The sequence below is a fragment of the Notamacropus eugenii genome, chromosome 4, assembly GCF_028372415.1.
Source record: "Notamacropus eugenii isolate mMacEug1 chromosome 4, mMacEug1.pri_v2, whole genome shotgun sequence".
Classification (NCBI taxonomy): Eukaryota; Metazoa; Chordata; class Mammalia; order Diprotodontia; family Macropodidae; genus Notamacropus; species Notamacropus eugenii.
Window position 1 is genome coordinate 188,411,388 of NC_092875.1, and position 1,153,433 is coordinate 189,564,820.

General features: G+C 38.3%; 3 protein-coding genes, 1 non-coding gene and 3 pseudogenes across 19 annotated transcripts; 4 read left to right on the forward strand and 3 right to left on the reverse strand.

Moving 5' to 3' along the window:
- The first annotated feature begins 89,883 nt into the window (after window positions 1-89,883).
- MYLIP (myosin regulatory light chain interacting protein) lies at window positions 89,884-115,795 on the forward strand. The gene is made up of 7 exons (XM_072603900.1): window positions 89,884-90,188; window positions 91,364-91,554; window positions 109,480-109,665; window positions 110,831-111,028; window positions 111,525-111,689; window positions 112,572-112,992; window positions 114,234-115,795. The coding sequence occupies exons 1-7, from the start codon at window positions 90,102-90,104 to the stop codon at window positions 114,321-114,323; spliced, it is 1,338 nt and encodes a 445-aa protein (XP_072460001.1). The 5' UTR covers window positions 89,884-90,101; the 3' UTR covers window positions 114,324-115,795.
- A 133,454-nt stretch (window positions 115,796-249,249) lies between these two features.
- Window positions 249,250-341,456, forward strand: GMPR (guanosine monophosphate reductase). 4 transcript variants are annotated; one of them, XM_072603915.1, is made up of 9 exons: window positions 249,251-249,615; window positions 257,517-257,636; window positions 261,069-261,152; window positions 268,531-268,704; window positions 300,271-300,352; window positions 306,482-306,588; window positions 324,942-324,984; window positions 328,598-328,757; window positions 336,820-341,456. In XM_072603915.1, exons 1-9 carry the CDS (start codon window positions 249,529-249,531, stop codon window positions 336,998-337,000), a joined length of 1,038 nt encoding a protein of 345 aa, XP_072460016.1. In that variant the 5' UTR covers window positions 249,251-249,528; the 3' UTR covers window positions 337,001-341,456. The 4 variants fall into 4 exon arrangements, with proteins under 4 accessions (XP_072460020.1, XP_072460016.1, XP_072460019.1 ...); XM_072603918.1 differs by lacking the exon at window positions 249,251-249,615 and adding an exon at window positions 250,104-250,189; XM_072603916.1 differs by lacking the exon at window positions 249,251-249,615 and adding an exon at window positions 251,573-251,892.
- Window positions 341,457-341,701: 245 nt separating this feature from the next.
- Window positions 341,702-858,620, reverse strand: ATXN1 (ataxin 1). 13 transcript variants are annotated; one of them, XM_072603904.1, is made up of 11 exons: window positions 858,375-858,620; window positions 849,557-849,671; window positions 804,815-804,879; window positions 735,177-735,302; window positions 675,452-675,595; window positions 597,137-597,197; window positions 539,129-539,250; window positions 475,572-475,657; window positions 389,190-389,262; window positions 365,519-367,568; window positions 341,702-349,923 (listed from the first exon to the last, which is right to left on the reverse strand). In XM_072603904.1, the coding sequence occupies exons 10-11, from the start codon at window positions 367,406-367,408 to the stop codon at window positions 349,393-349,395; spliced, it is 2,421 nt and encodes an 806-aa protein (XP_072460005.1). In that variant the 5' UTR covers window positions 367,409-367,568; window positions 389,190-389,262; window positions 475,572-475,657; window positions 539,129-539,250; window positions 597,137-597,197; window positions 675,452-675,595; window positions 735,177-735,302; window positions 804,815-804,879; window positions 849,557-849,671; window positions 858,375-858,620; the 3' UTR covers window positions 341,702-349,392. The 13 variants fall into 13 exon arrangements, with proteins under 13 accessions (XP_072460005.1, XP_072460006.1, XP_072460007.1 ...); XM_072603905.1 differs by lacking the exon at window positions 389,190-389,262 and adding an exon at window positions 505,368-505,423; XM_072603906.1 differs by lacking the exon at window positions 475,572-475,657.
- LOC140500874 (heterogeneous nuclear ribonucleoprotein C-like) lies at window positions 700,253-701,227 on the reverse strand (annotated as a pseudogene).
- Window positions 858,621-998,777: 140,157 nt separating the features above from the next.
- LOC140502961 (U6 spliceosomal RNA) lies at window positions 998,778-998,881 on the forward strand. The gene has a single exon (XR_011966678.1). It is a non-coding gene; the product is annotated as a U6 spliceosomal RNA (small nuclear RNA).
- A 59,871-nt stretch (window positions 998,882-1,058,752) lies between these two features.
- On the forward strand, window positions 1,058,753-1,058,835 carry LOC140502890 (U6 spliceosomal RNA; annotated as a pseudogene).
- Window positions 1,058,836-1,092,624: 33,789 nt separating this feature from the next.
- On the reverse strand, window positions 1,092,625-1,093,031 carry LOC140502387 (ATP synthase F(0) complex subunit C2, mitochondrial pseudogene; annotated as a pseudogene).
- Window positions 1,093,032-1,153,433: the final 60,402 nt, after the last annotated feature.

Consider the following 1,153,433-nt stretch of genomic DNA (forward strand, 5'->3'; position numbering starts at 1 on the left):
GGAAGTCAAGGTTTGTAGCCAGTTTTGTCTGGCATAGAGTTTAACAGACCTGAAGCAGTAGTAATGACTGAAGAACAGACCTAGATCAGAACGAGAAGCGTGATCAAATCCAGGGGGTTCTAGTGAGAAGTCAAATCTGAATCTTAGAAGCCAAAGGGATTTAGTACTGAGTGAACAAGTATGTGTAGAAAATCCTAATTAGCTGTACTCAGCATTCTCCTGGCACATGATTTTTTTAAGGGATCCATTCCCACATCACTGTGTGGTGGCCAGGCCTTTACCTATAGCTTCTCCTGAAATCCCCTCAGCAGGACACCTCTCACAGATGCCATTCCTGAGGTACCTTCCTGAGGTACCTTGGACTCTCTGGAGGTAGTGTTCAGGTCTGAAAGGAATTACAGGGAGTCATGAAAGAGAAAAGTTGATCAGCAAACTGAACAATAAACAAGTGGGATACCTAGGTAGTGTAGTGGATAGTGCTGGAGTCAGGATCCACCTAAATTCAAACACAGTCCTTAAATATTTATTAACTAAGTGACCCTCTGGGCAGCCACTTAACCTCTGTTTGCCTCTTTTTTCTCAGTTGCAAAATGGGGATGAAAATAGTGCCTACCTCCTAGAGTTGTTATAAGGCTCAAAAGAGATAATAATTGCAAAAGATGATAAAAGCTCTTAGTATAGTACCTGACACAGTAAACACTATATACATGTTAGCTATTATTATTATCATCATCATTATGATGATAGTGACAAGATAGTCCAAATCAGGCATTCCCAACCTGGGGTACACTTACCCTATAACCTGTGCACTTGAAGGGGCACAAGAAGCTTCTCAAGGGGAGATGGGGAGTATTTGGCAAAAAAACTACATTATTCTATTGAAATATTCCAAAAATAGTATTGAAAAGGTTTGTGGATTGGGGAGAAAACAATGAGGAGGATGGGTGGGAAGTAGAGAACATGAAAAATTGCACATCTAAAAATTTTGAAAGAAAGTTGAAGATATAAGACCTACTGATCAAAATCGAATGAATGAGCCCTGGATAGTAATATTGAGCTGGAAAAAAATATGAGCTAATTGATTCCACAATACCTAGAAACTCTAAAGAGATTATTGATCGATAAGGTTATCAAACAGTCAAGTACTTATTAAGAACTTACTGTATAACAGGTACTATACTAGGGGCAGGAGATGTGAATCCATTGACTGGAGAAATTCAGTGCATTCTTACTAAATATACTCATCAGTTTTTAATTCCACTTAAAACAATTTATCTCTGTGGATCAGAATTTTTTATCCTGTTCTGAAATCCAAAGCAAGGAACAAATGGAAAGTTAAACATGTTATGTGGTTATCTATTTCAAAAACTATACTGTGAATAAAACTGTTGGTGAACAAACAATAGAATCAAGAGCCTGTGTGTTCTGATAAACACTTAACGACTATAAGATATTTTAAAAGTGTCGTTATATTCTAAATAAAGTTTTTCTTCTGAAAAATTAATTTTATTTCTTCTGTGGATGGTAAACTAGAATTTATTTCTTTTGATACTAAATAGGAGGTATAAGAAATCTTGGCAGGGGTATTCATACCAAAAAACATTGGAATCTTCTGGTCTAAAATCTAAATGTCAATTCTCTACTGTCTGTTATGCATTATCCACTTGGATTTTTTAATTCCAGGACAATTGTGTGCTCCATTTCCTCCCTGCCTAGCAAGTTACTTTTGATATTTAATTCATTTCACTTATCAAGTGCCCACTATGTGTCAGACATCATGCTAGGCACTGAGGATAGGGGATAAAAATTAAATAGTGCCTGTCCCTCAAGAAGTTTACAATCTAGCAGTAATCCTAAGCAAAGCATAGTCAGAAAGGTAAACACAGTATCCTAAGTCTCATAGTTATTTGTATAATATGTCTGCTGGCGTAGTTAAAACTATAACATTGACAGTATGGCAGACCTTGGGAAGTGCCTAGCTATGACTTGACTCCTATCACATCTGCTCCTAGACCCCATGCTCAGTTTTGGAGGTTCAGGAACTTCTTTCTCTCAGACATTAAGTTGGAGATGATCGAGTCTGAATAAAATGATTCACACTATTAAGGATTAAGGAGAGGCAGCTGGGCAGCTAGGTGGCACAGTGGACAGGTTTGGAGCCAGAAAGACTCATTTTCCTGAATTCAAATCTGGCCTCAGACACTTACTAGCTGTGTGGTCCTGGGCAAGTCACTTAACCCTGTTTGCCTTAGTTTCCTCATCTATAAAATGTCCTGGAAAAGGGAATGTCAAACCACTCAAGTATTTTTGCCAAGTAAACCCCAAATGGGGTCACAAAGAGCTGAACATGACTAGAAATTACTAACCAGAAACAAAGTTTGATGTAATGGATACAGCATCAGCCTTGAAGTCAAGAAAACCTGGATTTAATTCCCATCTTTCATATATAATAGCTACATGGCCCTGGATTTAGCCTTTCAGTGTCTGAAGCAGAGAGACATGAAATCACAAAGAAGGAAAACAGAAAGACAAAGACAGACCAAACCTTACATTAAGGTGACATATATATCTAAATACTAGTAAGTTGTATTCATTATAGTAGAGAAAATGTGATAATCAAGCTCTAACATGATAACTATGAATGGATGGTGTAGTGTTGGCTAGCGGAGAACCTCTATTTTCTTGGTGTTGATTATCAGGTCAAAATTAGCAAAAGCAGCAAAGAATTTGATCCATACTGTGTTTCATCTCAGCCTCAGAGAAAGCATTAAGTGCATAGACATCTGCAAACGAAAAGTTGCACATCAACTCTCCCTACACTCATGGTAAACTACTTAATTTGCTGAACAGACATGAAACTATGTCATATGATAATCAGTTAGAGGAAGTGAGAATGATTAGCCTGAAGAAAAGAAGACTGAGAGAGAGGGAGAAGAAACTTTTAAACATTTGAACAGTTGCATGGGGAAGAGAGGTGGAGTATGTTCTGCTTGGTACAACTAGGAGTAATATATATTAACAGAGAGGTGAATTTCAACTCAATATGAAAAATAGGATTGTCCAAAACTAGAATGGGGCACTTCAGGTCGTGTAGTTCTGCATCACTGAAATGTATCACATGAAAGTTTGAGGTTGTTGTTTGCTGGAGATGTTTTCTGTTAGTATCCCTGTTTGGATGAGTCTAGATGCTCTCTGAGGTCTCCTCCACCCCACCCATCTCCAGTATTTTGTAACAAACTTTTTTTTCTAGGAGAAAGAAATCAGCGTTTTGGAAAGTTCATCAACAAGCTTTTCTCCTGGGCTGAAATCTTAATTTCCAAGTTTCACCTAGAAACATTTTTTCTGAAATCAGTCTCTTGATGAATATTAAAATATCATATTGATATGTTTACCAAAAGAGTCTGTGTGGTTTCAAGATACAAAGAAGTCAGGACAGTGTTGATCCTTCCAGGGCTCTTGACAATATATCAAGGAAGAAAGAAAAATAATGGCAGCTAGTCCTACCAGAATGGCAATAGTTTTCTACTATTTGTTTTAGTTGACTTATTTGCATTGATTTCTTTTATGTATGTCACATACCCCTCCCCACCACATACACCTCTTCATCTCCTGTGTGTATATATGTATATGTGCATATGTATATATACACATACATACATATATGCATATACATACATACATACATACATTCATATATATTATATATAATTTTTAAGGGTACTGGTTGTTAAGCATTTATCAGCACGTCAATGCCTATAGCCCAAGGTACCGAATGGAACAAAACAAACAAAAAAAATTGTGGTTGTGATTGCTGAACAAATGTCAGTAGCTTTTGAGAGACTAGAAATAACAGGAGACGTAACATTGGACTGGAGACGAGCAAAATCTCAGTCTTTGAAAAGAGTTAAGAAAGAAAATACTTAAGATACTATAGGCTCATGAGACTGACATCAGTGCTGGATAAAATCTAGAACAGATTCTTAAAGAAACAGTATTGGACAGAATGTCACACGGTAGATGTATTTTTTGTATTTTTTACATTTACATATGTATTTTGCATTTCTATATTTGTGTATACGTATTTTCTATTTTTGCGTTTGTGTATATGTGTTTTGTATTTTTTGTTAGGGCACTAGATCAAGGGAATGTCACATGGCATACTGTTGTTATGTTTCTCCTTTGTTTTCGAAGAAGACCATGCCATCAGAAAAATGATGACATGACTTCACTTGACTTTGATTTGAGTGAGAGAGTGCTATGCAAAGTCACCAGCCTCACTTTGTCCTCCAGAGCCATCTGAATCCAGTGACCGGATATTCATCAGGATGACTGGAGATGACCCAGGATGCAAAGGAAGACCTTGGCCTTTTGGGCCTTATAAGGCCTTTTCAGGTATTCACTTAAACTGGGGTAATGTCCATTCAGTGAATAGACCTCTTTAAAAAGTAGTCAGGGGAATGGCCCCTTTAATAGAAAAGAGAAAAAAAAATAGATAAATCAGAGTGGGAAGGGCAGGAGCCTCGGGTTGTTGTTTTGTTACTGCTGTTACTGCTCTCATTTGTTCTAAACCAGGAGGATCCAAAAACAGCCATTGAGAGGAGGTTGGGCAGGGACCCATTATTGTTCAATCCATGGGCTTGAGAGTGCACTGGGTGTAAGGTTTTAGGGGACACAAGAAAGAAAGAGAGAAAGAAATGATAGACAAGAAACATAGATTAAAAAAAAGAAAAGTATGATAGATAAGATTGATAAGGAAGATATATGGCATATATGTATTTTGTCAAAGGACTTGACAAAGTCCTTTTGAGGACAAGATGGAGAGATGTGTACTGAAGAGTAGTGCAGATGGGTGGCTTTGAAACTAATTGTGCAAGAACCAAAAAGTACAGATTAATGTATTCATATCAACTTGTAAGGTGGTCTCTAAAAGAGAGCTACAGAAATCTGTCCATGCTCCTATTCTATTTAACATTTTTATCAATGACTTTAATGATATTTTATCAAGTTTGATAATAACATGAACATGAGAGGGAAAGCTAATAACCTTGAATGACACAATCAGAGTCTAAAAAGATCTTGGCAGGCTGGACAGGCGGGAGGATGCTAATAAGATAAAACCTAATAGTACTAAATGTAAAGTTCTGCACTTGGGTTTAGAAAACAAACTGCATAAACTGGGACATAAGAGATATAGCTAGAAAACAGCTTTTCTGGGAAAATCCTAGGCTGTTTATACTTATCCTTGTTATATTCAATCCTACAGAATTGTAGTGGACTGCAAACTGAAGACGCTTTAGTTCAAGAAGCAATATAGCAGTCAAAAATGTGAATATAGTCATGCTTTGAATCAGTAGAAGAGTCTTGTTATATTCTGCAGTCAGAACTCCTCCCTGGGAATGTGGCATTCTATTCTAGGCTTCCTATTTAGGGAAGGACTTTGATAAGCTGGAGCTTTTCTAAAGAAAGTCAACCAGAATGATAAGAAGACTAAAAAGTATCACAGGAGGATCCGTTAAAGGAACTAAAGACAGCTAGCTTGAAGAAGAGCAAACTAAGTGGGGAAATGATTGCAGTCTTCAAATATCTGAAAGGTTAAAATATGGAATTGGGATTAGACTTTTTTCTCCTTAATTTGTTTTGCTGTTGTTAAGTCATTTGAGTCATGTCTGACTCCTCATGACATTATCTGGTGTTTTCCTGGCAAAGATTCTGGAGTGATTTGCCATTTCCTTCTCCAGCTCACTTTATAGATGAAGAAACTGAGGCAAACAGGGTTAAGTGACTTGCCTAGGGTCATACAGCTAGAGTCTGAGGCCAGATTAGAACTCAGGTCTTCTTGACTCCAGGCCCAACCCTCTCTCCACTACACCACACAGCCACCTGCTTACCTCTACAGGACAGAATTAGGAACAATAGGGTGTTCTTGTTGTTCTTTGTCCTTGGTTCTCAGAGTCCCATGACATCAAGGAAGGTGATGTCATAACTTGAAAGTGAATTGGATATAAGTGAGGGAGGGCTGGGCAAAGTCACCAGCCTCACTTTCTCCTCCAGAGAAATCTGGGCCCAGTAGCAAGATATAGATCAGGATGACTGGAGATGGCCCAGAATGCAGTAGGAGACATTGGCTTTTTAAGCTAAGATCTTTCCCAGGTCTCAGTTTGTCTGAGGCATTGTCCATTTGGTGATTAAGGGTAGGTAAGAAATAAGGCCTAAAAATAAGGTCTAAAAAACAAAAACAAAACACAATTTAGGAAGAGAAGACTCTCAGGGTTTCTGGCCACAACTGAAACAATTGCTATTTATACTCACTCTGAGCCACCAGAGCCCAAACAATGAACAAATGAAGCTTGGGCAGGAGCCTATTGTTGACCAACCAATGAGAGCCAGAGTGATTTGGGTTTAAGGAAAAAAAGAAATCTAGTCTATATATCCCAAGATATCTTGCAAGGTTTCAGCAATCAAAATTTATATTCCTATGGGCAGAGCACCAGCAGGTAATGGTATGTTTCTCTAGTTGGACAGAGAAAGAGAAGGGAGGGAGAGATGGAAGGAAAGAAGGAAGGAAGGAAGGAAGGAAGGAAGGAAGGAAGGAAGGAAGGAAGGAAGGAAGGAAGGAAGGAAGGAAGGAAGGAAGGAAGGAAGGGAGGAAGGAAGGAAGGAAGGAAGGAAGGAAAGGAGCTGCGTTGCCCAACTGGAGCTGAGCAGTGGGCAGTTACTATGACTCAGAATGTTGAATGCTGTTTGCCCTTCATTCTCAGAGAAGATCATGACACCAGGAAGGTGAGGTCAAGACTCACAAGTGGATTAGATTTAACTGAAGCAGGGCTGTGCACAGTCACCAGCCTCACTCTCCTCCATAGCCATCTGGCAGAACAATAGGTACAAAGTGTAAAGAAGTAGGTTATATCCTGAGTGCATTATGGCTCAGTGTGAGAGAAAACTTCCTAGTCATTTGAATTGACTGTCCCCAAAGAAGTGGAAAGAAATTTCTTCAGAGCTGAAGTCCCTTTCACTAGAGGTCTTCAAGTGAAAACTAGATGGCCACTATGTCAGAGACATTGTACACAGGATTCATGACTTGCATAGCATTTGGACTTGATAGTGTCTTACGTTCTTTCTAACTTTTAATCTCATAAATGTTTCACACAACGAGTTTGCATGATGGACCTTGTTCAGTCCGGAATAGTTTTCATAGTTGGAAACAGCAACCCTGAAACAACTTTGAGAATATGATATAGAGTTCAACAAATTTTTTTAATCCTCTTGTGAACCTTCAAACTGGTACCAAACTGCACCATTAGTTAGCACTTGGAAACTACCTTCAGATTTGTTGTTTTGATTCTTGTAAATCAGATCATTGGCCGAAGTTCATTCCATCACAATTGATTTTCACTGTAGAAACAAAATGAAGCACAAGCTTCTAATTTGGTTTTTCCTGCCTCAAGCTTCTCCAGAATGTGAAATCAGATGTGATCTAAATTTAATTCTTGCTAGGGGTCCTTGGTTTTGTGTGAACAGACAAAAGGTCTTGTGCTATAATCTGATAGCTGTCATAATCTATCTCTAGTTGATGTTGGAAATGTTGAACCACAGTCTCCTAAAGATAGGCTGACATCTTAAATTAAAGCACTAGGAGAGAAGCTCTCTCCTCATTCTTGATTTGGTTTGAACAACAGTCAAAGCCATGTTCAATGTGTCCTCCCTATATCCTTGTGGGATCATTATCATGTAGAAGAAGGGCAACAGATTTCAGGATAGTGATAATTGGCCCCTTATTGATAACATAAAACAAGAAGGTCCCTGTAACGTGCTTGGTTAGAAGAATGGTGAGGTTTTCAGATCTAACATAATTCCAAAGAACAGGTGTCCCTAACCTTTTTGTAAATAAGAATTGTTTTATTGTCCTGAAAACTTGAAATCACCAATGGGGATGGAAAATTTTTGGAGACAGATAAGTTGTAGATATGATAATGGGTTGAAGCAGCTCCCTTGGAGATAAGTAAGCTTTTCAATACTCCTCGGAGATCCCAGAATCTCCTACCGGGGATTTCAGTAGTCATTCAATTCAATCTATATTTCGTTAACAACCTACCCTACAACACACTCAACAAGGAGCCACCAGTCTTTGCATGAAGACCTCCATTGTCCTGGAGACTACTGCCTTCTGAGGCCCCCAACTGCCCTTTGGGCAGCTAGGTGACACAGCTGATGGAGTACCGGGACCTGGAGTACCAGGACCTGGAGTCCGAAAGACCTGAGTTCACATCTGGCCTCAGACACTTACTTACTAGCTGTGTGACCTTGGGCAAGTCGCCTAACCCTGTTTGCCTCACTTTCCTCATCTATAAAATGAGCTGGAGAAGAAAATAGTAAACCACTCCAGTATCTTTGCCAAGAAAACCCCAAATGAAGAGGCAGACATGACTGAACAACAACAGACTGCCCTTTGTGAATGGCTCTAATTGTTAAATACTGCTATGTTTTAGCCTAAAAAAAATGTTGCCACCTTGCCACTTCTGTGTTGTCCTTTTCTGGCCTCTTAATATCCTGCTGATAGTACAGGGTTCTAGTCAAGGGGAGTAGCTTTGTTTTGCTGATACTTAATGGATAGACAGATGAGATCCTCCAAAGAAATGTATGAAAGCCTCTTAATGATAGTATGCAGTATTGATCAAAAGTTGGATTGCAAACAGAGTAGATACCCTGCAGCTCACCCGATGGAAGACAGACAGTTCCTCAAATGTGAACACAAGAAATTATTTGAACAAAGAGGGGGAAAGGGAAGGAAGAGTAGTACTTCTCTCTGTGTGTCCTCATTGAAAATGGAAAGAAATATTCTATAGACCATTAGACAAATACATGAACGATCCATAAACTAAAACCAGTTTGAACTCATTGTATACTGCCAAAAAATAATGGGGGCAGAAGGGGAATAGGTTGTCTTGGAAATATTACAATAGGAAGACTACTACATTTTGGATCAGAAGTCTTGAGTTCAAAATCTGCACTGTGACATTAGCTGTGAGACTTTGGAAACGTCATAACCTTCCTTGGTCTCAGTATCCTCATCTCTAAAATGAAAGACTGAAGGGAAGTGGGAGTCTTGAGACTATAGAAGTTGAGGATTCAGATGCCCCCATCCCTTGGCCATTTTCCCTATGTCTGGAATGGAAATAGAAGCAGCAGAAACAGTCAGGTTGGTAGTAAAGAAATAGATGAACTGAAATCCCTGACTGTATAATTTTTTCCTGATTATAAAATGCCCCAGCTTCTCCTATTATAAATCGTGTCTCCCACATCAGGTGGTACTTTTCACTCTATTCACCAAACACAAGTGAGAAAATGGGGCTCAGTATAATCTAGGTATTGTAATAGCAGAACTGTTTTGGAAGTGTGAAATTGATAATACTACAGGCAAGTAATCTGGAATGCCGATGTCACAGTTGAGTGGCTCGGGTATTCAGGTCTCAACTGCGTTTCTCTTGAACCTCTTACCTTAGAAAAGCAAACATAACTATATATCTTACCCAAGGACTCTCTGTTATTTAACAACCAAGCCTTGCTGCTGCATCATTTTTTGTGTGTGTGCCAAATACCTATTCCCCCATCAGTTAAAGGCTGGAATGAATAGTTATTATTTATGAATGCCATTAAATCTGTTGTCTCTTGTTATTATGTACACTCAAGCATAACTACTGCAAGTAATAACTCCATGTCTAAAAATAGAAATAACACAGTTGAGAAGAAGGGGTGTTCAATTTAGCTCCAGGAAGTATAGATTTGAATCCTACTAGCTGTGTGACCTTTAGTAAATCATATTACCTTTCTGAACCTCAGTTTCTTTATAAAAAAAAAATGGGGATACTCAAAATCCCACCTCACTGGATTAAGTTGTTTATTAATCTGAGTTGTTACAAACATATATATATATATATATATAAAATCATAAATATTTGCCCTTGTGTTTACTAATTAGCAAACCAATTTCCTTTATGTTGGAAATGATTATATTTTCTTTTTTAATACTGAAGCTGTTTTTAAAAATTTCTATACTTGAATGTTCTTTCACAGTATCTCTGATCTTCAGCTTTTATGAAAGACTTCAGAAATCACCTGATCCTACTTATATATGCGCAGGAATTTCCTTTACAGTATACCTGAAAAGCCATTTGCCACCTTCCATATCAAGACTTTCATTGATGAATGACTCATTACCTCCCAAGTCAGTCCATTCCATTTTGGACAGTTCTAATTGTTAGGAAGTCTTTCCCTATAAATTTTCTTTAAAATAAGTTTTTATTGATACTTTCGGTTTTATATCACTATAATTTCCCCAGCATCCCTCTCTTCCACCCCCAGACGTTTCATATAACAAAAGAAGGGGTAAGAGTATATTCTCATATCTTCCTTAGAGACATGCTTGTTCTTAATAATTTCACAACGTTCACTTACTGTACCACAAATAATGTTAGAAAAGTAGTTGATAGCTTTTGGTTACTAAATTACAAACTGCATTATGGGCTAAATCGCCTAAATCAACTCCAACATAATGTTCTCAATGACCTGAAGACTGAATGCTTATTCTGATTCTGTATTCACATGTATGATGATACTAGAACTTCTGCATCTCTTAGACCAGCAAATTGGTTCACATGGCATATACTATATTCTTAGGGGGCAACATAATGTTCTTAGCGGGGAGTGGAGGGAACATTCTTAGTAGAGAAAAACAAACAAAAACCCCAGTCATCTCTTGAAAGGATAGACAATTACTTCCTGGTGACCCCGCAAGTTTAGAATCATAAATAACAGCCAAAAAAGGTCCTGTAGTTTTGAAATACCCATAAAGGGGAATAGCGAAGATATACGTAGAAGATTAAAGCTAAACGTGGAAAGGGGCCTATTGAATTTGGGGGAACATTGGAAGATAAAAATGCTAAGTATCTTCCATTACTCAACTATCCCTCAGGTCTTCCATCTGTAAAATGGCTCCGGGGATGTGATTGTCCTTGCCTTGCCCATGTGACCATGGATGCTAGGAGGAAAAACAAGGTTTGAAAAAAAAAGCAAAAATAGTCTATGCTATCTGAGTGAAATATGATCTGTAGATCAAAATATTATTACTATGTTTTTTAGTGTCCAACTCTATTTCTGTCCCGAAAGCAGTCACTCCCCTGATGACTTCATATTTCTATCACTGATATTTGCCAAATAATCTTATTTCTTAAAACCAATTATTAGATTTTTTTAAAAGACATTCCAAAATTCCTAGCATTCTGCTTTAACATTCAACAACTAAATATCTGTTTACTTGGTCTCATAAAATCTATTATTCACTATGGATAGAACATTTTTTAAAATAATAATTGCTAGTATTTACAGAATATTTTAAGGTTTGCAAAGTGCTATTCATATATCTCATTTGATCCTTACAACAACTCTGACAGATAGGCACTATTATTACCTCCATTTTACAGAAGGGGAAATTGAGGCAGACAGAGGTTTGTTTTTTTTCTTTTTTTAAGTGACTTGCCCAGGGTCACATATATAATAAGGTTTTCAGGATGGATCCAAACTCAGGGTTGCCCCTTTCTACTTTTCCACCTAGCTGTAAACAATGAAACTGTTAGTAATTTAAAGGAGGCCAACCCTTGGTTTCTAAGTTCCAGCAACTAAGAACACCATACAAGTTAAATGCTCATAGAATCATTCTATAGACATTCTATGCTCTATGGTCAGTCTAGGGTCTTGGTATGGTCATTCTATGGTCATAGTATACAAATGGGGTTCTCACAAAGGTCAGTAAAAATCAGATTTGTTGGTGCAGGAAATGAAAGGACACTTCAACTGTTCAAAAATGCAATTACAACTTCTTAAACTTGGAAGAGGGCAGCTAGGTGGCACTGGGCCTGGAGTTAGGAAGATTCCTCTTCCTGAGTTTAAATCCAGCCTCAGATACTTATCAACTTTATGACTCTGGGCAAGTCACGTAACCCTGTTTGCCTCAGTTTCCTTGTCTGTAAAGTGAGCCTATTTTGAAACACCAAATGGGGTAACAGAGTTGGACACAACTGAAAAAACAACTGAACACCAACAAAGTTGAAAGAACCTTAAAGGTTCGCTAGTCCAAACTCTCACACATTATGGTTAGCCCTTCTTCTATTGAACCATCCATCAGCTATCATCTATACTGTGCTTGATCACTTATAGTAATAGGTAGCCTGCTACCCAGTAAGGCAGCCCATTGCATTGTGGGGTGACCCCAATTGTTGGAAAATTATTTCTACACTGAACCCAAATATGCCTCCATGTTATTCTATCTTCTTGTCTTCGTACATGTCCCATCCTTTGTTACTACACAGACTATCTGTTCCTTCTTCTATGTAACAGTCTTTCCTTCCTGTTTCTCTGATAGCATTGGTATCCCCAAGCCTAAGTCAACTACATCTTCAAGTCCCTCTGAATGTTCTTCAGAATAACCATTTCTGATGAAAAATGCTATCTATCCCCAGAAAAAGAACTGATGGTGTCCAAAAACAGATCAAAACTTAGATTTCAAACTTTCTTACGTTTTCTTGGGTTTTTTTTTTTTTTGGTCTATGTTTTCTTTTACAACATGACCATAGGGTAATGTTTTGCATCACTACACATGTATGATCTATATCACATTGCTTGCCTTCTCAGTGTAGGGAGGAATGGGAGGGAGAGAGAGAATTTGGAACTCAAGATTTTAAAGACAAATGTTCAAAATTGTTTTTACATGTAATTGGGTAAAAATAAAATACTAAATAAACAGCTTTTAAAAATAAAGCAGAATAACCATTTCCCTAGCTCTATGACCTTGGGCAAGACTTACCTGTCTAGAGCCTCAGTGTCCATAATCAATGGGTCAGTGAAACTTTTCCTACATGTGCAGGCACTTGTGCTAATCACCAAGGATTCAAATATAAGCAAAAAGAAAGGCAGTCCCCATCCTTAAAGAGTTTACATGCTAATAAGGAAAGACAACACATAAAAGGGAGTTCAAAAATGGAGGGAGAGGAGCATGGTTGTAAAGTCTGGAAATTCAAAGTCAGAGTTGGGAGAGGAATGAAAAATAGCTAGCCTGGGCCCCCTCCTCCAAACGGATGTTCTGGAAGGAATTCACTAATGGGAAAAGGGGTAGAGAGATGTGTCAGGGTGAGAAGGCAGCTGAGGCAGCGTAGAACCCAGGGACTTATCTGTAAAAATGAGGGAGCAGATGGATCAAGATATAAGACCTCTTTCAATTTTAAATCTTATAACATGATGCTATTAGAAAATAATCCTTCAGGAAGTCAGTTTGAATAATGGGATAATTCACTGTTCTGAATGGTCAGTCAGTCAGTTTAGCAGAGAGAGATGGGAAAAACTTTATAATCTACTCAGGGATGTAAGGGAGGAGCGAAGGGAGTTACCGCTACCAAAACCAGAAACAAAACCCAACTACATTGAGACCTATAGGAATTTGAAGGACTTTTTCAAGGGTAGAGTTTCACTGCAATATTAAACACCAATTATTTTTCTTCCATGGAAGATTTACTTCAAGGTTTCATGCTGTCAACTGTGGTTCTTGCCAGCTTTTATTTGGATAGGGTAATGTGGGGCCACCCCAGGACTTGAGAGCTACCCTCTACTTTTCTAAGAACTGTTACCATTCCATTTCAGCTTCCTCAGGGCCCTTCAGGGCTGTAATTAGAAAGCTGCTTGATGGATTTTAGTTCTTGGAGGACAATGGGGTCCCCTCTGAGATGATTAACAGCACAAAGAATGAGCCCAGCAATGCCTAATATGGCTTCTGGAATTATCTCCACTTCATTGGGAGAGGAATTTTCCTCTAAAGCAGTAAGTTAAAAGTGGAAGAACTAAGATTAGACAGAATCTATCTTTGCTAACTTTGGTACACACTACCTTACACCAAAGACTAGGGCCAAAGCCATGCTGGTAAATGTTTAACAACTGGCTCCCTGAAAAAAAAATTACATACAATGTGTGTGTGTGTGTGTGTGTGTGTGTGTGTGTGTGTGTATACATGACAAACTACTAAGTTTATCTTCATTATTAATATTTCACTGTCACTTTCTGAAATCTAAACAATCACCAAAACATCAAGCCCTGATTTGCAGTAATCTCTAAAATATGAATGCTCACACTGAAAATTTACCAAACAGCTCTAGCACACGCCTAACCTTCTGAGCTCAGATCAAACAATTCATAGTCTCAAAGAAAATGAGAATTAAAAAGGAACATAGTGATGATCCAGTACAGGGATTCTTAATCTTTTTTATGTCACAGACCCCTTTGTCAATGTGGTAAAGCCCTTGGACCTCTTCTGGAGGGAGGAAAGTATTTGGGTTTTTGTTTTTTTGTTTTTTTGACACATGCCACCTATAAGATTACAAAAGATATCAATTATGTAGAATTACTAAAATACATTTTTTTAAAAGTTCACAGACCCTAGGCTAAAAAGTCTCTTTCTAGCACAATCCCCTTATTTTACAATTGAGCAAACTAAGGTCTAGAGTGAGGGATTTTTTTTTCTTTTACTAGTTTCAACTGAAAACAAAAGAGAAGAAATAAGGGCTGGTGAGGAGAACAATGCCCTTGTAATCATGGCACACATATATGCCAGTAAAATGAACATGTGATAAGATTCAGTGGTACAAGGGAGAGAAAGGAGTAGGAAAAAGAAAGGGATGTTTAGTTCCCACCAGGGAACGGGTTATTGGGGAAAGTAAGAAAATGAGTTGGACATTAGGGGGAAAAAGGCAAGCTCTAATCTAAAAACAGATACAGTATTTATAAATATATTGTGCTGAATTTGTGATCTCATCAAGGTAAGTATTCCTTCTATCAGCACAGATCACAATTCCCTCCTTTCCTTCCCACCTTGTGCAATTCTCATTCATTAATTTTCATGAGTCCTCCATAGAGGATGCACCATATGTGCCGGAGAAATTCCTTTCATTCTTTCTGGGAGAAATGATCATTAATAACCAATGATTTGGGGGGATCCAATGTTTCTTCTTTTTTTAAAGTCTGTATTTCAAAAACTCAGTTTCTGAAGGTTTAACTAACTTTCTCCTCTATCGGACCCCACCCAACCTTGCAAGGAATCTAAGGTGAATGCCACTTAGTCAGTATTCTGTGGTAGAACATTGCAAGCTCATGTTGGTCTGATCAGCCACAATGAAACTTGACTCTAGAACAGTAATGTCACTTGGGTCCTCTTTCAGAATGAAGGACAACAATCAACTAACCAACCATTCTAAGGTGAATTCATCTTAAGCATGGGTAGAAGTAGATCTTTTGTCTAGATTGTCCAAGGCTGAAGGTATAGGGATAGTCTCTCTGTCCAAAGGTGACATGATGGCACTCTCAGTCCCTCATTGTAGTATCCATTCTCTCATTAACTGGTAACCAATCAGAGCCGACTATCACCCTCAGGAACACCCCCTCTTCCAAGAGTGTATAAGCCATGAGCCTCCTGCCATGTTTGTCTTTGATATTCAAAAGTGCCACTGACCTCTTTTTATTAACATGCTGGCATTATTAATAAAATAACTAATTACCTAGAAATTATGTCTCTTGAACTTTCTAAATGTCACATTTTAATGAAGGCACTAATATGTACTTCTGCTTTTCCATCTCCTGTCTCTCATTCTTGCTACATGATTGGCCTACTGGTGGGAATTGAATGAACCACATTGACTCTGTCTTGTGACTCAATTCTGAATCTATTTCAGTTCCTTTTCTATTCAATTATGGTTCTAGTCCAATTTCAATTATGGCAATTATGAGAAAACTTTGTTGCACAAGTCATGTGTAGCTAGGAAGTTGGAGCACCTCTACCTGTTGCTTAGAGACCTTTAATTAAGGACAAAGGTTTACTGACTAGAAACCCAGGCAGATGCAAAGACTGATGTGAGGAGTTTTCTCGCAATTATATATCTCAAGCAACCCATATGTCTTATCCGAAAACTAGCCATGTACTGGAGATGGTAGAGTGCAAATGAAACTGTATTCTCTGATTTACAACCATATAAAATCACAGAAAGAGTATCAGTATTAAAAGAAATGAGCTTTTTGGCATCAGGCATCTGGGTGTCCTTGAAAGCATTGAATGGTTTCAAAGATGTGATCTATGGCCCCCTCCCAGGAGGTAGCTAGATGGTACAGTGGTTAGAATATCAGACTTAGTGTGAGGAAAAACCGAATTCAAATCCTGCCTAGTTGTGTGATCCTAGGCAAGTTACTCTCAGCTTCAGCTTCTTTATCTGTAAAATGGAAATAATAATAGCACCCACCGCACAGGGTGTTGGGAAGACCAACAAACAGATAATATATGTAAAGTGCTTGTGTGAACCTTCAAGCCTTATACATGTGTGTATATACAAACATACATGTGTGCATGTACATCTCTACATATATATGTTAGGGTATATATGTGCATATATACACACACATCATTATGGGTATTTGGTTGGCACAGTGAAGGCTCATCTTGAATTCAAATATGGCCTCAGATACTTACTAGTTATGTGACCCTGGACAAATCCCTTAACCCTATTTGCCTCGGTTTCCTCATCTGTTAAATGAGCTAGAGAAGGAGATGACAAACAGCTGCCTTATCTTTGCCAAGAAAACCCTAAATGGAGTCACAGAGAGTCAAACACAAGTTAAAAATAGCTCAACAACAAGAGTTAAGGTTTGAACCCAACTCATTGTCCATCTTTGGCACCTATCAAAACTCTATTCTTCTATCTAAAGACTAACTCCATGAGCTGCTTGAGCAGCTCCATGTAAAAATCGAAATAAAATATGTTGTGTATTTACTTTATGCTTGTTTCCTTCTCCATTGTGAGAGGTTGACTTTTTTCTAATAATAATGCATTTTCCTGAGGATGCCTTGTAGTCTTATTGGGCTTTCATACAATTCATACATAAATGATCACTAACTTTCTTTTGTCCTCATAGTTTTCTGAGAGGTTTGGGCAGGCACATCTTCCTGTATTCCTCAAAAGAAGAGATGGGAGGATTTTGGAAGCAGTTGATGGTATAACTGGCATGACCAGGGAAAGCCTTTTTTTTCCTATTGCTTCAACCATAATTGCATAACCATAGCCATTTATCTTTAATATTCATCACATAACATGTTAATATTATGCATGAATATAATAGAATATTATGTAGTTTTTAACATATGATTTAATAATATAATGTATTATGTTATATTTCTATATTAATAGTCTGTTATATTATTCTTTAATATTGCTATGTTTCATTTGCTTAAAGATACAATAGCAAAAAAAATAATAAGTTGTAGCTGGAGTATAATCAATACTACACTTTCATTCTACATGTCATATCTAAGGTATTATTCAACTCAAATGGACAGGAAAAAGAAAATGACAAACACAGAATAGTCTTGCCAATTTGTTTCTTAAAAATCTGGACTTTGAGAAGGTATAAGTAGGAGAAACTTCCATGATAGATAACCCAGAAAGAAAAAGAGCAGTAAGCATCTCACATATCATGTGATGTACGCATTCCTAAAAACAAGTGCTCAAGGGAATCTGGTAAATTGGTTATTTAAAGCCCTATTTAAAAGTCCTATGATATGACTGCAAAGTTTTTCTAAGTTTAGTAAATATAGACGTTCATGCATCAGATTGGCTTGAATTGGGAGACGTTTAGACTTCCCATTTACCAAAGGAGGAGGTCATTTTGTACTGAAAAGACACTTGATTCTTTCTTTCTCTCCCTTGCCATCTTCCCATGAATCATGCAGACATGAGAACACACTTATTTTATCACACAGCAGAAAGTACCTTTTAGACAGTTTAGACTTAGGACAAATAGGTGGTAAAGTGGATGGTGCTCCAGGCCTAGATTCAGGAAGACCTGAGTTCAAATTCAACCTTATTTACTAGCTGTGTAACCCTAGGCAAGTCACTTAAACCTATTTGTCTCAGTTTCCTCATCTGAAAATGAGCTGGAGCAGAAACTGGCAAACCACTCCAGTTCTTTGCCAAGAAAACCCCCAAATAGAGTCATGAAGAGTTGGACATAACTGAAACAAGTGAACAACAATAATAATTGTTGTATCCTATAACAACAATTAACTGTGCTCTCAAAATGCAAAATTAAAAATAAAATAGAGCTTCTAATGCTCATGCACCAACAACAGGCATCCGGTGGTATGGAACAAGAGCATCTTGCATCCAACCTCTCCATTGTCAGGCTATCATGAACCATTTTGCCATCTTGGCCTTCACTATCCTGTGACTGAACATAACTTCCATTCTACTCTTCCTAATTGTTATATGTAAGAGCATCCATAGGCCCTAAGCATGCAATGCTCACACTGAAACTAGAATCCCTTCCACTCTTCTAATTTGGAAAGACCCTCCTGCCCCAGTGGAGGATATGCAAGAAGGCAGAGAAAGCTGTTCCTAAGAAAGAACAAAGTTCTCACTCCAGGGGGAGCATTTCATGTTGGATTCCTTTGGTTGTAACTAAGTACAAACTAAAAAAAAAAGAGTGGGGGACCTGATGTTTTCAGAAGTCCAGAAGTACTATCCAAAAATTCCATGAGCTTTTCATAGCTTTGCTTGTTAATTTGTCCTAGCTTCCTGGGCAAAGATCAGTGATAGAATCTTTGTGTTTCAGCTGGAAAGAAGACAGGCAAAGTATAGGGCCAATGGAAATTTCTATGACACCACTATTATTATTGCAGTTCAGGGGTGGTGGGAACCCTGAAATTCAAGGGCAAAAGATACAGGTTCTGTCTTGAAAGAATTCTACTCAATCCTTCTTTCAGTCAGAGACAAGGTTTATTAAAACATAGGTTGGGGTGGGTGAGATTCCTAGTAAGTCTGTGCTATTGGCCAGATTTTTAGAATCTGAGCATTTGTGATACTTGTATTGACAAGCAGGACAGATTCTTAAGGAATCTGCACAATTTAATGGAGGCAAGATGGATCTTTTATACAGAAACACTGTATCTGGATGTGATCTGGGAGTGACCAAGTAGTCTGGGGTGACCGGGAGGTAACAGAGAAGGAGTTTAGATAGAATTAAGAAGTGTTGAAATAGTCTGGGGTAGGGCCAGGTGCAGACAATGAGGACCCCAATGAAAGGGTAATTCAAAGTTATACTGTGAAGGGCCAAGTGTCTCAGACAATGCCAGAGACCTGGTTCAAAGGTTTGGAGCCCTTCTGAGTGTCCAGCACAAATCCCCTCTCCATCATTATCACTTAAGGCTAATCTCTAAATCTTGAATCTTTTTTCAATCTTTGATTGATCTTTCAACAGATCTGTGATGTCATCAATATGAGCTCTCCCTCCAGTGGTGCTGATTGAAGGCAATTTACAATTCCTCACATTCCAATGGAGGAGACAAGAAAGAGAAATGGCTCTCTTTCTTGTCTCCTCCATTGGAATGTGAGGTGGCTGAGGGGAAGAATTGTTTCTTCCTTTCTTTCCATCCCCAGAGCCTAGCTTGTGCCTCACACATTATAGGTACTTAATAAATGCTTGTTGACTTGTTAACCTTCTCAGGATTCAGCAAACTCAGCAAAAGTCAGGTGAAAGAGACTGTGGTCCTTAATCAGTCTGTTTGGTCTTGTTTTAGACGTCCGGTATAGTATTTGTTGGAGTCAAGAACACTATACTTTACGTTTGTCACCATGACTCAGTTTCCTTCTCATCCTATAATTTCCCTCAGGCTTGAGGTCTTCTCAACCTGGAACAGCCTTCTGCCTCTCCGTCCCCTTCTATTGGTGAGTTCCTTCCAGGGGCCTCCATTTTGGACACTGGTCCAGGGTGTCTGTGCCTCATCCCCCTTTGAACTGTGCTTCTGACTCTCAGGACTTCTCAAGACCCCATCACCACCACCTTCTTCCCCACCCCTCTTTGGCTCCCTTTTATGTATTATCTTCTCCCATTAGAATGTAATCTCCTTGAGGGCAGGGACTGTCACTTTATACTTATATTTATATCCTTAGTCCTTAGCACAATGCCTGGCACGCAACAAGAACTTAATAAATGTGTGTTACCTTCCTACCTTCCTTGTTGACATCCGCTGTTAACACTTGGGATGATTTCATTTTCATATTGCTGAGACATCTTAATCACTCTGTAAATGACTAAATAAATAGTAATAGAACAGAGAAAGAGGACTTGATTCACCTTGTAAACATAAACCAGATGTGCTTATTTTCTTTTAAGTGACAAAACCATGACTTGTTTTTGTAAATCATCAAAATTAATCTAGCAAATGACTGAAGACAACAAGGCTGAAGGCCTGGTGACTAGACCAACAAGGAATAGAATGGGTAAGGAAAATACAAAGGCATTATAAATGCTTTATTAAAGTGGTTTACTGAGAAAATTTAAAAGGGATGTGGAAGTTACATAAACTTACAGGCTTTTTATTATCAAATTCTCCCAGGTACTATCCCCTTAATATTTAACAAGAAAACACTAAAAATCTATCATCGTTCTAGTACATTTTCAGGAGCCCTGAATTATTACAATACCAGAGAAGAAACTGACAGATTGTGCATCTGTAAGGACTGTATTTGGATAAGAAACAGTTATTTTCTTATTCCATAGGTAAGTCACATTCTCTCCCTGGGCTTAAATTTTCTCATTGTAAATTTAGGGGATTGAATTAAAAGACTAAAAATGTTCCCTTCAGCTTTAAAATATTATAACTTTATGAACCTTAGAAAAAAAAGTCAGTTGATCTAGCTATACAGACTATTCCAATGAATATTACATGTACCCTAGGGCCCCATTCATGTTGCTAGGAAAACACGCATCTAAGTGGTTAGGTAGCTTGGGTTGAGTCAAAAAAAAAAAAAAAGAGCTTTGTTGTCACAACTAATTCCTAACTAGTTTTTGCTAGGTCAGAACAGTTGGGGTCTTTTTGAAGATTTCTGAAAAAGTGTGGTCAGGTAAAAGTAAAGAAAATGGAGAAGGTTGGGAGAAGTTATCACCCCTCTGAGAAACCAGACTTGGCTATATTTACAAACGAAAAATAAACTTGAAAAATGCCAGGGAAGGTGGGAGGAAAAAGGAATCTTTGTATTGTGTGAGACTTTGGGGTTTTTTTTTTCATTTTTTATTTAGTAATTTCTTTGCTACCCTCTTCACTTGCTATTTGAAGAGATATTACTCTTAAGATGATTTATATCCATATTTCAAGCAAGGCTTATCAATTTGTAGTTTCTTGGTGTTTCTCAGATATGATACACTCTCTCTAATCCACATCTCCATCACATAACACGTGAACCATTATGGTAGTCCAATTGGTCTGTCTGCCTATAATCTAGTCCATTAGTATATACTGTCAATGAAAGCTGTATTTGCCCCTCCAAAATGGTTCCATCATTTCCCTCTCCTGCTCAAAAATTGAACAGCTCAGTTCTGATAACTGAATTCAACTCCAAAATTTCTGCATGGCAACCAAAGTGTTCTGACACCAAGCCCCATCTAAAGAGTCCAACTTCATTTCTGAGCACTCACCAATAAGGGTTCTCTTTTGTAGTCGAGTTAGTCTCTTCATTCCCCTCCATGCTAACCGCTAAGCCTTTGCTCTCATAACTCCACTATCCCAAAACTCATTCTCTTTCCCCTCAGGTCACCTAATAAGTATTCGTTGAAATTAATTGAGTAAACTCTTGGTTTAGCTCTCCAAAGCAGTGACAATAAAATTTTGGTTCTTCAAATAGATAAACTTAAAAAAAATTAATTAATCCCGGCATTTGATCAGTTCTGAAAACAACATACAAGTCTAAGGCAGGAACTCAGCTATGGTTTGGAGTTTTCTTTGGCAGGGTAGTGGTGGTGGTGGTTGAGTTATTTATTTATTTTGCATTCTTTATCAGCAGTTAGCATCTTGGCTTGGCTTTGTACTTTTTAATATAACTGAAAAGAAGGCATTTCGCTGTATCAGTAAATAATACTGCTTCATATACATATATGTGTGTATATATGTGTTCTTTTTAATAATCAAAGTGATTAAACAGTCTTGGATCCTCAAGTTCTTAGGCCAGTCCAAACAGATCAGAGACAATTAGATTAGATTTGTCATTTTCATTTTGTTTTGTTCCTTTGCAGAATTTGGGATGAATTGACTTGCTGGACAATAAATTCCCATATAATGTGTCTTCTGATGCTGGGCAGAATCTCAAAGTCTCCCCCTTTTTCAGTTTCTGTACAAAGAAGGAGTTGAGAGATACTTGGGACCAGCAGAGACAATGCTCAGCAGACTCCCATGAGCTATAGTCAAGTCTGCAAAATTAGACCTTGGTTTGCACATGTTTTTTGGCTTTCTGGTTTTTGTTTGGTGTTTGGGGGTTTGGGATTTTGGGCTTATTTTAGTTTACTCTAGAATTCTTGCTCTGCTCTAAAAATTTCTTGATTAGAATTCAGGCATTATGAGGATAATCACAGTGTCCCTTTCCTTACCGTAGGGTATGCTAGCAGCTTTCAGAGCAACAAAACACAGGCTTATTGTGTAATTACAGTTCTGGTATCTTCAAGCAGGGAAGGGATTTCACCAAAGAAGCAAAAATGCAGTCATTTTTATTTAATGAGCCTTTGATGTCTTGCTGGCAACTTGTTTCATTGCACTAATCATTGGAATAGTCTCTGCTGTAACAATTAACTCTTTTCATCTATCATGAACATGAATAAAATACACAGAATTGGCTAAATGAGAGTATTTCAAGTGGGATGTGAGTGTGTAGATTAGAGTTCCAGATACTACAGTAGTATATATTCCCTGGTATAGCATGGTGGATTATAGGGAAGCCATGTTATTTCTGCAATGGAATAAAAATTTCTTGATTTCATTTCTTCCTAGCATTTAAACTTTTTATGGGAGAGTCAGAGTGGTAGAGTGAACTGAGGCATGGTATTAGAGTTATAGTTAGGCAAAGGGTGATAGGAGGAGCCCTGGATTAGACTGATAAATTTTCTCAATCAGTTTGCTGTCCTGTTTACTCCATATACATACATATAATATATATATATATATATATACACATATATATATAATACATACACACATATTTGTGTATCTATAGATATACATACACACATACATATATATATCAGGAAGAAATAAGTTCAAGACCTGCCTAAGTCACATACTAGCTGTTTGCTCCTGGGCAAGTCTCTTGTCTGCTCAGGGCTCCAAGGACAAAGACTATAAATTATAAACAGTTGGCTAATTTGTCTTTGTGGAGGAAGCTTTCATTCTGGGAATTGTTTACACCAATGAAAATCACAAGTGCTACCCCCTTTTCCTCCCTTTCTATCCCCCCCAAAATATAGCACTAAGAAAAACTCCTCCTTCAAGAATTCTTCACTATTCATCTTAAATATTTCCAGTTCATATCAAGACTCCTTTCATTTATTTTATTTTTTAGAATTTAGCTTTAGATTGAAATCACTCTTAAGTAGCCACTATTTAAATAAATTCAGGGCAGGGTTGGATTTTCATTTTCATTTTGTTTTGGTAACTGTGAAGCCTTGACTGGAAATAGGATCAGTAGTCTGGTAGATGCTACCACTCCCAGGGCTCTTTTATCTATCTGCCTGTAGGTGGTAGTTGGTCTGAAGTTATTTCTAATGGTAATGAGTAAGGTGGACCCAATGATTTCTCCTCCTTAATGATAGCTTTGAGGACTGGTCTGGAAACAGGTCTAATAGTTTGAAGGACATCAGTATTCCAAAGGGTCTTGGATTCAGGGTCCTGGACATTGATATTCCCAAGGCTCTTAGGTTCAGGGTGCACTGTCCCATCCAAATTCAAGGGGAGATGGCGATCAAGATGGTAGCAGTGATAGTGATTTGACTTGCTTGGAACATGTTTCCACCTCAGGGTGTCCTAATGATTTATCTAGGCTGGCATGATGAAAAAACTGAAGTCCAGGGAGATTGAGAGACCTATCCAAAGTAAAAGCAGAACCCAGGTGATTTGTCTTCAAAGTCACTACCTATCACTCTCCACCATATTGTCTCCCCCAAGAAGAGCATAAGCTTTCATAGCTGCAGTCCCTTGTAGAATGCCTAACACATGGTATGTGCTTAATAAATGCTTGTTGGACTGAATTGGGTTGAGTTGCACTCCAAAGTCAAAAGACTGTTTCCCTCAAACCAAGTCAACGCCACAGAAAACCATGAAGACCATCTACTAAGCATGGAGAGGCCATGACCAGCAGGTATAGAAGTACTCACAAATTGCAATTGTTGAACTTTTATTTTATTTTATTTTGTTCAGTATTGAAGTATAGATTGAGGCATCATAACAGGAAGATGAGTTGGACCAGACTCTGAACTCCAAGAAAGCCCTCCCTGTCCTAACAGCACAATCCTTACCTCTGTTTTTGCTGCCCATGTCATTCCTGTAATGGAGAATTTCTGAATGTCAGTCTGTGAGTGTTTGTGTGCATCTGTCTCTCATAATCTGCGATGCTATTAAATTGGATGGTATTGCATATATCAATATGCAAATTTATTCAGCAGCTAATGTATAACTTCACATTTTACTTTGGAGCCAAGAGACTAAACAGTACAGCTCACAATGATTTTTTTTACCCCAGTAAATTATGGCTGTGCCCAGAACATCTAAATTCCCTCTGTGAATTTAAAGCATCTCTGCTTTATCTGTTTTCCACGTTGCTGTTTTAGCGTTCAGGAGAGGGAAATCTCAAAATAAATTCTACCAAGAGCACCAAACATCATGGCTACATCGGGATATAAACAAAACAAAAATGAGGGATCCTTTAACTGTTGCTATGTGGATACAAAGGAGAAAAGCTTTAAACTAAAGATACCAAACATCATTCTCTATTTTAAATCACACTGATATAGATCATAGAGCTAAAGGGGACTTTAACACTCATTTTGTCCAAGCTCTTCATTTTACAGTTGAGAATACTGAGTCCCAGAAAAGGTTAAATGATTTACTCAAGATTTCAAGAGTCATAAACGTCAGAGGCAAGATTTGAACATAGGTTCTCGGTCCTAGAACCAGCGATATTTCCACTGAAATATCCTAAATGCACAGAGAAGTATTTTGCTAACCAATCTTTAGAGAGCCAAGTTTTATACACAACAAAGATGGAATCAATACCCTAAATGGTCTAAAAATAACATCATATGTTTGATAACACTCCAGAGAATGAAAGACAAAACTGCAAGCGACAGCTTTGTAGTTTAAGTGCTTATAGGCTGAATATTTCACAAAAGAAATAAGTCCTGCTGTTGGTAATTTATTCCTTCACAAAAGAAATCCATAGGTATAAAATGGACATGAGTAGGAATATTTATGACTTTACTTATAACAATCAAAGGTATCATTTCCCCATTCTTTTTCAAAGGACTGCCCAAGACAGCTTTCGCTAATAGATTTCCCCATGGGATGTATAGATATCTTAGACACAGATACTTGTCATGTGATTTTAAAACTCAAAAACTTTAAAGTATTTCTGAAGGAAACTATAGGCCTGGTCAAACACAGGGATACAGACACGTCACGGAAGTAAAAGATAGGGAGGTTCAATTAGACTAGAAATGCTCAGATGAGAACAGATCATAATAGGAACTTTAAACTACTGTTTAGAGCTCTCTCACTCTCATTGATTCTGTTATATCCAGTATCTCTTAGTTATGTCTCTCTTTTTATTTTTTTAACTCCTTGAAGTTTGTTTTGTTTAAGATTTCCCATCAATATTTTTTGTGACTTCCACATTGTCGATTTGACTACTAAGTATTTATGAAAGACTTATTATGAGCATTTCACTGTGACATGCAAAGTAGTGTGTATAAAGTGCTTTGGGAAAAACCAAGTAGAAGGATTTTCCCCTGTCCTCAAGGATAGTCTAGTTGGGGGAAATAGACATGCCTATAAAAGAACAACTAACAGAAGGGCCAAATGAGTAGTAATAATAGTATCTACATAGCACTTCAAGGTTTGCAAAGAAATTTACGAATATTATTTCGTCTTATCCTCACAGGGAGATAGATGCTCTTATTAATCCCTTATCACAGATAAGGAAACTGAGGCAGACAGAAAGTAAGGGACTTTTCTAGAGTCACAGAGCTAGGGAATATCTGAGACCAGATTTGAGCCTAGGTCTAATTTCAAGTCCAGCACTTTAGCCAACATATCCCAAAAGAACTTATCTTTCCCCCAAAACCCATTTCTTTACTAACCTTCCCTCTTATTGATGAGAGCACCACCATCCTTTCACTTACCCAGATTTATTAACTTGCAGTTATTCTCCACTTCTCATACTTCATATATCCAAAGTAATTCCCAAATCTTGTCTTTCTAGATTCACAACATGTCTTGTACACATCCTTTTCTCTAAATTCACAAACATGACTAGTTCCAGCCCCCATCACTTCTCATTTGGACTTTTACAATGGCCTCTCATTTAGTATCCTGGCCTTATGTTTATCACAACTCAAATCCATCCTCCACACACTAAGTGATTTTCCTAATATGTACATCTGGTCACTGGATTCATATGGCTCTGGAGGAGAAGTGTGGCTGGTGACCTGCACAGCCCTCCCCCACTCAAAGTCAAGTGCAAGTCATGTCATCATTTCTCTGATGGCGTGGTCTTCTTTGGCAACGAAGGATGAACACACACACACACACACACACACACACACACACACACACACACACACACACATTATCTGACTATGTCATACCCACAAACTTCAGTGGTCCCTTATTAGTCACTTTTAAAAGTTCCTCACATGACCCCTTCCCTACCTTTCTAGTGTTTTTTTTTTAAAATAAATTGTATCAGTAGTTTGTTTCTACATCACTTGCATTTCCCAATCTCTCTCTTCCTTCTCCCCCCTGAGAGGTTATCACTTATTACAAAGAATAAAAATAGGGAAAAAATAGTCTAGCAAAAAACTAACCAACACCTTGAAAACGTCTGGCTCCTGTAGTTTTCCATGACCGTAGCCCAGTCTCTGAAAATAAAGGAAGAGGTTGCCCTCCCATATTACAACCCCTTTTTGTCCCTTGGCCCCTTCTTTGGTGCCAACTTGGCTCGCAATAGACTCACTGCATTCAGTTTCAATTGTTTCGTTGTTAGTGTTTTATTTACATTGTTGCAATCCTTGTATTCATTGTTTTCCTGGTTTTGCTTACTTCTCTCTGCATCAGTTCATATGTCTTCCTAAGCTTTATTGCATTCATCGTATTCCCAATATCTTACAGTTCAATAACATTCAATTACATGCATGTTCTACAACTTGAGTAGGCAACTCCAGATAAGAATCTACTTTGTGTCTAGTCTTTTCTTACTATAAAAAGTGCTACAAAAAATGTTTTGGTATGTATGGAATCTTTCTTTTTATCACTGACCTCTTTGAAGTATATACCCAAAACCTCTGAGTCAAAGGGAATGACATTTTAGTCTGTCTTACATAACCAGAATGGTTAGATCAATGAGTTACTCCACCAATATTATATCAATTTACCTGTCTTTCTACCATTCCTCCAATATTGACTATTAACTTCTGCTTTTAATCTTCAATTTTCTAGCTAAAAAAATGAAATCTCAAAGTTGTTAATGGTTTGCATTTCTCTTATTAGCAATTTGGAACATTCTTTCATATAGTTAATTGTTTGCAATTCTTTTCAGAATTATTCATATCCTTTGACTAAACTATCCATTAGGGAATCATGGGCTAGATTTCTTACACATTGCTGTCCTCTATATAATCTTTAGTTCAGTCAATCTGTTCCCCACACACAACACTCCATCTCTCATCTCTGTTTCACACCCACACCCACACACACACCCACACACACACACACACACACACACACACACACGCACACACACACACCTCTCAAACACTTCTTTCTCACCTCACCTTCTCAGTATATCTGATTTCCTTGAAGACCCAGCTCAAACTCCACCCACTACATTGATTCCCCACCACCACCAAGATGCTACCTGCACCAAAGCTACCCTGTATTTATTTGAGTGCAGTTTACTTATAATTGCATGTGTACATCTATAAGTGTATATGTACATGCGCATATGTACATGTGTATATACATACATATTGTATTGTACATATTTTACATATCCCACTAGAATATAAGCTCCTTGAGGACAGGGGCTATTTCATCTTTGTCTTTGTATCTCCAGCACTTAGCATGATGTGCCTGTCACTCAGGAAGTACTTGTTGACTGATTAAGTTCTTTGGAATTTGGAGACTTTGCCATGGGGGGGGGGGATGGGGCTTGGACTGTTCAGAGAAGGAGACAAAAGGGTGGCAGGGCTTTGTTCCAGGGCACCAAATTTTAAAGGGAGCTGACAGCATTTAAAATTCAATTCCACAAGCACTTACTCTATGCCATGTACCAAGCTATGGGCTGAGGGTATAAGGGCAAAAGCAAAAAGCATCCTTGCCCTCAGGGAGCTTAAATTTTAATAGTGTAAACTAATATGCACTCAAAGAAATAGGATGTATTCAATTTGTTGTTTAGTCACTTTTCAGTCTTATCCAACTGTTCATGACCCCATTCAGAGTATTCTTGGCGAAGATATTGAAATGGTTTGCCATTTCCTTCTCCAGATCATTTTACAGATGAGGAAACTGAGGCAAACAGGGATAAGTGACTTGCCCAGGGTCCCACAGCTGGTCAGTGTCTAACGCCTGATTTGAACTCAGGAAGAGAAGTCTTCCTGACTCTAGGTCCTATACTCTATCCATTGTGCCACCCACCTGCCCAAATATATTCAATAAATACCAAATAATTGTCCAAACACTAACACATATGGAAATCAAGAAAGGCTTCTGGCAAGAAGGCATGCTTGAACTGAACCTTGAAGATTTATTTTAAAATAACTTAGAGTTCTGCATCACAGAAACACCCCAACTTAGCACTAAGTTAGAAATAATAATTAGTTAAAATATGGAGATATTAGATGGAATGTTTTCACAGTTTCTGGCACATAGAGGGCACTTAATAAATGTGTATTGACTGACAAACTGACTCTAATGAACTGTCCCAGGAACTAAAAGTGATTGCAAAGTCTTTGGGATTTGAGTTCCAGTAAGGACAAGGATTATAGAGGACATCCCAGGTGGAAGGATTGGTGCATGCTCCCATATTGTAAATTGCTTACCTTCAGTTACCTCTCTGCCACAAGCAGAGGGGTTACCCGTGGAAGATGCCTATGACTATGTCATGACACTGCCCTTTCCATCCCCAACACGATATTGAACCATTATACTTCGGAAAGAATTCTGAATTTGGTTCCCACACATATGACTTTTGTGACTGTCTGCTGGCCATATGTGATCCCTGTTGTCCTCTTCTGTAGGATGAAGCAGTTGGACTACAAATGTCTAAGGTCCTATGCAGTCTTAGATCCATGATCCTACAAACTTCCATTGGATATATTGATTCTTTAAATCAGGTGTGGCAAAATCTTCATTAAAGGAAGAAAGAGTCTGATGGGAAAGCAATTAAGGTATTTGAAATATAGCCTCAAAATGGAAAAAGATATAGATTTTAAATACGACATGAAGCAAGTATAATGTAAAAGATGATAGAGATTTTATTTGTCTAAAAAATGTTTCCTTGTAACTTTCCCTTAATAAACCATAAGCAGTATTCATATCCTAGTCCATATTCACTAAAGGCCTGAGCCTGTATGGTCCCTGGAATATAGTATCCACTCAATTAATGACATATTTGTATGTAGGTCATACTTTTGTCCCACATCTGGCTTGAACAATATGTGAATGAGACCTATAATTGTGTTCCAAGTGGTTTTTGTACTCCTTATCTCTAGCCTCCCTTGGTAGAAAGCAGAAGGCCACATATAAAATATGTACAATGCAATATGTATGTATGTATATATACATGTGCATGTACATGTGCAGTGAATCCTCACAGACATTGCCTCCAGCTCTATACTTCCCCTCCACCATCCTACTAGCCCCATTGAATTCTGATCTATGAATCTAGTAATAGTCCTGAGGTACTGCAATCACTGTGGCCACTGTAAATCCTTGCCCTTTAGCCTTTGGCCTTGGCTGGGGTGGCTCCTCATGTCGAACTTTCTCCATCCAAGTAATCTCAGTACAAGAGATTATCAGATAATAGAGTTGGAGTTAAAAGGAACAGATAATCTAGTCCTACCTCCACAACCACTCTCCAATTTACAGATAAGACAACTGAGACCTTCCAAGGTTAAATGACTTAGCCAAGGATATATGAGCAGTAGGTAGGAAAGCTAGGATGGGAATCTAGGTATTTCTGACCACATAAAATACTCTATCTCAGAAGCCTCTAATTTTGAATAACTCTTTTCAGTGTATATCTATATGTACACTTGTTTTCACCCTTACTTAGATTAAAACTACATTTCTTTTTAAAGTATTTTAATTCCTCAAAAGATCCATGCATCCCTGGTGTGGGCATTCCCTCCATGGATGCAGATTGCAATTCTGCCACATTACACTAATCAGTCTTCATGAATAGTGTGCCCTCCCTCCCAAAATAATTATCACCTGGTGGTGAGCTCTTTCTGAATTAAGCTAGAATGGTTCTTGGACAAGAATCCAAGGTCCATTTCCAGACCTGCATTTGAATAATGAAAATATTCCAGCTTAGTGAGACCTGCTAGCATTTGGACTGCACTGGCAGAGTCTTCGAGAAGCTTAACATCACCTCCAAACAATAATAAAACATTGGAGTAGTTATGTGAGTAGAGATTTGAAATGTTAGATTATATAATCGAGGCCTGTCCTCATGGCCATTTATTTTGAGTTTGTGAGCTTCTGAATGTTTCATGCAGCTTTTAGTCCAGGATGATGCTTTTTCTTATGACTGAATAATTTTGGTAAGAGCAAACAGGTTACAATGGATCCAGGGCACAATTCCTTAGCCCGAATCACCCACCCTGGGAAAGATGCCTCGGCTCCCTTACACTTCTTTGAAAATTGATCATCAAAAGCTGACATGTGGCATCTGACAGCCTGTTTGAATTCCTGCTCCCTGGACATTTGAAGCTGCTTTGAACCAGGTTTGCAGTTTTTCACTAGTAAATTACTCCTGCAGCCCTGCTGCTCTGCTGTAACTCATCAGTTTTACCGAGCAGGGCCCGAATGAAGGCATTTGTTCTTGTCATAAATCTGCCTGAGCAGCTTGGCCTCTCTCTGTGGGATACTGTCTCAGAAGTATCAAGGTTTCTTTTGTGTGCAGGGAGACTCAAAAGCACCTTGCTTGATATTTCAGGATCTATTTAAAGAGATCTGAAGGGTTAATCAGCTATTGGCACTTTTAAATTATATTTTCTCACCTGCTCAGCCCTTCCCAGAATTCTTTCTTTTACTCTGGCTGGCTTACTAGTGGTTAGCGGGTAGGTGGCTGACCCTGGGGGCCATGCTGAAAGGGAGAGAATAAAAAGAGATGCGCACAAGAAATAGTGGGAGAGGACTAGGCCTTGCTGAAATGAAGTAGGAACACATTCTGCTTAATGAAAACCTGACGCATTGCTTTGGAAAAAGCTGATTTTCTCTCTCAGGCATACACCTTGCTTATAAACATAAAAAAGCCTGAAATTGAAAAGATAGAATTCTCTTCTCTCCAATTTGAGAATGTGCTATCCTAGATGAGGAGGAAATAAATTGAGAAATTATTGTTCTTTCTCCTCTATTTTTAAATTATTTTTTCAGTTTTCTCTCTTTCTTTCATTTATTTTCTCTCCCTTCCTCCCTACAAATTCCCATGTTGGCCATGTCCAAAAATATGCGTCTCTTTCAGTGTTTTGAGCCATAATTTTTCAGTCAGAGGGTGGGGCCACGCAGCGTGATTGGTCCCCTGGAAATACTGAATTGATGTCAGAGTTTGGCTTTCAAAGTCTATCCTAAAAATTCAGAAGTAGTGCATTTCCTCGTGTCTGGTGAAAACAGGTGAGGACGATTGACTAAATAAGACTGATCAGATAAGAAATTTATCAAATAAAAGCACTCGTTCCATTTTTTCCAAATCAAAAAATTAAGAACTGTAACAATAGCTAATATTTAAATAGTGCTTATAGTAAGCACTGTGCTAATTTAAAAAACCATCTCCTATTACAGAAATAATAAATAGGTTCACAGTGTGTTAGAGCTGGGAAGGACCTTAAAGATCATTAATATTTTGAGGAGGAAAAAAATAAGACAGAGTAGGAATTCTTTCCAAAAAATCTTATCCAGGAAAATCTTTTAGCTACATTTATTGAATGCATTGAGCCTCAGAATATAATAAGATCTTCTTGCTGAGATTCATGACTATTCAAATAAATATTTATATAATGCCTACTGTGCGCCAAGCACTAAGCTAAGTACTTTCATTTGGTCTTCAACCCTGTAAGATTGGTTCTAGTATTACCCCTGTTTTACAGATGAAGAAACTGAAACAAATGGAGGTTAAGTGACTTGCCCAAGTTCACATGGCTAGGAATTGTCTGAAGCTGGATCTGAGCTCAGGTCTAGCTGACTCTAGGCTCAGCATTCTCTCCATTGTATATCGTCAGCTGCCATTAGGAGAGATCAACCTAACCGTTCACGCTAGACATTAACAAGACATGTAAATGGATGAAAAAGTGCTATAGACAACACTTGAAAGTATAGTCCTTCAATTTAGCATATAAGTATACACATTTAAGACAAACACTGAAGATGAACAATGGACTTGGCCCAAAATTGAAAAGGAGAAGAATAGGATGGATTATATGTTGGAAATTGTGCTGGGCTTTTGATTAAGTTAAGCAAAGCGAAAAAAAAAAAACTCTGATCAAAACAAACCAAAAATAATCCTTAAAAAAAAACAAATGTTTTTGGTGATACTCTTTGATTTCAAATCTTACAGCACCACAATCTCAGAAAAATCAGGGTCACAGGTGATCCAAAGGACATTGGGAAGGTAATGATGGATGCTGATGCCCAAAGAATGTTTGGGAAGTGTGTTATCAATGCCAAAAAACTGTAGCCTATTTTCCATAATGACCTGTATGCAAGGTATGGCAGTAAGAATATCATAGATAAAATCTACAATCATGAAACACAATGGGGTTGCCAAAGAGCATGAATGATGGTGCACATGAGCGCTGCACTGATAGATGCAAAATGTACAAAGACCTAGAGGAGGATCTCCTTTACCATGGACAGATCCTCTGTAGAGGATCTCTGAAGGATCTGGAAAGAATGGCATAGGATGAAAGGGAGATGGGCTGCCATCTGCCATTAATAGTAGAATTCCCATGAATGAGATCACAAATGCACTAAAGCACTGAAGCATAGTCAAAAAAAAAAAAAAAAAAGTTTTCAAATATATTTGGTAAATTTCCTTTCATGTAGACAGCTGTGAGAGGCAGCTCACAGCTGCCTGGAATCAGGAAGACCTGAGTTCAAATCTAGTCTCACACACTTACTAGCTGTATCACCCTGGGTAAGTCACTTAACCCTATGTGCCTCACTTTCCTTATCTGTCAAGTGAGCTGGAGAAGAAAATAGCAGACCATTCCAGTATCTTTGTCAAGAAAACTCCAAATGGGGGTCAGGAAAAGTGGATTGAACTAAAAAAAAAAAAAAAAAACAAACTAAACAACATACAGCTGTGACTTAACATGACTGGAACATCTGGATTTTCTTCTATCTGTATCAAAATGAATAGCTAAGAGGTAATATGCTATAGTCAATTGAGCTCTGGACTAGGAGTTAGGAAGAGCAGGGTTTGAATCTTGCTTCAGATACTAGCTAGGTGACCCTGGCTAATTCCCTCAACCTTTCTGGGTCTCAGTTTCCTTATCTATAAAATAAGGAGTAGGGGGATGGACTTACTGACCTTCAAATTCTCTCTTTTCTAAATCTGATCCTATGAATTACACAAGTGTGCTTCACTTTGTTTGAAATCCGAGCATAGTTCACAAGCAATATTAGGATATAGAATGTAGATTCTTCCAGGGCTACAAACGAACAGGTTCCTCTCTGGTCCTCTAGCTGCCAATTTATGTAAACTGAAATTGAAAACCCTCAACAGAGTCTAACAAGCTGAGGGAATTCAACCAAGAATTTTCACATGACATCAGCTTATAAGCTAGTTCTTATCAGAATACTTCTTCTTGCCAGGCAATCTCGCCTTGCTAGATTCAATAATCTTTAAAGTTCCCACTAAAAGCCTCAGCAACATTAAACCATTTTTTTGTCTCCGAGTTGCCCAGCAAATTCACACTGAGCTTTCTGTCAGCATCAGCAACAAGGTAGTATTCTTATTTGGCCCTCTGGCCAAAAGATTTTGCTCTTTTTTTGGTAGGAATTTAAATGACCAAACAGTTTTTTAAAAAATGACTTTAATCTACATTTCACATATCTGCCTCTTCTATTTTTTATTTTATAATTTTGCTAGTGCCAATGATAATTTCTTTTCCTTTGGTTATATCTGACTCTTCATGGCACTGTCAAGGGTTTTCTTGGCAGAGATACAGTTTCTGGCACAGCTCACTTGAGAAATGAGGAAACTGAGGCAAACAAGGTTTAAGTGACTTACCCCAGTTCACACAGTTAGTAAGTGTCTAACATCAGATTTGAACTAAGGATAATGGGTCTTCTTGACTTCAGGCCCAGCATTTTATCCACTGTGCCACCTGGTCAGAGTCCAAATACAAGAGAAGGTCAAGCAGAAATTTACAAAATTAACACTAAGTTAGAACCAAATGGACATAATGATTTACAAATCAGGTATGTGTGGCACAGTGAGTTGGATTTGGGGCATAGTATATATACCATGCTGGACTTGGTGTGAGAAAGACTTGAGTTAGAATCCTGCCTCAGATTCTTACTACCTGTATGAACCTGGAGGTTGAGCTGGGTGACCTCTAAGGGCCCTTTCAGCCATCAGCTATGAGCCTGACATTTTGAGGCTGCGTACCAGGAACTATGAGAGAGAAGACAGAGGGGGTTTCCATGTAAGAGGAACAGAAAAAGAAAACATATCACTGAACCTCTCTGTGCCTCAGTTTCTTTATATGGTAAAAGCTTCCAGGGGTTCCAGGGTTGTTGTGAAGATCAAACGCAATAATATAAGTGTTTAGCAAGCCTCAAATTGCTACATAAATGTAGCTATTGTTATTATTAGTTTGAATCCAGGTTACCCATAGGCATGTCACATTGGTCCTCTAGGTCTCAATGTCCTTGTCTGTAAAATGAGGGGATTGGTCTAGTTGATTTCTGTAGTTGAGAAGATTTCTCATTTAGTTCTAAATCTATGAAGCTAAGGTAGTGAGCAGATCGTCCTTTTTCATGAATAGATTTAGTATTATTTGGACCTTGCTAATCATGCAGCTAAAATTAGTCAGGTAATCTGGAATTTTGCTTGATTGAGAGTTTCAGTCATAAAACATATATGTACAGTATAGTCACTGTCAACCACTGTTCACATATAACTGTTTCCCACTTAGGAAATTCAAGCAATGGCCAGGATTTGTCTTTTCAACTAAGTTCTTTTGGAGGAAGAAAGAAGGCAAGGTTATGTTGAGAAGACTGAACTTAGTCACAGATGCATTCACCTAATCAAAAGTGACAGATTGTGCATGACTTTGCTCAAACTCAGATCTTGACAATCAGTTTCTTTTACCTAAAACCAGACCTTAAACTATATTTTCCCACTTCTCCTGGTTTTCATTGTTGCCTTATTGTTGACCTGTCAACATGGAGAATCCTCAAGTTCATCTCTTGCCTCCGGATCCTAATTGTTTTTATAATTCATGGTCTCTACACTGATAATTAACCAACATTAGAAGTCATGCTACCTGCCTCTTGTTTCTGGGTCCTTACAGAACCAAGTCTTTACTCTATGATCCTTTCTGCCCCCGTCTTGAAGATGCTGAGGCATGGCTTCAGTTAAAGCTCTTCAGCACAGCCCTTGGCTAGATCTGTCCCTCCACTCATATCTATAGGACTGCACAGTCATCAGAATTGCAATGCACTGGTCCCAATGTCACCACCATCCTTTTGCTTATTTTTGCCTCCCTTGACACGAATTCCACCTCAGACCTCTTTTCTAATCAGGAAGGAAGGGATGCTTCAGAAGCACACGGACACCTGGGAGGGAATAGTGAGTATGAGGTACCAGAAAAGAACATAAGCACTTAGGGATCACAAGTGGGGCAGGTTATTTATTCATCACAGACATGCAAAAATGTGGTTCCCTAGCCTCTCAGGCTTGTTACTGCTTGGCAAGCAGTAACTATAACACTGGTTACCTCAGTCAAGAGCCCAGAATTCAGGGTCTCTTTACTTATATCTGATTGTAATTATTGGGCAGATTTGTAGGGGCCAAGTGGGAGGGGGAACTTAGGGACAGTTAGTCATCAAGTCCCCTAATCTCAATTCCCTGTTGTGGACTCACATACCATAGCTTTGTACATCTGGCCTAGAAAAAAGTTTGCTAGGCAAATTTGAGAAAATCCTGGAAAGACTTCTATGAACTGACGCTGAGTGAAGTAAACAGAACCAGGAGAACATTGTACACAGGAGAACCAGCAACATTGCTTGATGACTAACTTTGATAAGCTTAGCCCTTCTCTGCATTTCAGTGATCTAAGACAACTCCAAAAGACGCGTGAGAAAAAATGCTTTCCACATCCAGAGAAAGAACAGCAGAGTCTGAATGCAGATTGAAGCATACTATTTTCTGTCTCTCTCTTTTATTTCTTTCTCGTGGTTTTTCCCTTTTATTCTGATTCTTCTTTCACAAGACTAATGTGGAAATATGTTTAATATGGTTGTACAAGTATAGCCTGTATCAGATTGTGTGCCATCTTGGGGAGACAGGAGGGGAGGGAAGGGGGAAAATGTGGAACTCAAAATCTTATCAAAGTGAATGTTGAAAACTAAAAATAAGTAATTCAAAAAAAAAAAAAGAATAGCTCTAATTTAAAAAGTCTGCTAAACTTCTTATTGAGTACAAAGGAACTTCCCTGTACACAGGCAGGTCAATCAGTGGCCAGATACGGAGTCACTTCTGTCTACTAGGGCCTTAGCAATAGCCCAGTCCTCACAATGCCACTCTGCCCGGTAAAGACTAGGAGGGCATTGTTCCCAGGGCTATTTGCTCTGCTGCTCTAGAGTCCTCAGGAACTAGGAGATGTGAAAAGGCCATGTATTTTAAACACAATGGGCTCTGTTCTCCATTCAGCATCTGAAAAGGCACTAATAATACTTATTATAATCGTTTACATTTGCAGACTGATCCACTGGACTGGGTAATTTCCCATAGATCTGCAAATGAGCTCTCTGGGTCCTCGACTAACTAACTTCAGGTGGTCTGACCTCTGGAATGAAAGAACACCCTTCCTTAACATGTTACATTTATATAACTGTAAGGGGAGGAGGATTTCTCTTTCTTCCCCTACATCTCCAACAAACCTGAGGCAGCTGGGTAGTGCAGTGGATAGAGGGCTGGGGATGGACTCGGGAAGACCTGAGTCCAAATCCAGCCTCAGACACTTACTAGCTGTGTGATCGTGGGCAAGTCATTTAACCTCTGTTTGTCTCAGTTTCCTCTGTGGTAAAATGGAGAAAATAACAGCACCTGGTTATGGAGATCAAATGATAATATTTGCAAAGTGCTTAGAACAGTACGTAACAGTAGAAGCTATATAATGGATTATTCCCTTCTATTCCCCTCTTCCCTATTAGTCATGGCATCTAGCAAAGCACTGTTTAAACAGGCTGTTGTCTACTCAAGAGAAGTGTTTCAAAAGCATTTTGTATTGTAAATCCTCATATTTTTATTATTTTATTTTTCATGTCTTATAGCATCATCTGGCTAAAAACAAATTGGAAATGCTTCAGACAAGATAACAGCATCTCAGGGAGGTTCTTCTAGGGCAGGAACCTGTGGCATTGAGGTCAGATGTGCCCCTCTAGGTCCTCAAGTGCGACCCTTTGACTGAATCCAAACTTCACAGAGCAAATCCTCTTAATAAAAGGATTTCTTCTGTAAAACTAGGACTCAGTCAAAAGGCTGCACCCAAGGACCTAGAATGCCACATGTGACCTCAGTGCCACAGGTTCCCCACCCTGCACTAGAGCACAAGAAATGGGAAGCCTCCAGGGGCAAACATAAGAGAGCTGTTCTTGGAGCAGGTGCTGATGGGTATGAATGATGGAGAGGGGGGACATCTATAAAGAAGACCACCTCAAACAGCATTTTGCCTCTATTTCCTAGAAACTTCAAGTTGCTTGTATGAATAAGACATTTTCTACGGGTAAATTACTCTTGACACATTGTTCTTTTGTAGGGAACATATGGCCATGGGGTCATATTTTTGCTCAGTTCCACTCTGATCTTCTGTTTGGGGCAGTGGTATAGAGGACATTACTATAATCAGAAATGAAAAGCTATTTTTTTGTAAATTGCAGTTTGACCTCTGAGCAACAGCTGAGCAGATTTTTCATAGTTTCTCTTTTTTCCTCCACTATGAAAATTATATCTGTGACAGAAGTGATTCCTTACACTTAACTACTAACAAAAAAGACTCAATTTCATCATCCGACAGAACAAGTTAAATATCTGAATATGCGCCATTTTCTAATCAAGATCTGTCTGGTAGAGAAAAAAAATCAAATCTCATCCCAAGAAAGCATACCTAACAAAGAGAGAACGCTAACCAGGGAAATAAAATACTTTAAGAAAACCAGCTACTATTAGTTATTCTGTAAGGTCCTCTTCATGAGGAAAGGGTCACGAACTCGTATAGATTATAGAATAAATGGAACACAAAAACTAAATAGGCAAGTCATTTCTGCTGAGTTCCCTTTTGTGAGTTCACATGTGGAAACTGTGTTCCATTTTCATGCCCCACAAAAACTCTGTAGTAAAGCTAGATTTTATTTGGGGGAAAAGAAAGCCTTACACACAAACACAATTGTCTACTTTCCCTGTATCCAGTCTCATTTCAGTTTTTATAATAGCCCCTTAGCCTTCTGTGCTTTGTCCTAATTCTTGCAAACCCAAGATTTGGCTCTTTTGCAATTCATAACATGTGATGCTTGAGGCTCTTTTATTTTCTTTAGAAAAATGAAGTGATTATACAGTTCAGTTCTATTACATGGAGCAAAACGTCTTTTTTTTTTTCCAGTGAAAACAGAGACTGAAAGTCACACTGCTCAGTCAATACCAATATATGCTGATTGTTGATCAATCATTTTTTAGTTGTGTCTGACTCTTGGTGATCTAATTCGGGATTTTCTTGGCAAAGATCGTGGAATGGTTTGCCATTTCCTTCTCCAGCTCACTTTACAGATGAGGAACCTGAGGCAAACAGGGTTAAGTGACTTGCTAGTAAGTGTCTGAGACCATATTTGAATTCAGGAAGAGGAGTCTTCCTGACTCCAAGCCTGGAACACTATTCACTGTGCCACTTAGCTGCCCTCTATATGCTGATAGTTCAGAATAAAGTCCTACTAATAAGTTGTCTCATTAATTTGGGCTAATTGGGAGAAAATCAATCTGAATTAATAAAACAAATTTTTTTAAAAATACAATACTTTCACTTATTGATTATAACACATTATGGTGTATTCTTGCATCATAGAATTCCTAATAGAAAAAAATATAACATGAAATTAGCACAGTACAGTCTTAGGCTAGTTATAGCCACTGCTATTATTAACGTATTGTTTATATGAAAATGGATACTTCTGAGGTCTTTGAGAAATTAGTTCTCTGGTATTTATAAAAAGATTTCCTTGAAAAAAAATTTCTACAAGATTAATTCTTAATTATAAAAAAGCAAGATTTGGTAAATAAAAGAAGACTTTAATCTGACTCCTGGACAAATGGTCAAAATTCTGACTTAATGAAGCCCAGATTAATGAGGTTTCATAAAGTACCCAGAAGAGCCTATAAATGCTTGAGCCATATTCTCCTCAGTTTATGGTTTTCCTCACGGGCCAGTAAGACTATCTGTAAAGCAGATTCTTTTTTTTCTAGTTTTTTGAATGCTGTAATATACATCAAATGGTACCCATGTTACCTTGAAAAAAACAAATACTACCTATCCAGCAAGGACCAGCTAAAGTCCTGAGACACATTCTCTGACCATTCAAGCCCATAATGATTTCTCCTTTTCCAGAACTCCTGCCTCATTTGGTCATGTACTATTTTGTGACCTCTTATCTCTATAGGGCAGCTAAGCAATACAATCGATAGAATGCCTGGCCTGCAATCAGGAACACTCATCTTTCTAAGTTCAAATCTGACCTCAGACACTTAACAGCTGTGCGACCCTGGGCAAGTCACTTGACACTGTTTGCCTCAGTTTCCCCATATGTAAAATGAGCTGGAGAAGGAAATGGCACACTACTCTCATATCTCTGGCAAGAAAACCCAAATGGGGTCACAAAGCATAGGAGTGAAAAACTGACTGAACAACTGACCTCTTGTAAAATGTTTTACAATATTATTTAACTCTTCATTTGGATATGTCTTTTCTCCTCAATTAAATCACATGCTCTTGCATCTAGAGAAAGAACTGATAAATAGAAGTATGTATACAATAATTTTATACACACACATACATATTATACATATATATGTATGTATAACATATGCATATATACATATATATATATATATATACATATATATCCACTTGTGTCTAATGGTACCCATCTCTAGGGTGGAGGGGGATAGGGAAGAAAAAAAGAAATTTATATGATAATTTTGTTGTATATTTGAAAGAAACAATAAATTGTGCATAGTAGATTTGCATTTTCATTGCAATCATTTTTTATTATACTATGCTATAGAAATATGTTTTATTCCATAAAATAAAAATAAAATAAATTTTAAAAATTAAATCAATTGCAAGTTCCATGACAGCATAAACCCAGAACCCTCATCCATATGTTTTCTTCAGTTCTTTAATAATCTATTTCATTGGTGTGCATCCTCCAATATAGGTTTCAACATTTCTATGGCTCAATAGAAATCTTGGAGACCATTTGGGCCAAAAAAGCTATCTCTGGCCAAACTGGTGATGAACATCTGCAAACCAAACTAAAATCTTCGTTAAAGATTCTATTCCTAGGCTTATACTAAAAGACTTTCTAGTTTGGAAAATCCACTGGAGCCAATTTTATTCTGTCATAAATTTAAGAAATAGGATCACCTCTGTGCCACAATAAGGTAGCAGAATGGTACTTTAGTGAAGGAACCTATGTGTTCTTCAAGAAGCCATGCTGCTTCTTGTGATAACTGATTCCTTTTCTAAATGTTCACCAACCATCTCTTAGGTAACAAGTTCTAGAATTTTGTCAGGAATCAGTCAAGCTCACTGGCTTATAATTTACAGATGTCATTTTCACCCCATTTTTTTTTTTTAACATTAGGACAGTATTTGTCCTTCTCCAACCCTTCAGTGCTTCTCCAAGTCTCTGATTTTTCAAAGGTCCTCCACAATGACTCAGTGATGGAATTCAATTCAACAGTTGTGTTTTAAGCACCTACTAGGTACAAGGCATATCAGCCAGTTCTTTTGGTATCCTAGAACACAGTTTGTCTGGTTGTGATTACTTTAAAGGACAAGTAAGTGTTTTCTTACTATCACCACACCTGTCATTTTTGTTCTGTCCTTTCCAATGCAAAATTCATTCTGTTCGGTAGAATAAAAAAAAGCAAGCCAGAAGATTGATTAGAGTTAAGTAGCTCTATTTTCAGTTACTATCACCTAGATCAGTGGTCCAGTCCCTTCTTTAATTGTCTCTTTAGGATGAAAAAATAAAAAAGTCTGCTTTATGTTACCCTTTGCTTTCCTTGCCAACTTTTGCTCATCCTGAACTCTAGGACTACTGACACTATTCTTACAAGGTAATGTCACATTTGGGTGTTCATTCTCCATGACCTGTCTTTCCTTCTATCTTCTGTACATCTTTATAAATCTGTATTGGTTGGGGGAGTTCCCTGTTCACAAAAGTCTCTTTAGACTCTTTGCTCATTACATGAATTGACCCTTATAAATTTCATTATTTAGAGCTTCCTCTCCCTCCTTGGTGGACTTGCATATGATCCTACTTATCCTTTCTTTTAATCCTTTGGAACATGCTTTCCCAAAATCTAGAACGCAAATCAGACTATTCTGGACTTTCTTTTCCTTCTTTAGTAGAAATTCTAAGATGGAGTAGTCCATTCCCTGAAAGGTTTCAATCATTCTCACCCCTGCAGCCAGTCACTGGTGAGAATCAGATCCCAAATAGATTTTCAGTAAGACAATTCAAGAAATTATTAGTTATTCTGCTTATGGCAGGGAGAGAGAGAGAGAGAGAGAGAGAGAGAGAGAGAGAGAGAGAGAGAGAGAGAGAGAGAGAGAGAGAGAGAGAGAGAGAGAGAGAACAGATTCCAGACAATTGAAGTCATCCATAACCATTGCCATGCCTCTGTACCAGGCACAAGATATTTTCTGAACTCATTAATTTCCCCTTTTTGTCCAAATGTTCTATAATATATTCCAGTGACAATATCACTCCTGCTTCATTGATCTTTATAAAAAAAACTGGCTCTCCTGCTTCTCACCTGTAATTCCTAGTTTTTCTCAAGTGAGTATATGCCAAAGTACAGTGCTACTTCTACATTTCCAGAGCCATATTCTGGTCATGGGTCTCATCCAGCCAGATTTTAGTGATACCTAGGAGATCAAATTTTCATCCTTGTGTTAGGATATCTAGATCATTTTGTTTGTTACCCATACTGTCTGCATTTCTACATAGGCATTTGTGGCCATGGTTTTCCTAATTGGCATGTTTTTTGGATTTTGTGTCCTATGAAATTCTAAGTATACGTACTGCTAATCTTCCTCTTGTATTTCTCTTTACAGTGTCTAGCTTGGTGGATATAAGCAGGCCATTTTCTCTTTTTCCCTTTCTTTTCAGTTTAAAGCTCTTTTGATTAGATTTGCAAGACTCTGGGAAACTACATTCTACCCTCGTTAAGGATAATCCATTCATGGCCAGGAGCCTGTCATTTCTAAATCAGAGAATCGGAGAATCAAAGAATATCAGTTAAAAGGAACCTAGGCAGCAAAAAGGAATTCCAGCACAACACACCTCACAAGTAGTCATCATGCCTCTCCTTGAAGACCTCCAGGGGGTAGGGGAGTGGCGGGGGTGGAGAGGGACCCACCCCCTCCCAAGGCTGGCCCATTCCACTATTATGCAGCTCTATCTATTATAGGATGTTTACTTTACATGAAAAATTTAAAGTTATCTCTTTGCAGTTTCTACCAATTGCTTCTGGTTCTAACCTCTAGGGACAAACAGAACAAATCTAATGTCTCCCCTTCAAATACTTGAATATGGCTATCATGGTCTGAGTCTTCTTGTGGCCAAATAGTCTCAGTTCTTTCAACTGATCCTCACATAATACCACTCACCATCCAAATAACCCCCTTCCTACATACGGAATATGATACTCTGGATGTGGTGTAACCAAGGCAAAGTAAAGAAGAACTATGACCTCCTTGCTTCAAAAAGCTACTCCTGTCTTAATGGAGCTTAATATTGCAAGAGTTCTCTGGCTCCCATATCACACTCAACAGGAGTCATCACTCTGAACTTTCAGGCTGCTAAAAACAACAGATTTCTTTTAGACTATCTGCCTCCTAGCTGCACTCATGATCCTACATTTGTGAAGTTTATTTCTGAACCCCCCAAATACTTTTCCCTATTGAATTTTATTTTATTGGTGTAACTAGGGACTCAAACCTATTTGCATAAGACTCTTCTCACTGGAGGATGATGCCATGCCTGTATGAGCTTGAAAAGAATGAAGATCTTGTCTTGCGGCTTCCAGTTTCAAGAAAAGAGATATGTGGTTCCAGGTCCCCTTCAGGGGAGAGGTTCCCTGGAGAGAGAGGAAAGCCGGGAAGAAGTAAATATATAGATGAGTCAGAATATGGATCATGTGCTTATCTTGAGCTTACCACTCTAGCAACTCTGGGGAATTTCCACTTGGGTAAGATCTGAGACACATTCCCTCTATATCTTGTCTAAGCTGAGATGTCTCGCCCCACACCACTGATCTCCTTCTGATCTCCCAAATTGTTTTGGGCTGGAATAATGTCTTACTCTGATATTTTGTTGGTTCTGCCACTCCAGAAATCTATGTTATTTTAAAGTTGTTTGGAGGAGAATGTTGGGAGAGCTGAACGGAGTGCTTTCTCTATTCTACCATATTGGCTCTATCCTACCCCCAACCCCCAGAAGTCTCTTTCCTGTAAAGGATAGTGACTGGGAATGCAGCTTGAACCTAAAAGTTATTCCTACTAGATTAACAATATTTGGCAGGAGAGAAGGGGGGAAAACAGATATAATTCTTTCCCAGTACCCCATCCCTCTACAAAGAGTAAGGTGGCCAACCCATGCTTCCAATCTCCTGCCTCCCCTACTGGCAGAAATCTAAATCTCTCTTAGAGAGGGGTAGCTGAAAGAGGTTCTCAAGATTCCTGCCTCCCTGAAAGCCAAATAGGCAGACCCACCTGGACATATATAAGCTAGAGTCAACAAAAACCTTTAAACCTATGTAAGATTCAGCCCAATGCTTTAACCTTTCAAGACCTTTTTGCATCCTCACTATGTTAACTACTATGTTAACTATTCCTTCCAATTTTGTGTCATCTGCAAATTTGATAAGGATGCTATCTATGACTTTACCCAAACCATTGACAAAATGCTGAGCATCACAAGACAAAGCACAAATCTCTGGAGTACTCTACTGGAAGTCTATTTACTTCAAATTGATGTTGAAACATTAATGACTATAGTTAAGTGTCAGCTATAGTCAAGGCATCTTCCTAGACTCAAAGAAGGAGAATAAAGTCCTCTTCATCCTATGCTTTAAAGGTTAAATGAAAAATAATTCTAAATCTGTCAGAATAAAGTGATTCCTCTCAATTAAGTCAAAACAGAAGCTTATGTGCCAGGCTGAGGGTAACTAATGGACCACAAACTCTTCAGTGAATTAGGGGGGTGTCTACTCCAAGCATGTGAAGACTTCCCCAGGTGGAATAGACAGATGAGGACAATTTGTTCCAACAACCATGAAGGTGGCTGAAACAAGCAAAGTGAAGAATCCAAGGTCATCCACTGCATCTCAGGCCATCACCAGTTATCCTGACTTTTGTCCTGCCACTGGACATGACTCCAAAAGAGTGAGACTGACGATTGTGTGCCACTCTGCCTCACTTATACCCAATTTACCCATGAATCAAGACATCACCCTGTGATGTCATTGGTCCTCTTCAAAAAGAAAGGACAAGCAACAATGACCAGTTCCAAATCCATATAGTTACATTAATCTACCCTCATATTTCTTCACAATTAATGTGATATTTTATGAAATACTTAACTAAAATCTAGACAAATTATTTCAAAAATATTCCTTTCATCTATGAGTTTACAAACCACATCGTAAAGGGAAATAAAATTAGATAGATATGAACTGTTCTTGACAGAGTCATGTTCTGGGGCTTTGTGACCTTGGTAACCTCCTTTACTACATGTTTACTATATCTTTGATGATCCATTCTATGATTTTCCAAGGTCAGTTAAGGGTTGATCACTGGCTTATAGTTTGAGGACTTTATTCACTTCCATTTTTTGAAAATAAGGACATTGGTCCTTCAAGATTTTTTTATCATTAGCCAATCTTTCTAGGTTTCTTCTGGTACTGTCATTTGTACCCATACAAATCACCAGAAGCTGGAAGTAGTCCGTTTTGACAAGTCTTAAGAACTTCTCTGTCACACACTGGGTGCATTTCTTAGGAAGGCAGCAGATTTCTCTATTGCTGTTATCTGGTTGACAAAAAGTTTCCTAACTATATCCCTTAGCAAAGAGTCATCAACCAGTTATCTTTTCTTTCTTTCACCTTTACTTGACAATTCCTGGGCATCAATATTTCTTAAAGGGCAAGTAGCTGGTCCCCGTCCAGAGCATCCAACCTTATCCTCTTTGGAAAGAGCTTCATAGCCATTTCTTAGTTTGAAGTGTTTGTTAAAATGGTCCCTTTTTCCTCTGAGAGACGTGATTTTTCTTTCACTCTCTAACCTTATGACAGGGCAGGATTATTTTTTGTCTCTTCAGAGCCTTTTTCTTTGTTTTCACGTCAAACCTCTTCTGTTTTTATTTTGTTTTTCTTGTCAATTTAAGGAGCACTTTATTCTCCTTGAAAATCTTGAAAGTGGAGAAACATTGAAATTGATCTAACATGAGTATAATGGGAAACCTAAAGGAAAAATAGGGAAGTATCACACAAAAAAAGCAACCTACTGTCTAAAGGATATGTGTATGGAAGTAGGGAGAAGAATGGGGGTGCTAGCCAGGTAACAGCCCTACCATTCCCCTTCTCCTTTGTCATTTCTTTTTCTGCCCGTGTGGGTGGCCCCATTTCTTTTCCCCACACCATTGTCTCTTACCAGATCCAGTTGCTTCACCACTATAGTAGCAAAGGAATGCCCTAAAGTGAAGAGCTCAGGGCACACTCCTAGATTGGTTATATACTATAGATAAATGCCTTAATTATAATCAAGGCATCTTTGACTCAAAGAAGGAGAATCTAGCCCATTTCATCCTATGCCTTAAAAAGGTAAATCAAAGACAATTCTTAATCTATCAAAGTGACTCCTCTCAACCAAGTCAAAACAGAAAGCTTATTGCCTTCTACCATTCCCCACATATCCCCACTTTACTCCAAATATACAGTACTCTTGGAATTCCCCATGGATTTAAAGTTGACAGAAGCATGGGAACCTTAGGCAGAAATGTTCAATTTCCATAAACTTTCTCAGTCTCTGAGAGTTGTAATCTGTATAGTTTTACTTCACCGTTGTCATTTGCGATGAGCTCCCGTTTTTCCTTTGCATCTCAAAATCCCTTATCATCATCCACCATTCTCTCCTCCTTTACTCCAATCAATGATGAAAAAAGTGGCCCTTCACTCTGTCAAATCCAGCCCTCCATTTGTGTCCTTCACCCCATCCCTTCCAATCTACTTCAGCAGAAAATTCCCTCACAAATCATCCTCTATAATATTCTCTATCTACTGGCTCTCGCTGTCTATAAACATGTCAAAGGTTATCTTTTTTAAAGGTTATTCAAAGAAAGGGAAGGAAGGAAGGAAGGAAAGAAAGAGGCCTTTCCTTGTCTTCACCATTCTCTCAAGTTATTCTTTATCTCTCCTCCTTTTTGCAGTTAAATTTATAGAAAAAAATTGTCCATATTTGTCTTTCACTTCTCTTATAGCTCAACTCTCTGCAATTTGGCCTCTCTACTCATCACTGAAATGAAACTGCCCTCTCCAAAGTTACTGGTGATCTCCCACTTGCTAAATATAATGGACTTTTCTCAGTGACCATTCTTCTTGACCTTTCTGAGGTATCCAATACTGTTGACTACCCTCTTTTCCTTGATACTGCTCAGACAATGCCACCACTCTAGTTCAGACCCTTGTCACTTTGTGCCTGGATTATGGCAATAGCCTACTGGTCACTCTGCCTGCCTCAAGTCTCTTCCTATCCCATTCCAGTTTCCATTCAACCACAAAAATTATTTTCCTAAAGTTCAGGTCTGATCATGTCACTCCACTCCTGCCCCCCACTCAGTAAACTCCATTGACCCCCTTTTGCCTCCAGGAGCAAATGCTAAATGCTTTGTTTGACATTAACAGTCTGTCATAACCTAACCTTCTCTTACCTTTTCAGTCTTCTTATATCTTACTCCCCACCATGAACAGCCAGACAAGTTAAACTAGTGATGAAAATTGGACAATTACCTAAGAGAGAATATACTGTGGTAATTGTATCTGTTCCTGAATACATCACTGGAATAGATATATTGAGAGGTATGACTTTAAATTTACCTGAGGGGAGATATCAATTTGCAGTAAGAAAGACAGGAATTAATGCATTTCTAATGGGTTCATGGACTCCAGAAGCACAGCTGATGCTATATTTAACCTGCTTCTGATTATTGTCTCCTTATTCTTCTTGGCCTTTGTTTGCTTGTTTAACTTATTTGCTAGATTTGTCTCCTGCAGGCTCAGTGCCTTCTACTTATAGATGACTGACTGCTTAAGCTGGATGTCACCTTCTTTCCATTACTCTTGGACCTGGCATCAGCTGAGCTCCAGATACTGACTAAAGAACTGACCCCTCAAATGGGACTTCTCGAAACAGGGACAGCTCTATGTCTAGCCTCAGCAAGAAGTAGTTATAAAAGAGGAGACATTTGCCCCTTACCCCAAGAGATAATGGGTCCCATTTGATTGAGGGGCGAATGATGGAATGCTTGTGCTCAAGCCCCCACCCTAAGATATTGTTTTATGTGTTTATTTTGTGTCATGTCTGTTATATTGTTATGAAGTCATGTTGATACCAGTTACCCCTAAATTCACATTGACTTATATAATGGACACAAAAGAGCTTGTGGCCGAATGTAATGTTAATGGAATGGGAAGAGCTTTCCTGTCCATTAATAGGCCTATGTGATCTGCTTTGAGATTGGGCCCAACTGACTGCTGTGATAGAGCCTGAGTCACACAGAGTTTAAGTCGCATGGAGGTGGGAGGAGCTTGCCAAATGGGTGAAGAAGGAAGGATGGAACAGGAAGTGAGAATGAGGCAGAGCAAGGCAGAGCTGAAGCAGAGCAGCTAGTGTGAGTGAGAGAGGGAGGAATTTTGCCTAGGGGAGTTTGTTTGTGGGGAGGCCTAATGGAGGGAAGGCTTGGGGATGTAGGTGCTCCCTGGATTGGTGATGTGTATGAACTTCTTTGTTACCATGGTGGATTTGGCTTTCTGGTAACTGAATGAATATCTTGGTTCCATCTTTGAGGAAGAGAGTTATTTATTTACCCTGGAAATGCACATGCATATTCATAGAGGCTGTTATGGGTATCGCATTGGTGTTACTAAGGGCATGGTGGCAGATGTGCATGGATAGAATAAAGAAATAGATCAATATTGATCCAGTGTAGATGAGGACATGGTAGCTAGAGAACCGAATATTTTGAATAAAATCATTGGAGAAGGTACGTACAGGTCAATAAATCTTTAACATGAATGGAAAGTGGATGCAAAGATTGACACATCTTTAATGTGTTTGGAACTGGCTTATTCTTGTAAAAGAAAACTTTCCAGCACTTACATTTCTAAGAAAGAAAATATTCAACCTGGATTTCCAGTGTCTGAGGATCACTTAAAACTTTTATTATAGGAAGTAAAGCAAAAGGAGATTTTAAGTGAAAACCAATGCTCATTTAGAGATCTCAAAATCCTCATTCTCAGAAGCTATAACCATCAATTCCTTCCAGCTCTTTAGTGATCAGATAAGAAAGCATGGGTGTCTGAAGCTTTTTTTAAAATCTAGTTTTCAAGTTATTTATAGGGGCAGCTAGGTGGCACAGTGGATAGAGTGCAGGGCCTGGCGTCAAGAATACTCATGTTCCTGAATTCAAATCTGGCCTTAGTTATTTACTAGCTGTGTGATCCTGGGCAAGTCACTTAACCAATTTGCCTCATCTGTAAACCCAGTTTCCTCATCTGTAAAATGGTTTGGAGAAGGAAATGACAAATTACTCCAGGATATTTGCCAAATGGCTCCACAAAGAATCAAACAAGACTGCATAATAACAACTTTTGACTAATTTTAGCCCAAATGTTGAAAAATATTGCAAGGAAAACAATATCATGTTTAAAATATTATTGATTTTAGGCAATGTCCCAGGTTATCCAATTACATTTGATTCATTGTATGAGAATGTGAGCTTGCAGATTCTCCAAAATATGTATAAAGCTCTCTGAATTTATCAACATATGTATAGTTTAAAGAAAGGGAAGAAATTTCAGTCTACACTGATAAAATATTTTGGACTATAATAACAACATTTTTCATCATGTAGTCATTATAGGCTTATCCTTCAGGTACAATATACAGTAATTTTTAAAAATATACTTTCTATAGCTAAACAAATCAGAAATGCAATTTTCTTATCCTTTGCTGTTATATTAATAAACAGATTAAAAACAAATTTAAACATTTTCATTGCTTATTTCTATTAGCCTATAATCAATTACCATATTTTACGTAAAAATGTATCTTCAAAAAGTAAAAATTAAATAATGTAACCACTCCATGGAATCCATTATTCACACTAATCAATTCCTAGCCTTATTCATTTTGCATAGTGCTTTCTTGGTTCTGTTTTCATGAAAGTCTTCATATTTCTTTGAGAATTTCTCAGATATTGTCTTAACTTTTCAAATAGCAAACTGAAAATAATGATTATATTTGCTTCCTTCTTAACTTACTAAGAAATTCTGAAGCATAAACATCTAATTGCACTCCTTTCTTCTAAAAACATAACTAGTGCCTGATAACCAAGAAGCTTAGAAGACATATGGCCACTGAGTTTAATAAGTAAAGTGGTACGGTAGAAATTTCAAATCTTTTGTTCAATAATAACAATGTGTATTATCTAGCTATTAAATATTTAATAAGAATAATTGGTATTTAACATTCTGCATCTAATTTCTCATGTGATCTTCAAAACTACCCAGTAAGGCAGGTACTGGTGGTTTTATTATACCCATTTTACAAATATGGAAACAAAAGCTCATGGATGTTACTTAACTTTCCAAGAGGCATGTAGCTAGCATCAGAGGAAGGATTTGAACCCAGATTTTTCCTGATCCAAGTCCAACACACTTTTACCACACTCTTGCTTTTTTTACCTACCTTTTTCTATGACCACCTACCCTTTAGCTTTAGTGTTCCAGGACATTACCTTTGGGCTACTTCAGGTAACAAGTATACAGACATTTACTAGCTGTGTGACCCTGAGCAAGTCACTTAACCCTATTTGATACAGTTTCCTCATCGGTAAAATGAACCAGAGAAGGAATGGCAAACCTTTCTAGCAGTTTTGCTAAGAAAATCTCAAATGAAACCCCAAATGAAAATCCCAAAGAATTGGACACAACTGAAAACAACTGAACAACAACAAAAGCTGTGTGAACCTGGGCAAGTCATTTAATCTGTTTGTCTCAATTTCCTTATCTATAAAATGGGGATAGTAGTAGCACCTACCCAAAGTTGTTGGAGGATCAAATGAGATAAGAATTGTAAAACCCTTAGCACAGTGCCTCCCACATAGCAAGTGCTATATAAATGTTAGCAATTTGGTTGCCATAACCCCACTTCCAAATCCCTCCTTAAAGTTGACTCTGTCCAGATTATGTTCCAGTTGCTGCCACCCTTAGGATCCAAGATAGGGAGAGTTCCTCCATATAAATTAGTTGACTTGAATTCTTTGCCAAAATGGTGACTAGATAACACAAGTGGAGAGAACGTTGGGTCTGGGGTCCTGAAGATCAAGTGCAAATTCTACAATATACAGTAATTTTTTAAAATGTGCTTTCTATAGCTAAACAAATCAGAAATGCAATTTTCTTATCCTTTGCTTATTTGTAACATTCTCATTGCATATTTCTGTTAGTCTGTAATCAATTACCATATTTTACATAAAAATATATCTTCAAAAAGTAAAAATTAAAATACTTCAACCACTCCATGGAATTCATTATTCACACTAGTCAGTTTCTAGCCTTACTTATTTTGCATATTGCCTTCTCAGACTCTGTGACCTTGAGTTACTCACTTAACCTGCCTAGCTTAGTTTCCTCATCCGTAAAACTGGAATACTAACAGAACCTACCTCACAGAGTAGTTATAAATGCTTGTTGCCTTCCCCTTCCCCAAAATGAAGAGATGTGGCCAATTAATCAATTAATTCAATCAGTATAAACAGCAGCCTTGAATAACTCAAGTCCTGGAAAAAGTCTCCAGAGCCAAATTCTAGTATGATTCTCAACATCCATCAAACCAAACAAATTTCCACCTTAATTTGTGTTATAAAGAAATTGCCTCAAAGTGCACAGAAATGAAATCCCCCTTCTCCATCGCCTCCACTGAAATCCTTTTAGCTCAGTACAATTGTGCCAACATCACCATTTGACAACTAACATGTAATCATACCTATTTTTTTATTTGCTTAAAAGAACTCCTTATTTCAATAAATATTAGAACATAGAATATTCAAAATTCTCTTTATTATGTGTGCTAAAGTCAAAAAGCAAATTAATAGAATTGTTAATTTTCTAGTGGAAGGAGAATGACATTTCACCATTCTGGCCTTGAGAGTGCATGTGACCCAGAAAATTAGAATCCTCTTCTTCTATTGTAATGACAGACTGTCTTTTTGGCAGGTAAAACTGCCAAGTAATTCCCTGATTTCCTTTTTTCCAATTAAAAAATATGATAGGGTATTAAATCAAGTATAATGTAAAGGGAAAAAAAGCACCAGTATTACATTGGTGTACAGCTCAAAGAGTAGCTTTCTGCATGAATATCTACAAAGCTACACAGATTTATTTATGTTAGGTGCCTACAAGGGGCAAAGTTCGGCTCAAATTCTATTTCTACACCAAGCCTTTATTCATCCCCCCAGTAATTAGTGCCTGCCACATCCAAATTTCTTTTGTATATACTTGGTATTTGCTTATCTATCTCCCTCCTCCTCCTCACCCCCAAAAAAACCAGAATGTAAATTCCTTTAGGATAGGGAGTGGTTTTGTTTTTATCTCTTCATGTCTACTTTCCACATAAGCCCAGGAACAAAGTGGGCTAATAAATACTAGTAAGTTCTTAATAAGTGGTTAAAGAATCCAGTGATAATAACATTGCATATAAATGTTAGGAGACAGCTAGATGGCTCAGTGGAGAGAGCACTAGGTCTAGAGTCAAGAGTTCAAATGTGACCTTAGCCACTTACTTGCTGTGTGACCCTGTGCAAGTCATTCAACCCTGTTTACCTCAATTTCCTCATCTATAAAATGAGCTAGAGAAGGAAATGGCAAACCACTCCAGTATCTTTCCCAAGAAAGCCCCATGGACAGTATGATTCACAGGGTTCTGAAGAGTCAGATATGACCAAACAACAAATCAATTCTTACTATTATTATTACTATTCCCATAATGCTTAAAAGGATTTCCTCAGAACAACTTTGTCACCTGTCTACTATTTTTACCATTTTATAGACATGGAAACTAAAAGATAAAACACAGTTAATAAAAACAAAGCCTGCAACTAGGCTTGAAACGAGGCTTCTTGATTCCAAGACCCATGTTCTCTATACCACACTATATCTACCTATCTTTCAGGTTTCTTTGCTATCTGCCCATTGTAGCACTTGCTACAAATACAAAATAAATCATAAGTAATTTTCAAGGTAATTCAAGTGAAAATGGCATCATGATTTTGTCATATCTGAATGTTTTAAGTAATGCTATATATCTGGAAAAATAAGAAATGCATGCCAAATTTACAATTTCTTCTCAAATTTCCATGAAAATTGGATTCAGCTTACTTCAGTGGGGCAAATACAGGTTAGGCTATGTCCAATTATTGGCTTGATCTGTTCATGTTAATGATTACCAACTAAGCGAAGGTTCGAGGAGAACTCTTGGGCACCAGACCAGAATAGGAAGGTCTAGTTCAAAAGGGAACCAATCAGTTAGTCAACAAGCATTTATTAAGTATGTGCCTAGCACTGTGTTGAGCCTTTTGGATGCCAAAAAAAAGCCAAAAAACAAACAAAACACACAATCTTTTCCCTCAAAGGGTTTATATTTTAATTTGAGAGACAATATCTCTCTCTCATAGTATAAAAAAAAAAACTAGGCTGATACAAGGTATATATGAAGTAGAAAGGAGGCAGTTTGAGACTGGAAAGCATGAACAATCCTTCGTACATGTTCAGTACTTACTAAATTTTGCCCCTGGACTAACTGGTTGAGAAGATGTTGTTGTTTGTCCCTTGTTCAGGAAGAGGACTACGACATCAGGAAGGTGATGTCTTGATTTGCAAGTGAACTGGATTTAAGTGAGGCAGGGCTGTGCAAAGTCACCAGCCTCACTCTCTTCTCCAGAGTCATCTGGATCCAATGACACCACATAGATCAGGACAACTGGAGAAGGCAGTGGGATGCAGTGGGAGACCTGGCCTTTTTAAGTTAAGGTCTTTCCCTGATCTCAGGTTTTCTGAGGCAATGCCCATTTGATAATTAAGACTAGGTAAGAAATGAGGCAAAGAATAGCCTCTTTTACCTAGTCCAAAAAAAAAAAAACAATCTGGAAGGGGATGACAGTCAGGGTTTCTAGCCAAAACAGAAACAATTGCTATTTACACTCACTGTGAGCCATCAAAACCCAAACAAATGAGTCTTAGGCTAGAATCTATTGTTGGCCAATCAGTGGGAGCCAGAGTGATTTGGGTTTAAGACATGGTTTTAAAAAAAAATGATAGAATAAATAAATAGGGAAGAGAAAAAAAACAATCTAGCCTGTAAATCCCAAGGTAACTTGCAAGATTTCAGCAATCAAAATTTGCGTTCCTTTAGACAGAGCACACATAGGTAAGGCTATGATTCCCTATGTGGACTGAGGAAGGAAGGAAGGAAGGAAGGAAGGAAGGAAGGAAGGAAGGAAGGAAGGAAGGAAGGAAGGAAGGAAGGAAGGAAGGAAAGAAGGATGGGGGGAGAGGGAGGGAGGGAGGGAGAGAGGAGGAGAGGAGAAGGACAGGAGAGGACAGGAGAGGACAGGAGAGGACAGGAGAGGAGAGTAAGTTATCCTACCTATCCTAAGTTGATCCAATAATTCTCTTTTGGAGATTACACCCTGAAAATGTTAACCAACACTCCTCTGCCTCAAAGAACTACCAGTTCATAAATTTTCATATTATTCTGTATGGTTCAGTGGATAGATGCTAGGCCTGGAGTTGGGGAGACCTGAGCTCAAATCCAGTCTCAGACACTTACTAGCTATGTGACTTTGTGCAAGACACTTAAACTCAAAGTCACAAAGCCCTTCCTTCCTCAACTGTAAAATATCGATAATAATAGCAAACTACTTTGCAGGGTTATCATGAGGATCAAATGGATAACTGTAAAACAATTGGCACAGTGCCTGGGACATAATAGCACTTAATAAATGCTTATTCCCTCCCCATATGCTGGGAGGTGGAGCAGTTGATAGAGCGTTGGTCTTGGGCTCAGGAGGAGCTGAATTCATATGACCTGTGTGATCCCAGACAAGTGGACTAACATTTTGTGTTTCCTCATTTGTAACATGAGAGGTTTGGACTTGACCTCTAAGATCCTTCCCAGCTCTAAATCTATGATCCCAGAAATGAAGAAAAAATGGAAACAATCCAACCACAGGGAGAAAGATTAAATAAATTGTTGAACATAAACATAATGGAATAATGTAATGCAATCAAGATGGACAAAGATGAGGAACACAAAGAAATCTAGAAGGAATTTTTTAATGGAAAGTGAAAACAGAAGAATGAAACACTCAGTAAGTACAATCATATAGAAAGAAAAGTGAACAAGCATAAATGGAGAAACAAAAGACTGAAGAGTGGCTTATGTGGAAGGAATGAGAAGTGGTTATGATGCTTTAAGCCCTGAAGATCATTCATTTAAATGAAAATACTAAGCAACTTTAAATGTCTGTATTTATGTTCAATATTAATTTTTCAATAAGACATTTAATATAAATAAATAATTTCTCTGGCTCTTTGCATATAGGCATAAATCTGTCACCTGTGCACACAAATAACATAAGCTTTTTATCTACCCAGGCCTTTTGGGCTTTGAGTGTCATTTGGAATCCTTCAGAATCAATAGATGAGAAAGAGTTCTCTTCAAACATTGTTTGGGAAACTTGACTCTGGGCAGCAATTTAGGCTGTGTCTGATTCACTGGCCCAGAAGTTTGGTGGGAGGAACAAGACCAGAGGACAAGGTAATGAGAGAACAGAGAATATTTAATATGCTTTGGGCCTTTGGACACATTGCAGCTTGAGCCAATTTGTTCATTTCAAGTGTAGCAGTTAAATCATTCATATTTCATCATTTAACAAGCAGAATCTAAAATGTCACTGAATATGAAAGGTAAAGCTATTGTTGGTGCCTGCCTCCTCCTCTTTATTCCTTTTCTCACCTTTTCCCGATCATTTGCTGTGATTAAAGTAGGGATGAATATTATAAAGCAGGGTACAACTCATTTTGGAGTCTCTCTTTAATTAGGGTAGTACCATCTCTTCCCCTCTCAATTAAGCTGAAGCATTTTACATATTATTTGTTCAAAATCTGCTGTGCAATTTAATTCCAGGTAATTGAGCTTTCTAGATAAGGACATGGACAAGGACTGGATTTATGATTTCAGCAATTCCCAAAGGAGGAAATTTCTTCTACCAATTCAGATCAGCACCTACTCTGCAACGTAATGTCTTAAAGTGTTGTCTAGAGCAATGAAGTATCCGGTGACTTGCCTAAGGTCACAAAGTCAGTTTTATATATGTCAGACTTGAATCTGATCTTCCTGAAGTTAGGTCACTAATCCCAATGTGAGGCTGCTTCTGTTTTAGGTTACACCATCACCTAATCTAACATAGCTACTGCTCTCTCAATGACTTTTTGGTTAAACTAGCGGTTTAATTAGGGGTTTTTTTTTATTGGGGAGGGAGATTTTTTTAATAGTTATTTGTTCCTAAGTGTGTTGCTAAAATAACCATAAAACCACTTGGAAAGGAAATCTGTGGATTTGAAATATTATAATGATTTTGCCACTAAAGAGGAATAATTATCATTTCTGAGTCATTACAATATGCATTGTTCATACAGTAGGGGCCTGGGACTGAAGGTCAGAGCCCTAAAGCAATATTTTGCTAAATTCAATCAGTAAAAGCTGTCAGTGTCATATTGAGGAAGTTTCCTTATAGAAAATGATCCATTCTTAGATGTAAGAAAATAAGGGTTAGAGGCTGACCAAATTAATTGGGGAAACTATCCCATTTAGCATGGCTTTTGTATCAGAGAAACCCAGTGCAGAATATAAGCCTAAAACTACCTGAGTTCTGCTGGCCTAAGACTATGTCTACAGAAGGATTTATTTTTACATCTCAACTGTAAAGTGAGAATAAAAGATATGCAGAATAAGCGTCTTTAGAATGCAATTCAATATAATTTTAATTTAATGGATTTAATTTAATAATATCAATATCATGTTTCCTTAAGCATTTAGTCCACTAATTATTTTAAACATTCAAAAATTCCAAGTTTCATACAAAATCAATTTTATAGCAAAACATTCAATGGCTATTTTGACCAAATTAAAGAATAAATAATTCTGTCCTGACCTCAGTTCCTAAAAACATGGGCTGAGCACTTTTTAAAAAACGTATTTTCACATTAGTCATGTTGGGAAGAAGAATCAGAACAAAAACCATGAGAGAGAAAAGAAAGTGAAAATAGTAAGCCTTGATCTGCTTTCAGACTCCATAACTGTTTCTCAGGATGTGAATAGCATTTTCCATCATGAATCTTTTGGAATTGTTTTGGATCATTGCATAGTGGAGAAGAGCCAAGTCTATCAAAGTTGATCATCTCACAATGTAGCTGTTACTGTGTATAATGTTCTCCTGGTTCTGCTCACTTCATTCAGCGTCAGTTCATATAAGCCTTTCCAGGTCTTTCTGAAATCCACCTTGAGCAGTTGTTTTTCATGTAATGAGGCCAGACTGTAGAACTTCCCTAGAAATGGTTGGATGTATTCAACAGCTTGTGCAGCTGCAGCTGACTTTCATGCCAAATATTAACATGAAACAATGTGTAAAGATAGGTAGTAAAGGTGGCCCACACTAATCAAGGACATTTTGACTGCCATTGAATAAGAAGAATGTATAACAAATTGTAACTTTCCTTGGCCCTTTAAATTCATTGTCCTTATACAACAAAGGAAAGATCAAATCTCTGGAGAAATATGGCTGAATTAGTTATATGGGACTCCACACTTCTTTTGGGTGTCTGAGTAAAGCAGATTTGCTTCTTCCTTTATTCTAAGATTATGTTGGGGAGTATGGAAGAAGGTGGCATCAGAATTCAAGGCTTCATTTGACAGTTGAATTTGAATGAAGTTTAATACATAGAGAAATGCAGGTGTTCTATAGAGATTAAAAAGCGTAGGCTTCCAATGAATAGTTAAAACGGATATTGGTTGCAGGCAGATACCTAGTGGTAGCTAATGTGGAGATATTATACCAAGGTGTGTTTGGGGACAATTTAAATCACTATTTGGGATTCAAAAAGGGAACACTTCCATTTGACCTTCTTTAGGATACGCCAATCCTATCCATCTCCATTTTTCTACCTTATTGTTGCTGTTCAATCATTTTCAATCATGTCTGAATCTTCATGGCACCATTTGGGGTTTTCTTGGCAAAGATATTGGTATGGTTTACTATTTTTTTCTCCAGTGTATATTTTACAGATGAGGAACTGAGGCAAATAGGGTTATAAATGACTACAAGTAAGTGTCTGAGTCCAGATTTGAACTCATGAAATTGAATCTTCCTGATTCTAGGCCTGGCACTCTATCTACTGTACCACTTCACTGCCCATCTTGGAACATAAGCCCAACTTTTTTTCCTTTAAAAATTTCATTGATTTATCTATATAATTACTACCCAGTGGAATACTACTATGTTGTAAGAAATAATGAACTGGTTGATTTTAGAAAAACATGGGAAAACTTGCATGTGAAATAATGAAAAGTGAAATGAGCAGAACACAGTAACATCAGTATGTTACAACTTTGAATACAAGAACAACTTTGAATGACTAAGTCATTTTGGTTACTATAAATACTCAAATCAGCTACAAAGGACCTGTGAAGGAAGATGGCATCCACTTCCAAAGGACTGATAAATAAAAGCATGTATAGCATAATTTTACATATATATACATATTTGTATCTAATGGTAGCTTTCCCGAGGGTGGGGTGGAAAGGAAAGGAGAAAAAAATAAAAAGTGCACAGGAGAGAACAAAAGAAAACTTAGAAGGAAGCACAGAGAAGCAGGGAAGCTTTGAAAATGATGTGTAGTATTTTTACATATTTTTTCAAACAAAAGTAAATAATATGAAATAGAAATTCATAGTTTTATATTGAATCCTCTTTTATGTCATGCTGGGTACATGGAAATGTTCTTTTTTGTTGTCTTTTTGTATTTAAGTTCAAAATAAATAAAAATGAAAAGAAAAATATTAAATTAACATTTTTTTTAAAAAAATCAAACACAAACACTACCCAAAACCACTTTGCTCACCCTATGTACCTTCTCTAGCCAAAAAGAAAATGTTAAACAGAACCACGAGGTACTATGTCTGCCATTGCAGAAAAGAGCCCAGGCCTGGAGTTAGAAGACCTGAGGTCAAATTCAGTCTCAGACACTTACTAGCTGTGTGAACTTGTACAAGTCACTGAACCCTATTTGTGTCAGTTTCCTCATCTGTAAAATGCGATGAAGAAAGAAATGGTAAACCACTCCAGTATCTTTGCCAAGAAAACCCTAAATGGGGTCAGAGAGTTGGACACAAGTGAAGAATGATTGTACAACAATAAACCAAGGCTGCCCCTGTCAGAGTGCACAATGATCTGCAACAATGATGTGCCTGGAGGCAGCAAGAATGAGCATCCTGTTCGTTGCATTTGATCTGAATTCTGCTGTCTCTTAGCATTCACTTCATCTGTAGCGGACGGCCCGCGTCCCTACACAGCTCAGTGATGTGGTGAAGAAAAGGGACACGAGAGGCAGGAAAAGATAGACCAATTCCATTTATTGATCCGAGGGTTAGGATATATATAGACAGAAACTGCAAGTCTACGTGACGTTCTGCTCGTCTCTGGTCCCGGTGATTTGGCCAGTGTTGTTGTCTTTAAAGACTATTAGCCTAGAGGGCATCTAATTTACACATCCCTTGTTTTCTGTATTTCTCTTGTTTGTCTCACGGAGACAGCAACCTCTGGGGGCGTGGAGAGCCATTCTGGATGATAATGAACACGGTCTCAAAGAACTGTTTCTCCAAAGGTCTATCCTGATCATGTCAACCACACTCCACCCTGACCTCAACATTCATCGATGTTATTGTTGCTACCTGTTCTCTAGATTCTACTTTCTTTGCTCTGAGTAAATTAGCATAAACCTTCCAATGTTCTTTTAAATGTATCCTCTTAAAAATTCCTAAGGGAGGGCCAGCTTTTCAACAATAGTGTTGTTTCAGTGATGGTGTGTGGCTACTAGTAACAGTGCAAATCACCCAAAGGGCAATGACAAGACATGATGGAGACAAAGAACTACCCTGGAGAAGGGGGGTAGAGGATAGAAACCAGTGGTGATATTAATAGGTGAAAAACCAACATGTATATTTCTATAAGAAATAACATCCAAAAGATGCGTAACCCCAAAAGGGGGTAGACCAATCATGGAGTGAGAGTAAGAGGTCACAATTAGTCACACACTATCAATCAACTGAGCTCTAGATACTTTGATGGGTCAGGGAGGCCTTTGGTAGTCTAGGGAAGACTATGAACATCTTCTCAGAATCATATTTTAAGTGCATAAAATAAAATGCACAAAAAATCTATGCATAAAATGCTTAAAAATATCACAAAGGAAATTAATTATATTGAGATATAGCTATCAAAATATTTTTTAAAACAAATTCAGTTTAAGAAACAAGATTAAGAAGTCCTGTTTTAAAGGAAAACCCAAGTATACTCATGAAGATATGGACACAGATTACATAGAATAAGAAGGCACAAAGAGGCACAGATGAATTGTGATATGTACCAAAATATCCAAGTTGAAAAATAATTTCTTCAGTTTTTATATTTTGAGAAAAATGACAAAATTTTAAAACTTTTTTTAAAATTGTCCTTTCCATAGGTACTGTAGCCAAGGCAAAAACACTACCAGATGCCCTTAAAAGGACTGGTGAGCCACCTGTTACTCAGGGTATGGAAGCTTTCAAACTCTTCTATATCTTCTTTGTTTAGATCCCCTGGGTTTGGGGGGTGTAATACAAAAGGATATGATCTCATTGTGATTGTTTCAACCAGTAGAAATGATGAGTACTCTCTAATAAATTCTATATTTTTTATTTTTAAATAATAAAAATTTAAAAATTATTTATAAAAATCCTATAAATAATGATTTCTATAAATTCAGAAAACAAATGGTGTATCTCAGTGTTCTGTCAGATTTTGTTTCTAGAAAACTGAAAGAGTAGTTAATATTGTAATGGTTGACAGGAATCTTTTTATTCCTGTCACTGGTTATTCTAGCTTCCACAAATGTTAATTTCTTTAAGTAAATTAGGAGTACTTGATAGAAGGAGACAAAAGCAAGGGTGGTGTTCTTGTGTTCTGGGACTATACAGGAAATCAGGCATGTAAAATTATTCTGTCATTAATCACTGAATGGTTGAGTAGGCAACATTTTACACAGCTATTCAAGGGAAGAAAAAAACAATTCCTTGAGGAAATTTTCCTCATCTAGTTCCTTCCCTTTTTAGGTTTAATTCCATAGCACATAGCTACCTTTGAGTGAAAGAATGCCAGTCAGTTTTGGAGGAAAGTAAAGTTTTGCAGTCAGGTCAAATTAGTAAGCATTTATTAAATGCCCACAGTGTTCTAGGTACAGAGACAACTGGTAACGCAGTAGACAAAGTACACAAACAAAACCAAAGCACTTAAAATTAGATGGGAAACAGTTAACTGGGAAAAATCTTTGCAGCGAGTTTCTCTGATAAAGATCTCATTTTCAAGATATAAAAGGAACTAGTTCAAATGTATAAGGACAAGAGCCATTTCCCAATAGATAAATCGTCAAAGGATATAGATAGGCAATTTCAAAGTGAGAAATCCAAACTAGCATCAACCATAGGAGAAGATGTTCCAAATCACTAATAAGAGAGAAATGCAAACTAAAACAATTCAGAGGTTTCATCTCACACCAATCAGATTGGCAAAAATAACAAAAAAGGCAAATGTCAATTGTTACAAGGGCTTCCGGAAAACAGGTACACAAATATGCTAATGGTAAAGCTGTGCATTGGTACAGACATTCTGGAAAGCAATTTGAACAAAGCTCAAAAAGTCACACAATTGTACATACCCTTTTACCCAAAAATAAATACCATTACTAGACCTATAATTCCCAAAGAAATCAAAGGAAGAGGAAAAGAACAGCAGGGCAGATAAGGATAAGAACATGTGCACAAGAGTATTTATAGCAGTTCTCTTTATTATAGCACAGAATTGGGGCCTTAAAAAAGTTATCAGTTGGGGAATGGTTGACAGAATTTTTCTGTATGAATGTAATGCAACATTAATGTGCAATAAGAAATGACAATAAGAATTGTGTCAGAAAAACCTAGGAAAACTTATAGGAACTGATACATAGTTAACTGAACAGAACCAAGACTGCAATTTATATAATGAAAACAACATTGCAAAGGATATTTTAAAGGTCACTCTGATCAATGTAATGAGTATCCATAATTCTAGAATACTAATTATAAAGTATGCTACACATCTCCTGACAGAGAAGAAATGGACTCTACATGTATAATGAGACATACATTTTTGGACATGATAAATATGAGAATTTGTTTTGTTTGATTATGCATATTTGTTAGAAGAATATTCCTTTTTTATATAATTGATGGCTATAAGGCAGGGAAAGAGAAGAGCATTAAGGATAAAGTTACCCTCCAAATGGGAGAACAGATAGAAGGTCATAAGGAATCAGTCAGGATAGGCTTGGCAGTTACATGTCAAATGTAACTTGAAAAGCAAAGCTGTACATGACGGAGATTCATATTTTCATAGTGGTATCACTAGGTCAGAGGGTATGCACAGTTTAGCAACTTTTTGGATAGGTCCACATAGCTTTATTTTTAAAGAAAACATTTAATTTTTAAAATTCTAAATTCAACAATTACTAAATAAAATGAGCATTTTCATGTATTCAGCTGGACAAATTTTGGTTTGTGAATATAATGGAATATGGTTGTGCTAAAAAAAAATGCCCCTGTTCCTCCCCCCACCAAATACTTTCAGAGAAATTTTGAAAATTTGTAAGAACCGATGCAAGTACAATAAGTAGAACCAGGAAAACAACTTATACGATAATAATCACATTGTAAAGATAAGTATCATTGAAAGCCTTAAGAGCACTGATCAATGCAATGACCAGCCAAGTCTCCAGAGGACCCATAACGAAACTTGTTACTAACCTGCTGGCAGAGAGATAATGGACTCAAACTGCAGGAAAAAAAACCATTTTCAGACACATTTTCAGAACTTGTTTGGTTTGACTATGCATAGTTGTTACAAAGGTTTTTTTGTTGTTATTTTTCATCTTTTTTACTTGGAGTGATAGGAGGAAAAGGACAGTTTTGGACAGGGTTGCCAAAAAAGAAAGGAAGAGGAAGAAAAAGAAAGAAAGAGAGACGGGGGGGGGGGGGGGGGGGGGGAGGGAGGGCGGGAGGAAGGAAGGAAGAAAGGAAGGAAGGAAGGAAGGAAAAGAATTGAAAGATGCTTTTGAAAATGTACAGAAGGAAAGCCAGAAGTAATCACAGACAAGAAGAACAAGTTTGAAGGTAAAATTTATTTTATACTCTAAATAAATAAACAAAATAAACAGCACATATCAATTATTCACCCACATATCTAAATGAGCTACAAGAAAAACCAAAAAATATATTGACCTATTTTGACAAAGAGATATACACATCTTCAATGCACAACCACAAATTGCACAAATCAGTTGATCATGATTTCAGCATCTGTTGAGAGCTGCATTAGTTATTAAAATGGCCTATATCCCATTGTCTCCCCAACACAATGTTCCTTTTTTTTAAACAATTTGTATTATTTGCATATTGCAATAAATCATCCATCCCAATGGTGTACTCTCTCCATCTGGACTGAGTGTGCTCATTAAAAATCACTTCAAGAACTGAGGCTAAGGTAAACCATTCTAAATAATAAACGATTCTAATTGTAGAATTCTGGACATTATTTCTTTCTATGTTACATTGCTCTGGCTTTAAAAATAAAATCTGTGTTTCTGTGTGTCTCCCAATTTTTGTAATTTATTTTATATATAGTTTCCCCCTTTTCCTTATAATATTCCTTTGTACCTCACTTTCCAACCTTGTTATACATCATTCCCCTCTCTACTTACTCAGTGACTCCCTACAAAATCACCTTCTTGCTGTTCTTCATGCATGACATTCTATGTCCTATCTCCATACCTTTGCACTGGCTGCACCCCATACCTGGTATGCCCTTCCTCCTTATCTCCACCTCTCAGAATCCCTTGTTTCCTTCAAAGAACAGCTAAAGCACCAACCTTTTACAGGAAGCCTTTCCTAATCCACATTCCCAGTCCTAGTGCCATCCCTCTCAAAATTACCTTCCATTTATTTTGTTTGTATTTTGAATTTAATATTCAAATACCTACCTGAGTTGGGGTTTTTTATATTTTTTGTTGTTGCTATTCAGTCGTGTCCAATTCTTCATGATCCCATTTGGGATTTTCTTGCAAAGATACTGAAATGATTTGCCATTCCCTTCTCCTGTTCATTTTACAGATGAGGAACTGAGGCAAACAGAGTTAAGTGACTTGCCCAGGGCCACACAGCTAGTAAGTGTCTGAGGCCAAATTTGAACTCAGGTCTTCCTGACTCCAGATCCAGCTCTCTATCTACTGAGCCACTACTTTTGGCATAAACAATATGTCAAAGAGAAAAATCTATTTTCAAGTAGACAATCTTATTGTTAAATTGTATCCTTTAAAAAGGCACTTGTTGTCTTCCCCAATAAAACACATGATCCTTGAGGACAAGGGCTATTTCATTGTTTACCTTTATATCCCCAGGACCTAGCATGGGACCTGGCTCACAGCAGTCACTCATTAAATGCTTGATGATTGATTGATTGTCCTATGATCCACTTTTACTTTTAGTAATAGTATGGTACTAACTGAGAGGCACTTAGAAACATAGTGTAAGCTCTTATGTTAAACAGAGGCAATTTAAGTTTTACACTAAAAGTAGATAAAGTAATTTAAAAATATCTTGCATGCATATTTGAATATTAAGGTCTCCAGAAATTTTCCTGTGATTATAATAGTGAAAATGATCACTAAAATGAATCATCTGACAAAACCATGAACAAAACATTTTTAAAGAGATGAATTACCCAAGATGCAAGTGTATATATAATTACGTTATTGATTTTTGCTATTCATATGCAGTGTGGCTTAGTGAATAGAGAGCCAGCCTTGGAATCTTAAAGATCTAGTTTCAAATTCTGACCCTCACTCATACTGGTTCTGTGACCCTGGGTAAGTCACTTAACTTGACAATCTCCTTAGCAAGTCTCTAATTGTTGCCCAGAAGATCATGATTTTCATTGGCAGAAGGAGTTTTCTATGTCAATGAGACCTAAGGTCCAGCACAAAAAAGAAACATTCACGTGAAGCTATTTACCAGTATCTGGTTAACACCACAGTAGCCTAAGAAAGTGGAATTTCTTCCTTAAGAAGTTTCAATTAGGAAAAGCAGTATCCAAGTCAGGAATTGTTTGTTTTCTTATCTTTCTTATGTTTAATAAATAGGCAAAGGGATGGAAGGGGCAGAAAATATATGTGTATATTTTAAAGCCTAGGAATATAACCTAAGGTAGATTTTTCCAAATGGAAAGTGGGGATTTGGAATCAGAGGACATGGGTTCAGATCCTAGGACTACTATTTACTATCCATGTGACCTTGGGCAAAATCACAACTTCTATGCCCCTCAGTTTCCTAATTTGTAAAATAAATGAAACAGATGGTCTCTCAAGTCCCTTCCAGCTCTAAATATATGATTCTATGATCCTAAGTTAAATATCTACTTTGTTCTCCACAAAATTAAAGGTATTAGATAAAATATAATTATATTTAAGATACAGCATTTTAGAATTTTGAGGGTCTTATATGAGACCTTATAATGATAACTGAGCTAGATAGAATGCGATGACTCAGATATCAAAAGCTAGACCTTTTGGCTTCCTTGGCTAAAATAAATATACTATTTCAAATTTTACATACTACACTATTTTTTTTTTACCAGCATAATGTCAAAAGTGTTTATTTCATGTCTTTTGATAAGAGAGGTTGAGGCTGTATTTGCAGTTCATTGTAAATTCAGGTGGGGAGAAATGTATGGTATTATGATGAAAAGGAGACTGAATCTCTTGAGATTTTAAGAATTACAGAAACTATTTGATTACACTGCCAGATTTCTCTGTGCCTTTAATCTTGAACTACTTGTTCAAGAGTATAAGTAAACGTTTTTTAATTTTTTTTGGTGCAGACCTAGGATTCTACCAGTGGTGGGGGTGAGTGGGTGGGTGGTAACTGCCAGTGTGGAAGCAGATTGGCAACTTATCCTAAACTTGTCCTTCATTTTCAAAGAGGTCACAAGTCATGTCTTGACTCCTGTGTGAATTGGATTTTAGTAAAGCAGAGTTACACAAAGTTGTCAGCCTCATTCTCCCTTCTAGAGTCTTCGAGGTCAAGTCGCAGAACAAAAGTGAAAATGATAGGTAAAATAGCATGGGATGCAGTGGATGACCTCGGCATCTTCTATGTCTAACCAAGCTCTAAGTTCTCCATGGTACCTGCTTCAGCCACCTTCACGGCTGTTGGAACAAATTGTTCTCATCTGCCTATGAGGAAATCTTCACATACTTAGGGTAGACATCCCCCTAACATACCAACAGGTTTGAGGCCTATCAGTAACCCTCAATTTGCCTGAATGCCTAGATGGCATTACCTGGGTGTGGTCTCTGATCATGCTACAGCTTCTTAGAGCCACAGGTGAGAATTGGTTGACAGATGGACACCAAAGGTGAATAAGCAACCCTGAAAAGGGCTAGGCAAGCCCTCACACCAGAAGTGATAGTCCTCTCTGAATACTCCATATGCTCCACCTGTAACTTACAGTTAGTTAAGAGGTTGTCTTAGTCACTGAGAGACTGATGGCTACATAATTATGAATTAAATGTATACGGAAAGCAGAGTCACACTTAGGTCTTTGTGGTTCTACAGAGGGCATTCTAAATTTAATTCAACAAACGTTTATTAGGGTATCTGCCATGAGCAAAGACATTGTACCATGGTCTGGAAATACAAGGACAAAAATGAGACAATCTTGCCTTCAAGGGATTTACATCCAATAGGAATGGGAGGTGAAGGTGGTGAAATACAAGACGTACACAAGTAAATGGCAAAGGTACCCCCACATAACTGTGTGTGGGGGGGTGTATGCTAATAACTACAGGCATTAAGGGAAGCCTCTTGTCTGGGAGGCACCTGAGCTATTCTTTAAAGACAGGTAAAGAGTCAATGGGCAGGAGGTAAGAAAGAAGTACATTTGAGTCATGGAGAACTAAAACATATAAAATACTCATGGAGATACTCATAAAGATAAACTGAGTTTATCAAGAGACCTTGAATTGGAAATGAAGACTTATCTTTTAAAATTAATTTGTTGTTGTTTAGTTGTTGCAGTCATGTCCAACTCTTTGTGACCCCATTTGGGATTTTCTTGGTAAGTATAATAATGTGGCTTGCCATTTCCTTCTCCAGCTCTGTTACAGATAAGAAAACTAAGGCAAACAAAGTTAAGTGACTTCCCTAAGGTCACACAACTAGATTTGAACTCATGAAGATAAGTCTTTTAGGTCTGGGGCTATATCCACTGTGCCACCTAGCTGCCCCTTAAAACTAATGGCTAATCCCAACAAATTGAACTGAGGAAAGATTACCAAATTTAGTGATTTGGGAAGTTGTTTTATATTGTACCTAATTTTTACCTATATAGGAGCAAGGGTCTGACCACAACAATTCCGTAAAGGAGAATACCCTACCTCATTTCCAGATACTTTGTGTATGTCTGGTTGGAATGATACATTGTGCATTGGAGCTGATGTCCTTTACAGCTAGGCATGTTTTAAGAGAGCCTTTTCAGTTACTGTTACCTGGGCACTGGGGCTGCCAGGACTGGAAGAATATCCAAATGCATATACTTTTAGATCTGTTCCTATCTTAGACAAATTCCCACTGCTATGGGTAACTATGCTTGTGAAAAACGATGAGAGACCTAACTTAGCTTCCTGCCTTTCTTCCTTAACTACCTTGCATTTAACTGCTTTGTGTGTATGTTAGTATAGTATCTATGCTGTATCTATTTATTCTGTGCATATATTATGTCTCCTCCAATACAACGCTTGCTCCTTGTGAGAAAAGAATGCTTTATATTTTTCTTTGTATTCCCATTGTCTGGTACACAGTGGGAGCTAAATAAATGTCTATTAGTTGATTGATTGAGATATTTGCCCCACTAGGTAAATATAATGAATTTTTATAAATTTACATGAATCCACACCATCTCACAAAAGTAAAAAATTATATTTACACAAATATGTACCATTTATAAAACAAAAGTCTGAGCAATTTAAATGTAATTATTTTACTTATTTGATTTTGAAAATGTTTCCTGCAGTATTATTATAGCATAGAAGGCATCTTAACCAAGAAAGTATATTGAAATATCCTTCTGGGTACAAAGTAGCTGCTAACAGCTTGCAAGCTGCCTAAAGTCTCTGCACAAAATGTTTAGGGCAGGAAGTATATGTTGTAATTAGTAAAAAGATGAAGAAAAATGTGGATAGGAGAAATATACTGTAATTGCTAAATAGAAGCTTAATCTAAAGGTGGGGACCAACGATACCCTACTTGTGAAAGATTAAATTGATGCTAATCATCTATAACTTTGGGGTTTTTAGGTTTGGGGTTTGGGGACAGCATCCAGATTACTGATAAGATTACTAAAATATTTAACTTCCTTTGAAATTTGACCATAGCATGCAAGATAAATTTGACTCACTGAGCAAAGAATGAGACTTGATAAAAACTCCTAGGATTTTAAGAGAAAAGGGTAGATATCATCTGGCCTTTCAATATTAAAGGATAGAAATTTTTAAAGTTTTGCTCTGAAATGAAAGCAACCAGATTAGGAGACTGCAGATATAAAATTAGCAATCTGTGATGCTTTTATTCTGACTGAACATACTGAATATAAAATGTTAATTGAATTGATGACCTGGAAAATAACCTCCCATGAGGAAAAATGTCATGCTACTAGGTATTTATTTTTTCCCCCCAACACCTAAAAAGGAAACACTTTGAAATGTCTCTGAACTATCTGCTGGTGGATTCTATGGTATACCCTGTAGGGAACCTGTGTAGTGTGTAATTCAAGTTGCAGTCGGAGAGGTGGAGACTAAAGGCCCTGAAGGACTGTCATCTACTGCACTGAAAATATTCATCCAAATAAAAATAGAAGGATTCCCTCTGTGCCTCCTCCCCACCCCAAACACCACAGTGATATAACTTTTGAAATGCGGGGTATAATTTAAAATACTGAATTCATTCTTAAGATTAGTTTTGACAGTTTAAGATCCTTTTCTCAAAGACCTATTTTACTTTTATGCCAGAAGATTTAAATATTTTTTCAAAGCCACATTCTGTCTACTTTTATCTATGCCAAACAGTAATGAAATTGGCAACATCTCATAGATTAGGGAATTTTTGTTATTGTTAGTAGTCACATATGCCTGAAAGAAAAGAACCTAAAGATAGCCCCTGATTTAAAACTCTAGTCAGGTCTTGAATATCTGCCACTATCTTAACAGTAGATTATTAGAGCATGCTCTAGGAATGTGGTTCCCTGATAACCAGCTGCCACATTATCTTAGATTGTGGAAATAGTTTGATGCAGTGAATGAATAATAGCACCCATATCAGAAAATCTTGATAGGACACAACATCCATGAGACAAAGGTTACAGAGATGAGCCATGGTTGAGGACAACAGTGAATATTAGACAGTACTTACTACTCAAAAGTCAAGACAAGTTAACTAACATTTATTAAGCACCTAAGTGCTGAGTGTACAAAGAAAGACAAAACATAGTCTCTTTTCTCAAAGAGCTAGCAGCCTCATTGGGAATATGACATGTAGACAGCTGTGTACAAATGAGATATATACAGGATGAGTTGAGATTAGTCTAAGGCAAGGCACTAAGATAAAGAAGGATTAAGAAAGGCTTCTTGCAAACCGTGGGACTTTTGCTGAGATCTGAAGGAATCCAGGGAAGCTGGGAGTCAGAGATGAAGAAGGAGAACATTCAAGACATAGGGGATAGTCAGTGAAAATTCATGGAGTTGTGACATGGAATGTCATGTTTGAGGAACAGCAACTCTCCATGGAGGAGAGTGAATTGTAAGAAGTCTAGAAAGGTAAGAAGGCACCAGGTTATAAAGGGCTTCAAAAGTCAGATAGAGGATATTGTAGTTGATCCTGGAGGCAACAAAGAAAAATTGAGCGATATACTTCTATTTTTTGTTTTGTTTTTGTTTTTGCTAGGCAATCAGAGTTAAGTGAATTGCCCAGGGTCATACAGTTAGCAAATGTCAAGTGCCTGATGGTAGATTTGAATAGAAGTCCTCTTGATTTCAAGGTCCATAAGTTTTTATCTGTAATATATCCAAGAGAATATGAGGAAAAAATGTTAAAATTCATTAGTGGCGTTTTGATAATAGATTTTTAGAACATACCATATCAATTAACCAAATGTTAAGTTTCCATCATTTCCCAAGAAATTACCACTACATCACAAATATACTGGAAAAAATGTTTCTCCTAGGGTGCTATCCTATGATAGAAAGGACTTTAGAGATCAAGCTCGTTCAACCTTCTCATTTCACAGATGTGGGAGCTGAGATGCAGGGAGTTAAATGATTACCCAGGATTAAATGGTTATATAGGACTAGAATCCAGATTTCTTGACCATTTCTTGTATACATTGTTGCTGCATGTCTTTTCTTTCAAATCACAAATAATCCTAATTTACATCTACCCTCACTCAGTTCCAGTTTATTTTATATCTGATGGTCTCTCTCATCCACTAGAATTCAAATATAACTTGTTACATCACTATATTAAATTGCACTGATTTTGTACACCAGGAAAAAATAACCAGTTTTCTGCATGACTTTGAATCTAAAACAATGAAAAACTAGATTCTTTTAATTCTATCAAATATACAACTCCACAATTTCTTAAGATACAAAAATTCACTGGTTTTTATTTAGCATTTGTATCTTGCCCACTATTTGCCCCACCACCACCAAAAAAAAGATTTCAAGTAGCTATCTTGTTAATTATATGTTACAGGATTTTTAATTCTTATTAGCTTTGAACTAAACGGATTTGAATTATCAAATACCTTATTTTATATATGTAGGGCCATAAAGCACTTTCCAAACTTTTGTCAGTCTTACTTGTTTGTGGCAGAAGTTAGAAAATGAAGTGGATAGAGTTCTAGGTCTGAAATCAGGAAGTTGGTTTTTTTTGTTTTTCAGTCATTTCAGTTGTGTCTGACTCTTTGTGACCCCATTTGGTGTACTTGGGAAAAATAATGAAGTAGTTTGCCATTTTCTTCTCCAGCTCATTTTATAGATAAAGAAACTGAGGCAAACAAGGTTAAATGACTTGCTCAGCTAGTAAGTCTCTGAGGCCAGATTTGAACTCAGGAAGATAAGAGTTCCTGATTCCAGGCCCAGAACTCTATCCACTATGTCACCTATGTGCCCTGAAGTGAGAAAGATCTGAGTTCAGCTGTGTGACTTAGGGCAAGTCATTTAACCTCCATTTGCCTTGGTTTCCTCATCTGTAAAATGGGCTGGAAAAAAATGGCAAACCACTCCGATATCTTTGCCAGGAAAACCCTAAATGGGGTTAGAAAGAGTTGGACTAGACAGAAAAGAATGAACAACCAACAATTTTTCTGCCAGTGGGGAAAAGGAAGTGATAAGATGGGAGAGATTTATTTACAATCTTATCTATCCTACTGATAAGTAATCTGAGTTATTTAGCAATAGTTGATTGACTTCAGAGTAAATACATTCCTTTGAGTTTCTGATTGAGAGAGTTGATTCTTTGAAACCAATCTTTTTTCAAGAATAGGTACACCTAGGATCATCCATCGTCATTTTAAACACCTCTAAGAATGAGAAGAAACAACCTTCCAAAATAAGTTCATTCATTTCACTTTTATATAAGGTTCTAATTGTAAATTTTTGCTTATCTCAAGCCTAAGTCTGGCTCTCTTCAAATTCTACCCAGCGCTCCTTGTTCTTCACAGTGAGGTCAAGTGGAACAAGTCTAATCCTTTTCTTACATGAGAGCCTTTTGCATATTTGAAGACAACTATCCATAGTTCCTCTTAGTCTTCTCTGCTTCAGACTAGGCAGCACTAACTTCTCCGACTAATTCTTATATGGCATGATCTTGGGGCCCTTCACCATACTGATTACCCTCCTCTAAATGTTAGCCAGCTTGTGTCTTTCCCAAAACTTAGCACCCCAGACTGAACATGGTCGAAGCAGAGGAAGGTATAATGGAAATATCACCCACCTCACCCTCAGCCCCCAAAGTCCATGCCTCTTTTAATGCAACCTAGGATTATGTAAACTAACTCACTCTCCCTCCCTTCCTCTTTCCCTCCCTCCCTCCCTCCTTCCCTCTCTCTCTCTGTCTCTCTGTCTCTGTCTCTCTCTGTCTCTCTGTCTCTGTCTCTCTGTCTCTGTCTCTGTCTCTCTCTCTCTCGGTCTCTCTCTCTCTCTCTCTCTCCCTCCTCTCTGTGTGTATGTGTGTTTACTTGTGTAGGAAAAACCCTATAGGCCTGACATGTCTTTATTCTAAACTTCAGTTTAGTTTTTCTCTTACATCATTCCACATACAAAACTGAGTGTAATGCCCTAGGAAGAAAAAAAAATCAGGTAAATGGTTTAGCTTTAACATCTGTTCCTAGGACAGTGTGATATTACTACTATTATAGTTACTACTACTATATACTACTACTACTACTACTACTACAGATACTACTACTATTATAGTTAGCTAAATTCAAAACATCTTCAGATAACAAAAATGTGTTTTTCTTTTTTTAATAAGCATTAAGGTCTGGAAGATTATAAAAAACAACCAGAATTCTCTGTAATTTTTACTTAAATCTGATAAATATTATTTTGAAAATCAGTCTGGATTGTTCCTTGATACCAGGTAGATAGAATAATTATATTTATTTTTTACTATAGTGCCTAATTTCTTCTTTGTGTGTTTTTCAGTCTATTAATTCTGGAGATCTATAGCAATTCTTTGCTTCTTTCCTTTGAAATGCCTTTTTTCAAACTATAAGTCATTCTAAGAAAGTTCTGATTTCTTCAAATTCATTCAGCAGCTCAAGATAATTTTACATATTAAATCAAGACAACATCTCTAAAGTAATCCTTGCCTTTATGGTGCCTTGACCAAGTCCTGGACTCAACTGTGTGTCTCTCAAAGACCTCTTTCTGAGATGATCTCTATGTTCAGTACCTATAGGCTCAGAGCACCCAGCCGCAGCATAAAATAGGGCAGATTACAAACCATCTCTGTTCTAACAGGAGTCTAACCCATCTTGTTAGTTAATTCATCGATTTCCCATACTCTGGACCCCACTTGTTTCTTCTGATGACTGACCAACCTCCCTGGACCTAGCATCTTCTCCTGTTCTTCCCTTTTTGGTTCTCTTTCTTGCAAGCTCTATCTCGCTATTGTTCTTATCAGAAATAACATGCCGTTATCTCTGAAAAAGTCTGCAAGTTTCTAGGTCTCTGGCCATTTAGCTCTATGGATAGTTACAAAATGACCTTAATGAAGACAATTAGGCAAGATGTATTGCGGATTTTAGATAAAAGTATCCTCTCGTTCCTCTTTCAAAACACTCAGCATCAAGACCACAATGACATGTATAAGTAACAATGAATCTAGCGTGAAAGTCTGCATTGACATAGTTTGCCTCTGGTTTTTGGCACAATGCATTCCAGGAAGCTGTGTGGTGGGTATTTTTTAAAGAAGTCATAATGAAATTAGAGGCTGTAATTGGGAGAAGTTGGATGATGCAGTAGTTAAAGTACTAGGCCTAGAGTCAGGAATACTTATCTGAGTTTAAATCTGCTCTCAGACACTTACTAGCCATATGACCCATGGCAAGTCATTTAACCTTATTTGCCTCAACTTCCTCATCTGTAAAATGAGCTGGAGAAATAAATGGCAAGCCCCTCCAATATCTTTGCCAAGAAAACTCCAAATGGACTCATGAACAATTGGACATGACTGAATAACAACCAAAAACAATAACAAACCAGCAGTTAACTTATATCCTTCCCCTAAATTTCTTCATTTTTACCTGATACCCTTCTACTGAATTTCTTCCTTCTCACAAGAATGGGGAACAGAGGAGATGTGGTTAAAAGGGTAGAGAGGGGACCAACAAATGTATGATCGGCATAGACAAACCACCAGCCACCATATATGAATAAAAGTGGCATTCAGTCCTTTGCTTAGAACTGTTCTAAGTGCAGTGCTGCTTTATAAGATGGCATGAGAGAGTAAAAAGAGTAGCAGAAGAGATTACAAAGTCCCTGCCAGCTCTAAATCCTATGAACTGGGACAAGACAACAGTTCAAGTCACTATAGCCAAGTGACCTGACCATAAAGTCAGCAGTAGGACACCAGTACTGTCAGTTTGCTAAGATTATCTTAAAGAATTGTTCTGCTTTGAGGAAGAGTACATACTTAAAGGTCTTGGTCTTCAAAAGACTTAATCAGATGGTCAATAAATTTCCTTCCAAAGCAAAAATCCATGATCTCATGGCCTCCTCCCTGTCTCTAACTCATCCCCAGCAGTATTGTGTGGCCCACATCTTCCCAGCCCCATGTATCAATATGGTGAAGGATAAGTGTATTTTCTTCTGTGTGTTCTAGAGAGTGGAGTCCTCTTAAGGGTCCCCTTGTGGACTGAGTATGTTTTTCAAGGTTAGCAGAACCTCTGAATTGATGCCACATCGATCGGTAAGGTTATCAGTGGGTTTGCAAAAGCATACAACTATTTTTGGCTTATGGACATTTGCCTGAAATACACTGGGCTTAACATTTGTTAAGCATCTACTGTGTGTCAGGTACTTTGCTAGGCCCTGGTCACATAAAAAGGGGTAAAATATAGCCCCTGCCCTTCCCATCTAATGTGAAGGACAACATTCAGACAGATACATACAAGCAAGCTATGTAGAGGATAAAAACGAAATAACAGAAAGAAACGACTGGATTTCAAAGGGATTGGGGGAAGCTTCCTGTAGAAGGTGAGATTTTAGTTGGGACTAAAGGAAACCAGGAAGGTCAATAGCAGGAGGGAAGGAGGAAAAGCATTCCAGGCCTGGCACACAATCAGAGAAAATGCCCAGGACAGATTGTCTTATTCATGGAGCAGCCAGAATTGAAGAGTATGTATTAGGGAATAAGGTATAAGAAGACTAGAAAGGCAGGAGAGAGCCAGGTTATGAAAGACTTTGAATATCAAAAGCCTATTGGAAGTTATAGAATGATAGTGAGATGAGGGGCCTGGGTGTGTCAAAGCAGAGAAAGCTGCTTGAAGAATCCAGTCTTCAAGAGTCTTCAATCCAAACTGTTTTAGTTACTGGCAGCTAGGTGGTACAGTGGATAGAGCATGAGTCAGGAGGACCTGAGTTCAAATCTCACCTCAGACACATGACACTCACTAGCTGTGTGACCTTGGGCAAGTCACTTAACCCCAACTGCCTCATCCTGGGTCATCTCCAGTGATACTGATGAATATGTGGTCACTGGATTCAGATGGCTCTGGAGAAGAAGTGAGGCTGGTGACTTTGCATAGTCCTCCCTCACTCAAAACAAAGTCAAGTGCAAGTCATGTCATTATTTCTCTAATGGTATGGTCTTCTTCAGCAACAAAGGACAAACACACGCAAACTGTTTTAGCTGGTGTAGGGGGTCTGCAACCAGTACACTCAGACAGCTTCTGACTGCAAGGTAGCAATTTCTAAGGAAGCGGCCCTAAATATTAGGACTTCTGTTTCAATCATATTGGATAGCAATGAGAATCTAACTATGGAAGAATTTAATAAATTCCAAGGCTCTATATCAGGGATGGGGAACCTTTGGCCTCAAGGCCACATGTAGCCCTCTAGATTTTTAAGTGCAGTCTTTTACTGAATCCAAAGTTCTGTGAAGTTTGGATTCAGTCAAAGGGCCACACACTCCCCACCTCTGAAGTTCATGGCAGTATCTGCTATTCTGGGAAAGAGCAAACGAGTACCAGAAACCAAAGATAAAGAAATGAGTCCAGGTAAGTAAGTAAGTCCAAGGTTCAGGAAGCCTGCTAAGGTATTGGAAAGAAGATAGGTAGTCATTCCAAAGTCTACAGAGAATAAGAGTCAAGACAGTGCAAGAGATCAACATTATGCCCCCTGATCTCAGGGCAGAGGCCTTGTAGGTGCTGGGGCTGGAAGATCCCTGGGAGACAACCCTATTTCAACCCTTTCATTGTACAGATCAGGTATTTATTAAGCACCTACTGTGTGCCAGGCACTGAGGCAGCTGAGAGGAGAAATGAAATGATCTAATCAGAGTTGCACAGGTAGTAAACTACAGGACACCTTTGTTTTCTGCCTTGCTATATGTAAGCAGGCAAGGACATACAGATGTGTGCATGGGAAGAGTGTAACCCCAAAACACTGTAGATTAGAGTAGGACAGAGTTTCTGTTCAACCTAAATTCTTTCACTTAGCATTGCTGACCCTGTAATATAACTAAAGGAGTTTCCTTACAGTTCCTCAAACATGTATAATGCCATACTAGGTACATACCAGGTACCTAGTTTATTGGGAAATGATATCCCTGACTTTATTTATTTCACTCTACCAATCCAAACCCTATATTTCCATTTAAACCCATTTCAAGACTCAGAAACCTCGTGAAACAGTTCTTGACTCTCTTTACCGGATATCTTACTTTGAATTCCTTCAGTGTGCATGTATACATATTTATATACATATACAGAGAAAGAGATGGATATTTATATTTACACATACATATTCATGCATATGTATACATATGTACTAAGGAGCTAGGTAGCACAGTGAATAGAATGCCAGGTCTGAAGTCTGGACATGACTGAATAACAACAAGTATTCCTAAGAGAGCAGTTAAGGTGACACAGCACTGGGGTTGGAATCAGGAAGACTCATCTTCATGAGTTCAAATCTGGTCTCAGACACTTACTAACTGTGTGACCCTGGGCAAGTCATTTAACCCTTTTGGTCTTAGTTTCTTCATCTGTAAAATGAGCTGGAGAAGGAAATGGCAAACCACTTCAGTATCTTTACTAAAAAAAAATAAAAATAAAAAAAATAAAATCCCAAATGGGCACATAAAGAGTTGAACACAACTGAAAATACTGGACAACAACATGCAAGCACAATGAGATTGTGCTATACTATTCTATGCTATACTATCCTATCCTATACTATATTATACTATGCTACATTATACTATATACTATACTATACTATTCTATACTATATGCTATACTATACTATGCTATATACCATACTAATACTTGCTTATGTATCACACTGGAATTCTTGTTTCATAAATACATTTCATTACCCAACTAAGCTGTAAATTTCTCTAAATCAGGGACTGTACTATCTAGGACAATTATTTTGAAGCATATGTTTTAAGTCAGATAAATTAATTACTAGTCTCATTGCAGGTTCATTTGATGATAAAAAGTGCTTTGAAATTGCTTACTCTCAGGACCTTAGTTGTTAAAGAGAGGCAAGGATAAAGTAGAAATAACATTAGAGTCATAAGACGTGGATTTGAAATCTGACTACAATTTATTAGTCTTAGGACCTTGAGCAAGTCACTTAATCACAAAGGAACCTCAGTTTCTTCACAAGTAAAGTGAGAGTTATATCTGATGACTTCTAAGAGTCATTTTGGGTCATAATCCTATAATCCTAAATGAAAGTATACAAGCAAATGTATTCATATGAAACTAAGCAATGGTATTAGCTAATTACGGTCTTATTGTTAGAGATGACCAAAGGTTGTTAAAAGAAACAGGTCATGGGAATTGAATTAATCATAATAGGTGTAGGAGGAGAGGAAAAAAATGTGACTCAGTTTTTACATGTACTTTTTCATCAGTGTCTAATGATGAAATGTCTAATAAAGCACAGGTCGACTTAATCCATTTTAAAAACATCCAAAAGTTAGATTTTCTTCTGTCAAAGATCTTTACTTTAAGAAGCACCTCATGTGCACCAAAAAGATGCTAAATCTGATCATTTGTGTACAATCTGACAAACACCACCTACAAAGGAGAAGGCTTTTTTGGTTTTTATTAACCTCTTGATATTTTTTCTATGATGTATTATTTTATTTTAAAGTACTTGTCTTCACAATGTGTTTAAAATATGGCATTTTTTAAAATGTAGATAAATGTATACATAAGATATCTATAAATGATAGGTAACTTTTTGACCAGTATCGTGACATTGTCTAAAAAATTTAAAGGCAAAACCAAACTGCATACATAATAAGGAAATCATTCAATCAGTCATTGACCTGGTATCACTAAAAACAAGTTCTGTCAGTTGCTAGCAACAATTGTCTCAGTGTTAACCAGACAAAAGAGGACTTTAAATTGAAAAGGTAACTTGGCAGAGATAAAATAACACACTGTCCTACCTTATAACTTTCACAGAAAATTCATATCCACTGTTTTGTTTGATACTTTTGATTCAGGAGCGCCTTAGAACCATAGTTTAAGTAAACAATTCTTACAATTGTATATACAGTTTTAAAAATGTTATTAAAAAAACAAAACCTAGTCAAAGGAGGGTTTCTTGCTAATACAACTAAGGGTGAAGAAGCGAAAGGGAGAAAGGTCTGGTTACCTTCAAAGCACTTACCAAAAGTGTTATCCATTCTCAATCTGTTGCTGTACTATAATCTAATGATTTCACAGGAATCATTTATAGGCTAGACCAGTGGTACTCTAATCTTTTGGTCTCAGGGTCTCTTTATACTTTTAAAAATTATGGAGCTTCTTCCCCTTAATTCCCTCCACCCCCTCCTACCAAGAGCTTTTGTTTATGTGGGTAATATCCATTGATATTGGGGGCAGAACCAAGATGGCAGTGTAGAAAGATGGACCTGTAGAAGCTCCCCCACATGGCCACAAAATACTTGTAAAAAATTACTCTAAACAAATTCTAGAGCAGCAGAAGCCACCAAAATGACAGAATGGAAGAGATTTCTAGCCCAAGATAGCCTGAAAGGCTGACAGGAAAGGTCTATCGCACCAGGCGTGGTGTGGCAGGGACAGTAACTGGAAGAGGCTTCAGGGAGCCACCAGCAGCAGTAGTTCCCACATTGCTTAACCCACAAACACCAAAGACAGTTTCAAAGGTCAGTGAGAGAGTCTTTTCATCTGGATGAGAAGGGAACACGATCTGGCCCTACCAACAGCAGCCACTGCAGCAGCAGCATCCATTTTTGGAACCCTCCACCTAAAGCCTCTGGAGGAACTGAGTGACTGATTGGAATCTCAGCCCTGAGTACAGCCCTGGGGTGAAGAGGAGGGTGGAGTTGGAGACAGTTGTGGAGAGGGAATTCTACTCGCAGATTCTGGGCAGAAAAGTTTTTGATTGCTCCCAGATGAGTATGCAGGCCAGTAGAGGAGTAAATTCCTGAACTGAGAACTTACAGGTCCCTAGAGTATATCCTCCTCTTGACAAAGGCCACAAAAGTCAAGTCAATGACTGGGAAAATGCCCAAGAAAGGGAAAAAAATAAGACTATGGAAGGTTACTTTCTTGGTGAATGGGTATTTTCTTCCATCCTTTTGGATGAGGAAGAACAAAGCATAACATCAGAGGAAGTCAAGGCTTCTGCATCCAAAACCTCCAAAATAAATATCGAGTAGTCTCAGGGCATGAAAGTGCTCAAAAAGGATTTTGAAAATCAAGTAAGAGAAGTAGAGGAAAAATTGGGAAGAGAAATGAGAGCAATGCAAGAAAATCACAAAAAGTGAGCCAACAGCTTCCTAAGGAGACCCAAAAGAATGCTGAAGAAAATAACACCTTTAAAAATAAGCTAACTCAATTGGCAGAAGAGGTACAAAAAGCCAATGAGGAGAAGAATGCTTAAAAAGCAGAATTAGCCAAATGGAAAATGAGGTTCAAAAGCTCAATGAAGAAAATAGTTCTTTAAAAATTAGAATGGGACAGATGGAAGCTAATGACTTTATGAGAAACCAAGAAATTACAAAACCAAACCAAAAGAATGAAAAAAATAGAAGATAATGTGAAATATCTCACTGGAAAAACAACTGACCTGAAAAATAGATCCAGGAGAGACAATTTAAAAATGATGGGACTACCTGAAAGCCATGATCAAATAAAGAGCCTAGACATCATCTTTCATGAAATTATCAAGGAAACTGCCCTGATATTCTAGAACCAGAGGGCAAAATAAATATTGAAAGAATCCACAGATCACCTCCTGAAAGAGATTTGAAAAGAGAAACTCCTAGGAATATTATAGCCAAATTCCAGAATTCCCAGGTCAAAGAGAAAATATTGCAAGCAGCTAGAAAGAAACAATTTGAGTATTGTGGAAATACAATCAGGACAACATAAAATCTGGCAGCTTCTACATTAAGGGATCAAAGAGCTTGGAATAGGATATTCCAGAAGTCAAAGGAACTAGGGCTAAAACCAAGAATCACCTACCCAGCAAAACTGAGTATAATACTTCAGGGGGAAAAATAGTCTTTCAATGAAATAGAGGACTTTCAAGCATTCTTGATGAAAAGACCAAAACTGAATAGAAAATTTGACTTTCAACACAAGAATCAAGAGAAGCATGAAGAGGTAAACAGGAAAGAGAAATCATAAGGGACTTTCTAAAGTTGAACTGTTTACATTCCTACATGGAAAGGTAATATTTGTAATTCTTGAAACTTTTCTTAGTACTTGGGTAGTTGGAAGGATTATACACACAAACACACAAACACACACATAAATATATACATAGACAGAGAGCACAGGGTGAGTTGAATAAGAATGCATGATATCTAAAAAAATAAAATTAAGGGCTGAGAGAGGAATATAATGGGAGGATAAAGGGAGAAATGGAATGGGGCAAATTATCTCTCATCAAAGAAGCAAGAAAAAGCTTTTTCAGTGGAGTAGAAAAGGGAGGAGGTGAGAGGGGAAAAGTGAAGCTTACTCTCCCACATTTGGCTTACGGAGGGAATAACATGCTCACTCAATTTGATATGAAAATCTATTTTACACTACAGGAAAGTAGGGGAGAACGGGACAAGTGGGATGGGGGGGATGACAGAAGGGAGGGCAAATGGGAAGAGGGGGTAATTAGAAGTAAACACTTATGGGGAGGCACAAGGTCAAAAGATAATAGAAAAATGGGGGGCAGGATAGAATGGAGGGAAATATAGTTAGTCTTACACAACATGATTATTATGGAAATCTTTTGCAAAACTACACACACACACACACACACACACACACACACACACACACACACAGCCTATATTGAATTGCTTGCCTTCTCAGTGGGGATCAGTGAGGAGGGAAGAAGGGAGAGAAGTTGGAACTCAAAGTTTTAGGAATGAATGTTGAGAATTGTTTTTGCATGTAACTGGGAAATAAGAAACACAGGTAATGGGGTATAGAAATCTATCTTGCCCTAGAAGAAAAGAGAGAAGATGGGGATAAGGGAAGTCAGGGGTGTGATAGAAGGGAGGGCATATTGAGGGAAGGGGTAATCAGAATGCAAGGCATTATGGGTTGGGGGGAGCAGAGAGATCAGGAGAAAATTTGGAACTCAAAATCTTGTGGAATGAATGTTGGAAACTAAAAATAAATAAACATTTAAAAAATATATCCATTTATATTTGCCCTATTATAAATGAAAACATCTTAGTATTATTATAAAAATAGTTTTGACCTTGATGAGTCCCTGAAATTGTCTTGGGGATTCCTAGTAGACTTAAACTTTGAGAACCACTGAAATAGATTACTTTCTTTAAACAAAGTACAGGATGATTGGCATTGGTTTAATAGGAATCTTATTCCCATGAGTAGAAGTATATTGTCCATGTAATATAGAATGAAGCTGATTGGACCTTGCAATACTAATAACTCACATTTATGAAGATCTTCAAGATTTGCAAAGTACTTTCTTCATAATAATCCTATAAGATAAGAAGTGCAAGCATTATTATTCCCATTTTATAAGCAACAAAGGTTATTTGACTGACCCATGATCAAACATCTAGTGTCTGAGATAGGATTACAACCTTAACTCCAGACTCAAAGTAAATAGTACTCTATCCATTATGCCACACTGTCTCTCCTGGTCTCTACCCTTCCAAATTATATACAAAGATAAAATATTTTATATTAATCTCAGTCATCTTCTGTAGTTGATCACCCAACTCTGAAAGTGAAGAGTAAAAATTGGATGATATGATAAGAAAGTAGAAAAAGATTTTTAAAGATGAGATCTAATTTCCATTATTCTAAAGGAAATGTAAATTTCCATATGGAGAAGTTGGAGGGGAAAGCTACCAAGTAAGAATACTGCCAACATTTCCCCTTTGCAATTATTCCATGGTGCTTAAAATCACAATATTGGGGAATAGAACCAAATATCTTACTTTCAAAGACTTTAATGGCATGTCTCATATGTAAGCCGACATCATACCTGCAGCAATTGATTATTTTATTGTCAAAGCTAATCATTGATTTTAAGTTTAAATTATTTCTTTAATTAAACTATTACTGTCCGTAAGTTTTTTTTAAAGTGAATTGTATACTCATATCTAATAGCTTACATTTTTCTAATCTGTAATTACTACCTGTGTGACCTTGGGCAAGTCATCCAACCTACCTGGGTCTCAGTGTTCTGACATATAAACTGAAAGATTTGGATTGGATGCTCTCTGAGGTTCCCTCCAACTCTCAGTCTACGATCCTCTGCTCCAAAAGAAGCATTTATGAACTAGTTCCTCTTCTTCTTTTTCATCTTTCTTATCTCCTTCGTCTTCTTCTTCTTAGTGGGTGTTTTGGACTCAGTTGATAACTTCTTATATTAACAATTATTAACTAATGGTCATAATTTTACTTACATTAAATTATTAAGTTGAATGAAGAAATATTTTTTGTTATAACTTAGTCGTTTTTCATGTTATGTCCAACTCATCATGACCCCATTTGGGATCTTCTTGGCAAAGACATTGAAATGGTTTGCTGTTTCTTTCTCCAGCTCATTCTACACATGAAGAACTAAGGCAAACAGAGTTAAGTGGTTTGCCTAGGGTCAGACAGATTATTGTTCATCTTTTGTTCTTGAAGAGGGCAAATGACATCAGCCTCACCCTCTCCTGTAGTGTCAAAGAGTCCAGTGGCAAGATAAAAGTCAAGATAACTGGTGATGGCCTAGGTTGCAATGGGTGACCTTAGCTTTTCTGAATTCAGGTCTTTCCCATGTCTCAGTTTGTCTGAAGCAATACCCATTCAATGACTGAGAGCTAAGTGACAAAAGATGGCCCAGTTTATGATCACAAAAGTATCAGTCTGGGAGAGAAAGAGCCTCAGTTTCTGGTCAGAACAGAAAACAATTGCTATTTACACTCACCCTATTCCATCAAAACCCAAACTATGAGCAAGAAAGGCTTGGGCTGGAGCCTATTATTGGCCATTGAACGAAAGCCAAAGTGATTTGGGTTTAATGGCATAGTCAAGTAGAGCCACTTGAATCACAATAGTTTGTTTTATAACCTGTTTTCTCAGAGCTATATTTCAAGAAATCATAAATGGAAACTGCACAGGACAGAATAAATCATCCCAGTTTTTAAAAAGATAATAATAATAAACAGATTTTTAAAAAATTTAGTCCCCAAACCTCACAATACCTTACAAAATATAAGTGATCAAAAATTATATTCCTTTGGACAGACCATCCACATGTAAATGTATGACACAACAAGTGGAGAGAGGGACCATATGTGGCAAGGGAAGAAAAAGGAGGAGGAGGAGGAGGAGGAGAAATAGTAGAATTCATCAACCTCATTCTCTCCTCCAGTCACCAGAGTATCAGAGTCCAGGGGATCACATAGCTAGTAAGTGTCTGAGGTCAGAGTCCAGGCTTGGTGCTCTATCTACTGTGTAAATTCTCCACTTGTAAAGAAGTATAAAAAATATAACTTTTTAAAAAGTATAAAAACATCCATTTGTTTTCTAATCATCACCTACATTATTGTATGCTATTCAAAAGAATGCATGGTAGCTAGTTCATAGCAATACTGACTTTCATTTGAATAGTGTTTTAAATTTTCCAAGCATTTAATGACAAGTTCATCGTTTTGATGTCTTCTATTCCATGACCAAAAATTTCCTTCTCAAAACTACTGAGCCTCCCACGATGTATGATAATGGCTAACAGGAAGTGTCATCACAAATCAATCACTACTACCAAAAACCAAAAACCAAAAACCAGGCCCAGGACATACTTTTGATATCAGTGAGCCCCTCCACATGTTGGGCTAAAACAGGGTAGAGAATTATTGTGCATGCTCTGTATAATCATCAGGAAGGGCCAATATAAGCCTGCTTTAAAGACTGGGCTGTCATTGACCAGTCCCCACAATACGTTGTTTAGTTGTTGTTCATGCCCATTTTAGTCATGCCCAACTCTTTGCAACCCCAATTGGAGTTGTCTTGGCAAAAATATTGGAATGCTTTGCCATTTTCTTCTCCAGCTTCTTTCACATGTGAGGAAACTGAAGCAAACAGGATTAAGTGACTTGCCCAGGGTCACACAGATACTACGTGTCTGAGGCCAGATTTGAATCATGAAGAGAAGTTCAAGCTCAGAAACCCTTTCCCACTGTGCCACCTGGCTGTCCCTCACAATACATTATTTTCATATAAAAAAGCACAACACATAGAATTACTATTATTATACAACACATGCCAAACTGGTAATGCTTGTCCAGATTATCTCTGCCCTGAGAATCTCAGAACCAAGTGACAAATAAGGTGGTATTTTGTAAATGGAAAATGTCACAAAAAAGATAGCTTGAAGGAGTTATTGAAAAAGGATGCAGGTAAGGAAAGAGAAAGAAGGAAAGCAAACCTAAAGAAAGGTATTTCTGAAGGAAGTAGAGGTGAAGAGACACAAATACAGTTATCCCTTTCACTTTGTGATTTTCCCCATTGCAGTTTCGATGTATTTCAGGTTGGCGTAAGAAATCAAATGGGAATTTGGGGAGTTTTGTGGAAGTCATAGATGACACGTGAAGGTCAGCAGGTGACACAGAAAAAGTTTAGAAACTCAGAAATGCATAAAATATATGTATAGTATTGTATAATAACATATTTTACCTTTTCATATCATAATACTTCAGACTTCTTTGATACAAAAGAAGGGCCGAAAAAATTTACTTGGAATTTTCAGATCGCTGAGGAGTGGGGGAGGGGATGTGCTCTGCTCCTAACTCCTGAAATGTGGATAAGGGATAACTGTAAGAACAAAAGTGAGACAACAGCAATAGCCTCAAAAGTGATTTTTTTAAAATATAATTTTATTGATTGGCCTTTTGTGAAAACATTTAGATGAGTTACCAACAGTCTCTTGCAACCTCAAAAATGCTGCCAGAAAATTAATATACAGTATTTAATTACCAACAAATTATTGAGACTCCAGCAGATGTAAACAGAAACTTCAAAGGGCTAAGAGAAAGATTAAATCAAAATGAACAATCTTAGCTCTGAGGTTGTTTACTGTCTAGGAGCAACAGACTTAGGCTAATTCATGAATTTTCCTTATTCCTTATCTTTACCCTTTAAACAACCTACTTGTTTTTGAGGCCAACAGGTTCTGACTTGATTACAGGCTATGAGAAAATGAAATTATTTGCCTTTCCCAAGTGTGTTTGGATTTCACAATAGTCAGTTCAAACCAAGACTCTAAAGTCAGTCAGCACTTTCAATGACATTTGTGATCAATACATATTCTATTATTTAAGCAATTGACTTTGGGGATTTGAGATATAAACAGAAAGACAGTTAATAAAGTTGCTAATTGTTATTCCCCCTTCATAACTTAGTATTAACATCACAATATGTTTTAGAAAGGAAGAGGTTTTGTGGGGAGAGGAAAAAGCATACTGTGTGGTATGTCTCCTTCAGAAAAAACTCAAAGCAGCTTCCCATTTTACTTACCTTACATTTTTGTGAGGTTAAAAAGGGCATCGAGAAGTTAAGTGAATAGTGGAATCAAGCCTCTACTCTAACCTCTAAATAAGGTACCAGTAATATGATAGTAGGCTTGCCAGTTGCGTTACCAGAAGAGAAAAGGAGTGTAGAGCTACTGTTCATCAGGAATGGGCTTTATTTGTAGTCTTAACAGATGACTGCTGCAACGGTGGGTGACTACACGATAATTTTTATATCATACTTTTAATTCTACAAATGCTTTCATCACAAGAGCTTTGTGAGATAGGCAGTACAAAAATTCATTTTACAGAAGAAGAGACAAAGACCCAAAGAAATTAAACTCGTACACGATGGAGCTGGGATTCAAACCTAAGTGTCCTACTACCATCACATCACAAGACCTCTTGCCATGACTTTATATGTTTAAGTTCGCGTAGCCATCACTTAAGAGGCTTTGTTTTTTTCCTAAGTACTTTGCAATAATTATTATACTTTACCATTTTATGGAGAGTAGGGCTTTGGTATAACTACATGGTCTTCAATAATTAGATACAGCAGAGATGAGATTAGTCTATCTTGCTTTTCTATAAAACAGTAATTCTGAAAAGGGCTAAGGTTAAACATTAAAAATAGCCTTTAATAATACTGGTTAAAGATGATATGGTGGAAAATTCAGACCAAGATTTAATCTAGGTCTTCTAGGTGTTCCTCAATTCTTAACTAACATTAGTGACTGCTTAATCTAAATTCAACCTCCTGTCTGCAGAAGACCTAACTCACCCAGGATCTGATAACTTGGAGCTAGCAATCAGAGATTTTAAGAAATGCTACAGCTTCAGCTTCCAACTTCACCTCTGTACTATTTCTTCTAAAATACTGATTTTTACCTTTCCTAAGTATAGGAACACCAAGTGCTTTGTTGTTTACCTAGGCACTGAATGGCAGCACTCTCACTGCCTAAAACTCTCTCCCTTTGTCTTTCTTAAGGAGAAAATAGCCTGTCTCAACTACGGAAACCAGAATAGAGAAGCTTAATAAATGCTTATTCTATTCCTTCCTTCCCAGTGTAAAACTAGTGATTCTTTTCTCTAACAACAATAACATAAAGCGTTTATTTATTTATCTGTTATTTTTCTTTTTGGGGAAGAAAAGAGGAGCATTTGTTAAGCACATACTATGTTCTAGGCACTTAGAGCTTCAGAACAACCCTAGTAGACACTATTATTATGCCCATTTCACAGTTGAGGAAACTGAGGCAGACAGAGGTTAAGCGACTTGCCCAGGGTCCACAACTACTGTGTCTGAGGCTGGATTTGAACTGAGGTTTTCCTGAGGTCCAATGCTCTAATTCCTATACCACCTGGCTGCCTTTAGGTGATTTCTAGCTCAGTTCTATCTCATCTGATATTGGCCTTGCATCTACACACAAATGCATGGAAATAGCCTGTCCTAGATATGCACTCAAAAATAGTTTGGAGTTGCAAAATCCTAACCTATAACATTATATAGTTTGTTTTTAAAGTGGTTTTCCCAACACCAACATAAAGACAAAAAAACTTTGAAAGACTAAAGATCTTGACCATTGTAAAAACTATCCATGATCCCATTATACAGATGATGAACCACCCTAACCAGCCTCCTTACAGAGGTGATGAACTCAAAATACAGAATGAGATACACAGTTTTAGGGTATAACCAACGTGGAAATTTGTTTTGCCTGACTGTAAATTTGTTACAAAGATTTTTATTTCCTTCTTTTCAATTGATGTTTCAGAGTGAGAAGGAGAAAGGGGATAAAGATGGGGTTCCAAAATAAAAATGTGGAGAGAACAGACAGAAGCCAGTAGGAATCACTGACAAGAGGGACAGCTCTGAAAGTTACATACCAAGTTTATATACTTAAAGGAAAAGCAAGCTCTACATTATAGAGATTCATACGCAATCAAATGCAATCCCTCGTTTTCTACAATGCACATGTATATGAAAATGCTCATTTACCTGATGTTTGTTTAGTTGTTTTTTTAAAGTGTCTTCCTTTAGTAATTTAAAAGATATATCACCCCTGCCACTACCATCCTCTCCCTCCAAATACTAAATTGGCCTCCCAGGGTAGTAGGTAAATAAGAAAGTTGGGAGTTTTACCATTTTAAGACCTCCACTAAAATGCATAAATTACCTGGGCCTGAAGGAAAAACTATAGAGCTATTACCTGTCCATTAAGATTTGTCCTCCCACCATCATACATTAAGCTATCTCTTGGGAGGGAACATTGTCTTAGTATATGTCCAGGAATCAGAAAGACCTCAGTTTAAATCCTACCTTCTGACCCATTCTGGCCATGTGCACCAGCCTTTAACCTCTGGGTGCTTTAGGCAACTAACTCTCTAAAATTACACAATGTAGAGGAGGTACCAACCTGCACTGGTAGATGGAGTTTTCTCTCTAGGTACTTCATAAGTTCAGTGTCTATCCTAACTCTTGCCTAGTTGTGTTTATATGAAATTGCAGAAGGACCCAGAGGTATTGACTCTGGACTAATAAATTTTGATGGACTGTATAGTAGACAGAGATTCAATAGGGCAGAAACACTTTAGTGGATAGGATCACCATACTGAATAGACAATCAGAAATAAAACGGGGTGGAGAGCAGATCAAGAAGCCAAGGTAAGTAGTGATGGCTGGCAACTTATCAGGCCTGGATGACATAAAATGATGCTCTCCTGGCCTTAGTACTGAACAATAGGATGACAACTGGGAAGTTCATATGAGAAATAGGAGTTACATATCTTTATCAACAAATACTCCTTGGAGTGTTTACAACTGGAGCATCTCTAAATCCCGGAAAAAGTGGTGTAAAAGGAAGACAGAAAGAATGCCTGCTTGAGGAAATAAAAGGTCAGTTATATCGGGGAGACTCATAGCCTTAAAGTACAGTGCGTGGGACCGTGGGGTGGGAGACAAAAATGCCTTCTTCATATTTTAGGAGTAGCGATGACCAGGGCACTGAAGTTTGGATGATTCATTTCTCAACGTGAAAAACTTTTCAAAACGCCGAGGACCAAAGATCACCTTTGGCTAAGTCAAGAGATGGGCAAACGCATTGCAATTTCTTCCAGTGCTTGGCTCTACCCTTTCCCCTTCTTGGAAAAGGCTTTGTAGAGTGGCCTGATAGAAACTCTGGGTTAGGCTCCGTGCAAACCCGGCGTGTTATTTTATTGGTCTTAGCAGAAAGGGCTCCGCCTCCGAGCCAGTGGTTACTGTATCAAGCCCAAGACTTGCACTCCCTGAATCCCCGTAGCCCACCATGAGGCGCCCGGGAGCAGCCAGCCCTAGATCAGGCGCCCCGGCTCCTTCAGGCTCCGGCCTGGAGACGGAGCCGGCCTTCGCTATTGGTCGGTCGGGGCAGAGGATGAAGGGAACGGAGGCCCGTGATTGGTCAGAACCCCATCCCGAGGAGGCGGGGCCGCTATATCAGAGGGAGTCACTGACTGGGGGCAGGCAGTTAAGCTGCTGGAGTGCGGCGGAGCCGGGCCCGGAGAGATATCCAGAGAGGGAGGGCTGGCGGGCGGGCGGGGAGGGGGTTCTGCTGGAGTTCTTGCCTCTCGCTTCTGCAGCTGCAGCCCAGCCCGGGGACGGGATCCGAGCCTCTGTGTGGGAGGCGGCGGCTGCACCACACACCCCAAGGAGGAGGTCGCGGTGGCCCCCCAACATGCTGTGCTATGTGACGAGGCCGGACGCCGTGCTGATGGAGGTGGAGGTGGAGGCGAAAGCCAACGGCGAAGACTGCCTCAACCAGGTGAGAGCGGAGCGGGACGGGAGAGGGGCGGCTCGGCGTCCGGCGGCCCTCCTCGGCGAGCCCGCCGGCGGGCCTCGCGGCGGCCACTGCGGCCCGGGGGAGGAGGGCGGCGAAGCGGCGCGGGCGCCGGAGCCTCCTGCTGGCGTGAAGCGCGTGGAGGCGCCGCCGCCCCCTCCTCCTTCTGCCGCTGGGGGGTGGGGGGAGCGTGGGGGCGAGCGTGGGGGCTGCGTGCCGGCTGCGTGCCTGTGTCTGTCTGTCTGCGGGTGAACGCCCGGGGCGTCTGCACCGAGGCGGGGGGGGGGGGGGGGGCCTCCTCTAAGGAGGCCGCGCACCTGCGGCAGGTATCCGCTGGATGGTGCCCCCCTCACCCCCACCCCCACCGCTGCAGGACCCAGCCAGCCCGTTTGAGGCCAGTTGTCCCGTAGTCCCCTCGTCCTTGAGATGCCAAGGAGGATCCTTTGTTGAACGTGTCCTGCTTCCCAAGCGTCTGCCATGGGCTTTAGGTTTGCAGAACTGTCAGTGGTTTGGGTAACCTCCTGCCCTCGCCACAACCCCACGGTCTCCCAGCCCCGCCTGCTGCATTTTTTTTGGCACCTCTGCCTTTGGAAGTTTTAAAAAGAAAAGCGGGGGGAGAAAAGAATGGGATACAGTTTATCCCACACAGTATAAGTTTGGCTGCTTTGGAAGCTGACAACTACATCCAGCTCCCAAGACCTGAGAGGTCTGAGAAACCTCTTGGAGAGCTTAGCTGACACTTGTGGAGTGTTTGTTTCCCCGGCTTGTTTTTTTTTAAGTGTCCATATGGCAAAAATCACCCAGATACTGAGCTGAAAATTCCTCTGTACAGATTGTGCTGGTGCAGAGAGTTCCAGTGATTGGAGTCAAATGGAAAATAGCCAGTGGTTTGCTTCAGTGACTTTTCATCTGCTTTTGAGGGTTATTGGCAAGCTTGCTAAGGTATTAGCACAGAAGTTCGAGTACCATACCTGAAATCTCGTGAGTCTTTGAGCTTTGTTTCCTGGGTTAGCACTAGGAAATCTGCCCTGCTGCAAAACATGCCAGGATGGGTACAGATTCTGGATTTGTTTTTACGTGTAATCTATACACTTAATGGTACTGATCTAGCAGGGCTACACATCCTCCAGCTCAAGTTATGTGCTCACCTTTTGTTTTAGGTTTGCAGAAGATTGGGAATCATAGAAGTTGATTATTTTGGACTGCAATTTACGGGTAGCAAAGGCGAGAGTTTATGGTTGAATCTGAGAAACCGAATCTCCCAGCAGATGGATGGGCTGGCCCCTTACAGACTTAAACTAAGAGTCAAGTTCTTCGTGGAGCCACATCTCATCTTACAGGAGCAGACTAGGTAAAATGAAGCCAAAATAAACTAATGTAAATTGTGACTGTGATGCTATTTATTGTACTAAAACTATCCTGCTTTACCTAGAGAAGATATGTTATATCTTATATACTTCTGGACAGGATTTAGCCAGTAAAAAATAAGTTTTTAAAAATTAGCTGGAAATTCACAGTTGTGCAACTTTTTGTTGAAGTTAGGAAGGAACTGTTGAGTATATTTAATTGTCCCATTTTAGACAACCTGAAAGGGCAGCTTATTTGAAACCTTATTGAAGAGCAGGATTGAATTCTTATGAAATACTAGTGTTTAGTGCTATAAAGAGTTCTGGGTGGGTAGGACCTTTTCCTCCTAAACGGATGAATGTCCGATAGTAACCTCTGGCTCAGCAGTGTTACTCTAGGTCATTGTAAGCTGTGCTAACTGAAAAGCTGGAAACAGTTCCTCCTAGCTTACTTAAACTTGGTCGACTTCTTCAGTCTAGTGTCAAGTTACAGCATCTATGAGCTCTGGCTGAAAAAAAAAATCAACAAACTTCTAACAATTCTGTCTGAAGTCTGGGGAGCTTTGTAAGAATTCTGTGAATTTTATCTGGTTCTAAACATTTTCCTTAGACTTGATTTTTACATTTAGGGGTCTGTAATGTGCATGAATGCTTTATGTTCACGTAGTGTACCAACAGAAAGTGTCATTCTGGACTGGTTGTAATGTTTTCTTCCGCAGTGGCCCAAACTAGAGGCTACTGCTTTTAAACATTTTTTGATTGAAATTCAAGGGTTTTTTTAGTATGTGTAACTCAAATCCAAACCCTGATAATTGGCTTAAAAATAGTACATTGAAAAAAATGATTATTTTCAAACATAGTAAACCTTGGATAAAAATTATTAATATTTTTCCTGTTACTTACATTTCAGCTTAAACTGCTGCCTTGTATATGAAGGAGGAATAATTGACTCATGTTAGACTTTAGAAGATTGTGTAGTAAAATCCCATTCCCTCAGTTTTTGATGATGGCACTTTTCTTTGGTAATATTGTCAGTTCACAGAAAATTATAAAAATTATCAAATGTTTAATTTTTCTTTTTTTATAAAGTAAGATTGCTTTGGGATATAGTCGAAAGAGCAGTTGACCTGAAGTTAGTGGGGCCTCTATTTTGTTATTGTTTACTACCTTTGACCTGGAGCAAGTCTGTTAGTCTTTCTGTACTTATTATTTTCTTTTCTTACTCAACAAAAATCTACCTAAAGGAGTTGAATTAAGGGGCTTCTTAGATCCTATCAATTCCAGAGCCCAACCAACCAGGATTTTACATATATACATGTATATGTATATATGTGAATATATTTATAAGAATAGTCCTATAAAACGTCCAAATGGCTTCATGTCTTTCAGTCCTATTTCAGTCCCATTAATTTAAATACTGTTTACTTGATTTTAACTTTAAGCTGCTTTGTGAAATCTTCACTTAGCAATTATGACCTCCTGGAGGTCAGTAAAAAATCAACACTTAAGAATTTTGATTGCATAGTGTTGTTATTATTTTTTAATATTCCTCCAGACCTTTGTGGGATTCTGGATGGAAAAATAAATTCCTGCAAAATCAAATGTACTTTCGAATCTGCATAAATGTGGACAATACTTCATTTAAATAATGGTGCAATAATAGTAGTATCTTTGTTTCACTTCATATTCACAGAATTCTAGCTTAAATTATTTATTAGCTGGTGTTTACCATTATTTTTGTAATAAGAATTGTCATTTAAAAAAATTAAATTCATTTTACACATGCAAAAATGTGGAAACTTTTTGCCAAATAATTCAACTTTAGAATTAGAACTATATTAGAATTCTATGTAGCCATTTCACAATGTGCTAATGACAGTGTTAACACTCAACTGAGAATTTACCTAGAGAAGCTAGTTAACTTTGACTGGGCATCTTTTTAGAAGCTCTTTTGAAATGGATAAACACCAATTACTTCACTTTATACTGGAATTTATTTCATTTATAATGCAATGACCTTTTATCAATCCTCATCCCTCTGGACCTCTTTGAAGCCTTTGATGCTGTCAGTTACCCTCTTGCTTTGATACTCTCTCCTCACCTGGTTCTCCTCCTACCTATTTGACCTCTAATACTCTTCATTCAAGATCATGTCTTTCAAATGTGAGTGTCCCACAGGGCTCTGATGTAGACCATTTTCTCCCTCTATGCTACTTGACTTGATGATCTTGTCCCTTGGATTCAGTTATCATCTCTATGCTAAGGATTCTCAAATCTACCTATCCTGTCCTAACCTCTCTAGTCTTCTGTCACCAACCACCCATTAAACATTTTGAATTGGATGTCCAGGAGTCATCTTACCTCAGCATGCCCACAAACGAACTCATTGTCTTTCCGGAAGACCTTCTCTCCCTTCCAAACTTCTCTACTATAATTAAGGGCAACATTATCCTCCCAGTTTCTTGGGTTCTCGATTTAGGTATCATCCTCAACTCTTACTCTCTTTCATACTTCCATATCCAGTCTGTGGACAAGCCCTATCAGTTTTTCCTCGATACTCTCAGATACATCCACCTTTTCTCAGATACTGCCAGCACCTTGGTGCAAGCCCTCATTTCTTCACTCCTGGAGTATTGCAGTCACTTCCTGGTTGGTTGGCTAGCCAGCCATATGTATCTTCCCTCCGGTTCATCCTCCGCTCAGCCACTAAAGTAATTTTCCTAAAGTGCAGGTCCAGTTGTGTCTCCCTTCACTCAGTAAACTCCAGTGGTTTCCTGTCACTTGCAGGATCAGATAAGAAAGCCTGTGTTTTCAAACCCTTCCTACCTACCTCGTTCCCCACTCCTACCCCAGTTTTCCAGTCTTTTTGCACTCTACTTTTTACTCTTCACAGACTCTTGAATCCAGTGACTCTGGCAGTCTTGCAGTTCCTCAGCTCTATCCAGCTCATCTCCATCTCTCAGCTCCAGGCATTTTCTCTGACAGACCCTCATATCTGGAACTCTCTCCCTCCTCATTCCTGCCTACTGGCTTCCTTTAAGTCCCAGCTAAACTCTCACTTTTTATAGGAACCCTTTCCCAATCCCCTTTAATTCTAGGGCCTTCCCTCTGTTGATTATTTCTTTAGGTAGCTTGTTTGTGCGTAGCTGTTTTCGTGTTGTCTTTCTCTTTCCCCCTCCCCCCTTAGATTGTGAGCTCCTGAGGGTGGGGAAGTGAGACTGTTTTTTGTCTTTCTTTGTGTCCTCAGTTCATCACAGACTTGGCACGCAGTAGGTGCTTAATAAATGTTTATTGACTGACATAGTTAATGTTTTACCCCTAGTCCTTTTTCCTCACCTTCCTCCTCACCACTCCTTAAAGATATTTTAGAAATCCATTTTGATGTACTTGAAAGTGTGATGATAAATCTATATCTGTATTTTTGGTGGCAGAAGAAATTTTGATCGAATGCTTCTTTATTTTGTATTCCTAATCAGCACATTTTGAAATAGTCTTCTTGGCAAGTCTTGTGTCTTCTAATGCAAATGATTCAAGAAAGTATTTGTGGGAAATGTGGAATATTTTTTAGAATGGCTATTCCAAAGACAGACTCTTACCACACCTTAGAATTCTGCCTATTAAGTTGTTGCTACTATTTTGCATTCAGCAGCATTTTAGAGAAACAGTGTGATAATAACGCAAAAGTGTATTGTTTGAAAGGGGGCTCTGCCACATCATAGGCAGGCCAGATAGCTGAGCTTTTGTTCATTTGTAAAATGGAAATACTTGCACTACTGACCTTGCAAAGTTGTGAGACTCCAGTGAGATACTTGGGAAAGCATGTCTTAAAGCGTTAGAGAAATGTAAGTTATTTTTAAAAATCTTTGTAGCTTGGTGCTTTACTAGTTTTTCTGGATGCCTTTTGCCTTTATATTACCTTCATTCTTGAATGGATTCCTTCCTGCACAGCTCTTGCCTCAGCCCCCCGCATATTTGCTCTACTGACTTGAAATTTGGCATTCTAGAGACTTTATAATAGCTTTGTTAATGGCTTCTCTTAAAACATAATTTTGATGCTAGAAACTGATCATATTCTTTTACACTAAAACCTCATTTAAATCACATCCCTTTCATTGGGGATTCTTAATCATTTGAACAGGGTTGAACTAACTTTACTTATAACCTGTTGGGGGTAGGGTGGGGGAAGAATGGCTTGCCAAGCAAATGAATTGTGGGAAAAAAGATACAAAGGGTCTGGATATGTGTGCTCATGAAAATAAAGTGTTTTTAAGGACTTGAAGTATCCATTTACACGTAAGTATATAATTACAGTGTCAAAAACCAGAACTGCTTTGTTTTATCAATTACAAGTTACAAATGATAATTACAAATTTATCTAGTCAGTAAAACAAGACTATATTCTTGAAAATAAAACTGTTTTTCTCATTTAAAAAAACAACTGCTTTAGATTTCATTATTTCATCTTATTCTGAGTTAGCCTGTGTTATTGAAACATTAGTATTCATTGCATTCATTTTGGAAGGGGTTTGGCTGTAAACACCTCTATATTATAAAGTTTAGGAATATGTAGATTCTTTGGGGAATCTCAAAGTTTAATGTTTTTGGGCTTCTTTAATGTTTGATTCTAGTCTTGTTGCTGATTTCTAAATAATGTACTAAATGTTTTTGACTGTTAGAATCTAAGTGGCTGAAATCTTACATTTTATTTTGCTGTAATCTATTTACATTTTATATGTAAAATACTGTGACAATTATAATAACCATTCTGATTGTGTGAGAGGTCACCTTTGACTTACAATAACCACTTAGAATAAGCAAGCACTTATTTGCTCTTTTAGAATAACAAAGAAATATTAAGATAGTTTGCTACAAAGTACTTAAAAGCTCATACCTTTAGAACTGGAAGGGAGTTGAAAAGATGATCATATCTAAGCAACTTATTTTGCAGATTAAGAGGATTCTAGTTGTTAACTTTTTCCAGTTACATCAGCAGTATTCAAACCCCAGTTTGTCAGTGTTGTTCTGTCCCTATTTAAAGTAGGGCTGTTCCAACAGTAATAATGAGCAGCTCAGTGGCTCATTGAATAGAGTGCTGGGACTTCGAGTCACAAAGACTCACCTTCCTGAGTTCAAACCTGGCCTAAGATACTTCCTCGCTGTGACCCTGGAGAAGTTACTTAACCCTGTTTGCCTCAGTTTCCTCATCTGCCAAATGAACTAGAGAAGGAAATGGCAAACCATTCCAGTATCTTTGCCACGAAAACCTCCAGAGTGTATAGCACAACAATAACAAATAATAATAATAAATTGTCGGTTTAAGTTACTTAAACCCCTCCCCTGAATTTCATCATTTTTACCTGACATTCCTCTATTGAATTTCTTCATGTTCACAAGTCTTTTAAAGATGAAATGATGTGATAGGAAGAATTCCTAATGAGATTTGGAGAACTTGTGTCTTCCGCCAAGTACTTACAGGACTTTGGTCACGTCACTTCAGCTTTCTGTAAAATGAAAGGGTTGAGCCAGATAATCTGCAGAGCCCCTCTCAGCTCCAAAATTCTATTGTAAATTCTCCTATATCACCATTACTTTCTGTGGGTGTTAACATAGAATAGGATTTAACTACCTTAAATACTTTTCCCTGAAGCAAAGGAAATGTTCTTAATGAAGATTACAGATGTAGTTCATGCTTGGATTGGGGGTAGGGTAATGGTAAAAGTAAGATGTTCTTCGTAATTTAGCTCAGTTTAAAAAAATTATTAAGACTCACATGCAGAATTCAAAAATACTAAATATCTCTCCTCATCAAAAAATTTGCAATCTGCTGTGGAGTATTAGAATAGGTGTACAGGTAAATGTCTTCATGAAATAGAATGAGTCTGTAAGAGCTTCATTAGGAATCAAGGGGAAGAATAGGAAAGGAAAAAAGGGATAGCGCTGGAACTGGGTCTTAAAGAAATTAAATTTCATTAAGAGCAGATGGGATGGAGAAGTCATTCAGTGCCACAGAATGTACAAAAGAATGGAAGTGGTCAAATATAGAACGTGTTGGAGGAGCAGTGAAACCCACTTTGAAACACAGTATGGTGAGAAAAGGCTAGAAAACTGCTATCTTAAATCTGGAAGAGGGGCAGCTAGGTAGTACAGTAGTTAGAGCACTGGCCCTGGAATCGGGAGAACCTGTATTCAAAACCAGCATCAGACATTTAACTAGCTGTGCGACCCTGGGCAAGTTACTTAACCCCAATTGCCTCCTAACCTCAGTAAATAAATAAATCTGTAAGAGACCTTAGTAGGAACTATCTGGTCCTTTAACTTTAATTTAACAAATAAATGTTCTTCCACCCTTTGCGTTACAGAATTTCTTCTTGAAGCATTATGCTTTGGGGTAGATCTGTTAAGATACATTTTCTTATATCCTCTTGTTTGTCCTAGTACTGTCCTCTAGAACAGAGCAGAGCCAGGCTAGTCCTTCTTCTATATAACAGCCTTTCATGTACTTAGATTGAAGTTAAAATGTGGAGTTTCCAATGCCAGACTTAAGATGTTAGTTTGATAGTTGGTGGGGAGCTATATGAAAGGTTTTGGAGGTCTAGAGTGTCATGTTTGGAGCTGTACCATTAGGATGATTGTTCTGATAAGTAAAGCAAATAGAAATAATTGTAGCTTAGATTTCTTTGGTACTTTATGCGAAGCATCATAACAGCTTTGTGAAACAGTTCAGGGAAGGTGGTATTATCTCTACTTTATCAATAAGGAAGCAGTCTTAAGAGATTTCAGCTTGCTCATGATCACAATGTGTCAGAATTAGAACTTGACCCCACATTTTGTTAGCCCTGTGCCCTCCCACCACTGCACTGTGGACAGACTGTTGCAGCAGTGAAAAGTAGTTGACATTTATATAGTGACTATTAGGTGTCAAACGTTACCTCGTTACGTCCTGAAAACCACCCTACAAGGCAGGTCCTGTTACTGTCCCCACTTTACATTTATTAAGTATGTGCTATATGCCAGGCACTGTGCTAAGTGCTAGGGATAGAAATACAGCAAAAGACAGTCCCTGTCCTCCAGGCAAACGTGGTTAAGTGACTTGCCCAGGGTCCCACAGTTAGTAAGTGTCTGAGTCTGGATTTGAATTCAGGTTTTCCTAACTCCAGGCCTCCAACTTTATCCACATAGACACCTCGCTGTACTGATGAGTAATGAGGTCTGCCCTAGGGTGGTTGACTTTGATAAAGAATGAGACTTAAGTTCAACTCCTGATCTTAGGATGTTTTCATAAGAATCACTGCTGTTGTTTGAAATTCAAACTTGAAAGTAAAGCTAGAATTAATATAGAGATATGTATTTTAAATAATGAAGATCATAATTGTTGTTTTGGGACTCTGAGGGTTTCTAGTGTGAAAACAATTCATCAGATTTAATTGTTAATCTTTAAAAAAATACATATCAGATTAGTAAATTTCATCTACTACATCTTAATTATGCCAGAGCCTAATTTATTTTTTTTCCACTGCTTTACGCTTAAAGATGTGTTTATTTCTAATCAAATTGACCCAACACTCCTAGCTAAACCTCTAAAATGTAATCCTCAGTTTTAGATGCTTCAGTTTTGTCATGAATTCCAAAATTCCAAAAGACTCAAAGAAAAAACTCCCAAAATGGTGCAAGGAGCCTAAATATTATATTTCCTTGTTGGTGTAGTGATGGATTATCATGAATGCATAGTTAGGAGTAATTAAAATGTTTCATGAATCATATTTCTATTAGTTGGTGAGGGCCTGTACCTAAGTGGTGGAAGTATCTGATATACCTAGTAATATACTTAGCTCTTCTATGAGTGTTTTCACAGATTAGTGATAATAAACAAACCAGAAAAGTATGTGTTGTATGATTCACGTTGACTGCAATGTGGTACTTAGCTTTGTTTCTTTCCTTGGAAAAAATAAAAGTAATCAGTAAGAATTTATTTAAATTACCTACATTTCCCACTGTATCCTACCCTCTCCCCATGACAGCTATGCCTTATAGCAGGAGTATTTTTATTGGGGTTTATTGTCCTTGGTTAGACACCAGGGAGTCCCTGAACTTGGATAGGAAAAAAAATTGCATCTTTTGTTCATTTAATAGCTAACTGAAATCTAATATTTTGTTCAGTTATGAATATAGGCAACAAATATTATTTTGGAAAGGGATCTATAGGCTTCATCAGTCTGCCAAGGAGATAGGAGTGGGGAGTTTCTTACATAACAAAAGTTAAGAACCTCACCTTGCCTTATAAAAATGAATTTTAAAAGGGGAAAATCACAGTTTACCAAAACTAAACCAGTGTATTGAAAGAGTCTGGTATTCAGGATACCACACTCATAGTGTCTCTCACCTCATCTCTGCAAAGAAGTGGGGTGCCTGCCTTTTCGTATCTCTTCTTGTCAGCTAAACTTGGTCATTATTATTTCATTCTATGCATTTGCATGGTTTTTATTATTGTGTGTTGTTTTCCTGGTTGCATATCGGTTCATATAATTCTCCTTAAACTTCTCTGTATTCATCATTTTCATAGTTTCTTATAGCACCGTACTATTTCATTATTCACCTGCCCCTTGTTTATTAGCCAGTTCCCCAATTGATGTGAACCTACTTAGTTTTCAGGTCTTTTCTTTTACAAAAGGGGCTGCTATAAATACTTTGGTATACATAGTAACTCTCCCTCTCTTTAACTGCCTTTTGGTATATGTCTGAAATTGGCATTTGTGGGTCAAAAGGGACTGAATATTTTATTCACTGTGCTTAATTCCAAATCACTTTTTAGAATAGCTGAACGACTCCACAATTCCTCCAGCACCAGGCAAGGTAGGATACCTGTCTTTCCACAACCTCTGTAATGTTGACATTTCCATCTTTTGCTGGTTTTGTCATTGTGCTGGGTGTGAAGTGAAACCTGAGTAATTTTTGCTTACATTTATCTTATGACTGATGTGTGACATTGTTTCATATTGTTGAGAGTTTGCAGTTCTTTTGAGAACTGGTTGTTCATTGCCCTGTGCACTTAGTGTGTTGGAGAACGGCTTTTTTAGTCCTATGCATTTGCTGTTTACATATTTTAGATATCAACCCTTATAAGAAATATTTGATACAAAGTTTTTTTTCTTTCCTCTCATCCTAGATGAATAAGTTTTTTTCATTCAAAAGCTTTTTAGTTTCATGTAATCAAAATTATTTGTCTCATCTTTTGTAATCACCTCTACCCCTTGTTTGGTTCAGAATTCATCCCCTAGCCCTGAAAGGTACCTGGTAAGATTTTCTTTCAATTTTTTTTAATGGTTATGTATCCATTTTAAGCTTATTGTGCATATATGGTCTATAAACCTAATATCTGCTAGGCTACTTCCTAGTTTTGCCAGCAGTTCTTGCAGAATAGGGATTTCCTTCCCACCTTAGGTCATGTCCGGTTAGTTCTGGTTCTTCTTCGTCTAGTCTATTTCATCGATCTCTATAAACGTTGCCAAAAACTTTTGATAATAATTGTTTTTTAATACAGTTTGAGGTCTGGAATTACTATTCATCCTTCATTCCTACCTTCTTTCTCATTATTTCCCTTAGTATTCAAGTACATGTGCACAGCCACATCATGTTTTTTTGTTTGTTTGTTTTTAACCGAACTAGAACTTTGGAGACATATTCTTTTCTCCAATTAACCATCCACACAGTTGTCAGTGGCTTTCCTAAAGCACAATTCAGATGTGTCACTTCATTACTCAGTGACTGCCTATTACCTCCAGGATCAGATGTAAACTCCTCCATCTGGCTCCAGAATTTTGTACATTACTTCCCTTCACAATCTCTACAGTCTAGCCAAATTATCCTTCTTACTACCTAGGCATCATACCTGTTCCTCCATCTAGAGTTTCCATACCTTTGTACAAACTAACCCTCATCCCTAGAATGCACCCTGTTGTCTCCACTTCATCTCTGAGAAGTACCTTAAAATACATTCAAAGCTTAGCTCAACACCTTTTCTGATTCAAGCTTAGCTCTCATAAATTGTATTTATTATGTATTTATGTATACCTATTCTGTTCCATTATAGATTGTAAACACTTGGAGATCACCTTCCCTCCCTGCAGTGATGCAGATTGCTACTCATGTCATCTTACCTATATCCTCTCAGAAGTCATCTCAAAAGTGGTCCATCCTGCTAGTAGTCCTTTTTAACATTGCATTAGCCTGCTGTACACCTATCTCTTATCCCTTCCCTTGCTCCATTACTGGAACATTTTCTTCTCTTGTCATATAGATCTGATAACTTTTTACAGCACTCCTAATCAATGCTATCAATTTACTGTTTCTCATCCTTGCCCTTTAGGCAACTCACAGTTTAAATTTTTGGAGATTGCATTATTCTGTGATTCACAGAAATGTAGGAACACCAAAGGATATTGATTTGAAAGGGTGGGTTTTTGTGTTGGGGAGAAGCTTGAAGTACTTAAAAGTAATGAGCAGTTTTCCAAATGTAGTTGTTCCCCTACCTCTCATCTTCCTGTTGAGCTGTTGTCCATTTCCATCTTAAGTCCACAATAGGTGTAAAGACACAAGATAGCTTTGGGGTTTACACATCTAACCATGTATATCATGACCTGGGTAATAGACATTTTTCATCCACCAGCATCATTCCTGCAAATACTCGAATGGTTCTTGACCTCAGTGGGCAGATTTGGTAGCATTCCAGGCCTTATTGCAAATGTCCTGATGTTGGAATGTAGAGGATCTTAACTTAAATGCTCCAGTTGGACTCATCATTCAGAATCTCCTATGTGGCAGTAGCAAAAATCTTTGGAAAACGTACATCTTAATTTTTTTCCTCCCTTGTTAAATAACATTGAAACAAAATTCTTGGTTGTCTTATCAGGGTTACCTTGTGTGATCTTAACACTACAACATGGTATGATGTACAATATCTCTGATAAAAGCCTACCTATTTCCTTTATCAAGAATGGCCCTGATAATATGTGAAGATTATTTTCATAAAGGTGAAAAATTAAGCACATGGGCCATGTTTACTTACGCTTGTTTGAGCTCTTTTTTTTCTGGATTTTTAAATTAATGTCCCAACCACCTTAAAATTAAATTGTCACTAGGTCTGGTACAGATATTCTTCCCTATTTTGTTTTCTTGAGAGGAATTTCTGCTTCTTTATGTTCATATCACATTCTATCAGAACTGCATCTCAGGGTGACCTCCCAGTCATTGTAAAGAAAATATTTTGGAAAATCTCTACCAACATTTTTATAACGTTTTTTTTGTTTGTATTGTCATACTCCCAATTTCATCTTAAGTGTTTTTGAGATGATCTAGCATAATTGGGTCTCAGGTTAAGCCTTCAACAACACTTTTGTTTTCCCTCTTTTACCTCTTGCTGTATTGAGGCAGTATTGTTCATAATCTTCTATGTCATCCTCTGCAAACTAGTTTTTGTTGTGATTAGGCAGCTAGATGGGTTCAGTTAAGAGAATTGAGTTCAGTGAATTTCTTTAGTGAATACCTGAGTTCAAAATCAGCCTCAGACACTAGCTGTGTGAACCTGGCTAAGTCACTTAACCTGTTTGCCTCATTTTCCTCAACTGTAAATTGAGGATAGTAGCAGCACCTATGAGGATCAATGTGATACTGTTTCTAAATGCTTAGAACATTGCCTGGCTGATAGTAGACTCTATTTAAATGCTTATTCCCTTCTTTCTAATCTAAACTGATGTTGCCTTTGGCAGCTTCACCAGGAGATTGCTAGTGGCAATATGATGGCCTAGCCTTTTTTGACCCCTTTAGTCAATTTTTTTTAGAAAATAGTGATAACCTTTGATAGTATCCATTTTTTCTTTTTGGTTTTGATAACTCATTTTTAAGTGTATGTCAGGTTGGAGCTGTTTTAATTGCATACCATAATCATTCTGATTTTTCTAATTTAGTGTTAATTTTGTCGTTATGTTATTTGACTCTTGCTGTGTTTAGGATCTCCCAACTCTCTTAAAGAACATATGCATGAAGCCCAGGTGTTCTGAATCAAAGATGATTGACTACTGAGTCTCCTGAGGGATGGAATCTGGCAACATCCAAGGGAGAGAAAACACTAAAAGAACCTTAGAGAGAAGGTCCCCCAGAAGAGTAGAGCCATTTCTCTTTGACCTTTTATGAACTAGTTGTGAAAGTTTCCTCCACAAGAGTCCACTTATCTTTGACACAACTGCCCGATCATGGGGCCCAGTCAGGCATAGACCATCTTAATCTGGGCAAAGCATTAGTGAACATGAATCGCAGTTATCTTCATTGTGGTCTTTTCAGAACCTTTAAGAGCATTGCTTTGGAAGGGGGGCGACCATCAACACCCCATGAAATGAAACCTTTCTAAGGTATGTCCTGCAAAAGCTTGCCTGCTGCTGACATTGTCTTTGAAGAGCCCTGAGTTGTATCCAGGTCATGTCGATGAAACATCAGAAGAGGTCTTTTGTGGACGTTTACATTATTAACATGTCTTAGAAAAGATGGCTGCAAAGGCTAAATATGTGTTTCTAATTTTTCTAGCTATACAATGAAAATGGATTTCCTTTGTCTAGTATCATCTTAATAGATTTTGATCTTTGTGAGAGCTAAATAATTTATTAATTTCAATCTCTATCATGGGCAGGTTTTATCAAGTTCATTGGAAAATTACACAAGCCTGGAATCATGACTTGATAATATAAAAACACTTGCATTAACATCAATAGTGATACATTGCATCAATCAATATTGATGCTAAAAAGTATCATGGAATGTTGTCCTAATCTTCTTTATTTGATTAAACAACTGGGATTAGAGGGTGGTAGTTATTTGTGTGCCAAGCAAAAGTCAGCACTAGGAAAGAATGGAAAAAGTCATGACTAGTTTCAAGTTTTCATGGATTAGTGGATGTAGTATTGTGTTGCAGATGATTTTTAAAATGTATTCATTTGATTATGACCTTACTGAGGGCAGGAACAACGTTTTACACTCTTTTGGTCTCCCCATTGCTTGGCATAGTACAGGTATTTAATAAATGTTTATTGACTGACTGGTTTATCTTGATTCATCAACAAGTGCTGGCAGATTTATGTCCTGGTTGGCTTTGTATTCTTGGCATCCTGTACCAGTAATCTGCCTGTTGCCCTTAGACATCATCTCACAAGCACATATATTGTGGCACTAGGCTAAAAACTAAAGAAAGGCCTACGAAAGAGGATGAAGGGACATCAATGCAGTATGCATTAAAGAGATGAGTCATTCAGTAATGCAAAAGCAGCTCCAACTAAGCGAAGCATAATTAGGTTTAAAAAAATCTACAGTTAGATAGGCTTAAAATAATTAGAGATAGGTTTTTGAATAAGGAATAGTTGATGAAAAAGTTTTATTCATGTATTCTTAGAAGCCTATATACTTTCTTGTTGTTAAAGCTTGTTCCATACTTCCTGACCCACCATGTGGGGTTTTTTGGCAAAGATATTGGAGTGATTTGCCATTTCCTTTTCCAACTCATTTTCTAGGTGAGGAAACTAAGGCAAACAGGATTAAGTGATTTGTCCAGGGTCACATAGCCAACAAATGTCTGAGGTTGGATTTGAATTCCAGAAGATAAGTCTTCTGACTTCAGGCCTGGCACTTTATCTGCAGAAGAGTTTTTATGTCAGTCTAGAGGCAATAGGAAGCCTCTGGAAATGTTTGAGTTGGTGGGGATATGTATTTAAAGAAAATCAGTGGCAGCAGTGTTGTGGATGGACTAAAGGAGAGAGGGACTTGGTTCCCCAGTAATTTGGTGAGAGGTGATGAGAGCCTGAACTAAGATGATGTGTGAGGTGAAAGGGACAGATAAGTGAAAAGTGGAGGTAGAAATAGTAAGATTTAGCAAGTAAACTGCTGTGTGGGCTGAGGGAGAGAAGTTGATGCTTATGCAAGGTTATGAATCTAGGAGACTTGAAGAATGATGGTGCCTTCAACAGAAACAAGTTTTGGAAGAGGGATAGTTTGGTAGGAAAGATCAGTATTGCATGCGTATTGTGAGGATAATAAATTGGTTTTTTTGGTATTTCTTTTTTAAGTGATTTGATCTTATCTGGGATATAGGAAGAATGGTCCTTTTATGTTTTTAAAATGTTCCTGGATCAGTGTACAATCACCCTGAAATGATAAAAAGAGATCCAAATTCTTGTAAATTGGCTCTTTGGTAGTATGGGGGGGTGCAGCTAGGTGGCACAGTGAATAGTCAGGAGCACCTGAGTTCAAATCCAACCTTAGATACTTGACACTTACTAGCTGTGTGACCTTGAGCAAGTCACTTAACCCCAATTGCTTCGCCTCCCCCCTCCAAAATAAAAATAATTTAAAAATAAAAACATGACTTCCGTTTTGGACATGTTAAGTTTGTGATGTCTCTAGGATATTGGCTTTCATACGTTTTGAGGTTGCAGAGCAGAGTCTGTGTAGTCAATAATGTGGCATATCGTGCCAAAAACTCACTCAAATATATTTGATTTCTCATCAGTGGATCAGTTTGGAGAACCTGTAGAGAACTGCACGTCCGAATCATCTAAACTTCAATCCTAGGGAAGTTTTGCTAAGAGTATAAAACATAAAACTGAAAAGTAGCCCTGTTGGTCCAACACACTTACTTTGTATTTAGCTGGAATTAGTAAAACATGTCTTAGGAGGGATTTCTTTGCTCGATACATTGAACAGTGTAGCTAAGATCATTCTAACCATGTTAACACTTCAGGTGCCTTTGGTCTTGCCAACTCCAGAATGTTGGGTCACAAGGAGGCTGGATAGAGCACAAATGTGACACAAGTGGCTCCTGGGAAGCCACTGTTCTATCATGTGACCTACTTATAGTTGTTTAGTGGCTTCATGAATGGAAAGTATCATGCATACCTTTGTACTTAAAGGTTAATTACTGTATCAAGGACGAAGTTCAGCTTAGAGTTAGGGTGAAATCGAAATTTATTTTCATAGTTAGTCATTACAGAAACAGTTTAACATTTGGTTTTAAGTGAATCTTGGTATGACTGTGGATGATGTAAGACTCCTTAGTAAGTGGGAAGTGCAACTTTAGGTCAATGACTGAGAGTTAGCCTCTTAATAACAACAGCTGGGCATTTGGTAAATTAGCAACTATTATTCTGAAATATTTCTAGATATCGAAAGAACTCTAACCCCTAATTGGTCTGTAAGTCTTGTCTTTAAGCAGAAGGGAACTTTATAGTAAAAATTGATTTTTGAAACAAAGCAACAGAATTTAGAGATGTTTTAAAGTTCAGAACAGTCATATTTGTGCCAATCTATACGAAGGGGTGCCATGGAAATGTAAAATGGAACACTTCTCAGTGTCTTAACATTTTCAGTTTTGTTCTTCAAGAAAATGTATGCTCATTTTACAGTTAAATTTTTTGTCATTTAAAAAACTACCTTTAGAATACCCTTTAACAGCTTTGTTGAAAATTGATTGTCCTTTTGTTTTATTATATCTTTGTTATAATAATTTCTTTATTATAATTTTGTTATAATCTTTGTAGTTCAACCATGAATTGATCAGTACCACAAATCAAGTCATTTAATGAACTCAAACTTAATAGCATTGACCAGAAAATAAGAGTTCTGAGTTTTCTAATATCACTTTAGAGAAACATTTTTAAACTTAAGAGAATTTCGTATTTTAAGGTTTAGCTTGCATGATGTTCAGGGAAGCATTTCCCAAATTGTTTTCTAACAAATCCTGATGGTGTGATTAGGGCAGTGGGAGGAATGTCTACACTGGTAGTATATTTTCTTTCTAAAATATTGAATACTTAATTTTGCATTGGAGATAGGATTAATTTTTCTTTCTCACTTAATCATTAAAATTTTCTCAATTCTTTTTCCAAGTTAGTTTGGGAAAATACTGGTTTAGGGATTACAATTTTTGAAGTTTCATCTGTTAAGTTATAGGATAATCTTTTTTGGGCGTTTATTTAAGAATGAACAACTTGAAAATGCTCTCTAGTTTTCACTTTGTGGTCCCAGGGTTGTAGCTAGGACCAAAGTAGATTGTCTGCTTATCTTCTGTGAAAAGAAATGGACCCAGTGCATGCATGAAACAGTTGTTTGAATACAGCTGCTTGTTTTGATAATGTTCAGTGAATAGCCTTGGGTAACCTTTCGCCTGCTTTACCCAGACAAAAAAAAAATACCAGTTACATTCCAGGTGGTCCGAAGGAAACATAGTTGGGGAAAACACTATGCTCCAACTAAACCTTTTCTACTACATTGAGAGATCACTGAATTATCTTATTGGAAAACATTATTTTTAGATTTTTTTTTAAAAACAGCCTATTAATCCTGCAGTCACATGCTTTTTCTCTAAGTAAGGGAATGTTATACCTAAAGAGAGGACTAATGTTAGAACCACCACTAAGTTTTGTTACCAGAATTTCTTTATGCTGAGTGATACTTTCTCCCTTCTCCCTTCCCCCGTCTAAGAACTTGAACCCTTTCCCCTAATAACCCGAATGGTGCTGTGATTTCAACAGGATGATCTATTCGCTTCCTAAAAAGGAAGAACTTGTGTCCTTGGTATGGATGCATGGGAAAATACCCAGTACCTTTTTGGAAAGTTTAAACACAAAGATGTTTTTTCTTGTTTACTTTCAGGAGAAATAACCAAGAGCTGTTTCAGATCCAGTGTATAATATGGAGCATATAGAGTGGTTAATCCACAGATAGGTTTTATTGGCTCCCATGCATGCCAGAGGGTCAGCATTACTATTGGCCACCTGTTGGGCCTGACAGCTGCCTGTCTAGACATATGCATAGATTATCTGTGAGAAGCTGAGGATATTGTTTGAAGGGCCTTGCTGCCTGGTGACCAGGATCTGATTACCAATTTAAACTTGAAAAGTCAGTTCTGAAAGGTTTTAGGTTGGATCAATAAAACATTTAACCACTTATTCCCTCTTAGGGCTTTCAGCAAAAGTTCTCTCCTTCAAAGCTATTTTAAAATATTAACTACCTAATACTATTTTCTCTGTGAGGGTTGGGACAGAGAAGCAAACAAGCAGGGTGGAACTTCCCTGACCCTTCTCTAAGGCTGTGTCAAAATGTGATTTTTATGGCACTGCTGCTAGAGCAGGGCTGTACAGTCACTATTCAAAAACTAGTTTTTATGGATTCTTTTTTCAGATTTAGCATCACTCCCAAAAAGCACTAAAGACTAGCAGATGCCTGAGTTAATAGAAACCATATTTACCTTCTTTGACTATATTTTTACTTAAGTTTTTACTGTGGCTTATTTACAGGAGCTTATGAGTGTAAGAGGAACTTTGTCATTCTAACTTTGAGACAGTTTCCTTTGGCTGTAATGTTTTCTCATCATAGAAGTCACAAAATGTTGGATTAAGTAATGAGAAAATTGAATCTCACAATAGTCACTTATTAATAGAACTGGGATACAAACCCAGGACTTGGAACTCCAAATCCATTGTCCTTTTCACTTCAACCCATTGAGTCTCCATTTATCCAAAAACACTGCTGTTACTTTGAGTAAACATGACTTTACCTTACAAGGCTTATCAAATACTAGTAAATCTTTTGTCCTAGCTGTTTGAGAAACAACTCCCATGTATGTTTTAAATATCATTGCATGTTAAGTTCAGTTACTAAGAATAATTGATCTGAAATATCACCAGGGATATTTAAATTGTATCAGAAAGAAGCATTCTTTTGTTTAACTGTGATTTAACCTAGTTAAAACAGGCCGTGTCTCAGCTTCAGTATTAAGAGCTTTCAGTTATTTTTATTTCTCAAAATTTTGCTAATATAAGTTTTTGTGTTGTTAAATTGACTACAGATTTTTTAAATTAGTCCAAACTTTTAAAAGTAAATTCATTCTTTTGTAGGCATATCTTTTTCTTGCATATAAAAGAGGATCTTTTGGCTGGCAATCTTCAGTGTTCCTCAGAGCATGCTGTTGAACTCAGTGCGTTATTGGCACAGACAAAATTTGGTGACTATAATCAAAACACTGCCAAGTATAACTATGAGGAACTGTGTTCGAAAGAGCTCTCTGCTACTGCCTTAAACAGGTAACTATGGGCTTCTGCTTTCACAGACCACTGACTTAAGTAAGGTAGCACTGGGCTCTTGGTGCCACCCCACATGCTTTTTTAAATAACACTATACTTGAATAGGCTTAGTGTGGGAAGAGAATTATGACCACAGTTACATATGAACAAATCTTCCATCACTTAATGCTTTGATATGGAATATCATATTATAGCGATATATACTAGTGAAATATCTCTTTTTCCCCCTCCTTTTTATACTACCTTACCACTACCATTCCACCACTGTTTTTGAACTTTAAATTCTCACAAGTTTGCCTTATACTAGATTGATGACTTTCATTCCCTCAATAACTCAAGTAAAGAGATTGCCAGTACTTCGGCAGATTCTTAATTCCACTTATATTAAATGTTCCTTCTACCTGTGGTGGTCACAGCTCCCCAACATCTCCTCCTATCTATGTCTCAACATCTGTTCATGACTTTCTGTAAATCCTTCATGATAAATACTCCCCAGTATGCTGTTTTCTGGATGCCAGTACATCACTAGGTAGGAATCTCCATATATTATCCATCACTCTTGCTATGTCATTGTTCTGCCTTTTCTAATCATGCATGTATGTGGCATCTTTTATTAAAACATTTGCATTTTTTGCAAAATTTATTATTCATAATGTGTTGTATGAGCTATTCGAGTTGCCTACTATTTTGAATCTTTTGAAAATGGTGACCCAAAGTTTAATTATATATATTTTTACTGTGGTTTTTAGGTTTTTCTTTTATTTACATCTGGAAACTGATTCTAATGTTTATTTTTAAAGTATTGGGAATTTATGCATAGTAGAATTCTTATGAAATTCCAATACATTAGATTCTCTCCATATTTTTACATTTCACAAAGTTCTGTAATTCTGGGGTTTTTTTTTAAGTTATTGGTCTATCAAGAACTCTAAGTATTTTATTGTAGTTTTTAAAACAACTGGAAATTCAGCTTTAAATCAGAAATAATTTAAATATGTCACTATTTTCTATGTTAGTGATGGCATCAATATAGTTTATCAGTAATCCATTCGTATAATATGCCTACAACTAAATATCTTCATCTTTAGAGCTTCGTAAAATAGTGTCTCTGGCTAACTGTCTGCTGATAGAGCTTCCTTTTTTTTTTATTATTATTTTTCTACAGTATTACCATGAAGCACAAGGAATTGGAAGGGATGAGTCAGGCTTCAGCTGAATACCAAGTCTTGCAAATTGTATCAGCAATGGAGAACTATGGTGTGGAATGGCATTCTGTTAGGGACAGTGAAGGGCAAAAGTTGCTCATTGGCGTAGGACCTGAAGGAATCTCAATTTGTAAAGATGATCTTAGCCCAATTAACAGGTAAACCAAGTCTCTAAAGCTCTGGGTTATATTTGTATGGCCTTGTTTATAAAAATAGAAAAACAGAGCTAGGGGATTGAAAAGTTAATCACCCCTTGAATAAAATGCATTCTTTTTCATGTACATTAACATTTTTAGGCTTCCGTTACAGCTTAATAATCAAATGGAAATTTACTGGCCTGAAGGCATTAGGAAAGTAAGTGGTTCATTGCCAGGAACACCTACCTTATTGCCCATAAATAGAATTAGACTGTTTTTTGGTCTATTTTGGGTACATGCATGATACCTATATCTATATGTTTATGAACATTTTTCTTAGTTGATTTAACATATTAGTGAGTGAAGAGGTTGTTTAACATTGACATACTATTTTTTTACTCTTGCCTAAGGTGTTTTGCAAAAATTTAAGAAAATACTTAATGATTCTAAAAGAAAAATAAACCATGAGCTTCATACATTCTTCATCTTGATCAAAATTATTTTCTCCTGCTTTCAGGATTGCATATCCTGTTGTTCAGATGGCAACTCAGTCTGGAAAAAATGTGTACCTGACCGTCACCAAGGAATCTGGTAATAGCATTGTGCTGCTCTTTAAAATGATCAGCACTAGAGCCGCAAGTGGACTTTACCGAGCAATTACTGAAACGCATGCTTTTTACAGGTACACGTGGCTACGTATATGAATGACCCTTTGTAACTTGTCAGTGGGGCAGCCACGCTGCTCAGGGATTAGAATGCAGGTCTGGAATTGGATAGACTCGAGTTCAAATGCAGCCTCAGACACTCATTGTGTTACCCTGGTCAAGTCACTTAACCTAACCCTGTTTGCCTCAGTTTCCTCACCTGTAAAATGAACTGGAGAAACCACTCCAGTATCCTTGCCAGGAATACTGCTAATGGGGTCACTGAGAGTCAGATGTGACTGAACAACAGCAAATTGTCAGTAGCAGTAAACTAAAAATGAAAATTGTACAGGATTTTAAGTTGATCACATTTTCATATAGTGCTCTGCCTGTTTTTCTCCTGCAAAATTTGAGAAAAGTTTGCTGTATGGGAATGTTTTTACCTCTATAGCAGCAGAACTATATGAAGCCAACATAGTCATTGATTGGATTCTGTTTTTTTCCATAAGAAATACATTTGTATGAATTGTACAAGCATGTTTCTTCTCTCTCTTTCTTTTTTTTTTTATTTTATCTTCTTGGGCTATCACTTCCCCTTCTAATGAACTAGATCGTTGTGCCTTTGTAACTTTTAAAAATTTAATTACTGTTTCATCAGCATGTAATGGTGTTCTCTCTAAAAATTCAGAAAATTTAAATCTTTTCAGTTTGGTAGGACTACTTTTATTTCAAAATCTTTAGAAGTAGAACAGTCAGAATCATTTTCAAACCCATATAAAACAGAAAAATTCCCTTCCTAAAAGTAAAAACCCAAAGCTTTAAATTTCTGACTTGCAGCATTTAGTTGTGTGAACTATAGAAATGCATACATTCAGTGTCTTAAGTATCAGAGTAGATTTTTATTTGATCTCTTGTTGCAGGTGTGACACAGTTACCAGTGCTGTCATGATGCAATATAGTCGAGACTTAAAAGGTCACCTAGCATCTCTTTTTTTAAATGAAAATATTAACCTTGGCAAAAAGTATGTCTTTGACATCAAACGAACATCCAAGGAGGTATATGACCATGCGAGGAGGGCTCTTTATAATGCTGGGGTTCTGGACCTTGTTTCAAGAAGTGACCAGAGCCCACCCAGTTCTCCCCTGAAGTCTTCAGAGAGTAGCATGAACTGTGGGAGCTGTGAAGGGCTCAGCTGCCAGCAAAGCAAAGCACTCCAGGAAAAGCTACGGAAGCTGAAGGAAGCCATGCTGTGCATGGTGTGCTGTGAAGAAGAAATAAACTCAACTTTCTGCCCTTGTGGTCATACTGTGTGCTGTGAAGGTTGTGCTGCCCAATTGCAGGTATGTGCAGTGTCAAGTAGCCTATGACGGTGATGACATTATTTATGCTTTTTCACAAATTAAATATGACCTTCTCCAGCTACAGAGATATGTCCAACATATGTCTTTTACGTTATTGTTTGTCATTTCCTGTATTGGTACAATATTTGAATTGCATATTGATGTACTTTAGGCAATAATGAAAATAAGGGAAAGGATCTTTATCCCTTACTTGTGAGAATTGAAATTAGGCAGGGTTTTTAATCTTTGTTAATTTATGTAACAGTTTTTCATTCAACTAGCATCTTCCTACTCCTCAGTATGCTTAAGGATCACCTCTGTGTGCTCAGAGAATTTAAATTAATTTTAATACCTAATCAAATACCCACCTTCAAAAATTCTTAGAAGTAATTTCTTTTATGGCATTTTTATGCCTTTTCTTGCTACTTTCTGACATTGAGTATAAACTGTTGAAAATTGTACTCACTTTTCTGTGGCAGATCATCAATTTTATGTGAAACTAGCCTTGAAGAGCAAATAATATTCCCTTACAGACTGCTTACTGGTAGTAGGACCATAACTCTGTGATGGAAATATAATCAACAGAGTTGTCATCTGATGTGTGAAGATGCCATTGCCCTGTTATTGAGGGACATGCTTGATTTGTTTTCCGATATGGGGATGTGTTTGTGCCGATTCAGTCCACTTGTTTCCTCTTGTAACCAAAAGCACAGATTTGCCAAGAGTTTTCTTTTGGCCAGGTCTAGAAGTATGTACAGCCCAATCATTGACCAAACAAAACTGAGCCAACTGACCCATCTAAACCATCACTTTGACCTCATTAGCATTTTCTATTTAACCTCCTGGATTACTTGCCTTAGCAAACATTAGAGAATGGGCCTGCAATATTTCTGTATTTCCCTACAAGTCTCCATTGCATAGGAGGAGAAAGGTTTGTAATGGTCACTCACTGCTTATAGCATATCTTATCATTGAAGTTTGGTAGAAATCCTGGTTTATTTCCTTCCATATATGAACATCTTCTGTTCATAAAATTTCTATCCAGGTCCCAGTAAAGCATAAAACTCCACTACACTTGAGTCAAATATTTTTAGATTATTTATTCAGGAATCACCATGGATAACTGAATTCATTATAATTTTCTGAAAAAAAAAAATGTGGGTACAGATGTCTACTCTAAAGAAAATGCCAGAATATAATACCAAAGGTATTCTAACAGATATTATCTTTGTCTTTTTCAGTCATGTCCAGTGTGCAGATCCCGAATAGAACATGTTCAGCATGTGTACCTTCCCACCCATACAAGCCTCCTCAATCTTACAGTCATCTAATATAGTGTACTGATATTTACTTTATAAGCCACATTTCTACAAACTGCACTATTCTGAACAAGAAAAAAAACTGGGAAAAATGGTTACTCCAACACCTTCCTGCAATGAAGAATGTTCCCCTGAAGGAAGCATTTCTGAAAACACAACCATGGTTTAAACCAACTCCATTTGTGGTACCCAAGGAAAAAAGAAAAGCTATGAAAGTCTCATAGAACTTGACTATCATCTTATGAGCAAACATATAAGAAAAAGCAAATTTTCCTCTTCAGTGACAGATAAAGTGACACCAATGCCAAAAATTGGGTACTTGTTGGGGATTGACTATATTTACAAGTGTGTTTACTATATGTGAAGAAAATTTCCTACCCAGAGAGCAAATTGTTTAAGAATTGGTTTAAGATTTATTTTGCTTTCCTTTTATGTGGTCATTCCAGACATTTATAATAGGAATTTTTTTCTAAGCATACATTGTTTTAATGTCAGTTTTTGCTTTTATAATTTGTTTTAAGTATAAGGATTGGAGGGTTAATTAATAGATTCTAAAATCTATTTTGTGACTTTTAAAAAAAGTAATTGCTGGTTAAGTGTCAGGTTCTAATCTGCCTGTTAGACAACAGATGATTCCATGCAGTGTGAGGTAGTTATTTCTTTTCCTAACAATGCTCCCCTTCCCCCTTCTGTGTTTCACAAAGGTAGCTTTTCTGAAAGGTAAAATCCTTAGTTAAGTAGTTTTCTGCTCATTGTTAACCACTCCTTTGGGCCCTTGGTTTGGTGGAAAGTCATTTCTGCTGATTAAAGGGAGAATATTTTGCCTAGAAAGACTAAATTACACAGCTCTAGAGATATTTCATGGTGGTATAAACTGTGATAGTCATTATAGTTCTTTCTAGCTATTTACTCTTGCCTCACTAAGGTGGTGGTTATTTTTGCTTGAACTGTCAAGCCTTACTTGCAGTCTTATCCTAAGTATCATAAGCATTGTATAAGCTTTTTTTTTTAATGCTTGAGTATTAACTTTTTGTTGTCCCCTTTTTATATTGGGGGCGCAGGGGCTGTGTTTTTGTCTTTTGTCTTCTTAAGCCTACCTTCCACTTCCCATCTGGGCATTTTGGACTCTGATCAACTAGTGGGTTTTTCTAGGACATAGGGAAACCTAGATTACCTTCTTGGGTGCAATACTAGCGAAATTCAAGCTAGAAACCACACTGTCACTTTACTGAGGTTTTCTGAGTATACTTTCCATGTGGCCTTAATGTAGCAGTGATGTGTTCATGCATTTGTTTCTTTGCACAGACATTTTGTCAAAATATTAAAATTCTACTTTTTTATGGCACATTAGCATATAAACCTTTATTGCAAGAGGTATTTATTTTTTCACTTGTAAAAAAATTGTTTCCACATAAAGAACTCTGTTATATCTTAGATTACATTTCTGTCTTTTATATTCAGGTTAATAAAGACTTTAAAACAAATCACTTGGTTTCTTTTCTATCTTTGTGCTTCTTAGATTAGACTTTATAAGAGTTATAATATCACAAGTAATACAACATCATTTTTTTACTCATAAGACTTTCAAGTGTATCTTGTTCTAAAAGGCAAAATTTTTAAAGTATTCATACAATGATTGTTTATTTGCCTATCCAAATGGTCCAGCTTTGCTTTGTATGTGAAAATGAGAATGCAGGTTTGAAAAAGGAGTGGGATTTTTTTCCACTTAATTTTCACGTTTTGAAAAAGTTTTATATGATGGAAAAGGAATAGAAGGAATCTAGCAGATGGAGGTTCTGGACGGAGAGGACTTGCCCCCAAACTAGGATTTATATCAGAAGGAACTTTGAGAATATGTCACATCCCTTCATATTCTCAATGAGAGACGAAACAGAGAGACCCACAAAGGGAGCACTTGTCTTGCCCAAGGTCATGCACTTAGTAAATAGCAAAACCAGGTCCAGTACTCTTATACTGGATCTATCTAATGTTTCTTCCTGTTGTACCTGAGTCATTTAATTAGGAGGTGTATGGTCTGTAAGCCACTGTCTATGAATGAGAGTTAAGTACCTTTCTTATTCACAGAATTACTGAGTTTTTGAACTGGCACAGACCTTTAGAGGTCATCCAACTAGCTGGCACAGTGTATATTTAGAGCATTAGACTATTATTAGACATCAGGAAGACAAGTTCAAATCCTGACTCAGATGCTTAGTAGCTTGGGCAAGTCACTGGACCTATTTTTGCCTCAGTTTACTATTCTATAAAATGAGGATAATAAGTCCCTCCTTAAGGTTGTGAGAGTGAAATGAAAATATCTGTAAAAGTACTTTGTAAACTTTGAAGCACTATATAAATGCTAATTGCTCTTTATAATCCAGTCCCCTTATGCAAGAAAACTGAGGCTGTGACTTAGCCATAGTTCAATCAATAGAACTTGCCTCTAGCTGCCAATTTAAAGTTACAAAAGTTAATCACCAAACTATGGGTTGTTCTTTCTGAATCCAACATGGTGTCTGATGGGATTGATTACAGGTTCAATAATTATATCTCATAATTTGATAATGCCCTACCCCAAAACAATCATTAGCATCTAATTGATTTTGAAGCTTAATGCTAACAAGTATGCCAATTGAAAGCAAGTCAGCTGTGTACCAAAAGAGAACAACTGGAAAGCATGAACTCTTCCCAGAAATGAAACTTGAGAGAATCTTTCCCTGGACAGAGGCTTGGGCAAAAAAGTTCAAACGTAAAAAGTTAATATGTGTAGAAAGTTGAAACTAGCAAGGGGGAAAGAGGGAGATCTATTTTACTTCAACCTACTTGTGATAGAAAAACTAAGGAAATAAAATAGGGGTTTGTTTAGCCATCCTGGTTCGTGTAAAATGCTCCAAGGTTTCTAATAAATATTTACAGTAGTAATAAAGCTTGTGCAGATACAAGACTACTTAGTCATAAGTACTGTAGCATTTGGTGTTCATATTATGTCTCAGAGGCAGTAATGTCTCATCAAGGTTACCAAACCCCGCAAATTCCTTTAATTCATCTTGGTGGTGCCTTGGTTAAAATGAAGAAGTCTGTTCAGAAGGAATACTTAACTGTGGTCAGACAGTTTCTGTAATGTTCTCAAATTTTGAGTTCCACGTTTTAGAACTGTTCACAAGAACACATCTGGAAGAGGGTGAATAGCATAAGAAAGGACTAAAAACTATGTCAACCATACTGTGTTTCAAAATCTTCAAATTTAAAGAAGGTATTAAAAATATAAATTGGAAACAATACCCTCTTTAAATTTGAAGATTTTCAAATAAATAATAAAATAACTAGCCATAGGCAACAAATATCCTCACTTGACAAACATGAGTTATGACGTTGAGTTACAATGATAGCCCTACTGCAGCTTCCAGGTTTTTTCTCATCTGTGGATTTTTTCCCATCTTTTAAAGGATCTGGCAAGCATTTGTTTGAGATCTTAGTGATCTAGGACTTCATGGATGTGAGTATTCTTTTCAGTGATTCAGGTAGCAGCCTATCCATATCTATCCATCTTATGAGATGCCTATTGTTCCTTGAGCTTTGACTGTAGTTCAACATGTCAGGGACCAACAGTTTATTTATCCTGAATTTTCAAAGAGGACCAATGACATCACAGTGTGATGAGTGATGATTTGCAAGTAAATTGGATTTAAGTGAGGCACTTACACAAGGTCATCAGCCTCACTCTCTCTTCCATAGTCATCAAAGTCCAGTGGTAAGACAAATATCAAGATGACTGGTGATAGCCCTGGATGTAGTGGATGAAGGGGCCAACATCCAACATGCCAAGGGCCTTCTTTGATTTTTACACTGCAAAGATAACAGGTGATACAGCAATGGTTATCTCCCAAGGTTGCCACATGCCTGGTCCAGATTTTTGGTTCATATAGTTCTTTGATATGCATTTTCATAATTCCTTGAATATAATGTGTTGCAGCCTGCTCAAGTCAACCCTGTACCTCTGCATTGTCTTTTGAGTGATCATCAACTTCAATACTTCATTGTAATGTTGCAGGACTGAAGAGTAGAAAAAAGATGAAAAGATGGGCCATTATTTCAGAGAAAAGTTTGAGGTCATTAAAAGAACTTTGTAGTTTGCCAAAAGCAATACAGTGTGCTCTTTCTTCCCTCTGTACGTTTTTGGGTCCAAGTCCCTGACCATTTGGAGGATCTGTAGTACAGTACATATATGACAAGATCTCTAGATTACTCAACCAATTGCAGGGAGTGTTCATTTTTTTCTCTTGTGTGTCCATTAGGTTAAACTCTTCTGAATGATTTTAGATTTCATTCAAGAGATTCTGCAATGTTTCATGACTTGATAAAAATCATCACAATGCCGTCTGCAAACAGGAGCATCTGGAAAACCTCATAATCTACCCAGAATCTCTCTGATTTGGATTTTATGTTGGATATTCTCCTTGATGAGGAAGCATCTTGAGTACAAATGTCTGTATTATGCCTGTTTTATGATGTTAACCTCATTTGACCCTCTGTTATCTCTGTTGTCAAATATTTTAAGGGATCTCATGTAACTTGGACACTTACCAGAAACACCTTGTTGGAAAAGAGTCTTTGAGGCAATTCTTTGTTCTCCCAATCAAATCTCTTTCGTCAGAGGCAGTAGGATCTTGTATTTATATCTTTTAGAAAATTATCTGATGGTACTGATGTTACGTACTGTAGAATATTCTTGCAAAAGTCCTCTTGTATTTTTCAAATTCCTCCATTAAGGATGCCTAGGTAGATTATGCTCACAAAAATGTTACATAGGGGGGCGGAGCCAAGATGGCGGAGTAGAAAGACATGCATATGCTAGCTCCGAACCCACAGCCCATAAAATATCTGTAAAGAAGAACTCCTCACAAATACTGGAGCAGCAGAAGCCACAGAACAACCGAGCAGAGGAGAGTTCTGTTCCAGAGAGCCGTGAAAACCTCTCGCAAAAGGTCTGTCGTGCCCTGGACCCGGAGCTGTGCCCAGCCCTGCCTTGGCCACGCGGCACCAAGAGGAGCAGATCCTAGCTGGCTTCATGGACAGAATCTCCAGCAGCCATGCAGGTCCCTCCACCTACGGGCCCCAAAGGTTGGTGAGAGGGTCTTCGCGGCTTGCCAAGGGGGGAGTGGGGTCCCCCCATAACTCAGGCCCCCTCGGGAGGCAGCAGTGGAGGCGGCAGCAGACCAGGGCTCCCCAAGCAGGCAGGAGCTCAGATCCATTGTTGAAGGTATCCGCATAAACCCCCTGAGGGAACTGAGCCCGTGAGGCGGCCCTGCCCCCACCTGAGCACCTGAACTTAATCTCACACTGAATAGCAGCCCTGCCCCCGCCAAAAGCCTTGAGGCTGGGAAGCAGCATTTGAATCTCAGACCCCAAGCACTGGCTGGGCGGATCTGGAGGCAAAGTGGGTGTGAAGAGAATACTCAGAAGTCAAATCACTGGCTGGGGAAATGCCCAGAAAAGGGAAAAAAAATAAGACTATAGAAGGTTACTTTCTTGGTGAACAGGTATTTCCTCCCTTCCTTTCTGATGAGGAAGAGCAATGCTTACCATCAGGGAAAGACACAGCAGTCAAGGCTTCTGTATCCCAGCCCACCCAATGGGCGTAGGCCATGGAAGAGCTCAAAAAGGATTTTGAAAATCAAGTTAGAGAGGTGGAGGAAAAACTGGGGAGAGAAATGAGAGAGATGAAAGAAAAACATGAAAAGCAGGTCAACACCCTGCTAAAGGAGACCCAAAAAAATGCTGAAGAAAATAACACCTTGAAAAATAGGCTAACTCAACTGGCAAAAGAGGTTCAAAAAGCCAATGAGGAGAAGAATGCTTTCAAAAGCAGAATTAGCCAAATGGAAAAGGAGGTTCGAAAGCTCACTGAAGAAAATAGTTCTTTCAAAATTAGAATGGGACAGATGAGGCTAATGACTTTATGAGAAACCAAGAAATCACAAAACAAAACCAAAAGAATGAAAAAATGGAAGATAATGTGAAATATCTCATTGGAAAAACAACTGACCTGGAAAATAGATCCAGGAGAGACAATTTAAAAATTATGGGACTACCTGAAAGCCATGATCAAAAAAAGAGCCTAGACATCATCTTTCATGAAATTATCAAGGAAAACTGCCCTGATATTCTAGAACCAGAGGGCAAAATAAGTATTCAAGGAATCCACAGATCACCTCCTGAAAGAGATCCAAAAAGAGAAACTCCTAGGAACATGGTGGCCAAATTCTAAAGTTCCCTGGTCAAGGAGAAAATATTGCAAGCAGCTAGAAAGAAACAATTCAAGTATTGTGGAAATACAATCAGGATAATACAAGATCAAGCAGCTTCTACATTAAGGGATCAAAGGGTGTGGAATAGGATATTCCAGAAGTCAAAGGAACTAGGACTAAAACCAAGAATCACCTACCCAGCAAAACTGAGTATAATACTTCAGGGGAAAAATTGGTCTTTAAATGAAATAGAGGACTTTCAAGCATTCTTGATGAAAAGACCAGAGCTGAAAAGAAAATTTGACTTTCAAACACAAGAATGAAGAGAAGCATGAAAAGGTAAACAGCAAAGAGAAGTCATAAGGGACTTACTAAAGTTGAACTGTTTACATTCCTACATGGAAAGACAATATTTGTAACTCTTGAAACTTTTCAGTATCTGGGTACTGGGTGGGATTACACAAACACATACACGCACACACAGAGAGAAACAGAGAGCACAGAGTGAATTGAATAGGATGGGATCATATCTTTAAAAAAATGAAATTAAGTAGTGAGAGAGAAATATATTGGGAGGAGAAAGAGAGAAATGGAATGGGGCAAATTATCTCTCATAAAAGAGGCAAGCAAAAGACTTTTTAGTGGAGGGAAAAAGAAGGGAGGTGAGAGAAAAACATGAAGTTTACTCTCATCACATTCCACTAAAGGAAGGAATAAAATGCACACTCATTTAGTTATGAAAACCTATCTTACAATACAGGAAAGTGGGGGATAAGGGGATAAGCAAGGTTGGGGGGGGAGATGGAAGGGAGGGCATGGGGAAGAGGGAGCAATTTGAGGTCAACACTCATGGGGAGGGACAGGATCAAAAGAGAGAATAGAAGTAATGGGGGACAGGATAGGATGGAAGGAAATATAGTTAGTCTTACACAACATGACTATTATGGAAGTCATTTGCAAAACTACACAGATATGGCCTATATTGAATTGCTTGTCTTCCAAAGGGAAGGGGTGGGGAAGGAGGGAGGAAGGGAAGTTGGAACTCAAAGTTTTAGGAACTGTCGAGTACTGTTCTTGCTACTAGGAAACAAGAAATACAGGTAAAGGGGTATAGGAAGTTATTATAGGACAAAAGAGAAGATGGAGACAAGGGCAGAGAGGGATGATAGAAGAGAGGGTAGATTGGTGATAGGGACAATTAGAATGCCCAGTGTTTGGGGGTGGGGGGAGGGGACAAAAGGGAAGGAAATTTGGAACCCAAAATTTTGTGAAAATGAATGTTAAAAGTTAAATAAAAAATAAATAAATAAATAAATATTTTAAAAAATGTTATATAGATGAGAAAGGGGACATAGAGGCTTATAGTTATTAATATTTTGTTGCCTTTGGGGATGGGATGGGAGTGGGGATATGTGTAATAAATCCAAGACTTTCTCCATATCGAATGTCTTTCCCTTTTTTAGATACCTCAGCAATCACAGTACCTTCCATTTTGTTGTGTTTAGCACAGACATCTCTATAAATCTAGTTCAGCTGCTTTTCTCATTGTAGTTTATTTCAGTGGCATTTCCTTTTTCTCAAAAACCATATTCGCGATTGTAATCTGAGGTTCTAAATGTGACAACTCCCTTGTTCTTAATGATATATATAGAATTTTATAATTTTTATAGTTCCTTTGCATTTTTATTCATTTTCATTCATTAAAAAGTACTTAGTAAGTGCCTACTATGTATTAGCCATTATACTAAGAGCTTTGAATACAAAGAGAAATTACATCAAAGAGTTTACATTCTATCTAGGGAAATAATATATGTATGTATAAATATATATATATATAAATTAAATACATAAATGTAAGATAATTCAGAGGGGGAGGTACTAAAATCTAGGTGGATCACAAAAAGCTCCAGTTGGGAGATGATGGTTAAATGGAGCTTTAAAAAAAACTACAGGAGGAGCCAACATGGTGGATTAGAGGCAACAATTCAGTTGAACTCTCAACATTTTCCTCTGAACAACTTTAAAATAATGCTTCATAACAAATTTTGGGATAGCAGGACCAACAAAAGGTGAGGGTGACACATTTTGTCCAGCCTAAGAAAACTTAGGTCTGCACCAGGGTGGAAACCTGTTCAGGTCTTGCACACAAAATGGCAGCCAGCAGCCACAGCAGCAGAAGCTTCAGAAACTAGCACAGAAATGGGAAAGAGGTCAGGCAACTAATCAGAAAGAGATTACAGGGGACCTGTTGCTGGCACTGGGTACAGCTGGCACCGATTGGTGACCTCATTGCCCATATGCAATTCTAGGTCACAGTTCCAGGGTGGAGAGGACCATGAGTGTTGCATATGAATCACATGATTGACTGCAGAGCAAGGGACTGGGTCACTGTTCCAGAGCCAAGGGAGACATTAGTGTGTGCTGCTGCAGTTTTACAGTCCCTTTGGGCATAGCTCCAAACTGCTCTCCAGAATGGTTGGATTAGCTCACAACTCCACCAACAATGCATTAGTGTCCCAGCTTTCCCACATCCCCTCCAACATCCAATATTTTCCTTTTTTTTTCATATTAGTCACTCTGATGGGTATGAGGTGGTACCTCAGAGTTGTTTTAATTCACACTTCTCTAATCAATAGTGATTTAGCATATTCTTTTATACGACTATAGACAGCTTTGATTACTTTGTCTGAAAACTCTTTTGTTTATCAATTGGGGAATGACTTGTATTTTTATAAATTTCACTCAGTTGTCTATATATTTGAGAAATAAGGCTTTTAATTCCCCCAGTTTTCTGCTTTCCTTCTAATTTTGCTTACATTGATTTTGTCTGTGAAAAACCTTTTTAATTTTATATAATCAAAATTGTCTATTTTACATTTTGTAATGTTCTCTATATCGTTTGCTCCTTAATTCCTCCTTTATCCTTAAGTCTGACAGGTAACTACCTATTCCATGCTCTTCTAATTTGTTCATGTTATCACCCTTAATATCTAAATCACATGCCCATCATTATCTTGTCTTGATAGATGATGAGATGTTGGTATATACCTAGTTTCTGTCATACTGTTTTCCAATTTTCCCAACAGTTTTTATCAGATAATGAAAGGATCTCTGGGTTTATCATATACTAGATTTTACCATAGTCATTTGCTAAAGTCATGTGTTGGGTACTTAATCTTTCCCATTGATCCACCAGTCTATCTCTTAGTCAGTACCAGATAATTTTGATAATTACCACCTTCTAATATAGCTTGAGATCTGATATTGCTAGGTTACTTTCACTTTTTTTCATTGATTCCCTTGATATTCTTGACTTTTTAATCTTCCAGAAGAATTCGTTACTTTTTTCTAGCTCTATAAATTTTTTTTTGGAAGTTTGATGTGGCACTAAATAAATAGATGTAGACAGAACTGTCATTTTATCATATTGGCTCTGCCTACCCATGAGCAATTAATATTTTTCCAATTGTTTTTGATCTGACTTTATTTGTGTGAATAGTATTTTGTAAATGTATTCATATAGTTCCTGGGTTTGTCTTGGCAGGTAGACTCCTAAGTATTTTATATTGTCTACAGTTATTTTAAATAGAATTTCCCTTTCTATCTCTTGCTGCTGAACTTTGCTGGTAATATATAGAAATGCTAATGACTTATGTGAGTTTATTTTGCGTTCTACACTTTTACTAAAGTTGTTAATTATTTCAACTAGTTTTTTGGTTGATTCTCCAGGATTCTCCAAATATACCGTCATATTATTCTATGCTAATTCCTAGAATGCCTATTCTAATTCCTTCAATTTCTTTTTCTTCATTTATTGCTATAACTGGCATTTCTAGTGCAATATTGAATAATAGTGGTGATAAAGGACAATTTGCTTCACTTCTGATCTTATTGGGAAAATTTCTGGTTCATCTCCATTACAGATAATAGTTGCTGATGGTTTTAGATAAACATTATTCATCATTTGAATGTGTTCCATTTATTCCTATGCTCTTTAGTGTTATATTAAGTGTTATATTTTGTCTCCTGCATCTATTGAGATAATCATATGATTTCCATTCATTTTGTTATTGACGTGGTCAATTATGCTGATAGTTTTCTTAATATTGAACCAGCCCTGCATTCCTGGTATAAATCCCACCTGGTCATAGTGTATGATCCTTGTAATATATTACTATAATCTCATTGCTGGTATTTTATTTAAGATTTTTGCTTTAATATTCATTAGGGGAATTGGTCTATAATTTTCTTTCCCGGTTTTTGGCTTTTCCTGGGTATCAGCACCATATTTGTGTCATAAAAGGAATTTGGTAGGATTCCTTCTTTGCCTTTTTTCCCAAATAGTTTATTGAGATTAATTATTCTTTAAGTGTTTGGGAGAATTCATTTGTGAATCCATCTGACCCTGTTTTTTCCCCTTAGAAAGTTCATTGATGACTTGTTCAATTTCTTTTTCTAATATGGGGTTATTTAAGTATTTTATTTCTTCTGTTAATCTGGTCAATTTATATTTTTGTAAGTATTCATCCTTTTTATTTAGATTGTCAAAACTACTGGCAAATAATTGAACAAAAAAGCTCCCAATAATTGTATTGATTTCCTCTTCTCTGGTGGTGAATTCACATCTTTCAGTTTTTATACTGGTAACTTGGTTTTCTTCTTTAATCATATTAACCAAATTTCAATCAAACTATCTTAAAAAGAAGAACTGTCCAAATGGAAAAGGAGATACAAAGATCTACCAGAATTGGCTCAAAGAGGGAATAACATATACACCCAACTAAGTATAGAAATCTATCTTACCCTACAGGAAAGTGAGAGGGGAAGGATATAAGAGAAGGGAAGGGCAGGTTGGGGGTGGGGTCATCAAAAGCAAAACACTTTTGAGAAAGGACAAAGTGAAAGAAGAGAGAGAATAGAATAATGGGAGGAGGGGGGTGAAAGGATGGAAGGAAATACAGTTAGCTAAGTGTAATGTTAATGGATTGCCAAGATCTTTCCCTCCCATTAATAGGCCTATGTGACCTGCCTTGAGCTGGGCCCAGCTGTTGTTGTGTTCATCCTTCATTTTCAAAGAGGACTTTGACGTCAGAGAAATGATGACATGACTTGCACCTGACTTTGTTTTGAGTGAGGGAGGGCTGTGCAAGATCTGCTGTGATGGAGCCTGAGTCACATGGAGCTTGAGTCAGATGGAGCCCATGATGGGAGGAGCTTGCCAAATAGGTGGAGCAAGAAATGTGGAACAAGAAGTGAGAGTGAGGCAGAGCTGAGGCAGAGCAGGTAATATGAGTGAGAGAAGGAGAAATTTTGCCTAGGGGAGCTTGTTTGTGAAGAGACCTAACAGAAGGAAGACTTGGGGATGTCGGTGCTCCCTGGATTGTGATGTGTATAAACCTCTTTGTTACCATGGTGGAACTGACTTTCTGGTATCTAAATAAATAGCTTGGTTTCATCTATGAGGAAGAGAGTTTGTTATATTTTGTGATTCATCCCTGGAAATATATCTGTATATTCATACCAGGTGCTGTAGGTATCGCATTTGTGATACACAAAGTAACTTCGAAAAAAACTTTGAAGCAAGTGTCTCTGATAAAGGCCTTATTTCTCAAACATATAGAGAACTGAACCAAATTTATAAAAATTAGAGCCATCCCCCAACTGATAAGTAATCAAAGATAACACCAGTTTTCAGGTGATATATCTATAGCCATATGAAAAAATACTCTAACTCATTATTGATTAGAGAAATGCAAATGGAAACAATTCTGTTTTAAACAGAATTAAAATAATACCTCATGCCTATTGGATTGACTAGTAGGACAGAAAAGGCAAATGACAAATGTTAAAGGGGATTTGGGAAAAATGATACATTAATGCATTGTTGATGGAGTTGTGAACTGATTCATCCATTTTGTAGAGCAGTTTGGAACTATGTCCAATAGATTACAAAATCACACACACCCTTTGACTTAGCAATCCTCCTACTAGGTCTGTATCCCAAAAAAAGATTTTTTAAAAAGGAAAAGGACCTATAGGTATGAAAATATTTATTGCAACTCTTTTCTGGGGGCAAAGAATTAGAAATTGAGAGGGTGCCCATCATTTGGGAAATGGCTGAACAAGTTGTGGTATGTGATTATGATGGAATATTATTGTACTATAAGAAATGATGAGCAAACTCAGAAAAATCTGGAAAGATTTGCATGCAAAGTGAAATATGCTGTGTACAAAATAACAGTAATATTGTAAGATGATCAGCCCTGAATGATTTAGCTATTCTCAGCAATACAATGATCCAAGAAAACTCTGAAGGACTCATGATGAAAAATGCTATCCATTCCCAGAGAAAGAACTGATGGTGTCTGAATACGGATTGAAACAGACTTTTTTTTTTTTGCTTTCTTTGTTTTTCTTGAGGTTTTTTTGTCTGTTTTCTTTCACAGCATGGCTATTATGGATGTTTTTGCATGTATGACCTATATCTTTACATGTATACCCTATATTGAACTGCTTGCCTTGTCATTGGGGAGGGGAGCAAGGGAGAGAATTTGGAACTCAAAATTTTATAAACAAATGTTTAAGATTGTTTTTACATGTAACTGGGGAACAATTAATTAATTTGAAAAGTCTACTGAAAAAAACAGCTCTTTAAAAGTTAGAATTGGACAAGTGGGAGCTGATTACTCTATGAGAATCAATCAAACAAATTCAAAAGAATGAAAAAAATAAATGAAAATATAAGATACAACATGGGAAAAATAACTGACCTGGAAAATAGATCCAGGAGAGACAATGTCAGAATCATTGAACTATCTGAAAGCCATAATCAAAAAGAAGACCTAGACAGCATCTCTTAAAAATATTATTAAGGAAGATTGGCCAGATATCCTGGAACCAGAGGATAAAATAGACATTAACAGAATCCACTGATCACCTCAGGAAAGAGATCCCAAAATAAAAACTCCAAGGAACATTATAGTCAAATTTCTGAACTACCAAGTCAAGAAAAAAAAATACTGTAAGTAGCCAGAAAGAAATATCAGAGAGCCACAATCAGGTTTACCCAGGAGTTGGAAGCTGCAACATTAAGGGATTGGAGGTCATGGAACATGATATTCTGGAAGGCAAAAGAGCTAAGACTACCACCAAGAATCACCTACTCAGTAAAAATAAGCATAATACTTCAAGGGCACTTACGGTCATTCAGTGAAATAAAAGGATTTCAATTTTTCATAAGGAGAAGACCAGAATTAAACAAAAAAAAAAATTTCATCTCCAATATCAAGACTCAAGATAAGCATAAACATACAAGAGGAAAAGAAAACATAAAAATGACGTAAGGGATTCAATAGAGTTAAATCGTTTTTATCCCTACTCTTCTTCCTGAATTCAAACCTGACCTCACATACTTGCTAGCCATATCACTCTGGGCAAATCACTTAACCCTGTTTGCCTTAGTTTCTTAATCTGTCAAATGAACTAGTGAAGGAAATGGCAAACCACCCAGTATCTTTGCCAGAAACACAAACCAGAAAAACACAAATAAAAACAAACACCAAATGCAGTCATGAAGAGTCAGACATCACTGAAAAACAATTGAACAACAACTTACACTTCAGATGATTATTTCAATGTTCCACCAGAGCCGAGGTTCTTGACTCGGATCCAAAGAGAGACCTTTGGGGGAGGGTCTGTGAATTTGGATAGGAAAAAGAAATACATTTTCCCCAATATAATTAATTTCATTTGTAATCCTACATATTTTATTTTGTACATTTACAAACAAAAGGATTGATAGACTTCACCAGACTGCCAAAAAGATCCATGCCCCATAAAAGATTAAGAACTGCTGTCAGAGGAAGAAATGGAAAGAATTTAGCTGAGGCATGAATATAGTGTCACATATTAGTAGGATCTTGCCCATTTTTCCTAAATGGTTAGAACATGCCCTATTCCCCTGTACTTTATATCACTGTTCCTTTTATTAAAGCTGTCTATTTTTCTGTTCTAAATCCTATGAGGGTTTTTTTCCCCATGAATTTAACATGACTGAGAAAATTTGCTCTAGGGCAAAACTTTGCATAAATTGTCTGAATAAAAAGTCTGAATAGACTGTTTAATAAAGAGACCAATGTGAATCATGTCCTTTTCTTGCTTTGAAATTTATAGATACCCAGCTCCATCCTTTTTCCCATCATTATTCAAATTATTCATAATGGACATAATGAACCTTTCTCCAAAGTGATCCTCTGTGGACTCCCAGTACTGATGCCATCCATACATTTGTGACTGTGCAAACAGACTGTCACAACCTCTGAGGCCATTTTTGTCCCTTCTTCACTCTAATTTTAGTTTACCTGGCTGCGAACTATTCTTTCTCTTCCTATTAAAATCCCTAGCTTCCTTCAAAGCTCAGTTCAAGTGCTACCTTCCCCATAAGGCCTTTTCCAGTCCCTCTAGATGACACTCTCTTTACCCCTCAATATTATTTCGCATATCTATCTATTATCTATTTATTGTCTATTTTATATGTGTACATATTTCTTCCCAGGAGAATGCCTTGAGGACAGAGATTGTGGTCCTGTTTTGGTTTTGGCATTCCCAGAATCCCTGCCTTGCTCCTGACACAATAAATGCTCATTGAATGAGTGAGCGAACATTTAAATGAATGAATAATTGAACAAAATGGTGATAGTCTGCCATGTCCACATGATTAAGTATCTGAGTATCACATCTTGGCTTTCTGATCAGATTTTCAGCTTTCTCACCATAAATTTTCTAGTAATTTATTTTTTAAAAATGTCTCTTTTTAAGCAACTAAATTTAAGTGATTATTAACCAAAATATTTAAAGATATTGTGTAAGAAACTAAGCAAAAAACAAACTTCTGTTACAACTTCACCTTCTCTGTTATTTAGCTGTTATAATGTGTAATCCTCATCCTCATTTATTCTCACGTTCAGGTTAAGAAAGAGAATAAGTTTATTACTTCATCTTCTATCAAAGACCTTTGTAATGCCTTTCAGGATTTTGATCTATCTTAATTGCAAAGCCCCTATAGATTTTCCTTCTCAGGTATCTGCAAGGTATGGTATAACAAAGAGAACAGTATACTAGGAGGCAAGGTACTCAGGTTGATCTGTATAAGGCTTGGCCTCCTGCAGCCGAAGTTTCTGGTCAAACAATTGCTTTTCTGCTCTCTTGTTCATCTCCCCTCTTCCCCCAACCTGCCCATGAAGCGTGGTTAGCTGCTTAGTTATGCCTAGCTTTGTCAAAGTCCTCATGACTCCAAAAAATCTGGTACAAATCTCCCTACCATTTGTGACTCCCAGTGCCCTAAAATAAAGGTTCAGCAGCCTCTTCTGCTTGCCCTTGTGATACTAGATGTGGGTCCAGTGGTAAAGCAAAGCAATAGCTTAAAAGGGGCAGGGGATGCTTACTAAATGAAAAGGTCAGAACAAATATGCCTTGGTGAAAGTTACATTCAACTCCAGGGATGGAGGAGAGACCATGTACTCCTATGGAAAGAGGGCTAGAGTTGGAGTCATAAAATCTAGGTTGGAGCCCTAGTTGTGCTGCTTACTACCTGTGTGACTTTGGACAAGGTCACTTAACCTCTTCAGGTTTCTGTTTCTTCATCTCTAAATGAAGAGGGTTCCGTTAGATGACCTCTCAGATCTCTTCCAACTCTGAATCAGAGGCTAGAGCATCAGGTCTGGAGTTAGGGAGATGCATGTTCCTGAGTTCAAATCTGTCCTCAGATACTTACTAGCTATGTGACTCTGGGGAAGACACTTAACCCTGTTTGCCTCAGTTTCCTTTTCTGTAAAATGAGCTGAACAAGGAAATGGCAAACCACTGCCGTATCTTTGCCAAGAAAACCCCAAATGGGGTCACAAAGAAAAGTCAGACATGATTGAAACAACTGAATAACAACAATTAAAGGTACACAGAGATATCAATAGAGGGCAATTTGAGGAAAGAAAGAAGACTCACAACCAGGGGAACTAGGGAAGGGAGAGGTAACTCCTGAGTGAAGCACCTAAAAAAGATATGCTTTACTCCAACCCTAAAGAGGCTACTTTCAATTATTATAATCAAGGACTTTCAAGAAGCAAAGTTAACTAGGAATCATCGCAGATGAAAAGAACACAATGATTGCTCAAACAGTGTCCCAAAAGTCTGAGGGCACTATTGAATTTTAATAGCTTAAAACTATTAGGTTCACAAAATACTTTAGGAACATGCTCCCACTTGATCCTTACAACAGCTTTGAGAGGTAAATGTGCTGGATGCTATCCTCCTTTCACCTCTGAAGCTCAGGGATATCGAGTGACTTCTCACTGTCACTTACCTAGTATCAGAGGCAGCAGTTGAACTCAGGTATCACCTGACACCAAGTCCAACATTCTTCACACTACGTACTACTTCCACTGTCAGCAAGGAGAGGAAGTAGATACAACTACAGACAGAAGGAAGGAAAGAAAGAAGAAAGGAAGGGAGGGAGAAAAGAAAGGATGGAGGAAGGGAGGGTAGGAGGGAAGAAGGAAGGGGATGGTGTAGTATTTATTTTCAGTTTTCAAGATTCACTTCCATAAGTTTTACATTTTCTCCTCCTCTTTCCCCACGATGGCATGCAATCCAATATTGGCTCTTCACATAAAATCCTATTAAACACATTTTCACGTTAGTTGTGTTGTATAGAAGAAATAAGATGATTGGGAGAAACCATGAGAAAGAAAACAAAACGAAAGAGAAAAGTCTGCTTCACTCTGCAGTCCAGCCCCATAGTTCTTTCTCTGAATGTGGATGGCATTTTCCATCATGAATCCTTTAGAAAAGTTTTAGATCCTTCCATTGCTGAGAAGGGCTAAGTCTTTCAAAATCCGACCTCACACACTGTGGCTGTTACAGTGTACAATGTTCTTCTGGTTCTGCTCCTTTCATTCAGCGTTAGTTCATATAAGTCTTTCCAATTTTCCCAAAGTCCACCTGCTCATCATTTCTTATAGCACAACACTATTCCATTACATTCATATACCACAACTTGTTCAGCCATTCCCCAATTAGTGGGCATCTCCTTGATTTCCAGTTCTTGGCCACCACAAAAAGAGCTGCTATAAATATTTTTGTACGTGTGGGTGCTTTCCCCATTTTTATGATCTCTTTGGGATACAGCCCTCGAAGCAGTATTGCTGGGTCAAAGGGAGTGCACATTTTTGTAGCCCTTTGGGCATAGTTCCAAATTGCTCTCCAGAAAGTTTGGATCAGTTCACAGTTCCACCAACAATGAATTATTGTTCCAACTTTCCCACATCTTCTGCAACATTTATCATTTTCCTGTTTTGTCATGTTAGCCACTCTGATAAGTGTGATGTGGTACCTCAAAATTGTTTTGATTTGCATTTCTCTAATCAATAGTGATTCAGAGCATTTGTTCATATGCCTATAGGTAGCTTTAATTTCTTCCTTTGAAAACTGTCTGTTCATTTGACCATTTAGCAATTGGGAAATGACTTGTACTTTTGTAAATTTGACTCAGTTCTCTATATATTTTAGAAATTCAGCTTTTATCAGAGACACTAGTTGTAAAAAAAAAAACATTCTAGTTTTCTGCTTCCCTCCTAATCTTGGTTGCATTAGCTTTGTTTCTGCAAAAACTTTTCAATTTAATGTAATCAAAATTATCCATTTTACATTTCATAATGTTCTCTATCTCTTGTTTGAGCATAAATTCCTTGATTCTCAATAGATCTGGCAGATAAACTATTCCTTGCTCCCCTAATTTGTTCATTGTATTAGCCTTTATACCTAGATCATGTACCCATTTGGACTGTATTCTGGTATACAGTGTCAAATGTTGGTCTATGCCCACACTATTTTTCAGTTTTTCAGCAGTGTTTGTCAAACTATGAGTTCTTATCCAGGAGCTGGGGTCTTAGAGTTTATCAAACAGTAGATTGCTATAATAATTGACTACTATATCTTGTGTACCTAAGTTATTCCACTGATCTACCCCTCCATTTCTTAGCTGGTACCAAGTAGTTTTGATGATAGCTGCTTTATAATACAATTTAAGATCTCATATGCCTAGGCCACCTTCCCTAGCATTTCAGGAATGCCCTTAATATTCTGGACTTTTTGTTCTTCCAGATGAATTTTGATATTATTTTTTTAGCTCTATAAAGTAATTTTTTGGTAGTTTAATTGGTATGGCACTGAATAAGTAAATTAATTTAGGTAGAATTGTCATTTTTATTATATTAGCTCAGCCTACCCACAAGCAACTGATGTTTTTCTAATTACTTAGATCTGAATTTATTTATGTGAAAAGTATTTTGTAATTGTGTTCATATAGTCCCTGGGTCTGTTTGGCAGGTGGACTCCAAAATATTTTATAATGTCCACAGTAACTTTAAATGGAACTTCTCTTTCTATCTCTTGCTTTTGGATTTTATTAGTAAGACATAGAAATCCAGATGATTTATGTGGGTTTACTTTATATCCTGCAACTTTGCTAAAGTCATTGATTATTTCAAGTAGTTTTTTGCTTAATTCTCTAGGATTTCCTAAGTATATCATCATATCATCTGCAAAGAATGACAACTTAGATTCTTCTTTGCCTATTCTAATTCCTTCAATTTCTTTTTCTTCTCTTATCACTAGAACTAACATTTCTAATACCATATTAAATAACAGTGGTGATAATGGACATCCTTGTTTCACTCCTGATCTTACTGGAAATGTATCTAGCTTGTTACATTACATATTACATATATTACATATAATTATTTTAATTATTATATTACATATAATGCTTCCTGATGATTTTAGGTAGATGCTACTTATCATTTTAAAGAAGGCTCCATTTATTCCTATGCTTTCCAGTGTTTTCAATAGGAATGGGAGTTGTATTTTGTCAAAAGCTTTTTCTGCATCTGTTGAGAGAATCATATGGCTTCTGTTAGTTTTTTTGTTGATATGATCAATTATGCTGATAGTTTTCCTAATATTGAACCAGCCCTGCCTTCCTGGTATAAATCCTACCTGATCAAAGTGTATTATTCTCATGACAAATTGCTGTAATCTTTATGCCAATTTCTTATTAAAATTTTTTGCATCTATATTCTCTTGGGAAATTGGTCTATAATTTTCTTTCTCTGTTTTGCCTCTTTCTGATTTAGGTATCAGTACCATATTTATATCATAAAAAAGAATTTGGTAGGACTTCTTCTTTGCCAATTTTCCCAAAGAATCTATATAGTATTGGAATTTTTCTTTAAATATTTGATAGAATTCACTTGTAAATCCATCTGGCCCTGGAGATTTTTTCCTAGGGAGTTCATTGATGGTTTGTTCAATTTCTTTTTCTGAGATGGGGTTATTTAACTATTTTACTTTCTCTTCTGTTAATTTGGGCAATTCATATTTTTATAAACATTCATTCATGTCACTAAGATGATCAAATTTATGGGTATACAATTAGGCAAAATAATTCCTAATTAGTGTTTTAATTTCCTCTTCATTGGAGGTGAATTCACCATTTTCATTTTGATACTGGTGATTTGGTTTTCTTCTTTTTGAAAAATCAAATCAATCAAAGATTTATTAATTTTATTGGTTTTTCATAAAACTAGCTCTTACTTTTATTTATTAGTTCAATAGTTTTCTTAATTTCAATTTTATTAATCTCTCCTTTGGTTTTCAGTATTTCTAATTTGGTATTTAATTGGGGGTTTTCAGTTTGTTTTTTTTCTATCTTTTTCAATTGCATGCCCAATTTGGTCATTGATTTCCTCTTTCTCTATTTTATTCATGTAAACATGCAGAAATATAAAATTTCCCCCAAGAACCAGTTTTGCTACATCCCACAAGTTTTGGTATGTTGTCTCATTATTATCATTCTCTTGAACGAAGTCATCGATTGTTTCTATGATTTGTTGTTTATCCCACTCATTCTTTAGGATTAAATTATTTAGTTTTCAATTAATTTTTGTCTGTCTTCCCACAGTTCTTTATTACATATAATTTTTGTTGCATCATGATATGAAAAGGATGCATTTGATGTTTCTGCCTTTCTGCACTGGATTGTGAAGGTTTTATGCCCTAGTACATGGTCAGTTTTTGTGTGTGTGCCAGGTACAGTTAAGAAAAAGGTATATTCCTTTTTATTCCCATTCAATTTTCTCCAGAAGTCTATCATATCCACCCTTTGTAAAATTCTATTCATCTCCTTAACTTCTTTCTTGTTTATTTTAAGGTTAGATTTATCAAACTCAGAGAGGGGGAGATTGAGGTCCCCCACTAGTATAGTTTTACTGTCTATTTCTTCCTGTAACTCTCTTAAGTTCTCCTCTAAGAATTTGGATGCTATACTACTTGGTAGATATATGTTTAGTAATGATATTGCTTCATTGTATATGGTGCCTTTTAGCAGGATGTGGTTTCCTCCCTTATCTCTTTTGATTAGGTCTATTTTTGCTTTTGCTTTGTTTGAGATTAGGATCGCTACTCCTGCCTTTTTTACTTCAGCTGAAACGTAATATATTGTACTCCTTTTTTACCTTTACCCTGGGTGTATCACCTGTTTCAGATGTGTTTCTTGTAAACAACATATTGTAGGATTATGGTTTTTAATCCATTCTGCTACCCTCTTTCATTATATGGGAGACTTCCCATATCATTCCATTCACATTCACAGTTATGGTTACTCTCTGTGTCTTTCCCCCCCATTTATGCTTTTATTTCTCCCTTTTCCCTTCTCTTCCTCAAAAGAGTTTTGCTTTGACCATCGCCTCCCTCAATTTTCCCTCCCTTTTTACAGCCCCTCTCCCTTTTCTTTCTCTTTTCCCTTACCTCCATTTTCTTTTCCCTTTCCCCTCCAATTGCTTGTAGGGCAAGGTATTTTTCTATACTTAACAGAGTATTTTATTCCTTCCTTGAACCAAATCTGATGAGAATAAAGCTCAAACAATACTCATCTCCCTCCCTTCTTTCCTTCTACTATAATACATTTTTGTTCCCCTTTATGTGATGTAATTTACCCTTTCCTGGATCCTCCTTTCCCCTTCTCCTATTACAATCTCTTTGCACCTCTTAATTAGGTTTTTTATCATCATATCAGTTAATTTATACCTATACCATCTGTCTATGTATATCCCTTTTAAATGTCATAAAAATATATACCATTCTCAAGATTTACAAGTATCACTCTCCCATATAGGGATATAAAAAGTTTTTCCTTATTGAAAAACAAAGGTTTTTTTTCTTTCTTTCTTCCTGTTTACTTTTTTATGTCTCTCTTGAGTTTTATATTTGAAGATCAAATTTTTCATTGAACTCTGGCCTTATCATCAGGTGGATCTGAAAGTCTTTTGTTTCATGGAATGCCCATCTCCTTGCCTGAAAGATAATGCTCAGTTTTGCTGGGTAGTTGATCCTTGGTTGTAGTATAAACTCCTTTACTTTACAGAATATCATATTCCAATCTCTCCAGTCTTTTAATATAGAAGCTGCAAGGTCCAAAGTGATCCTGTCTGTAGTATCGTGAATTTGAATTGCTTCTTTCTGCCTACTTGCCGTATTTTCTCCTTGACTTGATAATTCTCAAATTTGGTGATAATATTCCTTGGAGCTTTCAGTTTGGGACCTCATTCAGGAGGTGACTAGTGGATTCTTTCAATGATTATTTTACCCTCCGGTTCTCAGACCTCGAGGCAATTTTCCTTAATGACTTCTTGGAAGATACTGTCCAGGCTCTTTTTTTCACCATGGCTTTCTGGTAGACCAATAATTCTTAGATTATCTCTCCTGGATCTATTTTCTAGATCAGTTGCTTTTCCAATAAGATATTTCACATTTTCTTCTATTTTTTCATTCTTTAGATTTTGTTTGACTGATTCTTGATGCCTCATAAAATCATTAGCTTCTACTTACCTAATTCTAATTTTTGATGAATTGTTTTCTTCAGTTAGGTTTTGTACCTCCTTTTCCATTTGATCAATTTTACTTTTTAAAGTTTTGTTCTCTTCAGTGATTTGTTCTTCCATTTTGTCCATTGTATTTTTTAAAAGAATTGGTCAATTTTTCTTCTAATTCTCTAATTTGACTTTTAAAATTTGCCTCAAGCTCTTCCAAGAATGTTTTTTGGCTTGAGACTAGTTCATATTCCCTTTTGAGGTTTCGGATGTGAATATAGTGCCATGCTATCCTCATCTGAATTCATGTTTTGATCTCCCCTGTCCCTATGGTAAGATTCCATGCTCTTTGCTTTTCTAGTTTGCCTGATGGAGAGCTGTGAGCTGTGGAATTCACTCCTTCTAAAGACTCATTGGAAATTCTGAAGTTTTTTCCAGGAAGAGGTGCAACCCCTATCCTTTTTTGAAAGCCTTCCTGCAACTTTGTTCCATAAATCATTTTGAAAGATGGAGTCCTCCCAGCCATTCTCTTCCCTCTATGCTTAGATGTTCAACTATAGCTGTACTGGTGTGCATCTTTGGTCTACAGATGTAAGCTGACTGTGGTGCAGACCTTGGTTGTGCCCTGAGCCCCAAAAATCTGGGGAGCTTAGTGCTACAGAAAAAGTAGCAAGAAATCAGGAAAAACAGATGTAGCTTGTTACCTGGAGAGTCTAAATGTTCAAGACAACACCACTGATGTGTTAAAGCAGCCTAGCCACTACTCCTGTCTGCGTATCAGCTTTGACCAGTTCTAATTTAGTTTTGATAACTGCATGAGAGAGACAGAGAGATAGAGACTCAGGTAGATAGACAGACAGAAACAGAAATAGACAGACAGAGACAGAAACAGAGGGACACAGATACAGAGACAAAGAGAGACAGAGAGACAGAAACACAGAAGCAGAGGCAGAAAGAGAGAGGCAGACACAAAGTTAGAGGGAGACAAAGACACAGATAGAGAGGTAAAGTTAGAGATGGACAGACAGACAGTGACACACAGATAGAAACAGAGAGACAGAAAGACACAGAGACCAAGGTAGATAGATAGAGAGCCAACCAGTGCCTTTGCAGTAGGCACCTGTGTTTTAGCTCTACCCATCCCCTCTGCTTTGAATAGATGCAATTCTCACTGTTAATTACGCAGCTGTAAGGCACCAAACCATGTGGACATGTTTGTGGATGAGAACCTTAAAGGAAAAATCTAGGTTCATAGCTATCTTAATTGCTAAATCTAATTAGAAAGAGTAAATCAGTTAAATTAAGGGTTCTTCATGTAAGAGGACCAAACAGGAAGCTGTTAGGCAAAGTTTTTCACTACTCATTTGCTTCAATCAGCTTTCTCAGTAGGAAACACTGGCTCTCAAAGATGCTATATTGTGTGGTTTATTTTTGTGAAAGCTTTTATTTCCAAGCTGGAGACCTCGTCAGATGGTTTCCAGTAGAATGCTAATTCTGCTTTGGAATAAGAGTAAACCAGACCCCTTCCTGATGCACCTGAGAGAGGGAGTAAGCTTATTCTGATCAACCCATTATTAAAACCCTGACATGCATACATTAATATGGGAACCTAGATTTAGAGCTAAAACGGAATCTAGAGGTCATGGTATCATAGATATAAAGCAGAAGTTACCTTAGAAGATGATTAACCCCCTCATTTTACAGAGAGGGAAACTGAGACCCAGAGAGTGGCTTAAGTGATTTAAATGACCTTCAATATCATCTAGATAGTGAGGAACAGAGTTGGGGATTGGACCAGTATTTATCACAGTACCTGGCACATAGTAAGTACTTAATATGCTCGATGAACCCAAATCTTCAGATTTCTAACTCCAGCACCACATGCTGCCTCAATGAATGAACTTTCTTGGAAATTCTGGGAATTTTCCTATAACTCTTCTGTTTTTCACAATATACTTCTTCATCTCCTGCCTGATTTGAAATGTCACTGATGTCATGTTGCAGAGAGCTGTATTTAGCTGAAAAGTATTGCCCAACTGTCCCTGGAAATGCCATTTATATATGGGGAAATAGGCTATTAATACTAACTTTAGTAACTTGCAATGATAATTCCATAAATGTACAATGAGAAACAACATGGAATGATTGATACCAAAACATTGGTGTTGAGATATTTTATTATTATTGATAATAACACAATAAACATCAAGATTTTTTTTATCTGAAGGTATACTAGAGAGTATGAAAGGTACCCCTTTCTATGCAAATAGCTTAATTCCAAAGAGGGTAGAGCTTTGAGCCTGAAGCTAGAAAGACATCGTTTTCCTGAGTTCAAATCCAGCCTCAGACACTTACTAGCTGTATGACCCCAGCCAAGTCCCTTAACCCTGTTTGCCTCCGTTTCCTTATCTCTAAAGTGAGCTGAAGAAGAAGATGCAAACCACTCTAGTATCTTTGCCAAGAAAACCTGAAATGGGGTCACAAAGAGTCAGACAGGACTGAAAAAGAACTCAGCAACAACGAAAAAGGTGATAGAGGAGAACACTTGCTGTACTTGTTTTGTGGTTGGTTTAGATACAACCTTATTTTATCTACAGAGTTTTAAACATGACTGATGAATTGAATGCATCAGTCTAATCAAGATACAGGATGGCTGAGTTTTTGAACTGGCAAGGGCGTTAGAGTCCCTTGAGTCTAATGCCCTCCTTTGATTGGCAAGAAAAATGAAGTCTATTGAGGTGAAGGCTCACCCAAGCCAGCCAGCTGGGTAGTACAGTCGATAGAGCTCTGGAGTCAGGAAGACCTGAGTTCAAATCCAGCCTCAGACACTTACTAGCTGTGTAATTCTGAGCAAGTCACTTAACTCTGCCTCAGTTTCTTCATCTATAAAGTGAGCTGGAGCAGTTACATGACAAACTGCTCCAGTATCTTTGCCAAGAAAACCCCAAATGGGTTGTAGAAGAGTCAGATATGACTGAATGACAGCGTTATCTATGTGTTCAACTGAATGTGTAATCCATGAAGGATCCTGTGTCTTAATTATGTTTGTTTCTCCCCCAAAGCATGGCATAGTGCTTTTTACACAGTCCGTGCTTTAAAAAAAAAAGATTGTTGAATGAACAAATGAATACAAAGTCACCAGAATTGCCATACTAAAGGATAGCCAACCTATTAGCTTTGCAGCTGTGGATGCTGTGTGCCAGCTCTGACCAGTTGGGTCATAATGGTATCATGGATAATAATAGGATGCCTAAAGCATTGATGTGGGAATCCTGGTTGATAAGGAAGAGTAGAAGAATGCTTTAAGATTTCACACAAGGAGGGCACCTGTGCTTGCATATACATTCATGAAAATATACACATCCCTTATAGCAATATATCTTGCTGGTGTCTTGGCACAGTTGAATAGACTGCTCATTTAGGAGTCCAGAAGTCCTGAATTTCAATTTCACCTTTGCCACTTAATAGTCAATCAGTCACACAACTTTCATTACTTCTTTATATTACTTATTTTATCCTATTACTTATGTTAACTATTATTATTTATAATAACAACACACATGTATCACCCCATAGTAGGTGCTTAATAAATGTATTTTGATTTTTCATTTTCCTTTAGTGATGTCTTTCTGCATTAGAATGTAAACTCCCTGAGAACAGGGTCTACTTTTCCTCTTGCTCATATTTGTACTCTCAGCACTTAGAACAGTGTCTGGCACATAGGAGGTCCTAAATAACTGTTTGTTGACTTGTGTTTGACCTAGAAAGGCCTTGCCACAGTCAAATCATTCAATATAAAAAACTGATATAATTTTATCAATGGAATGATATTAAAGAAAAAGCCTTATCTGTTTTGTCAATGCACCCTAAGGACCAGGTTGTTCATTCATTCAGTTGTGTTTGACTCCTCATGACCCAACGGACCATAACACACCTAGCCCTTCTCCCAAAATCTGTCCAAGTTCATGTTCATTGTTTCCATGACATGATTTATCATCCCATCCTTTGCTATCCCTTTCTCCCTTGGCCTTCAATCTTTCCCAGTATCAGGGTCTTTTCCAATGAGTTCTGTCCTCTCATTATGCAATCAAAGTATTTAAGCTTCAGTATTTGTTCTTCTAATGAGTAGCTTGAATTAATTTCTTTAAGTACTGATTGTTTTGATCTTCTTTCCATCCAAGGGATTCTCAAAAGTCTTCTCCAGTGCCAGACCTTTCTTTTTGACTTGCAGCTGAAACCTTCTATATGCGTGGTCTCCTCATTTGAATGTGAGCTCCTTAGCACTGTCTAGCTTTTCTATTTATATCCCCGGGGTTTAGTCCAGTGCTTTACACATAGTATGAACCTAATAACTGTTTCATTCATTTAATTTGAATCCCCAATACAGTATATACTGGGAGTTTAAGAAATATTTGGTAATTGATAAATACATTGAATTTAAAATTTTTATGTCAGAGAAGGCAAATAATGGGCTAAAACAAAACAAAGCAATGATGATCCAAAAATTCTGTCAATGATTTCAAATTCATTTTTTGCAATTTTTGAACATAAGATGATACACAGAATGGCTTCTTTTTGTTCCCCACCTCTGAATGTTTATTTTTAATTTGATTGTATATAATTAGAATGTTTTTAATTGTTTTTACTTTTACAAAATTCTGCTATTGCTTTTCATCCGAGAAAGATCATTATATTAGAAATCCTGGTTGAGTGACTTTGATTCTTGCCCCAGTTCTAACACTAAGTAGCTATGTGACCTTGAACAAGTCACCTAATCTTCCTTTGCTTCTGATTCCTCATATACAAAGTGAGGATTTTAGAGTGGAATGTTCTTTAAGGTTACTCCCAGTTCCATGATTTGAAGATTCTACTGAACACAGGTCAGAAATCACCCTAAATCTCTAGAATGGTGTGTGACATTGGACAAAATTTGAGTCTTTCCATTTAAGTTCTTTTTTTTAAAGGAAGTCATCTCCTTTAAGAATCCATTTCTTTTCTCTATAGAACATAATGCCAGCAATCATTTTGTCTTAGAAGTCTCTTGAGAGAGACTGAAAAATCCTGATATTAAAAAAAAAAAAATTGTTCCAGAGCTATGCTTCTGGATATCAGACACACTTGATAACCTAGCTGACAGATAGTACCACATCGTGACACAGTGTAAGTGTGTTGTTATAATTTAATCCAGAAAGGAAACTTGTAGGATCTCAGATCTGGGACCTTTACATGATTAGTGAGCATAGACACTCAGGCTAATGAAAGGGGGCAGACAGATTCTTTAAAAATAGGTGGAGGACAATTCATCTGAATGTGGTCCAAACCTTCAAAACATAACCACTGAAGGCTTGTCTTAGAACTCTCCTGCGTTCCATGTCAAAACACAAAGGAGAAGAAGAAAGCATTCTTGGTATTTCTAGGACTTTGGAGCTTATGTGAACTCAAAGTACTCTATGAACAGTATTATATAAGTCATGGTGGCATTTTGGGCATATCTGCATAAGGGCTCTTCTTATCTTCCCCCAGCTGACAATGTGGATCAAGACTGACTGTCACATATAATCCTATTTTTTAGGTTTGGATGAAAAGGAAATGTTATTTATATAAACATAAAATTCAAAAATGGAGATGGAAAAATCATTTCCTGAAAGTATGAGGATGTTTGCTGCTACGTTAGACTATCTCTGTGAAAAAGGCTCTCAAGGGGGAAGCATCTTTTTTAGCGTTAAATGACTACTCTGTGAAAAAAAAAAGACGAAGAACCTTCTACCCAATATGCTTTAATATCGTTGTCACTTCTCAGCTCAGTTTCATAGGTAATAATTTCTTTGGGGTAACCATTCATGTTGCTACAGTCCCACCTCCGGCTTCAAAGGAACCCTGACTATTATTTGGCCTTTGGGGAAAAAAAAGGTCTTGGCTAATGAGTCTGGCTAGAATTATACCAATATTTTTAATTTAAAGGAAAACAACATTTAACTCATCTGTATCTTACATCTAGTAGATCCAGCTGCCCTTGATATGGGCGTGAATAGTGCGTGGGTTGAAGTTCACCTGCTTCTTACCCATCTCTGATGTATATATGTGTGTGTGTGTGGCTGAAGGCGCAGGTATGTGTGCGTGTGCGTGTGCGCATGTTTGTGTGTGAATGTATGTGGGCACATCCATGTGTATGTGTGTGTTTGAGTCATTTTCTAGCACTGGACTCCCTGAAGAAAAAATTGATTTTTTTTTACAAGGACCATAACTTTCCCTTGTTTTTTTATTGTTGTTTATGTTTGCAAGACAATCAGGGTTAAGCGATTTGCCCCGGGTCACACAGCTAGTAAGTGTCAAGTATCTGAGGTGAGATTTGAACTCAGGTCCACCACTCTATCTAGCCACTGTACCTCGTACTTGCCCCTTTTTCCTTTGTTTTTCAATCCAACTTCCCAACCTTCTTTTTCCAAATGAAACAATATCTGTATTTTTAAAAAGTGGTTGGAAGAAGGCCTGGTGGAATGAAGGTTATCTCTCACATTTCTAAGCTGGTTTGATTTTGGAGCAAGGCTGATATGTCTATGATACCACTTACTTCAAGTTCACAAAGTTCTTGGCAGGCGTGGCCTCATTTGATCCTCACAAAAGCTCTGTGAAGTAGGTATTATTACTGTCCCTATTTTACAGAAGAGAAAACTGAGGCTGTGAGAGTTTTAAGTGACTTGCTCAGGATTACACAATTGGTAAGAGTCTGAGGCAGAAATCTTTCCTGTGTCTTCCTGATGCCAGGTCTACAGCTCTTTCTATTGCCCTATTATTTCTATTCTGTCCCATTCCATAATGCACTCCACCCTTTTTCCCTGATGCCCTTCTGTCTCTCTGAACCCTTATCTCTGACTTTATTACAATCCACACCCACCTCCCTTGTTACCAGGACACTGAAACAAACACAGAAGTACCTCCTCTAAATTTTCCCCAGGAATATTCTCTTGCTCTGTTACCTAGATCTTGCTTAGAGATAACCTCCAGAGTTAACTAAACAAACAGGGAGAATTCAAGCAAAATATACAAAAGTCCAGGCAGGGGAGCACCTTTACAAACAAGCCTCCCTAGGCCTGATTCCCTTTGGTGTCAGCTGGGAGGGACAAGTTAGAAGGCCAGGGTGTTTGCGCATGGAGTGGCGCAGCAGGGCTTTAGATATCCACAGAGTAGGAATACTGGACCAGGGAGGACTCCTGAGAAATCAGGCACCAACAGTCTCTTTCCCATGTTTATTTATTTAATAAAAACCTGGAGGGATTAGTAGGTGTTGCAGTTTTCTCAGGGAGGGAATGTGACCTGACTGACAGCAAAAAGGAGCATGGGAAAATGTTCTGGCCACACGATCCCTTCACAAGCGGTCTGGACGCAGACAGCAGCATTCCCCATCCTGCCAGGCCCTGGTTAATCACTATGCACAAGGCTCTGAGGGCCACCATAAATCTCCTGTGTAAGGGTCAGCTCACCCTAGGAAAGGCAATGAGTGGCATTTTCCTGACCTTTTTGACCCACAGGCCCTTCAGAAACTGTGCTCTGCTAGAGGAATGGGGTCATATTTAAAATAAAGCTCAAAGAAGCTGCTACTAGAGATTAAAATTTAAAAGGGTACACAGTTTGGGATTATTTTTCCTGAAAAAGTAGCATTGAGCCATCAAGATTCATTTTTTGACGGGAAAGCAAGTTTGTGAATCTACCCCACTCAAACCCAAATTAGTATCTTAGTTATAGGTTTCTTCTTCTTTTTTTAATTTTCCCGTCTCAATGACTGGCTATATGATATCGAGGAAGTTGCCATGGGGATCATTTTTCTCATTGATGAAATAAGGGTGATGGGCTATCTGACCTTTAAAGTCCTTTCTGGAGTAGAAACTAACATAATTGTAGAACGATAATTAGAATTAAATGTTTGTTAGGTATACTTACGTAACATAGGGTAGAGATTTTATTCCCTTTTATCTCCTTAAGACTCTCATACCTTTCGAGATTCTGTAGGTGTGTATTATAGCGGTCTCTTGAATAGTTGTTTAGCAAAAAAGTTTGTTCACGTGTGCCATCTGGCTAGGCATAGCTAGTCAGGAAGCGCTGGCCAACTGCTGCTAAGGTCAGACAAATTCTGGCGATGTCTTGAGCGCTGTAGGTACGCAGCCTCCCTTGGGATCAGAATGGGCCTGTGATCCAGCTTTGGGACGTGCCACAGAGATTGGTGATGGTCGTCCAGCAGGCTGGGATTCACATGAAAGAAGGAATCAGTGAAAAGCATTAATTATGCATTTACTTCATGTACAGCACTGTGCTAAATGCTGGGGTCGTGTAAATAGAAAAGCAAAACGATCAGTCGTGGCCCTTGTGGAACTTACATTGTAAATGGGGGAGACAACAGGAGAACCCAGCTCCGGGGTGTTTCTAAGGCTGCTGTCATAGGACAATGACAAAGCCCAGGGCCCCTTAAGGTACAGTGACAAGGAAGATAGCCATGCATCTTCTTAGATCATTTCTACCGCTAAAAACTAAACCCGTTTTTGAGGCTAAACTATTTGACTTTGGTGACTTTGATGCGGAGAACATTCTTTTCTGTGTCTTCAAGAGCTGTGGTTGCTAAAGAAGCAGGTGCTGGAGGACAATAGAGACAGCTGCCAGGTCTTTATGGGGGTTGCTCCCCTGGACAATAACTATATTGGTGGCCTAGGGGTGTGGGAGGGGTGGTACTGCTGTTCCTACAGCTCTTAGGCATGGGATCCTGAGCTGCCTTGGCTGGGATCTGAGGAGTGTTAATCAGGGTGGTAGCAGTGGTGTGAGCCCCCCAGAACAACATGGTGCCTTCTCTCTCTCTCTCTCTCTCTCTCTCTCTCTCTCTCTCTCTCTCTCTCTCTCTCTCTCTCTCTCTCTCTCTCTCTCTCTCCCTCTCTCTCGCTAGACAACATCCCTGATTGGATACAAACAAAGTAGAAAGCCTGGACTTTTGCTATTAAAAATATTCCTGCCTGCCCCAGCTTTACATGAGATATTTTTTTATTGTAGCCAACTATACGTGAATCATTAGCCTTCCATCCATGTTCGTTCTGAGTGATGCCCTTTTCTGTAGGCACTGGAATTTTCCAGAACTTCATTGAGATTCTTTGGGATCGGATCCCAGAAGTGGCTGGTGGGATAATAATAATATGTTTCCTGAACATAGGATCAATGGAGGATGAATTTGTAAAAATATTTGAGTAAGCTCTAGATAATATGTAAGTATCTGAAAGAGAAAAAGAAGATAAAAATCTCCAATGTCCAATGGAAACCTTGTTAGGAATCTGTCCCTATGCCACTGATATCCATCTCACCCAAGATAAGGTATACGAGGCAATATGGTGAAAAGAGTTAAAACATTCGGAATTAATAAAGACCTAGTTGGAAGCTTCCTTCTTCCTACTTATATGACCAAAGAAAAATCACTTAATATCCTTGAGCCTCAGTTTCCTTATCTGTAAAAATGAAAATAATATTTGTAGTTTTGACCTGAGAACCAAATGGGATATGTGTGTGTATAAAATTGATCTATCATAGGCAAAACTCAGCTCCCCCTTCATGCTAGTGCCTTCCCTCTGCTGATTATGTCCAACTTATCCAGTTTATGTCGTGTTTGTCTATAGGCATTTACATGTTGTCTTCTCATTAAATTGAGCTCCTTGAGAGCAGGGACATTTTTTTCTTCTTTTCTTTGTACCCTTTACACTTAGCACTTAGGATAGTGTCTGGCACATAGTAGGTAGTTAATAAATGCTTGTTTACTGACTGACAATGGGGAAATCATAAAATATACACATTTTCCAAGCTTACAGGAAATTCATATAAATATATATACATATTGTTGTATTATATTTATTATGTATTTATATGTAAAAAGAAACATATAAAAACTGATCACATGGTCACATCATAAAACAATAGACACAAATGTAGGAAAGTAGCTATTGCAGTAATCTACACTTATGGGTCATAATAGAATAAAGCTAATGATAAATAATAGTACAATGAATAAAAAGTATAAACCTACTCTAGACATACATAAGTCGATAATCTTTGGGTAAAAGAGGAACTCGCTAATTTCATCAAAGCTATTGCTATGAAAATCTATAGAACACAGCAAAGCACTAAGCAAAAGTAAATCTGTGACCCAGAATATCTATGTCTAAAAGAGAAAGAAAAAGTTAATGAGTTGAATCTGCTCTTTAAATGCTTTTTAAAAAAAGAGCAAGACAACACAACAAAAGAAAACAGAAGAGAACCCAAGATAATAGAGGTAGGGCTGGGGACTGGACTTGCAATGATTTCATTGGTATAGAGAAATCCAGAGGAGGAAACTCCATTCACTATTGCCAAATAACTTCTTTTCTGCAATTTACAGTCCTAGAGAGGTCCTATCAAGAACTATGATAATAACTGAGATGGATTGAATTTCTTTTAAAAAATCAAAATAATAAACAAATCCAAGTTAGTACATTAATAAGTAAAAGAGGAGAAAGCCCAAATTACATAAATCAGAAATGAGAGAGATCATGAGGGCAAAAGAAATCAGGAACATCTTCAGAGATTACTACATACATCTATATGTCAGTTAATTTGAGAATACAAAAGAAATGAATGTCTATTTTCAAAAAGTACCAACATAAGGAATAGGTCATGTGAGTAGATCAAGCTCCAAAGAAGAAATCAGAAAAGCCTTTGTAGATCTGCTGCACAGAAACACCCTGCATTGCTGGACCTGATGGTCCATGCCTGTAATCCTTGCTACCAGGGAGGCTGAAACTGGTAAATCTCTTAAGCTTGAGAGTTTTGAGTTGTCATGTACTAAGCTGGTAGGATATCAGCATTAAGTCCTGCATCAATATAAGGAGCTCCTAGGTGTTCATGTGTAGTTGGGGGAAGGCTCCCAGGCTACCTATTGAGGGTCAAAGCTATCTAGGTCTGAAACAGAGCAACCCTGCATGTATCTCAGTAGAATGATTGGACCCCATGAATACCCACTGCACTTCCAATCGGGGAAAAATAAGAGAGACTTGGGTAACACAAGCAAACAAAGAAACAAATACCAGGTTCCCACAGATTCACAAGCAAATCCTCCCAAATGTTTAAGAACAAGCCACTCCTGTGTTGCAGACTGTTTCTAAACAGAATAGAATGATGATGCACAAATTAATAAGGAAGTCCTTGAGGTTATTTCAGGAGTAAAAAAGTTTTGCATCTGTGGTACATCATGCCATAAATCTCTTGTAGAATCTTTTTTCGTTTTTTAAGACAGTTTTTAACTTTCATTTGTTAAAAATTTGAGGTCCAAATCAGGATTATTTTTCTAAAGCTAAATTACACCTTTAATTGTGCCATCACATGTGCTGGTTTCTTCTCTGTAATTATGATAGTATTGTTATTGTTAAGTAGTGGTTACCATTTCTTTCTCCAGCTCATTTTACAGAGGAGGAAACTGAGGCACACAGGGTTAAGTGATTTGCCCAGTGTCACATACCTAGTGTCTGAGACCAGATTTGAACTCAGAGATTCTCAACTTCAGGCCTTGCACTCTGTCCCTTGCACTACCTAACTGTCCGTGATGATATCCTTGTCTGTAATTGTAATGTTCATACCCTTTATCATTAGTTTTAATATTATTCAGTGCCATCTTCACTGGAAATTTTAATTTTAGAAGACTTCTGTGATCTACCTATCTTCAAGTATTTGAAAGGTTATTGTGTGGAAAAAAGGATTAGATATGCTCTGCTTGGTCCTAGAAGACAGAGCTAGAAGCAGTAGGAAATGTCACAAGGAGGCAAATATAATCTTGATGCAAGCAATAGCATCCTTACCTTTGGAGATACGTCAAAGTGTGATGGGTTGCCTTGGGGAGTAGTGATGCTCCTTCACCAAAAGTCTTCAAGCAAAGGCTGGTTGACTCTTTGTTGGCATTTATGGCAGGGATTCCCGGTGAGGCCCAGGGTAGAATGAATGACCTCCAAGGTCTCTATAATTCACTCACACAGCCATATCCATGAGATTTTCAGAAACTGGAGATTTTGGGGAAGGGCATAGGGAGAGTTTGGTGCCCACTAGAGATTTGTGAAGAAATATACCACATCTTCAGGCTAATTAAATGGTATGCATAACACTATAGAAATGAAAAGTAGTTTGTGGATTTGAACAGATTGTGGGTAGAGAGGTAATGGAGAAGCTACCTGAAGAATCTAAGCCATTCACAAGCTATCAACATGAATTATTAGACCACAAGGGATGTCTTTCATGAGATTACTTTGTAATTCCAGAAGACAGTTGTCATTTTTATTGGTCATACTATATATCACTGAATTACTCACATAAAAGTAAATGGCTAAACTCTATGGCCTAGAAATAATTCAGAATATAAACATATAATAAGGCAGTACAAAGAGCAAATAATACAGTAGAGAGTGGGCCAGTCTCGAGGTCTGAAATGTGAAGACGTGGGTCCCAGTCTTTCCTTGACATAAACTGGATTGTGACGAGACAAATTCATTTAACCTCTCAGAGCCCCCAGACAACTCTCTTAGACTCTAGTTTTATCATCAGGAGTTTTCCACAACAAAAGCTTAATTTTGAACAAAAAATAAACAAATGTGTGCTGTGGTTGTTCTTCATCCTTCATTCTACCAATGACATCAAGAAAGCGATGTCTTGACTTTCAAATGAATTGGTTTTAAGTGAGGCAGGGCTGTGTAAAGTCACTGGCTTCACTGTCTCCTCCAGAGTCATCGGACTCCAGTGGCAAGATATAAGTCAGGACTGTGGTATGTTAGGAAGCATAGGAACACAGCACATCTTAGAACACAATGCATAACCTGGCAAAGGTACTTAATTTTCTTCGTGAAGTAATCAAGAAGCCATGATCAGGAACCCATTTTAATTTTTCAAGATAATTCCAAAGGAAGATTTTTGTCATTATAGGTTGAAACTTCTCAAAAATGGGTTGAAGTCCTCTCAGTTTAGGGGTTCTTAGCCTTTTTGAGTCATGAGTCCCTCCAGCAGTTTGGTGAAACTTATAGACAACTTCTCAGAATAATGTTGGGTTTTTTAAAAAATATTTTATTTTTTCCCAATTACATGTAAAAACAATTTTTAACCTTCACTTTTTTTTAAAATTTTGAGTTCCAAATCTTCTTCCTCCTTCTCTCACTTCTCCCTTCCCTGAAATGGTAAGCAATTTGATATAAATTGTACATGTGTAATCATGCAAAACAAATATTTACATTCGTCTTGTTGTAAAAGAAAACACAGACCCAAAGGGGAAAAAAATGAAGAAAGTGAACAATAATATGTTTTAATCTGCATTCAGACTCCAACTGTTTTTTCTCTGGAGGTAGATAGCATTTTTCATCATGAGCCCTTTGGAATTGTCTTGGACCATTGTATTGCTGAGAATAGCTAAGTCATTCACAGGTAATCGTCATACAGTATTGCTGTTACTGTGTAAAATGTTCTCCTGGTCCTGCTCACTTCACTTTGCATCAGTCTGTGTAAGTCTTTCTAGGTTTCAGAATAATATTTGTAAATGCACAAGATAAAATACTTAGGATTACAAAGACAATCAATTATATTGAAATACAGTTATAAAAATGTTCATTGTAATCTAGACTCAAGCATATTTAGATAAGACTCTTCTTGGAAAATGTTTACTTGCTTTTCCATGCCTGCATGAAGGGCTGAGATGGTGAGAGCTTGAGCAACAGGATATTCTACCTTTTTTGGCTCCAAGCTTCAAAAGAGGATTCCTATGGTTCTAGGCTCTCTTCTGGGAGGGATCCCTGAAGAGGGAAAAAGCATCCAGGAAGAGGCAAAATGTAAAGGAACTGTGCCCATCCATAGTATAAACAAGTTCCTGGATCTCAAGTTAAGAATCTACCCCTTTGTTCCATCTCAAATATTTCTGCAGCAATCATGGTTCACTTTCAAGTTTTAGTAGTATATGAATTTAAATTAAATTAAATTCTGTCATTCCTGACAGAAGGCTCCTTTTACCTGAGATGAGTTTAAGAAATTTATGGACAGGGATCTTAGTCAAGCTATCACTATGGTTCCTTATCACCTTCTATCATGTAATCTCACTGAAAAGCCAACTCAGAATAATAAAGATGCCCTGAAGCAAACTACTGGAGAAGATTAGCCAAGAAAAACTTCTCAGGTTTCTTACTATTAAATGTTTTTATTCCATGTTTAACAACAGAAGTCAGTTCAACTAATTTAGTTAATTAGGAAGTAACTTAACCATCTCCACCCAGATTTAAACTTACAATGTAAGTAAGGATGATTTTGTGTGTGTGTATGCTCCTCGCTCATTTTTACAAAAGAAAAACTGGACCATAGTGGTGGGACTGCCTCTCCAGCGCCCTTCTCTCATTGCTGAGTTCAGTCCAGGGGCTCTGTTTTGGGTTCAAGCCCAGGCCAGACATTCTTCTTTCCCCTCCTGATTCTGCTTCTGCCTCTAAGGGCTTTGCCACTGCACCCCATCAAGGATATTCACTCTCCCTCTGTAGCCCTCCCAACAAAGTTTTCTGCTCCCTTCTGCATACTGCTTTCCCTCTTTAGAATATAAGGCAGGGAAAAGGCAGGGTGGGTCTCTTTTTTTACTCAGCACAGCACTTAATAAAGTGTATTGCTTTGCCTTGCCTTTCTTTATATCTACAGTTCAGACGGCAGAATATGTATCATAAAAAAATCAGTTGCAGATGACGGTGACTTCATAATCAATTGCAAAACAATAGTTCTCTTCGCCAAACTGATAACAGCAGAAGTTTTAGAAACATCTCTAGAGATATTCAGTGTGGATCCTTCCATCTGAGTTGAGTTTAAGAGATTTGTAGTCCAAATGAGGCCGCATTAAGGTCACAAAATAAAGGAAGCAAAATTCTTCAACAGTTACGATGCCAGCAGTAGAACTCCACCCACTAACATCACATAAAGACAGCCTTGCAAAAATGTCACCCACCTGTTACTTAAAAAATCATAGATTATATGAGGCAGAGTGTGGGATCGTTATGAATGAACGCCTGGCTGTTACGTTTTATTGCTTTTGAATAACTTTGTATGTGTTTTTTTTTGCCTGAAACATACAGTATAGTTGTATGTTGTATTAATTTTGAGAGTAGTTTTGTCACCACAAAAGTCGGCTATGTTCAAAATCCAATGGAAAAGACGTGTTGGCTTTGGAGACAGAGGACCTGAGTCTGAATCTCGTCTCTGACGCTTACTACCTGTTAGACCTTGGCCAACTCATTTAGCTTTCTTGGGTAGGCCCCGTTTTCCTTATCAATAAAATGAGGGGGCTAGACTAGATTGTCTCTGAGGTTTTTTCCTGCTCTAGATACCATGATCCATCATCGTATGATTACTAATAGCCCATAATTTTACACACCCTTTTCCTGTCCCAGCTAGAAGAGAACAATGCCTAAATCTAGAAACGCTGCTCCTTGTTAGTGGGCCAGTGAACTGTACTCCTACATGGGGTAATCGTAATAATAAGTCATAATAAGTAATCATAATAATACTCCTAAGTGGAATAATCATAATAGGAACTTACATTTTAAACTGGAACTTACATTCACATAGCACTTTATCTTTCTCATGTGATCCTCATTAGAAGTCTTTCTTAGGTAGAACAAGTTTCACTATCCCTATTCTATGAAGAAAAAAGGAGAAACTGAGGGTTAGAGATGCTGAGTGACTTACCCCGGGGTCTCATTTCATCCAGAATGAGAGCCACGGTAACCTGATAGCAGTCTTCTACTATAGCTCAAAGGTACTCCACACGATAGACAGCTTCTATGATGACAGATATGGTAAGGTTGAAAGGAATGTTGGACATAGGGGTCATTAGGACTTGATCTTCAGAGCTTTCAAAAAAAGAATTTCTTAAGTTAAAAATGTATCAAATTGTCATTCAGTTGTGTTCAAGTCTTTGTGGTCACATCTGGGATTTCTTTGGTAAAGATACTAGAGTTTGCCATGTCCTTCTCCAGCCCATCTTACAGATGAGGAAAGTGAGCCAAATGGGGTGAAGTGACTTGACCAGGGTCACACAGCTAATAAGTGTCTGGGGTGAGATTTGAACTCAAGAAGATGAGTCTTTCTGATTTCAGGTCTGGCACTAGGTCCACTGTGCCACCTAGCCACCCCTAGGACATTATTTTATTCATCAAAATAAAGAAACTAAACTCAATTTTTAATTGATTTAAACTTTCCTCAAAAATAGAAATTTTAAAAATAAGACATAAGCCCCCTGCCAAGACAGAGACGTTAAGGTACATCAGGACACGCTTGACACTCCCAGAATTCACGCTTACAGTACTGAATTTGGAGTCAGAGGGCCTTAGTTTAAATCAACTTAGGTCTGCTACCTGAGTCATCTTAAGCAAGTTACTTAACCTTTGAGGGTCCCACTCAATCAGTAAGTATTTATTAAAGCACTCACTATACATGGGACACTCTGCTAAGGGCTGGGACAAAACCAAAAGCAAAATAATGCCTATCTTCAAAGAGCTTACCTTCTAATGGGAGAGAGACAGCACACACATACATGGATACAATATGTTTTCAGATAATTGCCCTCTTGTATATAATACCTGGAGTTCCATAGGCTATGTGGTACACTGCCCCCATCTTCTGTTACCTGACACATTTTCCTGTTAATTCTTACCTTGAGACCTCTTCCTCTCTGAACTGTCCCCACAATGCACCTTGCCCTCCAGAGTCCACCAGGATCTTCCTTTGCCAATAATGTGCTTCAAAGATAGTTGGGTCTTGCCATTCTCCCTGCAGTTAAATTCTCTTGCTATAGGTCTGCTGCCCCTCCCAATTAGAACCTGTATCCCCAGTGCTTGGTTCAGTAATTGGCACAAGGTAATAGCTTCACAAATAATTTTCTATTCCATTCCAGGAGGAAAACTAGGGCTGGATATGTATACCCAGGGAATCATCTGCATAGAAGTGATAAATAAATCCAGTTCCTCCTCAATAAACTGTAGGGTGTTGTCTTGGTCAAGGAAAATGGCAGATAGATGGAAAGAGGAGAAAGAAAGGCAATGGTTTGTGGGTGTGAAAGAAAGCCAATGCACAGACTCAGTTATCCCAGGAGGAAGACACAGACTGCCTGCATAATTTATTCTAAATTATGCCTTTGGGGAGGTTTTTGAAAGAAAGGCAATAAAACCTTTTAGGAAGCATTTCACATACTATTTCTGGATCAAGCAATCTTCCACAAGCAGTCCAGGCTCTGATCACTCAGTAACAAGTGGGGTTAGGTCTGTGGATATGTTCTGTGCTCCATGGGTCTCATTAGCCTGTTTTCAGCAGCCTGTCCTCAAAACCTGAACCTGCCCATTCTTTCCTTACAGGTCAATTAAGCAATTACCAGCCCCCACTCCCCTCCATGAATCAGCTGAGACTGTTCTGCCTTTATTGGTCTATTATCCTGCCATCGTTACAGAGTGGTAAAATTATTTTCCTTTCTTTTTCTTTCTTTTTTTATCCACCAGCAGCAAAAGCCAAGCTCTGAAAAGATGTGCCCTGAATCTTCTTTAAATTGTCATCACCTGAAATTGAGACTAGGCAGACCCAATTGTCTACGTACATCCACCAAAGTTCAGGTTTTACTCAATTAAACAATATATGTGCTGGGAAGTTGATATGTCAGTACTGACCACAGACAAGGGGAGCCCTGAAAAGCTGTTCTAGGTCTGGATAGGGATCAGAAAAAGAGATGGGAGAGGAGGGAAAACAGAACTATAATTGAAAAACTTTATTATAATTTTTATGGGAAATTCTGGTGCTGAGCAAGGTTTGAGGGACATTCTCCCAAATAATACAAAGCCCTTCCTGTTTGCCCTAGTTTTTTTGTATAGCTGTTCAGTTGTTTGAGTCTTTGTAATCCCATTTGGAGTTTCCTTGGCAAAGATACTGAGGTGGTTTTCCATATCCTTCTCCAGCTCCTTTTACGAATGAGGAAACTGAAGCAAATGGGCTCACACTGCTAGTAAGAGTCTGAGGCCAGATTTGAACTCAGAAAGTCTTCCTAAATCCAGACTCAGCACTGTATCATAAGTACTATCATCTAATAGAAAATCACTGGAGCACTAGAGTGAGTTAACTTACCAGGCCTGCTAGGTAAGAGTCAGGAATGGGAATTCTCAACTCTAACTATTACACTATACCACACCTCCCTCCTCTCTTGGTTAAAAGTTTGTATACTTTACTTTGTCAAGGGTCAAGGGCTAAATAAAGTGGTTGGGCAGGATTTAGAAGTAAAGAAGTAAACTAATCTTTTCCATTTATTTCTAGAAAGGTCACTTTTTTCTGGAATATGGAGGTGGTTTACTGTTCTCCATAAATACTGGCAGTCTTGCAAAAGAGCGTCTAGTTTGTTGAAGAGTTTGAAAGGAAAGGAGTAATCACCAGAGCACAGACACTAAGGCCAACTCATTCCTCACGCTGTCCAATACCAACAGTCAAATTTTGAGCCAAAATTAACAGCCAAGTTTTACATCATTTTTTATTTTTCTGCCTCCAGTCACAAATGACTTTTAGCTTATAAATGTCAACAAATTCAATTCAACAGCCATTTAAGTTTCTGTTATGTGCAGAGCACTGTACCTAGTTGTGAGAGGACATACAAAATTTATATACACCAGCTCCTACCTTCATGGGGTTTGCCAACCAGTACTTTGTTCCATTTCACAACTGTGTGACCTGCTGACAGATGGGGTGGCTGCCTATGAGGTATGATTTGAGGGAATTCCTTCCCAAAATATGTTTGCCCCCAATCTGGCCCAGTGTCTGCTGTGCTGGAATTAAAAAATAATAATAATCACTGAACAATGAAAACACAAAGTCACAGAATGCCAGAGTTGGAAAGAATCCCAATCCTCCTCATTTTACTAAGGCCCAGAGAAAGCACCTAGATGACCTTGGGCAAGTCACTTAACTCTGCCTCAGTTTCCTCATCTGTAAACTGAGCTGTAGAAGGAAGTCACAAATCACTCCAGTATCTTTGCCAAGAAAACCCAAATGGGATCATGAAGAGTTAGACATGATTGAACAACTGAACAACAACGAGAAAGGAGGCATGGGACTTATCCAAGATGACATGAAGCTCATGGAAGACCCAAGACTGGCACCCAGATCTTATATTTCTGGGTCACTTTGCCTCTTCATAGAAGGGATATGTCCCCTCATTCAAGGAAAAATATGGAGAGTTAGTCCACTAAATCTAATGTTATTCATTAAGTGAATTAGTTTATTAGTTCATTTCCCATAGGAGAAAAGATGAAAACATCAGTAAATTTTAATAGAGAGGAGGCTGACAGTCCAGGCTGATAAAGGGCAGATACATATGGATGGAGTGTCAGTCAGGGCTTTGGCCAGCTAAGGGTTGGTACCCAGGAGACTGGACCCTGAGCAAGGGCAGGGTCACCAGGGTTCAGAGAAGGCCTTGAAAAGAGATGTGGAAGAACTTTATTTACTTCACAACTGTTTCCTCAGAATGACCTTGATGTCAACATCTGCCTGGTATTCAATGTTATAACTAACTTCAGCTTACTACAATATGAGCAAGAGAGGAAAAAAAGAACTGCAGCCTATGCATTTTCCTAGTATTAATGTGTAGGAAGTTTAGAGCTTTTAAAAATAAATTTATTGGTGTATGTTGTCTGTGTCCTGCCCAGGTTTCCTTCTGTAGAGTCTCCTGCCTCTTTCCAGAGAATACTCCAGAATAACAAAGATTTTTTTATTTTTTTATTTTTTTTCAAAGATTTTTTTAAAAAAGATAATTAGTAAGAGGAAAAAAAAATCAACATTATTGATCAATATATCAAAAAGATCCAACATTATTATTCAGTGTTCCACATCCGTGAACCACGTCCCTTGTGGCATTTCAAAAATTTTGAGAGGCATAATTCCTAGGTAATTTAATCATTTCATTAATAATGCCAGAATTTTAATAAAAGGATGGTATTTTAGTCATCTGTCTCTTAGATCAAAGAGTATCATAGTACTTAACAGTTTATATGCCCTTTGGAAGAGGGATTCTTCCCAGTGGCAATCATCTGGTTGGTTAACTATTAATGAGAAAATTAATATTACAATGAGGGGCTGGACCTATTCAAATAAGCTTTGATTATGTCATTTATTTCTAAGTTACCAGACTTGGGCATTCTATTCAAAGAATATATCTCCTCCCAAACCATAGTGCTCACAATGGCAGCCCTACCTGGTGGCATCTGGATAGGAGAAAGTTAGCTCAGCCTTTAGAGACTGAGGTCTTGAGATGAGGATACAAGCAAAAGGGGGAAATCTGAATCTCCCCAAGTCATTGATTATTAATTTTCCTTTCTCTCATCCTCTACCTTGGCAAAAGTGGTAAGAAGTAAAACCTGGGTTTTAAAAGCTTCCAGGAAGTTTCCTATAGGGGTTAAAAACCTCGTTCCAATGGTCACATCAAAGTCCTATGAGTTGCAGTTGCTATGCCTACTGCAAAATAGCATTTCTTCTGGGAAAACCAGAGTCACTTTGCCATTTCAAAAGGCCCAGCTAACACCTGACAGGAGGCATTGTCTTGCAGCTAGCTAGCATACACACCACTGGCACAAAGCTCCAATCTCAGGACACAGGCTTGACAGGCACAAAACATCCAGACATTCAGAGCCCATGCTGATCTTGGCATGCCTACCAGAGATGAGCTATGAATCACTTTTCTACTGAAATGCTTTGAAAATCCAGCTTGTTGTGTAGCTGGTAAATTCCTTCTTGAGCTTGGGAATTAGTAAAAACAAATAAAAAACCTTTAATCCTTAAGCTTGACTTTTTCTTATCAATACCTTTCATAAGATTAAACAAATTCACTTCTGGCCTCCACATGCTCTCTTGACCATAATTGTACTCTAGGTAAGAAGAACATTTAATTAAAAGAAAAACCAAAGCTAGGTGTTTTGAGAAGGTCCTCCAGCATTTGAAAGAGGAAAACAAACGAACAGCAGGTCTCTAAGTAAACAGTATGGCAAGAAAGCTAATTGCATCTAAGAGGCCCATAGAGTCAGTGACATAATTGTGAGGGAGAGAGAAGGATTATAGAGTTAAACAAAGAATAGAAAGTACTTGTGGTTGGAGAGCTGGCTGGGGGAGGCAGGGATGAATGGGGAAGAAGAGGGGTAAAACAGTCCTACACAACCTGGGGCTGTCTGCTTACAGCACCTCAAGAAGCTTGGCCCATGCCAAAGGATTTCCAGTGGCCCTGAAAAATGGAGAGGAAAGCATTCTTTACATGTAGAAGGAATCCTTGGCCATGCTGCAGGCACAAGCGGCCTTGGGGCCAGCAGATTGGGCAGTCCTGATTTAAAAACAGTGACTGTGCAGCTTGGTGACCTAGTGGATAGAGTATAGGACCTGAAGTCAGAAAGACTCATGCTCCTAAGTTCAAATCTAGCCTCTACCACTTATTAGCCATGTGACCCTTTTGCAAGGCACATCACCATTTGCCTCAGTTTCCTCATCTCTAAAATGAGCTGGAGAAAGAAATAGCAAACCACTCTAGTATTTTTGCCAAGGAAACCCCAAATGGGGTCATGAAGAGTCAGACTTGACTGAACAACTACACCAGTAGTTTCCAGATTTTTTTGTTGTATATCCCTCTTAGGAAAAACAAATTGAACATGCATGGGTAACGTATGCATATTTACTTAATTCTAAATTTTATATATGTTATAATTACTATACGTACTATAATATTAATAATTAAATATGCTATAAAACAGACATTTTGTAGACATCGACATAATTACATACACTATAGAATAGACTTTTTCGAAGGATAAATAAAGAAAAATAATATTTGACCTTAGAAATAATAGAGAACAACTGGGTCTTTTTTTTAAGCAGGGAAGTGATAAGACCGTCCCTGTGCCTTAGGAAGGTCACTTAGTCCTCTGCGTAGCTGACAGACTGGAAAGGGGAGAGGCTCTAGAAGCAGAGACCAACCAGAAGGCAGTTATAATAGTCCCCATGAAAAGTGATGTGGGCCTGAACTAGGGTGCTGCCCGAGTGAGTAGAGAAGACAGCACGTATAAGAGATGGGATAGAGGCAGAAACGATAAGATCTGGCACCTGATTATGTAAATCTGGGGAGAGAGAGAGGGGTGGAGGATAACACTGAGACTGTGCACCTGAGTGACTTAGCAGGAGAACAGGGCATTAGATAGGAATAGGGAAGCTTCCAAGGGAGGGGAGTTGGGAGAAAAAGATAAAGTAAGGAGATCTTTGAGGCAAATTGCAGAACAAAAGAGAATGGGGCTCTTTATCCCAGTACCTGCTGAGGTGAACGGGGAGCAGGATGTGGAGATGCAGGATGTTGAGGGCAGGAAATCTGACCAAACCCCTGCTGCTGCAGGTGCCTGGGTCACAGTTATGGTAAGACCATCCTGAGGAGCTTGTGTCTGATTCAGGACTACAGTGGGAGGGAGTGGAGGGGGAAGAGTGTTGAGCCATGAATAATAAAGTGGATGGTGTCGTTGCATTGGAGACAGGCTAATGAATGGCTCTTGTGGGAAGGGTGGGATATGATCCAACTTGCAAACCTCTTATTGGTTGATTACAGACCCCTTGGAGTTATTCTATGCTATACTAGGCCCTCACTTAGGGGAATACTGCTCTATTCATGAATAAAGATGACAACATGGCTATATGGTTTGCACATGGGAGGCACTCAATAAATGTTATTGGGTGAATGAATACCCTGATCTATTTATTTACCCTAATGTTTATTCATTCCAACAATTAATACAGATCACCCTTCACACGGTTCATTTGGCTGCAGCAATTGTGTTTCATTGTGAAGACACAGAATGTCATGGTGCAAAACAATAGAAATCTAAAGACCTGAGTTTCCTGGGTCCAGTACCTATGTGATCTTTAATACCTTCCCATCTCTGGCCCTCATTTTCCTCATCTGCAAAATGAAAGGGCTGAACTAAATAATCATGGTTCCTTCTAACATTCCAAATCTATGATCACATGAAATGAACACTGGCTGCATTTTGGTTTGACTCACTGACCACAAAAAGGCATGGGGAAATGATCAAATAACTATGATAGTTTTCCAGGAATTTGGCAAGAAGCACCTTATATCTTAGATAGAGTAAGGGGACTGGGAAATCTAAGGGACTCTATCCTCTTTCCCCTAGACTTGTCCCTAACCTTTGGGCAGCTAGGTGGTGCAGTAGATAGAGCACCAGTGTAGGAGTCAGGAGGACCTGAGTTCGAATCTCACCTCAGACACTTGACACTCACTAGCTATGTGACCTTGGGCAAGTCACTTAACCCCAATTTCCTCATCCTGGGTCATCTCCAGTCATCCTGATGAATATCTGGTCACTGGATTCAGATGGCTCTGGGGGAGAAGTGAGGCTGGTGACCTGCACAGCCCTCCCTCATTCAAAAAAAAGTCAAGTGCAAGTCATGTCATTATTTCTCTGATGGCATGGTCTTCTTTGGCAATGAAGGACAAACACATACCCTAACCTATAATAATCATGGCTTTCTGTCTTGATTCTGAGTTTAAGGGAAAGATACAGTTTTATTCTCCTTTGTCTTATCTGTCTGCTATTGGTCCAGCCCATTCCTCTACAACTACTTGGCTGGTCAGAAATATTATTTTTAAAAATATAAAGGAGTCTGGGCTGAAAGTTTCTAGGTCTTCTCATGTGTGTCAGTGTACTCAAGCATAAAAATTGTTTCTTCTTCTTTTCTCCCAAAGAATGAAAGTATTCATCATGTGACTGCTTATAGAGTAGGCCATAGATTCTTAATCTGGGGTCTTTGAATAGATTTCAAGATGTCCTTGAATTTGATTGGGGGGAAATTACATTTTTATTTCAACATTTTTTCATTGTAATCCTTTGTATTTTGCTTTATGCATTTAAAAACATTATTCTGGGAAGGCATCTATGGGCTTCAAGAGATTGCCCAAGAGGTCCAGGGCACAAAAAAAGTTAAGGATCTCTATTGTGGCATATGATTGTGATAGGATACTACTGTGCTATAACAAATGATGAGCTCGATAATCTTACAAAAACATGGATAGACTTGCCTGAAATAACAAAGAGTGAAATGATCAGAATCAAGAACACTGTATAAAGTAACAGTAATATTGTTTTAAGAACAACTTTGAGTGCATAAGTCATTTTGATAATTATAAATACCAAATTAGCTACACAGGACACATGAAGGAATACCCTATTTGCATCTAGAGAAAGAACTGATAAATAGAAGCATATATAGAATGATTTTACATATATACATATATATGTATATTTATCTATAAAGAGAGAGAGAGTGTGTGTGTATGTGTGTGTACACACACACACATATTTAGGGTGAGGGAGGAGAGGGAAAAATTTTTTTAAAAGAAATTTACATGAAAACTTTATTATATATTTAAAAGGGATAGCAAGTTATACATAATGGATTTGCAGTTTCATGTGCAATCATCTCTTTTTTTTTTTTGGTTGTACTATGTTATGGAAATGCTTTTTTTATTGCATAAACTGAAAGTAAAATAAATCTAAAAAAGAACCTCTAGCCTTGGGAGATTTGAATAATCTTACTTAATTGCCCCAGTGAGTCTTTGGAACTTAAAAGAACTAATTAGGGAGAAGGTATGGTTCTCTGTCAACTCATGAACAAGTAGAGAAGTTTCACTCAAGTGAGGAAACATCATTTTCAGATTGCCAAGCAGTGTACAGGTAAATGTTTAACAACCCTGTTATGGTTGTTATAGGGAAGAGGGAAGGGTGTACCAGACACACTTTTAAATTTAATCTGCATTATTAACATTTATTCTTAAGACTAGTCAATCAGCAAAATCATAAATCAAGCCCTGATTTGTAGCATTCATTGATTTCTGAGGTATAAATGCTCACAATGAAAATTTAACCACCCCCTCTCAGCCTGCTCCTGCTGGCCCCAGCACACCCTTGGAAGTTCCTGAAGGGGGAAAAGGACATTAGGATTTGTACTTATTTTCTCTGAATCTGGTGTGGGTGACTGTGATACTCTGAGCTTGAGAATGGCAACATCCCCACTCCCAGACATAGTTTTGTAAGACTGGGCTTCAGCAGGTACAGTTAAAAAAGAGAAGATATTTGAAGTTCCCTACATCAAACATTGCTACACCAAACTTGTTATGCAAGGAGAACCACTTTTCCTGCCCAATGGGGAACACCCTGGGGAACTTCCCCTCTACTTATGCCCCTATAAGACAGATAAACACAGCGCACTTGAGGGATGCTAGCACAGGCTCACTCTTGATCAGACAGGAAAGACATTGAAAAGGGATTAGTAATCTTACTTTATGCTAGTCTAGTTTTCTCAGAAGAGGATTGCTGATAATGAGAGAGAGCACCACTCCTACAGCATACCCCTAAATCTCCTCAAGCTTCAATGGGAGCCAGTTGAGGCAAACACAGATTCTCCCCTAGCCATGATGGGGGCCAGTCAAGGCATGCATAGCATTTGTGCATTCAACCCTAAAGTTTCCCCATTCACTGTCTAGTGACCGCCTCTTTTGTAGGCCAACAGACAAAGAAGGCATGTTGCCAGCAATGGCCTCCCAAGTTTACATCACCTCATCCCTGTATCTCATTGGGCAGCCACGGTGGATGTTCATATTGTTTATCATTATATAATCCTGTGCAAGTATGATGGAGGTGTTTCGAACCATAACTGTGAGAACTCATATCTAATACCTGGGAACAAGAGATTGTTATGGCTATGGATCCTGGGAAACTGAACTCTAAGAAATAATAACAAAAATCGACTTCACACACACTTAAATCCACCTTACCTACACTAAAATTCACCTTACATACAGTCCCAAAACATAAGGTTACTGCAGAGGAATGTTGGCTGTAGAGCTTGGCAATCTCACTGGTGCCCCTTTGATGGAGAGCAATTTCAGAATGGATCCCCGGGGCCTAGAAGAACTACACAAAATATTTTGTCTTCTAGATCACCTGGACCTACAGGACGATCCTTGAGCTTTCTGCTAGATGTGACGCAAAACTCCAGAAGTAGAAGTGGTGGGGAGGAAAATCTGACTTGCTCCTGGAGCCAATAAGACAATGCAAGAGGGTGATGGTGATTGCTGTTATTCAGTTTGGGGGTTTTCTTGGCAAAAACACAAATGGTTTGCTGTTTCTTGCTCTAGCTCCTTTTACAGGTGAGGAAACTGAGACAAACAGGGTTAAGTGACTTACCCAGAGTCACACAGCTAGTAAGTGTCTGAGGCCAAATTTGAACTCAAGAAAACAAGATTTCTTGCTTCCAAGACCAGTACTCTATCCACTGCACTGCATATTACAGGGGGAGACACCTGTTAATAACCTAGCTGAGTCCAGACTGCAAATTATTCAGTTCTATCCACAAAATCATTGTGAGATTTTTGTCCCATGAAGGATATCTTTCTTTATTTAGAATTCATTCAAAGACATATGTTATTTTCTTCCTATTAATAAAATGTTAATGGGGGGTTATGGTTATTCAACATTCCATCTGTGGAAGAAGTGAGGGGGAAAAGCACTCATATATTGTGGGTTTGGGAAAATATCTTGTCTCTAGAAAGAGTAACCTTAGAGGCCAGTGGAAGAGAGCTACAGGGTTGGGTAAAGAGAGACCCTCAGTCTAGTAAGGATAGGATGAGCCTGAACTGATACTCTCTTAAGAGGAAAGCTTTACCAGCTTAGAGATTTATTGCCTGAACAAGACACTCTAATATGACTAGTTGGAGAGAAAAACGACAAAAAAAACCAAAACCCCTTTTTTCTCACTAAAACAGACCTAATCTTAGGCAACTCCTAAGACTTCAAGGTTAACACTTTCTCCCCCCAAACTGCCTAATATTTTGTCCCTATTCCTCAATCTCTCAAATAAGGAAAGTGGTCAAGTAGCCTCAACTATCTTTCCTCTTCACCAGCAGTGTGTTCCAAAGACTGGGTAAAAAAACCCTTTGTGTACACATCTCCCTTTCATTCAGGCCTTGGCTATCCAGCTGACAACTGTCCATCAACTGGTGCTAATTAAACTTTTTCTCTTCTACTTTTGTCTCCTAATTTACTGATCTCCAGTCAGACACGCCGAGGAAGGAGGAATTACTCTTCCAGAAGGTCTTAGGGACATCTACGTTAAGAAATTTCCTAACATATATAACATCAGACTTTTTTGTTTTATTGGTTAGTTTTTGCTGAACTTTCTCTCTCCCCACCATTAGAAACAAATAAATTCTTTGTTGTAAGTAATGGCTTTTTGGATGGGAAAGCGAGAGGAATTTATTAGGAAATGCAGACGATGGTGATGTAGAAACAAAAGATGGGAATAAAAATTTTAATAAAAATTTGTATTCTGCAATGTTGCAAATTACTTGATATAAAATGGGCATCTGGTCTCAGGACATTGAGGAGATGCCACCATGCACACCTTATCCCAGGTTTCCTGATTGGACAATAACCATCAGACAAGTAAGACTTTTCCAAAGGCTACCTGGGTCATGAGAATCTCTGACATAGCAATTCAAAGGAAATTCTTTTGCAGACTTGACTTTAATTCCATTTCCTTTCTAAATCCAAGTTAGATCAGAAATTGCTTCATGTGATTGTAAACTCCTTTTCCACAGGTTAGGGATTGACTGGGTCCAGTTTTCCTCTGAAATGAAAAGGAAACAACACCCTCATGCCTTTCTGAAAGAAATTTAATCCAAGTGTTTACTTCTTTTCCCTATCAAAATGCTACTTCCTGGCTGGTTTTTAATGTGTACATACCTTTCCATTGTAAACAAGTTAAAATTGCAAGAGCTTTGAATTTAGCTACAATTTAGCTCCATGCTAAAGGCTCAAGTAAAGTCTAAACTCAAATCAGCATTCTCCAAACCCTGCCTTCAATCCTATGCTCGAGCTGTTGTTGGCTCTGAAAGACCTCCCAGTTACTGAGAGCCAAGGGAAAAAATGTAGACATTTTGCCCCAAGTGATACTGAAACCACAAGGAAATGAGTCAGCTTCTTGTGAGTCCTTGTAACTGTCTGAGACCCTGCTGTTTACCCTCTTTGTGGGCAGACTTGCTTTTATAATGCTGGCACAAAAGCTGATTTAAACTTATACTGCCACTAAAAAGGCTCGGCACAAAACTGCAGAGAGGATGAAATGGTTTAGGAATGGTCATTTACTGTCAGAGATGAACTTTCATCCTTACCAAAGAGCCTTCTACCCCTCCCCTCTCCACGCCCTCAATACAGAGTAAGGCAGAGGACCAGGGAAATTTCCTAAAGAAGGTTGGAAGAGGGAGCGGTGGGTCATCTAGGAAGAAAGGTAAACTACAAGACCAGCACCTTCTCCAGCTTTAGAAACAACAAAGTGGAGGTTACACTCCTGAGTCAGCCAGTGACACCAGCTCCCTAGAGGGGGCTATGTTACTACTCACTTCTTGCTCTTGGGGAGAATTGATGAGGAGATTGAATAAAAGGAAGTCCAGAAGTATATGTGGAGGAGGGGGTAGCTGGTGGCCAGGCACTCAAAAGGTTAAAGGACTGTTTTATATGGTAATTTAAAAAAAAAAAATCAGTATAGGAAGCTCCTGGTGAAGTATTTTCTCTACAAAGCAAAGGCAACTGATTTTCCTACAGTGCTAAGTTAAGTGACTTGCCCAGGGTCACACAGCCAGTATGTGTCAGAGTTGAATTGGACTTTTTTGACTCCATGGCTAGCTTTCTATCCACTATATTGAACTACCTCTTTTATGTTGTTTTAGTTATTATTATACGTGAAATTCATCAGAGCTGAAAGTAGGCATTCTGGAACCTGGAGCCAGGGAGTATGACCCTCAGGAGAGATTAAGAGGTCTGCCGTGGGTGGGGAGCAGGATGGACAGGCCAGGGAGGAGCTCATTGTAGAATGAAGGTTGGAGTCCCATGGGATCCCACCTCTGAGGCCTGTCAGACCTAACTAACCACTTGTTGATAGTTTGTTGGTTGCTGTTTGGGGGGGGGATTTCCCAGGGTGTGTGACCTGCTCTACAATGACCCTCAAGGACTTTCAATCTTCTTTCTCCCTAAGTGGAGAGTATTGAAGGAGCAAAGAAAGGGAAAACCGGGATAACATCTCCCTTGGCTCATGGATACACCAAGGACCTGTAGCAGACAGGCTGGTTGGCAGACTCCTTGACCTCAAAAGAGAAGCATGACCCTGAGGAGGGGAGTGAGGGTCATTATCCTGGATGCCTGACTGGTGAGGCAGGGGGAGGTAAGGGCTGGGGCAGTTAGGAGATTGAGGCCTGAGCTTCTACACTAAGACTTTAGAACCCTCACCTTCTCCCTCCCTCCTTCCCCACACCGCGTGCTCCAAACTCCATTGACCTGCATCCAGGTTCCTATGGTAACCACCCTCTTGCTGAGGTATCTTGAGCAGATTAAAACTGAAGCTTTCTGAAAAGGTCTGGAGATCTACTTTTTGGAAAGGAATTTTTTTTTTCTTAATAGAAGCATCTGCGACTTGATTAGGGTTTATTAGGAGCTATGGCCAAAGTCTTATTCATCACAATTATTTTTATATTTCAGAAGTTCTCTCCCAAGGCCCAGGTGATATGGTGAATGTGGTTGTAATTTTGCACCACAACCTTTACAAGGTGATTGCAGTGTAGATGTCAATTACATGCTGAAACTTTGCTTACAAAAAGCCTTCTTGGCACATTTTAGAATAAATGGATCTTTGTTGAGGTTGACATATAAGATTAGAATAGATTAGTGGATAACAAAATTTCAAGAGTATTGAAAGCAGAAAAAGTTATCACCAAATATGAGGAAACATCAAACTCTTTAGGCTAGTGGTTTAGGGAACAGAAAGGTGTTTTTATTAGTCTGACCCCTTTAACATCTATTGTCAGTAACTAAGTAGGCTATGACCTCCACCCAGCTAGGGGAGGGGAGGAAGAAAAGTGGTATACCTCGAAATTTTGGTGCCCATGACAACCCTAAGGCAACTAGGTGGTACAGTGGGTAGAGTACCTGACCTAGAACCAGGAAGACTCATCTTAACTACTTCCTATCTAGTTTTTGACACTTACTAGCTGTGTGACCCTAGTCAAGTCACTTTATCCTGCTTGCCTTAGTTTCCTCATCTGTAAAATGAGCTGGAGAAGGAAATGACAAATCATTCCAATATCCATAAAAACTCCATTTTAATTTCTTATGCCAACCCATGCTATATCAAGACAGTGATGGAGGAAGTTGAGATGTGGGACAACTGTAGTTTCTTTATTACTAACCTGAGTAGTCGCTTAAAAATAGCAAATACTGACTAGGGAAGAAAAAGCTTGTGACCTATTATGCTGGAAACTAATAGGTCTCATTTTTTTTTCTGAGAATGGAGGGGAATTCTTTTGCATTGTTTTTCATTCCTATATCCCAAACTCCTGCTTTATTGTTGGACTGGGGCTTTTGGTCATGGAGTGGCCGCAACATTTCTACCTGTGGTCACATCTCCACTTTCCCTCCCCCAAGAACCTCTGGAGATGTCTCAGAGAACTCTAGGGTTCTTCTGTGAAAAATAGAGTATAAGATCTACAGTATTAAAAGTTTTACATGATTGCATATGTATAACCTCAATCTGATTGCTTGTCTCAGGGAAGGGGTGAAGGAAAAGAGGGAGGGAGAGGTAGAATTTGAAACTCAAAACCTAAAAAAAAGTTTAAAAAAATTTAACATGTAATTGAGGAAAAAATAAAATATATTAAATTGAAAATCTCCAGTATTTCTAGGTGTGAAGCATGTGTGTGTATGTGTGTGTGTGTGTGTGTAACTATTAAAATGTATCTGTTCTGTATGCTAATTGGGTGATATTGCTCACACATCAAAGTAAAAAAAAAATCAATGTTTTCTCAACCATGAGCGTCAATTATGACTGATGACTGAAGTGACTATAGAGAATTTAAAGCTGTCTCAGACCTACTCTAAATTTGGCTTGGCTTCCATTCTAAGGAATTCCAGGATGGGGGTGGATTATATTGTTTCAGGACCCCTCCTGCAGAAGCCTCAGGGGCTCCAGATTGAGAACTTTCCCATAGATGCTAGAAATTGCTAGGATAATTCTAAAATTCACCTTCCTTTTCTAGAGTTCAGGAGATCTGTGAACTTGCAACTTTGAATATTTTGATGAATATATTTCAATATAATAGTTTCCTTTGTAATCCTGTGCATTTTATTTTATGCATTTGAAAACATTATTCTGAGAGGGGGTACATAGGCTTTATCAGGTTACCAAGGAGATCCATGACACTAAAAAAATGTTAAGAACCCCCTATTATACTTTGGAATCTTACCTATTGCTGCTCAGATCTCATTGGTCCATCAACCTGAACATTCACTGCCCCCTACAGGGTACTAAGACTATGACACTGTGATCTGTCTGCCTCCAGCTGGTACCACACATAGCAGCCTAGTCTGATAAGAGCCCAGCTTCTCAATAACTCTTGTGTGGGTTTGTGTATGTGCATGTATGCCCATGGAATATATAAAGAGTAAATACGAGTGGACCTCCAGCCTCCCTGCTTGTTTCTGGGTGGTATAATGAGCCAGCTACTCTGGATCCAATGTAATTTGAGGTTTAGAGAGAGAAATTAACTAAACTTCAAGAACCCCTTTCTTTCTTCCAAATGGAAAATTTCTAAATGAATCCCTTGCAGATGGTTTTCATTCACATTTAACTGGAAAATGGATGTTTTTTTGCAGAGGTTGCCCGTTTTGATTCAGAGACTGGGTACAGTACTGAATAGTCATCTGTGCAGTAGAAACACACTCATTTATAATGGTGCCAGAGGCAGAGTTGGCTTGAGAGATTTAAGAACGTTTTTTTCTTTCAGTTAAAGTAAAACTTCATTAGCCCCATGTTCTGCTTTGAAATATAAAGACTAGAAAGTTTCCCAAGATATTGTGCTAGCAATTAACTTCCTTTAGGCCAAGAGTACGCAGATTTGTCCTTTTATTTCCAGGAAAACTATTCAGACTTCCTCAGAAGCCAGCAACTGAAGCTATCCCTGAGAAAGATTGGTGCCCTTTGGTACTAGGAACAGAGAGTACTGGATGAAAATGCATAAAGGGGTCATTTTCTATTGATAAGGTCAACATAAGGAGCTTTGAATGTGTTACACGTGAAGGAAATCCTACCTTGACGAATCTTGGCATATCAGGGGAAAAAAGTGAATTAGTCTTCGGGTTTCATTTAATACTAAGTGCATTGACTTAGTTTAGGACCCCACTCGTGGAATCACATTTTGTATTTTCAAGTTCCAACCTAGTATTATAGTATATAGTACAGTAAGCTGTTTGACTTCTAAAGAAGCAGCTCTTAGTAGCTAGGTGATAGACTAGGTGATAGGAGGTACAGGAATTCCAATATGGGGCAGGGGTGGAGCTTGGTAGGAGTGGGCAGGAGGAAGAGCCAGTAGATAGTGATGACTGGGCAAACATAGAAGGGTGACGGCTGAATCAAAACAGGGCAGAGGCAGGAGGCAAGCCACCATGAGTAGAAGGCTAGACTAGGAAGGGACTCACCTCTGCAGGTCAGTTACCTCCAGCTTCTTGTGCCATCCAGAACACTTTTTTGGTTCAAGATAAATGCCTTTTTGTTCTTCCCATGGTGTTACTTCTATTACTATCTTCCTTGCAGGATCTAGCTTTACACATCTCTAGGGTCCTTGATGAAAGTGTGCCAGGTGACCACTTGTCTGAGAGATTGTCAAGAGGATTCAACTAGAGAATGTCAGATGTCTCTTCCAATTCTATTAAGACACTGAGTCTATAAACTGAAAAAGGTCAAATACATTGGCAAAGCAGCCAAAACCAGGGACTGAAGCGGGGCTGTGCTATATGGAAACTGAGATAAACTGTAAACGTCATGTTTTTCCTATCCCTAGAGACTGAGGTGATGTAAAGGGAAGGATTGTGTCCCCTAGGTATTGAAAAAAATGTTTGTATGTTCATTCTTGTTATACTTTTAAATAAATATTCCTTTGAAAAAGCTAATCTATTAAGAAGTTAAATAGAACTGGAATACTGGCTCCCCCTCCTAAAATTGGGTGAACACAATCAACGGGAGCTTAAGCCAATTGCAAAGGCTAGGCACTTCCAACAGGGCGGCTAGGTGGCACAGTAGCTAGAGCATTAGCCTAGAGCAACCAAGAAGACTTGTCTTTGTGAGCTCAAATCTAACTTCAGACACTCATTAGTTATCTGATCCCAGGCAAGTCACTTAATCCTGTTTGCCTCAGTTTCCTCATTTATAAAATGAGGTAGAGAAGGAAATGGCAAACCACTCCAGGGTTTCTGCCAAGAAAACCTTAAATGGGGTCACAAAGAGTCAGATATGACTGAACAACAACTACAAGACGCTTCCAAACCCCCTAAGGATATGGAAGAATCCTGGGGAAGAGGTGATTTGTAACACACTTAGGTTTCAGACAGTAGGGGCTAGAGATTCATTTTTACATGTGGGCCAGGAGTGCTCCTAGAATCACTTGTTTTACCTTTGTGGATCAATTGCCAAGTGTGACTTTTTAATTAGATGATTTAGGCTTTAGTTGGTAAGCCCCATCCTTGGAGCAGTTTCTTTAATAACCCTAAACTTCTCTTGGAAACAATTTTCTATTGTGTTGTTTTACAACTGCAAGCTTGGAAACACAAGCAGTCTCCAAAGAATCAAAATGATCATCACACAAAGGACGGAGGAGAGGTACATGGTGAGTATGAGCAGGCTACCACATAGAATGTTCCAATGAGGAATTTTGAAGAAAAATGGGAGTGAGAGGTGCCATCAAGTGTATGATAGGAATAGAAGACGGGCTAGACATGTGGCAAGGATAAGAGGGACACAGGTAGAAAGTCAGAGTGCCCCACTGGTATCCCCCAGGTGTCATGAAAAAGCCAAGAAGTCCTCCAGCACATCAGGAAGATGCCAAGTGCTGAACTTATGGGAGACCATAGACAAGAGTCATACAAGATGGGTGAGTATGGATGGGTGGCCATCTGCATCATCTAAAGGCACTTCAAAAGGTGTCTCAGTGAATACAGTGCTGGGTCTGGAATCAGAAGGACCTGAGTTCAAGTGTGATGTCAAACACTTTTCAACTTTGTGACCCTTGGCAAATTACTTAACTTCTCAGTTTCCTCAATCTGTAAGATAGTAGTACCTATTGCATAGGATTGTTTTAAGGATCAAATGAGAGAGTATTAGCAAAGTGCAGGGTGAAGAGTAGGTACTTCATAAATGCTTTTTTCCTTTCTTCCAAATTGATAAGATTATCAAGAATTATTACACTTGAATGCTTACCTAAAAGTGTAAAGTGTGAGTTTACTGTGATTAATATTCTTATAGGATCATAGGATTCTGGACCCTAACCTTAGAGAAAGATTAGACTGTACGGAGGATTTCTCAAGCTTTAAAAAAGAAAGGGACCTTAGAAGTCATCAAGTTCAATTCTCTTATTTTGTAGAGGAGAAAAGTGAAACCCACAGAGGTTAAGTGAATTGCCCAAGGGTACAGAGGGAAGAAAGAGCAGAGCCAGGACTTGAATTCAGAATCTCTGACTTCAGTTTAGTGTTCTTTCCATTTTCAGTCAGTTAATTAGCATTTATTAAACACAGACTATGTGTCAGGCATTGTGCTAAGCACTGGGAATCTGTGTTCATCCTTCATTTTTGAAAAAGACCATGACACCAGAGAAATGATGACGTGACTTGCACTTGACTTTGTTTTGAGTGAGGGAGGGCTGTGCGAGGTCATCAGCCTCACTTCCCCTCCTGGGCCATCTGGATCCAGTGACCTATCAGGATGACTGGATCAGGCCTAGGATGCACTGAGAGATCTTGGCCTATTCAGGTACTTATTTAGAGTGAGGTAATACCCATTTGGTGAATAGGCCTCTTTAAGAAGTAAACAGGGAATGTGTCCTTTAATAAGGAAAAGAAAGAAAAAAATAAGTAAATGGAGCTGGGAGGGAAAGAGCAACAGTTACTATTGATAATCATTTTGAAGCCAGGACTGTCCCTAAAAGAGCCCTCAAGTGGAGTTTGAGCAGGGACCTATTGTTGTGCAATGTATGGGCTTCAGAGTGCACTGGGTCTAAGATTTTGGCAAAGACCCTCCTCTCCAGGCAGGATCTCATGGTCTAATCCCAGAAGCTGATAGTTGGAGGCAACATGAAAGCAACTCTCTCCAAACAGGTTAAATTGGAATGATCAACAGAGGGCAGCCACCAGCAGTAAGAGGGATCAGGAAAGACTTCCTGTGCTGAGGTTACTTGGTCTTTTTTCAGTCACATCTGACCCTTCATAACCCCATTTAGGATTTTCTTGGCAGATTCTGGAGTGGTTTGCCACTTCCTTCTCCATCTCATTTGACAGATAGGGAAACTGAGGCAAACAGGGTTAAATGACTTGTCCAAGATCACACAGCTAATAAGTATCTGAGGCCAGATTTGGATTCAGGAAGAGGAGTCTTCCTGACTCCAGTCCTGGTGCTTTATCCATTGCAACACCTCGCTGCCCTAAAAAGAAAGAAGGCTTTACAAAGAAGGGGGGATTTTAGGTGGGACTTGAAAGAAGTGAAGAAAGCCAGGAGATGGGAGGCAGAGTATTCCAGGCATGGGGGACAAGTCACTCAAAATGTTCAGAGTTTGGAGATGACATGCCTTGTGCAAGGAACAGAGATGAGCCTAACGTCATTGGAACACAGAGTATGAAGAAAGGAGTAATGTACGAGAAGCCTGGAAAAGTAAGAGAAGACTGGATTGCGAAGGGTTTTGAATGCCATACAGAGGGTTTTCTAGGTGCTCCTGGAGGTGATGGGAGTCCCTGGAGTTTATTAAATAAAGGAGATGGCATGATTAGATCTGTGTTTTAGGAAGATTAATTTGAGAGCTGAACAGAAGACTGACTGGGAGCCACTTGAGGCAGACAATCTGCCAGGCTATTGTCATAGTCTAGGCATCAGGTGATGACGGTCTGCACCAGAGTAGTGGTAGTGCCAGGGGACAGAAGGAGCCATATGCTAGAAATATTATAAAGGTCAGATTGTCCGGACATGGCAACAGATTGTGTAGCACCATTCTGACTCCTCTAAAGTTCATGTGGTTGTTTGATGTCTATATTTATATTATCCTCTTATTCAGTCCTCTCCCAAGGTCCACAACATTGTAAGCATTTTTAGTAGAAAAAATGTAAGTCCATTTAAACTGAATTGTGAAAATGATTTTTCTGGATTATTTTCTTAAAGATCTTTATGCTTACCCCTTAGTGGAGCACATAATGGAAGATTCTAGAAATGCAATTTCTTGTGAGCTTGATAAACCCTATGGGATTTGGTGAAGAGAATATTAATCCCTGTCTGTCTCTGATGATAGAATGTCTCATGGACTTCATTATACACAGACCCACTTCTTTTCTAGAGTTCCAGATAGACTTTTTGGCCTTCTGTGACAGCAGTGATTGATGGTAGCTATTATTACAAATTGATTATAAACATTCATTGGAAGCTTATAATGTTGAAGGCCATGATATAAAGCATCAGGCCCATGGGAGACACCATTTATCATTTCTATGGAATACTTGAAAGGGGTTTTATTTCCCCTAAAGATCTCATAGTGTTTTACAGTGTAGTTTACAGGCATATGGCACCAACAGTTTACAAAGCACATTATCTCACTTGATCTTGACAATAAATAATTCTGTGAGGGAGATAGAACAAGTATTTTTAGCTTCGTTTTACAGATAATAGTAGTTAGCATTAATATGGTGCTTAAGGTTTGCAAAATGCTTTACAGTATTATCTCATTTTAACCTCAGAGGTGGGTTACAGTTAATAAGTGGTAGAGACAAACCTCAAATTCAGGTATTTGACCCCAAGTCTTATGCATCCTAAGAATGCTTGAGACTTCCCATTTGACTCACTATAGAAACTGCCTATATATCTCTCCTATTAGAATATCAGCTTGTTGAGGGCAGGAACTATCTTGCTTTTCTATTTGCATCCCTAGCACTTGGCACCATGCTTTGCATGTAGTAAACTCTTTAATAAATGCTTTTTTCATAAATGTATTTGCATTTGACCATGTGGTCCTTAGTAGGTAAGTGGCATTACTTTTACACAAGCCAGGATTGTTATTTTATTGGTGTATGAAATTTCAAGTGAAGGATCTCTCTCTATCAATATTAATCAGCCTCTTCTCTTAACTGGTGGTCTTAGTTGCTAATAAGGCATCAAGGTGGGTAAAAGCACCAAGAAGAGAAGTAACTTCCATGGGGTCACACAGCTAGTAGGTGTTAGAAACTGGACTCAAGCACAGTTATTCCTGGCTTCAAAGTCACTTTTCTGTTCATTCTTCCAGTGATGCCTAATTAGAAGTTTGTAGATTTCCTTGGGGGGTGGTTACAATTTGCAACTATTACAGATATATTATTTTCTCTTTGACAAAAAAAAGCATGTGCCTTTGTAGATTAGTTTCTCTAGTAATTTGAAACCATCCTGATCATACGCACAACAATTTTAGTGTTCATGCAGTGATTATATCAAACCCTGAGCACTTCTGATTAAGCACAGTGTTACTGAACTTTCTTAAGCTGTCATCAAATTGTTTCCAAACTACCACAATAGTTGAATATCTGACTGCAAATCAATTCTCAATGTATGGTTAGATGTATGTACATGCCCTCCTTTACGTTAGGTACAACACGCAAGGGTAGTTTCTTGTTTTCTTCTGTTATCCTTTCATCTTATCTCATTAGTGATGTTATCACATGATCAAGATGTTACCACATGATCAAGATGTTACAAATCTAACATTTCCCACTAGCTTCACTCCTTGGACTAGACTCCACCATCATCATAGTCTCAAGAAATCTTTTCACAGGAAATTAATGATACTGAAAGATTGCATGGTTTTGGTACTCAGACTTCTTCAGTATCTTTAAAACCCCTTACCCCTCTGATTTGAGGGCTAGAGAGCAGAGCAAAGAACTCCTCCCACAGCTTCCATTGAAAGAGGGCTCATAGATCAGTCAACTCTTCATTTCCTATATGCTGTATTCAGTGGAATGGATTCCACTATGCCACTATGCCAGGTAACTTCTCCTGCCAACCTTCCCCACCAACATTTTTCAGCTTTCTTTTGTATGTCTTCCTCCATTAGATTGTAAGTTCCTTGAGGGCAGGAACTATCCTTTTGTTTTTGCTTATTTATTTATTTTTAGTTTTCAACATTCATTTACACAAGATTTTGAGTTCCAAATTTTCTCCTCATCTTTCCCCTCCCCTGCACCCTGAAATGGCATGAATTCTGATGACCCCCTTCCCCCAATTTGCCCTTTCTTTTATCAACCCCTGCTCTTATCCTCTTCTCCTTTACTTTCTTGAAGGACAAAATACATTTCTATATCCCATTGCCTTTATACCTTATTTTGTAGTTGCATGTAAAAACAATTTTTTAGCATTTGTTTTTGAAACTTTGAGTTCCAAATTCTCTCTCCTCTTCCCTCCTCACCCACCTTCACTGAGAAGGCAAGCAATTCAATGTAGGTTATACATGTATAGTTATGCAAAACACCTCCATAATAGTCATGTTGTGAAAGACTGCATTTCCTTCCATCTTATCCTGCCCTCCAATTATTCTAGTTTCTCCTTTGACCCTGTATCTTTTCTAAAGTGTTTCCTTTTGACTACCCCGTCTCCAATCTGCCCTCCCTTCTATCAACCCCCACTTCTTATCCCTTTCCCCACTACTTTCCGGAAGAGTAAGATACCCAATTGAGTGTGTGTATTATTCCCTCCATAAGCCAAATCCGATGAGAGTAAGGTTCACTCATTCCTTCTCACCTCCCTCCTCTTTCCCTCCATTGTGAAACTTTTTCCTTGCCTCTTTTATGTGAGATAATATACCCCATTCTCTCTCTCCCTTTCTCCTTCTCCCAACATATTCCTCTCTCACCCCTTAATTTTATTTTTTAGATATCATGCCTTCATATTCAACTCATCCTGTGCCGTCTGTCTATCTATCTATCTATCTATCTATCTATCTATCTATCTATCTATCTATCTGTCTGTCTGTCTGTCTGTCTGTCTGTCTGTCTGTCTGTCTGTCTGTCTGTCTGTCTGTCTGTCTTTCTGTCTGTCTATCTATCTATCTATCTATCTATCTATCTATCTATCTATCTATCTATCTATCTATCTCCTCCAACTGCCCTAGTACTGACAAAGGTCTCATGACTTACAAATATCATCTTTCCATGTAGGAATGTAAACAGTTCAACTTTAGTAAGTCTCTTGTGATCTCTCTTTCCTGTTTACCTTTTCATGCTTCTCTTGATTCTTGTATTTGAAAGTCAAATTTTCTATTCAGCTCTGGTCTTTTCATCAAGAATGCTTGAAAGTCCTCTTTTTCATTGAATGTTCATTTTTTCTTCTGAAGGACTATACCTAGTTTTGCTGAGGAGGTGATTCTTGATTTTAATCCTGCCTCCTCTGACCTCTGGAATATCATTTTCCAAGCCCTTCTATCCTTTAATGTAGAAGTTACTAGATCTTGTGTTATCCTGATTATATTTCCATAATACTCGAAACTTTTTTTCTGGCTGCTTGCAATATTTTCTCCTTGATGTGGGAACTTTGGAATTTGACTACAATATTCCTAGGAGTTTTCCTTTTAGGATCTCTTTCCAGAGGCAAATGGTAGATTCTTTCAATTTCTATTTTACCCTCTAGTTCTAGAATATCAGGGCAGTTTTCCTTGACAATTTCTTGAAAGATGATATCTAGGCTCTTTTTTTGATCATGGCCTTCAGATAGATAGTCCAGTAATTTTTAAATTCTCTCTCCTGGATCTATTTTCCAGGTCAGTGGTTTTTTCAGAGATATTTCTTCAATTTTTTTTCATTTTTTTTGGTTCTGTTCTATAATTTCTTGATTTCTCAGAATGTCATTAGCTTCCATTTGTTCCATTCTAATTTTGAAGGAATTATTTTCTTCAGTGAGTTTTTGGACCTCCTTTTCCATTTGGCCAATTCTTCTTTTGAAGGTATTCTTCTCCTCATTGGCTTTTTGGACTACTTTTGCCATTCAGGTTAGTCTTTTTTTTTAAGGTGTTATTTTCTTCAGTATTTTGGGAGGTCTCCTTTAGCAATCTGTTGACTCAATTTTCATGATTTTCTTGCATCACTCTCCTTTCTCTTCCCAATTTTTCCTCTTCTTCTTTTATTTGATTTTCAAAATCCTTTTTGAACTCTTCCATGGCTTGCTACTAATTCATATTTTCCTTGGAGGCTTTTGATGTAGGAATTTTACTTTGTTGTCTTCTTCTGGTTATATGTTTTGATCTTCTTTGTCATCAAAATAAATTTCTATAGTCTGAGTTCTTTCACAATGTTTATTCATCTTCCCAGCCAAATACTTGACTTTCTAACTCTTTGTCAAGATAGGACTCTGTTTCTAGTGGGGGTGGGGTGGAGGAGGTGTACAGAGTTTTCCCACTGAACTTTTTGGCATTTGTAGGTAGAGAAGTCTGGAAACTGCCACAGCTGCCAGTGATTCAGTTCTCTGAGATCTGCTTCAGCCCATCTGTGCCTGTGTGGCCAACACTGCACTGTGCTCCATTCCCTGCCCAGTGCAATAGACCCTTCCTGTTGACTTTTTAGGCTGTCTTGGGCTGGAGATTTGTTTCACTCTGTCATTTTGTGAGCTCTGTAGCTCTAGAATTTGTTTAGAGTCATTTTTACAGGTTTTTGAAGGGCTTTAGGGGAGAGCTCAGGGAAGTCCCTGCTTTTACTCTGCCATCTTGGCTCTTTTCCCCCCACCTTTTTTTAAAAAATTATATCCCTACCACTCAACACTGTACCTGGCATATAGTAGGTGCTTAACTAACATTTATTAATTAACATTTATTGATTGACTGATAAATGTTTGAGTTCTTGCAGCACAAATGTCAGCTGATTCAAAACCATTATCTCTGTGAATGTGCATTACTAGTCATCTTGAAACCATCATAGACTATATAACAAATGCTTTGCAGAAATAAACTTTATATCGTTTACTATTGCGAGACTAAGACTATTTTCCCATTTAAACTTATCTTTTACTTACGTTGCTATTCTTGTATCTGGCAGATTTTCAAGTAACAGTGTAGCTAGAGTGCCAGTGGTAGAAGAGAAGATACGTCTGAAGGAATTCTTTCATTACAAAGGAGAGTTTGTATAGAAATGTCACTAAAAGTAAAGCTATGCAATGGAACTTTAAGTACTTATCATTTAACGTAATTCTTGTCATTAACCATTAGAAATGTAAATATTTTACATCATAGCATGATATTCATTTTCACTGATTGGTTTGGTGGCTAAAAATTAATTCCTATTTCTCAGCAAGTGGGCTTATAAAACTTCTACGATTTTCTACCTTTCATTTGTGTGAATGAGCATTTTCATTTTATTCTTGTTTTAAATCATAGTACAGAAATGAATGTGGTACAGAACCAGATTTAAGACTGAATTTAATGGTGAGCCAAATATTGCAAACCTTTGTTCAAATAAAAAAGTCCAACATGAAAATCGTTTCTATATTATTATTAAATTATGTTTAAGCATCTTCCAGGTTGTACATATTTCATTAAAATACCATTTTTATTCAACAAAATTTGTAAAATGAAGCAATTAAATATGAAATTTTATAGATAATAGCAGGCGTATGAAATCTTTCTGGATTTTTTTCTTTTAATTCTTATAGACTATCTCACATAAAATATTTGTAACCATTAGAGTATCATCAATTTTTATTTAGTTTTCATGATCTATATTTTATAATAATTATTACATGATATAAATTTTAATTTGGAACTTTTGGGGGCAAAAGTTGTTACTGTAGGTTACTGTAAGTACTTACTGAATAAATCTAAAAGAATATTGTGAGTAGTATATTAAATTACTTGGGAATTCACAACACATCTTTTTTTGGTCAAAAGTGGCTCATAGAATAGGAAAAAAAAGTGGTATCTACTGCGTTATGTCATCTGGAAGCACTATTATTTACACTGGATGACCATGGGCAGAAGGCAGAGATGGGAAGAAATGGCAGGCGAAGGTCATGGTGGTTTCATGAGAAAGGGCACCTCACAATACAGGGCCTGAAGAAGGGCATGAGATATTGGAACTTGGGTGGGAAAGAAGTGTACCTACCCCATGTTGGTGCATGAGACAAAGCCCTGATCACTCTGCCTTAGTTACTGTATTGTGAATTAGCTGATGAGAGCTAGTGCTCGGCTCTACGTTTATAAATTCCTGAACTTTTGAAATGACTAAACGTAATGCAGGAATTTAGTCTTTTCAAAAGGTAAGCATTCAATTTGGTCCCAAAAGACTTAAATTTTGAGTCCTATTTCCCAACTATAGGACCCTGGGCAAGTCATTTAACCTCCTCACATCTATTAAAAGGATGTAATAATATTTGCATGTCCTTCTTTATAAGATCATGAGGAAAGTGATACTGTAAACCTTAAAACACTGTTAATGAATTCTTAGTAATTATTATATTCTCAGCCTTTCATTCTAAATACTCAAGTCTTAACATAGCTATTATAAACTGTTAAAAAAAATTCCAATTAAAAAATTAATAGCTGAGAACAAGTCTTAAAATGTGCTCCCAGTATCAAACTAAGCCAGCCCATTCCTTTTTCTGCTCCTACCAATGAATCTTAGATTTAGCACTGAAGAGACCTAAGATGTCAACTAGTCAATTCCCTCATCTTAAAAGGAGGAACTAGAAATTCAGAAAATTAAGTGATTTGTCCATGGTCACAAAGTTGGTACTTAGTTTCTGGGAATGGATCTCTTGTCATATCCTTAGTAAGGCCTTACCTAACCTGCCTTGGTTGGTTGATATCAGAATAGATAGAATGATTTGTAATGTTTTCCCACCATAACTGGTCTTTAGTTTGAACTACCATGGATGATTAATGTAGCAAAATTTTCTAGTCTAGAAGCTGTGTGGATGAGGTATAAATAAAGCTATTCTGTAAATATGACAGGAGTCACATGGGCTACTAAAGACTGCAGAGGGAATCACATCAGGTTTGGACAAAAGGCACATTTGAAATTTAGTGAATTGCCTTTTTCTTGGGTGGGGGGGCATTATTTATATTTTAACAGAAGATTTCAGAAGAGGGACTCAGAAAAGAAATGGTTCAACTAATGGACTTTTAGAAAGCCAGTGCATGAACTAGAGAGCAGCCTGCTCATTTTTGGTTCCTGGCAAAATCATCTTGAGGAATACAAACCATCTGAGTTCACAAAACAAAAGCTTGAGTTCCAACATTAGGGACTTTGAGCAGATTTCACTGCTTTCTTTGAACAGAAATTTGAATGCAAACAAACACAGTTTTAGACACAACTGAAGACCCATCATGCCTGAGGCTCACAGAGCCTCCAGTTGGGAAGTCTGAAATGTCAGCAGTAAGACGAGGGACACGTTCCTCGGCCTCTTCCCCCATTAGGCAGTGGAATGTCATGCTTAATTTTCAGAGGATTTACTAAGCCCTGGCAGACTCTAAAAGTCCAAAGGAACAACTGTGCTTTAGATGGCAGCGAAAAATAAACAAATAAATAAGTAAACGAATAAATGAATGAATGAATAAAGGACCTGCTTTGATGTTATGTTTTCCTTGTTCTAACTGGTAGGAGGGAATGAATCTGTAGCTGAACCAAAATCATTTCACATAGAAGCCTTCTGTTTGTAGTGGTTACTGGTCTAATAACCAACAGAGTATATATTAATAGCCCTATGAACCAAGCTTACTCTGAAACACAAAATTTTAAGAATCATGAACATTTATTTAGCTGTCTTTTCTTCTTCAGTTTCACTAACAAAGTTTCATTGCACTTCCCTGACATCCATTTCTTTCCAGGGTCCCACAGGTATACCTGAGCAGTTGTCACTCCCATCTTTCCCCAATAGGTGCCAGAGAAGCTGGGGAATGGAGAGTAGGAGTCAGAGGACTTCAGAGTTATTGAATTATTGTCTTTGTGGCACGACCTGCAAACTCGAACTGCCAAAACTCATTCTATGATGTCTGGTTTCTAAATACTTTTGTCATGATCTCCCATAATGTATTGGAAGTGTTTTGTCTTCTAACCCAACCTTTCATTTCACTAGTTTAATGAGTTTTCATTCTGAAACTTCTACCAATGCAGATCAGCATTTTTTCTCTGCACTTCCTGGGCCTGGAGAATTGCCTGGGGGACTCTGAGGTCAAGTGACCAGTCTAGGGTGAATCTGTGAATTTATGGCAGAGGAGAAAGACATGAACATCATGCCCTCCTGTCTCATAGGCCAACTCTCTATCCACTCTGCTAGGATGCAGTCATGTTTTCCATTTAAGACACATGCAACTTCGAGTTCATCCTTTTTTTGTGAATGTAAACAAATGGACATTTTCTTATAAGGAATTGTACTCATTAATATTGGCTTAGGAGAAGAGTAGAGAAAATCTGTCTCCCTCTCTTCTTTGCAGAAATGGGAGAGTCTAGGTGTGGAATATTGCCTACACAGCCAGATGAGGCTGATGTTTTCCTGAACTGCCCTTCTTTTCTCTTTTTAAAAAAATAGTTGTTAGAAGGTGAGGGAGAAGCCAAAATAGCAGGAGTGAAAGAGATATAAAAAGCAAGTGACATCAAGAAAACTAGGATTAAATTTTCAGGACAAGAAAGGTACAGATACAATTACAAATGAGCACTTACCTGCTGGTAAGATTCCTCAGCATAGGAAATAATGAACAAAAATTACTGAGTGAATGTTAGGGTATAGCTAATATTATAGTTTCAGTTTATTGAGCCTATGGCATATTTTAGAGTCTACAGGGTAGTTTGGGATAGGTGAGTTAAATCAGAAATTCAAGCCATAGAATAAAACTTACTGGTATCTTCATTCTTTATTATACCATGAAGCCTCTTATGTGCTCATGGTCACCTGTAAGAAAGAATGAACCCCTGGGAGCTGGGCATATGTATGCAGAGAGTACGTGTCAGGTATACCTGTGTGTGTTGTCATACCCATGCCATTGTATATGTATACTTATGGATTTGGGGAAACTTACAGATAATTGGTTTTTAGAATCCATCCAAGGCCATGAAAAAGACTCCTATATTCATCGGAACAGGCCTCCCCAACTTTACAGTTAGAGAGTAAATCAAACTATCTCTTCTTCCTCTTTTTCTTTGTACTCTTTACCAATTAAATACCTAAAAGATGGATTCTGAGAGAGGAACCATGTTAATACCTTTTCTTGTCAATCAATCAATGCTCTAGAACCACATTTGATTGGCTGGAGCACTAGAATGGAAGTTTTATGTTAACAATCACAGCATGAGAGTTTTAAAGCATGTGCTCCAATCACGTGGACCTACTTGCCATTCCCTGAACACACCTTGGCTGCTTCCCATCATTGCTTGACCTGGGATACCTTCCCCTTGCCTTCCTGACTTTTCCCTATTGAAATCCTTCCTATCTGTCATAAGCAAAATCATAAATCACCTTCTGCATGAAGCTTTCTCTGATGATCCCAGATGCAAATGAAATTCACTATCCTCTGAACTCATAGGATGTTTGAGTACTTCTCAGATAGCACTTATCATCTATGTACAGTTATTTGTATATAGGTTTTAACTGCCTTATTAGATCATAAGCTCCTTGAAGCACAGTAGGCTTTTTGCACAGAAGAAGAGCTTAATAAATGTTTTATTTTTCATTCATTTATTGAAGGGAGGGACTGTATGTTGTACACACACACACACACACACACACACACACACACACACACACACACGTTTTCCACACCAATATCTAATTTGATTTTTATTCAATATGTGCCCACTATTGTTCAATGAATTTAGTAGTTCCACTTACCACAGTGAACATAAATGAAACCCAAGAGACCTGAGAAAGGAAGTGCTGAATCAACTTTCTTCCAAATATTTAATTAGAGGTAAGTAACCAATCAATTCAGTGTGCTTATTATCTGCCATTTGGAAAAATCTGCAATATCCCACTGTCTAAAAGGCCTTTTCTTCAAACTTTCAGAATCACTGGATCTTGACCTGATCAGAACTTTCCTTCTTGTTTTTTTAGTGCTAATTCTCTGGGCTTCCAATCCTTAGCACCAAGTTCCATTTTCTCAAGAACTACCCATCTAGATTATCTTAGAGGTTGATCTTTGCTTTGCCCAAGAATCTCTTCAATTAACTCAAAGCTAGGTATGTAGGCTTCTGGACTGCTGCCCCTCCAGGACCTGAGTTCTAATTCTACTCCACTTAGTTTTCTGTGAAACCTTGGTCAGGCCCTGTTGGTTCAGTTTCCGTGTCTAAAAGAGGTCCTTTAACCATTCAGATAAGATCTGTGATTTGCTGAATATAAGAATACAAGATTTGCTGGGAGAATGGGTGGCCATGGGAGGGTGGGGCAGAGGTGGGGGCTGTTAATATAGATGGTTTCTCCAGAACAGGGACACTTTCTAGGCATGGTCTCAGGGACCAGCTATCTCAGAGTGTTATTTGTGCGCTAATCTACAGTCTTGATCCATTCTCATCCATCCAGCTCTATGCTTAGCTTTTTGCTTTCACTCTGGTCACTTACCAAGTCTTCTCTGAAGATTCAGAGGTAGATGATGATGACACAGTGGATAGAGTGCTGGGCCTGGAATCAGGAATACCTTCTTTCAAGTTGGGATTCAGACAGTAGCTCTCTGATCTTGAGCAAGTCATTCAACTGTAGTTTCCTCAACTGTAAAATGGGGATAATAATATCATAATAAATGTTAGTTACTCTTATTAACCTACACCTCAAAGGCTTGTTGTAAGAATCAAATGAGATGATATTTGATTTTTTAACATTTTTTTAAATTTATAGAATAAAATAAGCATTTCTATAATGGTACAATAAAAAGAAGATTGTACATAAAACTGCAAATCTACTATGTACAACATGCTCTTGCTTTCAAATATACAACAAAATTACATGTAAATTTCTTTTTTTCCCTTTACTTTCTTCCCTCTCTCCTACTCTAAGAAAAAAAAAACCACTGATCACCACCTGAAAGAGATCCCAGGAGGAAAACTTATAGGAATATCATAGCAAAGTTGCAAAGCTCCCAGGTTAAGGAGAAAATAATGTGTTTGTATATATGTGTGTGTGTGTGTGTGTGTGTGTGTGTGTGTGTGTGTGTAAAATTATTGTGTACATCCTTCTGTGATCAATTCTTTCTCTGGATGCAGAGAGTGTCTTTCTTCTTCTGTACTTCATAGTTAATTTAGGTATTTATAATAGACAATATAAGTTGTTCACTTAAAGTCATACTTAAAATGGTATTTGCTAAAAAGTACAAGCTTATTCCCTCCCCTCTCTCTGCTTATGACCTCTTCAATCATCTCTATTTATTCTCCTTGCTTTGCCACATTGCCCCTTATCCTTCACCATCATATACATCCATGCTGCTAGAACTAACCAGGTACATTTTGGAATGGGATTGGTTTACAGGGAAAATAATAGATTCGGAAGTAGTACAAAGGAATTTCCATCCATCTAACTATCTAACTATCCAGCTATCTAGCCAGTCAGATACGGGGAAGCTTAGTGAGTGTAATCAAACTCTAAGCAAAATAATTTCCCCAATTGTTATGGGGAGTGTTTTAATTGTGGCTTCACCAATCAATTAATCAATGAAAAAGGACTTATTAAGTGCCTACTATCTGCCAGGCATTGTGCATTTTCCAGGGATACAAAAATGAAAGCATTCCTGCTCTCAAGGAGCTTACATTCACAGGGAGAGATAGCATGTATATACCCAAATATACACCAAATATATACAACGTAATTTTTAAGGTGAGACACCAGCAGCTTGAGGTCATTAGGAAAACTTCAGGTAGAAGGTGGTACCTGTATTGAGCTTTGAAAAAGCAACAACACAACAACCTAGGAATTCTGGGAGGTAGAGGTGAGGGGGGAGTTCACTGGTTACTTGCCATGTTCTAATTAGGATCCCTAAATTCTGGCCACAAACTCTTTTTCTTCTCCATTCCCCATGTGGAAGCAACAACAAAAGACATGAATTTTACAGCTTTCCAGGGTCTTGGTTACAGCTTCGCATTTTATCCTCTGTTAACCAAGCAAGATTTTTGTCTCATCCAGATTCTTTTGCCAACTTGCAAGCTCTTTTCATATCGCTAGGACCCAATCTTGCCAGACAGGCTGATGGAAAGGCAATATGTCATGGGGTGTCACTAGTTCTTTATTCTTTTGATGTGGAAAAGGGCAACACACTATAAGCCTTTTCCAACCTTTTTTGCAATTGATAAAGCTAAATAGCTAAAGAAATCAAAGTCAGGCAATGCTTAAGCATTTCTCTGAGATCATGTCTGTTGACAGGGCAGAATTCACTTGAGTTCCCCCATACTGCTTCACTCATTCAGTTGTTTTCTTTTGGAAGCAGTGGGTTTCTTGTCTTCTTCAATTCAGACTTTGTAGATTTCTGAATCTCAGTCATTTCTGGCTCACCAGACATCTTTTCAGGATGAGCAGGGGAGAGAGTTGGATTAGGAGTCCCTGGGGTTCTGCCCTGGACAGTGGGTTCCTGATTCAACACCAAGACACAAGGGAACAAAAAATTGAAACCAGAAATAGTTGTGCCAGAAATAAGAGTAGTTTCTTCATTGCTTTTGGGAAGTGGGACACAGGGTGCACTGAAAATAGCCTTTCTTCTTTCCCTTTTAGATTTTCTTGCTAAATCCAAATGTTTTTCTTCTTTGAATATGCATGATCTTTCTTCAGTGTCTTTGAAGGATATTGATTATTTAAATGTATTAATGACCATTTAAAACAGAAATAATATGTAAATTTCTGTGACATTTAGGGAAGGATCCAAACATTTTGAAATACATTTTTTTAAAGCAATGCAACACTACAGTATCAAGAACATACTTTCAGATTAGACTCACATGATAAAATATAGCTAGAAATTCTGCAAAGGGATAGATAGATATGTATACATACATGTATATAGTCATCTTATCCTCACAACAACCCTATGAGACATATGTTATTACTAAAACCATTTTACAAACGAGGAGATTGAGGCAGTGAGAAGTTAAGTGACTTGCTCAGGGTCACATGGGTGGTAAGTGTCTGAGGCAGGATTATGAAGATAGGTCGTCGGAATTCAAGTCCAGCTTTCTATCCATTATGCCATCTAGCTGCCAAGATCAATAAGAAAGAGAAAATCTGAATTAAAGCATGAGGATATTGCTGTCCTTTCTCTGTCTGTGTCTATATATATAGAGAGAGAGAGACACACACATATATGTACGTACGTATATTTATGTCATATCATGTCTTACATTGTTACACACCAAGTACTGTGGAAAGTGCTTTACAAATAATATCTCACTTGATCCTCACAACAATCCTGGGAGATAGATGTGATTATCATCTCCATTTTACAATTGGGGAAAATGAATCTGATCAAAGTTAAGTGACTAGTCCAGGGTCACACAATAAGTGTCTGAGGATGGAATTTAATAACATTATCTAGCAAAATCTAGTTCTGACTGTACTACTAATTTCCTAAGTGATCTTGGGCAAATCTTTCATGAGTAAAATATTGGGAAAGTGACTAGACAGCAGTTCATCTGAAAAAAAATAAGAGTTTTGGTAAACAGGAAGTTTCATATAAATCAATGGGAAGCTAAAAATAAATTATAAGTGGAAGAACTTTAAAAATAGAAGAAGAAAGATTCAGGAAAAATGAGAAAAAAATAAGAACCTCCAAGAAAATTATGAAAAAATAAAGTCAGACAACTGGAAATAGAGAATCAAAAACTTAATATAGAAAATAATTCCTTGAAAGTTAAAATTGGGCAAAGAGAAGTTAATGACATTCTAAGACACCAAGAAATCATAAAAAAAAAATCAAAAGAGTTGAAAAAATAGAAAAGAAGTTGAAACATCTCATCAGAAAAACAACCAATATGGAGAACAGATCAAGGAGAAATAATATAAGAATAGTTGAGACTACCTGAAAATTATGACTAATAAATAGAATCTTGACACAATATTACAAGAAATTATCAAGGAAAATTGCCTTGAAGTTCTAGAACAAGGAGGCAAAGTAGAAATAGAAAATCCACTAATTACTACCTGAAAGAGATCTCAGGAGGAAAACTTACAGGAATATTGTTGTCAAGTTTCAAAGCTCCCAGGTAAAGGAGAAAATATTGGGAGCAACAAGAAAAAAAACAATTTAAATATCGTGGAGCTACAATAAAGATTACACAAAACCTAGTAACTACTACACTGGAGAACCATAAGTCCTGGAATACTATATTCCATAGAGCAAAAGAGCTGGGGTTACAAACAAGGGTTAACTTACCCAGCAACATTAAGAATAATCCTGAATTTTTTTTTAAAAAGGGCATCTAACAAATTCAAAGACTGTCAAGGTCTTGTGACAAAATCCCAGAACTTAAGCGAAAATTTAACATATAACATCCATGAGAAATATAAGGTAAACATTAAAGACCACTTCTAAGGGATTCAATAAGGTCAAAGTGTTTACTTCATATATATGAAAATATTAGCAGTATTCTAATTGTCACCATTATTTGGGTAGTTTGAAAGAAAGGTGTGGACTGAACTGAGTATGATGGGGGTAATTCTAAAAAAAATTGTAGGGAGAGATAAAAAGGAATAATCTCACACAAATGAAGCAAAAAATGAAAAACATACAGAAGAAGCTAGTAGGGGGGAGGGCGGGTAGTGCTATAGTCCTACTCTCACTGGAAATGCGTTAAAGAGAGAAAAACATATATGTGGGTATATGTCTAAATTAAGAAAGAAGTAACAGGGCAAAGCGATAGGATCAGGGGAGAAGATAAGGGAGGGACTCTCAGTGGGTTGGGTAGGTTAAGGCAAAGGAAGGCAAGGTAACACATAGAGATAAAGCAGAAGAGTAAGGAGGGATAGGATAAATAGGGTAAGAAGGATATAGAGGAAAAATAAGAAGGAGGAATATATACAACAAGTAATTGTAGCTTAGAATGTGAATGGAATGAATTTACCCACAAAACAGAAATGTATAGCAGATTAAAAATTTGAGTTCAACAATATGTTGTTTCAGAAAACATTATAAAAATGAGAAATACACACAAAGATAAAACAAAGGTGGTAGAATTTAATACGTAAAAAACAGGGCTAGTAATCATGATCTCAGACAAAGTTAAAGTTAAAATGGATTTAATCAAAAGTGAAAAGTAGCAAAACTACACTGCATCAGAAATATTACTCAATATTGTTTTAGATCATTTAAAATACCTAGACAGTATAAAGGACCCGAGTATATACATAAAGTATATACATATATACAAAGAGACACAAGAACTGTATGAACATAAACATAAAATATTTTTATACAAATAAACTCAGATCTAAATAATTGAAGTAATATTAATTGTTCAAGGGTAGGTAAAGCCAATATAATTTTTTAAATGACAATTTTACCTAAAAAATGTATGTATTCAATGTCATTCCAATTAAATTACTAAAAAATATTTTACTAAGTTAGAAAAAAATAACAAAGTTCATTTGGAACAAAAGCTCAGGAATTTGAAAGAAACCAAGGGAAAAGAATGGAAAGGAAGTTGATTTATCAGTCTCAGACTTTAAATTATATTATGAGGTAAGAGTATAGTTGAAGTGTAAAAAGAATAATTTTGATTATTTTAAATAAAAAATTTTCTTGTATAAACAAAACCTATGTAGTCAACAACAGAAGGAATGTAGAAAATTGGGGGGGAGGAAACTTTCATAGTCTCTCAGTTAGAATGTGGTTGGGTTCGAGTATTGCGGAGGAGTAGGAAATGAGGAGCTGATTGATTTAGAAAAACACAGAAAGAGTTGGACTCATGAAAGAAGATGCTAGCTACCTTTAGAAAAACTAGGAGGAAAGAAGCATAATACAGTCTTAAATATATATGTGTAGGAGTCTATATGTGTATATATATGTTTATAGGTCTCTAGGTATATGTATATATATGGACATGTATATGTACACATACATGTACATACATCTACACACATATACATACACACTCACACACACACCTCTCTCTCTCTCTCTATATATATATATATATGTGTGTGTGTGTGTGTGTGTGTGTGTGTGTGTATACACACACACACACACACACACACATATGTAGCCTTCTTTAGCCGGGAGAGGGAGGGGAAAAATAAAGTAAAAAGTGCACAGCAGAGAACAAAAGAAAACCAGCAAGGAAGCAAAGAGAAGCTGAACTACTTTGAAAACAATATGTGGTATTTATTACATAGGTTTTCTTGAAATAGAAATGTATTGTTTTATATTGAATCCTCTGTTGTAGTCTGCTGTGCATATCATGATGTTTTGTTTTGTTTCTTTTCTCAAAAAAAAATTATAAAAAAAGAATGAATGACAATGCATTTATTAAGCATTGTCATTCATTCTTTTTTTTATAGTTATTCTATTTAACCCTAGATGATAGAACTAATAGAAATGGGTAGAAGTTGTTCATCCTTCCTTCTGGAAGTGGACCAATGACATCACCAGGGTGATGTCTTGGTTTGTGTGTCAATTGGATTTAAGTGAGACAGGGCTGTGCAAAGTCATCAACCTCGCTCTCTCCTCCAAAGAGTGATGGTCCACACAGAACTTATACAAAGGAAAATTTAGACTTTATGAAAGGAAAGACAAAAATGAAAGGGTTGCTCTTATGGAAAGTGGGTCCTCAAGCAAAGGCTAGTTAAGCACTTATCAGGCATATTATAGTGGAGATATGCACAAGTAAAATTCAGACTCTTTCTCTTGGCATTCAAAGTTCTCCACAAATTTACCCTTTGCCTGCATTTCTAGCCCAAACTCACAGCATTCCTTTTGCTTTAATCATGCTGAGTACCTCATTGTGAGAATGTCTACATCACCCTTGAAACAGAAATATTAATCTTTTCTTTATTGCCGATAACTTCACATTTTTCTTGTTCTTCCAAAGAATTTCAATAATTCTTGGGATATTGAATAACCTTTCCTTTTCCTCCTCTCTCCATTTCCCCCAATCATGATAAAGTAAATGTACAGACTGGTTTGCCCATTTGCTAATGGCCCAGTTTCTGGTATGTGTTATTGTTGAGACAATTTCTTCCACCTTCTCCTACTTCTTCAAATAAATCAATATGACCCAAAATAATGACTTGGGTTGGTGACTGTAAAGGAAAAATACCCATATTCTCTCACTGCTGGCCTCCATCTCTATCTGCAACATCAAAAAAGCAAAGGAAAATATTTGGAAACGCTATGATTTCACTTGTGCCAAGAACACGCAAAGCTTAGGAAAACAAACTTGTTCCCTAGCATTTCTCTCAGAACCCTGGCATGTGGACCCTTGTTATTTTCTCAATTAATTGTAGCACTTTGCTTATGGAGTAGGCATACTATAACCTGCATTGACCATTTGGAATTTAAAATTAGCACAGTAATTATATTTGCTAGGCCACTGATTGAATGGAAATTGCATTCTGCTGGTGAATTTGCATATTGTGAAATAGGTCATGGCAGCAGATGGCCTTCCAAGAAGCAAAAAATAACTTTGGGGTTGGCTGATCTTTTCTTTGGCTTGCTTCATTAAGTTCCAAATGACAGTGTGAGTGCTGAAATCAGGTTTAGGTGATCTGGGGAGGCAGGGAGGCAGGAGATAATCAGGGGAACTTGGGAATTTTCAAGGGACATAATTTTGCTTCTCAGAATAAATTCTCATCAAATAAAAGCAGAATTCTTGGTGTCTTACCAAGCTTTTCATCTAAATTGAGCTTTCTCCCCCTTATAGCTTTTATCTTTCTTGGCTGGTAAGGGCGGATAGCATGATAGGGCCAACAGAACACATAAATAGCATTGTAAATACGTACTTGTAGTAAGAGGCCTGAAGCCACTCAACAAATCCCAGAAAAGGTTTATTTATTATTCCTGATGCCACAGTTAGGACTCTTGAATCATAGATATTAAAGAAACAAGACTCCCTTTCAAAGTCTAGCTCTGCTATTTACTATCTTTTTGACATTAGGCAGTTCACTACCCCTTCTAAGCTTCACCTTCCTTATCTGTAAAATGAGGATGTCCTATAAAGTCATTTTGATGTCCCTTATAAATCTAAATAATTTGATTCTTTGATAAGGATGGGTTTGACCACTGAGGATCTGAAAATGTACAAGAGTTGGATTAAATTTATAATTTAATATTGTTATCTTCATCTTCTCATATTTTGTGCCTCATCAAAGTGTCTTTTGGATCCCTAAATGCATGGAAGTAGAGAGAATCTCAAAAAGCATCTACCCAATTCATTCAAGAGCAGACATTTCTTCTGACAAGTAGTTACCAAACCTCCATTTGAATATCTACTATGACAGGGAACTCACCACTTCTTGAGGAAACTCATTCTATGACATTTCTAATTTTCCAAAGCTCTTTCTTATTATGAAACCCAAAACTTCCTCCATGTAATATCTACCAACTGAAACTAATTTTGCCTTATTCTCTTGATATTTGGGATTACAATATCTCTGTGAGTTGTTTCTAGGCCTGAAAATTTGCCATAAGAAAAATAGGAAGACAACCTTGGAGTAGTGCAATATGTGGTTTCTCATATCAAAGCCCTGTTTGGTGAGGAAGAAAGTCAAGGGTGAATGTTTCTTCTTAGCCCTCAAGGCTGTGCAGGTTTCCTGGTCCCAAGTTTCAGGGGTTTTATGCAGCTATTTTCAGAGAGATCTCTTGGGACCTGTAAGTTCTCAGTTCCTTCAAAATGGTATGATCAAAGGAGAGGTGACTACTCTTCTCCTGGTCTGCTCTCTAGTCTGTGAGCAACCCACAAACACTCTTTTCTGCCCTGGAACTGTGAGTAGGATTCCCTCTCAACAGTTGCCATCACCTCAGCCACTTGCTCCTTGACCCAGAATTGCCACTCAGGACTGCAACCCAGATCAGTTGCTCGATACCTCCACTGTCTATAGGCCAAGAGCTCCAGAAGCAGCCACAGCTGCATTAGTGACTGCCACTGCCATAGGGCTGGGGTAGACCACATTCCTCTCTCATCCAGGTAAGAGAGCTTTCCCACTGACTTTGGAAGCTGTCTTTGGTGTTTGTGGATTGAGAAGTCTGGGAACCACTACAGCTGCCAGTGATTCAGCACCCTGAGGCCTACTCTAGTTCAGTCTGTACCAGGTATGGCCCACGCTAGGTTGTGCTCTGCTCCTAGCCTGGTGCAATAGTCCCTTCCTATTCATCTTCCAGATTGTCTTGGGCTGGAAATCTGTTTTACTCTGTCATTTTGTGACTTCTGCTGCTCTAGAATTTGTTTAGAGTCATTTTTACAGGTATTTTGAGGGGTTTGGAGGGAGAATTCAGGCAGGTATCTGCTTCTACTCCACCATCTTGGCTCTACCCCTTTAAAATGTTTTTAAATATCAGAATCATGTCTTTAAGTACATAAAAGAAAAAAATACACATAGGATTACAAAGGAAACCAAGTATATCGAAATATAATTACCAAAATATTTATTAAAATTTTATGGACCTCAGGTTAAGAACTCCCATTTTAGACTATTATAAGCTACTGGACTAATTTGGACAGTTTATTAGGCAGCATCAGGTAACAGGGTGGCCACAATGAGGGGTGGAGAGAAGAAGATAATCCTGTTGGTATCTAAGCAGGCAAGAGACATCTTTCTTATATCCCTCACAGCAACAGTATGGGCAAAGAGGGGTAAGGTGATGAGGTGTGAGGAAGGAGCAAAGAAGCAACTCTATCATGACATGTTAAAGGGCAACAAGGTACATTAGAAAAATTAAATGGTTCTAAAATCAAAAGGTCTGGGTTCAAATCCTACCTTTGTTGCTTATCATATGAGTGACCTTGGACAAGTGAGTGACAACCTCTTTGGATCTCAGTTTCTTCTCTTATAAACTGAGGAGATTGGAAGATTGGACTTGAGAGCCTCAGAGGTCCTTACTAGCTCCAAAATTAAAATTTTATGTGTAATCCTAGTTATATTTTGGCTTTTTTTTGTAACTTCTGATGTCAACATGGGAAATATGGAGAAGACTCATAAACCAATGCTGGATATAAATTGTTGAGGGGCTGATTAGGAATAGAGGAGCTTCTGTATACTGTAGGTTAAAGGGGGCATGAAACTGCTAGCTATTTCTTATTCATTTTTCATCCAACTCTACACCTTTGGACTTCTTCTGCCCCTGAACTGACCATCTTCCCTTCTTCCCCTCCCGCTTTTCAGCTTCCTTTTATGTATTGTATTCTCCCACTTGATTGTAAGCTCCTTGAGGGCAGGGATCCATCTTTCTTTTTTGTATTTGTATCTACAGAGCTTAATACAGTGTCTGGCACATAGTAGGTGTTTAATAAATGATTATTGACTGACTGACAGACTCTTTAAGGGCATGATGAAGTAATCTTCAACCATTACATGTTTCTGAAATCCTCTTAGAAAAAAACAACACAAAACTTAATATGCTGTAAGGTTTTTCAAGGGGAAGGAAGCAGAGGAGGGAGGAGAAATAAGTAAGTTTCTTGTCAAAACACTCCTTGAAGAAGAATTGAGATTCTAGGGTCTTTTACCTTTATTATCCCACATCCATTCTGTCATGGTTTAATTCTGAGCTTTACATTTTAATGGTGCCATGATTCAGCTTTCTCTGTTGCTATGGCAGCCAGCTCCACTTAGGGCAGGCCTGGCCATTCTAGGTCTTTATTTATTAGCTGCTACTTCAGCATGCATAAAGTATCAAATGCAGCAACATAAATCTGATCAACTTGACTTGGAAAACCACTTAGCCAAAAGCCCATTTTACCAGGCTTATTTAATACACTGGCTAGTTCATGGGGATACAAACAGTCTCATTTCATATTTAATTAATTTACATTCAAAAACCAGTCAGGATTTAGGTTTTCTACTGTTATCTTAGAGGTATATATGAGAGGTCAGGTTGTCTATTATTATCTTACTAGGCATATAAGAAAGCCCTGACTCATACCATCCATTCAAAAGAGCTTCTCACTACTGCTTTGAACATATGCTTCCTCCTCCACTGGCAGCCTATGCCATCCCTAGGGCATACTCATGTGTCCTCAGAAATTTGTGTCTGGAGATGAGAGCAGCACCAAATGACTTCTCCTTGTCATGCCTGATTCTGTCACTGTTCCTTTCCTTATGTGGCCTTCAGTGACTGTGTGGATTCATTATCCAGGACTTGAGGGATATTTTTGCCCTCCTTAAACTGGTTTTGCAATGTTGACAGTATCACTGTTCTAAAAGAAATTTTACCAAAAAAAAAAAAAAAGGAGTTAGATACCTCCCTTACAGATCTTCCATTTCCTGGAGACATATAAAACTAAACTGGGGATTACTAACTTTCATTTTCCCCAATCTGTCATTAAAGAATAACCCCCATATTTTTTCTCAAGGCATTTTCACTTCTTTTCCACTCATCCGCACTGATGGTTCCCAATTGTTTTTCTCTCTCATTTTCACACTCTCCTCTTCCAGTCTTTTCTGAAAGACTTCCCTTCTTTTCTTAAATCATTCATGTCATCTCCCCCTTTAGATTTTAAGCTCCTTGAAGATAGGCACTGTCTTTTGCCTTTCTTTGGCAGAGCTTTAGCTCAGTGCTCAGTAAGTATATAATAAATGTTTATTGATTAATTGATTGATTATGGAAAGGACACTCCAAGCTTCATTCTTGAGTTAAGTTCTTAAGAAGGATGAGACCTGAAGAGCATGATTTTATGTCCAAGCTGGCTTTTCTTTGCAGTACCTCCAGGGCAAAAGGAGTTGCTAGTGACAGTTAACCTAACTTGGAACTAACCCTCCACTCCAGGGGCTATTTGGCTAGTTCAGTAAAATGTTAGAATGGCAATGAAAGTCAATGGGAAGGGTTAGGGCTGGAGTTGGTCTATTAAGCCCCAAAGTCAGTTATACCTCACCAATTCTGTGTAGTGGAGAAGTGAATGGGAAAAGAAAGGGGAATAGGATGGGGAAGAGCTACAGGTCGAAAAATTAGTCATTTATTTCAACGTCAATTATAAATGATCTTTAAAAAGACAATAAATGTAACAAGATGTTTAAATGTCATTGACCCTCTGATGATGACGGTTCTATGTCTGGAATTGGCCCTGCCCATAAAACTGAAAAGCTAGGAGAACCAAAGGGACAGAGGTAATGGGATAAATCCTTTGGCTTCTGACAACTGGGACTGGAGGTCTCAGTATCAGAAACACAGTAGGGACCAGGGAGGTGAGATGGTGAATGAAGCAGAGAAAGATTCTTTCCCTGTTTGTCCTGCTATTGCTCACACTTCTCCCTGATTTGATCCTCAAATGATGAGTTAGCCAAGATGAGAATCAGTCAAAGGATTTCAGTTCCTCCAAGAGTCCTATTTCACGCTGGTCCTCAGTCACCAGGATGGGAGAGGTGCCAAGTCCAGAGTACCTTAGAACATTTGAGTCTTCATCTGATGACCAACCCTTTTGGAGGCATGAGTTGTACATCAGTTTCAAACCAGTTAGATTAGCTAAAATTTCTTGCTGACTCAAAGAAGGAACACCCATGGGAACTAAGCAAGTTGACTTTGTATTTCCTGAGACCACTGTATTCAGAGTAACTTGTGTGTCTGGGAACTACTAGCATCTGGAAGAGGCTATCAGTCAAGGTTTTTTTATACATTGTTTTAATATTATATAATTGTTTATTTGCTTTTATTGATTCTGTTCCAAGAGTAAAATATCGTGTGCAGTTAACCATATTTTGTCTGTTCATGTTGGGGAGTCAACTCCATCATTCCACGTTCATGAGACTAGGTCTCTGTGAAATATTACAAGGACAGAGAAGAGTTGAGGTTTGCCAGAGGCAAGGGCTCAAGGTGATGTAGATTGGATATTAAATCCATTAGAGATATCCCCTAGATAGCGAATCAAATCCGATCTCCAAAGAGAAGTAGAGATAGAGGATAGAGGATTGTCCACTCTCTCAGAATCATAGAAAGAAATATTGGCACTTCTACTAGTGGAGATAGACCCGTGTAATTACCAGGATGAGCATACAATATCAGCTCAGCTCCTAATCCTTCCGTGGAAATAGAACCAGACAGTGACTGTGCCATCTGGGAGTTGAATGACATATAATTATAAAATGTTTAAATGAATGGAGTTTGTTACTATCAGCTATAATACTCACCACAAAAAACATACATAGTAACTCATAAATATCATACAAAGTTTTATTAATAGTAACTCATGAGTATTGTACAAGGTAGAGAATGAGCCTTGAAGTCAGGAAGTAATCTTAGTCCATGTTCTTCCCTCTAATAGTAATTGTGTAAATACAGGCAAATCCTCAGTACCACAAGTATCTAATAAAGGAAACAAGCATTAAATGACAAAGTATTTTACAAAATATCATCTCATTTGGTCCTCACAACAACCTTGCAAGGTATTATTATTATTACCATCCTTATTTTGCAATTGAGGAAACTGAAGAAGACAGAAGTTAAATGACTTACTCAGGGTCATACAGCTAGTAAACACCTGAGGTAGAATTTGAACTCTTCTTCCTGACTCCAGGTCCAGTGCTCTATCCAGCACACCCCCTAGTCGCCCTTATATAGTCTCCGTGACTATAAAGTACAATGGAAAAGGTTTCCTGTGGAAGGAGAGATTTAAGCTGAATCTCAAAGGAAGTCAGGAAAACTGAGACTAAGGTGAGGGGCAGAGCATTCCAGGCATGAGCCGTAGCCAGGGGAAAGAAAATGGAGAGTCTTATGTGAAGAGGAACAAGTAAAAAGAGCCCAGGGTCCTGGTTTCTAGTTTTAGTACATGACATCTCTTTGCACTGTTATATAGAGTGTGGGGAGATCTGAGTTAACACTTTCACAACTGACACTATTAACCATGAAAGATGCTGAATTAGTCTTAGATAGGTCCAGGTTCTCAAAGTATGTATTATGGTTCGGGGTATCCCTGAGGAGGTCCTTTGATGGGGTCCAAGAAGTCAAAACTATTTTTATAATAATTGGAAAATGTTTTCATTTCAAATATGATAGATATGGATAGGTATAACCCATATTAATAAAAGTTCTTTGTTATTTAATAATTTTTAATTTTTAAAAGTGTTGAGGGGGTCCTGAGACCAAAGAGTTTGAGAATTATTGCTCTAGGAAAACCCAAGTGTCAGGTTTGATTTTACTATTAATTAGCAGTGTGATCTTGGGCAAATTACTTAAACTCTATGTGTCTCAGTTTCCTCATCTGTGAAATAAGTGGGTTGGACAAGTTGGAATCTAAGGTCCTTTCCAGCTCTACGATTCTGTATTCTAAATGATAATAGGAAGGAAAGGTTATGATGTATAGGATAAAAGTTTTTACTATGCTATATCTAGCATATTTCACCTTTGTTCTCCTTTCATTCTCATGCTCTAACATAAGGTATAACCTACAACAAATGTCTTCATCCCTCTGAGCACGCTTCCTCTGTCTCTAAGTTAAAGTTTGCCACCAATCCAGGTCCTGAGTGAGGCTACCAGAAGTCACACATTCATTACCAGGAAAGTACTTTGAGGCCCTGAGGTTAAGGCACCTAGCTATGGGAGAAATCTTAATTACTGGAACAGCCTGATGAAGAGTCCTCCATGCTGAATGATTCCAGATCGCTTTTAGTGTTCTTCCAGGTCCCGTCCATTTTTCCAGAGGTCTCTGTAGGTGCTTGCTTTTCTCCATATTCAGAATTATTGATGGTATGCCAAGATCTCCTTTTTCTAAGCAATACTTTATATGAGTCTTGCACACTCCGACTTCCACCTATCTTTCCTGACATGTCATATTGCTCTTTGTGCAGTCTCCATTCCATCCAAACTAGACTACCGACTAGAACTCAACATAACCACCTCCCATCTCAGTGCCTTTGTATAGATTGTACCCCACGCCTGGAATGTCTTCCCTTCTCACCTCTACTTCTTGGAATTCTTAGCTTCCTCCAAGGCTTAGCTCAGGGGCCATCTCCCACTATCAAGAAGTATTTCCCAATTCCCCTGTAGTATTTTCACCCTTCTCAACTTACTTCTATTTATTTGTCCGTATACATCATATCTCAGAATGGTGGTTCCCATTTAGTGGACTTCACCATGATGACGTACTAAATAATTGTTTATAAATATTATAAGTAGTATCTTAGTTACCCTACTGGTTCACAACATATTTGTTTTTGTCATTATTGTTGAAAGGAACTTGAAGAACAAAAAAGAAAGAAAAGTTGTGAACCTTTATCTTGGAATGGAAGAACCTTGAGGACAGATTTCCATTGTTTATCCTTGTATCCCCGAAGCGTAGAATAGTGCCCGGTTAATAGCAGGAATCTAATAAATCCTTGTTGTTGAGACCTAATTAGAATCCCCACATTCTGCAACTGTGCAACTTAATCATGAAGGCCAAAGGAGTTCAGCTGTTCCTCCAGTAAATAACAGAGGTGAGACTCCAACAGGGGGCATCTCTCCTCCTAGACCGGACCTGCTACCAGGGTACAAAACATGTGGATTTGAATTTCTTTTCAGATTCTTTTCCTTCTCTTCACTAGACAGCTAAACAGTGAATGGGTCAAAGGACAGGAAAGGGAGGAGAAATCAAAAGCCAGTTAATCCAACTACTGCAACAACAACCCAGCCCACTGACTAACCCATACTTCACTGTATAATAAACCCCCTCTACCTCCAGAGAGCCTCTATGAGATCCTGACCAAACAGCTTCAAGATCTCAGCTAAGATTTCCCTGGGCCCCTAAGACTCCCCTCCATATTCAGGCCTCTCAACAATCCTCTTTCAGCTCAGAAGTGTCTTTTCTCACAAGGAACTGAATGAGAAGTTGACAAGAGCCCCCTCCCAGGCTTGGGTGTTTACTTCAATGAAAACAAGTTTCCCCATTGGCTGGCAGTGAGCTAAGCCCCAGAATTTAAAGCTGGGGGTTGTTGAAATCACATTTTTTGGCTCATTAAAGCCATTCTGTCAGTGTTGTTCCCCGTGTCAACTACTCACTTTTCCAGGCATTTTGTGAATGGTGCACTTCAGGGAGTTTGGGAATGGATGTTTGCTAAGGACTGGGTCCCCTCCACCAGCCTCTCCAGGGCCAGCTCATTTTGACTGCTGGCAGACTCTGAATGGCCCTCTCACCTCTTTTAGACTGGAACACAAAAAACCCCCTTTGCTCAGTCTGTCTGTGCCCTGGGATGCTTATTTATGTGATTTCTGAAGTTGTTGGTACCACTTGATGTTGTTCCCAGGTACAGAATCATGGCGGCTTCTGTCTCACAATGGAAGGTTGGGACAAGTGTGTCCAAACTTCAAGGCAGGTCTCTTTCCTTGGAAGGTCAGAGAGGAAGTTGTAGAGGCCAAGACCCAAAATGATTTTAAGGAGCCTCAAAGATACCGAACTTGGAGCTTTCTTCCTGAGAAGATGAGGGCCCAAACCACCCAAGCTAATCTTTGAGAAACATACGAGAAAATGTTTTATAAACTCTAGGGTGCAGCTGGTTCTGGGTGGTCTGGCAAAAGCCATGCATCTTATTCAACCTACAGTGGAAAGTGTTGGTAAACAAAACTTCCAATAATAGCTGACATTTAAATAGTGTTATATAATCTTTGCAAAGAACTTTCCCTCATCTTTGAGGTAGATACTGGAAATCTCATTATCCCCACTTAATGGATGAGGAAACTGAGGTTCAGAGCAATTAAGTGAATGACCCAAGGTCACACAGCTTCCAAAACTAGTCTTTGAACTCCAGGCTTGGTATAGTGGAAAAACACTGGCTCTGGAGTCAGACAAGCTAGCTTCAAATCCTGTTTCTGTCTCTGACTTCCTATGTTCTTTGGACCACTGAATTAATTTCTTGCCTTCATTTTCCTTACCTGTACAATGACAAGTGGGACTAGATGGCCTGTGAGGTCCAACTCTAGATCTCAGATCCTTTCTACAATTTTCACTCTCTTTGTAGGGAACTTGACCTATTTATTTAGGGAAAATAGTGGTGCTGTCACCATGGATGACTGATCCTGATCTCATTTTCTTTGAGTGCCTCTACCTCTCACTCCAAACATGATTTTGTGAAGGAACTGGGTCAGGTCAGAAGGAGTTGACACTTAGAATACATCTAGAACATTGGGCCTCAAACTTTTTAATCTCAAGACCCCTCTACACTCTTAAAAGCTATTGAAGACCTCCTCTCTCATGAAGAGTTTTTGCTTACATGAATTATATTTATCATATTAGAAATTTTATTATTACAAAAATAGTTTTGACTTTGAGGACTCCCAGAAAAGGTTTGGGGGACCACAGGGGACTCCAGACCACATCTGAAAATAGCTATGCCACAGCATAGGTGTCAAATACGTAGCACACAAACACAACCTCATTTCTCTAGCATTTAAAATGTGATGAACCTTTCTGACCCACCTCACTCTTTGCGTTGTCCAAATGTAATTGGGAAATACCTAACCAAATAAAAATATAATAGGACATAGATTAAGGTTAATATGCGGTTTTCTGTGTCAGTTTGTGGCCCAGTAGGTATCCTTATGTACAATTACTTGAGACTTATATTACAGTTTTTTCATATATTCCATAGAGATAAAAATGTATTTCCTCCTCCTCTCTTACTTGATTTTCAATATCCTTTTTGAGCTCTTCCATGATCTGAGACCATTGCATATTTTTTTGCAGGTTTTGGATGCAAAAGCCTTGATTTTGATGTCTTCATCTGATGGTATACCTTGTTCTTCCTCAGTCAAAAGGATGGAAGAAAATACTTTTTCACCAAGAAAGTAACCTTCTATAGTGCTATTTTTTTCTCCTTTTTGGGCATTTTCCCAGCCAGTTACTTGACTTTTCAGTCCTTTGTCAAGTGGAGGGTATACTCTATGAACCTGTAAGTTCTCAGTTCCTCCACGGTGGCACAATCAAGGGAGAGGAGTTTACCCCTCTCTTGGCCTGCACTCTTGTCTGTGAGCAACCACAAGCATTCTGTTCTGCCCAGGATCTGTGAGTAGGGCTCCCTCTACACCATCACCACTAGCTTCACCATGCTTGTGTTCCTCCTCACCCTAGTACCACCACCAAGGGTTGAGATCCAGATCAGCTATCTGATTCCCCCAGGGTCTTAAGGCAGAGGGCTCCAAAAGGGGATGCTGCTGCAGTGACCTATGCAGCCCTTGGACCAGACCCATGACCCCTCTCACCTAGGTGAAAGAGCTTTCTTACTGACCTTTGGAGCTGTCTTTGGCATTTGTGGGTTGAGAAATCTGGAAACCACAGCTGATACATGTGACTCTGCACCCTGAAGCCTGCTCCAGTCCTGTTGGAGCCTGGTCAAGCTGCCAGCACTGGACTGTGCTCCACTATGAGCCTAGTGTGATAGACCTTTCCTGTCTGCCTTCCAGGCTGTCTTGGGTGAGATATCTCTTTCACTGTCATTTTGTGGTTCCTGCTGCTCTAGAATTTGTTTAGAGTCATTTTTTACAGCTATTTTATGGGCTATGGGGGTAGAGCTACAGCAGGTCCATCCTTCTCCTCCACCATCTTGGCTCCACCCCCAATAAAAATGTTTTTGCCAATTGCTGAGCACAGTGGAAATGGAAAAATACTGTTGTGGTGAGACTCAATATTGAAGGATTTTAAGATGATAATTTTTTTTTTATTTTAAGGTGAGAAATCTGCCCTCTGTTTATCTATTAATTTATTATTGGCTTTTGTTGTGTTTTGTTTTCCTCAGTCACCCAGTACAAGTTATTTTTCTGCCCTGGATTGGAGGGGGCTTACCCCCTTGTGGAAGCCACAGTAAGTCCCAGAATTGGGCCTGAGAAGGAAGGAAGGACATGGAAAGAGAAAAGGTAGAACATCTGGAGACACTGAACCCTTCCCCTTAGAGAAATAATTCTTTTACAAACTCCTTATCTTATACTCATAATCATAGGTTACATTGATTTGTACACTTTAGGCACACAATCTCATTTGATTTTCAAAACAACCCCAGAAAGTAGCTAGGAATAATATTAGTAGCTATATCTTACAGATGAGGTAATTGAGATTCAGAGAATTTGACTGTAACTCCAATTTCTTGGCTCTAATATCTCTAATATCTAACATTTTTGAGTTGATATTTTTAAAATGCATTGATTTTAGGAGAATTGTGGGGAGGAGAGAGAGTGGGTCTTATTGATAAATATTAAAAAAACAATAATTGTACTATGTTACAGAAATGATTGTCTTATGCCATAAATTAAAAATAAAAATATTAACATAAATATGTTGTTTTAAAAAATTACAACAACAAAACATTGACAAGAAATAGGAGTAGAAGGTCATTCAAAAAACAAACAGGGCATACTTAAAAAAACCCAAGCTGTATACACACACACACACACACACACACACACACACACACACACACACACACACCCTTAGGCATAGATATACATATATATACATACATACACATATATGATGTACATATATATGGACACATGCATGTATATATACACACATACATAATTATCTGTACATGTGTATAGGTGTGTATATATGCATGCATGTATGTACATACACGCATGTACATGTGTGTATACACACATATATATGGTTTCCTGTGCAATCTTTTTCTGTTTTTCTTTGTATCTGAAAATGTTAGTGTTTGTTAATATTTGATTTTTTTAAAACAGAAAAAAAAGTGCATTGAACCTCTGTTGTGCCTTAGTTGTCTTCTGTCTCCTCCCACTGATGAGTTACTCCCAGGATTTCCATTTGGAGAAAGGGCCCAGACCAGCTGTCCTTCGTTCTCCTGACTTGGGCCACCATACTTCTCCCCTTTTCAGATTCCCTCATTTGAATATAAACTCCTTGAGGGAATATCCTTTTTGGCTTGTATTTGTACCCTTAATGATTGGCAAGTAGTAAGGTCTTAATAAATGCTTTTGACTGGGAGACTAGGATATGGAACATTTCATATGTTCTCAGATTTAGATGATATCTTGGTTAGTTTTGTTGAAATGCTTTTCTTTCTCTCTTTTTAAATCCTTTGTTTTAAAGGAGAACAGGAAGAAAAGACATACTTGCAAGTGAATATGATGTAAAAATAAGATATCAATAAAATATTAAGAAAAAAATGTTATGGAAGTCTGGATGGGAAAGTGGTTATGCTCATGACTCATCTTTCTGGCTAGATTGTAAGTCTTTTGAGGGTAGGGATTGGGTTTAATTCCTTTATATTCCCAGATTCTAGCACTAGTTTTAGAAGTTAGTCCTCAGTAACCATGATACTTATCCAATATATCTATACAACATCTTTCACTCTAACCACAGCTAAGTAGCACATAAACAAACCCCCACTTCTCTAGCATTTAGAACATCATGAGCCTTTCTGTCCCATCTCATTGTCTGAGCTGTCCAATATTACTAAGAACTCTTACTCAGTTATAATACCTGCTGACATTACCCAATAACCTCAAGAGCATCAGAGAAGCTGGAGGGTCACCACGTCTAACCCTGAAATTTTACAGATGAGTAAACTGAGGACCAGAAAGGGCAAAGAGATTTGCTTGAGGTCACTCAGGGATCAAGGGGGCACAGCTGGGCCTGTACCCAACTCTCCAAGCCCCAGGCCAGCATTCTCTCCACTGCTGCTTTGTGTAAGCATTGTATTTGGGCCAGTAGCAGCTACGTCTCTTTGTTTATCTGTGTTTGTAGTTTCTTTTTTAGAAAACTGCCTGGGGTTGAGGAGAAGGCAGACACTCATTGGTAGCTTGCAAAGGCACTAGTAAACAACATTTTTATTAAGCTCCTTCTTACCTTGACGTAGAGACAACTAATACTTTCTGAAGTCTACTTCCTGTATGGATCCCCAGCTCCCTAGAGAATCAAATCTCAAATAAATGTTTCTGTTAGAAGGCTGCATTCCCAGCTGTGCAAATTGGTCACAGATGTAATTGCATTTGCCCTATGCCCCAGAGAAAACTATGCCTGTGGTTGGAGGTTTAGGCTTTTCTCCACCAATGAAAGGCCTGGCTTCTGACTGTGTGTAATATCCGTGAAGTCTAAAATAAGCTAACACAGAAGAGCACAGTGTTACCAGATGTACTGTATGTACCGTTGCTAGCCAGAACCAGGGCCTGGACAACCAGCTCTGGAACTGAGGCCATTCATTGGCCCCGTTGGCTCAGTCAAAAACCCACAAGCTTTGTCATTGGCTCCTGACATTTCTGAAACCCATCTCCACCCTCTCCCCACCCCCACATTCCCTCATCCCTACCCTCATGGCCCCAGGACTATAGTGAACTCTGCCAATTCAGAGTATGTTGAGCAGTCCCTGCATAACATATAAAAAGTCAGCCAAGCTATAACTGGCAGGAGATTATAAAAGAAAACATAAGAAAGAACTAACAGACCCCACCCAGTACTTTAGAAGCCTGGACAAGTTCTCTTTTTCTTCTCCCCCAAACAACATTTCAGTAGGAAGTAGTGATGAAAGGAAAGATGATATGGTGGAAAATATACTGTATCTGGAGGCAAATCCTGGCTCTTCTACCAAGATAACCTTGGGCAAATTATTTAACCTCCATGAGCTTTAGTGTCTTTATTTATGAGAAGAAGAGATCAGGATAGAGCAAGACTTCTTAAGTCAAGTCAACAAGCATTTACGAAGTATTTGTTATTTGCTAGACATTGTGCTAAGTGCTGAGGATATAAAGAAAGGCTGAAACAAACAAAAAAAAAAGTCTTAACCTGGGGTGTTATATTTTTTGAAGGTTGTGAGCAGTTTGTTATGATGGACAACTGACCTAGACTAGTCTTTTAAATCAAGATCTATTGGTCGATTGTGATTGACCTGTTGGAAAACCATTGAGTAACCCTTCCCTGACTCAAGCCTTCACCTTATGACAAAATGCTATAATTACGAGCACCAAATTTCGTAACTCAGATGATAATGTCAATTCACTTCAACAAATAATTTTAAGTGCCTACTGTGTGCAAGGTACTGTATTAGATGATGGGTATATGGAGGTGAAAAACCTTGGATACTCCTCTCTACTCCAAAGTCATGGCCAGGGCTCCCAGCCATGCTGTCCATCAAATACTCTTGCTCCCTGTGGGCCTTCTGATGGGTGCAAACTTTAACTGTCCTTGCTGCCCTAGAACTGAAACCAGACTCTACTCTTTTACAAGTGCCCATAGCCAGCAGCATCGCTACACCTCTGCTACCACGCTCACCAGACATCTGTTAGCTTCTTCTCCTTTGCAGCCCTAGCCCCAGACCATGTCTGATCAGCACAGCTATGTTTAGCATCCCTCAGGAGTGGAATGTGCTTCAGTTTTCTCCTACTCAACCATCCTACTCCCACACTGTCCATGAGGTGAAAATTCCTGAGGCTGAGACTGCCTCCCAACCCAGCTGTCCCCAGGGTTGATTCCATAGAGTAGGCTGGAGGTGTTTCTTCTTCATTCCACCCAAACCTCCACCCCAAGGTCAAGTCTTTTCTGAGGTCTTCTCAAGCTGTCTTAGGAAGACAACTGCTTTACCTCAACTTTTGTTTATTTCTGCTGCTCTAAGTTCACTTTTTTTTTGTGGAGAAAATTTGGAGAGCCTGAAGTTTTCTGACTTAGAGCAGAGAGGCTGCAGAAGTTCATTCAAATCCTAAATATGGCCACTTCCTTTTATTCTTACCAGGAACTTGACTGTATTTTGCATGCAATTACCAGACTGGAACCAAAAGAGAACTGAAAATTCCCTCCCTTCTCCTGCTCATCTATTTGGATCTGACTTGTCTAGTAGAGGGAAGTATTGGCTTGGGTTTAGTACCTTCAGCATTGACACCTTGGTTGTAATAAGTGAGATTCCCAGCATTCAATCTAATAGTAAATTAAGAGCTGGTACTGACCTAAGCAGTCTTTAAGCAACATTTAGCCATTGTTGGAAGCTGAATTTAAATCTTACTAAAAATTCCCTTTTGAAGCTATGAGACAACTATGTTTTTCAGTGCTCCACAACAGAAACTTGGCACTCCAGCCAGATCAGTCTATTCAGTGTCCTCTAACCACATCACCATACATTTCTGCCTTTGCCCATTGACTTCCTACTACTTGAAATGACTTTCCTCCTCCTTCCCAGAAACCCATATCCTATCAATTCTTTAATGTCTAGCTCAGATCCCCCATCCCCCATGATGCATTCTCTGATCTTTCTCTGAACTGACAGTGATTTACTCCTGTGAACATATAGCACCTAATATGACTACCATGCCATCATGTTAGTGAAAAATAACGAGACCAGAAGTTTTATTTGGGTTGTATTTGGAAGGGCATGTAAACAAGGGAAGCTCTAAAGAACAGTATGCAAATACTCTTTAAACATGACCATGATCATACCTTGCAAAGAGAGCTATATGGGGAGAGGGCAGGGGTGGTGACACTTGTTAAAGGTCTGATGATGTGATCAGTGTAGTCTGGAGCTCCTGCATATAATTGTCCCTTTGTTTCTGTGCTATGCATGTAACTTGACCATAACTCCTTGGAAGAATTAGTTAAAAGAACACATGGTTAGTGTTTATTTTCCTTACATGTCTAAGTGACCAATGATGGTGTGATTATGCTCTTCCAGAAAACAGACACATCCTCCTCAAAGAGGGAATGCGGAGAGAACAAATTATCTCTCAGGTTCATCTTAAGAGCTGCATGTCTGAATATATTGACAGTTCCCTGCACTGCCCTGGAAGAATGAATGCTCTGCTATGGGACCTGTGTTAGAATAGTTTTGCGCTGAAAGATAAATTGCCCTGTGACATCTCTTGTCAGTCAAGCAATAAGTATTTATCAAATGCCCATATGTGTCAGGTACTATGTAAAATTCTGGGAATACAAAGAGAAGTAAAAGGCAGTCCCTGCTTACAAGGAACTCACATTCTGATGAAGGGAAACAGTATGTAAGCCACTGTGTACAAGCAAGACATATATAAGAATAGACAGAGAGAAAGCCCCAGCATGAAGGGGAACAAGAAAAGGCTTTTTGCAGAAGGTAGGATATTTGCTGAGACTTGTATTATCCTTGTGTGTATTGTGATTTAACTTATAACATCCTCTGCACACTCCTGTGCATTTTTTCATTGGTAATATGTTGCAGACTGCTCATGATTACCTGGTACCTCTCCTTTGCCCTTTGGGTGGTCTGCAATTTTGATTCTTTGGACCAAAAAATTGTGGCTTTCCATTGCTTGCACTCATATGGCGCCACTGGAATTTTTTTTTTTTTTGGTGGGGAGAACTAGATACTTGATTTATCTATGTTGGAAATGCCCATCAATCATTAAACAAGCATTTAAGTCCCTGCTATGTGCTAGGCACATAGAACTAAATGCTATGATTACAAAGACAAAAATGGGGGAGAGAACATATATTATTATATGTAGAGTGTATATAAATAAATACAAAATAGCTGGTCGGGGAGGACACTAGTAGATGCAATAATCAGGAGAGGCCATGGTAGAGATGATAGTATTTGAGTTTTCAAGGAAATCACAGATTCCAAGGGGCAGAGGTAAGGAGGGAGAGCATTCCAGGCAAAGGAGATATTCAGTACAAAGGCATTAAGTAAGGAAATGGAGTATCGTGTGAGGAACAACAAGTAGCATCTTAGCCAGATCTTAGAGTGTGTGGAGAGGAGTAATGTCTAGATAATCTGGAAAGGTAAAAAAGAGATCCAGCTGTGAGGAGGTTTGAGGAAAATCCCTCTAACTGATGTACACCGGTCTTGAGAAAAGTAAGAAAGTGAGTTGTCCAGGTTGCATAGCCCCCATGGAAATGAACCTGGGTCTTCCTGACTCTGCGGAAAATTCTCTACTCTCTATACCATGGTTCTATGTTCTCCTAGAGTCACACACCACGTCTTGAACAAAGGTCTGCTCTGACTTCAAGGCTAGTTCTTTACCCTACTGTACCATACTACCTTTCTTTCAGAGAGAAGTTTGGATATTATTAAATAAACAAGACAATTTCCCTAACACAATCCAGCTAGATCTCCTTGTCCTATTGAATTCTGGGCTAAGCTCATTGTTAATGCCCTTGGAACAAACTCTACACCAATGGGCTACCCACCCAACTACATATCATACTCTGAACAACATAGAGTCTGTATATGCTTATTTTTTATGGAGTATATTGTTAGGCTTATCACTTTTGAGTGATTGTCTTGACACAGTGGATAAACATTGAACCTACGCTGAAAAAGACTGGAGTTCAAATCCAGCCTTAGCTTCCTCATCTGTAAAACAGGCATGATTATAAATATCATCTAACTCAAAGGGTAATTCTGAGGATAAAATAAGATAATATTTGTAAATCATTTCAAAAACTTTCCTTTAATAGAAGGCAGAAACTGGACCCTCAGCTCACTCCTTGTCAGAATTCTGCTGCTCTAACAGGTTTCAGCTCTATAAAATAAAATGCCCCTTCCAGGATAATCTCATCATCTCTAAACTCCTCACTATGCTTCTAACTCTATGCTTAACTGACCTCTTTCCTCTCAACCACCTCTCTCCTCTGAATGGAGGGCTAGAGTAACAGAGTACCAAATTCCTCCCAATGCCTTCCTCCACAGAGGGCAGAAACTGAACTCAAGTTCATTTGGCAATTGTTTTTCTCCCTGGTTTCAATTCCATTGACTAAGATGCTCCCCCTCTCCTTTCCAGCTTCTTTTTCTGGGTTATCTCCTCTCCTTTGAGATTATAAGCTCCTTGAGGGCAGAGACTGTCTCTCTTTTTATTAATTGTACTCCCAGTACCTGGCACATAGTAGGCACTTAATAAATATTGATTGGATTGGAATGGATTAGTAGGTGAGGTGATTTCTAGACTGTTTATTTTTTTTTTCATTTTCTCATTATAGTAATTGATTTACATTGGTTGAACTTCCTTAGGGAATAGTGAAAGTCTATGTTGATGTTTGTTCTTTTATCCATTTCCTATTTTTTAACTTCAATAATTGTATCCAAATAGTCAAACTTGAATTGTTTTATTTGCATATCATAACTTCTCACTCTTATTCTTTATTCAAATTAGATATTTATTTTGATCTTTGTTCTAATGAGACAATAGACTGACTACATAGACACCTAATTTGGAAAGGATTCCCAGGCTGGATTAAACTGAATTCCTATGTGGTAGGAAATAGTCAATTTCATTTCTGTGATTTTATTCGAGGCTCACCATGTCTAGCTTCATCCAATCAGCTTCTTGGCTCTTGACTCTAAATCTTGAGATATATTTTCCAATATCCTCCCCTACATTTGAATCAAAGTAACTGATTATTAAAATATATTTTATTTAATTTGGAGGGTGTAATCAAGTTTTTCTTGAAATTTCCTTAATTTTCTCATCTTCTGCAATAGATGTTGATTATGTGAGCTGTGATTATAATTATGCTGGTCTTTCTGCAAATGCTCATTATGCATACTGCAAGGTGAGATATTTTCCATGTAATCATGATTCTTATTTCCTTTTGACACATGAAACTCTTCCACCTCCTTTATTTGCTCCTCCATGATGAATCTGTGAGCCATCTTTCAATTTCACTGTAACTTCTTTTTGTCTTCTATTCTATTTGCAAAAAAAAAAAACTTTCAACCCTTCAACAAAAATTTGGAGGAATATATTGCTATGAATATAGTAACTTCATTTATTCAGAGATCCATGATCTTTTCAGTATGGATACTTCCCTAACGGTTTCACTCCTTTAGACTTCATAACCATGCCCCAGAAAACTGAAAATCCTATAAAATTAATTCACCCCTGGAACTCATACCTCATCAGTTCTCCCGGCCCCTGGGCCTCCCATCTAAATGGAGAGGGCAGAGATGGAGAGTTCTTCCCAGTACCTCATTTTAAGGAGGGTACTGACTCTAGCCATCTCTCTTCATTTCCCTCCTCAGGAGTTTATCATCATGCCCCTGTCCCATTTCTCCTTCTCCCTTTTCAGCTTCTTTTTGAGTGTTGCTTTCCTAAACTCCTGAAGACAGGCATTGTCTTTCTTATTCATCTCTTTTTTTTATTCCCATTGCTTAAACCAGTGCCTACACTTAACAAATGTTTTTTGGTTGACTGATTTAGATCATAGCCTCTTAGCTTACAGTATTCGTGAGTTGTTATGACCAAAAAAAAAAATCACCTTAAAGCCAATCTTCTGGCTTCTCTGAATTTAACTAGGTTGGTCCTTAGATGCCAAATACATATCTCATTACCAAATGCTACCTTGAAGCATTTCTTGTTCAGTAGGACCTACCAAAATTTGTGCTCTGTTCCAAACCCTTGCAAGTACTCAGAATTCTTTCAATGCACAATGAGGTATCTGTAGCATATGACTCAGGATAAAGAAAGACAACCCAACTTGAACATCATACACAAATTAATCATTTAGGGAAAGGGGGAGGGGAGTACAGGAGTAAATTTGACCTTTTACTTCTCTTAATCATTGGGATGAATAATAAACAATCTAAGTGGATAAAGATCTATCTTAGAAGGTTGTTTTTCATGCTCAGTGCCTCATTTTATTTTCAGTCGGCAATAATCAACCTTCATTTTTTTATCTTTCTATTCTACCTTTCTTTTCTATCTCCCCATAATGATCACAAAACACCATTGTTGGAGAGCATTGTAATACTCTCATCAATCTTTGTGTTCATGTTTTGTTTATACTGTCTAGATCATTCAAATCAACTTTATTCTGCAACCATCTATTAAGTCTAATGAGACAGAGATTTTTTTTAAAAGATAGTTGCTGACTCAGGGACAAAGGGTGGGAGGTATGACATGCATACAGATAAAGAGTGCTAGAGTTGGAGTCAAAGCACCAAGGTTTGAATTTTGTCTCTGATTCTTACAACTTGAACGTTGCTGGGACTCAGTTCCTTCAGCTATAAAATGGGAAGATTAAACTAGGTGACCTCTAAGGTCCATTGTAACTCTAAGTCTATGATCCTTTGAAATACACTGAGAATTAGGGGGTGATGGAGAACAAAATGAGATCCAGAAAAGGTACACCAGGAAAATTCAAAGAGGGGCAAACATGAAGGGGGATTGTTTGGTGACAACATCACAAGGAGGTGACTCTAGCTAAAACTTACAGGAAGGTTTATAAACTGCTGGGGGCAGAGTCTATTCTCTTTAGAGGTGTTTATGTTAAGTAATAAGAGTATTTTAGCATTTGAAAATGATAATGTTATTTCCCATTAATTCCTTTTGTAGACCTATGTGGCACTTGTGGTAGATAATTAGATTTACAGTTAGAATTCTTACTCTTTGCTGTTTCACATGTTAAATACTTCTGCCTGAAGACATAATGCACATTTTGATGCTTCCTTAGATTCAGCTTTGTTTTCAGTATACTAAGCTCTTGATTATTTGGTGGGGCTCACTGCCATTCATGCTGTGTTGCCAAGGTCAATGAGGGTAAAACATTGAGCTAAAAGGGCAGGACAACAGCAGCTGCCACCAGTATCTTCAAGGAGGCCATGAGCCTCTCTCACACTCTGATGCTTCTTATAGCTAGCATATGAAAGCAGTCCCCATGACTAGATGACTCTATGAAGGTGGACTGGAAGTAAAAATCTGAAAATCAAAATGAAAAAGACAAAATTCAGAGTACAGAGTCAAATTTCAGGAGTCTCAGTTCAAGACCAGGAGTCAAAATCAAAGAATTAGTAATCACGACAGGGTTGAAAACTCAAAAAATCAATGTTCACATCCAAGTGTCTAAAGTAGAGTCAAAATTAAGCACCAAAAGTCAAAAGTGTCTATATTCAAAACCAAAGTTAAAAACTTAAAGTTTCTCTTTAAATTCAACAGGTAAATTAAGAATGGCAAGTGAAAAATTCAGGACTCAAAGTCAAAATCTGAGATACAAAATCTGATAGTCAAATTTCAGGGTTAAGAGTTGAAGTTTAGGAGTCAAAGTTCAGGACAGGGAGTCTAAATCAGAGAGTCAACATTCTTGACAGGGTGTCATTATCAAAAAGTCAAAGTCGACCTATAGATCCAAAAGTCAAAATTGGAGAGTCAAAACTAAGGACAGAAAGTCAAGGGTAGGAGTCAATATTCAAAGTCAAACACCAAAGAGTCTTAATGGCTTTTCATCTAAATTTGAAAGTCAGATTTAAAATGATGGATCAACATTCAGGAGTTAAATTTCAGGATTGTAATTCAAAATCTGAGAATCAAAATTAAGTAGTCAAAATTCAAAGCTGAGATTCAAAATATAGGAGTGAGTGTTACAGACCAAGAGTCTGAAGCAGAGCATCAACATTAATGAGAGAGAGTCAAAATTCAAGAGTCAGATTCAAGTTCAAAACTCAATATTAAAAAATCCAGATTCAGGACTGAGAGTCAAAACTGAGAGTCAATATTCAGGATGCAAACACTGAAGAATCAGAATGTTTCTGTCTAAATTCGACCGGCAAATGTAGAATGATAAGTCAAAATTCAAGATTGAGAGTTAAAGTCTTAAAGTCAAAGTTCAGAACTGAAAATCTAAATCAGAGAGTCAATATTCATGACAGGGTGTCCAAATCAGAAAGTCAACATTCCAGTTCAAAAGTCAAAATCAAAAAGTCACAATTTAGGACTGAGAGTCAAAAGTAGAAGTCAATATTCAAACCTGAGAATCAAATATTGAAGAGTAAAAGTGATTTGTATGAATTTGGCAGTCAGATTTAGAATGGCAAGTCCAAATTCAAAAGTTAAAATTCAGGACCAAAGGTCAAAAAGAATCAGAATCAAGGAGTCAAAATTCAGAATCAAGAGCTAAAGTTCAAAAGTCAAGGTTCCAGACCTGGAATCTAAATCAGAGAGTCAACATTCAGGTCTAAGAATCAAAATTAGAAAGTCAAAATTCAGGTCAAGAGTCAAACATTGAAGAAACAAAACATTTTTGTCTAAATTTGGCAGACCAATTCAGAATGATGTGTAAAAACTCTGAAGTCTAAATTATCAAGTACAAATTTAGGTGTCCAAATTGGGTACAAAGAATCCAATTCTAAAATAACAATCCATTGTTAAAATTATGGTCAGGAGAGGAAATCGCTGAAGCCACTATGCTTAGAGTTCACATTCAGGTTTGGCAGAGAGTATGAGAGAGAGACAAACAGTCATATAGAAATTTTCACCAAAACATGGTAACAGTGACAAAGGGACACAGTGATGACACTGTGACAATGACGTGGTGTCAATGACCATGGTGAAAATGGCATAGCTACAAGGGAACATGGGGATAATGTCACCAAAACGTGGTGAAAGTCTAAAGGTGACAATGACCATGGTGACAGTGACAAGGTGACACTATCAAAAATTGACAGGGGGACATAGTGGCAATGACAAACTGACACAGAGACAAGATGGCATGACAACAGTGACAGGGAGACAGGGATTATGGTGACAATGATAAAGTGACAAAGTAGCTTGGCAGTGGTGTCACTAGGACATAATAGAGACAAGGTGACTCAGGGTTGAGAGTCAAAGTTCCACACCCGGAGTTCAACTCAAAGAGTCAGCCTTCATGACAAGAAGTCAAAATCCAAGAGTCAACAGTGAGGTACAAGAGTCAAAATTAGAGAGTCAAAATTCAGGACCAGGAGTCAAAAGTTGGAGTCTATATTCAACATTGAAAATGAAACATTTTAGAAAAAATTGCGTCTGTCTAAATTCAACAGAGAAATTGAAAAAGGTGAATCAAAATTTAGGAATCAAACTTCCTGGGTTCACAGTCAATATCTGAAAATCAAAACAAGGGAGAAAATTCAGGGTGGAGAGTCAAATGTCAGGAGTCATAATTCAGGACCGTCAGAGAGTCAATATTCACAACAAGGTTTCAAAATCAGAAAGTCGGGCCCAAGGGTTAATATTAGAGACTCAAAAATATAGGACTGAGAGTCAAAAAGTCAATGTTCAGCTCTAAGGGAAAAATTTTTAAGAGTCAAAATATTTTTTTATCTTAATTTGTCCCTCAAATTTTAAATGGAGAGTCAAAATTCAGAACTAGAAATCAAAATGTGAGAATAAATTAGGGATGGGAAGTCCAATTTAAAAGTGACAATCAAAGAGTCGAAAGATGCTATGGTGATATTTTATTTTTGTTCTTGCTTGTGCCAATTCTTTGTGACTGTATCCCATTTTATAGATGAGGAAACTGAGGCAAACAGAGCTAAGTGACTTCCCCAGGGTTCTACAGCTGGTGTCTGAGGCCAGATTTGAATTCAGGAAGATGAATCTTCCTGACTTCAGGCCCAACACTCTATTCACTGCACCACCCAGCTGCCACTAGGCTGTGTGGGGAAGAGGAAGAACAACTGGGCAGAGCAGTATAGCTCAGGGAAGTCTTATTACCTTGGTGTGATTGCTCTTGTCATTGTGATTGCCCTTGCCATTTTGTGTCCTAGACGAAGATATTGTGTCTAGGACGTCCTGAGGTTTGAGGCATTTAAAAGAGGCTAAGCAGTGATGACTTCCATAGAAGGAGTCACAGTTGTATCTTGGACAACGCCTTTGGAACCCTTTTGTATTCTCTTGGTTGAACTTGAGTCAGTGATCTTGGGGCTCAAGCAGTTGGTGGTTATGAATACCCTAAACTGTTCAAAATATATTGTCTCCCCCAAGTCCGTTTCTCCCAACCTCTCCCAATCATTTAATCCTGGATAATTTATCATTCCTGTTATACTTTTATGTGATTTGCCCATTTTCCCTTTAGCCTTTCTATTCTAAGGTGCTCAAGTTTGCCAGTTAAATGAAGATTCCTGCACTTGCCTTTCTAGGGTTTTATTTTATTCCTTTAGCAATCTATATTCTAATTGTACTTGTTTTTCTCACTAATGCAGAAAGCTTCTGAGCACCACTGATTGCAAGTATTATTGTAATTACCATTTTGTGACTTGTCATCAACAATAATTTTATGTTTTTGTCTGTATCATAGGTTGCACTGTTAGTGAAAATGCATCACCTACCTACTCACATTTTTGTGTCCATAGGCCTTTCTAAGCTTAGCTAGGCTGGCTTTATGATAATGGACATGCAGTCTCTTGTCATTCTGGAGGTTTTGGAAGGTTTCCCACCTAGGTAGATTCCTGGTGTATTAGTATTGGAAGGGACCTGAGAGATGATTTATTCCCTCATTTTACAAAAAGAACCTCAAACCCAGAGAAGTTTGGTGACTCACTCAACTTTGTGCATGTAGCAAATGGACTTGAACCTAGGCTCCCTTAACTCTAAGGTCAACACCTTGACCATCCCTGGCATAGCCTGTGAGAACCAAGAATTACCATCATAAGGGCATCAGAAGAGGATTTTCATAGAATCTCATCTCTCTGAAGGTAAACCAAGGTCATTTTTCCAAGTTAATTCCCATTTGGATTCTCTTCTTGCAGAGAACTGTCTTGTGGTGCTGCTGGGCAAAATTTGTGGCTACCATCACTCCTTACCTTTTTTGATGACATGGATGGGTAAGGGAAGGGAATAAGTATTTATGCAGCCAGGCACTGTGCTAAGGGTTTGGTTTTTTTAATTACTTCCTATGATCTTCATAATAATTCTGTGAGGTAGGTACTGTTATTATTCCACTTTACAGCTGAGGAAATGGAGGCAAATAGAAATTAAATGACTTACCCAGGGCCACACAGCTAGTGTCTGAGACTGAATTTGAACTCAGGTCTTCCTGTCTCCAGGGCCAACACTGACTCTCTGTCTAGCTACCCTCGTGGCTTCAAAGAATCTAGGCTTACCAGATTTCTCAGGTTTCACTGACAATGAAGGATTTCCATTCTGCCTGCTTGATGTATATTAATGCTCAATTAATTATTAAGTGCACATCTTTTCTGGGTATTTCACCAGAAGGACCACCAGTCTAGTAATTCATGAATGACTTTCTCTGTATAGGCTACTATGGTAGGAACACATACCAGAGGGTTGGAAGTAAATACTAATATTGACCTCTCCAACTTACCAGTGCCCTTCCTAATATGTGGACTGCACAGTAATTCCAGATGCCATCTTCTCCTATATTCACTAGTAACCTCATTTTCTTGGGGATGGCTAATAACTATGTAGGAAGGCACTAAGGCATCTTCCATCAACATCATAAATCAATATTTATGCTTTATGGTGGGGGATCAAAGAGTGCCAATCTTCTTCAAATTAATGCATTTCATCAGAACCAGAAGAAATTTGTGTTGGCTCATGGGCTCTTTGTAATAGATAAAGTACTCATTCATAATAGTGACCTTAAAGTCCAGTTTAAGAGTTGAAGACTAGAGCTCTCTTTCAATATCAGGTATCAACGTGCCCCCTAGTGGTACAGCAGGACAATGCAATGAACAATGTACCTTTGCAAAGGGTATTCAGGAGAAATGATTTGGGTAGCACTGATGATGCTCCTTGAATCCTGCCAGTGCTTGTTGGACCGCCTCAGACTTGCTGCAACCTTGCTTCCCTGTGTGTGTGCGTGTGCATGTGTGTGCATGTGTGTGTGTGCATGTGTGTGTGTGTATGTGTGTGTGTAAAAGTTTGTTTTTTTTAAAAATCTGCCTGGATACTAAAAAGGAGAGATTAAAATATTTGAGCCTTGTTCAGTAAAGTGAAATAGGCTGCCTCTGTTATGTGGTAAGTCTGGCTGTCCATTTCTTTTCTGCCTACTCAATATAAATCATACTTTTGGATCTGTAGCTCAGCTAGGAAAAATCCACACTATTGGAATGGCTGAAGGACTATTTAAGACAGGTAAGCGGCACAGTGGATAGAGTAGCAGACCTGGAGTGAAAGACTCCTCTTCCCGAGTTAAAATTCAGCCTTAGACAGTTACCAGTCATGGGACCCTGGGCTAGTCACTTAACCTTGTTTGTTTCAGTTTCTTCATATGTAGAATAAGCTAGAGAAAGAAATGGCAAACTACTCCATTGTCTTTTCCAAGAAAACCCCAAAAGGGTCATGAAAAGTTGGACACAACTGAGAAAAGAATCGATGCCACAAAAATGGCACGTTTTGTTTTATAATGATGTTTTATAATAATGTTTTATAATTTAGTGAGGACAGAACCTTTGTTCTCCACAAATTTATTTTTTCCTTTGGTGACCAGCAGCCAACTGTCCTCAATGACCAAGTAATGCTTTGCAAAAAATCCTTTGAGAAAAAGGGCAGTTCATTTTTCAGAATTGGAAGTTTTCTGTTCAAAGTACCCAGATGGTATCAGTTGCAGCCAGAATCAGGAAGTCACTACACAAGTATTCAGGTCACTCCAAGTATTCAGGCACTTGCTCTTTAAGAATACAGCCCTCCCACATTGAACCAATGTCACTCAGGGTCAGTGTGGGGCAGTAGAGAGAGCATCACCTGGGAGTCAGAAGGCCTGGGTTCTAGCTAACTAGCTCTGGGAGCTTAAGTATGTCTCAGGCCTCAGTTTCTTCACTTGTAAAATGAAAGGAGTGGACTAGAAGGTACCTTTCAGCTCTAACATTTTATGCAGAGTACAGAGGAAAGAGCATTAGTTTGGGCTGTAGTTCAAATTTGACCTGAGTTCAAATCCAGATTCTGCCACTTATCCCCTATATCACTTTGGGCAAATAAAAAACTGGGATTCTCTGGCCCTCAGTTTCTTCATCTGGAAAAAAGAGAGGTTAGATAGGCTAATTGACTTCTAGAGTTCCTTCCAACCTGACATCTTTGATTCTATAAATTCTATCAAAGAAGGCCAGAAGTATTGGTTGTACAGATGTCCTTTATTTTGGTTCATGAAAGATCATGTCTGCTCTCTATCAAGTTTTTGTAAAATTAAATCATATACTTTTTTTTCTGCCATCTTTTTGGCTGCACTCTTCCACAGCTCCCAGGGAGGATGTTGTGGAATCAATGGGTAAGAGGGAAGGAACATGCCTTCCTCTGCTTTTCTGTCTTTCTTTGCCTTTGAGAAATGAACCAGGGAGTGTCTGTTTCTATACTGTGTCCTTAGTTCCAGGTGCCAGAGGTTATCTTTACGGGACCTAGAGGTTGAGCCGTGGTAGTCTTGGGGCTAAAATTGCAGATGGAGTGGTGCAAATCTCACCTTTAAGGAATTTTTATTTAGAGAAATTATGCAGTGAAGGGTAGCAAAGAGTAAGAGAAAGAAAGAGCACTGGACTTGGCAAGAGAAGATTTTGGTTCAAATCAATGTTCTAATATTTATTAACTATATAACCTTAGATAAATTGTTGAGCTTCTCTGTCTCATTTTCCTCTTCTCTAAAACAGAGATAATAATACTTGCACTGCCTATCTTAGGGAGTTGTTGTTGAAGACTCTTCTAGGGTTGCTGCAGCAGATAGGGCACTTTCCTTAGATTCAGGAAGACCTTAGTTCAAATATGGCTTCAGACATATAGTAGCCCAAGTGACTTAACTTCTGTCTGCCTCAATTTCCTCTTCTGTAAAATGAATACAGCACCTCCCAGGATTGTTATGAGGACCAAATGTGATAATATTTATAAAACACTTTGCAAATCATAAAGCCCCACATACTTTCAATTAGTATTATTACTAAATCATTGGGAAATCACCTTGTAAACCTTAAAGCACTAGAAAAATCCAAGGTATTATTACTAGACCTCTGAGTTGGAAGGTGCCTTGAAAGTTATCCATTATAATCTGTTCTGGAAGCATGAACTGTCTCGAGAACATTCCTGATAAATTACCATCCAGCTTCTGCTTGAATACTTCCTATGATGGGCAACTCACTAATGAGATGTTTCATTCTACTTATGGACAACTTTAACTGTTAGGAAATCCTTCCATGAATGTAGCTAGAATTTGGTTTCCCGTAATATTTCACTCACTGTTAATAGTTTTGTCATCTCAAACCACACAGAATGACAATTTTCCTCTTCGATATAACTGCCCTTCAGATGTTTAAAGGCATCTACCTTTTCCCCCTCTACATTTTCTCTTCTTCATGATAAACATGTCCAATCAGTACATGGTTCACTAAATGAATTCCTTTTTAAAGGGAAGAACCTTGAGGTAATGAAAATAAGTAGTCACATGGACAAAAGAAAATATCCATATCTAAAATTCGATGATTCTGATTCTAATTGTTTTCTCAGTTTCTATGTATTGGACTTTCTTACAGTTAAGGTACTTCTGCCAAATTCCAGGGTTTCAGGTATTATTTGGGGTCCTAGATCTTTACTTGTAGTTGGTCTATTATCTACTTTTCAAGTTCGAGACAGTTTCTACATCACAGTAATAGAATTTCAGCATGAATGTGACAAACATTAAAAGAAAATTCTGAATCAAATTATTAACATCTTAAAAAATAAAAACCTTAAAATCTTTTTGAATTCTTGCAATATGAAATACTTACTGAAATACTTCCAGAATCTGTCATTTCATAGAAGTGAATACTCAGATCACAACCTCTCCACTCCTTAGTATAGTAAGCCATCGTTACTGCAGCTTAAAAAAATCATCAGCTGGTGGCCAGCCTTTGATGGATAAGCCTATTTTAATTTAACCAGACTAATCCTTGAATGCAAGCATCCACAATTCATTGCTGACAATCTTCCACTGAATTATATTTTTCAGTATCTTTTGTACCGTCTTCCTCTACTCTCACCCTTTGCATTGAAATCACTAAGTATTAATAGATATATAAATTCAGGTCTTTGGTCAAGACTTGTGGTTTGGTATAGACATGACTCTCTCTACCAGAGCAGACAAGTAACTTCTCTCCCAATGAAGTCTTAGAGTTGTGTGAGGCTCTGAGTGATTTAGAGTCTTACAGCCATTATGTGGTAGAAGCAGGAGCTCAACCCAGGTCTACTTGATTCTGGGACTGACCCTGCACCCTCTCTGCCACACTACCTATCATCATTTTGACTTGAACAATCTTCATGAGTTCAGCTGTGAATTTCTTTACCTCTTCACCCTTGAAAATAGAGATTAGGACATAAAGTGCAGTAGTCTTTTTGCAAATATTTGTGGAGCAGAAGGCAGCAGAAGATAGTAAAGAGCTGACCTTTGTGTAGGGAAGACTGATTAGATAACCATGTGCAATTCCCCAGGGCAACTTTATAGTTCATAAATTGCTGAGCAGCCATTGATCTAAATTGGTAGAGGAATTCTCTCAAAAGGAGTTCTCTAAAGTAACAAAACACAATGCTAGACCAAAAAAATCAACAAAAAAAAAATTCAGTCCTGTAATAAATAACCAAATATCCCATGAAATGGCATTTCTTGATTACCTTTCTTTTTAGTGAGAAGGTCAAGATTCAGATAATTTGGGCCTCCCATAATATGCCCATTGGTTTGGTGTTCTCTGCACAAGGATCTTAAGTTTAAAGTAATGTTTAAATGTAAAAGTTTAAATGTTTGTTGACAGTTTAAAAACAGTGTAGTTGTGAGAACTCTCTGCCTCCTTTCCACCTAGAGCCAGTCAAGGCAGAAACAGAATGGCCTTTACCAAGCACTAAGGTCTAGTCTGTAACTGGTTTCATAAGGACAAATAATTTGCCTCCAAGTGGCCATCTTACTGGTGAGGGACCTCCATCCAGGGCTCAGAAAGGGAAGATAATCTGCTCCTGAAATCATGCGCAAAGCCTTCCTCACATGACTGTCTTCTAGAGCTTATGCTTCACTGGCATAACCTTTTATAACCCAGAATGGCCTCCATGTCACAATCAAGACTTTAGTGGAGGAATGCATTAGCTGAAAGAAAGAAGATTAGTGTGGATTTGAGTTTGAATTAGAAATAAAAGGTACAAGTGAGATAAAGGAGAGATGAACGGCAACAGGGGAAGTGAGTAAACATTCATTATTGCAATATTCTAGTAGTTAAGCAAATTATTTATGGGAGTAATCAATATTTAAAGAGAAACCTTAATGATACCTAGGATGTAGGTTAAAACTTCTTGGATGAAGTTCCATTAGATAATTGGATAATGTTCCAATAGATAAATAATAATTCCATTTTTTATACAGTACAGTATGGAAGGGGGAAATATTTTCCTCTTTTCAAGCTTTCAAGGTATGCCCAATCCCCAGCTTTATAGCACATGATTTAGCCTTTTAAGTCATGAGAAGTTTGAGACTATTAGAATCATGTGGTGGCTCCCTCAACTTGCACCCCTGAAAACTTCCTGGCATCTTCCCCCATCTTTCCTCCTTTGCTCAGGTCATAAAGTAAGACCCTACTTACTGCTTAGGCTAATCCTCTTTATCTGCACGCTTGGTATTTTCATTTTCTGTCTCTTCTATACATAACTACAGTAACCATTCTTCTCTCTCTCATGCATCTCTCCCTACTGGTTTCCCAACTGTCTACAATCATCTTCTGTCTCCCATTCTAAAAAACAGCCTTCGTTTTCTCTAACAATCGCACTAATCCTGTTTCAGATTATATAACTCCCTGCTTACTTAGCTCTGAACTTTATTGATACTCTGAAAAATAAAAACAAATATGAAAAAATTTATACTCTGGGGAAAAAAAAACAAAACTCTGAGCTAACTTCAAAGCCAGGAAGATCTGAGTGCAAATTCTGTTTCTGATACACATAGGCTGTGACCCTGAGCATCATTCAACTTCTCAGTGCTCTAGGCAATTCTTTTTCCTTTTTAGAGGTAAGCATTATAATGATTTCATTAAATTATTTCAGCATCACGGATTTTCAGTCTAGTCAAAGCCATAGTCCTCTCTGTATGGGGCTTACCTTAATATGGAAGAAAGCCTTCCACAAATAAGTTTATGGAAGTTTCTTCTAGGTCAGATAGCATGATGAGAGTGAGGGGAAGGGGCAGCCTTGCTATAATCTGCCCTGGGGAAGGTTGTCAGGAGTGGGAGGGCTGATGGGGATGTCTGTTATAATGTAGGTTCCAGTACAGAGCAACAGGGAGACTTGACCACAAATTGATCTAGCTTCTTCCAACTCTAGTAGTACCATCAAGGGCCATTATTGTTACACAGTCTGCACCTGGGGTAGCTTTCTCCTCAGGAGGCGAATTGAGGTGAGCCAGGCTCCAGCCAGGGAAGTCTCAAGGGTGTGTTCACCTCCTGTGGTGGCTCAAAAACTTCTCCTTAAAGACTACAAATTACAGAGCAGATGCAAATCTACATTAGGAGAGGGAATCCTAACATAATCATATCAGATCTAAACAAATTCTTTTTTAAAAAATTCAGAAGCTACATCAACAGAGGCATTGGCCATTCTAGCTTTTCCTATGTATATATCCCCCTCTCCTTCCTCCATGAGAAATGCACCAGATCTTACTAACTTAACTTCACTCATTTTAAAATGAGATTTACAATAATATTAGTCCTATTTTACAGATGAGAAGTTTAGAAAGACTATATTATTTCAGATCCCATAGTTGACAAATGGTAGCATCTGAACTCAAATCTGGGCCTCTTAACCAGCTGCTTGCTACTGATCTCCAAAACCAGACTGCACAATTCAAGAAAAACCATTCCCATTTATCTAGTGACCATTTATAAAATACCTACTGTTGTTGTTAAGTCTTGTGAGTCATATACAACTCTACATGATCCCATTTGGGGTTTTCTTGGCAAATATACTGGAGTGGTTTCCTTTTCCAGCTCAAATTAGGAACTGAGTCAAACAGGGTTAAGTGACTTGTCCAGGCTCACACAGCCAGTAAGAACCTGAAGCTGAACTTAAACTCAGGTCTGCCCTAAATGCCTACTATGTGCTAGGTAACACAAAGCAAACTTGGTCCCTGCCCTTATGGACTTTAGAGTCTAAGCAAGGAATAAAACACATACTCTGTTCTCCTATATATACATGTTATGATTTCTGCTTTCTTACAATTAGAATAAATGGGCTTCTTTGTTATTTTCTATGTGTGTCCCGCTTCTCCTCCTGGCAGGAATGAAAGTGTCTCTTGGAAAAGGGCCGGGGGAGAACGTGTTGGAGATGTCAATTCTGCCTCCCTTTGAGCCACACAAGGACAGCCAACCCTTCATCGCCACTAGCAGATCTCCAACACCTGAAGTCTCAGCTATACACATGGGGCTTACTTTTATCTGGCTCTGGTTACATGAACAATCTATTCAAGAGTCACATCTAAAAGTGCCATGGAAGGTTAGATCTGTTATTATAAATCAGGAAAAGTAGGAAGAGCCAATCTAGAAAACTGAGGTAAGAAAAGTGACTTTTTCATTTGAATTATGTTTTCTAACTGCCTGCCCTCTCCAGGTTCAGCCCTCTAGTTCATTTTATGTGGACTTTTTGATGGGTATTTTTGTTGTTGTTCAGTCATTTCAAACTCTCTGTGACTGCCTGTGGAGTTTTCTTGGCAATGATACCGGAGTGGTTTGCCATTTCCTTCTCCATCTCGTTTTACAGATGAGAAAACTTGAGGCAAACAGGGTTAAGTGACTTGCCCAGGGTCACACAGCTAGTAAGTGTCTGAGGCTTGATTTGAACTCAGGTCTTCCTGACTCCAGGCCAGGTGCTCTATCTGCTGCACTGCCTAGTTTTCCTTTAAACAGGTATTATACCCTGGATGTTAATTATTATGCATGTTTGAATATTAAACTCCAAGAACAGACCTTAAAGAACAGATATCTGTTTGTGAAAACTGAAACATCTGTTCAGCTGCCATAGTTGGGATTTCAGGTATAAAAGAGTATCAGGTCTTTCTCCTTATTCTGGTAATTCATGGAATAGGTGATATGCTAGCTGGTCCCTCGTTATTTGTTACAGAGCTTTTTATAAGCAGAGTTTGAGGATGCGAAAGCAGAGAAAATATTTAGGGAGTTAATCCATGTGGGTACATGGGAGAGAAGTCAAGTCACTACACCATCAATAGGGTGTAAGCAGACCCAATTTCAGGACCCCAGGATAAACTTTGCTTGGAGTAAGTAGCACCAACTAGGGCATATAGCAAGAAATACACCTTCAAGTTAGCTTTGCAATTCATGATGTGAAAATAATCCAGGGGCTGTGATAAATTCAGTTGAGTAGGAGGGAACATTCATTACTAAATTCAAATCCCAGAGTTGGAAGGGACTATAGCAGTCATCCAGTCCAACACATAGGATTTGGGATTCCTTTTTTACTTCACAGGAGAGTAGCAGGCTTCCTACAACATGGAATGAAAGAAGGAAGATAGCATTGGGTCTGCAACTCAACCTTACTGAGAGCAAATGTCACTGCTTCCTTCTAGAAAGAGGGTGGGAAAGAGACCAGACCACCTGAAAAGAAAGGAAGGAAGGAAGGGGAAGTCTATCAGAAGGTATAGAGTAGGATGAGTTAAGGATTTTTTATGGGACTGGGGAAGAAGGAAAGGTATAATCTGTGATGGCAAGAGCCTGAACCTCTTCTTTGATAACCCAAGACCAGCTTCTGACCTTCCATTCCCCTCATGTATTTCTACTTTGTTGAAGGAGTATATGTGTTAAATCTTTGCCTCTTAAAATTTTCAGGGATTTTATATTCCCTCACCTGAGGCAAAGCCCAGGTAGTCTCAGGTTAGTTACTGCTATAGGTGAGAAGGCTGGAGTTATTTTTCAGGTGCAGATAATGGGATATTTAAGGGGGCATTATAGGCATTTGGAATTAATCCCAGGAGGGCTTGGAACCATAGATAGAGATAGTCCTGGGTCTATGTGGAGGCTGGTCTGGATCTACTGGTGTTTTGAGTCCTGAGATAAAATCTACAATGGGACCCAGTGCCAAAAACCATAGGCCAATGTTATTACTTGGGGGCCTGTGACGATCAAGCCTAGATAAATGTAGATATACGACTTAGTTCTGAGATCCCAGTGGTTCTTGTAAGGGAAAAGAGAATGCCCAGGATGAAGTTAGAGGGATCCAGAGCTTAGGGAGGGATGATATTTGAGAACATAGCTGAATGGGTCCCTGTCATTTAACATGATTCAAATACTGCTCTTCCAGAATAAGGTTCATCAAATCTAGCCCGTTTTTTACTGCCCACAAGCTAAGATTGGGTTTTACACTTTTAAATACAATGAAACTTTATTTTTTTTTTAAAAAAATTCTTAGCTTCTGGGCTCTATGAAAACAGGTGGTAGATTAGATCTGGCCATGGGCTGTAGTTTGCTGACCCATATTCTAGAATTGAGTGATGTAAAAGAAATTGCATATTGACTTAGGAAAACCACAAATTAACATTATCTATGTTAATATGCATTTGTTTGACACCTCTGTCTAGATGATCTGTGGGTCCATAATCTCGTATTTTTGGATAATGTTTGGAATTTCAGAGGAGGTGGTAACTTAGAAAGACCTGACCCACCTGATGTCAGTCCAAAATTCACTAGGAAAAAAAGAAAATTTCAATGCAAAGAAACCCCATAGCTCGCTATAAGAAAGACTTCTTTACGTTCTAACTTTGTGGACTTGGTTCATATGTATTTAATGACAAATTCAATTTTGGAAAGTTCTAGGTTGATTCTCTTTCCACTTCATAGATTATGCAGACCCTCCTGCTTTTTCTTTCTGGTTGCCTTTGAGTCAATGTATCCTAGGTTTGCAGTGGGTAAAGGTCTTCTAAGACATATGAATTTTGATTATGGGTGACCTCTTACTATGAATGACCAAGGATCATCTGTATTTTCAAGATCTCAAAAAGAAAGTTTCCTCCTGTCTGCCTTAATACATGGTGCCCTTATTCAGTCAGCTTGTCCAGTTCTAGGAACAGGAAAGGTTTCATTCTTTGGGTCAAGACTGAATACTGTTGAGAAACATCTGTTTTCTGAATGTTTGCCCTCAAAGACAACTGCTTACTTAGTTCTTTCTCTATGAAGGTCCTGGATTCAGCTCCAAGAGATTTTCCATCCAAATATCTACCAAACTACTTAACTCCCTGGGACCAAGGGATCCACTGCAGCTGTAGTTCCCAATGACCCCATCATAACACTCTCTCTGCTCTACTTAGGTCCATAAAACTATAGGAATATGTGTTTATAATTTAATATTTTATTTTTCTTCAATTACATATAAAAACAATTTTAACCTTCATTTAAAAGTTTTTTTGAGTTCCAAATTCTCTCTCTTCCTCCCTCCCTCCCTCATTGAGAAGGCAAGCAATTTAATATAAGTTATACGTGTGCATTCATGTGTGCAAAACATAGCTTCATGTTAGTTATGTTATAAAAGAAAATACAGACCAAAAAAAAGAAAAACAAAGAAACTAAAGGAAAAGTATGCTTTGATCTGCATTCTAATTCTGTCAGTTCTTTCTCTGGAGATGGATAGCATTTTTCATTGTAAGTCCCTCAGAATTGTCTTGGACCATTGTATTGCTGAGAAGAGCTGTCATTCACAGCTGATCATCATACAGCTGTTACTGTATACAGTATTATCCTGGTTCTGTTCATTTCATTTTGCATTACAGTTCATGTAAGTCTTTCCAGATCTTTCTGAAAGCATCTAGCTATCATTTTTATAACACAATAGTATTCCATCACAATCATATACCACAAGTTGTTCAGCCATTACCCAACTGATGGACATCCCCTCAATTTCCAATTCTTTGCTACCACAAAAAGACCCACTACAAGTATTTTGTACATATAAGTCCTTTTCCTTTTGGTTTTTTAACTTTCCAGACACAGACCTAGTAGTGGCATTGCTTGGTCAAAGGATATGTGTGGGTTTATAACCCTTTGGGCACAGTTCCTAACTGCTCTACAGAATGGCTGAATCAGTATACCATTTCATCAATACTTCATCATAGTCTCAATTTTCCCACACCTCTGCCACTATTTGTCATTTTCCTTTTCTGTCATATTAGCCAGTCAGATAGATATGAATTAGTAGCTCAGAGTTGTTTTTTAACATTTCTCTAATCAATAGTGATTTAGAGCATTTTTTACCAGACTATATATAGTTTTGATTATTTTATGAGAAAACTGCTGACCATTTGTCAATTGAGGAATGGCTTTTATTTCTATACATTTTGACTCAGTTATCTATAAATTTGAGAAACGAGGTCTTTATCAGAAAAACTTACTGTAAATTTTTTTCAGTTATGATTATTATGTATTTCTTTCCATCCTATTTTACCCTGGTCTATCCTACTTTCTTTCTCCTTTTACCCTGTCCATTTTCTTTCTTTCTTCCTTTCTTTTCCTTCCTTCCTTCATTTCTTCCTTCCTTTTTTTGAAAATAGCATTTTTTCCAATTACATGTAAAGATAGTTTTAAACATTCATTTTTATAAGATTTTAAGTTCCAAATTTTTCTCCTTCCTTCCCTCCCATCTCTTCTCCCCAAGAGAGCAGGCAATCTGATACAGGTTATACATATGCAATCATGTTAAAAATATTTTCACATTAGTCATGTTGTGAAAGAAGAAATAGAACGAAAAGGAAAAAAACACAAAAAAAGTGAAAATAGTATGTATGCTTCAATCTGCATTCAGACTCCACGGTTCTTTCTCTGAATGTGGATAGAATTTTCTATCATGAACCTTTTGGAATTATGTTGGATCATTGTAATGCTGAGAAGACCTAAGTCATTCATAGTTGGTCTTCACACAGTGTTCCTATTACTGTGTACCATGTTCTCCTGGTTCTGCTCATTTCACTTTGCATCAGTTCATACAAGTCTTTCCAGATTTTTCTGAAATATGCCTGTTGATCATTTCTTATAGGATAATAGCAGTCCATTATATTCATATACCACAACTTGTTCAGCCATTCCCCAATAGATGGGCATTCTCTCAATTTTCAATTCTTTGCCACCACAAAAAGAGCGGTTGAAATGTTTTTGTACATGTAGGTCCTTTTCCTTTTTTATGGTCTCTTTGGAATACAGACCTAGAAGTGATATTGCTAGATCAAAACGTATGCAGTTTGATTGCCCTTCGGGAATAGTTTTAAGTTGCTCTCCAGAATGGTTAGATTAGTTCACAAGTCTACCAATAATGCATTTGTGTCCCAAGTTTCCCACATCCCCTCCAACATTTATCATTTTCCTTTTCTATCATATTAGCCAATTTGATAGGTGTGAGGTGATACCTCAGAGTTTAATTTTCATTTCTCTAATCAATAGTGATTAATCAATAGTGATTTAGAACATTTTTTCATATGACTATAGATAGCTTTAATTTCTTCATCTGAAAACTGCCTATTCATATTCTTTGACCATTTATCAGTTGGGAAATGACTTGTATTCTTCAAAGTACTTATTTATTTAAAGGTTTTTTTGGAGGGGTTTTGGGGAGAGCTCAGGCAAATTTCTGCCATCTCGGCTCTGCCCACCTTCATGTCTATTTAACTCACTCATGATACCCTTGTGATCTTTTGGTAAAAGATCATGCTTCTTCTTTTATCAACCAAACCAGATGAATGAATGAATTCATGAATTAAAAACAAAGATATTCAATTAGAACAGAATAACAAGGAATTGTATCAGGTATTAAATAAACTGGCACCCATTCAAAATGATCACCATTCCTACATATTTCTTTTGGGAAGCTCTAGTCTTATCTCCCAGTTAAGCATTGTTTCCTGATACCACCTAACCCCAATTCTTACCCCTTTTTTGTGGTCTGCTGACCTGGAGGGGACAGACAAGGGAGGGGGGTGGAATCCATCAATCACTGTCAGAAAGTTTTTGGAGAAATTTGATGTAGCTCTAAGATACACTGTGGTTCAGGGGATATAGTACTAGGCTTCTCAGTATAAGAAAAATGTGCTTTCTAAAACCCCATACTTAACTCTCCCTTTTCATCAAAGACTAGAAAGGATGTCAGAGCATAGGACACATTCTGTTATCTTCCTCTCTTTCCCTTATTTATCTCCTCTAACTCCATACCTCATCCTTCACAAGACTTCTTCCAGAGCTTTTTAAAGCAATCTCTGAAAACTTATGATCTTCATGATGTAATCTTATACAACCTTCTAGTGGGTAGAGTTCTAAAGAGAATATAGAGTATATTAAAAACATATTACACAATACTGGGAAAACTCAAAAAAGAAACATTGAAGCAAGGCAAGGAAATAAATTAAATCCTAATGGACATATTCATTTATACTAATAAAAATGACCTATGACTATAAGTTTCAAATCTCAAACCACAACTAAATTCAGTTTTCACAAAACTGGTCTTCTTTTAATGTCCATATTCAGTCGATTGTAATTCAGTCATTTTTTGACTCTTCATGACCCTATTTGGGGCTTTCTTGGCAAAGAAACTAGAGTGGTTTGCCATTTCCTTCTCTAGCTCATCTTACAGATGAGGAAACTGAGGGTAACAGGGTTAAATGACTTTCTCAGGGTCATACAGCTAAGAAGTGTCTGAGGCTAGATTTGAATTTGGAAAGATGAGTCTTCCTGATTCCACACATGGCACTTTTTTCACTACTCCACCTAGGTGCCCTGAAAGGTCCAGAAATCACTCCTAAATGTGGCTGCTGCAATATTCTTTGTAATGCATTCTTTAAATCATAAAATCACATTATCTCAGCGGGTTTGTGAGAAGGCCTCCAGTTCAAGCTATACCTAAGCAAACATCTAAACAGTGGTCCCAATAAAGGGTTATCCCGTCTCCATTATACACAGAACCTTCAGTTACTTGTGTAAAAGAAGTGTGAAGAAGTGTTTACTTGACTTTTCTCTTTTAGGAGGAGTGAAAGACAACCTGATGAAATTATAAGGCATTCTCCTTTTTAAAATTTACACTCCAGCTCAATTATATTACATAAGGACATTAGTAGACTTTGGATCCTTTTGCATATGAATGGATCAGAAAATGGGGCTAAGCTTGGTAGCAACAATCAATGGACTTGCTCCAGGGTGAAGATTACCTCTCTCAGTCCACTCAGTTAAGAGATTTTAAGATTTTAAAAGCCAGGGATGAACCCTGCTTAAAAAAGAAAGACTTTAGCCCCATGGGTTCAATACCTTGCTGCTGGAGAAGCAAGGACTGAAGTTCAAGAAAGCACCTGGACCAGGGATTCAAATGAAACAATTCCAGAGAGAAACCAAGAATCTGATGTCTTGAACTAAGATCCTATTCAGGAGATGTCAAGACTGCTATGATTCTAGGAGGAGAACTTTGGTCCTTTCCAAAACTATAAACAGAGCTCTAGTCAGGTGTCAGCTGAGCCTAAAGCTGAAAATAGTAACAGAAAAACAGCAAAAACCAGAGCTCTTTAAGAACTAGAACTTCTCTTCCAGTCTTGGGGTAGACCCCAGGAGCTCCACAGACCTAGTCTTTGCTCAGCAGAAATTCTGTTTCCTATGACTTTGGCCACTCTATAAAACAACTTCAGAAGAAGATGTGGGGGGAGGGGGTTGCTGTAGCACTAGGCATTGCTTGGCTGCACGTTCCCCACTCTGTATCTATGTACTTTCAAGAGTGTACATCCCAGGCACTGTTCTGTTGTTGCTGTCCTTACTCTACTATTTCAGTATGTGCCTTTGTTAAGGGGTACTTGTGCCTTCTGGCTGACTACTGAAAGGAGCCATACTGGTGGGGACACCTGAGCTATAATTTTAGGATTGCAGACTCACAAATAACCTTGGAATGGTGAGTAGACAGTGGAAGGAAAAGTAAAACCATAAGTGTAAAAGAAGGCAGCATGGTAGAGGAAAAAGAATACAACATCTGGAATCTGAGGATCTCAGTTTAACTTTGAACTCTGTCTTTTACTACCTGTGTGAATTTGAATTTAGGGTTGTTGTCCCTTTCAGAAACCCTTCCTATGAGTGTGAGTTGGGAAGAGTAGGGACATTTACTTGGAGAACTCCCAGCATTCTGAGGTAGGCAGTCCACTGCACTACTTGATAAGGTTTTTGCTATGAATTTTTCCCTTATATCTACCTTAAGTCTGTCTCTTTTCATCTTCCATCCATTATTTCTAGTATTGTCCCAAATGGACAAATAGAGCAAGTCTATTTCCTCCACCACATGGCAGCCATCCAAATGCAGAAAGAAAGCTACCATTGTTCCCATGAAACCTTCTCTTTTCCAAGGTAAACACACTATAGTGTGTTCAGCTGGTCCTTGTATGGCATAGTCTCTAGCCATGCCACAGTCATCACTGCCCTCTTCTGAATCTGCTGGAGTTTATCAATTCATTCCTCTGCTCAAAAACTTTCAAACTTCAGGCTTTTCCCCACTTCCCAATGAATAAATTCAACCTCCTTAGTTTGACATTCGAGGTCCTTCAGAATCTGGCTCCAAATGATTTTGCTAGCTTTACTACTCCCTTTAATGTATTATCTATTCCATTCAGGTTGGACTACATAGCACTTTCCATCCTTTCCTGGCACCCCACATTTGCTCAGGACATTTCCCTTACTTAGAATGCACTCCCAACTTCTACCCCCAATCTCTACTTGCTGACATTTTTTTCTCCCCCAAGGTCCAGCTCAGATTCTATATCCTTCAGGAACTCCTTCCATATATCTCCAGTCAAAAGTGAACTCTCTCTCCTCAATTATCTTTTTTTGATTGCACTTGTCACTTTCTACTTATTGTAGCATGATAATTATTTGTATACATATCTTATCTCCCTTACTAGATTAGAAGTTCTCAGAGGGGAAATGACATGTGTTTTTTTTTTCTAATTTGTCTCCCCCTGGTGCCTACTACAGTTCCTTGCAACAATAGGTGCTCAATACATTAAATTTGTATTTTATTGAATTATTATTTAATTTCCACCTGGGATTTGATCTGGCATAAAGACCACTTGCTCACTATTCTTTCCCCAAATGTATTAATTGTGTAGTTCCCAAATTAGATAACAGTTTCATTTCAACAAAGAAATGGATCCAATTACCAAAGTGCCTCCTCATTTATTTGATCCTGGTGTAACATAGTTGTTCTGACCCTACTGTCTCAGGGCCTGTCACACCTTCCCCTCAAGGTTCTCAGGTACACTAGGAGGGAGAGTGGAAGTGTCTCTTTTCTCTACTGCCTTTGGCTCTTGACCCTCCTGGCAGTGTTCCCTCTCTTTTTAGGGTATTACAATGAGCACTTTCATTCAATTTAACCACTCAAAACTGAGTAGCTTTACAAAGGGATATTTACTTCACAAATATAGCAAGAAAAAATGCCCAAACATTTTCCTCAATCCATTGGAGGCATAATCTCTAATCATCTCAGTCTCTGATGGTGGAGGATGGGGTGATTAGGTTCACAATTTAGCTCAGTTCCTACTTAGTAGCGGTTACACCTAGTTCATGTCCAAAGGTGGCATCACCGCCAGGTCTTACTGTTATTTATATGGAATGTTCAAGTCCAGGGAGGAGCTGGGCCACCTTTCTATTTATTCCATGTATTTTTTTTCTTTTGGTCAGTTTCCACTCAGGTTAGTATTAAAATCAAGATTACCTAGGTCCTATGAGTCTATAGAGTTCAAAATAAGAGAAAAATGTTTGACTCTTGTTATTATACTAGTTTGGAATGGGGTGGGGAGACATGGAAAATTATGGATAGTACTCTAAGTGCAGAGATGTATCCTGAAGCTTTGGTCAGGGGTCAAGGTAACATTGAGTTCTTTTTTGCTCAGTAGGCTGGTAATGGATGACTCTAATTGCCATTTCCTTCTTCCTGGGATCTGTTCATCTTGGTTGGTAGTCTGATTTTAAAGGGTTTTAATGAAGGCTTATGCTTCAATTCTGTGTTCCAAACCTCTGAATACCCTGCCTGTAGAAGAAAAGACAATGTCAGCTCTTTTCTATCTCAGACCTCAAAATGATATTGTTAAACCCTTTCTCTCAGGTGGCTCTAGAACAGGGCTGTGGTAGAATCACAGGAAGGGTCTGGAGTTCACATATCTAGACCATATCCAAAGGAAGTGGATTGTGCAGATCTATCAAGATAGGAGTTATGGTATTTCTACGATTGAGTCATTTCTTTAGAGACCCTAAACCAAAAACCAAAAGGTAGAGAAATGAGGTTTCTGGCTGATTCCTACCAGACTCCCAAAGCAATTTCTTTTCTATCTTGACCTCAATATCCCTCATAATGGTAAATAATCAGATGATCAAGATACAAATACATACGTATCTTCATTAACCTTTCTTTTGTAATTCTTTGTATTTTATTTTATGCATTTAAAAGCATTCTGTTCTGAGAAGGACTCATAGGGATCCATTCAAAACCTATGAAGCCCCCATATGTCCTCAAGCCCCACCAACAAGCCATAAGATAGTGGGGGCAGCTAGGTGGCACAGGTGGATAGGGTGCTGGGCCTGGAATCAAGAGGACCTGCATTCAAATCCAGCCTCAGACACCTACTATTTGTGTGAACCTGAGCAAGTCATTAAACCCTCAGTTTAGTGACCTCAGTTTCTCATCTATGAGATCCTTCTCATCTAGAAAAGGAAATGGCAAACCATTCGAGCATCTCTACCAAGAAAACCCCAAATTGGGTCACAGAGAGTCAGACGTGACTGAAATGACTCAACATAAACAATAAAAGACCACTTGAGAAACATCTGGGGTAAGTTCAACTTCTCCAGAAAAGAAAAGCCTTCTTTCTGGTACTGATCCAGTTCCATAGAATGATGCATAATTAGTTGATTGAAAAAATGGACGGAAAGTTTGGGAATGAGAATAGACAAAGATTAACATGACAAATAAAAAGACTGGACCAAGGATGAGCAAGCCAAATAGAAAGAATTGTTGGGGTAAATGCTTTATTATGCCTGCTTTGCTTCTTATACCTGGGTGATCTTGGATGTCACTCATTTCCTTCACCTATAAAATCAGAGAATTGCCCTACATGATAGAAACGTCCTTAATTTTTTTCTTTCTTTCTTTTTCTTCCTTCCTTCCTTCTTTTCTTCCTTCCCTTTCTTTTCTGAAAGAAACCCACTTTCCCAAGTCAATAGCAATCAGAGAAAGTATACATAGGAGAATGTATACCAGACGATACAGAATAATGAAACTTTCCAACTGGGGGTAAGTTTAGTATCCTTTCTAGCTCTAAAGCAACTTGTCATGGACCCCTTAGACAGTTGGGTAAAGCCTATGGATCTATTCTCAGAATAATGTTTTTAAATGCTTAAAATAAAATACATAGAATTACAAAAGAAATCAAAAGTTAGGGAAAATAGAGATGATTTTTCTCCAGCTAAGTTTATGGGTCTCCTGAAATCTATCCACAGAGTCCCATTTGTGGACCTCAGGCTAAGAACTCCTGTATGAAATTCTATAATCCTACGCACAGCAGGAGGTCCCCAGCTAAAATCTTGAAATTCTTTCCCAACTTTCTGCTCCTATTTGCCCCCTTGTGGTTCATTCTTGAGAAAATTGAATGTATTGCTTTTTCATCTCTCCTGGGAAAACCTGCTCTTCAGAAAGGATTTTACATCAGTCATTTACAGTTTAGTGTGAATTTGGGTTAGATGTCACCTCTCGATTGTTGTTTGCATTTTAAGTTTTATATTTAACTGAAAAATTAAAGACCTGATCCTCCTCTAAAGGAATTTCAGAGTGTATTCAGAAGACAGAAAGATCTATCTGAAATCACAATTTGTAGGTTGCCATCTATATGATCTATGAGTAGGGCTGACCCTCAAGCTGTAAACAAAGTATGTAGGGAGAAAAGAAAGAAAAACTGCAGCCTTTCCACAGGCCCATCTGTGCTAGTAACTATTGTCCTGAGCCTTATCTCAGATTTACTCTAAGGTTAATCCAGTGAGGATGAGCTATTCAAATTCTGTCATGATAAGATATCAGAAACTTGAGCTTGCTGTACTAGCCATCTTGCAGGAAAACTGGAAAGGGGAGGGGAGGGTAACAAACAAACATGTACCTCACCTGAAACTGACAGGCCAAGACAATACAAAGATAAGACCTGAAGGAAAGAGTCTACACTGATGATCCCCTCAACTCCATCAGCCATCCAGGAGCCAAGAACACACATGGGTAATTTCATTTATAAGGGGAAAGCTTTCTCTCAGGTACATATCCAGTTCCCCTGAATAGTGCTTAAAAGGTGGATTTTTTTTTTAAGGAAAGCAACAGTTGTTACACAGGAGACAGATAGTTTGGGAATGAGTCCAAATGAAGATAAAAATGACAGATGAAAAGATTGGGTCAGGGCTGAGGGAGTCCAATGGAAAGAACAGGTGAGGCAGATGCCTTATGACTTCTATCCTATTTGAAATCTCTGATTAAGCTGACATACGCTGAGCTTGTTTCAAGGCAGCAATGGCTAGGCACCACAATGGGTACGTAGAGTATCTCAAGGCCTGGGCTATTGTTCAGCTAAGATACTTTTGGGATTTGATAAGTATTCTCTCTTCTCCCCATCTCCCTAACTATTCCCATTATGTTTAGCAACTTCAGCAATTACAATGAGCCAGGGTCAAGGGAGGAATGGAAGGAAGAAAAAAAAAGGACTGCCGATTTGGGGTGCTTAACGAAGCTAATTATCCAGGTTCCCACAGGCTGAAGCAGAAGGACCTGGAGATCAGAGTGTACCAGAAGAGAAAGAGCTGCTACATGGGAGACTGGTGGTGTAGATTGTTTGGTTTCCCACAGTTTGCTGCTTTCAGAGAAAGTGCCATCCCTATTCTAACACAGGATGGGAAGTAGCAGTGAGATTCAGAGAACCTTTTCTCTTCTCTCTTCCTTTCCCCTGCCTCCACCTTCTTGTAGTTTCCATAACCCCAAAGGATAAAAAAGTAACTTGGTTCTGAACTTTACAATGTCCATGAGAAAAGCTCGAAGTTGCACTAATGGAAAGAATTTGAAAACCATCCTTGATTTCAGGTGTCAGAAGTTTGAGTGTTTATTATTCAAAAGACATGCAAATATACCAGGAGCACTGGGAAATAGTTGTGGAAGTGAACGGGGAGCAATGAGTAAAGACTGAAGTTGTAGCAGTGACTCTTAGGATTTACTTTTTTTTTTTTTAATGGCTGAGCTAATAGAATGATGAGAGTCCCAGGAGCTCCAGTTACCATGACCATCATGGGACTTAGACTTGGTAATGTTCATCTTGTGGGGAAGGTTTGCAGATGTTACAAAAGTTGCTTTCCTTGTTGTCTAGAACTTTGATTTCATGAGTGTCAGGAACTCTTTACTTTTGAAACCCCCTCCACAGATGCAAATGATCAGCTCTCTGACAATTGTATTATTAAGTTGTCTAGCATCACTGAGAGGTTAAGTTTCTTGCCTTATTTACAGTCAATAGGAACCCAGAACCTAGGATTTAAACCCAGACCTTCCTAATTTAAATGTTGAATTTATGTCTACTACACCTCTTTGTAAAATTATATGACAATTAATAAGTCAACAACTACTTATTAAGCACCTACTTTGGGGAGAGGAAACAAAGAATAAAACAATCTCTTCTCTCAATCTAGTGGGGAAAAATAAAGAAGGGGAAGGTAGGAAGTAGCATTTATATGACACCTACTATGTGCCAGGAATTATGCTAAGTACTTTACAAATACAATCGCGTTTTTTTCTTGCAACAACCCTGGGAGGTAAGTACTATAATTTTCCCTATTTTATATCAGTATTACTTACCTCTCCAAATGAGGAAACTGAGGCAGAAAAGTTAAGTGATTTGCCCAGGCTCACACATCTATTAAGTGTCTAAGGCTGGATTTGAACTCAGGTCTTCCTGACCCTGAACCCAGTGCTCTATTCACTGAGCTGCCCAGTTACCAACTGTCCCAACTGACAAGAATGTATGTAAATATAGCATAAATACAAAGTGAATAAATATATTTACATTAAACTAATTAATTCTATTAATTACAAAGTATTTAAATACAAGGTAATTTACAAGGGAAGGTAATAACAACTGGGTATCTGGAAAGGCTCCATGAAGAAGATGGTGCTGGAGCTGTATGTAATATTAAAGAATTTTACAGACTTGATTCAAATTGCACAGTGTTGCCCACACATTATCCTTCTCATTAAGGAAATGTTTGCTTCCTTTTCCAGGTCACATTTCTGTTTAAATAGCTAAGTGATTATCAAAATAATTGTTCATTGTTTAAAGTATGTTTGAGCTTTTCAGAGAAAGGTGCTCTATGAATCAATAAATTATGAATAAATGAGATTGTCGTCAATATAAATGAATCCTTAACGGGACCACAAGGAAAAAGACAATGGGAAACCTCGAGTTGTGCTCTTATTCTGTTGTTAAGATTCATCAGAACTTGAGAAAATGAAAACATTTCTCATGCAAAGAGGGATTCTAGAGCCCTTGTTTCACCTGTGACTCCAAGAAGCTGTGACATGCCCAGTGGACACACCCTGATAAAACGGCAGGTGAAAGGTAACCCACAGGCTTCAAATTCATAGTGAGTTAGGGGGATTTCTACCCTAAGCATGTGAAGACTTCCCTCCTTGAAATGGGTGGATAAGAACAATTTGTTGTTGGTCAGACATCAAAGATACCAAGGTCATCCACTGCATCGCAAGACATCAACAGTTGTCTTGATTTTTGTCTTGTCACTGGACTTCAATGACTCTGGAGGAGACAGTGAGGGTGATGACATTGTACAACTCTACCTCCCTTAAATCCAATTCACACACAAGTCAAGACCACCTGTGTTATCACTGATCCTGTTTGAAAATGAAGGAAGTGTGTTGTAGCAGCTTTCACACACTTAATGAGATTTTCCCATGGTAAATGGGCAAAACCAAGGTTATGTCTTTAGTATATTGAACCCTGAGGCATTATTCTTATATAGTAAAAGAACAGTTCGCCAAAATTGTTTAGGAGAAAACAGGTCACTCACTGAGGGGATGTATGTGTAACATATCAACTCTTTCCTCAACACTGGAGGTCTCTATGAACCTCCCATCTTGGAGCTGATCCTTGAACCAAATCTTTGAGGCCAGTTTGACCAACAATTCAATTTTTGGTATGTATTAGTGAGTTTTGATTTTCCATCATTTGTGAGATTCATTTTTTAAATTGACTTCTAATTTCTATTTATCCTTTGATTTTTAAGGAAAGGAAATACCCTTACATCAATCTGTAAACAAGAACCATAGATTCAGAGCTGGTGACCTCTTAGAAGCCATCTAGATCAATCTTTTCATTTTCATAGATGGGGAAATTGAGACTCAGTGAAGTTAAATACCTTGCTCAGGGTCATAGAGATAAGTGGCAGAGTCAATATTCAAACCCAGGATCTCTGACCTGACTCCAAATCTGAATTATTCTGCCTACAATCCATGAATCTTGTTGTTCATTTCAGATCCCATCAATTAATACCACCCTCCCACCATTGTGCATTCTGTCATTCACTGTCTTGCCCAGTTTTTCTTGCTGTCCACACCATTGTCTGAGCCTTTTGTCTGGAGAAGAATTTGATTCCAGAATCCCTTGAAATCTGTGTCACAGATTGAAAAGCATGTCTTATTCTGAAGCCTTTTCTTTTGCTAAAGTTCTTATGGTCATTAGGCTTTCAAAAAAGATGCCTCCTGAAGTCTAGGAGAATCAACCTTATCTTGTAACTGACAAACAGGTATCTTTCCTCATTTTCATCTTAACTCAGGGTAATTTGGCATAATTTGATGCCCTCTATGATTTAACTAGATGGTTCAGAGGATAGAGCGCTGACTTGGAGTCAGGAAAACCTGAGTTCAAATATGGCCTTAAGACACTCACAAGCTGTATGACCCTGGGCAAGTCACTTAACCTCTGCTTGCCTTAATCCACTGGAGAAGGAAAAGACAAAGATCTGTCTTTTTCCAAGAAAACACCATTTGGAGTTGCAAAAAGTTGGACACAACTGGACAACTGAACAGCAAATGCTTCAGCACTTTAGTGGTATTCCTCCTTTCTACATCCAGTACCTCCCACCGGACTAGAGATTTAGAAAAGCACACCAATCACTCTCCAATTGCCACTCTCCCCGGGGCATCCAGGTCATATTCTGCCAATTACTCAAAGCCACTAAAATATCTAGGAGAGCCAGAAATTGCCATAGGGGAGAGAAATATTTCTTATTCTGCTTACAGTTAAAAATTCTTTTTCTTATGTAGTACATGATAAACAAAGCTTGTCTCTGAATGTACTTTTTTTGGGTCTCTAAATAAAGGTGATTCAAATATATCACACTTAGGATTAAGATTAAGGATCTCTGATTCATTCAGATTGGGTCCATCCTGGGAAGCAATTAGGCCTCTATTCAAGGTTTTATCAGGTAACTTATATAATTTATAAATTGGAGGCAGTTTTAGATTGAGGAGGCTAGACATTCTGTTCAGTGGCCCAGCCTTAGAGGGTTTGCCTCACCTGACTTGTGAACCCAGGAATTATGTGCTATGAGAACTGAAATGGATTTCAGAGATCCATTATTTCAATAAAATCATTTTGTATGGAGAAACTGAGCAAATGGGAATTTACATAAATTTGCTCCCAAGTTATACAGATTGTTGTGATGGCAAGCAAAGTAGAATCTTTTGCTGTTTTTGTTTTAGTATAATCAAGTGCCTCTGATTGAATCTTGCCTTTATCAACCAAGAGTCTTTACTAGGAGTAAAGGACAGAAACAAGAGTTTCTTTAACTCATATACTCATAAGAGTATGTGTATTACTAATTATTTTAATAGGATTAAAGATCTTCTCCACCCATTAATGGTTCTTCTGCCCATTAAGGGGAGTTGGATTAGGGAAGATTTGTGGGAAGACCCAAGGCTTTTGTTAATGAGTCACTGGTTCTCACGGGTTGTGATACTCTCTGGCTCTAAAAAAAGGTATAAATACTCTGAGTTGGGGTTTTACTTTGGGGTTAATTTTTGTAAGAAGACTCTGGAGAAGAGTAAAGTAAGAAAAATAAAAGTAATAAAAAGTAAAAAGTAAAGTAAAAAAAAAAAGGACTTTGTGCACTTGAATCCAATTTACAAGCAAGTCAAGACACTGCCCTCTTGATGTTGTCAGTCCCCTTCAGAAACAAAGGATGAGCTACAGCAACAAACCTTCCAATATTGGCAAGCCAGAAAGAAGCTTCTCTGTGAAGGAAGAGCCTTCAGTCTGATCTTGTAAATAGTCTCTTATTTTTGTAAATGTGAAGTGGGAAATATGAGAAAAGGGAGTCTGTTGTAGAGTGGAAAGGGGTGACTATCCACATCTCCTAACAAAAGAAATAATTGAAGATATGGCATGAATTGAAATGGTAATAATATGCTACTCAATATATGTCCATTTATTACCTTATTTTACTTATAGGCACTTTTCCAAATAAGTTTATTGCTCATATTCCCTTATATAGGGTTTGGGGATATGTATGTCTACATTTCCCTGATACTCCTCCATTGCTAATTCAGGCCTTTTCCCAATAAAACAATGTGGTCAACAGTGAGTAGCCACTCCCTCTACCCCCACATACTGTCATGCTCCCAGAGCTGACTTAGCCCTTCCTTTCCCCTTATTTGAGAGAAATTCATCCTGGAAAAAAGTATATAATTCATTGTTTTCTACTAAGAAAAGACAGGGTTCATTCATAATCCCAGGATTATTAATCCAGATTAATTCAGAGTATGCCTTCACATTTTTTTTTAGTCAAAAAGGACCTTTTTTTCAAATTGTAGGCCACTGCCCATTCATTCATTCATTCATTCAGCACTTAGCTCAGTGCCTGGATATAGTAGGTGCTTAATAAATGCTTCTTGACTTGATTTGAAATTCAGTGCTAGTCCATAAACTTCAACGTTATTGACTTGGTTGGTCCTTTTCCTCTCACTCTAATCTGAACAACTCTGGGCTTCCATGTAGCCTCTCCCAGTAATACTGGTGTATTTTGTCCAACAATGAATATTTATCTGAGGGCAAATTTTTCCTGGCAGTTATTTCTGCAGGGGACAAAATTCAATTTATAATTGGAATACAGGGAAAAACTGAGGGAGAGTTGACTATTCTCTTTATTTTCAATAAGTAATTTTTGTGGACCTATTAAGGACAAGGTAATATGGTGTATGCAAAGATGACTGTGTGACAACATCACAGAACCCAGAGCTGGAAGAGTCACAATGGTCATTTAGTCCATCTCATACCTGAACCAACTACTCCTACATGAAGCGTGGAAGGAAAATTGACTTTGAGTCACAGGAGATCTAAGTGCAAATCCTAGCTTATCTGTGAGCAAATCACTAAAACTCTCTGAGGCTTGGTTTTGTCATGTTGTCTCCCAAACATGCCTTTGTTCACATTCTTCCAGGTGGCGTGACTGTCTTTTCTTCTTCTCCAGTAATGAATTCTTAAGCATTCTTAAAAGGGAATAACTATCTAGGAAACTCCCTTGTGAAGAAACTCCATCTACTAATTCAGGTTGGTCGTTTCTCTGTATCTCAGTCTTAGAATGTTTCCTAGAGTTACCAAAAGGTTAAATGATTCACCTAGCCAGTTGATGTCAGAGGCAGGACTGAAACCTAAATTTATCTGATTTTAAGTCCTCCTCTCAATCTATGCCATGCTGATCAACTCAAATGTTACTTCTGCCAGAAAATCTTCCTTGATCTCCCTGTTGGTCTTAATTTTCTCCCTCTAAGTGCACATAGGATTTTGTTGTGGATTCATAATATGTTATCATCTATTCTAGTTATTTGTGCATGTGAGCCCATGAGGGCCCAGGCTACAGTACTGCATCTCCCTTCCCACCGGTGCTTCATAGAGTACACGGTCTGTCTTTAATGAAACTTGGGTAGTTGAGTTAAATTGAACCTAATAAAGCCATGACCCACCCACTCTCTTCAATTTATCCTTCAGTCAGAATGACAACTGTATAGTTGAAAGACAAGACTTCACAGATAAAATGCTATTCTGTGCTACCACTTAACTCACCAGCAGAGGTGGACTGAGCATTATAGCGGCCTGTAAATAGCATCAGGAAAGAATGTCTTTGTCATCATCCACAGACAAGAAAATCAAGAGAGGGAAGACAGGCTGAAACATGATGCTAAAAGACTGGAAGTACTGGCACAAAAGTAGCTATTTGCTAACAGCTTAAACACATCACCTTGACAGCTTATCTGCCCACAAGGGATCTGAGATAGACCCAAACTGCAGCTTGACTTGTCTGTTCCAAAAAAACTAGCTTGTACAGTTAACTCCCCATCCTTGAAGGGCTTTATTGACAATAATTTCATTTTAAAAATGAGTTTGTGTCCATGTAGTCCTATAAGAATACGAAACAGGCCAAATCTAACTGAGGCAGTGAGCGAATCCCTAACCAGGAAGATCATCTCGTGAGAGGCCCCAGATACACTGCTTCCCTTCACTCCTAGCTTTATCCAGACTAATTCATCTCCTTCTCAGGAGTGGGCACCCTCCTGGGGTTCCAGCTCACCATTATGTTTTGTCTCCTTTTATTTTTTGTTTTCTTATATTTGTGTCCTCAGCACCTAGCACTGTGACTGAAACATAATAAGCACTTATCTGTATGTCTATCTATCTATCTATCTATCTATCTATCTATCTGTCTGTCTGTCTGTCTGTCTGTCTGTCTGTCTATCTATCTATCTATCTATCTATCTATCTATCTATCTAGTGAACTATATATCTACCTATAGATCGATTTATCTATCCATTGATCTTTCTATGTAGTAATCTATACATCTATCTACCTATAGGTCTATAAATATATATCTACTGGTCTGCCTATTTATCAATTGATTGGTCTTTTTTTCTATCTATCTATCTGTCTCTCTGTCTGTCTGTCTATCTACCTACCTACCTACCTATCTTTGTATCCATCTATCTAGTGATCTGTACATCTACCTATCGATTTATCTATCTATAGACCTATATCTACCAGTTTGCCTATTGATCACTTGATTGGTCTGTCTGTCTGTCTGTCTATCTATCTATCTATCTATCTATCTATCTATCTATCTATCTATCTATCTATCTATCTGTCTGTCTGTCTTTCTATCTATTTTTACATTGATCTGTCTATTCAGTGATCTATACATCTATCTATAGATCTATATTTGTCAGCCTGCCTATTTATCTATTAGTCTATCATCTATCTATCTATCTTTCTATCAATCATCTACTGTCCCCAAATGAAGATAATATTGTTTACTCTTCCTATCTTTTTTAACTTTTCTATTTAAAAATAATAACAGCTAGCATTTATACACCACTTTAAAGTCTGCAAAGCACTTTACAAATACGATCTAATTTTTATCCTAACAAAAACTTTGGAAAGTAGTGCTATTATTCCCACTTTACAGATGAGGAAACCAAGGCAACCACAGGCCAAGTGATTTGTCGAGGGTCACACAGTTGATAAGTTTCTGAGGTAGGATTTGAACTCATGTCTTCTTGACTCCAGGTTCAGCACTAGCCACTGTACCACCTAGCTGCCTTTACTTTTTTCTCCTGGGGGTCAGCACTTGAAGGGGAGTTGTGGATGTATTTCTTGGTAAATAAAGACAATTAAAATGAGCAAAATGGAGGACAGTAAAAGGAGATGTAGGTGGTGTCGGAAGGAGGGAAGGAAGAGGAGGGAAGAAGAGGAAATAGCTAATTATGAACATGCTGCTAGAAAATTAACAGACTAAATGGGATGATTTTTACCCCATTGATTTTTTTAAAGTAGTGATGATAGATGCCATTTAGTGCAAAGCAAGTTGCCAAATTTTTTCTGTATTAATTGGTTTTATCTGATTTTTTCCTCTTCTGCTTTTTTTTTTCTTTACTTGAAAAAAATACTTTGTTATGAAATAGATCTCTTGAAGACAAAGGGGGAGATATTCAGGGAGAAGCTTAGGCAGTGGAAAACCAAAAGATATCAATAAAATTTATTTTAAGAAGAAAGTTTGCAAAGTTTTGATTTTCTCTTTATAATAATCCTGTGAAGAAATACGTCATAGTTATTGCCAGTTTTATAGATAAGGAAACTGAGGCACAAAGAGGTTAATGACTTGTCTCACTAAGGCTTTCCTGATCCCATGTCAAGTCCTTTTCTTATTACACCATGCTGCCATAGGTTTACAAGGATGCTTGAATAAATTTCCCTCAAAATAATGACTCTGAGATGAGAGAAAATCAAGGCACAGAAAAGCTAGAGAAAGTTGTTTAAGTCATTCAGTATTATGGTAAACAATTAAAGTGGAGTGTTTATCCACGTAAATGTGCAAAAAAATGTTTCTAATGAAATTACTGAACAAAAACCGATCAAATCAAAAGTCACAGAAAGGAAATTTCCCATCTGGGGCCTCCCTTTGGAAGATTATCCTTTGTCCTTTGCATATTTTGTCCATCTTTCCACAGCTGCATTATCAGAGGTCAGAATCAGTGTGGAGAACAGTGTAATAATAGTATAATAAATAAAAAAAAAAAAACCCAGGTTTTAATACTCAATTTGTTCCAAACTGGATAGTTTCCTGGAGCCCAAGCTTTAAGCAGCTCTTAAAAATAGCCAAATTTGAAAATGAATGCTCCAAAGATAAATGGGGTACTATTGGGAAAGTCTTGTAAATAAGTACAATTTTTTTACCAACTGATCTGCCCCATGAAGATACAGGGAGTAAATTTCAGGGAATTCACAGCTGTATTTGCTACCCTGGCATAGTTTTCAACTTGTAAATTGACAGGTTGTTTTTCAGACTACATTGGGCCAATGCTTCATTGTTTTTGTATGTGGAGATCAAAATGACCAGACATAATATTTCTGCTGTTATAATTCTGTGTCTCAGAAACAATTCCTACATTTTTGTGTGTATTGGAGGAGAAGGGGTGTTAGCCAAATGTCATTGGTTCAAATATTTCCTTGGATTTCTTTCATTTAAATGTACCTTGTGTTAACTTTTGCATGGTCTTGAATCTAAGATTCATTGATATTTTGGTAACATAAAATCCTCCTCTGGGTCAGATTACTCCAAAGAATCATACTACTTCAACTCTTTATACAAATGGCATGGTGGCCCCATTAACTTATGATGCAAGATAGATTGGGAAACTGTAGCAGTTAGCAGATGTGTAGTAAGGTAAGATGGCCAGGATTTTGTCCCAGGGTGCCAAATGGGAGAAGAATTGTTCCTTCATACATCAATCTTCTGAACATTATTCCATATCCTTGAGGACTATGCTATTCCCTCACTTGCTCTAGTCTGGAACTCCCAGGAAACTATGAACGTGATATCCCTCTCCTAAGACATGTTTCCCAGTATTCCTCCTGTCTGTTGTGTGCTGCCTCTTTCGAAGGTTTGGAGCATTGGTTGTATTTCTTTGGGGGTTTAGAGGTCTGGAGATCACTCATTGTCCTTCAGGGTTGCAGTTTGGATTCTCTAGGATATGGTTTACTCCCTATCTTGGAGCAACTGTACCTGGAGTGGTCTACCATCTTTGCCCTGCTAACATCTCATCCACATTCCCTTCCTACCCTCAACTGAATTTGCCTTAGCACAAGGACTCCAAGTTGGGGCTCTGGCAGCTAACACATCCTGTATCATTAATCCAGCTCCTTAGTGGCATCCCATTATGTGATTTCGATCCCTGAAGTTCTCCATAAAAGTCCTGCTCCTCTCACGTTCTGTCCTCTGAATATTCTATTCTGTCTAGTGACATCAATGGGGGAATTTGCCCAGCTTTCTGAGGGAAGTTATCACAACCCTATTTACCTTGGCAGCAGAGATGTACACAGTGATGATGAGGTTGAGTACACATTATCAGAGCTAGCTCAGCATTTGGGAGGGTCCTAAGGAAAGTGTGGGAGAGAAGAGGTATTAGGCTGCCTACCAAACTGAAGGTCTATGGAGCTATTACGCTGACTTCATTGTTCTATGCCTCTAAACCTGGAGAGTCTACCAGCATTGTGCAAGGAAATGGAATCGATTCCATTTGAATTGTCTTAGGAAGATTCTAAAGATCACCTGGCAGGATAAGGTACCTCAGACACTGAGGTGCTTTCTTGAGCTAAACTGTCAAGCATTCAAACTCTACTGCAGAGATTACAGCTCTGAAGGGCTAACCACATTGTTCAAATGCCAAACTTACGTATGTTTGCCTAAAAGACTGTTTTTACAGAGAACTCTGATGGGTGGACACATTGTTCAAATGCCAAACATGTTTACCTAAAAGACTATTTCAGAGAACTCACATAAGGCAAGTGCTCACAGTGGGGTCAGAAGAAGTGATACAAGGATATTCTCCACAGTCTCCCTAAAGAATTATGGTATTGATTGTGAGAAATAGGAGACTGTCTTTGAACCGCCTAGTGTGGTGTGCACACATCAAAGAAGGTTCTATGCTCTTTGAGTAAAGTGGAATTGCAGTAGCTCAAAAGAAACAAGAGATGCACAAATTGAGACACATTTCTACTCCCAATGTTCATATGGACTATTTGTGCCAAACTTGTGGTAGAGCTTTCTGAGTTTGTTTTGGTCTGATCAGCCACAGTCAGACCCACTATACCTTGACCCTAACATAATGATGTCATTTTGTTCCTATTCAAGCATGAAGGACAACAACCAACCAGGTACTTAAAAAAATGTCCATTCCCTTTCTTTCTCATCTATTCTGGCCCTCACTCCACTTGCAGTGGCTAAAAATTTTCTTTTAATGTGGCCAACCATCTGATGATGGATTTCTCCAAATTCAGCCAGGTTGGTCCTCATACAAAAGACACCTAGTCCTTCTCCAAGCCTGATACTAAACCTTTTTCCCATTTAGTAGAACCTGCTACTATGTGTATTCTGCTGATACAGCTGCTGAGTACCCATAGTCACTGCCAAGCCACAATGAGACTTCAGTAGTGGAAGGAGGTGGAGGAAGAGAATGAGTGGATGTGACTAAGACGAGAAATATGATATGGGGGGGAAAGGACAAGAGGGAACTAAGAAATCTTAGTGAGGTTTCATTGGCAGAGTATCAAATACTTATCTTAGCATATAAGGGCTACATTAGCATAGAGGAATCCCAGGGTCCATTTGCTGTATTTTGGAGGGCTATGTTGATTTAATATTCATACAAGGCTGTAGTTACATTATGCCTTTCTTACTAGAGCAAAATATCATAAAGAAGATTATTATTGGGTTCTTTAAAAATTGAAAAAAAAACCACCTCGAAGTAGCATGGTACAAAGGTCAGAGTACTTATTAGCTTTGGAGTTAGAGTTTCCATATTCCTATTTACAAGTTGTGTAAACATGGGAAAATCATTGAATGAGTGTATTTCCCCATCTGTAAAATACTGGGGTTTGAATAGGTAACATTTAAGATCCCTTCCAGTTCATAGTTTTATAAAGTTAAAAGGTTTGTTTTATCTTAAAGTCAACACTGATAGATGTTGGGCAGTTAATTTGAAAACATGCTTAAATATTCAGGAAACTGGAAAGAATTATGTTGTCCTTTGCTTCCCTTGGCTGAAGAGGAAGAGAAAAAGAACAGAAAAGAAGATAAGGAACTCAAGTGGGTTATGTTAGCTCCATAATATTATTGATTGGCATTTACACTAACAGTTATACGATTTACTACTGTGTGTCTTTATTATAGGATCATCAATCTAGGGCTAGAAGGAACCTCAGTGGAATTTTAGCCAAATCACCTTATTTAATACATGAGAACTGGTAGTATTTTATTCAGTCAGGAAGACTTTATTGAATCTATTTCTGGTTACTAATGGGATCACAAAGCTGTGGGACCCTGGGTAAGTCACTTAACCCTGTTTGCCTCAGTTTTCTCATCTGTAAAATGAACTAGAGCAGGAAATAGAAACCACTGCAGTATCTTTGCCAAGAAGATCTCAAAAAGGGGTCACAGAGTCCCACATGACTGAAAAACAACAAAACCCCTACGTTCTTGGAAAATTCCAAACTTGGATTATCGAAAGCCCTCACATGCAGAATCTATACTCACCACTTTCCTGAATTCTTCTGTTTATATCTTTTGACAGAACCATTAATCATTAACAAAATGGAATTTTAAAAATTCCCTTAATAATTTGCTTAGAGGAGTGAGAATTCCTCAACCCCCTCCCACTTCCTTCCAGACTCCTTACAGAGATGATTCTTAATCTTGTTTGTATCATGGACTCCTTCTGTGAATGTTTTAAAATGCATGAAACAAAATACAAAGAAAACCAATTATAATGAAATAAAAATATATTTTTCCCTTCCAATTTCACCCCCCCTCAATCTATCCACAGCTATGGACCCTAAGTTAAGAACCCCTGTGTTAGGACTTGATTTTCTCACATGTGAGAGGCCCTGCTCAGTCACTAGCAGAGAAATTGAGCTCAATGTAAATCTCTGGAGGATAGGCATGAATGGTGGAAGGCTTCTTTACCTTTACATCCAACGCCAGAGTGAAATTATGTATGTCCAAGTGTTCAACAAGAGTCTCATGCTGGTCAACTGAAACAGGAAGCAAAATGAGAAAGATAAGGAAGGGTTTACCCTTTCAAGAGTGTATCCATGTGTGTGTATGTGCAGATAATTATGTATTTGTAAATCCATAACTGTTACTATATATGTCACATATACATATATACATGGGGAGAGACACAGAGAAGGGAAGAGAGAGAAAGAAAGAGGAGAGAGACAGAGATTTTTTGCAGTAATAGGAGTTTTGTACATCTTCTTTTAGCCTAAATAGGAAAAATATATAACAGCATATAAAGTGCAACAGTTTGTGCCTATATACAGATGCAATTTATAACTATGTGTTATATATGTGCATATATACATATATGTGCATCTCTCAGAGAGATAGAAAGACAGAAAGGGAGGAAGGCAGAGACAGCAAGGGGGGACAGAGAAGGAAGTGAGAAAGAGACAGACAGACAGAGAGACATGCAAAGTTGGCCAGAGACAGAAAGGGGAAGAAATAGAGATGGGGGAGGGGAGGAGGCGGAGAGGGAAGTGAGGCTGAGACAGAGAAAGAGAAATAGCCCAAGACAGAAAGACCGGGCCGGGGGGAGGGGACGCAGAGAGGAGGGGTGCTGTCGGCCGGGCCGGGGGGCAGAGAGGAGGGGTGCTGTCGGCCGGACCGGAGGGACGGGACACAGAGAGGAGGGTGCTGTCGGCCGGGCCGGGGGGACGGGACACAGAGAGGAGGGGTGCTGTCGGCCGGGCCGGGGGGACGGGACACAGAGAGGAGGGGTGCTGTCGGCCGGGCCGGGGGGACGGGACGCAGAGAGGAGGGGTGCTGTCGGCCGGGCCGGGGGGCAGAGAGGAGGGGTGCTGTCGGCCGGACCGGAGGGACAGGACACAGAGAGGAGGGGTGCTGTCGGCCGGGGCGGGGGGGGGGGGCAGAGAGAAGGGGTGCTGTCGGCCGGGCCGGGGGGGCAGAGAGGAGGGGTGCTGTCGGCCGGGCCGGGCCGGGCCGGGGGCGGGGGCAGCCAGAGCGGTCTTCACGCCTTTGCCTTTGGCCACAGCTCGTCCTGGAGCCTCCCGCAGGACTAGCATCCCGGCCCAGCCCTGTTCTCCAGACGCGCTCTGGGCTGTCGCTCACGGTGCTGCAGTGCCCTGGCTCACACCCCGCTCCGTTTGGAGGGAACCGGGACCCGAGCGGGGCGGGGGAGGGGAGGGAGGGACGGAGGGACGGGCGGAGGAGGGAGGGAGGAAGAGTGAGGCAGCAGCTGAGAGCAGGAAACCGGAGCCCGCGAACGGCCGGGCGTGCGCTCTGCAGGAGCCGCTTCTAAAAACAGCCCTGTCCTAATAAAGCCTCCCGGGAACCCCCGCGGACCGCGGACCGCAGCCCAGGCGGGCCGCCCCGACCGCTCGGCCGCCCCTGCCCCGGAGGGCAGCCCCCGGAGCCGCCGCTGCCCCGCAGCCCCCAGGGCCGCCGAGGGACAGGTTGGCAGAGACAGGGAGAGAGACCCTTCCCGCGGACCCCGCACGATGCCCCGGGTAGACGCAGGCCTCAAGCTGGACTTTAAGGATGTCCTGCTCAGACCCAAGCGGAGCAGCCTCAAGAGCCGAGCCGAGGTGGGGGCCGAGCCCGGAGCCGCGCGCCGCTCGGGGGTTCGCGTCCTCTCTTTCCCTTTCCTTGAGACCTCGCGTCCGAGTTCTGTAGCGTGGCTCTCCTCTCGGGGACTCCCGAGCTTCCCGCTGCGCCCCTGCCCTGGGCACGGGCGGCCAAGGTCGGCTGTGCCCGCGGCAGGGCAGGAGAATGCGGCCGGGGCAGAGGGAGATGAAGGGAGAGGGTGGGGTGGGGGGAAGCTGGGAGGCAGCGCCCGGCCACGGGCGATCAGAGGAAGAGCTGTTTGTCAAGGTGCCCCGGGCCGGACCGTATGGAGTGTGTGTTTGTGTTTGTGTGTGTGTGTGTGTGTCTGTGTGTCTGTGTGTCTGTGTGTCTGTGTGTCTGTGTGTTTTAGGGGTGGGAGGGGGTGGGGGGCACAAGGGATGCCAAACCACCTTTGAGCTTTGCTTCTGTTCTCAGTATTGAAAGCTGCTTTTGCCTTTTCACACTTTGGGAATCCCTGGAGTCTTCTGACTTTGGGAATGTCTTTGAGAAGGAGCTCCAGATATATTCCGATTGCCTGTGGAGCTGGTGGCCCTGGTAGGGGGCTCTTTTTCCTTCTGGGGGGTGGGGGGCGGGGAGGTGTATTTTCATTCTAAATATAACACCCAGGAATTGGGCAAGCCTGCTGCTGTTCCAGCCCGAGTTAAAAGTGGGAGGAAAATGTTGGGGGCAGGGGAAGATCCCAGCAGGTGGTTGTACTTTTTGACCTTTCTTCTTGGGATGGAATGAAGGCTTTCTGAGCAGTTGGCACCCTGCATCGTAAATGGCCTACAGGGGAAAGAAGTTGAAGAGGGTGGATGGTTGGTATGGTAGCCTGCTGGGGGGAGGGGAGAGGTCAAGGAATAGACAGGTTAACTTATTCTTTGTGTATAATGGTGGTGGCCCAGCCTTGTCCAAGCGACAATAGTAGCTTAGGAAATTGGACACCATCACTGAGGCTAGAGGTATAGGAGTAAACTGAACAAGCCAGAGCCAAGTCACTGCTGCATCACAGTTGCAAATACAGAAACCTGAAGCTCTGAGGCAAGGACACATACCTGCCTAGTCTGTTGTCTACGGCCTAGCATGACTTGATGGTACCTGGTACTGCCATCCAGGGAGTCTGATCCTAACTGAACTGGGGCAGCTTTGTGCTTTTGCCCATGAATGAACAGTAAAGTCACCTTTGTGGAATAGCAGGGCTAGCTGGTTGGCTGGGGTGCGGTGCAGTGTGGTACAGGAAGAGGCTGGTCTAGAATTAACTCTCACTGCTCTAGCTAGCAGAAGCTTAGTCCTTCCTTTCCTTCCTGGTTCTTTCCATAGAGCCAGGAATGGAAAAGACTTTGGTGAGATAAGCAGGGCTAGCAGTGGCTTGCATGATAAGATTTCAGGGGTTCAGGGAAATTTCTGTACTCCCCCCAGGCTCTTCAGAAGCCTCATCCATCTCCCGGCTGAGGCCTGACATTCCTTTAAAGGACAAAATATTTTTGCATTTCACAATTCAGATCAGGTTCAAAATGAATGAACATGGGGATAGGAGATGTAACATCATACCTCTGGAAGGTCATTCATCACTTATTTAGGAGCCTGTTACATGTAAATATTGGGGTGAAAATAACCAAAATTAGATATTTTACTGGATAGTAGAGAAAAGGAGAGAGTGTTGGGGCACTGAAGGTGGCCCTGAGGGATATTAATGGAAAACTAAAGAAAAACAGTTTATTACACAATAAACTTGCTGGGAGCTAGCCCTGATGATGGGGCAGGAGGCATTGTTACAGAGGACAAGGCAGAGGGAACACAAAATCATCTGATTTGGTCAGGCACTCTCAGGCTTCTGGCTGGCTCAGGCCCCTGGGGATATAGTTTGTAACAAATTCCAAGCGTGATTGCTAGGATATAACAGGTGTTGCCTGTTCGCAAAACCCCAAACGTTGCAAATGACTGGACCACTTAGTGCCTAGACAAGCCTGTTGGTGATTTCCTTTCCTGCCCTTGCCTTGTCCTTGGCCTCCCAATAAAAATATTACTGTGGTATCAATACAGCTGAATCAAGAAATTCAGAACTGGGAAGGGTCAAAAGTCTCTTAGCTGAAACATCTCTCATACGGTGTAATCTAGGCTTCTTTGCAAGGCCTCTAATAAGGATCACAGGATGATGGAAAGGTCCTTAGAGAACATTTAACCCAACCATCTCATATTACTGATGAGAAAACTGAGGCCCACAGAGGTTAGGTGACTTATTCAAGGTCACACAGATGGTAAGTAGCAGAGCAAAAATTTGAATCCATTCCTTCTGGGTCCAAATCCCATCCTTCTCAGCCCCCTTTCCACCAGGTAGAAATGGCTACTTCCTAAGGCAGCCTATTCCACTTTTGTATGGTACTAATGGGAAGGAAAAGTTTTCCTTCTGTTAAGCCTAAATTTTCCTCTGTGCATCAAAAAAATTAGATTGATAAAGCATTTTTTAAGTGCTTACTGAGTGCCAGCCGTTTTGTTCATTGTTGGGAATACAAAAATCCAATAAAATCCCAAACCCTAAGATGGTTCTAACTCTCGTGGAGCTTATGTTCTAATAGGGGAAGACAAAAATATAAGGGGGAGCTGGATAAGGAGGAGGAGAAACCTTTTGGAGGATGAGCTGCAGGGTGAAAGAGTGAAAAGAGCTGTGTGGCTAAGCCCACCTCAGGACAAGGTGATCCCAGGCTGGAACTCCTTAGTCTGGAGGACAGGCCTTGGCTAGGAGCCAGAAGGTCCAAGCCCTTCATTTTACAGGTGAGGAAATAAGAAAGTTGAGTGACTCTTACAAGGTCATAAGGCTAGTAAGTGCCACTCATAGTTCTGTCTTCTGGGATGAGACGAGAAACCTTTCCTTTTCTACATGTATCCAGATGCTGCTATTTTATTTGAGCAAACTCTTCAGTACCTCAGAGTGAGGGTGTATCCATTTCATTCATGCCCAGCCTTCTCTTGAAATTTTAAAACCTATCCTGCATTTCTGAGTGCAATCCTTCTTGCTTTCCATCTTTGGAGTAGCAAAGTGATACTTGCTAATATATCATTCCTTGTGTGATTTAGGAAATCTGGATTCCATGAGGTGTTGTAACAAACTGACCAGTTCTCTTGTATCAGAGTAGCTTGGGAGTAAGAGTGCTCTCTTCTAATGGATAGCAGACCTGAGTGTCTTATCCTAATTATCCCTGGTCTGGAGGCCTCAGGGAGACCAGATCACAGTCCTTTGGAGGATTAATTTTCACCCCAGCATTGGTCTAGGGTTGTTTAACTAGTGCAAATCACTTAAATTTTCCACGTGGGGGGTTTGACTAGATGGCATGTAAGGTCCCTTCTTAATCTATGCTGGGACAGATATCAGCAAGGTAGAGTGCTCTGATGACCACAACAATAGCTAATATTTATATGATGCTTACTGTGTACCAAGTACTGGGCAAATGTACAATTATTATTTCATTTTATCCTCCTAACAACCCTGTGAGATAAGTGCTGTTAATATTTATGTTTTACCGGTGAAAAAACTGAGTCAAACAGAAGTTAGGTGACTTGCCTAGTGTCACGCAGCTAGTAGTATCTGAGGTTGGGTTTTGAACTCAAGACTTCCTAACTCCAGGCCCAGTGCTGTATCTGCTACACTACCACTATCAGGCAGGCATGTGCTAGATTATTAAATTTAGTTATTAAGTTTTTGGTGGGAACACACAAAAGTGTTAATAATACAGATTAAAGTAAAAAGTGTGTCTTGCCTAAATTTGTTTTCATCAAGAGGATTGTTGAATATTTACTAGCACCCTACTAGATTACTTAGGTCAAGTCATTTTGTGTCTGAGGTCCTCAGTGTCCTAATCTGTGTAATGAGAGTTGGACCATAAAGCTGTTTGCATCTCTAAGATCCTATGATTTTTTTTAAACTTCTAGTTGGGCCTCACAACTGCCAGAGATTCCTTCTCAATCTTGGGACCTAAGGGGGATAACTTCCTGGGGGAGGGGGGCTCTCTAAACTGATAATGTCACTTAATCCTCCACTATCCCAGACCAGAATCTCATTCAAATACCTGGGTTAGATGGGATCTCAGCAGGCTTTTCCTGCTGAGGAACTGGGCACAGAGCTATTTGAGTGAACATTTTTCTCCACAATGATCTTAAGGCAGTGAGTTGATTATGTTCTTGCTTAAGGGGCGTAAATCAGGCTTAATAGCTAGAATGTGGAGCATGGGTGTATATGCCTTGTGGGCCTGCTCCAACCAGAGGCTGACCACTTCATATTACATGTCAGCATAGTTTCTTAAATGCCACTGATGCTTTGGAAGTACGTTCTTTCATTGTTCATCTCTGTGTAGCAAACTAATAATAATAGTTAGCATGTATATACTGCTATGAGGCTGGCAAAGTACTTCACAAATGTGATTTCGTTTTATCTTCAAAACAGCCCTGGGTGATGGGTGCTCTTGTTATCCCCATTTGACAGTTGAGGAAACTGAGACGCAGAGAGGATAAATGACAGGCTCAGAGTCACACAGTAAGTGCTAAGGCCGCATTTGAACTCAGATCTTTCTGCTTCCAAATCCAGTACTCTGTCCACATTTATAAGTGGCTTGAACATTGCAAGACACTATTAATGCATTATCTCATTTGATCCTTACAGTTAACAACCTAATAAGACATGCCCTACAGATATTATTATCCCAATATTATGAAAGAAAAAACTGAGGCTGAGAAAGATGAAGTGTCCTACCCAGGGTTATACAGCTACTGTGTAAGTGCCCAAGGCCAGATTTGGGGTAGTTAGGTGGCAGAGTGGGTAGAGTGCGTGGCCTGGAGTCAGGAATACTCATCTTCCTAAGTTCAAATCTAGCCTCAGACACTTACTAGCTATGTGACGTTGGGCAAGTCACTTAACCTTGTTTGCCTCAGTTTCCTCATCTGTAAAATGAGCTGGAGAAGTCAATGGCAAACCACTCCAATATCTCTGCCAAGAAAACCCCAAATGGGTCATGAAAAGTCAGGCACCTACTGAAAAACAACTGAACCACCACAAATAAGGAGCACCTAAGGCCAGACTTGAACTCTGGTCATCCTAATTCTGAGTCCGGTAACCTAGCCATTACACTACTTTGGAATGGAGGTTGATCACACAGATTCAGATTCTTGGTAAACACGTAATAGAATGATTCTCCAAGAAGCAAAGAATTCATTTTATATAAAGGTCTGGGAATTATCAGGGCTTGTATTTTCCATGGCTAATTCTAGCTTTTATATGTTGCTAATAGCTGTTGGATTGCCAGAGCAAAACTTCCTATGATCTCACTAGAGTACACAGCATGAGTCGAACTACATGCATCCTGAAAGTCTAATTGTAAATTTAGTTTTTGAAATACTGGTTATTTAGGCCAGGACAACCAAATGGCAGACCCATTCTTGGTGCGGGTTATAGCTAACCTGCTTCTTAGCTGTATCTCAAAAATTATCTCATGGAAGTAGAACCAAGACTGAAGAGGGAGGAGATGAGCTGTCAAATGCTTATGGAACTATGGGGTCTTATTCCTTTTCATTGATTGTTGCTGTTTTTGACCTATTGGTATGTGTTAAATATCGCATTATTCATTCTGAAAAGGAATGAGTTTGATGTGAAGAAACCAGGCAGGCGGTTAGAATGGACACTGTCTAAAAATCTTTTCATTCTAATAAGAAGGGACCAATAATTTATGTGGTTAGACTGGCCACCTCCATAGTAAGACACTCTCTCATCTAAGTGTATCTCTCTTTTCATTGAACAGATTTTGGTTACAGAAATAGGTATGCCATTACTGCTCTCAACATTCATTAAGAGATTATTGGTCTGAGATCAGATGGCTCTGGAGAAGTGAGGCTGGTGACCTGCACAGCCCTCCCTCATTCAAAGTCAAGTGCAAGTCATGTCATTATTTGTTGGATAGCATGGTCTTCTTCGGCAACAAAGGACAAACACACATTGGTCTGAGATAGTCCACAACTTTTTCTGTTGATCTTGAAACATGAAATTACCTTCAAATGAAAGGGAGAGGTCAGTGGAAAGGACAAAAAGCCTCAAAGTGTGCATTGCTAAAAAATGAATACTCTTACTAATCAACTGAGGTATGGGGAACTAAACAAGTTGTGGTATATGAATGTGATAGAATACTATTGTGCTATAAGAAATGATGAAGGATATATCTTCAGAAAAGCCTAGGAGGACTTACATGAATTGAAGCAAAGTGAAATGAGCGGAAACCAGGAGAACAATTTACACGTTAACAGCAATACTGTAAACACAATTCCAGAGGACTCATGATGAAAAATGCTATTTACCTCCAGATAGAGAATTTCTGGACTTAGATCATAGATTGAATCATAATTCTTCTATTTTTTTCTTTATCATTTTTTTCTGGAACATGGCTAATGCAGAAATGTCTTACATGACTTTGTGTGATAGGTATTGTATTTCTTTTCAGTGGATATGGGATGGTATGAAGGGAAGGGATTAATTAGGAATTGAAAATAAAAATAAATTGAGTTAAAAAGAAAATTAAAAATAAAAGAAAATGGATGCTCTTGATTTAATTAAGAACTACAGGATTATTATAGACTTACTTCCAAGGCTCTGTGAAAGCAGTAGAACTACCCTTGAATTTGTTCCAGCATTTCAAACTTGGTATCTTCAGCATGGCGTCTAGGTGCTATTTGAAAAGAGCTGCAGATGTTTAGTTTTTAATCAGGAATCGTGGGTTGACCAATTGTTTGTGAGTGTTTGGCTGAGTTGGGTGCTGGTAAATATTTAACAAGTGGCTTTCCAAAAAACCCCCAAAACCAAACCAAAGCAAAAAGCCTACGCTTTGCTGAAACCCCAACATTTAATCTATATTATTAATATTGTCTCCATTTCTTAAGTCTATATATAATCAATAAAACAATCAAGCCCTAATTGGTAGCTTTTTCCTTCCAAGGTTTAAATGCTCACACTGAAAATTTAATAGTTTGCCCTAATGAGCAAGTCTGAGATGGCTCCAGTGTACCCTTGGTTTGATCACAATTCACTACTCTGTCAGTCATACTGGAGGTTCTTGATCTCAGAGTTAGACAGTGGCTCCCTATCATGTGACCTCAAAATTCCATAGAAGTAATATCCCTCCTCTTTAGCATCGTGAAATCCAAAGGGGTGACAATAAATATAAGCATTCAGATCTTTGACTTACTTATGGGACCAACCATAGCTGTGTAGAGATGGACTCATAAGAGTGAAGCAGAAGAGGAGCTAGAAAAGATAAAAGATAGATTACGTGGAGATGATGAAAAAGAGTGATTTAAAGGTCTGGTTCTGGATAAGGCTAGCTATGAAGGAAGTGATTTTGAAATTGAACCAGTTGCAAAAGAGGTTTGGTAAAGAAGTTGGTGAGGAAAATTTTAGTGCAGAATGATTTCGGCAATGTAGAGAGTGGGGAAGGGCAACAGATGAGCTTTCAGAGCTGAAATGAAGAACATGAACCACTAAGTAAGGCTAGATTTGGGAAGTTAGGGGGAAAAGTACCTAATAGTAAAAGGCCTTAATACCTGTAATTAGGAACTTTGGTGACAGAACTTCATTTTTGTTCCTTGAGTCTTGCAAAGAAATAATTGTAGCAGACTCACCCAACAGATTTCCGCATTTAACTTGCATATCACCTGTTGCCTTTTGTCCTTGGTGATATACAAAGAACATGCTTTATTACTCTGTGGAAAACCAGTCTCCTAACACCAGAATGGATTCACTGAGCCATGTTCTTCATCTCCACTAAATCCTTCATGCCCTGAACCAGCCACATGGGAAGCCCAAAGAGGACATGGAGAACTCACTTACCTTTCCATTTTTTTTCAATAGGTAGATCTTAAATGCAGCTACACATTTCGCAACTCCAAGCAGACCTATTCGGGAATCCCTGTCATTGTGTCCAATATGGATACAGTTGGTACATTCGAGATGGCAGTGGTGATGACTCAGGTAATTTGTTGGGGGAGGAAGGATCTTTCTCTTTCTTCTCTTCCAGTAGTTGTGAACTGGAAAGTTGCCCTCTGGGTGTTTGCAGGTTGAGATGAGATCCTATGAGTGCTTGATCAGGTGGCTGTGGATGCAGCAATGATGGGAGGAGAAAAAAAAGATTTACCTTCTTTCTTTTGGGGAAATAGAGCAGTACCATACCATTAGCCATGATGGTTCTTATGCTTAAGTCCTCCTCAGGAACTTTAGTGAGATCAACTCTTTACTCAATACAATCAAATAAAAATAAAGATGATATATTCAGTGGGGAACCATACATCAGCATCCTTTCTTTCCCAACCCATGTTTCATAAAAGCTAGTTTGAGGAGCTTGAAGTATTAAGAAGCTAAATTGCCTGGTTGGTGCTAAAGAGAAGAGTTATGATGTCAAGATTTAAAGCCTGGGCTTTTTAGTTGCACTCAAAATAAATCTGTCTTTTAAAAAACATTTTGATAATGGTATAAAATTATTTCTTCTGGTCTTGTAATTTTTCACCCCTTTTTATCTTGAACTTGAAATATCAAATTAGGATGAAGGACAGACTTGCCACCCCACTCCACTCCACCCTACCCGTTTCCAGGAAATGCCTCTCCTATTCAACTTATTTACCATCATCTTGAATTAGAACAATTATGCATCCCTTGAAAAACTTGTCTTTTGTTTCTTTGGTTTCCTACTACACAACATAGTGCTTTGCACATAGTAGGCCTTGAGAGTTACAGGTAATGGTTGTGAATCTATTTTGATGAAAAGGGGGAAAAGAAAAACATTTAGCTTAAAAGAAGGGTGTTTCTCATGAAGGCAGTTAGTCTAGTCCCAGGAGTTACTGAGACTTGTAATTATGATGAAAATATTTTGAACAATGTCCATATTTAGCAAATGGAGTAGGAATCATATCATAAAAATCACACAAGTGACCTTAGATGTTATTGAACATAACCTTCTATCCAATGTCCTGTATAGGTAATCATCCCACATAAATTAATATCTCGAGATCAGTAATAGGGTATTCTCATTGTCTCATAAAGTCAAGTCAACAAGCATTTAATAAGCACCTACTATGTGCCAGACATGTTGCTAAGCTCTGGAGATAGAAAGAAAGGCAAAAAATAATCCCTGTTCTCTAAGAGCTTCTTGAAATCCTTTAATGCTTCAAGTTTTTCACTACAAACAAGTGAAGTAAATAAGCCAAGCATCACCATCATCATCATTATTGTGAATAGCTAACATTTATATAGCATTTATTATGTGCCAAACACTGCTGACACTTTACAATTATTGTCTCCTTTGGTCCTCAAAACAACCCTGAAGGTGAGTGCTATTATATGTAATCCACATTTTTCATTTGAGGAAGCTAGGCAGACAGAATCTGACTGACTTGCCCAGGGACACACAACTAGTAATTATCTGAAACTGGATTTGAACGCAGGTCCTCTTGACTGTGCCTGGTGCACTGTTCACTTCTCCACCTAGGTCATCCTTCCAATTTTACAGATAAGGAAGTGACTCTTTGAATTTCTACTCAATGAAAACCTGTGTCTTTCTCTCATTATACTCTCTAGTCCATATCATATGCTTGTGCAGTGGATTTTGGAATCTGAATGTAGAATTGTATAGTCTAATACTCCAACAGATATATAACCTAATAATAATGTTCCTTAAGCTCAAATTTCACTCAGCTCCAGTGGTTTCCTGTTTCCTTTAGGATAAAATACAAACTCTCTTTAGTTCTTAAAGCCTTGTACAACTTGGCCCCAATCTATTTTCCAGCTTCATTGGATGTTATTTCCCCTCTCACACTCTGTGGTCTAGCCAAACTGGCCTTCTATCTCTTCCTCACACATGACAATCCATCTCCCATCTCTATATCTCTGTACTTGACATCCCTACTGCCTGGAATATACTTCCTCCTTACCTTTGCCTCATAGAGTCCCTCTCTTTCTTTAAGATGTAGCAAGTTTCCCCATTTAAACAAACTTTTATTTAACTACTTTGAATGTATTTTTATTTATTCACTTTATATTTGTGATGTTCATGTTTACATATGTAGTTTCTACAAGCTCCTTACAAGTAAGGAGTTTCATTCTTTCCTGGTGCCTAGCAGAGTGCCTACATAGGTACCTAGTAAATATTTGATTGTTATTCATCTCATCCATGTACCTGGGCCCTCCAGCAATGCAAATTATAACCCCTCCACACCTACCCATGGAATGAGTCCTCCAGTTAATTCATCACTGGGGTTCCACCTGTTGTTCTGGGGGACTTTCTTGCATTCTCTTGACATTGTGTGGCTACCAATGGAGCAAGTAGACTCTCTCTTGGTTATCCCTCATTCTTAAGATGTGAACAGGCTATATCTTTTTTTTGGGCAGGGCAGGGGTCATACATTTCTTCTAATTATATCCTTTATTCCATTTTAGCCAGTGTCATCCTTTTTTTTTTGGTAATTTGTTGCAGCCTGCTCACACCAACCTTGTGGGCCTCCATTACCCTTTTGACCTTCAGTTTCAGTTCTCAAAGAGTATTCTCTGTCTTGGTCAATTCAATTAACATTTATTAAGTAGCTACTGTGTGCCAGTAACTGTGCTAAGGGCTAAGGATATAAAAAGAGGCAAAAGACAATCCCTGAAGAGCTTACACTCCAATCTTATATCCATGCAAAACCACTGGAAAAATACCAATATTAAAAAGATGGTCCTTTATTCTTGAGATGCCGTTGGAGTTCTCCACTCTTTTATATACCTCCATGCCCTCAAAATTGTCCCCCCTGGGATAGACCTCTTTTTTGTGTCCAATCATTCTTTCCCACCTTGGTTTTCTTCAGTGCCTTTTCCACTTCCTAAGGCCTCCTGGCCTCTACAGAGCTCTTACTATCCCACCATACTGCCTCAGTACTCAACTATCTCAGGTTAGATTAAGTTTGAGAACCAGCATTGGAATCGGCTACCAGGGAAAAAAAAAACAGTTAATGCTTTGTCTTGGTGCAGCCCTGCCTGAACCATGAGCATGATTTAGGAACACAATTCAAAGTTCCCTTGACAGGGATGATTCTGGTAGCCATTCACAGTGGTGACATGGAGTTCTGAGCAGGGTACGTAACATATCTGAGGACTCTCTCACCCCACTCATGGCAAGGCCTTACTGGCCCAGTTACAGATGCTAATGTCATTGCAGGTGCTTTCCAATCTGGACAAAATTGTAAGCATGATTTTGTGAGTGTCATTACTTATCTGAACACCTTAGCCATTACCTGCTGGGAGCATATTCAAAGCAAGGTACATGTAAGTGTCAGGAAAACGGATACTTTGAGGTTGTAAGATAATAACTGCCATATGGATGGGAGGAAAATGGGCTGACTTGGCTTCTAACCCTAATGATGTTGTTTTCATTCCCAGCATGCCATGTTCACAGCAATTCATAAGCATTACACCCTGGAGGACTGGAAGCTGTTTGCCACAAATCACCCAGAATGCCTGGAGGTATGATCACATCATGATTATTGATCATTTGACTCATGCCAAGGAGTATATATGTTATATTGTGAAGAAAAAACCTCCTGGATTTTCAAGGGTATTTAGATTAGAAAGAGAGAAGCATTGTATTATAGATGTAGTATGTGATATTTTTATACCGAAAGCTGACTCAGGTGGAGTGTCATGTAATTCTAAGGACTTGGGGTAGATGACTTCTGGGATTGTGGGACTCAGTGATATGATAATGATCCTATCTCTAAGAGGTCCTTCAATGCTCAATTAAGCAGCTGGACAATGCTGCTTCCTGGGAGAGTGAAGACCTAAAAATAGAAGAAACCAGATTGACTTTTTAAAAAGGGATGGGGGAATGCAAAGGGAGATATTGTCTCAAGATCCAAACTAAGGAAAATCTGGTAGGGGTCACTATGTTCTATTACTAAGATGGGGATGTCAAGGAATTAAGAGAGAATTAAAAAGAGAGGAACAAAAACCTACCAGAAGGAAGCAGTGAAGCATAGTTTGAAGAAATCAGAGCATCTGAGTTCAAATCCTGCTTTTGACACTTATCTACCTGTGTGAGCATGAATGAGTCACTTTGCTTCCTTGGACCTCAGTTTAATCAACTGTACGATGAGGGGATTGGATTAGATTGTCTCTAAGGTCCTTTTCAGTTCTAGATCTATGTTTCTATGATTGAGCTTATGATTATTTACTGTTCTAAGGATTGGAATCCAAAGGTAGACTGTCATTCAAAGAGGAAACTACTTTCAGGTGTCTTCTGATCCCATATGATAGAGAAAACTCTTTACCTTTTATTTTCCCTCAGTAATTCTATTTTGAGAGCTAGCATGTTGTAGCAGAAAGATCACTGGACTTTGGTGGTATAGTAGATACAGTGCTGGGCTTGGATTCAGGAAGACTCAGCTTCAAATCTGGTTTCAGATACTTAGCTGCGTGACCCTGAGAAAGTCATTTAGTGACCCTGTTTGCTTCAGTTTCCTCCGCTATAAAAATGAACTGGAGAAGGCAATGGCAAACCACTGCAGTATCTCTGCCAAGAACATCCCGAATGGGGTTATGAAGAGTTGAATATGACTGAACAGCAACACAGTTTGTAATAATACCTGTAATACCTACCTCCCAAGGTAGTTGTGGATAATATATGTAAAGTGATTTGTAAATACTAAGTTACTGTAGAGATTTGCAAAGGAAAAATGATTTGAATAGACTAAGAGAAACTGGCAGGGATCAGTTTGAGAAGAGGAATTAATATGTGACAGTATTAGAACAGAGACAATGGGGATAAAAGTCAGAGTCATGTTAAGGAATCCAGTCATGTACAATAGGACCTGATTGAGTTTCTTACAGAAAATATTTTTGCTTTCCCTTGGGCCATTAACAGTTTTGAATGGGGTGGGTGGAATATGACCTCTGGTTCTATCCTGAAACTCCAAGGTGAATCCAATCTTAATATAACTTCTGAATATAAAAGCAGCAACTAGTCATACCTTTCAACAAAGAAAGAACAAGCACATTGGAAAAGAAAGTCAGCCAGGGCCAGCTCTGCTTCTGCCTTCTTCATTCCTAAAGACTTTTTGCAGTGGTTTCCGAGGCCATGCTAACAGAAAATGTATCCCAGGCCACATTAGAGATGTTCTCCATAAGACTGAAAGAGGTCACTCTGTGACTGCCAAGTTCTATCACCTCAGTCTGATTGCTGCTGATGTGGCCACATGTAGTTCTTTGTTACCTGAGCCGGTACACTAACTGTGTCTGGGTTCCGATTAATGAGAAGATGGTTCTCTAAGATAAAAGATTTCTGTGACTAGCTCGGTGACTGAGCAGCTGATATTTTATTTTCATTTTACAGCTTACAAGTGAATGATGTCTGTTTTCCCTTTCTTCTCCTTTGTCTTACAAGAACCTTTTGAGAAAATTGTTGATGAAAAATCAATGGTTTTTTCCAAACCTCCATTTTTGTAAATGTAGTTTTCGATAACACTTCATTAATCCAAACCTCAACCTTGATTATGAACTCTGAAAATCTGATTTATTTTCCCTGCCCAGAGCCTAATTAGAAAGTGAAAATTGAAAAGCTCATCAGTCCTGAGAAAAAACAGTAACCCAAACTCATGGAATCTCAGAGTGGCAAAAGACCTATCTAGACCAACCTGGATCTTTCCAAGAATCTCTTGGATGATATATTCAGTAAGTGGTTATCCAGCCTTTGCTTGAATTGAAGACCTCTCCTGAAGGAGTACTTAATATCTTCCTGACAGCCCAGTCCATTGGGGAACACCAGTTGTTACTGAGTCTTTCTTTTTGCTGTTCAGTCATTTTCAATCATGTCCAACTCTTCATGACTCCATTTGGTGTTTTCTTGGCAGATACTTCAGTGGTTTGCCATTTCCTTCTCCAGCTCATTTTATAGATGAGAAAACTGAGGCCAACAGGATTAAGTGACTTATGCAAGGTCACACAGCTAGGAAGTGTCTGAGGCCAGATTTGAACTCGAGTCTCCCTGACTACAGGCTGAGTACTGTATCTACTGTATAACTTAGCTGTCCTAATCTGTCCTCACATTGTGTTGTAATCTTTCTTTCACTTCCATCAGTTGTTCTAGGTTTTCTCCTTTGGGGCCAACAGGAAAAGTCTAAACTCATTTCCACATGGATAGAGATTGGAACTGGACCTGTGATTTAATTGGTACAGGGAACTCACAAATGAAGAAACTCCTTTCCCCTTACCAGTGAGGATTTGCCTGCAGCAGTGGTGTCAAACTCAAATAGACACAGAGGCCATTAAATCTTACATAACAGTCCCTGTGGATGCATATTGACTTAGAAAACCACATATTTACATTATCTATGTTCCACTGTATTTTTATTTGTTTTGTTAAGTATTTCTCAATTATATATTAATCTAGTACAACAGCACTCTGAGGAATGTTTGGTATCTCTGGTCTAGAGCACAGAGATGAAAGTGACTTAGTCAGGATCACACAGCCATTATTCATCTGAAGCAGGACTTGAACCTAGACCTTCCTGTTTTCAAGACCAGATCTCTATGAACCAGGGATGGGGCCATATGGCCCTCTAGGTCCTTGGGTATGACCTTTTGACTGAGTCCATGTTTTATGGAACAAATCCTTTTATTAAGGGGATTTGCTCTATGAAGTTTGGAGTCAGTCAAAGGGCTGCGGTTGAGGACCTAGAAGGCCACCTATGGCCTTGAGGCCACAGGTTCCCTACCCTCACTGGACTGTGTCATGCTGCCTCAACATGACATTTCTTCAAATACTTAAAGGTGATTATCAGGCCTTCTCTAATTCTCTACTCTGGACTAAACATCCTCAGTTACTACAACAATTACAATTTGATTTCCAGGCCTTTGACCATTCTGGTCACCCTTTCCTAAATGTTCTTCAGTTTATTAGTGTTATTTGTAAAATGTACCTCCCAGAACAGAGCAAAACCCACTCCAGATAACCTGACCAAGAGAGCATACAGAGGGTGCATGTGTCCAAGTGGTCAGCACCACCCTTTGATGCCAGTAGAGTTCTGCTTCTGCCTCCATCAGTGGTCCCCCAGTGGTTTCTGCTATGCCTTTTCCTCCTCTGATTCCTGGAGGTCCCCCTTGAGTTTGTTCAGGCAGTTCCCAGGGCTATTCTGTACCTCCTCACCTCTCCTTCAATCTCGTCCTCCAACCCTGTTATGTTTTAACTCTTCTGTTTCATTTGAATAAGGTACAACACCTTATTCCAGTAGTGTATCCCATCCCATCAAATCTCCGTGAAACAGGAGATCAAATTTGCCTCCTTTAAAATTTAGGGGCAGCTAGATAGTGAAGTGGACAGAGCCCTAGACCTGGAGTCAGAACTGAGTTCAAATCTGGCCTTAGGTAATTACTAGTTGTGTGACCCTGGGCACATCCGTTAGCCAGTATCTGCCTCAGTTTCCTCAACTGTAAAATAGGGATAATTATAACACCTACTTCCCAGGGTTGTTGTGATGATTAAATGAAATAATAGCTGTAAAGTGCTTAGCACAGTGTGCGGCATGTGGTACGCACAATAGAAATGCTAGATGTTATTGCTATTCTGATTAGCATTATTATCTCCTGTGCACCTTGATTGTCACCCATACTTTGAATGTTTGAGACCGTGGGCCTAACTGCCAGAATTTTTCTTGGATGTTTTTCTCCTGGGAATTTGCAGTTTTTCTTCTTGCTACCTTCTTTGATTAATGATTAGGTGGATGTATATAGATAATTCTCCCTCCCTTCATCTCCCTTCCTTTTCACTTTTAAAACTTCGTTGATTAGATTTGCAAGATACCAGACACACATATTTGATTCAGTTTGGAAGTCTATCATAAATTTCCACCGGACAGGCAAATGAATGGGTGGCTGAATTTTAAGTGGGAGGCAGCTAGATGTAGGCTGAAGACTTGAGTCCTGGCTCCTGCCAGACTAATTCTTTGTGGGTAGTTTATTTAATCTCTATGATCCTCATTTTCTTTATCTATAAAATGGGATAAATTATATTGTGTCACCTATATCAGAAGATTGTGGTGAGGCTCAGTTAAGATAAGGTATATTAAAAGTTTTTTTTTTTAACCTTTTTAAAATTTATCTTTAATTCATGGAATAAAACAAGCATTTTCTAACTGTACAATAAAAAAGAAGCAGCTACATGCACATGAAACTGCAAATCTGCTACACACAATTTGCTTTTCCTTTCAAATATGCAACAAAATTATCATGTAAATTTCTTCCCTCAACCCTAGAGATATCAATGAAACAGTAAAATGCTACATGAATAATGAATTATGATTATGACTATTATTCTAAGAAAGAAGGAATATAGATTGGGTTGAAATGGAAATTTCACACCAGATTCACACCAGAACTCAGATAACAAGGCTAGACTGGGAGGAATGTGATTTCAGTGGGATAAAAGGCCTTTCCCCTACACAGAAATGTTTTTAAAGGAGATAAAATTTAAAATGCAGTTGCTCTTAAGACTACGTTAAGGTGTAAATGAGTAGAATCTTTCTTGAGGAGGGGAGGAGAGAGGGATAGAAAGAGATGGCCAAAGTCACTAAGAGTTCTGGACTAGTCACTGTGCCAAACCCTGGCCACACAAAGCTAGGAAGAAACATTGTTTAACTCAAAGATTATCTTCAGGGAAGATACAAACATATAAACAACTACGTAAATGCAAGAAAAATATAGTATAAATGGAAAGTAATCTCAAAAGGTAGAGACTGACTATAGGAAGGACAGGGAAAAGACCTCATGTGGAAAGTAAGATCTAAAGAAAGGTGAGGAAGGAGAGTATGCCAGCCAGGGAAGAGATATAATTAAGAAGGTGGAGTATTTTGTGTGTGGAACACCATTATCAGTATCCCTAGATATGGATCTTAGAACTCAGTGAAGGAGAGCAAAGTATAAGATAACTGGAAAGGTAGGAAAGGTCCAGGTTGTAAAGCCCTTTAAAAGCCAAACAGGGTTTTATGTGTAATTGATCCTAGAGGTAACTGGACCCCACTGAATATGAAGGTGACATAGTCAGACTTGTATTTAGGAAGATTATTTTTGATAGCGGAGTGGAGGATGAATGGGAGTGGGAATGAGATTTGAGGAAGGGAGGCCAATAAGAAGGCTGCTGTCATAGTCCAGGTGCGAAATGATGAGGGCTTGTAGCAGGCAGTCCACGTGTCAAAAAGGGAAGTGTAGAGATAGAAATAAACCTTCTCAAGCAGATTGTAAGCTCTTTAAGGGCAGGGCCTGGTGTGTGTGTGTGTGTGTGTGTGTGTGTGTGTGTGTCTGTGTCTGTGTCTGTGTGTGTGTGTCTGTGTCTGTGTCTGTGTGTCTGTGTCTGTGTGTCTGTATGTCTGTGTCTGTAAGTGTAGAGATAGAAATAAACCTCAAGTAGATTGTAAACTCTTTAAGGGCAGGGCCTGGGTGTCTGTGTGTGTCCTCAGCATCTAATGTGGTGCCTGGGATGAAATAAAATGCTGCAAAGAATAAAATGAATAAATTCTAACTGAATTGAATTGAAGAAAAAAAATTAGATTTAGATCTAGAAGCTTACATTGGAAGAAAGTCAAGCACATAAAAACAGAATTTGAATTTGGGTCTTTATGACTCAGCTGGGTACTCTACCGTATTATCTAGCTTCCTCCATAGAGTACAGATGAGCAGAGAGACTTTAAAGTAGACAACTATCCTTTGGAGATCCATGCAGCTTTACTGTTGCTGCCTTTATCAACTCATATTTCCATAGTACTTCTGACAGCTCGTCATCTTCACAGTTAGCTCAGGAGATGGGTAATGCAAATATGATTGTCCTCACTTTAGAGATGAAGAATCTGAAACTCAAAGATGATAAATGACTTGACTCAGAGTTGGGATTTCAACCCAGGCCTTCTGACTTCAGGACCTAAGCACGGGGCACAGTGGGCACACAACTGCCTCCATTTATTGAGGTGACACATTCTAATGGTACATTAGAAAGTACGACAGCTCTAGATCCAGAGAACATGGAGTCAAGTTTCACTTCTGGTACTCTGTTAGACAAGTCACCTCAGCTCTCCAGGCCTCAGTTTCCTTATCCGTAAAACAAGGAATTGGACTAGATATCCTCTGAGATCTTTTTGTACTTTATATCCATGATCTCTGTTAACATTTCTTGAACTACATTTCCCCCATTAAAAGGTAAGCCACATGGGGACAAGAATTGATTTGTTTTTGTCTTTATATCTCCAGCATTTAGCATATTTGTTGTTGTGTAGTTGTTTCAGTCATGTCTGACTTTTCGTGGCCCCATTTGGACTTTTCTTGACAAAGATAAATAGGATAAATGACTTGTCCAAAATCACACATCTACTAAGTGTCTGAAGCTGGATTTGAACTCAGGTCTTTTTGACTCTAGACCCAGAACTCTCTCCACTGTGCCACGCAGATGCCCCTTTAGCATATTTACTATGTGTCATTCACCTGGTGTGTAGTAAGTGCTTATTAGTTGTTTGATTGATCCTTACCAGTGTATGGACTGATGAAGGTAATGTGGGAAGAGGAGAAGAAAGAGAGGCTTCCAAAATAACCAAGAGCGTGTTGATTTCTGGAAAGGTTTTATAATCAAAATCCTGGTCTAAGTGTCTCATATGGCAAGTGAATGGTGGAGATGGGAAGTCAACTCGGGCTTCCTGATTTTGAGGTCAGTTTAATGATCTGGTCAGCTTCATTTACACTGAAGTCTGTTATCTCAGAACTGATCGCTCATGATTATTGAGGAATGTGCTTCTGTACATTGTTGGTGAGTTTGCAGTTGAAACTGTGTTTTGTGCACTGCCATTCATGTGTTTTTTCGTTTGCCCAGCATGTAGCTGTGAGCTCTGGCAGTGGGCAGAGTGACCTGGATAGGATGAGCAGTATCCTGGAGGCTGTTCCACAGATTAAGTATATTTGTCTGGATGTGGCCAATGGATATTCCGAGCACTTTGTGGAATTTGTGAAGCTTGTCCGAGCCAAATTCCCAGAACACACCATTATGGTAGGTATGGCAGAACACATTTATTGGCAGAAGAAAAGGAGAGAAGGAAGCTGGGAAGGGAGCAGGGGAAAGACTAAGCTAGATGTGGGCTCTTGGGTGTATCAGTACCTTTTGTAAAAAGAGAATTATTAGAAAAAACACAAATTGCTGCCCTGGAGAATCCCATGATTTTTACCAAAATGAAGTCTATTCAAATAGTTCATTAGCTCTTAAAAGCAGCATTGCCTCTACTCTTTGTTAAATATTGTCAGATATTTAGATCGTTATATCATCTCCCAACATCTGTCATTTTGTCTCCAAAGGTATTTAATACATTTTGTTAATATAACCCTTCAAAAGATCTGCAATTTCGTCAGGGTGAGTTCTCCTTTGTTGATACAAATTTCAAACTTCTTACACCTTAGTACACAAGTTATAATTTTGATAATATTTATCCTTTATTGGCTAATCCTCTGGAGAGGAATCTCAGTGAGCTTAGCTGGGCTAGACCTAGGGGCTAAACATCCCCGTGGTCAATGTTCTCATCATATTTGAACCCTTTCCAGGTCATAGGCTCATAGGCTCACAGATTTAGAACTAGTCAGAGACCTTAGAGGCCACTGAGTCCAAACCCATCATTTTATGGATGAGAATGAGGAAAAGAAAGGTGAAGTGATTTCATCAGGTTCACACAACAAGTAAATGTCTAGGGTGAGACTGAACCCAAGTCCTCTTGACTCCAACTCCAGTGCTCAGTCTGCTTCCTAACACTCTCTCTCAGATGGGAGGATCTGTCAGATCACATGCTCAGATTATGATAGCTAACATTTACCTAGAGTCTGAAGGTTTGCAAAATAATTTACAAATATTATCTCATTTAATCTTCACAATAACCTTGTAATGTGGGTGCTGTTATCATTCCCATTTTACAGGTGAGGACACCGAGACTGAGAGGTTAAATGACTTATTCCACCTTTATGATCAGGCCTTTGAGAACCTTAGGTTGCCTCTCTACTAAAAATGATAGTTGATTTTTGGCCTTGACCCATGGTTTCACCAGCAAAGGACAATGCCAACACCTGCGTTGACTTCGATAAGCAGTTGTCCCTAGAAAACAGTTGTTTTTAGAAAGGTGCATGGGGCACTGTGGAACAGGTGACTTGCCCAGGGTCACACGGCCAATATGTATCAAGAGTCAGGACTTGAATCCAGGTCTTCTTGACTCAATGGCTATTTCTCTCCACTATAATATACTACCTGCCTTATCCTATTCTAAAGTAATATAACAAAAGTAACTTTTTAAAATAATTTAAAAAATCATTGACAAGATTCACAGTGTTCCAGTTTTGACCTATCTGTCCTGGAGGTCTTCATACTTTTTTATTGCTCATAGAACAGCATTCCTTGTTGTGAAGAGTTTTGGCACAAGAGGAGAGACTCAGAGATGTAGGTTTTATATAATTGGGAAAGACTGGATCATGCACAGAGAAGTTCCATATGATTCCTGGGACATTCGGTGAAAACCTGAAAGAGTAGGGGGTGGATGAAATACCCTTTGAGAGCCACCGTTCTGTCCCAACAAGTACAAGTAGCAATGGTGATGATGATGATGATAGCAGTTGTAATAACCAGCCTTGTAGAGCACCTACTATATGCTGGATACTGTTCTAAGCATGCCAGAAATATCTCATATTATCCTCACAACAATCCTATTGTAATTATTATTATTATATTGTGATAATCCTATTATTATTCCCATCTAATAAATGAGAAAACTGAGAGAAGTTAAATCACTTTCCCAGCCAGCATGAAGTGGGATTTGAACTTAAGTCTTCCTGACCCCAGGACCAGCCCTTCATCCACACTGCACCAGATAGACCTCTCTGAACACATTTCTCCTCATTTTGTTCAGTTATATTTTGTTTTTGTTGTTTAGTTCAAACCTATAGGACAACTGCATAGCTGGAGCCAGTAATTGATTGCTTAACCCAATTTAAAGACTATCAGGTGACTTTGTCCCCACATTCTGGGGAAGAGTAGGTAGTTCGAGGTGTCAGCCAGAAAGAGAAGGTAAACTTGCAGTCCATTTTCCATGCTTTTCTGGGGGAGAGAAATTAGGAAGATATTAAGGATTTAGTTAGAAGTAACTATTGTCCAGCAGCAGGCTTTTGGGTCATATATGTCTTCCCTTCCCCCCTTTCATTTTTAAAAACTAATTTGATTGATGCTTTGTGTGACTGTGGTCATTTCCCCTTAGGCAGTATTCCGCCTCTCCCCCCGTGCCCCTCCTCCTTTTTAACTAAGGATAACATTTAAACAAAAACAAGGGCATAGCAACCAGACCTGGTCTGACCAGTGTATGCCGCATTCTACGTTTTTGGCTTAGCTTTAGACTTATTCATATTTCTTCCTTCTCAGTTAATACAGCCACTAATGGTGTAACTTCAGCAAAATGTTTTTATTGAACTTCATAAAACCTCAGTTTCTGCCTACACCAACCGTGTGAGGTAGTCTATCAGAATAAGGGATTCCTAACCATTTTTTGTGTCCTGGACCCCTTTGGTGGTGTGCAGAAATCTATGGGTCCCTTCTCAGAATGTTTGTTGCCTACATTCATAATTGAAGAAAATACAAAGCTTCTCTTGGAGGTTAGTGAAAATAAAGATGTTTATTTTCCCCATCCAAGTTCACAGACCCTCTAAAATTTGTCCATGGAACCCTATAGATGCACAGACCTCTGGTTAGAAAGCCCTTGCCTAGATAATATATAATAAACAGGGCTTTGTTTTATTCTTTATATCAAATTGCATATAATAGGCATTTAATAAATGTTTGTTGAATACATGATTAGAGTAATTAATCCTTTTATTTTCTAGATAGGAGGCACTTACATAGCTCCTAACGTCTGAGATGTTCTAAGCTATTTTTTGGGACATAGATCTGAAATTTTATTTCACACATTTTAGATAAGCATGTCCTCTAATATTACTGAATACCCATGTTTGTATTTTCCTAATTTATGTGATTATATTTTGAAGTTAGATATTTGGAGAATTATTAAACTTAGGTTATTTCAGGATTAAATTCTCATTTGGACACCAGCATCACTTTCCATACATTTTCCAGTTAATTTCTTTATATATGTTGCCTCAGTGCCAAAGCCCATTGGTATGGATTCCTCATTGGTGGAGATCAATACCCCATGCATGCTTGAGGGGTAGGAGTGGAGGTGGAATTGGCAAGAGTGGTAGAGAGTCCGATGCCATTAATGCACTTTGTGTTATACAAACACACAAATACAGATACTATACACACACATATACATAACATATATGCCTATACACCATATATGTGTATATGTATGGATGTATATACACCATTTTGTTCCAGCAGTATCCCATCTTTCTCCAAAAAAGAGGAAGTATTTTTATTATCTTTTTTCTAGGAACATTATTTTTAGTTGCCTTTAGTTGAGCTTCCTTAAAGTGATTTTTCATTTATATAGTTGTAGTCAGATATATTATTCTTTAGGTTCGACTTCTTTCACTTTGTATTGGTTCATTCAGATCTTCACAACTTTCTCTGAATTCCTTATATTAGCATTTCTTACTGCATGACAGTATTCCATTGCACTTCTATGCCAAATTTTATTCAGCAAGTCCTCAATTAACAGCCTTCTGCTTTGTTTCCAGTGCTTTAATATTTACAAATATGCTGTGATTTAGTTTCTATCTTTGACTTCCACAGGGTACAAATACACAGTAGTGAGATGCTTGGGTAAAGGAGCGTAAGAAATTTAGCCAATTTTCTTGCATAATGTCAAATTGATATCCCAAATATTTGGACCAGTTCACAGCCCCATCTAAAGAGCATTGTTGTTAGTCTCTTCACAGCCCATCGAACTTTCACTGCGCCTGACTTTGTCGTCTTTGCCAGTTTTCAGCATATATAATGAAAGCACAGAATTGTTTTGATTCACATTCCTTGTATGATCAGTGTTTTGGAACATGTTTTCATGTGGCTATTTTTAGTTTGCAGTTCTTTTGAAAACTTTTTGTCATTTCCTTTGACTTCTACCTATGGGAAATGACTCGTGTGCGTGTTTGTGTCTGTGTGAGTGTGTGATTTCTCTCTAAATATTGAATATCAGACTTTTACCAGTAATAGGATGAGGATAGAAATTGGATCTGTGATTTCACTGATATAGGAAGCTCTTGGAGAGGAATTTCTCCTGTCACTGCAGGGGAAGACCTTCTCTGCAGCTTAAATTTGCCTAGAACTTTGAGAGGTTCAGTGACTTTTCTGGTCACATAGTAAGAATGTAATAGAAGTGGGACTCAAACCTAGGTCCTTTTGAGCTTTCGAGGTCAGCCTTGTATCTGTTATGACATAGTGTCTTATCAGTGATATTAGAGGAAAATATTTTTCCCACCCAACAGGTTCTCTTATAATTCTATCTTTATTTTGTTGATGCAAAAGCTCTTTTATGTAATTAAATTGAAATTTTTTGTCTTTTATCATCACATCTACCTTCTATATGATTAAGAAATCTTCCCTAACTAGTGTTCTAAAAACATGAAAAAAACCCAAATTATTTGGTGAAGAACTCCCTATTTGACAAAAACTGCAGGAAAAACTAGAAATTTGTCCCCCAGAAATTGTTTCAACCAATATCTTATATCATATGCCACAATAAATTCAAAATATTCACATGACTTGAATATTAATGGTCACACCATGAAAAAATTAGAAGAAAACCAAATCAGGTAACTTTTTTAAGCAATTAATCAGTCAACAAATATGGTTAGTATAAGCACTGAGGATAAAAATATAAAAATAGTCTGCTATCATACCCAGAAAATTGGCATAGGTAAGAAAAGATGGAAATAATAAATTTTGGAAGGTTTGTGAAATGAGATATACCAAAGCACTGTTGGTGGAACTATGAAATAGTCCAATCATTTTAGAAAACAATTTGGAATTATGCTAAAAATATGTTTTAATTTTAATTTTCAGTTCCAAATCCAAATTCTTGCCTCTCTTTTCCCTCACCCTCCCCCCCCATTGAGAAAGCAAGGAATATATTACACATTATACATATGACATCATGCAAAACATTTCCATATTAGCTTTTTTGAGGAGGGGGAAGCAAGAAAAAAAAGTGAAAAAACATGCTTCAGTCTGCATTCAGAATTCATCCATTTTCTCTCTGGAGGTAGATAGCATTTTTCATCATTAGTCCTTTGAAATTGGGTGGCTAAGTCTTTCATAGTTGATTATCATTATAATATTGCTACTACTACTACCACTACTAGACCTACTAGTGGTATTGCTGGGTCAAAAGGTATACACAGTTTTATAACCACTTTGGGAATAGTCCCAAATGGGAATAGTCTCCAGAATGGTTGCGCCAGGTCATATTTCCAACAGTGTATAAGTATGACTATTTTTCCATATCCCCTCAAGCATTTTAATTTTCCTTTTCTAGCATGTTAGCCAATCTGATGGATGTGAGCTGGTTCTACATTTCATATGTGTGTGTGTGTGTGTGTGTGTGTGTGTATGTGTGTATGTAGGTATGTAAAATCATAATATACATCTGTTTATCAATTCTTTCTCTGAATGTGGCTAGCATCTTCCTTCACAGCTCCTTTGTAGTTTGAATGTATATAATACTCAAAATGACTTAGTCATTCCAAGTTGTTCTTAAAACAATATTGATGTTACTGTGTATAATGTTCTCTTGGTTTTGCCCATTTCACTCTTCATTATTTCATGCTAGCCCTTCCATGTTTTTCCAATGTCAACCAGTTCATCATTTCTTTTAGCACAGTAGTGTTCTATCCCCATCATATACCACAACTGGTTTAGCCATTCCCCAATTGATGGCATCCCTGCAATTTCCAGTGCTTCCACACCACAAAGAGAGCTGCCATAAATATTTTAGGACGTATAAATTCTTTTTCCCTAATTCTCTTGGGAGACAGACTTAATAGTGGTATTGCTGAGTCAAAGGGTATAGGCAGTTTAATAACTTTTTGGACATAATTCCAGATTGTTCTCCAAAATAGTTGGATCATTCCACAGTTCTACCAACAGTGAATTAATGTCCCTATTTTTCCACCTCCCCTCCAACATTTGTCATTTTCCTCTTCTGTCATTTTAACCAATCTGATAGGTATAAGATGATATCTTAAAATTGTTTTAATTTTCATTTCTCTAATGAATAATGATTTTGAGCATTTTAAGTAACTATATAGTTTTGATTTCTTTTTCTGAAAACTGCCTGTTCATATCTTTGACCATTTATCCATTGGAGAATGGCTCATATTCTTATAAATTTGACAAAATTCTTTACATATTTTAGATATGAGACCTTTATGTGAGAAATTGTCTATAAATTTTTTCTCCCAGTTTTCTGTTTTGCTTCTAATCTTGGCTACATTGTTTTAATTTGTACAAAACCATTTTTTAATTTAATGCAATCAAAATTATCCATTTTCCACAATGCTATCTCTTTATTCATAAATTGTTCTCCTATCCATAAGTCTGATAGGTAATATGTTCCATGTTCTTCCAATTTTTTTATATCTCCCTTTATATCTAGGTCATGTATTCATTTTAACTTACACTAGTAAATGATATAAGATATTGATCTTTGCTCAGTTTCTGTCAGACTGTTTTCTAGCTTTCCCAACAATTTTATCAAATAATGAATTCTTTTCTCAAAAGCTTGAATCCTTACATTTGTCAAACAAAAGGCTAATACAATCATTTGTATATTATGTGTCTACTTTGTTCCACTGATCTACCTTTCTGTTTCTTAGCCAGTACCAGATAGTTTCAATAATTACTGCTTTATAAAATAGTTTAAGATATGGTACTGGTAAACTTCCTTCCTTTACATTTTTTCCTTAATTCCTTTGATATTTTTGAACTTTTATTCTTCTAAATGAATTTTGTTATTGTTTTTTCTAGTTCAGTAAAATTATTTATTTTTGGTAATTTAATTTGGATGACATTGCTAAATAGATTAGGTAAATTGTCATTTTTATTATATTGGCTCCGTCTACTCATGAACAATTAATATTTCTCCAGTAATTTAAATTTGACTTTATTTGTATGCAAAGTGTTTTATAATTTTGTTCACATAGTTCCTGGGTTTGTTTTAGTAGGTATACTCCCAGATATTTTATACTATCTACAGTTATTTTAAAAGGAGTACCTCTTACAACCTCTTGTTGATGGACTTTGTTGGTGATATATAGAACTGCTGATGACTTATATGGGTTTATTTTATATCCTGCTACTTTGCTAAAATTATTAATTGTTTCTATTAACTTTAGTTGAATTTTTAGGATTTTTCAAGTATGTCATTATATATCATCTGCAAAAAGAGATACTTTTACCTTATTGCCCATTCTGGTTTCTTTAATTTCTTTTTCTCTTCTTATTGCTATTGCTAGCATCTTTAACACAATATTGAATAATATGGGTGACCATGGGCATCTTTGTTTCACTCCTGATCTTACTGGGAAGGCTTCTAGCTTATTACTATTATAAGTAATGCTTGATGGTGACTTTAGGCAGATATTTCTTGTTATTTTAAGGAAAAATCTCTTCATATCTATGCTTTCCAGTGTTTTTCATAGGAATGAGTATTTTATCGGAAGCTTTTGATGCATCCATTGATATAGTCATATGATTTTTATTACTTTTGTTATTGATATAATCAGTTATGTTAATAGTTTTCCTTATGGTAAACCATCCTTGCATTCCTGGTATAAATCCCACTTGGGCACAATGTATAGTCTTTGTAATATGTTGTTGTAGTCTCCTAGCTAATATTTTATTTAGGATTTTTGCATCCATATTCATTCCCATCAGTTTTTGTTGTATAGTGAATTCTTGTCCCAATGCTTTGGATCTTTGAGTATGATAAAAATGGACTAAAATGTTCATACCCTTTAACCCAAAGATCCCACTGCTAGACATATTCCCCAAAAGAATTCAAAGACTGCATAAAAGGTCCTGTATACACCAAAATATTTGTAGTAGCACTTTTTATGGTAGGAAAGAACTGAAAAGAAAAGTACATGGCTATTAAGTGGGGTATGGTTAAACAAACTGAGGTACATAAACATGATTGAGTATGTTAGCAGGATTTTACTGAGTCAGTCTCTAGCCTGGGAATACATGGAACTGCACAAAGCAGCCTAGAGATTGGAGTGCCAGTCATCAGTTAATTAATCAATTTCAGAGTGAGGAATGCTCTCCAAGCTGGAGTCAAAAATAGCTTATACACTTTACTCACAGGTGGGGAAGGAGGGGAAAGAAGGTAGATTACAAACAATCATTTTCACAGCCCAAGTGACAGGCCCACAAGTCCACAATACTGTTCTGGAACAGTCTTGTTCAAGTCTCTCGTTAAGGGGTGGAAACAGATTCTACAATCTTTGATTCATTTCACTTAAGGTACGCAGATACAAGAATGTAGTGATTGTGAGAGCATTGTCATTTCACTTAAGGTACGCAGATACAAGAATGTAGTGATTGTGAAAGCATTGTCAAGGGTTTGTTGATCATTTCAAGTAAGTCTCTGACTCCCAAGCATAGTCTCCTGAGAAATGTAAATTATTAGCATATTCATTACATATATATCAGTTATTACAAAAAAAAATGATCAATATGGTGAATTCAGGGAAAAATGGAGAGAATTACATGAATTGATACTGACGAGGTTTAGGGGTGCTTGGGGACCCCAAAATACCAACAGTCCGGGTCACGCTCAAATGAATTCGACTCAAGGCTGCTTAAAGCCAACGAAAACGAAGTTTATTAAAGATTCGCCAAATTGGGTTGGCTCTTAAGAATCCTAAACATTTGTAACGCTTGTATTCACAAGTGGGCCAGATAGAATCTCAACTAGACAGAGTCCAAGCTGGATTGCATCTGAGCGCCTTCATGGAGGCGAGATGGAACTAAATACAGAAAAGACTGTAGGAGGAATCTGGGGGTAGTCTGGTAGTCTGGGGTGATGGGAGGAAGGGTTTAGGGAGAGTCTTGAGAAGTCCCAGGAAGGAATCCAAGGAAGGTCCAAGGCTGGAAAGAGCTGGAGGCTATCAGGAGATATCAGGCCCTGGAGGGTTTGGGTGGGAAGCAGGTGGGGCAATCAAGTGGTAACAGATAATGGCCACAGATTTGAGTATGAAAGGCCAGGTTAAATGGGGAGATTCCAGGAGAATTCAGTTTGAGTATGAAAAGCCTGGTTAAGTGGGGAGATTCCAGGAGAATTCAATTTGAGTATGAAAAGCCTGGTTAAGTGGGGAGATTCCAGGAGAATTCAATTTGAGTATGAAAGCCAGGTTAAGTGGGGGAGATTCAAGGGGAGATTCAAGGAGAGCTCCAGGAGGCTCTTAGAGTCTGAACCCCATCAATACAAGTAAAGTTAGCAAAACTAGGAAAACAATATACATAAGTCTTATAGCAGTGTCAATTAAAACAAAATAAAAGTAAATGCTGTTTAATTTTAATAACCAAGTTTGGCCTGAAAAAAGATAAGACAATACCTCCTCTTCTTTGCAAAGATGAAGGATCACAGATATGGAGTATTGCATATACTATCAAATTCTGTTATTTTGCTTTTGCTGAACTTTTTGCCTCTTTTTTGTTCTTTGCTATGGTATGCTACTACCTAACACATATTAATCACATGATAAATACATTTTGTCTTGGGTAGTGGAGGAGAAGGAATATATTTTGAAATAAAGATGAGTAGAGACAAAAGATATCCATGATAATAAATCCATAATAATATTCTCTAACCATCCCCTAATTTTTGAAATGACCTTTTGATTTGAGGTCCTCTATCCATTTGCAGTGTTAACGAGGTTGAGGGGTGATGGGGGACCCCAAAATACCAACAGTCCGGGTCGTGCTCGAATGAATTCGACTCAAGCCTTCTTAAAGCCAAAGAAAACAAAGTTTACTAAAGATTCACCAAATTGGGTTGCCTCTTAAGGAGCCTAAGCATTTGTGACCCTTGTATGCACAAGGGGGCCAGATAGAATCCCAGCTAGACAGAATCTGAGCTGGATTGAATCTGAGCGCCTTCATGGAGGCAAGATGGAACTTAAATACAGAAAACAGTAGTCCAGGGTGATGGGAGGAGGGGTTTAGGAAAGGTCTTGAGGAGAATCAACAAACATCAGACTATGGGGTGCCTAGGTGGGAAGCAGGTAGGGCAATCAAGAGATAACAGACAATGGCCACAGATTTGAGTATGAAAGGCCAGATTCTGTGTGGAGATACAAGGAGAGCTCAATTTGAGTATGAAAAGCCAGGTTAAGTGAGGAGATTCCAGGGGAGCTCAAGGAAGTTCCCAGAGGCTGAACCCCAACAGTGTTACGGTCAAAATTAAGGTAAACTGAGGCACAAAGCTCCAAGCATGATCAATTTTTTTAGCAAATTACAAATTCATCAATTAATAGGATCTTAGCTTCCCCGGAAAAGCTAAAGCCAGGAGGTGAGGCAAGCTAACCCTTTTGTAGTTTTTTTTCTTTCTGGAAAATACAGAACAAAGAACAAAACTTCATAGGTGGGCCTTCACAGGCAGAAAATAAAATATGTTTGGTTACAAAGTCTAGAGAAAACAGTATGATTGTTAATTTTGTAGATGTGGGAGACAACGTGATTGTCTGGAAATTGGGAATGTTGGGCTACTTTACAACCCCTCGTTGTCATTAAGAAATACTGATTGATTTATGGAAACCATCTGTATCCTGCTGGGCTTTTTAGTGGAACGGAGATAATAGACTTCCTGGTGCCCACCTGCATCTTGCAAGGCTTGTTAAGGAGATAACAGATCTCCGTTAACTGGACTTGGGTATGCAAAGCTCATTAGTAAGGTAATAGGTCTCCCTTAATTGTGGATGGGCAGTTAACACCCGTTGATAGTATATTTCTTTGTGTTAAGATTTGATGTATGGGACAACTTTGCTCAGAGAAGAAAGACAAACTTCTGACCCTATGAACTTTTAAACTCAGAGATAAAGGAAAGGAATTAAGAATAAAATCAGCTACAAATAAAATTAATTATAAGAATAAAAGCAATTAAGAAATTAAATGAATTTGATTTTCTTAGCAGTTTTTCATGGTATGTGGTATAAACTGCTGGGCTAAAACTAATTTCTGCTGAACTACTTTCAAGTTTTTCCAGTATTTTTTTTTTTTTTTTTGCCACATAAGGAATACTTCCTCCAGTAATTTATTTTTCTTGGGTTTGTCAGCTATTGGCCTACTGTTTTTGTTTATTTCTACTTCATACTTATCTATTCTGTTCTACTGATCTACTTTTTTAAAAATTTTTTTACCAATATTAAGTAGGTTTAATCATTTTTACTTTCTAATATAATTTGAAGTCTGGTAATGCTGTCTTTTCTAAATTTTTACTTTTTATGATTGCCCTAGGTATTTTAGAGTTTATCTACATTTGTTATCATTTTGTCTAGCTCCATAAAATGTCCCCTTTGAAATTGATTGATTTTCCATTAAATGTATAAATTAATTTAAATGTTAACATTTTTATTATATTGGCATATCCCAGTCTTGAGTGTTTGAATATCTCTCTTCTTAATTATCTTATTTTATGATTTGTAGCAGTATTTACATAGATCTTGCATGTATCCTGTAGGTTACTTCTCAGATACTCCAAGCACTTTTTCCTTCTTGATTATTTTTTATTTTAAAAATTTAATTGATATAATTTTATATTATATTTTATCATTTATATAAATATTTATATGTATTTATACTAATATGTTATGTTATTTATATATTATTTCTGAATATATTCTCTCCTGTACCCAGAAAGCGATGCATGATGACAAAGAAAAAAAATAAAAACACGAGAGAGATTAAATAGTTCAGCAAAACTAACCAATACATCAGCCAAGGCTAATGATATAAAATGCTTCACAGCCTTGGTCCCTCACTTCTGCAAGGAAGAAAGGGATTGCCTCTCTTATCCCTATTTTGGGGATAAGCTGGGTCAATATATATTTCCCAATGATCAGTTTTTGTTTTGTTTTTTCTCACTTCCATTATACAGATTATAATTTTGTATATTGTTTTCCTGGTTCTATCACACTTTTCATCAGTTTATGTAAATCTCTATATGCTTCTCTGAATTCTAAGTATTCATCATTTCTTACAGTCTACTAATATTCCATTATCGTCATGTTTCACAATTTTGTTTTCTTGTCACAGATTACTTCACTCTGCATTAGTTCATGTTAAATCTACATGTTTCTCTATCTTCATTATGTTTATCTTTTGTTACAGTAGAGTAACATTCCTTCACATTCATATATCATAGTTTATTTCACTATTTTTCAATTAGTGGTCACCTACTTTGTTCTAATTCCTTGATATGACAAAAAATATGAGGCTATAACTATTTTGGTGTCTCTAGGGATTTTCTTCTCATCAATGGTCTCCTTGGAGTATATGCTTAGTAGTGGGATCTCCATTTCAAAGTTATAGACATTTTAGTCACTGTATTTGCATAATTTCAAATTGCTTTATGAAATAGTTATATTGATTCATGGTTCTACTGACAGGGCAGTAGTAGGCTTATCTTCCCATAAGCCCGCCAACATTGCAAGCTGCAGCCTTTTAAAAGAGATCTTTTCCAGTTTTCCCAGCTGCTAGCCTTCTCCTATCATAATTTTTTTCTTCCTAGTTATTTATTTCTCCATTAGAATATGAGTTCCTTGAGGGCAGAGTCTGGTTTGCTTTTCATTGTATTCCTAATATTTAGTACCATGATTGGCAATTAGTAAGCTATTTTTTTTTTAAATTTGAAAATTTTATTTTTTTCCAGTTACATGTAAAATAATTTTTAACAGTTTTTTTTTTTTAATTTTGAAGTCCTGTATTCTTTCCCTTTCTCCCTCCCCTCCTTCTTCCTTGGGAAGTCAAACCATTTGATATTCAATTTCCTAAGGTGGTGGATTTCACCCCCTGAGAGGTGCTGGAACCATCCTGGGGAGCATTAGTAGCCTTGGGTGCAATTGGGGGGCATTGAATTAAAATAAGGTGGCATTGGAAGCATAAGACAAAAGATTACAAAATTTTTTAAAAACAGTTTGTACATGTTTCATCTGTTGTGCCACAGAGTTAAAGTCATAGTGATTACATTATTTTCCAATAAACACACAAAATGCAAGTTATAACTGATCGGTGGTCAAGTCTGCAGGAGGTCTTGTTAAAAGCAAGTGTTGGCGGGTGAGTGTGTAGCACATTGTTGGGAAGTCCAGCATGCATTGGCAGGAATATGTAAATGTAATGACTTGTTTACAGTAGTATACAGTTACATAACTCAGTGTTGCGTCATCAAAATCCCAATGCAGGAAAAACCCCACAAATTTACAACAAGTTATTAAAGTTAAGATGCGTCATTTAAAAAAATTATATTTATTAAACGATGTAAATTTCATTTAAAAACTATTAAATGTTTAAAGAAAGTAGGTTTCCAAAGGGGCACTAATATTTTTTTGAAAAGAGGGCAGTAGGTCAAATAAATTTGGGAACCTCTGATATAGATTGATATAGATATGCAGTCATGAAAAACACGACCATATTAGGTATGTTACAAAAGAAAACACAGATCAAAAAATTAAAAAAAAAACAAGAAAAATAAAGAAAGTAAAAAAAAAGCATGCTCCAATCTACATTCAGACTCCGTCAGGTCTTTGGAGATGGATAGCATTTTTCATCATATGTCCTTGGAAATTGTCTCAGATCATTGTATTGCTGAGAATAGCGAAGTCATTTGCAGTTGATCATCATACAATATCACTGATTTACTGTGTACAGTGTTCCTGTGGCTCTGTTCATTTACTTTGCATCAGTTTATGTTGTCTTCCCAGGTTTTTCTCAAAGCATTCTGTTGATCATTTCTTATAGCACAGTAGTATTCCATCACATTCATGAACTATAATTTGTTTAGCCATTCCTCAATTGATGGGCATCCCCTCAATTTCCAAGTCTTTGCAACCACAAAAAGAGGTGATATAATTTTGTATATGCAGGTTCTTTTCCTTTTTCTTTGATCTCTTTGGGATACAGACCTAGGAATATTGCTGAGTCAAAGAGCATTCATGGTTTTATAGCTCTTTGGGCGTGGTTCCAAATTGTTCTCCAGAATGATCGGATCAGTTCATAACACCAACTGTGCATTAGTTTCTTTATTTTTTCCACATCCCCTCCAATATTTGTCATTTTACTTTTTTGTCATACTAGGCAATTTGATAAGTGTGAAATGGTGCCTCAGAGTTTTGATTTGCATTTCTCTAATTAATAAAAATTTAGAACATTTAAAAATTTTATATTTTTTAATTTATGAAATGAAACGAACATTTCCATAACATAGTACAATAAATTGATGATGGTAAATGAAACCACAAATTCACTATATACAAACTTACTGTTCCTTTTAAATAGAACTAAGTTATCATGTAAATTTCCTTTTACCCCCTTTTTATTCTCTCCCCCATCTCCATCTCAGAGAAGGCTATCATTAGATACTAATAGATATGTATATATATGTAAAATTATCCTATACATACTTCTGTTTATCAGTTCTTTCTCTGAATGCAGATAGCATCTTTCTTCATATGTCCTTTGTAGTTAATTTGAATATTTATAAGTCAAAATAACTTAAGCTTTCAAAGTCATTTTTAAAACAATATTGTTGTTATTACATACGGTGTTTTCTTGGTTCTGCTTCATTATTTTGTGCAAGTGTTTCCATGTCTTTCTAAGATCATTGAACTCATCATTTCTTACATCACATACCACAACTTGTTGAACCATTGTTCACTTGATGGGCCTCCCTTCATTTTCCAGTTCCTTGTCACCACAAAGAGACATGCTATAAACATTTCGGAACATGCAGGTTCTTTTCCTTTTTCCTTAATCATCTTTGGAAAGAGACTTACTAGTGCTATTGCTGGGTCAAAAAATGTAGGCAGTTTAGTAACTCTTTGGGCATAATTCCAGATTGCTCTCCAAAATGCTTGGATCAGATCACAATTCCACCACCAGTGAATTAGTGTCCCAATTTTTCCACATTCCCCCCAACATTTCTTACTTTCTTCTTCAATCATTTTAGCCAGTCTGATAGGTGCAAAATGATATCTCAAAGTGGTTTTAATTTTTCATTTCTCTAATTAATAATAATGTAGAGCATTTTTTAATATGAGTATAGATAACTTTGATTTCTTCTCTTGAGAATTGCCTGTTCATATCTTTTGACCCTTTATCAATTGGGGAATGACTTTTATTCTTATAAGTTTAACTCAATTCTATGTATTTTGATAAATGAGGAATTTATCAGAAAAACTTACTGTAAATTTCCCCTCCCCCCAGTTTCCTGCTTTCCTTCTAATCTTAGCTACATTGGTTTTGTTTGTGCAAGCCCTTTTTAATTTGATGTAACTAAAAATTATCCATTTTCTGTCCCATAATGCTCTCTATCTCTTGATTGGTCATGAATTCTGCCCTTACAATAAATCTTACCGGTAAAATGTTCCATGCTCACCTAATTTATTTATGATATCATCTTTTATTTCTAAATCCATTTTGACCTTATCTCATTATACAGTGTGAAATGTTTATCTATATTTCATTTCTGCCAAATTGATTTTTGTTTTTTCCAGCAATTTTTGTCAAATAGTGATTTCTTGTCCCAAAATCTTGGATATTTGGGTTTGTCAGACATTAGACTACATTTTTTACTATCGTGTATTGCACACCTAATGTATTCCACTGATCCACTACTCTGTTTCTTAGACTTTACAAAATTGTTCTGATGATTAAGACAGAAGAGGGTAGCTAGGTGGTGCAGTAAATAGAGTGCTGGGTTTAGAGTCAGGAAGACTTTTATTCTTGACTTCAAATCTGACTTCAGACAGTTTGTAGCTGTGTAACCCTGGGCAAGTCTCTTGACCCTGTTTGCCTCATTGTCCTCATCTGTAAAATGAACTGGAAAAGGAAATGGCAAACAACTGTAGTATCTTTGCCAAGAAAATGCCAAATGGGGTCACAGTGAGTCAGATATGACTGAAAATGACTAACAAACAAAATACAGTTTGAAATCTGATACTACTAAGCCACCTTCCTTCACATTTTTTTATTGATTCCCTTGACATTCTTGACCTTTTGTTCTTTCAGATGAATTTTGTTATTATTTTTTCTAGTTCTAAAATATATTTTTTGGTAATTTGATTGGTATGGGCATAGTAATTCCTTAATAAAATCTTGTTAACTATGTCTTTTCCTTCCCTCTCTGACTATTTAAAGGAGCATGAGGAAGTTGTTTTCCTGAGAGTGTGAAGGTCACCCTTTCCAGGAGAAAATCTTGGTCATTGATTCAATAAATACTTATCAGCCCCTGTTTATTCTCAGTGGGACACATAGTAGAAACTCATTTGGCATTTGTTGAATTGCTAGATGGAAAAGGAAGCATATTTTCTTCCTCTGTGCCTAGGATAGTGTATTCATTGATTATATCCTCCTAAGGCTAGAGAGGGAAAATGGTCTTAGTAATTGCTTTTTAAATCCCTTCATTTATAGGAAAGGAAGAAACTATTGAAGATTTGGCTGGCTGTCCTGTGCTTCCTTCCTATTCCTCTGGGTAGTGAAGGACCTTTCTGGCCAGACCATTTGGCATCCAATCTATCCCTCATTAAGTTGGAAATATCCCTTTTTTCTTGACTGAGAACTTAGAAAAAGAAGAAAAATGTTATTTTGAAATGGCAGAATGGCTAGTAGGATTAGAATTTGTTTCCAACCAGTTAGACACTGGAAATTAAATGGGTTTAGTCATTTTCATTTTCTGGAACAAGCCATTAGAATAACTTCCATCAAGTTTCGGTACCCCTGCTTCCCTTGCACTTTATAACTGACCAGAATATTGTTATTTCAACTTAGGCAGAAGCACATATTGGGAGAGTTGTTATTATATCTCTTGGTCTAAAGAAAGAGTCATTGTGGTGGAGTAGATAGTGTACTGTACCTGGAATTTGGGAGACCTGAGTTCAAATCCCACTTGCAGTACATCCTAGCTGTGTGCCCATGGAGCTCCTCATAGTTTCTTTTTTTTTTTTTTCTGGGCATCCTCATAGTTTCTTAACCTCAGTTTCCCCACTTGTAAAACAGGGATAATAATGCTTGGAGGGTCTGCCTTACAGGGTTGTTGTGAAGCTTAGGTGAGATGGTATGTGCAAATGTGCTTTGCAAACTTTAAATTGGTATACAAATATCAGTCATTTTCACTAATTTTTATAAACCCCAGATAAATTGAATTGTGCTAAAAGACTAGGAGTTGCCAGTTTATTAAAGACCAGTATAATATAACTTCAGCATTAGCAGGAAGGCAATGTGGTAAAAGGAAAAGAATATGGCATTTGGAGTCCTAAGATTCCAAAGCTGAATCCTGTTCTGCTATTGTGTGATCTTAGGTAGGTCATTTCCCCTTCCTGAGCCTCAGTTACCTCATTTATGAAAGGAGAGGATCCCTTCCAACTCCAAATTCTGACACTGTAGAAAATGAATTTTTAAAAATCACCAATATTTTTCTTTTATGGGGGGAGTGAAAAATTACTTGGCAGGGAGGAATGGGGGACAAAAGATCCATCCAAGAGTTCTCATGCTCAGCACAGGGCTCTTCAGCACTCTCCAAACAGCTGGGAATGAAGTTTCATTGACAGCTGCCTTGGCCTAGAGCCAGCCTGAGCTGCCTGTTTCTTTAATTCTGGGGAGCTTGAGCTCCAACCTAAGACACAAAGAGCCAGAAGAGAGAGCAAAAGCAAGAAAGGAGGATGACTGAAAAAAACAAAGGGACTGTGCTTTCTTGCCATCATGGGTCTGGCTGGGAGCTATCGAGCTTGAGTGTGGGAAGGAGGATTCCTGCCATCCTTAGGGTAACCACTGGCAACAGCCTGTCCAGTACCTGTGTGCAGGCCAGAAATGTGCTTTCATTGCTTGCCGTTGGTTGCTTAGAAATAGAAAGCTGACCCTCCCCTTTGGCTAGGAGGATGTTTATTTCCAAATTATTCCCTTCCTGTTCTAACCTCTACCCTCCCCCTTATCTGCAATTCATTAGGAGACATGAAATACTCCTTCACCCTCAGTTTTTCACTGTCATTTTCATTTGTCATTCATGACTGTTGTGAGAATGAATTGATGTTTGTAAAATGTTTTAGAGATGAAAGGTGCCTCATGAGTGCTAAGCGTTATTATGATCATTACAATACAGTGAACAAAAGCAATGCTCAAAAATGCCCTTGGCAGATGTCAACAGATACAAACCTTCTTGTTATTGGACAGGGATTGCTGCTGCCTGGCCTTAGCATTTCCAGAATTTATACACACACACAGACACATAGACACACGTACCCACACACGCACACACACGCATGCTTCTTTCCCTTGTACTATGCCTGTGGTGTTAGGGCTTAGAGGTAGATTAGAAATACAGAACCAAATGTTTCCTTGCCTTTTGGGCCCATCTGAAATCTGAGTCACTTGAAGATATTGGGGTGAGGGAACAGAGTAGGACAGGTACAGCTTTTAGGGTTGAAAGGATCATAGGATCATAGATTTAGAAACTGGAAGAGGCCTCAGAGACTATCTAGTGACTAGATTCTAGTCTAACACCTTTATTTTACAAATAAGGAAAATGATAGGCAGGCAAGCAGGATGGTTTAATACAAAGTACATTGTTTTAGAGTTAAAGGAGTCTGTTTAAATCCCTTCCTATATGTGTGACCTTGAAAGAGTTGATTAATTTCCTTGGGCTCCAGTCTTCTTCTGTAAGTCTTCTCTGTAAGACATGGGTGTTGGAGAAGATTTCTCATGCCCCTTTCAGCTTTAGAACTTTGATTGCATGATGTCTAATGAAGTTATATGACTTGCCCAGGGTCACACAGATAGGAAGTATCAGAAGTGGAATTTGAACCTGGGTCTTTGGACTCTAAAACCTAGTGCTCTTTCCATTGTATCTTACTAATACCAGCCAAGAAGCAGCTCACCAGGGTAAAAGAGGGCTCATTGTAGAAAAGGATCTCTAAACATTTGTTATTTTCTTGATGGAGTGCTGGGCGTGAAGTCAGGAAGACTCATCTTCCTGAGTTCAGATGTGGCTTCAGATACTTCCTAGCTGTGTGATCCCGGGCAAGGCACTTAACCTTGTTTGCCTTAGTTTCTTCATCTATAAAATGATCTGGATAAGGAAATGGAAAACCATGCCAGTGTCTGTCAAGAAAACCCCAAATGGGGTCCCAAAGAGTCAGACATGACTGAAACAACTGAAGAACAGTTATTCTTCACTTAGGCCATCAGTGGGGATTGGACATGTGGCAGAGAACTGTAATAAAATCTCTGGATTTTGATAGTGTCTGTTCCTGAAGGTCATATGACATGAAGCCTAAATCAGTCATGCACTGTTAAAGGACAGATGCCACCCGGACAGTCTTCTAGCCAGAGGATATCCCAGCAGCAGGTGGATAACTATTTTCTGAACTCTCAGGGAGAGAGAAGTCTCAGAATATTCTCCTATTACACTCTCTGATCTGCTGTGAACAAACCTTTTCTTCTCTTGGGGAACGGAATTCCTCTCACTTAGGGGCCCTAGAAGAGTCAATAAAAACAAATGGAGAGAGAACAATATGAAGGTAACACAAATTGCTTTTTGCCACTGACTTGAGGAAGAAGGGTTGGAGAGATGTTTTTCTAGAGGACATTTTGCTTTTGTTTTGTTTTTCAAAAATTGAGGAGGGAAAAGTTATGCCCCCTTCCATTTTCTTTTGTTCTCAAAGCCTTCATATCTGTACTTTTAATGTGTCAAAGATCAGTTGTTAACATCAGGAACATAATTGAACCTGAACAATGAATCCCAACCCCAGTGGAAAAAAACCGCAATTGGCAGAGCCCTCCCCATCTGCCTGCCATATTACATTAAAGGAGGAATTCCCATTCTTTCTTTATTTGGGCCCAAAGAGTAGATTAAATTTTGTCATGAGTGTTTCAGTGTCAGCTTGTGCTATTTAGGGGCCCCAAGGGACATGGAGGAAGCCAATCAAGTGCTTGAGTCCATTGTAGATCCCTCCTGCTCTATGATACCATGCCGGCAGCTGCATATCTGTTCAACCATATGTGATATTTTCTCAGAGATAAAAGTAGCTATTCTAATCATACTGATGGCATGCTTCACTCCCTGCTTTAACCAGAGCCCACCCCTTCCAGCTCAAGCTCGGGAGCCCTATCCATAGAGGTAGGCAGTGCTTTATTGGATGTTCAGCAACTATATTGTAACATATGTAAATGGTGGGAATCATAGGGAGTTAGTGACTGCTTCATCTGAGAATCTGTGATGGAGAACAGGGTCATCTGACATATACCTTAGTTTGAGGAGAATACATTTCAAAAAGTTCAAAGAAAGAAGAATAGTGTTCTATAGATTAAAATTTTCTTGGAGGTGCTAGCCCAGGAGGGAGAGGAAGCAATCATCAATGGGTCCATGAAGACAAATAATTTTAGTGAGGAAAGGAGATGGTGATCTAAATTAACATTTCAGTTAACATCTCAATACAGATGACTCAGATATAACACACATAACCACACCTAATCTCTCTAATGTTTGAGTCCCACATCCTCAGCTGTCTGTTGGATATCTCCAACTGGATGTCCTTTAGGCATCTCATATTCAACATGCTAAAAATGAAACTCATTTTCTTCTTTCTTCTATACTCTCCACCACCATTTTCCCAGATAAAACCCTAGTCTCCCAAACTTCCTGATTTGTCTTAAGGGCACCTCTAATCTTATCACTTAGGTTTGAAACTTTAGAGTCTTACTCAATTTTTCATGATTCTTCACCCCACAAATCCAACAAATTGTCATCTTATGACTTCTGTCTTCCCAGCATTTCCTGAATCTATCCCCATCTCTCCTCTCATATAGCCACAACAGTAGTTCAGGACCTTATTGCTTTTCTCCTGAATGATTGTAGCAGCCTTGAAACTGGCTTCCAGTGTCTCCTCCTATCCATTATCCATACAAAATAGCTTTCCTAAACCATAAGTCTAGCTTTGTTACTCTGCTTTGCTCCAGAACTTTGGGTGATTTTCTCAAACAAAATATAAACTTCCCAGTTTGGCATTTAAACTTCTTCACATACTGTTGCTAGCTTTCTTTCCCAGTATTATTGCACAAACTTTTCTTAATGAAGTTGATATTCCATCCAAAGTGGCTGTTCTTGGAACTCGGCATTTAATTTCATGACTCCATCACTTTGGACTGGCTGTTTCCCATACCTGAAATGTCGTTGTCATATTCATTCACCTTGTAATCGCTAACTTCCTTCCAGACTCAGCTCGTGGGACTACCTCCAATGAGAACCTTTCTTGATGCCTTTGGTGGTTGGTATTCTCCTCCTTCTCTTCAGATTATCATGTCTAAACTAATGTGTTTACGTATTGTTGTAATGTCCTCCCCTACCTTCAGTGAAATGAGTGCTTCTTGAAGGCATGGACTATTTTTCAGTATCTTGGACAGTGCCTCGGACAGTGCCTCAAACTTAGTAAATATGTATGTTCTTGTTGCATTGGCTCAGATGTATAGGGAACTCACCAACTAACTAGATTTGAAAAAGACAAGTACACAAGATGGAAAGAAGGATGAATATAAAGGCATAGCACAATTCTATAAGAATAGTATCTGTAGTACTAAGTCTTGGAATGAACTTAGGTTGGACAGAAAGATAAGGATAACCAAATAGGGACTGGAATTTTTTGAACTGTGTTGGAGAAAGAGACTAAAAGGCACGTGTTTAAAGTTGGAAATGGTCATTGAGTATAGTCCCTTATTTTGTGGATAAGGAAGCTGAGGCCCAAAGAAGTTAAAAGACTTGTCCAAGGTCATCTTAAAAGGAAAAGCTGCAATTTAAGCTCTGGTCCTTTGATTTCCCCTATACTTCCATCTTCCACCAAAGAAGAGCTAGAACTACTGCTCAACATAGATGGGAAGATGATAACCAATGATGGAGAGAAGGTGGAAGGGCCCAGTGCTTTTTTTGCTTTTCTTTCCCCAGACAAGGAGAGTGATCTTAGGACTGGAGGAGCAAAACAAAAGATGGCTAATAGGAAGTCATTATCTAAAGATAAGGAGGAAAATAATAAGAGAATACCTATCTGGCCTAGATAAAATTCAAATCACTAGACTCAGCTGAATACATGCCAACATACTGAAAGAGCAGGAAGGTGCAACTGCTGTGAAAGAGTCAACTATCTTTGAAAGATTGTGGAGGATGAGAGAGGTATCTAAGGGCTTTGGTCAGTTATGTCCAACTCTTTGTGACCTCATTTGGAGTTTTCTTGGCAAAGATACTGGGATGGTTTGCTATTTCCTTTTCCAGCTCATGCTACAGAAGAAACTGAGGCAAACAGGGCTCAATGACTTTCCCAGGGTTACATAGCTACAAAGTGTCTGAGGCCAGATTTGAATTCAGGGAGATGTTTTCCTGACTCCAGGTCAGGTACTCTATCCACTGTACCGCCTAGCTGCCCTGCCACAGCAATAGAGAGGGGCAAATCATATCTTGGTTTTCAAAAAGTGGAAAAGAATAGCATGTATAAATTATTATAGGCCATTGATCTCAACTTTGAATCCTGAAGATTCTATAGTTCATTATTAAAGAGAAAGCTTATTAACATCTAGAAAAGGAATCAGTAACTATGAATAAGCAGCTTGGCTGTATCGATGCCTGGTCATGCTAGTCTAACCTCATTTTCTTTTTTTTTTTTTTTGAACAAAGTTATTAGATTTGTAGTTCATAGAAATGGTATAGGAAAAATATACCAAGATATTATCAAAGCATTTGATAAAGTCTCATATAATTTCTGTGGAAAAGATGAGAAGATGTAGGCTAGTTAATGATACAATTTAGTGGATTAAAAAATAGTCAACTGGCCCAGACCCAAATAGTTGTAGTCTTTCGATATCATCTTGGAAGATTAGTAGAGTGTTTCAGAGGGCTGTGCTTGGCTCAGTGCTTTTGAACATTTTTATTAATGATTTGAATAAAGGCACAGATGGCATTCTTTTCTTTTAATTAAAAATTAATGAAAAAGAATTTTTTGGTAATATACAAACCAATCACTATCATAAAATAAAATTGCACATAGATATTAATGATATAAAGTAACCCTATTAATAATATTGATATGTTGCATGGGCTTGTTTTTTGGTGCAAAGTTTCTCAAAATGTGTCATCTTTAATGACAGTGTTACTCATAATTCTTTTTCAAATACTTATTTTTTTCCTTTATTTCTTGTTTTTCTTATATTTCTCTGTTCCCTTACCACAGTGAGCATATTAAAAAAAACAATAATAACAAATCAGGCCCTCAAAACATGCATATATAGTCTGGCAGAACAGATTCCCACATTGGCTCTGTCCAAAAATACACATCTCTTTCTGCATTTTTAGTTCATTATCTCTCTGGAAGAAAGTGAATGACATGTTTCATTTTTAGTCTTTTGGACTTTGATTTATCATGGCTTTAGTTAGAATTCTAAAATTTTTCAGAGTTGTTTTCCTCTCTGATACCATCACTATAGATTTTTCTCTTAGTTGCACTCATTTTGCTCTGCATCATTTCATAGAAGACTTTCCAGTTTCATCTGAAACTCTTCATTTCAGTGTTGGGTTTTTTACCACACAGTAATATTCTATTACATTCATATACCATTATTTGTTTAGCCATTTCCCAATAGGAGTGCACTCTTTCACATTTAGTTTCCAGTCTTGGGCAGCTACAAAAAGAGATCTGCTACAAATATTTGTGTACATATTTGGTTTTTTAGTAGTATTTTCCTTTTCCTCTTTCTTTGACTTTTTGTTTGTTTAGGCCTGGTATATAGTTGGGTCAAAGGTTATGTTCACAGTTTAGTGACTTTTGGGGCATATTTCCCAATTGCTTCTCAGAATGGCTGAACCAATTCGTAGCCTCATCCACAGTTTACTAGTGTAGCTAGTTTCCCCACACCCCTCTGGGATCTGTCATTTTTCTCTTTTGTCCCTTCTCCAGTCTAATAGTTATGAGATAGAATCTCAAAGTTACATTAATTTTCATTTCTCTGATTATCGTGATTAAGAGCATGTTTTCATGTTTGTTGATAGCTTGAAATTTCTTCCTTTGAAAACTACTTGTTCATATCCTTTGATGTTTTAGAAACTGGAACTGGTTCTTAGAGACTTTAATTACTTTTTCATATATCTTGGATATGTGTGTGCTGCAAAGATTTTTTTTCTCCAGTTTCCCAAATATTGTCCCTTCTAACTACATTAGATTTGCTCAGGCAAAATGTTTCATATTTTATGTAATAAAAATTGTCCATTTTATCTTACATGATCCTGTATGGTGTTTTGTAATTGGATTCATACAGTTCCTGGGTGAATCTTGGTAGATACACTCCTAAACATTTAATACCTTCTGTAATTACTTTCTTTATACACACAAACGTCTGTGTGTGTGTGTGTGTGTGTGTGTGTGTGTGTGTGTGTGTGTGTGTAAAACCATACTGTGCAGACTTCTGTTCATCAGTTCTTTCTCTGGAGGCAGATAGCACCTTTCTTCATAAGTTCTTTGTATTTGATTTGAGTATTTATAATATTCGGAATAACTTAGTCATTCACAGTTATTCTTCAAACAATATTGCTATTACTGTATACAATATTGTCTTGGCTCTACTCATTTCACTCTTCATTATTTCATACAAGTCTTTTCATGTTTTTCTAAAATCAATCTTTTCATCATTTCCTTCCTTCCATCTTTCTTTCTTTTTGTCTGTCTCTCTCTTTTTTGCTTGCTTGCTTACTTCCTTTCTCTTTGGGATAGCTCTCATTCTTTTTTTGAGCTTTTTATTTTGTGTTTAATTTGTCCCAGTTACACATAAAAACAATTTTTAACACTTGTTTTTAAAACTTTGAATTCCAAATTTTTTCCTTTCCTTCTTCTCCACCCTGCCTCATTGAGAAGGCAAACAATTTGACATAGGTTATACATATGTAATCATGCAAAACATTTCTATAATAGTCATAATGTGAAAGAAAACAGACCAAAGAAAGGGGAACTTCAAGAAAAGAAAGTAAAAAAAAGAAGTATGCTTCAGTCTCTATACAGATATCTTTAGTTCTTTCCCTAGGAATGGATAGATATTTTTCCTTTTGAGGATTTAAAAATCTCTTAGGATACAGACCTAGTAGTAATATTGCTAAGGTTAAAGGGTACACACAGTTCCATTCACAGTTGGGCAGAGTTCCGAAGTGCTTTACAGAATGACTGAATCAGTTAACAACTGCACCAGCAATGCATTAATGTCTCATTTCTCCCACATCTCTTAATTTTATAAATTTGATTCAGTTCTCTGTATATTTGAGAAATGAGGCCTTTATCAGAGAAACTTGTTTAGTTTTTTTCCCAGTTACTATTGTTAATTGTATTTACCTCCATCCTATTTCCCACCCCCATTTATTCTCTTTGCATCCTCCTTTCACCCTGTCCCTCCTCAAATGTTTTGCTTCTGATGACCTCTTCCCATAATTTGTCTTCCCTTCTATCACCACCTTCCCATTCACTTATCTGCTTCCCTTCATACTTTCCTGTAGGGTAAGATAGATTTCTATACCCAACTGAATGTGTGTGTTATTTCTTCCTTGCTGATCATCATTTCTTATAGCACACTAATATTCCATCACAATCATATGTAACAACTTGTTTAGCCATTCCCCAATTGATAAGCATTCTCTCAATTTCCAGTATTTTTGCCACTACAAAAAGAGCTGCTATAAATATTTTAGAACATACAGGTTCTTTTCCTTTTCCCCTGATCACCTTGGTAAATAGACCTGATAGTGCTATTGTTAGGTCAAAGGGTATACAGAATTTTATAACTCTTTGGGCATACTTCCACATTGCTCTCTAAAATGTTTGGATCGGTTCACAGTTACACCAACAGTATATTAGTGTGCCATGTAATTACTTTCAATAGAATTTCTCATTTTAGCTCTTCTTGATGTCTTTTATTGGTTTTATATCAGAGTGCTAATGATTTGTGTGGATCTGTTTTTTTAATAGTATTTTTTCCCAATTATATGTAAAGGCAGTTTTAGTATTCATTTTTACAAGATTTTGAGTTTGAAATTTTTTCTCCCTCCTCTCCCCTCCCCTCTTCCTAAAATAATAAGCAATTTAATATAAGTTCTACATGTGTAATCATGTAATACATATTTCCATATTAGTCACAGTTGTGAAAGAAGAAACAGAACAAAGGAAAAAACATGAAAAAAGGTAAAGTAAGTGAAAAATATTATGCTTCCATCTGTATTCAGAATCCATCAGTTCTTTATCTGGATGTAGATAGCATTTTCTATCATGAGTCCTTCAGAATTATCTTGGATCATTGTATTGATGAGAAGAGCTAAGTCATTCATAGTTGATCATCATACAATGTTGCTGTTACTGTGCAAATGTTTTCCTGGTTTTGCACATTTCATTTTGCATCAGTTCATATAAGTCTTGCAAGGTTTTTCTGAAATCTGCCTGCTCATAATTTCTTATTGCACAATAGTATTCCATTACATTCATAATTTAGCTGTTCCTCAATTGATGGGCATCCTCTCAGTTTCCAGTATTTTGCCACCACAAAAAAGAACTGCTATAAATATTTCTGCACATGAAGGTCCTTTTCCCTTTCTTATGATCTCTTTGGGATACAGACCTAATAGTGGTACTGCTGGATCAGAGGGCATGCACAGTTTGGTTGCCCTTTGGGCATAGTTCCAAATGGTTCTCCAGAATGGTTGGATCAGTTCATACTTCCACCAACAGTACATTAGTGTCCAAATTTTCCCACATCTCCAATATTTATCACTTTCCTTTTTTGTCGTATTAGCCAATCTTACGCATATGAGGTGGCACCTCAGAGTTGTTTTAATTTGCATTTCTCTAATCAAAAGTGATTTAGAGCACTTCTTCCTATGACTATAGATAGCTTTGATTTCATCTGAAAATAAATTGTTCATATTCTTTGACCACTTATCAATTGGAGAATGGCTTGTATTCTTATAAATTTGACTCAGTTCTCTACATAGTTGAGACACTTGCTGTAAAGATTGTTTCTCTGCTTTCTGCTTCCCTTATGATCATGATTGAATTGGTTTTGTGAAAAAACTTTTAAATTTAATATAATCAAAATTATGTATTTTACATTTTGCAGTGCTCTCTGGATTTGTTTTATATCCTGTGACCTTGCTGAAGTTGTTTCAATTAATTTTTAATTGAATATATCATCTGCAAAAACCTGATTTTTTTCTCTTTGGTTATGCTCATTTCCTCAGTTTCTTTTTCTTGTCATATTGCTACATGCTAGAATTTCTAGCAATGTGTTAGATTGTAGTGGTGATGGTAGACATCTTTGCTTTATCTTATTGGAAAGGCCTGTAACTTCTCCATTGTATAATGCTTGCTCTTTGATTTAGATATTATTTACTGTATTAAGAAAAGGTACTTTCATCATAGATGCCATTCTTATCTAATTTTCTAATGACAGAAAGTTGAAGGGAATAGCTACTATGATGGATAAGAGAATCAGGATTAAAAAAAAAATCCTGATGGGTTAGAACATGGAGAAAAATTTAAGAAGATGAAATTATCTAGGGATAAGCATGAAGTCTTATATTTGGATTAAAAATAATTTCATAAATACAAGGTAGAAGAAGTATGACTAAGCAGGAGTTTGTCTTAAGAAAGATAATGGATTAGAAGCTCAATCTGCATCAGCAGTGTGATATTGCAGGCATAATGGCCAGCTGCATCTTAGGCTATGTTAAGAGATGTATAGTGTTCTGGATTGGGGCAGTGATGGTTCCACTATACTCTGTCCTGGTCAGACCATATCTAGAGTTCTAGGTTCATTATAGGAGCCCCACTTTAGGAAGGAGATAGATAATATGGAGGGCATCCAATGGAGAGCAGCAATGATGGTGAAGGGCCTCAAAATCATTCCATGAATGGTTTAGCTTAATGAAGGCATGGTAGTTTTCTTCAAGTATTTGAAAGGCTTTTATGTAGATGAGAGATCAGATTTGTTCTGACCCCAGAGGGAAGATCTAGAAACTTTTGGTAGAAGTTGCAAAGAGGAATATTTAAGCTTGATGTTGGGAAAAGGCTTCTGACAATCAGAACTATCTGTCCCAAGATGCAGTGGGTTCTCCTTGACTGCAGTCCTTCAAGTGGAGCTTGGGTAATTGCTGGTCAGGGTTCAACCAGATTTTAGATTCTTTTATGGGGCAGCTAGGTGGTGCAGTGGATAGAGCACCAGGGCAGGAGTCAGGAGGACCTGAGTTCAAATCTCACCTCAGACACTTGACACTCACTAGCTGTGTGACCTTGGGCAAGTCACTTAACCCCAATTGCCTCATCCTGGGTCATCTCCAGTCATCCTGATGAATATCTGGTCACTGGATTCAGATGGCTCTGGAGGAGAAGTGAGGCTGGTGACCTGCACAGCCCTCCCTCACTCAAAACAAAGTCAAGGGCAAGTCATGTCATTATTTCTCTGATGGCATGATCTTCTTCGGCAACAAAGGACAAACACACACAGATTCTTTTATAGAGAAGGATCTAGTTCTCCTCTTTGCCTCCTCTGATCCCCATCCCCTTGACTTAGTTTCCCTCTTAATGGCAAAACAGAATGTGTAGCTTTTTCTTCTTAGAAAAGAAGCTTGCACACCCAGTAGTATCTGACCTTTTTATTGTATCATGCTTTTCTTGATCAGTGGAGAGATTGGTGCTTTGTAACTAGGGAGTGGCTTGTATATGTTGTATTCCTGTCAACTTTGTTCTGGTTCTTGCTTCTGATCAAGGGCCTGTGTTCATGGCTTATAGGTAGGGTGATATGTGTACTACCTCTCTGTTAATTGAAGATAGCAGGATACTTGATACCTCTATGCAGTGCATAGTCCCCATAGTCCAAACATCACCTTTTTGGAAAAGGTAAGTCATTGCTTGGCTTCTACCTTGAGGATGAATGAATCCATTCTACCTCTGGCCTGAAAGGCATTGCTATTGAATGAAATTCTGCTGCCTATAGTAGGTCTTGGGCACTGCAAAGAAAATTCTGTTCTTTCCATATGGCACCAGAAGTTTATTTTTTTTTTTTAAAGCATGTCCATATTTTTAAATTTAGAGAGCCAGTGGTAAGCTTTAAGAATCTTTCTTCTCACTACTTTTAAGTTCCCTCTGCACAACAGAGAGCATGCTAAGGCTAGGATATGACTTACAAAAATGGCCAGGGTCATACACAACCAAATGTGTCCAATCCACAGCACCCAGCCCCTTATCAAGGATGCTATTCACCACTTTTGGGGAATCTGCCTGTCAGTGAGTTCTCCCAATTTCTCATTGGGCCTCCTCTGGGGAACTGCTATCTCTGACTTCCCACCCTTGCATCAAGGGAAAGCCTGGACTGTTGCCACATGTATGTTTGATGTTTGTGGCTTCTTCCAGTTTCCTGGCTCTTAATTCCACTGCAAATGGGTGTCAGAAAAGTAGGCATATGTTATTTTCAAAAGAAAAACAAGTTAAGTTTCAGTGTCTACTGGTCAGTGAGAAATGTTTTCTTTAGGTAAGTACTGCAGACTAAAAGTGCTGAGAGACAAGACTGCTACCAAGGAGTGTGGTATATTATAAAAAAACAAACAAATATTTAATTAGGAGCCAGGACACCCATGTCCTCATCAGGATTTATATGCCATCAGTTCACTGCATGACCTTGACAAAGAAGCTGGTGTGCTCACTCATGATATACAGTATTTTTCATGTATCACTCACTTTAACTTACTGTTTTATGATTTGTCCCTTCCCATGAACATTTTGTGCCCTATCTTATCTAGTGATATCTAGTGATCTTCCTGTAGGGGCCACCAGGTGATGCAGCGGATAGAGAACTGGAGTTGGAGACAGGAGAGTTGTTCAAGTCATTTCAATTGTATCCGACTCTTGATGACCCCTTTTGGCAAAAACACTGGAGTGGTTTGCCATTTCCTTCTCCACATAATTTTACAAAAGAGTAATTGAGAACATGGGGTTAAGTGATTTGTCCAGGGTCACATGGCTAATAAGTGTCTGAGGCCAGATTTGAACTCAAAGAGATGTCAGAGACTTTGTTTCAAAAAAAAAAAAAAAACAAAAAAGAAAAGAAAAAAAGAAAAGAATTTACCTCTGACACCAGCTTAAACTAACTTCATAGTAAAATTAAATTTGCAAAAATTTGAAAGCAAAGTAGGTCAAAATATAGTACTTCCATCAAGTTCTTTTACAAAAGCAAACATTTATCTAAAAGCTTAGGACTTATGGCAAGGATTACAAGGTGAATGTGCAGCTAATTTGAAGGAATGTCAGTGTTACAAAATATAATCAAAGTTTCATTTGCAAACATAATTGTACTTTCTGCTTTATACTTGGTCATCACAAGTTCCATGACATACCTGAAAATTTGCTTAAAACTGGTCCCACTTAGAATCCTTTATGTAAGTGCCTCATTTAACACTGCATTGATTTAGAATTCACATAGTCCTCTAACCGAGTGTTTTGCCATACTAAAAAAAAATTGCTTATGTTACAGCACCTAACAATGTAAGAAAGGAAACGTTGAAAGGATAACTCTAAGACCAGAGGATATGCTCAGCATACCCCTGGGGAAGTCATTTCATTTCTCTCTGACTCAGTTTCCTCATCTGTGAAATGGGCACAATAACAGAACCAAATTCCTAAAGTTGTGAGGACCAAATGTGATAGTGTATATAAAGTGCTTTGTACCCTTGAATGCCTTAACATGTCATATAAATGCTAGCTGTTGTTACTATTTCTCAGAATAGCTTATAGAGATCTTAAAGTCAAGTATCCAATCTTCTTACATCTTACACCCTTCCTGCCCACCCTACCATTGAATCTTCAGTCCAGTGACACTGGTCTCTTTACTGTTCCTCAAACAAGGCTCCATCTCCAGACTCTAGGCATTTTTGCTGAATGTCTCCATGCTTGGAATGCTCTCTGCTTTCAGCTCTGCCTCCTATCTTCCTTGCTTCCTTCAAGTGCCAGCTAAATCTCATTTTCTACTGGAAACTTTTCTTTATCCCCTTTAATTCTAGTGCCTTCCTTCTGTTGATTTTATGTAATCTAAGCTTTATAGAACTTGTTTCTACATAGGGGTTTGCATGTTGTCTACCCCATTAGAAGACTTTCTTCTTGAGATCAGGGACTATCTTTTGCTTTTCTTGCCTTTCTTTGTATCTCCACTGCTTAGCATAGTGCCTGACATGTAATAGGTACTGAATAAATATGTTCTGACAGACTGACTTATAAGGGAGGAAGCTAGGAGCAGTGGAGTCCATGTCTCCAATCTTCTCTGCACCTTCCAGGAGATACCTTGGGTTGATGTCACTGTTCTCTGTCTCAGGCAGGTAATGTGGTGACTGGAGAGATGGTTGAGGAACTTATTCTTTCTGGAGCAGATATCATCAAAGTGGGAATTGGACCAGGTAAGGACTGTTTAGAACAGAGAATGGCCAGGATAGTGTGTGAGAATCTTGACCAGGGGAGGGGGGAGCAGGGAGAGGAGGGGAGGGAGGAAGTTCCTGTTGCTGGGTAAGTATGAGTGAGAAGCAGAAGGGTCTAAAGGAAATCTATGATTTCAGTGATAGAAAAGTGGCTGCTGACCCTGGGGAGTCTCTCAGTGAGTTAGTGAGGCCAAACTTTGGATACTGGCTTGTGGTTTCAGAACGTGAGCACAGAGGAAAGAATGCTGCCTTTCTTGATTCTTCAGCCTATGATCCCCTAAGGGGAGGGCAGAATATCTGTGGGAAAACTGTTCACTATTCACATATTAAATTTGAGAAAAGGATTATTAAGCATCTCTGTATGCAAGGACATTTTTAAGCACTGGGCATAAAAAGATAGAAAATAACACAGTGTCTGACCTCAAGGAGCTTATAGTTGGATTGAAATGGGGAGGTTTAAAATGTGTGCCAGAAATGAGTGACACAGAGTAGAATGTGATAGGGACAAGGGAGAGCCAGCAAAATGTTAGGAGAATTCGGGGGAGAAAGGAATGATTGGAATATTGAAGAGTCCTGCACATGGTTAGTTCAACTCTGAAATTTTCATTTTCTCTGTTGACCCTTAGGGCTATATTTTTCTAGCATGTCCCAAGGCATAGACTTCTAACTCCTCTTCCTGTGGGTAACTAGTTGGAGGCCATACTCACACACAAAGACCAGCTCAAGGAAAGCTCTGACCTTGGCTTCATTCTCATAATGCATCCTCTGAGTTAGTTCTTGGAGTCCAGCTGGCTCTCTGCTCTGGGAAAGAACCGTTGGTCCTCTCTGAGGAAGCCTGTGCGTGTACTGGCTCTGCAACTTTGTTGTATCCTCCAGGGGTCTTTAGGAATTAGTTGGAAAACACCCAAATGAAATTCATAGCTGCCGACTTACTGGAATAGCTATGTGGAGAGGTGTTGCTTTGGACAAATTAGGGTTGGATGTCTGTTTTCCATTAATTCATTCAACATTTATTAAACACTTGCTATGTGCCAGGCAATGCTCTAGCCACAGTAGGGATATTAACATGAATAAGATAAGATTCTTATTCTCTAAAATGTTGAAATCTACCAAGGGGAATGAAGCCCATGCACAAATAACTTTAATACAAAATGGACAGTGACAAGTTCGTAAGAGGTACATTTTGTTTTGAGGTCACACTGAAGGGGGCTGCTTTTGACTGGGAAGATCAAAGAGGAAGCCTATTGGGGGAGGTGGCACTTAGGCCATAATTTCAAGGACAGGTAGGATTTCAATGGGCAGAGTTGGAGACAAGTTGCATCCTAAGCAAAAGGAGCAGTATGTATGAACACAGTAGTGGGACATCCTAGGGTAGCATATATTTTTATAATTCTCCCTGATTCCCTATTTTTCTATTTATTTGTGTCTTCAATGAATCATAAATATAGAGCTATAAGGGACCTTAGAGGTCACCTAATTCAACCCCCTTATTTCAGAGAAGAGGGAACAGAGGTTAAGAGCTTAGGTGACTAGCACAAGGTTATCAAGGGCGGGATAAAAATCTAAGAACATTCCTTTATACCTAAGCACTATCACTTAAACTTATGTTCAAGTCAAGGCAACAGGCATTTATTAAGCATCTCCTATGTGCCAGGCACTTTGCCAAGAGCTAGAGATATAAAGAAAGGAAAAAAAAAACCATATGTCTTTGCTCCCAAGGAGTTCACAGTGTAATTGGGGAGATAACACACAAATTTATCTTATGTACATAGAAGATATATAGAGGATAAATCGGATACAATCTCAGAGGGAGGGCCCTAAGATTAAGGAGGGCTGGGAAAGGCTGCCAGCAGAAGGTGGGACTTTTGCTGAGACTTGAAGGAAGCCAGGATGAGGAGATGAGAAGGAAGATAATTCCAGGCATGGGGGAGGAGCCAGTAAAAATGCAGCCAGCAGCTGAGGTCAGTGTCACTAGATCACAGAGTGCCTGGGAGAGGAGTGAAGTGTACAAAGACTGGAAAGCAAGGAAAGGGTGAAGTTATAAAGGGCTTTAAAAGCCAAACAGAGGATTTTATATTTTATTTTTCTGTTCTGATATGTGGATTAAATGAAGAGGTGATAATAGGAGGCAAAGATGTTTTCAGATAAGCTTGAACCAGATTGTGAAAGGTCTTGAGGACTCAACTAAGGCATTGGAGTTTTGTACAATTGACAATGAACAATCATTAGAGAATTATGAGTAGAGGTGTTATAAGAACAATGACAAATAGCACGATTAATTTAGCAGTGGTGTGTAGTATGGATTGGGAGGGAAATAGACTGAAGGTGAGCTGACCAGTTAGGAGGCTGTGGTCAGAGGTCAGGTCAGAGGAGGGCAGTGCTCTTTACATTTTTGGAACCAAGAGAACTACCTCTCAGGGGGCACACTGTGAACGTGCAGAGTCATAGGAACACAGAATTTTTCTTTGTAATAACGAGTAGAGGTAATCAGTAGGAAATGGTGAATGTCCTCCTTACCTTTGGCCCCAAGAAGACTTTAGTACCAGAATGCTAATGATGCACTATCATGTTTCAGATAAAGGCCTTGCTAACTTGTGCCCTTTAAGGAAAGGCAGCCACCTTGGTGGTCTTGGTCGAAGGGGCAGAATGATGTCTGAATGTGGATGTGGCATGATTTAGTTCAGTGCCAAGTTGCTTTTTTGATTGTATTACTTCCCATCTCCCTTCTCCCCCCACTTCCCCTGCCAGAAAAAGACTAGAGGGAAAGGAAAACAGAGATCTGCCTTAATGGCTTCTTAGGTGTGTTAGAAGAGAAAATGATCATAGGAAATCTCACTTAGGCATAAGGAAGTATTTCTTGCTTAGTCACAGGACCTGGCTCTGTCACTAACAATTAAACAATGGGGAAAATCACTTAACCTTTCTGCTCCTTGACTTCTTCACCTGAAAAATGTAGAGGCTGAACTAGATGGTGTCTGAGGTCCCATCCAACTTTGAACCAATGATCCAGTGAAAGGATTAGAATAGAGGAATAGGGAAAGTTATGAAAAAAGGCCCAGTTCCAAGTTTCTTAAACTTGATTTTCCCTCAGTCTGTAGTACACCCTTCAGTGTGTGCTTTGATATTATTTTCAAGTTGTTTTGCTTATGTGCCCTAAGCAGGGTCTCTTCACTTTTTTTGGTGCATGTACTCCTCTAACAGTTTGCTGAAGCCTATTGACCCCTTCTCAGAATCATCTTTTTAAATACATAAAATTAAATGCATAGGGTTACAAAAGAAACCAGTTATGTGGAAATATAGTCATCAAAATAATTTTTAAAAAAGTTTCTAGTCTCCAGGTTAAGACTTCTTGTCTTAAAGGGTTGGTAAATCTCTAAAGAGCTGGGACACACTTCAGAGTTCAGTACACAGTAGGCATTTTAAAAATATTTTTGGAATAAATGAATGAATGGCTAACAAGCAGATATAGTTGGAGCTTCTTAATAATGAGTTAGATATCTGTTGGTCTTGGATGGTTTAAGATCTCTGCCTTTGGGCAAGTCTACTAGCAGTAGAGTCCTGGAGGTCTCCACAATCCGTTGAGAAAAAAGACCACTGAATTAGAATTTTTAGATTGCATTTGGGGCTGAGCTAGATGATCTCAAATGTCCCTTCTGAGCTTTAAGAAGCTGTGACTTCTCACCAGGAAAGTGTATTGGATTGGATAATCCCAGAAAATCCTTTGAGCTTTGAGCTTCTATGAAATTTATCCTTTCAGGGGGAGGGGGAGTTAGTCAAAGTCAGTAATAGTCATTAACATTTATTAAACATCTACTGTGTGCTAAGCACTAGGGATAGAAATACAAAAAAGAAAGACATTCCTGCCCTCAAGGAGTTTATAATCCAAAGGGTGAAGACAACATGTACAAGAAAGCTATAAAGTTGGGGGACAGAAGATGGGAAAGGGTGGGCTGATTGGAGGTACTAGGCTTGGAAGGCATGGTGAAGATCTTAAAGAAGTCCAAAATAAGTGCAACTGGCAGCCAAGGGGAGTCTATCCTGTCCCCTCCTCCTTACATGAGGGATGAGGAGTTCATGACTCTACCTTCAGAGGGTCAGAGGGTACTGGCGAGATGTGAGGACCAAGGCTGATTGGATGACAAGTTTTCAATCATGATGTTATGGGGGAGATGGTGAAGAACACCAAAATGTGTGCAGTCAGATAGGAAATGAGTAGTGGAGTGGGGAAGTAGCAGATGGCGACAGATGTAGGGAGATAGGATAATCATTTTAGGATGGTCAGAGCTGTTTGGCTCCTGCCATTGTCCTGTTTGCTTTTGGCTGAAGATACTTCGCTGAGATCAAGAGGTTCAGATAATGTAAAATTAATATTAATAGCAGGACACAGTAAACAAAGTTTAAAGTGAAGTCATGCTCTCAGCTCACTCTCCAGATGCCTTATGAAAGCTGAGGCTGCTCTAGGATTCTGAAGCCTTCTCTGTGGCTTGACTTGGGCTACTTGGCTCCACCCTAGTTGGTAGAGTGACTGCCCTGGGCATATCTTGGGATTAGTTGTCATTCAGTCAATCAGCAAATACTTATGAGGAATGTATTATGGGTCAGAGACTGTTCTAGGTGCTGTAGGTACAGGGACAAAATTGAAATAATTCCTGCCCTTAAGGAGATTACAGTCTAGCTGGAGGAAACAACACTTACATGTATAGGTATATGTAAAATAGATACAGTTGTAAGGCAAAGGCGTCAGCAGCTGGAGATGGTGGTGGTGGTCAGGAAAGCCTCATGTAGAGGATGGCGTGTGAGCAGAGGCTTAAGGAAAAGTAGAGATTCCAAGAGATGGAGTGAAGAGAAAGTACGTTGCAGGCATAAGGGATAGCTAGAGAGCAAAGGCATGTAGATGGGAGATGGAAGAGATAGAGTGTCATGTTATGAGGAATGGAAAAGCCAATTTGATTAGATTCTAGTAAATACAGGAAGGGGGGTATATGTAATAGGGCTAGAAAGATAGCTTGGGGCCAGATTGTGAAGGGCTTTAAGTGACACAGAGAAGTTCTGGTATAGCCCAATAAAATACCCTTACATGAAGGAATTCGGGGAAGGGGTGCTCCCTGGTGAGGGGAGGCGGCTTCAGTAAGATTTCTCTGAGCGACAGTGCTGAGATGGTCTTTTTGTCTTCTTCATGTACTCATCTGAACCAGCGCAGGACTGTTTTATCCTGGTGCCTAAGCTGGTATATGAGAAGGCAGACTAATTCCACATGCTTGGCAATTGCCCTTCCACTGCCATGAACGTAAACCATACCAAAAAGATTCAGCTGTGGGGCACGTACTTCTCCCGTCATCCTCCCTGTTTTTATTGGAGGAAAGCTCACAGTACAGCGTGTGCCTTTCTACGGGTGAAAGGGAGAGAATTTAGATCAGGATAATAAGTTTACTGCAAAGAACAAATGAAAGAATGTATATGGTACATTTTGAAAACTCTGCAACATTGCAATTAAGTGTCCTGAATTCAGTCTTGAAACCTGACATGGACTGGCTGTCTAACTTTGTGCAAGTCACTCTTTCTGGACTAATGCCCAGAAACTGAAGTTTCACCATCTATAGAGTGAAGGTGTTTGATCAGGTGATCTGCTAAAAGGATCATGGTACAGTGGGAGAAGCACCAGCCCCAGAGTCAGAGGAACTGGATTCACATTTTTTCTGTTATGTTTGTTACCTGGGCAACCTTGGGCCTTGCTTTTCTCTTGTGTAAAACAAGAAGGTAGCCTTTGAGTTCCTGTCCACCTTTAGAGCTATGATCCTATGATCTAGTGTTTCTTATCCTTTTATTAGTCTGTGCTGTACAAATACAGGAGATGGTTATCTTCACAAATTGTAGAGTATCTTTTGAAGGTTACTTTGATTGATTCACTTGGGTGTGTGTGTGTGTGTGTGTGTGTGTGTGTGTGTGTGTGTGTGTGTGTGTGTGTGTGTGTGTGTGTGTGTGTGTGTGGTGAGAGACAGAGAAAACAGAGAGACAGAGAGAAAGAAGGAAAAGGTGTCCTTTCACTCCCGCACTTTGTGTCAATGAATGTTCCTTAATGCTTTTCTCATCTTGGGTCTTGTCTTTTGCCAGGCTCGGTGTGTACCACTCGGACCAAGACTGGTGTGGGTTACCCCCAGCTGAGTGCTGTTATTGAGTGTGCTGACTCTGCCCATGGCCTCAAGGGACATATTATTTCAGTAAGTTGGGACTGAAATCTGGTGAGGAGGGTGGGATAGAGGCAAGTTTAGGAGGGTCCTGAAGGGAAATTAGGGTTCTCCTTGTATTCCCCCATCTTTATTTCTCCCTACCTGAGCCACTCCTGGGACTAAGCTCCTAGGGAATGTAGAATGACATCATGACACTATATATATTGCTGGAAAACTTCACTAATGCAGACTAAATAGGTGAAAGAGTTTGAACAAGTTAATGAAGAGTTCAAATCATAGCTCAAAAAGAAATGTCTTGCTATATTACTTTTGTATTTTAAAATAAAAGGTATAGGGTTACTAATTAACTTTGTGACTTTGAAAAAATCACTTTAGATCTCTAGGACTTGGTTTCTTTATCTGTAATCATGAAGGGATTGAAATCAGTGATCTGTAAGTTTCTGTCCGGCTTCTAAGTAGCTAGGTAGGTGACAAAGAAGACCAAAGTTCGGAATCCTGCCTCAGATACTTTCTGTCTCTATGACTCTGGGCAAGTCAATTAACCTCTCTCAGGCTCTGTTTCCTCATCTGTTAAATGGGGACAATAATAGCGAAGATCAAATGAGATAATATATGTATATTTCTTTTTAAATCTTAAAGTTCAGTACAAATGCTAGTATTACTATTTTGAATGCTTATTTTCATAAGTTAATTATGTCAATTGCAAATGCAAATAGAATCCCGAAATTTTAGCTTTGGAAGGCAACATATCCATTCCATCGTCAAGTCTCATTGATTATAGCTTTATAACACATCTCATATTCATCCCTTTTCCTTTGTGCACATGGCCAGCATGGTCACTGCCTTAGTTGTTCAAGCCCTTATCAATTCTCAGCCAGACTGTTGTCATTGCCTCCTAACTGGTCTCCCACTAGTGCCTCCTCTCTCTACTGTATCTTCCATACAACTGCCAGAATCAACTTCCCAGAGCATGTCTGAACGTAAAACTCCTGTACTTTCAACCCTCACTGATTCCCCATTGACTGGAAGACAACGTATAAACTTGAGTCTGATATTTAAAGATTCTCACATAATCTGGCTCCTACCTACTCTTCCATACTGATTTCATATTGATCTGAATTCTGTGCTCTAGCCAAAGAGAATTGGTAGTTGTCCTAAGAAGCTGTCCCTTGTACCTTGAACACTCTCTGTCCTCATCTTCACCCCACCTCTCAGAATTCCCATCTTTCTGCAAGGCTCAGCTCATCTCAACTGCTACCCTCCCCATGAAATGTACCATGGTTTCCTCCCAGTTATTCATCTCTCTCTCTCTCTCTCTCTCTCTCTCTCTCTCTCTCTCTCTCTCTCTCTCTCTCTCTCTCTCTCTCTCTCTCTCTCTCCCTCCCTCTCCTCTCCTCTCTTTTTTTCTCTCCCTCCCTTTCTCTCTCTTCTCTCTTTTTATACTCTCTCTGTCTCTCACACATCCCTCTTTTCTCTCCCCCATCTTTCTCTCCTTCTCCTCCCTTTTTTCCTCCTCCATTCTCACCTCCCCTCCTCCCTCTGTCTCTCTCTGTCTTTCTCTCCTCTCTCCATATAACCTTGTATTTTACTTATCTGGGTACATGATTTATCCACAAGTGAACTTTAAGCTTCTTGAGGGCAGAAATTATTTCGTTTTTGTCTTTGTATCCCCAGCGCCTAACGCAGTGCCTCGCACATAATAGATATTTGATAATCATTTGTTCAATTCAATTAGTTCTGAGTATAATTCCTACTCAGTAAAAAATCATTTATTCACCCTGTTACCTACAGCCATACAGTTTCTGCTTAATTATATTCAGTTAAGGGACACTCACCACCATTTGTGGAAACTCATTCCATTTTGAATAGGTATATCCATAAGAGTGGAAATGAATTCTGTTTCTTTGTAACTTCTGCCCCCTGAGGCAGCTGGGATATAGTTACATAAACGAGCACTTGGCTTTAGGGTCAGATGACCTGGGTCCAGCGCTAACTCTCCCTTTCATTACCTGTGTAAACCTGGAGAAACTCATTTAACCATTCTGAGCTATAGTTTTTTAACCTATAAAATGAGTATAATAATACTTGTAGTACATTTATCATAGAATTGTCATGTGATGAGACTATGTATGTGAATTGTAAAGTATCATTTAAAATTGGCCATTATTGTTGATTCCAGTGCAGCCAATGGGAGCAGCATAGAACATATTGGATTCACCCCCTGCCTCGCCTTTTTTTTAGATACATGACAGGCCTTCAAACAGTTAAATATTGTTCTCATGTCTTCTCAATCTTTTCTTCTTTAGAATGATGTTTTCCTCATGAAATATGACTTCTAGACTCTTCACAATGCTGATTTCCTTTTTATTTTTCTGGATTCATTCTAATTTATCAGTGACAAATGTCCAGGATCAAGTACAGTGACCCTTACAGGTGTAATCTGACCTTTGCAGAGTACAGTCTGCTGATCAATATAGTATACCTCCGCTAATGCAGCCTCAAATCATGTTTCCTTTTTCAGTGGTTGCATTATATTGTTGGCTTATATTAAACTGTAATCAGCTAAATCCTGAATATCATTTTCACATAGGTGGTTGCCAAGCCAAATCTCCTTCTTTCTATACTTGTGGAATTTGCTGTTTGCACCTAAATGTCAAACTTTGCATTTATCCTTGTTGAATTATCTTGTTGTTTTCAGCCCACAATTCCATCCTGTTGTCATGGTGCTAACTAACCACATTAGCTTTGCGTTCTTTATCAGTTTGATAAATATGTTCTCTGTGTCAGTTCCCTCTTCCTTTTAAAAAGTTAAATAGTATAAAACCAAGAGTAGATCTCTATGGCTTCTCACAAGAAAGAACTTCCTTTAAAGTTTTCTAATCAATCAGTCATTTAATCAGTCAGTGTTAATTGGATTTCTACTATGTGCATATAATGCTACTCTGAGTAAAACCCCATAGTGATCTGTTTCCCATGCTGCGCTCCCCTGGAGAATATACGTTAGATCTCAGCTGCCAATGAGCTTGAGATTAGCTACATACTTCATCTTATGAGAGATACCTGATCAGTTAAACTGAGGGATCTGGGGCTTCTTCATTAGATGGGCTCCTTGACAGGAGAGGCTCTTTTTGGCCTTTCTTTGTATTCCCACAAGACTTAGCACAGTGCCCGGCACATAACTACCAGCCTACTGGCAGATGGGGGCTGTTCTTCTTCCTGCCTCCATCTAAGCAGAATGTACACTCTGGATTTTTCTCATCACTGATAATGGATGTCATGGATTCAGCCATGCTTCCTCACATGGCTCCCCCTTATTACCAAATACACACCCATTTGTGAGACAGCTGTGGCCATACAACAAGGTGATGCTAACTGGCCTGCAGAGGAGAGGAGCCCATAACCTTGGCCTCATTAGCACTGAGCTAACTAGCTGAACTAGCTGAGGTTCAAAAGTATCATCACTCCACAGCCTCTTTCTAATGTTGTTTCACAATTACATTTCTGTTGCCAATAGTTCTATATCCACTGGAAACCCATCAGACTTTTTGGTTACTGCCTTTTTGTCCAATTGCCAGCTGTCTCATTTTACACTTTAGTTGCTGAAATAGCACATCTGCTCTATTAAAGTGCAGAAGCAAGCCACAGCAAGGAGTCAGTTGGGCCCAGGGGGCTATGCGTGGGATAGTGTTTCTGTTTATTGTAACGCAGAGAGCTTTTCTTCCATACTTAAAAAAGCAGGAGTGTTTTCCAGTAAAGCATAGATCTGAAAAATTCAGGGTAAGCCCAGAATATATCAAGGATATGGAGACTATTCCCTCTGTCCTATATCATTCACTAGAGCAGGGGTTCATCACCTTTTGGTGCCCTGGATTCTTTGGGCAGCCTGGTGACGTATGTGAACCCCCTCTCAGAATCCTATTTTTAAATGCATAAAATTAAAAAAATAGGAATGCAAAAGGAAACTTTTGTATTGACGTACAGTTAAAAAAAGTATTTTAAAAAGAAGTTCTTGTGCCATTGGTTAAGAGATACAGGAGGAAGAGAAATTGGCAGGTACCTTCAAAATAATGTAGTACATATCTTTCATTTCAAAGATGAAGAAACCGGCTCTCCCCTGCCACCCAATGAAGACATCTATGTATTGTCATAGAGCTTGTTGGTGGCTGAGCTGAAACAAGACCCAGGTTCTCTGACTTCTGTTTCAAAATCTTTTCCATCATATTATGCTCCCTCTCTATATTTGGCTTTTTTAAAAAAATTAATCATTCTTCCCCTAAAACTCTTCAGAATGCTTGATTTTTACATTTGTCCCAGTACCATCTCTGCAGTGTGAGTGACAGAAGGAGCCAGCTCTTGTTTAGCCATTTACAAGGGAATAGCAGTTTGAATAACTTTAAAAATATAATTCTCATGATGCACTTTTTCTTGCAGCAGAAATATTATTTGATTTTCATAATGCATTTTTTTACTGCAGCATATCAACCATATTAATTTTGTTTTGAGCAGGCTGTTATTAAGTTCTACTTTTGGTCCTGCTCTCTTCAATATTTTTTTTAATCATTGAAGATATAGGAAATGTAATTATTAATCTAAAGAAGACCAAAAAAAACCACCTTAGAGTAACATCATGATAACTGAATGAAGGTTATAACATTTCAAGGAGCTGTTAATGCTGAACCCAAACCATAAGGTAAAAGCAAATAATGTAAAATGTTAATTTTAGGTTTGAAAAATTGTACAAATAGCAAATGGAGCAAAGTTAGCTTGCCAGCCATTCAGGTGGATCTCAGTGCTTTAGTTGATCATAAGCTCGATCTGAACCAGTAGAAACTTTGGCTGAATTAATAGAAATGCAGCATTCTGGGAAAAGCATGGGAAATAATGGTACCACTGTAACATGCCATGCTCACACAACATTTGAAGTATTGTCTTCAATTCTTTGTTCTCCTGTAAGAGGAACAAAGACAAATCAAAGACTAGCAACACCTTCGCTATTGTGTCAACTCATTGTTCAATGGGAATATCTCATTTTTAGAGTACCAACCATTAAATGAATATTTCCTAATCAGTCAAAAATGATATGATTCCTAATACTGCATACCTGTTTCCACTACTTTGCTTTCATTACTGCCCAAATGGAAGGGGACCACCCAGGAATGAGGGCCATTTTGTGCTTTTTTCTTTCTTTCATGGATTGGCATGACCAAATTACTGATGATAAGGCTCTCTTGTTGTTGTTCAGTCATTCTTCAGTTGTGTCTTACTCTTCATGACACAATTTGGTTTTTTTTTTTGGACAAAGATACTGGAATGGCTTGCCATCTCCTTTTCCACTTCATTTTACAAGTGGGGAAACTGAGGTAGACAGCATTAAGTAACCTACCCAGGGTCATACAGCTAGTAAGTATCTATGGCTAGATTTGAACTCAGAAGATGAATTTTCCTGACTCCCGACCTGGCACTCTGTCCACTCCATCACCTAGCTGCCTAAGCCTTTCAATTGATATTTATTTAGATGGCTCCTCAAACAGACATATTCTGTTGCCAGGACCATCTTTTAAACCCTCTTAGGTTGGTAAGACCTTTCAGAATTTGTGCCAGTCTGTGGGCATGGCCTTCAAGAACCCAGAGTCATTTCTACACATGAGGAGAATCATAGGATCATAGACTAAGAGCTGGAAGGAATGTCAGAGGCCATCTGGTCTGATTCCTTCATTGGACAGATGAGGAAGATCCAAGGTCCCTCAGATGGGAGAGGTGGGATTTGTACTGAGATCTCGGACTCCCATGCCAGTGTTCTTTCCAATGCTGCCTTATCTACTTCAACAACAATAATAATAATGGTTGGCACGTCTTCAATTTATTGTTATTTTTAAAATGGGCTGCCCCGTAATATAATTTATTTCTTCCCACAGGCAACGTTCAATTAGAAGCTGGACGATTCTTATCAAGGATATTTTGCTATGGACTTGGGTGGGAGATTGGACTAGATCATCTCTAGAATCCATTTTATATCTAAAAGCTTTGAGGCAGCATGGTGGCACAGTGGTGAGAGTTCAAGACTTGGAATTCAGATCTAAGTTCAAATCCTTCCTCAGACTCTTACTCGCTGTATGACCCTGGACAAATCATCTCATCTTGTTTGCCTCAGTTTCCTCATTTGTAAAATGAGCTGGAGAAGGGAATGGCAAACCACTCCTGTACCTTTATCAAGAAAACCCCAAATGGGGTCAGAGAGTCAGACATGACTGAAAGTGATTGAACAACAACAAAGCATAAAGCATTTTATGAACTAAAGGCCATATAATATTATAGGCTTCAGAAGAGGAAGGCAGGAAGACAGGGATTTGATCTTCTGAACCACATCTTAAAATACAGAAATGCCAGGCTACTGGTCAGATATGGAATATACCTAACAAAGGCTGATAACAGTGTACTTGTCTGGTGTCTTGTAAATTTAATCAAAAGGACTGTAAGATGAAAAGGAAAATACAGAAACAACCCTGGTGATACATTGATAAGGTACAGGAAGAACAGTATTATAGATATTTCAGTGCATGGCTTTAGTCATTTATGTATACACACTCAAAGTTTGTGTAGCAAAAAAAAAAGGTGAATGAGAAAGAGACCTGTATATAAGGAGGCAAATTTGACCTCATTGGTATTCACACAGAGAATTGTTAGGATGTGACCCATGACTGGAATGTAGCTCTGGATGGATATATCTTATTCAAAAGGAACAGGACAGGTAAAAAAAAGGAAGGATTGGGTTGGAGGAAATAGAGGAGGATTGTATGTAAAGATGAGATATGAATGTAAGGAAATGGAGAAAACTGGAGGAAAGCATGAAGGAACAGTTGGTTAAATGCCAATGAAGGAAGAATGGAAGTGATAATGCTATTGGACATCAGACAACAAGACCTAAACAGAAACAGGAAATCAATGAGGTATTGGGAAGCAGATAAAAAGCCTGGCAGAGAAGTGGGTTAGGGTAATAATGGTAGGAGCTCTATGATCCCTACATGTGCTTTAGCCTTCTCTGCCAAAACCAGAGCAGCTCAACTGACTCGCCTTAATGATCATTTCATCCTTCAAAAGATGGAAAATGAACAAGGCGAAGTTCTATTTTGAATGAGATTCACTTCAGCCAGGAAGATATTGTTTGTTGGCAGGAGAAATGAGGGAGGGCTTTGGAGAGAAAACACTAGTCCATCTTAGAGAAGGGAGGAAATCTGCTCAAAGTTTGACAGGAACCCCAGTTTTGGGGAGGACAGATTTCAAAGAGTTCAGAGAAAGGATAGGTCAGATCTCGTGGACTAAAATTCTACAAGTCAAGCCAGTCTGGGAGGGCTGGTAAGCTCTCAGAAACAAGTAAAATTCTGAAGCTGCAAAGAGAAATAATCCTGATGAAGGGTAGAAAGGAGTTTGCCTAAAAGACTGCTGTGGATCAGATGAATCACTAAATAAGTGTTTACTGTGTGCCTACTGTGTTCCAGACCTTGTGCTACACTTAGAGATACAAAGACAAAAATGGAACAGTGCTTGCCCTCAAGCAGATTATGTTCTATCAGGGAAACAATGTGTATGCATATAAACAAATATAATCTAATTGATGGGACGTGGGGAGGGAGGAGCTAGGGAAAGACCTCATGTAAGAGGTGGCACTTAAACTGAGCACTGAAGGAAATTAAGGATTCTATGGGACAGTGGTAAGGGAGTACATTCCAGGTATAGGGGACTGACTCTGGAAAAAGACAACTTGGCTAAACTTAAAATGTATGAAGTCAGGAATGTGTAATAATCTTGGAAAAGCAAGCTGGAGGCAGACTGTAAAGAACTTTAAATGCCAAAAAGAAGGTATCCCAAGAGTCTTAGTGCATCAGAGCTTCAAACTGTACCAAGACTTTTAGGACAGCCTGTATTTTATCCTAGAGGCAAGAGGGAGATTCTTGAGGAGGGGAATGACATCATTAGGTGTGTGTGTGTGTGTGTGTGTGTGTGTGTGTGTGTGTGTGTGTGTGTGTGTGTATATGTTTGGAATTATACTTTGGCAGTTGTGTGGAAGATGGATGGGAGAGGGAAGACAGAACTGGCAGAGAGATTAATCAGGAACCAGTTGCAATTGTCCAGGCAAGAGGTGATAAAGGCTTGATTTAAAGTAGTGAGCATTCATGAGTTCAAATCCTGCCTCAGATATTTATTAGCTGTGTGACCCTGGACAAGTCATTTTATTCTGTTAGCCTCAGTTTCCTCATCTGTAAAGTGAGCTGGAGAAGGAAATGGCAAACCGCTCCAGTATCTTTGCCAAGAAAACCCCAAATGGGGTCACAGAGAGTCAGACACAACTAAAACAACTAAACAACAGTAAATATCTGTCTGTCTGTCTGTCTGTCTATCTATTTATCTACCCACCCATCCATCCATCTATTTATTCATCTATCTAGTGATTGGCAGCATATGCTGGGTAAGTTAAGACCATGAGCATTTCTTAACCATCAGGTGCTAGGCTAATTGAGAGCCAAGAGTTAAGAAAGAGTCAGAGGCTAAGAACCTGAATGGATGGCAGGAAGGTGGAATTCTCAGTAGAAATAGGGAAATTAGAAAGAAGGCTGGTTTTTAGGGGAAAGATAATGAATTGTAACGGCATTTATTAAGCTCTTAATTTATGTCAGGAACTGTGCTGACTGCTGGGAATACATGTAGAGAAAAGTGAGACATTTCCTGCTCCTTCTAGTACCTTCCCATTAAGATTTACACTGAGTGTATCTCACATGTGCCTGATTATTTACATGCTGATGCCCCTCCCCCCACCTGTCATGTTTGACTTTTTGTGAGAGTTGTGACCTCGTTTGGGGTTTTCTTGGCAAAGGGATTCAAGTGCTTTGTCATTTCCTTCTCCAGCTTATTTTATATATGAGGAAACTGAGGTAAATGGGGTTAAGTGACTTGTCCAGGGTCACACAACTAGGGTTGAACTCAGGAAGGTGAGTCTTCCTGACTCCAGGCCTGGAGTTTTATCTAATGTGCCCCCTACCTGCCCCACATTAGAATGTGACATCCTTGAAATCAAAGACTTTTGCCTTCCTTTGTATCCCTAGTGTCTGGCACATAGTAAGAACTAAATAAATGCTTGTTGTCTGACTGACTGATACTCTAGTGGATAGAGACAATACGTAAAGGAGAATCATGAGCACGAGGGAGTTTCGATCTGGGGACTGACCTGGAAAGTGAGTAGCTTTGGATGTGTTCTTTCCGGGAATTGTAGTGTTGTTTTAAGTGTGTGTGTGTGTGTGTGTTGAGCATGGAGGCTGAAAGATGGCCAGAGTGCAGTGTGGCACATCGGGCTCTGGCCCACAAGATACAGTGAAGAGTGCAGGCCCATATTGACCATGACCGATTTAGACATTAAGATGATGTTCAGAAGATGGAAGCAAGGGCAGGTAACATAAGCTGAATCCTTTCATGTTCAAGAGTGGTCTGGTCCTGTAAGGGCAGCATCATGAACATGAAATCTCAGAGCAACCTGAGGTGTGAGAAAAAAACTGACTGCAAAAAGTGGATTTTTTAAGTAACAATTTTGTAGAAGAGGGGAAGATCAAAATGAAAATAGGTTGAACCAATACAGGGGAAGGCAATAGGCATTTATATTACAAGCCAGGCACTTTCCTAAGTTCTATGCAAATATCTCCTTTGAGCCTCACAAGGACCCTGCAAGGTAAGTGCTGTTATTATCCCATTGTACAGTTGAAGATACTAAGGCAGACAGAGGTCAAGTGATTTGCCCAGGGTCATACAGCTAGTAAGTATCTAAAGTTGGATTTGAACACAGGTCTTCTTGACTTTAGGCCCAGCCCTCTACCCAATGTGCTACCTCATTAACAAAGCTAATATTTCTGACAGAGAAGACTCAGTCAGTTAATCAACAAGCATTTATTAAGCACCTTCTTTGTGCCTGTTGATACAACAAATTCTAGCTCCCAAGGAGTAGACGTTATAGTACAAGTAGACCACAAGAATGCTGTTGATGATGTTTATTTAGACCTCAGCAAAGCATTGAACAAAGTCTCTGGAATTATTCTTCCAGAAAAGATGAAGAGATATGGGTTAGACCAGTGGTGTCAAACATAAATAGAAATGGGTGCTGTTGAATCATACATAAGGATCCCCATGGGCTACAGATTGACTTGGAAAAGCACAAATTAGCATTGCCTATATTTTATTATTTTTTATTTATTTTGTTAAATATTTCCTAATTACATTATGATCTAGCCACAGTCAGACACACCATACCTTGACTCCAACATAGTGATGTTGTTTTGCCCCTTTTTGAGAATGGACAACCAATAGCCCACTTTAAATCCAAGAACTCTAGTTTATGTGAGATACTGAGTCCCACTGCCAGTAGATCCTCTGTTTGCCAGTGCAACACGCTTTTGATGACCATAATCAAATCCCAGAGTAGCATCAGTTTGTGGCATAAAGAGTTTGCCCAGGTTTACCTAGGTCAATACTGGTGCACACATAAAGCAGTTTATCAAATCTTTAAAAGTTTGTTCATATTTTCTATCCTAGTATCCTCCAAATGATTCCATGTGGGTGTAAGTCAAGTTGACTTTTCTTGACCTGCTTCTGGTGCTTCCCAATCATGATTCTTCAAGTGAGATCAGTGAGAGATTTAGTGAGTAAGTCATGGTTCTTCACAGATTTTCAATAGGAGCCAAGTCAGAAGGCTGCACCTAAGGACCTAGAAAACCACATGTGGCTGGGCTATTTCATTTTGTGTATCTGAGGCATCTCTCTCTGACTTTGACCTCCTTGGGGCCATCTCCCTTGTTCATATGGTTTAGAGACTTTCTCAGTATAACTCCAAACTGGCCTCCCATCTCCTTTAGACAGTTTCTCAGCATGCCTTAAACACTCTGAAGCCCATAGATTGTACCCCTGCCCAAGCTCCACCTAAGGGCTGTTTTCTGGACCCTCTTGGCTTAAGAGTGATTATCAGTAGTAACTCTTGCTGTTTCCCTCCCAGCCTGATGTAGTTATTTTTCTTTGTGTCAGGAGTATCAGTGGGCTGTGTATTTGACACCACTGTTCTAGATGATACTTCAGTCAGGTGTATCTAGAACTAGTTAAATGGCTGGACCCAAAGGGATGTCATAAATGATTTGATGCCATATTGGTAGAAGACTGCCACAAAGATGTAAGCTTGGTCTTTTGCTATTTAACATTTATAAATGACATGGATAAAGGCAGAAATGTGATGCATGTCTAATTTATTCATGACACAAAACTACAAAGGATAATTCACATGAATGACAGAGTGATGATTCTAGATCTTGACATGGTAGAATACAGGCCAAATCTAAGAAAATCAAATTTAATAGGGATAATGTGAGGTCTTACATTTGGATTCAAAGAAAAAAAAAATCAACCTTACCAGTAAAGGATGGTGTGGTAGAACTAGACAGCAGTTTGAAATTCAATTCAGGGGCTCTTCGAGGACTGCAAAAGTGTGAGTTAATCAGTATGATGTGACAATAAAGAAGGCTAATACAATCTTAGTCTGTACCTAGATATTTCCCAGGATTAGGGAGGCAATTACAGCCCTGTTGTTTTGGAGCTGTACTGGAGGATCCAGAGAAGAGCATCCAGAGCAACCAGGATGATGAACTCAAGATTATTTCATGGGACCATTTTTTGTGAGGATCCAATGAGATAGGATGTAGGAAACACTTAGTAAACCTTAAGCTTATTATTATTATTATAAAAACTGAGAGACCTGACTTGGAAGAGATAAGATTTTGGGAATACACAAAAGCTGTTTTTGAGATTTTAAAGAGTTGTCACATGGAAGAAGGACTAGATTTGTTGTGTTTGGCGCCAGGACAGCAGAATGAGAAGCAGTGGATAAAAGCTGCAAAGAAGTCCATTAGGCTTGGTATCAGGAAATACTTCCTAGAAATTAGAGCTGTTCTAAGGTAGAATGAACTGCCTCAGGAAAAAGTGGCTCTCATTTTACTGGAGGTTGGATGGCCATTTATGAAGCATATCATAGAGGTGATCACTTTTCAGGTAGGGGTTGGATGAACTGGCCTCTGACATACCTTCTAACTTGGAGATCCTTTGATTCTGTGCATTTCCTTTAGAATAAAATGACTGGTTAGTAGAAGGAAACTAACACATTATTTAAACATTCTTATCCAGGTAATCCTCCAAATCTAGAATATACAGGGGTCATGTGTGTGGCTTTAAGGGAAACAGGAATAACTATATCTCTAGTATTTCCTCTCCTACCCTTCTCCAAAGAAGACTTTAATTCCTGCCAGGATAGGAATCAGGAGGTTGAGGCCAGAGGTTGGCCATTCTACTCTCCTCAGAGAAAGGTGCTACCATGCTAGAATTTTATCTATCTGCTTCCTTAAATATTACTAGTTTTTAGTAGTTTTTTTGGTTCAAGCTAAATTTCCTGACTGCTGTTCCATAATGGGGAAAGGAGTTTATATCCAAGGCTTGATCCCCTTTCAACCCAATACCAACAATACACATAGATACACACACACACACACACACACACACACATACACACACACACACTCACACACAGCAAATAGGAAAGAAACTCATTTATCCAAGTTTGATAGCAAAACAGAAATCAGAGAAAGTATTCATATGTGTATATACATATATACATATGTATACATACATACATGCATATACACACACACGTATCTGTGTGTATATTTATGTTTATACCAGACAATATAGATGGAAGGAGTTCTCATCCCATTAGGAGTGATGTAAGTCATCTCACACAAGAGAGAGGCCCAGATCTCACCCAAAGGTAAAGTCTCCAAAGTCACTAGTGTAGTAAGCTATGGATGGATACAAGATGGAAACTGCCAACTCCTCTCACGTAAGCTTCTGTCCAGAGTCTTTGTCCCTTCATGGCCCTGAAGAGAGGCTGAAATTTCTCAGTCTTCCCTTCTAATGCTGGAGGCCAGAAGAACGTAGATTGACTAAAGAGCCCTGTTGTTCCCTCTTCCTCTCACCAAGTCTGCCCAGCTGCTCTTCCTCTAAGTGGAGAGCAAGGCCTTCCACCAATAAGGAGATGATCCCCTACTATTGGATCTTGGGGCCTATGTTATAAATGGATAATCTATATGTTAGCAATTGACCTTATTTTCATTAATAAAATAATGATTGGACTGGGTGACCTTTAAGGTCCCTTAACCCTCACAAATATCATGAGAAATGTTGCTACTTGTAACTACAGTCAGCCCTGAGTAAAATTACTAAGTAAGCCCATCTTGTTTTCATTGAGCCTTACCCATTTCCCTTTTGAGCATCCTTTTAATTGATTTTCATGTATCCCGAATCTCTCAACCTTCCCTTTTCCCACTCTAGGTACCTAATGAATTATTGCTCTGAAGCCTTCCTTTTAGGAATGAGAGCATCTGGTTAATGTATGTGCTCTAAGCCGAAGGCACTTAACCTGAGGCCTACAAAATTAAAAAAAAAAACAACTGTACTTCAATTTAATTGGTTTCCTTTGTAATCCTATATATTTTATTTTATGCATTTAAAAATATTATTCTGAGTAAGGGTCCATACACTTCACTAGACGACCCAAAAGATCCATAATACAAAAAAAAAGGTTAAAAACTTCTGCTCTAAGTTGTTACTGATTGAATATGTTGCTACTACCAGGGATACTTGTATTTGAAACTAAGGAAACATGACTCTCTAATGGTGGAATTTCAGACTGTGGGTGGGGGAAATACTTTTGAGCAAGGGGCTATCATACCATATATTCAAGAAATCTGTCAGACATCAAATGATTCTTGCCTCCATTGTTTCTGTCTGTCTTGAGAGACCATTGTAAGGCAGTATATGTTGTTGAACTATAGCAAGTCTGCCCACTTTTGTATGTAGTTTTTTGTGGTTATTTACTAAAGGCAAAACATGAAAATTGGACTCCTTTAATCTATAAATAATGAATACATGTGTACACATATGTGTTTGTATCAGATTCTGAGTAAGTCTCTCTCCGCTCTTTTCCTTTCAGCAAAAAAAAAAAAAAATACTTAGAATAAACTTCTCAATTTGCATCCTTGAAATGGCAGGAGTGAGAACTGCTAGAAAAAATAGCCTTCCCGAGGGCTGTGGGGAAGCTGTTCAGATGATTGACCTGCAGTATGCAGAAGCGACATGTGGACAGAACTATGCGGATGGCTGTAATTAGATGTGTGTAAAATATTATCTGATACATATATATGTGTATATATGTATTTTTCTTTTGGTCAAGATCTGTGATGTCATTGGTGTGGGTTACTTTTAATGAGGAAATCTCCTCTATCACTTCTGATAAGTAACTCTCCTACCACTTATAGGAAGGAGGGAAACAAGCATTTGTTAAGCTCCTATTAAGTGCCCTGCACTGTTCCCTACAAATATTGTCTCCTTTGATCTTCACAACAACCCTAGGGGGTAGGTACTATTATTATGCCTATTTTATAGATGGGGAAACTGCAAGCAGCAGTTAAGTGACTTGTCTGCTCACACAAGTCATGAGTGTCTAAGACTGGATTTGAACCCAGGTCTTCCTGGCTGCAGCCCCAGTGTTCTAGTCACTGTGCCACCCAGCTGCCTCTAATTACTTTCTCATAGTTTAGCAAGTAATGTCCTGAAGGTCACTCAGCCAGCATGTGTCAGAGACAGGACTTAGACCCAAGCCGTTCTGAGTGAGGCTGGCCCTCTGCCCCCTTGCTATTCTGAATACGAGACAGCGTGGTGTAGGGAACAGAGGGCCATGCTTGGCTTATATAGACACTGTTGCCATCCTCATTTTACAAATGAGGAAGCTAAAAACTGAGATAAGTAATTTGCTCAGTGTTTGTTTCAGAACTAAACTTTCACAATTTTTATAGTGTTTAAGTATCTGAGGCAGAATTTGAACTCAGGTCTTCCTGACTCCAAGTCCAGAGTGCTCTCCTTTATACCATACAGTAGAAGTAGCAATATTTATAGATGCTTCTCAGGGCTCAAGATTTTTTTTTTTATTTGAATGAATAGTCTTGTAAAACTATGTAGTGTTACCTAGAAATAGACACAGCCAGAAAGGCAGTCTAGAATAGTCACAGATAGTCACAAAGGTAATCACAGCATGCTCCTATCCCTTCTAGCCACAGTAGAACAGAAAACTTGTGAAAGCTTTCTCAATGCAGCTAAGTGGTACAGTGCACTAGAGCTAGAGGCAGGAAGATTCCTCTTCTTGAGTTCAAATCTGACCTCAGATACTAGCTGTGTGACCCTGGGCAAGTCATTTTATCCTGTTTGCCTCAGTTCCCTCATCTGTCAAATGAGTTGGAGCAGGAAATAGCAAACCACTCCAACGTCTGCCAAAGAAATCTCAAATGAGGTCATGAAGAGTCAGACATGACTGAACAACAATAACAATTTCTTCCACAATTATTCCTTGAAGCTCCTCTTTTCCTGGGAACAGTGCAGTTGTTCAGGCTATTGCTTCATGCAGTGCTTTTCCTTCTGGGTAGCTGCAACTTAGGCCTCTGTCGTGGTCCTAACTCTTTGTTGGCAGTCCTAGGATCATAAAATCTTTGAGTTGACAGAGACATCTTGGGTCATCAAGTCTAATCCCCAAGCTGATATATGAGTTCCTTCTACAATATCCCTGGTTGCTGGCCATATCCAGCCTTTGCTTGAATACTTTTGGGAAGGGAGCCCTCACTACTATTTCATGAAACAGCTCGTTCCATTTTTGGACAGCTCCAAGTGGTAGGAATTTCTTTCCTCATATTAAGCTGAAATTGGCCTCCCTGTAATGTCGACTCACTGGTCACTGTTCTACCCTCTGGCACCAAGAAGAATGGGTCTAATCTGTCTTGCATGACAGCCCTTTAAATATTTGAAAACAGCTCTCATATGCCCTCTAAGTCTTCAGGGTGAACACCCCCAGTTCTATCAAACTATCTTCCTATGACATGGTTACCAGGCCACCGCCAGTTCTGGTTGCCTTACTTTCTAAGTGTTCCAGTTTGTCAAAGTTTTTCCTAAGATGTGGCACCTAGAACATGGATAGAACCTAGAACCTAGGATATGGCACTTCAGGGCAGAGCCCAGTAGGACTATAGGACAGCAAACCTCTCATAATGGAGACTATGTTCACATTAGATTATTTGGCATTTGCCGGAGAATATTGATTTTGCTAAGTTGGTGTTTTTTATCACATGAGCTGCTGTTAAACCATGTTTTCTCCATCCTATAATTGTGCAGTAGATTTTCTCCCTTCCTCCTCTTCTTCCTCCTTTCTGTCATCAACATTAAGTCATTTGCCCAGGGTCACACAGCTAGTCTGAGGCCAGATTTGAACTGGGACCCTCCTGTCTCCAAGGCCAATGCCCTATCTAGTTCTCCCTCCACTGTGCCACCTACGTGCCCCTTTTTTAACTTCTGAGTACAGTCCTGATTTACACTCAGACATATTTGAGCAAATGAGGTGAAAGTATACAGTACGTCATCATCCCTTTGGGCATTTTGGAAGAAGTGCTAGATTTGGAGTCATTTGTGTTCAAATCCTGACTCTAACACTTAATAGGTATGGGACCATAGACAAGTCATTGAATGTCTATGAGCCTCAGTCTTCCTATCTGTGAAATAGGGCTAACTACCTGTACTTAAACTACTTCATAGCCTTGTTGTGAGGAAGGTGCTTTTAAACATTAACATACTCATGAAATAGAGGCTGTTATTCTGTTCTGTGTGTGGGGAAAAACAACCATCCTTTCCCATCATCTCAGTGCCCTGCTCTGCCTCTCCTCCAGCCTGTCTTAGAAGTCATGTTTAAATATTCTTCCTCATCACCATTATATCCTCATATTTGTTCAGTGCTCATATCTTCTTGCTAAATATGAAACTACTTTGAAAAATAAGAAATGGGCTGTGTCGGAGATGTAGTGATGGGCAAAAGGGTTGGATGATATATATTGCCCCCAATGATTTCTGATTTAGCTGTAAAGGGAATGGTATAAATTATATTAAGCATGATAGCATCTGTGTGAAGTGGAAGAGTTTTTTTTTTTTAAATGCAGGGAATAACCCAATATCCTTTCTCCTTCCCTTAGATTAATTTGCCATTTGTGCCAAATAAATTCTCACCCCATCTACTACCCAGTTGCTAGCACACTTCAAGCAGGGAGGGAAAGTCTAACAATTGAATCCGAAGCTGAAAAGTGTTAGTCCTGTTTTATAAACACGAGTGTGAATGGCCGGGGGAGAGGAAGACTGGAGCAGAAATAGCAGTGCCAGGCAATGGATTATGTAAGCCACTCATGTAGGATGAGGTCAGAAACTATTTCCAACCCAATAGTACATTTTCCCCACCTCCTGGGTGCACTGTGCATGCACAATGAAGAAGCCTGCCACGATGACTGACTGGCTGTTTAAAATGGGGTTTGCTCGAATGAAAACCAGAATAAACTCAGGGAGGCCACAGGCAGAAGCGAGATGTGCTGCTCCCCAGGGACAGAGGAGCCAGAGGTCCCTCAGCAAAGGAGGCAGGCCCCTTCCAGGGTGATGAGCAAGGCATGCCTGGGGCACTGATTTCATTTCTCCCCTTTCCCCCTCTCTGCATTCTTCTAATGTTGTAACTGCAGGTACCATCGACACTTTTTATTATTGTGGATTTGGGCTTTCTTCCATTCTATTGTAAACTCACTGAGCAGAGGGTCCAAGTTCTATCTGTCATCTTATCCCTAGTATCTACCACAGGGCCTTGCAAAGAGTAATAGAAATAACATGCTTTAGCACGCTTGCTACATTTTAGAAACATGGAAAGTAAACTAGGTGGAGAGACATAAAGGATCTGAACTCTTCTTAACTTTAGCATAAAGCCTCTCATTTTACAAGTAAGAAAACTGAGGTGTCTCTCCTGTTGTCAATACCCTATTTAAAAACAAGTTTTCCCACTCCCCCCACCCCATATCTGTTTATCGCCCTTCTCCCTGCCTTCCTCTCCTCTATTTTTGTCTCCCTCCTCTTCCACCTCTCAATTTTTCTTTCCCTCTCTCTTCTTACTCCTTCTCCTCATCTCTTTTCCCCTCTCCCCATCTCTTTCTTCCTCCCTTTCCCTCTCTCCTTCTCTCTCATTGTCTTTCTCTTTCTGTCTCTCTGTCTCCCTCTCTCTCTCCTTCTCTCCTTCTGTCTGTCTCTGTCTGTCTCCTTTTCTGTAGCTCACTGTGACTTCTAGTGTGTGGGTATTTGTGTGTGTGTCCTGCACACTCCCCCAGAGTTGCATCAGTCTCAGAGAACCCTAGGAGCTCTCTCTGCCTTTCCTGCCTGCTTCTGACTTGCCTTTTCTCTTTCTTAAGGACGGGGGCTGCACTTGTCCAGGAGATGTCGCCAAAGCATTTGGTAAGTATAGGAACAAATGCTAGCCAGCTTTATCCATTGGGAAGTACGGGACTGAGGGAAGGAGGGACAGGTTCTGGGTGAAGGAGGAACAAGAATGCAGGAGCTCACTTAGAAGTCTGGGGGTGTGAGACAGGGCATGATAAAGGGAAAGAGGGGAGGAATTCTCAGAGCACTGATTAGAATGAGTTCCAACCATTGGGTTTCTCTTCTTTGATCTTCCTCCCTTTTCCTTGTGCCTGTTAGGAGTATCTGGGAGCCTGGCCAGCTCCAGAGAATTCCTGACCCCATCTGCTCTACTAAGCCAGAAACCAGAATCTAGGACTTTTTCTTAAGAGCTAAAGGAACCTCAGACATCATTGAGTCCCAGTCCTGCATGCACAGAAGTGAAGTGATTAACCCGGGTCACATAGCAAGCTAGTCTCAGAGCAGGGACCTAGGTCTCCTAAGCCTTGGGTCTAGTGATCCCTCTTTGCTTTGATGAGCCCTAGCCTTTAGAGGTCGCACAGATGCACCCCTTTTTTCTGATTGAAGGGTGGGTCTTAAGAAGTTCTTTTGGAGAACTGGTGGTGAAGATCAAGGGAGATGACTTATCACTTTCCAACTCCCCTTCCCCTGGCGCCTTCCACCTTGTGCCTGTTTCAGGATATTGAGAGCACTTCCATTATGCCTTTGAAGCACACAAGGGGGCAGCAGAGAGCAGTGCTCAGAATTACACAGCAGGACCCATAGTCTGGAGCCTAAGGACTCAGTGGATCTGACATTGGGGAAAACATTTCTGCCTCTTGGTTTTACTCATTAATGAAAAAGCCATAGTTTGAAAACATCTAGGGAGGCCATGGATGGGTGGGTGGGGAACCTAGCAATAATGGATGCCCTGTGAGTTCTGCCATCAGGGGTTTTATCACCTTGCATAAGTTGAGTCTCCTCCCTTGCCTAGCCTTCCTTTTGTCCCATTGGAGCCTTTGGGGAGAAACCAGTGGCCACGTCTTCTTCCCCAGCACTCCTATTGGCACACTGAGCTAAAGCATGCAGCAGAGGAGAAAAGTCCTCTTGTGAACCAATGCCTGATTCACATGAGAGGGGTCTCTAGCCTTCTTCACATTCCAGTCAAGAATATTGTAAACTACAGGGTGAACTCTGAATGCTCTTATGTAGATCATTCAAAGTGGCCCGTCACAAAACATCAGGGTCACCACTGAAGGGGAGACACCCACAATTTCCTCTTCTTGTAAGGACTTTGACCAACCAGTCCCCTAACCCAAGTTCATGACTAAAAGCTCAGTTGGGCACAGTGGATAGAGCACTAGACTTGGAATCAGGAAGACTCATCTTCCTGAGTTCAAATCTGGCCTCAGACACTTACTAGCTGTGTGACCCTAGGCAAGTCACTTCACCCTACTGGCCTCAATTTCCTCATGTGTAAAATGAGCTGGAAAAGGAAAGGACAAAACTACTCCAATAACTTTGCCAAGAAAACCCCAAATAGGGTCATAAAGAGTTGGAAACAACTGAACAACAAAAAAGCAAAAAAAAATGTTTTTTTAAATTCACTGAATCTCTCCCAATTACATATAAACACTTTTTAACATTCATTTTTTAAAAAGTTTGAGTTCTAAATTCTCTCTTCTCTGCCCTTCCCCATCCCTTGAGAAGGCAAGTGATATGATATTGATTATATATGTGAAGACAGAACATTGATATCTTGGCTATACTCAGAATTTAGACCCTCAGTGGAATTTACTCTGTAGTATGTAAGGAATATTTGTGTATATTATTTAACTGAAAGGATCTCCTTTATACAGGACAAACAGGGAGGTGGTTAGTCAACCTTGACTATTGATGACCTTTAGGAGGTGCTCATTCTCCAATCCAGAGGTTCCCAAACTTATTTGCCTCCCTCCCCCTTTTTAAAAAAATTACTCAGCATCCTCCCTTGAAATCTGCTTTCTTTAACCCTTTAATTACTTTTTTAAAAATTGTCATTTAAAAATATGAAATATATACATTTTTAAATGCCACATCTTAAATTTAATAAGTTATTGTAAATTTATGGGATTTTCCTGCATTCAAATTTTGATAATACAATATTGCCTCATGTAACCATATAGTATAGTATTGTAAACAAATCATCACATGCACATATGCCTGCCTGTGCATGCTGGACTCCCCAACAATGCCTGCCATGCTTGCCTGCCAACACTTGCTTATTAAGACCTGTCAGCACACTTGGCCATTGATTGGTTATGACTTGAATTTTGTGTGTTTATTTGGAAAATGATGTAATACCATAACTCTGTTACACAATAGATGAAACATGTATGGATATTTTTTCAACCTTCTCTTCTTCCACTACCCCCTTATTTTTATTTAGTGCCCTCCAGTTGCACAAAGGCTGCTACTAACCCCCTGGATCATTTGACCACCCCCTCAGGGAGTGGTATTGCCCACTTTGGCAACCTGTGCTCCAACTTCTCAGCATAATAACCTGATGAAAAGTTGATATTGTTTAATATTTAAAATGGACAATTATTCTTATTCTAACTGCTTCATCTGTGTAATATAGGCAGCTAGGAGGTGCAGTGGATAGATGTATGAATCTGGAGTCAGGAAGATATCTAGTCAAAACCTGCCTCCAACACTTACTAGTTGTGTGGCCATGAACAAGCCCCTTAACCTCATCTATAAAATGGGAATAATAAAGCACCAATCTCCCAGGACTGTTGTGAGGATTAAATGAGATGAAATTTGTAAAGTCCATTACAAACCTTAAGTATTGCTTAAATGCTAATTATTATATTATTGAATGGGAGTTATATTGAGAACATGATGTCTGGGAATTCTAAAGCTTTTTAGACTTTCATGGATTTTTCCCATTTTCAACCTTGTCATGTTTATATACAGTGTACTGCACTTGGGTTTCCTTCTAAAGACTCAGATCTAGGAGAAAACAGTATCGCTAGAGGGCATTTAAACTGGCACTGGAAAATTAATAAGTTAACAAGAATTTATTAGATATCTACTATGTGCCAGTTACTAAACTAAGCCCTAGGTTATGGATTCTCAACCTGGAAGAGTTCTTCAACCTCATTTAGTCTAATCCTTTGATTTTACAGATGAAGGAACCAAGGCTCAGTGGGAAGTGACTTACCTAAGGTCATGTGGTTTTTGTGGAATAAATGATTAGCAAACAAATATGTAATTAATAAATGACATGAACAAAGAAAATAAATAAATGAAGTCATATAGCCACAAGGAAGTGGTTCTGGGTGGGAAGTTGGCTCCGATGACCTCTTGGAGGCCCCTTCCAGCTCTTAAATGCCCACGAGCCTATGGGATTTGATTTTCTGTTTTATAGACTCCTCTCATCAACACCATGAATGATTATCTACAGCACCAGTCATCAACATTAATTGACCTGCCATTTGTCTTTGCAATTCAGTGCTCAGGTTATATGATAAATGCTAGGGCTCCCTGGCTCTGTCCGGCCTGGGTGGGCTTCTTGGCTCTAGGTTATTCTTGATGCAGATTTTCTCTGCATTGTTCCCACAATGGTCTCAGAGGCAATTTTGACTTTGCCCTCTCGTGTGCTCTCCATTTTCCTTGTCCTTTCTAGGAGCCGGTGCAGACTTCGTCATGCTGGGAGGGATGTTCTCAGGTCATACAGAATGTGCCGGTGAAGTCATTGAGAGGAATGGTCAGAAAGTCAAGCTTTTCTATGGGATGAGTTCTGAAACAGCAATGAAGAAACACTCCGGACAAGTTGCCGAATACAGGTGAGAGAGCACTTGGAGCATTCAGACGGGAATGGGTCTGGAATTTCCTTACACTGGGGGTGATGGAAACAGGACAGAGCTCAGCTGAAAGGAAAGGAAAAAAGCTGCAGGACTTTCTTGTCTATTTTTCCGTTGGAAACGGCTCTGGGAAAGTGCTGGAAAATGTACCCTGATCTCATTCAGCAGGAGGGAGACCTGATCTTTTTTAAGTATAGTTAAAGCCTTGAGGGGACCTGATTGGGGAGCTAGTTAGGATGCTTCCTGGCCTTTCTTCTAGAAATTTGATTTCCCAAGCATCCCTTCTCCCTCCTTAATTTTCAGTCTTTCCTTGTCCGCCAGCTTCTTCTTTACTGCTTAAAAATGTGCCACATGCTCTTCTGGCCTTTAAAACAAAACCTTTACTTGATCCTAGCATCTCCTCAGGTTATTATCCGTAATTTCTCTTCCCTTTTGCAACCAAGCTCCTGGGAGAAAATAAGCCATCTTCACTTTTCTCTCCTTTCTCGCCTCCCACTCACTTCTCAACCCCTTGCAATCTAGCTCCAGACCTCATCACTCAGCTGAAGCTCATTTCTCCCAGATTACCAGGGATCTCTTAATGATCAAATCCGATATGTTTGTGTGTTCCCTTCAGACAGTGAGTTTCTCAAGGGCATGGACTGTTTTGGTCTCTCTTTGTATCCGCAGTGCTTAGCACAGTGTCTGTCACATAGTAGGCACTTAATAAAACTATGTGGAATTGACTTAAGTGTCCCCTCTTTACTGAATCTTCATGACACTCCTTCCAGTCTTTCCTCAATCTCTTTTACTCTTTTGTCATCTGTGTCCTGTCGCATGGACTTGGGTATATTCCAGGGTTCTCCTCTTTCTCTGCATGTACTCACTTGGTAGTCTCATCTTCTCCCCTGCATTCAGCTATGAAGGTAACTCTCAGATCTATATGCCTGGCCTTCGTCTTTCTCCTGAACTCCAGTTTCACATTTTGTTCACTCATTTTTTTTCATTTGTGTCTGACTCTTCATGACCCCATTTGGGATTTTCTTGGCAAAGATATACTGGAGGGGTTTGCCATTCCCTTCTCTAGCTCATTTTACAGATGAGGAATCCAAGGCAAACAGAGTTAAGCGACTTGCTCAGGGTCATAAAGCTAGTAAATGTCTAAGACTGGATTTGAACTCAGGAAGATTAGTCTTCCTGATAGCAGGCCCAACACTGTCTACCCAGCTGCCCTGTAAAGTGTTTAGCCACTTAAAGCACTTATTTAAATGCTAGCTATTTCATACAATCCACATTGCAGCCAAACTGATCTTTTGTTTTTCATACCTAACGTTTAATTTCCTGCCTCCTTGTGTTTGCACAAGCTATCCTCCAGGCCTAGAATATAATTTCTTCTCGGCTTTGCCTGTTAGAATTCCCAGCTTCCTTCAAGGTTTGGCTTAATTGCTGTTGAGACCATCTTGATCCCCTGCCTGGTGGCTTCATCCCCTGATTCCCCTAAGAAATTCCTCTGGGTGCATGTACATACATATGTATGTATGTATATACCACACACATATACCTATGTATGTATATGTGTATATATGTTTCCTCTGTACATGTTATACTTCCTCCTTCCCCCATACAATTTAAGTTCCTCAGGGGAAAGAAGTGGTTTATTTTTATCCCTTTGTCCCTACTACCTAGGCCGGCCTGCCATATAGAAGATGATCAATGCTCCTTGAAGGGATGGTTTTAGAGAAGTAATGTAGGCCACCCTCTCACTTGGAGATGATTAGCTTATCGAGGTTAAGTGGAACACTTGGGGTAATAGGTGGCAAATCTAGAATTTGAACCTGGGGCCTCTGACTCCATATCCAGCACTTTTTTTATCATGCTAACAAGGCTGCTGGGTGACAATGGTTGTTGTGGGAAAGTAGGATTTACACTGGTGCTGCTGAGTCAGGAATATCCTGGGAGCTGGTGAGACAGGGAGAACAGCCATACTTCTTTTCCCCCAGAGCATTGGGGAGTGTCTGATAGCATCACCTCCAGTCTGTGGGGAGGTCATTGGCAGTCACCAGGCTTGGAAATGATGTCTTGGGGTGCTTAATAATGCAACTGCTGTCTAGACATAGGATGGTGTTCAGATAATTTCTTAAAGGCAAATTTCTTCAATGTAGCCAGTTTTCAAAGCTGTCTTGAGGCACCTCTGGAAAGACCAGACACTTAATGGAGGCAGCAGAGTTAGTTATTGAATTATGTTACTTATTGCCGAGGGAGATTTTCATGAGTGATCACCAATGGAAACTTGGACTTTTCTTTTCATTTTGAAGTGTGTGTGTGTGTGTGTGTGTAATAAACCCCATTACACTACATTTATTCATATACTTGTACCTTCCACAAAGTATAATATCACTTTCCATCATTGTTGTTCATCCTTCATTCACTTCCTGTTACAAGCCAGACAAGCTAGCGAGTTCTGACAATTCAACTTAATTCAATTTAATAATTATGTGTTAAGGGCCTGCTGTATACAGGGCATTGTGCTAGGTGCTGAAGATATAAAGCTAATATTCGATTAGGATGTACAATATTTAATAATAATTATGACATATCACTTTAAGTTTGTGAAGCATTTTACAAATCTGATCTCATTTTTGTCCTCACGTCAGGGCCAGGAGATAGGGAGGGTATTATTATTATTGTTTTTGTAGCCAGTGAGCAGCTAGGTGCCACAGCGGAATCAAGGAAGACCTGAGTTCAAATCCAGCCTCAGACTCACTAGCTGAGTGACCCTGGGCAAGTCACTTAACTTTTGTTTGCCTCAATTTCTTCATCTTTAAAATGGGGATAATAAAGCACCAATCTTCCAGGGTTGTTGTGAGAATCAAGTGAAATAACATTTGTAAAGTGCATAGCACAGTGTCTGGCACAGGGTAGTTTTTAATAGACACTTATTGCCTTGCCTTCCCATTCTCCGTTTTACAGATGAAGATACTGAAAGGAGTTAAGTGACTTGCCCAGGGTCACACAGCTAGTAAGCATCTAAGGCTGAATTTAAACTCAGGTCTTCTTGGGTTCAAATTCAGTGCTCTCTCCAGTGCTCCACTTAGCAGCCTGCTTACATGAAAGAAGTAAATACAATATAATCTGAGCATGAAAAAAGGGCGAAGGAGCAGAGGGGTAGCAGGGATTAGGAGAGCTTTCTTGTAGGAATTGGCACCTGACATGAATTTTTAAAGAAGCTACCAATTCAAAGAGGCAAATTCCAAGAGATCCTTTCACTAAACTTGTACCAGTTTACTTCAGGCATGTGGGAGTCTAGGCAATGGCACTGGGGATCAGCAAGGTGGTGCTGAAGTCGGGCTTCACTGTGTAGGGTGCATGAAGGGCACTAGTGTGGAATAAGTGTAGAAATGTAGGCTGGAGCCATATTGGGAAAGGTTTGAAATACCACTTAGAGGAATGAATAGGGAACTGTGGATAAGTGGGCAGCTAGGTGGTGCAGTGGATAGAGTATCATGCCTGGATTCAAGAAGACCTGAATTCAAATCTAGCCTCAGATACTTACTAGCTGTGTGACCCTGGGCCAGCCACTTTACCCTGTTTGCCTCAGTTTCCTCATCTATAAAATGAGCTGGAGAAGGAAATGGCAAACCACTCCAGTCTCTTTGCCACAAAAACCCCACAATGGGATCATGCAGAGTCAGACATGACTAAAACAACTGAACAAGAGTTGAGTCTAAAGAACTAGCTTTGGAGGCAATCAGAGAAGCCTGCATCCAATCCCTGATTTACAGCTAACTAGCATTTGACCTAGGAAAGTCACTTAACTTTTCTTAACCTTAGTTCTCTCCTGTGTCAAACAAGGGGGATGAACTAGATTATTTTTGAGGCCCCTTGGTCTCCAAATCTATAATGCTGCCAGGAAGTTGACTTTAATACCTTTTAAGAAATAATACACCCCATAAGCTGCCATCCTTTAAGACTCATTCTTCTCTTTCTTACTCTCTAGTTTCTGGACTTGGAGGATGGTTGGGGGGTCCAGGGGGTGGAGGATGTTGTACGAATGCTTTGGAACCTTCCATTTCAATTGAGAACAAGAGACACAACTCATCCTCTCAAAGCCTCGGTAGCTTCAGAGAGACCTCCTCCTCCTGGAATGTGGTAACTGATACATCAGGTTATGCAGTGCTGGTAGGGAGAGGAGGGAGGAATTCCTACCTCAAGTGGGAGCCTAGGCCCAGCGCCAAGAAGCTTAATGATCTATCAGAATTCGTTGTCCCTGTTTGAGAGACTGGTGCTGCCCTGTGCTGATACAGTTCTATAAACAGGCCCATTGCAGAGAAGAGAGAGCTACCTCCCCTGTGTAGGCAGACTTAATTTTTCTTTGAATCATTTTTTAAACCTTTGGTTTTTATTCTGCTTCTTATTCTAAAATGGGGCTAGGGAGAGATGGATTCCAATTTAGCGCACCAAAATAGAAACTGAGGAACTGAAAGAAACAAGTCTCCTGTAATTTCAGCAGGGTTTAAACATAACAGAGAATGAAAAATTCAGGAGTATCAAGGCACAGTCCTGGAAAGAAAACACTGAAATAATTAAAGTCCCACTCAAGCAAAGCACTGGCCAGATCTCCATTTACATGGCAGGGGCCCTCCTCACTCCCTGTGGCACCTCTCAGAATGCTCAAAATGACTTATGGACAAGAGATGCTTATTACAATGACCTCTCCTTCATGAGGAGGCTTCTCCTACTTTGACATTACATTCAATTAGGACACAGCTCCTTATTCTATAATAGTTCCTTGGCAATCATTTTCCACTTATTCCTTGGACGGTCCCTGGGAGGCTGATCAGTCAGGGTAATTACCTTCATTTTATAGCTTTAATTTTTCTCCTGAGCCCTAGTCCCAACTTTCTATTGGATGTTTCCATCTGTATGTCCTCTAGGCATCTCAGACTCAATATTTCTGAAATAGAACTGACTAATCTCCCCCTTTATTTCCCCAACCCACCCTTTTTTGAATAGTTGACAACACCATGCTTCCAGTCACTGAGATTCACAACATCATGGTCTTCCTTTACTCTTATAACCTGTACGTATACATGAGGCCGACCTTACCTTTTCTACATCTACAGTATCTCTTGCAACCATTCCTACATTTCCACCTATGTGGGCACCACCGTTGTTCAGGCCCTCTTCATCTTTCATCTGCCCTATTAGGGGGTACGGTAAATAGAGTATTAGACTTGAAGTTGGAAAGTTGTTGTTGATGGTGGTGGAGGTGTTCACTTGTTTCAGTCATGTCTGATTCCTTGTAACCCTATTTGGGGTTTTCTTGGCAAAGATTTTACCACTTCTTTCTTCAGCTCATTTTATAGATGAGGAAACTGAGGCAAATAGGGTTAAGTGATTTGCCCAGGGTCACACAGCTAGAGGCCAGATTTGAACTCAGGAAAATGGGTCTTCCTGATCCCAGTACCAGATCTCTATCCACTGTACGTTCTAGCTTCCCAGTCAGGGAGACCAGAGTTCAAATGCTACTTTAGACACTTATGAGCTCTGTGGCCCTGGGCAAGTCACTTAATCTCTATCTGCCTCAGTCTCCTCATCCAAAAAGTGAAGATAATAGTAGCTCTTACCCCCCAGAGTTGTTCTGAGAATCAAATGAGATAATTGTAAAACACTTTCAAACCTTAAAGCTCCAAACAAAATGCTAGTTATTACTGTTCCAACCTCCCTTTTCCAATCCATCTTCATAGAGCCACTAGAATATTTTTCCTAAATCATCATTCTGACCATGTTACTTCCACACTCAGCAAAACCCAGTCACCTCCTCTTACCCTTAGGATCAAATATAAACTCCTTTTTGGCCTTTAAAACCCTTCATAAGCAAGTCCCTGCATACGTTTCCATTTTCAGCCTTACTTCACTTTATGCCATTTCACCCACTTAGTAGTCCAGTCTAACTGGATTTTTTCCTGTTCTTCCAACATGGAACCCTATTGTCCATCTTTATGTCTTTGCCATGATCCTGTTCCATGCCTAGAACATACTCTTCCCTCATTTCCATTGCTTAAAATCCCTAGCTTTCTTCAGGTGTTAGTATTGTTGTTGTGTTTGTCCTTCGTTGCTGAAAAAGACTGTTAGTGTGTCTTCTACATGAAGCCTGTCCTAGTGCCCACGTCTCCAAATAGCTATGTATCTATTTTGTGTATACCTATTTATGTTTGTGTTATCTTCCCCAGTGGAGTGTAATCTCCCTGAGAGAAGGGCCTGTTTCACTTTGTATTTGTATCTCCAGTGTAGCTTAGTGCCTGGCACCTAGTGAGACCCGCTTAATATATGCTTTTTGATTCACTGAGGAGACACTCTGAATCCAATTCCATTCAAAGAATATTTATCAAAGTTCCTTCTGTGTGTCAAGTACTGTGCTAAGTGTAGGGGATAGAAAGACAAAATATCCCTTGACCTCAAGTAGCTTATAATCTGTTTGAGTAGATATGTTATGTATGTAAATAAATACAAAACATTTTCAAAGTAATTTCAAGAAAGAGAAAGGAGATAGACTGCAGTGGGGGAAGGGTCAGGAAAGGTCTCCTGTAGGAGGTGGCATATGACCTGTGCATGAAGGGTGCTAGGGATTCTAATAGGAAGTGGCAAGGGGGGAGAGCATTCCAGACATGAAGGATCAATATGGCACAACTTGGTTGCCAAATGGTGGTGATGGGAATGCAAGTCATCTAGCATAAATACAATGGGAAGTAAGAGAATCCCTATGTGTCTGAGGGTAGGAGTGGGGGGACTGGTGGAAGGATCTTTTGCAGCCAGCAGTCTAGACATTGGGATGCTAGATCTTTTACCTTTCTTGCTGCCTAAGGTGAGCAAGGACCATCTACCTCCTTCTCTGTCCACAAGAAGCTCTGCTGGGCAGATGTCCTCAGCTTCGGGTGCTTGGTAGGAGGCCTTTTCCTGTTGTTTTATAGACGTGGGAAGAGTGAGGATACTCACTGGTGCACTCAGTAATGCCTTTCATAGGTTGGAAAAAAGGAAATACCTGCCCAGGAATAAAACAATGTGTTGCCTCCTCCCTGTTGTGTTTGTCTTTCATGCTCAAAGAGGACTGTGACATAGGAAATGATGACATGACTTGCAGTTGCTTTCATTTGAGTGAGGGGGGGCTGTGCAAGGTCACTAGCCTTACTTTCTTCTCCAGAGCCATCTGGGTCCAGTGGCCAGATATTCATCAAGATGATTGGGGATGGCCCAGGAGGCAATGGGGAGCCTGGCCATAAGGCCTTTTCAGGTTCTCACTTTGAGTGAGATACATCCATTCAGTGAATAGGTCTCTTTAAGTAATTAAAGGGATGGCCCCTTTAATAAAAAAAAAATCACACTGGGAGGGGAAGACCCTCTTTTACCCTTACTGGGTAAAAGAGAAACAGTTACTATTTAGTATTTCCATTCACTCTGTGCTAAAAGGGCCAGGGACTTATTGTCCAATCTATGAGCTCCAGAGTGAATTGGGCTTAAGGCTTGGTCTTTGAGAAAGAAATCTAGGTAGTAAACCCCAAGTTAATGAGGCAGCTTTTGGCTATCAAAATATACCTTCCCCTGGGCAGAGTACCCCCAGGTAAGGAGGGAGGGGAAGGGAAGGGAAAGGAGAGAAGGGAGAGCAGTTGCTCTGCTGCCTCCTCCCGACCATGTTCTGAACTATTGGTAATTAATATGAAGTCTATGGGCTAAACAGAAAGTTACTACCTTTCAGGTCTAGGATACAGATGTCTTGTGATGACACACATTTCCTGTTCTCGGTGTCTCAAGCTCAGATCTGCATTTGCATCTGAAGTTGTTATGGGGGAATGTTCACTTTCCATAGAGATTTCAGAGCAAGTGGTAAATCTCAGCTCCTAGAGATTTTGCTTTCACTTTTTGCTGAGATTTCATGAATTTTCAGGCTCTGGATGGGCCCAAAGGAGAAAACCTTGCCATCTTATTGAAATGCAAAGCATAGGGTTTTTAAAAGCCAGGGATGAAGAAAGAAAATAAACTCAGAGTAATCATTGTTTTCTGTCCCCAGGGCCTCAGAGGGCAAGACTGTGGAGGTACCTTTCAAAGGAGATGTGGAAAACACTATCCTGGATATCCTGGGGGGTCTGAGGTCCACCTGCACCTATGTGGGTGCCGCCAGACTCAAAGAGCTCAATCGGAGGACAACATTTATCCGGGTTACCCAGCAGCACAATTCGATCTTTAGCTAACCTGGGGGACCAAAACCCCATTCAGCTAGAGTGGAAGCTTTGACATACACCTGCTTTGCTCAGTCTCCCTTCTTGTCTTGTGTAAAAGCTTCCTGGCTCCTCATGATGGAAGATGCCTCCTGTGAGCAGCAGGAGGGCCTCAGGAGCCTATAACCAGCATGTCCTGCAGGCATGCAGCTGGGAATGGACTTAGTGGCCAAGCCCAGCCCCACAGTGTAGAGTGTTTGCTGCCCTCAACAGACACACTTGTTGAAATCCATGTGACACCCTTTCATTTTTTTTTTTTTTTAAAGAAAATAGTTTTCACTTTAATATAATGTTGTGTCTTCACAATTGATGGCTGAAATCTCCACTTGCCGGAATCAACCCCTGTGGTCACTGTTCGAGGATTTTTCTGCCTGTCCTCCAGATGTGGTAACAGTTAAACTAGTATTTGCTGGTATTAGCAGTCATACGGTGCTTCTCTTGTGGTGGATACTGCCCAGTAGTGGCTGGGCAGGCTCCCCAGGGAGGAAAAGAAGATCCCAGCAAAGCCAGCCAGGTAGGGTAGTGACCTTGGTTCCTGAGGAAGCACCAAGGAAAGGTTGTAAGTATGAGAACGTGAAGCACAGACTTTGTAAGTGAGTTCCAGGCCACTTAGGAGTTTGCCCTTTTCTCTCTGATCTGTGGATACCAGGGGTTCATTACATGTGCCTTCTAAGGATGTCATAACTACATATTCATCAAGCCTTTTACTTGTGGAAGGCCAGGCTGCTGTTGGTTTTCTCTCTTTGGACTTTTCCCTTTTCTTCCCCACTCCACCCTTTTATCTACAAAAAACATGTGTTTAGTTGTGTGATCACATTAAATGTACTACAGCCTCTTCTTGTAAAGATCCTAGTGAAACTTTCTTAATGAAGAGTCCCACCATTGCTGGTAATGGGAGGGAAACTCCCATTAAGACAGTTGTTTACTAGAATGTAGTAGCAAGACTCTAAGTTAAGAGACGATAGAGTAATGACTATTTCTGATAATGGATAACATGTGACTGCTATGTAACGATGGAGTAACTGACACATCATAGTGACATTTTCCAGGAAGTACATATGGTCCCCAGAGGAATTTCATAGGAAGTCATGGTGACATATTCACAGAAGGAATACTGGATGAATCAGTGCCTGGCTCCTTGATTTAAAGAGTTACTTGGATATTAATACACTGGGAACTTTAAGCAACTTAAAGCAGCCTTTGTTTTTACTAGACACAAGACAATATACAGAAATTGAGTCTCCTTAGAGATGAGTGAGGCTTTTGGGAAAAGAAAATGCACAAACCAGGAAACTTGCCTGTTGAGATTTAAGTCAATGTAAGAGGTCTACCTCTGGTGCTTGACCATGTGGAATATTAAATTCAACTACCCTCCACTTGAAGGCATTTGAAACATGAGGCATAGGCTGGAAAAATGATAAATCTTTCCTGGCCCCAGAGGCACACGTCACCAATACCTTCAAGTCTAGTGGAGGCCTCTCCCCAAAATACATGAACATAGCTCATAATGTTATATAAAGATAAATGTGTGAGTTGCTGTTGGGAAACAATGCAACATCTGGATAATGTGGGTGGTGGATGGGGAATCAGATTTGGAAAGAACCTTAGAGATGGTCTAGTCCAACCCTCTCATTTTGCAGGAGGAAACCAAAGGCCAGAGAGACGATGACTTGCTCATAATCACCCAGTTAATTAATGGCAGAACCAGGAAAAAGCAACGTGCAGCTATCCTGGAAATACCAAAATATCACATTTTTAATACTGTTTTTTTGGAGGGGGGTGGGAGAGTGTATGCCTCCAACTTCATGAGACATGGGTTTCCTTTGCGCTCTTCTCTTTAGAGTTACTGTTTCTCTTGAAATAATTAATTCTAACCACTAACTGAAGGGAGATTGGAAGGGCGAACGGTGCTGCTGATGGCTTTGGGAGAGGCTTTCACCCCTAGCAACAGGCATCTTTTAATTATAGCTAATTTTCTTCCCTTTGCGCTTTCCCCCTCACCCCCAAGGTGAAAACATAATGAGACAGTAGTAAATTCCATATCTAGTGAGATGTGGTTCATTAGCTCATGACTCTACTGACAGGACTAACTACTTCCCATTGTGTGCGACAATAGCACAGAGTCCTAGATCTGCCTCACACAGGATCTTATATTGGGAGTTGGAGAGGACCATAGGGGTTGTCTAGCTCAACCCTCTCATTTTTACCAAGGCCTAGGGAGATTGATTATGTCTAATGTCACATAAGCAATAAGGGGCAGAACTGGGATTGAGCTCAGTCCTACAAGCTCAAGTCTTATACTCTTTCCAGGGCACCCCTGTGTAAGAGGTGCCTTTGCTAATGTTTGTTTTTAAGGAAATGGAGGCTGGTGGAAAAGCCAAAGTGATTTTGACACGGGGCCTAAAAACAAGGTAGGAATCTGACAGCAACAAAGATTTTTGCAAATATCTTCTGCTTCTACAGGATTGAGAATACTCTCCATTTAGACTGGGTTTACAGGTGAAATGTGTTTTCAGAGACAACATTTTATTTGATTCTTTGTATGGAACAGTAAGTACTACCCGCATTTTTACAGATGAAGAAACTGAGAGCCAGATGTTAAAAGTGATTTGCCTAATCACTAAGACCACACATATTGTTGGGGGTGGGGCAAAGACAGGATTGCAAGTTAGGTGAAGGAAACATAGGATTGTAGATTTAAAACTGGAAGGGACCTTGGCAGTCCTCTAGTCCAACACTCATTTATAACAGGTGCAGAGACTGAGACCAGGAGAAATGAAGGCACTTGCTCAAGGCCAATGGCAGAGCCAGGATTGGAACCTAGGACCTCTAGCTCTAAATTCAACATTCTTTTCACTATATCATGACTGGTATTTGAAATCTAAGCCTAGAACTCTACCCAGCACTATGTTGCCTACAGTGCCCACTGTACTACCTAGAGCACTGGGCCTGGAGTCAAGAAGACTCCTCTTCATGAATTCAAATCTGGCCTTTGATACTTACTAGGTGTATGACCCTGGGCAAGTCCCTTAACCCTGCTTGCCTGTTCTTCAGTCCACAAAATGAGCTGGAGAAAGAAATGGCAAGCTACTCTAGTATCTTTGCCAAGAAAAACCCCAGTGGGGTCACAAAGAATTGGACAGTACTGAAAATGCCTGAGTGCAATAGCTGGGCTGAGTAGCAGACAGAGGGAAAAGTACCTAAGCTGACCCCAGTTGGCATTGTAACATCAGCCTGCAGCTGTCATTTGCCTTGGTGCTGACGGAACGGACAGATGACACATGCATCATGCAAAGGTTTTTCCATGTATGAGTCAGAGGAAAGACCACTGAGGCTGCCTTCCTAAATAAAGAGTAGCTGGAAGATGTTGACGTCGTTCTAGGTTTACTTACCTCGCTCAACAACTGCCTTAAGTGATGTAGCTTCCAAATACTTCCCATTGCTTGGGCTGAGCTACCATTTTACTGTACTTTCAAAATCCTCCCTATGCAGTAGACTGGCAAAATGCTCCTATCCTTGCCAAGCCAACCCAGTAGAGTTGTGTATTGTCACAGACCCAAGTCTTCCTGTCAGAATTGCCCCAGCTATGTTGTTAAAATTGGTTTCTCTGCAGGGTAGAGGTCAGAAAGGTAAGACCTTGGTCAGAATGCTTCAGGAGAGGTACCTAATTTTAGTGGCTTATTCATTTCAGCATGCCATCTTCTAGGGTGGGAGATGACCAGTAGTTTTCCTTAGTCCTGGTCTAAAGTGATCAAGCCTTTACTTTCTGGCTTGTAGGCACCAGTATTTCTGAGTCACTTCCTCAAATCTTAAATGTAATAAGCAGTAAGGAGTCCAGGACAGACATGACAAGTAGAGAAGGAGAGCCAAAAGCTGGTAGCAATTTTACAATTAGGCTAATAGAATGAGCTGCTTTCTGTGACTTAGTCAAATTTTTGCATGGGAGTTTTCTGTTGAAAATTTCCCCTTCCTCTCTCCAATCTCCACTAGATGACATTTAGGGCTGGAAACCTTTAGCAGGCAAGCAAACAACTTGATGCCAGGGAGACGCACCTTTCACCAGAAGGAAGCTGATGAATGATCACTTTTGGTTCTGCTTGAGCTTGGCCTACATCGGCAATTAAAACACATACATGGATCATTCATCATTCTCTATGCGCACTCATAGTCACTTGAGATGAACAAGTGGGAATCTACAATGGAAGTCTAACTAACTATTTGTGATAAGGCACATGGGCACACACACTGCAGATGACAAGAATGAATGAACTCTTCCTCAGAAATCAAGTTTGTAATAGAACTGTATACGGTGTATCCCTCACACCACATAAGTTCATGAACTGCCAAATGCTTGTTTAAAACAAATATTCTTGAAAATGGTACTGTTCAGTTCTCAAAAAATAAAAATGTTCAACTGGATGAGCCAAGATGCCAGATGTGGAAATGTGTCTGTTTTCTACGAACCATGACTCAAGGATGAGAAAATGAAGCAAGGTAGGTGTGAGGCAGGAGGAGGGGAACAACTCTGTTCTCACTCTCCACTTCTTGACAAACCTGCACTATGGAGAACTATGGTCAAGGTGAACAAAAAAGCGTAAAAGTAAAACAGAGATTGTTGTTTTTCTCTGGCCAATTGTTTATGTTTGGGAACCTAACAGAGAGGCAGACACAAACTTGCAATTGGCACTGTTATTTTATTAGTACGAGTATACTGAAACAATAAACTTGTACTGGTATACAGACAATTTCTTTAAAACAATTTTGTTCAAATTTTGAATCAAACATTGTTTTATTATAATAATGAAATAATTTCTATCTAGAAAACCTGCAAGCACCATCAAAGAAAGGGACCATAAAATTCAATAAACAGACTCGAGTGTATCCTACAAATAGACACACCACGATTAGAAAATAGAATATGAATTCTTCCATTTTTTAATATTTGTTTTAAAAAAGCTAGTGCAAGTACAATATTTTACACTGGAATTACAGAGAGTATGCACGCATATGGAAAAAAGTTCTCCTGTCACAATAAAAGCTCTTAACTATGTATGCACTTAAAATTTTTTTCTTCTCAATAAGGTGCAAAACACGATTCCCTCCCTAGTTCTCCTTGGTACTGGCCACGTCAGCCCAACAGTGCCCCCAACACAAATCTCCAGTGTCTCTTTTCACTTGGCCTGTGGGAGGCAGAAGATTGGAAGTGTGATGGGATGATGACCCAACATGGAAACATCCAACAGGACAAATCTCAGAGGTGGTTCTGAGCCCAGGGTGGATGACCCTGGCTAGAAACAAAGATTCTGTCTTTGTGCCTAAGGCCACAGAAAATACTGATAGGGCTAAGAAAAAAAAAATAAAACTTTCTTTTAGTTGACACTGTAATTTGAATTCATAATGAGTGGGTAGGGAGTAGGGGGAAGGGGGAATCCCTATTTTAACACTGCAGAAAGGCAGTGTTCATGGAAATAACATATGCTTAAGAACGTAGCAAGTCTATGATCTAAAGTATATAAATATCGAGTTTTCAACATCCATTGACTGTCTACGAGGAACACTCCACTCCTTGACCATATAATAACTTAAGGGCAGGTAGGTCATCTAAGCTTCAGAGTGGGGGTATGTGTGTGAAAGGGGAGGGACATGAACCTAGACTCTTGCGGTAACTGCTGATTAAAGCCAGCTATCACTTCAAGGTTGTTTTCTCCCATGGTACTTTGAAGGACAGTATCTGCTGCAGTGAGGATGACTGTAAACATTGCTTCCAATACAGGCCTACAGATTAGCCAAGGGAAAGGAGACAGGCTCTCTGACCACCCAGAAAAGAAATCAAAAAGAAAGAAAACTTGGATGAAGTCTTCAGTTTATGCTCAGTGGAAGACTTGAGTCCTTTTAGATAACAAGAAAAGTTACTGAAATCCTTGAAGACTTATCGTATAGATAACTAACTATTGGTCAAATGCACTTAAATGTTAATACAGTTGAGCCATATTTCTTCTAAGTCTTGGGGATATCACAAATGGACCCCCATGTTCTTTTGCCCTCCTCAAAATGTGGCCAGACAGTTAGATACCAGATAAAAGGGAGGAGAAAAGAGTCTGAATTTTAAGAACTATGGGTAGGTTTCAATGACCCCAAAACCACCCCCATTCACTCTACATCTGTTCAGGTTTCCTGCTGTCCAACCTGATCTTTGGAGCAGGACAAAAGGTCTCTTTTCTCATAAATTGCTCCACATTCCATTTATTTTGGCCTCTAAATCACAAAAATTAAAAAAAAAATCAAATTAATTAAAGTAACCTGTTGCAAGTAAATTGTAGCTTCCAAATTAAAATCCACGTCTTTACCACAGCCCCCATTTAAATGAGGTATGAGGGGAGGGTGAGACAAAAGGCCAACTTTTTTTCTTTTCTAATGAGTCCTTTATTTATTGGTAACTAGAATCCTTTGTTACAAACACTTCTTGTTCAGGATTATATTCTTTGGATTTGTTGGAACAGGAAGTGCTGAAAATATCAAACATCATCTCGGGGGAAAAAAGGGGTTGCAAAGGCTTACAACAGGTCAAAACTGGGAAGGGTGGGAGAAGTGGAGGGAGAAGCTCTGAGTACTTTCAGTACAGGTACAGGTGGACAGCGCTTTCTCAGCTCAGAACAGAGTTCTCCCTCAAAGGAGGGACTCATGTAACATAAACGTAACATTAAGCATAGTTGTAGTTTAAGAGCCTTTTAAATAGTAATTCCTCCTGGCCATAACCATACAAATCCCATCATCTAGACATGACAAATTTCTATTTACAAAAAAGGAAAAAAATAACCAACATGTAACTTTTAACCTTTCTGTTTTTTGTTTTTTGTTTTTTTACAAACAAGGTATGAAACTCACTGTTTCAACAGATCCATGTCTTTCAAACACTGAATGAATCATTTCAACATTCATTTTTTCTTTTGTGCAATTTAAAAAAAAATTACCTGTACTCCTCAATGTGAGTGCTTCAGAAAAGTTTTTTCTTAAGCTTTTCAAATTAGGTTTACATTAAAAAAAATATTTCCACAAGGTATAGTGCTACAAGGAAAGATTCTATCAGTAAGATAACACATCTGAAGCGAGGTCGTCTATGTAAAAGAAATTTTAGCTCTGGAGTAGAGGTGTGCAAGTTGTTTGGAATTTCCCTATCAACAGAAACATTGTCCTTGAAAAATAGAGGAAATCAGTTGAACACAATATTATATTGCATGTGCTTTTTTTTTTTTTAAAGTCATTTCTCTGTATTTCTCTATTACTCAAAGTGTTCTTAAATTTTACATTTCAGAAATTTGGGAGTAAACACAAAAAAGGAATTAATAGCCCCCACTCCACTTACAAAAGCATAATTCATTTCCTTTGTTTTTCACATCACCACCAAAGCATTTGGGCAGGACTGCAGGTTACATAGGCCCTATTCTTCTTGGGTGTCATTGTAGGTGACACAAGAAAGGAAGCGTGAAGGGTTTCAGTAGAGCCTAGGTCATTATTTGTCCTGCTGCCATCCCCTCCACAGAAGCCGAGACAACTGCCAGATCTTGTGAATTGGGGCCTTCTAACCTAAGAACTCTGGTTCGCCCATCTCTGAAATAACATGGCATTAGTGTCTTAGAAAGCTTTTCAGATTTGCTCTTCACCAAAAGGAATTGATTTTCTTTAGTAGTAGTCATAAGTGTTAACAGGGTATTGTCAATTGTTTCCTTTGAAAAACAAAAACAAACAGACAAAAGAAAAACCCAAAGTTTTGGCAACAGATTTCTGTAAAGATCAAACTTTGTGCACAGAGTAGATTTTGTGATCTCTAAGAGCTACAGTTCATTCTGAACATGCAGCATTGTATTGCAACCTATGCAGTCTCTAGGAAGTAGTCCACATGATGCAGGAAATCCAAACTCTCCTTGAAATCGAACAACCCTACCCCAGAGCAGACAAAGTGCTGCTTCTGGACACATCAGTGCACCACACACACGCCAGCCCCATCCCTGAGTTAAGAGGTGTGAAAGGTTCCGCAACGTTCCTTGATAGGGGAGACAGAGGAGTGATGCCACTTCCTGGTACGCACATACACAAAAAAGTTGACACAATAGGAGGTTCACAATTCAGAGTTACAACTGGGATCAAAAGAAAAAACTGTCCCAGCCTGAATTCAGGTGTCTCGAAGGTGAGTAGAGGTGAGATGGGAGGGATGGGAGAAAAAAAATTAATAGTCATCATATGACTGAAAATGAAAATGAAATTTGGATTTCCACTAAGAAGGACTTGAGGTAAGTGGCATCGAACTCCATATCCCCCCCACCCCAATGTGGCCCAGACAAACTGAAACAATTCCTAAGTTAAACACTCTAAGGAACAGTCATTTATATAATTAGAAATCCCTAAAAAGAGAGGTTTTTGTTATTATTATTATTAATATTATTATTATGTATGTTTGCCCTGACTAATTTCTTGGTGATTGTGTTCCGTTGTAAACGAAAAGGCCTGCTATTAGTTAAAACAAAACAAAATGAAACAAAACAAAAACCCAACTTGGTAAATATTGCAAAGTGGGCATTGTACAGAGAGGTACAGGACTGATTCTCTTAAGCTGAATGATACCCAAATATTTCTATGCCTGTAATTGTTATTTTCACTACAGAAAACCAAAACCAAAAAAAAAGAAAAAAACCCAACCCAAACTGTCAGTTGATTGCAATGGGAGCAAACAGTCCTGGAAGCCAGGTGCTAAGACCAGCTAGCTTCTGCCAGTTGAAACGAACAGCCCCCTCACCCCCATTACTAGTGAATCTTCTGTAATAGATGCTGCTGCTCCTGCTGCTACTGAGTAAGCTGCCATTGTGTGGCTTGGATTCCACCACTAGTAGCTGAAAGCATAGTCCTGAAAGGGGCAGCAACGTTTGTGTCTGGACAGCACCCAGGATACACTGGGACCTGCCTTCACCCAGAGATACAACTACAGGCATAAGTGTACAAGCTGGTTTTACTTCCACTCATGGAAAAGACCATTTGGGAAATGGATTCATTCCTGGCTAAGTTGCTAACGAGCCAATGACATGGATGTCTGTTCCCTCCATTTACCCCTTTCCCCTATACCACCACTTCTGTTGTCATTGGGGGAACTGCAGCTAAGTCTTTTAAGTTTTTCTTCCTTCTCCTGGATCTGGTCTGCATTTTTGTTTTGTGGGTTATTTTTGAAATGTGAAGACAAATAGGACACTTCTCCAAAAGGTGAAGGGCCTCCTTCTGCCCCTGAGCTGTGCATGCAGTGCTCAGTGACAAGAGCAGGAAGGAAGGAGTTTTTTGAATCTGCCCCATCTCTACAGAAGGTTCTGGGGAAAGAGAGGAAAAATAACCAAATGGTGACAAAAGTCAAGAGTACGAAAGAAAGCTACCAGCACACTGGTGAATCTATATTGGCACATGAAGTATTGCACATGCTAAAAATAAAAGAAACATAAAGCAAGAGAATCAAGTGGGATAACATTGAGAAAGAACCAATTATCCTGTCATTCCTATACCTGAAATAGAAAGCACATAAATTAGGATTATGTTCCTATTGCTCCAAATGGTGTATGTTTTCCCATTTTAGTGTTGAATCATTCCATGTGTCCAGTAAGTCTGAAAGTCCTTGCTTCTTGGTTCGCCAAAAGGTGTGTGTCTTTCTGAGTACATGTGAGTCACCATCTACAGTGGTGCTGATGAAAGCTAAGTCCGGACTGTGGCCCCATATCTCTCTTACTATCAAAGGTTAAAAAGAAAGAAAAAAAGGAGAAAAATGAATCCATTGAATGGCAAGTGCCCTGAGCAGAGTATATGGAAGATTAAGCAAGTTCTCCGAGCAGAAACATTTAAAAAATACAGCACTAACTAAGCAGTATCACTGCTATTTGCTAACATGCTGAGAGGTTAATAAAATTCAAGGAAATTCAAGAAAAGTTTCAAGCTATTTTAAACTTACTCAGATGTTTTTTGGTACACCTCAGAAAACGGTACAAAAAGAATTAGTTCTGGTGTGAGCTAAATTTCAAGTAACAAACAAGATAGTCAAAGGTTGGGTTGATATTTGAATTTTCTAAAAATTTCTATAAGGAGTTGGAAGTACTGTGTTAAATGGCAGAGGAAACATCAGATGAGAATTTGCTCCATTTGGTTATTACAACTTGAATATGGAAATTGGAAATTTGGTTTCCTTCCCCCCCCCCCCCAAATTCCTCCCCCCTCCCCACCATTGGTACAGTTTCTTAAAACCACTGTAAAAATGCAAACTCAAAACCCAAAATGTTTCAGATTTCTGGGAATCTGGGAAAACATTCTGGGAATGAAAACTCTGATACCCTTTCCTGTTTTGTACCAAACTCTGAAATCTAGATTTGATTTCAAATGGAAAAGAAGTCTTTACTAAAATAATAATAACAATAATAATAATAAAATAAGTTTTCTTTAAAAAAAACTTGATCACATATAGAAATGTCTATTATGGAAAACTTTCAATGAATCTGAAGATTTTCAGAGTTGTCCTGCTAAGTCCTGGTTTCTTGTGATAGATGTGATATAAAGATCAAAATGAACTCTGAAAAGAACATAACCTTATAAAACAGCCTAGAGCTTAGGCAGGTTAGAAAGAAATTGCTACATTTATTTATGCTCTTTCAGCCCCCTCCCTTCCCCATAACATTATTGGATTAAAAACTGAAGGAACACTACATAAATGATAAACTCAAGTTGTGCAAATTGCAAGATTCTTTAAAGTCCATCCTTAAAAAAAAACACTGGACAAAAATGAATATTTTTCCTCTATCCCTTTTCTCTCATTTTCTCTGATTTTCTGTCAGCTCCACATTTTCTTCTTTCTCAAGCATCAGAGTTGAAAAGTGCCTCCTTTCAAGTTGCCCATGGTGGACGTTTACTGTCACATACTGGTTCATAATTCACATTCATCCCTTTAAACCACATAAAAACTTCCAGCTTGCTCATGAGAAACTCTCTCTAACTGTACTAGAGTTGACAGTGTTGGGGGCAGGGAGGGATGGGAAAATGACTTCTCTGTGTGTTTTTCTTCCCAAATAGATGAAAAGTGAGATACAGTACTACTTGAGTGATAGACCAAGATGCTCGGGAATAAAGTGTGGATAGCATTTTAGGTGCTTAAAGACATTCTGTTCATTTTCCACATACCCTTTTACGTGTCACACTGAAATCTGAAAGAGTGGCACCAGGTTGTCCATAATCATGAACTAGAAACAGTACTAGAGTCAAAAAGACAAAAGACTTGCCAGCTGAAGTGCAAACAGATTCGGTTTGCGCTCTGTGAAGGGGCAGGACTATCTACCTCTTAGAAGCAAATGTCCGTGGAAAAACCCACTCTGCTCTTCTAACACTGCACAGAAGCTGAGAGCGGGCCTTAGCTGGTAGCCCTACAGGGTGTGCCACTACCCCTTTCTCCATTTCTTCTAGGAGAAAACCCAACCCAACCTCCACAAAGCAGAGTAAGAGGGGGACTAGATGGTTTTTCTCATGAAGTTACACCCTTGCAATGTCATTAGCTAAGCAGAAATGGACACCGCATGTGGCAGTTACTCTATGAAAAATATCAGTGCAGTCAGGCCCCATGGGGGAAAATATACGTTTACGTATAGGTATATATTTATTGGATTAAAAGTCATTTTCATTGTAAAATAAGTTGAAGAGAAATGTGATTTTAAACTGTTTGCTTCCTGCCTGATGCCTGTTGAAGATGCCTTAAAGCTGGGTTCCTAATGTTGACTTTGTGTGTGAAGACCTCATAATGACAATTGCGATGGAGCTGAAATCTCATGCTGTGAGTGAGAGGCAGAGAGAGGCAGAGAGAAAGAGAAAACCACTTACACCCGCATCTATACACACGCACACGCACACGCACACACGCACACACACGGGCACACACGCACACGCACACACACGGGCACACACTCTCACATACTCATTCTGATTCTTTCATTCCAATTCCCTTTCTGTGGCCTCATGAGAAAGAATCAGCAGAAGTCAGCTGGACACCAGGTGTTTCTGCGCTGTCAGAAGAAAGGCAGGAGCCAGGACGCCATGTTCATTTCCATTAAACAGATGCATGAAGCCTAGACAGCCCCTGCCTTAGCTCCCAACCAACTTAATCACTGACAAACGCTTGTGGAAAAAAAACATATGCACCAGTCTCCTGCATAATACCAGCTGCAGCTTTAACAACAAGGTTATAACATAAACCTAAAATAAGATGATAACATGTAAATACTGGGTTATTTAGCCTACAGTACAGTAATCTGGATAAAAATGACAAGGGAGAGCCGAATTTCCTTTCCCCCAAAGCGCCTTTACTTGCCTACATTAGATCGACCTTCAATGCAAATCTTAACCTCCTGAGGAATAAAAGAAGGCTTGGGTAGAGTCAAAGGCGGCTCCTCGTCGGTTTTCTCTAGTTTCCGGGTTTCAGGGGCAGACCACCTCCTCTTCCTCGTTGCCACGGGCTTGCTGGGTTCTGTTTTGGTGAGCAAGGGTGCTGCAGGCAATCCTATTTTATCTGGAAACTTTAGTTCACCATTCTCTGCTAGCATCTGTGAAGTTCCCTGATTAATCCCATTTTCCTGCTCAGCATACCTGTGTCTACTTCCTACTAGACTGTCATTCTTTGAGTGCTTCAGCAAGATGCTGGCTGAATCCATGGCCTGGCCCTTTTTAACAGAGCCATTCTTCAGGTTTTTGAGGGTGAGCGAGATGCAGACATCCCCGACTGAGAGTTTGGAACATGGCAAATCAAAGAGCTGGCTGGTTCTCTCGGGGCAGCATGACGACCAGCCTTGTCCAAATACAAAAAAAGGATATTCTACCAAGACTTCAACGCTGACCTGTGGAAACAGAAGAGAGAGAAGACGGAGAGGGGGAGGACAGGAGGAGAAAAAGAAGGAAAAGAAGAAAAAGAAGAAAAAATACTATGAAACTATTTGGCTTTTAGTCATGGACATGAGGTGTAACTTAAGTATGCTAGCCACCCAAAAAAATCAGAAATAATCACTGCATGATCATGTACTTACCACATACAGTTACAGCAGAAGCCAATGACAAAATGGTGAATCTGAAAGGCTACTCATGGATTCATTTATCACTTGTTGAAATGAATCCATTAGCAAGTATTTAATGAGTTCCTGCTATGTTCTTAGCCCTGTGCTAGGCACTATGGGGATTTATGAAAGTAATATAAGATGTGGTTTCGGTGGTCAAGGAAAGCATGTATTAGTTAAAAATACATGGCTAATAACGTGGAACAATTAGAAAGTAATTTGTGAGCACATGGATGAGCTATGATTCCTTCAGGGTGGGGAATTCCAAGTATGACAGATCCCATAACCAATGCAGATCACACATCATCTTTGATTAGGGAATTGCTTAAGGTACCTAAAGGTTAAAAATGACTTGTCCAGGGTCACAAAGTTAGTGAATGTGAGAGACAGGAGATGGACTCAGGTTGTCCTAACTCCAAACCCTGCTCACTGTGCCACACTAGCTATAGAAGACAGACTGTATTTAGGGTCTACGTGTTACAGCACAGATAATGTATTGTCAAAGAAGGCTTCCTGAATTGGATGGGCCTTGAAGAACGTGTAGGATTTGGAGCAGCTGAGGGGAAAGAGGACACCATCCTAAATAGAAACTATGGTGGCGTGTGGGCCAATGAACATTAATTCATGCTGTCAGATCAACCCACCTATAATGGAAAACTACAACACACAGCACTTCTCTTCATCTATTGCTCATAGAGAGACATAACTTAGGTGCTGTGAAGAGACAAACAAAACATTGTCACTGACAGCAGTGCTTAATAAAGGCAGGAACGTGGACTGAAGGGATGGAGGATGATGGCCAAGGCCTCTTCACCTGGCCCCAACTGCACTTGCATGTTAATCAAAGAGGCTTTTGTTACTGGGGGCTTACCCGGCCATCCCAGCTTCTATGGAACTCTCTTGGTTTTTGGTTCTGTTTGAAGTGGAGTTCCTGAAAAAGGTTTTTTGAGACTCAGTGTAGGGGAGTAACAAGGTCTTGCTGAAGTTATAAGGAATTTCCTAAACCCTAAGTCACAAAATTGTCTCTGACTAGATACTTGGTAACAGTATCAGACACAGGGCATTTAAAGAATAATCTTAGTCTGAGGTGTTTTTGTTTTATTTTTGTTGGTTTTGTTAGCTTTCTTCGGCTAGGTGTTGTGAACCATAGTCTCACGTACTGAGAGACTGGCTAGCCTGCCATTGTCAGAGAAGGGCTTTCTAGTTACCACACCTTGGTAGATGGATGCACAGAGCAGCTCGGAGCTTAGAGTGTCCAAGAGATACCAGCAGAGACAACATAATACATATTCGAAAACACCACCAGAACATCATCAGACAAGATAAGCAGTTCCACAGTGTCAGACAGAGGTATGACTTGCCTCAGTTACACATACACTCTGGCCACCTGTTTTTTATAAGTATGGATGCTGGAGCTTCCCTCCCAACATTCTCTTTGCCATGCAACTGAATTTGGACTCAGTTAAAAGTATGGAGCTAAGAAGAAGGTGTGTTCTCTCTACATTGATAAATTAAAGAGGTGAAAGTAGGATAGGGAGGGTATGCTTTTAAAGGTATACTCACTACATTATGTCTTTCTAATAAAAATCTTTTACTTTAATTCTGACCCACTTTCTAGGCATGTCTTGTGATAGTCTCACTCATCCCTTTCCCACAACTATATTTTCTGTTCAGGTATTTTTCCATATTTTAGACATGGTCATTTCCTTTTAGTCAACTAACTTTAGCACCTGCCTTTTATTCCTTTGGATTCTTATTTATTTCCAGCTGTTCTTTCAAAAGATACCCTCTCTGTAGGCTTTCCAGATTGCAGATCAGGCTGTCATAAATTCACAAAAACAAGTCTTCTTTTGACTGAATTTGACTCCATTGGGAGAAACTATATCCTCTCACACATTTTCCTTGTCCCCACTAATCTGTATCATTCATTCAGGGAAAGGGAAGAGAGTTTTCCCTTTGCAAAGTAGGACAGTGTAGTGATGTGCCTGGAGGAAACAGAAGAAGATAATGGGCTGAACATCCTTATTTCTTGTGCCAATTATCTATCTGAATCCAACTATTTTTGATGGGGATGGGGGTGTGAGGTTCATCTTTTTTTAACTTATTAGTCCAGTGGACTGAGGCCATGCTCTGTCTCTGTGTCTGAACAATAAATGATCAGACTAAAACATCCATAGGAGGACAAGTGGTTGTGTCCATCAGTAGCCTTGGAGGATCTGATTTCTCTGGAATATTTAATCTCTTCAAAGTATTTACATGAAAAAAATCAACATAGCCATCCAAAGACACTAACAGAAAGTACATACACTTTGTTACAATCTGCATTTTAAGTCTGTATAAATAAGAAAATATTTATTTGATATTGACAAATAAATCTGTGTGGCAATTCTGGTTTATAAATTATTTTTTTTGTAAGCTATCTATAGTCTTCTTAGGATGGAGTTTCTCAAAAGCTTTCGTATCTGAATATGTTATCTATCACTCTGCGGTGGAATATAGGGGAAACACTTTCATCAATTAATTCTCAAATTATTTCTGACATCCTACAAGTTAGAAGACTTGTAGCTTTTTGTCCTTTCCCATAACACAATTCAAATAGTGAGTGGTAGGAGGAGAAGGTTTGCTGAATTTTCAGAGCTCAAAAAGCCTACTTATAAGAAGGACTGTGGAGGAGAGAGGAAAGGGTGAGAAGAGCAATAAAGGCCATGACTGAAATACACTAAATCTGTTGATATTAATGTCTTATTTATGTTTAGATAGTGGATGAGAGAAAGCCTTTTTTCCCCCCTACTTCAAAGGTCTTTTATCTCTCTTTTACAATTCTGGATATCTCATCCCAAAGGTATTCCCATGGCCCTGGAGATGTGGGTACTCTGACTCTACTTTTAGAGAAACTGAAGGTTAAATTTGACCTTCACCAAGGTCAAATATTCATATACGAGTCAGTCAATAAGCATTTATTAAGCACTTATTCCATGCCAGGCACTGGGGTAAGCGCAACCAAAGACAAAATGTAGCTCTGCCCATAAGCAGCTCCTGCGCGAATGGAGGGGACACCATGCAAACAACTATCGACATAAAAGATATATACAATATTGGTAGAAGGCTTTATTTAGTGGATAAAGGGAGGAAGAAGGAGGGATCAGGAAAGGCACCCAGCAGAAGATGAGAATTCAGTGGAATCTTAAAAGATAGGAAGGAAACAAGCACTTATTTGGGACCTACTATACATCAAGCACTGTGCTAAGCACTTTATAAACATCTCACTTGGTCCTCACAACAACCCTGAGATGTAGGAGTGATTATTATCCCCACTTTACAGTTGAGGAAACTGAGGTTAAGGGACTTGCCCACAGTCACAGGGCTAATAAGTATTGGAGGCTGGATTGGAACTTAGGTGGTCTTCACTCTGCCCAGCACTTTACCCAATGAACCACCTAACTTGTAAAGGAAAGAAGGAAGTCAGGGAAACAATTACATAAATAGAGAGTATGGGAAGTCCAGGCATGCAGTTAGTTCAAAGGTCTGGAGTCAAGGGACTTACAAGAGGACAAGGAACAGCAAACAGGTAGGTCGGTATGCCCAAATCACTCACTAGGTGAAGGGGAATAAAGTATAAGAAAACAGAAAAGCTAGGAAGGGGCAAGGCTATTAAGGGCTCTAAATACCAAAAAGATTAGCAGGAAGACCAGCCAGAAAGCACCTGTCATAGTCCAGGTGTGAGGTGATGAAAACCTACACAGCAGGGTGGTGGTTTTGTGAGTGTGGAGAAGTGGGTGGTTAGAAGAGACACCATGAAGGTAGAAATCATAAGACGTAGTAACAGGCTGAATGTGTGGAGTGAGTATGAGAGAGGAGTTGACAATGACACTGAGGTTGAGAGCCTTGGTAACTGGGAGGATGGCACTCCACTCAATAGTAATGGGGAAGTTCAGAAAATGAGAGGGTTTTGGGTGAAAGATAATGGGCACTGCTTTAGACATGTAGAGTTTGGGATGCCAGTAGGATATCCAGTTCAAAATGTCCAAAAAAGAGTTGGTATTGGAAATATGAAGCTAAGGAGAAAGGTTAGGGTTGGATATATGGATATGGGAATAATCTGCATAGAGATGAGGAGATCATTTATCAAGTAAGATAATTAGAGGAAAAAGAGAACAATGAAAACCTAAGAGGACAGAGAGTATCCATGAGAAGAGGGTGCTCAACAGAGTCAAAGGCTGCAGAGAGGACAAAGATGATTAGGTTTGGCAAGTAAGAAATTGCTGGCAATTTTCAAGAGAGTAATTTCAGTCAAATTAGGGGTTGGACCCAGGTTGTAATGGGTTTAGAAATGAGTGAGGGGAAAGGGAATAGAGGTATGGATTATAGATGGCTTTCTTCAGGGAGTTTAGCTGACAAGGAGACGAGAGATATAAGACATAGAATAACAGACATTCACTCTATAAAAACCACAGAGACAGCATGGTGTAACGGACACAGGTGACAGATGTGGAGTAAGACAACCTATGTTTGAATCCCCCTTTCTGCTACTTCCTAGCTCTGTGACCTTGAGCAAAATCACTTGGCCTACATTTCTTCATTTGAAAAAATGAGAGGGTTGGACAGTAGCCTTCTCAAGTCCCTTGCAGTTCTCTATCTATGACCCTATGAACTTAGATAAGCAATCATTTAGATTTTGCCTGAAGACGAGAACCCACTATCTCATGAAGTATCCCATTCTAGTTTTGAATACATCAAACTGTTTTTCCTTATATCAAGTAGAAATATCCTATTCTGAAATTGATACCTACTTCCTTTTTAGGAAGATAACTTGATTAGTATAGCAAGTTTAATTGCATTACTCATTGTGAATGTCATCCCCTTTCCCTCTACCCCCTCCTCCTTTTTTGAGGCCTGAAATATCATGATAACTATTTAAAGTCTCTCTATATTTTTCCCATGTGAATTTTACCTAAAATGTTTCCTCCTTCCATGTCAATTAAAATCTTCTTGAATATCTTGAACAAACATCTTAAAACACTCATAGCTAGTAAATTTGTATTTCAAAATAGGGCTCACCATCAGAATTTTTAAACATCCTGATGTGAATTTAACATAAAGAAAGTATATCTCACCAAATTTCCAAAAGGACATGAATGCTACATTCTATCCTCTTAGAATTCTAAACTTCAAAAACTACTGTTAGTTATAATAAGCCATTTTCTATTGAACAGAGATTATGTAACAATGCCATTACTTCTGAAGACAGGAAGCAAGTCCACTATTATTTTGAGCTGCATGGTCTTTACCATGGTACTCCTCCCATCATAGTTTAATAACTACCTAACGACAAGTTGTTGATTGTGACATTATACTAGATTTTGTGTTTTCAAACCAATTCAACAAATACTATAGGCAACTCACTGTGGGAAAATAGAAGAGATGTAGAAGACATAGTTCTTGCCCTGGGGGACCTTACAATCTAGATAAGGGGAAAGTCACACGTACATGATACAATATACTGAAACAAACATTTGCTACAGATAAAATATATTACAATATAATATTTCCAAATGAGTATCAACAACAAATGTTATAGTAGTATGGTTCAATGAGTACTGGAAAGTTAATGAAACAAGGACTTGAGCAGGATTTTGAAGGATGGAATGGGACTTCTACAGTAAAAGGGGAGGGGAAAAGGATGATAATGATTGGGAGAGGATATAAAACAAGAAATATAGGCATGAGAATAGTATGTGTTTTGGGTAAGGTTTAGAAAATGATGACATAAGTATGTAGCACTACAAAAAATTTTTATGCAATTAAAGCCCAATTTGTCTGGTTACCAAATGCTCTGATTTGTCTGTCAAGTCAAAACAGTTCAGTATAATGGAAAAGGAGTTGGATATGGAGTCAGTCAATCATAAAACCTCAGTTGAATACTGGTTCTGCCTCTTATTGTCTGGGTGATGCTGAGCAAGACATTTTGATCTCTCTGGATCTTCATTTTCTCATCTGTAAAATGAATTATTTGGACAAGCTTTTCTCTAACATCCCTTCCAGATCTAAAATATCGGATCCTACTCTTTGGTGAGATGGAGGGCCGGAACAGATTAGCTTCTATCCTGCCATTTCTTCTGAAGATCCTTCAGGCCTTACGGTGGGTCCTACCTTCATGCCTTCCCTCTAAAGAACCCTTATTCCATGCTGTCATCTAACCCACTGGCATAACATTAGGACCCTTGAGCCTTGCCATCTGCCCTACGAATGAAGCCCTTCGGGCTTTCAGGGCTTTCGTCTCCAAACTGAAGCTGAACTTTCTTGTATATATTGTCTCCTCCAATTAAAGTGTGAGCTCCTTAAAATCAAGGACTAGCTCACAGTTTGCATCTCTAGCACTTAACTAGCACTTTAAAAATATAAGTGCTTAATAATTTTTTCCTACTCATTCATTCATTCATTCGTTCGTTCATTCATTCATTTGTGCTGCTCTGGGAAATACAGGAAGATTACAATGATACCTATTTGCCACTAGAGGGTGATGTTCAAATGACACGTTGGCTCCTTTCAGGTCAAACACATAGGGTACATTTCCATTTAAGCAGCCCATCAACCTTCTTGGCCCACGACTACTGACTCTGTTTACCTTGACTCATTCTAAATGAATGAACAGAATCTGTAGTTCTTCCCTGTTCATCTCACGGAAGAGTTTTGAGAATAGCGGATGTTCAACTTGTGGGCAAGAGGTTCACCCAAGAAAGACCACATCTCTTGACCATAAGTCGGCCACTCCACTTCTCTCTTCCTCTTAGTAACATCTGTCAGATGCTGAGTTATGGTCTAATTGATTATATTTTAGTTATTTCCTATTTATGCCAGTGGTTTCTATGTTCCTTCCTTTTATTTAAGCTACTGCACATTTTAAGGTGCTAACATTTCACCTGGTTAAAACTTGATGAATAAAAGAGAAGCAAGATGATACAAAGATTAAGTTGGCTTCATTTTTCATCCTTTGGCCTCATTTCCTACTCTTTTCTCTCCAATTTCTAACTCACAATTCTCTCTCTATGATTCTCTCTTTCTCTCTCTCCCTCTCTCTCGTCATCATCATCAATCATCATCTTTAGCACTTTCAACAGCAAAGACAAAGTGGAAAAATTCTTTTCTGGTAGTTTTTATATCAAGATCCAAATACATCTATTCCTGAATGATTCTTTTTTATCAAATTTATATCACTCTGGTCATCCTCATAACTATTTATTCTCTCTTCTAAGTCTATTATTTCTTAGTCTAATGAATGAAACCATAGCCAGGATCTCAGTTGGAAATGACGTTAGAGATCATCTCATTCTATCTCCTCATTTTACAGATGGCACACATGGCAGAACTCTAACTTGAACTGACTCCCTAGAATGGAAGCTAGAAGACTCAGTTATATTCAAATAACATCTCCACAATTTACTACTTAGGCAACTTTGGGCAAAGTCACTTAACATCGCTGGGCTGTGCCCTCGATTCCCTCCGTGTGTAAAACAAAAGGAATTGCACGAGATTATATCTCAGGTCTCTTTGTGCTCTAATTTTGTAATCTCAGGGGACTATCCCTCTGTCAAACTTCCTCTCCCTGTTGCTGCTGGTTTTTGTAATAAAGCAACCTTCTTTCCCCAACCTACCACAACACCTAGACGTATCACCAGTTCATGCTTTCATTCATGGGAGCAACAGCAGGGTGGGAAGGAAACTCTTATCTGCTGATATCTAAAGAAGTCCTAATTATGTACCATCTCCTGGCTGGCTGGTAACTCACCTTCTATGCATTTTTCCGAATTCAGTGTGTGCTAATCAATCAACAAGTCAACCAGGAGGTATAAGCACCTACTGTGTGTGTGTGTGCGTGCGTGCGTGTGTGTGTGTGCGTGTGTGTTGGGAGAGGGAGAGGAAAAGGGCCAGGTCCTGGGAAGTACAAAACTGCATAGGGAAAAAAACCAGCCAGTGAATATCTACTGCATCCAAACAGCTCTACATATACACACATATATTTATATTTTGTTTGATTGTATATTTCAGCCTTAGATTAATCTATGTGTACATACACACATATGTGCACATCACCAGAAACAAGATGCGGAGAAAACAAAACGTCTGTTGTTAAAATATGTCTCCCTTTTCCCTACCAAGAGGGCCATGTTTTCACAAACGGGAAGGGCATCTGTTTTGTGCTTAGTGCTCTCCAAAAGAGAAAAAATCCTGCCGAGAGCAGGGGAGCAAAGACGCCTGGCTCCACCCGGGTCAGGGCAGGCATCCTCCTTGCAGGTTTTGATTTTGCCTTTGGGAGGCTGCTCATTTGGGTTCCACTGACATGACTTCATCTTGTTTATACCTGCAGAGAAGAACCCACTTCTCTTTTAAGTCCCCCTTTTTCTTAAGCATCCTTTTGAAACCAATAAAACCAGGACATTCTATGTCAATGGTGAAAGAGATGAGAGAGAGATCTATTGATTTCAGTGCTTAAATATCATTAATAAAACAGTCCAAACTTCTCTGTGGAGTATGTGAATATCTGTGCGTGTTTCTATGTAAGTCACTTAATCATGCTAATTTCAAGTCTGACTCAGTGTTTGCTGGAAGTCTTTCAGGTTGTTCAGCAAACCCAGGCCCTGGTGGGCACCCAAATAACGCTGACAAATCATGCTGTAAACACAAACTTGAAATGAAACATCCATCAGGATGAGGTACACATCCACAGCAGCCGCTGTACTCGCACAGAGCTCGGATTGTGACACGGCACGCGCATTAGGACCTGAAGCACTGCCTTCCTGCCATGCCTCCTTTGACAAATCAGGAGGTGCACACCAAAAGGGGTTCTGACATAACAGATTTTCACTGGACTAAAACATGCATTGCAATGGGCCTGCCCTCTGGGGGTCAACAGAGTTTCCACAAAGGGCTGACACCTAAAGAAAACGGTGGTAAAAACACAGTCAAGAAACATGCACATTAAAACAAAAGCCATGCTCCCTTCTCCACTCCACGAAACTGGTATAGTTGTTTAACATGAAGACTAGTTTCAGTAGAAAAGCAAAACAACACAAAAACACTGGCCTTGGAGTCAGAGGACTTTGATCCAAATCCTCCTTCTGGCACTATCTCTGACTTTGGATAAACTACTTAAACTCTTGGTCTCAGTTTCCTCATCTGCAAAATGATGAGTTTAGGCTAGATGACCTCCGAGGTTGCTTCCATCTCTAGATTGTGGTTACCAGGGTCAGAAAAACACGTGTGGTCATCATTCTTCTTATGTCTGTGTGAGGACACCAACGAGGACATGCACAACCGTCACCAATAAGACACTGCTAAGGTTAAGCAAGATCCCTCACCAGCATTCAGCACACCGCTGCCAAGCACACAGGAGGTGACCACTCCATATTCCCTGATTCAAAGCCTGGTTGGTATATTTCAAGGTTGGCAAACAGATGCATGTTGGCGGCTAAAAGACTGTGTGGGCTTCTATGCTGTTTGCATTAAGTCTCCAGTTATTTTTAGGTGCTAGCTAATCCATGAAATGCATAAAGCTGCCATTGATGACTCACAGTCCACAGCAGTCAAATTAAAAAATAGTGGAGTAGAAGAAAAGCCACTGGTAGACATGTGGTGCTTTAGGATACCAAAGGCAGTACCCTTGCATTCACACACACACACACACACACACACACACACACACGCACACGCACACGCACACGCACACGCACACACACACTCACGCAAAGGAGAGACAGGACAAGAGCCTGGAATGTATTAAGCAGCTGCCAAGTCAGGTAAAGGAAACAGTCACTTGCTGAGGCTCTAGGAAGCAACAGAAAGGCGTTGTGATACACATAGTATTTAAGAAGAAACATTGAGAAGAATCTGCTGCCCCAAAGCATTTTATAAATATTACTGAATACAATTCTACTAAGCAAAGTTTTTAAAATACTCTTCAGAAATCCTGTGATTGTTGTCGTGTGTGTGTGTGTATGTGTGTGCGTGTGTGTGTAAGAGGTAGGGAAAGGAGGCTAATTAGTAGTCAAGACAAGGAATCCCCTGGTCTTTGTATGGGAGCAAAGGAGAAGTAGCCAGTCGCAGGCCCCTCTGTGGGTGGCCAGGTCTTTCTGGAAGAAGCAGGAATCCACTTGGATAGTTTCTGCTTGGGTCTTTTCATTTGCTCAGGGTGAGACATCTGCATCCCTGGCCTAAAGGTCAGCTCTGGTTGGGTGTTTACTGCCCACAGTCTATTACAATGGGGATTCTTTGGGGGCATCCGTAAATGATACTGGAATGGCTGCTGATGTCCTTTTCAAGTTTAAGTTCCATGATTCTGCTTTTAAATATATATGCATTTTTTTTTAACACAGAGAGGCAGTGTACTGTATTAGATAATGTAATGGACCTGGAGTCACAAAGACCTGGGCTCAAATTTTGTCTCAGACTCTTATCATGAGCAAGTCCTTTTAACCTCTCTGGGTCTCAGTTTCCTCATCTGTGAAAGGAGGAGGCTGGACTTGATATTTCTAAAGATCCTTTCCGGCCCTAAATCTATGATCCTATATCATACTGTCCCAAAAGTTAAATTCATGGAGACAGGAAAGGTGGTATATTCTGTATTTTTTGTTTTTCCATAGGGTTATTTGGCATGACAGAGTGAGAATTGAAATCTAGGCCCTAAACGCCCCAATTCACTGGAGTTTCCTCTGTTTATGATTTTCCAGTGATTGTTCAGTTAGATATAGGCTTTCATGGAAATGAACCTTGAGTTTCCTTTCCTGAAACATGTATACATGTGTACCCAAAAGCCGCTTGGTCACTTACCATTATAACTAGTTGAGTACAAGCAGACTAAAAAAAAATCTACTGTGCTTTTTAGATAAATTAAGGCTTCTCTGTCAGCTTTTTGGTACAAAACTTCCTTTCCTTCTAGAGGCTTAGATTGAAGGACAGACACCATAATGATTCTTCTGAGCTTGATTTTCCCCAACCTCTGGGTCAGCCTTACCCAAAATGGAAGAAGCCACTCTGTGATGCTTACCCCTTCTCTTCCAGGTTGCAGCTGTTTCAACTGGTGATCCTCTAGCCCAAGGGATGGAGGCTGCTACACAACACAGATCTGTGCATTAGGGGTATCACAGTAGGCAATGATTCACAAGGGAAGCAGGTTCTGTCTGCCAGCACACTGGATCACTCACCCACCACAAAAGGCCTCCTTGCTCTTAGTGGTGGGTGGCTCACACCACTGATTGCCTGTCATTCTAGGAAGAGGGTGCCCTGACCCTTTGACCACAATGATTAGTGAATGCACAGTGATTATAAAAAGGCCAAGTAAATGCCTGCAATGCCTGGCAGTGGACAATGACTAAAACTTTCTTCTGTTTCTCCTTCTGTTCTAAAGAATAATGAACAGTGAGAAATGACAAGGCTTGCAAAGGGAGAAGGAATTGTGTGTACAGAGGAATACTGTGCTGGGAATGGTGAAACCTCAGAGACTGTGGTGAATGTGGTTATTTTGGATTTTTTTTCTATACTGCAGTGTCTGGATCTTCAGCTGGAGACAACATTTTATAGCATCTCTCCAAGTAATGATTAAAATCTTGACTCCTTAAAAATAAAACAAGTCCACATTTTTATACAAGATGGGTTTGGTTTCCCTTGCATGGACTAAATTAACATGTTGTTGTTCAGTCATTTCAGTCTTGTCTGATTCTTCATGACCCCGTCTGGGGTTTCTTGGCAAAGATACTGGAATGGTTTGCCATTTCCTTCTCTAGGTCACTTTATAGATGAGGAAACTGAGGCAAACAGGGTTAAGTGACTCACCCAGGGTCACACAGAAGGTAAGTGCCTGAGGCCAGATTTGAACTCAGAAATATGACTCTAGAATCAGCACTCTCTCCACTGTACCAGCTTGCTACTCTAATGTTACATGAAGGCAGGACAATGGAAGTCTTCCATTTCCCCCCCCAAGGTTATTTGTGGTGTTGGTCAATGTTGGTAAAAACTACAAAGGGTTTTTTAGGACAGGAAGAAAAGCACAGAGAGACAGAGTTTGAAGGGCCTGGCTCTGGTCCGTCTGCTAACAATTCGATCCTGGGGTGCCTGATCAATCAGCTAGGCAATGCTTCAAACCTACTTGGAGACCACATGTTGGTAATGACCTCTTCCCCTGGACTCTAGATTGCTCATGCACTTCTCTTATTTATGTACTTATAAAATGTCATTTTATGTTAAAATTATTTCTGCATGTGTCACATCACTCTGTGAGGCTTCAAGTCTCATGAGGATAAAACTTCTTATTTGAATTATCTATCTCCCAGTGGAGAGATTGCAACTGATCAATCCGTCTGTTGGACTGAAATGAAAATATAAAATAAGGAATATGTGTTGGCTTATCCAATGTCACAAGGCTAGTAAGTTACAGAGCTGAGAGTGGAGCCCACATCTGTCAACTTATAGGTCAGTGCCAAATCCTGCTTTTGTAATCAATGAGCTAAACAACGTGGGAAAGATGTATTGGACAGCAGCCTAACAATCATTCTGCACCTAAGAATGAAAAATAAAGATACAGAGAATAATGAAGGTAGAAATTGTGAAGATAAATATTGTGGAACATTTCCTTTTTTCTGAGGATTTAGGCATAAAAGACCATAATTCTATTCATCTTTAACCACTCCTTTCCCTTATTCCCACAAAAATCAAAACACAATAAAACATCATAATTCTGATAATTAACCTAAATAATATCCTGTGGTTGGAAGCATTGTCCATTTTTTACCCACTGTGATGAAATGGACTCCTCAGGCATGGGGAAGAAAATCCGCACTGAGGGACACCACAGAGCTGGACAGGGACTCCCACAGCACAAAAGCTAAATTAAGCCTACAGATTAGTCATACTTCTATGTGACTTTCTCTGTGGACTTTGGAGTCATCCCTTGTGAAAAACGCAGCTGGTGAAGTATTTTAGCTGTGATGATGTAAGCCTGATTCTGATATGGCTCTCAGGAAGGTGACAAATCGTTTGTGGAGTTAGTGCCTCGCAATTCTGTTCTTACCGCATGAAATCCAAGACACCCCTTTTAGCAGTGCACATCATGTTCTTTCCTTCTATGTAAAAGATTTTCCCAGCATGCACTGAGACAACACAGGGGGCTGTGCTGACAGATCTGTGAAAAAGATTCCACACAAAGTCTACCTACTAATTTGCACCTCTGCAGAGTGACTAGTGGTCTGGCTGTAAGGAGAGAAATGAGAGCAAGGATTTGAGTACACGTGGAAGGTGATTTATCTATCTCTTACACTCTCATTTTGAAGAGTACTGAAAAGGGGAAAATACAAACAGATATTTCCTAACTGAGAGCTGCCTAGTGGATCATGAAGCCTGAAAAGGAATGTGAAGGTTACACATAGTTTACATGTTACCGATGCCATTGGGGATTTAGACCGTAAACACCACGTAACTAACCCTGCTTCCCCTTTCTTCTGTTTCTTAAAGGAATTCTGTCAAGGAACATATTTTAAAAAGAATTTCCTTTCCAAAGTCACTACTGCTAAACCCACAGTGATAGAGAATTGGCCATGAGGGCAGGAAGACCTGGGATCATGTTCTTTCTCTGACATAAACTAGCTGAGGGCTCTGGGAAAGTTAGTTAACTTCTGAGTGCCCCCAGGCAACTCTCTAAGATAGGAAGTCAGAAACAAGTTGCTAGTATGAATTAGAGAGAATTTCCACCCTAGGAGCTCCCCAGAGATGTGATGGCAGTTCTTGGAACTCACAAATAATAAAAAAAATTAAATTAAAAATACCAGGAAAAAATTGTGTGTTAACTCTACAGACCTACAGCAGTCCAGGTGCCCTATAAAAAGTTACCTGTACTACACTGTCATCTTTTTAAAACTTTATTTTAACCCCTTAAGAAGAGGTAAGTAATAAAATAGGGGATGATGTTAAATTCTGGGGAAATTAATGCTTGTTTATCATTTTTAAAAGAAAAAATAATTAAAATACGGACTTATCCATTTTTTAAAAGATCTGAACTTTTTAAGATCTTCCTGAGTATCATTATATGCAGGGGCAGCCAGGTGGCACAGTGGATGAAGCACTGGGCCTGGAATCAGGAAGATTCATCTTCCCGAGTTCAAATCTGGCCTCAGACACTTGCTAGTTGTGTGACCCTGGGCAAATTGCTTAACCCCATTTGCCTTGGTTTCCTCATCTGTAAAATGAGCTGGAGAAGGAAATGGCAAACTACTCTAATATCTTTGCTAAGAAAACCCCAAAACAGGGTCATGAAGAGTCAGGCACAACTTAGCAACATTATCATCATAGGCGTCATGCAGAAAGAAATTTGTAACACAGAGACAGAAAATTTGAGATGGTTACTAGGGCCTGGAATACTTAGCAATAGATGGGATGTTCCTTAAAGCCATAAGGCCACCACTTTGGGTCATTCATGTAACATTTCTGGAAAATACATTGTAAAATAATCATCCCTCTCACCCCAATCTTCTTGATTTTTTCCTTTAAAAAACACATACACACATACCAATTCAAACCCAGCACAATGTATAAGCAAGTCCTGACTTTTCAACATATCAACTCTACTCCTTTTAAATCACTTTCCCTTTAAGATCTCAATGGGATTCTGTACCATTTTGGTGCCTTCAAAGTATTCGATGGAAACATGCCAAGAAGATTCTTTGATTTCTAGTCATGGAAATTCAAAGCCTTGACCAAATCAAATCCATTCGACCTAACAACTGATTTAAAGGAACCTGAACAAGGGCATTGCTATTCATTAAAAATAAGCTATGGAAATAAATCATTTCAAAGAATTTAGGGGATAGGAGGAAAGAGGGAAGAAATACATGGAAACCAGGAAGGGAAGTTTTAGCTGTCATCCTGTTTTGGATTTCTCGTTCCTATAGCCAAGGAGATCACTCATGTCTGAAGTAGCAGTGTGATCATAGCCTGACCAGAAATCATACAGTTAGAAGGAGAGGGGAACTTAGGGGTCTTTAGTACAATCCTATCACTTTACAGATAAAGGAACTTAAACCTCAGAGAAACTTATTCAAGGTCAAACAGGTAACAAGAGTAGGAGCTAAGATTTAACCCTGGACTCCAAATTCAGCACGTTTCACTCCAACACTCTGTATCAGCTATTACTTCATTTTCTCTTGAAATAGGGAAAATAGATCAGTTTAAACTTAGGCTTGGAGAAGACAGGTCTTTACACTGGACTTATTCTTAAGCACAAACGAAAAGACAATCTCCCCCCAGCTTGGCCGAGAAGTCCATCCATCTTGTGAGAAAAAACAAAAGAAAAAGTGGAGCATCTGAAGTGGGTATGTGACTGCTCTGGGGTGAACATTACCTGTGCTCGATGTTCTCCCACTGCAAACTGGATTACTGCAATGCCTGGGGCAGGGCTGTCTTCAATCCTTTCAACGGTGCTGGAGTCTATTTTCAGGTCATTGCTAATCTCAGCACTCTGGATGAAGTCTTCTGTTTTTAAGTCCTCAACCTTCTTCAGCTCTCCATTGGCCAGCTGGATGATTGACCCTTTCATGAAGTAAGGGGGCAGTGTTGGGGGAACAGCTGCGGAAGATGCAATGGACTGGACCACGGGGAGGTGGATCTGGGCCTGTACCATGGCTGGGTAGGCTGCCTGAGCGGCCAAGGACTCCGCACTGAAATTCTCGCTCTTGGGAATGGTGGTAGTGACAAACGTATGAGGCACTGTTGCAAACTGTGGAGATGAAGTGACAATGGCAGGGGCTACTCCAGACGGCTCCATGTCGGTGCCGCCCACAGGGATGAGCAGAGGCTGGGTCCCAGGGATCACCAGATGCTGCGGCAGGTTGCCGGCATAACTGATTGCTTGCTGTTGGCTGCTCAGGTAGCCAATGACAGGCGGCTGAGTCCCTGCATAGAAGGCTGGAAGTCCGACAGGGAGGGGGTCCGAAGCACTGTGGGTGGTCTGGATGACGGTATGTGGTGACAGTGTGGCCACGGCGGCCTTCACACCCTCAGGGCCCAGAGCCTGCTGCGGGGACAGAGCATAAGACCGGTGACTGGGCTTTCCTAAGTGGAGGCTGCTCTTATCATTGAGGGTGGATGGGGAGGCCTCTCGGTGTGTGACCTGCTGGACTTCCATGTCTGTGGTAGGTGTGTTGCTATTGGGTAAGACCATCACGGAGGCCCGTGCCCCTGATGAATCACGGGTGCTATAGTCAGCAGGGCTTGAGTGGACCACAACATGTCTGGTTTCATAGTGGTGAGAGGCCGTCTTCCCACTTGCCTTCATGAGGCCCAGGTCTGCAGAGGAGGGGACCCCGTATCTCCGGCTCTTCTCCATCTCACCATTCAGCATTTCTTTGGCCTGGATGGCCTGTTGTAGCCTGCTGTTCTCAGCCTTCTTAGTGGATTCCCGGGGAACAAAATGACCACCAGAGTCTGTGTATTGCACCACCACCTGGGAGGAAGGCCCCAGGGTAAGTGTGTGTGGGATCATTGTCTGATGGGGATGCAGGTGGACTGGGATGGCTGGAGGGGACATGGTACGCCCAGCACTTTGGGGAGAGCTGGAGATATGGACATATTGGTTCTGCTGTGTGGGTGGTGGGGACCCTGCCGTGATAAGCCCTGGAGTCCTGATCAAATGCTGCTGCTGCTCAACCTTGTGCCCCGGCTGCTGGCTCAAGCTGCCTACATTGGCTAGCAGAGTGGAGTAGGCCTCCAGGTGGGAGCGCTGTGATGGAGTGGTGGCCACAGCAGCAGAGGCCACGCCACTGGTGGCAGGATTGGCTGGAGGGGAGATCAGCTGGGAGGGGATGAAGCCAGCATAGGGCCCACTATACTGGGAGGACCCGATGAACTGGAAAGTATGCGGCAAGTGTGTGTACTGCACAGGGGACACTGGGGTCCCTGACTGTGGGGGAGGGTACACCGCAGGGAGCGTGGTAGTGGCTGGAACAGACCTGGGGGCACTGGGTGGAGAATAATCCATCCCTGTGGACAGTGACTTGTGTAAACCTATTCCCTGCTGTAAACCAAGCTCTGTTGCCGAGGTCCCCCCAGGACCGGGCCTCCCACCCATGTTGCCTTGTCCACTCTGAGTGCTGGGGAGCCATGTTAAGCTCTCGGCCCTGTGGTTGTCGTTTGGCACGACCACTGGTTTCTCCTCCGATGGCCGGCTAGTGGCAGGAATCTCACGTTTTTTGGGAGGCAAGCATTCATTGCTCCGTTCTTGGTTGGATTTCATTTTTCGCCGTCCCCCCTCCACTGTAACTGCTTCACTGTCTGGCTAGTTCTGGTTTCAGTCTGGTAAATGGAGAGTCGCATTTGATTTCTGAAGGGGATCCAGAGACTTCATGAGGAATCATCTCCCTATGAGCACAATCTTCCAACAGCTGCTCTGGATTCTGGAAAAAGAAAGGGGGCAGTGAGGCAGGGGGGAAGGAAGGAGGGAGAGGAAATCATAATACCAGTCCTGGGGTTGGGTTGGGAATCCCAAACAAAATCAAGAAGAGCCCTTCCGTTATTAATGGCATTCCCAAGATCCTATTTATAGCCATAGCATAAAAATAGAGACCTCACAGGCCATCTCAGTTTACACATTATGAAAATCATTAAGCAAATCAGAACTTTTACAAGATATAATTTTGCTGTAGTTATGACAACTTCTTATAATTCTCTTTCCTCATGCCTCTGCCTCTTTCCCAGTCTTCATGGTCAGGAGACACTGCATTTCACATACTTTAGCTTCACAAGTATTAACCCCTCCTCTTTCCCCTGCCCTGAACACACACTTTACCCTTTGCATCCTCCCTGGATGACTGAACAAAACCATGGGAAGGATGCTCTGAGTTCAAGACAACTATATGAGCTCCCAAAAGATCCATGTGCTGGAAATGAAAGTCTGGAAACAGTCTCAAAGGATTATTTCTGCATTCTTATCATCTCCCAGGGTCCATGTTAAGCATGCATTAATTGGACTCCCCTAGCACATACAAACACCTCTCCCTGAAAATTCAGGACAAGGAGACACAAATAATTCTCATCCCTAAAATACTTTTTCAGCCTATGCAGCCCTGTCATTCATTACCAATGAGTAAAATAACTGTTTCAAGCTGATCAGGACTGATTTGATTTTATTTCTTTGCATAATAGGGTTGGCAATTTAAAAGCTTTCTTGGGAGGGTCTGCTCACTGGCTACTGCCTTTCTTTCCTTCCTCTCCCTTCTCCTATATCTTAATATTTGTAAAATTGTCCACCCACAGTTAACTCAAGCAATGAAACCCAAAAGGAAGAAAACCTCCTTCAGATAAATTGTACCTGAATATTTAAAACTGTGAAGGCACCAGGACAGTAAGTCCTGGGCTGCTAGTTCTTTACTGGATCTTATTTCTGTTTCTTAGTAACCACTGAACCATGAGTCACCACAACTCAGCTCAGCTGTTTCATGTAACAAACAGATTTCCACCTGGGCAAGGGCAGAATATTTAGCAAACCAATAAGAATGACCATAACAAGAAGCAGATTGAATTTAACTTCTACAGGAAGTGACGGCTCAACTTAGTAATCGGGGCTATGGCCCTGGAGAAGCAATAGGAACCGAAGCTCTGCAATTTAAAACAGTCTTAGCCAATACTTGGGGCTGGCATTCCTTACTTATGCTCTTTATTTACCTGGCTTAAAAACAACCGTTATTTCATCCTTTCTTGGTTAAGACTGTCAAGAGAGAAGAAGCAAGTGGCCTTCAAGACTCTTCTCTGTAGTGGTAAATGATGTACTCTTCTGGCCCCACTGAGCTTTCGTTCCCCACACATCCTCCCCTCCCAACATTTTCTAATGTTGCTTGTCAATTTTTGTTTTTATTTTTGGCCAGGGTTTAGCATTCCTTGTTCAAATTCTTTCAAGGGCAGATTCAAGTAAACAAGTAATTATTTGTTAAACCCTTGCAGTACTCAAGGCATGATGCTAAGGACTGTGAACATAAAGAAAAAAAACCAAAGGTTTTTGTTCTACTTAATTTAAGAAGAATATTGCACAATCTGACTTTGGAAGTCCCTCCCTCCCTCCCCCACTCCCTTACTCATTTTCATGATCGATACTAGAGGTGACATCTCACACTAAAGGACTTTTAATCAATAAGAGCACTGCTTGAAAGGCAGAGAGGTACTTTGTAGAGCAGATATTTATGGAAATTGAAGATGATGTGGAAGATCTAAGATAAGAGAGTGTATTTTAAATTTGTGCCTGAAACTGAATTTTGGCAACTGTTGCCCTTATAAGGTGCGTAGGTAAGTACATTTCTTAAGACTCTCCAATAATGCCCAGAACATGATTACCTCCAAATAACTGTTCATTTTTGATAATTTTGTGGCATTTGAAACACTAACATTGAAATTAAATCTATCAACATGCATTTATTAAATCTAAATTATTCATCTAACTTTAAGTAACTCAAGAGTCACTACCCTTTGTTTTTTCTGTGATTTGCTGTTTTTTTGTCTTTAAATCTACTAAAGGAAATAGATATGTATACATATATATATACACATATATATGTGTATATATATGTATATATATATGTATATATATATGCACCTATGAGGCGTGTGTGTGTGCTGTTTCTTCCTCCAACTCCTCCCCATCTCCTGTCCCATCCCATCCCATCTCAAGCTCACAAGCCAACTAACTAAAAGTACTCATTAAAAAGATTGTCCTCAAATTAAATGTTCTAAGCTCCCCCTGCTGGCTAGATAGCAATACTGACCTAGTGAAGACTGATAAGATTTTAGTACAGTTCCATATGCATTTATTAAATGCCTACTATGTGTGAGGCACTGTGCTTGGTATTGGGATACAAATACAAAACTGAAATAGTCTCTACCCTCAAGGAATTTACATTTTATTGGAAGGATATAAGAGTTAGACACATAAATATATGGAGGAGGCTCCAAGCACCGATACCTGGAGAAAGGAAAGGCTTTGCATAAAGCAGATGGCTCTTGAGCTGAGGACACCTTGAATGAAGCTAGAAATTCAAAGGTGTGGAGGAGAGAAGGGAGTGCATTCCAGGCATAGGTGACAGCTGAAGCAAAGGCACGGAGGAGAGAGACAATGTCAAGCTCAGGGAGCTGTAAATAGGCCTGCCTGGAATGTAGAATTCATGAAAAGAAATAATGTTAAATAAATCTGGAAATAGAGGCTTGGATCAGACTGTGGATGGCTTTATATGAGGGGTCTGCATGTTATCCTACTGACAATAAGTAGTAACTGAAATTCCTGGAGGAGAGCAACAAGGTCAGACTTCTGTCTAAGGAATGCTAATTTGGCTGATTTTGACAGGAGTATCAATTTATGAAGAGAGAGAATGAAAGTAGGGTTGTCAATTAAAAGACTCTTTAATAATCCAAATCAGAGATTATGAAGACTTGAAGTAATGTAGTGATCATGTAAATAGAAAGAAGGGGGTAGACTCAAGGTAAGTTGTGGAGGTAGAATTGATAAGTCAAAATATCTGCCAACTATTTGGACAACATATTGGGGTAATGTGAAGGAAAGTGAAGAGTAAAGGAAAACTATAAATATGTGAACCTGGGTAATGTATTCAAAATAGGGAAACATGGAGAAGTGAGTTTAGAAAGGTAGATAATGAGTTTCATTTCAGACATGTTTGATTTGAGATGCTGATAGAACATTCAGGTTAGAGACGACCAGTAGACAACTGTCCATGTTGGGCTAGAGTTCAGGAGAGCGATCAGAGCTGAGTAGACCCATGTAGGAGTCAGAGATTTAGAGATGATCATTGAATCCATGGGAGCAGATGAAAGTACCAACCACACAGAAACATGTAGTAAAAGAATACACAAGATGTTCCAGAACAGAGTTTAGGGGACATCTACACTTAAGAGGAAGAGGGAGATGGGTGATGGTCCAACAAAGGGACTGAGAAGAATAGTCAGGAATGCAGGAGAATGCAGAACCAAAAGAGTACAGTATCATGGAAGCCAAGAAAGAAAAGAGGAGTGAGGTAGACAAAGTCTTCAAGATTGCACAGTTGGTTAAGCCAGACTATGAAAGTCACAGCCTCTCAATACTACAGGCAATTCTCTGAGACTGTAAATTGTAGAGAAGGTACCAAGCTACAGAGCCGTGGGAGTTTCCTAAACCAAAGAATTCTCTATATCACTGAAATCATAGCTCCTGCATCTACCCCTTTAAAAAGAGTACATTAACTTTAGTAAAAATAGCAATAAAAATGTTCTATTGGTTTTTATAGCCCATTCTGATCTTTTAATCTTTTTTTATATTTTTCAAATCATTCTTAATGTTGTTCTGTGGCAGCCTGGTGTGTTGGCTAGAGAACTGTTCTCAAAGCCTGGAAGAATGAATTTCAAGTCTTGTCTGATGGATACCGGCTGTGTGTGCCCCTGAATAAGTTGCTTCATCTTTCAGTGAACTAGACAGAGAAGGTGCCAACCTATACTGGGTGGAAGGAATTTCCAAACCAGTGAAATTATAAGTCCAATCCTTTTATCTAAAGAAGATTTTACATAAATATTTAAAAATCAACCAAAATGAACAGTATCAATTTAATTCCTAGCTCAATGTAGCTATTTGTGTACTGAAAGAAACTTAAGAACAGAAAGGTTTTTTTTTTCCAACTTAGGAACCCTGATTTCATTTTTCCATACTTTTTAGCACTGCCAGCCTCTTGCTATGGTTCTACTAAATTATTTGACTTGTCATATTTGTATTCCCATTTCTTTCACATTCCTAGATATACTTAAAAGTTCCTAATATTAATCAGTGACCACTGTTGCTATCATCACTATTATTGATGATAATTCAGTTATAAAAGTTTATAGAGTACTTTCCTCATACTAACAGGATGAGGTGGATATCATCAGCATTACTCTCTCCACTGTAAAGAGGAGGAAGTTAAAGTTAGAGAGTTTGAGTGACCTATACAATATCACAGGAATAAGAGCCAGGACATAAAACCAAGTTCTCCCATCCTACGTGCGTGGGGCAGTATGTTTTGGAGCAGGCACCTGGGGCTGTAGGCACACAAGTCTGTGCATTAGAGGGGGTGACACAGGGGATGCTCAGGACAGCAGCTGGGCTCTGATATCCCTAGAAGCCAGCACACATGGAACGTCTCTGCAGTGTCTGGGTAGCCAGTGTCCCCTGGCGGCCTGCCCATGCTAGAATTCCTGGAAAGGCTCAAGGCGGAAAAATAATCACTTGAAGGAATCACCATCTGGATATGTAATGGTCCCAACTGAATTGTTCAGCAGAGGTCAGAATCTGTGTTTTCAAGAAAAGCTGGAAATGCCTTTCTGTAAAGCCCTTCCTAGCTCGATACATGCACAAAGAATGTCCTGCTTTAATGAGTAATTACATGCCAGATTAACTATCCTGGTACTCTAAACCCTTTGTTTATCCACAGTGCTGGCCAAAGGCAGGGAAGAGAAATCATTCTCTACAGCACCCGTAATAAACGAGTCTTATTTGTTACCTGGAGGACTTGTGTCTAAGGATGAAAGTGACAATGACTCCACTCAAGGGCACCAATGTGGAAAACCTTTAGTTTTTTGTTGTATATTGTGTGCGTGTGTTACAATTTTCAAATAGAAATAACACATTTTAAATGCAGAAGGAAGCCTACAGTTTATTTAGTGCAACTCCATATATTTTTCAAGTAAAGAAACTGAGGCCTGGTGAAAGGAAAGGATTTGCTCAGGACTGTCCAACTAAGCAATGGCATAACTGGGAGTAGAATCCAGGTTTTCTGATCTCCAGATCAGTAATGCTTCCCTAACACCATACCACCCCTCATACTTTCAATGTGTTAGGCTTTCATTGCTAAAAGCAGAAAACAACTTACTACTTACTAAGCAGTTGGAGCTTTGGGGATTTTTTAAAGGTCTCAATTTAAAATTATAATAATTCAGTAACTTTATTCACAATAGACAATCAAGTCTATTCTTTGCAAGTTACTCCTAACTCAGGATTAAAATGAGAATCTTGATGGTTCATTAGAAAATTCTCTTTTTATCCTCTGAACTAATCTATAATCTCTCTTACACCCATAATTCATACAAAAGAACTGATTTTTAATACTTAATATGTTCCCCTCTCTAACTGATTAAGGCAACCAGTTTTCTAATAGTTTCAAGGCATGGGTCACTTATTCACACTGTTCTGTTGGACAGGGAGGCATTATTTCTGCCCAATCTCCACATACAAATTCAATAAAATGAAAGATCATATACTGAGTTAAGGCCTGACACTTCTGGGTAGTGGTGAGTGGTATTTTTTCTTGCCCCATCTTACCTGCTTCTTCCATATTTTTTTTTTTTTGAAGAAAAAAATCCCAAAAGGTTCGGGTGGGAAATGTTGAATCTTCTTTCTACAGCCTAGTGAAATACGCTAGATCTTCCAAATGGATGCCTGCCAGTTGTCTATTCCCAAACATTCATTTTAGCCTTTCTTTTAATGCTTAGTTTAAGAATGGTCTAGTAACAGCCATACAAGATTTAGTTTGGATCCTATCAATCACAGGATGGCATGAACTCCCTAGAAAGCCAATAGCTGAGGTTTACTAATAGGGAATGTGGAAATCCTTATAGAGTTTGAAAAATGCCTTTTCAAGGCTGACTAATCCCTGGTCAGCCCTGACGTACTCGTTGCCCTTGCCTTGTCCATGTGCGCAACGAATTTATACAAAGCCCCCACTTGCCGCAGCAAATGTGCTACAATATTATTTTTACTGATGAGAAGTTTAACTATTTTAAAACATCAAATCATTATTACAATCTTGTTATAAACTGACAATTATTCAACCAAAACTTTTTGTCAGGGCATTAAAATGTCACCTCAGTACTTCTAGGAGATTCATTCTCCCTTGCTTTCTCTAATCTTTTAGAAGGGTTTAGTGTACAATTCTGAACTTCATTCAAATCCCAGCTCTGCTACCTAATGGCTGTGTGACCTTAGGCAAGACATTTCTTTTCTCTGAGCTTAAGAATTTTCACCTCTAAAATGGGAACAAGACTGCACTTTGCTTAGCATTGCAGTGAAAGGAAAGCACTTTAGAAGACGTGAAGCAGAATATAGACATGCTGCTGCGGCTACAATTACATTTATGAACTAGCCTCCTTCTCTTTCTCCTCTGGTGAAATGACCCAAAAGCAGACAGTAGGGAATAAGTAAAGAAATGTGGGTAATCTGTCAACTAAATTACAGGTTGTCCTTTTGTTATTATCTTTAATAATAATAACACACATTTATATGTATGTACATATGTATTTATTTACCAATAAAGAGGCATTAGTTGTAGCAAAAAAAAAAAAAAAAATACCCAGAGCCTCTGAGGTGAATCAGAGACATAAACTTAACAAATCAAATTTGCCTTTATAGGTATAACAGAGACTTGTAGGATGGGACCCAGTATCTGAATATGGATGAAGGAAGTTATTCCTTATTTAAAAAGAACAAGACATGTTTTTTAAATGGAGAAATACTATATATATATATATATATATATATGAAGAAGATATATTTGCGAGTAAATCTAGGAACCTGAGGGGGAGGGGAAATTTAGAGGACATTGGGATGAAGAACAATGGACACAGAAACAAAAATGAAATTGTCTTATGGTTATTCTATGTATCAGCTGGAAAAGAAAAGGAAATAGACAAGGAGTTTGGGACAGAAGCCACGCGTCCAGCTGGGAGGCAGGAGATAGAACTGAGTGAGACTTTCATTATCCAGATATCTTCTAGGGCTCTGCCAAATGCAGAAAAGCGGAAAAATTTCTTGGTGTTCTGGGCCACCTTTTTATTGGTCTGCTGTAACTCATCTCTCAATTTGATTGGTCACTAATATATCAATTTACATCTACTGAAGAAAGTCTAAGTGATAGAACAAGATTACATATAGACCAGATCTATTTATTACTTATCGTATGTTGGAAATGTCAGGACAATCACTGTTGTGGATGTAGGAGCTGCATGTTTAATTGTATATTTAGGGGGAAGGAAGAAGGGAGCAAGCATTTCTATAATGTTTGCTCTATGCCAGGCACTGTACTATCTCATTTGATCCTCACAGCAACCTTGGGAGATAGGGACTGTTATCATCCCCATTTTATGGCTGAGGAAACTGAGGCTGACAGAAATAAAGTAAATTGCTCAGTGTCACAAAGCCAATAAAATAAGTGTCCCAGAGGGCAATGAACTCCCTGACTCCAGGTTCAGCATTTTATCTGCTGTGCCACATAGCTGCCTGATTGAAAATAGCTGCAAGTATCCTTTTTTTCCATAGTATCCATTGATTAGAATTGACTCACTAGACCAGAGCATCAGGAGTTCAGCATCCTTTCTGGGAAATAAAGAGGTAGGGTTTCTCACTTGCTCAGCTTTTTAAATGAACCACTCATTGCTGGAGAGTCAGAATTTAGTCACCTATTCACTGAATATGAATCAGTCTCTTAGTTAAGATTTTTTAAAGACAAACATTGCTGTCAGAAAGAGTTGTTAATAGTATTCTCTGAAGTACATCATAACCACTTATAATGTATTATCTATTAAAAGCTTGACAGCTTCTGTCCCTTTTATCCCCATTCATAAGAAGTCCTACTGTATAGGTTTTATACTCTCCTCCTAATACAACACACACATTCTGTATGTCTCTCTGTCTCTGTCTCTCTCAATGGCAACTTCTCCCAAGGTCATTAAAAGGATAATTATTAGCACCTGCACTGGATAGGCTATGGCTGGACATTTCCTAAGTTTACCAGTTGTGTAATTCTTAGACTAATTATGATAAACTTCTTAGTTAAAGTCCTCCATACGGGTAATACCCCAGTCTTCCCAAGATTTCTAGGGGGTATTAAATGTGCATCAAAGCCGAGTTTTCTCAAAACTAATAATCGTTCCAGAAAGATTATACACAAGCTCAGACATGTGTACCCTGTCCAATCAAAATTTCTCATGCCTTCAAAGTCAAAGAGAGACGAGCATTTGCGGATACCCACATTACAAATAAGATCTTTATTTATGCAGAAAAGCAGCCCAGCCTCACGCTGCTCCACCAAAGATTCATACTTCCAAAGGACAATGCATCTTCTTTCATCTATACTATAGATAACGATAGCTAATAAGAAATGAAATTTCCTTATAGACCTAGGAGGAGCATCAGAGACAATCATATTCCAATACATTCCTCTATAACCTTGGAACCCAACTATCTATGTTAAGCCTTCCAACAAATTCTACCCATATTTAAGTCATGCCCTTGGTTCTGATTTCATTTTTTAATGTTAATGAGAACTCATTATTTAGCCATTTATTCAATTCAATAAACTTTTATTAAGTGCCTACTATGTGCCAGATACTGTGCCAAATGCTGAGTAACTTGCTCAGGGTATTTGCTATTCAAAGTTGGCAATTAAGAGCAAGGAAGAGTGAATACTGATTGAGCCTCTGAAATGATACCCTCAAACCCAGGGCATGTTTTGCCAGCCTTAATGTTGATTTCATCATTTAAAAGGTACAGGAACAAATGTAACCAACTCTTTTTAATCTGGACTGTGTTCTCACTAGTAAGGAGGAACTGGTTAATAAAATAAAATGACAGTAACCTCTCTGTAAAGTGATCATTTCATCTTATAAATTATGAAATTCAGTATAATCTGATATGTGTCCTATATTTCTGAAGAGCATATTTTAAAGGATTCAGAGAAATAGAATGTGACCCCATGGTTTAAAATGCTTTGCGATAAATAAGCCCAGAAGAGATGGGAGGAACTTAAAAATGAAGTTCATAAAATTCAAATAATTTTGGTGACAAGAAAAGAAATGAGAATTGTATAAAGAGCAAATGATATGGATGCAAAAGGAACTCACCAATCAATTTAGATTAATAAAAAAGGACAGATGATAGAAGCAAAGGTGGGTCACAGAGGATGGATACAAAAACCCCTGGTGTACTGTATTCAGTGATGGATACTGCATTTTGGAAAGGTCATCAATAGGCTGGTGAGCCTCCAGAGGAGGTGGCCAGTATGGTTCAGGCTTTAAATCATCCTTGTTGAGGAAATTAAAAAAAAAAACCTAGAATTTTCCAAAAGCAGAACACTAGAGGTTTTGAAGAAAGATTGAATGGCCATTTGTCAGGTATATTATAGAATGGATTCTTTTGATATGGGCTGGCTGTTTCAGTCTCCTCCTGATTCTGTGAAAAGTTGTCACCCTTTGACACTCCATGTAGCACAGGATGCAAGTATACTATGGGAGATGTTCTAGTTTTTGCTCATTTTAAACACTGTTGAAATTCCACATCCAATTAACCCAAACTATCAGTAAAGCCTTGGTTAGAATCCCAAAACAACAACTTTGTAAGCTGTGGGGTTTGTGGAAAGAAATGTGTATTTATAAGTAGCACATTCTCTATAAACATCTTGACTAAGAGTGGAAAGTGTGAGGGGGTAAACTAAGTATTTAGCTGTAAGGAATTAGCAGAAATAAGAATTCTTTCTGACAGCCTTAAAAAAATCAAGAGATTGATTCATATTCAGTGAATAGAAAGCTGAATTCTGACTCTCAAGCCATGAATGGTTTATTTAAAAAGCCAGGCAAATGGGAAACTCTCGTTTCTTTCTACTTTCTATTTATTTCCAAGAGAGGATGCCGAGCCCAAGATGCTCGAGCGAGTCATTTCTAATCACCAGTGAAATGGACAATGGGATGACTTGCTACTTGCAGCTGTTTTCAATCAGGCAGCCTGGTAATTACTGTAGCCCTCTCCTGTGGCTCACAGGAAGCCCAGCGTGGAGCCTCCATACACACTCCGTGAGTTGAATATGCTGCCAGATCTCCTACAGCAGTACTCTGCCGCCAAGTTATTCTTCCCGCCCCTCGCTCAGCTTCGTTAACTTAATCAGGTATTCATTCAAAAAAAAAAAAAAGAAGAAGAAGAAGAACCAACCCACAAAAAAGACACTCTCTCTGGAAGACAGCCAATGCCCTCTACACTGGGTGGCAGCAGATAAAGCATGTCAGCACAACGTGTGGGGAGGTGCAAGACCTAGTTAGAGAGACACTTCATAGTCACTGTTCTCTGATATGAACTCATTTTTTAGTATCTTCTGCATTTGCCTCCAAGAGTATGATTCAAATGATAATTCATCCTAGGTGCAGAGCATTTAGTTTAATTCAGTAAACATTAACTGACCCCCTGCTGTATGCACAACATTGCAACAGACCTGGGTGATGCAATGAGGAAAAAACAACTTAGCCCCTGCCTTCACTAACATCAGATACTCAGAAGCTCAAATCAATAAATTCAACAAATATTCAGCAAGCTTCCACCATGTACAAGGAACTATGAGAGTAGCTGGCAATACAAGACAACAACTCAAAGGAGTACTTATTCTCACCCTCAAGGAGTTTATAATCTAATCGACAGGTAATATGCAGTAATAAAAGGGTAAAGTGTAATCACTGGATCTGCACTAAGAGAACCTGGATTTTAACTCCTGCCTACCTCCCTGTGTGACTTTGGGCAACTCATTTAATTTTGCTGAACCTCAGTTTCATCATCTGTAAAATAAGGGAATTGGATTAGATCAAGGGCTCTTAAAGTGGTATCTATGAACTTTTAGAAGAAAGCATTTTGACAACTGTATTTCAGCAGAATCAATTGCCTTTGTAATCTTATACATTTAGTTTCTGTACTTTAGACCTGATCCTAAGAAGGGGTTGTCAGGCTTTGCTCTACTGCTCAGTGCGCTGACATAAAAAAACAATGCTAAGAAACTCTGGATTAGATGACCTCAAAAGTCTTTTCCACATTTAAATCATATATTCTGATGAAAGAGAAAGAAAGTCTCAGACACTAATAGTAGCAACATTGTTTGTCATTCAGTCATTTCATTTATGTCTGACTTTCTGTGATTCCATTTGAGGTTCCCTTGGGAGCGGTATGGGAATTGTTTGTCATTTCCTTCTCTAGCTCATTTTACAGCTGTTATTATTTCTATTGCTGCTGTGGCTCCTTCATTCTCACAGAGGACTATCACCAGGGTGCTGTCTTGACTAACTTGTGAGTTGGATGTAAGTGAGGCAGAGCTGCACAAAGTCATCAGACTCACTTTCTTTTCCAGTCATCAAAGTCCAGTGGCAAGACAAAAGTCAAGATGAGGGACTGAGGGAAACAGAGTTAAGTGATTTGTCCAGGGTCACACAGCTAATAAATGTCTGAGGTCAGATTTGAACTCAGGAAGATGTGTATCCCTGACTTCTGGCCGACACTCTATCCACTGCACCACCCAGCTGCCCCAATAGTAGCAGTACAAGTGAGAATTTGATTGGGTAGGCAGAGGAGGTCAAACATCAGAGATTCAAAGAGGGAATAATCAGTTGGGAGGAGAAGAAGGTTGTCAGCAAAGACTTTATGGAAGAGGAAGCACCTAAACTGGCCCTTCAATTCAATTCAACCAAAATTTATCAAAGTCCTACCACATGCAAGGCATTGGACTAAATTTAAGCCATTTCTAGCTTTCCCAATTATGGTGGCCAGTGTATGCAAGTGCAGAGAGGAAAGAAAGGGAAGGATGAGGTTTTTAAAAATAGATTTTTATTAATATCTTTTTTTTTTACCTCACCTAAATTTCGCACTGCATTCTCCTTCCTCCTGAGGAGCCATATTTTATAAGGAAGTTTTTTTAAAATTAAAATTAAAATGAGAAACAAAGAAAATAAGTCAATAAAACCCATCAATATACAAAAGTAATTCCATATTATATGCAATGAATGATTCACACTCATGCACCCCCTACCTCTTCAAAGGAGTGGCAGGTTGTATATTCTGACAAATAAGATTGTTGAGTACATGAAGAAAATCAGTAAAACTAGAAATGTAAGTTGAGCCTATCTGTAGACTTGAATACTAGGTTAAGGAGTGTATTATATTGAGTAGCCAATGGGAGTCATTGCAGGTATTTTCTTTGTTTTCTGAGAGGACTCAGTGGCAATAAGGATTATATGAGGAAATGAACAAGATACTTACAAATTATCAATAAAATATTTTTTAATAGGAAAAAGAGATAGGTTAGAGGCAGACTCATTAGGACGAGGTAACTAAGCAGATGTGTGGCATGAAGAAGAGAGAGAAGTGGATAGTGACTGAGACTGGGAGCCTGAGTAAACTGAAGGATTATGTAGCTGTCACCAGAAACAATGAGAAGTCTGGAGGAGGAGGAACAGGTTTTGGGGGGAAAGCAATGAGTTCAGTTTTATATATGTTTAGTTTGGGATGTTGGTAGTGAGTTTTGGTAGAGAGTTAACTTTGGTAGTAGACATAGGGAATGAGGAGTAAGAGTGGTGGGGTCATCCAGGGATATAATTAATGGTGGAAGGGCAAGTAAACAAGGCAAATGGCTCACCACAGGCTGGCATGTCAGTAATTTCAGCTACCAGGAGGCTGAGGCTGAGGGTGGTGGATCCCTTGAACTCAGGAGTCATGAGCTGCTTTTGGGCTAAAACAATTGGACATCTTCACCAAATTTAGCACCATTATGGTGAAACCTTGTAGGGGTAGGTTACTAGGATTCCTAAGGAGTGGCCAACCAGCCTAGGTAGGAAACAGAGCAGATTAAAACTTGTAGAGGATTAGTTTTGTGAGTGGCTGGTGGGCTATATAATGAAGGGGAAAGAGGGGAGATGGGAGGAGAAAGAGAAGGGAGGAGGGAGAGAGGGATGAGGGGAGGTAAAAGGGGAGAGAGAGAAGCAGAGACAGAGAGAAACAGAAAGACAGAGAGAGAAGTGTCTAATGATATGTAAGATAAAGCTGCAAGGGAGGACTATAAGGACCAAACATGGGTGATGGACTGGGAGAATAGGAAGGGAATACAAATTATGAGGGTGATGAAAAGATTCAGGAGGAGTAAGAGTGTGGGAAAGATAGAAGAAAAGAAAATTTTGTTCAGAGAGAGGAATTGAGTTCAAGATCTTAAAGGTATAACAGTTTTGAGGGACGGTAAGCTCTCTAAAGTAGGCAGAGATGTAAGTAAGAAAGGTCATCAAAATGAATACTGGATTCACCTGGAATGATGGTAAGGGAAATGGAATGAAACTACAATAATTTCACTGAAGTGCTTAGAAAATATTCCTCCCCCCCCCCATATTTGTGAACACATGAAACATCGATTTTAAGCATCATACAACAATTGCCTGTCTCCTAATCAGTCTCTCCTGGTCACCTTCCTTCACTAAGCTCTGTTTACACTTGCAAAAAACATTAAATCCTCTTAGCTGCTGCTGAAGTAACTTCCTGTAACACACACACACACACACACACACACACACACACACACACACACGCAGAGACACACACCAGCTCCTGGAAAGATTTTGGAGAAGATCTTTAATTGGACACCTCTTTGCCTTGCCTCCATTACTTAGGAAGTTCAAGTTTTACTTGTCAGTTCATAGAATTTACCACTTTACTCAAATAATCTTATTCTATAAATCAAACCACCCTAGTGCATATTTTTTCCTAAATAGGGTTACAGCCTAGTCTGCTGAACAACAGGCTAATTATATATCTATTTTTAAAATATGAGGCAGTTGCATGATGGCTTATAATTCTGAGTTGGTTGCAGCTTATTCCCCAGGTTAAAAAAGAAAGTCTTTTGACTTTGCTGAACACAAGGTACAGTACTATTTACAGATTAGATTAGTAACTACAAATAGGTTCTTATTTCTTTATTTTAATCATGCCCCATTTTCACTATCACAAACAAGATTACCCTGCTTGTTTTTCATTTCAGCATGTCAATCAACCAATTACCAAGTTTTTAAGAAATGCTTCTCATTGTTCCTCCTTCATTTTGAAAAGTACCAGTGACATCACAGGGGATGCCTTTGCTTCTGCATAAATTGGATATAAGTGAGGCAGGGTTGCACAAAGTCGTCAGCTTCACTTTTTCTTCCTGAGTCATTGAAATCCAGTGACAGGACAAAAGTCAAGATGACCGGGGATGGCCTGGGATGAGGTGGATGACCTTGGCGTCTTGGATGTTGAAACAAGCTCTAAGCACTCCACAGCATCTGCTTTAGCTACATTCATGGCTGTTGGAACAAAATGTTCTCACTCACCCATTCCACCAGGGAAAGTCTTCAAGTGTTTGGGGTAGACACCCCCTTAACTTACTATTGATGGATTTGAGGCCTGTGGCTACCCTCGTCTTGGAGTACCCTCATCTGTGACTGCCGAGATGGTTTACCAGGGTGTGGCAGAACTGCGTGCTACAGCTTCTTTGAGCCACAGGTGAGATTTAGGTGAAGGCAGATATCAAAGGAGGATAAGCAGCCCTGAAAAGGGCTCAGCAAGCTCTCATACCAGATGTGCTAGGCCTCCTGGAACACTGAATAAAGATACCTAATATGTCCTATACCTAGCAGTAGTTCTGGGAAGAGGTAGGACTTTTTGTCTCTCCTAGTAGTACTGAAAGTCCAAGGCCTGGAGTATCCTTAGCTTAAAGGTGAGACTCACTGGAATTGCTGCTTTGAAACAAGAATTCCATCAACTCCTTAGAGTCTACAATGAGCCTTTTTGCTGTTTTGCTTTCCTGTGGAGGTAAAATAAGGGCTATCCTGTATCTGATATGCACTGTTGCCTTGAGTGCTTGCCTGCTTACCAGAATCTGTAGAGATCTCACATAAGGCATATTTTGAGGTTTCCAGAGGAAACTCTGGGGTGGGGCAAAATAAGCCACAGAGATATAACTTTTTAAAAGTCTTCTGAGATCGAATCTCATCTATATAAACTTAGGATTTGGAGTATTGGCCATGCTTACGCTTGCAACCATATCGTGATATGTAATGTACTGTCTCCTTCACTGGGTCCATGTTTTCCCTCCTAAATATAGCTCTTGAGGTTTTGGTAATTCTCTGTCTCTGGCTATATTTGTTTATATTCACACACACACACACACACACACACACACACACACAGTCCACTCTTTAAATTAAAAACTTATCCATTCTCCATCCCTCAGAGAACCCACTGAAGACAGAAGCTTCAGTTCATTGTCTTCAAATGTCTGATAGACATATTCTCTTGAAGTATCTATCGGCATCTCATACTCAGCTAGCATAAAATCGAATAATACATTTGTTCCCCCAAAGAAGCTCCCTTTCTGATTTATTCATTTTTCCAAATTATTCTCAGTTATCTAGATTCTGGAACCTCCATTATCTTTCTACCAACCTAATCTCTAGCCATCCATTAAGACCCAGTTTAAGCGGGACCTCTGCCATGAAGCCTGCTCCGAGTACTCTAGCTTACAGTGTTTTCTGAAACCTAAGATCACTCACTGTCTATTCTGCTTTCATGATATGTCATTTGCCATTGATACAGGAGAAATAATTTCCTTTTGAGTTCATGTGCTACATAACTGCTGTTGAAATTTACTTACCACAATGCAGAAATTATGGAGGTAAAAAGCTAGGTTTTATTATTATGTTTAAGCATCAGGTTCAGAGCTCAGAAATAAAAAATAAACCTGAAGAAAATTGGGTTTCTAACAAGGACTCTTATGGACAAAATTACATCAGAGTGACAGAGAAAAAATTATTTTACATACTGTAATCTTCTACATTCATCTCAGGTCACAAAAGTTGAAAAAAACAGATTCATAAACCCATACTTCCTTCAATGTTATAAAAGCTAAACAAACTTAGTTAAGAGAAGCATAATCTCATCCATAAACAAAACCTAGTTAAATAGACTGTATAGGTAAAGTAGGTCAGGTTACAGATTAACCTCCATTTAGAAAGTCTGCAAAAAGGCCAATTGATGGGGAAGATTTGCATGTTACCAAGATCACCATGAACACAGATGTAACCTAAATCACAGTTACATAGAACAGCTAATAAATACCCAAATCACTTTGGATAACTCAAACATACCTTTGGCTTTTCTACAAAGAATATCAGTCTTCCCTTAACATTTTTTTTAGGAGTAAGGTTTCAGTCAGGTGAAGTTAATATTAACAGAAGACAGGCTTTTGGTCAATCAAAAGTTGCAGGAAGAATGGCCCTGATCTGTGATTAATTAAAATTAATAAAAGAGAATGAAATATTCCTATAATACTATCTTGAATTCAGCTATTTTAGGTGCATTCATCTCATCTCTCCATCTACATTACAAACCTCTCAATGGCAAGGGCCATATTTTATATTTGTTTTTAACTGCCCACACCACCCAGCACAGCTTTCTTGTACATAGCAAATTTTCAATAAATATTTATCATTCAATCCTCAATAAAGACTGTATTTGGGTAGGAGATACAAACCTCAAGTAATTACTGAGGAATCTATTTTTTATAAATCTAGGTCTATTAAGGTATAAAAATATCTCACTGTCCAAAGATCAAGATAATTTCAAAATTCTAAAACATCTACTCACACCATTCTTTTTTCTGGTTAATAAAGGTTAATCGACTCAAATGTATTCTAAATATAGCTATCCATCACTTAATAAAAATGAACAGAATTCATAATTAAAACACACATTTTACTCAGTGGAACAGCACCCCTGAAATCAAAGAATTTGAGTACTCTTCCTAATTAACAACTAATTAATTAACAATCATATATAACTAATTAACAATCATATATAATCAAGCCCAACAAAAACCAGCTTAATATAATAATAGTCCCTGATGATGGACCCAACTGATAAGTAAATAAATAACTGCTATTCTGATAAGAAAATTTGCTAATTGTTGTCACACATCACTCAGCTGTAAGATAACTGCATGTCCTAAAACTACCAGGATGCTAGCTGGAATGCCTTTCATTACAAAGATGTTGCAGAAAACTGAACAGATATCTAGAAAGAGAGAAGTGAATTCAGATAGTAGGAAAAGTTGAAACAACATAACTTGTGAGAAAAGTTAGAAGCATAAAGGCATTTAAAGGTGTCTGCCAATTTTAAACAAGGTTTCATGAGTGGTACTGTTATCAGTGAGTACGGTGTAAGGCACGTGACGTGATCACCAAAATACTGAGTTAGGTTTTCATATTCAGAATTCTTACTGTGACTTCCCTGTGGTATAGCAAAGAGTTACTGGGAACATCTTGAGTGCTGCTTAATAACTGGTCGGAAAAAATAACCATAGCCTTACATTTGGTACACATGCCCCAGGACACCATAATATTTCAAAACAACTTGGTATTTTGAGTCTTATTTGAAATGCTTTTGTTTCTTAAATTTAGTTATTTCAAACACTTAGCCAAGTTCTAGTTTATTTTGTTTGCTTAATGAATGTAATGTCTTTTATGACTGGTATTCAACAAATATTCCAAAGTATTTGTAATCTTATCAATCCAGAAATTCTCTCCAATATTGTGGATTACAACTCATCCATGACTACCTCTCCGGCAGGACTTTTGTTCATGTCCTCCTCCTCGAAGTTCACCACAGGGTTTTCATCCAATGGGTTAGAAGCATTCCTTACTTTCTCCTGACACTTTGAGGGTACCTCTGACTCTCCACAGGTCACTCCTTGTTTCTGTCATATGATCATCTTCCCTTTCTGTCATACTGCTCTTGGATGGCATCTTTTGTATTCTTTATCTTTAAGTGTTCATGTTAAAAAATAATTCCGTGGGTGCTCATGATAATAAAGTGTGCTACACTTTACATGCAAAAATTTTTTCCTTTGCCTTGTTAATTTTAAATAGTCTGTTCAACTTAAAATTAGTATTTCATTACATTCATGGGTCTTATTTAAAAAAATCAAAATGCAATTTTAATTTAATAATGAAAATTAGGAGAAAAACTTAACTGGAATTCACTTTAGAACTTTGCTTAATGTTTCTTTTTCATTAGGAAATGAGTCCTGTATTTGATTTGATACTCGATTCTAAGTATAAAACCACGACACATATTGCAAATGGTGGCAAAGCTGTGGCATTTCATATCCTAGTTATATCTGGGGAACTGAAGAGATATGACCAAATAAACTAAGCTGGTCAACCAACTGAATTAATATTCAGCAAGATAACTCAGTTTATGATTCTTTTGGTAAGGTGGGAGTGGTAATGGTAAACAAAAGTGCCTGTGAGAACCAAGTAAAAATCCTGAAAACATATCTGTGTTTCTTAGCACATTCTCAAGTCAAGGGACCCATCTCCAAAATCCTAGGAGGATTAGCTTATGTACTTTTTAAAAGTCAAAGTTATATCAGTTGACAGTTTTCTTCTGTTTTAGTTACAGTAGAGTTGGAGGGTCAGAGTAAGGAGACAGAATTCACACACTAATCTTTCTACTCCCCCAAGTCCCCAGTGGCTCATAAATATACCTAGGAAATAATAGACAAATAGTATGTTAGACTCAAAATAAAAATTAATTATTAAATACAGCAAAGTACTATCATAATATTATATGACCTTGAGATAGTCCTACAATTTATGAAGTACATTCCAAAAGTTTATCTCATTTGATCGTCATGAAAACCCTTTGAGAAAACAGAGGAGGTGTTATTTTCTGCATTTGACAGATGAAATAACAGAGGCTCAGTGAGTTTAAGTGACTCATCCAGATCAGAAATCAAGCCTATATTTCCTTGGTAAGCACACATCACCATCTCCTGCACATTACAGACCAAGAGTTCTTAACCTTTTTAGTGTCATGACTCCTGGAAGTCTGGTGAAACCTATGGACCTCTTCTTGGAATCATATGTTGATATGCATAAAATGGAAAGGATTATAAAGAAAAGCAATAATATTGAAATACAGTTATCAAAATTTTTTAAAAAGTTCAGACTTCAGATTAGGAAACCTCAGGTATAGATACATAAATTGTCTGTAAAATGGGTACTTAATAAAACATTAAGTTTTATGATTGTGATGACAGCTCATAAATGTTACTTTATGTAATAATTTTCTTCCAAAATTCCTAAAGGACACAATAAGATTTACAAAACAGTCACTGGAACAAGGGAGGTGTGCCTGATGTGCTAGCCTGATGATTTGTGTTTTCAGCTGATTTGAGAACTTCCTCAAGGACAGTGTGGTAGACATGTTTTAATTAAACCCACAGGTTTACAAACACTATCAAACTGGCTTTGCGAAGATTGTGTGGTACACCACAATACACTGCCACCTTGCTTGATGGCCAGCAACCTTCAGAAAGGCTAAGGGTATTCAAAGAGATGATTATAGCCAGATGGACCCTAAAAACTGACTTCTGCAGCTCATGGAAAGCTGTGATGATTAAGGTGGGTCAGTCCCTCACATACAGAAGAAGATGCCACATACCACATCCATTGCAATGCCAAGTTTAACAGAAGATATTACTATCATGAAAGCATCCAAGTAATACTCCTATCTAAGAGGAGCACTGGTTTCATGGAAGAAAAAGTGAGAGAGAACTAGGGAATAACAAAAGGTATCCAATTAGGTTGAATCACTGGATTTCAGGTGCCTTAGGATATTATGAAACAACAACTAAAAAATATGGAGGATGGCGGGGTAAAAATACAGTAAGAACCACCCAAACATACCCCATCATTAAACTTAAAAGGTACAAAAGCTATTTAGCCTTAGAGAATAAATAAAACTACTCTGTAACAAACACAGCACTCTCAGATCCTAGTTGTACGATAATTATGAAGACAGAATGGCTGTGTTAGCAAAAAGGAATGGAATTGCATATTATTAGCAGATGAAAGAAACCCCTTCTAGAATCTTGAAAAAAAAAACACTAGACTAAGCTGCTTAACCTCCAAATACAATTTTACTTGACTTTAGTATCGATTAAAGTCATGTGAATAATAGTGCTAGAGTTTGAACGAGGGTTGGCACTGGTGGGGAGAGGTATGTAGTGGGAGCAAAGAATGCTCTGTTCTCATGCAAAGACCTAAAATATCTCAGGGTAGTGCCTTTGATTTATCCTCCTTTTCCCTCTACCCCTTCTTCTTTCCTTCTCTCTTTACCCTCTCTGGGATAGGTCTAGGGTGGTTGTGCTTGGTGGTGATGATCAGTAGTGATGGAGTGATGAGGTCAAGAAAAAGATGAGTGAGCAGTAGGCGAATCATTCTTGAGAATCTTAAGTCCCTTTGGTCTCTTCATAATTTCACACTGTGCGCAAGACCATACAAAACCTCCTAAAGCATACTCAAGTATAACAGCCAGCTCTCATTTGAAGAAGCAGCTGTTTAATTAGAAATCTATTCTTTTGTCCTTAAACAATGACATATTTCCCTCAAAAGGAAAAGAAAAAAAGCCTCTCAAACTAATCAGGCTAAAATAACGCTCTCAAAAAATGTAAAACACTACACACTCAGCCATGTGCCATTCTCTGGATGCATCTTATCTTTCCTACCCTCTAAAGCCTTTTTGAGTACCATTTTCTCTGGAGATTCAGCAGCTTTCTGATGAAAGGCATCAGGGGGGTATAACGGGGAAGAGTTCAGTGTGTGTTGGAGAGTACACATGACTCAAAAATCTAATAGCGATAACTTCAAGTTATCAAGATTAGCTTCCCTACACTGGAACTCAAGGACAGCAAATCGGAACTTTCAACTTCTCCATCACCTTATTACCTCTTTTACTAAAGTGGCTCCCTTACTGACCCTGTTGCCACATTTACATAAAATGAACAAGTTGAAAGAATTTTGAAAGACTTTCAAGTCCAACCCCCTCATTTTACATATGAGGAAACTGAGGTTTAAACATGTAAAATCATGTGCTCCACAAATCTGCAGCAGAAAACAGGTCTATGGCCTCCCAGTTTACATTTTTATCACCTTTAAATATGCAATTCTTCCCATTGTCCCAAGTCAGCATCGGTAGAATAAGTGGTTAACTACAAGTGGTAATTCAAAGAGGGCCAAGAAGGTGCTCACATTCACGATATTTTAGGGCAGATACACTGCCTTAGCAAGAAATCTCTAACATGCAGATAATTCTGGGAAGAAGAACACATGAATTTACTAACATATTAATTTACCTGATTGTGAAATATTTTATTAGATGCTTTTCTCCTACCAGAAGTGAACCGTGAACAGGAAAGCACTACGGACCTAGGATAGAAGCAGCAAAAGGAGACAAATAGTGCTTAAAAGGGAGGAGAGGGGAAATTAAAGAAGAAAAAAAATTCCAACTAATTCCCAATTTTATTTAAGTATTGATGGAGACATGCCAAGATAGCTAGCTCAGTTAGAGAAGGGGCAGTACTTTTCAGTCTGATATTTTTCATAGGCATGCATATATGAGGTGATTCCAATCAGCTGTTGCACGAGTGGGAGCCATGAGGAATTGAGTGGGAGTATGTGATGGGGAAGTTCAGTAGTGCCCCAAGTTCTCTTAAACCATATTTTATGCAATGACTTTCTAGTACATTAGATAAGCTTGAATTTACATATTACAAAGTCATATGCAAATATTTATCTGCCATTTTGGACTATCCAGATAACCAAGTCTCCAAAGAATTACCATCACAATTAGCAATATGTATGTCTAAAAGCAATAATATAAATGAATACAAACATACAGATTCTAACAACAACAATAACCTATGAGTTCATAAGAAAGGTACAGTGGAAAAAGTCTTGGACAGGGACAAAAACCCAGATTTTAGTACTAAATGTGCCATTCTCCAACTGTGTGACCTTGGGAAAGTCACAGGCCTCTGGATATCAATTTATTTTATCTGTAAAATGATAAAGTTAGACAAAGGATCAATACAAAGCATGGTGCGTCTGGAGTCAGAAGAGTAGGGTTAAAAATCTTGGGTCTATCATCTCTGACTTATGTGACTGTGGGTTAATCCTTTGACCTCTCTCAGTCTCATTTTCCTCATCTACAAAATTAGGTGGTTAGACAAGTTGATCTTTGAGGTTCCTTTTTCTAAATCTATGATTTTGAACTAGGCAGTTTCTAAAGTTCCTCTCAGCTCAAATTCTGAGTCAAACTTAGATTGGACCTGTGTGGTTGCATTTATCAATTAAATTGGGTTTGGTGGTTTTTTATAAAGTACTTTATTATAAAAGGCCAAAATATTCAGTCTGTAGGGTAATGTAAATGGAATATGGCTCCTCAGGTACAGTTAAAAGTAAGCAATTTGTAAAAGCAACAAATGTGTATCAATCAATCAACAAGGATTTATGAAGTACCTACCATATATGAAGCACTGGAGATACAAATAAAAATGAATTCCTATTCACAAGGAACTTATGTTCTTTTTTTGTTTTGTTTTTTGGAGGAGGGAAGGCAAGATAATTGGGATTAAGTGACTTGCTCAAAGAACATGCAGCTAGTAAGTATCAAGTGTCTGAGGCCTTATTTGAACTCAGTTCCTCCTGCCTCCAGGGCCAGAGCTCTCTTCACTGTACCACCATAGAACTTATATTCTAATGGAGAAGATAGCAAGTATTAATATAAGTATACATATATAGAGACTAAATGTACAGAGTAAATAATGCAAATTAAATACAAAATAGTGATATATAATGTAGCTTGAGGGGGAGAGCACTAGCTTCTGGGAGTGAAAGGTGGGGGAGGAATCAGGAAAGGAAGTTTATTCATGAAGGAAGAGAGGGACTTTGAAAAGGAAGTGAATTCCAGACATGTGCAAGGACATGGAGATGGAGGTGGAGAATCGCATGCAAAGAACAGAGAGAAGGACAGTTTATCTGGAAGTATAGGAAATGGACTAATTTTGAATAAACCTTGACAGAGAGGTTGGGACCAGGTTATAAAGGGCTTTAAAAGCTAAACAGATGAGTTTATATTTTATCCTAGAGGACATAGCCACTGGAATTATTAATCACTTACTATGTGTTGATAGAGAAGAGGACAGGAGTATATGTAATGGCACAGCTTGGAAATGACTGGGAAGTGTCATGGTAGCCTGTCTGGATAAGGTAAGACTATCAGAGGTTAGGGTCTTGATTAGTGGTAGATTCTCAGTTGCAATGGGAGAAGAGAGAGGAGAATGGTCAGACTGTAGGAACATGGTTGGGAATGTTTGCCAAGTAACGTAATAACCTTGTTCCAGACATAATAATGCTCACCAATCAGGTCCAAGGGTTGTAGAAGGGGAAAGACATGGTCAGATCTTTGTAGGTTTAAGAAAATTACTTTGACAGTGCTGTCTGTATGACAGCCTAGAGGTAGGGAGACCAAATATGAGATGAGAAGTGACAAGGTTCTGAACTAAAGTGGTAAAAAGTGAGTAGAAAGCAGTGGAATGTGAAATATGTAGTAATATGTAGAGGCACAAACAGTAAAATTTGGCAACTGATGGGTTTTGACTAGCTAAGAGAGACAGGATGAAGAGCAAAGTATAATGCCTTCATTTTGAATATATGAGCCCGAAAGGTTAGCAGTGTCTTTTGATAGAAAAATGGAAGTTTAGAAGAAGGATGAGGTGTGGAGGAAAGCTAATGAGTTCCATTTTGGACACATTGAGTAGGTCCCCAGTTTTACCCCTGTTTCACCTGGAATATGCTTTGACCACTTCAACTCACCTTCAAAAGGAATGAATTTGCCTATCTTTTCTCCTGAGGTATTTGCCACAAGGTTCAACTGACTATTCCCCTCCTAGACCATATTCCTAGAACCAAGTGCTCACAAATGACACCTTGTGTATAAAGAGGGACTAAAGGTCTGAGTCCTTCCTTCTTTCCCCATTCTAGGAAACAGGCACCAACTTTACAACTATACATGCACACACATATATATATGTATGTATGTGTACATATATGGTCATGCATTTATAGTGGAGACAACTGGCTAGGTGATATAAAAAAGGAAATATATAAGCAAATACTAAAAAGAAAAGAAAAAACCTACTACTACTATACACACATATACGTATATGTGCCCATACATATAACATGTCCATGTATTTATAGTAGAGACAACTGGCTAGGTGGAATAAAAAAGGAAATATCCAAGAAAATACTCAAAAAAAAAAAAAAGAAAAAACCTACTACTTCTGGCCTGTTCTGGCATATTATGTCCACATATGAATGATCCAGAACAAAGATAGGGAATCCAATACCATACCCATCAGTCAGCTCATGGACTTTCTGTGTCACCAAGCTTTATACAATACTCTTGACTTTAGCATGCCAGAATCTCTCATCCTTTTTGCTGTTGTCTCTTGGTCGCTGTCTCTCTCCCTACTTTCCATCCTCTCTCTTTCTTTCTCCTTCTTTCAATGGTGAAAGCCTATGATAATTGTCCCAGGTCTCTTGAATCCAGGGCAACATAATTGTCTCTCTAATTAGGAGGCAATGAAAAGGATCTGTTGTAAAGATACGGCACAATTTGGCCACCTTTACTCCCTCTGTTACCGAATACTTGGTGCCAGAAAATAGCAAACAACAATAATTCAATTGGAAGGATAACTGGAATGGTAATTTCCTGCCACCCTTCCTTTTTCTCAGAGTGACAGATGACTCATCCTGCTCTCTTCAGTTGGACTCCTCTTGCTAAAGAAACATAAAGCCTCTTCTGACCCTGATAGATGATCTTGGTGAGGGAGGGAAAAAAAGCATCCAAATACAAGATACTGGCTTTTTTCCCTCTGCCCTCATTCCTCATCTCATGACATCCTCCCCCACCTACCTTGGCTTTTCTAAGTAGTCACCCAATCTTTGCATAAACAACTCAATATGCTCTAATGTGTTTTCATGGAGACCTTCATCACAAACCAATACTTCTTTTTCTTTCTTTTTAAAATACATAACAAAAAGAAGCTTATTTAGCAATAGTGTGGAGAATCTATATAGCAAATATACAGGAAAGGTGCAGGTAGATGTAGTTCTCCCCATGTTTCCAAAAGGAAAAATGTATGGTCAGAAGGGTACATTTAACTACCACTTCTTAAATATAACTCACCAACATGCACTGGCATGCACCAATGTCATGCCACTAAGAAATCTGCATTTGTTATTTGCTCTATTTTTTAATAAATGCTATCAAGGCATTAACCCAGGGAAATAACTAAGAAGTGCAGTTAGGCAGTTACAGCTTTTCCTGTTTACACTAAAAATAGTGAACTTAAAAACTCAAGGCAACACTGGATTTTAGTTTCTCTCCATGTTTGTGAAAATACTGCCAAAGAGCTGTTTTCCTTCTTCCATCATTCCCTATTTCTTCACAGTTCCTATAAAGATGCATACAAAGCACAGGAGACCTCACTCACTAAATAACTTGACTGGCACTCTATGTGCCTGTCTACTCAACACTCAACTCATTTGCAATAACCTCTTGGAAACTGAAAGCATAACTTTTTCAGACCTATCTTATTTTTCTTTTTTAAGGCAAAAAATTTTTTTGCAGGCATTTATAGCTCCCTTGCCTCCTGTTTTGAAGTAAAATTGAACTGAAAACCAGCTCTGTTTTATTCTGAGGGCATTACCTCTGCTATTGGTTTTAGCCATGCTCTAAGAACAGACAATTGCAGATCTTTTTCTTAAATGAACAGGATTTGTAGACTCTGCAGGCATAGCCCCCAATGATTCTTTTAAATTTTCAATTGTATTTAAAAAACCTGTTAAGTCATAGCTTAGTTCATATTAGTGTCTCTATTTATGGAATAAAAATGTTGTGAAGACTTAAGAGTTATTATCAGCAAAGTTTCCCAAAATTCGTTCATGAAAGACATTTAGAACCTATTGACAATTCTTGTTTAAATGGTTTCTCTCCAAGCTAATGAAAACCTATGCTCTGCTTGATTTTGGACTGATTTCCTACTATACTCTCACTAAGTGTGTTCAGGGACTGAAAATTAATTTTCATATTACATTAGGCAAATATTATCAGAATAATAAGTGTATTGTAAACAGAAATCATATAATACCAGGAAGAAGCAGAAAGGATATTTTGATTATCTATTTAGTATTATGTATATAAATAAAAGGAGACATGGTAGAGGGGCTCTAAATGATAGGAAATAGGAAGTAGATAAATGTAAAGGATTATGGGTATCTTTCCATGGTTCTCTGTAACATTCTTTTCCCACTTTTCTTTTTAAGTATTGGCTTATATCTATATCTGATTATTTTTAGGCTCAAATCAACATAGAAACATAGGATCTCAGAAATAAAAAAGTACTTTAAGATTATCTAGCTTGACCTTTTTATTTTACATAAGAAAACTGAGGCCCCAAAACTAACTAGGACTAGAACCTAGGTCTATTGATGACAAGTTTAATGGTCTGTTCATTATCTCTCTACTGTGAGTGGCTGACAAAATCTAAGCACACAATAATAGATTAGGTAGTAGTTGTAAAAATTGTGAGGAAGGGATGAATCAAAGGCAAATGTGGAACTGAAAAGAAATTGGTGACTGACTTGGGAAGGGAAAGGGTCTGGAAGATGGCAAGATCAAAATGAAGAATAAGAAATAACACCAAGCCATTCATTAACCCAAGGATGCAATGGTGTCTATAGGCTACAACTGCTAGACCAAATACTGATACACTGTTATTCTCAATATAATCTATAAAGAAGTAGAACCCAATGGCATCCCCAAAGCCTGAAAAGGATCTAGGAATTAAAAGTTGGCTAACTTCATTCCTTGGGGCCCAGAAAGGATCCAGGTGTTTCTGTTTTGGATGTCACCCTGTCTGCCATCTGAATACCATATTGGTGGGTTCATGATGGCTAGTTTCTACTTTTCTTTTGGGAGAACGTGCCATCAGTATATTAAGCTGCAGAAGTGGGTGGCCTTTCTGGAGCAATTCTGAAAAGAGGACATTTTCAAGGAGAATTCTGATAAGCTGGACATTTAGAGGGAGATTATGAATCAGCGCATTGATGAGCTACCAAGAGCCCCAACTGTATCTCTTGCTAGAAGAGTGATAGCCTTACTATTTCAAGGGCATTGACTTCCAAATCTCACATATTTCAATGCATGTGCTTTCCCGATCTGGTTTCCCTTTGACCCCCTGGACCTCCAGCATAGATTTATCAGCCCTGATTCTTTCATTTATAATGCCATTTTCTCATAAAGACACACAGAAGAAGAACCCAGCAGACTAATTATGTAATCTCTTCCAATAATGCTTCTAATAAAGCACTGAATAGATATGTAAAAATACACACACACATACACACACACACACACACACAGGAGGACAAAGAGAATGATAATACGAGAAGAAAAAATAGTGAAGGTTAAAAGAGTGTTAGCGTTTGGAGCTTGAGTCCAGTTTGGGACACACATAGACATGTACAGGTCTTGCCACTTCCCAGCAAATCTCCTGAGCCTTTCTGAACTTTTGCAGATCAAATTTTAGGCATGCTGTGTTTCTGGACACATAATAGAAATGTTCTGTGGGAAACTGAAGATATAGAACTGAAGAGTAGGGGAAGGTCAAGGCCAGAGGAGATTCTGAAATCACTGGTATTGAAGCCATAGGTGAAATTGTAAAGATGAATAAAGTCTTTGAAGTGGTGGTTGTCCATGCAAGGCTAAGTCTTTGATCTAACAACCACAACTTGGAGATAGGGGCAGATGAACTAATAAAGGAAATATAAAAAGACGAATCAGAGGGGTGGGAGGAAAATCAGGAAGAAAGAGAAATCAGGGGAAGTGAAAGTTTAATAAAAAGTGGGGATGATCAAAAATATGACGTGTAGCAGAAAAGTTGAGAAATGAAAAATATCCACGCATTTGGGCTAGAAGGTGACCTCTGAAATAAGTCTTATAACCTTGATTGAAAGGAGGAAGATGGACCCAATAGAATCTTAAGTTATTTTCTCTAGTCATAATCCCATTTATAAGTTAATATCATTAGTTATTCACTTTCAAAGTTTCACCTATCAATGAGTATCAAAGCACATGTATGAAGAACAAATATGAAATTTAAATATCTCCTTTGTCTGGAACTGTACTTGCAGATACTCCCACATCATCAGGCAAATGCTTGACTGAACAGATGGGCTCTGTACAGGGCCCTGAGAGCCAGAAAACATGGGCCGTGTGTCAATTAAAGTGAACTCAACTATGGGAAATGCTATTCCTGCCGTTTACTTCCTCCATACCTCATTTTGAAATCTGGGAATGATTAGTAGGCATACTCTGGCTGATTTCAACTTTCATGATGCAGAAGAGTGGGAGAGATTTCTACAGGAACATAAATCATCATTGTGATCCAATCATTATACCAATGAACAAACTCATGTTGAACTGTACACTCCTGCACACATGCACATATACACATACACGTTCCAACAACTCCATCCTCCTCATTCCAACCTGTTTTCTGGGTCCTTCCGGAATTCTACAGATCGAGAATTGGATTCTAAAATAACTCTGAAACTAGAACACTGTGCACCAAAAAAGAGAAATACAACAAGGAAACAGCTTTGAACCCAGCACGAGGGGGAGCTTTGCAGAACCCTCAGCTGTACTAGCTAAATGATTCCTTGGGAGAATGTTGAAAGAAGATAAAGCAATCACATGTAGCCAGCAGCTTCCCTGTCAATGTGCATTCCATTTACCACTCACATTCAATTTGCTTCCACCTATAAGAGTACTTAACAGAAGAAACTCCTCCGTTCGTATAAAAAGAACGTAGCAACCTAGAATCTGAAATACTGGAAGGCAAGGAGAAGGGAAATGTCCACATTTAGGAAGGTTATATCAGTCTATGGGGTATACGCCATTAAATTCAATTCAATGAGAAGGAGAGATGGGGAAGATTAGGGAGGGGCACAAGATTGGATACAACTTATAAATCTTCTATTCGGGTTCTATTCTGAAATAGGAAAAGGATATTTGTATCATTTGGTATTCATTATTTTAGTTCATACACATGACTAATTATTGCCAAATCATTCAAGATTTCTTTAAAACAAATATATTTTGTTACATACACACCCACTTCTTAAAATATCCTTTTCTCCCCCTTTTCTTTAGCCCCTTAGGAAAATATCCAAAGGATTTGCCTGGGGGCAGTTCTCTGGAAGTAAATGTAGATTTTATGATAAAAAATGTAACTTGTCCTTAAAATGTGCATAAACAAATAAAAGTACTTAGCAGTTCCTACTGTATAGACAAAAAGATTCTTAAATTTCACTCTCAGACCTTCTTCATCTCCCACGCATAATTTTGCTCTCAGAATACCAGTATGACTGTCTCTTCTCAGCTCTCTTTCTCCATACTATTTCTCTGGATTACCTCTTTTAGACCTATTCACTATCATTTTCTTATTTGAACCCATCATCTCCCAATCTTCTTTGAGACTGTATCCAAACTGGATGAACCGGTGACTTTTTGTTCTTTCTCCTTCTCTATCTAGAATAATTCACTTTCTTCCTTTTTATTTTTTATGCAATTTTATTTTTAGTTTCAAAATGTCTCTCCCATCTCCCCTCCTTTACCTATTGAGAAAGCAAGAAAAAAGAAACCTTTAAAAATTGGTATGTTCAAGCAAAACAAATTCCCATCTTAGCCATATCCCCCTAAAGTATTATTCAGTCTGTACTTTGAGTTGATATATCTTTATCTGGAGGTGGATATCATGTTTCATTATGAGCCCTTTGGATGTGCGATTAGTTAATTTATTGACCAGAATTCCTAAGTTTTTCCAAGTTGTTTGTTTTTCCAATATTATTATTGTATCAACTATTCTGGTTCTGCTCACTCCACTTATCATCAGAACATACAAGTCTTCCCAAGTTTCTCTGAAACCATTCCTTTCATTATTTCTTACAGCACATTAGTAGAATATTTCATTTTCAATTTCACATACGTGTGGAGGAGCATGATTTTTTTTTACTTGACTAAAGAGAATGAAGCACCAAATTACTTTTCTGAAGGGATTTTTAATATTTTGTTCATCCAGTGGTTGGGTTCACATAGTTGAATGAAAATAGCAGCTGCATAGGTAGTGGATGAAACTGGCATGTTCCCCACAGTCAACCTAAATAATTACATAGATTACTTTTGCCTGAATCACCTGAATGATGATGGTCCCAATTCACTTGAAAAAATAAGTGACCCTTTTCCTCATTTTGTGCAGATACTATAGTTTTGCACTGTTAGGTACTTTTTGGGGGCCCTGTGTAATTTTAGTTGATTTCAACCAGTCTAAGCAGTTTAAAATTATAGAAGGGTTCTTTTAGGATCATATTCATACAAGAGTAGTGCTAGATAAGTCTAGCTCAACCTCTTCCTTTTAATAGATGAGGAATCTGACACACAGATAAGGGAACTAAGTACTCTCCTATCCAGTGTCAGCGTTGACACTTGTATCCAGGTTTAATGCTCCATGTCCTATTGTTCCTGCTACTCCCTTCACAACCACATCTCCAGAGGTCATTATTTAACTGAGCTTTGTAGATAGAGGGCTGGCCTGGAGTCAGAAAGACCTGAGTTCAAATCCAACTTCAGATACTTATAAGCTATGTGATCCTGGGCAGGTCACTTAAGCCCTCTTTGCCTCAGTTTCTTCAACTGTAAAATGGTGATAATAATAGTAATCACCTCCTAGGGTTGTTGTGAAGACCAACTTAGATGATATATATGTAAAACACTTAACATGATGTCTGACACGTAGTAGGTGCTTAATAAATTCTACTTTCTCCTCTTCCTCCTCTAATGCCAGGTTATCCTGATGGGTGAGACTTTACTCACTAATTAGACCCTGGGATTAGACAACCCTAGCCATGGCCACCATCTTTCACACTAATTATAATTTTCAGAGCTGCTGCTCTTAGGATTGTAACAGTGCTTCTGAAAAGGGTAAGTCAACTGCCTGTACTACTATTCCACTCACCATCCCAGTGATTCTCCAGATCAAAACACCCTTTTCATGATCAATACTATCACACACACACACACACACACACACACACACACACACAAAGAGAGTCTATATACACACATACATATATACATACATATATATGTATATTATATATATATATATATATATATATATATATATATATATATATAATATGTATATATATATATAGTCTCCTACTCTAGAATATATGCTTCTTGACAGGGGAAACTGAATTACTTGTCTTTTTATATCGAGTGCTTTGTACAGTTATAAATGCTTTCTCCTTCCTTCCTTCCTTCCTCCCTTCCTTCCATTCTTCCTTCCTTCCTCCTTCACAGTGACAAGTTTATTTCCTCAGTGTATTATTGTTTAGCTTCTGCTTTTATGCACATACTGCCCACACTAGATCACACATTTAAAGCACTCAGCAGCAGCAGAGCCCATCCTCTGGCTCTGAGGGCAATTTCAAAGAAAAAGTTTCAAAAGAGTTTTAAGCAAGGGCAGAATCATTGGAATAAGTACACAGATAACCTCAGAAGGTATCTCTTAAGCACTTTCTATGTACCAGACACTCTGCTAAGCAGTGGGGATACAAAAAGAGTCAAAAAACAGTCCTTGCTCTTACCTCTACCGGTAGGGGAGCATGATTGAGATCTTCAAGTATCTGAAGGGCTATCAATCATGTGATCAAAAGTACTTAGTACCACATCTAGCTCCTAGAATGTGCTTAATAAATCTTGGTTGATTTGATTTGGTTCTATTACACTTGACTCTTGCTTATTTGGACCGAGAGAGCAAAATTAGAAGCAATGGATGAAAACAACCTAGAAACAGATTTCAGTTTGATATGAAGAAAAACTTCCCAACAAAACTATTTCAAAACGGGAAAGGTGGCCTCATGAGTCAGTGGATTCCTTGTTCCATACAGGTCTTAAAGTAGTGCTAGACAATCAACAGGCAGTGTGGTGTAGGGATGTTAAAAGCAGTAGACTGAGAGTTAGGAAAATTTGGTTTTAATACAGACTGACATTTATTAAGTGGATAACTGTAGGCACTTTATTTAACTTTTCTGAGTTTTGGTTTCCTCACCTGTAGGATAGAGCCCCCAAACACCTGAACAATAAATGGCTTACAAAGGGGCAGCTAGGTGGCACAATAGATAGAGTGGCAGGCCTGGAGTCAGGAAGATGAGTCTTCCTGAGTTCAAATACAGCCTCACACACTCACTAGCTGTGTGATCCTGGACAAGTCACTTAACTCTGTTTGCCTTAGTTTCCTCATTTGTAAAATGAACTAGAGAAGGAAATGGCAAAAAAATTCCAGAATCTTTTATAAGAAAATTACAAATGGGATCACAACTAAAGTCGGACACAACTGAAATGACTGGCTGATCATGCCCTGGCCCTCTAAATTCTTTTCTTCTCTGTGCTAAATATCTCTAGTTCCTTCAAATGATAATCCTCTCGTGTCATGAACTCTCCACCCTGTGACCATCCCGGCCCACCATTCCCTGAACATACCTCACCATGTTCTTTCTAAAAGATGGTAACCAGAACTTAATGTAACACTCGAGATGGCCTCTGACCAGGGAAGAGGACAGTATGATTATCATCTCCTTTGCTCTGGACACCATGAAATGTCATTAACTTTTTTGGCTGTGTCACTGCAGTTTTAATTTATACGTTGAGCCAATAGTTCACTGAAGGCTCAAGGGTTCTTCAGCATGAACCACCACTTAGCCACACAATTTCCCCTCCTATACTGGTGATACTGCTTCTTAAAATCCAATTATAGGAATTTATATTTACCTTTATTAGAGTTCATTTTATTAGATTAAGTTCTGGAATTTCAGGGTGAATTTCATGACCTTCAAACAACTAATAAATTCTAATATTAAAACATTCAGAAGAATACTGGCTCTGGAGTCAGAGGGACTAGTTTCAAATCCTGCCTCTGAGATCACCTTGAACAAGTCAGCCACAATTTCCTCATTTTTTGGAAGTGACCAATGTAGACATTAGTTTTTCTTGATTGTGCTTATGTGATACAGGAGTTCTGAATTTCTTTTCTTCTTTCTCCCTCCAACCCCCATGGATAGGGGAATAGAAAAAGAAAAAAAAGCAAATAATTAAAAAAAATAAATTAAAAAAATTCCTCATGTGAGTAATAAGGGAGCTAGATTACATGGGCTTTGAGTTCTCCATGATCCTATGATCTATGTCACATGGAGTTTTTGAGATCCTTGGCGCCGGGAAATTCCAAATGAAGTCACTTGGGCTTCTGCTTTATAGTGCCCTGCCCCTCTCTCAATACTTTTTCATAGCTTTCCACATTTTTCTGGTTAATAGTCCTTCTCCCTCCATCATCACTATTATTATTACTATTTGTTACTGTGGTACTCCCCTACTCAAAAGCATGTTTTAAAAAATATATACTTCTTTCAAAACTGTTAGAGATGTGAAAAAGATTGAGACTCACAATATTAGGCCTATTGTTCAGGGCAACTATGCCAGAAGGAGACCTACAAGTCCTTTCTCTCTAGGTATTGATTGTGGTAGGCTTTCTTAGCATTGTGCTTAAGAGGATAAAAAAAGATTGCATTCATTAACAGACTCCTGTGCTTAATTTAATTCCCAGAGACATTCACTGATTTCTTGGTTTATTCACTCATTCTTCCACTGAACATTTATTGGGTGCCTGCCATAAGCAAGGCACTGTGATAATCACTAAGGGGAGATTCAAAAGTGAATATGAAAGGATCTGCACCTGTGAAGAATTTAGAATCCAGTAGACAATGATGTACACAAAAATCTATTCTTCAGTCTATTCAATCTTCAATCTATAATCAAAAATCTATTCTTGAGTCAAGGACTCTAGACCCCATTCCACTAGCATTTCTTCCCCATTTTCCCAGTCCAAAAGGATTTCCCTCTCTCCCTGTGGCATAGCAGAAGGAGTGGTGAATTTAGAATCAGAAGACCTTGATTTGAATTCTAGTCCTGCCATTATGTGACTTTGGACAAGTCCCTTTACTTCTCAAGGATCTCAGTTTCTTCATCTGTAGAAATTCTCTATGATATCTTCTAGCTCTTGATATATTATTATTGCCTTTTTACTGTTACACATCATCGATAAGATTCTTTGCGCAATATGTTCCTTCTTAGTGTGGTTTTTAATTTTGTGTAAATAGTCTGTGACTTCAAGTAGAGTGACAGTGCCCCAAAGGCAAGGACTAGTCTTAAATCTCTCAGCATCTCCAGCATCTAACACAATGCCTTGCCTATAGTATGTGCTCAGTAAATACCCATGACACTCGTGCTGATGCTGATACAATGAAAAAAAACACACTTAGCATTGCCATGAACAAATATAAGCATTCAAGGAAAAGAAAAATAAAATAAAAATTGTCACACATAAAATTTTATTTTATAAAATTTGTTTTCTAAAAAGTGAGAGGCCACATGACAATAAATAGGGAGGCAACCTTAAAATCAGGAATAACTCTGTTCCAATCCTGCCTCTAATATATCACTGTGGTATGACCCTGGGCAAAACACTCAATCTCCCAGTGTTATGGGTGGCATTAGGAGGTTATAAAGCACAGAGATAATGCTGCCTTGCATTGGGAGAGGGAATTTCCTCGCTTGGGATTTTCCTCTGCCAATGAAAACACAAGTCCAGTCCTTGTTCCTTTAAAAAGCAGGTGCTAACTTTCACAAAAGTAGCTATAAAAATGTCACATTTACTTTCATGTCCCCTTCTGATCTCTAACGCAGCCTATTTTTCCAATTAGCACTGGTATTGTCATCAGTATTTTTGTTATCCACTTTTTTAGTGTCTAGAGCACTAACCTAGGAGCCAGAGTGAAGTGGGTTCAAGTACCACCTCTGGGACATTCTGGTTTTGTGACCCTGTGCAAATCATTGTGCTCCAAATAACACTAGAGGACTATAAAGTTTTAGAGAAGGTGCTGACCCAGACTGGAAGAGGGAATGGGAACATCTGGGAGTTCCCTACAGTCATGAAATCATAGACAGAGTCACCATTACTCTCTTTACTATTTTTGCTGCTGTCATTATTACACCCTTACTGATTTATAGATAATGTAGTATATTGCTTTGACATATAATTTTGAATATTGCAAATCAGGTTTCTATAGGAATGCAAAGCAGCCTAATAAAGCTGATAAAAAAATGCAGTATGACTTTCATAAGTCACAAGAAAATGATTTTCATACCATACTCATGCACCTATTATGAAAAACCACACTATACTATCTTGATTTGGCTGGTTTTTATTGATAACTTAAAAGCTATTATCTAAGGAATTCCTAGAGGTCTTAATGGGCTATAACCAAGGGCTGAATAGCTGGTTCCTAGACCACTACAATAGTTTCTTGTCTATCTATATGTTTCTATCCTTAACTCTCTCCATGTGACACTTGTTGATGCTAGAGTAATATTCCTCAAGCATTTTAAGGACCACTCTATCCTGTGTTCAGGGACTTTAAGGACCCCTAATGACTCTTAACCAGGTATTCTAATTAACAGCATTGTATCAACTTACTCCATTCTACATAAATGTCTTCAACTCTTAGGAAATCCCAGTTTTCACTTTCTACTTCATGAAAATTCAGGATGCTTCTCTTGTATCTGCAATGAGGTAAATGCTACTAAAATTAATTTTGATTCATCACTTCCATCAAACTACCTTCACTTCTCTGAGTCTCAGTTTTCTCATCTGTAAAATGGGGATAATAATACCCTGCCTGTCCCCACAATAAGAATTAATCTTAGAAATCATCTAGACCGGTGGGGTCAAACTCAAATAGAAAATAGGCCACTACACTGTATATAGGGATCCCTGTAGATTACATATTGACTTAGTTTTAAAAAGTATTGTTATCTATATTTTATTATATTTTTTGTTTTATTAAATATTTCCCAATTACATTTTGATCTGCGTTAGGCTGCTGCAGCTAGGTGGTGCAGTGGGCAGAGTGCTGTGCCTGGAGTCCAGAAGATTCTTCTTCCTGGTTTCAAATCCAGCCTCAGACACTTACTAGCTGTGCAACATTGGATGAGTCACTTAATCTGGTTTGCCTCAGTTTTTTCATCTGCAAGATGAGCTGGAGAAGGAAATGGCAAACCACTCCAGTTTCTTTGCCAAGGAAAACCCACATGGGGTCACCAAGAGTCCGCAATGACTTAACAAATGAGTAATGATGCTGACAGAATCTGAGCTGTAGAATTGGGAAGGTGAGCTCTGTATGGCTAGTCTCCATTTTTTAAAGTGAGATAAGAAGTAAATTCTTTTGGGGGTGTGTGTGTGTGTGTGTGTGTGTGTGTGTGTGTGTTGCGGGGAGTATACTGGGTGGCTTGAAGATGGAAGAGGTTTGGAACAGGCCCTGTGGAGAGTGTGCTACTCAATGAGGGAAGGAATTTTTTCTTTTCTCCTCTTTTCTAGGAGTGATCTGGAGTGGAGTTGTGAGATTAAGAGTGATTGTGTGTGTATTTAATTTTATCTTAGACAAAAAGTGGAATGCTTTAATCAATGGGCTAGTCACCAAGCAAATTGCCAGGACTAGGGCAGGGCCATTTAACACACACTGAGATCAAAGTTTGGAGTGAAATTTTTTTTGAGTGAATCTAAAATAAGAGTCTTCACTTGAAACAGCTGAGTAGGTCAGAATCTCTAAGCTCTCAAATTAAGCAGGCTTTAAATGTGATTATGACTATGATAAAACTCATTTTGCCAGCTGGATGCCAGCATTTGTTTTATAGGCTCAGATCTTAAAAGTATCAAGTTCACATAGTTTGCCTGTTAGAGTCAATTAAACTTGGACACTGAATGAAGGCTGAAAAAATTCAAAGTTCTGAATTAAATAACATATTGGCACCTGGGAACTTGATAAAACTAAGAAATATTCCTTATATCCTAAATCAGGAATGGGGAACTTGTGGTCTTGAGGACACATTGGCCCTCTAGGTCCTCCAGTGCAGCCGTTTATTAAGGAAATTTGTTCTGTGAAGTTTGCATTTGGTCAAAGGGCTGGAAGACCTAGAGGGCCAATGTGTTTCCCTACCCTGGCACACCCTCCTCTTCATAGAAAAATGAGAGACTACTGATGCAGAAGGTTGCACGTACCCTCTCAAGTGTTCTCCTCTTGTGAGTCTGTTTTCCTCAGCTAATTTTTTTTGTTGCAAGGAAATGTACAGGAGTGACCAAGACAAAATAGCAGAGAGAGGGGTGGGGAGGGTAAGAAAGCAAGCATTTGTTAAACACTTACTATGTGCCAGGCACTGTGCCTAATATACCAGAGATACAAACACAAGCAACAAGAGAAACAAGACAGTCCCTTACATTATAATGGGGGGAAATTACACATAAATTGGTAGTTGGCAAAGGATGGAGAGGGTATTCAGGAAAAGGGTAAGTCTGCTGTAAATGAGATGAAAACAAAGCCCAGAGAGGGAGTTGAATCAAGTGAAACAAACATGGCTGGGGTCCCTTAATGCAATGGTGATCTAGACTCACCAATCTGGAGAGGAGACTTCAGCGGGGAGGCATGTCTTAGGTGGGATGCTGAGATGGAGATGGTGAGTCAATGGAGTTGGGAGTAGGGAAATGAAAAGTGTATTAAAAAAACTTTCAAAAATACTGTTTATGCGGCAGAAAAGGTTCTTAGGTACATATAAATCTCACTAAGAGTTAGAAATACAATTTTAAAATTGTACCGATGTTTCAGTACAACGTTTCAAAATATGATGATTCCTTTGAGGGACAAAGGAACTGGGTCTTAGTTTCTGGTTCTAGAAAATGATGACAAAAGAAATAATCTTTACCATTCCATCGTGTAAAGCTTGTTACTATGAGGTGGAGGAGATGCTTTGAGCAAAGGAGCTGGTAAAGGTTGAAATGACAGTGAGTGTTTGCTCTTTAGTCTTTCTTGGAAGCTCTACATATTGTTTAGTTTGGATGGCTTAGAACAAGTGTAAATGGCAATTGTTTTCTGTTCTGGCCAGAAACTCTGAGGGGCTTCCTTTCCCAGACGGATATCTTTGGGATTGTAAGTTAGGCCATCTTTTGACTCAATTCTTACCTAGTCCTTAGTCACTGAATGGATGTGGCCTCAGACAAAGTAGGAAAGACCTTAATTAAGAAAAGCCAAAGTCTCCCACTGCTTCTTGGGCCATCACCAATCTTCTTGACCTTTGTTTTACAACTGGACTTAAAAGACTTTGGAGGAGAGACTGAGGTTGGCCAATCTGCTCAGCTCTGTCTCAAATCCAATTCACGAGCAAATCAAAATATTACCCTCATAATGTCATTGGTTTTCTTTGAGCTGGAGAAGGAAATGGTAAACCACTCCAGAATCTTTGTCAAGAAAATGACAAACGGGGTCACAGAGAGTCGGAGATAACTGAAATGACTGAACAAAGCATTTATACAATGCTTTAAAGTTTGCAAAATAACTTTACAAACATGATTTCATCTGATCCTCACAATAACCCCTGGGAGATAGATGCTATTATTATACCCATTTTACAGATAAGAAAATTGAGGCAAACAGCGATTAAGTGACCTGCCCAGGATCTCACAACTAGTGTGTGACTAACTTTGAACTTAGGTCTTCCTGGTTCCAGATCGAGCACTGTGTTGACTGTACCACCTAACTCTTACGTAGGCACTTAAGTGTATTTGTGTATATGTATGTATATGTATGCAGACATGTGTATATTCTTTTTTGTGTATACATTCCCTCTCTTAACCACTCCAAATAGAATGTACACATATTAAGGTCAAGGACAGTTTCTTGTTTATCTTTGTATACTTAGCACTTAATACCATGCCTGTAACATAATGGAGCCTTGATAAATGTTTGTTGGATGTTTATGAATGAATACACATAGAATGGGAGAAAATCATAAAAGCAGCCAAACACATAATTTCCTGAACTATTATTAAAGACAAAATGGTTCAGTTTTAAAAATTAGTTTTAGAATTTTTAGGTTCACCCAAATGGGCTTTGTTACATTTTACCTGTGTGACTATGGATGAGTCACTCAGTTTAATTCAATTAAAATGAATATTTATTGAGTCTCTACTATGCTCACAGTACAAGATGCTGGACATACAAAGATAAATAGGTTGACTTTCTACTATGGAAAAACAAGTATACAGAGAAGTAAAAACATGATAATTTGAAGAGGGTGGGACTAATAAGTAAGAGGTTCAGAGAAAGATTCATGGAGGAAGTGGAACCTGAGCTGAGCCTTGAAGGAAGATCATCCTGGGAAATGGAGGCACTTGAGGAGGGAGTACATTCCAGATAGAGGGAGTAACTTGTATGAAAACACATAGCCGGGAGATTGGAATGTCAAGTTTTGGAAACAGTTGTGAGTTCAATCCAGTTATACTGGAAAGTATAGGAAGAAATAATGTAATCAAAAGCTGGAAAGACTGGTTGGAATTAGACTGTTAAGGGCTTTAAATACCAAACAGAGAAGGCTGCATTTATCCGGGAGGTTACAAGGAGCCAGTCCAGCTTTCTGAGCAGGATAGTGACCTTGGGATGATTATTTGGCCTCTGTGTGTGGGACAGATTGAAGATGGTTAGCAGATGGAAGCAGGAAGGCCAGTTAGGAGGTTATTTCAGTATTCCAGGTGAAAGATGACAAAGATTTGAATGCCATTGGTGGTCATGCGAATGATGAGAGGACTGAAGTTGCTACACAGACTGGAACATGGTGTGTGTGTGTGTGGGGGGGGAGGGTTGTTGAGAGAGAGTGATGACTCATAAATGACAAACCTTGGGTGTGGTACCCTAACAATGATAGTAAACTCTGGAGAGGGGCCAGATTGGGGGAGAGAGGGAGAGTGATGACAGGTCTTAGTTTACTTATCTATACAGTGAAGGTGTTGAACTGATTGATCTTTAAGTCTCTGAAATATCCCATAGCCTTTAAAATGTCTTAGTCTCAGCCACACATGTTAAATGCTCATGCCTTCTACACCTAGCTAGGTCTGCCTCCTGATGCTGCTGTCCATATTACTGTGATGTAAAAGAACAGAAGAAGCTGCCTATAGGAGACATAACCTGTTCTCCCTCAAAAATAAAGAGAATAGAAAGGAGAGATTAAAAAAGTGTGATTCTTTTTTTGTTTTGCCGCCTTCTTTTCCTACCTAGGATGCTCTTAATTGCCCTGGGTCCTCCCTGTTTTCTCTGAAAGACTAGCTGAACACTAAAGAGGAGGGACCTCAGGATTAACTCTTTCATGAACTATAAGAAAGTCTGATTGTCTATTATAATGAGGTGAATAGCAAGAAGCACTCTCATTGCAAATGTTTACTTGTTAACATAATAGTGATAATGAATAAATAAATAAGTAAAAATTGTGAGTTTCTCTCTTCTGGAGGTCAGCCATATTCATCTGGCAGTTTCCCAGGAAACATGATTACATCACCTAGCTATATCACATTCATCCAGAGCATGCCACACAGCTGAAGTCTGATTCCCTGCCAACCAATCAGCTGACCTCATTGCTACAGCTAAGTAGAGAGAGAGAGAGAGAGAGAGAGAGAGAGAGAGAGAGAGAGAGCGAGCGCACACGCAGATCACTTTAAAGCAGAACTCCTGAATTCTATCATTTGATGAGACAAGGACCTGAGAGAATCTCAGAGAAAGCTGGAAATATAACATCATATCATATCACATCACATGCCACAACATATGACTTAGCATAATACAACATAATAACAGTGCAATACAATATATATTTAGAAATCAACGCAATCGACATCCGAAAGCATTCACAAAGACAATGAATATGAAAATCTAGGTCAGAACAAGAAAATAAGAACTTAGATCAAATATCAGTACAGATGCTAATGTATTTCACAGTAGCACCTATCTGTTGTGGTTGTTGCTTCTTAATCAGAACTCTAATGGGAACGTGTGATTTTTTTTTTTGACTTCTTTTGGGATCATTTTACTGGAGCTTAGAAGAAAAACTACACACCCAGAACATTTTAGTGGATTTCTCTGTCAATTCATCCAGGGAAAACCTACCTCCCAGGAATAAACATTATAGCTTGCACAGCCCTGAACAACATTGCTGCAATTATTAGCATTGGTGTTGACCTCAAATAACCTTAACAGGTGCATTGCTCTACAGAAAATACACATTGGCCTGTCACCATTAATAAAATGAAGTGTGAACAGTGCCAGGATATGTGTATATGCCTGAGACTGTTTATGTGGGGGAGCATACATTACTGAGTTACTATGTTTACAGTCATCACACCTTGCAGAAATATCTTATTTCTTACAAAAATAAAACAACCCTAAGGAGTCTGATCTATGCCTAAAAATAAAACTACACTAGCTAAATAAAGCTTAAGGCCAGTGGAATGGTATAATTCTAGCTGGGTGATGTACACTTACAGTAATTCTGACTTCAATGTCCAGATAATTTTCCCAATGTCAAGAATCAAAGAAATTTAGATCTGAAAGGAACTGAGAGGTCACGTGGCCTGGCTGCTTCATTTCAAAGACAAGAAAACAGCTAAGGCAGTGAAGCAAGTTAATGAATTCACCCAACTAGTTAGCAGATTTGAATTTACATTTTCTACCTTCTTTAGGACTATAAAGCAAGATATTTTTAAGGATAAAAAAACTTTAAATTTTTATTTTAAGCTTTTTCTGGCTGAAATTGTTTTTCCTCTTTAATTGCTTTGTACTTCTGTTCCATCTCCTGGCTAAAAAATTTTTTGACCTTTTTATTAAAAATTTAAAAAGTAACTGTATATTGTTCCATATGCCCTTAAAGACCAAAGTTATGAATCAACAAAGCAGCCATAAAGGTGAAGAGAAAGTTTGATTCATCATACTATATATGATATATTTACATACACATATATATGCATATCTATTGCATCATATACATATATACATATTTCACATACAGATCTGTATCTATCTATTTATCTAGTCCAAGTAAGACTACTGGTCCAGTAGGATTAGGTGTGTAATATGGAAGATACCACGTGCCACTGCAAACATAAAATCTGACTGTAGGTAGATTAATAACAAAAATTCCCACAGTACACAATATTGACCTCTCTGTGGCATCTGCCTCGATGGATCACCGCTTTCCACTGGATACTCTCTCCCCTCCCTAAGTTTCTGTGATACTATGTTGCAATGATTTTTCTTATTGCTCTTCAAATAACAATGATAATAATAACTATAATTATATAGTGGTTCAAGGTTACAAAGTGGCTTACAAATACTATCTCATTTGATCCTCACAACAACTCTGAAAGGTAGGTGGTCTGATTCTCCCCACTTTACAGATATCATGGCTGTTGTAACCATCTCCATTTTACTGATAAGGAACTAAGAAACAAGGAGGTGAAGTGACTTGCCCAGGCTCACATAGCTTGTAAGGGTCTGAGGCAGGATGTGAACTGAGGACTTCCTCACTCCAGGTCCACTGCTCCATCCACTGTACCATGTGTCTCTTTCTCTTCTGCGGGCTTCCCAAGAACTTGAACTTCTGCCCACTAAATGTGATTATTAGACTTGACATAGCACATTTAGACTAGCACATTTAGGATTCTTTACAATCTTTTCCCCTCAATGATCCCATTCACTCTCTTGGATACTACCACTACTTCTCTGTAGATGCTTCCCAAAGTTTTCTCTCTGCTGCCAATTTTTCCTTAGAGTTCCAGTCCTCTATTTACAAGTGACTGCTGCTTGTCACTACTTGAACGTCTCACTGGTAGCTTCAAATTAAAAGTGTTTCAAATAAATGGATCATCTTTCTTCCTAAACTTGCCCTTCCTATAATGTCTCTGTTTCTGTTAGTGATACCATCTTCCTTCCACTACTTAATGAGCTAACGTACTTAAGAAGGTCATACAACTATACTTTAAAAAAAAAAAAAAGCCTTGACAATAGAAATGTAAACACAATTATAACTCATTAACTTTCTCCTTATTCTTTGATGCTATGAGTGTTTCCTGATATTTGCCTTCAGTGGAAAAATAAGGTCTCACTGGACAAGAGCTGGGAAGGATTGTCTAATATAACTCATTTATTTAACATATAGAGAAACTGAGGTCACAAAATTAATAAGTGATAGAATAAGGAAATGAACCTAGGTTCTCTGATCTTAAATCCAGGGCTATTTCCACACACTATTTTCCTTTAAAATGAATCCCTTCCTCATCCCCCCAAAAAATCTAGGACTGATTTTTTAAAGATCTAATTTTGGAGAGTCATGGGCATTTTATTAAATGGACAACTTTTTCAGAATAATTCTGAAAGATTCTAAGAATACGATGGATCATCTGAATTGAAAAAAAAATCAACACTATAGCTTTATTAAATTCATTTGCTAAGAGAGGGAAACATAACTTGTTCTTTTCCTATTTCCCTCTACTCCCATCTCATATAACCTCCTCAACTGGCCACTACCTTACTTCAATAGCCCTAGTTCTGTCTCACTCTCCTCCACCCACTGGACATCTCTCTTCCCATGCTGTACTCTCCCAGAACTGACTTTGCTCACATTGGCTACTGTGCTGGAATGCCCTCTCTCTTCCTCTATGCCTACTATTTTCTTGTTTATCTAAATCAGGTGCCAACTCCTCCAGGAAACCTTGTCTGAAGCTACCTTCCTTTTCATCTCAGGTAGCACTTTGTTTTGTACCTTTCTCAAGCATTCATCTTATAACTTTGAGTATTTTTTGTTGTTGACGTTGAATTGCTTCAGTGAGGTTCAACTCTCCATGACCCAGTGGGGTGGGGGAGAGAAGAGCGATTTTCTTGGCAAAGATACTGGAGTGGTTTGCCATTTCCTTCTCTAGGTCATTTTACAGATGAGGAAATGGAGGCAAATGGGGTTAAATGACTTGCCCAGGGCCGCACAGTATGTGTCTGAAATCAAATTTGAATTCAGGTCCTCCTGACTCCAGGGCGAGTACTCTATCCAACATGCCATGTAGCTGCCCAACTCGAAGTATTATAGCTATTTAAATGAATGAATCAATATATAGTTGTTAAATCTGTTGCTTTTTGATAGTTAAATGTTTTCCTTGATTTAACACAATGCTAATAAACAATAAGGATATATATGCAATCATAAAAATAGTCTTGTCTTCAAAAAGCTTACCTTCCAATGGGGGAGAAAAATACATAAGGGAAATGGTGGCCAGGGGGGAGCATTTCAATTTGCAAGCTTCAGGATAGTCGGTGAAAGCAGAGAGAAGTAGACTGACACACCTTTTCCTGTAGGCTTCTCAAGGACGGTGACTGGATCTCCATATTTTGTATTTTCCCCAATACTAGCACAGGGCTTGGTATACAGCATGCACTTAATAAATATTAGCTGTTAAGTATTGTTGAATAATTCTTCCCTGCCTCTCCGGCTTGAAATTGCTCTATTAGTTTGCTTATCTACAGCCTCTAATAGTTAAAAATGAAGATAGAAAAGTAGGGAGTACTTAATCTTCCTACTGTGTTTTGGATTGAGACATGTTTCCTAGAAACTTCTTCCTCCTGTCCATTTACCTGAACCAGATGCCTCACCTGAGATCTTGGGACCCCAGTAAACCCTATCATCAGTGTAGTTCATTTTGTGGCAAATAAATACAGATTTTTGTACGTTGGTTTTTAGATGAAAGTAACAAGCCATGGACCAGCAAAAGTTACTGTGATTGCATCAGTTTAGTTGATTTTTACTTATTTATGGAATGGTTGTGCCTATGGACTAACCTTTAACATTTTCACTTTCCTGTTGTTTTTCACTTGACTCTCTGAGAGAGTTTACAGTCCTTTTAGAAACATTCTGAAAGGGTGTATATCATCATATATTTCCCTTAAGGATCCTTGATGATCTCTTATCTCTGCCAAACTACTAGCTTACCTTAAATGCACACTGACATTCTCCATTTCATTCCACCTTGACTGGATCTCTGCCTTAAAATTATTTACCTTAGAAAATGAGTTTTTCCTTCTCCCATAAAAGATGACAGTTATAAGTGAATGACTGTTGAAATACTAATGGTAACCAAGAAGTCACTTGTCATAAACTACGCCATAATTAGCCATGAACAGTTCTTTTTCAAGTCTGAAAAGTTGCAGGCCAAAAGCAGTAAAACGTATTGGCAGATAGGTGGATAGAATGCTAAGCAGAGTAAGGAAGACCTTAGTTCAAAAGCAGCCTCACACTGGGTGTGACCTTGGGCAAGACATTTAATCTGTTTGTCTCAGTTTCTTTAACTCTAAAATGAGGATAATAATAGCACCTACCTCGTAGGATTGTTGTAAAGATCATATGAGATAATATCTATAGAGTGGTTAGTACAGTACCTGACACATAGTAGGCACTATATAAATGCATCATTATTATTGCTGTAATACTGGGATTCTCTTATCACTTTGTCCAGGTACTATGTTCTCCTTATTTTCTAGGACTAGAAATACTGTAATACAGACCCTTTTCTCTAGTAGCACTAGTCACAATTCTGAAAAGTACAGATTAAAGAAAAGTAGAAAAAGCATTGAAACTTTTACCAAATGCTTTTATGACCTGTGTTGACAAGAAAAATAGAAAATGCCATGTAATGTTATACCACATAATGTTCTTCATGAGTTCTGGCAACTGAGGTCAATAATAAAGAAAGACAAAAGCTGGACTAAAGTTTAAGGTGTTTCAAAAGAAGCTTCACCTATGGAATCTTTTCAGGTACATTTTCCCCCATTTCCCTAGGCCAAATAAGTAGCTTCAAATAACATTTTTTTCTACCTGGGGAAAATACATAAACCTCCTTCCTCTTCCCCAAGAACAATCTGGAGAACTTTTACTGCTATATTTGATATCTAATCACCAAATTAAAAGCATATGGCAAGTATTTAAGACTGCTTTTGGCACTCTAGTTAATGGATCTATATTGTACTAATTCGTACCTTGAGAGTTTGAAATTAGTGATAATTTGCTTAGGGTTGAGCTGAAGTTATCCTTTGTACTCACTATCTGTGAAGATTCTGAATCTGCTTCACAAAAACCTAGATGAACAAGATGGCAGGGATAATGCTTAATCTGCTTGGGAGAACAAAAAAGTTTTACTTAAATAATATGCATTTGTACATAATAAATACCCTAATTACAAAGAGGACGGACAGATGGCAAAATGGATGGAGCACCAGACCTGGAGTCAGAAAGACTCATCTTCCTCAATTCAAATCTGGCTTCAGAAACTGTGTGACCCTAGGCAAGTCACTCAACCCTCTTTGCCTCAGCTTCCTCATATGTAGAATGAGCTGGAGAAGATAGTGGTAAACCACTCCATTATCTTTGCAAAGAAAATCACAAATTGGGTCACAGAGAGCCAGACACAAGTGAAAAACGACTGAACAAGAATAAAAAATAATCACATCCCATCCATTAAAGCAGATCTAACAGGATTTACTTGGCAACCACAGGAACAGATGATTTGCCTTATTATATGTCCTTCCATATTTAAAAAAAAAAACTATATACTGATATAGTGAGAAGTTTAAAGAAAGCTTGGTGGCAGATCCAATTAAGTCACAGAATTCAGAGAGAATTTCAGGATGACTAATTTTTTAGGACACTATTCTTTCTTGGTTTTTCTTGTGTCTGTCTCACTGTTCCTCAGTCTCCTTCATCCATTCCCACTCATCTAACTATGAGCGTCTTCCAGGGTTCACTGTTGGGTCGTCTTCTCTCTCTACACTCTCCTCGATGATCTCATCGGCTCCCATGAATTCAACTACCATCTCTGTACCGGTGACTCGCAAATCTACATATTCAGTACCCATCTCTGGCTGGAATCGGTCCTGCACCACCGACAGGTATTTCTATATGGATATCGCATTGGTATCTCCTGCTCAGCATGGTTGATACAGAATTCATCTTTTCTCTAATCCTACTTCTCTTCCTCATCTCCCTATTTAAGTTGGGGACACCACCATTTTTCCAGTCACTGAGGTTCTCTTCATGCTCTCTCACCTCACAAATTCAATCAGCTGTGCAGTCTTGTCAATTTTTCCTCAACAATTCATATCAATCTTTTCCTACTCACATGGTTCAGGCATTCATCACCTCTCAAACAGACTATAGTTTATGGCCTCTTGATTGGTCTTCATGTGTCCATTTTCTCCTTCCTAAAATTCAACATCCTCACTGATACTCCTAGTCTACAAGTCTGACCTTGTCACTCACTTGCCCAAAAAGCTTTAGTGGCCTCTTATTGCCTTTAGGATAAAACACAAATTTCTCTGTTAGTATTTAGAGCCTTTATCATTTAAATGACAGCATTAGTACTTAAAGCCCTTCACAAATGGCTCCAACATCTTTCCAAGTTTTATTTCATTCCTCCTCATGCACGCTATATTTCAGCCAAACTGGGTTCCCAGTATTCCATCTATTGCTTCCATGCTTTTCTGTACATGCTGAAATTCATGGCCAAAATGCTCTCATTTTTTTTATTTTTTAAATTTTATGTTAGACTCAAACACCAGAACACAAATACAGAATGGAGAAAAACATATCATAAACTTAAATACTGGAACTTAAATACAAAGTAAGAAAGGGGGAAAAAGCATGTCATGTGCATAGCAGAACATAAGAGAGGATTCAAAATATGTAATAATAAATTTTCATTTCAAGAAAGCCTGTATGATAAATACTACACATATTGAGAGCTGTTCATCTTTGCTTCCTTGTAAGTTTTCTTTTGTCCTCTGCTATGCATTTTTTTTACTTTGTTCCTTTTTATTCCCTCCCACTACAATTAAGTGCCAATACATTTCTCTATAGCTACAGATACATACATACACACATACGTAAATACATACATATATAGACATATACTTTCCCAAACACATTCTACTCCTGATCTTTGTTTTATGTTTGTGCATATCTCGTTTCCTATCCCTTCTGCCTCCTCTACTTTACCTGACCTGCTATCTTGCCCTCCTATTACTTGCCTACCTCCCTCCAAGGATCCCTCCCCTATTCTCCCATTCCATAAATCTAAACATCCTTCTATACTCCCCTTTTACCTATTCCTTCACCCTCCCCTCTAAAGATCTCTCCCTTGTCCTCTCTCTCCTCCCTATCCCCTTATCATTTTGTTTCTTCTGAATTTAGAAGATTTATACCCTTCTAAATATATCTATTGCTGCCTCTTAAACCCATTCCCAATGAAAGTAGGTTACCTGAACTACCAGTCCTCCTCCCCATTTAATTCCTCTTATTAATTCTTCCTCTTGCACCTCATTTGTATAAAATAATTACTCTTTTTAGTTGTTCCTAAATGGTTTCACTTTTTAAATTCATATCACACTCAGGTTTACCCCAATCTTTCTTATGAGCTACCCAGTTATTAATAAGAATCTCAGACATATGTTTTGCATTTTACATATATAAAAAGTTAATGGTCTGTCCTCACTGAATTCCTTATAATCAGCCTTTGGTACGTACCTTATGTTTCTCTTGGCTCTTTTATGTGAAATCTTCTATTAAGTTCAGGGTTTGTTTTTTTTTTTTTACAAAGTCTTGAAATTCTGACAGTTGATCAAATGTCCACTTTTTCCCCACTCAGGATTATGCTTGTGTTGAAATGTTCTCTTTTCTCAATTCTGCTTTCTCTCTCTAGTTCCCTCCAGTCTCAGCACCATTTCCTACATGAAGTCATTTATAATAACCTCAGTTTTTAGTTTCTTCTCCTTCAAAATTATTTGGCATTTACTTTGTATATATTTTGTTTTACTTTGCTATGCACATATTCCATTCTTACCTTCCACTTCCAGTAGAATGTAAGCTTTTTAATGGCAGGGACTATAGTTATCCCTTCCACATAGTGACTTTCCGTTCTCAGTTTCAATATATTGTGGGTCAGTATAAGAAATTAAATGGGAATTTGGGGGGAGTTTTGCAGAAGCTGCAGACAACACACAAAGGCCAGCAGACAACACAGAAAAAGTTTAGAAATTCTGAAATGCATAAAATATATGTAGAGTATCATATGATATCAACATATTTTATCTTATAATACCATAATGATTCAGACGTCTTCTCTGGTATGAAGAGAGAGCCAAAAATTTTATGTGGATTTTCCAGACTGTAGGGGTACCATAACCCTAACCTCCGCTATGTGGAGGGAATAACTGTTTTTCCTTTTTGTCACTGTATTCCCAGTGCCTCCCACATAGTAGATGCTTAATAAATGTTTGTTGCTGAAAGCGTACTAGAAGGGAAAGATGCAAAGCTGAGAAATTAAGATTGTAAAAAATTCTATTATAAGCTCTTTTCTCCATCAATAGCAGTGCAGCCACCATATCTGGATTATACCACAGCAGTCCTTAATATGTGAAATGAGGAAATAGAACGGGACCCTTAATAAGACAAAGGTAGACAAAACAGCTAGTCTTGACAAAGGATGCACAAAGGAAGATCGTGCTGGAGGTGACACAACTGTGAATGTGTTAAGGGATGAATTCTTAATATAACCGAAAAGATGGGAAACCAAATGTTTTGGGGGCCGGATCATGAGCATTTTTATTGCCAAAACAGACAAACAAAGAACTCCTGAGAAAATACAAGTAACTACTGACTATAGGTCTACTTTCTTCTGTGAAATTTTTATAAGATGTATCTAGACACATACAGAGGGCATCCCTGATTAATAAAACTATGTTTACTTAAAATACACAATAATTCTGAGTGACCTTTTCATCCAATTAATCTAAACTTATGAGGTTTCATTGCACAGTACTGACAACAATGATTTTAACTACAAGATATTATTATTTCTAAGTAGAACTATCCCTGCTTCAGGTGGGCAATAGAAGGGGAAATAGTGGGGAAAGGTACATTATGTAACTTCTGGCAAGAACCAATTGTTGGAACTGAGTTGGCATAAGAGCTTCAATTTGGAATCTGAGCCTAGGTACAAAAGGGGTCAACTGAAATATACTCATTTCTCTGATTTCATCCTTTAGTGGTCTGGCTCACAAAATCTGGAATTCTTGTAATCTAAAATAGTACTTCATGATTATATACCAGACAGAATAAGAGGCAGCCAGTAGTTAAATTCTACAGTATACAACTGATATAAAAGTCTTTGAATCAGCAGTGGGTAGTTTTAGTAAATCCTTCTTTTTGTTCTCCCCTTTCTCTCTTTCATTCAACATTCAATATGCTACAATTTTCAAAATAACATTTCCTTTTGCACAGAAATCTTAAAAAAAGAAAATATAACAACTTTTAAGACTGGTGGTTTTGAGAACAGAAAAACAATAGGAAAAGATTAGTAAAATGTGGCAAAATTTGATTAAGATTATGTACAAATATTCCTAAATATTATTTGGTAAGAGTAGTCTTTGATAAGAGACAATATTGCACAGTGGACAGAGAGTTAATCCTGGAATCAGGAAAACTTGAATTCAGGTCCACTCTCTGACCCATATTGACCTTGGATATATCTCTTAACCCAGTCAATGATCCAGGCACCTCTTCTGGATAATAAGTGGTTGAAAAGCTGCCAATCTGTATTTGGTAAAGTCTCCTTCTTGGGAAGCTCCCAACATTACTGAAGTTAGAAATCGGGACCAAAAAGCAATCTTGAAAAGAACTCTATTTTCCCATTAATGTGTATGAAATAATGTAAGCAGTATCTTTCAAAATATTTGTCTCCCAAATATTTTAACTACTATGCTTCTTGGACAAATGCAGAGTCATGGAAGGAAACACCCACAGGAGTTCATGCTCCCTTCATGCCAGAGTGAGCCCAGAGCACTGGAGCCAGGAGACCTGGTTTCAAGTTTTGTGCTCTGGCACCATGGAAAAGACACTAAGGCTTTCTTGGCCTCTGTTTCCTCATATGCTAAATGGGGATGACAATATTTGTACTATCTACCCTGCAGGGTTGTCATGAAGAAAGCTCTCTCTAAGCAAAAACTCACATTTATGAAAAGCAACTGACACATTCGAGGTGTTACTGACAGACTAAGTGATTTTTGAGAAGTGTCTTCAGGAGCCACCCACACCAACCTCAGCAGGGGAAGTCAGACCACTCAAAGAGAAGCAATTCATCTTCAATGAATTAATAGTGCTTCCAAGTAAAAAACAGCTCGTTCTTATCAGCTGCATTCCTATATAAAGACTGCAGCACAGATTTCTTTTGCAAGAAGAATTTTGCAGTGACTGTGTTTGTCTATCAGCAACAGCCCACTGCCACCGCTATTTATACAGGCTACTTTCACTCCCAGAAGAGAGGGCAAAGGGGCTCAAGAAACTGCTCTGCTTCATGGTCTGTCAGGGAGAATGAAATGTTCCTTAAAAAGTAAGAGAGGATGTTTCGATGATAAAATAGAGATAAAAAAAGACTGGAAAAAGTAAAGTGGAAATTGATCTTTGTCAGGCAGTTGGAGACTAGAGGAATATCATATTGGAAGGAAACAAGCATTTAATAATCACCTACCATATACCATGCCCTGTGCTACTCACTTAACAAATATCATCTAATTTGATCCTCACAACAACCCTGGGAGGCAGGTAATAATTGTTTTCCCTTTACACATGAGGAACCTGAGGCAGACGCAAGTTAAGTGACTTGCCCAGGTTCACACAGCTAGAAAGTCTGAGGTTAGATTTGAGTTCAGGTATTCCTGATTTCAGGGCCAGATCTCTACTACTTCTACACCTTGCTACCGTAGAGGAACCAAATAAGAAGGGGCAGCAATCAAACAGGTATAATCCTGTTCCTGAAGAACATGAAGCAGGATGCCCTGAAGAGAAAGCTGTCTGTCTTTTCAGGAATGACACAGATCCACAGGTGGTGCTGCTGGCAACTGAGAGATTATCCAGTAAGGGTAGGAAGAAAAGATGAGCCTCTATGGTAAGTGCTTCTCAGATTTGTCAGCCTGTATTCTCGGGGCACATATTCAAGATACTAAATAGAACCTCCCAGGCTGGTCCAAAAGGATGACTTCTAACCACTTCTGGTGATTCATTCACATGAGCCCAAGTGAATCTGGAAAACACTGCTAAAGGTTTAGGTTTTGAGAGTAGAAAAGTGAAGACCCTTAGAAGCAAAGATGACGTTTTCCACCACTGCTGCCAAGGGAGGCAAGAGAATCAGAAAAGATTTAAGAAGGAAACAGCCTGTTAAGAAAGTGGTTTCTGAAAATTGGGTTTGAATAGCTATAACATGGTTTAGAAAATATAAGAATTACAGGTTCTTGGCCAGGGAGTATCTCTTTTGCTGGATCATCATCCATATTACATCCCCTAATTAAGGGTGTACCCAAACAGAGCTCCCTTCAGTCTCTCTGATCTTTCCCATGGTGATCTCATCATTGCCCATACCTTTAACTCTCCTCTTGCTGCAGATGACTAGCAAATCTCTTTGGGAGCTCTACTTTTTTTACTAAGTTCCAATCCCATATTACTGACTGTCCTGGATTTTTTTTGTCTTTACAATCTTGATGTTCAGATAGAGTTCCTCATCACTCCCATATCATACCTGGTCACTCTGCTCTTCATCCATTTCCTCTTTTTGGCTAATGATCTCAGTATAATCCCACCTCAATGTCATTTCCTTTTCTCCCTCCATTAATCCTCACATTAATGTTCTTTACCATGCTTCTCTACTCTGGTTCATGGACTTCTTCCCAGGGGTATATCTTTTAATATGTAATCTTATTCCATAGTACTTTAACCTAATATGTTACTTTTGGATTTTGTAATTACTAAAAAATAATTGTTTCTCTTTTACCCAGGAACCCTGAGGGTCTTCTCCCAGTTTGATTTTTTTTTTTTATTAAAGGGGCCATCCCTTGAATAACTACTTAAAGAAGCCTGTTCATTGAATGGGTGTATCTCACTCAACGTGAGAATGTGATAAGACTTTAGCCAGAAAGGGCCAGGGTCTCACATTATATCCTGGGCCATCTCTAGCCATCCTGACGAATATCAGGCCACTAGACCCAGATGGCTCAGGAGAAGAAAGTGAGGTTGGTGACTTTGCACAGCCCTCCCTCACTCAAATCAACATTAACTGCAAGTTGTGTCATCATCCTCTTTGGGAACAAAGGACAAGCACACATAACACACACACGCAATATTGAGAAAACTGTTCTCGTGATTCTGCTCACTTCACTATTCATCAGTTCTTACAAATCTTCCCGTATTTCTTTGAAACCACCCCCTTCATCATTTCTTACAGCATAGCAGTACTCTATTATATTCATATACTATAACATTTCTAGCCATTCCCCAACTGAATGGCTAGATGTAAGAAGTACCTTCTTACTTTCCACCTTTTTGCCACCACTGAAAGAACTGCCATATTTCTGTACATATGGGTCCTTTTTATCTTCTGTTAATTAAACTCTTTGGAGATATTAGAATTAGACATTATCTGTAGCTATAAATAAATTACATTCTAGGGGAGAAGACACACAAATAAGAATAGTTCTAGAATAAAACTGCATAGAGTACAATGTAAAACCTAGATTCTGCAGTTTGGCATGTCTGAATATTCTTGCTAGAAAAACTTTTAGCTCAAGTTTGTTTAAGTATAAAACCTGATTTTCCATGATGGATTAGCTGGAAAGTGGTTTATCATAACAACAGCTCTGTTCTTTAAATTTACAACTCACAGAAGCTTTATATAACAAGCTCCTCAGAGCTCCTAGCGTTTCATAATGATGAGACATCTACCACCATGTCCAATCTCTTATTTAATGAGTACCTCTGAACTTTAATGAAATATCATACTTCCAAACCAAGCATCAATTAAAGAACAATGTTTCCAAAGTTGTAAACTGCCAGAATAGCCAATGATTCAACCCCTGGAGCACCATGCATTTAGGGGTCACTTGCAAAGCTTGGCTGATGCTTTAGATGGAATAGTTAGTACTTATTACATTTTTGCTTTATAGATACATTGGAGATAGAGTTATTTCAGAAAATGGAATGAAATATGAAGCCAGTGAATGGAATGATGAAAATGCTATTAAGAAGTAAAGAAGAGGCTGATGGAGGGAAGAAAGAAAAATGTTTAGGGAGTTCATTTTCAATCCGGATTTCAAGAAATATGGCTTGTGGAGAAAAGCCTGTAGTTAAACATCTCCAGAGAAATGAGGTAGGGACAGGGATAACCAGATATCCCTGGAAATATCTACTTAAGTATGCTTCAATCATTTGCTTAGACAGTTTGGGGGAGGTTTTCTAATGTCAATGTTATCATTCAAACAGAACAATATTTAAGACTGGCCCTTTGAGTCTTGCAAAATTCTTTACATATGTATGTGTATACAATGTGTGTGTGTGTGTGTGTGTGTGTGTGTGTGCATGCATGCATGAGCACTCATCCATTTTACTGATGAAAAAACTGAGGCTGGGAGATGTTGGCTGAATTGTTCCAGGTTACACAGTTAGTGCCTGAAGCCTGATTCAAAATCAGGTTTTCCTGAATCCAGGTTTAGCAGGATATCCACTGTGCCACCTGGATGCCACTGTTTAGAACCAATCACTATCAATGACAGATAAACAACAAAGGCACTCATCTATGAAGTGAAAAGAGAGAAAGAGGTCAGAAGTTGAACAGAGACAAACAGCCTGCAGAAAGCCTCCAAATCTTTTTCTGTCTCTCCTCTTCCCTCCCTCTTTCTCTTTCTCTCTCCCCTTTCTCCTGCCTTTCCTTTCCCCCTCCCATCCCACCATCTTCCTACAATATTTATTTCAGTGTCCAAGTCTAAGTCAGCTTAGTGCTTATGCTCTGCCTCTTTCCCCCTCCACATGGTTGGCACCACCCACATCAGACAAATGTTACATTAGAGTAGACACAGTCTGCGCCATTTGCCTTTGAAAATACACATCATTCTAACAGTAAAGCCCACAGAAACACGGCTTCCTTCTGTTACTACAAAAAAGAAAAGGAGGCTGAAAGAAGGGAAGGGGGGAGGAGGAAGGCAGAAAGTCAACACAGATCCATTAAAAGAAATAATGGGCTTATTTCAGTAACTCAAATTCTTTCAGCACAGCATTGGGACACTGGTACTTTTAACATTATGACACTGGAGCCTGTAGGATGGTAACCAGTACACTAATAGCACATTTATTATTAGATTTTCTGCATGGTTACATAAGTCTATAAAAGGGAAAAAATGTAAATGATTCAAGAAGATCTTTGTCATATACTTCTCATGAAATCTTCAGTATCTCAAGACTTAGGAAGAACCCCTCCTGGCAAGACACATAAATTTTCATGCTTCATTAGAAAAATGTTCTTTTTAGTAATTTTAAAGAAATGGCAAAAGAAGGGAAAAAGTTATACTTTAGTCTTGACAAAAATCTTCAAAGCTCTTTAGACTAAATACTATTTTCATGTCCCCCCACGATGGTATCCAAAAAGGAGGGAAGTATTCAGTTGGCGTGTGCAAGGATTACATTTTGACTAGTCAAATATTTGGCAAATTTATGTCATCCAATAATGAAAATGCTACTCTACAAAGTGAAAAAAAAGAAAGTCTACACTAGAGAAATTTACTTAATTCCCTAGAGCCACATTATGGCTCAGCATATCATTATATGGATTTGGATAGACCACAGCATAAATTACATCCTCTAACATAGCAATTACATGCAGAAAAAGTCTGATATAACATGGTAAGCCTATAACATGGGTATTACTCCTGTCTCCCAGCACTAACATCATAACTTAAAACTGAAATTATATTTAAATGAAAGAAATCTGTAAGCTATCCTCTCTCTCTCTCTCTCTCTCTCTCTCTCTCTCTCTCTCTCTCTCTCTCTCTCTCTCTCTCTCTCTCTCTCCCCCCAATCTCCTCCATCCCTCAAACAAGTAATGTTACACAATTAAATATTATTGATTTTAGGAATAAAAAGCAACATGTTATAGTAGAGAGTCTGTTGTACAGGATCTGGCTTCATGTCTTAGCTCTATTTATTTACTGAGCTTGCACAAGGTACTCTCTGGGTAAGAGTTTATCTGTAAAATGAGACAGTGAAACTAGATGATCTGTAAAATCACTTACACCTCTAAATTTATGTAATCTAGAGTGGTTATCAATAACTTGTTTACATCATGAAGGAAGTTACTTTATAACTATTCTTTTTGTGTAAGCAAAGAAAACTATAACATTTAGCTGACTTCTTGGTCATATTATATTATCACAGAGCTAATTTTGTGATCAGATGTAACATACCTTCAATTCCTGAATAGCTAACTACATCTTTTTCGAATACTGAAACGAAGATGCTGAAGTCTCTTTTGGCAAGATAGGTGGTATCTGCCTTTTTAGTATTATAGCAGTGCTTTCCCCAGAGTACTCATGGCCCTGAGAAAAGGACAGGACTGATAGTTGGAAGGACAAGTTAAAGTCTGGTTCAGACACATCAATATTCCTGTTCTAATCTGGGTTGTTTAACCACAAATCTATACAGCTCATCCACTCCACCCAGTGGCTGGATTTCCTTGGTACCTCAAACCTGGTTTGTCACAATAATTTCCATTCAACCATACTCTGGACTGCATATCAGAGACTGGGAATCTATTTTCCCTAATACCACTGAGTTTTCTATCTCTGAATGATACCTACTAGGTTTCTTTTGGAGAGAGATTTCCCCCTAGCCAACATTTAGCCTGCTTGGATTGTGTGAATGATGTATTTCTGAGAGACCTTCTGGTTGGAATCTACTTCTTTTTTTATGCTTAGGACAGAATTGAAACTTCTACCTATCCTGGAGGAGGAATGGAATTTTCTGGAGTCACTCTTATAATGGTGAGGCTGAAATAACTAAGATAGACTGGGTCCTGCAGGCCCATGTAGGCCATGTAGGCATGAATGCTTCAGAATGTAACTTTATGTGATCAGAAAGCTACCCTTAAGGAAAACACGTGGCTTTGGGAGAAGACTTACTGGTCTACCTACCTCTTCTCCCCTGAAAATTTCATAGAGTATGTGGATGAGTTATAAGCTTTTTGGGTCCAAATCAGCCTATGCATGTAATTCTCTTTGTGAGGCTACCCCACCAACCTGGACAATGTGGGCTTGATATTGTCATGGATATCATGTTAGGCCAACTGTTTGATTATGTGATACATGATCAGAAATAATCTGCCACTGGATGAATTCAAAGTTTTTATATGGATTCCAAGTGAGTTTTTGATAGCTATCTTCAGGCTGAAACTATAAAGCAAGAGTAAAGAGAAATGAATAAGGCTAATAGTCAGATATTGACTATATTAACACCTCTGAACTTTTAGCCAAGAACTTCACTAAAATGAAATGTTGTATATGGAAAAAGTTTTGGATAAGATGTCAAATTTAATCAAGAATGAACGAACAGGGACACGGACATCTCCTCACATTACTATAGCTGTGTAGGAGGAGTGAGTGGTATCTATAATTCAAACATAGGAAAAGGCCACCTGAATGCTCAGTTCTAACCAAGAAGCCGTGAGAGAGAGAAGTTTATGACCGTTCCTCCCTCTGCTCCACACAAACATACATATATGCTCAATCTCAAAGGCTGAGGGCCTCTTCCTTTAACACGGTCAACTTAGACTTCATGATTTCCCTGACAGAGGGCCCCTGGGCACACGGAGTTCAATTATGTGATCACCTAAGCACCTGGTCTCTATTACTAGGTTCTTAACTATTACATTTTCTAGGTCTGAGCTCTGTTGAATTCTGAGGCCTTCAGAAAGTTTACATATTATAATCTCATTCAGCATAAATATTTCCCTACATTGTCCTGTTCCACAGCAGTGGTAATAAAAAACTGATAACCAACCCCTCCTCCTGATGGTAGGATATTCATGAAACCAGTACAACATAGGTCCACACAGGTAATTACCAAAAAGTCCTCACAACATAACCAGTTAACATGAGCAATTCCCAGGGATTCTTGGGATCTGCTAGCTGACCCAAGACGATCAACTATAATACTTTTTAATAATGGTGGGACATGTGGTCATACAAACTTCATTGTTACCTTACTCTCTAGATACTTTGGCACTGCCATATGATTTGTCACTGTATTCTGGACCATGAGGCCTTATTATTGGCCCTGGGCCTTTCTTCTCCTCCTTTTAACCATCCTATATGTTGTTCTACCAAATGAGAAAGTATCTACCATCAATGACAGGATACCTTTTGCACTAAGAACTGCCACCCCATTATGTCTACAACTGTATGATTTATTTAAACCCAGGCATTCCTATCTCTATAGGCTTCCTAAGGCCTACAATAATTCATGGACATGAACATCATATAGGAGAGGAAACCTGGGATAGTATATAGAGAGCTAATCTCAGAGCCAGGTAACCTGGGGTCAAATCTCACCCCTAATATCTACCAGCTATGTATTCTTGAGCAACTCAACCTCTTGGTGCCCCAGGCTGGAGCTTCTTAAAGCCTTTTCCACTCATGACTTCTTTTCCCAGTGAAAAGTGTGCATGCTTTGTGTTCAGAACCAAGGCTGCAGTGAAGTTGCATGATGCAACATGGACAAGCTGCCAGAAACACCTCGGATTTGTTACCTGTTTGATTTTTAATTAATTTTTGGTTGTTGCACATTCAGAAACCTTTTACTATTGCCACAAGAGGTTGAGACTCACAGTTTAAGAGTTCTGCCCTAGGCTACTCTCCAAGACTAAATAAGTTGCCAAACAGGTACCAATCTACGTTGGTTGAGTGTACTTTCTCACTGGGAACTCTAGGGATAAAAATACCGGGACCCTCAAAAAACACCCATGCTAAGTAGATTTATTTGGACACTGATATTGTCTGCTAAAAAGAAAACTGTAACTGTGCCACTGGTCCTCTAATAACCTGACAGTGAAGGAATTGCACCCATTTCCCCCGTCATTGCCAACTTCCTTGATCAGCTAGAATGCGGCACCATTTTCAGAAAAATGGACCTCTACAAAGTATGTACTCTAACTTGCAGCTACTAAGGTGATAAATGGAAGATGTTTTTCAGACCCAATTTTTGCAGAATGAACCTATAATTATGTCCTTTGAACTCTGGCTATATTCTGAATACATATAGCAGGAAGATCTCATCACTACACATTTTTATTTTTCTGGGTGATCATGGTCTGCATTTTCAAGCTTCTGCATTTGGAGTTTGACAGAGAGAAAATAAAATTTCTTAAGCAAATAACAGGCTGAAAGGGAGTTAAGTTAGAGTCACAGAAAGTGAACAAGATGCTAACATATAGGGCTCTCACTGCACAATAATATTTCATTACCTTTATATACCACTAAGTGTTTTCCCACTTAGTTTCCAGCTCTTTACCATCACAAAAAATGACCTCTTTAGGGTACAGGCCTACTAAGGATTTCACTCTAACTGCCAGACAGGCACATGATGAGGTTTCCAATTCTGCATTTCCTCATCAGAACTTTGGTTACTGTGGATCCACCGTAATAATAACCTTTAACCTTTCTGCACAATGACTGTGGGAGGTAGAGTACAGGAATTATTAATCTCTACCACACTCCCCACCTCCCTTCAACAAAAAGGAAAATGAAGCTCTGAGAAGTTGAGTGCTTTGCCTGTGGTCAAACAGTAAGTAGCGACTGAGGTGGCATTCCAACCTAGATCTGACTCTAAGTCTGGTGTTCTAGCCACCTCCTAGCATATGTGCACACTTGAGGCACACACATGGGCCAAGACCCTGACTAGGAAACTGGCAAGCTTCCTCCAGCTTCTCCTTAACCACATCTATGTTTTTCCATCTCAGAGAACTTTCATTGAGTTACCCACCCTCACAAAACCAGGATTCCAGAAATCCTAATAATGCCTTTTTATAATATCTTCTGATGAACTAAATCAGTTTTAAACTCATTCATCCCTTGTTCACGGTGTGCAGAGCAGAGTAACTACAGAAGCCACTGCTCAGTCCTTTCAACATATTCTCAGTATTCCCACATTTTTTCCTTTGCTGTTCATACCTTCCCCCTTGCTAGTAAAGTGCTTCTTCTTCCTCCTCCTCTTCCCCTCTGCTTTCAAATTCTATTCATCCTTTAGAGGTCAGTTTTAAATCTAACCTCTCTTCATGAAGTCTGCCTGGACTATTCTAGACACAGTGACTTTTCCCATCCCTGAATTCATGGTATTAAGTCTGCCCCAAGCACTTGGCGTTTAATCACACACTGCCTTGCGATCTCTCTCTTGTACTGTGGTCACTTGTTTTTAGGCATTTGTGTTGCTACTTAAAATGGCACATATTTCTTTTCTCCCTGGTTAGACTGTAAGTTTCTAGAGGAAAGAGGCCAAATACAATGAAGGAAGTAAGACACAAAAAGGGGAGAGGCAGAGACAGAGAATAGGAGGGAGGAGAGAGAAAGACAGCAAATGTGACCTCACATGGACAATGCTTCCTTCCACAGAGGGGAATTGAATGTCTCTTGTTCCCATGTGCACGCATTGTGTTTGGCCACAGTGCCTGTGTACAACCCCCATCCAAGGGAGCTCAGAGCTGGCCAGAGATTATTCTCCGTTGGTTTGTCCAGGGCGCATTCTTGGCTCCCATCACTGACAGCTAAGGTTCTCACAATCCATACAAAATGTGTACACAGTGGGGTGGGGCACAGAGATGAGAAGCAGCTGGTCCATGTTCCTTTCCTACCCTCCTCCTCTTTTTCTTCCCAACCCCAGTCCAACCAGGAGAAAAGGGTGAATGCAGACAAGGGAATGGGGAAGATCTTTTTATATTCGGGGTCAGAGAATACACATTCTTTTGCAGGGAAAAGAAAATTAAGCCACATCAATTCTTACTATGTTGTTGAGAGGTAGAAATTATTGTCTTCATTTAATGGGTGGAAAAAAGAGGCATGTGGAAGGTTGACTTTTCTGTGCTCAAGCAGCCACTCAGCACTGGGAGTCAGTATTTCCTGATTTCTGTTCTAAGGTTTTGTTGGGTGGACAGTGAGGAAAAGACATCCACATGATACTTTTTAAAAGCTGTTGTAGCTGAAACTGCCAGACAGTCAATCATGTTTCAGATGCACAAGCTAATGGGAAACTCCAGGTAGAATGAGCAATCCACGTGTGTGCTATAAAATGGGTGTAAGAACAGTGTGACTTCTTTTGCTTGTGTGTATACGCATGTGCACGCACACACACACACACAGAAACACACACACACAAACTGAACAGCTCGGTCTTGAAAAGACAAAAATAGCTCTTAGGGAAGAGTGAGATTACATCATAAACTCCAGAAAAGCCACTATCTAAAATGAATGACTATTTTGCAGTCATCCTCTCAGATTCCAAATTTATTAAAGTCATCTGCATGTGTGCACAAGTGTGTGTGTGTATGTATGAATCAATAGATGACATCGTTTAAGGGAGAATGAGACTGCTTATGCATGACAGTGCAGTCAAAGTTCTGATTAGAACCAGTTTACTTGTGCAACAAGGTACCTGTCATTCACTTAACTCCTTAGTTCATTATTTACCTTTGTGCAAGTGATGGAGTTCTTCTCAGAAGCTAGAGACACTTGGACTCTGTGGCATCTGGTCCTGAATGGGCAGGTGTCGATGGTATCTTATCTACACTGAATGTCATCCCATACTTTAATATTGCTATCCATCTGTGGGTTTAACTTTGATGGTTTCAGAGTGCTAGTCTTACATCACCCACTGCCTATTGGACATTTCAAACTGGATGCCCTATAGACACTTCTAATTTAATTCAGAACTCATTAACTTCTGCACCCAAGCACATATCTTCACATATCGTCTGAACTTTCCTTATTTTCTATTGAGGATACCATCATCCTCCTGGTCATCCATGTTTACAACCTCAGAATAATCCCTGACTACTCATCGTCTCTCTGTCTTAACCCATATTTCCAACTGGATGCCAAGTGTTGTTTCTACCTTCACAATACCTCTTACATTAGGTTCCTTCTCTCAACTAGGTCACCACCTTGGTCCAGGTCTTCATTATGTATAGCCTGTACTATTAAAATGGCTTCCTAATTGGTCTCCCTTCCTTAGGATTTTCTCTTCTCCTTTCTCTTTGTCTTTCCCCTTTTTCAAATCCATCTCCCCCTAGCCACCAAAGTGATATCCCTAAGGCAGAAGAGGCATCTAAGGTGGTTCAGGGGATAGAGCTCTGGGCCTAGAATTAGGAGCAGCTGAGTTTAAATCTGGCCTCAGACATGTACCAGCTGTGTGACCCTGGATAAGCCACTTAACCTCTGTCTGCCTCAGTTTCCTCAACTGTAAAATGGAGATAACAGCAACACCTCCCTCCCAGGGTTTTGTAATAATCAAATGAGATAAATTTGGTTAAATACTTAGCACGCTGCCTGGCATGCAGTAAGCACTACAATTTGTTACCCTCCCTTCTCCTTCCAAGAGAGGTTTGAACATGTCACTCATTAGCAGCAATGTTTCACAACAATCTCTGGGATCTAATACAAACTCCCTTTATTTAAAGTCCTTTATGACCCTGATCCAACTTGTCTTTCTGGGCTCATCATGTATTTATCCTGTTCCATACATTCTGTGGATCAGCCATACTGGCCTTCTTGTGTCTAGCACAAGACATTTGATCTTCTGGGAAATAAGCATTTACTAATGCTTCCCATGACAGCTCTGTGAGGTAGGTGCTATTATAATCCACATTTTACAGCTGAAGAAACTGAGGCAGGCAGAGGTTAAGTGACTTGCTCAGAGTCACATAGCTAGTGAGTGACTGGGGTTGAATTTGAACTCAGGTCTTTCTGACTCCCAGGTGAAGCAGTACTGTGTATATATTACAGTGCATCTCTGTGCTTAAGCATAAGCTGAGTCCCATGGCTAGAATGTCTTTTCTCTTCAGTTGGCTCTTAGAAACCTAAGTTTCCTTTAAAAGTTTGGCTTAAGAGCCCTTCAAGGAAGCTCCTACTGGAGATGTTTCCTTATTCCTCCAAGCTCTAAAATGCCTCTTATTCTTAAAATTGCTTTGTTTTTATTTGATATGTATTTTTCATTTGTTTTTCTTGTTTCTATATTGTCTACCCTAATGTAATACCTTGAGGACAGGGACGATGTAATTTTTGTCTTTGTATTTCCCAGAACCTAGCATGGTGACTCACAGATAGTAAGTGTTTAATAGGTCTTTTTTCTTTGATTGATGGGGGGATACTTGGCACATACGGGGCTGTTACTGCTCTCTTCTGCATGAAACAGGCTACATTCCTATCCTGGTAAATCTCTACTCTCAGAAGATTTTGTTTGCTTGTTTGCTGTTAGTGGTGTTTTTTTTTTTACTTATACCTATAAAGTATTCATGTATTTTCTAAATGCAGAAAGATCATATGAATTTAGACTCTACCAAAAGGTTACTCCTCATTCCATGCAGGGTTGTACTGCAAGGACAGGTTACACAAATTAATTTATGAACACAATGATGGGGTAAAAGGGAAAAAGAGAGAAAGGGCAAAGAGATTTGACCTATTTAAGTGAACCAATTTTTGAAGCAGATAACTAATATTCATTTACTTCTGTGTTAGTCTCAAGGGTTCATTGAAATAGGTTGGAGAAGGTCTCTACTTGAGGATGCTTTGCTTTGATGTATTCTTCTGTTTTATTTTGAAGTGTTTTGAAGTAATGGCACTATTTATTAAACCTAAACAACAATCCAGATTGTTTGCTAATTTAGATCAGCTATGTGTCCAGGTAGTACAAATTGGATCACAGATATGCCATTTAAAAAATTATATTTTAAGTTGATGCAGTGGCTAGTGTTGAACTTAGGAATCAGAAAGACCTGGAGGTCAAAGTCCTCCTCAGACTCCTATTAGTTGTGTGACCCTAGGCAAGTCATTTAAGCTTTCTCAGCCTCTGTTTTTTAAAATCTATAAAATGGGTATAACTTTGCAGGATTTCTGCTGTAAAGATTAAATGAAGACATGTAAAGCACTCTGTGAACCTTAAAGTGTTACATAAATGCTAGCTATTATTCCTACTTTAAGATGAACAAAGTACTTTCCTCAAAACAATCTTGTGGGTATAAATATTATCTTATTATCTTCATCTTACAGATGGCTCAAAAAAGTACAATTCTTTGCTATAACTTAGAGCAGGTGAATGTAGCATCCGGGATTCACATTCAAAATCTAAAACAATTTCCATATTTCCTACAGTCAACAGAAATCTAAACTTTCCTGTTTAGGATCACTGGATTTTAATTTTAGTTCGTTTCTTTAGATAGTAAGATACCCTGGATGGTGGGGTTTATATATTAATCAAATGAATATATCCACTATCAAAAAGTCCAGAAGTTTAGCTTGTCTTTGGGAAAGCTCTCAATGAAAGAGCGATAGTAAATCACCTAACTATAAATACCACCTGATCGCAATGTCATCACCCTAACATGAGTTCTCAAGCGTGGCCATGCGGATATACCAGTAATTGACATCTACACAGTACTTCAAAATTTTAAAAAATGTTTTCCATACATTGTTGTTGCTGTTTAGCTGTTTCAGTCACGTCTGACTCTGTGATCCCATTTGGGTTTTTTTTTCGTAAAGGCACTGGCGCTGTTTGCCATTTCTTCCTGCAGCTCATCTTACAATTGGGGAAACTACATGAAGTGACTTGCCCAGGGTCACACAGCTAGTAAGTGTCTGAGCCTGGATGTGAACTCAGGTCTTCCTGATTCCGGGTCTAGTGCTCTATCCACTCTTCCACCTAACTGCCACTTATACACATTATCACCCTCATTTTACAGAGATAGTAAGTAACTTGCTCAAAGTCACAAGCAATAGTTGCTAAAAGGGAGATTTAAACTTGGGTTTTCCTTTCTCCAAGACCAGTACTCTTCTCCCCACACCAATCCCTTTCATGTGAATAATGTGAACAAATACTTTGGGAACATTTTCAAATAGTCATTAACTGATAACAGAATGGGTAATATGGCTCCCTTGCCACCTCTGGAGTCTTTGTAACATCTTCCCTCACATGTGCATTCTAGTCAAATGAATGTCAGGTAACATATTAGAGTGTTCCCTATTTGTAACACTCTTGTCACTGAAATGCTTTTGAACCATTATACAAAGCAGAGGTTCCCAAACTTATTTGGTCTCTGCCCCCTTTAAAAAAATAATCAGTATCCCCCCCTAGAAACATGTTTTATTTAACCCTTTAACCATTTTTTAAAAAATTCGTGTCATTTCAAAAAATATAATATATATATATATTAAATGACATTTTAAATTTAATAATTTATTGCAAATTTGTGGGCTTTTTTTCCTGCACTAAAATTCTGATGATGCAATATTGTATCATGTAAAACTGTAAACAAGTCCTTACATACACATATTCCTGCAGATGCATGCTGGACTTCCTGACAATGTGTGACACACTCTCCTGCCAACACTTGCTTGTTAAGACCTATTGGTGGACTTGACCGCTCATTGGTTATAACTTGCATTTTGTGTGTTTTTTGGAAAATAATGTAATCACTATGACTTTAACTCTGTTGCACAAAAGAGGAAACATGTAGGAATGGTTTTTCAAAATTTTTTTCTCTTCTTTCCTTATGCTTCCACTGACCCCTTATTTTTATTCAATGCTACCCAATTGCATCCAAGGTTACTACATCCCCCATGGATTATTCCAGGACCCAGAGGGTGGTATTGTCTACTTTGGGAACCTATGTAAAGCATGACTGGCAAGATCAACCAGTTCACTACTCCAAAGTCTCATAGCAGTTAACTCAAATACATGATGGTGCATGCTTAGTTACCCACACATCTGACTGATCTAATTTGTTTAAGCCCTACATCCTTTAAACATCTTCTATAGCCACCATGTCACCCCTGCCAATATTCCTAAAGCTAAAAAATACTTCCCTCTATTGTTCAGGGCCCAGGTATAGAGTAAGGGTAATGCTAACCAAAAAGCTATATGAAGAGGTCACCCTAAGGTACCCCCTAATGAATGATATGTCACTCACCTAATGTTCCATTCAGTGGCAAAAATCTATTGTAGGTGGCGCAGAAGTGGACAGTCATATAGAGGACCTCTCAGTTTACCTTTGAAATATCTTCATATCTATTTAGACTTTTACTCACTCAAATCATTCTAGCCCATTTTTTCCCCTTTTTTTCTTTTTCAAGAGACTGGTTCTCACTATCTTGCACAGGTTGGAAATGCAATGGTCACTCATGGACTCAACTCCACTTCTAATCAGCATAGAAATTTTGACTTGTTGTTCCATATTTCACCACTGCTAGTTTTTCCCTCCTTAGGCATCCTGATGCCCAGCCACACCTCTCTCAGGGAGATCACCCATATTAGAGTAAGGCTTGGTGAGGATACTGCATTGGGTTTAAGCCTGCCATTAGTCTCAGCCTCCCTAGTTACAGGGATTACATTGTGCGCCACCATGTCTGGCTAGTGAAGGGCTTTACCAATTCACATTTGGTTTACTCCAAGAACTTTTAACTCATCTCATCACCAGGCTATCCTCCATATATCCCTTCTGGATTGATATTCCAAAGACACTACTTTGAACATTTGTTCATTTGTTCAAGAAACAATTATTAAGCATATGTTATGCAGAAGACACTGTGTGAGCCATAATTATAATGTGGCCATAATTATGACATGCCTCTCTCCAGCAACCACAAACATTCAATAGCTTTCTGCTGTCTGCACCCTTTTAGCCTAGCATTCAAAGTCCTCTGCAATCTATTTACAGTCTACCTTCCAGGCTTATCTACCATTATTTCCCAACATGAAACTTCTCTTCCAACTTTACTGCATTCTTTGCAGTTCCTTGAACTTGACTTTCACTCATGATGAAACTACTATCCATATCCAGAGAAGGAACAATGGAGTCTGAATGCAGATTAAAGCCCGCTATTTTCACTCTTTAAAAAATTTTGTGGCTTTTCCCTTTTATTCTGTTTCTTTTTTTACAACATGACAAATGTGGAAATATGTTTACATGATTGCACATGTAAAACCTGTATCAGATTACTTGCTGTTTTGGGGAAGGGGAATAGGAGGGTGGAGGGGGGATGAGGTGGGAGGGAGAGAGGAAAAAATTTGAAATTCAAAATCTTATGAAAAATAAATGTTAAAAACTATATTTACATGTAATTGGAAAAAAATACTATTTACTAAAAAAAATTAAATTTAAATTAAAAAAAAAACTTGACTTTCACCTTTTTACTTGCTTATCTAGGTTCAAGAGCTAGCAAAAATCCCACATACTTCCTTAAGGTTTCCTCAATTCATGCAGACTGATATTATCCTTCTCTCCTCTGAAATCTTATAGAAAGTAGAGTTTGAATAATTAATTTTGCAATCATGATACCTTTTCTACTCTTATCTTAAATTTTAGTTAAATCTTTCATCATAATTTACCTTTCTCACAAGTCAACACCTAAGTTGACAATAAGTTTCTTGAGGTCAGGACCCTGTCTTTAATGTGCTAGTATCCTCAGTGCCAAGGCCAGTTCCATCTCTACATACTGCATGTATTCTTTTGATAAAGGCCTGTGGATTTTGCTCTTATTTGATTTGAGATGCTTAGGTGGGAGCCAGGAAAAACATATATTCTCCTTATACGAATGTCAGTATCTCCCTATGCCAGATGTTCAGCTCACCACTTTACCTCAGTGATGAAAGAGGGAAAATTTTAACTTTCAAAAAAGAGATAAGCATAAACAGTTTCCTGATAATACATGCTAATCTCCCATATATTTTCCATCCTGATAGGAGGTTATGCTCAGTTCATCTGATTATCACCAATCTTCCCTCTCCTTCCTGCTCCTGGATCCCTCCCATCCCCTCTGGCTATTAATCTTCATTATATGCTCAATGAGTCATCCTAGGAATCTTGAGGTAAACCCAGGACAGCCCTTTGGTCCCCAAAGACCTATTGATTATCCTCACACAAAGTGACAGATCCACTGTTTAAAAACTAGTATATATTGTTAGATTATTTTTCCCCTGGCAAGGCTTCTAAAATTCAGTAATTGATGCAAAAAAATAATTAAGTGAAGCTTGGCCCACAAAGTTTCCATCAATCCCTTCTCCTCACTATTCTGTCCTTACTCAGATGACAATGTGTCAGCTGCTGTTAAAGCTATCCACATCAAGCTCTCCCCACTGCTCCTGTTCCTACTTTGTAGGTTGCTGGGTAGTGATGACAGCCTGTTAACCATGAAAGATGTGAGTTCAGGAGTGGAGGTGGGCTGAGAGAACATTTTATCATATTTGCAAAGGTACAAATTTGGCAGAATAGTTATACGCAGAGAGCTTAAGCCCTCCCTTTCAGATCATGCTAAGCTCTTAACTCATAACTTCTGCATAAAAGAAATCAGTAGAAGTCTTTGGCAGTGCATTCCTCACAATGCTATTTGGATCCTCCCCAAGGAAAGCAGATGTGAAGGCTAATGAAGGGATGAATCTGCACATTTGCACAAAAGTAGTAAAAAAGATATTTATTACGTCCCTATCAGGTACATGAAAAGTCCTAAGTTAGACCCTGTCTGGAATACCAAATTAAATGAGACATGGACCCTCAATTCAAGAATCTTAAAACTTAGGAAAGGGGATAAGACGGACGTACAAAGAACTACAATACAAACTCGAATATGGTAAATGCCTAGCAAGTATATAAGTAAATTTCCATGAGCTATCCAGAAGGAAAGATGTTATTTTTGCTAAGGGGGTATCACTAGCTGGATGGAAAGAGCAACAACTAATCTGGGCAATGATAAATGGACAAATTGTTCACAGGTAGAGATGAGGGAAAATGGATTCAAAGCACTGAGGACAAAATGAGTAAAATCAGGGTAGCAGTGGGAAAAAACAGGATGAATTCTAGGATTAGTGAGAAGCCCAGTCTGGTCTAAGGGCAGGGTAAACGAAGGGAAACAATAAATAGAAAAGGCTGCAAATATAGAAGCCAGACCTTCGAGGACCAAGAATTGTTGGGTGAAATTTCTAGACTTCACTCAGTAGGTAATGGAAAAAAATCACTTTTGGTAATAAAGCTTATTAAAATGATAATAGTATGGAAAACATAGAAAACGTTTTCTGCAATAAAAACAAAGATAATGGAATAAAAAGAAAGTGAATTTTCACAGAGCAACTGACATCACTGGCCATGATCATATATGGATGCTTGTATTCCCAGTATTTGAGAACAAATGCAGAATATATAAAGAAAAATATCTCATCACAGTCAGTCATAGCTGGGATCTTGCTCTGAGGCTTTGGGAATCATTAAAACCAAGGTGGCACAGTCACCTTTCTTTGTCATTCAGTGGTCACTGCATCCTCCTGAGTCATCAGAACTTCCATCAAGGTTTAACTCAATACTGAAAGGGTTGCAGGTCTACATCTGTCTGTCTATTGGTCAGTCACAACTCTGGGGCCAACTCCAGAGGTATCAGTAATACCCAGAGTGATTGATAAAGTAGATCATCAAAGCTGTTGGTCTCTCACTATCTTGAAATGTATTTGAGTTTTAAAATAATTTGCCAGTTTAGGTATAAACCAATTTACTCTGAAGGTTTTGTATGAGATAAAATTGACCTCTTCACCAATGTACACAGAGTCACAAAATTCATACATTTTGTCACCGACATAGTAAAACATTGAAAGATGGTGTCTAAAGTAACTTTGTTGACTTTCTGCACTGACCTTAACAGACAGAGAACTTCGGTGATTTTTTTCTCCTCGGATCCAATCCTTCTGTTTTATGTATTGACAAACTTCATTATTCAGAGCAAAGGGCATTGAGCATAGACTGAAAGGCAGCTTGTCCATATGGCAATTCCTATACTTGGTGTTGCTTTCCACAATCATGCATGTCTTACAATAGAATCTTAGGGCCGGAAGTTTCATTAGGGGTGTTCTAGGCCAACCTAGCACCCACTGCAGAAATTCCTTACGCAGTCCTTCTCATATCTTTTTAAGCCTCCAGTGGTACTCCTACTCCTCACTCTGCCAGTGACCTTGCCTCATACTCTACCAAGACAAATTGTTGTTGTGATTGTTTTTAGCCATTTTAGTCCTGTCTGATTCTCAACAGGAGCTTCCTCTTTAGCCCTTCTTATCTCACATCACTCAGACATCTTCCCTCCCCCAACCTCTTCACTCTAGTTTCAGATGAAGGGGTGATTCACTTCAATCTGCCAAAGCAATCTCTGCACATGACCTCTTGATCCCATTCCCTTCCATCTTCTTCATCAGATTGTCCCAGCTATCTTCCCCACTCTCTCTTTTCTTCAGTCATATTTACTGGCTCTTTCCCTGCTGCCTACAAACAAACTTTGGACTGTTTTCCTTTATTTATCTTATATGTACTTTTATTTACATTTTCCCCTCTTTAGAATGTGAACTTCTCAAAGGGAGGAACTATTTTGACCTTTCTTTGTATCTCCAATACTAACTAGTAATTGTTTCTCTTTTACCCAGGAACCCTGAGGGTCTTCTCCCAGTTTGATTTTTTTTTATTAAAGGGGCCATCCCTTGGGCAACTACCTAAAGAAGTCTATTCATTGAATGGGTATATCTTACTCAAAGTGAGAATGCTATAGGACCTTAGCCTGAAAGGCCAGGGTCTCACGTTGCATCCTGGGCCATCTCCAGCCATCCTGTTGAATATCAGGCCACTGGATCCAGATGGCTCTGGAGAAGAAGGTGAGGTTGATAACCTAGCACAGCCCTCCCTCACTCAAATCAATCAATTGCAAGTCATGTCACCATCTTGATGTCATGGTCCTCTCTGAGAACGAAGGACAAACACACATATAGCTAGCAGCAGGATCTATGATCTTATGATTTGATAGGACCCATTAGAGTGAATACTTTTTCAGCTATGCAGGATTGGTCCATACTGAGGCTGCAAGGACTTTAGTGAATTGATTCCATGCCACACAATAAGGCAACCAAGTAGGGCTCAAACCGGGCCTCCAATATTCCTTTTAAAAGAAAGGTGGCAGTAGTCATCATTGTAAATTGGTAGCGCAGAATAAGAAACCTAGCTCTTGACTGGGAGACCAACCTGAATTCAAGTTCTGACCATAGCTACATGCTAGCCATGTGACCACAGACAAGTATTTTTGTTTCCTGAGCCTGCATCATAAATTTGTTCCTTATTAATGGCCTTATGTATGCAAAATAGGAATGCAAAATAGGAATGAAAAAGAAAGCCAGAGTAGACTTGACCTTAAAATGTTTCATATAGCTCCATTTCCTGATTTCTTCCAATTTCTTTGTAACCCCGAAACTTATGTTCACGGATTAAACTGTGAAAACCACTGAAAAAAAGGTGCCTTCATGCATTCTAGATTTCTCAGCACACTGACAATTCTTTCACTATGAGAATTGTACAGCAGATAATAAGCTGGTGTGAGGCATACTTTCTATTCATTTTTCTTGCAGAAATGGTGAAAAACAACCACCAAGAGATGATCAATGGAAAATATTAACATAAAAAATTCCTGTGTCCTGTGACTAATAGGGGTATTCCTTCATTCTGTTTCAGATAAGTAGGTCAGCACTCTGCTCATCCTAATGTAGCTACACAACCCACTCAGTACAGAAGGAGGTGTCAGTGGGGATACTGTGAGTAAGAGAATATATGGTATACAAGGAAATGAATGGAAAGTCCCCTCTTTGTTAAATTCTGCACAAATTTCTCCCCTGAACCAGAGATCCAAGAAATATTATCAACATTCACAATAACCTAACATATATATCATTTATATTACTGTATATGAAATGGGAGTACCCTACAGAAGGTTGTAGCTGGAACAGGTCAAGGACTGATGATGTCCAATTTAATGGCATTAGTGGGTAGTTAGGAAGATGAAGTGACATCAAGATTGTTACCTTGATTCTATTTGCTTGATCAAAAGAAAAGGGTAACTGTGAAGACTTCAGATGTTTGTTTGTTTTTTGAGGGGTGGTGGTGGTGTTTCTGACCCAGACCTATGACTTTATCCATGCAGAGAATTGCCAGCGTAGAAATTCGTTCCAGCAATACAAATCAGTAACTCAACACAACTTACAGCTCTAGAAAAATCTCTGGGGGAGACTGAGAGGTTAAGTGAGGGGGTCCAGAGTCAAAGAGCTAGGACGTGTCAGAAACCGGGACTTGAATCCAGGTCTTTCTGAGTCCGAGCCACTGAATCATGCTGCCTCTTAGATAAAATGATAAAATGGAATGTATGGTAGTAGTCTAATGCTATCAGTTAATGATAATAACAGTAACATTAATGATGATTATCCTGGCTTTATACAGTGCTTTAAGGTTTGCAAAATGCTTTTATTAATACTATCCCAAGTAATCCTCCCAACAAACCTTTAAGGTAGATACTATTATTGTATTGAATGACCCTGTTTTGTAGATTAAGAAACTAGTGTTCCTTGTGCCTGGGAAAGCAGAAGAAATATATAAGGCCATTAATAAGGAACAAATTTATGACCCTTTCTCTTCTGTGCAGATAGGAGCTTCTAAGCTGCTGAGTGCTTATCATTCCTGGTATGGCAGACAGGGCTCCAGAATGAGGGAAAAAAATGTTAAAGGCAGAAAAACCCATGAAACACCTCCAGGTTATCACGCAGAGGTCTGCAAGAATGGGACTTAAAAGAGTTTTCCAGGCCCCAATCAATCAATCAATCAATCAATAAGCAATTATTTATTAAATGCCTACTATTTTCTAGGCATAGTGCTAGGTGTTGGAGATGCAAAAGACAGCACCTGCCTTCAAGAAGTTTATGTTCTAATGGAGAGAAAGCATGCAAACAAATATATACAAAGCAAGCTATATACAGGATTCGTGGAAAATAATTAACAGAGGAAAGGTACTGGAATTAAGAAGGATTAGAGAAGGTTTTCTCTAGAAGGTGGAATTTTAGTTGGGAGTTAAAGGAAGACAGTAGTTTGCATTGAGAAGGGAGAACATTCCAGGCATGGGAGAGAGAGCCAAAGAAAAATACCTGGAGCCCAGACATGAAACATATTGTTTGTGGAACTTCTAGGAAGCCAAAAAGTATCATTGGATGGAAGAGTATGTGGTGGAAGGTAAAGCAGGAGAAGACTGGAAAAATCGGTGGCAACTAGGTTATGAATAGGGTCAGGTGTTACAGTAGATAGAATGTCAGGCCTGAAGTCAGGAAGGTTCATCTTCCTGAGTTCAAATCTGGCCTCAGATGCTTATTGACGATGTGACCCTCGGTAAGTCATTTAACCCTGTTTGCCTCAATTTTTCATCTGTAAAATAAGCTGGAGAAGGAAACAGTGAACTGCTCTAGTGTCTTTGCCAAGAGAACCTCCAAAAGGGTCATGAAGAAATAACTGAACAATACAACAGGTTATGAAGATCTTTGAAAATGAAAAATAGCCTTTTGCATTTGATCCTGGAGGCAATGGAGAACCACTGGAATTTATGGAGCAGGGCAGTGATGAAGTTGGACCTGCACTTTAGGAAAATGATTTTGGTAGTTGAAAGGAAGATGGATTGGAGTAGGGAGAGAGTTGAGGCAGACAGATCCACCAGCAGGCTATAGCAATTAATAGTTCAGGTGTGAGATGAAGGTGCAGGCTAGGGTGGTTTTAGGGGAGAGAAGGGGGCAAATCTGGGAGATGTTCGAAGGCAAAATCAACAGTTTTTGGTAACAGCTTTGATATGGGGGAAGAGAGATAGCAAAGAATCCAGGATAACTCCAAGGTTGGAGCCTGAGGACTGGAAGAAAGGGCTGTATTTACAGTGATAGGAAAGGTGTGGAGGGTCTAGGGGGAAAGATAATGAGTTCTGTTTTGGATATATTGAGTTTAAGATGTCTACTGGACATCTAGTTGGAGATGTCCAAATGGCAGTTAGCTGGGGCTGTGAGATTGGAGGTCAGCAGAGAGTTTGGGGTAATAAAGGTTCAGCTGGGACAGAATAAAATTCTACCAAAAAATCAGTGTTTCTTCCTGAAACATCCCCATTTCCTCTATATCTAATTCTTGTCCAGGCTGACTCATCTGATTCACTTGTAATGGCTACTTAATGCTGGGAATTCCTTGTACAGTACCATTCTCAGCCTGTCTCTAGTGTCAAAAGGCTTCTTGCAGTAGTCCACAGTACTAACACATTAGTAAAGAATAAAAACATCTTTTCCCCCTCAAAACTTTGAAGAGCATATTCTTTCTTTGTGGGAACTCAGCAAAGCCAAAACCTCAAAGATGACCGACTTCTGCACCTACTGCATCATCACACCTTTTCCAGGTTCATTCCAGTACAGAAACTATACAGAGTGGAAAGGGAATTTGTGTGAGGGTGTGTGTTTCAGTTCGTTCACTTTTCATTTCCAGTAAGCTTTCTTTCAGGTTGGAACATTATGTTCTTTCTTTTTGTTCTTTTTATCATTATTATTTTTATTTAAAATGATATAATCAGATCAGCACTTCATCTAGTCTCTAAGAAAGTCTGACAAATTCTGTATATATAACCCCTTGAAAGTCAAGCATCAGTGTGGTACGGTGAAGGGAGAACTGGCCTAGAAGACTGGTTTCAAAGCTTGCTTCTGACATACTGGCTGTGTGACCCTGGGCAATTACCTGGACAACTTTCTAAGACTATAAGTTGCTGAGACAATTCAGACTATTATCACCTCTCTCCCTGATAAATGAACAGCCTACTAAGTGGTTGAAGTGGTCTTGTCTCCCATCCTCCCCTTCCCCAATCCATCCTTTAGAGTTGTCTTTGAAGGACTTATAAATTTGCAACTAAGAGCATATTAATCCTCTACTCAAAATTTCAGTGTCTCACAGATGACCACTGGATAAAGTACAAACTTTCTAGTGTGGCATTTAAAGAGTTCAATAGACATAATTTCTGGGTGATTTAGTCATTTTATTAATAGGCCGAGCATGTTTATTGCTAAAAAGAGGTCAGTGGCACTCTTGAAAACCAAAGACCCTTCAAGGTAGTGGGCTCACAGTTTATATACCCTTGGAAGAGTGGGTGTTCCTGAGGGTGGCAACCAAGTCTGATTAGTTAACAATTAATGAGAAATGTTATAATGAGGGACTGGGCTATATTCCAATGAGGGTCTTGAGGTATGTGATTTGGATCACCCAAGTCTTGCTCAAAGAGACATCAATTTCCACATTACCCATCTGACAAAAGGGAGAATCCACAATTTTCCAGACCTGTCTGAGTAAACACAATAAGCAGGAATCCTCCCATTAACCCAAACTTAGAATTTCTTTTACTGTCTGATTAGATCTTGTTCTGGGCAAATCTTTTAGAACGATGGGTTGATTTCTGGATGTAGAGGTAGAAAGGGGGAACACTTTGGTTCCAATACAATAATTAGTTATTAGATAACGAGAGAGAAATAATCATTTCTCTCATTAGCCTGGCATTCAAGGCTTTCCACTATAACATCCACAGTTGATAATCTGTCCTTCTACCTTAATACACTTCTCACCATCAAGTCCAGCTAGAGTGGACTCAGCACTTTTCCTCTTTGCCCTGTTTGCTACCATCTTCACACCTATGCTCACTTTATTCCCTCATGACTGGAATGTACTTTCATCATAGCCTCTGTGTCTATTGAAATCCATCTTTTTCCTCAAGTTCCAAATCAGATTCTCCTCTCCTCTATTGGGCTGGATTTATCCAGTTAGAAATGATCTCTCCCTGCTCAAATTTTTCATAGCACTTTTTTGTGGCCTCTTCTTTTGAGCTTAGCAAATTCTGCTTTATGTGTATGGCTTTTATTCCCTATTAGATCATAAGTTCACTTAGGATATGCAGGGAGTGCACTGCATTTCTCTTGATTTCCTTGGTGCTTATCATAGTACTTTACATAAGGCAATAAGGGGGCTAGACCTGTGATCTCACTGGTATAGAGAACTCCTTGGTGAGGAAACTCCCCTCTACCAATGTCTCCATTTAGACAACTAATTAATGCTTGTTGAATTGAATGGAATTAATGAGGCTGCCAAGGGAGAGATTGTAGAGAAAGAAAAGCAGCAAGGACATAGGCTTGAGAGACACATATTTCAGGAATGGGAGAAAGAAGAGAAATTGGAAGGGGCATTAGAGAGGTAAGACAAGAATGAGGAAGATACAAGGTCAAGGGCAGAATAAAATAGAGCGAGTCTCAATAATGTCAAGTGATGCTGAGAGGTCAAAGATGAGGGTGGTTGAAAAGTGCCATTAGGATTGGATTTGGCAAGAAGGAGATCACTGGTGATCTCTGATAGACCAGTTTCAGTGGCTTAGTGTGCAGATGGAAGACTTCAGGGGAAAGAAATCATTTATATCTGAACTCACTATGTGGGTTTTATAGTACAGTCTTAGATTTGTTGGTTAATATAAAAAATTTCTTCTTCTTTTGGGTGGCATAAAGTTTCACTAATACATCCTGGAGATCTACTACCAAGCCAGTAGTACCAGGACTTCCAAAGGAATATTCCATGTGTTTCAACCCTTGATTGGTTTGGATTGACCAAATAATAGAATCTTATAGGTAGAATAGATCTTAGATGTTATATAGTCCTATCTTTCATCTAATGTATGAATCCCTCCTGTGATATCCTTGTGGATATTGAGCTCTACAATACCTTGTAAACCTTTATAGAAATATGCAGAAAAATTCATTATTGTTGTTATATCTCACAAATTATCCCATCCTGTTTTCTGATCATGGTATAGTATAGGGTTTGGATAGAAAAATTTCAGTCACCCAGTATGGATGGAAAATGTCAGGGGGAAAGCAATCATTTATGCTTGAACTTAGTATACGGATTTTATAGCATTTATAGATTGGCTGATTACACCGAGTCCCAAACTGCTTCCATGCAACATTATCCCTCAGGGATAACTGGGTTTTAGCTCCACTCTCTCTATTACTCTATTGTCTCAACCTAATGCTCTTTCCACCAGACAGACCTTGAAGAGAGCTCTCAGGTCCCTCCTCAATCTAAAGCTAAACACCCCATATCCCTTACCCATCCCTCATATGAAATGTCTTGAAGCCTTTTCACCTGGATAGTTGCCTTCCTTTGCACATACTTCACTTTAGCAATATACAGCCTAGCATGTTGTTATCCAGAATTAAATATAGTACTCCAAATGTGGTCTGACAAGTACAACATAGATAAGAACTGTGACCTCCTTAGATCTGAACATTGTGTAAATGCAGAGTAAGATCTCATTAGCTTTTCTGGCAGCAACATCACACTCCTGATTCATACTGAATCTGTAGTCAGTCTTTTTTTCCCCTCATGTACTACTGCCTGGTCACCATTCTACTATCGTACTTTTGCTGGTTCCTTTGGTTTAAACATACATGTAAGGCTTAGCATTTGCTCTTAATAAATTTCATTTGTTCAGATTCCAGCCTGTCAAGATCTTTTTGGATTCTGAATGGCTTAATTCCCCACCTCCAGCTTCATCTCACCTCCAAATTTGATATGAATACCTTTTACATTTTCGTTTAAGTCACTGATAAAAATACCTAACAAGAAAGGGATAGCATCTTGTGGGACATCACTACATATCTTGATCCAGGCTGAGCCTGTTCATCCCAGAAGTCCAAGTATACCACACTTAGAGCATTTCCTGATACAACAGTTTAATGACCTCCTCAATACAGGAAACAAGGATAGTCTGATATTATTTGTTTATAATGAACTCATGGTGCCTCACAAAGACCATCATTTGTTTTTGCTGGGGAATAAAACTGGTTTAAAAAAACACCCTTGCTTGGCTTTGGCATTTCTTACATTCTTCATAATTCCTCAAAGATTAACAATGACAACTCATCCTCGGCCTTTCGCAACATCATTATGGTTATACTTGGTGGCACTGCTTTTGTTCGAAAGAACACACATAAGAATTAATTTTTGCATTGCTTTAAAGACTACAATGCCTTCTTAAAATTACTATGGGAGGCAGGTATGTGGTACAGTGGATAGAGTGCTGGAATCAGAGCCAGGAAGACCTGAGTTCAAATTTAGCCTCAGACTTACTAGCTGTATAATCCCGAACAAATTACTTAACCACTGTTTGCCTCAGTTTCCTTACTCTATAAAAAAAGTGGGGATAACAGTAGTACTTACCTTCCTGACTTGTTATGAAGATGAGATAATTGTGAAGTGCATTGTAAGCCTTAAAGCATATAAATGCTTGCTAATACTGTTGTTATTAATGTTTTTGCTTACCTATGCATATATAATGCATAATATATAATATATGTGCATATATTATATATTTCTATAATATGCATATATTGATTCATGCACATATGAATTTAAAGTAGCAAAGTGACCAGAAAACAGAATACTAGACTTGGAGTCAGGAAGACCTGAATTCAAATCTGATTTCAGACACTTACTTAGCTTTGTGTTCCTGGACTGCCTCAGTTTCAGAATCTGTGAAATGGGGATAAGAACAGCACCCACCTCCCAGGGTTGTTGCGATCAAACGAGGTACATTTGTAAAATCCTTTGCAAATTTCCAAGCACTACACAAATGCTATCTATGATACTGTTTGCTAGCAATTAACATAAATTAAAAAAAATTATTAAATGCCTCGTATGTGCCACACGGGCACATAGAGTTAGCTAGGTGGCTCAGTGGGCCTGTGGTCAGTAAGACCTGAGTTTATATGTGGCTTTAGACACTAGCTGCATGACCCTGGACGTGCCTTGGAGACGGCTAGGTGTCTCAGTGGACAGAATGCTGGGTTTGGAGTCAAGAAGACCTGAATTCAAAGGAGTCCTCAGACACTTACTAGTTGTGTGATTGTGGGCAAGTCACTTAACCTCTGCTTGCTTTATTCCACTAGAGAAGCAAATGGCAAACCACTCCAGTGTCTTTGCCAAGAAAATCCCACAGTACTGGTGTGCTATGGTCCACAGGACCATGAAAAGTCTGACTTGACTGAACAACAACAAAGGTGTCAGACATTGTGTTAAGTACTGGAGACAAAGATACAAACAACAAGGACTTCTTAAGTGACCACTACGTGAAAGGGAAAAGTAGTACGTTCTCATTAGTGCGAATAACGAAACATCAGAACACCCAATGCATATTTCTATTCTATTCCATGTTTTGTATAACTGTAAACTTCAAATAGTGGGAATATAGTTATTACCCTCCCAGGAGCTAACATTCTAATGGAGGAGACAACAGTAGGTGGAAGGGAGAGTTTGAAGTAAGTCAATGAGCTGATCCACAGGACCACCAATGGACTCGTGTTAGTACTGCCAATTGGAAATTAGAGGCACTTGCACACAAGCCCGCAGCCTGCTAGAGGTTCAAGACCCTGCTCTCCTTTTCCAACAACTCATCCAGAAATCAACTTGACACACACTCAGCTTCTTTTATGATAGGTCCTAAATGTCACTTGGATTTAAATTTCCCAAAGGGGTGCAGAGATGTGGATAGACCTAGGCAGTGCTCTAGGATTTGTATCTCAGTCACTCCCATCAAAGGGAAAAAGACCCACCTGTCCAGGTAGTCTGGCATTTTTTACTCAGTTAAGTCTAACAGTGGATAAAGAAGTCAAGTCCTTGAAATAATATACATATAAGTGAAAAAAAACTGAAATGAGTTCTATGGAAACTCAAAAAAGCTGACTTTTACTGGATACGTACACATTTCATCCTTGCAATATGTCTAAAATGATTTTATGACTAACTCCTGGGAAAAATGTGAAGAATGCTTGGCTAGAAATGTGCTTTTCCAGTAAAAACATAACATAGCTTATTAACTATGGCACTTGGAAGGGCCTTTCCAATATGATGTGCGTGCGTGTGTGTGTGTGTGTGTGTGTGTGTGTGTGTGTGTGTGTGTGTGTGTATGTTGGGGTGAGGGTTCTTAAATGTTTAAGACCAAAAACATGTGTCTGGATCTAAGTTTTTTTCTGGCAAGTGTAAATGCCTGTGCATTAGTGGGTGAGCATTTGGGCACTTATATGGACATTTGTCATGGGGTATAAATGAAGTGAGAGAACATTAAACATGCTTCAATGCTGAGAATCTCAAGCTGGGGTCAAAACCTTCTGACTTTTTCTCAACCCATTAAGCAAAGATAACTATAATAACTGGAAGAAGTAAAGCCATCTGTCACCTCATCAGGATTCTTGTGGTTGTCCAGCAGTGACCTTGTAATGGGAAAGCTTTGCAAAATCTCTAGAAGAAATTCTAAATGTGGCAATGGACTGGTGAGAAGTCAACCCAGCAGCTTGTCCATGAATCACTAGCTCCATGCCCTGTGAGAATGAATTAGGCAGTCCATTGAATCTCAGCATTGGGTTGGGTGTGGAAGGATGACTTTAAGTGATGTCAAGTTACCCAGCCTATATTTTCTTGGAAAGGAGTTTCCTCCGGCTTAAGTAGAATTGCTAGTAAGTAGTGAGGAGCTTCAGTATCATGTTTAGGACATTTGAAAGTAATCAGATTGCCAAATTAAAAACGGATATTTCCTTAGCATTTTTCAGGTCTGAAATAGTGGAAGGCAGCCTCTATTTTCCTGAATACTATGGCCAAACCAGTACTGCCTCATGGAACTAAAAGATCTCATAAGGCAGGGCCTTCCTTTCTGGATGAATGCCCCGGTTACAGGAATTTTATTTTCTAACGAATAAAACATCACTGGCCTGGGAGTTAGAAGGTCTGGGTTCTAATTTGAAACTGCTTTCAATCAGTTGTGTCATCCTGGGTGAAGTTTCTTAATCCTTCTTTACCACATAGGATCATATTAGTCTTACAGGGGCATCAATGCATGACAGAGGCTAGTTACTGTATTAATCACGCAAGACCCAAACTGAGGCTCATTCATAGAGCATAATACTAACCTAGATCTCTTAGATGCCCTCTGTGTAGTCTCTGCCACCATGTGGAGATGATAAGAAATATGGTGGGAGAAGGACAAGGAAGAGGAGAGACTTTCAGCATGGAACTGCTGATGCCACCAACCTAAAATGCACTTATCTCACTTACATGCTGCCAGTTTGAAAAGAAAATGTAAAAATGGAGGTAAACACACAAATAAATTTGGCTTTTGTTTTAATAAGCATATCAATCCTCTTCTGAAATATTGCTTCGTTAAAGTAGCTTTGGAAATAACAGCTTCACTAAAATTTATTTTTTCCTCAGCTCACCAGAACACTGATTTCATTCACTTTTTTCCCCCTGTATTTCCATAAAAGAGGGTAGGCTGATTGATCACTTATTTAGATGGATTTCCTCTTTCCTCTTTATTCATGAGGGTGCTATAAAGTATGTTGCCATTAATTAGGGAGAAAATTTGACTCTCTGGACCATAAAACAGGTAAGGACAATGATGTTACATCACAATGTCAAGAATGTCATAAAATATTTTACTTGCAGGAGTCTTAATAGCTAAAGTGTTTGCTCCTAGAGGGAATTATGTTGGCATTATTTACAAAGCTGTTGCAAAAGAAAACAGCAGCAGGAGAAACTCTAACTCCACCCATTGTTTTACTTGAGGCAGATAAGACAACTTAAGAATTTTCAAACAGTTTTCAATGGGAAGAGTGCCCCCTGGTGAAAACGTACTCAGTCATTGGCTAGCAGAGTTATGATTGATTACAGTTTTCTTACTATTTAGTCTCCAGCAGCTGCAACGCAGGTACCAGATTTAAATCTCCTAGGTAGAGAAATGTTCTGGGTTCTCTCCTCCTCTAGTCCAGGGGTTTTAACTCAAGTATAACCACACTAACTAAGAAATATGAGACTATTGCTTTCTCTCCCTTTAAATTTAATTTAAATTTTAATTTAAATTTAATCTTTCTGAATCCACTAATTCACATCTTATGTAGAAAAGATACTGACAAAGTATTGCTAAATTGCCTCTCATTCTGACAATCATCTGATCACTTATTTCCTTTATGTTTCTTAGTGAGTACTGACTCCTGCTCTACCTGCCACCTTTTTTTTTTAAGTGATTCTTTACATTAAAAACAAAAAATGGGGCCAAGTAAATTTTCATGGTTTTCTATCTTGTTCTAAAAAAATCAGTGACAACCGGCTTATGGTCATTTTCTGGTTAACAACAGGCACACCCCAAATAAGCCAAGAACAGAAATGAGACAAAAAAATTCGCATAATATTATTGATATACTCATTTCCACAGTGGGGCAGCTGATCTACAATTCATGTGAGGAATAGCTTGAACAAATTAAGAAAGCTGCTTCCTCTCCATGTGAAAATCATTTACATGAGTCCACTCCTAGTCAATGTTCATTTCTCTGGGATCCAGCTTTCATTGAGATTATGCAGAAAGGGGTGGATGTCTGATGTCAGAGCTCCTGCTGGGCTGAGAGTTATTACTGTTTCACCTCCTAGTAGTGGCCAATAATTTCCAAAAGGGGAGAAAAAGTCAGAAAAAGAAGAGTGGAATATTTCTTCATATTTGTTGTTTCATTTTCCCTTCCTTCCACAGGTTTATATGTGTACCGTAAGAAGAGTGAACAAAATATATTTTTCTTCCCTTTAATGAAGTGCTCCCATATTTTTATACTACAGGAACCCTCTCTCCTGTTCCCCTAAAATCCATTACTTTTCTTCTACCCAAACAGATCAGATGGGGTAGTGAAGAGCTAGATTTTGCATTAGGAAGATATGGATTCAAATCCTGCCTGGGAAGCAAGTTAATTCACTTCTATGTGTCCTAGATAATTCTTTAAGATTCTAAGTTGCACATAAGTTTGCCCTCTCCCATTCTGGACTTAGTGTATGAAAGAGCTAGAGAGGGAAACCCTTGCTCTAAGCTAGGTAAGCCAGCTTCCCAGTCTATCAATGTCATTCCGGCCAAAGAGTTCTACAGAGATCTACATCATGGAAGGGGTGGCAAGATTTTTTAAAAATGCCATGCCTTAGTTCAGTGTATATATTAAAATTGCACGAGTTTTGCTTTTCTTTAAAGAGAGGGAGTTGTTAGCAGAAAGAAAGGTAGAGGAGAAAGGTCAACTTCCTTGGTTGGGCAGCCTAACACTTGGGGCTATCCTGCTCCAAATTCCAGGAGACTGCTCCTTGTCTCCCATAAGTTTCTCTGACTTATCTTCCACTCTTATAAGATCATGGAATCTAGAGTTGGAAGGACCATATATTTAAAGATGAAAGAAACTTGAAATATAATCCAGTCCTATTATCCCAGATTACATGGTAAAGAAACAGGCTGAGAGAGGCTGAACATGGCCAAGGTATTGCAGATGCAACTGGAACACAGGTTCTCTACTAGACCCTATTAACTCCCCTGCTATCATACCTCCATAGCTTTCCCTTGTCCTGCTGGTATTATATAGCCTGGGATAGAGTCCCAATTTCATATAAGGCTCTATAAATAGCTTCAAGAATGGTCCTTAAAGCCAACATAAAGTAATATCACACAAATTATACTGATGCTGTGGCTAAAATACATTTTCCACAGAGATGGATAAAGATGCTCCAAAATAAAATAATTTTGATGATAGTTAATTCAATATTAAATTTAAGAAGAAAAAATGGCCTTTTTTGATGTCTTGTAAATTTGGATTTGTGCCTGTAGCCTATCTGTCTACCTCTGATATAGCCTCAGAGAAGCAGTCAACAGCATCAAGAGGCTCTTGAAAGAACAACAAGAAAAGATTTCTCATCTGGAAATCTGGAGTCTTATTCTTATTCCCTCTCATTGTGTTAGAAAGCACAAATCATCTACACGAGGTGCTGAAGAGTTATACCTAAGATGAAGCTTCTGAGACATCAGGGAAATAAGAAAGGTAGATACCACACTTCTTTCCCAATTTCAAAAGGATACTTTTTTTTTTTTGCAATGTCTTTCCTTTCTACTCCCACCCCACCCCACCCCCAATTCCCTTGATCCCTGTCCCTGCCTGCTGGAAACAGGGCTGCCCCTTCCCCTACTGCCCTATAGCACATGACCATCTGTTTTTCTTATCCTGGAATGAAGTGACTTCCTGACTACATTTGTCTTGTCATCTCAGATCCTAATCTGCTGGTTGGCATGCCAAGCTCCATCATAGATGGGTGTGTGTAATGCCGTCCCACGCTGGTTCTCCCTGTACTCTGTGTCTGTCAGTTTTAGCATCCTGTTGTACCTTTAAGGGTATACAGTAGCAAGTGTCAGGATCGATGTAGTCTCCTTCTCTGTTGCACTTCCTTTGTTTGTCTGTAAATCTTCCTTCCCCACCTCTCTGCACATAAGTAAATCCTTTCTGACCCAGGGTCACTCACATCATTTGTTTTACTTCTCCAAGGCTGAATTGTCTGTAAAATAACAATGTTTCCCCTGTGGAAGCTCATCTTTCAGCCGATAGTCTTCAGATGAATATATCAGACAAGCAAAATTTGGGGAGCACAGTGAGAAAACTAGCTAACCTGGAAGTCTCAAACAACATTTTATATTCAAAATCGTTTTCAGTGGGAATATTCTCATTCAGTCAACAATATTAATTGCCTCTTGTAGACACAACAGTCTTCTAGGAAATGAGGAAGACCAGCTATTCTCCAAATTCTGGAGGCAAATCTGTCTCACTTGGGGAGCTCCAATGTAAGCATGACCTGTCAGGAAGTATCATCCTCTTTTCATGTACAATGGTAGCATCATAAATTTAGAGCTAGAGAAGGAAAATGAGTCATATAGGGTCCTAAAGCTAGTAAGTTTCCTTGTGTAGTGTTTCTGAGAATATAGACACTAATGGTAAATAAGGCACAGCTACATAGTTAATCCTTAAGGACTCTCTCAGTGGAAAGTCCCCTTTATGCTAATAAGCCATTACAGGTCCAGCTCATCTTGAAGTTAACTTCTGATAATAGAAAAGGCACAGTTCATGCCTTTAAGAGTGTACAATCTAGATGAGACAAAACATAAAAACCCAAGTATCTGATAACTACATGCTCTAGGTTAACTAGGCAGTGAGAAGGATATTATGAAAAACTGCAACTTTATATTTCTGGATTCTGAGTAACAATTTTATTTTTGTTTTTCTCTTGATTTGGCTTCAGTCCTACTTAATATTACTTCTGAGTCATTTTCCCAATGACAGAGTTCTTACTATCGGGTTTTGCTGACACAAGTAATCTATGGCTTTATTCAAAATGCCTGTTCAGGGACCTAGGAGTTGACATAAAGTAAAATAATAACATAGGTGGCATTTTTGAAAAAGCAATCTATTCTAAGATCGTAGAACATGTAATCTGAGAACTGAGGAGGTCCTCAGAGATCATCTCCTCATTTCAGTGATGAAGAAGTTGAAGTCTAGATCAATCAGGTGAAGTGTCTGGTCACAAACTCATTAGCGTAAGAGGGAAGCCAAACCCAGGTCTCCTCAATTCCAGTCCAGTGCTGGGTACACAGCACCAGCTTGCCCTCTCAATTGGAGGTTAACGTATTTTCCCCCCATGAGTAGAAAATAGACTCATCCTCTTTAGGGGTTTAGGCAACACATAAACAGCAGAACAAAAGCTAGATGCAGACATTTATTAGAATAGAAACTACCACACGACGGTGGAAAAAGGCCAGGGATTCTTAGCAGGTGTTGGCAGGAGAGGAGGAGGAGCGGTATAGTTCAGTTCTTTGGGAACTTCTCATTCTGTTTCCCCATTCTCCCAGGAAGAACACAGCACAGTTTATTGACTGTGGCACCAGGACAAGTGAAACAGAGGTGCATTTTTGGTAGCTTAAAACCCAAATGTCATTTGGATATAAATTGTCTTTGGCTTCAAGTGAAGGTTTGCTTCCCTAAATATCAAAGTATGCAAGCATTATTTGCCTACTGCCCCCTTCCCTCCTACCCTATTATTTTTTTCAGCTCTTTATTGTCCCTCTTCTTCCTCATACACCCCCAGCTGAGGATGGTTTTTCTTAAGGACGGGTAAGGAATTTTGGTCTCTACCTTTCTTCCCCTCACATTCTGCCTGTAAATTTCCCATAACTTACTGACATATTAAAGAAACCTAAACAAAACATTCTGAGAATTGTATTGTATTAATTAATTACTTGCATTTATATTGTATTTGCAGATCTGTGAATTTGTTGTTTACTCCCAGGAGAAGGTAAGCTCTTTGAGGGTAAAGACAAAACTGGTTTTTTGCTCTGTTTCCCCAGAACCCAGCGTAGCATCTGGTATACAGTGGGCACTTAATAATAGCTTGATAAACAAATGAATAACCATGGAGCTGAAAAGGACCTCAGAAGTCATCTAGTCCAATCCCTTCATTTTTTTTCAGAAAGCTTAAGTGGCTTCCCAAGGTCATGCAGATAACAAGTGGCAAAGCCGGGATTTTGAACCCAGACCCAGGTCCTCTGTTTCCAAATCCTGTGCTTTCCTCCTTTGTACCACTATGCTCTCTACCATTCAAAATGGCACAATGAACACTATTCATCACACAAATTGATTAAATATACATCAGTCATTTAACATAATAGAAACAGTCTCATTGTAACAGAACAATGTCACAAGATCAATATCTCCTGCTAAGGAAATAAAGGACTCTGCCTTTGCTTTGACATTTATTTTCCACAACTGCCTTGGCTTTGCCCCGACATTTATGTGCCAGCAGGAGACCATTACTCGGGGACATTGTTCTATTCCACAGAATCTCCTCTGCTTTTGTTCCCTCTCCCCCCAATACAACAATAATAAAAGAAAATACAAATCATGGTAATTGTGGTTGTTATTGAAAGTCTACTTTTTAAGGCAAATTAAAATTCTGATTTGCTGTGTATACAATTTAAAAAGCAGGCTTGTGTAGGGGTGAATTTGTTTTAATCAAATTTATATAGCTCTTACCCATGCAAATAGATGGTCCTCTTTTGCCTCTTTACTTTTAATTTCTGCTTTAACTGAATGGTTCTTACACCACATATTGTATATAGTATCAAGGCCCCAGTTTGTTCCCTCTTTCCTGCCCTAGAGTGGAAAGAATGGTGATTTCAAGAGTGGATCAATATACTTAATTCTATGCTAATCCAATGATATTGAACGGCAAAGATGCAAGGGGCAATCATACAACTGAAAGGAATATGACAATTTCTGTTGCCTAACCCTTTATCCAATTGAGATCTCAAGGGGGGACTTTTCCAAGGTTACATAGACAGTAAAGATTGGAGCTAAGACTTGAATCCAGGTTGTTTATCTCCAAATGTAGTGCACCTTCCACTATATCACACTGTTTCACAAAAACAATAACAATATCCTCTATACTAACTGTTAATAATAATAACCATAATTTATTGGGCAACAGTAAAGGCCAACAAGAGGTTATGCCATTGTATCTGTCAAATAGAACTGAAAGTGGTTTATTTCTTTATGGAGCCTATGAAATGTCCTGGTTTCAAGATTGAATCAAAAGGCCCTTTGTGGGTGACATCCCCATTAACTCAATCAACAATCTATTAACAAAAAAGCATTGAACAAGCAGCTGGGTCATGTGGATTTGTTTATAGAAATGGTAGAATTTGCTGGCAGTTTGGGACTGTCTGAACAGGACCACCACCACTAGAAGTTATGAATATATTATCCTTAAGAAACAATGACATAGAGATATTCAGAACTAATGCCCATTTTATAGGCTGTTATAGCTGTCTTTTTTCTAGATGTAAGTACACACTGGGGAGTCTGACTGGCTTGGAAGCATATTTGAATCTCTATAGATATGAGTTCTTTTGGAATAAAATTGCCTATCTGGAAAATCACTGATGTTTGATTTAAGTAAACCCAATAGGCAAAGATTCTGAATTATAACACAGACACTTTAGAATTAGATCAATCAAACTACTGACATCACAGGATTCCTTTATGTTACTAGGGTCATAATTTTGGAGTTGGAAGGGTACTTAGAGATCAGATTCTTGTCCCTTATTTGATAAACATGGGCACTGAATCCCAGAGAAGTAAAGTTAACTTATTCAAAGTGAGGTAGAAAGTAAACAGGAGATCTGGGCTGTGGCATACTGAAAAATGTTTAAAAATTGGCTCTCCAAAAATAAAATAAAATTAAATTTAAAAACTGTACATATAACATATTTTAAGCTCAATCTACATTATTAACACTTTCTCCACCACTTTCTTAAGTCTACACAATTAATAAAACAACAAGTCAAGTCCTAATTTATAATGTTTATCAATTTCTAAGGTGTAAATGCTCACATGGAAAATTTAACAATTGGCTCTCTAAGTCTGGTCCTGCTGATCCTAGTTCCATACCCTTAGAACTAGGAATCAAAGTTAGAACCTCTGATTCCAAGGCACATAAGATACTATTAAATTGATTAACATTGGTTTAATACAGACAGCTATTCAGGAGAATATCTGTTGCATAGCATGAACATGGACCATTAGGGACTGGATCAATATCTGCCCTTGTTCTTGAGCTTGCACTTGTAGGCCCCAGGATAGAAGGGCAGGAATGGGTCCTCTCTAGAAAGCATCAATGTCTTATTTTTTTCAACTGGGGGAATCAGAGGCTTAGGCCTGTGGGTTCTCATCATGGGTATTCTAGTTAACTACATAATAGCATTAACTTCTCCCATAGGCATGTTATACAGATTTATTACTGACTGAAAAATCACCCAACTCAGAAGTACAATACATTTTTCAATGATCGTATGAATCCAGAGACTTAGGGAAAACAATGCAAATGTTCCATAACATCCCAAAGCTGCTAATCACAGAAAACTTCATAGGAGGTACCCCTATCCCACTAACTCCAAAGCATGTCATAGTGGATAGAACCATGGACATGGGGTACAGAAGACCTTGACTCAAATCCTGTCTTACTAGCTGTATTAGCTTCTCTGGATTTTAGAGGAACAGGAGAGAGGCTTAGATTTGATGCCTTTATAAAGTCCCTTTCAGCTCTAGAGCTATCATTTCCACATCTTACATTTAAAGAAATGAATGGAAAAAGAAGCCTGGCTTGGTACCTCCTTCACATGAGGCATTGAGGCTATTAAAATGATTAAGCTGCCTTACAGAGCACTGTGGCCTGCCTTGTCCCCTAAGGCTTCTATTTCTGTATTGGAACCATTGCTGCCTTACCTCATGAGCCCATTAAAACATTTACAACTAAGATTATGCACACTCCACCCACTCAACTATTTGATTTATATTACTTTTTTTCCTCTTTTTTCTTCTTTAAACACATGCGCACACACATTAAATTTCACCAAATCCCCAAATGAAACAAATCTCTACAAAACTGCATCTATGACAACAGCCCCATATTTCAAGCAGCCACCTTTTAAAGCCCCTCAACCCAGTAGGGGACAAACCTGCTATAAATACTGACAGTCAAGAAAGACTGTCAGTCCTCTAAACCCCAGGACTTCTCAGGGAAATAATTAAATCTCCCAGGACTCCCTCACCCACACCCAGCAAAATTCTGACACGGCAAACTTTTTTATTCTCTACCAAATACCATGAAAGTTAAAATGAACAAAACATGCCCTTTACTTTAAAAACTTAATCTTCCATGTCTCCATTGTCCCTTTCTTTTCTCCCCTGCCTCTCCTTTGCCCCTCCTCTTACCAAGCAATACAGTTCCAAATTCTGCAAAGACTTCATTGCTTGGCAATGGAACATTGGGATTGTGTGTGTGTGTGTGTGTGTGTGTGTGTGTGTGTGTGTGTGTGTGTATGTAGGCATAATTGAGTCTACTCTTTTCTTGGCTGTTTTTCAGAGCAGTATCTCTCTTGGGTGGGGTAGGCGTCGTTAAAGTGGATGAACATAGGTTACAGGGGAATAACAGTGTCCAAGGGGAGTGTGGCGTGCCAGGTACAGGCAAACTAGCTGCTGTGATGTACTGAAGCAGACAATTTGGTACCTAGATGCTTTCACCACTGGGATTATCAGTACAGGCAGAATACTTCAGTTCTTGGGGAGTTGAGGTGATAGGAAGCTGCTTGCTTCAGCAACAAGGGAGGCACGTTTCTCTTCAGAGCTACATGTCATCCTAAGGGTAGGAAGAGACTAAAAGATAAACTGGTCTTTAGAACAATCACAGACTATTATAATGTTCTTTCTTTTGCACAGAAGACATGCCCCTCCCTAACCTATCATCAATGGGGATTGTGTTCAGAATTGTTTTCTTTGGAGTGGAAAAAACCAGTCATGTTTCTACTTATTTTAACAATAACAACAAAAACTAGAACTTATTCATTTAGCTGACTATCTCTGTATCTCCATCAAATATAATCTGTCTGAAATACATATATGTAAAATATGTATTTAAATTTTTATATATTTACAAATAGATATATATACCCCTTCAAATACCATTCTACATACGCAAACATATATATAAAGTAGCTTACATATATGTATGAATAGGATACATTAAATGATTGTGCCATCTGTGAGGGAGGCAAAATTATAGTATAGTGGAAAGGGAACTGGGTTTGAAGATAGAGGTCTTATTAATCAATCAATATTTATTAAGTGCCTACTATATTCCAGGCACTGTGCTATGTGCTGTAATTACAGACTGAGCTGGAAATGACCTTGCTTTTTGTACTTTGTTCTCGAAGAGGATCATGGCTTCAGGAAGGAGATGTCATGACTTGCAAGTGAAATGGATTTAAGTGACGGAGGGCTGTGCAAAGTCACCAGCCTCACTCTCTCCTCTGAAGTCATCTGGGTTCAGTGGCAAGGTATAGATCAGACTGGAGATGGCCTCAGATGCAATTGATTTGAAGGGACCTTAAAGATCACCTAGTTCAATCTTTCCCTTTTTACAGAGGAGGAAACTGAAGCCAAGTGAGTTTAAGTGACACACAGGGTAATGTAGGTAGGATTCCAACCTAAAGGTGCTTTTTCCTCTGTACCATGGAGTTTCTCATAAGGGTACAAATCACATCTTTGCTATTTATTAGTTGTGTGATCTTGGGCAAGCAATTTTACTTCTCTAAGTTTCAATTTTCTCACTTGTAAAATGAAAAGGTTTAGATCTAGATTATCTAAGGTCTCTGCCAAGCTCAAGGTCTGTGATCCTAAGGCTTGTACTGATTCATCCACATTCTCTTTTCTGGACTTACCGCTGACCAGAAACACTGACCTACAACATGACTGGCTTTGGCCTGGCGTAGAATTTCAGAGAAAGAACTGAACTGAGGCTGAGAGACTCATACAGGGATCAAACCCAGAATTTTAGACTCATCAATGTGGTTATTTAATCCAATTTCCTGATTAGTACATCAGGATACAATGATACATGGTAAAGACACCCTGGGTCAGTTGTGAGACCATGCTTTTCCTCACTACCTGCAGTGGCCTACATGCCATAGTATTGTTTTTTAAAGTTACCATGCCCTACTTCTAATCTTTAGCCTCAAGTCAGAAGTTCTCTTCTCAAAGATTATGGCTGAATTTCTGGGCAAACCAATCTATTTTACACTTTGATCAAAATTTCCAAACTCTAAAAAAGAAAAATAATCAAACATGCAAAGTCAGCTTAGAAATAAAACTTGCATTAGAAAAAGATCTTATACTTGGAAAAATGAAACCTTTTCTATTTGTTGCAAAAGTGCTGAAGGTTTGTAGATTAAAAGAGAGAATTACTTTTGAGGCACTGATTAAACATGGGAAGGGTACTCATGCTGGTACTTATTTTAACTTTAATAGCAACAGTGACACAAGTACAAATGTAGAATTCATCTAGAATTCATATCTGCATCAAAAAATAAAGTAGATCTAACATCATACTGGAGTGCTAACCATTTCATTTAGCCTTCAATAATAATCGTTATCCCCAGAAGCATTTTCCTAAGTGTTGAACCAGTTTTGGATTGAAGAGAAACTCACCTCTTCCACAAACCTGCTGGGCTGTGATTAGTTCAGTTATATTGTGGGGAACCCTGAAGTAAGCACGGGAGTGAGGACATTGGGTGTCTGGAATCACCCAGTGCTGCTGTCTCAAAGCATACTACTTGTTAAGCACTGCACTGCAGGAGCCCTGATCTGGTGATCTGAGTCCTGGACCTCATTCTTTCCTCACTCAATATTCGCTATTATATACTATAAGTGATTCCAGGAAGACCCAAGATAAAATAACTTCTGTATCATAGAACATTCTTCCTGAAAGGGTGGCATTCGTCACACAACTAATCACTAGAACAAAGATCATCAAATTGTCCAGGCTTGTTCAAACTGGTTTATGCTGGTTTCAACTTGTGTTTGCCACTCTGTCATAGTTCATATGCTACACTTAACAAATGATACAAAAACAAAAACAAACAAGGCCAGGCCTTGGACCTCTTTATCTTGAGCCATTTCATTTGGGTATCTAGCCAAAGACAGTAAAACCATGTTCAACTGATACTTGTTTATTCAAAATAAGGCAAATAGTTGGAAGCAACTGATATTTCCCAGGAGAATAGATGCTGTTTAACTTTTTTAAAAATGAGGTAGTCTGTACGTGCTTTATTCAAAGTTCATTTCCTCTTTCTTCTGTATAGTGAAATAATGAAATTTAATTATATAGGAAAGGATGAGTGGTTTGAAAGAACTGTGAACCAGGAGGAAGGAGATGGGACTTTTATTAGGAGGTCTGATAACTAACTAGGTAACACCGGTTGAGTGACTTTACCTCTTCTATCCATCTGCCAAGTTACAATCATCTCATTAATGTGGAATAACTTAAGGGAAAAGTTAAACATTTAATGAATATTATGCAGACTCAACAGGTGACCTTTCTATGGACACCTATGTTATTAATATTTGGAGTAATATTATTTCCCAATAAAGATGAGACAACAAAATGTAATTTCTAATTTAAAAATATCTAGATACAAAGTCTTAGATACCACTTGGGAAAAAAAGTTTAAATACGGCAAGTTTTCATTAACCTGAACCCCACTAATTTGGAATTTGCAACAATTTAGATAAGGATTGACTTGATATATCTTTGTACTGTTGATGAAAATGCAGTTCAATAAGCAAATTACAATTTGTTCACTTAAGTTAGGCTCTTTACTCCATGATATTTTTTATTGTAGAATGGGAGAAGGAATTACATGGGAATTATTCCAACATCTGGGTCTCAATATAACACTACTCACTAACTATTCACTAACTACATGGGGTCAGCTAGGTGGTGCAGTAGATAGAACACCAGTGCAGGAGTCAGGAGGACCTGAGTTCAAATGTTACCTCAGACACTTGACACTCACTAGCTGTGTGACCTTGGGCAACTCACTTAAGCCCAAATCCCTCATCCTGGGTCATCTCCAGGCATCCTGATGAATATCTGGTCACTGGATTCAGATGGCTCTGGAGGAGAAGTGAGGCTGGCGACCTGCACAGCCCTCCCTCACTCAAAACAAAGTCAAGTGCAAGTCATGTCATCATTTCTCTGATGGCATGGTCTTCTTCAGCAACAAAGGACGAACACACACTACAAGGAATAATTCTATAGCCCTAAACCTAATCCTATTTTTATAAGAAGTACATTTTTCCTTCAAGTGAGGAGAAAAAGGAATAACAAGGAGCTGGGTAAAGTAGAAATTTGTTTCAGTAGTCATGCTCTGGGTAACTAATAGAGCATGATGCTACTTTAAGTGACTCTTTATCCAGGTGAGGATAAAATGTTAAGCAGTAGATAGAATACTGGGCCAGAAATCAGTAAGACCTGAGTTCAAAATTGACCTCAAAACTGAGTAGCTGTACAACCCTTGGTGAGACACTTAATTCCGCTTGTCTATTCCCTCATCTGTAAAATGGAGATGATAACACCATCTACCTCCAAGGGTTGTTCTGAGACTTAAATGGGATGATGCTTGGAAAGCCCTTAGCGCAGAGGTTGCACACAGTTGGAGCTATTTAAATGCTTACTTCCTTTTTCTTTACTCCTGATGGTAAAACACATTGCAACAAAAGGAAACCATATAAATTTTTATTATTGTGCAAAATTTGATCACTATGCATCCAGCTATGGAACTGAATGATATTCTTCAAGATCTCCTTATCTGTAAAAAGAAGGGATTGGGAGACGATGTCAAAGGTTCCTAAATCAGTGGCTCTAAATCAGTGATCTTACTCTAGAAAAAGAACAGTGTTCTCACCATTATGACTTATTGCTTTCAATTACAGAGTTATTAAAATAAAAGTATTATTATTATTTTCTTCTCTCATATTATCATTTTCTTCTCTTTGTAACCCATATTCAAGGAGTCTTGTTATGGACATATTTCCCTTGTATGAACAAAGAGTAATCTTCTATACTTTGAAAATGTGAAACAGTTCTATTTCATTTATAATAATAAGAGCTAACATTCATGTTGCACTTATAATATTTAAAACCATTTTATAAATAAATAAAGATGAGTTCAAATTCGGCCTCAGACACTTATTAGCTGTATAATCCTGGGCAAGTCACTTAATCTGTCTGCCCCAGTTTCCTCATCTGTAAAGTGGAAATAGTATAACACCTACCTCCCAGGGTTATGGTGAGGATCAAATGAGATAAAATTTGTAAAGTGCCTGGCACTTTACACAGTGCTTGCCACATAATAGGCACTATATAAATGTTAGCTATTGTTATCATCATCATCATCACTACTTCTACTACCACTACTACTACTATGATGTGTCAAGCACTGTAGTGTCTGAGGCAAATAATGGTTAAGTGACTTCCCTAAAATCACAGAGTTGATAAGTGTCTGAGGCCATGTACTCCTTCTAAAATTCAGAGCCTGAAATCTTGTCCATTTAACACAAATTTTTAAAAATTACTATCTATGGGTCAAAAAGGCACAGTGAGGTGGTACAGCAAGGGACCTGGAGCCAAGAAGACACAAGTTCAAATCTGACCTGGACACTCATGTATGACTCTGGACAAGTCACAACCTCTATTTGCCTCAGTTTCCTCAAATATAAAATAGGGATAATTATAGCACTTAACCTTGAAGGTTTGTTGTAAAGATCAAATGATATAATATCTGTAAAGCATGGTGATGGCAATCAAATTAGGATCTTTTGCTGGTTTTGTTTTACTAAAAGTGCCTCTGATGGAATAATGTGATTAAAGAAGAACTTTCCCACCCATGCGAGAAGCTTGATTAGGGGAGTTGTTTTGTAGGAGAGTCCCAAGTACCTTTTGTTTTTTCTATTAAGGCACTGGGTCAGAGGGTTATGCCCTCTGGCTCTAAAAAGTATATAAATACTCTGAGTTGAGGTTTTACTTTGGGGCTCAGTTTTTGTAAGAAGGTTTGAGTGCCAGATGTAGACACTGGGAAGCTGCTTTAAGAAGGCCCCTGGCTTTGAAAACCCAGATGTCAGTGCTTCTCTCTCTGGTAACTATGGTCAGACAGTTGGACTGTCTGTTGAATTCAGGCGGAGGAAACCATGTCTGTTGATCTTTGATTTCTCTGTATTTTCTTTGAAGTTCAGGGTGCTGACTCCCCTGAACTAGGTGAATGATATATGTGCTTGGTTAAAGGAATGATACATATGCTTGATTAAAGTGATTATTAACCCCTCAAAAACTGCCTTTCCTTTTACAAATGCAGATCAGAACCTGTGATTGCTGGCCCCCCTGTGTGTTTTGGGGAGCTTACTGACACAAGCGCTTAGAACAGTGCCTATCACATAGAAAGCATTTTATAAATGTTTATTTTTACTTCCCTTCCCTACTTGATGTACCATCTTTACCAACTTTTATTGTCATTGTGATCACAGTGCTCCCATGCTTAACACTCAAACCTCAGATTTCTGGGTGATGCTACAGAAGTTGTCATTAGGGTCAAAAGGTGGGTTCAGGCCATTTCTACTTATTATCATTGATAACAACAGACTGCTTCCTTGTTAGACTAGGGTTCATCATGGTTTTCTGGGTCTTGCTGATAGATTTTCTGAGACCAAGACGGAGAGAAAAATAAAATAGCTGACTTTTTATATAGTGTTTGAGATCTGAGAAGCATCTTAAAACCATTAGTCAGTCAGTCAACAGCTAACATTTATTAAACAACTACTTTATGCCAAGTACTGTGCTAAGTATTGGGAGTACAAAGAGAGGAAAAGTAAAAGACAAGCCAGCCCCAGCTCTGAAGGAGCCTCTAGGGCAGTGTGGTGCTATGGAAAGTATGCTAGACTCAGAGTCAGAGGCCTTTGGTTCCAATTCTGGATCTGTGTGTGAGTTAAAACAATAACCTCTGGCCTCAGTTTCCTAATCTAGAAAGTGAGAGGGTTGAACTAGATGGCACCTCCTGCTCTAATTCTATAATTTTATGATATCATTTAATCCTCATAACAACATCCTGAAGGAAATGCTCTGGGTATTATTATCCCCATCTTACAGGTGAGGAAACTTAGACTTACGTAAATTAAGTGACTTGAGTATACCTAGTAATATCAGAAGTGGGAGGCAAACTCAGGACTCTTCTGAATCCAAGGCTCATATCTTTCTACTTGACCTTGCCCTCACTTAGGAGAAAAGCCCCCACCACCATAAAATAAACAGTAACCACTTTTAAGAACTTCAGAATCAAAGTTTCATATTGAAACTGGAACAAACACTTGAAAGCAACAGACTGCAAATGGAAAGAACAGTAGATTTGGAGTTCAAATGCCCCCTCTTTTATCTAATCAGTAATTTTTCAGTCGCATCTGACTCTTTGTGACCACATATGAGGTTTTCTTGGCAGAGACACTGGAGTGGTTTGCCATTTTCTTCCCTAGCTCATTTTATAGATGGGGAAACTGAGGTAGACATGGTTAAGTGACTGGCCCAGGGTCACACAGCTAATAAATGTCTGAGACTGGATTCCAACTCAGAAGATGAGTCTTCCTAACTCTAGGCCTGGCACTCTATCCATTGCCCCTACTAGCTACCCCCAGTATATAGTAAGGCCTTTACTAAGTATACATAGCTTACTAAAGGTTCAGTTATTCTTACACCATGAATTTGGGGTGACAAGGATTCCCATACTAAATTATTAGAGGAATGCCATAGCATCCAATTCAATACTTTGTTATCTTAGATTTGCCTTATATATATTAATGAAACAGAAATTCACAAGAAAAGAGGGATGATGCTATAGAGTAATTATGGCCAAACTTTATTACATATAACATGGTAGATTCTTTTGCAAGTAATAATGGTAAGTGAGGTCAAATGATATAGCAGATAATTCCCTAAAAACATAGCAATTAAAGTAAAAACACAATATGGTCAACCTATAATACTTGTGATAATTCTCTCCCTCCAAAGGGTTATAAATATAGAAACTGAACCTTGGCAAAACTGCAGAAAACAAAATATCTCTGATTCTCCCACTAGGCCTTCATGCCTTTTTGGAACCCCCTCTCCCCCATCTCCTTTGTTTCCTCTGAGGTTGTCCATTTTGCATCTTTTCTTACATCTTTGCCTCCATGAATACTTACTTACATATTCTGTGTCCCATTGCGTAACTGTCTTGCTCTCTGCTTAATGACAATGTTAGTAATGGAATATTTAATTAAATGAAGTAAATAGTGCTTTACATATTCCCAGCAATTACATACCTGTTACCATGTTGTCCCTAAGGAATACTGAGTTTGATATCAGTAGACTAGTTTTTGACGTCAAAGAGGTACTTTATTAAAAATGTGCAATATCATAGAAGGAAACCAGATTTATGTTTTTAATTCTTGTCTAATTATGTAGGACCAGTAGGAACTGAGAAATGATGATGCTTTTTTAAATCCTGCTTTTTTTTTTAAAGTTCTACATTTCACAAATACTGGACTTATTTCCAAACTGTACCAGAGATTACCTACATGGCCTTATTATCTCCAAGCAGATGATTTTCAAATCTACACAGACAGCCCTATGCTCTCTCATAACTTCCAGTCTAGCTTTTTGGACACCTGGAACAGAATGTCCAATAAAGAGACATCTCCAACTCAACATGTCCAAAACAGAACTGATGATTTCCCCCCAAAGCCTTCCCCCTTTCAATTTCCTCAATACTGTTGAGAACACGATTCTCCTTAGTCACCAAGACTTACAACTTTGATGCCATCTTTGACTCCCCTATTACACTCACTTCACATCTGTAAACTGTTGCCAAGACTTGTGCTTTCTATTTTCTACCTTCCAAATATCTCCTATATTTATCTCTTTCTCTCCACCCTCATGACCATTACCGGGAGCTTCCAGCCTGGACTACAGCAATAGCTTTTTGATTGCTTTCCTTGCCTTGAGCCTCTCCTAAAGCCTTATCTTACCTTGTTATCCCCTTCCCCAACCCCCAACTTTCCCTGACACAAGAAACTCCAGTGGCTCCTTGTTGCCTCCGGGATCAAAGGTAAAATGCTATATTTAGCATTTAAAGCCTTTCCTGAACTTCCTATCTTCAGTTTTCTTATGCTCTGCTCTCCTCGGTGTATTTTACAATCCAGCAAAACCTTGTTGTATCTTGCACATGACATCACATCTCCCACTTCTGTGCCTTTTCACTGATTATCTGCCACCTCTAGCATGCCCTCCTTCCTCATCTCTACATCCTGACTTCCTTTGCTCCCTTTAAGACACCTCAAACTCCAACTTCTCCAGGAAGCCTTTGATTATCTCCACCATTTCTAGTACCTTTCCTCCAAGATTCCATTCTCTGTGTGTTTATGTACTCAGCAGTTATTTGTACATATCTTACCCATTAGACTAGGAGCTCCTTGAAGGCAGGGAGCATGTTTTTGCCTTTCTTTGTACTCTTAGCATTTAGCACACTGTCTAGCACACTGCATGTTGCCTGACTGACCTCTGGAAAAGAGTCCAGATCCCACCATATTGAGACTTGTTCTTGAACTGCTACTGATCAGTAGCTGTGGTATCTGAAGCTACCCTCCTGTCTGCCTCATCAGATGCCATCACTCCATGCCATTACTCCTTTCTGATGTACTGAGGCACACTGGTGCCTCTGAAAATGTTATAGTTACCTTCATTCTGTGTACATTTACTAAGTATGATGAAATATACACATAGATACATAAATGTATACATATAAACACATACCTACATACACACATGTATATACTGTTTTGGGGTCATTTTTTCAGTTGTGTCTGACTCTTTGTGACCCCATTTGGGGTTTTCTTGGCAAAAATACTAGAGTGGTTTGCCATTTCCTTTTCTAGTTCATGTTACAGATGAGGAAACTGAGGCAAACAGGGTTAAGTGAGTTGCTCAGGGTCACACAGCTAGTAAGTGTCTGATGCCTGATCTGAACTCAGGAAGATGAGTCTTCCTGACCCCAGGACAGGCAATTTATCCACTGCTCCACTTTGCTATCCCATGTGCGAACACACACATATACATACATATACACACATACATGTGTATTTGTAGGCATGTACAGGTATGTGTTTTGTTTTTCTTCCATGAAGACTTCCATTATCCCTCTGCCAAGGCAGGTTAGTGCCTTCTTGGCAGTTGATATTATTATAGAGTTATCTAGAGAATGCTCAGGGAAGTGGAACATTAAATGATTTACTGAGGATTAAATGGGTAGTATGACCTTAGACAGGTCTCCATGGTTTTGAGGCCAGCTCTCTCTCTACTATGCTGTAGTTACAGGAATCAACGTGGCATATCAGCTATTTTAAATGCTGCACATTGAGAATGAGACAGAACATAAGTGTAGACATGTGTTTGGAATATGCATGTCACAACTATATGTTAGATCAAAGAACAAACAGAGGGAGTTTACTTATTAATGGGGATTGGATTTGTATAACACACAGAACTTGAAAAATGAAAAAAAATCCCTAAATGTATAACATTACAAATTTCTAATCTGAGAACTGCCCAGGCCTTTCTGGGCTATTTTGGCCATAAGTATGAGTTGAGAATTGTGTCCTTATAACATACAGATTTGATTTATCACTGTTTAGATATTAATAATTTCTAAAGAATAGAATTTTGGGAATATCATCTAATGCAAAGACCAACTGAATCAAAACAAAATGAACCTCAAGGCAGCCTTGTGTGGCAAAGAAAGTCCTAAATCTGAATTGTTGGATGGAAGGCCAGAGAAAGGAGCAATTCCATCCAGTTTGCTTTGATTACAGAGATATTTGCTCTGAGGAGGTGATTACTCATAAAAGGTCCTCAGGTTTGGCTCTGTTTTCTTAATCACCAGCTGGCAGCTACCTCTCTCCCCCTTCACCCATCCCTGAAGTCTTCCTTAATCACTGCCTATGCATCTTTCCTTTGGGTCCCTGCCCCACATTGCCAAGTGTAAAGTCTGATGAATCTGTCCTGATTTGTCGTATCATCTGGACAACTCTAGGTAGCACAGTGGATAGAGCACTGGGTTTGGAATCAGAAGGACCTGAGTTCAAATGTGGTAACAGATACCAGCTGTGTGACCCTGGGCAAGTCACTTAACCCCTATTTGCCTCAGGTTCCCATCTGTAAAATGAACTGGAAAAGGGAAAGGCAGACCATTCCAGTATCTTTGCCAAGAAAACCTCAAATGGGGTCATCTAGTCGGAGATGATTAGAATAAAAAGAAAATTCTAGCTCTGCATAACAGAGTTGGGGGGTAGGGGGAAGAAAGGGTGTGTGTCCTGTGGTGGGGGAGAGGGTGTATATTTTGTGTGTGAAGGAGGGTGTATGTCCAAGGAAACTTTAGGGAATTTTTCCATATCAAAATGTTCTGTCAACCAAAATTCTGGCATAAAATATCTATGCCAATGCTTACTCGTAGTTACTTAAATGTACTTTGCAAATGACAGAGAGTGACAAATAAACACAGAGTACATAAATACCCACTAAATGCTGTGTATCAAATGAGAATTCCAATAGCTCAATGTTCCCTAGAATGTGGGATGGAGTATTTTGTACTGCATTATTTGTATGGTATGAAGTCTGCTAGAAAAATGTGGAATGACTATTGCTGTCCCCTGGGGACCCCAAAACAAATGAGCTATCTTGTGAAGCAGTCCCAGGGTGCCAACTTCAAAAATAAATATTAAAACGTGCTTACTATCTGTATTGTTCAAGAGGCAGAGAGAGGAACAAGCCCAAGAAACCAAACACTCCCATGCTTTTCATTTAATACGGGTTCCACTATTAGACACATTAGGAATACATCGAAGAATGGCTGAATGTTACAATGATGTTGTAAATACGTCTACAATGCATCACGCAAAGAGGAAACCTGGCAATGGTATTGTTCGCTGAACCACACTGGATAATCTGGGCCAAGAAAATCTTCTTTCTAGTAATCCCCCAATGGGAGTCCTAATTTAGACTCACCATGCCAAGTTCTTACTGTCAGAACTGAAGTAATGATTGAAAAGTGAGAAAAACGGATATCAAATTCAAAAAGATGGAAAACAGTCTTACATTCTGAATTGCCATTGGACAGAATGACCCAAGAAAATAATTAGGAAGGCTATTTCCTTAGGTGTCTAAAGGGTGTCTAAAATCCAACAACCATAGCTTATGGCTTTCCTGGAGGACTGTGGCAATATTTTACTTAAAGATCTGAGTAGTTAAGGAAAAAGACTGAGATGCTGAAAATGTGTACATGATCTATCTCATTTTACATGATTTCCATTTAGTTGCATGCTGATTACCACATCATTAGCCTGGGTTTGATATGTTCTCTAGTTGGCTTAGAGGATAGTAACATACTAGACTCATATGGAAGCTGAGCTCTCTGATTTTTGACTCTCACACTGAAACCATAAGGCTCACAGCTGGGAATCAGTGGAAGCACACGAAGACAGAGGATGATATTTTACTTGCATCAATTAGGCTTCAATGCCTCAAGTTAGCAGTGGGGTGGCAGCCTTAATATTTTTTCTTGGCCACCCCATTTTAGATTTTTGTCAAACATGGTCTGAGAAGGACACATGTATGTCCGAAGTAAGCCAACAAAACTTGAAACTAATACAAGCATTGATCACTGGAATGACGTTGGTGTGTGCATGTGCGTGTGTGTGCGGGGGGATAATCTACCACATCCTCATTTGCTAATCCCACCCCCTCACAATTTTACATAAACAATGCCTAAAAAAGTAACTTAAAATAGTTGTATTGCTTCAAGATCAGGAGAATTGAAAGCATCATACAAAGTTGTTACTCATACTTCTTAAGTTTGAGGTTTTTTCTTTTTTCTTTCTTTGAATTGGTAACTTTCCAAAACGTTTTGAATCCAAAAATCTACATTAGAAAATATTAGGAGGTCACCTGTCTTTATCATTTCTTTCTATATCTCTGTCTCCTCCCCCCTTAACCTCTACAGATACACAGACAGATGCACAGTTACATTCCTATGCACAAAGCTGGTATTAATCAGGATAACCACAACTATTACAGATCAAATCAAATGCAGCTGAGTCCTCCACTGAAGATTTTATATAGAAATAAGTATTAAAAACCAACTTCAATCTTACTCAAAAGAATTAACCATACCATACTTAGAAAAGTTTATCCTGTGGCAACTGCCCATATAGATTTTTTAAAAATTCTTTTTAATAAATATTTTATTTGTACCTGTTACAAAAATGTGTATTAAAACTTCTTAATCTATTCAAGTGCATGAGGTTTTTGTTTTACTTCATTTTTTGTCTTTCTTCTTTAATGAGTCACCAGATTTATTCCCATTTATTTCGAGTCAGGGAAGAATTGTTTCATTCTGGTAACGCTGATCTTTAAAGAACCCTTTAGGGGAAGGTCTGGGAGATAGCAGGAGACAGCAACATCATCAAACAGCCAACAATGAAGTCCAAAGCAAATGTTCCTCCCCAGCGAGGCATGGAATAGTTTTTACATTCAAGTCAATATGATGCCCAATTTTTTTCCCCCACCCTTCTGTAACAATACCTCTGGTTCTCTCTCCTCTAGGTAAGAAAAGGGGTTGGATTCAGAGTCAAGACAAATGTACAAATCCAGTTTCTGACATTTAATACCAGTATGACCTTGGGCAAAAGAGGGAGCCTTTCCAAGGTCTCATTTTCCTCATCTGTAAAATAATAGAGGTGGATTTGATCACCACTAAGGTGGCTCCAGTTCTAAAGCTGCGATACTGAGGTGCCGCAAAATATTGCCTCAGTGATCAGAACCACTCAGAAGATAGAAATAACTCCACAGGGTATCTCCTGGGCTTCCTATTCTAACACCTTCCAAATCCCTGTCTTTTTTTTTCCATTTGAAGAGAAAGATTTAAAATAAAATAGATCTGGAGCTCTCTCAAATACACAGTTTAAGGCCTCAAACACAGTATTCATTAATCCTCTCACTACCTCTAAAGCATTATCTCCTTAGAAAATTAAGAACTAGGAAGATTAAGAGATTCTGCCAGTCACCTAGCAGATCAATCAGGAGGCTGGAATTTAACCACCTAGGATAGACCTTTCTCACTCATTCCTTCTCATTATACACATACTGAGAGAGAAAACTTTTCCTCCAGACCTCCAGAGAGCATTGGTGCCCACACTGATAGTGATGTATATAACTGACATTTGTACATTTTCTCTCCAGGTAATGCCCCAAACGAGCATTTCTTAGAAACTGATATTTGTTACGTATTGTCAGGCCAGAGGAGAGCCGCCCTGCCCCCACTCCCACAACCACACACACACACACACACACACACACACACACACACACACACACACACACGCTGAGGTGATTCCCTTTGTGGAGAACGTATGGGAGAACATGGTCAAGAATCTCACAGGATGGGCCAGCAGAGAGTCTTTGATCTATATCACTGGAGGGAACAACCACATCACTGCAAACCCACATCCAAGTAAGTATTTGAATATAATACTTCTTACGCCTTGATGTATGTTATTGTAGGATTCTGGATTAATTTTATAATTTCCCCATGTAATTTTCAAAAGGCAAGGTCAGAATATTCAAGGTGACATCCAAGATACAGTATTTTAACGAAGGAATGTTTTTCACAAACCAGTACTGTCACATAATAGTAGAATCTAATTCAGGTAAGGGGTTTTAGGGGTAGCTCCCTATAATTCATTTTTAATGAAGGGGAAATCCATGGGGTTTCCCTAAGGGGAAACCCTAGTAGCAGCAAATCATTTACTTGGCAAGCTTTCATTTGGGAGTAAATCAGATGTGAAAATCAGTACTGATAGCTCTGCTGCATTACAGTTCGAGCTGGTTCTGCATCACCTCCACTGTCCTGTACTGCCTTCTGGAGACATTCTGTATCATTCTTCATTAGAAGCTGAATCTGTGCCATCCTTACTTTCTCACACGAAAGAATTCAATATTTGTAAGCTCTATCTCTCATTCTTCTATTGGGAAAACAACACACAAGAGAGAATGTCCACTTTTGCGCGAGGCTTAAGTGCAGTCAAAGTACTCAAAGTACTGGTGTAAAATCTATCGCTCAGCTAGTGTTTTCTGAACATTTACTGAATGAAAGTTGTAAAGATTCAGAATAAAATGTCATGATGGTTTACGTCATTGAATCACAGGTTATAAAATCTCCCAACATCCTGAAAATTTTGAATTGCTGAAATACTCATACTATTTAGGTGCACAGGAAGCAGATTAAGAAATTATAAAGGGGTACATTCCCTTAAGTCATATTAATACATACTGAAGTTCTATAGATTTCTTTCCTTCTCCTATTTAGCTGTGATTTCAATGGTGTTGGGAACTTTCAGTAGGGTAACTTCCTCTACCAACCACTACAGGTCACTGAGTTTTTTCTGCAACTCTGTCTTGTTGCCTGTGACGTACCAGATTCATCTCATTCACAGGACTTGAAACCAGGTCTCCTTAGGCCTGTGCTCTATCTATAGCCATTACTATAAGCACAGTGCTCTCTTTGGAACAACACTGGGAAATGATAATATATTTAATATAGTTTATAACATATTTAAGATAATATTTACAATATTAAGTACAATCTCTTTTTATAGATGACAAAAGTAAGATTCAGCAAATGACTTGTTATAGTAAATAGCTGGGCTGGGTCTCGAGCCCATGTCTTCTAACTGAAAGTCTGATCTCCCTTCCACTCCCCTTCATTCTTCAAGTTCTAGGCTACCCAATTTCTTGCATAAGAGATAGAAGTCATGGTGAAGGCCTGACGTATTATAAAGAAGTTTCATTTCAATATTGCCAGTGGGGGAAAAAACATTTGATCAATGAGGTGAGTAAAGAGGGAGTAAGCAACAGGGTTACTGTGGGAGTATTTCAAGAGAAGGGAGATGCATAAGCCTGGAAAAAATGTTAAAAGGAAGTCAGACTGAAGGACAATACGGGAAAAATTGTATAAGCCTGCACAAACCAAATAAAGCAACTTTTCAAGCCACTGTCTATACTGGGCTATTAGCTTGGGGGAGAGGATTTCTTTAATGTATTGATGTGCAGGCCTATTCAATGCTATCTGATCACCATAACACTTAATGGTATTTTTTTTTAATAAGTTACCTTCTTGCCAGAGCTTACCTTTGATTAGTTCAAAGTTAATGGAATGTGTGACTGCACTACATTCTTTAGACTATTAATTCTTCCATGCAATTGAATTTTGCTCTTACTAAGGGTCTGCCACAATGGGTTTCAAACTTTTGGGCTAGGTCTTATGGCACAGTATCTCTCTTTGGATGTGAGGACTCATGCATGCATATGACTGCAATTTTAAGTTCTGTAGAACTCATTCATTGCATAGCCTTTGAGAACTATGGGTCTACCACATGAAATACACCGTGATTAATGGCAGTGAAACAAAAATGAAACCGCATCAGCTTTCAATGTGCTTAATTCAATTAGGAAGGGTTGAAGAGTAGATATGATATATGCACAAAACAGTGAGCTCTACTCTAGGGAGGGCTTATGAGAGGCCGTGGAGAAGAGCCACACATGATAGGAAGGAAAGGCTGAGTTGAGTGGTGTGTGCTCTGGAGAGAATATCTATATAGATCACAGATCCACTGATATGAATAGACTGGAATCTGAGGCCCAAAAAGATTAAATAATCTGCCCAAAGTTACAGAGATTGGGAGCCTATCTGGGACTAGAACCCAGGTTTACTAACTTCCATTCTCTTATTCTTTCCACTTGAGGGTGGGGAACCTGCAGTCTTGAGGCCATACATGGCCATCTAGGTCCTCAAGTGCAGCCCTTTGACTGAATCCAAACTTCACAGAACAAATATTCTTGTACTTGAGGACCTAGAGCCACATGTGGCCTCGAGGCTGCAGGTTCCATACTCCTGAAGATGGTATTTATCATAGATATGTTTACACCCAAGTGGGGAGAAAGGATGCCTATGCTGTGGGAAAAGGAAGGGCATGGGAATACTTGTTCAATAAATTTTAAACTCTTCATCTATATAATCTAGAAAATTTAGAAAACAAATGATTTTTCATATAGTTTAGCTCTGTAAATGTAAATGTACTTAATACAATAAATTTGTATTGAAAAATCTTTGTTTTGAAGTCACTGGATCTGAGTTTGAGTCTCACCTCTGATACTTAATAGCTCACATAATTTTCTGAGCCTTGATTTCCTTATATGTAAAATGGATATTTATTTAGTCCCTTCAGTCGTTAGCTCTGGCCGAGATTCCCCTTACAACTGGGAGGTGGAATTTGGGAGGGTGGGAATGATTTTCTTTTTAACTTAATGCTAACTAATACTCTGGGATATAAAAGACAAAAACTGGTGCCATGCCTCAGTCCAAACCATTTTTCCATAGTGTTTTCAAGACCATCTCAGAAGAGAAATGTGTAATATGTTCACCCTTTCAGTATGATGACAGCAAAATTCAACTTCACAGTCCACATCAAGATTTATGGATTGATATCAGCCACTGTCTACAACAAGCACATGGTGGGGCGGGGAATGGATAGGATAGATCATAAGTAAGGAGATTCAATGGCATATTTGCCTACAATGTTCCTAAAGAGAAATAGCTTAGAAAAAGTGTGAGAAAAGGCATCCCTCCTCCATCACACACTGGAAAGGAACATGAGCAAAACATCTGCAAACCTTCTGAAGAAAGAAGGCATTGCTGCTTTAAACTTATGAATAACAAGCCATTTGAGGAGAAACAGGGCTAGATGATGCCTTCGTAAGTGATAGGGCTTCTTATCAACAAAAATAGGGACTGGAGGAGATGAAGGGGAGGTGGAAAGGGGGACAGAGGGATGGAGCCAATCAGGCAAATGGAATGAAAAATTGCCATTTGGGACCGTATGGAAGAGCTGCTGGTAAGCTACCCTGGCCAAAGGAAAATGTTGATTTGACCAGTTTTCTGAGAGAAACAGACAGTCCTTATGCAAGCAGATGGGTGACAAATCTCTGGGAGAAGGCTGTGTTGTTCATGTGTGAAATACTCCAAGCCAAAGAGTAAGAAAGCCAAGCCATGTATGTAAGCAGAAACCACCTGGCCTGTATGGGGGTGGGGAGTGGGGGTGGGGAGAGTGACAGGATACCCTTAGCAAATCCTCTTGTTTAAAATACCAGCTTCATTAATTAAGTTAAGCCTCTATTTAGGCATGCTCTTTCCCCTCCCCTTTCCCTTGTCTTTCTTACCTCCTCCCTCCACTGCAACCATCCACACACTCAGCCCTCTTTCCACTCTCAGCTCTTCTTGTCTTATGGGTCTATACAATGAAATCCTGGAGGTAGGGAGAGGAGGGAGAACATGATTGAGGGTGTAGTAGACAGAGAATCTCATGGCAAAAACAAATCAATAACAACAAAAATAAAAAACCCAGAAACTAAAACAAGACCAGGTTTAAAAACAAAAATGGTAAAAAACAAGCTGATTTCTCTAACTGTATTATTATTATTTTTTAAATAGGGGAGACCCAGCAGGAAAGATTTCTCCGGCAGTCAGTAATTCAGGGGTGGGGAACCTGTGACCTCGAGGCCATATGTGACCCTCTAGGTCCTCAAGTGTGGCCACAGGTTCCCATGCCGAGTCTAGTCCTAAAAGGAGAAATTAAGAATGCCTCCTTGTGGAAGGGGATAAAGCCATCCCTCCTTTCTAGTCCCAAAGCAGCATGAAGTATAGGCATCTGCCAGTCTCATTGTGCTTCTGTTTTATCTTATCTAGCTAGATATGTGGGGATAAACTATTCCATTCTCTAAAATGCAGATTGAACCGGGAGGTGTTCTACTCTAAAATCAAGGTGAAGCAAATGCAGTGAGTCCCATTCTAGAAACTTTGAGAAAAGGTTAATCTCATTTCAGGGTATTCCCATTGTATCCTATACTTTTTCTGTAAAAGCTGAAAGATCTTAATTAGTACATCAAAGATCACATCTTCAAAAGGATCTCAACATTCCCCCACCCCCCCACCCCCCACCCCGCTCAGTGTTCTGGGCACTCAATATAATGGCATGCCCTAAACACTCACATGGGAGCCCTTGAGCTAGACACATAAGCTCATTCACCTTCTATACATTACTAAGACTGTTGGCATATGCTGGTCTAAAGCTTCAATTGCATTAAATTCTATACCCCAAACAGAAAGCTAAATGAAGGCCACTTTTGAAAACAGATTCCACAGGACTCTTATGACTGCTTCGAAATGTTCTGATTCTTCATGAGTCTTCAAAGATATTAGTTTCAATGACTTGGCTTTTTTGGGGGGGGAGGAGAAAGGGAAGAAACCTCCATACCTTTCCTATTTTTAGTCATCTTTAAACCAGAACATTTGCATACAGTTTGGATCCTAGATATCAGAAGGACTGTCTGTCTTCCCAGGAACCCTATATTTGAACTCCGAGTCCATTGAAGAAGCTTTATTTAAGCACCTACTATACACCAGGCAGCTAGCTAAGTGCTGGGGATATAAAGACCTACCAAAACCCTCGAACCACAATAACAATAACCATCAGCCCCTGCTCTCAAGGAATTCAGTCTAAAGGACTCCAGGGGACTCGTTTTCTGTGGAACATTTTCTGTAAAGGAATTTCCTTGAGTTCTTTGGAATTCCTTTTCCTTTTTGTCTGGAGAGACCTTGAACCTGCTGACCTTCTGACCTTGAAGGCACAAACCAAGTTCATTTGTTCCAACAGGCCCTTGCTTGGACACTTAGCATGAACCATAGTCAAATAATTCAATTTTGCACATTTTCTCCCAAATGATCCACACAGTAAGCATTGATATATTTAGTTAGTCAAGGCAGATGACAGATACTGGTAATGAGGCACAAGGAAAGGACAAGAAAAAAGGAACAAGAGCCTACTCTGAGAAAGGCATTCTACTGAGTACTTAAGAAATATTATCTTCCACCATCCTCACAACAATCCTGGGGGGAGAGTGCTATCATTACCCCCATTTTACAGATGAGGAAATGGAGTCCCACAGAAGTTAAATGACTCGCCTAGGGTCACACAGCTGGAAAGTGTCTGAGTCTGGCTTCTGACTGTAGGCCCACCGCTCTATCCCCTGTGCCACCCATCATTAACTTTCTCTAGGTCACACAGCCAGTTAATGCCAGAAATAGAATTAGTTCTTTAAGCAAAGGACAGAGATAAGAACTAGATCTGTGACTTCATTGGTATTGGGGATTTCCAGGAAAGGAAACTCCCTCTCTCAAAGCAGATGGGCACCTTCTCTGCAACTTGGTCTCTTGGCTGCCCAAAGAATACAGAAACTAAATGATTTGTTCAGGGTCACACAAGCCCTCCTGACTCCAAGGCCATCATCTCTCATGCTGCCCCTGACAGTGAATGACTCCAAAGAAAGGGCTCTTCATATCATAAAATCCTTAGTATTAGGAAAAGTTAGAAAGTGGCAAAGAACAAAGTAGGAAATCAATTCACTTACAGGGAGTGGCACTTTGTGTATGTGTAACTATAGTTGTCTGTAAAGAAATGGAATAAAAATGCAAAAGTTGTATATTTAAAAAAAATATTTTTAGGCACATTATATTCAACAGTCCCCTTGTTACACAGAGGTGGCAGCGTGAGTCGATTTTGTAGTGAAAAGCTTCATCTACCCGTTGTTATATTTCAAGAAATGAGTCACCAACACCATACATTTCTGTACAGTTTTCCACATAAGATGAACCACCAAAATGAGGCTATATACTTTGTATACACACACACACACACACACACACACATTCACACACACACAGAACAAGAAGACAATGAGGGGGAAAAAAACAAAAATAAAGCATCCCACCACTACCACCGATTAATACCAGAGAAGCCCATGCAACATAAAGCTGACAGTTATTATGTATAATTAGCACAAGGCAAGTTTCTGTATACACACCATCTCCAGACATGTTTTCGAAACAAGGGCTTTGCCTTTTACCACTAATAATTTGTCTTGTTGTATGCTGTTACTTACACAGATGTTCACATAATTTTGTGCATATGTCCAAGTCAAAGGAGGGTTTCTTTATCCCTCCCCATCCCCACTCCCACCACTACCCTTCCTTTTTTTCGGGGAGGTGAGGGGTGGGGAGAGAGGGCAACCGTCTGTTGTAGGAACCATCCAAGAAAAAGCTACTTTTATCAGTTACATACAATAGTGGTCATGACAGAGGCGAGTGGGCATGGTTTTTGGTAATGAGATCCCTACCCCATATGAAATTATCTCCAGCCTTTCCCCAAGCAAGTAATTCCTGTGGGATTCAAGAGTATTAAGCACGTTCCAGGTCCACAGTGTTCACAGGGATAACACATTAACAGAAGTCTCTCTAAAAAGGGTTTGAATATTTATAGAAGGATAAAAGGGAATGGGGGAGCACAGAATGTGAATACACTTGAGGGTTTTTTTTCCTTTTTTTCTTCCCCTTTTTGGCAGCCTTCTCATCCGAAAGCAGTAGAGTTTGCTCCCATTTCCGTGAACTTAGTCAGCATAGTGCAGTATGCACATATACGGTATTCAGAGATCAAGCGAGCAGCTCGGTCTAAATACATGGTAAGGAGGGGGTGGGGGCGGCAATCACAGTGAAGATGTGAAACTCAGACATACTGGGTTTTTACAATAGAAAAATGCAACTTTGGCTGAAAGTGGGGGGAGTAAATTTTTAAAATATCTTTGCTTTTATTGAGATGCCACCAATTGGGAGAACATTCTGCTCAGGGGGATGTCTGCCAAGGACTTCTAATTCAGCTTGTTCCACTCATTTTATTTTTAAACCAAAGTGAAGAATTTTATTCCTGGAATGAAACAGGATTGGTGTGGGCAAAAGACGGGTAAATTTACTTCAGAGGTGTTTTATAACTACTTGGGGAGAAAATCCTCCAAAATGCATCCAGAATATTTAAGAAAGGTATTTAATTATTTCCTCTCAATTATTATGTTCTTGAAATCCCTTCTTCTTTTAAGGAAAATAAAGGGAAGAGAGATGACTTTGTAGAGAATAAGGAATTCAGGAGAACACATATGTGTATGCACATACAGAGACACAGACAGACAGACAAACAGACACACACACACACACACACACACACACACACACACACACACACACATACGATCTGGATTCCAGCAATCTCAGGAATGAAATAACAGTGGGCCTTTTGTGATATCAAGCAGCCAGAACGTTGGGCATTTGTCACTCTAGCTGGCTGGTTACTTAAAGAAGGCAATTTCTTAGCTTAGTCTCTTAGTGGGATTGGGACAATGAAAAATGCCGTGAGGTACTAGGAAGTGATATAGAGAATGGGGAGATAAGGAGAGGGACTGATTTTGGAATACTACAATTGCTAGACTCACTCTGATAATGTGTAAGATTTATAGAACACCATTCCATCCCCTCAGTCCTTTCCTCTCACCTTCTTTCAATGTATTTACTTTAAAAATCGATTTCCTCTGTCACTATTTATTGCTGCATTTTGCACAGTGGTTCTGAGAACCCTAGTGGAAAATCATAATGTTATACTTGTTAAATTGACCCTTCAGGGCCCTACCACTAGAACATGCTTCATCCACAGAGGTAGAATGCAAGTCTGCCAGGCTCATGCTGGGAATATCATCACCCAATCTACAAGAATATGCAAATCTGCCTGTTCTGTAGCTCATTTGCATAGTTTTTCATTGGTTTTGTATAACCTCTATACTGAATGTCAATTTGCTTTACTATCCTGAAGCTTATTAGCAGTATGAGATGTTTACAGCTCTTAAAGCAAACAGGTTTAATAGTTAAAGAATTAAAAGATATAATTAAAAGGCATCTGGGAAAGAAAAAAACAGGCTTTTTTGTGATGCACAAAGCATGCAGATTTCATTGGTCATAGAAATATAATTTCCATGTTAGGAAGATGTAGAGGTCTCATACACGCATGTGCCTACACACATATGCCACAAAATTTTCTTAACCTATTTTTTACCATATTCTAGAAAATTGGAAAGGTTTGCTTGGAAAATACAGAGGGCCTGAACCTAGTCACTGAGTACACATTTTACTCACAACGACATCTGAATGGATGCCTGCCAGCGTCTGGGCTGACATTCAAACATGCTGAGTGCCTACGGATTCCAAGTTCATAATAATAATGATGATAATAATTTAAAAAACCTTCTCAATCATTTCTAAGACAGTATAAGTTTTTTTCAGCCAGGCTTGGAGGGAGTGAATGTAAAAAAAAAAAATTCTGTTACAGAAATGCGCATGGGGAGCTCGGGACTATGTGTTACTTGGCTTTATCTGGAGTGTCAATGAGTATAATGGGTTTGTACCAAAGCATTTTTCCCATGTCCTGTGGGCCAGGAACTGGGTGAGAAAGGCCAGAGGAATCCTTTTAAGGCCATAAACTCTGACAAAACAATCCTCTGAAATATGGGAGACTAAATATCTGAGTGGATAAAACTCCAAGGAATGTAGATTTTCTAGCTCTTTCACTAGATAATAGTCACCTAGAGAATGGAAAGGCACCCCACCCCTTGGTAAACTTTATTAATTCAGCAACAAGAAAAAGGGCAAGATAAGGAACCAAAAAACCTACATAGGAATCCTGGCTCTGATATCTTATACCTGTGTGCCCTTAGCCATCACTTTGCTTCTCCTCTGTAGGGCTAATTTGCCTGATCTATAAAATAAGGGAATTGGGAGATTGCTAAATTTCTTAAATTAGATGATTGCTAAGTTTACTTTTGGCTTTGAACTGATGAACCTAGAATCCCATAAAGATCTATGTTATGATACATTTGGCAGTCCATACAATCAAGTATGTCTCCAAGGACAGTCTTACTGAATGAAGGTGGCTGATGCATGATCTTTTTTTTATTCTATATACAGCGTGTTTTGTATCTATTTGTTTACATGTTATATCCCCCCATTAAACTGTGAATTCCTTGAGGGTAAAGGACTGGTTTTTGCCTCTTTTTGTATCCCTAGTGCTTAGCACAATTGCCTGGCACATCTGTAGGTGCTTAATAAATGTTTATTTTTTTGATTGATTTAATTTTTACACAGATGATGAGAGAAACTGAGATTCTGCACCAAATCACCTGAATGCTGAATCAAATTTTAGAGTTGTTGGCTCTTAGAAAACACACAGAAACATGAAGACACACACACATCCTTCTCAATCTAGTATTCATGAACTTGTTTTTTAAAAAATATTTTGATTAATTGTACTTCCACATAATTAGTCTCCTTTGTAATCCCATGTATTTTGTTTTATACATTTTAAAACTTTTATTCTGAGGAGTCCACATGTTTTATTAGATTGTCAAAGGGGTTTATGCCACAAAAAAAGATTAAGAACTTCTGTTCTAAAGAAACAAAGAAAAATAAAACCCATTACCACAAAAACCTTTGCTCCTGATTATGTGTCTCACTGTCTGGGAGTACACAGGTGAAGATGATGTAAAGGCACATACATTTAGGTCTAGAGGCTCATTCATGTCTTGATAGCACTCAGCTGTGGGGAGCCTTACCCTCAAACACAATTTATCTTGTTTTTAAATTCTTTTCCTGTGTCCAACTGTGATAGATAGCCAGATGAAACAAACTGCTTCGACCTATAGAGACAGAACTAAAGGAAGAGGAGGTATTTCAAAGAACAGTGGGAGAGGTGGTGGTGATGACAGAGTGATAACCTGACTCTGATGTGGCCCTTACATGTGACCTCCTCCATCCAGGTCAGAATCTGAACCTTGGGATCAACCTGTGAATTGTCTGAGAGGTTAGGTGAGTCTGTAACCTGTTCTCTTTCGGTTTTTCTCGCATATAAAGAAGAGGTCATCATGCCTCATCTAACTGGACTATTCTGTATAAAAATGAAAAGTTTTAAAAAGTATTCCTACCCCTGTATACCAAATATTATTTCATGTATTATATTATGAAATATTACTATATTGTACCATATACTGAAGTATTCACTCACAACTGAATTAGGCTGAGACAGATCAAACTCCAAATTAATTTATCAATCTCTTGTCATCAACTACACTTTCCAAAATGTATGTATTTGTAGGTTTATCTCTTTTCATGTATAGAAACCTGAAAGTCTACACCCAAATAAACAGTGAAGTCTTGATGACTAGGGAAGCCTTTCAAAGGCTTGCTACTGCTTCCTCTTCTTATTGCCCATCTTTTAGCCATTTCAGCATTTTCTTCAGGATCATGGAGAGTAGATGAAACTCCAAACATCTGAACTATTTCATTAATAACAATGATTCCTCATATTTATACAATGCTTCATACTGCCTAAAATATTTTTGTAAATTTGATCTCACTTTAGTCTCCTAGTAACCTTATAAGAGGTTAAAGGAAGGCAAAACTAGTTTCCCCATTTTGTGGCCATGCACAGAAGTCAGAGAGGTTACAGTTCCAGAGTCACTGACAGGCTGATATTAGAACCCAGGTCTTCTGCCTTTTGGTTTGGATATGATTCCCTACTGTGCAATGATGCACAGCATGCTGTTCTGGTTATTGTCTTGTCCCATTGTTCGTGGTCCCGTTTGGGGTTTTCTTGGCAAAGATACTGGAGTAGTTTACCGTTTTCTTCTCCAGCCCATTTTAAAGATGAGGAAACTGAAGCAAACAGGGTTAAATGACTTGCCCAGGGTCATCAGATAGTAAGAGTCTGAGGTCAAATCTGAACTCAGGTCTTCCTGACTTTAGGCCTACTCTCTGTCCACTGTGCCACCTTTCTGCATGTCAAATGCACAGTACGGTCTGCATCTATTTTGAGGTTTAATGAGTCTCTTTCCTCAACATCAGTCTATTAGCTGCCACTTGTCACTCCTATCATTATACCATTCTCTCTCAACTTCTTAACCCCATTTCTTATTTGCTTCTTGTAATCTGCTGGGAAATTTGGAAAACAAACTTGTTAAGAATTAGATTTTTAAATAGCCAGTAAAGCTCTGGATACACAGTGACTGGCCAAGATTCAATGCACAAGTTTGTGATAGTTCTTTGGGTCTTCAGAAGCCTTTTAAACTTACTATCATGTTTGGAACTTCTGTTCTGCAGAGCTGAAGCTGTCTTAAGTCTGATCTCCAAATAGCAGAGTACTTTTGTACAGTGATTTAGATGTGTGCTCCCATAAAAAAATATACTGTGTCAGTGTGGCACAATGAAAGGACAGCTGGCCTCAAAGCCAGCAACACCTAGACCTGCTTTTGACATACATTGGGGGTGGTGGATAAAGAGGTGCATTAATGCCCTGTTGGTGGCGTGGTGAACTGGTCTAGCCATTTTGAGAAGCTACTTGGAACTATGTCCCTAAAATTATTAAATTCTGCATATTTAAATACTACTACTAGCCTATACTCTAAAGAGATTGAAAAAAGAGGGAAAGGAACCATATGTATAAAAATATGTATAACAGCTCTTTTAATGATGCCAAAGAACTGGAAACTGAAGGACTGCCCATCCACTGGGGAAAAGCTGAATAAGTCATGGCCTATGAATGTGATGGAATACCATTGTGCTATAAGAAATGATGAAGAGGATGGTTTCAGGAAGAGCTAGGAGAACCTACATGAATAGATGCTGAGAGAGGTGGGCAGAACCAGGAAAACAGTGATGCAATAACAAAAATGTTATAAAGACAAATAATTTTGAAAGACTAAGAGACTCAGATACATCTAAGGACCAACCATAATTCCATAGGACTCACTGAAATAGCACACTACCCACAATACTATCATACATACATCCATATTTTATAGAGATGTATATAATATAATATAAATGCCTCAGTATGTACTGCTTCCATCACCTCTCTACATAGTCCATTATTATATACCTATATTTCTATGTACAGACACACTATACATGTGTGTGTTTACATTTGTGTATGTACATATAGAGTGTTGAGTTAACTGCACTGATTTTCTTGGCCATCTGTTTACATACCTCCTTTGGGCTGGGAATAAAGAGTTGTGTTATGACACTTATGGAAACAGTAAACTTGGGAAATGCGAATCAGTGGAGTGTTTGTATATATACATATATATTGCATGCACACAACATATACATACACACATATGCTAAGACCAATGCAGGAATTTGTTTTGCTGGACTACATATGTTTCCTGTGTTTTATATATTTATTTCTTTGTTTTCTCAATGACAGTGGAGGAGAAGGAGGAATAGAATGCTGACCTGAAAATAAAATTGAATTAAAAATATAAAAAGAAAAGAAAAAATAGTCAATACTAAAAAAAGACATATTGACTGTGCAATCCTAGCCAAAGCACTTCTCAGTGATGTAGGCAGCTCTCTAAAACCCTAAATTTCAAAGGGTGGTGCCAACTTGCATTGCCAGGGTGTTTCATCATCCCCAAGTTAAGGATATCTTAGACACCATCTCTATCCTATTTTCCACTACAGAGTGGAGATGAAGCAAATTGCCAAATGTCCACTGTCCCAAAACATACTCCCTATAGAAGCATACTGGGTATTTGTGAAGATTGTGGTTTAGTCTGAATAAAACCAAGGTAAGATGAGAGTGAGGCAGCTTCCTAACACTTGGGCTAGCACTGTTAGTGAAGGATAAGTACCACAGTGATTCCTAGGTGGTTTATGAGGAATGAAAGGATGACCTTGGCAATTGTGATGATGGATTTCCTAGCTTTGGTCCAAGGATGTCAGGCTCTTAGACCTCGAGCGCAATTTGGTGTACAGTGTTTTCTTGCTGAAATGATGCTTTTGGGGTGGAAATTGGGAGGGTTAGAGGGTATCACCTGTAGACCACACACCAGGGACAAAGTGCGCAGTTTTGTGAAGTAAGTGGCCATCCAGAGAATGGGGGAAAAATCATTCAGCTGTGCCATATAGATAGGGAGGTAGAGTGGGATGGAAAGAACTCTATGGAAAGAGTCTTTATGAATTAAAAGCCATGGGTTCAGATCTCACCTCTGATACTTAACTCTACGTGACTTTGTGCAAGTTGGCTTCCCAGGACCTTAGTTTCTCAGCTATAAAAATGAGAAGTTTGGCCTAGATGGCCTCAGATCTATGATCCTATGATGATAGTTGAGGATGACAATTATCACTCTCATTTATTGGATTTGTGTCCTTGGGCAAGTCTCTAGGAATCTCAATTTTCTCAGCTGTAAAATGGGGGTATACAATTTACTCAAATAAAAATTTACTTAAGATTGTTTTATGATACCTGGTCTACAAAATCTGGTAGTCCTGAGATGCTTCTTGATGTCTATTCTAATTTGATAGGGTTCATTTAAAATTGTTGGTCACTCCCCTTATGATACTATAAGAATATAATTCTTATTTCACTTCTGTGGGACTTAACTCTTTAACTCCTAAAGATAAAAAGTAATTTAGAGTTCCTTGGAATCTTAGTATTCCAACGTATGGTTGTTTGTCCTTCATTTGGAAGACGATGAGAGACATACAGGGTGATGTCTTGACTTGAGGTAAATTGGATTTAAGTGAGGCAGAACTGCATCGTCATCACCCTCACTCTCTCTTTCAGAGTCTTCAAAGTCCAGTGACAAGACAAAAAGTCAAGACAACTGATAATGGTCAAGTTTCAAGGGTTCTGCATGCCTGCTTCAGCCACCTTCATGACAGTTGAAACAAACTGTTCTCATCTGCCCATTCCACTGGGGGACGTCTTCACATGCTTAGGGTAGAGATATTCCCCGACTCACCAACAGGTTTGAGGCTTGTCAGTTACTCTCAACTTGGTTGAACCCCTTTGCCAAGACAGTTTTACTGGATTGTGGTCGCTGTTCATGATGCAGTTTATGGAGCCACAAGTAAGAGTTGGGTGAAGCTGGAACACCAAAGATGAATGAGCAGCCCTGAAAAGCTTTAACACCAGTGGTGCTAGTCCTCCCTGAATACCCTAATGTATTGCATGATGAAAAAAATGTCCAGCAGCTTAATCTAAGTTCAATAAAATAGATTATGAAAGTTCTTTCTTTTAATATATAAATCTTTAAGTCAAGTATGTGCTCACCACAGGTCTCATGGTCTAGCTGGGTCAAGTATGTCAATTAAGTAGGACACTACAATGTATTTAATTTCCTGGGAACCATTTGTTGCTAGGTAATATGAGAGGTGAAGTAATATACTATTGGACATGATGAGGGAAGTGAGAAACAAAACTGAAACACGTCTGATGACTCCTGGAAGCACATTTCTTGTTATTACAGGAGTTTCATTAATCCAGACTCCACTGACTTGAATTTCTCAAAGTTTACCTTTGCAACAAGTACCATAGCCTATTCAATTTCCCCAGTCCAAAGGAGGTATATAAATACATGGCAGAGGAGATCAATGCACTCAACTCATCAACAGCTATCTGAGAATGAACTAAATATAGAGGTTCCATTTGTAATGCGGCAAGAACCTCTCAACTAAGACATCATGCAACACAATACTGAGTGACTGGGATGAAAAAGATAAAATGGCCGGTATAAAACTGGAATATATTGGAAAATATTGGAAAATAAAGTTCAGGATCAAGGAATGAAACATGCCAAAAGCTTTTTTTGAATTCTTCAGAAGCCTCTAGCATGCATGTCATCATCTTCAAAAACAGTACCAAAAGAGGAAGTTTTCAAAAAAGGCAATGAAAAACATGATAATAATCATCTAACACTCAACACCATTAAGAATTGAAGGGTTGAAAACTGAAACAACTTTGAGGTACTACACTGCATTCATTCATTGGCAATAATGAAAAGCAAAAAAAAAAAGATTCAGTGCTGGGCTGGTGGGAGGCAGAGATGTGTTGTGGAGAAATATTTATAACTTCATTTTTCGTAGAATGTTGTAGTTTTTAATGGTAATTTGTCACTACACTCAGATAAATAAAAATAATCATACCCTTTGACCTGGTAATTCTATTAATGGTAACATATACTGAAAATGTTATAAAAATAATAACATAAAAGATTTATCTATACAGAGTTATGCATAGCAGCATCAATTGTAATTGTAAAAAGTTGGAGGCAACTGAAATGCCCAACATGATGAGAATAGTTGAATTATAGCACATTAATATAATAGAATACCATAATGCAATTAAAATGCAAAGTATGAGGAATACAAGGAAATCTGGGGGGGAAACTTTAAATAATGAAAAGTGAACAATGAAAACTTGAAGAGTAAAGTATCTCAATAAGCACATCCATCAGAATGAAAGGACAAAAAAATAAATCCTGATGGGACACTGGAGGAATAATTGAAGAATTATGATATCTCATGTATTTAGATGAATCAATTTGAATATAAATTGTTATTAAGCAAGTTTTAAATAATTCTATTGATGTCAATATTAAGATTTTAATAAACCATTTAATTAAAAAAGTGAGCTGGAAGATGAATGTGAAAAAAACAAAAAAAAAGAAAAAGAAAATTAAGTATATCCTAACAAAATAAATCATTACTTACAAACAGAAGACTCATTTCAGAATCAGCTGACTGGGTGATCATCTAGTCTGATTATCCACTGACTACAGATGAGACCAAAATGAATACTAAATCAGAAGTATATTGGTGAGAAGACACTGTGTGTGATTAGAATAGCACCAACTCATCCTATTTAAACCATCCACCAACTCTGAAAAAAATGAAAAATGAATAAGAGTATAGACATTGAACCTATCACTGTTTTTAAGAGAAGTTGAATTGTTGCAAAAGTCAACACAGGAAGGTGAAAGGAGTCAGAAACAACCTCAACACTAACACTAATTTCCTTTAGCAAGATACAGCAGACAAAAATAACACTGGTTTATAACACAAACAGTTCTAATACATGAATGAAGAAGACGTGGAAGAGAGGAAGAGCAGGAAGATGGAAGAAGATGAGCTATTATCTCCTTTCAATATGCTGAAAAGCCATTGAGAAAATGAGCCTTGCAGAGAGCTTACTATATGACCCAGCTAAACAAAATCATCTCCAAAATATCCATAGAGTAGGAAGACAACACAAACATTAGTTAGTGACCTATTTTTATTGGTCCTGAGAATAGAAGCACCACATCTGGACTCAATCATTGTCTTATGGACACCACTGCTTCAGTACCTGACATACTACTTGAAAGAGTGGCAACTGGCAATTAAATTGAGAAAAGCAGTTGAATCCAACAAAATGCTTCTAGAAGAAATCTGACAGAAGGTAAGGAGATATTTTTATAGTTTGGGAGTAATTTTCAATACAGCTCAAAATATCCCAAAAGGATGGAAAGATCACAAGCAACTAAGAAGATGGTAAGAACTTCCATACCATGCAAGTACTTTCTCAGTTCTTGAAAACACCAAGAAAATATATATGTCAAAGGGGGTTTCTTAATGAATGAGATATGAATATGAGAAGGTAATAGGTAGAAAATGAATATGAGAAGGTAATAGGTAGCCTTTCACAGAGGATTTTCAACATCCTTACTGTCATAAAAGTAGTTGAGAGGTGAACTGAATGGAATATTCTATATTTTAAAAAATAGTTTTAGAAAAATTTATGGGAGAACAAAATACAGATTAGAACACTCTCTTCAGACAAGATTTTCCCCCAAGTATGCCTTGATATTATAAAGGACTCTATGAGGGAAACATTTGACTTCTGTACTTCAAGAAACCATGATTCTGCTGGATGCAATCCTTCTACAATATAAAAAGCAGTCTCTGGGGCCACTTTGTCATGAGTCTCTCAGAGTTCATTCAAAGCCTTGATATAACTTTCCAGAGCTTGTGTTCCACTGAGATGGTCTTCAAGTACCCAGAATTGTCTACACTCCATGATAAGGCATCAGTAATGACTTGAGTGATGACAGGTGAGAGATAAAATTTGTTCAAGAATTTGCAAGTATTGACATCAAGTGAGGTGAAATCAACGAAGATATATAATACATCAAAGTGCTTACAATCACTATGGAAGCTATCATGAAAGTCAGTAAGAGAAAGGCTCCCTAAGTTTTCTGAATGCCATTATCCTCATCACACCAAATTCCAGCACACTCTAAAGCATGCTCAGCACAATCCACATCAGTATGAAAGATCATCCACACTGGAAAAATACAATGAATGAAAAACACAGTGTTCCTGCTATGGCATGCATCCAAATATATAGCCTATTAAATTAGTCCACCAAAATGTATATCTTGGGCTTAAGATCAACACGACTAACTTAAATTCCAGAGGACTAACTATAAAATATGTCACCCTCCACCTGAAAGAGAGGTAATTGATTTAAGATGCAAAATGGGACAGACATTTTTGAACACGGCCAATGTGGGAATTTATTTTTCTTGACTATGCATATTTGTTAAATGTTTTTTTTCAATAAGCAGAGGTGAAAGAAAAATAAAAATGATGTTTGTTAATTTAAAAAGTAAAAAGAAAATAAGGGGGATCTTAAAATGTGTATGGCCAGGGTTAAATGACTTGCTCAGAGTTACATAGTTAGTAAGTGTCTGAGGCTGGATTTAAACTCAAGTTTACCTGACTCCAGGCTTATAAATGTGGGTATCAAAGTTCTATCCTAGGTCCTTTTCTTTTCTCTCCATAATCTGTCATTCTGATTCTCTCCTCTATCCAGATGATGTAAAAAATCTGTATCCTCTACTCTCCATGAAGGTTCCAGTCTCTTAATTATAGCTTCTGTCTAGGTCTCTCTAGTTGGGTGTCCCAATACCACCTCCAGCTCCACATGTGAAAATTAAACTAATTAATACTCCCCCCAACCTCTCCCTCTTCTGTTGTCTCCATTTCTTTTGATAATGCCACCATACCCCCAAGCACTCAGACTTATAGCCTTATAGATAGTTATTTCGGATTCTTCCTTCTCTCTCTTTTCCACATATTCAATCAATTTCTTTTTTTTGTACTTTGGCAGTATCTTCTAAATCCATCTCATTCTTTCTACTTCTCTTTCAACTTTGTCCTTCAAGTCCTTACCTCTGCTTCACTAGGTTATTATACTAATTTCCTGCTTGATATTATTTTTTCCATTAATCCCCTCTGAAATTTAATCTCTGCAATTTCAGGCACATCACTACTTAATAAATGTTTTTATCACTTTATTTTAATCATACTACTATCTATTAAAAAAATGAGTGGCTCCCCATTTGAGTACCAAATCAATCATAATTTCCTGATCCTGGTATACAAGATCAACCAATCAACAAGTACTAATTAAGTGTAGTATATTATTAGCAATTTGATTCCAACCTACCTTTCTGGTCTGATCCTACTTCCCATTCAGATCTTTGTGTTCTAGTCAAACTGGACTAGTCTGCCATTTCCACCCTTCCTCTCTTCTCCATGCCTTTCTCCATGTTATCTGGAATGGGTTCATCTGTGTCTGCCCAAAGTCTTTCCCTTTCTTTAAGACCCAACTCAGGTACCAACTCCTCTATGCATGTTTTCCTAGTCTCTTCCCCTGTCCCGACACCCAGGTGACAACAAACTCTTCTCTCTCAAATTTCATAACACCTTGTAAGAACTTTTGCTTGGTATTTATTAAATTCTCTCTTGTGTCACAGCTATTTGAGTACATACTGTTTATACCCTTATATATGTGCTGTTGTACTGCTTGCATCTCAAATAATGCCTTTGTGTGTGTTTCAGATGCTTAATAAAAAATGTTTGTTGAATTAAGCTAATTTCAAGAATCTTCAAAAACTTAGAATCCCTAGCTTCCTTCAAAATTCAACTCCAGTGCCACCTCCTAGAGCAGGCCTTTACTGATTCCCACAGTGTTTAGTGCACTCACCATCTCTCTCCAAATTACTCTGTATTTAATTTGTGTATATTTTGCACAGAATATCTGTGTATCTAATGATTCTTCTCAACAGAACTAAGCTCCTTGAGGACATCTAGTTTTTCTTTTTGAACCCTCTACCTATCAGAGAACCTTACACAAAACAGATGCTTAATAAATGCATGTTAAGTGGAATATCAACTTACTTAAAAAACAACTGAAATGTAAATTAAAATAATTTTTGTCTATTATCTAAAGTTGTTCCAAGAATCCTTTTGAGGCTAGAGTTGGCAGTCTAGTTCCAATTTCTTGGACAGTAGCAAAAGCACATTTCTTTTAAATGTTAAAATCACATTTCTTTAAAAATATGCTATAATTCAGGTTTTGGAGTGGCCTTTTCCCTCAATTCACCTGAATCAGTGAAGTCTGACTGTACATGGGATGAATCATTTAAAACTAGAAATGAAGTCAGAAACAAGTGTTTGCACACCATTCAAAAAGATACCATCTGTATGGATAAAATGACACCTCACCGTGGGGAAAACTTAGTGAATTCTATAGCAACATTATAGCAAATATATTATAAAATACAGTAAATTATTCTTATTATCCTTTGCCCTTTAAGGATAATCTCAAGAACAGTAACAACAAAAAAGATACTATTATCCTTTGACTCACAGGGAAGGGAATAGGGCCAAAAGTCTCATTCTTACTGGGGATTTTTCAGGCACACTGAGCTAAAATGATGATGGTCATGACGAAGGAACATATGATTATCTTTTTACACATGAAATGATGTATTACTACTTGCATTAAGACAACTTAAAATCATTTGTAATAAATACACATAAATGCATATAGATAAACAAAATATCTTTAGCATATACAAAAAGTTTTATTTGTTAATTTGTCATTTTATTTATTCTCCATCAAAAATGTTACTGGCAGGTCCAATTATATATCCCAGATATTGTTAAAAATAATACAGAGAGCATCATCTGCCTATAGGTTAGGTTACATGGAAGTACAACACTAGGAGAAAATTTTCCTCACCTCCTGTATTTACTCCATGATTTTGGATTTTTTTTTTTGGGGGGGGGGATGATCCAACATATCATATAAAATGTTCATCATATAAAGAACAAAATACTTTTCCATGTTGTCACCATATATGTAATTACAAAAGCATTACTATTACCATTCTCTGATGTCATGGACTTCTTTGAAAAAAAAGGATGAATACAGACAGTGAGTAGCCCAAGCTGCCTGAGGTGGGACCCAGCTAGCTGGGTAACCCAGTTCATCCTCTCCCTTCTGTCTCCCTCTCCCCTTCCTTTGGGGCTTTGGAGTTTACTGGCTAGATGTCCCTCCCTCCCTCCCTTCTTCCTCCCTTCCTTCCCCCTTAAACCCAGTGCACTCTGAAGCTCATGGGCTACACAACGATAGATCCCTGCCCAAGCTCCACTTAATGGCTGCCTTACAGTAATATCACTAGTAACAGTTTCTGTTGATTTACTTATTTTTTCTTTTGTTCATTAAAAGGGCCATTCCTTGACTGCTTCTTAAAGAGGCTTACTCACTTAATGGGCATTACCTCCCTCTAAGTGACTACCTGAAAAGGCCAATCTAAAAAGGCCAAAGTCTCCCATTGTATCCTAGGCCATCTCCAGTTATCCTGATGAATATCTGGTCACTGGACCTGGATGGCTCAGGAGGAGAAAGTGGGGTTGGTAACCTTGCACAGCCCTCCCTCACTCAAAACAAAGTCAAGTGCAAGTCATGTCATCACTTCTCTGATGTCATGGTCTTCTTCGAAAATGAAGGACAAACACAGACACAATTACCATTCACTTTGTCATTTGTTGTTTTCATTGAAATGGTGATGAGGAGGGGCAGAATTCAATGATAAAAGAGGTCCAGAGAACCCTTTATGCAGATCATTATTAGGTTATGGTACTTCAGAAGAGAACACCCATAAGTGCTAGAGGATTATGACCTATCAAAGAATTCCTAAAAAACAAAGCAAAAGCCACCACATTGCCAGCTGTACTTGAAAGACCGGAAAGGAGACAAGGAAGCTATAATGTGCATAAACACTTTAGACAATGTGTTTTATGAATAATATGGAGCATCATATGGATCGATCCAAAGGGTAAAGCCTGAAATTCTCTTACTATAGGTGTGAAAGTGGGTTTTAACACATTTAATAGACTTTAAACAGGAAACCCCCTGAAAGAAATAATTAAAAACAACCCCTCCAAACTGGCTATATCTTTCCCTACTGAATATTACTGTTTCTGCCCAGTGGAAAACATATCAGATAACTCTGGGCTAAACCTCTTGAGGCTTTGACATTTTTCCCCTCATCTGTGCAGTGGGCATTTACTGTGTCTTTCAGAAGTCTCACAAACCCGTAATATTTACATATCAGCTGCAGCTTATTATAGAACTGAATAATGATTTCAGTGTGCAGGTTAGTAATTTGGAATTTATTTGTTGTTTAGTTGTTTTCCGGTCACATCTGACTCTCCAAGATCCCATTTGGGATTTTTGTGGCAAAGATACTGGAGTGGTTTGCCATATACTTCTCCATCTCATTTTACAGATGAGGAACTGAGGCAAGCAGGGTTAAGTGACTTGCCCAGGATCACATAGCTACTAATTGTCTGAGCCCAGATTTGAACTCAGATTTTCCTGACGATAGACCTAGAGGTCTATCCACTGCACCATTTAGGTATCCTTCGAATTTATACTTCTGTTTATAACTAATTTGTCTCAGTTACTGAGTGCTACAGCTATAAATATGCTGATCATTTCACCTCTATTCATTGTAGAGGCTTAGGGGTACCAAGAATATAAAATGAACAATATGCAAACTCTCAGCAAATAAAGATACTGATTTTTTCAAGCAGAATTCATGTAAAACATGTCAGAGACAAGAAAGGGAAACATTATCTATTAGTATTCACAGATTGAATCACAGACAGAAAATATTTGTGCATGTCATTCTACTCACAGAAATGGCATTTGGCCTAAGAGCTCCTGATGGTATATTGTTAAGCTCTTGTTTTTTAAGGACATTATTGAAGCTAAAGGATAATTAGTTAGTCATTCATAAATATATCGTCATGCTGAAAAATGACATTTGGTGATACGTTATTTCAGCAAGGCTTAACAAGCACCCATGCTGCAAATTCACAATGAAGTTCAGTGGAAATTCAGGGGAAAAAACTGAGAAAGAGCCTCATTTTTCACAATGACTTCTAGACTAGATGTCGACTAAGTATTTTCTGTGGGATCTCCATAAACAATAAATACTCATAATCCTTCAGGTCTAGAAAACTGGAACAAAACATCACATTGCACATGGATGGAATAAAAGAGCTTGTATTCTGATTTTTTTTAAAAGGACTTTCTTCAAAATTTTCTAAAATTGTAAAGCAGGAAGATATAGTCATTTCCAATGATATTCTCATTTATATGTGTGATGTGGTCTATTTGGCTCTAGGTGTGTACTTATTAATACAAAGTCCAAATTCTGGCTTGTTAACATGTTAACATGTTTTAATGTGCATCAACCATTTCTGGTTAATGTAAATTTTGAAGATCAATAAGAAACATGTAATATTGTCCTTACAAAACTGGTAAAAGTAAAAATCAGCAACTATCAACTCTAGCTGCATACATATCACACCTCTCCTAAGTTCATTTAATAAGCAAATTCTTTGTTTGTTGAAAGATTTATCATTATCGAGAGTTGGCACTTTGCATGTAACATATAAAATGGCTTGAATACTTTTGAAAAGTCCAGTGCTACCCTCAAAAAACCCACCTCCCATAGTTTTTGAGGCTGAAGGATAAAATGAAAAGATATTGAAGTCTTTCAATTCCCCAAAGAAACTTCCTGATGAATAAAAGATAGTCTAAACCAGAAAAATACTATCTAATACTTAGCTCATCTAATAGAACAAGAAAAATCCTTGTAAAGCAGATCTTTGTTAGACTGACAAATTTTTACAAGGTTCAGCATATTAAGGAAAACTAAGAAAGATACTACATTCCCAGTCATAGTACAATTTACCACTTTGGGGAAAAAAGAAGATATAGTGACACTGGATAGATATATATGATTTTTGGGTTATAGGGTATGGTTTGTGGCAAAACTTGCTCTGAGGAAAATATATTTTCATGGTAAATGGAATAGGAAATCTAGGATAGGGTCCTGTGTGTAAAACATATGTACTTCAGGAAGATGTGTGTATGTATGTGTATGTATGTGTGTGTGTATAAATATACATACATACACATATATTTAGATGTATGTGTATATATGTGTATATGTATGTATGTACATACATACATACATATACACATATATACACACTCAAATATACGTACACACACATATGTATTCCCAATCTTTTCTTCCTATCTTGGGAAAGGTTCTCTGCTCCCACCACGGTTTGAAAAGTTTTCCAGAACATAAATGGTTTTTGAAAAGTTTAAATGTAAACCCCAAGGACAACCCAGTTTCCACCATCAAGAACAGGAAGTGACACGCACTCTACTCTAACAAGTAGGCCTGCTCGGCCCAGGTCTTTTTGGGATGAAGGCCCTCCAGGAATCTGGCTGGAAAGGACAGAAAAGAAAAGCATATGCTTCCTACTGTGTCTATCTGTCAGTCTGTCCTCCTTGGCTAAAAGCCCAGGAAAAAATAATGTTTGCCAATGGTAAGCTGGCAAACACGTTTTTAAAGCTGCCATGAGGCAGACTCTTTGAAAGCCTAAGCAACTCCCATGGTGTTGGCTGGGCATTAACTGCAGCAGACAGAGCCAGAGCGCTGGTTAGAGGAAAACAGTGACTCACCGACGCACACTCTGTCTCTTTCAGTGGGACTCTGTCTTGATCGTTTGAATTCTAGCTTGCAGATAATGAGTGTTCAGTCCTTCTGGTGAAAGGGACTACTTTGGGGTAAGAAATAGGAAGAAGAACGGAAGGGAATACTTTTCAGAAAGAGATACAATAAAATATTTCTCCTCTGTACATCTGGCAGTTTCATGGACTTACAGAGCTTTAGAACCAGAAAGAACCCAGACACCATCTAGTCCAAGGGTAGGAAACCTGTGACCTCTAGGCCACATGTGGTCCTCTAGGTCCTCAAGTGCAGCTCTTTGACTGAATCCAAACTTCACAGAAGAAATCCCCTTAATAAAAGTATTTGTTCTATAAAACTTGAATTCAGTCAAAAGGCTGCACCCGGAGACCTAGAGGGTGTCCTCGAGGCTGCAGGTTCCCCACCCCTGATCTAGCCCAATCTCCTCATTAGCTCACAATCATATAACAACTTGAGGCTGGCAAAACACTTTTCTCATATCGACTGGCAAAGCAGACAGAACAAGCTATATCAATTCCCATTTTAAAGAAGTTAAATGATGAGCCTAAGATCACATGACTCATTGGTTGTCACCCCCTCACTTTCTTACCTTACTCACACATCCCCCCTCATCCCGATCTTAGGAAGAGCCTTGAGATTCTATTCTGGTTACCATTAGCTGGGGTTCTCTACAAGGAAAATACAAAGAAGGATCATGCAGTGAAAATATTGTTGGGTTTTTGAATCTGGAGCTCTTGGGTTCAAATCCATGGTTTCTTATTTCAATTAACCAATCAATAAACATTTATCAAGTGCCTACAATGTGCCAGGCACTGTGCCAACTGCTAGAGATACATAAAGAGGCAAAAGACAGTCTCTGACCTCAAGTAGCTTACAATCTAACGAAATAGACAACGAGCAAACAGTGTGTGCATGCGTGCGTGTGCATGTGTGCGTGCGTGTGCATGTGTGCGTGCGTGTATAAGGAGCTATATGTAGATAAATAGTAAATAATTAACAGAACAGAAGCACTAGAATGCAGAGAGGGGTTGGAGAAAGTGTCTAGTATAAAATGGGATTTTAGTTGGAATTGAATGGGACCCAGGGAAGTCAGTAGGTGTGGCTGAGGAAGGAAAGTGTTTCAGGCATGGGGAACCACTAGAAAAAAGTTGTTTTGATAACCCCGAGTCTCTCTTTCCTCTCATTTGTAAAACGAAGGGACCTCTAAGGTCCCCTTCTGGCTCTATAATCTTATGCTTTTGTGATTCTGAGAACATCACTTAACTTCCTTCTCCCTGTATCCTTAGAGTACTTATTTCTTTAAATCTTCCATTAAGCTTATCCAACACTATCTCAAAAGTATTTCTCTTTTTCGTAAGCATGTCCACAGCATCTAGACTGTGATCTCTTGGACAGAAGGGGAATTAAGTTTCTCTGAATCCCTCAGTGTATAACACGATGTCCTGCACACAAGTGGAGCTCAGTAAGTATTTGCTGATTAACTCAAATCACTCTGTTCTTCTATGATCATTACTCTTCCTCTGCTTCCCAATGTGTCATATGCAGAATGTTACTTGCAGACTGGCTACAGTGGGATATGTAAGTGAATAAGGAAAAAGGCAACTCTACACGTGCCCATCCCTATTTTTCTAACTCACAGCTTCTCATTCAAGCTACCTGATGAAGGTATAAGGTTGTGGATCATGAAAGAATAGCCAATCAATCAACAATACAAGCGATTGTGGCAATGGTGAGTATAACTAAGGCAGCAAAGCAGATAGAACATTGGTCCTGGAATCACAAAGAACTAAGTTCAAATCCTACCTTGGACATTTTTAGCTGTATGTTCCTTAACGTTTTCTCTGCCTAGGTTTCCTCATCTGTAAAATACCTACCTCCCAGGACCAAATGAGATGATATTTGTAAAGTGCTTTGCCAACCTTGAAGTGCTATATAAACACTGTTACTATTATTGTTTGATATGATCATTTTATGTAATAATTTTACATATTTCAATAATTTAACAATAATAATAACTAGCACATTATGAATTCTGGTCTATGTGCAAGAAGTAGCATAAAAGACACTGCCTGGGAAATATAAGCTTGGAAAAGAAAAGGGCTAACTATGCAAAGGAAACCAGACAGTCAGCTGGAGCACTGTCCAAGACCTAGAAGGAAGACTTCCAACCCAGAAGAATGTGGGTCAGCATCAGAGAGGTAGAGGATTGGATAGGGTTTGATGTGCATCACTGAAAGGAATACCGACATTAAGGGGCTTTTAGTTTAAACTGTCATTATCCCTTTTGTCTACATGCTCCTTGATCATAAGGGAGTGAGCTATTATTCTTCTTGGTGTTCTCAGCAGGTACATAGTAGGTGCTTAATATATGTTTATTGATTTGAATCCCTTCATCATTATTTGGATCTTGATGGTTCAGAGTGAGTGTAAATAACAACTGTTTCCCTCTTGGCCATTAACCCTGAGGGTCCTTCCCCTCCCAGACTTGACTTTATTTTTCTTGACTAAGTAAAAGAAGTCATTCTTTGCTTGATTTTTACCTAGCCTTAATCACTGAATGGGTGTTGCCTCAGATAAACTGAGACCTGGGAAAGACTTTAGGTCTAAAAGGTCAAGGCTTCCCATTGCATCCCATCTCCAGTTGTCTTGACCTATATCTTACCACTGGACCCATATGGCACCAGAAGAGAGAACGCAGAGGCTGGTGACTTTGCACAGCCCTCCCTCACTCAAGTCCAATTTACTCACAAGTCGTGGCTTCTCCTTTCTTATGTCATGGTACTCTTTGAGAACAAAGGACAAACAGTGACTTGAATCAGAATAAAAGAAGGGAAAATTCTTCTATACTTCTCTCCTGTATCTTTCAATCTTCTTGTATTTCCCCAAGGGGTTGTTTAGAGTGTTGATGCGTATGGTTGGGAAGTTATTGTATGTAAATTATATTCAACAAAGACCCTGAACAATTAAACAATGGATCTCTCAGGGATTTCATGTTTTGCAAATATGAAAACCTCTTTAGTCTCCTAAGGAGTAGGGCAGCTAGATGGTGAAGTGGATAGGGCACTGGGACTGAAGTTAAGAAGATTAATTTTCCTGAATTCAGGACCAGCCTCAGATATGTACTAATTGTGTGACCCTGGGTAAGTCATTTAACCCTGTTTGCTTTGGTTTCCTCATTTGTAAAATGAGCTAGAGAAGGAAATGGCAAACCAGTCCAAGAAAACTTGCCAAGAAAACTCCAAATGGGGTCATAAAGAGTCAGATACGACTGAAATGACTCAACAACAACAATCCTTAGGAGTAGAAAATCTGCAAAACGAATATACAAACATGCATGCAAATGTAAACTATGCTATCCCATTGAGTCTGTGATTTTATCACTATATTTCCCTTGATGCTGCAAATGGCAACCTATTCATACTTGTCATCCTGTGTTCCTCTTACTCATGTCATCTAGAAAAATCGACCACACAAGCTCACACCCAAACATGCTAGTGACTTTCTTCTTATGGATACCAGAGATACAAACATTTTGTTCAAAACTAATACATATAAACATTAATGTACATAGCGACTTTATTTTACCAGGTTTTATTTTAATGACAGGATTTCTGAGTTCTTTGTAGAATTCAGTGAGAAGAGTTCTGACAAGTCGGAATAAAACAAATCTGACAATGTGACTATGGCCTAGGTTAAAAGAACCCTCTCTCCTTGTGAACCTGGATCATATGATTAGTACTTCATTTTACAGGTTCTTTTGTGTTCAGGCATTTTCTTCAAAATGCCTGGTGCTATTTTTTGAGACAACACAGGAGAAGCCAAGGATAATTTCTGCACCTGCAGCTGTAATGCTAACAGAAAACCGTTTGCAATGTTCTATCACTTAAACTCTATTTTGTTCTGCCTGCCCACTTTCCAGGAATGTCATTATTTAGCCAAAAGCCACAGAAATTTTAATTCTTTGCCAATCTGTAACTAGGTTCTAAAAGCCCACCCAGCTCTTGTAGAGATTGGTCTAAGGGTGACGTGGATTGTACAAATCTCCTATGGAGAGTTCCCTTACAGATAAACTGATTTGGAATTGCCAGCTTGTTCTCTGTCAACCTAGATTGTACCTGCTGGTAATTCCATTTCCCTAACACTTATTGTACCCAATATAAAATGTAATTAAACTTTCTAAAAATAAAAAGGGAGATTATTAGTGAGAAATCTTCCAAGATACCTGTGAATACTGTAGGTGAGAATATAAGCTCTCTTTGTACTGACTTGATTACAAAAAGGAATTTGACTTGGTACAGCAACAAAACATAGTTTTAAAGGCTATTCTGCAACAAGGAGTCTCTCATGAGAATTTTAAGAAGGCACAGTATTCATTAATAAATACAGTCATGCTCACTTCTTTTTTTTGGATGACATTGTGTGAATTTGCATCATGTCCTAGAAAAACAAAAACACCCCAGCACTTAAATGGTCTACTATGTGCCAAGCATTGTGCCAAGGGCTTTACAAATATTATCTCATTTGATCCTCACAAGAACACTGGGAGGTAGGTGCTATATCTATCCCCATTTTACAGTTGAGGAAACTGAGGCAAATAGTGGTCAAGTGATTTACCCAAGTTAATATTAGTAACATTTATATAGTACCTATTACATGCCAAAGCACTATGTTAAGTGCTTTGCAAATATTATCTCATTTGATCCTCTCAACTACCCTGAGAGGTAGGTGCTATTACTATCCCCATTACAGAGTTGACTAAATTGAGGCAAATAGAGGTTACATGGTTTGTCTACAGTCACACAGCTAGTAAGTGTTTGAGGCTAGATTTGAACTTAGATCTTCCTGACTCGAAGTTCAGTGCTCTATTGACTCTGCCACCAATGGCTTTCTCCATGAGATCCATAATGATTCACAAGAGAGCAGCCTACCAATCCATACAAGAAAAAAACCACGTTTATGAAGAAAATGTCCTGTCTAGTTCACAGCATGATGATAAGGATTATGAAGACAATTATCCTCATCATCACAGGTATAAAAACTTCCTGATCATCTATATGGCAGAAAGAAGTCCAGCACAACAAAAACACAAGCTTGATCAAATGCAAAACAAAGTTTATATTCAGCTATATGATGAGTGACAGCTTAATGCATACTTTTGACATGATAAAATGGATACCAATAGATCTAGAAGTTATGCAAACAAAAACAAATACCATGTTGACAAACATAGGCACCCATCTCCTAAGACTGTTATAGAGAGAGAAACACTCTCAACCTCCCACTCCAAAAAGAGAGGAGGAAATGGAAGATTGGTACTTGTTCTTACAACACATAATAAAACTAGTTTAAAAATATTCAAAAGTTTTTTGGAACAAAATAGATCTTACTTCACACAGCAAGAGTAAATGATGATATGAGGTACATGCTACTGGATCTGCTGACTGTAGCCAAATATGGTTTATCTCCACACTTGAGCTTATGTAACAGCTAAGGTACAGAAGTGGAACCAACAGGCAAACTCCATAGGTAACATTTCACAAACTCAACCAACCATCTGTTGATGAAAAAGCATGAAACAGACTAGAAGTATAGAGTGAGACACATTTTCAGGCAATCAGTGTGTGGATTTGTTTAGCCTGCCTACACTTGTTACAAAGAGAGGGAATTTTCTTTTTTGGAGGTGGAGGGGAGTGGTGATAGTGATGCCAAAAAAATAAAGAGAATTAATGAAATATATATATTTTTAAAAATGCACAGTAGGGACCAGAAGGAAGTTCAGAAGGGGACAAAGATAAGAAGAATGAGGACAGAACTATCATGTTAAAGTTTTTATTTTCAATCTTTTTTTAAAGAAAAAGTACTAAACAAATGGCTTAATCATGCTGATATGAGTATAGAAATGGCAGCATGTATAATATCAATTCAGAATGAGGTCACTAGAAATTGCAGAAAGGTTATCCTTAAGGAGCCAGTAATTTTTAATATGAGCAGATTATGCAATGAAATGATAGAAATTCAGCCAAATGTCACTGACATTGCAAGAGTTTCGCATCTACCATACATACCTAGGAAGACACAATGAAATGGATAGACTCACATACCAATAGCTCATAACCTAATTTATTGTTTTTGTTCAGTCATTTCAGTTTTGTCCAACTCTTTGTGACCACATTGGGGGTTTTCTTGGCAAAGGTACTGGAGTGGTTTCCTTCTCCATATTGTTTTATAGATGAGGAAACTGTAAGTGAGTAACCCAAGGTCACACAGCTAGTAAGTGTCTGATGCTGGATTTGAACTCAGGAAAAGGAGTCTTCCTGACTCCAAGACTGGTACTCTATCTGCTACATCACCTAACTGCCCATGAGTTAAACACATACATAAAACATGCTTCTGAGCAGTCTATATTCAAGTCTACACTTAAGTCAGTACCTAATAGAAACAACTGATATATCTTTGTACTTCAATTATAGATTCTCAAGTGACAAATGAATTGTACTGGAACTAGGGCATCTTTGCAGACAGAATTATGACCCATAACCACCTTGACAGAATATGGATCCATAAAGATTTAAGAGTAATGTTTTTAACACATGCAAAATACTTATAATAATTTATAAACTATTAATCTTTTAAAAAAGCTTTCAAAATTTAGATACCCACTAAAAGAAAGTAAATTCGTGTAGTTAATGAAGCTAAGTACATATTATCCCTGTCATCCTCTCTGCCACTGATGTTTTCCTAGAAATGTCTTCAGAAGAAGAGCTTATATGCCAAATATTTTCATTCAGTTCTTTCTAACTGTACAAACGTCTGCAGAACTTTAAGTACAGAAGAATGATAGCAGGATAGCAACTTCCCCTTGAAGTCTTTCTATCTGAACTATATCAAAAAGATGTGAAGTACAAGATCACAGTGACAAGGACGATAACTAAAGTTTTGCAACGTGTTCTGCACATCATATTTCATCTTCACAACAACCTTATCAGGTTAGTATTACAGGAATTATTAATTTGCAGATGAGAAAACTAAGGCTTAAGTGATTTGCCTACCTTGAAGTTAGAGACTTGCCAATTGTCATATTAACAGAAAGTACAGTTTTCATTGGCCATACTGGTCAAAGAAGTAATTAGGCTGAGTGGCTGATAGACATGCATAATAAAGGTAGGAACTCTGGGCTACATGGGAATAGAACAGTGACCTTGCCTCCAGCCTATCTTTTGTTCAGGCTCAAATTCATTTGCAGCTAAGCCAGATCTTGGCAGTATATAAGCACATAGGGACCCTGAGCTAGAGAGTTATCTTTAACAGCAGACTTTGATCTCTAGTTCAGACACGGGATGGAAAAGGAAAGCCCAAATCTTTGCTGTGAGGGATTTCTACAGTGGTGGTTGTCAGAAGGATATAGCGGCTAACTAAAGAACTGTCTGCCTGCTCTTATCAGGAAGACTTTTTAGTCACTATACCCTAAAGCTATGAACCTATGACATACTGAGGTTGAGACGGCTTGACTGACCCTAAAAATGAGTCCAAAAGAGAAAAGCAGTGATCGACGCCCCGAAAGACCAGCAAAGCAATGCGCCAGTGGCAAGCAAAGTGCCTAGAAGAAATCCCATGGGCAGCAGGCTCAATGAACCTAGTGAAGCAACCCATCCAGCAGTGAAATCGTGACAAGCAAGATCAGAAATAGTAGCATGATGACATTACAAGAAGACATTAGGGGGCCTGAAGTTGGGAGGTTATGTGTGGTTCTTCCAAATCTATCTTTGATCCTCATGCATGATTCTTATACATGTTCATCCTACCCACCCACAGTGTATATATTTGAGAGAGGGTGCTCCTTAGTTTAAAGGATGCAAAACTTCTTAGTATACTATTTCATTAAGTATATTTGAACAAATTTTGTCTTCTGACTAGAAAAAAATAAAGACACTGGTGTGGGCTTGTAAGCTATTGTAAGCAGATGTGAACCCACATGGTTCACTGAACATTGAGGTAAACACTCCAGTGTCTCATGTTTGAGAAGGTGTTATTATAGGTGCTATACATACTGTCACATTGTCAGAGGAGGGTATTCAAACACTGGTGATTCCAATGTGACTCTCATAATCTTAACTTCAGTAAAATTTCTCTTACACCATACTGTTTCTCATGGAGTGATGAGTACGCCCGTGAGTAAGTCTACTTATTCTTCTCTTTTGGAAAGGTACTGCAGAGAGGCCAGGAGATGGGTTCAGAATCTGAATCAAAGGAAGAAAGTGGGCTAGACTACATTTGGGAAGTTGGGTGATGTTTTCAGCAACTCCAAGCCATTCCCTACCCCCAGAACCCCACCATTTTACTACTAATATTCTCTCAGTATTAGCTGTGGGTCACAGAACACTATGACCTCTTAGAATCCAAAATTGTGGGCAACAATTTTGAATGACAATTTGTGAGCTGCAGTAGATACACAGTGGCTGTAAGATGAAGCATACTGTCAACAATGACACATGTATACAAGAAGTGTTCTAAAAGATATTATCAAGGAATGCCCAACTAGGAAAGGGGATCCATGGTCATGTAGTGAGAGTCAGGGATAGCAGATGGATTACTCAAGTGTTACCCTGCTATCCCCTGGAAAGCTAAAAAAAGAGACCTGATATAGAAGTTTTAATCTTGTTTTGTGTTATTGACCCCTGTGGCAGTCTGGTGAAGCCTATGGACACCTTTTCAGGATGTTTTTAAATGCACAAAACAAAACACATAGGCTTAAATGGAAATTAATTATATTGAAATATTAACAAAAATATAAAAAACAGTTCATGAACACCAGGTAAGAACCCTTGACCTAAGGAAAGCTCTTTAGTATATTGGATATGTCTTCTATGAAGGATTTATAGCAGAAGGTGGACAAAAATAGCATAAGACAAAAAGGCATCAATGAGTTTCAGGCTGATGAAATCCTGGATTCATTAAAATATTACAATAAAAACCAAGAAAGGCTGCAGAAGCTGGGGCTCTATGGCACTTAAACATAGGAATAACATGGCAACAATTTCCATTCATGTAGGTGTCTTCCCTACATGATGCCAAACATTTTGATATCTGGACCATAGAGATGATCATCTGAATCTTTTGACTTCTTTTCAGTGCATCCGCTGAGTTTTTGATAGATTGGTGTGGTTTATTAATGATGTGATCTCTGCACCTTTGTGGTAGCTGCTTCTCAGAACTAAGAGATGAGTTCAGCAGTGAGTATCTGCCAGTAGAGCCAGCCAGATAATATACAGTGGACAGAATGTTGGACTTGGAAGTCAAGAAGATCTTAGTTCAAATCCAACCTCAGGTACTTACTTAGCTGCATGAACCTGGGCAAGTTATTTAATCTCTCTCAGCCTCAGTTTTCTTATCTGTAAAATGGAGACAATAATAACACAACTCACAGGGCTATTGTGGAAGTCAAATTAGATAACATTCAAAACACTTTGTAAATTTTAACATGCTACATAAGTGGTAGCTATTATTATTTTACAGTATGAGGGATTCTCCTTCTTATACTATCATCAATCCTCTGCTACTGCTAAAGGGCAGACAAGATTTCACTTGGCATCTGAGCCACTGTGGCACAGTCAGTGTTACCATAGAGGTGGTACATCATCTCATGCCAGTTCCTTGTGCATAGTCTATGAATTCTATAGAGATTCCTTCTCACAAAATTATGTAATGATTCCACATCTTGGTCCATTCAGTACTCTAATGTGATGGGCATCTGTGATGGAATCATATCCAGAAGGACCTGAAATGGTAACGAGTGCCAAGAAGACAACAACACGTGCTACAAATGCCAACATTATACAGAGCTAGCTTGTGACTCTTCGATAATTATAAATTTCTAACCACTGGGCACTGGAGATGATTTCTTTTGTTTAAATGATACCAGTCTTTTCCAGGCAACAAATAAGGCACCTTCTCTTCACATTGAAAAAGCAAACGTTTACCCCTTCAGCCGTACAAATTATATAGGATTGAAAATAGTCTAGCTGAAAGCAATGTGGCATTAGTAATTAGACTTCTGTTGTGTTTTTTTCCTTTCCCATAGCAAACATGAACAAACTGAACTGAAAAACATTTGTTCAAAAGGTTAAAAGGTTTTCTTCCCCTTATCTGCTATTTAGTTTCGCTCTCTTTTTTTCTTGCAAAGATGCCCATGATGTGTTTCCTTCATCAACAGAAACCATTCTAAGTAACAAGTCAGCAACAGTGGTAGCTGTTTCTCTCTGCAGTGTCGCTAAGACAATCCTCTCATCTCGATTATCAAATGTCAAGCTGTATTTAGATTTCTTTTAATACAATCTACAATAGACCCACTGTAGTTAATGAGTACTGTGAAAGCCCAATGTACCAACCAGCATGCCAGACTTCATATAACACCCAGACTCTATGCTTACTAATTAACTTGTTGGAAAATGAGCCTTTCCAAGTTTTGTGGGTGGTTTAAGAAGCATCTTAATCCCACTTTAAAACACAGCTAAAATCACCAGGCTGGTCCCCTGTCCCTACATCTCTCTCTAGTTCTGGCCTCTTATCCTCCAACTGCAGAATTCAACAAAATCCTGCTCCAGGAACAATGCACTCCCAGGCAAAGTACTTAGGAGGATCCCAAACTCAGGATGCCACCATTACTTGCCTGTCCCGCTCTGCCCACAGGGTGTCAATCACTCTTAGCTCTATTAATGGATTTTAGATGTCATTTAATTTAATCAGTTCTTCAGATATGGAAGCTAAAACCCAGAGAGGAACATGACTTATCCAAGATCACAAAGGAAACAGTAAATAGCAGAACCTATATAATAAATCTAGGTTCTTCTACAATATTGTATTATCCTGGTTTGAACAAATGGGCTCCTTTTTCTTGGTCTTCATGACCATGTTCAGTCCTAATAACTAGAAGTCTGTTTTATTCCTCTGTGCCTAAGTCCTTTTCTTTAAACCTTATGTTATAATATACTTTCTCGAGTACTGAGGATCTGCTTTGCTCTTAAACAGTGTTACCAGACACAGCAGTCTTAAATTAGATGCACTACAGCAAGTTATTATTATTGTTACTGAACTTTACATGTGTAATATTTTACATACTATAAGACATTTTCTGCACTGTACCTCTGTGAAGCAGCACATAAAGTATGATTCCCATTTCCAGAGGAGGGAACTATTTTGCTCAGTTCTGGTTGCTGAATGTTTAGATGGACATTGATGATCTGTAGAATGTTCCAAGAAAAGTAACCAAGGAAGTTGAGGGTCTTGTGTTCTTGTCAAATAAGTGATTTACGTAGCTTGTTAGTGTCAGAGCCAGCATTTAAATCTAAGTATCCTTACCACAAGTATAGTACTACGTCATGTTCCTCTCTGCTGCACTTCTACCCCTGAGCCCCCCATGCTTTCTTTCCCTATTATATGGAGTGTACATACAGAGGGGTGGAAGACATGAAAAGGAACATGACAGTCCCTGTCCACATAGAATTTAGTACCAGATACAATACATGCAAAATAAACACAACACAAAATTTCATGTGATAACTACATCAAAGACACATAAATGAGGAGCTAGATGCAGACTAAGCCCATGTGGTGGGGTCCCTACTACCACCTGCTGTCTACCATCCTTCTGTCTGGATTTCCCACAGATTGCCCTCAGATTACTGCAGATGCTGTGCTCCTCCTGCCTGGAAGGGCACTCACCACTGGACATTATCCCCTGCTTACCTGAATTAAGTATTGAAATGAAAAAAAAATTAAAATAAACAGTTATTGCTCCCCTTCCTCTCCCTACCATGAGATTTTAAAGATACTCCTTCCTATCAAGAGATTGTATCAAATGTATTTAAGGAGTCTGTCTATAGCAAACCTTCCTCCAGCTTACATATTTCCTGTTCTCATGCCGTGTGATCTATTCTGATCTCATTTTACCACATAGTTTCATAACAGCATGTAGGTTTATTATTTTATTATTTGAGAATGCCAGATAATTAATTCATGGCTTTATTAGTTTAGAACTAAATAATTTTAAATTGTGATCATTAGATAGGGCTTCAATCAGAGTTTTGCTGTCTAAGGTATTATGTTTTCTTTTTTTCTTAAAAAAAGGGTTGGTAAGCAAATGAATCGTGTAGTGTTTGCACAGTTTTGTAAACAAGACAGTCTAGTGTATCAGTGCATGTTTATTCTACTTAGGCACTCAGATAAATGTCTTTGGCACTACCTGTTTAAATGCTGGCAGGATGTTGACTTCAAGAGATTCTTACCTAGACACTGCAGCAAATCTTGAGCAACAGTTGGTTAGCCTAGAGCAATTAGCACATGCACTTAAAAGTACATAGCTATTTCACTTTTTCTATATGGGCAATCCCTCACTGAGACAGCTATTAACTGTTTTAAATTGTGAATGCATATTATCATAGAAAGAGCATTCAAGAAGTAACGTGAAGGAAATCATTAAGGGCTAGTGTGACTAGTAAATAGAGAAGGAATGGATAATAGAGAGATGGACTTAGTATGTTCCTATGATCCACAAAACACTCAAAGAATTTGTGAGGAAGGACTTTTGGCTGGTTGGGTTGGCTATGGAGGACTTAAGGAAGGACATGGACAGAAATTACACAAGCACAAGAGGAGGAGTCATGAATAAGTTTGATGTACACTGGAGAGTGGAGGGAGATGATACAGCAAAGCATCAAATTCTGGTGAAAAACCTTCCAGGCTATGCCACAAAAAACCATGATGTACCTGAAGTAAAACAACGTCCTAATATTATATTATGACTCAATTACTCTGGTTTTATGTTTCTGCTCAGGCTTCTACACAAAGTGTTTCCTGAGCCCACTGCCTCCACAGCTGCTCACTCCTACCTTGCATTTATTTTGTCCATATTTGGTATATATGTTTACTTGGACATGTGTTTTCTCTCCAAGACAAGAATGTAAGCTCCTTGAGGGAGGAGATTTGTTTATCTTTGTCTTTGTATCCTTAGAGTCTAGCACACTGCCTGGCAAATAGTAAATATTTAATAAATGTTTGTTCATAAACTGGGAAAATTTACTGAAAACTCCAAGTTGAAAAAGCAGTGGCATGTTTCCATCCCCAACTCCTTAAGTGGGAATAGGGACTGCTCCATCTAAAGTTATTTACAGTGATACTCATAGCATAGAATCAGGGCTCCAGATATGAGAAGATATGAAAATAATTGGAGAAAGTTGTGTGAAGAAAGTTATGGGCAAGGGACAGGGATTTCAGGAAGTCAGAATATAGAGTTATGTGAATGCAATCTGCACTGCCCTCCATTACTGTCTCTAACACCCTTTTCTTTTCTTCCTAAGGTACAAAGATTAGGGCAGATGCTTCCCTTTATATTTTCATTTGCTGCTTCAGAGAAAAGTAGAATTCAGAGACAGTGGGAAAAGAAGAGAAAGGGAATTCCTGGTGTCTGGGACCCATGGGGCTGAACTGCCTGTTCTGTGATGGTTGTGTCCTCACAAAACTCACAGGATGGCAGAGCTAGAGGAGATCTTAAAAGATCACTGAATCCAGCTTCCTCCTTTTACAGGCCTAATAAAGAGACTGCCTTCATTCTCTCATCCACATGGATTTTTACAGTCTGAATTCTTTTACCTTAATAACCTTGGTGCTTATAATTCCTGAGACTATATATTGCCCAGGATAATGTTTTACTCATCCTGTATTAATGGCATAACTATGTAATAAACCAACAAGTCAAGCCTTTGTGGGGAGGGAACCCCCTTCAGTTGTGTCCTCCATTAGATGAAGAGCTCTTTGAGGGCAGGGATGATTTTTACCATTCTTTTTATCCCCTGCACTTAGCATAACGCTTGGTACATAATTAACATTTAATAAATGGCTGTGGATTTGAAAAAAAAAAAAACCAATTGTCTTAGCAGGAAAAAAAGGTTTAGAATTTTAAATACAGGGAAATAAGATATTCATTAAACTCATCAACACAGGTTGTAACATCACTCTAAAGTTATTATCTATACAGCATAATATCCTTTCTTTCAAATTTAAGACTTTTATGCTTGGCTGGGAATTTTGACAAGTAAATAGGATGAACCACATCAATATAGAATTGAACTAATTCACAAGCTGAGGTCCTTTGGAGAGCAAGGGACAATGGAAACTGAGTGAAGAACCATGGGGGAACCACACTGACCTGTATTTTACCAAGGATAGGAATGAGAAGAGGAAGAGATGAGCCAGTCATTCACCATTTATTAACACCTATTGCCTGCATGGTACTGTACTTTATAAAAGTTACATAGAGTTACAACAGAAAAAGATATAGCATCTTTCCCATGAGTATCTTCTCATTTAACAGAGGAAACAGAACCTATGTGGCTGGAAAAAATAGTCAGACATGTAAATATGGACTTTTAGTTATAGCTTTTCATGAGTTAGGAGCTGAGAAGTATCAGAATCACTGGAGTAAAATGGCACTATCTCAGGAAGACTTTTATGAATTAAGTAGTTTCTGTGCAATAAACTGGAAGGAAAGAAGGGAAACCGTCACAAAGGAGGTAGGAGGACACTGGAGACGCTGGCATAATCAAAGTTTGGAGGTGGGACCTCAAGTGGTGAACTGTGGTTGGGGAAGCAGGTTTATTTTTCTGGGGTGCAGACCAGGAGCTGAGAAGTGCCAGATGATGACTACAATTAGGTAAAGAGGGGGAGGCTGATAACTATTGGAACCCTTGAATACTCAGTGTTCAATTTAATTGGATCTGAGAGGCAATTATGAACCATTACACTTCTGTGAAGCTCTTTGATGTAACCAAAATGTGTGAGAAAGAAGTCTCACTGTAGTGTGCAGGAGAAAAGGAAGGGAAGGTTATCAGCAGGAAGACCAAGAGTGAGATAGTTTGTGAGTCATCAACTGTTGAAAAAGGTTAAGGAGAAACAGAGACAAAGAGAGACAGAAAGAGAGAGACAGACAGATAGACACATAGAGAGACAGAGACAGACAGAGAGAGATAGATTGCCAGAGACACAGAGAGGGAGAGAGACAGAGACAGGGGAGAGAGGGATAGAGGGACTGAGAGACTGAGAAACAGAGAAAGATGTCTAGAAAGAGACAGAGAGTAAGCTCTGAATAAGTCACTGAAAATTGTGCACAAAGAAGGTGGGGAAAGTGGAAAAATATTTCTCAGTCATGCTTGAGAAAGAGCAGTAGCTTCAGAATATGAAAATGCAAACTACTTGGTTTTCTAAGTTTCTTTCTAATCATTCCTCTACAGAGACACAGGAAAAGGAAAAGAAGTGGAAAGAGGGCTAACTGAGGTGTGAAGGTTAGCAGACAAAGGGTAAGTACATTGGGAAGTTTATTTTATTGGTGAAAGTAAAAAAAATAATAATAAATGTATGGTCCTCTGCTTTTTTAATGATCCCTGAGGGCAGAGCCTATTTTGGCATTTCTTGGTATCTCAATGCTTAGCACCATGCCTGGAACACAGTAAATACTTAATAAAAGCTTGATGATTTACGCATTGTTTTTTCCAATCATTTATTCCTTGTTTCTTCAACAAACATCCATTCATTTAACAAGCCTTACTTGAGTGCCTACCATGTACTAACACTGTGCCAGGTCCTAGAGAGACAACATGAAAAATTGTGTAGTGCCTCTTCTCAATCAATCAATTAATCAATGACTCTTGCCAGACATTTCAGATACAAAGAAAGGGCAGAAAGGCAGGCACCGGCGCACATACACATACACACACACACACACACACACACACACACACACACACACACACACACACACACACACACACACACACACACACACACACACACTAGTCCCCAGATGAAAGTGGAATAAAGTACAAAGGATAAGTCTAGGCAAAGGGTGAGGGGAAAAGAAATCTAAGGATAAAGAGAAAATTTCACCTGAGGCCAACAGGAAAAGGCAGAGAGAGGAGGCAGAAGTGGGACCTTGGAGGAGGCAAGGGACTTCAACAGAGTGAGAAATAATAAAGGAAAGGGAATTCGTTCTGGGTATGGGGGGTCATCCTGACCAAGGGCACACAAAACAGAGGCAGTCTCATTTGGACAGGATACAGAGCACAAGTGAGCAGCATGGGTATGAAATATATGATTAGTACATAATTGTCAGAGATAGCAGTCAGTTCCTGAATCAGATTAGTCTGCTGCCTATCATAATGTTAATTACCTCAAAAGCTATGTCCTAGTACAAAAAGAAAAAAAATCAATGGAAATTCCTTCTAGCTGAAGCCACAGACAACAATAGAAGCAGCAGAAAACAAAAAGCAAACAGCATTGGTTAAAAAGGAGACTAAGACGCCCACACGCCTCTCGCATTTATTTCCCTGGCTATGGAGGAGGTTTCTTGATTAGTTTAGATTTTAAATGTCGCTATTACCAAAAAAAAAAAAAAGGCTAAAAATAGAACCAAAATGTACAAGATGAGCAGAAAATTCCCATGACACAAATTACTAATCTGAAGATAATGCAGTGGCAGGACCAGACGCTAGCATGAATCAGAGTTATTCTACAACTGCAAAGCTCCCTACCATCAAAACCACAGGGATGGGCTGCCCAATCACCAGGGTCAGATTTTTTACATTTCCTCTCATGGCTTTCCCAGGTTCTATTCTTACTTCATTACACACAAAAGAGGGTGTGGCTAAGAGAGAATATTTTTAATGACTGCATGTGAGATCCTACCAGCCTTAACCCCTCTTCCTGAAAGAAACAACTATACAGTGAAGTCACTTCAGGAGAGGACCTTGATTCAAAGGCCACTACTTACAAAGCTCTCTTCCTGCAGTCTCTTCAAATAGAATTCAATGTAGATCAACCGTCCATTATTCAAGGACAGAGTATTTAGCCTATTAATTATTCAGGTTTGGCTTCTGCCCCCAATTTTTCCTCCAGGTACCTGCCCTTTAGTTATTCTCATTTTTCATTGGCATCTCTATCATGCCAGGAGCAAGCTGGAAGGAGAAAGGGAAAGTTGGGAAAAGAAACCATTCAGATTTACTATTAGTTGTTAATAACTCTGTTTCTTTAATGCCAAGAGTTCTTAACTCTTGCAAAGAACAATTAGAGGAAGAAGAAATTAAATTTATTCGCTAAAATGGAGTTTCAATTATTCAGGTTATCACTATTCTTCACTAATAGTTATAACAAAGTAGATGATGGTTTAAATTTATAAGACATTGACCGACTAGTCCCCTGGTTCTTAACCTTGTTTTGTGTCAGGGACTCCTTTAGTCATCTAGTGAAAGAGTCTATAGACTCCTCAGGATAATTAAATACATAAAATAAAATAATAATCAGCTTATAAAGGAAACCAATTATGCTGAAATGCAATTATCAAAACATTAAAAAAAACATTCACAAACCCACATAAAAATTCCTTGTTTAAACCAATTCCCTTCTTTATTGATGAGAAAACTGGGACCTAGAAAGGTCAATTGACTTACTGAAGGTTTCACAGATGGTAAACTGCAGAGCTAGGTCTCAACCTAAGACTCCAAATCCAGGAGTTTTTCCATTACACAATGCTCCATGGGGTAGGGGTGGGGTAGGAGTATCAATATATTCATAGCTAGACTAATTCAACATTTATTTAGGTGACCAATGCAATTTCCTAGCCCTCTTTATTAAATATTTAACTGTAATGATAATTACAGTAATGGTGGCACCAATTACAATAAAAATGTAGAATAACTTGTCTCCTCTTAGCCCTAATAATAACAGCATAAAAAACAAATATATGCTAAGACAAAAGTCTACAGTGATAATTTAGTCCAGGATATGGTTATTACTTCACAAACAGGAAAGACTGTCAAGTTGTTATCAAAATAACAGTGTGTTTTTAAAGGAGCCACTGTGGGCTTACTGAACAGTCTTTAGAGCCGTAAGAAAAGCTATGTTTCGCTTTGGCTACATGCTGAAAAGCACATCTTCACATATGCTGTTTGCCAATCAATGCAAAGCCAGTGAGCTGAATGAGTCAAACTTCAGTGCCATTTCTAACAGGATGGCTGTTAAGAGCACGCTAAGTAAATGCCAGCTTCTAAACAATGTAGTTTACAAAATGTAAATTCCTTGCAGTAGAAGAACTAATTATGGAGCCACTGTGAACATCAGTGCCTGAAGAGTTCTTGAACTAAGCTAAAGAGAAGGAGCAAGTTTCCAAGGGAAATACAGAGAAGAGAAGGGCCGAGACGATGACAACATAGTCTTCATCAAAGAAGCTCTAAGCCCAGCTCCACTGCAGAGACTCCCCTGCTCATGTTACTTTGTTCCTTGTTTCTAAGACTTGGGGTCAAGCCACATTTAGGCTTTTTTCTTTTTGTTTGTTTGATTTTGGTAATAAACGTTTATGTTGGAAATGTTTATTGGTTGTCTTGGTTGCTAGCAGGTGGCCTGACTCAAATAGCCAAGAAGTGAGCTAACTTCAGATAGTCCTAGATTTATTTGTATGGGGATAAAGCATGAGCCTTAGAGATGAGTTATTATAGATATGTCTCCTTGATTGAACTTGGTCTCTTTGTCCTCAATTCACACAAGCAGTACATAGGTAAACCCAGATGCTGTGTGTATATATGTGTGTGTATACATATGTATGTATATATACACACAGAGATACATACATATATACCTAAGAGTATATGTTGAATTTGGCTCCAACAGCAAGGGGGAAACAATGAATTACAAAGAATGAAATCACCTTAAATTGCAGAGCTAGAAAAAAATTTGAAGAAGTAAACTAGTGCACTCTACTCACTTTGAACAAGGGAAAAATTGAACCAGTCCAGAAGGTGCTATCTCAAACAGAAAGATAGAATGTATCTTAAATATATGTGCTTAAAAATAATCAACCAGAAGTAAAATCATCTGGAGCTCAGGTTCCTGCTTCATAAAATGAGAGGGGTTGGACTAGGTAATACCTTTTTAGGCTCTAACATTCATGATCCCACTACATAAAAACAAAGTCTAGATTGTGAAGGAAGGCATGCTTGTCTTTAGCAGGAAGAAAAAAAGGGCTATACTGCTCTTCACAGCATGATTCTCAAAGGGGTGATGGTGGTGAATTTGAGGCATAAGCAACAGGTCTGGGGAAACAAACACTTTGAGGAAGGATGATGAAAGCTAACTCACATCCCACAGATAACTCACGTCTGCAAACAAAGTCAGCCTAGACCACAACACTTGTGCCACAAAAGGGAAAATGGAAATCATTTGTTGGGAACAAGTAGATTTGATCTTTTTTCCATTTTATTTTTACTCTGTTTACTGTGGTGCCCTATAAAATAGAGGACAATGGATTGAATATTTCTATGACCTTACGGTGGTATACAGATTGTAGAAACATTCTTCTAACAGGCTCTAGGTAGACTTTAAATATACTTTATATAACATGAATTGAGTAGGTCGTCATCCCTATTAATGAGATTGGAAGAGTGCCAAAAGAGGCCCTCCATTCTAAAATATCACGTTTAAAAATAGTTGGGATTATATATTATGAGTGATTATTTCCCTTGTACTAAACATTGTCCTTCCCCTGGGTTCCTCTTAAAACACAATATTTCTTAGAGGGGCCACACATTAAATTCCTAATTTATCAATGTGATTGAGTTTATTATACTGCAGATGAGACACACTTGTTAGAAAGGGAGGGGGGTGGGCAGAGGAGTTCGAGGATAAAGATAGGATGATGAAAGCAAATTTTGCCTACTTAACTTTTTTTTTTCCCTTGATAGCTGGGAAAAAGTGAATATTCTTCATTAGACTCCCCTTTCACAGCCATCTTTCAATTCTCTTTCCTCTGTCTGACACCAGAATCATGATATTAAAAGTGACAACTCAAAACAAGAAAAGTGTTATCAGATTATGAACACATCTTCCAATACATTTTTTTAAACACGGTCACATAATTGACTCACAGTAACCAGTTTTAAATTCTTAGTTTCATATACTGAAATAGAATTATTTGGCTAGTATACTATTATTGAGGAAAAAATTTAAAAATGAAAATATGTAAATTTATACATGTATACATATGTATGTATACATATGTATGCACATTTAGAAGAGGCAATTGAGCACAGTAGGAGAAGCAGTGAATTTGGAGTAAATATTGGATTTTAATTCCATCTCTGTTGTGTATGTGACTCTGACCGAGCCACATAACCTCTCTCCTCATTTGTAAATGAGGAAATTGGGTTGGATGAGTCATTTGTGCACTCAGTTCCAGATCTATCTCTTACTATTTTAATTGAATTAGCTGTCTTACTAGTTTTGGAACCTTGAGGTATGTAACTATGAGCAACTCAGCTAAACTTCTTTCAGCCTCACTTTACTCAACTGTAAAAATAGGTATAGTTATATTAGTACTACCAAACTTACAGAGTTGTGAAGAAAGCCCTTTGCTAACCTTAACATGGTGTGTGTGTGTGTGTGTGTGTGTGTGGAGAGAGGGAGAGAGAGGGAAAAAAGAGAGGGAGAGAGAGAGACAGAGAGAGAGACAGAGAGAGAGACAGAGAGACAGAGAGAGAGAGAGAGAGAGAGAGAGAGAGAGAGAGAGAGAGAGAGAGAGAGAGAGATAGCATGCATTAGAGCTCTGCTTTTTGTTTGCCATAGAACACTATTACTTACTAGAGAATACTGAATATGGAATCAAAAGAGCTGGGTTTGAATACTGACTCTACCACTTAACTATGTGTATAACTTGGAAAAATCAATGAACGTCTCTAGTCCTCCTTGTCCTCACCTGTAAAATCAGGGAGAGTGGGTCAAGCTATCTCCAAGGTCCCTCCTACTGCCAAACCCTATAATCATATGACCCCCATTATAATAATAAGCAGTTTTTAAGAAATTGGAAAAGGACAAAAATCAACAGGTGGAATTTGGTAGCACTTAAAGAAAAATGGGTTTAAATTATTGTTTATGACAAAAAGCCCAGAAAAATTTGGATTCTGCTTCTGCCCCTAGAATAGTTACAGGACAACCCCTATCCGCCCAAAAAAAAGAGAGTAATGCTGTATCTTAGTCTAAAGATGCACAAGTGTACCCAAACCTAAACATACAACACCAAGCATAGCATTAAAGCACACAGAAAAGAGAAGGTCTCTCATATCTTCCTCCCATTGGTGATACTGGAGTGGTTTGCCATTTCCTTCTCCAGTGTGTCCCCATTTTACAGATGTGTCACTGAGACAAATAGGAGTTAAGTGACTTCCCTAGCTTCACAGTTAGCAAGGGTTTGAGGCTGGATTTGAGCTTAGATCTTCCTGACTCTAAGCCCAGTGCTTTATCTACTGTACTACTTAGCAGGCCCTTAATAAGTGCCTGTTTCCTTCTTTCCTTTACAAAACAACTGGGAAAACATTTTCCCCCTTATATGAGACATCTATACCCTGAGTGGAAAGGACTAGAAATGAGAATGTTAAAATATGCACTATTGTAATGGTGCAAGATGTGCAAAGCCCTCTCCAGCCCATGTGCTTATAAAGATAAGCTTTGAAGATTAAACAGTTTCCTAATGAATTGTAAAATTGAACTTATTCATTGACCTGTGCTCTGCACTGGGCGTCAATCTATATACTAAACATAACTTCTACAAGCAAACTATTTCTTCCTTTCAATACAGAATGCAATGAGTCACTCTATGTGCAATGACCTAGTATTAAAGTAAGCAAGCAGAATCCAGGATTCCAAAACAAGCCATATCTTTCTCTCCATTTATTGTGATTGCAGACCCTGCCAAATCTGGGTATTTTAAACTATGAAGTCTCCTATCATATGTTACTTTATCAGTGCACTGCGTAATTGTCCAAGTAAGACGCCCTGATAAGAACGTCTAAAACTTCAGAGATGTTGCTGGGCAGCAAAGCAGTCCCATTAGAGTCTGACCTGGCCTTTGGGTGCTTAAAGCATTTTCCTTCCAAACTTCTTTTCATTGACCTAAGGGTGCTAATGACAGCATCGGCCATTCACTGCACTAGGGCTACTGTTTCTAAACACATTTGGTTCAATCACACTTCATCTCCAAAGCTGACATGATACCCTACCCTCAGACATGTCACCCATATAACTTTTAGAAACTGACAAGTAGCACAAATGAATTCAAGGAGTCCTGATCTTATTAAATGAAACACAAAATATCCTTGTGGAGGTGTGTGTGTGTGTGTGTGTGTGTGTGTGTGTGTTGCTACAAGAAGCAAAAAATGTGACATTATAACTCTTTGGAGAACTGGACTTTCTACATATTTAAGTTTTTTTTTTCATTTTTATTTGAACACAATGCTGCTTCATGGGTTTCAGTTATAACTGTGAATAGAGAAAAATACCCTGTCTTCTCCCTCCCACCAGGTTTCAGGAAGTTTCAGTGACAACATGCTCCCCCAGCACCACCAAGGGGGCTGGTAAAACCGCAAGTTCTCACTCTCTGTGCCTTGAATTTAGTCAAATGAAACAATCAGTTCTATTTTAGTAAAACTAAATTATGCTTAGAGGTGTGGTTAAAAAAGCAAAGTCCATATTTAGAGAGCAAGCCTTAGATCTGACTGGGGACAAAGGAACATTGCAGGCAGCACCTAGGGCTCCCTGGAATTGAGTGTATATTCATGGAGGGAGCCCTGTTGAAAAGCAATAGAAGCTTGAGATGGGAGCTGTCTCATTATTGCCTAACATAGTCCATTTCAGAGCTATTGCAAATCTCGGTGGGTCTAGGCAATTATGTTGAGCACCCACAGTGCCCAGTGGTAGTATTAGTGCCCAGAAAGGAGCAATTTGGTGAATGATGGTGGCAAATGAAGGACAAATTTCTTTAGGTCCCTTCTAAGCAAATCCAGATATCACTACACAATAATAATGCATGCTTTCTCCTTAGTCTCTGACTCTCCTTATGAATCTTTCTGAGATGACACCACTGTCTATTCCTTAGGTTAGCAAGCCAATTTTTCCTGTAGTCAATCAGTCTATCAACTAGCATTTATCAGGGGGCTGCTATCAGCCTGGCTCTCTGCTAGGTGCTGGGGGTACAAACAAACAATCCCCTGATCTTGAAGAATTTATATCCTAATGGGTGAACAAAATACATGCACTCACACACACATACATATGTGCATGTATTGATATGGATATGGATATATGTACACACACACAAAAATATATATATACACAGACACATATAGTATGAATACATGCAAACTACATGTATAGTACAACAGTACTATAGTACAATCAAATACAAGCTGGTGAGGAAAAGAGGGATAGTTGGAACCAAGAGCGAGGTCGTGTGTGGGGGTGGAGCCTGGGGAGGGAATCCGGAAGGTTTCAGTTATAAAGTGGTACTTGAAGGAAGAGGTGAGGTGAAAATGGAATGCATTCTGGGTGTTCAGACTAGCTAGTGCAAAAGTATGCATATGGGAGACGGAATGACACGTGAGGGAGAGCGTGAAGCTTGACTTGTTTGTATTACAGAATATGGCTGGGGAAGTGATGTGCAAAGAGATTCTGAAGAACGTATGGTTTATCCTAGATACAACAGGGAGCCACTGAAATTTACTGAGGAGGGGAATGGCATAGTGAGTTCTCTTAAGGAAAATCACTATGGTAGATGTGGGGAGGATAAACTAAAATGAGGAATGATTTTGAATCAGGGAGTTCAATTTAGAGACCACTATAATCACCTATGTAAGAACTCATGAAGGCTTGAACTAAGATAGTAGATGCACACATAGAAAGAAGGGGTCAGAGCTGAAGAGATGGTATATAGGTAGAAATGGCATGCTTTGGCAACTGACCAGATATGTGGAGTAAGGGAAAATTAGGAGTCAAGATTATTTTTTCTCTCCCAGAGATGTCCCTCCCCTCCTCCCCCGTGTTTCTTTCCCCATGCTTTCATTTGTGTTTAGATGAAAAGAATTTATAAAACAACAACAAAAATCTTGGTTTTCAGAACTCCTCTCCCCAACACTCCTCTCTCTCTCTCCCTACTCCCACAGCATACACACCACCAGGTACATTCTGGAGAAAATCTTGGTTTTAGGTGGATTTTGAATCAGAGGACATGGACTCCTACCCTAGTTCTGACATTTATCAGCCGCTTAAACTTTCCGAGCCTGTTTCCTCATCTATAAAATGAGAACAATATTTACATTAACTACCCTACAGGATCATCGTAAAGAAAGTACTCCATCAATAATAAAGTTGCCACTCATGGTGGGTAATACTTATGATGTGTACTGTTTGGGAGAACAGATCTCTTGAGCTTTGAAATTCTGTACTGCAGTACACTAAATGGATTGGGTGTTCACATCAAAGCTAGTGTAAATATTGTCAGCGCTCCCAAGAGTTGGGGGAGGCAGCTGAAATAGGTCCTCCATATCTAAAAAAGATCCCATTACTACTACCACTACCACCATTACCACCACCACTACTACGCCTAGTGCTATTACTGCCATCCCCGCACTACTACAATTACTACTGTTGCTGTTAATTATTACAACCACCATTAATTATTAATGTTTTAATATAATTAATATAATGCTATAATTATAATAACAATTATAATTACTACTACCACTACTACTACTTCTACTACTATAATTTCTGCTACCATAATTACTACTACTACTACCATTTCTGTTACTAAAATTAATACTACTGCTAGATATGTACTTTCATTTCAGTAATCCACTGGATTACTTCACAATGCAAATCTCTGCATAGCAAAAAAAAAAAAAGAGTTATAAGTCTCAGTGTTTGGGCCATCTCAAGCAAAAATTGATTTTTAAAATTTCATGACAGTAAAAAAATTTGGACAGTTACTTGGAACTGACTACAATAGGAGTAAGCCTGCAACAATACTGTCATATTTTAGCCTTAGAGATAGAGCAGGAATTTTTTAATCCTCTTTCTACTTATGACATATATATGGCATATATTTTCCATATATATGTATGGAAAATTATTCTTTAAAGTTGAGCATAGGGTAGAGGACAGGTCATAGTGTCAGTTAATGGGACTAGAAGCCACAACTCCAAGTCCAAAGTTCAACTAAGATGCCTTCCTGTATTTAACTATTTCTGCTTTGGCATCAGCAATGAGTCTCAGGAAGTCTCTGAGCAGAAATAAATTGAGTAGAGATAAAAGCCTCTATTGTACTCAGTGTAATTTTCCAATTCAAAACATTGTCCATCTGGCCAAGGTGTGAACAAAAAGGGAAGATCCTGAGTGAAGCAAAAGGCTTCAAATCAAATCCAGAACAAATGCTTGTTCTAATGAAGTCAGTCTGCTTTACTTACGGGAGGGAGGGAGGGGGCTGGGCAGCAGAAGCTGGGAAAAGCAGGACTACATTCATACCTGAGTTGGACGCATTCTAATTGTTTGTCTTATTTATATTGACTTGGGAGAACTGTCTCCATCACTTGTTTACCGTGGTGAATGAAGAACACTTCTCACCAAGCTTTTAGTCATCCAAAACCCTCTGAGACTCAAGACCCTGCTAGCAGGTGGTTGTTGCCTCAGCCACACGCAGTGAGTGCCACTATTGAAACTCTTAAGGCGTTTGAGAAGGAGATCTGCTTGGTCATACTGCCTTCTTATTCAAAGAAGCAGGCTTTATTTTTGTTTTCAAGAAATTTATCCAAACCAAAGTATCCTGTTAATACTCATTTGCAAACAACCCAGATTCCCTCCATCCCCAATGACACCAAAAAACAAAACAACAAAAAGATCTTCTTTCCTTTAGTACTACTCTTTGTTATCTTTCCTTTTATACTTTGACTAGCTTGCATTGAACAGACATGAAGTTATCTCCTTTAGTATGTTCTCGTACCAGACAAATGAAGATTCATAGTAAACAGAGATGACTGCAGCCCCTCTTACAACTGAAAGAATAAGGAAAAAGAGCTCTTCCTCCTGCAGGAATCCAAGGTGCTTTGAACAATAGTCCATTCATTGATGGCATTACCGTGCATCCAGCATCCTGACCTGACATTGAGAGTTACACGTAGGAAGAATGTTACCCTTCCCTTCTGTGGAAAACTTTCCACCTCCATGCTAAGCCACTCAGAATCACTCCCAAGAATTTTCTTTGCAGAAATATTGTCTTAGTATATACCACAGATCACACATAGAAGGATGTCCCTAAGACACCAAAAAAAAAAAAAAACTTTGATGTCCAGCCAGAGACTCAGGTAAAAGGACAAATAGTCCAATTTTAGGTACTGATCTATAGGATGTCTTTCTAATCATACCAATATCAGAATACAAAGTTAAGTTAATTCTATTGCTGGATGGAATTAAAGGGAGAAGCATAAAAAAAATGAGGACAGTATGACTCAGGAGTTTTACTTTATAGCATTATTTGGCTAAATTACTGGAGTTGAGTGGAACTGCAGCTCCTCCAATTACAGGGGTCTACTCCCAGCTCAAGCTTGTCAACAGGAAAGGCAGGCAAAAGTAACCGTAGTAATTCAGCTCTCCCCACTCTTGACCTCTGTGCCACAAGATGCCTCCCAAACATCTATCCACATCCATTACTCTGAATGCCAGCGCTGATTAACAAACAGAAACATGAGCCTTGTTCACAAGAAAAAATTGATACCATCTCATTTTCTGAGATCATGTAACATCCTGGCCTGGCCATTACTGAATTCTACAAACAGCTAACAAACCCAGAATAGACATGAATGCCTTTGTTATTCTCCATGGGATGATATCTCAACCAGTAGGGCTCTATGGGCCATGATCCACAGTAAATGACACTCTCAAGATACCTACTTCTCTTCCTGGAAGCCTGCCCAGCTTAAGGAAATGGAAAATCCTCTTGTGAAGGAGTCTAACTCTTAACTTCTTTCTGACCCTCCCGAGGACTCTTGATGGCACTGCTACCCCTTCACTTGTCCTTAGAGGTGTGCCAGCACGTTGCTAAGTATTAATGGCGTCACCAATGGAACACAGAAATAGATCAGCAGTGCAGCTTGGACTGAAAGCTCTGATGATGCCACCAAGATACAGACTGTCAATTAATTGATCCCTAACTTTAATCTGGAGTTACCTCTTACTTCACCAAACAATCCAGAGCCTCAATATCCTGCCCTTGAATTTGATGTGAAGGCTGAATGGGACTGAAAAGCTGAAACTCTCAGACACTGACAGATGTTAAGAAGACAAGAGGTGAGCTGACATAAAACATACTCTGAATTTGTGAGCCCAACACTGCCATTCTGGAGACCCTCCCTACAATTATTAAATATCAAAGAGAAAAATTCATCTCCCTCTACCTTTAAAAAAATTCCAAGTGGAAAAATGATACACTCTGATCAAGTTTCCCAAAAAGAAATCTTACAGCAGAAAGATGACAATGAGAAGAAAGAGGAGCAGCTAAGGTTGCCAAAAAGAAAAAACAATCTGTTCAGATATAGCCATCCCCCTTTCTAGAGTACTAAACTTACAACCCTCTCTTCTTGGAAGACAAAGAAGAGAAAGGAAAGGGTGACTGAGAAACTAGGGCTTGCCATGGTAAGGGGAGAGAATAAGCTGTGTGCCCAGTTTTCTTTGTTCAACAATGCTTATAACTAGTAGCAACACGTAGTAGCCCCAGGCATCAGGACTGCCTATCAAAGCCATGGACTTTAGCTCTGGAGAAATTATAACTTTTCATTTCTTTGGAAGCTACAAAGGCTTAAGAGAAAAAGAAAAATGAATTAAAGAACAACTTAACAGAAACTTTTAAAAATTTTTCAACAGAGAGGGTCTGTACATTGCTAGACATGAAAAAGATCAGCATCCTGACAACCACATGCATGATGTCATACCCTGTTGATATGCAGCATCAGTAATGTCCAAAAAAGCCAAGTGGCTGCCCAGGTTAACCCGAGTGGCAAATTATGCCAGTATGATAGGTGGGTTAGGCCTTGAGAATTAGAATGCAAACTGGGAGGCAACAGACGATAGAGTTAATATGATGAATCTTGACAGAAAGAAACAGTATTTGAAGCAGAAACTAGGTAAAGGATTAGACCAGAAGATGGGTATTTGAATGAAGATTTGTTGTTGTTGTTCAGATGTTTCAATCATGTCCTATTCTTCATTGCCCCAGTTGGGGTTTTCTTGGCAAAGAACCTGAAGTGGTTTGCCATTTCCTTCTTCAACTCATTTTATAAACAGGGAAACTGAGAGGTGAAGTGACTTGCCCAAGGTCACACTGCTAGTAAGTATCTGAAGTATATTTGAAATCAGATGGTCTTGACTCTAGGCCTGGTACTCTATCCACTGCACCACCTAACTGCCTGAATAAAGATTTAGGAACAACTAATTCTGAAAGTTCTCAAAGTAGGAGGAAGATGATCCTTTGTATGTTATCAGTGTTTTAGATTACTATAACATGTTTAGGTAAAGATGCTGACGTGCTACACAAACCAACTGTTTACAAATAACACAAGCATACTATGAAAACAGAAATAATAGTTTAAAAACAACCCCAAAGCCTAACAACACTCACACTTTAGCCTCAAGAAGAAAGCTTCATTACCTATTAGGAAAAAATTGGTAGGGGGTTTCTTCTAACTGAAAAATTACTTTTTCTAAATCATTCAATAGAATCATTTGATTATTGACAAAGAACAAATTTTAACTTTCAGACATTATGGGAAAACATACTCTAGCACTTTCAGGCCAAGAAGCTATATGATGAATTAGAGTTCATCAATAATTCACTAGCACAATTCAGAAGTGATATAAAGATGTTATATTTTATTAAATATTTTCCCAGGAAGTAAACTGAATATTTTGCAGCAAAAAGAAAAACTGGTGACTTGAAATTGTTTATTCATCTTTTCCAGTATATGATTCTATCCAGCGCTCTGAAGGAGGCACTGTTAAAAAGGACAAAGGGAATGAGTTATTGCTTTGTGCCTCAGTTTCCCCATAACTAAAGTAGAAGTATTCAGACTTATTGTAGAAGCTACTTAAGAACTATTGAAGCTTGGTTCTCATTCCTTCAAGACTGATTACATCACAAGCAACAAAACAGGCATCTCAAACACGATGATTATTGATCCTCCTCAACTTGCCAAATGATTGCATCCCAATGTCTCTCTAGGGTAAAGAAGATAAGAAAAGAAACTAAGACACTTGAGAAGTATGATTTGCACAAGGACCACTTTGGAGATGTATCATTCGGGAAGGGGAATTTTCCTTACAAACATGCTGGAGTGACTGAGGTTTGGAGACAATGGCTTTTCCAGGGGTCTGTGTTCTTGCTGTGGGCTTTTTCATGTGAGGGCATAAACTATCCCAAATGGAGGGCACTACTCTCTAAGAGCAGCAAGTTCTAGTTTTATCTCTGTCAGTGACCACATGGTTTCTGATAGAAGAAAGGACTGTGGCCCTGAAGCTCTTAGTGCGTAGCGGGTAAAGGCAGGTTGGAAAACAACTCATTCAGAACTTCCAACGGAATGTCAAAATTTTCCATCTACTCCCTATCAGGATTTTAAAATAGCTCATCCTTGCTCAAGTACACAGCGGTGCATCATTTCCACCCATGTGGCAATCCTGCCTCAAGGACTAGAACGGCCCTGGGGAGTTTCTGGGCAGCCTCAAAACAACCGCCAAGAGGAGATTCATTAGCATTTTCCTTTCAGAATTTACGGGTGTTCAGGGTTGTTTTTTCCCCTCCTTTCATTGATGTTGCTACTAACACTGTGCTTGGGGAGGCCTGGCATCTGGAGAAGGTGAAGAGGTGGGGGAAAGGGTGTGCCTGGTATGTGCTAAACCCTGCCAGCCAATTCAGGAAGCAGCTTTGACATCAGCTCCCAGAAGGAGCCACTCACTAACCCACCCTGCCAAGGACTGAGATGCTAGAAAAACAGCTTAGTGGAAGGAAGGGAGAATGGTTAGCATCAGGGCAGGGTGTCGATGAGAAAAAAATTGGACAGGAGTAGAGTAGTAGAAATTTAAATAATAACAATGCTAACACTAGCTAACATTTTTGTAGCACTTGCATAACATGTACATAGTGTTTACTACATGCCAGGCAAGCCATGATTCTCACAACAACTCCAGGAGGTAGGTGCTATTATTCTCATCCCCATTGTACAGATGAGAAAACTAAGGCAAACAAAGGTTAAGTGACTTGCTCAGGGTCATACAGCTAATAAATGTCTGGGGCTGTATCTGAACTCAAGTCTTTCTGACTATAGGCTCACTGAGTTAACTGCCCCTATGTGAAGTGGCTATAGTGGCCTCAAAGTTTAGCTACTAGAACTATCCAATTGTCTTTCTGCTGCACCATATCAAGAGTCTTTCCTTCCTTTCTCCCAGCTCTTGATTAATAGATCTTTTTTAAACCATACAATAAAGACAAGTGGTGAAGTTCAGAGGATAGGGGAACGGACTTGGACATGGGAAGACCTGGGATTGAATCCTGCCTCAGTTACTTAATGACTGTGTGACCCTGGACATATTATTTAACCTCTCGGGGCTCCAGTTTTCTCATCTGTAAAATGATGAGGTTGAATTCAGTGACCTATGGGTTCCCTTCCAACCTGAAATCTAGAACTCTGGGTTCCTATATGAAATGTAATGAATTCAACCAAACACATACAGTTTTCCTACAGCACTCTGTGTTTGTGTGTGCCTATGTGTGTTGGACAGGGGGCGCATTTGTTTAATTTTCCCACCCTGGGATTAAAAATTCAGCTATTGCTTTTCAAGGTTAAAAAAAGATACCATAAAACAGTGCATGTAGACATAATGATACTTATCTTATTGTCATCCAGCCCTTCCCTAGAGAAAAACAAAACAAAATCTAGTACTCAGAGCAGGTTTTTTTCCCTCTTAAGAGAGAGAAAATTCATTATACGCATAAATGTTAGAGATATATTTATTCTTGTAATCCTAAAAAGCAATACAGGATAATTCCTTCCTGAGAAAGCATTTCTGACCCCTTCTTTCCACACTGCAAAGACACTGGGAGGACTCAATTTGTACCAGCATACAGTCCTTTTATTCCAAGAACATGTATTGTCCAAGTATAAATAGAATGAAAATTATGTTATTCAATAAACAGTGAGTTTCTAGGCAGACAGAATGCATTAGAGTCAGCTCCTACTTTGGGAATGAATGTCAATGTAAATGGTGATGAAATGATTTGATTACAAGAGAAAAAATAGCCACCAAGGGTGACCAGGCAGGTTTCTCTCAAACATCTAACAATGTAAGTCAGTGAAGTAACAAAGGAGAGGAAATCAAGCTATGGCATAAACTTTTATAGAAACAAAGCAGTCACTTTGGACTCTCTACTGATATTCCTTTTAAAGGAAAGTCTAGCCCTTTATTTAACTGTGTACATTATGTATCTTTAGCGTTTCGTCTCTGGAAGGAAAATGAATAAACTGTCCAACCATGTACAGCGTTGTTACTACCTACGGGACAAAATACTTCAAATATTCCACCCTGGCTGATGGTCAAGATATTTTCATGAAGCGGTTCTGATACTGCCTGCTTTTTCCTTTCAGGATGTCTCTTCCTGGCATGGCCTAGGCCTGCACACAAGAAGCCTAGTCACATACACGTACCATCTGTGGACATGGCAAGTTTTATCTAAGAAAGCACGAGAAGAAAGTTCAGGAAAAACCCTTGGCTAACCCTTTGCTTCTACACTTGATATCCTCTAAAATATCACTTGGAACATTCTGGGAATCTGGAGTAACTTTAGAACCAATTAAGTTCACAAGTGTCACAGATTTCACATTCCAAAAAAGGGCTTCAAACTTGGATCCATTAAAAGTTATTTTTACTAAAAATTATTCTCCTACGAAAAAAGAAAATTAATACCCACGGATTAGCAGGGTAAGGTAGTTTACTAAATGACACCACAGGGCTTTGATAGAAGGCAAAGATGATCTTTTAACTCCTAGGGAGTAATTTACTTCTGTTTTTATGACAGGATAAAACCCTGAGTTTTTAGACTGACTGTGAATGAATCTTATGAAAAACCCACTCCTTTTTGAAGACTGTAGCAAGCAGACTCCAGATCTGAGCTGTATTGCCTTGTTATAGAATGCAATGCTGGAGATGGACAGGGTCTTAGAGGTCATCTAGTCCAAATCCCTCATTTTACAGATAAAGGGACGATGTTACAAATGGGGCACCCAAGGTTCCTTAGTGCCAGAACCAGGACTAGAACCCAGGTTTCCTGACTGCTATTCCAGGGCTTTTTCCTGTTACATTAAACTGCCAAACTCCAGCTGAATCTTTTTCCTATACTAAAATCCTAGCTTTGACCCTCTGTGAGCTAAGCCTGTTGTGTGCTAGGCAGGTGCTCAAGGTAGAAAATAAGGATTAGTAAAAGAATACCCCCAATTCATTTTGATTGAGTTATTGTCCACAAGGAGCTCTGAAGATGGAAACGCTACCCACAGTAAGCGAAGGGATAATTATTTAAGCCACCACATACCAACTACTTTTCTTCTTCTAAGCAAATACACATTTTCATCACTGGCTTTTCAACTATAATGGCATACAATAACACTGACTTTGCAGAGATCGCTGTACTGAAACAAAGGGAAAATATGATCTCAATATCATAAAAATGCACAAAGATTATGAAAGATTAGTAATTTCCAAATTTACTAAAAGAGCAGAGCAAGCCCCCAAGAAAAGTGCAGTTTGACAAAGAAAGCACGGTTCTTCAGTAATGAGGGCGTTCACTGGAATTTGGCCCTTTGTACTGTCTTTCTTGACTTGCTCAGTTTATAAAAATATTTTAAAATTACTTTAAGCCTGCATTGTGGCATCTGAAAGTTTATAGTATGTAACTTTGAAAAACTTCTCTTTGTGCCAGATGTTTGAAAGAACATTATATAAATGATGTAAAAGAATGATTAAACAAAAAAGCAGATTGAATACCAAAAGTTAACTCGAAGATAATATAGTACAATATAAAATAAACCTTCTTACTTAAGATACTTGTTCAACTAGAGGTGAAAATGCTCTTTTATAATCTGATGGTGGAAAATTCTAAACTACTGCCTGATTTTAGAAACATCTCACAATCAAAAATATTCAAGTATCATTATGACTTTCTTTGAACCCAATTCCCCAAGAGCATAAGTTATTTATTGCCAATAAATTAGCTAGTTTGTATGATGCGTTAATAATGGATTGATTAATTAATTAATACTTGGGAGATGTTTATTACCAAAGAGTCTCAGATAAGGTTATTGTTACCTGTGGCATATAAAATATATTTGCTAATGGACTAAATTAGTGTATCCTGGTGGTATATATAGGATATATGCCATAGAGTAGTAAATGGAAATGGCAGCTAAGTAGTACAGTGGATAGAGTGCCAGGACTGAAGTTAGAAAGACCACCCCCCCTTTCCTATGTTCAAATCTGGCCACTTTACTTAGCTGTGTGACCCTGGCAATTCCCTTAATCCTGTTTGCCTCAGTTTTCTCATCTGTAAAATGAGTTAGACAAGGAAATGGCAAATCACTCCAGTTCCTCTGCCAAGAAAACCCCAAATGGGGTAACAAAGTCAGACACAACTGAAAACTATTAAACAAAAAACAATACATGGCAATAGAGTAATGTGGTGAACTGAAAAAATTAATGTACCTTTCAAAGTAATACCCTACTACTTAAGGAAAATCAAATTCCACTTAAGAAAAAAACAAGGCTATTCAATGAATATCTATATCATGTATTTTAAAAAATATTATCATCATTTTTCTCTTCCCATATCATATTCCCATATCATCCCTATATCATGGACTTCCTTTTTAAATATATGGGAACTGACAAAATTTAATGAAAGACAGGAAAGCTTACATCTCTGAAGCACTGGGAATTTGGAAACATTTTTTAAAGAATGAGTCCCAGGTTTATGAGTGTCATGTTTTCTAGAAAGAGTCAACAAAAGAATTCCCTATCAATGTCAAGTCTATCCAAATGCTCTTATTTAAAGATAACATTGTATTAATTATAAGGAGCCTGGGAACACTTCAAGTCCACCCAGGGAAAACAACAGCACTGCAAAAGAGTAGTCTAGCCATTCACTATGAAACCTATTTCCCCAAACTGACAAAAACCATAGACTATCCATATTATTATACAGCAGGATGGGTAACCTGTTGTGTTAGTGATATACTAAGTATATAGATGTGTGTGTATATATACATATATCACATATATAAACATATACACACATATGTAGGTATACATGTATACACTCACAGTCTGTATTTATGTACACTAGTATATACATTTACACGTGTTTAAATATGCATATATAGGATAGGCATTACAGACAGATCAAGATCTAGGAACAGATTTGACAAGTAGGAGGAGATCCAGCAGGAATAAATCTTGGAAAATATGCAGTGCTTTCCATGATTCCACACTGTTCATGATTGTACAACACATCTCTTTAGCACTAGGGTTCTCCTGGTGATTCTTGATGGCTGTCAATCATAGAAAATATGGTTTTGGAAGAGTTGAAACTATAAGTAATCAAGGGCATTGGGAAGCTATATGATGAATAAAAACAAAATGTAAGCTCCTTAAGGGCAGGAACTCTCATTTTTGCACTGGTATCCCTAGCACCTAGCACAATTTTTGTAGGCATGTAGCAAGCACTCCTTGAGGAGTCTGTGAAGTATATGGAATAAAGGTCTAAATCTAGAATCAGGAGGAATTAAATGCAAATGCTGCTTCAAACACTAGTTCTTTAACCCTGGGCAAATCTCTAAACCTTTCTCGGTCCCAGTTTCTTTCTTTCTTTTTTTTTTTAAACATATTTCCACATTAGTCATGTTGTAAAAAAAAAAAGAAAAAGAAAAAGAACAGAAGGGAAAAGCCACAAAAAAGTGAAAAAGTGAAAACAGTGTTCAATCTGCATTCAGACTCCATAGTTCTTTCTCTGTATGTGGATAGCATTTTCCATCACAAGTCTTTTGGAACTATCTTAGATCCTTGTATTGCTGAGAAGAGCTAAGTCTATCAAAGTCAGTCATCACAGAACGTTGCTGTTACTGTGTAGTACGTTCTCCTGGTTCTGCTCACTTCACTCAGCATCAGTTCACACAAGTCTTTCCAGGTTTTTCTGAAATCCACTTGCTCCTCATTTCTTATCGCACAATAATATTCTATCACATTCATGTAGAACAACTTGTTTAGTCATTCCCCAAATGATGAGCATCCCCTCAAATTCCAATTCTTTGACACCACAAAAAGAGCTGCTATAAATATTTTTGTACATGTAGGTCCTTTCCCCTTTTTTATGGTCTCGATACAGACCTAACAGTGGCATTGCTGGATCAAAGTGTACGCTCAGTTTGATTGCCTTTGGGCATTGTTCCAAATTGTTCTCCAGAATGGTTGAGTCAGTTCACAACTCCACCAACAATGGATTAGTGCCCCAGTTTTCCCACATATTCTCCAACATTTGTCATTTTCCTTTTCTGTCATCTTAGTCAGTCTGATGGTATGTGGTGGTATCTCAGAGTTTTAATTTGCATTTCTCTAATCCATAGTGATTTAGGACATTTTTTCATATGACTAGATAGCTTTAATTTCTTGATCTGAAAACTTCCTGTTCATATCCTTTTACCACTTATCAACTGGGGAATGACTTATATTCCTGTAAATTTGACTCAATTCTCTACATATCTGAGAAATAGGGCCTTTATCAGAAACACTTCGGTAAAAAATTGTTTCCCAGCTTTCTACTTTTCTTCTAATCTTGGTTACATTGTTTTCGTTTGTGCAAAATCTTTTTAATGTATGTACTCAAAATTATCCATTTTACATTTTTCACAAATGTTCTCTCTCTTTGGTCATAGATTCTTCCCTTCTTCATAGATCTGACAGGTAAACTATTCCTTGCTCTCCTAATTTGCTTATGGTATCACCGTTTATGTCTAAATCATGTACCCATTTTGACCTTATCTTGATAAATGGTGTGAAATGTTGATCTATACCTAGTTTTGGCCATACTATTTTCTAGTTTCCCAGCAGCTTTTGTAAAATAGTGAGTTTTTAATCCAGAAACTGGAGTCTTTTAGTTTCTAAAGCCGTAGATTAGCATAATCATTTACTACTGTGTCATCTGTGCCTAATCCATTCCATTGGTCCACTAATCTATTTCTTAGCCAGTACCAAATAGTTTTGATGATGGCTGCTTCATAATATAGTTTTATATCTGGTATGGCTAGGTCACCTTCCTTTGCATTTTTTTCACTAATTCCCTTGATATTCTAAAACTTTTGTTCTTCCAGATAAATTCTGTTACTATTTTCTCTAGCTCTATGAAATAATTTTTGGTACTTTGATTGGCATGGCACTGAATAAGTAAATTAATTTAGGTAGAATTGTAATTTTTATTATATTAGCTTGGCTAACCCATGAGCAATTGATATTTTTCCGTTTGTTTAGATATGACTTTATTTGTGGGAAAGCATTTTATAATTGTGTTCATATAACTCCTGAGTGCGTCTTGGCAAGTAGACTCCCAAATATTTTATACTCTCTATAATTATTTTAAATGGGACTTCTCTTTCTACTTATCACTAAATTTTCTTCATAACATATAGAAATACTATTGATTTATATGAGTTTATTTTATATCCTGCAACTTTGTTAAAGTTGTTAATTATTTAAAATAGTTTTTTAATTGATTCTCTAAGCATACCAATATATCATCAGCAAAGAATGATAGTTCTGTCTCTACATTGCCTACTCTAATTCCTTTGATTTCTTTTTCTTCTCTTATCACTAAAGCTAACATTTCTGGTATTATATTGAATAATAATGGTAATAATGAGAATTCTTGTTTCACCCCTGATGTTACTGGGAAGGTTTCCAGCTTATCCCCATTATTGATAATGCTTGCTGGTGGTTTAAGATAGAAACAATTTATCATTTTAAGGAAAGTCCCACTTATTACTATACTCTCCAGCTGCTTTTTTAAAAATAGGAATGGGTGCTGTATTTTCTCAAAAACTTTTCTGCATCTATTGAGGTAATCATCTGATTTCTCTTGGTTTTGCTATTTCTATGGTCAATTATGCTAATAGTTTCCCTAATATTGAACCAGCCCTGCATTTCTGGTATAAATCCCACCTGGTTATAGTGTATTATCCTTGTGATAAGTTGCTGTAATCTCTCTGCTAATATTCTATTTAAAAATTTTTGCCTCGATATTCATTAGGAAAATTGGTCTACAATTTTCTTCCTCTGTTTTGGCTCTTCCTGTTTTAGATATCTATTTGTGCCATAAAAAGAATTTGGCAGAATTCCTTTGCCTATTTTTTTAAATTGCTTATATATTATTGGAATTAATTGTTCTTTAAATGTTTGGTAAGTTCACTTGTAAATCCATTTGATTCTGAAAAATTTTTCATAGGGAGTTCATTGATGGCCTGTTTAATTTCTTTTTTCTAAAATGGCGTTATCTAAGTATTTTACTTCCTCTTCTATTAATCTGGGCATTTTATATTTTTGGGAATATTCATCCATTTTACTTAGATCATCAGATTTATTGGCATACAGTTCCCAATTATTGTTTTAATTTCCTCTTCATTTGGTCAAAGGATATGAACAGGCAGTTTTTTCAGAGGAAGAAATTAAAAATATCTATAGTCATATGAAAAAATGCTCTTTTAGAAAGATGTAAATCAAAACCACTCTGAGGTACCAAATCACACCTATCAGAATGGCTAACATGACAAAACAGGAAGATGATCAATGTTGATGATGTGGGAGACTTGGAATACTAATTCTCTGTTGGTGAAGCTGTGAGCTGATCCAATCATTCTGGAGAGCAATTTGCAACTATGCCTAAAGGGCTATAAAATGTGCATACCCTTTGACCCAGCAATATCGCTTCTAGGGTTGTATTCCAAAGAGATCATAAAAATGGGAAAGAGTCCCACATGTACAAAAATATTTATAGCAGCTCTTTTTGTAGTGTCCAGGAACTGGAAATCAAGGGAACATCCATCAGTTGGGAAATGGCTGAACAAGTTGTGGTATACGAATGTAATGGAATACTAATGTGCTGTAAGAAATGACAAACAGGCGGACTTAATTTCCTCTTCATTGTGGTGAATTCACCCTTTTCATTTTTGATACTGGTAATCTGATTCTCTTCCTTCTTTCTGTTAATCAAATTAACAAAGGTTATCTATTTTATTGTTTTTTTCTTATAAAACCAGGTCTTAGTTTTATTTATTAGTTGAATAGTTTTCTTTTAATTTTATTAATCTTGCCTTTGACCTTAAGAACTTCTATTTTGGTATTTAATTGTAGATTTTTAATTTCTTCCTGTTCCAGCTTTTTAAATTGCATGCCCAGTTCACTGGTCTGTTCTTTTTCTATTTTATTCATGTAAGCATTTAAAGATATAAAATTCCCCCTAAGTACTGCTTTGGCTGCATCTCATATATTTTAGTATGTTGTCTCACTATTGTCATTCTCTGATGAAATTATTGATGGTTTCATTCAAAACAATTTATTGTTTGACTCACTTATTCTTAAGGATTAGGTTATTTAGCTTCTAATTAATTTTTAATCTATTTTCCCATGGTCCTTTATTACATATAATTTTTTTGCATCGTGATCTGAAAAGGATGTATTTAATATTTCTGCACTTGATATTGAGGGTTTTATGCCCTGATACATGGTCAATTTTGTGTAGATGCCATGTATCACTGAGAAAAAGGTATATTCTTTTCTATCCCCATTCAATTTTCTTCAGAAGTCTATCGTATCTAACTTTTCTAAAACTTTTTTATTCACTTCCTTAACTTCTTTCTTGTTTATTTTGTGATTAGATTTATCTAGCTCTGAGAGAGGGAAGTTGAAGTCCGGCACTAGTATAATTCTCTTGTCTATTTCTTCCTCTAACTCAATTTCTCCTCTAAGAATTTGGATGCCATACCACTTGGCACATATACGTTTAGTATTGATATTACTTTATTATTTATGGCACTCTTTAGCAAGATATAGTTTCCTTCCTCATCTCTTTTAATTAGATCTATCTTTTCTATTCTTTGTCTGAGATCAGGATTGCTACCCGAGTTTGTTTGTTTTTTTTTAACTTCAGCTGAAGCATAATATACTCTGCTCTAGCCTTTTACCTTTCTTTGTGTTTATCTTTCTGTTTCAAATATGTTTCTTGTAAACAATATATTGTAGGATTCTGTTTTTTAATACACTCTGCTGTTCACTTTTGTTTTATATGAGAGTTCATCACATTCACATTCACAGTTATTATGACTCTTTTTCCCTCCAACCTATTTTCCCCTCTTTTTACACTTTTCTCTCTCCTTTAACCCTGTCTTTCCTTACCAGTGTTTTGCTTCTGACCACTGTTTCCCCAATCTGCCTTGCTTTCTCTTTTCCTCTCCTACTTACCCTATATGGTAAGACAGATTCTCTGCCCTACTGAGTGTGTACGTTACTCCCTCTTTGAGTCAAATTCGATGAGAGTAAGGTTCAAGCAATGCTCTCTTCCTCCCTTCTTTTCCTCTAGCTCTTTCATGCCTTTTCATGTGGTATAATTTACCCATTTGACTTTCTCCTTTCCTCTTCTCCCAGTACAATTCTTTTTTTCCCACCCACTAATTATTTTTTTAATTATCACAACAAAATCAACTTATATCCACACCCTCTGTCTAAGTATACTCCTTCTAACCGCCCTAAACAGAGATACAGTTCTTAAGAGTTTACAAATATCATCTTACCATGTAGGGATGTAAACAGTTTAACTTTATTGAATACCACTTTTTTTTTTCTTTCCTGTTTACTGTTTTTATACTTCTTTTGAATCTTATATTTTAAGACCAAATTTTCTGTTCAGCTCTGGTCTTTTCATCAGGAAAGTTTAAAAGTCCCCTATTTCATTGAAAATCCATCTTTTCCCCCAAAAGATTATGCTCAATTTTATGGATAGTTGATTATTGGTTATAATCCAAGCTCTTTTTCCTTCAGGAATATCATATTTCAGTCCCTTGATCCTTTAATGTAGAAGCTTCTAAGTCCTGTGTAATCCTGACTGTGATTACTTGGTATGTGGATTGTTTCTTTGTGGTTGCTTGCAATATTTTCTCCTTGATCTGTACATTCTGGAATTTGACTACAATATTCCTTGGACTTTTCATTTTGTAATCTCTTTCAGGAAATGATCAGTAGATTCTTTCAATGACTATTTTACCCTCTGGTCTTATCAGGAAGCAGAAGATCAGGGACCTATTAGGATATCTGGGCAGTTTTCTTTGGTAATTTTTGAAAGATACTGTTCAGGCTCTTTTTTTGATCATGGCTTTTAGGTAGTCCAAAAATTCCTAAATCACCTTACCTAGATCTATTTTCCAGGTCAGTTGTTTTTCCAATGAGGTATTTTACATTTTTTCTATTATTTTCAATCTTTTGTTTTTGCTTGATTCATTCCTGATGTCTCACAGAGTCATTAGCTTCTACTGCCCAATTCTAATTTTTAAGGAGTTGTTTTCTTCAGTTTGTTTTTATACTTCCTTTTCCATTTCTAAGGATTTTTCTTCACTCAATTTTTGTGCTTCCTTTTCCAAGTTGTTGACTCTTTTTTCATAATTCTTTTGTATAACTCTCATATCTTTTCCCAATTTTTCTTCTATCTATCTTGATTTTTAAAATACTTTTTGAGTTCTTCCAAGAGAACTTTTTGGGCTTGAGACCTATTCATGTTCCCCTTTGAGGCTTGGTATATAGGCATTTTGAGATACTACACATATGTTAGCTGCTATTACTAATGTTGTTAATAAATACTTGTTGATAGCTTAAAGTAGGCTAAAAGCATAAAGTAGGTTAAACCAGAAGTGGTTGTGTAAAATAACATGAAATCAGAAAAGAAAGCAGGCTGTATTAGTTTTATCACCAGAAGAATGAAGCTAATATGTTTACTTTACAGTCTTATTGTTAGTAAAAGCACTCTGTAAAATATTATTGGTGATACCTTTCTGATTTGTGCATAAATTGTTATTTAAGCGAGACAGAATTGCATGAAGTTGTCAGCTTCATTCTCTCCAACAGAATCATCACAGTCCAGTGGCAGGACAGAGTTAAGATGACTGGTGATGGCCTGGGATACAGTGGATGACCATGATGTCTTCAATGACTAACCAAGTTCTGAGATCTCCATGGTAACTGCTTCAGCTCCCTCCATCACCTTTGTAACAAATTGTTCTCATCTGCCAATTCCACCAGGGGAAGTCTTCATGTGTTTGGGACAGACACCCCTCCAACTCATCGAAGGGTCTAAGACCCCTCTGTTACCCTCAACCTGATTTAGCAGGTCTGCTGAAACAGTTTAGGGGGTGTGTGGCTGCTGAGCACACTATAGCTTTCTTGGAGTCACAGCTGAGTTAAATGGATCAGGTGGAAAGCAGCCCTGAAAATCACTCGGCAGCCCTCACACCAGAGGTACTAACTAGTCTTCCACGCACAAATCCCTGGAACAACACTTTATAAACATTATGGTACAACATAATGGAGATAACAGATAGCCCAAGCAGTATACTGGAACTTGGAACATATTAAAACAGGGATCCTTAACCTTGTGTCTGTGAAATTTTGAAAAAGATATATTTTGATAATTATATTTCAACATAATTAGTTTCTTTTATAATCCTATGTATTTTACTTTATTCATTTAAAAACATTACTCTGAGAAGAGGTCCTTGGGTTTCTTTGTCATTGTTGTTCGGTTGTTTTCAGTCACATTCAACTGCTCATTATCCCTTGTGGGGATTTTCTTGACAAAGATACTGAATGATTTGCCATTTTCTTCACCAGCTCATTTTACAGATGAGGAAAATGAGGCAAAGTGAGCTAAATGACTTACTTGCCAGTGTCACACAGCTTCTAAGTATCTGAGGCCAGATTTGAATCCAGGAAGATGAGTCTTCCTGACTCTAGACCTGGCATTCCATCCACTGTGCCACCTAGCTGCTAGTCTGATTTCACTTCACTGCCAAAGGACTCTGTCACCCATTGTCTCCTCCAAAATAAAAAGGCTAAAAGGAGACCCTATATTAAAGGAACCAGAGGGAGGCCTCGAGTGCTTTACATGTATCCTTTGTGAAGGAGTTACAGAAAAGCAACAGTACAGATGAGAAAACATAGGAGGTTACAATCATCACAGGATTATGAGAACACAGATCTATCTAAGCACTCTCAAGTCTTCTACATTCCCACATGCAAATTCCCATTCCCAATCCAGGGTAATTTTTGTATCTCTTGGGTGGTTAATTTTACTGGTGGAAACTTTCTTCTGAATTTCTTTTCAGTACATGTTCCAGTAAAACACACCAAAGCTCCAGAGGACACCTTCCCAGGACACAATCATAGCTAATGGTATGCTACATCTAGGACTCATGAAGCTCATCTAGGGCAATTCCCTTGGTAATCAAATTAAATTTTTTTATGAAAATTAGCTGGATACTGACACACAGAAGCTATTTAACTAATCTCAAAATCCTAATCTGGTGACCTGATAAAACCTTTCAATCTGAACCAAAGAAACATAATAAAACATTCATATTTGCATACCTTCCATTTAGCAAATGTCACAAGCCCATTTAAATCCATGGAAGCCTAATGCAAGTAAAAATACTATTGGAGGAGAAATCTTGGCTATTCAATGCCAGCCTGAGACCTATTATTCTTTTTCTTTTCCCATTAATTACTCCACGATATATCTTCAATGATTTACAGAAGCCATTGTAAAGCAGATGCCCTTTAAGGAGAACAAGAGAAATGGTGGTTCTGTCTGAATAGGGGGAGACTTAGAATTGCTTCCCCCGAACTCCTTAAGTGGATTGTGAGCATTGCCCAAGAAAAGTTGAGAGACAAGACAATAAATCACAAATGTAGACAATCACTTCCTCTCCATAATCAAAGAAATTAATTGGTAATAACTAATAGTACCAGCCCTTCATGCCGGCTCAGTCAAATCCAGTGATTCATAATACTTGGCAAAACAAGTTACTACAGATGCCACACTATGGCTGTTAACTTACAACATTCACTATGTTCTTTTGCTGGTTGTCTTGGCTTATTCTTCACCACGGAGATTTTCAGAAGTTGCTGGATTGCTCATAGGTTCAGACTTCTTTTCTCTCTCATAAGAAAGTGAGAAATCCTAAATGGAAATGCACAGAAAGAAAGAAAGAAAGAAAAAAATCAGAAAGAGGAATATGCATCAAATTATTTATTATCCAAGCAGATAGAGTCTTCCCTGTTTTAAATGGGCTAAATGCATTTCACTGGAGTCCAATTTTTATCTATTTTTTTTAAAGTTCAAATTCAAAGATTTGAACACCAATTCAATATGCTGTAAGGCCCAGTGGACTGAGGCTTCTGGTAGACCCTTGTTAAAGGCCTTACTTAGCGATAAGTTTGCAGTATTGTTTTAAAACCTGCCACCTGATCACTCAGCTTCACTTTCTGAAGTTGAGTGAATGGGGGCAATTAATTATCTTTTATACCTTCCAAACCTCTCTGGACTATTGGGAATATTAAGAAGATCACATTTATAAAATATTCTCCTTTCCTGAGAAGAAAGCCCCTATGTAAATACACAGTATTATTAGTGGTCATAAGCCTGTTAGTGAACACTAAGCCAGAATATAAAAAGCCAGGATTGCTCAGCACCAACAGTCATTATCTCTCCAGCACCCAAACATCTTCTTCCTCAACAGCAACGCTGCAGCTTTTTCTTCTAGAGAAGGGGGTGGGTGGGGAGTGGTGGAGACATTGAGGAATTCTGAGTCTGAGAGGAAAAGACAAAGGAAAAAAAGAAAGAACAGGGACAGAGCAGGGGGAGCAGGGGGGATGGCAAGAGAGGAGGGAATGGATGTGTAGAGGGAGTGGTGAGGCAAATGAAGTGCGTGGTGGTGCCTCCTTACTTGGAATACACTGTGTGAGTGGCTGATATTGTCAGTCTGCTGTGTTGTGTGCATGGTATGTGTCTATGGTGCTGTGAAATTTTCCACTTGGCTGTCCTCCATATCCACCCACTGAGAATAACGCTTACACATACTGAAAAGTGCCACAGCAAGGCCATTTCTCAAGGAAGCCTGGACTTTTTTTTTAAAGAAAAGATCTACTCATGTCCTAATCATAAGTGTTTTGCACGCCTGAATTTCTGATATTTCTCTTTTCTTTTAAAGTGTAGCCAGAAATAGCTCTTTTTGGGCCAATACTATGAAGTTATTTTGACTTGTGTGCCCTTGAGAAGCATACTTGAGGTGAAGGAACTCACATTAGTGGTTTTGGGATTTAGGGGCTGAAAAATAGGGAATTTTAAGTGCTAAGCTAAGGTCCTTCCCTCTACTACCCCCTTGCAAGCCCCCCAATCACCCTCAGCTGACATTCATTATTTCTTTTTCCAGGATAACAAGCAGGCAGAGGACACAGGTGGGAGTTGTAGTGTCATCACCAGGGACTTGCTAATATTTGCTACGGAGACAAGTTGCCACTTAGCTCATCAAAAACGAGAACAAATTACACTCAAATCTTATGCCTCAAATTGACACACCAAAACCAAGAATGAATTATATTCCAACTTTACACCTGACAAAAAGCACTGACAAATGTATTTACAAATAAAGAATCAAAAATACAGCTGAGATGAAGGTGATAGCTAGAGGTATAACCTAATTCTTTTTATTCTCTCCCTTTCACTTAATAGTATTTTATTTTTCCCAATTACATGTAAAGATAGTTTTCAACATTCATTTGTTAAAGATTTTGAGTTCCAAAATTTTCTCCCTCCCTCCCCTCCACTCTTCCCAAGACAGCAAATAATCTAATATAGGTTTTACATGTGCAATCATGTTAAACATATTTCCACATCAGTCATGCTGTGAAAGAAGAATTAGAACAAAAGGGGAAAATCATGAGAAAGAGAAAAACAAAAAATTGAAAATAGTATGCTTCAAACTACATTCAGACACCATAGTTCTTTCCCTGGATGTGGATAGCAATTTCCATCATGAGTCTCTTGGAATTTTCTTGAATCATTGTATTGCAGAGAAGAGCTAAGTCAACCATAGTTGGTCATCACACAATGTTGCTGTCACATTGTACAACGTTCTCCTGCTTCTGCTCACTTCATTCAGCATCAGTTCACCCTAGAGTTCTTTTATCCACCTCTTTTCTGCTTATGCTTCTTGAGGTCAAGACTGTCCTTTTCTTATATGTATCCTCAACGATACTAATGCACTAATAAGTGGAGTTGGGAATTGATCCAACCATTCTGAAGAGTAATATGGAACTACACCAGAAGTGCAACTGAGCTTTGCATACTCTTTGATCCAAGTAGCTCAAAGAAATTAAAATGAAAAAAGAGCCTATCTGTACAAAAAATATAGCAGTTCTTTTTGTAGTGGCTAAGAATTGGAAGTTTAGAGGATGCCTATCAATTAGAGAATGGCTGAGTAAGTTGTGGTATGTGAGGGTAATGGGATATTATTGTGCTATAATGAATGATATACAGGATGATTTCAGAAAAACCTGGAAAGACTTACATGAACTGATTTAAAGGGAAGAGAACAGAACCAGAGGAGCATTGTACATAGTAATAGTAATACTGTAAGACGAAGAATTGTGAATAACTTAGCTATTCTCAGCAATCCAGTGATCCAAAACAGTCCCAAAGGGCTCATGATGAAAAATGCTATCTGCCTCCAAAGAAGGAACTGATTTGTCTGAATAAAGACTGAAGCATACTGTTTTTCTTTCTTTCCTTCTACTATTAAAAAAAAAAATTTGTATCCCCAATGCTTAGCACATTGTTTGGCAAGTAAGTAGGTGCTTTATCAGTGTTTACTGAATTAAATTATATTTGTGTCATATATCACCTACTAAACTACAAGTTATATGAGGGCAGGGTCTGGTCTGTATCTTGTCTGAACTTTATATCTTATCTGGTATCAAGGTCTGTAAAGAAAAAGTCATTTAATAAATGCTTAAGGATGGAATAACTGAGAATCAAGAAGAATATAAAATGGAAGACTTAAATATGGACCCAATTACATGTAAACGTCTGAAAAATAAACTTGGCAATTCAAGGTTTGGTGCCTTCCCTTAGTGCCTCCTGTTTGTTCATCCTCCAATAAGAGAAACCTTTTCTCTCATGAACCTAGGATTTGGCTCATTTCAACAACTATTTATAAGAATAATTTCAATTTACATGATGCTTCAAGGTTTATAAGGCATGTTCCTCAATGCAAAAACAAAATGGAGGAAGCAGTTAAGTTAACACCCCTGCTTTTACAGATGAAAGAACAGGTTCAGAATCGTTAAAATGACTTGCCACAGGCACACAGATAGAAAGCATCAGATCTTTGGAGTCTAGGGTTTTTGGTGCTATTGTTTTTGGTCCTTCTGTTTTCTTAACAAGATGAACACTGTGACTCAGCAATGTAAAAGGCACTGGAAATGTTGTGCTCATCTGGACTTTCTCCACTACTCACTCTATTCTGGGAATTGACCTGGCTTAAAATCCTTCAACCAAAGTAAACTAATAATCCTCTCTCCCCACCCCTTTTCCTTCAGGTTCCCTAGAGCAGTATGGGACAAGTTCATTCATGCTTTTCTGTGAATGAAGAGACAAACTTGTACCATTCTCACAGCTCATGCTAGCTTCATTGATTTCCTAATGAATATGTCATTCACCATACCTTTAAACTAATTTTCATTTGACGGAGGGTAGTAATTATCAAAAAGATACAGGATTTGAATTTTGAAACAAACCAATCCACTAAAAGTGAAAGAAGATCATGAGTCTCTATTTAAAATCATAAGAGGGGTAAAAAATTCCTTACAATCCAGACTTCTAAACTTTGCATGGTCCAAGATATTGACTGAGTCTACAACCACTCACTAAGACAATGCTCTCTGCTGATCTCCCCAATGTGAAAAGTTGAACAGACAAAGAAACAGAAAACGATAACAACTCTTGGAAGTAATTTCATCCAATACCCTGCCCAAAGGCACGCATCTTCTCCAGGTTGAGAACTACCTTCTCTCTCCAGAAGAAATTACACAGCCTACATTCCTCCCCATTCTGAATAGTACTTTCAGTCTGTACCACAGACTTTAGGTGCTGATTATATTTAATTTACTACTTTATCATGTGTATGTACACATGTGTGTGTTTGTGTAGGAAGATGGGTGTGTTGGTTCTGACTCATGATTTCAACAGTAAAGGGAACTCCCCAGAATGCACACTTGGAAAGTCCCCTTGACTGACTACTCTTCAGTCACTCTTCCATAATTTAAACTCTATAGTTAGTTGCCTGAGGCACTTAAAGACTAAAGGGTTTATTTATGGTGATGCTATCAGTGTGTCAGAGATGGAAAGTGAATTCAGGTCTCACTGATTGTGAGACTATATCCTCCATGTTGAAATGCCTCTTGGTGTGCACTCATGTAAACATACACACACATATGCAGGCTACACTATACTGCTCTCCTTTTCATGCATGTAAACCAATTATAAGGAGATACAAGTGCTTTGGGTGGCAAGGCCTTGGGTATGGGGCTAGACATAGGTGATTAAAAAAAACTGTTTAATTGAAATTATCCAATCTCCTTGAGAAATGTTACAGGAATCTCTACTGCTGTAACTTACACCCATTTATATCCCTTAAGATGACAACAAATCAGAGGTTATCAAGTTACCATTCTGCAAATAATATTCAGTCATATAATTGGAGTCATGTTATATCTTAGCATGGGCTTCTTTAGACTAAGCAATCTAAATTACTTTAAACTTTCATTGTGGAGTCTGTTTTGCAATCTTGTACGTATTTTACATGCTCCCTGAATGTGACTTCTCTGAGAAACCAAGATCTTTACTTGACAGAAAAGTTAATTACAGAAAGCAGTCAATAAGCATTGATTAAGAGCTTAGCATATGCTAGGCACTTTGAAAAACACCTGGGATAAAAAGCGAGGCAAACTCAGGATCTGTGTCCTTAAGGAGCTCACACTCTAACAAAGGAGTCGACATGCAAACAACTTTGGACATGTAAGATACGCTCAGAAGAACTGGAAGATAATCTCAAAGAGAAGGCAGGAAGCAAAAGGGTGAGAATACATGGAAAGGCCTCCTGCAGAAGATGGGATCTGAGCAGAATCTTGAAGTTAAGCCAGGGAAGCCAGAATAGAGGGTTAACACATTCCAGGAATGGGGGGATAGAAGAAGACTGATTGTCAATGGGTCAAGGACAAAATTGGTGAAAAAATAAGGAAGGCCAGTGAGTATGTGCAGGGGGTAAAGTGCAAGAAGACTGGAAAGATAGGAAGGAGCCAAGGTGGGAAGGGCTTTCAATGACAAATGAAACATATTGTATTTGATCTGAGAGATAACAAATAGTCATTGATGTTTACTGAGTAGGAAGGAGAATGATATATTTAGACCTTCACTTTCAGAAAATCATTTTTTTTCAGTAGAGCGGAAGACAGATTGGAAAGGGTAAAGACTTTATTATGGGAGACCAACAGGAAGTGTAATTCAATAGTTCAGGTATGAGGCGGGGAGATCCTGCACCAGGGTGGTGGGCTGTGAGCGGAGAAAGAAAGGAGCGTTTTTCTTTTGTCTTGTTCAGTCATTTTTTTGGTCATGTCCAATTCTTTGGGGTTCTCTTGGAAAATACATTGGAGTGGTTTGCCATTTCCTTCTCCAGCTCATTTGACAAATGAGGAAACTGAGGCAAACCAGGTTAAGCGACTTACCCAAAGTCACACAGCTAGTATGTGTCTGAGGCCAAATTTGAACTCAGGAAGATGAGATTTCCTGATTACAAGCTTGTCAATCTATCCACTTTACCACCTAGCTGCCCAAAGGAGACATATATGAGAAATATTATCAAGACAGAAATGATAAGACTAGGCAACAGATTGGATATTTAGAATCCATGTTAAAGAAGAGTCAAAGATGACACTGAGATTTAGAGCATTTAGACTAGGAAGATGGTGCTGCCCTTGGCAGTAATAATGAGGTTTAGAAGAGGTATGGTTTTGGGGAGAAGCAAAATGAACTCTGTTTTTATGCATGTTGAGCCTGAAGTGCTTATGGGACATCTAATTTGAGATGTCTAAAAGGCAGTTGATGGTGCAACACTGACACTCAGAAGAGATATTAGGACTGAATATACAGATCTGAGAATGATCTTCATAGAGAGGATCACTGAGTTGAGGAACTCATCAAGGGAGATCCTATAGAAGAGAAGAAGACTCAGGACAGAACCTCAGGAGAATATCCATTAATTACTTAACTTTGGGGTCTTTGGGGTTTCATGTTGCATTTAATCACAGTGTCATAGTGTGCACAGGGGAAAGGATAATATTAATGAATCTAAAGGATGACAGACCACTAGAGAAAGAACATACTTAAAATATAAGGAAACATTTTGTTCAGTTTTGGAAAACTTGGTGTAGCAGTTTCATATTGACTTGTGCACATTTACCTGCACTCATTCCCCATTGGCATCATATGAGCAGTCCCCCTTCAGTCACTTGAATAAAAATCATGAAAGAAACCCTAATAAGTCAATAAAAAGGTTTTTATAAGGGTCTCTTTTTTCAACTCAGAACTGAAGCTCTCCTACGGACCTTAGAAAAATAGAAAGGACTGATGGTAATTGCCATGTTAAGATATGGTTCTTCCACATGAGAGTTTGATTGAAAAGAATGATAAATGTCATTCACAATGGCCAGGGACTCATGGATTCCCTGGAAAGTTTCATTAGTCCAGAAGATTTAGCACAGGACAAATTCCTAGAGAGAGTTTAAGGGGAGTTCCCTTATAGCTGTTTACTCCATTGGGATAGGGAAAGAAGAGAAAGCAAAGGCAGAACGTATCTCTGTATAAAGGTCACACATTTAACAATTTGAAAGGTGTGATTAAGCCATCACTTGATATCCATAATCTTGATTATCTCCATGGCAATGTTTTCTTCCCATATTGGCAGTCTGCTGGCCTCTAGGATGCCTTGGGCTATCTCCTCCCTGCTGAGAGTTAGAATATGCTCATGGAACAGAAATTAATTTTAGTATTAGCTCAAGAAAAAGAAGACTAAGAGTCAATACAATGAGAAAAATTAAATAAGGAAGAAAACCACGCTAGGAATACAAGAAAGGAGAGAATGAGAATGGAGGATGAAAACAGTCCAATTTGGTGATAATACTGAATATGTTCCATATGTTTAAAAGGTTTTTTAAAATTAATTACCTACTGTGTGCCAGGAATGAGAAGAAAGGTATGGCTTTGGAAAGCTTTGGGTTAAATCCTGACATACACACTGGTCTGGGCAAGTTAATTAACTTCTCAGTGGCCACAGGCAACTCTCTCTGACTGTAAATTGCAGCAGAGGTGCTGATTTGCATGGGGAAAAAGGAAATTCCTTTGGGGAGCCGGTAGTGAAGAAATCAAGATGTAGTGGGGAAAAAAGTACCAGGAACTGTGCCGGATCCTGAGAAAACTGAAATGAAACAGCTCCTGCCTTCAAGGAGCTTACAGAATCATGAAGCTAAATAAACAAAGAGACAGATAAAGAAATGGACGAATAAACAAACGAATAAATAAATAAATGAGAGAGCATTGATTGAGCCTCAGGATATAAGAAGCACTATATCAGCTGCTGGGCATAAAAATATAAGATCTATCCCCCTTTCTCCCCAACCCCTCCCAAGAAGCTCACAATCAAATAAGGGAGAAAAAGAAAGTAGAAAAAGATTAGCTCAGAAAAGTAAATGAGAAGCAGATTGTGACAAGCCTCCAATGCCTATATCTGGCATATATATTTTATCCCGGAGACAATGGGAATTCACCAGATGTTTCTGAATCCATGAGTCATATGAAAAGCACTAATTCACTGGGAAAATTACATCCTAGGGTAGTAGTCAGTCAACAAACATTTATATTAAGTACTTACTATGTGCCAGGAACTGTGCTAAGCACTGCGAATGCAAAAAAAGGCAAAACAGTCCCAATCTCAATGAGCTGACCATCTAATGGGGGAGAGAACATGCAAACAACTACGTACAGACAAGCTATATACAGGACAAATTCAGAATAAACTGGAGATAATTAACAGAGGGAAAGCACTAGGATTAAGAATGATTGGCAAACAGAGGAAGAAATTAAGGCTATGTATACTCATATGAAAAAATGCTCTAAATCCCTATTGATTAGAGATGCAAATCAAAACAACTCTGAGGTATCACATGACACCCAGCAGATTGACTGACATGATGAAACAGGAAGATTATATATGTTGGAGAAGAAGTGGGAGAGTTGGAACACTAATTCACTGTTGGTGGAGCTGTGAGCTGATCCAGGCATTCTGGAGAGCAGTTTGGAACTATGTCCAAAGGGCTACAAAAATGTGCATACCTTTTGACCCAGCAATATTGCTTGTAGGACTGTATCCCAAAGAGATCATAAAAATGGGAAAGGGTCCCACATGTACAAAAATATTTATAGCAGCTCTCCATGTGGTGGCCAAGAACCTGAAGTCAAGGGGATGCCCATCAACTGGGGAATGGCTGAACAAGTTGTGGTATATGAATGTAATGGAATACTATTGTGCTATAAGAAATGATGAACAGGAAGACTTCAGAGAGGCCTGGAAGGACTTATATGAGCTGATTCTGAGTGAAAGGAGCAGAACCAGGAGAACTTTGTACATAGCAATAACCACAGTGTGGGAGGAATTTTTCTGGTAGACTTAGTCCTGCACAGCAATGCAAGGACCTAAAAAATTTTCAGTACACTCTTGAGGCAAAATGCCTTCCACATCCAGAGAAAGAACTATGGAATTAGATTGTAGAATGAAGCAGACCGTTTTCTCTTGTGTTATGTTTTGTTTTGCTTTGTTTTATGGTTTCTCCCATTCATTTTAATTCTTCTATGGAACATGACTAAGGTGAAAATGTATTTAATAAGAATGTGCGTGTAGAACCTATATAAGACTGCATGCTGTCTCAAGGAGAGAGGAAGGAGGGAGGGGACGAGGAGGGGGGGAAATCTAAGATATATGGAAGTGATTGTAGAAAAATGAAAGCAAATAAAATAATTATGAAAAAAAGAATGATTGGTAAAGTTTTCCTGTAGAAGGTGAATTTTTTGACTGGAACTTAAAGGAAGCCAGGAAAGCCAGAAGGTAAAGATGAGGACAGAGAGCATTTTTTGTATGAGGGATAGTTGTGAAAACCCCCAAAGTCATAAAATGGAATGTTTCATTTGAAGAAGAATAAAGAAGCTGATGACTCTGGATACCTGTGTGTGTGTGTGTGTGTGTGTGTGTGTGTGTGTGTGTATGTGTTGGGGAGTTGTAAAGCATAAGACTAGATTTGAAAGGGAACTATATTAGACATAAGAAAACCATTGGGAGCTATTATAATGAGGATTTGGACTAAACTGGATGCATCGTGAGAGAAAAGGAAAGAACTACTATGGCACATGTAGTATAGGTAGAATCTACAAACCTTAGCAACAGCTGTGAGTAAGGAAATGAATGAATGAATGAATTTTAAAAATGATTTAATAAGCACTTACTATGTGCTATAAGTATTTAGGATACAAATATGAAAGACAAAACAATCCCTGTTCTCAAGTAGTCTAATTGACAGAGACAGTACATAAGAGCAGTTTCAATTACAATGTAGATGGAAAGATGTGGGATTCTAAGAGTGAAGTAGCATGCTGGATGGCATAGCTCAGGGGTCCCTCAGTGATGGCCACATATCAGATAACAGTGCTGGGGGTCTCAAGGGCATAGAAGGAGGGCAGATGGTAGGGCCTGGAGGAACTTAGAAGGCAACAAAGGAGAGGAAATAGTCAAAGAAGAATCAAAAGTTATTATAAACATACATCTATAGACTGTGGTAACATCTAAAGATATAAAGAGATTAGGGGAAGGTCTGGGAGGAAAAATATAAAAAATCACTTTTAGACAATGCTGAAACGAGAGGTGGTATAGTAGACTGACTCAGTTTGTACTGGATGGCTTTAAATTAACCTTGGGTCTCCTAAAAGACACACATGAAGAAGATTTAACTTCTCACTGATAATTAGAACATTGTCCCTTTAACCACCATGTTACCAAGAAGGTTATTAAAAGGCCTATGGAAGAGATGAGGAATACTAACAAAGCATGATTTACCTAAGCATTTATCATTCTATTAGGTTACCCACCTCCTTTTAGAACAGTAGGAGTTATCACACACATTATCCCTGGGGTACACTGGAAAACTCATGCTCTACCTGAAAGCATTATCATTTAGTCTGATTACTGGAGAAATGAGTTTTGTCAATCCAAAAGTAAAGATGTATTTAGGTATCCTGCTATGTTCATTTATAGGCATCTCTAAGTTAAAGGTCTACTGGCCAAAATGGTCCTTTCAATTTCCTCATATGGCCCTCTATCCTCTGCATCCCCCTTACCCCCCTCCATTTTTGCAAAAAAAGCCAATAAAAGTTTTAAGAGAGCTAGAAGCTCAGTATGCATATTCACTCTCTCCACCAAGTAAACAAGCATTTAAGTTACTGAAGATACAAAGAAATGCAAAGCCAGTCCCTAGCTTCAAGTAGCTCACACTCTAATGGTTAGGAGTAGGGCAGAGCCAACATGGTGGAATGAAAGCTGAGCCTTTGCTGAGCTCTCCCTCAAAGCCCTCCAAATACCTGTTAAAATGATTCTAAACAAATTCTGGAGCTACAGAACCCACAAAATGACAGAGTGAAACAAATCCCCAGCCCAAGACAACCTGGAAAGTCAACAGGAAGGGTCTTTCTCGCCTGGGGAAGGGAGTGGAGCTCAGTCCAGAATGGGCCACACTGGCACAGACAGCTGTAGCAGGCCTCAGGAGTCTGAGTCATTGGCAGCTATGGGGGTTTCCAGATTTTTCAACCCACAAACACCAAAAAGGTCAGTGGGAGAACTCTATGGGATGTGAGTAAAGGAGGCGCACGCTATCTGGCTGGGTCTGGCCCCCACCCCTGGGTGGTGGGGATGGTGGAGGTGGTGGTGGGCCAGCAGCAGCAGCAGCAGAGGCTGCTTCCAGAGTTCTGGGTCCACAGACAGTGGGGGCTTGATCTGCTGATACAAAATCCCTGAAGCCTGGGACAATACACCCACTCCCATTGGAAGCAAAAGTTCTACCTTGACAAAGAGTTAGAAAATCAAGTATTTGGTTGAGAAGATGAGTAAACACCATAAAAGAATTCAGACTAGAATCTTACTTTAGTGATAAGGAAGATCAAGAAATACAACTAGAGGAGGGCAGCAAAGTCAAAGCTCCTACATCCAAAGCCTTGAAGAGGAATATGCAATGGTCACAGGCCATGGAGGAGCTCAAAAAGGATTCTGAAAATCAAGTAAGAGAAGCAGAGGAAAAAGTGGGAAGAGAAATGAGAGTGATGCAAGAAAATCATGAAAAAATGAGTCAATAGCTTGCTAACGGAGACCTCAAAAACAGTGAAAGAAATGCCTTAAAAAATAAACTAACCCAAATGGCAAAAGAGATCCAAAAAGCCAATGAGGAAAAGAATGCCTCAAAAAGCAGAATTGGTCAAATGGAAAAGGAAGTCCAAAAGCTCACTGAAGAAAATAATTTCTTAATGGAGCAAATGGAAGCTAATGATTTTATGAGAAATCAAGAAATTATAAAACAGAACAAAAGAATGGAAAAATAAAAAAACAATGTGAAATATCTCAGTGAAAAAACCTGGTAAATAGATCCAAGAGAGATAATTTAAAAATTATTGGACTACCTGAAAGCCATGATCAAAAAAAACTCTAGACTTTATCTTTCAAGAAATTATCAAGGAAAATTGCCCTGATGGTCTAGAACCAGAGGTAAAATAGAAACTGAAAGAATCCACCTCTAGAAAGAGATACTAAAAGGAAAACTCCTAGGAATATTGTAGCCAAATCTCAGAGTTCCCAGGTTAAGGAGAAAATATTGCAAGCAGGCAGAAAGAAACAATTTGACTACTTGGGGAAATGCAATTAAGATAACACAAGATTTAGATTAAGGGATTGAAGGGTTTAGCACATGACATTCTGGAGATCAGAGGAGCTAGGATTAAAACCAAGAATCACTTACCCAGCAAAACTGAGTATAATTCTTCAGGGGAAAAATGGGCATTCAATGAAATAGAGGACTTTCAACATTTCTGATGAAAAGAGCAGAGCTGAATAGAAAATTTGACTTCTAAATAAAAGAATCAAGAGAAGTATGAAAAGATAAACAGGAAAGAGAAATCATAAGAGACTTATTAAAGTTGAACTGTTTACATTCCTACATGGAAAGATGATATTTGTAACTCATGACACCATTCTCAGTATTAGGGTAATTGGAGGAAATAGATAGATAGATAGATAGATAGACAGATAGATAGACAGACAGACAGACAGACAGACAGACAGATAGATAGATAGATAGATAGATAGATAGATAGACAGACAGACAAACAGATAGATAGATAGATAGATAGATAGATAGATAGATAGATAGATAGATAGATAGATAGATAGATAGATAGATAGATAGATGGCATAGGATGAGTTGAAAATGAAGGAATAATATCTAAAAAATAAAATTAAGGGGTGAGAGAGGAATATATTGGCAGGAGAAAAAGATAAAATGAGGTAGATTATCTCACATAAAAGAGGCAAGAAAAAGGTTTTACAATGGAGGGAAAGAGCAGGAAGGTGAGAAGGAATGAGTGAACCTTACTCTCATTGGACTTGGGTAAGGAGGGAATAATATAAACACTCAATTGGATATCTTACCCTACAGGAAAGTAGCAGGGAAGGGGATAAGAGGGAATGATAGAATAGACAGAATGATAGATAGAAGATAAGAGGGGGAGGGGGTAGTCAGAAGCAAATACTTTAGAAAAGGGTCAAAAGAGAAAATAGAATAATTGGGGGGTGAGATAGGATTGAGGGAAATATAGTTTATATTTCACAATATAACTATTATAGAGGTGTTTTGCATAACTACACATGTATAACCTATATTGAATTTCTTGCCTTCTCAATGCAGATGGGTAGGGAGGGAAAAAGGGAGAGAATTTGGAACTCAAAGTTTGAAAAACAAATGCTAAAAAATTTGGTTTTACATGCAACTGGGAAATACAATATACATAAATTGATCATGTCCTTCAAGACAGTAAAGGGGAAGGGGATAAGTGAGGGGGATGATAAAAGAGAAAGAAGACTGGGGAAAGGGGTAATCAGAATGCATGCCATCTTGGGGTGAGGAGGGGAGGGGAAAGATGGGGAGAAAATTTGGAACTCAAAATCTAGTAGAAATAAACACAAAAAATGATTAGGAGTTTGTTGATTCTTTAATAACAACAAACAACAATAATAAACAATTCTGGAAGAATTAGATATTCATTATTTTTCCACCTTTGTGACATCTTACTACTCAAAACCATCATAATGATTACTATAAGACTCCAAGTTCTTATTGAAAAGCAACAGTTAATGAGTTAGCGAATATAGTCACCTGAAGGCTACTAACCACAGAAACATTTTCTAAAATATAAAGTTAGCAACACTTTTAATTATGTGACTTCAAAGGCAATGAGTTATCACTAGGCATTTTACACTTTCATTCACATCAGCCTCATTGATCTTCTTTAAGTTCTTTTTCTTTTTTATGAAGCCAACACAACTAAGCAGGAAAATCTGTCATGTTTTAATTTCTTTTCTATTGTGATTAGGAGGAGATCCTACGTGGATAAGTACGATGACTCTCCAAGACAACGGGAATAAGAGTGTTTTAAAACCAGAGCACTACTGAAACCGTCTCTCCTTCGAAGAGTGGTTTAATAAAACTATTCTAGCACAAAACATAGTTTTCGACAGGGCCAGCCATGAATACTAGGTAATGGAGGTAAATACTGCTTGGCATTAAGTACAGGGATTACCTTTGGAAACAGTCAAGGCAGGTATACTTTGATGTGGGTTACTTAGTATGGTACAGAAGGCTTTACCTCTTCCTTTCTATGAATGGAAGATCTGATTCACTATTTGGGGCATGGATTAGTATGTGTTCATTTATGTACGTTTCTGCATGTGAACACACACCTATTAGAGAATGTTTTAAGTAAGGCTATAGAGTGGAAGCTTGCAGCACATGTTGGGAAAGTAGTACATAGTAAGCTCGAGGAATGGGACTAGTTGAAAAAGAACAGTCAATGAATGGAAGACTCTGGAAAAGCTACAGGCCAACCTCTACAAGGAACAAGGAAGTTTTTCCTAAATCCTCTCTATTCTAAGAAAATGACATTAGTGGTTGAACTCAAGATATCCTTAGATAATTTGCAACATCACACTTATTCTAGATAAGGGGTTTTAACGTTCTGATGTTTTTTTTTTGTTTTGGTTTGTTTTGGTTTTTTATCATGGACCCCTGTAGAAGTTTGGTAAAACTTATAGACTCCTCAAAATCATGTTTTTAAATGTATAAAATAAAATATATAGAACTAAAAAGGAAATCAACTTATGTTTAAATAGTTATTTTTTTTTTAAAAAAAGTTCATAGACCCCAGGTGAAAAATTCTTGTTCTAGATATTTCTTGCATCTCTTAAAAGTGAAAAAAAAAATAAGTGAATACTTAAGCTATTTTAAAAATAACTGATTTTTGCTAAATAGCTCTAGACACACACACACACACACACACACACACACACACACACACGACAAATGGCATGCTCTTATCTTTTGTCTAGGGAGGCTAATGGGTTTGATTTCCTCCTTCCCCAAGCTCAACCTTCCAGATTTACCCTAATATCAAGTCTCAGGGGACTCTCGTACACATACAATTCCCAACACATCAAAAGGGAGAGAACCTCTTTCCCTAACTGTTTTGTAGAATGAGCTCTCAAAAGTTCATTTCTGTTACCTTTTTCAGGCAAAATAAGAGACCTTTTAGAAAAATTCTATTGCTAAAACAATGAAATTCTCCTGGGAATGACTTCGTTATGAAAATGAAGTGACAGCTTCTTTTATCTAGCCAGGCAGAATGTCTGCATTTATAAAAGGCATTCACAGTGCACTGAAGTACGGTGAGTGGGAGGACATAAAAATGCTATTTTTAATTCAGATTTCAGCATTCCTCCCATACAGGTCTTCTGGTATACTAATAATAATAATACAGATACCAAAAAAAAAAGAAAGGAAGAAAGAAAGAAAGAAAGAAAAAGGAAAAAAAAAAAGATTCTGTTTGTGCTGACCCTAGCAGAAAAGGGGACAATTTTTTAAAAAAGATTAAACCAGCCTTTTTTCATTCAGGGAACAATACTTCCACCTCAGAGATCAATTTGAAAGCCCTACAAATTACACTATACATTATACTTTCAATTAAAACATTTAAAATTCTGCTAGTAAAAGTATTTCCTTAGACAAATTTGCATTTTCAGAAGTGTGATTTTCAGTACAATGAGTGCATTAAAAAAAAAAAATCTTACATGGACCAGGGTGGGGGTAGAGGTAAGACAGACTAAAGGGATAGAAGAATCATTTTTTTCTGGTTGGAAAACTTTAAGAAATCCTAGATCTGTTCTTAAGACTCACAATAAGACCCAGAATTAAGTAACGCCTTGGAATGCTTTTGATGGATGAAGCTAGCTGCAGAGTGAACAGAAATGGAACCCCAATGCCTAATTTAAACAACAGGGGGATGACTCAGATAAGCAAAAAGAAACAGGAACATTGGCATCTGCTTGGGTGAATGCAGATCTTACTTGTTCAAATATGAAAGCACATGGAAACAAGTTGTTCCATGTGCAGCCATGCATTCATCAATGTCTGTCATGCTCAAGAAGGGGTGCATATGGTCCTAAGTATTCTCTGCATAGTACCTGTACACAAGAGGCTATCTATAAGTATTTACTGTGGAAAGAGTTATTAGCTGTAAAGTCAGAGAGTTGTAATTCTGCATTTTTCTCTTGAGCTATGTGACTGCGGCTAAGTCATTTTATCAGTAAGTCAATAAACATATATTAATGCCAGGAATTGTGCTAAAAACAGGGAAAAAGCAGTCAAGGAAATCTAACCAGGGAGACAGCATATAAACAAATGTACAGACAAGCTATATACAGGATAATTAGGAAACAATCGACAGAGGAAAAGTACTGAAATTAAGAGGAATTGGGAAAGGCTTTCTTTTGAAGGAGGGGTTTTAGTTGGGATTTGAAGGAAGCCAGGAGGCAGAGATGAGAAACAAAGGATCTCAAGCATGGGGTAGTCAGTGAAGATACTTGTAATTGGTGATGGAATTTCTTGTCTGAGGAAGAGAAAGAAGACCATGGTCACTGAATTTCAGAGTATATAGTGGGGTATATATAAGGTATAAGACTAGAAAAGTGGTGGGGAGGAAAGCTGAAGTCCTGGAGGGCTCTTTATGTCTAACAGAGGATTTAGTATTTGATTCTAGAGGTGATCAGGAACCACTGAAGTTTATTCAGTAGTAAGGTGACATGGTCAGAACCTTAGGAATGTCAGGTTGACCATGAGTGGTGATGATGGCCTACACCAGGATGGTAGCCTGGTGAGAGGGGAGAAAGGGGTGTATATGAGGGATGTTGTGAAGGTCAAATTGACTAGTCTTGGAAAGAGATTGGAGAAGCGAAGTGATAAGAGAGGGAGGAGCTGGTCAGCCCCCATTTCCTTACCTGTAATATGGAAATGAAGGGGATATCACTACTTATCACACAGGGTTATGTGCTCTGCAATCTTAACACTACAAATAAAATATTTACTATTAAATTAAATGAGAAATATGATGGTCCACTAAAGTGTCACTCTGATATCTTATCCATGTGGAGGTGACCTTGGCTTTCCAAGGCTTTGCCAGCAGGGGGCAGGTAAAGGTAGGCCCTGCCATTTTGGAAAAGTTAAAACCCAAACGGAGTTTTCCTTTCCACGAACTAACCAAACTGGGCAGAGAGAAGCTCATCAAAAAAGAACAATCTCTCCAAATGTTACTAGGTAATGAATGATTTGGATAGTAATCTAATAAACACAGAGGGGTAAAACGTACCCCAGTTCTAAAGATCCACTCTCCTCCTCAAAAACCCCCAATTTTTTAGTAGTAACAATGATGAAGCATTCAGTTCTGCAATCTATTCCAAAAGAAGCAGGATGGTACAGGGAAAAGAGCACTGGATTTGATCCAGAGGGCCTGGGTTTGAATCTCAGCTCTCCATAGTCTGCATGGGTGACCCTGGACAAGTCAATTAACTTCTCTGTGCCTCAGTTTCCTAATCTGTAAAGTAAAATGTCATACTCAATGACCTCTGAGATCTACTCCGCTTTGAAGTCTATGATCCTATGATTATTAAGGATTCTCTTTCTATTAGAGTAATATTACTGATAAACATGTATTTGATTGAGCTAACTGCTGCTCCCCCAGTCATCTAATGTGCTTGATAGTTCAATTTATATTAAATCGGTAAATTTATCATTGGTGTTATTCGTCCCACTAGTCACATCAGAGAAAAGGAAAGCAGCATGCTCCAGGGAAAAGAGTGCTGAATTTGAGCCAGAGGACCTGGGTTTGAATCTCAGGTCTCCACAGTAGTGGAAAAGACCTCACAGGATGTGGCAACTAACTGGACATAGAAAGTGAGGGAGAAGGAAGAGCTGGGTTATAAATCTGGATGATCAAAAAAAGATGGTCTTTTTCTTAGCACAGGGGTGCTTAATCTTTTGGGTGTCTTTGGCAGTTTTGTGATGTTTGTGGATTCCTTTGGCCAAGCATGTTTTTAAATGCATAAACTAAAATATGTAGAATTATAAAGGAAACTAACAATATAGAAATGTAGGTATCAAAACAGAAAAAAAATTAAGTTAACACATCACAAATTAAGAACTCCTGTTAGAGAAAAAGAAACAGAGGTGGTAATCATGATATTGGACAAAGTTAAGGCCAAAATAGATTTAATCAAAAAAAAAAAACCAGGAAAACTACACTATGTGTCAGCCATCTTTATCAATGTTGTTTTGGACTATTTAAGGTGGAAATGTTGCTGTGGTGTAGGAAATGATGAGTTGGTGGACTTGGGAAAATATGGGAAGACTTGGATTTATGAAGGAAGAGGTTATAGACCCACAGAGAAACAGGGTATAAATGAGTATAGTGCAGTCTTACATAGATGCATGTGAATGTATATGTCTATATATGATTATATATGTATTTTCATATATGAATGTTATGTATTATATTACATAGAATATATATATTATTATTGATATTTATGTATAGATATGTATAAGTGTATATATGTACAGGCATATGTGCATATGCATATATCTATGCATATATGTACATGCATATATATATATATACACACATATGTATATGTGTGTGTCTGCAAACATATTCCCACTTAACTGTAGCCTTGGAGAGGGGGAGGAGGGAAAAGAACAAAGTAAAAAGTACACAGCAGAGAAAAAAATAAAACTTACAAGGAAGCAAAGAAAATATGGATATAGTTCCCAATACAATGTGAAGTATTTTATAGGCTTTCTTGAATGGAAATTTACTGCTATATATTCTGAATCCTCTCTCATGTTCTGCTATGCACATGGCAATGTTTTTTTCTTTTGTATTATTTTAATTTTAATATTTAATTTTTTTCTTTTCTTATTTGGTATTTAAGTTAAAATTTTTTTAACATTACAAAAAACAAACAAACAAACACTCCTGCCTTAACAGAAATCAGGATATTTGAAGGATAGTCTTGGGCAGAAAGATAGTAAGCTATGATTATGCATGCTAAATTTCATGTACAAACTGACACAATGAGATGGACATTATCAACAAAGAGCTGGTGATGGGGGCCTGGAACTCTGGAGAAAGATTAAGGTTGGATTATGAATTTGGGTCAGAGGGTAGTGATCATAACTGAATGCATGAGAGCTAATGAGCTGAATGAAAGAGTGTATAGAAAGAGAAAAGAAGGTTCATGCCACAACTTTGAAAGGCAATCATACTCAAGAGGCAGGATGATTTTATAAAGTCCACTGAGGGACAGCCAAACAGGTAGAACACTCAAGAGCATAACAGAAGGAGGAGAGGTTATCCAGGATAGAATGGCTGACACTGTCAAAAACTTCAGAAGCCATGAAGTACAATGGCTGAGGAAAAGCTACTGGCTTTAGTAGTGAAAGAAAATGTTAGAAAGCTCCAAGAAGGCAGTTTCAGTCAAGCAGCCAGATTAAGGGGGTTGAGAAGTGAGTAGGAGGTGAGAAAGTGGAGGCAATGAGTGGGAGAGGGGAAAACAAAGGACAACAAATGGATGGAAAATGGAACAAATGTCTCAATCTTTCTATAATGATCTAATTTCCTCATTAGTGACAAAAGAACCATTACAACATTTGAGTTGTATAACCTCAATCTCCCATGAGCTTTACGCAGAAGTTTAAATGATACTTAGAATGATGATAGCAGAGGTTGAAACAGAAAGAGGAAATCCATGTTAGAGGCAACATAATATTGAAAGCATTCAGGAACTGTGTTATAAGATGGGGAGAGCAGGAAATGAGGACAGGGAGAATCAAAAGAATGATTTGAGAAAAATAAAAGATGATTTTATTACCCCCCCCCAAAAGGAAATGAGGCAAACATCAGCAATGACCCATATTTAAACTTCCTCATCTCTGTAAAATTTTTATGAGAAGAACTATACATGCATCAAGAGTAATTCTTGATGATAACATAAGGAGTCAAGTCAGTCAATAAGATTTATTAATCACTCACTATGCACTGGGAAGACTTCCTCAAACAATATTCTATTAACAGACTACAGAGCCACACAACTGACTGAAAGGCACAGAGAATATGAAATCCCTTTGTGCTCAGAGTTGGTTGAATATTTTAAAAAAAGCATTTGACTTGTTAAGCGTTTCTCCTTTAATAGGATATTTCATTATAAAGAGTCCTGGATCTGGGATTAGTGGTTATTGCTGTTCAGTCATTTCAGACTTTTCATGACCCCATCAAGGGTTTTCTTTGCAAGGTACTTGAGTGATTTGCTATCTCCTTCTCCCACTCATTTTCCAGATGAGGAAACTGAGACGAATGGGGTGAACTGACTTGCCCAGGTTCCCACAACTAGTAAGGCTGGATTTAAGTCTTAAGAGAAATGAGTTGTCCTGATTTCAGCCCTAGCACTCTGCTATTGGTCCTTTGTTCTTTGAAGTAGACAAATGACATCACAAGTGATGATGTCTTGAGTTTTGCATGAATTGGAGTGAAGTGACGCAGAGCTGCACAGTCATCAGCCTCACTCTCTCTCTTCCAGAGTCATCCAAGTCCTGTGACAAGACAAAAGTCAAGACCTAGTCCAGTGCTCTATTCATGACGTGGACTTGGGTTCAGATTCTGGCTCTGTCATTACCCTTGCTTGTAGCCTTGGGCAAATTGCTTAATCTTTCTTGGCCTCAATTTTATAATCTGAAAAATGAAAAGATTAGACTAATAGGTCTATGATATCCCTTCCTAAATCAATAATCCTATGATCACAGAAGAGTCCTTGTGAAAGGCAAATCTAGGTCTGTTCAATGGCCTCTTGAAAATTAAAATACACAGTCACAAAACAGGAAGACGTGCTCACCTAAGATGACTGCCACTGTCACAGAAGATTCTTGCACAAGGTTCCAATGGACAAGAAATTACTTTTAGACAGCAAGAGTCTTTTAGATATTGCTGTTTGTAGATGATATTGCACCAATTGCATTATGCCCCAAAATATTACATGGCTTCTTCTATGAGATCTATGATTAGTCAAATAACATTTGCCTAAAAACCCATGCTGGAATAAACAAATGGTAAGTACTTATTGCTGAAGCTATAACATATACTGAGACGGTCAGTTTTTTGAGTTGGTACATTAATAGTACATATATTTGGGACAGGTACTGACAAAGGACAAAAAACATGACTCAGAATTGAGAGGGAGAGAAAAAAGCTAGTTTTCACTGGAGAGTCAGCACAAATGCTTTCAATGATCCCATGCTTCTCCCAAATTCAAAATCTAACCTTTTAACACAAATGTTCTGTTAATACTGATGTGGCTGTAAACACTGGAAAATCATAATCTTCAAAGAACCCAAGTTTTAATCCAAAGGACCATGAAAAGATACATGGTGAGCTAAGGTAAGCTGCAGCATATTTATAATGATGAACTACACTCATGAAAAGGCACTGTGATGTCAAGGAAATATATCATCAGAAAAGAATTTAGACTAGACAGGTGCTAGAAATAAAGAATAAATGATGGACAGGCCAAATACCCTGCTCATGAAATAGAAACAACCCCTCCTCCCCGACCCCACCTCTCACCCCCAGTGGAAACAAAATAAACCTGGAGTAGGGTTTCTTAGTCTGGGGTCCAGGATCTTAAAAAATTATAATTGTATTTCAATAAAATTGATTTGTTTTGTAATTCTATGTATTTTATTTTATTCATTTAAATGTCAAACGCTGAGAAGAATTTCACAGGTTTCACCAGATGATTGCCAAAGGTGAATCGGACTCAAAAAGGTTAACAATTCCTTGGACGAGAAAGAACTGATATCGTTTGAATACTGACTGAACATGCTATTTTTCACTTTCTTTTTTTTTATTCAAGTCTTTTGTACAAAATAACTAATATGGAAATGTGTTACATGATTGCATATGTATAACCTATATCTCATTGATTACCATGTGAGGAAGAGAGGAGGAAAAAGAGAAAGGGAGAGATAGAATTTGGAACTGCAAACTTTAAAAAATGTTAAAAATCAGTTTAACATGTAATTGAGGAAAAATAAAATATATGTACATACAGAGGAAGGCCCCTCAATGCTTGATTGGATGCTATGTTGTGGAGAATTTCTGGGAGAACATCAAAAAAAATGGAATGAGAAATGCATGGGTGGATTTTGAAAATCAAGTCATGCTATATCAATCTTAAGAACTTATAAAAGATCTGTGTCAGTTCTTTAAGTATTATTTATTGTAGCAGCATAGTTCCATATGTGCCCAGTTTCCCTGGACCACACTTGTTCTGAAAGTGTCACCAAATAATTAGTCACTGAAGATTTCTGGCATACACATTCACAAACTAGCTTTTTCTCCCATTTAGTAGCATGGCACAGATAATCAATGTCTGCTCCTAAATTCCAGAATATAGGCCCTATCCATCTGGCAGGCCACTGCTACAGGAGACCTATTAATGACAACATAGGATCTTCTATCTAGATCTGGAAGAAGTCCTGAAAGTTATCTAAATCAAACCCCTGACTTTATAGTTTGGACTGTTCTGAGTGCTGTGCCTCTGGGTCCTGCTTGTGTGACTATACGTTGGAAGCTGTAGATTCCCTAACCTACAGACTCTTATCTGAGACAAAATTATTGAAGTCCCACCCCTAGTGAACTTTTTGTGCCTTATTTTTTCTCATCTGTAAAATGAGATGAGTTGCAGTTAGGGTAGATATCAGACAAGTATATGAAAATGTATAAAATCACTGTCCATACTGTGAAATATTACACAGATATCAGGTATTATTGATCATGATGATGATATACAATAAGCACCAATATAAATGATATTACAAAAGATGTGTTAGAATTTGCTTGGCTAAGAACCGGTGTGTGCAGAAGGGTCTTTCCATCTGACTTGTGTCTGAAACCTCCCACATATGTGATCCCCCTTATTAGAACAGGAATTCCTTGAGCGCTGAGACTGTCTTACATTTCTGTTTCTACAGACAGCACTTCCTTAGTACAGTGTTTTTCACATAACAAGAGCTTAATAAATGCTTTTTCACTTATCCATTTGCCTGTTCGACTATATAAAATACTTTGTCATTGCATAATAATTATTAGTATTTTAACATTCATTTTTTATTTTGAATTCCAAATTCTTTCCCTCTCTCCAGCCCCTCCCCCACACGGGGAGAGGGCAAGTAATATGATACCCGTTATACATGTGAAGTCATTGAATAATAAGTATAATATTTTGTTACTTGCAGTGCTAGTTTTGAAATAATAATCTTTTCAATAAGGCCAAAGACTTTTAAGTAATTGGTTAAGTTGGAGTCAGTAAAAAAGAAAAAAAAAAGTCTTTTTTTTTTTTTTAAAGAAGTCAGTGCGGAAATATGATTACTGAAAGTTAAGTGGTCATGGACTAAACCTTCCCCTACTTAACTGGGTAAAAAATTAAAGCCATGTAAATTTCAATCAATTAAAGATTATTATAAAAACTTGTCCAGAGAAAAGGCTCTCAATTGACTTAGCAATTTATCCATCCTTTCATTAATGTGGTTCTAAGGAGGTTTTCAATTTGTGATTCAAGTCCTCTTTTTGATTGCCACTTTCATTTGCCAAAATATTAAGAGCCCCTTCAGTTCCTTTCTCTGGGACAAAGTTATACTGTTAAATCATCTTTAATGCCTAATTTAATTAGTTTTCCCTTGTTTCTACAAAACAGCAACCTTTAAAAAGTCTTTCCCTCTAAATGAACTTTCACTTAATTAAACTTTTTCTGTTTGTTTTTTTTTAATATCAAGCTTTTGTTAAAAAAAGAAAAAGAGGTGATTTCCATGCAGTTTTCTGATTGGCTACTTTGTCTGATTCTGCATATTATCAAGAATGTTGTTCCTTTCTATTTCAATAAGTCAACTAGTGTAATGTTACTGCTTTCTTAGAAGGACTGATTTCTAAGAGCAGCAAATAGCTCACAACTGCTTAGCTTCATATTTCTTCGAGTACCACTTGTTCTGCACCCTTAAACAAAATGAAGAAGCTTCACATCTGTGGAACTCAATACAACTGGTACAAGTTGGTCCTTAGCTCTTGAACTATTCTAATTAGATAATGTTAACATTATTTTTAAAAAGTCAGAAACAAAGATATATGAAGCTTCTAATGGACCTAAAGAAGATAAAATTTTTCCTATTTTATCTTTTATTCAAAAATTGTAAAAATATCTTTACTTTATTCAAGAGTTAAAAACAAAATGCCAGTTCTTATAGAGCTGAGATGCTCCATCTAGGAAATGTTTCCTTGGCTATATTCTGTAGGTCAGTAGCCAGTTGGCCCTAAACTAAACCACATCTCTCAAGCCTTAGGCATCTATTTATTATCCACATGTTTTTCCTTTATTTTTCTTTCCAATTCTAATAAAAATTTCAGAAAAGAGATGACAAATTTGTTTACAATGATATATATAAATGAGGCTTAATATGTTTCCATTTTGACCCCAGTCAGCTTAAGCCAACAGCATGATACTGTAATCAAGGAATATTGGCTATTCGTTATCTTGGCTAGGCAGCCTTTCTGATGTCCTGGAGATCTAACCATTGAACAATAACTTACAGAGATACAATATTTTCAGGTTTGCAACATGCTTTCACAACAACAATCCCATTTACCATTATTCATTACCATTTTTTAGATGAAGAAACTTAAACAAAGCTAGTGAAATGAGCCAAGGATCAGGGAACCAGTATCAGAGCTGGGATTAGATTCCAGACCCCCAACCCACCTCAAACCTCAACTCTTTGCCAGGTATGCCGTGATCTAGGTGATGATTCAACAGTGTGATTGAGGTCCTTTCCAAATCAGACATTCTTTGCGTCAGTGAATCTAGGTTTATTCTTTCCCCAATATCACTCTCCTCTTATTGGAAAGTAAATATTCTGTCTACTTATAAAGCTGTCCCTACCAGGCAGCCCACTTGTACTAAGGTAGTAAATTGGGGTGAGCACTTCAAGAATATTGGGTTTTTGAAACAGAAACCTAAGGTATGAAACATAAAATGTGCTCAAAAATCAAAACCTCATTTAGGAGAAACAGGGGGTGGAAAGACAAAACAGAAATCTGTAGTGAAAAAAGCAGTGTTATTCACCTGCCAAAGAAAGGAGTTATCTATCTTATTTTTAGTATTCAAGACTTTTTGGTCAATCAACAAATGCCTATTTCTTACCAACTATTTTTCCGATGTCTTTAGTGTTTCGAAACTGCTCTCTGACTGGTGTTTTAGAGGGGTTACGTGTAATTCTCAGTTGATTAAAATGAACAGCAGTGACAAAAACAAAAAAGCCTGAATTTGTTCTACTATTGCTCAAACACTACTTATCATGACACTCTGACGTATCTTAAAAGTATTCTGGGTTTTCTGATTCCACTCTCTTTTGATAAACTTTGACAAAAGAGAGATTTGGTGGTAGAGGTGACCATGGTAGAAAGGAGGAAGAAAGCTCTGATTGTGTGGGGATAGCAGAAGGACAGAGTAAGTGGGATGTGAGGGTGGGCTAAACTTAGGTGACTGACTGCCAAAGCCTGTGAAATATTTCATCACAATGAGGAAACTGAGGCTAAGTGATAGACACTGAAGAACTCACTGCTTTTTTTTTTTTTCTGCTCCTAGGCCCTAAAATTGATCCTCATCCTTATCCCACCCTCCATCCTCAGCCTGAGATAGAATTCTAGTAGAATGTAATTCCTTGAAGGCCAGAATTTTTTTCATTTTTCTATTTATATCTCATCTACCCAGCCCGAGGCCGGCACAGATACGGAGCATGAATAGTAACTGTTGAATTGAATTGAGACAGCAGTACTACAGGGTATGAAGGCCAGTACGTGACTATCTGAGACCTGAAAAGCCTGGAAAGCTGCCTAAACCAACAACACAGCCCATCTGTAGTTTAGTCCCTTACCCTGACCCAAGATTCATGTCCAGTAAGCTTCAACAGTGATGTGGTTGTGTTTGTTGACCATGAATCTGTTAACCTTACTTGCAGGCCATTCCTCAATAACCTAGGTGCTCCATTCTGGTTTTAATTTTGACTTTCTACCTTGGACTTTGTTTATGGCCTTAGTTCCTTGCAGTCCTAGTGAATGACCCCAAGTGCTTTGGCCCTAATGTAAATATATTCCCCCACTGACTTTAAATATATAACTACTAAAGAGTCTGGGTTCTAACAACTTCATTTTGTCCTAAGTTTTAAAAGGTCTTATCAATGCTCATTTTTTAATATCACTGCTACTCTGAGGTTCGCTCCTCCTCCACTATACCAACCATTCAAACCCTCCATAATATAAAAAAAAGGCGGTTAATCAAAACAAATCAACAATGAATGAGTCATGACTGAAAAAAAAGCATGATGTATTCCACATCTTGACTCAAACACTTCCCTACCCTATTTCATTAGTTCTCTATAGTAACAATTGGTCACTACTTTGATCAGAGATCTGAAATCTTTCAATGTTGTCTTATTTTACTTTACTGTGGGCATCATCTAAGTTCTCTTCTTTCTATTTTGTATCAGTTCATAAAATTCTTAAGTGTCTCTGAAATCTTAATATTCATACTTTCTTACCAATGCAATAATATTACATTACATGTATATGTCATGATTTCTTTAGCCCTTTCCTAATTGATGAGAACCCTTTTTCCCCCTAGATCTTTCTAGCCCATGGTCCATTCTATTATAGTGTGAGGTTATAAGAGACCCAGTAAAGGGAGGGACAATTGATGGAGAGTATTTGCAACTGATCACCTGTTGGCCTGAGAATACTATCAAATGTGAGTGGTTTTCTAACAATATGGGGAGGAGAGGGTAAGATCAAGCTACTATTTTCCTCCTTTAGCCTGATAGTCATTAAACACACATACACACACACATCACCATACCTAAAATATGCTTAAGATAAAAGATATAGATATACATATATAAATGTGTGTGTCTATATCCATATTTGTAACTATATCTATATATTGCAGCATGGTGATCTCTCTGGGAGGATTATGATGGCTTGATGGCAGAACTTTAGTTCCAGATGACCACTCAGTTCAATATTGTACCCTGGGTTAGCAGGTAAGGCAGTTAGATTCTCTGCTGGAAGCTTTCTAGGCCAGCAGAGGAAGCTATTAGATGAAAAAGTGTTCACAAGTGGGAGCTGAGCCTGATGCTGTCCTAATTGTAGTGAAACTGTCAAATTTGTGTCCCCTGTTTTAAGACTTTACACTTCAAAATCATTCCTTGTGTGCTCTGAATTGCTACACTTTTAAGCTAACTACTTCTCAAAATGCCGTTTAAAAATTGACATCTTCAACCACATTTCATGCTCAGAATACATCTGAATTTTCAAGGTCTTACTGGTTCTCATGAAAGTGCTACTTAAAAAAATATACTTGACAGCCAATCTCTTCAAAATGATTTGTGCAGAAATTCTGTTCAAAATTACTTTATATCAAGACATTTAAGAGAAAATGTGGATTTCTTTGTGATAGGCTAAAAATAGCACTAGCCTTCATATCTGATGGAACATGTACATATGCTGTATACACTGCAATGTTTAAACAAATTGCAAAACAGTAGGTTGCTGGCTTCAGTCCACAAAACTTATCCAACATATCATAGTAGGTATTAAAAAAATGAGATTAGCTATGATTTTTCATGAGGCTCAATCCTTCACAAAGAATAAGTGTTGTCAACTAAGTCTGAGGCATCAAATCATAAAACTCCTGTTTCGCAGAAATTTTGACAGGTAATAATAACAAACAGCAAAACTGATTACTGTAAACCAGTCATATATAGGGAAAAAAATAACACATGAGACAAATCAGGGAATTAGATTTTGGCAAATCCCCATTTACTTGCATAGACTGGGCAATGTGGCCCTTAAGTCCAACCCTCATGTCACAGCACATCAATCATCTCCTTGAATATAAAAAGGTCTGTGAAATCACCTTCACAGCTACTACCTATTGTCCTAGCTCTATTGGTTGGTTGTTGTCCTTCATCTTCAAAGAGGATCAAAATGACATCACCATTGTAAAGTGAAATTTCAGTGTGTCCGACTGTGGCTGATCAGACTAATACAAGCTTGGAATACTCTACCATAGGTTGGGCTCAGATAATCTGTATGCGTATTTGGGGTGGATATCTCAAATTAGAGCATCCTGTGTTTGCTTTGTGCTGTCTCAATTCTACTTTGCTCAAAGAGCATAGTACTTTTTCTTATGTGGGCACACCATGCTGAGCAGTCTTGTGCCAGTGTCTCCTATGTTGCACAGTCAAATTCAAAGTTCTTCAGAGAGACCATGACAGTGTCCTTGTATCTCTTCTTCTGGCCACCATGTGATTGCCTGCCCCATGGAAGGTCTCCATAAAATAGTCTTTTTGGCAAGTGTACATTTTGCATTCAAACAACATGGGCAGCCCATCAGAGTTGCACTCTCTGAAGCATAATTTGAATCTTTGGCAGTTCAGCTCGAGCAAGGACTTCAGTGTCTGGTACTTTATCTTACCAGGTGATCCTCAGAATCTTCCTAAGACAATTCAAAGAGAAGTGATTCAGTTTCCTAGCATGGCGCTGGTTGACTGTCCATGTTTCACAGGCATACAACAATGAGGTCAGCACAACGGCTCTATAGACCTTCAGTTTGGTAGTCAGTCTAATACCTCTTCTCTCCCAAACCTTTCTTCGGAGCCTCCCAAACACTGAGCTAGCTCTGGCAATGCGTGCATCAACCTCATTATCAATGTGTACATCCCTGGAAAGTACACTACCCAGGTAAGCGAACTTATCCACAGCATTCAAAACTTCTCCATTTGTTGTAACTGGTTCCACATATGGATGGTGTGGTGGTGGCTGATGGAGCACCTGTGTTTTCTTGGTGTTAATTATTGGGACAAAATTAGCACAGGCAGCAGAGAACTGATCCATACTTTGTTGCATCTCAGCTTCAGACGCTGCACTGAGCATACAATCATCTGTAAACAGAAAATCTAGGTCTTCAGGTCTATACTACTCAGGCAGCACACCTAAGGGAAGCCATAGACACAGAATGACATAATGTTATGGTGACTCAGTTTGCCACCAGTTGACCTGAGACCTGGTAGTATTAGGGAGCATGAATTCATCAGGGACTGATCACCCAGTTTGTGACGCACTCAGGTACTTCCCTTCCTCCTGATCTTCTTGTTGACCATATTTTCACTTTTTCTTGGCATATCCATTTGTTCATGGGCAAAGAAAAGATGGATAGATAATTTTTACTTAAACTACCAAACTTGACTATATTGTAGCATATCTTGTTAACGAAAGGGACTTTTCTAGTTTTTCCCAAGTTATTTCTGGCTCCACTGCCAGAACATCAATTGTTGGAAGCTGTATGTTGTCTTTCAGTCTTCTTGGAACTATTATTAAGAACTCTTCTAAATCTTAAAATTTATTAATATACCTTTATTCCTTAAGCCACTACTCCCTTGTAGGTATTCCATTCCTGAACTCATAATAGTTTTTACTGAAACTACCAAACTTGACTATATTGTAGTATATGTGTGTCATGGATCCTTCTGGAAGTCTTGTGAAAATTAGGGACTTTAGAATAATAGGTTTTCATTCCTTTCCAGGGTCTACTCCTGATTCTCCACACTGTCTCTATACTATGAGACATGGAAGCTTCCTCACTGTGGAAGTTCAATGAAACCAGGGTATACCAGAGTCAACTCTAACTGGCTCAAGAAAGTTAACTATTAAAATTTCAATTTAAGGATTTACACCTCTGAAAATGGCAAACACAACAAATCAGGGTCTGATTTATTGTTCTGTTGATTGTCCAGACTTAAAAAGGAGACAGAGAGGATGTGAAAAATGCAAATTAAACATAAAAGTGTGTCATGGGTACATTTTTGGGTGGAAAGGTTGGAGGTAGGGTAGCCAGTTGTTAAACATAAACCAGCACTTCTGACTCCACTGAGATTTCTCACACTGGAAATACTCTCTGACCCTAAGATGGTTTGATTAGCTGGTTCCTCCCAGAAAGTCCATTTAAGGAAAATGTCCAAGCCAACCATATATTTTTTTCTTCTCCAGGCACCATTCCTGATTCCCCAGATGTTTTCTACCATGAATCTCCTGGTACCTTCCCATCCTTCTACCTTTGCAGATTCCTTTCATGTTGGCTTTCCCCATTAGACAAATCCCTGGGGGTTAAGGACTGTCTTTCTTTGGACTTGTATCTGTATTCCCAGCTCTTAGCACAGTGTTTTAATAAATGCTTAGTATTTGCTTAATAACAGGGCAGCTAGGTGGTCTGGCAGATAAAGCTTGGAATCTGAAAACTTATGTTCATGAATTCAAATCTAGCCTCAGATACTTACTAGTTGTGTGACCCTGAACAAGTCACTTCACCCTGTTTGCCTCAGTTTCTTCTTCTGTACTATGAACTGGAGAAGGAAATGGCAAACCACTCCAGTGTCTTTGCCAAGAAAGCCCCAATGGGGATAAGAAGAGTTGGACATGACTGAACAACACTTGCTTAATAAATATGTGTTGATTTGCTGACTAAGTGTATAAAACACACAGTTACAAAGGAAATAAATTATGCTGAAAGAGAGATGTGTTATTTTTCCCTCTCCAACTTCATGTACCCCCTACAAATCTAACCCCAGGTTAAGAACTCCTGGTTTAGAAGCTGAAAGGACGTTGACTTTGAACATAAATAGTAGACTGAAATTCAGAAGAGTTGGATTTTAATCCTGGGTTCTGTCACAAACCAATTACATGACCTTCAGCAAATTGGTTGGCCCATATGACCAAGGACTCTTTCAGCTCTAAGATTCTAGGACTGCTATTCTTTGTGAGGTCCAAAAATAGAAATGGTGGAAAACACCTCTCCCTCTTCCCCTCTAGGTGACTAGTCTGTGACTGCATGGCATGGGAAAGGAACTTCCCCTCCTCTCAGAAACCCAGGCATGCAGCTCTCTTTTTCCCTTCTTTAATTCCAGTTCTGTTTTCAACCATGGATAATTGCCCTTGCTGTCTACCTCACCAGAGCTAATAATAAATTCCCTCTTGAGGCAAGTATGTCCATTGCCCAGAGGACTGGATCTCATCGAAGTGCTGCCAGAGAGTTTTCTTTCCAACTCCAGCCTGCTCAAAGACCTAGCCATGAATCAGAAATCCAAATAGAGTCATTGCTTGAAAGAAGGTAATATATCAGTAACCAGCCCTTCTAACAAATAAGGAACCCTATCTCCTTGGCAGTCATGATTAACCAGACACCATTACATTCAAATCACTATAATACCCTTTCCCATTTTGTTTAATTTAAATCTCTATCTAGGGTGCCAGCTATAGTGCTAATTTTGTGTTTTCCATCACTAGATCCAATCAGGAATTCCCAAACTCAAGAAATTAATGAGCTATACAACTAACATATACATTATGAGGGCAAGTGAACTAGGAGCATCAGAATGGATTGCTAAATGCAGGACTGAGCTTCTGAGTTTTCTCTACATTCAATAAATATAAGGATTTCATGTGAATACAATAAACCTTGACCAGATTTGCTTTTAAAGAAACACTCATGTACTTGCAAAACTGTACACTTAAATTATATTAAATACTGTACTCCTAAAATGACCCATAAACTCTGACATGAGGCTCTAGCACTAAGTCCCACAGGATAGAGGGAGGAAAAATGAGGATTATAATAATGACCCAAGTTACCCAAGAAAGCAAATCATTATGCATCTAAAAAATAGCCACCATCCTTTACATGTTTCTGTAAGATTAATGTTGCCTTTTTTTGTCTGCCAAACAATCTTACAATTTCTGTTTTCCACGAGTGAAGGACTGGCCCATGATGTCATGATAGCACAGAAGTTCACTTTCTGGCTCTAAGAGAGTGTGCTCCTGCTGCCACTTCCCTTTTCACCATAGCTTTACTAAGAGGAGAACCTTGAGCCGAAAACTGAAGTTTGTCAGGAAGGAACCAGGAGGCCTCAACATAGGCATTTACTACCAGCCTCAGTAGCAGATGAGTCAGAATATAAGGACATTGGAGCAACTGGGTAAAATGAGACCTGTTTCTTGGGGTAAAATAAATGGAAGCTCAGCTTTTTAGAATCAGATGTTTTTCCAGGGAGTTATGGTGCCATCTTTGAAGCTAATCATATTGTTAAGCACAAAAATCAATAAATGTTTCATGGAACAGAATCATTTGGGGAGGTTCCAGTGAATTTCCCCTGATCTAGGCAGTTGAGTGACATTTAAAAAGGCAACAGTCACAATGCCAATCTTCGCGGCGTACCCTAGCCAACAAAAAATCTGTTCTCTTGGCAAAAAAGCCTGAGCACCAGAAAGTCTTGGCTTTAGTCTGGGTTTGGACCTTAAATTATTGTTTTTAACCATAGCTAAGTTATTTAAATAATCTGTGAAGCATATCATCAATTTATAGAATGGGGAGGAAATTGTAATGTATCTCCCGGAGATGTTGGAAGGATTGATGGGTTGATGTTTGTAAAGTGCTTTACAATCCCCAGGTGTTGCTATCATTGTCTTCACTACTGTCAGTGGCTCAGTGAAGAAATGCAGTTTGGTGGGCATAATTATGAGGCTGTTGTTTGTGTCTTTGGAGTGAGTGAACATCATTTAACCGTACCTGCTTAGGCTTAACTCTTTTTTATTTCCTCCGCTACAAGACTAAGAAACCTGGCAGTGATTGCTGATCATGTATTCAACACCATGTGGCAGCCTGTTAAATGTAAACTAGAGAATGCACACACACACAAACACATAATACAACAAGGAAGGATACAGCAAAGTACTCCCATGCCTCAGAATGGCCAATAGCAAGAACAAAGACTACTTCAGTGACACTAGCCTCCTGACCTTTCCAGAAGCAAGATACTCCATCTCCTGGCTCCAAGCATTTTCTCTGGCTATCCTTCATGTCTTTCCCCTACCCTGGCTATTGACTTCGCTAGCTTCCTTTAAAAGTCACCACTAAAATGTTACCTTCTACAGGAAGGCTTCTCCAGTCCTTAATTCTATTACTTTCTCCCTGTTAATTATTTCCTATTTATCCTGTATATAGCTTGCTTCGTATATATCTATTTTCATGTTGTCTTCCACACAAGATTGTAAGCTCCTGGATGTCAGAGAATGCCTTTTGCCTCCAGTTGTATCCCCAGAGGTTAATACTTAATAAATGTTTACTGATTGATTGATTGAAATGAAGCCTCCCTCTCCATCTCATCACCAGAAAACCAAACTGCCTTGCTTATAATCTGAACAACATACTTCAGGGTTGTTTCACTTGTTTGTTTGGTTTTTTGCTTTTTTTTTTTAACCAAATCCATCAGACTTCCAGATTGGAACTCCCAATTAGCTTGCCAAGAAAAAGAGTCAAGTTATTTTGTGGTAATGAAGATCTTTTGGCTTAAATAAAATTTGTTTTTCATCTCTGGCAAGGTACCCAAACCCATCAAATATCCCATTTGCACTACATTTAGAAGCTATAGGGAAATGAGATGAAAACAACCATAGAATTACAGGGTCAAAAGGAAACTGGACAACTCATGTCAAAGAATGATTAAATTTCAACATCCCAGACCAACTGGGTATTCTTCTCCCTAATAACCCATTCAGTTCAGTTTAATTAAATCAAACCAACATTTATGAAGCCCCTACTATGTATAATGCACTATGAAAGGGTTCTGGGGATGAAAGAGAAAAAATAAAATAGCCCCTGTCCTCAATAAGCTTAATCTTACTGGGTTTATACAATATACATATGAGAGAGAGAGAGAGAGAGAGAGAGACAGAATGTGTGTGTGTGTGTGTGTGTGTGTGTGTGTGTGTAATTAAGTAAACTGAGACATGAGCAAGAACCAGGCTACATAATAAACCTATCCACATGAATCTCATAAGGGTAACGAGTTAAACTGGGTGACCTCCAAGGTTTCCTCCAGACTCCAAGGTTCTTAATAATAAAAGACCTGGAGCAGGAGGTAGCTGAATTCACATCTAACCTCAGACACTGACTACCTACAAGACCCTTGGCAAGTCACTTCACCACTGACTGCCTCAGTTTCTGTCATCTGTAAAATGGAGATAAAAATAGGAGCTAACTCCCAAGGATGGTGTGAGGATCAAAATATATTTGTTAACTGCTTTGAAAACTTTCAAGTGCTGTATAAACACTAACTGTTATTATATATTAATTTATGGAGCCCTTAAGTTAGAATACAGAAATAAGCAAAGGCAAGATTGAAGAGGCAAAGATGAATTTTGCAAAGAATGCCAGAAAAATGATGAGGTCATTCCCCCCGACAAGACTTACTGTGATAGCTAACGTACATCTAATGCTAAGTCTAAAGCACCTGTCTCTTTAGCTACTGCTCTTCTTATCTGGGGCTAAAACTTGATCATTTGAGATGGTCGATGAGTTGCGTTTGTAGGAAATAAAATTTCCTAATGCTTAGATTTGCTTCTGAGATGCTTTTCTCAAAATCTTTGGGCCAGTGCTTTGGCCAAGATAGATTTTCATCTGTATCTAGTGTTTTGTTCATTATCCTTCCTGGTATTTCTGAATATGAAGAGGGGTATGAACTAGAACTCAAGAGATGGATTTTGAAAAAAAAGTTATTGGGGTACTGTATCAACCTCTCACATCTTTTTGACATTTCAGACTAAGCCTAAAGATGGCCAGGTAAGATGCCTGAGAGCAATTTGGGTTTCTGTAAAATTCAGGAGAAAACCAGCCTATTGTCAGAAGCTACAGTATAAAACCTTTCCTGCAACGTTTGTTGTTCAGTCATTTCAGTCATGACCGACTCTCCATGACCCCATTTGGGTATTTTCTTGGCAAAGATAATGGAGTGGTTTGCCATTTCCTTCTCTAGCTCATTTTACAGATGAGGAAACTGAGGGAGATAAGGTTAAGTGACTTGTCCAGGGTCACACAGCTAGTAAGTGTCTGAGGCCAAATTTGAACTCAGATCTCCCTGTCTCTAGGACAAGCAGGCTATCTGCTATGCCACTTAGCCACCCAATTACTAAGACTGGGAGTTCTAGATATCAATAAAAACACAGATCTACTTATTCAAGCACAGATTTATATGTAAATATTGTACCTTCCCAAAGAATATACATCTCTTGAGAGTAAGGGATGTCTGATTTTTTGACTTTATATCCCCAGGGTCCATCACAGTGCCTGGTATGGAATAGGTTTTTGATATGTGTGTTGGCTGACTCATTGACTGTTACCACCCTAATTAGTGAAGTATTTTCAGCATAAGCCTAAAGTATTAATCACTTTCTATCCCCTTCCTTAGGTGACCCACCTCTCCCCTCAACAAACCCTACTAATCTCTAAGTCATATTGATGCTACAAGGAAATGAGGTATTAATTGGCAATAAAACACACAGACCTCCTCCATCTCAGATTTGGAGAGGAACTGTTATTACTGCAATAACTCCCTCCCTTAAGAATGCCACTAAAGCTAATATTAGAGATTCTTACAGTGCATGGTACTCATCTATAACTCCCTTTCCTCAGAAGACCCAATTTGTCTTTTGAGCACAATCTTATATGCAACTCTCTCAGAAGTCACAATTTGCTATAATAATTTGAAGCTACAGATGGAATTTATTATGATTAGAGAACTAGGGATTTGTGTAATGTGAAAACAGGGCCTCTCAGATCATTCTTCACCTCCAGGGAAACTCTGAGTTTTAAATTAAGTACAAAGTAGTTTTTCTCCATTTTACTGTCTTCTGTCCATTTCCTATTGCATAAAATCCCTGTTCCATCCAATATTTTTATCAATGACTTTTACACAGACACAATAATCAGTAACAGACATGTCAGATTTTCGCACGGAATAGAGCTAGGAGGAATGGTGGGTTAAAGCTAATAAGAGAAGGCCTTGCACTTAGGTTCAAAAGATTAACTCCAGAGATACAGTGGTCAGTCATGGCTAAAAAGTCATTATGTGACTCTTATTTGTTTGAAAAAAAAACTGGGAGTTTTTATTGAATGAGATCAATATGGAATAGTTAGTTGAAATTATTTATCTAGAGCCAACTATGTGCCAGGCATTATGGATACAAAGAAGTGATGTGATACAAAGAACTGATGCAATCTGAGGCTATGTGAATAGAAGTAAAGTATGCAGAGAGAAGGAAGTAATTGATCCATTGCACTCTGCCCTGGGCATACACATCTAGAAATATGTCCAAATATGTCACATATTGAAAATTGGAGAATTTGAAGATGAAGGTGAGATGGAGTGTATAGGGGCTGAAAACCACTAGGATCAGCTGAAGGAATGAGGGTTACCTTCCCTAGAGAAGAAAAAGACAAGAGGGGAAATATTATGGCAGTCTTCAAATATTTAAAATTTTGGTATGTGGAAGAGAGCTTAGACTTGATTTTGCTAGACTGGAGGTCAAGAATCACAATGAGTGGAAGTTAGAAGCAGGCATATTTCAGGTTCAGATAAAGAAAAAAACTTTCCAGCAAGGAAAGCTGTCTAAAAATGGGATTGACTACTTGAGGGACTCCAGTAATCAAGTGGATGTAGTCTATCCACTTGTAAGGGACTTTTGTTGGTGAGATTCGTGCTTTAGGGCTTTGGGATCAGATGACTTCTGCAGTTAGAAAATTTGGGTTTCAGTCCTGCCTCCAGCACTAAACAAATGCGTGAATGTTAGCAAGTCTTTAAACTCCTTTGACTCTCAGTTTCCTCATCTATAAGCTCAGAAACATTAATAATTACACCATCTACTTCACAGGGTCATTGTGAAGAAAGTGCTTTGTAAAGCGTAAAGGGCTGCTTTCATTCTTAGGAGCTTTGTTCCCTCTAACTCGGACATTCTGATTCTACTTTATACCCTCAAGATACCACTAACATTGCAGTTTCTGCAGTATCAAGTTCGATTTCTCTACAAAGGTTTTCTTTATTCCAAATTCTTAAGAGCCATACTGATCTAAAAAAAATGACCCTAGACTACAGTCTTTTTCCCCATGACCATGCCAAAGAGGCATTGAAGAATCCTAGGAAGTACTCAGGCCAAAAAGGATAAAAAGGTTTGCAAGCAATCCCAACATGATGCCCCTTCCTGATGTGTTTTCCATACAAAGCCATGGGGATCATCAGCCCAAAGCAGTTAGGCCATCCCTCCAACACAGTGAAATGCCAGCAGAACCACCAACAGCTTCAGGATATGCTCCAAGCACAGTCACACCAATTTTCCTAGCCCCAACCTACCCAACCAAAGCTGAAAAACAAACTCACCACTACTTTCTAGGAATGACCCTGTCACTTTGGTTCTGTGCACCCCCACACTCAGATTTCTTTTGGCCACAGGATTGATTGGGTGACAAGAACCAAGATGTGGCTGAATGACCGCTGGAGCACATGCCTGACTCATACTGGAAACAGAGAGATCCAAAGCCAACCTTTCTCTCAGCTACACTTTTTTTCTTTTCTTTTCTTCTGGGCAAGCATATTTCAATATTTTGGCTACTGGCTGATAAGATGTTTAGGACATTCAAAATCCCCCTCACACAAAGAAGGTGTTATCTGCCAAGAGAGCTCAACTCTGAGCCTGGATTCTGACTTGCGAAGACATATTAAATATCAACCAACATGTTTATTTTCATTAAACAGTGAACTTCCTTTCAAACAAAATCTAACAGGACAGAGATTACTGTTTAATGCTAATGGAAAGTGATCAAAAGACCCAAGATTCTTTGGCTAGCTTACACTGAAACCTTTTTCCTGCTTTATTTTCCGTGAAAAGTACATCAAAAGATTATACATATCAATGGAGATTTGGATTTTTTTTTAAGCCTCTAGTACTACTGGGAAACTGCACTTGAAACCAGAGCGAATGAGGAACAAAGCATTAAACATCGACCTCCACCTTCTTCCTACAACACACTCTATAAGACCTATAAATAGACTGGCCTCTGTTCTAAATACACGTGTCCTCCAGAAAGAGATAGCATCTTCTCCTCTTGAGTCATTGCAAATAAAGCCCTTATAAATTAATCTCACAAAGCCCGGCGATTTCGTTGATATCTTAAAGGGCAAGTTCCACAGTAGCTCAGTCAGAAATACAAAGCTTCCTTCCCCTTTGCTCAGTGGAGAACTCTGGAAAGAACGCAAGGTTCTAAAACATTTCAAGAAGAATATTGGTTTATGCAGGAGCCATAACCAGGCAGGACAAGTGCTTGAACCATCTCTTTTCCCCACCTCTCCTGCCCTATCTATGGTGCCTCCCTAAGATCTGGCTAGGAGGAACAAGGGTGTGGTAGGACTTACTGCTCTGCCCAAAAGAGCAAGGAAAGGAAAATGCAGGGTTAGAGAGAGAATCTCTCTTGCTCCAAGTATACTTATGTTAGCTCCATAATCTTGTAAGGAACTTTTCCTAGAGGAAAGAGAATGAGGGAGATTAGAGGTTGCAAGCACATTCCAATCACAGGAAACCTAAGTGACTTAGCTTGGATTCCTTGTCTTGGATGCAAGCTACAAATGGCCATTGCTTTTCTCATTACACTTCCTCTTGCCATCATAGACAGGCTCATATAAAAACCAACATAGCCAGCAGTTGTAAAGGAAAATATGAAAGCAATAAGTTTTTCACTTTCTTCCCCTCCCCTCAGTCCAATGAAATTCTGTCTCCTTTTTTCTGAAATCAAACTTGATTCCTCTTAGTCTGACCAGAAAGCAATGTGTAGTGGCCTCAGAAAGGAAAAAAAAAGAATCTGTCAACTTGCATTCAATACTACGTCCCTTACTCAGTTTCAAGGATCACAGGCAGAGATTCATTCCTTAGCAACCTGAGGATGCATGGTTCCTATAGGCTATTCACTGAGCCCTCAAATAGTCAGGGATAGGGGATGGGGGAGGGTTATCTATCTTTTACCTTTTCCCCTTCTCCTGTCCATATTTTAAAATATTTTATTTCCTCTAGAGGGTCAGGAAATGATGACAATGTTTTTTTTTTAATTAAATGAAGGTAATTATCAAGCAAGTCAAAAGTTAAGATCACAGAAGTAAGGAGCAGAAGGGACCTTAGAGATCATACTGTTCAGCCTCTTTTTACAGATGAGGAAATGCATCTAGACAGTGCCTTACTAGTACAGAGCAGAACTGGGACTGAAATCAAGATCCTCCATTATACAAGCCCAAGTCACCGAGGCTCCTAATTCAAGGCCCTCCAAGGTCGATGCCCTTCTAGATTTCCAACATTGCTTCTTCTTTTCTCCCTTTGTGAACCACTCAGGCAAGTCAAACTGGTTTGCTAAACATTCTTTCCTACCTTCCTCACATCCCAACATATTTCTTACAATTTCCTGTCCCATTGTCTTTATTTTCACTATTTCCCATCACTCTTTAACTCCCCCTTCCCTCAACCATGTTTTCTCTTCCTAGGCTATATACTATCTATCATTCAGAATCAAGCTTTAGTCTCCAACCTTCTCCCAAAACTTTCCCAGACCACATGAGCTCTCAATTATATGTCTTTTTTAAATTTATAGCAATCATTGTCTACACTAATCACTTATAAATTAAACATATACTCTTCTGTAATTCTATTCTGCATGCCCTGTTTTCCCAGTTGGTTAGCAAAATCCTTTTCAAAGTAGAGACTATATTTTATAATCACTGTCTACTCCTACATCCCTAATGTCAGTCTAACACAGCTCCCTACTCACTGTGGTCCAATTCATTTAATATATAAATATTTATTAAGCATGTACCGTGTACAGAACACTGTGCTGAGAGGAGACTGTTGTTTGTCTTTCGTTCTCAAAGAAGACCATGGCTTCAGGGAGGTGATGCCATGACATGCAAATGAATTGTATTTAAGTGAGGGAGGGCCGTGCAAGGTCACCAGCCTCACTCTCTCCTCTGGAGCCTCCTGGGTCCAGTGGCAAGCCATAGATCAGAACAACTGGAGATGGCCCTCACTGAGAGGGGGTATAAATTTAGTAAAAATATGGCCCCTTTTCTCACATAGTTTGCAGTTTAGTGGGGCAATAAGATATTTTCATGCAATATAAATTAACATAGGGGGAAGTAAGGTGGTGTAGTGGACAGAGTGCTGAGCCTGCAGTCAGGAGGACCTGAGTTCAAATCCGGCCTCAGACACTTCCTATCTGTGTGACCCTGGGAAAGTAAGTCATTTAACCCTGTTGGCTTCAGTTGCTCATCTATAAAATGAGCTGGAGAAGAAAATGGAAAACAACTCCAGTATCTTTGCCAAGGAAACTTTAAATGGCATCATGAAGAGTTAGACATGACTAATCAACTAAACAACAATAATTTCAAATAATGTGAAATTACATAAGTGTATTAGAAAGATTCAGAGCAGTTTACGAGGTCCAAGGGAGGGAAGTTATTCCCAATAGGGGTCTCAAGGTCTTGGTAACAAGTCTGCTTTGAAGATTTGCTTTAAAAGAAAATAGATAAAGCATTCACCTTCAACATAACACATTATACGCAATGAAGAATAAAAAACAATACATGATACACATAACAGACATACAAATCATAAAGAAGAAAATATACTCAGGAAAATGCATCTATCAAAAACAATTATTTGATGCATTCATAAAGGCTAAAAAAATTATTTCTAAATTATTTGCTTTTATTTTACCTTCTTCTCCTGTTCTGAATTATCAAGAGTTAAGTGGAAGGTCTAAGCAAAGCTGGGTGATTTATTATGTCCATATCTTATGTACAACAGGTACTCAACAAATATGTCTGTTGGGCAAGGTCAGCTTTCCTTACTTTTATATAATCAGGCATCCTGTCAGCAACATGAGGAGGGGTCACTCTGCAATCACCCGCATACACCCAAAGCTGAGAATTCTCTACAGCTGCTCCTGAGGCAGTTCACTCTACTTTTGGAGAACTCTAATAAGAAGTCAACCCCTTCCCCCCTCCCCAATGTAATTTTAAGCTGAAATCGGCACCTGTTCAACAAATACTCAATGCTCCCAGTTCCATCTACTCTGGCCACTAAGAATAAATCTATGCCCTCCTACACATGATGGTCCTTTTAAAGTACTTGGAAATAGCTGTTATCCAAATGTGTGCATAGTAGGCACATAATAAATTGACTGAATTTAGTGCCTTTTCTTTAATGTCCTTGACTTGCAGCCTCATTTATTTTAGATCTAACTTATTTTTTTCCCCAGACCCAGGATTCTGGGGTCACTCTGTTGGTAATGGCTGACATAAATAACTCTCTCATCCTCCAAAAAGAGGCAGCTAGTGGCAATGTGGATAGACATCTGGACCTAGAGTCAGAAGACCCAAGTGCAAAAATTGGTCTCGGATATTTATTAGTAGTGTGACCTTGGTCAATTCACTTAACCTCTCTTTGCCTCAGTTTCCTCATCTGTAAAAGGAAGATAATAATAGCACCTACTTCCCAGGGTCATTGTAAGACTCAAACAAGGCAATATGTGTATGTCTCTTAGTACAATTCCTGGCACATAGTAGGTGCTATATAAAATGCTATTATTATCATTGCTACTAAAAATATAACTTCTAAATAATCTTCCTGTGCTGACTGGGGTTATTGCTTTAGTAAGAAGAATAATTTTGAAAAATGCTTCACTGACTAAACGTTAAAAAGTCAATGAGAAAATAATGAATTCAAAAGCATATTTGAACTTCTCTGACTATAAAAATGATATACTCCCAGAGCACAGGATATGAAGACATGTTGATTAGCCCTTTACAGTCAATTTGCTGCTGTTGAAATAGCATTTTTTAGATAATATTTTATTTTTCCCCAATTACATGTAAAAATCATTTTTAACATTCATTTTTTAAAGTTACAAATTCTATTCCTCCCTCACACGGCAAGCTATCTGATATAGGTTACATAACCAAAGAAGATATACAAAATTATATTTAAGTGAATTACAGGTCTAACAAGGAGACTAGCCAATGGAGTCAGTCCATAGGTGTATGCACAGCGTGCTTTGTTGATTTAAACCCCAGCTGAATTTCAGAGTATGCACAGGTATACTCTTCTATATGCTTCCCACATGAAAAAGGAGTATTTTGATTGGTTGCTGAGAAGAAATAGAGAAGACTTACAAAAGCCACTAACTGAATGATTTGGCTTGTATTTTCCTGGCTATGTTCACAGAGGCAAGGGATGCTGTAAGCCTTACTGTAGAAAGAGAGGTCTCAGACCTTTATTTACCAACCTGTGCTGTTGCCATGTGATCTGATGAATATACAGCCCTGCTGCTGCTTCTGACTTTCTACAGTCTTTCTTTTTTGCTCGTAGGTGACATAATTTTGGATAAAGAAGACACTAGGTTACAATACTATGAGATAAGAAAAGTTGGACGGTGCTGTTTCCTAAAGCAACTTCATCCATCAGCTACAATATACATGGATGTAAAATTGGAGCAGGAGAAAGTATGTAGTAATTGCTTTATGCTTGAACCCACTCTCCCCAGAACCCAAGATGTTAGAAGGAAGAGTGGATCCTTAGGTATTCAGGGGGACGGTTTGTCCTTCAGTTCTTGCTGTGGAATTCTAAGTAGATATTACTTTATAAAAGCAAACTGATGTTAATTATTTAAATGAAACTAAGGCACTTATCATTAGACAATGTCTATGATATGAGAGATAATAACTGTAACAGTAAGTTAATATTTGGAAGAACACATGTGAATGGGGTTTAAGCAGACAGCATAAGATAAAGATACCCTTAGCTCATCAAGGATACTCCAAGAAGCCTGACAGGGGGAGATGTAGCCCATCTAACTCTAGAAGAGGTAAATTCAAAGTCTCACTACATTGGCATGATCAAGATGGAAAATATTCTGTCTTGTCAATGATGACACATAAGAATTCAGGTATTTTTTGAAAGTGGTAAGGGGCACATTATGTATAAAAATAAATCAATTAGGTCATATAAAAGTCAACAAATTCACACAAATGAATAATTGTATCACTTTTTATGCCTTCAGTGCATTTAATAATGCAAGGGATAAAAAAAATAGCTGAAATGGCATTACTGACACCTTTTTATCCATCAAGCACTCTATTCCTCACTGATTAGTATTAGTGAGAGTGACCAATTTCTCAAGTGATTTGGGTCCGGAAGTCCCCAAGCAAAGGCTTAGATGAATACTTCACCTTCATGTTGGAGAGAGGATTCTTTTAGGGAACAGTTTAAACTAGATAGCCGCAGATGGCCCTTCTAAACCTTCCAAATCTTAAACAACATAAGAAATTGTTCTTCAGTCCTTTCAGCTGTGAAATGACAAATAACATCATAATTCACTGTTCAGTCATTTCAGTTGTATCCAACTCATAGCAAATGAACTGGGAGTTTTCTTGGCAAAGATACTAGACTGCTTTTCCATTTCCTTCTCCAGATCATTTCATAGATGAGGAAGCTAAGGCCAACGGGGTTAAGTGACTTGCCCAAGGTCACATAGCTAGTAAGTAACCAAGGACAGATTTGAACTCAGGTCTTCCTGACTCTGAGCCCAGACTGCACTATCTAGCTGTCTCCAGATTCTGTGACTTTTAATTTCTTGTCCCTTCATCTATAATATACTATAAAATGAAGACACCCAAAATTTATCCTTTCCCTCACAAAGAGATTAAAGTATTTTTTACAAATATTCTCATTTTGTCCTCAAAATTTCCCCGTGAGATGGGAAGATGAAGTATCAATATAATTATAAATTTCATCATCATATATGAACACCTCTGAAGCACAATGCTTATTGCTGGGTACCTCAGATACATATAGAGAAAAGGCAAATTCTACGCTCTCAGAAGAGCTGGCATGTCTTAGAAGTAATTATTTATACAGCATGCCTCTCCAAGAAGAGAGTTGGGGAGGCACGCCATATCAGTAATGAATATAATCACTAACAATACGAGACATCAATGAAGGATGTTGGCAGTAAGTGCTGGAGGAGTTCAGGGGGGGTAGAGTTCACTGAGGGTTACAGCAGCCAAGCAAGACTTTCCTTACAAATGAAGAAAATGAAAAAATAGAGTTTCTAAAATTCTCCTGAGTTCACATGGCTAGTTGCAAGTCATCAGCAAAACTAGGACTAGATGGAACTCCTTTGTGTAACATGATGTGTGCACATGATATATGTGTATGCATGTATAATATCTGTCTATTCACATATCTATACACACATATGGATATGTAGATGTATATTGTGTATGTGCACGTGTGCAAATATGCATATATAATCACATTATTTCTTTATACCAAAGCTTCATTGATGCCTTTTGCTTTTTTATCAGAATAATTTTTCCAATATACTTTCCTCCATAAGGACCTGGTGAGCCTTCCTTTGTAACAGAAAAAGATATGAAATCAGCCAGTGGAATAATCACATCTAATAGTGTTATGCAGTTTCCTGCACTCACAGTCCCCCATGACTCCCCAAAATGACACTCAGTTCTCCAGAGCCAAGGTACATCAGAACTGGATCATACATCCCAAACTGCAAGGGACCCCAGAGGTCATCTCTTCCAATCTCTTAATTTTATAGATGAGGAAACTGAGGTCCAGGGAGATCAAAGAATTTGTCCAAGGTCATATAAATGTGAGAGGTACAGAATTCAGCGTAATTTTAGTATTCCTATCATTCACATTATTGTACTTATTGAATATTTTTCCTCTGGTTCTGCTTACTTCACTCTGCATTGATTCATACCAGTCATTTCATGTTTTTTTTGGATTCTTCAAATCTGTCATTTCTTAGAGCATAGTAGTATTCTATTATATTCACATACTATAATTTGTTCAGCTATTACCCACTCTATGAAAATCTACAGTTTTTTTTCCTGCTACAAAGAGTACTGTTCTGAATATCTTGATATATATGGGAATTTTCTCATTGTCCTTGACCTCCTTAGTGTATACACATAGCAGTGGGATCTCTGAGTCAAAGAGTAAAAACAGCTTAGTGACTTGTCTTGCATAATTCAACATTTCCAGAATGGTTGGACTAATTCACAGTTCTACCAATAGTAGTTTTAGCTTAAAACTACACTAAAATTTATGGGATGCCCTGTATATCATCATATTTCTCTCCTTACTATCTCCCAGTAGTCTGAGGCAGTGTGGTATTGTAAAAAAGGATTTTAAGTCAAATGACCTGGAGAGCTGAGATTGATATTATTAAGAATCAGAAGCCAAATCACCTAGAAGGAGCCCTGCCTGAGGACTGAATCCTGCTTCTTTTCCTTACTAGCTGTGTGACCTTAAGTTAATCTCTTAATCTCCCTCAGTTTCAATTCCTTCATCTGACAGAGGGAGGACAGGGAAGATATCTGCCCTGCCTGCCTCATGTCACATGGAAGCCAAAAAAGCCAATGCAATCCTAGGCTGCATTAAAAGAGACAATATCCAGAATGAAGGAGATGATACTCCTACTATACACTAGGAAGGTTCAGTTCTGGCCTTCTTTGGAAGGAAACTGACAAATAAGCCTATTCAGAGGATGAGAAAGGTCAGAGGACTGGGGACTATGTCATAAAATTCAATCAATCATCTAGAATTCATTAAGCACCTACTATGTGCCAGGCTGCTAGACTGAGGCAGCTAGGTGACTCAGCAGATAGAGCACTAGGCCTGGAGGTAGGAAGACCAGAGTTCAAATATGGCCTGATAAACTTTCTATTTGTGTGGGCAAGTCACTTAACTTCTGTTTGCCTTAATCAACTAAAGAAGAAAATGGCAAACCCCTCCACTATCTTTGCCAAGAAAATCCATGGACGGTATTGGGGTGCTGTGGTTCATGGGTTCTTGAAGAACAAGACTGAACAACAATAAATGTGTCAGCCACTTTGCTAAGCCCTGGGGACAGAAAGAAAGGAAAAAACAACCAAACTAACAAAACCCCAGTACTTGCTCTCCAGGAGCTCAAAGACCAGGCAGAGACTACATACAAAGAACTATACATAAATAAGATATATACAGGATATATTGAGGGCAATCTCACAGAGGGAAAGCATTAAAATTAAGGAGGGCTGTGAAAGGCTTCTTGTAGAAGGTGGGACCTTAGCTGACACTTGAAGGAAGCCAGAGAAGCCAGGAGGAGGAGATGGGGAAGGAGAGAGTTCCAGGCCGGGATTCAGCCAGGAAAAAGGCTCCAAGCAGGTGGATACAATATTACGTGAAAGGAAGAGCAAGGAGCCAGAGTCATTGGATCTCAGAGTACAGGAAGGGGAGTAAGATGAGAAAGGTAGGAAAGGGCTAGGTCATGAAAGCCTTTAAAAAAAAAAAAAAAAGAATCAGTTAAAGGAAATAGGGATGTTAAGACCAGAGCAGAGGTTTTAGAAGAGGCACAATATCTGAATTCTAGAATCTAAGGGGTTGTCATGTGAAAAAGAGCTTAGACTTTTTTTTTCTGGACCCAAAGTGCTAAGAGGTAAATTGTAACTTAAAAGAAATGAGAGAATGATTTGGAGAGATTCAGAATTCCCCCTTTTTCTATAGCCTGCATTTCAAAGTTGGGTCTCCAGAAGGACATTGTGAATAATGGAACTTAACTTTGTTAACAATCTTATTTAGACCCCACCCAGCAAGGGAAGCCATTGCATTCTACTTAAGTTTGAGTGGGGATAAAGTCTTTGAATAGGTTGCCCTAGGCTGGGGGTAACTTAAAAGTAAACTGACATAATTAAAATGCATTAGGATAAATCCAGCTCCTTATTATAATATTCATTCTCTCATTAATTGTTAACCAATCATAGTTGATTACCCCCCTCAGGTACACCCTTCTTCCAAGGGTATATAAACTGTGAGCCCCCAGCCATGACTGTCTTTAGCATTTGAGAATGCTACTGACCTTTTATTAAAATGCTAGCTTTATGAACAAAATGACTAATTACCTAGAAATTATCTCTTGAACTTTTTAAATTCCACAGAATGAAAAACTATGAGGATTGTCCAACAAAGGGGTGGGCTTTCTCAAGAAGAAACAGATTTACTATCACTCATCCTCAGGCTGGATGACAAATTGTGGGAGGGAGAATTGCCTTTCAGATAAGGAGATCTACTGCATGGCCTCTGGAGTCCCTTCCAAATCTGGGATTCTGGGATTCCATCTTCCCTGCTTGCTGTGAGGATTAGGTAAGAAAGCATATGCAAAAACACATTGTAAAACAATAAAGCACTTTTCAAACTGCAGGTTCTCTGTGGGAGGTACTGTGTATCATTCAATTTGACTGAATTTAACATTTATTAAACACCTACTACATGAAAGAGATTGTGGTAGATGCTAGGAATTTAACACTCTCTGACCTCAAGGAAATCCTTCTTGAGATTTTAATAAAGGGATACAACAAATACACAAGTTAAGTAAATACAAGGTAATTTGAGGAAAGAAATGGCACTAATGATTAGAAGCACCAGTTACTGCTCAAAAAGTGTAGACTGAATGAACTACTTAAATAAATGAATGATCCCTGTGTCAGTATTTGACTCCCCCAGAATTCACCTTGGTTCCCTTCCACTTTAAAAACAACAGTCAGCATTCCATCCAGAGGCAACTAACCATGAAGCAAAGGGAACGCATTTCCCACTGTGCTGTTCTCACTGAGCTGCCTTGCCCTAGTGATGACTGAGAGCACATCCTGTCCATCTGCTGACTGTATTATCACAGGCTGACTTTGCCAGTCCTGGCTCATTCAAAGGAGGGAAGTATTTATTGTAGACACCGCCTTTCCTCACTCTACCCCAAGCCAAACAGCTTAAGAAGGTTCACACAGTCCTAAGAAAAGGTAGGCTGTCAGAGGCTAATGTTAAGAACAATGTTTATTAGTTCTTACCCCACAGAGAAGCCTGTTAAGATGCACTGTAAGTAGGAATGGTGGAAAGGAGAGAGTAAAGAGGGGTAACCAAGTAAGTCAGGGAGGACAAGAGTGGAGAATAGGAAGGACCCCATTCTGTCAAGACACTTCCTAGCTGGGTGACCCTGGGTGAGTCACTTAAACCTGCTTGTCTCAGTTTTCTCATTTGTAAAATGAGATGGAGGAGGGAATGGTGAACCACTCCAGTATTTCTGCCAAGAAAACCTCAAATGGGGTCATGAAAAGGTGGACATGACTAAAAAAAACAACTGAATATCAACAACATTCTGTCAAAGGTATAGTGACCACTGGTCATTTTATCTTGGTGACAGCATGGAGGCAGGATGCTATACAGGACAGAGAAAGGGCCTGGGATTCTGGAAATTCATGATCAGGGGATTAGATGATTATACATTTAGAGCTGTAAGGTATCTCCCCTTCACTGCTTGGCTGATAGGGAGCACAGTGGATAGAATTCTGGGCTTAGAATCCAAAAAACCTGAGTTCAAATCTGACCAGAGACATATATGACCCTAAAAATGTCACTTAACTTCAGTTTCCCCAGATGTAAAACTGAAACAGTAATAGCAGCTACCTCCCAGGGTTGTTGTGAACATTAACTGGGATGATATTTGGAAGGCACTCAGCACAATACCTGGCACATAGCAGCTGCTTAATAAATACTTATTCTCTTCTTTTCCTTTTAACCCCCCCCCCCCCCCACTATCATCTTAGGCCAAGTTACTTTACCCTTCCAGAATTCAGTTTTCATATTTGCAAACTGATGGTACTGGATGAGATGGCTCTATATGATTTTTTGGAAAGCTAGGTGGTTCAGTGAACAGAGTGTTGGACACGGAGTCAGAAAGATTTATCATAATGAGTTCAAATCCAGTCTCAGACACTTACTAGTGGCATGATCCTGAGCAAATCACTTCACTGTTCACCTCAGTTTCCTCATATGTGAAATGAACTGGAGAAGGAAATGGCCAACTCCAGTATCTCTGCCAAGAAAACCCCAAATGGGGTCACAAGGAGTTGGATTGGACTGAAATTCCTGAACAACAACATATGGTTCTTTCCAAGTTTAACAGTTTCAATCACTTCTCAACAGTTTTTGCAGAGATCATAGACACACAGATCAAGGGTTTAGGGGCTGAAGGAATCTTAGAGGTCATCAAACCTAAGATCCTTAATTTCACAGATGAAACCACTCATGCCCACAGTGACTTGTACAAGATCACAAAAGTAGTATGAGTCAGAGGAAGGATTTGACCCCAGGTCTTCTGAATATAGAACCCTTTTTCACTGCACCACAAAGCATCCCAGATAGTACAATGGAACCAATATATGCCACAGTCTTGGTCTGTGGCAAAAAAAGGAACACACAAAAAAATGAGCAATGGCAAAAAAAGACAGCACTGGTACAATTACTATTTTGTGGTGTGTGTGTGTGTGTTTTATAGTGATATCATCAACTGTTCATAGACTAGGCTTAGCTGGTAATCTAGGGATCTGAAGTACATGTTATTAAATTGCTGTTCAAAACACCCAGTACGAACTGCTGAAACTAGCTGAGCTTCATGCTGGTCCTAAGAAAATATCAACATCTCTCTTAGAATCTAGCCCAATCTTCAATTATCAAATGGCACTCAATGCCATATGTTTTATGAACTGTGTATGCATGCGGTACATATGTATGTGGTATCCATGATTGGAATCATGGTTTCTGAGTGTCTTTCTAAAGATAACAAGCATGTGCCTTCTGTTATCACTAACTTGGATCCAGAAATTGACTTGTAGGACTTTTTGTAGGGATTTGGGGTCTCTTCAAAAGCTTTTTCTTAGAGCAAATGTAGACTATCCAAGAGGAAAACCTGGTGACCCTTCCAGTTCCATGAACCACAAGAGACCTGTGCTGGCTCTACTGTAGCTGATTTTCTTTGTCCATTTTCATTTCCTTCCTCACCTCTATATCTAAGAGTAAAGTCTCAGTTTTACCCCAAAATACAGCACTTAAAATGAGCAACTGGTTACTGTGAGTAATGTTTTCTAGACTTGCCTCATTGCCACCTGATCCCCTTAATTTCACCCTTATCCAACTCACAGTCTCCCAGAGCTCCCTTTAATTACCCAGGCAGTCACATACTCCAAAGGCTCTGCTTTGTTCAATACACATATTCTTACAGGCATATGAACATATATGTATATAATGTACACACAAATTATACACATACGCATACTCTTTACACTTTGAGTGAGCCTCATTTCATTGGTATTGGAAGCTACCAACGAGGAAACTCCCTCTATTGTTGCAGACCACTATCTATTTTGCAATTTACAGTCTGACAATCTTAAAGAGTTGGCTATGGGCCCTGAGAGGTTAAGCGATTTGCCCTGAATCACGTTGCCACTGTCAGAGAAAAGATGTGGATCTATGTCTTCCTGACTCCAAGGCAGGTTCTTTATGCTGTCACTACTGGTGATTAATAAATGTTTGTTGATTAATAAATGTTTGTTGTGGAATTAAACCACCTCAGGTTTCTCTTGGTTTGCTGTTGACAGCAGGGGAGTCCCACATGTTCATGCTTCTAATGACTCTGAACATCTGTGCAAAGTGAGCTATCCAGGGGCTCCAGAAATGCAGAGATTTCTAGGTGAGTCACTTATGCCTGTTCTAGGGCAGAGCATAGGCAGGAGGGCATACTGTCTTCCTTGTCTTATGAGCTGACAAGTGGGTATGTCAAGTCCCCTTCTCATCACTCCAGTAAATGCAGATAACAGTGCTTTAATGTGGAATAGCTGTCCCATTTGTTGAGATGAAGGGACTAGATTAAACCACAACTAGACAGAAAGCTTATATCCACACTGCTTTTATGGAAGAAAACAATCAAAGCTGTGTATCTCATAAACACAAAAGGAAGCATGAGCTAGGATGAACAGATTCACCCCAGTTATCTTAGAGGCAGAATGAGGTTCTCAGAATCCTTACTGGGAATGATCTACAGCTAGAGGAAGCAAACCGCCTCTTATAAAGTCCAGATTTGAAGTCCAGCTCTGTTAGGAGCAATGTGCATGACCTTGGAGAAGTCATTCATCTTGTTGCATATCAGTTTCCTCGTCTATGGATTGAGAAGATTGAGCTATTTGCTGTCTGTTATTGCTTCTAACTCTAAATTCTATGCTCTTTCTGAGGTCTGACTTAACCTCTTGTTGATTGATCAACCCCCTCCCTGTGCCAGCTCTGGTATTGATGGTCTAATGGTCTTGTTAAATTACATCTTCTCTTTAATGCACATTGGCTGATGGAGAGGTAGTATATTTGTAAAAATTGCCTCTGTGACACTAGAATAAAATTTTAAACTCCCTGGAGAGGAGAGCTCTGGATAATCAGCAGGGGCAGTAGGAGGTAGGAGATGGCAGTCTGGCAGCCAAGCAGCTCTAGTAAGAGAAAAACACACACACACACATCCCAGGATGTCTTCTGCCAGCACAACAGCCATATTTGCATATCTCTGAAATCCAGGGGCTCCTCATAAAGAAACCCTCAATTAAACACTGACGGCTAAGTGGAAATGGTAAATCTCTTCTGTTAAATGGAAACCTAGCTGAGCAGAAATATTCCTCATGCCATAGGCAGCAAGGTGGTGCAGTAGATAGCCTAGCGACAGGAAGGTCTGGTTTCAAATCCAGCCTCAGGTACTTACTGGCTAGGTGACACTGGGCAAGTGTCACTTAACCTGTTTGCCTTAGTTTCCTCAATTATAAAATTGAGATAATAACTGTACCTACATCCCAGGGCTGTTTTGAAGATCAAATGAGATAATGTTTATAAAGTGCACAGTGCTTGGCACATAGTAGGTGCTTATATAAATGCTAGCTATTGCTACTGCTACCTTTAATTATCTTACTACTACAATAGATTATATCGGCTATTACCTTATAGCTTGGAGAATCAGTTCATGACATAAGATGGCTTTCTTTTATGGGAAGAGCAAAGGGTTGGGAGTCAGTTTCACCAGGTTTGAATTCAGACTCTTCAACTAACTGCCTACCTTCCTTTGGGCAAGTCCCTTGGTCTCTCTTGTGTTCAGATTCCCCATTTCTAGCCCAGTCTAAGTCTGAATCATCTCTTCAGTTCTAAGTAGCTTTAATATTCTATGATTCTCCAACATGCTATTTATTATACAGTGTCTACACAATTTCAGAGCCAGATGGGAATGTGGAAGTCATCTAGTCAGTCAGTCAATAAAGTCAATAAAAATTTACTAAGTGCCTACTATGTGCCAGGCACTGTTCTAAGCACTGCGGATACAAAGAAAAACAAAAGATAATTCATCTCATCTTCCAATTAAAAGTTAGATAACAGAAGTGTAATTCTTCTTTTGGATGAAGAATAATCTATTTAAGATCAGTTCTTATGTTATTATTACAATACCAATTAATAAAAATGACATTTGTGGATGGATAACATTATTAAATGTCATGATTTTTGTTGTGCTATAAATGAATAAAAATTCTACATAGCAGATGTAGGAATTAAAATAATTACTGCCAAAACTATAACAGTAATTATTGTTCATGATGATAATTCATTTTTATACATCACATCAAGGATTACAAAGTTCTTTATTTTTTACGATCTCTTTAGTAGATAGTATAGACGTTTGTTACTGGTTGTCCTTCATTTTTAAAGAGGACTAATGACATCATGGGGAATCGTGTATACATTGGATTTAAGTGAGGCAGTTGCACAAAGTCTTCAGCCTCACTCTCTCTTCCAAATTCATCAAAGTCCAGTGGCAAGGCAAAAGTCAAGATGGCCCAGGATGCAGAGGCTGACTTTGGCATCTTCAATATCTGACCAATCTTCTAAGCACTCCACAGTGCCTGATCTCTCCCCTATCCCATCTGAACAATCACTATCCAAGAATCTAAGGTGAGGGGCATGGAGGAGTAAGGGAATCCACTCAATCAAATAAACCATTCAGTGACTCTCAACGTAGAATAGTCATTGTTTAGGATAAACCACCCATACTTTTCATTCCCGTGCAACCTCCATGAAAGGGTAGGGTTCTTTTGAGCCAACCAATTACTCCACCTCATTAAAAGTAACTAACAAGAGGTTATTTATATCTTGACACCTTTATCAGGTGAGAATACCTCTACTGAATTAACCAAAGGCATTAAACTAGGTGTGAAAAGTTCTCATAGAAGCAGTATGGAAGCCATCACTAGATAAAATAAAATGACACTACACAGAAAACATTTTGGGATTAGTTTTGGAAACTCAGTCTCATCCTCTGAGGCTTGTACAAGCAAACCATTTCTAAAACAGGTATTTAAGCATTTGGCCAGCTCAGTGATGGAAGGGGGCAACCCTTAGAACACTGAAGGGTGATAAGAAGGGAGGGAAAAAAGCATTTATTAAGAGCCTACTATATGTCTAGGGCTAAGTCTTTTACATATATTCTGTCATTTGATCCTCACAACTCTGGCAGATGTAGTAAAAAGTATTATTTTTTTATGAATAAGGATTTGATATTTGAAATATATCATGTCTGTGTCATGACACAGCTAGTCAAGGCAGGATTTGAATCTGTCTCCCTGCTTTATATCTAACGCCTTTTCTGCTATACCATATTGACGATATCAGAATGATAGCATTAATGGCTCACAATTAAATGATACATTTGACATGTGCAAAAAAAAAAAAAACTTTTCCCACAACAACTCTCTAAAAAAAATTCCCTGCAAGTAGCATTATCCCAGTTTTGTAAATCAGACAACTGAAGCTCAAAAAAGTTATTTGTTTGGATCACATAGCCAGAAACAAGATTCAATCCCAATTCTTTTGACTCCATTTTCTCTGCCTTCCCTTCTCTAGTCTAAACATTATTACTTCCTTCAACTATTCTTCATATGATATGAACAGTCATATTTATACTTTAGCATTGTTAAAAGATTTCTAGAGTGGGAGAAGATAAGAGGAAATGTATAGATGATGTTTATTTGAATTTCAAGTCATTTGATAAAATCTCTCATGATAATTCATATATCAATCAATAAACATTTATTAAGCACCTACTATGTGCAAGGAACCATGTTAAGTTCTAAGAATATAAAAAGAGGCAAAAGACAGTCCCTGCCCTCATGGATTGTACAAGTTAAAGGAAGAGAAAACATGCAACCAAATGTATACAAAGCAAGCTAAATAAAGGATAAATAGAAAAAAATTAACAGAGGAAAGGAACTAGAATTAAGAAGGGATGAGGAAGGTTTGGAGAAATGTTGGATGGGAAGTGACGTAATCATGTGGATTTACACATGGTTCCAAAACTGCATCCAAAGAATGCTGATTAATGGATTGTTGTCAACTTAGTGGGAGGTTTCTAGTGGCAAACTATGGAGCACCTTCCTGTTCTAATCAACATTTTTATTAATGACTTGGATGAAGACATGGAAAGCATGATTGTCAAATTGGCAGGCATCAAGATAACAGGGCTAATGCCCTGGGTGACAGAATTAAGATCCAAAAAGTTCTCAGCAGATTAAACTGATAAACTGAAGAAGACAAAATCTGAAAGGAATAAAAGCAAAGTGCTGCATTTAGTTTTTTGTTTGTTTTTCAAAGAGTACAATGTAAAAGAATAGCATGGGGAAGGAATGGCAATTTACAAGTCTAGAGCTCCTCCTGGGACCTAGGACCTCTGCCTCCAATGTAGCTAGATCCCAATATAAAATAATGAATCATAAGGGTCACATTATTTGATTTCATGCTGCATATTTCTGCTATCCTGGAACCAGTTCTCTTATTCTAGCTAATTATAGTAAAAAAAAAAAAAAGTCTGAAGTCAAAAGTATATCAGTACTCACCCAAACCTTAATTCCTCCGGAAGACACTGTATCCCCAGCCACCCTCTCTAGTACTGAATCATGCAACCCCAATTCATTGGGCCAAGAGAAAAGATATATTCCTGATTGCCTATGGCTACCTCCAGTCCCGGACCATAACTTTCTAAATTTCTACCTCTTCCTTCTACACCTATTTTTTTCCTCATCATGCTTTTGAGGTATTCTTTCTCTCCTTTCTCTTTCCTGGATCCACATGCCTGTTCTGGCTTCACTTTTCTCCCTTCATAATCTTGACCCTATAATTAAATAGTACTCTTGAAGAACAGTACCCTTTACCTTGCTCTACTTGTTCATTTCTGAAATCTAACTCCAGGTCACTCCCCATCATCTGTCTCCTCCTCCTGTACTGTTAATGTTGCCAGAAGTAATCACTTGTGAGTGTCAACTGGGTTTGCAGCAAATTTATGTATTAATCTCAAGTGGGTTCTCACGGTTGCACAGTATCTTTTTATTTTTCCCTATCACACTCCCAAAAGAAGCTGTTCCACACTTTCTCTTCTTTCAACAAAACTCCCATACCACCCCCTCTCTTCATATCTGAGAAAATAGAGGCCATCTAGCATGAACCCCCTCATACACCATATTTTATACTTTAATATCCCTTGACATCATTCCCTCCTTCATTTTCCACCTGGCTACTCTCCTGGACTTCTTGATCTCCAGAAAGAAACTCTTCATCCTGCAAGATGACGTCAACTCTGAAATACACCTCTTCAGTACCTCCTGTCCCCAGTCCCTGGGGACCTCCCTTTCTCTAATTAGAGAGGGTAGAAGGTGGCCACTGGAGAGCTCCTCCCACATCCTCTGTGGTTGTCTGTCTTTCCTTTTCAAGGGGGACCAGTAATACTATGGGGTGCTATCTTGATTTGTGTGTGAACCGGATTTAAGTGAGGCAGAGTTGCACAAAGTCTTTAGCCTCACTCTTTCTTCCAGTCATCCAAGTTTAAGAGCGAGACAAAAGTCAAGACTCCTGGTAATGGCCTGGAGTGCATTGTATGACCTTGATTTCTTCTATGTCTGGCCAAGTTCCAGGCACTCCACAGTGCCTGCTTCACCCACCTTCATGGCCATTGGAATATATTGTTCACATCCACCCATTCTGCAGGGTCTTCAAATGCTTGGCATAGATATCGCTATACTTCGCCATCTATAGATCTGAGATCTATCCATTACCCTCAACCTGGTTTAGTCCAGCTGCTGAGACAACTTACCAGGGTGCAGCTGCTGTGCATGCTAGAGTTTCTTGGAGCCACAGGTGAGAGCTGGGTGATGGTACACATTAAAGGTGGATGAGCAGCCCTAAGAAAGGCTCAGTAGCCTTCACACCAGAAGAGCTAGTCCTCCCTGAACATCCTATACATTCCAGATCCTCCACTATTTAAGGAAAAAGCAAGGGTAGTCACTTCATAATTTCCACCCTGGCTACAGGACTTCATTATATCCCTGTGCCAAGTCCCTTCCCATTTTCAGCTGCTTTTTATGTGTTATTTTCCCCTTTTAGATGTGAGCTCCTTGAAGACAGAGACTACCTTCTTTTCTTCTTTATATTTCAGCACCTAATACAGTGGCTAGCACGGAGTAGGTGCTTAATAAGCGTTTGTTAACTACTGGCCTCTTTTACTTTGTTCCTACCATTCCCTCACACTATCTTTTATATGTGTGTTTATATTTGTGTATGTGTATCCCTAGGCTCTATGTTGATCTAGCTCTGCTCTCTCTACTCCCCATTCTCTTCTCTCTTTTGTCTTGGTCTCATAAATTTCCATGGGTTCAATTAGCTCTGTGGCAGGGATTATCACAGATGCCTATATCCAGACCTAATCTCTCACCTGATCTCTAGTTTTACTTTATCAACTGGATGTTGGATATTCTAAAAAGCTATCACAAAGGCATTTTAGACTCAACAAGTCCAAACAGGAATTAAAGACTCATTGTAAACCTAAAACACACATATTTACTCATTTATCTGTTTATTTATGTATTTGTTTCAAAACATTTGTCTCTTCCAAATGATTTCCATGCTTCACAGGTTTACAATCTTGGCATTTTCCTTGAATTCTCCCCTTTATTTTCCATGTTCACTCCATTGCCAACTCTTGTCAACTCTACTGCCACAACATTTATGACCCCAGTCCTCTTCGCTCACATGGTTACCACCCTAGTTCTGTCCCTCATTGCTTCTGGTGTAGAGGCATAGCTTCTATGTCTTCGCAAAAGCTGTTCACCAAACCTGAAATTTACTCTCTTCTCACCTTTGTATCTTAAAAAGGCTCAATTCCTGCACCATCTCTGACAGGAAATCTTTCTAAGTGTCTCTCCTTGTTATGGCTGGCTCTCCTCTAATGATCATACAAATTCCTATCTATTTACATATTATAAATCACCCCCACCTCCCCAAATAGAACTGTCAGGCTCTACTGGCTGTGGACTTAATGGATTGAGAGCTCATTATGAGCCACCAAAGTGATGTTTAGGAAAAGTCTGGAATTAGAGAAATGCTACCCTGTATTCTGCCCTCATCCACTCCTGTTCTGGTATAGAAGGGCACTGACAAATGGAATCAAATAGTATTTGAGACTCACGACAACATCATTTAAGGAACAATTTAAGAATCTGAGGATGGATAGTCTGGAGCATAACCTCTGGAGAGGCACTAGGGAGCATGCGACTGTTGCCATCACAAATCTGAAGGACTGTCTTCTGGAAAGAGGAAGTGTAAAAGATTAAGATGGTGAACCAAAAGGACCAAAGGACAATAAGGGATTACTGAAGCAAGACAGAACAGACTGTTTCATCTGTATTGCATAAGGAACTATGTTAAATAGCCACCATTCTGTATAGTTCCAGATGGTAGAAGTAGGACTAATGGGAAGTTATAAGGAGGCAGATTTTGGCTAAGAGCTTTCTAACAATTAGAGCTATCCAAAAACAGAATGGGGTGCTATCAGAACTTGAGAATTTTCCATTTCTGGAAGTATACCAGCAAATGTTGGGTGACCACTCGTCTGGGATTATTCTAGAGGCAATTAGTTCTTACAGTAGTCAATTACATGACCTTAAAGTTCCCTTGTAACCAAAGAGTCTATGATTTTAGAATGATGGCAACAATGATTGCCAATTAACAATGAAACATACGGATAGCAAAAAATAGCACAAGAATCTAGCCATTAAGGACAAAATCCTGCTGCTGTGAGAACTTCTGATAGTGAGGACTGAGGAGCTAAAAATACATTTTGTCACCTATAAGTCCAGATACTGAAGGCAAAACTATAGGAAGAAAAATCTACTTAAGAAACTCAGCCAGAAAGCATTATCAAAAATGCTTTTTTGGGGCAGAATTATACTTGAACAAACATTTCCTGTGAAGTTAAAAAAAAAAAGATAATAAGGTTTAAATTAAAACTGACCTTATGGAAAAAGCACGTTGCTTTCTCTTCACCAAGAAACAGGTCTAATGTCTTTGGAAAACTGAAAGAAAAAAAGATAAGATTAAAAACAATTAAATTGTTTTTAAGTTTATTCTGCAAATAAGCACAAGTCAGTAGTCCTGAAGCCCTAAATGAAATAAAGACAAAACTAAATGAAGTCGACCTGAAGATAGCAAAAACAACTTAAAAACCACTGTACATGCTAATGCATTGTTGGTAGGGTTGTGAACTGGTAAATACACCTGAAAAGCATTTTTTCAACTGTACCCAAAAAATCACTAAACTGTGCATACTCTGTGGCCTGGAGATACCACCATAAGGCATTGTTCCTTTCATGGTACCAAACTACCTTTCAGGTATATCTTTCTTATGACTCTGTAAAGCAGGGAAGAAAAAGCACTGTAGACTGGGAAATATTTTTTATGGACTGTTTCTGGTTCGTTTTTCAGATATAGCCATGGGGCTTTTCAAAGTGCACTTTAATTAAACATGATAATGCTTTTTATTTTTGGCCATTTCAGGAACTGATAAACTGCTAATGCCAGAGAAGGGGATTGCGGAAAACAAGAAGTTGGGAAGGGGAAATGGTTTTGTAGTAAAACTGATGAATGTAGTCTTGGACTTGTTGAGCTTGAAGTGATCGAGACACTGTAGTAAATGAAGCTGAGTTAAAAAGAGGTTAGAGTTAATGATAGATCTATGATATCTCATATATGAGATCTCTCATATCATATGAGATCTCTGAAGAAGTTAATTTGGAGGAAGAAAAGCAGGGAGGGGAAAAAAAGAACCTCAATAAAAATTAAGAAATATTAAGAAGAGACTCCAGAGAGGGGGCAACAAATTAAGAGAGACAGAAAAAGACAACATGGAAGCCAAAGAACCAAGGAGAGATATCACTTATGTAAAATATCAAGTACGGAAGAAAGAGTGAGGTAGGTAAAAAAGACTACCAAAGGCTGGACCATTTGTCAGGGATATCATCTATAGGTCAAGGTCTATTCTAGTAGTTTCTAAATCTCTTTACAATTTTGAGTCTACAAAAAGATAATGAGATTTGGTTAAATGCCATTCACTGCATACAATACTCTATCTCCTAATTACCATCTCCCCTGGATAGAATATTCTCCCTCCTCTTCTATCTCCTAATTCCCTGGGCTTCCTTCAAGTCTCAGCTAGAATCTCAATTTATAGGAAGACTTTCTCAGTCCTCTCAATACTCTTCTTCAGAGATTGCCTTCTATTTATATTCTCCACTTTTTGCATGTGTGTCGTTCTTTATATATCTCCCCCATTAGAAAGGGAGCTCCTCCAGGGCAGAAGTTTTTGCCGTTGTTTGTATCATTAGCATTTAGCTCAGTGCCTAAGGTATCTTAATCCCTTAATCAGTGCATGTTGGATGGTTGAATGGAGGAGGAACTGCTAACCTTAAAAAGAATAATTTCAGAGAAAAGGTCTGGGTACCAGATGTCTCCATATATACATTATATTTGTACCCCCCCCCCCCCATGGTCAAACTTTGTGAAATACCCTCTTCTTGTCTAAGTTCTACCTTTCCTGCAAGGATTAGCTCAAATTTTCTACTGTAAGGCCTACTCCAACAATTCTAAAACTTATTAAGTTCCAATCCTCTGAACTCTGTTCTTACTGTTATATATTGCATAGCTTAGCATGTGTCATTACTTTGTAGTGACATCTCTTCATTTATCTTCTCTCCTAATGAGACTGAAAACACCTGGAGGTAAGAACCATATTTTAAACCCTTTTATACCCACAGAGTAAAATATCTTGGGCTCAACAAATAGATGATGAGTGAGGCACTGTGGCATAATGGAAAATACCTTGCATTAAAAATCAAAATTTGTGGACTCAAACCCCATTCTACTGCTTACACAACTTGTCTTGACAAAACACACAAGCAGTAACTTTCTCTACACACACACAAATGACCTTGTTACAAATTCAAAGTAAAATCAAATTTTAGAGGGTATTAGTAGTGAGGAAAATCAGGAAAGGCCTTATTATCTCATTTGGTCAGATATATAATAGTGGACATGATATTTTTAGAGCCTAGTGGTAAATTTGGACAAGACTATTCTTGGTAGGCATGAAATCATGTATTTTCAGTTAAGGAAGATGAGTGACCATCTTGATTTCATACACACAAAGGAGGCATAAGTAGTTAAAGGATACAGCAAAAGGCAAGCTAGAAATTATATATCCCTGGGTGACCCCAGATATTATATAAACATGGATACCTGTAAAAACACTGTCAGATGACAGACCATTTAGAAGATTGTGAAGTAGTACATTTTGAAGTACACGTTTGGTCAGGCCAGTCTAATATTCTTCTAAAAACGACTGGCTGGCTTGGCGGGTGATGAGGACTCAATCAATGTTATATGTTTTGAGTTTCATAAGACTCTGGATCATGTGTCTTAACTTCATCAAAGATGTCAGAAAATATCATCTGTAGCAAGGCTTAGCAACAGGTTGGGGAATGCCAGTCTGACATCAACTAAAATTGTTCTCTCTGAAGTTATCAATGATCCTTAACTGACAAATTCAATGGCCTTTGCTCAGCCATCCTTCTTGACCTCTCTGCAACATCTGACACTGGTTGACTATTTTGTGCTCCTGGATATTCTCTCCTGTCTGGGGTTTCCTGACACTGTTTTCTCTTGGTTCTCCCTCTACTTGTCTGATGCATCTCCTCAATCTCCTCTGTAGTACCATCATTCAGGTCCTGTCCTCCAGCTGTGGATGTAACCCAACACTGTGTCCTGGTTCTTCTTTGTCTATACAAGCTCTCTGAGAACCTCATAATCTCTCATGACTGAATTATTGTCTTAATATAGATAAGTGACTACCCCGTATGTCTAATCTTACTTGGTCTCCTGAGCTCTAGGGTTCAATCACCAACTGCACAATGGACATTTCTAACTACATATGTATATATGTATGTATACATATATACACATATATATGTATGTGCACATATACATACATACATACATATATATATATATATATATATATAGTGTGTGTGTGTGTGTGTGTGTGTGTGTGTGTGTGTATCTCAAACCTAGCATGTCTAAAATATAACTCATTCCTTCTACCCACTCCCCTGGAGGAAAAATCCTTCTTAACATTTCTATTTCTGCAAAGGGTACCATTATCCCTCTAATTGCCCAAGTTTCCATCTTTAGTCATCCCTATCACTTTAATTTTCCTCATCTGACATATTAAAAATTGATCATCTTGTAATTTTACCTCCATAACATCCCTCACATTCATCACTTTCTCTCCACTTATACCACCACCACCACCCTAGTTCAAGACCTCACAAAATTTACCTGGAACATTGCTGCCTCAAGTCTCTCTGTTCTCTATTCCATCCCGTATACAGATGCCTAAACAATATTATTGAAGTACGTAACTCCCCCCAGTCAAAGAGCTTGAAAAACTTTGTAATGCCTCTTGGATAAAATATAAATTTCTTTGGTTGGACATTCACAGTCTGCCCTCAGCCTCTCTTTCCAGTCTACTCTTCTTCATGCATGCTAAATTCCAAACAAATTATTCCAGTTGGTGCTCTTTATACACAACATTCAATCTCTCATCTTTGTGCCTTTCCATAGGTTTTCTGTCCTCTACTCCAGAATTCAGCATTGCAGGAATTCATCTCAACTCCTCTGCGAAGCACCTACCAATGACATCAATAGTCACCAGCTGGACAGGTTTTTTTTTCAAGTTCATGAGCTATCCATGACTTTCAGTGGAAGACACTATGAGTGCCAAAAGGTACTAGGTCTTAACCATCCAGGCAGCATGGGCACAGCAGCACAGATGAGAGTTCTGACAGCCCCAGCAGAATAGGAACAAATTGGCAAACATCTCTCAATTATTTTGCATTTTTCCGATTATGTGTCACAAGCACACAGTCCTATAATCAGCATATAGAAGGTCTTGAATAACTCCCACTAATATTTTGCTTAAGCTATCAGAGCATGGCAGACAGAATATACTCTCATCTGACCTAAACTCAAAGTTAATCATTGAAGCTCAGTCCTTCAAGGCAGCTCAGGGAAAGTTGTAAACTAATAACAAGGCAAAACTTGGTCTCATTTGGATGCCGTTAGTCACAGTCAGTACACTTGGTATCTCCCTTGCCTCTACCATTAGACCCTCAGCACAAGGGAATGATTTTTATACATATCTCTGGACATCCAATCATTTGAAGGGCTTTTTCACAGACCAACTTCACTGATTGGAATGAAGTAACTTGATTGAGTCTGTGAGCAAAATATAGGGGTCCTTAACAAATCTTTATTAATGATTTGATGATGCACAAGACAGTTTACTCATTATGTTCCTACAGAAGATGAAGTTGGGAGAGGTGGTGATGCGCCTCAGCAGAGGACATGATAAGAATTCAAAGTAGCCGTAATAAATTGGATAAATTATTACTAATAAATAGAATAAAATTGAGTCCAAGCAAGTTTAGAGTCCTGTTCTTAGCAAGCAAAAGTATCATATAAAAATAAATGATAGGGAACAACTAACTATATGCTAGTATGGAAGATGGGCAAAAGGGCAATTAATCAACAAGCATTAAGCATTTACTATGTGTAGGGAGACGAGACAAAGTGAAATGATGCCTGCCCTAACGAAGTCATTGTTGTAAGGGGAAAGAAAAGATGTATTTGTCTATGTAAGTATTCATGTGTTTACATACATACATACATACATGTATATATTAATTCACAAGTATGTGTGTTATATATAATATGCACATATAACAATATATTGATATTATGCATTATTACAAATAATATTCTACATATTCATGTGTGTATGTGTAAGTGTAGATACACTTTATGTACATAAGTACATATACACATTCACATCAGATAGTTATGAGAAAAGGCTTGATGTAAAAGATAAGAACCTAAGCTCAGTCTTTAGTAAAACATAGGATTTCAAAAGATGTGGGTGGCTATATTCCAGTCACAGGAGCCAGCCTATGAAAATGAACAGAGAAGGGACATAAAAATGTCCTACATGCAAAATAGCATGTAGTCTAAAATGGCTGGATGGCAGATTTCAAGAAAGAAGGTAATGGGCAAGAAGTCTGGGAGGGTAAGAAGGGACTAGGTTGTGAAAAGCTTTAAATGCCAAACAAGAGTTTGTCTTTTATCTTAGATGGGGACGGTGGCATGTGTTGAGCTGATCAGACCTTGTACTGCAGGAAAATCACTAAACAGCTATGGTGGAAAATGCGACTGTAGCAGGGAGAGATTTGAGGCAAAAAGTCCATAAGGCTACTATGACAGACCAGGTAAAGGAGTATAAAGTGCTGATCTAGAGTGGTAACTGTGACCAGAGAGGAGGAAGGATGTATGTAAGAAATAATGTGAAGGAAGAAGAACAAGGTTGGTAACATGGTGAGAGAGAGTGATAATGGGGTTCCAAATCTAGACTTGGGGTGGGATGGGGGATGGAGGACATGGTGGTTCCCTCAACAGTAATAAGGAAATTAGGGAGAAGGTTGAATTTAGAGGTAAGATTCCATGTTTGGTCTAGACACATTGAGTTGGAAATTCCTATGGGTGATACATAAGGAACTGTTAGCAGATAGCTTGTGATCCAGAACTTAGCTCAGTGTTTTTTCTAATGTGATAGCCTATAATTCAAGAAAGATATGGTAACTTGGGAATATAGTCAAAAAAAATTCAACTTTTTAAAGTACTGACACCTCAAACCTAGGATAAAAAGTTTAAAGTCAATTATTATGTGCCAGGCATTGTGCTAAGTAGGGTTGAGATTACAAACACAAATAAAAAGAAAGGTAGGTTCTAACTTCAAGGAGCTGACATTCTAATGAGGGATGACATCACATAAAAGAGATATTTAAAAGCTTGGGGGGGGCAGTGAGGAGAAGGACTAGATTTCCTCATATAGAAGGAACAGAACTGCATTTTAGCACATTTGATAAAACTTTTCTTGATATTATTTTTCATAATATGGAAAGAGGTGGATTCAGACTGGTTAAATGATCAGGACCAAAAAAAATGCTGATTAAATGGACTTTTTAACTTGGGGCCCCTGGATTTGCTTTTTGTTGTTTTGGTATTTTGATAAATATTTCAATATAATTCATTTCCTTTGTAATCCTCTGCAATTTATTTTATGCATTTGAAAACATCATTGAATAAGAAGGTCCACGGGCTTTGCTAGCCTGCCAAAGGGGTCCAGGACACAGAAAAGATGAAGAGCTCCTGACTTTGAGGGAGGTGACCAACTGTGCTCTGTTCACCATAGCTGATCTAGCTGAAGATACTATTAAATTTGTGAAAGTTCTGAAGCTGGATTCTACTGAGCAGCATAATTAGAACCTAAAATTTCATGTTTATGACAAAGTAGAACTGTGGTCTGAATTTAATAAGATGAAATTCAACGGAGATTAATGTAAAATCCCATACTTGGGTTAAAAGAAAAATCCACTACCAACTATAGGAGAGGAGGGAAAGCTAGATGACTGTCCATGTAAAAAAAGATCAGAATGTTTTAGTACACTACAAGTTCAATGAGTCAGTGACGTGGTAAAGCAATTTCTTAAACTACTGTGTCTTAGCAGGCTTTCAAAGACATATATAGAAAATGGGGGGTGGAAAATTCCAGTATATTTTGTTCATACCACATCTAGAATACTCCATTCAGTTCTGAGTGCCACAGTTTAAGGAGAACATTAACAAACCAGAGCAAGTTAAGAGAGGGTAACTAGGATGATAAGTAAACTCAATTCTACAGCCAAATGAGGATTGATAAAATGAACTAGAGATGTTTAGTTTGCAGAAAAGGAATATAGCAAGCCATCAGTGCATGCATGACTCTTGTCTGTGTCTGTGTTTACCCACAAGTACAGCACAGACAGTCTACCCTACACATTAGATGCCTTCCTCATGTTCTCCTAACACTGAGAGGATACAATAAGCACATGGGCTTTCCATCCGTCATCTTTTACCTTTGCTCTGTGGGTGACCTGTCTTCTTTTTCTTTTATACATTACCTTCAATAAATCCTATCTGAATCTCATGGCATCACCACAAATCCTACCTCAAAATAATAAATACCACACTAGAATTAGAAAGAGTTCTACTACTAGATAAGAAAGAGAAAAACACATTCCTTAGAATAATCCTTTCTGAACCCAGTGTTGGGATATCCCAGGATATCACTAAGTTGTTTCTCTCTGCTCTCTTAATTTTAATTTATTTGATTACTAAACATTAAACCTGTTCTCCATAATGCTTTTGTAATGAGGTGAGGGACAGGTGTTATATAATCAACAAAAATAAACAACAATTCAATACATTTCAACTACTGTCTCTTTACAACCTCAAGGAATTATGTCAGAAATCTATAGAACTTGAAAAACGCATATCCATTGTAGGCAAAGAATGGAAAGTATACATTAGTGCCAGAGTGAAGGACAACACATTATCCCTTAAAATAAATTTTATTGCTATCTTTTCTTTTTATATCAGTCATTTCCTGACAAAGCACTCCTACCCTTGCACTGCAACTAGAACAACAATTCAGCCAAAACCAATGCTAAGTTTGACAGTATATGTAGCATTCTTTCTCCATAGTCCCCTGTTTCTGATCAAGAGGAAAGGAGATATTAGTATCTGCTCCATGGGAGAAGGCTGTTTATCACAACACAGCCCACCTTTCTCAATGCCATCTCTTTGGCTATATCTTTCCATCCTTTCTTCCTCTATCTTAGCTTAAAGTTGGAGAGGCTCCAATCAAGGCTAATATGAAATATATGATCTGCCAAGGGAAACTGGCAAGGGTTGAGTGACTTGTACTATTTAGGAAAAGGAAGGTGTACATACAAAGAATATCTGGATTTTACCTGGCCATTGATTATCACTGATGCCACAAAAATGGAAGAAAAGTCCTCATCCAAAGTCCTTATCACCTTTTCCATAGACTACTACAATAGGTGATATTGCCTCAAACCTTCCCATTCAAATCCATCCTCTAACCAGTCAATCAATAAAAAATTTATTAAGTCCTTACTATGGGCGAGGGACTGTGCTAAGTGTTGGAAATACAAATAAAGGCAAAAGATATCCCTTACCTACAGTCTAATGGGGGAGACAATACATTAAAAGAAGCTAAAAAGTTTTGGCAGTGTTGGGGTGGGGGTAGTACCCAGTGTGGAGATATACACATAGGCCTGCAGATGGGCAGGAAATGAGAAGAGTTGTCCGGGGTGCTCTCCTTAAATGGAGAGTCTGAGAGAATCTTTCCAAAGTCTGTGCTCTATTCTCTCAAATCAGAGGGACAGAGGGGACTCAGGGACAGACACTGAGGAAATATGTATTTCAGATGTTGTAGGAAGATGAGTTCCTGGAGACAATGATGAAGTCCAGGAGAGCAGTCAGGTAAGAAACGATGAGGTGGCTGCCCTGGCCTCCCTCCCTAAACAGAGGGTCTGGGAGGAGCTCTCCATGATTTTCCTGAAGTGTAGCTCTAACCGTGTCACTCCTCTTCCAAGTGAGTGCCAGTGGCTCCCTATTTGCTATCCAATTTACTAATTTGTTAAATTTAAATATAAGAAGCAATATATTTATACATTATTTAATTCATTTATACTAAAATAATATGAATATAAGATAAATATATTACATGATAAATATAAATACTATTTAATAATTTAATATCCAGTCTTCAATATGAAATCCTCTCTTTGTATTTAAACCACTTGATAATTTGGTCCCTTTCTAACTTTCTAGTCTTTTTTGCATTTTACTGCTCTCCACGTACCCTTTGATGCAGTTACACTGGCTTACTTTCAGGTTCTCAAACATGACACTGAGTCTCTGTCTCTATGCCTTCACATTGGCTGTCCCCAAAGGATAGAATTCAGTAAACCCCCATTTCCACCTCTTGGTTTCAGCTTAAATTCCTTCTTCTGCAGAAGGCCGTGCTCAGTCTTCCCTCCCTCCCTCCCCAGCGATTAGTATCTTCTCCTCTCAGATTGCTTTCCATCTATTCTGTATATATTTTGTGTGCACCTTGACATGTATTTCTCCCCCGCTGGAATGTAAGATTCTTGAGAGTAGGGTCTGTCTTTGACTGTCTTTTCATTACCAGTATTTGGCACAGTACCTGGCACATAGTAAGCACTTCATAAATACATGTTTAGAGACTATGAGCCACAAGAGGACAATAAAAACCAAAATGGCTAGAAAAGTACAGTCTAGGCACAAAGTATATGTCCAATGAGTGATTGCTGAAGTGAACTCAAACTACCAAATCTGCATTTTTTAACATAACAGCTATTTTTATATGTAACCCTAGTCTCAAGTTCCATTAATATGGGACTTTCTTTTCACTGGTAGAAACTGATGCCTAACACAAGCAGAACAGAGTTAATAAGAGTGAGAGAGAGAAAAGGGGCAGTCTCTTCAGATCCACTGAGCCTCCTGAGGATCTCCATGCTCTGCAGTCATTTCATGTGCTGAATAGATTCTAGGAAGAAGCAAACCTGGGAGATGATGGCAGTCTCTACCATGTCCCTGTCTCTGGGGAATGTCCCATTTGGAGGAGATGTGGGATACTCTTTCTTGGGTGAGCGGAGTTCTCTCATTCTCAATGGGAGACACTTCATTCTGTATTGTGGGGTATATATGTTCATATGTATACTTTCTCTGATTTCTGTTTTGCTATCAACTTGGGTGCATGAGTATCTTTGCTACTTTCTCTCTACATATGTATTCATTGAAAAACTGATATTTGCTGGGAAGGGAGTCAAACCTTAGTATAAATATTGCATCTTCTTTTCCCATTAATAAATAGTGATCAGAGGTTTAGCCTGAACTTGAAAACCATATCTCCTAGATGAATAATACTTAAGAGAGGGTACAGATATTATAGCAAAGTACCTCCACTCTCTGAGGACTGCAGAGTGGTACCCTCTGCCCTCTACCTCCTTCTTTACTTCCTGGCAGGAATTAAAGCCTCCCTTGGAGAAGGGGAGAGAGAGTAAAAATTAGAGATGTCTACTCTAGCTCCTTTTGAGTCATACAACACTATCTACCACCATGATGCCTGTGGGGTGTGGCCATCTTACATATACAATACTCTTCTAACAACCTTGTGAGGAAGACAGCAAGTATATTATTTACAGAAGAAGGAACTGAGGTTCAGAGTGGCCACATAGTAAAAACATCAACATTAGCTTTTGAACCCATATCCATCTGACTCCTGGTCCAGATCTCTTTCAAAATTATGCTACACTGCCTCATAGTAGCTGTCATAAGTCCTTCATAATTTAATAAAGTCTCCTTAGGACTATTAGGATTTCCTGTAGTGTGGGGCAGAGGACCATTGTTACAGCACCCAGGAGGGTATGCTCTGCAGGCCTAACTGAATAACATATTTATTGAAGTAGGTATTTAGCACTCTTCTAGGCAAAAAAATGAACTAGATTAAATCAGTTTACATTTGTGTTTCAGTTCCCTCAAGTACAGCATAGGAATGACAATCCCTACCTACCTCCCAGGAGTATTATCAACTTGTTCAACGGGAACCTAGGTTTGAGTTAGACCAAGATGCCATAAGCACTTACATAGTAGTGATTTACCAATTCTCTACCTGGTGACTTCTGCTAGAATGAGAAATTTAGGAAATATGTTAAGCATAATTGTAGGAAAACACAGTCTAGGTAAAGGTTAAATGAGATGACCTCTAACGTTCCATCTAACAATGAGATGATATGTCTGCCCCTCTCTCTTTCCTCCTGTCTGGCAGTAGCTAATAATTATGATGGAAGGATAACATATAACACATATCCCCATGCACAGGAATGCTCAAGACAAGGGAAGGAGATAGAACTAAAGCAATAGGTCAGCAAATGTCTTGGTAAAATGAGCTCGACAGTTTTTAGTGCTTTCTTTTAAAGGCTGCCACTCAAAGGCTCAATTTTGTGGTGGAACTGGGAGGTGGGGCAAATGTGCATCAATAGAAGAGTTGTAGGTGGTAAGAACATTCTAGAAGGGTGAAAATTATTATACTTATGACACAGAAGGGAGGAAAGCAGATTCCTTGGGTGGATCAAAATTTAAGGATTATAGATTATGAGGATAAGGACTGGTATCTCCAGAGATTAAAGTGAGAAACCATCATCCCCTGTTGCAATGGAAAAGTCTTCTCCCTCTTCTCCTTAACTCCTATTACTCCTACATTTGGACATACTATGCTTCTTGAACATATTCACAGAACTGTGAATATGTGCATATTCATATGCAGACATCTATCCATAAATGAATATAAGTATACAGTTGTGTGCTGCTGATTCAATTAAATCAAGAGAATCAGACTATATATCTAAGGTCCCTTTCAACTTTAAATCCTAAATTGAGAAATGTAAACTTCTACAAGTTTAACCTTGCATCATACCTAACTTGCTTCCATGAAGTTGGATTTCATACAAATAGCCTGGAGATTATCTGTTTGTTGTTTCTGGGGGAATCTGGACCTGTGATATCATCAGTGTAGGGAATTCCAAATGATGAAACTCTTTCCAGTGATCCAGATCAGCAACTACTCTGTGGTTTTTTAGAAGTCTTAGACACCTACCTGCCTACAGCATTAGGAGATGAAATGATTTCCCAGTGGTCTAATAAATAGCATGTGTCAATAGCAGGGCAGAGATTCACGTCTTCCTTGCTTCAGGGCCAGTCCTCTATCTACTCCACTATACTGTCATCTCATTATAATGTTATTAGCCTTTAATTCTGTGACATTCTATTCTACTGGGCACTATGTAATAAACCTTTTCCATACAAACAGTTCTTCTTAAGTCAGGACAAAGATATAAGTCAAACTGATAAAGCATGAAGGTTGTCCCCATTATCAAGCAAAAAGATGCTTACTATCCATTCATCAGTCAACTGGTAGGTAGGTTATCTAGCTTCATTACATAATATTGAAGGAAACAAATGCACATTTCTAAGTCAACTCAACCAGAGGGGGCTATTGTACCTTGAAATAAACAATGACTGTGTATGATATTGGCTCTGTTATGACACCTTATCTATTATAAGGCCATGTCTACAAAGTTAAAACAAAGTAGAACATTACACAATTATCTGGGAAATTTCAGACCATATGGTTCTGACTCAATTATCCAGATGGGTTGTGAGACTGTCCCAAATTCACATGGTAACTGCAGAACCTTCTGCTTTGCTTGGCTAGCAAGGCAATGGCCAGTGAGCACTAACAAGGAATTTTCATTCACATTTTGTGAACAAAGGGTAGGTTATGATTTTTTGCTGTTATCTTTACACTTGGCAGACAACTGGCAGTACTGGAATATATATGTACATGTTATACACACACATGCATACATGTGAGCCAGTAATTTTTTAATTTAAGGTAGATAACTGAGACTTATATAGTTAAGTAATTCATGCCATCCCCACTGCCCCTCCCCAAACAAACAAACAAAAAACCAAAGGACTATATTAGATTTCCTGCAATCAAGACAACATCATGTCATATTAAGAAGGAACTCTGGGCTGGGAGTAAACAAACAGTTCAAGTGTCTACTCTTTCACATACTTCAAGTTGTGTGATGATGGGTATGTTACTTACCACTCTGGGCCTCAGTTTCCTCAAGTGTAAAATGTGAATATTATATTGTATCTTCTCTAAAGTGCTATTAAGCTCTACGAGTCTCCCTATTATATTTCAGAGATCTCACTGCATGCTTCATTTTGCTCCCCTTACTGCCTCCATGCTTGTTCATGCTGTTATCCCAATACAAGATTTCTTCTTTCAACTAAACCAAAATTTCCATCTCTTTCAAGGTCTAGTTCATCATCCTCATCTATTATCATCATTTTCCTTGTTACTAGCATTGAAGTTAACTCTTCAAGGTTTGTGAAGCCCTTTCCATGCCTTATCCCATTAGATCCTCACACCAACCTTATAAGATGTGGTATTATTTTTATCCCCATTTTACAGGTGAGGAAAGTGAGGCTGAGAGAAGTCAACTGACCTACACCCAGGGTGAGATAACTATCTGAGGGAAGATTCCAACTCAGCTCTTCCTCATTCTAAGTCCATCACTTTATCCATGGTGACACCTAATTGTCATACTGGTGTCTTCCAAGAAGCCCTGCTCATTTCAAAATATTTTCATTTACTAACTCTTTATAATTCTTATGTCTCTATCATACCTTTCTGCACATGTTTACACTTTTCAGTTAGATTATAAGGTCATCAATAGATATAGAGCTGGAAAGGAGCATAGAGGTCATGTAGTCCAAGCTCTAGATGTTGTCTGTCACTTTAAAATTTGTATTTATATATGTATATTCATTTATAATTTATAATACTCATCATTATATGGAATAAAACAAGCATTTCCATAACATAGTACAATAAAAAGATGATTGCACATGAAATTGCATAAAGGATCAATGGTCCAGAGCAGTCAAGAGACTTGAACAAAGTCACTTGGGTATTAAGCATCAAAGGTGGGACTTGAACCCTGCCCATTCCTCTGACTTCACAACCCATGTGCTCTCCACAGCCTCTCACAGTTATTCATGGGTAAATTCTTGTCTTCTACTTGCCTTCTACATCTCCCCTAAGGTGGCAAAAACAATGCTTAACACCCAGCAGAAGCTTAATCAATACTTTCTGACCTCACTTGTTTTGTGTCCACCATCTAGTTCAATCACCTATGGTTGGATGACGACTGCATTAGCAGTACTTTTAGACCCATCATCCGTTGGGGACTTCCTGCCACATTCAATTTTAACACCCAACTACTTAAAGCGAATGTGCTCCACAGTTCTCTGAGATGTCTTGTTCTAACGGCAAATTGTAGTCCCTGCAGTGCTTTGTTACTTCTTTTCACTATCTATGAATCATTTCTTGCACTGTATGTGTGTAAGGGGGGTGGGTGGATGGTGTAGAGGAGGGCAGAGCATCACACTCCTTAAGGGCTTCACAAGGCTTAGCATAGTGTTAATAGTATTAATATTAGCCAGAGCCAGTTTCTAATGATCATATAATGCATATAATATCTATGGTTCTCTAATGAAAGCAAGCTATTTTTGATAGATGGCCCAAATGCATCCATTGGTATTGACAAAATATCAGGAGAACTAAAGAAATTCTGCTTGACCCACTGCTGAATGGATCCTTCTTCCCACCATTACCTCACACATCCCTTCCAAGGACTCATGGAGGCACATGAACAAGAGTCATACAGGTTTAAAAAGGTTGAGGAGAATTGAGAACTGCACTGTGGAAGGGGTGCTCAAACTGAGAAGATCGTAGATCAAAGTACTCAAATAAACTGTTTTTTAAACAGGAAGAAAATGCTAACACATAATGCTAATTCCATTTTTATAGTCTTGCTATCATTAAAGGAGTAAAACTATCTAAAACCAGCTTGTAAGCTGGCATGCGTCTTTGTATAACATTAGCAATAACAGCTGCTTACATTTATAAATGCTTGAAGACTTACAAAATACTTTTCTTTTTACAACCATGTAAGGTAGATGGCACAAGTAGTCTTACCTTCATGTTATACTGGAGATTGCTGCTAAGACTGATGAAAGGACTTTCACTTTGCAAACAACAGGCTCTCAATAAACATTTCCTGAATTAAGAAGTTCTAGGAGCTACAGAGGTGATTTATTAACCATTTCTCTCACATTTATACTTTCCTCTCCATTCATCCTGCTAGTACCCTATTTCATATCCACATCAACTCAAGCTTTAACTAATCCAAAGGTCAAATCAATAACCTCCTTTATTAGATGCTTCCTGCTGATGTCAGAAACAGCAGTCATCCTGGACGAGGTCCTAAGAAGCAAGGGCCTAGTGTCAGAACCTCTGACTGTCTGAGGGATCTTCTGTGAGAATCCCACAACTTGCCACAGAAGCAGATGCCTTGAACATTAAGAAAGAATTCCAAATTCTTTCATGTGTTAAACTGGGAAGTTCCCAGGATTTCTGGCACATGGCAAACTGTTTATGGGCTGAGGATGCCCCATATCGCATGTCAAAGTAGCCCACTTGGTAGGACTGAGTGTGTGTCCTTTGGGCCATCCCAAATTCATAGGAAATAGCATTATTAGTACAGGAGCAAGAAAATCTTTGGCAAATGCTTTTGATCCAGAATTTGCTGTGGACAATTCCAACTGAAAAATGGTTAAAGGATACGAGCAGGCAGTTTTCAGAGGAGAAATTCAAGCCATCAAGTATTCATAAGGAAAAATGTTCCCAATCACTAATAATTAGAGAAATGTAAATTAAAGAAATTCAGAAGTTATACTTCATACTCATTGGACTGACGATGATGTGGGAAAAAAAGAAAATGACAAATGCTGGAAGGGACTTCAAGGAAACAGATACATTGATGCATTGTTGACAGAGTAATTGAATTGGTCCATTCATTCTGGAAAACAATTTGGAACTATGCCCCAAAAGTTACTAACTTTTCAGTCAGTCAGTTAATAAGCATTTATTAAGCACTATGTGTCAGACCTTATGCTAAGGGCTGATGATACAAAGAAAGGCAGAAGATAGTCCCTGCCCTCAAGAAGTTCACAATTTAATGGAAAAGATAATAGCCAAAACCAAATATATACAAACATGCCACAAACAGGATAAATAGTAAATAATTCACAGAGGTAAGGATTTCAGTTAGGATTTGAAGGAAGCCAGGAAAATTAAGAGGTGGAGATGACAAGGAATAGTCCTGGAATAGGGGACAGCCAAAGAAAACGTCTGGAGTTAAGAGATGAAGTGTCTTGTTCATGGAAGAGCCAGGAGGTCAATCTCCCTGGATCAAAAGGCATGTGGAAGGGTGAAAGAAAACTGGTAAGGTGGAGGCTAGGGTGGAATCTAGATTATGAAGGTCTATGAAAGCCAAAGAGAAGATTTTGTATTTGATTTTGCAGGTAACAAGAAGCCACTGGAATTTACTGAGTATGGAAGTGATGTGGTCAGACACACATAACTATACAGAAATATTCTTGAACCAATTCGGGAAAGACTAGATAAATAATCATATATGAATTAGTGGAATATTATTGTGCCATAAGAAATGATGAGTAGAATGATTTCACAGAAACCTGAGACTTGTATAAACTGATGCAGAGTGAAGTGTGCAGAACCAAGAGAAGGACTGACAAAATGACAACAACACTGGAAGGACAAAGACTTCTGAAAGCCTTCACTCTAATCAATTCAATAGCCAAATACAGGTCCAGAGGATTGAGGATATTGTATGCAAAGTAACACCTTACAATAAGGTGTTAAGACTTAAGGGAGAGGATGACACATATATTTTTTGGACGTGGCTGATGTTGGAATTTCTTTTCCCTGACAATCAATTTTTGTCACAGGGGATTTGGTTTTTAATTTTTTTTTACTTTTTGCCTTTTTTTCATTTTTTTTTTAAATTTGGAGAATAAGAGGTAGGAAAAAGAGAAAACAAAAGATTTTTTTTAAAAAGTAAAATAAAATAAATCTCATATAAAAATTTTTCCAGTGACAAAATTTGCTCCCTTATTCAGAAATAAAAAACCACAGCCACATATTCCAGTTCTTTCTGGAATCTTCCTCAAACTTCTTCCTTGATAAAATACTCCGAAGGTTTGGTCCTACCAGCCAGAGTTCAATAGGTGATCTGTGTTGGAAGTGCAATTTTGAGGGTAATGAGGGAATGATTCTCAATTTATCTGAAAGGGTAAAATATAGCTCTATGCTATTACTAAAACAAAGTGATCAAGAATGGTGTAAATATGCTCCAACCCATGTGCCTAATTTGCCTATTTTTCACTCTCACAAATCTTAATGAGAATGACTTACATTTTCAAGGAGGGCATGCTTGATGCAGATTTAAAAAAGAAAGACACAGACTTTGACAAACAATATTCTATATAATAACTTTTTTTATCATCGCATATTAGACAGAAATGTGTAGAGAATACAAAATCCCAATATAAAATATGTGCTCCCTGTTTGTTGACTTAAAAAACTAATTTAAAAATCACTGATTCACTAGAGTAAAATACAGCCTTGAAGACTTTCTCCTCTAACGGGCGTCTCCCATGAATGCTTTAAAATAATCTTAGATTCCTTGATAGATACAACAATGGAGACAAGTTTATTTGAGAGTCCTTTCATTAAAATCAAGGGATAAGGAAAGAGGTAACCTCACTGAAGGAGTTTGCCATTATCATGGAGGAGGTAAAGTGCAGAGTACAAATAGAAGTCCCTACAGATAGAGAAGTTCTCCAGATGTTTCTGTTTGCAGATAATATTGTGATGATTGGCTCAAGCCCAAGAACACCACAGTCTCCTAAAAGATATCTACAACCACTCATGAGAACAGTTTAACAATCCACACAGGAAAACCAAGTAGATGAAGAATGTCTGCTGTACAGACTATCCATGATATATAGTTGGATGGATCACCCTTTGAGTTAGTTCACCAGTACATTTATTTTGAACAGATGCTATAAACAGACAATGAATTGGGTTCCAAATAAAACAGGAGGAAGGTAGCAGGCTGAACTGAATTTAGGAAACTGCACAACCCTTTTAATGACCCCAAGTTTCTCCCTGAAACAAAAATCTATCCTTTTTAAGAAACATCAATATCTTTCCAGTGATACGATATGGCTGCAAATCATGGAAGCCCATTACCTCTGGAGAATCGAAATTGCAGGCCACCCACAAGGCAAAATAGAGAGTTTTAAATGGGGGTGGGGAGAATGGTCTGCAGCTTATCAGAGATGACAGATTGCTTGCAGAAAGTGGTATAAAATGTATATTCAAAGAGATTATCATCAGAAAAGGAGGTGGGCCAGGCACATAGAAAGAGAAAGGCATAATAGATGAGACAACTTGTGATTAGCACTGGTACTCATTTAATTTTAAGAAATCTTCAGGAAGGCCTTTAGCTTACTGTCCCATGGAGGATTTATGCATGGCATGAACAAATACAAGAAAGTATGGATAAGACTGTGATCTACATTCTTGGAAGGAGTACCTATATATTTTTTTAAATTTTATTTTATTATTATTATTTTTTAATGTTTTACAATCACTGCCATAAAATTAAGACTTTTTCCCCCGCACCTACCCCCCACTACCTCCCTCCCTCCCCACGACCGCATGCAATTCTGTATAGGTTCTACATATACTTTCCTATTGAGTACTTTTTCACTATAGTCATGCTATGTAGTCAAACTAAAATAAATGGAAGAAATCATATAACAAATCAAAACATGATACACAAAAACACACACACACACAAACATGATCTGCTATATTCTGCGAATGACTTCCATATATCTTTCTCTGAGTGTGGAAGGCATTTTGCCTTAGAAAACCACCATTGGGATTTTTTTTTTTAATAAGTTCTTGTGTTATTACGAAGTTCCAAGTCTACCAGAAAAAACTCTCGCACACTGTGGTCATTGCTGTGCACAAAGTTAGGAGTACCTATATTGATGAGGGAATATGACTATTAAAGTATCGGTATTGGTAAGTCTTTACCTGCAGTAAATTAATCTAGGTTAATAGCAGCAATCTATCCACACTTGTACAGAAACGTAGTTACATCAAGTCAAAGTTAAGATATGATGGTCCCTTTGGCATTTTTTTACTTCTCCTACTAGGATCTCCATGCACCATGCAAGCAGGAGGAATTTTAGCATGGAATTTATAGGTTGGAAAATACTAAGGCCAACCCATACTTTCAACTAAGCTCTAAGGGTTTTAAAAGCTACAGAGAGGAGTTTATTTTTTATTCTAGAAGCCATAGGAAGACACTGGTTGTGTTTAAGTCAGGAAAGTCATGTGGTCAGGTTGGGGCTTAAGGAAAATTCCTTTGGCAGCAGTATATAAGATAGACCTCTGGGCCATCTCCAGTCATCCTGATGAATATCTGATCACTGGATCCAGATGGCTCAGGAGGAGAAAGTGAGGCTGGTGACTTTACACAGCCCTCCCTCACTCAAAGCAAAGTCAAGTGCAAGTCATGTCATCATTTCTCTGATGTCATGGTCTTCTTAGAAAATGAAAGATGAATATAACCTGTGAGTAGACTGAGGTGCCTGGGTGGGGACCCAGCTAGCTGGGTTACCCAGTTCATCCTCTCCCTTCTGTCTCAATCTCCTCTTCCTTTGGGGTTTACTGACTAGATGTTCTTCTCTCGCTCCCTTCCTTCCTTCTCCCCAAACCTTAAACCCAGTGCACTCTGAAGCCCATAGGTTCAACAACAATAGGTCCCTGTTCAAGCTCCACTTCATGCCTGGCTTAGAGTGATTATCAATAGTAACAGTTTCTGTTTCCCTCCTAGTTTCATTTGGTTATTTTTTTTTTCTTTTGCTCATTAAAAGGGCCATTCTCTGACCATTTCTAAAAGAGACCTGTCCACTCAATGGGCATTACCTCCCCCTAAGTGAGTATGTGAAAAGGCATCACCTAAAAAGGCCAAGGTCTCCCACTGCATTCTAGGCCATCCAGTCATCTTGATGAATATCTGGTCACTGGATCCAGATGGCTCAGGAGCAGAAAGTGGGGTTGGAGACCTTGCACAGCCTTCCCTCACTCAGAACAAAGTCAAGTGCAAGTCATGTCATCATTTCTCTGATGTCATGGTCTTCTTTGAAAACAAAGGACGAACACAATAACAAGCCCTACCTAGGCATGGAGATGTCCATGGACATGCCTACCTGCCCCTGCAAGTACAGAGAATAAATTTTTACTTCCTCTCAAAGTATTCCCATATTGACTTATTTTTATGGCCCAACCTACAGCCCATCTGTTCTTGACTATGAAAATCTAATACAGTATTCCACTTTTGGTGGACTTGGGAGTCACTGTGAATTTGATAACTCAGTCACTACCCAGCAAGAAGTATCCCTACAGCCTTCTGGTTTCATGGTATTAGTTGAAAAAGTAGATGAGTGTACAATTTGGTTTGTACTTAAATGGTGATCCAAAAGATCAAGCTCATGCAGGCCAGAGCAGGAGTCACCAGGTAGTATTCACTCTGAGCATAATTTATTGTCCTTCTTTCCAATGGGCCTGGTGTTTTATATTACAACTATTAAGTGGTACTTGAGTAAGATCAGACTCTGTTGGAAACAGTACCACGTAAGCAGATGCACTCCCTCTCTGATTATGCCTTATTCTAGACCTTGACACAAAGTTCTCTCACTAAGACTGGAATTTTCATGATGTTTTTAATACAGGTGAAAGAGAGGAATTTTAGGGTTTTTTTTGGTAACATAGTATCAGGAACACTGATTCTAACCAGTTGAATCTATTTTTTGATTATCCCAGAGTTTTGGCTATGAAGGATTTCTAAAAAATAACTGGAAAAAGGGATCCACCTAGCTCTCTATATCTCCCACACTATCTTTTAAGAAAAGAGTGTTGAGTTAAGGCTCTCCCCTTCATGTCTGATATCCTCTGCCATGTAACTAGTTGAAACTAGACATCTAAGGAGCACATAATCTGATTGATATATGGGAAAGTGACGAATGAAATATGGTCTTTTAGATCTATGATGGCTTATATAAGACCACTGTTAAGTCCTTCAGTAGTGCATTACCCCCAACAATATTCCATAGGTTCAGGTTCAACACCTGTCCAACCAGGCGACATTCAGCTATTCCAATGTTATTTCCATCTATTTCTATGACTATGACATACCCAGAATAAGACCCAGCCTCCAAAATCCACGCTACCAATGGCCTTTTTTCTGAATTGGAGAGTTGTCAAGTCACATAGAAATATATGGAATATATGGATTAAATAAATGGTGAACGGGGAACCACCAAAGACCTACAGCTATTCCTCACTGCAATGAATAAATCTGGAGTTAGAAGACTAGAGTTAGAATCCTGCCTTAGGCACTTACAAATTGTGAGTCCTTGGCAGGGGTCTGGGGACAATAATGACACTTCCCTTAACTCACAAGGCTCAAGTGAAATGAAGTTGTGAAGGCTTTAGCAAACTTTAAAACACTGCATACATTTGCTATTATTAAAAATTGCTTTGTCTTCCTCACATTCCTTGGAATTCAAAAAGAAAAGGTCCTGTGAAAAAAAACCATCCTCTTTATGTTCAATATGTGGGGTGTATGTTGTATGTATATCTGTGCATATGTGGTGTCTCCCCTACTTGGGATGTAAGTTCCTTTAAAGAAGGCATTGTCCTGCTCTTCTCTCTGTGTTATCTGTGTTTCTGCACAGTACTTGGCACAGATCAAGCACTTAATAATCACTTTAACAATCTATTCTATTCCATTGTTCAGAAGACTGTGAAAGTGAATAAAATGGTTGTTTTTAGAAGTTAAAAGGAGTATTGGTACATAAGCACATTTTCTTAAAGTATATCATCCATATCAACAACATACTTCCATTCATGGTTTCCATTCTGCTTGGGCCTCTCAATGACACGATGAAATAACTCAGACCTTTCCAGTGGACAACAAAAACCCGAAAGGGACAGTTAACACATTTAAGAGCAGCTTTAACTTGTTCTCTGTCTTGATCTAGTCAAAGACACATTAACATTTCTTGGCAGAGCTCATCATCACTCATTGGTCTTTCCACCCTCCCCCATATCCCAGCACTATAGGAACCTTTCACACAAGACATTGATATCATATGGGAAAAACTGCTGGCATTACAGAAACACCAGAAATATGAGGAAATGTAGCACTTTCAGGATTAACTATTAGAATCAGGGGCACCTTTAGACAGATCACTTAGCACTGGAAGTAATGTCACAAAAGATGAATTCGCTAAAATTACTTTAAAAAACCTTTATAGTAGTAAATAGAGTAGAAACAGAAAGAGAAACAGAAGCCATTCATCCCTACATAATCCCCATGGCCTGCATATTGATTTAGCTTTAAAACGTAATGCTGTGTATGTTTTATTGCTTTTATTTATTTTGTTAAATTTTTCACAATTACATTTTTATTTGGTTCAGGACCTCACGGATGCAGGCTACATGTGCCATTAGACACCTCTGCTTTATAGCACTTAGCCACAAATTTTCCTAGAGAGTAATTCATAACAAACCTGTATTTACAGAAAACCTATGAACAACTGATTTTTGTTCTATGGTTGCTAAGTTACTTAACACCAAAAACAATCATCCACCATCATAATAAAAATATGCATTAATTTATCTGGCCCAACTATATGTCTGATTATTTTCTGACATTTTTTAAAGCAAGGACATATTTTAGAGAAGACCTAAAGCAAAATATCTTTTCTTTCTTTCCCCTCTTTTGCAAAGACTGCCCACTCTGGCAGAGAAAGACAAAATCTTTGCCAAGGTTTTTATCTGTACATCCCTCAAGTACTCTATCAAATAATAAGCGCTACACTAATGGATATTAGTACATAAAAGGTAAAATTCAATGTCTGCTGGAGAATCAACTCAGCTCAATAAGGTCACCAATCTCTACATCATGGATAAGCACACTGGCTTCCACTCTATCCAATATTTCAATGCTGATTTGGAAAGGTTTCAACACATGCCCTTGCAATAGAAAATATACATTATTTTTCCACTAAATGGACACAGTAAAAGGATGGTACGTTAAAAAAAATCCACAACTTCCGGTGAATCCTACTTGTTGGTTCATCAGAAAGTCTCCATTAAAACTGCTACTCCATTTAATCCATTTTAATCATTCCTTGAAATTAACAACCTGTCCCTGTTATTCAGGTCTGCAAAATGTGGTGAGATTGTTGCGCCCACTGAATTATGTTGTGCTTTTTGGATTCAATTGAATTATCTTGATTCAACCATTGTTAGCTTTTGGAAAGGGAAGACAAAGGAATAAGCATTTATTAAGCACCAATTCTTTGCCATGCACTGTGGTAAGAGCTTTTGAAAATTATTATCTCATATATTCCTCACAATAACCTCATTTTGCATTTGAAGAAACTGAGGCAAACAGAAGTTAAGTGACTTGCCCGTGGTAAGTAAGCATCTGAAACTGGATGTGAACTCCAGTCTACATGATTCCAGGTCCAATGCTGTTTCCGCTGTTCTATCCTCTACCTATAGTAGCTAAATCCTCTCAAGGATTTGGGTCACCTGAGTTATACACATCTTCCTATAAATTTATGTAAGACAATCATTGAATCACAGATGTAAAGTCACATGACCTGACAGCTCATCTAGTTTAAATTCCTTCATTTTACCAATGAAAAAATTGAGGCCCACAGGGTTAAATGATTTTTCCAAGGTTACACAGGTGCTAGTAGCTGGGCCAGGATTCAAATCTAGGGTACCATAGGGAGAGAGGGGAAGAATATGGATTCAAGCCTATGTCAAAAATACTTGAGCATTATTGTGATTCCACTTGCCCACTAAAAGGAAGTACCTACAGGGAACACACATTCTGTGTCTTTGGGCAGCCTCAGGCTTAGCCTAGATCATGACTTATTTTTAAAACAGCTAACACTGACTACTCCCATCTTGCCTCTAAGAATTTCCTCTGCCCTAGACTTAAGCCCACTTCCACCATGGAAGAAGACAAGTGGGGAAATGGCAGGAATGTCTTATTTTATTGTACAAAGTGTCTATCTAAAGCAAATTTTTAATTAAATATACAGACCATTTCTAATTTTTTGAGGCCTCTTTACAAAGACTTTTATCATAATGATTACTTCCTCTCTTCATTTGTATTAGAGATGTTTTCTTCTCCATCATCATCCTCATGATATAGCATTTATGTAGCATTTTAATATTTACAGAGTTTATTTGATCCTCACAACACTTCAGGGTAAATGCTATTATCATCTTCATTTTACACAAAAAGAACCCAAGACAAAGAAAGTTTAAGTGACTTGCCTAAGCCAGGAATTGTCTGAGGCTGGATTTGAACTCAGGGCCTTCCTGACTCAAAGTCCAACACTCTTCCTGTTGAACTACCTAGCCATATGTATTCATGCACGCATGTATGTGCATGTGCATGTATGTATTTTAGCCAAACTTGCTATAAAAAGCCTATATATGATTCTATGTACTTTATGCCAACAATTTTATAGACATGGTATCTTTAAAAGAAAAGTTGGGCCACAAGAAGAAAAAAAAGATAAGGGGTGGGGGGCACAAGTAGAGAGACAGGAAAATCAGCTTGAACATCCTCACTCAGGCTTAGATGGTTCCATATATTGAGATACTATTACTAGGGCTCATGTAGTGCGCTTGTAGTCAGTTCTTAAAGGAAAAAATTAGCAGGAATAAAACCTATCCTACTTTACATGTAGACATTTTGTAACCAGTGATCACCTAGCTTGCTGGGTCAACTGATGTGCCTCAAGGTCATGGACCTGAGTAACATGATAAGGATGACATCATTCCTCCTACTATAGAACAGTCATATCCTCAATCGATATAGGAGATCTCTGCACAACATCAACAGACATCATCTCAAAGGAACATCCCCTCTTAGATCAGAATCAAATTACAACTTCAAAGATGGATCATACAGCAAAAACAAAGTATCATCTCACCCAGCAAAGCCACAGCTCAATTTGGAAAGAGTCCAAGTTCAAACTGGAGGGAAACAAACAAACAAACCTGAGTCTGCAGAAATCTTGGGACCTTTACACAGGCTTTATCTGTTAGCTCTTTTTCCTTTGTCCAGGTGGATGTGCACACTGGCCCCCTGGACTAGGGGTTATATGTCTGGTGACTCACAGGCAGTTTGAGCCTGAACCCAGAACAGGAGATAAACTACAAGCTACCACAACTAACCTGTAAAAGGAAAAATGAGGGGACAAGGACACTTGGCAAATATTGCATTCTCCTTTATCAATTCTCCTGATGCCATCATGAAATTGGGAGAGTTCAGAATCAGCGGCATGAGGTGACCTACCCAAGGCTACTGAGTGGCAGCCCCTGGACTAGAATTTTAAACTAGGATTTGACATGAAAAGTGACTTATCTTGGATTCTTATTTTTTGGCCATGGTGAAGGACATCAACCCTCCCTTGTCTTCGCAGCAGCCCTTATCCTTTTCTCTTTCCCCTGAATGAGATGAAAGACATGGAGTCCCAAGATAAAAGATGTAGAACTAGTAGGGACCTCAAAGGAATCCAAACTCATTTTACAGATGAGGCAATTGAGACCCAGAGAGACTAAGTAACCTGCCCACAGACACTAGGAAGAGAGCTGTGATTAGCACTAAGTCCTAACTTCAGATCCAGTTTTCTTTCCTTTATACTACACTGCCAAAAGGGATAGTCAGTAAATATTTATTAAGCTTCTACTATGTGTACCAGACACTGTGCTGAGTGCTTGGGGTACGGGTGGTGGGAAGCGACAAAGGCAAAAGACAATCCTTGCTCTTGAGCAGTTCACAGTCTAATGAGGAAGAGACAAAAAGTATTTCCTTTTTCTTACATTCTCTTCAAACACATCTATATCCATTTCTCTCACTTTCACTTAATTCTCAAATGTGGAGGTTTTCTAAACAACATTATGCAAAAAAGAGCTAAAAAGTTTTGTACTTTATGCAGTTACAAACTAGGGTAGAGTGGTCCAGAGGGCATTAATTGGAAACACGTATTGCTGTTTAGGGCAATGCCCAAGTATTTTTGATCTAGTACTTGGATCCTGAAAATAGGAGTCTTGATTCAGTTGTTTAAAAAAAAGTGGAGTATGAGGAGATAGCAGAATTCTGGGTAGGTCTTGTGCCAGGGACAAAGACTGCAGCTGGATCTAAATTCTGCAGCTGGATCTAAATTGTGCAGCTGTTGAACCATAGCAGGCATGGATACCTAAAATTAAAAAAAAATTCAGAGCTGGGAGAGATGCCATTTAAGACTCTCATTCTGAAAGGAAGGGTAAGGAGGCATCGTGTGCTGGAAATAGTGTCACTTCTGGATTCTACTTCTGACATTGATTACCTGGACAACATGCATCTGGTCAGTTAACCAATAAGCACCTTGCTTCATCATCTGCAAAATGAAGACTTTGACATGATGGCCTTTGAGATCACTTTCATCCCTCAATCTATGATACCATGTGGAAACTAAGGTCCAGAGAGAGTGAGTTAAACAACTTCCTCAAAGTCTCACACTTTACTAGTGATGGCATTCAGGCTAGCATCCATCACTCCTAACTCTCAGTCTAAATGCTTTCCAAAATACCACATTATCTCTGGATGCAAAAGACTAAGTAGAAAAATTAGACCTCATTAATCCATTCAACAAAAATTTGTGTTGCAGGCATTACAAATATGAATCAGATATGGTCCTTGATCTAAAAGAGCATATGACCTAATAAGGGAGATCAAATACGCATGCAGGGAACTACTGTTCATGGCAGAATGGGAATGGTATCCTAAGAGTTTTTTTTAAAGTGGTATGAAAATTCCTAAAAAAGAGAGCTTCTAGCTAAGTGTAAAAAGAAACGCTGAATTGAGCCTTTTAGGATAAATAGGACTTCGGCAAAGAGAGCCGGGAAAGGAGGGAAGGAATTTGGGGCTGTAAGAATGAGATGAACAAAAGCAGAGAAAGACAGAGGTCGAGGAAGGAAGGTGGAGAGCAAAAGGTATTTGAAGAGGGGCATTATGAAATCAAATCAGAAAGGAAGAGTAGGGGTGAGTTTATACCTGAATGCTAAGCTCAAGCATGTAGACTTTTATTAAATTAGGCAACACGGAACCACAGAAGGTTTGTGAGCAGAGGTGTGACAGGATCAGGACTGGAGAGGTTACTAGGAGGCATCAGAAAGAGGATTGGAAGTCAAGTCTTTCTGCCTCCAAATTCACTGTTTGAACCACTTTCCCCTTCCAGAAAGGGGGGAAAACTTAATCATCAGAATATACAGAGTCTAAATGATACCCTCCATATACCTCTGCAGGTTCCCTATGAAAATAATCCTGATCTTTCAGAACTGTCTTAAATCTTGTCAAGTGCTTTGAAGTCATTGGATTACTCAAAGTTGTACCAAAAAACTGCAATATGGCTCAATTTCCTTTCATTGCTTAAATCACATCCCAATGGTAAACGTGGGAGACACGTGACTTGTTCCCTACTCCCCCTCAGACTCCTAGGCTTCCAGGCAGGGCTTTCATTTAGATACACACAATATCACTCGCTGCACTGCAGTAGTAAAGCACTGCCATCTTCATACACACATCATCATTAGCATATAAATCTGCATACACTCTAGATGGGATTTCATCACCACATCATATTTATTCATTCCTTAATATAAATCCAAATTGCTCTCTTCAAATAGCAACATATACTATGCATCTTTAACAGGCAAGAAACAGCATCATTCTAAGCTGTGATGCACATTCCTTTCTGCCTTGTAGGGAACAGAAAATAATAACAATAATAGTGGTGGTAACAGTGGTAGGAGTAGAGTATTGGCTAGAATTTATAGAGTTTTAAAAGTTTACAAGGCATTTTACATATATTATCTCATTTGATCCTCACAACAATCCTCTGAGGTAGGTGCTATTATCTCCATTTTTCTTGTTTCAGTCACATCTGACTGACTGTGACTTAATTTGGGGTTTTCTTGGCAAAGATACTGGCACGGTTTGCCATGTCCTTCTCCTGTTCATTTTACAGATGAAGAAACTGAGGGAAACAGGGTTAAATGACTTGCCTAGGGTCATATAGCTACAGTATTTCTGAGGCCAGATTTAAACTCAGGTCTTCCTGACTCCAGGCCTGGCACTCTATCCACTGTGTCATCTAGCTGTTCAATTATCTCCATATCACAGATGAGGAAACTGAGGTAGGCAGAAGTTAAGTGATTTGCCCATGTTCACATAGTTATTAGTAGGTTTCTGAGGCAAGATTTGAACTCAGGTTTTTCTTGACTTCAAATTCAGTACTCTACCCTAGCTGCCTCAAAAATAGATCTCATAACCTCAGTTTCTCAAGATTTGACCTAGAAGCTACAGAGCTTCTTACACTTTTTCCACTCCACATCCCTTTTTGTTTTTCACTAGCATCCACTGGTGCTGTGTGGATATGATGGCATGCATAGGGCAAAGTGCATATACCAAAGCTACAGAGAAGATGTGAGATGCAGCATGGGTAAGCACTGCCAGAAGTACCTCAGATTCATTACAAGTTTTATTTTTAATTAATTTTTGGTTGTTGCACTTCAGAAACCTTTTACTATTGCCAATTTTTTTGCCACCCCATATGGGGTCATGACAGTTTAAGAAGTGCTATACAAAACATGTTCTTGATTTTAGTTTCCAAAGACAAAGAACTTACTGGTAGAAATACACAAGGTTATCAATTTTCTACTTAAGTTATGCCAATCCTTTAGTCTTAGCATTGTAGTAGTAATAGTACTATAGCAGTATAAGAGTAAAGAAGGATACTTATAAGTCACCTAGCCCAACCTGATCCATCTTACAGATATAGAGACTGAAATCCCGAGAGAAGAAGTTCTGTTAAGGTCACATGAGCAGTGAGCAGCCAAATGAGGATCTGACCTTGGATCCTCTGAGTACCGTTCACTTACCACTGCACCACTCTATTTTTCCAAGTACTGTCCTAGTTGAAGATGGGCATCTCCATGGAAGCTAAATAAAAATAATAAGTGGGGGAGAAAAAAAGATACTAAGGACATTATAAAAGCGTGTGTGTGGCTCAGAGTTTTGTATTTTGCACACAAAATGCTCTGTGATCTTGGAAAAGCTCCCAAAGAAATGAAGAACAAATTCTTCAGATAATGAAGCATTAAAACACATCATGTCCACAAATAATCCTTGGGAGTGACAGGACATGTAGTTCATAAAATGGGAGACCAGAAACTGAAAAAAGTCCCAAACCCAGCTGTATTTCTTCCGGTCCTCTATTGCTCACTCATAGCTACCACTAGGTTCTGTGGGGGAGGAAGCATGTCACTGGAGTACAGTTTTTCCTTTGATGGAAAGTAATTTATTGTGCAGCCCTGTGAAAAGACAAGATGATAGCATCGTCTAGTAGTTGATATCCCACAAGTATTGCTTCTAATTCTATTCAGTTGAAGAGGAAAGGCAAAAATTTGCTTGTTATTTTTGAAACCATGAGTGTGAAGCAAGAGAATTCAAATTCAACAAATACATTATCTACTATCAATCAATAAAACAGTCAATAGGTAAGCCTTTCTGAAGTACCTACTATCTGCCGGGGACTGAGGAAATGTAAAAAAAGAAGCTGGGCTTACTCTCTAGGAATTTACATTCTTATAGATTGTAAGTATAGAAGAGATAAAAGTAATAGAATAAATGCAGATTAGTAAAATACACGAGATTTGGGAAAGGAAGGCACTGGCTTTTTAGAAAATAGGAAAAAGCTTCTTGTACAAGGCAATACCTGAGTTGTAAGTTGAGGGAAGAGAAGAATTCTGTGAGCTGGAGCTAAAGAGGGAGTAGGATGTTCACATGGCGGACAGAAAGTGTAACAGTAAAGAGAGAGTAGCACATGAGAAAGAAAGAAAAGGCCAGTTAATCCAGATTGTAAAGTGTGGGAGGGGGATTAAACTGTAGTTTAACCATGAAAGACAGGTTGAGGCCAGGCTATCAAGGACTTTAAAAGTTAAACAAAGGAGTGTATATTTATCCTATGTACATGTGGTTACAAAGATGAAAAATAAGAATCCTGCTCCAGTGACTTTATAGTGGTGGTGACAGTCAAAAATGATATACCATATACTCAAATAGTTATAATCTGAGGTATTTTCACACAGCTGTGTGAAAAGAGTGAAAGATACAATGTGTAAGGAACTAACCTAAGAAAAGGCAATGAGAAGAATAGAATGATTTCTCATGTGTAATCTAAACTTTTAAAATTATGCTCCTAAACCCATGATAACACAAGAAGCTAAATTTCACCCCAACCCCACAATCTGATCTGTCATTTCAATGAAGACTTCAAGTAAGTCAGCCTGATGGTCAGAGCTCAAAATGATTTAAGTGTTTTCAAACATTAAAATATGAATGCTTTAAGTATTTCCAATTTTTGTTAAGGATAGATACTTCCATGGTTAAAGGACAGATAATCAAAAATCATTCTCAGACTTGGGGTCTCGATACTAAAAACAAAGTAGTTTTACTAAAAGCAACAGGGAGTGTAAGAAATATTATGAATTGGATGGATTAAACTATTGATTAAATTCTATATCATCAATGTAGCACTCCCTGCAGGATACCACTACCTTACCTGAGTTCCAATAAAATCAGTTTCACCACTCTTCAAGGAAATCTTGATTAACTGGAGAGGAGTGGTGTGGTAGAAACTATATTAGATATAAAGTCAGATGACCTAGGTTCTACCCTAGCTCTGTCACTACCTAATTATGTGATATTAGGCAATCATTCATTCAATCAACAAGTATTTATTAAGAGTCATCATGTGTCAGGCACTGGGGATAGAAAGACAAAAAATAAAACAGTCCTTTCTTTCATTATAACAATGAAGATAATATGTATATATATGTGTATGTATATGTATGCGTGTATTTGTATACAGAATAAATGTAGTTACATAGGTTGTGGTTAGGAAGAGAGAGTACTAGCAGTTGGAGTAGGCAAGATACCAAACCTCTCCTGAGTTTGGTTTCCTCATTCCTAAAATGGTAAAATGGGGGAGGGGGATCATCCCTTGTGCTTCCAAAATAATCTTCCACTTTCTTTGCCAGCAAGGGCCCAAAGTGTTGGGGGAAGTCATGCCTCTGACCCCTGAGGAATGTGACAAAGGTCTTCTTGACATTGTTCCCACGGAGCCAGCTGTCAGGGCAGACAGTCCAAATCAGTGCATATGACCTCAGAACTGGGGATACTGAGAGACTATACTTCAACGCCAAACCAGCCCTTCCCCAGTTCCATTATTTCTAGACTGAAATGTTCTGAGAAGAGCAAGATCATGGCAATGTCTTTGGCTCTAAATTTCCAGTGAATTCTGTAAGGAGACAGTCTCAGAAAAGATTTCACAATCTTGAGTTCAAGTACCACCAGACACATAGTGATTATATGACCCTAGGCAAGTCACTTATTAGTGTTCTAGGCTAGGAGTAAGGAACCTGTGACTTTAAAGCCACATGTGATCCTCTAGGTCCTCATGTATGGCCCTTTGACTGAACCCAAAATTCATAGAACAAATCCTCTTAATAAATGGCTTTGTTCTGTAAAACTTGGACTAAAACCTTTTGACTAAAGGATGAATCTGAGGACCTAGAAGACCTCACAGTGGCAGGTTCCCCATCCCTGTTCTAGACAAATCTCTCCAACTGGCAGTAGAGAAGGTGCTATGTTAATTAGATCTTCCTGCCTATTAATAGGGCCTCGAGCACTTTTTGTTTATTTCTATTGAGGCACTAGGTCAGACAATCCTGCCTTCCAGCTCTGAAGAGTGTATAAATATTCTGAGGTGAGATTTTACTTTGGGACTTAGTTTTTAGAAGAATGTTTGTGTACCAAATGATTCTCTGGGCAGCTGCTAAGGAGCTCCCCAGCTTTGAAAACCCAGATGTTGGCGCTTCTGTCTCTAGTAACTATGTGTATGTATGGTCAGGCAGTTGGATCTGTCTGTTGATCTGTGATGTATATATTGCTTATGGTCAGGTATAATGGAAATTCTATCTGTTGATCTTTATTTCTGTTTGAATTTTCTCTAAAGTTCAATGTGCTGACTTTTCCCCCTGAACTAAGTGAATGATATATGTGCTTGATTAAAGTGACTGCTGATCCCTCAAAAGTTGTCTTTCCTTTTAGAAAACAGATCTAAGAACCTGTACAGCAGGCCCTCCTGGATGTGTCAGCATGCTTGCTTTTACAGGGCAATTTCCTCATCTGAATGTTCCCTATCAATGAAACCATAGGTCTAGTCTCTGCCTTTTCCCCACTAAAAGTTCATGCCCTCAAGTTGCTGGGGTAGAGTCAAAGAACCTGAGTTCAAATTCCATCTCTAACACTTATTTTGTGTGTGACTTAAGGCAAGTCACTTAACTTCCCTGAACTTCAGTTTCTTCATCTGTAAAATTAAGTGTTGCTCTAGATGGCCTATGAGGTCCCTAGTGATAACAATGGAGGTGTTTCCATGGTCACGCAAATAAGATTCAATTTCCCACAAGTCACCAAAGAAGGTCTGCACACATAAAATCTGAGTAGCTGGTTTGTCTTCTGCAACTGGTTTTGTTTCCATTTCACTCTGTTCTGATCCTTACCCCCTCACTGAAAGGACTGATATGGTTTTGGTAACCTATGTGTTTCCTGCTCTTACTAAAATTTTCTTTAGTTTTTTTAATCTAATTCACACCCTACAGGTCCTAGATTTGATTCATTCAAAAAACATTTAACTGATGATTATGTGCCAGGCTCTCTGGGGATACAAAGATAAAAATTAAATAATACATTATTTAAGTCTTACAGTGGACTGGAGAGAAACAATACCATCTAGGGAAGTCAAATTCAAACAGAAACAGATCCTTGTTGGCACTGATATAAAAAACCACAAATTAACATTTCCTGTGTCCTATTGTATTTCTATTTATTTTTGTTAAACATTTTCCAATTACATTTTAATCTGGTTCAGGCTTCACACTGGAGGTTTAGGGGCACTCACCTTTGGAGCCAGTTTGATATCTCTCCTCTACACAGACAAGTAAATGCAAAATGCTGAGGGGTGTTAACCACTCACTAACAGCTAAAGGAATTGTGGTCTTTTCTCTTTCTAGTGATTGCTATATTGTTGCTTTTCAAGGCTCCATGTTGTCCCAGGCCAGCCCTAAGCAAAGCAAGATAATCTCTCAAGTCTCCTCTATCTCTAAAATCCTATGGTTCCTTTTACTTGACAAAGGGTGCCTATAATAAAGCAGTTTTGACAAGTATGTAAGCATACTATGAAGTATTCCAAATGGGCAAATGCCTAAATAGTATTGTATTCTCATTTTATTCCTCTTTCACTCCACCCCACCCCCCAACATAAAAGGATGATGTACACAAAGAAGATGCCTTGCATTTGGATAAACATGTGGGTCAAATGAGAGCTCAAATGAAGTATCCCTGGGCAGGAGAAGCAACAGAATTTTTTCTTAGTAATAGAGTTCTATTAGAGTTAGAAGAGGAATGTAACTGAAGTCCTAGTATTGGTAGTTAAATAGAAAATATTACTGTTATTGTTAGTGATTCTTCAGGAAGAAGAAATTTCAAAGGAGATAAAAGGGAAAGGAATTTCAGGGAGGAATGGGATCTGGTGGTGTCAAAGCTTAGTAAGAAATAAAGACTTTGTGGACAGATAAGTATTTTCTTCCTGATATCTTGCTATATGGCTTCAACCAGAGCTTCCTGGAATGATAAGACTAGATGAGTATCTTCAACAGCAGATAACTGCAGACTGGACATAATTTGAAGGAAGATACAAGATCCCATCAGCATAACTAAGAAATATTCTTTCCTATTTGACTACTTTCCTAGAAACCATTTATTTATACAACTTTTCTCCACCAACCTTTGCAAGGGAGAATGTTTCAGAAAAGAGCTGGGGGATTCAAGTTTCATTTAAAATTCTAATTTACCAAAAATGCTCTCTGAAAACAATTCAATTGAACAGTAACTTATAAATATGGCATATAGGGATGGACTTCATTATTAAAAGTGATTAGTTAAACAAACTTTAATAAACTTGTCATTCTAAAGGAAAACAAATAATTCTCAGAAAAAGGGGTAGTCTGACAACACTGACTCCCACTCAGAACCTCTGAAATCTTCAGCTTTCCCCATTTTTAAAATGGAGGTAATAAAAGCTAAACTCTTTACCTCAAAAGCTATTCTAAGAAAAGTGTTTTGTCCTCCTTAAAGTAATAAAGTATGAAGTAACATTATTATCAGTAATGATTATTATTATTATTCAATGCTCTTTCAACTATACTATGTTGTGTGTCTTTGGTGATTTTTCTGATAAGTAAAACAATTAAAAATGGTGAGGTTGTATGTGAAAGTACTTCGTAAAGGGCAAATGTACACTTATTTAAAGAAAAGATAACTTGTTTCAACCTACGTAAAGGATGTAACTCTGAATCTTACATCTTTCTTACATCTTCCATTCTGAAGACGTTGGGTCCTTTGCCTCTTGGAATTGTTCCAGGAGACTTTTGAACTAAGACTTGTGATTTTTCTTTATACAACTACTAAACTTCCTAGATCGCTGAACTACACAACCCAAGGAAAGGCCTGTGCATCTTTATCCTTCCAAGATACCCAAGCTGGCATGATCCATGGAATTCAGAACTTTGCCAGCTCCAAATCCCATCAATCACCTTTCCTCTTTCTTGTGCTGCTATCTCATTCTCTTAGAGCTCAATCTTAGTATTCATTTTCTTCTTTCCTTCTAAGTGTCTCCACACACTCTAGAACCCAAAAGGGTGTTATCCAGAACAAAAAGTGTTTTGTAGGATTTTTTTTTTAAGGGAAAAAAATATAAGCAAATTCAAAAACATTACAATAGGGTATAAGGTCATTTACAGGGGCAACTAAATCAACCTTGCTCCAAAATGAGTGGCAAATATACTTTCTAATTTGATCCTTAATTAAAATCCCACATCTTTCTTTGGTGGGAAAAGAATGGTATCTACACTGCAAAAACACACGGAAATGTTTGTGAGTTTTATCCCTCTGAGTTCCATGATTTATTTTATTTTTTTTAAATCCCAGCCTTGTTTTAAGCCAATCAGAAATCTTCGTAGTGTGTCTGGTGAAGTTGTTAGTATTAGTTAGTTAGTATTCCATGTGGAATCAGCAGTCACTAAATTGCCTGGCCCACCCACAATCTGGGATGTAGTAGAAGAATCAGATAGAATTTTTTTCCTCCATCTCTATCAATCACCCCCAAAATCAGAACATTTTAATCTAACATACATCACTCTGGAAAGTCCCCTTCAAAGGCTGTTTCCAACCAGGAAACCAACTAAATAAACTCTAAGTTCTTTGAGGAAGATATTTTCATCGGAATGACTACTGATAAGATATTTATGGAGCTACATGAAGAATAAAACTGAAACCTTCAAATCAATGAAAATGTTCTTACAACAGGGGTCAGTAAGATGTGCCTGTTTTCATACTGACTACAAGTTAAAAAATGTTTTTTAGATTTTTAAGTAAAGTTTTGTGTTTTTTGTGGGCCAGATTTGGCCCCCAGGCCTTAGAATTTGCCAATTCCTGCTCTAAACCCTGCATTCAAATACTGCCTCAGAAGGAGCAAATGCCATTATAAAATAAAAGACAAAGTCACTGCTTTTCTCTCCCCTCCTCCTATTGCCTGTTTCTAACTGTTAAGAGGGCCTTTATCCTTCCAGTCCCCTCAGTTTCTCAACCTTAGTCATCCTTGACTTTCTAGTCTCATTCCTGACTCTTATCCCAGTCTGATTATAGTCTGCCTGCCTCATCTACTCCACATTCTGGCCCAACTTATCTATAGAATGTTTCTTGTATGCAGCACTCCTGTCCTCATGTCCAAAGCTTTGCACAGGCTCTCCCCCAGGCCAGGAATGCCTTTCCTCCTTACTTCAACCTCTTAGACTCCCTTACTCTCTTCAAAGCTCAGCTTAAATGCAATATCCTAAGTAGAAGCAGCTGGTGGTACGGTAGATAGAAAGCTGGACACGGAGTCAGGAAAACCTGAGTTCAAATCTAGACCCTGGGCAAATCATTTAGCTTCTCATTGCCTCAGTTTTCTCAGCTGTTAAAAATGAAAATAATAGCATCTCTACCCCCATTGTTGTAAAAAGCACTTAGCACTGCCTCAAACATAGTAGACACCATATAAATGCTTATTCTCTCCCTAAATTTGACTTCCTGGGTTAGCAATATCCACCCCCAAATTATTTTGTATATATTTTTATATTTCTATTCATTTCTCTCAATTTTCTTTCCTTGTTGCTACCCTTTCTATCATCATCACCACCAGCCCCAGTATAATTTTTATTTCATTAAATATTTTTCAATTACATTTAAATTTTTTCAATATTCTTTTTTTTAACTTAGAGTTCCAAGTTCACTACCTCCTTCTCTCCCTTCTCCAAACCCTGAGAAGGCAAGCACTATGATATCAATTATACAGGCAAACTCATGCAAAACATATTTGCCATATTGTAAAAGAAAACACATATACACACAGAAAAATAAAGAAAGTGAAAAAGGCATGCTTCAATCTGCACTCAGAGTTTATCGTTTTCTCTCCGGCCACCTACAGTATAAATTAAGGACTTTGTTATTTTTTTAACTCCAATCCCACCAGTTAGGACAGCACCTGACACATTGTAGGCACTTAAATGCTTGGTAAACGCAACTAAATGCCAAGTAAATAAAGGATGCAAAGATTCAAATGAACTTCCCTGTGGCAAGGCATGACACATCACTGAGGCTAAAATATAAATTCTGAGCTAGGACTTGAATTTTAAATTAGAACAAAAAGGAGGCTTGGACTGAACATGCAAAAGTTGTGGTGGTATGTTTAAATGGGTGCTAAATCTGCACTTAGGAATAGTTTAGATCTTGAACAGGTGGCATTCTGCAGCAAATAAAGCACTGAAAATATGCCCATTTAGTGAATGCGGTTGTATGTGTAATTAGCTGGGGTTTATTTAAAAAGCACTCTAATCTTTTGTATTCTATTTCCTACAATTCACACTAGTGAGGAAGAAAAAGCAGCTTCTGAATTCATTACGGAAGCACTCATCTTATTATGCTTTTTTTAAAGAGGCATCTATAATACTATATATACCATACAGAGGCCAATGAGGAGGAATACATTATTTCACAGGGAAGTGAAAAGTTGATATACTTTTTATGGGGGTGTGGGGGGATGGAAGGACACTGGTTTGTGGTGTGGGAAGCTGTTAGGGGTATATAAGAAAAGATCAATTATTGTTAGGGTCTAGTGGGGATGAAGGCGGATAGTGGAAGGAATGGAGCAGGGAATCAAAGAGATTAAAGCATATATTTTAATATCCTAAACTTTGAAATTATCTTCTTAGCATCAGTAAAATTAGTCCCATTTCCCATTCTCAAAGAATGGCCCAGAAAGTCAAAGCATTGGGCTTCTTGAAAATCTTGAGACTTTAATTTCTCCAGATACTAGGGTGGGGAGATAATCCAATATAGAGGAGAAGTGTAGCAATGCCTAGATGGTTATCCTGGGAGTCAGGAAATTCTAGTGTGAGTTCTTTCTGCATCTTAAACATCCTGGCTATCTCACCACAAGCAAATCGCTTAACTTCTCAGTGCCCCAGGATAATCTCTAACGCCATAACTTGCAGGGCATTGGAGAGAGTTTCCCCAACCAGAAATGAACTGGGTTGAAGTCATAGATCAAGACCTCTCCACCCCAACTATCCCACAAAACAAAACAAAACCAAAAAATTCTGGGTTATTAGTGACAAGCAATACTTTTAAGGTTTGGCTGTTCCTAACAGTAAGACTTTCAACTTGAAACCACCACTTGTTTTTGGAGAGAGGTGGACAAAAAGCAGTTAGAAGTCTTTAATTTTACCAAATGAAAAGCATCCTTTTAGTTAGATGGTGCTATCTATGTAACAAGTACAGAGCAGTCATCATTATGTAACTACACCCTGAGAGCATTTTCATGCAAAGCTTATTTATTTTTCAAATATAAATTAGAACCAACTATTTCAACATTTTCATGCTAAAATGGAAATCTCTATGAAAAACAAATGTTCCATATAATAAAAATCAACATTTCCTGAAGAAGAAGGCAGGCCCTCTCCCTGGGGGAACTCCAACCTCTTTCATAGGAAGCCTAAGCAAGCCCAAGGAAAGGGGAAGGGAGAGGAAGGAGAGAAATGAAAAGGAAAAAAAAAGCCCTTCTTTTGGTCTTTGCCTTGCCAAACTTTGAACCTAAATGGATACCTTCTGAAAACCTTAGTACAGACCACTAAAAATTCTTAACAGCTTTTCTTCTCTTTCTATTCCTTCCACCTCTTTTCTTGAGCTGTAATTTAAGGCAAAAATGACCAAGCATAAGAAGAAAAGGTCTAGCAGCATCTCGGACATGTGACTGAAATATATTGCTCCAATACACTGATTTTCCTTTAGAAGCACATACTATTTAAGGAAATGGTACTGGGGGGGAGTGTGCAACCTGGGGACCAAGGAAGAAATGTAATTACAATGTCAGCAAAAGCCTGATCTAAATGAACCATGGGATTAAGTTTTAAATGCACTTCCTTATAAATGTAAAACCACAGGTAAATTTTGTCAATACTAATACACACTAAGTCACACGTTGATGCCATGTGCACAATGGCTATAAAAACTAAACTATGTGCCAAATGCCACAAAGAAGCAGTGGGGATTAGGAGGAAACGGCCATTAGTTTATTGCCTCAAATTGGAAGACCACCTACCATAGCTCAAGACTGGTGGGTAAAGGAAAATCTGGCAGATGTACTAAGCCGTAAGTAACAGAGTGGTCCTTTACTGCCATGTGCATGCATTAGGTGCCTGACTTCCATCCCCTCGGATTTGAAAGAGTTAGTCTCGGCTACTGCTCAGAGGAAACAATGAGGCATCATTTGTATACCCTGTGCCCACACACGTTTAAAACAACCCCTCATAATGTCTACATCGCCATTACTCCTATTGTAAGAAATACTGCTTTGTAAAAAGCCTTGTATGTGGAAGTCTGGTCCAGTTGCCAACAAGCTGTGTATCACATTTATGCTACTGTCTAAACACCTAATTCCCTGATTTTATTTCATGGCCTGTCAACCTAAAAAGCCTTTCTCCCAAATGCGCATCGTTTTCTATATGTTCACACTAACAACTCATCCATGCACTCTACTGTTTAATGGAAGACAGAAACATACATTAGGATGAAAATCAAGAATTGCTACCTTACATGGATAACCCCACTTAAAAAAGCTTATGGGTTTCAAAAATATTAGGCGAAATAATATTAGAAACTGTATCCGGCTTAATAGAAACAATGTCACAATTTGGGTTATACATTTCCAGGTGGCCAAAATTTAAACTATATAAGCTCTTTCTTAACATCTGACACTATAAAATCTTTATGTTGTACTGACTCCACCTATTCCCCAAACTGCCCCTTTCTCCACCCCAGCTAACTCAAAGGTTTCTCAGGCAGGGTTAAGGATTCAAAGGGAAGGTGCATTCAATTCCATTGAATTCAACAAGCATTTACTAATTGATTACTGTCAGCCAGGCACTGGGCTTGGTGCTAGGATTACCTAAAGAGTCCTTGACTTCATTTAACTTGTGGGGCTAGGATGGCGGAGAAATATATATAAATATGTAAAAACAAAGTCTATGCCAAGTAGAAAGAAATTGTGGAGAGACTAGAAGAAAACAAGGGTGTCATCAAGAAGATGGCATTTGAGCTAAGAAGTAAGCATTCTGAGAGGTGGGGATAAGGAAGGAGGCCATGAGGTATGGAGGACAAGGACACGGAGGTGGAAAATGGAATGTTGTTTATGGAGTTCAGCAAGTAGGTTAACTTGGCTTGAATTGAGAGTATATGAGGGAGAATCATGTGAAACCACTGTGCAAAGATAGATTACAGCTAGACTTTAAATCCCAAACTGGAGGTAGAATTTGCATTTTTTCCTAGAAGCAATAGAAAATAAGAATGTCCTCTATAACATACATGACTGGTGGTCACTCAGCCTTCACATGACAGACTCAAATACTTGAAAATGGTTATAATGTTGCTCCCAAAGTCTTCTTTTCTAGCTAAGTACTCCCAATTCTTTCCATTAATACACATACAGCATGATCTTCAGGCCCTTGCCCATCCTGGTGGAAATTCTCATGTTACTCTCCAACTTATCAAGTCAACATTCTTCTTAAAATTTGGTGCATATGTTGCTGTCTGACTAAGACTGAGTACATTCAGATAAACACTCTCATAGTCCTACACAAGATCACTCTCTGAACGCATCCATCCCAAAGTCACAGTAGCTTTCCTTAGCTGCCTTCACATAACTTGATATTGAAATCTATTAACCCCTATGCCCCAGATAGTTTGCTCATATGAATTGCTAACTTGCAGTTATTTTGTTAAACCTAAAGACTTTACCCCCTATTAAATTCCATTTTATTATCATGTTTGGTCCTAAATTCTGGAAATATTTTTGATTCTTAACTCTAATTTCCAATAGATTAGCTATCCTTCATGTCCTCTGAAAATGAAGTGACTCTACCACAATGATAATGAGTGTTCACAATTACATAGTATCTTAAGGTTTGCAGAGTTTTACACATATTACCTCATTGGATGACAACATCCCTGTGATGTAGGTATAATTATTATCTTCATTTTACTGAGAAAACTGAAGCTTGTAGAAATCAGTAACTTTCTCATGATGACATCGCTAGTACATGTCTTAAGGTAAGAGAAGAGTCATGTCTATAAGAATATAAGTCTAGCTCTCTATTTGCTATGCTGCATAAGCTCCAAGCCAGCAAGAATATTCAAATCATTTTTTTAAAGATATTAAACAGCACAATACCAAGCAGAGATCTCTGGAGTACTCCATTAGAAAACCTCCAAGGAGGCATAAAATCATTAATGTCAATAATGACTTCCCTTTGGTCAACTCCATTCAACCAGGTCCAACCCAGCTAACCATACTATCATCCAGTGGTTAGAATCTAGTTCACGAGAATAGTATGGGAGATTGTCAAATGTTTTGATAAAATCTCGATAAACTACATACTACTCTCCTGATCTATCAGTCTAATAGTCTAGTCAAATGAAAAAAGGAAAGCAGGTGACCTTGGCATGACCTGGTCTTGAAGAAGTGTGGACCCTTTGGAATCTCTGCTTCATTTTTTTTTTCTTCACCAATTATTCCTTTATTAAAATATGCTAGAATTTTGCCAGAAATACAAGTGAAGCTCAGGGACTTACAGAATCTATTCTCATCCAAAATTCTAAAATTTCCAAAGTTTTAAAATTTATCCTTTTTCTAAACCAACAGTACTGGTGTTCTCCAGTATATTTAAAAAATAAAAATCATTGACAAAGGTTGAGCAGTTCATCTTACAGTTCTTTTTTTAAAAATTAATTTATTTTAAACTTAAATACTAATGCTTAAATACAAAGTAAGAAAAGAAAAAAAGTATTGCCATGTGCACAGCAGAACATAAGAGAGGATTCAAAATATACAGCGAGAGATTTTCATTTCAAGAAAGCTATAAAATAAATACTATACATTGTGTTTGGAGCTGTCCATCTTTTCTTTGCTTCCTTGTTAAGCTTTCTTTTGTTCTCTGATGTGTACTTTTTACTTTGTTTTTCTCCCCTTCCTCTGCCTCTCCCCCAAAAAGGCTACAATTAAGCACACACATGTATATCTGCATGTATATATAAACACATATACATACACTTATATACATTATATAAATGCATACATATACTTAGATATCTATAATCATACTCACGTATAGACATATACATTCATATGCATCTATGTAAGACCGTACTGTATTTGTTTGTCCCCCATTTCTCTGAGGATGGACAACATCTTCCTTGATAAGTCCAAATCTTTCCATATTTTTCTAAGTCCATCAACTATCTTACAATTCTTAAAAACCCAAGAACATAGTGTTTCATCCAGGACTGATGGTGCGGATTTATCAAAAGCAGTCAGAAGCTTTCTTACCATCTCCTTACTTATTTTGGTTATCAACTCTCAGTCATTTTTGTTCTGCCTTTTCCAATTGTGCTCCTTGGCAAAGGAAAACAATAGTTGAGCACTACCTTAAGAGAAATTGTTTACTATGAAACAAATGATGGAATAACAGAACCTAGGCTACAAAAATAAAACAGGATAAATAAGATAACTCCTCAATTGTAAGCAATATATCCTTACCACTATGATCATTAAACCATATACTTAAAAGTGAAAGGGAGCTAGTTCTGAGATCATGTGGTCCAACTCTTTCTTTCTGCAACAACAAAAAAAAAACTGAGGTCCAAAGACTAAGTGTGAAGGTGTATATTTTACAGGTGAAGAAAGTTTCCAAACTCAGATCCTTTGATTCCAAAGTTAAATCTTTTTCATTACATGCTACTAATTGTATAGAGCTTTTAAAAATTCTTCTTTCAAAATATGACACTTATTATCTTATCCCTACAATCATCTTATAAATTGTTTTTATTCCCATCTTATCAGCAAGGAAGTTGAGGCAGAAGAGGTTATATAGCTTGCCCAAGGTCACAAAATGAATCAAAAACAGGGGAATTACTGCAATTCAAGTCTTTCTTGCCTCCTAGACTAATGGACCAATATGATATACTAACATGATGTTCTACAGAGGAAAGGAAATAATATCCTTCGAAATAAATCCAACAAAACTTGTTAACTGGTATAGATTAGACTTTGGATAGAGGGAAGGAATAGGCAAATAATAAATCCCACACTACCTATAAATCTAAATATCCTACAAGCTCATTTTTAACACCCTGTGGTGTACATATGGAAAGAGATAACAGGTGATAGCATGCCCTTAAACAGCAAACTTGAAAAATCTGGTGCTAGGTGTTAAACATTTAGAGCTTACAGAAATCTGTCCTCAATTTGTCATTGGCTTATTCATCAGGTGATGCAGTCCAATTACTTCAGAATGTACAGAACCTGGGCAACACTGCTGTCACAGTGGAATACAGGATGCAATCCAAGGGGATGCTGTTATAAGCCTTTTTTTGTACAGGTTATTCAGATAAAAAAAGGGTTCAATGGGATTTGTGCTCTCTTCAATGGGGAGAGTAGAAATGGAAGAGGGGAAAAAAGAAGTTATAGAGGGGAAAACCTGTGACAGCAGCAAACTGCAGAAAACCATTTTAGTCAACTCCTTCCTTGTCCGCCCCCATCCTACCTATCCCTGGGTTCTTAGACTGATACAGAGATGGGGGAAGGGGAGGGTATTGACAAAGTGCTGTCTGAGTGCACTTAACTACAAGCCAGAATGACTTGGACTGTCACTCAGAGCTGCCACCCTGCTCTCATAGATGTCGGCTCAAAAAACAACAACTTAATGTGCAGAATAAAATCCTGAATTGCTGAAATTTTCAAATCTTCAATGCTATTGTACTAAAAATAACCCATTTTCTTTTTTTTCCCCACCCTCCCCTCCTCAACTCTATCAACCAAGTAATAGGTGAATTATTCTGATTCTGGGTAATTTGTTTTCTCTGAGGATAGCAGAAAGGGCCCTGAGATGCTTCTGTGCTGTTTTCCCTTAACTTCTGCCCCCCCTTTTTCTTGCTCAAAAGATAGAATAACATGCAAACCCTCCCTCTGGCAGAAAGAAGAGATAAGTGGAATCCTCCGCAATCTACCTACATAACTCCTTAATTTATTGGAGGGCCTCAGGAGAAAGGGAAGGAAGAAGAAGCCATCAGTAAGACAGTGTCCCTTACTTCTGGGCAAAGTACAGAGTTCTTCCCTCACAGTCTTATTTTGAATTGATTCTTCTAAGCAGAGGAAATGAGGTGTTGATTCCTCCATACATATTCACTCCACTGAATTCCCCAAAGCTCCTCACACTTTTCACAGCATGCTAACCACCCCCAAACACTCATCTTTATTTATTTCGGCAATGATTTGGGCTTGTGTCACACTGTTGTCTCTGCATGCGTAGTTCTGTGTCTCCATGTGCTTTTTATATGTTCTTTCTTGCCAATGTTGTCCATTTGGGGTTATAGGCTTTCAAAAGGCAAATATGACATTTATTTAAGTTACTGTGGGGCTCCACACAGCATCCTGCTCTAGTATAAGCTTTTAGCATAAATGATTTGGTCCTAGATCTTGTGTCTCAGGATGGGGGTCTATGATCCCTTCTAGGCCATACACCAATTAAACACTCTGGGGCAAGCAAATTGGCTTTTGTTTTGGTGACCGCTGCCCTTTGAGGGGGCTCTATAAATCTGCCACTTATGCCTCTCTGTTCCCAGAATTCTACCAGTGATATGAGTCAAAACCATGTAGCAAACAAAAACACTGGCCAACCATGTTCAGAGTGCCAGGTACTGGACCCATTGTGCTTTCATTAGATTGTAAGCTCTTTTGCCTCTTTTTGTATCCCCAGAGCTTAGTACAGTACCCAGAATACAGCTTAATAAATATTGATTGATTATATAAGAAAGTTCCAGGTGAGGGAACTCCCTCTACCAACTCACTTTGGAATATCTCCATAATTTATAATCTTAAAATATGTTTATAGTACTGAAAAGCTAAGTGACTTGTCCCAGGTCACAAAGCCTGGGTATGTCAGAGGTGGAACCTGAACCCAGGTCTCCCTGGTTCCAAGGCTGGCTCTCTATCCACCAGACAACATTGCTTCTGTATGAAGCATTGGTTCAAGCTTAACCGAAAATCAGGGATGCAATAACAAATACCCAAAAACTGAAAGGAGTATAGTAGTATAGTAGTATGCTGCCCTGTTCACTACATGTTGGAAGCTCTAAGTAGCTTAGAATTTTAATTCTCAAGATGCCTAACCCACAGGTTCTAAAACTAAATTTTAGCCACTTGGCCTTAGTTCCTAATAAAGAAGGCAGTGTGCTGCAATGGAAAGAACACTGCTTGCTGGGGTTCTGAGTTCTACTTTCAGCCTGGCTACTAACTCAGCGTGACCTTGGACAATTCAATTCATCTCTCTGTACCTCAGTTTCCTAATCTATAACATGAGGAAATTGAATTGTCTAAGGTCCTTAACATGCTACTAACTGACAGGAGGTAAGACAAGACAGGACCCCAAATAGAACATCATTGGAAATATTTCAGCTAGCTTTCAACATGGTTTCAGCTCACTTCTACACCTGGTTGATTCTTATCCCCACTTTACAATTGTGTGTGTGTGTGTGTGTGTGTGTGTGTGTGTGTGTGTGTTTTAAATAAATTACTCTGTCACATTGTTTTTCAGTCCAGATCAGGGTATGGCATTGTAAATGCTGCAATGATTCTGTGTCTCATTTCACAATTCTCCCTGAACAGAATACCTTCCCAAGTTATGGATTCAATATTCCTTATTTTAAATCTCTGACCTTCAGTTTGTCAATCTATTACAGATGCAGTTATCTCTTGTTCTCTGGTGTTGCCACAACCTCAGCCCCACCTTTCTCCACTGGTTGTTATTAACCCACAGAGGATCTGAGCAAACCTCTCTTAAAGGGAGATTAACAGCCCACATCAGTTATTAATAAGAAGATTCTATAAGGTTTTGTTAAAAAAAAAAAAAAAAGGTTCTCACCATGACAAGCAGCAAGGGTGTGTAAGGGATAGGGATAGAATCAGAGATGAGGTTTTATTCACAGAATCGCGGTATTATAGGATTTAAATCTAAGAAGAAATTTAGGGGTCACCTAGTCCACGAACTCTTATCCTAAGAGTCCATGTACTTGTTTTTTAAAATATTTTGATAGTGTTTATCAATCAATCAATAAACATTTATTAAGCATCTATTATGTGCCACAAAGTGTGCTAAGTGTTGCGACACAAAAAGAGACAAAAGATAGTCCCTGTCCTCACAATCTAATGGGGAAGATTCCATGCAAACAAATATCCACAAAGTGAGCTATATAAAGGATAAATAGGAAATAATGAACAGAGGAAAGGGTTAAGGAAGGTTTCCTATAGAAGAAGGGATTTTAGTTGTGATTTAAAGGAAGCCAGGAAGTGGAAGAAAGGAGGGAGAGCATTCTAGGAATGAGCAACAGCCAGAGAAAATGCCTAAATATATGAGAAATGGGAGTATCTTGTTCATGGAACAGCCAGGAGGCCAGTGTCAATGGATCAAAGAGTTAATGTTAGGGAATAAGATGTAAGAAGACTGGAAAGGTAGGAGGGGACTAGATCATGAAGGGCTTTGAATACCAAACAGATCATTTTGTATTTGATGCTGGAAGCAATAGGGAGTCACTGGAGTTCATTAAGTAGGGAGGTGACCTGATTGGACCTGCTCTTTAGGAAAACCACTTTAGTGAATGAATGATGGATTGGAGTGGGAAGACACTCGAGGTAGGCAGCTCCACCAGCAGACTATTGCAATAATCAAGGTGGGAGGTGGTGAGGGTCTGTACTAGAATGGTGGTAGCACCAGAGAAGAGAAGGGGATGTATTGGGTGAAATCAACAGGCCTTGGCAACAGATTGGATATGAGAGGGGGGTTGTTAAGAGATAGTGAGGGATCTAGAAAGACTCCTAAGTTTTGAGTCGGAGGGACTGGGAGGATGGTGTTGCCCTCTACAGTAATAGTGAAGATGGGAGGGATTAATGTAGTTTATTTTTTGTATTTAAAACATTAATGATAATAAAATAATATGAATAATAATATGTATATATAGCACCTTAAGATTTGCAAAGTACCCCATAAATATTTCCTCATTTGATCCTCACAACAATTCTGTGAGGTAAATATTATTAGCCTCATTTTACAGATGGGAAAACTGGGTCAGACTAAAGTTAAGTGATACACCCAGGTCATACAATTAGTAAGAGTGTGAGCTTGGATTTGAACTCAGGTCTTTCAGACTCCCAGTCCAGTGCTCTATTCACTATCCCATCTAACTGAGAAATGGTCCATATGCTTCACTAGGCTGTCAAAAGGGTCCATGACACAAAAAAGTTAAAAAAGATGAATATGATCTTATCATTTTACAGATGAAAGAACAAAGAGTCTTTGCTTCACAGAACCATATAAGATTTGCTCCCAGTTCCCTAGAGATAAATTCCAGAAATCCTTGGAAATAGATCTGTGAAGAATGTACTTATACCCATAATAAAAATTTATGTGCAAAGGGAGAGTTGTTGGAAGAAGAATACTTATAAGTTGCTCTGTCTACTCTGTGCTGCACTAGTCGGTTTGGTCTAGTCAGTTTGAGTAACACAGTTCAGTATGGGCAAGAATAAATCAGGGAGCATTTAGAGAAGAAGGACCAGGATAATAAAGGCTCTTGAGTTCACCCTATATGAGGTTCACTTGAAGGAGCTAGGAATGTTTAGCCTTGAAACTTTCCTTGGGAGGAAACAGGTTAATAGTTTAAAGTATTTACAGGGTTGTCACATGGATGAGAGATTAGATTTATTCTGTGTGGTCCCAGAGGGAAGAACCAGGAAAAAGAACCAGGATAGAAGTTGCCAAGAGGCAAATCTAAGTCTGATGTAAGGTTTGAGGTAAGGTAAAACTTTGGAACAAAAAAGAGCTATGCAAAAGTTGAATAAAGTGCTGTAGAGGATGTTGGGTTCCTTCCCACTGGAGGTCTTCACAGATAAGCTAGACAACCATATACTAGGTGTGTTGACTGGGAATCCTTTCTTGAGTATGCCTTGAACTAGATGTCACTAAGGTCCCTTCTAATTCTTAAAGTCTGTCCTTCTGCATGTGATGAGATACCCAAGCTCTGAAATCCATTTTTAATTAAATTCTTCATTAACATACGCCAGAAACAAAGCATAGACTTTTATATCACAAAAATGGAAAATTTGCCCTACGTCATGTGTATGCCCTCAAAGGTAACCTCATGGTGATCACCACACCAAATGTAAACTTCTTATCCTTGAGTAAGCACTGAAGTAAGCCAGCAGGTAGGGAGATATGCAGAAGAAGCATGTGCCATGGAATCAGGACTTTAAGACAAAACACAACCATGAAGGTTTCTTCTCTTGAACCTTTTTCACTGGATGTCCAACTGAGCAATGCATATAGTGCAACAGACTATGCTATGTCATACATTAAGATGTATATGATTCATGCAAAGGCTTGGCTCCAGCACCTTCTGTTTTCAGTCATAACACAGGATAGATTATACACCAACGCTGGATGTTAGCTGTTTCCAACAAGCGTCAAAGCTTCAATTGTTGCTGGGTTTTGGGTTTTTTTTTTTGGCTATTGTTCTGCTATGGCAAGGGACAGCCTGTTCTAGTATTTATTACTACAGTAATGTCAGGTTTAGGGTTAGCACATAAAATACCTCTCTGGATTGTATCTCTTTGGAAGAGATCAAAACCCTTTTTATGAAGGCAACAAAGGAACAAACATACACATAAGATTTCTGCAGGCATTCTTTTCTCCTTCAGTGATGAATGGATTTCTCAACATGCTGAACCTTTTATTAGCCTTATTTCTCCTGATTAAATATTCTTGCAAGAAAATACTTCTGTCTCCTCAGCCATTGTGTAAGCTTCTTTAGACTAACTACTTTGTGGGCTTCAAATGGCATTATCTTAGGCAGAACATATCCCCCAAATACTTTGGTTTGCCCCCTTTTTACGGACAAAACACGGAATTGTTCCCTGGCAAAAGTCTTGATGATCCTCTGGGTGCTATACATTCCCACAGACTTCTGACTCTTTTCCTTTGATTGGCAAATGGAAAATGGCATGAAATTAAAAGATAATTGCAGACTTCTTCCTTTATAGCACGGACTTCCCACTCATAAACTCCTGTCAGTGCTAGCGAGGAAAATCAGTCTACTATTTTATCTCTGCAGGAGAATTAGCATATCATGCCATACCCTTGTACTACTCAATTATATTCAGCATTTACAAAATGCCTATCACTAATTATAAACCCTAATTGTATACCATATCTACCTATAAAAGTAAAATAAAGAGACTAAACATGGCGAAGGTCCTGAAATCCAAACTGAGAAAACTATGCAATCTGATTTGAGGAGAGGTTTTCTTGGATGTGTGTGTGTGTGTGTGTGTGTGTGTGTGTGTGTGTGTGTGTGTGTGTATTTTAATTAAGTCTTTTCTGTTCTCATAAAAGATACCGAAATCGGCCACCCAGGAGACCAATCTCTGCTATTCAGAGAACAAATGCAACAAGTTAAAGAACAGCACAAGCTTACTACACACATCACCAGATTAATGTACCTGAGCTCTAACAGCGATGAAGGGAGAGACCACCTCCAGGATTAAGAGAGTAATTCAGTTTTTATAACTCACTCAAATATGGCCTCTGCTGGGACTGGAGAATTGCCAAGTTAAAGGAGGAGAGTCAGATTTGTTTGGAGGACTCAGAGAGGAAAGGTTCTTTATTTCATACCTACTTACCTAAGTTGTTCAGTTCCCCCCACTACCCACCATCCAAATTTAGAACAAAGAACCCGTAAAAACCTCTGATAATCAGAGGGATGGATTCATCAGTTAACCACATCATATATTTGTGCTTTAAAAAAAATAAAGAATTTTGGTGAACCAATATTCCTTAATTTCTTCTTTTGCAGAAGAAATCTTAGCTACTAACACCTAGTTAGACAAATTTTCCAGCTTGTAAAGGCTTGGTACAAATGAAAGAATGTGGGTCTATACAAAGCTTTTCCTTCTAGCCCTCCCACAGAGATTTCTGTGCTTGATTCATCAGTGTTTTCAACTCTTTGGACAAGTAGACCCTTTTATAGCAGTTTATGTTTCTGAAAGACATGGTTCACCACACACTACATGGGTGACCTTCCTTCCCATTTTAGCCAACTCTGCGTTATCTATAGTGACAGGGGCTCATGTGTTATATGGGATAACTGAAATTCACAATTAACCAAAAATTGTCATTTTAACCAGAGCTTTCAACTTGTTCTCCAGTGAGCCCTTTTGCCATCTGAACTGCTCCTAATTCTTCTTCAAGAAACGGCAGAAAGCAACCTAAAGCCCATGAGACAAGCAGGAATATGACCATTAAGGGTGGATAATCTATAATCTAAATAAGTAATTTTAAAGAGCATGGGAAAAGATAGTCTACACAACAGATGCCTACCATATAACTGGCCTTGGTATAGTTGTTTTGACACCCTGATTCCCTTAACAAATGCATGTAGCCTTTGTAATGCCAGGGGGGCAGTTGGAGGGCACTCTGGGGGCAATTCCAGGCAGGAATCTACTTTATATGCTGTTGTTTGCTATTTTCAGAGCTTGGGAGTAATTTGAACATTACCTTAAAACTAGTGAGATAATGGGATAACAGTACACTGGGGAATGACAATCTTTTAACACTGTTGTGAACATTAATTTTTTTATTTAGGCTAGATAATGTAAAACATAAATCTAGCCAGCTTCCCTTTTCTCCACTGCCAGTCAGGTAAACAAAGCATTGTACTGACAGCAGTTAGGACCCTTGGATGCAGCAACATTTTTCTATCACTTTACCCTGTGAACAATGTTCTTGCCAAATCAACTTCAAAAAATCTCTTTAATCTCTGTTGCTATAATACTTAAGAAATAATAAGTCAGAGGAGAAAGGTCAGAAGCTTTATTAAAGTTCCAACCTGGCTCCAGCACTAAAAGTGAAGTCTCTTTTACATGTACTGTGCTGGTCACAAAAGCACTTTGTTAAATTACATCTACTACTGAAGCAAGAGACTCAAGAAAGAATAGGGAAATCTTTCACTGGGGAAGTAATTTCATTTTCAGTCAAGAAGCTCAATTATATTTAGTACGATATCCTATGAGATGCATCCTGATGTAATGGATAGAGAGCCAGTCCCCAAGCTAGGCGGAGTTGAGGTTATGTGATATCTCTGATGCACCCTGTGATCCTGGGAAACTTGCTTAATCTCTCCAGCCAAGAGCTATCTTATCTGATACGGGTTGGTGGCTCGAAAATAATAGGAACCAAATAAGCAAGCACAACTATACAGAAATTCTCCTGTGGTCTACTGGCTCCTTGTTTACCTAAGACAATGTTTGGATAATGCCACTGCAACACCATCTATCTAAATCTTTCTACCGTCTCCTGTTCACCCACAAATACTGGCAGGCATTCACCAGGATATCTCCAGTTATAATGTACATCACCCACTGAAGAGATGGTGCATGGAACCACACACAATAGGTGCTCCAAATATTGGCAGGAGGTGATCTGGAACAAGCTTGGCCAAATCCACTAGAAGATACAGAAGAAGTAGGAAATGGAATCTTCATTGCAATGCCCACTCAATGGCCTCCAAACCACTCAATATAACATCTGCCTGCTTTGTGAAAATGTTTAAAGGTTACTCCAACACTACTGCCCTTCTTTCTTTTCATGGTAAGAAAGAAGGAAGGAAACACGCCCTTATTAAGCACCAACTACATGCCAGGCACTGTGCTAACCACTTTACAAATATCCTATTTTATCCTCATAACCATCTTGGGTGGTAGATACTATTATTACCTCACTGAGGAAATGAAGGCAAACACAGGTTAACTGACTTGCCCAAGGTCATACAGATAGTAAGTGTTTGAGGCTAGACTATAGGCTCAATCATTCTATCCACAGTGCCAGCTAGTTGGCATCCCCCAGAATGCCACTCAAGAAACTCAGGTTTTCCAGAACATTTCCTTGTCTCTTTGCTGCCTCCATTCAAGCAGCAGAACAACTGAGGATCATTCTCAGCACTACGTCCACAGCTATTGCTGTTGTTGCCACTGGAAGGATGCCCTGCTGGGAGGGTACAAGCACAATACTTTCTTGAGAGGATAAGGAGGGATGTAGAATTAGAGACAGAAGTTATATAATCTAGCATTCTCACCTCTGGTAGCACTCAGAGACATCATAGTTCCAGTTCACCATTCTGAATATCATGTTTTATTAGAAGGATATCAATAGGCAAGAAAAAAAGGACCCTAAGCAAAAAGAATCTTGAACCCAAGGTACACATCACTGAATTTCTACCTGGAAAGAACCTTAAAGATTCTTTGGTTCAAGTACCACCCCCCTTATTTTACATATGAGAAAGTTCAGCTTTGGCAATTGATGAAGCCATGAAATGCATCCTAGTAGCAAGAGCTGTTCAAGTTCAGAATAGAAGCCAACTACTAAAAACCCTGAGAGAAATGGACCATCTCCCAGAGCTCCATTTTCTTCTAAACAGCAAAATGACCTTCTATTGTAAACAGTTATCAAATCCCACAGAACTACCCTGGTGAAGACTTGGATGCCTTGACATCATGTTAAAGTCAGCTTTGGCCATATTTTCAGTACTCTTGTTATAAATACAAATGGGAACATAATTAAAAAATTATATTGTCCAAACAGTTACTAATCTCATTGTTGGTTCACTGTAAGAAATAGTTGTATATTATGTTCTTTCACCTTTCAGGGTGAAACTGGAGAGTTCCCCTAAAGAAAAATAGAATTCACTAAAGAAAACATAGTCTTCCAGAATGTATTACCCCATAACAACTCTATGGAGAGTGAAGGAAGAAAGAAAAGGATGGAAAATTATGTGGCAGACTAGTTCATAAAAAGGAAGAATAAATATGGATGGCTAAGCCTTCAAGATGCTGTCTCAATTCAGATTGTTTTAAAGTAAGCTACGCAGTTCATGACACCTCCTGCCAATATTTATGAATAAGGTACTTTCTAACAGACTCAAACCTAAGGTGAAGTGACTTGAGCTGAAAGAGTATATAAAAAGTAGGATTCCAATCCGTCCTTCACTAATGAATCAGAGAAGATATTGATCCTCTCCCTCCTGAGAAACTCTTAGCTCCCTAAGTGCCAGAAGCTATTTCCCCAATCCTTTCTTCCTTAGCAGATTCATTCCAATCTGAGCTATCCCATGTTTTCTACTCTTCTGAGCACCATTATCATAAATCAGTGCCCACTTGGTATTTCACAGCCTTACACGGCTGGTTCTCATTCACACTTCACAGATATTTTCAATCTTATAAACAAAGCTAGACAGGTATTCCTTAGAACCCTTAGATTATCTATTTATCGCCACCCTACTATAAGGATAGTTGGGTGGCAATGCAAACTCTGCCATTCTTTTTTTTGCCTAATAAGTAGCCCACCTCAAAGAAAGAAAATACTAAAAATCCATCTCTATCTTCCATGGTCTCTTTGCTGACTATGCCTACAAGTGGACCAATTAGCATTAATGTTAATGGTAGCTTTGTGAGGTCCAAAAGATCAATTCCTTTCACATAAAGCCATAAAAAACATTTATGTGACAATGGCTTAAAAATATTGACTTGTGAGAATATTATTTTCCTTGCTTTAACATTTCACAAATCTAATGAAAAAAAGCAAAGAATTTCCAAGAAAAATCTTTTCTAAGTGGAGGGTTAATAAAAATCCCTACATTAAATTTTGAACAGTGTGGCTTCAGACCAAATTATAAAGCATGATGTTTTACAACAGGTTACTCAGGTCAGTGGAGCGTCAGCTGCAAAACATAAACTACTGAGCCGAGCACATTCAGTGACAATAAAGTAGCCCATTGGGCCCAATTTTCATGAAGAGGTGCCAACCACATGTTAGGTCTGCAAAATGTACGGATGAATATAACAGCTATTGGAAAGGGAAACTGGAGGCAAGTGCTTATCTGTTGTCTGGGCATAGACTGGAAAGAAACTTACCAGAATGAATGGAACATTTTCCTTCCTTTTTTGTTTTAAACCAAACTAAGGGTAGATCACAGAGCCTCTTAGCCTAAATGGCACAATTAAAGTTGCTATTAAAGTGTAGCCACCAAACACAAAAGCAGAAGAAATCTATGAACCTGAGTGGATTGACAAAGTTGAACTCATTGAATTTATGGATTCATAACCATCTGTCAGCCTTTTACCGCTTTGCATGATGTGATACTATAGTATTCTATGCTTGCTTTATAAAATAAGACACATACTGATGGTACCAGTTTCTGAGGAGTTTGAAGTGTTGGCCTCAGAATTTTAACCTCCACAATGACTTTTTAACAAATAATCTACCTGAGTCCTGGGTCCTAAATAATTTGAGTGCAGTATACAGGTCACTTTTCACATTCTGACAGTGATAGACTCTGACATTTCCATTTATGAGAAAACAGAGTATTTCAGGGTTTCTGGCTATGTTTGCCACTTAGAAATATTCTTTATAGCCAAAGTGGATTTTGATTTAGGTTTCCTCTGTTTTAATATCCCCTTCTATTAAAAGCATTTGCAATTCACTTTCAGCAGGGGCCTTATATAATAAGTACCTTCATATATAATTTTTAAGATGCTAAAAAATCAAACATGAATATTTTACAGAACTTGCAAGGACAATATGGGTCCACATGGTTCTAGCCAAGTGATGAAACCATGATAGCATTAAAAACATTACTGTCCTCATTCTGTTAATGGAGAAAACCCTCAAAAGACCCAACCATAATACATCAAATTATTATAAAAATGGGAACAATTCTTTCACTAGCTGCAGTACTGTTATAAACTGCAGAGAGAGAGATCATTAAATAAAACTGTTTATTCCTATTCACTAAACACTAACTACTTTAGAGCCAAAACCTAAATCTTTCAATGCAGGTCAGAGTAATAGAGAAGAAATGGTTCACCACCAATGACAGAAATTGTATGTTCTCCATATGGAGAAACAGATTATCCTCATATTCATTTGACATCTGTACAGTTCCCAGTGCTCTATTTTAACCTTCTAAGAGAAGATCAAAGCCATGTAATCTGACATGATAGCCTGTCAATTGCCATGTTTTCATTTAGAATTACAACCAATTTGGAGGATATACTCCTTTAAATAATATACATAAAAAGGAAATATAGTATAGTAGGAAGTCCTAGGTTTGAATCTTACATCCAACACTCACTGTATGACGATGGACAAATCAAACAGCATCTCTAAGGCTCAATTTCCTCATTTGTAAAATGAGAATAAAAGTACCCAGAGTATCTACTTTATGAGATTGTCATGAAGTCCAAATTAAATAAAAATGTAAAGTTGTATATACATAATAATAGGTAGCACTTGTATAGCCTTTCAAGCTTTGCAAAGCACTTTACAAACATTATCTCATTTGATCCTTGCACAATCCTGGGAAGTAGGTGCTATCATCACCCCCATTGGACAGATGAGGAAACTGAGGCAGACAGCTGTTAGATAACTTGTCCAGAGTCAAACGGCTAATAAATGTCTGAGTCTGGATTCAAACTCAGGTCTTCCTGACCCCATGTCTAGCACTTTATCCATTGTGCCACCCAGCATTATTCAACTACTAAATCTTGAGGACAAACCATCTCGAAATCAGTTCCTTCCTACTTTCCTTAACCCAAGAACTCCTGAAACGTTGTTAGGCACTCTACACATGCAAAATACGTATTCCTTGATATTGATATTGATATTGATAACTTTTCTATATCACACAAAAATTAATTTAGTTTTTAGATATCTGCAAAAGTAAATATAAAACCTCTGCAAATTGTTGCTTATTGCCAACCATTTAAAATATTGTATAGTCTTATTTTAACAATGTATTTTGCTTTGAAGTGTCAGGTTTTTCCCACTTGTATATGCAAAACATCTACTTGAAAAAAAAATAAAACTAGAATTCAAGGTTCTTTAACCTATCACAGCAATTACAGAGCAAGAAACCTAACAACCATGAAAAAAGCCAAAGGAATACTTTTCTTTTTTCTTTAAAACAGCTCTCATGTTTTTTTTACAATTTACTATCTAGCTGCTCATAGTGAATGAAGTCTGCTGAGAGAGAAACTGAAATGACCATGGAAAACTACAACAGTTGAGAAGTGTCTTCAAAGAAAATCTATCTTCCTATTGAATTAAAATACTAAATTTCAATGGAGAGTCTGTCATTAAATGAAGCAAAAATTGTTTTTAAGACTAAAAATTATCACAAAAAACTTATAACAATAAAACATGCTGCCCATGCTATATTTCCAGTTCAACCAAATAGTATCTGACTTATAAGCAATCTTGTTCCAAATGTTGGTCTTAATTAAGCAAGTTGCCTGGAACTCAGAAAACACAGTGTGGCATAAAAATGCTATTGGTTTAAGGTTCCCAGGAAAACCAACAAATCCTATTTATTTAACCCACAATATATCATAAGTAAGAGACACTTAGCATAATAGATAGAAGAGTGAGCTGACTCTGGGTTCAGATCCCATCTCTGACACATATTAATTGTCTAGATAATGCCAGTAGTTTCCCTCTGCTGATCATATCCAATTCCTCTGACATATTATTATTTGTTCATGGTTGTTTGCATGTTATCCCCCCCCATTAGACTGTATCCATGTAAAGCACAAAAGCTTTTTAACCCCTTCCCCTTTTTGCTTGCTACTGTTTAGAAAAACCCTCAGTGTGAGGGGGAAGAAATGAGGGAAATAGATACAGATGTCTTCAAAGAGGTGAGAAAAAGGAAAACTCTTTTGTGTCTCCCTTCATTAGAAAGTCTGTGTGTCTTTCTTAGTATCCTAAACTTTTAGCATAGGACCTGGCACATAGTAGGTGCTTAATAAATACCTGTTGACTGACTGACATCTCACTACTTGGTGAATAACTAAACCTTTAGATGTCTTGGTTTCTCATCTATAAAATGAGAAGCTGGATTAGATGGCTTCTAAGTCCCTTCTAATTAAAAATCTGTGATCCTATAATTCTCTGTGAGCATAAGGGAACTTATTAGTACTTGATCTACCAAGTCTTTAACAGGCTATGGTCTGTCTTGCTGGAGGAAGTTCCCACACCAGGATCTTCCTACACTGACCAAATCACAGATACTCTGGGGATCTTTTGTTTTTTCTTGATAAAGGTGTGTGTGTGTGTGTGTGTGTGTGTGTGTGTGTGTGTGTGTGTGTGTGTCTTTTGTTGCCAAAGAAGACCATGCCATCAGAGAAATGATGACATGACTTGCACTTGACTTTGTTTTGAGTGAGGGAGGGCTGTGCAGTTCACCAGCCTCACTTCTCCTCCAGAGCCATCTGAATCCAGTGACCAGATATTCATCAGGAAGACTGGAGATGACCCAGGATGAGGCAATTGGGGTTAAGTGACTTGCCCAAGGTCACACAGCTAATGAGTGTCAAGCATCTGAGGTGAGATTTGAACTCAGGTCCTCCTGACTCCTGCTCTGGTGCTCTATCCATTGTACCACCTAGCTGCCCCTCTTGATAAAGTAAATATGGTACAAAGAGAACTTATCCTGAAATAGATCTGGGATGTCGGAACAACAGTCACACTACTCAGGATAGGGAGTATGAATTTGCTGTCCTTTCCTTACCTGAGTGATGGCCAAAGGCAAAATTTTGAAACCAAGTTTATTTGGTTCCTTTTTGCTTCATGTTCCATTCCTTCTCTTCCTACTGTCTATCTCTCCAGTTCTTCAGACACAGTTTCCTCACGATTTTTCAAATTTCCCTTTCCCCTATCAAGTCACCCCATTCCAGGTTTCCATGTCTCCAAAATGTTCAATATTCAATAGTAGTAGCCTGTCCTCAACTTGCCCTGCAATTAAAACTTCAGTGTGGTTAACTTAAGCCAGGTGTTAAGAAGACAGAAATCTGATTAAACAAATGGATAATAGCATATAAATGAAAAACAGCCCCTAGACCCTTTAAGGCTCCATGATCATAAGAGATAACAAGAGTTTAAACATATGACGATGTTGAAGCAATATAAGATTATCAAACTTATAGACCATGTAGGAACCTCAGAAATTTCCAGGTAGAATGGACTTTAGAGGCCAATGATCCAATTCTATAATTTTATAGATGAAGAAACTGAGCTGATGGCTTGAGAAGGTATCAAATATAACTAAATGGACCTCCAACTAGTGGGATTTCAGACCACATAACAAAAGGAAAAGTGAACAAGGTCAAATGATACGCGGCAAAACATTCTGGGGCAGGAACACTGCTCTTCTGGGGCCACTCTACCAAGGACCCTGTCCCTGGAGTCTTGAAAAGTTGATCAGGCTTTTCAGGGTCTCCCCTTCCTGCAATTATAAATTATTGTGTTTGCTTTTGTTCCTTCTTCATCGTTGAAGAGGACCGAGGACGTTGGCAGAGTAATGTCTAGACTTGCAAGTAAACTGGATTTAAGAGATGCAGGGCTATGCAAAGTCATCAGCCTCACTCTCTCCTCCAGAGTCACTGGAGCCCACGGTCAATGCATAGGTCAGGACGACTGGCAATGGCCCTGGATACAGGGGGAGACCTGGGCCTTTTCAAGGTGAGGTCTTTCACGGGTTATCAGTTTGTCTGAGACAGCACCCATTCAGTGAATAAAGGTTAGGCAAGAATTGAGGCAAAAGATGGCCTCCTTTGCCTTTGCAAAAGAATTAACTTGGAAGGGAAAGACCCTTGGAGTTTCTGACCTGAACTGAAACAATTGCTATTTACTCTGAGTGTCAAAACTCAATTGGCAAGTGAAGCTTTATGGGCCAAGCAGTGAAAACCAGAGTGTTTTGGATTTAAAGGGATAGTCAAGAAGCTCCATTTGAATTCCAATGGGCTTCATCAAAGTCTCGTTTTCCAGAGTTTTATTTCAAGAAATCATAAAGGAAAAGTGTATTAGACAAAGGAATAAACTAAACTCAAAGCTTTAAGGTTCTAGGGAATATGGTGGAGGGGAAAAAAGTAGTCATTTGTACTAGGGAATATTTTCAATTCAGGAACTTCCTGTTCTAGTTAATTAGTGCCTAAAAACAAGCACCTAACCATAGAATCTCAAAGCACTAGACTTTGTTCTTAGAATACTTATTCTGTCTATCACTAAATTCTGTATCTGTCCACACTTCAGGAAACATACCCCTCAAAGATAATTATTTTTCATCCATTTCTAAAGGTATGTCAAGCAAATGAATACTTGTTCCTGGAAATAATCCAAGGGAATACAGAAGCTTAAATGTGGAAGAAAGGGGGGAAAAGGAGAGGAAATCAGACATGTAAAATTGACACATTCAATGCACTAAGCATAATAGTTACATCTCATTTTGATGATATTGTAAAAGTTGGCCATACTTTATTTAAAGGAGTCCTCTAGATAAGTGAAGCTTTCCATTTTTGTTGTCATGTTGTTCTTTAATTCATTGATATCTGATTCTTCGTGACTCAAATGGACCATAGCACACCAGACACCTGTTTCCTCTTCTGTCTCCCAAAGTCTGTCCAAGCTCATATTCATTGCTTTCATGACACTATCTATCCATCTCATGCTCTGCTATCCCCTTCTTTTGCCTTCAATTTTTTCCAGCATAATGATCTTGTCCAATGAGTCCTGTCTTATTATGTGACCAGAGTGTTTGCATTTCAGCTTCAGTATTTGTCCTTTCAAAGAGTAGACATTTTCCATTTGAGAGCCCCAAGCAATGAGGTCTTAAAACTGATTTGCTAATAGAATAATATATTTAGAGCTGGAAGGTAAAATAGAAGTCACTGAATCCAATCCCCTCATCTGATGAGGAAACTGAAGTATAGAGAAGTAAAATGACTTGTCCAAGGCTATACACAGTACTAAATGGCTACACCAGGATTAGAATCCAAATCTCTCCTTACTTTATCACCTCAGCATTTAGCACTGTGTTGTGCATATAGTAGGCACTTAATACATGTATGTTGCATTGCATTAATAACTCTGAGGTAAGAATTTCGAGTATTTTTATCTCCCTTTTATAATGGGGAACATAATGTAAATGAAATTGTCCAAAGCCATAAAGCCAGTTATAGGTCTATAATTCATGTCTTCTGATGTCCATTCTTTCATTATAGAACTCACTGATGGTTAACCATTATAATTCAATTTAGCTCAACAAGAATTTACTGAGCATCTACACTATGCTCAGTATTAGAGGAAGTATGCTACAGTGGATAAAGAGCTAGGTTACAAGGCCAGAAAGACCTTGAGTTCAAATTCTGGTTCTGACCTTGAGGCAAATCACTTAACATCTCTAGTTTCCTCATTTCTTCATTCATTTATCTCTCAGTTTCCTCATTCATAAAGTTTAGGAAAGTTGAATGGATGAAATGCATCTATTAAAGTACTTACTATGTGCCAAGAGCTGTGTTAAAAGTTGGTGATGCAAGTACCACAGTCAGATGGTCCCCAACCTCTAAGAGTTTCCATTCTAATGGGGGGTAAAACACATATAGGGGACAAGGAAAAGAAGTCACAGTCTAGAAAGTACAAAGAAGGTGAGTGGAACAGTATAGTAGTCTATTAACACATTTTCCAGCACCAACCTTAGTGGTGATTTGATTACACAGTTCTCAAGGAAAGACATTCAGGAAGGGTGAAGATAAGGATGAGGGGGTATCTGAGAAAGTTGGCCAGGTGGCTAAATTCCTCTCAGGCAATTTAGTTGGAGTAAAAGAGTTCTTAAGTCCCTTCCAGCTCTACATCTACAATCTTATTGTATTAGGGATTTGAAAATTGACTGGCATCCTGGGATTTGTAGTTCAGAGAGACAATCCCTCTCAGCCTTGAAAGCAACTTGAGACTACTGCAGTCTTTGAGCTGGAAGGTGGACTTGAGTCACTCCTAGGAAATTTAGAGGTGCACACACAGTCTTTGAGATGCCAACTAAGAGGAAGGAAGGAAGGAAGGAAGGAAGGAAGGAAGGAAGGAAGGAAGGAAGGAAGGGAGACTTTAAGAGTGGAACGGCATCAGCAATAGGAAGACAGTATTTCTCCTACCCAGAATTTAATAACTTAATTATAAAGAATTCACATTACAAGAACAATAGACAAAAGGAAAAACTAAAAGGAGAGATGAGCGGTAGCTGAGAAGAGAAGAGATTGGGGAATGCTACTAGTCCCTCTCCAGGCATCTTAGGAGAAGACCTGAGCTGAAGCTACTGCCTGATGATACACACCTGCCTAAAGGTCTGCTCTTTCCTCAATTTCCTCTCACTGAATCTATCCAATAATAGATATTGCAATATACACTGCTCACGTTGTTTACTTAAGTATTTCCCATATCCTGATTTTTTCTTAAACATAAAAAAGTCAGGCATTTGCTATAAACAAACATAAAATTAAAAAAAAAAAAGAATATAGACTCAAATATCTGTGTTAAAATTAGGAATTTTCCTAACTGGGGGCTCTGAGCTATTGCTACTATAAAATCATTTTTGTTTCCAACTGATATAAACTCTATAAAAAAGCAAAAGAGAGTACCATGTGGACATGTGGGATAATTTATTTTCCCTACTCTAGCACACTGGCTAACAAGCACACTGACCACTGTAGCAAAGTATTACTGATTAAATCTCCAAAGAGAAGAAAGTAAGGTAAGCCATAGAAAAGATAAAGGATTAAGTACTGAGCAGCCAACGCTACTCTCCACAGAGTCACCTAAACCATGTTACATTGGGGTCCTAACCATATACCTCAGACCGTTCCTAAAGGCTTATATCTCAGGTTTTAAACAGGTTGAAAAAGTTGCTATCTCTGTTGGTGTAGGATTTTCCCATTCTAGGAATTCCTTATGCTGACTGGAGCACTGGAGATACAAAGACACAAAATAAAGGATCTTCCTTCATGAAGTTTACATTTTACTGAAGAACAGGTCACTTAAACCGATAACTAGGTGCAGAGGAGTATTCAATAAATAGCATTTAAGGGCATCAGTCACCCCATTTAGAAAATTATAGATTGACCACAGGTATATCAGGTCCTTCCTAAAAAAAATGTGTAGAATGAATCTTCTTATACTGAAGCATATTTTCCTATCAATTACCATTATAACTATGAATATATAAGATCAAAGGATTAAAAGCTAATAGAAATCATCTAAAACAAACCTCTCATTTTACAGATGAGGAAACAGAGGCCCAGAGAAAGTAATTTGTCCAAAGTCACAGAGGATACAAGTCAAAAAGCCAGGACTTACCCTAGGTCCTTTGATTTTAAAGCTCAATGCCCTTTCTATTGTACTACAAACTTCCACTGGATTTGGGGGGCAGGGGAGGTAAGGAGGGGAAGAAGCAGGGAAGCTGACCCTGGTATATAAATAAAATGAGATGAAAGATGAAAGGCCTCTGCATCTTTTCAATTGTATTATACATACCATCAAGGCAAGCACATGGAGAGGAATTCTAATATTCACTTCAGAAAGCACTTTTCTGAGACAACAGATCATCTATACACAGTTACTTCTCCCAGAAGTTGGTCACAGTCACAATCAATTAACATTATTCTGGGCACCTTTATTTGAAACACACTGTTAATAAAATATGCCACACAGTTAATTCCCATTTTGTTGGGAGCTTTGACAACAAAGGGCTTGTAGGTTTTAAGAGTCCATGCTGGTTCTGCCAAGTATTCGGCTAAAATCATTCCCTGGAATAGCTGCTCTGGAGATACTACCTTCAGGAAACATTCCTTCTATCACTAGATGCTTACTGATGCCAATAACTGATTAATGTCAATTAGCATTTATTACACATCTACTAAGTAGATGACACTGTGATTAAATAATGGGGATACAAGAAAAAAATGAAACAACCTCTGTACTAATGAAGCTTAGACAGCGGGGGGGGGGGGCAAGGAAAGTAATAACTACACAGGTAACAAGGCAAATGCAAGGTAATTAGAAGTGAAAAAATACTAACAACTGGCCAGGAGACAAGATTTGGGAAGGCTTCCTGAAGGAGGTGGCACATGAGATAAAGAAAATAAGGCTTCTGAGAAGCAGAGGGAAGAGGGGAAATGTTATGGAGCAGGAGAACTTAGCCTTTTATGTGTCATGGACCCTATGGACCCCTTCTCGGAATCATGTTGTTAAATGCATAACAGAAATGCATATGATTACAAAGAAAATCAATTATGCTGAAACAGCACACATGAATAATATGGAAATATATTTCACATGACTTCACACATATAATGGATATCATATTGCCTGCCTTCTTAAGAGGTTGTTGAAGGGGTGGAAAGGAGGGAGAGAATTTGGAACTCTGAATTAAAAAAAATAATATTATGACTAATGTAAAAAAATAATGTTATGACTAATGTGGAAAAATGTTTAATAAGAATGCATGTGTAGAACCCATATAAAATTGCATGCTGTCTTCAGGAGGGAGGTGGAGAAAATTTAAAATTTATGGAAGTGATTGCTGAAAACTAAAAACAAATTAATTTTTTAAAATAATCTTTAAAATGTTATGTAATTGGGAAATACATAACAAAATTAATAAAAATATATTTAAAAATTAAGTCTATGCATCATAGGCTAAGGACCCCTCTTCCACAGGCACAGGGATCAGCTTGTGCAAATGCAAGAAAGTCAAGTTCAGAAAACAGCTAGTAGTTCCATCATACAGTGCATGAAGTAATGTAAAGTAAGGCTGGAAAGGCAATTTGGACTGAGAGTGCTTAGGGTTCTTGAACGTTAGGCTGAAGCTGTATCTGACTCATACCAATTGATACAGATATTTATAATGTTAACTGATGGGGCAGTGAGGGGGAGATGTTAGGGTGAGAGAATGACTTTTTCCATGCTTCTGCAAATACTTCAAGCCTTAACATAATTCATGAATCCACGTTTTTAGACATTTGGATGTTCTCTCCCATGACAAATGATAACAATGATGATAATAATAATAAACATTTTTCAATCCATTTATAAACATTATTAAGCACCTGCTATGTGCTAGGCACTGTACTAATTACTGGGAATACAAAAAGAGGCAAAAAGTTCCGACCTTTGAGGAGCTTGCCATCCAGTGATGATGATGACAGCATTTATATAGAGCTTACTACGTGCCAGGTACTATACTAAGTACTTAACAATTATTTTCTCATTTGTTCAAGACTAACCCATATATGCTTGATGATCTAATCTTATTATAGTCTTATCTGCATCTTCTCCAAAAACATACCAAAAGGGATTAGGGGAGGGTGTGTTAGCAATTTACTGGACCCAACTGAATATACTGAGGTTTTCTCAATGATGTTCCATCAAGAACATCTAGATTTTTTCTCTTGGTGTTTCACAGATGCCACAGAAGCACTTGGACAGTCCACTGTTTATCCCCAGCTCTTCTTACATAACCAGAATATCTTCTTTTCTAGTCATATACTACCCCAGTTCTTCTGCACAGTTTCTTATTTGTAATGTGTGGCACTTCTCCATTATCCAATGGTCCTCAACTTCATTTCTCCATATCACTATGAAAATCATATCATTGCTAGTCTTCATAATAGATACCTATCCAGATCTACACAAAATGATTGTGTACAATGTGTATGTATCTGCACTGGAGCAGATGGTAGCAACAGGAGGGCCATTTTTCCCAAGTCTCATTTGCTACAGAATAAGTAGGCAAGTATTTTGCCTCTGGGGGATGGAGTTCCCTTCCTGTCTGAAGATAAGGACATGCTAGACCCCTGACATCCTTATCCAACAGACCACAAGATTCTACGTTTGGACCTGGAAGGGACCTCCCAGGCCATCTCATCCCACCCACTCACTTTACAGATGATAAAACTGAGGCCTAAAAAGGATAGATGACTTGTCTAAGGTTACACAATAAGTGTGAGAAGGATTTGAAGCCAAGGCTCTTTTCACTATAACATGCTCCTTTTCAAGGCCACCAAACAGTGAGGGGCAATCCAAAGTTTGCTGCAAAGAAAGAGTTAGGGTGACTTTGCTGCTATCCAGAGTCTAGTGATTCAATCCATTCTGAGTCCATTTAGCTTGTATTCAGGTCACATCTGTCTATTTTTTCATAAAGAATAGTATGAAATACTTTATCAAATGTTTTGTTAAAATCTGGTTATGTCTAAAGCATTCCTGTGATCTACTGTTTTAACAATCTTTTCAATAAAATAAGTAAATAAGGATAGTTTGACATGACCTTTTCTTGGTGAAGAATAGTTCTTGGTGACATTTTCTTGGCTCACTGTGATTACTTCTTCCTTTTCTAGGTGTTCCTGAGCCATATCTTTAATAATCTGTCTTAAGATTCCTACCAGGAATCAGTACCTATCCAAGGATGGGAAACCTGGACCACATGGGACCCTCTAGTTCCTCAAGTGTAGCCCTTTGACTGAATTCAAACTTCACAGAAGAAACCACCTTAATAAAAGAATTTGTTCTGTAAAACTTTGGACTCAGTCAAAAGAACACACCCAAGGACCTGACAGGCCACATGTGGCCTGGAGGCTTCAGGTTCCCCACCCTTGCCACTTGGCTGGTTCTGTTTTCTTCCCTATTTTGTCCTTCCCCAATCCAATCATACCTCTTCTGGATCTGACCGTCATACTAAGCAAGAAGTCTGCTGGGCTAAAAGCATTGTAGTTGTTAAAAATTGCTTTCCCTCTCCTTCAATAACCTATAATTAGGCTGCCATTAAGACTAGTTGATTCTTCCTTTAAAAAATTCTCTCCAATTTATTATTTCTTGCCTCTGCTTTTGTCTGTGTTCCTTTTCTACCTGAAATCTCCTTTTCCTTTTCTCTCTATTAAAATCCTACTCATTCTGAAAGGCCTAGATCAGTTTTTATAGCCTCTAAGAAGGGACCAAAGTCAAAAACTAAAATCTCTGCACTCAAGGAACTACAATTCTAAGCTCAACCCTGCTCCTCTGAACCACTCCATTTATAAGGTGCATTACTTCATTCAGTTCTTGATAGCATACTATCATGTTTATATGGATCCATCTTGTCTCCCTAACTAAGCTATAAGTTTCTTGAGAGCAAAGTCGACGTTTCATACATCTATTGTTTCTCTCGCTTTCCCCGTAATACTTCGATAAATGCTGGTTGAAATAATATAGGTATCAATCACAACAACTCATCTAAATAGCACTTAAGATTTTCTTTCCCCAACAACAACCCTATGAGATTGATAATGGAAGTATTATTGTTTTCATTTTGCAGACAATTAATCTCAAGATCAAAGAAACTGGCTTTGCCCAGAGTCACAGAACCATTAAGTGTAAGGGCTAAATTTGAACCCAGTTCCAGGGGTCTTTGCACAACCACACACGAATTATGCTTATGTTGTAACAGGATTGATAGTCAGGAATCAGGTTAGGTCCCCTCATAAGCTTTGAACAAGTAGGGAAAATAAATATGGAGTTGGCAACTACCTAAACATCCCCAAATTACAGACTTTAAAAAAAAATTTCCATTCAGGCTTAGATCATAAGCTCATAGGTTTCAGAAGTAGAAGGTGCCTTAAAGTCTATCCCCTACATCTTACAGATGATTCTATGCCTCAAACAATAGACACCATAAATTGTCAAGCTTTTGGTAATTAAGAGTCAGTTACATAGGAAATGGAGATATTATATAGGTATAGTCCCTAAGAATTCAAAATGGAACTCCATGACAAGGCATTTCAAGGAAAAGATTATTTCAGGCAAGTTTATTTCTGCTAAGGTAGTTTCTATCTAAAACAGTTGTGAACCACTGTAGGAATAGACAGCATGAATAAGCACTAACAGTGGGCTCAATTAAGGTCATTTTCTTCATATAAGCACCTTCAAGTGCTATGGGTTCTCCTTGAAGTCACTGGGAACTGCTTAGTTGGTGTTATGTTGTCTAGTCCTATTCTGAGTTTCCCCTATCCTGCTCTGCTCTCCTTCCCCAGTCACTATGTGGTTAAAATGGGAAGCATCAGCTTCATTCTGTCCCCAAATATCCATCAACCTAACTTTAGAGAACTGGTGCTAGTTACCTACCGCAAAAGTTCCAGAGAAGGTCCTTCACTGTGTAAGGTAAGAGCCATGATGAAAGCCCAGGTCTCATGAATCTGCCTTGCTTGCAGTAGAGATAAGTATATATTTTTTAAAATTGACCCAGACCTGTAATTTCATTAATTTAGGAAACTTCCCATATGAAAATCCTATCCACAGATACAGAACAATACCTTCTCTGAAACTTATCATCTTGGAGTTGCCTGGGAGCCACTGAGAAGCTGAGTAACTTACCCAGGATCACAATGCTGGTATGTGTAAGAATCAAGACTTGAACCCAGGTCTTCCTGACTTTAAGATTGGTCCTCTAGTCACTCTTCCACCTAATAGGGCAAATAAGAAATCTGAAGTCTGGTAATATCATACATTTCATGAGATCACAGATTAATAGTTGAAAGGGATTTAATCCCATCAAGCATAACTCTCATTTTAACAGATGAAGAAACTAAGACCCAGAAAAGTAAATTAATTGACCAAGATCCTACAGGGCAGCAAGTGTTAGTAAAGCCAAGATCCAAATTCAGATACCCCTGACCACAAACTGCAGCCCCTTTTCTCTATACTGTACTTCATTTGCCTCAAAGAGATGGAGCCCAAGTGTTGCTGATGACCCACTGGACAATTCCTGCACCAATCCTAAGCATTTTAAGTACCCAAATATTTATTTATTAGCCTTTCAGAATGAATGAATATTCTACATACCGACAGCCTTCAGGGTCTATATGGCTTAACAGAAAAGCAGGATATGGCTAACAACAACAACAACAAAAAAACCAACTCAAAAGCCATTTATTTTAATCCAGTTTTCAAATCCAAATTCCACAGTTCTTCCTTCACAGGGAATAATGAAGAGGAAATAAGAGGTATTTTCAATCAGAAAGGAACTCACTGAGCTTCTTCCCAGATTCCATTTCAACATACTTCTATTCTAATTTGCACACAAAGTTGTGCTTTTCTACAGGCAAATAGTTCAACCTCACAAACATCCTAAATGATAGGGCAAATTTTCTGCCATAAATTGTATTCTGCGTCATTCTTTATTTGAAGCCTTTTGCATTCCAAGCAAGCAGAGACACATCTGAGTAAAGTACAGTACCTTACTCACAATAGAGAATTTGTACTCCCAAGCTTTTATTGACGTTTAAATCTGTTAAATATTAACTCCCACTATTGTTCTAAATGATGAATAAGCAAACTCTCCTGCACATACACACAGACAGCATGTTACATCATCATGTACTTTTTGATAGTAAATGCTGAAAGCATTTGCTTTCTCTGTGTCACATGGCTAATTCCTAATGAATGTCAGTCTGAGTCTTTGCCTTGCCACCACGCATTCGGTAGACTCACCTATGCAGTGTATTACAGACTTGCAGGGATCATAAATTTAGAGCTGAAAGGGACCTTGGAGGTCCTCTAATTCAAATGTCTGATTCTACAAAGCTGGCAACTTTGGTCCAGAGAAGTTGTGACTTACCCAAGGTCACACAAGCGATAAGTGGAAGGGGTAGAATCAGAACCCAATGTCTAAGTCAAAAGTAAAGTTCCCTCACAGTTGACTCTCAACACTTGTACCTATAAAAACCCTTGAACATATATGCAAGCACTAGCATATGGATATGATTACATACTCCTAACATTAGTTTCCCTTCTCTGGCATGCACGTGCATACACACACAGTATATAATCCAACTGAACTGATTTCCTTCCCTTAACTTTTGTGGGAGATCAAGATAAAAAGCTAAAAAAAGACAAGTAGACACTTCATGGAGTCTGTGATTAAGAGACAGAAACTAACGAGACAGATGGGCTGATGCATAAAAGAGAACCTCAGCCGGCAAACCCACACTTTTTTTTTTTCTAAAGATCTACAGGGCTGTACCTTCTCCATTTCAATTTTTACATCTATCAGCATCCTACTCAATTTAACTCTTGTTCATAATTCACAGTACCCCCACCCTTTCCTGTTCAGACCTCTTTAAATGAGGATTATTCAATTAAGCCAGATGATATCATAAGTAAAAATTGAATCAACTGCCTTTCTTCCACTTTCTTTCATCTTGTAATTCAAGACATACAGAAGCAGTGTTCACTATCAAATAATTTGGTTTCTATTTCAGTAGGAGAGTGGGTACTACATACAGAACACTGTGTTACAAAACTCAACAGAATAATTTTTTTTTAACATCTTAGGAATAAAAATTCAAGACAAAAAGAAATGTATACAGAAATGTATGTTGATTTTGCAGCCATGTTTAATAGATTGCTATCTGCATGGGCATTTAAATCCTGCCTTAAGGTAAAGTTTATTTTGGTGGTTTCTGTTACAGTCACTAATAGTCTATTCTTAACATTAATCAAGACCTTGCAGACATTTTTAAAAGTCTGCAGACATTTTTAAAAATGCACACCTTCTTCCTTTCCTGATTCCACTTTGAATCTAGTCTGATTCCATTTCACAACAGCAGATTTATACATATTTCCTTCCCAATTCTACCTTTACTTTACAATCTCCAGATTCATCTTAAAAAGTTCTCCAGTCTAAAAAATAATATTCCTCCTTCATCTGCTATTCTCCTTAGCATTCATTCTTACCTAAAATCTTCATTTTAAAATGGGGAGCAGTAGTCACAGACTTTCAAACAGGGCCTCATTATTCCTTCTTATGTCATTAATAAAATGATTTTCTGGACCTGTGTTTTGGTGTTTCCTATAAAGCTGAAGTTTTCCTTTGGTTTTTAAGACTCTTGTGACCTATACTAAAATTGTTTTAGTTTCACCCTTGACTAGTTCTGTTTTTTCCTAAATTGTACCAAAACTCTAGCACTTTGGTCACACTCCAGCAGAATTCTAAATTTTTACCCAAGCTCCATTTAATTTGCCAGGTACTTTTTCATGATCTTCCTTTCTCCAAATTCCCCCAATTTCTCCTTTCCTTTCACAGCTGATCCCCAGAATCCCCAAAATATAAACAGAAGGGCTCTGCATTCTACTCTATTTCTCCCTCACTGAACCAAATTCGAATGATGCCCTCCTACAATTGTGAAACTTGCTCACAACCTCTATGCCAGTGAATTCTGATGTCCTAAAATACTCAGTGGTGACAATATTGTATGCATCGGGCAAGGGGAGGAGGCTGGTTATAAAAATAGGAGCTATTTATAAGCACATAGAACCTGATAATTAGCACACAGAAAAGGCACAGGGAAACAAAAGCTACAGCAAGATGGGATCCTAGACGAGCCTGAATATTTTGGTGTCTCTGAGAGATTCCTGACTGGAGGTCAAACTGCCTTCTGTGCATCTCCACAGTCTGTGTCGGTAGTGCCTTCCCACTGCAAAAGGATTTCATTAAAGCTGAAATCTACCTAATTTAAACAGAAAAAAGAGAAGCTGACTTGGGGGTACACCATCCTCTCCCTAACTTAACTCTCCCTTCTGTTTTAATTGGATTTATTTTGGAAACTGCTATTTCTGTTTCACTCTTTTCCCTAAACTGTCAAAATGAGTATTGCAGCTTGGCTATTAAACAACTGCCAAATTTACTCCAGAGAGGGATGGATTTCAGTGGCAAGGGAAGTGAAGATCCCTCTATATGGTTTGTGTATCAGTTTACAGTTTCAAGTACTTGGGGAGAAGAGGATTTGCAATTGAAAGGAGTATTTATATCATCATCCTGGGAGAAGCTGGTCTTTAGCTCCACCTGAGCATGCAAGACAAAAGGAACAAAGAAGAAGAAAAAAAAACTAAGAAACTAAAATGCCTAGAGAGGTTATGTAAACAATACTCTGCAAGGAACCTGAAACATTAAGGAAGAGAGTTACAGAACAGAAAATGTCAGATCTTTTTTTTTTCTTAGTGCTTGAAGTAGCCTTAGATGTAAACAGAATTTTCTTTAAGCTGAAAAAAGTTAGCCATCTTTTAAAGTCCTGGACAACTGGACTCCAACTGATCTTTGGGTTGCTGTGGGGATAAAATTATATTTGTCATATTTGTAAAGTGCTTTGCAAACTTTAAAGCACGATACAAATGCTAGCTATCATTTATTATTGCTTTTATAGATAAGAAAACAGGGGTTTAGGGAAGGTTAATGACTTCTGTAAAATCACAAGACCAGTTAGTGGCAAAAGCAAGGATTGGGCCCAAGTGTCCCACTTGCAAGACCACCTCTTATCACTGTGCCAGGGTTTTTGTGTCATGGACCCCTCTGACCACCTGATAAAGGCGATGGAACCCCTTCTCAGAATAATGCTTTTAAATGCATAAAATAGATAGGAATGAATAAAATAAAAATAGATAAAATATATGGAAATAATTATAATCAAATATATTAATCAAAAAAGTTTCTTTAAAAGGTGAACAGATCACAGGGTAAGGACCCTGGCCTAATACCATCAAGTATTTGGGCATTCCAAAAAGGCACTTAGAAGATTCACAGTAATTGATACTCTATTATGCTCTACTGGCAGATAAAAGTTTCAACCTGGAACCATGGTGTCATTACAGCTTATTAAGATCCCAAGTAAAGGAGAGACAATAGAAAGAGGGGAGAAAAGTGAAGAGCAAATGTTTCTTGGCAGGAAAATAATTGGTGGGAGTGGGTGGGATTTGCAGAATATCATTAGCAGCAATGGAATTTGGTTAGACCACAAGCAACAGGCACTGCCTTGATTAATCTTGCTAAAAAGCTCAGTGAGCACATACATTCACCAATTCAGTTTTCTTGGAGCAGCAACTGGCTTATAGGGGTATAAGTCTATTGTTTCTTTATGACTTAGTTTGAGCCCCCAAACCACAAGCCTTTTATGTTATTTCTGAAGCATGCACTAACAATGACTACATCAAAAAATTGATGACTGATATCTTATTTCAACAATGACAAAACAAAGTGATGAAATAAAAGTTGGATGGCCATCTGCCAATCAATCAAAACATGTTTATGAAGCACTTACTACGTGCCAAATACAGTTCTAAGCACTGGAGATACAAAGAAAGGTCAAAATAGTTCCTCCCTTTGAGAAGTTCACATTCTAAAGAAGGAAAAATGTAAATGAAAGTACATATAAGATAAATACAGGAAGGCAGTCCAAAGTTTGTTTGTAGGCAGCAGGGAAAGAGCCAGTAAATATGACTGAAAAAAAGAGTGGGGAAGATAGCTGGGGCAATCTGGTGGAGAAGATGGAAGGGAATGGGATCAAGAGGACATGTCCAGAGATTGCTTTGGTAAGTTCAAGAGTGAATCACCCCTTCATCTGAAACTAGAGTGAAGAGGTTGGGGGAGGGAAGATGTCTGAGTGATGTGAGATAAGAAGGGCTGAAGAGGAAGCTCCTGTTGAGAATCAGACAGGACTAAAATGGCTAAAAACAATCACAACAACAATTTGTCTTGGTAGAGTATGAGGCAAGGTTACTGGCACAGTGAGGAGTAGGAGTACCACTGGAGGCTTAAAAAGATATGAGAAGGATATTGTGTAAGGAATTTCTGCAGTGGGTGCTAGGTTGGCCTAGAACACCCCTAATGTCACTTCCAGCCCTAAGACTCTATTGTAAGATTCTATTGCATGATTTTGGAAAGTAACACCAAGTATAGGAATTGCCATATGGACAAGTTGCCTTTCAGTCTGTGCTCAATGCCCTTTGCTCTGAATAATGAAGTTTGTCAATACATAAAATAGCAGGATTGGATCCGAGGAGAAAAAAAAAAATCACTGAAGTTCTCTGTCTATTAAGGTCAATGCAGAAAGCCAACAAAGTTACTTTAGACACCATCTTTCAATAATGTTTTACTGCGTCAGTGACAAAATGTTCTACATTATCCTATATGAGTTTTGTGGCTCTGTGTACACTTTATCTCTTGTACAAAATCTTCAGAGTAAACTGGTTTATACCTAAGCTGGCAAATTATTTTAAAACTCAAATATATTTCAAGACAATTTTATAAAGGTTGTGCCCTCATGCAAAGAGTCATATATACTGAATTGTTTCCAAATATGAAAATTTCGTTTTGCCAGAGAAACAGACTTGTCAAATAATACAAAACATGGTTTCACACCCCCTCCACCTAGGGGGAGAATGGACTGAATGTTAATCTGGAGTTTTTAGTGGGCTACAAGCTTAATATGAATTCATAACGCAAATCAGCTCAGACACCAAAATGCCTAGATATGGAAGCCAAAAAACTCATTGCAAAATTAGGCTATGTAAACAGAGTCATGGTGTCCAGGCCTAGGGAGATGATTATTTCAAAGTACTCTGCCCCAGCTGGACCACACCTGTAGTATTGTACTCAGTTCTGGGCACTTTACCGTAGGAAAGGCACGGATGAGTTGGAGAATGTCCAAAGAGAGTCAATCAGAATGGTAAAGGCCTCAAAATTATACTATGTGAGGATCAGCTGAAGGAAATGGGGAAGTTTAGCCAAGAAAAGGAAAGTTCTAGGCAGAGTCTTGTATTTGAGGCTATAATCTGAAAGAATGATGTGATTTATCCTGCCTGACCCCAGAGGATAGATTGTGAAGCAACAGCTGGCAAGTTACATAAAGGCAAATATAGTTTTGGAAGGAAAATCTTACTAACAATTACTTGTATCACAGTGGAAAAGACTGCCTTGGAAGGCAAATGGATTTTCCCCTTACTAGAGACCTTGAAGCAAGGTATCACCCATGTTGTTGGAAAGGCTTTTTGTTCAGATACAAGTCTGGCTGGTCACTGAGGTCTCTTCTAATACTGAGATGGTGTGATTACTTGGGAGGTGTCCCTAAACTATATAAGGGAATGAACAGGAGAAAGGTAAGAGGAGGAAAGTGGTGACAGACGGGAACAAGAGAGAGTTGCTAGTCAGAAAAAAAAAAAAAAAGAGTCCAAAGTATGATATTTTTGCCAAAGTAATGTAAAAGACATGAATGGAAGTTAAGTATAAAAAAGTGCTTTTGATCTTCTATTTCTATAATGACCCTAGGAAAAAAAAATGATTTGTGACTTAGAAAGTCATAGAATTCTACTTAAAAGCAATAATGAAGGTATATAGCTTTTAAATTAAGAATCAAAGTGTTAATGTTTTAATGCAAAGAAAAAAATGCAGTTGTTTTGAGTTTGAGCTGAATGTTGGGCCAAAGCTAAGGAAGCTTCTGTATTTAGAACTTTGCAGAACAGTGTGACATATAGTAGATAGAGAGCTACTAGTTTCAGAGCCCAGAAAACCTGGGTTCCAGTGCTGCCTCTGACCATGATGCCTGTGTGACTCTAGGCAAGTTACTTAACCTCTCAATGTTCAGGCAATTAAGACTGTAAGCTGCTAAAAAGAGTTCTAATCATCACTGATATGGCAGAAGAGAAGGGAATGAACATTTATATAGCACTACATGCCAGGCACTGTGTTAAGTACTTTATCTCATTTGATCTAAACGAGAACCCTGTAAACTAGATGCTATAATATTATTCAGATTTTCCAAGTGAAAAAACTGAAGCAGAGAGATTAAGTGACTTGGCCAAGGTCACATAGTGAGTAAGTGTCTAGGGCAAGATTTGAACTCGTCTTTTTTACTCCAGGCCCAGTATTCTATTTACTGTGCCATCAGCTGCCTCTACACACAGAGAGATTCCTCATCCAGGAGTTTCATTTAACAATTTAATTTCAGATCTAGTCCCTATCCCAAACCCCTTGACTGTCTTCATTAAAGGAAAAATTCCTCAATTAAAACAACTGAATACGGACAAAATGGCAGCATGACAAGAATGTTGCACCTGTAGTCAGGAAATCCAGGTTCAAATTTTAATTGACACTTATTAGCTGTGTATGACCTGGGCAAATTTTTGTTGGGGTTTGGATGAAGTAACTTCAAAGACCCCTTCAAGATCTTATATTCAAGATCTCTGCATTTAAGCAATCTGATCCTCAGTTTTCCCATCTGTAAAATGAGATTAAAAATGCTTGCAATAACTCTTTCACAGGGTTGTTGTGCAGAAACCATTCTATAAATATTAAGACGCCATGTGAGCATGAGCTTTTATTACTTTACTTGTCCTTGTGATGCCATATTTAACCATTTTCTCTCATTTTTCAACCACCAAAATATGATCTAACTCCACTAGTTTAGATCAGGAGTCAGCAAGTTATAAGCCTAGAACCAAATCCAGACTTCTATCTGTTTTGTTTTGCTTTTTGTAAAAGCGACAAACTAAGAATGCTTTTTTGGTCCTAAAGCAAGAACTTGTTAACCCTTCATATAGGTCACAAGCTTCATGAAGGATGGGACTGTGTCTTATCCAAAATTTTGTATCCTCCCCCCACCACATACACCTAGTACAGTGTCCAACAACACAGCAGCAACTTAATAATTGTCAATTAAATGAATGAATGAATGAATGAATGAATGAGGCTAACATAGCTTTCCTTTTTATATGTGTAGGTAGGAAGGAGAATGATGAATTCCCTGAATGCAAAAGGGTCTCTATAAGCTTCTTCTCCATATTCTCCTCCACAGTCTCTCCTACAAGGAAGCCAGTTCAGCACTCAAGGCAAGAATGATTGAAAGGAAAACTACTGCATTCAATGGTTGATCTCCATGATTCCAAATATCCAGCTAACTGCTTTTTCACTTGTCAATTGAGTATTACACAGCTAAAAGAGACTCTGGCAATCTTAATTGGTGGCGAGTGACTTATCTTAGAGGAGACAAAGGATCACCCATTCAGAGAGTTGGTCCAATATTGCACCATGAGTTCAGGCATTAGTTTCATAAATCCAAGGAGCACACCCCTTCACAGATTTATGGACCAGACTCTGACTTCAATCAATCAAGCAATCAAATATTTATATTAAATACCTACTATCTGCCAGGCACTGTTCTATGTACTTTGGGACAGACAAGAAGAAACAATCCCTACCCTCAAGAAGTTTACATTTTATAGGGTATGAAAACAGGTAAATATAATAATATTCAAAATAAATACACAATAAATCCAAGGGAATTTCAGGGGAGGAAGCTCCCACAGCTGTGGGGAACAGAAATCCTCATGGAGAAGGTGACATTTAAGCTGAGTTTTAAAGAAATTATGGATTCTGAGTGGCAGAGATGAGAAGGGAGTGCACACGAGTTATGGGAGACAGACAGCCCAAGCAAATGCACATAAATGGGAGGGTGAATGACACGTATAGCATGTAAACTGAAGAAACAGGGTCCGTTTCTCCCTCAAAGTTAAGCTGTAATTTAGATATGTTGAGAGACACATGAGATAATCTCTGCATACTAGGTCATCCCTGGAAGCTTATTTAGTTAACCCAAATACAAAATAAGAAGGAAATAACACTGTCAGACAAATATTAAATCACTCGCTAGTGTTTAGAGGATTTTCCCAAAACAATTATAACTATAATATCCTAAGTTTGAGGCAAATTATAATCTTGAGATAGCTCATGTCACATGTCACAGCTCCTTAGTTTTCTCATCAGTAAAATGATGGGACTGGATTAAAGAATCTTGAGGGATTCTTCCTGTCTGGATAACATTCAAAGGCTCTAGGATGCTATTTGTGACACTGCACCTCCCTTATACTCACTTCACCTCCTCTCTGCAGCTATGCTCTTTCTTCCTCCCCCCACCCTTTCCCTCTTCCCTTCATAGGATCATAGAGCTAGAGATGGAAGGGATTTTAGGCATTATCAAGTCCAACTCCCTCACTGCACAGAGGAGGAAAATGAGGACCAAAAATGTTTTGCCAAGGAAGAGATGAGACATTTGAACCCATGTCCTCTGAGTAAATGTTCTTTTTCCCACACAATGATTCCTCTCATATATTGCCTTTGTAAAGAACTATTCTTACCGGGTATGAGAGCAGCACTCAGGGTGTCTGTCTGTCTGTCTGTCTCTCTCTCCACCCCACCTCCCAAAGTCAAAGTGCATGTCAATTCATCCCAGGCATTGCTTGTCTCCATAAGTGTCACTCAGGTTAAAAAGTACTACTCATCCCTGCAATTAATATTACCTTAGCAGGATCAGGAGAAAACTAAGAAATCATCATGACTGCACTGTAAGAAAAAGAGGTGGACACAATTTTGCAGAATAAGTAAGAGGTCAGGCCTTGGAATCACAAAGTGTCCTGATTCTGACTCACTGGCTGTGTGACTGTGGACAAGTCACAAAGTCTTCTTAGCATATCAGGAAGAAGTCTAGACTGATAAATAAATGAACCGATGCTGATCTTCATTGTTAAAAGAAGTTTTGTAGACCAATGAAAGAGGTCCAGAACAAAAAAAAAAAAAAAGAATGAGATTCTGAAGAATTCAGAGATACAAGAGAAGGCAATTTATCTTGCCTCTATCTTATTTGCACATAGTTATTTGAATGCTGTGTCCCCCACTATAATGATGGTGAGTTCCTTGAAGACAGGGAATGTTTTTGCCTTTCTTTGTATCCCAAGTTCTTAACACGGTGCCTGGCGCATAGTTAAGTGCCTAATAAAAGCTTACTGATCGTTAGATCGATGTGATCGACTGATTGCTTATGATCATAGAACTTTAGTTTTATACTTATGAATGTTTACCTCTTTCTCACATTTCTGTATTGACTTTAATTAGTAAGTGTGCCTGGAAATTCAACAATTTATAACAAGCACAGGAAAAAATAAACAAGTAAATGACTCCAGGATAGTCTCAACTTTTGTTTTTTCTCTGCTTCCAGACTTAAAGCAATATATTCATTTAATTTTCTGTGGCTGTTCTGTCTGATTATTTGGGTAGTAAGAAATGAGCATGAAGAATGTTGAAGGGATGGCCAGAGATCTTGGTCAAGCAGGTCAAGTCTGAATTGTCATTAGTCTGGAAACTGAACAAAGATTAGTTTCTCAAAGGTTGACCACAGCGACTAGATCAATAACTCCATCATTTGTCCATCTGGGTGCTTTAAAGGGCACAGTGGTGAAAATAATAAACAGCAGACCTAGTCAAGATATAGTCTGAAAGTCCTGAAAGAAACCCTAGAAAATAAATCGAGAATATGCCAAATGAAAAGTCTGCTTCCATTTCTATTTGAAATGCACCGAAGGTTCCATTCTATTGAGCAAACATTTACTGAACACCAACAAGGAGCCAGTGAAAGAAAAAAGAGAAAAATGACACAATCTTTGCTTGCAAAGACCTTCAATTGTTCTGGAGAAATAAACATCTACACAGATTATTCAATACAAATATACATAGTGATACAAAATAATCCCAAAGAAAAACTGGACAACTGCAGTGAGGGGTAGATTAGGAAACACCTCTGATATCTAAACCATACTTTGAAGGAAGGATTCTATTAGGCAGAAATGAGAAGTGAGAGAATTATAGATACAAGAGATACAGCCTGCTCAGGATGAAGGAGGAACAGTCTGAGGATCAATCACAAATGTGCTTGCATTGCTACTGTCTTCCCTTCAAGGTCCCATAAACTGCCACTGCTTAAAGACTTCGAAACTACACTTTTGCATAAGCAGACACTGATGCTCTTTATTAATAGCATTTATTCTTCCTCCCATGCCTTTTTAAAGAAGTAAAATTTTATTACTACAGAAATGAAGGAAATGGACATTGGCAGTGCTGAGAAAAGCGAAAAAAAAAAACTTTTTGTTTCTCTGATTTGTCAGCCATGTTCCTATCTAACCACTCACAATCAGTCCTGTCTGATTTAGCCACGTTTGTGTGTCTGGAAGTTTTTCCTTTAGCATACCAAAGTCATCACAACAAAATGGCAATGTGGTCTAGAGATGGAGCAGAGTTGGGGTGAGAATGGGGGTTACCTGTACCATGTGCTTTCATCACGATGAAGAGGGCAGGAGCATCACCAGTGAATTCTTTCTCCCCTGAAGGTCTTTTCAGGCAGATGCTGTTTGAGTAGAAAGCAGCGGCAGAAGGGAAACTCAACAAATATCAACTGCCCAAGTCTGTAAAATACAACGACAAAAGAGAAAAGTGAATTACAAAGCTAAAAAGAAATTCATTATGCTTAGCTTCCAGGTTTTAGCTGCTCTCTCTCTCTCTCTCTCTTCTCTCTCTCTCTCTCTCTCTCTCTCTCTCTCTCTCTCTCTCTCTCTCTCTCTCTCTCTCTCTCTCTCTCTCTCTCCCCGTCCTATGAAAGTAGGGAGGTGATCCCAGCTTCTCAGAGATATTCCAAAGGAACATAGTTCTCTTACAATTTTCACAAACTGCAAAGCCTATATGCCTGTCAGCCCAGTGTAGAGATGTTCAGGGAGGTTTATGACCAGGTTGGCTATAGGATGATGAACTTTTCAGATACAGCAACTCTCCAAAACCATCGACTAAACTGTGGGCTCAAGCTGAGACCCATATCAGAGGTGGAATCTCCACACTCAATGTAGCTGAGATTCCTGACCTACTGAGAAGAATTATAAATCACTAGGTGAAGAAAACTCTTAAAAATAATGCTTTAAATCAAAAAAATTCCATATAACAAACTTTTTAAAAGCTCTAATTAATATGGTCAGCTAGGTGGTGTAGTGGATAGAATGTCAGACCCAGAGTCAGGAAGACCTGAGTTCAAATCCACCGTCAAACATTCACTAGCTGTGTGACCCTGGGCTGTTGGCCTCAGTTTCCTCATCTGTAAAATGAGCTGGAGAAGGAAATGGCAAACCACTCCAGTGTCTCTGCCAAGAAAACCCCAAATGAGGTCACTAAGAGTTGGCCAGGACTGAACAACAACAAAGAACAGAAATTAAGGGTGGAGTGGCAGCCACAGGCTTGAGATAAGGTTAAATTCTATCCCACTGAAGCTAGAGGCCAAATCCTTGTTTCAGGAATTCACAAAGCCTGTGAAGGCACAAAAGTATCACTAATCAAGAAGTATTGACTGTGCAAAATCTTTCTGCCAAAATCCAACTGCCAGAAACAAGTTATTACAATTCAAGTTTCGTAAGCTTTTAGCCAAAGAATTATAAAATTTTGCCATGTATTGTTTTTGTTGCCAGACAAATAGAACAGATGTCAATATTCATCAGTTATCAGTGATTGCTGGGCATAATAATGCCACTCTATAAATGTCATTCAGTTATTTGTCTAATTAATATTCCATAAAACTTTGTTAATTAATTGCAAACATTTTCTATATGTGGTCCACATATCAGATAGTTCACATTTATAGCACTTTGAGGTTGGAAAGGGACTTTACAGATACCTCATTTTGTATTCATAACAGCCTTGGAAGGTAGGTGCTATTAGTATCCTCTTTTTACAGATAAGGAAACTGAGGCAGAAAGAGCTTAAGTGACTTGCCCAGTAAGTGTCTGAAATCATATTTGAAAGTGCCTAGTTGCTCCCTAAGTAAAATGAAACGAACTATAGAAAGGAGAAAGAAAAAGTCGCAGTAGTTTTGTAACCATGGTTCAAAAAAGGGAAAAAAATTGATTAATAAATCAATAAAACATCTTGATAATAATGATGTGTTTTAAGACAATTTTGAAATCTAAGAAGTTATTGCTGGTCATAAAATATTTTTTCATATATATGTATATATGTATGTATGCATATGTATATAATGCATATGTATATATCCATCCATATTTATGTGCTATACCAGGGGCAGTTAAGTGGTACAGTGGATAGAGCACCAGCCTTGGAATCAGGAGGGACTGAGTTCTAATCTATCCTCAGACACTTACTGAAACTATGCGACCCTTGGCAAATCATTTAATCCTGCTTGCCTCATCGTCTTCATTTATTAAATGAGCTGGAGAAAGAAATAGTAAACCCCATCAGTATCTTTGCCAAGAAAACCTCAAAAGGGGTCATGAAGAGTCAGACATGACTAATGATTAAAGATTCGAGTTAAAATCCTGCCTTAGACACTTAGATATGTGATTCAGGAAGGCTGCTTAACTTCTCTCAGTGAAAGCCTCAATTTCTTCATCTATAAAGTGGGAATAATAATAACACTTTTCTGACAGAGTTGTGGGGATCAAGTGTATAGAAGATCAACATGTAAAGGGTTTTGTAAGCCTCAAATTGCTATATAAAATAATGCCAGTTGCTATTTATAATAACAATAACAATTATTATCACTATTGTTATCAGGACTCTTCTGTACCTACCTGCTCAATCACAAAACTCAAGGTAAGCAATTTTTCATATAGTCCCTTAATACCTTTTTTTAATGGATTTGGTAGACAGGAGAAAGCAAGCTATATAAGAACAAATTCAAAGACCCCAGCTAGATCATTACCAGTTCCAATAGTCACATTTATTAAGCAATGTAATATATTTTGCTTCCATCAAAATTTCCCTTTCATCCCTCTGGGCATAGCATGAAGATGCCCCATGTTTCAGGACTCAATGCCGGAAGAGCATCAATTCCCCCAAGTCCTCATAAGTTAGAAAGGCTTTGAGGCCATGCCCATGATATCCTGTGTCTGGTGTCTACAGACCAGCCCAGTTCAAAGCAGATAAGCTCATCACCAGAAGCTTGCCCACCAAGTGGTGGAATGCTTTCTGCCACAGTAATTTTTATGTGGAGACCACCTCTTAAAGTATGGAGGGGTTGTAATTTGCATCAGTAGAGGGATTATGCACATCTGGAAATCAGATGTTTGAAGTATAAAATACTGAAAATCCAAGGGTCTTCACAGTACAGGTACTCATCATATTAACAAAGAAAGAAAAACAGAAACTGCAGAAATGTTTACAAAGAAAAATTCTAAACCTGAACCAAAAAAAAATCCCCATAAACATTTACCAATAAATGCACCAGGATAACATTTATGCTTGTGCAAAAAATTAGATCAGTTTTAAGAATAGTGTATAAAGCCTGACAATACTAGGACTATGATGGCCATTTGTCAGAGAAAGCAATAAAAATACAAAGATTTCTATTTTAATGGCATGAAATTCAGCATTTTCACTTCCAGATGTCAGTATCATGTAAAAAAATGTTAAAATTACTTTTAAAAACAATCATCTTGTACAATTTCCTTCTAAAAATACATCCTAAAACATCAAGTTATAGACAGATCTCTGGGTGTTGTCAACAAAAAAAAAGTAACTATGTATTTATGTGTGTGTGCGCATGTATATACACACATACACATCTGGCTTCAGATAAGCAGGGATCCCCTTTTATTTTTTTCAAATTAGTTTAACAAAACCACTCGATATTAAAGTTGGAAGGGAACCACTATGTGGTACAATGGATAGAGTGCTGAGCCTAGAGATAGAAAGATGTGAGTTCCAATCCTATCACCTGTTGACCCTATGATTTGAGCAAGTCATTTCAACTGTCTCAGTTTTCTCAAGTGTAAGACGGGAATAATGATTTGAACCTACCTACCAGCGCTTTTGTGAAGATCAAATGATAATCTATTTATAAAGCTCCAGTGCTTGGCACATAGTGGATGCTTGTTTCCTTCCTTTCATTTAGCATAACCCACTTATTTTTCAGATGAGGGACAGTGAATGTCTAAGCCAAGACTAGAACTCAGTTTTCCCACCTCCTAGTCTAATGCTCAGCTACTACCCTATGTTGCCTCCTCCATCACATCACTGTTTGAAGATACGATATGTATCCAGCTACTTTTGCATACTTGCATTATTTTTACTAGATGACAAATAAACATACACCCCTTGGATAATTCCCTTTACCCTTACAATATTTCGCAGTATCTTAGTGACAATCTGCCAGTAGAGAGCATCAGTGATTTAAATAATAACAGAACCCATGGCATGATTCATATTTTCCATTTTATTATAATATTTACTTCCAAAGGCTCAATTTCTTACATATCTTGCCAACTGTGTCTCAGTTTCCTCCACTGTAAAATGGGAACAATAATAGCACTTACTTCCAAAGGTAGTTGTGAGGACCAAATAAGATATTTGCAAAGTGTTTAGCACATTCCTTGGCATACAGAAGGAGCTTAATAAGTGTGTTTCCTTCCTACCAGTAGATTTCAAAGTCTTACCTGACAGAGTTCTAAACCGGCTGCCACTTCTAAGCCATGTCTCTACCATCCCTCTTTCAGATCTATTTGGGCTAACAATAGTAACCCCTAACTTTAACTACTTAAGGATTTTCTGTCAGCCTATCTTCATCATCAGCCCCCTCACCCTATTTCAATCCCCTTGTGATTGCAAAGTCTTAGAGAAATTAAAAGTTCTCTTCACAAAGAGATGGTGGACTCCTTATTTTATGACAAGACTTACTCATAGGAGTTTGGCCAAAGGCAAACTCTGGGCTACTCTTTCATTTTTTCACAGATGAATCATTGTAAGAGGCAAGAGATCCATTTTCTTCTCTTAAGCTCTTACTGTTTTTTTAAATTTTATGACACAGAAAAACCTTTAAACTTGGCAAAGAGTGATGAATGTAAATAAAGAAAGGCATTTCCTATGTCCTAGAGTATGAATATGGATACTCACCATTATTCTCACCACCAGCCATATGGTAAATATGAGGGAGCTCTTTTCTTAAACCTATTTTTGATTTTGAATGGATAAAACACTAGAAGAGAGAAAGTCTAGAATGAGAGCAAAACACTTAGGCATCTAAAAAAGTCCACCTCATATTTATGATGTCCATTAATTCCTGGCTATACTGGGGACAACGATGCCAAAAACTGATCCCAAGCAGTGAGATATGGTGAAAAAAGTTATAGTCTGATACTTAGGAGACCTGGGTTCCAGTTCTAGCTGCTTTGATTACTCTATTAGTTTTGTGATGTTAGATGAGTCACTTAGCCTCTAGATTTCAGTTTTCTGATGTAGAAAATTATGGGGGGAGGGGATCATGCTAGAATTTGCACGTCTCACTGAAATAGGTAAACTCTAAGATCTTCTGACTCTAATTCTTATCTTTCTAGAGTAAGAGTCATAGTGACCATGAACAACAGTAAGATTATCCCTGATTCAAAGTACTTGGTGCTTTATCAACTTTTGATAATGAAGAATCAGTTGGTCACCGAATAACCAACTTTCGGCTGGTCCATGTTCACAAGGTGACTCTATGTGGATGTGCCTACTGTAGGCCTGATTTGCTAGAACTGAATGGCAGAGCTAGCAAAAATGAAAAGCAACAAACAGAAAAAGGAGGAATACACAGAGGAGCACAGAATTCTAATCCTGACAGCTTAGATAGTACAGCAACAGCTACAAGAAGGGCCACCTCAGGGCAGAGCAGAGAACATCACTGAAAATATCTTGGTAAAGAAATAGCCCACCTGCTCTATCAGTGAAGCTCTAGCCAATCCATGGAGTGTATTTGTGAAAGACACTCATGAAGAAAGATCTTCACCAAATGGTTTTGACCTTCTTCTCAACCAAATCTTTTATCAGACATGTTAGAAAGAGCCAAAGGAAATGATTCCCTTGTTGACCTCCTTTTCCTTCCCCAAACCAGATTCTTAACGGTTGCACTTAAAACCATTTATTTGAAAACAGATTGTTGTTGTGTTTGTCCTCTGTTCTGCAAGAAGACCATGACATCAGGGAGATAATGACATGACTTGCAGTTGATTTTGATTTGAGGAAGAGAGGGCTGTGCAAGGTCACCAGCCTCACTTCTTTCTCCAGAGCCATCTGGGTCCAGTAGCCAGATACTCATCAGGATGACTGGAGATGGCCCAGGATGCAATGAGAGATCCTGGCCCTTTTAGGCTAAGGCCTCTTCAGGTTCTCACTTTGAGTGAGGTAATATGTGTGTTTGTCCTTTGTTGCTGAAGAAGATTATGCCATCAGAGAAATAATGACATGACTTGCACTTGACTTTGTTTTAAGTGAGGGAAGGCTGTGCAGATCACCAGCCTCACTTCTCCTCCAGAGCCATTTGAATCCAGTGACCAGATATTCATCAGGATGACTGGAGATGACTCAGGATGAGGCAATTGGGGTTAAGTGACTTGCCCAAGATCACACAGCCAGTGAGTGTCAAATGTCTGAGGTGAGATTTCAACTCAGGTCCTCCTGACTCCTGCACTGGTGCTCTATCCACTGCACCACCTAGCTGCCCAATAAGTGAGGTAATGCCCACTCAGATAATAAGCCTCTTTAAGAAAACAGTTTAAGATCACCTCTAATGTAAAGCATTCGGTACTTTACCATCTGATAGAGTCCAAATCAGAATCAGAGTTTACTGATGGCCAAAAGAGCATAAAACTTAGAATTAGGGTTTAATAAGGGCCACAAGAGTATAAAACTCTAGTATAAAAGAAGATCTCATCAGTTTATGATTATAAAGTAAAAAAGGAAGGGGGGAGAGTAAAAATGGACAATCCTAAACCAAGGACATCTCAGAAAAAGCTTTTTTTTTTTTTTTTACTTCTGCACATATGTGATTTCTATCATGCAATAGCTCTACCTTTTAGACTATGATTTGCCTAGGCACTTTTTTCACTGCAATTAGTCAAAGGAAGCACAAAAAAGAAATGCTTCTTCCTATGGGGGAGGGGGGGAGGAGGGAGAGCAGTCACAGATAGATGGCAAAGGGAAAAGTAGCTAGATAAACTGCAAATTGCCTTTGGGAAAATTCTGCAAAAGGACTACAGGAAAGAAAAGATTTGGAACTAAAAGGAACCTTGAAAATCATCACATCCAATTCCCTCTCTCACCTTTTTTAATGTATGTGCTGCTAAAGCAGGTACCAACCTCTTTATTTCAGAGATGTAAGGAAGGAGTTCCCCTCCTCACCTCAGTGGATGAAGTCCCAGAATGTCATCATTTTAAGTGAGGGAGTGTGAAACAACAGTCGCAAAGCCAGGATCTGACTCCACATATAGCATTCTTCCCATTACATTAAGGCTCTTTTTAATGTCTATTTTTTGGGTGCCTAATAATTTGGTTATCTAAGGATTCAGGCTAATATCTTGGGTTCCTAAGTCTAGGTTTTCACACTGTTTTAATTAAGCGTGGTTCCAATATGGCTCTCTCAATTTAATCACATCGCTAGTACTTTCCCTTTTCAGTCTGGTAAACCCATTGGAATCGAGCCAGACTTTAACTATGGGAGGGAACATTCCCCTCTCAAAAGAGGAAGCTCTCAGGCTTCAATTTGTTTACTATAAGGTACATAAACAAAGTGTCTACATTTTGTTTTTAAAGTACTCGGTGGTGTTGCCTAAACACATGAAGGGGGAGGGAGGATTGTGTCTAGAACCATTCAGGTGAAACTCAGACTATGAGACAGTTTTCAAAATAGATAACTTTTCTAACATCAGCATGTTCTGAAAGATCCCTTTGTGCTGTTATGCAGAGGACCCATTAAAACATTGTAATTTTTCCCCAATGTGAAAAAGAAGTCTGATTTAAAATGACTTTGTATTCTAGTGTTATTTTAAAGGTGAGTCTGGCTTTTTATTCATCGACTAGATTATCTTTTCAGGGGAATTATCATACTTCACTGTAAGTACTTAATGAGGCACTAATTAGTACTCCTTTTTTTTTTTTCATTTATAACTCCTCCGGGAAATGAGGTCAGAACCTGTTTTAGTGCACAAAGCAAACCTTTCTGAGGTTGTATCAAATGCTACACGAGCACTTGCCGAATTTTTTCTTCCAAAGGGGTGCCCTTACCAAACTCAAAACAGATATATAAAAGGAATCTTCGTTAAGGATATTCTCCTTGCCTCTATTCTCCCCAGCAGCACAAGGCGCTCCTCAGTGTTCAAATGAATAAGCTTCCAAGGAGCTGCTCAGACAAGCTGGGCCAGCTGCCCCCAAATGAATCTAAGCAATCCCTTTCATTTACTTACTGCAACAGTGACCACGTTTCTGTTCCCTGATTGGCTTTCTGGGTGGCCAACATGCAAACATCCAGGGCAGCTGTTAGAGATGGAATGGTTGTCCCTCGTTCGCCAGGAAGTCTGTCCCCTGCCTTATTTGCATCCAGTGCAATGGGCAAGCTGGGAGATGAGCCCCACCTTTCTGGGGCCCGGGGTGTGCAGCAAGCTCAGTGGCAGTCTGCCAAAGGACTGAGGAGGGGTGAGCAAATTAGAGGTTATAAACACCTCTGGTGGAAAGAAAATTCCTTCGGGCTTTGTCAGGGAACTTCATCAGTAGGAACGAGGAAAGCTGAACCCTAACTTCGTCAGAGCCGGATGTCTCCAAGGTGTTCAACCTACATGTTCACCCACACTCCATATCCCTGCTGGGTGTGTTTCCACGGCACTTCAGACTCTGCAATTAGGGGAGCCAGTGGCCGTCCAGGGGAAACAAAGTACCTTTGCAACATAATCTCCTACAAGCTCTGACCTACCTGGCTGACCCACAGAGAAGCAGAGTTCAAAGGGGGACATCTCCATAGGCATATACACACACGGTGGGTGGGGATTTTATTTCAATGAAGGATTATTACAATCCCCAATGTAGAACTGAGTAACCATCCCAGGGAGAGGGAAGGCTACAGATAAAGTGACAGGCACAAGTGACAAGAACAGGATGGTTATGTGAGGAAACTTTGAGACGACAAACCCTTCACCATCCACGGGAAAGGAAAGCAGCTGGGCAAACTGCTATTAAGGTGGTGAAAAATTGCCAAGTTCCTCAATTTACATGAGGAATATGCAACTAAGGAGGATACTGAAATTCAAAACCAGTCCCTAGTCAGACACTCAGTTTAGGCAAAGCAAGTGGCCACTGATATAGGCGTGAGGTGCCTGGGAAGTCACCTCTGTCCATCATATGACCTTTTCAAAAGAAAGCAGCATGGTATAATGTAAACAGCCAGAAGACCTGTGATCAAATCCTGCCTCTTCTGTTTTCCTACCTTTGTCTTAGGCAAGGAACTTCACATCCAAGGCCCTCAGTTTCCTCATCTGAAAAATGAGGGGATTAAACTAACTGGCTTCTGACAGCCCCTTCTAGTTCTAACTTCATGACCATACCTGACACTATACAATCAGAGATTCATTGGTTTGATGTAAAAGTTCTCAAAATTCCAACGTTAAAAGGCTCTAGCCCATGCCCAAGACTCGGTACAACATATTCAGCAAATGGTCATGTAACCTCAGGGGAAGGGGAACCCCGCTCCTGAAGCAGCCCATTTTATTTTGGGATATTTATATTTCTTGGAAACTTTTTTCTTTATATCAAGGCTAATTTGCCTCTTTACAGTGTTCCTAGTTCTGGCCACTGGCACTAAACAGAATGGAATGAATCCATCTCTTCTACCACCAGCATTCAAGCACATAAATGTTGTTATCACATAACACAATGACCTCTCCTCTTCTTTAGAATAAAGGATGTGAGGTGCTTCACTCCATATTTCTAAGGCTTCATCTCAAGGCTCTTCAGCAACCTTGTTGCTTTTTGGACACAATCAGAGACCTTCCTAAAATGTGGTGCCCAGAATTGAAAACCACACTCCCAGTATAGTATTGACCAGGGAGAATACAATGGACCTATCACCTCCCTGATTGGATACGATGTCTCTCATAATGCATTCTAGGGCTGCATTAGCTTTCCTGGGTGGAGTATTATACTGTTTATTTGTAATTGAGTTTTCAGTCCATTAAAACCCCCAGATCTTTTCCAGATAAACTTGTTGTGTTTGTCCTTCACTGCTGAAGAAGACCATACCATTGCAGAAATGATGACATGACTTGCACTTGGCTTGGTTTTGAGTGAGTGAGGGCTATGCAAGGTCACCAGCCTCACTTTCTCCTCCATCTGGATCCAGTGACCAGATATTCATCAGGATGACTGGAGATGGCCCCAGATACAATGAGAGACCTCACCAGATAAACTACTATTTAGCTATACCACCATTCTATAGGTTGATTTCCAAGTGTAAGAATTTTCATCTATCCCTACTGAATCTCAATAAAACTGACTGAATGTTCTAGCCTATCAAAATAATGACTTTGCCATCCAGTGTATCAGGCAAGTCCTCCAACTTTGTATTGTCTGCTTATCTGATGACCATAATATCTATAGTCTTAGAGAAGTCAGTGACAAAAGCGGTAAATAGCACAGATCCAGGAATACATCTCTGGGGCATTTCACTGAAGACTTTCCTCTCTGTGAATATCAAAACAGTTCTTTGGATATGGCCATCTGACCAGTTCTAAACTTACCTCACTGTACTCTTACCTAGTTCATACCTGATCAACCTGTCCATAAGAATAGCTTTTGCTACAACTATATCTAAAACATTCCTCTGATTTACCATTCTAGTAAGCCCATTGTTAAAGGACATGAAGTTGGTCTAGCACAAACTCTTCAAAACAAAGTTGTGTTGTCTCTTTGTGACCACTGCTCCCTTTTCTAGATGTTCACTAACTATCCCTTTAATAACACATTCTAGAATTTTGCCAAGAATAGAAATAAAGCTCATTGATCTGTAGGATATAGGATTCATTCATCATGAATACTGAGATATTGCCCTTTTCTAATCCTCTTTTACCACTCCAGTTCTCCTCAATCTTCCAAAGTTGGCTAACAATAGCTCAGAAATCACAATTGCCAATTGCCAGTTCTTTCCATGTTAAAAGATGTGTCAAGAGACTTAAACTAATCAAGGTCAACTAAATGTTTTCTTATTATCCCCTTAGTGATCTTGGCAATGGATCAAGTTCCTATAAGCCAGTTTGACTTTGTCCTTTCCAGTTCAAAGATTATTCATTTGGCAGAGAAAAAAAAAGTTCAGTAGCTCTATTTCTTTTCCATTATTGGTTATCATTGTCCCATTCAATCTAAAAAGTGGTTCTCTCCATCCTTTGATCATTCTTTTTCCTCCTGACATAACTTAAAGCACCTGTTGACCATAGCCTTAGTTCTCCTCACTAGCCTGAGTTTATTCTCACCATTAGCACTCTTGACACTCTTTTCATAACACTGTTTCATGCTTTAATATTCATCCTTCATTAGCTGCTTTTGGTTCCATCTTTTATACATTTGAAAATTTAAGTGGGTTGGTGAATTCTCTATTTATAGCATTCTCTTTAGACAACTCCTCTTTTTCCTTATTAAAAACATTCTCCTAATAACTTCAGAGTTTCATTCTTGAGAATTTCCCATCGTTCTTGGCCTAACACCTTGTAGAATTTTCATGCATGAAATCCTGTCTATCCTCTGTGATTGAAACCTGTTTTCCCCAAACCCAGCACACCATGATAGACTATTCCCAAATTTTCTCTTCCTTCTCTGTCACAAATCCCACTCTAACAATCAGTTCCTCTCCATGGTTGGTGAAAATCAGATCCATAATAGCACATCCATATGGTTCCTCTGTGTTTTTGATCACTTGATCAATCAATCAACCAATTAACAAAAACTTATTAAGCTTCTACAGTATCCCATGCATTGTACTAAGTGCTAGAGATACAAAGACAAAGAATGAAATAATCTCTACTACCAAGGAGTTTACATTCTAATGGGAGGAATGGAGGATAAAAATTAACATTAAGGCAAATCAAGAAATTATTAGCAAGCTCTACTTTTGGCAAAGAGAAAGTCAGAAGCAGAAACACAGAGATCTCCTGAAGTTGAACTCCTGCTTCCAACTCTTTGTAAAGTAAAATAGGCCCTACCAGAGATAATATAGTAAGATCTCTCTTTGCATCTAAGATATAGGAGTTTATAAAGTCCTTACCTGAGATTAAGTTCTGATGAGGGAAGAACATGGAAGCTTGAATGCCCTAGGTGGGATGGGGGAGGAATTAAGGAGAGCCTTAGTGTTAGAAGAACTGTCAACTTCACAGTTTTGCCTAGGGCTGCTCTTGCTTCACATGCAAATTCAGAGGCTGGGAAAGTCATTTAGATGACATTTAGCTGTAGTTTTGACCAGCCACACCATAAGGTCAACTGTTCAATTAAGAACTTAGAAAACCTTCCCACACCAAGTACAAAAAAAATAAAAGAAGAAGCATCCCACGTCCTTTTAGGTCCCTTCCTGATAAGCTGTCCTGGTGCAACTCACCAGCTGTGCTCTTTTACACCTGCAGAAATGGGGGATGGGGAGAAGTTATGCTTTCTTAAGCATTCAACTATGAAAATTTTGTTTTTCAGCTAATGGGGTCCTTTATAAATTCTGACGACCTGTGGGCAAGACAGAAAGGCCTTATAAATCACTTAACCGGGGCTAGTAATAAGTCTTTGGAAGTCACTCTAATTTCGAACCTAGCTTTTTGTTTTCTATCCCCACCTTCCTCCTCCAGCTAAACCCTGCCACTAGAGGCTTGTTGAGGACACATGAAAAGCCTGACAAGAATCTCATCAGACAGCATCAACTCTGTGCCTTCTAAGGTATCAACTCATTATTTCATCATTTAGTATGAAGATGATGATGATGATGATCTATAGGACACTTCAAAGTTTGCAAAGCCTTTACACACATTATTGCATTTAATTCTCACAAATACCCTGGAAAGTAGGTGCTATTATTATATCTATTTTATACTTGAGGAAACTGAGGCAGAAAGAGATTAAATGATTTCCCCAAGTTCACAAAGCTAGTAAGCACCTGAAGCCAAATCTGACCTAAGGTCCTCCTGACTCCAGTCCCAGAGCTTTGTCCACTGTGCCACCTTGTTGCCTCTAGGAGAGAAATCTTCAAAATACAAAGACCAAGAAACATAGTTGCAAAAATACACATAAACAATGAATATAACTCATTTGCTTCCCTTTCAGTAATTGGAGTATTGTGGAAAGAATGCTTGGAGTAGAAGGCCTGGATCTGAATTTTAGCCTGATTATTTGCTATCTGTGTACCTTCAGTAAATGACTTCTATTATCAGGGTCTCCATTTTTCCATCTATATAATGGCAAAATTGCAGTAAATGACAGCTACATTTTCTTCCACCTCTATATATTTATGATCTTTTAATAACTATGTATACTGAAAATAACAACCCATATTTCTGAAGTGCTTTAAAGCTTACAAAGTACTTTCTTTACAACAAACCTATGAGATAGATATTGTAATTTTACTGTTGCCATTTCATTTATGAGTAAACCAAGAATTAGAGTTTGGATGACTTGACCAATGTTATAAAACTAGGAATGGCAGAATTTGAACCTATGCCTCCTGATGTCAAATCCAGCATTCCTTCTACTCCACTATACAATGTCTTCTAACTGAATAAGGCTGATGAGATATCATCATTCACCCACAGTCGGTCACAACCAGGCATGAATACTGATGATGTAAGATACTTCATTTCCTAATCAAGTGGTTCAGACCATACTGGTAACATCTTTGAACATTCTTTTCTTATTCACCTCCTGCTAAAGAGGACAATTTGGAATGACTGTTATCAAGGCCAGGTGAAATAAGAACAAAGAAAAGAAAACAAGATGTGTCTGTTCCAGAAATTACAATGGAAATCCAGGAAAACGTATTTCCATCATTGTCATAAAAGTTCCTAAGTTCAAGATTGTATTGTTATTAGAACTCATGTTAATGGACCTTAAAGTTAATTATCAGATGGCTTTTTCTTTAGGAGAATTCTTTTGAAAAAGAGAAATAGATTGACAGACAAGACAGACAGAAATTCAGAGAGATTGAAAAGAGAAAGAGACAGAGAGACAGATGAAGAAACAGAGAGAGGCAGAGACCACAGAGAGTTCAGAAACTATTTTAGTAGTGTAAGAACTAAAGAACAAGTAGCTGTCACAAGCACTAATATCACATGGGCTCTTACATTTGGCAATAGCTTGACCTCCATCATCAGACAGGTTCACTACTGAAACTTGAATTTATTTCTCATTAATTCAGGAGAAACACATTTCATAAGTAGAAAATTCTGATACTAGCTTAAATAGGTTTCCGTAGCCAGATGGGAACACAGTTCCCATTTACAATATTCAATTCATCACAACAAATATTTACACAGTGCCTACTATGTGAAAGGCACTGTACTAGGTTATAGGGATACAAAGATAAAAATAGAAAAACAGCACCTGTTCCCCCTCCCCCCAATCTTATTTCTTAAAGGATGACCTGGCATGTCAGTCAATAAGCATTTATTAAACATTTACTATATGCTAGAAGAATACAACGACAATGTACCTTTCCTTCTCTCTATGAGCTCAGAGTCCAATGGTAGGAGAAATAGGGGACCGACAACATACAAATAGTTATATGTCCATGAGACAAAAATAGAATTAATTGGAACAATCAACAGAAGGAAGCCACTAGAATTGAGGGGGATCAGGAAAGGCTTCCTACTGAAGATGGGATTTTACCTGGGACTAAGGAAGATAGAGAAGTCAGGAGACAGTCTAACATATGCACAGATATGCAAATATAAGACAATATGAAGAAGGAGAGGAACTGACAACTAACTCTCTGGATCAAACTAGGCTTCCTGTAGGAGGCAGTACCCTGAGCTTTGAATGAAGATAAGAATTCTAAGGTAGATGTGAGGAGAGAGCATATTTGAGGTACGTGGGTTCAGACGATGAAAAGTCAAGAACACACGGTTGGGGGCTGAATTTGGCAGGAATATCACACCTGGGGGGAAAAGGTGATATGACTTCAAATACCCTACCTGCAAAATGTAAACCAGTCCTAAATTGGAGACTGACAAATAAATATAATGTGGAAATATAGAATAATAGATTTTGTACTGGAAGGGACCTTAGAAATTATCAAGTCCAATGTCCTCATTTAGCAAATAGGAAACTGAGAAACATGAGAGTTAAAGGATTTGTCATGGGTCATATAGCTAGAAAAGTGTTAGAGGTAGGATTTGAACTCACGTCATATCCCTCCCCCCACCACTGAAATGATTAATTCCTGGTCTATAAATAGATACTTAATACATGTGAAAGCCATACAGGTATACATATAGGTGAATTTCATTCAAATTCATTACTTCAGCTATGAATCACTGATGTAAATGAAGAAAAAAATTAGAGAAAATGAGACAGTAAACCTAACATTCTCTTTCCCTCTTTTTGGGGGCAGTGGGGGATAAGGGAAGCAATTGGGATTAAGTGGCTTGCCCAGAGTTACCAAGCTGTTCAGGGCCTGAGGCCACAACTCAGCTCCTTTTTACTGCAGGACCATTGCTCTACCCACTGCACCACCAAGCTGCCCCAAATCTCTTATTCTTTCTGTTACTCCCCATGGATAAACACGGAGATAAGAGATGAATCCTCATAGTTTTCTAGGCTCTGTTCCCTATTGTAGTTTACTGACTTGACCCTTAGTCAGTCTAGCAACAAAATTATTGAATGCCCCATAATTTAGGAATGAAACCATATGAGAAATTCAGTGCCAAATAGTTACCAGAGATTCACAAAATATTGGAGCTTTTCTCCAAATCCCTCCCCTCATCAAAACAGGAAAATATTTGGTATCTGTTGTTTACTCTAAGTCATAGATAGGCTACAGTTCTAATGAGTTTCAGTCACTGTTTTACCTCTCCCAGACATTGCTTCACCTTTTACTTCTAACTGTGGTAAAAAAATAAAATAAAAAATTTAAAAATTAAAAAAAAAACAACTTTTGAACAACTTATAAAAGACTTCCAGGCATCAGCAAGTAAAAGGGAGGGTGGGAGAAGGCAGGAAAGAGGAAAAGAGGCCCAAGGCCTTCAAGTTGTACCTGAAAACATGATGAGTTTAGTTTTAGGCATATTGAACTGGAGGTGATATTCAAGTATCCCACTGGAGATGGTCAGCAAACAACTAGATCGGTGGGATTAGTGTTCAGGAGAGACCTAGAGCTGGACGCACAGAGCTAGCAATTATCTATTTGAAGGTTATAATTGAACCCAGGAGAACAGATGTGATCCTCAAGAAAGAAGGCAGAAGGAAAAGAAGAAAGGATAAAGGACAGAGGTTTTGAAAGGAAGAGACCAGGGGAGGAAAGACTGATTAAATGCCTACTATGTGCCAGGTACTGTGCTATCAGCACTTTATAAATATGATCTCATTTGATCCTCACAACAACCCTGGGAGGTAGATGTTATTATCTTCCCTATTTTACAACTGAGGAAACTGAGGCAGACATAAGTTAAGACCCTGACGCGTCCAGGGCCACACAGTTAGTAAATATCTAAGGATGAATTTATTAACTGTCTTCTTGACTCAAGTTCAAACATTCTAACCACTAGTATATGAACATGTATATCTAGCATGAACAAGAAAGAGTCCAGGGGGTGACACAGGAGATTAAGAAGGAAACAGTCAGAGGGTAGGAGGAAAACCAAAAGAAGACCAGTGTCATGGAAGTCAAGGAAAGAAAGGGGATACAACAGAAGCTGCTGAATGGTAAAGGAGGATAAGGACTGCCTGACACAGTGATGTCCCACTGTCCGTGGTCACCAGGAGTTAGAAATACCACACAAAGAGAGAAAAATCTAGAGTGACTGAGATTTTAAGTGTCTTTGGAGCAGCAGGATATAACGTAGCATAGTTAGAGTCTGCTGAGATATCTCCCCTTGACCCGTGGAAGCTGAATTCTACCACCACCACCCTGTAATGCATCATATACTTCTTATCCACACCCAGAGAGCTCTCCTCACCACAAAAGAGTTGACAGAGACAGAGAAATAGAGAAACACAGATACAGATCTCGAGCAGACAGAGATAAAGAGATGAAGAAAAGGAGAGACATTCTGTTCTGGATTTGTTTAGGATCTTGAAGACTAGGATGTCCTAGGAAATTATCACCCAGACAGAACATACCCACACTCACTCCCTTTCTGAGTCACCGTGGTCAGCTGTCAGTAACTGAAGTCTGGCAGGCGAAAGGGTACAGACTGAAGTCAAACTCTCCACCATGTTCACATCTGCACCAAGCTGAGGGAGGGGCCCACCATCTACCTCTGCCCGTCTGCTTGCTTCTATTTGGTTGCTTCTCACCACACTTCATTGAGATGGCAAAGAATTCTGTATTTCCCCTCCTATTCTTGTTAAAAAACAAAACAAAACAAAACCATGTTCTTTGTTTCTTTATTTCCTCAAAATCCATTGGCATCGTTGTTCTCCAAAGGAGAAGGCCTGAGGGAGTACTGAAATGGATGTGGTGAAGACATTTTCTGAAAGGATAAGTAACCAGATCCCAATCACCAAATGACTGTGAGACGAGAACAAAGGGTAAAATTGGTGTCACTTCTTAACCATAAACATTATTACTGCTGACAAAGGCACTTGAGTTTTCATTAGGGTGCTACTCAGTACCTATCTGGACTACCGAGTACTTATATTTTGGAGACCCATTATATAACCCTAATACCTCACTTTACATTAAGGCAATGTCTAGAAAGTTTTAAATCCAATTTTTGCAGTCTGGTTTATGTTTCTTACACACGTTAGAGGACATCACTCTGTAAAAAGATCTTGAAATTCTTCTCTACTGCTAATAATCTGTTTTGTAAATTGAAATTTCCACATATCAAGTTTTCCTAAAGAAGGGTTGTTTGTAATGGAAGTGGAAAGGCCAAAATAACCCCAAATCTTGAATTCCAGTCAACAAAAAGAACACATCCTGGGGTTTGGCCACATGAGTAGGAATGGAGGATGAACAGAAGCCTTAGAAGCAGGGGGCAAATGGCCACAGGAAGGTACCCTCTGCTCCAACAAACACACTCAGAGAACAAACTGTCCTATGACCCTATGAATAAACTCTTAGAGAGAAGATGTGTAATATAGACCTGGATCAATGAAGATCTGCTAGTATTTTCTCATAGTTAAATATGAAGACCAGGCAAAGGCCCCTCCCAAAGGAGAAGGCAGTACGCTGTTAATCAGAATATCAGCCCAAAAACAACCCCCGGGAGAAGCCTGTTCTAGAGTCACACATTGCATAAATAGTTGCTACTGGACAAAGTAAAAGGAAACCAAATTGGTCTTCAAGCTCTGCTTCCTCATGCATTTGATACTCTACTGTCCATCTCTGTGCATTTGGATTGGCTGTCTGTCCCCCACGTCTGCAATGTCCTCCCTCTTCACCTCTGACTCTCAGAATCCTAAGTTTTACTGAAAGTTTAGTTTAAGAATCATCTGTATATGAAACCTCTCCTGATTTCCTTAGCTGCTACTGTCTCCCCCTACTCTCCTCCAAAATAAACTTGTAAGATAAGTCAATAAGCACTTACTATGTTCCAGGTTTCTCTGTTTATATTTATGTATGTGTGTATATGAATAAACACATACATGTATCTAAATACAGATATGTATTTATGAATGTAAATACATATAGACATACACACTCACGTAATGGGAGTATGAATATCCAACAGAATATCCTTAAAGGCAGAGACTGATTCATTGCCTTTTATCCTCGGTGACTAACACAGTGCCCGGAACATACTACAGGTGCTTAATAAATGCTTGCTGATTTGTAGACTGAAAAGGGAAGGAAGAGATAAGAATCAACATGTTACAATGAAAAGAAAGCACTAGAGAGATAGTCAGAAGACTTGAGTTCTGGTTTCAGCTTGGCTACTACATAATCTGATTCTTTTACTTCTCTGGACCCTCACCTGTAAAATAAGGAAAGGGGATTGACCTAACCTACATGGTCTCTAAGGTACTTCCAGTGTGATGACTCCATTAAAAAAGGAATTATTAACATTTCTACAAATAAACACCAAACTGCAGCTTCTAATTGTAAAAGCTTTTGAATCGCAAACCAAGCCTTTGTGTTTCAAACAAACTAAAATTTAAAAAAAAATAAATTAAAACATCTCTAACCCTAAACCCCACTGTTTATGATACTTTCGCTGATCATACCATTTCCATAAATCTAGCTATGTATAAAGCAGCAAGTGAATTCCCATGCAAAGACTGAGCATGTACAGAGTACAAGGTCATTAGATACCATTAGGAGTGGCAAAGCAGCACATGCATTTAGGAGATAACATAACTGAGTGTATTATCTATAAATCATCCTTGCTCTTCATGCCTGCCTGTCGCTTTCACAGTTCCAAAGCCCTATATTGTTCACTCCAACCTCACTCTAAGAGCTAAGACAATAGTGTCAAACAAAGCTGGAGTGCTAAAGCATTATAAATGTTTTAGTTGTCTCTGAAACATGGGAAAATTCTCACATCTGCAAGACAGTAATGGCCCTAGTGATGCACATATTTGTTTGTAATGAGGGTACACTCAGCAATACACACAAAGGATGATTGAAAAGAAAAGGGAAAAGACATATGCAGCAGATAATTTCACATAAAAACCAATGAAGAGTGCTACCAAAAGAGAAAAAGAGGAGAAAAAGAAAAGAGAAGGAAATAGGGAGGATGAAATGGAAACAAATAATTACAACAAAATAATAAGGTAAGATTTTATTGTTAAACCAAATGTCCTTTTTTTTAGTCTACTCTCTTCTTGACCTCCGTAAATTTTTAATACAACGGACCAACTCCTTCTCCCGGATATGCTTTCCTCCTTGGGTTTTCATAACATTGTCCTCTATTGACTCTTCATAGCATTCTGCTGGTTTATTCTCAGCTGTCTCAGCTCCAAAGTATGGATCTATGTGGATCTTACTTAGATGTGAGAGTAGAATAGTAGCTAGGTGTCACAGTGGATAGAGTTCTAGGCTTAGAGTTAGGAAGACCTGAATTCAAATTCTGCCTTAATAGCTTTATGATGCTGACCTAGTCTTAATCTCTGTGTATCTCAGTCTCCTTTTCTGTAAAATGAGAGATTTAGACTTCTAAGGTCCCTCCTACTTCTAATTCAATGACACTATGATCTTTTCTCTCTTGGCAATATCACCAGCAATCATTTCTATTCAGATGACTACCAAATCTATTTCATCAGATCTCATCTCTCTCCTTAGTTCTCGTGTCTCACCTTCCAACTGTCTTCTACACTTCTTGACCTGGCTTTGCCATAAGCATCTCCATTGCAATATGTGTAAAATGGAAGACATTAGAACTATACCTATTCTTCAGTGTTTTGTAAATATCAAAAGATAAAGCATGGGAAGCACTTTGTAATCTTAAAGCACATGAACTATTGTTACTCATTTCAATCACTCTCTCACTCCTCCTAGTTTCCCTACTGATGTCCAAGATTCCACCATTCTTCTAGTCATCCCAGTTTAAAATGGTCATATTCCTTAATTCTTCACTCTCTTTTGATTCTCCTGTTTAATCAGTTGCAAACTCCTATTGATTGATTCCTCTCCTACAACATCTCTTGTACATCTCTCTGTTCAGGTTTATTTGTGGCTCAAATTGACCTATCCGTGGTGGTGAGCAGAGAGAGTATAGACCCAGAGGCCAGCAGGGCTCCAAAGAGCAGTGCAGCAACACCATTGCAATGCTGGAGGCTCAGGGGTTTGGTGTTTTCTATAATTTGTTCCTGTGATATTCTTGTCTAAATCACATGTTTGTCTTGCTCCAAAGGCGCCATACCATGTCAACCAGACTACAAGCAGCTGAGCAATGAGGATGTTATGTTTCTGATTCAGCTTCTGGCTCCCTATAACTAGCTGAACACATTTCTCCTCCTTCAGACAGGTGTCCTATGGTAGGAATTAGGACATGATGCTATGAGTAATCTGAGGAAGGAGAGATAGAGATATCCCTTTCACCTAGAGAATCAGGAAAGGTTTCACGGAAGATGTGGTACCTGAGCACCAGTACACTTGTCACTTTTTCATTTTAAAATAACAATTATTTTTCATTTGTACTGTCAGATTCAAACATCCCTCAAATATCATACAACAAAGATGATTTAGATACCCAAATTTGACTTCTCTTGATAATAGATCCCATTTTCAATAGCTTAAAATATTTTAATCTTGCATGTGATACTTGCAAACCGTATAACCTTTACCAAGACACTTTACTTCCTTGAGCCTCAGTTTTATCTATAAAATGGGGAAAATAAAACCTACCCCACACAGTTGTTGAGAAGATCAAATAAAACTATGTATGCAAAACCCTTTGTAAACTTTAAAGCACCATATGTTAGCAATTATTTCCAGTTATTATTATTACCATCATAATTATTATTTACCATACTTAAGATTTTCATAGGAAAATTCCATGAGACCCTAGATTTTAACATTATATAATTATGAGTTCCATGAAAACAATGTTATTACTCACAATAGTTATTCAGGAAAGGAGTACAAAAAGATTCTTTTCCTTTGTCTTGGAAAAGGTGGGGAGACATAGGGCAGGAGTCTTCTCCTCTGGTTGTAGCAGTGAGAGAAGCAGGCACTGGGCAATGGTTAGCAAAGCAGCAAGCATTGATGGAAAGCTCGGCCTAAGCTGAGAAAGTGGGATAATGGCCATTGGCAAGGTAACAATTTTAGTAAAAGTCAATGGTGTGGCCAGTGGCCAAATTCAAGGAAAGTGTCAGACATGCAGGCTACAATCAGAGATCAGACACCCTAAGAATAGAAGCAGAACCTAAGAGTCATAGGAACACAAGGAATATACAAAGTTAGAACCCTTCTCTTACCTTAGAGACATGAATTCTTTTCAGTTTGAACTGACTTGTTATTTGTACACTTAAAGGCCTGGGTTGCCAAAGGACTACACAGCGTGTGACCTACAGCAGCTGCCCAGTGTAATCCTGGCTTCTAGTTCAAACTAATATTAATGAAGTATTTATTAACTAAGATTATATACCAGGTTATGTAGAGACAAAGACAGAAATAGGAGAGTCTGACCTCAAAGAATATGTGTTTTGGGTCAAAAAAAAGAAACAGTATGAGGAAATATTTCAATATGAAATTAGATTATTTTACTTTTCGTTTGATCCAAAGTATTTCTTCTCTGCAGCCCTTCACCCCTACTTTGTCCAAAGGGTATGCCATATGCCTATCCTCCCACCTCAGACCCTAACCAACTGATACTTGTTATAAGGGTTTTGTTTTTCTTACTTTTTCAAGCAAGTGTTGGTAGGATTGAGAGAGAAGAAGATAGATTTTCATTCATTTTTTAAAATTTAATTTAATTTTTAAAAACCTTATTCTATCAATATATTCCATAATATTCTCTAGTCAAATTATTTTGGGAAACTCATACTACCAGAACAATACTCACACTACAAGAGAGGATTTTAAGTAGAACCATATAGCATTCATTTTTTCTTACATTACAAAAAAAGGCTATGAATATACCTTAGCACTTTGGAAAAATTGCTTTCCAGATTTTTTGGGGGGTGCTGTTCTTAACTAACTATGAAATGTCATTTTTCTAACTTAAGAAAAATCTCTTTTTTGGGGGGGGGAGGCACCTAGAAAATACTATTCAAATGACTTCAGTGATAGGTATTTTTACTCCTAACTCTTTGTCAACTCAAAATTGGCTTGTCTACAAACTTGGTTTTTCAAGAAGAATTCTAGTTCCAGGCAGTTTTCAGAAGAAGAAATCAAAGCTGCCAACAGTCACATGACAAATGCTCTAAATCACTACTGATTAAAGAAATACAAATTAAAATAACTCTGAGGTACCACCTCACAGCCATCAGATTGGCTAAGATGACAGAAAAGGAAAATAATAAATGTGGGGATAATGTGGAAATACAGGTACACTAATTCACTGTTGGTGGAGTTGTAAACAGGTCCTGTGATTCTGGAGAACAATTTGGAACTGTATCCAAAGGGCAAAAAACTGTGCATTTGACCCAACAATACCACTACTAGGTCTATATCCCAAAGAGCTCAAAGAAAGAAGAAAAAAACATTTGTACAAAAATATTTATAGCAGATTTTTATAGTGGCAAAGAATCAGAAACTAAGGGGATGCCCATCAATTAGGGAATGGTTGATTGAGCTGTGGTAAAAGATTGTGATGGAATACTATTGTGCTTTAAGAAATGATGAGCAGGATAGTTTCAGAAAAATCTGAGAAGCCTTATATGAATTGATGCAAAGTGAAGTGAGCAGAACCAGGAGAATGTGATACATAGTAACAGAAATATAGGGAGGATAATCAACTGTGAAAGACCTAGCTACTCTGATGAAGACAATAACTGAAGACAATTCCAAAGGACCCATGATGGAAAATGCTATTCACCTCCATAGAATCCATCTCTCAGTGGAGAGTGAAGCATAATTTTTTCACTTAAAAAATTCTAGTTTGGTTAAAAGTCTGGTTCCCTCCTAACAATTAAAAACCAATGACTGAGAAATTAAAGAATTTCAATTCCAAATAAACACATTTCCTAAATATGCAAATACATTTTCACCATTAGAACATGCTGGGCTTCTAAGGATCTTCCTTTTCCTTTACCACCATTCCCAGAAGCATGGAATGGTAATCAAAGAGTAAAAGGACCTCAGAGATAATTGCTTAAAATTCCCCTTTTGTATAAATAGGGAAAGTGAAGCCCATAGAAGTGAAATCATTGGCCAGCATTTCAGAGGCTATCTGTTGTTCCTTCTTCTCCTCTTACACGGCTCTTTAACTTTTTGTGGGGGTAGGGGGTTGTGGATCCCTTTCGCAGTTTAGTGAAGCCTATGGACTCCTTCTCAGAATAAGGTTTTTAAACATACCATTACAAAGAAAAGTAATTGTATTGAAATATGTCTATGAAAATATTTTTAAAATGCATTCATGAATCCCAGGTTAAGAACTCCAGCATTATACACTATTGCTTCAATGGCATGTTTTTAAAAATTATATTTTTATTTATTTTTGTTGAATTAAAATCTCTCTCTCCTATAATCTCCAGTTGAAAAAGGAAAAAAAAATCCCTTGTTACAAACATGCATAGTTAAGTAAACCAAATACTCAAATACTGCATTGGCAATGTTATAAAAAAAAGTCTCAATTTGTACCCTGAGTTCATCACTTGTCTTTCAGAAGATAGCTAGAATATTTCATCAAGAATCCTCTGAAAGTGTGATTGATCATTGCATTAATCACTAATCTTAAATCTTTCAAAATTCTTTGTCTTTATAATATTGTCATTATTATATAAATTGTTCTCTTGGTACTGTTTACTTCTCTCTGTATGGCTTTATATGTGTCTTCCAAGGTTTCTCTGAAACCATCATCTTCATCACATTTATATACCTTTGTTTGTTTAGCTATTCCCCAACTGATAAGCACCCTCCAGTTGCTTAAAAGAGCTATTATAAATATTTATGTACATATGTGTCCTTTTCCTCTGTCTATGATCTCTCTCTAGTACAGACCTACTAGTGGTATTAAAGGAAATGCAAAATTTAGTAATTTCTTAATGGCATTCTTAAATTAGAGTAGCTCAATGCAAATGTGGAAGTCATTTGAGGTCTAAGGAGGAAGATAAAGAATTTACCCATCCTTACAGTAAAGTGTCTGAAATTAACATGGCTTTGTTTTATTTCAACATGAAGAAGTAGTAAAAAAAAAAAATTTGCACAGTGATTTAAAGTTTATAAAGCATTTTTCTGACAATAATCATAAAAAAAGTATTGAAAGTAACGGTTATTATTCCCATTTTACATTTGAGGGAAGTAAGTCTCAGAGGTGTTAGTGCCTTGCCTAATGTCACAAAACTAATATCAAATTTGGGTCTCTCAGAACTTCAAGCCCCAATAAGTTTCCACTACTGCAGGCTACCATAAGTACATTAACATTTCAAATGTGCAAATCACATGGAAAACCCCTCAGGCTGGGCATTTCCCTCATTTTTTTTTTTTTTTTTTTAAAAACCATACATCCTTTTTATTGTTAAGTCATAAAGAGGTATCAAAATTAAAAGAGCAAAATTACAAGAGACAATGTAACTACTAGGAGAATTGAAGGAAGTGGCAAAGGGACTAGGCGCAGGGCAGAATTAATGAACATGGGAAGGATAAAGTTGGGTACAACAGTGAACATGTGCTGGAAGATACTAAGGGAGAGGATCTGGTGAAAAGTTTGATCAAAGACAAGCGCCTAGGTAAAGAAATAATGGACGAGAGTTCTAAAACCCCAACATGTGCTTAAGAGTCGTCCTCGCCATTGGCGCTGTCTCTGTCATCCTCTCCTTCTTCAGGTTCTTTTTCATCATCCTTGATCAACTCCAGCTGTTTGTTTGCTTTGCTCTTTCTCAATTTTTTCCAGGCTCTCCAATAAAGAATCCACTTTCTGTTTTATCTGGGTCAACTCCTTCTTAATTGTCTGAAGATCATCACCTTTCAATTTGCCAGATTTGGATGAGGAGCCCCGCTGCCCACTCTTGGAATTAAAGCCACTTTTGCCTCTGCGGGAAGTGTTTCCTGATACACGTTGGCGTTTGGAGGGCACCACTGCACGAGCAATGGGAGGAGGAGGTGGTACACGTGCTGGGTAACTGTACATCCTGTCATAATAATCTCGTTGAAAATCATAATCCAGGTCAAAAGAAGAGCCGTACATCTCCGCTGCAGAACGCTTCACACCTGCTTTTCCTCGGTTCACTTTTGGCTCTGCAGCCAGATTAATATCTAGTACCTGGCCAGCAATCATTCTGCCATCCTCTCCTGCCACAGCAGCACGGGCATTGCGCTCATTAACATACTGAACAAAGGCAAAACCCTTATGAACTGAGCAGCCCACGATCTTGCCATACTTGGAGAAGATGGCCTCAACATCAGTCTTCTTAACAACCAGAGTGTTGAGATTCCCAATGAAGACACGAGAGTTCATGGATCGGGGGTCAGTCTTGTTGGTGACGTTGCTGGCCATGGTGTTTGATGGCAAGGGTCAAACAGCCACAAGTGTAGCTGAAGATCAAAAAAATCTCACTCCCAGCCAAGCTTCACTAACTATGACTGTAACCCGGTGGGGAGAGGGAGAAAGGGGTGGATTCTGAATCTCCGCCTCCCCGATCCGACAGCGGCAAAGAAACGGACTCCCGCTCCCGCAAGCCTCTTCCACCGCTACTATTACTTCTCCGTCCCCGTCTCCGTCTCCTCACCGCATTTCCCTCATTTTAACAATTGTGATGAGCAATATAAAAGTTCAGTTCACAAATGAACCTACAAAAGCATGAGCTGTCATAGATGAGATTGGTAGAAAAATTTTAAAAAGTCACAAAAGTTTAGAGTTATTTGCTCTCATTGCAACCTCAAAACAACTTTGCACATACAGGGGCTTAAAACTTAACAGAATATGCCACAATTCAGAAAATACTACTACCATATGCCCAAAGGGACTGAGTCATGCTTGTAGCTAAACTTTTGAATTTTCTAAATTCTGCATGTTTCAATTTCCAACCACATGATAGTTTCGACCTTTAATTTTCCCACTAAAATGAATACATTTCCTCTCTTTTACATAATCTATACATGTGGTGTTTATGTTTTTGGACAGCCTTAAGATTAGTGGACACCCAATAAGTGTTAAACAATGAAAACCATACACGGTTTTCGGAAATAGAACAGCCAAACCTTCTCTGATACTATCCTTTAAGCCTAAGAACAACCTCCCACTCCTACTCCCACAGTCATCAAACTAGCTTCATCTCTACCCTTCTTTCAAAGCTCACCTTAATTCACTTCTCCTCTGAGTCTATAATGGAGCCTACTCCAATTAAAGCAGAGGTAGGGGATATATTCTTAACAACTGTCAGGGCACACAGAGTGGGATTAATTCATGTCTGCAAGGACGAGGAGGGTCATCAAAACTGCCTTCTATATAATGGCCTGAGATGCTCTCTAATGCTATTTACCTACAGTCCTTTATCCTGTCATGTTCCTTCTCTGGTACATGCTGAGGGGCCAGACAAGTTCAATTCAACAAATGTGCCAGGATCCTGGTTAGGCACTAAGGTTGGTAAAAAGTAAATAGAATTATTTCTGGCATCAATAATAATAAATATAGCATTTTCAAGTAAACAACTTACTTCCCCTACAACAAAACTGTAAGGTAGGTAATGGAAGTGATGTTATGTTAATTTTATAGATGAGGAATCAAGGCTACATGACCTACTGATGTTCACACAGCTTAAGTGTAAGAGACAGGATTCAGATCCAGGACTCCTGACTTTAAGCATAATGCTTTTCCCATAACACTATGCTGACTCTCTAGGCACTCATGATCTACTACTGTGGATAGATATAAATAAATGTGACATAAATCAAAGTTTCAAAAGAAGATACAACCTTTTCCTATTAGGAAGGAAGAGGATAGTCGAAAAGCTACTGAGAGGAGGTGGTACCTCAGTGGGAACTTGAGGGCTAGATGAGATTTCAGTTTGGGGAAATGTAAGGACAAGACACTTTAGACACAGGTGTAAGCAAAGGCACATGAATGGATGGAAAGTTGTGGTCATGTTGTGCAAGAAACCCAGTTTGGCCACAGCACTGTGGAGATGAAGGAAATAACATAAGAGGAATCTGGAAAGGCAAGTTATAGATCAGCCTTAAATGATAAATAATTTAGACATTCATTCAAAAAGCATTTAATAAGTGCCTACTATGTTCCATGAACTGTGACTGCCAACGAATAAGCTTTATTCTCCTTAGTTGAGGATAGAATTGACAAGATTTAACAATGCATAGCATAGGAGGAGTGAGGGAGAGGAAAAACTGACTACAAGATTTTGAACCTTAGTGAGTGGAAGGATGGTTGTGCCTTCAGCAGAAAAAGAGAAGTTAGGAAAAGGGAAAGATTTGGGAGCAAGGTGATGAGTTTTATTTTGGACATTTTTTGCTAAGAATTACTATAGGATCACAGCTCTAGAGTTGGAAGGGACCTTAAAGGTCCCTTAGACCAACCTTCTCTTTTTTACAGATCAGAAACAGACACAGAGAAGTATGTGTCCGAGAACTACCCAAGATCACAGATGTTTAAGTGTGATGTACACAAGCAAAAACATTGAACTCAGATCCTTTGACTCCAAAGCCAGCATTTTTTTTCACTGTATTATGAGTTCAAATGAAGAAGAAATCAATTCTAATTTCAGGAAGTCAAGGAAGGCTTTACAAAAGACCCAAGAATTGAATTTATATCTTAAAGGATAAATATGATTTGTATAAGTGGAAAGAAGGTACAAGGAAGGAGGAAATGTATGAGCAAAGGCATAGCAATGATAATATATATTCTAGGAATGGCAAGTAAATCAATTTGGATTGAGTAGAGAGTTTGTGTAGTAAATAAGTATGGAAAAGTAGAGTGGGCCAGACTGTGTAAAGGTTTAGAGACTAAGCTAAGGAATCTGAACTTTATCCTTCAAGCAATGGGGGACAGAGGGAGGGCATCATAGAAAATTGAATTCTTTTGAACAGAGGAATTAAATGATGAAAGCAATGTTTTAAGAATATTATTTTAACATATTTAAGAATATTATTCTGGCAGCAATGTGAAGGATGAATTAGAAAAGGGATAAACTGGAAGGGGAAGGAAGCTCTCTCAGTAATTCAACCACAATGGAACAAAGCACTGAATAAAAGTAATAGCATGGAGTGGACTCTAAGGGAAAAATCCAAGAGAAACTGTGAACCAAGAGGACTTGATGATTGACTGGAAACAAGAACCAAAGAAGAAGGAGCCAAAGAGATGATTCAGTCTTGGAGGCTCCATGATTAGAAAAATGTACATGGACAATTTTTGTTCCAAAGTGAGATTCAGACAAAAATCAAAATAAAGTAATTGGGAAGAAAGAGGCATAATTATACTTTTAGAATTAGTTCACTTTAATATTTTTTACAAATAGCTTTATATTTTGCTCAATTTAGCTTTTCAGCAATAAGTTTATAAAAGTAAAGATATTTCATTTAAAAAAAAAAAAAGCTAAGAGAAACATACCCATCTTGTATATCAATCAAAAACACTTAGGGACTATCCCTTACTCTTTGCACTGCAGGTTACGGTATCCTACTACCATTGGGTGGCAGTATGCCTAATTTGAAAAGCATGATATTTGAAAAGTGAATAAAATAATTTCCAAACTAAATTAACAAAATGACAGTTATTAAGAGACCGTGGACAAGGAAAATACCTACATCATATATCCATGAAAATGAGCTGATAATAAGGGCAATCATCCAAAAGGAAATGCATCACCTCCATTTGAGCTCTAAAGTTACAGATATCAGCACCCATAAAGTTGGAGAAAATATGTTCTGATGAGGCACCATGTCTTATTCTGAAGATATTTTTCATCCTGAGACATCTATCTATCTATCTATCTATCTATCTATCTATCTATCTATCTATCTATCTATCCATCCAGTTAGGTGGTTGGGTGGATAGAGTGCCAGGCCTGAAATCAGGAAGACTCTTCTTCCCAAGGTCAAATCTGGCCTCAGACACTTACGAGCTGTGTGACTCCGGCTAAGTCACTTCACCCTCTTTGCCTCAGTTTCCTCATCTGTAAAATGAGCTGGAAAAGGAAATGGCCAATCACTCTAGTATCTTTACCAAGAAAAACCTAAAGGATCACAAAGAGGTTGGATGCTACTGAAAATGATCGAACAGCAAAATAAATAAATGATATGAAGATTTGTAGATGTTTGTATGTGTGTATGCTTACACACGCAGCTATATATATATATATACACACACATACACATATACATACATATATATAAATATATGTATGTATTTGTGTCTGTACATATTCTTATTTTAATGGTGTTGGGTATGAAATTGAGCTTCAATGATCCCAAGATAACTGGGAGACACATGGACCCACTAAGGATCTCACATACCTCCCAGTCAAGCCAATATGCTGATGCCAACAGCTGAGTAACCAGAGAAGCGAGTATCAGTTTCAGTAAGAATTTTATTGAGTTCACAAGACCCTTATCATAATGGTAATGGCATCTGACAAACCAATTATGATTGGATATTTAAAAACACGGGCAACGGGACAGTGAGGTGGTATGGTGGATAGAGGACTGGACTTAGACTCAGGAGAACTTGAGTTCTAATCCAGCTTCAGACACTTATTATCTGTGTGATGCTGGGCAAGTCACTTAATCCTAACTGCCTCCAAAAAAAGAAACAAAATAAACACATCAGCAACCATGGCATTCTTTGAGCAAACCAATCAATACCAAAGATTTAATGAGTACCTATTTGATGTATTCCAATAATGGTACAGATCAGGGACTCTTAATCTAGGGTTCAGAAACTTGTTTTTAAAAAGATTTTGATAACTGCGTTCCAATATATTTGATTTCCTTAATAATTATTTCATAATAATCTGTATTTCATTTTGCCAGATTGCCAATGATAACCAAAAAAAGAGGTTAAGAATTTCCAACATAGATGGTTATTTCAGAGTGGATGGATACAAGGAAAACAAAGTGGAACAATGAACAAAAACATTGGCCTTAAAGTTATGAGAATCAGGTTCTAATCCTGACTTGGTAAGTTTTATGACCTTATGCAATTCACTTCTCTGGGTCTCTTCTAATAGAAAATGATGAACGTGAACTAGATAAAACCTCAAATACCTTTCAGCTCTAAAGTCTATGACTAAATCCAACACATCCTTGTTTTCTACTATTCTGTTTCTTCCTCTCCTACTGACTGGTTAGACTTCAATTAATAGCATCAGTCACAGGGCAGTAGTACATGGGGAAATTTGAGATGTCAACATTCTTGGTCTCTTCTGAATCCTACATTACAATGGAATTAATGAGTAAAATAATAGGAGCTCAGCTTCATTCAGTCTGTTTTATACAGCCAGGCATTCCAAAGCTGAGATGACATTTTGCATCTAAATCTTTAAGATATGATTCTACCTCAAAAATTCATTAATGTCAATAGCCATTCTCATAACAATCACCTAAAACCTGGTGTCTGCACACATAAAAAGTCACATGCTTGCAGGAACACCAAAGATTATCACCAACTCTACAGAGGATAAGCAATGAACCTGACTTTCAGTATTTTCCTGTAGCAGAGAAATCATGGCGAAAAGCTAAAAATTCCACAGTAGTGCCAGACTCAATGTTATCAATGAATTCTGGTTTCAAGGCTTTGCCCTCTTCTGTATGGCACTACTCCCCAGAGAAGCTCAAACTATGGATATGTCTTTCAGAAGGCTGGCAGGGTGTAGCTCTATTATGGCATCAGGTTCAAAAGCAAAATCTAAATCTGAGCAGAGGCAGTATAGAACAGACTGGCTTCTTGTAGTCAAGTGGAAAACGTGGGCCTGCTAGACACAAATCACACTTAGCATCTACAAGAGTTTTCATCTGCTGCCTAAGAGGAGTCCTTAGACTCACCTGCAACTTAAGCTTAATATTAAACAGCAAAATCCAGCTGCAAGGTCTTAGAACCTGACAGGCGATCCCATAGCATGAAAAGGGGGCATTCACTACAGCTCTTTCCCTGGTCTGTCCAGGTGGTGTGAAAAAAGCACCTGATCTTTGAGTCAGAAAATGTGAGTTCAGATCCCAGTCCTGCCAAGTCCCTTAACAGATTCCCCTCAGTTTCCTCATCTACATAGTTAGGAGAATAGATTAAATTATCTATAAGATCTCTTCCAACTCTAAAAACCACAGCCTCTAAGGCTTGAAAACAAGGAAAGAATGGAAAGAGGAGTGCATAGAAGAAATATAATAGGGATAACCAGAAGAATTAATCCAAAAGGTCTTTGATGCTGCTGAATTAATAACGATTACTCACATTAATGTGGCATTTTACAGTTTACAAAACATGTTCCTTGGAACAACCTAATATAGTAAATAGTAAAAGCTCTATTAGTCCCATTTTTATGGATGATGAAACCAAAATTCATTCAACAGTTCATTAAGCAAGCATTTACTAAATGCCCATTGTGTGCATTCAGCTTTACTAGATGCTATGGGCTATGAATTCTAGCTTCAGAGCCAAGTGAAAATTTGCACAAAAAGAGAAGAAAGGTATAATACAGAGGTTCCCAAATTTTCTTAGTTCATGGTGCCCTTAGTGATTTTTTACAGAGGCTCTAGGCCAAAAGAAATACTTAACAGTTCTGTTTATTAGTTGGATCAAAAATTTAAATATCCTGGTACACCCAGCAGTATGCTCTAGGGTTATTGTGGTTGTTTGTACTTCTTTCTTGAAGAGGACTATGACATTAGGGAGTTGATGCCATGACTTGCAAGTGAATCAGATTTAAATGAGGCAGGGCTGTGCAAAGTCATCAGCTTCACTTTCACCTCCTGAGCCATCTGGGTCTTGTGGCCAAGTACAGACCAGGACAATTGGAGATGGCCCTGGATGCACTGGGAAGCAAAGAGCTGACCTGGGAGTTGGGAATACCTGGACTTGGGGGCAGCTTTTGATAAATACTGGCTATCTGATTGACCCTAAGGAAATCCCTTTAACTCTCAGCAACTAAGAGACTAAGAGATTTGGAGCAGATAAGGCTCTCCTCCCTGAGATTTCCCTATACCAGGGAAATCACAGGTCCAATCCAAAAATATGGACTGTATGCTTAAATCAATGACAGTCCCCCAAGCCTCCTTAGGCAATCAGTCTCACTATTTTATGGTTACCTCTTGCATATATGCGGAAAGAAAAAAAACAGTATGTGTGCTCCCCTTTCCCCCACATTGTTATATAAACTCCATGTCTCCCATACCTAGCACACAGTAGTCATTTAATAAATGTTTTTTGAATTGAACTGGAGGTGGCACAGTGGATAGAGTGCTGGAGTCACAAAGATTCTTCTTCTTGAGTTCAAATTCAGTCTCAGACATTTACTAGCTGAGTGACCCTCTTTGATTCAGTTCCCTCATCTATAAAATGAATTAGAGAAGGAAACGGCAAACTACTCTAGTATCTTTGGCCAAGAAAATCCTAAACGAGGTCACAAAGAGTTGGATAAACTGAAAAACGACTGAACAACAAACAACAAAACCTATGGAATGGGAGCTAATACAGGTCAAATTTAACTACAAAAATCAATACTAAAGGAATGCAGAAGGAAAAATGATGAATATGAGGATTTATTTAGGACAGTCTTCTTGGAAGAGAAATGGCAACAATTATTTTGATACAGATTTGGGGAACAAAAAGAGTGAAAGTTTAGGCCTAGGAGGACATTTTCTGCTACAATGGCAGGCGCTGGGTTATATATCTGTAGAGCAAGGAGCATAAGCAAATGCTTTAACTTCTCTACTTTGACACTAAAGTTGCTAATGATTACAGATGAGTTTCCTAGGTAATGAGCTTAAAAAAGAGTTCATGAAGTCACCAACAGCGGAACACAAAGCGAGAGCTGAACACATAATGATATTTGTCAGAAGACATTAAGCAGGAATGACAGTAACAGGAATCTGTTCACAGAGAGGGCAATTCAAACCATAAAATCATCAGGTTTAATACTGAGAAGTGCGGATATTAATAGAAATAGTATTAAATGCATTTGGTTATGCAGTCTATCTGCTTGCCAGGATTACACCCAGCAAATTTTGCATTCTTGCTATTGCAAAAAAAACAAACAAACAAAAACGTTAATCTCTTTTACTAAGTTTGAGGAAGGGCACATTGTATGTTTTGTGATTGCAGATGATTACCATCTGTTCTTTCTTTAAACTATCTTGAATTTTATTCTCTTTATGTTTATTCTGTATATGTGTGTGTGCCTGTGTGTACACATATAAAATGTCTTCTTGCTGTCTTCCTCATTGGAATGTGAGCTCCTTGTAAATGAGGACTTTTCCTTTTTTTGTACTTATTAACCCCAGCACCTAGCACACTGCCTAGCACAGTTGCTTAATGAATACTTGCTGATTGACTGAATGGTTCTGGTGTCCCTAAAATCCTGTGGCTGGCAAAGTCACAGCCCAAGAAGCCAGAGAAGTAGGGTCCTAATTGTGTTCCTTATCTTTCCCCAGATTTCCCATGGGCTAGTACCATTCCATGACTTTACTGCCTGTATCTTCTAAGAAGACTTTTTATAACACTAAATCCCCTTGAAAATAGCTTAACTAATTCAAGTCAACTCTTGGGATAGTTTGTGGATTAGAAAGTCATAATATTAATAAATCAGAACCTCACTATGGCTTAAGATAAGCACCAAAAAGAAATGCTACATGTAGAGTGACATTCAAAATGGCCCATTGTCCTAATGTCCCATTCTTTCTAGCACTTAGCCCTTAAAACTTTGAGATAGGTATGTGTATATTTATTTACATTTTGTTTTCTGCATTGGATGGTCAGTGTGAAGACAGGGCTGTTTGTTAGCCTTTCTTCGTATCTTCCATACAAGGTATGTGCCTGGCACATGGTATGTGTTCGTCCTTCATTGCTGAAGACCATGCCATCAGAGAAATAATGACATGACTTGCACTTGACTTTGTTTTGAGTGAGGGAGGGCTGTGCAGGTCACCAGCCTCACTTCTCCTCCAGAGCCATCTGAATCCAGTGACCAGATATTCATCAGAATGACTGGAGATGACCCAGGATGAGGCAATTGGGGTTAAGTGACTTGTCCAAGGTCACACAGCTAGTGAGTGTCAAGTGTCTGAGGTGAGATTTGAACTCAGGTCCTCCTGAGTCCTGTACTGGTGCTCTATCCACTGCACTACCTAGCTGCCCCTAAATGTTTACTAAATGTTAACTGAATTTTTGATTGATAAATTGAGAGCTATGCACTGAATTCCAAAAAATCTCCAAGAACAAATGAGATTTATCACCTCCACACTCCTAATTATAGACTCTAGCATCCAAGATCTGAACTGTTGAAGGCTATATTTATGGTACCAAATGGAATAGGGTGGAGAAATCCCCTGAAAACAATTACCCAAAGAGTATGTATTATTATCATGAGAACTTCACAGTCTCAGATTTAGAAGGGACTTCTGACACCACCTAACCCAAACTGCACCTAAACAGGGATGCCTTCTATAATACTGTCAGCAAAAGGTCAAGTAGCCATGTTTGAAAAACCTTTGTAATGAGAAACCACTTCTATGCCATGTCGATGATTCAAGTTGTCTATTTGCTGTGAAGGTATCTTCCTAGTGCAGCAGGCCCATGCTCAACTACTTTACTACACTTCTGTGCTGTGCTCCCAGGAAACCCACCTCACTTCTAGAAAGCATTAATTATAAAGACGTTTGTTTTTACATAAAACTGAAGTCTGATTTTCTGCAGTCTGTCAACATCTCTCCTCAGGCATTTCTGGGTATCAAACTCAGTCTTCCAGTATCCACACATAACTGCAAAACTTCATGTTGACACGAGAGGAGACAGAGGAGAGAGAGAGAGAGAGGAGGGAGAGAGACAGAGACAGAGACAGACAGACAGACAGACAGAGAAGTTTGGACCTTCCCCACCAAAATTTCCATTAGAATTACTAAGAAATAATTTATTTTCTCTGCCTTAATTTCCCCAGGTCACCAACTCTTTGAGTATAAATGTTATGTAATTTTCAGTATTCTCTGGCTCCAGAGCCACTATACCACCACCATCACTGCAGAAGCAAAAGGAGTCTACTCAGGACTAAGGAACATTATGTATTTTGATTTGGTTCATAAGTCACCACAGCCAATAATTCATCACCTAGTGGTTAACCTGCTGTTGGTCCTTAGTTATTAGGCATAGTCTCTTGCTAGGGTCATAGCTGAAGCTAGCATTAGCTCTGAGAAACTTCAGTTACCTTTTAGCTAAAATATATCATAAGAATAAGACATTCGCTAATACATTTTCTGAAGTCCTTGCTTATTTTTTTTCATCTGTAAGTAAACCCTCTGTCTGACTCTCTGTGACCTCATTTGTTGTTTTCTTGACAAAGATACTGGAGGAGTTTGCCATTTCCCTCTCCAGCTCATTTTACAGATAAGGAAACTAAGGCAAACAGGATGAAGTGACTTGCCCAGTGTCACATAGCAAGTATCCCAGCCCGAATTTGAACCCAGAAAAATAAGTCTTCCTAACCCCAAGCCTGGCACTCTATCCATTGTGCCATCTATCTATCCTGAATATCATATACCTGAATCCAAGAAGCAAGGAAGAAATAGGTCATAGAAATCCATAACTTGGAAAATCTGTAGTTCTTCATTAATATATTGTTGACATTAATAATAGATGCCTACATAAGTTGCCTCCTCTACTAGGGGGCTCCTTTATTCCCTGCTACCCTCACTTCTACTGCCTTTCCACATGATCACTTGTCACTTGCCACTCTACTCTATCCATGATTTGCATGGCACTGGTCAGAGAAGAGTTACAGTTGTTGTTCTCCAAAATTCTCATCTGAATTTCTCTGCATGAAGAATTCTTGTTAATAATCCTTAAGTGCTCAAATAAGTGAGACAAAGACAGAAACAACACATGGCAATCCAAGAAAGATAAAGGACTATAGCTCTAGGAACAGACAAGAAATATATGGCCACTGAGCCACTGACACATAATCCATGAATGAGCTCTGGAAAAGTCCAGAGGGATGGAGCAACAATTTTTGCCAAACCATCAGCTGCACAAACATCACCAGAGTTTCTTATCAAAACACCAGTTCTCAAAACACTAACCCTGACCAGGTTGTAATAATAAAATTTCCTAAAATTTTGAAGCCATAAACAAAACCCCAAAACCTAGAGATAAATTTTAAATGTTTACAATACTTCTAAATGAATGTCTATATAGTCTTTAAATGAATATGGATTCAAAAGAGATGAGTTCAAATTCCAGCTCTAAAATTTACTAGCTACATGACCACAGGCCATTTTGTGCCTCAGTTTCCTCATCTGTTAAATGTCAATAATGTCTGTAAACCCTAACTAAGGTTGCTGTGAGATAATATATGTGTATCAAACATGCTCCAGGCGATATAAACCCCCTTATATCTTCCTGACCAGTTGAGAATTGCTAAGACCAGGCATGAGTTCCCCTTGTTCTGAGGCCACTTTGTCAGACTAATTAGGGTCTTTACCCCTGAGACTCAAGTTCAGGACTAGTTCACACCTCTGAGCTACACTCCTGGGCTAGGGCCTCATGGGAAACTGGGAAGAGGTCACACATTGAAATATGTAATTGCCTGGATGAAAAGGAACTGGTACCAGTTGGAAATACATGCTAACTCAGAGATAGAGACTAAAAGGCAGAGATGTGAAAGAAGAAAAGGAGGAATCAGAAAAGGGAAATGATTACAGCCAGGAGTTATAACCTAAGGAATATCATGGAACTATATCTTCACTGGTACGGTAGGTCATGTGAATTTCGCTTTGTACTTGTTGTTGTCTAACTTATACTTTTCAAGATAATCATAACTCATGCGTGAATTGGATTTAAGTGAGGCAGAATTGCACAAAGTCATAGCATCAAGAATCATCAAAGTCTAGTAGCAAGGCAAGAGTCAAGATGACTGGCAATGGCCCTGGATGCCTTGGATGCCCTTGGTATCTTCTGCATCTGACCAAGCTCTAGGCAATACACAGCACCTGCTTCGGCTTTTGGAACAAATTGTTCTCATTCACCCATTCTAACGGGGGAAGTCTTCACATGTTTGGGGAAGATATCCCCCTAATTCACCAAAGGGTTTGAGATCTGTCAGTTACCCTCAACCTGGTTTAGCCGTCTACCTAGAGGAGTTACTGGGAGGGGACCATTGTGCATGCTACAGCTTCATGGAGCCACAGGTGAGAGTTGAGTGCCAGATAGATACCAAAGGTGGATGAACAGCCCTGCACAGGACTCATATCAGAGGTGCTAGTCTTTGAGGAAGACAAATCTAAAAATTGGGAGGTTTTCAATGTCCTTGGCAGGGGATCTTCCCCATGGGAATAATAAAAGCCTAAGAAAAGGTGGAATCCACAATAAGATAGAATTTTCCTATTTATGGATTGGTTCAGACATGAGTCTTTTGAATTTGCTATTACATTAAATAAAACCTGTCCTATACTAAATGTTTTGTTTGCCTGAATACTTTCCTGGGATCTAAGGGCCTTTTACAATACTGTGCAAATTCTTATACTCCCAGGGGGACCCTAGGTCTGGGATACAAGCTATAGTATGACTACACGAAAATCCCTCAAGACTGAATTTGGTCCTTGTGAGATCAGACCTGCAATTCCCAGCCATCTCTAAATCATGCCACTTATCCCCCAATCATCCTCTTTATCTCCCTTCCTTTGTAATATGAACTCTGTCCCACAGCACCCTGGGCTCTTCTAGCAAGTTTTCACATAATCTTGGCCAGAACAAACCATGTCATCATGCATGTTCCACCTCCCCCACTTCTGCTTTATGTGTTGTCTTTCCCCACAAAAAAAAGCTTGAGGGCAAAGATTGCCTTACTTACCTGTATTTGTATCCCCATTGCTTATCACAGTGTCTGTACACAGTAAATTTAAATATTCATTCAGTTCTAAGTCATGAGTTACCTATGAAAAGCTCTTTGCAACCTTAAAGAGCTATAAAATGTTATATACATACACACAGATATAGTTATCTATATCTGTGAGTGTATATTTTCAATATAGCACTATAAAAATGCATTGTGCATAATATGGTTTACTCATACAATGATTGAGCATATCTGTTAAATTTACTTACATGAAGACCTAAGGTGAGTGTGTGTGTGTGTGTGTGTGTGTGTGTGTGTGTGTGTGTGTGTGTGTAAGTAAAAGTGAGTTTTTTTCTCCCTTTTTGTGTAAAGATTTTTTTTAGGGGAATTTATCCTTGAGGGAAAAAAAAACATTCTTCCCTCAATTTTTACATTTTATTTCTATTCCTTGAATCTCTGAAATGAAAGAACACGGTGACTGAGAAGAATTCCCAATTCCCCAGGATATCCTGAAAGACCAGGGAAAAGGGGAAATGAAATCCCCTATAAACCCAACTTCTCCAAATTCTCAAAATGTTCTTCCCATCTTTGTCAAAGATTACTTGTCAAATGTTGCCAATAGAAAACTCCTAGAAGTACTGTAGTCTCATCTTTATGTTACTTCTGATTTGAAAGCCAATATTGCTACCACACATCCCAGGGGCTGGCAGGCCAAAAGATGGTGCCTATACATAATTTTGGCCTTGGAGGAAAGTAGCATATGACATCTGAAAACACAAATATCCCAAGAGTTCTTCTGCAATTAAAACAACTATGCCCTGGATAGTCTTCAAAACACTACGTTGTGCTAATTAATGGAAAATCTGAAGTAAAGATGGTGACAGCTCAGTTGCAGGAATATAAAGCTCATATCATTTGACACCAGAAACCCAAGATGAAATCTCTCTAGGGTATGACACCGTTGCATGTACCTTATTTGGTTACCAAACAACCACTGTTTTGTTTGAAATGTGTGCTTACGTTGAAAGATGTAAAAATATCTTACATGTTCATTCATATGCTACCCTGATACTTAACTGTGGGTAAGTCTACACTCTACTTTTTCTACATTTGCCTATATTACACTAAGCAATTCTTTACATTTACTCCCCTTCATACAGACATGGTACTCCATGGTACTCCTTTGTACTGACTTTTCTCTGTGCCTACAATGCATTTCTTCTTGGAATACCTTCTTTTCCTCAAGAATCAAACCTGCCACCTTCTACAGAAGCCTTTCCTGGTCTTGCAGATACTGCTGCCTTCCTCCCAAAGTTACCTTGGATTTCTATTGTACGTGTTCTTATATTCCAATCTGTGCAGAAGCTGTCTCTCCCATTAGAATAGAAGCTCCTTGTGGGCAAAGACATTTTCTTTTATTTGTAGCCTGAGTACCCAGTCTGGTGCCTATCACAAAGCAGATAATTAATAAATGCCTCTTGATGACTAGTTTGGTCTACACCTACTAATTGTCTCGACCTATTAGGCTCACGTTCATGCAGTGAGGTATAAGGGAAAGTGTGCTGTATCACACTTTCAGAGTCAAAGAAACTGCGTCCAAGTCCTGGCTCAGGTACTTACTATCTGGGCGATCTTGGGCACATCAGTTTGCCTCTCTTGGCCTTACTTTCTTATTCTATAAAATAAAGGAGATGAACTAGGTGACAAATAAGGTCCCTTCCAACCCTGATCTATGATAGGACAGCTAGGTCACACAGTGGATAGAGTGCTAGGGCTACAGTCAGGAAGACCTGAGTTCAAATTTGGCCTCAGACATTTATTGGCTACGTGACCGTGGGCAAGTTGCTTAACACTCTTTCTCTCAGTTTCTTCATCTCTAAAATGAACTAGAGAATGAAATGGCAAACTGCTCCAGTGTCTTTGGAGAAAACTCCAAGTGAGGTCATGAAGACTCAGATAGGACGGGAACAACATGATGTCAACCAGACTAGCCTATTTATCATTTACCCTCCTTCCCCTTTACTTCCCTGACAAATAACCTTCTCCAGCCTCTAAGCCCTGACATATCTACTTCCCTGTCCTCCAAATCACTATCCTTCCACCAAATCACACCACTTTCTTCTTTCCAAAATCACATCAGGATACTTAGTCCATTGTGTCTAACCAGACTACATCCACTGGGTTCCAGCCTCCCCAGCAAGTCCTCCATTCAATTTCTTAGCACTCCTACCCCTGTCTGGATAATTAAAGTTTGCTATGCCTATGCTCAATGGTCTCTGTCACTTGGATTTAAAAATACAAGATATTTGCATTTGTCAGTCTCTTGATCACAGAATCCTTGAGAGCAGAGAATATGTCTCCTGAACTCATTGGACCATCTAGTATAGTGTTATAGTTGACTCAAAAGTCCCTAGGGACAGGAACTCCATTGCGTTTCACTTTTTTATCTTCTCCACTGCCTAGAACACAGTCTTGCACATAGAATCGGCTTAAGGTTGGTCAAATTTAATTGAATTGTTTTGAATGCAGTCATAGCATACAAGTATAGATTCTACATTTAGAGGAGACCTTAGATATTATTTAAAATTCATTTTGTTTTATAGATGAGGAAACTGAGACCCAGAGATGTTAAATGACTTGCCCAAAGCTAATACACAAGCATTAAGTATCTGAGTCAAGCTCAGCCCCAAATCAATAAATGATGACTGAATGACTAACTAGGTTACTTGGCAAAGAGTGGAGATAACTCAGACAGCACGTACACTGCCGATCAGAATAGCTCATTCACATATGGGGAATTCAGCCACCAACACGTAGAAGTGTAGCTGATTCTTCTGAAAAGCACAGACTAAATAAAACTGCGGAAGAATAGATCTGCATCATTTTCGAGGTCTTCTGTAGCTGCAACAAAAACCTCTGGTGGCCTGTGAGCACACCCAGAAGAAACCTGAATGAGAAGGGACAACTTTTGGAAAGGAATGCAGAGGTGACAGAAAGGCAGGCAGAGTCCCCCTACAAAAGACAAACCCAAAGCAGGCATGTATGTGGGTAGGGGGCAGGAATCAGTACAAAATAAGACCACTGTCCCTTAAAGGAAGCTCTCAGGGCAGAATTCAGAGAAGCAATTGTGCCAAATAGAAAGGAAATTAAACTTGGACACAGGGGATCAATATCCCTGCTCTTAAAGTTACTAGTTGGTTGACATTTGAGCACATAGGGATGAAAATACTTATACTACCTTCATTACAAGGCTATTGTGAAGAAAAGGCTTTGTAAGACATCACGTACTCTGTATAAACACACTCCCTACAACTAAACTCTGCATGTTGGGAATAATCTGCTCCCCCCCATACAGGAGATCTCCCTATCAGCTGAATTCATAATGGAAGGCATTTTTCCCTTTACCAGGAATCTTTCAGCTTCCACCCTTACCTTGCTCATTTTACAGAGGAAAAAACTGAGGCTTAAAGACACTGCAGTTAATGTCCCACGGCTGCTAATCAATCAATAAGCATTTAAATGGATGACCACCTGATAAATACTGTGGAGACAACACAGCTCCTGCTTTCAGAGTTTACATCCTCCTTTAAGCTAAGAACTCTTAGAACTGCACTAAACTTTTAGGGACACCTTGTTTGGACAATATATCTAGCAAATGAATGAACAGGTGATAGTTTTGGGAGGGAGAACACAAACAGTCTGGTGGAGGGGGTGGGGGTGAGGAAAGGTCTAGAAGACCTTCAGAAAGTGGTATTGGAGTACAGCCTAGAAAGAAAGCAGGAATCACAAAAGTCAGAGGTAAGAAGGGAGTTTTATTCCAGGCACTGAGATGGATGATGGAGGGTTTGTGTGTAGAACAATGAGGAGGTCAGTATGGCAATATTGCAGTGTGCAACGAAGGAAGTAATGTTTAAGAAAAAGAATGGAAAGGTAGGAAGGGACCATAATTGTGAAGAGATTTAATGTGGAAAAAAAGGAATTTATATTTGAGCCTAGAGGCAACAGCAAAGTTTACAGAGAGGGGGACAGAGGTGACAAAACAAAACAACACCTTGCTTACACCAGTAGTATGAAGAGCAGGAGGCTACTGGAACAGTCTAGGCCAACAGGCAACAAGTGCCTTAACTAGGATCAAGGTCACATGAGCAGAAAGGAAGGGATGAATGGGAGAAATGTAAAAATAGAAATGGCCTGGTATGGCTAGGTGGGGTGAATGAGAGAAAGGAGTCAGGGATGACAGCAAGACTTTGAACTCAGGTGCCTAAAAGGATGGTGGTACCCAGGGCATCAATAACTTCAGAAGAAGACTGGGCATGGTGGGGGGGAGGGGGGGAAATGAGCTGTTTTGGATACATGAATGGAAAAACTGAGACTAAATTTCATGTCTATTGACTGGTCTAGTCCCATGTTCTTTCCACTACAGTCCACTGCCTATTTGCTCTCCCCTCTCCCTAGAACTTGTTCAGTCACTAGGATATATTCTGGTATCAAGTAGGCCCTAGTAACAGTCATTCTACTTTCTGAGAAAACAAATCGTAGGTGGCAATTTTCCACTTTCAGGTTTCGTTACCCCACCTGTAAGCACGTGGACATGATATCTGTACCAAATGTCCCTTAATTCATTGATTGATTGACACAGTATCCTCCTACAGTTTTGTTTCTTACCAACTTCACGATGCAGGGAGTGAAGAAATGTTGTAGGAAAATAACAAAAACTCAAGCTTATATCCCTAGACATACGTACACCTGCTTCCCCCAAAAGTTCTAAGCTTAAGTTTTCTTGGGGTCTTTTCCTCTCAAGTCAGAGTAGTGATGTTTTCTGCAGGAAATTTCACAGCTTGAATACCAGCTGCATTTTTAAAAAAATAATCTAAGCTAAATTAGTTTTTACACCTAACAACAGTCTGAGAACAATAAAGGAAATCATTTAAAGAAGAGTAGGGGAAAAAACCTAATTCAGCATACTAAATATCAACAGCTGCTTCTCAGATCACTGAGTCACCTACCTTCCTTGGCTTCAACGTGTAGTTTTATCTTGAACAAGTGAGTTATTACTAGGGTAATTACTTACCTTAAAATAACAGCGTGTCAAGCCAAGAAAAAAAAAGTCTTTAGAATATGGCCATTAAATTAATTTTGTTCTGAGTGGCATATGAAAGGATACATTTTACAATTCCTGAGTTATTTTTCTGGTGATGGTGTTTTTAGTAGCACTGCTATTCTACAAACTACTCTAATTCCAATAGAAAGGAAATGATTGGGAAAGGAGGAGAGATCCCTAGGAATATGACTCATCATTACTATTCTATCACATTAAAATACTATTTTATTCTATAAAATTCTATCTATTAAAATACTAATACCATGGTCTAGATTTTACTCATAATTATCACTGATATTTATGTAACACTTTAAGGTTCACCAAACACTTTCAGTACTTTACCTCATTTGATTCTCACATCAATCCCCATTTTTTTTATACGTTATTATTGTATTATCCTCATTTTATAGATGTGGAAAACTGAGGTGTGGAGTGAGTCAATCAGTGTGACTGGTCTATAAGGTACCTTCTGGCATTAATCAGTGATTCTATGACTTGCCTAAGGTTACCAGAGACTTACTTCACAGGGGAGCTAGAATTTGAACACAATTCTAACTCCAAAGTCAGTGCTCTATTATACCACCTTGAATTTTCTCTTATTATAATATGATTGCCAGCTCTGCCTTACTTATATCCAATTCACTCAAAAGGAAAGACATTTCTCTTGTGATATCATTGGTAGAACAAAGAATAACAACAATTATAATAAGATGTCAATTCCTTCAAATTCACAAATTGAAAAATCTTTAAAAGTCCAGGAAAATCTTTCAATTTTCCCTATATTAAGGAACGAATAAAAATATGAAATTCTGAAGGTAAATCTGAAAGGAAAAATGCAATGTATATGCACATATCATGTGTATACATTTTCTCTCTATGTATGTATATATAATCATCTAAGGACAAGTTTAATTATAGTGCTAGGCACCTCCACACTTTCAATATTTACCAAATTGAACTTAATGAACTAGAAATGTGAAATGTTTCTACATTAGTTTTTAAGGATAAAAACCACTTTTTTTCATTAACTCAGCTAGACAGTTTTTTCCAATAAGCATCAAGGAGATAGGTAGCCCACAGGGACTTGTTTTAGAAAGCAGAACCCACTCTATGTTTTTTATCACTTAGGCAACTATTGGAAGAGACAAGTGAAAGGGACTCTGGTGACTACCACCACAATTCAGCCAGGTTATTGGGGAAAAAAGTGGAACACATATGGAAGAAGAAGAAACTCCGTGTGTTTACAACACTAACTAAAAAGAACCAAATCAAATGACCATATATTGCTAGCCCATTGCCCTTGACATTAATATGGTTGGTCTGGAGTGCTGAAAAGGAGATGTGAAATGCCAAAGAGGAGGGCCCTTTTCAGGAAGTGCTCTGCTTCTGTCGTTGGGCTGTAAATCAAATCTGAAAAAAGAAGCCCCAGCTGATCAGATCTGTCACAACAGTGAATAAGGAGACAGGAAATCTTTCCAAGAGCTTCAATCTTAAATTAATTCATAATATCCTTTCATCAAAAAAAAAAAAAACGATGTTCTGTGAAAGGAGATTTAGAAAGCAGATGCTTTATTTTCCCCTACGCTATGGCAAATCCCTGCTTTAATTCAGCCATGACAATACTACTGCCCTGTTAAACTTTTAGAGAGTCAGTGATGCCTTTCCTTGGCTTTCATAGAGCCACAGAATATCAGAGTTAGAAGGGAACTGGGAGGCCATCTAGTCTAACCTGTACCTGGATAAGAATGCCTTTGACAACACTGTCAACAAAGAAGTATTCAGCTTTTCCTTAAAGATTTCCAGTGAGAAGGAATCCACTACACCCCCAGTGGCAGCCCATCCCACAATGAGAGAGCTCTAATTGGCAGGAAGTTTCTGCTTAGCGTCAAACCTAAATATGTCTCTTTGCAACTTCCACCCATTTCTTTCTTCAGGTTTCTGGAATAACAACATGGTACCAGGGCAACAGAAGAGCTTACACATTCACTCTGACACGCCAACTCACTATTTTTAATTGTGGCTCATGAAAGACATAAATAGAAGAATTATGTTCACCTCTACTACAATTCCACTGCTACACTAAAATTATAAGGCTTTGGGATTTGCCCAGAAAGGCATTCTTAGGCTTAAGTGAAAGCGCAAAAAGTTCAGAAGGAGCTATATACACCACATGTTTTTGCCTATCATCAGGCACAGGCAAGCAGACAGAATGAGTAATTTCAGAACGAACAAAGGGAAGAATGAAAGACATGCCAGTTGAGAGGTGGTGTCTAAAAAGACAAGCTCTCCAGAAGCTTTACTATCAAACTACAGGTCTGCTCGTAGAAATACAGCAAAGTAATTCAATCTAAACACAAACTGAAACTAAAGCTTTCGTGAGTCAATTCAGAAAAGAGGCATAAAGCGATATATCCAAAAGAAAAAAAAAGCTTAGTCTTTGCTATATCATTTTATTTTATTTCAGCTCTGGGTAAGAAAAAAAGCTTCTTATTTCCTATGACTTTCCCTTTTAGTCATGGGCTAGCTTCCAAAATTTTGATAAGAATTATATAAATGTGCTTTTACTTTATACAACAAATATATTCTTGAAAAAGATTTTTGCAAATCAAATTTCTGTAAATCAATCATATTCAAATCACACTTCAAATAATCACCTGGCAAAATTTTCAAGAAGAATGCCAAGGTGGGGAGCCCTGTCTTCCTGGCAAGCTGCAGGAATGGTGACTTTCTGACACATCTTTAGAGCTGGAAATGAAGGGGATGAGCCAATAACCCCATGTTGACTTTCATCATAGAGACTGCCAACCCTTGCTTTAAATGCTCTAAGCAAGTTTGGCATTTATAAAGAATCCTCTGGAAAGCCCTAATGTTAGGAGAATAATCACCCCAAATTTAACCATTTTGTACATCTAAATTTTCAAGTATTGGGTTTGCTTCAAGAGAGATATAGCTATACATTCTCCAGCTATGGCATTTTGGTGGCTTGTATTCCATTTCCCTTTTTACTAAATGTCACTTCAAGCTCAGATTAGCACTAAAAAGGCAAATACTGCTTCGGCCCTTCCAGGATATGTTATTATGGAATTAAGTTTAGATATACTCAGGTGAGATGGAGGGGTAAAAGAAGTGTGTTCTCTACTTAAAGATCTAAACAGCTTGCCATGTTGATTGCCCCAGGCTGTAACCCAAAAAGCTGATTCACTTTTCCTGTCCTTGGGTCACAAGCTCCTGGACAGTAATGAAGGTGTGTGTTATACTACAAACGTGTGAGGCTTTAAATGCTGGCTTGTCAACAATGCCCTTGGGGGAAAAATAAGAAGCAATGTCCTTGGTGATATGGATGGAGGGAGAAGGGATAGATACAGGATATAAAGGGCAAGACATCTCCCAGTATCTATCCTTCACAGTTCTAGATTAAGTCTAGGAGTCAAATTTGATTCAACAAATATCTGACTTTTTAAGGCACTTGCCTAAGAACTATGAGAAGTTAGAAGTATAAAACATGGTCCCAGTACCCAGTTTATGGTCTAGTTAAGAACATAAGATATGTATAAAGTATAAGGCAACATGTGCTAATTTTATGTCCTATGAATGATACAGACTAGAGAAGTTCTGAAACTTTTTGGTCGCAGGACCTCTTTACACTCTAAAAAAAATTGAGGTTACCCCCTCAAATAAGGTTTTAATTTATTTGACTTCTATCTATAGATTTTTTTAACTAGGTGGCACAGTGGACAGAGCAATGGATGTGGAATCACAAGAACTTGAGGTCAAATCTGACCTCAGACACTTTCTAGCTATGTGACCCTGAGAAAGTCATTTAACCCTGTTTGTCTCAATTCCTCATCTGTAACATGAGCTGGAGAAGGAAACGGCAAGCCACTCCAGCATCTTTGCCAAGAAAACCTCAAATGAGGTCACAGAGAATAGGACACAACTAAAATGACTCAATCTCAAAATAAATATTTATCATATTAGAAACTAAAATGTTTTAGTATCATTATGAAAATGGTTCCAACTTCAAGAACCCTCTGAAAGGGGCTCAGTGTCTCACAGGGGTCCCTGGGCCACACTTTAACAACCATTATCTAGACAATAAGCCCTGTATTCATTTGCTAAGCTATCAGTTTTCCCAGAAACTTAGAAGTCATGTGGTACAATAGAAAAAAACCACCAGGCTTAGAATTACAAGACCTGGATTTGAATTTTGTCTCGACTACTTACTACCTGTGTAACCTTGAAAGTGACTTAGGTCTCAGTCTCCTCTCCTATAAAAAAATAGCAACAGTAATACCAGTACTAGTTACTGTACAGTTGAAAAAAGCATCATGTAAAAATATGGTATTATTACTGTTATTGTTGTTAATGTTTTTATTATCAGAGTTGTTCTCAAGACCTCGATTTTTCCCAGGGGATTGAAAAATCTCATGTTAATTTAAGTTGCTGTGTTTCCTTTCAGAATGTAAAGTAATCCTTAATCATTTTTTACCTATATGAGTTTAGCATTACTGACAGTTATTTCTATTAGTGATTTTTTTTTTTTTAAGAGAGAGTGAACCTGAATGTAACCAGAAAGATTTTTCATTGATGGACAACTTTGATAGGTCATCAGCCAAGATAACATAATATCAGCCCAAAATGACTCAAAAGAAGGGGTGGAAAACATGTTAAATACCTGGAAAAGGAAAACTGCTGCAGTTTACTGCCTTTGTCCTCAGACAACTAGATTGCTTCCAAATAGTGACAAACACAAAAGTGATGTAAGTGAGGGCAGCATCCATCTTAGATTAAATGCACTGCAACAGTAAATGATGAAAACCGCAGCTGCGCATCACCTTAATACCTTCAATGTGAGAGAACAGCTAGGTGCATCCATTCAGTCACCTGAGTCATGGCATGTTACACTGCAAACACCACCCAAGGGTCAAGCAGTGCCGCAGCAATAACAAATGAACCAACAAACAAAAAAACCCAGGCATTTCGGCAGTGAGATTCTTCAAGCAGAATATGTGAAATGGAGTAGGAAATCTACATGAAACATTTAAAACTGATGTCATTCAATTCAATTTGACAAGCATCTATTTCATGCCTACAATATGAAAGGGGTGATACTATGCACTGAGGGAACCAATGCAGATAGGATACAGACCATTCTTTCAAGGAATCAGCAATCTATTCAGGAAGATAAGACAAAATGGTAAGACAATGCACTCAGTAAAATATAACAAAGGAATGATTTAAATGCAAAGAAATCCACACAAATTATCATAAAAAATCTGAGAAATGAGAGATGACTTTCAGCTAGGGGTATGGGGAAAGCTTCATGGAGGAAACAGATCCTTCAAGGAAGAAGAGGATTTCAAAAGGCAGAGAGAAGAGAAAGGCACTGCAGGGTAAGGAGTAGGGTAAATGTAGTACAAAGAAGGGAAAAAGCAAAGTAATGTCTAGTAGGGGTCTAGTTCATTTAGACTGAATGTGGGGTAGCATAGGTTAATAGATTTAGAACTAGACAGGATCTTAGAGTAGCAACTACCTAAGAGTGTAACCCCTTCATTTGACAGATAAGGAAACTGATGACTAGAGAGGTAAAAAGCCACTTGTTCAGGGTCAATGAGCAGGAAGTGGCAGAACTGATATCTGAACCCAGGAGGGCAAGTGGATGAAGTGCCAGACCTGGAGTCAGGACGACTCATCTTCCTGAGTTCAAATCTGGCCTCACACATTTATTAGCTGTGTAAGCCTGGGCAATTCACTTAGCCTTATTTTCCTTGGTTTCCTCATCTGTAAAATGAGCTAGAGAAGAAAAATAGTAAACCACTTCAGTATCTTTGCCAGGAAAACACCAAACCGGGTCACAAAGAGTCAGTTATTACTGAAAAACAACTTTTGCCTCCAAATCTAGTATGATTTTCTTTTTTGTTTTAATGCTGTAAGATATTGACCTGCTCATGGAGTAGTATGAAACAAGGCTGAAATAAGAGTAAGGCAGACCCTGAGTTAATATTTATCCTAAAAGAAAGAGGTAGCTGCTAAAGGTTTGTGAGCAGGGTAATGACATAACCAGATCTGTGAGTCAGTCTTCTTGCTGTATTATGTGTTGTTTTCTATTACATTAGTATTATGTTGCAAGCAGCAGTCCAGAACCTTCATCCCAATTTTGTAGATAAGACAACTGAGATCTTTTCAAGCTCATATTCTCTCCTCTGTAAAATGAGGGGGTTAGCCTAGATGACCTTTATAGTCTCTTTCAGCTCTAAATTTATGATGCTAAATTTGATCCTATCAATATATATAAGGCCAAAATTCTAAATTACTGATTTCTATTTCTCTACAAGGCTTTCCCTATCTCTATTTGGAAGGGGGTTCAGGGAGAGGGAGGATATTCTTTGAAAAATTATTCCTAGTGTTAAAATTCTGGTCCAGATAGAGTATATATATACCTTGCCTCTGGCTTCACTGATCTCAACAAAATTTTGTTTCATATTTCTAGCTCAATCTGTAAGTAAAAGGTTTTTTCTAATTATAGTTTTTCATCTAATAATGTTGTGGAGGGAGTGCCTTCCTATTCCCTTTCAAAAGAAACCTTAAAGAGTAATTTGGTGATTACTCCTAATTTTATTCAAGGTAAGTAGATTTCTTGTTTTTTGCTATATTTGACACATAGGTTTGAGGAAACAACAAAATAGTAATGAATATATTTCTATATTTGACAAATGAAAATGGTGCATTTATCATTCATTCAGCTATCAAGTCTTTATTTTTTTCTGCTTCTAAGTTCATCTTGGGGAAAAAACATAAATTCATCTAATATTGCTGGTATATTGGATATGGCAATTTGTGATCAAATTCAGCAGATAGGATATGTATAATTAAAAAGCAATTCCCAATAACCTCAAAGACTAAATTTAATTTATCCCAATTAAAGACAGAATTCACTAATGCTCAAAGGTCTCTGTAGTTATCAAACTCCTAGGATCTTAAGTTCTCAGAGATCATCTGGTCCACCTCCTCAGTTGACAGGTCAGGCAACTGAGGTTCCAAAATATCAAATGACTTGTCTGGCAGAACTAGGATTTGAACCTAGATTTGAAATCTGAACTAGAAGTTCAGATTTGAACTTCTGATTCTTAGGGCAGCTTGATGGCGTCTGCTGTATTGGTGGTCTGGAGTCGGGAAAACTCAACTTCCTGAGGTCAAATCCAGCCTCAGACACTTACTAGCAAGTCACTTAACCTTGTCTGCCTCATTTTCCTCACCTGTAGATGAGATGGAGAAGGGAAAAGTAAACAATTCAAGTACCTCTACCAAAAAAAACCCCAAATGGGGTCAAGAAGAGTTGAATATGACTGAAATGGCTGAACAACAAATTTTGAATCTTTAGAATCTGGTGTTGTTTCTTGCAAAATTGACAAAAGATAAAGCAGAAAGAGTACTAGTCACCAGGTTTGGATTCAAATCCCAATTTCACCACTTAACTATTTTTGTGCAATCCCAGGCAATGGACCTTTCATGACCTCCTCATTACCAACTTTTCCTCATCTATAAAATGAAGGAAATGGATTAGATGATTCCCAATGTTCCTTGCAGCCATAATCTATGATTCTTTGGTGTACATCTCAAAAGCCTGCTCTTTGCCATTGTAACCAAACAAAAGGTACAGTTGGCATTATTTGACAGTTTATCTAATGATTCTTTACAAGGTTCATCAGAATACTTCTGGATGGGCTTCTTCCTGTAGTTACTCCAACAGTAAGCCAGTTAATTATGAATTATTTCCATTCCACTCCCAGGCAAATACCTCTCTTCAGAATTCCTTGAGAGTCGCCAAGGTGAGAAAGCTTACAAAATAAAGAGGCATCTGTTTGTATGTTGCTTAGTGTCAGAAAACTCACCCAATTTCCTGAATTAGTAAGATTTCCTAATAGCCCTGCCAAGCCACATAACTTGTGTGAAGTATAAATATATTTATTTGTTCTATGATTTTTATCATTAAAAAGGCCTAGCCAGAAAAGGTCAATAGTCATTCATTCATTAAAGCATTTAATAAATGGTAAGGACCTACTATGTGCAAGGCATTCTGGAGTCTGCTGAAGAGACATTATTGTAATGCTTTGGGAAATGAGTATTTGAAGGATCAGTCTGAGCATTTGGAATAAATGAAAGTCACTATAAATATGAATGTTTCTGAGCAGCTTTTCATTGACAGGCAGGAGTGGAGGGTGGAGGGGTGCAGGTGGGAAGAGAATGAATTGCACATTCATATCGATAATCTTCAAAAAGCTACACTTATAGCTTAAAGAGCCCCATGGACATTTTTCTTTCTTCCACTTTTTTCTTTTTTTTGCTTTCAAGAATATATCATGTCAAAAAAATGTTTCATGGGGTCTCCAATTATGTAAATGTGTTTTCAGTATCAATTAAAAAAAAAATCTACGGGTACTAATAAAGAAGATAATCAATGAACCGTTATGTAGTGCTAAACATATCCTGCAAACTGGGAATTGAAACTCCTGCTACCTCACTCAAATTATGGCTTTATTATTTCCATACATTCTTCCAGCTGCACAACCATGTCCCTATTGTCCCCTTACCATTTAACAGAGACCAGAAACCATTTAACAAAGGCTTACGTACTTATGTAAACAAATGAACAATTCTATAATAGGGCTGAGCACTTGCTCTCCTTCTGATTCACAAAAGAAGCACACCTCCCCTCCCTGGAAAGAATCCACATAGGAGGAACTCAAAACAGGTCACCAGGAAGCACACAGATTATAAAAGCCTCATTTCCACTTAACACCAGTTGCTTTGGGAACCGATTCAGTTCATTTCAAAAACATTTTTTTCCTATTAGCTGAGAAAAGGTGGAGAAAAATCCCCTACTTCTGATCCAATCTGGGTTATCTTTCTTCTAAGTCACATTTGGCTTAGAACAAGATAGGAATGGTGTTAACCCCTACACAGAGAAAATGAGCTCATTTTTTTAAACTTCCCTTATCTAAGTTCAGAATTAACTCAGTTCCTTCAAGTAAAACTGTATCTATATAAGAGTCAAAACTTGATTCCAAATTACAGAATAATTGATGAACTCAGTCACGCCAGTGGCTATCTTAGTAACTAACAAATATACATGGGCCATTTTGTCCCCCTGTCATCCAAGGTAGACTAGGAGAGGTCTTTCTATTGGTTCTTCCTGATTCTGCAACAATCATCATGAGCATCAAAAAAGATTATCTGGGGGAACAAAAATTATACAATGAAAAAAGATTTGATGACTCCAAATGATAAATCTATTGGAATTAGTAGAAGAAGGAAGAAAGGCATAAAGTGTGGAGAAATAATAATATTATTATTTATATGGCACTTAATATGGACCAGGCATTGTGCTAAATGCTTTAAAATTATTATCTTATTTGAGCTTCACAGCATCCTGGGAAATGTGCTATTATTATTCCCATTTTACAAATGAGGAAACTGAAGCAAATGGAGGTTAAGTGACTTGTCCAAGGTCACAAAGCTACTAAGTGTCTGAGGATGAATTTGAACTCAGGTCTCCCTGACTACAGACCCACCAGGCTGCCTTTCATTATTTTTAGTTTCCAGGTCCGAAGCTGCGAACCCAACCAGAATATTTTAATTTGTCCCCATTTAAATGCCATATGGTTTCAGTAGTGAGAATATTCTTGGCAATGAAGTTAACCACCCCAAATCTCTCACATTTGAAACTGACAAATTAAAATGCTAAGAAAAGCAGAGAAGGCTGGGGCTCCCAAAAGGAAAACTGTCTTATAGTATGAATGAATGAATGAAAAAGCATTTATTAAGTGCTTATGAGCAAGGGACTTTGGGGAAACAAAAAGAAAATGAAGACAGTCCCTATACCCAAGAAGCTCATATCCTAATGAGAGAGACAGCACATACAGAAAGTTTCAGCTCTAAGTCAGATGGAAAAGTCCCTTGGTCCTGAGGATAACACAACAGAGCTGCATTTTGTTTAATATAATTTTTACTAAGGAAACAATTCATTTTTCTGATGTTGAACCAACTAGCAATGTCAAAGACTCTGGCAACGGAAACTTTTAAGTAGTTATAGCTGCAGTACCCACAAGAGCAGGAGTCAGGACACATATCTATAGGTGATGTTTCCTAACGTAATAGAGCCATCTGGGGAAAGCTGGTCAGAAGGTGGTACTGGTAGTGGCAAGGAAGGTGGAGCCCTTCTCCATGGTGACTGTTTCCTTTAATGACGGCCACCGGGTCAGGTCTAGAAACATGACCAGTAGTCTGAGGGGTACAACTAGTCACAAAAATCTTGGTTCAGGGTCTCCTGGACATCAGAACCTGCTGGAAAGTAGCAGTTAAAGTAATGGTGGCATTGATTTTCCTGGCACATGATGCTTCCTTACTCTCCCTCAGGGGGCCTTGTTACTTCAGCTAGCCTGACTTGCTAGCCTTATATATAGCTTCATGGGTTAGTAGATAGAATTTTAGCCTTGAAGTCACAAAAATTCAGGTTCAAATCCCAGGTAAAATCTCAGATACTTATAATCTGTGCGACTCTGGACAAGTTGTTTACTTCAGTCTCCTCATCTATAATGGGGATTGGAGTTGTCAGCTGGGTGGAACCAGCCTGCAGTCTGTGAGTGGCTGGAACCAAACAGCAAGGTAGAGGTAGGAGAGTCAGGAATCAAACAGAAGTTTAGTTTCAAAGTGAAGGAAAGAGCTTACAAGCAAGGATACATGTTGGGACCCTGCCTGTAGTAAGGGGAGGAGGACCCACTTTAGCGTGGCTGAACCTTGATTTATATACTTGTGGCTAGACAAATAGTGAAAAAGCATAGTGTAACAACAGTAGTGGAACACAACAACAGTGAGGCAATTTATAGCAGGGTTTCGTGTCTGTGCCTGTTGGTGTTTGACCAAACTCAGGGACCATCAGTTCCAGAAGAGTGCAAAGGATTGTTGCTATGGCAAGTTCAGGGCACAACTTGCTTGCTGGGCCTTCACTCTGTAAAATAGGGTGTTTCCTAATATCTTGACAGACTCAATGACCTTTAAGGTTCCTTTTGGTTCTTAGTTTATGATACTATAAACTAGGATCTTCCAAATTCTTAGAGATGTCAGGTGGTGACACTGAAATAACAACTAGGCTAGTAGCCCAAAGACCAAGGTCCAAGTTCAGGTCTGTTCCACAATGCCTGAATAATCTTGGGTGAGTTGTTTACAATCTCTGGACTTTAATTTCCTTATTTGTAAAAGGGAGGACTGACCTATGGTCCCTTAGAGGGAGAAATCCTAGGATATTTATTATTAATCCCATGGTTCTAGCAATGGCAAGCTGATTCCCAGTACCCCACCACCATATATGACTACTGCTGCACCAGGCCTCCTCACAGGCTGTTCTTACTGTAGGAGGGTTGGAAGTAGATGGAAAAGCCATTGGAGAGGTTCTAAAGGGGATGGATAGGGTTGAAGGATCACAAATATTCCTAAAGATAAGTAAATAAATAAAAACACTGTACAGTAGAATAGGGTAAAGGCAAAAGAGATCACTTTCAGACAGGATGATGGAAAGCACCAACACCTAAAGAAAAAGGATTTAAAATGGCAGAGAGATTGTCTTAAGAATGGGGTACAGCTAGCACAAATGCACATAGGATGAGACCATCTAGTACACCACTCTTGTTGGAATGATGAATGCATAATGGAAAATGGGATGAAAAGTTGAAAACCTAATTGTGAAGGTGTAAAAGCTAAGCTAAGGAATTTTTATTTTATCCTATCGGCAACAGGGAATCACTGGAGGTAGTGAGGATAGGAATGACACAGTTGGACTTTAAGATCAGGGATGCTATTCTGGCAGCCATGTAAAGGAAAGATGGGAAAGAGTAGAGATGGAAAAAGAAAAGGCAATTACAATAGTCCGGTCAATTAGTCACTCAACAAAAATTTGGTTAGCACCACATCGGGAATACAAAGAAAGGCAAACATACTTTCTAGGCTCTAAATGAGCTCAGGTACAAATGGAGGTAATATCAACATTCAAATATCTCTGTGTATGCAAGATACAAACAGTGTAAGTGGCAGGTAACCTCAAAGGAGAGGCACTAGAAGTAAGGGGATGGCAAAGGCCTCCTTCAGAGGGTGAGATCTAAACAGTCTTAAAGGAATCTAGAAGTCGGAGTGAGGAGGGAAAACATTCCAGATATGGGAAACAATGACAGGTAAGGAGCTGGGAAATAAAGTATCCCATGTGAGAAACAGCAAACTATACTGTATAGTATATTTGGAGAAGTAAAATATAAGAAGAATAGAGAGGTAGAAAGGGAGCAGATTGGAAAGGGCTTTGAATGCCAAATAGGATTTTATATTTGATCCTAAAGGTAAGAGGGAGCTGTTAGAGTTTATTGAGTTGGCAGAGGGAGGGGGTTATATGGTCATAAATGCTTTAGGAAAATCACTTTGCATCTGAGTGGAAGACAGATTGAATTAGGCATTCTTGAGTGGAGATAAAGGCTGGTTCTGATAGATATTGAACTGAACTTAGCCAATAATTGGATAAGGTAGGTGAGAAGGCAAAAAAAGATGAGTTCTCAAGCTTGGGTGACTCAGAGGATATTAATGCCACCAAAACAAATTGGAAAGTTAGGAAGAAAATGGGAAGAACTGAGTATGGGACAAGATGAATTTGAGGAACCATCAGGATATAGGTGGAAATGCACTACAGACTGTCGGAAACATAAAAATACTGATCAAAGGAGAAATTAGGACTGAAGGTAACATTTGGGAGTCATCTTCATAGAGAAGATAACTAGTCATAGAAATGCACAAGGCCTCCAGTTAAAAAGAGCATAGAAAGGCAAAGAAGGCACGGGGAAGCTCCTTAGGGGACATTCATATTTAGATGACTGAAGGAGGGGAATGAACCATTAAGATACTTAGAAGGAACAGTCAGGGAGGTAAGAGGTGAACCAGGAAAAGACAAAGTTTCCATAAAGCCAAAGAAAGAGAGAGAGTATCAATGAGTTAGTTAATGGTGAACACTTGTCAAATACTGTAAAAAACATTTCCCAAAATGAAGACTAACAGAAATGCATTGAATTTAGCAATTAATATGTCACAGGAGACCATGGTCCAGAACTGTGATTTCACTGATGAAGGATATGCTCTTGAACAATGCAGATCAGTAATGATTTTTCCACTCATAGTAATATAGTTATCTTGGGAAGAACAATTTCAACCATGGTGGGGTAGCGAGTCTAATTTACATGTGTTTAAAAATGAGTGAGTGAAAAAGAAGGCAATAAGTAAAAGCCACTCTCTTTAGAAGTTTAGTAGCGAATGGCCAGGAAACATAAAAAAAAAAAAAAAAGGATTGAGGGGATAGAATGGTCAAGGGAAGATTTGAAATTTTCTTTTGTTTGATTTTTAAATAGAATTATACCATCAAAGATCTAGAGCTAGAAGAGTGCTAAGACAACACTGAGTCCAACCCTCTCATTTTATAGATAAACAAAAACTGCGAAGATATGAGCGAACTGTAGACAAAAAGAACCAATAAACAAAAATGGGGGGGGGGCATAGGAGGGAAAGAAACACAGAGAGAGAGAGACAGAGAGAGAGAGAGAGAGAGAGAGACAGAGACAGAGACAGAGAGAGACAGAGAGAGACAGAGAGGGAATAAGATGTCATAAAAGATAAGATGAAAGCAAGGATATGTGGAGTGTGGTGAGGAGGACCGCCACCTCATTCTCTGAGACTGGAGGGAAGGAACAAAGGATGGATGCAGACATATAGAGGTATATGATTAAGTGCTAAATTATGTGGTATAGACTGTGGGTTATAAAGTTCAAAGGAGAGGGAGATTAATGAGGACTGGAAGAATCAGCCAAGATTCCAGGGACTTGAGCTAGACCTTGATAGATGGGTAGGATTTGGATCCTCAGCAGGGAAGGGAGGGTAGCAAACAATGGAGCATGACCAAAACTTATGATTCAATATGATATAGAAAACATGTGCAGATGCAGCATAAATGGAGATGAGGATATTATGACACATACAATTCACCGAACTGTAGCAGCCCACAGGTAAAAAATGCTTTCCACATTGATTTCAGGGAAGATATTGTTACCAAGAGAATTTTAACACTAGCATTTTCTGACCTAATTGGGTTTGAATTTTCTATCTTAATGTTGCATTCATGTGGTTTCCTGCACTTCATAATTTAACATTTGTAAGAGAAAAAATGCAGTTGTGAAACCCAAATAAGGCACCACATTCAGAGGCAGGCAGCCAGCTGCTAACCAGAGTGACATCCAAGCATCATTCAAAGTGTCTCTCTCAGCTCAGTTTCAGAAAGAGGAAGTTTAGAAATAAAGGGAAAAATAAATGCCTCTAAATATAAACAGCAGTTACAGATTTCAATGGGGGAAAGGGTGGCAGGTAAGCCATCTACACTATGAAAGGCAGCAGGGAAACTATAGATTTCCTATATAAAAGGAAAAAGCAAAAGCCCAAATGAAGCCTCTTTGTCATTTGTAATCGGCTCATTCTGTAATTGAACTGCATCTTGCCATCTCTTAAATGGAAGTACATTATTACCCTGAGAGAATGCAATTTCTCACTTAGCAAAGGACTGGATCATTAGTATCTGTAGTAGCAAGTAACTCCACAAGTTTAAACTGGAAAGCTTAACAGTTTTGCAAATAATTATTTCCCAAGGCAAGTCATTCATTCATTATGTGATAATGATTGAAAAAAAAATTGTTATTATTTAATTCATTTTACTACTTGTATACATTGTGAGGGGGTGGAAGCTCTAAGGGCACATAGGGTGGCGTAACTGTTTCTGTGATCTAATACAGTTTAGTACTTACTGCTATAGCTACTTTCAGGGGTAGTTTATTTCCTTCCTAGAACTTCCAACTAGCTAAAGTTGCCACCCAATGAGTAAAGGACATTGGATGCTCTGAATAAGAGGTACCTTCCCACCCATTTCATGCTGAATAGCCACAAAAGATTATCAGATCTAGAGCTGGGAGAGTCCTTAGAAAGCCCCTAATTAAAATGACTTGGTCAAGACCACACAGGCAGTCAGGAGAAAAGTCAGATTTAATCCCAGGTCCTCTGACAATAAATGCACAATTTTTTACTAAAATTCATACTGGCTACTGTCAATCAAGCCTTCTGTCTATTATATGAAGGAAGGAAGAAAGAATTTATTAAGTGCCTATCAGACAGTTTAAAATTTATTTCATTTGATCTTCTCAACTCTGGAAAACAGGTAATATTATCTCCATTTTGCAGATGGAGAAACTGAGACAATAGAGGGTAAATGACTTATCCTGACTCACATAGCTTATAAGAATCTGAGGCCAAATTTGAACTCAGGTTCTCCTGACTGCAGGCCCCCTCCTCTCTATCCACTGTGCTACCTCGCTAAGATAATTGATTCAGTTCTACATTTTTGAATAGTTTTTCCTCTATACCTGTAATCAATCTCTCTCTCTGTCTCTCTCTCTCTCTCTGTCTCACATACACACACATACACACCCACACCCACCCACATACCCACACACACACATCTCTACCTCTTGAAGTTTCCAGTTCTTTTCAAAGCTTAATTCAAGTATTGCTTTTTTCAATATGCCCTTCCTGGTTCCCCTAGTTGCTAACCCTGCTCTCATAACATTGTATTTATTTTGCTTATATCTTACGCATTATTACCTCCCACACCCCAGTAGAATGTAAACTCCATGAGATGAGATACTGTCCCAGTTTTTGTCTTCGTATCCCAGAGACCAGCAAAGTGCCTGGCATGCAGCTGTTACTTAATAGATGTTTGCTGACAGACTGACTGACTGACTCATTATCAGATATTCAAATCCAAAGAAAGGAACCTCCCTTAGTAATAGGATCATGGGTCTAGAGCTGGAAGGGGCTTCAGAGGTCATTTTACTCAACTCTCACCATCTTACCTATTTTATACATGAGGAAACTAAAGTCCAATAGGGTGAAAGGACTGGCCCAAGACCCAACAAGTGATAAGTATCCAAGGTAGGATTTGAACCAGCTCCTAGTCTTTGTTTTGTTAAACCTGGTATTCTCAGTTAAAATGGCAGCTGGCCATGACTCTTCCTATCAACAAATAAAGTTTATTCAGATAGTATCATTTTCTTGATTTCTGAAACAAACACACTGTGTATTGGGTTGTATTACTTGGATTTTTCATTAAGAAAACAAATCCTCCAATATCCTATTGCTTGTGTTAGACAGAAATAGTTACACACTGTAATAAGATGTTCAGGTACATAAAATAAGTGAGAATTCATGAAATTAAAGGCCAATATGAACCAAGCCCTTCTGTTCAGAAGACTTACCTAATAGCAGGTATGTTTCAAGACCATTCATGCAGCCTTCTGTCTACCCCTGCTCTCTTTCTCACTGGGTGCAGCTGAACTTCTCCTGAGGCCTGGGAATAAACTCTTTCATTGTGCTCCAATATGCTGTGGTACAACAAAAACAAAAACAACCAAGACAAGACGTCAGAATGAAAATGCCACTTCAAGTGCTTGTTCGGTGGCTCTGGGGAAATCCCTGGCCTTTCTCAAATATGTATCTTATAACCTCAATCAAGCATTTTCATCACTACCATACCAGTTATCAGACAACTGATCTACATCAAGTCTTTTTGGAGTGACTTTTAGTGACAACTTAAAACATCTGAAAATATTTTTTAAATCCCAAGAAAGTAAGTATTAATAAATTAAATGAGCATCAAAGAATGCATACTCCATGGGACTCTAGTTACAAAAATGAAGGCTTGCTTTTAGAAAGAAATCAAATATGTAAATGGAGAAGACATTAGCTTTCAAAGTACCATTCTCATTTTTTAAGTTTGTGCGAGGTCTGAATGTCTGCCTAATGACATGGAAGAGTTTAGCTCCAAAATGTGCAATGAGTTAGATGGTTCAAATTAATGTTCTTTCATTAGATAAACATGTATGGAATCATTTGCTATGTGTAAAACACAATATTAGGTATATTGAGAAGAATACAAAGATAAACAAGACACAGGTCCAGGCTTGTAGAACATAACAGGAGGGGTTTTTTGGATCCTCATCTGTGACATCATTAGTGCTGGGAAGTTGTAGTGCAGAAATCCCCCTTGAGCAATGCAAGTCTGTAGTTCTTTGGTAACTTATAATCTCAGTTGCTAGGAGCAATGAAAAAAGCTAAGTATCTCACCATGGTTCATATGGCTAGTTATGTGTCAAAGGGCAACACCTGAACTCGAGTAATATGACTCAAAGGTCAGACTTCTATATACTATACCAGACCTCCTCTCAGTATGGAAGATAAATCACGAAATTAAAATTAAAGCTAAACTATGAGAAACATCACTTAGAAAGCTACCAAGTGTCAATGGGGTATCAGGATAACCTCTTTCAGCATGCCACACTATGACATAGCAAAAAGCTTGTAAGGGATTATCAGAATGACAAACTGTTATTAATATCTTGATATGAAAGTTTTTTTAAGGCTAGGAAGATAAGAAATAATAAGGAAAGAGAATTTTCCACTTGATTTAGAAACAGAAAGTTGATAGGTTTGGGTTGTCTGACTCAATTGTGATAAAATCTCCTCTACATAAATTTAAAAGTTAGTCTACATTATGAATTTTAAATGCCTGGTTAAGAAGATGCATGCTTCTTGTCCCCCACTCACAGCAGCCACTCAAGCCTACATAGCAGAATCATTATAGGCCAATATCACTATGAAAAGTTCTTCTTTTCTTTTCTTTTTTTTTTTTACCATGTATTCACAATCCTCATGTGAGATGGGGTGCAAGTCTAAGTGATTTTATTTTAGTGTTCCATTAAAGCTGTTTTCTTCCCCTTTGGTTTGAAGAAATAATATAAAAGCATTACCTACATTTTTTAAGGCTCACTTGTATTTGTTCTTTCCATTTTAATCAGGAAAGTTGTCTGGGTACAGTTTTTAGCCCTTGCTCAGAGCCAAGGATGAGCTGCTACTCATCCCCTGACTTCCAATATCTATCCTCTCTGCTCCTGATTCTGAGTCAATCATTAATATTCTCACCTCAAGTGTGTCAACCTTAAACTAAGAAAAATAATACCTGTTTACTGCACATAATTACCTAACATTCGGAAAGTCCTCCAAAAATAACATCATTTGATTTTCTAAAATGCCCCACCTCACCACCTTCCCTGGGTTTTATATATATGGTCCTGCTCAGGCACAATAGAACCATTTAATAAATACTTTCTGATAATGATGAAAATGATAAAATAAATAAGTGAAAACATCAGATTGGTTCAAGTAATTTACATTCAAATCTCTTGCTAAGCCAATGGAGACAAGAGAGGATAAAATTATCTGAAAATGACTGAGAACACTGAGTGTTTCCATATCCTACCTTTGAAGGACAAAGACAGATCCCTAACACTATCATCAGATCTTCTGATGTAACCTAAGGACCCTTGGGCTTTTCCTTACACAGTACTGCAGAACCAGTGGACCTTTATCATATATTCCTGGCTAGTCCTTTTGTTCTGTATCTGAACTGTCTTTTATGTGCTGTCTCCCTCAATTAGAGTATGAGCTCCTTCAGAGCAAGGATTGTCTCCCTTGTTTTATTTGGAGTCTTTCTGCTTAGCACAACTCAGCACATATTAAGAGCTTAATAAATGTATCTTTCATTCATTCATCCAATGATTTTCTACAATGAAGTCAGATTGTAAAGATTTCACCTGCTCTTGGAGCTCTGTTCAGGTTTTTTCACCAATTCAGCTCCCACTCAAACGTATTGATACATGATTAAATGATCGTAAATCAGGAATTCTGAAAGATAACTAACTGTCTTTATCTTGCCTCCACCATGGAAAAAGAAATTTTAAGGGGGAAATATTCAGATTCATGATGAATTAAGGCCTGGATATGGGCTTATATTTTAGTTTCATAAACACAACTCTAGCAAACCATTACTCAGAGAAACTAACGCTACACAAACAGATACAAATAAAGGGGAGTTGGAGTCTGCCAGGAGGAGAGCAGGGAGAAGTGTGATGGGGCTCAGGACTTGCAGTGAACTATGCTACAATGTCTTATCAAAATTATTACAAACTTCAAAGTTCTGCAGGATATCCCTGAATTTTATACTAAATTCTTTATGTCATTTAAATGTAATTAATTTTTTTCTCTTAAACCTCATCAATAACATTATATATAATTCACTGTAGGTTTCTCTTTTGAGCCCTGTGTAATATGTGTGGATATATACACATTTACTTTTTCCTAAAATTAAAAAAAATGATGAAATTTATAGGTACATTGTGCTCTTTTCATGTGTCTCCTCAACCAATCTCTTAGAAACAGAATGCCTTTATGATACTACAACGTCCTTTCCAGAGAAAAAACCAGACTCATAGTGGGAAAGAGATTATCCTGCTTATTGAGAAGAATTAAACTAATCTCACTTGAAAGTATCTCTCGTTATGATGACTATTTATCTCCACTAAGGTAGGGAAAGAAATGTTATGTGAATTATTGCCAGTTCTCAATTATACTTGCTTTTGGGGGACCTAACATCACCTGTATAAAAGAAACTTCCTGACAATTTTTCACATCTCATTTTAAATAAGAATTCCAGCCAACACCTCGGCCAAACTTTTTTTTACCAGTGCTCTTAATAGATAGTAAAATTAAGTGCCGAGAATTTCATCTCCCCCAAACTACCTGCCAACTGTAGAAGGGCCTGATCGTCTTTAAGTGACTTAGACAAAACTCCAAAAAAAGAAAACGAACAAACGAACAAACCACTCTTCAAGAGAACTGGATAAGTCACAAATGTGCCTAATTAACAGAATTGAGACTGTATAGAGAGGTTTGGGACCAGGCAGTGGTTGGTTTTTTTGCTAAGTTTCCATTTGCTCAGTTATTTTGTTGTTTTTTTTAATTGGAAAAGTATAAGAAAAGGCAGCACTGATATGGCAGATAAAGTACTGAACTGGAATCCAAGAGACATGGGTTCTAGATTTAGAGTCAGGAGAGACTGGAGTTCAAATCTCTTCTCCAAACCTTATGGCTAGCTTGACAGGTAAGTTAGTTACCCCTCTAAACAAAACTTTCCCAATGAATGAAAATAAGACGAAAATCCAAAGTCAGTAGGATTATATGACATAAGCTACATAAAGCAGTTTGTAAACCTTAAAAGGCTACATGAATGCCACAGATATTCTTGTTGCAGTTATTGGTATGATGATGGTGCCTATGCTGGAACTCAGTCTCCTACCTGCAAGAGGAAAGGAGTAGAACTAGTATCCACATGGCTGTGTTTCTGTTTCTTCCAGTAGTGTCCCAACTTGCTGGTCACTAGACTATCAACATTTAAATTCATGTTTTTAGATAGCCTAAGATCCATGTGATCTCTGTACTCTGTTTTATGACTCACCACTAAATCACCATCACTGCAGATGAAAAAGATGGCTCTCTAGGGCAGATTGCTACTTTGTATTTCTATCTATTCTGTGGCTAAAAAAAAATCCATCACTGGACAAAATGGAGGACCTCTTCAAAAGATAAAATATGAATCAAAGATAAAACACAATTAGCTGTCTTCATAGTCTAGGACATCCAGAATCCAAAAGGTTTAAAAAACGATCCTGAAGCTGATCTTCATTGACCCTGAGCTCACTTCGCACCCCTCCCTCACTTCCCACTATCAGCGGTACCCCTAGCAAACCCAAATACTCAACATAGGCTTACACAAAACTCCTACCCACTCATACCCCAAGTGAGGCTTCCTCTTTACAGTATTGTGGAGACCTCATGCCCAGACCAGAACAAATAGCCAATACAACCTCAGCACTATAGGGGAAATAACTTCCTAGGCACCACTACATCATAACAGCAATTCTGCAAAGCTCTGAAATCCAGGAGCCAGGGCAAATAAACCCCTGGCAGGAATGTGGTGGCTCTTTAAACTGCTGGGGTCAGTCCACTGGCAGTGACATTCAGCTGGGTCAGTTCAGATCACCCAAAAGTTACTTGGAACAGAAGCCTGGGCTGGTGAACTATGAAATGAAGGGACTGATACACTTTGAGAGACAGCTCCTAGGGTAACAACTATCATAGGGGAGGAAGTCAGACAGTAAACAGGGAGAAAACAGGGGAGGGAGATAAATACTGAAATTACCTAAGAGATTTTAGGAAAAAAACTCAAAGAACCTAAACATAATAAGCAGATAAACCAACACAGAAAACCTTAACAACTGAAGTAAATATGGCCTCCAGATTTAGTAAATGAGTTCAAGCATCCATAAATAAATTATTGTTGATTACTCATTTCAGTTGTGTCCAACTGTTTGTGACCCCTTTGGGAGGTTTTCATGGCAAAGATACTGAAGCAGTTTGTCATTTTCTTTTCCAGCTCTTTTTCTAGATGAAGAAACTAAGGCAAACAGAGTTAAGTGACTTGCCTAGGGTCACACAGATAATAAGTGTCTGAGGCTGGATTCAAACTCATGTCTTCCCAACTCCAGGTCTGGCACTATCCACTGTACCATCCATCTGCTCTATCAATAAATATCACAAAATAAAGGAAAATGATCTAACACTGGATGAGACAGAGGATTCCGCAGAATATGAGAACATGGAACCACAATTCACTATTCCTGAGTGGTCAAAAGACAAATGAGAATTATGACAGCAGGATTTATGGCCTGTACAACAAACTAATGGACAGAACAGAAAAACTGGAATTTGTAAATGCAGGTCTCTCCAGAAACAAAACAAAACAAAACAACAATCCCAAAACCCAAAGAGTGAACAATAGATTGAGAATGCATATGTACAGAAAGGAAGGCTAACGTAGAAGAAAAGAAGCCAAAAACAATAACATTAAAAGAAAATATGCTCATTGCAAGGAAAACATGCTGATCTCAAATAAAAGACACAAAAAGACAATCTAAGGATCATAGGTCTTTCAAAAAACATGACAGGACAAAAAGCCTTAACTCCATAATAGAGGAAATAATAGAAGAGAATTGCCCAGAACTTCTGTAAATAGAAAATGAAATACCATTTGAAAGAATTCACAGATCACCTCCAGAAAAGAAGGAAAAAAAATCTAATGCTGCTAACTCCAAGACACATAGTGTTTAAATTTAACCATTCAAATCTGAAACAATAAGTTCTGTAAGCAATCAGAAGAATGACCTTCAAATACAAAGGAAAGGAAATTTGAATAATACAAGACTATTCTGCACCCACCAGCAAACACAGGAAGGAATGGAATAATGTGTTCATAAGAGCAACAGATCTCAGGATGCAGTTGAAGGTGACCTACCTTGTAAATATGAGAGTAGTCCTAAATGAAAAAAAAAAATGAATGTTCAATAATAAAGAGGAGTTTGAAATATTTTTAGAAAGAAAATTAGCCCTGAAGAGATTATTTGGGTTTTTTTTAATACTCCTAAAAGCAAAAATGAAGAGTGAATACATTCAGCAGCTAATGACAGAGATAGCAGAGACACCAGTAAGAGATCAGGTACAATAGAAAAGGGAGAGTCTATGGGCAAGTTCTACAAGATAGTGACAGAAACTGCCTTAGAGGTAAGAGTCTAGAATGGATACCTTAGAAACTTTGATTGCAAGAATACAGGGGGGAAAAGAGGAGAGACTAGATAATTATAGGAGTCATGAATCAGAGAATGAGGATCTTGAATAGCTAGAAAGAGAAGATGGAAAATGAAGAGAGAAATCTTTTTTGAAAAGGGGTGCAAAAACTAAATTTAAAACGTTAATAAGAGGGGGGGGGCAGAGCCAAGATGGTGGAGTAAAAGCAGGGACCTGCCTGAGTTCTCCCTCCAAACCCCTGCAAATACTTGTAAAAAATTGACTGTAAACAAATTTTGGAGCTGCAGAATCCACAGAATGACAAATTGAAGCAAATATCCAGCACAAGACAGGCTAGAAGGTCAATGGGAAGTGTCTATTGCACTGTGCTGGGAGTGGAGCAGAGCACAGTCTGGCCTGGGTCACACTGTCACAGACAGTGCCAGAGCAGGCTTCAAGGGACTGAATAACCGGGAGCTGTGGCAGTTTCCAGACATCTCAACCCACCAACACCAAAGACAACATAGGTCAGTGGGAAAACTCTGTGGGACCTGAATGGGGGAGGGACGTGGTCAGGCTGGGGTCTGGCCCCAGACCTGGGGTGGAGAAGGAAGAGGCAGCACCTGCAGTGGTACCTGCAAGCGCAGCAGCAGCAGCAGCAGCTTCTGGAGCTCTGGGCCCACAGACAGGGGATTTAGCAGCTGATACAAAACCCCTGAAGTCTGGGACTGTACATCCACTCCTCTGCCCCACCAACACTGGAAGCAGAGTCCTACCTTGACAAATACTTAGAAAGTCAAGCATTTGGCTGGGAACATAAGCAAACAAAGGAAAAACGTCAAACTACAGAATCTTACTTTGGTGACAAAGATCAAAACATATAACCAGGAGAAAACAAAGTCAAAGTCCCTACACCAAAAAGCTCCAAGAAAAATATGAATTGGTCACAGGCTATGGAAGAGCTCAAAAAGAATTTTGAAAATCAAGTAAGAGAAGTAGAAGAAAAACTGGGAAGAGAAATGAGAGTGATGCAACAAAATCATGAAGAACGAGTCAACTGCTTGCTAAAGGAGACCCCCAAAATCCTGAATAACACTTTAAAAAATAGACTAGCCCAAAGGGCAAAAGAGGTTCAAAAAGCCAAGGAGGAGGGGTCCAAAAGCCCACTGAAGAAAATAATTCATAAAAATTAGAATGGAGCATATGGAAGCTAATGACTTTATGAGAAATCAAGAAATTATAAAGCAGAACCAAAAGAATGAAAAAAATAGCAGACAATGTGAAAAAGTTAAGGAACAGGACTAGTTGAAGAGGAGGAGAGTAAGGGGGCAACTGTTTGAATAACTGAAAGGGAAAAAAAGAGGTAAAGAGATCTATAACCAGATGAAAACAGTAGAGTTAAAGTAACTATTGAGCAAAACTCGAAAGGGAAAGGAGTAACACACAAAAGGAGGGGATCTAGGGGGAGGGAGAGAAAAACAGGGAGAACAGGGCCACCTTAAAAGACTAAGGTAAAGTAACTGAAGAAATATAGTACTGTATTTATGTCAGAAGAGGGATAAATAATATACAAATATACTTTAAAAAGTATATTTGAGATAAATGAAGGAAAACAAACTCAATTCATAACTTTAAATGTGAATGGATTAAACAATTCAATAAAATGAAAAAGAACAGACTGTATGAGAAAACAAAACTATGATTTTTTTTGCTTACAAGAAACACATTCAAAAAACAAAGACATACAAAATAAAACTGAGGGGATGGAAATTTGCTATTTATTAAATAAGTCCAAAAAAGCAGCAATTGCAATTGTGCTATCTGACAAAACCAAAACAAACATTCAAAAAATAACAGTGGATAAAGAAACAAAATCTGCCATGTAGTAGTTATACTTCAGGATGAATTTCTCCTACCTAGGCTTCAACAGAAGACATACAGTCTGACACTGATCCCACATTGGAAGCCTTTCTAGCTTTGTTAAGATCTGATAGAATTTGAGCTTTCCTTGCACAGTCTTCAAGACTCACCTCTATGCCATGACAAGGCAGCCAAGTAGGACTTTTGTGAAAGAAAACATTATTATGGAAGGAAAATGTCAAAATATACCAGAATTCAATTAAAACATCCCATTTTCACATTGATTCATGTATACCATAAATCAAATCACCTCTCAACACTTCCCTTTCTTTTTCCCCACACATGCATGCACACATACACATGGGCACACACGTGCGCACACACACACACACCACTGCCCCTAGGCTGACATAATAGAATTTTTATGTGCTAGCTTTCTAGCCACTGTAGATCTCTGTTGAATAACCTAGTTGAATTTTGTTCAAATGTTTTTAAATATTCTGGAAAAAGAATATAGTCTTTTCAAAAATTAGAAGCAAGTGTGAAGGAACTTATTAGCTCTTGCGACCATGAAACTTAGCTTCTCTCTTCTACAGTTTCCTCATCTGTCAAATAAAGAGCTTGAGTTAGTTAACCTGCTAGGCTTTTTCCAGTTCTAAAAGTCTGATCCTAGGAGAAAAAAAGATGGTAACTTCCCCTCAGTCCAATTTCTTTTTTGAGCATGCATTTCTTATAACTTCCTCTTCTCTTAGTATCACACTCACCTTTGCTCTTTTTCTTACACACAGTGCTTAACAACCTTATTACAAATATAATAAATTACTGTTTACTTCTTCAATCTTTGTTCAGTCATCCCATTTCCTTGACATATTTGTTTGTCACCAGTGTTATGTATCTTTAATGGTAAGCTCTGAGAAGGTGAGTTCTACATCTGCTGAACTCACTTTTTACAATGTCCAAGCACACAAGCAGAGCCCAAAAGCTTAAAAATGCATTATCAGTACTTTTGCTAAAGCTAATGATGTATCATACTCAGTAATTCAAACTCCAAACATGACTCACTGCTAAAATATGAATCCCATGACAAAGCACTCTGGTGAGTTTCAATATTTTTTTTTCAATTTTTATTTTTAGCTGTGGTTATTTAATGATCCCTTGGGAACTAAAAATCTAAGTCTATATGCTCTCCCAGCCCAGGCCTGTCTACATGATGCCAAAAACAACTGTTTAAAAAGTGCAAGGTTCAACTGATGGTTGAATTTTCATGATTATAACCTGTTTCACAGATAGCTTTCTCTGAACTGGCTGACTTTTCAAGGAAATTAGCTCTTAAATTTATATAGAGCTGCCTTCCCAACTAATGAGAATTGGTTGTTTTCACATTATGAAATACAGACTAAATCTCTAGAAATTAGGTAGCTAGGTGGCACAATGGATAGAACACTGAAGCTGGAGTAAAGAAGAACTGAATTTAAATCTAGCCTCAGATATTTAGTATTGATATCAACCTGGGCAAGCAATTTAAACTCCAACTATCTCAGTTTCCTTAACTGTAAAATGAGTTGACAGCTCCTACCTCATAGAATTGTTGTGAGGATTAAACCAGATATTTGTAAAGCACTTTGCAATCCTCAAAATACCATTTAAAAGCTAGCTGTTATGATGATCCGACAATCAATAATTTTGGCACACTTTTCAAATGCTGCAGTATCCATAATTCTGCAGGTCTGTCTATGTATATCATATCATGTATATGTATATCATATGTAAATTATCCTAAAATTAGTGGTGGCAGCATAACCAGGGTTGTATATCTAAGAAAATAACAAATTGAATGAGGTATCACCACATTAAGTATCATCAGTTTAAAATTAAAAACAGAAAAATAAGTAGACCCTGTGACTGTATCCATATAGAGAATTTCCATGTGAAGAAACTTCTTCCAGCAATGCAGACTGGTATTTCTTTTTACCTTAAATGTTAAAAAAAAAATTACCTAGAAGACTGAGGGATTAAGTGACTTATCCAAGATTACATGGTGAGTGTAGGTAAGAAATTAGACTTGAACCTGGATCTCCCTGACTTCAAAGTCAAACGTTTGTCAACTATGCTGTTTTCTTTCTTGAAGCAATTCTCACTTGGAAAGATGGAAATCTCTTAAGAAAAGAAACAGTTATCAAACTTCTGAGTGGAAAGTGCTAGTATCTCTTGCAAGTGAGCACCACGAAATAGAAATTGACAAGAAAAGCCTTATTACTAAACAAATACTTTGAAGTCCAATGGATATGTGATCTCATAAGTGTATCCCCACCATTGATCCAGATTGCTAACCACCTATGATTGCCTACCCTGGACAACTCTTGTCCTTGTCCTAATGAAACTATACAAAATGTCTTTTAATTTTCCTTTTAAATAATTAAGCCATTATTCACTGTGTGTCTGCCTGTCTCTGACATGTAAAATGTAGAAAGTCAAAAAAATTAACTCTGCACTTCTGCCTAACAGGAGTTCACAAAGACATTGTGTTTGAAATTAGTAAACTTCTGGCATTTTGCTTTGAAAATCATCCTTATTTTACCACCAGGGCAATGCATATAATCAACGGGTCAAGAAAGTGTTCCTCTTTCCATGGGACAAAATAATTTTCTTTTGTTTTAACTATTAAGATTATGACTACAACCAGTGGAAACCACAATACTGGAAACAAAGACTCATGAAAAGGAAACACCACAAAGCCTGCTGACATTTATAAATCTAACTGTGGCAAGAAGTTACTCTTTTCATAAAGGCATGTGATACATTATGAAAGGCTTTTTGTTTGTTTTGCCACTTTAAAACACCCTCTATTAGTAATATGTCAATATATATATATTAGTAATATATATAGTAACATTATATATGTAACAATATATATAATATATACCATTTACCTGTTATTAGAAGTGTGAGATGGGAACAAAATTATTTTGTCTCATAATACAAAAAGGAAATGATGTTTAATAAAATGGGAAAATGGCTGAAATATTTTCTTAATATACTTTTAGAAGTTAATCTTAATCGTTTTAGAAAAGAATACTAAAATAAGGTGAAGGGAGGAAAGGATGGAGGGAAGAAAGGAGGGAGGGAGTAAGGAACTGAGGAAGGGAGGGAGGGAGGAAGGAAGGAAGGGAGGGAGAGAGGGAGGAAAGAACTATTAAGTGCTTACTATGCATCAGGCACTGTGCTAGTGGTTAATGGTTACAATGCTTCCTGACCACATCAGATCATCAAATGACAGACTTTAGAAGTAACACAGTATAGTTAAAAATAAAAAAAAAAAAAGCTTCAGAGTCAAATGACCTAGGTTCCTGTCTCACCTCTATTACTACCTGTGTGACCTTGAATAAATCTCTGAACCCTTCTGGCTCTCAGGTCCTGTTCTATAAAATGACCTCCTAAGTTCCTTCCAGTTCTAAATCTATAAACCTGTGATCTTATTTTTTTTGTATGAGTTAGAATGGAAGTCTGGTGATACTTCCCTGAAAAGGGGGTTCCCTTGTGCCTAGGTCTGTTTTCTAAGCACTACATACCTTGTCCAGTTTCAGAATCAAATGATTTCCTAGGATTTTGTGATTATCGTTAGATCAAAGTTATGTTACACTAGGTTATTTTCATGTCAGTAGATTAGAAGGCAACACACTAACCTTGGCCAGATACCCAACAACCTTGTATTCATTTTTTTTAAACATTTAAATGGCAGCTCATTAATTCAGGCATATTCATAATTTATAAAAGAAAAAAAGAAACAAAAAAACTTCCCAACAACTCTAAACAGAGGTTGGGCTAATATTTTTATTTGTGGTACAGGATATCTTCCTACATGGGTTTTCAGAGTATAAATAAAATTTTAAGGAAAATGTTTAACTCTCATAAGTCTTCAAAGGATCTATGAACTTGCTCATGTGGATGCTTCCGCCAATGACAACAAAGATTATAATCCTGGTATACTTTTTCATTCAGTGACATTTTGATCAATATGCTCCTATAAATTCTCCACAGGGGGATTCATCCAATGAGCTTCATGCATTCTTTTTTTAATTATTAAATTTTATCTTTAATTAATGGAATGAAACAAGCATTTCTATAACAGTACAACAAAAAAGATAACTGCACATGAAACTGTAAATCTACTGGCTGTCACTGGTCACTCATCATCCACACTTACCTTATCTCTAATCATATATCTCTGTGATGATTCTTTAAAATTTTCACAATTCTTAACTGCTAATATGTTACCAAACTGGGATCAACACCCTCGTTCAAGTCCTTGTCGCCTCTTGACTGGACTAATATAATTAGATAAAACTCCCTACTCCAATCCATCCTCTAACTTAGCTAACAAAGTGATTTTCCTAAAGTACAGGCCTGACCATGGCACCTTCAACTCAGTAAATTCCAGTGGCTCCCTGTTACCTCTACAATCAAATATAAATGCTTCTGTTTAGCATTTAAAGCTCTTTATAACTTTGCTCCTTCTTTCCATTCTAGTCTCTTTGTGCCTGACTTCAAATGTTGGACTTGGAGTAATTAGACTTGAGTTCAAATCCTGCCTCAGTCACTTAGCCACTGTTTGACCCAGGACAAGTCAATTAACCCCTCTTTGCCTCAGTTCTCTCATCTATAAAATGAAGACAAGAGCATCTTTGTTTTGCAAATCTTAAAGAACTATACGAATTGCTGATTGTTCATCATCATCATCATTATATAGATTCACTGGCTTATTTATTTACTTGTTGTTCCTTGAATATGGTACTCTACTTTCTCTCTAAGACATTGTACTGGCTGCCTCCATGCCTTTAATAATGTTCCATCCCCTCCCAGTCACCTTTTCAGTTCCCTGGTTTCTGTCAAGTTTTCAGTCAAGCCCACTTTTTGTAGTAGGCAGACATCCCTCTCCCACAGATATATACAGTCTCCTCAATTGCTAGGGCCTTTCTCAAGATCACCTCCTAAATACTCTATATAGCTCTTGTACATTCCTAGTAATTTATATGTAGTCTTTCCCATTAGAAAGCGAGATCCTTAAAGGCAGGTACTGTTTTTATCCTTCTTTACATCCCCAGAGCTTGGCACAAAGTAAGTGTTAATGTTTTTTTTTTTGATTGGTTGGTATGATGCTTTTTAAACACAACTTTTTTATGTATAACTGATGTGCTAATCAGATGAAATTGATATCCCTTCTCCTAAAATTTTTTATAGTATTTTGCCAGACTCTCCTTTGCCACTATCATATTCTACCTTGTGCCTTCTTCATTTGTGCATGTAATCTTCTTTACAAGACTATAAATGTCTTGAAGGCAGGAACCATGTCTTCTTAGTGTCCTCATTGCCTAGCAGAAGGTTTTGCACATGAAAGACTATTAATTTTAATTTTTCTCAAACTGAAATGAGCTGTTAATTACAAATTATTAATATAGTCATTAACAATAGCCAAAAGAACTCAGTCATGTGTTAGCTTGGTATGAGTTATTCTATAGTATTATAGTATATTTCATAGCATTAAAGTTTTTTTAAATCAAAACCTCTCTCCATTTAAAATATTTATTAGCTTAAGCTTCATTAATTCAGACAGTTCTTCCCTGAAGTAACTACAAATTAATGAGGTTTTCTTACTGCTTTATTCCTTACAAAAGAGGACCTGCCTGCTGGAGTGCTCAGGTTCATCTGCTAAAGACCAATCAGTAAAAGTTCTGTTGCCTCCAACATAGATAACTTGCTAATAACATCTGATATGTAAAGGTCAAATGTTTCGTTCTAAAGCCATTTATTTCCTATCCTACAGCAGAAAAACTTAAAGTTCTCTAATGATAGGAAGATTAGTAAGTGTATGAGTGTGTCCAGTGTTCAAAATAAAACCCAAAAGATATGCACTAGCTCCACCATCCTCCTCCCCCAAATACACGTAATATACTTCGTATGTCTCAACCCGATGTCTCTGATCTGGTTACATCAGTCTCCTCATTATCTCAAAAACTCCTCACATTCTTTGACAGTTCATCTGTTCAATATTTTTATCAATGACTTAAGTGAAGGCATAAATAGTAGTTTCAATAAATTTGAAGATGACATATCTGGGAGGAACAGCTAATACATTAGAGGCCAAAGTTAGGATCTAGAAAACTTCTGACAGGCTAGAACAGAGGTTTCCAAACTTATTTGGCCTACCTCCCTCTTTAAAAAAAGATTACTCAGTGTCCCCCGGAAATCTACTTCCTTTAACCCTTTAGCGGTTTTTTGAAATTTATGTCATTCCAAAAAATACAAAATATATTTTTAAAAGGCACCTTGAATTTAATAACATTAAAAATTTGTGGTTTTTCATGCATTGAAATTTTGATGGCTCAATACTGTGTCATGTAACCATATAATATCCAAGTTATTACATGCACATATTCCTGCAGATGCATCCTAGACTTCCTGACAATGTGCAACACTCTCATCTGCCATTGTTTGAACTAAACACCACAAGATTCAAGGGCTCAGGACCCAATTCACCTCCTTAACTTCCTAACGTCTCTTTAAAGACTTGCACCCAATGTTTCTTAAAAATGAAGTTAACATCCTAGAGCAAGAACAATAACACCACTTTTTAGTGTATTACACTAACAGGAATTTTTATCTTCCTCTAAGACAAACCAAAATTTCCCTCAAAGTGACCCCAGTTACTGAGGTTCATCTACTTAAAATATTAATGATCTGATGTGGATTTATGTCTTATATTTTCCCAACCTTCTGAACACAAAGTGTCAGGGGCAAGTTATTCCATAAGCACAACAAACCTGTTTCCTTTCTTAATGTCCTGTGAATTTTTCTCAATTAAGCCCTTGGATTTCCCCTTCACAGCCCCTCTAATTAAGTTTGTGGAATCATAAAATGTTCATCTTAATCTAAATGTAACACACTAACCTTTCCCTTCTTAGAATATCATACTGGTTTGAAAGAAAAGTAATAACAAGTATTGTTGGTTCCACTTTACCAGTCCCACATACATTGCTTTAAATTGAGCACATGCTTGTTAAATTTTAAAGTCAGTATTTCTTCCTAGCATTATTATCTTCATTTTACACACACACACACACACACACACACACACACACACACACACACACACTTTTTAAACGATGTTAATTTTTTTCCTGAGTCCTCATTACTTTCAAGGAAAATCAGCTAATCCTGTACAGTAATATATAATGGTATTATCATTTGATAAAAGTTTAACATTCTTATTTGGTAAAAATCATGTTTTCAAAAATAAAAATTAATTAAAATGTTAATTTAAAATTAAAATTGATAGCTCTTATTGGGGCCATCATTTCATATTCTATATTGATGCATTAATGGTGTTTTAGGTTCAGAATGCCCTCCACACTTCATCCACATCCCCATTATTCTTGCCTAAAAGCAACCCAAGTTTGGCCAACTGTGAATAAAAATTTATAGAGTTAGGAATGGGGGAGACGGTAAAGGGTGCCAGTCCTTGAATTCGCTGCATCTTGTGATGCAATCAGCTCTTTTTATGAACAGATCAGAAAAGGGGGAGCAGAAGTATGTCAGTGCCCTAAGTGCTAATTAATATCTATGCAATACAAAACAAATTTCACTATTATGAATGAGAAAAAGCACACTCTGGGTTTGGGCAACCCATCTGCATTTCTTGGTCAATTATTAAAATGCAATTTGACTTTTAATAATTCCAAAGTAATCCCAGTAACAATCTCTATTACTCAGTGCCAAGTTTCAATGATTTATAACTTTCCTCAAAGGTTAAACACTAAAAATAATACTAGAAGCCAGGCTAAAAGAAAAAGAAATGATGATTTCTAGTTCTTTTCAATCGTTTCCTCACACAGAAAGGAGTGAGCCATTTTAAAATCCCATCTAGATTTAAAATCCATCTAGATCAATGCAAAACTGCAAAATATCTACATTAGTTTTACAAAGCAATGCAGGATGATCATTTCTGCTCAGTCAAGTCACACCCCTGACTTTGGTAAAGCTTGTTTATTTCACTTTGTTTCTAAAGTGACATCTTCCTAGGAGAAGCCCTGGATTTGGACCCTGAAGATGTGGGCTTGAGTTCATCAAAGCTTTAACACTATATTAGCAGTTTGACCTTGGGCAAGTCACTTAACCTACTCCAAGCCTTTATTCTTTATTTCTAAAATTGTGAGGTTCATACCTGTCCTGAAAAATGAGAATGAATGAATGAAGAAATCAGATGCACTCTTTGAGCATGTAACTAAAAAGCTGCTGTGATACCAAATGCATTGAAATTAATGAATTTACATGCAAATATGTAATTATCCAACAAATCCATTTGGTTGTATTAATGTTCAATATTAAGTTTCTGAACAGCGAGGCGGTACAGGGGATAGAGTGCCAGGCCTGGAGTGAGGAAGATAACTCTTCCTGAGTTAAAATCTGGCCTCAGATACTTACTATGTGAACCTAGGCAAATTACTTAACCCTGTTGGCCTCAGTTTCCTCATCTGTCATATGAAGTAGAGAAGGAAAAGCAGACCAATCCAGCATCTTTGCAAACCTACACATACACACACAAACAGGGTCACAAAGAACCAGATGTGACTGAAATGACAACAGTTAAGTTTTTAATCACATTACTTTTTAAAAAAAGTCTTAACTTGTCCAGGCAAATTGCACATAATTCCCCTCTCAAGTTACACCTTTGGGCCACAGTGATCTAACTGCTTTTTCCTTTCACTAAAATATAGATGAGGAAACTGAGGCAATCGAGGTTCAGTGAGGCCAGATTTGAACTCAGGAAGAGAAGTACTCCTGACTCCAGGTCTGGCACTCTATCCACTGTGGGTAATCACTGTCATCCCAAAACACTATCTAATCTAGTACCTAGATATAAACTCCAGAAAGAGTACTAGATGTAGTGCCAAAGGATCTCTGCTACTTACAATTTGTCTGACTTTGCACAAATAAATCATCTGGGCCTCAGTTTCCTTATCTGTAAAATGATAATATTGTACCAGATGAATTTAAGACCTCTTCCAGGTCTCAGTATCTTAACGTTTTTATAATTATTGTCCTAGTCCCTCTGCATCTCAATTTAACACCTACCCCATCACTGGCCTCCTATTTTTACCTTCCCAATAGGCCCTTTAGAACTCCAGTTCTATTATAAATTATCTCAATCTATTTAATATCATTCCATTATGCTGGCCCTAGTTGACAGCTGTATTCTCAGCTGAGGACCAGCCCTTCAACCACTCATCCTCCCGCACCTCATAAAGCCAGGAACACACATATTTCATGCTCCTCAACACCACTTTCAGACTTTGGTTTAGACCTCATTATTCAACGACCTCCTTCTCTGAAGTTCACACTGTATATCATATCCTTTCCAATGCTTTTCACTGTCATCAACCAACTGAACAACTCTCAGAAACTTCTCCCACCCACTTCAGTGACTTACAAGCTTGTCAACTTCCTCTCTATCCCATTCCTAGTTATCATCCTCATCAGTTTCAATAAGCACTTGTGTGGCCTCTCAGCTCTTCAAATCCTAAGACCTCTACTCCATTTCCCCTACCCATAACTCAGACCTTACCCTCACTTCAAAAACTGCTAGAAGCCTCAAAATCCAGAGCTTTGAAGTTCCCTTCTCTGGCCACAGTTTCCTATCCTTCTGCTTTTCCCATACTCTCACTCCTAATACTCCTCTACTCTTACAATGGCACCCTGTTCTCCTAGTCCATTAAGCCTGCTGTCACTCCACTTTTTTGGATAATCTCCACCTGTGGGTACCCCAACACCACCATTAGCCTTCTCTAATCCTATCCCACAACTGCCAATTACTGTTAGAGGAAGTCACAAAATCTTGAGGCCTAGACTCATTACATATTTATTGTTGTCTAACTTCAACTGAGACCTCACAGCTACATAGCAATCCTTTTGTTCACCCCTCACCAAGCCTTTAATATCCAGACCCAAACCTCCTCCTTTCAAGCTCATTGTGTCACACCCAACTCTCCCTCAGATAAAATTGCTCTCTGCTGGCCTTCATTGTTTAAGTACTGTCTACCGACTAACACACATACCTTAGGTATTTAAGGTCCTCCCATCCAACAGGCTGCAATTTACTTTTCAAATTTATATTCACATACTCCATATTCCAGCCAAACTAGACTACCAGGTACACCCTAATTTTGTCCTGTCTTCTCTTATCTCTTTGAAAACATACATGTTGTTCTCCCAAACCTAGAATGGATTCCTCTTCAAATCTCTAAACTACTTAAACCCATTTCTTCTTTCAAAGCCCAATTCAAGGGAACATCTCCCTCCATGAAATCACTCCTAATTATCCTACTTAGATCACTTCATCCCTAAATCTCATGCCTTTCTATCATGTCGGTCACATTCTTATTTGTGTTAAAGCTCTCCATTTATACCTACTAGACTATAACAGGGATTATGTTTCATTTCATCTTTATACTGTCAATAGCTACATCCAGTTGGCCCCTTGTAGGCATTTAGGATCATAGAATCATAGACTTAAAACTGGGAGGGAGCTCAAAGATCATTTGTCCAACCCCCTCATTTTACAGTTAAAACTGAGACACAAGAATGTTCAGTGATTTGACTAAGACCACACAGGTAGTAAGCAACTAATAGGTGTTTGTTGAATTGAACTGAAATAAAGGTATGCTACATTGATCTGAATCTTGTGTAATTTAATTATAACCTGACAGGGCCTGTCAAGAATAATAACTAGGTCTTGGTAAAAAAAAAAAATACTACTTGGTATGGGGGAGACCATTGTTATCACTGATATTTCTATAAGTCTATTTCTTCCTCTTCCTACATTCCCCTTCACCTGTAACACAATTTGGAGGGATAGGGGTAGATATCAGAAGGATTATAAGGAAAAAAAGAGTTGGAAGAGGAGGCACATTGAAGTTGCTGGTGTTCTGTGACCATAAAGCTTGCTCATTCTGTCTACAAAAGAGAAAAAAAAAATCAGTTTTCTGCTAACTCATTGATTATTCATATCTTTGCCAAACTAATTGTTTTGGCAGAAAATGCTTTTTGTTCTGGGACATCCCATCATGATTATGTTGAATTCGGAAAAAGATTCATGACTTCATTGGTGTGTATTTTGCCCCTATGTTCCCTGAATCACCACAATGCCTAAATTCATGACTTCCTAGAGATGAGTCTCTCCTCACTTTGGCAGACTTGTCTTTAAATGATCGTCTCCCTATCACTTGGTTCACATTCCAAGTCTTCCTAATGTAGGAAGGCAGACCAGAGCTTGAACACCACTAGGATGAAGCAATTGAGTCGGATATTCATGAAGGACTAGATGATATCAACAACATATTTAATTAGAATGAAATATTGGCTTTACAGGTAAGAATAACCAGAGCAGAAGTAAAAATATTCTTGCAAAGCATTTTTCATTTTAAAGCTGAGGTACTTAACTTTTCTTGTGTCATGAACCCCTTTGGTAGTCTGATGGACCCTTTCTGAGAATCATGTTTTTCAAATGCATAAAATAAAAATTTAAAGATTACAAAGGAAACCAATCATAATGAAATACAATGACCAAAATATTTAAAAATCAAATTTATGAACCCCAGGTTAAGAGACCTTGATTTTAAGGATACTTTGACATGTAAGTTATTTCATCTGAGAGCTCCTTCGAAATCAGAGAGGGAGATATTATTATCAGCATTTTATAGAGAAGGAAACCGACTCAATGTGGTTATGTAACTGGCCCTGAATCATCCTGCTCCACACCAGAAGAGCATCCAGTGTGATTCTAACTATACCAAATTTGAAACTCTTCAAAGATATCTCATTATTGCATAGGTTTGCCTATTCCAAGAGACAAATCATATCCCCAAAGATAACCATATATAACAAAAGCCACATATGGAAAGATCCTCATGTTAAGGCAGGTCTTAGCTACAGTCCTTAACATCAGCATTATATAGGGATTGCACTAAGTCAGTTTTGTTACATTCCTACTTGCTAATTTTATAATAGAAACAGATTTTCATTTACTCACTCACATTTCTATTCTATCTACCCTTATCTGTCTCCTTGTTTTCTGCCTCTGACATACAGATTTCTCTTTTATTGGAATATGTTTGTGCTGGTACTTCTGAACACCATACAAAATGTTTTCAATGCCATCTACATTAACTAAAGGAAAAAATTGCTTCTAAAGACAGTAAAATTACACTATCACATTTCTAAAAGGCAGTTTTTACACTCTTCTTATGACCTCTTTCTAAATCTAGTCCAAATCAATGAAATGCTTCAGTATTAGCTGCCTTTGTCACTTCTTTGTAGAAAACGAAAGTAAAAGCTCAGGACATTTCTAGCATGAAAGGCTTCTCAGAGAAGCACAAATATTCTTCAATTTTAATAAATTGATTAAAAGATGGAATCCCATAGCTATTTCTTAATCTGTCTTTAAATAAAACTCTGTAATAACTAGAGCATTTAACTACTGGGTGGCCTCTTTTATTCTCCCACCCCACAGCCACTCCAAAATTCCATCCAGACATCCAGTCTTTCAGTCCTGTTTTCCTTTGCAAAGCTAGATGTGGCCCCTACCCCATTATCATCTTCCAAAGGACCTCTCACTTTGGAACTCTCTGTAGGCTGGGAAGATTTTCACCTGTCATCTTACCCAGTCAGCTTCTGACCCACTGTCTCGGACCTCTCCCAGGCAGGGAAAGGATTCTGAGGCATCTATCCATATTTGGGCCTGATCTTATTCTACCTTGTCATACCTGCAGTGCAGAAATGTCAGCCTTTACAAAAGAGACTTTGTCAAAATTCAACGTCAGAGACATGGTGAATGAATTCTCATCCATACACTAGGAGCAGATTTATGCTTTCTTATTAATTTAACTTTTTTAAAATATATTTTAGGTCCTTGCATTGCTGTGAAGGGCTAAGTCTATCAGAAACAGTCCTTGCACAAATAAATTAATTTATATAAAAAAAGAAAATATAGGATAAAATATATTTTAATAAGGGTTTGCATAGTTGGTATGTGATGAATAAGCAAGTGTGTGATGAATTAAAGTGAATTTCAGTTTTCTTACTGACTATATGGTACTAAAAATGTCTACTGCATGTTATACCTCAATCATGAACTTGGGAACCTCTGAGATATCATGAGGGGCAGTTAGGTGGCACAGTGGATAGAGCACCAGGCTTGGAGACAGAAAAGACTTGAGTTCAAATCCAGCCTCAGAAACTTACTAGCTGTGTGACCCTAGGCAAGCACTTAACCCTGTTTACCTCAGTTTCCTCATCTGTAAAATGAGCTAGAGAAGGAAATGGCAAACTCCAGTATCTCTGCCAAGAAAACCTCAGACAGGGTCACAAAGAGTTGGACACACCTGAAAACAACTGGACAACAATAAAAGAGATGTCACAAACTATGCAACTAGGGCAAACCAGACTCAAGGCTGACTATCTGACTATCACTTGAGGCTTTATTTAAAAAAAAAAAAAAAGCCCACATTGACTGTATCTGGGTGGTACCAAGAGATCTGGCCAATGAAAATTAAAATTCAGAAAATGAGACATGTGGATCTCAGGAACAGAGAATCATAGGACCACAGATTTAGGAATAGAAGGGAAATTGAGAGAGAGAAAGAGAGAGAGAGAGAGAGAGAGAGAGAGAGAGAGAGAGAGAGAGAGAGAGAGAGAGAGAGAGAGAGAGAAAGTCAGTCCAATTTTCCCTCCTCCCTCCTCCATTTTATAAATAAGAACACTGAGGCAAGACACCGTGATTCTGAACCCAGCATTCTTTCCAAAGAAAAGGATAATGCAGGTATTAATAATGATGATGATAATGATAACTGATAATAATGATATATATAACTTTTATATATGACTTTCAGGTTTGCAAAACACTTGACCTAAGTTTTCTAAATTTCTAATTTGGCCCTCATAACAACCTTGTTAAGTGTATGCTATTATCGCCATTTACTCTTGAGAAAACTGAGGCTTGAGAGAGGTTAAGTGATGTGCCCAAGGTCACACAGGTAACTGTGACCAGCACATAGTAGGCACTAAGTATCTGTTGACTGAGCAAATTGTTTACAGAGATGATAAAACTGTCTTCGTTAACAACTTCCTATGGTGTCACATAATGATGTGGATGTGATGTGACCCTGGGTTCTCAAAGTCTATGCCAGGGAAAAAAGAAACTTTGGCATACTCTACCAAGTTAAAAAGGCTTTGAGTTAAAAAAAAAAAAAAGACTGACATCTATATAGTGCCTTATATCACTTAAACCTCACAACAATCCCATGAGGTAAGAAGTATGGGTATTCTTCCATTTTACCAGTAAAGAAACGGAGGCTGAGAAGGCTTAAGCAACTCACCCCCTTCAGAAAGTTAAGTGAGTATCAGAGACAAGATTTGAATTCATGTGTTCCAAACTTTGAGTCCACTCTGCTATCTTCTACTCCACAGTGAGTACTATTCAAGCAATAGATCAGATAATCTATCATTTGAGGAGAGGCCCAGCTAAGTGAGACTCATTACTAAAAGGCTGGCCAACAAGGAATAGATTTCTTTTTTGTGGCAGCTCACAAAAGCCATCTATTAAGGCATATAGAAATTATGATCCATGTCAGAGGCACACAAGAATAAAATCCCGGTACCTTGAAGTACAGAGAATCAGAAAAAAGCCTTTGCATTTGGCCACAGTTACTGTTCTATGATAATACATCATACTACTAGAGAAACAGATAAATTTCTTTGCAAGACACATGAAAGTAACAGATTTAAACTACTCAAAACTTAATCTCTGAGTGCTTTTCCATTCAACCCAGTCCCTAAAATGCAATGCATAATTTCAACATTGATGCAGCATAACATTATAAAGTCACAGGCTACTAATTTTACTGCGTTCTGGAGCACAATCACCATTCCTCACAGTAGATCTAAATATGTGGTGGCCATATTGGTCCAACCTGAATATTAGTTGGATTTAATTGATTTGTATAGAATGTAAAGGCTACTACAGGCAGGGAAAGGATAGATTATTTTTGCCCCATACAGGCTGTCCTCTGAATGACATGGTGGAATGAAAACACAGAGTCTTTTAGCTGGACTAATACTACTGAGATGCTAATAGACTAAGCCTCCATCTATTTTTTGCCATATTAACCATGACAGAGACTTCCTAACAATAGCAACTTTTCAGTTATTTCAGTTGTGTTTGACTCTTCATGATCTAATTTATTTTTGTTTTTTGGCAAAGACAGTAGATGGTTTGCCATTTCCTTCTCCAGCTCATTTAACCAATAAGAAAACTGAGGCAAACAGGGCTAAACGACTTGCCTCAGATCACATAGCCAGTAAGTGTCTGAAACTGGATTTGAACTCAGGAAGATAAGTCTTCCTGACTCCAGCCCTGACGTTCTACCCACTGTGCTATCTGGCTGCCCAAATAGCAAATCTATCCACATTTTTTCCTAGGCTATTCTCTGACATTTTCTTCAAGGAAGAGAGAATATGAGGTGGTGGGAGGGAGTGTCTTGGATCTCTGATTTTATTGATATAAGGGAATTACAGGAGTGGAAGCTCTCTCCATCAATGCAGATCAGCAAGTGGGCTATAACAGTACTAGACAGTTGCCTGGAACATTCCCTATTATTGCCTTTAATTGTAACAATTTTTATAAACAAAAAAAAATGATTTTCAAGGCAATCATTTTATGAGAGCTAGACAAAGAAGTAGATGGAGTACTGGTCCCAGAATCAGAAAGATCTAAGTTCAAATCCATCTTCAGACACTTATTAGCTATGTGACCCTAGGCAAATGACTTTACCTTTGCCTGCCTCAGTTCCCTCATCTGTTAAATTGGGATAATAATAGCAGCTGCCTTGCAGGGTTGTGCTCTGAGGATAAAATGAGATAATATTTGTAAAACACTTTGTAAACCTTATAATGCTCTAAAAATGCTAGTTATTGTTATTATTAACAATCCTATGAAGTAGAAAGTTCAAATGTCGTCAGGCATGCAAACTAAGGCTTAAACAGTTTAAGTGACTTGACCAAAGTCAGAGATGGATCCCAACTCAGGTTTCTCAACTCTGTCTATACCATATTGCCTCTGCCCATGACATTCCTTGTTTTCTAATAAAAGAGACATTAGGTAATGACACTATGAATAAAGAATGTTGCTTCATATTTACAGAAAAGTATTTTTCTCTAAAATAATGCACAGCATGGCATACTATTTGAAACCACAATTTCTGGTATAGGAAAATGAATCCACGCTGTTCTAAGGTCTTGGGTTTGTCAGTTTTAGAATAGACTTGAATAGAGCATTGGAGCTGAAAGTGACCTTGGAAATCAATCCTCTCATTTCATAGGTGGTGAAAATAAAGTCCACAGAAGTGACATGAATTGCCTAAGGTCATAAAGCTATTTGGTGGCACAGAGAGAGAGATAAAAAAGTCAGGTCTCCAGGCTCCCAGTGAATTTTCTGCTACACCATACTACTTCTCAGGAGCTGTTGCTCTCAGGAGCTGGATCAGAGGTATCATCAAAGGAACTGAAGCATTTTATGTATTAGAACCTAGATGTAGCAGCAGCAACACAGTTATCTTCTTTGGGGGAGAGGCAGAGAAGGTTACCCAGGGGAGAATTGGCTAAGATTGACAAGGTGGAACAATACGCCTTCTATTGAAGATGTCAGTCAGCTGAGAAGGATTTATTAAGCACCCACTGTGTGCCAGGCATTGTGTGAAATGCTGGTGATACAAAGAAAGGCAAAAGACAATTCCCACATTCTAATTGGGAGAAACAACACTTAAAAAAACATGTGCAAACAAGATACATACAGGATAAATAGAAAATACTCAACAGAAAAATACCATTAAAATGGAGAGGGATGGTGAAAGGCTTCCCATAGAAGGTGGAATTTCAGCTAGGACTTGAAGGAAGCTGAGGAAGTAAAGAGGAAGAACAGGTCAGGTATGAGGCACAGCCAGAGAAAATTTGATGTCTTGTGGAAATAAGAAATACACCCACTAATCCCACATTTAGGAGGTTGAAGATATCTCCATAAAGGAGAACAAGTAAACTTGCTAAGGGTACTTACTAGCCCATTTACATCTTATTAGAGTTGACTGAGTCTTATATGGTGTCTATCTGAGGCACACCTTTGGACTTGGTCTCTTAAAGGGAGTAACAAGGCATGGACAGAGCCCACAGCTAAGAGATAGCAAACAGGAGAGGGGATACATGCAGGTGGTAGAGTTGGGTTCCAGCTTGGGGTAAGGCATATTCCTCCACATAGCCATCCCCAAAGACCTTTTCAACACTGGGAACAACTACAGTGAAGTGGTGGTAGCAAAGTAGTGAAGGAGACCCTGGGTAGGGGCACAAACCAAAGAGAATGACCTGTAAGAAAGATCTCAATCCTGAAACTGATCTATGATAAACCTGGTTCTGGGCCACATATTACATATATGGAAAGAACTTGACATTTTGTATTTCCTTCCTGATTCCTGGGACCTGAACTTCATCATCAGTTGCTGGATGCTTGTGGTATTACAGGTATTTCTGCATGATACTTTTTGGTTAGAAACACATTCAAAACACCTTTTATAGGGCTACAAAATTTGACTGTGGTTGGTTTCCTTCCTGAAACATGCATTTGACAAACTTATAAACTAACTGAAGAAATGTTCCACACTAGCTTCAATCACTCCATTTTCTTCATGTAAGTTCAGTTTATGCATGCTTTCATAGCAGCTATTTCTACAATTCCAATATCATATAAATGCATATGCATATACATATCACCATTACAAGAAGGTTTCAAAATTATTTGACCATATGATTTCTATACTATGTATAATAATATAACATAACATTATTTCAGATGTAAATTTTTGGTTAGATTTTATTTGCAATGAACTATTAACAAAATTAAAGAGGTATCCTTTGGGGTATTTTTTGTTGTTACTTAGCCATGTCCAATTCTTTGTGATCCTATTTGGGGTTTTCTTGGCAAAGATACTGGAGTAGTCTGTTGTTTTCTTCTTCAGCTCATTTTACAGATGAGGAAACTGAGGCAAACATGGTTAAATGACCTGCCTAGGGTCACCCAGCTAGTAAGTATCTGAGGCCAATCATTTCAGTGTACCTATAATATTAAAGTCATATATGCAGTCTGAAAAGTCAAATCAAAGATTCTGGAAAGTCATTAACTTTTGTCACCAAGAATTAGTTATTTTGAAATTCCCCAATAATTTCTATTGTTACTTGCATAACTGTTAGTATTCTGGCTTCATTTTTAGTACTCCTTGCATTAATAACAGTAGTTAAAAGACCTCCTACTGTTAATTCTCATTAAATCCCAAAATATATTTGCAGAGAATTAGTAGAAGTAAATATCATTCATTTTTCTGCTTATTTTCATTCTTTTCATCATGAATTCATCCATTCAGCATAGAGATAGCTGTTTTTCCAAAATACTTAACCTTACTCTTCAAGGAAACTCAATATGAGTATTTGTCTTTCCAAGTAGCTAAATATGTTCACCTGCACCTACTTTTTTCCATTAGATGAATAATTGTGAGTGCAAGCAAAGGATAATTGATTGAATTCAGACATACGTGCTTACAATTTATTCTCAGTGCTCTTAATTCAGTCTGTTTTTGTCAATTTTCGAATCCTATCTCCTGTATCTATGATACACTTAATCTCTCAGAAGATACAGCTACAACTTAAAATAGAAAATGGCTGCCTAAAAAAGATAAAATTTGGTTCATGATTAAAAGACATTCTTATAAATTCATAGAATTTTAGAACTAGAAAGGACATAAGAATTTGAGTTCAATACTCTTATTCTTCAGATGGAACCCAGTCAGTCTGGGTAAGATATTGTCACTGTCTCAATGTAGAAAGTTCAGAAGCACCATGGGCCACCTTGAAAGGTAGTAGTCTTTCCTGGTGATTTTCAAGAATAGGCTGGATGAACATTTGTTGGGTACACACCAGTGGGAATTTCTTCCAAGCTAGATGGTCAAAGAAGTCCCTTCTTTCTCCACAATGATTTTGCACAGCTCTGCCTCACTTAAATCCAATTCATTCAAAGGTAAGATATCATTCTCCTGATGTCACTGATTCCCTTGGAGAGCAAAGGAGAAACAGTAACAATGAAATTCAGTCTAGAAGGGGGATGAGATACCAACAAGTAACTTACATATTCCATGTTACATGGTAAGTATCTTAGACAGTTGTAAAACAAAGTGCAATATGAGTTCAAAGGGAGAGTTTTACTGATAAGAGATCAGAGAAGGCTTCATGGAAGAAGTGATATTTTAGTTAGTCTTTGAATTATGGGTAGCAATTCAACAAGTGAAAAGAGGAATGGTATTTCTGGTACAAGGAGTACTGAACAAGGCAAAAAGCACAGAGGCAGGAAAGTTCAGGGACCATTTTGGAGTGAACAGGCACAGTCCTAAGAGTCCCAGCACATTTAGCACGTAAATGCTTGCTACCTGCCTCCCACCAGTAGTTTATCTTATTCAAATAGAGCAGAAGGAGGTATTGTGGGGGGGGGGGGGGGGGGGGAACTGGAGTGACTGAGTTGGGTCAGACTGTGTATTCCTTGAATACCAGGCAAAGAAATCTGAACTTTATTTAATAAATGGGAAGCAGATTTGCATGAAGAAAATTAGTCTGACATGGTCAGACAAACAGGAAGGAGAAAGAAAGTATAAGGAGGAGAACCTATTGATAAGGGCATTAAAGACTATTTCCATTAATCCAATTAATGAAAAAGCAGAGATTCAGATGCCTGGGCTCCCAAATAACTGTTCTTTTCACTATGTCTTCTCCCATATCTTTTGCCAGATACTCTACTCCCCTATAAAAGTCTACCTATATATATAGTTCACCTAAGCGAAGTATTTATCAAATCAAAATGTCACTCTTTTGAATCATTGGTCATTATTTAGAATGTATTTTTCATTCACTAACTCTTTTTTAACCAGATCACTTTTAATGAATGTTGTCACCAAATGGACTACATTTTTGTCTAAACTCTGAAAGCCATAAACTGCAGAAAATCAAATTATGGGTTCCATATCATGTGGTAACAGGCAGATTGAGTTACCATGCCATGACAAGCTTATTTTACCCAAAATAAGCACAATATTATTTTTGTGGGATATATTAATAGGTTTTTTCAAAGTTCTTATGTGCCCAAAATCTGAGCCCCATGGCCCTGAAATAATTTGTATTAATAGTGAAAGTCCAGTCAATTCTTGATTATCTGAAGTTATTTAGGTAAATTCATTTATTCATTCAACAACCATTTATTTAGCCTTGCTATATGCAAAGGGAAATATTGTTTTCATATTCTTATTTACTTTGTCACTAACATAAATCAGACACATAAAGGCTTCCTTTAGTCCTCCTGGGAAAAGAAAGGCTTTCAAACTAAAACTATTACCCTCCTATTCCATGGATAATGCTATTGAGCATGTTGGGTGATAGAGTATAGCTCTGCATTAGGCTCTGCTCTTAAATCAGTATGAAAACTGATAGAGTCCTTTAAAAGCTAAGAAAGAGGAACTACAGGAATAGGTGAGCAGAAAATCAGGAGAAAGGATGGTAAACAGTAAAAACTTTGACATACAACTTGTAATTTTAAATTTTGCAAATTACTTAAATATTTGAGAGACTCATACCTTTTAGCAACCTATTTAAGTATTTTTAAACTATCAATCATCCACCACTGTGGATTACAACTGTATTTGAAACTCAGATCTTTCTGACTCTATACCTCACTCAAAGAGATGGGGATGGGGGCAGTAGCAGGAATCTAATCTGCATTATTCTCCATTACATGTGTGATACAGGGTTAAACCAGAGAAAGGAGAGAAAAACATTATTGTTTCCACATGTCCACCACCCAATACTTTTTTGTTATTTCTGCAAATGACCAAGATTGATTATATTAGTGTTTTAGACTTAAATAATAATATAGTTAGAATTTGTATCATGCTTTAAAAATCTGCAGTAATGTACTTTGCAAATGCTGTCTCGTGATCATCACAGCCATTTTTCCCCAGGACTTATTGAGCTCTGTGGTTCCAAAGTAGACTGCGACATTGGCTTCATGAGTACAGAATTTGCAGTCTTAAACCTTAGGTGAAGGCAGAATAAACAGCTTCCTAATTAGCATTCTGTGAAGGATACAGGAAGCTCCCCCACCACCTTGGAAACCTCCTTCTCCCTCTTCCACCCCCCCCAATCTATTCACTGGTTCCATAATAATAATAAAGGTTTATAAAGTGGTTTTCTCCCAACAGCCCTACAACACAGCTAACAACCCTGTGAGAAATGTATAATGCCACAAAATTCCACCATTAAAAACTAACCCGTTGCCTTTTAAGGCTTCCCCTTAAAATATAACTTTACTACACCATAATTCACTCACCCATTACATGTTACACCTCAATCATAAATTTTAAATATTAGGGCACTAGATTGAAACGTTCAGTGCAGTGGGGGAAGTGAAGAAGGAAAGAGCATTTATTAAGTGCTTACTAGATGCCAGGAATTGCCAAGTGCTTTAAAAATATTGTCTCATTTGACCTTCACAACAACCCTGGGACGTGGATGCTACCATTATCCTCATTTTATACAGTTGAGGAAACCAGGTAAAGGGGAATAGAGGAAGAAGAGGAGACTGAAAGGAGGAGGTGAGGCACCAAAGACAAAACCTGGATATTTATTTCCTGGTACTTCCCCAGGATAGTAGGGCTTCAAAGTAATGAAAAACCTTCATTAGCTGTTGTGCACATGGACACATAAGGCCAGGATGAGCACAAAATCCTGCAGGGCAGTAGTTTCCAAACTGTTGTGATCTTGTAGCCCATAAGGAAAAGAAATTTGAGCCCAAACCTTTAATGAGCCATATTTATGAATCTATTAACATATGCATGTATACACACACACACACACACACACACACACATATATATACATTGTATTATATATTATTGTATTATATATATTATATATTATGTTACACGCATTATAAAAACTCATTAAAAATAGAAAAATTTAAAGGACAAGATAAAGATTAAAAACTATTTAATCCTACAGGTAACAGGAGACACTAGAGTTTATTGAGTACAGGAATGATGTGATCAGCCTCCTACTTTAGGAAAATCACTTTAGATTCTGTGCAGAAAATTAGAGTGGGGAGAGAGCAGGAGACCAAAAACTACAACACTGATCCAGGTAATTGTTGATGAGGACCTGAAGGGGGTTGTGGCTGCCCATACGGGGAGAGAAGAAGGTAGGGACGAAACATATGGAGGCTAAAAAGACCTGGCAACCAAATGGATGTGTGGATGAAGTGAGGGGAAGTGAAGTTTGTTTTTGCTTTGTAGTTGTAAAAACCTAGGGAACTGGAAGGGTGGTGATGCCCTCAACAGTAACAGAAAATTTCAGCAGAAAGATGGGTTTGAGAGGATAGGGAAAGATAGTTTCACAGTTTCTGAGATCCAGACCCTAATCTATCCTATCCCTGTTCATGCTCTTCACTTACTTTGCCCAACTCAAAATGAAAACTGGGATTTTACTCATCGGTCAATGTCCAAAAGCACAGAACAACTGCCACAGACCATTGTAACCTTTGGAGGTAGATATTATAATTTTCTCAATGACATCTGAGTAGCTGCTTTGGATAGTGACTAATTTAGGTTATAAATGCCCTGAGGGAAACATTGGACTGAGAAGGGCTTTGTGGTGTTGGGGTTGGGGTGGGGAAGATTGGGAGCTGACAGGACAGAAGATAGACGTGACTGTGTTGGAGACAATCCCAGAACTGGGATCTCAGTGAGGGTGGCCTCAGGCCACAGCTCCTATTCGGGAGACCACTGGTTTTAGAATGACCAGCAAAACTTTTCTCCTCCTCCTTTGTGAATTCAGGACAGGAGAGGTGAAGAATGGGGTTGTCACTCCTCCACTCACTCCAGGTGGGTCCCCTCTTTTCTTCACCTCTCCATGTCTGACCGTTGTCCTGGAGTTAAAGGAAGAAACATGTTCAATGTTACAGAAGACATAATATCTCATCATCATTTGTCAGCCATTTTTCATAGCATACTTTGGAAAATGTTCAGTGCTACTGTAGCAATTTGTGGATGATGAAAGAGACTAGTTTGTAAAGACTTTGAGTGATTTCTTCAAAAAAAAAATCACAGAATGAATTAGTGGCAAGACCTGGAAAAGAAAGCAAGGAATCTAATTTTGTGTCCTGTAACAACTAAAAGAAAAATTAGAATGAAATTTAACTGTTACCTCAAGGAACTTAAGTTACTTTGTTATTATCATAATTGAGTGGGTTTTTAAATTCCCCCTGGAAAAACCATCCCTATTCCTGATGAATTTGGTGGCCCACTACACTTAATTGCTTTTTTTGAGATTTGCATTTCACTCACTATGTTTCTTCTTGGGTCACTGTTGTGATGAAAAGGTTGCTCAGAAAACTGGACAGAGTCTGTGCCCATCAACAGTGCTCTTTAAACAGGGCATTGAAGTCGAGCTGCAAAAACAAGCCAAAGCACTCCCTCCCTTCCTCCCTCCCTCTCAGGAACCGTGCGTGTTGTTTCCATCATAATTCTATCCTAAGAAACAAGAGAACTGGAGTGGGAATACAATGCCAGGCTTTTTGGTGTGGCGTGCAGAACGATGCCATGAAGGCCCCCAGACAGGCTGGTGATATAAATATTTGTCATAGTCGGTATTTAAAGAAAAAGAGGAAAAAAGCGTAACAAGTGTAACATCCACATCAAGGAATATCCAGCCGCCAATTAGGACTACAATTTGGCACGGCCGCCTCATGCATATGAAAAAGGATAAGCCATCAATGAACGTTAATGCATGCATGGGATGTGTGGGAACAGCTCTAACTTCCATACATCAAAGCGCTTGCTATACACCTCCATCTTTTTGATGCTCATTAGCTCACTCTCCTCTGGATGAAAAGAATTTTACAGAATCAATTGCTTATGTTGAGTTGTTTATGTATTTTGGACAATCCTGATTAGACCATTAGTCACTAAGCATATTGCAATGGACTGGAACCCAAGTTCACATACAGGCCATTAAAGAGAGGCTATGAAATGCCAGCAAAATGTGAAATGGAGAGTTATCTGCTGGCAATGTTATGGACCAAGAATTTAAACACAATAAAGGGGGAAGAGGAGACAGAAAAGTTCAAGGAAGGAATAACAATAATTCCAGCATATGATGTTATTGGCCTACGCTACCTGAGTACCTTGACCCCTCCAAATTGTGCTACTCTGCGCAAACTAGCCACTTTCCAAAGTGGCTGAAAGTGAATACTCTTTTCAATTTACTCATCTGCCACCCCTCCCCTCTAAACACACACAGACACACACACACACACACACACACACATCATTTCCCAAAGGATCTAGAACTTGAAGGTTCTAATCTTGACTTTGATGCTAACTTAAGTTCGGCAACATCAGGGGCTTCCTGAAAGGCTCAGTTCTACCTCTAATGAACTCTTGTCACACTTGTCAACTGAATACCATCACTTGTAAGACTCTCTGGAGGAAATCTTCCACATTCTTCCTTCTGTCCTCATCATTTATTCTCAAGGAAATAAACACCCCCAGCAAATTAACATCCCCATGTAGCTATAAGTGTAAGATTTGATAACTGAGTAAAAAGAACACTTGTGGTAGAGAAAACTGAAAAAAATTGCAATTGGAATTCAATTCTGAGACCAAGAGAATAAGTCATTTCCATATGCTCCCCAAAATGAACAAATGATAAAACTTAAGTCAAGTTTTTGCAAGAACCTTTGAGGTCTCAAATTATGGAAAATTTATAACCAGAAAATAGAAAATTGTGGAGATTCAGGACAGGATCCAATTATTATTGTTGAGTCATCTTCAATTCTTTGTGACCCCATGGACCATCTTGTGCCTCAAGGCCACATAGGGATTCAGTCAAAAGGCCACTTGAGCACATGGAGGACCACATGTGGCAACTTCCCCACCCACGACTTAAGAAGGAGCATCAAAAACCTGGCTTGAGATTACTCTACTATGACCATCTCCCCAGACAAAAGGAACCAAAGAATTGATGAAACTCAGGTGGCATTCTTGTGAGCCATACCCAGAGAGAAAATGTGCTTTGCTTTACAAAATGTGTGCATTCCTGCAAAGGCATATATGAACTGAAGTTTTTATTTTCAATGTAGCAAAGGAATTTACTATTTGACAAAATTAAGGGTATGATTATTTATTCCCCCTAAGGAAATTAATCAGTTTCTCACTTACTAATAACACATCTAGATTTTTAAATATTGGGTTTGCTTAAAGTGAAGCATACCTGCAGCTCTCCACCAGTACTTATATAGGGTGTAAACCAATGTGCCCAATCAGAGCACACTGGCAGCCTCCAATACAGCAGCTCCCTAAATTAACCAGTGCAAGCATCTCCATTGACTGCCTTCCAGAATTAATTGTAGCTGCCAGGTTGTCTGGCAGCTTCTCAGACTGAATGCCCTAAAGGTTATTACAACTTTCCAGAGCTCTCAAGTACCCTAGAGAGCCTGTAGAAACAGCAGTACCTCCCTGACTATTCATAAGATGGAATTTTGTGGTGAGTCATGAAGGAATTCCCACCCCTTATTTTAAAAAGTGGAGATCTGAGTCCTTCGTCATTTTCCATATTTTCAAAAATCCTCTTTTTAAGGTTCCTTGATATAAACTATATTGATACCATTGTGGCAGACTCATTTAAAATCAATAAGCTATCTAAGCAGCTCCCGCCTCCTCTCCACAGAGTGCTATGGAAACTTCTCAGGCTTATGATCAGAGTAAACTAACCATTCACACCTTCAGTCTTTAAAAATAAAATAAATAAAAATTTTAAGTGGTTCCTTTCTACTTGTGTCCCTGACTTCCGTACTATCACAAAGGAATTAGAATGGTTTAGACCAAGGGTGGATACTCTGTGGTATGCAGGTCAGAGGGTGATCTATGAGTTTATTCTGCCTGGCACACAAGCCAGAAGGCTGCTGCCACCAATCTGGATACTGCTGCACAGGCCCTGACACTCTCCTGATTCATACTCACTGTACCCCACACCAAGCAGTTGAGGCACAGTGCCAAGGAGCTGTCCGCACTCCAGCAATGACATGGGACATGCCACACTCCTTCCACCAGTGCCCCTCCTTTGGCCTGGCATGGCAATAGGAAAAGTCACTTTGAGCCATCATCAGTCCACAATCCCTGACTTATACCAAAGCACCAACAAATGAGGACTAGGGATCTTCCGAGAGGGTCACCCACAAACACAAGAGTTCCCTATATCACAGAAAGAATAATCTGTTTAGGTAGGTGTGCGATGACTCAGACTTTAAAAATACTCTATTACTAGCAATTTATCCAATTTAGTATCCATGATACAGGAAAAGCCCTCCTTCCCTCAATACTCCAGCTCAGAAATCTAGATCTTTTATTAAGTGACTAATGACCTAAAGGGGCAGCAAGGTGGTGCAGTACATAGGACACTGGCCTTGGAACCAGGAAGACTCATCTCTTTAAGTTTAAATCCAGCCTCAGACACTTAGTAGCTGTGTGACTCTGGGCAAGTCATGTAACCCTGTTTGCCTCAGTGCCTCATCTGTAAGATAAGCTGGAGAAGGAAATGGAAAACCACTCCAGTATCTTTGCCAAGAAAATCCCAAATGGGGTCACGAAGAGCCAGACACAACTGAAATGACTGAACAAAGGATCTAAAACATGATTTTCAAAGGATTGGCTGCCAAGAGCCAAATATGGACTCCTAAGTAACCAGGAAAACACCACTGATTCTTTGAATTCAAAAACTTTGCTGGGAAAGGAAGGATTCAGTGCAATTTTACTTTTCTGCCTTCTCTGCTTCATAAGACTTTTTTCCCCCAATGGAGAACAGTACAAAGCTCTGCTCCCTTCTCCTCCTCATTCCTTTGGCCAAGATCCCAGGCTGCTCTGAAAAGTAGCAGAGTCTACTCATTCTCAACTAGATTTAGTTTTCTACCTACCAAAGATGTGAGTTCATTCAAACAGACCTCTCTCATACTGTAAAACCTCACCGAATCACAGATTGTTAAGTAATCTAATCCAGAGGCTTCAATCTGATAGAGGAGGAAACCAAAGCCTAGGAAGATAAACTTGCTTGTCCAAGGTCATACAGGTACTAAGTAGAACCTATCAATCATCACCAAGTAGTTATTAAATAATTACTATATCCCAGACACTGGAGAATAAGCAAGATTTAAACGTAAATCTTTATACTCCAAATCCAATACTTTCTCCAGTACAACAATGCCTCTTTTGATGGAGAGTTTTCAGTAATTCAGACAAACTATTCTTGAGTGGAAACTTCATGTAATTTCCTTCTCTGAAAGCCGTCATGGTCTTACTAGGAACTTAGAACTCTCTAGCTTTATAGTTTTTAGAGTTAGGAGCTGAGATCAAAGGATTGCCTTAACCCATTTCTCGGTTCAACAACTAATTTTTATATATTAAAGGACTTCACTGCTTTACATGGTTGTGTGGGGTTGATTCTGAGTGCCTAACAAGATAGTTTTACGCTGGATTTTTTTTTTTACTAGAAACTATTTATCTCTTAGTCTATACTAAATGCAAATTAAACAGTTTTGGGGCAGCCTAATATGTACAAGGCACTGTACTAGGTGCTGGAGAAAACAAATAAGAAAAATACAGTCCCTGACTTCACAGAACTTACATTCTACAGGGGGAAGGGAGAATACAAAGACAAATAAATACAAGTCAAAATTGAGGGGACAAAAGGGAGAATTCAGACAAATGATCTAGGAAAATGTGAAGCATGAGCAATCACTTTTAGCTAAGGACATCCTGGAAGGTGTCAGAAAGGCAACTTCTAAACTGGGCTTTGAAGAAAAAAAAAGGTGTCAAAGTATGAGATAGTGACAGAATATTATGGGGGAGCCAGGCAAAGTAGTGGATAGAGTGCTGGTCACAGAGGCAGGAAGACCTGAGCTCAAACTTAGTTCTACACAAATTGTCTTTTTCTGGGAAAATCACTTCACTTTTGTTTGCCTCAGTTTTCTCATCTGTAAAATGGAGATAATAATAACACCCATCTCTGGGGGTTGTTGTGAGGATCAAATGAGAAAATATTTATGAAGCACTCAGCACTGTGACTGGCATAGATAGTAGGGGTTATATAAATGCTAGGTTTTATTATTATTTTCTAGAAGTAGGAGGACAATCTGACCAAATGCATGGAGGCGAGAGAGGGCAGGACTGTGTGACTGAAAAGTGAGACTGAAAGAAGATTTAAGAAGGTCTTAAATACCAAGCTAAGTAGTTTGTATTTCAGCCCATAGGTAATAATTATAACAACAATCCTGCACACAATTAACCTATAGTGGTTATTATTATTAACTATAGGATAAAATACAAATGGTTATTGTTATTATCATTCTGAACATTTATGTATCATATTAGGTTTGCAAAGGGTTTTACATTTATTATCTCATGTAATCTTCACAACTACCTTACGATAAAAGTGCAATTATTGTGCCAATTTTAGAAGTGAATAGTATTATGTCCTTCCACATGACCCTCTATCTCCCAAATCTGTGCCTTTGGACTGGCTATTTCCTGTATATGAAATGCCTCCGCCCCCCCCCCCCCCCAAATCCTTGGCTTCCTTTAACACTCAGCTCTTGTACCACCTTCTACACAAGACGTTTCCTGGTTTCTCCTGACTCATCCACCCATCCCCAGTGGCTAATGTCTTCCTGACAAAATCTCGTGAATCTGTTTTAGATGTTCTTTGAATATAACAATGCATGTGTATGTTCACTTCCCTGTTAGAATATAAGCTCCTTGAGGGGATGAAAGGAGGGGGGAGGGCTATCATTTAATAAATGTTTGCTAATGGCTTGATTGAAAGAAGGTAGTATCAGAGATATTGTAGAGGTGAAATCAACAGAAACTGTCAACTCTCTGGAATGGGGAAGAGCAGTTGAGGAAGAAAGAAAAGGTTTCAAGGTTTCAAGCCTGGGTAACTAGGATGAGAAGGTACTGACGCCATCAATAGAATGAGGGGAAATATAATAATATAATGAGCCATCTTTTGGATATGTTGAGTTTGAGGCACAGACAACACATTCTGACTGAGATGTCTCCATCAGGCAATTACAGATGTAGGATTAGAGCTGCAACAGTGAACTGAGGGTTGGGGACAGAGTAAAAGATAAAAGTTTGGGGGCCATTTGGTCCCAAAACTTATAAAACCTATTTTTTCCCAAAAATTCTATAATCCATATCTTTCACTAAATCAGACCAATATCTCTTCATTATTCGAAATCTGAGTGAGAAATAGAGTTGGGGGTTTTTCCCTTCTGGTATGACTAATTAGTTAAAGCATCTCAGGTAGTTCCCCCACCCACAGCCAATGATGCATCTTGCATATTTAAAAAGACATATGCAAAGATTACTGTGGCACCTACACTACCACCCCAGAAGATCCAAGACTTTACATAATATTCACCACTAATTAAGATCTGAGGAAGAAAAATCTACTTTGGGGAGGGTGGGTGATGATTAAAGATAATCATAATAATAGCTCATATTTCATGGTGCTTTAAGATTTACAAAGTACTTTTCTCACAATAATTCCATGAAATAAGTACTGTTAGATTCATTTTATAGACCAGAACCAGATTCAGACAGGGAGAATGATTTGACGTGGGACACACTGTTAACTGGTGTCTGGGACAGAACCTGATCTCTGGCCTTTTTTAATTCCAAGTCTATGTAGGGTCTGAAATGTTTCTTTTGGCATAAAATTAGACCTGGGTACTAGTTAACACATACAATGATTATAAGTCACAAAAAGAAGATGGGATTAGTTACCAAAATGTGAAAAAGAAAAGAAAAAACAGCCAATGAATGTTGGGTCTTGATTTACAGTCAAACACTGAACTAGTTTGAATAATTTCTTCACAGGAAAGAAGATCAGGGCATTCATTTTGGCAAAAATATCAGCCTAAAAAGTAGGGTCTTCATCAGTTTGTTCTAACATCATAACACAGGTGCTGGCACACTTAATGTCCCTTGATCTCTATGTTCTTCATGCAAATTAATCATGTCAAATACTTTTGAAGACAGAATATATCTGAGCTAATTTTAAATATTTGTAATTCCTTCAAGCTATTTTTTAATAAAAAAGCTTCCTGAATTATTTATATCAACAAAGGTATTTGAAGACCTCTTCATTCACGCATACATGCACAAATTTTGAAATTCCAATGACTCACTCAAAAATCATATGATGTTCCACAGAGAGCCTTTCTGAAATTGTGTCTTGAGGGCACAGTATTCCCTGATGAAATAGAGTTTTATACACACACACACACACACACACACACACACACTTCACCACCACTGCAAAGTTCATAACCTCACACTGTAATGCAAATGACGACAGAAGCTAAAAATTTATAAGTTCATGTCAGATAACAAAGTATTATTTTATCTCCCTTCAGAGAAATATGAAACTTTGTTGGCAAAAATACACACTTTCTGAACTAATGCCTCAAAGAAAACACAGAGGCCATCCCACCCCTGGGCAAACCCCTTCTGTATTCATGGCTACCTTAGTTCTGATTGCCTGAGTCATCACCAAAGTAGAAGACGGGAGAACTCAGGTCTTCTGCCTTTACATACTATACTGTCAAAATTTCTAGCTGGACAGAAAATCCTATGAGATGTCGTCTTGCCTGAAGGTAAAACTGGCTCCCTATAGAAGAGGGCCTACACCAGAGTGCAAATTATGATGTGCAATTGCTGATTATTCAGGGATATCTGTAAAGCTGAAGATTCTGTGTCCCCCAAATAGCTCAAAACCAATCTTGCAAATAAGGGGAGAAAAAACCAAAAGAAGTGTATTTCTATGGGAGAATCAGTTTCATCGATAATAAAACATTATTTACAATATAAAATTATATTTATGTGACAAATATAAATAATAAAAATAAATACAAAAATTTTAAAATACTGCAAAGTAAGATGAGGCTATCCCCCACCAATAACCAAGTACTCCTGTATTATGCTTCAACATATGCCTTTTCTAATCACTTTTGGAGGCAGGCATAATAACATCAATCACAGGCACTTACTTGGGCACTTCAAGATTAGTAATTTAATCTGCATAGGTTTAACCATGTACACAAACACAGAGGACAATCGTCCACACCTTAGAACAGGGGTTCTCAATGTAAAGCATGAGAACCTGGTCTGTTTGTTCTTAATATTTTGGTAACTGTATTTCAACATAATCAGTTCTCCTTTATAAACTCATATAGCTTATTTTGTGTATTTAAAAACATTCTTCTGAGGGAAGGTCTTCAGGTTTCTCCAAACTGCCTAAAGGGTCCAGGACACAAAATGTTAAGAATCTCTGCTTTCTTTTAGAGAGGGTCTTTTAGAGTGTCCAGGCCACATCAAATCAGGCCATCAAGCATATGCTAAGCTGATCCTTAGATGCCAAATATTCCTGGGGCCCTGTGCACTGGGGACATAGGATTCTAAAACCCAGGGTCACCTCACCAGTATACTAAAGCAGAATAGCATGAAATATTTATAAATAATTTATGCATGAAAAAATTAGTTTAGGTATAATCTCTCTACATATACTGCCACACTTAAAAGAAATGTGTGGATTACATTCTACAGTTTAATCAGAGGTTGTCAATCATTCAACCAATAAATATTGATTGAGTGCCCAATATTCTTCTCTCCAAGTTCCTTGGACTTTCTGTACAATCAGAAAATTATTATTTTAATATTTAACTTTATAATGCATTTTCAATAAATAATGTGTCTGTCCATAATGCACATAAAGCTGTAATTCCATCCTGTTTCTGTGATGACACTGTACCCCATGGATGAAATTACAATCTTAATGTGAGCAATCAGGAAGTCCTACACTCAGAGAATCCATGATGAGCTCAACTTCTAAAATAATAACCAGCAAGAACCTGGAATGTAATTACAACCAGGAAGGCAAACTGTTAGTTGGATTGTGCCTTCTGAAATTCTCAGCTGGAAATAAAACCAAAGCTCATCAAAAACAAATTCTACTGTATTTTAAAGGAACCCTGCCCCCAACCCAGACCCCACCCAACCAAAAGCAAAAACATGTTCTTTTCTCGAAAAGAAGGCTTGTCATTGCCCCCATGACCCCAGAAGAGAAGACTAGCCAGATGAGTTGTTGTTGTTCAGTTGTATCCAATTCGTCACAAACCTCATGTAGAGTTTTCTTGGCAAAGATACTGGAGTGGTTTTCCATGTCCTTCTCCAGCTCATTTTACAGATGAGGAAACTGAGGCAAACAGGGCTAAGTGACTTGCCCAGAGTCACACAGCTTGTGTCTGAGGCCAGATATGAAATAAGGAAGAAGAGTCTTTCTGATTCCAGGTCTGGCACTCTATCCACTGTATCACCTAACTACCCCTAGTCAGATGAAGAAGGTCTTCAGTAAGATGACTCCATCTTCTAACAACTACCCTATTCAGAAGTCCCAGAGGGCAGAATAATCAGTGAGGGGGAAAGATTACTCTCAAAAAAGAAGGCCACAAAATTAGAGAATGAAGACATTTTTAAATGCTTTGCTAATTAATCTGTCATGGGTAGAAACAGACCAAATCATGTGCCTCTTAACTGCAAAGGGGTGAGAGACATGAACTTGTTTTTTCTAACAGTTAAATCTAGGGTATCTAGAAAAATGCTTAGAAATAAAATGCCTTGGGGCAAATTGAATAAGTATGTTCAAGACCATTTTGATAAGTCCCTCAGTCAAAATGATGAGGGATGAAGGGCACTTCCCAGGAGAGTCCTGAACCGTCAGTTCCTGACTATCTTCTACCGTTATACTTTGTCTTCTGACTTCAGAAACTATTTGTTTCCCAAGAATGGACTTTCTATGCAAATTCTAGGGCTTCTGAGATTGTTCTTTTGGTTGCAGCCTCATAAAGGGAGATTTCCTCAAGAGCATGATCCTTGGATCACCCTATAGCTAAGGACTAAAGATATGCCATATGGGACCAGGAGATATGATCCTTGCCAACCCTCCATGCTATAGCTAGGAGTTGCTCAGATAGTGCAGGTCCTAGATGAATCCCTGAAGAGGTCAGGATTGTACAATCAAAGTCTCTGTCCTGTGGCATCAAAGACAATGGAGGAAAGTTGTTGATGCCTCCAATTTCATATTTATGGGCCATGTAGGTATCACTTAGAGATATCCTATGCTAAACAACTAGAGTGGAGCTGTTACCACAACAGCAGAGGTTGAGAAGTGAGTCCATTTACAGAATAGTCATTGGGTGTGATGGTGCCCAACTGTGCTGAGCATGGGACCATATGATCCGCCTAAGTTCACTTGGTGTAAGGAAGACCTGGGGTCAAATCCTTCCTCAGAGTCTTACTAACTATGTGACCCTTGGTAAGTCATTTAAATCCTCCTAGTTTCAGTTCCCTCCTCTGTAAAATGAGGATGATAATAGAACTTACTTTATAAGATTGCTGTGAAAATCCAATAAAATGACATGTGTAGTGCGCTTTGCCAACCAAAAAGCATTATATAAACATTAATCATCATCATCATCATCATCATCATCATCATCATCATCATCATCATCATCATCATCAGGTAAGAATACTCCACAGGAGCCCAACAAGTATTGACCATGGAGAGGGGAAAAGGGATTTTAGTGGGCTGTTTAAAGGCACCATCATGATAATAATAGTAAAAGCTAATACTTAGATGGTACCTATTACGGGCCAGACACTATAAAACTAAAAGCTTTACAGTTATTATTTCACTGGATACTCACAACAACCCCAGATGGTAGGTCTTCCTTTTATAAATTTATTCATGATTTATTTATAAATGAGGAAACTGTAGCAAATGGACTTGCCAAGGGTCATACAGCTACTCTCTGAGGTTGCATTTGAATTCAGGTCTTTTTGACTTTTAAGGCTGGTACTCTATTTATCATTCCTCTTAGCAGCTTCATGTGTCTGTATTTGTTCATGGGATCCTAAGAATCTTTCGTGTCTTATAAATTTTCTATGTTGAGAGAATAAAGGCTGCCCCATACCCGATATCCACATTGCACACTGACTGCCTGTGCAGGAGCTGGGAATCCTGTTTTGCATATTTGGAGAAACTTAGACCTGAGTTTTACCTAAGTTTGTTTTGAGAGATTTTCCTGGACAGATCCCAGTGGAGGTGTGAACCAAAGACAGCAACTTACCCTTTGAGGCCTAGAATTGAACCCAGTCTGACTAAGCCTAGAATGCATGGGAGGTCACACAAAAATCATGGCCTATTGCCCATGACACCATTCAACAGTGCAGAATTTGCAAAAAAGCAACATGAGCAGTTAAGGCAAAAAAAGAATACCAATCTACCTATTTCCATCAGCATCTTTGTTCTTAGAGCAAAGACAGAACTACCGTTAACTCTTGTCCTAAATCAGCGTATCGATATTGAGTCATTATGTTATAAATGATTCTGTACTTGTCAGTAGCACCAAAGCTCTGTCCATTCCAAGGGACACTGCAATTGCCATAGCAACTAATGTACTTCAGAACCACAAAACTCCAAGGGAGACTAAAAAAAGGATGAGAGAGAAAAAAGAAAGAAAGGAAAAACCAGTCATACTGAATAAGCAGCAGAAACAAAATATGTGATTGTCCTGATTACCAATCATCCATTCCCTATCCCCAATTCTGAGTCTCTGACCCATGAGCTCCTCAATGAGAGGAGCTGCCTGACAGGTCTCCTAAAGGATTTGAATTAACAAAAGTATAGGTTTTATTCCTTCTCTATAAACATGAGGCTTTATATATACAAAGTAGTCAAGGAATAGTCAATAAGATAAAATATATATAAAAAACGCCAACAGACATAGTACACACCATAGCAAAGAGCTCAATGTGTTGGCATGTTAACATTTTTTTTTTTTTTAGAAAACCACAAGCAGGGTATGTTAGTTCAACGGATGATAGGAGGAAGTCAGAAGATTGAGAACCAAAAGGCATCTCAGAGATCATCTAGCTTTGAATGACGGCTCTGATACTTACTACCTCTGTCAACCTTGGGAAAGTCATTAATTCATGTCTCTGGATCTGCTTCCTCATCTGCCATGTAAAACTAGATGATATGTAAGAAGCCATGTGTTATAATGAAAAGAACCTGGGATTTGGAATCAGAAAGCCATATTCAAACTTTTGCTTTAACATTTATTGTCTTTGTGACCTTAGTTAAGTCACTTATCCTCCTTGGGTCCTAGCTAAACTAGACTGAGAAGATCCTTCTTCTCCTCCCAAATTCCATAATAAATGTTCAGCTCTCCCTACCAACATAGCTTTCAGCAGTAGGAAGAACATGAATTTGCATCTCAACTCTGGTATTTGCTCTCTGTGAGACACTGGATAAGTCATTTCACCACCAATTCTAAATCCTATGGTGCCAAGCCCAGTTACCAGTCAGTGCCAGAGCAAACAGCTGCCAACACTGAATGAGATGAGATGAGCAAAGCTCAGGGGCTGTCTAAAACCTTGGACCTTGGTCTTGTCTGCAGAGCTGCCACTAAATTCAGAATGGGTCACTTAGCACCTGCTTAACGTTGTGGGCTGAATATTTTGTGAGTAATAAACATCTAATGTGACAAGCTGGAATACTCTGTCACAGGATATAGCCTGACTCAACAGAACACCACAAACCAAAAATGTAAGAGTAGTGGGGAAAATAGGGAGTTCTTTCTATGCCCACTTCCCACAAAATATTCTGGACCACATCCAAACTACTTGCACATTTTAATGAGTGGGACTCCCTAAAAAAAGCAATACTGTTCTAAAACTACCAATAAACTCTTTCAATGAAATGGGATTAAAAGCTGGAGATTCCCACTAATAACATCCTTGAGAACCACGAAAAACCAGTTAGAGGTCCATATTTCTTTTCTAGGCTTCTCACTGCAGAGGAAGCTAGGAAGAGCTAGAGAGATCCTTAATGATAAAACTATGTTCCAACCTTCCATACAGGTGGTAAACTTTCTTCTTGGCCCCAGTTTAAAGGTAAAACATGATAATTGCTACTTACCCTAAAGGATGGATTCTGAGCTGCCAAGGACTGATGGAGAATGCACTAGGAATCAGAAAGGGTGAGTATTGTTTTGATTTTTTCAATTTCTGAGGTTATTCTCCCACCACAGATGAAAAAGTGCATAAAAGAGTAGCACAGGCAGATAATTTAAAAAAGACTAGATTGGTTCTGAAGCTAGCCCCCTATTTGGGAGCTAGCAGATGAAAAGATAAAAGCATGCCTACAGCTTCAATGCAGGAGATTGCTGAAGTCTCTCCCCAATCAAAAGTTCTAAAATGCTCAATTCCCCCTAGCACAATGACTTTCCATAGCTCATATTGCCAAGGGGCAGTGATATAATGGAAAGAATATAGGATCCAGTGTCAGAGGATGTAAAGAGGAATCTCAGCCCTCTTCCACATAATACTTGTGTCACCTTGGACAAGTCATTTCAACCTATTTGGGTAGGCTTCAATTGTTTATCTGCAAAATGAGGAATAGAAAATCTCTCACAGCCCTTCTAGCTCTAAATCTTATGATTCCTAGACAAGACTGAGAAGAATCCAATTCTGATTATTTATACTACAAAAGAAGGATTCCCTGGAGAATTCCCTTAATGACATGCATGGCCTCTCCTTCTTTGCAATTCGGTTTTTCTATAGGTATCATTCATTCCTTATTGGAGCCAATCATTAAGTGGAAATAAAACTATTGAAATTTGCTCAATATACTAAAAATTCGTGGTAAATCTATACATATGTACATACTTTAATGCTTCAAGGATCCATAGTTTCATCAGTATAAAAAGAGGGACTCCCTCCATCAGTACATTTACAATTTAGTCTTAGAGTCACTGAAACCCCAAGATACATCACCTTGGTATGCCTGTTAGAACATAGCTGGAATGGCTGTTCTTTCCTATATATAATAGCTATATTGTGACTATGTTTGAGCAAGTGATATCATTTATGAACCTTCATTTCATGCAAAAAGCATATGTGGTACCTACCTCACTAGGCAGTTGTTTAGATCATTCCTTTGCCCACTCCTTTGCTATTAAATTTTAAAACTGCACTGAGACTTCTGGGACACTCTATATGGATGGATATCAATGCATACAGAATTGCAGAGGAACATTTGACTTCAGACATTCTATATTCCATTTGAAGTGACCTAAAGCAGGGCTTTATGGTGACTAGAGTGTTGGAAGATCCAGGTTCAGATCATGACTCAGATATTTACTTCACGACCACAGGCCAGTAATTAAATATCCCAGCTATATTCTGACTGTAGAGCTTTAAGCTTTACAGAGTGATTTATAAATATTATCTCATTTTAACCTCACAAATACCATAGGAAGTAGAGACCATTATTATCATCCCCATTTTACTGATGAAGAAACAGAGGCAGATGAGGTTAAATGACGCTCCCAGAGTCACATAGCTACTGTCTGAGGCAGGATTTGAACTAGAGTCTCCCTAACTCCAGGCCCACCACTCCACTGAGACACCTAGCAAAACAAGGGTAGATGTGGAGCCAAATTCTACTTTTGAAACATACTAGTTGAATGACTAGCTAGTCTCTTAACCTCTTGAGTACTCACGCAACTCTCCAAAACTCTGAGTTATCCTGTTTGTGATTGGCATTGGTAAGCACTATGATTTTCATTGTTAAAGGGACACTTTTCATCAGAACCTCCCTACATTACTGAAATCACAGGTTGGGGGAAAAATAGTAATGTACAGCAACAAGGGAGTAAGCCACAGCTAACAGGGGAATACTGTGTGAAAAGGGAGTGCTGGGAATTTTGTCCATTCAGAAGGTGTCTGGAAAATCATTACTTTTCCAATTAGCCCTACACCAGTTATACCGCTGACCTATATGCAGCGACAGAAATTAGTCATTTTGTCTGTGGGTCCCTTTTTTGATTCTAGCCTGTAATTTAACAGCTGAAAGGTAGTCACAATAAAATTTTAGGCCTGATGATGCAACAGATAATTTATGTGAATAAATTCAGAGAGAGAGAGAGAGAGAAAGCTAACAGTATGAAATCTTAAAAAATAGAGCTTAGGAGATAATGATGTTAAAAAGCTCTTTTTTAGATTTTACAAACATATAATGAGTATATTCAATTGATGTAGACACAATAAATAAAAAGGAACACATTAGGATTTAAAATAGGTATTTTTTTTTCAAAACAGTTCCTTTTCTCACATTAATTCTATGAGCCAAATAGCAATGTGACAATTTAAAGAGGCAGCCACATATAAAGTAATAAGTAACTGATAAGAAAAATGCTAACCTCTCAATATACAATTAAACTCTTTCCTGTTACAGGTTCAAAACCAAGCACAGACATGAAATGCCTTGAACTCTACATGAATAAGGCAAATGTTTTGTCATTCTCTCAATTGAAACTAACCACGTTCTTTCTGCATACCTATAGTACCCAGATAATTTCATAGTGATTACCCTGAAGCACTCTAAATCACAAAATATCTTTTGATATTTTCATCAGGGAAAAATCAAATTATACTGAGTCTAGTTTTAACCATAAGCATGCCTTATTATCTTTTAATTCTCTGAAAATTGGTTATATGAGTAGAACATGCTACCATATGGTCCACACTAGAATCCTTCTGTCTCCCTAGTACCTTTCACATGCAATACTTTATACCTTTCTTATGCATACTTGCATTATTTTGTGTTTGTTATTTGTATAAGTTGCATGAGGACAGGGGTAATAAGTCTTAATGTATATTTTTTATATCTTACCCACAGTAGTCAGTACAAACTAGGTAATTAATAAATGATTGTTTAATTAATTGATTTAACTAAAGAGAGAACTTACTGTGGTTGGAAGAATCCTAAGGGAGTGCTGCAGTGTCCCAGTCTCTCACAACCACTGTTTCTCCAGATACTTCAATGAAGTATTCTTCATCAAGGAAAGAAACTATTTCAGCATTCCCCTGAAGGGACCTAAGGGATGGAATCATTGAGACAAGTATTTCCCATCACCTTATTCACAAATCAGCTGACCTTGATGGACTTCAGGCGGTTCACTAGGAAACTGCCCCAACTGACTGCTGCTGATTCTCTGTTTTGTTGAGTATCACCTACAGCTGTTTTTCTATCTCATCACCTCCCCTCCTCAAGTAGTCCTGAATAGCTCACACAGTATTAGTAATAACAATAAAATAGCAGCTGAACAATTATTTAGACACCAGTGCTAGTTACTGAAGATACACACACAAAAATGAAACTATCTCTGTCCTCAAGGAGCTTATAATCAACTGAATGGAAACATGTACACAGGTAAATAAATACGATAGATAAAATAGGTAAAAACAATAAAGTAATTATGAAAAAGGGCATTTTAAAAATTGAACACATCACTAAATTTGCTTGTTATAAGATTGTAATGCTTACAAAGTACTTTGTGTACTCTATCTTCTTTCATCAGCAGATTCAATAAAACCTCCCATCTGTACACTCTGTGTGTGTGTGTGTGTGTGTGTGTGTGTGTGTGTGTGACTAAAAGTCAAACGTTTCATTCTAGCTAACGTCTCACAACTCTGTCAAGATAACGGTTACAGGTCAACTTTGGCCAATGTTTGTTATCTATTACCAGACCTATGCCTGTAGGTCTCTTCTAGCCTATGAGGTCTCCAATCCCTACAGCTATCTTCAGGGAACATACCATACTGGGATTATAGAAGCACAGAAATATTAGTACATTTGTATTTGGCATTGAATCAAAATATGAAGTTGTATATCAATTTTGCTTTTCTATACTTTACTTTCTCTCCCTTCACCCTTCAGTCTTTTCCTTCTGGGACTCTATTCCAGCAGTCATTTCCTATCTTTACTCTCTCCCTCTCCACTACCTCCTTCCTATCTTCCAATAAAACATTCAGGTTTTCTGAATCCTAAAAAAGCCTTCCCACAGCCCTTCTCAACCTATCATCCCAGTTCTCTCTTTTCCTTCACTACAAACCCTTTGCAAATAGCTCTCTATACCCCAAGCTTCTACTACTTCCCTACACACTATGTCCTCAACCTCTTATGATAGCACTTCAACTCCTGACACTACAGTAGACATCAATTACCTACTTGCTAAATCCAATGCCATTTTCTCAATCATAATATTCTGTGACATCTTTCCAGCTTTGGACACTGTAAACCACTCCCTTCTGCTGATTACTCTCTCTTCTGATGGCTTCAGAGATACCACAATATCTCAATTCTCTGCTGGTTCTTCATCCTCCTCCTCACCTCTTAATAAATATGTTCTTCAAGGGTCTATCCTTTGCTTCTCTTCTCTCTCCACATTCTCTCCCTTGGCAATCTCATAAATACATAAATCTAAAAATCTCTCTAGTCCGGATCTTTATTTTGACTCCAGGTCTGTATCTCCAAGAGCCAACCGTCTCCAACATCTCCAGTTGGATGTCCCACCAAAATCTCAAACTCAAAAGATCCCAAGTGAGTTTATTATACTTTCATTTAATCATGGCCTTTCTTCTGACTTATTCTCTTTCTTTTTTAATTCATCAATCATTCAGTCTCTCATGTTTGCTATCTTGAACAAACATAGGAGACATCCTTTGTTTACCTGTTAACTTGGCATTTAAAGCCCTTCACAATCTGGCTCCAGAATACTCTTCTAGGCTCGTTGCATACTATTCTCATTCTTGAACTCTTCATTCTGTCTACTCCCTATACTCACTATCCGTTCCACTTCCATACCTGTGGACAAGCCACTCCTCAGGCCTTTCTAGGCATGTGAACTCACCCTGTTGTTACCTCCTGGAATCCCTAGATTCCTTCGAAGTTCTCACATTCAACCTACCAAAGAAAGCCTTTTCTAATGCCCTTAGTTGTTAAGGCTCTGATCCTCCTTAAAATCCCATGTCTATATTTATCTGAGTACATGTTTTGTCTCCAGGCAAATTGTAACATTGAGGGTAATGGCTAGTTTTTGTTTCACCTTTGTCTTTCCAATACGCAGCACAGGTGTCTTGAAAATAAAAGACAGCTAACAAACACTTGTAGTGGACTGGATTTTGACTTGTTGTTCAGTCATGTACAACTCTGCATGACCCTATTTAGAGTTCTCTTGGCAAAGAAACTGGAGCCATTTGCCATTTCCTTCTCCAGCTCATTTTACAAATGAGGAAACTGAGGCAAGCAAGGTTAAGGGACTTGCCTAGGGTTACATAGGTAACAAGTGTCCGAGTCCAGATTTGAATTCAGGAAGATGAGTCTTCCTAACTCCAGGTCCAGCAATCTAGTCACTGCAGCACCTAACTGCACTTTTGACTTTTTCTTTTCTCTTTTCATCTCCAATATATTACTCTCCCCTTTCCTCTCCTTTTCTCTTTCTCTCTCTTTGTATATGTGTGTGTGTGTATATATCCACATACACATACACATACAGAAATATATATACATATTCATGTATGTATACACATGCAAGTATATAACATACATATATACACACATACTTCTCATCACTAATGTATTCATACAGATACACAGACACATTTATGTACTTCATATATGTATGTGTGTATATCACATATATAACTTTGTATGCGTATATATATATGTATGTGCATATATATATGTCTGCATGTTGTCTGCTCTGTTAAATTGTGAGATCCCTGAGGACAGGGACTGTCTTTTGCTTCATTTTAAACCCCCATCACTTAGCAAAGTGCCTGGCATATATCAGGCCCTTAATAAATGTTTATTAGCCAACTGACTGATAAGCTACCACTATTCTATCTCTACATTTACTCCCAATTTTCTATTCCTAACCTAGTGTAGGCCTTCATTATTACCTGGTCAGATGACTATAATGGTCTCCTTACAGCTTTTTTTCCCACCTCAACCCTCTCTCCACTCTGATCCATCCTTCCTACTACTACTGAGATCTTTCTTATGTATGACATGATCATTTTACTCCTCTGTGCAAAATTTTTCTGGGACTTCCTATTATCCCCCAGGTAAAGTTCAAAATCTTCACCAGCTATTTAATTTCTTGCACAACCTAGTTCCTTTCTAATCTTGTCTTATATTACTTTCCTCTATGCAGTTTAGGCTTTATCTAAACTAGTTTATTCTTTCTCTCCCAAGCAGGTCATGGGCCACTCCATTCCTTTAATGAAATGACATTTTTTTCCCGTGCCCAGCATGTCTCTCTCCCCCTCCATCATCCATTCAGCTTTCAAAGCCCATCTTAAGCAATCCTTTCTGAGTCCAAATGCTGCCCCTCCTGAAAAAATTACCTTATATTTGTATATTTATCTTATTTCCAATTGTATGTTCATGTGTGGTTTTCCCCAATAGAAAGCAAAGTCCTTGAGAGCCAAGGATGGTTTCATTTTTGCTTTGTATTCTCAGTGCTTACCATACCTATCACAGGGCCTGGCAGGCAGCAGACAATGAGTATTTGTTGGTTGATTGATTGATTGAATTTCTACCAATTCTTTAAAGATCAACTCAAACGCCATCTTTTCCATTAGGCTTTCCTCATCTTTCTCCTACACCCCCTAAATCCATAATAATCATCTTCTTATTCTGATCTCACATAAAACCTTTTTAATGTGATTAATATGTAGGGACTATTTGTGTTGTTGTATTTTCCCTCTATTAGACTATAAGATCCATGTGGGCAGGGACCATGATTTATCTGAGCTTTGTATCCCACCTAGAACCAGACATGTTATTCTGGAAAAGAGCAGTCACTTTAATAAATGTTTGCTTAGTAAATGAATGTGTGTGTTTCTGAGCATGAGCTCCAAAGGGGCAGAGTACTGGCATTTCTTCCTCCTTATCTTTATAGCCAAGCACTTAGTGTACTACCATGTGGGTAGCAGGTACTCAGTAAATGTTTGTTTCTCCTCTGTAACTTACTGCTAATGTTGATATGCTGATTCAATAAAAAAGTATGTTGGCTTTCAAGAAGGAACATGAGCCAGACTTTTCCTGGTTGATCAGGCTACATCAACTCAGTATTTCATGTGAATAGACTGTTGTTGAGTCATGTCTGACTCTTCATGACCCCATTTGAGGTTTTCTTGGCAGAGATCCTGGAGTGGTTCTTTCTCCAGCTTATTTTACAGATGAGGAAACTGAGATAAACAGGGTTAAATTACTTGCCCAGGGTCACACAGCTAGTAAGTTGCAGAGGCCACATCTGAACTCAGGTCTTCCTGAGGCCCAGAACTCTATACACTATATTGACCAGTTGCCTCGTGATATTTATACTTAATATAATTAGTTTTAGATAATCTAATAAATAAGCAAAGAGGAAGTTCATGCTTCCAATTAACCATGTGGAATGATTAAAAGGTCATCTTTATTTCAAAGATTTTATCTGAATCAAATCAGAATCAACTCTGGATGGTTATTCAATTCCATAGAGTTCATCTATATACAACAATATACTGACTACCTATAAAGCACTGGCTTAAGGGCTAAGCAACATCACAGATAAATGTACCAAGGTCTCTGCCTTTAGAGAGTTCACAGGAAAGTAGGGAAGATAACACAGGCACAGAAATGAGTGTAACATACGGCAAAATATGCTCATGCTGTAAGAGATAAAAGGAGCAAGGAGGGTTCAAAGGAAGGGAGGATTACTTTCAGCTTTGGAGAGTGAGAAGAGAAATGAAGAAGAGGAGGTAAACAGGGTAAAGCTCACAGAGAAGATCTCAAGATTTCAGCCTTGAACAACAAATGAGAAAATCTGCAATAGGAGGAGCTGAGGGGGGGCACAAAAGGGAAGGAAGGCTCTCTCTAGGCATAGACAAGAGGGAATAAGGGGCAGAAAGAAAATGTTAGATGTGTCCCAGCTCTCCCTATATAATCTTCAAAGATCATTAATCTGACTAAATATTCCAAATGAAAGTTTTACAATACTGAATATTTATAGCTATTTAAGCAACCAGAAGCACCTGCCTATGATTTTATTAGTGGTAATATGTAATTTAACACAAACAATTGATGAAGTCATAAACAGAATGGAGACTAAAACTGCTGGGAATCAAAGTTTAAGAGGGGGTAATGAGATATAATAGGAAGAGTAAAAAGTGAGCATGATTCCCCCTAAGATGAAAAGGGCACATTTGACTTGTCAAAATTTTTATCCCTTATAAATAAGGGAAAAGAAAGGAGGGAAAATTATTTCCATTTTCTGAGATAGGATTTGGCTGCCATTGAGGTCCTTTGCTTGGTTCACCTATTTGATCATCTAAGTCATTTCAATTTTAACTCAACAAATATTCACTATGTCCTCTTTAAATGACTTTACATTCTCCACTGTAACTCTTCCTCATACAACTGACCAAGCTCAGGAGGAAGTCTTGGGGGGACATGGGTATATGTGGCTTTTGTAGTTAATCATTCAATAGTTTCAGTCTTATCAAACTCTTCATGAGTTTGGGGTTTTCTTTGGCAAATAATAGCTCACCATTTCCTTCTCCAGCTCATTTGCAGATGAGGAAACTGAGGTAAACAGGGCTAATTGACTTGCCCAGGTTCACACAGCCAATGAGTGTCTGAAGCCAGATTTGAACTGAAGAAAATGAATCTTCCTGACTCCAGGCCCAGCACTCACTCTATCCACCTAACTGCCTGGGTGTGCCTACAAGCTATTATTTTTACTATTTGACCTACCTCATGGGTAAGCCTGGTTTCTGGGAGCTTGTCTAGAAATCTAACTATCTCATGTTAAAACACTGTATCATGAGTAAATGTGCGTTAAGAACCAAAACAGTACATACCATGACCTCAGGCAGGTAAGTGAAAGCAACATTAAAAGCTTTCTGAATTCAGATAAAATGCAGCCTCCAGTCTTAGAAGCCCCAGAAGACAAGACAAGGAAACAAACTTCCCTGCTTTTGGTAGAGAGGTAGGGCACTACAGGTGTAGAATGTTGCCAATGCTGTCACTTTATTGGTTGATTTTCATAACTGTTTTTCTTTGCTAAAAGAGAAGATTTCAGGGAGTGATGGAATAAAAAAAAAGTCAGCAATAAAACTTTAAAAAAAGAAAAAAAATTATACATTTAGAGCTGAAAAGGACTTCAGGGGCCATCCATGTTCAAACTCCCATTTTACAGATTAGGAGACTGAAGATCAGTGATTTATGGTAACAGAGGTAATAATCACCCAAGTTCCAAACAATCAATTTATAAACTTTTGAAACAAAATCCACTCCTGAATTAGGCCATGCCTTCTATCACTTTTATGTTTGAGGGAGTATTTTTTTTTCCCATGAAAGCAAATTAAGGTACGCTGCTGTCTGTTCTTTATCGATCTCATTACCCGAATAAATGATCTGGCCCTATGCATGCAAATCTCATTTTCTTCCTTTCTCACCTTCCTGGTAGAGAACCAGTCCTAGCTCTCCTCAATCTAGCAAGACCACACTGCAGATACAGATTCTTCTTCCTTGTTTTAATTCTAGAACCACACATAGAGAATTAGAAGTCATCTAATCCAAAGCCCTTATTTTAGAGATGAATATGCCGAGGCCCCATAATAATACTGAGCTCCTCTCACTTTACCTACGAACATGAGTTCTACAAGGGCAGTCACTGTGACCACTGCCAGCATTTGAGAAAATGCCCAGTAGACGCTGGACAATTAATAAAACAATAAAATGGGCACTGACATGCCCCCACTTTATACATTAATTAACTTCCAGCAACCTCATAACTTTCAACATCCAGAACAGAAGTGTGAACCCCTGAAACCCAAGGGAGGGCTTAGAATTGTACATAAAATGAAGCTTTTAGATTTAACAGTCTTAGTGATCGGGTTTCCCCTCAGGTTACAGGCTATTAGAAAGGCAGAGGAGGTGGAGCTGTTAGACACTGCAGTACTGAGAAGTGACAGCTAATAGTGAAAGGGGGAAAAAGCAGAGGCAGCAGAATCACCCATAAAAAGCAGCCTTTGGGTAATATTTAATGTAGGGGAAAGCGAGTCCCACCCCCACACAAACTTCAGGAACCCCTGAGGATGTCACTATGGGACAACCCGGTACAATAACTGATATTCTGAATGATGACCCTAAAGTCATAAAGAAAAACTTAAATTATGTTCAGCACACTCATTTTAAAGAGGCAGAAAAGGAAAATTCCAAAACACTTTTAGGAGAGATTTCTATCCAATTGTTTTTTAAAGTTTTGGTGCTTAAAGTTTAAGCAATTATCTGAAACCTGCAAATACAGTAAGCTCGTATTTCTACATGACTTGAAAGTGTATGATGTATTTTCTTCATAATAATCCTGCTAGGAAAGAAGTACAAATATTATTATCCCCATCTTACAGATAAGGAAACTGAGGCTCTGCTAGGCTTAAGTGATTTACTTGCTCAGGGTGACCCAGGTGCTAAAGTGTGAAACTAGAGACTCTAATTAAGACCTTTTCTTTTAGCATCTAGCAATGCTAATTAAATAAGGTCTTTCTGTATTTTGAAACTACAGATTGTAGCAAGTACAGGTATGATGGGTTCACTGCCAAGGCCCTTTATGCAATGACTCTGGTGGAATGCTGGAAGAACACCAAGAGAACTTGCGTTCAAATCCCAGTTCTGTCCTTTATTAGCTGTGTGACACTGAGAAGGTAAATTTATCTCTCTGCTATACTTTCCACATCTATACAATGAGGTGACTGGAATAAATCAAGCAGATACTAAGCTGTACTTTTTGCCACGTGCCTCTGCTGCATGCCCATATTACTTCCATCACTAATAATTGGAGCCAGGAGCCCAAGTTCTAAGTATGATTTTTCAGTTACTTTGAGATATCATGGCTTCCACTCAGGTGGCAGCCCCTACATGTCTAATCATATGAAAGACATTTATTTTAAGTAGCTAATTAACTACTGAATTAACACAGAGATAATATTTAATAATAATAATAAATAGGCATAATTTATTTATCACTTTAAGGTGTGCAAAGAGCTTTAGAAATATGATCTCATTTTATTCTCACAACCACCCTGGGAAGTAGGTGTTATTACTATAATCCCTATTTTACAGATGACGAAACTGGGGCATGCAGCACTTAAATCATTTGCCCAGGATCACATAGCTAGAAATATCTGAGGCTAGATTTGAACTAGGTTTTTCCTGACTTCTTTTAGTCCAGCATACTATCCATTTCATTGTCTAAATGACACTTTGTTTAGACAAAAGCACAATTCAATTCAACCAGCATTTGTTGCACTTCTATCATGTGCAGAGATGCCCTGGGAGAAAGTTTATATATGAAATAGTTTCTGCTCTCATGGGTTAGGAAAAGACCATGCCCACGTGCACACATACACACAAAATTATAAGACAAAATTAAATATCAATACACAACGGAAATGCAAGCAAAGTCCTAGTAAGGTCAGATAAGAAAAGGTTACTACTAACATGAACCTTGGAATGGGTAGGAATTCAATGGACAAGAGGAGAGTATGAAGGAAGATGAAGGAGCAGATTACAGACACAGAAAACAATGAACAAAGACACACAGGCAGAAAAGCTCAAGGCATGCAAGGGTCTTCAACAAATCAAGTTTGACCAGCATACAGATTCTATGGAGTAAGATAAAGCTGGAAAGGTTAAGAAGATCCCAATTGTAGAGGGCCCAGAACACTAGACAAGGAAGTTCAAACTAATAAGATAATAAGTCCCCCCCCCCACACACAAAAAAGTTTTATATTAAGAAGTGACATGACCAAATGAATATATAAAAATGGGATATAATAAAGTGAAAGATGAAAAATGCAGGCTCTGTTTTGGATGTGTCTGACATACCAATGAGACATCTAGATACAGATATCTTCCAGGCAGCTGGAAAATCAGTTACCTTCACCTTTAAGCATAAAATTCCAAAGCTACTTAGTACAAATGTGAAGGAACCAAAAACTCCCGAGAACAATTAACTATCTTGTCACTGAAGCATCATAAGCTCCATATTCTCAATATTTGTTTATTTTCTCCCACATACAGGCTGCTTCTGGTCCCTTCTGTTCCAGCCTATATTTAATTATATTTAGAAAACAGATTTTAATTACCTCTTTAATCCTACTCTTTGCACTAAATGCCCTCAGTTCAACAAGTCTACTATTATATATGCATAGCAGCTCTCACCTTCTCTCAGCCAGAGACATCTTGCCTTCTACATCTCTAGGTGTCTGTTCCTCTATCAATCGTTCAATCAACATTTCTTAAGGGCCTGATATATGCTAGGCACTGTGCCAAACATTGAGGATACAAAAAGAAATAAAAAAAAGACTGTCTCGGTCATGAGGGAGTTTACAATTTAATGGAGGAGACAACAGACAAACAAATATATACAAAACAAGTTATATACAGGATAAATAGGAAATAATTAACCAAGGGAAGGCACTGGAATTAAGGGGGATTGAAGAAGGTTTCCGGAAGAAAGTGGGATTCTGGTTGCAATTCAAAGGAAGTCAGCAGTCAGAGTGGGGGAGGGAAAGCATTCCAAGAATTGGGGACAGCCAGGAAGAATGCTTAAGAGCAGAGAGACTGAATGTCTTGTTCATGGAACAGCTAAGAGGCCCATATCACTGGATTGAAGGGTACATGGTGGGAAGTAAAGTATAAGAAGGCTGGACAGATAGGAGTGGACTACGTTGTGAATGTCAAATTTGAATGTCAAATAGAGTATTCTACATTTGCTCTTGGAGGCCATAGGAAGCTACTGTGTACAGCATAGGAAAAATAAGTGTGTGTGCCCCTAAATGCTCCTAATTCAGTCACATGGGGAGGGGTTACTTCCTATGGTTGACTTTTTAAATTTTTTAAATTTGACTTTTTAATGGAGGAGTCAACCACTTAATCCAACTAAACATGGGTTGTACAAATCCAACATGTTGGTCTAAATAGGGTAAACAAAAGTGAGTTGAGAGAGATTAAATCATGCTCAGCAACCATGTGACATCCCTTTGGGCTGGCAGTGTGGCCTATGGGGTAGTGCTCTAGTGGCCACTAGGATACCCTACCATAAGGAACAAAAGGTGATCCCTGCACCAGAATACATCTCCTTAAAGATTAGGACCAAATTTTTGTTTCTGGGGAGCTTTAGGTGAAACAGGACAGACTGCCATTTCACAATCATCTATGCAAAGAGAAAAGGTTCTCTCAATAGTCAAGAGAAAAAAAATACAGAAAAGAAAGAATACACAGCCCTCGAGCTCCACCATATTATGAAAAACTTTTCATGTGAATCCCATGTGCTCATTGAATTAAATATGTTCTTTATTTAAGGAGCACTCAAAGAGCTTATACTGTCACATCTAAACAAAACTAAACACATCTCTCTCACTACCATTAAAGGCTCTATTCTAACAAGAATTCTGCAGAAGTTTTACTATTAAACATGTGATAGAAATCAAGCTTCTTTTCTGTGGAAATGTCCCACAATGCTTATAGAACTATCCCTTCCCCCCTCCCTACTCCTCCCACATTTATTCCCCAACACCTAAGAAAGGATAGTTATTGTTTTATGTGTACACATTACCCAATAATGGGCTTTCATTAACTCTTTCTCTAAAGATGTCTTCAATATTTGAGGGAAATTTAAAGCTCATAGTGGATCTCATAACCACCTTTTGTGTTCTATGGTGTTGATTTTTAATTTATAAAAAAAATTTCTATTCTACTTTTTTGAGGATGGATAAGATAAAAAGAAATGATTTTTTAAAAGAAACTTTTAAAAATAGTAAAACAATGATTTTCTCAATCTATGTGCTCCAAGACAGCACTAGACAAAAAATCAGGCCCTGGATTCCTTACTACCAACTCTGTGACCTTGGATAAATCACCTAACTTCTCTCTAAAATGAAGGAACTGGTCTAGATCAGTGGTGTCAAACTCAAGTAGTAATGGGGTCACTAAGCCATAGATAAGGATGCCTGAAGGCTGCAGACTGACTTGGAAAACTACGTTACCATTATCTATATTTTGTGGTATTTTTATCTATTCTGTTTAATAATTTCCAATTACATCTTAATCTTGTTGGGCCCCCTTCAGCTTGTGCCTGCTTCTTTGACACCTCTGGTTCAGATGATCTAAAATCTCATCTATCTCCAAAATTCTCTCTTTTTATGAATTCTCCTCCAAAGCAACAAAATAAGGAATGGAATAAATGTTATTCAGATTTCAACTAAAAGCCCTTTTAAAAAAAGCATCAAACATTTTTTAAAAAGTATCTCTAAAATACAGGGTGTCCCAAAAGTCTTCTTGTAGTTCCCAGCTTTAATGTACTAAAACTGCACTGAAACTTTTGGGACACTGTGTGTAGAGTTGTCCTAGACATTCTACAAACAAGAATGTAGACAAACACCATCAAGTTCCCTTAAGTTCTGCTTTAGAAACACTGTCCAGGAGTTCATTTCTGGCCTATCCTTCTGGAGAGGAGAGCGGGGAGAAAAAAAAATACCTTTATTTATTTTTTCAACAAAACTCTGAAAGTCACCAGACGCAACTTACAGCAAAATATATGCCTGTTGTAATCCATCTGTGCAGTTATGGGTCTCACTCAGGAGCTCCCTCCACTGAGGCAACAGCCTCTCCATTACTCACCATTAATCACCCTTTTAAAAAAAAAGGGCAGAGTAAGTAAGCAAAATCTTTCAGCCATCTGTCTGAAACTATTACCTAAAACAAACTGCAGGCTAATTTCAGGCCCTCTGGCATTACAAATCTAAGTTTTTAAATAGTTAACTATTTTCCTGTCCTTCACACCGGAGGTGGTAAATAGTTTGTTCTTAGGAACAAGCAAACATTTTTCTCCCCTCTCCCTCCCTCTCAATCTGAAACCCGAAGCAGAAAGAGCCCCCATGTCAGGGAAGGCTGAAGCTCCAGAAATGGGGATTTTCATTTTCACCATTTGTTTATTTATGGCTATACCTCCTGCACATCCATTTGAAAGACCCTAAACTGTTGGTGGGGCAGAGTAAAGAGAGGCCTGAAACAAAATGTGACTTCCAGGGAGGGTTAAGCAAGAGCACAGTACATGAGTCAGCAGCAGAGATACTGAAAGGTGATAAGGAGAAACAGACGCAGCTGGGCTTTATTAAAACAAGCACTCACAGGCCTCCCCAGACTTTCCAAAAAGAAGTTTCAGGTTTTTGTCATTTTATATACTAATAACTTTTATGTCAAGTAAGAAAACTCAATTCAGTAAATGGGCAAATATGCAGCTTTCATTCTGACTGGCGAGATTCTTTGTTTTCTCTTTTCCCTCTTTCCCTCACAAAAGGACACACACACATACACATACACATACACATACACACACATACACATATATTTGAATGGTCTCAAAAGAAAGCAAAGTAATGAGATTCAAAAACAAATCCTACTTAAACTACTTCATATGAAAACACTTTTAAAACTGAATGTCAACCAAAATGATCTACGGAATAAAATAAAATCTATACTAAGACATAAAATAAACTATTAAGCCACCCATGGAAACTCACAATGCATTCTCACTTTCCTTTTCAATCACATTTTTATTAGACACATGTGGTAGGGCAAAACTTGTAAAGCAGAAGAGAAAACTCTTCACAAAGTCCCTAAGTAAATTCAGTGATCTTGGCTTATTTACATTGATTTCCCCTTCTAGCAAAGCAAGCCCAGGAAGAATGAAGGCTGGACCGTCTCAGTATTAGTTCTGGCAAGCTGAGGGTGGATCTATATGGGGTGTAGACCAGAGCACTCCCAGTTCTGACTCCATTGTTATTTTCTTCTTGCATTTCTTTTCTATGCTCTTAACTCTTCTTTTACCATTGGCCCGCTTGCTGGATGAAAATGTGGACCAAACCATTGGTACCCAGAGGGCTGACAGAGGGCTGAAAACCAAGTTGGGTGGTTTAGCTTTAACAGGAGGCTCCAGTAATAGGAAGGGTTCAGGGTGGAAATCCTGGATAATGACTGAATCTTTGCCATTTACAGAACTACAACAAAACAAATCCAGCTCTTTTTAGTGTGTCTGCTGCTATGGCTGTCCCAAAGATGGCTTTCATTCATCCTCCTGAGCGTAGTTTTCTGATCACCTCCTATAGACCTTTGATGTGGGCATGAGAAGATGGAGCCTCTCCTCAAGGATTTGAATTTCAGGAGTTGCTAGATAAAGGATTTAAAGGGAATTTAAAATGAGGATGGGCCCTAAGGGTGTAAGTAAGGTAATAAGCCAATCATAGCTTGTAGCTGCAAAAGTCTGCTTCACTGACTTTCCCCTTCATTTCCAAGTGGGAAACATGTCTCAGGAAGGAAGGAAACTGAATGAAAACCTATCTGAATCTTGAGGAAAGCCAATGTACTTTTAAAATCTCCTCCCAATATAAACAGCAGCACACAAAGAAAAAAATAAAGAGTTTGGTGGCAGGACTTTACTTGAAAAGAGCAGTGTCTGAATGGAGTCTAAACGTGGAAGGAACAACTTCTCAATCTGTCATGAGTAACAGACTGAATTGGAGAGAGGAGAACAACATTGACCTCTGTGTATAATAAGTCCCTCATTAGCTACAGAACTATTGCTTGGCTGCCTTGGTAAAGGGAGTTTCCACAATGAAAGATCTTAATGTCCTAATGTGGGTGAAGTCACAGGTGTGGAATACACACTCATATACATACACACATATATACATATGTGTATATATACACACAGGTGTATGTCTATACACATATGTCCACATATAGATATCTGTGTATATATGTATATGTGTGTGAATATATGTACAGATACATGTATATATACATACACATAATACATATATTATGTATGGGTATACACACACAAATAAATAAAAATATACACATTACATGGACAGAATTGCTAGAATAAATACAAGAGGAGTTTTTATCTCAGCTTTCAAAATCACTCTCAAATATCCACTAGATCAGGAGATCAATATTGGGTGTAACATACACACCCATCAATTGTTCTACATGGGACCAGGAACTGGACAGAAGGTTTACTGAACAGGGCTTTTCAGTCATTTTTATACAGACTTAAGCAACTAAGCACTCCTTTCTCTCTCAATTCCAAAAAAAAAAATGGCTTTCACTCTACAGAATCAGTCAAGTGCTACAAACCACTTGTAAAGGCACTATGCAACACTTCTTCCTATCCTCCCTCTACTCTAAGAACTTCTTCAGATAAAAATCCATTGTGCTCAATACCTTGACTACCGCTAAAACTTGGGGTGTTATTTCTTAAGAATAAAAAAGAAGATACTTTAAACTGATGAAAGTAAATGTCTTCTTGACATAAATCATCTTTAGCATTTGAAGACTTTGCCGTCAAAAAAATACTTCCCACACTTGGTTTAGTAGTTTCTACATTTTTTTTCTTTTTCTTTTGAACTTCCAGAGCAATGTGATTCTACTCCATATGTAAAATGATTCATTAAACAGATTTATACAAAGGCTCCAGAGATGAGAGAGAGAACAGTAATAATAAAGATAATCCAAATAGGAGACTCTTCAGAGCTTTTCTTCCTCCAAAAGGGTTAAAAGAGTTCTGTGATTTTTGTTTCCACATATAATATAAACAACTTACTGAAAACCAGTGATAGAGGCAATTATTTGCAACTAACTGCTCCAAAGAAGCAATGAGTACATGTGAAGTCAATAAAAGCCTAATTTTTGTAGATTTTTATGAAGTCTTCATTTGGACTTTAACGCAAACAAAACGCAGGAGAAATACATCACGCAGTAGGGAACAAATTAGGAATCTAGATGGAATCTAGATTCTTCTATTAAGAAATTGTATGACTTTGGGCAAGTCAATTTCCTCCTTTGTGAAAATCCAGTTCTCCTCTCAAAAGTTCTTGCCACTGTACCCTACACATTCGGTCCTTATCTGTGTTAGGCACTGTGCTAAGCACTGGGGATAAGAAAGGTAAAACATAGTCTCTACCCTCAAAGAGCTCACAGTAAACTTTATAATTCTGTATTTTCTATTCACGGGTAAATTCAAAAGGCAAAGAGCGCTAGACCTTAGGAGTCAGAAAAGGTTTGATTTCAGCTGTTGAGAATTACCAGTTGTGTTACCAAGGATAAGTGATTTAATCTCTCTGACCTTCAGTCTCATCTCCAAAGTGAGGATAATGATACCTGCAGCATGGACTTCACAGGGCTGTTGTGAGGATGAAAGGAGACAACTCAGGAAGACAGCTTGAAAAGCCTTTAAAAACATACTACATCAATTTCAGTTATTTATATTACCTATTAACACACCAAAAGGTGCCCCCCCACCCCAAAAGGGCTACATACTGAGATGCCTTCAGTCATGAAAGGTAAAATTTTCAAGTGTTTAGCTTTGTGACCATGATATTTTAATTAAATTTTATTGTATTTTAATTCTTTAAAAGTTTGTTCTTCAAGTCTGGGCAAGTCACTTTCCTTTTCTGGGCATCATTTTGTTCATTTATTTGGACAATGAGTGGGTGGCACAAGAAGACCTAGCAATTCTCTCCTGGCTCTATGATTTTACTTTCCTGGATGACTGGATCCAGTCCCAAGGGTCCAGATACAAACTACCAGAGTGGTTTCTTTGAGCAGTCACTTTTCAGGTATAACTACCTAAGACTGTCATCTATCTCTGCCAACATCCAGCCTAACCACAAATGCAGTGCCATTTGAAAACGAAAGGAACAGGAGTCCTTAAAGAACAAATGAAAAAGCATACAAACCACAGAGCAAAATATGACCCAGCCATAGTGTGTCATTACCATTACGCCATCTCACAATGGTGGTGCCGAATGGGCCATAAGGCAGAAAAGCAGTACTTGAGGACCATAAAAGGACAAAAAAAGAGAAGAAATAAAAGCTCTCCCAAATCCAAGTTACATGTACTATCTCTTCTTTTTGTACCATTTTGAGTACATAGTAGGTACTCAATGAATACTGATTTGCTACAGTGGAATACAGGCAGAGACAAAGAGAATACTTGTGCCAAGGAGGATTTTATGATGGATCAATCAGAAAATTACATTGGTTAATAACTCCCCTCTCCTTCCCCCACAAAAATGCTTTTAATTGAACATTTATGTTAATCATCTTTACCTCTGCTTTCCCCCCTCCAATTAAGAGCCAGTTCTTGATAACCAGTAACAGGACTGTGTGCTGAAAATCTCAAATCTCAGGCAAGATTCTGTCCAAACTATCCAGGACAATCTGAGTCACCTCCTCCCACCTCCCCACTACCCAGCTGGTGTTCACTCATGAAATACAAACTCCTTTTAAATTAGTCTAAGCTAAGCATAATTAAGGAAGGTAAAAATCTGTCAGGAAACAAAATTGGTATATTCTAAATCAAAACAAAACAAAACAAAAATGGATACTGATGTGGATTACTCCATGTAACTACTCCCTATTAAAAGAAATAATGCATTGCCTGTATTTTTAAAAAACTCATTTATGATAAAAAATTATTTAGCTTTCAGTAACTTCTATGTAGGATCACCAGTTATTTGACCTACCATTTTCAGAAAAAAATTAATTTTCAGCCTCCTAGAAAACACGCATGTTGAGAATTATGAAAAAAACAATTATTCTTCATCGCTCTAGGTGAAAGGTAGGACTGCTCACAAATCTAGCAAGAAAAAAGTTTAGAAGATACACAGTGCTAACGCACTGCCCTCCCATGTTCAGCTTTACAGATTCAAATACTTTTAAGGAATATAATCTAAGATGCAGAAAAGATCATATAAATTTAATATACTTAAAGAATGTAAATTGTTTATGGATATATCAGGTTGACATGCCTGTTCAATAAGTCACTAGGCCCTCCATCTTTTCCAGCTTTTCAACACTTTCTACTCAACTGCAGTTTCATGATTTTCATGCTGAACTGAATTTAAAGAGAAATATCATAATTGCTGATGGTTAGTTACTAGCTTACCAGTGCAGGCAAATTTAAAATGATTTCTTATTAGTCTTGATTAGCTTTATGCTTTCACAAAAGTTAGTACTAATCACTTGTACTCCATAAAAATAAGTAATTTGATAAATCACATATTTAATGAACAATTCTTGACAGGGTCAATTCTTGACCTTTTTCAATAATTTACAGCGATCTGTGAAGAGTGTCTCAAACTGTCTGTTGACAAATCAAGAAAATGAGGGTAATGAAAATAAATCTTTTATAAAGTACTGTGAGGCTTAAGTAAAATAAAAGGAGAAACTATAAAATTCTGTGATTTGTAATAAAGTATGATTCAAAGCATTATTACTAAGGGTTAAGTTCTGTTTTAAAATTTTCTTATTGGAAATTTAAAAAAATAAAGAGAACCAGCATGTCCGAGTCCTGTGGACTTTTTTCTATTTTGTTTTATTTTGCCTTATCTATCTGGGAATTTCTAGACCTGAAAGAAATGTGAAATTCTACTTACTAAGAGGTTATATGTGTGTCTATGTATGTGTGTCAATGTTTGTATATATGTATGTGTGTATTTGTATACATGTAGACAGTAAATGTATGTATGCATATGTGTATACATATACACATCAATCGATCAATCATCAGTCTATCAATCTTTCAATCTTTCTGTCTATCTTATCTATCTATCTATCTATCTATCTATCTATCTATCTATCTATCTATCTATCTATCTATCTATCTATGTCTTCTGCTACCAGAGAAGCAACATGAGTTAGTAGAAAGAAGTCTGGCTTCTAGTTCAAATTCTAACACACACTACTTTATGAACATGGATGGACAAGTCAGTTAGCTTCATAATGCCCAAGGCAACTCTCTAAACCTAGACATTACAGAAGAGTTTGCTGATTAGCACCAATGGAAAGAGTGTCCATCCTGGGAGTTCCCTACACATATTAAAATCACAGACCCGAATTAAGAATCAAAATCAAAAACAAAAATTCTGCCACTCACACCTTCAATCCCCAAGACAGAACTGTGAAGAGTGATGAAAGACTGTGGATAGACCTCCTCAGCTATAGTAATAGGAGAGTTTCCACCCTACTTCAAATCTGAGAGAGAACAAACATTTAAAAGATTCAGTGGAAACTGTGTGGGGTGTGAAAAAAAGGAAACACCATCAAATGGTTCTTCTTCACCTACTGGATAGCTGAAAGGAGAGATCTGGAGTAGTATTTTCTCCATTCTACTCCAACTACCCCCTACCTAGTTAGTCAAATTAAGAGTAGGTGGAAGAGAATCCAGTAAAGAAAAATCATCCAAACATATACTTTTTTTTTTACTTTTCACCCTTCAGAAAAAAAAAATCTTTTTTCTGTCAACATCCCACCTATGACATCAGACATGCCATTACAGTCACGAGGTAAGTGAGATTTGCCATTTATACCTCTACTCACACAAATTTGTGTGATGAGGTTTTGCAGTCTCTTCATTTCCTTAGTGAATGAATGAAAATATGACCACAAGCCCTTCTAAAGAGTATGCTAGTGTGCTGAAGATCAACCTTGCCCCAAGAACCAAATAACTTTTTTTTCTTTTCACTTAGGTTAATGAGACAATTGAGAAATGACTCATATACATGGCTGATGAAGCAATTAATCCCAACTCTCCCTCTCTGAATCATCTCTACTCATGGAAAAAAAATAAAAAATATTAATCCTATATAAAAAGCAAAAAAAAAATGTGCTGCTATTAAACTTTACTGCATTCAGAGTGAAAATGGAGAGGAAAAAAAGGTTGATTTTATTTCATCTCAGTTGTATCTCTCTGGGGGAACTATGTGACTGTATGAACTGATTTCAACAAGATCATGCTGATCAGCATTGCTTCCTCTATTTCAATTCACAAATCCTGTGTTTACAGGAACAGATTTCTAAGACATTCCTATACAATTAGCTTACTCACTAATTTTTTTTAAAGGAAAAAGGAACAAAAGGATAACTCCCTTTATGGGTAAAGACATATGTGAGTGTGTATTCCTGTGTAAAGCAGTTTTCTAAATTCCAGTTAATACAGGAATAGAGGGTAAACGTGATTTGGTAATATCACTAAAGGGGAGGCACTGCTCCAAGCCACAGACACTCACTTGGTGCACAATATGATTGCCCTCTACCAGCCACCAAAAATAAAATAAAATCCTAGTGGTAGGATCTCAGAGATCACTGAATTCAACCCCCTTCTTTTACAGATGGGAAAACTGAACCCTAGCCTCCAGACAGTATATAACTTGCTCAAGATCACACAGCTAGTTATTATCAGACATGGGATCAGATCTTGACTCCCCATTCAGTTTTCTTATCAATCTGTCTGAGATGGAGGTTTGGTACACTAATATATGTTTGTTTTTGAAAATGTAAAGCCAAGTGTCAAAGTTGAAACTTTGAAAGACTAAACCTGGGCAAGTAAGCAGCTTCTAGACTATGTTCCAATCCTAGTTTTGTCTCATTTCATCTTACATGGAAGTCTTATAAGCAAATATAAGCACCCATACAAAATCTGAGTGACTCTAAAGCATGTTATAACGAAGCATGGCCTAAATTTGGAAAGCCAAAAACCTAATTCAAATTTCAGCTCTGCTCCTTACTTTCTGTCTATATGGCTTTAAGTCATTTGACTTCTGTGGCCCTCAGTTTTCTCATATGAAAAATGAGAGGTGTGGACTAGTCTTCTAGTTCTAAGTCTGTATGAACTCAACACTGCCATTTGAGCTCATCATTTCTGCCCAATTCCCACCCTCTCTTAATCCATTTAACACTAGGTTTAGGGGATTAAGTGAACTGATCATAGCCTAATATAAATGCAAGTCCACCCATCCAATAAATGCATCCATGAAAAGGAAACAACAAAAAAAGGCTATATTTCTTTGCAATCTTTAGGTGCAATCTTTTAAACCCTCCAACATGAACACATTTCAAACTGTACTGCTGAATGAAGTACTTATGGGAGTCAATAATGGTCATTTACTATCTAAATATTCTTGTTTCAGCATCTGCAAACAAGAATCATTAATGAAATGGAGATCAATAATGAAATTCTTCCTAAGGGGATGCTTTTCTAAACCAATTCCAAGACTTCTAAGTCTCATAAGGAAATGCACAGTAGACAAATCTGGATATTCAATTGTTAAGTTTCTACGGCTACCATGAAGAGTGATGATAGGGGAGCACAGGGTCTGGCCTTCACTACACTACAGCCTCTGCCTAGTGTCTGGATGGCTAGGTGGCACAAGGCTGCATCAGACTTGGAGTCTGAGTTTGAATCTGGGCTCAGACACTTACTAGCTATATGACCCGCAGCAAATCACTTAACCCTTTTTGCCTCAGTCTTCTTAACTGTAAAATGAACTTGGGAAAGGAAATGGAAAACAACTCCAGTCTCTTTGTCAAAAAAAACCAACCAAACAAAACAAAACCCAAATGGGGTCATGAAGAGTTGGACACGACTGAAACAAACGAACAAGTGTCTGGGCAAGGAGTCATCTCACTGCAGCAGTTAAGGCTGTCACTTCCCCAAAATTGTTTCAGTACCCTAACTGCCCATCTACCAGCTGAATTTAATTGGTAAAGGCAGTTTGGGAAAGAAAAACTACAAAACAGTCATATTTTCATTAGTCAATAAAGCTAATCATCTACCAACTACAAGAATCACAAATCTCTAGAGTGTTAATATGTGGTTATTGAAAAACCTGTAACTTAGAATCAGGAGACCTAGATCAAAGTCCTCACTCTAATATATGAAAGTGGAAAATCACAAATCTGTGCCTCCGTTTGCCCATCTATAAATTCAGAGGGGGCTTGAGTACAGGAAGAATTGATCTAGGGGTTCTCCAAGGTCCTTCAGAAATCCTAGCCCATGTCCCAGAAAGACAATTAAAACGTAACAAGACTATCCCTCTGCTGATGCTCAACACACATGTCCTCACATCTCTTCATCCCCTTACCTAATGGGGTTAGTCCAGGTATAGCAACCAATATATTTTAAGAAACCTAATTCTCCCAGGGATTTATTTAGACAATGATAAAACTAAGCCCAATCTCCCCTAAGGATAAAAGACAAAGTTCTTATCCTTGTATTAGGCTAACTTCTCAAACGCATAGACAAAAGAGGAAAATTACTCTAGGTTCTCCATTCAGCAGCCTGAAAAGCAGTGCAAAGAAATTATGAGCAGCAGCTCAAGTGCTCCCTGGTTCCAGCGCCATGATGCACTACTTTGGGCAACCAAATCTTTAGGATTACAATTCATTCTGAATGGGGAAGGGGGGAGAGCAGAAACTTTCAGAAACTGACAGCAGGTTTTCCCCCACTGTTACTGGGCAACAGTGACTTAGTACTCAGAAAAATTTCGGCCTAATAAGCCAAATAATGAATCTTACTTATTAATATTACTGGGGTGAAGTGAAAAAGAGGGCATCAGAAGTTCACTGACTGCCTTCCCTACCACACTAGGGAGATGCAAGGCCAAACACCACCTCTTTACAAATGAAACAGGAATGTGAAACATCTCCTTTCCTGTTAGCTCTGTGACATGATCCATTTTTCTTCTTCCTTCCCAAAGTTTCTAACCTTCAGGTCATGCTCATACCCACAGACAAACAGAGGGAGTTACTGAGCTGATAGTCCCTAGAGGAAGTGCTTTATTTTCATATCTGAGCTCTTTTACTGGAGCTGCTGAGTTCTATTGCACAACCCTAACAGGAATTAAATATTATATACTCTTTGGTAAATTATCAAAATGTAAACCAACAGCTACAGCACGAGCAAGAAAGCTGCCAAGATTTTTAACACCGTGATTTTACTAAGAGAGAACATTTTTCCCCTGCTGTTGTCTTCAGCTGTATCAACCTTACTTATCATACCCTTTTATACGTGTGAACATAAATCTGTACATATGCATTTATATGTCTTTCCATTCACGCTCAGTATTTCATGTGGAATCTCCAAATGGGACAATCAGTAGAGAAACGGGGAAAAGGTTAAATTACTATTTAAAAATCACTATGCCTACTTTAATTATTCTAGATTGTTCACTGTCACTGATCACTGCATGCCATCAAGTCCAGTTAATGAGAAATATAATGACTCAGACAAATACACAAGGCAAATGCTTCTTAGCAGACGGTGTTAATTCTCTGAAGTCATCTGTTTTCATTCACTCTTTGCTATTTTTATTCCACATCTATTTCCACCAGCATTTCCACATCAGAAAAATCCTCCTGGTCAAGGTAAATATGCATGATCTATACACTTAAAGAGAACAGAAAGAGACAGACACTTTACCTTATTTTCACAGACTGATAGATCCCATTTTGCCTTCATGATAGGATGCTAAGCATAGCAAAGCACTGTCAAAAAACGTCAAGGGAAACAATTATTGATTAGTGCATTCAGATTTATTACGCATGTAGAGTAATACATGACAATAACTTTGAAAAAGCATGTAATACTGAAATAGAAAAATCATCAGCCACATCTGCCAGGTAACTGTCAAGCTAAGAACGAACAATCAGAAAGAACACAAAGAGCTATTACCAAAAAATAAATGGTCAAAAGATCCCTATGTGTTAATGGTATATAGAATAGCTCCCTCAAACAGACTTCATCCTATATTTACTGAAAAGAACCTTGTTATCTGAGCATTTTTCTTGAGTACAGTCAGAATTTTATAAGACCACAACTACTTAAGAGGTCTTTTGAGTTCTTGTGGCTATTACAGCTTTTCTGAATAAAGTTTAAGTTTCTAATTTGTTCAAAACACTATAATAATTTTTTTATGATATTGGAGATTTCAGCAGACAGATGTTTTATCTTTGTTTTTGCCATGGCATACTAAATATTCTGAATTAATTTGGACAGATGGGTGAAAAGGACATAAGGAAGATGCCCTCCCCACCACAGAACAGACTCACATACACACACACACACACACACATTTATTTCCTTTTTCACACTGTTACCACCTTTTCATCTTCTTTGTTGAAAATTGCCAAGGAAAAGCAAGAAAAGTCTTGACTTCTCCATATACCTAGGAATTCTAGGAAAATCGATCTATTTCAGTAGGGGTCATCAAATATTAGTGTTGTTCCCCTCAAAAAAAGATACCCCTTTTTCCAAAAAACAAAAACAAACCAAAAAAAAGTCCTGATACCTGCTAAACTTCTCAGGAAACAATGTCCACCACTTTTCTCCCTTTTTCTTCAGCCTATACATATGTGTGTACATATATGTACATATACATGTGTGTATGTATATAACACATACTGCATATATATCTATACACACATATGTGTGTGCATGCACAGAGAAAGACATAGAGAAAGAAACAGAGAGACAGAGAGAGTTGTTTGTTTGTTTATACATAGTTGCTAACAAACTGTTTCCCCCATTAGACGGAGCTTCCTGAAGGTAGAAACTGTTTTTACCTTTCTTTGCATCCCTAATACTTAACATAGCGCTTGTTACATAGTAAACCCTTAATAACAGTTTGCTGACTAACTGACTGACATGAAATGATCACATTATATGGCTAGCTACAGAAGGGTTTCTACAGATTGATTCCATTATGTTCCTGCTTCCAGTACATCCTTTCTCCATGTTCTGTATGAAGGCATATTTAGCATCTGAGGTGATATGGCTAATGACCCTAGCCCAAGTCATCTGGAAATCAAGGCTTCTCCAGCTAGCCTGTGAATTCATTATGCACAATGTGGGATAACTAGAATTCCACAGCAAGAGAAAATGACCTCTATGTCACTATCCATCCCGTATTCTCCCATTAGTCAAAGTCCTGTCCGCCTCAAACTCTTGGCCTTCTACTTGTATGGTGTCAGAGGACTGCATCCAAAGAAGTTAATGATCCTTTTCTTGAAAGACAGCTAAAAGGACTTTACAAACTCATGCAGCATTTACACAGAAACCAGGCATTTTCTTTTTTCCTGTCACTCGTGTTCTTTTTTTCTCCCAAAATCATAATTGCTATTGTTTTAATATTGTTATTAGAGAAATTAACCTAATATATTTTCTTCAGTAAATTAAGCATACTACCCACCATTTACTAACTGAAAGGAATTTTGTTTTTAATGATTTAACCTTTTAGAAGTAGTCACTCTGCTCTTTTAAAAAATAATTTTAGTTTTCAACATTCACTTCCATAAGTTTTCAAGTTTTAAATTTTACCCCTCTCCCTTCCCTTTGCCCCTCCTCAAGATGGTATACAATCTGATAAAGGCTGTACATATACATTATTAAACATTTTCATATTAGTCATATCGTAAAGAAGGATTAGAATGGGAAAAACCATGAGAAAGAAAAACCAAACCAAACCAAACCAAACCAAACAAAAAAGAGAAAGCAAATGCCACTCTGCTCTTAAAAGTATTATTCCTAATTTCCATTTTATGATTGTGTTAAGGCTTGTTAGGTCTAGCAGGTTATCAACCTACCCACCCCCTCTTATCTCCAAATCCCTGAAAGCTCCCTGCTTACAAATTTCCTAATAAAACAATGCACAAGAAGGGACAGTAGTCAGCAACTTCACTTGGTCCTCATTCAGTTCCTCACTGATATCAAATTGATTGCCAACTTAGTGGAGTGGCAAGACACTGGCTGTATGAGGAGTCAAGAGACCTGCATGCTAAGCAGTATCTAAATGGGGAAAGAGCAAGAGGTTTCTGTCAGGAAATTAGGAGAGTCTCTTCATTTCCTACTAATTCAATGCTGAAAAGTCCTACAATGTTATTTTTGAATGCTTTAAAGTAAAATCCAATGATATCATTCTTTGGAGTTCCAAAATGTCCTAGCCTTGTTCCTGAGTCTTTGAAAGCCATGAGAGTGGCGTATCAATTCTGGCACATTCATCCCCCTATGGAAAGGTACTACTATGGGTCCATAAAGACTAAACACTGGACAGAGGGCTATCCAGTAATTCATTAGGACTCAAGTAAAATAGGGATGTAGGTATTGTGCGTGATCTGTGCTGGTTCAAGGAATACTTCCACCAATCAGTTCACAAATCTTTAACAAGTACTAAAGGGAGTTAAGCTCAAATGAGTTAGAGGTCATACTTACAAGCATTGTAGCCACACTGTTACATCATCCACGCCATCAAGGTCATAGGATTATAAACTGTCAGAGCTGGGCCCTTCCAACTCTCTCACTTTATACAAGAAACTGAGGCCTAGGGGAGTTATTAAATGACTTCGTCAAGAACGTAAGTGGGGCAGGTAGGGGGCACAGTGTACAGAATGCTGGCCTTGGAGTCAGGAAAACTCATTTTCCTGAGTTCAAATCCAGCCTCAGACACTTACTAGCTGTGTGACCCTGGACAAATCAATTAACCCCATTTCCCTCAGTTTCCTTTTCTAGACAATGAGCTTAAGAGGGCAATGGCAAATTACCCAGTATCTCCGACAAGAAAACTCCAAATGCGGTCACAAAGAATCAGACATGACCAAAAATGACTCAACAACAACAAAAAGCAAATAAGACTAGTTGAGGTGGGACTCTAACCCAAGCCCTCCTGACTCAGAGTCTAATACCTATTACACCATCTCAGTTATTTGTTAATCGTCTTCATAGACTTTCTGGTTCTTTCCTATGTCTCCAAGTTATTGTTTTAAAGAGCATATGGAAATATGAGGAAGAATTTCGAGAGCATGGATTGAAAATTCTCAACAGTTGTCTTACATTTGTAGTAGAGTTGCTCATCCAAGCATTCCTTTCTCTCTGAAGTACACAGATGCTCCTCTCCTCTATCCCTAATCAACACATACATCAGGCTCCTTACTCAAAGTGTCAACTCACACATTTTGCCACCACAAGAGCAAGGTTGATGAAATGAAGAAAGGAATTTGAAAATTCTCAACACTTGTTCTATAATTCTCCAAAATGGTACAATAGAATTGGGTATCTGTGAATAAACAGTAAGATATATGTATATGAATCACGTCCTCTAAATGCGTAAAAGGGCCAGAAGTTAGGTCAATGGGAAAGAATTGAAAATTTACAAGAAAGTAAAATGAGAACCATATCCTGAATCTACTAAAACAAGTACATAGGCTGTTTTCCTTTTCACTAACTCAAAGGCCACTCCCCTTCGCTGCTCAACCCAGGTGTTGAAAATTTCTAAGAAAAAAATGTATTTAAAAAAATGTCTAGATGTGGAAAAGCACAAGGAAACACTTGCAAAATATGTGCTAAGAACAAACGAGAGGCTTTCCCATTTTGTCTGCAAAATTGATTCTGAAAAGGGAGTCACTAAAAGTACCGCTTTTCTTGGCCCTTTTTCTTCTGCTGAAAGAAAGCACAGTGACATGGGAAAAAGCTAAAATTATATGCAGTGAAAATATCTCATATTATGAAAGCCTTTTTGAGTCATAACTGTAATCGAATTCAATTCTGTATCAGCTTTGCCAAACACTATCAATGGTTACTACAATAAAAATTAATATTTTGTCACTTGGCATCTGCAGTAACTTTGGTATATTTGACATGTTGGAGCTATGGCCATTTGGCTTTTCCAGCTGCCTTCCCACACTCTTCATTCATACAGGATGGATGATTTTTATATATACAAGTGGCATCCTCTGCCCCGATGCGATCTGCTATGCTAACAGGAAAAAAAGAATGATAAAAGAATTTTTCTCATACCAGAGAAGGCACACATATGCATCCACCCACACGACTATTTGGTTATTTTAATATAGCATGTCTAGTAATCAAGAGTATAGGTGTTTTACATAATGCTTGAGGTGGCTTTACATAATGTTTCTAGGCTATGGTTCAGATACTTGAGATTTATTTAATGTTCAGCATTTGACAGTCTGCTGTTAAAGAAAAACAGTTTGCAATTGAACATTGTTAACTATTAGCATGCTCTAGGAACTAAAGCAATTTAAAATGTTAAGACTTTGCATTCTTTGCAATTATTTTTAAAGGGAAAGGAATTTATTTTTTAAATATGGTCATTAAATGTTATCCTTTCCTGTTCAAAAATCACAAGTATACCGAGATTTAAGAAGGACTCTATGCTTTATAAAATGATTATGCAGAGAATTTATTTTAAAAGTGGGGTCTCCTTATGTATTTAGAAAAAATGTTATTTGCAAAAAAAAATCATTTTACATGCAACTTTTTAGGATTGTATCTACAGCAGAAGTGAGAGACAACTGTACCTAAGAGATGTACCAAAAGATGAGACACCATAGCCACACAGTATGCTGTACACAGCCCATTTAACTAAACCTTTTATTTAAAAATCTAACAAATTCCCCTGCGTAGGCTAAGTTTCCTTAAGCTTGCCTGGCCAGATTCCCTATATTCAACAGAACAGGATCCAATGTTTAGTCAGAAAAGAAGCTCCTTCATATTAAGATAATTATACAAATTTTAACTTCTTAGTATGTGTTTTTTAAATTAATAACAGAGTGGACCTCTTTGCTTAGAAGAAAATTTGATTTAGACAACATGACTTCCTTAACTGCTAAAACTAAAAGCCATTAAAAAAATAACCCCTCAGCCAAAGAATTTGACCAAATATTTAACATCAATTGATCATTTCTGTTTTACACATTCTACATCTCAATATCCATATTCCCTCCATTCTCTACTGAGAATGTGGCTGTACTAATATTGCCTCTCATAGAAGTTCTGAAACAACGAGGACTTTTCAAGGCTTAGTTTCAAACTGGATGACTTCAGTGTTGAACATAAAACTCTTAGATTCGAAGTTATCCTGTTTTAAGCACATCTCAAAGTTCCTCAATGTTTCTCATATTAGTGAAATTCAAATCCACTGCTCTTAACCATTCTCTTTAGATTCAAGGTTTTCTTAAATTGTTTATTACAGACCAGGTGAGAAAAACATTTTGTTGTTGTTCAGTTGTTTCAGACTTTTCATGACCCCACTAGGAGTTTTTTTGCAAAGACAATGGAGTGCTTTGCCATTTCTTTTTCCAGCTCTTTTTACAGATGAGAAACTGAGGCAAACAAGATTGGACTTGCCTAGAGTCACACTATTAATGTGTCTGAGTCCAGATTTGGATTCATGAAGATGAGTCTTCTCAATTTTAAGCCCAGCACCCTGTCCACTGTGCTACCTGCCCCTGAGGAAAGCATTGCATCTTCAAAATTATAAAATGAAGGTTATCTTGTTTCAAATTTTAGAGAAAAGAATGAACCTCAAAGAAACTCTGCTGAAAAAGAAACTGAAAAAAATGGCAAGAATAGATTCCTCAGTATTAATCTAAAGAAAATTCATGAAACCTCAACTTGTGAGAGCGCCTCTCTAGTTTGGGAGTCAAGCCAAAACTCTGACAGGATGGCAAAGTATTGAATCCAGCATTCTACTGCATGCTCCATAATTATGCCACAACCTGGGAGATAAATTTCTTCAGCCCTTTGGGCTTCCAGCTCTCCACCTGCTACAGTGAAAAGCAATCCAAGAAGTAGCCTGTTCCCAATTTTCAAAGCATCTTTCAACATACTTAAAATTATTTTAACAACAGAGTCAAGTTAATAAAATAGGTGTAATTGCTCTCTTTTCTCTACCATCCACCCTTGCTGGCTGAGGTCAATTCTCCCAGAATTCCTTTGAGACTATCCATCAAGTAGATCCAATCAGCCAGAAGCCACAGACTGCACAGCCACTGGAGGGTAATATTTTCCATAGAAAGGTATGACTGAAAATAGTAGGTCAGGAAAAGAATATCTTGTATCTTAATTTTAACACCTCCAATTGAATCTTAGCTGAAATGAAGAAGTCACGATGGAGGAAAGAACTTTCCTAAACAAAATTTGGGCAAAATGACCACTGGCATAGATGAAAGAAAACTAATGGCATGAACCTCTGGGACAATGCTGTGCCATACAATGCTTTTCTCACCACCAAGAGTTGATTTGCAGATCATTCAGAGCATTTTCTAGGTGGAAGAATGAAATAAAAAAATGTCCAAATCAAAGTGGTGCATCAATGCACCCCAGTTTTATAAAACATATCTGCTAACTGAAGGAGTGTTTTGGTTTTTTTTGAGAAGTCTTGTCAAAAGAGAAAAATTTCTGTCTATGGAATTGGAAATGATGAAAGTTGTTCCACGGCCTTACTCTGTTAAGCAGCCAAGTTTGAGAAGGAACAATATTACAGTTCATTCATTGCATGAGTCTCCAGAGTCTTTCTTACTGCAAGATGTGCTTCTTGTATTTTTTGGATGTTTGACTCATTCTCCAGGGCCACCTCCAGAACACAGCCTGAGTTTTCAATGTTTATTCAGTTCCCCATAACTTCGAGAAGTAGCTACTACTACTAGTAGCTACTATTACATATTTTCACTCCAGATGAGTGATTGTTAATTTGTTAACGATAGATTTCCTAAGGAGACAAAACATCTACAAAAAAGTATGAACTACAAAACAATGAAGGCTAGAAAATGGTTCAACAAAATGTAAATGAATTTGGTGACAAAAAAAAAAAAAGATATGGAGAAGTAGCTCAGACCTCTTCAATTTCAAGGTTAAATTGGCTCAGACAAAACAAAGCCAAATAAAGTCATGTCCCCAAAGAGAAACCAAACTAAAACAAAAATATCTGGGCTCCAAAATCTCAATTTTTTAAAACGTTTTTATCTTTTTCCAAGTTAGTGGGTTCCAATGGGATTCTTTCTCTCTCTCTCATATGCATACACACACATACACCCATGTACACACACATGCACACACACACGCACACAAACTCACATTGTAACTAACATTTACACAGCACTTTATGATTAGAAGGTACTTTCCTATCCAGTGACATAGGCACTGGATTATCATTATTCCCATTGTACAGATAAGGAAGCTGAGGGTTAGAGAAGTGAAATGACTTGTATATGATTGTACATACCTAGTCACTGGCAAGGATTTGAACTCAGGCTTCAAAATATCAAGCCTGACATTCTTGCCTCTCTAAATGAGATAATAATTGTAAAGTTCTTAGCATAGTGTCTCTATAGTAAACTCTATATTAATGTTAACTATTATAGCTATTTAGTTTTTTGTTTTTATTTATCAAAGGCCTATTGTTTTAACAAAAAAGATTTAAAATACACGTCTCAAACACCTGGATGCCCCTCTTTCTAGCAACTCTAGTTGAACTGCAGCTATGTGTGTATATATATACATATATATGTATATATATACACATATATACATATATACATACATATGTGGTTTCTTTAACTCTCATTTATCACAGCTGGTTTTTGACAGTGGCTGCCTTCAGGGACTGACCAATGAAGCTATATATCAATATAGTATTTACTATGTGTCAGGCATCGTACTAAGTGCATTACAATTATTAGCTACCTCCTCCTCCACCTCCCCCTCCTTCTTGTTTCTTTTTGTTTGTTACACATGGACCTGCATCACCCCAGCAAGATAAAGCACTGCCTCAATGGAATGCTAATATTGCTGCAAGTCTGAAAAAGGGACTTTTTTTCCACAGGAATTATAAAAAGAAATACAGTTGTCTGTTAAGTATGACCTCAAACCCTGGCAATTTTTGTGTTCATAATTCCTTTTCTATAAACTTGACCCCTACAGGAACCCATTGTGTTTGATATGTTGCAGTTTTAATTTTAATTAGAAAAAGAGTTGCAGCTTTACTTATTTTCTTAATTCTCTTTTGAAAGTGTCAAAGCTGGGCTACCATCACAGTCAGACCAATGACTATCATTAATCCAAGCAGAGCTGCAGGTCACAGTCTCACACACTGCTTAGAAAATACAGCAGGCAAACAAGAAGGTAGGGTAAAGAAGGTAAAGGGCAAGGGAATCCCCCACAGATTGGCACTAGAGAAATGGACTTAAGGAATTCTGTTAAGATTCACTATCATACAGTGCATCCATGCTCAATTAAACTATAAAGAATAAGAACAGCTGCTACTCACTATACACTACTATTAAGAATATCTGATCACTTGGAATAGTGTCATTATTAACATGGCATAAAATATTTGGGGTGTATTATATCAATTATAAGCATGAAATGCAAATATGGAATCCCTTTTGGGTTTGCCAGTGGGAGAAACACAGAATAATTTTCCTAGCAGGACATTCCTCCTCAGTTTTAGAACAGAGCTATGATTTCTATATATTAGTATGTACTAACAATAATAATTATACAACATATATACAACTAGCAATACTAGTTAGAACTACAAAACTTTCTTCTTCCCATATGGATAGGTATAATTTTAAATAGCTGTTTCAGGGCATGAGTGAATGTATTTCCCAGGGTCACACTATCTAATCTATCTAATCTATCTACCTATCTATCTATCTATCTATCTATCTATCTATCTATCTATCTATCTATCTATCTACCTACCTATCACTGGAAGGGACCTCAGAGGTCAAGTTCCACTCCTGCATTTTAAAGATGAGAAAAGTGAGAAGAGAAACTTGCACAGTCACCCAACTAGCAAATATCTGAGGTACCTTTAATCCCAAGTCTGATTCACAACAAGGCTAGTTCTTAATATATTATGCCATAAAGCTCCTCTTTTTCTAGTTGAAACTCTAAAATGTTTAAGCCACATTGAATCTTCTCATTGAGTGGTACTAGGAATACTACCTCTGTAGTCTAAACTAACATGACAAAAGGTTATTGGTCTTCAAGTCTGTGAGAAGGACTGAGAGCAGCTTATTTCTTAAGAATGTTCTTAATTATGTTGCTGACCCAATAATATAATATCTTCAGAGGAGGTTGCATGTTTAAACTTGGAGACCAGATTCCCATTTCAGAGAGGCATAGAAGAGTTCATTCAAAATTGATCAGATCTGGACCAAAATATTCTTTAAGTTATTTACAAATCATAAGAATAACATTGACAATATTTTACTGGCCAAATAAATCTTCAGTTTTCAATTAGATAAGCTCATAGAGAACAGACTAAGTGAAATTTATAAATAATCCTCAACCTTCCTTTTACACATAAATTTCAGTTCAATTCATCAGATCTTCTACCAGTCACAAACAAATTCAGATAAATCACAGAGATTGCTGGTCAGAATTAAATATGTTTCAATTACATTTTTTCTTTAATTAATGCAGCTTTATTACTTCCAAGTGCATACTGTATCAGTAGCTAATGGCTAACAAAGTGTTTAACGAATAGATTAGGATTACTTATAATTATTCCATTGTCTGGATGCCAACAGAGACTTTTAAAGTACTTGAAAAGTTTTCTTCTCTTGAGTCATCTAAACATTTACCCTTCTCTATGTTATTTACACTACTCATTAGCGAAGCAAACATTTTTTTCATAGATGGAAGATAAATCTCAGCCTAGACCCTATCTAAATTATTACAAATTTTAAATTAGCAGAGGGTCAAAATTAATGATGTTTTGATATAGTAAAACTAGAAGATCTTAATTTTATCTCCAACCTCTTCCCAGCATATTATCAGGTAAAAATATTAATGAGCAGTGAAATGACAAATGTCATAAATGAGTAACCTGAGAAGTAGTTGTAGATTTTGGGACCTTGGGTAGAGGCCAATTTCTAATACTTTGATATATACAAAGAAGGTACTCAGTATTTCATAATAAAGAAAAGGAGAATGTTCTTACAGGCAAAATAGAAGAACTCTAAATTACCCAACACCAACTACATGCCTGTGTTAAGTGCTTTTTTACAAATATCATCTCATTTGATCCCCATAACAACCTTGAGGGGAGGGTACAAACAGAAGTTAAGTGACTTGTTCAGGGTCACACAGCTAGTATCTGAGGCTAGATTTGAACTCATGTCTTTCTAACTGCAGACCTGACACTCTAACCACTATACCACCTCCTGCTTCTGTTTGGCTCCAGAATTACATAGTACCACCATCCCCATTTGTTCTAGTTGCATAGTGATAGTTGCCATTACTTCCTTCTCCTCAACCCCTTCAACATCTCATTACAAAGGATGTTTTCTCTGAAGCTTACCATAGTAGATCCAGAGTTTAGCTAGCCAATGCTCTACCAAGTGGCTCAAGTAACCTGGTTTCCAAAGACATCGTTAGTGATACTACAAGAGCCAGGCATGGTATGATGCTTAATGCCTGGAACACATTAGGTACTTAAAACTTGTTTTAAAAAGTTTAAGTTTAAAAAGTTTAAAAAAACTTAAAACAATGCTTGCTGACTGACTGACCCTGGTCTACCTGCCACTTGGGAAAGAAGGAAATACCATCACTAAAAGACGTTATCTATAATATACACACAATTTGTTATTAAAGGGATCACATAATCAAAAGAAACTCTGAAGACACTGGTCCAATCTCCATCTTAAACCTGAATTCCCACTTGTAGTCACCCAGACTCTGCCTGAAAATCCACCAGTGACAAGGCAACATATTTCACTTTTAGACAGCAATAAACATTAGGGAGTTTTTCCTTTATAGTGAGCCTATGTCTGCCTGCTTCTATCTTCCACCTATTTCCATTCATCTCTCCATCAACAAGAATTTGTTAAGCAAGGTACTAATGCTAAGTATTGGTCCTATTTCTGTCTTTGAGGGCCACAGAAATAAAACTAATCCTTCTTCCACATGGAATTTCTTCAGACACCTGAAAGCTGGCTCTTAGGTCCTCTCTTTTGTCTTGTTCTGTTCCAGACTAAGCAACCCTTCCTCGTAGGACACTGTTGTGTAAGAACCAAGGTCAGAAATCATGACCTAGCCTTCCATGATCTGGTTGAACCACAGTGTATCACCTCTCCCTCATTTTCAAAGGTGTGTGTTTATATATTTGCTGAGCAGGCAAAGAAGTGCAATGAGACATCAAATGGAAACTTTCTGTCAAGTTAACAGTAAATGATACTAAAGAGTTATGAGTCACAAATATTTTGTTAAGTATATGGTTGTTTTTCTCTAATAAAACTTGGATCATATTGCTCTGTATTATTCACTCACACCAAAAATTCCATCTGGAAATCCAGAGCCAAGTCTTTCCAAATAATTACAACTCCCAAATCCCCTGATCTACTGCTTCAATGATGGGTATCCCAACTAACTCTTACCATTTGTCTCGATTAACTTTGTGCAAACAAATGAAACAGTTCCACCAGAGTGATAGGGTTTAAAAGTTTCCCTTTCTAAGTTTCCAGCCCAGACAGTGTACCCTGAGTTGTGTTGACCAGTCAGTAGTTCCTTGTTACAGGATCACATGACCCCTGAACTGAAACTGGAAGAAACGTAGCAGCATTAACTAAAAGACTGTACTGGCTACCCCTCTGCTTAATTTATTAAATATGTGGTACTCTGCTTTGGTCGCATACTTTTGTTAATCTAGTCAGGTCCTTCTGTTGGGCATCGGGAGCTTAAGGGGAAACAGTTCAAGCTACGTTCAAAAGGAACAAGATCTTTTCGTCAGGCTCAGGGGCAGTAGGAAATTATCACCCATACACCATTCTTTAAAATAAATATTTTTAAAATATATACTGTTACAATTTTCAAATTGGCAAAATGGCAAAGAGAACTTTTAAAAATATCAAACCAAGCTGCCACTGCTTGCCTTAGTAAAAGTAAAGCTGTAATATACTGAAGACAAAAGGTTCCTTTAGGGGTAAAGCTTACAGGAAAAGAATCATGAATACAAAATATTCCAGGATTTGAGGATGAAAGGTGACTGCCTGTGCTTAACAGACAACTTTATGTTTCCTCTCACAATCAGTCCCTTTTTGCAGTTGGCAAAATATAACATCAGTGTTCCAGGTAAGTCCCACCACTTTTGGTTGCTACATGTCCTGGCTCTACCCCAAAAACAATATGAACTGCAGGCAAATCCATTAACCTCACAGGGTCTTAGCTTTGTCATGTGTAAAAAGAAGGGTCTAGGCTATATGACCTAAGGCTTCTACTAGTTCTTAAATTCTATGACAGCATAGCAAGCCTTACTCTGCTGAGCTGAACAGGAAAGAGCTATTGTAGGAGAAAACCAGGGTAGGAGAGGAAAATTAAGCCTCAATTAAGGAAATACTTGCTAATAATTAGAGACATGCCAAAGATGCCTTGTGATGTGGTGGTTCACCCAATCTTCAGCCTCATTAGAAAAGATCTTCAGGTAGAGGATGGTTGACTATTTAAGAATTATGTTGTAAAAAAGAATTCTCATTCAGGTCTATTTTGGACTAGCTGGCCTCTGAGATTCTGTGATTTTCTGATTCCTTCAAGTGCTAATATGTGCCTGTGTGTCTTCTTCCCATTTTTCTTTATGTTCTCCTTAAAAGGGTGTGTGTGTGTGTGTGTGTGTGTGTGTGTGTGAATTTTAATCATCACTTTCACACTGGCTCTTCTTAAGCATGCACACCTTTAAAGCTAAGTAAAGCACAGGCTTGCAATTCTATGCAAGAGAACAGTATTGGAGAAATTAAGTTATTTAACTCAAGTTCAAACAGAAAGTCAATGGAAGAGTCAAAAATATCGCTTATTCCTCTTTGAGTTCCAAAGCTAGTGTTCTCAGTGCTATGGCCCCCTGAAGATTCTTGCCACTCACCCTCCAATACTTACAGGTGCCCTGGGTGAATGGCAGCACCAAGGGGAGGAGCGAAGCTTTGACCCAATTTCATTAGAATCTCACCAGTTTGGACTCTGAGACTAATCTGATTCCACACACCAGTTTTGTTTGCATCTCCTACACTTACACTGTCATTTAAAGATACTGGAATTTACTGAAGCATCTATAAACAGGAGAATGTCTCCCAGTCTAAGACATGGCTTCTTTCTCTCTTAAATACAGCTGGTTAAGTTAAGCTGCCTGGTAAGCATTTTGTGCAGGAAGGAATTCTGTACAGTTGGGAGAAAGAGCACACTGCTCGAAGACTCCATTCTGAGATAAAACTAGCATTAATCATGTTTGGGAAGGATGGAAAGAAACCTTTGAGAGTACAAGATGCATTTGGGGGAAGAAAGAAGGAAAAAAAGACTGAAAGTACAGGGCTGCTATAAGAAATAAGGTCAACACAGCTGCCCTTTAGAAAAAGAAATTGCACATACAGATGCAACAGATAACGTGGATTCTTTCTCTGAAAAAAAAAAAAGAGGTCATTTTTTACATTCAGGGCCCCAGAAAATAAACAAGGGCTGTCGATGGCTAAAGAGTACATGGTAGGCTCCAACTGCTTGCTTAAGATACCCTCCAATATACATCCTTGTCTCCTTATATTAAAAGGGTGGCAGGGGGCTACAACTCAAGTGAGCTATTTTATCTTGCCTTAGCCTTAATTGGGCATTTTTTTTGATACACAGTTTGAAGGAGGAGCTTCTAAACTTTTATTTTTATCTGATCATGTTTGCTGCTTTCTCTCTTACCTCTTTCTCTCCGGCCCCCACCCCGACTCCTCCACCCCTCACCCCACCTACACTGGCATTCTCTGTGGTCAAAGAATCTGTTTCAGTATTAGTGTTCAATATTGTAAATGTCAAGTATAACACACTACACATTTCCTGTGCTATTTAAAGCACCCCCAAGCAATTATTTGCTGTGAAATATTAAACTATAATTTTTCACAGCTAATGGCAATTCTTACAGCCTTAGTTGTGGCAGATTCACCCTTGGAACATCCAAGTAGAGTTTTTAAATCAAATGGATTATTTCTGCTACTTGGTGGACATGAGCTATTTTGCTTTTTTGGGTAGGAAAAAAATACCCTTAGCAAAGATTTTTAGTGTCCCTTTTCTGATGGCATTTTTGGAGATAATATGCAAACTATGCTAGAATAGTTTTTTCCCATGTAAACTCTTTGCATTCTTTGATTACTTAATAGCCATCTCAAGGACTTTGACCCTTACATCTTTCTGTAAGCAAAAAAGATACAAATATACATTTGAACCCTGTCGTAATACAGTTCATCCAGACTGATCCATGATCTTCTAACTATTTTATAATTAAAAATAATACCAGTCTAAAAAAATAAAAGGGAAAAGTGATTTAGAGAAAAAATAAAACCAGTCTAATATAACAGGATTAACTTAGAAGAGGCCTATAGTCCTGTTCCTCAGTACCAGTATTATAAAGTATTTATATACATAGACACACCTGAGAAAATGTTAACCAACATTAAGAAAATAAATGCATAGATATGTATGAATTATATGTATATATCATCTTTAGAACTTCAAAATCCACTACTTTTTTTGTAATTAGCTAAATTGTGGTTATTTTGAATATGTCTTTAATTATGTTAGATATTTTTGCTACAACATGTAGGTGTCTCAAAAGTAACAGATTTGCTTTTGCTGCACAGTTAAGGCAGCACTAAATTGCCACCCCCACTTACAGGACCGGGCAGCATTTAAAGGCGCCCTCATGCAACATTGTACAATTTGCAAATAATGAATGCCTGTTCGCTTGTTTAAAAAAAGGAATAAATGAATTATTGGAATACATTTTCCTCCTGATGAAAGAATTACCTTACTAGCAATAGGCTAAAATATGTTGGTCCTTTCATGAACCATCCTGAATATTACTCCTTGCTGAACTATGACATCATAAAGCCAGCCCAGTAAGATGACAAAATTGTATTATCTCAGTGGGTTCCACTGCTTTGATCATATTGTGTAGAAAGCCTTGTGTTACTACATAAGAGTGCACCATTGTCTCCACTGGGACCCTGTTAAGGACTACATGTCTGCAATAGCCAACATTTATGAATTATAAACATTGGCCTGGCTTCTGTCAACACTGTCATTCTGTATATTACAGTGGTGTGTGTGTGTGTGTGTGTGTGTGTGTGTGTGTATATATATATATATATATATATACACATATGTATATATATATATCTCTTTACTTTTAAAATTATGTTGTTAACTTTGAAACATGCATACTGCTATAATATGTGACATATAACTTTGTGTCATATATACATATTGTAAAAATGTATTATAGATCTATCGATAGGCATGGGCAGCTAGGTAGTACAGTGGATAGACTGCTGGCCTTGGAGTCAGAGGGACCTGAGTTCAAATGTGACCTCAAACACTAGCTGTGTGACTCTGGGCAAGTCACTTAACCCTGTTAAGCCTTAGTTCCTCATCTGTAAAATAAGCTGGAAAAGAAAATGGAAAACTACTCCAATATTTTTGCCAACAAAACCTCAAATCAGGGATACACAAAGTTGGCTGTGATTCATCCACAAAGCTGTAGACACAGACATAGGAATAGATATAAATATAGATATATAACTCAGCTCATCTATGTTGCCTCTTGAATAGCTGAAGAGTTTTCTTTTGCCCCAAAGGTACTCTCTTTTCTACCAAAGTTCTTCAGTTCTGGTCCTAGAGGTCAGATCTTAACTACCAGTATGAAAAATACTACTCTAAGGCCTGAAAAATACTAAACCAATATTCGCTTTAGGGGGAAGTGTTCTGTGGTATGAAATAAGGGGAGGGGGTACAGTTTGCTTATTATGCTTTTTACTCTTAACTAAAAATGTATTTCAAAACATTTTTTGCAAGCAACACAACAGACACATTGCTTCTGTATTTTTAAAAGTGAAGGTATACATTTTAAACAACAGTGAAAAGGATCACTTCCTATATTTCTACTTTCCCTAAGTGTATTTTTATTCTCTATATTTATGCGATCAAGACTGGCAATTTTTAATTAAAAAAGAAGGTATAATGCATCAGATACAGCATTGTAATGAAATTACTGAGCTGAAGGGACCTAGCTCTGAAACCTAGCTCTGCTACTCATAATTTATATTGGATAGAATGATCATAGATTTAGAGTGAGAAGAGACCTAAAAGACCACCTAGTCCAACCCACCCATTTTGCAGATGAGGAACTGAGGGCAAAAGAGATTAAGAGACTTTCCCAGAATCACAGTCATTATTTGGGGCAGGATTTGAAGCCACATTTTCTGGACTCCACATCTAGTATTCTATCTTCCATATGACATAAACTCTTGATCTTGGTTAGGCAGCTCACTTCACTTTAGGGATTTTGTTCTTTCCTATCTGCAAAATGAGAAGCATTTCTACAACCTTTTCCAGCTTGCAATTCCATAACAGGAAATTTCATGGAAGCCAATATCCAGTCCAAATCCATGGCTGAATACTATCTACAAGGTCTTGGTGATTTTCCCAACTATCTGAACACTTTCAATAACAAGGACAGCTAGATGGCACAGCGGATAGAGTGCCAGGCCTGGAGTCAGAAAGACTCATTCACATGAATTCATATCTGGCCTCAGACACATACTAGCTGTGTGACCCTGGGTAAGTCACTTCACCCACTTTGCCTCTGTTACTTCATCTATAAAATGAGCTGAAGAAGGACATGGCTAACCACTCTAGTATCTTTGTCAAGAAAACCCCAAAAGGGGTCATGAATAGCCAGATACAACTGAAACAACCCAACAGCAATAGTAGGGAATTTACTCTCTAAAAGCAGTTCATTCCATCTTAGAACAATTCTAAGTGTCTGGTAGTTCTTGCTTTATTGAGCCAAAATCTGACTACCTAAATGAGGTAACATTGTATACAAAAACAAACCCTGTAATGGAAAGACATACAAATACTCATGCTAGGCATATGTCATTATTATGCACTTTTAAAATGTCTACTTTTCATTTTCTATAGAATCATAATATATAGTCATTTAAATCTTGAGAATTATTTCAACACCAAATTCCAGTGAATATTCTTCTTATTTCATTTTTTCCCATGCCCCACAAAACTCAATGAAGCTACTTACATTTTTAACACTTCAGGAAAAAAAATACAGCAAGGGAAATTAAAGTTTTAGAAGCCTTCCAGTGCCAAATATATGAAGCGAGGATATATGGTAAATGACACAAATATTGTTCATCAAATTATCACAAGATCATATTTCACAGAATCATAATTGATCTTCAACTAGCTTAAGGAAGGTCATTGTAGGTTATGTGGTGCAATGAAAAGGGATCCTGAATTCAAAGTCAGAGGATGGGAAGACACATCCTGGCTCTGCTACTTATTATTCAGTGTTGGACAGATCCATGAACCTCTCTGTCCTGTTTTCTCACCTGTAAACGAAGGGGATTTAGCTAGATTTCTTCCTGCTCTAAATCTCTGAAATTTATGGAGGTTATATTTCCCTCTCTCTTGGTACAATGGAAAGAACACTGGCCTTTGAATCAGTCTATGTTCAAACCCTGGTTCTGCAACTTAGTAGCTATGTGATCTACTAATTTCAAGCTGCTAATTTCACAGAGTCTCAGTTTCTTTATTTGTAAAATGAAGAAGTTAGACTCTTAGACAGCCTTAAAGACCTCTTCCACTTCCAAATCTGTAACTCCTATGACTTACAATATTATAAGCATAGCCAACATTCATTTTAAATTCAGAGTTAAATTAAAATAATGTTAAGAAAATGCCAACATTTCACAAGTTGCTCAGGAGGATAAATACCAGTAAGTATTTTGTGACTTTGTGAGCTATGTATGATATGGTGTTCAGTGTTGTAACAGAATTAAGGAGTTTTCCTTTTTCCTACATTTTTTTCTTGTCATTAAGTTTCAATAAGAGTTATTATATTAACCTTCCTTCAGGAAATCTGTTTCCTGGGTTTTGCTATAAAACATGATGTCATTTTCTCTTTGAAAAATCTTCAAAATTAATTTAAAAAAATAAAAATTTTAAAGAGATAGGCTATATAATATACAGGCAGCTAGGTGGCACTTTGGATAGAACCCCAGGTCTACGGTCAGAAAGACTGATCTCTGTGAGTGCAAATCTGGTCTCAGACACTTAATAGCTATGTGACCCTTAATTGTGTTTGCAAGTCACCTAATTTTGTTTGCCTCAGTTCCTCACATGTAAAATGAGCTAGAAGTAAATGGCAAACCACTCCAGCAACTCTGCCAAGAAAACCCCAAATGGGGTCACGTAGAGTTGGACATGACTGAAAAATGACTTAACGACAAAAAATATAAATATACATGTAATAAATGGTGACAGTCACAGCATGCCCATTCATCAAGGTATGGTTTAGTAATAGAAAACTGTCCCCTATACACTGCTAGGATTGGGAAGGAGGTATGCAGGTGAGATCACAGACATGCAAACATTTCAAAACTAGTAAGAATTAGATTTGTTAAGAAAACCAAAAACATATTATATAACTCAACTGGGAACCCAAATATCTTTTCTTCAGAGGGGGGAAAAGTATCATTAATAGTATAGGAAGTTATTTTCCTAGGAAGGCAAAAAAAAAAAAGTCAGGGGATATATCCCCAAACTGAGCTAAGCAAACCTCAACTTTATATGCCCTTCAGGGGAAAAGATTGTAATTAGCTATGACTGATAGAGGAAGGGAGGGTAATGGTTAAGGGATTAGAGTGCTTCAGGAAATCAGAGCAGTGTTTACTTAACAATATCTGCTATTATATAGTATTTTAAGGTTTGCAGAAGACAGAGCACTAAGCTTGGAATCAGGAAGACTCACTTCTTGAGTTCAAATCCAGTCTCAGACACCTACTAGCTGTGTGACCCTGGGCAAGACATTTAACCCTGTTTGCCTTGGTTTACTCATCTGTAAAATGAGCTGAAGAAGGAAATGGCAACCCATTCCAGTGTCTTTGCCAAGAAAATCCCAAATGGGATCACAAAGATACAGATGAAACAACTGAACAACAAAAAATACTTAAGAATTTTTCAAATTTGTTCTTCCCATAACTTTGTAAGGTAAGTGCTATTACTATCTTCATTTTGAGATGAGAAAACTGAGTCTTAATGCAGTTAACTGACTCATCCAAATAACTAATAAGTGTAGGAGGCAAGGTCAGAACACATGTCTATCCTGACATCGCAGCTGTCCCCTTCTCTTTGCTCTTCATATATAAGATGATCCATATCCCATGTACTACAGACTTTGAACATACTGCACCTCAACCTCACAGAAGTCTTTCTTGATCCCCTCAACTGCCAATGATCGCTCTCCCAACATTATATTTCTTGAAAATGTGGAATGTTTCATTTTTTGTATTTATATTCCTAGCATCTAACACATGCCTCTCACATAGGTAGTTAATGTTGTTGATTGATGGATTGACTGATCTCCCATGCTCTTCCCTTACAATCAGCACAGGGGACAGATACTTTCAGTAGGCTGCTCCTGATTTGGAAAATGAAGACAGTTTTCCTAGACCTCAGGAATGAAAACACCACTGAATTTGATTCCTGCCAATCAGTACTCAGGCATTTAATAGAAATCTGTAAACAAGTAAAAAAGTATGCCCAGAGGAAGAAAAATCACCTGGGTATATATTATACATACACACCCTGGAGAAAATGTCATTTCATATCCCCTAAGTGGCATATATCATTGGTTTCCTATGAGTGCCATGCATCTGTCAACACGGCAAAGCTAGCAAGAAAGGATTCAAAACCATAAATACACAGACATACAAACTGAATGACTCCACTGAGGGGAGGGGATCTACTCAAAAGCAATAGACACAAAGTATCTTTTTGGGGGAGGAGAAATAGTGACAACAGAAAACTTCTGGCAAAAAATTTCCTTATTAAATAACAACCAAAACATTTTTTTCCAACAAATTTTTTCTTAAACAAACAAAAATCATAGTATAGTCACGGAGCTAGCCAGAAATGAGCGGTGTCTGAGGAGATCCAGCTTAGCCACAAGAAAGCTGAAGGGTTTAAATTCCCTTCTAAACAAGTCACCCACTTGTCTGTGTCTATGTCACAAGAGTGCCTAATGTGCATGAATTCCAGGCATAAACCAGTTTCCAGTTAACACGGATTGCCTAATCTACCATACGCCCAATTGCAACCTCATCCGTCTGTATTTTGCATACACAAAACTAGCACCAGAAAGCAACTGGCCAGGTCCTTCCTTTAGTGGATGTAGGGTCAAAAGATGCATAGATTTTATCAAGGTCAAATATAGTGTTATAAGAAAACTTTCTGAGATAACAAAGAAAAAAAGAAAGATTAAAAAAAATGAAGATCATAGAAGAAATTAGCAAACAAATGTGTGTACAAGATACTCAGCTACTTAACTTACTTTTTCTTTTTCCTGATCAGAATTTTGAGGGAATTAAATTTAGCTATCATTTTTATGAAGTGACCACTCTGTACAAACATTGTATTTTTAGGCCCTGAAGATTCAGAGCAAAAACCATAAACAGTACCTGTCCTTTAGGAATTTACATTGGAAGTGGAGGAGAGGGTGGAGGGCAAGGAGGATATCCTTTATACAAGTATAATGGTCCTACACAGATAGCTGACAGTCAAAAAGTCCTTCAGAACAACATCCAGGTGGTGGTGGTGGGGGGGCGGTTTGCATGTGGTATGTGTGCGCGCGTGTGTGTGTGTGTATGTGTATATGTGTATTTTTAAATGATAGAAATACCAAAGCTGCTGTTACTTAAATATCATAAAATATTTTGCTAACCATGCACAGACATTTCTGCCCACAGCCTAGTTCCGAAACTTTGCTCTATTTTTAATTATTTGGTGTGCTGAGGGCCTGTTTGCTGATTAACTTCTGTGCTGGACGTCAAAGAGTAAGCTCCTGACCCACACCTAAGAACACAGAAAGCAGCTTAATTATTTTTAAACAGCAAGTGTAATACTGCAAACCAGTGTGTAAGGACAGCTAATTTACAAAGGACCTTTAGATGGCTACTGTTGTCTAAAGCCAGAATATATACGAGGAAAGCTCGCTCACATAAGATAATCAAGAAAAGGGAGGTTTAAAACAGAATAAATATTCCTTCCTTTAATAGTTACTGGAGCTAAATGGAGATGGAGAGAGAATAAAAGTTTTGTTAGGTTAAACTGTGTTAGCCCTAGAAGGCTGAATTCTGACTATCTAAAGGCACTGGAATGCCAGGAGTTTTAAGCAGGAAAAAAAAGAGTAACCCAGAACCAAAGCGTTTGCAGTGGTACAGGAAACGGACTCAGAGGCAAGGAGGACAGAGTCAGAAACTAAACAGTAATACTCAGATACGACACACATTAGAAATGCTGAGCAAAGTGAAACCCAGAGAAGGAGAAGAGGAGGGGAATTAAAGCAAAGAAGGAAGGGAAGAGTCAAGGTATAGAAAAAAATGCATGGTACAACAGATATTTTGCTTTTGTAAGTCTTTTATTTAAAAAATTTTTTTCCAAGTTAGAAAACAAAACAAATCCAAGAAATAAACTAGTGGCCGACCTGAAACGAAAATAAAATTTTAAATGTCAAATTAAATCTGGAAGCAGGGCTAAATGCTACTGGATTTATCGTATCCCTATCATTTTGATCAGTATACCTAAAAAGTTGAGAGTTAAGCGTATCTACCTGGAGAACTAAGGGTCTTCTGATATAGAGTTCAAACCCTAATATAACAAATTCCACAGGAAAATCACTATGCTTTAGCATCATCATTATACTTCCCAGGTGCCAAAACCATCATTACACCTTTCCCCCCATCAGCAAGCTGGGGTTGAAATAAGCAGGCACCTCAATGAACCTGGAAATGGTCATGTGGGTACCAAAGGCACTGACATTTTCTTGCAGGAGATATTTCTCCTGCTGTTTGAAACCTGCTTCTGAGTTCACTGACACTGGTAGAGCTGCAGGCAAAGATTTTGGAAGTGAACTTAACCACTGTGTCAAGACCCTTACAAGGACACAGTCATGCTTGTGGACGATTTTTTAAAATCCCCTAGTAGGAAGAAACACAAGCAGTCATCATGTCAGAAGAAAAGAAAGAACTCACTCCTAAGAATCTTCTTATGTCACACAAGTAAAAGTTGGGTTTTGGAAGTGGAGGTAGATATGGATGTTGGTGATATTAAAGAATGAATAAACTTTTAAATTGTTTATTAATCACTGCGCTAAGTACCGAGGATATAGACTGAAAAGGGAAAAGGTCCTTATTCTCAAGAGCTCACATTCTAAATGGGGAAAACAACACATACAGGAACATTCAGCTGCCAGGCAGATGAAAAAGTTGGTGGTCCTTAGAGTATCAAACAACCATCATAGTCTTTGGGCAAGAGGAGATAGATGGATAAATAGATGGATAGATAGATAGACAATTCCTATTCTGCAAATTTTATCATTTTAATTATATCACATAATTAATACTGACAAATTTTTCAATTTGGTAAATTTTGTGATAAGGCGAAGAAAATGTTACTATAGGTCCTTAATCAAGGCTTGGAAACGTTTCTGTTAAAATGAAATTGTTTACTTTAACAGTATTCATAGCAGTTAGATCTGACCTGTGGCTACAGCCTATAATACTCTTACAAAATAAATCACCGAGTTCAAATTTTTTAAAAGTCAGGACGAACAAAAATGCAGTTGGCCAAACACAAACTGCTTTCCGTGGGATCTTCTAGTTAAATGAGAGCTATTCAACTTGTCTCAATTGCTGTAGCCAATCTCCAATACACAGCAGATTTATATTTCAGAAGGTTTTTTGACAGAGAACAAAATGTTACTGAAATATCTCTTCCATTCCTTTTGTCCTACATAACATTCCATGAGCCAAACTCATAACAAGGGGCATATATTTGTCAGCTTCTGTTTACTCTTGTTTCATTCTAGTTTGTCCATGCTGCAGTTTTATTTTCTTTTTTTCACCCTTTCTTAGCCAAAACTTAACACATTCATTTCTATCATGCTGTATCTGCATACTGAAAGGCAACTTTTTACAGTACACTATCGTAAAATATCTGTTTTTTCCCCAAGAGTCCTATTAAATTTTGACCTATGAGGAAAATATTTATGGTAGGAGATAGAAACACTAAAAGTCAAAGCTGAAAAGCAATTCTAACACAACAGTCAACACACCCTATGTGTGTTCATTACTCCACAATTTAAACCTTGGATCTATGAGGAACAAACAGGCTAGAACCAGTAGAAACAAACTGATGCAAGATGAATCCTCTATGGCTTCTGTTGTCGGTCATCCCAGGTCTAAGCCTGTGCTCAAATGACAGCATGAAAGGCCTGGGTTTGAGCCTTTCTGTCAACATCTTTACATTAGGACAAAATCAGAGCTCAAGGGGGAGTCCCTGATCTAAAAGTAACAAAGGTATGTAGTTATATGGCCTTGGAAGTATAAAGTTGTACATCATTCTGGCCCTTTAACAAGCCATTTTAAGCCAACTGAGTGTTATTTGGAAATAGTTGTCTAACACATAGGGAAAAATCCAGAAGGGAGATCTGTGGGAGGGAGGGAAAGAGGAGGATAGGTCCAAGAGAAGATCTCTGACACTGGAGGCATTTTATATAAAAGGCCTATAATTCAGTAATGATGTATTATTTCTATTAGGAATTTCATATATATACTTTTACTTAGGGGAGGAAATGCCAGATCCTGGAGACTTCCAACATAACGGATCGTGGAGAAAAAGAACAGTTGTACATGCAGCATCCTCGTAGACTAGTAGAGATAAATCAGTCTTAGTTACTCACCAAACAAAACTTCAACTAGGACAGTTATATATGTAGAAGATCACATTTGTCCCTATGCTGAAGCCTCAGTAGAGAAATGGGCTTTGTGTTCAAGTTGCCTACCCAAGCTACCAGCTCAAAATCTAGATGTTGTCTATTTAAAGATTAATAGAGGGTCAGGTTCCTGGTATTTCTAGACCTAACTGCATACTCTTCACCCACCCAATTACTTCTATAAAAGAAATAACTCCCTTTAGAAAACACGGATTCATAGAAAACATAGATTCATACCTCCTCAGTGCCATATAATCATTCTTTTTGGCATCTAAAATGGTACCTGGCACACAGCAAATGCTTAATAAATATTTACCAAATAGAACTGAATAAAGTTGAAGGAAAAGCGGTTATTATTCACATAACTGGCTTCGAGGGTTGGACAGTTTTTAAATCAAAGATAAAGAAATGCATTGACTAAGAGTGTAGGTAGATAGCTATCACCAAAGGATTTTCTAGTGTCCAAAGATAGAAAGGCTGGCTCTCTCAAGCCACAGCAAGCACCACTGTAATTCAAAGGTGATTGCATCAACTTCCTCTCTTCTCCTCTGAACAGTCTTCTGGAAAAAGGGGAGTAAATACCACCAGAAGAATAACCACAAAGGAAAACAACTCATTACAGATAATATCAGATCACAGGATTCATAGGCTGAAGATAACTTCCATTTTAACATTACCAGCATTGTGTTGGTAAGGTGAAGTAGATGAAAAGGAAGAGGAATTTAAATTTTTAATTAATTTTTAAAGAGAAAATATTTTGCATTTTAAAATATAATTATTATATGAACTTATAATAAATACAAATGTCAATGTAAATTTTTTAAAATACATTTTAAGTTAAAATTTAAAAGTTTTAAGGGGTCGTTAAAACATTAATTTGCTCAGTAGTAAGTCAGGTTCTTGCTTTTCCTTAAGTTTTCAACTCCATTTCAAAATCTGGTGATCCTAATCAATTCAATTAAACAAAGCTATCTCCGCTCACCAAAGACCTGGTCATATAAGGTACATAAGGTCACTACCTATGTATTTTCTGGAGCCCTCTAGCTGAACATAACTCTGCAAGGTAAAAGGGGTTTGTGAAGTAATGTTCAAGTTACTCCTATCTGCAGATGAACAAGGCTTTGAATTGAAAATGGAAAGAAAGGAGAAAAGCTTCCTAGATCCAATTGCTAAATCAGACACCATAAAGAAAAGGATAGAAGGATACAGGAGAAATAATCAGTAGTACAAGTGCTAATCAATGAAGGACTTCACAGGCCTACATCTCTGCACGTGGAAAGACTCTCAAAAAACCTTCTAACCCAACACCTTAATTTTACAGAAGGGTAAGAATGTCAAAAATGATGCTCAGCTATCTATACCCCAAGACATTGGTAAGTAGCAGAAAAGAGAGAGAGACTGGAAGGCTACAGCCATGCCATCTTAGACTCTGACCAGTAACCTACACTTGAGAACAGACTTCAAAGACTTCAGAGACAAAACACACAGCATTCCATAGAGTGAAAGCATAGAAGGCAAGTCAACTGAAGGCAAGATAGAAAGCACTCAATTAGAAATTCTGAGGATTTAACTGGAGTTGATTCTGATGAAAAAGAAGAGAAAGTAGGCCAGAGAGACTGATAATGCTGTGCAAAAAACTCAGAAATAAGTTTATATTTTAAAAGAAAAAGAATACTCTGCAAAAAGTAACAAGAAGGTAAAAACCCAATATGAGTTAAGGCCTGCCATAACTAGTAAAGAAAAAAAAAAGCTTTGTTTAGCTGAGGGGATAGGGGAGAAAAAAAAATCAAAGAAGAAATTGGTGCCCTGCTTGGGATAGATGAGAAAAGAAAAGAGAGAAAGTAGAACTGGAGAGTTAATGTAGCAGAATGGAAAGAATTAACTTGGAATCCAAAGCGTAAGGTCAGTCTTGCCTTCAATAATTACTTATTTAGGGGTGATGCATGAGTCACTTTCTCTCTATTAGTCTTAGCTTACTCAAACGTAAAATGAGGTATACGTGCACTGCCTAGTTCATAGGACTGTTGCAAAGATGTACTGGATAAACCTTAAAAGATTATATAAAATGGGAGCCCTTAGAGAGAGCTGACATGGAAACTCAAGAAGACCTGAGTTCAAGTACAAGTTTCTGCCACATACTTATTATCTGATGGCAGGCAACTTCTCAGTGCCTCCAGGTAACTCTGTGAAGCTGGAAGCGGCAGAGAAAGGATGAATTTGCCCTGGTAGTGGGAGTTCCTCACCCTTAAGAAGAGTGTCATAAACCAATGAAATCACACGCCTAGTTAAAAAATACATATAACTTAACCCCTACTTTGTTTCTATGTTCTCTACCAAGGAGAATGACCTTCAAACTTGGAAGGACATGAAATTCAAATAAATGCAGATAGAGTAGGAGAGGAAGTAGCTTCCTTGGATAAGTTCACATCAGAAGGTCAAGACAGCTCCTTCCTCAGATCATGAAACAATGAGTGAAGATGACTGCTGCGGTGTTTTCTGAAGAATCATGGCAAACGAGAGAGATGTCATCCACTCAGAAGCAAGTAAAGATTAGCCTGTTTTCAAAAAGGGGAAAAAGATGGCTCATTCAAACTATAGGATGGTGAGCTTGATACCACTTTCCTGGTAAAATTCTAGTATGGGATGATTTATGAGCAATGGAAAAGAGGAGAAAGGGATTCCTATCAACTCACATGACTTCTTTGAATTTAAGTCAAGACGGATTAACCTCAATGAAAGAATTAGTAGATCAGGAGAGAATGAAGAAAGAACTTATATACTTCAAGAAGATACCTGACAGTCTTTCGTGATATCTTTATAGACAGGTAGCTATCTAATGGTACAGCTAATAGAGTGCTGGACTTAGAGTCAAGGAAGACCTGAGTTCAAATCCAACCTTAGGCACTTACTGGCTGTGTGACCCTGGGCAAGTCACTTAACCTCTGTTTGTCTCAGTTCCTCAACTATATTTCCTCAATTATAAAATGGGAAAAAATAATAAGAGCATCAATCTAGCATGGTTATCATGAGGACCAAATGAGATGATAATTGTATAAAGCGTTTAGTACAGGGTCTGGCACATAGTTAAGTGCTACATAAATGCCTATTCCCTTCCCCTTACCTGGACAAGATGTAAAGATGTGAGCTAGGAGTATTACTATTTGATAGTTTCAGAGGTGGTCTGGTTAAACAGAACCAAAGACCGGTTAAGGGGTCAATGCCATTTGACAGAAGGGACATTAGTAGAATACTATAGCACTTCTTTCTTGGCTATGTACTGTTTACAGATCTATCCACAGCTCTTTCTGAACTTCCATGTCAGCTCTAACAGCTTCCATTTTTTATAATTTTTTATGCTTTACTCAAAGACATAGATGATGTGCTTAATCCCCAAAATTAAGAGGAAGAGCTAAATAAATACAGAATCAGGACACAAAGGGATCTCAACCAACTGAGCACTGAGCTGAAGTTAAACTAGTGAAATACAACAGAGAAAAATGCAAAGTTTTACACTTTGGTTCAAAAGCCAAAAGTACAAATTTAAGATAGGGGAGATAAAAGTTCATGTAAAAAGTACCTGGGTTTTGATGGACATGTATAGTACAAGTCAGAATGGTAACATGGAAACTCAAAATGATGATAGGAACTTGTTGTTGTTATTGTAAAAGACTTTTGAGTTTATCAGTGTGAATAATGCTTCAACAAAAAAAGATCAGCAAGTGATCTGTAACTTAGAGTCTGAGAGAGTTGCCAGGGACACTGGGAGATTAAGTGACTTGTCCATAGTAATATAGTTAACGTATGTCAGGGGAAAGACATGAACCCAGGTCTTTTTAATTTTAAGGCTAGCCCTCTCTCCACTAAACCATTCTGACTTCTTGGGCTGTATTAATTATAATATTATAATATTCAGAACAAGTAAGGATTATGATCCTACTAGACTCTACCCTGATAAGTCATTTCAGTCCTGTCTGACCCCATTTGGGGTTTCTTGGTAAAGATGCTGGAGTGATTTGCCATTTACTTCTGCAGCTCATTTTACAGATGACGAAACTGAGGCAAACAGGGTTAAGTGGCTTGCCCAGAGTCACACAAGCCAGTAAGTATCTGAGGCCAGATATGAACTAGGGAAGGAAAGTCTTCCTGACTTCAGGTCTGGCACTATATCTGTTATGCCAACTCACTGCTCCTAACTTATGCCTTAGGAATATCATGCTGATAGCTATGAAGAGGATAGATTAGAGAGAGAAAGACTTGAGGCAAGGAGGTCAAATAGAGATTACTGTAATAGTCCAGGTGAGAGATAATGAAGTCCTGAACTAGGTGGTGCCCATGAGAGCAGAGACAAGGGAACAGATGTGAGATGTGTTGGCAAGACTTATCAACTGATTGGACATAGGTACAAACTCGGGAGTTAATACCCTCAAAAGAAAGGGAAATGGAGAAGGGGGGGTTATGGGAAAGATAATGAGTCTGGCCATCCAAAAGTGGAATGTACCATCCCATGATAATGAGTTCTTCATCACAAAAGCTCTGTAGACAAGACTAGATAGAAGACTATTTGTCTGTAATGCTGTACATGGAATTCATGCTTTCAGTAAAGGTTTGGTCTAGATAAACTCTGACATCCCTTCCAGACTAAAATTCCATGATTCAAAGGTTTGTATTGCATAAACTCTGGAAGGGAAATGGAAAATTTTTTCTCCTCCCACCTTAGGAACAGCAAACCTAGGTTTTTTCACTCCTTTGTAACTTTGAAGCATACATTGTTGAACCTTACAAAACTGGACTGAGACAAGAAAGCTGGCTATGTTTAGAATTGTTCCCCAGATTCAGAGCAGAGGACAGAATTAAATGTACCAGAGGGACAGAAATGGCTAGATTGTTAGACCACCAAGTGTTCCATTCAAAGCAGTATAGCCAACAGCCAAAGTTTGTTCTTTTTCAAGGATCAGGAACCACCCCTGTACACAGAGAGCAAATCTATCGATCTGAAAGACTTGCTTCCACATCTTGGTTAGATGAAGGATCAGACTTAATTAACATGACACACATTTCAATTCACTGTCAGAAGTGTATTTTTTTAATCATGTTTACAGTGGTTTGTGACTTATCATTATCTACAACTAATCCCTGGAAAGGAAGAAACAAGTCTGTAGCTTTGCAGGGGTAGAAAGAAAAAAATGGTGGGGGGAAAATTCTCCTTCACTTCTTCTATTTACACAGACTGTTATCACACTATGGCTCATTAGGATACGGCTAAGGTAATATTTTTAAGTGAAAAAACAAAACCTGCACTGTTTAAACAGTAAAGGGTAAATGCCAATTGTAGTAAGGGTTTAGAGAGCACAGTAAAGCCAGGTTAAACTATCAGACTTTAGGTTTATATGCTTTCTTCAAGCTCAACAGAAATCAAGGTTTATGTAGGAATGTTTTTGAAGGGACCAGATCATCTTACCATCAGTACACACAGAGTAAATGTACCTGCCTTATCAGCCTGTAATCACTTGTTATCACCTAGACGACCTTGAAGGGGTGGGCAGAAGGACTGAAGCCTCTCCCTCTTCCATACCCCAAATCAAGGGTGAGGAACTTGCAGCCTTGTGGCCACATGTGGCCCTCTAGGTCCTCAAGTGCAGCCCTTTGACTGAATCTAAACTTCACAGAACAAATTCCTTATGAGGCCTCGAGGCAACACATTCCCCACTCTGTCCCAAATCAAACCTGAAATTATCCTAATTTTTTAAAGAAAGGAATTCATTAAATATCTCTAGTCTACTAAGAATTGTGTTAAGGGAGATACAAAGCATAGCATGAACTTTGGCTGACCACAATAAAAATTATAATTAAAAAAGGGCATTAGAAGAAATGATTCAAACTTAAGTGAAGACTAAATAATATCCTAAAGAATGAATAAATGGATCAAGGGTACACTATGAGTTGCAAAAGTACTGGATCTGGAATAGAAAATCATGATTCAAATCCTACTACCCAGCTCATATTTTTACAACTTATGTGGCCTTGAACCATTTGTTTGACCTTTCTGGGAATCAGTTTCCTCATTTGTAAAATGAATGTTTAGGGCTAGATTAAGTCCAATGTCTCCTTCTAGCCCTTAAGTCTTACAAATACAACTCTAGGCCAAAAGATGCTGCATCTTAGTGACTGAAGCTAAAACCAGAGAAACAGACTCTTTTTGGCTTTATAAATGGGACAGGTCCAGATGGTAAGATTTTGGACAAGACTCATCAATTCTCATAGGTCTATATTCAGTAGAAAACCCTAGGTGAAGGAGAAAGAGAGAGAGAGAGAGAGACAGACAGACAGACAGACAGACAGACACAGAGAGACAGAGAGAGACAGAGACAGAGAGAGACAGAGAGAAAGAGAGAGAGAGACACAGAGACAGAGAGAGACAGAGACAGAGAGACAGAGACAGAGAGAGAAATGGGAGGGGGAAAGGGAAGGGAGGGGAGAGAGAAAATTGAGGGAGAAAGGAAGTTCTTTAAATTAAAAAGAGCCATAGCAATACAACAATCTAAGACAATTTCAAAAGACTCATGCTGGAAAATGCTATTTACAACCAGAGAAAGAACTATGGAGTCTGAATGCAGATCGAAGCAGACTATTTTCACTTTTTCTTTCTTGTGGTTTTTCCCTTTTGTTCTGATTCTTCTTTCACAACATGACTAATGTGGAAAAAATAAAAATAAATTAAAGAGAGCTAGAGAATGAGGATTCACTGGCAAGGTAGAAGATAGACCTGAAGTGGACTAATATCATGGAAGTTGGGGTTAAACAGGACTATTTTAGAGATGATGTAATCTGAGGATTCTGAATCTGGGATTTGTGAACTTGTCCCCTATTTATATGTATTTTTAAAATTGTATTTTAATATTAGTTTCCTTTGTAATCCTATGTATTTTATTTTATGCATTGAAATGTGTTATTCTGAGAAGGGTCCACAGGCTTCACCAGACTGCCTCAGGGGTCCAGGACCCAAAATAAAAAGCTTCAGAACCCCTGCTGTAATCAAAGCACATTATTTTAGGGTTCAAAAAATAAGGCTAGAAAAATGAAATGAGAAGTAAACATGGCAAAGAACATTGGGATTCACACAAATGATGCCAAATCTAGCACTCTGTAAGACATTACAGTTTCTTAGGCTATATACCTTATATGCAGCAGCTGTTGACAAGGTCACTGTGCTCTCCATAGGCCATTATTGTTCAGCAAGGTGGGGCTATTCTAAGGCTAAGTAGACAAAGATAATTTCCAAGGTCTTTCTAGTTTAATTCCCACAATCCCCTCCAGCAACTTCCTAATGATGCCCCCAATGGCCCAGGGTCCTCCTGTGCACAAAAGTTCTGGGACTAAAATTTAGTCCTCACCCTCTTCATTCTAACAAAGAGGCCTATGTCTAGCCTTAAAAGCATCCTCAGTAGGCTGCTTCACAGGGCCCTTAGTAGGCATCCTGTGGGACACAATGAACTAATGAGAGCTGGCATACTATATCCATAACAATCAGAGACCCACAGAAAGGCCAGCTCAGATTGATACCTCCAGAGGGATCCCCCAAAATTAGATCTTTCTGGGATATTCCAACTGTCCCTTCAATGTAACAAAGCTAAATTCTGACCCTTGCCCTAGACCTTGTGGGAAGATTAATATTCAGGTCCAGGAGGCTTCAAATACAATACTGGGAACCCATCTTGACCTTGTCCCTAAGTCTGAGTGTTCCCTGAGACTTTTCCCATAGGTCCCATGAACATATACCTTTGGCAAGTCCTTTATTTTATTCATTCATTGACTATTTTTTAAATTTAATTTATGGAATAAATTAAGCACTTCCATAACATAGTATAAGATGATTACACATGAAACTGTAAAACTGTTATGTACAACTTGTTGTTCCTTTTAAATATATAATAAAGTTATCATGTAAATTTCTTTTTTTTTCTTCTTCCCACCCCCAGCACCCCACCTTAGAGATAGCTATCATGGTCCTTGCCTTCCTCTTTCTTCTAAAGTGTCCTCCCTCTCACCTTTAACTACTAAACAGCCTGTCCATCACCCAATATCTGGCAGAAATGATACCTCCTCCATGAAGGCTTCACTGAATACTAGGCCCAAAGTGATCTTTTTCAGCTTTTTGTTTGTATCACTCAGAAAGCATTTATTATATGTTGGCTGAGAGTGTACTTCTCTGTGTATATGTCTTATCTCCCTTATTCAATTTTATGCATCTTGAGAAGGTGAAGCTTTAACACTATATCCCCCATAATACCTATTACAGAAGACACTAAATATTTTTGAATAGATTAAAAAAAATGGACTTAAATGGCAAAACATCCAAGAGAAAAGTGAAAAATTCACTCAATCCAGTTCAGTCTGTACTATATCCAGCATGAGTGGTTGGAAATATAGCTTATATTAGCAGATACTGACATACTGGTAGAAACTGACAAAGCTCATGTTAGTAGATATTGGCATATCTACTTATGTCAGTAAATATGAAAAGGAAATATAAATATGCTAATTGTAACTGTCTATAACCTACTAATAGAGAGTAAAGTAGATAAAACGTCAGCCTAGAGTTTGGAAGACCTGAGTTCAAATCCGGTCACAGTCTTAGCTGTGTGACCCTGGCAAGTCACTTAAGTTCTGTTTGCCTCAATTTGCTTAACTGTAAAATGAGGATAACAGAATCTACCTACCCAGGCTCTTGTGTGATATGAGATGAAAATTATTATGTATAATGCTTAGTACAATGCCTGACACAAAATAAGCACCACATAAATGCTAGCTATTAATTATCTGAGACCCAGAGAGGTAAAGAGACTGGCCAGGGGTCATACAATTAGTATAACTGTCTATAGACCTGAATAAATGTTTTAACTTTTACACGGAGACTTCAATATTTTTGGAGAAATAACCTATGTAAGACCATTTGGAGTTCTTAACAGAAATTATCACTGGATGTGCCTTATATCTTTTGTACTATAGATTGTAAATTGTAAGCTATCCTAAGTAAACTTTTATGGCAAATAGGAGGTTATGTTTCTGACAATCATATTTATAAAATGAGTGACAAGCATTCTTTAAATATGAAATCACACTCCCTTCATTTGTAACTAATATTTAAACTTAATAGAAAGAATTAATTAAAAGAAACAATTCTGTTCATAGTTATCAGTAATGAAAAAAGTAGTAGTTTCAGATGAGAAATTGCTAAATTATCTCAAAAATGTCATAAAAATACCAACTCTGCAACAGTATAGCATCAGCTGACTCATTTTCTAGTGAAATGTAGGAGATCAAATAACTTTTAAAACACACTTAAGGAAACTTAAGCAATTTCATTCCTTTTTATATTTCTAAGTTACTTTATTCAATATATGCATTTTCACTGTGCTTTAAAAGACACAAACTTGCAATGTCTTCTAACAGAGAGTGACAAAGAACAAAAGGTATATTCAAAATCTTTTTCCATTCAAAACTAAAAGTGAGTTATTTATTCCACTGACAACTAAATATCTGCACTGGCTTACTAAGACTTTTAAAGGTCACAATAGGTCAAGAACTTTCATATAACTTTTAATAAGTTAACAAAGAGGATGATACAATATCATGAAGATTTCTTTATATTTTATTAATTTTTAAAATTTTCTTTTGAAGAAAAAAAAATTCAGCATGTCTGACCAAATATAGAAAAGCTTTCCACGTAATATGAAAATAATACCCCTTGGAAAAGTGAATGCAGAAGAGAAAAGGGAAGGCCTCCCAGTCATCTGCAGAGGTCAAAACCCAATGACACCAACTGGACTTGCCTATACAGCTCAGTGAACAGTATGGCCTCAATGTTGTTCCTAATCACAGCTCCAGTTTTGCACTGTCTTGGAACAGACTATAGTCATAATGAGCTGAAGGTTATTTTCCAGTGGTAATACTCTCCACCTTCTGAAATTGGTGTCACTTCAGGCACTACAGTTAAGAACAGTAAGAGGAACCCATATAAGATTGCATGTCGTCTTAGGGAGGGAATGGGGAGGAAGGGGGAGAAAATTTAAAACATATGGAAGTGATTGTTGAAAACTGAAAACAAATAAATTAATAAAAAAGAGAAAAAAATAGTAAGAGGAACTGGAGAAAGCCTGTCAGGAAGTAATAATGAAAAAAAGATAAATAGTCTAAGATATTTTTGATGACCTACCAACTCTTTATAAACACTGGCAAATTCACACGATGTCAGAGTTGGAAATGTGTCATCTATTCCAATTTGTACCCTAAATTACTTACTAATAATGAAAATAGAACTTCCAATTAAACATAAAATATAGAAACAATTTTCATGTCACAATTGGAGGAGGAAGAATCCTGATGCAATCATTTTTTTTTTTAGCTATTTTGCTTTCAAACTACAATTTTAAGATACCTAAGCTTTCTACAGATAACAAATTCCATTTCCAATACTAGTTTCATTGAACAGGGAAAATTATCTTTTCTTAAATCCTGGCTTTGATTTATTATTATTTTACACATTTTGAACTATTCAGAACTAAGCCTAGAATTAAGTAAAATATTAACTGGCCATATAATTGTTTCAGTGCTCCTCTGGTAAATCTCAACAGAATTCACATGCTGCCCCTCCTCCCCAAGGCCTGCAAGGCAGTTTTAGAATCACACATTAAACTCAATGCTCTGTTCAACAATCCCATCACTGTTAAGTAACTCATCAGAAAATAAAGAGGGAATTACCAAATGGGAATTGCCAAGCAATTAGTTCTCTGAAGCAGATGACATACAAATATTGAAGGGAGGAGCGTCCCCGTCACTTGTTATGTCGTCAGATTCCACTAATTTGTAAATTAAAGTGTATCCTATAAGATTACAGCTGTAATGTGAGCCAGAACCACCAATGATAGGTTAATGATAAACCTTTAATGTTGAATGAGCTGATGAAATGAGAGATTTTGCCCTTTAAAAAAAACAAAAACTGCTCCCTCTCACTCCCTCCCCACCAAAAAAGAAAATACTTGTGCTATTTTTGAGTAAATGGCTATTAACTCAATCTGCAAGACAGGAAGACCAATCCAATCCAATCTGCCAGATATTGGTCTATGTGATGGATATGATACAAGGACAAAAGACAGACAATGCCTGCCTTCAAGGAACTTACATTTTCCTAAGAATCAAAAATATATAAAGCAATATACTATGAAAGGAATCCAAGAGGAGGAGAAAAATGCACTCTGCTCCGTCCTCATCAGTTTGATTTGAAAAAGTCACATTCTTCTACAAAGCAAACAGGGGGAGGAGAATGGATAGTGAAAAGAGGATGGTGAGACAGCAAAATCTAGACTTCAGATCACCCTCCTTCCGAAAGCATGACCTCCTTTCAAACAGCACGTTTTGTTCTCAGCCCTGCATTCATTACCACCACTGCTGCCACCATCTCTCAAGCTGGAGAGATGAACAGTTTCTATCAGTCAAATCTTGCAAGCCAAGTAATGACCCAGTGAATCCTTTAAGAGTCAAAAGTTCAGCATCTGCCTGAGACTTTCCCTGCCTAGCAGCACTAGGGGCCCTGCTTAGGAGTAATATGTACACCTAGAGACAAGTAAATATATCATCCTCATTGTCATCTTTGTTTAATGGTTACTGAATGTGCATCCTAAGCCTGGCAGTGAACTAAAGAGAATGTGGGAAGAAGGGAGGCAATATTTCAAAGAGGACTTTGAAAGTGGGCTCACCAGACGTGGGACAGCCGCTGAGAAGCCCAGTTGTCAAGGCCCTGCCTCACACACCATCTCATTCCAATTCAATTCAATTCTGTTGGCTAATCACTTGTGATGCCTCTGTCAAAGGGTTACATATAGAGGAGACTGAGATAAAACAAAATGTACCTGCTATATTCGAGCTTACAATTCAGTAGCCTTTCCTACCAGAGCAGACTGATCTGACCTTTTTCTCCTCTTAAATCTACAGCACTCTGAACCCTTCTTATGGCACTTATCACAAATTGTCACAGTGTAATTTGTAAAGAAGTCACCTTTCCATTAGACCATTAGCTGCTGGAGAGGGGTAGAGCCTGTGCTTTATTATTTTTAAGTTTCCCCTCAATTCTCTACCTTAGCAAGTTCTCAATAAATATTTTCAAAATGAATAAATTATTGTTTTGATGGTTACCTCTAACTTTAGTGATTCCTTACTGTAGACCCAGAATAGTAAATATCTTTAGCAGACATTCAAGGCACACCACAATCTAGTACCACCCTATCTTTCCAACATTATTTCACATAACTCCTCTCTATGAACTCTGTGCTCCAAGAAAACCAATCTAGCCTCTGTTCCTCCAATGTGTCATTTGCTCTCTCATAGCCTCACCTTTGTGAATAATGTTCTAGATTCCTGAAATGCCCTTTCTCTCTTTACCTGCTGAATGTCTATCTATCCTTTAAAGTCCAAGCCAAATCCCATCTTTTCCATGGTACCTTCCTTGTTCCATCCAGCCTCCAGTCAACAGCAACCCTCTACTTTGAATTCATGACTAAAGTACGGATGGAGAAAATCACAAAAAAGAGAAAATTTTAATTAAAAAAAAATTAAAGGGTTTTGTATACACAAAACTAATGCAGATAAAATTAGAAGGGAAAAAGTTAACTGGAGAAAAAATCTTCATAGTAACTTTCTCTGATACAGGTTTCATTTTAAAGATATATGAGGAACTAATTCAAATTTATAAGAACAAGTGACCTCAAACTGATAAGTACTCAAAAGATATGAACAGGAAGTTTTCAAAGAAAGAAATCTAAGCTATGAACAATCATATAAGACTTCAAATAATTAATAATTAGAGAAATGCAAATTAAAGAAATTATGAAGTTCTACCTCCTACTCAACAATTTGGCAAAGACAGCAAAAAAGAGAAATGTTAATGTTAGAGGGGCAGCTGCAACCAGGCATGGTAGAGCTGTGAACTGCTCAACTATTCTGGAAAGTAATTTGGAATAATGCAGTTAAAAAATGGTGATAGAGATGGTTTCAGCAGAAATCTTGAAAGACTTCCATAAACTGATACAGAGTGAAGAAAGTAGAACCGGAGAATAATTTACACAATAACAACATTCTAAAAACAAACAACTTTTCAAAGACAATAATTCCAGAGTACCTATAATGAAGTATGTTACCTAGTTCCTAACAAAAATGGACTCAAGATAACATAGTAAGATATACATTTTTAGATATGGACAATGTAGGAACTTGTTTTACTTCACTATGCATATTTGTTACAAAGGTTTTGGTTTTCTTTATTTTTCAATTGAGGGTAGGGATAGGTAGGTGAGGAAAGAAAATAAATGTTAATTAAAAATAAAATAAAAGTTTGCCACAAAAACCAAATCACCCAAATTACATTATCTGAATTTTTTAAGGAAATATTCTCTTCAAACCTTACATCCTTACATCCTGTTCTGCTACGTCTCTTACATGCAATGACATGCATTAAAATTACATGTATCTTACCTCTAACAGAAAGCTAGCTTAACGAAGACAAGGTCTTAGCTAAACTTTCACTCCCCCAGAGCCCAGAAAAAAATGCTCTGTCAACAAAGGGCATTTAATAATATTTGTTTGATGTATGAATGAATGCCTCTTGATCTTTCTGACTGCTGGCATTACTCTGATTCAGCAGAGCTCAAAATACATTATGGCAATTTTTCAGGAAATTTGGGTAGTATAGATAGAAAATTCAGATAACTCTGAGCACTAAAAAAAAAAAAAAAAAAGAAAGAAAGAAAATCTGGCCCTACACTTAAAGAAAATTCAACAGATCATTACCTCCATTTCACTTTGTGTCATGTAGATCTGGCCTAATCTTCCTTCCAGAAACCCAGCATTGATTTCTGTTTTTTTGCCCAAAGTTGTTTTCTTTGGAGGAAAAAATTGAAATCAAGTTGCTACATACCAAATAGTGCATAGTGCTCAGCTAAGGAATTTTTTTAAATGCCATACTTAAGAAAGTTCATATGAACTTCCAACTAAAGATAATAGAGTTAAATAATGAAATTTTGAAAAGTGTGGTCAATGAACTGCCACAAATAAGCAGTTGCTACAGGGTCAATGAGATGCTGCAATATGATTTATGGATGTCATATAAGATGAATAAATCCAGATCAAAAGAAAGGCCTCTAATAATGGTTAAAATGTACTGTGCTTCACAAAAAATCCTCCGAATAAAATTGATTAAAAGAAAATGGATGGGTCACATGTTTAAAGGAAGGGAGATACTGCACATTCTGAATTACAAAACCAGCTTTCCCTCTAATCTACACATATAACATAATTTTAAATAAAATAAGCTCCAATTCTTAATATGTGTATGTGTGTGTGTACAGATAAACACACCCATATCTTTTTTAAATTTTCAACAAGATTTCATCGGACAAACTCTAAACAGGAAGACACAAATTTGCAAAAGTTACCATCTGTTAACCCCTTTATTGTCCATCTGCTTGCCCACCTCTTCCCCCTTCAACCCCAAACCAAACATATGCACATATACAGCTTCAAAAAACTATCAATCCAAACTCTAATATCTCAGATAGCAAATCTGCAAGAGGCCAACACCATCATATAAATTTTCTAACTAGAACACTTGGAGCTGTGGTTAATTCTACTTTGAGGCAGGCAGTACAGCAGGAAAAACACTTAAGTGTGAAGTCAGAAGATACTTCCCTCCCCTTCAAATCTCAGCTTTGCCAGTTACTATTTGTGCGACCTTGACCAAGAGTAGATTTTTCAAGTGGTGTTTGGTATTCTCCACTAGAATGCAAACTTTTGAAGACAGGGGCTATCTCTTGTATTTGTGACCCCAGAGCAAAGCACATACTATATGCTTAATAAATGCTTTTCATTCATTCATTGGCCACCAATAGCTTCTTCCAGAACTCTGAGAGATCTATTATCCTCTTTACTGCACCTTTAATATCTCCTTTCTCAATGTGGATACCTCTCTCTGTCTACAAATGTGTCCAAGTAGCTCCACAATTTAAAGAAGAAAAAAACGCCTCCTTGGCAGCTTCTCCCTTATACCTTCTGTGTACCATGCTTCCATTTCTACCTTAAGTAGCTGTACTAATGTTGCTCTCTGGAAGTTAGAAGTTCAGAATAAAAAAAGAAAAATACACCACTTTTAGATTAGCTAAACCACAGAGTGAGGGAAAGGCAAAGATGTATAATGAGCCTGGAGAGACAGGTTGGGGCAGGGTTGTAAAAGCCTTTACTTGTCAAACAAATGAATTTATATTTTATCTTAATAAGTGAGCTGACTACTAGAACTTTTTGAGGAGAGAAATAACATGGTCAGACCTCTACTTTAGGAACATCATTTTAGCAAGAGTGTAGAGAATGGCTTGGGAAAAGAAGAAACTTAAAGCAGGGGAACCAATTAGGAGAGCTATTTCAGTTAGCCACATGATGAGAGGGAAGGGGACAATTGTGAGAGATATTGTGGAGGTAGAATCAACAAGGTGACTGGATAATTGGTGATTTGATCCACTCTCAAAGTTACATCCTCTAGGGGGACAGACTTATCTACTGACAGGGATATTTAGATATGTCCAAATGGATATCTACAACCCTGACCTCTCTGTAAACTCCAAGTTTCAATATCAAGATCTATATTTCCAACTGCCTACTAGATATCTCCCCATCAGGCTATCCTGCTGGCATCTCAAACTCAACATATCCAAACTAAATTCAACATCTTTATATATAAACCAGTTCTTCAGACTTAAACACGCATTTCTACTAACGACACCATAAGTCTCCCAGTGACACAGATCTATAAACTTTACATCACTTGACTCCTTCCTCTCCTTAAACCCCAACACCCAACTGCTCACTGACTTCTTTCTATCCTACTTTCCCCACATCTCTCAGGTCTCTCCTTTTTTACCTATTCTTGACATTAGTTCCTTAATTCAATCATTCTAATTGCTTTTTAGGGTTAACTGTTGAAAAACTTAATCATTGGTTATGTCAGCTTCCAGAGTCTCTTCTTTCCAGTCTGGGTAGCACACCATGATCCTATTATTTTTTTCCTAAAATATGTTCTGATCATGTCACTAATCTTGTTAAAAACCTTCAGTAGATCCTCAGTGCCTCAAAATAAAGTCCAGACTACTGAACTTGAACCCAGGTGGGTTGAGAAGCTAGGGGTGTACTGCAGCCTGCTGAACCATCTCTAGAGAGTCAATCATTAAATTTTTAGTATATCTGCAACTCAAAATCTGGCAAATGCTATAAATCAGGGCTTGATTTATTGTTTTTTTGGTTGAATTACTGATTTATATGACTATCCATACTTCAGAAAATGGTGAAGGAAACATTAATGTTACAGACTAAACTTAAAAGTATGCTGGTTATACATTTATTTCCCCCTCTTGTAGAGCCAGTTGTTAAACATTTAATGGCATGTCCATGATTGAGGCTACAAACTGATATTGGTCTCAATCTCAGTTTTTCAGTTCAGTTAAATCTCCCACCTCTTCCTCTTTGTTAATACTGTAATAGCCAACTAGACTGTACTACTGTTTAACACTCCCTACAGAAGCCCTGGGCTTTCCTGCCTGCATACCATTTCTCCTCTACCTGGAATTAAATTCAGTTCAGTTAACAACAATTTAATATGCATTTAATAATTTAATAAACTAGATACCGGGGAGTCAAAGACAAAAATCAACATGGTTCCCATCCTCAAAGTGGCTTACATTCTACTAGGGAAAAGGGAACAAGAGGAGAACAAGATTTACATGTATAAATAAGAAAAGACAAAATATATGCAAATTAAATTCAAAGTCATGGGGAGGAGTACTTCCAACCAGGGGGATCTGCAGGGTCCCTTATTTAAAGGCAGCCCTGAGGATTACAGTAGGAAGAGGTAAATAAATAAAACCATTCTGAGGAGAAGGAATAACCTACAAAGGTCCAGAGACAGGAAATGAATGTTATGTATGGGGGAAGAGCCTATAAATAAGTTTGATCAGAACATTCAGTATCTGAGCAGAAAGAAGGTACAGCAATCTGAAAATATATCCACATTGTGGAGGACTTCAGTTGACAAAGAGACAAGCAATAGGGCAATAGGGAACTACCCACACTTTTTGATCAGGAGAGTAAAATGGTTAGTCATATGTGCACATGTGCTCTGGGACTATCAAGTTGTCAGTCTGTTAGCTATGTGGATGGATGACAGATTGCAAAAGGAAAATCCCCTCTTCCTCTTCTCTTCTAAATCTGACTATTAAAACCTTAACTGCATTTTTAAAGCCCCAGTGAACATGTCACCTCCTCCATAAAGCCTTCCATTACCAATCCAATTGGAAGCACTCTCTCCCTTTTGCTCTCTTCCGAAACACTTTGTTTTTGATGCCCACATAGTATGGTAAGAGTCTAATACCCTACTTTTCCAGGTATATATCTTTACCTACCATCCCAGGCAATAAGCTCCAGGAAAATCAGGTACATGTGGCCTCCACCATCACATTCCTGAAAGGGTCATATTCAAGGGTTTGCAGACAGTAAATAGTCAATAAATAGCTACTGGATAAATGAATGAGTAAAAATTGTTTTTAATATGACATTGTCTCAGTGACAATTAAACTCTGACTTTCTCAAGCTAAAAAGCATTTATAAATAAAGGAAAAATAAATATTATCCATGTTCAATTTTTTAAAAATACCACACACCTTAATGATTACTCTAAAAGGGTGATGTGGATGACATTGTTTGCTTGCCCAGGTTTAACAGTCAATTACACTGCCTATAATAAGGTCATTATTTATGCAAAATGTTTAGATAATGCTTATAATATTGCTTTACATGCAATCACAGGAAATGTTCTCTATTTGAAAATCCAAGGTGACTTTGCACTACATTGTCAATAACACAATGTGGGTATTCATCAGACACTCAGATTTGATTAACACACTATGAAGAACTGTGTTCCTTCTCAGCAAGTTGCAGAGATTGGCCAACAAACAAGAATTTGCCTGTGACTTCCTTTTTTCACAATAAAGCAATTTTCTAAAAACCATAAGATAATTTTGTTAAAAATGATCTACTCTCATTTATACCCCATGCAAAAAAGATAGATTGCTTTTGGCCTGTATGGACCGTATGCAATTAAGTCATTTTCCCGCAGAAATTTAAGGCATAAATTTGTGTTAGAATTCCTTGCCTAATATTTAACTCTTCCAGTGGTGGCAAGAAACTCTATCTAAGCCAACTTGCTACAGAAGGTAAAAGGCATGAATTTATATGGAACAAACTACTCCTCGGTCTATTTCCATTTAAAGAATAACACTCTAACCTAGAACTAATATAATGTAAAATAATGTGTTTATATTTCACAATAATGTAGCATACATATTAAAAAGTTATGCCACAACAGGGATTTCCCCGAATGATTTTTCTGAGATAGAATCCAGTAAGATTCTGGAACAAGTTCATTTTTATGACATAAAACCAACAGTTTTCTTTGGTTTTGAGTTAAATTCCTCATTTCATACTACAACGCCATGCAGGACATTTGCTTTCTATCGTTAGTATATTGTTCACAATTAGGATTGGTATGTTATTTTTATATTGTATATCTATAGTTGTATGTTGTTGGATGAAAGAAAGTTCTGAGAAAGTCAAAGGATTCAAAATGCTGGCAAAATTATTTTGCGCAGCTTCCAAGCAGCTTGAAATGTTAATAAAAAGAAAGAGAAATCAAGTACATCTATTTATTTAGAAGCATTTGTGGGCCAGATGGAATACCTGTAATGACTTAAAATTAATGAGATGATAGAAAGATACATAGAGATAGGAGTATATAACCTTTTATACAATGTTTTCACTAAAAAAATAAATCAAAATCATATTTCACATGAATAAGTAAGGTATGCCATTTTCTATTTAAGAAAGCAATATACAAATCTTTTTAAGGTCCTAAGTCTTTTTTTAAAGTAGTAATTTTCTAAAGTTTACAAAACCAGATTATGATATACTAGATTATCATGTTTGCTGAAAATGGGCAAACTTAAAATACAGTATAGGAACAGAAGCACAAGACAACTTTACCTAGAATTTATGTCTCTAAAATTCCTGTCAAACAAAAAAAAATTTCTCTCAATAACCTTCTTAGGTTATGCAAAATACGAGTTAAGATTTCATCCCTTAAAGGCCATCTTGATCCTGAGGCCTTTCCAGATTCATACTTTATCCCTTTTCCTATTCATAAAGACCCTTTCTTTTGAATTGCATCTAGCAGTGTGTTTAAGTTTCTCTAACATATTTATCATGAATTAGAGCATACAATAGTTATCTGTGTTTATAATATATATCTCTACTAGATTTTAAGTTCCATGAGGGCAGGGACAGTGTCAGTTAAATTTTGCTCTAGCATAGTGGCACATGTACACATACACACACAGAAAGAAGAGCTTAATAAAGGTTTAATATAAATACACCTTTATTTTATTCTAACTTGTATTATATTATTTATACTTATATCATTTAACTTAGTGGACGGTAAATTCACTGAGAGCTTTTGTATCATTTTTCATCCTTGTGCTTAGTAAGTCCTTATTAAACTCAATCTAACCATTCCAGGGTTCAACAAGCTTTGCTGCTGTAAAGTTCTCTCAGATCTAACTTGTTGTAATTTAATTTCCTCTTTTCCTGTCCTCAATGAAGAACAATGAGTCATCATCCTTCACAAACACTCAGTATCTAGATGATTGTCCAAGTTTACTGTATGTGAAGAAATCAGGAAGTTGTAAAATGCAAACAGGCCGAGAAAGAAATACTAGTCACTAATGAGTGTTTGCTACAAACCAAACAAATCCATTGTATTTTTCCCCATTGTCTATGTTAATCTTACATAATATTCTATAGCAAAGTCTAAAGGATTAAAAACGTTTTATTCTTATGATAACCATTTGGTCACAAATCTTTTTTGTTTCTTTGATTAAGTAAAAGTAACCAATAAAATTCCTAAATGATTCTGCAACCACAAAGTAGGTGAAGGTTTGAGGCCGTGAACTCCCCCAAATAATTCCTGTACAGGCTCTGCCATGAACTGTCTATCCTCCAAGGACCATTCAAGGTAAATTAAAGAGACTCATCACCAGAAGGCGCACTGTAGGGGAAATGTTGTTGTTTTTTGGGCCATGGCAACTGCCAAAGACCAGAGTACCAAGAACGGTTTATGACCTGTGTTGGTGGAAGGACTACCCATATGGAAATAATCACAAATCCCTAAAGTATTTTAACAATAAATATAAGACAAAAAGTTTGCATTTCCTTGGTAATTGCTTCAACATTCTTTTTCATTTTACTTGCATAGACATTGCTAGTCCTAGACCAAAAACAAAGCAAGTGACATGATTTCACCTTTGAAGGATAAGTCACATAGAGCTTTCCCAGAATATTTTTCTTTATAGGCCAGAATGCCTAAATCCTGAGATACAAAATAAATAGCATCACGAAACTCTTACCTGATTTATAGTACACTTCCCAGTAGTGATGATGGAAGAAGGGACTGCTGTACAAAGACCATGAATAAATCCAAAGTTTGAATGGACCACCCTGCCGGCTTGCCTTGTGATGCAGCTGCAACAATCCAAAAGTAAAGGAGATGAAAACCAAATGGAAAACAAAATGAGTTGCCTTTTTAGGGTTCAAATTTAACTTCAGAGGCACACAAGAACAGTAACTTCAGGGTGATTATCAAAAACACAGAGAATCCCTCACTTCCAACACCTGCACACAGACATGGAATTCTTTTGCTTTAGGAGAGATGCAAAGAAATACAAACCAGCTTCAAAAAGTTAAATTGGCTTTCAATTAACTGAGTCAATGAGTGATGTACCAAAGAGCCATCAATCAAACTGTGACCACTTCAGCTCAGCTGCCTAGACCCCAGTGTGAGGCTAAGGTTAATGTCTGGTCCCTCCTCCTCCATTTGGGCTGGTTAGCTTTGTTTTGTGCCACACCTTCATACTCTCCCCCAACTCTGGTCATTCAGATCAATCACAAACGGAATCAGGTAAGTCTGTCCACTGATACTATTGTATCACCTAGGCATGTAAAGCCTTCACTTAAACCACGATTCAGCCACATGCCATTTCATTCACTTATTCAATGCCTACCGTCGATGCCACACTATAAAAGGCAGTTTCTCTTCCTTTTGTGAGAGTATGTACAGTTTAATTAATTTGAGGGACAGCATAAAAAAATTCATTGCTGAGATCAGAATTCTGATCCCACAGGACTAAAACAGCAAACAAACAGCATTTCCTAAAACTCAAAGGATAAAAAAAAAATAATTTACCACCATCATCTATTGGTCCCACATCCTCAGAGAAATAAATTTCCATCCTTTTTATCCCTAGCAATCAAAAACCTTGGTACTTCTAGTTATTTTAGGATCACAGGCTAACCCTAACCAGATTTTTTAAGTGCGGGAAACCTTTAGTTGTGCACACTAACTGGAAGAGACAGTGCATATAGCTGGTAATTCCAAAACCATATTTTTGGCATTAGAATGAAATGATACAACCTTTGATGCTGATATGCCTTCGCAATTATGTTCTGCTCAGAGCTTCCTGAGTGCATATGAAATCAACTCAAGAAAACAAAATCCCAGAAGCATGTTAGGCCTCAGGAGAAACCAGCTCGAGGTTAAGAATTTGATGGTGATAATCCCCCACTACAGATAATGAATAACTGGGTAATTGAGTCAATTGTCCTTGGGAACATGCCAAAGTATAACAGTAGTCAAATCCATCTGCATCCATTCTAAATAGTCACCAGTTTGCCCCAGACCACTTTCAGGAATGCAGTCCAACCCAGCACATTTCTGGGAGGGAGAGGAAAACAAATCCATTTCACGTCCAGTACTTTTCCAGGATAATGAACAAAATCACCAATTTTTTGCTACTACAAATATGAATTAAAAAAAAAGGATTTATGTTAATCTACTTTGTGCTTAGCACTGTATGAAGTACCTATGAGAAGGATACAAAAGTAACCTCTTGTGAACACTATTTCTTTGACATCATCTCACTGGAAACTAATCCTCATGTGGAATAGATACTACAAATATTATTGAGCAATTTGACAAATAAGGAAACTGAGACCCCCCCCCCCAAGTCAAATAAGTATCAAAAGCAAGATCCAAACCCAGAGCTTCCTGCCTCATTGTCTTAGCACTTTCTCCCTAGATCAGGTTGTCTCAGCACGTAGAATGAGAATGCTGGGCTTGATGAGCTCTCCCCTCTCTTCTAGCACTGACATTCCAAGTTCTATAGAAGTCCCAAACCTTGGGGAGCTTACAAATGAATCAACATAGGGGTTGTTAAAAGGAATTCTATTCAGTCACATTTGGCTTTTAAAAGACCTCATAAATGGGTCTTGCTATCACTCAGGCCCAACTACAGTGGAGTATTAACTGCTTGAACAAATTTTTAACATAAATGCAGCTAGTGTGTTTTTATAGATAAGTAAGACTTCATACTTTTTGGTTTATGTGTTTCTGGGCATGCATATATTTTATTTTCACCTATTACCTGAAAGATAAGGTTTTATAGAGTCTAAATTGCAAGGCTTCAAAATATGAAACTACAGGGCAAAAAAATTAAGCATGATCCCAATTATCTAAATTAGTAATTCCTATCAAGTTAGTGTGTCTACTAGTTGGAGATTTTCGTCTGCTACAGATTGCAAGAAGACAGCCAACACAACCTGTGACACATCATTAGAAAGACACCCAAGAACAAAATAAAAACATAACATACGGCCAAAGAATTATAAATGTTTAAAGGGTTATGTTTACTAGAGAGGTCTGAATTATGAATCCAGCACAACATAATGTTCTTCTTAATGCTTGGAATTCAACAGGTATAAAAAGAAAAGAAGATAAGGTTAGGAGTCTCAGTTCTGATTACACAAAGATAAGCTTACTACAAGGCAATTTTCCAGGCAGAATGAGACTTACATTATGACAATTATCAGTATAATTTTCATTATTCTATAAATTAGAGGTAATAAAAGTTACAAAAAGTCAATGAAATCTTTCTGTTGACATCACAGATTTAAAAAAAAATTCTCGTGACACATGTAGACATTTTTATACAATTTGGGGACAGAAATAATAGTGCAAACATTTGTACTGCCCTGGGAAGTAGACAGACACATGTATAACATATGCAATATGTGGGTACATATATGTACATTTATATGTTTTACATACACATAAAACTTCCCAGTATGCATAACATACACACATATATATATATACACATATGTACATATATATATATATATAAATTTCAAGAAACAGTTCAGAAAATACACAAACTGCTTCTACCAATCATGATGATATTACCTAAATAAGATTACTATTTATACTGGTGTTACTAAATATTGGAGGAAATTTAAATATTGAAGGAAAAAACCCTGTCAAAGCCTTACTACATCATAGCACATTTAAAAATAAATTAAATCTATGTGATTTTTTAAAAATATCTTTTTTTATCTCAGGCCATTATTGTGTTAGTTCTACCCAGTTCGACCCAAAACAAAACAAAATATGTAGACTAGTAAATATATCTCTATCTAAAGTTTGAGTGAGATCTAAAAGAAACTAACATGTCAATAACTTAATAGATGGTGACAAGTTGAACTTCATAGTTTCAAATGTCCTATACTATACATCATCTCCTTACTTAAAAATGTTACCTTGTGTTGATTTATCATTATGTCTTAAAAATCTAAGAAAGTGCTATTATTAATGCAACTAGTCTCTTCTCAACCTACACAACTATGGGTTATTGTATTTTTATATGTGGTTAGGGTCTGTCTACACTATAATAATCCATAAACTATGACAACTTCTACATGACCTCCATTAAATTTTTTTTAATGATTAAGTTATGCATATAAAATCAAACACTCAAACTCTGTTCCATTATTCTATCATTATACCTGGTAATATTGCTATGGGAAAGCAAATACTACAGACAATATACATAATTTTGAATTTTAACTCCAAATTTCTAATAATACACTCCCTTTATTGACTTATCAACACCAGTCCTCCTTCCTAAAATATATTATTTTCAGGAACTCCAGTCTATTGCCTCACTAAAGTCCTGTTACCAAGACAGGTATCTAAGCATTTTGGAGTCCAAAGTATGTGCTCACTTTCAGACAACTATATTTTTAGGTTATCAACATCCATGCCTCTGTTTATTAATAGTGCCAGAGGTTAAGCAAAGCAAGTTCACTACCTTTGGTCATAAAGGCAATGGATAGAGTATTGGGGTGCTAGGGTGTGTGAGCTGCTAGAAACTGAACTCATTATGAAAAGTATTATTTTTTTAAAAGTAAAGCCCTCTTAACATGTCAGAACGGAAGAAAAAAATCATTTCAGAAAAAGAATGTGAGTCCTTGAACTCTATAGTGACAAAGAAAACACCAGTCATAGAAATGTGTTTACTAATATTTTAATACTCTCTTAAGGCTTTCCTTTCCCAAGACTCCCAGACAATTGAATCAAGTGTGTTGAAACATAAACTTAAACGGGGCCATCTTCAGACATTTGATACATATGCTAAAGGCTTCAGAATTTTTTTAAATCTATTTCTTTGAGTAAAGGAAAATTTGTACAGCCCCAAGGCCCTGTTATATTATTTTTTTTAGTAAAAAAGCACTTTTGTCAAACCCTTTTATAAGGATCTCCAAAGGGTGGGGAAAATTACAGTCTTTCCTAGGTCCTAATCAGGAACATAGTGTTCCTTCTTTCACCACAACTTTACCTGTACTATCCAAAACACAGATTCACATGGTACAATGAAGCACTGCAGAGCCAGTAATTTGCTGGGAATTACAAAACAATATTAGTGAGAGCTGGGCAGATGCAGCAGCACCCACTGTCGTCTGTACAGGCTTGTTTTCTCTTCTGACGGTGATTTCCTTTTCCTTTTTTTCCCGGTCACTTTTTGTCCCGACTATTTTTTTTAAATGCCAGGCAAGTTTCTTTGTACCTGCACCCCAAATATAAATATGCCAAAATCCTAGAAACCTCTTTCCAGACTGACCACAGGACAAAGAAGCCACAGAAACTTAGTAAGAGTAGAGCCTTCGGTGACCAGGGTGAGTAATTGCCTTGCTCTCAGCAATTCATGAGAGTAACAAATTCAGATGTATAGCATCTAGCACTGTAAACTGACAGAGTAACAACTTCATCACAGGTACCAAAAGCCTGTCATTTCTGCCTCTTTGTATAAAACTGTTACATCTAGTTTATTTAAGTATCTGTTTCCTATCATTTTCGTGGTATCAAGCTTTAGCAACTACAAAGCTCTTGCTTGTGCAACAAATTTTTCTTTGCTCTGTCTAACCACCCAACAGGGTGATGGCTTAAGAACAATAAAATGTCAACCTGTAAAACCCTCAGTAAGTACCATAATGACAAGGCACAATTGAATTAAAGAGGGCTGTTTATGTTTTTATACAGTCAGCTTAAGAGACTTTTCCATGGCTCACCTATGCCAGGAAGAAAAAAATAATTTTTGAAATCAGTACAGAAACATATGTGAAAGATCATTTACCCTCACTATGCAGCCTAGGAGGACTACGCTGATGAAACATGCATGCCTTTTGTCAAGACATTTGTTATTATTGCGGGAAGGTTACTAATGTGGCAATGTGGACTTTTTCCAAAGTAAAATACTTCACTTGGTGAACCCCTAGAATTTAATCCTGTCAGCAATTTAAATTCAGAGGCAATGTGTGTAATCTGTGAACTCTAATGGGTTATAGACCTACCCCCTCAAAAAATAAAAAATGGACCAGATTGCAAGAGAAAACTTCTCTTTAGTCAGCTTTGGAAAGGTTGCTAACAAGTACCAAATACTTGTTGATCTGTTAACAATAAACACCAATTGGATTGTCAGGCCCCTTTCACTGTGTGGAGAGATGTATTTACGTATTGCACACACAGTAAGATTTGACTTTCTGTGGAGTAGTATTTCAGGAGTGTCTTTCATAATAGAAGAGTAACTAAAAGTCTAATACAGTGACTTCCATCTAAAATACTGGAAGGAGATGCAGTAAAAAACAGTGAAATCCTCCTCTGCGGCTTGGTAGGCACAAATACAGCACATAAAACACTTGGAGTAGCCTAGTCACAAGACGAACCCACCTGAATGGACGAGGAATACTGTCTGTTGCCATGGTAGCCTGATCTAATTACATGACTGATCAGGGCTGGAGTAAGTGCATTGCAAACCTACACCATTGACATGTATCTACATGATGAAAAAGACAGTCAGGCAGAAGGTTCAAGAGAACCCATCAACCTCTGCTTTATATAGAAGATGGCATTAAAGCCTATTTATTAGAGAGAGCTGCTAACCAGTAAAATAGTGAATGATGCATGAACAGTTAGAGGGCAGAGGAGATTAAATAGCATGGTATTAGCAGCTATGATGCAACCTCTTTCCAATAGCTTATTGTGGGATTCCCACCCCCCCCCCCTTCCCTTTTCTCTTGTAGCACCCTCCGTCAATAACCTTCATTCCGAGGAGTCAGCGGATCAAACTATTTTCATCCGATGAATAATGCAAAGAGGTTGTTGGAAGATGGCAGGGGTCTCTGTTAACTGAAGGTTTCATCAGAAATCCAAATGCAGAAAGCTTACCTAAGGCATTAGCAAAAGTGTGCCTAAATAAATCTGATAACTAACTAACCATTACTACATAATATATAACAATGACGATTAAATATTAAGTGCAGTCCACATCATAAAAAACAAATGTCACCAAACTGGGAATACTCTGTATCTAAAACTGAACTTATTCACCTATACACACGGCTGTGTATTCAAGACCATATTTTAAGGAGAGGATGATATTTCAAAGCATTAGCTTTTATTGTTTATGCACAACGGGGTCTTCTGATTTTGTTAACTGTATCCTGAGCATCTTGTGGGGGAAGCTCAGAATCTCATCCGGGATAGATCCAGTTTGGAGGAGTCCCTACTGCACAGCATACGGTAAACAAAATAAAAATAGCTTGTTCTTGTTATCCACATAGAGCATTATATAACCAGCTTCCGACTTGGGTTTTTTTTTTTTTTTGCCATTACTACTCCTCAGCAATTTTCCCATCTGCAAAAGTATTTAAATGTTCCCAATTTTTGTAGGGTTGTAGCTATCAAAAACAACAAAACAAAACAGTGCTGGAATGGGTTTTTGCTGATTCCCAACGTCCTTGGAAACTGTGCAGTGTCCCCCCCTCCCCGACACAATCTCCATCAGCTTCAGTCCCTCCTCCCTCACCCCTCACCAAGGTTCTCCCTAGAAAATCGGAATTGTTTTACCACTTCCAGCAAAAACCCTGCATGGCCTGAAATAAAACGAAAGCCCAGCACAGGAAGTTTGAGGCCAACTGAGGCGGGGGAAAAGGTGAAGGGGTTGAAGCTGGTGCAGGAAGAAAAAAAAAAAAAACAAAAAGCAGGAGACCAGAGATGACCAAGGTCCCAATCTCAAAGTCCCTTTCTAAGCATGACCCCTTCCCCCAATACACACACACACACACACACACACACACACACACACGCTCACACACGCTCACACGCACGCACGCACACGCCCCTCTTATTACAACACCTCACTTCTACCTCTCCCCTTTGGGCCCCGCTTGCACACCCTCCCCCTCTCCCTCGCTTGCCCTCTGGGGACTGGCCTGCACTCACTCAGCACTGGAACAAGTAGGAGGCGGTGGTAGTGGTAGTGGTGATGGTGTCTCCGGCCTGGCCCGGCCCTGAGTGAGCAGCGGGGCTACTGGGCGCATCCCAATCCCTGCAGCGTCTCCTCCTCCTTCTCCTTCCCCTCCTCCTGGCTTCATTCACCCTCTCAGCAGCCACACAAGCCCTTTCACTCTAGGCACGGGGGCAGGACTTGCCCCGCGGCCACCAGCTCCTCTACTACTCTCTTACGCTCTCTCCCGTGCAACGTGCAGCCGGCACCCGCGAGCAGCCTCCCCTCACCCCTCGAACCGAGTGCTAGCCAGGCACCGGGCAGCGGCAGCAGAGCGGCGGCGGCGGCGGAGGCAGCAGCAGCAGCAGCAGCAGCAGCAGCAGCAGCAGCAGCAGCAGCAGCAGCAGCAGCGGAGGCTCCCTCCACATGATCAGGAAGCCGCCGCACAAACAAGGCAGCAGCCAGCCAGGGCCGCCACTCCAGCCGCGGCCGCTGCTCCGGGCACCCACAGACACACTCACGCGCGCGCGCGTCCCCTCCCCGTTACCCTTGCCAGCCTCAGTCTCTCTGTGTCTGTCTCTGCCTCCCCCTTACGCCCCCTCCCCAGTGCTCCCACCCCTCTTCTTCTAGCCAGGGCAGTAGGTCTTGGTCACTTGCAAAGTCCTGGACAGACCCCCCCCCCCCCACACACACACAGAGTTTCCACTTCCCCTAGATGTGTACACACACACACACACACACACACACACACACACACACACAGATGGACAATCTTCCCAGGCTTGGCGACCCCCAGTAGCAAAGAGGAAGAAGCCGGTAAGCTGGGAGTCCAGCCCTCCCCAGAATCAACACATACCTACGCGTGCACGCTCGCTCACACACACACACACACACACACACACACACACACACAGAATCCCTCCTTCCCAGTCTGGAGAGTGCAAAGTAGGGGTGAGTGGGGGGAGTGTTGGGGGGGCTGAGGTGGAGAGGAGTGCAGGCTGCTGCTGACTCCCTCTGCGCCACCCCGAGGGAGGACATTTCTTACAGGCACTCGGGAGCCCGAGTGGCAGCAGCAGCAGTAACAGGGGTGCACTGAATCTCCCCGGGCACCCAGGGACAATCCACCCCCCGCCCCCTCCCCCCAGGGGCGCGTGTCCCCCACCCCCTCCCGCCCACACCTATTCCATCTGCTTCCTGGCCTGTTCCCTTAGCCAATTGCCCCAGCGCTAGGAGTGGGGGTGTTGGCAACAGAGAGGCTGAAGCGTAGGAAGGTTGTATGTACACACACGCACACAACACACACACACAACACAACGCGGATCATTTTCTTCTCTGCTCTTCCAGCTGTGGTTGGTGCCGCCGCCGTTTGAGGGTTTGGGTTGGATTTGTTTGTTGTTGTTGATGATGTAGTTCCCGGGATAGCAGAAAGAAGGGTCTTAATCTATATAAGGGGAGAAGAGGACGGGGAGGGGGGAGGGGGAAGAGGGGGGAGGAGAGTAGAAGGGGGAGGGGGAGAGAAAGAAACAGGAGGAAAAAAATAGCCACTTACTGTAAAGTGTAAATGGATCTGGGGTTGCTTGGGGAAGGGGGGCAGAGGGAGAGAAACAATGTCTTGCGGCGGCTGTTGCTGCTCGCTGCTGCTGATCCACAGGGCTTGTTTTTTATCCCCCTGCAGTGAAACAGGTCCTGGACGCCTCTGCCACTGTAGTAGAAATGATGTCTGCGGTATACACTGCTCTCTCCTCCTCCTCCACTCCCCTCCCTCTCTCCCTCCTCCCTCCACCCCCCTTCTCTCTCTCTCTCTCTCTCTCTCTCTCTCTCTCTCTCTCTCTCTCTCTCTCTCTCTCTCTCTCTCTCTCTCTCTCTCCCTCTCTCCCTCTCTCCCTCACTCTCTCTCTCTCTCTCTCCCTCCCTCTCTCGCTTGCTCGCTTGCTCCAGTATGTAAATGTGTAATAGAAGCCAAATATGGAGCAGTTGGCTGCCGCTGCAACCGCTCAAGGATCCTACTGGGGGGTGGGGGGGAGTGAAAAGAGCTGGGGGGGGGGGGGCGGGGGCAGAGGAGGCCGGACTGGGGTGGGGGGGGAGGGGGAGGAGGCAAGGCAACTCTTTGGCGAACATCCAAGAGAGCCACACAGATTATTGCATACGCACAGCAGAGCCCGGCCAGCCGGGCTTAACCCTTCCCTGGTCTCTGCACAGCCTTCTTCTAAGAATTTACTGGGAGGGATTAGGGACTGGCGGGGGGTGGGGGCTGGGGGGAGAGAGGAAGCAGTTTTCATTCCAGAACCTGCACGCATTAACCACTCCTCGGAAAAAGTAGCTTTTTGGGGATGGGAGGCGGTGAGGGATGATAGTAAAGGAAGGGTGGCAGAAATGAAAGGTCAAGGTGGTGGGACTGGCTTATTTAAACCTCAGAGGGTGGGTTCTTACAACGCCTCCGCCACTGCCTCCCCCCTACACAGACACACGCACACGCACACACGCTCACACACTCTTCTTTCACTTCCTTGGCAAGCAGGCAGGGAAAGGTCTCCGAGGAGCTCCGACTGACTTTTTTTACTCAAACCCCAAGGAGGTTACAGAAGTGTCGACTTCCAGGTGAGTGCCAGAGAGAGAATTACTCAATCGACATTGACCTAACCGAACTAACCGCTCCTCTGGACACAGATGCTCAAAGTGTCTTGCCTCTGCTAAATGAACAACTCATGTCAACCCTGAAACCGGTTGAGCGAGCAAGTGGGTTAGCAGTTCAAGGCTTGGGAACTCATTCTTTAATGCAGAAGATCGAGGATGACTACGAGGTCCCTGAAATCTGCACTAAATTCTATTGGGGAAACTTTGAGGGACTCCCCTTTCCCTTACCTCCACTTTCTCTGAAGCCTAGTAACTGACTACCCCTTGCCCATTCCTTTACTCTCGAAAGCAGGCCAGAAAAGATTCTTTGGACCCGGATGTTCAGTAACTATTCCTAATGTCTCAGCAGAGCAGCCAGCTACAAGAGACAACATCTTCACCTGGACAATGTCAAGTTCATTGATTTAATCCGAAATGAGGTCCTAGTGAAAGTTGGGGAATGGCAGATGTCAAATGAACTTTAGACAGCTGATTCAAGCACATCCTCTGGGCTCAGTGGTAAACTCTTCGGGGTTGTTAGGGTTTTTTTTTTTCTTTTCTTTTTTTTATCCCTTAGTTGAATGTTACCTCAGTAGGAAGGAATCTCTTTCTGAGAATTATTCACCTTGCCAACAGGTGTGGCATACATAGAGGAAAAGAAGCCACATTCATGCTGAAGCAAGCTCAGTTTCCTCTTACAGCAGATAAATGGGGAACCTATAGGTGTCGGGACACTGTCTGGTCTCCTTCATGGAGTTAGTCTGGATAAACAGGGAACATTCAGCTCAAAAAGAAGTTTACATTGCATTTTAATACTCTACTTGTTGCCTCTATGTTGAATGGATCTTTCAGCCTCATTCATGTGTGACTGAAATACATTAGTCAACATGTCATGCAAATCCAGAATCACCAAAAGAAATGTGGTGTCAGCTTGTAGCCCCCTGAAGGGCTGCAAAGCCTTGTACTTTAGATATGAAAATAAAATAGTGTGTTGAGTATGAAAAATAATTTTTTCTATCATTTTGAAAATCCGAGCTCATAATTTGTTACTCATGAAAAAGAACCATTGGTCATCATTACTCATTTTTATTTATTTTTACCATTTGAAAATCCAGGGTCTGCTGTACAATGACATTGTTGGTCTCATTACAGCCTCTAGTGGACAGTTATGATCCATTTCTCAAAAAACTGTGATCTTTTTTGCTGTTCCAATGGACAGGCATTAGCAAAGTGAAGGTTGGTATCAAATAACATAACAAAACATAAAATTTTAACCTCCTCATCAGAGTGGGATTTTGAACAAAAACAGGAACTGGTTGGTTTTATGCAGTAATGGCTTCTTTTTGGAGCCTCAGGTATTATTACTGGCTTGTGAATAAATAGAGAGCTGCTGCTATTCCTTTCAGCTTCAGACAGCTTTCATAAAAACTAAATTCATCTAAAATATTTTTATAACAGAAAATATTGGTTGCCATGTTTTTGGCTTAAGTGAGACATTTTTATTCCAACTCATAATCTGCAGACTGTCCAATCCACCTCCAGTCTATTTTTAGTCATCTTGCATTAAGAGAATTTTTTTTAATAAAGAAGCAAATATTTTTATTATTTCATTGACATAAGCAGTTCAAGTTATTTTAACAGCCTTCAGCAAATTAAAACTCATAATTCAGATTAAAGTCAGTCAATTAATTTAAATGCACCCTTAAGGAAACTAAATCTGTATATTACTAAGACAGTAAAACAAGAATGTGCATTAATTTCTGAGATGAACAGCCATAAACTATGACTTAAATCTGTAACTATTTCTTCCTGCAAGTCCAAAAACTAAGCATAATTTTCATGATACCGTTTCATTATCTAGGGTATTGGAGACAGTTGTTTTCAGATGAGAAAGGATTAAATTGAAAATAAGACAGATCTGGCACTGTCTCTTTAAAAGTGAGACTATCTCATGCAAATAAAAGCTTAGTCAAAAGAGTACAGCTTTCATGAAACAGTAAGCAAATGTGTAGTACTATAGTACTATTCACAAACCAGATATTACATTCACACATGGACAAGGCAAACTTTAAAAGACAAGGAAATGCCTAGAAAAGCCTTCCATTCTGTCCTCTGCCACCATTGTACTCCTGGATTCGGGGAATCTTCCTACCTAACATATGTCTTGGATTACTTAGCTATCAGGAACATATAAAGAAGTCTACCCATTAAATTTTATTGGCTGCATGTTTGTGGGATTAGAAATATTGTATCAAGAATGCTTTTATACTTTAAAATAATTGGCTATAAAATAATAGTTTCCAAAAAAGTTCATAACTCCCACAGTATTCCACTTAACTCCTATGTTCATTCATCCCCCTTGTCTCTTCTGTCTGTTCCTAGAGTCTTGTCCCCATCAGTTTGTGCCTTTAAAGGTTTGGGGGTTTCTTAAAGACATAATTATTTTCTGCCATTTCTGTGTTCTAGTTCATGAACTCCCTAATTTGTGGACACAGTAGTAATTTTTTTCAAAGACATTGCACCCTGCTGAGGAAATTGTACTGAAGTCTGGATGAGTTAATGTTTCCATCAAAGCAGTAGAGGGAGCACAAGCGTGCTGAATGTAATAATTGTATGGGTCTCCAACTTCAGGGCAATTTAAAAATAGTGGTTCATAAATCGGTTTATTGGCAGTCGTTGGATAGGTATGCTTTGTTTAATTATTGACAGAGATATGGAGTTAAAATATTTACTACCACGTTATAGCAGTTAGATATGGACTGATGTAGGCATCTTTTCAAGTTTAGTACTCAGCACATACACCTATTTAGAATTTTTATTTAAATTCTTTGATGGAATTTTGATCTTATTCCAGTATCCTCCACCCACCCAAAACTCATAACATACCCAAATCAAACACTGCAACTTTGGATAGACCTTCCTCAAAAACAGTTAACTCATAAACACAGTCAGCCTTGTCTCATTTTGACTGAAGGACTTAGCAAAAAAGACATTTGCACAGGATCACAATAATGTTGTTTGGAATGAAGTATTATTTTAAGAATATATAATAATATTAATTTTTCATCAGTTTTGACTGCTTAGCTTTAAGGCACATGATGAGAATTTATCTTATATTTGTGTAGCACCCTATATACTTTGAAAGCCCTTTTAAAAAGATTTCATCTTTATATATTTCTGTGAGGTAACTAAGATGATAAATGAGGCCACTGAGATTCATGGAGATTATATAATTTAGGCAAGGTTACAGACTAGTGTCAGAACTTGCTGGAAAACCCACATCTATTGACTCTTAGAAATTCAGCTCCAGTTGAATTTCTCCATAACACCTGTAAGTGGATTATAAAATTCATTTCTTACTGATCTATTCAAGAGGCCTAGGTTCAAATCTTGACTCTAAAATTACCATTATCTTCCCAGTGTAGTCATTTAACCCCTCTGAATATCACTTCTTTCTTTTATCTGTGTTTACCTAGGGGAACAAATCTAATTCTTTAGGAGGTGAATTTCTGTTGTGATAAATGAGAATACCTCTGAAGAAACAGTCCTGCTCTACTGCTCAAATCCTATTTAGTTCCTGGATCACTTAGTCAGCAGCCCTCACACCCATTGGGGTTTATTGTATCAGTTCAGCAAACCAATATCAGCTGCAAACCACAGCATTTAAAAGTTTATTTTTTTTCTAGAAAACATATAGCAGCTGAACAATGCTTTACTTCTAGTTCAATAACTTAGTTACTAATTTGAAAAAAGTTAAAAATATAGGCCGTATCATATATGTATCTTTCCTCATTAAATTGATTTAAAATTACATTAGCAAGCTCATGTGTTCTTTAGCTGGTAAACATATATTTATTTTTATCTTTTTTCAATTGCTGAAAATAATTTCCTCCTTCCTAGCTGAGGATAAGCAATGCCAAGTTTCTGCCTGTAGCATGCTATGGCTGTGTAATAAACCTTAGCAAGCAAGACTTTATCATGGAAACACTGACAGACCCTTAACTATGCTATAATAAGTAGGGTGTTATCCTACATGTGTCATTACAAAATATGAGCAAATCATAATGCCCATGGAAAACAAATACACTTTCCTTAGATTACACTCCCAAGTAGAACTTTAGGCAGACTAAAAAAAGCAAAACAAACTTTGAAAAAACCCCAACTGCATACACAATAGACACTAAGGTCAAAATCACCACACCCAGACCGAAGTAGTCGGGCTGTATGCTTGGCACAAGGGAAGCTTAGGGAACATGCTTATGAATCATTTTCCTTTCATCATCTACCCATAATGTGGGACAACAGCCTGCTGGGTAATGAAAATGACATCATTAATACTTAAAATTAAAATATTTTGTATAGGGTAATTTGCACACACTTCATGCTTCAGTAGTGTTGGCCCTAGGGTTAATCTAAAATAAGTGTATGTTTGCAATTAAAAACATACACACTTGGAATTTGTAAAAGTTCTAAATGTTACCTTGACCCGAGAGTTGGAAGATAGCCCAGGGATTGCCAAGGAACCCAGAGAATGGTGTATGGAATCCAGACTGGGAGATCTGGGTTCTCATCATGTCTCTGTCTACAGAGTAAGGTTGGCCCATGTTAAATAAATCAGTCACCCAAGTGACTTCACTTCCCTCAGTTTCCCTAAATGTATATATAAATATGAATTACTTTATATTCTACTGTGTTTTGGGGGCCTGAAAGGAACATAATGGTGCCCAAGGGTCAAATGATACTACTCCTGTACAAGTATTGGCCTGCCAGAAAAGTTGTGTGACTTCTCCATGACTCACGATGAGTAGAGCTCATGCTTAGAGCTTTTGAAAAAAAAATGCTTAAACTCCATAATCTATGAACTGCCACAACATACCTTTTTTAAAAAAAATTTAAACTAATTGAATTTACTTACTAGGTTTTGGGCACAGTACCAGCTACTCAGCAACTTGGAAAGATTGATATACAAACCTTTGCTCTATTTAGAAAGCATAGGCCCTCTGGATTTACAGCTGCTCATGCTGCTTTGGACTGAATGGTCTTGGGCTTATACCTTCTAGTAACAGATGGTTTATGCACTGTGCTGATAATGAAAATGAAATAATTTGCCTCCTAACTAGAAAAGAGAACAAAACCATCAGAAGGGGAAAAAAAAGATTGTGATTTCTGTTGTCATGGTATATATATTTTTAATCTTTCTAATGCATTTAAGTCCAATGTGCAAAGAAAATAGCAAGGCAAAAGTTTTAAATTATTCTTTGATTTCAGAAACAAGTCCTAGATAAATTTTCATTCACATACACACATATATACACAAATTATATCCAAATTTAAATATTAGATAGTAGCTCTTAAAATGCTAGGGTTTCTAAATATTAAAGATTATGTCACAAAAAAGTAGAAGTAGTTTATGTACCCCAAAATAGATAATTTTGATTTCCTGAAAGTGAAAAATTTTTGTACAAGTAAAATTAATGCCTAACATAAGAAGTGAGGTACTTAGGCAAAGAATCTTTGTATCAAATATTTCTAATAGGGCTTTGGTATTCTTAAGCATTTATTAAGTTCTTACTATGTGTCATGAAGTATACTAAGTGCTGGAGATAAAAAGAGACTAAGAAGGAAGGGTCAGACAGGGAGGAAAGAAGAGTACCGTGAAAACATAGAGGAGAGGGTATCCAAAAGAGGGTGGTCAACAGTGGCAGAGATTGTAGAAAGGTCAAGAAGTAGAGTACTGAGGAAAAGCTGTTAGATTTGGCAGTTTAGAATTTGGTAACTTTATAGAGAACAGTTTCAATCAAATGATGAGGTTGGAAGGTTGAAAAAAAAGAAGAGAGGAAATATCCAAGCTATGCAGAAAACTTACAAAAATAAAACCAAAACTCATTTCTCAATAGATAAGTAGTTAAGGGATATAAACAGAATTATCAAAAAGAACACTTGCAGATTTATAGACACTCATATGCTAAAATGTTCCCAATAAAGGAAATGCCAATCAAAACACTTCTGAGGTTTCAACCCTCCCCAAGCAAATTGACAAAGGTGATAAAAGATGGGAACAGTAGATGTTTGTGGGAGTGTGGAAAGGAAGAGATCCTAACGCATAGTTCTTGGAGTAGTGAACTTGTACAATTCTTGAAAGCAGTTTGAAATGATGCAAAGAAAATTACTAAAATGAGCTACAGGAAAAATCTAGGTAATGCAAAAACAAAAGATATCACTAAAATCTCTTAAAAACAGCAAAATTATCAGGTTGTATAACCTTCATCTTCTGATGTAACTCTTTTTGCACAAAGGGAAAGCGGGCAGTGTTTCAGAGTTTAGAATAAGGGAGTTGAACTCCGTTTACTATTGGTTTGGAGTATTTGGAAACCTACTAAAGTATTCCATTAAAATCTTGGCATTATGCTACCACAAAAGAAGTCCATTCTTCAAATTCAAACCCAAGCCAAAAGAGTCTATTGAACTGTTAGAAGGGGCAAAATTTTAATGCAAACAGTCTTTTGATGTTTTGAAGGTAAAAGGGAATAGGTAAAAATGACCAGAATTAAGTATTTGATAGAACTAAATGTGTCTAATTATTTTGTAATCTCTTGTGAAATTGAAATGAATGGTTATAGGATCTCAATCCATCTACAATATTTCCTTTTCTTCCTGATTTGATCTCTGCCACCAAAAACTTCCTGAACGAGGGTTATAATTGGAGTTCCATTTGCATGATACAGTGTGGGGGGGGAAAGTACTGGACTAAAAATCAAACCTGTTCTTATGTTAGCTCCACCATTAATCTGTTATGGGACTTCAAACATGTTCCTTCACTTTTGTGAGTTGCAGCTTCCTCAACTGAAAAATAAAGGGATTGAACAAGTTAAGCTTTAATGATTCCTCTAGTACTTACAACCTTTAGACCTCTGATATTGTTAATATTAAGTGTTTCTATCTCTTTCTTTTTATAGTAGAGAGGCAATGTTGTATGATGGTGAGAGTGCTAATCTTGAAGTCAGGAAGATTTGACTTCCAACACTAACTATGTAACCCTGGTGTGCTTCAAACAGACTCCCTCCCCTCTAAGTCATAGAGAGATTGAGAGAATTTCTTACACTAACAAAGTCAGGGATGCCTTAACTACTTTTAAATATTTACCACCCCAAAGAATTGGAAATTGAAGGGATGCTCATCAGTTTGGAGAATAGCAGAACAAGTTAAGGTATATGATTGTGGTAGAATACTATTGTGCCATAAGAAATGATGAGTAAGATGCTCTCAGAAAAACCCCGGAAGACGTACATGAATTAATGCAAAGTGAAGTGAGTAGAACCAGAACATTGCACAAAGTAACAGCAATATAGTAGGATGATCAACTGTTAATAACTTAGACTCAGCAGCACAATGATCCAAGACAATTCCTACTCCCAAAGAAAGAAAGAACTGAAGGGCTCTGAGCACAAATAGAAGCATACTTTTTAAACTTTATTTTTCTGGCAGGTTTTTGTTCTGTGTTTTCCTTCTCAACATAGCCAATATGAAAGATATTTTACAAGGCTGCACATATATAATCTATATCAAATTGCTTGCCTTCTCAAGAAGGGAGAAGGGAAGGGCAGGGAGAGAATTTGGAACTCATTTTTGTTAAAAGAATGTTAAAATTGTTTTTACCTGTAATTGGAAAAAATATAGAATTAAAAAAAAATAAAACATTTGCCACCAGGACCACTACCATCACTGAAGTCCCATCTTTTCTCTTCTTCCCTCCTCAACAACTTTTTGTAGAAAAATCCACTGGTAAATTTTTATATTCAGGAAAACTACCAAGTTAGAATTACTGGGATCATCATGCAGTCCTTTTCATATTTGCAGAACCACCATTGAAGTCTGTAAAATAACTCAGTTTAACTACTACTGGGTAGAAAAGATGTATAATACTTCTAAGACTGATAACTGAAGATACAGATTTGCTTTGTATCTGTGGCATGGACACAGGAAGAGATAGCTACTGCCACTGATGCTGTTTGACAGAGAATAATAGACCTCAGCTTTACTGTAAATTATAAACAATCCTTTTCTAAGTACAAAATGAATGCATAGAATGGGGGACCCTGTCAGCTAGAATGTGAGTAAATCAAGTAGAAGAAGACAAATGATTCACTAACACCACTGTAGCCAAATTTTTATTCAGTTAGTAGTACTGTTGTTACATCGCTTTTGTTCTTTGTCAGAGAGCTGGGAGAAATTAATATGTTATAATTATAATAAATGTGCAGTGGTATCTCAGTAGCATCTCCTTTTTAAGCTGAGCACATTAAATTATCTCTCTTCCACTCTGCTCTCCCCCCACCCCCAAGGCTTAAAATGGATTGCATAGAAATGAATAGTAAGAAAATTCCTCTCCTGGGGCTTACATTTTCTCAGCTGATTTCATAATTTTATTCCCAGTCCCCAACCTTTCCCCCTTTCCCCTGCAGTGACTCATATTAAATTTAAGGCAACCTAGATGACCCAGAATGTCTTTAATGGCCGCCTGTACATTCTTGTGCCAAGATGAGAAGTTGTTGATCTTAGTAACTAGTAAAAGCTAGTCCCCCCCTTCTGCTCCCCCACCTATCTTGTAAGATCAATGAGGAGTTAATTTTCCTAGATACATGGTGGTGATTCATGATTGTATATCTTAGTTCAGGATCAGGTTCTTAGGAACCCAGTTCGACCCTTTTTGTAGAAACGAATACATCAGAGAAAAATGTTGGCAGATCTCTGTGTGCAATCAGGACAGAGGAATTTATACAACATTCAGCCCTTTGATTTCCACAGATCTGTGGGTGGGGTTTCCACTTTTGTGCTTTGACGAATGGGCCAATATTTAACCCATTTATGTGCTTCTGTATGAATCTCTACATAGGACTTTGGATTTATCATGGGTCAACTGCAAATTCATTCATTTAGTAAGCATTTATTGAATGTTTCTTGATTCAGAGAAGGAGACCAGCACTAGAAAGCATACAAAAGTAGTCAAAGGCACAGATCTTCCCTTTGAAAAGGTAACTGGGATGGACACAGAACATAACTGAAGATACTCATGACACAACCAGGGGATGTTATAAAAGAAGCATATATGTGAGCTAGTGGCACAGACTGAATACATCAATACTGAGGAAATTCACAGAAAAGCAAGGGAGAAGATCATCTTTAAGTGAGGCGAGCCAGGGAAGGCTCCTACAAGGAGGCTGTTGGACTGATTTGTAAAGGAAATTTATAATTTGAGTTAGAGATTGAGAGATAGTATGGCATAATGGGGAAAAAACCCAAAAAACAGAAAACACTGACAGCTAAGTTAAATATCCTAGGATGAAATATCAGCTTTGTTTCTTACTCTGTAACCTTGAGCAGACCAATTCATTCTCTGGGCCTCAGTTTACTGATCTCTAACATGAGAGGTATGAGCTGGATAATCTCTAGGTGAGAGACAAATGACATGAAAAGAGACAGAGGTATATAGAGACTCTTTAAGGCAAATTAAAGAAACTAGCCTGGAAGTAATGAAAGGTTTGTGTTACAGAGTAATGAAGTTCAAAGTCCGGTCCAGAGATTCCTTGGTGTCCCCAGGACACTTTTTTCTCAGCACAATACTAAGATGTTTTGTTTTCTAATATGGGCAATATTGATAGATTAGCAATCTATAAACTGATAGCCCACTTAAACAAAAGTTCTCTGTGAGTTCCTCAATAATTTTTAAGAATGTAAAGGGATTCTGGGAACAAAAAGTTTGAGAACTACTGCAATAAAATAATAGCAAATAAAATTAAAGTAAATAACATGGAACCATGTAAGACTGAGAAGAATGGGTTTGAAGGCAGAGAAAACCAATTTGCCAATATGAGGAGAATTGGAGATGATGGAGGCCAGGTTTTTATTTATATTTTTGAAGCCATGTTTTTTAAAAGAAGATTAATATGTTATGTTATACAGGATGAAATAGGGGAAAGGGAGAAGGATGGAGACAGTTATAGTTCTCAAAGTTTTTAGTGATGAAGGTTTGAGATGAAATTTCCTACCCTCCAGGAGCTGGTAAATTACTGCAGGGAGGCCTGTTTTGTTTTTATCTTTGCAATCCCAGAAACTTATCACATGTGCCTGGCACACAACAGGCACTTAATAAATGCTTTTGGAATTGGAGTTGGAGAAACATTGTAGAGGAAAAATCAAGAAGATTTTGAGGTTGTGGTAGAATTAAATCCCTGGAAAGTGAAAGGTCAATGATGCCTTAACAAAGGTAGGAAAGTTGAAATCAGGATCTCTAGCTTGGAGGCAAAGTTGGTGACTTCATTTCTTATTAAAATAACTTCCATGAGCAGTGTTTACTAAGAAACTGAATTAAATAATGGGGGATTTAATTGGCAAAGTTGGTGACCAGTTCTAGTTAAAGGAGCTTCAATGAGCAAAGCTAACTAATTAGCTACATGAAGTGATGCCAATCAGTCATCAGCCTCATCACTCAGTAAACAGTGTTGGAGCAACTCTGAAAACTTATAGAAGAACCAAAGCCAATGGTCACTGTTTGGTGTTGTTCTTTGACCTCTGCCTATACACAGGTGAAGAACCTAGGGGAGTAAAAAGAATACACCAGTGTAGAGAGGAGGAAGAAGGTAACAGAACTCGTTCTTTCTTCTGATGGGGATATGTGTGAGGCGAGGGGGCAGGGAGCGTACAAGCATGAAGGAAGAAGTGAGAAGATGAGCATCCAATGAACTTAACCCTTATCTGAACCAGCCGAAAGAAAGCTGAATTTCTGCACACACTCCAAGGGTTTGGAGTAGAAATACATCAAACTGTGTAAGGCAAACAGGTGGAGATGGGGGGTATAGGAGAGAGGATGTTGGTATAAAGGAACATAATACAGTGAGGGAATGGGTCAAACAAAACAAGCATCCTGGTCCATAAAGGGCAATTAAAATGGGAAAAAAAAGATAATTTGAATCTAAGGGATAGGTGCCCACTGACTGGGAAATGACTGAACAAATTACAGTACACGTATGGAAAGGAATATCATCGCACCATTCTGCCTTTTAAATCACTGTGAAACTTATGGCACTAAATTAGAAGGTAGCATCATCAGGCAGAAAGAAATTTAGACTGGGAATTATGAGGCCTGGGTCCTGTTCCCTGATGTCATTAAATAATAACTCAATATTGCTTAATGGTTTGCAAATTCCTTACAATTACCCTAAGAGGGAAATAGTGCAAGTATTATGACCCCCATTTTATAGATGAGAAAGCTGAGGTTCTTAAAGGTTAATTGGCCAAATGGTCATGGTCACTCCATTAGTAAGAAACTGAGGCAGGATCCAAACTTTCCACTCTTCTCAACAGCCTTGAGATTCACTATTCTGGACTTCTATTTCCTTGTTTGTATAATGTGTTGTTATCTATTATTATTCTAGGTATAGGATGGGAGATATCTGATTTGGCAGCACTTACTGTGGAAAAAAATAATCTGAAAGTTTTAATCGACCACAAGCTAATATGAGTCAACAGTATAACTCACAAAAATTAAGCCAACCTTAGCCTGCTTCAATAGAAAAATTATTGGAAGTAATATTCCCACTGCACTCTGTTCTAGTTAGACCACATAGGAGTGTTCAGTTCTGGGTTCCAAATTTTAAGGACAATACAGAGCAAGTATATCCACAGAGGAGGAGATTCAAGCTGGTGATGGATCTGGAAACTTTGTCACGGAAGAAATGACTAAAGTAACTCGATCTACTTTATTTAGCCTGGAGAATTTTAAAGGATGATGTGGTAATTTTCTTTAGCATTGTGTAGGAGGTTCAACCAAATGACCTCTGAGATCATTTTCCAAATCTAAATATGACTATTCTATGAATTCTGATCTCTCTTCCACCATCTTTTCCTACATTTCACAGAAGGCCAGAACTCATAGTTGGAAAGCACTCAGAGATCCAACCCATACCTGAATAGGAATTGGCTCTACAATATTCTGGATTATCTAGAACAACATACAAAAGATGACCATTGGCTTTGGCTTATTCTATTCTAAAACAATATTTGAATTCCATATTGAACATACTACATCTGATGGCATCTTTCCTATTGTTGTTGAGGGTACCACCACAATCCCAATCACCTAGGTTACAATTTCAGTATGGTCCTCAAAAATCTCACTTTCACTCTCTTCAGATATCTAATCTGTGGCCAGATCTCACAACTTTTGCCTGAATAATATCTCTTGTACATATAGGATATAAATTCCCTCCTCTCTATTCACATAGCCACTACCCTAGAACATACCATCACCATGCCTCATACCTGAACTATTACAGTAGACTGTTAGCTGGTTTACCTGCCTCAAGTGTCTCCCTGCTCCAGTTCATCCACCATCTAGCAGACAAAGTAATCTTCCTAAAGTGCGCATTTGGCTGTGTCATTCCCTACTCAAAAAGAATTCCAGTGGCTTTTTCTTACCTCTAGGAATGTGTGTGTATGTATGTATGTATGTATGTGTATACATACATAGACACATAAAACATATGCACAAAATGCAACATATATATGTATATATACATACAAACTCCTCTCTTTACTTTTTACAGCCTTCCTAACTTTTTTCAAACTTTTCTTTCTAGCCTTACTCTCCATGTCACACTCTGTGATCAAGCCAAACTGACCTTCTCTTTGCTCTTCCCACACAACACTTTATCTACTTTTGTGTTTTTATATTGACTGTCTCCCATACCTAGAATACATTCTTTTCTTGCATCTCTCTTAGAATGTCATTCTTTGTTTAAGATGCGACTTCAATATTACCTTTTCCATGAGCCTTCCTGGATTCCCTTAACTGATAATACCCTTCTTCTCAAACCATGCACCTTGCCTAGACCTATTTTGTATTTATTTTTATTGTTCTCTTTATATTCATTCTGCTTATACTTATATATCTTCATGTCATCTAAACAGTTTGAATGAAGGCTTCTTGCGAGTAGGGATAGTTTTATATATGATATTTGTATCCCCAGTGTCCACCACAGAATAGGCACTCAATATTGTTGATTGGTCTGAGGTGACATCTATAAAACAAGGAGATTTTCACTTCTCCATCTGTGATCCTGTGATTTCTAATCTTCCAGCTCTCAATCTATGATACAATCATTATTTTTATGTCTGGCTGTTCAACCTTTTTTGAGTATGCCTATTCCCCCAAATCGTCATTGAGCCCATACCCATCTGTCCTGCTCACAGGGATAGCAGTATAGACTTTGCCAAATGCCTAACTAAAATCCACATGTACCTCATCTAGGACATTCCTTTAAACTCTACTGTCCCCTGCAACTTAGTCATCTTAAAACTGAACAGTAGCTCTGGGAGCTTCTTCCAGACTATCAAGACTTCATAGAAAGGCCTAAAAAGCAACATGTGATACTGGAGGGCCATCCTAGCTAAATAAATTGATGCTTGCCACTAGAAGACTGGTTCCCAAGTGATGGATTATTTTGGCTATTAAAAAGAAACATAAAATAGCTTTTAGTTCTATTTAGTGCCCTTCTACTTTCAAAATGCCAGTGGTTGGTTGCCAGTGCAAGACAAGGATAGGGGACTAAGAAAATTCTATTTGTATACCATCTACAACCATTTATTTCACTGTTGGCACTCAACATGGGGTCTGTGTCCAACAACAAATGACTTGGTAGACCACTAGAGGAACTGAGCCCCATCCATATTGAATATTTTTGCTGTAAGTGAAATCAGAAGTTCTAAAGTGTTTACAACTGAAGGGAAAGACAACCCACAGGCTCACCTCAGAGATATTTGAAAGAACCAGAAGAAGGTAAATAGCTCATTGGATAGATCCTCAGAGGAGAATTTTGAGAAAGGCAGGAATAAGAATTACATAGGATAAGAAAGCATGGAATGTGTGCTGTACAACCATATTGATCGAACCCCAGATCAATCCAAATATTGATATCACGTCCAATCATTATTCTCTATGTCTGTATCCCCAAGGCAATATTCACAGCCCTAGTGGTAACTATGAATATGCCAGCATAGTTCTCAGTCACACAGTATAACAAACTCTCCACATAGAAGGCAGAAGAAAAACATTTATTCAGACACCAGAAAGCCAAATCCCAAAACCAGAAAGCAAAATCAGTCATAATAACCAAGAATTTAATACACATTAGCACTGCATGGGACAAAGCCATTCCCAAATCCACTGGAACCTTCCCGCAAACAAACACTCATGAATTAGCTGTCTGCTTGCCTGTGTCTTTCCCAGCTCTGACTAACCTGACCAACTTCCTCCCAGCTCTAATCCACCTTTCCAGTTCCACCCATTCAGCCAGCTCCTCACCCACATGTAATTTAAGCTTCCATGTGATTTAAGCAGATCACATAGGCCTATTAATGAATGGGGAAAAAATGTTCCCATTTATATTACCATTTTGGCCCCAAGATCTTTCATATTCATTACACAGATGGGGGGGGGGCAACTAGTATGAACAGAATTGTAACAGGAGTAACAGAAAATAAGCATATAGAACAGTATCTCAGGCAACTGGTGTCAACAGAACTTTACAACAATATAATAGGGATCACACAAAATAAGTACATAAAACAATATCTTAGGGTGGGGATTGAGCACAAGTACTCCATCATTCCCCCCTCAAATGAATGGGCCCCAAAATCTTGGGATAAGGGACAAAGGTCTCTTTTTGCATAGCTACTTCCTGCTGGAACTGGACATAGAGCAGTCTCTGCCTCAAGAGGTCCCATTCAAGAGGTAAGTTCTTCAGCTGGCATCTGGAACTTAGTCAATGCCAGATCCAGGGGTGATATAGTCATGCACAGGGGGTGACATCTGACTCAAGCAAGCAGGCATCTGCAGGTGGAAGGTACTAAGCATGTAAAATTCTGTGAGAAGCTGGAATACTCATTACTCAGGTCATAACTGGGATTTCAGGCCTTAATATTACCTCATGGCCCAAAGTCAGTTGTTCAGTCTCTACCAAAGACCAATATGCAGCTAACAACTGCTTTTCGAAAGGGGTATATTGAATTCCAGATGAAGGGAGTTTCCTAGCCCAAAATCCTAAGGGTATATTTTGGCTTTGCTGTTTTTGCCATAAACTCCAGTTTGCATATTTATCTTCTGTAGTCACTTGTAATTCCACCTGGCCACTTTGCATAGGCCATCAATCTAGGACCAATTGTATAGCAGCCTTTGCTTCTCAAAAGCCTTACTCTGTTCAAGTCCCCAATCAAATTCATATTTTTACCTAGTAATTTTATATAAGGATTTCAAAATTTGGCCTAGATGGAGTCTGTGATGTCACCAGTATCTAAATAATCTTTTAAACTTTGGGGCCTCTTTCTTATTGGTGGAGGTAGGAAAATCCTGAATCTCTCACAGCTCCTTATTCCATTTTATAACCCAAAATGTTATGATTTGAGCTGGCCCTTGAATCTTTTCTGGGTTAATTTCCCACCCTTTGCTTTTCATTTTTTATGATTATTTTAAAAAATTATTTTATTTGTTTTCAGTGTTCTACAATCACTTCCATATATCTTAGATTTTTTTCCCCTCCCCACTCCCTTCCTGAGACAGCATACAATTTTATATAGGTTCTATTCATACATTCCTATTAAATATATTTTCACCTTAGTCACAGAAGAATTAAAGTGAATAGGAGAAATCATAAAACATAATACAAAAGAAAATGATCTGCGTCATTTTGTGATCGAATTCCATAGTTCTTTCTATGGATGTGGAAGGCATTTTGCCTCAAGAGTCCACTGGGAATTTTTTAAGTCCTTGCATTGCAATGAAATACTAAATCTAGCATAAAAATTCTTCGCACACTGTGGTTGTTGTTGTATACTAAGTTCTCCTGGTTCTTCACCTTTCACTTAGCATCAGTTCATATAAGTTTTCCCAGGTCTCTCTGAAGTCCTCCTTTTCATCACTTCTTATAGCACAATAGTATTCCATTACATTCATGTACCACAATTTATCCAGCCATTCCCCATCTGATGGACATCCCCTTGATTTTTAGGTTTTGGTCACCACAAAGAGAGCTGCTATAAATATTTTTGTACATGTGGGACCCTTTCCCATTTTTGTGATCTCTTGGGGATACAGGCCTAGAAAGTATATTTCTGGGTCAAATCTTTTGACTTTCATATGCTCAGTTTAAAGTGTCAAACTCTTCTCCACTTCTTTTACATTGTTTTCCTGTATTATAATGTCACCTGTGTAGTGAGTAAGCAATATACCAGGTAGCTCTAATACATCTAAATATTCAGCCATAATCCTATGACAAATGGTGGAGCTGTGCAGATATCCTTTGGGCAAGTATGTAAAAGTAAAAGTATATTGTTGGCCCTGCCAAGTAAAAGCAAATTGGTTCTATTGTTTAAAATTTATTGGGATAATAAAGAAAGCATTGGCTAAATCAGTAACTATGCACCAAGTCCCATCATATTTCTGGATCCTTCTATTAAGGTAACAGTGCCTGGAATAGCAGCATACAAGGGAGGAGTCACCTTATTCAATTGTCTATAATCCACTGTCATTGTCCATTTCCCATCTGACTTTTGTACTGGCCAGACAGGATTATTCCATCAAGTGGTTATAGGAACTAACACTTCTGCCTTAACATGTTCCTTTATGGTATTTCTAATTTCATCTTGCCTACCTGGCACACAATACTGCTTTAAAGTAATTACATTAGAAGGCACAGGTAAAGTGATTGGGTCCATTTTTATTTTACCCACTAAAACTGTATTAATTCCTATCTTCCATACTGCAAATTGGTATCTTCCCTCAGGTAAATTTAGAGTCATACCTCTCAATATATCTATTCCAGTAATGTGTTCAGGAATGGCCACAATTAGCATGCTATAGTCTTTCTTAGGTAACTGCCTGATTTTCATCATTAGATTGACTTGTCTGGCTGACATTTCAGCCCCTCCCAGTCTTGTTATGGTGATAGGAGTTCCATGCTTAAACTTATCAGGGTTTCCATATATAAGGGAAGCCTCCACCCCAGTATCTATTAGTGCCCTAGTTACAGTATTTGATCCATATTTTCAATATATGGTCAAATTAATATGGGGTTTGTAATCCTGTCTGTGTATTTATTTAATCTGAGCTGGAGTTCAGTCAATTTCCTATTCTCCCTGAAGGTGTGACAAACTTGGGTACAATGGTTCAGGAGGATTTGTAGGGGCAGTTCTCACTTCTGTATTCTGTTTAGTATCAGGTCCTTTTTCTTGGTATATTTTGTATAGTTATTAGTTGGAATACCATCTATGCTTCCAAAATCTACCCCTGCTCTCAATAGAGCAATAAACAATTATTTTCTTGCTAGTCTATTCTGACTTTGAATCTGCTGGCTATTTACTCTTCTCTCTTGTGGAAATTTATCTTTTCTCTAGTCTCTTATGTCACTGTGAAAATTTGTTCAGCACCTCTGAAAGAGTGTTTCCTATTTCCCCAATTATTAGAGTCAAAAATAGGTGCTTGTAAGCAGGAGGAGCTGTCTTCATTATTTTATTCCTGTAGCAAACTGCAAAAGGGGTATCATGGTATCCATGTGTGTTTTCAATTATCATGGCAGTCTTTATTATCTCCTTTAACTTTCTTATACAGTCCTTAAGTGAATACCAGGGTCTATCTCCACTAGGCCACATAGAATCAGTAGGATACTGCTTACTGCATCCTTCTGCAGCCAAAGCCAACAGATTAATCGTATTGTTGCCTTTTTGCCTTCTGTAATCTCTAAAGGCTTGGTGTACAAAAGGATTCTGATTGATACATGTAAATTTCAAGCAGTCCATACCATCTATTGATACTCCTCCAGCTCCTTCATCACTGATTCTCATCATCCAAGATATTAATGATTCCCCCATGCTTGGGTGAAATGACTCAAAATATCTGTGATCTCCTGCTGAATTAAATCCCCATTTATCCCCCTAAATACTGTGTACCTTGCTTGATTCTCTTGTTTTTGCCTTAGTGTAGGGCAAGTTTTGATCTTAGAAGTCTCTCTCTGCAACATTGTTGCATTTTCCAACTTACTTAGTTACATTTTCCACCCACACACTGTCCTGGCAGTCATCATCATGGCAACTAGGCTGGGTCTGTACAAAGGTTGTATGCACACTTCTTTTGCAAGTCTTCCACTTCTTCTTAGCTAAATGAATGGCCTTTTCTTCCACCTGATACCCCTCCCCCCCAGGCTGCTCTTTTAAGGGAAAGTCCAATCACTGAGAATTCCTATGCAAACTAACTAACGCTTTTTCCATCTGAATTTTTTCCTTCAGGAGCTCATCTCTGTTTTCACACATAATACAGTAACCTGTTAATAAAATCGAGCCTCTCCTACTTACCCCTGCCAGTTCCTTCCCTGATCTAGTTGGTATTCCTTACAAACACTGTTCCAAGTCTCTAGATTCCCCTTCCTGTAACTTCACTTCCCAGTTTTGACAGGGTCCAATGCTTTTAGCTGTAATGGCAAGTAAAACAGGATCTTTTGCTGTTTTTGTTTTACTAAAAGTGCCTCTGATTGAATAGTGTGATTAAGGAGGATCTTTCCCATCCATTGATGGGCCTGCCCATTGAGGGAAGCTTGATTAAGGGAGTTGTTTGGTAGGAGGGTCGCAAGTGTCTTTTGTTTTTTCTACTGAGGCACTGGGTCAGAGGGTTATATATGCCTTCTGGCTCTAAAAAGTGTATAAATACTATGAGGGTGAGGTTTTACTTTGGGGCTTACTGACAGGAAGTGTTTCTTTGGCCAGTGATAGTCTGAGAGGCTGCTAAGGAGCCCCCTGGTTAAAACCCAGAAAAACCCCAGAAGTTGATACTTCCCTCTCTGCTACCTGTGTATATATGTAATGGTCAGGCATTTTGGAAGCATGTCTGTTGACTTTTGATTTCTCTGTATTTTCTTTAAAATTTTGATTTTGATTTTCTCTGATACCTGTGCTTGATTAAAGTGATTGTTAACCCCTTGAAAGTTGCTTTCCTTTTATGAAGGCAGATCTAAGAACTTGTGGTAGCAGGTCCCCCTGCGTATGTTGGGTTATTGACACATTAGCCCATTCCCTTGTTAGTGAGGAATACAATAAACCCTCCCATCCTGGGATATTCATTTCTTCCTCTAAATCTTTTCTGCCTCCAAATAGAGATTTTATACCCTGCAATCCTGTTCTTGTTGCCAAATGTATCACCAAGGCAATATTCACAGCACTGGTGGTGACTTATGAATATGCCTGTGTAGTTCTCAATCACGAAGTATAACATTCTCCATGTAGAAGGCAGAAGAAAAACAATTATTCAGACACCAGAAAGTCAAATCCCCAAACCAGAAAGTCACATCAGTCTTTGTAACCAAGAAATCAACACACATTAGTACTGCAGGGGGTAAGGCCACTCCCAACTCCCCCCCCCCCCCCGACACACAATTCACCCCTGGGGCCTTCCCACAAACAAACACTCATGAGCTTACCTGTCTGTTTGCCTGTGTCCTTCCCAGCTCTGCCTAGCCTGGCCAACTTCCTCCCAGCTCTGCTCTACCTTTCCTGTTCTACTCCTTCAGCAAGCTCTTCCTATGATATATGACTTAGGCTTCCATGTGATTTAAGCAGGTCACATGGGCCTATCAATGAATGGGAAAGAGCTTCCCATTTAAATTACTATTACAATGTCTTCTCTGCAACTTTCCTTTCAGCTGAATAGATCAAAGAAAGTGCCAATAAGGTGCAATTTGAGCTAAGTTTTCAGAAATGGATAGGATTTCTTTAAAAAATATATTTCTTTTTATCCTGAACTTAGCAAACATGAAATAAATTGGCTTCTCTCTCTCTTTCTCCCTCCATATGTATATATATATATATATATATATATATATATATATATGTATATATATATACACACATACATATATACATATACAAAAATATACACATACATATATACAAAATATAAATATATATAAAATATGCATATGTACAGATATATAAAGTAGAACAGAAAAAGCATATAGATGAAACTATAGATGTCGATTATGTACAACTTGCTTCTTTTCAAGTATAATAAATTTAACTTGCAGTTTTCAAAACTATACAACTTGTCTGTATTTCTTTCTGGCCTTCAGTTTGTTCTCTAAAATATGTCTCATTGATCTTCTTTTTTTTTGCTATGTTATCCCTATTGACACTCTGCCTCCCACTCAAAAAAAAAAACCCAACCGTGGAGGCAGGGAAATCTAGGACTTTGATCTATGGGGAAATGATAATAACACAGTTTAACCTTCATTTGACCTCACTGAGTCTTTGTCCTTATGTGTAAAATAGCAGTATTACCTGTAATATTTGCCTTGCTGGGTTTGTGATGCTCAAGTGAAATAATGAATATAAAATGCTTTGATATTTTGCAGTGTATGTATTTACAATTTACAATGTATACTAAATGTGAGTTGTATCGTTGTACGGCTACAATATGTGATACATATAGGTGAATGGTGAAAGAAAAAGACTGAAAAGTTGAACCTTATTCCATGGGCAATAAGAAACTACTGAAGATTTATGTACAGTGGGATAGCATGATTACAACTGAGCAGTAGGAAATTTAATCTGGTAGTTATATGTAGCACAGATTAGAGGAACAAGGAGGTGAGTTAGTAGGATATCACAATATAGAATGGAAAGAGATAAAGAATATTAAGGCCACTTCTTGGGACACAGTGAGAGGTTACAATAGGAAATCAATGGCCACAGCCATGGTCCAAGGATCTGGATAGGCAAAATAGTCACAGCTCATGCAGGTAGCAAAGGATCCAGCAGTGATAGGAGGTAGCTAGGAATGTTTAGACAATTTAAGGGAGGAGGCAGGAGCAGAAGTGGAGCATAATCCAAGTCAGACAAGACAAAATATCAAAGGAAGAAATAGAAAAGATAGGAAATAGGGAAGAATCAGCATAGGAAACTCAGTAGGTTATTTGGTATCCAAGTTGCCACTGATTTCATAGCCTTCCTTTAAGTCATAGGTAAAAGATACTGGCTATACTCTATAACTCTTAGATTTTAGAGGACATACCATGGTGGAATATGGGTGCCAATCGTAGAGATCATCAAAATTGTGGTGGCAATGTAAATCGAGAAAAGAGAACCTTCAAGAAATTTTGAGCATATAGACTTTTTTTCATTTTTTAAAAATAAGCTTTATTGATGCCTTTTGTGCTTGAATCAGTTGTTTCTGGATAGTCTCCATAACATGCTTCCAGAAGGGAACCCTTCATGGTAACAAAGAAAAGAATAATGATAATGTTAATAGCTAGCATTTATTAGAGCTTTTTAAAAATTAATTTGTTTGTTTTCAGTTTTCAACTATCACTTCCATAAGTCTTAAATTTCCTCCCACTCCCTCTCCCCTTCCTCTCTGAGACAGCATGCAATCTTATGTGTTCTACACGTACATTCATACAAATAAAGTTAGATCTAAGTAACTGGAATAACATCAGTTGCTCATGGGTAGGCGGAGCTAATATAATAAAAATGACAATTCTGTCTAAATTAATTTACTTATTCAGTGCCATACCAAACTACCCAGAAAATTATTTTCTAGAGCTAGAAAAATAATATGAAAATTCATCTGGAAGAACAAAAGACTCAGAATGTCAAGGGAATTAATGAAAAGAAATGCTAGAGAGGGTGGCTTAGCCCTACCAGATCTCAAATTATATTATAAAGCAGCAATCATCCAAACCATTTGGTACTGGTTAAGAAATAGAGGGGCAGATCAGTGGAATAGGTTAGGTACTCAAGACACAGTAGTCAATGAAAATAGCAGTCTACTATTTGATAAAACCAAGGACCCCAGCTTCTGGGATAAGAACTCACTGTTTGACAAAAACTGCTAGGAAAACTGGATGATAGTGTGGTGGATACCGGGCATAGACTAATGCCTGACACCATATACTAGAGTAAAGTCCAAATGGGTATATGATCTAGTTATAAAGGCTGATACTATAAACAAATTAAGGGAATAAGGGATAGTACATTTGTCAGATTTATGGAGAATGGAGAAATTTATGACCAAACAAGAAATAGAGAACATTATGAAGTGCTAAATGGATAATTTTGATTACATTAAATTGAAAAGGTTTTGCACAAACACATCCAAAACAACCAAGATTAGGAGGGAAGCAGAAAACTGGGAAAGAATTTTTACAACTAGTGTCTGTGATAAAGGACTCATTTCTAAAATATATAGACAATTGATTCAAATTTACAAGAATACAAGTCATTCCCCAATTGATAAATGATCAAAGGATATGAACAGGCAGTTTTCAGAGGAAGAAATTAAAGCTATCATAGTCATATGGAAAAAATGCTCTAAATCACTATTGATTAGAGAAATGCAAATCAAAACAACTCTGAGACACCACATCACACCTATCAGATTGGCTAACATAACAAAACAGGAAGATGATAAAAGTTGGAGATGTGGGAGAGTTGGAACACTAATTCATTGTTGGTGGAGTGGTAAGCTGATCCAGCCATTCTGGAGAGCAATTTGGAACTATGCCCAAAGGGCTACAAAAATGTGTATACCCTTTGACCCAGTGATATCGCTTCTAGGACTATATCCCAAAGAGATCATAAAAATGGGAACAGGTCCCACATGTACAATAATACTTATAGCAGTTCTCTTTGTGGTAGCCAAGTACTGGAAATCAAGGGAATGCCTGCCCATAATTTGGGGAATGGCTGAACAAGTTGTGGTATATGAATGTAATGAAATACTATTGTGCTATAAGAAATTATGAACAGGAGGACCTCAGAAAAGTCTGGGAAGACTTATATGAACTGATGCTGAGTGAAAGGTGCAGAACCAGGAGAACATTATACATAGTAACAGCCAGTGTGCAAGGACTGTTTCTGATAGACTTAACCCTTCACAGCAATGCAAGGACCTAAAACATTCCCAAGGGACTCTTGAGGCAAAATGCCATCCTCATCCAGAGAAAGAACTATGGGTTTGGAACACAGAATGAAGCTATTTTCTCTTGTGTTATGTTTTGGTTTTTTTGGTTTTTCTCATGGTTTCTCTCATTTGTTTTAATTCTTCTATTCAACATGACTAATGTGAAAATGTGTTTAATGAGCATATAGATTTGCCATGCATGACTAAGGTGGTTAATTGGCTATAGGAAGTTAGGGAGAGGAACTCAAATGTTTTGAACATTGGTAACTAGATCTAGAGAGTAATAACACAATAGGAATAAAGAAGAAAGGTGGAGGAGCTTTTATCAAAGGAAAGACTATTAATGGGGTTTTGAAGGCCAAGCTAAGTACTCTGAACTTGACTGAGTAGGAACTAACATAGGTTCTTAAGCAAGGGAGTAATTTGATTTTGGAATATTCATCTGGTAGCAGTGTAGAAGATGGATTGGAGCATGAAGAGAGAACGTCTAAGAAGCATCACCTGATGAGTGCCTGGTCTAGGATGGTGGCGATAAGACTCAAGGGACTAGGGAGTAAATGGAAAACAAGAGAAATTAAAATAAAGATTTTTTTAATGTAAACAATCTCAATATAAATAATTCAGAGTAATAAAACACACAGTAAAACCATGTACAATAATATAATCAATTAAGTACAACTTAGTAAACATCTATTATGTACAATGCCCTATGTTAGATGCTAAAGATACAAAGATGAAAGAAAAAACTCTTAGTTTCTATCATCAAGAATGTTATAGTCTAATGGTGGGAGGTAGGGGCATAGAGGGATGTAATTATTTATGTCAGGTATTATTTGTCACTTTAATAACCCCACCAAATTTCACATTCTGATCATATATCACGTATTTAAATTTTATTGTGTTATAATCTGCATATATATTATTTATTTCATAATTTTTCTTTCAAATTTTATATAGGACTTCTCTATGACAAAGAAAATATTCAGTGTTATAAATGTTCCATGTGTACTTGATAAAAAAGTATATTCCTTGCTTTTCACTAAATCCTTCCCATATGCCTGGCCAAGTTTGGAGATTCTCAGCATAAAAAGGTTTATGATAATTTTTTTCAGTCACATCAGAATTGAAAATTAAGGTACAGAGGGGTTTTGATCTAAATTCTTAGGGCTTGGTCTAGTATAAATAGCACTGGGTTTTAAGTAAGAAAACTTGAATTTGAATATCAGTTATGCTGCTAATTAGTAATATGACAGTCAATAAATTTATTAACTTCTCTGGGTCTCAATTTGCTTTCCGGTAAATGAGGAGGTGGCCCTAGATGATCTCTCAGATCTCTTTGAGTTCAAAGTCCAATGATCCTACCACACCAGTGAAGAACCATGGATCTTTTAAATATCATTACAATAATAATTATTATTGCTATTATCATTATTAACAAAAATATCTTCCTTTCCTACCTTAGTCCTACTAAGGACTTTAAAAAATTTGGAGTTTAATAAATACAGAATCTAAAAATTCTTTCTTTATGTAAGTTCAAAATCATGTGGCTGTTTTATTTAGCATTATATGAAGAGGCAGTGTGGCATAGCAGATAGAAAGGTGGACTTTTAATCAGGGATATCTTGGGTCACATTCCACCTCAGACACTTACAATTTTTCTAGCTGTTGTTCAGTCGTTTTGGTCAGGTCCAACTCTTTATGACTCCATTTGAGGTTTTCTTGGCAAAGATACTGGGATGTCTTGCCATTTCCTTCAGCTTATTTTACAGACGAGGAAACAAGGTTAAATGACTTGGTCAGGTTCACACAGCTTGTAAGTGTCTGAGGCTAGATTTGAATTTATGAAGATGAGTCTTCCTAACTCCAGGTCTGGCACTCTATCCACTATGCAACCGAGCTACTATTTGTGCAAACCTGAGTAAATCACTTAACTTCTCTCTGCCTCAATTACCTCATCTGTAAATTAGTGGGTTAGACTCAGTGAGTTCTAATGTCCCCTACAGCATTAACATTCTCATGTGAAAAACTGAATGAAATAAGATTTCTTTACACAGTTTAAACAAAACAAATAATCTTCATATAGTTGTTAAATCCAGTTTGTTCAACACTCTATGAGCCTTTTTTATTGATGTTTTTTACTTATCTTATAGGAATATATAAAGCTCCTAATGTTATTTATTTTTCTTTATATAAAAGTGTGTTTTTAATTTTTCCCATTCTAAGGATAGCTACTGTATTATTTGGTACATATATTCAAAATTCATATACTTCTGGTATTTAACATACCTTCAAGCATTATATAATTTCTTTAATCTCAGTACTTTCACATTTCAATAGAATTTTGACAAATATCATCAAAGCTACTCCAGATTTTGTGAGTTATTCGCAAAATAATAAATTTTGATTCAGCCTCTCATGGTCTGAATGTATATATGTATACATATATACATACATATATGTGTAATGCGTGTGCATGTGTGTGTATACATCCACACATATATAGACAGAGAAGGAGGAAGAGGAAAGAGAAGAATAAAGAGAAAGAAAGAAAGAAAGATATATTCAAATAGGGACCAGATCTGTGATTTCACTGACAAAGAAAACTACCAGATGAGGGATGAGGAAAGTCATTCAACCAATGTAGGTTGGCACTTTCTTTACCATTTATATTCTTCAATAAAACTGATATTTAACAAATAATTCATTGCAATGGAAACTTTAATGGAAGAATGAACATAGAGGATAAAGGTTAGGGACTAAACCTATAAATTCACTTAAATAGGGAATTTCCTGTTGTGAAACACCCTCCACCAATGCTAGTCAAGTAATTTAGACTCAGCTACCTAAAACTCTGAAAAATTTGAGGACTTGCGCAGAGTCATGCAACTAAGTGTGAGAGGCAAGACTTCAACCCAGATCATCCTGGCACCAAGGCCAGCTCTCTATCCACTATAATATGTGTATATTTGTGTAAGTACATGTAAGCTTATTATGTCTTCATAGGTATGAATGTGTAGATGCAGATACACACACACAAACACACATACAGACCATAAGTTCAAATATCGATCACAGAAAAGATCTTATTATCCAACTATTCATTTCCCATATCAGACTTATTCTTTGTAATCCTATATTTTATTTTTTGATCCCAATTTTTGAAACATTTTTATTTAAAGTTTTGAGTTCCAGATTCTATCCTTTCCTCCCTTCCTCTCCCTCCCCCCCCCGAGACAGTAATCAATCAGATATAGGTTTTACATGTACAATTATGTAAAACATTTCCATATTAGTCATTTTGTACAAGAAGACTCAAAGGAAAGTAAAAAATAGCATTTCTCAGTCTGTGTTCAATTAATATCAGTTCTTTATCTGCAGGGAAAGTATGCTTCATCATTAGTCCTTCAGGATTGTCTTGGATCATTGTATTGATGAGAATAGCTAAGTCATTCATCGTTCTTCATTGAACAATATTGCTGTTACTGTGTACAATGTTTTCCTGGTTCTGTTCACTTCTCTATGCATCAGTTCATGTAAGTCTGTCCAGGTTTTTCTGAAATCATCTGCTTGTCATTTCATATATCATAATAATATTCCATTACAATCATATACCACAGATTGTTTAGCCATTGTTTAACTCAATTGATGAGCATCCCTTTGATTTCCAATCCTTTGCCACCATAGAAAGAGCTGCTATAAATATTTTTGTACATATGGATCCTTTTCCCTTTTTTGGGTGTCTTTGGATTCACAATTTTATAGCCCTTTGGGCATAGTTCTAAATGTTGGATCAGTTCACACAAGTGCATTAGTGTTCCAGTTCTCCTTCATGTCCTCCAAAATCCAACATTTTCCTTTTTTGTCACATTAGCCACTCTGATAAATGTGAGATGATACCTCAGAGTTGTTTAATTTACATTTCTCTGATCAGTAGTGATTTAGAGCATTTTTTTCATATGACTATATATAGCTTAGATCTCTTCATCTAAAAACCACCTGTTCATATTCTTTGACCATTTATCAGTTGGGGAATGACTTGCATTTTTATAAATTTGACTCAGTTCTCTCCATATATTTGAGAAACAAGACCTTTATCAGAGATACTTATTGCAAATTTTTTTCTCAGTTTTCTGCTTTCCTTATAATTTTTGTTGCATTAGTTTGGTTTGTACAAAAATTTTTTAAATTTAATATATTCAAAATTACTAATTTACATTTTTAATGATCTCTATATGTTCTTCCATTATCCATAAATCTGACAGACAGAGATGTTGGTCTGTACCGAGTTTCTGCCACACTGTTCTCCAGTTTTCTTAGCAATTTTTGTCAAATAATGAGTTTTTATTCCAAAAACTTGGTCATGTACTATGATATAATTTGTGCCTAATCTATTCTACTGATCCACCATTCTATTTCTTAACCAGTACCAGATTGTTTTGATAATTACCACTTTATAATGTAGTTTGAGATCTGATACAACTAGATCAACTTCTTTCACATTTTTTCATTATTTTCTTTGACATCCTTGATCTTTTGTTCTTCTAGATAAATTATGTTATTTTTTTTCTAGCCCTATAAAATAATTGATAGTTTGGTATGGCACTGAATAGACTAATTTAGGTAGAATTGTTATTTTTATTATATTGGTTTGGCCTACCCATGAGCAGTATAATTAAATTAATTAATAATCAGCTACATCTCAGACATGTGCCCTGAAATGATAGCTGACTTCTCTCTTGTTTCTGTCAGGTCAGCAAAAAAACCTCTAAGTATAACTACTCCAAGGTTCATTGACTATAACTCCTCAATTCTCCTTCCTTTAACCATAGCTAAATGAACTTTCCTGATTGGATTTGTAGAGTCACATCATCATCCACTGGAGCATAGGAAGCTGTTTCCTCCTGAGAGGGTGCATTTCCTCACTCTATGAAAAGAGCCTCATAACTATTTCTAACTCCAAGTGCTGAGCAAGGGTTCCTTTTACATTCTTTGCTTCTGTGTCATGTTCATCTACAATCCAATTTCCTGACACAAAATTGGATACCTTTCCACCTCTTCAGATCCCTTTAAAATTTTTTCCCCTTCTTTAATTCTTTTAAAGAATACTGCATTCTCCCTCATAATCTGAAGAGCATAATCTAGTCCTTTCACTTTCTTCTCAAGAATCAGGGCCAAGTTGAACTTTCCCCATACATTACTGTCGTGTGTTCCATTTGAAAATCCACATGTAACTCACTCTCTAATGATTGCTATTAAATACCCATTGCCCCCAATACTATATCAAGCACAATTAGAAATATTTTAGTGTCTTTATTAACCATGCTTATTCCTTCATTTTAGTCTTACTACAGATGTAGACTCAGTTTGGTATATCCAATAGAGGGCTTGCCTTAATGCTGGAATACTTAGGTTAAATTCTGACTCTGACATATGTTGGTCATATGACAGTGGACAAGTCACCTAAACTCTCAGTGCGCTAGGCCACCCTCCAAGAAAATAAGTTGCAGAAAAGATACTGACTTTGTAGTGAGAGTTGTCTAAATGAGAAATATCCTATGCAAGTGAAATCATAGATCCCATCCCTATCCCCTGTTTCCTGTAGATTTTCTTATAATAAAATTTCCACTTTGATAAAATCAAGGGAAACATTTAAATATGAAAACCCAGCAAATGCATGGGGGAGGCATGGGATCCAGGAAGTTATGAAGGGAAAGGAAGGAAGGAATGAAAAAAGGAAGGATAGAAAGAAGGAAGACCTGATCACTTCATAGCAGGGGATTGCCCAATACAGCCTGGCTATGGATCACTTTTTGACTTTGAAATATATTGATCGTTGAACATGTTGGTCTAGATGTGACAGGTCTGGGACTATGGGGTACACCTTTAGTGAAGTATGAGTAGACATTTTGGGGAAAATAATCGGAGCAATTTAACCTTATTTTCATTCTCATTTTGATACATATGCCACAGTGAGGGAGATAAGGTGTATACTTGGTGAGTGTTCCCAGGTGACACATGACGGGCTGTATGTGCCTACACATCATCCTACTCTCTGCATGCCTATAAAGAACTATCAGGAACATCAGCTACACATACGTATTTTTAAGAATTTTAATAGAAACACAGGATTTTTTTTTTTTTTTTTTACCAAACACAGTTTGACAAATGTTGTTTTAAATAAAGCAACTGTGTACTGATTGAATTAAAAAAAACAACCAACTTTTTATTTGGATGTCCCCTAATTCCATCAAAAGAAATTATCTCTCTCTCTTTTTAAAAATTCTTACAGGATTTATGCCTCTTTTGTGCCCTTAAGAAGTGGGTAAAGTAATTTCTTATGTTGCTTCTTAGGGGACCAGTTTAGACATTATAATCTTATGTATTCAGTTTTCCCTGGTTTGTTGTTGTCTTCCATTTATGTTGTTATAATAATTTTTTATATTTTTCCCAGTTCTGTTTGCTTTATTTCAGCCCATATTAATCTTTCAATGCTTCTCTGTATTCATCATATTCATCATTTCTTAGAGCACAATAATACTCCATTTTATTCATGTACCACATCATTTTTAGCCATTCACTAATTGATGGGAAGCTGTTTTGTTTATTCTTCTTTGTAACTACAAAATATGCTTCTATAAATGTTTTGATATACACAAGACTTTTCTTTGTATCATTGATTGTCTTGGGCTATATGTCTAGCTGTACAATCTCTGCATTAAAGGGAACTTTAAAGGAAACTCCCTCCATTTAAAAAAAATTTCTTTTTACTCTCTTAGCATGATTCCAAAATACTTTCTAGAATGTTTGCACCAATTTGCAACTCCACCATTTGTGCATCTAGTCAGCTGCAGGTCCCACGCCATTATTGACATCTTATCCAACTACCCACCTAATTATTTCCTTGACACCTCTCTTGCCCATTATACTGCTCCTGGGATATTGCTCTGGATGATTTAATTAACTCATCCCTTAAAACCACTACATTGGGTTCATGTTTTCCTGACTGGTGAATCAGCCAGTGTAGATGTACATGGCCAACTGTGTCTAGCCTACCTCTGAACATGCTTCACATCTCATCCAAACATACACTTTAGCCATCTCTTTACCACTGACCCTCCCCAAATCCTATCCCCAGCCCAGCTTTATACCTTTTATTATAGATACAGGAATGAAATTAATATTAACATTCCTTCTGAAAATGAATGTCAGGTGACTCCCTTATGACTCCACTTACCTTTTCTCTTCTTAAAATGAACAGCCTTCTCCTGGCTATCACTCTCATGGGTGTTATTTCCTGTAGAATAATAACAAGCTTCCTGAGATCAATGTACTAGCTTGCTTTTAGATCTGTATCCCCACCACTTAGCACAGTACTTAGCACATAGTGTTTATTAAATGCTTTTAAAAAAAGTTTTACTAATGTTTTGTTTTTTACATTACAAACATTTATCCTTTTTCCCACTTTGAGAGATCTCTTGTAATAAAGTAAAACAGGTAAGTAAAAGTAATACCAAAAACTCATCTGAAAGTGCATACAACATTTCACATCTGTAACACTCCTCCACCTCTCTATTTTTTTAAATTAACAAACTTATTTTCTCCACCCCCCCACTCCGCTTAGTACTTACTTCACAGGGCACAGTTCCTGGTACATAGTGGGCACCACATAAATGTTCATTCTTTCCCTTTCCTTACCTCTCCCTACTACAACTTACTTGACAAGAAAAAAAGTTTAAAAGAAGGAATTTTTGTTAATAAATATGGATAGTCTATGAAAACAGTTCCCCTAAATGGCATATGTGTGTGTGAGTGCATATGCATGTGTGTGTGTATTCTGCATCTTCATTTTTTCTCATCTCTGGATGGATAGCATGTTTTAACATTAGTCCTCTGAAATTATGAATGATCATTGTATTGATCATAGTTATTATGGCTTTTGAAGTTGCTTATTTTTATAGTTGTTATTATTCTCCTGGTTCTGCTTATTTTATTTTTCTTCAGTTTATAAAAGTTCTCAGAATTGTTCATTTTTACAATACTGATGTTGTATAAATTGTTCTGGTTCTACTTACTTCCCACATTCATTCATCCCATTCTTCTTTGTATTACACTGATTTATGCATTCTTCTCTACTGGAATGTATCCTCAACATATGGTAATGCCCCAACGCAACACTTCTTTACGAACAGTAAGCAATCACTAAGTATTTGTTGAATGTCATAGACATGATTCAGAAGACTTCCTCAAGGAAATGAGAAAAGTCCTTAGTCTCATACCTGGAAGTAATTCAGGGAGTCAATTCCATTCTATCTACCATTTAGGGGGTTATTTGCATGAAACATCACTCTAATGATCCATTAAAACATCCATTGAGAAGTTACTAGTTGGAAGGCACTATGAATCCTGAATAGTTAGCTCATTATTTTCTTATGATTATTTCATAAAAAGCTTATCCAAAGCAAATCTAACTTCTAACTAAATTGACATTATTATCTATTCTGTTTAACACTTTGGTTTGTTTGTTTGTTTGTTTGTTTTTTGAGATGACCCTTCTGTTGCTAAGTGAAGCCCAGGAGGAGTCAAGCTGATGAGAGCACCACACCCAGACTCAACTTCCAGGGAAGGCTGATAAGGATATCTAAATCTTACCTTCCCTGATGTAAGAAAGCATAAAAAACCAATCAAGCAGAAAGGTAGTCTGTCATAGTGCATAGAGTGCCAACTTTGGAGTCAAGAAGACAGGTTCAAGTTCTGTCTCTGGTATGCTATCTGCCTGTCCATGAGCAAGATATTTGACTTCTCAATGACAAGTCTTTCAGATTAGGTATATTGCAGGCAACATTACATCAGTGGAAGGAATTTCTCTACTCAGAGCTCCTTTACACAGATAATAAGATTACAATTCTGGAGCACTCTTCCCACCTCACTCAAAAGAAAAAAATCAAGTGAGCAACAAATCCAGCTTTGAGAAAAAGAAAGGAAGAAGAGGCAGTTCAGCTTCAGTTGATAACCTGCATCTTTTTTAATGCCATTTTTAATTTTAAAAATATTTTTATTTAATATTTTGAGTTCCAAATTCTGCTCCTCCCTCCCTCCCTGAGATGGTAAGCTATAACATATAGGTTATACATGCTTTTGCATCTTTCCAAAAATAATGATCTATTCCCATCCATATTGAGGGCTCTTAAGTATTAACCAATATTAACCAATTAAAACAAACCATTTAAAGTCTAGGAACTGATAAGATAACACAGAGCTCTGGACTTGGAGTCCAGAAAACCTGAATTCAATTTTGGCCTCGGTCACTCAGTAGCTGGATGACCCTAGACAAGTCACTTAATCTCTGTCTGCTTCAGTTTCCTCTTCTATAAAATGAGGTTAACAATAATACCTACTTTTCAGAGATAGTTCATGCAGCATTTCACATCTGTAACACTCTCTCACTTCTCTATTTTTTTAAATTAACAAATTTATTTTCTCTCCCTCCCTTAACACCTACTTCAGAGGGTTTTTCTGAGGATAAAATGAGATAATATTTGTAAAGCACTTTGCCAACCTTAAAATGCCATATAAATGCTAGCTATTATCATTTATCATCATTTTTCTTAGGAGAGAAAATACTACATTCAATATCTGTCCCCAATTTCAATAATTTACCTTAGAGTTGTACACACATCATCAAATAGAGTTAGTTCCCTACTGAAAAGTACGTTTCTCTATGACCCTAATGATCTTGAATCATCATAGTAGCTGGCCTTCAAGCTTCTCCACCATACCTCTGGCTTATCATCTTTATTCTGTCTACTTTTTGGCAAGGAAAGCCCAAGGCTTTAAATCCATTATTGCAGTCCTGATCTGGGAAGAGCCAGACTCCCATCTGGTCCACCAAGTTACGGCAGCGTCCAGTCAGTTTTCAAACCTTCCTGAGAACATAATGCTCATTTCAAGTCAGTCTTTATTCAATGTCTGCTGCTTCTCTCTAGTAATTCCTTAAAGCAAATATTAATGAGCATGCTGTGACCTAGTATTAGCAATGAAAACCAAAGATCTGTACGTCTGAAGAGTGGCTAACCAAGTATTAGGCAGTATTCCTAATGGTTTTTGCATTTTTAGGAAATTGACTCAACAACAGGGATTCTTAACCTGGGATCTGTCAACTTGCTTTTAAAAATAAATATATTTTGGTAACCATTTCAATATAATTTAGTTTGTTATCCGATGTATTTTATTTTTGTGCATTTAAAGGCATTATTCTGAGAAGGGATCCGGGGGCTTCCTCAGACTGACAAAGGAATTCAGGACACACAGATACCAAAGTTAAAAACTCTTGTTCTAGAAGCAAAAATTTTAAAAGAAGACCTGTCCTCTTTTGGCTGTCACTCTCAGCCATTTAGGCAGTCAAACAAAATGGATCTTCCAGAGATGTGGGAGAAAAGAAGCTTACTCTCTGAAGTTGGAAAGAAAATTGAAGACCCTATTTGTGGCTGCAGAAGAGGAAGGGAGCCCAGCAAGGAAACTACCAGCAGATGGTAAATACATTTTTAATTCCTTCTGTCATACTGTGTGGACTTGTGCACATTTGTCCTGCTGTGTTAGGTGCCTTAAATAGCTAGCCATGGAACTGAGTAGCAGTTTTGCTTCTGTCTGAAATATAGGAAACCATGCTAGGCTGACAGAAAGGGAAGAGCTGAGAGTAGGACTTGGATGGGATGAATTTGCTTCCAGTTTTGCACTTCTGAAATAATGTCCTGTGCTGCAGTTCTTAATGCATCAGGGATTGATTGCACATTGTGTTCTCTCCTCCACTGTCATAAAAGTCAAATAAATCAGAATATTTGGAATCCTACTAGCAGTGTTCGTTATATTGGGGCAAGAGGCTACTTATTAGATGGGTACCATCTTTATGACAACTGTCAGAGGCTTAGCCTTTAGATCCACTTAATTATGGGTCCCAAGTCCTCTGAGGTAGGTCACAGCTATGTGTGATAGTCCTGAGTTCCAGACCCTGTACTCTGTTATACTTTCTGTTCTTGACATAACATTCCCAATAGAACTTAACAGGAATTCTACAACCAGATTGAAAATCAAATATAATCTTGGACAAAGTAGAACGAAGAATAGAAGAGTAGATTGCTAAATAGACCTATAGCTGAGAAATTTCCCCAACACAAATATTAATACTTGACTAAGGACCTACTGATAATTAAGGGAAGAGTTGAGGTTAGAACTTAGGTCTTCTATTTCCCTATTCATTTCTTTCTGGGACACTACACATAACTTGGTACCTAATAAAAAATCAAGATGGTACAGTGGATAGAGCATGTTGCCTGGAGTCAGGAAGACCTAAGTTCAAATCTGGCCTCAGGCAGTTCCTAGCTGTGTGACCCTGGGCCTGTCACATAACCCTGTTTGCCTCAGTTTCTTCATCTGTAAAATGAGCTCGATAAGGACATGACAAATCACTCCAGTATCTTTGCAAGAAAACCCCAAGTGGGGTCATGAAGAGTAAGTCACAGATGAATAGCTATTTTTCAACAGATTATGTAATAGAAGAGTCCCAATTTTAAACAGATGCACTCATGGTTATCCTCAGTTAGTTAGCAACAAAGTGTTAAAGTAGAGGCCAGTGACTTAGTATGAGATACAGATTCTTTTGCAGCAACATACAAATAAATACAATGGCAGTCTCTGTTCAGAAAGCTTTGCTTCACTGTATATCAACTTAAAGTTTTAACGGGAAATATATTGGCTCATTCCTGTCCCAGTCTCCTGGGAATATTTGTCTAGATTTAAAAGCTGCTAGACTCCTTTGCACAGCCAGCAACCTCTGTTTGTGAAAATGCAGGGAAGATTGGTAGGTTAAGACTGAAAATCAGTGATAGAAGAAAATTGGGAACCTCACACAGTACCCTCCCACACAGTTCCTCATTCTGACTATTGCTGTTAACCTCTCATGAGAGGACCAAATTTCACCCCCACTTAGCAAAGGAAAAGGAAGTAATAAAATCATCTCTGACCACTCTGCACAAATCTTCATTTTGTCACATAATTTAGGTTCTACATGGTAGCCTTATTTGTGTTTTTAGACAAAGTAGGTCTTTTGATTTTTAAATGCTTAGCAATTGAAGTACACAAGCAATTATTAAGCACCTACTGTGTGCCAGGTGCTATGGGAGGTGCTGAGAATATAAAGGCAAAAATGACAGGTTCTTGCTTTCAAGGAGTTTACATTCTAGGTGGGAAGAAGGTGGGGAATAACATGTACAACTACATAAATATAAATTAAATACAAAATAATTTCCGGCTAGGTGGGAGAGTGCTAAAAGTAGGTAGGGTGCTTGAGAAAGTCTCTAGAGCTGAGCCTTGAAGTACAGCTAGGGATTTCAAGAGGTAGAGGTGAGGAAGTAGAGGAAGGCACAGAGATAAGAGATAGGATGTTATATATGTCAGTTTGACTGTACCGTAGAGTGTATAGAGGGGGATAATGTCAGATAAGTCTGAGAAGACAGGTTGTCACCATTGCAGATGATGAATGTCAAGCAGGAATTGTTGGGGGTTTTCCCCTTCCCCCTTGTCCTAAAGGCAATAGAGAGTCCCTGAAGCTTCTTGAGTAGGAGAGTGACATAGATTTATTCTTTGGAAATATCAGTCTAGTAGAATGGAATGAAATATTTCCAATGTTTTCACTTCTCATGTCATTAATCAAAAATATTTCCAAATCAACAGTTCAAGAAGCTTCTATATTTCAGATAAATTGGAAATAGTATTAATGAACTTCATAGTTGACTTAGCATTCCTGTATCACCCCCTATTAAATTCTAGAAATAATTATTATTGTATGTTGAAGCTTACAAACGTTTATAAAAACTGCTTTGAAATATGAATTATAGGAAGAAGACTTCTGCTTGTGGTCATTGTGCACTAAATCCTTTGTTAATAGGATAGAACTCAAAATTTTGAACATTGATATTATTGCTTCAACTGATATCCAACTCTGATGCTTCCATGGATCATGGAAGCTGATCCCAATCTCTCCAGGGCTATGTCAACATAAGTTAAACTCTGGGAAATTCCATCAAACTGGAAAGGTGTCAAGTATGGCTCTGCTGACAAACTGTGCATCTGGCTTCCAAGGACTAGCCTAGCTAAGCAGAGAGCTTCATCACCAGGAGGCTGGACACCAGGTAATTACTTAATTTGTTCCCAGCTATTCCTCAAGACCCTCTCTTGATAGAGGCAGCACAGACAGATTGTAATCTCCATCAGTGGAGGATAGAGCCACAAGGAGGAAATCATAGAACTTTGCAGCATTAGAATAGAAAGATGAAAGGTTTACTGAAAACTACCACAGCTGTTTCAGAATGATGTGTTGTACCGAATTCTCTTGACTGAATTATTTTGAACAATGCATCAATGAACAGATTTTGGGTTACTCCATTCCTGTGCTCCAAATTATGTTATCTAGTTAATGTCATTGGGGACATTTGAAGCCTTAATAATTACAGCTCAGAGCCTAGAGTTTTTTTTAAAGAAATTGTGTTAAATGTGCATTTATTCAGAGTTACCTTTTGACAGCTTGTTGAATTATTGTGTTTGAGAAATAAATTAAAATAAAAGATTCTTTAAGAGTTCAAGTTCAACTTTTTGTTTTAAAAAAATCAATTAAGAATTGTCTAACATAGAAAGCAAAGGAATTATGTATTTCAAAGGGTAGAAAAAGTATTAGATATTACTTTCACTTCCCTACTTGCTGAAGAACTTTTGGGTATTTCTCTCCTTTTTTTGTGAAAGAATTCACATGTTTCATCCTAAATTAAAGTGTTCTTTTCATCTATGTACATATACAGTTCTGAAATTGCTCCTGTTTTGAGGTCAAGGGCTCTCCCTATGGCTGATTGCCATTTTTTCCCTTATACTCCCATGATCCTCTGAAATAAATCAACTTTCTGTTGAAATCTTTTGCCAATTCCCCTTCAAGCTAAAGTGTACTGATTGGAAGTTCAACTCCCCTTTATACTTTTGTTGGACAAATAGGGAAATAATACAACTCCTGTCATGGAGAGACAGGAAAAAAAAGTGAAACCACTATTGTGGGTGTCAGAGGACATTGTGGGGTTGTCCTACAAACTCTTCCCCCAATTTCAGCATTTATTATTAGATGCCTTGGGAGAAGAAGGGGCTGAGGATTCCAGCCTTTACGCAGCATTGTTCACAAGGATCATGAGTCAGAGAACTTGTTAGCAGGTCTGCCCATCTTTATATGAGTAGTTCCTCTAGGAAAAAAAAATGCAACTTGGCCTCTCGGAGAATAATTCCTCTACAATTCTTTTCCCTTTACATTTCATTATAACTGTGAATAAATACGCTACAGGCTTTTACACTCCTCTGGAAACTTAATGCTCTAGAGTGTTTTTCAGGAAATTAGACCACTTGAACCTGAGCTACATTGATTCATAAACCAAGCTGTTGGATGTTGCCACAACTCCAGGGAGACTTTGTCTTTTTTAGTTAATAGTGCTTTCCCCCCCCAAAAGAACAATATTTTCCCATGAATGTAAAATGCTATATTTTCAGCATAGTCTACTATTAGCATTTCCGCGTAAGAAAAAGTGAATTTTCAGGAATAAAACTCAATTCTTATTTCCCAAATCCCTTTTCCTACTGAGCAGTGGTACCTTTAAATAACCTTTCAGTCAGTCCCCAACAGGGTAGCACAAATATCCCAATTTTCAAGGCCTAATATTATAATAACTTGTGTGTGTATAACATCCAGTATTTTCGTTATATCCAATGAAAAGTTCTTCACCTTCAGCTATGGACCAATGTTGTAAAGCAAGTGGGAAATAGGTACTATTAGGCCTGTTTTGTTAATGAAGAAACCAAGGCTCGTATAGCAAGTTAGTGGTTATTACTCTGAGGCTCCTACTTTAAACCCAAGTCCAACGTTCTGTTTACTAGACCAATTTAACATATATTTCCCAAGTGTCCAAATGTATGCAACTGAAGTAAAAAGTAGGCTGACACAAATCTTGCCATCTGAGAACTCAGAATTTAATGAAATAACATTATCCTCTTGCAACTGAAAATAACACACTTACAACATATGTGTACATATATGTATGTACACACATATATACATGTATGTATGCACACATGGAGTGGGTAAAGTGTTTTGACAACTGTTGATTCTCTTGATACCTGAAGTCAAGCATGTAATAGGCATTACAGCTCAGAAGCGGGGAAGTGTGTCAGATAAAGGCAGATAGTAATGGAAGTTACAAGAGGAGGAAATGTCACTCAAAAAAAATACTCATCTGCCCTCTGCTTGGATACCTTCAGTGGAGAACTCATCACCTGTATTTGGAAGTGTTGCAGGGGAATCTGTGTTGTTCTACTTCAGTGATACTGTTCCGCAATAAATGGTGATACATTGCAGAGATCCTCGTGGGCAACTAGGTAGCTTTGTGTTTGAGTTCTGGGCCTGGAGTCGGCCCAGTTCAAATGTGGCCTCAGACCAGCTGTCTAACCCTGAGCAAGTCACTTAATCCTGTTTGCCTTAGTTTCCTCATCTGTAAAATGAGCTGGAAAAGGAAATGGTAAAACACTCCAGTATCTTTGCTAAGAAAATGCAAAATGGAGTCATGAAGAGTTAGACAAGACTGAAAATGACTGACAAAACAGAGATCCTCTTCAATCTCAGAACTTTGGTCCAGCAATAGTATTTTTATGAAAGTTAGTCCATTCAGCAGAAATCAAGTGGAGGGCTAAAGAACATAATAAAGAACTCAAAGACTATTTAAAGTCTCCTTTGTCTTCTACCATTTATAACTCTGGGTCCTTGCCTGCTACTGGTTGATTTTTTTTACAAGGAAACAAGAGAAATTAATGAAGTAATGTTTTGTACTTGTTAGCTACAAAGGCCAATAGAAGTCTCAGAGGGCAATAGTGTATTTGTTCAGTGGCCTGGGAGTGATTTCTACTATATTGAACCTCTCACATGGAGCTGGACGACTACAGATGCCTGCTACCTCTGTTAAAATCTGCCATATTATCAAGCATCATGGAAATTTTCCTGGTTTACTTTGTAAACATGGCCAGGCCCCATTGAGAAGCATGATCATTTCTGCTGTTCCCATATAATCACTTGACCCTGAGTATACAGTTATTGTTGTGTTCGTCTTTCATTTTTTAAGAAGACCATGACATCAGAGAAATGATGACATGACTTGCACTTGACTTTGTTTTGAGTGAGGGAGGGTTGTGCAGGTTACCAGCCTCACTTTCTCCTCCTGAGTCATCTGGATCCAGATATTCATCAAGATGACTGGAGATGGCCTAGGATGCAGTGAGAGACCTTGGCCTTTTCACCTACTCACTTAGAGGGAGGTAACGCCCTTTGAGTGAATAGGCCTCATTGAGAAGTAGTCAGGGAATGGCCCTTTTAATAGGCAAAAGAAAAAAATATCATTCTGGGAGGGAAAGAAAAACTATTACTATTGATAATCTTTCCAAGCTAGCCATTAAGTGGAGCCTGGGCAGGGACCTATTGTAGTCCAACCTATGCCTTCAGAGTGCACTGGGTTTAAGGTTTTGGGAACGAAAAGTGTACAGTACAGTCTCAAGAAATGAGGAGAGATATCCAAATCCATCTAACCCAACTTAAACCTAAGGAAAATGTCCCTCTACATCTCTAACAAGTCTTCATTGAAATATCATCTTCCTAAAGACAACTAGTGATAGAAAATCTCGGAGATAAAATCTACCTCTGTAACACATTTGCCAGTTTTCCCCATTCTTCAATCTGGAACCAAGCAGTTGCCCTTTGGCACCCACCTTGGGACTGCACAGAACCCTTCCTTGGTGTCTCAGATCCATTCTGTGGGGTCTGTGTCCCCTCTGTCCAAGCCCTGTGATCCTGGTTCAGGCCTTGTCGCTTCTTTCCTAAACTATTTCAACAGTCCTTTCTAAGATTTCCTAGTCCTAAGTTTTCTATTCTCTGGTCTGTTCTAAAGATCTTAAAAATCAGGCTATCTCTTGGAAAGTCCTCCTTTTCATCTTCACCTTTTCGAATCCTAACTTTCCTTCAAGGCTCACTGATATATCCTCTGGGAAACCATCCTACTCCCTTTTGTTGCTATTCTTCATTCCCTCTGCAAATTACTTAGTATCTCTCTAGTGGAATGTAAACTCTATCAAAGCTTTTACTTATGGCTCAGTCCAATACTGACCATGGGAAAGGAGAAAGGTTTTATAGAATTGGAAGGAGCACATTATTGATTTCCAGAAAAGGGGAAAAGAATGCAATCTGAAAATTATGGAGCAAAGAACTTGGCCATTCTTGTTTTAGTCTTTCATTTACATTTATTATTTTAATAATACATTTTATACTCTTTTTATTTTTTAAATTTATTTATTTTTAGTTTCCAGCATTCATTTCCATAAGGTACTGATTTCTAAATTTTCTCCCTGCCTCCCCTCCCCGCTCCCAAAGACAGCATACAATTTGATATAAGCTATACATATACATTCATATTAATCGTATTTTCATGTGTAATTTTATTTATTATTAAAGAGATAATAAGTGAACATCCAGAAAAGGAAGCAGCAGTCACCAAGAGCTAGAATAGCTTTGTACCAGAGTAGTCTCATTTCCATTTTTGACAGAGTTTCTACACTGGTTGATCAAGTATGATGTACTTGGACTTTGGCAAAGAATTTGAAAATGTCTCTTTTGTTATTTTTGTGGAAAATATATGGAGAGGTGAGCTAAATGAGAATCCAGTTAAGTAGATTCAGAAGTGATCAAATGGTCACATCCATTGATGATTTAATTAGGAAGTCTTTAGTGGAGTTTTCTAGGGATCTATGCCAAGCATGAAGGGCATGCTCATCAGATTTACAGATACCAATAAAGCTGAGACATTAAGCTAACCTATTAGATGGCATAGTCAGGATCCAAAAAAGATTTTAACAAACTAAAACATTGGGTTAAATGTATTAAGAATTAAAATATGTAAGGAAAGAAAGGTATTAATGAGTTCCCCTCAGGCTCTGTCTATGTATTCACAGGATATAGTTACATATTATGAGTTTTTAGTGTGTTAACAAGATGTAACATCCCTTTGATTGAGTCAAGAAAGGAGCAAGGTGATTGAGTGAGCAAACAAATTAGTCATGCCCCTGGGGGCTTTAAGTATTGAAGACATTGTCACCCAGAAAATGTTGGAGGAAATAGACTGAGGAGTGGGGTGAAGCAGGATTTCTTTGTCTTCTATATCAACATCAGCCATATAGTTTTGAAGGGGAGCTGGTGGAACAGTAGGATTATGGTGCATCTAGGTAGGACACAAACGTAAATTTCAGATAGACACAGACAGAGTTAGTTGCATACCTAAGGGAGAAAGCATGACACCTGGCAACAGAGAAGAGAGCTAGCTATGAAGAGGAGCAGATCCTGGGAATTCATCTGACAACCCACCCAGCAAAGACCCTACATTGAAGGGGAGCTGCATGAGGACTATACAATGAGAGAAAGCCCTGAAGTACAAGGTGTTGTCAATTACCTTTGCTGCCATGTATCCTACACATGGGCAACTAGGTGGTGCAGTGGATAGATGACTGGGCTTGAGATCAGGAAGACTCATCTTCATGAGTTCAAATCTGATATCAGATATTTACTGGCTGTGTGATCCTGGACAAGTCATTTAACTGTGTTTGCCCCAGTTCTTTATCTATAAAATGAGCTGGAGAAGGAAATGGCAAACCAACTCCAGTATCTTTGGCAAGAAAACCCCAAATGGAGGTCACAGAGAGTTAAACATGACTGAAATGATTGAAAGCAAATCTTATACATGTATTTCCCTACCACTGAACTCTTAAGTTTGAGACCACTTCTCATGGATGCTATGTGTATTTGTGGGAGAGTGCACCCCATATTTATGGAGGTAATGCTTTTTGTTGTTACAGTTTTTATTATGTCATCTTAGTAAACACCTTTCTATAAGCCAACTGTGTGTATTGGCTGAGTGTTAATGGGAAATATAGGAATGCAATCCCACAGGGTCAGCTCTTGAACCCAGAGTAATCACTCCTCTAGAGTCCCAACACACATGTGCAAAGACAATTTGAGGAAATAATGCATAGAAGGATGCTATAAATTAGAAAGATACATGTAGTGTTACACTTATGTTCACAAATAAAAGATGGAAGTTACATAACTAGAATGTAATTCATCTGAAAAAAAATATGGGTTCTGGTGGATTGTGAGGTCAATGTGAGTCAATATTATATAACTGTCAATAAAGCTAATGTGGTTTTAGGTGTATATTGTTATATCCAAGCCTTGAAAGATAATAACACTACTAAAGTTGGCCTTGTTCAGACCATTCCTAGATTTTTGAGTTCTGTTCTAGATGGCACACACCGACAAATTGACAGGTATTAAGGAGAGTACAACCATGTCTTTATGAGGATAGGTTGATGGAATTGGGCATGTTTATCTATGTTTTCTTGGAAGGGGGTATGTGGGTGGGCATGACAGTTGCTTTCCAATGTTTGAAGAGCTATCAAATAGGACAGGGATTAAACTTGTTCTAAATAGGAATGATGGGTAAAAATTGAGAAAAGGCAAATTTATATTTAATATTTGGAAAAAATATAACTTCCTAAGGAAGCTATGTATTTCAAAAGTGGAATGGGCTTTGTCAGGAAGTGGTGGCTTCCTCTTCACTGGGGTTATTCAGGAAAAGACCAGATAGACAGGTATGATGTCAGGTATGATGATTCTTAACTAAGGGGTCTATGGATAGATTTCAGGGAGTCTTTGTACTTGAATAAGGGGGATAAGATATATCTTTATTTACATTAACTTCTAATTGAAATTAAAATAATTAATTAAAATAAATAATTAAATTAAATTAATTAAAAAAACCTAATTCTGAAAAGAGGTTTATAGTCTTCACCAGGCTGTCAAAGGGACACACACACACACACACATACACAAAGATTAAGAACCCCTCATATAAAAGTAATTATTATTCAGGTATGAGTTAGAGTAGATGACCTCTGAAGTCCCTTCTAGCACTAACATTCTGTGATTCTATGCAGTCTAATCCTCCAGTGTGACAAATCTTTAAATACTTGAAGGCAACCTTTCCTGTGCCATTTAAGTCTTCTCTTATCCAGGCAAAATACTTCTAGCTTCTTTACACAGTCTTCATATGGCATAATCTTCAGTCCTCTCATACTGATTTCCTAACTCTGGAGCTTTGTCTGTTTGTCAGCGTCTCTCCTAGTAGTACTAGTAGTTCTAAGTAGGCGAAAGACAGTCCCTGTCCTCAAGGAACTCACAATTTAATAGAAGAGACAACAAAGACAAAAAAATATGTACAGATAATCTGTATACAGGAAAAATAGGAAATAATTAACTAAGAGAAAGCACTAGAATTAAGAGGAACTAGGCAGAGGATACCTGTAGAAAACGGGATTTTAGTTGGGGCTTGAAGGAAGCCAGGAGTTGGAGATGAAGAAGGAGAGTATTCTGAGCATGAGAGACAGCAAGACAAATGTCTGGATGAGAGACAGAGTGTCTTATTGGAGGAACAGCGAGGAGGCTAATGTCATTAGATTGAAGAGTTCATGACAGGGAGTAAAATGTGAAAAGAATAGAAAGATAGGAGGAGCTAGGTCATTTGTTAGTTTAACGTATCAAAACCTTTGACGCTGTTAGTCATGAGGGCTTATGGAAAATTATGTCAAAATTTGGTTGCCCAGAGAAGTTCATCAGTATTTTATGTCAATTTTGTGATGGCGTGTTTGCCTGGGTTCTGGATAGTGGACAATGCCCTCATGCCTTCCCAGTCAACAATGGAGTGAAACAGGACTGTGCGCTTGCTCCCATGCCTTTTAGCATGCTCTTTTCAGCCATGATATCAAATGCTTTCTATGAGGATGAACACGGCATCAAGGTCATCTACCATACTGAAGGTAAGTTCTTCAACATAAAAAGACTATAAGCCAAGACCAAAGTGGAGGGAGTGTTGGTGCATGATTTTCTGTTTGCAGGTTCATTCAATGCAGTCTCTGAAGCTGAGATAAAACAAAATATGGATCGATTCTCTGTTGCCTCTGCCAAATTTGGCCTAATAATTAACACCAAGAGGTGCTTCTTCAGCCACCACCACAACATCCATACATAGAACCACTGGTTACAACAAATGGAGAAGTTTTGAATGCTGTGGACAAGTTCACTTACCTTGGTAGTGTACTTTCCAGGGATATACACATTGACGATGAGGTTGATGCATGCATTGCCAAAGCTAGCTCAGTGTTTGGGAGACTCCAGAGAAAAGTTTGGGAGAGAAGAGGTATTAGACTGACTACCAAACCAAACTGAAGGTCTACAGAGCTGTTGTGCTGACCTCATTGTTGTATGCCTGTGAAACATGGACAGTCTACCAGTTCCATGACAGGAAACTGAATCACTTCCATTGGAACTCTTAGGGAGATTCCGGGTATCACCTAGCAGGATAAGGTACCAGATACTGAAGTCCTTGCTTGAGTTGAACTGCCAAGCATTCATATTATGCTTCAGGGAGCACAATTCTCATCAGCTGGCCATGTTGTTGAAATGCAAAATATATACTTGCCAAAAAGATTGTTTTATGGAGAACTTGCATAGGGCAGGTGATCACATGGTGGTCAGAAGAAGCGATAAAAGGACACTCTCAAGATCTCTCTCAAGAACTTTGGATTTGATTGTGGGACATGGGAGACACTGGCACAGGACTGCTCAGCATGGTGTGCCCACATCAGAAAGCGTGCTGTGTTCTATGAGCAAAACAGAATTGAGACAGCGCAAAGTAAACATAGGATGTGCAAATTTAGAGTGTCCACCCCAAATGTTCACATGGGCTATCTGTGCCCAGTCTGTGGTAGAGCATTCCGAGCTTGTATTGGTCTGATTAGCCACAGTCAGATACAATGAAACTTGAGTTTATCATGGTGATATCATTTGGGTCCTCTTCAAGAAGGAAGGGCAACCACCACCACCACAATACTGATGTTAAGTGAACATTTCTTTGATTTGTGCTCTCATCAAGGTGAGAACACCCACGTGTTTGATTTTTTAATGATTTTTATCTTCATCTACCCTGCTGCAGTAATCACCCATACTGCAGAAGTGCACTACAGAATAATGGATAGTTTATGTATTTCTTTGTTTTATTGATTGCCATGGCCAAAGAATCCGTCACCAAGTTACTATCTGGTACTCAGAAAGAAGCCATAACTTGTAGCTGGATCTATACTCAAAGCCTTATCAGCAAAGTGTAGCTTGAGTTCCACTAGCATTACTCTTAAGAACCCAGAATCACATTCATGCCATGGAGAGTCATCAGAGTAAGACGTTGTGGAGTATTGAAAATACTCTTCATAAATTAACCACAATGTATAAGCCAATCAATATTTTGGACACTACATCATTCCTATTCCTGGGAAATGTGCTAACAGTGACCAAAAAGAAAAAAAAAAGGAACAGTGCCCACTAAGGCTAAGTAATGGTGTGGGTGTTGCTTCCATTTTTCCATATATATAACATTTTAAACCAGAATCCAAATGCCTCATAAAAGAAAACGACACAGATCTCAGTAATGACGCAGCCATAGTGTAAGACATAAAGATCACAATTATCCAAACAAGGTTTTAAAGTTTGCATAAATTATTTGTATACTTAGAATCTCTATTTCAGAAGGATAATCATAGGTACCTAATCACATGACTTTAATGTACAAATGAGAATGTTTGACTCATTCCTAGGTGCAGATACAAAACAGAAACACAAAGATAATAATAGTAGTAGTAGTAAAAAAAGAAACCATCTGAGTAATAACCACATACGATTTTTCCCCTGAAGATTCATGATCTTCTTTAATTTGCATCATGGTTTTTTTTTTCATTTCCTCAGTGCCCTTCTGAGCAGAACAGAAACAGTGTTCCCAGGGAGAACTCCTACCATACTATAAAGAGTAAATTAGGTGGGTGAGATGACAAATTCTTTTCTCTTATTCATCATCTATTTTCATAACGTTTTGAAGGACACCTGCCTAAAAGGCTAAGTTTCCTTATAATGGACTTTAGATGATAAATTATCAAAGAACTGCATTTGATGTCTATATGTCAAAAAAAGGATCACTTTGGAGAGAGATCATGTGTGTTCTCCTCAAGTCAGATACACTATTAGATCTGCTTTTATTCCATCATTTGTACAAGCCTCCAGCCAAAACTTCAATCATCCTGCAAAAAATTCTGCAGAAACAAAATGATGCCAGTGGAAATGCTGAGAGTGTGGCAGAAACTAAAAACTGATAGTTGATTATGTATCAGCAACCAGTGCTATTGTGACATTAATAAGTATAGTCTTCTCTGAACCACAATTCAGATGACCTTTGTCTTATCTGTATCTCCTTTCTTTTCAGAAGTCACATGGCATGGTAATCCCTCCCCCCTAACTCCCCACCATCGCTCATCCTTCTGAAGATTCAGCCATGGGAAAAGACATCTATCTTCTGAGCTCTGATATGTTTGTTATTTGCTTGCTTTGAGCCCCTCAGAACTATATATGCTCATATTTATTTGGCTGTTTATGTGATTCCTTAGGTAAACACACAGTTCACCTCGAAGCAAGACTTTTGCCATACTGGCCATTTAATTAGGGCTAGATTCCTGTACCCATTCCCACAGACACTCCAAAGCCAGTCTTTGAGGTTTATCATGCCACAGTGCTTGCATTTTTGTTAAACCACCCACACACCCAAAAAGATGAATACATTTTTAGAATTAGTTTGCCAGCATTATATTTGCAATGACACTGACCCCTTTGGCAGAGAATCCCAAAACACCCTGCAGAAAGAAGTCTATGAATCTTAGAAACCACTTTGAAGTCGGTAGGGGGTAAGTACTGTTATTCCCATAGATGGAGAAACTGGGGCAGAAGGAGGTTATGTGACCGTAGCACTTAGTCATGTGGCAAGGAGGTGGCAGCTGTGATTGGAACTTTGGCCATTCCAAACTCACAATGCAGGTCTAACCACAGGACTCCATTTCTAAATTCAGCTGAAGAGAGCTCAGTTCTCAGTGTCTTCTGTTTTTGTCTGAGTCATTTCTCCCTTTGAAGATGCTGGGTTTCATCTTGAACTCTAAGTTACCTCTGGAGAATCACACGGCACTTTCGAAAAATAGTGCGAATGGAGGGAATGACTTTATAAATGTCCTTATGTCTGTAGCCTACGTGGATGTGGTCTCTCAGCACTTAGGAACTTTGTTTGACATTTTATTAATTTGTACTCACTCATGTATGTTGTGTTGTAAATTCTCTTAATCATTTTCATATGTCCATAATGTTTGCATGTGAATGTCTTTAGGAAGTAAGAGGATGGGGAGTCATTTAGAGTCAGTAATAAACAGTAACAGTGTTCTTCTTTTAAAGACCTTACCGCGGTCTGCTCCCCATTCCCTTCCCCCTATCCAGTGAACCTGGTCTCCAATACACCTCTTCTTTCCCCATCTCTCTTCTCTTCTAAATGAAAAGGATTAGATGAATGCTTCCTGAATATTTGCAGCCATAGATCCCCATATAGCTGAGGGAGGGAGGGATTATGCTCTCCTTTAATGAAATCTTAGAAAGTTAGAAGTGAAATGGATCTTTGAAACCTCACCTGATCAATTCATGTCTGACTTCTCTCATTTTACAGAAGAGGGAACTCAACTGAATTTACACAACTGAGATCTGTAGAGGTTAAGTGACTTGTTCAACGTCATGACCAGTTAGGATCTAATACAGGATTGACTGTAGGGCTCCTGCTTCCCCACCCCAGTGCTCCTTTATTTGACTCATTAATGGTGATTCTTGGCAGCCTGGGTTCCTTCACTCACAAGCAAATCTCTGCAGAGCTCCACTGTTAGTATTCTTTCTGGGGCTAAGCTTTTCCACTGTTAACTCTCTAAAAGTTAAAGGAAACTCTCAGTCTCACTGCTAAACCATACTCTGGTTATAACATTCTTTGTCTGATTCAAGACCATCTTAAGAAACCAAAACCCAAACCCTCTGTCCCAGTTTGGCTTTAATCTCACAGAAAGCAGCAAAAATCTTTATTATTATTTTAGTGGAGACACTTCATGGTTTTGGCATCATGACTACTACAGAAATCTTCCTTCTAACATGGAATTCAGACACAGTGAGTCTATTAATTTACACCTCACAACTCTTTTGGTGTCTTTGAATTCGAGGCTGAACCTTAAATCCTCATTTAAATCTTTATTGGTTAAGCTTTGGCTCTTCTTCCCTCTCCACCCCCTGAGGTTTGCAGGTGCTGAGTCACAGTGTTGGCATACAACAAATAATAATGATGATAATTAATGTTAAGTCAGAGATTCCTTTTTTAAAAAAGAATCCCCTGAGTCCTTGCATATAGGAAATCACAAATGTAATTGCTCCGGTAAGCAGGCGGGGGAAGAGAAAAATTAAATGATGAACCATTCATTTTATACTGTACATTCATGTGACTAATATCCACATTGAATGCCACTTTCATCCCCCCCACTTAAAACTGTACAGATGTTCTCCATAGAAAACTGTATGAAAAAACTTTAACCTCACGACTGCTATTATTTTGTAATAAAAGGCTTACAGCATAATGTGAGCTTTTTTTAGATTATAAGTTCCATGTGAGCAGTGTGTTGTTAATTTAATATTAATGCAATACGCCAGCAGGAACTCAGCACAGAATCTAAGGAAAAGAATCCCTTTCCCGCAGCTGTTAGATCTGGTCGATCTAATTATTTCTGAACTACCTTTTACCTAAAATGAACACCTTCTTCAGATGGGTGGAGGAGGCCAGGGGTCTCACTAACCATTTTGAAACTGAAAAATGGGTAATTCAAATCAAAACAGTCTCCCTTCTCTACCATGCTATAGGTTCTCAATAAATGCTTATTGATGATGATGAATTACTTGATATTCTTTTTCAGTGAGGTCTGGATGTGCAGTTGTCTTTTCAGTGTTTTATATATAACAGATACAAACACATGCTTTGAACACTGGACTTGCAGTTAGGAAGCCCTGAGTTCAAATTTGGTCTTAGACACTTAGAGCTGAGCAAGTAACCTAATCCTGTTTGCCTCAGTTTCCTCAACTGTAAAATAGAGATGAAAACAATACCTTGCAGGATTGTTGTAAGGATCAAATGAGATAATATTTGTAAAGAACTTAGTATCTGGCATATAGTTTATACTATATAAATGTTCATTGCTTTTCCCTTCTCTAGTAGGGATCACAGTCTTTTGCATAATCCCCAAAATTTGAGTATCATGTAGACTGCCTATCAGTGAGCTTCCTTTTATAGAATAAGCTTTAAAATAAAATCTCACGACACATTTTTTTCCCTGAAAAATCATTAAGAATTAAAAGAACTTTGGAAAACCTTCATTGAATTTCTCTATATTGGAGTATAAACACTACCTCCCTAGATACCTACGAATGAAGCCCCAGGACTTTATCCAAGTTCAAGTTTTCTCCCCACTCACTCCCCCTCTAGTCAATGTAAGGTTCTGCTTTCTAGTTGTCCCCGCCTTCCCGGTTTTTCGCTTCACAAAATCATCTCAGGTCTCTGTTGGCCATTTATCTTTTCTCTCTTGCCTGTGTCTCTTGGTATTCCCTCTGCTCCCATTTAATTAGATGCAGAGCTTCAGACTCTGAAGTCCTGGGGGCAAAGAGAAACAGAACACCAGGAAGGTCATCAGGACATCTCCCTGGAGATTAACTGGGCCTTCCCACCTCCTTGAACTTCCCTTTCTTCTCCTTCCTCAGCTTTTAATGGGTAGAGAGTAAAAACTAGAACTTGAAAGTTCTGAATAACTGCAGATGGGTGGCTCCATTAATGAATGATGGTAGCAGGGAAAGGGGAGAGGAATAAGCATCTGTACAGTGCCCACTATATGCCAGGCACTAAGCTGAGAACCTTTTTTCCCAATAAATTATCCCACTTGCTCAAGATGTACCATACTCAATGCAAACTTCAGAAAGCTGATGGGCCAATAGAAACCTCAGCAGTCAGTGGAACGTTCAGCAAAAGAGCAATACTTCTGATGAGGTGGCCTATTTTCTTTCTCCATAACCCAACTTCACCTAGCTGGTTCTCCCTTACCCCCAATCCCCAGGTTTCTCTTGACCTTCACCTTCATTCTCTCCTTTTATGGTTTTGTTGAGTTTTTTTTTTTTAATCCTCTACTGCTACTCTAATGAATAATAAAAGTTGTAGATCTTTCTCCAAAGGGTTATTGCTAGGAACAAATAAAATGATGTTTGCGCATTGATGTGCTATAGAAGTGTCAGCTATTATCATTACTTATATCATTATTATTATTGAACTGATCTAAATGGAAGATTTTTTTGAGGAGAGGCTAGAATGGAAAAGTCTATTGTGTTTCTTTGTTTAGTTTAAATCACTGGGAGTACCTTACTCTCCACTTTACTCTCCACCAAGTTTTCTTTGTCTAGGTTACATGAGATCCTTTGAGAGCTTTTTGAGTAGTCATTGGAGTGGTTGTCCAAGTGTAAGTGGGGTCCCTAAGAACCCATTCAGGGGATCCACAAGGTCAAAACCATTTTCATCATAACGATACAACATTATTTGCCTATTAAAATGTAACTTCTTTTTCAACTACATGTTTGTAGGAGACCAGATTTTCTTCATGAACTTCAACTGAAACATTTCACAACAGATTGAATACAGAAGCAAATATGAGAATCCAACTGTATTCTGTTAAGCCAGACATTAAAGAGATTCGCAAAAGTATACAAAACAATGCCACTCATTAATTTTTTTGTATAGAAAAATATGATTATTTTTCATAAATATGTGTTGACATCAAATGGATTTATTAATTTAAATGAATTAATAAATACTTAACCTCTCAGTTTTAATATCTAATAAGGCAAATATCAAGAGATATAGCACACATAATCAAAAACTTTTTGAGGTCCTCAGTAATTTTAAGAGTGTAAAGGAGTCCTGAGACTAAAACCTTTGAGAACCTCTCTTTTAGAGTAACCATCTGTTCAGCTTATAGCGTGGCATCTCGGGCACTCAGATACTAGATAAGTAAATACCTTTTTTTTAATGATGATAAGCTTTATAAATAGCTTTCAGCTATCATAAGGCCTGTGAAAACTGTTAGATTTAGCAGTGATATTCTCCAGTGTTTGTCACTGCATTCTCATCGTCTCCAGGACTAGCTTCCAGACCTTACTGCCATATTCTGCTCACAGCGACCACTCCGTCACCATGACTGGCTATCTGGCCTTCTTCCACTGTTCTCCATATCACCAAACTGAAGGAAACAATCTGTTCTTCTGCCCCTGCCTTCCTTTGTGGAGCCTCTATCAGTACCTTCTTTATTGCTCCAATTTCTTCCTCGACATTTGGAATTAAATGTTGCAATCCTACCACAATTGTGGTCTAGTCTTGTTCCTCCTCCACACCTACTGCCTCACCCCAGGAGTCTGGGGCTGTTTGATCTGGCTTCTGTAGTTCCTCATAGTAGCCAACAACTCCTGGGCACAGCATTCCTCATTTAGCATTTTTAATTAAAACCCACTCCCAGACTGAGACTTGTGTGAGTGATCCTGCTGGTCTAAAACCGTCAGCCTTGTTGCGGTATTTATTATAACACCTCTCAGGCAGAAGGCTCTCTGGAACAGCGCTGCAAAGGGAAGGGACAGGGATGAGGGTTAATAGTTCTTGAAAAATAACACATTAGTAATATGGCCATTTAGTGGAGAGGACCAGTAAATGCCATGGGTCTGACATTTTTTTTTCTCGTTTGACTCTCTTTTCCACTGTAATCTAATCACCACTAAGCAATTTTTCTCACAAATAATTTGCAAAGAAACAATTTCTAATAATAGTGTGGACAATGTAGAGAATAGATAGTACTCTCCTTTTACAACTGATAAAGGTCTTTATCCCAACTTTCCCTGTTTTTAAACCCTTACAGAATTATTCTGAATGCTTTCCTCAATATCACCCTGTGTAGAAAAATCATATCTAGTACTAAGATGATAATTTTACTTTTTCTATTTTCATGCATGTGCTTTACAAACATTTTACATAATAAAGGTGCTGGGTTAAGTGAGAAATGCATATGCTATATATACATGTGTGTGTGTAATGAATACATATATACATATGTGTATATATGCATATACATACATGTGCATATACACACAAGATACATATATGTGTGTGTATATACACACACATATATTTTCACATACTTTACAGTTATTTAAATATTTACACATATTTACCCATGGGTGTGCTGGTAAATGTTTAACAACTGGCTCTCAAAAAAAACCCCCATACTATCATACGCACAAAACACTTTTAAGTTTAATCTGCATTACGACTCTTTTCTCCCTCATTTTTAAGTCTAGACAATTAATAAGGCAAAATCAATTATAGTAGTTTAGGGACTTCCTGTACAGGGTTTGATGATTTTTGAAGTGTAAATATTCTCACTAAAAACTTAGCCATTAGCTCTGAGCTGGCTCTATCTAGTATAATTCTTTTACACACACACACACACACACACACACACACACACACATACATATGTATGTAGATTTATCGATTAAGGTTTACAAAGCATTCTAAGATGTCCAAAATGTTCAGTTTCTACAGCATCTTATGTACATTAACCTATTCAATCCATATAGCAACATAAAAAATTAAGAATAAAGAGGAAACCTGTAATTTCCTTGTTATAGAGAACTCTGAAAATAAACTTTCTTAAAAAAAAAAGCAGGTCATCATCTTCTCTGAAAATTACAGTCTTAGAAAATTTCTTTTTGTTTTTTTTCTAGCAGAATTCTTTAAGAGACTCTTAAGTCTTTGATGAACTGGTGTAGTTATCGATGCCTGAATTGAACATTTCGTTTCCCACCTCCATGTCTTGGTATATGCTGTTCTTCCTGCCTAGACGTCCCTCCTTCCTCCACTCCACCTGCTAGAATCCATAGGGTTGCAGGGCTCAAATTGTGTGCCACTATCTAAAGGAAGTCCTTGAACCCAGACCCAAATTATTAGTGTTCTTCCCCTGCTCAAATTGTCTCATTTTTACTTAGCGGTCTACATGTTGAACCTCCAATAGAGTAAAAGTTGTTTATGTTTGTTTGTTTGTATGCCCAACAACTAGCACAGTACCTTGTACATCATATGAGCTTCATAAATGTTTATTTATGTCTTACTTATATGTACACATATATACATATGTGCTGATATATGTGTATGTAATAAATACGTGTGCATTGTACACATGCATAACTTATCTATACAATACTATACATACAATTACATGTATATATAGTATGTATAATACACATATACTATATATACCTATAATATAGTTTAGGCAGCTGACTGGCTGAGTAGATAGAGTGCCAGGCCTGGAATCAGAAAGATTCATCTTCCTGCATCCAAATGTGGCCTCAAACAGTTAGTTACTAACTCTGTGACCCTGGACAAGTCACAGTTTACCTCAGTTTCCTCATCTGTAAAATGATCTGGAGAAGGAAATGGCAAACCACACAATCATCTTTGCCGAGAAAACCCTAAATGGGGTCACAGAGAGTTGGACACAACTGAAAAATGATAACAAACCAATTTCAGAATGGGTTATGTGAGGTTGGAGGAAAGATCACTTTTGATTTAAGTGACAGAGAAGGCTTCCCTGGATAAAACAAGGCAACACTTGTGCTGAAATTTGAGTGCTGACTCTGTGTCAGCTACTGAGCTAAATGCTTGGAATACAACTATAAATCAAAATAAAAACAGTTCCTGTCCTCAAGGGGTTTACAATGGTGGGGAAGGACACCACACACACACACACACAAAGCTGAAAAACTGGGGTGGGAAGTTTTCTGGGCTCAATATATCTTTCTTAAATTGACTAAGTACAATTTCTCCTTTTGAATTTAAATAAAATAATTCCAGTAATGGAAAGAACCATACAACAAGTATCCTGAAGGGGAAACCGAAAACCATGCAACTGGTGGGAAATAAAGAGAAAAACTATGCAGCGCCTCCTTTTTAGAGGCCCTGGATCCCATGGCCCTGACCCCCAGTTAAAAGATCTAATCAGAGGGGCAGAGGGTACTGAGAAGATGTGAGAACCAGGCTGACTCAATCTTGAAGGATAACGAGATTTCCCAGTGATAGATTTCCTAGGGAAGGAAGACTTGAAGGAGAGGTCCAAAGAAGTCCAAAAACAGTAGAGTTGGTGTAGGTAGGATTTCAGTGCTCATAGACACAGGCAGGGATGAAAAAGGGAATCCTTCAGTCAACAAGCATTTAATAAGGATTTACTATGTGCCAGGCACTGTGCTAAGCACTATGCATACCAAGGCAAAAAAAAAAAAAACCCACTCCCCATAAAAGGACCTACTCCCAAGGAGCTCTGAGTTTAATTGGGAAGACTAGTTGTTGTTGCAGCTTGTCCTTCATTCTAGAAGTGGACTATGACCTCAGGAAGATGACTGCATGACTCCCAAGTGAATTGGATTTAAGTGAGGAAGGCTATGAAGAGTCACCAATCTCACTTTCTCCTGGAGAGTCATCTGAGTCCTGTGGCCAGATATAGGTCAAGACAACCGCAGATGGTCCCCAATTGGGGAGACAACCAACGCAAGATGTATACAGATTAGATGGATAGGAATCCCAGAGGTGAAGGGACTAGCAGATTGGGGGGAGGAGGCAGGTAGGGAGGTCTGGAAAGGATTCTTGAAGAGGAGCAGATATGAGTAGAATCTTGCTTTGTTTAAAATGAAGGAAACCAAGAGGCAGAAGGAATGAAGGAAAACATTCCAGATGTAGGGGACAGCCAATGGGAAGACTGGGAGTGAGAGAAATGGGAGACAGCATGTCCTTTAAGAGGAAAGACAAATAGGTCATGGTAGCTGAAAAGCCCCATAAGAATTTATATTTGATTCTGGAGATATTAGTGAGACCACTGGGTAACAGATATCTGCTTGAGGAAAACCATTTTAGTGAGCGAAGAATATTGTGGAGTGGGAAAGACAAGACAGGGTAATCCATAAGAAAACCATTGCAATTGTCCAGGCATGACTAATAAGTAATAAGGACCTGAATTATGGTAGCAGTTTTGTGAGTAGAGAGATAGGGACCTACAGGAGAGATGTGGTGAAATGAGAAATTACAAGATTTGGCAAAGGATTAGCCATATGAAGTGAGTGAGAATGAGGAGTCAAGCCTGTTACTAAGGTCTGAGCCAACAGACAAGGAAACTTTGGTGCCCTTAACAGTAATGGGGAAGTTCAGAAAAGAGAAGTGTTTGAAGAGAAAGATAAGGAGTCCTGTTTTGGGCATGTTAACTTTGAAATGCCTACTGGACATATAGTCCGAGATATTTAAAAAAGTGACACAAAACTGGAGCTCAGGAGAAAGACTAGGGCTGAACATATATATATATATATATATATATATGTATGTGTACAGTAAACATACATATGTAACACATAAGTATACTTTATATAACATAAATCTATTATCCTTATGTAAGTTATGGTTCTATAATATTTATTTCTGTAACAAGTATACATTCTATATGTATGTATACATATGTATGTTCATTCTATATGTATATTATATGTTACATAATATATAAGCATGTAATATAAGTACATATGCTTATGTAACACACATGCAACATGTAAGGATATATGTAACACATATCCTTATATAACATATATCTATACTTAGAAAACTATATACTATATAAGTATAAAGCTATGAGTATATTTTGTGTATATGCATATCCATACAAATATGTATATGTGCACACGTATACGTGTGTAGGTTGTACACACACATATGACACACACATATTTGTCTATCTAAACCACCTGCAGAGATAATAATTGATCCCATGGAAGCTGATGAGATCACCAAGGGAGGTAATACTGAATAAATAGATAAAAAGACTCAGGATACAAACAATTAATGAACATTATATAGCAAAGAGACAGAGAGTGAGTTAGAGAGGAAAACAAGAGGAGAACAAGGTCATAGAAACCTAAAGAGGGACAATATCCTGGAGGAGGTGAAGAAGGGTGAAAAGAGAAAGCAAACCATGGGAAATAAGCAGTCCTTCAGATCTCTTCAACTAGAAAATTCTTATCTAATTTGTCTACCCTTTTACTCAAGGTATGAGTAAGCCCAGAATGTTCAGTGACATTGATGGAGGTGTAGGTTTCAAAAGAAGTTGTAGAAATTAAATAGCATCCAAGTGAAAAGTTATGTAGAACAGAACTGTCATATATATATATATATATATATATGACAGTTCTGTTCTACATAACTATATTATGTTCTGCTTAATATATTATATAGGATATATAATTATATTTTCTACATAATATATAGAATTATATATTCTATACAATATATTATATAGAATATATAATTATATATATAAGACTTCTACAAAACTTTTCACTTGGATGCTATATATATCTATATATATGCTATATCTATATCTATAGTTATATATATATATATATATATATAATGTTTAATAGCACCAAATACATGGAAAGAATCATTTTGAGCTGCAAATCAGGATTATTCCAGGACACAAAATCACCTTAGCATGGAGTCTTTAAGACTTTTAAAAATTTGGATTATTTTTTCTACAGTCTTTTTCATTTCAGTACCTTTCACATAGTAGGTATTTAATAAATGTTTATTAAATTGACTATTTCAATAAGGAATTTTATATTTCATTAAGGAAAAGAACAACCATATTGCAAGTGTGCTGAATGGGAAAACTGATAAAGTAGGGTTTTTTTGTTCTCCTGATGTATGTTTGTACAAATGCTTTACCTTGTTCTTAAGTATCTTATCAGATAGTAAACAAATCCTACAAAGAATTTATGGAGGTAGCCTTGGAAGAGAAATGCGTCATCTTTTAAGCTGATTTACAACCCCAGATAATTTTTCCAACAGGCAAAGCCAGTTTCTTCCTTTAACAGACTACTTTGAAAGAAAAAAAAATGGGACAGACGGGGGAGGGGAAATCATCATAAAAGTGGTTGATAAAATCTTTCTTCCTCCCACCTCTCCTTCCCTCCTACTCTCTTCTCTGATCACCTTAATCCTTAAAAGCATCAAGAGTCCCCAAAGGAAAATGAATCTTATGTGGAAGACAGAAAAAAAAGGGGGCAATTCCAGTTTCTGCATTAGATTATAAAGCAGAAAGACTTCAGGAAACCCACAATCCGCAGAACAGCACAATGTCAGAATCAGGTGCTTAGCACTGACTCTGACCTGTAGTACCCCCGGTCCTGCAGCTGACAGCTCAGCTGAACCCCCCTCCCCCCATCACTTTATTACTATTTCAGCTTTTTGGCCTCATTTGATTGGCCCTGGCTTCAGCCTCAGCTGATTGGCCCTCGCTTCTCTGACTTAGCAGCCCAGCCCAGCAAATCAATAGACTGCACTCAAGAGCATAAAGATGAATTTGTCAAAGTCCAGGCCCCTGCAGGGGGAGAAAAAAAATAACATAGAGACTGCATCTGGAAGGACACTAAGAAAGCCTTTTCTGTTCTGACAGAAGCCTTCTGGACTCGGTATGTTTGCACATCAACTCCATGGCACGCTTCCAAGATAATTTGTGAACCCTAGTTCACACTATTTTCAAAGTAGGTCATTCAGTGTAATCTCAGCGGAGGAGGGATATACTGTCAGCAGCAGCCACCAGAGCCTGTGAGGAGGACAGGACCTTGCAGGCAGAGGACTGGGCGAAATTAATACTAGAGAACCATAAGGCTGCATGCTCCAAGGCCAGCTGGATCAAGGTGTGTTTGCCTGACAGCTGACAGACAGTAATAATACCAACACGAGAAAAGTGAATCTAATTGCACCCATATTTCTTTTTTGCAAATAGAACAACTTCTCAAGTGGGCTCCCTTCCTCTCTCCTTTTCTATGCAAACTACCTGAGAGATTCCTGTTCACTCATTCTCCAAGGGGTTAGCTGTATGTCATTCCAGATTATTCCCAGACACAATGGCTTTTGCAGAAATGTTTCATGGACTGGGTGGTGCTGTAATTCTTCCCTTCATTATGTGTTTGGAGGTACCCCCTTCCAATTTTATTATTGCTGTTATTTGATGTCCTTTGAATAAGGCCCATCAAGACCTGCTCCAAGCTGGCAACATGGAAACACTTGGCATATGCTTTGATGTAGTTTCCAGATGCCAGGGCAAGTTCCTTAAGTTAGGTCCAAGTGCAGAAGCAGGGTCGTTCTCTGCCCCTTCTCCCAGATGGCTTGTGCCTTACTGAAGAGGAAGCTACTGTATCCTTTGCTGTCTTCCTGAGCCAGCTCCACACCAGCCCCCTCCCTCAATATAATCACAGATCTGCATGTGCAAACATGCACATATGTGCCCAAACACATTTTCAAGGTACTCATTCTGTTGTTCACAGTTACAGAAACAAGACTCCCTATCTGTCAAATTCCATAAATCATTCCTCAGCTAAGCCAGGCCAGATGAATCTCCAAGCATAAGTTAGCACTGAAACATAGTCATAGGTCGAAAATCTTGTTGCAGTGATCCCAATTTTCTGTCCCTGCAATCAATGGGCCAAAATTACCTGTCATGTCTCTGCTGGGTATTCTATCGAGCCCTTCAGCCATTGTGGACATGGGGGTTTTGAGTAAGCGATGCTTTTCTGTCATAAAATTTAGGTCTCCAAATTGTCCTAATTTAGGTTCTAATCACAACAAAATGTATTTGAGCAGCTAATCTGTGCCCATCACTGTGTCAGGATTGTAAGAGAGCATAAGACAAAATCTGTACCTTCCAAGAACTTGCTATGTAGTTTGGAAGATAACTTACATGTAACAGAGAAAGAGTCATAGACTAAGGTCTTGTGTCTGAGGCCAGGTCTTGCTGACTCCAGGCCCAGAACTCCATCCATTGTGCCACCTAGCTTCCCCATGACTAAGACCTACTAGGGTGTATAGGAGGACATCACTGAAATGAAAGGAGGTTTCATGGAGGAAGGCAGATTCTGAGCTAGGCTCCCAAAGTAGACTAGGATTAGAGTATTTGAAGAGAAGTAAAAAGGTCTTCCGGGCTAAAGAAATAGCATTGGAAGCTATTGTAATGTATATGGCATTTTGAGCATAGATTTTGACTTGAGGTCAGGTCTGTGTTATTTAGCATTTTACACCACACTGTACAGTTTATGAATAACTATCTTTTTTCTATATGTATGTATACATGTAGATTTATATGTACTCTCCTCATATAGATGTAAACACATATGTATGCACATATATATGCTTTCCATATAGATGTATAGTATGTACATGTTTGCATGTATATATTCTCCATATAGACACATGCATAATGTGCTACATATGTGTACATATATGTATATATAGAAAGAGAGTATACACATATGCATATACATGCGTTTGAGGGAGATGTGCATGTATACTATGAATGTTTGGGTTCATGTATATGTTTCTTAAAAAATTATTTGAGAATGTATTTTGAATTCACATGTCCTCTATACTGGAGTTTTCCTTGAGGCTTATCATGTATAACCAAAACAAACAAATCCCAAACCCACAACCCACAACTAAGAAATAACCATGAATTGTTTGGTAATATGGAACAAAAAGATGAATAAAGATTGTACTCTTTGTCCTGAATTTTCATCCTGATTAATATTTAATCCCTAATCATAGATAACCCATAGGAAAAGTTGGTTTCTATACAGTGTGAGCAGAGAAATGTCTCTTGTGTTTTTGGTTTGAAGTTATCAGCATTAACTATAGATCATCCTCTGGGACATGGATTTGCTAGGGGAAATCACCATAACCTGGACCCTGGACTTCACACATGTCTTCATTCAGTTCCTACTATTACAATACAATTTACAAAATGCATATATCCATCGAGTTTCTTTTTTGAAACTCAATAGTAGTTCATCCTACAACATCATGGCACAATGGAGACAAGACCTAACTAAAATGAGAGGATCCTGGCTCTGCCACTTATTACAGGAAGCCTTCCTCAGTCTCTCATAATTCCATTGCCTTCCCTCTGTTAATTATTTCCTATTTATCCTGGTCTGAGTTTGCTTTGTATATGTTTGCACGTTGTCTCCCCCATTAGATTGTAAGATCCTTGAGGGAAGGGACTATCTTTCTGCCTTTTTTGCGTGTGCCTTTTAAGCACAGTGTCTGGCCCTTAATAATTGCTGATTGATTGCTTAACCTTGAGCAATCATGCAACCTCAAAGGTTACGTGCTGTTTCCACACCTGCACAATGAGGAGGTTAGATTAGATGAACTCTAAGGACCATTCTCTCTCTAAATCTACGATCCTATTGAAAACCAAAAGGAAAAAAAATATATATGTAATTATAATGGCCAAACTTGGTGGGGAAAAAATGAGAAAATATATCCCCCTCTTTTTTTTAGAGAAGTAAGGGCACTGTATAGTGCATATAATTGTCAGACCCAGTTTACGTGTTAGTTATTTTTGTAGAACTACTTTTCATTTTTCTTTCTCTTTAAACCTTTCCTAGAGGTATGACTGCAGGTGGGAGCCATTTGGAAATAAATATAAAATGTGTAAAATGTGTAAAATGTGTAAAAAGGTAAAATAAAATAGGTATCCATAAAAATAAGAAAAATTGTATTTTAATACCAAAATGTCATTATTCGAACAAGTGAGTAGAGCTGAATCAAAGGCTGCTTTTTTAAAGAGTCTTTGTTTTGGATGAGTGTGAAATGATAAAGGAGCAGCAGAGTGATTAAGCAGCCACTAGAAAATGAAACATCTGAAGCAACAGCTAATACATGCTTCTTTTATCAGGGGCCCACTTGAAGGGTGCAGTTTCTTGCTTGATCCTGTTGGCTGAAAGTTTAAAGTGTATGCTATATAACTCCGGCTGGTTGCTTCAGAAGAAATGTCTCTCCACACCAATGGCTGAAAGGCCCTGATCTCATATGGGGTTGGAGCACTTTGTGAGTCAGAATTGGAAAGAATGAGGTTAGCTGGACCAAAATCAGGTGTGCTTTTCTTATCTGGCCTAGTATAACTCTTAAGTTAGAATACTTGGCAGAGGCCAGAGGAGCAGTGATGAAACACTAAAGGAAACTAAAGAAAACACTAAAGAATACAATCTTTGCTTTATTCTAGCTATATGTTCTGCAGGATTGCAGCCAGAAGTTCAGTTGGCTGGCTCCATGGAAGGTGCTCTTCCTGCTTCCTGGTCTCAGGCAGCTGCTGTGTGGTAAGAGACCAGAAACTGCTTCTCAAGAGGGTAAACGGGGAAAATTGAATAAAATCAAAATTACAGTTCCCTTCAGGGGCTCATTTGCTATGATTTTCCTAAAACGAACGATCACATGCAGCAAGCTTGGCCAGGCAAGAAAATAATTTTGCATGTGTGACTTTGTGCTTCATTGACAATTTCACTACTAAAGTACTCCTATTACTAAACATCTTATAATAAGACTGTGAAATTCTTAAAGATTAAAAATTTATCTTTTTGCATGGTTTAGTACAAGATTTGTATTTGTTGTTCAGTTGTGTCTGATTTATAGTGACACCATTTGAGGTTTTTTGGCAAAGATACTGGAGTAGTTTGCCATCTCCTTTTCCAAGTCATTTTACAGATGAGGAAACTGAGGCAAACAAAGTTAAGTGACTTGCCCAGGATCACATAGCTAGTAAGTGTCTGAGCCTCGATTTGAACTCAGAAGGATGAGTCTTCCTAACTCCAGGCCTGCACTCTATCTGCCACCAAATTTACATTTGCATAGACACGAAGATGTCCAGAGTTGGGTGAAGTGTAAATCTGATGAACTAAGGGCACAATGGAAAGAACACTGACTTGGGACTAAGAGAACCTGGTCTGGATTTAAATTCCACCCACCTATGACCCTTGATCACCTGTGTGGGCAAAACAAGCCCTTAATCTCAGACCCTTTGATACAATTCCTTGATTCAGAAAGAAATTCTTAGGTATATTTGAAACATGCATTAATTTGGAAAAATTAGTAAAAATGTGAATGTTGTTTTCAGTTCTCTTTAAGGAGTTAATAAGTGGGAAAGACAATAAAAAACACAAACAACAATGTTTTTTATTTATATCACTCATTTTCTCCCTGGTAATACAGAAATGGTGTAACTTTTTAGAGTTACTTTTCCCTGTTTGGGGTTCCCCAGCTATTTTCTTGACTTTCTAGAATCACTGGGAAGCTGGAAGAAAGTTGAGAAGTCACTTGGTTCTATGGTCTCCAAAGTGGAGACTGCAGCCTCATGGGGGGCCATGACATGATTCCCAGAAGGGTATGATGGACTGCATCTCTACCTCTCTATGGGGTTACTCTCCAACACAACCACATCACTACTTTGGCACATTAAACAATCCTCCCTCCCCAACCCCATGTCTGTGCAAGCTACCAATCTCCTCCCTTCTCCACCTGGCATTGGCCCCTCAGAGCAGTTGTAAACCAACCATGACCAGCATTCACACCATCAACTACAAAGTGAAAATCCCTCCTCCTCCAGTTTACCTGGAGATTACTTCAGAGCTACTGCAGGCTCCTTTAGCAGGGTAAGATTCTGGTCTGTGGAGCAAAGGACAGTGAACATTTTGGTAAGACCAAGTAAGAGAACCAAACAGAAGAAGCAGGCATGAACAGGTTGTGATCAGATCTCATTACACTTTTCTTTCCTTGAAAATCTATAGTTTTTTCCCTGTTTCTTTTGAGGGCAACACCATCCTTTCTTCTTCTTATTTTTTTTTTATTTTTCCCAGTTACATGTAAAAACAATTTTTAACATTTGTTTTAAAATTTTGAGTTCAAAATTCTCTTCCTCCCTTCCCACTACCCCCCTCACTGAGAATGCAAGCAATTCAATGTAAGTTATGCATGTGTAGTTATGCATATCATCTCCATAATAGTCATGTTGTAAAAAAAAAACCCTCAAGAAAAATAAAGTAAAAAAAAAAAAATGTGTGCCTCAGTCTGTATTCAGATACCATCAATTCTTTCTTTGGGAATGGATAGCATCCTTCATCATAAACCCTTCAGAGCTGTCTTGGATCATTGTATTGCTGAGAATAGCCAAGTCATTCACAGCTGACCATCTTACACTATTGCTGTTACTTTGTGCATAGTACATTTCATTTTGTATCAGCTCATGCAAGTTTCTTCAGGCTTTTTGGAGAGCATCCCAGCTGCATCCTTCTAATCACCCAGGTCTGAATCCTGGATCTCATTTCAGCTCCTCTCTTTCATTCATCCCACGTATCTAATTAGTTGCTGAATCTTGTTTTCATCTTGACAACATCTCTTGAATAGCTTCTCTTTTCTATATTTTTGTCTAATAGGCATGTTAAAATCAACAAATGCCCCCAAAACTCATTATCTTTATCCCAATCCTTCCTCTCTTTCCAACTTTCCTATGACAAGGGCACCACCATTCTCTGTCCCCGCCACTCTCAACCTTGGTATCATCCACGATTCCTTTCTTACATTTGCTCTCCATATCCATTCTGCTGCCAAATCTTGTCATTTCTACCTTCACAACATCACTCATATTCCAGAATTTTTAGAGAATTCCAGAATTATTAAAGGATGTGTGAATATGAACATTTATGACAGTTTGCAGTCTTTGAAAAAATCATAAAGATTGGGGGAAGTGTGCATAATTGAAAATTGGCAAATATCCTTTACAAAAAAGGAAAGAAGGTCGATTTTTCAAACAAGAGGCTTGAATTTGATTTTTGGCAGGTTTCTAGGATGAATTATTAAAAGAGTGGTTTGTGAGTACTTGGAAAGGGCATGTGTAGTCACTATTAGCCAGCATCAATCATTAAAAGCAAATCTACAAGACTCACTCATATCTTTTCCTTTTTTTTGAAATGATGACTAGATAGGTACCATATATTGGGGGAATTCAGAAATCTAGCATACCTGAATTTAAGCAAACTATTAGGTAAATAGTTATACCATTACACGGTATTACATTAATATACCATTACATGGTAGCCTTGGGGACAAGATGAGGAGATGTGGGCTGCATGACATGACAGTTAGGTAGGTTTAGAATTATCTAATTGACCAGAACTAAGGAGATGATTAATGGGTTTAGGTCACCTGGTAGGAGGTCTTTATCAGAACAATTCAGTTCCTATTTTGGTTCTATTTAGTACAGTTTTAAAAAATTTGGCTTATCTTCTAATGTACAGCAATGCTATGGGATCACTTTTCCAACTAATTTCATGGCCGGTTGACGTTAGAGCTTGCTTATCTCATCTTTCCCTCAGAGTTCTAGGGGCATCCTTATACTTCAGTAGGGTTCTTCTAGTGCTATTAATTTTAGTTCCTATCTGGTGTTTTCCCCCTGATATCACTCATTGTCGATTACTGTCCTAATAATATTTAGCAGTGCCATTTATTATCTCCCTCATGTCATTTAACCCAGTGATATCTTCTTCATATCACTGATAAACAATTAATATTAATTAGCTTTGTGTGTGTGTGTTCATCCTTCATTGCCGAAGAAGACCGTGCCATCAGAGAAATGATGACATGACTTGCACTTGACTTTGTTTTTGAGTGAGGGAGGGCTGTGCAGGTCACCAGCCTCACTTCTCCTCCAGAGCCATCTGAATCCAGTGACCAGATATTCATCAGGATGACTGGAGATGACCCAGGATGAGGCAATTGGGGTTAAGTGACTTGCCCAAGGTCACACAGCTAGTGAGTGTTAAGTGTCTGAGGTGAGATTTGAACTCAGGTCCTCCTGACTCCTGCACTCGTGCTCTATCCACTGTACCACCTAGCTGCCCTAATTAGGTCTGAAGGGATTTGTGATGTATACCTATAATCCTTGCTACTAGGTAGGCTGACACTGGTGGATCTCTTGAGTTTAGGTGTTCTAGGCTACACTACAATTTTGATATGTACAAATATATGTATACACACACATATTATATATACATATGTATGTATACACACACATACACATGTATGTGTGAATAGATAGGTAAAGACAATCAGTGCTCTGTACTAGGTTGAGTATCAATATGGTGAGCCCCTCAGGGATTAGAGGGTAACTGGGCTCCAGCCTAGGGAGGGGCAAACCAGTCCATGTCAGAAAGGCAGATTAGGTAAAAAGCTCATATGACAATCAAAGATGGGATCAGGTCCATGAGAAGCAATTGTACTTCTGACTAGGAGACATAAGAAGAATCAATCTCAAAACAAACAAACAATAACCTATTAAATAGCATGACTTTACATCAAGATGACTTCCTGAACAACCAACTGGTTTCTACATACCTCCTCCAACAAAACCCTGAAATTATACCAGATTAAATAATGATGAAGAAATAAAATGAGAAAATTACAGTAAAATTATTTCTTCCATCCCAGAACTACATTAAAAGTCTACCAGAAACTTGAGAATAATTGAAAAGGGGATCTCTCCAAAGATAGTACCACCCCAACTAGAGATAGGGCTTGTCTCTCAGTCATGTAGCCTGAACGGCCCCTTTCTCTAGTAGCAACAAGAAAGGAAGACTCCCCTAAGGAAACCCCATGGTTGTGAGAAAACCCCAGAGTGGGGACCTTAGGAGTGGCAGCGGGCAACAACCCACAATCAGTTTGGTGGTGTTGCAACTCAGAATGGAACAGCCCAAGCCTAGGAGTGGTGAAATTCCTGTCACTCTCTCTTAGGACACCAGAGAGGGGAGATCCAGGTCTCTACACCTCAATGATGGACTAGGAAGGCCTATGGTAGGGAGAGGGCTGGAGGTTAGCACAAGAATCTAGCACGCCTAAGGCGAGACTACTCAGGAGCTGCCATCTCACCAAAAAATACAGCAAGGGTCTAAAAGCCCTAGCTTAAGGCGCCAGTTCAGGAGCTAAAGCTGAAGAAATGAATAAATCAAACCAACACTGATCAGTATAAAACTTATTGCAAATCTTGCTGTTGAAGAGGACCAATAATATCAGGAGGACTTTCAAGTTAATTAGATTCAAGGGAGGCAGAACTTTGTGAAGCCATCAGCCTCACTTTCTCCTCCAGTCTTCTAAATCCAGTGGCAGGACATAGGTCAGGATGATTGGAGATGGCCCCAGATGCAGTGGGAGACTTTGGAATTTTTAAGATAAGGTCTTTCCCAGATCTCAGTTTGTCTGAAGCAACACCCATTCAGTGATTTATGACTAGGTAAGAAATGAGACTGAAGATGGTTAGTTTGTCTACTCAAAAAAAAAAAAAATCAATTTGGCAGGGGAAGACCCTCAGGGTTTCTGGTCAGAATAGACACAATTGTTGTTTGCACTCATTCTGAGCCATCAAAACCCAAACAATGATCCAGTGAAAGTTTAAAGATCCCCCCAAAAGAAGGAGAGAGTAACTGTAAAACTGTAAACTGTAAATTGTAAACTGTTAACTGTAAAGCAGAGACTTAAAGGGAAAAAATAGATTTTCCATGATGACATGAATATCTAGAAAAAATGAAGCAAGAGATTAAAAATGAAATAATGGTTAGTGAAGAAATAACCAGAATAGGAATAAGTAGCTTAGAAGAGAAATAGAAATTCCATTAGAAGAGAAAGAGAAATTCCAAGAAATGGAATCTTGGAATAGATCAAATGGAAGTCAATGACTCCATGAGACAGCAAGAAATATTAGAACAAAATGAAAAGCTACAAAGACTACAAACTAGAAAGGTAAATTTATTTGAGCAATTGAAAGGAACTATATGATAATGTAATGTTGATATCCTAATGGGGAGAAAAAAAACAAGTGTCCTGTCAGGACCTTAGTGTCTTCAAAAGGTATAGAAATAGTTAAGAAAAAAAGAGGCAGTTATGTGTGGATTGATTTTGTTATGAAGGTTTTAAGGGGGAAGAGAGAAAGTAAGATATAAGGAATACACTAGTATGGGAAGGAGGAAGAAGAGAGTAGAACCTGCTATTTCTTATCATGGGTATGCCTGACAAGAAGAAGGGGGACAATGGAAATCCGATGGACCTCATTGTTACAAGAAGCAAACAAAGTGGGGGAGCTGAATGCATACAAAACAATTTGGTATATAAATACCTCAAACTCAACAGGTAAACAAGTAGGGATTGGGGTTGGGGGAGGGCCTAAAAGGAAGAATTATACCAGAGAGGTAATGGTCAAAGCAAAATAAACTTCATGATCTTTAATGGGGGATTAAAGATGGGGTTGGGGAAGGGAGTAAAGAATTAGAATCTAAAGGGTACCTTGGCTTGCCTTTTGGACAGTTGGTGAATGGATGAACAAATTGTGGTTTATGAATATAATGGAATATGACCACAACATAAGAAATAATGAAAGAGATGATTTCAGAGAATCGTGGGATAGTATGAATTGATGCAAAGTAAAGTAAGCAGAAAATAAGAGTATAATTTATACAATGACAACAACATTGTAAAGAAAACAAAAAACTTTGAGAGCCTTGAGAAGTCTGATCAAAGCATTGACCAAGCATGTCTCCAGTGGACCTGTGATGAAGAATTCTACCCACAATCTGATTATATCCAAAGAACAGAGACATACCTTTGTAGATATTGCCCCTAAGTGAACTCGTTTTGCTTTACATAATGTTTACATGGTGTTTACATGCTTTACAAGGGTTCTTTTCCCTTGGTTTTTAATTGTATATGGGGTCATAGGCAAAAGGAGTTAACAATAGTAATATTAAAAAAAAGTCATGGTAACTCTTTTAATGAAAAGAGAACAAAAAATATTCTGAAGGAAGCACAAATAAATAGTATAGTTTTGAAAGTAAGGTGAAGAATATAATATGTGCTTGAAAAAATAATATTTATTATTATAATAATATAATAATATATTATACATCTAAAATAAAATGGAATTTCATTTTTTCATGTAGCATCCTCCATGCATATGGAAATGTTCTTTTTGTATACTTAAGTTCACAATTTTAAAAAAATTTTAAAAGATACCTACTGAGAAATCATAGCAAGAACCAAAGTACAAAAAAATATGCCCCCCAAATCTGGCCACACTTTTCCTTTTACTATCTTAGTTCCTGAGTATAGCAGGCTCAGACTTAAAGTGGTTGCTACTAAACATTTGCCCCAGCAATAAATTTATTAACGAGTATTTATTAAGCATCTAATACATGATAGGCACTGGGATACAAGTATGAATAATTATATAATCTCTACTCTCCAGGAACTTACATTATAAAGGAGGAAGCAGCAAGTACATATAAATATATACATCAAGGTAATAAATTAAAATTAATGCAAAATGGTTAAATAGGAGGTCTTGGGAGGGAGGACACTAGCAGTTGGAGGATAAGGAAAGGTTTCATGAAGAAAATAGTTCCTAAGTTGCATCTTAAAGGAAAAGAGGAAACCTATGAGGTTGAGGGAGAGATAGGGTTCATTCCAAATATGGTGGACAGCTGGGGCAAAGGCAGAGCTTGGAAGTATACTGCTGTGTGTGAGGTACTCAGGGAAGGCTAGTTTGGGTGAATCTAAGAGTGCAGGATGGGGAATAATTTCTACTGAGGTTAGAAAGGTAGTTTGGGACTATGTTGTGTAGGGCTTTAAAAGTTAAATGGATAAGTATATATTTTATTAGAGAAATGATAGGAATTCATTGAGTAGGGGAGTCGCATAGTCAGATCTGGGCTTAAGAAAAATTGCTTTGGGGGCAGAGCCAAGATGGCGGAGTAGAAAGATGCACATACACATAGCTCCGAACCCACAACCCATAGAACATCTACAAAAAAGTAACTCACGGCAAATTCTGCACCCAGAGGCCACAGAACATTGGAGCGAGGGAGATTTCTGTTCCAGAGAGACCTGCAAACCTCTCGCAAAAGGTCCTTCGCGCCGCAGACTGGGCGCTGGGACTGGGAGCTGAGTACAGCCCTGCCGCGGCCGTGGCACCAAGAAGAAAAGATCCGAGCGGGCTTCAGGGACGGAATCTCCAGCGGCCACGCGGGTCCCTCCACCCACAGGTGACAGGGGTCGGTGAGAGGGTCTCTTTGGCAGGTCGAGAGGGGAGTGGGGTGCCCCCATAACTCAGGACCCCTCGGGAGGCAACAGTGGAGACAAGAGCAGACCGGGGCTCCCCAAGCAGGCAGGAGCCTGGATCCATTGTTGAAGGTCTCTGCATAAACCCCCTGAGGGAACTGAGCCCGTGAGGCAGCACTGCCCCGACCTGAGCACCTGAACTTAATCTCACACTGAATAGCAGCCCTGCCCTGGCCCAAAGCCCTGAGGCTGGCAAGCAGCATTTGAATCTCAAACCCCAAACGCTGGCTGGGAGGATCCGGAGGTGAAGTGGGTATGAAAAGAATATTCAGAAGTCAAATCACTGGCTGGGAAAATGCCCAGAAAAGGGAAAAGAAATAAGACTATAGAAGGTTACTTTCTTGGGGAACAGGCATTTCCTCCCTTCCTTTCTGATGAGGAAGAACAATGCTTACCATCAGGCAAAGACACAGAAGTCAAGGCCTCTATATCCCAGCCCACTCAATGGGCTCAGGTCATAGAAGGGCTCATAGAAAATCAAGTTAGAGAGGTGGAAGAAAAGCTGGGAAGAGAAATGAGAGACATGCAGTCAAAGCATGAACAGATCAGCTCCCTGCTAAAGGAGACCCAAAAAAATGCTGAAGAAAATAACACCTTGAAAAATAGGCTAACTCAATTGGCAAAAGAGGTTCAAGAAGCCAATGAGGAGAAGAATGCTTTCAAAAGCAGAATTAGCCAGATGGAAAAGGAGATTCAAAAGCTCACTGAAGAAAATAATTCTTTCAAAATTAGAATGGAACAGATGGAGGCTAATGACTTTATGAGAAACCAAGAAATCACAAAACAAAACCCAAAGAATGAAAAAATGGAAGATAATGTGAAATATCTCATTGGAAAAACAACTGACCTGGAGAATAGATCCAGGAGAGACAATTTAAAAATTATGGGCCTACCTGAAAGCCAGGATCAAAAAAAGAGCCTAGACATCATCTTTCATGAAATTATCAAGGAAAACTGCCCTGAGATTCTAGAACCAGAGGGCAAAATAAGTATTCAAGGAATCCACAGATCACCGCCTGAAAGAGATCCAAAAAGAGAAACTCCTAGGAACATTGTGGCCAAATTCCAGAGTTCCCAGGTCAAGGAGAAAATATTGCAAGCAGCTAGAAAGAAACAATTCAAGTATTGTGGAAATACAATCAGGATAACACAAGATCTAGCAGCTTCCACATTAAGGGATCAAAGGGCATGGAATAGGATATTCCAGAAGTCAAAGGAAGTAGGACTAAAACCAAGAATCACCTACCCAGCAAAACTGAATATAATACTTCAGGGGAAAAACTGGTCTTTCAATGAAATAGAGGACTTTCAAGCATTCTTGATGAAAAGACCAGAGCTGAAAAGAAAATTTGACTTTCAAACACAAGAATGAAGAGAAGCATGAAAAAGTAAATAGCAAAGAGAAGTCATAAGGGACTTTACAAAAGTTGAACTGTTTACATTCTTACATGGAAAGACAATATTTGTAACTCTTGAAACTATTCAGCATCTGGGTACAGGGTGGGATAACACACACACACATGCACACTCACATGCACACACACATAGAGACAGAGTGCACAGAGTGAACTGAAGAGGAGGGGATCATATCTTAAAAAAAAATGAAATCAAGCAGTGAGAGAGAAATATATTGGGAGGAGAAAGGGAGAAATGGAATGGGGCAAATTATCTCTCATAAAAGAGGCAAGCAAAAGACTTTTTAGTGAAGGGAAAAAGAGGGGAAGTGAGAGAAAAACATGAAGTTTACTCTCATCACATTCCACTAAAGGAAGGAATAAAATGCACAGTCATTTTGGTATGAAAACCTATCTTACAATACAGGAAAGTGGGGGGGATGATGGAAGGGAGGGTACGGGGAGGAGGGAGCAATTTGAGGTCAACATTCATGGGGAGGGTCAGGATCAAAAGAGAGAACAGAAGTAATGGGGGACAGGATAGGATGGAGGGAAATATAATTAGTTCTTACACAACACTACTATTATGGAAGTCATTTGCAAAACTACACAGATCTGGCCTATATTGAATTGCTTGCCTTCCAAAGGGAAGGGGTGGGGAGGGAGGGAGGGCAGACTGGCAGACAGGGGCAATTAGAACGCTCGGTGTTTTGGGGTGGGGGGAGGGGACAAAAGGGGAGTAAATGTGGAACCCAAAATTTTGTGAAAATAAATGTTAAAAGTTAAATAAATTAATAATTAAAAAAAAAAGAAAAAAAAGAAAAATTGCTTTGGCAAACAGTCAGTCAACAAGCATTATTAAACATCCATTATATGCTGGGCACTGTGCTAAGTGCTGGAGAAGAATATATGATGGATCCGAGTGGTGAGACATTTAAAGCAGGAATACTAATTAGGAAGCAGTTATAATAATTAAGGTAAGAAGTGACGGCTTGAACCAAGATGGTAGATATAGAAATGGAGAGAAAGTGTCCAATTGGAGAGATATCGTGAAAGTTGATGTGATAAGATTGAGCAACTGATTTTTATATATGGAGTAAAGTAGAATAAGGAACGTAGGATAATGCCCAGATTATACATCTAAGGCACTACAAGAATAGTAGGACTTTCTATAGAAATAGGGAAATTTAAAAGAGGGTAGTATACTTTGAGGGAAAGCTAATGAGATCATATTTAAACAAGTAAAGTTCGTCACTTCCAAGTGTGGCATACTCACTAGCCAAGTCTTTCCCTTGCCTGCAAGACACAGTATCTCAGTTGTCAACTCATTTCTAATATAGGTCACAAAAAGTGTTCCTTAGGGGGCAGCGACTCCTTACTTAGCCCAACTTTGGCAGTTATGACAGTATCTGCTCTGGACTTGTCGTTGGACCTATCAAAATTCACAAAGTCACAGCATAGAACTCTAATTAAATACTCATTTACTTAAGGAAAAGAAGGAACAAATGCAGAGAGGGAAAGAAACAGAGGCACCATGTGTTTCTAGCCACATGTCAGCCCAGGTGGGGAGAGTATGGCAGCTGAATGAGCTACCTCTTTCCTCATCCAGGAACTTATAATAGTTTTTCTTTCTCATTCACCATTAGGGAAGAAGAATTCTGTTGGAGCTCTTTGTATGCATTCATAATCTTGCTCACCATGAAATAAACTGCAGGAAGTGGTCATAGAATAACTGTATGTGCTTTGAATCTGGGACATTGACCCCTACATTACAAGTTATGTACTTCCAGCAGCAGGCTCACCACCCTTCCTTACCCTCCACTCCCTACATGAGTTGGCAGCAGATAGAGCCCTCTAGATGTGCTTGGATGACTGGACTCCCATTGACCAGACCCCTCATTACACTTGGATGAAAACCATAGAAGGCATGATTATAAAATCAACAAATGGTACCAGTATAGAAGGAATAGCAAACAAATAACAGAATAATTGTCCAATAAGATCTAATAGGTTAGAATGATGGGACAATTTGAAAAGAGTACAATTTGATACTGATAAATACAAATTTGTGCAGTTGGGTTTTTTGAACCAGAATATGCCAGAATGAGGAAGACATGCCTTGACAGCAGTTTATCTGAAAAAGACCTCTTAGTTTTTTCAGATTACAAACTCCTTGGTGTGACAATTGAAAAACTAATGTAAATTTAAGATACATTAAAAGAATCACAGTGACCTGAATTCAAAAAATATTTTACTACACTGCTTTGTCCTGCTGAGACAGTATCTGGGAGCTTAATAGATACTCTAAGGCATCCCACAAGATCTTCCGGCCATTGACCCAAAATCTACTCCACTAAAACGTTCATGCCAAGATTTCCATTCATTACTGTGATCATGTCTCCCCTATATCTTTTGTTCTCCAGGCCAAACAGCCCTCACTGAATCATCTGATCTGCATGAGATAGTTTTGGAGGACTCTCTGTAAATGACCTGTTTCTCAATATCCCTCCTCAAATGTGGCCCCCAAAACTAAGCACAACATTTAAGACCAACATGTAGTCTGACTAAGGCAAAGTACAGTGGGACCATTACTCCCTTCTTTAGGATCATTATGCTTTGGTTAATGTAGCTTAAGACAGGCTATTTTGATATCCAATCCACAATGCTGACTTGCTTTGTGCTTGTTTGCAATTCTCTAAAATCCTGAGATCTTTTGGTACAAATAGCTAACCCTCTATGCCATAATGTATTCACGCAGCTGATTTTTTGAACCTAAGTGCTGGACTTTACATTTATGCTGATTACATTTCCTCTTGCTAGATTTGGCTTTTAATTTTGGACCCTGATTCTATCAACCAAATGAACAGTCCAAATCAACATAAGGTTATAGGAATAAAAACTGACTTTCTTGGGAAAACCCCTAAGTATGGCAATAGTCAGCTTTAGAATTAGCCTGTAGTACCTAACATTCTACCAAACACATGGTGAAGCTAGTCTGGAAGCATTCAGAATGAAGATTAATAGTTGAAAAAGTATTGTTTTGTTTTTTTAACGTAAAATTTTTAGCTCTAATTTGTGGTTCTTTATATGTACATTTTTTTTAAAAAATGAAAGTACTAGGTATTTTCCAGTGGCAAATAACTGAAAACCTTCAGATTATTGGAACATTTTGTGTAAATATGGTAGTATTTTTCCTAGACAGATAAAAAGTTGTGACTAAAGCATTCAGAATCATTCTAGTAGCTGCAAGGAATCAGAAAAAAGCCATCTAGTGGACACAAGGGAAATCATCCCAAACCAAGAGTTAATTCTTCATTGGACCACACAGGTCCAATTACATTTTTTAGTATATCAGGGAGTGTTATATACAGAGAACAGTTTTGAAAGTCTGTACTTAGGTTTCTAATGATTGTACAAGTTAGGACTTGGTGCTAGATTATTTTATGTAGTCATAAGGAACCTTGCATGTAGCAGGTGCTTAATAAATGTTACTGAAATGGTTGTACCAAATGAATGATCAGTGTTAACTCTTCTTCCTCTTCCACTTAAGGGAAGTTAAAACTGAAAAAGGCTTTATTATTATTGTCAGTGTTAAGAATAATAATAGACATTTATAGAGTTTTCAAGTTTGCAACTGACTTTTACATGTATTATTGCAATGATAAATGAGATATTTGTCAAGTGTTTTTCAAACCTTAGAGTACTATGTAAATGCTATTCTTATTTATCATTATGATAACTATTATCTTACGTTAGTTTCACAATAGGCCTGTGAGATAGACACTATATGTACTATCATTATTCCCATTTTATAGATGAAGAAAGTGAGGCTTAGATAATTTAAGTGACTTGTATATGGCCACATAGTGTCAGTGTGGATTTGAACTTGGCTCTTCCCAACTCTAAATCCAGCATTCTATCACTTATGCCAAGCTGGTTCTCAATATCATCTAGGTGAATCCATTAATTTTATAGATAAGAAAACTGAGACTCCACTTAAATAATAATACAAAATTCGTTGAATCATAACATAGTATCTAGTTATATCTTCTGTTACAGAGTAATGCTCAGTGTAATGCATAATTTGGTTTTGCTTTTAAGATGTATGCTGTCATCTGTATAAATAAAGTGTATCTATCTAGAAAGAGGCATGTTATCTGCAAACTGTCCAATTTTACTCTGGACAAATAGAAAGGACAATTTAGTACCATTCAAACCTTATTTTTATTAGGATAATAATAGCTAATATTCATATATTGTTTTACAAAATACTTTGAATATATTAGGCAAAGTACATTTGATTCTCATAAGGAGTTAGGTAAGAATCCTGCATAAGGAGGATCCATGGGGATTCTCCCTGAGGTAGGTACTATGATCATTCCCAGCTTGGATGAAGAAATTGTGACTGAGAATGGTTAAATGACTTTCCCAGTACCACACAGACAGTGTCAGAACCAAGGTTCTAACTAAACTCAGATGACTTCAAGTTTAGCACTCTAGCCTTTTGGTTACTTAGCCCATATACATATAGTAGAACTATTATAGCTGATGTGAGATAAGCAAATAAAATCCTAAAGTCAGTGAGGAATAATTTTTCTTCTATTCAAGATATCAAATCAAAATTTTCAAAGCCTGCTTTTCTTCTAAGCACCTTCTGATGATCTCAATGATGAGCTTTGCCTAGCAAAAGGCAAAGGTAACTTTATGGGACTTTTTTTCAAAGGATGATGCCACTTAATATTCATTAGCACTAAAGGGTACTCATTTCCTATCTAGGGCTATCTGACCAATGGAAAGTGAGATTTTTTTATTTGCTAGTTGGTCTGTTTCTGCTTAAAGAATGAAACAGATACATATTAGATCTGTACTAACGGTTTAAAAATGAGATGGTAACAAGGAACATTTAGCACTGTGTTTTCATTACATTAAATGAGCTCATTACATAATTTCTAGGGCTCATGGATGAAGAACTGCCATCATTTAAAGGCTAGAAAATCCTCAGCCAATGAGCTGAATGATGAGGGATGTGATAGCCAGCCAGACTTCCACGGTAAAGGCCTGGGTCTTGGCATCAGAGCTAATTCCTGGGTCAGCTGGGAGGACAAAGTAGTCCCTTTCCTATTCTATTATTCCTGTCCCTGGAGCGTTATGTGCAAAGCAGCTTTGATATTACAATGGAGTGAAAATGTTGAGCTAATCTTTAACTTTTTAAAAAATTTACTTTTCTCAAATGTGAGGTGCTAGACAATGAAAATAGACTGTGATCTTAAAAAAAAACCCCTCCCAGTGAAACCTCAAATGACAGCACAGTCCTCTACTAAGAGAATTTTCAACTTTGCTTCAAATTCTATGGATTCTCTTAGCTCCAGCTAGGTCCTACCTGCTTCTCTGTAAATTTTCTGAATGTCCTTCCTGTGAAAGGTTTCCCTTGAACTTTTTATGTTTCTTTTTGTCTATTTTGTCCCCTGTCCGCTTTGTGGCTGGACTCCCTGTTTCTAACTTTTCTGTAACCAGTTTGTGTCTTTGTATAACCTCCTCCCTAGATTCTCCAACCCTTCCTGCACTATACAGGTAGTTCTCTGCAATCTTCTCCCTGTGTCTAATGGCTGTTTCAAAGACCTATCCATCTGGAATCTCCATCAAATCCTACCAGATGCTAAGTTTACTACCAGATGGTAAGTTTACTGGAAGAAATCACACTTACACTGAACATGAGCATCAGAGTGGCTGAGACGGCCTGGTTCCTTGTTTCTCTTGGGAATTCTTCAGAGCAAGGATTGACTAGGTGAGCTTAAAGCTTTTCACAGGATCCCTTTCCCCTTTCTGACTCTCAAATGGGAAATATACGAGATATAATTAACTGTTTTTGTATAACTTGGTTTTTGGAAAAGGTATTCTGACTTTAGGCTACAACTTATAACCAAATATACAAAGGCCCAAGCACGTACTCTTACTTCCTCTGCAGTCAAAGTTGGGAAGATGGCAATATAAATAAGCCATTTCTAGATTTCACAAAGCCTTCAGGAGCCTTTGTTGTCAAAATGCCACCTACTGCTTATTTATGGACTATATATGGCTATAAAAAGGTGACATCTTTGAGTAACTCTAGGCCTTCCTGTGTACGATCATAAATTTAGAACTAGAAGGAACTATAAGAGGTCATTTTGGCCACACCATGCCTCATTTTATACTTGAGGAACTGAGACATAGATTACTTATGTAATGGACCCATGGTCCTACAAGTGGCAGAGTTGAGATTTGAACCCAGGTCCTGTGATTCTAGGGCAGCTAGGTGGTACAGTGGATAGAGTAGTCCTGGGCATGGAGTCAGGAAGACATGAGCTCAAATCTGGTCTTAGACATTTACTAGCTCTGTGACCCTAGGTAAGTCATTTAACCTTGTTTACCTCAGTTTCCTCATTTGTAAAGTGAGTTGGAAACAAATAACAAATCATTCTAGTATCTTGGCCAAGGAAACTCCAAATGAAGTCATGCAGAGTTGGATACAATTCAAACAACTGAACAAAAACCATCTGTGATTCCAGATCTGTGTGTATCATCACACCATGGGATTCAATCTCAGCTAGGTGATAGAGTAGACAAAGTTTCTATTCTCTAGTTACAGGCCTCAGTTTTATCCCTATAGAGAGCTTACTTTGCACAAAGTGTCAGAGTTTGAGTCAAGAAGGCTTTAATTTGAATCTTGTCACATATACTTACTGGCTCTATGATCCAGGACAAGTAACCTTATTTGTAAGAGATGGATTATAATAGTACCTACCTCACAGAATTTTTATGAGAATCAAATGAGATAAAATATATAAGTTGCAAATGTTATTATTATCCAGTTTTATGAGAAAAAATGTTATTAGTGTCTTCTGAACAAGTATTTTACACTTGAACTCTAGGACCCAAAGCAAAAGTTGATTAATTGCTCCCACATGTCTTCTTATTTTCAACACTAGTATAAAATGCTTCCTTTTTATTCACCTTTCCTTTTTCTTCATAATTCAGCTAATGGGATGAACTGTAACTTCTAGTCTTTGCTTACTTTCATATTTTAAGGAGACAAGATTTCATGAACAAAGGTCTTCTATCAACGAACACCCAAACCTACCCATTGTCTTAGATGGATCTATGATACTCTATGGCCAAAACAATCCTCTGGTGCCCAGCCTTCTGGTGATGAGTCTCTTTGGAGTTGATAGACTGTTTCTTAGTCAAAAGACAGCCTGTCCCTGCACCAGCACACAAACCCTTCTCATCCTGGTAGGATCTACCAGTGCTCAGTGACATACCCTTATTGAACAAGATCTTGAGGAGGTGGAGTCAAGATGGCAGATTAGCAGAAAGAGAAAGCCTAACCCAACTGAACCTCTTCCATAAAAATCTGAGAAAGGCACCAGAACGAATTCTGATAGGGATATACAAGAAAAAGTCATAATGAATCACTTTTCTAGCCTAGGGTAGCTTAGGGGGACAAAAAGATCTATAGACACTGGGGACAGGGTCTAGCCAGGAGTGAGTTGCATATGGAGCATTTCAGTGCCCAAGGACTTAAAGGGAGAGATTCCAGAGGACCCCTGAACTAGTTCAAGGTTCAGGAATGAGTCTATTTGGCAACTCTGATGTTCATTACCCAATTTCTATTTGAACTGACACAGGGATATGAGACATAGGAGTGGCAGAGAGGAGTAGTTGCTAGCTAGCACTACCTGTATACTGAGCAAGGAATAAGTTTGGAAGTAAACTGTAGCAATATGACTGTGACTTAACTGTAGCAATATGACTGTGACTCCAAGAGCAGAGAAGGGACTTGGTCCTTGCACTCAGACCAAGGTGGAATTCTGGAATAGAATGGCCAGGGCAGAAGTCCTAGTCCAAAGGGGAGCCTGTCATTCATTTCTCTGAACCTGTAGAGTCTCTCAGCAGGCCAACAGCAGCTGAGTCCAGCAGCATTCTACTGAAACACCCAATCAGCGACAAGCCAATAGACCCAATTAGATCCAGAATTTGTGGACCTCATAGCAGGAGGACAGTAGCTAGACTTCACCTTCAATCACATCACTTTGGGAACACTGAAAGCTTGTAGGTCTACAGCCTGAGCAGTGAAAGAAACAGAATGACATAAGAAAATAGAAGCCCAATCCAGATGGACTTCATCCTCACCCCACACACTCTCAAGAAATACACAAAGTCTGGCACTATTATAGAATCCAAAGTCAAGAAGTAGAGTGGAACAATGAACTAATAAAGAAACAAAAAAAAATCCCACCAAAAAGAACTATTGTGGTGCCTGGAAGTTCAAAACACAGACCCAGAAGAAGACAATAATTGAAAATTTTGTTCTATCATGGCCCCATTTGGGGTTTTCTTGGCAAAGATACTATGCTATTTCCTTCCCCAAATCATTTTATAAATGAGGAAATGGAGGCAACTAGGATTAAGTGACTACCCCAGGCTCTCACAGCCAATAAGTGTCTGCATTCTGGAATTGAATTCATGTCTTTTTGACTGCAGGCCTGGAGCTCTATCCATTGTGTCACCTAGCAATCCCTAACTTGAAAATATCTACAAGCAAAGCCTTAAAGAAAAATATAGCTGAGACAGAAATCCAACCACAATTTCTGAAAGAATTAAAGCAGGAGTTTAAAAAAAGAGCTAAAAGTTATTTTAAAAAACAAATTAGAATGGTAGAATAAACATGGGAAAAGAAGCAAGAAAGATGAAAAGAGCTTGGAACAAGAGGTACAGAAAATAACTCATTAAAAATTAGAGTTGACCAAATAGAAGCTAATGATTCCATGAGAAATCAAGATGAATGAAAACAAAGCCAAAACACTGTGGAAAGTAGAGGAAAATGTGAAGTATCATTTAACAAAAACAACTGACCTCAAAAATAGATTGGGAAGAGATAATTTAAGAATCATTGGACTATCTGAAAGTCATGACCAAAAAAAGAACCTTGACATCATATTTTAATAAATCTTAAAAGAAAAATACCCATATCTTTTAGAACTATACGGCAAAGTAGAAATTGAAATAATCTACCTGCTACTTTTTTAAAGAAACCCCAAAATGAGAGTCCCCAAAATGCTATAGTCAAAGTCCAGCGATCCCAGGTCAAAATAAAAATACAGTAAGCAGCTCAAAAGAAAGAATTCAAGCACCAAAGAATGATAAATCAGGATCACACAAGATTTAGTAGCTTCCTCTAGAATCCAAAGATACCTCCATGTCATGGTGGGACACAAGAACATCACCTTAGTGAACTAATTCTTAACCACTTTGCAATAGTCAAGTGTCATTAGTGTTGCAAAACACTTTAGAAACTCTCTATTCTATACACTTTTTTCATGTAACATTTGTACTTCTCTGAGTATGAGATTGATAGTGAAGCTGAAACAGAAAAAAATACTCAAATACTCCCTCCTTTGGCCCCCACCTTTGGAATATGGTCATAACCATCCATAATGAACCACATCTCTTTTCTTCCTACCAGGCCAGAAGTTCTCTTACTCCTTAGCCAGAGACCTCAACACTATTCCTGCAGAGAGATTTATCTGCAGATACTTTGTAGAGAAGGGGGAAGAAGAAAGATGAGTGAGAACACATGATAATAACCAAGTCTTGTCTCACAAAGCAAAAAATGTCACTCATTCACTTTAGCCTCAGAGCCAAGAAAAATTCAGATCCAATCCAGATCTAGATCTGGATGGTTCTGCCTTTTGAGAAGTTTATCCAAAATCTGTAAATCAGAACCATAAGATTCATTATCATTTTAGCTGTGTTTCCAGTCAGAAGAAAACATAGCACCTTGGAGCAGATCTGAAGCCTTGGTCCTTTCTGCATCTCTACATATCAAAACCAAACACTGTTTTTCCCTAGTGCAGATTCTGTTCACAATTAAGGACAGACAAAAGCAGTTAAAATAGGTCAGATTTTATCTATAATGAGTTGCTTTTTAAAAAATACTACTTAAGACAGAAAATAAACAACTTTAAAGAACAGAAGAACCTGGACTGTACAAGAGTCCTCTGGGATGAGAGAAAGGGGAATATGGTTTCCCCAGCTGCCTGGATTCCCAGCCAGCAGAATACTCACCAGCAATCAGATGCTCTCTATGCTCTGTTCATAGTTGTCCCTTCTGCCCCAGGGTCTGAAGGCGCCAGCTGCCCTGGTGCTCCTCTCTCTCACAGTTCCTCTCTCTACATGACACATGTCTTTGCTGTCTTCACAACCAGCCATTCCTTCCTGTGTCATCATCTAAGACTCAGTTCGAAATACCTGCCCTGCCTTGGAGCACCATTTCTGCTAAAGTCTGAAATCTATTCCAGGCAGGAAGAGGACCTTTCTTTCTTCTTTAAATCTTCCATCTTCCAGGTTCCCAGGCAGCCAGACTCCATGGCCAAAGTCCATTACACTCAGATGAAGTCCAGATATTAAGTGACTCCGCCCAAGGTCACATAGGGAATAAATAGAAGAGCTGGGATTTAATCCAGGTCCAAATTCAGCACTTTATTCACTATACCATCCAGTCAGTTGAACAACATTTATTAAGAACTTACTATGCGATAAGCATTATGCTTAGTATTGGGAGTCACATGGTAAGGAGCTTACATTCTAATATTGGAGATAACATGCAAATTACTATATTATGAGATCCTTTCTCATGAAAGACTGTCATTTGGCATTCCCTGAACAAGAAACATAATTTTGGCATCTGGGCAGCAGTGTAGTGGAAATGGATTTTTGAGTCAGAGGGGCTGGGTTTGAAACTCAGCTTTGTCACTAACCTACTGTGAGACCCTGAACATGTTCCATAAGTTTTCTGGGCTTCATTTTTCTCATTTGTAAAGTGATGAGGCTGAACTTGCTATCCTCTAAAGTTCCCTTTCAGTTCTGTCTAGGATCCTAAGCAAAAGTTTTCATTTTAATTTTAATTTCTCTTCTGCTGTTTCTCAAGCAAACTCTCTCTCTGTCTCTGTCTCATATGTGTGTCTCTGTCTCTCTCTGTCTCTGCCTTTATCTTTCTCTGTCTCTGTGTCTCCGTTTCTGTCGATGTCTCTGTCTTTCTGTCTGTCTGTCTGTCTCTTTCTCTCTCCCCACTCTGACAACTTGGCCAACCTCTTGGACAAAATTGTTTTCTGTTCCCATCCTCACCTCTAATCTCCCCCATCACCAGGACTGGGTGAGTAGAATGTGCCCTTTCCCTGAGGCAGACACTTTGTTTCTCCAAATTGCACTGTAGTCCAACCACTAGGGTCATAGAGTGGCCCAACTTGAACCCAGAAGCTATGCGTGCTACCTCACACCCCGATAACCCTCGAGACAGGAATGGTATAGCTTTAACCTTGAACTTCAGTCCCATCCCCATAGCCTAGACTGTTAGATGACCTAGAAGTTCATTAAAATTTCTTTTAACCTTGTTTACAGATTATAGCTTTTCATGCCCAGTCTAGTTGTGGGGGGATGGAGGGCATGGAAAGTAGTGCAGGACAGGTTTTTATTTTTCAGTATATTTTCCTGAGAGACTGCTAATCAATTGTTGTCCTAATTTCTCTGCAATTAAATAAGAATGTAGGAAGTCCTAATTAATTCAGAAAACTATGATCATAGCAATAATGCTTTATGTCTGTACAGGACTTGAGAGCTTTCAAAGTGATTAAGATAAATTATTTCAGTTGAGCCTTCAATGAGTAGACAGCACAGAGGGTATCTTCTTCACTTTACACACTTTACTGACTCAGAGTGGGGAAGGGATATGCTTGGTGGAGTCAAAACTGGATACCAGGACTTCAAACTCAAGAGGCCAGAACTCTTTCTACTGAAGCAGCTTTAGAAAAGAATTTGGTGAACAAAGTAATACTGAAAACACAAGATCAAGCATGGAGGAATATGTAATTTAGGATAACATATTGTTGTCCTATTCCTTTGAATACTGTAGAATCACCTAGGCCAGGGGTGGGGAACCTGAGGCCTTGAGTCTACATGGCCTTGAATCATATACAAGTGATTGATATTTTGACTTCTAATCATTCTTCTCTCTTCATGTAAGTAAATTCCTTAGGAAAAAGTTTGCTGGGCAAATAGAAGGTGCTTAGTAAATAAATGCTCATTGAATTGAATTAGATAGCTATTAGGACCCACATCACATTTTATTAATCTAGTGCCAGATCATGTTATATATATGAAAGTAAAAAAAACCTCAGTTTTAAAAAGTACTCTAGAATTTATTCAGAATCTTCATGATTTCAATTGAGCCTTCCCCCTGCATTAGTCTGAACTGGAGGGTTTTTACCTCATTCACACAGGTTAGGGTAGGAAGGTAATTTATAGGAGGCTTTGAGCACATTTAACCTACAGGCAGAGCTATATCTAAAAGGTTTTTAGACATCCTGGTTCTTCATCATGTCCTCTGGTATATGTGTGTATCCATTTTGTTGTTGTTGTGAGACTGTCATCCATTCAGTCAGGAAGACTTGAGTTCAAATCCAGTTTCAGATACTTACTAGCTATAAGATCCTGGGCAAGTCACTTAACCTTTGTCTACCTCAATGTCCTTATCTGTAAAATAAGGATAATAATTAAGCCTACTTCCTAGAGTTGTACAGAGGATCCAATGAGTTAATATTGGTCAGGCACAGTGCCTGGCACATAGTAGATGCTTAATAATGCTTATTTGTTTCCTTTCTTCCTGTGACTTAACCTGGGTAAGGTGCTTTCAATAGAGAAACTGAACCTTCAGTGAAGATCAACAAGTGTTTTGCAACATATAGGTCTGCCTGGGCCTCTGAGAGGTTAAAAGGATTTGCTCAGGGTTCAGACAACCAGTTTTTGTCATGGATAGGACTTAAACTCAGGTCTTCTTGAATTTGCTTCTCTATCCACTATTCCATTTGTATAATTTTTAGTGATAAATAATGTTAGAGATTGTGGGGTTTTTTTTTTGCATAGTTCTTGCATCCTTAGAATGTCCATGAAAGAAAAGAATGAGTGTTAATATTTTCATCTGACAAGCAAGGAGGTTGAGGCACAGGTAGGATATCTGAAGGCTTCATTCCTCACCGCCTGCCAGTTATAGAGATAACATCACAATTCACTACCTTTCACCTTCCTGGGTTTATTATGAAGGGTGATTGACAACTTCCCTCACTCAATTAACTGTGAGAGTTTTCTAAAGGACAGGGCCTGCCCTCTCTTGCTTGGAGGTGTAGGAGCACAGTCTCTGGCTACTAAAGGGTGATCTTGTTACTTTGTCCTGCATATTTGAAAACTGGATAGGCAGGATAGGAATATGAGTAGGAAAGCAGTCAGGTGAGAGTGGATGGGAATTAGAGGGAAAGCTTTTTCTGGTTCTCTCTTTTATGCATTATGGATCACTGCCCCTCCTTGTCCTGCACCCTCCCCACACTTCCAGTTCAGTCAATACAGAATTGGATAAGGAACTGGTTGAATGAGAGTCAACATATCTTCACCATACACTAAGCAGAAAGGCAATCAGGACCATAGTTATAGGCATGGTTGTCTCTACCTTTCTGGGCATCAGGCTGATCATACACAAGAGAGACCCCATAACTTCTACCATACCTGTTGAAAAATGGACAGCCAAGATTCTTGTCAAAGTTACTACTGATCATTTCTTTTGGCACTATGTGTTTGTCTGGCAAGTAATTCCCATCTGGATCTTTTGGGTGATGATGTGGACTCATACTTGTGAGTCATTTTGTTACCCTTTGGCAGAGATCAGAAGTATGAATTAAATGGTTATAATAAGGATGACCAAAATTCAATATGTCAAAGGTGGGGGAGAGGGAGGATATATTTACCTTTCAAGCTGTAGTGTTTTCTTCCTGTTTGTTTGGTTGTTCATCTCAAGCAGTTATAAATATATTTGTGTTTGTGTGTGGAGAGAAAGAAAGCCATATAAGGAGACAGCTTGGTTTAATGTAATGGACAGAGAAATAGTCCTTAAACTTGGGTTCAAGTCTTTGACATATAATGACTGTATGATGTTGGGTAAATCCCTTAGGGCTTAGCCTCTTAGTACCTGGGGTTACTTTCTAAGACTACAAGTTGCAAAATAGTTCTTAATCTGCATTGTTGAGAGAATTTCCTCATAAGAGTTCCTTAAACCAATGAAATCATAAGTCTGAAATATACATGCACACATGTTTGCACACATATGTACACATATACACATATGTGTGAATATTATATATGTGACATACACACAATATTCATATGTTTATATGTTCATATGTATTTTGTTTAGATTCACATAGACTATTACCTGAGGAGATTGAATGGGTAAGGGACTTGCTCAAGGTCACACAGTCATTATGTACCAAAGGTGGGACTTGGAGCCAGGTCTTCATGACTCTAAGATTGGCCTTTTATTTACTATGATATATATACACATATGTATGCATGTATGCATGTACATATATGTGTGTTCTTATATACATTTATAAATTTTCTATTACAGTTGTATTCTTGACCCATTACTATGCTGTAAGAAACGGTGAATTTAGTGAATACAGAGAAATGTACAAAGACTTAATGGACTGATACAGAGTGAAGTAAACAGAACCAGGGAAACAATATACATAATGACTGTAAAAATGTAAATTGAAACAACAATGAAAAGAAAACAATTGAAATTGTATACTGTGAACTTACAATGACCAGCCTTGGCCTCAAAGAAGAGATATAAATACACACCTCCCTCTCTCCCTTCTTTGTAGAAGTGAGAGACCGTTGGTTTGGAATACCACATATATTGTGAGATTTGGTTGATGTGTTGATTAATTTTGCTAAACAGTTTTTCTTTTTTCCTTTCTTTACATTGTAAAATGGATGGTTTTCTGGTGATAGAATGGAGGCACACTTTGATGAATAGATGATATAAAAACAAGGAATGTTAAAATGTCATAATACAAAAGAAAGAAAATGGCAATTGCTGGTGGACTCACTTGTGCTGAGTGGAGTGCAGAGGAAGCAACGTCCTCTCAGGGCATGGACTGTGTCCAGAGCAGGGTTAGGGAAGGATAATGAAACTGGAAAGTGGCCAGACCATTGCTGGCAAAGTGTCCAATGGCACTATTTTTCTCCCTTAGAAAATCCCAAGGGACAAGCCTCCCACTTGCTTTCTATACACAGACACACACTCTCATCGGAGAGAGGTCAGATAGTTGGACTTTTTCCGAGCTTACTGTAACTAAAATACTTCACAAATGTAGATATTGTCAGTAGATCTTCCCAGATCAAATCAGTAGAAGGGACTTGGAAAATTTTTGTCAGCTTACCTTGAGTCCCATCAAATAGAGTAGAAGAAAAAAAATAATGATCTTTTTTTTTTTCCCTGCAGAAAAAAATGACTTTCTTTTTTCTCCCTTCCTTTAGTCAGCAAGGATGAGAGACAGAATATCAACTCAAAAGTTCTTTAGGGCATTTTCTTGCAGATACTTAAAAGCACACTAATTTCAAGGGACTTTCCTCCTTTGCTTATGGATCACTCTCAATTCATCTAAAAAAAATATTTTGAGTTATTTAGAGTCTCTTTGGTGTGGCATGAGGAGGTTGGGATAGCATGATCCTCATACCACAAAATATAATATCTCTTGCCTGAAAATCTCTTCATGATGCAATATTACATAATTAGAGCAGAATGTTGATTCTACTATCTGACTAAGGACAGGTGACTTACCAATTTCAGGAGAGACTCATGTCAAAATTAGAAAGCACCACTCTCTTCATAGGTCATTATGAGACATAATTGCCGTATTGTTTGAAATGCCTCTTTGAATAAAAGAGAGGTAAGAAGACAGGTTGGGAAGTCTTACTCTGGCTTCAAATGAGTATAATTGAGAGCCTTATTAGGGCCACATACTCTAGAGGCATTCCTTGACAAAACAGGAAATAAAGAACTGACTGGATCACCACTCGTGTGCATGATATATAGGAAATTCATGTTTCAAGATGAAGTTGGACAATATCATCTCTGGGGCTCTTTCAAATTTTGAAATGATGTTTATCTATAAACAGAAACTTTATTCATATAAAATGTATGTGTATGGATATGTTGATATGCAAATCTATATCTATGCATCTATATATGTATATATCCATATCTATAGATATTCATATCTATAATAGATATAAGTTTATAATAGATAATATAAATACATATTTATATAGGTATATATCTATATGTATCTATATATCTATGTATATCTATGTATATATGAATCTGTAATATTATAGATATCTGTCTATAGTAGATAGATATGTATATCTTTAAGTATAGATATATATAATCTATATATTATACAGCTATATGCATATCTGTGAGTATATATATATGTGTGCATACACACACATGCACACACACATATATATGTATATGCATACACACATATTTGTATAGGTATAAGCATTACATAAGCCATCTACTCAAATTCCGAGGTCCTTTTTCACATGAACTTCTTTCTAGTCTTATTTTCTACATCCTTTACTTAACCAGTTGAATTTTGACCCCAACTGCTACATTTTGAACTCATCCAAATTAAATTTCATTTTATTAGATCTGACCTATGCTTCCTGCTTGTTGTATTCTAATTTTTCATCTCTCCACACCCCATAACAGAGAAATATGCTACATTATTCTTTGAATCAGTAGACATATAGAGATCACACAAGATCGTGGAGTACTTAGTCTCTTGGGGGTGTAGAACTGCTATCATCTATAAGACATCAGCTTAGATAATTATAATTTGCAATGTTCCAGGACAAGTGCTTTAGAGTGTTGCAAAATGTGCTATGTAAAACCCTCAAGAAAGATCATAAGTAGTTGGTAAGAGCATTTTAAAACATGAATTGTTACTGTCAGAGAATATTAGGTTGCAGTAGGAACCTCTGAGGCATGTTAAGTGAATCTTAGTTTTGGGATAGGATTGTGGAACCTCAGGGCCCCTGGGCATGCAGGGAGTTTTAAATTGGTGTGGGGAAGGCAATGGATAAGGAATATCCTCCGCGTTGTCTGCATTGCCTTTTTTAACGGAGAGCTTCATCAGAAGGATCACATAAATACGGTGTACTAGTTAGCTAGAAACTCCAGCTTTGCAAAGGAATTTGATCCTGTGAGGAAACTGGATCTAATTGGGGCTAACTGGAACAAAGAAATCATGGGGAGCCTCTTCAAGGGAGGTTGGCAAGTTTCCGCACGTGCTTGAGGTGATGTGCCGTGTTATATAGGTCCATGAGCAAACTGAATAGAGTTTATGTCATGCATCAGTGCTGGGGTGTTCACCGACAAACAGTGAATAAAGCCATACTAAGTGTTATGTCCTAAGAGATTCTGAAGACAGGAGGTGGGTTGCAGAGGGGAATTTGGAGTCATCAAGGGCTATACGGGAAATCTGGAAAGATTTTATGGAAGGTAACATTTGGGTTTGTATTTGAAGTGTGGCTCAGAATTGAATAGGCAAAGAGGGGGGAGGAGGACACTTCAAGTTTGGAGAGTAGCAATTAATCAATGAATCAATTAACATTTTAAGTGCCTACCTGTGTGCCAGGCACCAGTGCCTTTCTTTGTTTTAGTCAGCCCTGATCAGATCTAGTTTCTTCCAAGGATCAAATTACTTTTCAAAGTTGCAATTTCTAGCTAACTAGTGCTCTCTGTTTATTTATGTGATCCTACTGATTAAACTTTCTGGTAAATGGTCTGTGAAGACAATTCACTACCTTCATTGTGCCAATTTAAACTCTGACTCAGATGTCCAGGGGTCCTAAGGCTCCATAGTCCTATTCCAATATGAAACTACAAAAAAGAGCCAAAAGAGTTCCTACCTCAAAGAGCTTATAGTCTCATGGGGGATGGGGACGAAAACATGCAAACAAATACATACAAACTGAATTTTATACAGGGAAAATAGGAGATAATTAATGGAGAGAAAACACTAGAATTAAGAGGGGTAGGAGAAGGTTTTCTGTACAAGACAGAATTCTAGTTGGGAATCCAAGGAAGTCAGGGAGGTCAGTAGTTGGAGTGGAGGAGGGAAAGCATTCTATCATGGGGGACAGCCAGGGAAAATGAAGCATCTTGGTCATGGAAAGAAGGATCCATGTGTGAATGATGCATAAAAAGACTGAAAAGATAAGAGAGGACTAGGTTATGAAGGGTTTTGAATGCTAAACAAAGCATTTCGTATCACAAAGTGAACTGGTTTAGAGAGAGAAGAGATTTAGTTTATCTATCATACCTGTGGTTAAAGGGCTTGATCTGGTAGAAGATCCGAGCAAAGGAGATAGTCTCGGAGAATTCAGATATGTGAGAGGAGACTCAGTAGAGAGTGATAGGCTAAAAACCAAGGGGGAAAAGAGCACCAAGGAATATACCGTGATTAACAGAATCAAAGTTTGAAGAATGAGGGTTGAGAAAAGGCCACTGGATGTGTCAGATAGGGGATCATCAGTAACTTTGGAGAGCAGTTTTGGTGGAATGATAAAGTAAGAAACCAGACTGTAAGGACTTAAGAAGAGAAGGAGAGGAAAGAAGAGGCACCTATGATAGATGTTCTGTTCTTCTACAAAGGGTAGAAGGGCTATAGGATGATAGTTAGCTGGGAAAGAAGGATCAAGTAAGGATTTTCTCAGGATGGAGTAAACATGGGCATATTTGCAGACAGTAAGAAATAGAAATAGAATGGTTTTACATATATATATGTGTGTGTGTGTATGTGTGTGTGTGTGCGCATCCTTCATTGTCAAAGAAGACCATGCCATCAGAGAAATAATGACATGACTTGCACTTGATTTTGTTTTGAGTGAGGGAGAGCTGTACAGGTTACCAGCCTCACTTGTCCTCCAGAGCCATCTGAATCCAGTGACCAGATAGGATGACTGGAGATGACCCAGGATGAGGCAATTGGGGTTAAGTGACTTGCCCAAGGTCACACAGCTAGTGAATGTCAAGTGTCTGAGGTGAGATTTGAACTCAGGTCCTCCTAACTCCTGCACTGGTGCTCTATCCACTGCACCAAATAGCTGTATATTTATATATATACACACATACACACATATGCATATATATATATATATATATATATATATGTGTGTGTGTGTGTGTGTGTGTGTGTGTGTGTGTGTGCGTGTATTTGTGTCTAATGTATCTAGGACAGGGAACAGGGTGGAAAGGAAGAAAGAAAGGGGGAAAAGAGAATGTTACATGGTAGCTTTATTATATATTTAAAAGTAATAGCAAATTGTACCTAATAGATTTGCAGTTTCATATGTAATCATCTTTATTTTCCATTATGCTATTTTATAGAAATGCTTGTTTTATTTCTATAGTTCAGAATAAAATAAATAAAATTTATTTTATGTAAAAATATTTTATTTTTAAATTTTTATTATTTTTACATATTTTATGTATTTTTTATTTTTAAATTTTTATTACGTGTAAAAAATTAAAAGCAATAAGCTAATAGAAAAGGAGAGATTGAAAATAAGGGATAGTAAGAGTAAGGATGACAAAGGGGGCAATTTATGGGAGGAGACAGGAGGTAATGGGATCTCTTGAATGAGTAGAAGGGTTAGCTTTGGTAAGGAGTAAGTCCACTTCATCGTGTGAGATAGGGGAAAGAGAAGACAATGGTAGAAGGCATCTGAGTGATAGGAGGTGGGGAAGAGGGAAGAAGAGGGAATTTGTGGTGAATGATTTTAATTTTTTTCTGTAAAATATGAGGCAACATTCTCAGATGACAGATGAAAGGAGGCAGAGTCATGGGAAGCTTGAGGAGAGATGTAAAGGTTTGGAAGAGCCATTGTGGAAAGTAAGATAGTGAGTTGATAAGGGAGGTGTAGTACGATTGCCTGATGTTGGTGAGGGTTCACTTGAGGTTATGTAACATAAATTTGTAAAATAGCCAATCAAAAGAGTTGTGTGTTTTTCTCCATCTTCATTTAGCAGCATGTATGTAGGAGCAAAGGTAGTGAATAATGAGAGCGATCCAAGACAGAGGCTTGGCTGGGGTTGATTGGCAATATGATAATGAGAACAGGGATTCAAGAGAGGACAGAGTAGAATTGGATTAATTCACTAAGGAGTCAAGATAGGGAGTAGAGGAGAGAGTGGCAAGTGCAGAGGAGATGGTCTGAGAGAGAATTGAGGGGCCAAGGGATTGTAGAATGCAGATGAAGAGCAGGGTTTTTAAGGGAAGGTAGAGGGACAGGTGAAAATCCTAAAGATTATAGTTCTATTAAAAGATTTTGGAATTCTTGAAAATAGAAGTGATAGATTTGTGGGTGATAGAAATGGTATGATTATTTTTGTGTGTGGATAAGGTGGAGTGGAGGAGTAGCTTATGAGAGGTGAGTAGGTCAAGGTATTTGAGAGAGAATCAATATGTATGTTGAAGTCCACTAGTATGAGGGTAGGAGTTGGAAAAGAGAGAAAAATTATAAGCCTGGTAAGGAATTCACTGAAGAAGGAAAAGGAGTGATCTGAGGGTCTGGAATCAATAGCTAGCAGGATTTTGAATGGGTGGTAGATGTGAATGGCATAAACTTCAAAGGAGTGATGGAGGAAGGGAAAGACCCTGAAAGTGGCAATGGGGAGCAAAGAATATGCCGACTCTCCCCTGCCATGACCAGTGAGACAAGGAGAATGAGTGAAAGTACCTACGGTACTGGATGGCAAGGAAGGCTGCGTCCTCTGAGGGGAGCCAAGTTTCAGTAAGAGTTAATAGATAGAAGGAGTAGGACAGAAAAAGATCTAAGATGAAGGGAAGTTTGTTGCCAATGGAATAGGCATTCCACAGGGCACAGTGAAAGAACTGGGTAGAGTTTGATTGAAACTTTGGGGTGGGATGGGTGAGGGGAATGGGAATGTGGAATAGGGTGCTAGGGGGTATGGAATGTGGTTTGGATGACAGTCTACTGGAGGTCAGATTCGCTGGGATGTGAGGTATATGACAAGGTGTGGGAATAATCAAAGGTGCACACTTATAATAGAAAGCATTTGAGAGGGCTCAGTAAACAGTCCACTTATTCTAGAGTGTTGGTTAGTTGTTGTCCTTTGCTCTCGAAGAGAACCAAAATGACATCACCATGATCAAGTCAAGTTTCAGTGTGTCCTACTGTGGCTGATCAGACCAGTATCATCTTAGAATGATCTACCACAGATTGGGCACAGATAGTCTGTGTGAACATTTGGGGTGAATACTCCAATTTGCACATCCTATGTTTTCTTTGTGCTGTCTCAATTCTGTTTTACTCATAGAGCACAGCACCTTTTCTGATGTGGGCATGCCATGCTCAGAAGTCATGTGCCAGTGTCTCCTATGTCGCACAATCAAATCCAAAGTTCTTGAGAGAGACCTTGAGAGTGTCGTCATACCACTTCTTCTGACTACCATGTGATCGCCTGCCCCATGCAAGTTCTTCATTAAATAGTCTTTTTGACAACTGAACATTTTGCATTCAAACAACAGGGTCAGTCCATCAGAGTTGTGCTCTCTGAAGCACAGTTTGAATGCCTGGTAGTTTAGTTCGAGCAAGGACCTCAGTGACTGGTACCTTATCCTGCCAGGTGATCTTTAGAATCTTCCTAATACAGTTCAAATGGATGTGATTCAGTTTCCTGGCATGGTGCTGGTAGACTGTCCATGTTTCACAAGCATACAGTAATGAGGTCAGTAAAACAGCTCTGAAGACCTTCAGTTTGGTAGTCAGTTTGAGGGAATACTGGAAATGCAGTGATATCAGATTGTGGGGGATCTTGAATGACAGGCTAAATAATTTGGTCTTTAGTCAGTGGGCAATAGGGAAACAATGAAGATTTTTGAGAATGTCACCTGTAAATCTATAATAGAAATAATGCTGGCAGCAAGAAGAAGGGTCGATTGGAATATGGGAAGAGTAAATATAGGAAAATCTGTTGGCAGACTATTGTAATAGTCAAGTGAGCAGTGAGGACATGTATTAAGGGAGTGATGCTCCAAACCTACATGCCCTGGAATTTCACATCCAGGCTTATATGTAGGCCAGACTTCATTTCCCTCCCAAACAACTACTTACCAGTCATATGGCTGCTTGGTACCTTTCCCAACCCTACACCCTTTTTTGATTCTTGAATTATAACTTTGTCATTGTTTCTGGAAAAAGGATATCCATTCCAACCCTAGGGCTCTACTTAACATATCTGTAACTTTTCAGTTTCTCCCTGGCCACCATATCCCTATACATGTTGTGTTTCCCTATTATGAAGCTATCTCCTTGAAAATGTATTTATATCCCAAGTTCTTGGCATATTTTTGTTGTTCAGTTGTTTCAGTCATGTCCAACTCTCCATGACCCCATTTGGGATTTTCTTGGCAAAGATACTGGAGTGGTTTGCCATTACCTTCTCCAGTTCATTTTACAGATGAGAAAATTGAGGCAAACAGGGTTAAGTGACTTGCTCAAGCTCACATTGCTAATAAGTGTTTGGAGCTGAATTTGAACTCAGATCTTCCTGACTACACTCCTGGTACTCTATCCACTGTGCCACTTAGCTGCTCTAGTAAGTGCTAAATAAAATGTTCTTTTTTTATTTATTCAACGTGGTGTTATAGATAGAAATATTTAAGTCATAATGAGAAAAGTTGGGTGAGAAAATAAGCTCAGTTTTGGACAGATTGAGTTTGGGGATACTGGTAGACTATACAGGTAAATATATGCTGGAGGCAATAGAGGATGCAGGTTTGGAACTCAGAAAAAAAGTCAGGACTAGAGATATAGACTGAGACCAGTCAACATAGAGGTTATAATTAAAGCTGTAGAAGTGAATGAAACTGCCAGAGGAGAAAATGTAGAACAAGAGAGCAAGGGAGAAGGACAGACCATTGAGGAAGCAAAGGGAGGGGACTCCTAGAGAGCTAGCAGTGGATAGAGCACCAGGCCCAGAATCAGGAAAACCTGAGTTAAAATCTAGTCTATGACACTTACTAGCTATGTGACCCTAGGCAAGTCACTGCACCATGTTTACCTCAGTTTCCTCATCTATAAAATGATCTGGAAAAGGAAATGACAAAGCACTCCAGGATCTTTGCCAAGAAAACCTCAAATGAGGTAACAAAGAGTTGGATATGGCTGAAAAACAACTGATCTGTGATCTGAGGGAAAGAAGACCAAATATATGGTGAGGCTAAGTCATTTTGAGAAATGGAGAAATTGATTTGAAGGAAGAATAGGTTGACAAGAGAGAATAGGAGGAACTACTCAACTCCTATTTGGCTTCAGTTTTCTCCTCCAAGAGAATGAAAAATACAGAATAAAAATTAACACTGAATTAGCACTGAAACAAAATGAGAATGAGTAAGTGAGTTCATATTCAACAGGCTCAGTCTTTTCTATGCAGTAGTAGGTTAGATCATCTGCTTTAAGTGTGGGAGGTGTGAATATGGTTTGGGGCACACCTAGCTTCATGCCATATGCAAATTTAGTAAGCATGCTCTCTAACTTTATCTAAGTCATAACTTTATCTAAGTCATTGATAAAAATGTTGAACAGAATAAGGCCAAGGAAAGAACCTTCTGACAGCCCTCAGGAGAACTGCCTCCAGTGAAAGAGCGATCCATTCATCACTGCTCTTTATGCCTGGTGACTCAACGAGTTCTGAATTCTCCTAACTATAGCATAGCTCCATCTTGTTCTGAGGATAACATGAGATTTTGTAAAATCTCCAATGGAAAGAGCATGACTTTGGAATTAGAAACCCTGTATATGGATGCAATGGAATACTATTGTGCTATAAGAAAACATGAATAGACAGACTTCAGAAAAATCTAGAAAGACTTACATGAACTGATGCTGAGTGAAGTTAGCAAAACCAAGAGAACATTGTACACAGTTACAGTCACATTGTGTGATTATTAACTTTGATAGACTTGGCTCTTCTCAGTAATGTAAGGTTCTAAGACAACTCCAAAAGGCTCATGATGGAACATGCTATCCACATGCAGAGAAAAAATTGTGGAGTATGAATGCAGATCAAAGCATACTGTTTTCTCTTTCTTTTGTTTTGTTTCTTCTTTCTCATGGTTCATTCTATTGATCATAATTTTTCTTTACAACATGACTAATGTGAAAAAAATGTTTGATATGAATGTATATGTAGAACCTAGATCAGATTGTGTACAATTCTGGGGAGGGGGGAGGAGAGAAAGGGAGAGAAAATTTACAAAAGCTTATGGAACTGGAATTGGAGACCCTGGGTTCAAATTCTCACCCTGGGATTTATTACCTGCGTTACCATGAGGAAGTTACATAAACATCCCTGGGCCTCAGTTTTCCCACCTGTAAAATAAAGATTAGACAACTGGAGGTCCCTTCCATCTCTAGCCCTCCAGCTTTTGCACAGGGTCTGTGCCACTCTCTTGATCTAACATTAAGTTAGTCTAGAGCATGATTTAATGAAAGAAAGCTGGTTCCCAGTGATCACTATTTCCCTTTACAAATGGTGAAAAACTACACCTTCAATATAATCAGTTCAATCTTTTCCCCAAAAAGTCAATATTACACTCATCAGTAGATAGGATACCTTGCCCACTCAAGAGGGATGAGAAGATTTAATGGAATCCTGATCATTTATTTGTGAAATATTTGGTGGGAGAAAGCAGGACAAATTTCTGAAGAAAGTGACCACTACATAGAATTCATAGATATGCTCTGATTTTAAAAGGGCAATATACAAGAGATAGAGTTAGGTAAATGAGGATGAATACAAAAAAGCTGAATGGCCTTTTAAGAGCATCCAGTTACTAAAGTCCAAGATGAGCTCAGGTTTATAATAAATGTTAAGCTCAAAATTTTTGGAGACTTTTTTCTTTTTGTTGTTTTTTATTAGTAATACTTCAATACACAATAAGAAAGAAAAAAGGGACATATTTTAAACTTAAATATTGAAACATAAATACAAAATAAGAAAAGAATTTTTTTTCTTTTTATTACTAAAATTTAAATACAGAATAAGAAAAGAAAAAGAAACATATCTCAAACTTAATTATTGAAACAAATACAAAATAAGAAAAGAAAAAAATCATCACGTACACAGGAAAACGTCCTTCATTGTGTTCATCCTTCATTGCCTAAGAAGACCATGCCATCAGAGAAATGATGACATGACTGCACTTGACTTTGTTTTGAGTGAGGGAGGGCTGTGTAGGTCACCAGCCTCACTTGTCCTCCAGAGTCATCTGAATCCAGTCCCCAGATATTCATCAGGATGACTGGAGATGACCCAGGATGAGGCAGTTGGGGTTAAGTGACTTGCCCAAGGTCACACAGCTAGTGAGTGTCAAGTGTCTGAGATTTGAACTCAGGTCCTCCTGACTCCAGCACTGGTGCAGTGGATAGATAGAACAGGAAAACATAAGAGAAGATTCAAAATGTATAACAATAAATTTCATTTCTGCAGGATTATCTAGACAATGAGCCTAGTGAGACTGGGAGGTATGCATTCCTTTTATGCAAGTGAAGTTCTGTTCTAAGTTGAGAGCTGTCCTCTTTTTTTTTTTTTTAAGGAGGGGAAGGTATGGAGGGAACAAGAGCAGAAACAAAGAAGGAAGAAAGTGATTGATTTGGAGGAAGAAGATGGTGAAGATGTCAGACAGGAGAGAGCAGGAGGAACTAATCAACTCCTATTTGACTTCAGTTTTCTTCTCCAAGAACATGAAAAATATAGAATAAAAATTCACAAGCAACTGAAGCTCAGAATAAGGTAGGAGATGGTAAAAGGCCCTGGTAGCCTGTGCTCTATTCTGTGGAACCATGGAAAAAGCCCTAGTTTTCAAGTTGGAGGACTGGGATCAGAGTCCTTGTTCTGCCTCCTAACCAGCTTCATGAACTTGGATAGATCATAGCATGGCAGAGCTATAGTTTCTGAGAAGCTTAAAATAGGGATAATGGTCCTGAGCCACTTGAGGTGAATTTGTGTCATTTTGAAGATTTAGAGGTAGAAGAGATTTTGGAGGCCATCTCTTCAGTCCCTTAGTTTGCAGATGAAGAAACTAAGAATAGAAAGTTTTAGAAAATTATCTTAAAATCACTCAAGGGTGATGCAGTAGATAGAGTACAGGCCCTGGATTCAGGAGGACCTGAATTCAAATTCAGCCTTAGAAACTTGACACTTACTAGCTGTGTGATCCTGGGCAAGTCATTTAACCACACTTAACCTCTCTCCAGAAAAACAAAAAAATTCACAAGAATTTTTGTGGCAGAAGTGGGACTTCTGACTTCAAATCTAGCACTGTTTTCCACTGAACCTTCTCAAAAGGCATACATAAACGTCTGTTATTACTAGATTCTACTACATATTCTAAGATGGCAAATTTAAGAAGGCACTGGTGGTAGAGACTTGATGTAATAAAAAAAGGAATATGGATCTTGGAATTAGGAGAGTTTGAGGTGCAAATCTTGCCCCTGATACTTATTAGCTGTGTGACTATAGACCAGAGGTTCCCAAAGTGAGCAATATTTCCCTCTGGGGGTGTTGGAATGATCCAGAGGCAATTGGGGGACATTGAGTAAAAAGAACGGGGGAGTTGAAGCATAAGGAAAGAAGACAGGAAAATTTTGAAAAACCATTTGTACATGTTTCATCTCTTTGGTAACAGTGTTAAAGTTGTAGTGATTACATTATTTTCCAAATAAACACACCAAATTCAAGTTATAACCAATCAGTGGTCAAGTCCACTGACAGGTCTTAACAAGCAAGTGTTGGCAGATGAGCATGTTGCACATTGTCAGGAAGTCCAGCATGCATCAACAGGAATATGTGCATATATTGACTTATTTATAATATGGTACTATATGGTTACATTATGCAATATTGTATCACCAGAATCACAATGCAGGAAAAACCCCACAAATTTACAATAAATTATTAAATTTAAGATGCATCATGTAAAAAATATTTTATATTTTTTGAAATGATGCAATTAAAAAAAACTCACTGAAGGGTTACAAATGTAGATTTCCATGGGGGCACTGAGCAATTTTTTTTAAAGGGGACAGTAGACCAAATAAGTTTGGGAACCTCTGGTATAGAGAATTCACTTAATATTTCCAAGCTTTTAAGCTTCTTTGAGGATCTGTAAGATAAGGATAAGAGATAGGCTGGCATGGTAATCAGAGAGCTAACCCAGAATCAAGAAGACCTTGTTTGTTTCAAATCCTCTCAGAAGCCATTTAACTAGGAGTGCAACTATGAGCAAGTAAAGTAAGTTATATGAGGCTCAATTTTTATACTTATAAAATGGGGACAATAATATGTACAGCCCTGCTCCCTAAAAGTTATCTGGCATAAGTTGCAAATAGATAACGTATGTAAAGTGCTTTTGTTAATTTTAAAGTGCTATATAATAAAGGTCAGTTATTATTATCATCCCATAAAATCACTCATCACAATTTCCCCCTGCTCTGTGAAATACCACAGACGTCCTTGAATTTCATACATAAGCATGGACTGCACAGAGTTTCTGCAAGATTTCAAAGGCCTGCCTCTGCAGGATTAGCTAGGCAATGAGCCTAGTGAGACTGGGAGGTATGCATTCCTTTTATAAAAGTGAAGTTCTATTCTAAGGAAGGAGGGTGGCCAAGGTGCCAGGTATTATTATTATTTTTTTCCACAGTGAGAACGTAGAGTGGGAAGCCTCCTTCTCCACATGGACCAGCTCCTGCCAAAGACACATTCCAGAGACAGGCTTTTTGTTCAACTTTCTCCCTTTCAAGGAATGACTTTATTTCAGGAAGCACACTAGTGACTCTGTCATTAAAGCTACAGGCTCCATTTCATTCTGACCTCTTCTTTTGGTTCAGCTGTAATACCTGGGGCTCTGGATGTCCATGCATATTCTCAGTTCAAAGAGGAGTTTTTAAAAGTCAGGGAAAACCCAAAAGACCTTTTCCTTTCCTATATGTAGCTCAAAATAATCAAAAGAAGAGGCAGAAAATATTGAAGCCACCTGGTTCATTTCTAGACATGCCAGGATTGATTGTAGCTAATTCCTGTTTTATAATGTGTGGCCCAATCTCCCCTCAAATGACTTCCTGCTAATCTTACAAAGAACTACATACAGCTTCAAAGTACTTTGTAGGCATCATCATAAAAATATATATATCCCCAGTATCTCTCTGTGAGAGGTGAACATTGTCCCTGTCTTCCTTCTGAAAAAATTAGAGGATTAAGCTGTCCGTCCTAGGACATGTCACAATTCAAAAACCAAGGTAGGTATTGAACTCAAATAGTCAGATACATACAGTAATCATCAGGCCACAAGACCAGACCACAAAACATTCAGCTGAATGCCAACAAGTACTGTTTATGGGATCACAGATTTATATCTGATATTTAATGGGACATGCAAGTTCAATAAGAGCATGAGCCCCTAAAGTATGGAATTTGGTGCATCAGAAAACCACTATGAACCCTGCCTGAGAAGATTGAGATACCAGATGTACTAGAGTGATAGAATTTTTACACCTGTAGGAGATCCTCAGATTGCAACTCTTTCATTTTAAAGAGAAGTAAACTAAGGTCCAAGCTCGTTAAAGGTTGGCTGTTGTCCTTTGTTCTCAAAGAGGATCAAAATGGCATCACTATGCTAGAGTTAAGTTACAGTGTATTTGACAGTGGCTGATCAGGCCAATATAAACTCAGAATGTTCTACCACAGGTCAGGTAAAAATAATCCATGTGAACATTTGGGGTAGATTCTCTAAATTTGTGCATCTTCTGTTTCTTTTGAGCTATTTCAATTCTGCTTTGCTCATGGAGCACAGACCCTTCTCTGATGTGGTCACATCATGCTGGACAGTCTTATGCCAGCGTTTCCCATGTCACAAATCAATTCAAAAGTTGTTAAGAGAAATCTTGAGAGTGTCCTTCTATCATTTCTTCTGACACCATGTGAACACTTGCCCTGTGTGAGTTCTTCATAAAATAGTCTCTTTGGCAAGGACATGTTTGGCATTCAAACAACATGGTGAATCCACGATAGTTGTGCTCTCTTCAGTAAAGTTTGAATGCTTGGCAATTTAGTTCAAGAAAGATATCTTATCCTGCCAGGTGATCTTCAGAATCTTCCTAAGGCAATTCGAGGGCATAGAATGAGTTAGTGTCAGAACATCCTAGTAGCAACCACACTAGCACACAGAGTGGGCTGCTAGCACAGTTTTGTTGACCTGTTTTTCTAAAGGAAAAACAACTTTAAAGGGGTCAGCAATCTTACTTTAATTATAGATAAGTAGAAAGAAGTGAATATAGAAAATACAAGCAGAGAAATTATCACAAAGAGTTCAATAGTCAGGGCTCCAACTGTCTTAACAAAGTAATACAAGCACCCACATATACCAGATGGGACAACACAAACCTCTGAATAGTTGGGGGGCTTTAACAAACTGCTACTCAGAGTCCCATCCATGGAATCGAAAGGTCCTTTTCATGAGTGAGCCCCCAAAGCAAAATGCCAACCTCCCAGAGTAAATAACAAAGACTCAACACTTGATTGACTCCCAGTCAGTCCCATGAAATCTATGTGACTCAGCACAGCTGTGAATTATCAGGGTTCAAAGGAGATCAATCCTTCAGATGTTCACAATTTAGCCAGAGCCTGGAAAATTGAACTCCCAAAATAAAACAACAAAAATTTCCCCTTGCTTGTGCTTACAAACATGTACCAGAAGCTAGGCCCCCAGGACCTCCTTATATCAAGATCTCATGAGAACTTAGTGAGATCATAAGTGTATAGCTGGAATGGACCTTAGAAATTATCTAGTCACAAAATAGATTGAGCCCCAGTTCTGGAGCTGAGCTCAAACCTGACTTCAGATATATACTAGCTGTGTGACCTTGGACAAGTCACTTAACTTCTATTTACTTCAATTTCTTCAAATGTAAAGTGGAGGTAATAATAGCACCTATATACCAGAACTGTTGTGAGGATCAAATGAGATAATATTCGTAAAGTGCTTAGGACAGTGCCTGGCACATAGTAGACAATACATTAATGTTAGCTATCATGACAATTATTATTGTTTTATTGATGGAGGAGGGGAGGATTAAAGCTATTCCAAAGTTAATCATTGCATCTTTGGGGGGAGACAAGGTGGGCCTTTGATCTGAGACAATTTTTATTCCATCTTGGCATAGCAGCCAGTGTTGGGAATTTTGACTCCTTGGGAAAACCTCCAGATGAACTGCACTTACCATGGTTCCCAGATGAACTCTTATTGAAACAACAACCAGAAAGCATCTCGGAGAGTGCTGCTGCTGCATTTGCCACCTACGCCAGCCCTGAAAAGTCTGGATGTCATCATTTCTTCTTTCTCCCTGTCATCTCTCTCATCTTTCCCTTCATGAAGCTTTTTTCTAGCATTTTAAAAACTCTTTCACCTCAGAGTTGCTCACACAATGAACTCATGCATAACCTTCTGGGGGATTTAGTTCCAAAAACCATGCTGTTCATGCCTGGACATACTCCTTTATGGGAGACAATCTATGCAAGAACATGGAGTCAGAAGGCAAAAGGTCAAGTCTGAGGGAATAGCAAGTACATCAATTTGGCTGGATCTTAATGCATGTGAAGAGAAAGGAAGGAGGAAGAAAGAAGGAAGAAAGGAAAGAAGGAAAGGAAGGAGGGAAGAAAGGTACCAGCTCTATGCCAGGCACTGTGTTGTGTTGTACAAATTTCTCACTTTATGGTTTCAATGACCCACCAAGGTAAGTGCTATTATCCTCATTTTACAGTTGAAGAAACTAAGGTAGACAGGAGTTAAGTGACCTGTACTTGGTCACATAACTAGTATGTATCTGAGACTGGTTTTGAACTCACATCTTTCTGACTCTTGGTCCAATGCTCTATCTACTATGCCAACCAGCAGTGAATAGAGTGAAATGACTGGAAAGATAGGTTGAAGTTCAGTTGTAGAAAAACTGATATGTGAAAGGGAGCATCTGGCATTTTATCTTAAAGGAGCATTTTTAAAATTAATTAATCAATTAATTTTTAGTATTCAACTTTAATTTTCATAAGATTTTGAGTTCCAGATTTTTCACCATCTCTCCCCTCTCCCCGCCTGACATGGTATGCATCTTGGTTATCCTTTCCCACAGTCTGCCCTCCCTTTTATCACCCTCCCCCCCCCATCTCCTTCCCCTTTAATTTCTTGTAAGGCAAGATATATTTCTATGTCCTACTGTCTGTATATCTGATTTCCCAGTTGCATGTAAAAATAATTTTTAACATTTGTTTTTAAAACTTTGAGTTACAAATTCTCTTCCTTCTTCCCTACCCACCCACCCTCATTGAGAAGGCAAGCAATTCAATATAGTTTATGCATGCATTGTTATGGAAAACACTTCCATAATAGTCATGTTGTGAAAGACTAACTGTATTTCCCTCCATCATATCCTGCCTCCCAATTATTCTATTTTCTCCTTTGATCCTGTCACTTTTCTAAAGTGTTTGCTTCTGACTACCTCCTTCCCCAAACTGCCCTCCCTTCTATCATTACCACCCCATCCTCTTCCCCCTTACTTTCCTGTAGGGTAAGACATCCAATTGAGTGTGTATGTTATTCCCTACTTAAGCCAAATCCAATGAGAGTAAGGTTCACTCATTCCCTCTCACCTCCACCCTCTTGCCCTCCATTGTGAAACCTTTTTCTTGCCTCTTTTATGTGAGACAATTTACCTCTTCTATCTCTCCCTTTCTCCTCCCGATATATTCCTCTCTCACCCCTTAATTTTATTTTTTAGATATTATCCCTTCATATTCAACTCACCCAGTGCCATCTCTCTCTCTCTCTCTCTCTCTCTCTCTCTCTCTCTCTCTCTCTCTCTCTCCCTCTATCTATCTATCATCTATCTATCTATCATCTATCTCCTCCATCTACCCTAATACTAAGACAGGTCTCATGAGTTACTATTTGTATTTGTATGATATTTTCATCTTTCCATATGGGAATGTAAACAGTTCAACTTTAGTAAGTCCCTTATGACTTCCCTTTGCTGTTTACCTTTTCATGCTTCCCTTGATTCTTGTATTTGAAAGTCAAATTTTCTATTCAGCTCTGGTCTTTCCATCAAGAATTCTTGAAAGTCCTCTATTCCATTGAAATTCCGTTTTCCCCCTGAAGTATTATATTCAGTTTTGTTGAGTAGGTGATTCTTGATTTTAATCCTAGATCCTCTCTCCTCCAGAATATCATATTCCAAGCCTCTACATCCCTTAATGTAGAAGCTGCTAGATCTTGTGTTATCCTGATTGTGTTTCCACAATACTTGAATTGTTTTTCTTTCTGGCTGCTTGCAATATTTGCTCCTTGACCTGGGAACTCTGGAATTTGGCTACAATATTCTTAAGTGTTTTCCTTTCAAGAGGTAATTGGTGGATTCTTTCAATTTCTATTTTACCCTCTGGTTCTAGAATATCACGGCAGTTTTCCCTGATAATTTTTTGAAAGATGGTGTCTAGGTTCTTTTTTTTTGATCATGACTTTCAGGTAGTCCAATGATTTTTAAATTATCTCTCCTGGATCTAATTTCCAGTCAGTGGTTTTTCCAATGAGATATTTCACATTGTCTTATATTTTTTCATTCTTTTGATTTTGTTTTATGATTTCTTGATTTCTCATAAAGTCTTTAGCTTCCATTCGCTCCATTCTAGTTTTAAGGAATTATTTTCTTCAATGAGCTTTTGGACTTCCTTTTCCATTTGACCAGTTCTGCATTTTAAGGCATTCTTTTCCTCACTGACTTTTTGGACCTCTTTTTCCACTTGGGTTAGTTTATTTTTTAAGGTGGTACTTTCAGTATTTTTGAGGTCTCCCTTGGCAAACTATTGATTCATTTTTTCATGATTTTCTTGTATCACTCTCATTTCTCTTCCCACTTTTTCCTCTACTTCTCTTATTTCACTTTCAAAATCCTTTTTGACCTCTTCAATGGCCTAAGATCAATTCACATTTTTCTTGGAGGCTTTTGATGCAGGAGCTTTGACTTTGTTATCTCCTTCTGGTTGTATGTTTTGATCTTCTTTGTCATCAATGTAAGCTTCTACAGTCTGAGTTTTTGTAACTCATCTTCCCAGTCAACTACTTGACTTTCTAACTCTTTGTCAAGATAGGACTCTGCTTCCAGTAGGGGTGGAATGGGGGTTTGGTGTACTGTCCCAGGTTTCAGGGCTTTTGTAACAGCCACCTGATTCCCCACCATCTGGGAGCGCAGAGCTCTGGAAGCAGCTGCTGCTGCTCAAAAGAGGATTTAAAAACAACATTTCAAGTCATGGACTTCTTTTGTGTTTGGTGAATAGAATATTCTCTGAATAGGTTTTTAAATGCATAAAGTAAAATATATAAGATTTCAAGGGAAATCTAATGTAGTAAACAAAAAAAAACCCCAAATTATCTCCTATCTTAGAGGCAGGGGGAAGTTACTAAAGGTCCCTGAAGAAAGGAGTAACAGGGTCAGAGCTATACTTAGAAAAATTATTTTGGCAGGTATGTGGAGGATTGCATAGACAGGGAAAAACCTAGAAGCAGGAAGACCAGTTATGATGTTTTACAACAATCTAGGTGAGAGGTGCTGTGAGCCCAGGAGTATGCAGGTAAATATTTAATAACTGACTCTCCAGAAAAGGAAAGGTAGCTTAACAAAGTTTTAAGTTTAATATGCATCATTAACCTTTTCTCTATCACTAGACAATCAACAAAACAGCAAATCAAGCCCTCACTTGCAGCCTTTACTAAGGTATAAATGAAAATTTAACAGTTTCAACAATGTTAAAAATTAACAATGAAAATTTAATGATTGGGTCTCAGGAGTCAGCTGGAAATCCAGTATGCCCTAGATATAGCTGAAGTTGGGTTGGGGCAGTGAGTGGAGAGAAGGGGATGAATACAAAATACTATGATAAGACTTGTTATAAATTGGAAATGTAGAGGAAGCGAGAGTGAGGAATTGAGTATTCTTCCAAGACTGCCAGCTTGAGTGACTGGAAGATTGGTGGCAACCTACCAAGGGTGGGGAACCTGAGGTCTTGAAGACACATGTGGCCTTCTAGGTCATTGGATGTGGTCTTTTGATTGACTCTAAGTTTTACAGTATAAATCCTCTTAAGGGAATTTGTTCTGTGAAGTTTGAATTCACTCATAGGGCCACACTTGAGGACCTTGTAGAGTTAATGGAATATAAGATCTTCCCTATCCATTAATAGAATGATCACATGTGTTCCTTTTTTCCTTGGAACTTGGGCCGTATTCCCAGGTCTAAAGGTATGCAGGTCTTTCAGTCACAGATGTCTTGCTGCTTCGAACTCTCACCCACTTCACAGCTGTGACATACCCTGAGTAACATATAATGAGATTCAGGGAGATTTATATTGCCTTGAGGGAGGAACTTGCTTAAAGGGAAACTTGCTTAGGGAAAGCTTGCTTATAGGGAGGCTTTCACACCTTTGACACTGGGCCAATTAGGCACTGAGTCATGTGAGTTGTGATGCCTTCTGTTTCTGAGCCTATTGGTTGAAAACTATATGTACTAAGAGGTTGGTATTTTACTTTGGGGCTCACTCATGGGAAGAATGTATCTTTGTGATTTGGCCAGACAAGACTCTGGATAGTTGTTGTTAAGGGCCTCCCCAGTTTTAAGAACCCAGATGCTGGTACTCCCTGGTCTGGTGATTATGTATCTATTCCTCTGTTTAGACAGTTGGAGCCCTCTCTATTGGATCTCTCTACTAATTTCTCTAGGTTTTTCTGCTTGTATTTTCTCCCCATTCAAGGTGCTGACATTTCCCCTGACTGAGTGAATGAGTTATATATGTTTAATTAAAATAAGATTGTTGACTCCTTTTCAAACTGTAGATAAGCAGATCAAAGAACCTGTGCTTCAGCCCACTCTGTGTGCTAGTATGGCCTTGAGGCTGCAGTTTTCCTACCCCTATCCTAGACCAAAATCATGAAATTCAGAAAATAGCAGGGAGTAGAGGATAGAGGATGGGAGGAAAACTTTTAAACTTCTTGTTAAGAACAGAGTCAAGGAAAGCTGAGATTTGGATATTAGTGACTTAGGAAGATAGTGTGATATGATGCAGGCTGCTTTCATCCAATACTCATTTCCTTTGATTTGCTTTTTGGGTTATTTGTAGGTATTGGACAAAATTTACATATATATGTATGCATTCATACATGCATGCATGTATGTATATATAGTGCCAATTGTCAGTTGTATCAGGTTTTAAATTGAGCTTCTATGCTCAGTCCTCTTGGTTTCTCTGTTGTAGCAATAAAGTCGACAAAAATGAAAAGCAAAAAGTCTTTCAGAAGAAAAGGGACTACAGTCTTTAAAAATGGAATATTAGTCAGATTAGAAGGAGGAACATTTGCCTGAATTTATCCCTTTTGAGATTGGGTTAGCCAGCTAATTTTCACTTTGGAATGTACATGGCTATAATGTACTCAGTGATTTGTGTTTGAGAAGAAGTCAGAACTCCCTGTCCCAATTACCCAAATGTTCTGAAAAACAGTTAGCTTGTCCATTTTGGAGAAATATTACAGTAAGTGATATAGAATTTTGTGCTTGTATGAACTCTGTCTTGCATTGAGAGGAAATAAGCTCGAAGAATTCTATATATTCATATCTAGATATAACAGTTTTATCTTTAGTACTATCATAATTGATATTAGAAAGGCAAAATTATGAAATTGCCTTCAGATTTCTCTCTTCCTATTTTTCTGTACCTTTGCCCCTTTTTTAAAATTTAAATTAATTTATTTAAGTTTTCAGCATTCATTTCCACAAAATTTTGGGTTCCAAATTTTCTCCCCATTTCTCTCCTCCCCCCACCCCAAAATGCCAAGCATTCTAATTACCCCTATAACCAATCTGTCCTCCCTTCTAACTTCCCTCCCTTCCCTTGTCCCCATCTTCTCTTGTGTCCTGAAGGGCAAGATAAATTTCTGTACCCCATTACCTATATTTCTTATTTCCTAGTTGCAAGAACAATACTCAACAGTTGTTCCTAAAACTTTGAGTTCCAGCTTCTCTTCATCCCTCCCTCCCCACCCATTCCCTTTGGGAAGGCAAGCAATTCAATATAGGCCATATCTGTGTAGTTTTGCAAATGACTTCCATAATAGTCATGTTGTGTAAGACTGACTATATTTCCCTCCATCCTATCCTGCCCCCCATTTCTCCTATTCTCTCTTTTGATCCTATCACTCTCCAAAATTGCTCCCTCCTCCCACTGCCCTCCCTTCCATTATCCCCCCAACCCTGCTTATCCCTTTCTCCCCCACTATCCTGTATTGTAAGGTAGGTTTTCATATCAAAATGAATGTGCATTTTATTCCTTTCTTTAGTTAAATGTGATGAGAGTAAGCTTCATGTTTTTTCTCTCACTTCTCCCCTTTTTCCCTCTACTGAAAAGTCTTTTACTTGTCTCTTTTATGAGAGATAATTTGCCCCATTCCATTTCTCCCTTTCTCCTCTCAATATATTTCTCTCTCACCGCTTAATTTCATTATTTTAAGATATGATCCCATCCTATTCAATTCACCTTGTGCTCTCTGTCTCTGTCTCTGTCTCTGTCTCTGTCTCTCTCTCTCTGTCTCTTTCTGTCTCAGTCTCTGTCTCTCTCTTTTTGGATCTCTTTCAGGAGGTGATCGGTGGATTCTTTCAATATTTATTTTGCCCCCTAGTTCTAGAATATCAGGGCAGTTTTCCTTGAAAATTTCATGAAAGATGATGTCTAGGCTCTTTTTTTGATGAAGGCTTTCAGGTAGTCCCATAATTTTTAAATTGTCTCTCCTGGATCTATTTTCCAGGTCAGTTGTTTTTCCAGTGAGATATTTCACATTATCTTCCATTTTTTCATTCTTTTGGTTTTGTTTTGTGATTTCTTGGTTTCTCATAAAGTCATTAGACTCCATCTGTTCCATTCTAATTTTTCAAGAGCTATTTTCTTCAGTGAGCTTTTGAATCTTCTTTTCCATTTGGCTAATTCTGCTTTTGAAAGCATTTTTCTCCTCATTGGCTTTTTGAACCTCTTTTGCCAATTGAGTTAGCCTATTTTTAAAAGCGTTGCTTTCTTCAGCATTTTTTTGGGGTCTCCTTTAGCAAGGTGTTGACCCGCTTTTCATACCTTTCTTGCATCTCTCTCATTTCTCTTCCCAGTTTTTCCTCCACCTCTCTTACTTGATTTTCAAAATCCTTTTTTTTTAAATTAAATTTATTTATTTAACTTTTAACATTCATTTTCACAAAATTTTGGGTTACAAATTTTCTCCCCTTTTATCCCCTCCCCCCCCAAACACCAAGCATTCTAATTGCCCCTATGACCAATCTGCTCTCTCTTCTATCATCCCTCTCTGCCCTTGTCTCCGTCTTCTCTTTTGTCCTGTAAGGCCAGATAGCTTTCTATACCCCTTTACCTGTATTTCTTACTTCCTAGTGGCAAGAACATTACTTGACAGTTGATCCTAACACTTTGAGTTCCAACTTCTTTACCTCCCTCCCTCTCCACCCGTTCCCTTTGGAAGGCAAGCAATTCAATATAGGCCAAATCTGTGTAGTATTGCAAATGACTTCCAAAATAGTTGTGTTGTATAGGACTAACTATATTTCCCTCCATCCTATCCTGTCCCCCATTACTTCTATTCTCTTTTGATCCTATCCCTCCCCATGAGTGTCGACCTCAAATTGCACTCTCCTCCCCATGCCCTCCCTTCTATCATCCCCCCCCACCCTGCTTATCCCCTTATCCCCCACTTTCCTGTATTGTAAGATAGGTTTTCATACCAAAATGAGTGTGCATTTTATTCTTTCCTTTAGTGGAATGTGATGAGAGTAAACTTCATGTTTTTCTCTCACCTCCCCTCTTTATCCCTCCACTAATGAGTCTTTGGCTTGCCTCTTTTATGAGAGATAATTTGCCCCATTCAATTTCTCCCTTTCTCCTCCCAATATATTTCTCTCTCACTGCTTGATTTCATTTTTTTTTAAGATATGATCCCATCCTCTCCAATTCACTCTGTGCACTCTGTCTCTATGTATGTGTGCGTGTGTGCATGTGTGTGTGTGTACTCCCACCCAGTACCCAGATACTGAAATGTTTCAAGAGTTACAAATATTGTCTTTCCATGTAGGAATGTAAACAGTTCAACTTTAGTAAGTCCCTTATGACTTCTCTTTGCTGTTCACCTTTTCCTGGTTCTCTTCATTCTTGTGTTTGAAAGTCAAATTTTCTTTTCAGCTCTGGTCTTTTCATCAAGAATGCTTGAAAATCCTCTATTTCATTGAAAGACCAATTTTTCCCCTGAAGTATTATACTCAGTTTTGCTGGGTAGGTGATTCTTGGTTTTAGTCCTAGTTCCTTTGACTTCTGGAATATCCTATTCCATGCCCTTCGATCCCTTAATGTAGAGGCTGCTAGATCTTGTGTTATCCTGATTGTATTTCCACAATACTTGAATTGTTTCTTTCTAGCTGCTTGCAATATTTTCTCCTTGACCTGGGAACTCTGTAATTTGGCCACAATGTTCTTAGGAGTTTCTCTTTTTGGATCTCTTTCAGGCGGTGATCTGTGGATTCCTTGAATATTTATTTTGCCCTCTGGTTCTAGAATCTCAGGACAGTTTTCCTTGATAATTTCATGGAAGATGATGTCTAGGCTCTTCTTTTGATCATGGTTTTCAGGTAGTCCCAAAATTTTTACATTGTCTCTCCTGAATCTATTTTCCAGGTCAGTTGTTTTTCCAATGAGATATTTCACATTATCTTCCATTTTTCCATTCTTCTGGCTTTGTTCTGTGATTTCTTGCTTTCTCATAAAGTCCTTAGCCTCCATCTGTGCCATTCTAATTTTGAAAGAACTATTTTCTTCAGTGAGCTTTTGAATCTCCTTTTCCCTTTGGCTAACTCTGCTTTTGAAAGCATTCTTCTCCTCATTGGCTTTTTGAACCTCTTTTGCCAATTGAGTTAGGCTACTTTTCAAGATCTTATTTTCTTCAGCATTTTTTTGGGTCTCCTTTAGCAGGGAGCTGATCTGCTGTTCATGCTTTGACTTCATGTCTCTCATTTCTCTTCCCAGCTTTTCCTCCACCTCTCTAACTTGATTTTCAAAATTCTTTTTGAGCTCTTCCATGGCCTGAGCCCATTGGGTGGGCTGGGACACAGAAGCCTTGATTTCTGTGTCTTTGCCTGATGGTAAGCATTGTTCTTCCTCATCAGAAAGGAAGGGAGGAAATGCCTGTTCACCAAGAAAGTAGCCTTCTATAGTCTTATTTCTTTTCCCTTTTCTGGGCATTTTCCCAGCCAGTGACTTGACCTCTGAATATTCTCCTCACACCTACCTCGCCTCCTGATCGTCCCAGCCAGCGTTTGGGGTCTGAGATTCAAATGCTGCTTCCAGCCTTAGGGCTTTTGGCAGGGACAGGGCTGCTATTCAGTGTGAGATTAAGTTCAGGTGGTCAGGTCAGGGCAAGGCCGCCTCTCAGGCTCAGTTCCCTCAGGAGGTTTATGCACAGACCTTCCACAATGGATCCAGGCTCCTGCCCCCTTGGGGAGCCCTGGTCTGCAGCCGCCTCTCAGCTTCTACCTCCCAGGGGGGCCTGAGTTATGGGGGCACCCCACTCCCCTCTCGACCCGCCAAAGATACTCTCTCACCAACCCCTGTCACCTGTGGGTGGAGGGACTTGTGCGGCCGCTGGAGATCCTGTCCCTGAAGCCTGCTCGGATCTGTACCTCTCAGTGCCGCGGCCGTGGCAGGTCTGGGCTGGGCTCCGCGTCTGCAGCGCGACGGACCTTTTGCAAGCAGTTTGCAGGTCCCTCTGTGGGTGGAGGGACCCACGTGGCCACTGGAGATCCCGTCCCTGAAGCCCGCTCGGATCTTTTCTTCTTGGTGCCGCGGCTGCAGCAGGGCTGTACTCAGCTCCCAGTCCCGGAGCCCAGTCCGCAGCACGAAGGACCTTTTGCGAGACGTTTACAGGTCTCTCCAGAACAGAAATCTCCCTCACTCCAATGTTCTGTGGCCTCTGGGTGCAGAACAACTTTGTAGTTGTTCTATGGGTTGTGGGTTCAGAGCTATGTGTATGTGCGTCTTTCTACTCCGCCATCTTGGCTCCGCCCCTCAAAATCCTTTTTGAGCTCTTCCATGGCCTGAGCCCATTGAATATTTATTTTGGATGTTTGGGATATAGAAGCCTTGACTTTTATGTCTTTCCCTGATGGTAAGCATTGTTCTTCCTCATAAGAAAGGATAGGAGAAGATATCTGTTCACCAAGAAAGTAACCTTCCATAGTCTTATTTTTTTTCCCCTTTTTTAGGCATTTCCCCCAGTTACTTGACTTTTGGGTCCTTTGTCAAGAGTGGGAATCTGTGAGATCTCAGTTCCTCCAATGTGGCACAATCAAGTGTGTACTGGTTTGGATGCAGAGAGGGATTTTTGTGCCCAGAATCGTAGCAGTTACCTCTCCACAACCTCCTGGCCTCCAGTTTTGCCAAGTCAGCATTGAAGGCTGATTTTCAGATAAGCTAGATGGGCAGGGCCCAGTATGGGCTGCTGTACAGCCTCTGTGGCTGCTGCCTGCTGCTGGAGCTATGGGAAGGCCCTTCTCCCTTCCTGGCCAGCTGAAAATACCCCATCACTGACCTTTGGCACCCATGAGTTGAGGGATCTGGGAACCGCCGCCACTGGGACTGGGGATTCCGCAACTGGAGATTCCACCCCCAAGGGCTATTTGCAAGCCATACCGTGTGGCCACAGCTGGGCTGGGCTCCACTCCGTGTCCAGTGCAACCAATGTTTCCCATGGGTCTTTCAGGTCACCCTGGGCTGGAAATCTCCTCCACTCTGTTGTTCTCCACTTCTGCTGTTCCAGAATTTGTTGAGAGTCCCTCTCTACAGGTATTTTATGGGCTGTGTGGGGAGACCCTGCGTATGTGTGTCTTTCTACTCTGCCATCTTGGCTCCACCCCACCTTTGCCCCTTTCTAAATCTCAGACCTCACCTCATCCCCTTCTCAGCAGCTAAACCCTCATAATATTTCCCTCTCATGCTCTTAGGTCTCTCATGGATATAAAGACAAAGAAAGAAAGCAAAGAAAGAGAGAGAGAGAGAGAGGGAGGAAGGAAGGAAGGAGGAAAGAAAGAAGGAAGGAAAGAAAGAAGGAAGAAAAGGAAAGGAAAGAAAGAAAAGAAAGAAAAGAAAAGGAACAGCTCTTGGTAAATCTCACTGCTAGAATGAAACCTTGATGGTGGAATCTCAGGTAGCAGCCAATAAATGAGGATGTTGAAGGGAGAGGCCATTAGAAGGTGAGGGAGAATGAGCATATTCCAAGAACCCTCTAACCACCCCATGTGACTAGTCATTTATTCTGCCTATGTGTAAGGCCAGTCCATGATTAATGGACATGATTAATGGGCATCTAGAGCATGAAATGTTGCTTCTTCACTGCAAGGGGCAATGAGTTGGCCTAAGTAGATATTCAGTGAATAACTGCAGTGTTAATTCAGGCCATTTGTCATTCCTTCTCTCCCTGCCTCTCTCCTCCCCAATAAATAAATAAATATGGTTGTAGCATGATTTAATATCTTTAAGAAATGAGAATGAATAACTTGGTTTAATCGCATAGAGAAATAGACCCAAATCAGTGATTTCAGAGTCCCAGAAGTGGTTATTGATCCTCATACACACTCAGCATTTCAGGGAATGTCAAAAACTTTCAAGAAACAGAAACCAGTAAAAGAAAGCCTTTTGGGTGAATCTCAGGATAAGCTAAAAACAATCTATATAGGAAGTTACCTTCCTCCTTCTTTTTGGTTTTCCTCATTGTTCTAATTTGCAGATCTCTCATGTGTGACTCTAACATTCTTCTGTGTGTTTGGAGGCTATCAGTTTTGCTTTGGTGTATGAGTCAGTATCCATATCCTTCTCATCAATAACAACAACAAACATTTCTTCACCAGCTCCTGTGTGGGTGTTGTTAGGTATTTATACCAAAGAGGAAAAAAAAAGATAATTTCTGAATTAAATGAGCCTTGTAAGAATACAGCCAAGCAAATGTAAAATAAAAGGATCCTTTAGCCTTCTTGGAAGGATTACAGATGGACTGGGTATTGGTACAGCCTGATTAGGACTAGGTTTTTTCAACAGGAGTTAAGAATTTGAAACATTTGTTAGAGGTAAAGACTTTAATAAATTTCACTCCAGGGTACTTCCAGCTGAGGGAAGCCCTCCCATGATTGTGGAGGAAAGAGATATTATATAAGCGGGTTTGGAAGAAGGAGGGACATTGCTGGAATTAAAGAAAGCTTTGGTAACTGTGCTCTTGGTATATCATTCAAATACCAGTTGCCTACTCTTTATAGAGATGAGTGTTTTAGGTGAGCTATTAGAACTTCTGCTCAAACTAGTAGCAAAGGGATGGCAAGTCATCTCTCAACTTCAGGGCTAATTTCCTCTCAGTCATAGGTTGGTCTGTCCAGTTGTCTTAGGGTAAAAGAATTACACAATGAAGAAGTGACACTTGCTCATTCTCAGGCTTTCCTGGTCTTGGCAGGTACCAGGGTGTTAAGTTTCCTTACTGGCCTTAATGGACCACAAAAACTTTTTTGGTTTCAGAAATTCCCAGACTTTCAAAATGTCTCCCATTCGAGTGTATGTATGTATTTTTGTATGTATTTGTATGTATGTATTTGCCTCTTTTGGTATACCCAGCGCTTAGTGCAGTGCTTGGTACTTAATAAATGTCTATTGATCAATTGATTGATACTATATGCAGTGTGCATTACTGTTTTCATGTGTTTTGTTTTTCTTCTTCTCTGTATTATTTCTGTGCCTAGAATGAGAAACACTCTGTGGTGCAATGGAAGTGGGGACTGAATTTGGAGTTAGAGGTGCTGTTTGCCATTTACTAGCTGAGTACTCTTACATCAGCTACTTAATCTTTCTGGCCCTTAATTTCCTCAACTGCAAAAGGAAAGGGTTGGACTAAAAGTCTTTGAAAGACTTTTTCTTCTCTAAAACTATGATCCTCCTGTGCCTTTGCCCCGGTTGGCCTCCATACTGGAATGCACTCCTTTTCTTAGACTACACCCCCCGCCCCAGTATCTCTGCAGGATATTTTGTTTAGCTGGATTGCCTAGCTTTGATCCTCTTCCACTTCCTGTAGTGGTGGGAAGGAATGAACCCTTTCTTTCCTCTTCACAGGTCAGCTTCCAATTGAGAGGGTGAAATTTTTCTTCCTTGATCTGTGATTGGCTTTCCTTGGAACTGCTTCCTATCTTGAACCCTGACTATCTCTCTGTGTTTATGCCCATATGAAGGGCATAAACTTTGTCGTCTGCTTAATGGAATGTTCTCTACTGGGTGGATAGTCCCACTAAAAGATGGGCCTAGGAAAAGGGGGAGAGAAAGGAAGGGAAGGAAAAGGAAAAGAGAGGAAAAGAAGAAAAGAGCAAAGGGGAGGGGAAGAGAGGAGAGGAGAGGTGAGGGAAGGGAAAAGAAAAGAAAAGAAGGGGAAATGGAAGGGAGAAGGGAAGGGAAGAGAAAGAGGAAGGGAAAGAGGAATGGAAGGGGAAAGAGAAGGATTGAAGTGCAGAGATTTCTCTTTATATAACTATTCCCTGCCCTGATTCCTCCCATGCTTGCAGTCTTAGTGTTTCAAAGGTAATCAGCAATCCAGCAAATCTTTTGTTAGTCAATACCAAGCTGTTTCCAATTCATTTAGGCAACTCCTTAGCATTTCCTAAAGGACTTGACAAATCTTTGTACTGAACAGAGATAACAAGGTGTTAATATATTATCTGTCCCTTACTTTCTGTGATTACATCAACTGAGAGGGGTACCAAACCCCAAACTCTACTACATCTATACTTTGGTTTTATTTATCTCTGAAGTTGCTTTGTTCCCCTGGTTAAATTTGAGCATCTTGTGTACAGTGTACTGGACTTGAAGTCAAACACTTCCCCTCTGTCTGCTTCAATTTCCTCATCTGTAAAATGGAGCTAATAATAGCACCTACTTCAGGGTTTTTGTGAGGATCAAGGTAGATAAAGTATGTAGGGTTCTTTGAAAATCCCCCAAAACACTGTGTTAATAGCAACTATTATTTTTGGTTTTTATTGCTGTTGTTACTGCTTTGCTTTTGGTCTTTGGATGTGCCTAGCACAGTGTTTTGCACTTGTTGTCCAGTTGAGTTCCATTTCTCATGACCCTATCGACCATAACATGCCAATGTTATCTGTGAGGGTTTCTTAGCAAAGACACTGGAGTGGTTCGCCATTTCTTTCTGTAGTGCATTAAAGGCAAACAGAGGTTAAGTGATTTGCCCAGAATCACACAGCTGAGGTGTCTAAGTCTGGATTTCAACCCAGGTCTTCCTGACTCCAGACCCAGTGTTCTATCCACTGAGCCACCTAGCTGTTTCTTGCACATAAGCGGGCACTAATTAATATTTGCAGAACTGAACTGCTAAATAGCCAGCAGCCTTTCTTTAAATTTGGAACCTCAGGAGGAAGCCCCACTGGAACCATCATTTGCCCCTGGAGTACAGGGACCTGTAGTAAGAAACAGGAACAGTTAGGAAAGTAGTTATTTCAGGAGCAGGTCAGGGTGCCACTACTATATATAGAGGACACTAACTCTATCATCAGCCTTCTCATTTGTCTGTTTAGTTACTGACACTGGTTTTTTGGAAATCAGGTTACTTTTAAGTAGGGCACAGACAAGGCTAGCCCTAAGCAAAATTATGAAGCAGGTGAGGTTTTTCAAACATTTACTAACACAGGGTGGGGATGGGCAGTTGGAAAGAGCAGAATTGGCCAATGGTTTAACAACCAGCTCTCTGAAAATCCAGAATACATTTAAAAATTTAATCTACATCATTGCTATTTTTCTCCACCACTTTCTTTAGTCTATACACAATCAACAAAACAATAAATCAAGCCATGATTTGTTACAAATTTAACAATTGTTTCTCAGAAGCCAAATGACTCCAAGCACACTCATATCTCCATGACTAGTTGTCTCTCCCTCCATTAACCTATAGCAGTCCAGTTTCATTCCCTCAAACCTTTTTCCAGACTGACTTGTGCTAATGGTTTAAGGAGCTACCCCTCCCAGGAAATATCATTGTATTTTAATAAGAACCTTATAGAGACAATGACTTAGTCCAAAGGTTTTCTTTCATTTTCCTCTCATGGTTCCCAAAGCCTAAAGGACTCCTTCATGGAGTAATGCATAGGTTCCCAAACTTATTTGGCCTACCTCTCCCTTTTCAAAAAAAATTACTCAGTGTCCCCCTTGGAAATTTACTTTAATATTTAATTTTAAATGACATCTTAAAATTAATAATTTATTGTTAATTTATGGGTTTTTTCCTATATTGAAATTTTGTTGATAAAATATTGCATCATGTAACCTTATAGCATTGTGTTATAAGCAAGTCATTGCATGCACATATTCCTGTTGTTGCATGTTGGACTTCCCAATAGCATGCGACATGCTCATCTGCCAACACTTGCTTGTTAAGACCTGTTGGTGGACTTGACCACCAATTGGTTATAACCTGCATTTGTGTGTTTATTTGGAAAATAATATAATCTTATGAAATTAACTCTGTTACATAACAGATAAAACAAGTATGAACAGTTTTTAAAATTTTTCTTACCTTCTCTTCTTTCCTTATGCCCCCTTATTTTTATTTAAACCCCTCCCCAATTGCAAGCAAGGCCACTGCTTCCCCTGCTTCAGATCATTTCAGTGCACCCAGGAGAAGGTATTGCCAACTTTGGGAACCTATGGACTAATGTTTTTAAATGCATAAACTAAAATACATAGTATTACAAAAATTACAAAATCTCAAGATACATTTATCTTTTTTTTTAAAAAAAAAAGCAAATTCATGGAACTGTAAGTTAAGAACCCCTTTCTTAAATTAAAGGAATTTCTCTGATCCCAAGACAAAGGAGGAGGAGAGAAAATTTTGGTCAACAAATCTTGGTCTTGATCAAGGTTAATCCTCTGCCTCTTCTGTCTCTTAATTTTTCAAAGTCAAGATGCATATATATAGTGCACAAAATTTGGCTTTATCCTAAGAGGGAGATATAGGAAATCTTAGAGAGTTTCAGAAAAGCATAATAAAGATTTTGAAGGGTTGGAAAATGTGGATTATGAGAAAGGATAAAGAAAATGAGGTAATTTAGGATAGCAAAAAAAAAAAATTAAAGAAAGATTGATATTGATCTTTTAGTGAGAGGCAATGTAACAGAGGGGAAAACACTGAATGTGAGGTATGGGATCCAGACTAGTTTGGGTGCTGACATTAATTATCTGTGTTCTATTAGGCAGGTTCATTTCTCTGGGTCTTAGTTTCCTCATCTGTAAAGTGAGTAAGAGTTGGACTAGACCAGAATTACCCAAAATATGTACTGTGGTATGTGTGGTATTTCTAGAAAATGTCCAGTCTGGTGTATCTTGTAGATTGGCATGTGTTCGGGCACCAATTTGTACAACTAAGCAGTATGGCCTGAAATCAGGAAGACCTGAATTCAAATGTAGACTCAAACACTTTACTAGTTCTATGACCCTGAACAAGTCACTTAACATTTATTTTCTTCAGTTTCCTGAGCTGTAAAATGGATATCATAAAATCCTTACAAGGTTGTTGTGAGATTATGTGAGATAATATTTACAAATTCCTGGCACATAGTAAGTGCTTAAATGCTTATTCTCTCCATTTGAACCAAAGGGGGTATATACCAGGCAGGTGGCCTGCCTTCCCAGTCCCATCCTTGACCCCACATATATAGGAGTGAGTCATAACTTGGTTAACCAGACCCTACCTGTCCCCATCACAAATGGGGAGCCATACAATAATACTTTCTGCTCTATCAATTGCCTGTCCCTCCCCTCAAAATGAAGGGAGATGTAAAAAGGAAAAAGATCCCACGGGCCTGATTCATTACTTATTTACACAAATGCTTATTATGAAGATGCCCTCTCCTAAATAATCTCCCCAAGAGTGGCAGGCAATTGAGTGGATTCAGAGAGGAAGTCTATGGGCTAAGTCTGTAGAGTGTCATCATTGCTTGATTATCTTGGATGAATTCTGGTTCTTGGCTCTGAAGCAGTCAAGACCCTATTATGTACCATAAACCCACTCAGGAGAACTGAGACATGTCACATTAAGTGTATTACTGCAATGGAGACTGTATGGAAAACCCGGATTGCCTCAACTTAGCTGCTGCAAATATCTTGTCATCTAAACTGATTATCTATGACCACATTTTCTCACACACTGTGCAATGCCTTGTAAAGATAGGCTGATCTAATGATAACACGGGCAGCTATTTGGCTCAATGGATAGAGCACTGGGTCTGGAGTAAGCAAGAACTAAGTTCAAACATGGCCTCAGACACTAGCTGTGAGACCCTGGAGAAGTCACCTAACCTCTGATTGCCTTAGTCCACTGGAGAAGGAAATGACAAACCACTCCAGTGTCTTGGTTAAGGAAAAACCCCACAGACAGTATCATAATTGGAATATAACAAAAAGTAAACTGAGCAATTCTTTGAATGACATAACATTTATTATCAGGAGCATCCTGATAAATGGCTCAGTGTCTTATCTCCATTTATGCCAAAGGCCCTGAGCAAAAGGACAGTTCTCCTTTCTTAGATTTTTGGGGAGTAGAGAACAAAGAACAAAACAGAGTAGGTGGCATCATGGGATTGAAGACAACATGATTGGTTGCAAGTTTAGTAATGGAGGGGCTAGCAACAACCCCCCTTCTTCTCTCATGGATCTAAGACGTGCTCATTTTCCCCCCTTCTTCTCTCATGGATCTAAGACGTGCTCATTTTTAGAGTCCATGTACAAGATCGAAAGATAATAGACCATCCCTTTTTCGACAGCAAACTAGACATCCTTAAAGGATGCATTGGTGGTGTAAAGATACTAGACCTAACCCTTGTGCTCATATGTATGCCTGGAGGACAGCAAAATTCCTTGAAGCAAGTAAAGATCACTGATTAGCAAGAGAACTGGATTTCTAAACTTAACCCATTACAGACCAGCTGAACTCTGAACCAAGTTCAGAGACATAGAGTCATGACTTAAGCAGTCATGTCCTGTTTCAGAACAAAAACAATTAATTGTAATAAGAAAATGATAGAGGATCAATTTTAATCTCAACAGCATTGGTGTACTATGATCTACAGGGTCATGAAGAGTCAAACGTGACTGAATGACTAACCAACAAGAAAATAATAACATGCCAGCTCTGAAGGCAGTGCCAAACTAATTTAAATGCCTTCTTGTTTTCTTAATCAGGTGTGGATGAAGTTCCTGTACTTCATATTCCTAGTGGTATTCCTCTGCCTCCTCCCCCATATTTACTGCCCTGTCTAGTGGTAACTCTGGACTCCCATTAGAAGTCTTGACAATGGAGCTCTGAATTTTTGCATCAATATATTTCACAGCTCAAAGCGTTCTGTGGCCGAATTAATTTGGGAAATGCTAACTTGGATATATGAGCTTCTCTCTGCTTTTAAGATTCTGTGATTTTATTTCAATAGCTTGTAGTCTAAATGTTGTTTCAATTCCCACTGAGCATAAAATACAAGTTTTGCTTTGTTTTCAAATGACCACAATGAAGATATAGATGTAGATTTAAAGGAGAACTTCCCTGGAAATTGTCTGTTAGATACTCACTGAATTTTGGAACTAGAAAGAACCTTATAGACTACCTTGTTGAACCCGTAACTCTATATATGAATAACTTAGCAGTAGCTAAACGATGGTGATTGTGAGGCTCAGAGTGGTATTTGTGATGCATGTTTTTCTTTTGCAGTATGTAGGAAAACCCGCACATTTGTGATGGACAAATGCTAAAAACCAGTGATTTTGTTGCTAGCAGGCACAAATATCAGACTGAAATGTAGAACAAAGATGAAAACATAGACCTACTGGCTACCTGTAAGTCCTTTTGTCCTTTCCTCAAGGCTTATATGCTTGTTAATCAGACATCTGAAGGGAATCCAGGCATCCCATCTTAAGGGTACCCCAGCCCTTCTATGATTTTATTGGCTAGAGACTCCAAAATGTACTTCATGAACACGGACTAAGAATCAGGGATTTAACAGAAATTAAAAGGAATTCTCTAACCACAAGTCAGATAGTTGGCTGGGGCCAGGGACTTTGGGTCAGCACTTGAGGAAAATGCATGAAAATGTGAGATTTGCTCTTAGCTGGGGGACTTTTGCCAGCTGTTGCTGGTTCCTGGGGGGATGTGGTGGCTCCTAGCACTTGGCTATATATTTAAAAAGCTTAGGTTTCCCTTGGCAGGTTTACTAATGACTCTACCTGAGCACTTGGTGGCAGAGAGCAAAAGATGGCCCCAAAAGGGCTTAAGACAAGCAGATTATACAAGAAGGCAGCTCAACAACCATGACACCTATAGAAATGCTCAGCAGACAGCAAAGGGACAACATAATTCAGAGACAGATGCAATACCCAGCAGAGACCATATGACATCCAGTGGAGAGCCATGATATGACAGCCAGTCTAGAGCAGCACAATGATACCACTAAAGGCTCTTTAGTGTCGGAGTGTCCCAAATGCACCCTTACACATGTGCCCTTCCTTAGTCAAGTATGGTAACTGCATTTATGCCCTCTACCACCAGTGGTATGGTAATTTATGGAAGAATGTACCACATGGTTTTGTGGAGAGATTTATAATTAAATATTAATTAAATCTTTTTTGCTTTGAACTAATGTGTCCTGTGTTATTGGGGGGAAAAGTAAACAACATATCAATGGAGGCTTATAAACTATTGATTTGGATGATTTCTGTCTCATAAAGTATTTCATATCTGGAGTAACTTCTGGAAACCCTCATGGGGGAAGGAAGGGGAGAAGCATTTATATTTGTGCCTATTAGGTGCCAAGTACTGTGCTAAGAACTTTTTGCAAATACCTCATTTGATGCTCACAATGATGCAGTGAGGTGGAGTCTGTTATTATCCCCATTTTATAGTTGAAGAAATGGAGGCAGTGAGATGTTAAGTGACTTGCCCAGGGTCACACATCTGAGGTCAGATTTAAAATCATGTTTTCCTGACTCCATACCCAGTGCTCTATCCACTGCACCACTTGACTGCCTTCATGTGAGTGGGATAAGTAGAAAAAGTTTTCAATGGTCTTGGAACATTTAAACTACTCCCTTCTAATGTAAGTTTGTGCTAAACTTGGAGGGATGGACTAACTGGCTCTTCTGGTACTGAATAGTTGTAATAAACTATAGATAGTTCTTATTTCAGCTCTACCATACAAAAAAAGATAGGCATCACCTAATTCAGTTCACACAGATAAAAGAGCATCGGCACACAGTACAATATAGTGCAGCCACTATGGCCTTTATTAAATATTGAACCAGAATCTCTTCTCTTCCCCTAAGCTACCCTGTCACCATCTCTTCTCTCAGCCCTAGAAAGAATGTTCATCATAGGTTAGTCTAAGCCCCAATGAGTTGAGATTTATGGACCTGTATTTTTAGAGTTATTGCATTTTTACTAGCTCTTCTGCCAAAAAACTAAATATTTAGAAATCCGAGAACATTCCCTTCTGCAAAATTATAGCCATTTAAATGAAGGTCATATTTGGGGTCTGATATATTAGACAATATCCCTTAAAGAAATCATGTGCAAACTTCACATGTGTTTTTAGGGTTGACTGTTTTAGAATGCTATACTCCTCCTTTACCTTCCCTGGATTCCTTAACCCATCCTTTGAGATTAGAATTAGCTAAGCTTCTCCATGGATACCTTAATGTGTCTAGAGCTCTGATGATACCTCCCCACCTCCTTTCTGATCTAACATAAAATCCTCCCATCCTCCCTTTACACAATAGGAAAACTCTTCCTCTTGATCTTACTTATAAAAGTGGGTCACCGAGTGGTGCTAGCTTTTCCATTTCTGGGGATTTTTAATGCCTTCCACATTCTTGCCTGGTAGTTTATTTCCAAAGGAAAAGAAAGAGAGGAAGAGAATGCCCTTTTGGTATATGAAGAACACCATAGTCTGCTGTCCTTTGCCTCCAGAAACAGTCAAAGAACCAAGCCAGGGGTTGGGACAAAGAACTGACAGCACCCTGTCCCAGAAAGACCTAGGAATAGCTGATTAGCTCCCTCATTCTAACGGGGCTGTTTAGGGATGTCCCCAGTCAACCTCTCCACTGTTCCAACCCTCTCCCCATGATGTCTATTTAGGGTCTCCCTTCTCTCTCCTCAGCCTCCCTCACATTCAAGCCCCATCTGAGAATCCCAGAGGAGATTTTCTATTAGTGATGAATACTGGAACCCAGAAAAAAAGTACAAATTGATTTAGCAAGCAGTGAGTGACTGGCTTTCTCTATACAGCTGCTTTCTTCATTAGAAACTAAAAATAGCCCTGATCATAGCAAGCTGGTTTCACTTTAAGCTTTCTGCCACATCCATTTGTATATTCCATTCAGGGTTTCTGTGTGTCTAGGACACTGTGATACTATTTCAGACTTAAAGTACATTGAAGAAAATGCTTGTTTCTTTCCCCTCATGTTCATTCCAGATGTCCCGTAATGTCCAATACTGTTTTATGTTTGGGGAATTCATGGGAGTCTTCTGGCATTCTCATCCATTCCCATCTGCTCCCCTGATTTCTGGAAAAATAAACATCATACAAATTACTAGCAAAAATTCACAATTAATAATTTCTCAAGGAAATGTGTGACTTTCGATGGAGAGCTCATGAAATCTTGAGTCCAGTTATTTTTTGTAAAGGATGGACACTGCCTACCAGATTCTTCTCCTGGTTTGGTTTGAAAAGGGAATATTTCCCACAGAGTTAACTGTCTTTGGAGCCTCTGGGAAAGGCAAATTTCTTGTGTGGATCTACCAGTGGTGAAGGAAGCCAACATGAAGAATCTCCATGCCACAGTTTCCCTTGGCAGTACTTCCCCAGGGTTAATAGATTTGGGTTTGCAAGCTGGTGGTATGATGTCAGAGTAAGTTGAGCCTTCAGCTCCAAAGTGGGGGGTGGAGTCACTGTGTCCATTCTCCGTGATGATCCTCTTTGAGTATGAGAATCAGGATATGGCATTCCCCTCTTTCCTTCCTGGGAAGAGGGAGGTTGGTAAAATGAGAATGCAGTAAGGGAAATAAATATTTTGAACAGTATACTTTTATGAAAGATACATTTTTGGAAATTTTAATTAAAATGGAGAAAATCTCCTTGGCAGAGTGGAAAGACAGGTTGAAGATCTGCTGCAATATCTGGTAATGGTGTGATAGTAAGCAAGTCACTTAACTTCTGAATGTTTTCAGCAACATTCCCAAACCACATTATCTGCATTGTTTAGGGGATTTTTTGCACTAAGAGTTTCCTAACGTTAAAAAATAGAAAACTAAAATATAAAATGAAACTTCTTGGGAGATGGGGAGGAGCTTAAGTGGAAGTGACTGGTGTAAAAACAAAAGACAACACTGAAACAGAAAAATTAAGCTTCTTGTAAAAAAAAAAATAAGTTTAACTCAATCATAGTTCACATACCAGCAGAATGGAAAGCTTGTTTTAATGGCTTTTGTAGAACTGAAAATGCTGAAGATGTGAGCTAATGTTGCTATGGGAACTTTTGCATTTCTCAATTATGGTACTTTTATTTTAAATCTGCAAACTGAGTTTCACATTAGCATTTTTTTTTGCTTTCAGTTTCTAACTGGTCTCTTAAAAAAGATAAAAGGACAAAACTGCATATCACATCAGTGTTTTTGTTAAGTTCATAGTCTAAAAAGTGGGTGGTTGGTGATCTTTTCTCCATCCTTTGTAATTACAAGAAAACCTTTAAACAGTGACCTGACAAGTACCATGTCTGAAAATGGCCTCATTTTAAAAACATCATTACCATAGTTCACAGGTTTTGAAGTTTTTTTGTTAAAATTGTACACATTTGCTTTTCTCTCCAGGGTGAAACTAAATTAATAGTTCAGAATAGATGAGAATATTCCTCTGTTCATCGCTTTGATCCATGGAACCCTGACCAAAACTCAAGGGCTAATGGCCAAAGATATCTTCATGCCTTGACCTTAGTTTCAACTGTCACAACATACCATGCCAACCTTGTAAGCATAAAGTTATTTGAAACGGATGGAGTCGGGGAAATGATTGCTTAACTGACATTCCAAAAGGATGAGTATCTATTTAATCCTGGTGATCAATCCTGTTTAACTAGTGGGCAAACATCTGTCACAAAACCCCTCCTCCCCCTCTCCTTGTTCTTCAATAAATGCATCTGTGATAGGGGGATAAAATTAGAGCGAGGTGCTGAGAAATGAAGGCTGCTCTGTAGCAGAGCCAGAAGGAGTCTCGGCAGCCGTGTTTCCCAAACAGTGGATTCCCATGGTTTGGTGTGTTGGGAAGAGGCTCTAGTTGTGTCAAAGCAAACTAGTGAACTGGAGTCCCAGCTTAAATTCTCTTCCCTCCCTTGATGGTGGCTGCTTCTTTTATACTTCCTCTACATCTTTCTCCCTCTTTTCTTATTAAACATAGACGTCCCGAAACCTTTTCCAGGAAGGGATTTGCTTTTCACTTTCCAGATGCAAAAATAGCCCTGAGGTAGGGAGGAGATTGTTGTCATCCCCATAAAATGGGGATGAGGTGGAGGTGAGAGGGAATGGGGCCGGTGAGAAGTTGCCTTTAGTTGGGAAAAGAGTTGGGATAGGTATTAGAGCAATGGGCTCATTGCTGGCATCTTTCTCAACAATCAGTAAACATTTACTAAGCTCCTACTATATATGCCAGGCACTGTGGTAAAAGCTAAGAATACAAAAATAGGCAGACAGTCCCTGCCCTCAAAGTGCTTATAATCTAATCTTATCATTGACATAACTCCATAAATTACAAGCTGCAAGGCTGGCATCTAGGTACCATCACCTATCCCCTTCCCCCAGCAGAAGTTCCCTGGCTAGCTGAATGAACTTGGGCAAATTACCAATGTTTTAGGAGCTAAGCTATAAAACTAGAGGCTATCTAAGGTCCTTCCTGGCTCTAATATTCTATGGTTTTGTATCATCTCCCTCCTCCATATGAAGTGGGAATCACAAATTAAGCTTTTTAAGTGTTTTATTAGAAAATCACAGTAAATTCAGAGTCATATTACTCAAACCTAAAACTCTAATGAGGTTCATGGAAGAAAAAAAAGCAAACAACCAAAACTCTTTAATGCAGAGTTTTAAAAAGAAAAAAGAATTATCGCCCACTTCTGCACTTCCTGCTTTTGGCAGAGACTAGAAGTGGAAATCTGAAAACACTGTGAGACAGTCTGTTCTCATGGTATTTCTAGCTGAGAACAGGAAGGAGGGGAAATCTCATAAGAGTGAGAGAGCCTGTTTTTCAGTGATTAGCTGGCCAAAGAAGTTTCACTGGGCAACCAAACTCAACAGTACCTTCAAAAGTGCTGGAATCCTTTGCCTCTACTTGGTCAATATAGATAGTCCTGTCATTACCATCTATAAATATTTAACGAGTGCCTGTTCTGTGCAAGGCATTGTGCTAGGTGCAGGTATGCACATATATCAGACATGATCCCTGACACCAAGAATTTTATGCTTTAGCTGAACAGAGATATGTGCAAATTTAAAAATAATTATAAAACAAAACAGCATCTACAGCGGGCCAAATGAGTGGAATAGATATGTGATCTAGGAGTTCAAGGGTGGGACTCCATCTTCCACTGAGTTTGCGCTTTTTCTGAGTAATGTAGAGAGAGAACAAATTCAAACTCACAATACAATAAGAGGTGAATTTGGAGTCTAAGCATATGGGATCACTACTTTTGATCACTACTTCAAACCCATGTGACCTAAGGCAAGTCACTTCCCTCCTCCAGTCTCCATTTCTAGGCTTGTAAAATGAGGGTATTAGACTAAATGATCTCTAAGAATCCTTCCAACTCTACATCCTATAATTCTAGGAGCCCAAAGGCAATAAGAATTTTTTTTTTTTGAGGGTAAACTTTCTTCATAGTTTATTACATTATAAAAACTAAACTCTGGTACTCTAAAAAAAATCTTTGAATAAAGGATGCTCTATATATGTAAGATAGTTTATTGTTCTGTGATTTAATTTAAATCTATTTTTAATATTTTAATGTAACATTAAAATATAAAAATAAGTCATTAATAGAGATACATTTTTATTTTTAGACCATAGCTAGGACTTACAAAGTTATAATAAAGTTATTATAAAATGCAAATATTTAATCAATTGCAAACTGAATGAAAAAATACTTCAATACTTAAAGGTCACATAAAGGTGGTCTTTTTATCAACACAAATCACAGACCCTTAACAATTCATAGGAATTAAGGCAGGATTCCAATTGTCCCTGGAAACCAACAAACTGTAAAGTGTAGCCTACTTTAACTAGATACTTACCTTTCTGACAGAGCCTTGGAAGGTCAATTGGTTCCAGGGTTTCAGAAAACACTCTGGAGAACTAAAACCTGTTCTACTCTACTTCAAGCCTGCATAGTCTCTCAAAGAGACAGGCTAATCAAAGTTAAGCCTCACTTTATTCATGCTATGATCCAAGAGGTACAAGGAAATCTCCACTGCAATAAAAATCTAGACCGTCCTTGCAATTATCACAGATTTCCTTCCTGGAAAGATCACTGTAATCAATATCATACTTCTATGTTTATTATTTCCTCGAAGAGGCAATGATAAAATAGAATACCATTCTTAAACTAGTTAATTAAATTACAAATTATGTACTTATACACTATCTAAGGCTTTCTAAACAAGGCATGTCCATCATTAAACAAGAAAAATAATGGATCACATTAAATACTATTTAAAAATATAATGAAGTTTACTCTTCAATATTTTACTTTCATTTTTATGCTTAAAAAATTGCTTTATGCTTCAGAAAGTCTTCGGTTTCTTCAGCTGTCCTAAAGTTGTACGAAGCATATCTGTCTCTAAAAAGCAGGAATTGACTTTTACTTGTGTTGAATTTTCTTGCCCTACAATCCCTTACCAAGCTGTAGCTTCATAGCATCCCCAAACCTCAAAACTTCATCTTGAATGGTGGTAAAGCTAAGGGCTCACAGTATTTCAGAGTCTGAGTTTAGTCTTGAATCTATAAGTTTGTCTTTCCATTTTAGCTACAAGTTATACATATTGCTTTCAAAATAGTATATTATAACTGATGTTGGAGCACTGTGCTGTCTTTTTATTATTCATTTTAAGGACTGATGGTGAGGTGTGATTATAAAATAATAAGTCTGAAAGCACCTTCCCTAGGAAACATACTAGAATTTATGTGGCCAGATAAATGTTCCTCTTCCAAAATAGTTTTGGAACTATTTTCAGAGCCAGAATTGCTAGGTGAATATCCTTACCAAGACAATTTTTTTCATAAAGCTTGGTAAGAGTCCAAGGCTGCTAGTGAGGAGGAAGAAAAGACTGGAGACTGAATTAAGTGAGGGATGAAGTGAGCATGGCTGGAACCCCTCATGAAATGGAGATCTTGGCTAGGGAATCATCAATCAGAAAAGTAGGCCTACAGATGGAAATATCTTTAGGACGGGAGGGCTACTGACTAGGAGATGGAGAAATTTGGAGAGTGAGATGAACCAAGAATGGATAGGAATTTCCTTCCCTGATCTTCTAATTTCTTTATGATGCAACCTTTTATATCTAAGTCATGTATACACTTGGAACTTATCTTTGTTTATGAGATATTGATCTAAACAAGATTTTTGCCTGGCTGCTTTCTATTTTCCCAGCTGTTTTTGTCAAATAGTGAACACTTTCACTAATATGTGGGGTCTTTGGTATTAAAGAAGATATGCCCCTACATTCATTTGCTTTTGTATGTTGTGCATTCAATCTTCCACTAATGGGTTTTCCATTTTTTTGACTAGCATTAAATAGTTTTTATTATTGTCGCTTTTTAAATATAGTTTGAGAGTAGGTACAACTAGATGCCTTTTCTTTCTACTTTTTTTTTTTATCATTCCTTGATTATTTGATTTTTTAATATTGATATTTTGCTTATTGATATTTTGTTATACTAAGTAGAATTTTAAATTAATTTTTTTAGTTCTATGAAATAATCTTTTTGTAGGTTGAGGGGGGATGGTATCAAATAAATAAATTAATTTAAGTAGCATTGCCATTTTTATTGAGCCCTGTCTAGCCATGAGAAATTAATATCTCTCTAATTATAGAGGTCTATCTTTACTTTTGTAAAGAGTATTCTTTTGCTGTATTCCTATAGTTCCTCTTTGTTCCTTGAAAAGCAGCATCTCAAATATTCTATTCAATCTAGTTATTTAAGGTGGAGTTTTTCTTTCTACTTCTTTCTTATCAGTTTTATTGGAAATACAAAAGCTGATGGTTTGTGTGAATTTATTTTATATCTTGCTGCTTTTCTGAAGTTATTGTTTTGATTAATTTATTGTTGACTCACTAAGGTGATAAACCATTGTATCATTTTTTAAAAAAGCAATAATTTTGTTTCCTCTTTGTGTTTATTCTGTTCAGTTATTTTTCTTGTCTTATTACTATACCTAACAACTCCAGCAGTACATCAAATAAAAGTGGTGACACTGACAATTTTTGCTTTACCCCCAATCTTATTGGAAAGGATTATACTTAATCTCCATTACAAATAAAGCTGGCTCTTGGATTCAGATACATACTATTTTCAATATTAAGGAAAGGTCCTGTTATTCCTATGCTTTTTTCATGTTTTTACCAGAAATGGGTTTTGGATTTTATCAAAAGCTTTTTCTGCATTTATTAGACTATTCACATTATATTGTTTTTATCATAAATAATGATTCTAGTCTTCATAATTATGAACCAACACTACATTCTTGGCATAAATTAAATGGCATCACATTGTATAATGTTTTTGATATATTGCTCTAACCTATTTGGTGATTTAAAAAATGATTTTTATATAAATGTTCATTAGGGATATGTACTTCTCATTTTTTTCTCTCTTTCTATCCAGTTTAGGTATCAATACCATATTCATACAATAGGAGAAGTTTTGTAAAATCTCTTCCTTTCCTTTTCTTGTAAACAGTTTATATACTATTGGAATTAATTGTTCTTTGAATTTGAATAAAATTGCCTTTCTTTTATTTATTTATTCTTAACTTTAGCAACATTTTACATTTTCCCCAATTACATGTAAGAACAACTTTTAACAGATAGAATTAACTTATAAATCTGTTTGGTCCCAAACCTTTGGGAGTTTTTCTATAAGGAGTTATTTAAATTCTTTACTTCTTGTTCTGTCAATGTGTGCATTATATATGTATATGTATGTACATACACATATCCATACATATTCATTCAATTTATTTAAGATGTTGGTTTCATTGGTATATAATTGGGCAGAACAGTTTCTGCTAATTTCATTGATTTCTTTTTCATTTGTTGTGAATTCTTTTTTCTTTTTGATTCTGACAATTTGGTTGTCCTTTTTTCTTCATTTGATTAGTTAATGGTTTACCTTCCCTCCCTCCCCAAAAAGCTCATAGTTTTACTTATCAGTTCAGAGATTTTAAATATTCCTTTCAGTTTTGCTCATTTTTTCTTTGACTTTTCAGAAATCCTAATTTGGTATTTGGTTGTTTTTTATTTGTTGCTTTTCTAGTTATTTTTGTTAGTTTTTAACCAGTTCATTGATCTCGCTCTTTGTTGATAAAAGTATTTAGATACAAAAATTTTCTCCTAAGGACTGCTTTGTCTTTATCCCCCAAATTTTGTTATGTTGAATTATTATCGTAATTTTTGTAATGAAATTATCTGTTGTGTCTGTGCTTAATTTTTTAAAATTAAATTATTTTGTTTTCAGTGTTTGATAATCACTTCCATATATCTTTGATTTTTTTCCCTCTCTCCCCTTCAAGGCCCCCTCACTCCCCACTCACTCCATGAGATGGCATACAATCCTATATAGACTCTACATGTACTTTCCTATTAAATACATGTTGCATAGAAGAATTAAAATGAATGGGAGAAACCATAAAATAAAACAAAACAAAACATAATACAAAAAAAATGGTCTGTTTCTATCTGTGATCCAATTCACAGTTCTTTCTCTGGATATGGAAGGTGTTTTGCCTCAAGAGTCCACTGGAAATTTTTTTAAGTCCATGCATTTCAACGAAGTACTAAGTCTACCAGAAAAATTCCTTGCACACTGTGGTTGTTGCTGTGTACAAAGTTCTCCTGGTTCTTCTCCTTTCATTCAGCATCAGTTCACAGAAGTCTTTCCAGGTTTCTCTGAAGTCTTCCTGTTCATCATTTCTCATAGCACAATAGTATTCCATTACATTCATATACCACAACTTGTTCAGCCATTCCCCAATTGATGGGCATCCCCTTGATTTCCAATTTTTGGGCATGACAACGAGAGCTGCTATAAATATTTTTGTACATGTTGGACCCTTTCCCATTTTTGTGATCTCTTTAGGATAGAGTTCCAGAATCCATATTGCTGGGTCAAAGAATATGCACATTTTTGCAGGCCTTTGGGCATAGTTCCAAATTGCTCTCCAGAATGGTTGAATCAGCTCACAGTTCTACCAACAATGAATTAACATTTCAACTCTCCCAGGTATTCTCCAACATTTATCATCTTTCTGTTTTGTTATGTTAGCCAATCTGATAGAGGTGATATGGTATCTCAGAGTTGTTTTGCTTTGCATCTCTCTAATCAATAGTGATTTAGAGCATTTTTTATATGATTATAGATAGCTTTAATTTCTTCCTCTGAAAATTCTCTGTTCATATCCTTTGACCATTTATCAATTGGGGAATGACTTGTATTCTTGTACATTTGACTCATTTCTCTATATATTTTAGAAATGATGTCTTTGTCATAATTTTCTGCTTCCCTCCTAATCTTGGTTGCATTGGGTTTGTTTGGGCAAAAACTTTTCAATTTAATGAAATCAAAATTATCCATTTTGCACTTCATGATGGTCTCTATCTCTTGTTTGGTCATACATTTCTCCGTTCTACATAAATCTGACAACTACACTATTCCTTGCTCCTCTAATTTGTTTATAGTATCAATCTTTATACCTAGATCATGTATCCATTTGGACTTTATTCTTGTGCACAGTGTCAGGTGTGCCCAGTTTGTGCCACATTGTTATCCAGTTTTCCCAGCAATTTTTGTCACAGTGAATTCTTATCCCAGAAGCTGGGGTCCTTGGGTTTATCAAACAGTAGATTGCTATATTCATTGACCACTGCATCTTGAGTACCTAACCTAGTCCACTGGTCTACCCCTCTGTGTCTTAGTCAGTACCAAGTGGTTTTGATTATTGCTGCTTTATAATACAATTTGAGATCTGGTAGGGTCAGGCCACCTTCCCTAGCATTTCTTTTCACTAGTTTCCTTGATATTCTGGACCTTTTGTTCTTCCAGATGAATTTTAATATTATTTTTTCTTGGTCGAGAAAATAATTATCTAGTAGTTTGATTGGTATGGCACTAAGTAAATTAATTTAGGTAGAATTGTCATTTTTATTATATTGGCTCAGCCTATCAACAAGCAACTGATGTTTTTCCACTTACTTAGATCTGACTTTATTTGTGCAAAAAGTGTTTTGTTATTGTGTTCGTATAGTCCCTGGGTTTGTTTTGGCAGGTAGACTCCCAGATATTTTATGGTGTCTACTGTAGCTTTAAAAAAGATTTCTCTTTCTATCTCTTGCTGTTGGGCTTTGTTAGTAATATATAGAAATGCAGATGATTTATCTGGGTTTATTTTGTAGCCTGCAACTTTGCCAAAGTTGTTATCTATTTCAAGTAGTTTTTTACTTTGTTCTTTGGGATTCTCTAAGTATATCATCATATCATCTGCAAAGAGTGATAACTTAATTTCTTCTTTGCCTATTCTAATTCCTTCAATTTCTTTTCCTTCTCTTATTGCTACAGCTAGCATTTCTAATACCATATTGAATAACAGTGGTGATAATGGATATCCTTGTTTCACCCCCAATCTTATTGGAAATGCATCTAGCTTGTCCCCATTGCACATAATGCTTGGTGACGGTTTTAGGTAGATGTTGCTTATTATTTTATGGAATGTTCCATTTATTCTTATGCTTTCCAGTGTTTTCAATAGGAATGGGTGTATTTTGTCAAAGATTTTGCTGCATCTATTGAGATAATCATGTGGTTTCTGTTAGTTTTGTTGTTGATATGATCAATAATGCTAATAGTTTTTCTAATATTGAACTAGCCCTGCATTCCTGATATAAATCCTACCTGGTCATAATGTATTATTCTCATGATAAATTGCTGTGTTCTTTTTGCTAATATCTTATTTAAAGGTTTTTCATCTATACTTATTAGAGAAATTGGTCTATAATTTTCTTTCTCTGTTTTGGCTCTTCCTGGTTTAGGTATCAGAACCATATTTGTATCATAAAAATAATTTGGTAGGACTACTTCTTTGACAATTTTCCCAAATAGTCTATATAGTATTGGAATTAACTGTTCTTTAAATGTTTGATCGAATTCACTTGTAAATCCATCTGGCCCTAGAGATTTTTTTTCTAGGGAGTTCATTGATGGCTTGTTCAATTTTTTTTTCTCATATGGGGTTATTTAAGTACTCAATTTCCTCTTCTGTAAATCTGGGCAATTTATATTTTTTAAAATAATCATCCATCTCATTTAGATTATCGAATGTATGGACATACAGTTGGGCAAATATGCTTAATTTTTCACTGGACAATTCTTTAGAATTTTTAGTCTTCAATTAATATTAATTCTTTCTTCAGAGGCCCATTTTGAAATCATGTTTACATATTATAGCCTACTTGGGATATATTTAACATTTCTTCTTTTTAAAATTTGTTGGTAAGGTTTATTTTTACCCTAATATATGGCCACTTTTTGTAAAGGTACCAGGCACTGTTAAGAATTATTTATACTCTTTTATGTTCCCATTTAGCAGTTGTCAAAAATTTATTTTATTTTAATGTTTCTAAAATTCTACTGAGGTCCTTCAGTAATGTTGACTTGCTTATTAATTTGTCTATGTCTGAAAGGTATTCATTGAGGTTTATAATTATTATAATTTTATTTTCTATTTCTTCCTATATATTGTTTAACTTTTCCTTTACCTATTTAGATACTATTCTATTCTGTGAATACATACTAAGTATTGATATCAATCCATTGTCTACAGTGCCTTTAAGCATATTGTGGTTTCCTTGTTTATCTCTTTTAATTAAATCTTTTTTTATTGCTGCCTTGTTTGAGATCATGGTTACTATATTTGATTTTTGTAGTTCATTTGATGCATACATTTTTTTTTGTTTCACTTCCCTATTTCAGCTCTGTGTGATTCTTTATATTTATAGTGTACATCTTCTAAGTAACATATTGCTCAATTCTACTTTCTCATGCATTTGTCTATTTTCTTCTATTTTATGGGTGAGATCATGCCATTCATATTCATAGTTATGATGGCTAATTGTGTATTTCCTTTCATTCTGTCCTTATAGTTTTTCCTCTCTTTGTCTTCTATAATTCTCTTTATAAAGAAGCTAGTGCTTAGATCGGAGTGTGCTCAGCATTAATTAACTATATTTGTCACAACCTGTTTCTGCTTCCTTGCTTCTCTTCTTTTCCCTCATACTATAGCATAATCACACAATCATAAAGTCTTATCATTTCTTAATTTCTTTTTAAATTTCACTTCGTTATCCCTTCTATCAGGCTAGACTTAGTTTTGCTTTTATATAATCCCTCCCTGAATGTACCTTTCTTTGTATTTCCCCTCTACATTTCTCTATCGTTTCCTTGTTGAGGTAAATATATTTCTACCATAAACTCTTTATATATAAGTGTGTATATGTATATTCTATGAAATTCAAGTGTTGCTTGCTTCACCCTGCCTCCCACTTTCATGTTTTTAGTCTTATTGCTCACCTAGTTATATTGGATTGTAAATTTAATCCCTTCTTCCCACTTTCTTTTCAAGTATATTCATTTTCTCTCCAAAATTATCAAAATACAACAAAACCATCATCAGCCCCTATCTTATTTAACTTAGTTAGTGTTGATGACATTTGGATTCTGAGGAGGCATTTGTTTCTTTTCCCACTATTAGAATGCAAACATTTCACCCTTTTATAGTCCCTACTGGTTTGTCAAATGCCTTTATCTTTTGTTAATGTTTGTGGTAATTCCTGCTTTTGCATTTCACAGTTACTATTCAACCATGGTCTTTTAATTAGGAATGCTAGTAAGCTATCTATTTCATGAAAGATTCATTTCCCCCCAGCAGAATTATATTCTGTTTTATCAAGTAAGTTATTCTTAGTTGCAAGTTTTTATTATTTGCTTTTTGGCATATCATGTTCCAGACTCCACTTTCTTTTTAGTAATGGTCATCAAGTCTTATGCCATCCCAACTCTAGCTCCTTAGTACTTGTACAATTCTTTCTGGATTCTTAAAGGATTTTTTTCTTTTTGGAAGATCTGGATTTTGGCTATGATGTTCTTGGGAGTTTTAACTTGGTGGTTTCTTGCAGGAGGTGACCTGATTCAAGAGGTGATTCTTTTGGATTTTGTTTATTTTTTTAAATTAGCTCTCTATTTCTAACAGAACTGGATAGTTTTCATTCATCATTTTCTCAAATATGGCATTCAAGCTTTTTGTTGTTGTTGTGGTGGTGGTGGTGGTAGTAGTTTTCAAATGGTTTGATAATTCTTATTTTTTCTCACCTTGACTTTTTTCAAGGTCAATTGTTGCAGTTTTGTTTTTCCAATAATTTCATTTCATTTTTAAATTCAACTTTATTTTTGTTTTAAATTTTCTCTCTCCCTTGATTCTTTCCCCTACCCATTAAGAAGGCAAGAATGACAATATCTGTTATACATATAAAGTCACCCAAAACATATTTCTGTATTAGAGCAGAGAGTGACAAAGAGAGGGAGAGAGAGAGAGAGAGAGAGAGAGAGAGAGAGAGAGAGAGAGAGAGAGAGAGAGAGAGAGAGAGAGAGAGAGGGTTAAGCTATATTCTGAGTCCATCAGTTCTGTATTTGGAGGCAGATAGAATTTTTATCATGAGTCCTTTGGAATTGTGGTAGATCATTGTATTGGAATAATTACTAAGTCTTTCACATTGATTATAATATTGCTGTTACTGTGTAAATTGTTCTCCTGGTTCAGCTTACCACACTCTGCATCAATCCATCCAAGTCTTCCCAGGTCTTCCTGAAACTATCTCTTTCTTAATTTCCTATAGCACAAGAGTATTCCATCATGTTCATATAACATATTTTCATCTGGGTCAGAACACTTGCAAACACCAAGACTGGTTTGATGAAAATGATGGGGAAATTCAGAAGCTGCTAAACAGAAAATGAGAACTCCATAGGATTTACCAGCAGAATAGTTCATCCAGCTCTAAGAAAGAAACAGTCAATTCCATCAAAAGCAAAACATAACCAAAGTTTAGAAAGATGCAGGATTCTTGGCTCAGTAGGAAAGCACATAAAATTCAGTTTTATACTGATAGTCACAATCCAAAGTGCTTTTATGATTCCCTGAAAGCTATTTATGGACCAGAAAACTATGGTGCATCACAACTTCTTGGTGCTGATGGAGCCACATTGATTAGTGATAAGGACATGATCCTAGAGAGAGGGGCTAAACGCTTCCGTAATGTTCTCAACAGACCATCATCAATCAATGCTCATGTCATTGACTGTTTACCTCAGGCTGAAGTCAATCTCTCCTTAGCTGAACTTCCAACTGAAGAAGAGGTTTTGAGGGCCATTAGGCTCCTTTCATATGGCAAAGCACCTGGTGCTGATTCTATTTCAGTTGAGATTTACAAGGTACGGGACCATTGCTCATACGAAAGTTGAACTAACTTTTCCAGGTTATATGGCAAGAGGAGGTTATCCCCCAGGAGTTCAAGAATACCTCCATTGTCCATCTCTATAAAGGTAAAAGAAATAGATTGTCCTGTGACAATCGTGGTGGGGTCTCTCTCTTAGTCGTTGCTGGCAAAATTCTTGCTAGAGTCCTCCTTAACAGACTGATCCTTCACCTGGAAGATGGGTATACACCTGAGAGCCAGTTGGCTTTAGAAAGGGCCAAGGAACAGTCAATATGGTGTCTGCTGCCTGACAATTCCAGGAGAAATGCCAGGAGCAGAACAGAGGTCTGTACACGACGTTTTTAGATCTGACCAAGGCCGTTGACACTTAGTTTTGAGGGCTTGTGGAAAATTATGTCAAAATAGGTTGCCCAGATCATCAGCATTGTACATCAATTTCATGATGGCATTTTTGCCTGGGTTCTGGATAGTGGACAATGCTTTTGTGCCTTCCCAGTCATCAGTAGAGTGAAATAGGACTGTGTTCTTGCTCCCATGCTTTTTACCATGATGTTTTCAACCATGTTGTCAAATTCTTTCAATGATGATGAACATGGCATCAAGGTAAACTACTGTACTAATGGTTAGTTCTTCCATTTGAAAAGTCTATAAGCCAAGACCAAAGTGGAAGGAGTGTTGATGCATGATTTTCTTTTTTCAGATGTTTGTGCACTCAGTGCATCCTCTGAAGCTGAGATACAACAAAGTATGGATCAATTCTCTGCTGCCTGTGCTAATTTTGGCCTAACAATTAACACCAAGAAAACACAGGTGCTCCATCAGCCACCACCACACCATCCATACATGAAACTATTGGTTACAACAAATGGAGAAGTTTTTAATGCTGTGAGTAAGTTCACTTACCTTGGTAATATACTTTCCAGGGATACACACATTGACAATGAGATTGACACATGCATTGCCAGAGCTAGCTCAATGTCTGGGAACCTCTGAAGAAAAGTTTGGGAGAGAAGAGGTATAGGCTGACTACCAAACTGAAGGTCTACAGAACCATTGTGCTAATCTCATTGTTGTATGCCTGTGCAACACAGACAGTCTACCAGTACTACGCCAGGAAACGGAATCACTTCCATTTGAACTGTCTTAGGAAGATTCTGAGGATCACCTGACAGGATAAGGTACCAGACACTGAAGTCCTAGCTGGAGCTGAACTACCAAGCATTCAAACTATGTTTCAGAGAGTGAAACTCTAATGGGCTGGCCATGTTTTTTGAATGCAAAATATGTACTTGCCAAAAAGAATATTTTAGGGAGAATTCACATGGGGCAGGTGATCACATGGTGGTCAGAAGAAGCAATGCAAGGACATTCTCAAGGTCTCTCTAAAGAACTTTCGATTCTATTGTGGGACATGAGAGACACTGGCACAGGACCACTCAGCATGGCGTGGCCACATCAGAAAAAGTACTGTGCTCTATGAGCAAGGTAGAATTGAGACAGCACAAAGGAAACACAGGATGAGCAAGTTTGGAGTAACTACTCCAAATATTCATATGGACTATTTGTGCTCAGTCTGTGGTAGAGCATCCCAGGCTCATATTGGTCTGATCAGCAGTTGGATACACTGAAACTTTACTTGATCATGGTGATGTCATTTTGGTCCTCTTTGAGAATGAAGGACAACAACCAATAAACGTAACTTGCTCAGTCATTCCTCAAATTCATGGTCATTCCTTCAGTTTCCAATTTTTACCACCAAAAAGAGTTTTTTTATAAATATATTTGCACGCATAGGTCCTTTCCTTTTTCTTGAAGTGCTTTGATATATAGACCCTCTGTTTGATCCATTCCAATTTTCAGGGAGTAAAGTTTACCATCTCTTTATTAAGCTGTTTATTCTCATTCCAAATTTCTTCTCTAGTAGAGAGGTTCTTAATCCCTTTTTATAATATGAACTTTGGTAGTCTGGTGAAATCTATGGGCCCCTTCTCAGAATAATGCTTTTAAATGTGTAAAATAAAAAGTATAGTATTACAAAGGAAATAATTATATTGAAATGAGCTTTATTTTGTAAAAATTAGTTTATGGACTAACAAAGCTCAACAGCAAGAGATAGAAAGAGAAATCCCATTTAAAGCTAGGGTAGACACTATAGAATATTTGAGAGTCTACCTGCCAAAACAAACCTAGGATGTATCTGAATGCAATTACAAAACACTTTTTGCATAAATAAAGTCAGAACTAAGTAAGTGGAAAAACATGAGTTGCTTGTGGATAGGCTGAGCCAATATAATAAAAATGACAATTCTACCTAAACTAATTTACTTAGTCAGTGCCATACCAATCAGACTATCAGATAATTATTTTCTCAAGCTAGAAAAAAATAACATCAAAATTCATCTGGTAGAAGAAAAGGTCCAGAATATCAAGGGAACTAATGAAAAGAAATGCTAGGGAAGGTGGCTGAACCCTATCAGATCTCAAGTTGTATTATAAAGCAGCAATAATCAAAACCACTTGGTACTGGCTAAGACACAGAGGGGTAGACCAGTGGACTAGGTTAGGTATTCAAGACACAGTAGTCAATGAATATAACAATCTACTGTTTGATAAACCCAAGGACCCCAGCTTCTGGGATAAGAATTCACTGTTTGACAAAAATTGCTGGGAAAACTGGATAACAATGTGACACATACTGGGCACACCTGACACTGTGCACAAGAATAAAGTCCAAATGGATACATGATCTAGGTATAAAGATTGATACTATAAACAAATTAGAGGAGCAAGGAATAGTGTAGTTGTCAGATTTATGTAGAACGGAGAAATATATGACCAAACAAGAGATAGAGAACATCATGAAGTGCAAAATGGATAATTTTGATTCCATTAAATTGAAAAGTTTTTATGCAACCAAACCCAATGTAACCAAGATTAGGAGGGAAGCACAAAACTGGGAAAGAATTTTTGCAACTAGTGTCTGTGATAAAGGCCTCATTTCTAAAATATATAGAGACCTGAATCAAATGTACAAGAATACAAGTCATTCCCCAATTGAGAAATGGTCAAATGATATGAACAGGCAGTTTTCAGAGAAGGAAATTAAAGCTATCTATAGTCATATGAAAAAATACTCTAAATCACTATTGATTAGAGAGATGCAAATCAAAACAGCTCTGAGATATCACATCACACTTATCAGATTGGCTAACATGACAAAACAGGAAGATGATAAATGTTGGAGAAGATGTGGGAGAGTTGGAATGCTAATTCATTGTTGGTGAAGCTGTGAGCTGATCCAACCATTCTGGAGAGCAGTTTGGAACTATGCCCAAAGGGCTACAAAAATGTGCATACCCTTTGACCGAGAAATACTGCTTCTAGGTCTGTATCCTCAAGGGGTCATAAAAATGGGAAAGGGTCCTATATGTACAAAAATATTTATAGCAGCTCTCTTTGTCATGCCCAAAAATTGGAAATCAAGGGGATACCTATCAATTGGGGAATGGTTGAATAAATTGTGGTACATGAATGTAATGGAATACTATTGTACTATAAGAAATGATGAACAGGAAGACTTCAGAGACGCCTGGAAAGACTTATATGAACTGATGCTGAGTGAAAGGAGCAGAACCAGGAGAACTTTGTAGACAGCAACAACCACAAGGTGTGAGGAATTTTTCTGGTAGACTTAGTACTTTATTGCAATGTATGGACTTAAAAAATAAAAAAAATTAATTTATGGTGTTTTCTTCAGCAGCACATATACTAAAACTGGAATGATACAGAGATTACCATGGCCCCTGTGCAAGGATGACATGCAAATTCATGAAGCATTCTATATTTTTATTGGTGACAAGGAAGACCAAAACATACAACCAGAAGAAAACAAAGCCAAAGTTCCTGCATCCAAAACCTCTCAGAAAAATATGAAGTGGTCTTAGACTATGGAAAAGCTCAAAAATGATTTTGAAAATCAAGTCAAAGAAGTAGAGGAAAATTGGAAAATGAGAGTGATGCAAAAAAAGTCATGAAAAATGAGTCAACAGCTTGCTAAAGGAACCCCCCCAAAATTCTGAAGAAAATAACATGTTTAAAATTAGATTAACCCAAATGACAAGAGAAGTCCAAAAAGCCAATGATGAGAATGCCTTAAAAAGCAGAATGAATCAAATGGAAAAAGAGGTCCAAAAGGTCAGTGAGGTAAGTAATTCTTTACAAATTAAAATGTAGCAAATGGAAGGTAATGACTTTATGAGAAATCAAGAAATTATAAAACAAAACCAAAAGAATGAAAAAATAGAAGACAATGTGAAATATCTCACTGGAAAAACAACTGACCTGAAAAATGGATTCAGGAGAAATTTAAAAATTATTGTACTACACCTGAAAGCCATGATCAAACAAAAGAGCCTCAACATCAAATCTTCTAAGAAAATATCAAGGAAAACTGTACTGATATTCTAGAATGAGAGGGTAAAATAGAAATGGAAAGAAACCACCACTGACCTCCTGAAAGAGATCCTAAAAGGAAAACTCGTAGGAATATTGTAGCCAAATTCCACAGTTTCTGGGTCAAGTAGAAAATATTACAGGTGGCCAGAAAGAAACAATTCAATTATTTGGGAAACAGAATCAAGATAACACAGTATTTTGCAGCTTCTACACTAAGGAATCGAAGGACCTGGAATATGATATTCCAGAGGTCAAAGGAGATAGGATTAAAACCAAGAATCATCTACCCAGCAAAACTGACTATAATACTTCAGGAGAAAAAATGGAACTTCAATGAAATAGAGGCTTTCAAGCAATCTTATTGAAAAGACCAGAACTAAACAGAAAATTTGACTTTCAAATACAACAACCAAGAGAAACATGAAAAGGTAAACAGGAAAGAGCAACTGTAAAAATCTTATTAAAGTTGAACTGTCTACATTCGGTATAGGTAAGCACCCCAACATCCATGGAGTAGGGGGAGAGCTACTATCACAGGTTCTTAAATCAGCATTTATAAAAGGAAAGGCAGTTGTTGAGGGATCAATCACTTTAATCAGTACAACCTACAGAATAATATAAGCAGAGAGATAAAGACCAAAAGACAGGGTTCTTACTATCTGAATCAAAGCAATATTGCCATACAATTTACATACATTCCTGGATTGAGAGAGCCTTTACATCTGAACAGTCAGGGGTCTGAACGTATAGCCACCCTGCTTGCTGCCACACATTCCTACATGGAAAGATGATATTTGTAACTCATGAGAACTTTCTCAGTAATAGAATAGTTGGAGGGAACATGTATATATATATGTGTGTGTGTGTGTGTGTGTGTATATGTATATGTGTATGTGTGTGTGTGTATATGTATATGTGTATGTGTATGTATATATGTGGGGGGGGGTGTGTGTGTGCATGAGTATATATATATATATATATATATATATATATATAGAGAGAGAGAGAGAGAGAGAGAGAGAGAGAGACAGAGACAGAGACAGAGACAGAGAGAGACAGAGAGAGAGAGAGAAAGACAGACAGAGATAGAGAGAAACAGAGCGGGTGGGCACAGGGTGAGCTGAATATGAAGAGATTATACCTAAAAAAGAAAATTATGGGTTGAGAGGAATATATAAGGGAGAATGTAGTAAATCATCTCACATAAAAGATGAAAGAAAAAACTTTTACAATGTAGGGGAAAAAGGGGAAGGTGAGGGAGAATAAGTGAACCTTCCTTGCATTGGATTTGGCTTCAGGAAGGAATAAAATATACACTTGGGTATGGAGGTTTATCTTACCCTACAGGAAGTCAGGAAGGAAGGGGATAAGAGAGGGAGGAATAATAGAAGGGACAGCAGATTGGGGGAAGGGGTAATCAGAAGCAAACACTTTTGTAGAAGGACAGGTCAAAGAAGAGAACTGAATTAATGGAGGGCAGGACAGGATAGAGGGAAATATAGTTATTCTTTCACAACATCACTGTTATGGAGGTGTTTTGCATGACAACATATGTTATGTTTGTCCTTCTTTGCTGAAGAAGACCATGCTATCAGAGAAATGATGACATGACTTGCACTTGACGTTGTTTATTGAATTGCTTGCCTTCTCAATGAGGGTGGGTGGGGAGGGGGAAGGGAGAGAATGTGGAACTCAAAGCTTTAAAAATGAATATTAGAGGTTGTTTTTATATAATCCATGGGCTGTAGAAATCTATCCTACCCCACATGAAAATAGAAGGGAAAGGGATGGGGGGGGGTGATAGAAGGGAGGGCAGACTGGAGGAAAGGACAATTGGAATACATACTGTCCTGGGGTGGCAATTTGAAATTCAAAATTTTATGGGAGTGAATGTTACAAACTGAAAATAAATTTACATACAAAAAAAAGTTTATGAATCCCAGATTAAGAATACTTGCTCTAGAACTCTCATTTGCTTTCTGGTTCCTTTCTCTAGAACTCATTTAATTTTTAAATACAATTTTAAAACTCTCACTTCACTTCTTTTAAGAATTCTAATTGATCTTTTGGCCAAGTTACATTTTTGTTTGAAGCTTTACTTGTAGATGTGGAACAATTCTCTTCTTCTAGGTTTGTGTCTTGGACATCCTTGAATCCATAATATTACTTTATCATTAGCATCTTAGTTAGCCTACTTATTTTTCCAGCCTTAATTTCTGAATCAAGACTCTGTGTAAGGTCCAACCTTTGTAATTCACTTTGGCAAAGCATGATAGGACCTTATTAGGTTCTGATATATGTTATCTGTAATCCTGCCACTTCTTTCTCCAGTTATTGAGTGTTGTACTCTTCTATGACTTCAGGCCATTGAGCTGTAAACTTTCAGTGCCCTAACTGGTCTTATCTGGGGCATGAAGTGATCATTGCCTTACAGGGGTTTTGTAGACTCCTGATCATATTTTGGGGTATGGATAACCCATCAATGAGATCTCCTCGCTTTTGAAGCTCCAACAGATAGCTGCTGGCCTTAGCCCCTATCGCCATACTAGAAAACTCTGCTGGGTCAGAATGACAGATCTACAGGCTCCCCTGGTCTGTTCTCCCTTTTGAGGTACAAAGCTACAGCCTCCAATTCTGACTCATGAACAGAAAGCTCCTAAGGTTGGTGGCACACAGCTAAAGACTAGCCCTTGTTTACATAGCCTTAGATTTTAAACCTAGTCCATGTGTTGGAAAGGTCCTTCATAAGCCTTATTGGCTTAAGTCCATCCCCAGTACCCATAGGCCTGTGTCCATCTATTCATGCCAACCTGGGCTAGAAACTGGTGTCCTCTATAGTTTCTTCTCAGATTTCTTGATAATCATTGAGTCTAGCACTCTTCCTCGATCTTTTCTGGGGTAATTGTGCAAGAAATCTGGGCTGCACGTTTCCTCTCTTTCTGCCATTTTTGCCTTTCATCATTTGCCTATGTTAATACTTTAAGTGAGGTTTTCTTGGATTCTTGCCCAATCTAACCCCAAAGAGGAAAAAGATGTAATAATCTGTCCGTTGAGGAAGCTCTTTTGATTTCCTGGGGTGAAGAAAGTTCATAATGATAATTTCACATAGTGTTTATAATATGTATTAGTGTTGTTATTTGTAAAGCTGCCAGATCCCTTTTCACCCATCTCCCTTACCACTCTCTTCCAGGAATCGACACCAGAGGCAGTTTTGACTGTTTCATGATTTAGTTAAGCAGTATTTGAATGAATTTGATCTTTTAACTATCATTATAGCTTGTTCTTACTGGTATATTCTGTAGTAGAAAGCATTAAAACAAAAAACCCCACAAATCTTTCTAGAGACAAAAGCCCATGAACAACCCTTGGTTCCCTGCCCCTCCCCCACACAATATGCATGTGTACACTCATACACACACACACACACACACACACACACACAATATAATGGAAGGAAATCCAAATACCATTGCTGTTAAGCTCCCCATCCACTCCTGCTCCCCCTAGGCACCCACTTGGTTTTCATACCAAATAATACATGGTTCAGAACTACTGATTTTCCAACCAGGCTGTCACTCACACACATCACCTTTTGCCATCTACCAGCTTACTTTCCTGCCTACTTTCCTGGCTGTCTTAAATGAAGATGTGGAATTGTCTTTGTGAACATATGTCCTGTGTACCTGTCTGTCCCTTGCCCCACAGCAACTCAATCTTCTGACATTGTTCAGATGAGTATATAATAAAACAATATTTTTGTTATTATTTACATCAGTTGACATTTTCCCATGAAGTATATAACATTTCCTCCATGTCAACAGTTAAGCATGAGTATAAAAGTGTTTGTCACATTTAAAAAAAATATGTTTTGTTTAACTTAATGTGTTGTAGCTTTAAATACATTTAAATTTTCTCCTGTTGATTAGTTGCACTGATTTTAGTGTGGCATATACACTATACATGTTAATAGGTAAAATAAATTAACTGGTTAAAACTCGCAGATCATATACTAAAAAAACCAGTCAAGTCAGCCATTCAGTTTTTTTAAATCATTGAAAAAAATTTCTCACATCTTTTAACAACAGCAGTAACAATGACAACTAACATTTGTATAACATTTATGTGCCAGGTATTGTGTCAAGCATTTTACAATAATTATCTTATTTGATTCTCACTACAGATACTATTATGGCCCCCATTTTACAAATGAGGAAATTGAGACAAACAAAGGTTAAATGTCTACCGCAGGGTCACATAGTTTCTGAGGCTACATTTGAACTCAGGTCTTTCTAACTCCAGGTCCAGCACCCTATTGACAATGCTACCATAATAATAGCTAATAATTATGTAGCACTTTAAAGCTCGTAAAACACTCTACAAATATTACATCATTTTATCCTCACAATAAACCTAGGAGATAGGTGTTCTTATTACCCCCCATTTTGCAAATGAGAAAACTAAGGCAGACTGGTTAAATGATTTGCCCAGGGTTGTGTAATTGAGGTAGCATCTGGATCCCAGGTTCAGTCTTCTGTCTACTACATCACCATTTTATTTGTTTCCATGAGGATAGGGACTTATCCTGTGACTTTTCTGTTTAATGGAATCTTCCAGTCCAGAGGACTTAAAAAGAATATTAATGGAGGGCTGAATCCCTTTGTACCTATCACACTTCGTTTTGTGTTTTTCTAGTGCACTTACTGCATAATATTGTTCTATAAAGAGGTTGGCAAACCTTAAAATCTTGTATAAATGTAAGTTCTTATTATAGTGATTATCATTATCTTTGGTTGTGTCATATCCCTTCACCAGACTATAAGCGCCAGCACAGGAGACACTGTGCCTTGTGGAAACATCCTGTTTCTCTTAGGATCTAGCATCATGGGTTATGTATAGTGGACACAATTAACAGTTATTGGTGTAAGGGTTTGGCTGGCTGTAGGATTCTTCTAAATGACAAATCCAGTATGTCCTATACAAGTCAATAGCCTTGTACTAAGATACGATGGCAAATCCCTAATTGTTGCCCCAATGTGGTCTTTATTCACTTAAGCATATTTTCTCTTGCTCTCTTAGTTCCATAGGTCCATGGTATTTAGAGATGGAAAAGATCTTAAGAAATATCTTATCCAAAACCTTCATTCTATACATAAAGGAAGTGAGTCCAAGAGAAATGCGGTGACTTGTCCAAGGTCACAGAGCTATAAATGAGCAGATCTGGGATTGGAACTTAACTCCTCTGACTTCATTTAGTGAATGTTCTTTGTATTTCACCATACTGTCACCTTTAGGTGGAAGGATTAAAGGGAGAAGGAGAATAGTAGTAGAGGTGGAAGAAAAAAATAAACAATCTAGGGGATGTCCAAGAACATGTAAAAGGAAGCTAATGAATACCACTGGGATATATTCAGAATTTTACTAACCCTAAGGATGAACTGGAATAGTCTTAAAAGTCACCAAGGCAAGGTCAGATTCCTCAGGGCTTGGGGAAAGTTATTGGTCTGCTATTTCTTATTTATATCCTTTGTCATTTATTCATTCATTTGCTAGACATTTATTAAGGACCTACTGTGTGCAGAGCCTTAGAATAAATGCTGAGATACAATAATTAGAGAAAACATGGTTCCTGCCCACATGAAACTTATCATCTATATAATGTCCCTATTATATATATATATATATATAATTATATATATATATATATATATTCAAAAATTAACAGTCTTCCAACTTACTAACCTAATAAGTAAGAGACAATTCAATATTGTGGAAAGAGCATTCAGATTAGTCAGATAATCTGGGTTCACATCTTAACTCTAACTGTTACTTACCATATGAGACCTTTGACAAGTTACTTAACCAATTAAAGCCATTATTTCCTCTTCTATAATACAGGGGCAATAAAACTTGTAGCATCTATTTCACAGGGACAGTCTATGCAAAACTTATAAGGTACAAACATATATGTATGATCCTCGGCAAGATCCATACTTTTGAGCCACACATTATTTTGCATGAGGAAAAGAAACTATATAGACATAGATATATAGATTATATATAGATGTACATACATACATGCTTACTATCTGTGTGACCTAGTCACTTCACCTTTGTCTGCCCCAGTATCCTCATCTGAAAAAAAGGGAATAATAATAGCCTCTAGCACCCAGGGTTGTTGTGAGGATAGAATGTTAGGATATTTGTAAAGTGTTTTTATAAACCTCAAGGCATTGTGTAAATGCTAGCTATTGTTATACATTATATGTATGAATGTGAGAGCTCATCAATATTGTAATCTTTATTATGATTAAGGGATAGAATTAGGGATCCAATTTGGCAGGATTAAGAAGAGAAACTGGTATATTTCTTGTTCCAAAAATGACCCTGCTATATCTCCTTGACCATACAACTTGACATTTGTGTTTTCTGATGGAGATATTCTGGGGCCCTACTAGCCAGAAGGCTATATTTTGAGCACAATTGACTAGGGATTTGAAATTGACAAGGTCAGACCTTGCCCACTCTTCCAAGGGCAGAGCACTCAGGTTATATGGGTAAATACTCTCTTAGTCCCATGATTCATATTGATATTTATTTGATTTATTTATACACAATACACATAATTAATCCTTTCAAGTAAAGAAGACATTAAATTTTTTTTTTAATTTAACTTTTAACATATATTTTCACAACATTTTGGGTTACAAATTTTCTCCCCTTTTATCCTCTCCCGCCCCAGACCCAAGCATTCTAATTGCCGCTGTGATCAATCTGCTCTCTCTTCTATCATCCCTCTCTGCCCTTGTCTGTCTTCTCTTTTGTCCTGTAGGGCCAGATAGCTTTCTATACCCCTTAACCTGTATTTCTTATTTCCTAGTGGTAAGAACATTACAGTTGATCCTAACACTTTGAGTTCCAACTTCTTTAGCTCCCTCCCTCTCCACCCCTTCCCTTTGGAAGGCAAGCAATTCAATATAGGCCAAATCTGTGTAGTTTTGCAAATGATTTCCATACTAGTTGTGTTGTATAGGACTAACTATATTTCCCTCCATCCTATCCTGTCCCCCATTACTTCTATTCTCTTATGATCCTTTCCCTCCCCATGTGTGTCAACCTCGGATTGCATTCTCCTCCCCATGCCCTCCCCTCTATCCTCCCCCTCACCCTGCTTGTGCCCTTGTCCCCCACTCTCCTGTATTGTGAGATAGATTTTCCTATCAAAATGAGTGTGCATTTTATTCTTTCCTTTAGTGGAATGTGATGAGAGTAGACCTCATGTTTTTCTCTCGCCTCCCCTCTTTATCCCACCACTAATGAGTCTTTTGCTTGCCTCTTTTATGAGAGATAATTTGCCCCATTCAATTTCTCCCTTTCTCCTCCCAATATTTCTCTCTCGCTGCTTGATTTCATTTTTTTTTTAAGATATGATCCCATCCTCTTCAATTCACTCTGTGTACTCTGTCTCTATGTATGTGTGCGTGTGTGCATGTACTCCCACCCAGTACCCAGATACTGAAATGTTTCAGGAGTTACAAATATTGATGGACATCCCCTTGACTTCCAGTTTTTGGCAACTACATAGAGTGCTGCTATAAATATTTTTGTACATGTGGGACCCTTTCCCATTTTTATGATCTCTTGGGGATATAGTCCTAGTAGCGATATTGCTGGGTCAAAGGGTATGCACATTTTTGTAGCCCTTTGGGCATAGTTCCAAATTGCTCTCCAGAATGGTTGGATGCGCTCACAGCTCCACCAACAATGAATTAGTGTTCCAACTCTCCCACATCCTCTCCAGCATTTATCATTTTCTTGTTCTGTCATGTTTGCCAATCTTATAGGTGTGATGTGGTACCTCAGAGTTGTTTTGATTTGCATCTCTCTAACCAATAGTGATTTAGAGCATTTTTTCATATGATTATAGATAGCTTTAATTTCTTCCTCTGAAAATTGCCTGTTCATATCCTTTGACCATTTATCAATTGGGGAATGACTGAATAAATTATGGTATATGAATGTAATGGAGTACTATTGTGCCATAAGAAATGATGAACAAGAAGACTTCAGAGAGGCCTGGAAGGACTTATATGACCTGATGCTGAGTGAAAGGAGCAGAACCAGGAGAACTTTATGCACAGCAACAACCACAGTGTGTGAGAGTTTTTTCTGGTAGACTTAGATTTTTGTAATAACACAAGAACTTCTGAAAAAAAAAAAAAAATCCCAATGGTGGACCTCAAGGCAAAAAGCCTTCCACACTCAGAGAGAGAAATATGGAAGTCACTCACATAATGTAGCAGATCATGTTTGTGTATGTGTATCTGTTTGTGTATCATGTTCTGATTTGTTATACGGATTCTTTCATTTATCTTAGTCTGACTACATAGCATGACGATAGTGAAAATATACTCAATAGGAAAGTATATGTAGAATCTATACAGAATTGTATGCAGTCGTGGGGAGGGAGGGAGGTAGTGGAGGGTGGGTGGGGAGGGATAAAATCGCAATTGTATGGCAGTGATTGTTAAACATTAAAAAAATAAAAAAATTAATAAAAAAAAAAAAAAAAAAAAAAAAAAAAAGAGTTACAAATATTGTCTTTCCATGTAGGAATGTAAACAGTTCAACTTTAGTAAGTCCCTTATGACTTCTCTTTGCTGTTCACCTTTTCATGGTTCTCTTCATTCTTGTGTTTGAAAGTCAAATTTTCTTTTCAGCTCTGGTCTTTTCATCAAGAAAATTTGAAAATCCTCTATTTCGTTGAAAGACCATTTTTTTCTCCTGAAGTATTATACTCAGTTTTGCTGGGTAGGTGATTCTTGGTTTTAGTCCTAGTTCCTTTGACTTCTGGAATATCCTATTCCATGCCCTTCGATCCCTTAATGTAGAGGCTGCTAGATCTTGTGTTATCCTGATTGTATTTCCACAATACTTGAATTGTTTCTTTCTAGCTGCTTGCAATATTTTCTCCTTCACCTGAGAATTCTGGAATTTGGCCACAATGTTCTTAGGAGTTTCTCTTTTTGGATCTCTTTCAGGCGGTGTTCTGCGGATTCCTTGAATATTAATTTTGCCCTCTGGTTCTAGAATCTCAGGACAGTTTTCCTTGATAATTTCATGGAAGATGATGTCTAGGCTCTTCTTTTGATCATGGTTTTCAGGTAGTCCCAAAATTTTTACATTGTCTCTCCTGAATCTATTTTCCAGGTCAGTTGTTTTTCCAATGAGATATTTCACATTATCTTCCATTTTTCCATTCTTCTGGCTTTGTTCTGTGATTTCTTGCTTTCTCATAAAGTCCTTAGCCTCCATCTGTGCCATTCTAATTTTGAAAGAACTATTTTCTTCAGTGAGCTTTTGAATCTCCTTTTCCATTTGGCTAATTCTGCTTTTGAAAGCATTCTTCTCCTCATTGGCTTTTTGAACCTCTTTTGCCAATTGAGTTAGGCTACTTTTCAAGGTCTTATTTTCTTCAGCATTTTTTTGGGTCTCCTTTAGCAGGGAGCTGATCTGCTGTTCATGCTTTGACTTCATGTCTCTCATTTCTCTTCCCAGCTTTTCCTCCACCTCTCTAACTTGATTTTCAAAATTCTTTTTGAGCTCTTCCATGGCCTGAGCCCATTGGGTGGGCTGGGACACAGAAGCCTTGATTTCTGTGTCTTTGCCTGATGGTAAGCATTGTTCTTCCTCATCAGAAAGGAAGGGAGGAAATGCCTGTTCACCAAGAAAGTAGCCTTCTATAGTCTTATTTCTTTTCCCTTTTCTGGGCATTTTCCCAGCCAGTGACTTGACCTCTGAATATTCTCCTCACACCTACCTCGCCTCCTGATCGTCCCAGCCAGCGTTTGGGGTCTGAGATTCAAATGCTGCTTCCAGCCTTAGGGCTTTTGGCAGGGACAGGGCTGCTATTCAGTGTGAGATTAAGTTCAGGTGGTCAGGTCAGGGCAAGGCCGCCTCTCAGGCTCAGTTCCCTCAGGAGGTTTATGCACAGACCTTCCACAATGGATCCAGGCTCCTGCCCCCTTGGGGAGCCCTGGTCTGCAGCCGCCTCTCAGGGGGGCCTGAGTTATGGGGGCACCCCACTCCCCTCTCGACCCGCCAAAGAAACTCTCTCACCAACCCCCGTCACCTGTGGGTGGACGGACTTGTGTGGCCACTGGAGATCCTGTCCCTGAAGCCTGCTCGGGTCTGTTTCTCTTGGTGCTGTGGCCACAGCAGGTCTGGGCTGGGCTGGGCTCCGCGTCTGCAGCGCGACGGACCTTTTGCGAGAGGTTTGCAGGTCCCTCTGTCGGTGGAGGGACCCGCGTGGCCGCTGGAGATCCCGTCCTTGAAGCCCGCTCGAATCTTTTCCTCTCAGTGCTGCGACCATGGCAGGGCTGTACTCAGCTCCCAGTCCCAGTGCCCAGTCCGCAGCGCGAAGGACCCCCCGCGAGAGGTCCGCATGTCTCTCCGGAACAGAAATCTCCCTCGCTCCAATATTCCGTGGCCTCTGGGTGCAGAATTCACCGTGAGTTGCTCCCCTGTAGCTGATCTGTGGGTTGTGGGAGAAGACATTAAATTGCTTAAATCTTTAGGAAAAGAGTCATGTCTGCTGTCTCATACTGTTACCCAGCACCTGTTTGGAAATACCAGGACATATGAAAAGGGGTGAAAAGTCTAATTCACTGTTGGTGGAGTTGTGATCTTGTCCAACCATTCTTGAGAACAATTTGGAACTACACCCAAAGGGCTACTAAACTGGGCAAATTTTTTCACCCAATAATACCACTATTAAGTCTGCATTCTAAGAAGAGCAAAAAACGTGTGTGTGTGTGTGTGGGGGGGGTGAATGATGTATTTGTACAAAAATATTTGTAACAACATTTTTTGGTTGTGACAAAGAATTAGAAATTGAGAAAATGCCCAACAGTTGGGGAATGACTGAACAAGTGGTGGCATATGATTGTGATGGAATACTATTGTGTTATAAGAAATGATGAGCAGGATGGTTTCAGAAAAACCTGGGAAGAATTATGTGAATTGATACAGAGTGAAGTGAACAGAACCAGGAGAACATTGTATACAATGACAGCAATATTGAAAGGATGATAAACTGTGAAAGATTTAGCTGCTCTGACTGACAATGATCCAAATTCCAATGATGAAAAATACTATCCACCTGCTGAGACAGAATTAATGAACTCTGAATTCAGATGGAAGCATGCTTTTTAAATTTTATCTTTCTCGAGGTTTTTTTGTATGTGTTTCCTTTTGCAACATGGCTAATACAAAAAATGTTTTGTATAACTTGACATGTATGATTAATATTATATTACTTGTTTTCTTAAGGAGTGGGAGGGAGCAAGAGAATTTGGAACTCTAAATTGTAAAAAATGAACAGTTTTTGTTTTGGGTTTTTTTTAGGGAGCAAAGATTTTATTTTAATAAGTTATAAGATACAACTTTACAGTCCTGCATTTCAATGCCAACTCTTCCATTTGCTAGTTTACAAAGTTGTGAGCATTTCACACTAAGGCATGGTACATAGGTAAAGCAATGTGGGTACCCCAGTCTCCCTCAGACTGGGCTTTTACCTACACCCACTTTCCCAGTCAGTTAACCCTGGTGATTAGAGAGCCTTGGCCAGCGCTCATGCCACGGAGCCTGTCCTACATGAATATTTTCTTCTAAGAGCTTTTGAGCCAATCAATTGAATGAAATTCACCAGAAAGTTTTCTTAGAAAAACATGAATAGACTTGCATGAAATAATGAAGAGTAAAATGAACTGAACCAAGAGAACGATGTATACAGTAACAACAATATTGTTTTGAAAACAACTTTGAGCGAATAAGTCATTTTGACTGTTACAAATACCCAAAGGACACATGAAGGAAAACCTATCTGCATCCAGGGAAAGAACTGATAACTAGAAATATGTATAGAATGATTATGATTTTACATATATAAATATATGTATACATATATCTGTGTCTAATGGTAGCTATCTCTAGGGTGGGGGAGGGGTAAAAAGGAAAAAAGAAATTTATGCGATAATATTATATGTTTAAAAGAAATAACAAGCTGTAATAATAGATTTGCAGTTTCATGTGTGATCATTTTTAAAAAATCATACTAATACGGAAATGCTTATTTTATTCCATAGATTAAAAATAAAATAAATAAAACTAAAAAAATGGTTTTTGGCATGTGATTAGGAAATTTGTAACAAAATAAAGAAAATACATTTTAAAAAGACATTTCAAATCACAAATATTAAAATAACAGTAATTTTATGAGAATAAACTGTTTAATTTTGTCACACATTAAAAAAGAGAGAGAGTGAAAAACTCTCAGCAGACCAAGTTAGCTTTGACTGTTTGTAGACTGGTAGAGAAACTAAAACAGTTTTAGAAGTGTGAGGGGGATCAGTTTGCTAAGAGGCTGCTAATTTGTGAGCACCAAAAATTAGAGCATGTGTCATATACCCTGAGCCAGTGATGCTTAGCCTGGCCTAAAAGTAGGTATATGTGAAGGCAATCATTTTTAAATCTTAGCCATTACCTCATGCATTGCCAGCTTCGTTGATAGCAACCTGTCTCCCTGCCAAACAAACAACCAAAGAGCATAAACAAAAATTGATCATTCTTGTTTTTTATAGTTGAGAAATCTGCACCACCAAATCTAATAATAAACCCTAAGCCTTAAATTTCATCTATTTTTAAAAAATCTAATAATGTCAGGAGTTATTCTTCTGAGAAGCCCTATAAACCTAAGCAGAGCTTTTTTAGCTTTTCACATCCAGTTTGCAGAGAGATTTCAACATGATTATAGCTAGTAATAGTCAGTGAGTGACACAAAGGATTACCCCTGTAATCAGAAAATATGTGCTCCAAGTGTTACATATTCTTTAGGAGATACTCTATCCATTAGTTATGTCTGATACCAGGAGCTGATGAAAGGACATGTAAAGATTCCAGCTCCTTCCCCTCTAGCATACTGGGCATAAGGGCTCTTATCACTCACTCTTCCGCATCTTTCCACTAAGTGAGTGTGGTGGGGGTGAGGGAAGAAGGGAGCATTTGTTAAGCACCTACTAGGTTCCAGGCATTATGCTAAGAACTTTACAAATATTATCTCACTTGATTTTCATAACAACCCTGGGAAGTAGGTGCTATTATTATCCCCATTTTGTAGTTGAGGAAACTGAGGCAAGTAGAAGTTAAGTGACTTGTTAGGACCTTCCACTCTTCATGTACTTTCTTCCATTCTTATCCATCATTGCAATGACAATTGTGGCTGGCACAAACATAGAAGTGGTGTGAAATGGGGACAGAGTGCTCATTCTCAAAAGTAATGATTCCTCTTATAGCACCTGTTGGGGGTATAAACATGGCAACTGGCCCATGTGCCAGAAACTTTGCCCCCCTCCCCATCTTTGGTGTGCCTTCTGCAGATTGGTAGTCTATGACCCACACTCCCAATTTTCAGATGTCACCCAATAAAAGAGGAACTATGATTATACAGTATAGTATTTTAGTGTTATGCCATGTCAACTACTTCAAGTACTTTTGCCATTAGGCTATGAACTTTTTACTGGTCACCATTTGCCTAGTTTGTTTGAAAGTGAGACTTCATATCTAACATCATGCGATCAACTGAGATTATAATTCTGAGGATGTTATTATATTTTGCAATTGATTGATATTACAAATCAGAGGACGTTATTACATTTCCATAATGTGATAGTGTATTACTAGCTTTATAACATAAATTCATGTAACTCTGGACTCAAATGACTACAATGTTCATTTTACGTGTATTTACATTAAACCCCAGTTGCTAAATTAGCTAGATAGTTTTCACTAGAAACATGTAATCCAACAAATATTTAAGCATCTAGTATGTGCTCAGCACTGCTCTGGGCTAGGGAAGACACAGAGTTTAGATGAGACATGGATTCTATCCTCCTGAAGTTTACAGCTTGCAAGAATGTTCATCACAGGAGCTGCATGTGGACTCTGCAGTGCTGAGGGGACCAGATTAAAATGTAATCAGGAAACATTTAACAAATTAAATAAAAATACAACACAACTCAGTTATTGGACAATTAGAAACCAGACAATGCTGGCCTCTGTCACAACTTTTGGTGGCTGTACAGAGATTAAGGATTTTACAACAGAAAAAAGAATCAAAGAATTATTTGTTGTACTGGGATGCCATAGCTTGAAGAACTTCTATTGCAGTTAGGCATAGCAATGTTGAAATATCCTTATTTAAAATTCTATAAGCTTTCATATAAGGCAGCCTGATGGTGCAACAAGCAGAATACTAGACTTGGAGTCTGGACGACCTGAATCTAAATTCCATTTTAGATACTTTCATACCATTGTGTTCCTGGGCAAGTCATTTAACCTCAGTTCCCTCATCTGTAAAATGAGATTAATAATGACACATGTTGTTGTGAAAAATCAAACAAGATAGTATATGTAAAGTGCATCACTGAACGTAAACATTATGTATTTATATCATCAAGAAAGCAAGACATCATAGATCGATGTCCTTGGTTCAAATCAGAGTTACACAAGCTGAGTGACTTTGGACAAACTGCTAAACTTCTATGTGTCTAAGATGTATCTACTTACTTACTATGTCATGGGTTGCAATCTACCTTTTACAAGGGTGTTTCCGTGCTGAGAGTTCCATGTGCTAATGAAATCACAGAACCTTTAATTATTGGTATAGTATATCACTGAGTGCTAGAGTGATTTGAAACTGTTAAGGGGTGTGAGATCAGTTTTTCATCAAGATAAGAGGGTTTTTGCTGGAGAGATTTAATGAACTGATGCAGAGTGAAGTGAGCAGAACTAGAACATTGTACACAGTAACAGCAATATTGTACAACAAACAGCTGTGAATGACTTAGCTATTCTCAGAGATACAATGATCTAAGACAATTCCAAAGGATTCATGATGAAAATTGCTATCTGCCTCCAGAGAAAGAACTGATGGCATCTGAATACAGACTGAAGCATACTATTTTTCCCTTTCTTTTTCTTTCTTTTTTTAGTTCAAGTTTTCTTCCACAAAATGACTAATATGGAAATATGTTTGATATGATTGAACATGTATAACCTATATCAGATTGCTGACTGTCTCAAGGAGGTAAAGAGGGGAGGGAGAAAGGGATAGAATTTGAGACTTAGAAAAAGAATGTTAAAATTGTTTTTATATTTAATTGGGGGAAAATAAAATATTATTTTAAAAAGTGTTTTTTCAAAACTCAAATATTATATAAATATGAAAAATGACTTTAAAAATGAGAGAGTTTTTGAATACAAGGGAAAAATCAGGTTATGCAGCCTTCTAAGGTGTACCAGTGTTATGTTGGCTTCTTCCTCTATATTTGGGGAACATAATTTGACCCATGGCATATATGACCCATAGAATCATGACTTGAGTACAATGAGAGATTACTCCATTTAAAACATTGCCATTTCTCCTTCAATTTATGAGGTCTCATCTTCTCTGAAGTGCTTAATGACAGTATTCATGGTGCATGCCTTATTTGACTTGTCCATAATCGCTAGTTTCCTACTATTGCCAGTATCATGTATGAATGCTTGCTTTGGACTAAAATGTCAATGTGGTGACACTGGTGTCATTAATGGCCTGCCTTAACTGGGCTGACATTTCAAAGCCCACACAGGGGAGCACTATTCTCTGTCCAAGAATCTTTTAGTAAATCTGAATGGATCATATAAATGCAGCCATGTTTTTATTTTTAAAAAGGGGGTGAGTCATACATTATGCTGAGAAGCAAATCTGAATTCTTAGATGGTGTTACTTTACAGAGGCAAATTTTTAAAAAGAGACTCAGCCTCTCCCCAAACCTCTGGTTGGCTCCTATTCCCTACCCACAAAGAAACCCGAGGACCCACCAAGTGACAAGAAGTAGCATGGTAGGTATGTTGTAGCAGTACTAATGTCCCCAGGCCAAAATGCTCAAAAATGTGTTTGTCTCTTAGGGGATGAGTTGATTTAACATGTTGGTTACAGAACAGATTTTAACTGGACAGACAGATGAAACTAGTTTTTATGTGGTTTACTGGCAGTAACCACAGAAACCAAGCACTCCTAGCTCTCATTCATCAGTTCTGATTATTTTAGCCCAGTTCGGTCTCAAACTCTTCCTTGTGTCCTGCAGGCATCTCCTTAGATCTGGTTGTATCACGCTCCACAAATACATTGCTAACATTTAAATGCATCTGTTGCAGAGACAGAACCACAGAGGACACTAGGGAAATTTCGGACCACATTTCAGTACTGCGCTTATAAAAGTGCCACACCATCTGTATGAGTTTAGCTTACATGCCTCACTACAGTCTAGGTGGGGAGTGGGAAAGATGGAGAAGGAGTTTCTTTTTAAAGATGGAAAGGGAGAGGATGGAAAGAAAAGAAAAAACACTGCATAGCAGTTAGATGGAAAATTCAGGTGCTTTTATCAGGATGTGCTCATGTCTGTCATCTGGGTTTGTCAGAAGTCTACAGAACTGACCGCTCACTGTGGGGTTTAGTTTGTGATGTTCTAGTTTCCTGACTCTGTGCCCTCAGATTCCTTCCCTTAGGGCCTACACCCTACGCATTAAAAATCCTGGATGCTTTATTGCTGTGGACTTTGTTACACACACACACACACACACACACACACACACACACACACACACACACACACACACACACACAGTCTGAGCCTCCCACTGTTAGCTCCCCACTGCTGTCCTGAAGGCTCTGTCAGGCTTCTGCATCCTGTCATTTCCCCTCTGCCAACCGATTATTTTCTGATAGGCACTTTACATTTCTATAACTAGAGATAAGAAGGGAAGTTTCTTCAGCATCCCTTTAATAGATGATCACTTTCATTGTCTAACAAGCTTTTCATTGTGTGTGATTTTCATTTCTCTCCATGGTTCAGGGCACGTTGAAAAAATTCTATTCAGCACTTTCCCCCTCATAATTCAAGAAAAAAGAGTCACTCAGTATAATAAGGATAATTAGCTCTGACTGAAAATAATAAGCCTGGCACCACATATCCCCCACTACTGCACACAGTATCCATAGATTGTATTGTGTACTCTCCGTCTAGGCTAATTACTGCTCCTGTAATTACTAACCTGTTGAGAGAACAAAGGAAAATGCATCTAACTATGTACTTAAATAAATACACTGTTTCTTCCAATATCATCTCAATAAACTCTGGGAGCAGAAACTGTCCTTACAATCCTAAAGTTAAAGACTGTTGCTGTTTGTCTTTAAAAATCCAATTTGCTATTCTAAGACTAGGATACTTTATTGGTTTTTAATTTTTATTTTGAGGTATACGTGACTGGAGGGCAGTATGCCTTGAGATGTATCTTGAAAAGGGAAGACTGTTACAAGTGACCAGCCTATTCAGACCTGATGAAACTCAGCTTTGATGTAACACTTTCTCTTTTCATTCATTAAATTGCTACTTCAGGCAAGGGGTGGCAACCAATCCTGGGGAAATGATCGGGTGCTGCCTTAAATGAGCCTTAATCCATCCCAGCAGCCCACACTTCTCTTCTCCTTCCGAGGAAACTTGCTGCTGATCATGACAAATTAAGATGGAGAAACAATCAAATGTAGTTTTCTGTTTTCTAGAGGCGATGCATGCTGGGAAGTATTAAAAGGACTGTTTCTAATTTTTAGCCACTTCATTCTTTATTTAGTGCCCTGTCTTTCCTGCTCCCATGTTCCCATTTTGCTTCCCCATGACCTTTTTTTTCCTTGTCTATATGCTCTGGGCTTGATCTACCAGGAAATAGCTATTGCCTTTGGCACCATCAACTACCCAGAAGGTTACAGACTTTGGCTTTCGGAGATGCAGAAGCCTGCTGTGGCAATACAACACACTCTTTCTAAACCAAACTCGAGGATTCCAGAAATAGGTTTATGCAGTGTAGAACATGTCTTTGACAGGCAGACATACCTCCTTTAGTGGGTTACTCAGAAAAGATGTTTTCCCTCTCTACCCTCTTGTTTATAGGGATCACAACAAATTAAAGGTGAGAAACTGAAGAGATGGTTTGCATGGATGAACTAACCTTGCCACCTTTATATAAACTGCTTGAGGCCTATATGGATCTTGTTCAGAGATTTATGAGCTTAGTACATTTATCTGGCTGGCTAGATCTTGGAGTTCTCACTGGCCTAGTTGTAGACCTTTCTGGTATGATTTTTGTGCCAGAATCCAACTGGTAACCATATTTTTGTTAGACCTTTTTTACCAAACCACACTTTAGGATTACTTTGACAAAGAAAGTATTGTCCAAATATCCAAGTAATCTTCAGCTTGTTTGAAATTTTATTAGTCAGCACACCAAACTGACAATTCATAGCAAATACGTGCTAGGTGGCGGAGTGGCTAGAATACTGGGACTGGAGTGAGGAAGGCCTAGGTTCAAATTTGGCTTCAGACACTAGGTGTGTGACCCAGTGCAAGTCGCTTAACTCTGTTTGTTTCAGTTTCCTCATCTGTAAAAATGAGCTAAAGAAGGAAATGGCAAATCACTTCAGCATCGTTGCCAAGAAAACCCCCAAAAGGGGTCATGAAGAGTCAGACATGACTGAAAAATGACTCAATAACAATTCTGTTCCCTTCATTAGGAGTTACTCAAAAACTCGGAGGAGACATAGACTAAGCTGTTTGAGCTGTCTCAAACTAGCATACAGTTTATTTTGGCTATAAAACTTGTTATTTTTTGTTTTAAAACTTGTTTATTAACTATTATTATTATTAATTACTTTATATTATTTAATTATTAATCATAATAGTATTGTGTATTAATATAGTATTAATATTTAATAAATTTACTGTTAATTATTATTAAATTTATTAGTTATGTTATTAATTATTAATTACAATAATTTTATGATCTATTAATTATTTTAATATTCAATGAATAAATTTATTATTTATTATTAATTATTTTATTAATCATCATTTATTAATTATTGTTAATTATTTTATTAAATATTATTAATTGCTTTATATTATTTAATTTATATATGATTTATTAATTATTTTAATATTTAATACATAAATTTATTATTTATTTATTATTATTAATTATTTTGGCTATAAAACTTGTTCTTATTACATTAAAAAGGAGTAACTTAAAGAAACAAAGTAGAAAAAATCATTTTAAAGATACTTCTTGTAAGTCTGACATCCAAAATGTATAAGGAACTGATACAAATTTATCAGCATAAAAAGTCATTCTCAAACTGTTAAGTAGCAAGAATATAAGAAAAGGGAATCTTGAAAGAAAGATACAGATGCTCCAATAATCACATGAATACACATTAAAACAACTCTGAAATTTCCCCCTGCCTTCATCAAATTGGAAAAGATAATAAAAAATGCTGAAATTCCATGCTGGTATGTCTCTGGCAAAACAGGTACACTCTTGTTGGAACTGTGAGTGAATTATTCTTTTTGTAAAGCAAAATGCAATTACATAATAAAATTTACAAAAAAAATTCCTCTAATTTCAGTAGCCCTACCCCTTAGACTACACCCAAAAGAGATTATTGACAGACGATAAAAGAGACCTAGTTGTATATTCTGAGGAACTTACTTTTAATAGCAAAATCTAGAGGTAAACTAGGAATTCCACAAATGGGGAATGACTGTGTATTGTCCTGGCTAGGAACTCAAACAACAGAGACATTACTTCAAACTCACTTGATCTAGCTGCAGTTTAGTTTTGTTTTGCAAAGCAAGCTAATCTCTAGTGGATATACCCACTCATATGTAGAAGATAAACAGAGACATACATACCACCTAATGGTCAAGTGCTGATTTAGGAAAATGAAGCTACACACTTAATTGCTCTCAGGAAGTAAGATATACCAAGAACCATCATGACCCTGTAGGTGGGAGCTCAACCAGAGATTGATTGGCACATAGTACTGTACAAGAAATCAGAATATAAAAGTGAAATAGCAATGGGGGGTGAAGTGCTGACTGTCAATCATTTTTGTCTTGATTGTAAGTAGAACCTAGACTCTTTATACATATTGCATTTGAAAAGATTGTGAAAAGAAAAACAATATTTGCATTACTAGATTAGAATAAATATATCTTTTGAGGTGAGCATTGGCAACCAATGGAAGTTTAAGATATCCATAATTTAGTCAGTTATCCAACAAGCATTGTTAAGTACCTACTCTGTGCCAGGCACTGTAGGAATACTGAAAGAGGCAAATGACTTTCCCTGCCCTCCAAGAAGCTTACAGTCTAATGGGGGAGAGAACAAGGAAATATGTTCAAACAAACTATATACCAGATAAATAGGAATAAGAAAGAGAAGGTATTATAATTAAGAAGGGTTAGGAAAGGCTTCAGGTAGAAGATGGAATTTTAGTTGAAACTTAAAGGAAATTAGGGAAAACAGTAGGTAGACTTGAAGAGGGAGAACATTCCAGGCATATGGGACAGCCAGAGAAAATATCTCTGGCCAAGAGATGAAATGTCTTGTTCCTAGAATAGCTACAGCCAGTGTTACTGGAGTAAAGAGCATTTCTTGGGGAGAAAAATGTAGGAAGACTGGAAAGGTTGGGGTGGGGAAAAGTTATGAAGGTGTTTGAATGCCAACCAAAGCACTTTGCATTTGACCTTTGAGGTAATAAGAAGACACTGGAGTTTATTTAGTGGGGAGGGAGTGACATGATCAGACCAACTCTTTAGGAAAATCACTTTAGCAGCTGAATGGAGGATGGATTGGAGTGGGGAGAGACTTGAGGCAGAGAGACCTATCAGAAAGCTATTGCAGTAATCAAGTTGTGAGGAGATGAGTGACTGCATTAGAGCAGTGCCAGTTGCAAAGTAGAGAAGGAGGCTTATTTGAGAGGTGTTGCAAAGGTGAAATCAACAGACCTTAGCAGCAGATTGGATATGGGGGTGAGAGAGAGTGAGGAGCCCAAGATGACCACTAGCTTGTGAGCCTGAGGAATTGAGAGGTGTTGCTCTCTACAATATAGGGAAGGTGGTGGGGGAAGGTTTGGGGGGGGAGAAATAATTTGGATATGTTGAGTTTAAGATGTTTACTCAATGTTCAGTTTGAAATGTCTGAAAGGTAGTTGGAGATTTGAGATTAGAGGAGAACAGAGAGGTAGATGTGAGAATCATCAGCATAGAGATGGTCATTAAACCCAAAGGAGCTGATGAGATCACCAAGAGAAGTAATAATAGAGGGAGAAGAGAAGAGGGCCCAGGACAGAATCCTGTGGGACACTTGTAGTTAAAGAGTGTGAGCTGGATAAATATCCAGCAAAGAAGACTGAGAAGGAGCGGTCAGTTAGATAAGGGGAGAACCAGAAAAGAGTAGTATCCCCAAAACCTAGAGTGAAAAGAATATCAAGTAGGAGATAGTGATGAACAGTGCCAAAGACTGCAGAGAGGTCACAGAGAGTGAGAACAGAGACAAGATCATTGAATCTGGCAATTAAGAGGCACTGAGGATATCAATACCAACAGGAATAAAAGAAAGAGAATTTTTTGTTTTTTTGGGGGGGGTTATATTTTAATGGGCAAGATAATATATAAAAGGGGAGCTAAAAGCAGAGAAAGGAGAGAAGGTACCCCCTTTAGGGACATAGCAGTCAAACCCAGATAATGCAGGATGGCTGGTCTAGGCTCATTCCACAAAATAAAGGTTATGAGAAAAATTCACCAATAAGAGGAGGGACTCATAAGAACAGGGTCAGACAGCAGCTGAGACGTGGTATCTAAGTCCTGAGAGTCAAGGATAGGTGGTCAGGACTCTTCCTCAAAATGGAGATTCTTGGAATAACTCACTAAAAGGAGAGAAGGAGCCTTCTGGGACAGTCAGGAAGCAGCTAAAGCATGGTGGCATGGCTTATTCCATTCCCTTTACTTTTCTCCAGCAGAGTATCCCTACTCTTGTTCTTTCCCTATATGTCTCCACCTTTTTGAATCTCTCTTTTTCTCCTGACTCATTTCCTATGTCCCACAAACATGCCCAAATCTCCTCCATTTTAAAAAATCTATCTTTTGAGATTACAAGGTCCTGGTAGCCCTGCTAGGTTCTTATCTCTCTCTTTTCTAAATTACACTACTTGAAAAAAACATCTACACTCAGTGCCTCCACTTTCTCACTCTCTTCCAAACTCTCCATATTTTGCCATTATTGAACTGAAACTGCTCTGGACAACTGTAATCTCTTAACTGTCAAATCTAACATGCTCTTCTCATTCCTCATCCTTCTCTACCTCCTTTCAGCATTTGATTGTGGTGTTGTTGGTTTTTTCAACCATTAAGAGATAATTGTCCTAGGTCAAGGGTGAGGAATCTGCAGTCTCAAGGCTTCTAAGCCCTTGGGAGCAGCCTTTTGACTGAGTCCAAGTTTTACAGAACAAATCCTTTTATTAAGGAGATGTGTTTTGTGAAGTTTGGATTTGGTGAAAGGGACACGTTTGAGGATATAGAGGGCCTTGAGGCCACAGCTTCCCCACCCCTGTCCTAGGCCAAGCAGAGAACTCTGGCAACACAAGTAAGCCTTGTAGAGAGATGAGAATTCCTATCTTATGTCCAGGAGTCAGAAACTGCAGAAGTCACAGCTGAGCAGCAGTAAGGCACTGAATCACAATGGGAAAGAGCAAATCTGACCTTACTCTAGTACAGGTTTATTTGGACTATGGAAATTGAGGGGTTTTTTTGTTTGTTTGTTTTGGAGGGAGAAGATTGGAGTGGGCTGGGGAGTGGGGAGAGACGGAGCCAGGAATCTCAATTCTAGGTAGTGCTATAAATATGGAGCACCAGTATAGATCACTAGGAAAGGAAGGGTTTATTTTGAGGGAAATTTCTGTGGGCTCAGATATAAATACATTCTATATTGTTCATCATGCCTAATAAACGTCTGTATTCCATGCCTTGTTGCCTTGGTGTTCACATGAGACTTAAAGGCCAACTTGGACTTAAGCCAAATTCTGATGTTCTCAGGGGAAATCTTTGGTGTCCATGAAAGCCAGAGCGACTTATCAGGGACTTCTGGACACTGTGAACTCAGAGCTTCAGTCATGAGCTAAGGGTTACACAAAGAAGGCAAATTAGTTTTACTCCAGTAGAAATTATATCAAAACAGAATCATAACTGGTGGAAGTAGATATGAGAGTGGTGTCTATGTGCATAAAATACATTATTCTTGATAGCAATAACAACGATAATTAAGTATCGATGTACTAGCTATTATGGGCTGAGTACTTTACAAAATCTCATTTGATCTCACAATAACCCTGGGATGTAAACGCTATTACATTGCGAGCTACTTGTGAGCAGGGCTTATCTTTTGTCTCTTCTCGTATCCTAAGTGCTTAAGTACTTGATAAACATATGCTGTATTCTATGATCGTTGCTTTCTTAGTTAAATGCTCAGAAATTTTCTTCTATAATCAAGTTTCAGAATTTTGTTGGAGATGAAAGTTAAGTTCACAGGTTTGCAAATTCTGTCCTCATAAAGTTCCTGAAAACTGGGACAATATTTGATTGTGTTTCTTCAGTCCTGTGATTTCTTTCCTATTCAACAAGATCTTTCAAAGATTACTGAAAGTCACTCAACAGCCCCTTTTGCCAGTTCTTTCAGAACCCTCAAATGTAATTCATTCAAGATTGGTCATCTTAATTCAGTGAGAGCAGTTAAGTACTCTTATCATCTCCTTATTCATCAAGGGTTTCAAGTCTGTTAACGATTTTGCTTCGGTCTTCCCAGTCCAAATATCATTTGCCTTGGAAAAAAATAGAAATAAAATGAAAATTATGCTTAACCTTCTTACTATTGTCCATTATCTTGAACATGCAATCAATAGCCCTATCTTTTCTCTAATTCTCCTCTTCCTCACTACATAGGAGAAAAGCAAACATTTTTCTCAGCTTTCATTCAGCTCATTCTATGTTTTTAGTTCTGATGGTATTCTGACAGGACTGTTATTCTGTATGGTCAAGACTGTTTTATATGAATCCCTTCATTACTGTCCCTTGATTTCATCCTCTGTGCAGAAAGTTTTTAAAATTAAGGTGGTTAATGAGTTCGCTTTGTAGCCACCTCAGTCTTTGCAGAAAGTTGCCTCTCTTTCTCTTGTTCAGGATAATTTCTGCTAATGTTCAGAATTTTATTTTTGAGAGCTTCCCATCTTTCTTGGGACAATCTCTTTTGCAAAATATTCGGCCATTTTATCCTACTTGTCCATTCCATGAACCTTTTGAAATCTACCTTCCCAAATGTAGGTTGCATTTCAGTCTATGCTGGGCTTTCCTCTTCTTCTCTTTCATAAACACTGCAATGGAGTGGTCACTTGCCTCCAAAGTTCCCATGATTACTACTTATGCCTTGTTGATTGGTATTGGTTCCAGAATAGTATTTCGCCCCTGTAACTTTTGAAAAGATAAAATTATAATTAAGGCAAGTTGCATGTGCTTTAGTTATCTTCTTTTGTTGCAAAAAGACAGAGTGAGAGACAAAAGAACAGAGAGAAAGACAGCAAGGGTGTTGAGAGAGAGAGAGAGAGAGATCCATTAGATATCCAGATAATTGAATTCCCCATTACTCCAATAGCATGTCTCAGTCTCTGTGTCAGGCTTTGGCATTCTTTGCTAAATTTACTAGATTTAGCTAAAAACTTAAAGACTGTACTATCACTGTAGGGTGTGCTCTGTTGTGTTAGAGAACCCTGTACTTGGTGACATAAGTATGAAAGATGCTACAACCTATGTGATAACTGGGCAGATAAAGAACACAGGTTCTGATTCAGGCTGACTTTTGGAAGCACATTATTTCCCTTATCTGGGTTGAGGTTATCCTCCACTCAAGTACCTTCTTATGGAGGAGGAAAATTAGAGTAAGAGAAGAAAATCCATCATGATAGATCTTAAATGAGGCATGTAATTGAGCCCTGTTATTTTACTGATGAAGAAATTGAGATTCAGAGAGAATGGAATGACTTGACCCAATATCTTTATGCTGCTTTTCCTTGACTTAGATACTTAGACAAGTATATTAAAAGTTTTCAAATCAGAGGACCTGGATTAAAATAAAATTTTCTTTTATTTTTTTAAATTTAAATTTAATTTAAAAAAATAAAATAAAATAAAAAAATTATGCCACTTAATACCTGTGTGACTTTAAGAATTAGACTTTAGAATCCTCACTGTCTCTCATTCCCCATATCCAATTGTTACCAAGCCTTGTTGATTTTTACATTAATAACAACTTTTGAATATACCTCCAGTATATTGTGGAATATACACTCCAGTGGCTCCCTATCACCTACACAATCAAATATAAAATCATCTGGTGTCTAAAACCTTTAATAACCTGTCCCCCTCCCCCTCTCCACCTTTCTAGTCTTACATCTTATACACTCCTCTTTCTCCTCTACTCAAACCCCATGTACACTGTAATCCAGTGATACTGTCCTCCTTGCTGAATAAGACACTCCATCTCCCAGCTCTGGATACGTTCATTGGCTGTGTTTCATGACTGGAATACTCTCCTTCATCTCTGCCTATTGGCTTCTTTCATTTCCTAGGTAAAATTCTAATTTCTACAAGAAGCCTTTCTTGATCCTCCGTTTTAATGCCTTCTCTCTGCTGAAAATTTCTTTTTTAAAAAAAATATTTTATTTCCCCTAGTTACATATAAAAACAATTTTGACATTTTTTTTTTCAAATTTTGAGTTTCAAATTCCCTCCCCCATTGAGAAGTCAAACAATTTGACATAGATTATACATGTATAGTCATACTAAACATATTTCCATGTGAAAGAAAATTGTTGAAAATGTCTAGTTTATCCTGTATCTAGTGTGTTTGTGTAATGTTGTTTGTATGTTGTCTACCTCATCAGGTTATGAGGTCCTAGAGAACAGAGACTGCCTTTTGTGTTTGTGTCCCAGGGATTTTAGCACATTGCCTGGAACATAGAAGGTGCTTAGTAAATGTGTATTGACTGACTGGCTGACTCTTAGCTCCTCAGTTTTCTTATGAATGAAATGATTAAATTAGATTAGACAGCCTCTTAGGGCCCCTTTCAGCTGTAACTCTTTGATACTGTGATCCTGGGATGCCATACAGGTAGAAGGGGGAATGGAAAGCATTCCTGGGACACTTTTTGTACCCTGATTTGATTTTTTTTCAATTGTGGATGACAATGAGCCAAAAGATTAACAATGAATGCCCTCATGCAATTTAAACAAATAGGATCACTTCAGAGTGGATCCAGTGGGCTCTATAAAAGACAGATGAGCAAAGTTAGAGATGTCAGTCACCTAAGGAAACTCACACATCCCTGTCCGCAGAATAGCACTTACTTGTATGTCCATATTGACCCCAAGAGCCATTTGTCTGGGAAAGATGAATGTGCCACTCACACGAAGGACTCTTAGGAATCAATTAAGTCATATCTTACTACTCACTTAAAAACTGGGACATTTGTTTCTGTAAGCCTGCCATGTGTTAAAAGCACCAATGTACATTATCAATAAAGTTACAGCTCTGACAAAAAAAAAAAAAAAAAAAGCTCCCAGGGAAACCTAAAGCCCAGCTTTGTAGGAGAGCTGGTGGGGTGGGAGGAGAGAAGTGAGGGAGTGGAAACTGTTAGAGTGACTTTACTTTTCATTAACAATTTTAAGAGGAGAGTTTATAGTAGGATCTGTGACCCACAGATCCAAAAGTGTTAAATAAATAGCACAGGAAACTGCAAAATGATCTTATGTGAAGTCACTCTACAAGATGCATGTTTAATTAGCACCTACTAATAAAACAGATGTATGTGAAAATATTTCAGCTGACTTTTACTGTTCTGAACAATACAATATCAGCTCAGGGTGCCACGGGCAAGCAACATAACCTCATTTTAATTGAGCATTTTATCACCCAACAAAATAAGAGACAGCTTGTGTTTTATACTTTTTTTTCTGTAGTGCATCACTATCCTACAATAAATGCAAAAATAAACTTCAAAACCAAACTTTAAATAGGAATTTATGAAAAGGCACAGATTTGGAGGATTTAGCAATCCATGGGTTTTTATGCGAAAACCAGGAGGTGGATAGACATCATATTGGTTATTTTAAAAGGAAAGTTTAGTGCTTAATTATTCTTTAAAACTTGACTGCACAGAAACATTTTCAGTAAATTACAAGGAAAGTCTTTGAAGAATAAACTGACTGGTCTTAAAAATGCAAAACTTCTATGTCCAGGATTTATTTTGTTTTCATAGGAACTTCAAGAGGAAGTTTACTTTTAGATGCACTTGATGATTTTTAGGCCTATTATGAAAAAAAAAATAGTCAAGACAGGAAGTGATGAGTCAGATGGTGAAAAATAGGGAAAAAGAGATTGTAAACACTAACCCTTTAAAGAAGGACTATCTAGTTTGCTTTGTCTTGGTGACAGTTAAGGGTGGTTATGACAGGCAGTTTTGAATTGGCTATTCTTATGTGAATCTTAGGTCTTTGATCCGTCTCCCTACCTTTTCTAGAACCATAGTTTTTTAGGTTCTAAGGACAGCTATGGAGTGTAATAAAACAATTAACTTGGAGTCAGAAAGATCTAAGTTCACATCTTGCTTCAGCTATTTAGATCACACGCTGGCTATGGACTGTAGGCAATTCATTTAACCTCTCCTGAGCCTCAGTTTGCCCAACTGTAAAACGGGGATAATAATAGCACCTGTCTTCCAGGGTTGTTGTGAGAGAAGAACTCTCACATGAGATCTATTTCTATGAAATGAGATGATAATGTAAAAAACAGTTGTAAACCTTAAAGTTTACAAATGTCCCTAAGAATGACTCTCATCAGAAAAGATAGCCTCATTTCTCTCCTGAAATATGACTTATAAAGCTCTGAATTTTAATTTTAAATTTAGAAGTTTGTGCTGCAGATATTAATGCAATATTTCCTTTTTTTCCTCATCACGGCATCATAGAATTGGAGCTGGAAGGGACCTCAGAAGTTATCTAGGGATCTTTAGTTACTAGTATAGTTACCAATAGAGCACTGGCCCTGGAGTCAGGAAGACCTGACTTAAAAGCTGGCCATGGACACTTACTAGCTGTGTGACTTAATTCTGTCTGCCTCAGTTCCTCATCTGTCAAATGAGCTGGAGAAGGAAATGGCAAACAACTCTAATATCTTTACCAAGAAAACTCCAAAAGGGGTTATGGAAAATCAGACATGACTGAAACAACTCAATGAGTTACCCATGTATTGTCTAAACAAAATTTTAGGATATTCTGCTGATTTACATAAACCCTTCAATTGAGCAAACCACATCTTTGGAGTTTTTTAGATGCTTAGAACCCTGATCAAATTAAATGTGACTTGTGGCTACTACACTATGCAGAGTGTCACAATCCCCCTTATTTATTTTTCTAATTCTTCATTTCAGAGGTTCTTCTCTGGCATCTGTGTTCTGTGCTCTTTTCTCCAGTGTTTCTGGTATACTCATCTGACTGTGAAAGAGTTAGGTATAGTTGAAATATTACAGCATAATTATTTCATTTTAAGTTTTGTAAATGAGTTTTTGATTTAAAGGAATATAGTAGTGAATCACTTTTTAGAATCTAATCCAATAAGCATTGATTAAGCCCCTATTATGTTCAAATCAGTGTTGAGCACTAGGTATTAAAAAATAATCTCTTGCCTCAGGAACTTAGATAAAACATTACTTTTATTTGATTGGAGAGTATATGAAATATAACCAGACACATATAGATACAATAATTTGAAGAGGAGGGAAAGAGTATTAACAACTAAGAATATTATCAAAGTTTCCTAAAGCAGGTAGCACCATGAGCTGAGCTTTGAAGAAGGCTACAGACAAATCCAAGAGGTACTGAGGAAGAAGAATCAATAAGATTGACCATTGACTAGATATGGAGTGGTGAGGATGAAAGACAGAGAGACAGAGATACACAGACACTCAGAGAAGGAGGGAGACAGAAAGAGCAAGTGAGAGACAGAGATGGAAGACAGACAAACAGAGAGGAGAGAGAGAGAGACAGAGAGAGAGAGACAGGCACACACACAGAGAAGAGAAACAGAGAGAGAGAGAGAGAGAGAGAGAGAGAGAGAGAGAGAGAGAGAGAGAGAGAGAGAGAGAGAAAGCATTTACTGTGGGGCCACAACTTGAGTGATTAGAAGGATGATGATTCCCTCTACAGAAAGATGGAAATTTAGATGAGAGCTGGGCTTAAGTAGAGAGGTAATAAATGAGTTCCATTTTGGACATGGGTTTCTGGGTTATAACTTTGATATCTATGTGCTTGGATTTCTTTAGAGGTATACCAGTGTAAGGCAGTTTATCTGGGTATGGGTCCCATGTTCCCATAGTGCTTGGGACCAAGAGGTCTTTGCTCATTGAAGGAAGTTATCTTTGGATTGCACCTCCCAAGAATCTCTGCATGAGTTCCATAGGTGGAATCATGTAGTGCCCTAATTAGATTGGCATGATTTCAAGGCACACAGTTTAATAGCTAGTGCAGGAGAGATGAGAGAGGGGAGGGAAAATTACAGCTTTGCTAGGCAAACAGAAGTAAGGGGGGCAATGAGATAAATCAACATACCCCAGACTGAATTCAACTGCCTTAGACTGAACCAGGTTTTCAGAGAGAAGTTAACAATGATCTCAGTGATGTTCCCTAGTAGCCATGTCACATTGCCCGAATTCCCAAGACTACAAATACAGGAAATGTCTGTACTAGCTTTCCATGAGTGGAATTATGTGTTCCTCTCACTGTGTTGGAGAGACTGAGGGGTTGTCTAGAAGTCCCTGGAAAATCCTAGGAGTGGCATCCAGTTGGTAATGGGTGATGAGAGCATTTTATACTCAATTCAATTCTTACTAACTTGCAATTCCATTTTAGTTTAAATTCTTTACTTTTAATTCACATTGTTATCTGACTTGGTTGGGCAAAACCACATTTAGAACCAGTCAATCAGAGTTTTGCCCCAGAGAACTAAAATTTGGAGGGATGCTGGTTGCACTTGGACTAAAAAACCCCCAAATCAAAAAATCTCCCCTAAATTGAATATGTCTAAAATGTTGCTTTGGGGGTTTGTTTGATGTTACTTACCTTTGTGAGGCTTTCTTTAGGCGTATTAGGTGAAGAGTATGAAAAAACACTAATTATTTTTCTGTGGTATGATACAAAAGTGCTACAACAGTGGAGACTCAGAGATGTCATTTTGCATAAATGACTGTCCCAACAGTGCCACTAACTTTAGGTTAACTAAGCTGGAAGCCAAGTCGAAGTGCCCCTTGGCTATTCCTGGGTGAATTTGGGGATGGGGAGTGGGACAGGGACTCTTCACCATGGAGTATATACTTCTTATGGAGTCCTTATCAAATTTGTGAGCAGAGATAGCTAATATATGTATTAAATATATATATAAAATATTATCCTATAGATTATACAAATATATTATTATATATAATATTAATATAATATTTTTATTCTCAGCTGTCATCTAATATATTATGTATATTATATCAATATTATATATACATATATACATATATATATTAAATGACACAGCTGAGAATCAAACAGATCTATATTCCAGAAATGCAACGACAGGTTGCAACTAATAACATGAAATGTATTAGCAACAAATAGAACATCTTACAATTCAGCTTTAAAAATTACTCTGCAGATACAGGATTGTTGTTGGTACTGTTTGTCCTTCATTTTTGAAGAGGACTTCACGGATTGACGTCTCGATAGGTGTGTGAATTGGATTTAAGAGAAGCAGAATTGTGCCAGATCATCAGCCTCACTCTTTCTTCCTGAGCCATCAAAGTGCAATAACAAGACAAAAGTCACCAGAACTGGTGAGAGCCTGGGTTGCAGTGAAGACCTTGGCATCTTCAGTGTCTGGCCAAGCCTGAAGTGCTCCACAGTGCCATGGGTGTTGGAACACATTATTCTCATTTTCCCATTCTACTAAGGGGAATCTTCACATGTTTGGGGGTAGACACACCTTTAATTCACCTAAGGTTTGAGGCCTGTTGCTTACCCTCAATTTGGTTTAGCCCATCTGCCCAAGATAGTTTACTGGGGTGTGGTCACTGTGCTTGCTATAGTTTCTTGGAGCCGCTGGTGAGAGTTGAGTGCCAAAGAGACACTGAAGATGAATGAGCAGCCCTGAAATAGGTTCTAACTCTCTAGAGCACCTCAGAAGTGCTAATTCTCCTTGAAAACTCTATATACCTCAAAAGATGCATTTAGACACTATTTCATATAAAAAAGACTTGGTGGTTTTAGAGGACTGAAAATTCAATATGAGTTAATAATGTGACATGGCAGACCAAGAAAGAAAGAAAGGAAGGAGGGAAGCAAAGAAGGAAGGGAGGGAGGAAGGAAGAAAAGGAGGAAAGGAGGGAGGAAGAAAGAAAGAAAGAAACATATAAAATCATGGAATTTCAGATTTGGAAGTTATCTGCTCAGATACAGGTTGGACTAGATGGATTTTGAGGTCATTCCCAACTCTGATATTTTGATAGCCTTTTTTTATTTTTTAAAAACCACATCTTTGATGTTTTTAATATGGGGAGTGCCCTCTATTTCCGCAGAATGATACCTACTCTGCAACTTGGCACTGCCAGGATCACTTAGCCCCAGCATGTCACTGGCAGATCTTAAATCTAGGGTTTTTTTAGTCCAGTGCTTGATCTCTGTCCACAAGATCACAATGCTTCTCATGTCTATCTATCTATCTATCTATCTATCTATCTATCTATCTATCTATCTATCTATCTATCTATCTATCTATCTATCTATCTGTCTGTCTGTCTGTCTGTCTGTCTGTCTGTCTGTCTGTCTATCCATCTATCCATCCATCCATTCCCCCAAAGATCATTTTGTCAATCCATCTCTGACTCAAAATCTCTGTAGACTTAGAGGCATCCCAAAGTGGAAAGTGCCGACTCTGGAGTTAGTATAGTCGGGGTAATGAAGTGCTAGAGGAATTAGATGTAGAAGACAGGGCAGATGGAGCCATCTACCACACACAGGAGATTCTTGGGAAAATCCCCACTGTGTCAGTCATTGTAGAAAGAGCTGAACTGATTGCCTGCTGACTTGTCCCTACAACTTCCACTAGGGTAAGTAGGGGAACCAGACAATGGGAAAAGACAAGAGTTTCTAGGATCAAATTAGCCTCTGTTTGATGGAGGGCAGAGTAGAATGAGGTCAAGTTGGAATGAGGAGGAATAAGAGAGCTGGGCCCCCAAAGGGTTTGGGTCTGCATTTTTTTCTCCTCCTATGTTGTTATTGTGGTCAGTGGGAATGTTTGGGAGTGCTTGTGCCCATCCAGGGGTGTTGTTTGTGCTGCCCTATAATTGGAAAAGTACACAATGTTTAAATAAAAGCTATCATTACATTCAACCTTGAGGTCTCTAGCTAAATGCTACATGTTGAGTTTATGGCTGATTTACTATCTCTAGAATATGGTATACAGTGGTAGGCATTATGTATGCATGACACCATACGGTAGTGAGTTCCCTGTCACTGGAGATCTTCAAGCAAAGGCTAGTTTATCACTTGTTGAGCTATTGTGTAGAAGCTCTTTGCTTAGAAATGGCTTGGACTAGATGGATTTTGAGGTCATTTCCAACTCTGACTGATATTTTGATGTCTTTTTTTTAAAAAAACAAACCTTTGATGTTTTTAGTGTGGGGATGCCCTTTCTCTTTGTGGGATGGTATCTACTCTGCAGCTTGGCACTGCCAAGGTCACTTATTCCCAGCATATATAACCAGAAGAACTTGAATCTGGATGTTTTTTTTTCTTTTTTTTACTACAAGACCACAATGCTTCTTCTATCCATCCATTCATCCATCCATCCATCTATTATCTATCTATCCATCCATCAATTTCTCTCTCTTTCAGGAAGAACTGAATTCAAATCTGGCCCTCAAATATTTATTTGCTAGCTGTGTGACCCTGGGCAACTCACTTAAGCTCTGCTTGCCTCAATTTTCTCATCTATAAAATGAGGACACCTTCCAGGGTTGTTGGGAGGATCAAATGAGATAGTAATTATAAAGTGCTTAGCACAGTTCCTGGCACATAGTAATTACTATATAAATGTTAGGTATTATCATCATTATGATTATTATTTTCTGTGTATATGCATGTATATATTTCCATACATGTGCGTAAGTACATACATACACACATATGTATATGTGTATAGATACATATACACATATAATATATGTGTGTGTGTGTGTGTGTGTATATATATATATATATATATATAAATATAAATTACCTCCTTATAATAGAAACTTAGTACTGTTATTCTGCCACACAGTACAAGGAAATGAGAGTTCCAAGAAATTCCCTTAATAGTATTAATGATGTTCACTTATAGGACATTACTATGACCTTGACTTAGACATAGCTTTATTAACGGTGAGTTTTCTGCTGAAGACCAGTGCCTGTTGTGATTCAAAAAGGGAATCAACTAGTCTTCACTCTGAAAGGTATGGTCGATTGAGTACGACATGGTGCAAAATTTCAGGTAATCCACTTTGCTGGTAAAGTTTTTGTTTTTTGTTTTTTTTAACAAGACTGTAAGCCCTTTAGCCTCCTCCAGCATCATTGGTGGAGAAAACAAATTTTTCAGATATTTTAAATATCAACAGAATAAAATATTTTGAAGATACACTATTCACATATGGTTATCCCAGAATATCACAATCTTTGAATATGGCTGGTGTTGTTTTTCTTTTTTTTTTTTGTTCTGCAAGAAAGCTTCACACACTCTTTCACAGATATGCCAAGTATAGCTTGATTCATAATAGATTCATAATAGATGGTAAAAGCCAAATACATGTACTGATTGCAAAGCAGTCATCCATGTCTTTTTTTTGTATTGAAGTAACTAATTGGGGGAAGGGGGAGAGGGCTGGCCTTGTAGTAGGGTAGACTTGGCTTTAAGTTTCAAGTTCACTACTTGTTTTGTGACTGGAGGAAGAATCCTTTCCTAGATCTGTACCTCGATATCTCCTTTAGTAAATATTTAACTTCTTTATCATGATGTGGAAGATTGATGAGATGTTATCTGCAAAAATCCTCTGAACTGCCTAGGGAGAGAGTATTATAAAGAAATGTATATTTTATAAAGAAACTAAATATCTTCTATTGTGTTGTGGAAAAATGAATATTGGATTGAAAGTTAGGAGACCTGGGTTCTAGTCCTACCCTGTAAAATGTGGGGATTAAATTAAATGATTTTCAAAGTCCCTGAAAGCTCCAAGGTTCTATGATTTTTATCTTGAGCGAGGCACTGTACAGGCTCAGGAGAATCAATTCATCAACAAGCATTTGTTAAGTGCTTATCAGGTTCTAGGCAATGGATTATAAACACTGGAGACAGAAGGAAGGTGAAAACAGTTCCTACTCCAAGAAAATAAACACAAAACACAAGCAACCTCTAGGTAGTGAAACCTCAAACAAATAGGGTAAAGATAACAATAACAGTCTAATCTGTTACCAAGTCCTGCAGTTTTACAGATGGAACATCTCTCCTGCGTGCCCTGTTCTCTAGCCTGCTGGTGGGTTTGCCTGACACAAGGCTACTGCCACTTCAATCCACCCATTTACTCAGCTGTCAGAGTGATTTTCCTAGTGTCACCCCCTCCTCACTTCAAAAATTCCAGTGACTCCCTATCACTTCTAGAATCAATTGCAAAATTCTCATTTTGAATGATTATTTATATCCCACTCCACCTTACCTTTCCAGTCTTCTCATACCTTATACACTTTGATGACATTCCCCCCTCCCCTCGCCCAAACTCTGTGGATCCAGTGACACTGGTGTTCCTTCAACAACTCCAGGCATTTTCACTGGCTGTCCCCCATACTTGGACTACTCTTCCTTCTCATCTCTGCCTGGATTCTTTCAAGTCCCAGCAAAAAATCTCACTTTCTACTGGAACCTTTTTCTGATTCCCCTTAATGCTGAGTGACTCCTCTGTGTTGATCATATATATCTTGTATGTAGCATGTCTGTAGTTGTTTGAATGTTGTTTCCCCTATTAAACTGTGAGCTCCTTGAGAACAGAGAATGCCTTCTGCTTTTCTATCTCTAGTGCTTAGCATAGTGCCTGGAATATAGTAGAGATAATTAATATTTGTTGATTGACATTGTGCTTTAACATTTACAAAAATACTTTAAATATGTTAATTCCTTTGATCCTCACAACTCTGTGAGGGCGGTGCTGTTATTATTCCCATTTTACAGATGAAAGCTGCGGCTAAAAAAGCTTAAATGACTTGCGTAGGAATATATGTACAGCTAGTAAGTGTTGGAGGCAGATTCAAACTCAGATTTTTCTGACTCCAGGTCTAATATTTTTACTGCCGTGTCATATAGCTGTCTTCAACATCTCTTGAGTTTTGCAAATGGTCAAAAAAGTGGTAGATGAGTTTGGAAGTGTGGTAAAACATTGGAATTCACTTGGATGAGACACTCTTGTTTGTAGGTCTCCAAAGTATCTGCTACAACTTGGACATCATTGTAGACTAATGTGAAAACATCAACCGATTAGATTATTCAAGGAGCTTAGAGCGCAGGTATTCTGTTTTTATGCCTCTCCAGCTATATGGCCTTTAAGGACGGAGACCAGTGCTTGTGTTACTTTGTGCTCCCCACGATGCTAAATTAATTACATTGCACACTTAGGTATAATTGAGGGTTATTATGGCTCTTTGTGATAGAAAAAGTTAGAAACAAAATAGGTACCTCTTAATTGAGAAACAGCTGAGCAAAGTAGGATACATGAATGCAATGGAATATTGTTGCACTGTTAGGAGTTAGCCATATGAAAGGGTAAATATGAGGAATCCAGAGAAATGTAGGAAGACCTGTACAGAGTGATGCTGAGGGAAGAAAGCAGAATCAAGAGAAAAAATGTATGCACTGACTACCAGAACAGAAGCAATAAAAATTATAAAAAGTAAAACTTTTGTCTTGTAATGAATAGCCCCAGTTCCAGATAACTGATAATAAAACAGCCCTCCCTCTTCTCAGAAGAGAGATAGGGATTATGGATTTGGAATAACAACAGTAAGTGAAAGTAGACAATGTCAAGGTTTGTAAATACCCTTTTGTACATTAATTCATTTAATTTTTTTTAATTTGGTGAAGTAAATACTATGATTATAACTTTACAATGAGGAAATTGAAGCTCACAGAAGTTAATAGATCTTCTTTTCCCCTCTAGGATCAAATATGCCTTTATTTCATGGAGGGTAAAGTAGAATGAGGGAAGTAGAATGAGGGCAGATTGAAAGTGTGTGTGTTTGTCCTTCGTTGCCAAAGAAGACCATGCCATCAGAGAAATGATGACATGACTTGTACTTGACTTTGTTTTTAGTGAGGGAGGGCTGGGCAGGTCACTAGTCTCACTTCTCTCCCAGAGACATCTGAGTCCAGTGACCAGATATTCATCAGGATGACTGGAGATGACCCAGGATGAGGCATTTGGGGTTAAGTGACTTGCCCAAGGTCACACAGTGAGTGTCAAATGTCTGAGGTGAGATTTGAACTCAGGTCCTCCTGACTCCTACACTGGTTCTCTATTCACTGCACCACCTAGCTGCCCCAAGGGCAGATGGAAAGTAGGGCAAGTAAGGAAGCTGGGGTTAGTTTGATTCACAGTCAGATAATCAGTATCTTTTTTCCATTGAAATAAGTATTTTGTTTTTTCTAATTACATATAAAGACAATTTTTAACATTCATTTCTTAAAAATGGATTTTATTCTTTTTTTCCTTCAGCACCATCAGGTTTAAATGAGTTACCTAGAGTCACACAGCTAGTAGGTATCAAGTGTTTGAGGCCGGATTTGAACTCAGGTCCTCCTGACTCCAGGGCTCTATTCACTGTGCTACTTAGCTGCCCCTAAAACTTAAATACATAATAAGAACAGAAAAAAAACACATTATAAACTTTATATTAACATTATAAACTTAAATATAAAATAAGAAAAGGAAAAAAGGCATGTCATTTACACAGCAGAACATGAGAATTCAAAATATATAGAAATAAATTTCCATTTCAAGAAAGTTATATAATAAATGGTAACTTCATTTTTTTAAACAAAATTTTTAATTCCAAATTTTCTCCCTCTAACCTAAGTTAGTAAGCAATTTGATATAGGTTATACATGTGCAATCATGTATAAAATATTTCCATATCAGTCATATTGTGAAAGAAACAGAACAAAAGGAAAAAAGAACATAAAAAAATAAGGAAAATGAAAATAGTGTACTCAATCTGCATTCAGACTCCATCAGTTCTTTCTCTGGAGATGGAGAACGTGTTCCATCAGGAGTCTTTTGCGCTTGTCTTAGATCACTGTATTGCTGAAAAGAGCTGCCATTCACAGCTGATGGTAGCATAATGTTGCTGTTACTCTGTACAATGTTCTCCTGGTTCTTCTTACTTTACTTTGCATCAGTTCATGTTAAATCTTTTCAGGTTTTTCTGAAATCTGCCTAGTCATCATTTCTTATAGCCAATAATATTCCATTACATTCATATACCACAACTTGTTCAGCCATTCCCCAAAAGATGAGCATCCCCTTGATTTCCAGTTCTTGACCGCTGCAAAAAGAGCCACTATAAATATTTTTGCACATGTTGGTCTTTTCCCCTTTTTGATGATCTCTTCAGGATATAGTAGTGGTAAGCAGTAAGTATTTTAGGGAGGCTTCCAGTCCTGCACTCTTTCCCTATACCACAGAATGTAATACAAGTTGTAAGCTATGGACTCTCTGTCCTTTTTGACTTGGCTTAAGTGTTTTTCTTGGTTAAAACCAAGGATTCAGGGTGGAAGAGGGGAGTTAAAGGGAAATGATTGTGGGGGTAAAAGCAAAAGACAATGATAAATATTTTAAAATGTTGCTGATATAATTCTAATGTCTTTTATAGTTTCTTGCATAGTAGTAGGCACAGAGCAGTATATTATGCATTCCAGCTGTGTAGCTGGGGTTGTTTTTGTCCTTTCACTGGGCATTTTGCAAATTCAAGAAGGCTGAAGAAGGGATCAGGAGTCCAGGCAACTGTTCAAATATGACAAATTTTAGAGTGTTTGATGATCTGCACTGTTAGAAGGAATCTCCTCACTGGAAGTTTGTTACATTAATAAAATTACAAGTCTCCCACACTTTGAAAAATAACATTTGGGATCAATGGTACAGATCAGTTTATCCAGGATTGGGGAACCTGTGGCCTTGAGGTCACATGTGGCACTCTAGGTCCTCAAGTGTGGCCCTTTGACTGAATCCAAACTTCACAGAACAAATCCCCTTAATAAAAGGATTTGTTCTATAAAACATGGACTCAGTCAAAAGGCCTTACACAAGGACTAAGCTATATTATACCTTCTCATTTGTGTATTTCTTATTCAAGTCCTCATGATAGAGAATCTATCCAAAGAGGCCTTTCCTTAGATTTTTTTAAACAATGTATTGGGCCTAGTAGAATTCTGTCTGTTCATGTGTCAGTCTTCATCCTAGCTGTATGAACAACATACCTTTTCCAATAATATATTTCCTGAATGAGACCTGAAAGAATGGATTAAGTGCCCAGAATTCTGAGTAGGTGGAGATGCCTAGAGATGATATAGGACTCACATCTTGTTGAATAAAGGGTAGCAGCTTAAGGTTTCCCAGAGGGTACCAAGAGTGCTGAGTGCCAAGATTCCTGAGTGTGAGCTTTACAAATAAACTTTCACAGAGCAAATTATGATTTTTGAAAAGTCATGAACCACTCCCCATCCCCCCCAAAAGAGCTTGGATATCTCATTTCAAGAAATCCTGAAAGGAAACCAGAAGACAAAGTGAAAACACAAGGAATTTACCAATCACCTTCTTAAAGAAACCCTAAAATAAAAACTCCCAGGAATGTCATAGCCAAAATTCAGAGCTTTGAGGTTAAAGAAAAACATTGAAAACCTTCCAAAAGAGTTCAAGTATTGAGGAACCAAAGTTAGGATCCCACAAGTTTTAGCAGCTACTACTATAAGGGAGTAGAGCACTTAAAATATGATAGTCCAAAAGACAAAAAATATAGGTTTAGTACTAAGAATAACTTATCCAGCAAAAAGTGAATATAACACTAGAAAAAAAATGAACCTTTAATGAGATATAACACTTCCAAGCATTCCTGATTTAAAAAAAAAAGACTACAAGTGTAAAGAGAAAACACAAGAAGATAAATACAAGTAAGCAGTTGGAGAAGACTTAAAGACTTCATAAAGATGAAATGCTGGCTTTCTAATGGGAAGAAGAGGAGCGTATAAGCAATCCCTAAACTCTAATGTCATCATAGATCATAGTCAGAGTTAAATAATTTGGAGGGTGGAGTAAGCATCGTTGAGCTTCAATTTTGTCTGTACTGGTCAAAGAAAGGTAAAACACATCTGCGTATACACTCACAGCTAAAGAATTTGATGTAGAAATATGTACAACTCAGTAGGAAACAGAAGAAAAAGAAAATTAAGAGGAAAGGTAGATCTCAGGGGGAATTAGTCATAAGCAAAATAAACTCAATTCAGAGAAGAGATGGTGATGAGGGATTTAAAATGGAAGAAAGAAAAGCTAATAGCCTATGAGTGGAGTCTACATCAGGGCAGAGATGGTGTTAGAGGACTGGAAGGTGTTTGCAGCAAACATACAACAGGTGATCACCACCCTGTTATATTTATCTATTCTATGTAAAGAGGGAATTGGGGGCAAAAAAAAAAAAAGAAGTGTAAGAATATAATGGAAGGAAATATATAATGGTCAGATCAGTGAATGTTTTTTGGGGAAAAAAGACTCGCTAATTTGATTTTTAAAAACAAAGACAATTAAGTACTTATTGGAGTTTCTCCTATGTGGCAGGCACTATGTTAGAAAGGGCTACAAAGACAAAAATGAAAACTTGCCCTACCATTAGAATTTAATTCTAGTGGGGAGAAACAGATAAATAAATACAAAATAGGATCATAGAGCCTAGAGCCAGTAGGGACTGCAGAGGCAATCTAGCTCAACTTCCTCATTTTACAGATGAGGAAATTAGGGCTGAGAAGGTTAAATAATTTGCCTAAAGTTATAAAGTTGGCATAAAGCATGGCTGGGACATTAAAAAAGTAGCTAACATTTTCATAGCACCTGCTGTTTACCAGACACTGCATTTGATCTTCCTATAATCCTGAGAGGTAAGTGCTATCCATTTCACAGACAAGGAAATTGAGGAAAACAGAGGTTAAACAACTTGCCCAGGGTCATCGCAAGGCTAGTAAGTGTCTGAGGCTGGATTTGAACTTATAGCTTACTCACTCCAGGCTTGGTGCTACCCAGGGCCTTTGATTCTAAATTCAGCATGCTTTCCACTTTACCATTTTCTATGCAGAAAATATTTTTTTTAGAAACATTAACATCTGGAGAGAATTGGCAGAGGTCTTGCATAGGAGACTATACTTGAGCTGAGCCTTAAGTGAAAGCAGGAACTTTAAGAGGCAGAGATGAGGAAGCAGAGCATTCCAGGCATGAAGAGCAGTATGTTCAAAGACTCAAAGAGATCGGATGTTGAATATGGGAGAACAGCATGTAGGCCAGTTTGGCTGAAATGTGGAGCATGCGATAGGGAATATTGTGAAATTAGTCTGGCTAGATAAACTGGAGCCAGATTGTGAAGGGTTTTAAATGCCAAGTGGAGGAGTTTATATGTAATGCCTGTCTGCTTTGCTCCCTCTCCCCTACAACTGACACTTGCAGGGTGGATTCCCTAGAGAACAAATACTCCAGGTCTCATGTCCTCTTTGGATCTTCACTCCCAAAATTATGGCTCAAAAGCCCCCACCAATGTGGTTGCTTTTCTGTAGTCAGCCAGAGTAGTTTAGATTAGCTTAGAGCAAAGGTGTTTCTTGAAATAGCAAAGTAAGAGAATTTATATTGCGGCATTCCTTCCAAAAAGTTAAAGCACAGTTCCCAAAAATATAACAAAGCCAAAACGAATAGTGGATATGCATAGAGGTTAAGATAGCAGTCAGGTAGTGCCAGTGTGTGGCCTAGATTCAGGAAGACTCATCTTCAAATTCAAATCTGGCTTCAGACACTTACTAGCTGTGTGACCCTGGGAAAATCATTTAACCCTGTTTGTCTCAGTTTCCTCAGATGTAAAATGACTTTGAGAAGGAAATGGTAAACTACTCTAGCATCTTTGCCAAGAAAGCTCTCAATGAAGTCACAAAGAGTTGAACACTGCAGAAACAATTGAGCAACAAAATAGAGGTTAAGAATAGGGAGACAGGTGTCTAGAATACATATGGGCAAGGTATGCATAAGAGATGACAATTCACACCTCCAAAGTCATAGGACTTTGGATACCCTTGCACGATTATTCCCTTTAACCTTGGTCTCAATGTCTCTGCCAGACCCTTTTACATTTGTCACTGCTAGAGGTTACTTGACTATAGTCTCCACAGCCGCTATCTTTTGGCTCAGCTAAAACTTTTGCCTAGACTGTTTCAGAAGGAAGTAGAATCTTTACTCTAGGACCAGCCTAAAGCTTTCCTTGTGCTCCATCAGACTCTCAGCAGCATCAGAAGTTGGGCTTAACTAGAGTTATCAAACTGTCTCTTCAAACAATCTCTCCATGGTCAGTTGTTGCCTTATTCCTTTTTAAATACTTGCCAAGGCTATTTATGTCTGGGGACAAGAGAATTGTCTTTGCAAATCCTTGGCCTGGGCTCCTGATCTTTTCATATGCAAATGGACAACTCAAAGTTTCTGACCATCTGCAAGTTACAAATGGACCAATCAAAGTCTAATGCCCTTAACTGTATTTTGGCCTGGAAGAGACAAGGAGCCTCTTGAATAGGGTATGATATAGGGAGGATAATGCCATCCTCCTTCTGGTGTCACTTCCTTCATTTCACCGTTTTGATTTTACAGTTAGTTAATTGATAAATATTCTCTCCTTCATTCTTGAAATCTATACCCCCTGCCTTTACTTTTGTTATTTATGCCCTACTAATTCTTCAGTCCTTGGTACCACTACAATCTTCCTTTTCTACTCCTACACCTGAAATGAATGAATGATAACAGAAGAAGTTATGATCCATGAAGACTGGTGGCAATATAAGTTCTTGTCTTCAATCCTCAACTGAGCTCTCACTGTTGGATGGCATTTACTTTATCCTTCTCTCATGCCACCATCTTCATGAAGTCTTCTAAATCTATCTCCTCAAGCCCTCAGATGAATTCATCAGGTGCCTTTGCCTCCTCTGGAATTGATAAGATTGAGGCTATTTGTCATGAGCTTACTCATTCCCTTTCCCCTTTATACCATGAAACTTCTTTGCTCATGCTCTCTCCCTTTTCTACAGTCTCAGAACATAAGAGAGATTTAATCATTTTAACAAGTCTAAACCATGGTATCTTTGGAAAATCATTTAACCTTCCTGGCCCTCAGTTTCCTCATCTGTAAAGTGAAGGCACTGGGGCAGTGGTTTGTCCATAAGGTTCATTCTTTTTAAAAAAATTTTTTGTTTAGTATTTTATTTTTCCCCAGTTACATGTAAAAACTTGAAGGTTCGTCCTATCTCTAACTCTATTATCCTATGACTACAGCAATAGCCTCTTAATAGGTATCCCTGCCTCAAGTCTCTCTCAAGTCAAATCAACTAACATTTATTAAGTGCCTCTTCAAAAATAGCCCCTGCTCTCAAGGAACTCACAATCATGTAAATAACTATGCACAAACAGGATATACAAGATAAATTGGAGATTATCTGGGAAAGATTGGAAGACTAGGAAAGGTTTGTTGAAGAAGGTAAGATCTTAGCTGAGACTTGAAGGAATCCATGGAAGCCAGGAGGCAGAGATGAGGAAGGAGAGGATACCAGTATAGGAACCAGTGAAAATGCATTGACCTGAGATGGAGTTTCACGCTAGGAATAGCACTTCTCATTCCAAGTCCATCTTCCAACATGATTTTCCTAGTGTAGTTCTGACCACATCATTCCCCTACTCAAATTCTAGTGTCTCCCTATTCTTTTTACAAGCAAATATAAATTGCTCTGTTTGGTCATTTAAAACCTTTCATAACCTAGCCTCAACTTACCTTTCCAGCCTTTATACCCAATCAAACTGACTTTATTTTTCTTTATATGCTGTATTTGAGTTTCAGTCATTGTGCTTTTTTTCTGTCGATTCTTCATGCTTCAAATGCCTTCACTGTTCATTTTTGCCTCTTAGAATCCCTAGTTTGTTTCAACTCAAGTGCCATGTTCTACCTGATTGATTGATTCCTTACATTGATGTTTCTATTTCTGTGAGAGAATGAACCCTGGACTAAAACATGGGTTTGACTTAGTATTGACCAATTAAAATGATCTGGTTTTCCCTGGTATTTTTTTTTATTAATGTCTTTTATTTTATTTTTTATTAATTAATATTTATTAATTTAGTTTTAGTTTTCAACACTCACTTCCACAAGAATCTGAGTTTTAAATTTTCTCTCCACCTCTCTCCTTCCCCCACCCCAAGATAGCATGCATTCTGATTACCCTTTCCCCCAATCTGTCCTCCCTTCCATCATACCTCTCCCTTCTCTCATCCCCTTCCCCTCTATTTTCTTGTAGGGCAAGATAGATTTCTATACCCCATTGCCTGTATGCCTTATTTCCCAGTTACATGTAAAACCAGTTTTTAACATTCGTTTTTTAAAACTTTGAGTTCCAACTTCTCTCCCTCCCTCCCTACCCACCCACCCCCTTTGAGAAGGTAAGCAATCTGATGTAGGTTATACATGTATAGTTATGCCAAACACTTCCATAGCAGTCATGTTGTAAAAGACTAACTATATTTCCCTCCATTTTATCCTGCCCCTCATTTATTATGTTCTCTTTTTTTGACCATGTCCCTTTTCAAAACTATTTACTTCTGATTACCCCCTTCTCACATTTTCCCTCCCTTCTGTAACCCCCCCTGCTTATCATCTTCCCCCTACTTTTCTATAGGGTAAGATAGATGTTCATACCCAATTGAGTGTGTATGCTATTCCTTCCTTAAGCCAAATTCAGTAAGAGTAAGGTTCACTTATTCCCTCCCACCTCCCCCCTCTTCCCCTCCATTGTAAAAGCTTTTTCTTGCCTCTTTTATATGAGATAATTTACCCCATTCTATTTCTCCCTTTCTCAGTCTCTCAATATATTCCGCTCTCACTCTCACTCTTTAATTTTATTTTTAGATATCATCCCTTCATATCATGCTTTTCTTGATTTTTGTATCTTAAAATCAAATTTTCTATTCAGCTCCGGTCTTTTCAGCAAGAATACTTGAAAGTCCTCTACTTCATTAAAAATCGATTTTTTCGCCTGAAGTATTATACTCAGTTTTGCTGGGTGAGTGATTCTTGGTTTTAATCCTAGTTCCTCTCACCACTGGAATATCATATTCCAACCTCTCCAATCCCGTAATGTAGAAGCTGCTAGATCTTGTGTTATCCTGATTGTATTTCCACAATACTCAAATTATTTCTTTCTGTCCACTTGCAATATTTTCTCCTTGACCTGCGAACTCTGGAATTTGGCTACAATATTCCTAGGAGTTTTCCTTTTGGGATCTCTTTCAGGAAGTGATGGGTGAATTCTTTCCATTTCTGTTTTACCCTCTCGTTCTAGAAAGCAGAGCAGTTTTCCTTGATAATTTCTTGAAGCGTAATATCTAGGCTCTTTTTTTGATTATGGCTTTCAGGTAGTCCAATAATTTTAAAGTGATTTCTCCTGGATCTGTTTTCCAGGTCAGTTGTTTTTCCAATGAAATATTTCACATTGTCTTTTACTTTTCCTTCTTTTGGTTTTGTTTTATAATTTCTTGATTTCTCATAAAGCCATTAGCTTCCATTTCCTCCATTCTAATTTTTAAGGAATTGTTTTCTTCAGTGAGCTTTTGGATCTCCTTTTCCATTTGGCCAATTCTACTTTTTCAGGCATTCTTTTCCTCATTGTATTTCAGATCTCTTTTGCCATTTGGCCTAGACTGTTTGCGAAGGTGTTGTTTTCTTCAGCATTTTTGGCTCCCCTTTAGTAAACAGTTGACTCATTTTTCAAGATTTTCTTATGTCACTCTCATTTCTCTTCACAATTTTTTCTATACTTATCTTACTCAATTTTCAAAATCCTTTTTGAGCTCTTCCATGGCCTGCAACCAATTCAATTTTTCTTGGAGGCTTTGAATTAGTTTTGACTTTGTTACTTCCTCCTGGTTGTATGTTTTGATCTTCCATGTCACCAAAGCAAGATTTTATAGTTTGATTTTTTTCTACTGTTTGTTCATTTCCCCACCAATCACTTTTGAACTCTTTGTCAAGGTGGTTCTCTGCTGCCAGTGGGTGGTAGTGATAGTGGTGTATTGTCCCAAGCTTCAGGGTTTTTGTGCAGTTGCTTTCAGAAATACTTCTATGGACCTGCAGATTTTCAGCTCTTTCAATGTTGAATTTTCAAAGGAGAGGTGTTTCTTCCTCTCCTCATCTGTGCTCTAGTGTGTGAGTGACCTCAAGCACTCTTTTCTGCCTTGGAACTGTAAGGAGGCTTCCCCTTCCACCACTGCCACCAACTCCACCAGCTCCACCTAGATCCAAGCAGAGCAAAGCAAGAGAATCCTATCATAGCACTGGCAGAGATCCCTGTAATCCCCCTCTGATCAGCTGCTTGATGTCTCCACAATCTGCAAGCCTAGAGCTCCAGAAACAGCTGCCACTGCTGCTGTGAACTGCCACAGGTTCCGCCACCCTGGGGCTAGGGCCAGACCATGTTCCTCTCTCACAGACGTACTGAGGCTTTTTTAACTCACCTTCCAAGGAGTCTTTGAGAAGTTTGGAAACCACCACAGCTGCCAGTGATTCAGTCACCTGAGGCCTGTTCAGGCCCCATCTGTGCCAGTGTAGCCAGTCTGTACTCCACCACCAGGCTGGTGCAATAGATGCTTCTTGCTAACCTTCCAGGTTGTCTTAGACTAGAGATTTGTTTCACTCCCTCGTTCTGTGGGTTCTGCAGCTCTAGAATTTGTTTAGAGTCATTTTTACAGGTATTTGGAGGGGTTTGGGGGAGAGCTCAAGCAAGTCCCTGCTTTTACTCCACTATCTTGGCTCTGTTCCCTCCCAGGTGATTTTTTAAGGGGAGAGAAAGTGAGGAAGAAAGAGGGAGCAAGAGAGAGAACCTAGGGAAGCCTTTCAAAGAACAGGATTTTGTATAACAGTCAAAACCATTGTTCTCCTAGATATATGTCCCCCTTTTTTTCTATTTAGTCACTACTTACTCTCTCCTTCCACACCCACTTTAGACCTTTCTACCTCTTGCCTGGACTATTGCAATAACCTTTTAATTGGTACACGTAATTCGTACTCCTAAGCTTCTAGAGTCCCAGTGATAGGGAACCTGTGGCCTTGAGACCTTTGACTCAATTCAAACTTCACAGAACAAATCCTTTTAATAAAAGGAATTTTTCTATAAAACTTGGATTACCCTCCAACCCATCCTCTGCACAGCTGCCAAAGTGAGTTTTCCTAAAACTTTGGTCTAACCAAGTCTCCCCCCACTCCCCTCCCAAAACTCTACTGGCTCCCTATCATTGTTAATATCTAATTTAAATTCTCTTGTTTGGTATTTAAACTTCACAACCTGCCTCTTCCTGTCTATCCTATCTTGTTACCTTTTACTCTCCCCAATGGACTCTACCATTCATTGAACCTGGCTCATGAAGAACTCTGTATCTTTTGTCTTCATACCTTTACACTGGTTTTTCCCCCATTATTGGAATGCTTTCCTTCCTGACAGCTCTTTGAATCCCTGGTTTCATTCAAGACTCAGCTCAAAGACTTCTTTTTAAACAAGGTAGCTACATCATATCTGGGAATAAAGTGTTGGACTTGGAGTCAGGAAGACATGAATTAAAAGCTTGCTTTGGATATTTACTAGCTCTGTGACCCAAGTCATTTAACCTCTTCTGAGCCTCAGTTTCCCCATCTGTAAAATGAGGATAATAAACACACCTCCCACATAGGTTGTGGTGAGTATCAAATGAGATAACACATGTAAAATGCTGAACAAATCTTAGAATGCTAAATAAATGTTAGTCTTTGTTTTTGACTAACCCTCCTTACTGTAATGTTAGCTTTTGCAAGGCAGAGAACATACTGTATTTTGCTTTCTTTTTGTATCTCTTGTGCTTAGAAAGTCCTGGCAAATTATATAGCTTAATAAATGCTTGCTAACCAGTTGAGAATCAGGAGACTTGTATGCTTTTAGTTTAAAGACTGAATTTTAGGAATTATAGTCCTCCTTCTAAAAAGGAAATAAGAATAACTGTCCCACTGTATTTGACAGAGAATGTATTAGATGATTCTGGAGAGGTGAGGACCTAGTAGATCAGAGCTGAAGGCTCTTTGAAAAGTTAAAAGGGCTATGCAAATGTAAAGTACTATTATTATGCAGTGTATTGGAGAACTGAGCTATCATTATGTACTATTAGTTAATTGATTTCCAGTTTCCTGTTCATTTACCTAAGAAAGGAGGAAAGAAGTGGGCGGAGTAAACCTTGGTAGAATTTAAAAGCCAGAAAAAAGCTAAGATTGGGATGGGGTGGCAGGGAAGAGAGCAGCTTACTTGGTAGAGTACTTGGAAAGAAAACAATGATAAAATATTTAGCTTGGTTTTGAAAAGTCAGGGTAGTAGGACTTTAAAAAAAATAGTTATTTAGAGAGCCTAAATGAGATCAGCAGTATTCTATTCTCTTCTGATATACTCTCAATCCTTTATCCCATTTTTAAAAGTAGTTCTTCTTAGAAGAATTTGAATTAAGTTCTGCTTCCCTTGGTCAAGTGATTCACTCCACCCTTGCCAGCTCCTTTCCATTTCTATTTTGCTTTTTTTCCTCTTCCTCGCTTCTTTCTTTCTTCTCTTCTCTCCTGAATTCTCCTTTCCTTCCTCTGAGAATGAAGGGTTGAAGGGGTGGTGAGGAAAGGGAAGGAGAAACAGAACAATTCCATCTCCATTTTCTCCTTACGTCCTTATGATCCATAGTGTGCAGATTTACCTCTATAACATAAGGTTTCTATTTCCTTAACTTATTGACAAAACAGGAGAAATATTTGTTGAACAATTTTTTTGACAAGAAAATAGCAGTTTGCCAGAACAATGGAAAAATAAAACCACCTTTTAACAGGGGAAAAAATCATCCAGAATTGTAGTTAACATACAGTCTCTAATACTCCAAAAGAAAGAGCCAAGAGTAACTAACCACCACCTAAACTAGAGGGGCTGAGAGCAAGTAGGTGAAAATGAATGAGGCAATTTGGCTAGATGAATTGAATAGGACTTAAGAGAAATTGGAAGTCAGTGAGCCAAAAGGAACCACGAATGACCTCTGAATACATTTAAAGTTCTATTTCTCTACTGTTTCTCCTCCTAACGTGACAAGGATAAACAGTCCTCTACAATTATACTTCCATAAATTTCCTGCCACTAACACCCACAGTCTGTGGTTTGAGATTAAATTCCACTTTGAGTTCTTCACCCTCCCCCCAGCAACTGAAAAATGTCAGGAAGCGAAGCTTTGCCCTTGATAAATTACAAAACATGTGTGTGTGTGTGTGTGTGGTGTGTGTGTGTGTGTGTGTGTGTATTGCAGTTGTGTGGTCTCTATGTACAAATCTTTACATTTTAATGAAGACTCTCCAGCCCCATCTTATCCTCATGATTTTCCCAAAACGGAGCCGACAAAGTCCTTGAAATAATCCGAAAGCAAATTTAATGTCATTGCCTTACTACAAATCTTGGGAATTTAGAACTAACTGGGCCCCAGAAAATTAAGGGGAAGACCAAAAAAGAAGGCATTGTCATTTCCCTCTGTCCACCAATCTCACTCAAAAAATTGTCTGTGGTTCCTTATTGCAATAGGATAAAACATAAAGTCCTTGACAGGGTCCTTAAATTCCCTCCCAATCCGGCTACCATCTTGTTTCCAATCTTATTCTGCTACTTTTCTCCATATATTCTCTGTTATAGTCAAACTTGTTAGTGACTTTTTTGCTGTACCTCACCTCTTTTTCCTTTGAATTGGTGGTCTATCATGTCTGGAATTGATTCTATGTATTTTTGCCAAGAAAACCAAAAATGGGGTCATGAAAAGTTGGAAAAGACTGAAATGACTGAGCAACAACATTGCCTCTTAGAATTTCAGGTTTCTTTCAAACTATAGCTCAGAGGCTAATCAATTTTTATCTTTGTATCTCTAAACCTAACATAATGCCTGACTGGGCACATAGTAATCTTTTAATATGCTTAATAAATTGATTAATAATTAATAAATCATTAGACTCTGAGTTCCTTAAAGGAAGACTGTCTTCTGCATCTGTTTGTATTCCCAGCCTTAGCACAGTTCCCAGCACATAGTAGGTGCTTAATAAATGTTTATTGATTGATTCTCTAGCTGTTAATTACTTTTATTACTTGATTAAATTTAATAACTTCAATTATTGAAATTACTTTTTATTACTTTGTGTTTTTTTTTACCTATGTTCATATAATGTCTCTACTTCTCACATACCATAGAATGTAAGCACCTTAAAGACAAGGGCTGTTGCGGTTTTGCATTTGTATCCCCAATAGTTAGTAAACAACATTACACAAGGAGGACATCTAGTAAATGACCTTGGGATTTCATTTAATTGTTCCGCTGAGCTGTTCATCAGCATTAGGGCATCAGGTGTAATTCGGATTAGCAGTTCTTTTGTCCCTCATTTACCTAATGCAGGTTTATTGTTCAGCCAGCCAGAGGTGGGATGCACCAAAGGTCCATGTGTAAATGTTTGTACAGACTAAACCAACATTAGGTGTGATTGTGTAAAGTCTCTTTTACCACCTTCTGAGTAAATTGTAGTGGGGAACTAATTATGGAAGGGAGGAAGTGATAATATCCTTGGGGCTCCCTGCCCTTCCCTCCCCCTCCTTTCAACCAGAAACAGGGAAGCCACAAATAGAAAAATATATTCCAATTGCTCCCAGGTGGTTATAGTCCAGATGAGATGTTCTACTTCAAAATACGGAGGATTGTAAACGTTTCATTATAGTAGTAATTCCCATTTTATAGCACTTTAAGGTTCCTAAAGTACTATCTTCACAACTCTGGTGAGAAAAATACTAAAGTAAACTGCTACCAAGTGACAAGTCCATGATGACACAGCTAATAAATACCACAGTTAGGAGTTGAGACTCTACTTTCTTGGCTTCAGAGCTGGTGCTGTCTGTCCATGTGCTGTGCTGACTCAACCAGCATGGTCTGGAGATAACCCAGAGCTCTCTAAGGCTATGCAAGCAGATGAAAGATTCAAACTGGATGAATTTAGAGAATGGGCCTATGGGGGTTCAATACTTTATATATTGAAATGATAATTATTGATCACATTAATATACAGCACTTGTAATTTACAGAGCACTTTTCCTCATAAGAACCTTGGGGGGAGGTGGGGAGGAGGAGGGGCAGAGATAAACATTTATACAGTCCCAGTGCCAGATGCTGTGATAAATACTATAAAAAAAAAATCTCATCTTATCTACACAACAATCCTGCAATTATCCCCATTTACAGTTGAGGAAACTAAGGTAAACAACAGTTAAATGACTTGTCCAGGGTCACACAGCTAGTGAGTATCTACGTAAGTAGCTCAGGTCTTCCTGATTCCAGGCATGGCACTCTATCCAGTGTGTCACCCAGATGCCTCTGAAAGTATTATTATCTCTGTTTTATAGATAGGTAAACCGAGGCTTAGAGAGAATGAAAGACTTGCCCAAGATCATATAGATATTTAGTAGCTGCATCAGGCTTAGAACCTCCATCCTCAATTATCTTTTCTCTGCTGCTTATGCCCCAACTAAAAGCAGCAACTCTTTTTCAAAGCATAAAATTATGGCAGCTTACTAGTATGTAGACATTGTGTCCCCATCTTGTCTGATCTATTTGCCTCCTTTGCCCCAGTGGCTAATTGCAGCTTGAAGGGACAGAAAACAGAGAGACTTTAATGATGAGGTGGAACATCAAAGAGACTTTTGAAGGTGAAGGAGAGAGAGATGAAAATGGGGATTGTCATGGACCCAAAGTATTTTTAGCCTCCAGATGCATTTTCTTTGCTAAGATATGAGACCAAGAACTACTGTTATCATAAACCAGATTCAGGTCTAAGTCATGAATGATATGGAGCTGTGTAAGAAACTCCTACTGAGTGCTAGTGCTAAAGGAGATATTTTGCCTCTGGGGTCAAATACAAGCTTCCTTCAAGCCCTTTCTGGTTCAGCCAAATGAACCTTCCTGCTCTTTCTTACACATAATGTTCACATCTCTGTCTTTGAGCCTTGGCACAGGATAGTAATAGCTAATAGTATTAGCTAACATTTTATACATCACTTTCATGTGCTAGGCACTGTGCTATGCACTATACAATTATCATCTCATGTGATCCTCACAAAACCCTGTGAGATAGGTGATGCTATGGTTTGGATGTGATTAATGTCCCTTAGTACTTTGAATCTTTGATCCTAGCAGAGGTTCCCAAAGTGGGTGGTACTGCCCCTTGGGAGAGGGGCACTGGAACAAGCCAGGGGGATAATAGCAGTGTCAGGAGCAATGGGGAATGTTAAAAAAAACAGGAGGGTGGTAGAAGCATGCATAAGGAAAGAAAAGATGAGAAAATTTTGGAAAATGTTTGTACATGTTTCATCTCTTGTGTAACAGAGTTAAAGTCATAGTGATTCCATTATTTTTCAAATAAGCACACAAAATGCAATATAACCAGTATATAATATAATATAATATAATATAATATAATATAATATAATATAATATAATATAATATATAATATAATATGACCAGTGGTAAAGTCCACCAACAGGTCTTAACAAGTAAGTGTTGGCAGGTGAGTGTTGGGAAGTCTAGCATGCATCAGTGGGAATATGTATGTGCAATGATGTCTTTATAATATGTTACTATATGATTATAGGACACAATATTGCATCATCAAAATTTTGATGCAGGAAAAAACACAAATTTACAATAAATTATTAAATTTAAGATGTGTCATTTCAAAAATATTTTTTTTGAAATGAACCAAATTTCAAAAAAACTGCTAAAGCATTAAAGGAAGTAGATTTCAAGGGGGACACTGAGTAGTTTTTTTAAAAAGAGGATGCGATAGTCTGAATAAGTTTGGGAACTTTTGCTATGAACTGTGCAATAGATGGTTGTCAACTACATCACACGTATTAGAAGCTTAATAAATTAGTGAATGAATGCTGCTTGCCTTCTTCCTTGTATCTTCCTTGTGTCCTTAATCCAAACATATTTTCTAATATCTATAATTTGAACCACATATTGACTTTTTACACAATTTTAATTTATTTTAATAATAAGCATTTGTTTTCTCTCCCTCCTCTTCTCCTCTCCCCCACTGGAAAAAAGAGAGAAAAGAAAAACTAAACCCTGCCTTGTAACAAACACAGAGGCAAGCAAAACAGATTCCTGCTTTGGGCATGTCCAATAATGTGTCACATTTTATGTTTAGTCCAGCACTTTTCTGTCAGAAGTTGGGCAGGATGCTTCCTGGTCAGTCCTGTGGAATCATAGTTGGTCACTGAATCCACCAGAGTTCTTAAGTCTTTCAGGATTTTTTATCCTTAAAATATTGTGAAGGTAGAAATTGTTCTTTCAGTCTGACCAAGCTAAAGTCATCCGCTGCATTCTGAGCCATGGACAGTCATCCTGACTTTTGCCTAGCCACTGGACTTCAATAACTCTGGAAAAGAGAGAGGTTGTCGACTTTGCACAACTCTGCCTCACTTGAAGTTAATTTATAAGGAAGTTAAGATATCAACCCACAACTTCATTGGTCCTCTTCAAAAACAAAGAACAAACGAAAAGTTATTATTCTTATTTTACAGAGGAGCAGCTAGGTGCAGTGGATTGAGTGCCAAACCTGGAGTCAAGAAGACTCATTTTCCTGAGTTCAAATCTAGCCTCAGACACTTACTGGCTGTATGACCTTGCACAAGTCATTTAACCTGGTTTGCCTCAGTTTCCTCATCAGCAAAACGAGTCAGAGAAGGAAATGGCAAACCACTCCAGTACCTTTGCCAAGAAAGCTCCATGGGCTCATGACAATAATAACACAGATGAGGAAACTGAGATGCTCCCAGTTGTGGAATGCATTTCCTTTTCAACTATGATTCCTAGAATCCCTAGTTTCTTTAAAAGCTCAGCTCAACTCTGTTCTATTTGTAGCCTTTTTTGATTTTTCCAAATGCTAGCGTCTCCTCCCCAAAATTATCTTGCTATTTTGGTGTTTATTTTGCATATATATATATATATATATATATATATATATATATATATATATATATATATATATATATATATATATATGTATGTGTGTGTGTGTGTGTACACACACACACACACATACACACACACACATACATATATACACATTGTCTTCCTTGATAGAATGGAAGGTTCTTGAAAAGAAATTGGTTATTTTCTGTCTTTGTATCTTGGTATTTAAGTTCTCATTACATAGTAGGTGTTTAATACTTACTGGTTGTTGAGAGTGAAAACATAGGGAGGTGGCCAGTGAGTGGAGCAGGGGCCCTCAGGAGTGTAGGTGAATAAGAACCAATGAGTAGAGGTAGATCAGAGTGGTTAGAACTAGAAGCTGAGTTTCAATGACAAGGAGGCATAATCCTGGAATAAGAATGTGCTGAATAAACCATCAGGTAGATCTCCCATGTCCTAGGCACATTGAATCTTCATGCCCTTTGTGAGGGCAGTTGGCAGATTAAAATTTGTGCTTGGATGAAAGTTAATGCTGATGCTCACTGTCACTTGTTTGTTACTATATTTTTGTTACCTTGATTAAATTTATTTTTAAATAAATTGTGGTAGCTAGTTGGCATAATAGATAGAGCACTGGGCCTGGAGTCAGGAAGGCCTGAGTTCAAGTATAGCTTCAGATACTTACTAGCTGTGTGACCCTAGGCCAATCATTTAACCTCTGTCTACTTCAGTTTTCCCATCTGTAAAATGGAGATAACCTCTCAGGGTTACTGTGAGGATCAAATGAGACATTTTTTATAAAGCATATGATACAAAGTAGCAGCTTAAGAAATTCTTGTTTCTTTCTTACTTTCTAATTAAGCATGAAAATTGAATAATTAGGAAATACAAAGGGGGAATGGGATAAATGGGAGGAGTCTTACTATTAAGAGACATAAGATCTATTTGGGAAATCCACATATATAATCCTTAGATTAGATATTTTTAACCTAGGATCTATAGACTCCTGGGTGGGGGTGAAGGTCCATGGATACATTTATAGATTTCAGGTGTTGACAGCACCTGATCATTAAGGCTGAATAAGGTACTGATCACTAGTATTCTCTCTCCCTCTCCCTCTCCCTCTCCCTCCCTCTCCCCCCTCCCCCCTCCCATAGAATTATAGTACTTTAGAGCTCAAGAGGACCCTTGATCTAACTTAATCCACTAACTTAATCCAACTACTTCATTTCCAAAATGAGGAAACTAAAATTCAGACAATTGTGAGTTGTCAAATGTCCAATCAGTAAAGTCCTTTTCCTCCATTCTTTATGTCTACTCCCTGCTAAACTCCTAAAAACAGTTCCCCTACTACCATTCTGTGCCCCATTTCTATCAGACTGAGCATTTAGTCACAGATATTTTGCTATCTCCTTTCTCCCATCTAAGACTCCTGAAATCATATTGAGATGCCATCCTGACCTCTACAACTTGCTTCAAGGCCCCTTCTGGAAAGTTATGACAAAAATCTAAATTCACATTTCAGTGATAAAACACAAATCAGAAATGTTCACATTTATAAAAATAATAATTCAAATTTACATGGTACTTTGTAGTTCACAACTTACTTTCACCCAGCAGCTTTGTGACATAGATACTGCCCCTATTATTAACGTTGTTTTACAGATTGTGAAATGACTTACCCATGACCACACAGGCAGGAATAAATGACTCCAACCTACATCTTCTGACTTCAGGTCTACTTTTCTTTTCACTACTCCACAGCAAACTCTAATCTTAATTATGGCTGTACCAACTAAAGTTACCTCTGCATTTCTCCTAGAGAGAACTTTGTGGAGTAAGCTTCAGCATTTTAAAATCATTTGTGGGGAAGGTGGGATTTAGAGAAGGAGAAGCAATATCAAGGTAAAAAAGCAATCTCAGGTCATGGGGGAAGCAGTAGACCATTTCCAGATAATTGTTCCATCTTCCACTTGTTCCGGCTCTTAACTGGGTCATGGTGCTGGTAGGGGGCTTCAGCTCCCTACTCTTTCTTTTTATCATTCTCCTCCATTTCCTGAAGGTAAATTGTTACTCCTTAGTGCATACATACATACTTTCTATAACTTGTTGACAGGGGTGAATTCTAAGAAAAATGGGTCGTCTTTGAATAAGGCTTGAAGTAGGTTTGGAAGGAAGGGACTTTTTGAAAAGAGGTCAACTCTTGTATGTAAGAATCATTTTGTTAATGTAGATGAAATATTGCCCAGACTCATCCTTCTCTCTCCATTCCCTCTTCCGTTTGCCTAGTCTGGGCTTTCATCACCCCCACATATGGATTCCTGGAGCCATCTACTAAACTGGCTTCCCTATTTATAATTCCTCTTCATCTGCAATAGGTCCTGCACAAAACTGTCAGATTAATCTTTTGAAAATATTGCTTTCAGAGGACAAGCAAGCATAGTACCATCTTACATAGATGCATATGAATGTATATGTCTATGGATGATTAGAGATATCTAAGTATATATATATATATAGATGTGTATGCAAATATATCTCTCTATATATCTGCTTAATTGTTGCCTTTGGGTGGGGGGGAAGAGAAAGAAAGGAGAGAAAAAAGAACAAAGTAAAAAGTGCACAGCAGAGAACAGAATAAAACCTATAAGGAAGAAAAGTAAAGATAGACAGATCTGAACCCAATATGTAGTATTTATTAAATATATTTTATTTATTGGAAATAAATGGAAATTTATTCTTGTGTATTTTGAATCCTCTCATTCTACTGTGCACATGGCAATGTTTTTTTCTTTTCTTATTTTGTATCTAAGTTTTAGCATTTATATTTAAAATAAATTAATAAAAAAAAATATTGCTTTTATCATGTCACTTCTACGCTACAGAAATTGCAATGATTCTCTTTACTCTAGGAAAAAAATCCAAGCCTCAAAATAATGCCTTCAGAATCTGAACCCACTTCACAATCTAACTTTGTTTCTTTCTACTCCCCCAAAGAAACCCTCCACTCAGCTCAAGAAGGGGCACTTACTATCTCCTCACACCTGTGGTGCCCATTGCTACCTCCAAGTCATTACTGAAGAAGAGGAGACCAACTGGGGGTGGGGCATAATAGCTATCCTCAAATATTTCAAGGGCTGTCACGTAGAAGAGGAATGCCTCATTGGCAGAGGGCACAAAACTAGGAATATTGGACAGCAATTACAGAGAGGAAATAGGTTATCATGGGACACTGGTTTTCCTCTCAACAGAGGTCTTCAAGCAAAGGTTAAATGATGACTTGTCAGTTATATTGTAGAATGGTTTCTTGTTCAAGTATGAATTAAACTAGATGGACTTTGAGGTCCCATTCAATTATTTTATTCTGACCATTCTACCTAGAAAATCATCTCTTCTCATCATTTACCCAAATCCTCTCTATCTCTATCTGGTCAAGTCCCACATCTTCCATGAAATTTCACCTTACTCCTCTCATCCTTCTATGAATTCCTATAAAGTTTATTTTGTACTACAACTTTTAACAATTAACTATAAAAATATGTTTTTCTATTTTAGTTTTCCCTTGTTAACAAGATTTTAAATTTCATCATTTTTTCCTCTTCCTCCTCTTCTTCCTGCTTCTCTTTTTCTTTCTTCTTTATGTCCTCCAATTTTTTTTTTTTTTGGAGATAAGATCTCCTGGAGACCTAGGCTGGACATGCAGGAGCTACTCATGGGCCTGGTCCCAGTCTGATTGGCATGGAAACTTTTTTGCTTTATTTCCATTCTGGGCTGATTCACCCTTTTTTAGGCAACTTGCTGGCCCCTTGTTCCCAGGGGTTTCGCCATATTAATACCAGACAATATGAACACTGTGACTCAGAACTACCCAGCTTGAATGATCCATCAGGTTCAGCCTCCTCGGTAGCAGGGATTACAGGAGCATAGCACCATGTCTAGTGATTTTAAACTTATGGGGGGTAGTCACCAAGTCTTAGATTTCCTTGGGTCTCAATTTCTTCCTCTGTCAAAAGAAGAGATTGGGATTATATAGTCTATAAGGTTCTTTTTTGTGTGCTATAATCTATATTTCTATGATGCCCCAACTCTAACAGAATCCAACTGGGCACATGTTCATTAATATTAAATGGTGCTTCTGCTCCTTTACTATGCAGGTAGAAAAACCCAGCTTAAAATAATCACTACGTAGGAAGAGAAACTCTTTTTTCCTTGACTCTGGCAAATGATTCCCTTGATGTTGTTTTAAATCTTTTAAAAGAAAGAGATATTATAATTTCGTTCAAAAGAAAAATGCATTAATTCCAAATGTTACAACTCTTCATTTATGAAAGAACAAAGACAATTTGGTTCACTTCAACTTTATTAGGACCACAGCAAACAATATTCTGGCTATTTAGGACAGAGAGGGCCAAGTAACTGCTGAATGGCAGGAGCCAAGGATCTGAAGAATTATCCAAAAACTTGCCCCATCTAATTATCATCCTATATAGACTTGATCTGCCCTGTTGTACAGGGACCAGAAAGAGGCAGAAGTGGCAATAACATTGTTTTTATTTTCTGTCCTTTTTCTTCCTCTTCACTGATATCAACTTGAATAGATCTGCTTTATCACCATTCTGCATCCTTCTGAAACAAAAGATAGTTAATCAAATAAGGAAAAGAAATCTAAGGAAGATTTAGAGAAGGCATTGCTAGAAGTTGCTAGGTGGTACAGTGGATTTACCTCCTGGGCCTGGAGTCAGTAAGACCTGTGATCAGATCCAACCTCAGATACTTATAGGCTGTGTGACTTAGGGCAAGTCCTTTAACCTCTTTTGGCCTCAGTTTTCCTATTTGTAAAATGGGTATGAGTGCCTGCTTCCCAGGATTGTCATGGTAAAATGTAATAGTATTTATAAAGCGCTTAGCACAGCGCTTTGCATATAGTAGGCAATATATAAATGTTATCAATTATTATTGTGTCTCCTGGGGTGCTTGAAGGCAGGTGGAAATAATCCAGTTTGCTTTTTTTCTAAAACACAGATGTGGGAGGCTGAATTTAGTGACTGTAGTTGCTCCGTTAAACCATCTTATATCAGTCATCCTTTGGATATTTTGGGTTGAGTATGAGGGCAATTATAACTTGCTGCTACCTGGAGTAAATTTCATAACTGTAATTAGTAACTCTTATTTAGGCCTCACAGTATAGGCCAAACATCTTTAAAACCCCTAAGTTGGGTCTTTTACAGTTCACGTGGTTGCTCTCTGACACAGTGAGAAAGTAGACAGACAACATAGGTGAACCTGTGGGGTAGAAAAAAGTACATCTAACACTGAGGAACCACTTCACAAAACTATGGTTTGGGGGTACTACTCCTACTCCTTGTAATGCATCCAGGCACATGGATTCAATAATGGGACATCATAGTCTTTAATGAGAGATGTTAAGCTCTTTTTTCTCATACTCTTTGGCTTGTTAAACCTTGCGCCCTTAGTATCTAGAGACAAATGTACTTTAAATTAGCTTAAATGTAGTTTAAGTTAGGCCTTTTATCTATAGTATGGTTTATTCTTTTCAAAATTGGGGAATACATAGGTACTCAGTGGCAGCTATTTTGCACAGTGGATAGAGCGCTGGACCTAGAATGAGGAAGATTCATCTTCCTGAGTTCAAATCTGGCCTCAGACACTTATTAGCTGTGTGACTCTGGGCAGGTCACTTAACCCTATTTGCCTCAGTTTCCTCATCTACAAAATGAACCGAAGAAGAAAATGGCAAACCATTCTAGTGTCTTTGCCAAGAAAACTCCAAATGAGTGCATGCTTTGGCAGCATATATACTAAAATTAGCATGGCCCCTGCCCAAAGATAAAACACAAATTTATGAAGCATTCCACATTTTTTAAATGATTAAAATATATGATCAGTTTTCAGATGAAGTAATCAAAGCCATCTATAGACATATGAAAAAATATTCTAACTCACTATTGATTGGAGAAATACAAATTAAAACAATTGTGAGGTACTACCTCATACCTGCTAGATTGGCTAATAGGACAGAAAAGGAAAATGACAAATGTTGGAGGGGATGTGGGGAAAATGGGGCATTAATGCATTGTTGGTAGAGTTGTGAACTGATTCAACCATTCTGTAGAGCAATTTGGAACAAGTCCCAAAGGGCTATAAAACCATGCTCTTTGACCTAGCAGTGCTACGGCTGGGTCTGTATTCCCAAAAGAGATAAAAAAGAAGAGGAACTATACATACAAAAATATTTATAGCAGCTCTTTTCTGGGGGTAAAGAATTAGAAGTTGAGGGGATGGTCATCAACTGGGGAATGGCTGAACAAGTTGTGGTACGTGATTATGATGAAATACTATTGTACCAGAAGAAATGATAAGCCTGATGCTCTCAAAAAAACCTAGAAAGACTTGCTCGAACTGATGCAAAGTGAAATGTTCTGTATACAAAGTAACAGAAATATTGTAAGATAATTAGCTGTGAATGACTTAGCTCTTCTCAGCCATACAGCAATCCAAGATGACTCTGAAGGACTTAAGATGAAAAATGCTATTCATTCCCAGAGAAAGAACTGATGGAATCTGAATACAGATTGAAGCATACCTTTTTTAACTTTATTTTTCTTGAACTTTTTTCATCTTTGTTTTCTTTCACAACCTATTATGAATATGTTTTGCATGACTACACATGTACAAATTGCGATATCACATTGCTTGCCTTCTCAGTGGAGGGGGGTTGGAGACGGAGGAAGGGAATTTGGAACTCAAAATTTTAAAAGCAAATGTTAAGAATTGTTTTTACATGTAACTGGGGAAAATAACATAATAAAAGCTTAAAATAAAAAATCTCAAATGAGGTCATGAAGTGTCAGATACAACTGAAAATAACTGAACAATGTATAATATAAATTCAATATGAGATAGGTATTTATTTCCTACACACAAAAGGAATGCTAAACACAGGATATTCACAAGGGTGTATTTGAACAAAACAAACTCAGAACATAATTCAGTAATTCAGCTTATAACTATTATTGCAGTCCATTGAGAATAAGATGTTTAAACCTCATCGAAACATAAAACAATTTGCAGTACTGCTAATTAGGGCTTTTACATTTCACCTGGACTCTTCACTGTCCAAGCAACTCCCAGTACAGTACATGCTTCCTGGTAGAACAGCCAGGCTGAGGCCAAGCTTCTTGTCAATGACTATCTTCTCCACCTGGACAACTGGAGTAGTTGCCAGGGACTTTTCCCCTGCTGCCATTCAGGGGAGAATTACCTGATGGGAATTAAAAAAATGCAGACCTTTTGTACTTGCAAGATCACCTCTGAGATTCAAAATGTTTGTTGTGGGGACAGATGCAATTTCAACTAAAATCAGGGATAATAAACATAAAAGAAGCAACTCAACCTTCAGCTCAGGCTTTTCTAGAAAGAACATGTACTGCATGACATGTTCTGAGTTCTGAGGTTTAGGGCAAGGTGCTTATTCCCAAGGGTCCATCGACCCTTTGGGAAGTGGCTCAAATAAGTCCTGACACAATTTGCATCTGGAAAGGAGGAAGAGCTGTGTGTAGAGTCAATTCTTTTATATACCCACCTAGATTTCAGCTCTTCTGACTGCCCACTGGGGGACTCTTCATCATTTCAAAGTGTGAGCCCTTTGAGTCACATGCTGCCAGAAGCAGGACCCAAGGCTGCTATGTGGTCCACCAGAGGCAGGAAAGATCATTCTCAATATGTTTCATGGGATGACTCCTAAAGGCCAATTCATATTCTGTTTCTTATATAATTATATTATATATTATATACATATAATGCATATTATATGTATATTATATATAATTATTTCTTATATAATATAATATTATATAATATTAATATAATTCTGTTTCATATATATCCTTATATGGTACATGTGTCTCTTCAGTTGTTTGTGGTAATGACAGACAGGCAGCATACCTAACCAGAATCCTAGAACAAAATCATTTCACCTAGCCATTTTCTCTTTCTCTCTCTGACTATTACTATAGCTGCTAACCTGTAGCAAAGTTAACTATTTTTAGTTCAGACTTATTTAGTTTTTCATTTGGTTCCCTCTCATGGAGGATCTAACTTCTCTGAGTAGATTACTAGAGGCAGAAGGGACAAAGTAAGAGGATCAGACCAGTTCTCAAACTGAATAATTAGATCTGGATTGTAAGAAAGCAGCAGGACTGGTTTTGCAATGTCTAGGCATGGGTTTCCTACTACTTTCAAGGTACTGATTCCTTCCTCAAACTTTTCCTATTATTTCAACCACACTGCCTAAGCCCTTTTTTCACCTACTGATTGGCTCACTTCCTCCTGTTCCTGGGCCGGGTCCATGGCTGTCAAGAAGGTGTAAGCTGACAGACAGGTCAAGTTGCCCCTAGCAGGGAGTAGTTAGGGACTTTAAAAATCCAGTCCCTTTTGACTCCAAAGCACTAGTTCGACCTCTTCAGAGGACACACTGTTCTCTGGGTGTCAATTCTACTTAGGCTGATTCAGTTTGGGTCATCTAAACATTTTCTATTCATCTTTACAGATCAGAGAAGCTTTTCTCCATCAGATCATCTTTGAACATTCAAATAAAATCAGTGATAATCAACCCCATACTTTTTTCCACGTGTCAGCTTTAAAGAACATGTAATTTAAAAATGGAACTCATTTAGACAAATATTTATGGAAAACACATGTGTTTTCTCAGGTTGATTTCTTGGAAGGCAGGAAAGAAGAAAGGAGGGAGGGAAGGGAAGGAAGGAGAGAATGAAGGAACTCAAAAAACAATGAAGAAATAGCAAAGAGTAGTAGTAGACATAACACCAGTCATATTTACAATATATGTCTCACTGAAGGAAGACATCTCAGCTGAATAACTTCTAATCTGTGTGAACATGCTTGCCTCTGTCTATTTTGTATTACAGCCACAAGAACCCTATTATCTGATCCCACAGAGATCTTGTTTAGAGTACACAAAACCTCCCTGGAGGGCTTTCCATTTAAAGAAAGAAGCAAATCAGCAGCATTCTGGTACAAGACTGTAGAAGATGCAAAACACGAAATTGATTTTCATTGTGAGAGATGTATGTCATTCATTTGCTTCCCAGTTTTCAGCTCAAGCTCAGCGATGAGGCTCTGCCAAGAGCTGGGAGCTGGCTTCCAAGAACATCAGGGAAACAACAGCCTTTGCTCGGCCTTCTATTTTTGCCCAGTTTTTTTTTTTTTTTTTAACACTGTAGGGTTTTGGAGGAGAACCGACAACATTTTCAATGTGAAGTTCATTCAGTGTTTCTGTGTTGCTACAATTAGATGCTTCAAAAGCATATGTGCTCTCTTCCTCCATTCCAATGTACTTGTCCTCTCTCATAGGTCACAGACAAAAGCCAAGATAATAAAATTCTCCCCTGATCTCAGGATCTAGATGCACTAGCATTGGGCACATCCCAAGCATCCTAAATCTTGTTTTTATTTCCTTTTCATCAGTTATTGGAATTATATTGGAATTAAGCAAACATAGTAGGAATGTGACCTAAGAAAGTATGACAAGACGACTGCTACAATTCTTTTTGGGACTCCTATGATTCTTCATCATGGTAGATCTGGAATCAGAGCTTGAGTCTTGACTGTGCCCCCTTCCTACCTATGTGATGTTGTGCAAGTTATTTAACTTTGCTAAGCTTCATCTGTAAAATGGGTGTAATGCCTGCTTTGCCTCACAGAGTTAGTATAAGAAACAAATGAAATAATGTAGTTGTGGAAGTTTTGAAAATCACAAAATAGCTGGCACATAGCAAGCATTTTAAAAATACCTAAATTAAAGTCATATAATCACAAATACCTAAGTACAAGGTATTATTTGCTTTACTGTTATAGCTGTTCAGGCTCATTTTCACATGTTTTTAAAATCTGATCAAATCCTGTTTCATACACTATCTATGGCTATTTTTGTGGTTATTACCATTAGGCTATGTCTATGCAAAATGAAGTGGATAGCTCAGAAAATTATGTGGCAAATTCAGGCCAAATGAAGCCTAAAAAGTATTAAGACTTTTCATGTTTGGAATAGACTTGTTCATATCTTGATTGGGAAGGAATTTCTCAGTCTCAATTGATAGTTTAACTCCTTATCTTTCCATTTCATGCCTCCTGGGGAGGCCCAGTCTTGAAATGCCTCTTGTGATCAAATGAACCCTACCACCATTTTAAATATGAGGAAACCGAGACTCAGATACATTAAGTGACTTGCCCACAGTCACACCACTTAGCAAGCCACCATTTAGACACAAGTCTTCCTAACTCCAAGTCCAGAACTCTAACCATTACACCAGAGGTGTCAAACATAGGGCCACATTCCTAAACCAGATTAAAATGTAACATGGAAAGATTTTTACAAAATAAATATATAATAGAACATAGATAATGTTAACCTGTTTTTCTAAGTCAATATGAGGTCTGTAGGAATATTTACATATGTTTTACATTTCTATTTGAATTTAATATCAATGTACTGAGTCATGAGGCCTCTTTCACAATGGAGAAGAGAGATGGTTAATAATTCTGATACGTGTGTGTATGTGTGTATGTAAGGGGATATCAGGAGTGGAATTAGCTTGGGTTGTTATTGAGTTGTTCCAGTTGTGTCTGACTTTTTGTGAGCCCTTTTGGAGTTTTTTGGGGGTTTTTTGGCAGAGATACTGGAGTGGTTTTCCATTTCCTTCTCCAGTTCATTTTACAGATGAGGAAACTGAAGCAAACAGGGTTAGGTGACTTGCCCAGGGTCACACAGCTAGTAAGTGTCTGAGGCCAGATTCTAACTCATGAAAATAAGACCCCTGATTCCAAGTCCAATGCTCTGTCCACTGTATAGCTACACAGAGATAAATGTAATGATTCTGCGTATGCCTCCAGACCATCAAAGTGCTGTGGACCTAGGAGAGTGGCTGTAGCAGGAAAGTATCCAAGAAGCTCCATAGTCACATGGAAATAATTTATATTTCTATATATTATATAGGAGAAAAATTTCAAGGGCTGGGTCCGGGTTCCCCTCTAGGGTTCAGAATAGCACATTCTGACGTAAATGAAAGAGGTAGGCCCATTTATAACTGAATCACAGAATATCAGAGCTCAAAGGGACTTTATAGATTATCTATATATCTATATATATCTATATCTATATATCTAGGTTATCTATATATAATTTATAAAATTTCTCCCCCACACCCTTCACCCCCACCAATTTTGTAGACAAGGAAACTGAGGCCCAGAATAGGTAAGTGATTTTTCCAAGTTGACAAAGTTGGGTATGAAATACAGCCAAGACTGAAACCTAGGTCTTCTGACTCTAAATCTGGGATTCTTTCCAATGCACAGTCTACAGAGTGCTCTTTATTGACAGCAGAAAGCACATTTCTATTTCTTACTGAATAGCAGTTGTTATTTTGGTTTTAATGAGGGTAATGAGATTTCATTGTGATTCTTCAGTGCCTACTAGGTTATAAAGCCTCTGCCCACTCTATAGCTTGAACTAACTTCACAAATGACATGTTAAAAAAAATGACTGCCATATTTATGTTGGATAACCATTTTCCTAGGATAGACTTACTTGTTTTTATCCCATATTTAATAAATGTCCATGGAGTGCTGGACAATGGCCAAGACACATAGACAGCCCCTGCCCACTCATAGGCAAGTGTAAAAACAAGCTGGCAAACAGGGATGGAATATGCTTTCCTGACCATTGTGAAAAATCTTTCTTTTCCAACAGAAGTGTCAACAGAAACTGGGCTCCAGATTCCTTCCAAGAAAGCTACAGAAGACAGAAGCACGCAACCTTGTGTGAATGGCAGAGAAGCATGACCTAAGCTGCTTTGAGAGTGACAATCCTAATTCTCTTGGTTCGGAGGGTGCTTCAGTCTGTGGTTGCTGGGGAGCCTGGAGCAAACCATTTAAGCTGTCTTTCACATCCATGAAATGAGATGACATTCAGATGGTTGTTGTATAGATCAGTGAATGTTTATTAAGATTTGGGAATGCAGAAGGCAACTACATGAATACTAAGTTATAAATAATACAAACACAACTTGGTTGTAATTATTTTAGAAGGCAGCTAAAAATCTAAATACAGAGATCTGGGATGAGACATTCATTTGATTTTTAAAATTGTTAAGATGTGTGTTAGGTTTTCTGACCATTATGGAGAACATTGATATATAACATGTCTAATATATACGCCCATATACAAACACGTGCCTATCCATGTACAGACACACAAAATCATTGAGTTCCCTAGAGTTTCAAAGAACATGAATAAACATATGGACTGTTCTCTTACACCTACCCCACAAGTCTGAGTATTGAGGATTTATATAGTTGAGACTATGTGGAGTAAATATGTATAAATTTATATTGTGTTAATTTATGGCATGCGGCACAGAAGGCTGTTTGCAACTTGCAGTATACTTCTTCCCACGTTTCTGTTGAAATATTCATCTCCCAGTTCCTTCCCGTGTTTTCCTTAGTCTCTCCACAGATGTTTGTGCAGCTTGTGTTAAGAGGAGTGAATGCATCTTAGAAGTCCATTTGCTTGCATGTAATTTAGGTGAGGAGAACAAGGGCATGGTGAGGATATGGAGGGATTTGAGGCGGTCCTGCTCGCCTCTGCTACAATGGGCAATTGCTCTGTTAAAGTCATTAATGGTGCTGTACCTACACCACAGACTGCATGTCCTTATTCGCTAAATACCGGTGCAAACTAAGAGACTTTCACAAGTTGAATTAAATAATTCATAACGTTAAAAAACATGGAACTATTAAACCTGCACTGGAGCTTTTCTCTAGACACTGAAGCACCATGGGACTTGGAGTTAGAAGATCTGGATTTGAGTCCTGACTTAGACAATTATTATATATGTGACCTTAAGCAAGTCTTTGGTGTACATCCCAACTATTTTTTGTCTTAGTATAACATCTTTATGAGTTTATTTAGCCAGGAAAAATCGTCATCTGTCAGCCACCTTTTTGTTGATGAGTCCTTTGGTGGAGGCTAGCTCCAGTCATCCTGATTCACATCTTGCCACTGGACCCAGATGGCTCCAGAGGAGAGAATGAAGCTGGTGACTTTGCACAGCCCTGCCTCACTTAAATCCAACTCACTTGCAATTCATGGTATCACCTTCTTGATGTCATGGTCCTCTTTGAGAACAAAGAACAAATAACGACAATGGAGCTGATTCTTGGAGGATAACATAATTCATCATAGGCTAGCACTCAGCTTTTCTTGTGGGATAAGATATGCTTATCTAGAAAAGCCTTCAAGAAATCCAGGTTCATTTCCATGACCTGAGGAGACATCAGAGGAAGGTTTTAATAGGAGGATTTAGTGACCAAATGTAGTATATTTCTGATAATTAAAAATTATGTTAGGGAGTGAAGCAATGGCAGACCAGTGACATCTACCTAGAGATTCATACTTTATTAAAAAGTTTCACTCCCTGCCTTTACCAGAGGACCATACATTTAGAACTGTAAGTGACATTAGAAGTCATTCACTTCAATTTCCTTATTTTATAAAAGGAACCGAGGTTCCATGACATGATGTTAGGTAACTTGCCAACAGTTACACAGTTAGTAAATATCAGAGGCAGGGCTTGAACTCAGATATTCCTAACTCCAACTCTCTATTTGCTGTGAACGAACACTGGATGTGTTCAAGCATTATATGTGTGATTTGGGGCAAGTTACAATCTCTTTAGGCCTCAGTTTTTCTCTGTATAAAAATGGAGGTATTGGACTAACTGATTTCTAGTGTGCTTTCCAGCTCTAAATCTGTGGTCCTGTAGTCCTAAATTGAATTGTTTCAAAGTACTAATAATGACTGATTTGAGTTAATCATTTGTCTCTTTCCTTGTGTTGCCTTTGTGTATGTGTGTGCTCACGCTAATAGGTAGGGAAATAGCCCAGTAAATCCATAAGTTGTCTGATTAATGCCTGATTAATCAGAGAATGCCTTAGAAAGAGAGATTTGAAATATGAATCTTCTAACACAGGACTGATATTTTCTTAGATTGAAATCTGCTTATCTGGATTGATAGGGTCACTAAATAGAATCAGGGGTATTTTTAGACTAGCCCTCCAAGAGCAGTACTACTTGCAACTTGACTGGCAGGAGACATATTTGGAGATATCTAAAGGATAAACCTAATATACTTTAAGAGCACCTGGAGTTTTAAGTGCCTTCACCTTGCTGCCAGCTGGGTCCCATCACTACTAATTGGCCACCCCACACATATCTTGTGCTTTGCAGTTATAAGTGGCACCTTTATTTCTCCTTTGATTTTTATTACAACTCTGTGAGGGAGCAGTGTTAGTATATTATCCCCATTTTACAGGTGAGAAAATGAAGGATCAGAGAGATTAAAGGATTTATGCAAGCAGTCTGGCACATGGGAAATGCTTCACAAAATGCTAGCTCTTATTGATATGTGTTTGTTGACTGACAGACTGACTTTGGACTACAAGCTCTGAGTCCTTTTCAATACACCATGGTGTTTTCAGTGTGTGCCTACAGATTAGTGTTGGGTCAGTGAAGATGAAAGGCAGCACACTGGGTGAACTGGGAGAGAGGGGAAGGGATTCTATTATTTGGGACTCTTGACATCTTTGGTATTCTGAAGATTGTTTTGTCATCCCTCACTCATAGGAGTACATTCCCAAAGTGACACCTTGTAGGTGGCTTACTGTTCCCTTCTTTCTATTATAGGGTATTGACTTGGAATCAGGAAACCTAGGATCAAATCTTGACTGCCACTTACCTTGGATGTAACCTTGAGTAAATCACTTTTCTTTGTTGGGTTTCATTGTCCACACCTGTAAAAAGAAAGGAAAGGAAAGGAAAGGGTTGGCTCAATAGTCTCTAAAGTCTCTTTAAGGTTTTCACCACATGTTTGTATGATCATCATTATTCCCTTACTTAGGAAAGTGTTAAGATGGGGGGGGGGGTCTAATAAGTGTGTAGAGGAGGGCAAAATCTGTTGTGTTCATCTAAGTCTAAGAAAAATGGACAATCAGCAGGTGCCATATAAGTGTGTTCATATGTGGCAGGGAAGGAAGCTAGAGAGCCCTGAGCTTTTCTTGCTGGATTTTTCCATATTTAGTGCAAGCCACAGCTAGTTGTGTGGGTGTATAGTAGAAAGAGGGTTAATGACCCAGGTTCTAATGTCTGTAAAGAGAAAGAACATTTAGCTCATTTTATTCACTAAAGAAAGGTCCTGTTTATAGCTCTATTGTGAAGGAGAATCATTTGCTAATTTAAGTGAGTAAATGTGTCTTAATTGCAACTCTCTGTCAATAAGTGAAGATTGAGTGAACCAGGGTCCTAGTCAGAAAATGAAGGAGTGAGAGTCTCTCTACAAGGGAAATTCAAGCATATCAGCCTTTTCCCTCAGTCATTAGTGATTTTTAATGAAGGCAGTAGTCACTATTAGTCCAAACAAATAGTTGAATAGAGTTGGGAAGATGTACATAAGAACTTTCCCATTTGTTCTAATTACTATGGGCACTTTAAGATGCTTCCTCTGTCTTCTGATGATGCCATCATGCTGCTCACTCCTCTCTGCCAGGTCTGTATTTCACTGGGCGTTGCTTTCTACTGCTACTTTCTGTTCCTCTGTTGCTTCAGTCGGTGTTCAATTATCCAGCTAACTTCAGGTCTACGTAATAATCTCTCTGCCTACTATTCACTAGGGATTCTATGATTAATGAAATTCTTTCTTTTCAGAGGAAGGTTACAGTTCTTTCAGTCATGTCTTTCAGTTGCCTCCAATATCCATGAGGTGGTGCTCATTTGTGTAGGGGACGGCTACAACTCTTCTAGTCAACATGTGTAGCCTACTTTTTTAGCCATTGGGTCTAAACTATTGTCTGCAGTTATAGTGCTATCTTCACTGCCATCTGCTACTTTCCCCTCTGTCTCTAAGGAAGGGAATGCTATGGTCAGTAAGCCTCTCCCCTTCAAGGGAAGGTTACAGTACTTTTCATTAAGCTGTCTCAGTCAAGGGCTATGAAACTCTTATCCTCCAGCTCTTCCAGCCCAGGGCTATAAAGCTCTTCCTCTCATCCAGGCTCCTCTCAGAATGCAGCAGATGCCCAGGCAAAGATCACATATGCTCTTTTAACTTGTCTTTACTATGCTTTCCTCTACTATCACTTCTGAGTCTTAGAAGTTTTATTCATATTTGATTTATTGTCAGAAATCTATCTTTTTTCTTTGTTTTTATTATGTCTAACTAAATAAAGTAAATGTCCTCGGAACCCTATTTTGTCAAAGATAAAGGAGTTGAGTGAAATTGGTGGGGAAAGATTTTTAAGCTCCTCCATTATGCTTTTCTGTACTACGTCAATGGCAAGTGTTAGAAAAGTCTATTGATCTTCATCCTATTTCCTCCAAGCAATGAATCACAGCCTGGTCTTTCTCCGTATATCCACATATAAACTTGCAAGTCTGGCATTGAGGCCTTCTATTATTCAGCTCCAACCTATCTTTCCAAACCTTTTTTGTAGTCTGTGTTCTAGCCAAAATAGCTTAGAAGCTACTTGCCCAAACTTAACATTCCATCTCTGGCCTCTATGTATTCACCCAAACCATTCTTCCATTTCTAGAATCAAAAACAGAATAGTAATTAAGGGAAAATTCAGTTGAGTGGATTCCATAGTCAAGCCTGAGATCCTATGCATGAATGATGACCTCTGGATGCCTTAGAGAAGGGAGACATTGGGAAGGGAGGCCCTAGCAGAGGAATGCCAAGGTTACGAGCATTAGTCCAGGGCTGTTCAGAGTAGCCACAACATGAAACTGCTAGAGTATGTATACATAAGTAAAGTATGGGGGCAGTGAGTCACAGGAAGAAAGAACAGTTCTAGATTCGGGCAACACTGAGAGGTACCTTGAGCAAAATGTCTAGTTGTCTTGCCTTTTCCTAAAATTATCTTCCTCCCTATTTCCTCCTCTCAGAATTCTTGTTTTCCTCTGAGGTTCAGCGCAGTTGCTGCCTCCTACATGAAGGATCGTCTTTCTTCATTGTCCCATTTGTTAAAGTTTAGTTCCTATCCAATTATATGATAATTACTTATTTGTGCACATGTTGTATCCCACACTAAATGTAAGGTCCTTGCAGGCAGGGACTGTTCCACTTTTGTCATTTTATTCCCAGAGCCACATGCCTTGGTCATATTAGATGAATGAGTTGAGTAACTTCAACATCCAGGTTGATGACAACCTGACCATCCTATATTGTCACCCTCCAAGTTCTATGGACCATTGCTTCTATGCCATGCACCAGTGGTTCGGTGAGCAAAACTACAAATGGGGATTGAAATGAGGAGATGAGGCTGGAAATGTAGCTTGGGAACAAATTATTAAATTAAGAATAGATAGATATATAATAAATTTATAAATGCTTACTATGTGTCATGCAGTGTACATCCAAGCAAAAAAAAAAAAAAGAGAGAGAGACGTTTCTTACTCTCAAGGAGCTAACATTTTAATTGGGGGAGAATGCACACTAAAAAAAAGAGAATTAGGGATGGAGAGATGGGGAAGGAGTCAGGAGTGGAATGAAGAAAGAAGGGTGCATAGATACCCTGGGTATTTCTGAAAACTTTGGTCCTAGTCAAGAACTCATCAATCAGAGGGGGAAAGGGAGTCACAGGGGGAGAGGCATTTCCTGGGTAACGCAGCTATTGTTGTGGCTATGACAAAGTTTGGAGAGTCAGGAGTGGATCCAGAAGAGAAGTAATTAGAAATATAGCCTGTAATTAATATTTTTAGTAGGGAAATGATGCAATAAAAGTGGTGTTTTAGAATGATTGACTGATGATGGTATGAATTAAAAAGACTGAAGGAGGAAAGGATAGGAGGCAACTGGAGGATTACAAGCACAAGATGATAAGATCTAATTCTTAAACTAAGTTTTTTCTTGTTTAGTCATTTTTCAGTTGTGTCTGACTCTTCAGGATTTTCTTGGCAAAGAGACTGGAGTGGTTTGCCATTTCCTTCTCAGATCACTTGACAGATGAGGAAACTGAGGCAGAGTTAAGTGACTTGCCCAAGGTCACACAGCTAGTAAGTGCCAAAGATTTGAACTCATGAAGATGGGTCTCCCTGACTCCAAGCCCAGTACTCTATCCACTGTGCCACCTAGCTGCCCCAACAGAGCTAGAAACTTTGATTCAAAAGACCATATATCCTCAATGCAAAGTTCCCACCTTCAGGACTGGGGTGCAGATTGTTGCTATTCTTGGCAGAGAATACCAGGGAGGACTCTGAAGAAGAAAACAGGGAGATTTTTGGATTTTAAACAGATTATAGTCACTTGTGTGTATTTCTCTTCATTTGACAGATATGAGTAATAGACTTCATTTACTAAGAAATCTAAGCACAACTTAAAAACATGCTACTAATCTAAATGGGAGGGTATTCTTCACTTTTCAGAATAGACTCAGAGCACCATGTGTGAGAGAACACAACAGAATAGAAACTGATTATGTAAAATGTGAGAGGATCTGGAGCATTCTCTGACATGTGGCAGTCCCCATTGGTAAAGGAGAACTGTGTCACTTTGGGTGTTTTATGCCCAAATGACAAGATACAGACAAACATATTTATGATACGGCCCAGCATAACACAGTGAGCTTTGCCATACACAGAAGCTGTAATTCTAATAGCTCTTCTTTATATAGTTCTAAGTTTATAAGGTTCTTTATGTCCATACGCTATCTCATTTGTTCTTCACTATTGCTTTTGTTGTTCATTCATTTTTAGTCATGTCCGACTCTTCATGACCCCATTGCAACGATACTGGAGTGGTTTGCCATTTCCTTCTCTAGCTCATTTTACAGATGAGGAAACAGGGTTAAATGACTTGCCCAGGGTCACACAGCTGGTAAATGTCTGAGGCCAGATTTGAATTCGGGAAGATGAGTCTTCTTGACTCTAGGCCTGGTACTGTATCTGCTGTGCCACCTAGCTGCTCTTTTCACCACTGTATGATGTGGATATTATATAGGCATTATTCCCATTGTATGGATGAGACAGACTGAGGCTCAGAGAGGTTAAATAAGTTTCCCATAGTTTCATAGTCAACTCTTTCCATACTCCAAATCTAGCATTCTTTCCTCTATATATACATCATGTTCCCTCCCACGTTACTGTAGGACATAAAGAGCTGGCAGAAGGAACTGATATCTTGCAGCTGCAGTAGTCACAGTTAGGAGGAAAAGCAAATGCCATTTTTCTGTTCTTTGTACATATGTTTTGGACGGTAGGCATTGTCTAATGAGGAGGAAGTTACCCCTGCTATCAGTCTACTGTACCCTTGGGGGACAGAAGAGCCTATTTTGAACCCCCTCTGGGGGTTGCAGGGACAGGGCTCTTCCCTCCTTAGATTATAGCATTTCAGAGCTGGAAGGGATCTTAGCAGTCGTCTTGTTCAAATCTTCCATTTTAAAAGTGAGGAAATGGAGCCCAAGAAAGGGTGGGAGATCTGCGTAGGGACCATAGCAGTCACAGAACTGTAAACCTGCCTTCTGGTTCCTTAGCTCAGAGCTCTTCCCTCCAGAGCAGGGGTGAGGAACCTGCAGGCTCAAGGCCAAATGTGGCCTTCTGGGACTTTGATTTCCTTTAAGAGTCAAGTCCCACTTTCTGTAAGAAGCCTTTACCAGTCCCCAAGGTGAGTGTTTTCCTTCTGGCTACTCTATATACTATATACTCTCTATATATCTTGTATTGCCTAGTTTATTTACATGCGGTCTCTCCTTTAAGAATGTATGCTCCTTGGGGACAGGCACTATTTTTTTTTTTTGCCTTTAGCTGTATCCATAATGCTTTGCACAGTGCCTGGAACATAAAAAGTCTTTAATAAATGAGTATTGACCAACTGACTAGAGAAAAGACAGAGTCAATTGCACAATCAATGATTCTGAGATTAAAAGCCTCATATGTAGAATCTTAGTCTTGGAAGGGATTTTTAATTGGTCATCTTTTCTAGTTCACATATAATGAAGCTTGAATTCCATCTCTATCAAACCCCAAACTCCCAGCCTCCACTTGAAGACATTCAAAGACAGGAAACTCATAATCTCTTAATCATGTTAAGATTCACAACCTGGATACTCTATATTAAGTAGCTCTAACTGTTTAAGATCTTTCTTATATTATATCAAATACTATACCCCTGTGATATCCCACTTCTACCCTCTGGGATCAACCCAAATAACAGTTTGAAAACAGAAATCATGCTCCATTTGTCTTCCCCTTGTTTGCTTCAGTCAATCTTCAGTTGACATCTTTTTGAAACCCTCTGATAGACACAGTTCATTTGGTCAATATCTGCCCTAAACTGGTTTTGGGGACATCTGTTGTTTGTCCTTCATTCTAGAAGACATCAGGAAGTGACATCAGGAAGGTGATGGCATGACTTGCAAGTGGATTGGATTTAAGTGAGGCAGAGCTGTGCAAAGTCACCAGCCTCCCTTTCTCCTTTGGAGCCATCTAGGTCTAGTAGCAAGATACAGCTCAGGACAACTAGAGATGGCCCCTAGGGACACCTGTATTGATAGGTTTATGCCTTAGAAACTTTGCCATGGTTTTTCAGGCCTGTTTAAGAGGTGTAGAGATATAATATAACTTTGACTAGTGTAAAATGTTAAAGGAAAAACTAGCCTTAGGATATGTGGAAGGAGGGTTAGCAGGTAGATTGTTGATGAGAATTAGTGTCGGTATTCAGTCAGTCACAGTGTGTTCAAGAGAAGCAGTGAGGGGGTGTTAGGAGCTCAGAGCTCTGGCAGCTTGAGCAAGAAAATCTGTGTGTTGAGGCTAGAGTTCACAGTCTGAATGAGTAGGCAGAGATTCTGTGTGAGTGAGAACGGAGGTGGGAGGAAAGAAGATGCTTTGTGTTCTGAATCCTAGTAGCCCCTCTGAAGTGATACCTGTATTGAGGAGCCATGATGAGGAGCCTGGTAAGATTCTAGATTGCACATCTTATCTGAATGGCACATTTCTGAGCTCCCTATGATCTCTAAACAGGAGAGTGGTAGGAGTAGGTTGAGGATGGGGAGACAAGTGATCTAAGGGTAACTACCAAATGGAATTATGCAAGATAGGCCTATAAAAGTAGCACCTAGAATGAAATGCACTATTCTAGGAGTGATCTGAAGGCACCCCTATGTAGAGTATGGGGATTATCACCTTATTACCTTTTTTTTAGACGCTATGCTTCTATGAATGTAGCCTAATATTGCATTAGGTTTTTCCATATCATCCTACTGATTTAAGTTGATTTTGTCATCAACTAAAGGTATTAAGCCTTTTTTCTATCTATATCTCCCCAGTCTTGTATTTGTACAACTGATTTTTTGAACCCAAGTTTAGTACACATTTATCCCTAGATTTAGCTCATCATTCAAACCTGTCAAAACTTTTTTGATTCCTGATTCTGTCCCTGAATGAATTAGCTATCCTTTTCAGCTTTAGCTCACCTGAAAATTTGATACATATAGTTTCTAATTTTCAAGTCATTTATAAACAAATTAACCAAAACAGTTTCAAGCATGTAGCACTCTACCAGAACTCCACTCCTGCTTGACCAAGAACTAGTGGCTTTGAAATGTCTCTGAATATGGAAAAAATAGAACATGGGGTAATAGATAAGAGCCAGCTTTGAAGAAAAGAAATACTTAGATTAAAATCCTGTTTCTGACACAACTAGCTTTAGAATTATAGAAAAGTGCCCCAGGCAATTCTCTAAGGCTATTCCAGATGAACCGTGATCTGCATCTGTGGAGGGAGCTTCCCAAGTGGGAGCTTCATTCACTGTTAAAATCATACGTCCAGAGTATACCCATAAAAGGAAAAATACAGATCCCAAAGCAACCCACTTCCCTTACAAGTATGGAAAAATGGAAACCTAGAAAAACACAAGCTCTGACACTCAAGCGAAGTGCTAACACATGTCCAAATACTGAGCAGAGTCTTTATAAGGTGTTCCTCCACTTTCTTATTTGTTGAGATAAAAATAAAGCCATAATTGCAGCATAAGGTTAAAAAAAAAGCTTTATACACTATGATACTCTTTTTTGGGGTGGGGAGGAGGAGTCAAGATCTACGATTTCATCAGTGTAGGGAAATTCCCTATGTAGAAATTCCTTCTACCTATGCAGATGGACAACTCATCTGCAATTTACAATCTTAAGAGGGTTTTCAGGGGCACTGAAATGGTTTCGTAAGTTGGTCAAGTTTAAATGACTAGTAGGAGTATGTGGCAGAACTTATACTTGAGTTTTCTTGACTCCAATATTGGCCCCTTGCCCACGATTCTAAGCTGACTCTATCCTCTTATATTAATAATATTTCATAAAATCATCTCCTATTAGAATGAGAACAGCTGGATGGTACAGTGGATTGAGCTCTGAGCCTGCAATTAGGAAGGCATGGGTTCAAATTCATCCTCTTACTAGTTGTGTGACTCTGGGCAAGTCATTTAAGCTCTCTTTGCCTTAATCTTCTTATCTTTAAAATGCGAATAATAACAGCACCTGCCTCCCAGGGTTGGTGAGGGGATCAAATGAGATGCTATCTGTAAAGTACTTAGCACAGTGCCTGGCACATAGCAGGGGCTATATATTGTTAAATGTTAACTCTTCTTGGACACAATATGTTCTAGGGCCAGTAGCCTGGGATCTAGTTAGAACACTTTTAACTATATGACCTTGGACTAGACATTTAATCTCTGAGCTTGAGTTCTTTTATTTATAAAATAGAGATAATCATACTACCCAAATCACAAAGTTGAAGTGCAAAAAAAAAAAAACCAACAAAAACCAACAACCCTTTAAAACCATACTGTCCTGCTTAATTAATTTATATGCAATCCATAAAGTTTTATTCTGCAGATGGTATACCAGTATGACATTTAAAGTTGGTTGGATTCTTGAAGTATGACATAAGTATGACATTTGTAGCTGTTTCTTTAAAAAATAACTGGGTGGGCATCATCAGGCCCTTGGTCAAGTATGTAACCTCTGATTATAACATTGTTAAAAACAGATTTGATCTCACATCATTTCGACTAAGTGCCTTTTCCAGGAATGCCTTCCATAAATTCAAAAACTCCCTGTAATCGTCTTTGGAACAAAACATGATTGGAATTCTTTTTTTGGAATTGCCTTCACAGCCAACTTCTGCTCCACATGAGACAATCTCACCACTGTATAGTCATCCCTTGTCCTTGTCCCCCAGATTGACCTTCTACCTTAGGCACTAGACTTGGTTTTGAGCGATATTTGCTGTTTCCAGAAACCAAATACATCCTGACAGATGTATTTTTTCCAACACGGAATATGTATTCAAAAGGATGTGCCATTGATTTTGAAGGAATTTTCAAAGACAGAGCTCCATAAACATTTTGAGTATTGGAATTCTATGACCATGTACTTAGAAGCTGGACATGAAAAAATTATTTAGACCAGCACCCTGATGGTACAGTGAGGAGAATGAGGTCAAGAAATGAAGTGAGTGGCCTTAGGTCAGAAGTTAGTCGTAAAGTCAGTATTTGAATCCAGGCCATTGCTTCCAGATTCAGTGCTCTTTCCATGGCATGAAAACTGACTTTCATCATTGTACCTCAGAGGGTTTGTGCTAAGGATCAAATGCAATAACATATGTAAAGCACATTGCAAACCTCAAAGAATATAGAAATATTAACTATTATTATTGTTCTGATTGCAGCAACTCTATAGAACCCTGACTGATGTAAAAGTTCGGAAATATTTGTTTAGAAAAATCAGTTTTCTAAAGAAGAATTATAAACAATAAAAAACCTTGTGAAAACATACTACAAATCACCAACGATAAGAAAAATACAAAGGAAACAATGCTGAAGTTTCACCTTACATCTTCCTACCGAGTATAGATCCCAAGATAGAAACAAAGTTCCATATGTGACTCAAACATCCATAGCAACACTTTTTTTTTTGTAGCAAAGACCTGGAAACAAAGCAGGTGCCAGCCCATTCATTGGGGAATAGCTACAGAAACTTCTCTCCTCCCTTCCTTTTGCCTTGACTTCCTCCTCCTCCTCTTACCTCTTCTCCCTTCTATTCCTTTCCTTTCAGAAGGGTTGTCATTGGAGGCCCTTTTGATAAAAGGATTTGTTCTGGAAAATTTGGATTCAGTCAGATGGTGCACCTAGAAGGCCACATGTGGCTTCAAGGCCACAGATTCCCCACCCCTGATATAAAGTATATCTGGAAGTGACTGATGGAAAAACAAAAGGAATCAGTAACACTTATCAAATCAATTATATTTTGCATTACTTCATAGTCACACTTCATATTTTCCAGAGCTGGAACATGGGCTAAGGCTGCCCTCAGTCTTAACTCATAGAATGAAGTGAGAGGAACATTGCCCATGGAATGGCAGTTTTAGATGCCTTCATTGAATGGAGTGATTGTTATTGGTTTTATGTCACCCCTCTTATACTATAACGCTGTCTTTGTATGTGACTACCCTATTTGAAGTCTCTTAAACAAGATACTCCATCACTTATCTATATGCCTCTGCACTGGCTGTTCCTCATACCTAAAATGTTCACCCCTTCACATGCTCCTCAGTTTACTGGTATCTCTGAAGGCTCACCTCAAATCCCACTTACTACAGAAGGACTTTTCTGGTCCTGTTCCCCTAACTTTCTCAGGGTTTTCCTGGTTCTTGATCTAGGGTCTTTGAACTTGTTTTTTAAGAAATATTTTGGGGGCAGAGTGAAAACAGGGACTTGTTTGAGCTCTCCCCCAAACCCCTTCAAATACCTGTAAAAATGACTCTAAACAAATTCTAGAGCAGCAGAACCCACAAAATGACAGAGTGAAACAAATTTCTAGCCCAAATTGACCTGGAAGATCAATAGGAAAGGTCTGTTGCATCAGTCTGAGAGAGGAGTGAAGTCCAGTGCAAAATGCCCCAGCATAGACTGGGCCCTCAGCAAATCCAGAGCAGGCCTCAGGGGACTGAGTCACTGGCAGCTGTGGTGGTTTCCAGACTTTCCAATCCACTAATGCCAAAGACAACTTAGAAGGTCAGTAGGAAAGGTCTGTCGAACCTAGGTAAGAGTACAGTGCAGTCTGGTCCCAGCCCCAGGTGGGTGACAGTAGCAGAAGCAGCTACTTCTGGAGCTCTTGGTTCACAGTTGGGGAGGGGTGCAAGCACCTGATCAAATGGAGATAGCAGAGATCTCTTTGCTTATTCTATACTTGGATCTGGGTTGCAGTTTTGTGTGGTGGTCCTGGGATGAGAAGGAGAGCTGGTGTGGTGGTACTTGTGGTGGCAGTGGAGAGAGAATCCTCCTCATAGTTCCAAGGCAGAAAAGAATGCTTGTGATCACTTACAGACCAAACCACAGACCAGGAGAGGAGTATATCTCCTTTGGTCACACAACCTTAGAAGAACTGAAAATTTACAGGTCCCTAGAAATATCTCTGAAAATATCTGCACTAAAACCTTGAAGCTTGGGACAGTACACCCTCCACACTGGAAGCAGAGTCATACCTTGACAAAGAGCTAAAAAGTCAAATAATTGGCTAGGAAAATGAGAAAACAGTGAGAAAAAAATCATACTATAGAATCTTACTTTGGTGACAAGGAAGATCAAAACATACAAACAGAAGAAGGCAACAAAGTCAAAGCTCCTACAACCAAAGCCTCTAAGAAAAATATGAATTGATTGCAGGTCATAGAAGAACTCAAAAAGGATTTTGAAAATCAAGTAAGAGAAGTACAGGAAAAATTGGGAAGAGAAATGAGAGTGATGCAAGAAAATCGTGAAAAGCAAGTCAACACCTTGTTAAAGGAGACCCATAAAAATGCTGAAGAAAATAACACCTTATAATACAATTAACTCAAATGGCAAAAGAGGTCAAAAAGGCCAATGAGGAGAAGAATGTTGTAAAAGCAAAATTAGCCAAATAGAAAATGAGGTCCCCAAACTCACTGAAGAAAACAATTCTTTAAAAAATAGAATGGAGTAAATGGAAGCTAATGACTTTATGAGAAATAAAGAAATTATTTTTAAAAAACCAAAGGAATGAAAAAATAGAAGACAATGTGAAATATCTCATTGGAAAACTGACCTGAAAAATAGATCCAGAAGAGACAATTTAAAAGTTATTGGATTACCTGAAAGCCATGATCAAAAAAAGAGCCTAGACATCATCTTTCAAGAAATTATCAAGGAAAATTGCCCTGATACCAGAGGGCAAAATAGAAATTGAAATCATAAGAATCCACCAATCATTTCCTAAAAGGGATCCCAAAAGGAAAACTCCTAGAAATATTGTAACCAAATTCCAGAGTTCCCAGGTGAAGGAGAAAATATCACAAACAGGGGCAGAGTCAAGAAGGTGGAGTAGAAAGATGCACATACTCTAGCTCTTCCCCCACAGCCCATAAAATACATGTAAAGAAAGACTCTCCACAAATTCTAGAGCAGCAGAAGCCACAGAACAATGGGGTGGAGGAGATTTCCAGCCCAGGGTGAGCTGTAAGGCCAATGGGAAAGGCCTGTCACACCAGATGCAGAGCTGAGCCCAACCCAGCCTTGGCTGCATGGCACCGGGAGGAGCAGGACTGGAGCAGGTATTGGGGGCAGAATCCCTGGCAGCAACTGCGGTTCACAGATCCCTCAACTCACAGGCATCAAAGGTCAGTGAGAGGACTTTTTCAACTAGAGTGAGAAGACAGCAGGGTCCTCCCCTAGCCCCTGAACCAGGTGGCAGTGGTAGTGGTGGCAGCAGCAACAGCCAGGGTCCATTGTTGGAGCAGCTCAGCTTAAAACCCCTGGGGGAATTGAGCAGCTGATCTGAATCTCAGCCCTGAGTACAGGCCTGGGGCATGGCGGAGTTAGAGGCCCCTGAGGAGTAAAATCTGCTCCCTTGATTGTGCCACCTTGGAGGAACTGAGAACTTACAGGTCCCTAGAGTATACCCTACTCTTGACAAAGGACCCAAAAGTCAAGAAACTGGTTGGGAAAATGCCCAAAAAAGGAAAAAAAAATAAGACTATAGAAGGTTACTTTCTTGGTGAACAGGTATTCTCTCCCATCCTTTCTGATGAGAAAGAACAATGTTTATCATCAGGGCAAGACTTAAAAGTCAAGGCTTCTGTATCCCAAACATCCAGAATAAATATGCAATGGTCCCAGGCCATGGAAGAGCTCAAAAAGGATTTTGAAAATCAAGTAAGAGGGGTGGAGTAAAAATTGGGAAAAGAAATGAGAGTGATGCAAGAGAATCATGAAAAGTGAGTCAACAGTTTGCTAAAGGAGACCCCCAAAAATGCTGAGGAAAATAACACATTTCAAAACAGGCTAACCCAACTGGCAAAAGAGGTCCAAAAAGCCAATGAGGAGAAGTATTCGTTAAAAAGCAGAATCAGCCAAATGGAAAAGGAAGCTCAAAAGCTCACTGAAGAAAATAGTTCTTTCAAAATTAGAATGGAACAGATGCAAGCTAATGACTTTATGAGAAACCAAGAAATCACAAAACAAAACCAAGAGAATGAAAAAATGGAAGATAGTGTGAAATATCTCATTGGAAAAGCAAATGACCTGGAAAATAGATTCAGGAGAGATAATTTAAAAATTATGGAACTACCTGAAAGCCATGATCAAAAAAAGAGCTTAGACATCATCTTTCATGAAATTATCAAGGAAAACTGCTCTGAGATTCTAGAACCAGAGGGCAAAATTAATATTGAAAGAATCCAACAATCACCTCCTGAAAGTGATACAAAAGGAGAAACACTAGGGATACTGTAGCCAAATTCCAGAGTTTCCAGGTCAAGGAGAAAATATTGCAAGCAGCCAGAAAGAAACAATTTGAGTATTGTGGAAATACAATCAGGATAACACAAGATTTAGCAGCTTCTAGATTAAGGGATCAAAGGGCTTGGAATATGATATTCCAGAAGTCAAAGGAACTAGGATTAAAACCAAGAATCACCTACCCACCAAAACTGAGTATAATACTTCAGGGGTATAAAATGGTCATTCAATGAAATAGAGGACTTTCAGGCATTCTTGATGAAAAGACCAGAGCTGAAAAGAGAATTTGACTTTCAAAAACAAGAATCAAGAGAAGCAAGAAAAGATAAACAGGAAAGAGACTTACTAAAGTCTCTTACAAGGAACTTACTAAAGTTGAATTGTTTACTTTCCTACATGGAAAGATAATATTTGTAACTCTTGAAACATTTCTCAGTATCTGGGTAGTTGGAAGGATTACACATACACACACACACACACACACACAGAGAGAGAGAGAGAGAGAGAGACAGAGAGCATAGGGTGAGTTGAATAGGAAAGGATCATATCTAAAAAAATAAAATTAAGGGGTGAGAGAGGAATATATTGGGAGGAGAAAGGGAGAAATGGAATGGGGCAAATTATCTCTCATAAAAAAGGCAAGAAAAAGCTTTTCCAATGGAGGGAAAAAGGGAGGAGGTGAGAGGGAAAAAGTGAAACTTATTCTTATCACATTTGGCTCAAGGAAGGAATAACATGCACACTCAATTTGGTATGAAAATCTATATTACACTACAGGAAAGTAGGGGAGAATGGGGTAAGCAGGGTGGGGGGAATGATGGAAGGGAGGGTAAATGGGAGGAGGGAGCAATTAGAAGTAAACACTCTTGGGGAGGGACAAGGTCAAAAGAGAGAATAGAAGAAATGGGGGGCAGGATAGGATGGAGGGAAATATAGTCTTATACAACATGACTATTATGGAAGTCATTTGCAAAACTACACAGATATAGCCTATATTGAATTGCTTGACTTCTCAGTGGGGATGGGACGGGAGGGAGGAAGAAAGAATAGTTAGAACTCAAAGTTTTAGGAACAAATGTTGAGAATTGTTTTTGCATACAACTGAGAAATAAGAAATACATGAGGGTATAGAAATTTATCTTTCCCTACAGGACAAGAGAGAAGATAGGGATAAGGGAAGGGAGGGGAGTTAGAAGGGAAGGCACATTGGTGGAAGGGGCGATCAGAATGCAAGGCGTTTTATGGTGGGGGGAGAGGAGAGATGGGGAGAAAATTTGGAACTCAAAATTGTGAAAACTTAACATAAATTTAAAAAAGAAAGAAAGAAAGTCTTACAAGCAGCCAGAAAGAAACAATTCAAATATTGTGAAAACACAAGATTTAGCAGCTTCTACACCAAAGGATTGAAGGGTTTGGAATATAATATTCCAGAAACAGGAGATAGTATTAAAACTAAGAATCACCTACCTAGCAAAGCTGAGTATAATACTTTGGAGGGGGAAATGGGCATTCAATGAAATTGATGACTTTTAATCATTCTTGATGAAAAGACCAGAGCTGAATAGAAAATTTGACTTTCTAGTATAAGAATCAAGAGAAGCATGAAAAGATAAACAGGAAATAGAAATCATAAGGGACTTAATAAAGTTGAATTGTTTACATTTCAACATGGAAATATGATATTTGTAACTCATGAGATCTGTCTCAATATTAGGGTAGTTGGAGGGAATATATATATATATATATTATATAGTATACATAATATATATACACATATATATGTATATATACATACACACACATATATATATATATATATATATATATATATATAGAGAGAGAGAGAGAGAGAGAGAGAGAGAGAGAGAGAGAGAGAGAGAGAGAGAGAGAGAAAGAGAGACTGAAGGCACAAAGTGAGTTGAATATGAAGGGATGGTATCTAAGAAATAAAATTAAGGGGTAAGAGAGAAATATGCTGGGAAGTAGAATGGGGTAAATTATCTCACATATATGTTGTCTGTGGCTTCCACAAAACTCCCCCTACCCCTGCAGTTTAGTTATCCCTTCCACATTGTGACTTTCCTCATTGTGGGTCAGCATAAAATATTAAATGGCAATTTGGGGGAGGGGGAGTTTTGTGGAAGCCACAGACAACACAGAATCTATGACCAAATACTTAACCCAAATTTTACAATAAAGTACTATAAACAGCCCATAAAAGAAAAAGAAAAAATTCAGACTTCTTTGATGGTGTGAAGGGAGGGGCAAAAAATTTATGTGGATTTTCCAGATTGCAGGGACATTGTGCCCCTAACTCCGAAAATATGGAAGGGATAACTGTAATTGGTTTCATTTGTAATCCTATGTGGTTTATTTTATGGATTTTAAAAGGAGTCTCTTTGAACCCCTGTAAGGGTATATTTTTCTCTCTGACCTCACTTTTTAATTTTCTTTTATGTATTGTCTTTTCCCATTAGAAGGTAACCTCCTTGTGAGCATGTAGTAAGTGGTTATCATCCCTGTGACCAGGCTTTCTTACCTCCTACTGAACCTGCCCTTTAAGGGTAGAGAAGTGACTCCCTTTAATCAATGGTGAACAGTCTCATACCTGCTCATACCCTTCATATCTCAGTGATTGAACTCCTGTGGATCATTATCCAAACCCAGTTCCACATTCTCTATTACCTGATTCCTCATTCTCATTCCCTTCAAATTTCCCACAATAAAGTTTTAACCTAATTCCACCCACCCCTTTCCTGTGCCCTCTGGAATGTTCTTTCCATAGGCAACAAACTTCCCTTCCTCTTAAATCTTCTCCTCTTATACTCCTTCCGTCTACTAACACTGAAATCTGGCTTCCCTCAATGATATGGCCTCCCTGGCCATCTTTTCCAGTACTGACTGTGCCTTCACTCACTTTTCTTTGTTCCCCATTGCCACTTTCAGGTTGTCCCCCTTTCTTCTTCACCTACTAACCTCTCTTCCCTTGAGGTTCATACTATGTATATCTGCCATTTACTCAAAAATGCCAGTACCTGATATCTATAGAACTCCAGAACTCCTGTTCCTTCCTCAACCAGTTCAGTGCCTGGCTCGCAGTTTTTCTCTCCTCCTCAACTCCTGCCCTCATCTTAGGGGATTTAAATATATGCACTGATTCCCTCTCCAATAACCTAACCATTCAGTTCCTCAACCTCCTTACCTCCCATTAGCTATTCCTCCACCCCACCTCAGCCGTACACAGTCAGAACCTTGATTTGCTATCATCCACAAATATACTACCTCTATGTTCAAGAATTCTGAAATCCTCTTATCTGACTATTATCTATTGATTTTCCACCTCTTCCTCTGCCTTCCCTTATAAACTTTCTCTTTATTTTACTATTTATTTATTGTGACCTCCAATCCCTTGACTCCTTGATTTTCTCTCAGGTCATCTTCTCTGCACTACCCACTCTCTCCTCTCCATCTTTCCCTCTTGGTAAACCAATTCAGCTCTACAATGTTTTCTCTATAACCCCCACACCCCTTAACATATCACACATGATTACACCCTACCAAAGCTCAACCTTAGATCACTTCCACTATTTGCTACCCTTACTCCTATACACATGCTATTGATTGCAGGTGGAGAATATCACACAATCATTCTGATTGTTCTTTTTGTCTTTGGACGTTGTCATGACCTTTCTGTATCAAATATATTCAGTATTTAGATATATTTATGCTATCAGAGGGCATTTAGGTGATGCAGTGGATAGAGAGCCAGGCCTGAAGTCAGGAGAGTGGTCTTCCTGAGCTCAAATCTGGCCTCAGACACTTACTAGCTATGTGACCCTGGGCAAGTGACTTAATCCTGTTTGCCTCAGTTTTCTCATCTAGAAAAATGAACTGGAGGAGGAAATAGCAAGTCATCCCATTACCTTTGCCAATGGGGTCACAAAGAGTTGGATGTGACTGAAATGATGAACAACAACAACAAATGCCATTGGAGCTATACTTGAAACTCCACTGTGCAAGATGTGCATGAAGGAGATTTTAGGAACTACTTGAACAGCAGATGGGCAGAAGAAATATGGCAAGGATATAGAGAACAACATGAATGTTATCTACTGTGAAGCACGGAGACAGACTCTGGCACTGATCACAGACTAACAAATCTCTGACAAATGACCAGAGATGATATGGTTCTGCTTTCACTTAAGATGTGGAGTCACAAATAATACCAGGTTCTCACAAAGAAAGACAAAAGTCATCAAAGAGGGTACATGTAGCTTCATAGCAAGGATGTTTCTAAATTACAGAGAGATCAAATACAACCTCTTCAACCCTTATTTCTTACTACTCCTTTACATGTACCCTCTGCTTTAAATAAACTCTTCTATTTGCTAATCTCTATATCCAACCTTCCTGCCTTAAGTTGTCCCATAACCTTTATCTCTATGTAAGTCCTTATTTATTTAGCAAAACTCACAATAGGTTCCTTTCTTTGTGAACTCCTCTAGCAAAGATCATTTCACAATTCCAAAGCCCTCTAAATCACCTTTATAATTTCCTCCTTCTTAGCTCAAATACTCCTCCTCCAGGCCCTTCTGACACATACTTTATTTTGTTTTAAATTGTTATTTAATTTTAAATTTTTTATTTTTTTGTTTTGGTTTATTTTTAAATTTGATTTTTAATTTATGAAAGAAAACATACATTTCCATAACATAATATGATAAAAAGATGATTACATATGAAACTATAAACTTGTTATTCCTTTTAAATATATAACAAAATTATTATATAAATTTTTTTTGCTTTTTTTCTTCTTTCCTGCCACCCCACCCTAGAGATAGATTAGATACCATTAGATACAAATAAGCATATATATGTATATGTATATTATAGTCTGCATACACATATACATATATGTACATATGTAAAATTATTCTATACATACTTCTATTTATCAGTTCTTTTTCTTGCTGCAGACAGTATCTTTCTTCATGTGTCCTTGATAGCTAATTTGGATAATTGTAATAGATGAAATAACTTACTCACTAAAAGTTGTTTTTAAAACAATATTGTTGCTACTGTATACGATATTCTTTTGGTTCTGCTCATGTCATTCTTCATTATTTTGTGCAAGCCTTTCCATGTTTTTCTAAGATCACTGAGTTCATCATTTCTTATAACACAGTAGCAGTCCATCATAATCCTATACCACAACTTGTTCAACTCTTCCCCAATTGATGGACATCCCTGCAATTTCCAGTTCTTTGCCACCATAAAGAGATCTGCTATAAACATTTTAGAATTTAGAATTCCTTTTTCCCTAATCATCTTTGGATATAGACCAAGAAATGATATTGCTAGGTCATAAGGTATAGGTAGTTTAATGACTCTTTGAGCATAATTCTAGATTGCTCTCCAAAATGATTGGATAAGTTCATGATTCCATCAGCAATTAATTAGTATCCCAATTTTCTACAGTCTCTCCAACATTTGTCACTGCCCCCTCCTATCATTCTGGCCAATTTAGTAAGTGTAAAATGATATCTCAAGTTTATTTTAATTTAAATTTCTTTAATCCATAATTATTCAAAGCATTTTTTCCATATGACTATAAATTATTTTGATTTCTTCATTGGAAAAATGCCCGTTCATATCCTTTAACCAGTTATCAGTTGGGGAATGATTTACATTCTTATAGATCTGAAAATTCTATATATATTTTTGATAGGAGACCTTTATCTGATAAACTGTCTATAAAATCTGCCCCTCCCCATTTTCTGCATTCTTTTTTATTTTGGCATTATTTATTTTATTTGTACAAATCTTTTTAATTTAATATAATTAAGATGTTCTATTTTATACCTAAAAATAAAATTAAGTTAAATGGACCAATATCTCACACTATTTACCAAGATAAGGTCAAGAAAATTAGAAGAACAGGGAACATATTGCTTATCAGACTTATGAAGAGGGTAAAACATACTTTCTTCAATGGAAGTTAGAATTGTCATTATGTCAAATAGTAAGGAAGATACACATTTAAGAGTTATTAAACACAGGGATGTAATGGTAATCCCTCCAACATATGCAGAGGGGCCTGCTATCACAGGTTCTTAGATCTGCATTCATAAAAGAAAAGGCAACTTTTGGGGGATTAGCAATCACTTTAATCAAGCACATGTGTCATTCCTTTAACCAAGCACATATATTATTCACCTGCTTCAAGGGAATCAGTATCCTGAACTTCAAAGAAAATACTGAGAGATCAAAAGTCAACAGACATAGTTTCCTCTGCTTGACCATCAACAGACAGGTCCAGCTGTCTGACCATAGTTACCATAGAGGGAAGCACCAACATCTAGTTTTCCAAACTAGGGTCTCCTTCACAGCTTGCAGAGTCCTCATCTGGCCAAACAAGCATTCTAGTCAGTAAACCCCAAAGTAAAACTTCACCCTCAGAGTATTTACATCTTTTTCAGAGCCAGAGGGCATCCCAACCTTTGAGGGCCAACACCTCATTAACAAAAGGTCTGGACCTTCCTACAAGTTTTCCCAGGCCCATTAATGAGTGGAGAAGATATTTAATCACATTAACAATACAAATTCATAAACTGTTTCTAGTTAAAGAAACTCCTGTTTCTGTACTTTACTCCTAGTAAAGGGCTCTGCAGCCATCATACCAAAGGTCCTCCCTGAACACACCCTACACCCCAATAGATTATGTGATTGTAAGGAAAAGAGACAGAAAGATGTGAGAGTGACAAAAGCAATGTGTGGTGCAGAGTGCTGGACTGATCATAGACTTATCCTTTCCAAGTTAAATATTCACTCATCAAAAGTGCCTCTCCCAAGGCAAAATGACTACCAGAAGCATTAATGTCAGCAAATTAAAGCTCTTCTTTGAGCATGAACAGTTTGCTGCTCACTTGGAGGGAAAGTTGAGCCAACACACAGTTGGCAACAGTGCCTAATAATTAACACCAAGAAAACACAGGTGCTCCATCAACCACCACCACACCATCCATATGTGGAACCATCGGTTACAACAAATAGAGAAGTTTTGAATGCTGTGGATAAGTTTACTTTCTTTGGTAGTGTACTTTCCAGGGTTTTATACATTGACAATGATGTTGATGCTCACATTACCAGACCTAGCTCAGTGTTTGGGAGGCTCTGAAGAAAAGTTTGGGAGAGAAGAGGTAGACTGACTACCAAACTGAAGGTCTACAGAGCCATTGTTGACCTCATTGTTATATGCTTGTGAAACATGCACAGTCTACCAGTGCCAGGACACGAAATTGAACCACTTCCATTTGAACTGTCTTAGAAAGTTTCTGGGGATCACCTGGCATGATAAGGTACCAGACGCTGAAGTCCTTGCTTGAGCTGAACTGCCAAGTATTCAAACTATGCTTCAGAGAGTGCAACTCCAATGGGCTGGCTACGTTGTTCAAATGCAAAATGTATGCTTGCCAAAAAGATTATTTTATGGAGAACTTGCATGGGGCAGACAATCACATGGTGGCAAGAAGAAACACTCTCAAGGTCTCTCTCAAGAACTTTGGATTTGACTATGCAACATGGGGGACACTGCCACAGGACCACTCAGCATGGCATGCCCACATCAGAAAGTGTACTGTGCTCTTTGAGCTAAGCAGAATTGAAGCAGCACAAAGTAAATGCAAGATGTGCAAATTTGGGATGACCACCCCCAATATTCACACAAACTATCTGTGCCCAATTTGTGGTAGAGCATCCTGAGCTCATATTGGTCTGATCAGCCACAGCTGGACACACTGAAATTTCACTTTATCTTGGTGATGTCATTTTGATCCTCTTTGAAGATGAAGGACAACAACCAACCAGCAGTCAAAAGATAGGCTTGGAATGAGGAGGCATTGAAGGATGTCAATTAGGAGCCCAGAGGCAGGGATGCATACAGATAGAGACAGACAGAGTAATTGTAGTAAATTGTACATGTAATAAAAGTAAATGTCATTAAAAGTAAGTTTCATGTAGTTCCCAACACAAAAGGAACATTGCCAACTTCTGTGTTTGGTTTTATTGACTTACCCTAACATTAGTGTCACTGTAGAAAGTTCTAGCTCCTTTTACCTCCTTTATTATAAAATTCCCAAATTCCTAAAATTTGTGGGCCATGCAGAACCAGCCTTATCTGGGGTAAGCTGGTATTAAGCTACCTATATAGATATACCCCTGTGCTTCTCCACACTAGATCAAAATAGGAATCTGAGGATGTCAGTGAGGTAGAGAGTATCCAGATACTTTTTCAAAATTAGTAAATATTCTATCAGTGGCTTGCATGTTATTATCTGATAAGCCCATTAATTGTGGCAGCAACCCTGTTTTTTGAATTCCCCAAATCTGACCAGCTTAGGCATTATTTCAAGTCTTGCTTATTAACAATAGTATATGATGTGGGGCAAGACATTTAATCTACCTATGAAGGACTTTCCTTACTATGAGGAAATTATACTCTACCCATAATCGGTCTGCTTAAGGCATGCTGAAAGTTTGCAGGTCTTAAGTCTGAGGCACCTTGATATCCTTGAAGAACACAGGAAAACCCAGAGAAATCAGCAGCAGATCCCCAGGGAATATAGATCATAACCAAGAAAGGTGCTAACATTCCCCACAAAGGGGTGTAGAAGCTGGCCTTGATGCAAAGTTCCAGGTCAGGAAGAAAGGCTAGAAGAAGGAATAAACAAACAAAAAGGATACTGACAATAAAAAACTATTATGGACCTAGAGGCAGCCAAGAGACAAATCCAGAAGAGGAGAATAACTTTGTCTATATGTAAAGTTTCAAAGAAAAACACATCTTGGCCACAATGCCGAGTCTGTACAATTCCTAGAAGAAATGAAACAAGAGTTTAAAAAAAATATTATAGATGAATGAAATCTTTTGAGGAAAGAATTAGAAAAGAAATGAGTGTGCTAGAGGAAAGACTTAGAAGGAAAATTAACAGCTTAGTACATGAGGTACCAAGGATTTAGTACAAGAGGTACAAAGTCCTTCCCAAATAAGAGAATTCCTAAAAATTAGAAAAAAATCAAATAGAAATTAATGATTCACTAGACAAGAAATATTAAAACTAAATTAAAGTACTGAAACAAATAGAAGAAAATATAGAGTATCTCACATAAAAAAAACAACTAAGCTAAAATAGGACAAGGATGAAAAACATTCAACAATGATTTGACTCCCTAAAATACATGACCCAAAAAAGAGTATGACTTTCAAGAAATCATGAATGAAAACTTCCCAGAACTGTTAGAACCAGAAGGCAAAGTGAAAAATAGAAAGAATCTATCAGTTACCCCCTGAAAGAAAGTTCCAAATAAAAACTTCCAGGGACATCGTAGCCAAAATTCAGAGTTTCCAAGTTTAAAAAAAATACTGCCAGCAGCCAGAAAAAAAGAATTGAAGTGTCAGAAAACCACAGTCAGCATCACGTAAGATTTGACAGCTACCATTATAAAGGAAAGAGGGGAGGTAGAGCTAGGTCCTAGTTAGTGTGAATAATAGATCCCTATGAAGAGGTTGCATTATCTGAATTCAAATTGCATATTTGTATTGGACTGGAACCAATGATGACATTTTATGTAATTGTAACTTCTAATGCTGTGAATTAGAATACACACGATCACTTCAAGGAATTCTTTATTCACACTCATCTGGACCTTGCCATATACACTTATAACCAAGAATAACTGAGTATACTACTATGAAGATTAATGGGTGAGAATGAACCTTAAATGAAATTGAAGACTTTTAAGTGTTTTGATGAAAAAGCTAGAGTAGAGTAGAAACTTTGGAATGAAATCACAGATATCAAGAGAAATATAAAAAGGTAAATTTGTGCCTAATGGAGGAGCTGTATAAAGATGAAGAATTTACATTTTAATGGAGAGAGAAGAAACTATTCCCTTCTCAGAATTCTAGTATCATCAAGGGTCATATTATAAAGAAAGGTAAAAAAAAAAAAAAAGATAAGCAGTGAAAAGGACCTGTAAGTACAAGAATATTTATAGAAGCTCTTGTTTTTGCTGGCAAAGAACTGGAAATTGAAAGGATGCCCATCAACCGGGAAATGACTGAACAAGTTGTAGTATATGATTGTAATGGATGAATGGGATGCTTTCAGAAAAGCCTGGGAAGACTTACATGAACTGATGTCAACTGAAAGAAGCAGAAGCAAGAGAACATTGTACACAATAACAGCACTATTATGCAATGAAGAACTGTGAATGACTTAGTTATTCTTAGCAATAAAATGATCCAAAACAGTTCTGAAGGACTTATGATAAAGAATGCTATCTACCTCTGGAGAAAGAACTGATAGAGTCTGAATGCAGATTGCAGCATATTAAAAAAAATTTTTTTCTTTATTATTCTTGGTTGTTTTTTTTAATTTACATTTTCTTTTCCAACATGGCTAGCATGGTAATATTTTGCATGGCTGCACATGTATAATCTATATAAAATTATTTGTTTTCTCAAGGAAGGAGGAGGGGAAGGAGGGAGAGAATTTGGAATTTAATTTTTAAAATGTTAAAAATCATTATTAACATATAATTATGAAAAATAAAATAAAAATTAAATGACAAAAAAAGGCAAGCAGTGGTTTGGTTTGGCTTTGAAAAGGAGAGAAAGGGAAGGAAAATGGATAGGGGAGAAGACAGAAGGAGAAAGGGAGGGAAATTTACCAACTCTTACATAATCTGGATATGCAAGTAGGAGAGTATGCAAAGAAAGTGATAGGGATTGAGGTGTTGAGGAAATCATATAAATTTGCTTTCATCTGATCTAATAAAAATAGATTACACACACATACACACACAGAGTTTGTTACAGAAATATTCAAGTTAATAGAAAAATGGTACAGAACTTGGAGAGGAGAAAGGGAAAGAAAAGAGGAAAGATAGATTTAGGGAGAGATAAGAAAAAAATTTCCTAGACCATGTGGATTTACAAGTGAATTCTATGAAACATTCAAAGAACAACGAATTCCAATATTACATGAGCTGTTGGTAAAAATAGAAACAGAAAGGATTCTACCAGAGTCTTTCTATCACACAAAACCTATCTTTGCTGGATCTTTGTCTTCAACATGACTGCTAATGGTATGTATTTCCCAGGGTTCTGTCCTGAGCCCTCTTCTCTTCTGTCTCCATGCTATATCACTCAATGATCTCATCAACTTTAATGGATTAAATTCTCATCTCTATAGAGGTGACTCTCAGATTGTTTATCAAGCTCTAATCTGTATCCTAATCTCCAGGTTTGCCTCTTCAAATGTCTTTGAAACATTTCACACTGGATGTCCAGTAGACATCTGAAACCCAACATGTTCAAAACTGAACTCTTTGTCTTCTCCCCCAAAATATTCTTCTTTTCTAATATCCCTGTCTTCCACCACCACCACCATCTTCCTAGTCATCCAGGTGCAAAGCCTAAGTGTCATTCTTAGCTCCTTAAACCCTTTCTTTTTTTTTCTTTTTTCTTTTTTCAAAGCCAAAGAAACACAAAGTTTATTAAAGATTCACCATACTGGATTGACTCTTAAGGAGCCTAAGCATGTGTAACGCTTGTATTCACAAGCGGGCTAGATTGAATCTCAACTAGACAGAGTCTGAGCTGGATTGAATCTGAGTGCCTTCATGGAGGTGAGATGGAACTTAAATACAGAAAAAGACTGAGGGAAGAATCCAGGTGTTGGCCAGGTAGTCTGGGGTCCCAGGGATGGTCTTGATAGATCAAATGCAGGGAGGATCCTGATGGAAGTGGCTGGCATAACCAATGATGAGACTTCCAAATACTGTCCCAATACCAGCTCCAGAGCCAGCCACCTCCACAGTGGCAGCCCCAGCTCCAATAAACTTGGCTGCTGTGTCAATGCCCCTTGAGACAGCGTTAGTTAGGAATCCACATCGGGAGACAAGTGAGGTCAAGGGACCTGATGCTGCCAAAATGCTGAGGTTCTCATCTGTCCGAACCTCTGGCCATTTTAGTACCACTGCAGATAAAAGTCTACTCAGTAGCTGAGAGCTGCTCCTCACAAGGGCAGGGGCAGAGATGAGCTTGGTGCAGGCATACATTCTCAAGGGGTGAGGGGCAAAGCTGAAGAGCTGCCGGCAGAGCAGAGGAGACAGAGAGGGGGCTCCTTACACCCTTTCATCTCTTACATTTAATATTTTGTGAAGTCCTATTGATTTTATCTTGGTAACATCTTTTATATGTTCCCTCCTCTGACACTGCCAATATCCTGATGCAGGTCTCATCTCCCCATATCTAGACTATTGTGATAGCCTGCTGGTTGGTATGCTGCCACAAGTTTCTTCCCACTCCAGCCTCTGCTCCACTCAGTTGTCCAAGTGATCTTACTAAACTCCAGGACTGAACATATCACACAACCCTCCCCCACTCAACAAACTCTAATGACTTCCTTTCACCTATAGAATCAAATATAAAATACTTTGTATGTGTTAAAAACTCTTTACAACCTTCCTTACCTCTTCCTTACACCTCTCCTCCTCTCCTCACTGCACATTTTCTGTAATCCAGCAACATTGGCCTCCCTCTTTTTCTGCTGACAAGACACTTCCATCTCCCAGCTCTAGACATTTTCACTGGCTGTGTCCCATGCGTTGAATGCTCTCCTTCCTCACCTCTGCCTACTGGCTTCCTTCAAGAAGCAGGTAAAATTCTGCCTTCTACTGGAAGATTTTCTTGACTCTTCTGAATTCTAATCACTTCCTCTGCTGGAAATGTCCAGTTTATCCTGTATATGGTGTGTTTCTATATAGTTGTCTCTCCCATTGTCTCTCAGACTGTGAGCTCCTCTAGTGTTAGAAATGTATTTTACCTGTCATTGTATCGCCAGTACTTTTAGCACAGTACCTGGCATATTGTAAGTACTTAGTAAATGTTTATTGACGGACTCTCTGAACCATTTTCTTGTAAATAAAATGAGGAAATTACATTAGATGACCTCTGAGGTCTGCTTTTCAGTTCTAAATCTATGATCCTATGATTGTTAGTATCCATTCAGGTGGAAGGGGGAGTGGAGAGCATACTTGGAATACTTTTTTTTGTTTTAATTTGTTTTGGTTTTGTCTTTTAAATGAATATTTTATTTTTCTCCAAATTACATGTGAAAACAATTTGTCACATGTTTTTCAAAAATTTGAGTTCCAAATTCTCTCCCTCCCTCCTTCCTCTTTTCCCCCACCCCTGAGATTGTAAGCAATTTGATATAGGTTATACATGTGCAATCATGCAAAACATATTTCCATATTAGTCATGTTGTGGAAGAAAGCACAGACCAAAAAAAAAAAAAACCTCATGAAAAAAATAAAGTGAAAAAAAAATGCTTTGATCTGCATTCAGACTCCATCAGTTCTTTCTCTAGAAGTAGATTGCATTTTTCCTCATGAGTCCTTTGGAATTGTTGGAACACTTTTTGGCCTCTAAATTGACCTTTTGAATAGTGGATAAGAATGAACCAAAAGAGTAGTAGGGAGCATACTATGAAATTAAACACATAAGATCACTTCATGTTTCATCCAGTGGGCTCTATAAAGGACAAATAGAAAAAGCCAGAGATGCCAGTTACCTGAGGAAACTCACACATCCCTGTCCATAGAATAGCACTTACTTGTATGTTTATGTTGATCACAAGAGCCAGATGGATACACATTTGGATGGGAAAGATAAATGTAGCACTCCCATGAAGGACTCTTTGTAATCAATTAAGAGAAGTCATTCGACTATTACTTAGCTAAAAATTAGGACATTTGTATTTGCCTGTAACCCTACTGGGTACCAAAAGCATCAATGTTCATTATCAGTAAAGTTACAGTTTAAAAAAATCTTCCTGGAAAACTTTCACTCAGCTGTCAACTTAATCTTCTAAAAGTGCATATATGACCACGTTTATCTCTACCCTTTATTCAATAAACTGCAGTGTTTCCTTATCATCTCCAGACTTAAATATAAATTGATCTATTTCCTATAGATCTATAACCTGCCCTGCTCTGCACCTTTCCAATCCTCCAACACCTCATAACCTCTCTGTATTTTCCCTCCTCATTTGACACATTGAAAATCTTTCAGAATCCATTCTTACTGGGCTTCCTAAAGCTCCTCATCCAGATGAATTATGCTATTATTTTTCCCCTAGTTCCACAAAGCAATCCTTTGCTATTTGATTGGTATGGCATGAATGAGTATATTGATTCAGGAAGTATTATCAATTTTATGACCAATTAATATTTTCCCACTTAGAGTTATTTTTATTTCTTTGAAAAGAGTTTTCTAGCTATATTCATACCCTTTTTGTTTATACCTTGATAGGTAGAATCTCAAGAATTGTATATATTCTGTAGTTATTTTAAATGGAAGTTTTATTTATGCATTGTCCAACTTGGTTTATTTGTAATAAAAATATACTTAGGATTTATGAGAATTTATTTTGTATTCTGAAATTTTGCTCAGGTTACTGTTTCAATTACTTTTGTAGTTGGCCCTCTGAGATTCTCCAAGTAGATCATATCATGTACAAAAGCTGATAATGTTGTTTCCTCTAAGCTTATATGTATTCCCTCATTTCATTTTTCTTGCCTTATTGTTATAGCTAGCATCTCTCACACTATATCAAATAAGTAGTGATGATGAACATCTTTGCTTTACCCCTGATCTTATTGGAAAGGTCTCTAGTGTATCCCTATTACTACTCTAAGGCAGGCTCTTTATATAATAGAAAGATCCATTTATTCCTAATCTTGATTTTAACAGAAATTAGTGTTGTATTTTGTCAAAAGCTTTTTGGACACCTTTTACTATAAGCATATGCTTTTGTTCTTGTTATTAATATAGTTCATTATATTTATAGAGGGAGAGACAGGAGGTAGCATGTGCCAGGCAGGTCAAACCATATTACCACTCACTTTGATTATCATCTCCTCTCAGACTCTGATGGGTACAGACAGGGTCCTGAACTCATGTTGGGAATAATAATATTTCTAGCTCAGTACTCTCAAACGTCATCTGGCAAAGAGATTCTGGAGAAGATACAGCCAACCAATTGCCTCATAGCTACTCTTGGCTGTGGAAGATCCTATGTATAATAATACTATATTATTATATTATAAATAATAATGTCATAAATAATTATTATGTTATACATAATAATTTTATACATAATTTTATTATTGCAGCTCACATTTATATAGCATCTGCCAAGTGCCAGACATTGTGATAAACACTTTATAGTTCTTATTTCATTTGATCCTCCCAACAACCCTGGGATACAGGTGCTATTATTATCCTCGTCTTATGGATGAGGAAATGGAGGCAATCAGAGGTTATATGTTATATGTTCAGGGTCATAGCTAGTATCTGAGGCTGGATTTGAACTTAGGCATAATTGACTACAAGTCTGCAGCTTTATCCTTTACACCACCTAGCTGCCCCTTCCTGAACAAAAATCCTTTCTACAGCATTGCTGCAATTCATGTCTCTTTTGCTTCAACACCTCCAGGAAGGGAGTCCATTTCACTTTAAGATATCCCTTGCTGTTGTGACATTTTCCTTACTTAAGCTTAATGCTGTCATTTTGCAACTTTCACTGACTACTCCTAATTTTGCCTTTTGGGGTCAAGTAGAATCAATCTAGAACCTTTTTTCTGTGAAGCAATTGGGATTAAGTGACATGCCCAGGGTCACACAGCTAGTAAGTGTAAAGTGAGTGAGGTAGATTTGAACTCAGGTCCTCCTAATTCCAGGGTCAATGCTTTATCCACTGTGCCACCTAGCTAGCTGACCCTAAAGTCTCTTTTCTTGACAGCTCTTCTAATACCTGAAGACCATTATCGGATGCCCTCAAGTTGAAGATACTCAGTTCTTTCACACATGCTCATTTGGCAGGTTTTTCCATCCCCTCACTCTTCTCATTGCCCTTTTATGAACTTGCTCGGGTTTTATTATGATTTCCATAAAAAAATGGCACCTAGAGCTAAACCCAGTATTCAGAATATGATCAATTAACAAAAATTTAGCTACTAAGTGCCAGGCACTATGCTGCGCACCAAGGATATAAAAATAAGAGTGAAAGTCCCTGCCCTCATGAAGTTTCTAATTTAGCCAAAGGAGATAGCATATGCTTTTATGGATGCAAAAAAATAGGTGCTAGGTGATTTTGGAGGGAGTACTAGCAGCTAGGGCCATGGTGTGTTGGAAGTCAGATAAAACTACATTGAGAGCGTAAAGCTTGGGCTGAGTCTCAAAGGAAATCAGGAATTCTTAGAGATGGAAGGGAGAAGGGAATGCAAAGGCATGGAGCTGGGAGGTGGAGCACAACATATGAGGAACAGTAAGGAGGGAAGTTTTCTTGGACTAAAATGTGTATGAAGTTGAACAATGTATAATAAGATTGGAAAGTTAGGTCAGAGACAAGATTAAGTGCTAAGCAAAGGAGTTTATATTTGAATCTAGAGGTAATAAGGAGATTTGTGGTTGTTCAATCTGACTCTTCATGACTCCATTTGGGGTTTTCTAGCCACAGATACTAGAGTGGTTTGCCATTTCCTTCTCCAGCTTATTTGACAAATGAGGAAACTGAGGCAAACATAGTTTAGTGACTTGCCCAGGGTCACACAGATAGTAAATAGAATTTGAACTCAGGAAATTGAGTCTTCCTAATTCCAGACCCAGTGCTCTATCCACTGAGCCACCTAGCTCCCTAATAGGAAGGTACTGGAATTTAATGAATAGAGAAATGACATGGTCACACTTGTCCTTTTGGAAAATCACTTCAGCAGTTGTAAAGAGGATGGTTAAGAATAAGGAAAGACTTGTGACCAGGGTCTAAATTTTTATCATTCTTGCCATGGACATGACTTCTATAATTATAATCCAGACAATGACCAATATTGGTTCCAAAGATCAGAGAAAAAAAATATGCCTTCCTCTTCTTGGTAGAAAAATGGGGACTGTGAGTATCAAAGATTTTTATAAGTTGTCAGATGCAGTAGCTCTGTTGGTTAACATTCTTTATGACAATGGAAGTGTGGTGAAAATCAGGAAATAGTTATGGTGTAGAAGACAAAATAAATCAATAAAACACAAAAACAAATAAATGTGAGCTGGGATCTCATCCGTATTATGGATACTAGCATTGGAATGATGTCACTCTGCTTACTCAGATTGAGCTTGTCTACTAGCTCCACTTCCCTTGTTTCGTACTTCCATAATTTTGAACCAGGGTATAGAACCTGACCTACTAATTATCTAATAATGATAATAATTACCTAGTAATTTTTATTGTATTTGATTTAGTCAAACATTCTAAGCCAGAGGTGTCAAACGTGCTGCCCACTGGCTGCATGCAAACTATAACACTTGCAAGTGCAGTCTGAATCAGATTAAAATTTAATTGGGAAATAGTTGATAAGACAAATAAAATATAGATAATGTTCATTTGCAGTTTTCTAAGTCAATATGTGGTACCCAGGAATCCTTATGCACGATTTAGTGATCCCTCCATTCTATTTGAGTTTGACACCACTGTTTTAGGTTATCAAAACACTTTCAGATCTTGACTGTCATCTGGCCTACTAGTCAGTACAGAATACTAGCTATCCCTAAACTTGACTTGTCATTTTCTATCTCCATACAAGCTCTCCCCATCCCTGATTAGGAAAAAGGGCCTCCTTCCTCATCTCCTCCTCTCAGTATCCTTGTCTTTCTTCAAGACTCTGCTCAAATGTGCTATGGGAAAAAGATCTGCTGTTTATTTTGGGTACAAGTTGGTAAAACTATTTCATCTGTAGTTACAAGCCATGGCATGTAAAAGCATTGATTGTCCTTAGAGCGGGGAAGTCTTTGTGGACCAACTGGATTTCTGAAGATGTCATGTCCCATAAATATTTATTTATATTATAAAAAAAGCATACAGTCATGCTGGGTTTACAAATAACCATCCACTGGCCTTGGTGACAGTTTGCTATGTTCCAGGTGAAAGAACAGAGACTCAAATCTGCTAGTCCAATGGAGTTCGAGATTAGGCAGATCTTGTTTTATCTTTTGGCTATCTTTACACAAGAAGTAAGGCAAAGGAAAAAAGTAGACGATGTACATGACTACTCAATTTACACTGAAATTAAGACTCATTTTAAGAGAAAGTACAAGACTCTCTGTCTTTCTGCCATCACAGGTGCCACCTTCTTTACAAAACTTCCCCCAGTTCCCTTGTCCCAGAGCTCTGAACTTGGGATCAGGAAGACCTGAGTTCAAATCCTGCCTCAGACACTTACTAATGACTCTGGGTAGGTCACTAAATCTCATTTAGTCTTGATTTTCAGCACCTATACAAAGGGGTTAATAACTGTAGCTATTTCATTGGATTGCTGTGAGGATCAAATGAAATAATATATTTAAAGCACTTTGTCAACTTTAAAGTGATATATAAGTGGCACTTATTATTTCACCTGCATTTTACTTCACATTATACAAGTGGAGTATAAGCCCTCGGAGGAGGGAGGCAGTTTGATTTTATCCTTGCCCAGAACCAAGCACAGGGCTTTTTATACAGTATGTAATTGTTAAATATTGTAGAATTGAATCAACTCTATCATGGAAGGCATCCCTATCAGCTTCCTGTCATCTGCACATTTAACAAGCATGCCTTCTATGACATGATTGAAATTAGTGAACAGCACAGGACTAAGAACAAATCTTTTAGTCATTCCAAAAGAAACCTTTGTGTTCATCGACTTAAAACTAATTGGAAGAGATACTAGAGATTATCTTTCCCAGTCTACTCATTTTATAGATGAAAAAGAAGCTGAGTTCCAGAGAACCTAATAGGGCAGCTCAAGGTCACATGAGCAGCAAGTTCTTAGGGGCCAGCATCTGACTCAGGTCCTCTGACTCCAAATTCAACGTTCTTTCCAAAGTTGACATTGACTCCATTGTAATGATTAATCTTTAGACGCAGTTCTTAATGGCCTCACTGTACTAGCATATAGATCCACCTCTCCATTTTAATCTTCAGAGATGTCATGGGAGATTTTGCCAAACGTTTTGATAAAATCTTATTACAATGTATCTATAGGATATCCACAATCTTTTGGGCAACCTAGTCTAAACAAAGAAAAAAAAAAGATAGAAATAAAGGAAGGAAGCAAGCAAGGAAGGAAGGAAGGAAGAAAGGAAGGAAGTAAGAAAGAGAAAGAAAAAGAAAGAAAAGAGCTACCTAGATGAATATTGGTGACTGTGCCTATGGGAAATCACTTCAAACCTGGATCTCAGAAACTCACAGCTCGGAAGTCCCCTGGGACCCCTTCCTCTGATTGGGAAGCAGAGAGCTTCTTACTCCAAGAACCTTCATTTCTTACTAGGCTTCACTCCAGAATATTTCAGTCCCTTTTATATGTTATCTTCCCCATTAAAATGTAATCTCTTTGAGGGTAGGGATTGCCTCTTTTTTTTTTTGGTGGTTGTTGTTCACTTCCTGACCCTATTTGTGTTTTTCTTGGCAGAGGCCCTGGAGTAGTTTGTCATTTCCTTCTCCAACTTGTTTTACAAATGAGGAAACTAGGCAAACAGTAAAGTGACTTGCCCAGGGTCACACAGCTGAGGCTGGATTTGAATTCCGTTCTTCCAGATTCCAGCCCTGACACTTTGTCTACTGTGCCATCTACCTGCTCTTTGTCTTTAGAAATTGTTAAAAAGCTCCTGGCAGTCAACCAATCAGTGTTTATTAAATGCCTACTATGTGCCATTGTTCAGTTATTTTCAGTCACATTTGACTCTTTGTAGCCCCATTTGGGTTTATTTGGCAAAGATACTGGAGTAGTTTGTCATTTTCTTCTATAGCACACAGGAGGAACTGAGTACATATTTGACGTAACTTAACTTTGAAATATAATTCAAAGGGAAAAAATTCTTCACAGTGCCAGACCATTGGAAAAATATGAAACTCTTCTGGTTAAGATTTCCAGCGATGGGATTTGTAAGAAGCAAGTTTTTTAAATTTACTAGCCAGTTTTTAATGACCATGTCATGAGATAATTTGTACTCAACTGACTATACAAGCTAGACAAAACAATGAATCAGCCGTACTGTTGAACAACTGAAAATAAAGCCATAAAATAAAGAATTTCAGAACTGAGAAGGCTCTTGATAGGGTAGCTTCACACAACCCAACACATCCTTGCTATAATATTTACTCTTTCTGATTCCCAGAAACATTCAATGACTTGCCAAAGGTCTCTTAGGTAAAAAATGGCAGAACTTGGATTTGTATGCAGACCTTCCAGCACCAAAGCCAGTACCCTTTCTACTCTAGCACACTGTTTTCCCTTAGCAGTGCTGACTAAGCTTTGTTTGACCCAGACTGCTATACTGGTTATGTCACAGTCCCTTTGTTGTGGTCATGCCAGGTTTTCCATAGTTCTAGCCCTGCATGATTACCTGATAAATATGGGTGTGCTGTCGCAGAGTCAGAGATGTCAAGTTTTAAAGGACTGCCTCTATGGCCCTTTAGGACATCAAGTCCTTTAGTACAAAGCTACTTCTCTAGACCACCTCTTTAATGAGTAGAAAATATAGTGGAGCCCCTGTGGTGTTCATGCTAAATATGAATTCTTTTATGTGGCTCCGTTAAAACTGAAGCTCAGAAACTTAAAGTCCAGAGAGTGAAAAAGCTGCTTTCTGACCTCTCATTATTTCTGTTACTGGATTGTAAAACTATGAATATACAAGACACATGACCTTGGTTAGAGGATTTTTTTCTTAACCAGGACACAAAGGTGGTTTCTCTATTAAGTGAACATTTTTATGTACTTTTTTAGAGCACTATTATTTGACACAGAACACTATATTACATGTACAACAGCCTGTTATATATTTTTTCCAAAATTTAACATTAGCTTCGGTAAGTGCCAATGCAATACCCACAGCAGCCACTATGGATATACAGACCTATTTCCAGGGTAAATTCACAAAATATAAGCTCTCTTCCTCAAAGATGAAACCAAAATATTTATTCAGATGTCAGGAAGCCAGTTCCACCATGGTAACAAAGAAGTTTGTACACATTACTAATAAAGGGAGCACCACCATCCCTAAGCCTTTCTTCTGTCAGGCCTCCACACAAAAAAGCTCTCTTAGGCAAAATGCCCCTCTCTCACCCAGGGTAGCTGCTCTGCTCTGCTCTGCCTGCTGCCTCTCTCTCAGCTCCACCTCACTCTCTCTTCCTGCTCCACCTGTTCAGCAAGCTGCTCCCACCATCAGCTCCATGTGACTCAGGCTGTGGGCTGAGCCAGAGCTCAAAGCAGGTCACATGGGTCTAGTAAGGGGCAGGGAAGATCTTCAAATTCCCTGAACATTACAGCTTCTTAGAGATATAAGATTTTCTCCTATGGATTGTATGATATATTTTTGTATTATTTAATGAAAATTGTAGAATGCCATAGAATCATAGGATGAAAAGGGATCTAGAGATCATCTATTCCATCCCCTTCCTTTTTTTTTTTTTTATTAAACTTTTAACATTTATTTTCACAAAATTTTGGGTTACAAATTTTCTCCCCTTTTATCCCCTCCCCCCCCAGACCCAAGCATTCTAATTGCCCCTGTGATCAATCTTCTCTCTCTTCTATCATCCCTCTCTGCCCTTGTCTCCGTCTTCTCTTTTGTCCTGTAGGGCCGGATAGCTTTCTTGACCCCTTAACCTGTATTTCTTGTTACCCAGTGGTAAGAACATTACATTTGGTCCTAACACTTTGAGTTCCAACCTCCTTAGCTCCCTCCCTCTCCACCCCTTCCCCTTGAAAAACAGGCAATTCAATATAAGCCATATCTGTTTAGTTTTGCAAATGATTTCCATACTAGTTGTGTTGTATAGGACTAACTATATTTCCCTCCATCCTGTCCTGTCCCCCATTACTTCTATTTTCTTATGGTCCTTTCCCTCCCCATGAGTGTCGACCTCGTATTGCATTCTCCTCCCCATGCCCTCCCCTCTATCCTCCCCCCCATCCTGCTTGTGCCCCTGTCCCCCACTCTCCTGTATTATGAGATAGGTTTTCCTATCAGAATGAGTGTGCATTATATTCTTTCCTTTAGTGGAATGTGATGAGAGTAGATCTCATGTTTTTCTCTTGTCTCCCCTCTTTATCCCACCACTAATAAGTCTTTTGCTTGCCTCTTTTATGAGAGATAATTTGCCCCATATAACTTCTCCCTTTCTCCTCCCAATATTTCTCTCTCACTGCTTGATTTCATTTTTTTTTTTTAGTATATGATCCCATCCTCTTCAATTCACTCTGTGCACTCTGTCTCTATGTATGTGTGCGTGTGTGCATATGTGTGTGTGTGTACTCCCACCCAGTGCTCAGATACTGAAATGTTTCAAGAGTTATAAATATTGTCTTTCCATGTAGGAATGTAAACAGTTCAACTTTAGTAAGTCCCTTATGATTTCTCTTTGCTGTTCGCCTTTTCATGGTTCTCTTCATTCTTGTGTTAGAAAGTCAAATTTTCTTTCCAGCTCTGGTCTTTTCATCAGGAAATTTGAAAGTCTTCTATTTCATTGAAAGACCATTTTTTCTCCTGAAGTATTATACTCAGTTTTGCTGGGTAGGTGATTCTTGGCTTCAGTCCTAGTTCCTTTGACTTCTGGAATATCCTATTCCATTCCCTTCTATCCCTCAATGTAGAAGGTGCCAGGTCTTGTACTATCCTGATTGTATTTCCACAATACTTGAATTGTTTCCTTCTAGCTGCTTGCAATATTTTCTCCTTCACCTGGGAATTCTGGAATTTGGCCACAATGCTCCTAGGAGTTTCTCTTTTTGGATCTCTTTCATGCGGTGTTCTGCGGATTCCTTGAATATTTATTTTGCCTTCTGGTTCTAGAATCTCAGGGCAGATTTCCTTGATAATTTCGTGGAGGATGATGTCTAGGCTCTTCTTTTGATCATGGTTTTCAGGTAGTCCCAGAATTTTTACATTGTCTCTCCTGATTCTATTTTCCAGGTCAGTTGTTTTTCCAATAAGATATTTCACATTATCTTCCATTTTTCGAATCTGCGCGGTATGTTCTGAAATATCTGTCTTTCTCGAAAAGTCCAAAGCGTCCATCTGTACCATTCCAGATTTGAGAGATCTATTTTCTTCAGTAAGCTTTTGAATCTCCTTTTCCATTTGGTTAATTCTGCTTTTGAAAGCATTCTTCTCCTCATTGGCCCCTTGCACCTCCCTTGCCAGCTGAGTTAGGCTAGTTCTCAAGGTGCCAATTTCTTCAAGATTTTTTTGGTTCTCCTTTAGCAGGGAGCTGATCTGTTTTTCATGCTTCTCCCTTATCCCTCTCATTTCCCTTCCCAGTCTTTCCTCCACCTCTCTAACTTGATTTTCAAAATTCCTCTTGAGCTCTTGCATGGCCCGAGCCCATTGGGTGGGCTGGGACACAGAATCCTCGATTTCTGTGTCTTTGCCTGATGGCAAGCATTGTTCCTCCCCATCAGAAAGGAAGGGAGGAAGTGTCTTTTCTCCGGTAAAGTACCCTTCAATAGTTTTATTTCTTTTCCCTTTTCTTGGCATTTTCTCCACCTAGTGGCCTGACCTCTGAATGTTCTCCTCACACCCACCTCGCCTCCTGGTCCTCCCAGCCAGCATTTGGGGACTGAGATTCAAATGCTGCTTCCCGCCTTAGGATTTTTGGCGGGGGCAGGGCTGCTATTCAGTGTGAGAATTAAGTTCAGGTGCTGAGGTCAGGGGCAGGGCCGCCTCTCTGGCTCAGTTCCCTCAGGGGGTTTATGCACAGACCTTCCACAATGGATCCAGGCTCCCGCTCGCTTTGGGAGCCCCCGTCTGCAGCCGCCTCTCAGCCCCCACCTCCCGGGGTGGGGGGGCCCGAGCCATGGGGGCACCTCACTCCCCTCTCAACCCGCCAAAGAGACTCTCTCACCTACCCCTGTCAGTCACCTGTTGGTGGGGGGCCCGTGCAGCTGCTGAAGATCCCGCCTCCGGATCCCTCTCAGAACTTTGTCTCTTGGAGCCGCCGTCGCCGCCGCAGGTCTGGGCTGGGCACCGTGTCTGCAGCGCGACGGACCTTTTGTGAGAGGTTTGCAGGTCCCTCTGTGGGTGGGGGGACCCGCGTGGCCGCTGGAGATTCCGTCCCGTAGCCCTCTCGGATCTTTTTCTCACGGTGTTGCTGCCACGGCAGGGCTGCTCTCTGCTCCCCGTCCCAGCGCCCAGTCCCCGGCGCGAAGGTCCCCCGCGAGAGGTTTGCAGGTCTCTCCGGAACAGAAATCTCCCTCGCTCCAATATTCCGTGGTTTCTGGGTGCAGAATTCGCCCTGGGTTAGTCCCCTCTGTCGTTCTGTGGTTTGTGGGTCCGGAGCTATGTGTATGTGCGTCTTTCTACTTCGCCATCTTGGCTCCGCCAGCCCCTTCCTTTTTTAGATAAGAAAATTGAGGTCCAGGTTACTCAGAGGCTTGCCCAACTTCACCCAACTAGAGTGAAGTCCAGTAACAGACTTCTTCATCTAATAGCATGATATATCAGTAGTGGTTGATGTTGTCATTCAGTCCTTTTCAGTTATATCTGAATCTCCATGACCACATTTGGGGTTTTCTTGGTGGGGATACTAGAATCACTTGCCATTTCCTTCTCCAACTCATTTGACAGAAGAGAAAACAGGGGCAAACAGGGTTAAGGGACTTGCCCAGGGTAACACAGCCAGTAAGTGTCTGAGGCCAGATTTGGAGTCAGAAAGATGAGTCTTTCCTGATTTCAGGCCACGTGGATTCTGTCAATAGTGTTATACTTATGAAAACTTTATAGATTGCTAAGGAAACTGAGGACAGGGTCCAGTTCTTATTTTTTAGCTCTTGATAGCACCTTTCAGGGCTTTGAACACAGGAAATGCTTTATACATGGTTGCTGAATGAATGAATTACATCAATAGTTCTTTCTTCATTGCTTTTTTTTATTTGCTAAAACAAAAGTGTATATATAGCTCTACATATATGCAGGAATATGGATGAAACTTGTGATTTCATCAGTATAGGCTACAGGAATTAGGAACCTGCTATGGCTGTGAGGCAACATGTGGCCTCCAAGGTCCTCAAGTGTGGCTCTTTGACAACATCCAAAATTCACAGAACTTGTCAAAGAATTGTCCTTGAAGACCTACAGGGCCACATGTAGCATTGAGGCTGCAGGTTCTCCACCCCTGGTATAGGGAATTCCCAGATTAGGAAACTTATATTGTCAATGCAGGTCATTACCTTCTCTGCCACTTTCATCTGAAAGAAGCTACAGTATTGAAAAGTCAAGTGTCTTCTCAAAGGTCACACATTCATTGTGTTTCAAAGGCATGTTTTGAATCTGGGTCTTCCTGGCTTTGAAACCTGCTCTCTATCCATTCCCTCACATTTGCCTGGAAGTCAGCGATGTTTTGTCATGAAGATAGGCATCCAGTATAAGGTTTGCCAATTCTAGGGAACTGACTTATTAAGTTTCAAGACAATGTGGGTATTGCAAGGTGCTACCTAGCTTTGGGGGATATAGCATAAAGTTAATGAGCAGAAGAAAAGTGTCCCATGTGTTTATCCCCAGACTCATACTCAGTAAGAGTTATTATGAGCCTGGTTAGAGGTACACAGCCTGGGGTAGGGAAGAGGTAGAAGGAATTTACATGTTCTCAGTTAGCTGGGAGTGAGGCCTGGGGACCTAATAGAGTAACGACATTTTCTCCAAGGGAGAAGTCTCCCTTTGTGTGTCAGATGACATCTTTAGCAGATGGTAGCAGCAACTTAACAGAGGAGCAGATAATGTCATTTTGGGATGGAGAGAGGAGTGACAAGTGTGAAGGTGATATAAAATGGTAGTTCATGGAGGATAGCAGGGGAGGCAGAGTAGTGTGCAAGCTATAGAATGTTGTAGCAATGACCTTGGGAGACAAGTGAAGGAGTTAATAAGCAGCACCATACAGCCAGCTGCCAGGAGGAGTTGGACAAGGTGTTCCAACTGAGATACAAAAGCTTGAATCACTTAGAAGCATGAATTCTCTTCCTTTTTCTATGGATGCAGGAGTCTATGGATGAGCAGCTAGGTAATGCAGTGGATAGAGCACTGGGCCTGGAGTCAGGAAGATCTGAGTTTCAGTTCAACCTCAGACACTTGCTAACTCTGTGATTTGGGGCACATCACTTCACCCTATGATCTGAGCTCCCTATCTGTCCAATAAGCTGTAGAAGGAAATGGCAAACCACTCTAGTATCTTTGTCAAGAAAACCCCAAGTGGGGTCACAAAGAGTCAGATAGAGTTGAATGACTGAACAACAACAAGGGGTCTATGGAGATTGTATTCCTTTCTGTGTGACTGAATTGAGAACGAGTCTACTCTGTGATTTTTCCCTGTTATTTACTTTGCTGTTCTATCCTAATTACAAATTTTGTTATTTTATCCATTGTTTCTGTCTAGTCTCTTGGCAGAGAATATACAATATATGGGACTGAGTACTATTTATATATTTATTACTAACCCAAACACATCACACTGAATCTGTGTTAGTAAAGGGTTCCAAAGTCAGATGGGACCTATGTTACATTTGGAACATAAAAGACCATCTGGAATACTTATATTTATGAATTTATGGATTGTGCTATATTAAGTTGAAGCTGTCTACATTAGTTGTGTACATTGGAGGATATGTTTTATATGTGCATGTGTATGCATGTGTGTACATATGTGTAGGTGTGTGTATGCGTGTGTATGCACATATACCTCTGTGTCTGGGTTGGGGAGCAGTGAGTCTATACTGATGGTTAAGAAATTAAATATTTTACTCAGGATCACAAATCCAGTATGCTTCAGAAGCAGAACGTTCTTCCTGCTTTCAAGGCGAGTTCTTCCTCTTTTGAGCACAAGCTTTTTAGTAATTACATGGCCACTTGGACATAATTGCTCATTGGTTCCTTGAATCACAGATTGTTTGTAGATTATTTGAGGTAACCTCGAAAAAATATTACAATGCTTAAGTTACAATCTAGTAGCATTGAGGATCTTTTTCTCCTTTTTTAAAGTCTAGGTTGTAATTTAGCGATCGTTTTCTTTCTAAAGGTTGAATTCTGCTACTCAACAAGCATTTATCAACTGGCTATTATGTGCCAGGCATTGTTCTAAACATTGGCTCCTGTCTTGGACTATTAATTTTTTTTGAAGGGGGAGAAAGGATTCTTATTGATTGAAACGATGAGGATGTTGGAAAGACTTCTATACTATGCTGTGTATGCTTCTTGAAAGTGATGTAATGATCATACTGTGAGTTACCTAAAACTAAGGGTATCCCTGATCGCCAAAGTAAGTATTATAGAGGGGATTATTGGGAAATTTATTATACCCTTCCCTATATCTTTCTTTTCTTTGATGTGTGCACTTTTATTTAAACTGATCTTAAGTCAGTGTAGAGGTAAAACTCCTCCCCTCCCCCAGGTACTGGCACCAGTCTCATAAAACTCACAGGGAGACTAAAGTCTTCATTCACATCTATGTTGGAGGCAGGGAGGGAATTTACGGGGCCATTCAATGTGGCTGACAATTTTTAGAAAAGGAACTTTTTTTTAAAGAATTACATTAATTTACACGTAAAGTAATACTAATACCTTTCCCCCTCCCACCCCCACCCCCCTATCTGGATTTGTTACTTAGCTCCTTTGCTCTGGCAGAGGACAGCCTTCATGGAGGCTCATAATTGTAACAAGGCATCATTATATAATATTTGAAATGACTATTAAAAAAAACAAACAAATGTACAGAGTTCTGAAGACGCACTGTAGAAGTTTGGAGATGTTTGCCTCCAGCATACTCAGATTGCTCATCACCTTCACTGTTCCACTTTTTAAATCCTGAGTCAAGCACCAAAAAACCAAAACAAAACCAAAAAACAAAGAAACAAAGCCATGTCAATCTCATCTTTTATTTTGAGCAATTGTCATGTCACACCCTTTTGACAAAACAAAAAAACAATCAAAAAAACACAAACAGTCCATTTGGAAGCATTTGTGGTGGACAATGGAGGGCCCAGATTCATCATACTCCTGCTTGCTGATCTATATCTGCTGGAAGGTGGAAAGAGACTCCAGGATGGAGTCTCCAGTCCAGACAGAGCATTTGTGTTCAGGTCGGGCAATGATCTTGATTTTCATTGTGCTGGAAGCTAGGGCTGTAATCTCCTTCTGCATCCTGTCATCAATTCCTGGGTGCATACATGGTGGTACCACCAGACAATACATTTTTGGCATACAAATCCTTACGGATGTCAACATCACACTTCATGAATGAGTTGAAGGTAGTTTAGTGGATTCCACAGGATTCTATACCTAAGAAGATGGCTGGAAGAGAGCTTCTGGGCACCAGAAACTCTCTTTGCCAATGGTGATAACCTGACCATCAGGGAGCTCACAACTCTTTTCCAGAGAGGAGCTAGATGCAGCAGTAGCCATCTCAGCTTCTCCTTGATGTCACTCACAATTTCCCCTTCAGCTGTAGTAGTGAAACTGTACCCTCTGTCAGGATCTTCATGAGGTAGTCCCTCATATCACGGCCAGCCAGATCCAGATGGAGGATAGCATGAAGAAGGACATAACCTTCACAGTGTAGGTCACACCATCACCAGAGTTCATCACAATACCAATGGTACAGCCAGAGGCTTATAGGGACAGCACAGCCTGGATGGTTGTACATGGCTGGGGTATTGAAAGTCTCAAATATAACCTGAGTCATCTTTTCTCTGTTGGCTTTGGGGTTCAGAGGGGCTTCTATGAGCAGAACAGGGTGCTCTTCAGGGGCCACATGGAGCTCATTGTAGAAAGTGTGATGCCAGATCTTCTCCATGCCATCCCAGTTGGTGACAATACCATGTTAAATGGGGCACTTCAGGGTCAGAATACCTCTCCTGCTCTGGACCTTATCCCTTACATAGCTGTCTTTCTGGCCCATATCCACCATCACACCCTGATGTCTGGGGCACCCAACAATGGAGGGGAAGACGGCCCGAGGGGCATCGTCTCCAGCAAAGCCAGCTTTGCACGTGCCAGAGCCATGGTCAACAAGAGAGCAGCAACATCATCACCCATGGCGAACTTTGAAGTGGAAAGTTTAAACCCTTAAGAGAGAGAGGAGGTGGTGCTGTACCTGGAGGCAAGGGGGAGGCGAGTGCACGCTGGGTGGAAGAGCTCACAGCTCTTTCCCTATATGTTTTAAGAAGATCATTTATATTATTTCATGTTTTTATTATTTTAATTAAGTTCTTCCTTTAGTTGTTAGGTTTGTTTTGAGATTATTTTAGTTCTGGAGCGGCCCCTAGAAAACTGTTGGGACCTTGCCACCAAGGGATGTGTTAGAAACTTGCATGCCTGACCTTATAGGGTATGTGGCCATAAACAGAATCTCTTTCTCTATCACCTTTTACCCTTTGCCCATCTCTGCACTACACTTTGAATATAAGGTGGTGGGCCCCACTGGTTCTTCAAAGGAGTAGGTAGGACATTTAGATATATGGTCACTAAGCTATAAAAGGTATAAGAGCTTGGGTAGTGGAATGGGGTCAAAGATTATTTCTGAACTACAACTACTTGTAAGTTATAGCCCTGATTTTCTTGGCTGAGTAACTATGGAAGGGAATAGTATTGCACATCCTTTTGACTTTGAAGTATGTGGGTTTTTTTTTTATTGTCTATTTAGTAAAGTTGATTGAAATTGGATTTTGTAGTTCACGAGTTCTTATTAGTTCTTAAAGTTTGCTCTCAAATGGTTGGACTAGCCTAATTGAGACTTAGCCTAAAATTTTAGCCAACCTGTACTATCAAAAGGAAGTTAATAGGTAAAACTACAGTGTTTTTATTTGGGGCAAGGGGAAGAGAAGAGATCCTTGTTCATCAGGAGAAGAAAACTTTGATTACTGACTGGAAAACACCATTGAGGTTAGGCATAAGTGTTAGGGTATATAGTTAGAACAACGTAATACTAATGCATAGTGAGGTTGGATTGAGTGGATTGTTCTTGTCAGAACACTCAAGAGTTTAAAGATGGCAGATGGCCAGTTTCATGGCATTGAAAATACACATGGTAGTTACGTGAGATTCCTGGATAGGATCCTTCAGTAGGAGGGAGAAAAGGCCTCAAGTCTGTACTAAGTTTGGAGGGCTTATTTCATAAAATGACTATCAAAAAACAGTACTACTTTTAAAGAAGGTAGACCACATTAAATTCACCCAAGTGATAAGGCATCTGGTACATGATCAAATGATGTGGGTACAATTAATGAGGAGTATGAGTATGTGTTTATGTAATATAATGCATCTCAATTACATGAGTTATTAGAGATATGGAGATGACAGCAAATAACAGAGAGAATAAGCAAAATCAGTAAAAGGTAGCTTCATGTGGCATCAAGATGTCACCTCAGTTATGAGCCTCCAGTTAAAGGGAGGACACAGAGAAATTTAACTCTGGAGACTCTGAAATGCCTGAGGAAAGGGAGGATTTTCTGGGAAAGAAGCTTTAGTATAAGAGCCAGTGTGTTCTCATTGTATGAGTGGAATGTAGGGTGTGTCCAGTGAGCAAAGCACACAAAAAGTCTCAATGACTTCTAACCTTTTCAAGAGTTTTCTTGGGAATTTGCCTTCTCAGAGATAGGGAAATTCAGAAATCCTGAAAAAATCTGTTATTCAGTTCTTTCAGTTATGTCTGACACTTTGTGACTCCATTTGTGGCTGTCTTGGCAAAGATTGGAGTGGTATGCCATTTCCCTCTCCAGCTCATTTTGTAGATGAAGAATTGAGGTAAACAGGATTAAGTAACTTGCCCAAGGTCACACAGCAGTGAGTATCTGAGGCCAGATTTGAACTCAGGAATAGGAGTCTTCTTGATTTTAGGCCACACACTCTATCCACTGTGCCACCTAGCTGCCTGTTAGTCAATGACATAGCTACAGAGTTATATGTTTTAGCCATAGGGGTGATATGGAAGGGGTCTGAAAAGATTGGGGTGTGTGGGGATGATCAGACTTTGAATAAAAGAAGTAAGGAAGAGCAGTACAGCATACTCAAAGCTATAGAACCCTAGGCTGTCTTATGGGTATCTAAGGGCTTCCAGTGCTTGACTTAAGCAGTAGCTGCTATCATATAGCCATGGAGAAATTAAGGATAATGTACCCTTCTGTCCAGTGGGATTCTGCCAATTCAAGGTACATGCTTAAAGGGATTTCTGCATCTCCAACTACTCTTCAGCAGGTCATAGAAAAGTGGTTGGTAAAATTAACTACTTAATAATGCTGTCATTATCTATCTATCTATCTATCTATCTATCTATCTATCATCTATGTATAGATGTTGATAGAGAGATTTTATAGATATATAATATACATGTACATTTATAATCTATATAGATGATTTTATTATATTTAAAATCTGTGGAAGAGCATGAGGGAAGGATACTGAGGATATTAATTGGGAGCTTTTGGTCTAAAGGTGTTAATGACCAAATGCCATTTCTTCAGAACCCAACCTAAGTATTTGAGTCAGTATAGTACAGTGGACAGAGTACTGGCTCTGGAGTCAGAGAATCCAGTTTTATTCCCACCTCTGATACACATAACCACTGTGATCTTGGCAAGTCACTTTACCCCCGGGGCTTCAGTTTCTTCATCTTTAAAATGAAGGGATTGACCTAGATCATTTCTGAGATCCTTCTGAGGGCAGTGATCCTATTTCAGTGGAGAGTGAGAATGAATATTGACACCAAGAAGATGTGTGTGTTCCTTACTTGGTCAGGACAGAGTAATACCCATAGCTCTTTGCTTTTGCCCTGAAATAACTGAGTCCAATTTATGAGCTTCAGAATGAACTGTGTTTGTTGGGTTCATCCTTCAGTGTCAAAGGGCAGGTCACCAGCCTCACTTCTCCTCCAGAGCCATCTGAATTCAATTCAATCCAGATATTCATCAGGACGACTGGCGATGACCCAGGATGCAATGGGGGACCTTGGCACCTGTAGGCCAAGGTCTATTCAGGAACTCACTTAGGGTGAGGTAATGTCCATTCAGTGAATAGGCCTCTTTAAGAAGTAGCCAGGGGACGGCTCCTTTAATGAGGCATAGAAAACAAGGGAATATCAGGCTAAGAAGTAACCGCAACAGTTAACTATCAATAATTACTCTTAAACTGGGAAGGTACAGAAGAGAGCCCTTAGGCAGGGGCCTATTGTCCTCCAATATATGAGCTTCAGAGTGCAGTAGGTTTAAGGTTTTGAGGAAGGAAAGGAAAGGAAAGGGAATGGAAGGGAAGGGAAGGGGAGGGGAGGGGAGGGATCTAGTTAGTAAGCCCCAAGTTAATTGGGTCAGCTTCTGACCATCAAAATTTATCTTCCTTTGGAGAGGAGGAAGTGAGGGAGAGAATAAACTGAATTACTCAACTTTCTGAGTCTCCATTCAGGCAGCTCAGTCTACTCACAGATTGTATTTGTCCTTCATTTTCGAAGAGGACCATGACATCAGAGAAATGATGACATGACTTGCAGTTGATTTTGATTTGAGTGAGGGAGGACTGTGCAGATCACCAGCCTCACTTTCTTCTCTGAGCCATCTGGGTCCAGTGGACTGATATTCATCAGGATGAGATTATACCTTCAGGGCCAGTTATTCATCAAGATAACTGGAGATGGCCCAGGATGCATTGGGAGACCCTGGCCCTTTTAGGCTAAGGCCTTTTCAGGTTGTCACTTTTTGAGTGAGGTAAGGCCCATTCAGCATCCTTGCCCAAGCTCCATTTAATGGCTGTATTTTGGGCCCACCTGGCTTAGAGTCAATGGTAATTGTTTCTCTTTGGAACAGCAACCCTGAAGGTCTTCCCCTCCCAACTTGTTTTTTTTTTTTTCCTTTTTTTTTCTTTCTAATTAAAGGGGCCATCCCTTGACTCATTTCTTAAAAAGGCCTATTCACTCACTCAAAAAGTGACAACTTGAAAAGGCCTTAGCCTAAAAGGGCCAGGATCTCCCATTGCATCCTGGGCCATCTCCAGTCATCCTGATGACATCTGGCCACTGAACTCAGATGGCTGTGGAGGAGAAAGTGAGGCTGGTGACCTGCACAGCCCTCCCTCACTCAAATCAAAGTCAACTACAAGTCATGTCATCATTTCCCTGATGTCATGGTCCTCTTCAAAAACAAAGTACAAACACAACAAATAACAGTCATTCATATAGCATAGATTTAGGAAGAACTGGAAGAGACCTTATAGGTCATCTAGTATATCTTCCTCCTTTTTTATGATGATGAAATTGAAGCCGAGAGAAGTTGTGATTTTCCTAAGCTAATATAAATAGCAAGTGATTGGTAAAGCCAGGATTTTAACATCTCAGATTTTTAAAAAAATCCAGCCCTTTTCCACTATTCCATACTATAGCAATAATCCTTTAATTTTACCTTTGTCAATAATAGAAATTGCTATGATGACTTATTTTAAAACCATGATCTTTGAATTTGTTCCATATTAATGAAGCGATATGGTGAAGTGGAAAGAGCACTGGCCTTTTAAAGTCAGGCAAGCTCTGTGTTCAAATCATGCCCATTAGTTCTGTTATACTTGGCAAGGCAGGACAGTAGTACAACCTGAGGCAGCTGGATAGTACAGTGGATAGTGTGGTGAACTTGAAGTCAGGAGAACTTGAGTTCAAATCCGACCTCAGACATTTGCTAGCTGTGTGATCCTGGGCAAGCCACTTAGTGACTTTCAGCCTCAGTTTCCTCATCGGTAAAATCGAGCTAACAGTAGTACTTCTTCTTCAGAGTTGTTGTCAGGACAAAATGAGTTAATATTAGTAAAGTGTTTTGTAACCCATGGAGCAGTATATAAATACCAGCAATTAATAATGACAATAATAACAAATCACCTAATCTCTCTGAGCTACAGTTTCTGCATCTATAAAATGGGGATAATACTTTCTGTAATACTTCATATAGTTATAGTGATAGTTGTAGGGACAATATGTTTGGAAACTGCTTTCCAGACTTTAAAGTCATGTATTAGATATCGTGTCTGTCAAACACAAGTTTAATGGTGTCATATCCAATAAAACTCTTTCATTTTTTATCATTTTCTATAGGTTATATCTTCTATGCTCTTTTATCCGTATGTATGCATGTCTCCAATCTGTCCTGCTCGAAATAACTATTATGTAACCGGTGTCTTTATTATATCCTAAACAGACAACCCAAAATGAAATTCTCTTTCTCCGGGGCACACCCAATGGTATGTTCCATCTGTACAATGAAATGCAGATTTTCCATTATGAGGCAAATCTAGCATGTCAAAAGATTGACTGGGATTGGATTTAAAAAAAATAATTCCAGCTGGTTAAATTTAGGACATGGAAAAAAAAGTATCCACTCCTCTAAGGATAATATTTGGCTCTGAAGCTAGAACCATTTTGGTTTAGATCAAATTTGCAATCTACTTGATTGCAAATTAGTTACATTTTCCTTAACTAAAAGCACTGTCTTTTTTGTTCCTCTAAGACCAGCAAACAAGTCCTCACAGCTCCTGGCCTTGGATGGTATTGCCTCCCTGACTTAAGTTATCTGTTTTAGTTATCATGGATACTTAGAGACAGCCTTGTACTTAACAGGCACCTTCCAGTTAGGGTGCTCAAAATGTTGACAATTACCTGAACTGTTTCCGGTACTGTCTTTTCATTAGCCTTACCTTTCCTTTCTTTTGTAAAAGAGAGAAACTTTTAGGTCCTTCTTTCAGTTCAGGAATTTTTTAGATTTAGAATTGTCCTCCCCTTGACCTTCAAGCTTTTGGGTTGTATCTTTCACAAATCTGCTATATGAACTTCCTCACAGCTAAATTTCTCCTTGACTCTTAGTAATTGGGCTTTTCCTGCCTTTATTCAGCACAAAACCTCACTTGTCAAAGTCAAGGTCTTTAATGATATTATCACCGACTTCCTGATGTTCCTCCTCCCTCCACAGCTTTCAGTGGAATGCTCCTCTTTCAGACCTTAGATTCCTGTATTGAATTCGGCCCTCAGAGGGATTATCTGATGCTAACCTCATGGTCAGAGAAGGTTTGAACCAGTTGGATCTAGTCTTATGGTTTCTCTGGAAACATCATCTTCCTGTACCCAGAACCCACTATTCTGACCATATATCACCATTCTCTGAGACTCCTCAACCTTCCTACGAACTTTTGACTGTTTTGCAAAACAACTTGTACAACAGCTTCGAAAGGCTGTGCCTTCCATGAGACTCCCACACTGCTGAAGTGTATTTTTTTCTTTAATAGTATTTTTTTCCAATTATACATATAGTTTTCAACATTTATTTTTGTAAAATTTTGAGTCCCAAATTTTTCTCCCTTCTTCCATCCCCTTCCCTCTCCCCAAGACAGCAAGCAATCTGATAAAGGTTATACATGTACAATTGTGTTAAATATATTTTCACATTAGTCATGTTGTGAAAGAAGAATAAGAATGAAAGGGAAAAGCCATGAGAAAAAAAGTGAAAATAGTACGTGTCAATCTGCATTCAGACTCCACAGTTCTTTCTTTGGATGTGGTTAACATTTTCCATCATGAATCTTTTGGAATTGTCTTAGATCATTATATTACTGAGAAGAGCTAAGTCTATCATAGTTTATCATCCCACAATATTATTGTGGCTGTGTATTGCCCCTCCTCGTTCTGCTCACTTCACTCAGCATCTTTCCAGGTTTTTCTGAAATTTGGCTGTTCATCATTTCTTATTGCACGACAGTATTCCATTACATCCATATACCATAACTTGTTCAAACCATTCCCCAACTGATGGGCATTTCCTCAATTTCAGACACTTTGCCACTGCAAAAAGAGATGCTATAAATATTTTTGTATTTGTGGGTCCTTTTTCATTTTTTATTATCTTTTTGGGATACAGACCTAGAAGTAGTATTGCTGGATCAGAGGATAAGTACAGCTTGGTTGTCCTTTGGGTATAGCTCCAAACTGCTCTCCAGAATGGTTGGATCAGTTCACAACTCTACAAACAGTGCATTAGTGTGTCAATTTTTCCCACATCCTTTCCAACATTTATCATTTTCCTTTATTGTCATATTAGCCAATCTGACAGGTAGTACCTCAGAGTTATTTTAATTTGCATTTCTCTAATTAAAAGTAATTGAGATCATTTCTTCATATGCCTAAAGACGGTTTTGATTTTCCCCCCTGAAAATGGCCTGTTCATATCCTTTGACAATTAAGGAATGGCTTATACTCTTACAAATTTGACTCAGTTCTTTGTATATTAGAGAAATGAGGCCTTTATCAGAGACACTTGCTCTAAAGAATGTTTCCCAGCTGTCTGCTTTCCTTTAAATCTTGGTTGTACTGGTTTTGTTTGTTCAGTGTTGAAATGTATTTAAATCCTTCCCCTTCTGGGCACTAAGGTACTTCGGTGCTGTGTGTATCCTGAATTGCAATTCCATTGCCTCAACTAAAGGCCCTTGTTATTATTTTGGTACTCCTCTTTATTTCAGCTGACACCTATAAACTTGCCTTATCTGTCTCCTACTTAGATGGTTTCTCTTCTTGTAGCATTTCCTCATCCAACTAACTTCTACAGTCTGCAAAGGCTCATGAGATTACTGATTTAAAGTTGGAAGTGACCAAGAAGTCATCTAGTTTAACCATCTCATATAGAGAAAAGGAACCTGAGCTTCAGAGAAATTAAGTGACTTGCCAGGGTCACATAGGTATTAAGGGGGCAAAGATGGGATTTGAACTTTGACTCTTGACTCCACATCTAGCACTCTTTCTACAATACCAGCTTCCTGTCGACTGACACTTTTCTTATATACTAAGACCATAAGGATCAATACAGATCCCCAAGATCCCTGACAGTTTTAAATTTATGAACCTGTGATCATGTCATGAAAGGTATGGCAGTCCAGTGCAGATACAGGGTGAGGTCAGAAGGTAGAATGGTGTACTGAAAAGAACTCTGGATTGATCAGGATCCAAATCCCAGACCTTGCTACTTCATGACCCAGGGCAAATCACAATAACAACACTGGAAAAACTAAAAACTTTGAAAGCTAAGATCAATATGATGGCCATTCATGATTCCATAGAACTAGTAATGGAGCATGCTATCCATGAAATAAAGGTGATGGATTTAGGATGCAGAATGAGAAATAAAGACATTTGAATATTGCCACTGAGGGAATTTGTTTTGATAGACTACACACACACACACAAACATCTGTTATAAGAAATTTGTTTTTTTTCTTTTTCCAGTGGGGGGAGTGGGAGGCAGGAAAACTAAATTTCTGTTAATTGAAAAAGAGAGAGGCAAAGAGGTACTACAGATGTGAAATATTGCACATAATTTTAGATGAAGTCACTGTGTTATTATTTTTCTTAAATGGTTTATTTTGCTGCAATAGACCTCTCACAAAGAGGAGTAATCTATAAAGGTTTATGATATAAAAACAAAACACATCATTGAACAGGTGGTAATTAAAAGAAAGATCCTACTGGAAGAAAAGTTCTCTTAGCTCCAATTAACTACTTACTGCAAAATGTATCAGAATATATTTATATTTTTCATCTGTATATGAAGAAATTGGGCTAGATGACATCTAAGCATTCTTCTAGCTCTGAGTCTATGGTCTAATGATATATAGCTAATTGAAAACTGTTTCTAACTAAGATGAATGTGATAATAGATATCACACTTTTATTTAAGAAGATAACTTCTCTGAGCCTCAGTATCATTATTTGTATTATAGACTCAATGGCTTCTAAGGCCCTCTTGTAGCCCTCTATTTATTATATTCCTGTGAACAAGGATGAAGAACCTGGATGTAAGAAGTAGAAACAAGGTTTGAGATTAGATGAAATATCTGGAGAAAAGAGCAAGTCCATGACATCAGTGAAAGTCACTGAAAACAAAGGCTACGCTTAGAGTCAGGTTTGGGACAAAGAGTAGATCAAAAGTCAAATAAACAAAGATGAACTAATTTACAGATGCCAGAGAACAGTGGAAGACTCAAAGACCAGTAAAGAAACAGGGGATTGGAAAGTACAGATAAAAAGAATTGCCAGAGTCTCTAAGTCTAGTATACCTGCCTTGGTTTGATAGATAATAATGATGAAGGAAGACTTTGAGACGATGCTTCTGAACCCAAGAATATTTGGGTTCCTCTCCAGGTTCCTCACTTCCCCCTGCCCCCCAAAAGACCTGATATCAAAGAAGCCTATTGGAAAAATAATAAAGGCTCTTTTAAGCCAGATATATTGACCTTGACCAGGATAGAGGGAGTTGAGTACAAAGTTTTGAACTACTCTCACTTAGAATGCAACAAAAAGAATCAGGTTCTTATTCTAGTAACAACTGTTATGGACCTCTTCTGGCTAGCAGTTAGTTGGATGGAGAGAGTTCTGCTAGGTTACTCCTTTAATCTTAAACACTATGGAAGCCTCATAGATTTAAAATTTACCTGCAATTTCTCTGCCTCCAAGACACCAGTGACTAAAGAAGACCTCTTGACCAGTTTTATAAGCTGAATTCCTTAGGACCTAGATGACCAAAGGTGACCAAAAACCAGGTGTTTAAATATTGGAAAACCTAAGCAAGCAGCTAAGAATCAGGAGATCTTCAGGAAATGAAAGAAAGAAATCAGATGAAGAAGAGTGATACATTTCTAGCAATTTCATTTCATTCAACAAGCACTTATTTGACAGACTTTTTTTTATAAATTGTTGGTTCCCATTTAGTGGTTTATGAACTCATTGGGTTTCTGACAATGGCCCAAGATATTCACACCAAAAATTCTTTAATGTGCAGTGAGTAGTAAATAATTCCCCAATTACATTGAAAATATATTTTCCCTCTGTGACAACAAGCATGTATGTATTTGAAGCATTATGGTGCTGTATTTCTATGGTGCTACAAAACCATCATGACTGAGGACACAATTATTTTGGTGTTTATGCAATGATTACATCAAATTCTGATCATCTCTAACTAAGCCCAATGTGTTTTTGTAGTTTTTCAACCTGTCATCAAATTGTTTCCAAATCTCCACAAGGATTCAATATTTGAGTGCAAACTGATACTCAGTGGATGGTCTGATACATGTGTATACCCTTATTTGCATTCTGTGTACTGCACCAAAATGGTTTCCTTACTGTCTTCCTCTGCTATCCTGTAATTGTACTTCATTGGCTTCAACCGCATGATCAAGATGTCATGAAAGTTTACATTTTTACAATATGAATTTAAGACTGTTTGAAAACCATGATCATTGGGCATATACATTACAAACCATCATTAAATCATCATAGACCATCACAAATTGTCTGCAGAAACCTCATATTGTTTCTTATTGCTGTATTAAGATTATTTTCCTATTTAAATTTGTCCTCAACTTATATTACTTTTCTATCAGAAAGATTTTCAAATGAACTAGTTGACTCCAATGAGCAGTCATTCAGTAGAGTTTCTGTGAGAATGTAGGTGTGGCAGTGGTAGAAGAGAAAAAAGTAATACCTGAAGGGATTTTTTTTCCTTAGAAGAGTTAGTTTCCATATAAACGTTGTTAAAAATGAATCTATATATGCACTTATCATTTATATCATGTATGTGTGTGTGTATATGTGTGTGTGTGTATACATATATATATATATACATATATATATATACATACATATATATATATATATATATATATATATATATATATATATATATATATTTTTTTTTCCCCCCCCACCTGACATTCCTTATCTTAGATTGAGCTTAGGCCATGCGTTGGAACTTATTGGTTGAGCTCTCTATTCCTGTGATCTATTAGGCCAATTTGTACTAGCTCTCGTACTCCGTCATTCAGTTCCTGCTAGAAGCTGGATGCTGTTAGCAAAGAGCCTGCAACAAGAAACATTCTCTTCCTTTGTGCAGAAAGTTCAATTCATTGATTTGAGGGGAGGAACCAATAGGTCAAATGCCTGCCTGTGAAAGGATTACCAAATGGAATTTAAAAGATCCTTTGATTCTTAAATTTGCACTGTAGAATGCATTCATTTTCAAAAGCAAACATTCCTAATATTACCTTATTGTAGGAATGACAAGAAAGGGTCATGCCCAAAGTCCTACAGCAAGTTAGTGTCAGTACCAGAGTCTGGTGCTCTTTCCATTATATAGCACTGTTCCATTGTGGGTTACCAATTTTCAAAGGATCAGAATGCAATAAAATACAATAAAGTTATACGGAAAATAATTTAATCCTTCTTTGATAGTTCAGAAGGGAATCAAGATCTTACAAGATCAAAGTCATTATCTTATAATAATTTTGAACATTAATGATGATAATTCACATTTACATAGGACATACAGGTTTTAATGTTTTAAGGTTATTAATTGATTAATTAATTAGCTCTTCAGATCATAAAATACAGGATTTAGAGCTAGAGGGGGACTTTTGATTAGCTCCCTCATTTTATAGGATACCTCCATCATTTTACAGAGGAGGAAACTGAGTTGCTGAAATGTGAATGTGATGGTTAACACAAAGGTCTGATTGATAAGATTGATAAATGATGCATGTTAATCAGTTTCTCCTCCGTGCAAGTCTTTCTAGTTGCAACCTGAGGCAGACACCATTGCCGTGAAACATTATTTAAAGCACTACATCCCAAGCTTAGTTGGCAGATCCCAGTCCATGACCTCCAACATAAAACTTAGCTTTGAAGTCACTGACACATGAGAGAATAGAGTTCTGTCAAATTTATGCTGAAAGGAACAGATTGCAAACTTATTCAGATAGGGGTGGGGGAAGGAAACTAAATTGTCCTCTTAGCATCAAACCATAAAGACAAATTCAGATCTGACGTGTCCTCTGAAAATCCCTGACTAGAATTTTAGTTCCCAGAACTTCCATATGAATCATCTGTTAAGAACTTGAGAGTGAGAAACTTACCTTTCATTACATCCCCAAGTACTTAGCATTGTGTCTGATATAGTAGATCCTTTAAATGCTAGTTGACTGACTAATTGGTACCAATATGGGGAAACAGTACTAAGAAACCCTGTAGTAACTTGGGGTCCATTGAAGAAGGTATGGCTTTTCTGGGGCTAGTGGGCTGGAGTTAGGGAGCCTTGGCAACTTGAACTGAGAATCAAAATTTATACCACTGACCCTCTATGTTTTCTCATGATGCAAGAACAAGACCTCTCTTTGGAAACCCATGTCCCTGCAAGGTGGGGATTAAAAAAAAAAAGAAATATGTCACATTGCTGAAACTCTTTGGACCCTAATGACTTTTTCTTCATTTTTGCCCTCTGACCTCAAACTCTGGCTTGCACATGACTGCTATAAAGATTGCTATAAGATCTTTGTAAAGCTGACTCATACCCACAAGAAACCTTGAGCCCCATTTCTCATTCCTACAGGATATCTTTCCTCCTTTTTTCCTATCTTTATTCTATGCTGTAAGAAAGGGACCCAGATCACTAGGCCAAATTGGGTAAGCTCAGCTCTGGATAGAAAGAAGGATGAGTTCGTGTTCAAAAGGCAGTATGCTACCTATTTAGAAACAACCTGATTTCAGGAAACTCGACAATCTCCTGAAAGCTTTACTAAAATGAACCATCTCTCTTTCAGGGTCACTTGCTTGTATTAATAGAATTCCATCTGCAGAATGTGGCAGTCGCTGTTCTTGTCCCTCCGCCTGTTACCAGATGGATACTTGGTCAATGTGGGATGCTGTCTTTCACGCAGATGTTAACATATATAAAAAGACAACGTATTGGTGGAAATCATAATACATGGAGATTAGGACCATTCTAAAACAGATTTACTTCTCTGCATCTGACACAGAAAGTGTTTACACCAGTTCACAGGAGCTGCCTAAAATATACTAGATACATGCTGAAGATAATCATTTACACTACTTACTAAAAAAAAACAATACTGTCTTGGAAGTTGTAAGTCCAAACATTTCCTAACTCACACACGCACCTTTCTCTTCCTATTTCCCATCCCTCCTGACACTGCTGACCTTTTTCTTTTTTAAATTCCTTATTTATGAAGGTTAAAGGTTAAAATGAACAAAATCAGCATTCTTCTGTAATTACCTGGTTTTAATTGTTAGGAACTTAGGGAAAGAGGTGAATGGTCAAATACAATATGGAGAGATACAAACACAAATCTGAAAAGACTCTAGAAGTTCAACATGCTTGCAAATGAAACTACTACATCATCTTCCTTCCTGTAGTCTTCTCCAAGAGCTAATGGTCTCATATATAGTCTAAAGAATACAATGTTTTCCTCATCACATTTAGTAGGTCTCTTCAAAACCAATAGTCCTTAACGACAGTTTCATCTTACCATTGAGCATCAGTTTTCCAATGACTGGCTAGCCCTGGTGGCCAGTCATTACAACACACAATATGCAGTGGTTTCTACATTTAAGTTTGCACAGTTTCTTAATAGGGTCTCTACTGATTAAACTGCTGTTACGTACACTTAAAAAGAGTAATACAATTTTTACTCACATAAGATCAATGCAACCTAGAACCACAACTAAAATAGATTCCTGCAATGCCAGTGCAGATAACTTTACCCAAACCATACATATTCTTCTTCCCATGCAGCCAATGGGTTTCAACACTTTAGAATTTTCTCAGACTTAGATTCAAATCATGGTGACTTTGGAATAGTAATTTACCTCTCAGATCATTTGTTCCCATCTGGTTTGAAAACTGAGAATTTCTAAAGTTAATTTAGAACAATGTTATTCAGTTGCTCAGAATGCTAACAGACGCAGACAGGGAACAGCACTGAAACAGAAACATTTAATTCAGGACAGAATGAAAACTAAGTCATCTTTCTAAATGATTTCAATATCCTTCCAATTCTTTCCCCATATTCCCAGTGTAGTTATAAAGCTATCAGCTCCAAGACTACTTGTCTTTTAGAGAAAGGTATAAGAAAGGTCTCTTTGCAACTGAAATGAAATGGTTGAAGCCTTCGAAGGAGACAGTCTTGGTGATTTTACTTGAAAGTATTCCTTCTCTACTCTTTATTCATTTCTGGCCGGATCCTTCCAATGGTTAATGCAGTTCCCAGCTTATTTGCCTCAGGTAACATTTGTTGCTCCCCGTTATGTTTTCCTCTGTATTTCCATTCCTTCTCTCTTTCCTTGTGGTCACAAACTGGAAGAGGAGTCAATTATTCCTCCATTTTTCTAGCAGAAATAGAAAAATCCCTATTACTACTAAACAATTCACAGAAAGGAACAGGGAGAATGGTTATCCTTAGCTGACAATGGGGGATAAAACCCTTCAGTTTCCTCTCTTTCTGGTTGGCAATGGCAGGCAGGGAAAGACTTGCCCACAGGCCTCCTCTAAGCACTGAGAAGCCGCTGGCTGTAATTATGTTAAAAAGAAAAGAAGTAGCTTTTACAAATCTTCCTTCAGAAACAGAATATGTTAGGAAGTTTCATTGCTCATGCCAGTTACATCCAAAATATCCCTTAGGGCAGTTCTAAACCTTAATTAGGGGATGAGATATTGTGTTAAGCAAATGTTGACAAGGGAAGCAAAAGTAGGAGTGGAAACAAGATAATATGGCAGCTAGTAATACTCATTCAAATCTTTCACTGCATTGAGAGGTAGAATATCTAGGAATAAGGAGATGAAAGTCCTCCTGTACTATGACTTGGTCAGGTTGCATATGGAAGATTATGTTTAGTTTGGGGGCATTACATTCCAGTAAAGACATTGATAAATTGGAGAGCATGCTGAGGAGGGTAGCAGGGTAGTGAAGGGTCTCACATTCATGCCATATATAAATATCTACTGAAAGAGCTGGGGATGTTTAGTTTGGAGAAGGGAAGAATTAGGGGAGACATGATGATTGGCTTCAACTATTTGAAAGACTATGATGTGGAGTAAGAGTCAGATAGGTTCTGCCTTATTTCAAAGGGCAGAATGGGGAAGAGTAAATAAAAATTGTAAAATGGAAAATTTAAGTTTGGGATAAAGAAAAACTTCCCAATACTTAGAGCTGTCCCTTTGAAGACTGCAGGTTGAACTCATGTATTGAAAAAGAAAAGCAAGCTATACATAAGAGACCTGCAGTTTTGTGTATAATCACCTTTTTCTTTTTTAAAATAAATTTTTATTGAAGTCTTCTGTTTTTTTATGCCATCAGAATTATCCTCAGTATTTTTCTCACTCCCCTTTCCAGAGATCCATTTCATATAACAAATTGTATTTTTTTAAGTTACTAAGAGAAAAAGAAGAGAGGAAATCAGTGCCATTGGTCAATCCATTGAAAAAAGTCCAAAAATATGTATGTTGTATAAATACCTCCGAACCTCTCACCTCCACAGAGGGGTGGATTGAGAGCATCTTTTCCTTTCTATTCATGTAAGTCCTACTTGATGTTTATAATTTTGTTACATTCATTTTATTGGATTTTTTAAAAAGTGGTTATTCTTGCCATTTACATGGTTGCAATTGAATATATTGTTTTCATTGACTCATTGGATATATTGTTTTCTTTGCTCTTCTTACTTCACTCTGCATTGGTTCATGTGTATCTTTCCATGCTTTTCTGTATTTATAACTTATGTAATTTCTCACAGCACAATAAATATTCCATTATCAGAATTTGTTTAGCATTTCCTCAATGAAAAAGCATCTATTTTATTTCCAATTCTTTGCTATCACAACAACAACAAAACCTACTGCTATGGTATATATGCAATTTTCTTCTTATCAAAGTCTCCTTGGGATATTTGCAAAATTCGAAATTGTTTTCCAAAATGGTTGTACCATTTTATAGCTCCACCAACAGAGTACAAGGGTGCTTATCCTTCTGCAGCTCCTCGGACATATATTATTGACAATTTTTGTCATCTTTGACAATGTATAGAGAACAAGATGAAATCACAAGGTTGTTTTGTTTGACATTTCTCCTATCATTAGTGATTTCGAGCATTCTTTCATGTGTTTTTAAATACTTTGAAATTCTTTTGATATGTGATCAAAGGATATGGACAAATAGTCATACATATTTATTAGTTGTTAAAATCTTAGATATCAAACCATTATCAGAAAAATTTGACACAAAGATCTTTCCCCATTTAACTACTCTCATTCTTATCCTAGTACATTAATTTTGTCTACTCAGCAGCTTTTCAGTTTTATGTAATCAAAATTGTTGATTTTTTTCTCTTTTAATTTCTCTTATCTCTTGTTTGGTGACTAATTTATCTCTCTTCATAGCTATGAGAAGTAAAGCATCTGTTTCCCTTCTAATTTTGTAATAGTATTTAGATGGTCCAATGGATAGAGTGTTAGACCTGGAGTCAGGAAGACTCACCTTTCTGAATTCAAATCTGGCTTCAGATACTAGCTGTGTGACCCTTGGCAAGTCACTTCACCTTCTCTGCTTCAGTTTCCTCATCTGTAAAATGATTTGGAGAAGAAAATGGCAAACCACTCCAGTATCTGCCAAAAAACCAACCAACCAACCAACCAACTAACCAAATGGGATAGCAAAGGACTAGACAAAACTGAAAAATGACTGAACACCAAGCATCCATTAAGGATATTATGGAATATGGGGTTGGTCTAAGTTTAGTTTCTTCTAGACAGCTTTAGTTTTCCCAGCAGTCTTTTTTTTTAAGTTAAATAAAAAGCTTTTTCCTTGGTAATTTACAGTTTTCATTTGATCAAACTCTAGGTTATTGAATTCTTTTTTTTTTTTTTTTCTAATTTTTCCCTATCTAGTCTGTTCCATGGATCTATCTCTTTGTTGTTTGTTTGTTTGTTTTTTAACTAATACCAGATGGTTTTGGTAACTTCTGTTTTATGATAGTTTCAGGTCTGGAAGTGCTATTTTCCCATTGTTTCTACCTCTTTTCATCACTTCCCTTGATAGTCCAGATCTTTTGTTTTTTCAAATAAATTTTATCATTTTGTCAAGTTCTACAAAACACTGTTGGTAATGTGATTGATATAGCATTAAAAGTGTAAATTGACTTTGGTCATATGGTCATCTTTAATATATTGGCATGACTTAGTTATGATTTCTGAATATTCTTTCAGCTGTTTAAATTGTTCTTCATTTCTTTAAGGATAACTTTGTACTTGACACTATCCGAGTCTTTTGTGCTCCTTGGTAGCTCAATTCCCAGCTCATATTATAGTTATTTAGAATGGGATTTCTTTTTCAATTTTTGCTTCTTGTATTTTGTCATAAGTATATAAAACTGCAGTTGATTTTTAAGAATTGTTTTGTAGCCTGAAACTTTTCTGAAGCAATCGTCTTATTGTTTTTGCTGATTCTCTAGGGTTTTCCAAGTATACCACCATATTATCAGTAAATATAGTTTTATTTCCTCTTTTCTTATATTTATGACTTTGATTTATTTCTCCTGTTATACTGCTGTTGATAACATTTTCATGACTGTGTAAATAGAAGTGGGGAGAGTGAGCATCCTTGCTTCATTGCCATATTTATTGCTAAACATTCTAGTGTATCCCCGTTACATATGATACTTGCTCTTGGTTTTAGAGAGATGCATTACATTGTATTTTTAAAATGTCTTCTATGCTTATACTTTAAAGGGTTTTTTAGCATAAAAAGTGTTGTTATACTTTGTCAAAGGTATTTTTTTCATCTATTGAGATAATCCTGTAGTTTGGGATGTTTTGGTTTTTAATATGATTAATTGTATTGATCTTTTTTCTAAAATTGTACCATCCTTATATCCCTGATATAAATCTTGCTTGATCATAATGAAGAATTTCTTGGATAAATTGTTGTGGTCTCTTTGATGGGATTTTGTTTGAAAATTTTGAGTCAATATCCATGAATTATAATTGCCTATTACAGTTTTCCTTCTGGGTTTTGTCCTTCCCTGATTTAGGTATTAAGACTGTTTTTGCCTCATAAAAGGATTTCATTAGGATTTTTTATTTCTCTAGCTTTAAGAATAATTTGTGAATTTTTCCTTAACAGATTATTAGAATTTTTCAATCAATTCCTATGAATAAAGATCAGGAGATTTTTTTTTCTTGTGATACTTCATTTACAGATAGTTCAATGTACTTTTCTGAGATTGAGTTAAGCTCTCTATCTGGTCTTCTGGTGGTTTGAATATTTTTAAAGGTATTCCTTTATTTTGGGTGTGTTTTTAGTTTTGTTAGGATGGAGCTATGGACCAAATTGCCAACATTTGCTGGATTATGGAGAAAAGAAGGAAGTTCCAGAAAAGCATCTACTTCTGTTTCATTGATTATACTAAAGCCTTTGACTGTGGATCACAACAAAATGTGGCAAGGCCTCGAAGAAGTGGAAGTACCAGATCATCTTATTTGTCTCCTGACTAACTTGTCTGTGGACCAAGACCAGTGGTTAGACCCAAACATGGAATAACTGATTCATTTAATATTGAAAAAAGATTATGACAAAGCTGTATGTTGTTACCTTATTTATTTAACTCATATGTGGATTATGTCATGTAAAATGCCAAGTTGGATGAATCAAAAGCTGGAATTTCTGGGGGAAATATCAGCAATCTCAGACAGTCAGACAATATCACTCAGATGGCAGAAAGTGAAGAGGAATTAAGAAGCCTCTTGATGAGAGTAAAAGAGGAGGGTGTAAAAGCTGGCTTTAAGCTTAACATCAAGAAAACTTAAAATCTTGACAACTGATCCTATCACTTCCTGGCAAATAGAGGAAAAAGAAATGGAAGCAGTGTCAGATTTTATGTTCTTGGGATCAAAGATCACTGAAGACAGCAGCTTCAGCCATGAAATTAAAAGACACTCCTTGGAAGGAAAGCTATGGAAAATCTGGACAGCATACTAAAAAGCAGAAACATCATTTTGCTGACAAAGGTCGGCATAGTCAAAGCTATGTTTTTTTCAGTAGTAATGTATGTCTGTGAGAGTTGGACCTGAGTGCTGGAGAATCGAAGCTTTTAAAATGTCGTGTTGGGGATGACTTTTGAGAGTTCCTTGCACAGCGTGGAGGTCAAGTCAGCCAATACTTGAAGAAATTAATTCAGGCTACTCACTGGAAGGTCAATATTGATGGTGAAGCTTAAATACTTTGGTCACATAATGAGAAGATATGACTAATTGAAAAGATCCTGATATTGGGAAAGACAAGACAGAAAGAAAAGGGGACGAAGAAGATGAGATGGATAGACTATCATGGAAACAATGAACATGACTTCAAGAAATAGTAAAGAGTAGAAGAGCCTGGCATGCTGTGGTTCATGGGGTCATGAAGGGTTGGACACAACTGAGCAACTCAACAACAACAAAAGTTCCAATTATTTTATTTATTTCTTCTGGTATTTTTGTGATTTCACCTTGCTCATTTGCTATTTTGTTGATTTGATTTTTCTGTCCTCTTTTTTTCCAATTATATTAGCTAGAGATTTACCAGTTGTATTGATTTTTCAATGAATCAGCTTTTGGTTTTATCATTTATACATTTTCTTTTAGTTTCCAAATTTATCTATTTCTCCTCTAATTTTTAGTATTTTAAATTTTATGCTAACTTTTGCTTATTTCTTCATTTTTCTAATTTTTAAAATGCATATTCAGTTCACTAATCCTCTCTCTTTCCTTGATTTCTTATAATATTTTTACTTTTCTTCCTCTAGATTGTGAATTCTATGTATTTACATTCCCAATCAGTTGTCTTTCTCTTTTGTTTCTTTTTTCTCTCCTGAGTTCAAATCCAGCCTCAAACATTTATTAACTGTGTGACCCTGGACAAGTCATTTAACCCTGTTTGCCTCAATATCCTCATCTGTAAAATGAGCTGGAGAGGAAAATGGCAAACTGCCCCAATATCCAGTACCCAGTGAAGAAAACTCCAAACGGGATCATGAAGAATCAGACGTTACTGAAACAACTGAACAACATTGTATTTGCTCAGAAAGACCTACACACATTTTCTTGATCTGGGAGCCATATTTCCTTCTATTGCTAAGGTTTTTTTCTTTTTATTTATCTGCTTATGCTCAAGATCTTTGCATATGCTTTTTCCTGAGATCTTTGGTACTTTTCACCCTTCCCCCCTTACCTCCCTTATTTTCTCCTATTTCTCACTTTCTGGCTCCTTTCCTGTGATGTTAGTTTCCCTGTGGGCTGAATTTGAAAATGTCTCAACCTTCCCCCACCTTAAGCAATTTATGTTTCACCTGCCTAGATCTCTTCCCCAAGTGATTTTTGGGAGAATAGAACTGGACCCAGTTGTATGCTGGACTCTCTCCCTCACACTTAGTGGAGTGCCACCCTTGGCACCCCTAACAGTGTTCTGTTCCATCCCCTCTCCTCTTCACTTCTCTGGCCTGGCAGTAACATTTCAAAATCTGGAGAACACAAAAGCAAATTATGTAAAACAAATGGATACAACAAAAGGAGAACACACTCTATAGCCAGATTTTTAGAGATATCAAAAGTTTAAGGTTTACAATAAAATATAATTTATTATATAACATGTATATATTGTGTATTACATATAATAGATATTATAATATATAATATTAATGATAATATAATTAATTTAATAATTAATTAAGATGAAATTAAATGTAATTATTTAGATTTTTCCAGAAGTATAGCAAACTACTTTACTATAATAATAATAGCTAATATTTCTATAGTGCTTCCTATGTGCTAGGCACTATGCTAAACACTTTACAATTTTTATCCTTGCAATAACCTTGGAAGATAGGTACTATTATTGTCCCATTTTACAGATGAGGAGACTGAGGCAGACAGAAATTAAATAACTTGTCCAGGATCACACGGCTAGTCTCTCAGTTTGGATTTGAACTCAGGTCTTTATGGCTCTAGTTCTGACGTGCCATTCACTTTACCACCTAGTTTTCATTAAACTTTAAGAGATGGTGAATTTCTACTCATTGGAGATTATCAAGTAGGGGGTAGATCACCTCCTGTTAGATTTGTTATGGAGGGAATTTTTGTCCTGGTATAGGTCAAACTAAGTAGCCTCTGATGTGCCTTCTAACTTTGAAATGGGGTAATTTTGTGATACAAGCCAGACATTTATCCACAAAGTTAGAACTCTATGTTTCCTTCACACATCAAGGCAGTAGATGGCCCGTGAGGCTGCCCTGCCCCCACCTGAGCACCTGAACTTAATCTCACACTGAATAGCAGCCCTTCGCCCTCCCAAAGCCCTGAGGCTGGGAAGCAGCATTTGAATCTCAGACCCCAAGAGCTGGCAGGGTGGGTCTGGAGGCCAAATGAGTGTGAAGAGGAAGCTCAGAAGTCAAGTCACTGGCTGGGAAAATGCCCAGAAAAGGGAAAAAAAATAAGACCATAGAAGATTACTTTCTTGGTGAACAGATATCTCCTCCCTTCCTTTCTGATGAGGAAGAACAATGCTTACCATCAGGGAAAGACACAGAAGTCAAGGCTTCTGTATCCCACACATCCAAAATAAATATTCCATGGACTCAGGCCATGGAAGAGCTCAAAAAGGATTTTGAAAATCAAGTTAGAGAGGTGGAGGAAAAACTGGGAAGACAAATGAGAGAGATGCAAGAAAAGCATCAAAAGCAGGTCAACACCTTGCTAAAGGAGACCCAAAAAAATGCTGAAGAAAATAACACCTTGAAAAATAGGCTAACTCAACTGGCAAAAGAGGTTCAAAAAGCCAATGAGGAGAAGAATGCTTTCAAAAGCAGAATTAGCCAAATGGAAAAGGAGGTTCAAAAGCTCACTGAAGAAAATAGTTCTTTCAAAATTGGAATGGAACAGATGGAGGCCAATGACTTTAGGAGAAACCAAGAAATCACAAAACAAAACCCAAAGAATGAAAAAATGGAAGATAATGTGAAATATCTCATTGGAAAAACAACTGACCTGGAAAATAGATGCAGGAGAGACAATTTAAGAATTATGGGCCTACCTGAAAGCCATGATCAAAAAAAGAGCCTAGACATCATCTTTCATGAAATTATCAAGGAAAACTGCCCTGATATTCTAGAACCAGAGGGCAAAATAAGTATTCAAGGAATCCACTGATCACCACCTGAAAGAGATCCAAAAAGAGAAACTCCTAGGAACATTGTGGCCAAATTCCAGAGTTCCCAGGTCAAGGAGAAAATATTGCAAGCAGCTAGAAAGAAACAATTCAAGTATTATGGGAATACAATCAGGATAACAAAAGATCTAGCAGCTTCTACATAAAGGGATCAAAGGGCATGGAATATGATATTCCAGAAGTCAAAGGAAGTAGGACTAAGACCAAGAATCACCTACCCAGCAAAACTGAGTATAATACTTCAGGGGAAAAATTGGTCTTTCAATGAAATTGAGGACTTGCAAGCATTCTTGATGGAAAGACCAAAGCTGAAAAGAAAATTTGACTTTCAAACACAAGAATGAAGAGAAGCATGAAAAGGTGAACAGCAAAGAGAAGTCATAAGGGACTTATTAAAGTTGAACTGTTTACATTTCTACATGGAAAGACAATATTTGTAACTCTTGAAACTTTTCAGTATCTGGGTAGTGGGTGGGATTACACACACACACACATACACACACACACAGAGCACAGAGTGAATGGAATAGGATGGGTTCATATCTTAAAAAAAATGAAATCAAGCAGTGAGAGAGAAATATATTGGGAGGAGAAAGGGAGAAATGGAATGGGGAAAATTATCTCTCATAAAAGAGGCAAGCATAAGACTTTTTAGTGGAGGGAAAAAGAGGGGAGGTGAGAGAAAAACATGAAGTTTACTCTCATCACATTCCACTAAAGGAAGGAATAAAATGCACACTCATTTTGGTATGAAAACCTATCTTACAATACAGGAAAGTGGGGGATAAGGGGATAAACAGGGTGGGGGGGATGATGGAAGGGAGGGCAATGGGAGGAGGGAGCAATTTGAGGTTAACACTTGGGGAAGGACAGGATCCAAAGAGAGAATAGAAGCAATGGGGGGCAGGATAGGATGGAGGGAAATATAGTTAGTCTTACACAACATGACTATTATGGAAGTCATTTGCAAAACTACACAGATATGGCCTATACTGAATTGCTTGCCTTCCAAAGGGAATGGGTGGGGAGGGAGGGATGAAGGGAAATTGGAACTCAAAGTTTTAGGAACAACTGTTGAGTATTGTTCTTGCATACAACTAGGAAATAAGAAATACAGATAATGGGGTATAGAAAGTTACCTGGCCCTACAGGACAAAAGAGAAGATGGGGACAAGGGAACGGAGGGATGATAGAAGAGAGGGCAGATTGGCGATAGGGACAATCAGAATGCTTGGTGTTCTGGGGTGGGGGGAGGGGACAAATGGGGAGAAAATTTGGAACCCAAAATTTTGTGAAAATGAATGTTAAAAGTTAAATAAATTAATTAAAAAAAAACAAATTATCCCAAAGACATGACTCAAAGTTATAATTTTCACAATTTCTCAGGAAGATTCTACTTCAGGCCTTGGAAAACTTCATAGTACTTAACAATCATTTGATCTTTTAAAAAATGTTACATTATTTTTATTGAAATAGTTTGTTTTTCCATTACAGTCATTTCCAAATATATTCCTTTCTCCTTCTCCACCCAGAGAACTATCCCTCATAACATGGATGAAAAAGTTGATCAGCCAAGCTAACCAACATGTTGCATTTGGCAGTATATGCAATGGTATGTATCCTTAAGCCCCAACAGCATAATGAATGAAAGGAGACACACTCTCTTCTCTGTGATAAGCTTAATCTTTTTCAATGATCCCTCTTATTCCCTGAATTTCCTCACATATTGACAGACCTGGTAGAAATTTTAGGCAGCAGCTTGGTCAACATAGTGCTTAATCAGCCTTCATCAGATTCTCCACTGTTTTACACACACAATATTGGAAGATCTATAAATTTCTGTTGACTGACAGCAAATGAGTGAAAGTTAGAATTTGTGTTTATCTGATAATTCACATTTATAGAGTTATTTAAGTTCTGTGTCCTTCCTGTATTTCAAAAAGGGCCCTTTGCCCTTTGAGTATGGCAAAATGAATGTATTTCTGGTGAGAAAGAGGGGTCTCTCTCTTTCCTGGTGCTCTTAAAAATACCAGAATCACTTATGCAGTCTTTATTTTTAAGGGAATGTTATTTACCTACATGTATGTGTTCACGTGTGTATATATGTATTTGTATATACATGTACACATACACATCCTCATACATATATTTATATAAAAATCAGAATGCATCTTTTTTGTATTAGGCTAGAATATCAGAAAATAAGTAGGGCATGTTTCAGGCTCTGATGGAGACAGGACTGGTAAAAATTTCATAAACTGGTTGCTTTCCTTTCTGAATTACTTTCCATGTCTCTCAGAACATGAGGTTCTTTGTGTTTATCCTACATTCCTCTTCGTGTCTTCAGATTTTTGTTCTCACACCAGAAAATGAAGTTTTCACTTTTTAGCCTTCATTTTGTATTATTCCCTGGTTTTCTTTTTCACTTTGTTTTGATTACATTTTGCTTTGATCCCTTGAAAATGCTTTTATATTAAAACTGCTCAGGTCACATATGGCATGTAGAATGGAAAGAAGACTGACTCTCACGCTCTTTGTGGGCTGCAAGCTAAAACTCAATGGACTTAAAGCCTTTCTCTTTGACTTTCTTCATACAGCACACCAGAGACATCAGGAAAGTATAAAAGGAATCCAGATTCCATCAGAAATTACAATGCCTCCCTCTCAATATGCTAGAGGGCACTTGGAGTTGATTTTAAGAGTGTACAAAGAGCTGGAGCAATTATTTGGAGAATTCAAGGCTCCCTACTCCCCTCCCTCTCCAAAAGATTCTGTATTACTTGCCTGGGAAATTCAGGTACAAAAATTCTCTTCTTTATTCCTTTTAATTATTTAAATAATTACCTCATTTCTTCCCTCCACTTCGTGTATACACAGAATTGTATTTCTATAGAGATTTAATGTTTCCAAAGTCCTTTCATCAAAGCAGTCTTGTGAGGTAGGTACAAATTTTACAGATAATGAAATGAAGGCTCATGGGGGTTGCCCAGGGTCTCGTAATTAGGAAATGTCAGAGACAGGTGAATCAATAGCTGCCATACAAAGACTGCTTCAAAGTTTGCCAGGAATTTTACTTAAATTATCTCATTTAATACTCACAAAACCCTGAGAGGGATAGGATATTATTAACCTCATTTTAGCATGGGTGAGTGACTTGCCTATGGTCTCATAAGTAGGAAGTGTCAGAGCCAGGAGTTGAGCATCATTTTCTTGAAATTGATCTGTGTTTGGGTTGGGTTAAATTATTTTTAAAGCACCTTGCAGCTTGAAATCTGTGATGCTATGTAGTCTCTCTACATGGTGAAGAGAAGATTTCTATTTGAAGAGGACTTAGAGATTTATTGAGGTAGTTGTTATTATTATTAGCAAATGTCTACCTACCATGTTAGAGTTATCAAATATGGTTCTGAGTGGTAAAATTAAACTTAAACTGCTAAAATATCTATGATATGTATTTCATTGGAAATTATGTTTTCATTATTGCTAAATCATTCATGAACAGGTTGCACTAGAAGACCTCTAAAATCCCATTCAACATTGAGATTCTGTGACCCCATCTGGCCTTAATGTAAGAGATAGAAGACTAAAATGCCTTTTTATTATTATTTTTAAGGATTGAAAAATGAAATGATGAACAAAACCCTCTACATTATATCAAAGAGACTTTCATGATTCTCTAAGCATTTGTTGAATCTGGAAATCTAACATTTCGTAGGCTGGTTTGCTTAACATTATTCCCAAAGCATCCAATTTTGCTGCCACACTCAAGGTCTGAAGAATTACAGCTATTTCTTTCTCTTGCCCAGGTGTTATGTAAAAGTAAGCCCTTGAACTTGTTGGTCTTTGTTGGGTGTCTCTTCAGTCTAAAGATGAATGATGACCCTGAGCTTTCTGAGCACCAGCGACTGGTTATTTCAGGATTTTCTCCCCAATAGACCTGCCTTATTTTTCTTTTATCTATTTTAGAGTTAAGAATTGGCAGCAACAGCCTCGTCCTCTGACTTTGGGATTGACTAAAAAAAATTAAACTTCTTAAGAGAATTGTTTTTTCATCCAAGTTCTTTCTTTAAACTCCCATTTCTTGAAGCTGTTGATATTACTTTTTTTCAAAATCAAAACTGACTTTCTCAAAATTCTTTTGATTGCTCATCAAAAAATGCCCATTGCACTTGTGTATGCAACATAGTTCTCATCATTCTCATTTTTTTATAACAGGAAAACTGAGGCATCAAAGTGAAAAAAAAAATGAATCCTATAGTGCTACAGACTCTTTGTGATAAAGGTGAGACTAGAAAGCAGGACTCCTCACTCTATAACTGTCTTTCATTTCTCTTTTCCTTTATTAAAACTTTATTAGATTTTAAAGAAAACTTTATTGATATAGATCCATTCTCCTTTCCTTCACCTTAGATAGAAAGCCATCCTTGGAGGGTGGAGCCAAGATGGTGGAATAAGGCAGGAAATTGCCTGAACTCTCCCAAATTCATCCCCAAACAATTATAAAATAATACCTCAAAACCTCTTTAGGTTTTTATTGATGTAGATTCATCCTTTTTTCCCCTCACCTTGGATAGAGAGTTATCCTTTACAGTAAAGAATGAAAAATGGAGGGGGCAAAATCATTTTAAGGACAATTAACCAACATATCAACCAAGTCTGACAGATGCAATATTTCACACACATTATTATCCACCTCTGCAAAGAAGGAAGGAAGATGTATTCTCATAGCTAGTCTTTGGGGCCAAGCTTGGTCATTATACTTCACAGCATTCAGTTTTACCTGTTTTGCTTTTGTTGTTCTTTTCATTTATATGGTCATAGTCATTGCATATATTATTTAGCTGATTCTACCTCACTTTGCATCAATTCATATAAGTCTTCCCATTCTTCTCTATCCATTATATTCATTGGTATTAGGTAAAAGCATTCCATTACATCTATGTAACACAGCTTATTTAGTCATTCTCCAAGTGATAAGCATTTGTTCTAGTTCTTTGCTATTACAAAAGATGCTGCTATAAATATTTTTATAGGTATACAATTTTCCCCTGTCTTTAACCTTCTTGGGGCATGCAGGAAGGAAGACAGGACAGATAGAAACATTTTAAGCTCTTACTATGTTTCTGGCACTGTCCTAAGCACATTAAAAATATTATATCATTTGATCTTCACAGCAGCTTTAGGAGGTGGATTCATTGACTTCCTATTCCCTAGATTAAAATACAAACTCATGATTCTGGCATTCAAGACTTACCTTTTCTGTCTTATTTCAAAGTATGACTTCATATGCTCTATGTCCAAGTCAATAGGACTCCTAGTTATTTTTCCATCTCATTTTATCCTTTCTCACCTTTATACTTTTGCCTTAACCATCATTCATTCATAGAGTAGTCTCATCACCCCCTCCCAACCAATTCCACTTGTTGAAATTCTTCTCCCCTTCTAAGCTGAGGTATCATCTCCTTCCTAATTTTCCCAGATAAAAGTGTTGTCTTTCTCTCCTCAAATCAGAAGATCATAGAGTTTAGAGCTGGAAGGGATGCCAGAGAACCTCTAGTCCAACCTTGACAATTGGCAAATGATGACACTGGGACAGAATTAAGTGACATATCCAACTTCATACAGTAGACGTAATACATGGGTGGAAGGACTGAGGTTTGAACCCAAATTCTCAGAACTTAGAACCAATATTCTTTCTACTCTATCTGTCTGCCATTCTCCTTTGGTTAAATAGATTTTGATCAAAATCTTCATTTTGATTAAGTGGATTTTGAGCAGTATAGTAGCTCATTCTTTTGCCAATGACCAATTCTAATGTATTTGAAGTAAAGATGAGTATATGTTTTGGCCACTTAACACCTTTGGTAAGCATAACTAGGCAAGTATCCATTGACCAAGTACATCAGAAGACCAAAACTATTCTTTGGTTTGCTGGCAATGGTGAAGATGTTTCAATACACTCAGCAAATAGTGGTGGAGAATGACAGATGATGACTGACTAATCTCCAGTCCAAGGCAGGCATTGGTAACTGTATACTTCCTACTATCACCCATATAAACAGGAGCCAAACGAGATGGCCCAACTTATCAGGAGAGAACTACAGTGAAACTTAGGTGACCTGCATTTCAGAGTCTGCAAACTTCTAGGGTTGAAAATGACTTTGGAAGAATCATTGGATTACAATATCTGGCCTGCAGTAGGAAGAAGAAATGTTAGAGACATTCTGGGAATCTTGCCCAGCTCTTTTATTATTCTGAGTAGTAAAGTTCCATCCTGCCACATGCAAAGCTTGATTTGGCACCTAGAATATGGCAAAGTTTTATTCAGTCACGTCCCTTTATCATCTGCTTGGTCCCCTGTCAGGATTATCATTATTAATTATGAGTGACTGAAAATGATGACAGGTTTGGGTCAGTTCTAATGTTACTGCATTTTATTTTGGCTGCAATCATGTTTGTGCTGTTGAAATTCTCCCTCTTTATTCCCCTGAAATTTAACTCCTAACTCTTATTTGGTTCTTAGGGAGCTAAAAATACCAAGTCATTTTATATCAGTTTCCTTCTGTCTAATAATTACTGTCCTGAGTACTTATCCCACTTGCAAAGATAAATAATTTGAGGATTTACTGTTGATTCAATTTATATTAACAATGGTACAACATCAACATTTTCCTCTGGGCTAAGGTACAAAAGACACATATTTTCCATGTAGGGTGTGTGCATGTGTGCATGCATATTCAAGGACTGTTTTCATTAAAACAAAACAAAGCCGACTTCCTGTGTGAATCAATGTCTTCTTAAACTGGAAGTTTTTTTTTTCTTTCTGTCCGTCTTATGTGTGTAGCTAGGGGAGAGGAGGGAATGCTCAAAAAGGTAAGGAGAGATGTGCCTAAAAGTTTTCATGAGGATGTGAGTTAACAGGAGTCACTCAGAAGGACCTGAGAAAAGGATAAAGAGAGGGCTACCTTAGAGGTTGAAAAATTACGTGGAAAGAGTCAATTAACCATGCATGCCAATGGTGATTAGTATAGAATTAATAGTGTGCTGAGTTATGCTCTCCTCCTGACTTTGGTAGGTATATAATGTATATTTCTATTATCGAGGCAACATAAATAAATCCCCATGTCAAACTAAATAGGATAATACTTTCATTAACTGCTTTCTGTCCTTCAAATTAAACTCAAAGGCATGAGTTTGTGAACAGCAGTGAAAGTGTTAAGTTCTAGAATCACCAAATGTTAGAGTTGGAAGACCTTAAAGATTTTTTTGGTCCAATGTCCTCATTTTACAGATAGGAAAAGTGAGGCTAGGAGAAGGAAAGATATTTGTCCATGGCTACACAATCAGTTAGTTGCAGAGTAGCTAGTGAAATCAAGGGCTTCATCCATTGGTCTCTGCTATACTAGTACCCCTCAAATGGTAACTTACAGTTACATAGTTAATTAGTTAGAGAGTCAGGACTTCAGGCTTCCAGTCAATTTTTTTTTTACCTTGTTGCAGACACTACCCCTGTCTTCCTTTCCTTATTTTGTTTCTATAATCTAAATTTACCAGTGCTTTACATTCTTGAGGAAAATGGCATTTCTAGGGAGAGAATCATAACTCTAAGAATTCAGTGACTGAAAGGAAATTTGGAGAGCATTGAGAAATCTTCCTTGAAACAGAAGCCAATTGGAGCTCGGAGAATTCATTCTGAGCTGACTGTGGGAAGCCTCAAACTTAGAGTCACTTTGGTTTCAGGGATTGGACAATACACCAAAAATTAGCCATTAGGGGACCAATCCAAGGTCCTTTATAGCTCAGAAACATCCAGTTGCTATTAAGGGTCATAGGCTTGGTGAGAGAGAAACCTTTGCCCATGGAACGAGGCTTCTATAGAAATGTCACGCAGGAAAAAGAGCTAGGAGGGTAAAAGTTATCTTTGTTGTTGTTGAGTTGTTTCAGATATTTCTGATTCTTTGTGACCCCACTGGGGTTTTCTTGGCAAAGATATTGGAGCGATTTGCCATTTCCTTCACCAGCTCATTTGGCAGATGAGGAGCTGAGGTAAACAGAGTGAAATGGCTTACCCAGGGTGACACAGTTAGTAAGTGTCTGGGGTCAGATTTGAACTCAGGGAGAGATGAGTCTTTCTTACTTCAGGCTGGCACTTTATCCATTGCATCACATAGCTGCCCCTAGGCAGTTTCCTCATTTGTCAAATGGGGAAATTAATACCTGCCCTGTCTAATTCATTTTCATGCTACTTTGATGGACCATCACTATGCAGATAACAACCATTCGTGTCCTCTTACCCTGGGTGATTCACATAAATTCGAGGCAAGGAGTTAGTAGAATATATTTGGCCTTCCTCTAGATCTCTTGACATTAAGTGTTTATAAATGAAGTATGCAGGCTGTCCATTAGTTAACTTTTACCCTTCCCATATGACTGGCCAACCATGTTTTCCAGTTATAATCTCTTTCATCACATAATTTACATGTGTTCCATTTTTTCTGCCATTTAATAGTATTTTTTCCAATTACATGTAAAGATAGTTTTCATTATTCACTTCTATAAGATTTTCATTCCCATTTTTTTCTCCCTCCCTTCCCCTTCCCCCAAGATGGCAAACAATCTAATATAGGTTATACACGTACAGTCATATTAAACATATTTCCACATCGGTTGTTGTCTTTCATTCTTGAAGGGACCAAAATGACATCATCATGATAACATCAAGTTTCAATATATCCACCTGTGGCTGCTCAGACCAACATGAGCTCCGAATGCTCTACCACAGATTGGGCACAGATAGTTCGTGTGAACATTTTGGATGGATACTTCAAATTTATGCATCCTATGTTTCCCTTGAGTTGTTTCAACTCTGCTTTGCTCATAGAGCACAGTACCCTTTCTGATGTGGGCATGCCATGCTGAGCAGTCCTGTGCCAGTGTCTTCCATATCACACAATCAAATCTAAAGTTCTTGAGAGAAACCTTGAGAATGTCCTTGTATCGCTTCTTCTGACCACCATGTGAGTGCCTGTTCTGTGTATGTTCTCCATAAAATAGTCTTTTTGGCAAGCATACGTTTTACATTTGAACAGCATGGCCAACCTACTTGTGTTGCACTCTCTGAAGCATAGTTTGAATGCTTGGCAGTTTAGTTTGAGTAAGGACCTCAGTGTCTGGTACCTTATCCTGCCAGGTGATCTTTAGACATGTTGTGAAAGAAGAATTAAAACAAAAAAAGAAAATCACAAGAAAGAAAAAAACTAACAAAAAGAGAAAATAGTATGCTTCAATCTGCATTCTGACTCCATAGCTCTTTCTCTGGATGTGGACAGCATTTTCCATCATGAATCTTTTGGAACTGTCTTAGATCATTTCATTGCTGAGAAGACCTAAGTCTAACAAAGTTGATCATTGTACAATGTTGCTGTTACTGTGTACAATGTTCTCTTGGTTCTGCTCACTTCTCTCGGGCATCAGTTCATGTAAGTCTTTCCAAGTTTTTCTGAAATTTATATGTGGCTTCTCTTAGATAATTCTTGGTTGAAAATGAATTGAAGCCTATTCACATCCAACATGATCTTCTCCATTGTTCATTGTGTCATTCTCACTTAATGTTTTGCCAACTATTCCATGAATGAATGAATGAATGGGGAAAAGTATTTAGTAAATTCTTGCTATGGATACAAATATAGAAACAAGACAGTCTTGGCCTCAAGGAGTTTACATTTGAACTGAAGAGACAACATAAATAAGGGGAAAGGAATTATGGTTTGGGAAGTCACAAAGTCACAAAGATATTGAGTGGAACAATGGGGCATATGTTTGACGCACCTTTTCCAGAGGCAATGGTACTGGCAATTTGATTATAGTTCTCAGAGAAAGTAGAAAGGAGGGAAGGTTATGTGTGAAGAAGTAGAGAAGAAAATAACCAAAGATGAAGATGAAGACTGCAAGATCTTTGGGTGTGCAGAACTGAATGACTTAGACTCTCCCAAGCATGATGGTTCAGTTTTTTGGGAGGAGTCAAGCAACAGCAGAAGAAGGAGTACTATTGTGAAAAAGGATTCGTGATCATATAGAATTGCCAGAAAAACATTGCTGATAAAAAGATGGTCCTATTTCTCCGAGAGAAGGTTGGGTCATTAAATACACCGAACAATTTCCTTAAGGCAGTTTGACCTGCTCTACACCCATGTCATTTTAGATTTTGCTCATTGTCTATATTCTCCGTCTGTCTAAAATATATATACCGGGAGCCAAGATGGCGGACTAGAAAGATGCACATGCACATAGCTCCGAACCCACAACCCATAGAACATCTACAAAAAAGTAACTCATGGCAAATTCTGCACCCAGAGGCCACAGAACATTGGAGCGAGGGAGATTTCTGTTCTGGAGAGACCTGCAAACCTCTCGCAAAAGGTCCTTCGCACCGCGGACTGGGCGCTGGGACTGGGAGCTGAGTACAGCCCTGCCGTGGCCGCGGCACCAAGAGGAAAAGATCCGAGCGGGCTTCAGGGACGGGATCTCCAGCGGCCACGCGGGTCCCTCGACCCACAGGTGACAGGGGTCAGTGAGAGGGTCTCTTTGGTGGGTCGAGAGGGGAGTGGGGTGCCCCCATAACTCAGGCCCCCTCGGGAGCCAACAGCGGAGACGAGAGCAGACCGGGGCTCCCCAAGCAGGCAGGAGCCTGGATCCATTGTTGAAGGTCTCTGCATAAACCCCCTGAGGGAACTGAGCCTGTGAGGCGGCCCTGCCCCGTCCCAAGCACCTGAACTTAATCTCACACTGAATAGCAGCCCTGCCCCCGCCCAAAGCACTGAGGCTGGGAAGCAGCATTTGATTCTCAGACCCCAAGTGCGGTCTGGGAGGATCCGGAGGTGAGGTGGGTGTGAGGAGAATATTCAGAGCTCAAGTCACTGGCTGGGAAAATGCCCAGAAAAGGGAAAAAAACCAAGACTATTGAGGGTTACTTTCTTGGTGAGCAGGTTTCTCCTCCCCTCCCTTCTGATGAGGAAGAGCGGTACTCACCATCAGGGGAAGACACGGAAGTCAGTGCTTCTACATCCCAGCCCACTCAATGGGATCAGTTCTGGGAAAAGGTCTTAAAGAGCCCAAACAATTTTCAAAATCATGATAGAGAGGTGGAGGAAAAACTGGGAAGAGCAATGAAAGACATGCAAGCAAAGTGTGAACAGCAGATCAGCACCCTGCTAAAGGAGACCCAAAAAAATGCTGAAGAAAATAACACCCTGAAAAATAGGCTAACTCGATTGGCAAAGGAGGTTCAAGAAGCCAAGGAGGAGAAGAATGCTTTCAAAAGCAGAATTAGCCAAATGGAAAAGGAGGTTCAAAAGTTCACTGAAGAAAATAGTTCTTTCAAAATTAGAATGGAGCACATGGAAGCTAATGACTTTATGAGAAACCAAGAAATCACAAAACAAAACCAAAAGAATGAAAAAATGAAGATAATATGAAATATCTCATTGGAAAAACAACTGACCTGGAAAATAGATCCAGGAGGGACAATTTAAAAATTATGGGATTACCTGAAAGCCATGATCAAAAAAAGAGCCTAGACATCATCTTTCATGAAATTATCAAGGAAAACTGCCCTGAGATTCTAGAACCAGAGAGCAAAATAAGTATTCAAGGAATCCACAGATCACCACCTGAAAGAGATCCAAAAAGAGAAACTCCTAGGAACATTGTGGCCAAATTCCAGAGTTCCCAGATCAAGGAGAAAATATTGCAAGCAGCTAGAAAGAAACAATTCAAGTATTGTGGAAATACAATCAGGATAACGCAAAATCTAGCAGCTTCCACATTAAGGGATTGAAGGGCGTGGAATAGGATATTCCAGAAGTCAAAGGAACTAGGACTAAAACCAAGAATCACCTACCCAGCAAAACTGAATATAATACTTCAGGGGAAAAATTGGTCTTTCAATGAAATAGAGGACTTTCAAGTATTCTTGATGAAAAGACCAGAGCTGAAAAGAAAATTTGACTTTCAAACACAAGAATGAAGAGAAGCATGAAAAAGTAAATAGCAAAGAGAAGTCATAAGGGACTTTACAAAAGTTGAACTGTTTACATTCCTACATGGAAAGACAATATTTGTAACTCTTGAAACTATTCAGCATCTGGGTACAGGGTGGGATAACACACATACACGCACACGCACACGCACACACACATAGAGACAGAGTGCACAGAGTGAACTGAAGAGGAGGGGATCATATCTTAAAAAAAAATGAAATCAAGCAGTGAGAGAGAAATATATTGGGAGGAGAAAGGGAGAAATGGAATGGGACAAATTATCGCTCATAAAAGAGACAAGCAAAAGACCTTATAGTGAAGGGAAAAAGAGGGGAGATGAAAGAAAAACATGAAGTTTACTCTCATCACATTCCACTAAAGGAAGGAATAAAATGCACACTCATTTTGGTATGAAAACCTATCTTACAATACAGGAAAGTGGGGGGTAAGGGGATAAGCAGGGTGGGGGGGATGATGGAAGGGAGGGCAATGGGAGGAGGGAGCAATTTGAAGTCAACACTCATGGGGAGGGACAGGATCAAAAGAGAGAACAGAAGTAATGGGGGACAGGATAGGATGGAGGGAAATATAATTAGTTCTTACACAACACTCCTATTATGGAAGTCATTTGCAAAACTACACAGATCTGGCCTATATTGAATTGCTTGCCTTCCAAAGGGAAGGGGTGGGGAGGGAGGGAGGGCAGATTGGCAGACAGGGGCAATTAGAACACTCGGTGTTTTGGGGTGGGGGGAGGGGACAAAAGGGGAGAAAATGTGGAACCCAAAATTTTGTGAAAATGAATGTTAAAAGTTAAATAAAAAAAAATTAAAAAGAAATAAAATATATGTACCTAGGGGCCATCTGTAGGGGTATTCTATCCAGATGCAGATCCTAGTTTAGACAGTAAGGATTTTTCATCCATGTGGTTTTTCCCACATAGATAGTTAGATCAAACTCTTTTGAGCGATTATGGAGCTCATTTAGGAGACTCTGTAGTGTTCTGTTGCTTGTTGCAATCACCATGATACGAAGAAAGGAGTATTTCGGGTACCTCAGCAATGACTGGGAATTGTCCTTTGATTTGAACTCTGTGCTGGACGTTCTCCATGATGGTAACAATCACCTTTAGTGAGTATGCATTTCTCTTTTTTGTGGCTCAGCTAGCATTAGTAACGAGCATCATAGAACCAAATCATCTCTATATAAGGAATCTCATATAATTTTGATTTAATGGATGAAAGATATTGTTGGAGGTGGCTTTTGTTAAGGTGACTTTTCACTCTGCTGAATTAAGTGAATTTTAAATAGTCAAAATTCAGCAGGATCTTGGATTTCTATAGAGGCAGCTGGTGATATAGTGAGTGCACTGGACCTAAAGTCAGGATAGACTTAAGATACTTACTAGCTGTATGGCCTTGGATAAGTCATTTACAATCAAGTAACTTCTATTTACTATAAATTAGGGATAATGATAGCGCCCACATCTCAGGATTATGATGAGGATCAAATGAGATAAGATTTATAAAAAGCACATGGCAGACACCTTATAAATGTTTATTCCCTTCCTTCCTACTTTTTCTTAATCTTTCAGTCAATTATGTGACTATCCAATTATGGATTGTTATACTATAACATATGTGAAAATCTCCTTTTTCCTTTCTTATATCTTCATCCAGAACATTTATAGAGCATATACATAATCAAAATATGGATTTTCTTGTTAGTTGTATGCCCTGGGTCTCATTTTAAGACTAATAATAATGTCTGATATCCTCCTTTTAGTGCCCTTTTCTTTTTCAAATACATTGAAAATTTTTCTCTCAATTCCCTCAAAAACTTGAAGAAGAAACCTGGTCTAGTTGTTCTTCATCATTTCTTCTTTGTGTAGCACCTCTAGGGCATAACTCTGGGGAGGGACTAGCATTATGTTAGAGTCCAGATGTGGCTCCACCATCATTTATGGTTAAAAGAACTTGTTACACAAATCTTTACAGAGATTTTACATTTTTCTGTATAAGGGACAGGCAAGATTGAGAAAATCAATCAATTGCCCTACTTCATTTCAAGTAAGGGATACCTTAATGAAATGAGAATGTCTCAATTGATCAATCTGACTCTAGACTAAGTGCAGAAAAACTCCTTGATCAATAGAAGTGACACAGCACAGAAAATTTGTTTGACTTGTCTGAAGAAACTTGGTCATTCCTAAGGCATCACCTATAAAATAGCCATTTTGGGGGGTGGGGTGGGAAGGAATAAGCATTTATATAGCCCCTATTATTTACCAGGCATTGTGTTAAGTGCTTTTCTTTTTTTTAACTAATATTATCTCATGTGATCCTCACAACAACCCTGAGAGGTAGGTGCTATCATTATCCCCATTTTACAGTTGAGTATACTGAGGCAGACAGCAGTTAAGTGACTTGCTCAGAGTCACACAGCTTTTACGTGTCTGAAGTCACACTTGAAATCGTCTTCCTAATTCCAGGCTCAGCACCTATTCATTGCTCTACCAGCTGCCTCTGAGAGATTTAAATAAGTGTAGAGGAAAGAATGTACCATCTTAACCTCTGAGAAAGAATAGATTAAGGAGGAATGAAGGAACAGAACCCAGGCTTCTGTCTTTTTCCTTCACCATCCCTTGCCTGAAATAGAAGATCATAAAATTTGGAAGTCCAGATGACTTCCCATCTTCTCATCAACATCCTAGCAGCCACTGGCAATAGTGTCTGAATCAGAAGCTGAGAACAGACTGGCTACAATGTGGAAAGAAGGATTCACAGCTTCCTAAAAGCCTAGCAAAAAGGTGACACCATACCTAAGGGGAAATTCATGAATACCCCACAAAGGGGAGAAAAGGACATTCTACAACCAGAAGTTGTTACCTTTCTACCACCTCTGTTCTCTAAGGTTGATCCCACTTTCCCCAAGACTCAAATGTATTTGTGGGAGAATGTGCCACAGACTTCTGGGAGTATATCTTATATCAACTGTTTTTTCTATATTACCTTTGAAATTTCCTCCTTTCTGAAAGAAAATGGAGTCTAGTTGACTACATGATAGCCACTGATAATCTCAGGAGAAAGCTATCAGAGGAGTTTTGTGAACTATCTAGCACTAAAGAAACAATATCCCAATCATTCAATGCCAACCCTACAGCCCTGAGGAAATGTAGTAGTAAATTCCATGGATCAACTCATCAGTGTGAGTGGAGGTTGAGATAGTTACCCTAATACTACATCTATTTGTTGTCATCCTTTCAGGTACAATCTTAAATGCTCTTGTAATGTTCTTGTGAAGCTTTATTTAAATATATTTTCCCCTGAACTGCTTCTCACAGCGTTATTGAGATACTGCTCATAATCTTCCACCATCATATGATATAAGATTTTACAGATGAGTTCCTACTCTATAGTGGTGCTACTCTAGGCTTCCATATCTCTCTCTGGTAAGAAGATAAAATAATTGCTTTAAAGCTTAATTCATGAGGTTGTTATTATGAAATGATATGTGTTTATGAAAGTATTTTGAAAACTATAAATTGCTTTCTGAATCTGAGATATTATTGTTACTGTTATTTCTATTATAAAGTTCTACTCTGATGCCTTATCACTTCCTGAGGGTGATGACATGATGAGCATTAAGAGAGACATAGTGTTGAATTGTTATTCGTCCTTCATTTTAGAAGAGGATCAACAACATTATGGGGTGACTTGGATTTAAGTAAGGCAGAGTTATACAGAATTGTCAGCCTCAATCTCTCTTTCAGAGTCATCAAAGTAAAGATGATCTTCGATGGTCCAGGGAGCAGTGGATGACCTTGGTGTCTTCAGTGTCTGATCAGTGTCTAAGCTCTCTACAACCCATGCTTCAACTGGTAGTTGGAACAAATTATTCTTATCTGCCCATTCCACTGGGGTACATCTTCACATTCTTGGAATAGATATCCCCCTAACCCAGTTACAGGTTTGACACTTATCCATTACCCTCAGCCATCTGTAACCTCTGTGTCAAGTAGGTTTCTATCAGAGTGTGGCTGTTATACATGCTACAGCATCTAGGAGCCAGAAGTGAAAGTCAAGTACAAGGGGGGGTAATTATCCCGCTCTATTTTGCTCTAATTAGAACATATTTGGAGCATTGTGTTCAATTCTGGGTGCTACATTTTCTATAAATTAATTTATTTCAGTTTTCAACATTCATTTCTATAAGTTTTTAATTTCCCTCCCCAAGACATAAACATTCTTTGTGTGCTATATTTTCAGATGGATTTTGTCATGGTCTAGCATGTTCGGACAAGGAGATCCCATTGGTGTAAGACGACTGGAATACATCAAGTCAAAATCAGTTGAAGAAACTGAAAATGAATAACCAGCAGAAGAAGAGTAGGGGGTGGGGAGGATGATAGCTGTCTTGAAGTATCTGAAGGGTTATCATGGGGAAGAATTCTTCTTGGTCACAAAAGCCCAAGAGAATCTGGGAGAAATGGGTGAAAGATTGCCCAGAGGAAGATCTCAGCTAGATGTAAGTAGGTGTCTGCTGATAAATATTTAACAACCAGCCCTTGGGTGGGGTAGAGGGGAATGCACATAAGATACACCATGAAGTTTAATCTGCATTATTAACATTTTCTCTATCACTTTCTTAAATCTAAACAATCAAGAAAATAATAAATCCATATGATAGTGTTTTCTGATTTCTGAGGTGTAAATGCTCACAATGAAAGTTTAAGGGCTCTTGTGAGCCAAGCCTGCCCCTAGAAATGAGGACTTTATATCTAATTTTCTGAAATTTAGAAGTTTCCCAAATGGGAATGGGCTACCTCTGTATGATAGAGTGGGTTTGTCTGAATTTGAGATCTTTGAGGAGAGGCCATTTTGAAGAAGGGATTCTTAGGAAAGTAAGGCTTGCACTAGATGACATCTGAGGTCCCTTCCAACTCTTGGATTCTATGGTACCTTGACCTTGAGTTCTTAAAGGCCATGTCAGTGGAGCTCAAGCTCTGGAACTTCCTGCACAAAAACGTACTGGGAAATAGCTTGATGATGGCATGTTGGCTAAAGCTCTGCCTAGTTAAGTTCATAGAAGGTTTTCACTAGAAGATTGTTTCCCACCTGGGTTTTGAAGTAGATAGGATGCTGGGCCTGGAGTCAGGAAGACTCATCTTGCTGAGTTCAAATCTGGCCTTGGACACTTGGTAGCTGTGTAACCCTGGGCAAGTCACTGAACCCTGTTTGCTTCAGTTTCCTCATCTATAAAATGAACTGGAGAAGCAAATGGCAAACTACTCCAATATCTTTGCTAAGGAAAACCCCAAATGGGATCATGAAGAGTCAGATAACGACTGAAATGACTAAACAACAACACAAAATAGGAAATCACAAGTCTTTCCAAGTATTCAGTTAGTGTTGTCTGTCATTCATCAGATTATTACAACATGATACCATCTATACTTCAGTGCACTAAACTGTTAAGCTTATCTATCTTTAGATAATGGCATGAATAAAATGCATTTAACTTACGTGGTAACTGATTCATGCTGTGCCAAATTTTGTACCTGAATAGATCCTGAAATATATGCTTTTAGGGTCATGGAAACCACAAGGAGGCAGAAAGAATCTAGAAGTCAGTCTATAAGCATTTATTAAGTGCTACTATGTGCCAGATGCTGTGAAAAGCTGTTTTAGCCAGTAAACATTTGATCTCCTTGCCAAGTAGAGAGATATGGAAGCCAAATGCAACACCAGTTTAGTGTCAGCTTATAAATCACTTGTGAAACCTTACAGAAGATGATGCTGAAGGATTAAAAGTATTACTCAAATGGATCTGTGATCTCATCAATCTGGATGTTCCTTCCAGTGGTACAGATTGCAATTCAGCTACTCTTGCCCATCCAATGTGACTTTTGGTCATATCCTCCCCTTAGTTTACCACAGGAAGGCCATCCAACATGCTAAGGCCTCCCTCCTTTTCTTCTACATTTCAGGAATCCCAGAGGAGAATTCAGGCTGTCATTTCACACCCTTGCAACCTGACTTGCCTGTGTTCTGTTCCATTTTTCTATGAAATCTCTTACCTTGTTCTTGATTGAAGTTCCTCATAAGTTAAATATCATAATCTGCCTCTCTATTGTACTCTGTGTGATACTCATTTTTAAAATCTTTGAAATATTAAATAGAAAAATAAAATAATTAAATGCCTCAAAAAATTACAATAAACTGTAGGTGGAAAAGAATTGCAGAAAGCTTGGCAAGAAACAAAATTAAGCCAGATTTTCCCCAAAAGCATTTAAGGATGTAACTGAAAGAACAACAAACAGATGAAAAATGTAAAAGATCTGCCAAGAGTTTTACAACAAACCCTTTTCTCCATCAAGAGCAGTGGAGCCACTATACTTGGCCTGTCTCATTTGTCTTGAGGTATTAAGTAGGTATCTTCATTTTTTTCCATTGTAGAGGCATCTCTACTAACTTGGGAACAACACATGACCTCTACTAAAATGAATCTAGGAGAAATGGGTGAAAGATTGCCCAAGAGCAGTGGAGCCACTATGTTTGGCCTTTAAAACCATTATCTGTTGTGTGTTGTGTAAGAAAATAAAAATGGTATTAAAGGAAAAAAAACAATAAGCAGTTGGGCCAGAACAAGTGTGAATAGAAGAGATTGCTGCTGGAGATGATACAATTTTAGTAATAATATTAATAATAGCTAGCATTTATATAGCACCTACACCTACAACATGTCAGGCACTGTGTTAAATGATTTACAAATATTATCTTCTCTGATGTTTACAACAACCCTAGAAGGTAGGTGCTATTAGTATCCTATGTTTGCAGTCAAGTAAACTGAGGTACATAATGCAAAAGTAAATGTCTGAGACTGGATTTGAACTCAAGTCTTCCTAACTCCAAGCCCATACTCTGTCTACTCTGACCACCTCTGTTCCTCATTTTTAAGGACACTGAGGGTGATTCTTTTAACTGAGAAAGGGAAGATGCTAAATATTTGATAAAAATTATAGATTTTATTATTATCAGTAAAATGTTAAAAATCAGTTACTGATTCTTATGCCTATTTTTCATCTCTACAAAATATTTATAAGAATAATCTATACATATGCCAAGGACATCCTTGATGAAATGTAAAAAGAGGACAGTAGACCACTATACTGAAACAATTGTCTAAAAGATAACAAGTATACAATATTACACATTGTTTATTGTTTGCTGACTAAAAATATTTTGATTTGGTAGAATAACACTTTACATTAAAGGGTAGTACAGTGGGTAGAGAGACTAGCCTGAAGTCAGAAAGTCCTGAATTCAAATCTTACTTCAGATACTTACTCTCTATGTAATCCTGGGTAAGACCTTTAACTCCCTTTGCCTCAGTTTCCTCAACTGTAGAATGGGAAATAATAATAGTGTCTACCTCCCAGGCTTGTTGTGAGGATCAAATGAAATAATAATAAGGTGATGCTTATATTATAATTTATATAGCATATGTATATATTATAATGATTTTGTGGTACTTAGCACAATGCCTGGCATATAGTAGCTACTGTTTAAATATTCATTATTATTATTAAAGGCTTGAATCAAATGACATACATGTGTCAAATCATAAAATATTCATTGAAATAGAACATCAAAAAGATAATTTTACTTTATAACCCTCTGATTATGATCAAGATAATGATAAAGAAGGACAATGTATGATTATAAACCATGCTGACTTTTTATAAAGGATGCTGTGAGCAAGATAGTAAAGTCCTTCCCATGTTTCTTTTTAAAGATAGTATATAAAATCTCATTACAATTGTATTAATCTCACCTAAAGATGATATTAAACCTTAGGACATTAAAGGGTCCTAAATGAAATCTAGAATTATTTAAAAGTTTTGCCTAACTATCCATAGGAAAAGTCAAATGAATGAAGACTATCTATCATTCAGATAATGTTATATAATATGATGGACTATCTGCAGAGTTTGTCCAGCAAAATATTTACTTGTATACACACACACACACACATATGTGTGTGTGTTTTATGTATCTATATCTATCTACCTATCTTGGATAGACATTGTGGATAGAGAGTGAATTGAACCAATAACTAAAGGGAAGGATGGGGGTAGATTGTGTTGTTTTTGGACAGCTGTTTAGTACTTTTTCTGACTCCAAGCTTTTCCCTGAAATTAAGACCCGTTTTTTAACACAAATATTCTTTTGGTGATGCCAGATGGCTACAAATCATGTAGTACCCCAGTTTCTGAAAAAATAAGGTTGAGCATCATCCAAAGGGCAATGGAGAGACACATGGTAAACAGGAATAGTTTCAGCACAATACAATGGAAAACTTGCACAATAGAAGTAAACATATAAAAAAGAAGTTGCATCAGAAGAGGTGGTGGGTCAGTCATTTAGCAAGAGGATGAGATTGCAGGCAAACAGTTTATATTCTCTCTTGGGTTCCCACATAATGTCAGCAGAGCTGAGGAAGGTCAGGAGCATGTTGTTTGGACCCATTGTAAAGGGTTTAGAAGAAGACACAGACAAGAGCTTTATAGTTTGATAAAGCATGAATAGATCTGTACTCTTAGAGTGAGCACCTTTTTTAATGAAATGACAGATCTATCAAACTATTGAAGAATCATCGATTTAAAGCTGTTAATGGTCATTACTCATAGGGGACATCCAGGACTCAGATTATATCTGGAAAGCTGGTTGTTAAATTTTCATCACAACCATTTACTCCTTAGAACTTGGCAAACACCGCAAGTCAGAACTCGATTTATTTTTTTTATTGCTGATGAACTGAACTTAGAACACTGATGAAGAAAATATTAATAAAGAAGATTAAAATTAAAAGTGTACCAAGTTTATTTTTTGTGTGGGAGAGTTGGTTGTTAAACATTTGCTAGCACACCCAGGCCCTAGAGATAATTTAGTCTAGGGGTGGGAAACCTGTGGCATAGATTTGTTTTGTGAAGTCTGGATTCAGTCAAAGGGCCACACTTGAATACCTAAAGGGCCACATGTAACCTTGAGGCCACAGGTATCCCACCCCTGATCTAGTCCAATGCTTTCATTTTATATATGAGAAAACCTAAGTCTAGAAAAGTTAACTTTCTCATGTTATCAGCTACTAAACAGCAGAATTGAGATTTTATCCCAAGTCTGCTGTCACCATGTCCAGTTGCCCATTCTATGACATTGTCTTAATGCAGTTGCTACAATTGTTACTGAGGTAAATGTTGGGTGATTAAAAAAAAACAACCTTATTTAACTGTTTTCCTTAAAAGTGCATCACCCTTTATATGTATGATAGGTATCATATTTCTTGTCTTCTCAATGGGT

Excerpts from the sequence above, each read along its gene's own strand:
- MYLIP (XM_072603900.1), top strand. The coding sequence starts at position 90,102 with ATGCTGTGCTATGTGACGAGGCCGGACGCCGTGCTGATGGAGGTGGAG. Across the intron at positions 109,666-110,830 it reads TCTGCTACTGCCTTAAACAG|TATTACCATGAAGCACAAGG; the intron begins GTAACTATGGGC and ends ATTTTTCTACAG. Across the intron at positions 112,993-114,233 it reads GTTGTGCTGCCCAATTGCAG|TCATGTCCAGTGTGCAGATC; the intron begins GTATGTGCAGTG and ends TGTCTTTTTCAG.
- GMPR (XM_072603915.1), top strand. The coding sequence starts at position 249,529 with ATGCCCCGGGTAGACGCAGGCCTCAAGCTGGACTTTAAGGATGTCCTG. Across the intron at positions 261,153-268,530 it reads ATCACCCAGAATGCCTGGAG|CATGTAGCTGTGAGCTCTGG; the intron begins GTATGATCACAT and ends TCGTTTGCCCAG. Across the intron at positions 300,353-306,481 it reads CAAAGTGGGAATTGGACCAG|GCTCGGTGTGTACCACTCGG; the intron begins GTAAGGACTGTT and ends GTCTTTTGCCAG.
- ATXN1 (XM_072603913.1), bottom strand. The coding sequence starts at position 367,408 with ATGAAATCCAACCAAGAACGGAGCAATGAATGCTTGCCTCCCAAAAAA. Across the intron at positions 349,924-365,518 it reads TGGGAGAACATCGAGCACAG|GTCAGCGTTGAAGTCTTGGT; the intron begins GTAATGTTCACC and ends CTGTTTCCACAG.